At 44.2% G+C, this 1153433-nt stretch overlaps 2 protein-coding genes and 2 long non-coding RNA genes across 5 annotated transcripts in view; 2 read left to right on the top strand and 2 right to left on the bottom strand.

The window, feature by feature from the left end:
• Nucleotides 1–141134, top strand: part of PLCXD2 (phosphatidylinositol specific phospholipase C X domain containing 2) — a 188274-nt gene extending 47140 nt beyond the window's left edge. Inside the window, exons 2-4 of the mRNA XM_086934420.1 lie at nucleotides 104014–104474; nucleotides 122915–123156; nucleotides 140809–141134. Of these exons, the coding sequence (XP_086790546.1) occupies nucleotides 104014–104474; nucleotides 122915–123156; nucleotides 140809–140950 (845 nt within the window). The 3' untranslated portion in view covers nucleotides 140951–141134. The remainder of the gene's footprint in view (nucleotides 1–104013; nucleotides 104475–122914; nucleotides 123157–140808) is intronic.
• A 155871-nt stretch (nucleotides 141135–297005) lies between these two features.
• Nucleotides 297006–788629, bottom strand: PHLDB2 (pleckstrin homology like domain family B member 2). 2 transcript variants are annotated; one of them, XM_086934418.1, is made up of 18 exons: nucleotides 788117–788629; nucleotides 714297–715652; nucleotides 629266–629628; nucleotides 614599–614763; nucleotides 598145–598282; nucleotides 527286–527414; nucleotides 509789–509944; nucleotides 482138–482248; nucleotides 451289–451387; nucleotides 416608–416748; nucleotides 392340–392439; nucleotides 388162–388206; nucleotides 379503–379707; nucleotides 350741–350831; nucleotides 336743–336889; nucleotides 307219–307438; nucleotides 300413–300498; nucleotides 297006–299736 (listed from the first exon to the last, which is right to left on the bottom strand). In XM_086934418.1, the coding sequence occupies exons 2-18, from the start codon at nucleotides 715635–715637 to the stop codon at nucleotides 299596–299598; spliced, it is 3678 nt and encodes a 1225-aa protein (XP_086790544.1). In that variant the 5' UTR covers nucleotides 715638–715652; nucleotides 788117–788629; the 3' UTR covers nucleotides 297006–299595. The 2 variants fall into 2 exon arrangements, with proteins under 2 accessions (XP_086790544.1, XP_086790545.1); XM_086934419.1 differs by lacking the exon at nucleotides 527286–527414.
• LOC147697747 (uncharacterized) lies at nucleotides 344812–349523 on the top strand. The gene is made up of 3 exons (XR_015299301.1): nucleotides 344812–347381; nucleotides 347521–348141; nucleotides 348270–349523. It is a non-coding gene; the product is annotated as an uncharacterized LOC147697747 (long non-coding RNA).
• Nucleotides 426542–439089, bottom strand: LOC147697746 (uncharacterized). Its single transcript, XR_015299302.1, has 3 exons — nucleotides 437742–439089; nucleotides 428539–430692; nucleotides 426542–427289 (listed from the first exon to the last, which is right to left on the bottom strand). It is a non-coding gene; the product is annotated as an uncharacterized LOC147697746 (long non-coding RNA).
• Nucleotides 788630–1153433: the final 364804 nt, after the last annotated feature.

Here is a 1153433-nt window from a genome sequence, read left to right as displayed (position 1 = left end):
CCTCCATTTTGAGTTTCTGGATGGTATATATATATATACACAAGATGTATATATAATGTTTAATCCCGCTGCTGCACGCAGCTTAAGTACCAATTAATCAATAGGGGGGGACTAGGGATTTGAAGGTCTGTTTCATTCCCCAGGGTAAGTAGGTAATTTATCAAAGAAGAAACAGACACTTGTAACACTTAGGCCATCGGTCATGTAAGTTTAGAGTAACCTCAAAAACCCTATGCCAATGTGGTAGATGCGGTATATTTGGTTCATCCGCCCCGCATATGGGTTGTTGGCCGTTATCATTGGTTACTCCAAGTTAGTGGTGTTGCCAGCCTCAACCCGAGGCACCTCTGGCCTGTAGTGCAGTGTCCAGAGAAAGGGAAAAGAAGTGTGTCAAATTAGAATCTCAAAAAAAGGAAAGAAGGTTTAAAAACTGAAAAATCACCCTGAATGATTTTAATTATTGGTGTGATTTTCAGGTTGTTAAAATAATTTGTTACTACTAAATTGATCGAGTTACTAGATCATAGTAGTTAGGTACACTCATTACACAAACGTCGACATGTTTCAGCTCTGTCGGCCCACAGGGGTCAATAGAGCATTCGTCAGGACTCACAATTAAACAGACAATGTACGTATTACTCACACCATTTGTGTTGTATTTTGTTAATAACCTGTGTAAATTTCCAGGGATATTGACTCCTCCGGTTTCTGAAAAGAAATAGGGAGAGTACATAGAGAAATACACACTTATTGCAAACATCCTAATTTAGGCTTGTGCATTGGGTAGAATAAAATTATTATTCATTCATTCCAGAGTCTCATCTCTGAGGGAAGAGGGGAGGGTTTGGTGGCAGGGTAGAGTTTTTTTACGCTATAAACATAGTTGTGGAAATTGTCATTTGAAGGAGCTGATTGCAAAGGTTGGGAAGAGCACACTCTGCGGGGGTAAGTTTTTAACTTTTACGCGCTGGCCTATCGGGGTGCAAGCGTAAAGGAACCTCTTAAGTAAGGTAAGCGGGTTGTTTAAAAACGCAGCACGTTATCATACCTTGTAACCGGAGAGTACTCGCTTGCGTCGGGGGGCCCTCAGGACACAGAGCTGTATTTAAAACGTATCGCGTTAATAAATGTTACTCGTGGTCACCTTACCGGGATTCAGTTGTTAGTGCAGCATAGCTCCGCCATTACCCGCGTGTGCTTGCAACCTCGTCTTGTGCTGACTCTGCCCCCGGAAGTTCGTGACTCCGGCTAGGCAGACGTTTTTAAAGGAGCAGGCACTCCGAGCTTACGTGTTATGGGCGTGTCGAAATCACTTGTTTTTTTGTGAACGAACTTTATTAGTACATGAAGTAGATATGGCTCTTTAAATTCCAATCGAGTATTATTTATTTCATGAAATAGGCAGTTTCTTGTGTTCTTTAGAAATTGGGTCATTTAGCAAATTGGTGCCACGGAATGGAATCATTCAGGCCGTTTTCATGAGTTTTAAGGCGTTCCACCCACCTCCGTTCTTTCTCAAATAATGTTCTTTCGCATCTCTGGGACTTATCGGTTAGCATTTCGATTACTGTCCAGTGGATGTCATCGCAGGAATGACCTGCTTGCACGAAATGGGAGCACAATTTGGTGGTATTCTTTTTTAATCTAATATTGCTCCGATGTTCGCCAATTCTTGTTTTTATTTTTCGACATGTCATTCCAATATAACGCTTGCCACAGGGGCAGCTCACTGTGTAGATGACATGTGTCGAATTACAGTTCGTGTGTTGGCGCTGCTGCCAGAGGAGGGTGTCGGAGAGTTGTAGTGTTTTGGAGGCAGTTGTCGTTTTACATGCTACGCATGACCCACACGGATAATGTCCGGTTACAGGTGACATAGTTATATCTCTGGGAAGGACTGCTTTCAGTTTTTTTGATGGTCGAGTATGTACCAAGACATCCTTGATGTTTTTGGATCTCCGATTGGCGAACCTTGGTCTGGGCCAATCGAAATGTCCTGTGTGGAGGATATGCCAGTTCTTATTTATTAATTTCTTTACTTCGTAAGAAACCTGGCTGAATGTTGTAACGCAGGTAGTCAGATCAGGTGTTATTTCTTTTTGAAATGTTTGGAGGAGACATTCTTTCGGTTGATTGTTGGCTCTTTTTTTACAGAGTCTGATGGTTTTCTCTGTGTAGTCTCTCTGTCTCAGTCTGTCGCTTAATTCATTAGCTTGCAATCTATAATCTGCGTTGTTGCTGCAATTCCTCTTTAAACGCAAAAACTGACTGTAGGGAAGATTGTCCCTCACTGGTTTAGGATGAAAACTTTTATAGGACAAAATGCTGTTTTTGGCCGTTGGTTTCCTGAACGTTTTTGTGTGTAACTCATTGTCCTTTACGAATATGGTTATATCCAGGAAATCAAGGTTACAACTAGTGGCTGTATGTGTGAATTTTAGCCATGGGTCAAGGTTGTTAAGCCAGTTCATGAAAGACTGTAGGTCCAGTTTTTTATCCCAAATCATGATGATATCATCAATGTATCTCTTCCAGTATAATATACTGGAAGAGAAGATGTTGACCCCATTGGTTATGTGGAGTTCTTCAAAATGACTGACGTAGAGCCCTGCCACCGAGGGAGCGAAGGCGCTCCCCATGGAAGTTCCATGGATTTGAAGATACAAGTCATCCCCATAGGCAAAGAAGTTCTCCTTCAGTGCTAGTTTACAGCACTCGAGGATGAAGTGTCTTGGTGTTTTAAATTGCCAATCTCTCGAAAATAATACGTCTTCCAAGACTTGCATGGTATCATTTTGGGGCAGACTAGTGAAGAGGGCTTCCACATCTAGGCCCACGAGTAGCATCGTTTGTGGATTGAAAGGTTTTTTATCTATTTGTACCAAAAGATCACGTGTGTCCTTTAAGTATGCCGGTGTTTGTTGGACAAGTGGCTTAAGATATTCATCGGCAAATTTAGAGAGCGGTTCTAGTATTGAACCTATGCCCGAAACTATCGGACGACCTGGTGGTGGGTTTCTGTTCTTATGCGTTTTTGGCAGAGAATAAAAGTAGGGAGTGATGGGTTCTTTTGTCATCAGATAATCTGCCTCCTTAGATGTAATCCAGCCTTTATAGCGTAAAAAAACTCTACCCTGTCACCAAACCCTCCCCTCTTCCCTCAGAGATGAGACTCTGGAATGAATGAATAATAATTTTATTCTACCCAATGCACAAGCCTAAATTAGGATGTTTGCAATAAGTGTGTATTTCTCTATGTACTCTCCCTATTTCTTTTCAGAAACCGGAGGAGTCAATATCCCTGGAAATTTACACAGGTTATTAACAAAATACAACACAAATGGTGTGAGTAATACGTACATTGTCTGTTTAATTGTGAGTCCTGACGAATGCTCTATAGACCCTGTGGGCCGACAGAGCTGAAACATGTCGACGTTTGTGTAATGAGTGTACCTAACTACTATGATCTAGTAACTCGATCAATTTAGTAGTAACAAATTATTTTAACAACCTGAAAATCACACCAATAATTAAAATCATTCAGGGTGATTTTTCAGTTTTTAAACCTTCTTTCCTTTTTTTGAGATTCTAATTTGACACACTTCTTTTCCCTTTCTCTGGACACTGCACTACAGGCCAGAGGTGCCTCGGGTTGAGGCTGGCAACACCACTAACTTGGAGTAACCAATGATAACGGCCAACAACCCATATGCGGGGCGGATGAACCAAATATACCGCATCTACCACATTGGCATAGGGTTTTTGAGGTTACTCTAAACTTACATGACCGATGGCCTAAGTGTTACAAGTGTCTGTTTCTTCTTTGATAAATTACCTACTTACCCTGGGGAATGAAACAGACCTTCAAATCCCTAGTCCCCCCCTATTGATTAATTGGTACTTAAGCTGCGTGCAGCAGCGGGATTAAACATTATATATACATCTTGTGTATATATATATACCATCCAGAAACTCAAAATGGAGGGGAACCTTGGTTTGAGCTTTGACGCTAATGACATAGATGAAATTTTGGCAGGACAATCACTCCTACAGAACACTGAACTCACGGAAGCACTAGCACAGGCAGATGATTGGGATAAATTGACGGAGAAGAAAAGGGAACAGATCAGAACATCTATACATGGTATCATTATGACAGAATACCTGAGAGTGAAAGCAGCACCAAGAGGCCTCTGGGTCAACAATGCCCCACGTATCTTCTTGAGCGACTTAGCCTTCCGACGGGATTGGTCCTCAATATCGTGGAAGTGTACTCTCGACTATCTAGTACTCATTGTTAAAACCGCAAAAAGACTATCAGATAGGCTCCTAAAAGAGATTGAAGATTGCGAGAAGGAGCTAAAGAAAGGCATCAATCCCGCAGTTTACAAACAGAGGTTGGATGAAATCAATAAAGAATTGGAGGAAACCCGGGAATTTCTCACACAAAGCAAGTTGAATAAACTTGGTAAAGACCTGAAAAAATTTAACCAAGAAAAGATGCACCCATATACTGCTGAGTAATACTCCCCACAGGATACAGGATCAGATAACGAATCAAACAACTCCTCAAACAACTCCTTCAATAGTACGGATGAATATTTCTCCAAGAGAGGCAGGAGTAATTACAGACAAAACCGCCCAAGGAGAGGAAATAGATGGCAGAGACCATTTTTTCACGGGTACAACATGCCATATTACCAGCCATTCGTTCCACCATATGGAGGCTGGATGGATCCATTCAATCCTGGTATGCAACAAATGCCAACTTTGGGAGACCAACAGATGGGGCACAACATGCACACTACCCAAAAAGAACCTCATTTTTTATCGAGAGGCCAAAATCAGCCAAGAGGAAAGAAAAAATCACTCAGATGGCAAGACCAACAGAGGAATGTGCAGACACGCAGTATGGCAGCATCCCACCCCTCCACCAGCAAAACCAATCTCTCGTAGTCAACCTCTCAGGTATCGAATTACCAAAGGAACAGATCGAAATCCTCAACAAAGGATTGGGATTTGTACCTACCCCCCGACTTGACACATTCAAATTGAAGAGTGAATTAGCAGAATTTTGCAGGACATTAAAATTGAAGGCCTTCTTTTCCAATCAGAACACCAACATTGGGATGATAGAACAGGGTGATACTACTTTGAGGAATAAATCCACCTTTAATCCACCGGCCTCAACTGTACACCCAGAATTACAGACCTTTGAGCAGGCACTTCTAAATGGAGTAGACAAATTGAAAAATAAAAAACCCTACCAAAATCTGAGCAAAAAAGAACGCTTGGCCCTTGAAGCGTTAAAAACCAATGATGAAATAGTGATCAAGCCAGCGGACAAGGGGGGTGGAACTGTTATCTTGAGCAAAGAAGGATATAACTCACAGTGCTTAGCTCTCCTATCTGATACAAGGTTCTATCAAAAGATTGACTCAGACCCCACTGAAAGACTCAGGAATACCATTTCGATTATGGTAAATGAAGCAGAGACTAAAGGCTGGATTACATCTAGGGAGGCAGATTATCTGATGACAAAAGAACCCATCACTCCCTACTTTTATTCTCTGCCAAAAACGCATAAGAACAGAAACCCACCACCAGGTCGTCCGATAGTTTCGGGCATAGGTTCAATACTAGAACCGCTCTCTAAATTTGCCGATGAATATCTTAAGCCACTTGTCCAACAAACACCGGCATACTTAAAGGACACACGTGATCTTTTGGTACAAATAGATAAAAAACCTTTCAATCCACAAACGATGCTACTCGTGGGCCTAGATGTGGAAGCCCTCTTCACTAGTCTGCCCCAAAATGATACCATGCAAGTCTTGGAAGACGTATTATTTTCGAGAGATTGGCAATTTAAAACACCAAGACACTTCATCCTCGAGTGCTGTAAACTAGCACTGAAGGAGAACTTCTTTGCCTATGGGGATGACTTGTATCTTCAAATCCATGGAACTTCCATGGGGAGCGCCTTCGCTCCCTCGGTGGCAGGGCTCTACGTCAGTCATTTTGAAGAACTCCACATAACCAATGGGGTCAACATCTTCTCTTCCAGTATATTATACTGGAAGAGATACATTGATGATATCATCATGATTTGGGATAAAAAACTGGACCTACAGTCTTTCATGAACTGGCTTAACAACCTTGACCCATGGCTAAAATTCACACATACAGCCACTAGTTGTAACCTTGATTTCCTGGATATAACCATATTCGTAAAGGACAATGAGGTACACACAAAAACGTTCAGGAAACCAACGGCCAAAAACAGCATTTTGTCCTATAAAAGTTTTCATCCTAAACCATTGAGGTACAATCTTCCCTACAGTCAGTTTTTGCGTTTAAAGAGGAATTGCAGCAACAACGCAGATTATAGATTGCAAGCTAATGAATTAAGCGACAGACTGAGACAGAGAGACTACACAGAGAAAACCATCAGACTCTGTAAAAAAAGAGCCAACAATCAACCGAGAGAATGTCTCCTCCAAACATTTCAAAAAGAAATAACACCTGATCTGACTACCTGCGTTACAACATTCAGCCAGGTTTCTTACGAAGTAAAGAAATTAATAAATAAGAACTGGCATATCCTCCACACAGGACATTTCGATTGGCCCAGACCAAGGTTCGCCAATCGGAGATCCAAAAACATCAAGGATGTCTTGGTACATACTCGACCATCAAAAAAACTGAAAGCCGTCCTTCCCAGAGATATAACTATGTCACCTGTAACCGGACATTATCCGTGTGGGTCATGCGTAGCATGTAAAACGACAACTGCCTCCAAAACACTACAACTCTCCGACACCGTCCTCAGGCAGCAGCGCCAACACACGAACTGTAATTCGACACATGTCATCTACACAGTGAGCTGCCCCTGTGGCAAGCGTTATATTGGAATGACATGTCGAAAAATAAAAACAAGAATTGGCGAACATCGGAGCAATATTAGATTAAAAAAGAATACCACCAAATTGTGCTCCCATTTCGTGCAAGCAGGTCATTCCTGCGATGACATCCACTGGACAGTAATCGAAATGCTAACCGATAAGTCCCAGAGATGCGAAAGAACATTATTTGAGAAAGAACAGAGGTGGGTGGAACGCCTTAAAACTCATGAAAACGGCCTGAATGATTCCATTCCGTGGCACCAATTTGCTAAATGACCCAATTTCTAAAGAACACAAGAAACTGCCTATTTCATGAAATAAATAATACTCGATTGGAATTTAAAGAGCCATATCTACTTCATGTACTAATAAAGTTCGTTCACAAAAAAACAAGTGATTTCGACACGCCCATAACACGTAAGCTCGGAGTGCCTGCTCCTTTAAAAACGTCTGCCTAGCCGGAGTCACGAACTTCCGGGGGCAGAGTCAGCACAAGACGAGGTTGCAAGCACACGCGGGTAATGGCGGAGCTATGCTGCACTAACAACTGAATCCCGGTAAGGTGACCACGAGTAACATTTATTAACGCGATACGTTTTAAATACAGCTCTGTGTCCTGAGGGCCCCCCGACGCAAGCGAGTACTCTCCGGTTACAAGGTATGATAACGCGCTGCGTTTTTAAACAACCCGCTTACCTTACTTAAGAGGTTCCTTTACGCTTGCACCCCGATAGGCCAGCGCGTAAAAGTTAAAAACTTACCCCCGCAGAGTGTGCTCTTCCCAACCTTTGCAATCAGCTCCTTCAAATGACAATTTCCACAACTATGTTTATAGCGTAAAAAAACTCTACCCTGCCACCAAACCCTCCCCTCTTCCCTCAGAGATGAGACTCTGGAATGAATGAATAATAATTTTATTCTACCCAATGCACAAGCCTAAATTAGGATGTTTGCAATAAGTGTGTATTTCTCTATGTACTCTCCCTATTTCTTTTCAGAAACCGGAGGAGTCAATATCCCTGGAAATTTACACAGGTTATTAACAAAATACAACACAAATGGTGTGAGTAATACGTACATTGTCTGTTTAATTGTGAGTCCTGACGAATGCTCTATAGACCCCTGTGGGCCGACAGAGCTGAAACATGTCGACGTTTGTGTAATGAGTGTACCTAACTACTATGATCTAGTAACTCGATCAATTTAGTAGTAACAAATTATTTTAACAACCTGAAAATCACACCAATAATTAAAATCATTCAGGGTGATTTTTCAGTTTTTAAACCTTCTTTCCTTTTTTTGAGATTCTAATTTGACACACTTCTTTTCCCTTTCTCTGGACACTGCACTACAGGCCAGAGGTGCCTCGGGTTGAGGCTGGCAACACCACTAACTTGGAGTAACCAATGATAACGGCCAACAACCCATATGCGGGGCGGATGAACCAAATATACCGCATCTACCACATTGGCATAGGGTTTTTGAGGTTACTCTAAACTTACATGACCGATGGCCTAAGTGTTACAAGTGTCTGTTTCTTCTTTGATAAATTACCTACTTACCCTGGGGAATGAAACAGACCTTCAAATCCCTAGTCCCCCCCTATTGATTAATTGGTAAAAAATATTTCAGCCACCTCAGCTCCTTCCTGGAAAGTTTTGGGATGAGCTTTTAAGTGGGGGCCGAAAAAAAGAGGGGTGTTACCAAATCCTAATTTCCCCATGCAGTTTCCATTGGTATTTTTAAACGCATTACAGCCAAGATGACTTAACAAAATTACACGAGATTTCGCAGAAAGCTAGATCTCTTGCCAGAAAGTGTGCTATTAATGTAAATCTGTTCAGTATTTTTTGAGAAATTAAGGTTTAAAATATTTGTATATTTTAACAGTTAAGTTATGTTAATTAAATTTAATATAGCGTACAACTCACCCATGGGCATCTCGGCATTGTCAGCAGTTATAAACAAGTACCAGAAAATATTTGGTAGTGGAGTTTTAAAATAGGTGGGGTTTCAACAGCTTCCTAAATTTACAGTAGTTTGAGTACGTGCAAACATGCAGCAGGAACTCATTCCAGTAGGAGGGGGCCAGGTAAGAGAACCCCCCCCCCCACGTCTAGTGAGACAGATGCGGGGGACGCACAGCAGGGCTTTATCACAGGGTCTTAAGCTCCTGCTGGGTATGTGAGCTTTAATTTTCAATTGAAGGCATCTGGGGACTTTGCTCCTTAGAGCATTATAATTGAGTGAGCAGATATTAAAAATGCTCCTGTTTTTCACTGTCAGCCAGTGCAGATCCTTTAACTACGGGGCAGAAGGAGTGCCAGGAGGAAGACTGAGAATGAGCCTGGCTGGCGTATTTTGGACTACCTGTAGTTTAGCTACCAGCATCTCATTTACTGCCGCCAGAAGAGCATTGCTGTAATCTAATCTGCTTACTACCAGAGCTTGTACTGTCGTTCTTCTGGCAGATATAGGAAGATGAGGAAATATTCTGCACAGAAGACGCATATTCTGATAGCATAATCCAGTGGTAGCCAGAATATGATCATTCATCTTGAGTGCTTAGTCGATTTTTATACCAAGGTTCTTCACAGATTGTTTGGGCACCAGAATTGATCTCAGTTGGAGGGGCCTCCACTCATTGGACCAGATAGAGGTGGCCTTGCCGAACAGCACAATCTCTGTCTTATCTACATTCAGTTGTAAATAATTGTCATTCATCCAGTTAGAAATGGTTAACATACCCATAGCAAAGCACTTTTTAGTAGCGACCAGGTCTGATTCGAATGTGAACCAAAACTAGGTGTCATCAGCATAAGAGATTATTTCGAAGCCATGAGACTCTACAATCTTAGGAATGGGTGCTACATACATGTTAAACAAAATAGGGTTCAAACAAGGGCCCTGTGGGACACCCCTGTGGAGTCGCATTTTGAAGGAGGTATAAGGGCCGGGGTAACAGTTTGGTATCTGTCTTCCAAGAAATGATGCAACCATTTGAGAGTGGTGCCTTGTATCCCAATCTCTTGCAGCCTCTCCAGCAACCTGACATGGGAGACCTTGTCAAAGGCTGCAGAGAGATCTAATAGCACAAGCATGACAGGACTTTAGCATCAAGTGCAAGTCGCAGGGAGTCTGTAGCTGCCAGTAGGGCCATTTCTGTGCTGTGGCCTGGTCGAAAACTGGACTGCAATGGGTCCAGGATTTGATTTGATTCTAGGTAGTCGGTTAATTGTTTATTGATTAAGCTTTAAAGCAGTTTACCCAAAAGGGGTAGCAAAGATATAGGGCAATAGTCAGCTAGAGTATTTTGGTCTAGGTTAGCTTTTTTTAAAGATAGGTAGAATGCAAGCGGCTTCCCATTCAGATGGGATGGTGCCTGTTTCTACCATAAAATTGAATATCTCTAGGATTGCATGAGAAAGACAATTGGATATAGATGACATCACTTTAGGAGGGCAAATGTCCAGAGGAGAACCTGATTTTGCTGCATCCAGGGATCTCCAGATTTCCTCTAGAGTGAAGGGTTCAAACCTATTTAAGATGGAAGTCCTATCTGCTATCACAACATTTTTACTGCTGGAGTCACCAGCAATAGTAGAGGATGGGATGTTACATTTTAGATAGTTATGGGATATTTTCTCCTGAAAGAAAATAGCAAGGGAGTGGCAGAGTTCCTGGGACCCTATGGAGAATTGGGCATACGCCCCAGGACTAGTAAAGTCCTGGATACTTTTAAAAAGTACTTTAGGAGCATTGCATGTCTGTTCAATTTGATTAGTGATAACATTTCAATGTGTGATTTTGATGTTTGGGTGATATAGAGATAATGCTTGTCTATAGGAGTCTTTGTCATGCAGTTTTTAGTTCTGCACCATCTTCTCTCTAAGTTTTTACAGACTGATTTTTCCATTTTTAGCTGTGAAGTATACCAAAGGGCAGACAGTTGCAATTTGGTGGAGCTACATTTTTTGTGGGGTACTGTTAAATCCTGCACCTCCATTTAAGTGGTGTTAAATGTGTATAAAATGTAATTGACATCAAAGTTATTTCTGGCAAACTGAAGTGAAATGAGTCACAGAAAGCTTCGGAAGAAAGCAAGTACCAAGGCCTGCTTGATATTTTTGCCCTTCTACAATTTTCCTTCATATTGAATGGTTGAGAAGATTGGACATAGAAGGGAATCATAAAGTCATAAAGTGGTCAGTCCATGTTAGTGGCATAGGTGCCTCACACACAATATGCTCAGAGTTAGTGAATAATAAATCAAGCGAGTGGCCCGCTTTGTGAGTAGGGCCTTTGATTCGTTGATACAAACCTAGCAATATCAAGTCTGCTATAAGCTTTGCCACTTCTGAGTTAGTATGATCTTCTCCATGGTAATTAAAGTCACCCAGGAGAAGAAAGGTTTTGAGGCTAGGGCATGGGTGGCTATTTCTTCCACAAAACGTTGGCTAAAACCCATCTTAGTTTCAGGAGGATGATCAAGGTCATGTGTATAAAATCTGCTCCTTGGACAGCAGCGCAGGTCGCCACTAAATGTTTGCAATCACCATACAGATATGCACATTTAGTGCATGTATCCTTCACTAAGCCATTACCATTGTAGGGCAGCAGAAAAACTTTAAGCGCTGCATTACAAAAATTTTGGTGACACCAGATGTGAGCGTTTTTCCTGGGTCAGATTTCTGAAATCTTGCTCTGTAGTAGCAGGATAGCTAGATTTAGAGTAAATCTTTGTAGTCTAGGAAATCTCTGTAGTCTAGATGAGTTATGATAAACACCTGTAGGCGGGCATCTCCTAGATTATTAGTAAAAAGTGTCTGCTGTTTCTTAGCAGACAGAAGAAATAGTGGCTATGCTCGAGTTATGGGTGGAAATGAAAATTAAACAAGCATGAATTTAAACACCAACGTACTAACATTTACATTTTAATTGCATTTAAAACCCACCAACTGGTTTTTCTCCAAAGTTTGATATACTGAACCCTCAGCATTTGAAATTCAAGCTAGGTGTCATGAGCATTCATCAGAAAATTCAAGCGGGAAATTCTATCAAGTTTGGCCAGTTTAAAAAAATAAATGTTAAAAAGGATAGGAAAGTGTGTGAAAACAGTTGAGATCTTGCAACTGAGACTGAAATTGCATGACCAGAAATACTGCTTATCTACCTCACTAAGGGCCATATGTAGGTAATCGTGAAATACCGATTCCTTAATACCGAATTTTACCGATTCGGTATTAAGAGATCGGTATCTCCGATGTACGTAAACATTTGTTAAAATTTACTGATTTGTTAAAATTCGGTAAACAATACCGATTCGGAAGAAATCGGTAAAAAAAAATACCGAAACACCAATACCGAATCCATTACAGAATCGGTAATTACCGATTCGGTAATTCAACAATTCGATTTTTGATGAATCAGCCAATCCTGTGCATCCCAATTACCTCCCAAACAGGAAGTGGCCACACCCAGGCAGCTGCACTGAACCTGGAGCTGACTGTGAGGCAGGCAGGTGAGCTGAGGATCCAGGAGCAACAGAGCCTCTCATCAACAAATCAAAATCAACAAACCTTGGAACTGGCAAGCCAGGAGAGAGAGAAGGAGGGAACAGAAAGAAAAAGGAAGCTGAAGTTCAGAGAGAAGGAGCTGGAGGTACTAATTCAAGATGTGAGCAAGGACCATAAAAATCTTTTTGGAAAGCAGTCCCTCCATGTGCCTGAGTCTCAGAAGAGACAGATCTGGCTTGGGATCCAGACCAAAATCAATTCCATTGGGGTCACCCAGCGCTCCATAGAGGGCATCAAGAAAAGGTGGTACGACCTTAGGAAGATGGCGAAGGCAAGGATGGCTGCGAGGCAGAGGCAGGCCGGCAAAACTGGTGGAGGGAAGAACCCAGCACCTGCACCAACATCACTGGAACTCATGGTCGAGTCCACCCTCCAGCCGGAGAGTGTGAGTGGCGTGGGAGACGCAGACAGCTCTGCCAGAGCTGCCAGGAAACAAGGTAGGATGCATGCCCAGCATGCTGTGCTTATCCCTCCACAACCCCAATCCCCATAGAGGCATAGGGACTCCCACTCCAGTCCATGTTTTACTCATTACCTGCTATGCATTGTGGGAAATGTAGTCTCATGGAATAGATGTATAGGACAGTCAGCCTCGCGAACCCAATAGCATGTGAAAGAAATTTGCAAGTAGAGGACAGTCAGTGTGATCTGTAGGCATGATGTTTAATGCAATGCAAATGCAGCCAGAGAAGTGAGAATATCTAAATTCTGTCATTACAGGCGAGACAACTCGCAGTGCTGCAGAGGGGAGCAGAGCGAAGGCACCCAGGCCAGAGGGGAGGCGACAGGAGGAAGAGAGTATGCCTGTTGGGCACACAAGCACCGCACCACCACCAACAACTTCTCCTTCCCCAACATCACCACAGCACCAGAGAAGCCGCCATCTCCCCAAACTCTATCCCCACTGCCACAATCACCACCACCACCACAGTCAGACAGGAGGCATGCCGTGGCCAGCCTCCAGCAGATGGAGGAGTCGGAGGAGGAAGGCATAGGGGGCCAACAGTCTCCAGTCAATGAGGACAGCAACATGGTGAGGGCTGCGACACCATCAGTGCGCGCCCACACATCCACAAGATGCCGCAGGGCAAGGCCAGCCAGTCCTCAGGTGTCGGTACAGGGTGAGAGTGTCTTCGCTGGACTGGAAGGCAACATGCTTAAGGTCCAGTGCCTGCAATGGAGAGAGATGCGGTCATTGCATAGAGAGGTGTCTCACACGAACAAGCACATGTACCGAATTGAAAAGGGGATAAGTGCAATGGGCGACAACATGTCTGAGGGCATGAGAGACATTGCGACGTCTGTGGACAAGCTCTGCAGCCAGTTGGAGCAGGACCATCTTAGTAGGAGCAGAGAGAGGCAGAGACTTCATGCCTATACCAAGGCAGTGAACCGGCTGGCCACTGCTACCTCCCTAATGTGCAGAAGGTCAATAGCCATGCAGGAGGAGATGGCACATTGTAGTAGGGATGTGGCCAGGGGTATGGTGTCAATGACCTCTGCACTGGAACTGCTGCAGAATGTGAAGGTGGCCACTATGGAAGCGGGGGGGACAGTGAGGAGGCTACTACCCGTGGTAGCATTATGCCCTCCTCCACTGAGGGCAGGAGGCGCAGCGAACGCCACAGGGCTGCCCAGGAACATACCGGCAGCACAGACAGTGTGGCCAGTGAAAGTGGACATGCAGCGCGTGGGCGCAGGAAATAGATCCTACTGGGATTTTTGACGCATTTCATGGGTGATGTAACCCATGTCTGTTTGGACACTGGTTTAGATCCGGGTGGTGTGCTAATTAAACACCATCACACAAATACAGTAACTGGCTCTGTCTCCTTACTTACTCAGAAATAGTTGCATGTTATCTCAGCCCGTCTGTGTCTCCCATCCTGTTCTGCTGCCACACCAGCTGCGCAGGGCTCTGCCTGGGGATTGTCTTCGCCCTCGTCCTCGGAGTCATTTAGTTCCACTGCTGTTCCTTTTTTGTGGCAAGGTTATGTAGCATTGTACAAGTTGCTATTATTTTGCAACATTTGATGGGGCTGTACTGAGGTGCACCTCTAATTTTGTGGAGGCAAGGGAACCAGCTTTTTAGTAGTCCAAAGGTGCGCTCCACCACGTTGCGTGTGCCCTTATGTGCCACATTGTAACTCCTCTCCCTTGGGGTGGATGGGTTGAGATATGGGGCCAGTAGGAAAGACCAGAGGGCATATCCGCTGTCACCTAAATGTGAAAGAAAGTGCAATTATTTTGTGTCACCAATAGGTTAATCCAAGGTATACATCAGGGTGTGTGACATTGATTTACCTAGTAGGTATCCTTCTCCGAATTCACCAGCAGCCAGTCGTGGGTACTCCCGGGGAATTTTGCAACAATGTCAGTGATGATGAAGTTTGCATCACATATCACCTGCACGTTCATGGAGTGAGTGGATTTGCGGTTGCGGTAAATGTATTCTGTTGCTGCTGGTGGGCAGATTGATATGTGGGTCCCATCAATGCAGCCTATTACATGTGGGAACTGTGCCATTTGATAGAATTCCAGCTTGGCCTTCTGCAGCTCCGCCTGTGTGCTGGGGAAGGTTATGTAATGATGCATTCTGTCCATCATGGCATCCAGGAAGGTATTGAAAAAATGGGATAGGTAGCTCTGTGACACACCACCTACTGTGGCTATCACACAATGGTAACTTCCTGATACCAGGAGGTGCAGGCAACAGAGCACCTGTACATGGGTGGGTATTGCTTGCGCCCTTGGTGTCTGATGCTCAAGATATGGTTCCAGGTCCCGTATCAGGTTCAGGTCAAGGATGGTGTGTGGGTGTAGCCTGTACCTCTCATGGATTTCTGGCTCAGTCAATTGGAACAGTGTGACATGCAGTCTGTACACACCTTCTTCCTGTCTCCAAATCCTCCCTCCTGCTGCTCTCAAACGTAGCCGCCTTGCTATGACGTAGAAGGCCGCCATTGTGTTCACACTGTTGCATTTTGGGGCCTTTTTTATGCACTGCTCCTGATTACCACCTGCTTTGGATCAGTGGTAAATAACGATTTGTTAATATCGATTTTGGTCAAATTCGGTATTACCGAATTTTGCTACATCGCATTTCTGATTTTTTACCAATTTTTTATTTACCGATTCGGTATTGTTAGTTTCGGTGTTCACCAATCGGTAAATAAGGAATCAGTAACGATTTACTGTTTCGTTATTACCGATGGCATTCGGTAATACGTACATCGCACAGGGCTAAATACCAGTTGGTAAAGCCAAAATGTACAGAATTTCGGCTTTACCGACCGGTATTTGGCCACCTACATATGGCCCTAAGACTGGAATGACAACACTAGAACTATTCCATATTAACCTGTTATATTTGTCCTTTTAGAAGTAGGTTGGACAACCCACGCCCTCCCAGACACTCATTTTTAGGTCTCGCCTGCCGATGCGCTTGCGCATTCGAGCTGGCGAGAGATATAGGGGCATATCCAGAGTTTAACCAAACTGGCGATTTGATGCAGTGCACATGAACACGCGCATTCTCGCCACATGCATCTTTTTTAAGCTGTTTCATTGGCTCGTCACTTTAAGTCCTCCCACCCTCTCCCTGTCCAGCTCGCGCTTCACTTTGATCACACCCCGTGCACTTTTGTAATGTTTTTTCATTGGCTCGTCACTTTAAGTCCTCCCACCCTCTCCCTCTCTATCTCGCGCCTCAAGCTGATCACACCCCCTTGCTCTCCAGCACGCTATCACGCATCCCACAGCCACCACACTCAGTCCACAGCCTCTCTCCCATTGGCTCTTCACTTCACAGCCTCTCTCCCATTGGCTCTCCATTTAGTCCACGCTCTTTTCAGCTGACTCGCACGCCTCGAGATGATCACCCCCCTTGCTCTCCAGCACGCCATCATGCATCCTACAGACACCACACTCATTCCACAGCCTCTCTCCCATTCGCTCTCCACTTAGGGCACGCTCTTTTCAGCTGACTCGCACGCCTCGCGCTATCCCCCTCCGCTCTCCAGCACGCTATCATCATGCATCCTACAGCCACCATCATGCATCCTACAGCCACCACACTCATTTCACAGCCTCTTTCCCATTGGCTCTCCACTTAGGGCACGCCACCCACCCCCTTCTCTCTAGCAGCCTCTCTTTCATTGGCTCTTTCTGCACGCTGCACGCTGCATTCAGCTGACCAGCAGACTCTTCCTGCGTGCGCCTCTCGCTCATACCACCCACTCCCTCACACAGACTCTCCTTTCATTGGCTGTTTACTTTGTGCACGCTGACAACATGAAGCTCTCAGCCATGCTCCAATTTTGCTTTAACACACACAACATTTTCATCCATCCATCCTACGACATCCATCCATCTCACTGCATCCATTCATTCATCTAACCATCCATCCATCCATTCATCCCCCTACTCCATACATCCATCCACACACTCCAACCATCCATGCAGCAACCCACTTAATCCGTCCTTCACCCCACTCCACCCATACACCCATCCCCTCACTCCATCCATTCCCCCCTCTCCATCCATCAATACATCCATCCAGCCATTAATCCTACCACTGTATCCGCCCATCCCCCCACTCAATCCATCCATCTATACCCTGTCTCTCTATTGGCCTTCCTCTATTTATCCTTCACACTCACTCACTCTATCTATCTATCACCCTAACTATCTATTGCATCACCACAACATTATCACTAAACAACACCACATTATCACTAAGCACCGACACACCATCACTCTGAGCCATTCCAGTATCACTCAACACCACAACATCACTCTGCAACACCACAAACAACACTCTGCCCCAATACAACACAACTCAGTACCACCACAGCACTACCACACCAACAATTATTGACACACCAGCATCACTCAACACAACACCAGCATCAACAAGAACTACCACACACCACAACAACATTACTCTGCACCACCACATTATCACTCAGCACCAACACATTAACACTATGCACCAACACAATATAAAATTCAACTATCACAGTAACAAACAGCACAACAGTGTCAAACAGCACCACTACAAAAGTATGTGCAACAAAAACAATGCTAAGTTGTGCTGTTGTGCTGCTGAGTGATGCTGCTCTACTGCTAGATGATGCTGTAGTGATGTTCAGTGATGGTGTTGTGGTGCTAAGTGCTCCTGTTGTGCTGCTGAATGATGCTGTGGTGATGCTAGGTGATCCTATGGTGTTAGTGAGTGATGCTACTGTGTTCATGAATGTTGCTCAGGTGGCGGTGAGTGATGCTAGATATGTTGCTGAGTAATGCTAGTGTTGCGCTGAGTGATGCTAGTGTTGCAATGGTGCTGTGGTGCGGCTAAGTACACCAACACAGTACCAGGGTACAACAGCACAGCATCACTCAGCATCACCATAGCACCACTCAGCACCACAACAGCAGCACTCAGAACCAACACAGCACCACTCATCAGCTCAACATTATCACTAAACAACACCACATTATCACTAAGCAACAACACACCATCACTCTGCACCATTACAGTATCACTCAACAACAACACAACATCACTCTGCAACACCACAAACAACACTCTGCACCAATACAATACAACTCAGTACCACCACAGCACTACCACACCAACACTTATCAACACACCAGCATCACTCAACACAACTCCAGCATCACTAAGCACCACCACACACAAGAACAACATTACTCAGCACCACCACATTATCACTCAGAACCAACATATTTACACTATGCACCAACACAACAAAACTATGAACAATAACAGTAACAAACAGCACAACAGCGTCAAACAGCACCACTACAAAAGTATGTGCAACAAAAAAATGCTAAATTGTGCTGTTGTGCTGCTGAGTGATGCTGCTCTGATGCTAAATGATGCTGTAGTGATGTTCATTGATGGTGTTGTGGTGCAAAGTGTTCCTGTTGTAGTGCTGAATGATGCTGTGGTGATGCTAAGTGATCATATGGTGTTAGTGAGTGATGCTAGTGTGTTGATGAGTGTTGCTCTGGTGGCGGTGAGTGATGCTAGATATGTTGCTGAGTAATGCTAGTGTTGCGCTGAGTGATGATGGTGTTGCACTGGTGCTGTGGTGGGGCAAAGAACACCACCACAGTACCAGGGTACAACAGCACAGTATCACTCAGCATCACCATAGCACCACTCAGCACCACAACAGCAACACTCAGCACCAACACAGCAACACTCCTCAGCACAACATTATCACTAAACAACACCACATTATCACTAGGCAAAAACACAGCATCACTCTGCACCATTCCAGTATCACTCAACAACAACACATCACTCTGCAACACCACAATCAACACTCTGCATCAATACAACACCACTCAGTACCACCACAGCACTACCACACCAACACTTATCGACACTCCAGCATCACTCAACACAACTCCAGCATCACTAAGCACCACCACACACAAGAACAACATTACTCAGCACCACCACATTTTCACTCAGCACCAACACATTACTACTATACACCAACACAACACTACTTTGGACAATCACAGTAACAAACAGCACAACAACGTCAATCAGCACCACCACAAAACTATGTGCAACAAAAGAATGCAAAGTTGTGCTGCTGAGTAATGCTGTTATGGTGATAAATGATGCTGTAGTGGTGTTAAGTGATGCTGTTGTGGTGCTAAGTGTTCCTATTGTGGTGCTGATTGATGCTGTGGTGATGCTAGGTGATCCTATGGTGGTAGTGCGTGATGCTGGTGTGTTAATGATATTGCTCTGGTGGCGGTGAGTGATGCTGGATGTGTTGGTGAGTAATGCTAAGTTGTGCTGCTGTGCAGCACTCGCAAAAACTCATACAAAAAAAATAACACTAAGCAACACCACTGCAATAATAAATACCAACATCTAATAACTAGAAAAAATATACTGTTACTGAAAATAAAATATTATAAAAACATTCAAAAATAACAACTTAAGAAAGACACTGTGAATAAATAAATACAGTAAAATAAACACTTTTTCATTCACAGTAATGTCAAAACTATCAAGACATGTAGGGAAAACATCACATAGAATAAATACATTGCAATATATTAATGCAAAGCTTCTTTGATACATCAAATCTAGAAAGTACATTACATTCGAAAAGTACATTACAATATATTTAGTCAAAAACGCTTTAAAACATAGCACAAAATATTTAGCAAAGGTGCAATTAAAAAACAATAAGTACATAAGCAAAATCAAAGAGTGACACCATTAATCAGAGGTACATCCCATTCAATACTAAAAAACATAGCAAAATATTCAGAAAGGTATTAATTTATACATGGCACATTTATTAACCAGAAAAAATAAATATCAATACACTAAGTACACAAGGAATACAAAACAAAAATATAGAGATTTCTTCAATAAGAAACGTAGCGCTGCGATTGGCTCGAAATTACGTAACGCCCTAAATAGATTGGAAGTTAAGAAAAAACTAGAACGCTAACCACAAAAAACGTCACAAACGTTAAAGGAAAACATAGCGTCTGCAATGTTTATAACCCAAATAATACATACGTGGAATAAAACAATAAAACAATAACATCATACACTTCAATAAAAAAATTACAAAAAATATACATACACATGTGTGTAGAGGCAACGTGTACAATGCAGATTTAAGCTTCAAATACTGTACATAAATTAACTAAAGATGACAAAAGTGATAAATCTCAAAGACAGATGGCGTAGTGTTCAGAATGCTTTTATTTGGTTTTTCATCCAATGCACACTCCAACCTGTACATTGTAGGTAAACACAATATCACCATTTTTTTTTGCTTAAATCTTTTTATTGAGATTCTGACAAAACAAACATAGGACACAAAGACAGTACGGGCCTGCATGCGGTCGCCCCGCAAGTAACATCTATCTCTCCCTTCCAAAGGGGCGGGGCTCACTGTGCAGCATAGAGTGCGTCCGTGAATGCTAGTGAGGCCCTGGGGGAGAGGCAAAGCTCTGACCCTGTCCCATGAACAACCAACAATCCCCACCCTCCCTTCCCCCACCCGTATCCCACCCTCGTTCCCCTTCCCCCGGTGTGGTAAGTGCGCTGATGCCAGACATCACAGGGCTCGCAGGAGATATGTCGTTCAATCAGGAGATCGGGGCTCCCTCCGGAAGTCGTCTGGAAGCTGGAGCACCCTGAGGTATTTTGGGCAGGTGATCTCATTGAATTCCTCTGACAGAAGAGAGACCAGGGGTTGCCATGTGTTGAGGAATGTGTCCTGTGTTTGGGTGAGGGAGGCCTGTATCTTCTCCATCACCATTATATACCACAATCGGTGGAGCCACCCCGTATGGGTAGGCTTCCTCGGAGTGTCCCAAAGAGATAGGATGTGTTGAGTGACTGCCTCTATCGCTAGCCCCATCTGCCTCCCCCGATCGATTTGAGAGGGAATGTGGTGGTGTTGGGGAGGCCGAGGAGCGTGTACGCGGGAAATCGGGGAATCTCTGTGTCAAAGTGTGTGTCAAAGCTCTTTAGCACCTCTTCCCAGTACCCTTGGACTTCTGTGCACTCCCACAGGATATGAGTGAGTGTCCCCTGTTGGCCGCAACCCCTCCAGTACCCAGGGTCCCTGCGTGGATTGCTTTGATGTAGCCGTGCCGGTGTAAGGTGCCAGTAATATGCTATTTTCACCGCCGCCTCTTTACTGGCCACATTGCGGGCGGTATGGTGGGCCCTGAAATATATGTCCAGCCGTTCCTTATCTGTGAAGCAGCGCCCTAGTTCGCGCTCCCATCGATTCTGACCCGCCGACCGCGTAGCAGGGGGAGGGGGACTGAGCAACATGTAGAGGTCTGTGATCGCGTGTCTGTCTGTTGTTTTCGTGTGTAGCCACTTCTCGTAGTCAGTTAGGGGTCTGCTCACGTAGGGCAGCACTTCTTTCTCCGTGAGCCTGTGTCTGATCTGGAACTACTGAAAGCGGTGGATCTGTGGGAGTGTGTAGTATTCCTGCAAGGTGCGCATCTGCATAAAGCCCTCGGGATTGAAGAGGTTGCCAGCCGCCTTGCACTCCGACTCCCACCACTGTGAAAACGACCCGGGGGTCAGTCCCGGAGGGAACGCCGGGTTCCCAAACAGAGGGGACATCGGGGACAGAAATGTGATGAGGCCTTTCGGGACCGCCACCTTCTCCCATACCTGCATTACCGTTCTCGTGATGGGCGATTCCTTAAGATACGAGGGCCTATCTTTTCGCCCCAAGAATGGGACTTTCCATAGAGACATCTGACCCATAGCCCGGTCTTGAAATAACCACCGCTTCTCCAATTCGGGGCTGTTCCTTTCTAATAGGTAACGAAGTTGTGTTGCGTGGAAGTAGCGGAGCAGGTCAGGGACCCCGAGGCCGCCCTCCGCCGTAGCCCGCGTGTTCAGGTCCCCGCGCAGACGCGGGCGCTTACCGGCCCATACAAAGTGTGTGATGCAGTCTTGCAATTGTTTGAGCATGCCTATCGGAAGAGTTACCGGAATGGTCTGAAACAAGTACAAGACCTTCGGCAAGAGGGTGATTGTTATTGCCGCCACACGTCCCAACCATGAAAGCGGTTGGCGACGCCATCTCGCGAGGTCCCCCTGCAGGGCAGCTAATAGAGCCGTATAATTTTGTTCAACCGTTTGGGCCGTGTTCGGGGTTAGGGAGATGCCCAAATAGGGCACGGACATCTGAGTCTGAAGACCCCCGTATTGCTGGTGGCCACATCTCGCAGCTTTTGCATTCCGTCCTCGGGGCAAGATTAGTGATTTCTCTACATTCATCTTGAACCCTGATACGCTCCCGAAGCTCTCCATTTCCGAGAAGAAGGCCGGCACCGATGTTGAGGAGTTCTCCGGAGCCGCCAGGACGTCGTCTGCGTACAGACTTATGGTCTGTGGTTCCCCGCCGAATCGTACGCCTGCAATGGACCTGTTGTCTCGGACCCGTTTGCCAATGGTTCGATATACAAAGCAAATAGCAGGGGCGATAGAGGACACCCCTGTCTGGTGCCCCTTCGGATGTCTAGAGGCTTTGAGCGTACCCCGTTGACTGTGATCTTGGCCTGCGGGGCGGCGTAACAACTAGCGACCCATGTGCGGAACCGGTCTCCGAACCCGAAGCATGCCAGGACGGCGTCCAGGTATCCCCAATCCACTCTGTCGAACGCCTTTTCGGCATCCACTGACAGAAGGACCGCGTCAGAGTCATTGTAGTGGGCTTTATCAATGACGTGAAGCAGGAGCTTGGTGTTGTCTGCACACTGCCTGCTCGGGATAAATCCTGCCTGGTCCGGTTCAATGATTCCCGGTAGACACGGGCTCAGTCGCGCTTCTAACACGCCCGTAAACAGTTTCAGGTCGAGGTTAAGTAATGAGATGGGTCTATAAGCTTTGCATTGGGATGGGTCCTTGCCCGGCTTGGGGATAGCCACAATGTCAGCCTCCAACATGTCCTGAGGGATGGAGCCCCTGCCCTGGAAGGAATTGAAAAGTCTGGTCAATACCGGCGCGATTTGGGGGCAGAAAGCCTTATAAAAGCTCGCTGAAAAGCCATCTGGGCCTGGGGCCTTAAGAGGTTTGAGGCGCGCAATCGCGGAGATGACCTCCTCAATTCTGATGGGAACTTCGAGGGAGGCCCTAGTGGGTTCATTTAGGGGCGTTATCTCTGTGTCCCGGAGATAAGATTCTGCCGTAGTCTGTCCGGCAGGTGGTTCCGCCGTGTACAGCGAGGCATAAAACTCACGGAATGCCTCCGCAATTTGGTCATCCTCATAGACGACCTTCCCGTCCTGGGTGTGAATGGAGGGGACCCTCGCCCGCAGGGTCTTTGCTTTGAGGCAGCTCGCCAGCAAGCGCCCCGTCTTATCGCCACTACGTAGTAAGTGTGGTGCAGTCTCAGGGCAGCATACTCCGCCCTATCCAGATCTAAGTTTGCGAGTTGGGCCCTGACCGCCTTGAGCTGTCGCCAAATCTTGGGAGCTCCGGTTCGGCTATGAGCTTGCTCTAGTTCAAGCGCTTGTGTGGACAGAGAGTGCCTTTTATCTCTCCGTTCTTTGGCTTCCGCCGCGGCTATAGAAATTAGTTCCCCCCTCACCACCGCCTTAAACGCCCCCCACACCGCTGTCAAGGAGACCTCCGGGGTATCGTTTGTCTGCAGATATTCTGTGATGCGGTCTTGGAGTCGCTGCGTCACCCCCTTGTGCTGCGGGAGTGCGCCATTGAGGCGCCATCTACCCTTCCGCTGTGTGACCCTAGGGGTTCACATGTGTAGTATGAGCGCATCGTGATCAGATAGTGCCGCAGGGAGCACCTCCACATCATCTACCAGGGGAGTCACGTCAGCGTTACCGAAAAAGTGGTCAATGCGTGCGTAGGTATGGTGTACATGAGAGTAAAAAGTGAATCCCGGGGTGACGGGATGGTGTTTTCGCCATAGGTCCACGAACCCCCCGTCTAACAACCACTGGCTCCCCTCCGGTGTGATCGCCCCGGCAAACCCCTGTCGATGGCCTGATCTGTCAATGTTGGGGTCCATTAAAAAGGTTTGCGTCACCGCCCACCAGCACTGCCTTCGTGTTAGGCTGCAGCGCATCCGCTAACGCTCCTTTGAGGAATGGTTCTTGCTTGGAGTTCGGAGCATAAAGGGAGCCCACTACCATTTCCAACCCACCGATACGGATGTTGCGGGCAAGGAACCTCCCCTTAATTTCAGCTACTCTGTCCCCAACTGTCCCCTTAAAGTGACGGGCCACCAGTAAGGCCACCCCCGCTTTCTTCTCTAGGGTTGAGGAATAGTGTTGGAGTGGAAAGGCCTTTGAGCGCATTCTGTGCCAGTCTTTGGAGAGCAAGTGAGTTTCTTGGAGCAGGCAAATTTCAGCCCCTGAGTTTTCTAAGAAGGACAGGACAGCCCTGCGTTTAACGGGGTTGTTAAGCCCCTTTACGTTCAAGGTGAGAATCTTCAACGCAGAGTTCGCCATGCATGAGAGATATGAGGGTCGCACAGCACTCTGTTTGCCAGGGGTCTGCCAGCTCCCTGTGTCGGCTCGTTCTGACTCTAATATACCACACCAGGAGGGTCCTGGTCCCCCTCCACCCACCCACCCCGATCCCAACTTCCCCAACTTCCTCCCCCCAACTCCCTTCCTCCCCAACTCCCACACCCTCCCCGCAACCCCTCCTTGAACCATCCCCCAGAACTTCTCCCATAGTCTCTGGCCTATCGGGACAGAGTCCAGGTCCGTAGATTGTCATAGAAAGTGAGGACATGGTGGCGGCCGACTCTTCGGCCCCCGACCCCTCCCCCCTATTGAGGGAGGCTAATGAGGGTAAGCCCCCTTGTCGGGCATCTTACTGTTTAGCTGCAGTGTTGTCTGCCACCTCCTGCACCGCCGCCTCTAGTTCTTGGGCGGTCAGAAGAGGGTCCGGCCTCTGGAAGAATTTAGGGGAGCGTTGCCTCTGCACTGTCTGCCAGCTATCCCTGGAACGCCGGCTTGCTCCGTCCGCAGATCCGTGCGGAGGGGTCCCACCTGTGGCCATGTCCTCCGGTGGGTCGATGTCTAGCACTGCACAGGTGTCCTGAAGGGATCTAAGCTGGTGTAGTGACCCCTTCCATTTGAAGATGAGACGGAACAGGTGGCCCCACGTGTAGGGCACGCCTTTGTCTCTCAGGAAGTCAGTGGCCACCTTGAAGGAGCGTCTTTTTTGCAAGGTGATGGCAGAGAGATCTTGAAAAAGGGCCACCTGGTCCCCTCGGAAGATGATCGGCTGTCGCACGCGGGCCTCTCTCAGGATGCGTTCTTTCAGAGGGAAGTCCGGGAGAAAGGCCAGTATATCCGGAGGGGGACCCTGCATCCGGCGCATCTGGCCGACTCTGTGAGCGCGGTCAATTCGGATGTCATATTCGCTTGATTCCCCAATGATCTCCCGGAAAAGGTCCTGTAGGTATGTTGTGACGCTATTCCCTTCCGATTTCAATGGAACTCCTTGGACCCTAATGTTGTTCCGCCGGGAACGGTTTTCGAGATCTTCCGAGTGGGCCTGGAGATCCACTTGCTGATCCTGTTGGCAGAGAATTTCCTGCTGGAGCCGTTCCACTTCCATGCTGCGGGTCTGGTCTGCCTCCTCCACCGCCGCCACTCGCTCCCCCAGGCCATCCACGTCCCTGCGTAGTTCCCGCTGCTCCCCCGCAAGCTCTTGCTTCAAGGTTTGAAAGTCATCTCTCAGGATGTTGAAGAGGGAGGCCAAGAAGGCTTTCGTGATGGGTGCAGATTCGTCGTCCGTGCTCGTGGCGGCAACCGGTGTCTTGGGGGGCGACTGCGCTGAGGTCTTCTCCGTCTTCGCAGCGTTTTTGTGGAGCAAATCCGTTATGGTACGGTTGCCTTTGCGTCCCGCGTTGGCCATGGCGTCGACTGGCCGGAGGCAGCGTAGGAGAGGGAGTTAATTCCGTACTCTGTGTCGGGCTCCGAGGCTCGGGGGTCCGGGGTCTTTACTTCTCTGCGGCGAAGAGCTGCGGGGTCCCCTGTCCAGCGGCGCTGTCCACCTCAAAAGGGCACACTCAGTGGGGGTCTCCGATGTGCGCACTGGACCTTGGAGGTCGCCGTCGGTACAGGCCGGCAGGTCCACTGGCAATCTGGTACAGGCTCGACCCAGGGGCCTTCGGCAGCGCAGTCCGGGGGGGCATCCCCACGCCGCTCCGACCGGAGAGCCCACCTGTTGTCCGTCGGTCTTCGGGGCCCCTTCGGGCTGTCTGTGTGCAGTCCCGACGTAGGTTTTAGCACTCCAAGCTGTCTCCCTCGCCGACACCCGGGGTCAGTGTTCGCGGCACGAGATCTCGCAGCGCTGGGCCCGACCTTCGCGGGCCTCAGAGGGGGGTCCCCTGGTTAGCACGGGCGGTGGGGCTTTTCTATCGAGCTCGCCCCCCCCCCGCTCCTCCGGTGAGCTGCTGTGCCTCTCTTCGCTCTACCCTGGTGGGGCTGTTGTCTGTAGGGGCTCTTGTAGGTTGCCCAGTGTGTGCTCGAATGACTGCTCCGGGACCAGGCCCGAAGCCGGGGAGTCAGGTGATGTGGCCTCCCGCTGGTCCCCTCCGGCCGCTGCCATGACCCAGCAGGGCCGCGTCTCTGATGTCCGGCGCTACCCCCACTCAGTTACTGTCCAGGGGGCTATCGCCGGTAGTGTGTGGAGTCCGGCTGCTGCGTGCTATGCGTTGCACCCTACGCGCGTCGGGGGGCCTCCCAATCCAGCCCGGCCTTCCAGCCTGCTCCTCCGCCGACTCTTGTGCCTCCCTCCACTCCTTACCAGACGGGCCGCCGGCCACGGGGGGCTTCCTCCAGCGTCCCCGTCGTGCGCTCGTCCTTTTCGCTCCGAGACTAGGCCCGAAGCCGGGGGCTCTGGTGCTGCGGTAGCCCGCCGCCTCTCCCGGGTTGCCGCTGTAGCTCATCTGGGCTGCACCACAGTCGCTTGGCTCCGCACTCGTTCGGCCTCAGGTCTAGGGGCCGTCACCGATCATCCGCCATTTCCAGCCGCCAATCTTCGTGCGTTTCGCCTCTGTGTCCGCTTGAACCAGGAGAGCACCCCAGGCGCCGGGCTCTCGCCGCCGCCCTCTTGCAGTTTTGCGCCGATGGAGGCTGAAGCTCGGCCGCGCCGTTCCCAGCTGGCAGCGCCCACCAAGTCAACACCTCGGCGGCACCGGGTGTTAAGCTGACACTGCGGCATCGATCAGCAGGGGAAAGGGGGACATTACCCGCTATTAAATGGGAATTAGGGGCTTAGGGCCGGGGAGCCTCAGAAAACGCGTCCAGTCAGGCCGCCATCTTAGCCACGCCCCAATATTACCATTTTTAACACTACGCCATCTGTCTTAGAATATAATCACTCCTGCCATCTATTGTTAATTTATGTACTGCTTTTGAAACTTACAGCAGCATAGTATACGTTACCTCTCAACATATGTGTAGCACACCACTAACAAACATCACAACAGCTACACGCACCAAGAACAGAGCATCATTCAGCAAAATATACACATTCTGCACCACTCACCACTACCAAAAAAAAAAAACAACACCACACCAGCACTCTGCACGACCATGCAACACCACAGCATTACTCAAAAACAACACAGCATAAGTAAGCACAACAAGGTAAATACTAGCCATAACACCAGCAACACTCAAACCCAACACAGCATCACTCATCGCAACATCATAATCACTACACCCAACACCAGCATCACTGTGGTCCACGCCAGCATTACTGAGAGCAGCATCACCATCACTTACAACCACTCTACACCAACACAGCACCACTCAGCACCACCAAAGCATCAGGCAAAAACACACCAACATCACTACGCACCACTCCAACATCACTCATAGCCAACACTGCAACACTTAGCACCCCCACAACATCACTCAGAAACACCAATTATTACAACAAAAATAATTATGCAACGCCACATTATAACTACACACCACCACATTAAAAACCTAAACTCACACAGCAACACCCAGCAACACTACACCATCTCTCAGCAAGAAAAACAATATTTCCAGAAACAATTATATTTCAAACAGTAGAGGAGAATACAAATTAAATGTTAACTAAAATAAAACAAATCGCAATTATGTAATATCACCAACATTACCAAGAAAAACAAAAGAAGGGCCAAATTACAAGCACTAGAAAAGTATGATTACGCCAAAAAAACTAACTAATAAACAAAACAATGTATTCATGTAATGATGGACCAAATAACACGCCAAAAAGAAAAGCCACACAATAATAACTTACTAACAAATAAACAACTCATAGAATTCTAATTAAAAGGCCAAACCTGTACATACGCCGAAGAAAATAATCAAGTTACCCAAAAAAAAACACTTGGAAAAACGAACGGAAGTAAAACACTCATGTTATTAAAAATTCAAGACCAATACTGTACATACGATACCTGAAATAATAACCCAACACCTACTAAATACATACCGATTCAATATAAGCATGCCAATACTATAATACATTAACGGCCACATGCATCAAAGTCCGTTTTTGCGATTCCTAATTTGCGATTTTTACCGAATCGCAAATAAGGAATCGCAAAACGGGATGCATGATTAAAATTGAATAAAATTTGCGATTCGGTAAAAATCGCAATTTTTACCGAATCGCAAATATTATGCGAATTCCAATTTGCGATTTCTCAATTCCCATTGATTCCTATGGGCCAAAAGGCCCATAGGAATCAATGGGAATTGCGAATTCGCAAATTAGAATTCGCAAAATGTTGATGCATTCCAAGGGTGCAGGCGGGGGTCCTTTGGACCCCCCCATGCACCCTTGAAATTTATTTTGAAGTGCATGTTTCAAACACACATGTCCTAAGGACATGTGTGTCTGTAACATGACAGTGTTTTAAAATGCAAATTAGAGCATTTTAACACTTTTTCGCAAATTACCACGAGGTTCAACCTCGTGGTAATTTGCACCCCAGATTTGCGAATTCGCAATTTTAAAATTGTTACGCCGTGAGTTGGGACCTTTTTGCCTCTTACTGACCTGGCCAGTAGGTTTGTTTGGTTTTTGGTTTGAGTATGTGATGCGTGGGCGTGATAGTGTGTTGGTTATTTCGTTGTGTGAGTAATGTCTGTTTAAGGAAGAGAGAAGGTGGTGTGAATGTTATTTATTAGTTTGCGTGTTTGGTTTGTGAAGATGTTAAAATTGCTAATCTTATCTGATTTTACATTTATGTTGAAATTGCGTGATGTGACTTGTTATCTCACTTACTCTCCGCAATTTCTATTCATATCTCTCGTTCGTCAAATTAAAGAAGGGAGATGTGTTATACTTGTCCCTGCTGCCCAACATAGAATGTGTGATGCAAGAGCTTGTTAGAATGTTCTGTGTGGATGTCTGGCAGTTGAATCTGGGCTGAGTGGCAGGAGGCCACTCCTGGTGGGTTTTCCCCTTTATATAACTAACTTACCATCTTACCTGAATAAAGGAGCATCAAGAAAGTATATGGACTACCTGGCATTATTTACAACAGTTTTCCTTGCATATCTTCCACCCCTGTCAACCAGGAACCCAATTTTAACAATTATAAACGAACATACACTCTGAGATGGAATAGATTGTAAGTACAGTATAGGTAACTTACAATGTATGACATTAATGTCCTTTAAAAGTAGCAATAAATTAGATTTCCTAAACCTAGAATAAAATGTACTAAATAACATTAAATGCAAGGTGGATTGTGCAGAATAATCATCACACAGACACAATATATCAAGAGCCTCTGGATACCTGACTGGGTCTAGAAAGGCCACCATAAAGTGCAGAGGGCATAATCTCAGCCATGTTGGCGGAACCAACTGGTAACTATTGTTCACCTATATAAGGTATAGTTCCATAACTGGTCCAGAAATGTAAGCACTGTACAGACATACTGAACTTTTAACTTTCTCAGCACAGTCTCTTCTACTTCTGGTCCAGTTCCTGAAACAATCCTTTTTTGGTTTTTTAAAAGCTTACGAAAAAGCCTCTGGGCTAGTATAAAAATCAGGAAAACCCAAAGTATTACTCATATTTATTCTGTACCTGAGCCAGGGGACATTAGCAACCTTATCCAGCTTCACACAGCCCCTGATCACATAATGACTAAAGTCAGTATCTAGCTTTGTCCAGATCGATAGCCACAAATGAAGCGGTTGGATTCTAATAATAATGTTAACATAATTGAGACCAAGTCCTCAGTGAATTATATAGGTAACTGTGCTCTGGAAACCCCCAAAAATCTTTTCAAGCACCCATTTTCAACTCTCTGGATGGTAGTAAAGTCCAAAGTCCCCCAAACTCCAGAGCCATAAGTTGCAATTGTTAGGCATTTGGCTTTATACACTGTCACAAGCTCCTTTTGATCCTAGATTTTTAATAAACTTAAAAAGTCCCTCCACAGTACAGGCAAGCTTCGCTAATGTAGCAACGCCAAATCGGATTCATGTGCTATGTTCATCATAAAGTGTACACAAAAAGAAAAAATCTGGAATGGGTACAGTTTTGGTGGGGTTAATAAAAATTGACTTTTCCCTAACCTTGTCCCATAAGTCATGATGTGGCTTTTGGAGTGATTCACTGTTGACTCCAGTCCATTCATAAAAATCACAACATTTTCAAGGTGCTTCTGTGACCCAAGTTTTGTCCTGGCAATGGAAACAGCGCCATCCACATAAAGTAATACAGGGACTGAACGAGAACCTATGGCTGCACATCCGCATTTAAATTGACCAGGTATTGTTCTAAACCACTTGTATAAAAAGTAAATAAAAGTGGAACCACTACACAACCCTGTAAAACACCCCAGGAAAACAAAAACATTCAGTGATTTCCCCCATGGGAACATACCTCACGCTAAATGAAACCTCATTGTGGAGCTCTCTAAGAAAGTTGACAATATTAGTCTCAACCCCCATATCCGTTAGGATATTCCAGAGTTTGGTGAATTTTGCATGTTCAAAATCAGACTTTAGGTCCATGAAAGCTAGATAAACATGCCCTGGCTTAGCTATAGTGTATTCGTTAATTATGAACTGAAGATTGAGGCATTGTTCAACATGCCTATCCCGCCCATAATACCATCATAGATCATAGATCAGACACTATGTTGTTTTCCTGGGCCCAAACTTCTAAAAAATCCTTGTGGACCTGGCCCTTTTTGCAGGGTTGTTCCCAAACCTTTTGCCTTTCTCCTGTATTTTCCGACCTGTTTTTGTAGGTGTTAGGAATCTGGACACTTTACCACTGCTGATGAGAGCTAAAAGTGCAAGTGCAGTCTCCTGTAAACTTGGGAAGACTGGTGTACACCTGTTTGGAATATTTAATTTATCTGTAAGTCCCTTGTACGGTGGTATCCTATATAACCAGGGACTGTAAATTAAATGCTACTAGTGTACCTGCAGCACTGCTTGTGCCACCCAGAGAAGTAGCCTTGTAAACCTGTCTCAGGGCTCTGCCACTGCAGTGCCTGAGTGCCCAGTTTACTGTCACAGTGATATGGCATTTAAAGTGCATGCCAAGTCTGAAACCCCACTTTTACTACTTATTGGTCACTCCTAAGGTAGGCCCTAGGTAGCTCTAGGGGTAGGATGCTTTGTAGGTAACAGGTAGGACATGTGTCTTTGTTGTGTGGCATTTCCTGGTAATGACAAACAGACTATTTGGATTCTCACTGCTGTGAGGCTGCTCCTCTCATAAGTTTGCATTGGGAATTCCCTAATATGTGTTTCAGAGGTAATTTCAGATCTGGAAGGAGCAGCGTTGCCATGTTTAGAGTAATGGTGTTAAATCCGCCTTATTGGTGAAAAACTGATTTTTTTAAAACTATTTTAGAAATGCCACTTTTAGAGGTGGACATTTCTGTGTGCTTATGACTCTATGTGCTTTGCAGCTTGACTCGAATCAACGTCTGGTTTAGACTGACAGGTTTCCGTTTGTGCATTCACTCTAGTCAGTCACAAAGGGAGCTGTGGTTTGCCCTGCATATCCTGATGAAGATTCCTAGGCTAGAGTGGTGGGAGAAGTTGTCGCCTGCGCCTGAATAGGGCTGTGCCTGCCTTTCACAATGCAGTCTCCGCCCCCCTGTTGTTGTGTCTGGAGCCAGGGCTGGGGATTGAATGGAGGTGTTGTGCCCTTCTAAACTTTATATTGAAGTTATCTCCACATCAAAGATATTATGAGTATAAGTACAGGGGCTCTGACCTCATGATTTTAGACACTGTGTGGGACTGGTAACCAGACGCTGCTGGCTCTACAGACTGCACCTTGCCAGAAGGAAATGTTATGCTGGAAGGAGTAACCACCATTGAACTCCGTTGTCAGTTGTGCTGTCCTGTGACCTGCTGGGTGGCAAGAGGGACTGTCTGCCTTCCTACAAGGACTCTGTGTGCTGGCCTGCTGCACTTATTCCTGCTTGGTGCCCCCAGGGTTTAGTGGCCTGGCCTGTGAATATGAAAAAAAGTGCAGTTGAGCGCTTTATGCTTCATTGATCTTTCCCTAAAGTGGAGTGTGTCATTAGCACAACATTGGCCCATATCTCCTACCAGGTACTGGTGTGTAGTGGGCCCCTCAGTTATGTGAGCAGTGTGGGCCTTCTTGCCTCTCTAAGGATAGAGAGCTTTTATGGTAGCGTGGTCGGGTGCATTCTCTGAGACTCAGCAGCTGTTCTTGCACGGGCTGCACAGAGGAGAAAAGATCGAACCGACGCGCCACACCAGACTCGTTGCTGTGGCAGCAGAGAAGTCACCCGCAATGTACATGCAAAGTAGACACGTTGCCTGGTAACCAAAAGACACCCAGATACACAAAGTGAGTCCGCATGGCCCCTCCTCCAGGATTCAAGTGTAGGCAGAGAGAGACATCACTGAGTTCGACGTGACACCGCCAACCCGACTGAGACCGGCCTTATCCAATTTATGCAAGGGGTCTCGAGGGTGAATCGGGTCCCAGGGGAGTTTCGCCGTCGGCACTGCATCTTCCCGCATTGGTTTCCCAATCCCGAGGGGCCGAGACCTTTTTAATTTTTTGCGGTCAGTAGTGTCCCTTTTGTGATTGTCTACCCCGTTGCTTTGTCCCTGGTACCTGTTGGGGGAAAACAGCTAACTACTGTCATGGCGTGGGGATCCGGCAAGTTCTCCCCACCGACTTCAGCATTTTGGATGAAGCGGCAGCCCCGTGCGATCGCGGGCTGCTGCACTCAGCAGGGACCCAGCGAGGTCTCCCGGTTGAATTTTACCTTGGGGGGGCACTTGCTTTTATGACCACTTTATTCGGTGAGCCCATGACGTGGTCACCTTCCTAGGAACTGGTCGCATGTAGGGATGCCTTCCTGGAAATTGAAGCATTCACTGTTGTAGGTGGGCATGTGGCCCTGTCACCTACATGTTGTGAAAAGTTCCCATAGTACCTGACATAGGGGCACAGATGCACTGTGTCCTAGGAGTTCATGGTGTCTTATAGTGATTTATGTACAAGGATGTTTTTGTAACTTATGTGTTTTCTCCCTCTAAGCTAACTGCTACATTTTCATGCACTGATGTTATGATTTACGACATTTTATATCTTGCACAATAGGATAACGAGTATAATTTTAGGACCAGCATAATATGCATAGTGATGTTGTTGATTTATGACATGTGCAACATATAAATATTTACTTTAGTGCACTAACTGTGATGATTGTGACAGTTGCCTAGTTGGCGAAGTGCTTTATGGTTTATGTGATTGTGGTCTATGTGTTATATACAATATATGAAATAGTTTTACATAATCCTATGTGGAGTCTCTTTTATTGTGTATTTGTTGTGTCACTGGTGTGTGCATGTGTGTTGCACAAACACTTTACAAATTGCCTCTGGGATAAGTCTGACTGCTCCTGCTAAACTACCACGGGAGCGAGCAGGGGTTATCTTGGGTTTGTAACTCCCTTACCCTGACTAGAGTGGTGGGTTGTGCCTGGCTTAGGTGCATACCCTAGCCAATCAAAAACCCTTTTCTAACAAATCCAAAATTACTCTGCCATTAATGTTTGATAATTAATTATTCGCAGAAATGGGCAGATAACATTTGGACTACTTCTATCTTCTTTTTTCAATATGGGCACAATGATCGAGTGTGACCAGGTCTTTGGCGGATCTACCATAGAGATGGCATTCAAAACATTAATTACAAGTGGTGTCCAAAAACAATGTTACCTTTAAATAAATCTATGGGAACCCTGCCAGGGCCCGTACCTTACCTGTGGGACACTTGTTTATGGCGGCTATAATTTCATTCAAATCAATCTTCATTCCTGTGTCAAATGCCACTAAATCTCCTACTGTGGTTCCACCAAGATGATTTAGTGAATTGATCATAAACCTCTTTAAAATGCTCATTCTATCTATCAGGGCCAATCACCAATTAAATCTTTGCCTCGGTAGGGTCTTTAGAAAAGGGGCTGTTTATCACTTTTCAGAATGGCCTAGAATCCTTTGTGTTACTGGCTAGTATCATGGAGTCGTAAACCGCAGACCTAATCTCACCCTTCCTTAATTCTGTTGCTGACCCATGGGACCTACTGATAAGTAACTGCCTACAAGGGATTTCTTTCAATGTACTCAGTTCAACAATTAAAACATACAACAATGTTTGTAAGTCCCAGCCGGTAACTTACAATTAAACAATCAATAATTCAATTGGTTCATTTATGTCACAATAAATCTGGATTCTCTTGGAAACGTTCTGTGAATTTTTCAAAATACAAACTTTTATGATGAAAACAAGAAAGGGTACAAAAGAGTAGAACAAAACACAATGACCGAGGTTTACAGATGATACGCAATGATACCTCAGAGTCATTAGTGTGAACATGAACCTGATTAATACAGAAATCAATTCCTTTAGGAAAATAAATCACTGAGGAAATAGATGAGTTTGTCGGCGTTTTGGTCTTTTTGGTGTATGCATCCTTTAGACCATCTTCAGGACAGTGAGTTAAAAGTATTGTACGACCCTTATTTGCATTGCATATGGAATTCCTCATCCTGGCTAATTCTGTAAGTGGTTAAAATCTTCCTGGTCATTGACTCCGGAAAGGAAGCTAATAAGGAGCTTGAAATGTGTCCAAACAAATTGTCCCACTATGATCAGAACAATCGTGAGGGATTTGCTTGTAATGGGGCTCACAGCCTTTGAGCTCAAAATGGGACGGTGCTCCTCTGGTGTGCCGCTGTCTCTGTAGGGACCCCACGGCACAATCTAACAAGTTCAGTATCTCGTGCAACCATTTTGATAGACTTTAAGAGGGCAACACGTGCTTTAGAACAGTTGGTATCAAATCATCTAACTGGTTTCTAACGACGGTTCACAATCTGAAGGGTGAGCATCTCCCCAATTGAGGTACACAGACAATCAAAGCATCTAATAATTTCAGTGAGTTTACGATCAATATCTAATCATGTAAGAAGTACCTCCCTATTTCTTTGCACAATGCTACGGAACCTCTAAGACTTATCAATCCTGTCTCATTTCTGTGGAACACCTTTGCTTTTGATGGCAACGAAGGCGACAGATATCTTGCAGTTATTCAAAGAGCGTGTGTAACCTGAAATAAAAGTAGCAAGTAGGTTGTGGTCACTGTACACATTTTCTTGAACATCATACCCTGTAAGAAGTCCTAGCACATCGTTTGTAAAAATATGAAATCAATAATATTGCGGTTGTCCCTGCTTGTGTAAGTTGGCTTTAAAACAGGGTAATCAGCAAATGAATCAAAGGTAAAATGCACTCAGTACATAGTTATAAGTTTGTTAAGAACCTCCCCATAAGGATTGTTAGTAAAGTGGATTAATGGTTCAACATGGATGTCACTTACACCACAAGACTCCGTGCCAGCTTGGCTACAGCAGCAAATATTAAATTTACCCATCCATAGAATGGAGAAACATACCCCAGAGTGTGTGGAGAAACCCTCTAGCTCCCTGCTCACAGCATTGATAATAGCACAATTATTAATATCAAAGCAATTAATATAGTAATTAATTAGCAAACATTCTTGGAGCAATAGTCCATCCATAAGAATTGAAAGTTACAGGATTTCAGGTCCCCTTTAGTAACACGACCAGGAAATGCAGTGGATATCAATGTTAATAAACCACCCTTAGCCCTACTAAAAAGCCCTGGGGTTGCTAGAGTAAAGTAGGACATGTAACTTTGTATGTTGCATGGATAGACCAACCAGGTCTCTTGGAGTACAATGATATCATAACTACGAATACGAATAAGATCTAAGATGGGAGTTACTCATTTTAAAGCCCAAACCAGCCACGTTCCATATTCCAGCTTACCCTATGGGCTTTGGTACAGAAGCCACACTATTGCCTAGAGTGGTGCAAAAATATCCAGCAGAATTGTGGTCACGTAAATCAATATTACCATTAGAATGGCTGTTCAAGGTATCACAGAGCCCGTTCACGACAGGGACAGTGCGTTTTGTTATTTGACAGGCCTTATGGATATCCAGGCACCAGACTGGCCAGGAAACATTTCTGCAGCAAAAGGTCTCTAGCGCTGCCTGATAGGCCGACGCGACTTCAGCCACAATCCATCCACCGGATTTGACGACAGTGGAATATTAGGCACCAACACGCCATCATTATTCCTGTTTTTCTGTACTTCATTAACGTGGGGCCAAAGATCTGACGAAATGTCTCACCAGTGAGAAAGCAACTATGGTGAATATTTCTTGCTAGGATTTCACGGTTTAAACCCTTTTGAAGGTGTCATGAAAAAATGTTCTTTTTGGACCCACGTGACATCTGCATGTGGTATTTAGTCTCAGAACGTGTTGCATTGCCTGTGAATCATGTATATCAATGCACTTAAAAGCTATCAAGAAGTGGTAAGCCAAGGTAATAATGATCAAGGTGCATAGGTAAGTTTACTGACCTGGAACACACTCCCAAACAAAGTTTCCCACGAGAGGCACAAACATCGCAATAGAAAGGAGAAATACAGTTGCTTTTCTTCTTTGAAGAAATTCTCCCACTCCCAGGACCACTTGGAGTTTCTTTTTTTTTTTTTTTATTAATTTTTTTTTTAATTTTCCAGAGTAATAAACCAATAAATGTTACAGCACACTTATACATTTCAAGATCATAATCATTTCATTACAGTACTCATACCATCATTTGCAGATAATTATAGCTCTTTTAATTAAAGTAGTAATAGAGCCTCAGCTATCTAATCGTTGGGATCAAACATCCCTACCTGACTTATCATTCCATTTTTCCAATTTGCCACTGGGTGCCAGATCTTCTTTCTCAGAGATCTACTTTTTTTCCCCTTTCTGTCATATATTGCTTTTTCTAAATTATAAGTTGATAATAATCGGGCAATCCACATCTGAAAGGTTGGCGGGACCCTGTCGAGCCATGATATTGCTATACAAATTCGGAAGACTGCGGCCAACATAAATATAAACTCAACAGGAGCTTCCTCAATTCCTACCGAGACCCCCAACAATAATATCTCATCTGTGAGCTTAATTTTAAATCCCAACGATACGTCAGAAAATTTCTCAATCTCTTTTTTAAGGGAAAACAATTGTGGGCATTGCGAGAACATGTGTATAATGTCTGCACCGTCGGAATCACAACGTGGGCATGTTATTCCTGTATTGCCCCCCCCCCCATTGTGCAATTCTGGCTTGGGTATGATAAAGCGAGTATATAGTCTTGTAGTGTTGCGACTGTAAGGTAGCAGAACATAAAACAGTTCGGCCCAGATCAAGAGATAACTGAAAATCTTCTGGCTGTATCCCCAGACTATCCGCCCACTTCCTGACATATTTCTCTCTATCGTCGGTTTTATATGTGCACAATTCTGCAAATAAATAGCGAATCGTACAATGAGGGCTGCTCTCTAAATAGTCCATTATACGACAAGTCCCAAAACCTAACGTTCCTCCCTGTTTATTTGCCAGATAGCTTCTGACCTGTAAATATTTGAAAAAGCTATTATTTGTTACTTTGAATTTACTTTGGATTTCTTGAAACTGTAGGATTTCGCCCTGTTGGTTCATAAGATTCCCAATTTTCTTAATCCTTGTTATCCCAGTCCCTCATCACCATGTCTCTAAAGATATCACCAGGTAGAGATCTATTTGTATACATCCGTGTGTAGCTATTGTGTCTTCCTAATCCCATTTTCTTTTGGAACACCTTCCAGATACTATAGGCAGCTTTTAGAGTTTTGAACCTAGTATGCTTGAAATAGCTGATGTCAATTGTGTTTAAAAATCGGTTTTCAGCCCCTTCTCCCAGCAGTGCAGTATAAACATTAGTGTATCCCTGTGTACCTTCACCTAACTCTGTGCCCCCACCCTCTATTAGTCCCTGAAAATATTGCATAGCTGTGGCCCAGTAATAAAAACGAAAATTAGGTGCTCCCCAACCCCCCTTTTCTCTTGGTAGTGTCAGGTGTCGATATGCTCTCCTGGTTTTACCTTGTGCCCAAATAAATTTATTTAAAATAGCTTCTATTTTGTTAAACCAGAAGTGTTCAAAAAAGAGTGGGATTGCTCTGAATAGGTACAGGAATTTTGGAAAGGTAGTCATTTTGATCACGTTTATTCGGCCCATCAAAGTCAGATGGAGCTTATGTATCCTTTCCGTGTTCTCCGTCACTTTGTCTACCAGTGGTTTCATATTTATCTCTACCAAATTGTCTAAATCTGCGGTGACTTTAATTCCTAAGTATGTGGCTACTTTGACAACTCTATTGTCTTGATATGTCATAAATGAATTTTGTACTATTTGTGTTTTCTCACTATTAATTTTGTATCCCGAGATTGCTCCGAAGCCTGTTGCTGCTATCTCTATCTCAGGAAGAGCAATATCTGGATTATTGGTAATTATAGCCACATCATCCGCATAAGCGAATACTTTGTAGCTGATATTGTGTAGCCTAATTGGAGAGATCCTACAATTATTTTCGAGTCTACGCAGTATAGGGTCGATATACAGGTCAAATAACAGCGGAGATGCAGGACATCCCTGCCTTGTGCCACGTTTAATTTGTACTGGGTCAGTGTATCCTTTGTTAATCCTTATTCTAGCATTCGGTTCTGCGTACAATGCCTGAATTGCCTTGATATATCCATCCCCCAGCCCAAACCATTTCATTACTTCCCATAGATATTTCCAAGAGACCCTGTTGAAGGCCTTCTCTGCATCCAGAAAAACGGCAGCGACAGGGTCCCCTGCAACTCCCATGGCATCTAAAATAGTGATCATCTGTCTCGTATGTTGTGTGGTCCCCTTCCCTGGGATAAACCCGTGCTGCGAAGTACTCACCAAGTGCCCTATAATCTTACTTAATCTTTGTGCAAGTGTTTTAGAATATATTTTGGTGTTTGTGTTCATAAGTGTTATTGGGCGATATGACCCCGGTTCTAGTGGGGGTTTACTTTTCTTAAGTATTGCGATAATATCAGCCCATCCCCATGAGGGTGGAATTGATTTACCAGACTGTGCCTGCAGGAGAGTTTCATGCATGTCCTTACCCAATACGTCCCAAAAGATTTTATAGAACTCTGCTGGGATTTGATCTGGGCCTGTGGCTTTTCCTACTGGGAGGATGCTTACTGCTCCCTGAACTTCTTGTGCAGTAAATCTAAGCTCTAGATTTTCCTTCTCCTCATCTCGTAGCCCTGCACAATGTATGCCTTCCAGATATCCCGTGATCTCCTGTTCTGCATTTTCAAGTGTCTGATCATAGAGTTTGGTGTAAAACCTTCTGAAAACCTCCTGTATTTCTGTTATCTTATTAACTACCTCCCCTACCTCCCCTACCTCATTCCTTACTTCCTTTATTTGCCCTGCAGCCAAGTTCTGCCTAGTACGGATTGCAAGAAGGTGTCCAATTCTTTCACTATACTCATAGCTTTTCTCCCTTTTAGCCAAATAATTAGCTGCCGTTCTCCTCACTATACTTTCGCTTGTGACAGCTTTATTCAGCTCTATATTTAAGAGTATATCTTCCAAAGGTTCTTGCTTAGAGATGGCTACCATTAGGCGCTCTTCCATATCCGTTAAATCCCTTATCTTTTTCGCCATTTCCTCTTTCTCATTTTTAGTCCTTCGTAACGTATAGCATAAGGTTTCCCCCCTGACACCCGCCTTGAAGGCGTCCCATACCATGCCAGCCGAAGTTGATCCTCTGTTAGTCTCCCAGAATTGGCTAATCCAGATTCTCATTCTATTCAGATAGTTTCCATCTTTCAGGAGCCCTCTTTCAAACGTCCAAATATAGGGCTTCCTTTCCCCCTCATCAACCAGCGGAAGAGATAATACAAGAGGATTGTGATCCGATAATATCCTCGGTAGCCTCTCTAAGTGACTATTGCCTATCAAAGAATTGGAGATCCAGAAGTAGTCCAGTCTGGCCACCAATTTGTGCGGTGCCGAGTAGTATGTACTCCCCGTCCCATATGGGTGTTTATAAGACCATACATCAGTTAATGCGTTATGATAAGCAAAATTACCTACTGCTTTACAAACTTTCTTTTTCCTTCCCCCGTATATCCCACCTCCCGTCATACCCAAACCCATTAATCCATTAACATTAAAATCCCCGCAACAAATAATTGGTTCTGGCCATAAGGGTAATTCATGATCTAAGTATTCAAAGATCTCCGGATCATCTTCGTTAGAGACAATAGTGCAGAATCCTGCCTTTGATTCACCCTCAATTATAACCCATCTCCCTCCCTGATCCTCTTTTTTCCTCTTTACTATGAACACTCCTTTCTTTGCTAGTATGGCCACCCCCCTCGTCTTTGATTCTTGTCTGGTATAGGCTAATACCTCGAAACCCATTTGATCTAACAAATATTTGTTATTTCCCTCAATGTGGGTCTCTTGTAGGCATATTATGTCTAATTTTAACATTCTTAACATGGCGGAGACTTTCTGTCTTTTTCCTCCTCATTTAATTCACAGATATTTATAGTAGCTATCCTTATCGCCATCTAGATTTATTTGACATTTCATTCCTGCAATACCACTCATTATTTTTATAACCACATGCAAACAATACTTCTTTCCAAAAAGCCCTGCATACGTGATCTTCATATACTTCCTCTCTTAGTGCTGTACTTGCCAACCTTACTTCCTCCCCCCCTTCCCCCCCTGCCCCCCCAGGCACCCCCAGCTCCCCCCTCCCTGCTCCCCCCCCTCTGAGATCCCACCCCCCCATTACAGGCAAATAGGTCAACTTTGACCTATGTGTAGCCTCTATAGTCTGTAGTATCTCCTCTCTCCCCTACCCATCCCTCTTAACTCATTCAGTTTACGGTTGTAATCTATCCATATATGTCAATTACTCTATGGGGTTTTTGGTGGACTTCTTCCTCTGTTCTCCCTCCCCCTATGCTGCTCAGTAAGCTCTGCCAGAAATTCTCCTGCTTTTATTTCTGAAAAAAACATCCTAGTGTGCCCCTTATTGATAACTTTTAGTCTTGCTGGGTACAATAGGTATGCTTCTACGCCTTGCTTCTGGAAGGGGGTAATCAATTGCCTTAGCTTCCACCTTCTCTCAACAGTGACATGACAGAAGTCAGGCCTGGCAAAAAATGTAACTCCATCAAATGTTTTCCTAGACTCTGGCCTGGCCCTATCCATAATCTCTTGCCTCGCTAAGAAATTCCCTAGAAACACAAGCATTGCCCTGGGTAGTGTACTCTGTTGCCCCCCTTCGAATTTTCCTTATAGATAGCGGATATCTATGGGCTCTTTGGACTTCCAGTTCCCACGGCCACTGGGACTCCGGGAAGGCCCCTTTCAAGAGTTTTATCACATACCCTCTGGGATCCTGCCCCTCCAGCCCTTCTTCAAGTCCTAAGAGTCTCACATTGTTCCGCCTTTGGCGGTTTTCAAAGTCTTCGACCTTCCACTGCAGATCCTCCACTATCTTCCCTTGTTCGTTTTTGAAGGCTTGCCAGTCCGTTACCTCATCTTCCATCCTGCCGGTTCTCTCTTCCACCTGTGTTACCCTTTCCTCCACCTCTTCTCATATTTTCTATTTAATTTCTCAGTGATGCTTGTAATTTTTTCGTGTCACGTCTTGCCCTCCGGCTTTCTACCCTGGCTTCAGTTTGCATCTGTTTAAGCGTGCCAAACAACATCTCCAGTGTTACATTCTGGGACATAGGCTTAGGTAGCCCACCATTATGCCCTTCTCCTTGACCGCTTTCTTGATAAGTCCCTGAGGTGGCTGAGTAGTCCCATGACAGTTTTTTATTCTTACTGCTCCTAGACCCTCGTCCGTTTCTTCTTGCTCCAGCTTTCTTTCTTTTTTGTGTACTTATGTCTCTAGAGCCTTTACTTGTATCTGAGCCGGTAGTAAGATCGGCAGAGCTTCCCTCCTCATTTTCAGGTTCACTAATATCAGTAGAGTCTGTCTCCCCGTTGACTGAAAAGAACTCAGGAGATCCCCCTCTAGTGCCTCTATTGCCTTTGCTGCCAGCTTGCTCCTGCTCCTGCTCTTGCTGCGATTCAATGCTTAACATACTTCCCCATTTAGATTCTGGAGGTTGATTGGTGTGAGTATTAAGCCCCGCTTCTACTGACAGTAGGGCATCTAACATTTGAACATTGTTGTGTCTCTCAATTTCCTCTAGGGGCCCCAGAGGCTCCTCAACCGACCCCTTTGCTCCCTCGCTCGCCTTTGCTGCGCCTTTGCTCACCTTTGGAACAGAGCTCCCTTCTCCTCTGAAGCTGGCGCCTTCCGCGGGATGCGTGCTGTCTTCCGACGTGTCTGCCGGTTGCCCGGCAACTGTAGCACCAACGCTTGCGTCCTCGAGGACGGCTTTCCCGGCTTTCTCGCTATCCGCGCTCAGCGCGGCTGGATGCTGTGATTCACCATCCCGATTTTGTAGAGCTGGGGGCACTTTGATGGCGAAGGATTCAGTCAAGGTAGGCTGCCGCATGGGATCCTTTAGCGGGGGAGGTTGTACCCAATGTAATCTGCTTCCCTCGGCATCCTGCGGAGTTTCTCTCTGTGTTTTGCTCAAGCCGGTCGCGGCGATCCTCGTCTATGGTTTCCTCTCGGGTCTATCACCCTTTCTTAGTTGTGAAGCCTTTGAGGAGCGACTGGGGGGATCCGCCTGCTTCTTAGCTCCCGTCAGTACTTTTGGGGTAGCTCCTGAGCGTTGATCATCCCGCGTTGCCGGACCTTAATTCGTCCCGGTTATAGTTGTTGGTTTCTCTTTCTCCTGTTTGCTGCGCTGCGACATCGTGGTAGGTGTATTGAAAGCGCTGATTATGCTTCTCCAGTACCTACTCCAAACCTGTATCGCCGCTAGAGTTACTTGAGTTAGCCGTCCCTTGCCGGTTGTTCCAGCGATGATACGTTGTATCAGACCAACCAAATTCCGCATCCCTGCATTCAAACCACCGGAGCCATCGTATCAGGGTAGGAGAGAGGTGAAGTGCGACTTTACTCTACAGAGCTACAGAGGCCATCTTGCCCCCTCAACGCCGAGCGTCCGGACAACTTGGAGTTTCAGTGATTTTCCCTAAAGCTTGACTCTTTCTCTTTGTCAGACAAAATCTCAGCTTTGAAAAAGATGAGACGAGTTCCTGGCTGCATTTTCTGAACCACTGACGATCAAAGCTTTCCATCTCTCAGCGCGGGAATTAACATGGGTCCTGTGCTCACTGTGCTATAGGACCTTAAGCCAGTGTGAAGTTGCTCGTGTTTCCATTAAGCGGGGACCTCTGGCAGTTCAAGCTGGAGTGTTCCAATTGAAACAGGATCAAGGATGATTTCATATTGTGGTTTCAGTCTGAGGTGGCATATGGGCAAAACAACGATAGACTAGATGGCGGCCTAAGAAATTACCAGTGACTGAGATTAATTCAAACAAGCAACCATCATTTAATTGCTTTCCTCATTACTGAACCAGGAACCATTCACCGCCCTGTTAATCACGTTAACATCAAGTCCGATCTTGTTGGATTGGTGACATCAGAGGATTCGTACCCCATGTCTCCTATTCCGTGCCTCCTTGGTCATCAACCCAGTTAACCAAGAAAAAGTTGAAGCCTGCCAAGGTACCATCACTCATTTGGTCAGCACCACCTTTGACACCGACACGGACTTCAGAGTCTTCTACGGTACCACCTTCAAAGCCTTTGATATCAGAAGAAATGATTTGAGTGGCTAATGAGGAGGTGAATGCATGTTTTGATTACTTGCGCTTGGCAAAACCTCTTCCCAATCCCTGAATATTTTTCCGGATACAGGAACTGTATGGGTCTGATCATGGGGCCATTACCAAGGCTAATCAGCTGCACAGATGGTGACTCAGAGATTGAGAACCTCCTTCTCCCTATAAAGCTGATAATGGCTTATATATTGATTTTCAAAATGCAAGAGTCCTGAGGGCTCACAAGAAGGGGAAGTCAATTACTATACTGGCTCATTTAGGGTGTCACAAGTTAAAACACAAAAAAGTGACTTAATCTCAGCCACTGGCAATTACTCGGTGCCACATCCTAGTCCATCCTATTGGGACAGGACCAGGGCTGATTTGTTATGGCGTAGTCTAATCTGAGTAACATGGGTAAAACGACGATGGGCTAGGTGTGGCCAGCGTAATTACCAGTAGCTGCGATGAATTCAAGCATTCAGTACATCACCTTTTTATAATCTTCAGACAGTCTTCATGGGCATGCTCTTTGACAGGGGGCTGTTGTTAGGAGAGAAGGATATCTACTTCCTGGAAAGCCTCAAAAACACAAATCTACAACTCACATGTTTGAACTGGTATGTTGATGCAAGAGGGGATTAAAAAGGTGAGTCCAAGGAGTAGATCCTGTAAGCGAGGGATTCTGTGCTTTATTTGGCTATTCAGACTGTGCAGGATTCTGTATATGATAGTACTGGTACCTGACTCATAAGGCTAGATGAAGGAGCATCAGATTAGGGCTGTTCATAACTGCTGGAGCATGTCATGAATGGGTGTTATAGGTTTGGAAATGTGTGATGCTGAGACCCTGTACAGATAAAGTATATTTAGAACATGAACATGAGATTTTCATGCACGTCAAAACATGCTACCAATGCAACATCAAAGTCTATGCGCAGGTAGTCAAGCATGTTACACACACATTGATGCTCTAAATTGTATGACTGCTTGATCAGGAGACTCTGATTCAACTGAGTTTTTGGCGTGGTTATCTCTTACTCAGGTTTCTTGTCAAAATGAAACTCTGACTCCAAAATCTAACTCCAGATCTCAGTACAATATTTAATTGTGAATTTTGGTTCAAATCAGAAGGCAAGTATTGTTTATCTTGGAATTACTTCAGTGTAACAAGGCCCCTGGAGTATTTCCCATAAGGTACAATGATGAACAAATCCATGCTGTAAAACTAGGGATGGATTACTCTCTGTGTACATCCAGCTTTATTTGCAAAACAAAATGTCTCACATCCTCCCGCTCCTTAAAGTTTTCACTAATTGAGGGGTGATACAGCATGAAGAAGCACTCCAGATCAGTGCCTCATGTGCTCCTGTGAAATAAGAAGAAACCTCCCAATGCTTGGCTACCATGAGCAGGAACACTCATTTACCGGCACTTGATCCTGGGTGAAGTCTCGATTTATTGTTAGGCTCCACCCCAGATAGCCGCATATCACACTTGTTGTTCCAAATCTCTGCAGATCTTGGCCTCTGACCTTCTTGATGCTTGTGACAGCAATGGTTTCTTACAGCAATGTTTCATTCAGTGCCATCACCCTCCTCTAGTAAAGCACTGGGTTGAGCATGATTTGACTACACTAGGGCCCTTTGAACAATGTTTTAGGCCAAATTTCCTTCTTGGGCACTACAAAGCCCCAAAGTTAGGACTGCCACCTCAAAAACTCTCTGACTGGCCGACTTGCGCGTGGCGACGGACGGCCTGAAATATCTGGGCGTCTTCCTATCGACTTCACGGGCAGTGGCCTGGACACGCAGTGTCTTACCGGTATGGGACCGAGTCCAAACCGATGTCAAAACATGGTCCAGGATGCCCCTTACAATCTATGGGAGGTCGGCCATCTTTAAGATGGTGGCGCTGCCGAGGCTGCTGTACCAACTCCAGAACTTCCCTCACCCTATTGGCATGGAGTGGTTCCGTCAGGTGAACTCTGTGCTGGGCCGCTTCCTGTGGGATGGCGGAGCTGCCAGGGTGGCCCTGAGAACGTGCTTTCTGTCCACGTACTGTGGGGGCTTGGCCACGTCCGACCTTCTCTCCTACTATCAGGCGTCGCACCTCCTTGTCCTCAATGACTGGTGGTATGGAGACAGGAGTGATCCGGCCTATGCCCTAGAGAGACACCTAATGGGAGATCGCACACTCCACACCATTCTTTACTCAGCTCGTATACGCCGTGGGTTGCCGTCGGTCACTAAAGTGGTCTTTGCCGTGTGGCGGCAGTCTCTGCGCCGTATGGGGTGGTGGGGCAAACTGACAGCCGAAACGCCGCTGTGGCACAATGGCATGCTCCCGGAATTGGCGGCTTTGGCCGGGTTTGAGGGCTGGGAGGCTATTGGAATTACACAACTGGGCCAGGTCATGTCGGGCACCGCCCTCAAGTCCTTTGAGGACCTCCGTGCGGAGTTCCAGATGTCTCACTCCCAATTCTTCCGTTACCTCCAGCTGAGGCATGCCCTAGCCCCGAGTATCGCCGGCCTCGACTCCCTGCCCGAGTTCAGCCCCATTGAGGCGAAAGTGTTTATGGGTGACTTGGGAGATAAGAAGGTCTCTAGGATCTATCAGTCCCTTGTTACACACTGCTCCTCCACTCTCAGCTCCCTTCGGGAAGCGTGGGAGGTGGATGTGGGCGCCCTGGACGAGGATGATTGGAGGGAGGCACTGGAGTCCCCACGTGGCACCGCTGTTGCGGTTCGGCTCCGCCTGATACAATTCAAATACTTGCATCGTGCCTACTACACACGTGAACGCCTGTGGAAGGCTGGATTGATTGCGTCCTCGGAGTGCCTGCGTTGTGGGGAGGTGCCTGGCTCTTTGCTGCATACAGTGTGGTCGTGTGGTCGCCTGGCTGGCTTCTGGAGGGGAGTATGGGGTTGCCTGGCTGAGGTCCTGGGATGGGATCTTCCTCGTACCCACCGATTAGGCCTGCTGCACGTTATGGAAGGGGTAGGGGGTAACGTCTATAAGCGCCACCTGTTGCTCCTGGGCCTGGTCGTGGCCAAGCGTGACCTGGCTCGGGCTTGGAAATCTGTAAGGGCTCCCCCCCTGTCTGCATGGAAGGCTGGGCTGGACTACTTCATGGGCCTTGAGAAGCCAGTCTTTGAGGCGCGAGGTTGCCCGCGCAAACATTTCAAAATCTGGAAGCGGTGGGCCGACTACCGCGGCCTGTCCTTGGAACCCCCGGCGGAACAGGAGGAGGACATTTGACCGCAGTGACATTCCTGGCCCGAATGGCAAAGCCCTGGTTGCATCGTACCTGATTCTTTTATGTGTACCGTCTTTATGTTGCCTCTGTACATGTGTGGTGGGGGGGGGTGTTGGGTAGGGGTGGGGGAGTAGTTGGGGTTGGGGTGGGCAGTTAGGACGTCTTTAAAGCTGAGCTTCATCATTTGATTCATGGATTAACGAGTATATCACTGTGCATTGATACTGTTGTGGGGATCTTGGTATGTGAAGATACCACATTCTTGATACTCTTCTGCTCAATAAAATTGGTTTTGAAAAAAAACTCTCTGACTGACTACTCGTCTTACACCACCATCTTCTGGTGAGGGTGACTGACTCCCAATTCTCCATGAATTGGGAGATTGCTGGGTCATTTATCTATTATAAGGGCTGGGCCCTACCTTTTGTGTTCCACTCTCCAGTCCTTACCAAGACATATTCTCCAGCACTTTCCTTGATTTTAGAGATGCAAATCCTCACCAATTTAAAAAGGGTCCTTAGAGGTGGTGCTCTTGTAGAAAGGGGGACAGGATTGTTTTCTTTACAGTTGCTTCATCAAGAAGGATGGGAAGTCTGAGACCCTTCCTCAACCTTCGCCTGCTGTACTGTACATATGACAGTCCAAGCTGATGATGCTATCCCTGAGACAAATTTTGCTGGCTCTGAAAATCTGGGATTTATTAAGGTTTCCAGACGTCTAAGATGCCTTCTTCCATCTGCCAATGATTCCAACTTATAGATGTTATCTGAGGTCTTGTCGGGTATCCAGCATCATCAGTTCATGGTCCTATCATTTGAGTTGGTAACTGTGTCATGCATCTGTCCAAAAGTGCAGGCAGTTGCAGATTCACCATAATGGTCAGGAGTCCATTTATTTCCTTATCTTGGACCAATGGCTGGGGAAGGCAGAGTCCCCAGCGCTAGTCACAGAAACCCTTAAGTACATGATTTTCCTCCACCACCTAGGGTTTATGCCAAATGCCCAGAATTCTTTGCTCACCCCGTGCAGAGATCACGTTTCATAAGAGTGGTGCTGGACACAACATGCATGGTAGCCTTTCTTCCTCCTCATATGATTGCAGATACGTTGGGGGATGATTCTAAAAGGTTCTAACTCAGTCACAGGTCCTGGTTGTGCAAATCTTATGTCTGCTGGGTCTCATAACCGTATGCATTTTATTGGTGCTGCATACCAGATGGCCGATGAGAACCCTCAAGAGGTACGTTTGAAAACAGTGGCTCCAACATCAGAGGAGCCTCTCTGCTCGGATGAAGATCTTCCAACCAGCTTACCTGGATCTGCATTGGTAGATAAACATCTCCAACTTTTCAGTTGGTCGCCCCTTCACCTTATCTAAGGCCTCGACTACCATTGCCACCAACGCCTTCTTGCTGGACAGGGGTGCTCTATTTTGCAACATGACAACTCAAAGCTTTTATTTTGAAGCAGCACCGAATCATGCAGGCGTCACGAGCAGTCTGCCTTGCCATGAAGGCATTTCTCCCTAATTGCAGTGAGCACCATTCAGATTCTTTCAGACAACACCACCAACGCCACTGTCCATTATAGGTGTGGGATCTTGGCCACTGTTATGTGGGATGATTGGCTTATGACACTGGTGCTGTGACAGGAGATTTTTCAATTTTCCTAGTATCTGTTTACCCTGCCGGCTCACTCAGTGTGAGGGCGGATGATCTCAAATTTCTCTCTCTGGAGGACTGTATGTGGGAGCTAAACCCCAAAATGACAGGTGTAATCTTTTTAATTTTGAAGCATCCATATTGGATCTCTTTCCCATGCCACAAAACAGGAAGTCTCCTTGGTTTTGTGCAGTGGACTGCCCTCTGAAGTGTTCCCTGAATGATAATGATACCTTGTTGGTTTGCTGACCTCAGAGCCTGATGTACGTGTTAACAGTGATACTGTTGTTGTTGAGGGTCCTGCGGAAGGGAGGGGGGCAATATTGATCCTGATCACCCCAAACTGCACAAGGTTGGATCTGGTACACCAATCTGTTGGCACTCAGCAGTTGGCCATCACTTCCCCTCCCTCACAGGGTGGACCAGCTCCCTCAGCAAGCTAGTCGGGTCCTCCACCTTAGACCCGAAATGCTGTGGCTTCACACCTGAAAATTGATTAGTGCCCCCTAAAGTCCGTTTGTCTCCGGGATGAAGTTGTGTTTGTCATCTTGGCTGCAGGAAACATGTATAAAATCCATTTATGCAGCTTGCTGGAACACATTTATTCAATGGTACAAAACAGAAGGCTTGATTCCTTTTCAAATCCTGTGTTTCTGACATCTTGAGATTTGCTGTGTCTCATGCCCAACAGGGGTTGCCAATGGCCATAGTTAATGCCTATCTGGTTGGGGAAACATCCTGAACAACGATAATTTTATAACGACTTACCTGAACAACGAAGCCGGAACCACGACTTTTGAAAACCACGACTTTCATTAAGCACGACTTCCCTGAACCACGAGTCTCTCCACTACACTCCTCAGAATTAAGGGAACATTAGAGGAGGTGTGGGGGGGGGGTTCTCCCCCCCAAAAAAGGAAAAATAAAAAAAAAGCTAATGGTATGCGTTGTAAAAAAAAAAAAAATAAATTTAGATCTGTTTATTTTTTACGAGTGGTATTGTAAGAAGTATTGTAATTACAATTGTGCCATCTACTGGCCAAACACGAGAGGTTTTATTTCGTGGTTTAGGAAGTCGTGTTAAAAAAAGGTAGTGTTGAGAAAATCTCGTGGTTAGGCTTTCGTGGTTAAGGAAGCCGTGGTTTAGGCAGTAGTTGTTTAGACATACAACCATCTGGTTGCCCTCTCCATCTTCATGTGTCTTCCTGACCAGACATCCTTGTTTAGATTGCCTCTTTTGGAGCATTTTCCAAAAGGCCATTGTTCTGCATTCTGTCTATTAATTGTTGTTTTTGCATTTGTCACCCCGAGTGGGATGGGTATGCTCAGACGTGAGTCCCATGCTCTCCACACCACTGGAGTCAAGCTATCCTGGCTGAAGACGGCTGATAGCCAGAAACCGGTCCTAGGATGCTTGATTCCGGTCCAGGAAAGACATGGCTTGGCAGTTCGGGTTGGACTGTTCCCATGAGGCACAGGGTCAAGGCTGATTTGCATACGGCCATGTCTGAACTGGGGTGGTGTGGAGTGCAAAAAAACGATGGATTTAGGTCCAGATCTCTGTACTGGGGTGAATATATGACATTGTTCTGCATTCTGTCCATCAATTGTTGTTTTGCATTTGTCACCCCGAGTGGGATGGGTATGCTCAGACGTGAGTCCCATGCTCTCCACACCACTGGAGTCAAGCTATCCTGGCTGAAGACGGCTGATAGCCAGAAACCGGTCCTAGGATGCTTGATTCCGGTCCAGGAAAGACATGGCTTGGCAGTTCTGGCTGGACTGTTCCCATGAGGCACAAGGTCAAGGCAGATTTGCATATGGCCATGTCTGAACTGGGGTGGCGTGGAGGGCAAAGAAACGATGGATTTAGGCCCAGATCTCTGTACTGGGGTGAATGTATGACATTGTTCTGCATTCTGTCCATCAATTGTTGTTTTGCATTTTCCAAAAGGCCTACTTTATTTTTATTTCCTCTTTGCTCACTGTTTCTTTATGGGATTTTAATATTATGTTGAATTTACCCATGGCATTCCCATGTGTCCCCATGCACAGTTGCATGATTTTACTTCTTATTAAAAAACTGTACAGTTACTGACTATAATTTCATCCCTTATGGTTGGAGAACTTTCGGCCCTTCAGATGGCCCACCTTTCAGGTTAGTCCTTCATACCTATCCATACTTCCTACCCAGGTGGTTTCTACCATTCACATATATCAGTCAATTACTCTTCCATACTACTTTACTCCTTCTCATCCCAATGAAGAGAAGAGTGGATCATCGATTAAACCCCATATATCCTGTGTCCTATAACATTGACCACTCCCACCAAGACAAGTGGATGATCAGCTCTTTGAGGATTTGACGGACCTAAAAATGGCACTGACAAAAAGCAGGCTATCCAATTAGCTTCTTTTTGTATCACGATCTATTACACTTTAGCCGAAAAACACCATCCATAGGTCATTATTTCCCTCTTCACTCGGGCTATGGCTACTTCCCCACCTTTCATGAAAGTCGTTCTGACTTGGCTTGCATAGACAAAGTTGCGACTAGCTGGACGGCGTTGCTGAACAAAGTACTTATCAGGCTGGGATCACTGTTTCCGGAATTAAATATCCGTTTGTGCCAACCGAGACACACGAAGGTTCGTTAAATACTGTTGACCATCTATAACATTGGTTTGAACGCAAGAAGTGGGTAGCAAAGGATTTGGGACTCTGGTATGACCTTGCTGCTTACAAACTATATTGCTACCAGCACAAGACTGTATTTGCCCTGAAGAAGCCCTTGCCTGCGGTGAAAAGTGTTGGTTGCGTCTGATTGTTATATTTTCAAGATTGACTAGAAGAAATAAAAAAGAATATTCAAGAAATATTATACTCTAGATATCTTTGTAAATGATTTTGACAGTTGATCTGATGTTAAAATGATCTTCTTTGCTTATGTGTTGCCTCTCATCTCTTGTGTTCCATTATGAATGATTCATGACCACCATTTGACAGCTGGCCATTTGAGGAGGGTTATACTGATGCTAAGAAACATATTTGTGACTATATTAGGTGGTGCAGTGATTGAGCATACCTAGCTGGCTCTATTTCCTCAGTGAGAGTCGTCCTGATGACTTACATCTGCAGGCCAGCTATAAAGTTATTCCCGCATACATTTGCCAAACATTACTGACTCACAGGCCAAGCATGCATTGATGAGAATATTTCATGCCTATGTTGCATTACTTCCTTGGTTAAGTGACACTACTCAATTCCAGGTGAAGAGACACTGCGTTGGGGGTCATTCATAAGTAATCTGAGGGAAGATGCATCCACTGATTGCCGCCTGCCCTCCCTCCTCAGGGGACGAGTTAGTGCCCTATGTGATAAAAGGTCTCAAAATATGTAAACATATTATGTTCTGTTAGTGTCTCTGATACAATCTCATTTCTTTTCATAACACTTCAATGGGGCATGGCAAAAGTGCAAAGACTTGCCCCATATATACCCCAATGTTTTAATATCTGGTGGCCTGCATCACGACTGAAGCCATGTGGCAGGTGTGGCCTCTCGGGTCACGAAGTGGTGAGGCGGGGGGGAGCGGGCTGACACAAAAAATAAAACAAGTATAAATGAAGAAAATAAAGCGTACCTGCTCCAACGGATGCCTCCTTGCTCCCGATCCTCGCGTCCTTGTCAGGGGCCTGCTGCACACTGCGGAGTCTCCCAATCCCAGGGCACTCACATGCTGGGAGTTCTATTCCCAGCATGTGACCAGTGCAGGGATTGGTCTGAGCACCTTGGTTACGCGCTCAGACATAGACTGCAAGCCTGTATTAGTTTCTCCACCCTGGTTTCCACACAGCTCAGGTGGAGAAAGGCTAAGTGCGCATGATGGTTTGGCCAGATCCAGAGGGCCAGCCAAACCATTATGCCCACTTGACAGTGCCCACCACTTCCCTTCTCCTCCCTGGTGCTGCAGGTGCAGCGCCAGTATGGGAGGCTACAGCCCTCCCTCCCTCAGCTCGCAGCCTGCAGGGCTAAAAATAAAATAATCATAAAACAGTTTTTTTATCACTTTATTTTTGTTTTTTGGCCTTTGCGACGCTCCTCTCTATAACGTAGGAGCCGCCCCTGAGTCTGCTGGAGAGATATTGTTGGGGAAGGGTTACCAGAGCAGTCTGGCAAAGGGACATTCATAATGTGAGGAATTTGCAAGAAGATTTGAGTATCCACCAGAAATATTGTTCCTGAATGTAACTCACTTTTTCATTTGTTAGCCACTAAAATAGGTTTTACCAATTATAGCAACCAATTTGGCTTTCATTTCCGCACCAGAGCTTCCATCCTACAGTGACTAGTTTGGGCCCAGGAAGATTCTCATAAACTTACTGACACAAACCTTTCTCAAAGAAATGATGCAATTAACTCCTTTTATTATCATTCTAACTCCCCGGTGCTCATTTTACTGACCCCCCTGGAGGGACTGGTTTGTGCCTAACAAGGATACACATTTTATCTCTGTATCTTGTGTTTTTTAATGGCTTAGTATTGTACCAAGAAATCAAAAGACTCCAAAGTATGGCTAAATACATGGGTGTTAAAAACTTGACCTCTTTTTTTCTTTCCAAAAACAATTCTGGTAAACATGTTCAAAATGTAGCACTTAACAACAAGTTATATGCCGGAGTAAAGTTAGAAATAAGTTATTTGAGTTTATAGGGATCTGGGGACAGTGCCGGACTCGGGCAGTCTCAGTGTCGCAGATTAAAATAATTATAATAGTTTGTTTACATTGAAATGTTGACTTTTCGTTTATAACATGTAATCAATCACTATAACCTGGGGAGGGATAAGAAGAGAACTAAAACTCATCCCTCACCTCCCGGAGACTCACCTAGCCAGCGTTATTAGGGGACAGCTTTGGGTGTCGGGATCTATTTCCAGGGTCTTTGGTGTTTGGGGGGGGCAATAAATGAAGAAAACCTTTACCTCTTAAGGGGTTACGAAACCAGCTGGCAGATCTTTCATCCATGTGCTTGCGGCATCAGTTCTATGTATGAAACTTTGATTTGTCCCTTATAGTCTTCTGCATGTACACTCCATAAAACAAGCACTGGCAAAGGCAATAAGCCTCTCCTATGCAATAGTTATTGGCTTTGCCAATATGTTTTAGCAATGTTGTACACCAGCCTGGCAGCTGTTCAGCATGGCTAAACGTGGCATAAAGGAAAGTGGCATGGAGTGGAGTGTCATAAAGTAGAGTAGGGTGTTATGGAGTGGCATAAAGTGGAGTGGAGTGGAGTTGTGTAAAGTAGAGGTAGAGTTACGTGGAATGGAGTGTCATGGAGTGGCGTAGAGTGGATTGGCATAGTGTTTTGGAGTGTCATGGAGGGAGAAGAAGGTCATAGAGTGGAAGGGTGTAAAGTGGAGTAGAGTGTTGTAGACATGAGTGGTGTAGAGTGGAGTACGATGTCGTAGAGTGAGGTGGCATAGAGTGTTGTTAAGTGGTGTAGAAGAGAGTGGAGCAGTTTAGAGGGTGTTGTGTATAGTGGAGTAGAGTGTCCCGAGTGGAGAGGCATAGAGTGGAGTATTGTAATAGGTCAGAATGGCATAAAATGGCGTACAATGGAGAACTGAAGTAGCTTGGAGTAGTGGAGTGGAGTGGAGTAGACTGAAGTAGTGTGTCATAGAATAGAGTGAAGCAAAGTGGCATAGAGGGGCTTAGAGGGAGTTCCGTAGAGCACAGCAATGTTGTGGAGTGGTATAGAGTGGAGTAAAGTGTTGTAGAGTGGAATGTCATTGAGTGTAGTAGAGTTTAATGGAGTAGAGTGGCCTAGAGTGAAGTGTCATAAAGTAAAGTGGTGCAAAGTAGATTGGCAGAGTGCATTGGTTTTGAGTGAAGTGGTGTAGAGTGTATTGGTGTAGATTGCAGAGTCATAGAGTAGGCTGCTGCAGAGTGGAGTGGCACAGCATAGATTGCAGTAGCAGAGAGTGTGATGGCATAGAGTGGGGTGGCACAGGGTGAAGTAGAGTGCAGTGGCATAGAGTAGATTGTCTCAGAGTAAAGTGAAGTGGTACAGGGTAAAGTGGAGTGGTGCAGGATAGAGTGCAGAGTTGTAGAGTAGAGTGCAGTAGTGTAGAGTTGCATAGAGTGCAGTGGTGCAGAGTAGATTAGAAATGCATAGAGTGCATTGGCATAGAGATGAATGATGAAGAGTAAAATGCAATGGTGCCGAGTAGCGTAGATTTCAGTGGCAGAGAATGTAGTCTTGCAGAGTATGGGATCTTAGAGTGCATTGGTGTAGAGTGCATTGATGTAGAGGGCATTGGCGTAGAGTAGAGTGTTGCACAGCAGAGTGCTCTAGAGAGCAGTGGCATAAAGTACAGTGGTGCAGAGTAGAACAGAGTGGCGTAGAGTGCAATGACATAGATTACAATGGTTTAGAGTGGCGTAGTGTGCAGTGGCATAGAGGGTTGCAGAGTACAGAATAGTGGTGCAGAGTAGTTGGCATAGAATGCAGTGGTGTAGAGTGAATTGTTTTTGAGTAAAGTGGTGTAGAAGGCATTGGGTTGAGTGCAGTAGTTTAGAGTAGAGTGGCGTAGATTAGAGTGGGGTAGCATAGAGTAGAGTGGCTTTGACTGCAGTGGTACTGAGTAGATTTGTCAGCGTAGAGTGAAGTGGCAAAGAGTGGTTTGCTGCAGGGGAGAGTGGAGTGGTGCAGAGTAGAATGGAGTGGCATAGAGTAGTGGCGTATAAGGCACTTCTGTAGAGTGAAGTGGTACAGAGTGTAGTGGAGTGGTCTAGATTAGAGTGGTGTAGGTTGCAGCGGTGCTTAGTAAAGTACAGTGCATTGGCATTGAAAAGAGTAGTCCAGATTAGAGTCTAGAAGTTTAGAGTGTAGTGGCATAGTGTGCAGTGGCGTAGACTGCAGCGGTGCACAGTAGATTAGAGTTGCAGATAGTGGTGTAGAGTAGAGTTCAGCAGCAGATAATGCATTGTTGCAGAGTTGAGTGTCGTAGAATGCAGTGGTGTAGAGTAGAGTGGCTTAGGGTGCAGTGCCATAGAATACAGTGGCATAGAGTAGAGTGATGCAGCGTAGTATATAGTGACGTACAGTGTATTGGCTTCAGTAAAGTGGTGTAGAGTGTAGTGGCGGAGAGTGTAGTGTTGTAGAGTGAAGTGAAATAGAGTGCAGTGGCGTAGAGTACGGCATAGAGTAGGGTGGCGTAGAGAGGAATAGTGCAGATGGGAAAACAGTGGCATAGAGTGCAGTGGTGTGGAGTAGAGTGGCGTAGAGTACAGTGGTACAGAGTGCAGTGGTGTAGAGTACAACGGTGCAGAGTAAAGTGGCGTTGAGAGCAGTGTTGTAGAGTACAGTGGTGCATGGAATAGAGTAGCATAAAGTGCAGTGGCATAGAGAGGAGTGGCGTAGAGTGGAATAGTGAAGAGTGCAATACAGTGGCATAGAGTGCAGTAGCATATAGTTGATTGTTCCAGACTAGAGTTAAGCCGCATAGAGTGCAGTGCCATAGATCAGAGTGGAATGTCATAGAGTGCAGTGGTACAGGGTAGATTAGATTGGCTTAGAGTGGATTGGTATTGAGTGCAGTGGCATAGAGTGGAGAGGTGCAGAGTGGGGTGGTGCAGGGTAGAGTGCAGTGGCATCGAGTGGAGTGATGCCGAGCAGAGTGGCACAGAGTGCATTGGCATAGAGAGGTATAGACTAAATTGGCATATAGCTCTGTGACAGAGAGTGCAGTGTTGCAGCGTCGGTTGTCATAGAGTGCAGTGGAGTTTAGTAGAATGGCATAGAGTGCAGTGGAGTAGAGTGGTGCAGAGTAGCATGGCAGTGAGAGCAGTAGTGCAGGTGAGAGAGGTGCAGAGTAGACCAGAGTAGAACAGAGCAGCATTGAGTGCAGTGGTATAGACAACAATGGGGTAGAGTGCAGTGGTGTAGAGTGTTCTAGATTACAGTGGCATATAGTGCAGTGATGCAGAGTAGATTGGTGTAGAAGGCCTGTGGTGTAGAGTGCATTGCTTTTGAATACAGTGGTGTAGAGTGCATTGGCATAGAGTGCTGTGGTTAGAGTAGAGTGCAGTGGTGAAGAGTGGTGTGGAGTAGAGTGGCACAGAGTGGAGTGGTGCAGCATAGTTTGCAGTGGCATAGAGTATATTGTTTCAGATTAGAGTAAAGTGGCGTACAGAGGAATGGTGCTCGGTAGAGTTGAGTGGTGCAGGGTAGTGTGCAGTAGCATAGAGTGCAGTGGTACAGAGTATATTCAAGTGGCATAGTGCAGATGGCATAGAATGCACTTTCGTAGAGTGGAGTTGTATAGAGTAGAGTACATTTACAAACAATGTGGTGGCTTAGAGTGTAGGGTTGCAGAGTAGAGTGGCGTATAGTGGAATGGCATAGAGTGGAGTGGTGCATAGTACAGTAGGGTAGAGTGTATTGGCATAGAGTGACGCAGAGTAGAGAGGAGTAGACTGAAGTGGCAAAGAGTGGAACGGTGTAGAGTACAGTGATGCAGTGGCGTAGAGTGCAGTGGCATGGAGTGGTGCAGAGTAGAGTGGAGTGGGGTAAAGAGGAGAATGCATGGTGTAGTGCTATTACGGATAACACATCTTCAATTGAAATTACCATTATATTTGCACATACATACAGTTTTACTAATAAAAGTATACAGCGCACAAAGTTAAATGTGTGGAAATGTCATCACCTAGTGTATTGATTTGTTTTGATGGTATTAAAATATTTAGTTCCACCACACTTCAGAATTACCCCCAGTAACCAGCATGGTTCTCAAATAAATACTCTCACTTTGAAGTCCGAGAAAGAAAAGCAAACACCAGGCTCCCTCGAAGACGGAGCCTTACATTTGACCTCCGGCAGGGAGGGTAGAAAAATTAATTTAAAAAAAGACACCTGCGAACGCCACCGCCGCCTCTCCTCATTCCTTTTCTCTGGCACTCAGGCTCCCTGTCTCTCCCAGCCAATCATGGCGCTGCCTTACAGCAGCGTTATGATTGAGCTGGGTGCCGTGGATCGAGACTCAGAGAGAGACTTGGAGGCTGGGCATGTTCTCCACCCAGGCAGTACAATGCCAAACCGTCATGCACACTTATGGTGCAGTCACCACTCCTCCCTCTGTTGGTGTCACATAGTCCACCCTCGTCCTGCCCTGCCCCGACATGGACTTTAAGGGCAGACTATAAATAAAATGATAAAAACATTCTGTTCTTATCATTTATTTTCACTTTGCTCTGCTCTTAGAACAGTGGGGCTATGCTACTCCGCCTTAGCGAAGGAACCGCCCCTGATTTAAAGGTCTGTTTACAGAAAGCGAGCACTCGGAAGGATACTGTAAATAAGATTTGGGCAATGGGAGGGACAGACACAAGCTTGAAAGACGAAAGCAAATAAATCCAGCAAATAGAAAACCAGAAAATTTGATTTTCAAACCACATTCTTAGGTCAGCCAAAGGAATATTCCCAAGTTTTTCTTTAGGCTATGCCTTAAAGAGACATAGCTTAAAAGTATATCACCTTATAAATAGAAAATGCAACTCCTTAAGCAGCAGATTTTTTATAAACCAAGAACCATTTACCACGTGTCTCACCCATTTACCATTTCTGTCTGCACCACTAAAATATGCTGTTAGCTTCCTTAAATCACACTTGCACTGTCTTCAATTGAAGCAGTGGTTTAGCTAGTTATCACGTTAATTAGTTGTTTGTAGACAATTGTTTGTGTATTCTTACTTTTTAGAGTCAACGTTGTCTATGTACCTCGTGCCTCAGTGCACATCTCATTATCTCTAATGATTACATTGACGTATTCAATTCGAGTTGCAGCACTGAGTGAAGGGTATTGCCAGGGATGATTCATCTGTAAAACCTGAGTGCCAACACTGTACCATGACAACCCCCTGAACCATGTTCATACACAAGTTGAATTCCAATTGGAATTAGAAAACCTACCCTATTCTCAGTTAAATGAGGATGCCTTGGTTTATTTAAAGACCTTAAGCGCCTGCCAATAGCTTTCACAATGCTAGGAGTCTTTAGTAGTTAATTAGTGTTTTAGCCTCAATAAGATTACTTTCTGAGATCTTTTCTAGAGCCTTTAAGACCTACAGGGTCATTGAGCACATTAACCCAGTTGAAGGGATAAAAACACCAGCACCAATCCAAGCTAGTTACAGCATGAGGAAAAGGAGACAAAGGCAGAAAATACCTTGGTCGAAAAAAGGCAGAAGTTGTGAATACCTTGACTATGATAAGTTTAATACTTTAGAAAACGAAGCCCTAGTTCGTTTTGCATTTCAACCATCTTTATTGCGATTATTTGTAACTAGGAAAAGAGAAAACATAGAATTCACCTTTTATATAGCTTAGTGTTAAGCATTCTAATGAATCCATTCTTGCATGAAGATTACATGCTGTCATTTTTATACGTAAAAAATTAATCTTCATAATTCCATGGTAAACTGACAAGAGATCGCAAACATAACTATCAGTTCAATAAAGATAATTATACAGCAAGATTAAAATAGCCTTCTCAGGTACATGTTGCAATGCAGTTTTAGTTCCAGGTGTGCTAAACCAATACATCTTTCATTGCTCATTCTACAAGTCAATGGAGGGTTCTGCTTGCCATATTAATAGTAGTTTCAGAATAACTGAAACTATATCACAGGCGACCACATTTTAGCGACATACTCGAGCCCTGGTCCCAACTCCGAACATACTCATCTTAGGTTACACAGCAATTATCACATTATCATTGCACCTGGCAAGCTTATCAAGTGTGATAAATTGTGAAAAAGCGAGGTAAAGAAAGTAGGAAAAGACGCCTGAAGGTCCCTAAGAAGATGTAGGTGAAGATGGTTATTTTTTCATAGTATAAAATGGTGTGAACTTGAAGGTGGCAAAGCGGGCCCCTTCACAAGCGTTTGGCTCAATAGGGCAGTTTTAAGTGTGCAGGAATTTCCACTATATTTCAAGGTGGTTCTGACTGTTGAAATGATACTTGGACACACACCATAGCCATGAAAAAACTTATATTTAGCAGATCAACTAGTGCCCTTGCTACTTTCGCGTAGTGCTACCTTCACGAAGAAATTGGGCAGGAAGCCGCCTGGGGAACTCTTGCAAATCTATAAAGCTCAATGTATCTTAGCCGCAATGTATGGGGCAGGGGTGTGGGGTTTCGCCAAAACCCTCCCCCTACAATACGTGGAAAATACTTTCCTGCGGTACATCCTCCCAGTCCCCCGTGGCACATCCTTCTTCATGTACCATGAGGAATTAGGTCTTCCTTCTATAGTCGACCTCATTAAATTGGAGCCAATTCTTCTTTGGCAAAGGATATGGGCCAATGAGCAGACTCACCTAAATAGAGAGATCCTACGTGATACCCTTAGTCTGGGCTGGGCTTTAAAGATCTCCTGGGTCAGGTTCGTCCGCTGTTTTATGAATGACCTTGGACACCCAGACTATTTTACAAACCCCAGTTCTATGTCTTGGATTTCTAGAAAACCATTGAAGAAAGAGGGCCTGGAACTGTTGGGCTCATTAAGAGCAGCAGGATAAGTCTCCAAAACCACTGTTATGCAACATCAGATAAGGCTCACCTGCTTGGGCATGGAACCATATCTACAATTTGTACCTAGTGGCTATGATAGGCTGCTCCTGATAAGATTTAGATTGGGCACCATTCACAGATTAGTGACCGTACCTAAACTGAATGACTGGTCAAGACCCTTCCCTCATGTACCTGCGATACCTACTCTGAGCAGTCTACTATCTATTTAACTCTCTTCTGTAAGCTGTATTCGGAATTAAGAAAAAGTTGGTTATTGCCACTTTTAAAACAGCATGGTCTTCGGCAATGCCGCCCAGCCCTTATTCACCTACAACTATCAGAGAATAACCATGTGGCCTGGAGGGTAGCAACATTCTTGAAAAATGTCCTTCAGCAAAGGAAAAGTATGACATTTGAGGTTTGCTAGGGTATTTTTAATGAGGGGAAGTGGGATATTAACTCTGTATATATTCTTTTAACGTGTAAAATGTTAATGTTTAGTGAACCTGCAACTTTAGTGCTGTATTAATCTCTGAATTTTATTATGAAATTTCATTGTTATTGTATACTTCTGTGCTTTGATGACTGTTATTATTATGGTCGAATAAAGATTTTTTAATTGATTGATTGACTGATGGAAGCACAAGTCGGGTCTACCTTTTAGGTAATTATTAATATTCATTTGATTAATATAATTCTCTATGATGTAATCCCTTCTCAGATAGCAAACCCACTCCTCGTGTACTAACAGAGCTTATCTGGGTGTTTACAGATAGACGAAATGGTCTGAGAGACAATAGTAAGTATTAAGTCCAGTAATAAGCCCAGTAGGATCAAGTCTCTGCTGTTGAGTCATAATTCAGATTAATAAACCAAAGGAGCCTGGCAAGATCAATTGAGTTTTATATTTGTTACAGCTTTAAGGATATTGTTTGACCTTAAATTAACCTTTGTCCAGACTAATTCGACTTTATCATATTCAGACATCATGCGTATTAATGAACCATTCTGTCACTCACAATATCACCTTAATTCAGAAATTATCAATCCAACCTCACATATTTAATATGGGGTCCAGTGTGTACAATGTCTGAGAAGAAAGCTGGGTTGAGCAAACATTGTAGATATTTTGGAAATTTATGGAGACTTGAAGATGTCAGCCATTCATGTCCCATCATAACCGCATAATGGCTGCAGAAACTACAGGATGCTATCACCCTTGCCATGCCTTTAGTTATTATGCAAATGGTTGGTACCTGGGGCCTGCTCTTCTTACATGGAAACTTGCAAATGATCCAAAACACAGCAGCAATACAACCTCTACACCGTATCCCTTGGTAACACATCACGCAGTGCTCCAAGATATTCATTGGCTCCCTATAAGCAGACTTTCTGTCTTAAAAGCACTCTGCATCGCCCACAGGGTCATCCAAGGACAAAACATTGTTCATCCAAGCTAAAATCCACTAACTTCTAGATTACAACCTCAGCTGTTCATACCCCGAAACCCCTCTCCCACTGCAAGTAAAAGCACTTTGTTGATTCTACTTCGAAATGATGGAACTCCCCGCAATAAATATACAGAGTTTTCAAAACCATCTAAAATTCACGAAGACAATAAGGATCCAACTCTTCCCTAACCAAGGATGCAGAATCAGGCTGAACAACTTCTTTGTTAGGCCTCCTCAGTTATGAGACTAACTCTCAACATGGAATTTACAACAGTGTCTCAGACACTATTTGTGATTCCTAATGGGGTCGTAAATTTCCTGCCTCATTAATATTCATGATTCAATATTCATGTGCGACCCCATTGGGGAATGGCTAGCACTCCCAAGGATGGTGGCCTGCTGGGGTCAGCAGACCACAACGTTTGTGACTGCTCTTTAAATAAACCAGTTTTTTTTAAATGCAGAAACGGGCTGCATTTAAAAAAGAGAAAATGAAACGTTTCTGTTTCATTTTTTAAGAGCCACTGTCTGCTGTTAAAAATATTTTCACTGCCAGTCACAATGGGGAAGGGGTCCCCTGGCGACCCCTTCCCGTTTGCGAGTGGCTAACCACCCTTTTGAAATGTGTGGTAAACTGTGTGTGTTTTGCAAATGCAACTTCAGTCGCAAAACGTTTGTACATTGAAGTATGATTCACTAATAGGAAGGGACGTCCTCGGCACACCCCTTCCTCATAGCTGGTCACAAACCCTTTTTTATGAGTCGGCATTAGGTTACCGACTCGCAAAATAGGGTTTGTACATAGGGCAGACCTATTTTGCAGTCTCAAACGGGCCGATTGCCCATCTGCTAATGCAAAAACCAGTCATACATCTGGCCCTAAGTCACGAATCAGCTGCAGAAAGCTTGTTCTCAAGATTGAGCTGTTGAGAACTGAATCAGGAGACCCAGCAGTAGAGAGATATAGCAGAACACAGAGCCACAATTTAACACTTCCTACAAAGCATAAAGCGATTAATTAATCCCTGTAGGTTTCCTTCTAAATTTTTTGTCAGTTTGTCAGTCCCATTTTAACAAGAGAAAATATGTAGCTTTATTTTTGCTCATGTCAAAAATCCGGAGCAAGTACAAATGTACTTGCTATTTTATTTTTAATTCCACATGGAATTTTTACTAGTGCAGAAACTCCTTCCACTACACTCTACCAATGTTGTGGGTTTTTTCCTGCTGCTTTCAACCCTATTAACCTCTACCTTTCCCAAGAGTAGATCTCCGAATGTAAATGAGTTGGGAATACGTTGGAAAAGAGGTTGTGAGTACTCAAGTACGATTGTGGGTGTGCCCAAACTTTCATAGCATTCCTACCCTGAAATGTTCACTTCCCACACCTGGTGGTAGATTTAGCCATGCAAAAATGTTTGTGTAAGTAAACCTTTTTGCAAGTGTAAAGCCACTTATTGTGAATCTCAGAAGTGGTTGTATACTCGTAAAAAAGACTCTCTATGTGTAAGCTAAATTTACACACAGTCAAGCCAGGATCGCCAAAATGTTTGTGACCCCAAGCCACATCATATGAGCTGCATCAAGGCCCGGTGCCTTGTGTCGTCGACTAGGTGCAAAGTGAGAAACCCCTATGTTCCACCTATTTCTGTTACTCCAAATCAAAAAAGTTTCTCCAAGTAAGCACCTCCCATCATGCAGAAAAGGAGGAAGTTGGTATGACGACTTCCTGTTTTTTTACTTCTTAACATATTCGAGATAAGTAGCTTTCTTTGCTAATCATTTCAAATGTTTTATATTGCGTTGATTTATGTGTTTTTCTCTTCAGAGACTTGCTTTAGAGATTTCAATGTATAGCTTTAGGTCACACCACTCTTCTAAGCAGGCGAAGACCGGTAACAATGCCTCCTAACATTTGGAGTGCTGATTGCGCGTTTGAATAAAATTGGCATTATATGTTCAACTGCTGTTACACCTCTGAGCACTTCTCTTTGGTTTAGATTTCCCTTGGTCAGTTTTAAAGCAGAGATCGCTTCTGTGCAGTTACTCTACCCTTTTGCTCAGCGTACCCGAGTGGGGTCGAGTCGGGACACTGCCTGATTTTAAAATGGCAGCTCCCTCAAGAGTTCAGAAGCCACATTATTTTGTTCACAGGAGAGGCAGGAAGTAGTGGTGTCCAGTCAGTGGTCTTTGCATAGTTGTCGTCATGTTAGCGGAGCAATGGATGACCTGGCTGGCCCTTCCAATCAGGCTCCTTCATCAGCAAGCCCTGCAGCAGATAAACAAGGCTGCAGTGGAGGCTAGTCAAATAGATGGACCTTCACCAGAAAAAGTCCAAGGCTTCAGAATGAGGAAACTCCGTTAGATGACCTGGATGAAGAGGATAAAAGAGTTTGTTTTGTGCTGAAGGCTGAACTCCCGGAACTCTGTCAACATTTAGTAGCTGCTTTAGGGGAACTTTCCACTTTCAGGGGACGAGAAAGAGGATTTCTCTACGCTGTACCAACTCCCTAACCGGGAATTATTGGCACTGCACAGTGCAATAAGTAGGGTGCTCACTAACGAGTGGAAGGACATTGATAAATCATCTTACCCCAGATTTCTAAGCGTCATCCTATGGAAGGATTTTCAGGAGAATTTCCTGCCTCAGTAAAGGTGGACAATCTCATGGCTGAGTTATCTTCCTGGGCTACAGAAGTTTTTGATAATGCTTACCCATGAACCAAGTAGATAAACATGGAGGGAGAGTATAAAGAGCCTTTTCTGCAGAAAACTTTTTTATGATGAACAGTGCCTATGCAACATACCTCAAGCCCACTGCAGTGGAACCCAACTCCTTCTGGAGAAGGCATCTGGCCGAGAGGCATCTGGGTTTTTATTCCATTCTCATTCTGGTACAGTAGACATCTGGGGACTTTCGTCCTGTGTTGGACTTCAAGGTGAACCGTTCTATACTTCACAAACCATTCAAGATTATATCAGTGCAGTGTATTCTTCAATTGGTCAATCTGGGAGGCATTCTAGCATCCTGGGATATGCTGGATGCTTAACTGCACGTTCTCATTTACGAGGTTCACCAGAAGTATGTCCACTTTGTGGTCAAAGGGAATAATTATCAGTTCTGGGTGCATCCGTTCGGCTTCTCCTCAGTGCCATGAGTTTAAGAGTTTATACCAAACTCTTGGCACTATTGGCGGGGATTTTTTACATTCCAGAAGAATATAGGTCTACCCCTACTTTGATGACTGCCAAATTGATTCCTCGTCTTTTAAGGCAAAGGGGCCTGTTCAACAAGTCTGCCACCACATGATTAGCCATGGTTTTCTCATGAATTATAGAAAATCATGTCTCTCTCTAACACAAACATTACAGTTAATTGAAGTTTTATTTCAGACAGTCATAGGGGAGGTGTTTCTAACAGGGCCAAGCTGACATTTCATCTTCCTTTGCTTCTGTTAAGATCCATGGATTCAGCAAGACTTTGACTGAGAATCTAAGGCAGGATGGCCTCAGCATTGGCAATTCTTCCCTGGGGCGCCTCATTCTTTATCCTTTAGAGCACTGGCCTCTGTATTATTGAAACCACGTCTCGCAAGATTACAACTCAATGGTTCCTGTCACTCTGGAGATTCATCAAAAACTCAAGTGATGGCTAACTCTGCAGAATCTGAATAAGGGACACTCTCCGAATCCTTCCACAGCCACAATACTTACAATGAATGCCAGTAGTATTGGATGGGAGGTGGGTATATGGGAGGGTTTGAGAGCCCAGAACAAATGGAATATTCTTGAGAGGTCTTCGTGTACCAACTGGAGGGGCTAGCTGCAGTATGGAACACTATTCTCTGGTTCTTGCCCTTCTTTCTGAATCCTTCTGTATATATTCAAAGAGACAATAAGGTAGTCAGAGCAAGGTTCTATTCTAAAGATCAGTGGTATAGTGCTAGGTCTGATGGCGCCACTCAGGAACAATCGCACATATATCTGTTCTCTCCAGTATCTAGCTAGAGTGCTGTAAGGTGAGGAGAACCACCAACTTCCCCCAAAATGTGTGGCCAAAACCAAAACAGAAATTCGCAAAATCCTCAGCACACGTTTGTAAAGTAATGTTAAATAAGAATGCAAGTCTACAAAAATTATAAACACAGTTTTTGGGAAATCTTCTCTTTCTTTTATTCTTTTCTTTCAGTTATTTTATAATGTTCTGAATCAGCTAACACATGTTTCGTCGCAAACACTGGGAAATCGTCCCATAACTTTTTCAAGGCATAACAGTTAATGTTGGTGATTTGTCATGTGGAGATAATTCCATCCCACACTCATTAGACTGCAATCAAGTCTAGTATTCTTGCTTCAAACTGTTCTGTACTTAAACACTGTGCACCTTCAATATGCGCACTTCGCTATGAGATGTTGAACAGCCGCAAGTCAAGTCAATCCTTCCTGCCGGTCCTCGTACTCCACCACTTGACAAATCACCACCATTGACTGTTAAGCCTTGAACAAATTGCGGGACGATTTCCCAGTGTTTGCGACGAAACACGTGTTGGCTGATTCAGAACATTATGAAATAACTGAAGGAAAAAAATAAAAGAAAGAGAAGACTTCCAAAGGTAGTCACAGCATACATCAACCGACAGGGTGGAATGCACTTCCTGCTCTTTCTCCTTTCTTGGCAGACATGCCTGTGGGCCAAAAAGAATCCCTTTGCTCTCTCTGTACTGTAACTTCCAAGGAGGGAGAATGAACCTGCAGACTACATAAGTTGGAGGTTCCCATCCTTGATCGCTCTCAGTCTGTCACCCCCTATTGTTTCAACAGATTGTCCTCACATTCGGTTAGTCATGGCTTGACCTATGTGCTACAGAGGAGAACGCCTTGCTCTCACACTTTTTCAGTCCTGTTTTGTTTAGGAAACTTTGGCAACAGATGCCCTGACCTTTCCTTTGACCTCAGGGCCTACTTCATGGGTTTCTTCATATTCCCCCTAATCCCCAAAGTACTGAGAGAGATCCAGCAGGATTAGGCTGAGGTGCTTGAGGTGTGCCAGAGTAGCCCAAGAGATTGTGGTTACCTCTTTTGTTGAAACTAGAGAAGTGTCCTCATTGACAGCTTCCAATTCACCTGTTCCCATTAAGAGTTCCTGACCCCCTCAGACGTCTAAGGCGGTGGATTTGGCTCTTGAAAGGTTAACTCTTTTTGGCCCAAGGTCACATGCTTGAAGTAGCTGAATTTATCGAACTTTCAAGAAAACCCTGAAAGCTTGTTCTCTTCACTAGCAGGAATTTAGAAACCTACGCGGAGGCATAGACTTGTCTCCTGATTCTTGGGATCCCATCAGAAGAGGTGGTTTCATGTTGAGGCTAGCAAGACCAAGTCTTATTTTTCTCCCTAAAGGGCCCACAAAATCCATTAATAGGAAGACATGGTTTTATCCATTTTTTAGCCCAATCCCTCATTCTTAGAGGAGGCGAAATCCGCAAACTAGATGTATACAGAGCAATTTCTAATTACAGGACATGTTCCTTCCATAAAGCCAATTCTCTAGCGGTCTTCTACCCACAACATCCACTCCTTCAAAAGTGTTAAACCTGGGGCTGATTAAGTCCCATGAAACATCCAAGGTTGATTTTTCCTCTAGTTTTCAAAGTAAACCGACACTAGATATGGCTTCCTCTTGGGTAATGTTTAAGGGAATCTTGTTGAAAGACCTACGTTAGTGTAATATCCTGGTTATAATGTTTTACATGCTTTCCACTCCTCCTTCTGTAGAACACTCTAGTGTTGATGTCACTTAGAATATTGGTGTATGAAGCAGATAGTTGGAGAAGGGCTGAGAGCCTTGCTGGCTGCTCCTGGTGGGGCTAATTACTTCTGTACTTCTATGCTCTAACCAACCTGAATAAATCCTCCTGAAATATCACAATCAGCGTGGACTTGGTTACTACATTATTTATGGCGACGAGTTTAACCTAAGAACCTGCATCTGCTACCTCTGAGGACCTCTGTGGACATCCTGAGTTCCTACTCTCAACCTCTAGCAAGTTTTGAAATTTCAACTGCTCCAACTCTTCATCTGGCACATCAGCCCCACCAGTGACCTCCCACCGGTCGCCCTTAACGCTACAGTGCCTTTTCCAGTTTTTTCAGTGAGGGTAAGCCTGCCAGTATGCGTCTTGTGTGATCAGTTTGCCAGCTACATGCTTACACACTTTGCCTGCTGTTCCTACAGTGTGTGTAAAAGACTCTATTAGCAACGCAGGCAGCACCTCAAGCGTCACTTGATAAAGTTTGTGTGTCTTCACAGCGTTCCCTATTCACATGGAAGAAGGAGTTACACCTCCTTTTACTGTTCAAGCCTCTTCCTGCTGTAGTGGTTCCTACAGCGTCTATTTCACATGCTGCACAAAACATGTTCTTGCTTTGTCTTCAGAGCTTCAGCCAGTGCTTGTATGGTTTCCTCAGCCGAAGTAATTAGCACAAAATGAGGTTTGCAACATCAATCTACAGACTTTTCAATTACCAGCTCCAGGCATTTCATTTATAAGCCCTGCGAACTTTAGAAGCTTTTCGCACTGACATTGTGAGCAGACAGTCACTGTTATTTTATCTATGTTACTTCCTGACATCTCCCCTGAATCAACTCTGCGCTGCTTCAGTTTTCATAGACAAGACCTCTATGTGTCAGGGACAGAGCATCTTGCGCAGTATTTTTGTGAGCCTGTGCATGTTTGGTGTCATTTTCTACATTTATGAAGATCCTGTTTCAATCGGTGAGCAGTTTTGGTTTCTTTAAATTATTTTGAGCAAAGACGTTTCGACTTGGCAGTTTATTCTCTGCCATTCAAATGTCGCTTGAGCTCTACACCACGTGCACATTCTCAACGCGCGGTATCACCTTTATTTATCTGCCTTCGTGTTTTCGTGACGTGTTCGTACAGAGCTGCCTCCATTCCTTTATGTTCAGCGAGCATCGACGTGCCCAGAGCCATCCGGCCTGGCGTGTGTGTGCGTCCCTCCATTTGGGCGTTTTGCCAAACACAAACAGCTGATTGGAATGTCGTCGTCCGTCAACTTGTGAAATGAAGATACTCTCTCTCTCTCTTTTGGTTCCTGTGCTCTAACAGCCACGTTACTCTTCGAGCAGTTAAGCTTTTTTTTTTGGTGTCTCCAACATGAAGCAACGAGAATCTGGGGTTAAAAGAAATCGTTTCCTGCAATATGTCACTGGGTGATATACAGGTAATTTTCTGTGTCATTATTGACGCTATGCAGGATTTATTTCTGAACAACACTGGACTATTTGGATAACATTACATCTGATGCCCAGGATCAGCTACCTTATCGAAGCACTTACAAGTTGGGAAATAATCAGTGACTTGTTTTTTGGGGGGGAATTGTCATTTCTTTCGTATTTCTTGCAGTCAGGAATGTCACCTTTCAATGCTATGCTGCCACCTAGTGTTTTTTTAAAAAGAAAAATTATATGCGAGTTGTTGAAAGCCTGTTCCTCATTATTGTGGTGACAGGCACACCATGTTCTAACGCAAAAATATTTTAATTCACAGGAAATTGTAGTTCATGTACCTTTACTGCACGTTAACTAAGCTTTTGAGGTTTTGTTAGCATATAATTTGAGTTAGAGTCCCAATATTCTTATTTTTACACTCACTGTTTCTTTTCTTAAGGCTGGATATGGGTTATAGTCCCATTATCTTTAATTGTACACTCTTTGTCCCTGGTATTTGGGGCAGGATATGGGTCAGAGTCCCATTATCCTTAGTTTTGCACTCACCGTCCTTAGTTTTGCACTCACCGTCCCTGTTTTTTGGGACAGGATTTGGGTTAGAGTCCCATTATCCTTAACTTTACACTCATAGTCCCTGGCTTTGAAGGGCAGGATTTGGGTTAGAGTCCCATTATCCTTAGCTTTGCACTCACCGTCCTTTGTTCTGCACTCACCGTCTCTGGTTTTTGTGACAGGATTTGGGTTAGAGTCCCATTATCCTTAACTTTACACTCATAGTTCCTGGGTTTGAAGGACAGGGTTTGGGTTATAGTCCCATTATCCTTGTTTTTTTTTTACATGGAGTTTCTCCCTACCTGGGGAGCATCCTCACTGTCCCTGGTTTGAGGGGCAGTATTTGGGTTAGTGTCCATTGATCCTGGTTTTTACATTGAGTTTATTTCTAGATTGGGAGCAGGAATTTGGGTTTTAGTCTCTCTTCTCCTGTTTCACTGTATTCACTCATTGCTACGTTGCTTGTATGGTTGAGTGTTGGGTTACAGTCCCTTTTGCCTAACATTTCTTTTTGTTTATGGGTTTTTGTCCCTTATGCTTGTTTAAAGTCTGTGCACACCTATCTAGGTTCGCACGTTGCGTGGTTTCTATCTCGCATCTACAATGCACAAGCTCGTGACCTCTCCGGAGGTATGTTTGTTTGGTCTTCCATGGTACCTCTGGTCGAGGTGCGTCCTTACGGACATGACTGGGTTTTCATTTTCTTTTAACTATACTGTGTTGGTACATTTAAGACTGGGCGTATCTCTATTCTGTTTTCTTTAACTTTCAGTACACTGTAGCCAGTACTTTTCTATTTTATTTATAACTCAAATGCTTAAAACTATATGGAGAAGGAGTTTTATATTGTATTTCTCTTTCTCTGTCACCTTCTTTTCTCCTGATGTGGATTGCTCACTCGCATGCTTTCCTGGCCAGTTGGTGTGCAGAGAGTAATCATTGATGGTTTCTTTCTTATTTCTTTTTCTTCGCTTTATTTCTTTCTTATATTTATCAGAAAGGAGGATATGTCTATCTGTTTCATTTTAAATCTTTTGCTGCTTTCTTTGTCTCTACTTTTGCTTTGTTTCTCTCTAGTACTCTTCTCTCTATTTCTGTCTACTAGCTAATACACCTGAATATATTTTCTTCTCTTTTGTTTTCCTTCGGAAGAAAATAGGATATGTAATATCCTGGTTATATGGTTTTACATGCTTTCTACTCCTACATCTGTAGAACACTCTAGTGTTGATGTCACTTAGAATGTTGGTGTATGAAGCAGACAGTTGGAGAAGGGCTGAGAGCCTTACTGGCTGCTCCTGGTGGGGCTAATTACTTCTGTACTTCTATGCTGTAACCAACCTGAATAAATCCTCCTGAAATATCACAATCAGCGTGGACTTAGTTACTACATTATTTATGGCGACAATTTTATGGCTGCCACACAGCCATACTTTTATGTTGCATTACCGACTTAATTTTGGTGGTGAAGCAACGTCACGGTTTGGTGCTTATGTCTATTTTTCTATTCATACCCTTTGATTTACTTAAAACCTTTATTAATGTCATGGGTGTAGCATCAAAATTATGGTTTTGCACTTCTTTTGAAGAAAAGAGCAAAATGATTGATCATCTTCTGTTTAGGTATTGTTTCACTTTGGAAGGACTTGCGTTTCTTACAGTTAGTCTCAGATTCCAGGACTTTATGTCCCAGTAATGGGGAGAGAATGTGGCCTAAAGGATAGGGCGGTCGACCTCAGAGCATGGAATCCAGGTTCAAGTCTCGGCAGGGATGATTAACATTCTGTGATTCTGGGCAAATCACTTAATCTCCCCGTGCCTAACAAAAATGAATATGTCAGTCTGTAACATAATTGGTGCTCATGTAAAATGCTCTGATACCTCTGGGTCTAGTTTGCGCTATATAAAACTCCACAATGTATTTATCTTTTTTTTAAATGAGCTCTTCCCGGGTATATTGTTGTTGTGTCTTAACATGGTATCTTGGCAATATGTTCAGTATTCCTTCCATGGTAACCAGGATGCTTTGTTCTGAGTTGACCAGGGAGAGGAGAGCTGACAGTTGCAGGGAGAGGACGTGTCTAGGGGTTGTTCCATTGGACCTAATAAAGTTCTTCTACAAAATAACTTGTCTGCGCCTCTTTGAAGTGGCGACGAGGATGGGATGTAATTTTCCTTGAGGGCAGACTGAGAAGTATCAACCCCTAGACGAGTGTTGCACAATTGAATTGTGATACAACGTGGGTTCATTCTGAATTGGTGGTGAACTGTTGTGGAGAAGTCCTGCTGAAGTAAAAAGGAAGAAGACTGGAGTGGACAGTCATCTTGGTTCATATTTCCGTGAACCCGGGGTAAGAATTACTCTGCACGCAAACCAGCAAGCCCTATGTATTGCTGTGAAAGAAGCCTGACAGTATTAGTCAAATTGAGACCCTGAGATTGAAAGACTGACCCGGTGCGTTTTGAACTGGCATTTCTGAATGTAGCTGGAAGTTACAGTGCGACCGTTGACCAACACAAGATTGGAAACTGGCTGGAACCTGAATGGAAATTACAGCCTATAGCGGTTGGCCTCATGAATGATTGCGACGCGTAACAACCGAGTGTGAAGACCATTGTGTGGCAATATCGGTTTATAGTTAACAAAAAACGTGCACGACTAATTTGGGAGCTCTGATTGTCAGCTCTCACACCTGCGCTGTTATCGTTTAAAAATTGACTTACTGGCGAGTGCTCGAGCTTCTCTATGTTGTGCTTGTCATCGAGCTTCCCGAAGAGATCACAGAGGCTGCCACACGTCACAAGCGCACTGCAGCTTGGAAGTGCATTGCGTCGTGACTTGCGACGGGATATTACCGGCATGAACAGCGTGTAGTTACCATGGCAACACATTTGATAAATAAAAGCAGACTTAAAACCACACAATGCTAGAGAACTCTATTTAATAAATGAAATTGAAGAGCATGTTTCCACTGCACTTAAATACAGAAGGTTTCAAACAGGTAAAGAAGATTTAACCGATCAAGTACAACTGTGAACTGTTTACAGACTACTACATAAATGTCAGGATTGCTGCGATCTGCTGCAACTGCATAAGACTATGGTGACTACCTAATTTTTTTGTCTTGTTTTTTTTCTAACTTATTTTGTTTTTGCACATGCCGTCAAAATTTCATACCTGTAACATTACATTGTGCATACATTACATTGGTATTGTTTTGTAGGTGATTTGTTCTGCAGATAGGGAAACCATCATTATGGACATGTCGTCAATTACAGCTCCAACTACATTTTTGCAAATCCAGGAGACCCCCCCTTACCATTGGAGGACTGGATAGATTCCTTTGAAACTTATTTAGAGGCTATTGTTGGGGAGGATTTCACAGCTTCGCGTAAGGTGGCTTTAATTAAACATAATTTGGGCAGTGAGAGCAGAAAGGTGCTAATAATATTACCTATTAACACAGATAAGAAACAAATTATTTTAGGCAGAAAACAAGCGATAGTGAAAATATAGAGGAGGGTGAGGAAGTAGTAGAGTTACTGTACGATTAAATAGCTATCACTGATGAATATATTGAGGTAATAAAGACATTAGAAGAAAACTACAGCAAAAAAATTAGTATTGTAGTGGAAAGACATAAAAAAATCTTGTTCTCAACTACCGGGGGAGTCTGTGGAGCAATACATTTCTGTATTGAGAACACTTGCTGCCACATGCAAATTTAAAGACCTTCATGAGGATATCATTAGAGATCAATTCATCAACAGAACAAATAACACCAAAATTCAAGAGAGACTACTAGACATGAAGGATCCTTCTCTACTAAAAAGTATACAAGTTGCAAGGCGAGTTGAGAATACTTCCAAGTATGTCAAGGAGTTAAGTTCAGAAAAACCTGTCTCAAACAAAGTGTGCACTGTAGAAAAAAATTCAGCCAAAAAGAAGGAAACTAATTCCATTTCTAAAAACAACAAAGTATGTTACAGATGTGGTAGTATAAGACACACAGCTGATTCTGATATATGTTTCGCAGTCAAAGAGAAATGTTACAAATGTAAAAAGATTGCCCCCTTAGCGCGCATGTGCAAAGCTGGATCTTTACCTAATACAAAATGGAAGGCACCTGTGAATACTATAAGAGAAAATAGTGAGGAAGACAAATCTGAAAACGATGGAGAAGTTGAAGAAATGGTGATTGTGATAATGTCATAAAGATGTGTCTGAGGGTTACAACCCACCCAAATGTGACTTAGGCATTGATGGGACTGAGATAACGGTGGTGGCAGATTCCTGTTCCTCTTATACAATTATAGATAAGAACATGTGGGAGAAGGTAGGAAGTCTACCTGACGTGGAACCAGTTGGGTATTGTGGTATTAAACTTCCATTGTTAGGTTTTTTTCATGTGCACTTTGTCCCACAAAGGAAAGGTAGCTACCAGCAAAGTGTATGTAGTGGAGAAGGGAAGAGCATTGCTTGGATGGTGTGAACAAAAAAGGCTGGGCATCACCCTAGACCCTAACCACCCACAACAAGTATTAGTCACTGAAGATACTGAAACAACTAAATGGAGCACTAAGTTCCCTAAATTATTTGAAGAAAAATAAGGTTGCTTAGAAAAATTTGAACCCCGCATTATACTTAAACACAATAATGTTCCGTGTGTGCACAAATGCAAGGAATGTGTTTTTTACGCTTAGAAAAAAGTTGACATCAGAATTACAAAGATTATACAAGGCACAGGTGATTAAACCCATTGAGTCATCTGAATGGATTAGTCCGGTGGTTTTGGCACAAAAACCGGACTGTAATTTACACATGTGCATTGACTTAAGAGATCTCAATCACAACATTTTAGTTGACAGATTCCCATTACCCCATATCAATGAAATGGTGTCTTAAATAATGTAAATGTAAATAATGCCAAATACATTTCATTGATCGACCTGTCTAATGCATACCATCAGATCAAATTGCATTCCTCTTCAAGACACCTTACTTCTTTTATTACACCGGAAGGAGCCTTTCAGTTCATTAGAATGCCATTTGGCCTGGCATCCGCCTCCACTGTTTTACAAAGAGTAATGAGTGGAATATTAGTGGGCATACCTAATGTGCTGGTGTTCCAAAAGGATGTATTGGTGTGGGGGTCCAATTGTATTGAACATGACTCAGTGTTAACAGAAACTGCAATATGCAGGATTAACAGTTGAAGTTAAGAAGTGTAAATTTGGTGTTAAGCAAATTGATTATTTAGGGCACACCTTATTTAGGGATCGAGTTAAACATAAAAAGAAATTACTAGATGCCTTCTCAAATGCTCTATCACCGCAAGACAAAGAACAATTACGCTCTTTTCTGGGTCTTGCGGAATTTTATTCCAAATTTGTTCAGCATTTTGCTGACAAAGTTCACAGGTTCAGAATTTTAGTGAAAAAGGGGTAACATTAATCTGGACGGATGAATGCCAAAGGGATTTTAATTCCATCAAGGAACAAATTATCAAAGCTGTTTCTTTGAAACCATTCAATACTTCTCATCAGAGCATAATTATAGTGGATGCTAGTACTTACGGCTTAGGAGCAGTGTTGATGCAGAAGCACTTGGGACATGAGCGGGTAGTAGCATCCCGTACCCTCAAGTGTGCAGAGGCTACTTATTCTGTCATAGAAAACGGAGCACTTGCATGCTGGTGGGGAGTAAAATATTTCAAGAATTACATTTGGGGCACACTTTTTGAAATTAGATCTGACCACAGACTGCTTATAGAGTTGTTTACCACTAGAGGAGCTGCAAAGGCAACACCCAGGATTGCCAAATGGTTATTCAGACTTCAAGGAAATTATTTTTCACTGCACTATGTCCCTGGCATTCGCAATGTTAATGCTGATTGTTTATCGTGCTTACCATTGGAATGTGAAGATGATGATATAGACTCCAATGATTATTGTGTGGTAGCAAGTGTAGTTGATTCATGTAAAGGTGCCATATCATGTGATGAGTGGAAAGAAGCTGTAACAAACAACACTATTTTCAAGGAACTAAGAGTTGAGTTGTCTAATCCATAAGGATCTAATTTCACCCTCAAGAAGAAATTTGGAGAGTTGGGACAGTATGGACAGAACCTTCTGTTATGGATGGTGTGGTACGTAGAAGTGGTAGATTGGTGGTTCCAGGAAGTTTGCAAAATAGACTACTTAAATTATTACATGAAGGACATGGTGGTATATCCGCTATGAAGAGGAAAGCCAGAGAAACCTTTTAGTGGCCAGGGATGGACAAAAACATAGAGGAACATGTACATGGATGCATGGAATGCATGTGCTATGACAAAACTCACAGGGTAGAAGGAATCACCTATCTCTTCAACTAATTTTCCTAGTAGACCATGGAAAAAGGTAGCCATGGACATTTGTGTTCCATTTTCGTCAAAAGGAGTAGTTAGCAAGTATGCATTAGTGTTAATCGATTACCAATCCAAATGGCCGGAAGTGGCATTTACGGGGGACATTAAAGCACATAATGTCATTGAATTTTGTGACCAAGTTTTTCGAAGAGAAGGATGTCCTGATACATTATTCACGGACAATGGTCCACAGTTCATTTCGAATGAATTTAAGACATATCTTGCCAGTATGGGTATTATTCACCACACCACAGCTGTTTACAATCCCAGGGAAAATTGTCTTGTGGAGAGATTTAACAGAGCCATAAAAGAATGTGTACAATTGTCAGAAGAGTGTGGCAGAGATTGTAAAGAGGCAGTTAAGGAAATGTTGTGGAACTACCGCACCACACCTCATTCAGTAACTAAGGAGTCTCAGTTTAAACTCCTCAAAGGTAGGGAACCAGGCACGAAGGCTACTCCTGGGTGGATGTTTAAAGATTTCGCACAACCTGTTTGCAAAAGGGATGTAGAGAGTAGAGTAAAGAAATATCAAGACAAGTACGTGCACAGACACAACAACATGTTAAAAAGGAACTGTCGTATTTTTACAGTAGGAGATCGGGTGAGGACTCACAGCATGGGTTTACAAAAAAGAGGTTTATCAAAATGGTCTATACCAAAATACATAACCAAGGTTATTGGTAACAGTGTGTGTTTGAGTGATGGTAAGGTATGGAATACACGTAGTGTAACTTTGTACAACAAAGTGGAAATTGTTTCCTGGTTGGAAAAGTGAGCTGACAATAATTTAGATAAAGGATGTAATGATGTAAACAAAGACAAACATGTCAAGATGATTCCTAAATGGCACATTGACTATGTGACCTATCAATATATGTTAGGCAGTGCATATTGCAAAGTGTTAAATTGCACAGTGACTATGTGACCAATTAATATATCTAAGGCAGTGCATATTGCAAAGTGTTGTAAATCTATGTATATATAATTTCTATATTTCTTCAATTGTTTTATATTTTCTTTGTGCTGTAATAAGTATATTTTTGTTTGGGTTGTTTAAGGAGAGAAGATGTGTTGTGTCTTAACATTGTATCTTGGCAACATGTTCAGTATTCCTTCCATGGTAACCAGAATGCTTTGTTTCTGAGTTGACCAGGGGGAGGAGAGATGGCAGTTGCAGGGAGAGGACGTTTCTAGGGGTTGTTCTATTGGATTTAATAAAGTTCTTCTACAAAATAAATTGTCTGCGCCTCCTAAAAATTGTGAGTGATATTTTCTTCATTTAGTTTAGTCTAAATACATCATACATCAGGAAGAGCTCATACCAAGTTCCTCATTTCTGCATGATGGGAAATGGACGTCATCTTGGAGGAACATTTTAATTTCTACTAGGTAATAGTATTCTGTGAAGCAAAGGCACTGCTTGCTTCATAAAGATTGCGATCCACAAACATAAAAAAGAAGCCAAGGAAGAGGTTGAGCTTAGCTGGTGGCTCACCTAAATGTTGAACAGATAGGTTGAAAGGGAAAAGCCTTGAGGGGCACTAACATTTATTTTTGTTTTGTCGATTGAAAAGTAGGTAGCACAATCTTTCAGGAGCAATTAGAAAGAAATGAAGTGACCACAGAACTTCAAGCTTGCCAGTCCACTCTTGAAGTCTGTGTTGTGCGAAACCATTGTAAGAAAAATCCCACTATTCCACTGAATCAAGAATATAAGTCACTGCTGATAATTCCTTCACCGATAACCTTCATTTACAGCACAATTAATTCAATCCTGTGTTATTTAATTTGCAACTACCTAATTCCCACATAGAGATCTAGATAGAAGCTAAGTTAGTGGTAGACTTCCTAAAATTAAAAATTCTTCTCTCAAATGAATAAAAAACTAAACAGAAATTATATTTTACCTTCCAAGGGAACACATACTTTCAACACAACTTTGTGACTGAAATGAGCCGTCCTGTCGTGGTTTCTTAGAAGCTATGTGTCACAGGTGGGTATTTCGATGATATTGGGGCGATTTATGACTTTCAAAGAATTGTTAATTCTTAATGAGCCTTACCCTATTCCAAAATTTTATTGAGGAAAGCCTTTACTCTGTGTTGCTGGCAGTACTTCTCAAGGTACATTAGGCTAATATGACTGGCTTTACTAGCAGACCCGGAAAGTTGTTTATCCTATTGAATTGCATTTACCATGATGCATTGGGGTGTGCTGAGTGCAAGGATATGAGGCAGTGTGCTCCCACCCTCTTTTTGTTTGAAAAGGCTCTCTCGAGCTAATGCACGTACAAGCTCTGGCTGATGCACCTGCACCCAGTGAGTGGTACAGAAACCTGAGAAGACTTTGGGCAGCATTTTCAGCACCCCCCAAAACATTGTGTTGCTCCCTTCTGAAGGAGGATAACTGTCCTGAAAAACAATTCTTTAGGAACACAGCTTACTGCAGTCGGTTTGTGTCTCATTGAATTCAATAAAACAACAAATGGCTATCTTTTTACTTGCGTGAAGGTAGCGATTTCATTTTCAAGTCTTGGGTGCGGTTTTCTCAAAGGGATACACATGGTTTGAGCCATGGGATTTTGTATTAGGCCTCAAGACATATGACCTCTGCAACGGCAGATCAATATTTCAATAGTTACTCAGTGCACCGTAGCATTTGCCAGAAGAGGAACAGCCTGCTATTCTTCTTAGTGGAAATAGATTTCATAATCACGTCCAAAAATAGTGATAGCAAGGGGTACTCTTGGGTAAATTAAACAGTGATCGCAGAAATTTGTTTTCATCATATTAATTTTGTGCACCTGTAAGAGTCTCCAAAGCACTTGCTCCATACAGTGCAGCTCCCGAAACTTCAACTTTGTAAGCATTAATAGCTGGGGTGATTGAGCTAGAATTGGATATTTGAACACACTTATTAGAATCCCAAAAGTATTCTGTTGAAGTTTTAAGATGCTATAGGTGATTTGTGTGCTTACCCTAGAAAATATTTGCAGTTAATTTGACTCGAAGGTACTCAAAGTCATAATTTTTTTCCAGACTACTACCACTCATCAAAATTGCTCCACAGAAGGATGTATGTGGGTTGTTGACTATATATATATATATATATATATTACCTACTGGCGGTCGCCAGTAGGTATATATAGTTAGGATTTTTTCCCTATGGGATTTCTGAAAATTCTATGTCTAATAACTTTGGCGTTTGTGGACGGAATCGGCTGAAATTTTCAGGAAAATGGCACATTTTGTTTCTGAGCAGCTCCTGGAAATTTGGGGGGGGTTCGTCAAGGGGGGTCCGAGAAAAAAGGGGGGTCCCAAAACGCGTTTTTCCCATGTTAATTTCCATAGGGCGGTTGGACTCACTTTTAGCCCGAACGGCTGAATGGATTTCCACGAAACTTGGCAAAATTGTAGGGACTGTTAGCCCGATGTGCCTTTGCTAGGTCTCAATATATGTGCTTCAGTGGATTTTGAGAAATTAACGTTTAAATCAAGATATATATATCTGTAACAGCGGTCCGGGCAGCGATCCGGTTCGCGTACTTTTCGCGTAACAGAACTTTGCGCACGGAAAGCTGATTGGCTCTTCGGTGTCTGTCAACATTCTAAACAGTCCGGTGCAGCCGCCATCTTGTCTCTCGGTAGGATCGAGAGACAAGAGGAGGCCAAAACAAAGGGGGAAATTTCCATAAGGGGGCATAGTAGATCCTCCCTGACCCCCTAGGTTTTATGTGGAGGTTTTAAAAGGGCCCAGCAGGGTCAAAATTTTTTTTTTTTTTTTTTTTTTTGCGCGATGAGCGCCTAGTACGCGAACCGGAAAGCGTTCTGGGCAGCGTACTATAAGGATAATAGAATGATACACTTTTCAAAGACTGTATGTTAATTGTTTGTTGTTTTTGTTGTTTTTTTTTTGTTTTCTTTATTTTTAAAGTTTTTTTTTTATTTTGATTGTTTTTCATAATTTATTAAACTTTCTAACATTTCAGTGTCTGAAATGTCATTATTTTCTTGAAATATTGTTTGCAATCTGTGAGGTTGTAAAATGTCCTCATTTGCAAGGAGGGCATCTACTGCTTGGACACATTGCAGCAGTTCATTATCCAAGCTTTCATCCATAAATTCCATGTCAATTTGTTCAATCAATTCCTGGCTGCTCTCTTGCAGGTCCATTTCAAAAGAAACTTGGTTTTCGCCTTCCATTTTGCCTGAAATTTGGATTAAAAAAATATATATTAGTAGAGATAGGGCACTGTTGGGATTAATTTTAGATAGGCAGTTTTTATCAGTGAATTTATCTTTTGGCAGTGTATAGTATCAGAGTGGAAATAGGACTATAAAAAAGTGTATGTGATTTAACCAAGACAAGCCTAACTCCATTCATAACTATAACAGAGAAGTCTATCTAAATACATTACTACTACAGAGGGATAGTGTATATCTAGCAGAAAAAGTCTACTATATTAAGTTATAGTGCACAATATATTTCGTTTTTAAAAATTATAACTTACCTTCACAAACAAGTTGAAGTTTTTGGAAGCTATTGAAATGTGATGTACAACAAGAAGTAGTAGTCAAAATGGCTGTGTTTTCTTCTCTTCCTTTATATATATTCAAGTATATAACCAATCAAATGTCAGGTAATAAAAGTAGAAAATGAAAGTAACATTTTCATTGGTTGTCAATTCCAACAGTTCAGATGTGTTTTGTGAAGTAATTTACCTCACGGTACTTGGAGAGGTCTACAGGCTAAATGGCTAAATGAAATTTCAATCAAATTTGTGAGAATGAAAGGGATTGTTATGTAGTATGAGCTAATTTATATTTGGTGAGAGTGTCTGTAGTCGTTTTTCTGTAAATTACTTTCCCACCTTTTTTTTGGACCGCTTCCCGGAAAGCGGTCCGGTCCGCGAACTAGGAGCGTAACGGGAGTCCACCATTTTTTTTTGGTTCGCTCATAGTTCGCGTACCGGAATGCGAACTGGGAGCGAACTAAAAGAAATAGAGCTTGGCAGAGTTCAAAGAATTCTACCAATTTTTTTTTATAATGGGGAGGTAGTTCTGAAAAGAACTTGTTTTTTGTTTTTGTTGTTTTAATTTTTTTTTATTAGTTTTCTGAACATTTTTTATATTTTTTTGTTTTTTTCTGAACATTTTGTATTTTTTTTATTTTTTGGGGGGAGGGGGGAAACAAAAATGATTCATCGAAGAGGGCTCAACAGGAGCAACAAAAAAAAGAAGAATTTATTTTTGGGGGCGTTTTGGACATACATGATTTTTGATGGCTCTTATTATAAGAGTTATGCTACTTTCGCGGTAGCATAATATTTGATTGCACCTCACACAAACTTGTTTCACTTCCCCCATGTCCATTTGAATATTTGGGATCAACTCCCTTGCTTCAGGTCCCGAAACTTCTGGCACGACCGATCTTCTGGCTATTGCTGGGGAATTCTGTTGTTCGTCCCGAAGCTGAGCAGCACTATAGTTATTTGGGTGCCACCTGCTCATGTGCCTGTGCATAGTGAAATTCCCATAACTATATTTTTTGTCCGTCCCTCTAGAAAGACGATCATCACAGATACGGCAAAAGACATACCTGGCGTTCACTTTCTTTTGCCCTGGTGGAAATTAAAAAAATTGCCAAATGAAATTTTCCTTCCTGTTGTACCTCCTGGGCTCCTCTGGCAAATATTCAGGCTCTTCCTCCTCTTCCTGATCTTCCTCTTCTTGAAAGATTGGTTGAGTTGGTGGTCCTTTCTTTCCATGAGGAGGTGGAGGTGGTGGTGGGGGAACACTACCAGAAGCAACAACAGAAGCCATTTCTCTGGATTGTACAAAGGTCTTTCTCTCACCAAGATGAAAGTCAGAGTGAGGAAAGAAGGAGAGGTTTTCATCATTTGGGAAAAGCCAAAGTTCTAAACCAATGAAAAGTGTTAATTTTAGATCACATGACCTAGTATTACATCATTAGGAAACCAAAAGTGAAATGAACCAATGAAAAGTGTTATTACCGAGTCACATGACCTGCTGTGTTTACGTTTCGCGCTTTGCGCCGCTTTCAGTCCGCTTCCGGGTCCGCTAACTTGGCGCGTCCGATGACGTATTACGCGACAACGCAAAACGTCATTCTAACGTAACAGTTACGCTGAAAGAACGTTTACCGGTTCGCGGACTAGGAGCGGCTTTAAAATGAGCTAACGGAAAGCTGACCGGTTCGCGAACTGGGAGCGGAACAAAAAAATATTTTTTAAAAACATGTATTAAAAACATGTAAAATATATTTAAAGATTTAAAAAAGAATAGATTTTACAGCTACAGATATTAGCTTTCAAAAAACCATTGAAATTCAATGAAAAAACCATAGGTTATAGTCCATATATAGTTAGGAATTTGCATTTACAAAACCTTGAAAATTCACTGAAAAAAACATAGGTTATAGACCATATATAGTTAGGAATTCGCATTTACAAAACCTTATTTTACTCGCATAAAACCATTGAAATTCCATATATAGTTAGATGCGCTAACTATATATCGCGCACCCGCAATCCACTGCTGATGATGTCACATATTACATCATTCATGACATGGTCAGTGACATCACTGATGACATCACTGATGACAACACCCAGTGACTGTATGTTTCTGTAAAGTTAAAATATGTCTCACATATTGAAGAATGAGTGGATGTATAAATGTCTGGATGAAGGATTTAGTAGGTGCATGACTGATTGTATGAGGGAGTGATTAAATGTGTCTCACTGAGTGCATGGGTTAGTGATTAAACTGTATTAATTTGTGCATCATTATATCTGTTGTTCTGTAAACTGCTGCATGTGTTGATCAGTAGCTATATGAGTAACTATATGGGTTATTGATTGGTTGCCCGAGTATTTGTATGGGAGACTGAGTATGTGTGTGAGTGGCTGGGAGGTGTGTGACTCTGTGCATAGATGTGTGAACAGCTGATTCACTAGATGTATGGGTTCAAAACTGCATGTGGAAACAACTGTATGGGTGGTTGACTGTGTGTATGAGTGTATTGGTGAGTGAATGGATATCTCAGTGCTACATGTCAAAGTAAGTACATATGTAAAAGACAGTACATGTGAGAGTTGACATATATAAATAACTGTGCATAAGAGCCAGTGAATGTGTGAGTGGCTGTATGGATCATTGTGAACTTGTATCAGGGATTGTATAAGAGAGAAAATATGTGTTAGTACATATTTGAATAAGTAAAGTTTGTATAACTGTATAGTTCAGGAAATGGAGGTGTGATTGATTGTTTGCATGACTGACTAGTTGTGTGAGTAACTCCATGGATGAGTGACAGTCTGTGAGTGTCTGTTTACACTGATTGTATCTAAGGTTATATTAGAGTCTGAAGAGGTTCATTGTATTATCACATGAATGATATCATGAGTGATGTCACCAGTGATGTCAAATGAGATGTCATCAGTGATGTCATCAGTGATGTCATCAGTGATGTCATTTGAGATGTCATCGGTGATGTCATCAGTGATGTCACTGACCATGTCATGAATGATGTAATATGTGACATCATCAGCAGTGGATTGCGGGTGCGCGATATATAGTTAGCGCATCTAACTATATATGGAATTTCAATGGTTTTATGCGAGTAAAATAAGGTTTTGTAAATGCGAATTCCTAACTATATATGGTCTATAACCTATGGTTTTTTCAGTGAATATATATATATATATATATATATATATATATATATATATGCTGCAAAGACTCGTCCTTCGTTTCCTCCACGAAAACACGACAGCCAGAACACGCAAAAAGACGAGGTAGACCCAATTTGGTGCTTCTTTTTTTTTCTGCTTTGAAGTGCAACCACATCACCACGACGCGTTTCGGCAGCTCCCTGCCTTGATCACATGACAACAGTGTCGTGGGATGCACCTCCTTTTAAAGTGCTGGTGTGCAAATGGACATAGAAAAAATATTTAACAGTCTTGTTTCTCTTGTGTGATACGTAAAATACAGGTTAGATAGTTAATAAGTGTAAAATACCAAAGTATAGACAGTGCATGAATGTTACGCCAAAGAAATATATATATATATATATATATATATATATATATATATATATATATATACTTTTAGAGGGATTTCCTGCAAGCCACGATCATCACATAACTTCACAGATCAATACATGAGAGACTGAAGTCCCTGGGTGTTTACAGAATCTGTGGGGTGGCATCTGAAAGGAGTAACGCCAGGACTTTGTAGGCTAGGATCTTGCGTGAATCAAATGTGCATTCTGCAAAGGATGAAATAAAATTATTCAAATATAGTGAAAGCAACATAGGTGCAAGGAACACCCCTGGCGGACTCCATGTTTAATTGCAGTATTTACTGTCAGTTCGTCATGGGTCCCCATCGTACTTGTGAATAGTTATCGGTATGCAATCTTATGAGATTAGCTAGAATGCTAAAGGGTACACACATTTTACCCAAAACTGACCACAGTTTGTAACGGGAGACCATATCAAAAGCGGATTTAAAATTCCCAAAGCAACGTAGAGATGCCCCTTATTTATAATAACAGTATTCCAGTATATGTTGAAAATCTAAAAATGTGATTGACTGTGCTCATATTTCTTTTGAATCCAGCCTGCAAGTCAGATAGTATGTTGTTATTTGATATCCAGTGTTGAAATTTGTCTAAAATTTGCCAACAAAATATTTTTGTAGGCTATCATTAGAACCAATGAGCCTATAGTTGCTCAGTGTGTCCACCCTCTATTTTTGTAATTCGGGACAATGTTGGCACTGTTACCATGTGTTTGGTATATCAGCGCAGGTAATTATGGCATAAATTAGACAATTTATATAAATTGCTCACGTTGCTGGATCATTTAGGTACAGATCATCAAAGATCCCATCAGGGCCTTGTGCTTTGCTCAAGACTAAACTTTTGATGGCGTCCCAGTGTTGAATTGAGCTCAACATTTATAGGCTCCTCGGTAATGATTCGAATGCTCAGCTTCAGGGGAGTAGTTGCCCTAACACGAGCCGCATTAGTACCATAGCTATCACACAATTTGGTAAAGTGGTTATCCCAGTTTTGGGGTTGAACATAGTTATCAGAAGTACTCACATTATTTCAACTCCCGGTAGCAACATGTGCCAGAACAATTGGTTATTGTTCATTTTGGCAGCCATGAGAAAGTCTTGCCAATTGTATTCTTCCACTCTGGGCCGCTGCTTGAGTGTTCCATTAACTTCTCCTGGTCTTTATTATCTGTGCCAAATCCTTGCTCTTAAGTACTTTAATTAATTCTACATGTGTTTCCCTTCAAGCCTTGTTAAATCATGTGACATTGTTTTGTTGAGTTCTTAAATGTCACTTTTGTATCCATCTGAAAATGCCTAAGGACTCGTACAGTATGTTAATGAAAGCAATGGAGGTACTGCTAGCTTTATTAATCATAGCCATTAAGCGATAGTTTCAATCACCTCTCTATGAATACTTTCTAGGACATCAGGCTGCAGTTGGATTCGAACCCACTTTACATAGTGTTTATTAGTGGATACTGTTAAAGTCCTATATTGAGATTGAGCAACAGGACCAGTCAAATAGTCAAGAATATCCCTCATAGTGAGTTGTTGGGCACTGTGATCAATGTGGTTCCTCTCAACTACCTTCATATCTCTCACTTTCCCCCAGAGTAGCAGATCTGCCATGGTACATATCTTTCCTGCTTGTACTTGGGGATGACTACAAGCTTTAAGGATGTCAGAACCCATTATAGAATAGCATTTATGTATATATCTTATCTAATGGATGGATTTCTTAATACAAGAATCTGAGTCCTCATTTACACTAAGTATGTCTGTTTTGGGGACGTTAATCATAAAGACAGACCTGCTAGTCAAGTTCCGAGTTCTCCTGTAGCTCCCCCCTTTTTAGGTCTCGCCTGGCATTAGCAGCGTCATGCGAGGGCCTTTTGGAATCAATACGGATTCCAGATGTGCACGCGGACGGCAGAAGTACCACTCTCTCCGCTTTTAGCCCCGCCCACTGGGACTGGATGCTTTACTCGCGGCGTAAGACAGTCTGCAGGATGCACTATATTTTTCACAATGGCGACTTGTATTAGCTTGAAATTAATCTTTTTCAAACTTGGGTGTTTAATGAGCGAAACATGCAGTACATGTATTTTCTTCTCCATACCTGTTTCTGAATAAAGTATGGTGAATCAAGGAATCATCTTGTTTGCCCTATATATTGGCATACTGAAATGACCGTTTTAGAGAGAGCAGGCGTGGACGGACGTGTGATTGCCTGTTCTCAAAATATCTGTCTTGGAATTGACTGGCGGACACTGATATCTGTTTCTGGTGCTCAAGAGACGACTTTATGGGCACCACACACAAGCTGACCTCAAAATATTATTTTCCACTGTGTTTTAAATGTATAGCAGAGACCATTGACTTATGCCGAGAGGTAAAGCCTGTGCATTAAACATTAGAGTAAAAGACAGACAATTATTGTAATGCTTCCTACAACCAAAAACAGAGATAGTAAAATAAGATATAATAATAGATTCCTGCATGTTTGCCACCTATTCTTGAATGTTTTTCACCATGCATCGTTATTCGGCACACCAGACAGTCTGTAATGCAGACAGATGAATGTCGTACATCGGTCTTATCCACTGGCCCGTAAGCTGCTCACATTGTCATTTCTAAACACAGCAAGTCAAGCATGTAGTTTAATGTTTCTCGGCTGTAAGATACTGTCCTTGATATCTGGTTGTTACATTGCTTTTTTGAGATAGGGGTGTCATTATGTAATTTCTAAGCCAATCTCTAGGAACTTGTCCTGTGGTGACTTGTGTAATCCTGTGTGCCAGGTAAAGAACTCAAAAAAACCTTAAGTTGCCTCGTTAATTATATTAATCGTCTTACGATCATTTAGCCTTTTATCCTTGTTTGCATTGGGTAACTGCTGCCTCTACGGGGGTATATATACCGCATTATGGAATTTGCTCCACAGAAACTATAAATGAACCCTAAACATATGCAAGGTTATCACCATGAAACTGAGGCGAAGGCACATCCGTGATATAACAAGGCCACAGCATCTTTCATGAGCATGCACAGGGGTATTGCTGCTCGAAAGGAATATGCGTGTGTTAGTGTCCTTTAATCGATAAATCCCTCCATTTCATTTGAAGCATCCATCTCATCCTTCTTCTGTGAAATCAATCATTGCAGACAGAGGAAACCAGTATCATCAAAAGTACATGCTGATAAGGTTAGAGGTTTGCGTCCTGCCTATCCTGCAGCAACACACTTTACAACCATTGGATCAGTGGCGGGCCCTGGATCTTGTGAGCAGCATATACTCGATAAAATGTACACTTACACTAACTAGTTTCTTGGATCAGGCAAGGAAATCCCTTTACTGTTATAAAATCCAAGTTAGGGCACAGAAAATAATAGTGTTGGGACTAGAGTTGTGAAAGTACTTCTAACCTGGACTCTTCTTATGCAACCATCTTTGAAAGTAACACCAACCTGGCCCTACTTCACTCTGTCTTCCTATCAGAATTTTCACTTAGAACCAGTGTGCTATGATGAAGAAAACTGGTTTTATGTAGTGCACCATAAACAATTCTTACATAAATAGATAACATGCATATTTATATCCTTGTCCAGGGATGTAAAGTCAACCACCTGGTGTTCCCTGGGTATGAGTTTCCTCCTCTTCCATAGTCACGCTTGAATGTCGATGTAGCATCAGTTGTAACACAAAGCACATTTAGTGGGCCCTCTCAAATGCCTTAAGATTGGATTGTCCTTGAGGGGGAGCATCTTTGCCACCATTATTCTCAGAGGGATAATTTTTTATGCACACTATAACCACCTACCCTTTTCTGCTAGTATGAATCAAGGGAAAGACACAAAGTGCATTTAACTTCTGTTTCCCTGGACCATCTTGTCCATGTGCAGAGGGTCCATATTCTATGTCTGACTCACAACATGCAGAGAACTTTTCCTGACTGCTAGCGTACTGACCTAGGATTTCCGGAGTCCCTGTGTGTCCTCAGGTCCCTGTAACCCTGAGGATGGCATTGTTTTCTGAACATGGAACCCACAAGAGGGAGCATCTCCTTTAAACCCAAATAACTCATCCTACCTTATTATCTTGAGTCTTTCTCCCAGCAAATAAACCACATGGGACGGGAGGCAATTCTAGGTTCACAATATGTAGTGCTCCCGACTCTCAGTACCTGAGCACGTTGTATGGAATGCTTTGGTAAAGTCCACTTTGGATAATTCTTGGGCACTGCAATTTTCAAATTGGTAAAAGCAAAAAATGGTGCTGTGAATTCAAGACTCACAGCGAGTATCATTTTTTGCTATTTCTCCACCAAGCTCAATAATGAGGTAAGTTTTATTTAACTTTATTTCCAGCCTGTAAATAAAATTAATAAGGCGGGCGGGAAGCGGGAGGCCTTCCTTTCCGCCCGGGATTGTGCGGAAATATGCACCATTTTTCCGCCTTCTTTGCGGAAGGCGGAAAGTGCAAATTATCACACATTCCTTGAGCAGAACAGAAATGTCCGCCCACCCCTAATGAGTTTATTGATGCAATGGATGCGAAAGACTGTTATGTGTGTATGCAGTTGCCAGCTTCAGTGGATGAGGGTATAAGATACCATCATCTTCCCTTGACATATGGCATTTCATGTAGTTTGCTGCTTAGCATTTTCTATGGACGAAATCATTTTGAGTATTTCTTTTTGAATTATGATGCTGTTCTTCCTGATGTGCCAGCTTAAAAGCATTTGAATAAGTACGATTACTATAAATCTGAAGATAGACTTAGGACCTATATCATTTCGACTCAAGTGTCAGACACAGCTTATGCTCATTGCCATAACTTGACATGTTTGTTGTCGGATACAGAGAAGAAATTTGTAGATCAAGTAGAAGATAGATACAGGAAACAAAAGCAGTTGCGAGATTCAGGGCAAAGTAAGGTAGATTGGACAGATGAGGGGAAGTTGCACAAGTCGAAAGGGAGTTATGGCCCGATAGCTCTGGATGAGGTGCAAAGGGGGAAGTTGTCCACAAGCAGTCCACAGGCTTATTATGAGAATGTGTATGTGGGGCAGACCACATGTGAGCATACCTTTACGATGGAGTATTATTCGAAGGACTTTTTGCAAGGTATAGTGCAAGTAATTCCAACTGTGTATTTTGTGTGTGGGAAGAATGCCTATGTGTGATTGCCTGAGAAATGGTATGGTATGTGCTATTTAGCTATAATCTTTCCTAAGATTTGCCATACAGAAGATTTTGAGCTCATAGAAGGAGGACAACATGCAAGAGTGAAGGGAGGTGCAGCAGCTGTAGTTGGAGATATTTTTGGAGCAATGATACCATCTTTGGGAGTGATCTTGAATGATGTGAAGATTAGAAGGTTGGCGACTGTTGTGGATGAGTTGTCATTGAATACAGCTAAGTCATTGGTGTTGGTGGAAGGAGAGATGTTATCGATAACGACGATGGTTTTGCAAAATCGTCTTGCTTTGGACGTCCTTCTAGCAAAAGAGGGAGGAGTCTAAACTTTTGAAGGTCCAAGAGTGCTGTACTTATATACCAGACAACAGCAAGGATCTGGAGAAATATACAAGTAACATCACTGCTATTCACTATGAGGATTTGACTGAGGAATCTGTGTGAGAAATGGTTGGAAAAGGATTTGGCAAAGTGGGGAGTTGGTTTGCGAGCATTGGAAAAGGATTTCTTGGTTATGTGTTGAAGCCTCTTATCATAGTTGTGGCATGTGTGATTGGATTGTGGGGTTTGATAAGAGCTTACAGGTGGTACAAGTCTGGCAGATTGGAAAAATCTTTGAGAACACAAGAGAGACGAATGGAGAGACTGCAGGACAGTCAATATCAGAATCTGAAAATCATGGAGTTGCTCAGGAGAAGTAAGATGGCAACAGGTTCTGTTTAAGTCGGTTCTTTCCCTAGGGATGGTGTAGTGTGTGATGACACAGGGCATCAAGGTGGGGGGGGGGACTGATAGAGCGCCATGTTGTTTGAAAATTGTAGGGGTACATCATAACCATCCGTAGTCAGTACCCGCATTTTTAAAGGGCCATGTTATAGTACGATTTTATAAAATAGTATTAGGCCGGGGATCAGTGCAATATATAGAATTATGCTTACATCATTTATTGATTAATGTAGTGCTTAGTTGAGAGAATACTGCCTTAAGTAATTTAGGATTAATTTCTCTGTGTGTAAAATGTGCATTGAGACTAAACGTGCCACATTAAAGTTGCACGTGTAGGCTGCTTAATGAGAATCGCAATGTTTTAACATGAGAATGATGTTTTCTAACATAAGATGTAATGTTAGGATTGATGAATGAAATGCTTATATTGTCGAATTAGAAATTAATTTAAATGAGTAAAGGCCTGAGACATAGAAACGCTAGAAGAGGCCTAACCGTGGTTTTCTTGGCATGACTAGAAATGTCGAGTTGGAAATATACCTCGGGAAAGAAGCTTATGTTTGCAGTTGAATTCGAATTGTAACTTAGGGCGTGCAGAGGGACTTGTTCTCATGCATTTCTTTTGCAGGTGCAAGGCCATGTAGCTCGTTAGGTAGAATGAGTCATTGTTTAGAAGTTACATTGGTTGGAGTGGAGACGAAGGGAGTGCACTGGCATGTGCACTTGCAACATTTGGCGGAGAAGGTGCCTGGGATCCAAGGACACAGCAACGGTTTTTGGAAGAAGAAGGTTCGATAGTGGAAAAGTATGAGAGGCTGTACCTGCTGAAGGAGGAGTGTCATGGGTGTATCCATTGTTTTTGCGATTTTGTATTAGGGAAAGTGCCCCGAGGGTGGAGAGTTAGTTTGGTCTTAGTGAAGCTAGGGTTAGGGTCAGTTGTGTTTAGACTGGGTCCTGTCTAAGGCAGTCCAATTGGATTTGCAGTTAGACATGGGTCTTATTTTGGACTAGGCAGGAGAAACTAAGGAGCATCTTAGAACAAGCTCGGTAGTTTGGGATACTTACCTGGAAAAGTGAATGTGCTTCTTAGGGAGCCTTCACAGCTGACACCTTTTTTTTTTTTTGTAAAATTTTTATTTTGCAAGTTATATCATAGAAGAAGAAAAGAGAGGAAAAACAGTGGAAGAGTGAGCAAGAGAAAGAGGAAGGAACAGGCGACAATCCGCCATGTATCCCCACACAGGGGGTGCTTTAGAACATGTTCTCAAGAACCTCGAGCGACAGCTTAAGCAACGCCAAAGTCTTATGTTGGAGCCTCCAGCGGTGGCGAGGCACGCTCACTGTGCCGTAGTAAGTCCCAAATCTCAAAGAGGAGGAGCGACTCAGTCTCGGTCACAGACCAAAGATAGGCCAAATCGTATGCCCATGTAAGCAAAACCTGTCGCAATAAAGAGATAAACATTCCCAACATAACAACCCACCCCCCCCCCCCCCCCCCCCCCCACACCCCACCCTCAACCCTGGTGGTGGCGACCAACATTCATTCAAATCATCACAACATACGCAGGTGGCTAAAATTGGAAGAGGTGGAGCGCACGAAGCGCCGAGGGACACACTGCTGATGGCAATCCACGGGACAGAAAACGGACCAGAGGCCCCCAGGTGAACATGAAGTTTTTAAAGTTCCCTCGAAAGATATCTGAAAGCCTCTCCATGCTCAAGAGTCGCCACAGTCGGGCATGCCACAAGGAGATAGCCGGAGTTGCCGGACTCTTCCAGGCAGCCGCCAGGGTCAGTTTAGCCGCTCCAAGGCACAGCCATAGAATGCGTTTATCCGCCCTTGTCTGATATTGGAGCAATGGATCCCTCAGCCCCAGCAGGACAAAGTCCAATGAGTCCGGGATCGGATAGCCCATTACCTCCCTGATGTGCGAGAGAATCTCAGACCAGAACGGTCGGATAGATGGGCAATCCCACCAAATGTGGCGAAAGTCCCCCAGCTCCCCACATCCCCTCCAACATCTATCAGAGGAGGCTGGGAAGATCCTATGTAGTTTAGATGGCTATAAATACCAATCGAAGATGAGCTTCATGTGCGCCTCCCTAAGATCAGTGGAATGGTTATGTGTCGTCACATCCCTCCATAGGGTCCTCCACTCAACGTCAGTTATGTCCCGTCCTAGCGTAGTCTCCCAATGTTCCATATACCGAGGCCGGGGGGACACCGTGGTATCAAGGAGCATCTTGTACAAAAAAGAGATCGTCCCCTTCATGGTGGAGGTATGGAGGATAAAGCTTTCAAACTTCGTCAACGGTCTCGTGGCTGCACCCACCACCCCAGGCGAAGTCGCCCAGTGGAGGAGTTGAAGATGACGAAAGCGTTCAGTAGGTAAGACACCGTAATCCCTCATGCAGTTATGGAACGTAAGAGGCGTCACACCATGGAATAGGTGGGTGAGGGACCTGCATCCACCCTCTCTCCAAGGCCCAAAGGGTCCATCCGTCAGAGCTGGTGGGAAGGCTGGATTGAAGTGGATAGGAGTGAATGGGGACGGGAACGTTGTCCACCGGTCATCGCCACTAAGAGCGTCCCAGACTTTCAGCACCGTGCTAGTGGGGGTGCAGATGTATGCATTCCTGGGCCGGTCCGCCCTGGGCTTCCAGGCCAGGTCCCAAATGGACCGTCCCACTACACTCCGCTCCATGTGGAGCCAATGCTTTTCGGACAGCTGCTGGGACCACTCCACCAGAACCCTCAATTGGGCTGCCTTATAATATAAGTGCATATCTGGAAATCCCACCCCTCCCTCCGCCCGTGTACGCCGAAGTACCGCATAGGAAAGCCGTGCCCGACCACCTTGCCAGACAAATTTCAGCATGAGGGTTTTGAGTCGCCGGAAGTAATCCACCCCTATCGGGATGGGCAGTGCCTGAAAGAGATATAGGAGTTTGGGGAGAAGGACCATCTTAAGGGCATGAACCCTACCCAGCCATGAGATAAATTTGGGTTTCCACCTCTCCAGCTCCGCCCGGATCACAGCCAGCATTGGCGGGAAGTTCGCCTGGAACAGCGCGCCCAAGGTAGAGGTCAGTCGCACCCCCAGATACAACAGGGAGGAGGTCGCCCACGGGAGTGGGGTAAGCAAGCTAACCCGTTGAACCTCTGGGGGCGGAAGGGTCAGGTTCAGAATGGACGATTTGTTGAGGTTCACTCTGAAACCAGCCACGGCTTCGAAGTCCGAGAGTTCCGTGTGGACGTGTGGGAGCGACAGCGCCGGGTCTCGGATAGAGAGCAACACGTCGTCTGCGAAGAGCGAAATCTTGTGCTGTTCCCCCGTGAAGGGGAGTCCCAGGATCCGTTCATTCTCCCGAATCGCCAAGGCCAGCGGCTCAATGCTGAGGGCGAAAAGAAGCGGCGACAGCGGGCAACCCTGGCGTGTGCCGCGGGAGTGTGAGAACGGCCCAGATCTACAGCCATTGACCAGCACCCGTGAGGTAGGGCTATGGTAATTGGCTTCAAGCATTCTAATAAAGAGAGGAGTAAATCCAAAGGCCTCCAATGTACGGTGTAGAAAGCCCCAGTCCACGCGGTCAAACGCTTTTTCGGCGTCGAGTCCTATCAGCACAGCGGGGATGTGGAAACGCTCCGCCTTTTCAATCAGATGAAGCACACGGCGTAGATTGTCATGGGTCTGGCGTCCCTTGATAAACCCAGACTGGTCCGGGTGGATCAGGGCCGGCATCAAATCCTTCAGTCGTCCAGCAAGGATAGCCGAATACAGCTTAGCATCCAGATTAAGGAGCGCTATCGGCCGATAGGAGGCACATTCGGAGAGGTCCTTCCCCGATTTAGGGAGAATGGTAATCAGAGCCTCCGCCATAGACTCCGAGGTTCGCCCTTCGGATGCCATCGCGTTGAAGAGGGAGACCAAGAAATCGCATATGTCCGAGGCAAAAGTTTTATAGAACTGGGCTGTGTAACCGTCGGGGCCGGGCGCCTTGTGGAGCTTCAGGCCCTTGATGGCGTCTAATACTTCCTCCCTGGAGATGGGGGAAGTGAGCAAGTCGTTCCATTCCTTGGAGACCTGTGGAATAGGAAGACCCCCCAGATATGTCTCTTGGGTTGCGGGGTCCAAGGCCTCCGCCGAATAGAGGTGCGCGTAGAAGCGGCCAAAAACGGCCGCCTTGTCCGCGTCCCTATGCCGAATAGCTCCCGTGTGGTCACGTATGCCCCCGATGTAATCCTTCTCACGCTTATCCCGGAGTTGCCGGGCCAGGTGACGCCCCACCTTATTCCCCTGGGAGTAAGAAATCCGTCTGAGACGCAAGAGGGTATATTCAGCCCGGTTGTTATAGTGCGCCCTCAGTTTCCCCCGTACCGCCGTGAGGGGTCGGAGGGTCAATCTAGAGGGGTTCGACTTATGCGCCTGTTCCAATGTAGCCAACTCCGCCTCCAGGGCCTCCCTTTCAGCGCGCCTGAGCTTATTAAGATTCGCGTTAAGAGCGAGACACGTACCTCGTATAGAGGCCTTGCACGCGTCCCATGTGGTGTATACCGACGTGTCGGAGGGTGGGTTGAGAGTAAAGAAGTCTGCGAGTGCCCGTCGTAACGCGGTGCAAGAGACCTCATCCCGCACCAACGCCGCAGGGAAGTACCACTTCCGCCAGCCGTCCCCCCCCATCGCCCAGTGTAGCCCAAGCACCACTAAACTATGGTCAGATAACGACAGTGGGAAAATACCAGCTAGAGTGATGTCACCCCTGAGAGCCTGACTGACGAAGATGTAATCTATGCGGGAATATGTATGATGTACATGAGAGAAGAACGTGTAGTCCCGCGTGTGAGGGTGCATGAAACGCCAGCTATCCACTAAACCCAGGTCGCTTACTTGCTGTTGTGTAACCCCTGAGAAGACCCCAGTGTCTGCCCTGCGTGCACCCGAGCCATCCAAATCCTTGTCCCATAACATGTTGAAATCCCCCAATAATATCAAGTGCCCTTCCACAAAGTCTCCCATTTTGTCCATCAGTCCTTGTAAAAACCCATTCTGACCAGAATTCGGAGCATACACAGCCACAAACGTACACAGGCGATCATACAACAAGCCTTTCACCATGAGCCAGCGGCCCTCCCTATCACTGCTCACTCCCAGTGGCTGGAACTGGAGAGAAGCCCTAAACATAAGGGCCACCCCCCTATGTTTAGTGGACGCCGAAGCCCTGTAGAGAAGAGGAAACTGTCTGTGTCGAAGCCGCAGCTCATCTTTCCTGGCCAGATGAGTCTCCTGTAGAGCAACTATATCTAGATGGTGGTCCAGCAAGTACTTCCAGAGTTTCTGGCGTTTCTGCGGGGAGTTAAGGCCCTTCACGTTCCAGCTACCTATGCTAACAGGCATAAGGACAGTAGAGGAATCTGCTCAGCACCTGCAGGAGGGACAATCAGGGCGTGGAGCCGGAACTTCCCCCCACACTCACCCACTACTCCCCTCAGCAATTCAACAGCCAGACAGCCCCCTTCACCCCCTAGGTCATTCCGCCGGGCCAGCCAGACCCCGCCTCCAGACAGCCAAGCGCCCCGTGGGCAAGAAGACATAGGAAGAACAGCAATCCCAGGACATTTAGACAATGGACTCGGGCTCAGTATCCCGGGCATCCCCCTTCCGCATGGAATCCCACTCCCCTCCCCCCGAGGGATCAACCAGCATGACCTGACAAGGTAAACAGAGAATGGACAAGACCCAACCCAGCTCCTGATATAGGAAGCGGCATAGAACATTACAAGCATCAACCACACCCAGCAGTGATTCACCAAGGTCGCCACCACACACCCCCCACACCCCAACCCTAGCACCAACCATCCCCCCCCAACCCAAACCCCCATAACTCCCCAGAACCAGAGCCCCCCCCCCGCTCCCCCCCCCTGCAAAAAAAGACAACAGCAAAAGATTTAAGACATAGGACCTGAGTCGAACAGCCATCAGGTCCAGTAGATCACGATCCGAGGAACTCCTTCCGGATCGATCAGGGGAAGAGGGCACCAGATCAGTAGCCCCCTGGACCACGGCCCGGTGTGTCTTCTCCAAAGTACAATAGTACTCCCGGGCCTCGGGGTCAGAGCCCCTCCGACGCCATCAGCGGGAGAGGGGGTCATGCAGCTCCAGAGCTCGTCTGAGAATCAGCCAAAGTGTCGGAGGCCACCGACGCAACCGCAGCATCCCTTTCCTGCACGCTAGTCGTGCGATCCGGCCGTCTCCGCTCCGGAGAGGGACCGACTCTATGCCAGGAAGAAGAGCGCCGTCGTCTCCTGGACGGCGAAGAGCGGCTCCCCTGAAAAGGCGCCACGTCCTCCAGGCCCAGCAAATCAATCGCCACCTGCAACGTGTTTATCTGCACCAGCCGGTTCTGCCAGCGGAAGATGATCCGGAAGGGATGCCCCCACGAGTAAGAGATGTTCTGCTCCCTCAGGAAGGTGGTCACCGGACGGAACTCCCTCCGCTTCCGAAGGGTCGAGGCAGCCAGGTCCTGGTACAGCTGTGGATGGTGGTCTCGAAACTGCAGAGAGGAGATGGTTCTAGCTTGGCGCAGGATACGTTCCTTCAGTTGAAAATCGTGCACACAGACGAGGATATCGGGAGGAGGGCCCCCTCCCCGTCTGGGCAGCCCCACTCTGTGCACCCTGTCCATCCGTATGTCCTGCACGCTCTCATCGCCCAAGATTTGCAAGAATAGGGCCTGAACATATTCACGGAGGTCCCCGGCTTCTCCTTGCCACGGCACAGCCTTGATGCGAATGTTATTCCGCCTGGAGCGGTTCTCCAAATCCTCCGTGTGGGTTTGCAAATCTAAATTTTGTTCCGTGAGACGGATAACGTCCTGCTGCAGCTGATGTACATCATTCGCCAAGCTGAGGTCGTGATCCTCCAGCGTCGCCACACGCTCGCCGATCCCGTCCACATCTCTCCTCACCTCCCGCAGGTCCGATGCCAACTGCGATCTGAGTTCCGAGATGTCCTCCCTGATGGAGGAAAAGAGCTCTGTCATGAAGGCTTTAGTGGCAGGCGCCTCATCGTCAGATTGCCTCGAGGAGCCACTAGCTCCCGGTGATGCCGGCTGCTGAGAGTTCTTGGGGGCACCATCCTTCCCCGGCCTCCCCTTGCGCAGTGAGGTGGCCATCCTGAGGGTCCGCCCCAGTTCTCAGCGTGGTGGGTCTCCCGCTCCCGGAAGGCCCTGCAGCGGTGGGAGGCTGGGCCCGCAAGCGGTGAAGAGCACTCCCTCAAGCAATCCGTGCAAGGGCACGGCCCTCCTCCGCCAGTAACTGGTACCACCCCGGTAATGCAACAGTCAGTAAGCGCGGTCCACCGGGCAAGGTGGGCTGCCGCACCGGGGAATGATGCTATGGGCACCAGGCAAAGGCAGTGTCACCACACGAGGCCCCCAGTACTATGATACCCCAGCGCCCTCCACGGAATCTTCAGAATGGCGCCGCTGTTTCCACCGCCGAAACGGCCCCTCCGTGGTCAGGTGGCAAGCGTCCCGAACTCCTGGGCTGTTCTATGCGCTCCCGCGCTGAAGTTCCAGCGCCACTCACGGGGAGCCAATCCCGGTCGCAGAATGCGAAGAGGCCGAGAGAGCTCCCCAGCGACGCCGGCCAGGCCTCTGCTCAACCAGGCCAAGATGCCGCTCCCCCACAAAGTCAGTGGCCAGCTCGCAGGATGTGCTCAAGGGCCTCAGGCCAGGGCCACCCCCAGCAGCTTACTCCAGGGATAATTAGGGACGGACCGCAGCGCTCCACGAAGAAGTCTCCCCCAAAATGGCGCCACAGATGTAGCTGGCGGTCGCGCCTCTCTCTCCAGCAGCTGCCGCGTCCACCCCAGGTGTCCAAGCCTCCGAGTCTCCCTTGCGCCAATCCGCCTCCACACAGATGCCAATGTCCGGGCCCAGAGAGGCAGGGCACCCCACAAAGTCCCCCGGAAGGCGCAGGCCAGCCCAGCAGCAAACTCTAGGGCAGGTCCGCCCCTAGGACAGGCCAGCACAGGCAGCGGCCCACATTACCGCCACTGCAGGGTTCACTCTCTCCCCCACCGTTCTGGCACACTCTGTGTTCGGCAGCTCGGGAACTGTGGAACTGTGCCCCCACGGGCTCCCAGTCACTGTGGCCCTGCTGGGTCCGGGCCTCTGGGCCTCCCCGCCGTCTCCTCCTCGCAGGCCAGCCGCTCCAGTCGTCACCCCTCGATGGCCGATCGCCCTGTAGTCCGGACCCGGCTTCAAACAGTCAGGGTTCCCGCCATCTAGGCCCTGCCCAGCTCTGCTCCGATCGACTCTGGGGGTCCCCAATTCCCCCTGACCTGCGTTGCCGATGTCTCCTCCCGAGCGCTCCGATGAGGCCCGCCCCCTGCCTTCGCGGGGCGCAGTGCATGGGCCCAGGCACTATCGATCTCCACCGGGACCGGAGGCCGCCCCGTCTCGGACGGGCTCCGCAGGTACGCAACTCCGCGGCTGCACAGGCCGCAACTCGGCTCCACTGTACCGGCTTCCCCAGACGTCGGAGCACTCCGCTAATGGCACCGGAGCAGTCCGCCTGACATCTGCGGTTTCCGCCGTCGGTGAAACTCCGGGCAGCACCCCCGGGACCCCCGCTATCCGTAGCTTTGTTGGTCAGGCGTCGGAGAGGCTCGAAGAAGCGTCCTACTCCGACGCCATCTTGGCCACGCCCCAGCTGACACCTTTTTACTCTTGCCTGGGAGGTATGTTATGTAGGGGTGACACTTTAGAATTAGTGTAGGGATAGACTAATCTTTTCTTCTGCATTGTAACAGATGCAGTCAAGTTTTCCAGTGGGCACAGTCACTGTACGTCTAATGCTTCTTGAATTAACTTTGCTTTTTATTCTGAGTCGTCTGAGACTCTTGTGTAGGATTATGTTTGTATTAGTGCCAGTTTATTTCTTGAACCTCTTGCTGAGGTCCTTGTATGTCCAGTTATTTTTAGCTTTGTAATACATTTTTAAACTTTTCTTCGGAGTCAGTGGTCCTTCAGATAAAAATGTATTGATTTTGAGAATCTGTCAAAAGGGTATTGAATTTAAAGAACTTCCTTCACACTTCCATGCAGACTAAAGAGACCCGTCGACCTGGGGATTCCTCAGAGTGGTAAGGTGAAAATCTAGGTGGGAATCCCAGGGTCATCAGTTTCTCAGGCCTTCAAGTAATAGTGTGCCTCTTTTATCAGTCTGACACTTAACAGGGGGAATGTTTGAAGCTTAATTTTTTGGAGGCATTAGCAAATAACCTTATACTGTGGGTAGAAATGTTGGCGCTCAAATCACCAATCAGCATTAGATGCCTACAATCTTCACTTTCTGTAATAGTGGAGATCATTTATTTTTTTAATAAATGAGAGTTATATGTATCAAGAGGTATATACGCATTTACAATCAGCAGAGAGTGTAAAGTATCATGTTCTTCCTTATGATCTAGCTTAATCACCTGAGTTAAGTTAGGGGCATGGGGATAACTTTATATATCCATCTAAAACTTGTTCTTAGCAATATAGCAATACCTCCTTTCGGATGTCATCTGATCACTGGGAGGGCAGGATGGCTCAGCACAATATAATCATCAATGGACCAGTTCTTTATGATCCCAGACTCTTGTATGCAAATTATGTCAGCATTCTGTTCTTCAAGAATAACAATTTGTTTTTATTCGTGCTTAAGCCGGCTGCATTCCAAAAGATCAATTTAAGAACCTTGCTAGGACGAGGTCCTGTGTTTTAACCCAAAGATCTATTTGTGTTAAGAGCCCCTGCAACCCAACTACATTTCTTTTCTTTCTCTTCTACAGACAGTGCTTGATTATTATTTTTCTCCACAAGGAGGGAAACTCTCCTTACCCCTTGCCGAGGGATACCTGCACTATACTTTCTTTCTCCAGATGAGACAAGCCTTGTGGGGAGAGATCTAAATGGGCGGTAGTCTGCTAGTTATAAATTGCTTTTTTAGAGGCTATCTCCTCTTCGGGTACAAGAACATTGATACATTAGCATTGTAGTTTATCACTATTTGACATTATCAGATAGCAAATCACCTTAGAACCAAACATCACTCTAGATCCCCCATAATTACTAGGTTTTTTAACTTGAACCAGAGTGAGATCACTACTCTGGATCATTTGGAGGTCAGGAATTTCAGCCAAACAGCTCAATAGAAAAGATCTATTCATATACAGCCCATGATCAAAGATAAAAGAAAAATCTAGAGAAAAATGTACAGAAGGTAAATGACTGACTTGGCAAACTACCTCAGGCACAGTTCCAATAGGATTATAGATAACATTACTGCCTAAAGAGGAGGCAAACAGTGCAGTATTGGGTTCAGGTTACACTGTGCCACTGATGTAGAGCTTAGAACTGGTGTACTAACGCCTTCTGAAGTCGAGATTGGGGCACTAGTATTCAATAATGGTGATCAAGGTCCCCTTGACATAGTTTAAACTTGACCTTCTTCCCTGTTTGCAACATAAGAGTCAGAACCCAAAGACACATTTACAATTAGATTGGGGTCAAATCGTAGTCGTTTTGCTCTGTTTTTTATGTACCCTTCGATGTTTTTCCTTTTTTTCTCTTTTCTCCTTCTTCTTCCTGCAGACAAATTTACTTTTAGTTTTGATTTCACTTTCCTCTGATGAAGAGTGTTCAGCTTTTGGTTCCTCTGTTGTAAAATGTTCAGTTTGTTTAGCCCCTCTTTTTAAGAAAATGGGAAAAACCTTGTTCTGTATTTGATTTTTCCTTCTCTGAGCGCTGAAAGGACAAAAATGCAGGAGTAAGAACAGAGTCCTCAGATTCAAAGAGCTGCTGTAGCGAGGGAATTGCATTTAATCAAATAAGTCTGCATTTTCTTTGCCTTTATGTTTTCTACAACAAAATAATCATCATATCCATTAGATGTAAGCATTCTGTCTCAATTTGCTGCTGAAAATGACGTTGAAAGAGTCGAACTACATTTTTAAGGTTCTTTCTTGAAGGTAACATATGGAAGATTTGTCCCGATGCATAGTGGAATACAATTCCAGAATTTGGGTTCATTGTGTGGCTCCAAGTGTCCCACTGCAGTTACTGTTGCTAATGCTTTTTTTTCCTTCCCTCTGTGGTCAGGGCTGTTTTTGTCCAATCATATTGTTCTCCGTTTTGCTGCGTGCACAGTGTTTTCCAATTTGGTTATCTTTGTTCTAATTGGATGATCTACAAGCCACAGAGTTTTGAAACTTAAAAAAGGTTGAGGTTGTTCCCTTGAGTTTTGATGCTTTTGTGTCGAGGCCCTGCTCTTTCCCTGTCTCTAGTTGTGTCCTTTTGTGCCCCAGATACTGTCACTGATTTTGCCTTGCATTTACCTAGCCGTCACTTCTTATCAATATTGGCACATTTTGTCTCACCCTGAGTCTTATCACATTTAGCCTAAGGTGTGGCGTTCATACTCATTGTCCCTCTCTGTGGCTTTTTAGTAGCTCCTTTCAGTGACAGTGGGACACACCAACAATGCTTATCACCATGCGAGGAATCCAGAGAACACTTCTTGTTTTTGTCTTTTTTGCGGAGAACTGTAGAAACTGGTAATTCTCATGGTCAGACTCTTAGCATTGCCAGCTGGCAATGGTAGAAAACTTTCACTTGGGGTACACCTTTGCCTTGCGCCATGGCTTCCTGATGTAAGTCCCCTCAACTCTTTCTCATGACACCAGTGACTGCAACCAGGAGACATGTTGATGGCGAGTTAGTTAGACGAATACAGCACTCCATTTGCCACTCTTCCACCCCATTCCTTGCTCCATTGTTGTCCTTGTTATTGCCTTCGTTGCAGTGTGTCCATTGTCTCATTTAGTTTTCATCTTCCTCAGCAGACGAGCTACAGAGGCATCTTGTATACTCTCCATCCCATACTGAAATGATAACACAGAGGAGACACTGTTCACAGTGTGATTTGCGGGCTAGTTTGACATCATCCTAAGCATTAAATGTAGAGCCACTGACTCACCTGCAATATACATCTAGTATAATGGGGTGACCCAGTGCCCCTCAGAACATGGGTGTACAAGAATGTAGAGAATGTTGGTTAGGTCGGGTACAGAATTGATTCTCTATTTACTAAATAATAACCAATCAAGATTAAAAAAACAGTACTCAAACTTTTAAGTAATAATCAAAGAAATGAAAGAGAATAAAAGACAAAGAACATGAATCAAATAACACAGCAAAATTAATTTTTTTATTTTTTATTTATAAAGTTTTATATAGCGCGAACTTGATCCCGAAGGATATCAGAGCGCTTTACAATTTGAGGCAATTAAATAACTTCCCACCCTATTCCCCTATAAACCCACATCCCACTATGGAACTAAAAATGCAAAATTAGAACAAAAAAAATGTAGTAACTACTAACATTTTTACAAATCAATCAAAGTCTGCATTTAGGGAATAAAACGTCAAAGTTCATGAACATACAATTTGTTCCAACGGCGCAAGTGATATGGTGAAAAAAAGTGCTAAATGTGAACAAAATATATACAGTGCTGTACGAACTGTTAGAACTGGTCATTCAAAGGATCTCCATCCCTAGGTACATAAAGCTCCGTGCCGCTTGGGATTTATAATTACCATTTAACGTGCGGCGGAGAGAGTAGGGTTAGGATTATCACAAGCACATCGACGTTTTGACCCAATAAGGTGCATGATTGAATAATAGGGATGGAGGGTATTCCTCAGGACAAGGGGATACAAGGGACAGCCGAAATGAATGAAAGAAAGGTCTTTAGGGGTTGGTCCACTGTGGGTTGAACTCAATGAAAGGTCCTTGATGGTGATAAATCGCATCAATGGGGCAGCATAGTTCTGTAGCTCTCTGGCAATGCTCTGGAAATGAAAGCATGCGCCTGGAGAGGAAGCTGAAATAAATAGCATTCACCTTGTCACAGCTGCACGTAGACTTTGATTGATTTGATTTTGGTGTGTTGTTTCATTCATGTACTTTGTCTTTTATTCTCTTTCATTTTCTTTGATTATTACTTAAAAGTTTGAGTACTGTTTTTTTGTTCTTGGTTGGTTATTATTTAGTAAATCGAGAATCAATTCTGTACCTGACAGAACCAATATTCTCCAAATTCGCCTGCTGTATAGGCCAAAGGGACACCTACAAAATGCCCTGGAATACTTGGGTCAGCTAGGAAAGAGAGACAGTGCTAGCATACCTAGTATCTGCATCTCTAGGAAGGGAGGGTTACTCCACTCGCTCTAATGAAAATATTTAATGCAGATGCCTTTCTTTTACTATCTCATGTTCTCTCAGAGGTACATATCACCCGATAGAACATAATCTTTTCTTTTGAATTGCATCTGGATACGATTTCCAATTATGTTGATTATAAAATTTGGATTGTGAGATGGAATGTTTAAGAATAATCAGGGGAAAAGATCAAAGCATTTCATAAACTTACTTCTCATTATAAGTCATGATACATTGAGAAGAGCCTCCCTTTCCATTATACTGATAATTTTTTGTTTTCCTTTTCCAGGTTCACATGATTCTTTCAGCTTTTGGGTGGATGAAAAGTCTCCTGTTGGACCTGACCAAGCCACGTCAATTAAACGGTTAGCGAGAATTTCTTTGGTGAAGAAATTGATGAAAAAATGGTCTGTCACTCAAAGCTTGACCTTCAAGGAACAACTTGAATCAGGAATACGGTACTTTGATCTACGTGTGTCTTCCAAACCAGGCGAACCAGGGCATGAGGTTTATTTTATCCACGGGTTGTTTGGGATCAAGGTGTGGGATGGATTACTGGAAATGAACAAATTCCTAGTCCATCACGAAAAAGAAGTATTGTTTTTGGATTTTAACCATTTTTATGCAATGAACTATGAACATCATGCACACCTCATCAGTATGCTGCAAGAAATATTTGGAGCAAAACTTTGTGAAATAGCCTCTGTAGAAAATGTGACACTCGAATATGCATGGGAAAGGAACTATCAGGTACGTACATTAAAGAGGTAAATGTATAAACGGATGGGAAAGCAAGAGGTTGATAATTATAATAGGAAGGTATGTCATAAATGCGACAGTTTACTTACAGCAGTATGTTGACACAAATAACCCACTCTTAAGAATCATACTTGCCTTATAATGTATCAGATGCTTACTACAACAGTAAAGTGTAAAACCTCCTTAGATGTATTTGCAGTGTGAACTTTTTTTTCTGCAGAATGGCTCCTTCAAATTCAGCACTTGTGCAGAGATATACCAAGCTATGCATGTCACACGTTCAAAGCAAGGCCAGCTCAGCCTTTCATCCTTCTGTGCTCAGAAAATAGAATACCATTACATTGCGTAAAAGTAACACCTGTATTTTTTTTTTACAACAACAGCACTTAATAAGCAAAAGTGTGGTACGGTTCTTTATTGGACTCCAGATAACGGAACTGTACCTGGAAGAGAGAACAGATGTTACCTTTAACTTATTTAAAATATGTTTTCTTGACTTTAGTTGCATGCAGTAACGCACATCACATTTTAAATAGTCATTCTTAAATGTGCATGCAAAGATGCAGAACTCCTAGGGATATTTGTGACATGTTATAAATTACCTCCCCGCATTCTTCATCAATAGTGAAGGGTGCAAAATGCATATATGAAGAAGGAATTGGGAAAATAAGTGGGAGTGTTGTGGATGTAGACAACACAAAAGTGGTGAACATCCACAAAGTTTAATATTCACAAACATTTGCAATACCCTTTGCACACTTAAAGCACTTTACACTAATTAGGACTAAATGAAAGGAGTAATGTGACTTCACAGTTTTATTTGGGACGTCTAAACAGCACAAGTACACTATAGAGCACAACTGCTGAACTTAGATTGATATTCCATATGTTAATGCTGTGGAGGAATTGAAATATTACCTGCGGTGCATGGGTTTGATACCAATACACTGTTTTAACGACATGCCTTTTTGGTTTTATGTCAAAAGAGGAGGAATATTTGGAATACCCAATTGGAACCAGGGACCAGACACCCTGCTCCCCCCAACCCAGATAGATACACCTATAGTGCGGAGCAATTAAAACAGCAAAACTCAGTCTATAGACCGAACTGCAACCCCTTTATTAACCCTATTAGCCTAGTCTCCAGTTGTGAGCACTGCACATTAAAGCTCTGGTCGCACTCGCTTACCTCTCCCTCTGCTCACCCGTCGGTTAAACAAATTATATTGCTACTGCCTAACTGCAGATCCTTGCCTAGACACGCTACAGAGCTGTTTATGCTTTTAATGGACGAAAGCCCTGATGTTTTATTCCTCTCAGAGACTTGGACGAACGCGGGCTCTGACCCGACATCGTCCAAACTCTCCCTCCTGACTATGCTTTGCAAAGGCTGGACAGGAATTCAGGCAAAGGAGAAGGGATCTATCAAAATCACCTCATTTGACGAACCTGCGGGGGCCCTTTGCTTGACTGTGTGAACCTCCATTTCTCAAAAGGATTCTCACCCACGCTCTCCCTCTCGGGTATTTTAGTTTATCGAACCCCGGACCCATGGGTCAATTTCATAAATCATTACCAGAAATAGTTGCAGAATTAGCAAGCACTGCCTCAAATTTTATTCTTCTAAGTGATTTTAACATTCACTTTGAGGATTCTACTTCAACTTCCGCAACTGAGCTCTCCCGTGATCTTGCAGCTCTCCAACTCATACAGAGAGTTTCTCATGCAACACACACAAGAGGACACCTCCTTGACCCAATATTTTCCAATGTAGAGGAGTTACTCTGTCAGGAACCAATTCCCATTTCTTGGTCGGCCCATTCCTTGATTCCCTTCTGTTGGTCCCCCTCCCGAGTCACCCCTCCGACCCGGCAAACTCAAATTATGACACAGAGATGGTCGAAACATTCTTTAGAAAAGTGGGTCTCTGCGCTAGAGCCACCCTCACACCCGACCACATACTGTTTAACACACGATTAAATAACTGGATTGAGGAGACACTAGACCAGGTCCTCCCAAAGAAGACCACCCAGGTGCGTGTTGGATCCAAAAGAACGGACTGGTACACCACCATACTTCGAGAACTCAAGCAGAAATGCAAACAAACTGAGAAAATGTGGCGAAAAAAGTTTTCCCCAAGTAAGAAAAAGGACTACAGGGAGGCCATTAAAGCTTACAAGATCGAAATTAAAAAGGATCAATCCTGCTATTATGAGGAAAAAATCTCCCTGGCAGCCAACTACCCTCGTGAAACATTTCTCATTGTGAAGAAACTTTGCCCCCACTCCCCTTGATACTCTCGAAGCAACAGATTGCCGTTGCAACGAACTTGCTGAATACTTTTATAACAAGATTCAAACAATATGTTGTGCCTTTACCTCGACGGACTATTATACTGGTCCCAATCCAGAGGTTGTTAGTTCTTGGAGCAGAGAACAACCACTGGAAGCTTTCCCCCTAATACCTCGGCACTCGTAAAAAGTGGTTCACCCAGTGACCCGGCCCCACCCAAAATCTTGAAATTAGTGGCTGAATCAGTTAGTCCTTCTATTTTGGACCTGATTAATTCCTCACTATTCGCTGGCTTGGTCCCTCCGCTAAGGAAAAAAGCTACGATGAAACCCCTATTGAAAAAGCCTAGCCTCGACCCTGATTGCCTTGGTAATTACCAGCCCATCTCACTCCTTCCAGGGATCAGCAAAATTGAGGAGAAGCATGTCAACTCAGGGCTATCAAGACACCTAGAGGCTTCTAATCTTCTGCATTCCTCTCAAACGGGCTTTCACTCGGGTCAAGGAACAGTAACAGCCCTACTAGCAGTCGTTGAAGACTCCAGAAAAATCATCGACGCAGGAGGCTCTTTGGCTGTGATTCTGTTAGACCTTAGTGCAGCCTTTGATATGGTTAGCCACTGCATCCTGGTCGAACGACTCAGAAGCCTGGGTGTGTCGGGAGCTGCTCTGACCTGGCTGCAATTATTCCTGGAGGATAGCTCCTTCCAGTCTTTGAGGGAGAGGCTATCTCAGACCCACTGCCTCTTCACTGTGGGGTCCTGCAGGGGTTGTCCCTGAGCCCTACTCTTTTTAATGCATATATGGCCCCTCTTGCCAACATCTTTCCTCCTTTTGGGGTGCATATCGTCACTTATGCAGATGACACCCAATTGGTTGTCGCTCTGAACCATGCTGACAAAGCCTCCATCCGTCTCCGACCTTGCCTCGAAGAAGTAACAAGATGGATGAAACAATCTCACCTCAAATTGAACGGTAATAAGACCGAGCTTATGCTCCTCAACAATGCCTCTCTTTTTGAGGCTGACACTATGTGGCTAGTGTGCATGGGCCCTGTGCCCACCCCTAAGCCAGAGATAAAGAGCCTAGGTTTCTGGCTCGACTCAGACCTCAGCTTCAAAACCCAAGCCAGGGAGGTTGTGTCGTCTTGCTTTGGTATGCTAAAAATGCTCCGTAAAGTGCTCACTCTTCTACCATTTCAAGCAAGAAAGCTTATGATCCAGGCAATTATTTGTCACACCTGGACTACTGAAACACCCTTTATTTGGGCGCCCCATGTTCAGTCTTGGCAAAACTTCAAACTGTGCATATTGTGCCGCAAGGATTCTTCTGGGGATCCCGAGGCGGCATTCGGCTAAACCAGCCTTGAAGTCTCTCCATTGGCTCCCAGTCAAGGAGAGAGTCTTTTTTAAGGCCTTGTGTATTACCCACAAGTTGAACAGTGGGAAAGGACCAGCCATCATATCCTCTATGGTCCAGCCCTATCGAACTAACAGACCGCTGCGCTCAGACAAGCTCCACCTGGCTTCGGTTCCCAGAATAAAGAGGGCTAGAAGTGGTGGTTGGCTCTTCTCTTATAATGCCGCCAAACTGTGGAACTCCCTCACTCTTCAGATGCGAAAGGAACCCAGTCATCTGGCCTTCCGTAAAGCTCGTCCCCAAATAATCATGAAGTAGTTTTAGCTGCTCTTCTCAGCAATGGGATGCCTCCGGTAGCCATGGGCTTTACAAATGTTGTTTCATTCATTCATTCAATCATTCATTCATTCTTTAGGCACCTATCTGTCGGATTGGGAGAATTCTGCCCTTGTTAATTTAAGCTCCCTTGTCAGTGGGAGCTTTCGCTACTTAGGCAATGTCTTGGGAGCAAGAATATACATTTGATTTTACAGGACTTAATTTAAATATTTTTTAATTTGCATTTTATTACTATTCCATCCTACCCTTGGGCATGTATGATTGCTCTGACATGAACTTGTTCTTTTATGGAAATCCTATCTTCCCCACCCTGATTGGCCAGTGATTTCAGTTTACAATATAACACGGTTCATGCTGGGTCTAATAAGTGCTAGAGGAAGAGTGGGAATAAATGGTGAGGAATCAATGCAGAAACCCAGAAGAAATTGACTAAGATATTCCCTGGAACAAAGACCAAGATATTTACATTTCATGGCAAGATGCTTCCAGCCCCTGGTGATGGGAAAGGGGTATAAGTGGATACCCCAAATAATCAGAATACTGGCTTTCTATTGAAATGTTAGTTATTTCTTATGAGTTAAGGTTTGTAGCCATCTGGACGGATGGCAGGAAAGCATTATTCAGATGTTAGTGAGTGGGATATATTCTGCCATCTCATGCCTGCCACTTCCCGCCAAGCTGATTGAAAAGATCATGAATGAGCAATTGGTCAAATATGTACAGGTCAATAATTTGCTGGGTTCCACCTAGTTCGGTTTCAGGGCTGGTCACAGTACTGGATCTGCCCCTTTAAAGGCCATGGAAGAAATCTGGAGTTCTCTTGACAATGGTGGCAAGGCGGCTCTGATCCTGCTCGACCTGTCCGCAGCCTTCAATAGGGTAAAACACAGGCTGCTGATGGATAGGATGAGCAGCATAGGGGTAACGTCTGAGGCTTGGAAGCTGCTGGACACTTTCCTAAAAAAATGTGTTCAGTCGGTTCGTCTAAGAGATTTTTCTTCCAAGGAATTATTGCTGCCTTGTGGTGTACCTCAGGGGTCAGCTATAAGTCTCACAAAACTTAATATTTATGTTTATATTTATGTTACGCCGTTGGCAGACCTTATCAGATCCTTCGGCTTCTCCCTTACTTCCTATGCTGATGACACGCAGATTGTCGTCTCCTTAGATAGTGCAGCAGTAGCAGATGGTTCTAACTTTTGCAACTGCATGCAGGCTGTCAGTTTTTGGATGGCCAAGAACTGTCTGAAACTGCATTCTGGAAAGACAGAGGTGCTCATTTTTTGGCCTTTGCCTTCCTTTAGGTCTCTGGAATGGTGACCTGCTGAGATGGGTTTTCTGCCTGTGCCAGCCAGGAAAGTAAAAAACCTGGGTGTAATCATTAATGATTCACTCTCGCTGATGGATCAGGCTAACGCTGTGACATCTGCTGCTTTTTACACCCTGAGATTAATCAAAAATATTTTCCCATATATTCCCAGCAACCTGCAGAAAACAGTAGTCACCTCCTTAGTCATGTTAAGAATTGACTACGTGAACATCCTGTACCTAGATGCTCACCAGCAGGTGTTAAATAAATTGCAAACACTTCAGAATGCTGCAAACAGGATCTTATTTAAAATTCCCAGATTTCACTATTAAGAAGCTACATTGGCTTCCGGCCAGAATGAGAGTGTTCTTTAAGGCTCTCTGCACTGTGTACAAGGCTCTGCACAATCTAGGCCCTCAGTTCTACATGAACAACTTCCGAAGGTACCTGCCTTCCAGGTCACTGAGATCCATCTCGGCCAAGCTGGCATTAGTTCCCAGAATTAGGTGTACATTTTGGGGCGGTATGGACTTTGTGGTGGGAGCCTCTTAAGCTTAGAACAATCTTCCCCTTGCCATTAAATCAATGCCAAATCTGTTGGCCTTTAGGAAAGCTCTGAAAACTTGGCTTTTTAGGACCTGCTGATCCTGTTTTATAGGTTTGCACTTTCACTGGGGTCTCTTCTTCCAGCGCCAAAAAGCCCATTGAGTAATCGAGTGCTTTACAAATTTTATAAGATAACATAAAGACACCATGCGCTGGAATTCAATGTGATTGGGTGGCCATTTTCTTTTTGCTCCGAAATTCTTATGGGCTGGTATTATTCTTTTCTCTAGGCAGGAAGTTGTGATATCACTGGGTGGCCTCTCTACTCCAGTCGATACTGGTGGTTGAAGTGACAGAAAACCCCAAACACATGGCAAATCCACATTCTGGGGCACCCTCGCTTACAGACCTCCAGGACCACACCCAAACGTCTGCAAAGGTATTCCCAACTTCATCATCCCACTCAACATTGACTCCGACTACATCTTCCTTAGTGACCTCAATTTCTACATCGATGACCTCAACAACACCAACACCGCCAACCTCCTCGAAAGCATGAACATCGGCCTCACCAAACTAGTCACCAGCCTTACACACAACGCAAGACACACGCTTGACCCTATCTTTACGTCCAGCGACAGAGTCAAGTACAGTAATGTTATCAAACTCACCTTTACAGACCACACCATCGTCCGCTTCGTCATCACCTGACCCCTCTGCACTGCTCCTGAGCCACCCAGCAGATCCCACTGTATCTGGAGAAAAGTGTAAAAGAGCCAGTGGACTGACACCCTCAACATTTCTCACCCTGACACCGCACCCAACCAACTGCTCAGAGAGAGTCGTCCCCATTAAGCCCAGCAAACACAAGAGATCCACCAAATAGTCCAGATGATACACCACAGAGCTGAGAACCACAGAACTCAACTGCAAGCAACTAGAAAGAAAATGGTGCACCAGCAAAGAATCCGCAGACACAGCCACCTTCAAGACAGCCATCAACCACTACCACCAGCTTCCTGAGGAGATGAAAAGGAACATCCTGGCGGACCTCATCAAAGCCAGCTCCAGCTGCAGCAAAGAGCCCTTGAACATCATCAGAGAGTTCTACAACCCCTCAGCCACAAAAAACAACTTCACCCTTTCCCAGGAACTTTGTGACACCCTTGCAGACTTCTTCCACTACAAGATCTCCACCATCTACCAGAACTTTGAACCCCAGCACACCCCTTCTGGCCTATATGGCCATCTTGCTCCCACTGTAGCAAGACCTGATGGCACACTCACCACCTGGGACTAGCTCACCACACAGAACACCACAGCAATCATGAATTACATCCACCCATGAGCCCTCACAGTCCCCTGTCCTCACCACATCTTCAACATTGGGTGCAAGAAGATCAGCAGTGAACTTGCCACCCTCTTCAACACCTCTATTACCATGGCTATCTTCCCCGAAGAATGGAAATACGCAGAAGTCAAACCCCTTCTCAAGAAACTGTCCACTGACCACAGCGAACTCAAAAACTCCCATCCCCTCTCTGCTCCTCTTCCCCGCCAAAGTTCCCGAAAAAGACATCAACGGCCAACTCACTGAACACCTGGAGAACTAGCACCTTTAGGACACCTCCCAATCCGGATTCCACACCAACCTCAGCACCAAAACCGTCCTAATTGCTGCCACCAACAACATCAGAAATGGCATCCCTAATCCTCCTCAACCTCTCGGTAGTATTCAATACTGTGTCCCAAAATACCCTCATCAAAAGTCTTCATTGCATCGGAATCCAAGGAGAAGCCCTCAAGTGAATCGCCTCCTTACTCACCAGAAGAACCCAGAGAGTCCGACTATCACCATTCACCTCAGAAGTCAAGAACATCATCTGTGTCATTTCTCAAGGCTTGACCCTCAGCCCGACTCTTTTCAACACCTACATGACCCCCTTGGCCAATATTGTCAGAGACTATTAATTTAATATCATATCCAGCGCAGACGGCACCCAGCTCATCCTCTCATTCGCAGAAGACCCCACAACCACTAGAGAACATTTTCACAGGTGTATAACAAGTGTCGCTGACTGGAAGAAAAACAACTGCCCAAAACTCAACAATGACAAAATGGAAGGGCTGGTCTTCGGCAACACCACCTCCCCGTGGAACAACTCCTGGATGCCCCCCAGAACTAGGACCCTCACCCACTCTGCCAGACCATGCTGGTGATAACAGCATCATCTTGGACAGCAGACTCACATCAAGACAGTCTATCTGCCTTCTTCCTCACTCTTCTCATGCTCCGGAAAATCTTCAAATGGCTCCCCATCCACACCAGACATACTGTCACTCAAGCCCTAGTCACCAGCAGCCTGGACTACAGCAACACGCTCTACACAGAAATACCCACTAACTTCCCGAAGAGACTACAATCCATACAGAACTCTGTGGCCAAACTCATCCTCGATCTCCCCAAATCACCCCTCAACTCAAGTAACTCCAATGGCTCCCCATACAATTCAGCATGCTGATCCACACTTACAAATCTCTGCACATTGAAGGACCAGCCTACATCAACCACTGCCCCAACTTTCGCCAACCTTCCGTACACCTGTGCTCCACCTCCCTCGCGCACACCCTTCGCATCCACCGAAGCAACATTTGAGGATGCTTCTACCCCTACCTTGTGTCAAAATCCTGAAATGTCCTTTACCTGCACCTCTGGACCTCCGCCTCTCTCCTGGAACTGCAGTAAGCAATCAAGACCTGGCTGTTCAACTGAACCCACCTAAGCAGCAAGAACCTCAGCGCCTGGATACCCTCATGGGTGACTAGCCGCACTTTATAAATCCCGCTTGGGTTGGGTTATGAAAACATTTGTGAATAGAAAGAGGTGACTGGCCTAAATATGACAAAATGAAACGCAATACTATCATTAACTATTTTGCAAAGAATTCTCCCAGTTAATTGTATATTGCCTTTCAATATCAAAAGAGTTAACTTTCTAGGGTAAAGGTAGTTTAGGTTGTTTGCATAGGCATAAAGTACCAATTATTTATGCATCAGTTGCACATCATGTTGTAACCTCAAAAACCAAGAATGTGAAGGTAATTCAACCTACAATATTTTGCCTTCACAAAAATGAAAAAGCAGTAGTTCCCAAACATATGAACAAAATATGTTTTTATTACATGAAATAACCACCTGTGCTCACCTTGGAGTAATCAGAATATGCTGGGGCACTACATTTACCAAACTGTGCCAGAAAATATTTTTGATGACAGAAAAATGCACTCTTTTTGGATGGAAAATGGTTTTGGCAAGGAACATCACCTAAGACCAAGGCGAAATGGTAAATTAATACCTTCCAGTCAAAGGTCGATCTAAAATTGGTTGCTTAGAATTGTGAATTGAGTTGAATTATGTCGAAGTCTTTAATATCTGGAGCAGGTGCAACATTTGATTGAAGAATCGAGAGTCCAGATGAAGCATTTGGAATTTAACTATGAAATGACAGGTTCCACACTGAAAAATAAATCTGCAGGAGTAAATCCACATTGCATGTTTATATTAATTGTTTTGCAATATTTAATTAATGTGTTCTTATTGAAAATAATCCACAGTTAAATACTACTCATTCTGGCTCACAAGTGATGATGCCAACCTAAATAAAGTTATTATGGCAGTGGTACCATGAACAGCCTGTGATCTTAACATTCACTTGATACTGTAATTATAGATACTCAATTCTAGTATGCTAACACTTGTGCAAACCTATTTTACAGACGCTTCCAAATTATGTTATTACGAAGTAAAAGTCTGTGTATGAAATAACACCAAGTTCTATTTACATAAAACCTATATTTTAAACCTGCAGGAAAAAGTTATTATATCAGCAGTACCAGGTTTCTACTATATCATAGAGATTCAGTTGATATGTTAATACAGATCATTATTTCTAATATTCTTTCACTAAATCAGACCTATCATTTTTCAGATACTTCATAATGAAGTTATAATTGAGGGGAAGCCAGTGCATGATATGACACTAAGCTTCATCTTAATAAACATATGGGTTTACATAAACTTCAAAAGGATGTTATTTTGTCATCTACACAAAGCATTTTGTATATTACTAAGATTCAGGAGATAAAGTAATATAGATTATAATACTTTTGACTATTCTAGTACTGTTGCAGATGTATTGTTTTACCGACACTTCAAAATGATATTATTGAGGAGATGTCAGTGTATGAAATAATGCTGAACTTTATACAGATACATTAGATATCTTTGATAGTGTGACTGTTAATTATCAGTAAGATACCTTGTTTAAATTAGTACCAATAGTCCCTTTATTCATAAAAATTATGGTAAGCATACTTTTGTTGACTGCTTTCATTAAGGTTGGTCAGATACAAAGTATATGCCCTGGGCTTCTTTTATTAGTGGTACACTGTGGACAAGTCAACCCTTTCCCCTTGTTACAAAATGAAAATCGTATTTCTTAAACCTTAATATCGTTGCAAAGTTGATAAAGCAAAGTTTAAAGTGACTTACCTATGAAGTGTTAGGTTTGTGTGTAGATGGTTGATACACCTTTACATGCTTTAAAAAATACATCTTGTATCAGTCAGTCAAAAATCTTTATTCAGCTAAATATCAGCCATAAAAGAAAACATCATAAAAAGACATTTACATCAAATAAATAAAATATGAACAATAAATAATAATTCCATGCCGATCGCAATTTCATTCTCAGAATATCAATATTTTAAATAGTGGTTCCCAGAAATAACATCTTGAAAATTTTAACCGGGATATAGGTAAATTCATGAAATCATTTACCAACAATGTCCCGTAACCGAACGGCCAAAGAAATATATCTGTAGATCATTAGACAAGTAAATTCATCTTTTAAAACCTGGAGGTGATATAATGGTGCCCAACACTTTCTAATGTTAAACATTTTTAAAAGAGGAATAATAAAAGCATGCCTTGGTATAATGTAAAGTTTACAAAAAAACATGAAATGTAAAGTACTCTAAACAGTCTTAGTCACAAGGACACTGGTCCAGTTTGGCATCACAATAAACTTTACGTGGATAAGAGACCAAAAAATGTGAAATGCCAAACCTGAATCTTATGAGATAAAACAGTTTGGCATAACTAAAATGAAAAAGAAGGTAGGGCTCAATATATGGAGTGCAGACTAACAATGAATGTTCTACAACACTCTTTTTAGCCATCTCTAAGCTTCCTCTGGTAGAATATAAATCTGTTAAAAGATCTCTTTTTACCTTTACGTTTGGTATCTTAGTGATACTAGTTGGGTTATAGAAACCATCCACCAACCCCATGGTCTTTAACTGATTCTTTATACAGCTAAACCAGGGTTTTGTTCTCATGCACTCTAGTTTAAGGCAATCTGAAATAATAGCACGATTTAGGGCTGGTTCTTCCTTTGCCCAAATAGTGTGCCACAATAGTATCAGGGCTAGCTGGAAATGAAAGACAAAGGAACCAAGCAAAGTTCGCTATGACAGATGGTGGCAGCAGTACTTTTAGGAACTGTCAACAAGCTTTTCATAAACCTATTTTTGGCTCTTTGTAGGTCCCCTACATTACAAGACCCACAGACTCCAGCACCATACAAGATGACAGCACATGAACAGGATTTATAGATATTGATGATTGCATTGATTGGTTTAGTGCCTAACTTTTTAGTAAATCTAAATACGCCTCCAGGTTTTGGTTGAAACTACTAGTCCGTGATTCTACTAAATGATGCCACATGCTTTTCTGATCAAAAAGAATTCCCATGTAGGGGAAGTTTGGGACATAAGACAATTTTTCATTATTTATAAAACAAGATCTTAAAATGGTGGGGGTTTTACCCACCACCATAGTATGAGATTTTCATACATTAGTCTTTAGGCCAAGGGCATTCATAAAATCATTAAACCTGGTTAGGAGCCTCTGCAACCCCACCCCAGTTCTAGACATTAGGACGCAATCATCTGCATAAAGTAATGTGGGTAGCAACCTGCGGCCTATCGTGGGGACGTCAACACTTCCCTGCTTACTATAATTTTCTAGATCATTTATATACAAACAGAATAAAAAAGGTGCGCGAACGTAACCTTGGTGAACCCCTTGATTAATTTTTATTGGGGCCGTAAGTTCTCCACCCACTCCATATCAGACTCTCCCCATCACATCTTGATGCACAGCTGCTAAAAAATGAACAATAGATGGTGCAATGCCCATATTTAGCATCTTTTCCAACAGCCTTCCTCTCTGCCCCCAGTCAAAAGTAGATGTCAGGTCCATGAAACAAAGGTAAAGGCATCCTGACTTGGCTAGTGTATATTTGCCTTTGACCAGGTGCAGATTGAGGCATCGTTCTACCGTTCCCAGGCCTCTCCTAAAACCATATTGGATATCTGAGAACATTCCACTGTCAGTAACCCAGCTCTCCAACCGCTCTAATATTACCCTGTCCATCAATTTACAGGTACAATCGATAAAGGAGATGAGCCGATAATATTTTGGATCAGACCTGTCCCCCTTTTTAAAAATAGGGACTATTATCACAGTTCTCATTGAGTCAGGAGGACCCTGGGCCGCGTAACAACTTAAAATGTTTGTTAACATTGGTAGCCATAGTGGTGGGTTAGCTAAAAACAGGTCCGCTGGGATGCCATTGGGCCTGAGGCCTTGTTCTTCACAGTATCATTTAAAGCCCGTTCTACCTCATCTAGTGTCGGGTGTGCCAAAGCTGATGCCACATGATTAAAATTACAATTGGAGTGTGGCTCACTATCAGTGTTATATAAGTCAGAAAACTGTTCTACCCAGATTTCAGGCATAATTGTGACATCAATATTGCTATGATTGGAGCTATTAAAATATTTCTGATTAACAGTTTCCCAGAATGGTCTAGAATCTCTTCTCTGGCAAGTTAAGTGGAGTCGTTCCCAAGATTCTTGTCTTATGTATAATTGACGTTTCCATAGCGACTGTTTCCATGTAAAACGTGACTGTTTTACCTCCAGTTTATCTCAAAGTTTTTTCTTCAGTGTTATGTTATGTTATGTTAATCTTTTTCTTCTATAGCGCTCGGCTACTCCATGGAGCATCCCGGCGCTTTGGCGAAGAGTATCTACAGGTAGAAAGGCAACATAACAGCTGAAATGCAGACTAAGAAAGACACAACAAAAAAAACTATTTAGTAAAAAGCCATGTTTTCAAGCCCTTCCTGAAAGCAAGGAGGCTGGAAGCCTGTCTTAGGGATAGTGGTAGCTCGTTCCAAGCCCGCGGGGCCAAGTAGCGAAATGACCGGCCTCCCATTCTAGCACGCCTAATGACAGGAACCGTCATTTTAGACAGAGAAGTTGACCTCAGGGTCCTACTGGGTTGGTAAAAGGAAAGGCGTTTTCCGATATACTTGGGACCTATGCCATGTAGAGCTTTGAAGGCCAGTGTCAGGCTTTTGAAAAGGATCCTCTTTGGAGTAGGTAGCCAATGTAAGGTGTTCAGTAATACAGTGGCACCTGCTCTTCTCGGGAGTCCATAAATGGCTCGGGCTGCCGAGTTCTGCACTACTTGCAAACGGGTCAAAAGATACTTCGGTAGACCGAGAAAAAGAGCGTTTGCGTAGTCTAATCGTGATCTAATCAGAGCCTGAACAAATATTTTCCTATGGTGAAGTGCCACCAAAGGAAGGAACTTTCTCAGCATCCGCAAAATGCCGAAGCACTTCCCTGAAAGGCACGAGATATGTGGCCCAAAGGAGAGATCACTGTCCACTATCACTCCAAGGTTCTTGGCCTTGAAGGACACATTGTCAGGGGGAAACATATCCTGTGGCCACCAGGATTTCCAATTTGGCTCGGGAGTGCATCCAAAGCAGAGCAGCTCAGACTTATCGGAGTTGCACTTCAGGCCATGACATCTAAACCACTCAAAAACCGCACCAAGACATTCCCTAATCTGTATGCCATCAAACACCCCGCCCCTGTCGCATGTGAACAGGAGCTGGGTATCGTCACCGTAAGATATGATCTGGGCGCCAAAGGACTCCGCTACCACCGCCAGAGGGGCCATAAAGATGTTAAAAAGCATGGGGCTAAGAATGGAACCCTGTGGAACCCCCACCTCTAGCGGTGTCATATCAGCGGAGAAAGGGGGCGCCCAGATCGTTTGCCGGTGGCCGGCCAGAAAGGATTTGTCTTGATTAATTTATTATGTGAGTGTGTACAGTCACTATTCAACCACTTTTTTTCACTCCGAGGTCTTATTTCTTGATTAGCAGTTAGGGCGGCATTAAAAGTTTCAGTTATTGCTGCAAACGATATTAGCATAGATGAGAGATTTATGCTATCTTTCAGGCAATCTAGGACTTGTCTCATATTCAGTATTACGATCTGCTGTAAGACAAGATCAGGATTTATGGTAGAGCATTTTCGCAATAGCCCCTTGTTTTTGACATAAATATAATGTATAATTCTTTGTCAAATCATATGTCCTACTTTAAGATGTTAGAACTGCCCTGAACTGGATGAAGAATATTTCTGACAGTGTGGTTATTGCATCTGACACTTCAGCTGAGAGCTACCTCCAGTGTTTCCACGGCTAAGCCCCAGATTATTTTGAAGATTATCCCACCCTATATGAGAGTTGTTGGTACAAATCCCATGGCTTGCTCATGCTCTTGTTGCACACAATTTGCAAGAAACTCAGTTACTAATGTTTATTTTTCATATATTCCTTGTCACCAAGGCACTCAGTCATGATCTGCTGCATTGTGATTCTGTTGTAATAGTCAAGACAGCAAGGTCATTAAAATGTATCAGTTTAGGCAGAAGACATCTACAGAACTGTGCCAATAGTTTTAAATTGCAGTAAAGCATTTGTAAATATAGCATATTTAATTATGTAATTTAGGACTGAAAAGATGTGGTTATACATTTGCTGAAAGAGGCACGCCCTGCTGCCTTTGTCCTTACATTCTGTTTAACTGCTTAGGCAGCCATTAACTTATAGGGCAGAGTAGGGAATGACATCCTTGTATTGTAACTGACCACAGAAAAACAGTACACTGTAAAGATACACAGGCAGGCAATGGCGAATAGGGAAGAATAGTCCACATCTGATCAGAAGGCGAGTGTTAATTCTAAAATAACATTAAAGTCCAATCAAGGTGCATGGAAAAGGAAAATAACTTTATAATCATCAAACATTTACTGCTGCCACTATCGGCTTGGACATTTGTAATCAGATGTGAAGGAGCTCTTCCCAAATAACATTATAATAAGCATTTCAGAATCGGACACATTAATAGCAGCTGACATTAGTGTTTATTATACCTGCTGCTGAAAACCACATACATTGCTAATCGTTTGTCATCGCGCAGTAATAAAATCATTGAAGAAACCTGCCTCCTGTCAGTCTTTTCCCAGCTTGCGAATATGCAAAAAAAAGTGGTTTCGGTTCACTGGACTTCTTTGACCATAATTACATACATACGATTTGTTCTAAGAATACATAAGCAAAATCTTTAGGCATAACACTCGACACCAACCTCAACATGCAGGAACACATCAACAAAGCAACTAAGGGTGCGAACTACCAGATCAATACCTTAAGGAAACTCAAACCCTTCCTTCCAGCCAAAGATTTCCATACTGCGGTACAAGCACTAGTCATCCCTCGAATAGACTACGGCAGCATCGCCCTCTGCGGTCTCCCCCTAACTACTACGGCACCCATAAGAGCTTCTCTAAACGCCGCAGCGAGACTCATCACTGGATCAAAAAAACATTCACACATTTCCCCTGATCTGAAATCCCTGAACTGGCTGCCTTTTGAAGCCAGAATACATCTGAAAATCGCCTGCATGGCGCACAAGGCTGTCCACCTGAGCTCACCTGGATACCTCGCTCAGAAGCTGACGATTTCTGGAGGCTCCAGAAACACTAGAGGCACAAACAATCTCTTGCTAAAGCCCCAAAGATTTCGCAAGGAAAAAACCTATAAGCGCTCCTTCTCAGGAATGGCACCTAGGATCTGGAACTCACTCCCCCCTGAAACCAGACTCATCTCCTCCACCATACTTTTTAAGAAAGAAGTAAAAGCTATCCTCATGGCTAAATACACTTGAATTATTACTGGGTATGATATTTACAGTCGCTGTACCATTCAGTTCTGCTGATATTTTTTTCTTTTTTTGCATTTTTGTATGACTCGTATTATTGACCTTCCTGATTGTTTACGCTATTACTTATTTGTACTTGTATCATTATTGATGTATCTGTCTGATCTGACTATGCTGTTGAGTCTGAATATGCTCCCACATGTACCTTCCCCACCCCAATTGTTATGTACTCACATGCTATTACCTTCGTCTGTAAAGCGCTCTGATATCTGCAAAGATCTTGTTCGCGCTATATAAAACTTTCAAAATAAATAAATAAATAAATAACTGTTTAGGCATATACTCTAATCCTTTCTTATGTTTATTATTAGATGCCATTGTAATACATTTAAACATTTTCATAAATCTCAAATGTACACTTTGAAACTAAAATTATATTGTTTATTTGTACAAGAAGTAATATGTGATATTATTGGTACAATGGGTCCAATACCTACACCGCTAAGTCTGCACCCAGGAGTAACCAATACTCGTTAACTCTGGGGGTGCAGAGATTGGGATATTTTGAGTGAACCCTGAGGTTCCAATGAAAAATGGGTAATTACAAGGCAAATTGTTAATTCTGGGTTTAATTCACCTAGTAATGCTACATTCCTACCAAATTTACATTAGAACTTTCATTGTTTTTGAAATGCCAAAAGTTGCAGGGGAAACAATACAGATCTGCAGATCTCATAATTCCTATGGGCCTGTAAATCCCGTTACCAGGCCTGTTGTATTCATCGGATTATTCATAAAGAGGACCTCTATGGTTTTTTTTTTAACAAGAGAGAAACTATCATCTTTCTGTATGCTATTGCTGTTTAGCTCATATACAAGTTTTACTTTTTAGCAGGAAAAAACTGTCAGCAGTCTCTATCTCAAGATATAATAGTTAACTATGAACAGGTTATTATCAAATGTTAATAGTTACCAGATTTATTTAGGATTCAGTGACAAGTAAAATGGCCGTTCTTCATTTTATAATTGTGTGTGTAAATGAACATGAATGAAGGTGAATGTGAACATAATTAGTAAATCAAGAACTCCCTGCTAAATCTAGCACCACTTAAATAATAGAGGAGCTACTAATATGATCCATCACTGATATATATCAGGTTATTTTTGTACATGTAAAGGCCATTAGTGAGGGCAATATTGTTCAAATCAGCATAATTGATCCTGAGTTTAACAGATCAGTTCCTCGCATGGGCAACTGGACAACTGGAGCCCAGCTGGTACTAAACACAATGGGGCAGATTTATGATAACTGGCGCATCCCCAGGGATGCGCCAGTTATTTTGCGCCGCTGCTCCGTCACCCATGGTGCACCGCATTTACAATGCGGCGCACCATGGGGCAAAAACGGCACAGATGCGTGACGCATCTGTGCCGTAAAGGTGCCGCATTGCTGGAGTTGCGTCGCAAGCGTGACGCAGCTCCAGCAAGGCTCGGGGGTGCCCCATCTTTACAATGCTGCGTCAAGACCTACGCCTGCTTCAAGCAGGCGCAGGGTTTTGACGCAGCATTGGCCTGAAAGTGACTGAGTGAAATCTTATAGATTTCACTCAGCCACTTTTGCGAGACGCACCTGCCCCGGAACGCCCACAAGTGGCGCAGGTCTTTACAACGTGACGCATCTGCCTAGATGCGTCACGTTGTTAATGGGTCATAGGGACGCGCCACGTTTACGCCGCAGTTGCGTGACGCAAAACGTGGCGCATTCCCAACATAAATCTGCCCCAATGTAATTATACAATGTGAATTTTGCTATGCAACTAACCTTCGCATGTATGTTGTTCTGACACATTGGCATGCTACTGTTCATCCACGGGCATGCATTCAGTTATAACAGCACGAAAGCAAATGAGTAGTAAGGAGGCAACACTGTGACCTGTCTCAAATCATTTTTACATTTTATTGCAACTTACACGCACCAGGCCAATAGACCCTTTGCTTGCAAATCACAGTGTGTATCAAATGAGCATGTTATTTGCAGTGGATATTGGACAATAGTTGTTGTTGATATATTGTGATTAGCAATGATAGAGGGATACAACCAGCAATGTAATGTTGCAATGGATGATTGCTTTTAAAATCCCCCTGTAATTGTAAATGATACATTCTGGAAAAAAGAAGCAAACAACATGACGTACAACCAAATGTGTACAAATGTACTTTTATTCCTTTCTATTCATACTGTATGCCATTGGGAGCGTCTTTCCTGCTTTTACACACATATTACTCTTACTGATTACATTCATTTAAAGCCTTGAGCAAAAATTATTTGAATTCTTAGTATTTGAATAGCAATTATTATCGTTTTGACATTAAAATGTAAACATTTAAAGTGAACTGTTTATGTATTGTAACGCTTTACTTTCTTTTCGTGATTTAGGTTCTTATTTTCTACCATAATCCATTAAGTCATGATTATACTTTTCTGTGGCCAGGAAATACAATGCCAGCACCATGGGCTAACACAACAGATGTATACAAACTAATACAGTTTTTAGAATCAACTCTTGAAGAGCGTTCAAAGCACGGAGCCTTTCACGTGTCACAAGCAATCCTCACTCCCCGTGTAAAGACAATTCTTCGAGGTCTAAAAGCTGGTCTAAAGAATACACTAGTTCACAGGTGAGTGGTTTTGCAGTAAATACACAATATTATTGTAACTGTTTGAGTCGGAGATGTTGTTTGGCGTCCCACCTACTTTCTTTGTACCCCGAGGTTTTAAGCGTTCTGAGCACCCTGTGAGATATTTTCTTTAACTGATTTTTATTCAAATTTCAAGCTTTACGATACAACTTCAGCATCAATATACAACAACAGCAATGCCATATAATATTTGTACATTTAAAAATAACTCGTCTGACATTTTTTTGTTCATCATCTGCATTTCAATTTGATTCACATTATCTCAAGTAGATCATCATTATTTAAAACAATCAACTCGGTTTAACATCCAACCACCAACTACAAGCCATTTAGTTATATCTATTGTATAGCTGGTGACAGGTGTACCCCAAATTCACTGTTGTGTTGGCGATCCTAGATCTGCTCCTCGTACACCATGGTCACAGTCAGAAAATGCATGTGTGTGCCCTTGATGCTACTGGAGACTATGTTTCTCTTCCTAATGTATTGTGGATAAGTGTGATATCTAAGGAGGTTAATCACCTGTTTTGGGTCAATGACCTACAACAGGTTTTCTTAGTACAGCAGCGCTGCCATTGCACTAACAACTTGTTTGGTACAGCAACCTCTATTATCAATTTTGGTTTGTGCAAATATGCACAAATCATGCATCCATTTGCTGTGTTATTGGGACTGTGTGATCTCCGGTTCATTGAAATCTACCTCTTCGAGAGAATTGGCACCAGGTTGATAAATTACTGTTAAACTTGTTCACCGTCAGGCATGGCATGAGCCCTAACACACACGCCTTAGGGTTACCTATATTCCATTGCCAGTCCATTCATTGATTCATTGTGCGGCCTCAGTCAACCATTGCCTGCCTGATTACAGCAGAGAATTATGCCATATGGGAAAAGGTAGCTGCCATTTCCTTACATTTAGGGCTAGTATATGTAGTGTGGGAATATGGCCTCTAATCTTCTTTGGGTCAGATATGTACAGTGGGCATAGTCTGCAGGAGTTTAAAGGAAGAATTTACTGAAACTATTTATGTCTAAAGCAACTAGACCACTGTCCCACCTTGAAAATCACAAGAGCTTAAAAATAAAATGCCATTACAAATGCCAGGTGAGGTTTTGGGAGACAAAGGTACCCCGATATGTGAACCTGGGGTTGGAAGGAATATCTAAAGAACAATGGGCCAGATGCATCAAGCTAAAAACCGGTCGCAAAGAGGCAGATTCTCAGAATCTGCCCCTTTGCGACCGGTATTTTTGCATTTGGGATGCATCATCCCAAATGCAAAAATCGCAAATAGAGAATTCGCTAAATTGCGATTGTTTGCATTTAAGGAATCTCAAATTGAGATTCCTTAAATGCAATGCATGAAAGTTTCAAAAATAGCGAATTCGCTAATAGGGCACGCAAATTAACAACGAAGTACAACTTCATATTAATTTGCAAAAACGTTGAAAAATGCACTTTTATGCATTTTTGCAAAGTTTCATGTTGCGCACACACTTGCCCTAAGGGCATGTGTGTGCGCAACATATGTGCACAGATCAAATTCAGGGGTGCAACAGGGTGTCCTTTGGACACCCCTGCACCCTTGAACTCGCAATCTCAATTTGCAAATCGCTAATTGCGATTCGCAAATTGAGATTGTCTTCCCATTCATTCCTATGGGCCTCTAGGCCCATAGCAATGAATGGGGAGATATTCATTAATTGCGACTCGCAATTTGCGAGTCGCAATTAAGGAATTCTAAGAAATCGCTATTTTTGTAGTGATTGCTTGTTGCATTCCACTTTGCTATTCCTTATCAGCGATTCCTTATTTTTCGCTAATAAGGGATCGCAAAATGGATGCTTGATGCATCTGGCCCAATGGTTCTAGTGTGGCCTAAAAGGTCCAAAAGCAAAATGGGGTGACCCAAAGAGGGGCACTGTTTTTTTGATAAATTAAATTACTTCAAAAGGGAGCAAGAGACAGAGTCTGTCAAGGGTCATGTAGGTCAAGAGATGACAGAGTTTTATTTGAGAAAAACAAATTATGGTGCTCACATAATAAGTGTGGTGTGCAATAGTGATAGTTGATTTTTTTAAAAGACATCACTTTGACAACAATACAATAGAACTCCATAGATGATTTATACATATTATGTGGAGTTCACGTTGTGGGGTGTTCGACGGAGTTTCAAACCCAATTATTGGAGTTCATCTTCAGGACAATAGTGAGCTAGTTGAATTGCGTTGGCGCTGGCGGTGAGTCAGAAAGAATTACGGGAATTATTGTTCTGGAGTAATTTGTATTTATAATAAAGAGCCCAATATTATTTGGGTAGTTCCAAGTGAAATGCTCCAAGGTAGGAGTCAGGTGCTTCACGTAGGCAATATTAATTAAAAGCCAAATGAGTTACTTGAGAAATAACTATATGTTATGCTGGGCAGCTGGGCAGTGCTTAGATCCGCCTGGGCAGTTACAATTTCTTAGAGGAGGCGACAGGGCAATAAATGGGTGCCTGAAGCCGAGCAGCCGGAGCATCCTGCTGCCGCTGGAGCTGGCTGGTGAATGTTTTGCAAATGCCAGAGTACTCCACTTTTCCACAGATCAGCACTAGTTTTTAGTGTCTCACATTTTTACAGACACCAGAGAGATTAAAAACTATTTTTAAATGTCACATCTTTAATTTTATCTTCTAAAATATTTGCTGCTCTTTATGAAGGGAAAGCCACGAAAAATGATTTCATGTTTATTAAACTTATTTACGTTACAGTGTACATCAATGTCATGCCACTGTACACAAACAGCTATAACAAGCCTGGTCTTGAGCAAGTGCTAGGAGAGATACTTGCCACCATTGTTAAAGTTTTGCTCTTAAGAAAAAGGATACCTTTGCACAGGTGCTGTGTTTGAAGTTGTGAAAAGAACATTGGGAGAGCTGTCACCTGCACCGGTCCCATTCACCCTCACAGGAGGGTGATGTAGAGGGAGGGTAAGGGGAAGGGAAACACTGCCCTGATGTCCGGTACACAACTAGAAACACGGTAATGTAGCTTCTACCCTAATTCTTACAGTTGTATTATGTTTTGTACTCTTTATTGTTTAATTCCTTTGCTGCGTCGGCAAGTGCCCAGCAATTGAAGTTCTTGAATGGCAGGTAAAGCGAAGATACTCCACGAAGTTGATTGCTGCTGGACTCCGAGCTGGGGAGAAGGCTGACGGGTCTTAGGAAGGGTCTGGAGCAGGCTGTTAACCTCTCAGATTCTGGCTGTGCCAGTGTGGGAGATCTCCTGGCTGTTCCAAAAATAGGGAGCAGATTGCAACTGACGTGAGCTGTAGAGAGTGTTGGACAGTGCAACCTGGCCAGTAGTGCTATTGTTCCTGTGCTCCCACATACCTGGTGTCATCTTGAGCATTGCATTGCCAATGACCTAGTCATTCCTTTCACCCTAACTGGGGAGTGGTGGACCGTTTTCAGCTTTGGCCACATAGCCCAACTGTGTACATTTTGTACACTTGCAGATACTGTATCATTTTTTAAAACCTTATTATATTTGACTGCTTCTATTCTCAAGAGCTCAGCCATGCCGTCAGTGTGAGGTTCCCTGTTTCATCTACTGTATACACTTTGCGATTGTTATATATGCCCTATTTTCCATCACCCTGTTAGTGACATCCTTCTCGGGCTCCGATCACATTGTACCATTACATCAAGTACACCACTGTATCAAGGACACCAAGAAAGTGAATAAGAAAACAAAATAATTCGGAGCCTTGCCATACCTAGAGTTTTGCGTGCATCATCACCCTAGCAAATTTTATATTACATTTCATATGACATGGGATCTGTTACATAAATAAAATAGTGCAGTTTACTACAGTAAATTCGGAAGATGCTGTTTTATATACGTTCAAGTTGAAAATATTATCATTTAGGCCATTTCTAAGAAGATATCCAAATTTGATCCGGCTTGTTGTAAAGTTTCTGAACACAAGCTCTCAATAAAGTTACTTTGTTCCTTACCGGAACATAAAGCTTGAGTAACCATTTCGTTTACAATGGAACTTCAGTATTAAACATATACTTCTGTATATTTCTGTGAAAGATATGTGTAGTTTGAAGGAGGACTGATGAACAAGTCAAATGAAAAAAAGAAAATCATTTGCCATTTCTATATGTATCATGCCCTGCTATTTTAGGCCAAAGCGCACCAACACATCTTGGGGACATTCAGAAAGCTGCCCTAGGGATGCATTCTGCCTGTTGTTTAGCATTAGCTTGGTGATTTCTAGCTCTCTGCAATCTTTCCAACGTCTCCTACTCTAATCTACCTCACTCCAATCCACCCCACTCATATCCACTACAATCTACTCCTTTCCAATATACGACAATGTACCCCACACTACAATCCACCCTATCTACCCCACTCCATTCTTATCTACCTCACTCCACTTTACCACACTCCACTTCACTGTACTCCAATTTACCCCACTCTACTCTAATCCATCTTATTCCACCCACCCCAATCTACCCCATCCCAATCTAGCCCACTCCAATATACTGGGGTACTCTACTCTACTCTACCGCACTCTACCCCAATCGACCCTACTCCATCCCAATAAATCTACCCCACTCTACCACACTCCATTCCAACCCACTCAACTCCATTCCAACCCACTCCACTCCAACAAACCGCACTTCACTACAACCTACCCACTCCAATCATCCCTCTTCAATCTACTGCACTCCATTTCACCCAATCTACCACATTCCACTCCACCTTAATCTGCCCAACTCCACTCCAGTCTACCTCACTTCACTCTTTTCTAATCCATCTCACTTCACTTTAATTTCAACTCCTTTCCAATCTATCCAACTTCACTCCACTCCACCCCACTCCAATTTACCCCACTCCACTCTACCCCACTCCATTCCACTTACCCAGACTACACCACTCCCCTTCACTTTAGTCTACCACATGCCACCCAAAGCTACCCCACTCCAGTCCAATCTAACCACCTCCACACATTCCACCCCACTCCTTCCCACTCCAATCTACCGAACCCCACTTCATCCTAATTTACCCTACTCCAATCTACCCCATCCAATCCACACGACTTCCATCTACCCCACCCTAAGCCAATATACCCCACTTCCATTTACCCCACTCCAATCTACCCCTCACCACTCTATCCAACTCCACTCCAATCTACCCCACTCCACTTCAATCTACTCTACTCTACTCCAATCTAGTCCAATCTACCCACTCCAATCTACCCTACCATAATCCATTCCATCTATCTCACTCCAGTCTACAACACCCCACCATACCAAACTCCACCCTAATCTACCCCACTCCATTCCAATCTACTCTTGTCCACTCCTATTTTTTTTAAACATAGTTTTATTTTTTTTCAAATTTCCTTAGTAGGATACAGTGGCATAGCAATATACAACAGTAGAATATTCAACTTGCGGCAGTACAGGTATCGTGTTATAACATTGCATTTGTACTGTTTAGCAAGGATCAAGATGATTACCTTTCCCATGTTATAGCAGTTTCTCACTTCCTCTGCAACAAAACTACCAATGGCACTAATCAACAATGCAGTAGCATCACATTATTCGTTCCCTATCTTTGCCACGTCTCTGTATGCGGGTAAAGTACTGTCTCAGCATAACAAATGATATACAAACCCACAACTATACTTTACCCTCCCCCCACCCTCAGATCCTGCGTAGATACAACCACTTCTCCAGTATCATACAGTGGCACAGACATAATGGCTTTCCACAGCATGCACCATGCACTTTTGCCTATAGCTAGGGTCATGTCGTTCCGGGCTGTGACGTTAATCACATCCTTGTGTGCCTTAGCTATAGTATCAAAGGCTATGTCCAAGGATCTACACGTTTCCAACATAATATTCCAGTCCATCGCGATCGGGGTCTTTCGTAGTCCTTGTGCCTCCTCCCGCCTCAGTACAGCACTCTCCTCTCCTCCCCATCGCACCAGTTCGCTGTGCCATGCATGTGTGGTGGGCAGTGTTTTCGACTTCCACCGCATGGTGATCGCCCGCACTGCCAGTAGGAGCTCCAGATTCTCGAATCTATATTGCACTTTATATTTGGAAGCTCCTTTTCATCGCCCCAGGATACAGCCCTCAACTGTAACAGGTACCTCCCTGCTTGTGATTTCCGCTGTGTGTCTTCTGACCGAGTCCCAGTACTCTCCGATCTGTTGGCAAGACCATATCATATGGATGAGGTCTGCGCCCTCCAACTTGCATCTGGGGCAGTGGTGTTGAGTTGCCAGGTACATCTTGTCCAGCTTTCGTGGTGTAAGATAAGCCCTGTGTAAGATCATAGTTTGGATATACTTAAAACGTGTATTCCGTGACACCTTTTTCGGGTGTTCCATCACTTTCTTCCACTCTTTGTCCTCAAGGGCCCTGTCTATGTCTCCCTCCCAGGCATTACGTAACGGTGTCAGGTCAACTTGTGTGTGGGAGCGCTGCCCTACATACAGCCACCTAATAAGATGTCGGCCCCCACCCATGTAATACAGCGTTTTCACTAGGTCATTAGTGGGGGGCTCTTGCCGTAATGGGGCCCAGTACTTTAGGACATATTGCAGCAGTGCTGCATGCAAGAGATATAGATGGACTGGTGCGCCTGTTACGTGCACAAAATTATCATGGTCTAGTAACACTCCTTCACTGAAGAGAAGAGATCTGCCACTGTGGTGTCCACCGCCTCTAGCCAGGGTGCAAGCCTCCGCATGGACAGGCATCTGCTCTGTAAGGGAATGCCAAGCAGAGGTATATTCCCGGCATACGCAGGGGACGCCCCAGTGTATTGTAGAGCCACCCTCCAGCACTGTAGTGCCGTACGCAGAAGGGGCGAGGGATCCCACGGGATCTTGCTGTGTGGCAGTAAGATGGTGTGTAGTGCCCCTTGTCCTACGTCCTGTTCAGTCATCCCTATCTCCCGCAAGTTAGGCCCGCTGTCCAATAGGACAGCCATTGTAACTGGCAGGCATAAAAATATGCCCTGAGGTCAGGTACCCCCAGACCCCCTCTAGATGTGCAGTGCTGCAATTTCTTTAGGCTAATTCTCCTCCTACCCGTCCGCCAAGTAAGTTCAATCAGCAATGTATTCATTAATTTAAAAGTTTTGCCCGGGAGCATGAGTGGTATGTTCGTAAAATAATAGAGCAGTCGCGGGAGGACCACCATTTTTGCAATTGATGCCCTGCCCGCTACTGACAGCAGTAGAGTGGTCCAGAAATTAATGCTAGACCGTAAAGCTCTCAGGGCTCTATTCAAGTTGCCCTCTAACATGTCCGTCTGGGTCCTGTATACTTAAATACCTAAATACTTTAATGTCTGAGGTGCCACCTTAAACGGTAGTGTGCCAAATTGAAAATCCGGCAGAGGTGCCTGTTCTTTAAAGAAGAATACTGTTGATTTCGCTGGGTTGATAGCGAGACCTGACAGTCTTTCGAAACTTTCATTATCGCAGCCATAGTACCCATAGGGGTGCGAAGGTCGCGCAGGTATAAGATGATATCGTCAGCGTACGCCGACAACAAGTGCGTGGTGCCACCCACCATTATCCCCATGCCAATCAGCTCCGCCCTCAACTTTAACGCCAAAGGTTTGAGCGCCAATATAAAAATAAGCGTAGAGAGCGGTCATCCCTGCCTCGTTCCCCTGTGTATCCGATATTCCGCAGATATGTGCCGTCCCGTCCTCGCTCTAGCTTTAGGAGCATTATATAGGAGTCAGAACCACCGGATATATTCTTCCGGCAATCCAAATCTCGGCAAAGCCCTAAATATATAGTCCCATTTAATTGTGTTGAATCTGAGAAACTGAGCATGGGGTTTTTAGAAAATTAGGACTACGGGGGCGCACTGCCTGGGCTGAAACGTTACAAAGTGTGTGAAAAGCAAGGGTTTCGTTGTGTAGTGCGTAAAGAGCAGACGGCAAAACCTCCTTAACCGTCTAAACAAGTCAAAGACAAGACAATTTTACAATGAAAAAGCTCTCGCAACTACATATGTATATATCAAGACAAGGTTCAATGACCAACAGTAAAAAAAGGAAAACGCAGAAGCAGGTTCTTTGGTGTGATACTTCTTGTTACAGCAAGTTGTTTACTTTTCTCCAGACTTTTGAGAAAGAAATCGCCGACACGTGTTTCGTCGTGTGTGGGTGAGTCAAACACGACTCTTCAGGGCTTAAACTCCCAATACCACTGTGTGGTTGGAGTAAGTCTGGGTCTTTACAAGCTCTGTTTCAAGCAAAAGGGTAAGTTTCTTCTGAGGCGGTGTGCCGCTTCTGGCAATCCCTCCTCTGTCTGTTCCCGGCGGTCGTCTCTCGTGTACGAACCAACTTACCCGTTTCTTCAAACTTGGCACGGAATAGGAATCCCCTCCCGGCTTCCCGCCTGAAGGCATAGCGGGATACAGCGCTACACTATCTCTACAGGATTACTGAAAGAGATACGATAACCTCGTTCATATACTATCATTGATCTTTCTCTCAACCAGCCTCGTCTGTGTTTGTATACACAGAATACCTTTTGCTTGAAACAGAGCTTGTAAAGACCCAGACTTACTCCAACCACACAGTGGTATTGGGAGTTTAAGCCCTGAAGAGTCGTGTTTGACTCACCCACACACGACGAAACACGTGTCGGCGATTTCTTTCTCAAAAGTCTGGAGAAAAGTAAACAACTTGCTGTAACAAGAAGTATCACACCAAAGAACCTGCTTCTGCGTTTTCCTTTTTTTACTGTTGGTCATTGAACCTTGTCTTGATATATACATATGTAGTTGCGAGAGCTTTTTCATTGTATAATTGTGTTGAATGCTTGACGCATATCTAATGAAATACAGCCCGCATAGTCCTACCGTGTCGGGGCTTCCGCAAGGAGGTGATGCAGCTTTCTAGTGTTCAAGGATGTGCTGCGCGCTGGCAAAAGCCCGTCTGGTCCATATGAATCAGTTTGCTTAACGTGGGCAGAAGTCTATTGGCCAGGACTTTACTGAGTATTTTGTACTCCGACGATAACAGTGATGAGGAGCGGTAGCTATCCATGACAGTGGGATCCCTGCCTGGTTTCGGGAGGGACACCCCCAGCGCCTGCACTGTGGTGAGTGGGAGAGAGCCCTCCCTTAATGCTTCTCTATATAAAATTTCCAAGTGGGGTACAAGGAGATCCGCATAAGTGGCATAAAATTCGGCTGGCAGGCCATCCAGCCAAGGGGTTTTGTTGCAGGGAAGACCCTTAATAGCTGCCCTAATTTCTGACTGGGTGATGGGGCCTGTTAACTCTTTCTGCGCAGCCGCTGACAACTGAGGGCATGGTATTGTGGATAAAAACTCATCTGTGTGTGTACTCACTTCATCCTCTGGTTCGCTATACAGCCTTGTGAGAAGTTGGCCTGGTATATGATGCTCACTAGCTCTAGTGATCACCTTGTAACATGCCAAGCAACCCTTATGATAATTGGTTGTAAGTCAACCTTATAGACCAGCTATCCTAGAGGTAGCGTGGACAAAGCAGTCTTAGGCTAAACTCTGTAAAGGCATGTGAAGCAAGCTGTTTTACCATACACAATCCCCTCGAATACCAAATGAAAGGACACCACACAGATATATATTGAAAATATATATATATTGATTTACTACAAATATCCCCTATACTCTTTATGAGCACAGAAGCAAATGCGTTAAAACAAAACACAGTTTAAATATACAAAAGTTGCACAATATGGATGAGCCCTAGGGGCCACCTAAACCATATACTAAAATAGTGGTATAAGAGTCACTAATTGGAAAGGAAGTAGGCCTAGGGCCTGGGGAATCGCTGGAGCTGTTCGGGACTAACAGTGAAGAAGTTGGGAAAGGCCCGCGGGACTCGGGTGCAGCGCTTAAAGCACACGCATGCACCAATGCAATGTCAATGGTGCGTAAAAGATATAAAGTTACTGTTTAAGGAACCTTCCGAGTGACCTAGAAGGATGAAACTTTAGACACAGACACTAGAGGTGTGTACCAGTGAGGGAACACCGGCGTTGCTGAGTTACCTCACCCACAGGAAGCGGGTGCACAGGTGCGAAGCAGTGTCGGGTTTCGTCACGCAGGTCGATGGTGCCTGAAGATGAAGATGCTGCAGGCGGGTCGACGAGGAGAGTTCTGGTGGATCCAAGGGTGGATCTGAAGTGGTGAAGACCTGAAAGCAGAGGGGACAACGGTCAAAGTCACTAGCCAGTGACTACCGTGGAACCAGGATGGAACCAGGCGATGTCGGGTGCAAACAGGCGATGAGGTGTAGCTTGTCTCCTCAGCCACGTGGACACGAAGAGGTCGAGGACGTCCAGGAGTCGATCACGAGCTGTTCCACGAAGGCTCTAGCTGATGGCGTTCGGCAACTTGATTGGAGCAAACAGGTCTTGGCTAATGCAAGCCACGCACGAAGTGAAGAAAGCTTTCACTTGGACCAGCAAGGTCAGAGCGGGTGCTCCTTTTTACAGGAGCAAGGGCAAGTCTGGAGCAACCAGACCCGCAGTGTAAATTGTAGGTTTCGTCGCCAAGATGGCCGCGAGCCACGTGGCAAGTGGCCAGGATGGCGCGTCGAGTGGCAAAGTGCAAAAGGGCCCCACACAGATCGTGGAGATGCTGGGGGGCTGATCTTCGGTGCAAATGCTGCTCGGTTGTGGGGCTTCTCCAACCCCAAAGCACAGCGTCGAGGGTGCCTCGGGTGCTGCGCAGTCAGCTTCTTGAGGGTCTTTCAAGATGTCCGGTCCCACGTCTCTCGGTGCCTCCGCGGGTCCCTTCTTTGCAGGGACTGTGGATCGGGCTGTGAGAAGTCTGGGAGTCTGGGTCTCGTTGGGCTCTGGGCTCCGGCTCCGGCAGGAGGCGGCGGCAAAGCAGACGTCGAGTTGCTGGATGGTGCCTGTGTTCACAGGGTGGCCACTCCTTTGCCACAAGGGAGATGCTCTTCAGTCTGCTGTGCAGCAGAATGTCGAAGTCCGGCGTCTTCTTAGTTTCAAGTTGATTTCAGGATGATCTCTGGTGCTATGGCACTGCTCCCACTCTTATTCCCAATCTGAGGGGTGGATCACCTGCTAGGTCCCTCCTCTGGGTGGGACCAGGAAGGGGGCGGTTACACCCCCTTTCCTTTGTCCAGCTCCGTGCCAGTACTGGGGCTGGAAAGCCCCAGCACCGGTTTGGACTGGCTTATGCACAAGGACACCTTGTGTGTCCCAGGCATGTCTGTTTCTATTCAGCCCTGTCCTACCCAATACACAAAATCCTGTCTGGGGTGGTGCTCGCACCTCCCAAGGCAGGAAACCCTTTGTCCAAGCCTCCCTCGCTGGAAGGACTCCCAGCAGCAGGAGGTCAGACTTGTGTCTGTGGTGGCAGCATCCATTTTTTGATGCTGAGGCTCGGGTTAACTTTAACCTGGGTTCAGGTTATGTACATGTCGTGTCCCTCTAGAAGGGTGGAATGCTATCCCCGTCGATAGGACTGCAGAGGGGATATTATTCCAAATCGTATGATACCTTACTCGACATGTTTTGATAAAGCCAAACCAAAGTTAGTATATAACCACGAGGATTATAATGCACTTAAGAGCATATGGTATGGCAATATCCTATGAACAGCTAAGGGAGTTGTTCCCGACAGCTGCAGACAGGCTCAGCTCATGCTAGAGCACCATCTCACATGAAACCAAGAACTCTGCCTCCAGGATTGTTAAGACCTGCCATAGGAGTGACTTATAGGTTACTATGTGTTCAGTTAGGTTAGATATAGATATACTATATCTAAGTAAGAGGTGATTACACCAACTTACCCCAGCTGAGTGATCAGCCAGTTGTGTCAAATATGGAGGCCAGGCCAGGGGTGGAACAATACATGCTGCAGTCCCTGGTAGGCCTTGGCTACACCTATGCTCTGGGTACCTATGGTACACTGTTACAGGGGCCTATAAGGTGAACCAGTTCCAATTGTGTATGCACCTAAGGTACATGGAGTCCATTTTAATGAGAGAGCAATTAGCCTGGGGCCCTGAATAGCAGGATCCCAGGCCAACTAAGTAAAAAACCAGCTAAACACTAGGCAAAAAGTTTGGGGGTAACCATAGTCAGATATCCACCTTCCTACAAGCGAGGCATAGTATTGTCTGAAAGCCTCATTGATATTGCCCTGGTTCGATACTGCACCACCCGCTATGGTGGTGACCTCATTGATAACAACATTATGGGGGTCCTCCCTCAGTAATTTCGCCAACAGGGTCCCTGCCTTGTCTGCCTCTGTTTGACACAATTGTGCATACTTTTGACACGTAGAGACTCCAGCAGTTCGGCGTGTCTGATTCTAGCCTCCTTCAGGGTGGGTCCCGTGCTCACCACGCCACTGGAGTCTAGCTATCCTGGCTGAAGACGGCTGATAGCCACAAACCGGTCCTAGGATGCTTGATTCCGGTCCAAGGAAGACATGGCTTGGCAGATCGGGCTGGACTGTTCCCATGAGGCACAGGGTCAAGGCTGATTTGCATATGGCCATGTCTGAACTGGGGTGGCTTGGTGAGCAAAATAACGATGGTTTAAACGCAGATCTGTGACTGGGGGTGAATGTTTTGCCATTGTGCAACATTCCGTCCATCATCTTGTGTGTTTAGCATCCTGCACAGCTTCCTGCTCCAGCCTTTTGAGCTTCTCTTCTAGATCCACCAGGGATTTATGAACCTCTTGTCTCGCCTCTACCATCGCCCCTATCGCCTTTCCGCGGACCACCTTTTTGAAGGCGTCCCACTCAATCAGTCTGGTAGACGCTGTGTTACTATTGTCTGCAAAGTAATGCTGGGTAGTGTCTGACATAGTAGAACACTGGGTCTACCAACATTTGAGGCCACAACCACCATGTTGGCACTGGGGTGTGTCCCCTGCCCCACCCAATCACCAGCTCCAATGGGCTGTGATCAGAGAAGGACTTCGCCAAATATGTAGTGACCTTCACCTGCATTGTGATGCTATTGGAACAGAACATTCTATAAATTCTGGTGTGTAACAAATGCACTGGTGAGTAGAAGGAGTACTCTCTGTGTGTTTGGTGTCTCATCTGCCAGACATCACAAAGCCCCCATCCCTCCGCCCATTCACACAGTGCCCTCGCTTGTTTACAAACCCTCGTCCCATGCAAGGGAGGGTGGGACCTGTCAAGCGTAATATTCATCACAGCATTACAATCCCCCCGATTATTCATGGGTAGCTCACCCACCCCGTCAGGGCGACCGACAGCCTACTTAGGAACCTCTCCTGCTCAGAGTTTATTGCATATATTGAACCCAGAACTACCGGCTGGCTATCTAGGGTGACCTTCACCAGGATGTACCTCCCCTGTTGGTCTACTCTTTGCTCCACTGACGTGAAACGCACTCCATGTCTGACCCAAATCGTAGCGCCGCTCAAAAACCCCAAATATGTAGTAGAAAAAACCTGCCCTTTCCACTTTTTACGCAGTTTCCCTACTTCCTTCTCAACCATATGGGACTCTTGCAGGTAGACTATCTGCGCTTTGCGCCTTAATAGCTGTGCATGTATCCTATGTCGTTTCTGAATTGAGCCCAGGCCCCTGACATTCCAGGTGATTATGGTATATTTATTCTGTGTATGCATCATGTATCTGTATGTGGCCGCCGGGCAGCCAGTGAGGCAGAAGCAGTGCTGTGCCAATGCAAAAGAGTGTACAACGCAGGACCATTTCCCACCCCATCAGTGCCTAATACTCGGTCTTGTCGTGGAACTATACCGGACCACCCAACTAAACAGAAAACATATAAACCTATATTGGATCTATACAAAGCTTTCGCATTTTGGGGTACGTGGCCAAACCCACCCATGCAGTGCACACTCCTTTTCAGGGTTACAATGATATTCAAACAGACCCGGGCCATTATTTCATACAGTTCAATGTCATTATAGCAAATATAGTGATAAGAATAGAGCAAACGGATACGTTACTAGTCAGTTCCAAGTTCACAATGTCGTCCAACCAGCTAGGAAATCAGCCCGTCCGCCATCTGTGGGGTCACGGAGGGAAACAGGGCCATACCCCCCTCCGAATCTGATTTCTGAGTGTCCACTTCGGAAGTGTTCAAGTCGCCAATCTACGCCGTAGTACGGAAGGAAGAAACTGCAAGGATCGCCGTCTCCTTGCCGCTCTGCATCTCCTGGGGCGTCGGTCGAAGCTGTGTGTTCCTCTTGTGAAGTCGTCTCGAGCTGCGGCATCCAGTCGGTCGACCATCTTGCACAGTGGAAGTCGAGGTCTGGGAGGCGGCCCTCGATTGTCTCTCTAGTTCCATCACCTCCAACCATTCCTCCATGTCACCAGGACTTTCAAAGAAGTATGGTTTCCTCTTATAAATGATCCTTAACCGTGCAGGGAAGAGGAGGGCGTATTGCAGATTTAGTTCCCGTAGTTTTCTCTTGACTGTCAAAAAGCAGGAGCGTTGCTTCTGTACCATAAGCGTGTAATCCGGGTACAGTGAGACCTTGGTGTTCTCAAAGTTAATTTGAGGCACCTCTCTTGATTTCTGTAGCAAACGTCCCTGTCTCTATAATTCAGTAATTTTATTAGGAGTGGACGTGGTGGGACCCCTGGCCTCGGATGGCCCGTAGGAATCCTGTGCGCCCGTTCAGTGGTGACGTATTCCTTGAGCCAGCCCTCCATATACCAGGCCGCATCGGCCCCCTCGCTTCACTCCGGCAATTCTATTACACAGATGTTGTTTCTCCGCACTCTCCCTTCCGCATCCTCCACACGGTCCATTAGGGTAACGACCTGGGTCTGCAGTTGGTGGATATGGGTAGTGTTCTGGGTTTGCTGGGGGGACAGGACATCCAGCACCACCGCATGGTCCTTCACCTTGTCGGCGAGTTTAGTATGTTCGGCCCGGAGCAGCGATAACCCAGTCGTGAGGTTGCCAATTTGGGTCTCTATAGCTTTCCTGGAATCTCGCACCTCCTTCAAGATTAAGTCCAACTTGTCCGCTGTCTCCACTGCATTATTAGGTGGTATGCAGCTTGCCTACTGGGAGGCATCAATGGCCGCAGTATCTTGGACGTGGTCGATCACAGGCTCGCCTTCTAGCTGCTTGCACTTCACTCGCCCCATCACAGTATCGCAGGTGCCCTGTCCACAACAGAGACAATGGTTTTACCCTCTCCGTCTACGTGGGGTTAGGCACGTGTATTGCCAGGCGTTGCCGCAGGACCCCCGGCTGCTCAGTTGTCCCAGGCGGCCCCTCTGTCTGATCCTCAGACTAAACACAGTGCACTCGGTCAATACCGGGTCTAGAAGCCACAGGTCTTTGTCTCTTTGCGCAGCACTGTGTACGGCCCTCTCAAACTGCAGCTACCCGGTGCTGTCTGCCTGGCCCGGGTCTTCTTGGGGAGTTAGGGGTTGGGGGGCACTCTAAGCCTCGTGCGCCCTCCAGGGCAGTTCCCAGCCAGTCGCACCAGCACCCCTGCACGTTACGGCCGCCCTCTGTATTCCCTGCCGCTCTACACTGTCAGACAATATGCGCACATCCCGGTGTCTGCTGGCCAACGCAAGGGTTCAAGGAGGCTAAGCTGTCACAGGCTTTTGTCCCCAACATGCCTCAGGGTCTGCTATCTCTCAGCCCCTTTATGACGCCACCCGTCTGTAGCCTGCTGCTGTTCGTCAGGGGGGGTCCTGCTACCCAGCACCATGTGTGGTAGGTCCGTATAGGCCGCTCCGCCACACCGGCGTTCGCGTAGCTGCGCCCAGCCCCGCGCTCCGAACCTGCGCATTACTCTGGACGCGTCCGATCTCAGGCTGTGCCCCGGCGTCTCCACACGTCCAAGTTAGGGCTCTGTGGCACCGCACAGATCTACTCCCCACGGGACCTCAATGGACCTCTGTGCCGCAGGAGTTCCTCAGCAGGCCTCTCCACAACGTCGGGCCGGGCCGCCTTCGTCACATGCCGCTCCACAGGCCCCCGGCAAGGGGCCGCCCGCTCCGCCGCCAAAGCCGCCCGGAAACCCAAATGCTGCTCTGATGGTCGGCGCCAACTCCACTCCGCGGCGGCCGATCACAGAAGGTGACAGGCACCGCAGATTACGGCCAACATGCAGGATATTTGCCTGCCCGGGTCCGGAGCTCCTCAAGCAGCGTCTGCCATGTACGGCAGTTGGCCGCGCCCTCCTCCTGGCCATTCCTATTGACTCCACTCCATTCCAATCTACCTCACTTCACGTCACTCCATATCACTGCAATCTACCCCAACCCAGTCTACCCCACTCTACTCCAAGATACCCCAATATATTCTACACCACTCTACCCCAGTCTACCCTAACCCACTCCAATCTACCCCACTCCAATCTAACCTACCCCACTCCATCCCAGTCTACCTCTCACCACTCCAATCTACCCCACTCCCCCAGCCTACCCATTTTACTCTACCCCAATCTACTCCACACTAAATCTACCCAACTCCATTCCTTGTACCCAACTATAATTCACCCAATCTACCCCACTACAGTCTAGCCAACTTCAGTATAGCCCACTCCAATCTACCTGACTCAACTCCAGTATAACCCGCTCTACTCTACCTCAATCCACCCAACTCCACTTTTCCTCAGTCTTTCCCACTCCACTCCCACCTATCCCAATACATTCTACTCTACCCCGATCTTCCCTACTCCTATCTACTCCACTCCAATTTACTCCAGTCCAATCTACTCCACCCAAACTACCCCACTCCAATCTACCATGCAAATCTACCCAACTCCACTACTCAAATCCATTCCACACCAGTTTACCTCCACTCCATGCCAATCTATCCCACTCCACTCTACCCCAATCTACCCATTCCACTTTACTCCATCTACCTCACTCCAATCTACCCCACCCCACCCCACCCCATGCCACTAACTTTTAGCAATGCTGAACTGCAGTGACACTGGTGTGCACAGTGGCTAAAACACATAGCCAAAGTAAATAGCTCTCGCATAGGTGACACCTATTGGCTTTACCAGTGTGTGTTTAGTTATACAGCTACTTGCCAGAATGGAGGAATATAGGTGGTGATAACTCACCTTTCAGCTCATGCTCTAATTTGATCATAGAAAATACTTTTCCTTTTTCCGGCAGCTACAACTCTGGTGTGAATCTCGAAAAAATATTGTGCACTAATTGAGGAATGAACTATTAAATTAGAAATTACAGTTGTTTTAGTCACAACATAATTTCTTGTGTATTACCAATTGTAGCTACATCATCCAGTTGTTGTTTCATACATGACCAATAAATGCACCACTAGCGTTCAATACTTTTGCTTTAGGCTTGGTAGTTCCATATGTGCATTTCAGTTTGTTGGCCTTATGCTCGCTCATTACTGGTTTCGGGTGGTTGTCGGTTGAGACCCTCAAAGTGAAAGATGCCTCGGTAAACAAATGTAATTTCAATGAAACAAGTTTCTGTTCACAGGCAAGCTGGCTTGTGTGGCACGAATTGCCCTAAAGGCATTAATGTTGCTTTTGTAGTCATTAACAACACTATAAATTGGCAAAAGTAATGTTGAAGGAATATTTTTTTTTCTCTTAGGAATCTTCCGGTGATTTTAAATTGGGTTAAAGACCAGAAACCTGGAGTTAAGGGCATCAACATAATTACTTCTGACTTTGTGGAGCTGACTGACTTTGCAGAAACGGTGATTGGCCTAAACCGCCTCCTCTTAGAAGAATGACGTGCCGGCACCACAAACACAAACATGTGGATTGATATTATATCTTAAAGTCGTTGATACATTATCACTGGAAAACGTGTGGTAGAACCGGAAACCTCCAATATGGAAAAAGCTGAACTCTCCTGGTGCTGAAATAAAAATGTATGTTAATAAAGTATATCGTTTGAGAGATTGAGGCACGTGACATGGCCGTGTTTCTGTCGTAAATTATGCAGTATCTCAACACTGTGTATCATGGTGTGATAACTGCAATGGGGGGCTCTGACCACTGAAGAATAGGAGAACACGTTGCTTTATGTGGAAATATTTATATATTCTAGGCATTTCCTTTCCATGCAGCACTTAACGCCGATGATTTACTCAGATCAGGTCGTTTTTTAATCTACCTCTTACTGATGCAGGTCTTAGTGGGAATGCTTCGATGGTGAAGTTGCACGTGTCAAAGGTCGACATTCTAATCGGATGTCCGAGCTGTTCTCTGGTGCTGATCCTTTTATTGGTTTAAGCAGAAGGTTTAGACAAGTTACAAATAAGGCCCTGCTAACGCGGAATAAACAAACGAAATGAGTGATTGAATTCAAGAGGGCCGGTATGTGGTAAGGCCGTTAAGTGACGGTGTTTTATGAATTAGCTCAGCTGCTTTTTCACTTTCATCTTCACCCAGGACCTTAAGTGGGATGAAACAATCGAGGGTGTCTCAAAGGGGCGTGGCCAGTGTAATTAAGGGTGTGGCTTAAAACACATAAGCTAAAAATCTGTGCTTAGAATAGTGTGACTATTTAATTATAACAAGGGTACCCAAACAATGGCTCAGGACCACGGGGAAGTATTCTCTGAAAAAACAAAGGTCCTTAGCTTATCAGAATCAACATGAACACAATAATATAGGCCATAATAGGAGACTATATTTGCCTCTGCCCAGCCGGGCAGGGTATTTATTTCAAATCATAAGAAGGTGATACTTGGTTAGAAGGCACAATCCTGTACCATACTTTGAGACAAACAAACAACATATAAGGAAAAGGGTTACACAGGCAAATTTGAGCAATGTTTGGCCACTTTTAACTCAGTGATAAAAATCTCAAGTATTGCCAAAAAACACTAGACACAGCAAGGTAGAACGCAATGGTTAGGCTGTGAAAGTGTTTACAACAGTCGACGTTTCGATCCCTTTTTGCTCTAGTTAGTTGGGATCATCCTCAAGACTAAAGTTTTAAAAGCATTTGCCTGCCTGAATTACTTTAGAATCCGCCCCGAATTCAATTAGTTAAAATAAGACCGGGGGGTCTAGTCTTGCCAACAGCTCCTGTGGCTGGAGTGGGTGAGAGACCTCTGTGCTATTTGCAGGTGGTCGAGGTCCGGGCAGTATTGATCTGCTGTGAAGTCCGGATTGCTTCTCGGAGAGTCCTTCGACTCACAATGGTAGGGATAACCGAGGTCCAGAACGGTTCTTCGGATGTTTTTCTCGAAGGACTGGAGGCTCCGTAGAATCGGGAGTCTGTAGACTTGGATACAATGTCCAATCTGTCTGCTGCTTCGAGGCAATACTGCCCGGACCTCGACCACCTGCAAATAGCACAGAGGTCTCTCACCCACTCCAAAAAGGGATCGAAACGAGAGAGGTTTCAGCGCAATGAACTTAATTGCTAGTCCAACAAGGGCCTCTGTTCTTGTAGAGACCATTTCTTCATGCTTATGGGTAAAACTCAAGGGTCCTCCATTTGAAACATTTGAAGCAAAACTGTATGTAAAGAGTTGGCTGGCAAAAGGTAGTTGGTCTGCTGAAGAAAATTGTGAAAAACCCCAGCAAAATAGACACAGTGAATATCTTCAAGGGTTTTGGGAAATCCTGCAATAGATTTGTAAGTAATGTAAATAATTAAAAAATTTTTTTTTTAAGTGTTTGGAATATTATGGCTTATACTTAATAAATAATACTTTTTTGCCTATTTTATTATCCTTTGCTGGATGCGACTTCATGATTTTCTTAAGCACACAATGCTAGTTATCTTGATTTAGACCACGCCCCTACTCGGTTAGGCCACACCCCTTTAAGACATTTGCCATGCCCCTTTTAGAGCACCCCCAGTTTTTTTCCCACTTAAAGCCCTGATCATACCTACAACAAGTCAGGACTATTGGCTTTGTCAATGGTTGTTAGTTGCATAACAGAAATAAGCAGCAACTATGGCTTGTATATAATATTGAAATAGCTTCCACTTAAAGCCCTGGTGACACCATGACAATGTTACTGCTCCTGAGTTTCATTAAGAGAAGGGAAATCCAGAGAGAAAATGACTTTCTTTAAAGGATTTCCCTTCCCCATCAACGCTCACCTGGCATGACCTCATGCTGTAACTTCTCCACTAGTGAGAAGGGAGTAGTGTGAGCACGTGCACATCGATGTGCCTGCAGTCGCTGCAGTCTGGAAAAAAATAGACCGTCTGTGCCAGGGCACAAAACAGAGCCTGATAGAGACCCATTTCGAGGCCCCCTTAAAAAACTGCTGGTGCTCACCACCGGTGAGACCCAGCCCACTTAACGCCCTATCCGAATGTATATAATGTATGTTGTGCTGCAGAAAATAATTATCCTGCATCATTGTGGACCATACTGTTTTGTTTGGTAATGTATGATCTGACGTGTGTTGCATCATAGTGCCTTCAACATAACGCTTGATCAAATTTTGACAGAACTGGAATTGTTTGCTGTGCTTATAAGTTTTCTTATACCTTGAAGAGTGTTCTTTCCAAATGTGTAAGTAACCTTGCATTTCATCTCCCCACCTATGTCATCCCTGAATAGCACTTGTTCTGTTAAGCCTTTAAGCCATTATTTTAGTTTGACCCTTGGTGTGGGTTTTTGCAAGAGTGTAATTTCTGCTCTCGCAGCTGTTGTGGAATTCATTTTTAAATTAACTAATTAGCACTCTCTCTCGAAAGTATGTATATATGTTTGTGTTGTTGTTGTACAAAGCTTTATTTCGATATGAAATATCTTAAAAAGCACATTTACAGTTAAAATCACAATTCATTTGAGGCATACATTTAAAAAAGCACTTAAACAAGAATACAACAGTAATTAAAATCTATTGAACCATTAACAGCTTTGGACAAGGTTAAAAAGTGGTCGCCTTATAAAATTAACGTAAGTCTTTCTGTCTGATCACCCACGCCCAACTAAGGAATTTGTCCACCCCACAAGCTAGGGTGGTGTTAGGATCTGTCTGCAAAATTCTGAGGGCGAAAGAGTGATTATTGGTCTCAAGCTGACGGCAGACAGGTTTTAACCATTTCGACCTAGGTTTGTCATAAGCGCAACATACAAAGAAAAAGTGCGGGATAGTTTCGGGTACATCGGTACAAAACAGACAATTAACAGGTGTTTGGTTGGGTGGTTTCCACTTACATGTACGTTCACGAACCGGAAGGGTTCCCAGTCTGAACTGAATGTAAAGTGCCCTATCTCTGGGTTTCCTAATGAAGTCCAGATAGGGTTCAAGACGATATACTGTCTTGTGTAAGCGGAACTCGTCTGTCAACCTACCCAAGTTGGTATCTGTAGAGTCTTGGGCATCAACCCATGCCCAATACGCTCTTTTAATTTCCATTTTTGACACCGATACACCCGACTCCCATACAATATTAAAACCAATAGCCAGTAAAAGCTTTTTTACCCTAGCAAGCCAAACGATTTTGTGGGACCCTTGCATGTTCATGACTTCTCTTAGGCCATCTGCATAGCTAGATAGCTCGGGTGTGCGCCACAAACGGGCCCAGTAGAGAAGCGGGCGCAGAGTGATTAGGTCTTTAATAGAGCGGCGACCCATATCGCAGTGGAGTGGCTTAGTTGGGGTGCCCTTAGGTAGTGAAACGAGCACTCTAAAAAACTTATTTTCTGCCGTAACAAGGGGATCAACATTGTTAAACCCCCAGAGCTCAGCTCCATACAATGCGCAACCTACAGCTTTTGCAGCATAGATCTCCAGTGCAGGTGCTATGGGTCTGGATATTGAAGCTCTGTGTTCCCTCCCAATGACTCCCATAACGAGCTTGTGGTTTAAGGCCATTTTCTCAATATATGGGTGCCATTTCAATTGATCAGATATCCTTATCTTTAGATAGTCAAAAATGTTAACACGCTCTAGGGGGACCTCGTCAAGTGTAAGCGTAGATTTGGCTTTCCTGCTAGGGTTAAAATAAAGGAGCTTGGTTTTAGTTGTATTAATTACCAAGCCCCTCAAACTGCAAAATAGACAAAAACGATCTAAGAGCTTCTGGAGCCCCGATGGTGTTTTAGATACCAGTAATGTGTCGTCCGCAAAAAGCATAGCAGGGACTTTGACTCCAGCCAAGGTAGGGGCATCAGCGTCAATTTCAGTTAAAAATGAGACAACCCCATTAACAAACAACAAAAAGAGGGTTGGTGCCAGGACACATCCCTGGCGGACACCTCTATTTACCGGGATTTTATCGGTTTTCTACTCCTGTGTACCCCACCTAATACATGCATAATTTCCATCGTGCATACGGGCCAACAAATTCAAAATGGGCAAGGGAAACCCCATCTCCCGCAAAACAGACCACAGGCGCTCTCGGGGAACCAAGTCAAACGCGGTCTTTAAATCAATAAAGGCAAAATACAGACCGCCCTTGCCAATGGTTACTATCTTCCAGTGTAACAAAACCAGCCTAAATGCCGGTCGACAGTGCTTGTGCACGCCCTGAAGCCTGCCTGGAATTGGGAGATGATGTTGTTCTCTTCCGCCCACGAAAGGATCCTCTCCAGAAGAACCCTGCCAACCACCTTCTGACCAGCATCAATAAGGCTGATTGGACGATAGTTGGCAGGGTCTCCCCTTGATCCCTTCTTGTAAATAGGGATCACTTCAGCCTCTTTCCAAGAGCTCGGAACCAGAGAACCATGGAGAAGGGCATTGATCAAAAGGGAGAAATACTTGTCCCATTGCTCAGTGTTGGCACGGAATAGATCGCCTGGAATGCCATCCTGGCCCGGTGCCTTCCCAGATACAATTTTATTGATGGCAACCTCGACTTCTTTTTGCCCCACAGGGTCAAGGGAGGGCGAGGTATTTGTCATAGGAAATGGATCATGTTCAAGGGACCCACTTTTACCTGTTACCTCAGCCCCTTCATACAGACTCCTAAAGTGGTCAAACCATTCCCTATCGGTGATATGGTTGGGTATTGGATCAGTGTCGCCGCCATTTGAGCTTCTAACCAGAGCCCAAAACAGCTCACCATTCTCGGACTGACTAGCCGACTTCAGCTCATTCCAAAAAGAGTCATCCCAAGCCCGCTTTGCTTCCAATAATGCTCGCCTATATTGGAGTCGAGCTAAGCGAACCTCAACAGCATTGCGAGTTTTAATGGCAGATATTAATTTTGATTTTGCCTCCCTGCAGTCCTGATTATACCATTTGGCTGCAGGTTTCCTACTCCTCGGCTGGCTTGGTACCCGAGTATCAAGTAGGAGAGCGCCCATCATATCAATTGTTTCATCATAAATTACATCCGCCTGACAGGGTCCCAGCTCGTTCGTGCGAAATGCAGAAAGCTTAACAGTCTGATCTCTTACGATCTCCCCCAGGGCACTAGTTTTTTGTTCATCGAGGATACATTTTTGCCATTTAATAAATCTTCTGCAGTTAGAAGGTATAATTTCCCTGGTCAGCATCCTCGATCTACTAAAAGACTGAGATTCCACGTTAAGCAACCGATTCCGCATGCAGATGGACAGAGGGTTATGATCGCTATGGATAGATTGAATGACAGTCATGTCACTCACAGATTTCCATAGCCTCTTGCCGACCAAGATGTAATCTATTCTACTAGGGCAGGAAACCCTGTTGTATGTATGGGCTCCCAAGTAATCAGATGGCGTGCGCCCATTAACAGCAACTAGGGCATGCTCCATTACTGAGGCATTCATTTGTATGACAATCGGTATCCATTTCTTAATTGACGCGATCGTCAGTTGCGGTATACCCCATCTAGCATCCTCATTGTGAATTCCACCAGCACCATCCACAGCCAGTGGTTCAAAGGTACAGTTATAATCACCGGCAATCAAGGGCAGGGAGTCCGTAGGACAGCATAAAATTAGTTCTGACAACGCAGAGATAGTGGGAGATTTAGCCCCCCCTTGCAGACCTCTGGCATAAATATTGAACAGTTCCAGGCTCACACTAGCCTTGGAATCCCTAAACGTTAGCCTCATCAGGTCCAGTGATCCACTTTGATGGTGGGTAATTTTACAATTTAGCGCAGCTTTGACCCAAATTAACAATCCGCCAGACGGGCGGCCCCGCCCAGGAGAGGTAGCTGGCACATAGTAAGAAGAATAGCCAGGCTTATACATTGGGTCCAAGGGACCAAGTTTCCTGGAAAATACACAAATCATATTTATCAATAAGGTTATTCCAGTCTGGGAGTAGTAGCTTTTTACGCAGGCCCGCTACATTCCAAGAGATAATTTTAAGGTTTCTGTTGCAGTCATTAATGGAAGCAACATCATCATGTAGCGAGACTAACCCCTGGGCAGAACCTTTATCACCTCCCGAAGTTGGGATCGTTGGACCAGCCAGTGCAGGGACTGTGGGCTCCGTGAGCCCAACATTACTACTTCTTACGGGAGCAGTAGAGTCCAGGGAAATCGCCATACCTGATAGATGGTCTATACCTTGGACATTTTCCTTATTACCCCTATATGTTGGTGTGACCAGGGTTAAAAGTGCAGAACCGTGGAGTTCTGGTAGCTTGGGGGGACTACTATCGATGCTTCTTGGAGGGACAATCATAACAGAAAAAAACCCTACATGTACCGGAAGTCAGTCAACAGCTTCCAGTCCGCTGAACCGGTTTTGGCAAGAAATATAAGGTGGGACAAACTGGGGGCCTAGCCATCCTCCATGAATCAAACTTCCCCCCTGGTTTAATCTCCCACTTCTCCGCTGTATTAAAGACCAACCATCATCTGTTGGGGGAGGAAAACCAGAGGGATAAAAATAGGACAATGGGAGGGTTAGAATGGAAGTTTCCGGACCATTGCTTTTCCAATTACAAATATGTTCTACTGTCCTAGGATCGTCGAAATTGACTAGAACACAATCCCCCCTAATATCCTTTTCTGAGTATCCCACCCATGAGACCCTTTTAACCATCAATATTGTACTAAAAATATACATAGGTAGCGGTCTAATTTTGTTAAGCCAGTCCACAACCTTATTTCGTAAGGATGCATATGATTCATGGCCATCTTTTTCCAGAACTGGTACTCCTGACAGGACTACCAGGTAAGGACTTACTTCCAGGGGAAGATAAATATTAATTCCATCACTGGCAGATTGCACCATCAAGGTCCCATCTCCCAGCCTTGATCGGGACGTTTTACTCTGTGTTGCAACTGGAACCTTTGCTTGCCCCTTAGAAGAGGAAGCAGCTGCAATCAGTGTATCTGAAGACTTGGGTAACTGGGTTATATAATCATTAGAAGCTCCTGCTCCCGAAGGGTTAGTAGAAGGGACATCAACCCTGGGTACTTTGGTCAATGAATCAGCCTTATCGGAGGACACAATACCAATCCTATCTAATTTTTCTTCAATCAAAGTTAGCCTCTCAACGACCGGGCGGAGTAGAATTCTAAATAGATCTCCTATCTTGTTTATGAGAGAGCACTCCACATCCAACCCATTAAATGCCCTACTGTCTGACCCCTCCACCTCCAAAGGCAGTCTCACAGGGGTCATGAATGCCTTAGGAGTATGTACAATTGCCTTAGTGGTCTGGGGGGCCTGCCCTTTTTCAATAGGAGCTTTTCCCTTGCATTTGGTCGCTTTTACCTTCTTTTGCTCAATAGGAGTGACCAGACGCTGTTTAGTTTTTGGGATAGCCCCTTGACGCCTATCCCGAAGTTGTCTGGTATTAAGCTCCTTTACAGGACTAGGCTCTGTTGGTAGTTCAAGGGGGGTTATCAAAAGCAAATCAGAGGTCGTGGTTTGATTCCCTTCAGAGAGATAATCAGTATCACAAACCACAGGATCAGGGATAAGAGATTCCAGAAGAGGAAGTACATCGGAGTTAATAGGGCTATAATGATTAGCCAGGGTCCTGACATTGGCTATTGGACCCATTGAAGATCTTCTGGCAAGTGCCAGATCCTGAGAGACCCGCCTCTTCATTATTGAGATACTCTGGTCAATAGCGGAGTTCACCCTGGTGATAAATTTGACCATGGAACCTATTAAATTTGCACTAGCCATCTTACTGCTACCTTCCTTTGCTGCTTATGTTTGTGGTATTTGCATAGCATGAACGTTGCCAAAAGGCACACCAGCGCTGTACAAGGTCAAAGGCAAAGTTAACAAGTTATTGGATAAGTAGCTGGCTTATAGGCTGTAGCTCCATCATGATGTAGTATTTTTTTTTAGGTGCATCTTCAACTCTTTCCTTAATTGGAGCAGAGTTAGTACAGTCCTGGTCCTTCATGTTGTTCCTGATTCTGGATTTATAGATGGAGGGGGCCTGAGGCTTTTAAAAAAGTCTGAAGTTGGGTGGGGTGTCCTGCTTGCTGGTCTACTGCGAGCCTCCAGAGATGGTGATTTTGCAAACCAGATAGATGAGTGCAGATTGTGATGGCTTTGTAAATTATACAGCTGTTTTTAAAGATGGTGCGGATAAGGAAGGGGTGGGACTGGAGATCCATCAAATATATCCCCCCTAGTCTTCATAAAAAATGATGCCCTGTTTGGTAATATATTTGGAACAGACCTTTAATCAATTTGTTGTATTTGACTTTGGTACTGGTGAGTATAGGATACCCAGTTCCATGGAACTGTCACTTCACGTTGCAAAATTCACTGATCATTCTTCAGAATTTCTATTAGCCTCATGTATTTTCAGCATGTATTTTACCTGGTGCAAATGGTTATGAAATGTTGTCCCTACAGTGATTAACTCCGCTTCTTCATCTAGATATTGTCCATCCATCTACAAACTCCACCATTTAATCATGAGATTTTGAAATGAGCTCCCACACTTCAGTTATGACTGCTTTTTTTTATACCTAATTTAAGTATAAAGAGGAAAATGTGGCCCGCTCAAAATGTTCACTCTCAGGGCTATTTGATTTTTTTTAAATGTGTATTGAGGATTCACCGCAATGCTAGTATGATTACTCACAGCAGTGGTTTCCTGACGATTCACTTCCATATTATCCCTTATGACCCACTCCATAATAGCATCTGGTGTTACATTATGAAAGATATAATTGTGCAAGTTCTTTAATGTGTACGACAATAAAAAATACCCTATAGTGTGAATTTTTCATTTTGACTAGTTGACTGTGCTGATTCTTTCATTCAAGTTGTACTACACACTCCCATTTTGTTTACATATTTTTATGTTTCTCTTTTTAATAGGATTGTCGCTTCTAACAGAGAAGCTGTTTCTTCATGCATTGTTTACCTTTTTACATATAAATGGGCATTTTGTGTTACTACAATTATTCATAGACATCCAATGTTTCTTCTGCAAAAATGTATTGTTGTCATTTTTATTTCTAATGTTTTAGCCGCTGAGCGGTTTACATTTATATTTTGTTAAACTTGGGTTTTTATCCCATCTGTAATGATCAATAAACTTTCAGACCTTGCTAATCTGTCTGCTTTATCAAGCGGTCTGTTTATAATTAATTGGAAGACATATGTGCTAGTGTTTATGGAGAAGTCTTTTGAACCCAGTACAATAGTGCATCGCATTCTGTTTCACTAATCTTTAAAGTCAATTAATCTTTATGTTTTCACTGGGGAATAGCTGTTGCGTCCTACAGTAATTAAGCAGGAACTTTGCGAGAGAAAGTAGCATATAAGTGTTGAAAGTGGGCGCAATACTATCACTGTTCAGTCAGATCTCAATGTAAGTGCCTCAACAGCACATTGTGACCCTCACAAATTTACATTCCATATATGACTTGCAGATGCTATGTGTTTCACATTGTGTTAAAAAATCTTCATATGTGCCAGTGATACTGGTTCTCTTAGTTGAATAACAATGTTTTTATTTAACAATTAAATTTCTCAACTGTTAGCATTACTGTGTACCGCAGTTTTTTCTTTTGGTTCTTTTTATGTGGGTCTTTAACATTTCAAAACGTGGAGGGGGAATCATGAAAGAATTGCAAAAAACAGTACGTTTTCGCTGATAAAAAGAAACATTAAATAATTTTGCAAGTGTGATATCTTTATCAGATTAACACATGTTTGGTTGCCTGCGTTGAGAGCCATGCGCATTCCCAGGCATTTTTCATTCAAGTAAACATTAAATTCCCTTTACAGTGAAATGGATTGAAATAAAGTGTGAATGTGTATTTCCTTATCCATATGTGAATAAATACAAACCTTGCATGCACAACAAGCACTCCACTTAAATTGCCAAAAAGAATGTTGGTGCATACTTATTCTTCAATAGCAAATCATACACATAGCTCACTGCAAAACGTACAAAATATTGTTAAAAATGTCCTATATATAGTGTGAACCAAACCCTACACGTGTGACTGTGGGAGATAGACCCTCCTACAATCACATATCTTTGAATAGATTTAATCTAAAGTGTGCACGTTTTTGTAGGATTGTGTACCTCTCTTGTCTTACTTATTAGCACCTACTTCTTTACAATAATATTTTAATAGTATGATTTTATTTATGTTGGTTAATCATTGAGCTCTTTTTGTTTGCTGAGGCCTTGTCTTCCTCCTTGTGAGAAACCACATTCTCCACAAGATTATTTTAATACTCAAAGTTTATTCATTCAGTCAATTACCTGATTTCTGCTGAGAGCAGATGAACACTAGGAGAAAGAACTACAACCCTCACATGCTCTCTTTGCTGCATAGACTGTTATTAGCATGTCTTATGTTTAGCCAGAAGAGAATATCTTTTTAGATCTATATGTAAAAAAGGAAACATTTACATGAGAAATTGGAAGAGAATCAAATAGAGGCGCAAATATAACACAGGATTGAAATTTCTGTATATCTTTACAGTTTAATACAAAAATCACTAAAAGCGTGTGTGTTTTAGAGACACTATTATGGTTCATTATTTCAGGTGTATCGAAGATGTATGAATCATATAATTATAATTTGTCATTGCTTGCGATTTGGTATTGCTGTTATTTAATAGCCCCAAATATTAACCACTGACTCCATTTAATCACGTGTAATACCAGTATCAATATCAATTGTGATAAACACAGCAATGAACATTCAGCATGCTGTGACCAAAATTTAACAAGCCAATAACTGAAAAAATATTGCTGTTTGCCTCAGCTGGCAACTTGGCAATGTCTTATGTTTTAGAATAACATCGTGATGTATATAGAATATCTGCAGTGCTGTCACAGCACAGTAATTTGGTTGAAATTGTCTGTATACATTTGAGCTTATTTAAAATTTCAACCAGGAGGGCGGCTGTACAACACAATTGAAAGAGTGATGTAACTTAAGTGTGTCTGAAGCACTATACGGAAGGATAACATTGCATTGTGAGCAACCAATTATTGTATATTACTGCATTGTGTTGAATGTATTTCTAAAGCAATATTCGAAACATATCTATGTAACTATTGTGTCTACAATTAAAATGAAACAAAAACGGTTGAAAGTGTGATTGCATTTCCAAGAAATAAAATATAATTATACAAAATAGTGACTGCTGATATTTTACAATCTTAAAACAAAAAAAAATGAAATCAAAATGTTTATTTCAAGTGAGGGATGTTATGTATAACAATACCCTTTAGTTTTTAATACTCTACACGTTTTGAATACTGATCGTTTTTAATGTTGAGATGTGATGTTGTACTTCTACTTAGCATAGTAGGAGCCTGTTAGTTGGATGTAACCTTTATGTTTATATTTGAAAGGTAAATACTCTCACTTTAAAATATCACACATGCACAACCTTCAAATGCTGACACAGCAATAAGCTGCTGCAATGACTACACAGAGTGATAAACCACTATTCTATGACATCTGTTGAGAATTCGTTGTACATTATTATGACTACCAGTGCTTTAAATGGACAAACATAAGTGCATGTACTAATTAAATTGAGCTGGGGGCATGGCTAGTAGGCGGGGTTAGAACTAATTCTGTCCAACTCTTTACCTCAATTGTGTCTTATCACTGTCTCTACCATTACTCTTTCTATTTCTAATCTGTCGTCTCTGCGCCTCTCTATCTCTTTCCATAGCTGCCTGGATCTCTTCCCTATCTCTAGCTGTCCTTAGCCCATCAGCCTCTCTATCTTGTCCTACTTTAAACTCTCTGCTTCTTCCCCCTCACTCTTCACCTTCATTCACCCCCATTTTCCCTCTCGGCAGAAGGCCCCACAGCCGGAGAGCTTGCAGTGGCAGACAGTGAGCACTGCAGGGTCCTGAGCACGTGCAGAGTACAGCAGGGTGGAGGTCAAGGGAAGAAGAACAATACTAGCCTCCAATGGGAAGGTCAATTGACCTCCCACCTCACCTGGGCTCTAGGGAGGAGGCTTAGGCCATCTTCGCCACCATCATTGACTTAATGTCCCAGCAGGTGGGCGGGGTGATGGGTGGAATCACAGGGGCAAGTGAGTCTGGGGAAAGGCAGTCAGACCACAGTGGAAGGTCAAGGGGTGAAAATGGCCCTTTGTACCTGCTTTCATCCATGGACGCAGCATCGACGCCTGGCAGGGGATGCCGAAGACAAAGAGCTTCCATCTGGGTTTGAAGGGAGTAAAGGCCCTCTTGCCGCCGGATTCTTATCCAGATTTTACTCTTACCAATCTTTAGAATCCTTGGTCGACTGGACCGATTTTCCCTGCTAAGAATTGTAACGAGAAGATCATCCAACTCACAATAACTTTATCTAAGACCAAATAAATCCAAGTCAAAGGACCACTGACTACGAAATACATTTTAGAGGTTTATTACAAAGCCAAAAATAACTGAACATACAGGCACCTCAGCAAGAGATTAAAGAAATAAACAGGCACTAATACAAACATAATCCTACGCAGAAGTCTCAGGCTACTCAAAATTATAATCAAGGTAATTTCCAAAAGTATCAGGCAAATGAGGACAGTCCCTGCTTGAAGCCTTGACTGCATTCACCCAAAGTAAGAGAGAATATTAGTCTGTCCCTACACTAACGCTAAAGTGACATCCCTACTTAACATCCCACCCAGGCAAGAGGAAAAAGGTGTCAGCAGTGAAGACGTCCTTCGAAGTACACTCACTTTTCATGGGTAAGTAGCCTAAGCTACAGAGCTCGTTCTAAGATGCTCCTTCTTGCTTCCCCTCTAGCCCGTCTCTCCTCTCCACCCTCGGGGTACTGTCCCTAATGCAAACTCCCAAAAACATTAAACATGCCCTAAACACACCCCTTTGGCAGGTCTTCTCTCTTGTACTTTTCCTACGAAACTCCAACTTCATCCAAAAACCGTTGGTGTGTCATTGGGTCCCAGGCACCTTCTCCGCTAAAAGTATCGTCTTGACATTCCTGTTCACTCCCACGGTGCTTTTCTCTACTATTCTAACTCCTAAAACAAAAGGTTATTCTGCCTAACTAAACCTGTGTCCTTGCACCTGCAACAGAAAGCCTGTGAGCAGATCGACCTTGCACACACACACGTCTGTAATCCAAAATTCAACTAAGAAAAAGGAGCCTTCCCAGGGAAAAATGTATTTTCAGACCTACAATGTTCAGACAACCTAAGAAATTACATTTAGGCCTCTATTGATGTTTTCATACAATCAGGCCTTAACACATTTAACCCCTTGGGTGCGGCCGCGATTCTGCGCCTGTGCGGCGGTTTTAACGAGTGGGCGGTTTCATGACGGCCCCCAGCCGTCATCAGCACACGCCCACTGCAGTTCATGACGTCTGAGGGCCGTCATCAGTATCGAAGGGGTTAAACACATTTCTAAAACTGCATTATAAGCATTACATTCAAAATCATTTTAATGCATTACATTTCACTCGTGAATAAGCAAACCTACATGTGCAACTTTTAACATGGTGCACGTTTAATCCTAATGTAACATCTTATACAGGAAGCAATAACTTCTGCATTACTTAAGACATTTTCTCGGTTAAACGCTACATTAGTCTCCAAACAAATATTAAGTTCCCTAAACATTCTAATATAATTTGATTAATTACTACGCTTCTAATGATGACACGTTAATACAGTCCTCTAAATATGAGAGTGCTAACTACCCATGATTATGACGCACCCCTACAATTTTCAGAATAACATGGCGCTCTATCAGTTCCCCCTTTGATGACCTGTGTCATCACAAAACTACACCATCTTTGGAGAAAGAACAGACTTAAACTGAACTTGTTGCCATTCTCCCTCGCCTAAACATCTCCATGTTTTTAAGATTCCGATATTGACTGTCCTACAGTCTTTCCATTCGCCCCAATCAAATCCCACAATCCAATCACACAAGCCACAACTATGATAAGCGGCTTCAATGCATAGCCAAGGAACCTTTCCCAAGCTCGCAAACCAGCCTCCCACCTTACTAAATCCTTTACCAACTTTCTCCCAAACACCTTCCTCAGTCAGATCCTCAATCTCATGATGAATCGTAGTGATGTTACTTATATATTCCTCCAGATCTTTGCTGTTATCTGGTCTATAAGTACAGCACTCTTGGACCTTCAAAAGTTTACAGACTCCTCCCTCTTTTGCCAAAAGGAAATCTAAAGCAAGGCAATCTTGCAAAACTATAGTCCTTATCGACAACATCTCTCCTTCAACCAACACCAGTGATTTAGCTGTATTCATTAACAATTCATCAACAACAGTCGCCAACCTTCTGATCTTTACATCATTCAAAATCACTCCCATTCCTGGTATCACTGCTCCAAAGATATCTCCAACTATTGTTGCTGCACTTTCACCCCTTTTTACCCTTACATGCTTTCCTCCTTCCAAAAGCTCCAAATCTTCCTCATGATAAATCTTAGGGAAAATGATCGCCAAGTAACACATGCCATACCATTTCACAGGCAATCTCACATAGGCATTCATTTCACAGACATAATACACAGTTGGTATCACTTGCATCGTACCTTGCAAAAAGTCCTTAGCTGAATCTTCTATAGCGAAAACATGATCATATGTGGTCTGTCCCACGTTAACATTCTCATAATACGTCTGAGGACGCCTTATGCATAGCTTTCCTTTCTGCTTTTCATCTAGTGCTATTGGACCATAACTCCCTTTCGATTTGTGCAACTTCTCTTCATCCGTCCAATCTACTCTACCTTCACCTGAATCTCATAACTGTGTCTGTTTTCTGTATTTACCTTCTACTTGAACTATGAACCTTTTCTCTACATCTGACAACAAAAACGTCAGATTATGTCGCTGTGCATGAGCTGTATCTAACTCTGAAGAAGGTATGAAGTATGAAGTCTATCTTTCATTTTATGATAATCATACTTATTCAAATGTTTATAAGCTGGTACTTCAGGAAGCACTGCATCATAATTAGAAAAGAAATACTCAAAGTGACTTTGTCCATAGAAAATGCTAAGCAATAAACTACACGTAATTACATACGTCAGTGGAAGGTGGTGATATTTAATACCTTCATCCACTGAGGCGGGCAACTGCATACACACATAGCAATCCTTCACATCCATGGCATCAATATATTCATACAGCAACTTGGCATGCGCATTAGGCTTAAAGTCACTTCTAGAAAGATCTATGAGAAACTGACGACTCTCTTCTAGTAGCAAAGCTCTTTCCTCTCCTATTTTGACCTCTTTCTTGCTATTAGTGGTAGGTGTAGGTATTCCTTGTACCTCCACTGCCTGCTCGTGTGGGGCTAAATATGAAACTACAACTAATAGAATTATGAAGACTATCACTCCACCTTCAAGTGTACCTACTATACACCTAGAACGTACGATATGGATTTTCAGCCACCATGGTCTCAAAAAGGTCTTCATTATTCTTTGTTCGGCAACAACGTTCAAAAGTCTCTTTTTCTCCTCCTTCAGTCACTTGTGAACCAACTCGAACAACACCTTACAGTTAATAGTTCCATCAAAACACTTGGAAAATGAGGTGCACTAGTATTAAGGGATACTAGCTTTTACAATTCTCAAGTTAGCAATCATGTAAAAGACTAAGAAACATACATCCCCTTGGGTTATAATCCAACTGAAAATTTTCAAAAGCATCTACAAAGTATATTGACCAAAGCTTATGATGAAGAAATCATCACTGAAAAGACCAAGAAATATCTCACTCAAACCACATCCACCAACACCAACCCTTTATATGCTCCCTAAAATTCATAAAGATCTCAAACACCCACCTTTTCGACCAATCGTGACAACTAGAGGGAGTATCCATGAACCCATTTGCAAATTTCTGGACGTACGCTTTCAAGAATTGGTACAACAAACCAAGGCCTATGTTAAAGACACCACTGATTTTCTAAACAAATTAGATCACGTTAAACTACCGGACAATGAAGAAGTATGGATGTGTACCATCAACATCAAATCTCTTTACACCTCCATCCCTCCCAATCTAGGGATAGAAGCAGTTGAAGAAATGTTGTTGACAACACAATCGAACATGGATTTCCAATTGTTTTTGATGGAACTATTAACTTTCACACTATACCAGAGTTACATCCGATGGGAAGGAGATAACTGTTTGCAACTAACTGGCACTTAAATGGGCAACTGTGCTGCTCCAGTCTATGCTAACACCTTTATGAATGCATTTGAGAACAAATACATCTTAAGTTTAGACACCTGGAAACAACATGCCCTGTTGTTCTTAAGATTCATCGATGACATTTGTGTCCTATGGCAAGGTCAACTCATGGAATTTAACACAGCATTGGAAGATTTGAATACAATCAATGATCATATCCAATTTGCTTATCAAACTATTAACTCCTCCACCTCAAACCTTGATGTATTAGTAACAATAAAAGACAACAAGAAGGAAACCACCTTATTCAAAAAATCCACAGACTGCAATAATCTTTTACATTACAAAAGCTTCCATCAACTTCTATTGAAGAATCATCTACCCCTATCACAGCTCTACAGAATAAAAAGAATAGTGTCTGATGTAAATGAGTTACAGATTCAGATTAAAAATATGGTGACCTGATTCAAAGACCGAGGATATCCAAATAAGATACTTCAACAAGCAGTAACAAAATGCTCTAAAAAAACCCCGTAAATATTGGCCACTATTGGTACATGAACCGGATTTCAAAGGACTTTTTAGCAATGAACCCATGTTTGCACATACCAGAAGTCGAAACATTCAGGAACTACTAAAACCTACTAATGTTACTGAGAGAGTCCAATGTAAAGGGAGCATACTGTGTCATAATTGCAGTAACTACAATAACATAATCAAAGGAAACACTTTCACTCATCTATTGAGAGGCACGCCAATTAAATTGCATGTAACAGCCACCTGCGACACCCCAAATGTCATCTATCTTTTAAAATGCCCTTGTGGCTTTGTTTATGTTGGCAAAAACAGCAGGAAAATAAAGACTCACATATTGGAACACAAAAGCGATATTAGAACCAAGAACACCACATCCACAGTAGCAACCCACTTCAATGAGAGAGCCCATAACATTTCACAGCTCAAATTCACCATCCTGGCGATAGTAGAGAAAGTTGAAGACAAAGACAACAACAAAATCCTCTTACAGAGGGAGAACACCTGGATCTATAAGATGGACCATAAAACCTAAAGGACTCAACAACCGCTTGGAATTCGCTTGCTACCTATAATATCTTTAAGGACTCTATTCGCATGTTAATTGTCAACACCACTAAACTTCACGACACATTGGATGTATCAATGTTCATCATGTTAATTCTCATTCATTTTTGGTTTTCATTTTTGTTTATATTACCCCTGCTGATATGGATACAATTTATTTATTTTGGATTGATCTATAACACACCAATGAGGTTGTTTTAGGTGTACCTTTGCATTACACCGTAAGTTGCCATTAACCCTTTCGATGCTCATGACGAGCTCAGCTCGTCATGAGGCATGGTTGAGCTGTGCTTATGACGAGCTGAGCTCGTCATAAAACAATAATAATCAAACAAGTTCAGCACAGGAGGGGAAAAGTCACAGCAGCCAAGGTGTTAAGGAGGAACTAACCATAATTTTTCCAACTAAGAACATTCGCCAATATTCATGTCAACAGTGACCGCATGACATTACCTAATGGTATAGTTCATTATCGACAATTTACCTTCACTAAACACTCTTAAAGATGACACCCGTAGTTTTACTTTGAGCACATGACCCATAGTCCTCTTTCTAGACTAACTCACCCATAATATGCCCGTCGCCAAATTCGAGATAACACACAAGAAAATCTTTGCAACACCGCTGGCAACATGAGAGACTGAAAGCGAGGTAAGCCCCCACCAGAAACGTAGCACCGTCACGTTTAAATTATCGATATTGCTCGATACTGCATGCACCGAGCAATAGGCTCTGCGCACTTTTTGTCTCAACTGCCCGGAATCCCCTTACTGCATGCTCAGTTAGACATTGCTCCGTAGAGTTTAAACAATGTGCAGTGATATAATTTTACAATACAGAAACCTTGACACCGTTTGCTAACTCGAATAAATAACGATCTTTGTAACTAGCCCACGCAATCAGTAATAACACCGTTCATAGTGAGACATGCACAACGCACTTTCTATCATTTACATTGTTTGTTTTGCACATGGTAAACACAAATCTTGTTGACAATTATTTGTATCATGATTTTTTAAAAACATGTTAAATAGATAGTCACTAGTCTATTTTAATATAGACTTGATATGCTGGATATTCTTGAAAGTTTATGACATCATGTATATAACTGTATGAATGCACAAGGAGTGGAACCTCATTTAGTGAATCATTTGGTTTTATCTAGATTTCCCCTGAAGAAGTGCACAATAATGCACGAAATGCATTGGGAATATTACCTCAAATCAGTTGGAAACATGTTGATTTAAAAAACAACGTTGGATATAAAATAACATAATTTGAATGAATTTATGTATCAAATAAAATCATCCTTCAATGAAAACTTTATTGCTCAATTTTTGAGGACACAAATTGAATAACTGATCACATCGCTCCCTAGCGATTCTTACGTTGCGCCCAGAGGGTCGACCCCTACAATTAGAGGTCGCAGTTTGAATTATTAACACTCCAAAAGTCAGAGAGTGATACCTCTGAGGCACATGACAAACATTCAAAAGCATACAATTGAGATAGCTTTTGCACAGCAAAACCCATGGAACATCTCCTTTCACACATCCTGACTTGATCCATACACTTTTCTCCTGTCCTGAAACCTGGTCCGGCAGGCACTTGAGTTTGTCCCAAGTATCTGCCATGGCCGAAATCATATTCAACTCGGTTCTTTCTTGGCTCTCTCCTATGTGTCTTTCAGTAAAGGTGCAACCTTGCTTGGTACAGAAACGTGCAACTTTGTCAGCGTATCAAAATTTGTCTCCCTCCCATGAGCTGTGCCTTATGAACCCCCATTCCTAATGGGTGATGCTGACAATGTCATGTGACCTCTCTGTGACCATAGCTATCCGAAGTCATGAACCACACCAAATCCGTACTGGCTATCAGTGTAAATAGTAATTAGAATTTGGAAGCTGCCAAACAGGCATGAGTCAATGCAATGATTTCAGCTACCTGAGCGGAGTATACTCCTTCTAGGCAAGCAGCTTCATCCACTTCCGTAATGGTGCACACAGCAAACGCTGCTCTCAACTGACCAACACTGTCCCTTATGCTTGAACCATCAACAAAGAAAATCTCATCAGGGTCAGACAATGGTTCATCAACAATGTCAGGTCTCGGCTTGGTGCAAAGTTCAGTCACATCGAGACAGTCGTGGTCTGCACAATCTTCATCAAGGGTGTTTGGTAACGGCATCAAGGTAGCAGGATTAAAAACAGAACACCTTCTAAGGGTCACATTCTCCGCAGCAAGAATGCTCATAGCGTGTGAGCCTATTGTTGGTCAGGTGCTGTGTCTTTGTCCTTGTCAACAACAATTCAACGGAATGCGGAACATATACAATCAAGGAATGTCCCATGACATTGCTTTCACATCTTTCAAAGCTGACACCCGTTGCAGCAACAGATTTGAGACATCCGGGCAACGCCAAAGCTACTGGATCTAGAGTAGCTGAGAAATAGGGAACTGGTGTACGGACACCGCCATGATCTTGAGTTAAGACTGTTAATGCACAACCTTCTCGTTCACAACAGAATAATGAAAAAGGTTTGTTGTAGTCAGGCATCCCCAGTGCCGGAGCATGACAAAGATCCTCTCGCAACTCCAGGAACGCTTCCATACAGTCATTGTCCCATGGTACTGGATTACTCACATCCTTGTGCGTCAGTCTCTGTAAAGGTTTTGCCTTTAATGAGAAGTTGGGAACCCACTGGCGACAGTAGGCAACCATCCCTAGGAACATCCTGACTTCCCTCTGTGTGGAGGGCACAGTCATACTCATGATCTTCTCAACTCTGTCAGGTGACTCCTTCCTCTTGCCTTTTTCTATCCAGTGACCCAAGCATTGCACCTCATTCAAACAGAACTATAGCTTATTGGGCGACACCTTGTGTCCATTTTCTGCCAAATGATTCACTAAGGCGATGGTGTCAATCCGGCATGCATCCTCAGTTCTAGACGCGACAAGGAGGTTGTCTATGTACTGCACCAAAACGGAGTTCTGCTGCAGTACAAGACTCTCAAGGTTCCTTTTAAATATCCGATTAAAGATCGATGGACTCTCTGTATACCCTTGAGGGATACGACACCATGTTAACACACGGTTTTCCAGCTTGAATGCAAAAAGATATTGGCTTTCCTCATGTAACGGTATCGAACAGAATGCTTGACAAAGATCAATCACTGTGAACCACTCTGCTTCACATGAGATCTAAAACAATATCACTGATGGATTTGGTACCACTGGACAACAAGGAACAACTATATTGTTGACCTTTTGAAGGTCCTGCACAATCCTAAATTTCCCACTTGGCTTCTGCAATCCCATAACAGGTGAGTTACATGGACTGCCCATTATCTCCTTCAGGATCCCTTGCTTAATCATGGAATCGATCACAGGTTTTGTCCCTGCAACTGTTTCTGGCATCAAATTATACAGGGGTGTTCTTGGGAACTCAGCATTCTGTTTAACCTTAATTTTGACTGGTTCATTCCTTTGATCAATCCTATGTCTTCCCCTGTAAAGTCCTACACCTTCTGCGGGACTGAGTCTCTCAAATCAAGTGGAATCTCTTCCAGTGTCACTACGGGGTACATCTCTATGCATAAGTGTTGGTTTGCAACTTTAAAGGTGGCATTGTCGTCATTGGTTTGCAATTCCACTCCCTGAGGGGTGCAATAGATTGTGCAATTGAGCTTGCACAAAAGATCTCTTCCTAACAGACAGACAGGACTTAAATCGCACACTACAAATTGATGTCTATCTCGGAATGTTCCTATCCTCACAGGAATCGGTTCAGTCAACGGATTTGTCATCCTCTTGTTCATAACACCTACAACTTGGATTGATTGTCCCGAGAAGGGTAGGTTGGGAACTACTGCATATCTCACAGTAGAGCGGGTAGCAACAGTATCAACCAAAAAGGTGGTAGGATGACCATCAACATCTGCTTCTATGAACGGTCTCCTCTGGTCTACCCCGAAGACTGCCCCAAGAGTGTAGTCTCCACCCCCCCCCTCAGGCACCATCATGCCAGTGGATCTAAGTAACATTCGCCTCTGCCATCAAAAAGAGGCATCTGCTGGTAAGCCCGAGTCCCCTGCGAGATCCTCGGTGGCTGGGGAACTTGTACTTGTGGGGCCAACATCCCCCCTTTCATCGCTTTTGGCTTCATTACAGTGGTTGCCACTTCAGGCACCTGTACTACTTCTCCTTCCTGCTGCAACTGATTTAACGGATTCAAGGGACACTCGCGCCTCCAATGTCCAACCTGGTGACAAAGGTGGCACGCGGTGGTCTTTTTCGCCACATCTACTTTTGCTACTTTTGCTTTGGGGTCCTCTGCATTTCCCTTCCCATTATTCTGGCCATTCTGTCTCCTCCCTAGCGTTCCTCCACCTGACTGCGTCTGAGCTCCCATGTCTGCCGCTTGCATCTGAACTAGCATCAGTTTGTCCTTAAGCTTCCTATGTTTCGAATCCACCTCATCGCTACAATATCTAGCATATCGCAGTATCTTGTTGATCGGCTTATTCTGCCAACAGATCAAATGTTGTTGGATCATGAGGCAAATATTAGGTCTCAAACCCAGGACAAACTTAGAAACAAACTGTCCCATATCATTGGGGTTAATCGTATCCAGCCCACTATAGTGCTTAAAGACTTGCAAAAGCCTTTCATAATATTCACACACTGTTTCCTTTGACTCCTGAACCGTCCGATCTATCTTCACCCAATCAATATCCTGTGGGGATACCTTGGATTTCAGCCATGTAATCGCTTGCTCATACTTTTTCATGACAATCGGTGACAGACCATTTGTGACAGCATCCCTGTCCGGTTCCGAAGTCGGCCCCTCAATCGCAATTTTACAAGCTGCCCACAGTTCACTTGGGACCACAATATCGAACAATGTATTCAAATGGATCCACAACACTTTCATAATCTTGACAAACCGCTCAACCTGCTTGTATCACTCAACTGGACTCTCCCTCAACTTAGGGAAATCATTTGTGAATGCTGCCAAATCACCCTTACTCCAGGGCACATGCACATACCCTCCGCTAGATACCTCTCATAAAGGGTAGTTCCCTATTCCTAATGTTTCCCCTCCCGGAGGAGGTACCTCTGCCACACTCTTTCTGGTACTCTTTTTCTTAGTACTGAAGATGTGATACCAGTGGGACACTGGGACCATCCCCTTGGGAACACCTTGATTTCCTCTAATATGTAGAGAATTCCACAAAGATTGATGTTTCAGGTTAGTCTTTTTATTATTCAAAAGTTCATTAAATGTTCATTCAAAAAAACGTGTTGTTTCAATTCATATTTTCACTCATTAGCAAGCATGAGTGACATTTATTCAGACATCATTATAGTTCAATGTATCCAATGCATTTCGGGCAATGCTATATGCCCTTCATCAGGGAATAATGCTGTAACAAAAGAAATATTCTGAATTACCACCTTTCTTATACCCTTGAGCAATTCATTAAATCATCCATCACATGAGTCCAATAAACGTGTATCTATATGATTGTCTGGACCAAATCTCTATGTAGTTGTTAACATCAGAAAACTCATAAGTGCATAGTTGATCAATTGTGCATTGTTAAACATTAATAAACAACTCACATGTCCGTAGGTACGATCTTGGCTAAATCGTTTTGTTAACGCTGTGGTAAAATGACGCTGTGGTAAAAATAAAGAAAACGCGGGTTGTAGTGTGTGCTGATAACACGAGTTACAAAGAGTATTGAGGCTGCTGGGTGTTGTAGGGATCCACTCACCTATTAGTTAATAGATTCAAGCGTGAGACTGGCCACTCGTTCGAGGGTCCGTGCTCACGGTAGCTTGCGGTTTCAAGTTGCAACAATGTTGCTATTCGGTTTGGTTCTTGCAATGTCGGTGCCGGTCACGTGATTAGTGGAAACGGGAAAAAGACTATGTGACTCGTTTTGCTGTGTGTACTTTCTCCTATAATGATGTGGGTGTGCCAAACGAAGTCTGGGAGAAATGTAAGCATGGTGTATAAGAACATCGTGAGATGCTAATAGAAAAATACTAATGGAAAAATAAAAATAAAAATGAAATGTCGTGATGCAAATGTGCCTCAGTTGCGTAGCCTAGTATCGAACCGGCGTGTGTGAAAAGAAATGGTCCGGGACAGGCTTGAGTCTGTGGTGCTATTGGAGAACTGTATTTGGATGCATAAAAAATGTTGCTAAGAATGTGGTAAAAATTAAACATTAAACAGGAGAACCAAGCTGGCAGTACATCAGGGCAAATTTACATATTTACAATATCTATCACAGATAACAAGAAAATTCATTTCTGTCATTCAAACCAAATGGCTTTTGCGTGCACAGTTTGAAAATCCAGTAATTCTCTCTTTGGAGAATGTATTTGGTGTTGTCTCTTCCTTCTATTTTATTGATGGTCTCTAAGATAATGAATTTGAGCTGGGCAATGCTGTGTTTAGCTTCCATGAAATGCATTGCAACTGTTGATTTTGCATTCTTCAGACGTACATTGGATTTATGCTCTGTGAGCCTGATTTTCATCTTTCGTTCAGTCTTTCCAATGTATAACTTGCCGCACGGGCATTTGAGGGCATATATGATATTTGATGAATCACAAGTCGCATTAACTCTCAACTTGATTTCTTGTCCTTTCATTGGGTGGTTGATTTTGTTGCCTTTTATTACATTATTGCAATGTCCGCAATTATGACATGGTCTAGTTCCATGGTAGGTTTCAGAAACAGAAATTCTTGGTTGAATCATTTCTCCTAGGTTTTTTGTTCGAGTAAATGCAAATAGAGGATACTCCTTGAAACTCTGATTGAAATCCGGTTCCAACATTAGCATTTGCCAATGTTTTAAGATTGCTTTTTTGTATTTGTAGCTTGAAGTTGAGAATTTAGAGATGGCAACAATTCTTGTTTGCTCTTTCTTTTGACTCGGTTGTAAGAGAGTACTTCTGTCTTTTGAATCAATTTTGGATTTAGATTGGTCTAGAATGTGTTGTGGATATCCTCTTTGTTTGAACTTGTCTTCCATTTCTTTTAGTCTTGTTTGTAATGTATTGTGTTCAGATGTTATTCTTTTGACTCTGGCCATCTGAGAGAAAGGTAAGAATTTCTTTAAGTTGTGCTCATGAAAACTGCTGTAATGAAGCATATTGTTGCGATCTGTGCTTTTGATGTGTAAATCGGTTGTAAGCCCCTTGTTTGTGCGAATGACCGTGACATCTAGGAATGCAATGGTGGTCTCTGACATTTCCCAGGTTAGTTGTATTCTCTCATCAATTTGATTGAATTTTAGGAGAGCCTCTTGTAGTTCATCTTTTGTGCTGGACCAAAGAATGAAAATGTCGTCTATGTAACGAATGAAAGCTTTTAGATTTTTGACCCATTGTTCGTTGCTTAATATGTGTTTTTCTTCATAGAATTTCATGAAAAGATTGGCATAGACCGGCGCGGCCGAATTGCCCATAGCTGTCCCAACCAGTTGTAGGTACCATTGATCATTGTGTTTGAAATAACTTTGATACAGAGAAAAAAGCATCAGTTCCATCAGAAATTTTTGAAAGTTCACGTCCAGATCAGTATTTATGAGTGCATTCTCTATGGCTTCTATGCCCATTGAATGTGGTATACTGGTGTATAATGATTTTACATCTGCTGTGCATAGAATTATGTTGTCGTTGGGATCCAGTTTGATGGTATTGAGTTTTGTTAAAAACTCTGTTGTATCCTTTACATATGTTGACATGGTTCTTACTACAGGCTGCAGATATTTGTCAAGTAGTTGACCTACAGGTTCATGTATACTGTTCCGAGTGGACACTATTGGTCGGAGTGGTGGATCGAGTAAATTTTTGTGAATTTTTGGGACCATGTTTAGAGAAGGACTCCTAGGGTTTGTTTTCAATAGGAATTTCTTTGTTCTGTCATTGATTGTTCCCAATTCATGTGCTTTTTCCACTATTTCTTTTAAATTTTTTGAGAATTCAACTGTCGGATTCTGTTCAAGTTTCAAGTAAATGTTTGTGTCTCCTATGTGTTCAATAACTTTCAATTCATGTTGTGCTCGGTCCATTATTACAATTGCACCACCTTTGTCAGCTTTGGTGCAAATTATTTTGTCATTTAGTGATAATTTCTTGAGAGTGTCTAGATCCTTCTGAGTTATGTTCTTGTTTGTATGTCGTTGATATTTTAACGCCACCTGAGGTGAACCCAACCATACTGAACTTTCGCTGACACGCTGTGCATCCCATCCTAACACTAATGACTCTTTTTCTTAGACCATCTTTCTTCCCACTTGTCAAGTCTGTTCCATGCTCGTATCCCTATAATCAGTTCTCTAATGTGAGTCTTTAGCCCAATGACCCTCTTTTCGTCCAAGTCTTGGTCACTGTACTGTAACCTGTGACTACCTTGTAACATCTTCGTTTTAGACAAATCCACCTTATATCTATTTGCCAATTCAGTTATTTTCTCATGTGCCGACCTTGCTTTCCGAGTTAAATCCTTGGCCACAAACAGCAGCTCATCTGTGTCATAAAGTTCCCCTCTTTCCAAAGGCAGATTTCCTTCAACTATCTCATCCACCTCTGCTTTTAACTGCATCACGTCTAACCTCTTTGCCTTTATCGCTGCTTTCAAAGTAACTCGACTAGATGTGCCACTCAACTCCCTAAAATCATTATCCTGTTCACTACACCTATTCGCTTCAGGGGTACCTCTTAAAGCCATCCTGTTTTCTGCGCTCCCATGGTCCCAATCTTCCCTTGCCCTGTCACTCTGATTCCCTTCGGAGGAGTCCCTCATCCTCAGGTCTGATCTAAACTCGGGAAAGGATTTCGGTCTCTGCCCCCTCAGATCCATGGGTCCCCTTGACGAGTCTGCCGTAGCTGGCAATGGCGTACTCGATTCCACAGGTCTCAGTATGTGAACCAATCCGCTCACTACACCGTTCCCTCCCAAGCTAGATCTCCCTTCGGCTCCTGTCTGGGACGGATTTCCACTCCTCACCTAATCTGGATCGTACATCGACACTATGGGACCAATGGTAACCAGCACCGTAAGGGGGTCTGGTAGCCTCCTAGTATCTGTTTTCTCTGGATCCTGCGTTCCCATTCCTCCTGTCGAGAGTTTTCCCACTACTCCGGCACTCAGTGGAACCTGCGATTTTCTGGCTTCCTCCATCGGGGCTGATTTTTTCCCCCTCTGACTCTGGGTTATATGGAGGTGGTCTTTCAGATAGCAGCCTTTCTATCAAGCTATCATCTGTATCACTGTCATCTTCCTCTTCATTCTTCTTCTAGGTGTTCCCTTCCTTGACTATCAGTGGGAACAACTTATCCCCCTCGATTGTCTGTGTTCTCCATCTTTTCTCCAATGCATCCCACCTTGCATCTTGGAATGCCCTAACCGATCTTTTCACTCTTTCTTGTCTCCTGTCCCTGTTCCTTTCGGCCTCTCTAATCCATGCATGTAGTGCTTCAAACTATGTAGGTCTAGGCAAAGGTCGCAACAAAGCCATAATCGTTTTAAACTGATATAACACTTCCAACCTAAAGTTTACCTACTGGGGAAAGGTCAATTCCTCATTTCCTTCTGTCATCTTGCACCAATTCTCAAGCCACAGTATAGTATATGAACTCACATTTGTGGCCATTTAATGAGCAGGGGTGTCCTTGGGCGGAGCCTCTTCTCCCCCCAGAGTAGCCACCTTCTTTGCTCTTCTACACAGATCTTGTAAAACTTTCAAACATTTCATGATAAAACCATTGTTTCTCCTTTCGCAGCGCTCTTTCGCTTCCTGATCACAATCTACAAAAAGCAGCGCGACTTCACACCAACCGCCCGATCGCAGCACGGTACCTCCTGATGTCACTTTCCTCCGCTCGCAGCAGTTCCCCTCCTTTACAATTAACTCTCACCCACTCACACATCCCATTTATACGTCAAAATAACTGCTTGTACGTCCAAGCAATTACTTCTCTGACTGTACATCCACAGACTCGAGTAATTGTCTACCTCAATCTGGCAACTGTCTGTCCACGAAATGACCGGACAATTACCTTAGCTGATAGGTTACAATCACTCGATGTTCTACATACAGCAACTCACGACCAGCGTCAGTTACTCATGCACTCACACATTCGCTCCCCCTATCTCTGTCCAGGCAGTCGATTGTACCTCACGGCTCCCTTCACAATGGTCAACAATTACTCTGGGTGTCTGCTACATCACAATCACTTAAGCTACTCGTCGAGCCTAAGATTTTCCCGGGCTGCGCCCGCTCACAGCCTAATCTCGCAATCACACAACAGTCACTCCAACTCCGCAAGACATCACAACATTAACACCGCAATCTAACAAAACATAACCCTATTCATACTCACTCTCCCACAAACTGCTGCTTTCTTCACCGTCACTCTCCGTGCCTCCGGATTCATATCCAGATTTTACTCTTACCAATCTTTAGAATCCTTGGTCGACTGGGATGTTTTTTTCTGCTAAGAAGTGTAAAGAGAAGATCATCCAATTCACAATAACTTTATCAAAGACCAAATCAATCCAATTCAAAGGACCACTGACTACGAAATACATTTTAGAGGTTTATTCCAAAGCCTAAAATAACTGAACATACAGGCACCTCAACAAGAGGTTAAGGAAATAAACAGGCACTAATTCAAACATAATCCTACGCAGAAGTCTCAGGCGGCTCAAAATTATAATCAAGGTAATTTCCAAAAGCATCAGGCAAATGAGGACAGTCCCTGCTTGAAGCCTTGACTGCATTCACCCAAAGGAAGAAAGAATATTAGTTTGTCCCTACTTAACATCCCACCCAGGCAAGAGGAAAAAGGTGTCAGCAGTGAAGACTTCCTCAGAAGTACACTCACTTTTCATGGGTAAGTAGCCTAAGCTACAGAGCTCGTTCTAAGATGCTCCTTCTTGCTTCCCCTCTAGCCCTTCTCTCCTCTCCACCCTCGGGGTATACTGTCCCCAATACAAACTCCCGAAAACATTAAACACGCCCTAAACACACCCCTTCGGCAGGTCTTCTCTCTTGTACTTTTCCAACAAAACTCCAACTTCATCTAAAAACCGTTGGTGTGTCCTTGGGTCCCAGGCACCTTCTCCGCTAAAAGTATCATCTTGACATTCCTGTTCAGTCCCATGATGCTTGCCTCTATCATCCTAACTCCTAAAACAAAAGGTTATTCTGCCTAACTAAACATATGTCCGTGCACCTGCAACAGAAAGCCTGTAACCTTGCACACACCCACGTCTGCAATCCAAAATTCAAATAAGAAAAAGGAGCCTTCCCAAGGACAAAATACATTTTCAGGCCTACCATGTTCGGACAACCTAAGAAATCACAGTTAGACCTCTATTGGTGCTTTCATACAATCAGGCCTTTACACATTTAAACACATTTCTAAAACTGCATTATGAGCATTGCATTCAAAATCATTTTAATGCATTACATTTTACTCGTGAATAAGCAAACCTACATGTGCAACTTTTAAAATGGTTCCCGTTTAATCCTAATGTAACATCTTATACATGAGGCAATAACTTCTGCATTACTTAAGGCATTTTCTCGGTTAAACGCTATATTAGTTTCCAAACAAATATTAATACTCCTAAACATTCTAATATAATTTGACTAATTACTACTTTTCCAATGAACACATGTTTATACAGTCCTCTAAATATGCGGGTGCTAACTTCCCATGATTAAGACGCCCCCCTACAATTTTCAGAATAACATGGCGCTCTATCACCCCTGCGGCAGACCTCCAACTTGCCACAGCTTCATAATACAGATAGATGGCAACGGGCAACACGCTGCCAAAAAAACAGCACCCAGCTGACCCTCGGGCACCAGTCCAGGGCCCACCTTATCAGTCCAAACCTGAGTACTGGGACTCTCCTTGACAGTGGAGAAGTGCCGGTACTCGGCTCGGTAAATGTAAGAAGTGCTGGTACTCAGTACCGGTGAGTATTGGCCCATTTAAATCACTGATGACTACCCAGTAGAAGCCAGAGAAATATGGTAAATTACTAAATAACCTTTCTCGGTTGACAGAAACCTGAAAGTTGGCATAATGTTTTGATTGGAAGAACTCTTTAAGATACTGATACTCTTATACTATCAAGTTCTAGAATGTAAGGTGAGGTAATCGTTATTTCCCCAGGATTTAATCTTTCATAGATTCATATGATTGCATCATTCCTCACCTCAAGGCTGAAAACCCCCAGTACTTTTGAAATAGCAATATAAAAACGTAAAATAGCCATATGCCCACCAAATTTGCTTGTTTAGTAGCATATCCAACTCATTTAAAAGAATCCAAACTATATCCAGTGAGGTTTAAGTGGATCCCTGGCGCCCCCTAAAGGTCACCGTAGCTCAGATTTTTATTGCATATCGTCCCTGAAAGAAGCTCTACTTTTTGAAAATATCAATTTCACTGCATTCTTAACAACTTGTTCACCTTCCGAGAACTACAGTCAGTCCTATCTTCAGGTTTACTAAAAAAGTGAGTTGTGGTTTGCTTTTTAAAAATATCTTTTATGGTTCAACTACCTATGTGGAAGATAAGGTGAAAGAGATTTCTCTTCAAAAACTGTTCAGCCTGAGGCCAAAGGAAAGTCCTATGTAGATGCTCCACACTGAGTGTGTTTACTGACTTTATCCTAACTGTAAGGCTTCGTACTGCGAAACACTGCAACATTTGTAAGACATTTCCTTCCAAGATCTTGAAGGAAAGTGGAAGGAGACTGGTCCTCTATCTTCTGGAGAAGAAGAGGATTTCCACTTATAAACTAAACCCCCTTCATCAGGTGGTCATTCTGGACAAAGGGCCATTCAAGCACTTCCACAGAGATGGCACCCAAAAGTAAGCATGTGGTTGCTTCGGAACTGAAGTTCACTAAGGCTGCATCTGTTGCAGCATCTACCAAAGGAAAATCAAATGTTTCGTTGGAAAAGGCATCAAAAAAGGCAGCGAAGGGCCTCCACACAAGATGATGTGAAAACTCTGTTTTGTTGAGGTCCTGGCAAGTTTCCTGCTTAAACTATCATTAACAGGGAACTTCCCATTGTTAACTAAGAAGTTCCCACTATAGATTGTCATCTTATTAGTGACACAGATGTTGACAGCAACATCAATGACTTTTGCCTCTGACAACTATGGCCTCACCATCAACAAACGCACCACAAACAGTAAGTTCATTGTCACGCAAAAAGACTCACTCAGCAGCACTGAAGGTGACCTCATTGACAGTGAAGATCCAGATGCTGAAGACCCCATCAATGGCAACCGTATGAACTGTCAATGGTGACACCACTGCTGTACATAGTACCAGAAATGGTACCCTCAACAAGCACTTTACCAATAACAGATGTCATTTTTATGCCATCATTGTAAGTACAGCCGTTGCTAACTTGGCAACACAACTACCAGTCCATAGACGGGATTTGGACATAGAAATGTACTTCAGTGACCAAGAACACGTTTGTGACACTACTTACAGCCGAATCAACTGAACAACCAAAGCATTTAGGAATATGATGGGGAGGAATATAGAACGTAACTATGCAGAGAATATGTTGGAGACTGATTCCTCAATTCACAAGGTTATGAGGATTACATCCCACATGACTTTCCACCAGAAAGTTGCAGAATAGACTATGATTACCAATATGGACCTATGTATTGTTACAGAGACATGCCCATGCCGCAAGTTCCTGTTGCTTTCTTAAATGCCCTACAACAGATGATAGAGACATTCCAAAGATTAGTTACTCAGCCTCTCCTATTTACACAGGGGTCTGTTCTGTCACACCACCCCAGCAACAATCTCAGCACCTGCCTTGCCCTCTTCTTCCACCTCCTCAAAAGGCCCCGGCACAACCGTGTGCACCACACACTGTCTCTACTAAGTTGTTTTGTTTAGTTTTATATAACGCTAACTCGACCTGAAGGTATGAGAGCACTTTACATGAGTACCAGTTGCGTTACAGACAGACACATTCATTTTGTAAGGCACGTGGAGACTAAGGGCCAGATGTAGGTAGCCTAATACCGGTCGGTAACGGCCGAAATTACCGAATTTCGCCCGTTACCGACCGGTATTAGGCTTTTTAGATGTAGGAGGCCAAATTGAAGGATTCGGTAATTTACTGAATCGGTAATTTAAGGAATCAGTACATTACCGAACTCTTAAAATACCGATTCGGTAAATTTCCGAATCCTTAATGTAGGGAGCACTCAAATGAGTGCTTTTCCCATTTCAGGATTTGCTATTTACCACCAACTACAAGTTGGTGGTAAATATCGAAAACCCTAAAAAAAGCATTTTTTTTCAAATCTTAACAGTGCCTGTGGCAGACATACATGTCCTTAGGGCATGTATGTGTACCACATGTGCACCCATGCACTATTCAGGGGTGTAACAGGGTGTCAAAGTGACACCCTGCCATCCTTGAATGTGTTCCCCCTTTTACCGAATCGGTATTTACCGATTCGGTAATTCCCATTCATTCCTATGGGCCTGGAGGCCCATAGGAATGAATGGGAATTACAGAATCGGTAAATACCGATTCGGTAAATACCGAATCGTACCGATTAGGTAATACTTACCGAATTTTTTTCCTACACAGCATTTACCCATTCTAAAATACCGAACCAGTAAAATTCAGTATTGTAGAATCGGTAAATTTGGATTACCTACATCTGGCCCTAAGTGATTTACCCAGAATCACAGGAAATTAAGTATCCCTACTGAGACTCAAACCCAGTTCCCCTGCTTCGAGGTCGACTACTCTAGCTGTTGGGCCACATCCTTATTCTAAGGACATGGGAGATTATAACCATCAGATTTCCAATGGAGATACTGATTCGGAGGAGGAGTATGATGAAATTCAGGGCAGCAAATCTTCAAGAGAGTCAGGAAGGGAGGTCTTTTTTAACACCGTAAGTGGGAGATAAAACATCAATACCACTGTAAACTGCAACATCTCCCAGTTCTGTGCCTAAATAGAAATTGTGGCTAAGAAGTTTGGATAGCCAAAGACAACAGTACAACAGCAATTTTAACAAACAGGGTAATACTGTTAAATCAATTCTAATCTTGGGCTAATTGCGTAAATAAGGACTTAAACTGATGACAACACTGGCCACAGTTCAGGCAGTTGTGTCGCATCTGGAGAAGAAGTGCACAGCTGTTGACTGCACCACACCATGCTTTCCTGCCCATCATAAGCAATGCTCCTTCATAGTTCCAGCAGCTCAGATGTGTTCTAAAACCAAAATTGTATGTTATGCTTCTGATAAAGTATGGAAGGTCAATCAACAATCAAAGCCGTATGGTTGGCTCAACGGCATCGACCTCAAGATAAACAGCACATACTCTGGCCATATTCTCAAGGTACAATTGTTGAATGTGGCAAGACTATCTCCCCAGTGCTCGGCTTGTCTCAGAGGATAGGTTAGAAGATGCTGAATCCTTGGTCAAGAAAGGAGCCAGAACGTATGCAACACCATTGCTGCCTTGGACATTTGAAAGCAGGCCTTTAGCATTTGGCCAGTGATGCAATGCTTAGAAGACAAGCCTGGCTTATATCTATCTCCTTCCATCGTCAGGTGCAGTCAAAGCTCCTTGACATGCCCTTCAACCGGAAAACTGTGTTTGGGAAACATGTGGCTGATGCTTGGCAAACTATCTAAACTGACACAGACACTGCATGCGTCCTAGGTATCCTCCAGTGCAAAAGAGCTCCCTCAACTTCCTTACATGGCTCAAGGTGATTACAGACATACCAAGGTGCCAGTAACCAATATGGAGGGCAGGGTGATTTGTACTATTCATACAGTCAATCAGGGTGTGACGAAGGTTGTTTCTCCAGCAAGTAACAAGGTCCTCAAAATGACCAAGGACTGCAGGCAAAAAGAGGGGTGCATCTCAGTCTTTTTACAAAGATAACGGCAAACATACTGATTTCCTAATTCTGCCCTCCTCGCTAACTCCATACAGGCCCTGTGGGATAATATCTGCCTTTGCTCAAAATTGGTCTATGATCACCACAGCTGTTGGGTACTTCAGATCGAGCAGTATGGGCACACTCTGGTATTCCTACAGAAACCTACCCATCATCGAACCAGAAAGGAACACCACCTGCATCAATGGAAACTCTAGCAGGAAATGATTTTACTGAAGGGAGCACTGAGATGCTACTGAAGGCCCAACAAATCCTGGGCTTCTACTCAAGATTCTTCCTAGTGTGGAAAAAATTCGGAATAGGACAATGCAGGCCACTTTTGAGAGCTCAACAAGTTCTTAAAGAGGCAAACAAAATTGATTTTCATCCTGCTAGAGGTCCTTCTGTTATTGTAGAAAAGAGAGTTCCTAACCGCCCTGGATTTATAGGACACCTACTTCCATGTCCCTATATATCCAAATGACAGACAGAACCTTCAGTTCTCTGTAGCGGTACGACACTACCAATTCAAGGCACTCCCTTTCTACCTGTAATCTGATACCTGGATAGTCACAAAATATTTGCCCCTGTGGCGGCCTTTCTTCAAAGATAAGGTCACCAGATATTCCTATACTCGGATGACTGGCTGGTAAAAGGCTGCTTCGGAGGAGAAAGTACACGCTTCCAAAACAGCATGCCATGTGCTTTTCCATCAGCGGGTCCTTACACTCAACATGCAAGTACTATCTGCCCAACTACACGGATCCAATATATGTAACTAGACAAAGCCTTTCCATCTGCAGAGTGGGTGACAACGTTTTTAACACTGGCTGCGAATATCTCCTGGCAAACGTTGCTCCTAGTTTCTAATAACCCTCATGTCATCCTGCATAGCTTTGTTTGCTTTATGCCAACTATGTATGAGACTGATGCAACAGGAGCTAAACAACTATCTTGGCTCCAGAAAGAGCATCCAGATGCTCTCAGCAGATTTCTGTCAGAGTGCCACGAGTGGGAGCTCCCGTTAAGATAAGCTGTGCCATATCGTCAGGAAATGGGACCATCTCAACCTATGTCTGTATGCCACTATAGAAAAGGAAGACCACTACTACACAGGCAGATATTGACAATTGGGATTCAGGGGTATCAGCGTGCAACCCCACGTGGAATGATCATGTATATTGGCCCGCCAACGTCTAGGACCCGGAGCGGTGTAGTCCCGATAAGGACTTTGGTATACCCCAACTGGACCCCTCTCTAATACATTACAACCAGCTCAATATTGAAGCATTCTCAATAATAATGACAGACACTACGTAAATGTTTTTAAGTTTATATAGAATTGATTGGCAAAATACAGGCAATAAGGTGTCAAAGAGTTTAGTAGCAAGGTAAACAAATCGTCAATACAAATAATTTAATAAAGATGTATGTGAAATATGGCCCTGGTTCGCCTTCTAAAGGTGGGTAATGAGTGTTTCGTGTACAGTGATACGCCCGTCCTTTTATAGGACTTTACACAATGGCTTTCATTCAGTTCAACACAATTGCACTGTTCTTAGGGTTTGCACCACAGAGGAACAAGCAAGAAGAAACCATTTATTGCGAAATACATTTGAGGATTTTTTAATAGTAGTAACACATTGAGTTTAGTCATTCTCGCAGTTTATTGAAGCATGCAATTAGGTACATTGTACGGCATTAACCTGTGACAGTTAGGGTGTCATTGATTAGGTACAGTATGGGTGACGCCTCTAGGAACTCTCTCAGTTTTATTAATGTGAACCTCGAAATTCTTTATTTGGAAAAGAGAACAATAGCAGTGATCGTCACTTGGTGGATTATGACATCAACTCAAGATAGGATACTGTAAACACAGATTTTGTTAGGGTAAATTCGGTTTTTAATGCAATTTAGGAATAACAACTCTCACAGGGGCAATGTCTTCATGATGACATGGTTAACATTTTTGCAACCCCTTTTGCCTTTTCCCCTCATTCCCATTGTGCACAGAACGGTTAGATAGAGTCCTGCTCCCTGATACTGATTGCTCCTGCGTTGGTACACTAGTTTTGGTACACAAACCTTGTACACTTCAAAGTGTTACAGGCTCGAGGGGTATGGGGTAATAGACGACTGTAACTATCCCTTAGTTAGATTGTAGTAAAGGTTTTGGGTGCTAAGGATCAGGAACGCAGTACCCTTACATTCCTTATGGAAAATACCATGAAACACAATTACAACAAATAATCAAGGACAAAATATATTTCAACAATTGTAAGATGTAAATATTCAAGAAACAAAAGAGAGATCAGCAGGTGACGGTTTTTCTTCTTTATTCTGTATTTCTTTTTTTAGCTTCTTAAAACATTTTTTTGAGTTGTTTTTACGAAATTGGGTAGCCAATGCGTTTCGTCCTTACGGACTTCTTCAGGGCTACAGACAAATGTATACAAACACGGATTTTAGATGATGTATATACAAAAAATTCTATGTACAATATGTACAGGGAAATGTACAAAATTACTTTAACAAAACATCCTTTTACAACTTATTTACAAAAATTCCAAATAACACATTTTAACAATTAAAAAGGAATTCTATTTTTTCCATACAGTGTGCTAATTCAAACATATTCTGTTAATTTAATGTTCAAATCAGATTTAACCTGCTCATCTAGCTAAGGGTATTGACAGGATATTTCTATCTTTTTAAGGAAGGAGTATAGATGACTAAGAGAGGGTCCAGAGAGCATTTTCATAGTTATTATATGCCTGCAGATGTTTATGGTGACAATATGAGTATATTGTCCTATGCTATGACATTGATTTATATATGAGGGTATAAAGAGGGGCACCGAAATATGATATTGCTTAAGGAATCCAGAGAGGCACTTCAAAGTTTTGCTTGAAGAGAGACAGTCTTGCACTTAAACAGGACATAGTAACCCTGTGCACAAACCCAATATTTATGACCAAGACCCCCTGTTATTGTCCTATTGTTCCATTTTAACACTGTTTATTGTTTTCTTAAAAGAAGTGAGGCAACCCAGTCTGACATCGAGTAATGTCAAGCCTGGTAATCTATAAAAGATACAAACACTGAAGAGCTGGAGCAGGTAAGAAACTAATGAATAGTTTCCAATTCAGAAACGTACAAAAAGTATGTGCCTTTGTATTTGATAGTAAAAATAAAATCCACATTATGAAGCTCAGGATGCACATAATGTATGTTTTTATTACTGCCTATATGTTTCTAGAGAGATGTTTGCCTGATGGAGAAAGATTGAATGGATACAAACTCACAACAGCGCTTGTAGCACCACTTGTTATAATAAATGAATAAAGTAAAATGACGGACCTGCTAAAGATGTTATGTTATGTTGCCACAACTTGTACAGCGCCAACAGCTGCCCCAGCAAAGGGGCATCCCGGCATGACAGCAGAGCAACTGACAGATGCGGGTGGAACTGTTAGTAGGACTACGGTGCAGGGAAAAGGTGAGTTTTAATGACCTTCCTGAATTCTAGGTAGTTGATAAGGCCCCGAATGTGAGCCAGAAGTGTGTTCAAGAGGAGGGCCGCTCTACTACAAAAGGAGCGTACTCCACCACTACCAGGTTTTGACCCTGCGAGCAGAGATGTCGTGAGGGAACATATGGCGAGAGGAGGTTGGCCAAGATACTAGGGGTGGTCAATTTCAAGGCTTAGAAAGAGATGTATAGAGCCGTGAATTCGATTCACCTGGCCACGGGCAACCGGTGAAGACGACGATTGATGTCAGACACAGGGCAGGACCTGTGCAGACCAAGAAGGGTTCTTGCTGCCGTGTTCTGTGCCCTTTGCAGCCTCAGAATTTCAGCCTTATTGGACCCCAGATACAGAGAGCATAGTCCAGTCTTGACATTACAGACGCCTGAATGATGAACTGTCGTGTGGGAGCATCAAAGAAACCCAATAGGGGTCTAAGCCCCCATAGTAGTCCGTAGCAGGTCCCTGCCACCTTTTTGGTTTAGACTCGGAAGTTGAGGGATGAGTCCAGCCACACCCCCAGATTTTTCACAGCCTGCCTGGGGGGGGGGGGGGGGCCCTACCAAGGCTTGCGGGCCACCAGAGTTCACTCCCCTCCAACAATACCTCCGATTTGCTGGCATTCAGCTGGAGACAGTTGGTGGTCATCCACTCGGTGACTGCTGCTAGGTCGCCGTGAAACTTAAGGGCGTCCCGCTCGGCATCGTTCGAGAGTGCCACCACCAGCTGTGTATCGTCGGCGTAGGAGACCATGGTCAGTCCTCTGCTCTTGGTACTGGAGCCAGCGGTTGGACGTACAGATTGAATAGCAGGAGGCTGAGGGAGGAACCCTGTGGCACCCCTTGTTTGATGGAGTGTTCGCCTGAGGCATACAGGGGGACTATTACTACGAACGACCTCACATAAAGGAATGAGGCAGACCTCTCCAGGGCTGGACCAGTAATTCCCGCCTCCTCCAGGCGTCGCAACAGTATGGCATGGGACACTGTGTCAAACGCGGCACTTAGATCCAATAGAATCAGTGCCGACGTTCGACCAGCGACCAGTGCTGACCAGAGATGTTCTGTCACAGCCAGGAGAGCGGACTCCATGCTGTGACCTGGACGAAAGCCATTCTGGGAGGGGTCCAGCCTGTTATTCATGGTCAGAAAGTCAGACAGGAGGGAGTTAACATAGGCCTCCGTCATCTTTGCTGCCCAAGGGAGCAAGGAAATAGGGCGGTAGTTCTCTGGTTTAGCCGGCTCAAGAGAAGGTTTTTTGAGCATGCCCTGGGCACGGTAGCCATGTCAAGAGGCCCGTTTATCACCTGGCCCACAGTGGATATGATGGTAGGAAGCACTTTCCGAAATTAGTCTGGTTTGAGCAGGTCAGTAGAGGATCCTGACTTAACTTTACTGCACAGTGCTAGCAGCTGGTCGGTGGTATTGGTGGAAAGGCATCTAAGTTATTAGCCTTTTGACAGCACCGTGCCATCTGCTCGCTACTATGTGCAGTCAGAAAGGACCTGTAGATGTTTATTTTTTATTTTTTTATTTTGACAGTTTTGTATAGCGCGAACAAGACCCTTGCGGGTAACAGAGCGCTTTACAGGGCACATACAGGTGACATAAAGGTGATTGACAGATACATAAAAATACGATGAATTATTCAAATACATTCCTGGTAACTGTTAGAGACTAGTACATATCAACAAGAGTGTATAAGAAAGTTCAGGAGAATCTAGATAGGAAAATCGCTTTCACATCTTTTTTAAAGAAAGCAGCGGACGGATTCAATCTTGTTTTCAGGGGGCAAGGCGTTCCAAATCCTGGGGGCCATTCCTGAGAAGGTACGATTGTACTTTTTTTCATGGAGAAACATTGTGGTTTAAGTAGAAGATTATCAGAGCTCCTGTGGTTCTGCTACCACCCGATAGTACTAGTGTCTCCGCAAGGTATCTCATGGTTTTTCGGTGCAATGCCTTATGAGTCATACAGGCGATTTTCAAATGGATTCTGGCCTCAAAAGGTAACCCGTTGAGGGCACGAAGGTCAGGGGAAATGTGTCAGTTTCTTCTGGAGCCTGTGATGAGTCTAGCGGCTGTATTGATTGAGGCTCTTAGCGGAGCGGTTGTTGATCCGGGAAGGCCGCAGCGAGCGACACTCCCATATTCCACTCTGGGAATTACTAGGATTTGAACTGCCTGTTTAAAGTCATTCGCAGGTATGAATGGTTTCAGTTTTCTCAGTGTGTTCATCTGAAAATTGGCTCCTTTAGTTGCAGAGCTGATGTGTTTCTGCATGTTTAGCTTACTATCCAGAGTTATCCCTAGGGATTTCGCAGAATCAATGATGCAAGGTTAACCATCGAGTGCTGTTAGGTGCTGCATCCATTCGCGGATCATGTCTGTTTGTTTGGGGGGAGCGATAAGAAGGAATTCTATTTTTAGTGTGTTAGGTTTTAAATGGTTGCTTGCCAACCAGATCTATGTTTTTTGGAGCGTTGAGTTAAGGGACTTGATGTCTTCAAGAGATTCGACCTTATTGTAGAGTTGGGTGTCATCGGCATACATGTGATATTGGATGTTTGAGGAGTTGAGAAGCTCAGTGAGTGGTTCCATAAACAGATTGAAGAGTGTTGGGGAGAGGGAAGATCCCTGGGGTACTCCCAAGGTGTCTGGGGTAGGGTTAGATACAGATTGGTTAATCTTGAATCTTTAAGTTCTGTCTTGGAGGACGGAAGTGAACCAGTTTAACACTGTTCCAGATAAACCAATTCTATGTTTCAAGAGGTCTAGTAGGTTGCTGTGTTTGAGTGTGTCAAAGGCTGAGGATAAGTCAAGTAGGATTAACAAACAGGCTTTATTTTGATCCAGTATTTGTAGGGCGTCTACAAGAGAAGGGAAGTAGCCGGCTCAAGAGAAGGTTTTTTGAGCATGCCCTGGCACGGTAGCCATGTCAAGGGGCCCGTTTATCACCTGGCCCACAGTGGATATGATGGTAGGAAGCACTTTCCTAAATTAGTCTGGTTTGAGCAGGTCAGTAGAGGATCCTGACTTAACTTTACTGCACAGTGCTAGCATCTGGTCGGTGGTATTGGTGGAAAGGCATCTAAGTTATTAGCCTTTTGACAGCACCGTGCCATCTGCTCGCTACTATGTGCAGTCAGAAAGGACCTGTAGATGTTTATTTTTTATTTTTTTAATTTGATAGTTTTGTATAGCGCGAACAAGACCCTTGCGGGTATCAGAGCGCTTTACAGGGCACATACAGGTGACATAAAGGTGGTTGACAGATACATAAAAATACGATGAATTGTTCAAATACATTCCTGGTAACTGTTAGAGACTAGTACATATCAACAAGAGTGTATAAGAAAGTTCAGGAGAATCTAGATAGGAAAATCGCTTTCACATCTTTTTTAAAGAAAGCAGCGGACGGATTCAATCTTGTTTTCATGGGGCAAGGCGTTCCAAATCCTGGGGGCCATTCCTGAGAAGGTACGATTGTACGTTTTTTTCATGGAGAAACATTGTGGTTTAAGTAGAAGATTATCAGAGCTCCTGTGGTTCTGCTACCACCCGATAGCACTAGTGTCTCCGCAAGGTATCTCATGGTTTTTCGGTGCAATGCCTTATGAGTCATACAGGCGATTTTCAAATGGATTCTGGCCTCAAAAGGTAACCCGTTGAGGGCATGAAGGTCAGGGGAAATGTGCCAGTTTCTTCTGGAGCCTGTGATGAGTCTAGCGGCTGTATTGATTGAGGCTCTTAGCGGAGCGGTTGTTGATCCGGGAAGGCCGCAGCGAGCGACACTCCCATATTCCACTCTGGGAATTACTAGGATTTGAACTGCCTGTTTAAAGTCATTCGCAGGTATGAATGGTTTCAGTTTTCTCAGTGTGTTCATCTGAAAATTGGCTCCTTTAGTTGCAGAGCTGATGTGTTTCTGCATGTTTAGCTTACTATCCAGAGTTATCCCTAGGGATTTCGCAGAATCAATGATGCAAGGTTGACCATCGAGTGCAGTTAGGTGCTGCATCCATTCGCGGATCATGTCTGTTTGTTTGGGGGGGAGCGATAAGAAGGAATTCTATTTTTAGTGTGTTAGGTTTTAAATGGTTGCTTGCCAACCAGATCTATGTTTTTTGGAGCGTTGAGTTAAGGGACTTGATGTCTTCAAAAGATTCGACCTTATTGTAGAGTTGGGTGTCATCGGCATACATGTGATATTGGATGTTTGAGGAGTTGAGAAGCTCAGTGAGTGGTTCCATAAACAGATTGAAGAGTGTTGGGGAGAGGGAAGATCCCTGGGGTACTCCCAAGGTGTCTGGGGTAGGGTTAGATACAGATTGGTTAATCTTGAATCTTTAAGTTCTGTCTTGGAGGACGGAAGTGAACCAGTTTAACACTGTTCCAGATAAACCAATTCTATGTTTCAAGAGGTCTAGTAGGTTGCTGTGTTTGACTGTGTCAAAGGCTGAGGATAAGTCAAGTAGGATTAACAAACAGGCTTTATTTTGATCCAGTATTTGTAGGGCGTCATCTATGATGTGGGTCATGACTGATTCGGTACTATGTCCTGATCGAAAGCCAGATTGGAATTGATCTAGCAGGTTGAAGCAGTCAATGTGGTTACTAAGCTGCATGTGGACACATTTTTCGAGCAATTTGGCCAGGGTCGAAATGTTGGATATTGGGCGATAGTTATTCAGGTCTGACGGGTCAGCTGATACTTTCTTTAGAATAAGGGATATCTGACCTAGTTTGAGGATGCCTGGGATGGTTCCTTGCAAAAGAGAGGTGTTTATAATCCTGGTTCATAGGGGCACTAGCTGTGGCATGAAGGTCTTTAAGTGGGTTGCTGGGAGAGGATCTGTGAAATGGTTATAGGGATTAATAGCCATGAGCATGTTTAAGATAGTTTCTTCGCTGTAGAGGTTGAAGGTGGTCCAGGAGGCGTTGTTTTTGAGGTCGAGCTTTGAAGAACCGTTAGGCAGGGTCACTGGTGTGGTCAGCGTGGTATTAATGTGTGTCTGGGTGTGGGATAGTAGTTCGTTATTGTTGTGAAAAAGGCGGCAAGCACCTCACAGTTGGGGAGTGTTTCTGGACTAGCTTGGGGGGAGTGAGAGACACCCTTTGATTGAGTTTTGATTATTTTAAATAGTTTTTTGGGGCGGTTCTTAGCTTGGTCTAATTATTTACATATGAAGTCAGCTTTTGAGCGTCTAATCTTTCTGTAATAAGAGTTTCTGGTGCTTCTTCGTAGTTTGAGGTGGGCAGCGGATGGAGCGGATCTCCATTGTCTTTCGATTGCTCTCAGTGATCTTCTGTCTTCGTTTAGCCTACCATCATACCATGGGTTTGAGTCCTTTGTGGTGACTCTTTTCAATTGTAGGGGTGCTAGGTTGTCGAGTACCATGTTCCTAGAGTTGAAGTAGTGATTGGTCAGGTCCTGTATATCATCTAATCCTTCCAGTGGTGGCGTGAAGATGTGGCTAGTGGTTGCGAGTGCGGTAGGATTGAGGTTATCTAGGTTCTACCTCAAGATTTTTGCTCTTAGGTTGGATAGAGAGCAATTTAACTACTTCCTTGATATGGAAAGTGATTATGTGATGGTCGGACCAGTCGCAAGGAAGAATCGATTCAAGCTGGATAGAGTCTACTTTGGAAAACACTAGAACAAGGTTCTCATGAACCTCTCGACTTTGCCGTTGGCCTGGGGCCACTGAGGCATTATTTTGTGATGACAGACACTCGTGGAATTTCTGCCCCTGGAAAGGTAGTCCATTGTCAGTGCATACCTCCTCGGGCGTCCCCAGCAGAGCAAAAGTTTTGTCAAGCACCGGCCTTAGGACATCAAAAGCCGTTGAGTGTACCACTTCCACCACCCGTCCGGGAAGCTCCCAAAGTCCATACTGATGTTGGCCCAGGGCTTGGTGCTGGGTGCTTCTGTGATTATGGGGAGAGTTGGAGGTTCCGCTCCCGTTATCAGGCATGCATTGCAACCCCTCACTTTGTCTTCTACCATCCGATCCACACCAGGGAACCACACCTTGGATATAATACGGGCCTTGGTCCTCTTAATCCCTTGGTGTCCTTGATGAGCAAGGTCTACCATCCTCCTCCAGAGCCATGATGGTATCACCAGATGTGCACCCCTGAGAATCACACCTTGGCAACCTTCATTCAGCTCCTCTCGACATCGCCACAGACTGAGCCTCGCCTCCCGTTTCTCGTACGTCAAACCGCTTGACCCTTGAAGGAATATCTTACACTGGTGGTTGTGTAAGGTCTCCTTGACCTCTTGTAGGCAAACGTCTTCGTTGGTAGCCTGTACGAGTTCCTCCATTGACAGCGCCCTGGGACACACTGCATTCACAATCTGCTTCACAAACGATTCCGACCCTTCGTCAACCTCGGACGGTGCTGCTTGCCGATCTGCAATGGGATGCATGGACAGGTAATTGGTGGGGTTATTCACTCCGGGGCAGTAGATGACATTGAAGTTATAGTGTTGGATTTGGGCGACCCACTCCTGTCAGTGCCACCAAACAGCAGTACAAGCGGCTTGTGATCGGTAAGCACTGTAAATTTGTGACCACACAGGTAGATATCGGACTGGCATCGACCACCAACTCTGTTGGATGTCCGGTCTTGAAGTACGCCACCGCCGCTCCCATCAGCAGCCCTTCTTTGATGTCGGTGAATGCTTTCGCCTCTGCACTAGACCATCGCCATTTGAGATCCTTTTTTCGTAAGAGTTCCAAGTGGCTCCGACAGTGTGGCCAGGTTTGGGATAAATCTCCCACAGTAATTCGCCATGCCTAGAAAACTCCTCACCTCGGACTGATTCTGGGGGACCGCCGCTGCCTGTATGGCTTCCACCTTAGCTGGATCCACTTGCAGTCCTCGAGCCGAGAATCGGTATCCAAAGAACTGTACTTCATTTGTGTAGAACTTGCACTTTCCTTTGTGGAGAGTTAAACCTTGCTCCACGAGCCGTTGCATTATCGCCCGGAGTCTCACATGATGTTCTTCAAGGGAATTTGCGACGATAAGGACATCATCGCTGACATTGATGACACCCACCAGCCGAGAGAGTGCTTCCCTAATTGCGTCCTGGAACACCTCGACCGCCAACGACACCCCAAACCTGAGGAGCTTGAATCTCCGGAGCCCCATGTGGGTTGAGAATGTGGTGATGTAGCGGCTCTTCTCTTCCAGAACCAATTAGTGATAGTGAGAGTTTAGGTCCACTTTGGAAAACCACTTAGCTCCATTAATGCCTGCAACTATCTCGTCAATGGTGGGTGTGATGTGCTGCTCCTTCTTGATGGCCTTGTTTGGCAACCTCATGTCCACGCAAAGGCGAATTGCCCCCGGCTGCTTGGGTTTGGGAGCAATCACCAATGGCGATACCCACGGAGTAGGGCCTGACACTTTCTCGATGACTCCATCTCGTTCCAGACACTCCAACTCAGCTTTCACTAAGGGTCTCAGGTGGAACGGTACCCTGCGATGCCTTAGGCCTACCGGCTTGACCGTGTTGTCTATGTGGAGTTTGACCTCGACCCCTTGAGCAGCTCTGGAAATTCTGCCATCACCGACTCCGCGTGGGACTGGTGAACTTGTCTCGCAAACATCACTAACCCCAGATCTTCAGCAGAGTGGCATTCCAGGAGTGACCCTGCGCTGTCTCCTGTTACATTGGATTGGATGATTTCAGCTTGTTCACCATGCCTGACCTCCACCTCAATCACACCTAGTAGTGGAATGGGAATTTCTCCTCCACAGGTGAAGATCTTCGCTTTAGTTTTGGGGAGCACCGGTTTTGGCTCCAGTCACTCATACTGAGCCGCATCGAGGATATTGACGGAGGCCCCTGTGTCGATGAGTGCTCTGATGCAGTTGTCCCCCACCCACAGTTGACACATTGGGGGTGGTTGTTTCTTGGTGATGGCACGACTGTTGTGCGAGATCACAAACTCATTGTCCTCCTTGTCGTCGTCCATGACATTCATCCTGATGCACATGCTCTCAACCTCCTCCGCTTCTTGCGCGGTGCACACTGTGGGCTTTTGTTGTTTTTGTCTGCCTCTACCTGCTGCCGACCTGGCTGTACCCATGCAGACCTTGGCAAAATGACCACACTTGTTGCACTTCAAGCATGCTTGCCCTGTGCCGGGCAACCCCTCGGTGGGTGGTTTTCCAGGCTGCAATTTTCACAGCCATTCTTTCCTGGGCGCTCACCGCCACCGCTGGCACCCTCCCTGCCCCAGCTGCCAAACTTCCTGATGGCTTCCACGCTCTCCTCTTTGATGGGGTTAGGGTATAGTGGCTGCTGGGCTGCCGGTCGTCTCACCAGCGCAGATTCCATCTCTCCCGCTCTCCCCATCTGCCAGCTCCTAAGCTCTACCCAACACCAAGATGTCGCCCAACGATATTCCCAGCTGGTGTACGATGAGCTTGTGCAGTTACGATGACTTGCACGCCAATATTAGTTGCGGCCTGATCTCAAATGGCCGATCAATGCCCACACACGAACTTGCGCGTGGAACATGTCAACCGATTTATCCTCCTTTTGCTTCACCTGGCGCAGGTTGAAATGCTCGAAATCAGGGTTGACCTGTGGGTCAAAATGCCGGTTGAGTGCCCTGACAGTCTTCTCATAGTTTTCGCTGTCCTCTGTATCTCGGAGATCTTAAAAGAGTTCATGTAGCTCCTCCCCTCCCATATGTAGCATGGTTGAGGGCTTCACTGCGTTGTTCTTCTCCCTCGTGGCAATAAAATCATTTTCAAATTGCCCAATCCATTTGCGCAATCTTGGCGCTGCTGTGGCCGGATCAGGTAGCTGACTAAACGGCGGTAGCGCCTTCAATTACATGTGGAAGCTATGATCTGATGGGCCTGGGCGCTACCCCCTGCCTGCTGTGACATGTCTCTGGCAGCACCTGGCCCTTGCCCACTTGCTGGTCTGGGTTCTGTGCTCATGAGGTCTGGTCTCCTGTGTCTTCTACAATGCCTGCCCCTCACCGGCTTTCCACTGTCCTGTCAATTCAAGCTAGGGGGGGGAGCTGGCCTCACTCAGTCCTGCGCAGCAGTTTCCCCTGTCCTGCTTGGCTTCTGACCTCACTCAGTTCTGGACCGCAACGTCCTCTGTCCTGCTCGGACTATTCCCCCAAGAACTCACATTCCAGCCTTCATTACACATGGTCCAGAGTCTTGACTGCCTTTCTTGACCTCTCTGCACTCTTCAGGCAGCACACCGGGTCCTCCAAAGCGCTGCGTCCTCTCTCTGTGTCCCCTTTTACCCCTACAGCTTGCCGGGCCGCACCTTCCCCTCAGCGCTGCAGCTGGGAGGGGCCGGGGCATCAGCGCGCGCCCCTGGAGCAGGCCGCGCGCCTGGGGATGGTCAGGCTCTCGGCGGGGCACACCACTCGCTCTTCTGATGCACCGGTCTGCCCTTCAGCCTCCTCACTTGTCCTCCACAGCCACGGGCCACCCCCACCAACACTACCACAGCAGTCAGGCCACGCGCAGCATCAGAGCGGCCCGTGGGGCACTTCCCTCGTGGTGCGGGTCCTCGGAGGTCCAGACGCGCACCGCCGGTGCCGACCCGCATTGCAAGGGCACGCGCGCGCTGCACACACCCGCCTCATCGCCAATGTAAGTTTGTGGGGGGCAATAGGGGTTTTGAAGGGGCAAGGAGCTCACACAGTTAAAGGGGGGACCTGAAAGACAGGGGACAAAGAATGGACACAACCACTCTCAGTTATGGTCCATGACGTAAGCCACAAGCGCTGAAGTCACCAGTTATTTAGCCTCCCTCATCCGCGCCCAGCCCAGGGAGTTGCAGTGGCAACTTATTACAGAAACCGGGTGGCTCACTACACTGTACATACCAGGCTTAAAATACTTTAGAGGCACTGTCTGTACTTCTGACGCAAAGGTAGGGCAAATCTTTTCTTCTAAAGTTTTCAAAAAATCGTAATAACTGTATGCACTTGCAGTTTAAGAAAAAAAATCGGATTTTATTGCTCCACGATGTTCTTATTTCATTTCAATCTGAAATATTACAATATTTGATTATTTTATTCTGTGTCTCCTTTTACTATTGTATTAAAATGAAAATATCAATAACACAAAGGGCCTGATTAAGATGGAGGTTGGACAAGCGTCCGTCCGCCATCGCCGTGGCAATGGAACCACCTGACATGTAGTCGGCATTTCCATCCACCTATTGTCGCGTTCTAATCTAGGACCCTGATCGATACTGTGACCTTATGCCCCTATACGGCTATAATCCCTTTGTACCCCTATACTGGCATAACCGATCAAATGCAATATTCAGAAACTCGTCTTTGGCCTCACACGAACAGAGCCACATTTCAGAATCGCTTCCTCTGCAACTTCCTTTGCAGCTCATTAGTGCAAATGACACAGCAGAAGACACTATCTAAGATTCCTAGATTACACTCCGAGTTCTTCAACAAGATAAAAACTCAGCAACCTGGGAAAGCTCCGCTTGCTATGTTTTGATTAGTAATAGAACTCTAATGAGCACTGAGAAACGATCACTTCCTAGTGACATCTTTATTGACGTCTTATGTCCAAAAACGTACGTCAAACCAGGCACCTTTCAGGTATAAATATTACCAACGTTGCCTTAAGCAAATGCTGATGATACCATCGCTGATGCAGCTGACCTTAACACGGCTGCTACTATCGCTACTGCTATCGCTGCTAACGAGCGAACGGTGGTGTGGTGCACATAGGAGCAGAACAGCTGTCCCCTGAAGAAGCCCAGCAGATGCAAGCTGCCCACGGACGCTGCCCCTCCTCTTCCTCGACACGCTGAGAGAGACGCTGTCTTTTCTCCTGCCGAGAAATCCAGCTCCGGCGTTTCCAGCCTACTCTTGCGAGTGACTGGGATATCGAGTCCCTGGAAGGAGATACCAGACCTCCAACATTCTATTTCAGAGGTATGGTGTTGACTAAACCCTTAGAGAGAATTCTTGAAGCAAACCTTGGCAAAACCAACTTAACTAAAGCTACTTACTTACTCCCCTCCCAAGTATTAGGCTTAGGTCAGGTACACTGGGGTAGGCGTAGTTAGAAGCACCAGTTGAGTACGTTAGCCTAATGTATATATGAATGTATATATGTTTTATTCATTTTAAACCATTGTATGGCTAAGAAACCATATCAATGCTTTTACAGTATTATTTCGCAATACTCATTTTACTGTACGCACTTTTTATAATAACAAGTCTTGCAATTGTGGCAATTCATTTCTCTTGTACGAGAAGAAAGACTGTTCAATAAATAATACCTTTTTATTGAAAACGCCCGTCTCTTTATTCTCTACATATTGGTGAAAGTAATCTGCACAAAACTGACTGAGTAAAATAACTGTCTATTGTTTCACACAACTCTAGAGATTGACTCTTATTCTAAGGAGCAAAGTTGTCATGTTTATGCGGTTGTTGGAAAACTGAATCCCTTCTTGTCTGTACCAGGGAAGCTGATCACTTCCTATTCAGTCAAGAAAGTTTCCAGTGACCTCTGAGCTAGTTGCTAACAAACCCAATTAAGTTTAGCATAGTCAGTGGAGACCTGGAAGATCCGCACTTCTACGTCCATACTACTGTTTATGTTATTCCAATGTGCAGGGCCTATTGGGAAAATAGGAACTACACTACATGGCGCCCAACGTTTGGTAAGGCGATAAACTAACGCAAGACGTTAGAGTAACTCAGTCGTGCATTTTTCACACAAACCCTTTCTCCCGTAAATACTCCAATAGACGTCTGGAGTGGGTGAAAGGTTAAAATCCGCCCGGCCTTAGTAGGAAGAGATTCCTATGTAAAGCTCTGGTTTATTCAACGTTGAAGGATACAGTGTTCCAAAATATTGTGCACCTAATCTTTGTCTCCTTGGAGACCTGCTCTGCAAAACCTGTCTGACAATAAAATGTCAGACTTAGAAAACGGAACCACTGGGGGCGCAGTAAATGCGACTCAGCAGGGTCCCGACGGGACTACTGAACCGGGTGCGATAATCATCCCTGCACATTTAAGAAAATCTATAACGTCAAAACTTATAGACAATGGACTGCCCACACAAGGTGGCTCAGTCGTCTTCGTGATAGAGGCACACGAATATCGGCAGATAGAGGTATTCTATCTATGGATAAAATTTCCAGCGGCAAACGCTGCAACACACAAGTTCCACTACTATATAGTAGGGGATCCACCGGGAGAGTACGCTCCTTTCGAGGAGATTGAAATCCCATTAAAATTCCAAGAGCACCTGCTCTGGTTTAATGGCGCCCTAAAATATAATGATCATATTACCAGGCTCGGTCCACTAGGTAGACCAGGAGCAACGTGGCCGGTTCTAGCCAGCTACACACCACATCCGGACATTGATAAAATGTCTAGAGAAGAACTTTTAGCACAGCTAAAAACATTAATTAAAATACATAGGCAATTAGTCCAATATGTAATGCAGACTGCTACAGTCCAATCAGCTGTTAATGTACCACAGCTGACCCCTCATCAGGGGAACACCAATAAAATTACACCACAGAACATACAGTCATGTCTTGGTAAAACACCCATAAAACGGGAACAAATTCCTTTCTGGTTAGCGCAGAAAATTACTCAAATAGAGGCAGTATTTCCGAATACTACCCCTATTGAGAAACATAGGATCCTGACCATCTGCCTTCCTATGGGGGTCGCACCACACGTGGAGGACTGTTACACTTGGGGTACAGTCTTTGCTTCCATTTACACAAAAACACATGGTGTTCCGTCAATGGCGGTAATACCAGAAGTACTAAAACAGATTCAAAATGAATACGGTCCAGAACCTGCTTTAACTCTTGGTATGAAATTACTGAAAGACTTCAAGCAGGTCTCGGCTATATTACTAGCCAATATAAAAGGAGAAGCAGCATCTGTGGTGATCCGCCAGAAGTTGAAGGAAACAGATATAACAGATCAACCAATTGAGCTTGCCAGAATCATAGAAAAATGCTATGAAGAATTAGGTAGAGACAGCTTGGGTGGAAAACCAGTAAAGCCCCAACTGCTCGAAAATCATGAAAAATTATTTATTAAAAATAATTCAAACACTCCTAAAAAGAGCTGGGATGGGAATAAACAATCCACTCCCAAAGAAAAAGTTTTCCAGTCCAGAGGAAGGTCTCCGATTTTTTCGCAGAAATCGGAAAGAAGAGGACGGTCAGACCCAGGAGAGCACACCAAGTCCAAAGACAAGGAACCTGCTCAGAGTAAAAAATCTCAATTTCCAAAAAAGAAGGTATCCAGTATTAGAGTAATCGAACATGCCGAGAATACTGAGGACACAGTTGAAAAACGGGGAGTGGGCACAGACAATGTTAGACAGTGCAGCAGAAATCAGTATAGCTCGCAAGATCCTGATGAGTCATCTGGAGACAGTGGACACGAATGAATACATTCAAGTTGAAACTGCCGACACCAGAGTTAGCGAGCCCCATAAGATATACGAAATAACATTGCGTATAGAGGGTGATAAGACTAGGAAAATAATGGGTCTATTTTGGTATAAACTCTCAAAAGGCTATGATATTCTGTTAGCTGAAAAAGATTGGCCCCCAGAGTTTGTCAGGGAGTGCCCTCGTGGCGAAGAAATGATTATGCCTGCCTTCTCGAATCACATTCTGATTCACAAAAAATATACTTATGCAAGGAAATGGGCAGTAGCCCAGGCACCGGCATTATATAAAAATCATGTAGGATGGGATGAGGACTCTCCTCCTCACAAAATCCAGTTAAAAAGTGAACCGACTGCACAAAGGCAGTATCCCATTAAGCAAGAAGCTAAAAAACAAGTCAGGGAGATTTTAGATCAACTTGAATACCAGGGGGTGATTGAAACATGCACCTCTCAAATGAACAATCCTTTGTTTCCTGTCTCCAAGTCAGACAATTCATATCGTCTAGTTTTGGACTACAGACACCTTAATGCATGTTGCAAAACATTTGCAGTACAAAATTCGCATAGTGCTGCACTAATGAATAACATAGTTAGGAAAAAATATAAAACGACATTAGACATATCTAATGGTTTCTTTTGTCAAAACATTGCACCAGAAAGCAGATACTTGACCGCTTTCTCAGTAATGGGGTCACAGAAAAATTTCTGTAGGCTACCACAGGGGTTCAAGAACAGCCCAGGACTATTCTCAGCTAGAGTAACAGAGTTACTACAAATATATGATGATGAGGCATTATCTTACGTAGATGATATCTATCTCACAGACGACGACTTGGAGACTCACTTGAAAAGAGTGAACACCATTATACTTGGGTTCGCAGCAGAGGGTTACAAATTCAACTTTAAAAAGTCTCGAATTGCCCATCTGACAGTATTATTTTTAGGATACGAATTATCAAGTGAAGGAAAAAGCCTAGCGGACAAATTCTTAGAGAAGTGCGCTGTACTCCAAGCACCAAAAACGCTGAAGAACTTACAATCGATTCTAGGCTTTCTGAATTTCGGTAGAACTTACATTCTAAATTACGCAGAGAGGGTTAAACCTCTCTATGAACTAATTAAACCTGATTTTAAACAAATCACCTGGACTCAAAAACACACAGAAATTTTGAGATCACTGCAAACAGACATGTTAGCAAAAACAAAATTAGATACACGTGACAACACACGCAATCTTGTAATCCGAGTCATCCCAGGAAGATGCGGATTCACGTACCTGACCTCTAATGAGGGAGAAAAGGTACCAATTTCAATTAAATCTCACTTGTACACACAAGCGGAAAAAACATTCAGTCCCACAGAAAATACTGTGAAAGCAGTAGAAACTGCATTAGCGAATGAACGAGAACTAGCACATGGTAAAAGGATTAATATCCTCACAGCGGAATCCGCCTTCGAGGCGCTATTCAGCTCAGTAAACCTGCCTACAGTGTCACTGGATCCGAAATGGATACAGTGTGTAGATTCTCTTGGAGCGGAAGATGTGAAATACTATTTCGCTCCGCAATTCAAAAAACTGAATGATTTAGAAGATGAAGAAGAATATCCTCTGCCAATCGAACTTCTGCCTCTCCCACAGTACGCCTGTATAATCTATACAGATAGATTTGTACGGCATTTCAACGTAGAGAACAAATCCTATGATGCAGCCTGCGCGATTGTTAAAGGTCGCTGGCTGAGCGGTAAATTCAGACCGAAAATAACAAAAACTGAATCAGTGAAGTACTGTTCGGCTCAGAGAGCTGAAATCAGATGTTTAAAGATGGCGCTTGAAAATGCAGAACGTGAATTCCTGACACTAATCGTGTGCGATTCTCATTTTTGCGTCAACTCTTACAATAATAAGTTGCAGAGCTGGATTGAAAATGATTACAAAGATGACACAGGTGCCACAATAAAGCATAAATTGCTCTGGAAACAGGTAGCTCTTTTATATAAAGAACTACAAAAGACTCACGTGATACACACTCTGAGTCATCAACGTGATGGCGTTCACGTTGCAGGGAATTCATTGGCTAACACAGCCACAGCGGAAGCAACTAAACCGGCTTCCGTAGCCACAAAAAAGTGTTCAGAAAAATACATAGACGGGAAAACCATGCTAGCAGTCAAAACGTCCTTAAAAGGGGACTGTGCAGCACTACCCGTGAACTATCCACTCAATTATGCATACGTAATTGATGCAAACTCCGTTCCTTTTGCTCGAATCCCTGGAGTGGGGGATAGGGTAATTCCAAACACGAACAGGAGAAAGTTATTAATAGCAGACGCACACATGGGTGAAGGTACTAGGCACATACAGATGAGGGAATCTCTGAAAGAATTACAATCAGTGTACTGGTGGCCAGGAATGAGCCTACACCACTACAGATATGTAAAGAACTGCCCGGACTGCGACAGAGATCGCAGCAATGAGTCAAGCGCATTAATGCCATGGTAGGCATAAGGCTGTCTACTTGCCATCCAGCGTCCTATTAATCATCAAGGCTAAACCCACTTAAAAAATGTGGCCCCAGCGCTCGGCTGACGCCAGACCGGTTATAAAAGATCTGCGAGTCTTTATCAGCACATACGCAATTTCCATGTTCCATTCTGACCAGGGTCCTGCTTTTAGCTCTCAAGCTTATAGGGAGGCCATGGCCAGCATGGGCGTTGGCTTGCGGTATTCTTGTCCATCACACCCCGAAGGGAATAGTGTGGTAGAAAGAAAAAACCGGGACATAAAGCAATCTATAACAGCGAAGGTATTAGGTTCGGGTGCTGGGTGGGTCAAACATTTAATAAGTGTCCAGTGAAGCCTAAATAACTTGCCAAGAAATTCTCTAAAAGGTTTCAGCCCATACAAACTATTGTTCGGAACTAGAATGCGAATTCAGGACTTAGATAGTCAGGTATCAGTGGTACAAGATAAGAAAACAGACTTTGACATCAAAGATCGTTTGGCTGTTTTACAGGACTTGAACGAAACAAGAAAATCCTTAAGCAACATAAAGTTAAAGCAACAGCCAACTACCACTGACGAGGCACCACCAGCCCCAGCAAGGCCTGTCTGGATTCCAAAGATTGGGGATCTAGTCAGAGAAAAAATAGCGGTGAAGAAGGAATTTGGGCCTTCTTACAGAAAAGCAGTACCTGTCTTAGCTATCAACGGAACAAGATCAGTAGTACTACCGCCCCTTGCTGGTAAAAAGGAGAACAGAGTTGTATCAATCGACCTGGTAAAACCACAAGCATGTGGCCTATAATCAACAGTAGGCCCAGTGGACTCCCGAGAAACAACAGAATACCCAAACTTGCAACAATCCAAGAGGTTCAAACTGAAAGACTAATCACATTCGATCAGCCTGCAGTGCACAGAGAGGGACTATGCAATAATGCCATGGAACTCGTGCCTCTTGAAACACAGATTGAAACAGTTCGTCAAGAAACACCAGTCTACAATGATGTGGCATCTGAATGTGCTACCGAAAGACAAATTGAAAGAACAATTCCAACAATTGACAGAACTGCCTCTGGCTATTTCATCAACTTCGATAACTTTTCTGAGGATCAAAGCAACCCCGAAGTGATGCCAGAAACAAAAAAGACTTTTAAAGAAAAAGCAACAGAACTCTTTCATCAACTAAAGGAAATTTACCTTATTTCTCCATGGTTAGAGTTTTGGTTTGGTCTAGGTATATTTTTCTTCTTGCTTTGGCTCATCATGGTACTTTGTTTGGGAAAATTCATTGAGGGAAAATATAGTACAATGGACACAGCAAGTCAGAACATCAACTTAGTCCTCAAACCACACAGATCATCCCATGTGAAGAAAAGAGAACTGTCAACAGTAAATGTCACAGCCATTCCAATACCCGGTGGGGTAGTATGGGAGAAAACTGACTATGAAATCTATGGTCCGGTCGAGATCCTGAAGTATCCTCATCAATTCAAGGTTTCCTTAAGTGACTTTTGTAAAACCTAGTACATTCTCTGATGATTGGGACTTTGAAAGTATTAATAATATGATGTCTGATTTAGTAATGTCAGCTAGATTCACAGATCATGATTATTTGCAAGGTTCGTCTAGTTATGAACAGATGTTCTGCTTCACACACTATGGTGATCATTACTTGCATAAATCTGCACAGCCTAGAAATCTTTTTAAATATAACCAATGGGAACATTGTGCTACACCACCTAAAAGCAGTTCTAAAACATTCTATGAGAAATGTCAGTACTTCTCAGGGTTTAACACCAGTGATGCAGAAACGTTTTATTACAAACTGTTAGATAAAACAGGATTGAAAACAATGCTGACAAATACTAAATTGATATATTCAGAAGCATTTTATGAAAAAATGATGACATTTGGTTTTGATTATTGGAAAAATAACATTGAAACAAAAACAATCTGGGGTACAAAAGAGTGGCAGGTACAAGGCCTAGAAGCACTATTTCACGCCTGCATGATCCCAGAACAAATAATGTTTTTAAATGAAACAATTCAACAAACAACCTGTCTTGGCCTAGCTAAGATTAAAGACCTAAACAAACTGTCTATTCCAAAGCCAATATCTGATAATGCAACAACAGATATTGAGATAGACGTAACTAACATTTTACATTTAAACAGAACACATCCTGATTGGAAAAAGTGGTTAATCTGGCCTACTGACACAAACAACTGTCAAGATAGATTCCTGAACAAATCACAGGGGTTAACAATGACCAGACAAGACCCTAGATACTCCCAGAGACAACATCCAGGGATAGTAACAACATACAGTGTAGGGAAGCTGTGCCTTGAATGGCTAGAATCATCCACACTGGCTGAAATTAAGCAACACTTATCTTTACTTAAAGATGGTGCTGATTTGCGCGATTTTATTATGGGACCACGCAAACAGCGTAAAAAACGCTTCATAGCGGCCAGCATCTATGCTGCATACAACCAGGCTTGGAAAGTCACGCAAATTGAAACAGATGAAAAAATACGAGAAATTGATCGTATTAATTTGGAAAAATCACTTTCTGTAGTGGACAATGGGTTAATGACTCTGCCCTCCAGAATATATTCGTTGGACAATATTGTATCATCTGCCATAGATATAATAGACAGAGACTTGCTAATGTTACAGCATGGCCAGTCACAATTACGTTCTATTGTACAATTAGGCTGGACGCTGCAAAATCTTCGTTCAGGCTATGTGCCTTGGCGTTTAATCAACACAACGTCATTGTTTTCAATCTTTAACCTTACTGATAAACAAATCAGCTTGGCACAGAAAGGAGCAGACTATACAATCCTGAGCATCGAAAAACTTGAGAGATTACCGAGGGGGGGCAAGATGGCCGCTGTAGCGCTGTAGAGGACAGTCGCTAGTTCCTCTCTCTCCCACCCCAGGATGGAAGCGGACCGATAAGATACGGAGTTACGGAGATACGGAGATACGGGGATGTGGATGCTGGTCGAGTTCTTGTTTACAGCAGGCCTTCACTGGGTAACTTCTGTTACCTCTGCTACGAATAAATCAGCTCTTTTTTGTTACTGGAGAAGAGTGAGAGACCGCACTATGTCGCAGAAGAGTAAAACGGACAAACCAGCAGGGCAGAGTAAAGGCCCAGCGGTAAAAGAAGGCGCGATCCCAAAGGTGCCAGCCGCTGCAGTAAAGAAACAGATGGAGCAGATTACCCGATCTGTCAAAAGTACTCTGCTCAGGAAGACAGATAAACAGGAGAAAAAGACTGAATCAAAGCCAGAGACCCGTCTCACGGCGAGCAAAGCTGCGAGGGGAGCAGTCCTCGATACTGAACCAAAAAACCAGCGACCTCAAGCATTGTCGACAAAGGAGCAATTACGGCAGTCTACTTTACCGGAAACATTCTCAGCGGTGAAGATACTCCCGCCGACTCAGGCACAGGCACTCGATTTGCAGCAGCCCAGTATAGCGAGCGGAGCACCATCAACGAAGCAGGCTGAGACGGGAGCTATGAGTTTGGCAGTCGGGCATAACACAGATGACGGAGAAACGGTAACCCTCGAGGACGCAAGCGTCGAGGGCTTAGTTGCTGGGCAACCACGGCAGACTGCAGGAAACATCACGCAGTGTGCGGAGCAAGCGGAGCTGAACGCAGAGGGAGGAAAGGGGAGCAAGGAGGACGCTGGCTCAAAAGGTGAGCACACGGAAAAGAGCAATAATACCCAAATGCTAGATGCCTTGAAAGAGGTTGAATTAGGACTGCATAGTAGACCTTTGCTGCATATCGACCCAAGCTGGGGAAGCACACAAAGCCTAATGGACCGGCAAGAGCTCCTGCATGTTCAGGGAAATGGCAGAGGAGGAAGAGATGAGAGAGGGGTCAGAGGGGGCTCACCCGAGTTTTTTTCAGTTAACGAGGGCTCTGACACTACAGATATTAGCGGCCCAGAAAATGAGGAAGAGGAGAGCAGTACAAATCAATCATCAGACTCTGGCACAAGTAACGACTCCAGGGATCAAACATCCAAGAAGAAAAGGAGAGCTGGAGTTAGTAAGGGTACAAGAGGGTCTAGAAGTAGCATGAACAAAAAATTGTCATGGGACTACTCGGCTACATCAGAGACATACCAGGAAAGAGACCAAAAGGAGGGCGAAAATGGGGATTCGGGGAACTCGCAAAATGTGACACTGGAAATGTTATTTGGGACACTAAAGCAGATGCACTCTGAGGCCAGAGCAGAGAGTAGGAGAGCGAAGAGGGATACAAAAAAATTGCAAGCCTCTATCAGAAGAGTAAGCAGAAAACAGGAAGAGGTCGAAGCAAGAGTGACTCAAGTAGAAGAAAGGACTGGCAGAGTGGAAGATGAGGTAACAGATTGGAAAACTTTTAAGGCAGAACAAGAAAAAGTGGTGGAGGACTTGCAATGGAAGTTGGAAGACTTTGAAAACCGCCAAAGGCGAAGTAATGTAAGACTTTTGGGACTGGAGGAAGGGCGAGAGGGCCAGGACCCGAGAGGGTATGTGGTAAAAATACTCACTGAGGCTTTTCCAGATTCTAAATGGCAATGGGAGCTAGAGGTACAGAGGGCTCATAGATATCCTATGTTCAGAAAGAAGAACCATGGTGGGCAGGAGAAGGCATTACCAAGGGCTATGCTGGTTTTTCTAGGAAACTTCTTAGCAAGGCAGGAAATAATTGATAAGGCTAGGCCTGATGCTAGAAAGACGGCCGATGGAAACACCTTCTTTGCCAGGCCTGACTTCTGCCATGTTACGGTGGAAAGACGGTGGAAGTTAAGGCAGTTGATAACTCCTTTTCAAAAGCAAGGGGCGGAAGCCTATCTGTTATTCCCGGCAAGGCTGAAAGTAATAAGGAAGGGGTACACAAGGATGTTCACATCAGAGATAAAAGCGGGGGAATATCTTGAAGAGATTTCGGAGTCAGGTAGAAGAAGAAAAGAGAACAGATCCAGAACTCCGTCAAAATCCCCAACAGCTAGTCCACCAAAAACTCCATAACACTCTGCAAAACTAAGGACAAATTAATGGCAATCAAGTAAGCAAAATATGCAAAGTATGCAAAGTATAGCGAATAGCTGTGGGTTCAGGGTGGGAGAGAGTAGCGACTCTGCAGACTACAGGGGCCACATATAGGTCTGATAGACCTATTTGCCTGTGGTAAGGGGGGGGGGATCCAGAGGGGAGGGTGACAGTGGGAGGGGGAGGGGGGGAGGTAAGGCACTCAGGTGATGGCACAATCACAAGCTAAAGCACAATACATGTAATAAAGGAAAGAAAGAATTGATGAATAAAGTGTTTACTAGTTTTTTATTAAAACTTAAAGGAAAGGAAATAAAGAAGCAATCGAATAGAGGAAATGGGAGAGGGGAAGGGAAAAAAAAACCTGATTTATAATGACTTGTAGGATAGTTTCAATAAATATTTGTGGGCTAAATGATTTAAATAAAAGGCTTAAAACTACTGCCTACATCAAATCACTAAACCCGGACTTAGTATGTCTCCAAGAGACACACATTGAGGATACTAAGGCTTACCTACTAGAACAGTTAGGTTTTAACGTACTAGCAAAAACTAATCAGAATACTAAAACAAGGGGGGTGGCTGTCTTAGGTAAGAGATACGACACACAGGTTAAAAGAAAGAAGGAAGACCAGTGGGGTAGATGGGTTATAGCTGAATTAGTATTTAGAGGGGAGACTCTCACGGTTGTCTCGGTTTACGGATCTACAGGCGATGACCCCGAGATCTTTCAATATTTGGACACGGAATTAGCACAGTGGCCAGAACCCATAATAGTATGCGGGGATATGAATTTACATGATGCAGACAGTAGCTTTTTAGATCCTGGTAGGATTTATTCAGGCAGAAAAAAAAGGACCCACAGAGCCCTAGCAGATTTGGTAAGGAACAATTCACTAGATGATTCTTGGTTAAAATGCCATCCTAATATAGATGGGAGTACTTATTTTTCAGCCCCCCACCAAATATTGGTTAGGTTGGACTACTTTTTAATTTCAAGAAGCCTGATGGATAGAGTAAAGGTAGACAGGGAACCGAGGATCATCTCGGATCACAGCCCATTAGTCTTAACGGTAATAATTGGACAAAGGAGAAATAAAGTAATGAGTCAGTGGACATTTGATAGAACACTATTGCAGGACCAGGGCTATAAGGATAGAATGAACATCTGGATAAAGGAATATTGGGAGATAAACAAGGGTACATCATCATCAGGGATAGTGTGGGACGCTTTTAAAGCTGGGGTAAGGGGGGAAACCCTGAGTTTTGTCATTAAGATGCAGAGAGAATCAAAAGCAAAAGCTGAAGAAAATATTAAATTATTGAGGGAAGCAGAAGAAGCACTCATCTCAGCCATATCTTCTCACTCTCCCATAGATCAAATTCTTTTGAAAATAGTAGCTCTTAAAGCGGAAGCCCTGGATGGGATGGCGAAAAAGACAGTGGAGAAATATATGGCAAACAAAGAAAAGGCTTATGAACTTAATGAACGAGTAGGACACATACTAGCTGTGCGAGCTAGGCAAAGAGAGGGAATGGCTGATATTAAAGAAATTAAGAATAACCAGGGGGATATAGTGAAGGAAGTCGAGCAAGTTAGAGAGGTCTTTAAACAGTTTTACGAGGAACTCTATGCACAGGACGGCCAGGAGGAGGAGGAAGATATAAGATCTTATCTTAGTGAGATAGAGCCTTCGGAGCTAGGCGAGCAAGACAAAAATAGCCTGGAAGAGACTATACAGGTGAATGAATTGGTGGAAGCTCTGGGGGATCTACCAGCTGGTAAAGCAGCTGGCCCGGATCAGCTGCCAGTAGAATTTTATAGAACCTTTAAACCAGTACTGTTAGAAGAAATGTTTAACGTGATGTTATTAGCACAAAAGGGTGAGGCTGTACCAGATTCATTGGGAGGTGCAGATATTATTGTAATTCCTAAAAAGGGCAAACCCACAGACCTTCAGGGCTCGTATCGCCCCATCACGCTAATGAACGCAGATGTCAAGGTGTTCTCTAAAATCCTGGCAAAAAGGCTAGCAAGGGTAATCGAAACGTTGGTAGTTCCCACACAGCACGGTTTCATTCCAGGAAAGGGAACGACACAACACACTAGGCAAGTGATTACGGTATTCGATGCAGCAAACACGTTAAAAGTCCCTACAGCTGCTCTGTTTTTAGATGCTGAAAAAGCATTTGACAGGGTTTCCTGGAGATACTTATGGGAAGTACTGAGGTGGAATGGTATAGGGGCAGGATTTGTAAAGGCCTTACAGACTCTCTATATTAATCCGACTGCCAAAATAAGGGTTAACAGAGGGCAATCAACTGTAGTTAAAATTTTTAGAGGGACAAGACAGGGGTGTCCATCTTCCCCCCTGTTGTTTGCTCTATATTTAGATCCTTACATTCGGAAACTGGAAAATGATCATCAAATCCCGCCATTAGTTCTTAATGGATGCAGATTTAAAACGTTAGCGTATGCCGACGACGTGGCTATCTTGACTGCACAACCTATAGTAGCTATCAGAGCAATCGAGGCTGAAGCGGGGCGATTTGGACAGTTTTCAGGGTATAGCCTGAACAGCACTAAAACCCAAATTGTTAAAAACCAGTGGGCAATTTGTAATGACGACAGAGTGGTAGAAGCAGCAACCTATTTAGGGGTGAGAATTACAGCAGAGATTGATAACATTGTTAAAAGCAATCTTGATCCCTTGTTGACCAGCGTAAAAAGAGATTTGGAAAGAATGAACAATTTACATCTATCATTGGTGGGATGCACAAACATTATCAAGATGATGATTTTTCCTAAGTTCTTATATTTTTTTAGGGCCATACCACTGTTATTTGAATCCAGTTGGTTTAATAATATAGAAGCCATATGCAATAGATTTATTTGGGCCCACGGCAAAACCCGGAGAGCGTACAGATATATGACACTACCTAGGGAAAGAGGGGGATGGGGTACACCTGATTTTCACTTATACTATATGGTTACTGTATTGCAATATATACAAGGGCTAATTGGGGGGAAAGCTGATGATGTAAGAATACAAGATATGTCTACAAAGATTTATACTGTCGTATTAGGGCCAAATGCACAGAATTGTTTTTTAAAATGCACAGAATACAGCTACTTTAAGAGAACGAGGTTTAAAACTGTTAAGGCTGCAGTTACGATATGGAATGCTTTTTTAAAGAAAGGTAAAATGGGCAGATATAATAGATATGTTTTGCTGTTGAATAATAGATCGCTCCCGGGGGAAATTTTTGCTGATCAAACTATGGTAGATTGGGCAGCGAGTGGTATTACGCAAATAGGGGACCTATTTGATCAGGAAGGCTTTAAGCAGTTTGCAGACCTGAGGGAGGCATACGGTATAGGAAATAGGGGCTTCTTCAAGTACTTACAGATCAGAAGTTACTTAAAGAATAAATCTGGAGGGCCAGCAGGCTTTAATAAGGTTGAAATAATGGAGAAAAATTAGGATGTCAAGGGATTGCACAATTAGGTCTCTGTACGCAGCTTTGCTGAAAGAAAAGCAGGACGATCTAGAGAAATATAGTACAAAGTGGGCAGAGAAAATAGGGGTTGACTGCAATCGATTTTTTGAATCTTTAAACTTAGGCCGCACGATCTTAAGTGCTGCCCCTCTGCAGTCCCAACATTACAAAACATTATATTTTCTTTACTATACGCCCGAGAAAATAGCAAAATGGGGTGGGAATATAGGTATAAATTGTCCTCGATGTAACGAGCTGGAAGCTGATAGCATTCACATCTTTGCAACATGCCCACAGCTATTCTCACTGATCAAGGAGATAGAGGGATTCTTAGAAAGATCTTTGGGGATTACAATTCATCTCACACCATGTTGGATTATGTTAGGTGTAGCTGAACAGGATCAAGAAGAATTTGCAGAATTCCTCTTTGTAGTAATGGCAGTGTATAGGTTGACAATAGCCCGGGCTTGGTTAGATAAAAACCCCCCTAAATTCCAAGACTGGTTGGCAACCACGCTGTATGCCTTTAAGATTGAGGAAAATGTCTATGCTCGGAAAGGAAGAAGAGGAAGAGGGTTGGGGAGGAGAATTTGGGAGCCTATAAGCAAATGGAAAGAGAAGCAAAAGTAAAAATTGAATGATATGTGTAATTATGGTTAGGAGTCTGATTGATTTATGATTTAGTTGTATTAAAGTTTAAGTAGATATGAAGGGTTAAGGGAAAATATGTGGAAATAACTAATCTACTGCAAATTGTGTAAAATTTATTGTGTACTTTAAATGTGCCTTTGTACTTAAAGAAAAAATAAAAATTAAAAAAAAAAATTAAAAAAAAAAGAAAAACTTGAGAGATTACCTTTGACAATGTCAGAAAGTCCTGTCATTGAATGGATAATACACGGGATTATCACAATTCCGATAACAACTTTCCAATTTAAAAATTGCCTTGAATACATACCTACTGGCCAGTATGAACAATTAGGTAAAGGTTACATTAAATCAACATGGAAATTACCATACACACACACATGCTATAGTGACAGCAACAAAAATGTATTTCTTAGTTGTGAAAACTGTAAACGTTCACTAAGCGGTATACTTTTGTGCCAGGGTATTAATTTACATGGAGCCTGTGAAGGTAATTCTAACAACCTTTCATGCCACCAGCATGTCACACCTGCAACGCAGATAGAGCCTTTCTTTATGCAACTCGCAAATGGGAGTTACATTCTAAGAACGGATCACAGATGTTGTGGCCTTTTGCCAGGAAAAGCCTATCTCGTAAGCGTAACATCCATGGTCAAATGCTGTATGCAAGCATTGTTTCCAAACGGCCCTGGAGACATTGAGACTCCCATCTGGCCTCGTCTGAATTTCTCTTCTATACGAATTGATACTTTAAGCAGAATGAAGTCTGTGCTTTTGCAGACAACAGTGCCCATCACGTCATCAAAAGAGACGTATGATCTCCTAGTTGCAAGGACAGCTACAGAGATTCATGACCTTTTATCAACAAATTGCCCCGTGCATTTCACAGAAATGCTTAGCCAACTCCTTAACATGTCTAGTGCCACAGGCATCCCAGGCATATTTAAGACGATTTTCACAGGACTGCTAACACCATTTCAAGCAATTCTGGGAATCATTCCTAATTTTGTCCATTCAGTCTTTGGCGGCATACCCCTATTTTTGGGACTTGTAGCAGGCATTTTATTTTTGACCCTCCTGCTCCGATATGGCAAGCCAAAGCTCAGACATGACTCCTACGAGGATGGAAGAAACAATCCTAGCAATACGCTACCGGGACAGAATAACTAGAGTCCTTGGATTGGCCAGACTGAGAGATCTAAACATGACCTGGTTTCTTTCATTCAGACCGATATGGCAATCCTGCATCTTACCTGTGCTTCGATGTATGCTATGCGGAGATGAGTGCGTGTTGGACATCTGTCTTGCACTTCCATCAGCAGTACCAATGGATATCAATACTTTGCTAAGTCCGATAACGGCTCACGCATTGTGTTGTCCCCAGCGGCTACCAATCCTGATGACGGCATTCGTTGAGACTCCTGTGCTACGACTAGGTGGTGACAGTGGAGCGAGAAATATAAGCAACATCACCCAGGTACGACCTTCTGTGATCATTGCCGATCCAGACTTTGATGACAGCAATCATTCTCACACCTGCCAAGTTACAGCACTGTCGAACTGTTACCTGATTTTGTAGACCAATTCTTTGAGAGCCTGTCTGATATGATGTTCTCACCCGAACAGAAACAATAACTTTAGAGAAGCATTCCGACACACAGCGTTCCCATGAACTCTGAATTCGGCCTTCAGTTTTGAACAATAAAAACTGCTAGAAAGCGTTGGAACTCTATTCCCCCGTTCAACAAGAATTTTTTTGAATTGAACACTTTTTAAAAAATATTCACCTTTTTCTGGCACGAAAATTCTTTGCTTGAAGTAGACCTATTCATAAAGAACAGAAGCTTCTACTTCTATTTTTTATATACATCTAGAGACATAATAACTTTACACCAGCCTCTAGCACATTTTACTGCAATGCATTTCTATGTGATGAAATTATCTTGCCCTTCTTTTCTGTATTCAGAGATATTTCATGTGTAATTTTTTGCAAAATCGTTCATTGATTACATATGCTATAATTTTGAATGATTTCTATGCTTGAAGACGTACAGTACCAAAATTACCACGTATTTCAGATACGCCATTTCAAATGCATATATGTATTTTGGGGTGGGTAATGTTACACATGCATCTTTTGCTATAGTTTTAGTAAATTGATGGACATAAATTCGTGGAGTGGGTGTCGCATTCTAATCTAGGACCCTGATCGATACTGTGACCTTATGCCCCTATACGGCTATAATCCCTTTGTACCCCTATATTGGCATAACCGATCAAATGCAATATTCAGAAACTCGTCTCTGGCCTCACACGAACAGAGCCACATTTCAGAATCGCTTCCTCTGCAACTTCCTTTGCAGCTCATTAGTGCAAATGACACAGCAGAAGACACTATCTAAGATTCCTAGATTACACTCCGAGTTCTTCAACAAGATAAAAACTCAGCAACCTGGGAAAGCCCCGCTTGCTATGTTTTGATTAGTAATAGAACTCTAATGAGCACTGAGAGACGATCACTTCCTAGTGGCATCTTTATTGACGTCTTATGTCCAAAAACTTACGTCAAACCAGGCACCTTTCAGGTATAAATATTACCAACGTTGCCTTAAGCAAATGCTGATGATACCATCGCTGATGCAGCTGACCCTAACACGGCTGCTACTATCGCTACTGCTATCGCTGCTAACGAGCGAACAATGGTGTGGTGCACATAGGAGCAGAACAGCTGTCCCTTGAAGAAGCCCAGCAGATGCAAGCTGCCCACGGAGGCTGCCCCTCCTCTTCCTCGACGCGCTGAGAGAGACGCTGTCTTTTCTCCTGCCGAGAAATCCAGCTCCGGCGTTTCCAGCCTACTCTTGCGAGTGACTGGGATATCGAGTCCCTGGAAGGATATCCCAGACCTCCAACATTCTATTTCAGAGGTTTGGTGTTGACTAAACCCTTAGAGAGAATTCTTGAAGCAAACCTTGGCAAAACCAACTTAACTAAAGCTACTTACTTACTTCCCGTCCCAAGTATTAGGCTTAGGTCAGGTACACTGGGGTAGGCGTAGTTAGAAGCACCAGTTGAGTACGTTAGCCTAATGTATATATGAATGTATATATGTTTTATTCATTTTAAACCATTGTATGGCTAAGAAACCATATCAATGCTTTTACAGTATTATTTCGCAATACTCATTTTACTGTACGCACTTTTTATAATAACAAATCTTGCAATTGTGGCAATTCATTTCTCTTGTACGAGAAGAAAGACTGTTCAATAAATAATACCTTTTTATTGAAAACGCCCGTCTCTCTATTCTCTACATATTGGTGAAAGTAATCTGCACAAAACTGACTGAGTAAAATAACTGTCTATTGTTGCACACGACTCTAGAGATTGACTCTTATTCTAAGGAGAAAAGTTGTCATGTTTATGCAGTTGTTGGAAAACTGAATCCTTTCTTGTCTGTACCAGGGAAGCTGATCACTTCCTATTCAGTCAAGAAAGTTTCCAGTGACCTCTGAGCTAGTTGGTAACAAATCCAATTAAGTTTAGCATAGTCAGTGGAGACCTGGAAGATCCGCACTTCTACGTCCATACTACTGTTTATGTTATTCCAATGCGCAGGGCCTATTAGGAAAATAGGAACTACACTACACTATTTACAATGCGACCACAGTGTAGGCAGTAATACATGCCCCTTTCCATTGCGGCTTGTGCTGCAGCCCGGAAAAGGACTGCAACACAAGCTGCAATGGAGAAAGGCATTTTGCAGACATCCATGTGCCTGGCTCACGGTGCATGGATGCTTGGGGGGCACCAAATGTGCCGGCCTGGCCCCATAGTGGAGGCCCATGGGGATCCTGCTAGGGTTCCCAAAGTCCCTTTCCGTCTGCTTTTACATGGCAATTGGACTGCCATGTAAAAGCAGAGGGGAAAGGGACATCAAAATCCTTACGGCGAGGCCTCCCCAGGCACCTCCCCCATTGTAAGGATTACGGTCGGACTAACACTCCGATGGTCTGCTTGACTCTGTCAGAGGTGTCGGTCGGTTGCTCCGGCCGACGGCACCATAATACGGTGGTCGGACCACTATATTGGCTGATGGGCGGACTGCCAACTATGGCCTGTTGGTGGCAGTCTGCCCCACAGCCTAATCAGGCCCAAAGTGTGCTAATTTTAAGTGGGAATAAATTAATCAGAGCCTCCAGTTCATCACGATTTTCCAGTTCTCAATTTTGCCCCGAAATTAGATGAGGTGTCAGATGTAGGCAATTGTCTACAAAGAAGGAGCTGAACCAAGCAGGTGAAATATTTAATTGTGTTAGTTAAAATACGTAACAGGGTGGCAAAGTCAATGAAGTGCTCTAAAACATAATCTATGGGATGTCTAATTTCCCACACACTGCATTTCCTATAAACACCGAGTGCAACGTGAGACTGATTTAAACCTTGAAACTACATTTCTTCGTTTCCTCTACTGTCAAAAGATTTTGCAATATCAGCGTTGACCACTTTAAAATATAATTAAAAACAAATATTATTTGATGCTACATCAAACAGCGCTTTTCCTTGCTAAAAAGTTGGGCCATGTTTCTTTAGGGTGTGCCAGGATGATGTTGGAAGGCTACGGAAGCATGGTATTTATAAGACAGTAGAGTTTTCAAGTCTGATCATGACATGATGCCATGTATGGGGCTGCAGCATTCAGGTCCATTGCAATACATCAGAAATTGAGCGTTTGGCAAATGCCGCATTTGTGAAGAAGGCTGGCCACGTGCTTACTGTGATTTTGAGCCACATATGAGGCTGTGTGGGGGTACTTTGGGACCGGACAAGGAGGTGTGTCACTATTTGGGGAATGGAGAATGGGAGGACAACCACGCAGTACAACAAGGAATGGCATAGCAGGTGGTAGTGGCAGGGCTGTGTCGAGGTTCCCGGAAAAGACGTGTTTGGGGGTGTGCAAGCCACCTGGGATGTTTTGCTGTGGGACTTTTGAGAGTAGAATATAACATGAATTGTCTTCTTTGAGGGGTGGTGGGGAAAAGATTGCAGATCGTGCAGGGTTTGTCCCTGTGGGTGTCTGCAGCAAAGTTTAGGATTATCCTTTAGAGTGTTGGCAGAAATATAGTTATATCTAAAAAAGTGTTAGTTTAAATATACCTATTTGAAAGTGCAGTACTCTCTGCTGAAATAGTTTGCATCTTTGAAATGCTAAAAAGTAAGAAGAACTAGTGTTATGCTATATGTATTTGTATAGCACTTCCTGCCAGTTGTAATGCCCCATAGTGCTTTGAGGGTTTTACTTTTTGGCACTCTTTATGCTCTGGGGTATTTATTGACCAGAGGGAAAGAGGCCAATTGACATTGTATTAGGTTTGCTTCTGATTTAGAGATGAGTCATATTGGAAAGAGCCAGCAAGATTATAGTAGACCAGCATATTGTTTGACGGATGGGCAGCTCTTACCTGCAGACCACTACCTGCAATGTAGGATTCTACTCATTGGTAAACATATGAGAATGTGCATTACAATCTTAGTGTACTGCTTTCACATATTAGTGTATTTTCCATAAGTCACATTTGTCAACTCACTAATTACTTATTACTTATTGTGGAGAAGTGTGGCTCACTGGTTAGAGGAGGCAGACCTGGAAGCAGAGGTCAGCCCGGGACCAGGGTTCAATTCCCCGCCTCGGCGGGTCTTGGGCTCAAAATTTCACGGACTCAACAATTCTCGCTCTGGTGCCTACTCGATTCACGGGTTCACACTCTGCGACTCTGGGTAATAGCTTGCTTAATCTCCACAACGGCCCCTCGTGGTGGGATGCCTGACTTTCGCCTTGTGGATACCCTTCCGGGGTTATCTCACAGGGGAATACCAGGATGGGTTCCCTAAGCAAGCGCTTAGATACCGGGTCGGTGATTTGCGCTATATAAATACATTTACATTTACATTTATTCCTCACTAAGCTGGTCTTCTGAGTCCTTATGTAATCTAGGAATATTTCTGGTTATGGAGAATTGATGTGTGCAATATAATAAAACAATGAGCAATGATCATGTTAGTTTTCCATGTAAGGTAGACCCTTTGTGGGCCATAAACTGTCAGAGCAGTTGTAGTGCCTACCTTTATGTCTTTATTCCAATGTCGCAATTCTGAGGTTGCCTCCAAATGTAGGTTGGTTCCAAGGCAGCCCTCCAGACCACTACACTGTCCTAAAATGGGAAACCTCCCAGACTATGTCACTCCACAGACATCAATAATTTGCTCTATTCACAACAAAGTGTGACAGAAGGAAACAAAACGTATGTAAATAAAAATACTCAAAATGCTGTAAAAACACTATTGTGTGCTGCAAAAATTGTGTATCTCCGGCACAAAATCCTGGAGGGTTTGAAGTACGTGACATGAACTGAGTGGCCATTCAGTTTATCAGGTCAAGTACCCAAAAGCAATGAAAAACAAAATAATAATAAAACATTTTGTCATCGTTTTATTTTTCACTGCTCGCCGATGCTGCCGAGTCTAGGGTGTGGCTAGGCTGTCTTAAGCCAGCCACACAGACATGCACACTTAGAATTTCTCCACAGCGGGGTGGAGAAAAGGCACAGGCTCTCAGTCATTTTGTTAGTGCCTAATCAGGCCAATCAAACCAATCCAGGCGCTGCTCTCACAGCATGAGATCAGCGTCTGGATTTGGTGGTAAGTCGGGGAGCCTGTGTTGGCCCAGGGACTTCTGGAAGAGAGGAAAACCAAACGACCGGCATATGGGGGGGGGGGTGCATCAGGAGAAGCAGGTAAGTGCTGTTTTTTAATTATTTGCCCCACGCTCCCCTCCACTTTATTGTGGCAGCAGCCACTGCTGATTTCATGACATACTTTCAAGAGAGACATCATGAAACGAAATCGCACTGTACTATGCAGCACTTTTTCAGTGACTCTCTTCATCCGTGCCCTTTCAAACCCACAAGTAAAAAAGGTATCTAAACATTGGCAGTGAGAGACTAGCAAGTGGGGAGATAAGCCCTCTGCCCAGCTCACTCCACTTCTGTTCAGAGACCAATGGGCAGCTGTACAATGAAAACCAGCTTAGGGTGAACTAGAGTCTTACCTTTGGTGAATTCCCTTGCACTGTGACTGCACTTCACTTCACTGAGGCACCTGCAATTTCTTAATTTCTACTACTGCTTTTATTGTATTATTATTTACCTACGCTTCTGCCTCCACGTATATCATTTTTATAAAGAACATTGTGGCAACTATGTTGAAGTATCAACTACGCAATCCCTAACACTTTTCAGGAGTTGTTGTTTACCAGTGTAAGAAATAAAATAAGACATTTTGGCATCCATTGTGATATCAATGTCAAATCCTCAGTAGCCATGAAAAAACACCTCATTCGCACTAGCCCCCCTCTGTGATTGGCCGTGGCTTCATTTGTAAAATGATAACTGCCAGGGCCCTTGTCAGGAGACCATTTCCACTTACACCACCCATTGCTGCTGTCAGCACTGCCAATTACAGTAACAATATAATAAGCTACCATCTCAATACTATAAGTTTGGCAGTTCTGACTATTCCAGGCCCCCAAAGCTATAAGAATGGCTTTGGCGGCAAGTATTAGGCCTTTTTAATGTATAATGAATTAATAAATACTCTGTTGTTGTTCTTCTCTCTAAGTTAGACAAACAGTGCCACCATGTGGCGGACTGTCATAAGTGCTGGTGTTGATAATTAAGTGCTGGTGCGGGGCACCGGAAACCTCTTACTCAATTTAAGCACTGCCAGAACACCCGTTTTAAAAAGTGAATCTTTTACAGACTCCATACTTTGTTGTGTTTCCCTCGATAGCCTCCGGCTTTATAAATGGTTGCCTCAAGTACCATGCATCAGACCTATCTGCCCATGTACTATGCCTCCCTGTTTCACCAATGTCCCACTTTGTAATTAGCAATCCCAGACTGAAGAGCATTTTCAGACCCTGATAAGCCTATACATCCTCTGGAAGACCACGAAGTGCAGTAATAGGGATCAAAGTTAGTGTCTATCCCACACATTGGTTAGAGGGCTCAGCAACTTCCCTCTAGATTAAGTTGACAATGTGATACAGTGAAAAGGAAGCCTTTCTGCCAAAGAAGCATAGCCAGCAGTTAGGAGAGAGATTGTGTCTCTTGTTACACAACCGCTGTTGTGATAATTCTGCTGAAGACAGTCAAATTGTACCAGCCCTACCTTTGTTGAGATTGCTAGTTCTTTGAAAGCATCCTTGCATCTCTCCATTTTTCCTCTTTAGGTTCACCTACCTCCATCTCCCAGATGCTATCCAGCCTCAGAAATGAGTCTGAGCAATTAACTCTAAGGGCCGCATGCATCATTGCATCCGTTTGCGATTCCTAAATTGCAAAAATTAAGGAATCACAATTTAGAAATCGCAAACGGCAATGCATGAACAAATCACATTTATTTTTGCAATTCTGTATTTTTCCTTAATTGCGATTCACAATTTGCGAATCGCAATTAAGGAAAACCTTTCCCATTGATTCCTACGGGCCAAAAGGCCCTTAGGAATGAATGGGAAGGCATTCACATTTTGCGAATTTCAAATTGCGATTCGCAAAATGTGAATGCAATTTCAAGGGTGCAGGGAGGGGTCCAAAGAACCCCTCCGTGCACCCCTGAAATGTACCTTTAAATGCAATTTACACACACACATGAGGGCATGTGTGTGTGTAAATTAAAACTTTCAAAAATGAAATTTGTGCATATTTGAAAGTTTTTGGTAAATTAGCATGAAGTTCAACTTCATGCTAATTTACCACTTCCAAACTGCGAATTCGCAAATAAAAAATGATCATGCATTGCATTTAAGTGCTAAAAATTATTTCTTTCAACGTAAATGGTCTAAACAATAGGAAAAAAATGAGAGCAATAGAATTATGGGCCAAAACGCAACAACCTGATGTGATTCTATTACAAGAGACCCACTTACCTAGATTAAAAATTGAGGAATTCTCTATGTTTAAAAGCTGGGCCTCTTATAGAGTATTCTCTTCATGTTCAGAGTCACGGAGGGGAGTGGCGTTATTTGTTAGTAAAAAATTAGAGGCCCAGATCGGTCAAGTGGAACAAGGGGGGTCGGGCCGTTGGTGCTGGGTCACCTGTGTGATCCCAAATAGAACTAATCCTGTTACGTTAGTGAGTTTTTATGCTCCAATAGAGGATACTCCAGAGATTTATGAGGAGTTTTTCCATTCTTTGTTGATGGTCAAGGGTGAGATTATTATTGGTGGGGATTTCAATATTACAATGAACAGAGAGCTGGATTCTTCCAGCAAATTGAAGACACAATTCAAGCCTAAATCTCTCAGGTCTATTATGAATAATATGTTGCTATTTAACTTGTGGGACCCTTGACGAAATCAAAATCCGCACAAAAAAGAATATACTTGTTGGTCCGGTAGATTTAAATCTTCTTCACGAATTGACTTTTTTCTAATCTCACGTCAAATAATTTTTTCTAAACAGACGATGCTTCACAACGGGTTCTCGGATCATGCTATGATCATTATGGAACTGGGATTGGCAGATAGGGCAAGAACCCCTAAACGTTGGGTCTTTAATAAAAAATTCTTGACTGATGACACTTGGGTGGAGGCTATTAAAACTGAGATTTCAGCCTTTTTTTCTCGGGAATATAGGAACTGCCCCCCTCAATTTTGTGTGGGACTCGTTTAAGGCATATATTCGCGGCCTAGTGATTGGTAGAGATGCAGCAGATTTTTCAGCAGTTAAGAATAAAAATAAATTGCTCCAACAAAAAATTCAGGCTTTGACTGAACTCAGGCAACAAAAATCTGCTAGATTGGTTCAAGATCAATTAAATGCGGCCAAACGTGAGCTCTCTCAGGAGCTCTATACTCAGAGTGATGAGATCTTTCGTAAGAGCTCACAAAAAATTTATGAAGAGAGTAACTACACTGGCAAACTCCTGGTGTGGCAGGCCAGAGAGCAAGCCTCGACTAATCTCATACACTCCCTATATTCTCCAGACACTCTTAGGGATACATCAGTCCCAGCTGAAATTGGAGAAATAATGATCGCTCACTATAAAAGGATCTATAATACTCAATCGACGATAGATTATCAAAAATTATTGAATTATCTGGAAAAGTACTCTCTTCCCACTCTTTCCCCTGTAGATCAATTTAGTATGGCATCTCCATTCACTAGAGAAGAAGTAGAGAAAGTTTGTACAACAGCTTCCACTAGGGAAAGCGGCCGGACCGGACGGGTTTCCCTCTGAGTTTTTTAGTTTCAAAAGTGTTTTTATTGAAATTTTTAACAGGCATATAGTAAGACATCTCTGTGAGAAAAGTAAGATCAGAGCATACATTGCGGGCGGGACAGACAAGCATGTCTTCCCTTGTGCAGCAGAATAAGCAGTGAAGATATGCCCATTGTGCGACTTGACGTCTTGCTTGGAAGGGCAAAAGATTGACATGGAAAAAACAACACGAACCAAAAACCCCCACCCCCTCCCCACAAAATCCCCCTTCCCTCCACCCCGACCAGTGTGCCCAGGAAGGTCAGTGGCATCTGCATTGTGTCGCTGGAGTATGACGATGCCAAGAGTAGAGTCACCGGGAGTCACCGGCGGTGCCAGTGAGACGCAAAACCCTAAGATATTTGGGGCAGGTAACTTCATTGAACTCCTTGGATAAGAGGGTCAGCAAAGGAAGCCACGTTTTGCGAAAGGCGTCTGTGGAGCTGGTGAGAGTGGCGTGGATACGCTCCATCCCAAGGGTGAACCACAGTTTGTGGAGCCATCCCGTGTGTGTAGGTTTAGTCGTGGTGCCCAATAGTGACAAGATGTGTTGTGTGGCTGCCTGCATAGCGATGCCCATCTGTCGACCTCGCAGTGATTTGAGGGGAAACATTAAGGCATTGGGCAGGCCCAACACGGTGTATGCAGGGAATCTCGGGACTTCAGTCTCGAAAGTGGAGTCTATGTCATCCAGGACCTGTTTCCAAAAGTCTCCCAGCTCGGGGCACTCCCAGAGGATATGAGTTAAGGTACCACGTTCCCCGCACCCTCTCCAGCAAAGGTCGCTGCACTTCGGGTTTCCTTGGTGTAATCGGGCTGGAGTAAGGTGCCAATATATGGCGAGTTTGACTGCAGTTTCTCTTGCTTTGGTGTTTCGTGTAGTGTGTGAGGCTCTGTGGTAGATGTACCCCCATTCTTTGGATGACAAGGTTCTCCCAAGTTCAGCCTCCCAGCGCCGTTGGCCGGGTGATTTAGCCAGGGAGGGTGAAGGGGCAAGCATTTTATAGAGTTCGGAGATGAGGCGCTTGTCTGTGGTTTTAGTAAGCAGCCACTTCTCGAAGTCCGTCATGGGGCAGCTCACTAGGGTAATGACGTTCGGGTCAGTGAGCCAGTGTCGGAGCTGAAGGTATTGGAAGAAGTGGGGGCGTTCTATCCCGTATCCTTGTTTAATGTCGTCGAAGGAAAGAAATCCGTTCAGGTCAAAAAGGTGACCCGCAGCTCGGCACGCTGAGCCCCGCCACTGAGAAAATGCACCCGGGCCCTTACCTGGGGAGAAGTCAGGGTTGTCCAGAAGGGGGGTGAAAGGGGAAGGGAAAGTAGTCAGTCCGCGTTTAAGTGCTACCCGGTTCCACACCTGTAGAGTCGTGCGAGTGATTGGGGACCGTGACATGTATTTGGGCCTGTGGTGTTTGGCCAGGAATGGAACCCGCCACAGCGGCGTCTGAGCCATGGCTCTATCCTGGAAGAGCCATCTCTTCTCCGATTCGGGTCTGTACCACTCCACCAGGTACCGGAGTTGGGATGCCTGGAAGTATCGCACCAAGTCCGGGATTCCAAGACCGCCCTCGTCCATGCTCCTGTGTGCAAGCAGTTTATGAAGTCGGGCTCTCTTCCCCTCCCAGATAAAGCCAGACAGTAAGTCTTGTAGGGTTTTCAATGTGCCCGTTGGGGGCATAATGGGGATTGTTTGAAACAAATATAAAATCCGCGGCAGGACTGACATTTTTATAGCGGCCACCCTCCCCAACAGAGAGAGAGGTTGTTTGGACCATCTCGTCAGGTCTGAGCGTATCTGGGTGATGAGAGCTGCGTAATTAGTGGAGACCGTGAGGTCGGTTGAGGGAGTCAGGGTAATACCTAGGTATGGTATCCGGTCGGCCAACTGTAGGCCGCTGTGGTGACCCACTGCCGGGGCCTGCGGGCGCGCATGCTTGCCTAGAGGTAAGATGAGGGATTTTGCGATATTGATGCGGAAGCCTGAAACAGCCCCAAACGAGTCAAGTTCCTCCATGAAGGCAGGTATAGAAGTATCAGGGCTGTGTAGAGTGGCTATGACATCGTCCGCGTACAAACTGATAGGATGGGGTTCGCGCCCGAAGTCGATGCCCTCTATCCTCGGGTTATCGCGGACTCTCTGTGCTAGCGGCTCGATATACATCGCGAATAGGAGGGGGGAGAGGGGGCACCCCTGCCTGGTGCCTCACTGGATCTCAAACGGGAGCGAGCGCAGGCTCCCCAGGCGAACCGTGGCCTGCGGGTGATGATAGCAGCTCGCTATGCGCGAGCAAAAACGGTCACTGAGACCGAACCGGCGGAGTATGTGTTGTAAATAATCCCAGTTCACGCGATCGAACGCTTTCTCCGCGTCGATGGCAAGAAGCGCAGAGTCCGAAGCTCGAGAATGTGTCTTATCAATAAGGTGGAGCACCCGTTTAGTATTGTCTGCACATTGGCGGCCTGGGACAAAGCCAGATTGGTCTGGTTCCAAAAGACCAGGAAGGCACGGGCCAAGGCGGGCAGCCAGGATACCTGTAAAAAGCTTTAGGTCTAGGTTCAGTAACGAGATGGGGCGGAACGCAGAGCAGTGCGTGGGTTTTTTCCCGGGTTTAGGAAGCACCACCACTTCAGACGCTAGCATGTCCGGAGGTATGGCTGCCGCCCCCTCGAAGGAGTTGAAGAGGCGAGCAAGCACCGGGGCCAAACGCCGATTGAAGAGCTTATAGAAGCCCGCTGAGAAGCCGTCTGGTCCTGGGGATTTAAGTGGGCGCAGTCGAGAAATGGCAGCCAAGACTTCTTCCTGGCTTATGGGGGCATCGAGAGCTTCTGCAGCAGATTCAGGGATCGCGGTGATAGCCGCAGTATTTAGGTATGCCTCAATATCCCTGGATGAGACTTCCTCCCCCCCATAAAGGGAAGCGTAGTATGAACGAAACGCCTCGGCCACTTGGGCGTCGTCCGTGAGCGCTTCACCATTGTTGCCAACCAAAGTGGTGATTTTGGCCCGTTGGGTCTTGGCTTTTAGAGCACTGGCCAGTAGACGCCCCGTTTTGTTCCCTCCGACATAGTAAGTATGCCGTAGGCGGAGAGCTGCAAATTCCGCCCTGTCTGTGTCCAGACTGGCGAGTTGGGCCCGAGCAGCCTTTAGCTGTTTCCACACTCGAGGGGCACATGTGCGACTGTGTACCCGTTCCAGCTCCGCCACCCGCGCCGTAAGGTCCTCTCTCTTGCTTTTGCGGTCTTTAGCTTCCGCAGCCGCAATAGCTATGAGTTCGCCCCGCACGACCGATTTCAGAGCCCCCCCAAAGAGCCGTCGCTGAGATGCCCGGTGTGTCATTGGTAGATAGGTAAGTGTCTATGCAGTCCCCAATACGTTTAGTGACATCAGGGCGTTGTAGCAAGGTTTCGCGGAGTCGCCATGGGCCCCGGGGGCGGCGGGGTGCACGGAGAGCGAGGGAGAGTTCCACCGCGTCATGGTCAGAGAGGGCTGCGGGTGTGATGGTAATGTCCTCAAGGGTTGTAAGGAGGTCTGAAGAACCCAGGAAGTGGTCAAGCCTGGCGTAGGTGTGGTGCACATGTGAGTAGAACGTGAATTGTGAGGCAGTCGGATGACGGGCCCTCCAGAGGTCCACCAAGCCCCTTTCGGACAGCCATTCATGTCCGGCAGGTGACAAGGCCCCAGTATCTCCGTAGCGGTGGCCAGACCGATCGGCATGTGTATCCATAACAATGTTAATGTCCCCGCCCAGGAGTAGGGGTGTATGTGGGGTTTGGAGGGCTTCGGAAATGGCGCCTTTTAAGAAGGCTTCCTGACCTGTGTTTGGGGCGTACAGGGAGCCGATTGTGAGTGTTGTGTCACCCACAGTGAGGGTGTATGCCAGGAGGCGGCCTTTGATTTCCCCCACCTTGCTACCCACCCTCCCTCTAAAGGAGCTAGAGATTAGGATCGCAACCCCGGCATTCTTTGTTGGAAGGGAGGAAAAGAATTGCTGTGGGAAGGCTCGCGAGCGCATTCTGTGCCAGTCCTTCTGGAGGAGATGCGTCTCCTGTAGCAGGCAAATAGCGGCTCCAGAGTTTTCCAAGTAAGAGAGAACAGCTCTCCTCTTGATCGGGTTGTTAAGCCCCTTCACATTAAGCGTTATAATGTTAAGGGTGTTGTCTGTCATCGCGCAAGGGGTGTGTGATGCAGCGCTGATTGGGCTATAGGCATGCCAAGGGAGCATGTGGCGGTTCTTGGCGAATAGTGTATGGTATGGCCACTAGTTGTGTCTGGGTGTGAACCTTTTGTGTGGGTGAATACTCCAAGTCGACTTATGCGTCTTGGTGAAGGGTCTCTCCGCGAGAGAGCTGAAGTAGCGTGGCACACTGGTCCCCACCCTGGATCCCTCCCTAACCCAACATCCCCCCCAAAAACAGCCCACAGCCACCAAAGTATGCAACGTTGTACATGCAGATAAGGATAGTAGTAGGCAGCAGCATAATAACAAAACCCCAAACCCAGCCCCCCCCCAACCCAATCCCAACAAAACTGAAACCTGTAGTCCCAATCCTGTCAAGGCACACAGGATCGTGGTAAAGAACAATGAAGGGGTCATTTCCGATGGTGGCTCCTCCGGGCCCCCCGCCCGACCCACCCGCCACCAGGGCTGAGTAGGTGCGATACACAATCTCCTTAGCAAGAGTTATTGTCACTCTGGGGAAGAGGTTTCTTTGATCACCTCTGCCACTGCAGTCTCACGCTCCCGGGAAATGACAGAGGCATCGGGCTTGAAGCGCTGAGGAGGGGATCGTTTGCGGTGCACAGTCTGCCAACCCCCTCTGGAGGAGCCCTGCGAGCTCCTGAAAACCGGTTCAGTATCCACTTGGTCTAGACCCAGGAGATCACAAGTGTCTTTAAGAGATCGTAGCTGCTGTAGCCGCCCGTTCCACTTGAATATGATCCGAAAGGGGTGCCCCCAAGAATATGAAATTTCTTTTCCCCGCAGGAAGTCCGTGACTGGCTTGAATTCCTTCCTTTTCTGGAGAGTTGTGGCGGAGAGATCTTGGTATAGGGCAATGGAATGGCCTTGAAACTGGATGGGCTGAGCTCTCCGGGCTTCCCGGAGGATCCGTTCTTTTAGCGGGAAGTCCGGAAGAAAGGCCAGTATGTCCGGCGGCGGGGCTGGGGCTCTGCGGGGCAGTCCTATGCGATGTGCCCTGTCAATGCGGATGTGGAAGTCGTCTGCCTCTCCCAGAATGCTCCTGAAGAGGGTCTGCAGGTACGCGGTAACATCAGCCCCCTCGTCTTTCTGAGGGACCCCCCGGACCCGTATGTTGTTCCGTCTGGAACGGTTTTCCAGGTCCTCCGTATGGGCCTGGAGGTCAAGGTGCTGGTCCGTGAGCCGCAGGACTTCTTGCTGGAGCAGTTCGATCTCGGAGCTCCTGGCATGATCGGCCTCCTCGATTGCGACCACCCGTTCGCCGAGGTCCTCCACATCCCGCCGGAGTTCCTTTACTTCCCCCGCCACCTCCTGTTTCAGGGATTTGAAATCCTCCCGTAGCGAGTTGAAGAGCGTCTCCAGAAAGGCTTTGGTGATGGGCACTTGGTCATCCGTGGCCGCAGGTGATGCCTTCCCAGTCCCAGGGGACGGTGGGTCTTTGCCAAGCTTGGGCTGCGATTTAGCCAACAGTTCAGGGAGAGTTTGTGATCCTTTCTTGCCTCTTTGCCTCGTCATGGCGTGTGAGGGGGTAGGGCCCTGACAGGCAGTAGGGCAGTGGAGCGCGCGTCCCAAGAGGGACCAGTGAGGAGGCGGACGGGAAGTGGAGGGTATGGCAGTGTCCAGGCGGCTATATATGTCTGTGCAAGGGCAGGGACCAATCTCTCCAGATAACCGCAAGCCCACGGGGGGGGGGCAAGGAGGTGGCCTCCGCCCAGCCGGCGACAGACCGCAGTGAGTGGAGTGCGGCCCACCCCTCCGGAGAGGCGCCCCAGAGGTACCAGTTAGGGTTCTGCGGTGGGGGCCCACAGGGATGTCCGTTCGCCGGGGACTCGATTGCGCCCCCCGAGCTCTCCCACTCCCTTCTCCACTCTCCTCACCTGTGGTAGGTCGGTGTGCCCAGGGACTCCTTTCGCCAGGCCAAGTCAGCTGTGTTGCCCCGGGTTGCTGGGGGCCACCTGGAGATCCAGGGGACAGCGTCCAGGGTCCCTCCGGCTGCGGGGCCTGTCGGGGCTCAGGTGGGCTCTCGGCAGGAATCCGAGGTAGGTGGGGGAGTAGACTAGGCCCGAAGCCGGGGCCTCGAGTTGCACGGCCCCCGGGCCACTCACCGGGCTGCTTGGGCGGCAGCCGCCATCTCCGGCGACAGATGTGGCAGCCTGGAAGGTATCCTAGGATGTCCGCTGCAGAAGGGGCGGGCCGGGGCGCCCTGCCGGACTCGCCGCCGGTCCGATGCTCAGGGTGCCCGCAGGCGGTAGGTAGCAGGGATGTAGTCCGATGCGGGAAGGGTGGGGAGGCAGTATCTGGAGCAAGGAGCCCTCAGCAGGCCACTGTGCACTGTGCGTTAACCAGTCCGGGGACAGTGAAGATAGAGGCCACAGATACACCAGCCAGAGGCGTGCCACTCCGTAACAGCTGCACGGGTTCAGGTCAGCCCACCCAGGAAGCCTGTGGGGCTCGATTAGACAGCACTCCGCCGGGGGCTCGATTATGCCCCCCGAGCCACCCCTGTATCGCCCCTGTCCTCCTCACCTGTGCAGTTGCAGCTTGGTCAGTGCCCACACCATCCAGAAAGTCGCCGCTGCTCCCGATGTCTGGGGGCCCCCAGAAGCTGCAGGGAAGCAGCGTTGTTGCACCAGAAGGCCACAGGGTCACCCACGCGATCACTTTCAGGGTGCTGGGGCGGGGAGCTCCGAGGCCAGGCCCGAGGCCGGGGCCTCGAATTCGCGACTGCCGGCCGGGCTGCCCTGGATGCCGGCCGGGTCACACTGATGAAGGCGCGTCTCCCACGCAGCCCCGATGTTGCAGGCAGCGGGGGGCAGGCTCCGGAGGATTCCGCGGGTGAGGGGAGTGTTGTATGCTCCAACTAGCGCTGGCCAAATCCCACTGAATGCCAGTTACCCTCCCGTCAGCAGGCCCAAGCCGGGACGTAAAGTTTTGCGGCCCCCGCGTCCAGCAGAGCGCCAGTGAGGCGGCCGCCCGTCAGGTGGCTTTCGCGGCAGTGATATGAAGAGCGGCGGCGTTCAGGTCCGCCGCAGAGTCCCTTGCATTAATGGCCCGCTCCAGACAGCGTACATGCAGCCGGGTGTTCGCGCGGGACGTCCGATCCCCGGCACCGCCGCGTCCACCGGCTCTCGGCTGCAGGCCCTCCGAGCGGCTCCAGGCGCTGATTGCGGGGCTAAAGGTGCACCCTCAGGACTCCGCTGCAGTGTGGCCGCCTCTCCGTTATTAGTGGCTGTGGTCAGGAGAGGAGTAGGTTGCGTTTCTCGGTGGCGTGGCGGGATCGGGCAGGGAGCTCCGGTGACCTGCGTCCGATCACGCCGCCATCATGGACACGCCCCCCTCTGAGTTTTTTAAAGTTTTTTTTACTGTGTTCTCAGATGTTTTCGTTCAATTATTAAACTTTATGTTGTTGGGGGGATATATCCCGGATTCTTTCAGGGAAGGTACAGTAGTAAGTTTTCTTAAAAAAGGTAAACCCCCCAACGACCCAAATTCTTATAGACCCATCACGCTTCTTAACACAGATTACAAAATTACCACTAAATTATTATCTACACGATTGAACTCTTTTTCTTCAGATTTGATTCACGCAGACCAGAATGGCTTTGTGGCTGGCAGGCAGCTCTTGACTAACACTCATTTTTTAGCAGAGGCTTTGGATTTTTTTGAGTCACGTAAGATTCCCGCTTTAATTTTATTATTTGATGCCGAAAAAGCTTTTGATTTGGTGGTATGGGAGACACTTTTTATTATTTTACAGCACTTCGCTATCCCAAAGGTAGTTATAAACTTAATTCGGAGTCTCTATTCAGGGGCTAGGGCTAATATTATAATCAATGCAGAGTCTGTGGGGCTAGTATCGGTTAAACGTGGTACTAGACAAGGCTGCCCACTGTCTCCGTTTTTATTTGCCTTTTTTATCGAACCCTTAGCAACTGCAATTAGGAAAGCTCCTCTTTTATTCCCCCCAATTAATTTGATGCCTAAAATCAAACTTTATGCAGACAACATAATTTTGTTAATTAAGCCGGAATTGCAATGCCAAACACTTGCACTTCAAATATTTGAAGAGTTTGAGGCGTTGGGGGGCTATAGGATAAACAAAAAAAAAAACGAAATCTTAATATGCGGGGGTATTAATCCTGTAATTCACCCTGATTTAAGATCATGCATTAATAACAAACCGAAAAGATATTTGGGGGTTATCTTCTCTCCCGCAGTTTCAGATCTTTACAGCTTGAACTTTATACCATTGCTGCAGAAGGTACGAGCAATGTTCGAAAGATGGAATCCCCTACCATTAACTATTATTGGCAGGGTCGCATTAATTAAGATGCCGGTCCTCCCTTTATTTAATTTTTTATTTTGAACAATTCCTTGTGCTCTGGCGGCATCTTTTTTTTCCAAAGCTGAAGCCTTGTTCTCTTCATTTATTTGGGCCAAAAAGACGCCTCGTATTGCATTGAATACGTTATTCGAAGATAAGGGACAAGGTGGGCTGGCCCTTCCCAACCTTAAAGACTATTACAATGCATATTTGGCTCAATTCATGACCAGATTCAAGGATAATAATCAGCAACTCTTTATACATTTTTTCATTGATTTGATTTGTGAAGAATCCCAGATTCCCTCCCCACTTAAATTATTTAAATCTCCAAAAACAGTCAGGTATAAGGTGCTGCACTGGTTTTTTAAGAGACGCTCAGCACTCCTAAAGAGATACTCCCTTTCGTTTCTTAATACATCCTCTTCCCTCTGCTCGGCTTTTTCATTCTTCGGAGTGGATATCAGCATGGATCTACTAGAAAAATGGCAGAAGATAGGGTTTAAGATATTAAGCGATTTTATGAAAGATGGCGCTTGGATTAGGATGTCTGATATGTCAACCTTGGTTCAAGGTAATTTCCTATTGCTGGGATCATATAAGTTGATTTATGGAATCTTGATCCAACTAGACCCTTCACTCCTCTTTTCCCCTACTCCGTTATTTAATGATTTATTTTGTTTAATACAAGAAAGAAAGCCGGGGGAGTGGAAACGATGCTTAACCGTGAATAGGGACCCGGATTTGTGTCTAAAAGCAATCAATAAGTGGCAAGGGCAGGAAAACATGGTATTAACCCCAGCTATATGGAAGAGAATTAATGTTCTGAATTTTTCCGTATTAAGAGGTGCCAATTGGCGCAGAATGCTGTTTTTTAGTAAATGGCTTCTGTACTTCACTCCGGCAATGGTTAGTAAAATGTATCCTAACTGCTCTTCCAACTGTTATAGATGTCTGCATTATAATCCTGCTAATTGGTCTCATATTGTTGCTTATTGTACCAAAATTGTACCTTTTTGGGAAGAAATATTTGCATATATACAAATCCAGTGTAAAATATCAATCTCGGTTAATGTTAAATTGATTTTGTTTGGATTTGATCCTGAATTGATGTTAGAGGGGCAACTAGTTAAACTAATATACATAGCTATGGCTGTAGCGAGATCGCTAATTCTACAAAACTGGCGTTTACAATATTGCCCCAATCTATATGAATGGTGCTATAAAATGCAAAAAGTCAGAAATAGTGAACATTTATATGCTCAAAGAGTTGGGGCGATTCGTAAATTTGAGAAAATCTGGGGTTCGTACTTCGATTTTAATGATTCAAATTGATTATGTTGGTTCCTTTTCTTTTTTCTGTGATTCATCTTTATGAGATGGCCTGTTGTGTGTCTTCTGATTTCATTTTGTTATCTGTATATTTTGCCTAGCATATGATATGTTAGTGTTTGATTTTGCTTGATTATCTAAGACTTCAATAAAAAAAAAAGAAAAAAAAATGCATTGCATTTAAGAAATCTGAAATTGCGATTTCTTAAATGCAATCGCAATTTTAGAAATCGCAACATGGTTGCGATTCCCAAAATTGCGAAATGCATGATGCATTCCAAATTAGTCAATTGCATTCGCAAACGGCCGAAAATTGCGATTCGCACCGTTTGCGAATGCAATTGACATCGATGCATGTGGGCATAAGTGACTTATTTTGAGAAAAGGTGGTTTATTGTATGGTGTGGTTGTGCAACCTTACTATGTGATAAAGACCCAGTTCCTTATCATATTCTGTAAGGGTAGTATGCAAAACATTAGCTCAGTCCTGGGTAGCTGTGGCTCAGAGCAGTCAGGCTTTGAAGGAAGGAACAAGTGTAAAGCATTTGGAAGTACCATAACACTTGAATAAGAAAAAATGCAAAAGAATAAAAATATGTCACTCATTTATAAAAACAGGTTGTATTTTTATCTTTCAATAGACACCTCAACACCAAAAATACCATGGATTTTTAAAGAAACAATAAATCACAGATTTTCAATTAGAGCAATAAATCATTGTAATCTACCTTGACTAGCACTTTTGGGTTATCCAGGACAACTGGCTATAAATGGTTAGACAGTGAGCAACTCGCAGGGATGAATAAAATCCGGTTGAACAGCAGTTGAAGCAGTCTCTAGTCCAGTTCCAGGGTCTATGGGCGAACCGCAATAGGAATCAATGGAGTGGTCCTGATGCAAGTAATGCAGGATGCTGAAGATGCCCTAGGAGACTGAGCCGGTGTTGGGAGTCTTCCTGGGCCCCACCCCTTTGTCAGAGAAAACAGTGTTGCGACTTTGGCCACAGGGGTCGATGTCCCCTGAAGTCTGGCCACCCAAAAACAGTTGTCACTGGTCCACTGGTCTCCAGTGAAACCAATGGTTCCTTTAACTAGCAGTAACTTCCTTGCAAGGCAACCAAACTGCACTCTCTTCCGGGCCCAACAGACTCAGGTGCAACTTTTAAGGGTCAGGACTTAGTCTTCCAGGCAGAACTTTGGCTGCCAGCTGCAATCTAACAGTCTTGGCAACCAACTCACCCAGGCAAGATTCTTCAGCTTTTATAACCCTGTGGCTGTAACAGAGAGTCGGCCAACCAACTTTTGGAAACACCTTCTCTGTCTCAAGCTCGGAAGACCTTTCTGTGAGCAGGACTCCATAAACACAGCTGTCTCTTTCTTTCTTTCTTTCTTTTTCAATTTTTTATAAAGCGCTTTCGTGTAGTTCCCATAAAACCTATATATGATCTGTGCGTTTAGACAACGTACACTGTAGGACTGGTGTCAGGCTGATTCTAGACACCCCCACCGGGTATTTTGGCCTGTGTACCAGCTAGCTCACAGTGCCACTAGTCCTCCTAGCAGGGAGAGAATAGTTCTTGGCAACTATCGAACATGACTTTAGGGCACAGGTGAGAATAAGTATGCATGGGGCAGTTTCAGGGGACATAGTCGTGGGTAGAGGCGTTAGACAAGGGTGCGTTCTCTCCCCATTTTTATTTATGTTATATATTAATGATTTACATAATGTCCTGTCTAACCAAATAACAGACGTCACAATAATGAATGGAAATAAATTGCCCTCCCTACTATACGCGGATGATGCTGTTTTAATGGGGCGCACGCCCAATGCCCTGCAAATTTCAGTTAGGGGTTTTGTAGCTTTTATGAGTAGTTTGAATCTTTGTACAAATTTTAAGAAATCGTTTTTTATGTGTTGTGGCCCTAAAAAATGTTCTATCACTACTAATAATTTGGGCACAGATTACTTGCTCTGCATTCGCACTTTTCCATATTTAGGATTACAATTCTCAGATAATGGGTCCTGGACACCGCATCTAACAGATGGGGGAACCAAATTTTCAAAAGCAATAAACTCAGTTACTAGCCCCCCCCACCAAAAAGAATAGAGGTGGTACTATCCTTACTTAAAATCTATAGGACACAATGTGTACCAGTTATGACTTATGGTACTGAAATTTGGGGCTACATAAACTCGAAAAGTGTCCAAGAGGAAGAAAATAGATTTTGTAGGAGAATTTTAGGCCTACCGATTTCTTCATCTACTTTTATTTGTCATAAAGAGTTAAGTATACCCTATTTGGAGGACTACATTAGATCCAGCCCTACCTTGTTTTGGTTAAAAGTCTGGCAAAATCCTGCTGCCTCATTAACAAGGTAAATTCTGGCTGATTGCTTAAAATGTGACAGGGGCGGTGAAATACCATGGATTGCGCAAGTACGGGAGAATCTGATAGCTGTTAACCTCAGTCATATTTTCTATAACCCCGACCAACTAGATAGTATTGATGGAAAGACTATCCGTAAAATATTATACAAACATTATGGGGATTTAAGACATGCCAAGGAGTTTGTTAAAAGCATCCATGGGACAATACATAACAATGGCTGAAGAAGGAGGCTCCCAATCTCGTTTGCCTGCCAGTTATCTATTAAAAGATATTACTCGCTGGGAAAGAAGCCTTTTTTTTCGCCTTAGATCAGGGACAATAAAATATTTGTTGTGTTTCCCCTTAGGATATCAATCTAATATTGATAACCTGGCCTGCCCATGTGGCAATATAGGTAAACAGTCAATACTGCATTTCTTGTTTTTCTTCAATTTTTATCAAAAATATAGTATGCAGTTATTGATACCATTTTTTAGGTAAGGGGATAACAGACTTTAAGGTTGCTTATAAAACAATTCTGCAGGTTAATAACGATGATTTAAAATATCGGGTAGGCACTTTTTTGAAAATGGCTATTCGCTCACGCTCTTCTATGAACCCATGAAGGCTGGACTAGATTGCACCTTACATATGCCTTTTGACGGTATCCCTAAATGGGGGAATATGTTACACAACTAATATTAGGGTGAACAGAGATGAGTGTTTACAATTTTCCACTTATTAACTTGCCCATTTCTTGCACATTTGTACATTGCACTTTTGTACTCCCATATCGAAGTTGCAACTGACTATGTGTATTTGTATCAGGCACATTGCACTCTGGCACTTTAGAGTTGAAGCTGCAAATGACTATGTGATCTATTAATTTGTGTTCTCTTTGCTTATTTGCACATTGTATTTTTGGCACTTTAGTATTGAAGTTTGCAATTGGCTAAACGATCCATTAATTTGTGAGCCCCCTGCATATTTGCACATTGCACTTTTGCACTTTAGTATCGAAGTTGCAATTGGCTATGAGTGATATCCTTGTAATATTTTAATGACAATTTTTTGAAAAATTTTATTGATGAAGGTTTATGCAACTGACAACGAATATGCCAAATGATACGCTTGTAATATAGTCAATGTTTAGTTGCAACCTTATTTATTAACGAGGGGCATTGTGAAATGTATGTCGTTTTATGGATATTATTTATCCGAATAAAGATCAAGATTGAGTTATTTATTTAATTATTTTTCCATTTTTTATAAAGCTCTTTCATGTAGTTCCCATAAAACCTATATATGATCTTTGCGTTTAGACAACATACACTGTAGGACTGGTGTCAGGCTGATTCTAGATACCCCCACCAGGTATGTTGGCCTGTGTACCAGCTAGCTCACAGTGCCACTACTCCTCTTAGCAGGGAGAGAATAGTTCTTGGCAACTATTGAGCATGACAGCCCTGATCCCTCAGGACCATAGAAACAGTGCACTACTTTTCGCTCAGTCACTGGTGCTCACCTAGTCTCCGAGAAATACACAGAATAAACTGTATGGAAGTTTTCCAATACGCATTTATTGCACAGTTTGGTATTCTAGTGTAAAATAGGTGTGCTGAAACAACCGTTAGACAGTAATAGATATAAATGATTAGAAGCAGGAGGAAAGTAAAAGGATGGTAGATTTCTACCATATTGTTATAACCATGAATACAGGCAAGTATATAAAATACATGACAATATAAATGTGTACTCTTACGATGCTACCCTAACTAGATGTACCTAAGTGTACCTAGCATGGTGTTAAGCCAAGAATACCTCTAGGATAAAGTCAACCCCATTACCTTAAGAGAGAGACTGTCGGACCCAGTCTTGGTCTCGAGTTGGACACCCCGTAAGGGATGATAGACCACTGCGAGCTGGGGTATCTGCATGCAGGAACCGCAGAGTCTCGCGTCAGTGTGTGTCGGCAGGGAAATCCTGATGATCTCTACTTGTCTCAGCAAGATGTGATGTTTTTATATTCAAAGGTCTCCCCGGAGTTCTACCTTGCTGTGCCACTTGTCCGACATAGGATGATGTCGGGAATGAACTTTATACATAGTTATTATACAGGAAATGGTAGTCCTGCTGAGTTTCCAAGAATCCTCATGCATAATGTATGAGGTTTTTATCAGGGAAAATCCCCTCTTCTGTGTGCAGTGTCATATATAGGTAAAAGGTTAGTCCCCAGGAACCGTTATGTGTGTAATGTAGGGGAGAGTATAGGTGAAAGGTTATGATGTTACCTGAGCCTATATTCGAGTACCTATGTGGAATATAACACCCACTCGTCATCCAACTGGGTGACATAATTAAATTCTAACATACTATTAGGCTGTATAGGCACTGGTACGCAAACAATTACCGTAAAACAATAGTTCTACTAAAGTTTTTTAAAAATGTACAAAAATTCTTCAATTGTCACTCAAGCAATAGCTCTAATGCGTCCGTATATATAGTTCAAACCACTACAAGCATTGGAAAGCCATGCAGGTAATAAAAAGTGTCAATTTGTTTTGGAGTTCCAAATGTAGTTTGTTTAAAAAACTAATTTTTCCAGGCACAGGACGAGCCAAATGTTTATGTGTCCTGGCTGGTAGACGCAACATCGCTGTTGTCTGCCTTCGCAGAGGACGACCCTTGTAACACCTCACAGATCATGTCAATTGAGCACAGATGATCTTCTGTGCTGCCTGCAGCTGATGCTGGGGCAGCCTGTGCGCCATCGAAGGCCTTGGTGTCAGTGGAGGAGCCGGTATCCATTCCAACAGGAGCAGAGACTTCCTGTGGCGGCTCTAAGAATGCCACCATCAACATAGGAATACGCTGAGGACACTGCAGAACATGGGACGTTATCGGGTCCAGTAAAGCATCAATGTCCGGTTGCGCAACTGATGGAAGTGTCAGACAGAGATCCAACACGCACACTTTTCCGCAGAACAGGAACCGAAGAACAGGTATGGTGCAGTCCATCCAGACTGGTCTAAATGACCAAGAGGCGCTCAGTTCCCGTAGGCGAGGTGTGCCCAGATGTTGTGCCATGCGATCACAGTATTTACACTCTAGGAGTGCTTTCTCCATCTCCTTGGTGACTGGGACATCCATTGCATAGCAGAAAAGTTACAGTCACCATACCTGCTATTAGAAACAGGATCAGCGGAAGTCCTCCAAAAATGCTTCAGAATACAGAGTGTATAAAGTTTGCTATAACTCCGAGGACCGTCTGAAAGGTGCTTAACAGTCCCAAACCTATGGTCTTAAATATGTGAACTATATCCGTTGTATCAGACATGTTAAAGATAAAATTGACCATTTCTGTGAAGTGGAAGGGGCAGTTTGTACGCATGAGTGCCTGTATCTCAGCGAGGACCTTGCGATCTGGAGATCAAAAGCCTCCCGGGCGGAGGTTAAGGGCAGGGTTTTCTGTAGAAGCATGGCTTTCATTCTGCTCAGAGTATCGAACCGTATAAAGGAAACATTCAACGAAGGCCATAGTGGCGCCTCCCTGACTGTGTGTGTCAGTGGAAACAATACTTGCATACAGCAAGTAACCCTGGAGCTCACGGTGACGAGATATGCGATGCCCGGAAACATATCATACCAGCCTTCATCATTCAGCATCAAGTAACTTCCATTTGAAAGTAGCCTGAATACTGGGGTAATCACGGCTGCTGGGGTACCCCTCAAGTGACAGGATAGGTTTGCTACTGAACCATTGCAGGCCCCATGCAGCATAATATCCTGGCATATGAGATCCACTTAAAGCGTTCTCGCAGTTTGTACCTTATAGAAACACTTCCAGATCCCCACTCCTGCATCGAAATCTGTACGGTAATTCCCAAGATTCCTTGATTAATTCCCTAGTCATCGCTTCATATCTGCATGCCTGTTGTTGTTCTAGGCAGTACTGGTAACTGGAAAGTCTTGATCGGTAATGTTATATGGCCATGGATCAACCACTCTGTGGACGGTGATTCTGCCACAGTAAAAGGTAATTTCATCCAGTTTTTCAATACGCAACATTGTATATTTCACTCCCCTCTGTGCCATTTTCATCTGTTTTTCCGTTAGATTATTTGCAGAAAATAGTGACGTACTGTTGATAAAACGCTACGGCACATAACTTGCGCGCCATGATTGCAGAGTCCAGCTCAGTAACATAATAGAACGTAATTGTGATTGCTCGCGCTGTCGTATGGACAAATCTTGTTCCAGTACATCAATAGCAGAAGATGCAATATTGCCCAGTGAGTAAATCCTGGAAGTTAACGTAGTCATGCCATTATCAACTATGGCTTACGCCTTTTCTAAATTGATCCTATCTATTTCTCTTAGTCTCTCCGCTGCTTTTTGTTGGGAGATTTTCCAAATTTCGTTATAGACAGCATAATAGAAATGTTTTTGACGTGGCTTTCTGGGACCTAATAAAAAATCCCATAATTCCACATCCTCTGTAAGTAAGGATAAGTGTTGTTTCAGCTGTGTTAGTGTGAGGTTTTTAGCCAATTGAGGCATAATTTCCCAACACTGTATGATGTCACCACCCAAAATGTTCTCTTTGTACATAGCGTGGGCCTGGCCTGTGAATACTAAACCCTTCGGTGGTACCCCTGAATCTTTCTTAACATCGGTTTGTGTCTGTGGGCCAAACCAACCATCTCTCCCAATTGGGGTCTGATCTATTGTATTGTAAAATGCCATCTAATGTAGCCCCTTTTAGTGATGTTAAATTACCCTCGGTATGTGAGCGTGTTGGAACCCGAGGTGTGTTCAAATCCTTATTCTTGGCTATTTCAAGACAGGAAGTCTGTTGCACAGTATTGTTTAGAAATATCATTTGCCGAGGAATGAGGCATGCTCTGAATAGTGCTTCTGTTCCCTGGACTTACCAATCTCTAGAACCCCTGACTGATTTTGAGTCTATAGTGTCTTTCCATAAGTCGAAACTCTGTTCAGACAGTTGGGTAATGAAGGAAGCAGAGTAAAAATCTGTTTGGTGTTAGTCAGAATTTTTTTCTGTGCGTATGTCGGTGCAACCTTATAGTAATATGAGGTAGGGTCAGAAATGTTAAACACTGAAAAATATGAACATTTCTGTGCACAAGTTTTCAAACTACTTTTCGGTCGTGTAGGGCAATGTTCCCATTGGTGATATGTGAGAACATTCCAAGGGTACTGGATTTGTGTAAAAAATGATGACCATAATGTTGCTAACAATACATTGTGTTAAAGTCTGATGTGACTTCTAATATTTCATTACTAGAAAACGTGGCAGATTGTTTTAAATCAGACAACATATCGTTCACAGTTTCAGAATCCCAATCTTCAGAAAATGTACTGGAGGTAATGATATAATTTAAGGAAATTTTAAATGAATGAGGTATTTTTTAAAGTTTGGTCGGACTAAATATATCATAATCAACCTTGTCCCATACTATACCATCAGGTATAGAAACTGCTGTAATGTTCACTGATGGCAAGTCTATTTGTTCACGATGTGATGCAACATTAGGTTTCAGGATAAAGTTCACTTTTGATGCTGCAGAGCTTTGGCGCAGATAATTTCCATTAATAAGTAAGCATAAACAATTACTAAGCCTATCCAGAAAAGAAAGAGCAGTATACCAGTGGTATTCCAAAGTTCTAACCAAGGTGACACCAGGTATGTCTTTTTAAGAAAAATGAAGAAGTCTTTTATTTGTTGTTAACGAGATATTGAGGCTGGCGTCACTGCAGGTTCACTTGGATCCAACGAAAAGGTATCAAAGTCTATGAAATAGCCATATGAAGTTCAATCTATTTTTGGTAGTTCCAGAGGTTTTATTGAACTTGTAGATGGCTCTTGTTGAGGCATGTTAATTTAGACATCAGTGTTAGGTAACATTGAAATTTGTCTTTCATTTTGATTTTGAATTTCTGTTTCAAGAGAAACAAGTTCCATGGCATTGTTGCAAAGTCCATCATTCCGTATAGGAGACTCTTCAAATGTGAGGAGGCTTTCAGTCTGAACTTCCTGTATAGTAGCAAGAGGAGGGCGTCGCCTACTCAGGGGCCCACTAGGCATACTATTCAGAATTGGCCACATAGTGTGGTTTGCTCAGATCAATTGAGACAACTCTCTTCTCCTTTTTTCCGGCAAGAGGTGGCAGAAGTACAGTTCTTGTTCCTTCAACGCCCAGGACAGGTACAAGCTTTCTATACGATGGCCTAAATTCTGTTTTGTCCACTATTTTTTCCCTGACCAGATCCCTTCAGGAATCCAGACAAGTCTTGCTGTGACTGACTTGACTTCCCCAGTGGTGGTCCACTTTACCTGCACATTTCTCTGTAGTGCTGTGGATTCAATTCAGATCCTGTAAAACAGCCAAACGTTTATTTATATCAAAAGGTTTTTCACCCGCCACTGTGCCATCACAATCGAGGTCAGGTACCCACATTCTCGTCCCAAAATGGACCTCATAAAGAGTGACACCCCCTAGAGAACTTCTTGGCGTGTCATTCAAAGCCCGCTGTACCCCATACAAATGATTGACCCAACTGCCACCTCACCCAATACTCTAGCTGTTAATGATTGCTTTAAGTCCCGGTTTTTCGTCTCCACAACCAAATTACCCTCTGGATGGTGCGGGGAGGAGTACCGCAGTGCAACACCCAAACTTCCCATGGTTTCCTTGTAAGACCTAGAGCTAATCGCTGGGCCCCGGTCAGAATGTAAGGTGCCAACTCCATATGTCCCTGTAAAGACTCGCAAATCTTTGATAACAGTTCGAGCGTCAGCCGAGTGCAGAGGCCATACCCATAGGAATCTCAAGCAGGAATCCACTGTAACCATGATCTACTTGTAAGCCCCATCAGATTGAAAGGGGCCGCAGTGGTCCAAATGGACACACTAGAGTGGTCTGTCTGATATTTGCAATGCTCTCTGTGCTTGGACATGTTATGGTGGAGCCCTTCATCTGTTAACAGATGTTGCACTTTAAGATATAGACTTTGGTCTGCTTTGTTAACCCGGGCCACCAATAGCGTTGTTTCAGTAAAGGAACTGTTGCCATTACTCCCGCGTGTGCAGAACCCAAACCCTTGTGTGCAGCTAATATTAAGCCCAATCTGCAATTCATGTATGTTATTACTCTTTCTCCCATTCCGGGAATCTGAGCAAATGGAACCTTGTTTGCATCTAACTTGTAGGAGTATTTGAGTGGAAATGTATTCGGTACAGCCGAGTTATTGCGTGTAGCAATGACAGCAACCATAATGTCTCCGTCTATTCTCATCTTTGAATGAGTAATTGCAGCTACGGAAGCCGTACGTATAGCCCCTTTTGCAGCTTCTTCAGCTAATGAAATCCCTTCAACTTGAACGTCATCTCGTTGATGACTCAGCGTTTGTATCACATGAGCTCTTGGTAGTTTGTTTTTCAACTCAGCTACCTGTTCCCATAGCATTTTGTGCTTAATTGTACCACGTTTTGAGTCCTTAAACCCATTCTGACCCCAGTAGTGAAGATATTCTTTGTATGACAGTACAGAGGAAAAAGAATGGCACACAATTAGTGTCAGGAATTCTCGATCTGTATTTATCAGTACCAGTAATAGAGCTTTTTATTTTGCCAGCTAAGCTGTGCAGTCTCGTAGAAACTGTGTTTTTGTAGAGCTTGGATGGAACTTTCCGTCCTGCATATGACCTTTTACAATCGCGCATGCAGTGCTGTATTGTTGCTTACTTCCAATGGCAGGCTGAGCAGATCCATCAGTGTAAATTATGTATTTATACTGATTTAGAAGCATTATTTCATTCGGGAGAGGATATTCTTGTTCATATTGCAAAAATGCTTGTGTTTTTAGAGATGTTCCTGTGGTCATTGTCTAACTAAAAAATCTGGTCTTATGAGGTCGTAGAAAGGTGTAACCCTTGCCTTGTAATCCAAAATGTATGTTCTACCAAAATTCAGGTATCCCAATATGGATTGTAAATTTTGCAATGATTTTGGAGGTTGGAGCAGCGCACACTTTTCTAAAAAGTTAGCTGCCAAGCTTTTCCCTTCAGTTGAGAGCTCATATCCCAAAAATAGGACATTGAGGTGGGCTATTTTAATTTTTTTGACGTTGAATTTGTAGTCCTCAGAGGCGAATCCCAAACTTATGGAGCTCACCCTGGTCAAGTTTCCTCTAGGTCATCATCCGTTAGATAAATATTGTCTACATAGGACAATGCCTCTTCATCCAAGTTCTGAAGTAACTCAGTTACCTTGGCTGTTCTTATACACCTAGGGGAGTCTACAAAAATTGATGCTGGGACCCAAGCACTGAGAATGCTGTCAAATATTTGCTCTCAAGCACTATATTATGGCAGAAGAATCCATTTGAGATATCAAGTGTTGTTTTATATTTTTTCCGCACAATGTTATTCATCAATGCGGCACTGTGTGCGTTTTGTACTGCAAAAGTTGTTGTGTATGAGTTTAGATGTCTATAGTCTAAAACTAGACAATATGAGGTGTCAGGTTTCATTATGGGAAATAAAGGATTATTCGTTGAAGAGGTGCAAGTTTCAATCACACCCTGGTATTCAAGTTGATCTAAGATCTCCCTGACCTGTTCTTTCGGTACCTGTTTTATTGAATACTGTCTCTGTAGAGTTGGAGTAAAGTTTAACGGTACCACATGATGGGTTGAATCTTTATCCCATCCAACATGGTTGCGATATAGTGCAGGAGCAAGGGCCACCGCCCACTCCTGCGCTTATGTGTGTTTTAAGTATTGGAGAACAAGGTCGCAAAAAGCCAGCATAATTACCGTTTCTCTCTTTGAGCAATCGATAACAATAGTGGGCAGCCAATCTCTTTCAGCTAAAAGAATGTCGTAGCCAAAAGTGAGGTTCTCCCAAAAGAGACCTTTAAAGTTTCTGGGCTTGTCCCCCTCCATTTGGAGTGTTAATTTATGTAAAGTATGTGGGACACTTACCCTAGTATCAGGTGTTTCCACCGTGATATGTTTACTCAAGTCTGCTGTCACACGAAATTCCATCAGGTTCTGGCGAGCTATTGTTACTTCTGCTGCGCTGTCTTGCATCGTCAGGGCCCATTCCCCGTTCAGTAGTTGAGTCCTCGGAATTCTGGGCATGTCTAAATTTGAGATCTGCTACTTTGAGTGTGGTTTCAAGTGCGTTGTGCGTTTCTGGACTTTGTACGCTCTTCTTGTCTATGCTCTGACCGTCCTTCCCTCTCTGAGTTTTTCGATGAACCCTGAAAGGAACGAGAGGAACGTGTATCAGTGTCCGGATACCTGTCAGGTTTTCTAATGTTGTCCCTATTCCGAAGGTTATACCTCCTTTCAGAGGAGACCTACCTCTGGATTGAGATCTATTCTTTTTATTCTTTTGTTGTTTGTTATTATCCCATTTCTTCTTTGAAGAAGCAGGTGTTTGCTTAAAGTTATCCTTTTTGGGACTACCCATCAGTTGAGGTTTTATTGCTCTAGCCCCCAAACTGTCTCTGACCAATTCTGCGTGAGCAGTTTCAATTATTTTAGGTACTTCATGTTCCTGTTGTAGAGGAGTGAATTCCCTCAGGGGCTGGCGAATTGCCACCGATGCTGCTTCCCTGTTAATATTTGCTAATATTTTAGCTGATACCTGGGCAAAATTACCTAGTAACTTCATCCCAAAGTTCAGAGCAGATTCTGCTACATACTCGTTCTGTGTTTGTCCTAATACATCTGGTATTACAGCTAGAGTCGGGGTACCATGAGTCCTGGTATATATGACAGCGAAAACTGTACCACAAGAGGTATAATCCTCTATCTGGGGTGTTATCCCCATGAGAAAGCAAATTGTTAACATTCTGTGTTTTTCATGTAGGCTGGTGTTTGGGAATACCGCCTCTAGATGTGTTATTTTTTTAGCCATCCAGAATGGCATTTCTTCACGTTTAGTGGGCATTTTACCCATTACCGCGTGTAATGTTCCATCCATCCATAAACATTTATGAAGTGCTCGGCTACCACCAATGGTGGTGTCCTGGCGCTAAAAGTAGCAGCGTAATCAGACAGGGGAAAGGAACTAGCTAGGGCAAATCAAACAGCCATGTTTTCGATGCCTTCCTGAAAGTGGATTCCGATTCTGCTTTGCGCAAGTGATCAGGCATAGAATTCCAAAGAGCGGCTGTTCTTACTGCAAAGACTCACCCACCAATCCTTACTTTGCAAAGCGAGGAGTGTGGAGAAACATCTGAGAGTTGGATTGCAAGGTCCTGGTCTGGTGATATTTCTGAAGTCTCTGTTTCAAGTATCCTGGACCTCTATCTCTTGAGGCTCTATAGGCAAGAGACAGTACCTTAAATTTGATTCTCCTTTTTCCTGGGAGCCAATGAAGGCTGCGCAAATGAGGAGAAATGTGATGTCGGAGGGGCACATTTCTGTGTAGCTTTCTGGACTGTCTGCAATCTCTGGGTAAGATAAGCAGGGAAACCCAGGTACAAGCTGTTAGCGTAGTCTGGCTAAGATGTAATAAGGTTCAGAAAAGGGGGTGGTGATGAACAGAGTGTCTGAATTAAGCAGATCACTCTTACCCAGTCCAAAGATCAGGGCTTGATCCATCACCATTATTGAGCTCACTGCACCACCCAGCTCAGAACCTGGCTATATGCAAATTAGTCTGTCCCTGGCCCAGTGCATCATGGGAACAGGGCAGACCAAACTACCAAGCCAATTCTTCACCAGAAAGGAGACAAGCTTCCGGGGACCGGTTTCTGGCATTTCAGCCGTCATCATCCCGGCTTGCTTGATTCCTGATGGTGCAGTGAGCAAGGGACTCATGTCTGAGTATACCCTGCCACACCTATAGTGGCCAAAACAATTCAGAAAAGGGGGTGGTGATGAACAGAGTGTCTGAATTAAGCAGATCACTCTTACCCAGTCCAAAGATCAGGGCTTGATCCATCAGCATTATTGAGCTCACTGCACCATCCCAGCTCAGAACCTGGCTATATGCAAATTAGTCTGTCCCTGGCCCAGTGCATCATGGGAACAGGGCAGACCAAACTACCAAGCCAATTCTTCACCAGAAAGGAGACAAGCTTCCGGGGACCGGTTTCTGGCATTTCAGCCGTCATCATCCCGGCTTGCTTGATTCCTGATGGTGCAGTGAGCAAGGGACTCATGTCTGAGTATACCCTGCCACACCTATAGTGGCCAAAACAATTCAGAAAAGGGGGTGGTGATGAACAGAGTGTCTGAATTAAGCAGACCACTCTTACCCAGTCCAAAGATCAGGGCTTGATCCATCACCATTATTTAGCTCACTGCACCATCCCAGCTCAGAACCTGGCTATATGCAAATTAGTCTGTACCTGGCCCAGTGCATCATGGGAACAGGGCAGACCAAACTACCAAGCCAATTCTTCACCAGAAAGGAGACAAGCTTCCGGGGACCGGTTTCTGGCATTTCAGCCATCGTCGGCCCCGCTTGCTTGAATCCTGATGGTGCAGTGAGCAAGGGACTCATGTCTGAGTATACCCTGCCACACCTATAGTGGCCAAAAACGATTCAGAAAAGGGGGTGGTGATGAACAGAGTGTCTGAATTAAGCAGACCACTCTTACCCAGTCCAAAGATCAGGGCTTGATCCATCACCATTATTTAGCTCACTGCACCATCCCAGCTCAGAACCTGGATATATGCAAATTAGTCTGTCCCTGGCCCAGTGCATCATGGTAACAGGGCAGACCAAACTACCAAGCCATTTCTTCACCAGAAAGGAGACAAGCTTCTGGGGACCGGTTTCTGGCATTTCAGCCGTCGTCGGCCCGGCTTGCTTGAATCCTGATGGTGCAGTGAGCAAGGGACTCATGTCTGAGTATACCCTGCCACACCTATAGTGGCCAAAAACGATTCAGAAAAGGGGGTGGTGATGAACAGAGTGTCTGAATTAAGCAGACCATTCTTACCCAGTCCAAAGATCAGGGCTTGATCCATCACCATTATTTAGCTCACTGCGCCATCCCAGCTCAGAACCTGGCTATATGCAAATTAGTCTGTCCCTGGCCCAGTGCATCATGGGAACAGGGCAGACCAAACTACCAAGCCAATTCTTCACCAGAAAGGAGACAAGCTTCCGGGGACCGGTTTCTGGCATTTCAGCCGTCGTCGGCCCGGCTTGCTTGAATCCTGATGGTGCAGTGAGCAAGGGACTCCTGTCTGAGTATACCCTGCCACACCTATAGTGGCCACAAACGATTCAGAAAAGGGGGTGGTGATGAACAGAGTGTCTGAATTAAGCAGACCACTCTTACCCAGTCAAAAGATCAGGGCTTGATCCATCACCATTATTTAGCTCACTGCACCATCCCAGCTCAGAATCTGGCTATATGCAAATTAGTCTGTCCCTGGCCCAGTGCATCATGGGAACAGGGCAGACCAAACTACCAAGCTAATTCTTCACCAGAAAGGAGACAAGCTTCCGGGGACCGGTTTCTGGCATTTCAGCCGTCGTCGGCCCGGCTTGCTTGAATCCTGATGGTGCAGTGAGCAAGGGACTCATGTCTGAGTATACCCTGCCACACCTATAGTGGCCAAAAACGATTCAGAAAAGGGGGTGGTGATGAACAGAGTGTCTGAATTAAGCAGACCACTCTTACCCAGTCCAAAGATCAGGGCTTGATCCATCACCATTATTTAGCTCACTGCACCATCCCAGCTCAGAACCTGGCTATATGCAAATTAGTCTGTTACATTTGTTTGGTTTTACTTACAATATTTACCTTCCATTGCAGTTTTCCTTTTTTGTTTAATTACCATAACAATCTAAACTCCCCCCTCCCCTAGCACTTTACAAAGCATACAAGTTATTCTCTCTCCGTCAACGTCTCATTGTCTCAGCCTATGGTATTGTCCCTGTCTTCCGTCATTCCTACCTCTTTATCGTATGTATAGTGTGTCATGAAGTCAAGTCCCGTGACCCATCCTGCGAGTGTGCGATTAGTGGCATAGCGTGTTCAGAGCAGATGTGGCCTTAGCTCGGGTGTACCCCTTCCAGAAAGCCTTCCGGAGTCTACTCAAAGTACGTCTTAGCGCAGGTTTTGAACTCCACTAATATCGAGTTCCATTCCAAAGAAATGTACATTTTCCTGAGGCCCCTGCGCTCCTCCCTTTGTAATTCCATCCCTTCCGCTTTCCCCCATCTCACCACCTCTTTGTACCAGGCCTCGATATCTGGTGGCCTGTCTGACTTCCATTTCATTGCTATCGATCTTTTCGCCAACAACAGTGCCAGGTCCACAAATCTAGTAGCAACGCTCCATTTCTTTTCCGTGTGACCGAGTCCCAAGATGTCGTACAATGGCGACGTATAAGTTCTGCCCGGGGCAATTACAGCTAAAATCTCATGTATCGTTACCCAATTGTATCCTACCTTGGGGCAGTCCCAGAACATATGCACGAGTCCTGCATCCTCTAATTTACATCTGGGGCACGTGTCTGCAGCTTATGGGTACATTGCATGTATTTGGCGAGGAGTTAAATATGCCCTATGAACTATTATTAGCTGTATAAATTTGAATTTAGGGTTGCGCGACACCTTTTTTGGGAACTTCAGGATCTTCTCCCATTCCTTGTCTCTTAGACCTCTACCTACGTCTCCTTCCCAGCGTTCACGGAGGGGCTGCAGTGATCTCGCCTTGTTATTTCTAATGCCGTTGGTCAGCCACTTCGTCAAGTGACAGCCCGTCCCCATCAGATATTGCACAGTGAGTAGTGTATTTGTGTCCGGTTCTACGCCGTCGCGTGCCCAGTGCGAGGTTATGTAATGTGTTACCTGTGCGTGTAGTAAAAACAACGTCCCCTGGGTCTGCGTAAAGTCCGTGTGTGTCAGAAGGTTGCCCTCCGAAAAGAAGTCCCCTATGTGCAGAACTCCTGCATCGTGCCATGGCCTCCGTTTTTTTGCCGTTAGCGTTCCTGACCCTAGGGGGAGTCCCAACAGTGGTATTGTGGGCGCGTATGATAAATGTGCATTCGTGTATTTGACCGCTCTCCTCCATTGTTTAATTGCTAGCCTTAGCAGAGGCGGGGCAGATCCTGGTATCTTGGCGTTCGGAAGTAACAGTCGGTGTATACTTCCCCTATTCCTGTCAGCCTCTGTCATATTCAGTTCGTGGAGGTTACGGCCTGCTAGCCAGTAGGCCAGCCACTGGAGCTGGCATGCATACCCACAGGCAATCAAATCTGGTACCCCATACCGCCCCTGTCCGTTGGTAGTTGTAGCTTGGCCAGGCTTATGCGTTGTCTACCCGTACCCCACACCAGTTCCGTCAGTAGCGTGTTCTGGTTTTTAAAAAAGGGCATGGGTATCAGGATCGGCAGGTTTGTGAAATAGTATATCAGTCTGGGTAGCACCACCATCTTTGAGATTGCTACCCTACCCGCAACCGACAAAGGTAATGTGTTCAAGAAGTGTACTTGCGTCATCAGGGTGTTGAGTGCCTTATCTAAATTACCTTCCGGTAGGTCCAGCGTGTTTCTGTATACCTGTATCCCTAGATATTTGAAGGTTGTGGGAGCTACTTGGAATCGGTGTGGTGTAAACTGTATGTGTGTGTCTACGAGGATCTATGAAAACAATACCCATATGATTTGGATTCATTGATTGTAAGACCCGATATTCCTCGGAAACCGCTGAAGATCTCCGGTAGTGGAGTTAGTTGGCTTGTCATGTCTTTAATAAATAATAGTATGTCATCCGCGTAAGCTGATATGACATGATGGGCAACAAGTCTTGTTATCCCTGTTGTAACAGCTAGGGTTCGTACTTTAATTAATAGAGGTTTCAGGGCGAGTATAAAGAACAAGGGTGATAGTGGGCAGCCTTGTCGTGTACCCTTTGCTATTGCAAATTGTTCGGATATACATTTGTTGGTTCGGACACGTGCTGTGGGTTTAAGGTACAATAGGTTCACCCATGCTATGTATTCTGGTGGTATACCGAATTTGCCCATTACCGCGAACGTATAATCCCATCTCAGGGAGTCAAAGGCCTGTCTGAGGTCCAGGTAAATACACCCCTCAGTACTCTCCCCATGCCGTCTTGTGTCATCAGCTGACTCAATCTCCTTAGGTTCAGTGCGGTACTCCTACCTGGTACAAATCCACATTGGTCCGGGTGTATCAGGTCTGTGATGTATAGGGAGAGTCGGGTTGCTAATATTTTACTAAGGATTTTGTAATCCGTATTTAACAGGGACAGGGGCCTGTAGTTGTAAAGCGTCCCTTCCTGACTTCAAGAGGGAGACTATCAGTGCCTGCAGTGTTGTGTCTGGTAAGGCGTTACCTCCCATCGCTTCTCTGTACAGCATATGTAATCGTGGAGCTAGGAGGTCCATATACGTGAGATAAAATTCGGCCGGTAGGCCGTCCGACCCGGGTGCTTTGTTCTGTGGTAACACCTTGATGGCCTGCCTGATTTCTGCTAGTGTTATTGGCTTTGATAAATCGTTTTGTTGTGTGGGTGTTAGTTGTGGGATGCGTATGTCCGATAGGAAGGACTCAAAGTCCTGTTCCGAAAGCGGAGTATGTGGGCCATACAAGTCAGTGTAGTAATTTTTTAACGTATTATTTATATTCAATTGGGCCCGTATTGTCGCCCCATGCTGATCTTTCACCTCTATTATAGGAGCGCTCACCGGGGCGTTGCGTATTGTATTGTATTGTATATTGGATTTATATATCGCTTATCACCCAGGGGTCTTTAAGCGCTTGCCTTGGGAACCCATCCTGGCTTTTCCCTGTGAGATAGCCCCTACAGGGCATCCCCAAGGTGAAAGCCAGGCATCCCGCCGCGGGAGGCCGTTGTGGAGATTAAGCAAGCTTAATGCCCAGAGTTGCAGAGTGTGAACCCATGATTAGGTCAGGCACCGAAGCGAGAATTGTCGAGTCCGTGGACATTTGAGCTCAAGACCCTGCCGCGTCGGGAATTGAACCCTGGTCCCGGGTCTGACCTCTGCTTCAGGGTCTGCCTGCTCTAACCAGTGAGCCACACTGAGCCAGCGTGTTAATCGTGCCAATAGCGGGCCTGCCCTGTCGGCCTGCGTGTGTTGCCTGCTTGTGTATTCCCTGTAATCTATCACCCTTAGTTCTTCTAACAGTTCCGCGTGTTGGATATGGGCTTCTTGGAGTTGTGTGAGGTTGTCGTCTGTACCCGCAGCTTCGCTTTCAAGCATCGCCAGTGTACCCTCCACTTCCTTGAGCTTCTCCACCATCGTACGTTTAACGCCCACTTTTGTACCCATCGCTACCCCGCGCACGGTCACCTTGAAGGCGTCCCATTCAATTTGTCTGGAACTGGCTGTGCTTTCATTTTCATCAAAGTACTTTGTGCTTGCGTCTAGTAAAGTGGATCTGAAAACCAAGTCCTCTAACATCCCTGGTGGTAAACGCCACGTCGGTATTGGAGTTGTAAGTCGCCCCCATTGTAACGTTAGTTCCACTGGATTGTGGTCCGATAGTGTCTTACCCATATGCATCACTGATGTAATTGACCCTGTCAGCGACCTAGAGCAGAATATGCGGTCGATTCTGGTGTGTAACTTGTGGGGTGGGTAATAGAACGTGTATTTCCTATTATTTGTGTTTTTAACCCTCCACGTATCATCCAATTCCCAGCCGTTCGCCCAGTGTGCCAGCGCCTCTGCCTGCCTCCTGCTATCCGTCGCATGTAGTGGGGGGTGAGACCTGTTGAGGGCAAGATCCAGGACCGCGTTGCAGTCCCCCCCTATTACCCATTCGTGTTCTGCCCATTCCGATAACACTCCACTAATATCATCAAAAAACTTCGATTGATCCGGGTTGGGTGCGTATATACATCCCAACACTATAAATGAACCATCAAGTATCCCTCGTATGAACACAAATCGTCCGTCCTTGTCCACCCTTTGTTCTAATAATTGAAATGGGACAGTGTTTTTAATCCAAATAGCCGCCCCACAGGAGAACGCTGAGTAGTCCGTGGCGTTAAATTGTCCCCTCCACTTCCGTAGCAATTTAGCTCCCTCTGCTCTAATAAAGTGTGTCTCTTGAAGATACGCTATAGTTATTTTCCATCAATTCAGTTGTGCCAGTACTCTATGTCTTTTATGTACTGAGCCCAGCCCTCTCACATTCCAGGTGCAGACCTTATATGTATGAGGAGTCGACATGACGTTGAGTATACCTCTCGTGTGACATTGGCCGTGGTCTCATGATATATGTCTTTGTGTCGTACATAGTAAGTGCTACATTTGTGTGCAACTCCCCAACCTTAAGGTCCCCATCCAAAAACAGTGGAGGACCAAACCATAATACCCAACTGGGGTATGAACTGAATGCAATTGTGCCTTCGCCTGGGGGGGTGAGCCCAGTCATTCGCTCCTAACAGGTAGCCACCAAAAGTCTCGCTTAACACCCTGTTAGCATCATGTGCCCTGGTTCCCTTTCCCTCCCTCCAATCAGTCAATGAGGTGCATGTTTACATTACCAAACTGCATCTTCTGCGCCAGTGATCAGAAGTCCTCCGCCACCTGTGCTGTGATGCGTGGGAACAACTGTAAAGTAGTATCCGTGTCTGATGCTGCCGTATGTGAGCTGGCTTGACTATGTGTGTCTATTTCAATATTTGCATCATGCGCTGCCAGTGCAGTGGTCGTCAACAGCGCTACTTCCATTTAGGTTCCAGCACCCGACGCTCTGTGGGTCTCTGCCTCTGTGGATCTTGGTTGGTCTGGGCGTGTTTCAGGGATGTCCGACGATTGCCCAATCAATGCTTCCGGCCTATGTTCTTGAGACGGGGGCGGTGTAAGTGTTACCTCTATCCACTCAGAGGCCTCTTCGGGGGTATCAAAAAAGTGAGTCTTACGATCATGGATGATTTTAAGGCGTGCTGGGAAGAAGAGTGCATATTTCATATTACGGTCCCGCAGTGTGCGTTTAACGCCCTGAAAGATGCCCTGGCTTTCTGCACTACTTGAGTGAAATCCGGGTAGATTGTCCCCGTTCTGTTGTCATATTTTATCGGGGCATTCTCCCTCGCAGTCTTTAGCATCGCGTCCCTGTCTTTGAAAAGTAGGACGCGTGCTATCAGGGGAGGTGGGGGGGCCCCCGGTGTAGGTGGTCTTGGGGGTACCCTGTGCGCTCTTTCTACAATTACAGTTGGGTGAGTTCCGCAGGGGGCATAATTGTCTTCAACCACTCCTCCACAAACTGAGTTGGATTTGCCCCCTCACTGTGTTCCGGCACGCCTAAAATGCGTATACTGTTGCGCCGCGAGCGCCCTTCGGCATCGTCCACTCTGTCCCGCAAGCCTCTGATCTGTCCTAGGGTCTCGTGGACTGTTCCGTCTGTTGGGGAATCAGATCAGCAAGGGCTAGTTTGTGCTCGGTTGCTTTTTCTGCCAGTTTTTTGTGGTCGTCCTTCAAAAGAGAGAGGCTCGTCGACATCGTGTCCATTCGTGCTTCAAGTGCTTCTCTAGAGGCCCTGATCTCAGTTAGAATCAGGTCTAGCTTGGCTTCCTGCGTGTTCACGCCTGTCGGAGGGATCATGTCATTATTAGAGGAGGCCAAAGGGTCTTCAGAGCCAGAGGAGTACACCACAGTGTGCGCCACTGGATCGGGTTGTCTGAGCCTGTTTGTTCACCTTGTTCTCGTGCCCCAAGTGTACTCCCCGGAGTGCGCACTCTCCCTTCACTTTTGGCTGGTCTCGCTTCTGTGTGCACTCCTGGAGGCAGTGTCTCCGGCTCAGTTCCGATGGAAGTTCCCCGAGCGGTCCGTTAGTATGCTTGCGCAACGTACAACACCTTCGGTTTCCCTGGTTGTCCCTCAGTGCTTCCCCCTGTCTGCTCGCCGCCTCCAGCAAGCCCCCCACTGCGGTGGGGCGGGAAGGATGTCCGTCTGCGTGGCCAACAGAGTGCGCGTAGTGCCTCAGCGCCGTCGAGGTGGCCAGGAGTGTCGCGGGGACCGTTTATTGCACCAGGAGGAGGCAGTCGTCAGTGCATTCGCACGAGGTCTGTTGTAATTGTCTTTCAGGCCCTTCTGACACTGTGCGGTGCCCTCCTCCCCTCCGTGCTCTATTTTAGACCCCCGTGTCCTCGGGTGAAGGATTCAAAATTAATTCAGACAGGCTATACTTACCAATCGCCCATATACCTTTATCGCTAATAATAATTAATCGGCAATGGAGAAGGTTCAATCGTTTATTCATCAAATACAAGCCCTGACAGGGGAGCCTCAGTCTGCACGACCCTCGGAGGTGCACAGAGGAGACTGACTACATGTTCATGGTACAAAGCATATATACATTTCATAGGTTCACAATCACACCCTACTAGGAAAAATACAGTTTGTCAGTAAGTCAAGAGGAATACCCATATAAGGCACAATGGATTTGCTAGTAGCCTAGGCCTAAGCTATTCCGGGGGCAGGTCAGTAAGGTGCCTTCCTTTCTATCTGTAGCCCGGGAGTACAGGAACGGGCTCTGCTAGAATGTGCGCATCCCACAAGAAGGGCAGGTGTGACCTTGGGTTTCCTCAAGCTGCGAGCTAGCAGATATAATAGGCAGCTCAACTGGCCGTGGTTTCGAGCAGAAATCACGTGATTTCGGGGAAGCAATATTTGCACACAGAAAAAACGAAACAAGATGGCTCCAGTAATACCAATAGGAGTGATCGGTCAAAAAGTGAATCGTTGGTTATTATATTACTAACATAAACTCTAATTGCACAAATATACTAATACAAGGTTATATTGATATAGTTGGGCCAATAATATGTGTATATCGAATTTTTAATCCCAACAGACGGCCCTTTTGGCCTACTATAGCCAATATAACTACATTCATTCTACGAAAACTCCCTCATCTATCTGCATGAGATCCGACACCTCCTTTTGAATCATTTGTTTTTCAGTTTTAGCTTGACGGGAAAAGGTCAAAGCAGACGTTATCCGTGCTGCACAGAATGAGCAGCAAGCCGGGCCACAGTGAAGACATATTTACAACAAGGGGTGGTGAGGGACAGAGTCTCTGAATTAAACAGAATACTCTCACCCAGTCAAGAGATCAGGGCTAGATCCAACACCGTTTTTTAGCTCACTGCACCATCCCAGTTTCAGAACCTGGCTGTATGCAAATTAGTCTGTTCCTGTCCCAGTGCATGATGGGAACAGGGCAAACCAAACTACAAAAGCCAATTCTTACACTGGGAAGGAAACAAGCTACCGGGGACCGGTTTCTGGCATTTCAGCCTCTTCGGCCCGGCTTGCTTGAATCCTGATGGTGCAATGAGCAAGGGACTCACATCTGAGTATACCCTTCCACGCTTAGGGTGGACAAAAATATTTACAACAAGGGGTGGTGAGGGACAGAGTCTCTGAATTAAACAGAATACTCTCACCCAGTCAAGAGATCAGGGCTAGATCCAACACCGTTTTTTAGCTCACTGCACCATCCCAGTTTCAGAACCTGGCTGTATGCAAATTAGTCTGTTCCTGTCCCAGTGCATGATGGGAACAGGGCAAACCAAACTACAAAAGCCAATTCTTACACTGGGAAGGAAACAAGCTACCGGGGACCGGTTTCTGGCATTTCAGCCTCTTCGGCCCGGCTTGCTTGAATCCTGATGGTGCAATGAGCAAGGGACTCACATCTGAGTATACCCTTCCACGCTTAGGGTGGACAAAAATATTTACAACAAGGGGTGGTGAGGGACAGAGTCTCTGAATTAAACAGAATACTCTCACCCAGTCAAGAGATCAGGGCTAGATCCAACACCGTTTTTTAGCTCACTGCACCATCCCAGTTTCAGAACCTGGCTGTATGCAAATTAGTCTGTTCCTGTCCCAGTGCATGATGGGAACAGGGCAAACCAAACTACAAAAGCCAATTCTTACACTGGGAAGGAAACAAGCTACCGGGGACCGGTTTCTGGCATTTCAGCCTCTTCGGCCCGGCTTGCTTGAATCCTGATGGTGCAATGAGCAAGGGACTCACATCTGAGTATACCCTTCCACGCTTAGGGTGGACAAAAATATTTACAACAAGGGGTGGTGAGGGACAGAGTCTCTGAATTAAACAGAATACTCTCACCCAGTCAAGAGATCAGGGCTAGATCCAACACCGTTTTTTAGCTCACTGCACCATCCCAGTTTCAGAACCTGGCTGTATGCAAATTAGTCTGTTCCTGTCCCAGTGCATGATGGGAACAGGGCAAACCAAACTACAAAAGCCAATTCTTACACTGGGAAGGAAACAAGCTACCGGGGACCGGTTTCTGGCATTTCAGCCTCTTCGGCCCGGCTTGCTTGAATCCTGATGGTGCAATGAGCAAGGGACTCACATCTGAGTATACCCTTCCACGCTTAGGGTGGACAAAAATATTTACAACAAGGGGTGGTGAGGGACAGAGTCTCTGAATTAAACAGAATACTCTCACCCAGTCAAGAGATCAGGGCTAGATCCAACACCGTTTTTTAGCTCACTGCACCATCCCAGTTTCAGAACCTGGCTGTATGCAAATTAGTCTGTTCCTGTCCCAGTGCATGATGGGAACAGGGCAAACCAAACTACAAAAGCCAATTCTTACACTGGGAAGGAAACAAGCTACCGGGGACCGGTTTCTGGCATTTCAGCCTCTTCGGCCCGGCTTGCTTGAATCCTGATGGTGCAATGAGCAAGGGACTCACATCTGAGTATACCCTTCCACGCTTAGGGTGGACAAAAATATTTACAACAAGGGGTGGTGAGGGACAGAGTCTCTGAATTAAACAGAATACTCTCACCCAGTCAAGAGATCAGGGCTAGATCCAACACCGTTTTTTAGCTCACTGCACCATCCCAGTTTCAGAACCTGGCTGTATGCAAATTAGTCTGTTCCTGTCCCAGTGCATGATGGGAACAGGGCAAACCAAACTACAAAAGCCAATTCTTACACTGGGAAGGAAACAAGCTACCGGGGACCGGTTTCTGGCATTTCAGCCTCTTCGGCCCGGCTTGCTTGAATCCTGATGGTGCAATGAGCAAGGGACTCACATCTGAGTATACCCTTCCACGCTTAGGGTGGACAAAAATATTTACAACAAGGGGTGGTGAGGGACAGAGTCTCTGAATAAACAGAATACTCTCACCCAGTCAAGAGATCAGGGCTAGATCCAACACCGTTTTTTAGCTCACTGCACCATCCCAGTTTCAGAACCTGGCTGTATGCAAATTAGTCTGTTCCTGTCCCAGTGCATGATGGGAACAGGGCAAACCAAACTACAAAAGCCAATTCTTACACTGGGAAGGAAACAAGCTACCGGGGACCGGTTTCTGGCATTTCAGCCTCTTCGGCCCGGCTTGCTTGAATCCTGATGGTGCAATGAGCAAGGGACTCACATCTGAGTATACCCTTCCACGCTTAGGGTGGACAAAAATATTTACAACAAGGGGTGGTGAGGGACAGAGTCTCTGAATTAAACAGAATACTCTCACCCAGTCAAGAGATCAGGGCTAGATCCAACACCGTTTTTTAGCTCACTGCACCATCCCAGTTTCAGAACCTGGCTGTATGCAAATTAGTCTGTTCCTGTCCCAGTGCATGATGGGAACAGGGCAAACCAAACTACAAAAGCCAATTCTTACACTGGGAAGGAAACAAGCTACCGGGGACCGGTTTCTGGCATTTCAGCCTCTTCGGCCCGGCTTGCTTGAATCCTGATGGTGCAATGAGCAAGGGACTCACATCTGAGTATACCCTTCCACGCTTAGGGTGGACAAAAATATTTACAACAAGGGGTGGTGAGGGACAGAGTCTCTGAATTAAACAGAATACTCTCACCTAGTCAAGAGATCAGGGCTAGATCCAACACCGTTTTTTAGCTCACTGCACCATCCCAGTTTCAGAACCTGGCTGTATGCAAATTAGTCTGTTCCTGTCCCAGTGCATGATGGGAACAGGGCAAACCAAACTACAAAAGCCAATTCTTACACTGGGAAGGAAACAAGCTACCGGGGACCGGTTTCTGGCATTTCAGCCTCTTCGGCCCGGCTTGATTGAATCCTGATGGTGCAATGAGCAAGGGACTCACATCTGAGTATACCTTTCCACGCTTGGGGTGGACAAAAATATTTACAACAAGGGGTGGTGAGGGACAGAGTCTCTGAATTAAACAGAATACTCTCACCCAGTCAAGAGATCAGGGCTAGATCCAACACCGTTTTTTAGCTCACTGCACCATCCCAGTTTCAGAACCTGGCTGTATGCAAATTAGTCTGTTCCTGTCCCAGTGCATGATGGGAACAGGGCAAACCAAACTACAAAAGCCAATTCTTACACTGGGAAGGAAACAAGCTACCGGGGACCGGTTTCTGGCATTTCAGCCTCTTCGGCCCGGCTTGCTTGAATCCTGATGGTGCAATGAGCAAGGGACTCACATCTGAGTATACCCTTCCACGCTTAGGGTGGACAAAAATATTTACAACAAGGGGTGGTGAGGGACAGAGTCTCTGAATTAAACAGAATACTCTCACCCAGTCAAGAGATCAGGGCTAGATCCAACACCATTTTTTAGCTCACTGCACCATCCCAGTTTCAGAACCTGGCTGTATGCAAATTAGTCTGTTCCTGTCCTGGGCCAGGGACAGACTGATTTGCATATAGCCATGTTCTGAGCTGGGATGGGGCAGTGAGATAAATAACGGTGATGGATCAAGCCCTGATCTTTGGACTGGGTAAGAGTGGTCTGCTCAATTCAGACACTCTGTTCATCACCACCCCCTTTTGTAAATCGACAGTGAAGACATAGGCAGCACGTAAATATTACTCCAAAAGCGTCGGCGAGTATCATAAATATTTTCCAACCCCAAGTGGCTAAGAGGCCCCAAAACCAACTACTAAGGGACCAGGTACAGTTATCCACATGTGCTTCACTGGCTAGTCGGTGTAATTTTTGTATAGCCAGATGAATGGTAGGGGCCGAATCAGGAATAAACACGCAGCAAGAGCTGCCGATCACACGACAAGCTCCTCCCCTATCTGCGAGGATGACGTCAAGAACCATCCGGTTCTGGAGGGAAACAAGCCTCGTCGCCTGAAGCTCTACAGTAATGTTTGTTAAAATCCCAGTGGTGGTCTGAACTACATTCTCCACTATCCTAGACAAGCGTCTTTTACTACGGCTATTAAATATAGGTCCCCAAAATGGGGTGAGACCCTTGGCAAAGTCTTCGAACTGCTGCATAGAGGTATCTGTCTGATCAGTGCTGTCGGTATCGAAGCTCCTACTCTTTCGGCTAACCACTACCCCCTTTTGAACCAACTGATGGGTTTGGTGATAGTCGGTCGGAGCAATATAGACAGGAGGGTAGAGGAATGAGAGATAACAGCTTCCTGCCCATCCCCTTGGGAGCCAGGTATACGCATTCTCACCGCATACGAAATATACATCTGGAGGAGTAATCATAGGTGGGGTACTATATACCTGTAGAGTGTAAGTATAATTGCATCTGCTTTTCCCTACTTTAACATGGCCCCGTCCCTGTATACAAAAGGGGGAGGTAGTATTAATGATGGGTATTGGCAATGCTGTGTCATTCGTAACATTTCGTTCTTTAAAATGCTGAAAATACATGGTATCATTAAAAAGTTAAACATCCTGCATTTCCTCCTGTAACCAAGTACTATTCTTATAATCTGTATACATATTCATGCAAGCATTGGGGTCCAAAGATCCCTCACCGTCATTTCCCGCTGCATCAAATCCTTGATGTTGTTCTATATACTTCAGAATGGCCTCATAATCTTTTTCATTATAAATTTTCGGCTCAGCTACATAATGTGAATACATCAAAGACAATAATTGGAACCAGGCCTTGCAGCTAGCTAAATAAGACATTGGAAGGGAAATGAAGAGTTCATGCTGATGCATAACCGAGGGAAGTAACCCACATACCCAACAATTCGTTTTGTTTGTAGTGCTGTGAGTCTGATGCAACATTTCAATAAAAACGTTCTTCATATAGGTTTCCCTATGTCTTGCCTTATGAGGGGGTAAAGAATAGAACAGATGTTCTTCCGGGGCAACAGTAGTTCCTAACAGTTTCTGTACTGGATGCTGAAATTCTAAGTACACAAATACACACATCAATATTACTGTAATAGTGACAAGAAAAGCAACGAATGTCACCTTCACTCTGGTGGGCCATCCGGAAAATAAATGCATATCATCCACATTTCGCCGAGGAGCCAATGGTCGTTCATCCTCCATTGCAAATCGAGCAAAAGGAAACTTGCTCTCTATAAGTCCAATTCTAACTCGGTCCCTCTCTATAAGTCCAATTCTAACTTTCCACAAAGCACGCACACCACCAGAGGGGTTCTTCTTCCCTGTGTCCGTTTTAGAGCCTCACAGGTAGACTCCTGTTAACCCTTGAAAAGAAAAGAGCAAAGAACAACTTCCTTCTTCCGAAGAGGACAACCGCAGCCCTTAACTCAGTCTTTCTATCTGAACAGAGCTATTTAACACAGTGTTCCAAGCTCTCAACGTGTTCAGTCCAGTGTCTCGCTCAGTACCCCAGTATTCCTAGACGATTTTTCTCAACTCGAGTCTTTCTCTAGCTCCTATAATGAGGATCTGGTGTACTGCGCTGTTTTCGGGGCCGCAAGTTGTATTTACTACGATCAGGCTGCTCCTGGTCAGAAAACAATTCTGTGTCAAGGACATCAGATGCATTCAAACCCTGTGATGCACCAGAAAAACTGCCTTCGCCGATCGAGCCGCCACCCTTTCACCTGGGGGCAATGCTTCACTCGCCTGCCCCACTTCTTGGGCGTCTGAAAAGGGTACAAAGCTCGGTAACAACTCTCCTTCTTGGCTCGGGATTCCTTCGCGGTTTCTCAAATCAAAGGGCAAAGGGAGCGGGAGGCGTTTCAGGTGGCTCACATGGATCCAGTGTTTGCGTCCATGCACTTTCACTGCTGACCTTGTGGCAAGTATGACCTGGCAAGGGATCAGACCACTTCGGTTCCAAACTTGATTTCCGTTGATAGTTCCTCACCAGAACCCACTGGCCCGGTTCCAGTCGATGTCCAGGACCCTCTGGCAGCGGCCGCAATGTCTCGGATACCTGTTGATGAATAGAACGCAGGTCTTTAGTCAAAGCATACAAATAGTCTGTCATCAAAGGATAATTAATATCTCTAAAAGTCCTGGGCCTCGGAACTCCCCACACATTGGCCGGGCGGCCAAAGATTACCTCGTAAGGCGATAAACCCGTTCTTGTGTGGGGTGCTGTTCTCAGGGACAATAATGCTAGAGGGAGTGCATCGGGCCAATTTAATCCAGTACTTGCACACATTTTGGCCATTTTGAGTTTCAAGATGCCATTATATTTCTAGACTAGTCCAGCTGACCGGGAATGCCTGGCTGCATGAAATTTTTGCTTAATTTGTAAACCTTCACAAACACTTTGAACCAATAAGGAGTTAAAATGTGTCCCGTTATCAGACCAGATGACCCGTGGCAAACAGTATCGTGGGAAATATTCCTTAACTAAAGCTTTGGCAGTTGCAACCGCAGTGGCTACCTTGGTGGGGTAGGCTTCAACCCATTTACTGAAAGCGCAAACCACCACCAATACATATTTCAAATTATTTACTCGTTCCATCTGTATATAGTCAATCTGTATAACCTCGAATGGCAGGGATGGTGGCGCAAAATTTCCACTTAGGACAGATTCTCTACCTCCTGGGTTGTAATGAAAACATACAGGGCAATACTTAACCAAATGCACTGCAGTTTTGGGAATATTTGGATTATTCCAGACTGGGTCTAACATTGCACAAATGCCCTTTGCTCCTACATGAGCTGGTCCATGAACCATGGATACCACAGCGTATACCAAGGAATTAGGGAGTAACCAACGCTGCTTCTCAGTTCAATCTATCCAACATTCGTTTTTATCTAGTTTTCCTACTTCCTGTTCCCACCTTTTCGCCTCGTCTATGGTAGTTTCTTTTTGCAACTCTTTTACACTTTCAATGGTATTGTCAAACACAGATGTTTCCGCCACCCACCGAGCCGAAGCACTAGGAAACATAGGAGTCATTTTACTCTGGGCTGTTTCCTTAGCTATTGAGTCAGTGAAAGCATTCCCCTTTCCTGTAGAATCAATGATTTTCTTGTGAGCGCTGCACTTGATGATGGCAACCGTATATGAGAGGGTCAGGGCAAATAACAACCGATTGTTGGACCCGGCCCTTTTGGCGGGTTCACCCCGAGACTTTTTGCTTTTTCCTAGCCTGTTTATGGAACTTGGTGGTGGTGATTTTAGGCCTCTGCGCTCTTTTTCACTGTGGTACAGTGTAAAGTACGTGAGCTCTCTGTGTATGTGTGGTGAGTGTCCTGCCCTCCCATAGGAATGAATGGGAAATATGTATGGCCATGGTAGTTCCTGATGTGTGGGGAGTGCAGGGTCGAGTTTGGTATGTGCAAACTCGTGAGATTGAATGCTGCGCAATGGTATATGAGGCATGATTGTATCTAGTGTAGAAGTGCCACTTTTAGAAGTTGGCATATTTGTGTAATTTGTGTCTGGCGTGTGATTGGCTGAGGCTGGCTGGTGAGCCTGGCTCCAAGAGTCTGGGAGGGTCTGCCCCGGTGGTGAATGGAGTGTTTAGCATGCTGATGTGAGGGGAGGAGTGAGCCTGGGCCTGCTTGTGGATTGACCGTCTGGTTTAAGGGTCCTGAGTGAGGCTGGGTTTTCCCCACACAATGCTGGCTCCACCCCCTGGGGTTCGTCTGATGTCCCTAGCCTGGTCAGTGAAAGGAATTCTCTATAACCAGTTCTAGCTGGTTCTCACACTGCCTGCACCCTTTAGACACAGGATTTTGGGTATAAAAAGGGTGCTGTGACACTCTAAAAATGTTCTTGTTTCTGACTTGAATCCTGCCAGGGGCGTGCTGCTGCTTGGGCTCAGGGGAAGGCTTGCCTCCATGAGCCCTGCCAGCCCCTGGATCCCTGATGGATGCCTGGAGGACTTCTGGGGGAACCCCTCTTCCTTGCTGGGCTGATTGGGGGACTTTACTTTGGACTTCGCTGCATCCCCCAAAGGACTTGGCTGCTTGCTATTGCCTTAGCGCCTGAGAGCGCTTTTCATTGACCCCTGGCGCTTGAGAGTGCTATTTGTGTGCCTAGTGCTTGGGAGCGCTGTTCTTACCAAGCCGGTGCCCACCTGGCATTTGCCCCGTTCTTGTAAAGGGCCCTGGGCCCCCAGCGAGGGCCTTCCTCGTTTAATAGTTACTTCCGAGGGAGCCTACCCCTCGTCATTTCCCCCGAGTTCACCGCCGCCGGCCCGGGACCCCTCGTGATGTCTTCCCCGGGCCGTGCTGGGATTGGCTGCCGGCCCGGGATTCCACCGTAGCGTCATTTCCCAGGCCGCGCCGTGATTGGCTGCCGGCCCGGGATGCCCTGGTGACGCCTTCCCCGGGCCGCGCCGTGATTGGCTGCCAGCCCGAGGACTTTGGAGTCCGGCCCCCGAAAGTACGAAGAAGCAGGTAGCGGCGGGAGCCGACCCCGCACTGCTGCATTGCCACAAGATGCCGCCGACCCCCCTCCCTCGGGGCTCCCAAGAGTGAGGGAGAGCCCCGGAGAGCAAGAGGAGGCCGGCGGAGCAGAAGAGGCCGTCGCGCCCAACCCGGTGAGTACAAAGAAGGAGAGGGGGCGTCGGGGCACATTGCCGGTGCCCGCCCCTTTCCTCCAGTGAATCCCTTTGTGCGCTCAGAGGCCCGTGGGGCCTCCCCAGATGCCGAGTCCCCCGAGAGGGACTCCGCCTGTTCATTCATGAGCCCGAGAGGTTCAAAGCGCCGCAATCCTTCGAATCTGAGCCAGAGAGGCTCAAAGGCGGCCCAGTTGTTTCTAGAGCCCCGAGAGGCTCATGTGGGCAGTTCTGTTTCTGCTCCCCGAGGGAGCCGATGGATTGGTGTGGTGCCGGTGCGAGGCACTACGTCAGAGCGGCCCAGTGTGTCAGTGGGCCGCTACAACGTTGTCTAGAGCCCACGAGGCTCCCTGGGGGCATGTTTGTTTTCGAGCCAGAGGGCTCCACCGCCCAAGTTGTTCCCAGATCTAGGGGGCCCATGTCCTCTTCTAGAGGGCCCTGGGTATATATAGTTTCAGAGCCTGTGTGGCTCCAACGTTTGGGGCATGTGATATGCCCAGAGCCTGTGTGGCTCCAGCATTTGGCCGCAGTGTTTGGTGTCAGAGCCTGTGTGGCTCCAGCAGTGGGCGCAGTTTGCGCCTAAGGGTCAGTGAGGACCCTGTTGCAGTTTTGATTCCCAGCTGCTCAGCAATTAGTGGGCAGCTGCACCGTTTAGGTCTTGGGATGTCCTCAGGTGCCCAGCAAGTAGTGGGCACCTGCAACGTTTAGGTTTTGCGCCAGTGGCGCACCCCTGACTGGCGCTGCAAGGCAGCGCACCCTGACATTCTGGACACAGCGCTCTTTAGTCCCTTTATTATATGGGGGCTGGTATGTGATTTTATTTAGGCGCAATGTGATTATCTATGTGATGGTAATTGCCTAATGTGAGTTTTGCGCAATGTGATGTGGTGCTAGGAAATGTAATGCATTTAATATGATTACGCACCTTGATCTTACACCTCTGAATGTTTTTATGCATCATGTGTTTTTGCGCTATTGAGTTATGTTCTGGCACCTCTGAATGTTTTTATGCATCATGTGTCTTCCTTGGTTTTACACCTCTGAATGTATCTTTTATGCATCATGTGTTTTTCCTTCCCTACACCTCTGAATGTTTTTATGTATCATGTGTAATGTGTTCTTGCTTATACCCCTAATTGTATTGTGATACTTAGGTGGTTGTTCTTTCTAGTACAGGTGGTCCTAGTGAGGTCCTGGTTCCCTGCGTGACATTCTCCTAAGGTGTTTAGGGTTGCGTAGGTGGTACTTACCTGTTCCCAGTAGTTACTGGATGTGATTTATGACTGTTATCTTGTGGTATACTTATTCTAAGTTCTAGAAGTGCTATTTCTAAAAGTGTTGATTCTGACAGTGGCCCATGTGGCCCTATCCTGTACATAATCCCTTGTGAATATTGCCTGTGTCAGTTGGCACCATGTATATTGTGTGATACTATCTGATGTGTTTTTACAATACAAAAGTTATTTTATAATAACCTTGTGTGGAGTTCCTTTTGTGGTGCGGTTTGCGCGTCTGTGCTCCCCCCTCCATTTTGTTTATTTGTTGTTTTCGGCCTCGTGGACCCGCCCCGCCTCCCAGCTGAGACGCCCTCGCCCCTCCCCCTTCACTATCCATATATGACAGATGTTTTCACGCGCAGCGTTTACGCGCAGCGTTCGCGCCCAATCCGCGCCGAAGGTGCGCCAAAGGTAAGCCCGTCTACGCCCGTCCGCGCCTGGACCGCCCCCAGCGCCTGTCCCCCTGCCCCTCGCTCTGCCCAGCCTTCCCGCATTACCTACGATGCAGCCACCCTCCTAGCCCTTAACCCCGGTCGCGCCCCCAACTGCGTCCAAGCCGCTCCTGGACACACCCATGGACCATTCTCTTGCTACTCCTGCAAATTCAGCGGCTCCAACAACATCTCCGCCACGACCACACCACAGATTCCCGACCCCAACCACCTACAATGCATCCTTCTCAACACTCGATCGGTCCACAGACACGCCATTGACCTATGGAATCTACTAGACACCATCTCTCCAGACGTCGCCTTCCTAACGGAAACATGGATGAACGCTTCCTCCGCCCCAGACATCACCATTGCCATCCCGGAAGACTATAAGATCACACGCAAAAACCGTACCGGCCACACAGGAGGAGGCATCGCTATCGTCCACAAGAAATCCATCCGCATCTCAACCAGCTCTGACACCAACCTCGCCAACTCCGAACACCTCCACTTCCAAATACACATCGACCCCAAGACCACACTCAGAGGCACCCTCCTCTACAGACCACCAGGACCCCGAGCTAAATTCAGTGAAGACATCACGGACTTCATCACTCCCCACGCGCTCCCCTCCAAAGACTACATCCTTCTGGGAGACCTCAACTTTCACCTCGAAAAGATCAACGACCGCAACACCACCACCCTCTTGGACAACCTCGCCAACCTCGGACTTAAACAACTAGTCACCTCCCCCACCCACATCGCAGGTCACACACTCGACCCCATCTTCACCTCCAGCAATCATGTCTCCTTCAGCCACACTACGGATCTCCTCTGGACTGACCACAGCTGCGTCCACTTCACCTGCAACAAGCCAAAACCCACTAACCACCTCCAACCAACTCTGCAAAGAAACTGGAACAAGATCACCACCGACCAGATCTCCGCATCGCTCCTTCTAAACACCCCAGCCCACTCTTCCAACCCAGACCAAGCCGCCGCCAACTTCACCCTATGGCTATCCAACACCGCCGACACCTTAGCACCACTGAAAAAACGTCAAAGCAAACCTGGCAACAAGAAGGCCTCATGGTTCAACGATGTTCTTAAGAAGTCCAAGAAACTCTGCCGCTCCCTTGAAAAGGCCTGGAAAAAAGACCCAACCACTAGTACCAAGGACGCCTTCAAAAACGCCACCCGCACTCACCACCAACTGATCCGAAAGGCCAAGAAAACAGCATTCAAGGATCGACTTGACAACAACGCCCACAACAGCAAGGAACTCTTCAACATCGTCAAGGAATTTTTCAACCCCTCAGCCAACTCCAACGACATCACCCCCTCTCAAGCCCTCTGCGACTCCCTAGCCTCATTCTTCCACAACAAAATTGCAGACATCCACAACAGCTTCGACAACCAACCCGGAGACCAACCCACCCAACCATTTGCTGAACACTCTCCCCCCGTGAACACCCTCAACGACTGGAACCCAATCTCTACTGAGGATACAATCCGCCTGATGAAATCCATCCACTCAGGCTCCCCCACTGACCCATGTCCTCATCACATCTTCAACAAAGCAGACTCCGTCATAGCACCGCACCTACGAGACGTCATCAACTGCTCCTTCAACTCCGCCACCTTCCCGGAAAGCTGGAAACACGCTGAACTCACCACCCTTCTGAAAAAACCCACAGCGGACCCCACCGAACTCAAAAATTACCAACCCATTTCGCTCCTTCCATTCCCGGCCAAAGTCATCGAGAAAGCCGTCAACAACCAGCTCGCCGCTTTCCTCGAAGCCAACAAATCCCTCGACTCCTCACAATCTGGCTTCCGAGCAAAACACAGCACTGAGACCGCCCTCATCGCAGCAACAGACGAAATTCGAACTCTATTGGACAATGGAGACACAGTCGCCCTCATCCTCCTCGACCTCTCGGCAGCATTCGACACAGTTTGTCACAGCACCCTGTTACAACGCCTCAATAACATCGGAATACAAGGAAAAGCACTTGAATGGATCACCTCATTCCTCACCGGAAGAACCCAGAGAGTCCGCCTCCCACCATTCAAGTCCGAGGCCACTGAAGTCATCTGTGGCGTACCTCAAGGATCCTCACTCAGCCCCACCCTCTTCAACGTTTACATGAGCCCACTCGCGGCCATCGCCCGCCAACACAACCTCAACATCATCTCTTACGCGGATGACACTCAATTGATCCTATCTCTCACCAATGACCCCAGCACCGCCAAAACTAACCTACACGAAGGAATGAAAGAAGTTGCCGAATGGATGAAACAAAGCCGTCTGAAACTGAACTCGGACAAAACAGAAGTCCTCATCTTAGGTACATCCCCCTCTGCATGGGACGACTCCTGGTGGCCGGAAGCCCTTGGAAAAGCACCCATCCCGACAGACCACGCACGGAACCTAGGCGTCATCCTGGATTCTTCACTCTCAATGAACAGACAAGTCAGCGCCGTTTCCTCATCCTGCTTCAACATTCTTCGCATGCTCAGAAAAACATTTCGCTGGATCCCCACCGAAACAAGGAAAACAGTCACCCATGCTCTAGTCACGAGCCGTCTGGACTACGGAAACACCCTCTACGCAGGTACGTCCGCTAAACTCCAGAAGAAACTCCAACAAATCCAAAACGCCTCAGCCAGGATCATATTAGACATCCCGCGCAACGAACACATCTCTGGTCACCTGAAAGACCTCCACTGGCTACCCGTCAATAAGAGAATCACCTTCCGACTGCTAACCCACGCACACAAATCACTCTACGACATCGGACCAGAATGCCTCAACTCACGACTATCCTTCTACACCCCCTCCCGCCAACTTCGCTCTTCCAGCCAAGCCCTCGCCACCGTACCTCGCATCAACAAGACCACCATGGGAGGCAGATCATTCTCTTACCTGGCTGCTAAAACTTGGAACTCACTCCCCGCCTACCTTCGCCTCACCCAGAACCATCTAGCATTCAGAAAGCAACTTAAAACGTGGATATTTGACAAGTAATCCTCCTCCTATTTCTAAGCGCCTTGAGACCCTCTGGGTAGGTAGTGCGCTATATAAATTCTCTGACTTGACTTGACTTGACTTGGTGTGCCTAGGATGTTGTTGCTGTTGTGTGCTGGCGCAAATGCTTTGCACATTGCCTCCGAGTTTAGCCTTACTGCTCGTGCCAAGTTACCAGGGAGTGAGCAGGGGTTATCTTGGCGTGTGACTCCCTTGCCCTGACTAGAATGGTGGTTTCTGCCTGGCTTTGGGTCAGCCTTAGCCTACCAGAAATAGCCAGTTCTAACACCGATCAATTAAAGGACCATGTTGAATTTTCTGACCATGTGTGGTAAAGAAACCCCTTTCCCTCCACAGCCTCCCAAAACTATGGGCGAAGGCGTACTGGCTGTCTGTATAAATATTTACTTTCAGGCCTTTGCTGATTTCACATGCTCGTAACAAGGCTATTAGTTCAGCTGCCTGGGCTGAGTGATGAGAAATCCTAGCGTTTTCCACCACCATTTTCAAGGTCTTAATAGCGTATGCAGCTGTTGTAGTACCATCTGATAATTTAAAGCAAGAACCATCAACATACAATTCCTCTTGAGGTTCTAGTAAGGGGGTGTCGGTAAGATCTACACGCCCTTTTGTTTCCTCCTCAGTTCTAAATATACAATTATGGATATCATCCTGTTCATTGGAAGGGAGAGGCAATAATGTTGCTGGATTTAGTGCAGCACATCTCTTAATTGTAATGTGGGGTGCAAACAATGTTAATTCATATCCTGTCAAACGAGCACTTGTAAGGTGCTGGGTCTTGGTTCTGTTTAGCAAAATATCCACAGCATGCGGTACCATGACTATGAGATCCGTGTTCAAAATTATACCTTCTGATTGCCGGATGGCCACCGCTACTGCCGCAGTGGCCCTCAGGCAGCTAGGAAGGGCTTGTGCAACCATGTCCTGTACTGATGAAAAAAAGGCACAGGGTCTCTGTTTTCCGCCAAAACCCTGTGTTAATACTGAAAGGGAACAACCGTCCACCTCGTGCACATAAAGTGAAAAAGGCTTCCGGTAATCCGGGGTACCCAAAACAGATGCAGAACATAAAGCAGATTGCAAAGATTCAAAGGCTTCTTGGCATTCATCTGTCCATTGTAGGGGCTCATGCACATCCTTGGTAGTCAAATACAATAAGGGTTTAGAGAGTAGTGAATAGTTAGGAATCCATTGGCGACAGTAAGAGGTTATGCCAAGAAAAGTACGAACATCACGTTGGGTACGAGGTACAGACATGTTAGTAATTACAGATATTCGTTCTGGTGTTAGTCGTCTTCCTGCTTTCGACAGCAAGTGGCCAAGGTAGGTCATTTCCTGTCGACAATATTGGAATTTGGAGAGGGAGACTTTATTGCCTTTATCAGCCAAATGACATAGCAATTTCACTGTTGCTTCTTTGCAACCGTCCTCAGTATCAGAGGCCACCAAAATATCATCTACATACTGGATGATCGCATTTCCAGCTGGCAAAACTAGTTCATCAAGGACTGCCTTTAGCGCCTGACTATATATGCTAGGACTTTCTGTATAGCCTTGGGGTGCACGCGTAAATCTAAAACTTCGGCCTCCTAATGAGAATCCGAAGATATGTCTGCTATCGGGATGAATCGGAATGCTAAAGAAAGCATTCTTTAGGTCAATTACTGAAAAATATTTAGCCGTAGGAGGAATCATGGTTAGGATTGCCGTAATATCTGGCACCACTGGATACTGTGGGACCACTATTTTGTTGACCTCTTGGAGGTCAATCACAAAACGATATGCAGTCTGATAATCTGGTGCACCATCAATTGGACTGTTACAGACATTAGCCGCTGTCTCCTCCACCACTCCTCGTTTTATGAGATCACGGATCATCTGTAACAGGGCTTGTTCACCTTCTGGTGAAATTTTATACTGAGGAATGCGTGGCAGCTGTGCGTTTGGTTTCAGCGTTACTGACACAGGGGCTATTCTTAACAGACAAATATCAGTGTCCCCTGTGGCCCACAAGGTCTGAGGAATGGTAGAGAATTTAGGGGGCAAAATCTCAGTTTTAGCAAAGTATTGAGTTTCTGTAACAGGTGGTTTCTGCATTGTCAGGAAAACACCTTCTGGAGAACAATAAATGTGTGCCTGTAATCTTTTCAAAATGTCTAGCCCTAAGAGGTTTTCACCACAATTAGAGGTTAGAAGAAAGGGTGAATGCATGGAGATGGGACCTATTGTGAAAGGGAGAGGTTTGGAAACGGGGCTTACTACCTGTATTCCAGAGAAACCTACTGATACATTATTTTGGCCAGACAGAGCTGCCCCTGGGACCAGTGTATGGGCGACTGAACTATTCATCGCTCCAGTATCCACTAAAAACCTTCCCGATGTACCCAACAGTTCTCCTTGTACATTAGGTCTCTCTTGGTCAACTGGTACTGTAATATGGCCCCCGCTCTGTCCATGGCTGTCTCATGCATAATCCCGTTCATCATACCTGACATCTTGATAAGTCTCGTTGTAATATTGTCTGTTCTGAGGGTCATCAAAATAGTTCTTACGAGAACCCTCATGTTGCGAATCCTCCCGTCGCATGCTATTTCGGTCAATAGTCCCTCGACCCCTTTCTCGGCCTCTACTGGATCCATTTCTTGCTAACAACAGAGGGCAATCCGCCCTCTAATGTCCTTTCTGCTTACAGTAGGAACATTGATTTATCCCGACATTAGGAGGACCTCCTCTACCCCGTCCTGCCATGTTACCTCGCTGGAATGACCCTCGTCCGCCTCGTCCTGAATTCTGTCCCCTGCTTACCTGTTGTAGTAAAACTCTAGTTTTTAATTCCTTAGTTTTTCTCTCTGATTTTTCTTTGCTCTCGTTTTCACGATGCTCATAATATTGGGCCATGCTGAGGATGACGGACGGGACAGCCGTCGTCCACGTACTCTCAGCCGATTGGAGACGGGACTTGACCTTCGGGAGCAAATTCGTAACAAATCGGTTTACAAATAATCGTATCCCTCCCTCCGTAGAGAGGTCTTGACCACTAAAATCTATAAACACTTTTTCGAAACGGGTAAAGAAATCTGATACACTTTCATCCTTCTTCTGTTTGCATGCAGTCAGTTTATCCCAATCTACTTTTCTAGGGGGAAGAAGAGTCTTCATATATGCAACAATTTTATCCGGTACTGTTAATATTTCATCCCGGGGTTTCTCACCCGGCTTTCGTTCCTTATCCCAATTCTTAAGTTGATCCCATTTCCCCCCTAGTTGAGGAACATGATCCGTATCATGTATCTGCCTCCAAATATCAACTGGGATCAAAAGGCCGAAAAATAGCTCAATGTCAGCTATAGTCATAATAGCGGCATTGGTGGCTTCGGCCAATTCTTTATAATAAGCTGTAGGATTCTTACGGGGGTCAGGGTGCTGGGCTTTTAACGTAAGGACCTTGCTTCGTTTCCAAGGGGTATAAACCCATTGTTCCTGAAGCCTAGCGTCCACTCTTGCTCTGGTAACATTGCCCCCGCCATCCCTTATTTCAGGTACTTCCGGAAAAAAGAGAGGATGTACCTCTCTCATGGGGTGCTGAGCTCCCCACTCGAAGCCTTTCCGATGCATTTGTTCTCGATAATGCAAAAGCGTATTCACATTCTGATAACCTTCCTTAGTTTGAAGATGGAATTTATGAGCATGATCCCTAATGTCACGCAGTATCTGAGGAGGCAATCCTTCCTCAAAGTACTGTTCCCATAATGAAATCAGTCGGATCGCCATGCTCTCTAAGGCCAGTTGTTGTATAACTGGTTCGAAATCCTTCATGGTGCTCCAAATATCCTCCAAAGTATAGATAGGATTCCGCATCCACTGGGATGCCTGGATTATAATAGCTCTCCTCTCCTCCTGCCCCATTAGCGACCGAGTGTAGGCTCGTTGATCACTCAAGTCTGTCGCCGGTCGCTTCGGCGTGGCACCGCCAGACCTCCCATATTTCATACATCTAAAGTAGTCTGAGTCGGAGGGGAGAGAAACACAGGGTGCGAGGGCGAAGGGACAGCCGCGTCCGGCTGAAGGGATATTAAGGGTGAGGTAGTTGGTCGAAGGGAAGGAGGGGAAAACGGGGCAGTCTGTCCTGCTCCACCAGTGGGGGCCGTGGCGACTACCCCTATCTGTGCCTTAGTGGTCGATGCAGCTCCCAACTGGTCAGCTAGCATCAAAGGTACAGCTGGATACAGACCTTGCGGGGCGTAAGGGGGAGGTGGTCGGGCCTCCAGTAACTCTTCTAACTCATCACCTGTCTACGGCCTAGCCACATAGCTTTTGTCTGTTTCTAGTCAAAACTGTCTATCCATTCTTTCAATATTTTCTTCCACTTTTCCCTTATCGTACGCTACCGCTTTCTGAGTTACTGTTTTTCCTGACTTAATCTTGCTCAATTTTTCTTCTCTAATTCGTCGTCTTTTTGCCTCCTTCAACCACAGGTTCAGGGAGTCAAACATTGACTGACGGTTTTTCTTCATAAATAATTTATTCTGTATATAATTAATCTTTTTCTCATCAAAAGACCCCACGAGAGGCCACTGCAATTCCAAATTATCTTTGGTGTACCGGTTCCAAAGGGTATTAAATAAAATTGGCTGTAATCCATGTTTAACATACATATCAAAACTGGGACTGCCTTTGGGAGGGGCAGGCTGTCTTTCTTCGAGCTGTGTACCCTTCCGACAGCAGCACCCAAAGCAAAGTTTACTAAAACAAGGCATTATGGCAATAATTATACACTTCTTATTCACATAATTTTAAAATACGCACACACACTTGGACGCGTCCTTTTTACCACTCACTCTTACAGTTCTCATTCAATCATCGCAATAAAGTGCTGTAAAGCAGTACAAGGCCAATATTCCTCAAAATCTCCTCTATGCAAATGACGTCTTCAAATACGAACAGAGCCCGTCGACTCCTGTTTGGGGAACCGATTCAAAAGAATTCCAGACCACTACAATCAAACCAGAAGAACAGTCATCAGACTGTTCCGAGAGCACCTGATAGGCGAACCACAAACCCCCTCACAGGCTCTCCCATGGTCCCGTTCTGTAGAACAACAATGCCCCTGCACTATACAAATTTAGAACATTAAAGTGATGATATTGTAGAAAGCGACGATCAGTTAGTATACATCCACACTTTCGGAGTGACTTTAAGAGAATCAAATATCCAAGTTCAGGTACAAGAGTTCCAAAAAAGAAGAAATGTTCTGTTCCTGGTGTTAAGTAAATGTTTTATTGTTCCTTTGATAATGCCAACACGTGTTTCATCGCAGGGAACTTACTGCAAATCTTCAGGGCTGAACAGAAAACACAAAAAGGTGCATTTGCAAAAGGTTCTTGTTCTATATGTAAAAAGCTAGTGACTTGTTGTGAGTGCCAATGTGAAAACGTGGTCATGCCAATGGTGATTCTGTGTATTTGTGACTTATGTTCAATAGTAGAGTGAATTGGTGAACTATAGAGTGTACGTGTGGTTGAGTGAATCTATTGTGACATGTATTAATATCTTTTATTACTTTTTGGTGCACTTGTCCATCTGAACAAGGAATTAGTGAAAATAGTAAGTCTATACACTGGCCGTAGAAAAAGTGGAGTGGTATTGTGAAAGGAGTGTAGCTGTGTTTGAAAAGGCGGTATTCCCATGTGACATAAGTGATAACGCGAGATAACTAGATAGCATAATATTGCTAAACAAAAGTTCATCTGTATACACACATAGTCAAATACTTATTGCCGCTCATCATTTACTTCCCTATTTAAGCATATCATTGCAGTTACTTCACTACGTAATACCTTCAGGTTTAATAATTACATAAAAGTTGCCGGTTGGCTCATTAGAGTGGTTTGCGAAATGCAGTTATTACTCTACAAGATACATTCAGATTTTCTAAATAATCAACGTTGTGTGTTCGCAGGTATGTGTGGTTCAGTGATTAGACCTACGTGGTGTGTGAAAGGAGACAGTCAGTGGCTAGAATTAGTGAGGTGATTAAATATGTCAGCTAGGTAAGTATACACGAGAAGACAAAAGAGGAACTAGTTGTATCGGGTGTTCTCAAGGAATAGTAGGGGCTGTGTAATTATAAGTCCTTGGTATCATACATGATATTGAGGTTTGTAGTGGGGAGAGTAACTCGCTAAGAATGGCTCCAAGAATTAGCTGTTTTAAAGAAAATCCCTAAACAATATGTCACACTTACCTTCTTGAAGAAAGTATGACAAAAATGTCAAAAATGTTGGAAATGCCAGTTTCTGGACAATGCTTAGGTTAATTATTCCGAGTGGTTCGAGATCTGTGACACGCTGCCTGCGTGGTTAAAGGATCTGGGTGGGAACAGGCTATTTTTAGTTCCCAAATAACAAAATCATAACATAAAGCAAAGAAGGGAGAGGTAATAAGTTATCACACACTCCTACCTTGTTCAGTAGTGGTGTGTGTCGTGACCGGGAGGAGTTGACGAGTGTTTACGGGGGGTCTTGATTAAGACCTTGTATTTCCTAACAGGCGGGTACACCTGAAAGAAAAGATTAAGTGATGGGAGGATGTAAGAAAGAAAACTGGTTTTGACGCTAGGATGTAGGGTCCTATTTCGAGCGGGAGAGAGCTCGTTTACCTTGTTCACGCTGAACTCCCTCTTGAGGTTCCCGGTGCCGTTTTCCAATGACGGTCACGTGACGGGAAGTATTCACAGGTTAAATACTGGAGTTCCGTTTTCCACTCCCTGATAAACTAGAGCGTGTCTTGCTTCTCAATGGAAACCAATAATGGCACCAAAAAGAAGAGTTACTCCAATTCTTCGAAACTAGTGTGGAAAGAAAGTGGGTGGATACGGTGGTCATTAGGCAGCGTTTTTTCTGGGAAAGCTCCTGCATTTAGTTGAGAGCAGAGCTAAAATTAAAGATTTGATGTGTCAACAGTATATGTCCGTGGTCCGTGTTTCACACAGATAGCGGTATTACATATGAGGTATTGATAGGGGGGCGAAGTCTTACTTTAAATGGGGCATGTCCCAATGAATGCCTCATGTATAGTGGTGGCAGTATATATATCCCTAAATGGTCTTATTATAACATCGTGGAGCCATATGTAGAGATTATATATTTGGTTCACGAAATATATGAACATCGAAGTCAGAGTTGGTGGGTTATGAACTAGATGAAAACACGATAGTATAGCACACAAACATTTATAAATGATTTCTGGAGTGAGAGGCTCTCCTCTCCTCCTGCCCCATTAGCGACCGAGTGTAGGCTCGTTGATCACTCAAGTCTGTCGCCGGTCGCTTCGGCGTGGCACCGCCCAGACCTCCCATATTTCATACATCTAAAGTAGTCTGAGTCGGAGGGGAGAGAAACACAGGGTGCGAGGGCGAAGGGACAGCCGCGTCCGGCTGAAGGGATATTAAGGGTGAGGTAGTTGGTCGAAGGGAAGGAGGGGAAAACGGGGCAGTCTGTCCTGCTCCACCAGTGGGGGCCGTGGCGACTACCCCTATCTGTGCCTTAGTGGTCGATGCAGCTCCCAACTGGTCAGCTAGCATCAAAGGTTCAGCCGGATACAGACCTTGCGGGGCGTAAGGGGGAGGTGGTCGGGCCTCCAGTAACTCTTCTAACTCATCACCTGTCTACGGCCTAGCCACATAGCTTTTGTCTGTTTCTAGTCAAAACTGTCTATCCATTCTTTCAATATTTTCTTCCACTTTTCCCTTATCGTACGCTACCGCTTTCTGAGTTACTGTTTTTCCTGACTTAATCTTGCTCAATTTTTCTTCTCTAATTCGTCGTCTTTTTGCCTCCTTCAACCACAGGTTCAGGGAGTCAAACATTGACTGACGGTTTTTCTTCATAAATAATTTATTCTGTATATAATTAATCTTTTTCTCATCAAAAGACCCCACGAGAGGCCACTGCAATTCCAAATTATCTTTGGTGTACCGGTTCCAAAGGGTATTAAATAAAATTGGCTGTAATCCATGTTTAACATACATATCAAAACTGGGACTGCCTTTGGGAGGGGCAGGCTGTCTTTCTTCGAGCTGTGTACCCTTCCGACAGCAGCACCCAAAGCATAGTTTACTAAAACAAGGCATTATGGCAATAATTATACACTTCTTATTCACATAATTTTAAAATACGCACACACACTTGGACGCGTCCTTTTTACCACTCACTCTTACAGTTCTCATTCAATCATCGCAATAAAGTGCTGTAAAGCAGTACAAGGCCAATATTCCTCAAAATCTCCTCTATGCAAATGACGTCTTCAAATACGAACAGAGCCCGTCGACTCCTGTTTGGGGAACCGATTCAAAAGAATTCCAGACCACTACAATCAAACCAGAAGAACAGTCATCAGACTGTTCCGAGAGCACCTGATAGGCGAACCACAAACCCCCTCACAGGCTCTCCCATGGTCCCGTTCTGGTTGGGCCGGGCATCTGGCCGCGTAGCACCAGAACCTGAGCTTGCCCAGTTGTTCCCAGGGCGTTCCCGGAGGGGATCCGGCCGACGATGTAACGCCGTACTCTGCTAAGCCATCAGGTGTAATCTCAAATTTTCACCAAACAAGTCTGTGAGGTACCCACCGAACAGCCCCTTCGCCACAACAGCAGATCCTCAGATTCCCTTGTGGTCCGGCTTCCCCGGCCACCTTCAAACAAAAACAGTTAACTGTCGTCAAAAAGAAACACTTCCGCTGAGTGATTCTTATCAAATCCAAATACAAATGTCACTCACCTGGTGCACTTCAGGCAGATTGCGAATTCTCCACTGCCGACACCTAAACAGACCGACACAGTCTGTTCTTCTCTCGGGTTCAGCCCGTAGGACTCCGGCGAAGGGTCTTTAATAGCTGGGAGGGATACTGGACTCGAGAGTGGAACAGCTTCTTCTCATACTACAAACGGGTGTCTCAAATCAGGATCCTCTTTCTGTCCACCCACTCGGCCAGAACTCCTCCTTGTCCCATCACCCCTGTTTACAGGAGGGGACGACCCTATCGCGGAGTCCCGGCGGAGTCGCCAACTGAAGGATTCAAAATTAATTGTGCAGTAGTGTGGCTCACTGGTTAGAGGCGGCAGACCCGAGAGCAGAGGACGGCCCGGGACCAGGGTTCGATTCCCGACGCGGCAGGTTTCTGGACCAGGGTCAGCGGACTCGATAATTCTCTCGCCTCGGTGCCCACTCTGATCAGCGATCACACTCGGCAACTCTGGGCATAAGCTTGCCTCATCTGCACTAACGGCCCCACCAGACCGCCGGGGATGCCTGGTCTCACCCTGGAGATACCCATTAAGGGACCATCTCTCAGGGAAGCCAGGAAGGGTTTCGCAGCGGTCGAAGCGCGGAGATACTCCTCCGGGAGTCTATCCTAGCGCTATATAAACCCAATTAATTAATTAATTCAGACAGGCTATACTTACCAATAGCCCATATACCTTTATCGCTAATAATAATTAATCGGCAATGGAGAAGGTTCAATCGTTTATTCATCAAATACAAGCCCTGACTTGGGAGCCTCAGTCTGCACGACCCTCGGAGGTGCACAGAGGAGACTGACTACATGTTCATGGTACAAAGCATATATACATTTCATAGGTTCAAAATCACACCCTACAAGGAAAAATACAGTTTGTCAGTAAGCCAAGAGGAATACCCATGTAAGGCACAATGGATTTGCTAGTAGCCTAGGCCTAAGCTATTCCGGGGGCAGGTCAGTAAGGTGCCTCCCTTTCTATCTGTAGCCTGGGGAGTACAGGAACGGGCTCTGCTAGAATGTGCGCATCCCACAAAAAGGGCAGGTGTGACCTTGGGTTGCCTCAAGCTGCAAGCTAGCAGATATAATAGGCAGCTCAACTGGCCGTGGTTTCGAGCAGAGAGCGGAATCACGTGATTTCGGGGAAGCAATACTTGCACACAGAGAAATGAAACAAGATGGCTCCAGTAAAACCAATAGGAGTGATCGGTCAAAAAGTGAATCATTGGTTATTATATTACCAACATAAACTCTAATTGCACAAATATACTAATACAGGGTTATATTGATATAGTTGGGCCAATAATATGTGTATATCGAATTTTTAATCCCAACACTGGTATCGCGGCAGCCCCTCGGACTGTCAGCGAGGGGGGTGTCTTTAATGTCCCCTATGTGCAGCGTGTGTCCCAGTGTGGAGGCATGTGGGGCATTGCAGGCCAGGCCGTAAGTAAGCGTATTCTCAATTAGTACCTTCTGGTCCTCCGGCTTCAGATGGCTCCCGCACCGGCTGCTCAAAATGGCCGCCACCTTTCTCGCAAAGTGCTCCAGCCAGATTTCTATGGGGGTCCGGTGGTGTAGTCGGCGCTCCTAAGCCCTTTTCGTGTCGTAGCGGGGCATCCCTTCTGTGGTCTCGGTGCACTGTATATTGTCTCGGTGCAGAGTGTAACGCGCTGATGTCGCCCCGTTCCCGTTGTCTGTTCGGGGCCGCGGCACTCCTCCGGTTCTTGTCTCTGCTGACCCTTTCTCTGGCTGGCGCAGGGTATGCAGGGCCCAGTCGCGTCTGCGCTCTGGCCTCCAGTAAAACACTGTCTAGTATCAGACTTCCGCCGACGGGCGAGTCCCAGAGCACACCTCCCGGAAGCGAGCTCCGCCTGGCTTACCCGCTCACTGTGGGCCGCAGGCGTCTCCCTCGATGTTAGGCCCCGTCACCGCGATGTTCTGGTCTCTCCGATCGCCAGCCTCAGCAATCTCCACCGTCCACCTCACCCTCCCCTGTTGCAGTCCGGTGCGTGTGTGAGGGGGAATAAGGTCAGAGGAACCATTTATACAGGATAATTAGCCTATTTGTAGGGCGTTCGGATGGAGTTAACTCAGCTCACGTCTGCCATGCTAGGCTGGTAGCCACGCCCCCAAGTCAAATGCGACCTTTGCAGTGTCTTTGAATGAGAACACGAGCTGCGTATCATCAGCGTATGAGATCATTCTCACTCCACAGTGTTCCACTACAGATGCCAAAGGAGCAAGATAAACATTAATCAGGGTGGGGCTCAACACCAAGCCCTGAGGTACTCCACATACCATGGAGCAGGAAGAGGAGACATGAGGGCGCAGAAAGACCTGCTGATACCGCGCATCCGGAAATGAGCGGAACCAGTTCAAGATAGTTCCTGAGATAACCAGCTGTGCCAGTCAGTCTAAAAGGATCAAATGAGAGACCGTATCAAAGGCTGTGGACAAGTCCAACAGCACAAGCATGGCACAGCTACCATGGTCAAGGGATTCTTTGATGGTTTCTGCCACTTCCAACAGAGCAGTCTCAGTACTGTAGCCCGTCCTAAGGCCCGACTGGGATTCATGAAGAAGGTTATTGGACTCCAGGAAGTCAGATAGCTGTCTCTGAACTTCCTTCTCCAGAATTTTTGCAGGAGCTGGCAGGAGCGAGATGGGCCTAAAGTTCTTAAGTATGCCAGGATCCACATCTTCCTTTTTAAGAATAGGCAAAACATATGCTTTTTTCCATACAGAGGGATAGATACCCGATGTCAGAGAATCATTCCAGATACAATTTAAGTGGGGATTGAAAAAAGGAGCCTACAGTTTGGAAGATCTGGCTGGACAAGGATCAAGTGGTGAACCTGATTTGGTTCTTACCGGGTCTGAAAGGGACAATTTCGGACAAAAAGGCCTAATTCGGACCAGGAGCTAGGTGAATCAGGAAACAAAGAAGTGGTAGTATGAGACTCTGGCATAGAGAAGGAAGAGTATATGGATTGAACCTTCTCCTGGAAAAAGTTTGACAGATCTTTAAATAAATTGGCTGATGGCGTAATAGTGCTCACTGTAGCTTGAGGTTTCATAAAATCTTGCACAATCTTAAAAACTTTCTTGGAGGAGTTGTCAGACTCTTTAATTTGGTTGGCTAAATCATTCCTGATAGCCAGACGTTTGAGGGCTTCAGAGTTATATGTTTTTTGCCAGACACTCTCCAACTTTTTGCACGTGCTTTTCTTTAAGCGAAGTTCTGACGAGAACCAGGGAGCGGAAGGGTTTTTTACAGTTTTAATAGGTGCAATGATATCAAGGGAGGTGGTAACCCACTCATTAAAGGTGGATGCATCCACCCTGGGATCACCGGTCAGCAGAAGTGGGGTATTCTGAAGGGAGGAACCTATAGACTCGGAGGAAACCCTCTTCCAGTTTCTCTTCTTCACATACTCTGGCCTAGAACTATATTTCCCACAATTTCTCGACAGGCTAAATGGAACCAATCAATGGTCTGACCAAGTTAATGGCATGGGAGCCTCAACCTTAAGTGTGGGATCATTTGAAAAAATAAGATCCAACATGTGACCTGCCCAAAGTGTGGGGGCTGTGACCAGCTGAGTCAAATAGAGTCCCCCAAGCATATCAGCCACTTGGAGTGCCAGAGTGCAATCCACATTGTCCATATGGACATTCTAATTGCCAAGAACCGTACAATTTGCATGTCTCAAAGAGAGATCGGCTATAATGTCACCCAACTTAGAAAGATGGACAGATGCTGAGTCCGGGGGTCGATAGACCAAAATGCCCACAAGAGTCTGACCTGGTGAAATTTTAATGGAAAATGACATGGCATCAATTAACCCTATGTTCTCAATTTTTTTGCATGAAATCTCCCACATGTCTTTCAAGACAATAGCAAGGCCTCCTCCCCGCCTATTATCCACACGATTGACCATGGAGATCTTAAAACCTGCAGGTAACGCAACCAAATGTCAGAGTTGGATGTCTCTCTTAGCGAAGTCTCTATTAGGAACATAAAGTCCCAGAGATTGGACTCAAGGGAGAGCCAAATGTCCTCTGTATGTTTGGGGAGGGACCCGCAGTTTACCAAGCAGGCTCTGATAAGTGGCTTATAATTACCAATACCAATAACTGGGGACTTGGCACCAACTACCTCTGCACCCTGTTTCACCTCTGACCCCCAAACTCATAGGAGCAAGACTTGCATTGGTATGCCTGATCTCAATTTACCAAGCGAGAGTCGGGGCAAATAGGATTGGCACAGCGCATCACATTCAGATCCAGTAGCTGCTTTCTTGTCCAAGTGGTTCTTAAACAAGGGCCATTTAGGGCAGCATGGCTGGCGCTGGCCGCAGTCCGGACACAGACGGCTCAGAGAGCAGCGCGCCCACTGCAGGCGTCCATGTAGCAGTGGCCATAAATAGGGGAAAAACCAGGTCTGGCGAGTGACTAGAGCGCCAACCAAAATGGCGTCCATGAAAGGCCCTACCCCTGGTGGAAAGATGGCCGCCAAGTAGGCAGAAGAAAGAAAGAGAGGTTACAGCATCCTGCAACACGCAGCTATGCCGTAAGAAAGGCCCAGAAGTAAACAATACAAATTAGCAGCAATGAGTAAGTAAAACACAAATTTTAAAGCAAGTTTTAAAAGCAGTTAAAAAAGCGCATAAGCGCTGTTTGTGTCAAGGACAGAATCGATAGAACACTGTCAGCAAAAGCGTCTGCCCCAGCCCTACTGACCACAGCTGCACATCCGAGTAGCAGTGGCCATAAATAGGGGAAAAAACAGGTCTGGCGAGTGACTAGAGTGCCAACCAAAATGGCGTCCATGAAAGGCCCTACCCCTGGTGGAAAGATGGCTGCCAAGTAGGCAGAAGAAAGAAAGAGAGGTTACAGCATCCTGCAACATGCAGCGATGCCGTAACAAAGGCACTGAAGTAAACAATACAATTTAGCAGCAATGGGTAGGTAAAACACAAATTTTAAAACATGTTTTAAAAGCAGTTTATAAAGCGCATAAGCGATGTTTGTGTAAAGGACAGAATCGATAAAACGCTGTCAGCAAAAGCATCTGCCCCTGCCCTACTGACCGCCTGGGGCTGGGGCAGAATATTTGTGATGTAAATGTAGTTGTTGATGTTTGAGTCAGACCTGTTGGTGTAGCTGTTGCTGGCTGAACTGTGAGTGTCCTCCACATGAACTGTGTCATGTTTCTGTAAAGTTGTATTAGTTCTTTATTAAGTGTAAGTAAGTCTCCTGCTGGCATTGTTTCAATGTCAGGATGTGGTGTATATACTGCTAATAATGGCCATATTGCTCCGTCTCTTCCGAGTGGACCGAGCCTTACTTTATTTCTTGTATAGGGTAGGGTGCCTTTAAACCAGTATAAATGCTCCTGGTAAGTGAACAAAACTTCAATGTCCTCGTACGGACAATATTCGTTCGGTATGTCACCTTCTGTGTAGTATTTAAAGGTCTTTGTTAATACATTTGCCTGTGGGATTGTAACCCATGAATAGACTACCTATGTTCTAAATGATTTGTGTGCCTTAATCACGAAGGTCACTGCTCACCCCTAGCTGTTAAACCATATGAAGCTAGTTTTAGGGTGATGGCATTTCTAACATTTTCTGCAATTTGTATTGCATCTGCATCTTCTTCGGCAGAGAGATTTAGCTCATGTACAGCGTTATCCATTTGCTCAGTCATTGTTTCAGTAAGAAGAGTTTTCAAGGGAACCAAGATAAGGTGTTATGCACAAATAGGAACAAGGTGTCCTTCAACCTTGATTAACCAACAGCCAATAAATGGTATTTCTGTACCCTCCCACTTCAGACGTCTCTGGGGAAATGTGAGTAGGGGCCTCTGAGAATAGAACAAATGAACTACTCAGATTTGACTGTTAAATAAGTATTTATCCAACGTTGGCGGCACCATGTCATGTAGTTCCTATAAAACCTATGTAGGATCTGCGCGTTTAGTCAACATACACTGTAGGACTGGTGACAGACTGATTCTAGACACCCCCACCGGGTATGTTGGTCTGTGTACCATCTAGCTCACAGTGCCACTAGAAACTCCTCTTATCAGGAGAGAATAGTTCTCGGCAACTATCGAACATGACAACCCTGGTCCCTCAGGACTATGGAAACATTGTACTTCTTTTCGCTCAGTCACTCGTGCTCACTTACTCTCAGAGAGATACACAGAATAAACGGTATGGGCGTTTTCCAGTAAGCATTTATTGAACAGTCGTTAATCTAGTGTAAAATAGGTGTGCTGAAACAACATTAGACAGTAACAGATATAAAAAATTAGAAGCACTAGGAAAGTTAAAGGATGGTAGAGTTCTACCATTTTTCTATAACCATGAATACAGGCAAGAATTTAAAATGCATGACAATAAAATGTTTACTCCTACGATGCTACCCTAACTAGATGTACCTAAGTGTAACTAGCATATATGTAGGTGTTAAGCCAAGTATCCCTCTAGGATAAAGTCAACTTCATTACCTGAAATGAGAGACTGTGGGTCCCTGTCTTGGTCTCGAGTTCGACACCCCGCAAGGGATGTTAGACCACTGCGAGCTGGAGTATATGCTTGCAGGAACCTCAGCGTCTCGCGTCAGTGTGTGTCGGCAGGGAAATCCAGATCTCCTCTACTTTTCTCAGCAAGTTGGGATGTTTTTATACCCAAAGGTTTCCCCAGGGGCTCTACCTTGCTGTGCAAATTGTAAATCAAATTATCAGTGTAAGACTGTTATGCCAGCCTGCAATGTTGGGTTGAAAGTTGTGCTTGGCTTTATCACACTCATGGTGGCACAATATATGCCAAAACACAAGGAGTGACTAGGAGTGCTTTTTGGTCCAGCATAAAAGCTCCCTCAGTGTATTTATATAATCACCAGTAGTATGCAGTTCCTCTTAAGTAATAGGAAAGTCGGTCAGAAGGGTACTGAGCAAGCAGGTCGGGTAATCTGAATGCTCACAAACAAGGGTCCTCACACACCCAGATGTGTGTCATGGTTCATCATCAGGCAGCTCCTCATTCGGTCAATGCTGCAATGCCCAGTGGGCCCCTCAAGGGGGCTCTTTGCTGGAGGTCTTGTAAAATAAGATGCCGTTGTGAAGGATGAGTGGCGGTGTACTGCGTGTAGAGTGGTTTAAAAATAGCTAAGAGGTACCAAAGGGCTTTTTAATATGTGAGTCCTCTTGTTATGAATAAAAACAGTGGGCCCTGATTCCAAGTGATTGTTTGAATTTAGATTATGCCCAGGTGATCCCTTGGCTAGCCTATTTAAAATCTTGTTGTGAAGAGATTGGCCTTCCGGACCTCTTCAAGGTACCAGAAACTTGTTGTAAGATCTTTGCCAGTTGAAGGTGCAGAGAAACAGATGGGGGCAGGAGAGTTAAATTATCTGTCGCTGCTTATAATTTGTTTTCTATTCAGGAGGGTCCACAATTTGATTTGTCCTTACTTCATAACATACAGCTTTGGTTTGTGGTAACCAGATTTCGGGACAATATGTTATCACGAATGGTGAGTTACCATGACAAATGCTATTCACTGGTGAGTTTCTCCCTTTGTCCTTGTAATTGTGTCTCCTCCCAATCGAATTTACATATTGTATTCTTCTGTTCTTTTTAAAGTGTTTAATTTTAGACAGTGTAGACCGGCTTTACTGTTTCTGCAATTGAATAACCCCTTGGTTTGTTGTGCAATGGTCTCTTTTATTTGGCAGATCTTAAAAATTCAGAAATGTGCTAGTTCATGTTAATACTGCATGTCTATTAGTTTCTCTGATTACTAGTTTTTATTGTGTAGTGGTTTTTAAACTCTGCAGAGGATTGTTTTAATGTAACACTTTCAAGAGATATTTTGTATAGTTACATACAAGTCCGTTTTACTATACACTTTTAGGTTACTGAAGAGAAACAAATAAAGTTTTATTGATTGATTGATTGAGTTCCAGACCCAAGATAAATTTCTGGCAAGTCCTCTGATGTTCTCATCCAGTACAGGCGCTTCCATGTTTTGTTCCCTCTCTCATCAATGCCTCTTTACAATGGCATGGAGGAGACATTGGCTGTGCACACTACATTTTCTTTGAGGGATACCCTTCTGAGCCCAAAAGTCTAGAAGCATCATCATTTCTGGAGGACAGATATCATTTCCCCAGTCCGAGGACCAAATTCTGAAGTTTCATCATCATGATCAATTTCTCATGCTCTTAAGGTATTTGACAAAATGGTCAGCCATTAGCCACTAGGGATTTAGTCTATAAGTTCTCATGACTTCTTTCTCCGCACTACATATTTGGAGTTCAAAAAGAGGGTGATCAGAAAGGCTATGCATACACTTGGCATAAAACAGTAATCAAGACTTGAAAAAGTGGGATTGATTACCTAACAGAATGTTTATGCTCGTTCATCTGGGTGATGACTCCACCATATGCAAATAGAGCTAGTGATGTCACAAAATTAGTTCGTTGGTTTTGTAAGGAGATGGCGGCACCCCACATCTGCCAGGAAATCTGCCCACAACCCAATTTTAGCCTCCCTCATGACCAAAAAACACTACGACCTAGATAAGGAGGCAGCAGATACAGTCTACCATGAGCATTGCTAATCAAGAAGGCACAAAGACAGGAGGCTTGGTCTTGGCACCAAGCCAACATGGCCTGGATAACTAGCTCCCGCTCGACTAGTGCTCTGTGAAAGAGGCAGGTGCCAGACCGCCTCCTCGTGAGCCGAAGAAACAGATGGCTGCTGTGGCACCATGGCTTTCAACACTCTCCAGGCCCTGACGTTGAGCCTATATGCCAGAGCAGGTCCTACCCTCCCTGTCCTGGAATCAGATTTGGGGAAGAGAAGCAGTGGTCCGTGGGGATAAAGGGCATGCTGCAGAAAGGGCTGGCACTGCAAGCCCAAACGGGCCCTGGGAGAGAGTTGAAGGTACAGGCAGCACCCCCACACCCCATGGCAGTAGGGAGCTCAGGAGAGGGTGAAGAGAATCCTGGGATGGAAGAAGGAGCATCTCAAGGCCACGTTGAGACCTAGCTCCTCGTGCCCTGTTGCTGGGTTTCTGATGACAGCGGGCCCAACCCTTAAGAGACGCAGAGCCCACGATTGAGGAAGAAACCCGCTGGACAGAGAGATCACATCGTTGAGGAAGGACAATTCACTAGCTGGGGTTTCCACAGGGCGGCAGCAGAAAACTGCAATGAGGCCATCATCCTGAGGAGAGGGGACCAAAAGACACGCCCGACCACCGGTATAACTGGCCAAGCGACAATGGTGCATGGGGAGAAACTTCCAACTCCTGCTGGAGCCATGCCAGGAAAAATCTGCAATCCGGAGCGAGGAAGTGAGGTGGGGATTGTGAGAGATGTGCACATGATGGAGGCTCCAGAAGTGGGTGACCTGGGGCCCTCATTGAAAGATCTAATGCAGGTAGTGCTCAGAGACATGCAGACCGCCCCAGAGGAGAAAATAGTTACAGTGGCCCTCAACATAACCCTTATTCAGGTGGACTTCCAAAAGATGTCCACAAGAGTGTCTGCTAATGAACAGCTCCTGAAAAAACACTCATACTCACAAAACATTTTGCAAGGCGAGGTTAGGCCCTTGGGTGAGGCCATCCAGCGAGTGCATACTAAGGCGGAGGACATAGAAAGGAGGTCCCACTGAAACAACATGTGCCTGGTGGGTCTACCGGGATTCAGAGGAGGGAGAGACCTAGAGAGCTTCCTTGAAGGCTTCGTATGCAACATGGTGCAGCAGGACCATGGATGGTCATCGCCAAAATCATGAGCTACAGAGACAGGAATAGAATTCAGCATGGAAAATAGACTCCCAGGAACTGACAGACTTGCAGACTAGAAAGCTGGCAGCAGAAAATATGGAAATCAATTTTAAATAAAACACAGGATCGATTGCCTCAGTAATAGTAGTATGGGAGGCATATATGGCAGTGATGAGGGGTGCCTTAACTCCCACATACTAGGGAAAAAGAGGAAGCAAATAAAGGTGGTGATAGCCTTAGAGACAAATTAATTACCAACTAATGAAAATACATACAGCAGCCCACTGAGGATTTGCTGCATGGCTTAACAATGCTCAGGCAAGAATACTGAGAGCTATGGAACAAAGCAGGTAAACTTTTAGCGTGTCTGAGGAGAAGGAAGGTGAGGGCACGTTGGATCCACAAAATAGTCCCTGAGGACAGAGAGGAGATTGTGACAGTGGATGGTATTGCTGAGACGTCTGCAAAACACCTCGGGAACCTGTATAACCCAATAAAACAAATCTCCATTTTTGCTGATGACATTTGGTTATACCTGGCAGACCCACATAATTCCATACCAAGGGCACTGGATATGCTGTGAAAATTCAGGAGGTATTCTGGGGTAGGTGTTAACTGGCTTAAATTAGTGGCATTACCACTTTGGTTTTGGTCACTACAAGACCGGTGGTCCTACCCACTTTGATAGACCCCTTCTGGCTTTAAGTACCAGGGGGGTTTATATTCCTCTAGACCCAGAGGATTTCCATAGGTCACACCTCGGCCGAGTTCTTTCATGACTACAAAGGAGATGTATGGCACTGGAGGAAGCTCATGTTGTCCCTGATGGGCAGAGCAGCTCTATATAAAATTATAGTGCTGCCCAAATTCTTGTAAATGCTCCACAACTTACTATACAGGGTCCCGCAAGGGGTATTTCAAGTCGTACATGCAGTCACATGGACACTACTGTGGGGCAGGGCACCCCCCACATTGCACTGCAAACACTGACAAGAAACCCATATGAGGTAGGGCGGGCTCTACCTGACCTCCAACTTTACAACTGGGTGGCACAACTTCTAATGTTGAAAGACTGGGTCTTTTCACCACTGCAGGAACTGTAGTTGATGGCTGACAGAAAAGTGATAGAGCCGCAAGAGTACCTATGCAAGCTATATAGCGGAACTTGCCAACCGCAATGGTAATAAACCTCTGGAAAAAAAGAACAAAAAGACTGGGGTGAAGGGGACAGATGACCTCGAGACCCCATTGTGGGATTCTGACGCACTTGCAGAACTAAATAAGCTGGAAAGGAAGAGGCAATGGAACTTAATAGGAATAACTAAACTGGGGCATGCAAGGCCTTTGCTCCTAAGAATCCAACATAACAAAGGACATTAGATGAGAAAGATAACCTCTTACAAATGGGCCCCAATAGATCATGAATTGTATTTGGATCACACAGATTTTTAACAGACGATTGCTACTGTGTCTTGTTTAGGGTCTAACAGCTAGATTCATAATTGTCCCGTTTTGCGAGTCCTTAATAGCGATTATTAAGGAATTGCTATTAAGGACTTGCAAAACGGGATTCATGTAGGAATCGCTAAATAAATTGCGATTCCTACACATTCCTTATTTGCGATTAGCAAATTGCTAATCGCAAATAAGGAATAATGGGCCTAAAGGCTCATAGGAATGAATGGGGAGTTATTCCTTATTTGCGATTAGCAATTTGCTAATCGCAAATAAGGATGCGATTTCAAGGGTGCCAGGGGTGTCCAAAGGACACCCTGTAACACCCCTGAAATGTAATTTACATTGGTGTTGCGCGCACACATGTCCAAAGGACATGTGTGTGTGCAACATGCAACTTAGAAAAATGCATTTAAAAGCATTTTTCTAAGTTTTCGCTATTCACCACGAGGTTTGACCTCGCGGTAAATAGCGGCCCGAAATTGCGATTTCGCAATTTAAAAATGGTTAATGAATTGCATTTAAGGAATCACAAATAGAGATTCCTTAAATGCAATTCCTCGCAATTTAGCGAATTCGCAATTACCGATTTTTGCATTTGGGATGATGAATCCCAAATGCAAAAATTGCGCTCGCAAAAGGCCAGATTCTGAGAATCTGGCCCTTTGCGAGCCAATTTTTCAATGATGAATCTGTCTGTATGTTTTCATTTATGTGTTTTCCTGCACTCAAGTGTGTTACAAAGGATCTTGCATTGTATAAACTGCGATTTTTTATTCATTGTTTTATTTACATTTACTTATTTGTTTTGATACTTTTTAAGTGATATTGGAGAGTAAAACTCCTTTTAATAAATTTATGTAAACACTACATTTCAGGTGTGGGATTATAATTGAATTTCTTGTATGCCAATGATTTCAGCTGTCGGGTTTTTAACTGCTAATACAAACTTGATGCCAATGATAAGCGATATTGATAAGCTTTTTCTTTCATTTGAGACAATTTATAGCCTATGGTGTGAAGGTGTATAGAGTGAATGGTGTGTGGAACTTACATCCAGGGATTTTGCTCTGCTTAATAATCTGATAACATGTAAACAAGCAATAGTTTAGCTTACATTTCTTTCTTTCAACACAAAGGGATGGAATAACTCAGTGAAAAAAAGGATGGTTTCTGAATATATTTACAAGCTGAAAGTAGACAAAAGTAGGATTCAGAAAAGCTATCCTTTTTAGAAAGAGTTGGATTGACAATGCTTTGTGTTGCCAAGCTAAGGGAAAGAAGAGTGGAATGGGTACACTCTGAGCTAAGAAAGAAAACATTGCAGTGATAGCTGTGGAGGTAGATCTCCATAATAAAAAGAAATAAAAATAATACTTGTTTAGATCTTACCACAAAATTGAGTGTCATTCCTTATGATGCCACTGTAATTATGGGCAGTGACATTAATCGACTTTCTGACAGTAATATAAACAGGCAGTGAAAATGCAAATGCCGTTTTGGTTTAGAAGGCAAGATGGCCGCTGACAGACCGTAGGGAGAAGTCGCACTCCCTTCTCTCCCACGAGGAACTGGCGGTTTTCTTCTTGAGGCACACTGAGGCTTAAAATAAGCACTCTTGCAGGAAAGAGAGTTACGAAATTATTTGAAAATATTCAAAGATGGTGAAGAATGCCTGAGAGCTGATACGACATCGTGGCAGGAGAAGTATGTTCCGGGGTTTTGAACCGCATTTTATCTACCGAAATGCTGTGGGCTCTACGTCTGCTATAGCCTGGGTCTCCGCTACTGCTGAAAAAAGACTGGGTCATGTTTCAAGGTTGCTTGAATTTATTGCTGACAGGAGCAGAGTTTGCTGGAGAAGCTGAGCAGGCTGAGGAGCGTGATGGCCCCGAAAATTCAGAAAGCCGCAAAAGACATTAAAGAGCGGAGAGAAGATATGGAAAAAGCGGCATTAAGTGACATAGGGGCTCCGGTAGCTAATTTGAGAACGAAAACGTACTCCCGGAGGTTGGAGGAGAGAACGGCTTTGAAGGATGGTCTGCGAGATACTGATGCTGTTAAAAGTATGGACAGCGCTGTTAAAGCGAGAGAAAAGGAGAAGAAAGACAAACAAAAGGAGAAAGGTGCCCCAGCCAGGAAAATTAACGTGAATGCAAAGAGCGGCGAGCACACAGCTTTGAGGCAGCCTACTTTGCTGGAGGCGTTTTCCCCTGTGCCGCCCCTGAATGCAGTAAAGTCTAGCGAGAACGTGCGGTCCCTGCTCCCATCTCCTGCCTTGACTCTCGAACCAGCTGAAGAGGGAGGGGACGGGACGGATCTGCGAGGCGCTGCAGCTCGGGCTCTGGAAGCACAGGGGAGAGAATCGGACAAGGAGCAATGGAGCGAACATGGTCTCATGGAGAACACCAAGGAAAATGATGCAAGTACAGAGCGGATGTTGCCACCAAATGGAAGCACCTGGTTGACATTATTGAACCCCCCCACCTCCTGCTTTCACTTCAGACAACGGAAGGGCAGCCTACTCTTAGTGGAGTACAGCATTTAGAGAGTGGGAACATGGAGGAGGCTTTATCAAGTAAACCATTAACTGATGTGGGGAGTGACCGGGCAGGATCTGAGGGGGGAGGAGGGGCAGAAATGCCAACCCAGAAGATAATCAGGGACCCAGTTAATACAAGCTGCTGGGGGAGAGGAGTTGGATTTGTTTAAGAATCCCCAGATTAGTGGGACTTTGCCTGATTTTAGCACACAAGCTGGTGATATTGCTCTACCCCCTGGATCGCCCAGTGATGACTGTTTCTTCTCGCTCAATGAGGGGGAAGAGGAGGTGTCCGATACGGGTTTTGAGACAGGCTCTGAAACAGGTTTAATATCTACAGATGTCGAAAGCGAACTGGTATCCTCCGGACGGGACTCAGACACTTCAGAGGTTGAAGGGGATACAGTTCATAAACCCTCCCCCCGTTGTAAGTCAAAGATTCCTGCACGTAGGAGCAGATCGAAAGTGGCTATAAGCCCCCCACAGACGGAAGTGGTAAAGAGATTAGACTGGGACTATTCTGCTACTTCACAGCTATACCAGGAGGGGGCAGGGTCTATTCCACTGCAAGAACACTCACACGGCCAAGGACAGGCCTCGGGGTTTGACTTGTTATTCTCTACTTAAAAACAGATGCAGGGGGAGGCCAGATCGGAGAGCCACAGAGCAAGGCAAGAGAGCAAGAAGATACAGGGATCCCTGCGGCAGATGAATAAGTTGTATTCGGACTTAGTGGGCAGAGTCACAGAGGTGGAAGAAAGAACTGGGAATCTGGAGGACGAGGTTGGCAAATGGCAAGAGTTTAAGAAGGACCAGGAGAGGACTACATCAGATGTATTATGAAAACTCAAGGATTTCGAGAACAGACAACGGAGGAATAATATAAGACTTCTTGGTGTGGCAGAGGGGAAGGAAGGGCAGGATGTGAGGCCTTATGTAATTGAATTACTGAGAGGTGCATTACCTGATATAACTGGGTGGAATTGGGAAGCTGAAGTCCAGCTGGCACATAGATTCCCGTTTGCACAGACCAAGGGCAGCACCACAGGCAAACCAAGAGCAATACTGATTTATGTAGGCAATTACCTTTTGAGAGAGGAAATTATGGCAAAAGCAAAGCCACAGGCCAAATGTCACTATAAGGATGTAGAATTCTTCACAAGGCCCAATTTCTGCCACACCACAGTGGAAAGGAGATGGCGGATGAGGGAGTTAATAACTCCATTTCGTAATCTAGGGTGTGAGGCATATTTAATGTTCCTCAGTCGACTTAAAATTATCAGGAATGGGCAGTTTAAGATATTCTATTCCGAGATTAAGGCTCAAGAATATTTGGCATGGTTAAAAGAAAATGGAGTCCGGCCAGGCACAATGGCTTTAGTGGCGCAAGGCACCCGAAAGTCACAGCAGTAGATTGATTATTAGATAGGGTTAGATGTTGGTTTAAGTCAAGTTGATATGGAAATATGGTGTGCCAGCAGCATCAGCTGTGGGGGAGAGGAGGGGGGCGATTATCCTTGGGGTCACAGCTGTCACGCATAGGTCTCATGGACCTATTTGCCAGTAGGGGGAGGGCTAGTTAGGAAGTGTTTCCAGGGGAGGGGGAGGGGGATGGGCTCCGGGGTGGGCACAGGGGCACAACATACAAAATCAAAGAAAAAGGGGGAATTTGGGGTCTGCAGTAAGCAGCCACAGAGTGAATCTTTTGCGAATGAAACTTGCAGGTGGAAGCGGTTAGGACAGCCACCGGATGTATTTTAATGGGTACCCGGATAATATCTTGGAATGTATGTGGTCTAAATGAGAGGCAGAAGAGACAAAAGGTCTCCATTTTATTAAAAAAAATTAGGGTGGATTTCTTACTGCTCCAGGAAACACACATCATGGCAACTGAAATATATTTGTTAGAGCAGCTAGGGCTTTCAGTTTTAGCCTTTTCAAAGCAGGGCTCGAGAAATAGGGGAGTGGCCATATTATTAAGACGCAGGGATATTCAAATAAGGAAAAAAATGGAAGATGTATGGGGGAGGTGGGCTCTGGTAGAATGTCTGGTTGGGGAGAATGGATAACTTGGGGATCAGTGTATGGATCTACGGGGGACGATCCAGAGATTTTTGAGTTCCTTGATGTGGAGCTGGCTACCTGGGCCCCTCGAATAGTGCTTGCGGGGGATTTCAACATTGACTGAGCAGGGGGGTTGGGCTTGGGGATGGGGTTAGGAGCTCATTCTATGTATCAAGGGAGGAATAGGAGGGTCTTTCGCGCACTAGGCAACCTAGTAAGGAATAATGCCCTAATAGATGTCTGGAATAGACTTAAGCCAGGGGAAAAGGGATACACATATTTTTCTGCACCCCATAGGGTGCAGAAAAAGACTAGACTAGATAATTTTTTGGTTACCAACGCATCCCTGCCTGCAGCTCAAATAGAGAGGTTACCACGGTTGTTATCTGATCACAATCCCCTAGTTTTTACCTTGGCTTTGTCACCCTCCAATAGCGAGAGGAGAGCATGTACTTTTGAGAGAGGGCTTATGGAGGATGAGAATTATATACAGCACATGACGCAGTGGATTGAGGGATACTTGGAGATCAATAGGGGTAGCGCAGCAGTAGGGATTGTATGGGATAGCTTAAAGGCAGGGGTAAGGGGGGAAACTTTTAGTTATAGTGTAAATAAACGGAAGATAGAACAGCAGACAAATTTAGTATTGCAAAGGGAGATGATTCTGGCTGAGGGAGAGTTGAGTGACTCTGCAGCGGCAGGTAGATCAGTTGAGCAGGCACTTACTAGGTTAGCTAAGATAAGAATGGAAATAGAGGAGGATCTAGCAATTAGAGCAGCTAAAATCTATACAGCAAACAGAGAAAAATGTCATGAGGTTAGCGAAACGGTGGGTCGCACCCTAGCGGTACGGGCAAGACAAAAGGCTGCGGTAGGAGAAGTAAGGGAGATTAAGGATAGGGCAGGGAACTTAATCACAGATGCACAGGGGATTAGGGAAGTGTTTAGACAATTTTATATAGAGCTATATGATGAACAGCAAGGGAAGGACCCAGGGGAAATGGCACTCTACCTGCAGAATATACCTGTGGTGGGCTTGGAAGAACAAGAACGGCAGAGACTGGATACCCCCCTAGACTCAGAGGAGATAAAAGCGGCAATGATGAGTCTCACATCTGGGAAGGCAGCGGGCCGGACCAGATACCATTGGAGTTCTACAAGGTTTTTTGGAAAGTCTTGGGTGAGGATTTGATAAATGTAGTACAAAAAGCGCAGCTGGGGGAGTCTGTGCCAGACTCCTGGGCCGGGGAAGAAATTGTCATTATATTAAAGAAGGGGAAGCCATCTAATGAACCTGGCTCTTATAGACCCATAACACTTATGAATGCCGACACAAAGAGTTATTCAAATGCTTTTGCAATAAGATTTGCAAGTGTTATAGGAGGGTTAGTTAGCGGTAACCAACATGGCTTCATTCCAGGGCGGGGAACTACTCACCACACCCGAAAGCTTATCACGCTATTCGACACCATGGAAATCACAGGGGACCTGATGGCGGCAATGCTCTTAGACGCTGAGAAAGCGTTCGATCGGGTCTCCTGGGATTATCTATGGTGTGTTTTAATTAGGGCAGGATTTGGGGAGGGTTTTGTTAATGCAATAAGAGTATTATATAGGGACCCGGTTGCATCGTTAGGGTAAACGCAGGCTTAACTTTACCAGTTCAAGTTAAAAGGGGAACAAGGCAGGGGTGCCCATGCTCCCCTCTGCTGTTTGCAATGTATCTGGATCCATTGATTTGAAGGATGGCAATGAACGAGAACATACCTCCATTAAGAACATATAGGGGGGAGTGCAAGATACTTGCATATGCTGATGATGTGGCGGTTCTTACACCAAACCCCATGGAGGCTATCGTACATGTTGAATTGGAGGCAAAAAGCTTTGGCAGGGTGTCACGATATTCCTAAAATACTTCCAAAATGCAAATAATTAAGAATAAGAATGTGGTGTGTCAGGATCATCGGGTGGTGCGGGAAGGTATATATCTAGGGATTATAGTTACGTCGGAGCTAGATAAGGTAGTGGAATTAAACATCATCCCTATTATAACTAAAATAAGAAGAGATCTGGATAGGCTCCATAATCTGCATTTATCACTACTTGGCCGAACAAATATAATAAAAATGTTGGTTCTAACAAAGTTCATGTATATATTTAGGGCAATCCCATTGTTATTTAAAAATGTCTGGTTCAAGAACCTAGAGGTTATGATTAATAGATGTATTTGGTCCAAAGGGAAAAGTAGGAGAGCAATGTGATATATGGCATTACCAAGAGAACGAGGGGGCTGGGCATTACCAGATTTGAAACTGTATTATTGGGCAGCTGCCCTGCAGGATATAGTTGGCCTGATAGGCGGAGCGGAGGCAGAAGGGGAGGATGATCTAGGAACTGTAGCAATTTATGCCCTGCTGCTGGGAGGAGAGGCGGAAAACGTGATGCTGAGACAATTTGATTCAAGTTACTTTAAGAGGACGCGTTTCAAGACGATAATGGCTGCGCATAGTATTTGGAAGGCTTTCAGTAAGAAATACGGCTTAGGTAGATACAATAGATACACCAGAATGGTAGATAATCCAGCATTCCCTCAAGATATTTTTTCAGATGCGATCTTAAAAGAATGGGCTAGAAAAGGAATCATAAAGATTGGGGATGTTATGGGGACACAGGGTATGTTACAGTTTTCTGAGATTCAGTTAAAGTATGGGGTGGATACAAGGCAATTCTTTAAGTATCTGCAAGTAAGAAGTTTTTTGGCAAATATAACGGGGGCCTATGGGGTTTGCAAAAAATGCTATAATGGAGGTGGCACAGGGTGGAACAAGCTGTACTATTAAGCGGTTTTATTATGAGTTAATTGAAACTAACCAGGATGACTTGGAGAAATGGGGGGAGAGTTGGGCAAGTAAGTTGGAGGTAGAAAGGGATTGTTTTAAAACCTTATTAGAAATGGGCATGTACGTTTTGTGTTCCGCAGCCCTCCAGGCGCAGCATTACAAAACATTGTATCGGCTATATTACACCCCAGCAAAGATAGCGCAATGGGGGGGGGGGGCTATCGGGGATTAACTGCCCTAGATGTGGAAGTTTGCAGGCTGATATTATCCATATATTTTCAACATGCCTACATCTCTGTATGATTTTGAAAGGGATTGAGACATTTATGAAGAGGGCACTAGCCATACCACTTAACTTAACGCCCTCGATAATTATGTTGGGTGTGAAGGCGGATGGTACCCTGAGTGAAGATGGGTACTTTGTGTTAGTGGCTATGGCAGTACTAAGATTGTGTATTGCTGCAGCGTGGCTCGACCAAGTGCCACCGACGTATCAACAGTGGTTAGCTAGGATACTTAGGATATATAGTTTGGAAAAGGCAATTTACGCTAGAAAGGGAAGGAGGGGGAGGAAGCTTGGATTAAAAATCTGGGAGCCAATAACTAGGTGGAATAATGAGAATAATGATATTTAGTTCCTTATCTCTTTTTTCTGTACTGGGTTTTTTTCCCCTTTCTCCTTGTTTTGGGGTCTTTCTTTTTATGGATAGAATATGAGTTAAGGAGAAGGTATAAGCGCTTGAATTATAATAAGGGAAGCAGAACATATATTGAGATCTGCCATGTATCATTTGATTTTTTTCTGGTGGTTGCTGTGCTTGTTCTTTGGTTCTCTATGTATGAATATGTTTTTTTTAGCTGTGGTGTGCCCTTTACCCAAAAAAATGGGGGGAAAAAGTCAATAAAAATATTTTTTTTAAAAATATATGCAAATGCCATACCTCAAGTTGTCTCAAACTAATGTGCAAAATTAGCAAAGCGGGAACTTAATGATGAATGGAAGAAACAACACCCTGACACCTGGGAGTTTACCTTAAATAGTTTCCCCCTTCAAACATACTCAAGGATAGACTACCGCATGATAGATAACAGTCATCGCAGTCAAATTAAAGAGACGAATGCAGAGCCCATACACATCTTAGACTATGCGTGTATGAATAAATGTATGAAGGAATTAATAATAACTTTTGATAGTTAATTACAACAAAATGAATATGAAAGGAATCAATAATTACAATTTAAAATACATCTATATGTCTCACCTTAACAACCAATTATTGTTAATATTAATACCACAATAACAGAACTTAATCCAATTTTTGTGTAACTTTTGCCCCAGCTGATTTCATTGTGTTTATGACCTTTTTCTAAAAACACTTTGATACAGTGTTCATTAATTTGATAAAGCTACTTATTACATCACCATCTAGGCTATTGAAGCAAGCCTCTATTGCATTGTTGCACCATCGCACTTTTAGGCAATGAAAAGATGGTGTTAAAACCTCCTGGTACTCGTTCAAAAATGTAGCACAACAGCAGACTAGGTGGGCCAAAGTTTCAGTCTTAGAGTCACAAAAATGAAAATAGATGTTTGGCCTCTTGAATTTCCATGGCTGTGTGACTTCTCCCAAATCAAAGACCAAATTAGAGTTGAAGATGTTGAATTCTCTGTTCCTGTGGCAGTGCCACTTGATGTCATAATCGAATATCATTTGAGTCATAGCTCGGAAGTACTATCTTGTGGTGAGTCCTTTGTTTAAATTTGATATCATCTTCGATTGTGGATTTCAAGTTGATGCGTTTTAACCAAAAAAAATTCAAGCTTGAAATGAAATACCTAATTCCCATGGTGGCTTCGTCTTAAGATCTTTACTTACCTCATTGTCTATTTGATGCCGGGGACTATGTTTGCAAGACCTACTGAGTTAGGTTCTTGCCTTAAAATGGCTTTTAAAAGTTTTTTCTTCAGCAAATTTTAGTTTGCACCAACATCTTAAGTTCTTTGTATTTTGTGCCAGAAATTGATAGATTAATTTAAACTCTAAGCAGATTTGTTCTTGTGTGCTTAAATTCATTAATACAAAAATAGTTTTATATAAATTGCTATGGGTCTTATAAAGCCATATATCAAATCTTCACAGAAATGCTTTGAGTCTATAGATGAGTACTCACAATAATGTCCTTTTATTGTATCCAATAGAGGTATTATTTTTGGTTAAGCCAATTTTTTTTTAATAGTTTTAGAAAATTAATTTTCAATGTACTAGTTTTAACTTCCAAAGTTTAAAGATGTTTATTAAATGATACGTTAGCTTTGAAATCTACCTGAGTTAATTGTATGAAGATTTGATTTGTCCTGGAGGAACAGCATCTTTTTGGTATGTTGGTGACTCAAAAACACTACCACCTTAGTTTTATCATGATTTATTTCCAACTTGTTAAATGTACAGTATATATTTTAGTTTTTAATGTATGTTGGATGTCTATGTTGGTATAATCAGAAGTGCAGTATCCTCTGCTTATTGCAGTATACTCCTGCTTAACCCATTTAATGTTGGAGGAAATGCTCTAGGTTTCCTTACAGTTGAGTCAATGTCACCATATATACATTGACTAATAGTGGTGTTAATACACAGCCTTGTTTGAGGCTTTTATTTATATATATTTTGTTTGTCAGTTAAGATTTGTCATCTAGCTTTATTTGAATCTAATTTTTGGAGTAACGTGCAATAATTGCTTGTAGCAAGGTTTTCGGGATCCCTCATTTAGTTTGTTTTCTTTGTCAGTAAAAAAAACCTATCTTTACTTGGATCCAAATACTGGACTAACATGCAATAATTGCTTGTAGCATGGTGTTCAGGATGCCCCATTATTTTTTTTCTCCTAAGCAATTATTTATCAGTACTGTCAAAAGCTTTTTTTAAGTCAACAAAACAGACAAACAAATGGCTGCCTTTGCTAGTGCCCTATGCGTTACCAATGAATGAACTACAATATTATCTGTTGTTCCGCAGTTGGCTCTCAACCCAGTTTGTAACCATGACAAAATGTTCTGACCTATTGCCCAGGCACAAAGCTCTTTTAGGAGCAGTTTTGCATAATATTTAGAATCAACGTTGAGCAGGGCTATTAGCTTGTAAATTGAGGTACCTGACTTTCAGCCATATTTGTACTTGGGTGGAAAATCGCTCGTTGCCATGATTCTGGAACTATACTGGTCAAACAGCAGGAATTGAATAATCTGAGCAATAGTTTAAGCCAATAATTTTCAATAGGTTTAAACATTGCAAGGGGTTGCCCAATAGGTCCTGTTGCTCCATCTGGCCCCTTTGTTATTAATATTTGCAAGATTATTTCTGTGGTAGCCCAGGGGACTTGTATTGAGTCAATTCGCTGTAAATAAATTGATGATTTTGCAATTGAATATGTTTCCTTGCTCTTAGCTCTAGTCGATATTATGTACTTTGCTACTTGCTAGTGGCTAGTTAGACTACTGCTTCCCTCTTTGGTTATGTATAATGAATTCACATAGAACATCCATTTGCTTGCTTTTACATATTACCCAAGAGAATTGTTTGGGAGTAGTTTATTTTGCTTATACAGTGCCAAAATTCTCTTTAGTTGCATGTTATACTGACCTTGTGCATTTTCCTTTGCTTTTCTATTTGCTTCCCAAATGTCTTATATTGACAGCCAAACAACTAAAAGGAGACTCAATATTAACCGTAGGAATTTTAAAACAAGATTAACCACCTTATATGTCAGTACCTCGGTGAAGAAGTGCTACAAACTACCTACGATGGGTACTGTTCTATTGTGAAATAGCTTTCATACTACTACAATCCATATGAGTACATATTTGAATTAGATCAATGGGCCATTAAAAACTCTACTCTTACTGCAGAAAAGAGAAAGTATGAATTCCAATATATTGGAAATAAATAATCCACTACAATGATACAAGCAAAAACATCTATCTCAACAGTCAGTGACTCTTTCTATTGTGAATTCTATACAAAAACTTGTAAGAACTAAAGAATTGGGAAACTACAACTAAATCAAGCGCTATGCTTCCTCCATATGAAGTTCTCAGTTAGGTACACTTAGACATGAGCTTACAGGATCGATTACCCCGGCTATGGAACCGTGATAGCCATAATGATAGCTTTAACAATAGAAGGTCTGGTAAAGCCTCACTTCTCTAAAACCGGCCCTACCCTTCTGGCCCTCTGGGAAAATGCCTGGTGCCCGCTACAGCCAGTCCATGCCCTGAATGTAACTGCAAGAAATGTGCCCTGTAGTGTAGTGCAGGTCCAGACTCGCCATTTTACAACTCTGGTATTTTTCTAATGTGCTGCACGTAGGAGACAATGGTTCCATTTTAGTCCTGGCTTCTTGCAGTGTGGAGCTGCATTGAACATTTTTGCCTAGGTCCATTTTGGTTTCCTGTCCAGGCCTAAACACAAGAGCATACAGGACATCTCCACAAAAATGCGGGATCTAAAAATGTACACTACAAAAATAAATGTGCGCTGTGTAACAACATATATCTTTCCGAATCTAAAAAAAAAAGAATATCAATACAAATAATTAATAAAAAACATCAAAGTAATTTATTTCATCATGCATAAATAAGAATTAATGTAACTGGGAATCCCATCCATGAGTTAACCCAGTGGAAAAAGATACATAAATGTAGATGATCACATTGCTTTAAAAACAGGAGATATCATTACTTTAAAAAGAAATTGACAATTCAATTAGTCTTGCGTATCCAGGTTATCAAAATAAAGGACACAGATTTAGAAGAAATATAGAGGCTGGTATGGTTTTCAGAACCTCCAGAAGCTGGCAAGGGTGTTGACAATCACTCTGTAATGATGAAAAAATTCTATGTCTTGAAATAAGTGGGACAATTTCTTTACATTGATGTACCTACCACTCACCACCAATATAGTGGTGGCAACCTAAACTTCAACACATGTAAAAAATGTAATCTGTTTATATGTTTTGGTTTTACATATGCGAAATATAAATATAAAAATAGCATCTGACTCTTCAACAATGTGTACAAAAGGCAGCTAACTTAGGGGTCGATCAGGATTGCGGTGAATCCGCATCCTCCGGGCCAGCGGAAGCCACCGCCGGCCCGGAGGATGCGGATTCACCGCTGTGGTGAATGAAAAGACCCCTGCCACATTAGGGTGGCTGGGGGGTCATCGGCTCACGGGAAGACCGTCCGCCGCTTTTCGCCTGCGGTCGCCTTCCGACCGTGGCGGAAAAGCTCTAATACGGTGGCGGTGTCTATCAGACACCGCCAGCCATATTAGGATGAGCTTCAGGACATGCCTTTCCGCCACGGAAAGGCATACGGTCTTTCCTTTGGGGGCCCATTGCGGGCCCCAGGGTGAAGGGGGGGTGGGGGGTGCACATGGGGGGGTACCGCACGGTGGCTGCCGCTTTGTGCAAGCACATGCACAGCATGCATTTTTGACCTTGCGGCGGGTGCTGCTTCAAGCAGCACCCGCCGCAATGTTAAGTATGCGGGATGTGACCGCCAGGGTGGCGGTCACATCCTAATTCCACCGGAGGGACCGCCGCCGCCCCTGCGGACAGTCCCTCCACCTCGGGGTGGCGGACGGACGCAGGTCCGTCCGCCATCCTAAATGGCGCCATAGTTGGGTTTTTTGTTATATCTATTGGGCGGAGGTTCAGAGTACAATAGCATGAATTTTGTGAAAATGTCAAAGGCTGCTGTGCCAGCATAAAGTAGTCCACTCTCAGATTAAAGCTGGTCTCCTTCATAACTTGTTGTGCTTTTGTGTGAACATTTTTTGTGCTAAAGCTCTCTTGTCCCTTGTTGACCGATACAGCATTCAATATTTATTTACGGTGACACTCATAACTCCTTAACCAGTTTCAAAATAAATAATTTTACTGTTTGCTTTATTTGCCATGATAAAATATATTCCTACACTTTCATTTTAGTATGTTTTTAAAAAGGGTGGGCCCGATTCACAGAACTAACCTAAGACAAAATCCTAAACTTACTACCATTTTGGTATTCAAAGAAGGCACTTACTCATTTTGGTATTCACCGAAGCTACTTACTCATTTCAGTATTCACAGAAGTTAGGACTCCTAACTTTAAGACTTCTAAATGCCTTCTGTGAATACTGAAAGTCTTAAAATTAGGATTTTTCTCAGTTTAGTAGTAGTAAAATTATGACTCCTAACTTTAGGACTCCTAAATGCCTTCAGTGAATACCGAAAGTCTTAAAATTAGGATTTTTCTCAGTTTAGTAGTAGTAAAGTTAGGACTCCTAAATGCCTTCTGTGAATACCGAAAGTCTTGAAATTAGGATTTTCTCAGTTTAGGAGTAGTGAAGTTAGGACTCCTAACTTTACTACTCCTAAACTGAGAAAAATCCTAACTTTAAGACGTTCGGTATTCACAGAAGGCATTAAGGAGTCCTAAAGTTAAGAGTCCTAAATTTACTACTCCTAAACTGAGAAAAATCCTAATTTTAAGACTTTCGGTATTCATAGAAGGCATTTAGGAGTCCTAAAGTTAGGAGTCCTAACTTCTGTGAATACCGAAATGAGTAAGCGCCTTCTGTGAATACCAAAATGGTAGTAAATTTAGAATTTTGTCTTAAGTTAGTTCTGTGAATCAGGCCCAAAGATTGCACATGTGGACATAATTGCTGTTTAAGGCTTACACTCTAAATGAAGTATGCCAGCCTGCTCATTTCTCATGCACATATTTGAATCAAAACAAAGGGGCAGATTTACTATGTCTTCCTGCAATACAGTACAGCAACAAAAATTGCAGCGCTGTCTTGAGTAGATTGGGCTTTGCATCAAAATCCATGGGTGGTTGCATGGGAGCATCAAATGCACATAAGTGATGGGAGCAATGCTTGCAATAAGTCTAACCACTGGCAATTGTTCAGGGTAGTTTTCCAACCCATTGTTCTTTTGCTCACCGTGCCACTTCAGTTTAGGCTCTGCCATATGCAGATCAGTCTTCACCCAGCTACAACAGGAACAGCCCATCCCAAACTGACCATGGAACACCTGCCTGATGCAAAGTAGCACAAAGTGTTACGTTGGGGCTACTTTCCAACACAATTTTGAGATTTAAACGTGACGCTAAGTGTTATCAAATCCGCTCCAAATTAGTTGTTGCTCTCTTTAGACCCACTGTACGGCTTCCAAAAAAATAATAGATAAAAGTCACGTCATAGGTCTATCGTATTACCTCTATCTTGCAGGGAGGGGGGTAAAATGTAAGTTTAAACTATACAAGTTATAATACTGCAAGAATTCTTACCAATTATAATAGCTGCATGAATACGCACAAAGGGCAGTTTTGATGACAAAATGGGTTAGACAGTCAGAAAAGTAAAGTCCTCTGAAATCCTGATGTGGCACATTGTAGATCATCTTCATTCAACTCTTCATGATGCCAGGCAGTGACCAGCTGCACAGTCTTCTCAGTACGCCCACTGGCACTGATGCCTACAAATGGTGGGCTGTTAGAGTCATTTGTCAATGCGATGCACACAAATTGTTCAAATGCCCACATGATATAAAGGGCAGGCAAATCACATCCAAAGACAAGAATAGGAAAAAGTGGTGATGGAAAACAAAGGCACGCAATATAGACACAGCTGGCATAGACTGATGGAAATAGTTATAAACAATAAATCTTTGGTTTTGTACAATTGACTTTAACTATAAATAAACATAAATACCACTTATAAACTAGACGTTATTGCGTAAATGCGACATCTAATATGCAACATGTAATAATATAACAATATAACATAGGTGTGTTGTCCATTCTTTGGCATGGAAGATTGAAAGTCATTACACAAACAATCATGGAGTAGAGGACTTGTATCACACTCCCCTCTATGTTGAAAAGACATACAGTAGCAAAAGCGTAGACATTGCTACAAAATGAAGCAGGACATAGGCTCAAGTGAGTTAGAACGTGGGACACTCTTTTGTTAGTGAAAATACATTTTAAGCCAATCACTGTGTGGAAGAAAAACCTAAGTGAGCTGCAGCGAATGCAGGTAGAATATCAGTTACAATGGAGGGATCTGTGGCAAATTTGTTTGTTCATTTTTTGGAGGCCAAGCACTGTGAACTTAATATTCCAATAGAAAATGTGTTTGTTTGCTGTGGATGATATATTCGTATTGGAGAGAAGAAGTTTGGTTCTCTACTGCAAAACCAATCTATAAAAAACTGCTTCAAGTCATATATTAGGCCAGGTGAAAATACTGGCCGAATGGGAGAACAATCAAACTGTAGAGGGTCTACAGCGTACAACTTAACAGGAGAGATGCCAGTATATGAAAAGGTACACCTGCAGGAGAGAGTAAATAGTAGGACTAAAGTATGATGACAGTTTACACACCTTTGTTTTCCGCAAACCAGAAATTATATATTTAGGGAGAATGATTGAGGCTAAACATGGCAGACAAGGACGTATTTCATAACAGAGAAGGTGACTGCAGCAGAGAACTGTACTAAATATGGCAATAGAGAACTGTTTGCTACACATGAATCAAATCATCTTTTTGTGGAACCCTAGGGGTTTGCTAATACATGTCTGAAAGGATAAGGTGAATCAAGGTCATTTTGTGCTGGTTCTGTGAATACAGACCATTGGAGATGACCGACCATTAGTAAAGCCCAGTTTCTGAATATATTTGGAATGGAATATGAGGAATTGAATGTAGGTAAAACCTCATGACAAACTGGAAACATCTGTGTGCAGTCTTACCAAACTCTTAGGTTTCAAGATTCAAAGTCGGTACCAAGAACAGAGTAGGAAATAAAAGCACAAATATGCCAACAACGACCCAGGTGACTTGTGCTCCCTATATCAGTATGCTGATAATTTCTTTGAATGGAGGTAAATCAACCAACAGGACAGGAGGAACATTAAATGATCACTGAAAACTATGGCAAGATTTTTAACCAAATCAGAAAGAAGCATACGTTTAATTATATCTATCATGCGGAAGCGGAATTCTGAGAGCAGAGGGGTAAGCAGGTGAAGTAAAGCGCAGCAGAGAGGCACAGGAGTGCATAGCATGGACAGCAGGAGCACAGGTGACGGGCAGCTGGGGGCCTGTTGAAGGCTTGCTGGGGGAGCTGTTGCAGGCTGGGTCCTCCTAGTCTCTCGGGGTCCCAGGCTCAGTGCTCTCCCCACTTGACCCACGTCTGCTTGCCAGCCAGTCAGCCAGTCGGTCTGCCCCCCTAAGGTTTGGAGTCAGCGGAATCACTGAAAGCCTGGTGCAAATTAGTGCTATAAGCTTGCAGTGGCTCTGAGGCACCTGGGGAATAGTGTGTGGGTAGGCATTAGGCCACGGGCTCCCTGTCGGGTGTGGGGTTGGCTGGTGATAGGACAGTGTGGCTAGAGGGTTGTTGGCATGCTCACACATCCGTCCTGGCCATTATCGACTCCACCAGTGCTATGCCTGCCTGCCTGATTGTGACACCACCAGCGCCCGCCTGCTAACCTGTCTGATTTGCTTAGTCCCTGCCAGCCCCCCTGCCACCCCCCCTCCCCCCCCCCCCAAGCTATACAGGGCTCTAAGGCATTCTGCAGGCAGGCATTCGATTCAATCGGCTACATATATTCAATTATACAATTAGGGTAAGGCTATACATTATCATTTTCAAGGCGACACAACGTGGCAGAAACAGACAGCATTGGGTCTGATCTCCTTGTTAACACATCAAGTATGAAACCAGAACCCTTCTCAAAACTGCACCCGTATGTCATGTAGTTTTGGATAAATCAAGGTATGCTCTTTCCCCTCAGATAAAATGAACTGCAATTATCACACACAAATCTGCGCTTTCAGCTGTCATCTTTGGTACATAGGGTATGATTGTCTGCTAGAAGGATGTCTTCATATAACACCTCTAGTTTTATTTATCTATACAGTCAGAATTTGTAAAATATCCAGGGAGGCTTTAATTTACTTCAATCGATATTGTTTTGTTACACTGACACACAACCAATTATCCTTGCTCCTAAACATCCACCTATACATTGCTACTTAGTTTCCCATCAATATCTGCTTAACCATGTTTTTGGAGCTAGGAATCCGTGTTACAGATGTATGGAAAAGAGTCACAAGTGTTAATTATGAAAATATATAGGTGACACGTATGGGCAAAAACAAGGGAATTTACACTCACAATCCTTAAATACGAATTCACAGAAATTTGGATTTCTGGAGATTTCTTAAAATTATTTTTTTTGATCATGGTGGGAAATCCTCTAGGGGTTGTATTACAGGTGTTCCACTCTATGCCTTTATGTATTCTTACTAGTGTGCAATTGTGCCTGCACTGTGAACAGAGTATTAGTGAAAGGCTGATTAAGGCCTTCGGTCTGCCTTTCACTGCAGACAGACATCTAGGCTTAAATGTAATTACTCAACTTGACTGCAGGGGTGGGCACCAAGGCACCCCTTTCCCGACTACCAAGGGACTCTGCCGGGGGCGGGCTCATATTTTGCACTGGTGTAATACATATGACAGAGTGGACCATGCAAGCCTCCGGTGGCCCTTTTGTAATACCAAAGTGCACCAGGGGTACAAACAACTGCCAAGCACACCCACTGCACCCTTAGGGAACTATATATCATACGGCCCAGCTTTGCAGACTTTCTACAGCTTGACGTTTAGGAGTGTGTGGGAATGCTTGTGATACCAAGGGATGACAGTGCTGGGAAGGTGTCATGTAAATGGCATGTTGGCCCACTTACAAAGTTGTTATTTCTAAGTATTCATAAACATTCTCTGTGCATCTGTCACTCATCATGCACACTTAAATGTACAGGACAACAAGTTCAACTAATTGGGTTGCAGGGTACACACTACCACATGTTAGCAGGTCTGAAGAAACAAATATTTATACGTGGAAAAATATTTCTCAAGTGGACAAAAAAGTGGAAACAAGTGTGCAACTGTACATATGCTCTGAAACTAAACTTGGGAATACCAGCCAACAGACATCTGCATGATTGTGAGGATAGGACATAGTATTATCAGATATTATTGGGCTGACTAGAGAGTTATTTATGAATCTCAAAAAATAGCAACTCTACACTTATTGTAGACACAAGCCTACAGTTCATACGATTGATAATTTTAGTAAGAACTGCAAGGCCCTCATGACAGCTTAGACTAGTACTGCAGCAGTCTCTTAATATACTTAACAGCACCATCTGCATTTTGTAAAGTGCACACAAGCATTGAAGAGTTTGGCGCTCACCTTTGCAAGTGCTTTCTAAAACAGATGCTCTCAGCCTTTCCTAATCAGCAATCCAGTCTCTCAGAGTCACAGTAAATTGGAGACAAGCTTCATAAAGCCCAAAGTGTGTGCTATAATACTGTGGGTATGTGAAAATATAATGGAAGTCAGAAGAAAGAACCTTATTGATCATTCATTGGATCCCTACCGAAAACATAGACCACTCAGAGCTCTCAGTCTACTACATAATATGTACTACGTTATTGGGACAGTTAATCTATGTGAACAATTCCACCAACCTATACCCTCCCTTCTCCACTCCAGCACTCTGCATCTACAAACTTGCTAGTGGTGCTATTTTTAAAGCTGGTATCCAAAGGAGGGCTGCATGTTGTTGGTCTTGGTACTAAGCTATTTACCAATATCTACATTATGTCCTTGACATCAACTGAAATTGATGGAACCTCCAAAGGCATAATTATTCTAGTAGACTACCCAGTGGCCCTGTGTACCCTTCCAAAGAATATGACTGTCTCATTAGCTCAAAATGTTATTCTGTGTGATCCAAACAATCTGTTAATAAATTGTGGAATGATTCTGTTTGTACTAACGGAATGTGCTAATACAATTCACATTTCTCTTCAGCACAATAAAATTAATATATATGCAGAAATTAAAACATTAACCACAGACAACTTAGTATTGTGTAACATGGTTCGTTAGCACATGGGTGATCACTCTTTTATGAGGCATTACTGTGACTGCCTGTCGCTGATTAAACAAAGATGACCATCGCCCCTACACATGATCCCATTGTTAATCATTGTGGCCAAGGTACTGGTAATTGGTGAAATGTTCAATCAATCTACCAGTCCACTGAAAACCCCACCATGGACAAGCCTGCCTGTCCATGGGCATTAAGGCGTAAAAAACCGAAATAATTATACAAAATAAAATATAGGGTACATAAAAATGTATATGAAAAAATGTATAAAAAAATAAAAAAAATGTTCACACGTTGTAATATCAGGTGTTGTAGAGTCAAGTCTTTTGCTGCCATAAAGTCCACTGATGCAAATTATTCTTTGCCTGCCGGGCCTTCAGAATATGAATTTCTGCATGATCGTTGTACTGATTTCCGAATGTTATCATAGAGAATAGCTGGTGTTGTTTGGCTGACTCCAATAGTTTTTGGACAGAAACTTGTCAAAGAAGATCTTTAACTACAATTGTATTGCATTATATCATGAAGTACGTGTATCCTTCTGCCCCTGTTACAATAACGTCCATCCATATCCTCATGGCTTCTGGCGTCGGTGCAACCATATAGTATATTCTGTCATGCGTTTTCACACTGAACGTGAACAATGGATTTGGACTCTAGAACACAGAAAATATAGTCAAGTGCTTGTTATCGAACAAGAAACATACAGTGCTGCACTATTGGTGTTAACAGCTTCCCAGTCCAAAGTTTTCTGAATTTCATAATTTACAGATGTCAAGTGCCTGCTCATAAAGGGCATAGTTTACATTGAATAAAAACATTAATGTCTTGAGCACACTTTCCGCGAGTCTCCATTTCCAAGTTATATTTTCAATGAAATCACACTATGCATATCATAAAATAAATACCAACCAGTGTTTTTTAATTCTCAATGGCTGGTACTCAAATTGTACTGTAACAAGTATAAAAAAAGTTTTTCTTGGTTTAACCAGTTACTCTTGCTTAACTGCTTAACTTATGAATGTGCTTCTTTTTAACTCTTAGTTTCCATTTATTTAAGATTGTTTCATTGGACACAAACTTAGCTTATATACAAGTGACACTCTCATCTTTCACTTCCACTCATTCTCAGCTGAGACCGCAGATAGAAAACAATGGATCTACCTAGATAAAACATGGTGTCTCATCTCAACCAACCAATGAACTGAAATGTTCTTGATGAATAACTATACAAGGCTCCATTTACTTGAAAATGAGTATGATTACATCATAAATAGCATCACTTTCGATTTATCTACAAAATAAATCTGCATGAAATATGTAGATTGTTACCTTGTGTGCATTTTTGAGGTGATCATAATAAACTTCTTCAATGGCTTGGAAATATATGACTCCTTTTAATTTGGTTTCATGCTTATCTGTAAGAAATAATAATGTGATGTAGGACCACATTGATAAAATATTGAAGGTTAAATTGCATTCAGAGGGCTTGAATGGGATATCAGTGAAAATATAAGATTGCGATCTGAAATGTTTCATCCCACACTGTGCAATGACACGTAATTAGCAACATCATCTCATCAATATCAAATGTTTTAGTAAATAAAAATACACAAATCAATAATGCATGTGGTCAATTACCAATGAGCTTAATTTCTTACTCCACTAATTTAGGCTTGAACATTTGAGGTTTTACGCCTTTCAGCGACAGATTCAATCTCTTATACCCAAATCACTGCTACATTTTAGCTACTAAGGCAGAGACTATGTTTACTTACTACCTTGACAGGCTTATTTTCTAACTTTTGTGGTTCTGACTTGAATGCATTATTCACCTCCCATCAACCTTACGTAAAGCTTTTTCCTGTGATTTCCTTATCCGTGTACTTTGGAAGCAGCTGCAGAGAACACCCCTTTAATTCATGCAAGATAGTGAGCCCGCTTAGCAAACCTTAGCAAATAAACGAATAATAAGCAGAAGCAAAAAAAAAGATTTGTTGCTAAAATACAATTATATTTTTGGCAGGGACTTAACTTTGATATTGCATCTTTAGCTGAAAAACTGGAAACCTTAGCATTTGATAAAGTGCTGAGGAAGCCCGCTCCTATATTGCAGAATATTCAGAACAGAGTGTTTGTTAGCCGTCAATTACCACTGTGAGTATCTAGGAGCCATGTCACATTCATTTAATTCATGACATACTTCTGGTTGGGCAACCTGTTTTTTTCTGCTGGCTACAATACCCTCTGCCACTGGCACACCCTGATACTACTTCAATTACATGTGTCCAGGATTCCCCAACCGGCTGTCCTGCGGTATCATCCGGAGTGGGAGGGGTAGGTGCCTAGACGCCCTCTGCCAAGAACAATCAGGTGTCTCACACCGAGTTCTGGCCCCACCAGGTCAGCGCGAGGGAGCTCCACTCTTAGTAATACGGTTCTGGGAAGGGTCCTGACGAAGGATTACCATACGACACACACCAGGTCGTATACTGGATTCCTCTGATCACTGAGGGATCCCCAGCAATTATATGAGCACTGTTTTTTGGTCCTGACGAATTGCCTTCGTGGCAAGAAACATGTTGACCATACGTTCACTAAGGGTTGAATGAGGCTTTTACTACCTTGATTGTCCCGCCTCAATACCCCTTATTGTTTTAATAAAGCAGTGAGCCATGCCATTAAAAATTCATTATTTGGACTCTACTGACTTTTTTTAAACCACACTCACGCTCACTTTTGCACAACCACAAACCCCTTCCTTTTTTAGGCCCCTCACACCCACACACCCTTTGGCTAAGGAATAGAAGATCCCCGCCAAAGTGCGACATCCGTTGTTGCCCGACAGGCATTGCACCGCCAGTCTGTCGCAGGGGCAGGATACCGATGATGACGCTGGACGATCACCGGGTGGGATTACAAGTGTCGTCCAACCGGTGACCTGTGTGAGGTATCCCTAAAAATTCCGAAAAGGGTTCACAACACTCACCCTTTCTGCTTGACTCAATGAGAGAGAGGCTCATGCCAGTCATTTAGTTGACTTTACCCGGGGAACTCTGTATTTTTTGTTGTTGGTCAGGATTCCCCAAGCTCAAACATGCAGATTGCTAATGTGATCCATGGCTCCTTAGTATATCCCTGAGCTATTTAAAAGAAAATGTTTTATTAACATTTTCAAATGTAACATACAATGTGAGATTATAACATACAGATGTGAGGCGGATCATAAAACCGTAGTGCACATACACTTAGGACACTGATAGCCAAGGAGATCAATCTGAAAAGTAGGGGCCAGACTAGTCCGTTGTGTCTCCAGTAATCTAAGTCGGCTCCAGGTATTCTCAGGTAAACAATGCCACTCCTGCTGGGCGTTTTGTGTGGTTGCCGCTAGGACTCCGTATCGCGATACTGTTGGGTGGATCCGTGCTGGTCAGTAAATGGCAGTCCATCATGTTCTCTCCACATCCTCCATAACCGATCCAAATTTCTATGGACAACCTCTAGCTGCATATACAACTGTCTGTGCCCCGTACATATGTCCATCCCAGCAAGCCACTGGGCTTTTGTAGGCAGAGTAGGTGAGCCCCAGGACTGTACGATATCCCACTTCACCACTATCAATCCTAGTGCTCCAAAGATCAGCTTTTTCCTAGGTAGATCAATGTCTGCCATGATTCTAATAAGAATGAATTGGGGATTATGTGGTATCTCCTCTCCCAGGACAGCACTAAAGTTCCTGCAGTATTGTGTCTCAGCATTTTTAAATATTTTGGCACCCCATAGAGTGTGGTAGAATGAACCCTCAGCCTCTTGGCTTCTAAGAAATTAGACATTTGGGTGAAGGGATCTTCCCCATTTTATGAAGCTTTACCCGGACCAAGGAGACCCGGATAGGATCTTCATTTGGATCAGGCGGAAGTGTGATCGTATGGCAAACTCTTGGGGATGCATCAGGGTGGCCTCCCAGTCCACATTCTCCATCTCACCCATGACCTCTTTCCATCGCTATTGTGTACCCTCTAGATTTTCTGGGGTATTGTTTATAATGTTCTTGTACAGTGGGTCGACCGCCCACCTGCTCAGTGGTTACCAGGGAAGGAGACCTTCCAGGGGGACAAACTCGGGCAGGTCCTCCCACTCTACCCCTTCAGCGTGGAGGGTGTGTCGTAGCTGTGTGTACTTATATGCATTGTTGATTTCTCCATTCCCTACAACAACCTCAATCCTTGAGATTGCTATAAGGTCCCTTCTGGTGAATACCTTAACCCTGGGCACTTCCTTAGGTATTAAACCTATCCATAATGAGGTTGCCATTGTGACTCTCCCTTTCCATACCATGTGGGCTCACACTCTATCCCAAGTCGCCAGTGGCACCTAGGCTGGGGTAGGCAGTGACCTTCTATTTTTGCCATCATAGAAGTATTGCTCCCAGGTAGGCCCCACCATGGTGCACCTGTCCAACCAGACTGCAGGTCTGAAGCCAGGACATCGACCCAGCCAATAATAGTCTGGAGCTGAGAGGCCCAATAGTATGCCCGTAAGTGCGGTAGAGCAATCCCCCACTATACACAGATCTATAGTTTGTTTTCCGGGCTATAAGAGGGGTGGTCCCGTCCCACAGCAGTAATCTTATTTCCCTGTACAGTTTTAGAAAGTAGGATTCAGGGATCAAGTTGGAAGTGTCCTGCGTGACATCCAACAGTTTTGTGAGTGAGCATTTTGAAGAGGGCTGCTCTGCCTAGAAGTGTTAGAGGCAGAATATGCCATCTAGCTATGTCGCTGCGCATCTCCATTCCGTCTAGGTTAAACCTCATTAATTGCTCTTGGTTATTAATAACAAAGATGCCTAGGTATCTGAATCCATTGTCCACCACTGATTGGAGAGTCTCAACAGCATAGCCCAGGTTCCAGTCCCCCACCTGATGTAGCACCGCTTTGTGTCAGTTGATTCTGTATCCATAATAATACTGAAGGTGACAAAAATATCAAGGAGGGTACCTAGCCTAGTTTCGGGATCTGAAAGTTATAAAAGGACATCGTCGGCAGATAGGGAGATTCTGTCTTTCAACCATTCCACCATGGCTCCAATATCGCTATCGCTGTGTATGGGTCTAATCCAGGCACATGGGGCTCCACATGCAGGCAGGAGACAGAGAGGGCACCCCTGAGTGGTCCCTCCTTCCAGTGGTAAAATCTCGGACACATTTCCATTCATTCGTACCGTCGACGTGCTTTCCAAGTTAAGGAGGGCCACCAAGCTACAAAAACAGGTCCTGAAAGCAAAATGTTTTAGCAGTAGGGTAAAGTAAGAACAGTGGATGGAGTCAAATCCTTTCTCAGCATTAGTAGAGGTTATGGCCAGGGGGTATCTACCTCCTAAACGGCATCAAACCAATTATACAGCCGCTGCAGGTTCAGCCAAGTGGATCTGAGAGGCATAACCCCTTTTTGGTCACAGGGAATGAGTGATGTAATGACTTTGTTGAGTCTATGGATCAGTATTTCGGCCAGTAATTTGGTCTCAACATTAAGGAGTGAATTGGGGCGGTAGGACGCACAGTTTGTCCTGGGTTTCCCCTCTTTATGTATTATTGCAATCATTGTGTAGCGAAGGTCCAGTGGTAACCGATTCTGTGTGCATGCCTGCTTAAACATTTGTAGTACGAGTGGTCCCAGCAGCCACGCCATTCTTTTGAACAGCTCTACTGGCAGTCCTTTGTGTCCCGGCGTCTTGCCACTCTGTGTTGCCACGAGTACGTCCGTGAGCTCCTCAATAGTCATATCCCCCGCTGGCAATTGCAGGTCCTCCTGTGACAGGGTCGAGAGGTGCATTTTTCTCGGGAATCGCTCCATCTGCTGATTGCATGCTAGCGGCCGCTCTGTGTACAAAGCACACTAGTATCGAGTGAATTCCTGGGCTATGTGCACTGTCAGTCAGTGTTTCCCCTGTCGGGGTAATGAGCTCCCAACCCAGCATTCCTTTTCTTCCCTGCACCTTAGCCAGGCCAGTAGGTGTCAGGCTTTTCCCCACATCATAAAATTTCCTCCTGGTGGACAGGTAATGACTAGAAGTCGGCTCTTCTGCAGCAGCACAGTAATCCTCCCTAGCGGTGGCTAACTGCCGGAGGATGGTGGCCTCTGTTAGTGCAATAGCATGCTGTTTTAATGCTAGGATGCAGTATTCAAGGATGGCCAGTGCCTTATCTGTGGCAGTTTTTTACCGGCCACCTGTGTTTGTATATTGTCCAGCAGGGCTATTTTGTAAGCCTCTCATACTATAACAGTGGAATCTACTGAGTCTTTATTTTCCTCAAAGTATGTTTCCTAGTCCAGTCGTAGCTGCTTGGCAGTGTCTGGGTCCAGAAGATTGCAGACATTAAATCTCCATTGTCCTCTCGCACCTCGTCTTCCACAATCTAGGGTGATTAGCAGCTGCCTATGGTCAGAAATACTTCATCCATGGTACTCTGTCTCAGCACAGCATGCTATCTAAGTGTGATGCTGGAGTCTCCACAGTGCCAACACCCTAGTGAACTGGGACAGTGGTATAGACTGTGGGCCTTTGCCTGTTGAGGCCCGACCTATCTAGGCAATGTGCCATGGTTTTGTTGAAGTCCCCTTTCACTAATGTCAATGTGTTCCCTGCTTCCAGAAGTATCAGACCTACTTTGTCCATTGTTTTGCGGTGTAGGCGAGAAGAGGGCATGCATTAACTAGGTCCTGTGCACCTCCAAATCTCTGTACCCCAAGAATGGTCCTGTTGGTTTGCCCAGACTCTTGTGGTTTTGAAAGGGGGGGAATCTTTGTGCAAGTATCGCCACTGCTCTGGATTCCCCGGAAAACCCCACATGTCCGAGAGATACGCATTGGCTAGCACTCCCACTTTGACATTTATTCCAGCACCACTGGTTTTCCAGCAGTGTTTAGGAATATTACAATGTTGCTTATGATGACATGGGGTGCCAAGGCCTAGGTGACTGGTATTGCTGAACTTGGAGATCACAAGAGCGAGAATAGCTTTTACATTTTGTTGGTGAAGTAAGCATGGGTTTTTTCATTGTGTAAAAGGTACTCCTTGTGACCTCAATGACATTGTTATCAAGGACAGATCTGAGTCCACGGTTACCACTAGGTTTCTCACTTCTCTTGACATAGCTGGAGGGTCATTAAGTTCCTTGTGCCTTATGTCTATAGGTTGGAATTTGTACCACAGTCTGTCTTTGAAGTGTTGTGCTTTAGGTGATGAATCATCATTCATGCATCTAAGGCACAGAGGCAATCTCTAAGTCTTCTCAATCCATCTACTGGGCCATCTATTTTTAGAATGATAAGTGTATCATCTGCATAGTCGTAGCATTTAAGGTTAAGGAAGACAGAAATTTGAGAATAAAGGGCAGATATAAAAGTTGGTGTGAAAACCAAGCTCTTGCTGTGTTTAAGGCAGTGCTTAGTTTGAGGCAATGGTTTCTGATGCTCGGCACTAGCACTTATTTGTAAGTGCTGGCACTTGTGACAGCTGCCACACGGTGGTGCAGTTTGTGTAGTTTAAAGATTAGTAGAACAGCAGTAGTTAAATCATTCAATATGCATTCAAAATAACTAATACTTGCCGACCAAGCCATTCATATAGATTTGTGGGCCTTGACAGTCTGAATTGTTAAACTTGTAGCAGTGTGATGGTTAGTAGTTGTGTGGATACTGTCATTGGCAGCACTAATAGTGGCAGTGGGTGGTGCAAGCTGTAGTGACCTCCTGACGAGGGACCTAGCACTTCTTTTGTTTTTTACAAATTAAGCACTGGTTTGAAACAATCCATTTTTAGGGTGTGCCATTTCGATCAAAGTTTCCTACAACAGCATTTAACAAATAGGAAAACTAAGTAAGCATAAACAAATTTAAATCCTCATGCACTCACTCATTAACCCACTTACTCCCCAATCTTTCACTTGGCTTTCCATCCAACACATTGGCACACTCAGAGAGTCATTCTGAGACTCAATCATACATCCAAATATCACTCATCAAACTACTTATCACCCTCTCACCAACTCTGTTGTATACTTTCAACACAGCCTCCATCCAGTTTACACAAAATGATTGTGATTTTTTTTCACAAAGACATAAATGTCTCCACCTACCTGCATAGTAGCAAAATGTCCTCTTGCTTCGGTCAAACACAAACCACCGCTTTTTCCAAGTTTTGATTTTCCCTCCCATCTTTACAAGAAAGCCTCTGCATGTCTTCTCTGTGACTGACACATGGTAGCATGTCTCCACATTGTGACCGGCCGACTCAATGTGACCCCGAAGGTCAAAATCTTCCTTTTTCACTGGCAGATAACGAGTCAAAGGACGGGTCTAAAAGTAAGCCAATCCATAAATTAGTACCTTGCACATCAATCCATAAATTAGTACCTTGCACATCAATCCATAAATTAGTACCTTGCACATCAATCCATAAATTAGTACCTTGCACATCAATCCATAAATTAGTACCTTGCACATTGTGATGAAATGTCCTATGTTTGCGCAGCTTCCACATAATTTTTTTTTAAACTAATTTTTTTAAGCCATGCCTCTGATCAAGTCAGGCCAGCTCTTTTGTCCTACAACTTTTACATTCAGAGTTAATATGCAATAATGTATCAATGTTCCTTGTGGGGGTTTATAAAGCGGTACAGTAGGGGATACCTCCAGTGGTATTGTATGTCGTGAAACTTATTTGTGAATTTTTATCTTGATGGATTTTTATATGTACGTGTATGCTTGTATTGTAAAATTGGATAAACGTTTTTATGATGATGTATTAGTACTGACTCAAAAGAAGAGAGGTCTGGTCAAGCACAAAGCTACCAGAAATATGGAGCAAAGAGATAAGAGGGTAATTTTGATCACAGTCACTCTATTTGAGTAGGAAAGCCCTCACACACCGACCTGGTCAGTGTCATGCTTCATCATCGGGCCCCACCGAAGAGACCGAGTGTCTCTTCGGTGTGCTGCGACGCCAGAAAGACTGCGGAGCTGGTCGTGTGGGGAGGACGTGTTGTGGAAATTATAAGATTAAAAGTGACTAACAGGGTATCAAAAAAACTTTTAATGAGTGATCCCTAAGACACGTGTAAGTGGTATATGTGTCTGAATTTAAGAGCCAAGGTTATTAGGGTTTTGGTTAAATTCAGCTAAATACCACGAGTTTTAAAATTAATCAGTCAACATGTTTCTGCCTTACTTGTGGTATATATTCACCATGGCATTCTTCAGGACTATACCCCGGCGGTATGGACACTCTAATAGTCCACCCTGACCTGGGGGCGTGAAAGTGAAAAAAGGAAAAGTGAAAAAAGTGCTTAAAAATTAGAAGAGCAATTGCTCATTCCAAAAAAGCCCCAATTTCAGGGGTGTATCAGCACCTGTAAGAGAAAATACACAGACAAACAGATATGGACATACATACGATTAGTATATGCCATCGTAGACTTATCATAGTGCTCCTAAGATGGTGGCAAACCTTTGTTTGCACACAGTAACTGATATCTTATGCACCATCCAAGTAGCCCTTGGGGATATTGTGCATGCTAAGAGGTGGAGTGCTAAAGGTGGTTAAAAACTACTATTGTAGTGAGGGAGATAAAAACACGATGTGAATTCTCCATGAGGAGGGATCAATTTGACCAAATGGTCGGTGACCCCCCTAAGATGGTAAGTATGGAGAGCATCTCACTTTTAAAACAGGGCGCTACTAGCACCATGGGTCTCGGGAGGAGGATCGGAGAGCGCTTGGCACATCCTAGGAAAAGAAGGAATTAAATGTCAGCGCAACCCATACAGCACACAGGTACTTAGCTTATGGTGATCGTAATAGACGTTCCGCTGGGGATGCAGACTCACGCCCTCAGCGCTCACAACCCGCTTGTCAACCTGCAAGATTCCTCTGAACCGGACCCCGACGATGGAGAGCGGGGCCGGTAAATGAGTTTAAGAGCGCTTTGTTTTCGTTTGCGCGCTCGATTCCGGGTTGGGCGTGTCTCGCTCAGAGCGAGGCTTGGAGCGCACACGCCCACTTGGGCGGGGTGCGCTTCGGATCAAAACGAGGCTTGGAATAGAAAGCCTATCCCTGCGCTATGCCTGAAGGAGGTTTTGGCACGCTGGGGGTTGTTAAGGCAACCGAGAGCGCTCGTTGCTTGTTAGAAATAATTTTAAGAAATCAGATCTTTAAATGGGCGAATTCCCTAACTCTAGGGATATAGGCACTGCTAACATTAAGTGGGTAAATGGATAGTGTCAGAGCAGAAGTGCACATACTGTTGGAGAAATTGCGTTTTTAGACAGACATAGATCAATCTTTGGGCATGATGTTGAAAAATGCGCAGAGTGTGGAAAAGCACCTAGTATTTGGTATTAGGTGAAATGTTTTATTCAGATCGCTTTTGTCACGTTATCAGCTATCGTTTCAGACACGTGAAGTTATGGGATTCATGATAGGACTGTGTTCCAGGGGATATCGTCGTTAAGGCCATTGGTATTTGTCCCCAGGCGGTATACCCAGCGCTGTTCTTTTTCGAACAGTCTATTTTGTACATTCCTTGTGCCATCTATAGCTTCAATAACAGTCCACCTCATGTCATTGGTGGTGTGATTTTTGTCTAGGAAATGGCGACTCAACTTCGTTGTTATTTTCTTGCACCTTATGTTACTCCGGTGCTCGCAGATCCGTTGTTTCACTTTTCTAGTGGTCATACCGACGTACCGGAAGTGGCAGGGACACGTGATCAGATAGATCACATTGATTGAGTTGCAATTGGTATGTTCACGTTGGGTCCACACTTTCCCTTCTTCCAGTGTCAGAGTTTTGGTAGCTTGTGTTAAGTGACAGACACTACAGTCCGAGCAGGGGTAGTGCCCGGTAATTTTAGGGAGACCCCATGATGTTGTTACTGATGGTGTCGTGTTTTGTGGTTTCTCTTTTGGGCGTGTGTGGACCAGCGCATCTCTTAAACTGCGTCCCTTTTTAAAAGAAAAAAGAGGTTTTTCCCAGTCCTTTTTAAAGGTTTTCACAATATTCCAATGTTTGTTTATGCTCTTTTTCATGATGTTTGAGAGACTGCTGTATGTGGTGACACAGGTAAGTGGGATCTGTTCTGGATTGTTAGTCTTTTCTTCAAGGAGGGACTCCCTTGGCTGATTTTTAGCTCTTTTGAATCCTTTATTCAAGGTGGAAGTAGGATAGCCTCTATTTTTTAGTTTTTCCGTCAGAGTGACTGATTGGTCTTTGAAATCTGTGGTCGTGCTGCAGTTCCTTCGTAGCCTGAGGTATTGTCTGTAAGGGAGATTTTCCTTCAGCGGACGCGGATGGAAGCTGTTAAATTCCAGGAGGTTATTCTTTGCAGTCGGTTTGTTGTGGGTTTTTGTGGCCAGTGTGGTTCCACTGATTGAGATCACCACATCTAAGAACACAATTTCTCTTCTGCTTGTAGTGTTGGTAAATCTTAAATTGGGGTCTAGGGTGTTGATCCATGAAAGGAAATTTACCAAGTCATTATCACTACCGTTCCAAATGAGCAGAATGTCGTCAATGTAGCGTTTCCACAGAAGCATTGACGAAAGGAAGGTGGCATTTGGTGGCAGGATATGTTTGGCCTCAAAATCTGCCACATACAGCCCCGCCACGCTCGGCGCGAAAGTACTGCCCATGGATGTCCCAGAGCATTGTAGGTACAGTTGGTCTTTGAATGAAAAAAAGTTCTCTTTCAGTGCTATAGTGGCACAATCGATAATGAACTTTTTCGGTGTCTGGAATTCCCAGTTGGTTGAATCAAGTACCTTTGTGAGGACCTCGATTGTGTCATCCTGCGGAATGCTTGTGTAGAGGCTTTCCACATCTAATGTTACAAGGGTGATAGAGTTTTCAGGGAATGTGATCTCTGTCAGCAGACGCAACAGGCTTTTTGTGTCCTTCAGGTAGGTTGGTGTAGACTGTACTAACGGTTTTAGAAAGTGATCACAGAATTGTGATAACGGCTCTAGAAGCGACCCAATTCCTGAGACGATTGGGCGTCCAGGTGGTGGTAGTTTGTTCTTATGCATTTTCGGCAAAGTATAAAAGTAGGGTATAGTGCTACTTGTATTATTCAGAAATGCCGCTTCGTTCTTGGATATATGGTCTTGATCCTCTGCTTGTTTTACCAGAGAGCTGATCCTTTTTGTGAGGTCAGGGGTTGGGTCCGATGTCAGTGGAGTGTAATTTCTAACATCACCGAGTAGGTTTTTACAGGTGATCTCATAGTCAGTTGTATTCTGGATAACGATCCCTCCGCCCTTGTCCGCAGGCTTTATGGTTATGGAGGTGTCGTTTTTTAATTGTTGCAATGCCTCGAATTCAGCAGTACTGAAATTCCCGAATATTCTCGGGTTTTGGCAATCTTCTAGGTCTTTAAATACAGCTTGCTCAAAAGCAGTTATGGCCGCTGGTATTGTGTGTGAAGGCGGGATGAAAGTGGAGCTAGGTCTTAAGCCTGTGTCACCTTTCCTAACTGATTCCATTGGATCTGTTTTTCCATCGAAAAACGCTTTTAGTTTCAGTTTACGGAGAAAAACCCTGCCAGTTCACAGTGCAATTTGAACTTATCTGGTTTGGCTGTAGGGACAAAACCTAGCCCTTTTTCCAAAACTTGGATCTCCACCGGGGTTAGTATTCTGGTGGATAGGTTGTTCACTAGACTCAAACTCCGCTCGGGCCCGGCTGCTGGTTGCTCCGGGTGTGGTTCGCTACTGAGTCGTCTTCCTGCCAGGTTACTCAGGTGTTCCCTCGTCGGTATGACCACTAGAAAAGTGAAACAACGGATCTGCGAGCACCGGAGTAACATAAGGTGCAAGAAAATAACAACGAAGTTGAGTCGCCATTTCCTAGACAAAAATCACACCACCAATGACATGAGGTGGACTGTTATTGAAGCTATAGATGGCACAAGGAATGTACAAAATAGACTGTTCGAAAAAGAACAGCGCTGGGTATACCGCCTGGGGACAAATACCAATGGCCTTAACGACGATATCCCCTGGAACACAGTCCTATCATGAATCCCATAACTTCACGTGTCTGAAACGATAGCTGATAACGTGACAAAAGCGATCTGAATAAAACATTTCACCTAATACCAAATACTAGGTGCTTCTCCACACTCTGCGCATTTTTCAACATCATGCCCAAAGATTGATCTATGTCTGTCTAAAAACGCAATTTCTCCAACAGTATGTGCACTTCTGCTCTGACACTATCCATTTACCCACTTAATGTTAGCAGTGCCTATATCCCTAGAGTTAGGGAATTCGCCCATTTAAAGATCTGATTTCTTAAAATTATTTCTAACAAGCAACGAGCGCTCTCGGTTGCCTTAACAACCCCCAGCGTGCCAAAACCTCCTTCAGGCATAGCGCAGGGATAGGCTTTCTATTCCAAGCCTCGTTTTGATCCGAAGCGCACCCCGCCCAAGTGGGCGTGTGCGCTCCAAGCCTCGCTCTGAGCGAGACACGCCCAACCCGGAATCGAGCGCGCAAACGAAAACAAAGCGCTCTTAAACTCATTTACCGGCCCCGCTCTCCATCGTCGGGGTCCGGTTCAGAGGAATCTTGCAGGTTGACAAGCGGGTTGTGAGCGCTGAGGGCGTGAGTCTGCATCCCCAGCGGAACGTCTATTACGATCACCATAAGCTAAGTACCTGTGTGCTGTATGGGTTGCGCTGACATTTAATTCCTTCTTTTCCTAGGATGTGCCAAGCGCGCTCCGATCCTCCTCCCGAGACCCATGGTGCTAGTAGCGCCCTGTTTTAAAAGTGAGATGCTCTCCATACTTACCATCTTAGGGGGGTCACCGACCATTTGGTCAAATTGATCCCTCCTCATGGAGAATTCACATTGTGTTTTTATCTCCCTCACTACAATAGTAGTTTTTAACCACCTTTAGCACTCCACCTCTTAGCATGTACAATATCCCCAAGGGCTACTTGGATGGTGCATAAGATATCAGTTACTGTGTGCACACAAAGGTTTGCCACCATCTTAGGAGCACTATGATAAGTCTACGATGGCATATACTAATCGTATGTATGTCCATATCTGTTTGTCTGTGTATTTTCTCTTACAGGTGCTGATACACCCCTGAAATTGGGGCTTTTTTGGAATGAGCAATTGCTCTTCTAATTTTTAAGCACTTTTTTCACTTTTCCTTTTTTCACTTTCACGCCCCCAGGTCAGGGTGGACTATTAGAGTGTCCATACCGCCGGGGTATAGTCCTGAAGAATGCCATGGTGAATATATACCACAAGTAAGGCAGAAACATGTTGACTGATTAATTTTAAAACTCGTGGTATTTAGCTGAATTTAACCAAAACCCTAATAACCGTGGCTCTTAAATTCAGACACATATACCACTTACACGTGTCTTAGGGATCACTCATTAAAAGTTTTTTTGATACCCTGTTAGTCACTTTTAATCTTATAATTTCCACAACACGTCCTCCCCACACGACCAGCTCCGCAGTCTTTCTGGCGTCGCAGCACACCGAAGAGACACTCGGTCTCTTCGGTGGGGCCCGATGATGAAGCATGACACTGACCAGGTCGGTGTGTGAGGGCTTTCCTACTCAAATAGAGTGACTGTGATCAAAATTACCCTCTTATCTCTTTGCTCCATATTTCTGGTAGCTTTGTGCTTGACCAGACCTCTCTTCTTTTGTTGTTTGATACTTAACCGGGGATCAAGAGAGTGTCTCTGATTCTCCCTACCTCTCTCCTTGTTGATATATATTTAGTACTGACTCAGCCACACAACTTGCACCAGGCCCTCTAGAAGTCTAGTTTTTGAAACCTAGTTCACTCTAACATTCTCTATCTTGCCAGACACAAATTAGAGGCAGGCAAGCCAGCAAATTGATAAAGAGGGCCAAGCCAACGGTCTGACCTGGCTCTGAGAGCCTGGGCATGAGGCGAGCCCTAAAAATGTTTGCCATGTAAACCTTGTAAAAACATCAGGTTAAAAATATAAAATGTCTTCAAACATCACAAAAGTGTTTTTCTTTAACATGAAAGAAAGAGCATTTCACCTTAACACATCAGATTATGTCACTTCATTGAGAGGCATTTTTTAATAGTGATACTTTTTAAACATCAACGGAAACATTCATCCCCTCCATCTACAATGCCATTAATGAACTAAGGGGCAAGTCATTTGCCATATTCATCCTATATGTGACTTAGATTCTTAGCACAGATATATCAACATTATAGTTTACTAATATAAACAGAAAATGTTTTGTGCAGGCAACAAAATGTATTTGAATATGCTCTCTTATGGGATCATGTTAAAAGGATAAAAGGAGGCTTGGTGAAATAAAATCTTTCCCTAGGGTCAGACAATTTGTTTAAACATGTAAGCTAGGACTGATCATGGGTTTTCTGGTGTCACATTGCGCAACTCAGCCACTAGGTGGGTATCTTGTTCCCCTGTTTTGCATAAAAGATTCATGCTTTGCCTTTCATACTTGCAGCTTGGATTATGGCAGTGGTTCCCAAACTTTTTTAACCCGTGGCTCCCTTGACCTAATAGGCAGTTGGCCTTGGCTCCCCACCATTTTTTCACCGGCGGGTGGGGGGGATGTAAGCAAGACCTCGGGAATACTTCCTGTTGGCTTCCTTAAATTAATTGGGATGCAATGAAGGTATTAGGGATACAAAATGATAGCAGCTGCTAGCTAGCTTTAAACTACCAGCAGACCATTATTCATTCTCCATGCCAAAGACTGACAAATATTGGCAGAGCCCACTGGTATAATCATTTTCAAACTTTCACACATGAAAGGCGAGTCTGGCTGCTAGTTGTAACAAATAAATGCAATAGCCGAGGGGCATCGGTGGATGCTACTGATGTGGGGCTAGGACCTCGTTGTGCTTGCTCTCCTGCCCCTTGCTCTCCTGTCTCCTCGCTGTGCTTGCTCCCTGCCCCCTCGCTGTGCTTGCTCTCATGCCCCCTCGTTGTGCTTGCTCTCATGCCCCCTCGTTGTGCTTGCTCTTCTGCTCCTTGCTCGCCTGCCCCCTCGTTGTGCTTGCTCTCCTGACCCTTGCTCTCCTGCCGCCTCGCTGTGCTTGCTCTCTTGCCCCCTTGCTGTGCTTGCTCTCCTGCCCCCTCGTTGTGCTTGCTCTTCTGCTCTTTGCTCTCCTGCCCCCTCGTTGTGCTTGCTCTTCTGCCCCTTGCTCTCCTGCTCCTTGCTCTCCTGCCCCCTCGTTGTGCTTGCTCTCCTGACCCTTGCTCTCCTGCCGCCTCGCTGTGCTTGCTCTCTTGCCCATTTGCTGTGCTTGCTCTCCTGCCCCCTCGTTGTGCTTGCTCTCCTGCTCTTTGCTCTCCTGCCCCCTCGTTGTGCTTGCTCTTCTGCCCCTTGCTCTCCTGCGCCTTGCTCTCCTGCCCCCTCGCTGTGCTTGCTGTCCTGCCCCCTTGTTGTGCTTGCTCTCCTGCTCCTTGCTCTCCTGCCCCCTCGTTGTGCTTGCTCTCTTACCCCTTGCTCTCCTGCCCCTAGCTCTCCTGCCCACTCGCTGTGCCTGCTCTCCTGCCCCCTCGCTGTGCCTGCTCTCCTGCCCCCTTGCTGTGCCTGCTCTCCTGCTCCCTTGCTGTGCCTGCTCTCCTGCTCCCTCGCTGTGCCTGCTCTCCTGCCCCCTCGTTGTGCCTGCTCTCCTGCCCCCTCGCTGTGCCTGCTCTCCTGCCCCCTCGCTGTGCCTGCTCTGCTGCCCCCTCGCTGTGCTTGCTCTCCTGCCCCCTTTCTGTGCCTGCTCTCCTGCCCCCTCGCTGTGCCTGCTCTCCAGCCCCCTAACTGTGCTTGCTTTCCTGCCCCCTTGCTGTGCCTGCTCTCCTGCCCCTTCTCTGTGCCTGCTCTCCTGCCCCCTCGCTGTGCTTGCTCTCCTGCCTCCTCGCTGTGCCTGCTCTCCTGCCCCCTCTCTGTGTGCGTGCTCTCCTGCCCCCTCGCTGTGCCTGCTCTCCTGCCCCCTCTCTGTGCGTGCTCTCAGGCCCCCTCGCTGTGTCTGCTCCCCTGCCCCCTCGCTGTGCCTGCTCTCCTGCCCCCTCGCTGTGCGTGCTCTCCTGCCCCCTCGCTGTGCCTGCTCTCCTGCCCCCTCGCTGTGCCTGCTCTCCTGCCCCCTCTCTGTGCGTGCTCTCCTGCCCCCTCGCTGTGCCCTGCTCTCCTGCCCCCTCTCTGTGCGTGCTCTCCTGCCCCCTCGCTGTGCCCTGCTCTCCTGCCCCCTCTCTGTGCGTGCTCTCAGGCCCCCTCGCTGTGTCTGCTCCCCTGCCCCCTCGCTGTGCCTGCTCTCCTGCCCCCTCTCTGTGCGTGCTCTCCTGCCCCCTCGCTGTGCCCTGCTCTCCTGCCCCCTCTCTGTGCGTGCTCTCAGGCCCCCTCGCTGTGCCTGCTCTCCTGCCCCCTCGCTGTGCCTGCTCTCCTGCCCCCTCGCTGTGCTTGGTTCTTTTACTCATTAAGGATTGTAGTTTTTCTTTTTTAGCCGAGGTCCATTCCTCTGCTTCTTCTTAATGGTAGACCCGTCAAACCTCAGATGATAACTTGTCAGATATTGTCCGATTGCCTTGTGGCTTGAAATAATCTTTGCTGATGTCTTTCGGTGTGGTGGTAGCCTTAGGTCAACATCCGCGTTCACCAGGTTCAAAGTAAATGGTGCCAGTGTACTTTATATTCTTCTACTGAAATTCTGGATGGTTTGCCTCGTATTTCACCGACGTTTGTGGGCTAAGCATGAAGTAGTTGTGTCGACTTCAATAATAGCACTGAGGTGATTCATACATTTTTTGACACCTGATTGATTCTGGTGTCCCCATGTAGGAAAAGAAAGAAAATGGGGCTTGGCTTGTTAGAAATGAAACCTGTGAGCAGCGTTTGTGTGTTTATTCATGCATGAGTGTGCGTGTGATCGTGTCTTTGTTTGTTTTAATCGCGCTTAATTACTCTGGTGTTGTGACACTCTGCAATTCTGACATCGCTGCACAGGGGGACTAACGCAGCCAGATGCTATCTTTCCACATAGTGCGGCGGCGCCCCTGGCTACTGATAACGGCGCACCAGGGCGCCGCGGCGCACAGGTTGGGAACCACAGGATTATGGCATTACCCTGTGGATGACAGGCAAAAGCCAAAATAAAAGTTTGGTTCGTTTTGGGATCGAGGGTCTAGAACTGAGTCAGATCAGACATGTCCTAATTCTCCATTAATCCTGTTTGGGTTCTGGAGTAGTGTGCTACTCACCGAAAAGTGCTTCAACAACCTTATCATGGGTAGCAGGCACTATATAAATACAAACCCTTCCCTCTTCCATCCCTCCACTATCCTTTTCAATTCAAATAACAAACTAACATGTCCACCGCTCAAATTAATTTCATATTTCCTTAGACTAATTTACCACTAATCCTTTTTTGGTTGAGGAGCAGGGTGCTACTCACCAAAAAGCGCTTCAACACCTCATCAGGGGGAGCAGGCGCTTTATTATCCAACCCTTTCCCGCTTCTATTCCTCCAATATCCTTCTCAATTCAAATAATGGATGGCAAACAGGACAACAGGGGACTCCAAACCCCATCAACCCCTGCGGCAGGAGCCGTGACCTCTGCCCAGCACTGCTTTTTGCGCCTGGAGGCGCTCATAACTGGCCATCACCTCCCTCAGCGTGGGCCACACCTGGGCCAAGGGCGGGCCTGTCCTTGCCCATCAACCCGGTCGGAGAATAATGAGAGTGTAACCAAGGATGGCAACGGTTTGGGGGTTGCCGCTAATCCGACTACTACATTAAATAATGAGATAATGTCATCACCCTGTACTATTTCTGTTATCCCCCCGTTCTCCCAAAATGAAAAGGAAATGTAAAATTACCTGCGCTGCGACGACTTTCTCTAAAGGGTCACGCACACTTAAAACCCTTGTTCCCTCTGGTACTGAGGCCTGTCCTACCCCAGGCGATTTCGGGGAAACGCAGTTGGCACCGATACTGGCTGGGATTACTTACAGATTAGAAGCTCAATTGGCACCAAGTGTAGAGAAATTTGAGGCCCTGGCATTTGAGGTAACTAAGACTGGAACACACCATCTCACACTCCCGTTAGGACAACCTAAGGAGGGCCTGAACAGGGCACAAGTACCAACCGTAAATACAGTAATATCTGCCCGAAAGAACAACCCAACACCTCCAAATACTATGCCTAAGAAGCTCCAGACAGTAGGTGCTATACCTGAAGTAATACCCAGGGACCACATGCAACTGCTACACCCGCAGGTCTTCCATGGGAATAATAACAACTTAACACATGGTGATAACATACGAGCCCCACTGGTAAGCGAGGCCAGTAACATTAACTTAATGGTTACCGGCAGCACTGACATGCTTGCCCCTATTCACTTACCACCAGAGTGTGTACCTTAGGTGGCAGATATAGTCAATATTCCTCCTTTATGCCAAGATCAAGTAGAAACTCAAAACTCTCTTAAGAATAAAGTGACTCACTGGCTTAATAGGTATTGCTATTTCCCAGCCAGGAATGCCAATGATTGCTTGTTAGGAGAGTGCATTGGATTAGCCCCCTGATGTAAAATCATGCGGGAGATTGTATTATAATCAATTTCAGGGAACCTAGATGTACTAAGGGTTTCCTTACGAGCTGGGTACACAACCTTACCTCAGAATGCAACTTGTCACTGCAGCCCCTAAGCTTCTTTTACAGGCATTTTAGGACCCCTACCCTCGAGATGAGTAAATATAACCTAATGGGTAACAACCCAGTATTACCCTCACTTCATCTCAATCCTTGCAGCTATGCAATAGATTTGAGGTACTGGGTGAAATATGAAATACCAGCATTTGTAAAGCGCACTGCTACCTCCGGAGAGGTGTCCCGGCGCTTGGGGCCATCGGGAAGATTATGCGAGCTATTTCCCAGAGTCACATGGTGCTGTGCTAACCTGCCGCCAGCACTGGGGATCGAACTGTGGACCCCTTCATCAGGAGTCAGGCACCCTGACCGCTGCGCCACACCTCTTCCAGGAAATTGGTTGACTTGAGACAAGGTATCAATCCTATGAAGGAAGGGATAACAATAAACATATGGGACCTTTGGACATTCATGATATTATCCCGATCTCTCCAACTGCCTCTCCTGACCTTTGTGATAACACAGTGGTGTCTACACATGTAACAGCTGCCATATCTAATTTATTACAATTTAGCATTAATGGCCAGAGGGAGGGTGAGGGCAGTATTATCATTCCGGTAACTCACCTACCTCTTCTTGATAATGAAGCGGTCCCCACACACGCTATAACTGCTATATCTACACAATTTAATAGTAGTGGCCCTGGCGAAGACGGAGGCTATAGAATTGCGAGCTGGAACATAGGTGGGTTGGTGAAATAACAGGGTAATCCCGTATGGGTAGAGTTTAGTAACGGATTGGATATACTATGTATTCAAGATACATGGTGTACTGAGCCTATCTACTTCGAGGGTTTTATGTCATATTGGCTGGAGGCTGAGCCATCGCCTGCAGGTAGAGTGAAAGGGGGACTTATGGTCCTTATATCGAATAAACTTCCGGTAAGGTTAAAGAGGAAATAAGCAGAAATAATTGTTGATTCTCACTCTTTAATCCTATGGCTATCCTTTAGGAGCGGTCAGGATATTATTTTGGTTAATTCCTATAACAACGTTTTTAATAATACTCGGGGTAAGGTGGCACTAGCCCTTGACGGGGGACTGGAGACCTTACTTAAACCCATTACCATTAGCTTTATATTGATATGGACTGGAGACTTTAACATTCGTACATGTCCATATTCTACTACTCGGGTATGTGGGGTATCCGATGAGACCGGGAACGGTTATTCACATTTTCCCTATATTGATTATGGTAAACGATTAAATTCAATGATATCCAAGTTTGATCTAAAGTTACTAGAAGGTGCTTGCAACAACAAGGGGAAAACCATTCCAACGTTTATAGGGGAGGAATTCAGCGTCAGTTATCAATCATAGTCTAATATCTGCCAATGTATGCGGGTGGTGCACCTCACCACAGGTAGTTTCCCCGGGTCTCAATAACCACAACTGTATAATCCTGTTGGTTTTCTTTGGGGCAGGCGTAGTGTGACAAGCCCCAGTCTTGTTACTGACATTGTACCAATTAGACCCAATGGGACTCGCATTAAGTGGAATGGAGTGGACCAGACACAATTCCTGTCTGATATTTGTGTCAAAGGTTTTAACTCCATAATGAGTTGTCTAGAAGATGTGGTTACCCCAATTCAGTTATTTGTCAATTTTATTGTCATTACTACCACAATAGATACTCTCCTAACCCGCCCAAAAAAACTCAGCATATCAAACGTAAAGGCTGGTTTGATCACGCTTGTACCATCGCCACCAAGGACTTGAGGCAGGCCCTCAGTAAACAACCCAGAGACAGCTTACTGAATAAATCTCTTAGACTGAGACATAGAGAGGTACTCTTAGCAAAGAAGAAAAAACTGCAAGAAGCACCCTGGTCGAAATTGACCCAAGCAGCAGAGACAGGGGATAGTAAGCTATTCTGGGTTACTGTTAACTCATCTTTTCTACAGGATGACTGCTTTCTTGATTTGTTGTCGCACGTTACTAGCGAGGCATGGGTGATACTTTTCACAGATATTTTTAATCCTCTTATAGTAGGATCAGTGTCCACTTCGAAGAGGGAACAGTCGGTAGGTCCATCTTTACCTCTGGACATTATTTTACAGGAAGTGGTATGAAAGCAAAGGGGGGAAAGCACCACGCCCAGACGGGATACCAGTTGATGTTTTTAAGCATAATGTTAGTCTATGGGCGCAAATTTTAACCAGAGTTTTTAACATGGCTGCAGAGACAATATTTCCCCCACCTGGGGTTCATCTATTATAGTTCCTATCCACAAAGAGGGCAGTAAATCAGACCCCAAAAACTATAGGCTTAGTTCATTACTTGACTCCTCTGCCAAAGTAATGAGCAAAGTCTTACTTAAAAGACTAGAACAATGGGCTTGGGATTGTTCAATACTCTCACCGGCTCAGTTTGGTTTCAGGAAAGGCCTTGGGACTACGAGCAATGCGTGAATCTTGACTTACTCATAGGCACATACCCCTGCGCCAAAGGTGGAAGATTATACCTTTGTTTTGCTGACTTGAGCAGCGCCTTTGACCTAGTAGACCATTCTATTCTGTGGCCCACCTTGCTTGGTATGGGTGCACCCAGACCAAATGTAAGCTTCCTGGCCAGACTGTATGAGAACTTGGCAAGCAATGTACATTATGGACCCCATGAAGAATGTATCAACAATTTCGCAGTTAAACACGGTATTCGCCAAGGCTGTGTTTTAGCCCCTATTTTATTTTATTTATTTATCAACGGGGTGGATCATGCTGATACTCCCCAAGTGGATGGGCGCCCCATTCTGGAATTACTGTACTCAGATGAAGCGGTCCTGCTGGTCAGGACCCCTCTGGGGCTGCAGCGCCTAATGGATGCCTGTGGGAATTTTATTGCTGCACGGAAACTGACCATTAATAAAAGCAAAACTTACACAATGGTATGCGGGCCCAGGGATAAAAAAATTAGATAATTCTTTCTGGATAAATCACCAGTGGCTCCTGTTGATTCATTCTGTTACCTGGGTATTACTTTTTCTGGTAATGGTTCATGGTCTCGCGAAATTACCAATGTCAAGAGTAAAATGGACAAAAGTACCCATGGCATCTTTAAATTCTCTGCCAAGCTGGGTTCTGGACCAGTTAAGGAGATAACTGCAATATACAAGGCAACGTTTTTTTTATCTATCACAACATACGGGGCTGGTGTGTGGGGTCACTATGGCAGTAAAGTCTTGCAGACTATGGAAAATGATTTCCTTCAAAGTCTGCTTAGTCTGTCTACTTCGGCTTCATCAGATATTATTCATAGAGAAGTAGGGTTACAGTACCTCACAGACGTAGTCGTATCACGCTGCCTATTGCTTTGGCACTCTATATGGTCCAAAGAAGACTCTAGTTTTACAAAAGCAATTATCCAAGACTGTCTCAATTTGGACAATGCCATGATGATCCCTTGGCTAAGCTATAAATAATTCTGTGGATAGCAAATTGTTTGATATGCCAATCCAGACTAACCCCCACAAGTTTTATCACTTAGCAAGTCATCCATTAGAGAAACATTTATGAACAACAGGAGGGAAATCTGGCTTGCTAGTGAAAGCAGGAAACCAACAGTTATGATTTATTTAGCACTTACTCAAGTAGACAGTTGCCAGGACTACTTAACTTATATATATATAATTATATGTATTGCTTTGTCTTAGTTAGACTCAGATTAGTTATTGATTAGTTATTGTCCATCAATTGGTTGCCTTGATCACAATGAAAACCTACCATTCAGACATGTTTTTGTGCCCATGTGATGGACGTTGTAAACAGAGCAGTGTGCAATTTATGCTGTTCTGCAAATTTTATTCTGGTTTTAGAAAGTATTACCTAAAACCAATTCTGCTTACATATGGCAATGGATCACACCTTGCTGCAGTAACATTTTTGTCCGATCTTAATGATCCCGGGGGTCTATTTAAACGTGGCGCATTTTATTATAAATGCACTTATTACACCTAAAAGTATAACTGTTCCTATGCAGCAACGAACCTTTGATGACTTGATACAATTGTACTACATCTTTTAACAGATAATTTTACGAGTTCCTATGTTGTGATGTTTCTTAAATTCATGCTGTCTATTAAGTGCCATTCGATATGCTATTGTCTTTTATTAACAATTTGCGATCCAATCGTATTTTATGTATACTTTTATGGTTGTTTTTACACACCGAATAAAGTTTAATTAATTGAATTGGACTCAAATGTCCACCGTTCAAAATAAATGTCATATTTTATTATAGTAATTCACCACTAATCTTTTTGAGTTCTGGAGTAGCATGCCACTTGCCGAAAAAACACTTCGACGCCTTGTAAGGGGTAGTAAGCGCTATATAAAAGCAATTATAATTACAATACAATCTCAATGAAGCCCGACTGAAGCCTTTAGTGGCTCACCCACCTGCAACATCAATACAAAGAGTGCCAGAGGAGTTGAAAATATTGATAAAAATAAAAAGTTCTTTCGTTAGGCATGTTTTCCAGATCCAACCACTAGATGGCGGAATAATGTACAGAATAAGAATTTAGACTTAAGTACATGCTGCACATAGATATTGAAAACACATTGTCCATGAGTGAGTCTCCTACTGTCACACATCAAGCTGTGTATTTTGCTCTTTCTTGTTAAGTAATTTACTCGGAAATGTCTTGTAAAGTTACCGAACATGAGCAGAGTGTACTTGCACACTGAACTGTCTAAATGAACATCACAGGATAAACTATTCAAAAGGCAAGAGCCGGATTGTATAAACTGCTCCAGTGGTGCTAATTTGTATGGAGGTATTTAACGCGACAGTACATACTGTTAGTGTGGGGTATATTGCTCCATGTTATTTGCATTAGTCAGGTCTGATTTGAAACAGCAAAAAGCAATGTCTGTGGTTTATATAAAATTAAGAATAGTGATTTGGCTGCCCCACATTTGGCATATCCGACGATTACAGTCAAGCAACATTTTTCTATTATGGTCAGAGGGAAGTGATTTCTGGTTGATTAAACGAGCCCAGAGGAATCATTTCACTAACTGCTTTTATGAGGTGTATCTATTGTTTTTTTTTCTTCTTTGTTTTGCTGTTGATTAAAAGTGCTTCTTTAGTTAAGCTTTTTTTTAACATAAAACCAATACATAATCATTTTTGTTAGTCTGGTAATGGAATCACAAACAACTACATCCAAAACAGTACAATTGAATTTAATTTAATTTAATAACGATTCCTAAAGCGCCTGGTGACCCAAGGGCATCCCCGCGCTATAAGATTTGTGATCCTGTTGAGGGGGAAGGAGAGAGGATAGACACTTATAGAGGGACTCTATTTAGGGAATAGGTGTGTCTTTAATTTCTTGCGAAATGCCAGGTAGTTAGGTTCAAGTCTGAGGGAGCGGGGGAGAGCGTTCCATCCGGCAGCTGCTTGAACGGAGAATTGTCGTCCTCCTGTACGAGTCCTTTTGAATCTAGGAATGTTGGCCAGGTTCTCATTCTGGGATCGTAGGGATCTGGTTGCTGTGTAGGGGGTGATCATTTTGCTGAGGATCGCCGGGCCAGATCCGTTGATCAGCTTATGTGTCGTGCACATCGCCTTGAATTGCACCCTTTGGCGCACAGGGAGCCAGTGCAGAGCTTTGAGGGCCGGCTTGGCGGACATTCTGGAGGGGAGGTTGGTAAGCAGGCGTGCCGCCGCGTTCTGTGTCCGCTGGAGCTTCGTTAGGGTGGCCTCAGGGGCTCCCAGGTAGATCAAATTGCTGTAGTCCAGGCGAGACAGTACTAGTCCCTGGATGAGCAGTTTCCTGGAAGTAGGTGGAAGTAAGGGGAGAATCTTGCGGGTCGTGCGCATGAGCCCGAAGCAGGTGCCCGAAGTTTTAGCTGCTTGAGTCTCCATAGAAAGCTCTGGTTCGAGCCACACACCGAGTGTCTTAATTTCACGCTTCGGGGAGGGGATTTCCCCGAACACGTCGGGCCAGAGTGCTGGAGGGATGGTCGTCCATTGTTTCCCTAGGAGCATCACCTCCGTCTTTGACCCATTTAGTTTTAATGATGAATTATTCATCCAGTTGTGAATTTCTGTAAGACAATTGGTCAGGTTTTCTGGGTGGTCGATCAGTTGGGACAAGGAGACGACCAGCTGAGTGTCGTCAGCATAGCTTACCATTTTTAGGTTAAATGGTGTCACCACGTCCTCAAGGGGGGCCATGTATGCATTAAAAAGCGTCGGGCTCAGGGAAGAGCCCTGAGGGACACCGCTTGTGAGTGGAAGGGTGGCTGAGTGGTGATTGTTGTCCCATACTTGGAACGTGCGCCCTGTAAGAAAGGATTCAATCCAACTGAGTGCCGTCCCAGTAAGTCCTGCATCCGCCAGTCTATGCAGAAGGACACGGTGGTTGACTGTGTCGAAGGCTGCGCTTAGATCCAGGAGGATCACTGCCACTGATCCTCCTGAATCCAGTATGCGCCTTGCTTCTTCAATGACGGCAAGGAGTGCGGTGTCTGTGCCATGGCCCGGGCGGAATCCAGTTTGGGATTGCCTAAGTACGTTGTTGGTCTCAAAGAACTGAGATAGTTGTACGTTTACCAATTTTTCTGCTACTTTGCTGATACCTGGGAGGAGTGATATTGGTCGGTAACTAGACATGTCTGCTGGGTCTAGCTGGGGTTTTTTTTGAAGTGCCTTCACCACAGCACTCTTCCAGCTGTTGGGGACAGATCCGTGGGCGAGCGAGCTGTTAATAAGTTCCGTGACAGTGGGCACGATGACTGAGGCTACGGTTTTGAGGAACCTGATCGGTGCTGGGTCACAAGGTGATCCGCTTTTCATTTTCATCAAGGTTCGTTCTACCTCTAGGCAAGTTACTGGCCGAAATGTCAGCAGTGTGGGCCGTAGATTGCTTTCGGCCTGGTCGAGGGATAAACGGCTTTCTATGTGACTAGGGGGGCCGGGGGGTGGGAGGGAGGCCAGGATACGGGTGATTTTGTCGTTAAAGTAATTAGCTAATTCATTACTTCGGTCAACTTTGGGGGTGATGGAGGGGGGAGTGTTGGGGACTTTGAGCAGCTCCTTTACAATTAAGTAGGATTCCCTGGCTGAGTTGGATGATTCTTGTATCCGCGTGTCATAGTGGGAGGCTTTGGCTTGTCTGATGGCCTCTTTATAGAGCCTGACTGTGATCTGGTAAGCTTCTTTGTTGGCATGCTGCCAGTTTCTCCTCCAAAGCCGTTCGGCTTTTTTGCAGTTTTTGCGAAGTAGTCGGAGGTCCGCGGTATACCACGGGGCCGAACCGGGTTTGCCGTTTTTGTCCTCCCTAGTTCTAAGTGGGAGCACTGAGTCCAGGGAGGAGGTGATCCACTCTCTGAATTTTTTGTTGGCAATAGCCGGGTCTTCCGCGTATGCAGGGGTGGTCCTTTCTAGGGTCTTGGCCCATTCTTCAGTGGGGAGTCTGGACCAGGTCCTGTCCCTGCTGTAGGTGGGCGGTTTTTGGGGTTTCCTGAAAGTTCCAGGTAGTTGGAAGGAGACTAAGAAATGGTCTGTCCAGGGAAGGGGAAGAGCCTCCGTCGCTTGCATCGAGGGAGAGCTAGTGAAAACCGGGTCCAGTAGATGACCCTTGATGTGGGTGGCTCCGGAGTTAAGGAGGCGAATGTCAAGTGCTGCCAGATCTAAGATCAGGTCATTAGCTACCGAGTCTACCGGGTCTTCGAGATGAATGTTCAGGTCACCTACTATCATAAAGTTTGATAGAGAGTGGGCCTGTGTTGTAACTGAGTCCAGGAGGGAACTAGCGAAGGGACCTGGGAGACCGGGAGGACGGTACACAAGTATTCCCGTTAATGAGTTGGTAGGGTTTAGCTTGATAGTAAAGTGAAGACTTTCTGAGTCGGTAATCTGCGCATCACTGGTTTTACAGTGGAGGTAGTCACGGTGGATAATGGCGACACCACCACCTCTGCCTAAGGGGCGGGGTAGGGACTGAATGAGATAGCCCGGTGGAGTTGCTAGAGCCATATCTGATTGTGAATGTGGGGCAAGCCACGTTTCCGTGAGAAAAAGGATATCTATCTCCAGGTCTTCTATGAGATGGTTAATCTGTGTCGCGTGTTTAGGAAGTGAGCAACAGTTAAGTGAAGCGAGTTTGAGGGAGGCGGGCTTGTGAGATTTTGTAGGGAGTGTGAGCTGGGCTGGCTTACATAGAGAGCAGCAAGTGAAAGGTCCATTTAGATCATGGATGTAATCACAGGAAGAGGTTGGGGGTCTAAGACTTAGTAGCTCTCTACGTGAGTAGCTTACCTTTGGGTTGGCTGATTTAGGCAGGGGTTCTGGCCCTGGGCCCGGCCGTGCGCGGACGGGCGCAGACGGGCTTGCCTTAGGCGCGCAAACGGCGCTCCCGCTGCGCTCGTCCGCTGCGCTGGTATGGTCGGCACATTTGTAGTGCTTGAGGGTGGGCGTGGCCTCGCAGTGGGCGTGGCTACCGCCTTGGGCGTTCCCTGTCTCAGCGCGGACCGCTGTCTCAGGGAAGAGTGAGGAGGGCTGTGTCAGCGCGTGGTGTGAGCGCTTTCAACAGGTGAGCTCCCAGTTTTAAAAACACGAAAATTAGCACAGTTACAAGGTTTTAAAAGTAAATTGGTGAACAACAGTCCTCCGGCTTCCGCCTCAGAGGATACACACAAGTGATGACAAACGCTTAGTTTCCAGCGTATTTGTAGTGCTTGAGGGTGGGCGTGGCCTCGCAGTGGGCGTGGCTACCGCCTTGGGCGTTCCCTGTCTCAGCGCGGACCGCTGTCTCAGGGAAGTTGAGGAGGGCTGTGTCAGCGCGTGGTGTGAGCGCTTTCAACAGGTGAGCTCCCAGTTTTAAAAACACGAAAATTAGCACAGTTACAAGGTTTTAAAAGTAAATTGGTGAACAACAGTCCTCCGGCTTCCGCCTCAGAGGATACACATAAGTGAAGTACAAGTAAGTTGAAAGTAACACAAACTCCCATCAAAATATTTGTGACTCAATAATGACCACTAGGTTGTATATAGTGATGACTACAGAAGTTGTGTAGCATTGTAAATAACAAGTGTTACGTTTATCTACAGTTCTGTATAAAATGTAACTCCTTTGACTTTGATCAGAAGCTCATTAATATGCTCTTCGATGGAATAAAATGAGAGGTGATGGGAGGGAGGAATAGAGAGGATGGGCAGGAGGAGCGGTGTAGAGAAGGATGGAGAGATGGGTGGAAGGATGCAGAGATAGATGCCTAGATGTAGAGATAAATGGCTAGCGAGTAGGATGAATGGATGGAGGGATCCATGAAGAGGAGGATGTATTGGGAAAAACATGGATTTATCGATGAATGCAGGGAAGAGTGGATGGATAGTGAAGGATGAATGCAATGATGGATGGAAAGAAGAAAGATGGTGGAGGAAGAAAGATGGTGGAGGGAAGTGTTGTGTCTTCAGACCAATAACGACAAACACTAATAGTGTGTATTCAGGAGATTTATTTCTTGCTTGTTCTCTGTTCCCGGTCCCTACTCTAACTGCCCCTTTCCTGTATCAGCCCCTCCTCTTCCTCCAACCCCGTGACTCCTCCCATCCCAACTACTAGACCGTGCACATCATTACATCAAGGATGCATGGGTGAATGGTTGAAGAAAGGCTGTATGGATGCATGATAAGAGGGAAGGATAGATGGATGCTGAAATGAAGGAAAATACAAGCATGGAGAGAAAGAAGGATACATTAAAATGGGAGCAGGATGGATGGGTGTAAAAAGATAAAGAAGGTTGAATGGATGGAAACGTTCAGGAATGATGGAAGTAAGGAAAGAAAGATGGAATAGGTGCGAAAGATGGAGAAAACAGAATGGCAGAAGGATGGAAAGGAGGAAGATAATCCTTTTCAGACATTCAGACAGGAGCAACGCCCCAAACGACTACCAGGTTTGCTTGCCTCAGTGCCATTTCTGACAAGGTTCAAATAGGGGGGTATTTCTGGCTATTCCCTTGCTTACCAATGTTTCTGACATGAGACAGGGGTCTTTGGTTGAGCTCACTTTAAAATGCAATTTGGTCTTCCAAACCTGTTAGCCATGCACAGAATACTGGTTTACTCTTTTCGACCCCTTTTTCCCTAACCTATGCACAGGATTTTTGTTTCGCAGTATGCCTATTCCCTTCCCCTGTCAATTTCCTTTAACATACAATAGGGCGATTCACAAAAACTCTTAAAAGGCTAGTTGCAAGCCGTTTGCCTACTCACTGCAGTTTGAGGACTGTTCAGCTTGGTCACAAAACGCCCTGATGTATTCATGCGGAATACATATTTGGTAATGTAATGCGATTATGTGCATGTGTTTTCCATTCATTCCTGTGATAAAATTTGAGCTTTTATCTGAATATTACAGGATTGTTTGACTTCAATTTGTGGCAATCTTTAGGAAAGATTTTTCTTTGGGGTGGTGATGAGAAGTGTTAACGTTGGTTGATGCAATTGTACTTGTGTCATGATTAAGTTGTAACACGAAGCATATGGTTTCTGATTATCTTATCTTGCGATATAATCATGTGATATAGTATTATATTGTTATATCATCATTTTTGGCCCGTAGAGTCATTCTTAGTGTTGTAACTAGTGTGCAGGATGTGCTGAAAGTAGAGTGACTTTTTCCCTAGATGTGTCGCTTGGTGCTACACATGAAGAGACATTTGTAGCAGAAATGGGGTGCCAAGATGCCAGCCCTGCCCAATTTTCGTGTGTATTTAGCTGCCAGACGCTCCCCGGTCCTCCTTAGTTCACCGCTATGGAACTCTAATGAGGATCTCAAATGGAACCCACCTCTTTTAGAAGGTTTAGAACTGGGGTTACAGAAATATAGTGTCATTTGTTGAGTCAGCTAAAGTTTTGGATGGTGATATGTAACAAGTGGTTGTTCAGTGAGAACTGCACAGTGTGGGTCTGAACACAAAGTACATTGGTGTAGGAGTTCCAGCCACTTGAGTTTTATGGTTTTTTTTTCACCCCATTGGATACCGACCTGTCTGTTGCATCTTATTTTCACGAATTAGGAGCCCCTATGGACTTGGACTAATAGTCGGATCCTTTGTTTCCCGTCACATTAATATTTGCAGCGGATCATTAGTTGAGCACCAATCACTTATACAATCCTCTTCTTATCCATTATTTTATTTTTCTTACCCAAACCAGGATGGGCATTGTTTCGGATTATGTGGTGTTTACAAGTTGCCATGGTATTTACTTTGGCATTTGTAATTAGGATTTCTTCCACCTTTATTGTCCGGGCAGTAGCACAGACTGGGTATGCGCAGAGTGTCTATTTCAGCTCGTAACCCGCAGTAATGGTTGTCGGCCATGGAGCAGTGTTAAAGTGGTGGGACTGGTTTAATTTCAACCGGTGAGTGTTTTCATGATACGGAGGCTGTGTTGGGTCCCCAAGCCTTGTCCATGCTAGGCCCACTGATCGGGGTTACATTTGTTTTTTTTGCAATGCAATACCCACCGGAAGACATTGAGGTTATTTTTTCACGTTCACCCCATCGAGGATTTATTCGGATGCAAGTGGTGGTGCCTGATTTACTTCTAGAAGGTCTGGTGGGAGCAGAGACTATATAGGTATGCCAATTTGTAAACATGTGTACTTTTGTGGTGTAATTTTTTATACTTGCAATATTGACATTTTAAGTTAACCGTGACTTTGTAATGTACCATATCTCAGCGAGTGGGATTTATATTCGTGGTGTGAGGACAGTGTTTTTCTAGGGGGTACTCCCCAGAGACTCAAGTCTGTGAAAGGCACAGTGAGTGTATTTCTCACGACTTGTTGACTTTCCTCGGATTCTGAATGCAGCACATCTTTCTGGGTGCCTACAATAGTTATGTGCATCATGGATTCTTGGTAAATAGGTGGATGTCTCTCTGTATTCTATTACGATCTGGCTTCCATTCACATCGTTTTCCCAGGGGGGCACTGTGCATTTCCTTGCCCTGTTGGGGTACCTTCGTATGCCCAGATGATCAGCACATCCTGTGACACACGTAGGCAATTGTTTAACATTTTTATTTTCGGTTTTGGATGACTTTAGGTTGTTCCATTCACCCTAGTCCTGATGAGGCCTGGAAGAATAGATACAAGATTATCTGTTTTATGAACAGTTGATATGTACTTGAACAGTTGATATGTACTTTATTTGAACAAGAGAGTATATGTATGTATTTATGTAGATGTTTTCTGTTTTTGTCCATGCTTGATTTTTCAATAATACAATGAGGTATTGTTTCAACAATGAAGTCTGAGTGGAATGTGGTTTTTGATGCAGTAGAAATTAAGACGGGATGATGCACCTTGAATAGGGTAATTAGTTGTACCTTATTAGTAATTTTGAGATATCTATTCGTCCACGCTACCTTTTTGTATAACGTGATGTTCTTAGCCCAAGTAGTGGAGGTTGATTTGGGCAAACCCCTATGATTCGGACACGCTCTGCTCGAGTGGTAGGCTTGTTGTTTTTAATAGCTAATTGACAACTGTGTTTTTAAAAACCTTTTTACCTGATATTACGGCACTATTGCACCTCCTCTGGAGCGCTAGCTGCGCATTTATTTACTTGCTGCTACATTTGTTTTGGGACACACTTTCACACACCCCGGTCCACCGCGAGCTAGGCTCGATTGTTGTGGAGGGAGTTTCTTCGCTTTCCCTTCTCCGCCACTCCAGAGTTCCACACTTCCAGTTGGGGTGGAGGAAGCAGTCTAGTGCTCACACCGCTCTCCCCCATAAGACCCGATGTGCTGGCCAACGCGCAGCGGGCGCTCCGGCGGCATGCCGAAGGTGCGCCAAAGGTAAGCCCGTCCGCGGCAGACCGAGGCCAAGGGCCAGTCCCCATTCCCGGCCTCTGGCATACTCAGCAGCTCAATTAAGATCTCTTCAGGTGACTTATGAACTTGATGGAATTTCCAAGGCCATTTTAGTGTGTGAGGGCATACTGGCCCATAACATCTACCCACACCCAGACGGCCGCGGCTATCTCCCACCTCAGAGCGCTGAACTAGCCCACTTTACCTCAGGGGCGGAAAAAGAGCCTAAATCTTGCACGAAACAATCTAGTGGTCTGGAAGTCTACTATTTAAACACACGGTCCCTTGGGAAACATCAGCTAGAGATTTTTTCTTTGATAGATATACACAGGCCTGACATTCTATTCTTGGCAGAAACATGGTTGTCCACCGACTCAAACCCTGACATCTTGGCAGCCATTCCGGACCCCTATTATATAATCCATGAAGATAGAGCAACTGGAAAAAAGGGTGGGGGTGTTGCGGCTATCATTAACCAGAAACATCAATTCACCTCGCTCACATCCAGACAGATTCCTTATACGGAAAGCCTTACAATCAAATTTGAGTCGTCCCAAACTTCCTTGGCATGCATGATTATTTACCGACCTCCCCAATATAGGCCCTCATTTCCTCATGAATTTGGCGACATGATTGCGCAGCTGGTGATTAATCACTCAAGAGTCCTAATAATAGGGGATTTTAACTACTGGCCTGAGGACAAAAATGAATGCACTTCTTCTCGAGAAGTTACGTAACTCCTCGCCAGCTTAAATTGCACGCAGCATGTACAAGTCACCACACATTTCAAGGGTCATTCTCTCGACCAAGTGTGGCCAAAAAAACTTGACCCTCTCACAGTTGGCAATCTCCCCTTGCACCTGGTCTGACCACTGTCAGATAACCTTTAAGATCCTTGACATTCCCGCTCCTATTATGCTAAAGCCTGGTAACATGAAAGCAAGAAATTGGATCAGAGCATGTCTTGAGTCATTCCATTCCACCTTAGTAGACACGGTTCTCCCTACCTTCGCTGGCTCTCTTTCCACTCAAACTAGAAATCTCACAACTTGGTTAAAGGTGGCCAGCGATAAAGTAGCTCCCCTGAAAAACATCAACATTAAAAGAGCTCATGGTGCCCAAAGAGGGTTTTCTCCCAGCCTAAAAAAGCTCAAACTAGGACTCAGACAAGCTGAGCGAAAATGGAGAAGGAACTATTCACCGGAACTTAAATTAACCTATCTGTCCCTCCTTAAAGAGTATAAGTTCTCCATTCTCTCTTGCAAAACTAAGTATTTTTCGTTAACAATCCAGAAATCTGCCAATAAAACAAAAGAGATCTTCTCTATCGTGGACGAACTGACAGGCCTGAGCGAGTCTCTGCGCAACCAGCACATTCACAATCTCTTTGCGACACACTAAACCACTATTTCTTTGATAAAATAACCACAATAAAGGCTAGCATCCCAGAGAATAACATCTCTATGGCGTCATCTGCCGCAAGGCAAAAACCAGACGTATTAAGCCATTTCCCTCACATCACCACGGATATCTTCTTCAATCTGATAGTTAAAGTTAAGTTGGGATCCCCCCTCGACAGTGGCCCTACACACATCCTGCGTGAAGCTTTCCGCACCTGCCCTGACCCTCCTCTCTCTCTTCTTAACACCTCTATCAGTAGGGGCACGGTCCCCGAATCTTTCAAAAACGCGGAGATACTTGCCATACTAAAGAAACCCGGCACTAATCCTCAAGTTATGAGCAATTATCACCCGATTTCCATCTTACCGTACTTGAGCAAGATTTTGGAGGCCCATGTGGCTGGCTGCTTGAGCTCGTTCATAGATGAGTCACTCCACCTCGATCCCCACCAGGCAGGTTTTCGACCAGCTCACTCAACAGAGGCAGTCATTTTGACAGTCTTGGACGAATTAAGAGCTGGCGCAGATCGGAACTCCCCCCAGGCATTTATACTCCTTGATCTGTCTGCTGCATTTGATACGGTCGATCACAACATCATGATCGACCGTGTCCGCAGTGCAGGGGTCGGAGGCCAGGCATTAAACTGGATCCAGTCCTTTCTGACAGACAGACATCAATCAGTCCGCCTGGGCAACTTCTGTTCAGAAAAAGGAAAACTTCAATGTGGAGTCCCACAGGGCTCCTCATTATCTCCTCTTTTGTTTAATCTCTATCTGCAGCCCCTGATCGTCGCACTGAAGGAAATGGAAGTCTTGGTCTTCAACTATGCAGACGACCTCCAATTAATCTTCAACACACAACCCACCAGCTCTTCAGAGGCCAATTTGAAGTCTGTTATGACATACATCAGCAAATGGATGAGCGCCAATCAGCTCAAGTTGAACTCTGATAAAACGGAGCTCATCTTGACAGGCCCTTAATGTTTGGAATACCAATTTTTGGCCGACATCTTTGGGCTCCCCACCTGTCCCAGCACTTAAAGTAAAAAGTCTGGGGATAATGATAAGCAACAACATATCGATTAATCCTCAGATCAGCTCCGTAGTGTCGACTTGTTTTTTCCTTCTACGGAAAATAAAGAAAATAATAAGATTCCTCTCAAGAGAAGCAATAACTCTGGTAGTCATGGCACTCATCACTTCTCGACTGGATTATGCCAACTCCCTTTACGCTGGCATCCCAGCCTATCAAGCTCAGCGTTTGCAGCTGATTTAGAATCATGCGGCGAGACTTATTCTCCAACTTCCTGTGCGCCAGCATGTGAAACTAATGCTGAGACAACTGCATTGGCTCCCGGTGCGCCAACGCAGTGTCTTTAAGCTGGCCTGCATCGTTCACAAGGCGTTACTTGGAGGAGGTCCCGGGTTTATCTCTAATAAGATCAGGAATTATACTGCGTCCCGCACTCGTTGTTCTTCTAGTCAACATCTATTGACCATCCCTAAGTTCAAGCGGGTCAAACACGGAGGGTTGCGAATTTCCACCCTTGCCCCTCAAGAGTGGAACAAAATCCCCTTGCCAATACGGACTATAAAAATAATCACCTCCAGTTCAGGAAGCAGTTGAAAACCTGGCTTTTTTCACAAGCATATTCTAACTAACCATTCCTTACAGTTAGGGACCTGCCCTCCGAAGCGCCAATAAACCTACCCGGTGAACGTAGCGCTATATAAGCACCTTTTTACATTTTTACATTACATTCTGCAATTTTGATTGATTCTGCCAGCCTCCGATGGCCTGCATTTGGTAGATCTTTGGCGACCAGGCACTGATGAGGTTTAAACAGTGGATATGAATCATAGAAAAGAGCTATAAGTGGAAACTCTGATGCTCCATTCTTCCTTCCGACCAGGGCAATATCTTGCATAGCCTGTAGAATGGCCATGCCGATTGACCTGGAAATAATCATTGGCATTGTCAATATGTCTCGCCTATGAGAGCAATGTTGTGTAGCCATTCTGTACAGTAAAACAGATGCTTTGAAGTGTGGCCTAAACTAATTTAAAAAAGCGCTGTGACACAGAGAGGGCTAAATCACATTTTTTTTAAACGTGCATTAGCGCTGGTTGCACCATAGTCCTATTATTTCTATTTTTAGTCATACTGCACAGCAGCCACACTGCTATACAGCTTGGCTACAAATCATTGTCAAAGTCAGCAATGCCCATGTTGTATAGCATGAACAAAAAGTAATGGTTATGCCAATAGTCACAAAGGTAAGATCTATTGGCTTCATCAATGCTTGTGAAGTCTACGCTCAACACCTCTGTGATTCTGAGCAAATCAGTTAATCTCCACGTGTGAAAAAGAAAAAAACATATGACATTTGGCAGAAAATTGTATCGCATGAAGAAAAAATGTGTGCCCGTGTCTTAGTGAAAATACATCTGTTATCAGAATGAAAGCAGATAGCATCTGTTACCACAAGAAACATCCAATTCATGGGAGAAAGTTTTTTTTTTAAGTGTGTTTGGCATAGTAAACTGTAGCTACAAATGGAAAGAGGTTCAACAAGGACAACGGGGAAGAAGAAAAAATAAAAGTAGTCCCTCAATCACAGCATGATTAGTGGAAGGACAGCAATTAAGATAAAGCAATCAGTACTTGGTCCATACTCCAGTTGGAAGAAGAGGAAGTGAAACCATCACACACGCCAATTAGAAAGCAGCAAATAAGAGTGACAATGAAGCCAATTAATGTTAAGCAATGGGTGGGCTGCAAGCCTTTTGTTGTCTACAACATCTCTTGCAAGCAAGAGCGTAGCAGCGCACGCCCTGTCACAGGCAAGACCTAAACAACCGTTGGATATTTTTCCTCGTTACGCCTCTCCTGGGAAGGCGTATCTTTTTTGCCCATTACCAGGATTACCAGTTATGGTAAATCTGGGAAAGTGTCAAAAACCATGAAAGTCACATTGTAACACTCACGCAACGCATATTGAATGCTTTCCTAGGGCAGATCAGGCAACGCAGTGATTTCCACTGCGTTGCCTTACTCCAGATTTATGGAGCCACTCAGGGCCACACAAAGTGGCCTTGCGTGGCTTCATAAATCTCACTTAAGGTTTGCGCTGCAAATGTGCCGCGTTACGTAGTGCAAACACCACTCAAACTGGGTTATAATTAGGCTCCCAAGTTGTCATTTTGGTGGGTGAAAACACCAACAAAGTGTCAGACTTAAGACACAGCATAGAGTTTTGTTTGTCAGGTTTGCTCTTCTATCCAGTCTTGCAGTAGGTCTCTGGATCAGATGGCTTTATTTTGGACAGAAAAAAGGCTGGCTTTTTCAGCCACATTTCCAATGTATCAAAGGTCACTGGTTTAGTGTGGTTGTTTATGTTTTGTTACCTGCCCAGTTTGAAGCATGCTCTGCTAGGTCTATTTCTAGGTAGAGCACAGTATTTACACCAGTGTGTTGTTTTACATTCGCACACAGTATGCATCTGTGACTTGGGAGTGGCAGTCCATTTCTCTGTACCTTTCTGTGATGACAGCTAAAGAGCTGTTACTTCAAGTTACCCCCTGGAGTAGCAAAAGGAAATGTTGCAATTTGAAAGTAATGATAGAGGTGTCCGTGAAACAGGGTGCACCATAACCAAGTTCAAATATTTCTTACTGACCTGAGCTCTTTGCCTCTCGCGCATTTTAATTTCTGTCTCCACTAATTTCTGCCTCTGACTTGTCTCTTCTTGCAGACGTTGTTCGATGTCCTCTCTGCGACGCTTTTCTTCTTCTAAAGCTTGCTTCTTTGTTTCCATTTCACGTTCCTAGAAAAGAAAAGCAAACATCAAATGTCCACAGACTACCATTATATCTCATGCAACACTTCACATTTGAAATGGCAGCGGTGTGGTTTGAATAGGTATATAAAAAATGATTACTATTATTCTCCAGGTCTTCAAAACAAAGACACCTTGCATTATTAGTACGTAATGAATTTAGTAATGCACAGTGCTTAAATCGAGCCGGTGGTTTCTGGTGCGCGGCACTGGTAGTGTGCCACAAGATGGCGCTGTCTGGGATGACCTCAAAAACAGTCAATTATTAATTCAGTACACATTAAAATGACTATTACCTGCCGTACAAGCTATTCTTATAGCTTTGGGGGCCTGGAATAGTCCAATTGTCACACTTGTAAGAGTATGATGGTTAGTAGTTGTGTTGTTACTATCATTGGCTGCGCAGACAGGGGCAATGTGTGGTGCAAGCTGCAGTGGCCTCCTGACGAGGCCCCTCCCACTTGTATTTTTACAAAGTAAGCACTGGTAATGCACGTTATGACAGATGACAAACTCTTGAACATTCATGAGGAATTCACTAATGGAGAATGACGGAGAGTCAGAGAGAGAGTGGGAAAGCACCCATATAAGTGCGTCATTATGTTTGTACGCCAGCCGATATAGTGATTATAACTTTGTTTTTCTTTCTGGAAGTAAACTGTTACTGTTCAATATGTTGCTATGATTCTTATGGCACTACTTTTTTGGAATATGTATTGAACTGAATATTATTTAAATCCTAATAAATTATTTAGGAAAAGGTTATTTCTGAACATTGATGTAGCTATTCAGTGCTGACGCACTTCGTTAGACATTACTTTATGTTTCACTGTCTTTTTTCAAGTACATGGTATTTGTGTGGTTATCAGAGATTCATAAAGGCTATCTATGGGTTTTGAAATATAGCAAAATGCCTATTTGAAGGTTCTTAAGAACCCCAACGCCACACATAATAGACACTATTTTATGTTTATTATTTTTCATTTATGTTTCTTAGGTGTAATTCAATATGCTTTTAACTATTTGGTCGCCATAGATTTGTAAATATTATTGTCCTGTATACCAGGCTAATATAATGGTAGCTTAGCTGCCATGTGAATTATGAGAAAACCATCCTAATAACCACCCGGTGCAGGATCACTATATACAGCTGTTAAAAAAATTAATAGAAATGTAATCTGCAATGGAAAATTATAGATTTGCTATTTTTAACATCATCGATTCAGAAAAGGGGGTGGTGATGAACAGAGTGTCTGAATTAAGCAGACCACTCTTACCCAGTCCAAAGATCAGGGCTTGATCCATCACCGTTATTTAGCTCACTGCACCAACCCAGCTCAGAACCTGGCTATATGCAAATTAGTCTGTCCCTGGCCCAGTGCATCATGGGAACAGGGCAGACCAAACTACCAAGCCAATTCTTCAACAGAAAGGAGACAAGCTTCCGGGGACCGGTTTCTGGCATTTCAGCCGTCGTCGGCCCGGCTTGCTTGAATCCTTATGGTGCAGTGAGCAAGGGACTCATGTCTGAGTATACCCTGCCACACCTATAGTGGCCAAAAACGATTCAGAAAAGGGGTGGTGATGAACAGAGTGTCTGAATTAAGCAGACCACTCTTACCCAGTCCAAAGATCAGGGCTTGATCCATCACCGTTATTTAGCTCACTGCACCATCCCAGCTCAGAACCTGGCTATATGCAAATTAGTCTGTCCCTGGCCCAGTGCATCATGGGAACAGGGCAGACCAAACTACCAAGCCAATTCTTCACCAGAAAGGAGACAAGCTTCAGGGGACCGGTTTCTGGCATTTCAGCCGTCGTCGGCCCGGCTTGCTTGAATCCTGATGGTGCAGTGAGCAAGGGACTCATGTCTGAGTATACCTTGCCACACCTATAGTGGCCAAAAACAATTCAGAAAAGGGGGTGGTGATGAACAGAGTGTCTGAATTAAGCAGACCACTCTTACCCAGTCCAAAGATCAGGGCTTGATCCATCACCGTTATTTAGCTCACTGCACCATCCCAGCTCAGAACCTGGCTATATGCAAATTAGTCTGTCCCTAGACCAGTGCATCATGGGAACAGAGCAGACCAAACTACCAAGCCAATTCTTCACCAGAAAGGAGACAAGCTTCCGGGGACCGGTTTCTGGCATTTCAGCTGTCGTCGGCCCGGCTTGCTTGAATCCTGATGGTGCAGTGAGCAAGGGACTCATGTCTGAGTATATACCCTGCCACACCTATAGTGGCCAAAAACGATTCAGAAAAGGGGGTGGTGATGAACAGAGTGTCTGAATTAAGCAGACCACTCTTACCCAGTCCAAAGATCAGGGCTTGATCCATCACCGTTATTTAGCTCACTGCACCGTCCCAGCTCAGAACCTGGCTATATGCAAATTAGTCTGTCCCTGGCCCAGTGCATCATGGGAACAGGGCAGACCAAACTACCAAGCCAATTCTTCACCAGAAAGGAGACAAGCTTCCGGGGACCGGTTTCTGGCATTTCAGCCGTCGTCGGCCCGGCTTGCTTGAATCCTGATGGTGCAGTGAGCAAGGGACTCATGTCTGAGTATATACCCTGCCACACCTATAGTGGCCAAAAACGATTCAGAAAAGGGGGTGGTGATGAACAGAGTGTCTGAATTAAGCAGACCACTCTTACCCAGTCCAAAGATCAGGGCTTGATCCATCACCGTTATTTAGCTCACTGCACCATCCCAGCTCAGAACCTGGCTATATGCAAATTAGTCTGTCCCTGGCCCAGTGCATCATGGGAACATTGGACTGGGTAAGAGTGGTCTGCTTAATTCAGACACTCTGTTCATCACCACCCCCTTTTCTGAATCATTTGTCCACCATAAGCGTGGAAGGGCATACTCAGATGTGAGTCCCTTGCTCATTGCACCATCAGTATTCAAGCAAGCCGGGCCGACGACGGCTGAAATGCCAGAAACCGGTCCCCGGTAGCTTGTTTCCTTCCCAGTATAAGAATTGGCTTGGTAGTTTGGTTTGCCCTGTTCCCATCATGCACTGGGACAGGAACAGACTAATTTGCATGTAGCCAGGTTCTGAGCTGGGATGGTGCAGTGAGCTAAAAAACGGTGATGGATCAAGCCCTGATCTTTGGACTGGGTAAGAGTGGTCTGCTTAATTCAGACACTCTGTTCATCACCACCCCCTTTTCTGAATCATTTTTAACATCATAGCTACTATTTCATTTAGTGTTGGGCCAAGTATTGTTTAGTATTTTAGCCGAATAGGCTGGGCACTGTTTCTTTTTTCTTATGAGGATGCCTCCAGATAACACACTTACATTCATTCTTTGGAAACTAATCAGGGCTACTACATCACCTCAGTTAATCTTTATTTAGAAATGCTGAAAAAAACATATATTTCTATTTTACAATGAATACATAATTCATATTTTTTACATCAACATGCACATGGAAAATAACTGTACTCACTGAGGGGCACATTACGATCGCGAACGGACTTGCGTCCGTCCGCGAGCCCAGTAGGAGGGAAAGTCCGCATGTGCTGCGGCGTTCCCTCCTGTGCAATTCGGATGTGACCGCCACCCTGGCGGTCACATCCGCTATTTTTAACATTGCGGCGGGTGCGGCTTCAAGCTGCACCCGCCGCAATGTTAAAAACGCAAGCATTGCATTTACATGCAGAAAGCGGCAGGCACTGCGCGGTGCCTGCCGCTTTCTGCATGTAAATGCAGGGGGGTACCATAGGTACCCCCCATGTGCACCCCCCCACACCCCTTCACCCAGGGGGCCCGCAACAGGCCCCCGAAGTGAAGATCCGTATGCTTTTCCACGGCGGAGAACCCGCCGTGGAAAAGCATGTCTGGAAAGCCATCCTAATATGTCTGTTCATCACCACCCCCTTTTCTGAATCATCCTAATATGTCTGGCGGTGTCTGAGAGACACCGCCACCATATTAGAGCTTTTCTGCCACTGTTGTAAGCCGACCACGGTGATAAAGCGGCGGACTGAAACCAAGACCCACCAGCCATCCTAATGCGGCGGTGGGTCTTTGGTGGGTCCGCAGCGGATTTTCCGCATCCTCAGGGCCGGCGGTGGCTTCCGCCGGCCCGGAGGATGCGGAAAATCCGCGATCCTAATCGACCCCATAATTCTTGGAGACCAGCAGTAGATTGACAGTATGTATTCATTGGTGGTCTGCTAAATACTGTGTGTCATTTCTAATACAAGGTACATTAGCCATATTGAAGTTATACTTGTATTGAATAATTACAAAAGCCTTCTAATGTTAGATCAACTGATTATTGTTTTTGGACAAACCAGCCATTTTGTGGCAGCAGATAGCATCAATTAATTTGTAAAATGTACTGAATGTTTATGTTTTTTTTTCAATTTGGCTTACTATTATACTGTGTAGAATGACAACAGTACCATCTAGTCCTTAAAGGGCAACACCTTTGAATAATGTGTGTGTTTTGAATGTAAAATCCTAATAAAATGTAAGCACATCTTTTTTGTGGTCCTACAGAATTTTCTTCTCCATGTGCAGTTTTCAAAAATGGTTACCAGTGCCATTTTTAATAGCAAGGCTCCAACACACCTCTTCCTAATGTGAGTCTGGTCTCTCCCACTTGACCCCCAAACTAATGCCCGTGGCTGTAATGCCTGGATCTAACACATTGGTTAAAGGAATTAGCTACACATCTGAGCAGTGTCACTACAGACACTGCAGCGGCATGCAACTGAATAACTAGCAGCTCATGACTATCAAAATGGCAGCAATAGAAACTGCATTTCTAGTGAAAGAGCACAGGGAAAAGAAAATGCCCAAAGTCTGTAGGTCCATTCCTTACCAGAGTATTGATTCTAAAATTGCATTCCTTCCAGTTTTATTAAGGTGGCACTTTCATACAAGAGAAGAATTGTATTTTCTCAAGAAAAAAGTGCAGAAGCTATGTATCATTTTCTACATAATCACTACACCACTAGGTTAGTGACAAAGGTCTTGACAATTTAACTAGGCAATAGCGAAACAGGTAACATGGAATATACGGTATATAATCACCTTATATTTTACCAGCCCTAACCAGTGCTGGGAAACGTTGAATAAGCTCATCACAGAGACAGAAATAATTTAATTTTAAAACCACAACTCTAAATATTGTAGCAATTTTCCTTCTGCAAAATGCAGAACATTGCCTATTAGTCATTGGTCACATGTACTCATGCACAGAGATATTACTCAATGTTTTCCGGGATTCTAATGTAGCCACTGCCCGTTTAATTGAATGTCCTGTCCGTGAAGTAACATTGAATGAGTTGGGAAAAGCTAAATCTTGCTTTAGCCTGTAATAGATTCCAAGTCGTGCTTAATTTCAGCCGGAGTGGGCCACCGGCACTCATTGTAGGGGACTGGCACTGATTTTTCTGCATCAGAAACGTCTCCGAGAGCAAGAGAGGGGAAACAGTCAAAACAGAAATAAGGAAGAAGAGAAAAACCTTCATAAAAGGAGAAAACAGGAACATGCACAAGTGAGAAAAGCGGCTGAGAGTGTCTGGTAGTGGATAAAAGAGGTCTTCTGAGGAGAGCGTTATGCACCAGCACTCATACTCTTATAAATTAAGCACTGGTTTGAAGAATGGTATTTGTAATCACAAATGCTGTTGTACCTAACCTAACACTCACTACCGGTTGCTTTGTTTGTTCCCATATTATTTATTTCATGATGCCTTCCAATCTGAACTTGTCCCTTCCTATTTTATTGCATGTGATTATTTTGAATCATAGCTTATTTTCCCCTATTTTCAGCTTGACTTAATTGGTCTACTATCTGTGTACTGTAGTCATCCAAACACAGTAAATATGAATTAATAATATCTTTTAATTGAGCTTGTAAATCAGCATCCACATTCATCTCAGTGCATCTATTGAATGTCCCCTATGCATTCCTTCAGTCCTAACATTCCTTTTAGAACTAACATTATGATGTTATTTACACATCATTACATTCTCCCCTCTCCCCCTAAAAAAGTAAATAAAATGAACAACATAAATAAAATAAATAAATCAATATTGTTCAATTAGTCTTTCTGGTCTTTTTGAAATTCTTTCTGATTTTCTCTGTATCCATTCATCTTGTTGATCATTTGATTGTATAATTCTTTGTTCAGTATTTGGTGCAATTTTTCTAAAGAAAGATTTATTTCTTGTTATTGTTCTGTTATCATTTCCTGCAGTCATTGCTGTAACACATAGTCTTGTAATTTCCAAAGGTGTAGGGTGAAATCTGGTTTGTGATTTTTTTACTTGTTGTTGCCGAACCAACACTAGGTCACCAACTTGACATTCTTGACTTTAGTAGGATTTTCCTTTTTCTCTGTAGTATTTCATTTTTTCCTTTGCTTGTTTGTCTTTTCTAGTACTTTGTTGTGTAGTTTTGGAGCAATTGAGGGTAACTGTGGTAAACGAGTTGGCCTTGATTGCCCAAACATTAAATCTGAAGGGCGCTTTCCAGTTGATGGATGAGGAGTATTTCCATAGTCTGTTAAAATTTGACATAACGCTTGATTTGTTGAAATTTGTGACAGTTTACCTCTTTGCACTGCTTTTTTAATCGTTGCCATCAATCTTTCTACCATTCCATTTGCTCTAGGCCACGTTGGAGTTACCTTTCTATGTATTATTCCTAAATAGTTCATACATTTTCCAAATTCCTCTCCACTAAACGGTGGTCCATTGTCTGTCTTTAATATATTAGGTATTCTCCATGTTGAGAATATCTCATCTAATACTGGAAGTACTGTTGAAGTGGATGTAGAAGATATTGATTTTACGATTGGAAAACGAGAATACTCATCTACTACCGCTAGCAAGTAATGTCCAGAATCTAATGGCCCATAAAAATCTGCTGCTACATTTGACCATACAACATCTGGTAGATCTGACATATGTAATTCTCCAATTCCTTTTTCTTTTACAGTGCATTGGCAGTCATAACAAGATTGAACAATTTCTTCTACTTGTTTATCCAGCCTTGGAAACCATAACTTTTCTCTTAACAAAATGTTTTGTTGCTTAGACACCACAATGACCTTCGTGAGCCAAATAAATCACACAACGTTGAAGACTCTCTGGTATTGTTATTTTGGTTCCTCTGAGTAGTATTCCTGACGAGGTTACAGATAGTTCTGAACTTATGTTTTTAAATGCTAGTATATCATTTTTCTTGACATTTCTTTGAAATTGACTTCCATTAGTTATCAATCTCCACTTATTTTCATGTAAGATTTTCTTTACTTCTTGAAGAGTATTATCTTTTTCTGTTTCCTCAATTAATTCACTTTCTTTAACAATTCCTGGTACTGCTGATCTTACTATAAAATGTATGTATTCTTCCACCTCTAGCTGTTGCTCATCTACTGCTTTAGATGGATGCCTGGATAAATAATTCGCTGGATTATGTTCTTTTCCTGGTTTACGAATAATTTTTAAATCATAATCCATGAGTCTCATTCCCCATCTTTCAATCCTCGTGGCATTTTTGTTTTAGGATTTCCAAAAATAGAAACTAGTGCCTGATGATCAGTGATGACAAATGATTTTCCATAAACAAAATCATGAAAATGTTCACATGCCCAAACAACGACTAAACTTTCTTTCTCAGGTTACGAATATCTTTGTTCTATTTCAAATAAGCTTTTTCTGTCATGTGAGACTACATATCTTGGAGTTTCTCTTCCTGATTTATGTTGTACTAATATTTCACCTAAACCTACAGGACTGGCATCCACTATTAATTCTGTACATAGATGTGGGTCAAAATATTTTAAATTTGCAGCATTTGTTATTTCCAACTTTATTTTTTCAAATGCTTGTTCAAAGTCAATATTCCATTGAATTTGTTTTCCTTTCTTTGTTAATTCTCTTAGAGATGAACCAATGGTTGCAACATCTTTTATATATCTTGCGCAGTAACTTGCCATTCCAAGAAAAGACCTCAGTTCTGCTACATCTTTTGGTCTTTGCATTGCATTCAACGCTATTATTTTGATTGGATCTGGTCTCATCCCCTTTTCTGAAAATATTTGCCATTGTAAAATAGTAAGAAAAACACAGTAAATATGAATTAATAATATATTTTAATGGAGCTTGTAAATCAGCATCCACATGCATCTCAGTGCATCTATTGAATGTCCCCTGTGCATTCCTTCAGTCCTAACATTCCTTTTAGAACTAACATTATGATGTAATTTACACATCATTACAAGTACGGTCTTGAACAAGGATGTCATTTTATTTTTAGACTCCAAAGCCTTCCAAAGACTAAAGTGGCATGACCTCATTCACCAAAAACTGTAAAGAAATACATATACATAAGAATACCTTGATCAAATATAACCTGCGATCAACAAATACGCTGGCTGGGAAACTTAGGACAATACAGAGAAGGGCTAGAAAATAATGTTAACTGTCAACATCTCTAAGGAATAAATGATTGCGAATGTGGCAATTAGTGAATTTAGCATTCTCCCTCATTCTAGAAAGTGGCTTTGCAGTGTATTAAGTGGAGGGAGGCAATTGCCCTTATGCTTGACTCTGGATTTGAATGATCAGAAGCAGTCACACCTATCGCTGGTGGCAATGTACTTCTGATCAAAACATGGATGGTGGCTGCTGCTGATGTGTATTTCTGTACTTTAGTGTGGGACGCCTTCTACCATACAGAGGCCTCTTCCACAACCGAATCTTTGGTCACACTCCTGTAACTGTTTCAAGTACACCTGTGTTGACAGTGGAGGATCTTTTAGTAATCTGCTATTACTTGAAAGACTAAATGTAACTGTCCCTTGTTCTATCCATTCCTGCTTAAATATATGTTTCTTTGGCCTTTTCTGCAGGGTCATACCCAGACTTTTTGCCTTCACCCTCCTGTTTTTTAAACTCGTTTTTGTGGGCTTTTAGGACTCAGCACACTTTACCACTGCTAACAAAGTCCAAAAGTTATTGGGCTCTCTCTCTCCTTTAAGAATAGTTGTATTGGCTTACTACCCAAATGGCACATTTAATTTATATGCAAGACCCTAGTAAAGTGGTACTAAATGTGCCCAGGGTCTGTAAATTAAATACTAATAGTGGGCCTGCAGCACTGAAACCTCTAGAAGCTTTCTAGGCTTCAAAGTGGGCACCTGGTGTAAATATTGGAGCTTCACACCTAACACTTCAGTACACTTTTGGACCTGTCGACTCTGTCAGGAAGAAGGACTTCTGTGCTGCTGTAAGGACTGCCACTCTGCTAGACAGCTTCCCGGAAGGTCTGCTGCTCTACTATGCTGACCTGCTGACTTCTTGCCTGGGTGAGAAGGAATGGACCTGCACTTCTAAACCCTGGACCCCAGAGTGACTCCAAGGGCTAGTTTGCTGGCCTCTTGATCAGAGGCCTCAGGAAGGGAACAGGATTCCAACAACCTTTAATCCAGCACTTGGACCCTGCCATCTCAAGAGGTGCCACCACAGTACTGGACCCTTGGAAGTATGCCAGAAAGTGCTCTGCTAGCCCATCTGTGAATTCAGCAGAACCGACAAATCTCCTTCACAGCGCGGCACATCTCCTGCAGAATCAGTGTATTGCCTTTGTTGCTCTCTGGTGCATCACCCTCGGAACCAATGCATTGCCTCTATTGCGCAGATTTCCCTGAAGCCAAGACTTCACATCACCCACTGCAGCCCATCGGTCCTGCCACTGTGGAATGCATCTCCACGTAAGGACATTGCCTCTTCCAATGCAGCCCATCGGAATCGCCGCAGGGCAAGGCATCTCAACACAAGGACATTACATCACACTTTGCAGCTCCCGGAACCACACCTGCATGACGCATCCCCAACACGGGACTCTGCATCTCTTTTGGTGCTGTTTTCACTTAAATCTTTAAAATTGCATATCTCTGGTTCTACTGTTTGGATTTTTGTTATTTCAGTGTTGAGTTATTTATAAAAAACATACTATATTTTTCTATTTTGTTGTTGGAAATGTCCTTGTTTTGAAATTTCACTTTACTACTTTTTGAAGTGTTGCATAAAAACTTTACACGTTGCCTTTAAGTTAAAATTGACTGCTTTTGTGCCAAGCTACCAGATGGTTAAGCACAGGTTAATTTGGGGGTTGTTTGTGACTTCTCCCTGACAAGGATTATGGTTGCTGCTTTAGTAGCGTTTCACCTCCTCAGCCGGTAACCCAATGTCTTACAAAGCCCAACCATTGTTGAAAATGTGTTCCCTTCTGTTAAATGTCCACGATATGTATATAATAACCGGTGTTCCTATGTTTACATGAAAATTAATAAAATGTGTCCTGCTGCGTGGTCTTATACCTTCGTAAAAAACTAAATGAAGTATTCTGTGTATTGCTTTTTTTGCTGCGTTCCCTACTTCATCGATACAACATGTTTATAAGAAGAAATGCACTAATCCCAGCATCCCTTAACCCCTTCGTAGCTAATGACGAGCTGGGCTCGTCATGGCGCTTACCTGCCGTGCGCGGATGACAAGGCCAGCTCGTCACCAATAATGGTAATTTTGGTTCTTCAGCGCAGGACGGGAAAACGCCTAGCAGCCATGTGGTTAATGAAGTTTTCTCAGTGATAAATTCCAGCCTCCTTAATGATAACTGGGCAATATCTTCCATCTGTTTTTCTTTCCTCCTGTATTCTGTTTGATATCTGGTACCCACAACTTGCTAAGATAACAATGTGTTTCTTTCTGTTATAAGCAGAATCCACATCTGTTTAATTCGGAGCCTACAAGTCCCAATACTCTTACTGTTCCTCTATCTGGAACTCTTGAGAATTGGTAGGGACACTCTTCCACCTGCTGCAGGACAGTATACACCCCATTTAGTTTCACTTCCTTAGTCAGATTTTGCTGATCAATAAATAGTAATCAATTGTTCGTAGCCTTGCTCATTATTCTCAACATTTTTCTTAAGCCCTTTCAAATACTGTATAGAGTTTAGATATGTCTTTATCAGTGTATACTATATATATTATATACATTATTCATCACTGCTTGAGTAAAATGCACTTAATAAATGCACGAGTCAACTAATTTACAGAAGTCAAGCAATCTTCCTATACTCATACCCTGTGCCACCGATTTAAATAATTAGACCTTTAAATTACATTAGAATTGATTTCATTCTCTCGCTCGCTTGCTCTCTAAGCACACGCACACAACAGACAAATAGATAGGTAGGTAGGTAGATAGATAGATAGATAGATAGATAGATAGATAGATAGATAGATAGATAGATAGATAGATAGAGAGATAGATAGAGAGATAGATAGATAGATAGAGAGATAGATAGATAGATAGATAGATAGATAGATAGATAGATAGATAGATAGATAGATAGATAGATAGATAGATAGATAGATAGATAGATAGATAGATAGATAGATAGATAGATAGATAGATAGCTCCTGCTGCAACTGACGTGCTTCTGGTGTGTACTCTACTTGAAGGAGTTCCAGGCACATTTTGAGAACCTCTTCTGCAGACAGATTACTGTAAACCTTCTTTAATGCTCCCAAGAAGGGCTCTGTCATACATGCATCCATTTGGGTGGATTTTTGTTATAGCACCTAACAACCATGTCTGACAGGTTTCAAATACAGGACTTTTGTGCCAGAGCTCCTCTCCTGCTAGGGTGTGCTTTTATACCAGTGATTTTCTTCAGCCGAAGGTAGCTTTTCGTCCTTGGTGTTCTTGAGCCAGGATTGCACATTTGTGCAGAGTGATTTCAAACCCGAGCTACTCTGGTGCCAGGAGTGCTTATTTGTCAGGGCCGCTCTTCCTCTGGACACGCTCTTCTATCACTGCTATGCCTATAACACTGCTATTCATTGTGCCATGACTTCTCATATTGTTTTTGATATAGTGTTTCATATGCAAAGTTTCTGTTTCTAACCCCTCCAAATAGGAGGGTCTACTAATAGGTAATGGTGGTAATCAATGTATCTAACTTTGAAGGAACTCAACATAGTTAGGCTTGCCAGGATAAAAAGGCATGACTAAATATCCGCATTGAGTGCTTAACTCACTGAGCCATCTTTCCGGCTTGAAGTCCAACACACGTTGCTGACACTCGTGGCACCCAAACACATTCATCATATCTAGTGACGTCTATATAGGTTTCCTTTACACCTCATACTATGTTTAGTGAGGCATTGTGTGTTGTTTTTTGACCCAATGAGCATGTGGCAATCAATACCAGTACAAACAATACTCTAACATTTCTCTTTCTGTAATTTTTTCGGTCTATTCACTGTGACTATCTACAGAGCTCTCATGGTGCCCAGGTTCATGTGGGAGCAGCTTATCCAGTTGTTTTTTCTTCGCAATTTGGGACTTAACGTTCTGAATTTAAATGGGATGATCAGGACTACAAATCCCAGCATGCAAAGAAATTACCTGGTCAAGATGTGTGACTTGGGGAAGGGGAAGCTTGAGCTCTCTCTCCACCCGCTTTTCCGTGCCCTCCCCTTTCTCTCTCTCTCTCTGTCCATCCTGTCCTGTTCGTTTTTCTCCACCCTTATCTTTCTCTTGCCTGACCCTCTTCATCTTTCTCTTTTTTCATTCTCTCCTTCTCTATTTACTCTCAGGTGCAACCGCAGTCAGTGGTGTAAGCCGAGGCCCAGCCAGACATGACTATCTGTAAAGTGACATTGTTCTCTTTGGTCTGCAAGGAGGATGAACAGACCTGTAACCTCATGTTATCCATAACCGGTAACCATGTGTAAAATGTCTATCGGCAGCACTGTCGTTATATAGATTCACTGTACGACTCACACAGTAAAGAAGCTTATCATGTGCAGAAGGAATAGAAGGGAGACAACGTTGTCATTTTATTCTATTAACCCCTTCGATGCTGATGACGAGCTCAGCTCGTCATCCGCCACGGGGGCGTGTGCGGATGACAAGCTGAGCTCGTCATGTAACGCGGCTTTTGTAAAAAAAGCTGCGCAGCGCAAAAATGACCGCAGCAGCGATGCGGTTAAAGGGGCCATCTGTGGAATAATGTAGCAATATCTACCAAAACCCCGCCTGAAGTCATCACACAAAGCAACCTTTTAGAATGCCTATTTTTGGTGATTGTTAGAGATGCGCAAATGGGTAAAGAAAACCACTGTTTTAACTCTACCCTGGGTGGCCTCTTTAAGATAGACTATATAGTGAAAGCAGGGTACCTTAATACTAACCTCTGATTAAAGTGAGGGGGATGGTTATGGGACTTCATTACACACCAGGGGGCCCATTTGTGAATGGTGAGAGGAGGTGCAGGGTCAAGTGAAGGAAGACAATTTGAACACTAAGGAAATATGTCTATTTGAAATTGCAAACCAATGGGTATTTTTTTTAACAAATTCCTCAGGGCAATTTTACTGTTGAAACATTATTCAGCAACAATGTTATCTTTGATGGGAATACCCAAACCCTCTAGGGAAGGTAAGTAATACTTAGTAAGTAGACCCTTAATTTCTGGATTAATACCTGAGTGCCCCTCCAGAAATGCCTGTTTTTTGTCTAAATTCTATTAAAATGTTGTTGTAAAATTCCCCCATTAGCTCTACTTAAAAAAATAATAATCAGAAAACATTATTCTGAGTAATTTACCTTCACAAGCACCTTTTGAATAATCGGGCTTACTTATTTGCTAATATCAATTCAAGATGTGCAAAGTGTGGGTGGGGGGGTACTTATTTTTTCTGGCTACTCCCCTGGACTGATGAAATGATCACAACTCCTTATTTCACATTAACATCTAGAAAAAGATGACAACTGAATATGTTACCCTTGATTCAAGTAATCGAGTCTTTTCAGCCTGCGCCTCTTTCAAAAGCCTCTCCATCTCTTCGATTCTTGCAACATTTGAAGTGCTGGCGCTAAAAACGGAAATATCAAAAATTCTTGTGAACAAATAATCCAAATGGTTTCTTGCATTCCCCACTTTTTGCTTGTATATGTACTTTACAATGTAGTTAATTTTCCATGAATCAGAATATGTGCAACAGACAAAGTATGATGTGTCACAGAAATATGTAGGTAGCAAGATATATCCTTACTACAGCATTAAGCTGACAACAAACTATTGACTTTTGATTAATGTTGTTTTAAAATTATTAGTGACATCTATGGCAGGAAAGATTGTAGTTAGGTGTAAAAAAACACCTACAAATGTTATGACCGAGCAAAGGCATTGCATAAGATTTTCCCCCATAGCTGGAATTAGACCTAAATGTATACAGAGACCCTTGTTGCATATTTTTTAAATTCACCGTATTTTATTTGGCTCTAAATTTCTGTCTTTTTCTTTTTCCACATTTTCCGAGCCTCCTTTTTCCTTTTTCTGTGACTACCCAATGTAGGAAGCTGGCTTTTTAAATGATATATCAAAATAAGATATATTGAGTAAAGAGTCAAGCGGTTCCCTTATGAGTGGACAGGGGGCTTGCTAATGCAGTCCCAAGGTGCTCTATCAAGGGGTGGTGTGGTTGGGAATCCTTAGGCTTAACACAGAGTGGAAGACATCTGCAAATATGCACAATAGTTAATAATATCATGTGGGAAGTGGACATAACCCAACCCCAGAATTCTTAAGCATGCCAACACAAAGGTAGCTACTTCTGAAAAGTAGTGTCCACCTCATTTTAGCCCACCTTACGGGTGGTACTAACCTAGGGGTGGCACACCTACCTGACTAGCTAATTTTCCCACTTGTCCAGGTGCCAAAGGAGCACTGGACAAGGGGGTAATTTTCCTCTCCTGTGAGGGGGAGCCATATTTGCATCTCAAAGCCAGCAGCTCTTTGTAGCCTTGCCAGCCTAGGAAGGCTAATCAGCAGGCCATCCTGTGGGAGGCATTGTGGCACCCTCTTCCCTGAAAGGCATTGTTTCTGATCTCCTTAAAGCAAAGGCCCTCATTTTGGGGGGGGGGAGGAGGTGCGGGACGTGGGGGGGGGGGGCAGGGGCAGAAACTGTCTTAGTGGCAGGCTAGCAGAGACCATTAAGCTGACACACCATAGTCTGGTAGGTTTCAGGGGGCACATCTAAGGTGTATGTATTACCAAAATCCATACAGGAATCAGTGTGGACTTATTAATATGACCGGTTTGATACCAAACATCCTTATTTATTTATTTTATTTATTTTATGTTCTTGTATAGCGCAAGAATCGACCCCTTACGAGGTATCTCCGCGCTTTGCTCGCAAGATGGAGTAGCTGCTATAGAACAGAGAATGAGGTTGTAAACTGATGTTTGGAAATTTTTATTCTTCCTGGAATAGGACGGTTTTTAGTTTCTTCCTGAAAGAGGAGTGATTATGGGTTTGTCTGAGGTCAGTTGGAAGATTATTCCAGAGCTTGGGCCCTACCAGAGAGAATGCTCTGCCCCCTTGTCTGGTTTTTTTGACAAGAGGGGTTTTAAGTAGCAATTGGTTGCTTGACCGTAAGGCTCTGTCAGGTTTATAGAAAGGTAGCTTTTGGGACAGGTAGTCAGGGCCTTTCCCGAACAAGCACTTGTGGACAATGCAACAGATCTTGAACTTGGTGCGTTGTCTTATTGGCAGCCAATGCAGTTCACGCAGCAGGGGTTTGGAAGGGGTTCTGGGGGGGGCATTCAGGACCAATCTTGCTGCTGTGTTTTGGACTACTTGGAGGCGATTAATAGCACTCTCATTAGCTTGAATAAGGAGTCCGTTGCAGTAGTCAATTTTGCTGATCACCATAGTCTGCACTAGGGTCTTTCTATAGTTGTCAGAAAGGTAGGGGAAGACTCTTCTTAACAGACCGATGGTGTGAAAGCATGCCCCAGCGACTGCATTCACATGTTCCTTCATGGTAAGGTCCCGATCCAGCTTCACCCCCAGATTTTTTACTGTTAGTTTAGGGGTGGGTACTGGTCCCAAGTCAAGGGGCCACCAGTCGGGGGACCACAGTAAGGACGCTTTTCCAAAAAGCATTAGCTCCGTTTTTCCAACGTTGCATTGGAGGCGGTTGGCAGCCATCCAATTGGAGATGGCCCTCATTCCTTCTGCAAAGTTGTCCCTAACGTTGGAGTTGAAGGAATGGAAAGGATAAAGAAGCTGGGTGTCGTCAGCGTAAGACACCGGGGTGAATCCATATTTTCTCACAATCTCAGCGAGGGGGGCCACGTACACATTAAACAATGTGGGGCTTAGGCATGAGCCCTGTGGCACCCCCTTCGTGAGCATCCTGGAAGAGGAGCGATATGATCCCAGGCTGACAGATTGTGAGCGCCCGGACAGGAAACTCTCCAGCCAGGAGAGGGCTTGACCTCCTATGCCCACTCCCTGTAGACGGCTCATGAGGATCTTATGGGACACAGTATCAAATGCGGCCGACAGGTCTAACAGCACCAGAATCATTGAGCCTCCTCTATCCTGTGACATCTTGATGTTATCGGTCACGGTGAGGAGAGCAGATTCGGTGCTGTAGTTGGGCCTGAACCCAGATTGGGAGTGGTCCAGGCCCCCTGTCGCCTCAATGAACCTGGACAAGTGGATGTTAACATGCTTTTCGGCCAGTTTACTCAGGAGGGGCAACAAAGAGATGGGACGGAGGTTAGAGAGTTCTGTCCATGGGGAGGTGGCATTTTTACGAATAGGATTCACCACTGCCTCTTTCCATTGCTGGGGGAGTTTACCTTCTGTATAGGAGAGGTTCAAAACTCTTTGGATAGAGGGACAGAGGTCAGTGCATCTTATCTTCAGTGAAGCCGTCATGTAGCTGTAGAACTCATTTTCACCAGTGTCCAGCACATGTTCTAAAATGGCTTCCCTGTTCATTTTTAGGGTGAGGCCTGCGCCACTTCGTCAGAAGTGGGCGGAGTTTCGAGCCGTATTGTTAAAGAAAAAAAAAAAAGTATCTCCTAGGGCTTTGGCGAGACACATTCCACACATTCCTTAGTGTGTTATGTCATCTCGCCAGTGATTCGTCTTCGCTGTGGTGTCTTTTTAATAGCCTTGAAGTGATAGGCTAAATGTCGTTTTGGTCGGCCATGTTTGGCATTTTTCGTTCGTGTGCGCGCAAAGAAGTACATTAATTATAATTAGGAGCTGTCAGGGTGCCTCCGTAAGTGAATCCAGATGGCCGGGCGCGTTCACCATTCAGCAGCGCTCAGCACGGGCAAGATTACCAAAATGAAACTCTTTGCAGGGCGCGTGGAATTGACATTCCTTTCAGAGATAAATCAGAGCGCTTTCGTTGGGAGGGGCAGTTCAGCGGTGCAGGGGAGTCTTGCAGCCCCCACGCTGGCGGTAGCCACTGCTAAAGAAAACTTCTCTGGTTCTTCACCAGCCTTTTCCCAATAAAGAGCAGTTCTGTCCGATAGCTTTGTTTCGCACTCCAAGTACTAAATGTGTTTCCCCATTACTGTCCCCATTAATGTGTGTTTTGTCGCTCGTTTGTTTAGCACTTAATACCATTAGACCGTTTCGAAGCACTAGATCTGCCAAGAGAGATGGACGAGCGAAACACTCATTTGTGAAAAAGTGATATATGCGCTCTGTTACCCAGTCTGCGAGGCGCTCTGATGCCAGTCAGGGCCTTGTCCGCTCTATTGAAAACACACAAATACATGAGTCACTTGGATGCCTGTGGGCGCGCGTACCCTGCACACATCAACATTGCATCCACACATCGCAGACCAGCGGTCACCTCGCCTGACCCCAGCATGCGTGCTCCCAGGGGCCGGGTGCCAAGGCGCTTTCCCTCGAGACATTCGAAATTGCAGATAGACCAGCGCTGCACAGGGAGACACATTCCAGACACGACAAAGCGCTAAGAGGCCACGGCAGCGGTAGATGTTTTCTCTATACATACCCCACTAACGTATTGTGGCACAGAGTTCTATAGATTGAGTGGAAATACAGCCCCCCCTTCCCCTCAGTTTTCCGTAACTGCCTGAGTCAGTTGTATTCTTGTTCGACAGAGTTTATAACGTAGCAGTGCAAGTATTTTTTCCGTTATAAACCTTTATACAAAGTTGAAATAACTCCCTTCTGTCCCCAATTATTAAATACAATCACCTGACCTTGTGGACTAGACGTTGTATAGTGGTAAAGTACACGTTTTCTTTGGGGCTAGTGAGAAAATTCCAAGATAAAGCAGTAGGCGCAGGCGCGCCGCCTGGGCTACAGGGGACGAGGTTGAATCTGGCAGGGAATAATCAGCATCTCATCTTTACAGAATCGGTAAAATGAGAACCAAAGAGTTAGGTAAGATCAACACTTGTTATTCAGGCGCTGAGAGAAAATGCCTTGCGTGTATTGTGCAATGTGTACGTAGAGCTGTTGAAACGATGCTGCCTATAGTAACTAACATATTTTATAGGAATAGTGTTTTTAATTTTTTGCTGAGAGTGTCAGGTTTCCCAAATACACGTTCGCTGATGTATTCATCCAATCGCATCCATTTTCATTTTCTGGCCAGGGGAACAGATTCTTAAGAAAGTGGTGGATTTGTTCTGGCCCAGTGAAGTTTCTCTTCGGTGGATCTCGAGTGTCTCACTCTCCTCTGGAATGTTTTACCCACACTAGCTGACGTAGTGTTCATACGTGTGCAGTTCTTTGATCAGGCTGCCTCGCTGTGCCCAGTAGTATGCACACGTGTGGCGCTGTGCAAACAAACACGTTCCAGCGCACGAGACGCCGTCTTGGTTCAGAAACCTCCCCCCTCAGATCAATAGTTACTAGACTGGGCCTGGATGACCCTCAGCGCCTCGTACAACTCACAAATCAACACTCTAGTGGCACCTTGGGAATGGGGACACACTTGGTACATGTCGGCGGGCTCGGGCCCTCTGAGAACGGAGTTCACTTCCTGCTCCTCTCCAAGGGGCACCTTGCGCCGAGGAGGTCACAGCCCCGGTCTTTCCCCCTCTAAATCTTTTTAATGGGAAACGTTTGGTGGTAATAACAGCCCTTCTATACATTAAGGGCATTGATGCAGTTTAACTGTAAAGATCACCTTCACTGTGTGGGCAATCATTTACATCCCCCTTTTTTATCAATATTTAACGACAGCTTTAAGATTGATTTGTGGAGCATCGGGCCACTTGGGCGAGGTGAAGGGGGGGCGGGGGGAGGGGGGGGGGGTAGCGGTTACCTTCCCACCCCTAAGCTTCTGAAAAAACATTGGTTAGTGGTCTGTTGACGATTTTATGGACAGTGGTCTGTGTAAAGGAGGCGCGCTATCTCTTTATTAATTGAATGTAACAAGTGTATGTTTTTATCTTCTTTTTTGATCATATATATATATATATATTTATAATACGAGAGTCTGTGTTCTCACTAGTTTGTCTCATATTTTTTTTATGGCAAAACTTTATTCTCTCCCTGTGTTCAACAACAGACACTCCCCGTTTGCATGTATACTGTTTTTATTTGTAAATTGTATTTATATAGCACTTACTACCCCTGACGAGGCCTTAAAGCGCTTTCCAACAAGTACCACGCTACTCCAAAACCCAATGTTAGATACAAATAGGTAGATTAGTAATATGTGATTCCCTTGCCCCTGTAGGATTGGTTGTGGTAAGTGTTTCGAGTGTGTGCTCCTGGGACCGCGTGGTCAGGAGCACATTGAGAGTTGAGAGTGCAGTTTGAGAGTTGAGAGTGCAGTTTGAGAGTTGAGAGTGCAGTTTGAGAGTTGAGAGTGCAGTTTCAGAGTTGAGAGTGCAGTTTCAGAGTGCAGCACGAGAGTTGTGAGTGCAGTTTGAGAGTTGAGAGTGCAGTTTGAGAGTGCAGTTTGAGAGTGCAGATTGAGAGTGCAGATTGAGAGTGCAGTTTGAGAGTGCAGTTTGAGAGTGCAGTTTGAGAGTGCAGTTTGAGAGTGCAGATTGAGAGTGCAGATTGAGAGTGCAGATTGAGAGTGCAGATTGAGAGTGCAGATTGGGAGTGCAGTTTGAGAGTGCAGTTTGAGAGTGCAGTTTGAGAGTGCAGATTGAGAGTGCAGATTGAGAGTGCAGATTGAGAGTGCAGATTGAGAGTGCAGTTTGAGAGTGCAGATTGAGAGTGCAGTTTGAGAGTGCAGTTTGAGAGTGCAGTTTGAGAGAGTGCAGATTGAGAGTGCAGTTTGAGAGTGCAGTTTGAGAGTGCAGTTTGAGAGTGCAGTTTGAGAGTGCAGTTTGAGAGTGCAGTTTGAGAGTGCAGTTTGAGAGTTGAGAGTGCAGTATGAGAGTTGAGAGTGCAGTTTGAGAGTGCAGTTTGAGAGTGCAGTTTGAGAGTGCAGTTTGAGAGTGCAGAGTGCAGATTGCAGTTTGAGAGTGCAGTTTGAGAGTGCAGAGTGCAGTTTGAGAGTGGAGAGTGCAGATTGAGAGTGCAGTTTGAGAGTGCAGTTTGAGAGTGCAGATTGAGAGTGCAGTTTGAGAGTGCAGATTGAGAGTGCAGTTTGAGAGTGCAGTTTGAGAGTGCAGTTTGAGAGTGCAGTTTGAGAGTGCAGATTGAGAGTGCAGATTGAGAGTGCAGTTTGAGAGTGCAGTTTGAGAGTGCAGTTTGAGAGTGCAGTTTGAGAGTTGAGAGTGCAGTATGAGAGTTGAGAGTGCAGATTGAGAGTGCAGTTTGAGAGTGCAGAATGAGAGTGCAGAGTGCAGATTGCAGTTTCAGAGTGCAGCACGAGAGTTGTGAGTGCAGTTTGAGAGTTGAGAGTGCAGTTTGAGAGTGCAGTTTGAGAGTGCAGATTGAGAGTGCAGATTGAGAGTGCAGATTGAGAGTGCAGTTTGAGAGTGCAGTTTGAGAGTGCAGATTGAGAGTGCAGATTGGGAGTGCAGTTTGAGAGTGCAGTTTGAGAGTGCAGTTTGAGAGTGCAGATTGAGAGTGCAGATTGAGAGTGCAGATTGAGAGTGCAGATTGAGAGTGCAGATTGAGAGTGCAGTTTGAGAGTGCAGATTGAGAGTGCAGTTTGAGAGTGCAGTTTGAGAGTGCAGTTTGAGAGTGCAGTTTGAGAGTGCAGTTTGAGAGTGCAGTTTGAGAGTTGAGAGTGCAGTATGAGAGTTGAGAGTGCAGTTTGAGAGTGCAGTTTGAGAGTGCAGTTTGAGAGTGCAGTTTGAGAGTGCAGAGTGCAGATTGCAGTTTGAGAGTGCAGTTTGAGAGTGCAGAGTGCAGTTTGAGAGTGGAGAGTGCAGATTGAGAGTGCAGTTTGAGAGTGCAGTTTGAGAGTGCAGATTGAGAGTGCAGTTTGAGAGTGCAGATTGAGAGTGCAGTTTGAGAGTGCAGTTTGAGAGTGCAGTTTGAGAGTGCAGATTGAGAGTGCAGATTGAGAGTGCAGATTGAGAGTGCAGTTTGAGAGTGCAGTTTGAGAGTGCAGTTTGAGAGTTGAGAGTGCAGTATGAGAGTTGAGAGTGCAGATTGAGAGTGCAGTTTGAGAGTGCAGAATGAGAGTGCAGAGTGCAGATTGCAGTTTGAGAGTGCAGTTTGAGAGTGCAGAGTGCAGTTTGAGAGTGGAGAGTGCAGTTTGAGAGTGCAGATTGAGAGTGCAGATTGAGAGTGCAGTTTGAGAGTGCAGAGTGGCAGTGAGTGCAGACTGAGTGCAGAGTGACAGTGAGTGCAGACTGAGTGCAGAGTGACAGTGAGTGCAGACTGAGTGCAGAGTGACAGTGAGTGCAGACTGAGTGCAGAGTGACAGTGAGTGCAGAGTGACAGTGAGTGCAGAGTGACAGTGAGTGCAGAGTGACAGTGAGTGCAGAGTGACCGTGAGTGCAGAGTGACAGTGAGTGCAGAGTGACAGTGAGTGCAGAGTGACTGTGAGTGCAGAGTGACAGTGAGTGCAGAGTGACAGTGAGTGCAGAGTGACAGTGATTGCAGAGTGACAGTAGAGTGAGTGCAGAGTGAGTGCAGAGTGAGTGCAGAGTGAGTGCAGAGTGAGTGCAGAGTGGCAGTGCGTGCAGAGTGGCAGTGCGTGCAGAGTGGCAGTGCGTGCAGAGTGGCAGTGAGTGCAGAGTGACTGCAGAGACAGTGTGTCAGGGTGCACATTGTGTGAGTGTGCAGAATGAGTGTGCAGGGTAAACAGTGTGTGACTATGCAGGGTGACATTGGGAGTGTGCGGGTGAGCAGTGTGTGAATGTGTAGGGGCAGTGTGTGAGTGTGCAGAAAACACCACACACACATACACCACACACACATAACGCACACACAAACCACACACCTCAGTCTCTCAACACCACACACTTGTCACCACTCAACACAACACACTCACCACCACACTCACTCCCCAGGCTCACCCCCACAGACTCACCACCACACACTCACCAGCACATAGAAAACAACACACACAACAACACACCCCCAGCCGTCAATGAATGCTTTCACCATGCCCAAACACCAACAACCATCATCCATCTGTGCACGCTTTTACCAAGCACACACACACCAGCCGTCAGTGCACCCTTCCACCAGGCACACACACCTTCAGCCGGCAGTGCACTTTTCCACCAAGCAATCGCAGTATGGTACACTTTACTTTTAAACATATTCATATAAAGCACAGCATGCCACCATTGGTAAAATTACAATTCAACCAACATACATCCACTACACACCACATGCACACACTCCATAACACATGGCAAAAAGACATTGGCATTTACAATGCCATTAGCTCAAACTCAAATAAATCCGAGCCCGATTGCATTTCTAATGCTTGTTACTGGCAGTAATGGAACTGCCCAGTACAGGGGCATATCTGCTTATGTAGGTACGCCCTCACATGTAGTATTAAGCACCTGCCTTTGAGTTTGAAGGTCTGCTCTAGTAGTGACCTACAAATACCGTGCAGTGCAGTGTTAGGAGACATGGCACACAGGGATGTGGTTCATGTCTTGTTTTCAGCTTTTATCTACACAAAAACACACAGCCTGAGGAGGCAGTCTTGAATGTGTTTGGTGAGGAGTCCCTTAGGGTGGTACAATTCGTGCTGCAGTCCTTGTGGGATGCTCTTTAGTACACCTGGCCCTAGGTACCAGGGGGACCGTTTACTAGGGGCTTACTTACAGGGGATGCTAAAGGTTTTGCAAATTGGGGAAACAATTGTACAGTTTGGGGAACAGAACACTGGTACTGGGGACCTGGTTAGCAGAAATCCAGTGCACTTCAGTCCAAATTGCATCAAATACCAGGCAAAAGTGGGGGGTGCTGAAAAAAAACCTAGTTTCCAACACAAGCCCACAGGCCAGGAGACTCAGCCAAACCTGGAAGAGTCTTCCTAGTTTGTCATGAGAGGAAGAGCAAGGAAACAGGCTGGATTGTTTCAGGGCCTAGTTTGCCGTACATCTGTCTAGGTTATTCCCTCTGGGGAGCTGACCAACCTCAACACTGTTAGGACCCAATTCAAAATCCCCTTTGTCTACTTCTTTAGAATCCTCGCCTACTCTTTTTGTTTTGGGATCAGAGGTGTCCATCTCTGCTAACTCTATTTTAGCCAGGGCAACCCCCAGCTTAACCAAAGAGGTTACCCACAACTTGAGTAGCCCCACCATGACCAACAGGGTCAGGGGGCCTAGCTTGCTATTTGACATAGGGTCAGCCCACCATGCCAAGGACAGTGCAGCCTCGAAGGCTAACACGCAGCAGAGGCCACTGGCAGCTGGCAGTGCCTAGAACCACATATTTAGCTCTACACTGATAGGTGAAGGTGCTAACTTATAGGCTTCTTTGGGTTCAGGTTGTCTGTCTGCTCTTTTAGATGGGGTGTACTACATCCTTTAGCAAACACCCTTCTTCCACTCTCTTTTCTGTTAGCCACCATCTCATGCTTAAAAGTTGCCTGAAATGTCTGGACTTCTTGTGGCCCTGGTGAGACTGCACCAGGGCCACTTAGGGAGTTCCCCCTTACTGGAGCAGGATCTCATTGGCTCACTAGAACATTGGCTTTAAGTTGCCCACCTTTCCTACACTTTTTTTGTTGTTGTTGGTTTCTGGGGCCTACTTGCACTAGCTGCAGGTTCAGTGCCTCCAAAATAATCTTTAGTTGAGGATTAAAACTGGACCAGTACCTCGATTTGGCTCAGACCAACTTTTGGGTGGCCATTTCTAAGGAGACAGTCATGGTGGAGGTCTATACTGACTATCACCCTTCTACAACTAAGGTGCATATCTATTTCTAGGGGTACTAAAGGTACAGGCCTAACAGTGACCTCCCCTGAGATAGCCCCTACTCTTCTAATCTCTCCTGCTACATACTGGTTTGAGTGTACCAACCTGTCATGTACAACAGTGTGACAGGTATCTCTCAGGGCAGTGGCTGGGATTCCATTCACCAGTAGGTGATTGGCTATGTCTACTCCCCTATGGAATCTCCAACTAACCTTTTGGGCCCATTTTCCACTTAAAGGCTAGGAGGACCTCCTCATTTGAGGAATCATCTTCAAAGGCTACACTAGCAACCTCTGGAGATACACTAGTGGGTTTGTTTTTAGGACAGGAAAGGTCATTGGCTAGGTGTCCTGTCCGTTTACAGTTGAGGCACCAAGCATTCTTTGGGTCCTGGTTCTTACCCTAGTACCCATTTTTGTTTTGTGAGGTGTCTCAGGCCTACACTACTGTGCAAGTTTTTGGGGGCCTACAGAGGACTCCTTTTCTTTGTCTTCTCAGTGGTCCATATTTTTCTCCTGGGGGAGGGGGGCATAGCAACCACATTCTTTTGGTCACCCCCTCCATGACTAATTTTGAACACTCTTGTTTTTACCCAATGATCAGCCTTCTTCCCCAAATCTTGGGGACAGACTGCCCCTGGGTTCACCAGTACTGATGCAACTTTTCACAAACACCCCAGATCCACCAGTACTGATGCAACTGTTTCACAAACGCAATTAGTCAACAGATGCTGTTTAATAAATAAATTATAAAGCCCATTATTATTATGCACATTGCTACCTTTCTACCAGCCACCTAGTGCCTTCACTGAAAAGTCTACCAAATCTACCCAGGTCTGACTTTATGTTTTTCGTGTCTCCCTCAACCGGATCCTGTATTCTTCAGTGGTGAGTCCAAAGCCCTCAACCAGGACTCAGCATCTGCCTCATCAAGTGTCTGGAGCTATGCCTACACTTTCCTGAGGACAGCTCCCATAGCAGAGAGCCCCAATACTTATTCAGCTGTCTCATTTTACAGGCCCTTTCAAAGGCTGTAAACCATTTGGTAATATCATCACCCTCTGAGTATTTGGGGACATTCTCTTTGGGGATTTAGGGTCAAAAGCATCATCCTTCTCTCTATATATGATTTTGCAGCCACCAGAGATGGGTCCTAGACCTATCTCACCTATTTCCTTTTCTATAGCCAGGAGTTTAGCCTCTAATGACTTTTGACTAGTTTCTGAAGATCTGCATCCTCAGTGTCAATCTCTTCTGGGGCACTACTAGTAGAGCTCCCAGTGGCATTGCTTTCTGTGGGATTGCTGCTGTAATCATCATCAACTTCATCTATCTCAGCATCCTCTGTCCCCTCTCCCAGAGGGATTTTTCCTCATCCATGGTCCTAGCATTTTCTGCAAGCAGTTTTGCAGATGTGCCTTCGTGGGTCTAGTCCCCATGGTGAGGTTCCATGCTTTGCAGAGGGTTTTAGGTCTATCCATCTTAAGGTTCTTACCGGGCCCCAGGTTGAGCTCCTGGGAAGAACCTGCTACATCAGTCATGGTTATGACGTAGTTGGGACCTTCCTAGACACTTAGAAAAAATGCTAAGTACTTCCTAAAGGCCTACCTTACTTCAATACGTTTTAAGTTCTAAACAGGTTTGCAGAGGGACTTCACCAAGGCCCCAACAGCTAGTTTAAAACAATTTAAGAAAAATTGGCAAAAAATTATTTTAACTAGAGACAATTTTGCATTCCTTAGTGGAATCACTTATTATCCAAGCCGTACTGCAGATGCCAGGTTTTATATCCCACCGCTGCACCACCAATGTAGGAAATTTGCACTTTACATGTTATATCAAAATGAGATATATCACGTAAAGAGTACAAGGGTCCCCTTATTAGTGGACAGGGGGCTTGCTAAATCAATCAATTTCAATTTCAAAGCTTTATTCGACATTTGTCATAAAAGCATTCTCCTAACCCTAATACAATAAATACTACAGATAAAAATATTTTCTAAAACACATATTAAACATTGACAGTCGAATACTATACATGTTAAAATACAAAAATGTTCGCAATTCATAAAAGTTATTCATTTTAAAATGACAATTCATATATCGGAATGGTAGAATAGTAGTAAACATATTTCATTTTGTTGCATTTAACATTAGTGAACAAGTACGGATTGCCCATGCCCATGCAAGGAATTTTGCAACAGCAACCACAAACGGTGTGGAACAATCGGATTCTAGTATCCTAAGGGCTACCGATTGACTACGGGTGCCCATATTTAGGCACACTGGCTTTAGCCATTTGCGCCTAGGGCTAGTATACAGTGGGCAGCAGAACAACAAATGGGAAATGTGCTCTATTTGATCCTTACAATAATAACAATGTTCATCCCACAATGGAGACAAGTGTTTCTTAAAAGCATTCACTGGTAATGTACCTATACGAAATTGGAAGTATAGTTTCCTATCATGCGGTCGTTCAATTACGTCCCAAAATGGTTCGCATGACGGATACATTTTTATATCCAAAAAACGAATTGACAGTTTTGATTGGGATCCATTACAAAACATTGTTAGATACACCATCTCCCAATATAGTTCTTTCAGCTTTGTTTTCGAAGGAAAGCTAGCCACATCATTAATACCCCATAAATGTTCCAATTTCAACTTTGCAAGAAGTCCCCGTAGTTCTTTTAGCCAAGGAATACAATGAAATCGATCGAACTTAACAACATCTGTCAGGGCTGCAGCATAATGATTTAATTCTGGGGTCACCATCAGACGTCTCCAGTATAAAAGAGGGCGTAGCCTAGCTATGTCCTCAATATTTTTCCGGCCAAGATCCAATTTTAGGGGAATTATGGGTGTGCTTTGGGGGACCATTACAAGCCCTCGCAAAAATCTGTTCTCTGCACGTCCCAGCTCTCCCAAGTTTGAAAACCCCCATAGTTCGGATCCATATAAACAAGCGCCCAATACTTTCATATTGTAAATTTCAAGTGCACAATTTACCGGCTTAGTTAGCGAGGCACGATGTTTTGAGGCAACTGCGCCTGCAAGCTGACTGAACTTCAATACTGTCGTATTAATATGCGATTTCCACTTCATGTTTTCTTGTAGGATGATGCCTAAATAGGAAAAAGCGTCCACTTTTTCCAAAGGGGTGCCTTTGTATTTTATAACACCTTTGAAGGTGGACTGATGGTTTAGACACATGAATTTTGTTTTGGTGGTATTCAATTCAAGGCCCTTGTCATCACAAAATTCACCAAAGGGATCAACCACTTTTTGGAGACCGCTCGGGGTGCGTGAAAGTAAAAGCGTGTCGTCCGCAAACATCAGGACGGGTACGTGGGAGCCTGCTATGGTTGGTGCGTCACTTGGGGATTTCTGTAGGTGTTCAACAATACCATTTATGTAAATTGAGAATAGCGTAGGTGCTAGGACACACCCTTGTCTCACCCCACGTTCTACTGGAAAGGGATCTGTTACTTCTCCTTGCTTGCCCCACCTGATTTTAGCAAAATTGTTTTCGTGGAGACGAACTAGAAGAGTAAGGAATTCTTGGCTTAGTCCTGCGTCAGCCAGTGTCTGCCACAGTTTTTCTCTGGGGACCAGGTCGAAAGCTGCTTTTAAGTCCACAAAGACGGCATACAATGTACCCTTCTTTAGTGTGACGTTTCTCCAATAGATGGTTAAGAAATAGAGAACTTGGTCTACACTACTAGTTAAGGGGCGAAACCCTGCCTGATAGGGTGACAGTATGTTCTTTTCGTCAATCCATTGTTGCAGTTTGTTCCGGACTAAGCGCCCCACCAGTTTTTGGGCTGTGTCAATAAGACTCCCTCCCCCTCCAGTATTTAACAATGGAATGGAGGAAGCGCAGCGGACGAGCGCAGCGGGAGCGCCGACTTCGCGCCGAAGTCGCGCTTAAGTCAAGCCCGTCTGCGCCCGTCCGCGGCCGACTGGGTCCTGGGCCCCGTCGTAACTCCCATTTTTACTCTTATTCCTTGGATGACCTTATGAGCCTCAAATCATCCGGTCCCATTCCTGCCCGTGCCGTAAAAGCGGCTCGGGCTTGTGACATCTTGGCTCCTTCGGAGTCTTTGGAATTGGCTTGCTCCCTTGACCCTCCCCCCCTTGCCCCCCAGATATCCTCGACCCTATCGATTTATTACCTCAATACCCGCTCCCTTATTCGTCATCAGCTGGAGCTCTTTCAATTACTGCACCAGAGTTCAATTGATGTTCTTTTGTTAACCGAAACCTGGATCAATGATGATTCTACCCCCGACATTTTGGCAGCTATCCCTACGGGATATTACATCATACACGCCAACCGCCCTGCGGGGAAGATGGGTGGTGGGGTAGCGGCAATCATCCGCTCCGAGTATATTTTTTCCGAGATCACGGTCATCCCTATTCCTAAAATAGACTACTTGGCAATAAAATTTATCTCCCCTAAATCGTCCTTTATTTGTGTGTTAGTTTATAGGCCCCCCACCCTATGCCTTTGTTCCCCCAACTTTTCAGCGATGCCATCGCTCCGCTTGTCATTAACCACGCCAATATCTTGGTTATCGGTGATTTTAATTATTGGCCATCCGATGCCCATGAAAGCAACACATCAGTTGAATTCACTGAACTTTTGAAAACCATGAATCTTTCTCAACACATCAATACCCCCACTCATCGGATGGGTCATATCCTTGACCAAGTCTGTACCTCAAACTTAGACATCTCCCTTCCTGCAGTTGCTCCTTGTTCCTGGTCAGACCATTATTCCATTTCTTTTCATCTACCCCTTCACACTGTGTGTCTTCCACCTCGCATCAAAAACCTTTCGGCACGCAATTGGAAAAGGGCCAATCTGCTTGACTTCCACGAATCACTGGTTTCTACTGCGCCGGAGTCGCAAACTTCACTTGAGAACCAGGCTGATAATTTAACCGACTGGCTGCGTCAGGCCAGCGATAAAGTCGCCCCTTTCAAGAAAACAAAAACCAAGCGCCCCCATGATGCCCAATGTTGGTTTTCTGACCAACTTAAAGCAGCCAAACTCGCGCTTCGGCAATCGGAGCGCCGCTGGCGGCGCTATTATGATCCTCAGCTCAAGCTCGCATACATGGAGACTCTAAAAGCCTATAAATTATCTATCCTAGCAGCCAAGACGGCATTTTTCTCTCAAAAAATTTTGAAGTCCAAGAATAAATCGAAGGATATCTTCTCAATTGTGAATGAGCTTTCCTGCCCAGACAGAGTCACCCCTCAACCTTTACCCACCCAAATACTCTGTGATTCGCTCAATGCCTATTTTTCAGAAAAAATAATAACAATTAAAAACAACATACCAACTCCGGCTTCTCCCATTCCACCTCCTCTTCCCCCCACCAACGTTAGTACTTTGTCGGAGTTTCCACCCATATCACACCAAGAGTTTGTCTCTCTTCTCCATAAAGTCAGCTCTGGTGCCCCCAGCGACTGCTGTCCTCCGCAGGTCTTAAAAGAAGCTTTTCTAGCATGCCCAGGTCCCCCATTAGCACTATTAAATAACTCTCTTGCTACTGGGGAGGTTCCATCTTCTTTCAAGCAAGCTGCAGTCCTACCTATCCTAAAAAAACCAAATGCTGACCCTGCTTTACTCAGTAATTACAGACCCATCTCCCTCCTCCCTTATTTAGGAAAGATCTTGGAGACTTATGTCACCCGCTGCTTGAGCTCGTTTGTAGAGAAATCCTCTTTCTTAGATCCTCAACAAGCAGGATTTAGACCCCTCCACTCCACCGAGGCGGTCATAGTCGCGGTCATGGACACCCTCAGGAAAGGGGCAGATAACAACATCTCTCAAGCCCTTGTCCTATTGGATCTTTCAGCGGCATTTGACACGGTCGATCATACTATTTTGATCGACCGTGTCCATAACGCTGGCATACAGGGAGTGGCCCTTGACTGGCTCAGATCTTTCCTTCATCAACGTAGTCAATCTGTTCATCTTTCCACCTTTTTTGCCTCTTACACTTCCCTTCCCTGTGGCGTACCCCAGGGCTCTGCACTGTCTCCTCTCCTATTTAATTTGTATCTCCAACCACTGTTAGCCTCCCTTCGAAATGCCCCAGTCACAATTTTTAATTATGCTGACGATCTTCAGTTAATTTTCCCCATCACTTCTCATCCGTCTTCCCGTTTAGATTTTCAGTCCACTATGCTGTCCATTGCGGAGTGGATGTATCATAGTCATTTAAAGTTAAATCCAACAAAAACAGAGCTCGTCCTGGTAGGAGGACCCTCGCATCCATGGAATACCTCCTTCTGGCCCACTTCTCTGGGGCTAGCACCCACACCGGTGAGCTCTGTCAAAAGCCTAGGGGTAATCATCTCCGATGATCTGTCCATGAAACCGCATATTAACGCGGTGACATCCGCCTGTTTTTTTCATCTTAGGCGAATTCGTAAGATTAGTAGGTTCCTTACGAAAGAAGCATTAATCCAAGTGGTCATCGCGCTTATAACTTCCAGGCTTGATTATGCCAACATTCTGTACGCGGGAATCCCCGCCTGTCACCTTCACCGACTTCAGCTGGTGCAGAATCAGGCTGCCCGGCTGATTTTTTGTCAGCCCAGATATGAACATGTCACCCCCCTTCTCCGCACTCTGCACTGGCTTCCTGTCTTGAAGCGCTGCATTTTCAAACTGGCATGCACTACATTTAAGGCACTCTCGAACGCAGCCCCGTTGTTCATATCCTCAACTTTGTCTCGTCACATCCCCTCTCGAGCTCTTCGCTCTGCGTCCCTCAATCTCTTGGATGTCCCCCGTTTCAAAAGAAAAAAACATGGTGGTCTGAGTTTCTCGGTCCTGGCTCCATCGACCTGGAACTCCCTACCGCCTTCTCTTCGTCTCTGCCCTAAATATGATGTGTTTCGAAAATCTTTAAAAACCCTGCTTTTCCAAGCTGTTTTCGACTAACTCCCTTTCCTAGGTCTCCGTTCATTTGTTTTTGAGCGCCAAGAAACCTATGGTGATAGTGCGCGGTACAAATAATTTTAATAGAATAATAGAATAATAGAATAGATGGGTCTGTAGTTTTTAGCCAGAGTTTTGTCGCCTTTTTTAAATATGGGGATAATTTCAGCTCCCTTCCATGAAGCAGGAACTTCCCCTCCCATCGCCACAGCATTAGCCAACATTTTAAAGTAACTGCACCAGGAGTTCCTGTCTGATAGAAATATATCAGCTGGGATGCCGTCCATACCCGGCGCTTTTCCTCCCGCTACACAATCCAATACTTTACTAACATCCTTTCATTAAATATTGGATTTTTAAAAAAGACAGGTGGCGGGGGTTGGTCAGAATTGTAGGCTGGATTTCGAGCATACTGTGGTTGGAAAAACTCTATCCATTTATCTTTAGCAACATGATTCTGAGGCTGGGCAGCTATCCCTCCCTTCTCCCATTTTACTGAGGCCCAAAATCGCTTTGAGTGCTTGGCGACGCAGGCCTCCTTCAATTCATACCAGCATTCCTCATCCCAACGTTTCCTGGCCTGTTTTTGGGTCTGTCTATAGTGGTTTCTAGCCCTCCTAACTGCTATGGCATTGCCTGTTCTCAATTCCGTACTTAAGTTGAGTCGTGCTAACCTGCAGCTCTTATCATACCATCCTTGTCTATATTGATCTTTTTTTATTTTACTGGGAGCTACTGTTTTAATAAAGAAGCTTTGGATTTTACAAAAGAGGTTTTCATGGGCCTCCATTATGTAGTCTTTGAAGTTAGACTTCCCACAGTGGGACTTGATGTTATTTACTTCATCAACTACTAGTTTTTTAAGAACCTCTAATTTGGATACGTCTTCTATTAGCATTCTCCACTTCAAATGGCGATGATTATTTGAACATACAACATCTTGCGTCACCATTTCATTTTTATTGGAGTGCTCCATAGTTTCTTGATAGGAGTAAAGGGATAGGCATAAGGGGTTGTGATCGCTTTCTAATCTCTCTTTCACAATCATATCTACCATTTTACTCCAAGCCCTTACATCCAGTAATAGGTAGTCAATTCTGCTAGCTGCACGGCCATTATCAAATGTATTTTTCCCTATTAGATCAGATGGTGAGCGCCCATTTGCCGCTCTCAACCCTCTTGCTAGACAGAGGCTCTTTAGCTGGATTGCCACTGTGCTCCATTTCTTAATAACAGGCACCTCCAGTTGGGGTATTCCCCACTTAGCATCCTCCTCCTCTGCCAAGATCCTGTCCTCTTCGCCCAAGGGTTCAAAGGTGGCATTAAAATCCCCACCCACTATTACGTGAGATGATGGTGGTAACATTTCAATGTTCTGGTCTAAAGTTGTTATAACCTCTGAGGATTTGCCACCACCCACTCCCCTGGCATAAACATTAAACAGGACAAGTTGTTGGCCATTTTCCCAACTGATATTAAGTGCCATAATGTCATTAGATGGTATAGATCTTTGTTTTATAGAACAGTTTAGTGTCTGGCGTATCCAAATTAGCAAGCCTCCGGAAGGGCGTCCCAAACGATTTCTAATTGCGGGCATATAAAAGTTCAAATACCCCTGTCGAAAGGTTGGGATCAGTGACCAGGTTTCTTGCAACATAATAATGTCATATTGATCAATGAAATCAACCCATTCCGGTGTATTTATCTTGTTTGCTAAGCCAGCTATGTTCCAGGAGACAAAGGACAGTAGTGATGTCTCTTGTAGTTGTAATATCTGGACCTTCTCAACTTCATTTACAAATGCTTCACATTCTACAATTACTATTTCTCCATCCGTCAATTTTGTTTTACTCTCTTTCTCCTCTCTAACTCTATTTAAGCCCTCTATGTCCTTCTTATTCGTGTTTTCTGCCCTTCCGTTCTTTTGAATCAGCTGTCTTTTAGGAGAGGCTGATTTATAACTTGTGAGTCAGTCGCATTCGTTCAAGTCGGATAGAGCAGAGTAACGATTTTCTAAATTTAGCCCCCAGTCACAAGTGGGGCCATCCCTAGCCCTTCTGTTTCCCACTACTGTCCACTTGGTTCTTAATATACTTGGTTTTGCTACAAGTCCTCTTCAGCGCCGTGACCTCAATAATTAATGAGGCTGCTCCCATGCAGCTAAAAAGAGTCTCCGCTAAAATCTCCAACCCATGGTACGACGGGAGTCTCAATGAAGATAGACGAGCGATGAGATTGGCAGAGCGCACCTGGAGGTCAGCTCCCTCTGCACTACACCTGAAAACCCTGAAGAAAAAGAGAAACGCCTACTTCAGGAAAATAAAGCGCTCAAAAGCAACTTCAGCCTCCAGCTCGACCAAGCAAAAAATCGCCCTAGAAAACTCTTTGAGTTAATCAGAACACAAGCCAAGGAACAGCCCCAACCTCTCAGTACCTTGCACGAAGCACCCTCCTGTGAAGACTTCGCCACCTTCTTTACCCAAAAAACTGACAACATAAAGAATGATCTCCGCGCTGATGCAATACTCCACAACACACTCAACTGCATAACACCCACCGAACCTAAAAACAATGCAACATGGTCAACCTTTGAAACCTACTCCGAAGAAGAAATAGGCAAACTGCTCAACACCTTGAAACCTTCCAATCACCTCACGGATCCCCTCCCTGCTAACGCTGTCAAAGATTTCATCCCACTGCTCCTTCCTCTCTGGACTAAAATCATCAACAGCTCGCTCCAAGAAGGAACCATCCCTGACTCCCTCAAAGTTGGACAAGTCACACCTTTGCTAAAGAAACCTACTGCCGACCCATCCGACCTAAACAACTACCGTCCCATTACCAATATTCCCACTCTCGCCAAATTATTGGAAAAATGCGTTCAACTACAACTGACTAAACATATCGACCTGTTTGATCTCCTCAACCCGCATCAATCAGGCTTCCGAGCAGGACACAGCACTGAAACTGCTATGACTCACATAATTGACGACGCCCTTCAAATCCTAGATCAAGGTGATACCTGCCTCCTCATCCTGCTTGATCTCTCTTCGGCATTCGACACCGTCAAACATGAGAAGTTACTCGATCTTCTGAGTACAAGAATGGGTTTTTCTGGGACTGTTCTCAAGTGGTTCACCTCCTTTTTACACAACAGGTCGCAGAAATTCAAGAGTAACAACCTGATGTCCTCTCCAATACCTGTGTCGTTAGGCGTCCCCCAAGGATCTTCCCTATCACCAACCCTGTTCAACCTAGTTATGGAACCTCTCACCACCTTGCTTCAAGCATCCAATGTTCTTTTTCACATGTACGCAGATGACACCCAACTATATCTCAAATTACAATCCCCCAACAACATTTTACTACTGAACTCTACGATTAGAAGCACACAATCCTGGCTTGCTGATAATCACCTCAAACTCAATGCTCTGAAAACAGAATTCCTGCTGATCACACCTCCCGCGAAGATCCCCATCACGCAAACCTGGCTTAAACAGTTAACGGCACTCAATGTCCAACCCATCATAGTGGACTCAGCGAAATCTTTAGGCATAACCCTCAACTCCAACCTTAACATGCAGCATCATATCAGCAAGGCTACTAAGGGAGCGAACTTCCAAATCAATACACTGAGGAAACTTAAACCCTTCCTACCAGCCAAAGACTTCCAAACTGCAGTACAAGCTCTAGTAATCCCACGAATTGAATACGGCAGCACCGCTCTCTGCGGTCTCCCGTTAACCAGCACTGCACCACTAAGAGCCTCTCTAAACGCTGCAGCCAGACTCATCACTGGATCAAAAAAACACTCGCACATCACCCCTGATTTGAAATCACTGGACTGGCTGCCTTTTGAAGCCAGAATACATTTGAAAATCGCCTGCATGACACACAAGGCTCTACATCTGAGCTCTCCCGGATATCTCACTCAGAAGCTGTCAATCTCTGGCGGCTCTAGAAACACTAGAGGCACAGACAATCTTCTGCTAAAACCTCGAAGATTCCGGAAGGCAAAAACATATAAACGCTCTTTCTCAGGAATGGCACCCAGGATCTGGAACTCACTCCCTCCTGAAACCAGACTCCTCTCCTCCTTCACACTTTTTAAGAAAGAAGTAAAAGCAATTTTTATGGCCAAATACACTTGACCTATTAGCGTGGATTTGGAAAGACCCTACTCCGACCTGTATTACTCTGTTCGAACTCTATGACTATGTATTTCACCTGAATTATTGTCGCTACTAACTATCTACTGTATTATTGATGCTACTGACTATCTATGCACACATTTAACTGTTATATTTGTATTATTGATGTGCTGTACTACCTATGTGTATCCCACCTGTATTATTGATGCTACTGACTATCTATGCACACATTTAACTGTTATATTTGTATTATTGATGTGCTGTACTACTTATGTGTAACCCCACTCTCTTGCTGGCATTCCCAGCCGTGTAAAGCGCTCTGATATCTGCAAAGATCCTGTTCGCGCTATATAAAACTTTCAAAATAAATAAAATAAATAAATACTATAGAAGAAGTCCAGCGTAAGTGGGATAATTTCCGCTGTTCTGCGCTGAGGGGGAAAAATATGACGCAGGACATCCGGTAATACATCAGGACCCTTAAAATTTAAAACCACACAATCACCTGAAAATTTCTTGGTTTTGGTCCCTATCCACTTTACCCGTCTCGCTGTTAGCAAGTCTTCTGACAACTTTTCTTTGCCCCAGGGAGATATGTGCATGTTATTGCTCAACCACTGCAGTGCTTTATTTAATAGAGAATCTGGTGACTCAATCTGGCCTAATTTCAGTGGTGGGACATTAGCAAGCACTAAAATCAAGGGTGAGGCTTCTACAATTAGCTCTACTGGGCTTGTTTCTGAATTAAAGTCAGAAATTGTAGCATTCCCTTGAGTTTGCGAGGGTTCTGTAACTGTGGGGTTATTGAGATCATCACCAGGTCTAGAACTGGTTGGCTGGATTGGGGCTCGTATATCTTCTGCTCCTCCATGCATGTTCCCCCCTAATGAGTTTCCCGTCTCATGTTTTTCCTCGAGTCTGTTTATTATTAGATTTGGAATTTCCCCCACACTGTCATTTGTTTTTTTCAGAAGGGTCTCCAATTTATTGACTTTATCAGTAAGATGGTCTATTTTGGATATGAGGGGTTTGATTAGCCGAGAAATCTTGGATTCCAACATACCCATGAGCTTGTTCAATATCATATCATCCCATCCGATACTGTCATTCCCTTCCTCCCTTATTCCTTCTATAGCCCTTCTATGTTTATTTTTGGGGGGGCTTGCTAGTTTATTCTTACTAGACCGCAGTCCTTCTCTTCTAGGGGGAACCTTAGTGGTCCCTCTTACTGCTCTTGGTGCGGGGACGGGTGTAGGTGGGGAGATGCTCTCATTATCAGACTCTAAATCGTTACAGGATATATTTATCTCTTCCACAATTAATAAATCGGGATTGTTATCTGGTTGTGGAGTAATAGATGCCATAGAAACATTTGTCATAGAACATTCATTAATTTCATCAGTATGTAGGTCAATAGCATTTGTATCATCAATGTCCGATTGGGATACACCTAATTTTTCTATTTGCGCACACGGTGGAGAGTCAAGGAGTCCCAAAGATGACCTCCGTTCACTATTGATTTTTGCCACCACCTGGACTAGATAGTTGTCCATGGTGTTGGCAGGGGTGACGAGGGTTTTCGATTTCGACATTCTAAAAGCCACTCAAACCTCATCCGATGCAACAAAATAATGGAAGTAGGACTTTAGTGTCTGGAGTAGTGAGCGAAAGTCATATAGAGCACAAACAAATGTATATCGCCTTACCGCAATCAGGCGCTAGGGCCAAGAGGGGTGGCCCAGTCCAGTCTTTCACAGTCTAGAACGGGCTAAAACGGGCCTGCCCTTGGCCCGGCCTTCGCCCGGCGTCCCGCTCGCGTCCCGCGACGCGCTATTTCAGCGCCTCCTGGCGCACAGATGACGCGGCGTGCGCCGCTCGGGCTTCTGGGTAGGGTAGTTTTCTCCCTCGACCGCGCTCCTCTCAGCTACCGTGCTCCGAGATGGCAGGGGAGTCAGGCAGCGGGAGGCGGGAGGGCAAGCAGCAGTGCACTGGTGATTCCAGGAGTTCAGGTACGCGTCAGGGCAGCAAGGGCTTCTTGGTCAAAGAGGTTCCCCCCTCGACCGGGGTGACGCGCTATTTCAGCGCCTCCTGGCGCACAGATGACGCGGCGTGCGCCGCTCGGGCTTCTGGGTAGGGTAGTTTTCTCCCTCGACCGCGCTCCTCTCAGCTACCGTGCTCCGAGATGGCAGGGGAGTCAGGCAGCGGGAGGCGGGAGGGCAAGCAGCAGTGCACTGGTGATTCCAGGAGTTCAGGTAGGCGTCAGGGCAGCAAGGGCTTCTTGGTCAAAGAGAGGCTAAATCAATCCCAAGGTGCTTTATTAGTGGGTAGTGTGACCGAGCAGCCTTAGGCTTAATGCAGAGAAGTGCAAGACTACTGCAAATACGCACAATAGTCAATAAATGAAACACATGACTCAAAATGGAGATCCACACTAATTTATAAAAATATCAAGTATCTTTGTAAATGTTTAGGCATCCGAAGAAAAATGATCATTCAGGTAAGTACGTTTTTAAAGAGAAATACTTTTCAGTTCAAAAAGTCAACACCTTCTGAGTTCTGTAATGTTACCCTGTGGGAAGAAAATCATATGTGGTTTACCAGTTCTTGTCAGCGACTTACGGGACACTTCTTCAGGAGTTAATGTGAGTAGTGGGCAAGGTCCAAGGCAGCACCAGCAGACCACTATCAGCGCCACTTAGGTGGCTGGGTGCATTGGTGCCAAACAGCGTTGGGTGCCCAATGTTACTCTATGGAGACCGGTGCGGTGACAAGAGGCTGCAGGTTTTGAATGGGGGGGCCAATGAGTGGCTTCAGTACTTGCGATCTTGGGGTAATTAGAGCTACCTTTGGTCCTCGTCTCCCCAGGTGCACAGGGTCTTTGGGGTGTCGGGTTTCTCTATCCGGCAACACTTGTGGTTGAGGGGGCCTGTCAATAGAGGCTGCAGGTTACGTTGGGAGTTTTCGAGGGGTCACTCCATAGTGGACAAGGTACCTTGAGGGCTTGGGGACCATGCTGACAGTTGGTCCACTTCAGCATGTTATGTTATGTTATGTTATGCTAACTGCTCTTGTATAGCGCTCGAATCACCCTGGGGCATCTCGGCGCTGCCTAGAGATGCACATAGCTGACACGTCCGATGAGCTGGGTTGGCGTTTAATACAAAAAGGCTTTTAGGTGCTTCCTAAACGAAGTGTACAGTGGGAGTTCCCTGAGGAATTTAGGGAGACTGTTCCAATATTTCGGGGCATGGGCTGGGAGCTCGGGTGCAGTGGTTCTTGGCAGTGTCGGTGTCCTCTTGGTCCTTCTTTTGCTGTCCGCAGCATGCAGGGGGCATTTCTGCTGTCCCTTGGAAGGTCTTGGTTCCTGGGCAAAGGCTGGCAGGTCTCCCGGGTTTTGGGGACCCAGAAGCTGCAGGACAAGTTCACTTTTGGTGTAATAGCTGAAGTCAGCAAGCAGGCTGGGGCTTCTGGTCTTGCTGTGCGACTCTTCTTGTCTGTCTTCTTTCTTCAGATTATCAAGATCTGTTTTTCTGGTGCCAGAAGCTCCCCTAAATATTGGATTTAGGGGTATTAGGGGAGTGTATAGCTAATGGGCTACTGACTTTGGGGTCAATACGCACCCTATATGACCACTTCCTGTAGGAAGTGGGCATAACCCTGTCCCAGAATTCCTAAGTATGCCATCACAAAGGTGGCTACTTCTGTAAAATCGTGTCCATCTCACACTCGCCCACCCTAGGGGTGGTATTAGCCTGTAAGTGGCATGCCTAACCGACTAGATAATTTTCCCACCTGTCCAGGTGCCAAGGGGGCTCTGGACCAAGGGGGCAGTTTCCTCTCATTTGAAGGGAGCCAGATTCACATTCCAAAAGAGGCAGCTTCTATGAAGCTCGCCGGCCCAAGGAGGCTAATCAGCAGGTCATCCTGTGGGAGAGGTGTTACACCCTCTTCCCGCACAGGCTTTTGTTCTGGGTCTCCTGAGAGTAAAAGGCTCTCACCCTTGGAGATCAGAACAGCATCTCAGTTAGCAGGCTGGGAGGATCTAGTCAGCAAGGACACCAGAGGTTGGTAGGTTTTCAGGGGGGAACCTCTAAGGTGCCCTCTGAGTGCATGAATTGGTTACGCCTACACTGGCATCAGTGTGGGTTTACCAATCTGAGATGTTTGATACCAAGCATCTCTATTTTCAGTGAAGCCATCTTGTGGCTGTGGAACTCATTTTCGCCAGTGTCCAGCACATCTTCTAAAATGGCTTCCCTGGTCACTTGTACTGCCCGTAATGGAACTGACCAGCACAAGGGCACATTGCTCATTCAGGTATGCCCTCACATGTAGTACTAGGCACCTGGCCTTGGGCTGTCAATTCTGCCGAGGGGTGACTTACAAGTATTGCATGCAGTGGTAGGAGACATTGCACACTGGGCTGTGTGACATGTGTTTTCACTTCTGTCTGTACCAACACACGCAGCATGTAATGGCAATCTTGTATGTGCTTGGTGATTGGCCCCTTAGGGTGGCTTAATTCGTGCTTCAGCCCTTCGGGCCCTCTTTAGTACCTAAGACTCTAGGTACCAGGGTACTATTTACTAGGGACTTACTGAGGATGCTAAAGGCTTTGCCCGTTGGGGGGAACAATTGTACACTTTTGAGAAAGAGCTCTGGCACTGGGGACCTGGTTAGCAGGAACCCAGTGCATTTTTATTCGAAATCCCATTATTTACCAGGCAAAAAGAGGGGGTGACCATGTCAAAAAGGGGCACTTGCCTACACTATGATGTTGGTATGTTTTTGTAGTTGGATAGCACCTGCCTTCTTGAGTTGTTTGCTCAAGAAAGGTAGGAAGGTGATGAGTTAACTGTTGGTTATGCCTCAGAGTGCAGCATTGTCTTTTTCAGCAGAGAGAGTAGTTGTCTTGTTTTGAGAAAGCCTGGTAAATGTGTTGTGTGAGCGATGTCACTATTATGTTGAGAACTTCACTTATTTATGCGTGACTTTTTGATGGTAGAAAAAAATATAACCCTTATAATTTGTAGCTTTCAATATAGTGGTGATGCTTCCGAGGTATTGTTTGAGTGGTGTAACAGATGCTCATTTAGATATGTCAAGTTTGGTGTGTCACATGTGGGGGTTCAGTGGTAGAATGGTTGTTTAGGTATGAAGTGTTGTTTAATTTCATCTGGCTCATAAAGAAGCAATTATACTCCATAACATGTCAGATGTTTACAGCCAGTATATGCTAATGATGCTGCTATTGTATTTCACTTGTTCTTCCATCACATGCCATGGGTAGCTATTTTCTTCCAGAGTTTCTGCCAAATGCCAGGTGTATTACCATACTATAACAGTGGTATGGTGCCATCATATACCAGGGTGCTGTTGTATAACAGAAATGTGTTGTCATTTTATGCAAGGGTGCTTTCAAAAATGTCCCTGCTCTTGTAGTAGCTTCAGGGTGATTCTCTCCCCTCCTCTGACTCTCTTAATTTATAGGTAATTTAAAGTTCACCCACTCCCACTGATTTGTAGAGGGAGTGACAAGCTCCTCTTCTGCATGAAGGCTGAGAGTTTTGTGCGAGCCTCTGATTTGGGCACCACCACTCACTCAACCTCCTTGTTGATACACTTAAGGTGATTAGGTAAATGCCACCTTTTGTCCTCTCCTGGAGCCAGCACCAGCAAAAAGAAGGGTGTTGATATTTTGATGGGAATGATAGCGAAAAGAAGGCAACTTTTGCAGAGAGAATACAACAGCTCTTACAGAGCATTGTGAATGGGAGTTGTTGGGGTAATGACTCCCCGCTAACATCCCTGAGAGATATCGTAAACATCCTCATTTACTCTACCTACAGTACAGCACACATTTTTTATTCACCCACTATGAATGAGATGAAAACAGAGACAAATATTATACATTCACTGGTTTTGTTTGTAAGTTGCTCGCTTACCACTGTGCTTTTAGTGATTTTAAAGGTGGTAGAACAGTTAGGTGTTATTTTAATTTGCAATTCAGATCTGTGGGCGACTTCAAAGTCAAAATTTGAATCCCTTAACAACAGTTTGTGCCTTTCATCCTTAACACATCAATAGCACTGGTCTTTGTTATAACATCACTTTTTGTTTACAGTGCAGCAAGGCAGTTGAACTTTCGTAGGAAGTGCAATATATAATATAAGAGATAAAGTACAGCCTGCCGTACAAGTCATTGAGGAGCTCCATAGGCATATAGAGAAACAAGGCCAAAGGCGGAGTTCCTTTATAAGGTTATGGAACTCTGAGTTGACTTGAAATATCATTACCATGTACACCAGGGGGCACTTTATCTCATTTAATACCATCATCATCATCTTTCCCACAAACCACTTAAAACCTTGGTGCGTAGCTCTTTCAAATGAAAGAGTGGGCATGGTTGCAAACATGAAGAATAAAAGTAAAACCTTTAGTTCAAAATTAATACATCAAAGCCTGGTAGATATTTGCTGCAAACAGATATTAGAAAAAGTTCAATGCAAGTCAGTTTTATTTTAAAACAAACAAGCTGCAGTAGCTCAGAATGCGTAGAAACATGCAGAAAGGTTCTAGCTTTTCTCCAACTATTTAAGCAGTGCAAACAATAAACATGTTCCCTCTGCTTGTCATTATAACTTAGAAAAATAGAGCAGAAGAAAATAAGTAACGCTATGCTCCAAGACCTGGCCTGCCTTTCATTTTGGCTGCTGGCTCCGGCAGCAGGCATTGTGACGTCCAAACCTTACTGTGATAACATATAATAGTCAAGTTATGACGTCTTTACCTTATAATCCGTGACTGGGTGCGTAACAAGTCGCAGATCGTAAAGAAATTAGATACTGGCATTTATACAGGAAATACAGAATCCCATGTATTATAAAACAATGGCTCTCCGATCAGTAGCAGCACCCCCCCATACCCCCCCCCCCCCCCCCCCGCCCCCCCCCGCCCTGGGCCTTCAGACCCTCACAGGTATGTAGCGCGCTTTACAAATACTGTGATTGATTGATTGATTGATTGATGATATCAGAATCCTGTCCAGAGCCTAAGCCAATCCACCTGCATTCCAAAACCTGAGCAAAAAGTAAGCAGTATAATATACATTCGCAAAGTCAAATGTCAAATAATATGGATATATCAAAGAAAATGCAAACATCTGCAGTGCACTGCTTTCCATTTTAAACTGAAGAATGTGGTTTTCCATTTCTATTGTTTTCTAAGAAAAATCACTTATTTCAAACACATTAAATACCGCAGGACTTGAAATGTTCTCTTCGCTGGCACGCCAGGGGGGATGGATCCGTTTGAAGTTTCCAGAAGGCCTGCTTACCTGGAAATGTTGTCTGGCGAGCACGCAGAGACGCTGGTTTCCATGCTGTCAGAGCTGTCCAGGCTCAGAGTATCAAAGGCCTGGCTCTTGTAACTGTGATCAGGGTACCGGAAGTTATCCAAATATACATTGGATTCAGATGCTGCTCTGCTGTAGAACTCGGAAGGTTTTTGTCTTTGTTCACACAGCTGTTCCGATTTTCGTACTGGGAAGAAAGCCATTCAAGTTACTTTTCCTATCATTGAACCAGGGCCAGTGTTTAAAGAGCTGCATGCCAAAATTACAATCTTATAAATAATTCACAGAAATATAGGTGAAACAATAAAAGAAGAAAAGAACACGCGGAACAAGGCATTTTTGTGATTTGGACATCACTTGAGTTTGAACCCCAAAAATGTGTAATTAATATAATTTTACAATCTGAGTGCAATTCATACTTTTGAAAACATGGGGGCTAGATCTCATACCATCCGAGGCATATAAACAAGTAAAATTTAAGATTTCCCATGCGTGATCCTGGAGAGAGGACAGCACAGAGGAAGGATGACAGCTTTGTTTTCAGAGCCTTATGCCTTCCCTGGTCAGGAAGGTTGTGGGTGGAGAAGTAAGGAAAGGCAGGGGAAGAGTAGGAGAGTTTAAGAAGGGCCTTGCTTGGAATGTTTCACTTGCTTCCAAAATATAAATTACCAGGGATTTAATTCTGCTCTGTTCTGCTCTTGCACGTTCAAATATTTGTGCAGTCTTGTCCAAATCGTCTTTTTTCTAATTTGCAGACTCGTCAAAACTCTAGATGACATACAAAGTATGGCTCCAACAGTGGTCACCAGAAAGAAAGAGGGGCAAGAAGAGGCCCTGGACGGATCCAGCCGGAGGCCCAGCACTTTTTTCATACCCCCTAGCTTGTGTTAAAAAATATTCTATAGATTTTCAAGCAATCATTTCCTGTTGACTAATGATGAGGCCGCTAATATGTCTATACCAGTAAATAGTGCAAGATGCTAGAGCTAGAGCGTTTTCACTTGTCTTGGCGGATATATTTTACACTTAGAAATAGATTCTCATTTTCATTTTCCTTATTTTAATATCTGTACGTGTTTTGGAAAACCCAATAAAAATACATATAAAATAAAAAAAATTGATTCTCAAGCTATGTGGGGCCCTGCATGACATATTTGACCCAGGCTCTGCAGAAACGTCTGATATGCCAGGGACCAATGGATCTCTCTGGGAGATTTAGGATTTGTGACATAAATTGTTGACCTGAAATGTCTCAGAAAAAATCTAAGGTGATTTGATAGAGTTCTAGTGAAGGAGGTGTGGGTAAGTGAATCAAATGTTATCTGTTTTCAGAGGTGGTGTCAAGTTGCAGGGAGAAGCATTAATGGAGTAGCATGGAAATGAAAGAGTCACAAAATACGTTTTTAGCATTTCAATAATATCTTATCTCTGAGGATTGAGAACTGCATTTAAGTTTCTGTTTAAACCTGGGCAGAGTTCTCGACTCCACCGAGGTCTGTATACCACCACTGCCCCCAGCCATGACTGGGGAACAGCAGGTCAGTCATCCGCATGGCACTGTAAGACCACCATTCTGATCTCTCTGTTCTGCCTGGTGAGTATGCAGTGCTGTACATGTACATGAAGTTGATGACACAGTCTCGGGACTACCTCGACAGCTTCATGCCTGAGGAATCCATGGGACTGCCCAGCACACTGTTGTGCATTTACAGCAGTGCAGGGGGAATTGTATTGATGCCCCATATCTGAGAATTACCTTTCCAGTAGTATGCAACTGCCTCCCAAATAAAATATACCAGTGCCTCAAATCAACACATTCCCCTTTTACCATGGGGAGAAAGAGAAGTTGGTGTGAACCCCTAGGAAGGTGATCCTTGGGATTACTTAAGTGCTCCTCAGTGCAAGAATAATGGAACTCTAGGGCTTTCTACCTTCACGATATGGCACACGTGCACACTAAGCTAAGGATTGGAGCCCTAGGGGCTTTCGTGATCGAGAACTGGGGACATTTGGGCTCCTGTTAGCTCAGTGCTTCCAGCCACAATCACCGTCCCACCACCATCTTTTCTGGCCGCCTGGCCATATAACAATCAGCCCGTTATAATTGGGTAGTCGGTGTGGCATGGCAAGAGACAGTGGAGGTGATTAAGCCAATCGATTATCAGAATATTCACCTCTATCCCATCCAGGGTTCCCTGTATGGTGCGTGAATGTGCGCGCACCCACTTTCACTTACCCGACGACCCAATGCTGATTCTGAAGCAAGTACCCTTTAAACACGTTTGGGGGCGATAATAAAAAAGATCAGCCTGCTAACTCTTAGCGCATCAGGGCACAGGCACATCTGCCTCAGCTATATACGAACTGAGGAAGGAAATGTTTGCCATCTAAATCATGCAGTAAACATCACCTAAAATATAACAGACTCTTCAGAAATCACTTTTCCTTACAATGCGGAAGCTAATATGTTACATTAAATCACTACACTGAAGGGTACTTATAAAAGTGAGAGTTTTTAAATGTGAACTTGGAACCATTCCTGCCCCACTCTTGTAGCAATGCTGTTTGTGAAATAAGAGGCAAGTAAGCTGTCATGCCCACCCTGTACATGGCCCATTTTCTTATAGCTAGAGCAACATTACAGTCCATTAAATCAAACAAAATATTTTTGTATGCCTCTTACTCTGAACTCACGGTTATGAAGGTGATTGTATATTTGATAATAAAGAAAATGGAGGTTTGCTGAAGTAACACATTAGTCTAAGGTCACACAAGTTGGTTAAGCGGGGTGGGATATTAGTCCTAGGTTTTCTGGTTTCACGTTGTACAAATCAGCCAGCAAATAGGTATCTATTTGTATCTCCTTTTTACCTCAAATGTTAACACTTCTTCTGTACTCTTTTTGCACAATTTCCACATTGCTTACCAAGCACTGGAGAGGCAGGCACGATGACTCCTTCCCTCATGTCCTTGTGTCAACTTATTTGGCCAACTTTTAATTGCCAGGTACCAGTTAAATACCTCAGATTGTTAGCATTATTGTTCATTTTCTCACTACCATTATCTTAGAATGTATCAGGAATATACTTTGATGCACAGCACCAGTGGCATAGCAAATGTGGCGTGGGCTTAAGTGCAAGCAAGAAAATGGCCCCTTTGGCGGCTGTTTAAACTGTGAAATACAGCAATAAACGGCGTTCAGTTGACTCTTCAGGCCTCTTGGCCCTGGAGAAGGTCAGGGCCGGACTGGCCATAGCGGGCACCGGGCAATCCCCTGGTGCGCCGCACGGGTGGGGGGCCGGTTTGGGGTCCCTGGGGGCCATTTTTTTTACAAGGCCGTTTTTGCAGCATAGCTGCAAAATTGCCCCTGTAACAAAATCGTCCGAAACCGGCCCCGGCAAAGAGCTCGGCAGGACCCCTAACCCCCCGAGGGGCCGAGCACTTTGCCAGGGCCGATGTTGGTTCCCAGTCCGGCCCTGGAGAAGGTGCTCGGGCTTCACCAATGGATGATACTCATCTGCACAGCACTAAATGTAGCATTTTCCTTTAGAGGCATCAGCTCACTGTTTTCATGTACTGAATATGAACTGATGCTATTACCAGGGGTATAAATACCATAAGAGCAGTAGATGCAGTGGCACAGAGATCTTCTGAACCTTGTAAACTGCTGTATTTTACTATCCCATCAGCAGTGAAAGGAGTGAGAGCAGTCAAAGGAGCAATATTCCCTGCCTAAACCACGGCCCATGCCACACTTGCTACACTTCTGATATTACCACTCTGCATCCTAGTCTTTCCAAATATATGCTTAAATGTGAGCTATGTGTCAATGCTAGCATTGATGGAGGACTATATATTTTAGAAGGAAAGTGGATTTGAGCTGGACCTAACACAGGTTATAATGTTATTACTAGTCCCTGCAGCTCCACTGTCTGAGCAGAAGTGATAACTTACCCTACCTCTTCTTGGTTCATGCATGCTTCCCTTCTACCTAAAATAAGCTTTTCCATTGTCTCATTTACACAGTTTATTTTTATAAATCTAACAGTAATAATAGATTTTAGTGTATATGATTTTAAAATCAAATTCAGTACATACAATTATAAATGCATGTGTTTTGTAATAGACACCACACTCACTCTTACACCAACAGTGTTTAAAATATCCTGACCATGTATCAATTATAGTGTAGTCCACGTAATGTTCAGGATTGTCCAGGATGGGGAGGAAACACATTTAAAAAAAGAAGGGGCCTGGCTGTGTTAAAAGAAATCTAAATACTATTTTATGGTATGTGTATTTGTAGAGCGCTCTATCACCCGTCAGGGTATCCTGGCGCTAAGCAGGTTTTTGTGTCTAGCCCTGCCTTTGGTAGGTTGGGTAACTGAGAAGCCAGGTCTTCAGCTTCTTGCGGAATTCAAAAAGGTAGGATTAGGCTCTGATGTTTTGCACTTTAGGGGCAATGTAGGAAAACACTTGTCCTCTAGATCTGGTCTGTGTATGCTGTGGGATGTGTGTGAGTAGGGGGCCTATGAAGTGGAGGTGTCTAGGTGGTTGATAAAAGGATATGTCACTGTTCGGGTAGGTGGGACCTAAGTTGTGTAGTGTCTTGAATGTGTGTGTGAGGAGTTTGAAATTAGCTTGTTTGGTCTGGTGTGGTGTGATGTGATGCAAGTTCTGTATGGGAGGATGGGGATGTGTCTGGCTTCTGAAAGCTGGATGGTTTGTAGTCTTCCAGTGAGTAGCTTGGTGATCCTGGCATAGAGGGTGTTCCTGCAGTTGAAGTTACTGGTGACTAGGGTGTCAGTGAGAGTCTTTCTAGTATTGAATGTGTGGAAGAGTTATACAACTTTCAAAATACAATATCGCCAAAGGTAAACAAAATTATATAATACTTTCCTACAATAATTGATCAAACTAACATATTCTTTAAAAAATAATGACCCTAGTAAACACTGATCCAAGTTAAGGCTAACAATTCTTAATCCCCTCTGAATTTGTCAAACTCTCTGGTAAAGATTTAGGAAATTGAAAGTAGGAAGGACAAGAAAAGTTGAAACGAATTCTGGAAAAGTAACATTCATGACAGCAGTTCATCATTTTTCCAAGAAGCTAGAATAAACGTGTCCATTCCCACATGGCAGTAGGTCCCCTCTACTATCTCTGGTTAAAAACTTAGGAGTTGTACTGGATGTTGAACTCTCAACGGAGCCCTAGAGTTCGACCATGATGTGTGTTTTCTCCATAATACATCTCCTTCACATGGGTCATCTCATTTACTCCTAAGTAGCTCAGGCTGCACTTGTATTTATTTTCTAAATAGGCCACATAAACAGTTTCTAAGTGAGTCTTCCATGCATATTGCAGCATCACAAGCAGGATGTTCAACAAGCTGTGGCATGACTGTTCCTGAGATAACACTGCAGAGGGTACATTATCCAAGCAATAGTGTATCATCACAGGCTCAACATCTGTAATTATCTAAGTATGGCTTGAAGGGGTTCAAATATGTCCACAATTTATTATTTGCCAGATTCCGTCAATATACAGTCTCTGGCACGTTTTCCCACTGATTATGATCTTTCAAAACTATTTCTGATGTCTCTTATCCATATTTCTCTGGGATTTCACTTGGAGGCAATGGCTAGGATGTAACAGAACACGTATAAAGTATAATGAACAAGGCAATACACGACAAACAGTATGGGTGGTTAATTCTATCTTTTACCCTATTACTTATTCCTCTATATTTTTAATCATCTTTTTATTGAGTTTGATGATAAACACAGTAAACAATTATAACTTAGTCACACCATACATTGGTCTACTAAATGTCTAAACAGGGGGTACTAAGCTGTCTGCATATTGTCTACAACATATGGCTTATGCGGTCCTTAGACCTCCTTAAACACATAAACATCAGTATTATTCACTGTTACAAAATTGCTGCCAATTCCCCCATACCGCTTGCGTTTCCTGGGACCGCCCAGTGCTACATATATAGGTTTCTCCCTAACACAACAGAGGCCTAAAGCCAATTCCCTTTTAAATCAGCTCAGGGAGGTTTATGTCCTTTTCAAAACACTGAGGAGGCACTAATAGGACTCCAGAATGGACAGTGGATGATCCTGTCGATGGAACGAAATGCAACCCTTGCCCTCGTTTTCCTCTTAGTAGCCTTTGACACTATGAATCATGCTGCACAGGTGGACAGGCTTAGTGGAATAGTAGTTAAAGGGCTGGCTTTGGATTTATTCTGGTCCTTTTTAACAGGAAGCACTCCAACAGTACCCATGCCTCCTTTTTGATCTACGGCCAAAAAGATGTGCTGTGCAATCCCCAGGGCTCTTCTCTAAGCCCTACATTATTTACCATTACATGCCTCCTCTCAGTGATTTGATCAAAGACTATCACCTGTTTTATTTGTACTATGCTGATGATACATTGCTAGTTTTGAGGCTGGAGAGTAAGAAATATGAAGACTGCATTAACTTTCATTCAGCATAAAAATATGGTGGGCTAGATATCCAAATATTGCTTCAATCTGTACTAGTCCAAAACTAAGTTATTACTCTTAGAAGCCTCTCCCTCTACCTAATCTTTGGGATGGTTGCCAGCTACATTGGACAAAGGTCCTATTCCACAACAATTAGTTTAAAAATGTAGGGCCCTTGTATGATGATGAACTTTGATTCCACACACAGGCTGGGAAAGTTCTATACTCCTCTTTTCAATATCTGAATGCCCCAGATAAATGTTTTCCTTTTCTTCCTAAAACGGTTTACCATCCCAATCTTTAAGCAGGATTAGGTGTGCGTCCCAAGTATTTCAACGCTCGATACCTTGGCCTCACGGACTATACTTCAATGACTACAGCTGGTACAGAATAATACAGAAATCATACTACTTAAATTGCTCCATATACTTCTATTGCTGGTCACCTACAGATTTTACACTGGCTCCCAATATAGCAGTGAGTTCTTTTTAAAAGCCTCAGCATTTGTTTTAAAGCCCTTCACGACTTAAGACCTCTATTCAAACCGTATTTTCCTGGTACTCACTATTGAGGACTCTGTGCTCGTCATCAGCTTTTCTTTTACAGATCCCCGAAATAGGGAAATCGTGCAAGGGTGGTAGATCCTTTGATTAACAGGTAACTAAAGCTTGGAACACTCTACTCTTAGAAGTGAGACATTTGACACCTTTTCTGAACTTCAGCAAACAACTTAAAACCTGATTATTTAGGCAGTAAGGCTGATGCTTGGTTATCTTGTCTGTAATTTGGTCCAGGGAGCATTTTTGGCAATAACTTGCTCTACAAATGCTATAAATATGTAACAAAAGCATTTGACTATGAGTAAAATAATGAGCCTACACTTGTGAGAAGCAAGAGCTGACAAAATACAGACCTACTCTGAGCCTGAGTTTACTGAAAGAAGAGCTTCCCTTCCTTGTGCCATAACTGTTTTTTGGGGTAAAAAATCCCATCTTGAGGCTTTAAGGTGTTTCAACGTAATTTGCCTGTAAGGACTAGTCTCCCTCCTGGTTGGTGGAAATGGCCATGTGAAGGATTGGAGGGATATTGGGAGATACCCTGCTGAGGACACTTTCCTGCAAACTGTGAGTAGCATGAAATCAGAGTGCACTAACATGGAATTCAGCTATTTGTATGGAAGAGAAAAGGCTGCTGAAAAATCTCAGGGCCACTGGAATGATGCAATTGTGCGGCATCGCCGATTTTTGCATAATTATAGATTTGACGTTTTTGCCACATAATCCATCATCTGCTGCATAATCTGCAGATTGTAACAAAAAAAATGTTGTTTGTAGCTCAAACGGTTCAAAAGTTACAAATAAAATCAACTACGCATGTTGCTGTATAGTGGAAGGACCTTTACAACCTTGCTGTTGCTTATTGCCATATTTGGGTGTTATAATGGTACTAACATAATGCAGCCAGTGCCCATAGAGTTTTACGAAGTTTAGAAATGACGAAATAATGAAATAATACTATTACTAAATGTGTTGCATTATGCTGAATAATTTTCTCTTTCTTGCTGCATAAATTACTCAACCCTGCCGCATACTTTGGCCCTCTCCTGTTGCATAATTCCAGTGGCCCTGTTCATTGGTCAAAGATGGTGTCAAAATGAGTCAAAGTGTGTTTACAGACAGGAAATAAAGGAAATCTAGACCAGAATTACCAGAACTTGAGTGCTCAAATCTAAGTGGCGTAATCTGCAGCTGCAAAGCAGGTTTTGAACCACATTAGTCGATTTAAAGAAAACAATGAGGTGGGTGAGTGGAGGTGAGGAGTCATGCACACAAAGACCTCCACACACAGCTGAGGTGAAAACTGAACTATTGTCTACTAGGACACCATGCTAAGAAGTATTTTCTAATGCCTCCCCTCAGCTTCCTTTTCCTAAGGGTCTTCAGTCTATGACAAAAAATTTAACTGGTTCTTAATTCCAGGGTGATTTCACATACATGCCCTGAGCATACACTCTATTTGTTTTTAAATACGTGTAGAGATAAAAACAGAATTAAAAGACAGTATTGTAGTTTTCAAGTAGAGTGCGCACTCTATAGAATATCAAATTATAACATGTAGGCTTTTCATGACAATAGATTTAATTACCTTTTTTTCTTGAGCCTTTGGGATGTCTCACTGCTCCAGAAAAGACTTTGCATTGTTGAGAAAATTGAGGGTGAAAAAGATCAGACATCATGAATGCATGCATGCAAAGAATACAGCAAAAATACCAAAATGTCTTTTACAAAATTGTTTATTGGGATACTTGATCCGAGCAAAAGTTTTAAATATCCTTACATGTATACTTGTAAAATATGGTTGTTTGTATTTAGAAAAATTGTCTGCAATTTGATGGCCTAATATTCGACATAGTATTAAAATACAGTTATTGTGCAGAAAAGTCTCAAAGTATAGATCTTCATAATTAGAATATGGATGTGGACAATGGATAGTTATAGTTCCAGTGGAAACATTTTGATTTCAGACAGAAATCACAAAATGCATGTGAGATATTTCACAACTAAGCCAGACAGCAATCCAACAACTCCACAACAAAAGGAACCCTTTAACTCCTATCTGACTATGAGCTGAGCATTGGAAGTCAAACATTGCAAGCTGCCCAAAGCTGCCTTTATTCCATTAAGTAATTAGGGTACTTACAAAAACCCATCTTTCTAGACGAAAAAGAGAGAGACGAAATAGTGAGGGCAATTATTGGCCAAAGGCAAGTATGGCATAATTGCTCTATCACTGTTTGCTCAGTTAAGACATACATTGATGTAAATAACTCAAAATGGTAAAGAAAAAGAGCATGGAGAGCCCCAGTTTCTGTCACAGCTGCCAAAAGCTGCAGTCATGATATACAAAGTTGTCTAAGAGAACTTCCACTGCCCACCCCAAATAGCTCCATAAAAGAGACCAAGACCTAAATCCCATCAAGAAACCTAATGACCGCAACCCAATATATCTGTAGCCTATCTGTTAGAAAAAAAGCAATAGGAAAAATATTCTTTGCGGCAGGACATTCAAGTTTGGTGTGCCCACATACGCACAATCCAAACCATACTCTGACTTATAGAACTCTCGAAAAAAAGAAATCTCTGTCTTCCATGAGCAACATTGACCATGCTCAGTGGCTTATTCCTGAAAATTCTGAAAACGCATCTCTACCACTCTACCACAAGCAATAGAAACTAATCCCCAAAAATGTTCACCCTCTGCACTGATTGTCTACACCACTCACCAACAGGAGGCAACATGTACTTAGATACTGGAGGGTATAATGGTTATATAAAAACAAATATATGTAAAGATACTTGGTGCAGAAATTAGACACTATATTAACAGTTGCATCTATTTCTGAATTTTTTAAAGCTGTTTTTAGATTGTGGAAATCAATTTGTATTTGAGAAATTCATTTTTAATTTATACTCATGTGATGTTCGTCTTTTTATACTGTAACTTTTGACTGAAGTTTTTAATCACTGAAATTGTATGTGTGCTTTTATGGTTGTTTCCTCTGATAATAACCGAATAAAGTTTATATTCATTCATTCACTTGGTGTCAATCTGCATCTGAGGCCTTTCGATGTTGCAAACAATGCAGTTGAGTCATGATTAGTTTAATTTTTTGGCCCGGACAGAGCAAGAATAGGATAGAACAATGTGGGACAGAAGGAACACACAATTTGGAACAGCCTTAACCACTAAACCACATCAATCTCTAAGTTAATGGTATTTCAGTTACATCAGATGCTGGATTCTCTTTTGAAAGTCTGAGGGTGAGAGATCTGAGCTCAATATAAGCTGAAACATTGGGGAAAATGTGATTGTGTGCTACAATATGCCCATAAAGCAACACTGTGAAACCAGCGCTTACATGCCTGTGCCTGCACCTTGTCTTTAAGATAGAGAGTCAGACGATGAAACCACCACTCTAGTCAGAAGCAGAGGGCAGCTTTTAAGGGAAACATAACAACAGGATCAGGCAGCTTAAATTTCATTTTCTCTTTTTTTATCTTTAAAAACATTTAAGGAAAATGAATTTTATTTCCAGAATTTACCAAAACAAGACTGCATTTCATTCATCCATGAAAACAACATAGTTCATCCTTTTTTAAACTATACAGGTCCCTTATATCTTAGTGTACTTGAGAACATTAATTTGAAAATAGACATCTCGCACTAGGACATTTACTGAACACCAGGTTGCTGTTTGCAACAATAGACACAGTAAGCAGATCATTCAGTTGTGTAGGCCTTGGCAATGTTCACTGACACTTAACTTCACCATATTGGTGACGGTCATTCATTTTAACTTAACATACTTAGCAAATGCACTTATTTATGTTTACTTTTTTACTTTATCTTCTTCAGGCAACAAGGGGAGTGTCCTATCTTTTATCTCAAATAGAAACAGTTCTATGAGGAGGTTTGGGCTGGGTTCTGATACACTAGCATTTGAACAATGTCTCACTCTCTCAGGTGCGCCTTATAAATTCTACTGACTGACTTGGGTTGAAGGAGCTGTTTGGGCTACAATGAGTAAAACACATTTCTTTTCTGGTCATTATGAAGATGACAACATGCACAAGCTGAATTGGATGCCTACTACAATTAGAACCATTTCAGGCTACAGAGGTTTTAGAGTGAGCTTCTTGATCCATGGGAGATAGCTTATCTCACATTTGAAAGATATTTAGGTAACCTCTATCTTTCGAGGCGGTCAAGAACTCAGGGGCATATTACCAACAACTAGCGATAGTTATCGCTATGTTGGCTTAGCGCCAATATTTTTATCACCGAGCTGCGGCGATTTTTATCGCTTAGGAACCTTGCTATTATCAAGGTTTATCTCCTAAGCGATAAAAATCGGCCGAAATGCATGAATATCGCTGAAAAGTCAGCGATATTCATGCATTACCGAGCTAATGCTCTTAGCCATGTTATCCACCTACCATTGGATAACATGGCTAAGAACTGCTCAGGGGCAGGTGTTAGCTTTTGGAGATATTCACGCTTAGCGCGAATATCTCCAAAAGTTGGTAATAGGAGAGAGCGATGTTAGCGACTGTTTCCAGTCGCTAACATCTTGGCACGCCCATTTTGCATGTCATTTAGTGATAAATTTCACTGACATGCAAAGCGGGGCCCAAGATGGTCGCTATCTCCTACTAGCTGTGGCTAACTGGTGTTAGCGACAGCTAGGTAAGAGGGAGATAATTTTATCTCCGCTTTCTTGGCTTTTAAAGCCAAAAAAGCGGAGATAAACCCCCTTGATAATATGCCCCTCAGTCCTTCATTCTGTCCTACCTGTCTGCAGCACAATTGAATCTAGAAATGATCTTTCCTGGGTTATCGAAAGGGACCCGAATAGGTTATTACTCCATGATTACAGAGTCTCAACCATCCTTTTCGGATGAATTTAGGGGTCTTTGGCCTGCATCTGATTAATATGTGGAGGGCCCTGGACAATATTTTAAGCAATGACAACTGTTGGATCTTCTGGGTTTGAGACCTCAAAGGATTCATGACAGAGCTGGCCAGCCTTGTGTATTCCTCATCAAGACTCCTAATGCCATTTGGCTACACAAGCTGCCAGCCTGCACCGAAAATTCGTTTAAGCCATTACAGGCTCCAACACAGGTTCTTCCGGCACTGCTTCATACATATATAATGGCCCCTAAACACCCAAACGTGAAATGCAATCACACAATGCAACCAAGAGGACCTATATATTAGCCAAACATAGAAAGATTTAGTATGAGAATATTCTGGGTATTTAACATGAAAATATTAACTTACAAAGTGACACCCACACCTAAACGTCCCAGATTTGAGGTTCTCAGGGCCCCAATCAAAAATCTACACAGACTACCAAATATCAAGCTTTTTAAAGAAAGAACTAGTTATGTCAGTGCTTAGATTGTAAAATGATAAGTGCAGTGCCCTATTTTTTTTTCTCAGCAGCCTACAGTGGGAGTGCCGAATAATGTGTTTGATGAATATCAGGTCTGCTTAATTGTAATTTTACGTCATTCGTCTTTATTCCACCACCCTATACTTTCTTTCACTTTACGTTTCCCTTCCAGGTCTTTTTCATCCATGTTTCCTGCCTTTGTCATTCTTTTTATTCTCCCCTTTTCATCATTCTGTCCCAAGTTCTGAATCAAAGTCTGAATATGACCAATAAGTCTCAAATCCTAAAAATGAGTGCTGGTCCCCGCAACCTGCAACCACCTATACAAACTAAGCATTGTTTCATCTCTCATCACGTGGTATACCTTTTTGCATCCTCTGAACATCTGTATCGTTATTCATTGTGGTGAGGCTGTGTGGCAACACGCTGCCACAACTGTTGCTGAGTCCCAGTGGTAAATGAGCCTGCAAAAAAACATAACAGACAAGATCAGCCCAGAAACTGAAAAAAGTAACTCAACAATACAGATTTAAAAAAAGAAGGGAATATAATTTGCATACAAAATTTTCACTCTCTGCTCGACCTACGAGGCTCAAGTCCTTAATGCAAATTGCGCTTGGAACTCAGTTGGACATCATTATGTATTTATCATCTATCAAGAGTTTAATACTGGAAGGACTGAGGTCCAGACTTTTCAGGAGACTGAGCCTGGGCTTGCCAACATTAAATAAAATGATTACACTGCATAAATTACCCCTGTTGGAGAACTAGCGGCAATACCCAAAAATGAGCGCAAAACTCTCAGTAGAAAAACATTACTGAGCAATAGACGTGAAGAAGACCTGCCTCGATTTTCTCCTCCAAGCACACTGAATTGCTCTTTGACTCTTATTTTTTCAGTGCAGCCATACATCTATTCCACAGTAAATACAAGTAGCAACCTGCCTGGTACATAGATACAAATGGAGAGTCTAATCAACAGTTTCAAATCGCAATGAGTCACATCTAGCCCAATAATTCAATACGTGACTTCCCTCAAGACCAAGTATATAGCAAGAGTGTAAACATAGGATTTTATTCACAATTTCAAGTGGTTTTTATAGTACAGTCACCAAAAAAAAAGTACATACAAATGTTGTCCAATGGTAATATTCAAAACTATATATACACCCAGGCTCAATCCCCAGCACCTTAATGGGACTATCAATCACACAACGTACACACCAAACAGATTACACAGGCCAGTCTTCCATACATGTACAACAGAGATCAATAAAATCCAAAAGGGTTATTATACAGGTAACAACAGGACCAACAAACAACAAATCCTTGTTTTGTACATAAATATGTTTGTTTCAAATTCTTATTGTACGTAGGCCATAGGTCACGTATTATGTTTTAAATCACTCGATTCTTCATTGATAGAGTTCATTAGATATTCTGGTCCTTGATTTCCAGTCCAAAGTAAGCCCTGACACATGTTTCAGTGGAGACCTGAGATATTGGTTGCACCTTCCTCAGGGCCCATAAGGAAATAGAAAACAAACAAAAGGGGAAATGACCTGGAAGGAGGTCCTGAGGGAGATAAAGAGAGAATTCAAGTGAACAGGCAAGGAATTACAGTAAACACAACATACATGTAGTGCATGAATGACATACTAGAATCAAGAAAAATATACAATACCATAAAGGTGAAAAGAACTAAACTACCAGTGAAGATAATATAAATAAAGCTATAAAGGTGTTCTGATAAAAAGACAATGTAAACATACCACCATCCGCTGGCCAAAGGACCAATAGACACAAAACAGTGTGGAGCTAACAGGAAAGAAATCCAAAGCTGATGCATGTAGAAAGTAGAAGGATGTATCAATGGTTGTACCAGTGCCCGCAAAAAAATACTTACAACTGCAATAGTATTTAAAGTATACCCATAGGCAAAAAAAAGGAATAACAATCTGGTACTGTAAATGAATATCTCTAAAAGAACTCCTGAAAAGGGAAAATAATGAAGAAATATGCACATGGATTAAGAACCAATGATAAAACTGAAGAAGGTCCTGCTACAAAAGTACAGGAGAAATTATATATATAGGGAAACTACAATGTCTACCTTGCCCGTAGAATAAGAGGCTCAGTGAATGGAAAGTTACTTCAAAGATTCACTGTTAAATATGGAGGTGGATCTCCAATATTCAGAGAGGATAAAAGGCTCATACACCTTTATATTAAACCTATAGAGGAAACAACCACATAAGTACTCACTGTACCTAAAGGAAAAAACAAAAGCACATACTCTACGTCCTAGAAATAAGGTAATTTGTCCATAGCGAGAGCCTTAAAACATTTCAGTAAACAACTTAAGTGAAACTAGATAACCAAATCTCTGGGTACATTCCCACATGCAAGAGAATAGTAAAGTACAGTGATCGGATAACCCGACTTAATTCTCATAATGACAAGAGTTCCTTCTATGACTAAAGCGGAAAGGCACGCGGACGATATCCCTGCTACCACAACTACCAAACAGCCTCAATAGGTGCCGAGGCTGGCATCGGACCACCTGTTCAGATTCCTGTGATACAATAAGTTCCTTCTGTAACTATTGCTAGGTTGCACCCAACTGGTATTCCTGTTGCAACAACTTCCCAACTGCCCTAAACCATACCTGTATACTGTGGCCTTTGGAAAACCGGTCAGGAGAGATACTGCTGTCAAGGCATATGTTCTCGGTAGAACCACTGCTTGGTTTGACACCAAGTTAAAGAGAGTTGGCTGGACGTGCAATGCGGAAAGGGTGGGGAAAGGACTAAAACTAATGAGAGGACTTTAAGCCAAGTCCAAGCTCAAGCGGGCACCATCTTCCAATGATCACATCAGACTAATCTATAAATACAGGTGGCAAAGAAGAAACCAGGAAAGAAAAAATGAAAAAGAAAAATACTCCGAGAGGACGGGCACTATTCGAAACTGCACGGAATATTAAGTTCTTAAACACTTACAAAAAATAAACACAAAAAAGGTGTGAAGAGCGGACAAATAAATACAGAAGGAATATGAATAACAACCTGCATCCTGTACTGGTAAAATCAGAATGATAAAGAGCAAGGAAATCTCTGATTGAAGAGGGCCTCAAAACAGAGGAAAACATATAATGGAAAAAATGTCATGCAATAGCAGGCCAGTATAAGGTAAGCTGGCTACCAAAATAAAGGTAGAGGGGTTCAAGCATAAGTAAAATATAAATAAAAAATATATTTAAAAAAAAACGAACAAAGAAAGATTCTAATTCCCATGTGGTAAGTGAAAGCTAAGAATGAAAAGAAGCACCCCAAGTTCAAAGTATTATTGCAACAGAACTATAAATGAGAAGATCATCCAAAGAAAGGGAGAAAAGTGCAAGAAACATTATATAGCATTTTTCCACGGAGTTGTCTCAGTAAGGCTTTTTTATGTGAGTCAGGATAAAAAATCCAGAAGACTTCTCTTTTTTTGCAGTGAGTTAATCATCTTTTCCTTTTACTGGGACACATTTTTCAAGTATGGTCCACTGAAGTTCATTTTCGAAGTGGCTTTATTCTTGCCAATGCTGGACAAGCAGGCATTTATCTTATGGTTGCTGACTTGTGCTCCCCAATTCTGGTTCGACATTCCGTCTGGTTTAAAAAAAAAAAACTAATCCGCAGAGGCAAAGGATTAAATAGATAATGTTGGAGGCCCTGCAATTCGGCATGTTTTTTAAGAAGATCATTCTGTCACCAATGCAGATTTTGTTGGATACAATTGCATTGTCACATGCGTGGCATGCTGTGCATTTATGATTGCTTTTCATGGGATTAGCTCCAAAAATAGATTTTTGGCAACATTGTTTGTGGTTTAAAAATTTAGCTTTGACAAACACGTTTCACAAATTCAAATTCCTCTTAAAGGCAAACGTTGGTCTTGGTAGTTTGTTGTTATCAGAGTCAATGTTTAAAAGGTGCCATTGGGAATTCACTACTTGTCTGATTCTATTATCTAAATAGGAATGGCGTGTGATGCAAACCAGTTTCTCTTCAACCTGTTTGGCCCTGGTCTCAAAACATGACATCCCTGGTATAGTATTTTGGTCACTTGAACGAGTCCTGAATCAGACGTTTAGGATAGTCCCGGTCCAGGACCTTGGCTTTAAGTGCCTCTACGTGTCTCAAAAACTCAGGGAGATTCGTGCAGTTCCTGTGAAGACTCAGGAATTGGCTGAAAGGAATACTCTGCTTCTGACAGCGTGGATGAAAGCTGTTAAAATGAATAAGGGTATTCCTGGCGGTAGGTTTGGTATATAGTGACACCTGAAGCTGTTGTTTATGATGTTCAATCCAAATGTCTAAGAATTCCACCTTTTCCTTACTGCTCTTAAGGGTAAATTTAAGATTTTCATCACATAGATTGATCTATTAACAGAATTCCTTGAGCTCCTCCTCTTCTCCTCTTCAGATGAAAAATATATTGTTGATAAATTGGGACCAAAATAGTACGTTCTCAAAGAATGGAGCTATTTTGTTGTAGATGAAGTGCGTTTCAAAATCCTCCATAAAAAGTTTTGTATACTGGGAGTGCAGGTCGCTCCCATGCTTATCCCTTTTGTTTGCTGGTATATTTGTAGTCAAATTCAAAGAAATGTTCTGAAAGAACAATCTCCATTCATGCCCTCTGATAGTAGTAAGCATTTAATGACCTCAATGGCCTGTTGCTGTGGTACATTCGTATACAGGGCCTCTATGTCCATAGTGACCACGCAATCTCTTTGAGCATTGAAAAGGGCTCCCTCTATTTTCAAAATAAAGTGGCCCATGTCTTTGATTTATGCCGGTAGTTGGCACACTAATGGTTTCAGGAAAAACTCTATACATTTGGACAGTTGCTGCACCGATCGTGTATACAATCGGACGTACGGTAGGATCAATCGTACCCTTACGTGTTTTAGGAACCCTGTCGATGACAAGGATGTGGGTATGGGACATTAGAAGGAATTCTACCTATTTCTTACATATAATCCCTTCAGCAGCCAGTCTTTCAGTGACACTACATATTTTGTTGTTTAATCTTACCTTCGGGTCACCTCTCACTTTAGTGTAGTGTTCTAGTATTTCCAACATAGCTTTCATTTTGTCTTTATGTTTATGAGTGTCAAAGATCACAATACCTCCTCCTTTATCACACGGTTTGATTGCAATGGCCTTATTTCCCTTCAGTTCTTTTAAGGCTTTACTTTCTTGCTGTGACAAATCATGTGGAGGTTTTGGGATATATCTCATAACTTTTTAGATCTTGGCAACTAAGTTCGTTCCAAAGATTTCCACTTCTACTCCCAATCTATCCAGACTGGGAATAAAGTGAGATAGAGGCTTAAGGCATGAGTGATTATCTTCCATAATGATGTTTTGCATCGTGATCTTTTTTTTAAAGTCTAATTGAACAAAAAATGTCATCAAGATTTTTAGTAAGTTCGTATTTGTTGATGGACGCTGAGCAAACAAAAGAAAGCCCTTTAGTAAGATGTTTTTCTGTTGAAGAGTCAATCTGCACTGTGGACAGATTAAAAATTGGGATGGTATTTAATTTCTCCAATATTGTTGTCTCCTTGTCTGAAGATATTGTTGTGGTGGGTCTGAGTCTAGAAATCGCCCCCTCAGTTGATTCCGAAACCTGGATCGATAGTTCCCTCTTCTTTTATCTAAAAAACGATTATTAGGAGTAGCTCTGTCATATTGTTCCTTCCTGTTACCTTATGTAATAAACTGATTGGACAGCCCTTCTCCCTATGAATCAGTAGTGTCAGAGAAGGTGATCATTTTTTAACTGGTCCACGTCTGTTGGTCTGCTTGGTAGGGGCCTTCCCTAGGGGTAAAATAATAATTTTCGGTTAGGAATGGGTAAACTCTATCTTGGGAGAAAAATCCAATGTGCTTCCTGAATTTGTCTTTTTTTTCTTGAATTTAGCATGCGATTCAGTCCTTTTGGATTTCTTCTTTACATTAAGCAGTTTTATCCAATCTTCATTCAGATCCTTCAATAAAGTAAAAAGTTAAACGCCTGTGGAAGTTTGGCCCAACAATTTCACAAAATCTTCATCACTAAAGCCAAATGTTTTAATGCTCTCCATAGTGAGCCAAAATTCAATACAAAATAATGTAAAAAGTAGTAGCAAGCACAAACACAGCCAAGGAAAAGGTTCAATACAGACGTAAAATGAGAATAGACCAAATAGCAAGAAAAGATAACACCCGGTCAAAGAGAATTTGTGAAAAGAGAAATGTTTGGCTAAAAGAAGAGAATTATTCAGTGATAAATCTAATACTCCTACAAGGCAGAACATGTAATCCCTCACAGCAACATGCTGTAGAGCAATATATCTAAAGAAAGCGGTTCCTTGTAATGCATACTCTGTCAGGGAAGCAAGGGAATGAAACCACAATAAATACAAGTAGCAACCTCCCTGGTGCATAGATACAAATGGAGAGTCTAATCAACCGTCTAATTCCTCAAAGCACAATAAATCGCTTCTAGCCCAATAATTTAGTACTTGACAAGTCTTAAAACCAAATATATTGCAACAGTGTTCTCATTGGATTTTATTCACAATATCAAATGGGTATTATAGTACATTCACCAAAAGTAAAGTATGTACAAATGTTGTTCAACTGTCAAAACACCAATGTTAATATTCAAAACAATGTATATACACCAATTAAAACCTTGAAGCTGCAGCAAAGAGGACATATTTACGTTTTAAACTGCTGTATATTCCTCTGCAACAATTCAATGGACCATGTGCTTAATGGGCATGAGGGATGCCGATTATATGGATATAAATCTTAATCAATTGATCATAGGATCTGCCTCTGCCTCAAGTTACTAGATCTTTGGAAATAATATCTACGGTCAGCATTCAGAAAAACTAAAATATAGGCAATTCACGAGGCAGTAAATAATATTTTCAGCTCACAATCTAATGCTTTTATAAGTAAATATATGACATTTTTAGATCATGCCTATTATCTGAACCGAACGCTACACACTATTAGATCTCCAGAAGAAATATTGAGACCCAGTGCAGACCTAAAATAATGGACATTTTACGGGGCAGTAAATCATGTTTTGGAACTTAATTTAATGCTTCTATTGGTACATCCATGACATTTTTAGGTTATGCTTGTCGTTAATTGAACCAAACTGTATAAGGGAAATTTCCTTTCAGTTATGAACTGTCACGTTTTAAACTTCCCCTTTGTGTATGTTATTAAATCGTTTATTTAGAGGATGTATTTTATCGCCATATTTTTATCGCAATTTTCAGATTAATTAAATAAATTATTACCCCTCATTTAAAATTATCCTTTGATTGCTTAAGTGAAACATTGTATGGCCTCACTAACAAGACGTCACCATGCCCATTATTAGAAATATAAATACAGCCAATTAAACAACCGTAGTAAAGCCAATCGTGTAGCTTTGCCAATGTTTGGTTTATTTTGTCCTGGCTGTTGTTAAACCTTATTAATGGGGAAGCTCCAGGGCCTTTGCCAAATAGAAAATGGTAACCTTAAAGCAAAAATCATTTTTTAGTCTCAAAAAGCATACATTTCCATAGCAGCCCCTGACACTGAAGGAAACTACTGTGTGTGTGGATATGCTCCTTGTGAAAGAGCAAAATGCTGTCACTCACACTGAAATTAGCCACTGGCTGAAGTGGGTTGAACTAGTGTCCCAAGCTGTACGCTGTGGTGGGTGGAACAACGTGAATGATCCAACAACACACCAATGGATGAAGAGGGCTGGCTGAATGCCCTTATAAACAATTATATATTTTTATATTTTTAGTAAAATTAAAAACTCTTGCCTAATGGCAGACATACAAATGAAAACTATGACTGGTCAGATTCGGAAAAGACTACAGTATTGTAAAATGTTTTGCCCCTAGGGCACTGATTTGAATATGACCACGATTAATACTGCATACAGTTTATTACCAACTGTTAATTTGTTCAATACACAGATTAATTTGGCATTTAGCAGCTGCCACTTTAACACAGACCCACCATTGCAACGAGCACAAATTGTCACCTTGCAGTCTAAGCAGAGATGTCACAACTGGACGGTTATGGAGTTTAAACTATAATTTCAGCCATTTTAGTGCTCTCTCTCTCTCTCTCTCTCTCTCTCTCTCTCTCTCTCTCTCTCTCTCTCTCTCTCTCTCTCTCTCACCTTCTCTCTTTCTTTCGCTTTTTTTCTCTCACTCTATTTCTCTTTCTCTCTCTCTCTCTCTCTCCTGCTCTCTTTCAAACATTCTACGGGTGCACCTAAACCCACAAAAAGCAATGATTTGAAATCCTCAAACAAATGTAAAAAACTCAAATCACATAAAATATTTTGATTTCCATCAGGTCTGGACATTTTCATACAAAGTAGTCTTGCATCAGAAAACATTTTCCTTATGCGGTATGTGCACCCTCTGCCAGGTTTTGAGATTATCATGGGATTAGCATTATAAATATGCCCCCTGGATGTGAGGTTTAAGGCATGTTCTTATATGGTTACAATCATACAGTGCGAGCAATGCAGTCTGGCCCTATGCCCGATCCGGCGATGACAGGCTGGGTTCTAGAATGCCGCCATTTTATGGGAGGGAGAGTTACTGCTGTGAGAGCTTTAAAGCGCACATTCCCATTCAGCGACATCTGTGTGGTTTCAGACAAAGCACTTGGAGATAAGCTATTTTAATAAGTGAGGGAACCCTAAAAATAGAAAATATATGACTCCGGGATCCCACAATTGAAGTAAAGGGGTGGCATCAGAGAGAGGCTGGAGTAATGAGAAGTGGAATCTGACAGTCAACTTTTACATTTACATTTTTTTTTTAAAGGAACCTCTAACGCAAATAAAATGGTAACAATGCTAAATATGATATTAATACTGTTCTGACGTACTTAATTATCACAAGCAGGCTGCATTTTGATTAACATATGAGGTTAAGGCACCTGCTGCGGAGATCTTTGTGTACACAACCAGTTCTGTGGTATAACAGTGGTAAAGGTGACCCTGCACTTTCTGGAGAGAACTGTATGCCGGCTAGTTGCAGCTTTACCTCATTAAATAGCACAGAGGGTTAATGTTACCTGCAAAGCACAGCATTTAATAGGTAGGTGAAGGCTTGTAATTTATGTACGTAGCTCAGCAGGTTATTGCTCCTGTTGCAGACATCCTGCTATGTTCTGTAGAGTAACAGCTATAATCTTTTGTATTAAAGCGTAGTGAGTTTTCAACTGCTATCAACAAGCTGATGCAAGTTGAAATGAACAACTTGCTTATGTTCGGGAAATGTCTGCCTGGTGAATACTCTAAATATCTGCAGTTTACTCATATTAGAATACTCCCCATGCACCAGACTGGATCCGAAAAGCTTCCACCAGCAATGCTCCCACGCTCGACCACGACTGCCCCGAAAGTGACAGAGCAGAGCCGCATAGAAGTGCCAACCCTGCGCACTGACGTCAGTAGTGCTTGTTTCTTTCCGAGCCCTCAGACATGCAGCGTGAATATTTGGTAGTACCAGTGTGCAGAGTCCTAACTTGGGACCTGTCTAGATGTTAAAAAGAGGCCACTCCACAAAAGGGGGAGCTAGGAGGACAATGAGGATTCTGTGGTTAGATAGAGTACCCGTCAGAAAGAGTGTTTCCTATGGTATGTAACTTGTTCTTCTGATGGATACTGCTAGCGGCAGATTCCTCAATGTGGAATAGTTACCAAATGAGTATCTTATCAAGTAGAGGGTCTGTGAAAAAGTCTTGCAGGATTGAGTGGACAAAATGTCCTTTCCATCAGACCAGGCTGTGAATGCAGAAGTGCTTTGTAAATGTATGCTTTATCACCCACATCACAGACCGGAAGATGTCAAGGACATGTACTCCTTGTGCCAAGAAGACTGCTCCAGTCTTAGTTCTGGTGGAATTGGCTCTTAGACCATCCGGTGGTTGCTTCTTTGCTAGCGCACGGCAGATCTTAATGTAAAAGAAATTCACTTTGACAGCATCCTCTTCTGCACATCCCTCCCTTTCTTTGCCCGGGGGACCCAAATAAATCCTGATTGTACACAGTGTACACTTGGTATGATCAATCTAAAAGCTTAAAGCACTTTTGGGGTTGAGACGATGAAGCCTCTCTTCCTCTTTCAAAGGGTGTGGAGGGTTAAAGAGCATATAAAGGGAGAAAGATTGCCAAATGTGGAAAGGAGCCACAACTATATACAAGAGAGCTTTCCGAGTTCTCAATACCAGATTGTCTGGAAAAAGGTGGTGTAGGGTGGATGCACCAAAAGTGCCTGAAACTCACTCATGAAATAAGTGGAAGTGATCACAATGAAGAAGATAGTCTTCAAAGTCAAGCGATGGAGTGAGCAGCTGTACATCGGTCAAAGGGCATACACATGAGACACGTCAAGACCAAATTAAAGTTCCACTGTGGCATTACAAATGGTTTAAGAGGAAACTTGTGTTTAAAGCCTTTTTTAATCCTCATCACAACAGGTGATTTATGCAAGGATTGTTGGTCCAGCAAATTCAAAAAGGATGAAACATTTAAAATGTCTCAATGCAAGGCCTTGGTGGGTAAAAGGCAAACAAAAGAACATCTGAATGCTTGGATTGTAAAGGTTCAGTCTGGTGGTTACCACTTCGAGCTACAAACCTGTCCCAACGTAGGAATAAATGGACTTTGTGGAACTTCTGGTGGCAATTCAAATGTAGTCAACTTTAGATCCTCAATCTCCACACAAAGAGGTGTAGATAGTGTAAATTTGGGCAGATGAATCGTTCCTCTTGCTGAGACAAGAGCTCCTCTTGATGTGGCAGCCGGAAGGCTGGTGCTTGTACCTAGAAACTACAGGAAAAAAGCTCTCTTGGCCCAATCCTGGCCCAATAAAATGACTTGGGCCGGATTGTTCCTGATCTTTGTCAGAACTCATGGCAGGAGAGGCGAATTCCAAGTTCCATTTCAGCCAAACAGCATCTGCTAATGAGCGTTCTTACAGAAACTCCAGCGTGCTAAACCTTTGAAACTGCACATTCTGAAATGTGGAGATAAGATCTAGCCAAGGTTATCCCGTGACACTCCAACCAACTTCAGAGGCACAAAGTGTTAGACCTGGTGTGGTCTTATCCCAAAATGTTTGCCTTCTCCCCTCCTGTTTAAAAATTTTCATTTTAGTTGGCATTAGCACTCTGTGCATCTTACCACTGCAAACCAGTGCTAAAATGCTTGTGCTCTTCGATGAATGCGGTCAGCTGGGCATTTACAAGTCTTTCAGCGATTTTGGCGGTGAACGGGAGCAGAGAGATTGATTTATTGAAGAGTGGCTCACAGGGTCCAATATTTATACCTTGTACCAGCCTTCGAAGTGGGGAAAACTTCTATCCTACCCCACATCTGCTTCTGAAGAGTTCCTTCTTTCCCCTGCCCAGGCTCCAAGTTGTCTAGGGTGAGTATGCTGGAGACAGTCCTTTGAAATGTAAGTGGGTAAGGGAACAGCTCTATCCCACCTTTCCTTGCAGGATGGTTCATCCTTCCAACTCCTAGTCCCCCATTATCTTACTGTCTGGGAGGAATACACAAAGGCCAATTGCCAACATATTCACGGTTGTGTGACCCAGGACAGAGGTTGCAGGCACCAAATGCCTAGGACACAAAAAATTCCAACTTTCTCAAAGTAGCATTTTAGAATTGTGTCTTAAAATCCAACTTTATCATTAAAGAGGTTTTTAAATTACAATTAATTTGATACTAAACATGATATTTCTAACTGTTCCCAATCAAAAGTTAGCATTTATTAAATGTAATATAATAACCCAAATTTAACCTATGGAAAAGGGAGGCCTTACCACAGTAAATAGAATTTTTGGAGCTGTTCACTACAAGGACAGGTAACACTTGAAAACACATGTCCCATTCTTTAATACAATGCACCCTACTCTGTGGGCTGTTTAGGGCCTACCTTAGAAATTACTTATATGTAGGGCTTACAGTTTTATGGTATTTTTTTTTTACATTTGCGTCTGTATTTACTCATATTTATTTTTTGCACATTTTTTCTGTATTTTTCCATTTTTATTTTTCATTTTCTGTATAAATTAGGCTGCAATGGGTATTTTTCCACATTTATTTAACTGATAAAAATATACTCGCATTTGTTGAATGTCCAAAAGATTTCAGCAGCATACAGTGCAATAGAGTTATTTGAAAAGACTTGCATTGTAGAATAGCATAAATACCTGTAGATCTGCACTTAATTAAGATTATAGGAAAACCTATTGACTTTTTTCATCTCTCCTACCTCTCAATCTGTACACCTACTGACCTGGCACTTATGATTGACAGTAGAACAAAAACCTCCAAAGAAGGGCTATTTTCCATATTTTTCTGTATTTAAAAATAAATACAGACACCTCTTCCTCGGACACCCTCGGTTGCCTTCCCCACTGAACCTTCCCTTCTCAGGAACTTTTCTTCAAAACTTTTTCTGATTCTGTAGGTAAGGCGAGACTGGGTCCAATCCTACCTGTGTAGCCAATTTGCGCCCCATCATAGTAGGCCTTAGCTTTTGATTTTGCCCCGGTCTTGCGCGACCAGATACCTGCAGTTGGCGCTTTGCTCTTTTAGGCGCTATTTTTCACTTAAACCATTACGATTCATAACTCTAGTTCTGCTGATTGAAATTCATCCGTTTTGGTGACATTTTATTTATTAAAATTTACTGTGTTTTTCTAAATTGGTTTGGAATTTTTCTTGTGTTGTGTTTTTACTTTATTACGGTTTGTGTGCTACATAAATACTTTACAATTGACCCTAAGTTGAGCCTGACTGCTTTTATGCTAAGCTACCAGAGGGTTAAGCACAGGTTAATTTAGTGACTTTTGTGGTTTACCCTGTCAAGGATTGTGGTCGTGGCTTGCGAGGTGTGTACAGCCTCTCATCCAATAACCCAATTTCTTACACAGAGCCTCTTGGCACAGAGCCCATAACCCCAGTTTGTCCTGCTTGTTGCAAAACCACACGGTGGTTGCATTGTCTGTGAGAACCTGCAACCTCCCTTTGATAGGTAGTAGGAACACATTCAAAGCCAGGTGAATGGCTTGTAACTCCAGCAAGTTGATATAGAATTAGGATTCCATTGGAGATCAGAGTCCTCTGATCTCCACCTCTCCTAAATGATCTTCCCAATCCAGCAATGATGCATCCATCACATCCGTCAGTTGTGAGTGGTGAAGGAAGAGGGGACTGTGCTGGTCCAACTGCTATCAAGTAGCCACAATTGCAGATTGTATGCAGTCTGCTTTGAGAACTGAATGGCATCTGATGACTTTCCTTGGTGCTCGGTGCACTGGAACTTTAGATTCCATAGCAAAGACAGACTATGTCAACTGACGAGGTTGACATGGAGGATGCAGGAGGCTAAAAGACAAGGACGCCTTACATCTACTCTCACCAAGACACAGAACCAACTCTGAAGTATCAGGATCACAGCTCTAATATCATGGACTAGTTGCAAATAAGTAAAGACCCTGAACTCTACCATATCCAGGACAGGCACAGTGAAAGGAAGCCTTTGTTGAAAAAGCCAACTGTGACTTTTATTGTAAAGAAAAATGATGTAAGGAGTTTCATCGTCATCTGCAGCTAATCTATGACTGATTGTGGAGAGCCTTCCTTCACCAGCCAGTTGTCGAGGTAGAGAAAAACTGGTAACAGTGATGTTCGAAGACAGGCAGCAACCACTGCTATTACATTCGCAAACACACCCCCATCACTTTCATGAACAACCGAGGGTGAGGTGAAAGGGAACAGGGCAAGCTGGAAATGCTCCTGGCCTTCATGAAACCTCAATAACATCTGTGAAAATACACATCCAGCAGGTGCAAGGACACCATCTAGTTGTGCGGATCAGGACAAACATGATCTGGGGCAGCCTGAGCAAACTGAATGTGTCCTTTTAAACGAAGGCATTCAGAGGTCAAAGGTCTATGAAGGGCCAAATGCCCCCATTCTTCTTCAGCACAGGGCAACAGCAAGAGTAGCAACCATCCCCTGTTTGTGAGTCTGGAACCTTCTTCATAGCTCCATTTAAAAGTAAACTTGCACCTCTTGCAACAGAATGTACAGGTGTTCACTTGCGATTTATTCTGATGTAGGGGGCAGGGTTGGCGGAGCAGAAAGAAAAGACAGAGTATAGCCATGCTGAACAATTTGAAGGACCAATCTGTTGGACATGATAGATCACCACCCAGGAATAAAATGTTGGATCCTGCCTCCCTCAGGGTGGTTGTGTTCCATTAATCACAATTTAGAGTGGCTTGGTGGTAGTTGTGAAAGGGAAAGTGGACTAGGAGGACTGATGCCATTGTAGGCCGGCACATTGTCTGTCAGATCCATGTCCCTGGCCTCGAAAGGACTGGGATGATTGCAGCAGTAGCTAGGGAGACTAACACTGCCTATATACCTGCCCACAAGAGTAGCCTCTGACTATTCTAAACTGGTGTGTAAACTGCCTCTCCGGGATCAAAAGACCCAGAGAGTGTGCCATGGCTCTTCTTTCTTTGAAACGTTATGAGGAAAAATCTGTTCTTTCTCTGAACAAAAGGCATGAACCATCAAAAGGCATATCCATGAGAGAAGCCTGAACATCTCTTGAAAATCAAGAGGAGTGCATCAATGCATGGGATAGGAGCACCACAATGGTGCAAACCGCCCTTCCCAGACTATTAGTAGTATCAAGGACCAGCATGAATCATGTATTGGGCCACAACTTTCCATCCGGAATAGTTTAAGCCGGGGAGGCCCCAATTCTTCCGGTATCGCCAGAAGGAACTTGCTGGCTATGTCCCAGATGGCATGCATATATTGGCTCAATAAGCAGACTGCATTGACCAATCTCAAAGCTAGGCTAGCTGAGGAAAACATTTATTTTCTAACACCTCAATCTCTCTAGACTACCTGTTTGGATGAGTCATAGGGAATGAATTGGGGTTCAGCTTGCTAGTTGAATCCTGAACGACCCGTCTTTCTGGGATAGGATGGTTAGTGAGTAAATCAGGGTTGCCATGCACCTATCTATGACATCTGGCGTCTTAACCGGTTGGCAGGAACAGGGCACAGACTAGTTGCCCATTAAGGTGTAAGTGAGGGCCTCATTGAAAGGGAGCAAGGGCTGGCCAGGTGGTAGGATTTCTGTAATGACCTTTGTCTTAATCTCACCAGAGGACACTTGGATGGCGAATTTAACTCAGTATCTGGGGAAGTACAACCCCCCTGGCCTTTTGTAAGTCAATATAAAAATTGTCATCATCATAGTGAGTGGGTAGATCATCCCCATCATCTCTGGGTGATGTTAAGCTTTGGTCAGAATCAGAGCCAACAAGACAGTTTAGTCTCTGATGTCCCATTTTCCCTAGCATAGACAAAGGATCACAGTATTGCAACCAGTTGCTCATACTCATACTCATACTGAGACATTGGTTTGGATTAGTCTGAAGTCGTTTTGGGGGTCAGATATCGGAACCAGAACTGGATCCTTCTCTGGCACCTGTGATGCTGAAGATGGAGGGACCGGTTTTGGTCATGGAGGAGGGGTGGAAGTCCGTACTGGAGTCGGCAACGAGCCCATAATTGGTCCAAGTGGGTTTCACAGCACTGAGGACGAATCTGCGGCTGGTAAACCCACTGAAAGCCCCCTGAGGATCCTTTGGGCTCAAAGGTGTGCCAAAAAGAGCTATAAAACACCACATATCTGCAACATGGTCGCCTTTAAGTATCAATTTGCTGTGGTGTCGCCAGTGTCCCAAGGACTTTATGGCATCCCGGGACCAACTGTGGAATCAGCTCTGAAACCGTAGATCTAAAGGAAGACCGACTAACCCTGTGATGCCTATGTTCCTTTTCTTTGGATAGAAAGTAGCAGAATGGGGTCAGTTCCCCTTCGCTTTCTTGTGCTTTGGTTTGGACTTCAATTCTGACTTACCAAAGAAATGTAATTCAAAGTTGACCCCTAGCAGGAGCAACCTCAGGAGTGGGAGCGAGTCCGTGTTCTCGACTTGGAGCGGGACTTGCACATGGCCAGCAACTTCTTGTTGTGTTTAAAGGCGTACAGCTTTCATTGTCAGTCCTAGATTGCCTTCAAGTGCATGAAGGCACACATGTTGCTTGACTTCGAGTCATGCTCCAATCACCAGCCTCAGAAACACATCTATGTGGCTCAGTGACCAACATCTTTTTCTATAGTGACGCATTGTTTTAAACCTGCAGTCTCAGGAAGAGATATCATTCCCCAGCACACTGGATTTCATTCTGATTTAGGAGTTGTCAGAAGGCAAACATAATTGGGAATGGACCAGTGTAGGAAGGTGCCAAAAGAAAGGAACTGACATCAGGGTACATGGGAGGTGCTTATATGCGGCTCCGCTCTGTAATGTCTGGGGCTGTATGGACTTCACTCTGGGAAAATATTCCTCGACCCAGCCTGCTGCCTGGGGAGTATTCTAAGGCGACGCATCTGTGGTTAGCAGTATCCATCAGAAGCACAAGTTCAACATGTTACTGTTTTTGTCTTAATCTTTTATTCTTCTAAGGTTGCTGAAAAAGTTCATTTGGGGAGTACTAAAGACTTATCAGTAAGAGCTACATAACACATTATGAATTTTAATTACTCATATAGACACATACATCTGACAGTCATACAGTGCATACAAATCTTTTACCTAGGAATCTTATAAACTCAAAAACCTGACTCCAAGTCATAATCTAACACTTGAACACACATGAAGTGGAAAGCTGATTGTTATTCTATCCTAGTAACAAGGTGTTAGGCTGAACTTGGCTCCCTGTCTGGAGACATGTACAAAGGTAGTGTTGATGGCTTTTAATGTGGGGCATTTGTTTTGGGCCCCACTAGAACTGAAATTCTGACCCTGTAGGTTGAGTCACTCAAAGCAAACAACATTCTGGTGCTGCTGAATGTGTTCCTTTGTCAGCACAAGAACGAAGTCAGAACATTTCAGTGAGGTAGTCAGATGCTGAATCCAGATCAATTATAACTGTAGGGTCCAGGATTCAGATGGATTTCCCTCATTTCCAGCACTAGTGAGGGAGCATTCATGTGAACTTGAGAGAGAGCCTAGCTGGTGATTGAAGGGGGACAGAAATATCCTCCCACTTCCTTATCAGAGCTTGGTCTATGGGCCTAAACATATTCCATCAACTGAGAACACTTCAGCAAGGTATCTCCCAGCAATGGCACCAATGGTTCAGTTAAACACTGTTTGATTTTTCTGCCCCAGGAGAAAACATATGTTATTCTGTGATAGAAAATGGTCAACACAGTATTAAGACACACATATCTCTCTCGGCTGCAGTGATCATGGACTGGGCCTGCTGGAGCAATATAAGGAACTACATGTTTACCCTTTAGTTATTCTAGGAGCCAACTTTGAAATAATTGCCAGCAACCATTTTGGTATAACGGTTGCCTTGGTGAGCACCCTTGTGCTGCGGCTCTGAGACTGTATGCGCTGCCTGCTTTTTGGTGTATGAATGATGTATATGACTTACTCACACTGGCTTGCCTCTGAGGATGGGAGAAGTGGTGTGGAGCCCAGATGGGGGCTGACTGGGTGGCCCATGTGGATTGTGGAGTGGTCCTCCTGAGTGACCTGCTATGGGGGAGAGATGTAACAGAGCCGTAGTGGATGAAGGGTCAGTGAGATGTTGTCATGGTGCTCCATGAACTGATTACCACCTGGATCCTTACTTGTTTAAGTATATAAAGCCTAGGCTGCACTTTTGGGAGTAGGGGATTTGGTTGGCAGACTTGGATGGCTGGATGCTAGTCAAGATGGGTGCTTCCTTCCCCACCCTACATGCTCAACGCTGAATGGACAACTGCTTGGAGTGCTTATGGGGCTGCGGTAAGAGACTGAAGCTGTGATGACAGATGATTGCCTGCAAGGTTACTGAACTGAGAGCTGGAGCTAAGAGTGGGATGGCACAGTAGTAGACTGAAAGTTTACCCATGAAAGGGGAACTTTCTCTGAAGAAAATGGTGAAGGAATCCTATTGGACTGCCTGCAACCTGGTGGGGAGGATCTCAACACTTGATATTTGTGACCCCTAGACGCTTCTCCCACCCCTTGGAGAGGCCGGGCCAGCCTGTGGGTTTGGCCCCAAGCTTGGACCATTTTGTCCCAGAGTGCAGAGGAGCGCGACGTTGGATGGTTAGTCCTCAGTGCTAGCCCCCATTGGAGATAGGTTACCTCCCTTTGGAGGGAGGTCTGACCACATGCGGTGTGCTGACTGACTGAACAAGCTGGGTTCTTAGGTTGCAAAGCTTCCTCTAGCTTAGTAAGAAACACCTGAAGACTATTGCCGCTGGCACGTGAGTGGCCACTGTGATGTTGGTGGCACTGGATAGTTCGCTGGAATAGCGTGATGAACTATGATGGACTGAGTTTGAATTGACACCTCCATAGTGTTTCCTGAAACATGCTGGCACAGCTCTAGTAGACTGCAGAGCGATGGTTAAGGTCAAGATAACAAAGGCTCAGCTGGGCAACACCATAATCCAATACACATGTCTGCAGTCTGTAGCTCAGAAGGTGACAAGACAAGCTGAGGCGCAAAAAACACAGGAACAGGAAATACCCCAGGAGGAAACTTCTACAGTACACCTTCTGGTGGCCATTCATGGATCAAGAACTGTTTTGACCTGATAAACGTGGTGATCAAAGAAGCAGACAAGACCAGCTCATTGCTGTGCTATTGATGCCTATAGTGAGTTGAGCATTGTACATAACATGTAGAGCTCAGCTAGCGACTCACAGTAGGAGGTGAAAGTGGATAAGGACCATATGGCAAAAATGACAACAGTGACTAAAATTCTGGCAAGCAGGGCGGAGGATGGTGAGAACTGTTCAAGGTGTAATAATCTTCAAATCCTTGGCTTTCTGGAGCATGCAGAGAAAGGCGACACAAAGAGATATTCATGGAAAATTGGTTTAATCAAGAATTAAAACCACTGGACATGTTGAACATGTTTATGGTGGAGAGAGCTCAAAGAGCGTCGATGGCGAGCTCTGACAGCTTTGACAGTCCTTATACTTAGCCATAAGGATAGAGTCTGCGTCCTGAATGCGGCCTGAAATTATGCATATTTAGTTTTCGAGAATCATAACATTGCCATCTACCCGGCAGATACTAGGAAAGTGCACACCCAAAAGATATCTTTCATGGAGGTAAAGCAGAAACTCGGCACTTTGAATCTGCAATTTATGCTCCACTTTCTAGCATGTTTGAAAGTAATTTCTCAGGGAAAGTCACTTTTTTGAGCTGCCTAAGGAGGTATGGATTTGGCTTGAGCGATGGGACAAAGTGTGTCAGGAGGAATAATGAGCCTCCTCTCTTTGCCATGACAACCCTGTCCGTAGAAACCAATGAAAAATGGGAGCACATCGACATCACGTTATCATCAGACTAGATGATGGTGGTTGACATCTAGGGTGACAATTCAGGTGGATGGTACGATGGGAAGAGATGGAAAGACCTCCTCTGGTAAAATTGGAAATCACCCTGGCTCTCCCGAACAATGTGAAAAAGGGGAGATAAACCTGATTAATATAAAACCATCACCGGTATAATGGTGTTTGGTACTCGAATGGCAATGGTAGATGAGTGGGCCCGGTCTATGTGGTGTTGGGACTGTGTCCTTGTCTTGACTAAATGAAGTTCCTCTAATGATTCATAGCAACTCCCCCCCCCCCTGCTGTCCATGGAGGGAGGTAGGTTGCTCTGAATCATTAATTTGTTTCTGAGAAGAAATGGTGGTTCTACATAATACAGCTGGGAAGATGGTGGATGGTGGGAATTGCTTGATTTTCCTTGGCTTTGATGGAGTTAGGCATATACAACCCCTCCCCCCCCCTTCCCCCAGGTGGTCTAGTCTGAGCCACTAGAGCTGTTGGGACTTGAACCAGTTGTGGAGCCTACAGGATTAGGCAGGCCTCTGGATGGATGACTTCTGTCTGCAATTAGTATACTGTGTTAGTTAGACTGGAGTTGGAAGTTTGAGTTTGATGATTGGGTGGGATTAAAGCACAATTGCTCTTGGTGGTGAAGGGTTATTTGGCACACCAGGGTGGACTCTTACTTGTGGGATTCTCAGTCTGCCTTGGGGTGGGCGAAAGTAATGATATTGAAGATATATTTTGTTTAGAATGAGAAATTTCATAAAATGTACAAGACCATTCTGGAGTTGCTTAGCAGAGTTAACTAGGATGGTGGACCACTGGGATGAGATGAATAAACCTGGCTTCACCTCCAGCCAGTGTGGGTTATGTTACAGGTCAACTTCTGTAGCACAGTCTCCACAACGCAAAGGACATTATTAACAAGTAATGTAAGGGGACTGGATTGCTTCCCCAAAGATGGGTCACACCGAGAGTGGGTAATAAAGGTTGTGACACTGACTGATTTATGCATACTTGAGCCATGTTAGAGAGTATAGTGGCCAAATTCTTTCAAAGAAATTACGGTTCCACGGATGCCAGGGCTTTGGAATAGGAAGTGTATAAAGTTGCCCCTAGAAGGGAGTGCATTGCAAAGACGTTCAGGTTAAAGGGCAACTTTAATAAACATTAATTGACCTAGAACAGACACAGTTGATTCTTGATAAACAAGCAGTGACAGCTGCTATAGATCCCAGGCAGTTCAGTGAGATTAAAAGTCAGATAAAGGGCCCCTGGGAGAGACTTGATAAATATACGCATGCACAGTACAAACAGCAACTGTTTCAAGAGGGTGAAAAATAGGGTAGAAAGTTGTTGTGGCTGTTGAAGAGGGAAAGACCGCACACACATATATTGACACTTCAGCTGGATGTGGGCTTAGACATAGTGACCAGAGGTCAGATTAATGTGGCCTTTATGTAGTATTGGCAGCCAGGGTTCACCTAACTGAAAACACTGTTGAAGGAAGGTATAGATGCACATTTGTTAGACATAGAATTTGCCCACCTTACAGCCAAGAAGGGTCAGTTCAGAGGGCCCTCTTCAGATAGAAGAACTAAAGGAAGCATTAGAGGGGATGAACAGAGAAAAAACCCCGGGTGCAGATGGCATCCCAATGGAATTTTATCAGGCCGTAACCCAGCCCTTCCTGGGCAACCTGCTAAATGTCTTTTTGACGGCTTACGAGAAGGGTGCTCTCCCACTGTCCCAGAGGGAGACTGTGATGGTAATTTTCCCTAAAGAAGGCAGGAATCAGTGCCAACAGTCTTCCTACCATCCACTGTCAATGCTAAATACTGATGTGAAGCTGCTGCATAAGATATTGGTGAATAGCCTCTTTCAAGTTCCTACTACTCTTGCACACCCTGACTAGATGCCGCTTGGCCCCAGTCAAGATGACACTTCTCCCAAAAATCCTGTATGCCATGTAGACATTGCCCTCACAACTGCCACCTCATGTACATGACAAGATTCAATGTCTTACAGAAGACTTCATTTGGGAAGGGATGAAGGCTCATATGCCAAGAAGGCAGGCCTACCTTCCGGAATCGGAGGGTGGGTTGGGAATCCCACATCTCCTGTGTTACTACCAGGCAGCGCAGCTGCGCTACATGGTGGAATGGTGTGGACAAAAACAGAAAAGCATTGGTGCATTGTGGATGAGGCCGAGGCTAGTATCCATATCTGGAAGGTTCCCTGGCGACCGCGACATTACCGACCGGCTGGTTCTATTGTATTGCTGTTTCTTTGAGCCACATTGGGTATGTGGGATAAGGTCCAACTCACAAAGAAACTATCCACCCATATTTCCCCTCAGACATTTATCATAGGAAATCCAGACTTTCCTCCGGCACTGCACAGCTCTGCATTTCTCCGCTGGTAAGATGCCAATTGCAAGAGGATAGGTGTCTTCTTTGATGAAGATGGCCTCATGGACGTTTCGCAATACAAACTGCATATGGCCGCACAACCAAGGCCTTCTGGCAATGTACTGCCATCTGCCAATGGGTTTCTCACCCCCTGATTCACTCTCAGTCTAGAAGGCCCCTTACCTCCTTTAAGAAATGGCTTTTTACACCTACATCTGACAAATGCCTCCTTTTGGATCTCTAAGGTTTTCTTAACACACCTTCCACCCCAGCTAAATCACCTGCACAGTGACACTGGGAGGAGGAGTGCGACCGCACATTTACCACTAAAGAATGGAGTGATATCCTCCACCGTGCACAAGCCTCTGCACCCAATACCTCAAGGAAGGAGTTGTTTCTCAAAATTACTGATTATTGGTATTATACCCCTTCGAGATTTGCCCGGTGGAAGAGGGGCAGCAATGGCATTTGCTGGCTCTGTGGAGACACTTGGGCACCCTCACCCACATTCTTTGGCACTGCCCCAAAATACAGCCCCTTTGGGTGGCGGTTCTGGAGGCAGTGGATGAGATATACAATACTGACATTCCCTGCTTCCCTAGCTACATCCTACTGGGTCTACTGAATCCCTTGACATACCCCCTCAAATCTGTGAAGGAACGAGCCATCACCTTACTGCTTGGAGCAAGCAGCTTCTCCTTGCCCACTGGGGCTCTGACTGGGTCCCGACGATTGAGGACTGGTTTTATAAACTGTGTGAAGTAATGGGAATGGAGAAACTGATGGCCACAGTGGCTAATACCGTACAACATTTTGATAAGAGTTGGGATTCCTGCACAAAATACCTCTCAGACAATTTAAGGAACTATCTAGGTTAGCCTAACTCTGTGTCCTCAGACTGACCATCCCCACACAGAATTAGAAGGACAATTATGTTTATGAAATGTGGACTATCTAAAGTAAAGCGATACATATAAAGTTTAGTTGAGTTTGCTGAGCAGTGGAGATAATTCTGTGCCAAAAAGAACTACACTGAGGTTCACATTTGGAGGTGAAAAGGCTTGCCAAGTAAACTGGCTACACTGGTCAGACACTGCCGAACTGTAACTATTCCCCAGCCCTGTTTAGAGGCACCATCTTGTACAGAACTCAACCATGGAACTTAAATATTAGTCCATCTCTAGGCCACAGTCTGTATCCATCAAGGGCCTTGATTCAGGACACAGCAGTGGGTGACATATTCACTCATCTTAACTCCACCACTGCTCTTGAGTGAGTTTAACAGGAAGGGAATCTCACTCATTTGCTGATTGTGAGTGTCATTAACTGGTATCATGTTTTGCTTATGAATAGTGGGCTCTTATGGAGTAAATCGCAGCAATAAGATTTGGCTCCCAGCCTGCCGCCTCAGCCCTGCCCATTTCTCAGGCTCTACAAAATGTATTGCCTAGGCTCACAATCAGTTGGGGTTTCATCATGATCCACTTGCCTGCTCTCCTTGAACTCTTAGTCTGCCCCTTACATTCACATTCCCCCTAGCATTCAGCCCAATGCCCTTGCGTATCTGGTGGGTAGATGGAAGTTAAATAAAAAAGGGTGGTGCCAGAGGAAAGAGGGTAGCATCAGAGACCTAATATAATATACAAAGGGAAGAACAAGCAGAGAAGCCTTGGCAGGCCACATGGAACCTCACATGATCCCATCTCTAGCACAAGTGGAGAATTAGATTTCAAGGCCAATGAAAAATGCTAAGCTTAATAGAGAAAATACATAAAGGTGAATTCAATGCCATGTAGAAGACCCTGATGGCGCATGTGCAGTACATGCACTCATGTATCCCACACATGCCAATATATACCCCTATATATGCTACGATTGAACCCATCTATTAGGGAGATTTAGAGAAAGAATTGTGAATAATTTAATTTACCTATTAACTTGATTCGGAGCTGAGGATGGTTTGAGAAGATGAAAGATACAATATCTTTATTTTTGGCTAAATAACTGTTGTGTTGTGCATACATCTGTAGTGTTTGCTTGTATGATGTACCCTTACTAACATAAGTTCTTTCAGCAGTGTTGGGCAACAAAGAAGAGAGTGCAGCTGTTGATATATCCAACAACCACAGCAGTAGCCTAGCAAAGCTGCCATGGGCCCTGGAGCAAGCTTGGAAAATGATCCATTTGGCTGCTATTGGAGAAGTAAAATACAGAAATTATATGGGTTCAATAGGCCATTCAGGGCGCTGGGCCCCAGTGCACTGCACCAGCTGCACCAAAAGTACCAACGCTACTGAACCACTGCCATTTTACACCAGAAAATAGTGCAGAACTCAGGTAACACAACTTGATTTCCTGGCAGCAAAGGGGATGCTTAGGTATTCATTTAAGCATTATACATCTTTTATAGATTCTGTAGATACACTTTTCATACATTTCAACCTTTTGTTAGTTTCAGGTTACATTCAAACTCGAAATCCCAAACTCGATCACTCTTGACATCAACATGTTAAACAAGGCTGCTGCTCCCCTTTACTCCTCAAACATAGTATCAGTTCAGCACCACCATGGTTAGCTAGACTAGTTAGTGATCTGCAAATATGACTATATTTCTTTCGTCTACATGGAGCCAAGCAACATTTAAATATGGTCTTAAAGATACAAAGGTAATAATATCACTTACTTTTGGTGGAATACTTCGTCCGAGAGTGGAACTGCCACAATAAGGTGAAACAACTTGGGTTGTTTTCTTACGAGGTAGTGTATCGCTGAACTGCATGCCAGTTTTATACTGTTTTTTTCTTCCTTCTTGACTTCTAAAGTGCTAGTAACAAATTAACCAACATTTTATTTTCATAAAACAATTTTTTGCAATTATTTATTATTTAGTTTCAAAACTTTCAAATAATATGACACAAATATGTCTCAGACAATCCGTCAATGACTATTAACATCAATAGGTTGACCATCTTGGTGTATGGTGTGTTATGAATTAATGTAAAGCAATATGATGAGCCCCAATCCCACCGCCATCTTATAATATCAAACCGATCATATGTTTCCAACTATGTAAAATCCTAACTTGAGTTCACATTGCACTATCCCATCACTCTTCTACTAAAAGATCTGTTACTAAAGTCACCATCCACACATTATTTTGAACCTTGTATAAAAGGCTTCTAAGGTAAGCATTATCCAACTACTTTTCATGATATATAGCACACCCTTACACATTGCGATGTTATTCATTTCAATCTTGACACTCTTCCTTCCATTTTCAACTGTACATCATTCCATGACAATCCTCTAATGACAGACACAACATTTAAAACAGGTCTATCTGGATTATTATAAATTACCTGAAGGTATCACAAGTCATTTCACACCCCATCAACAGCATTCGTATGACTCCTCAAAAATGGTTCCCATATTGAATTATATATGTCTCGTTGGTCATTAAACCTGTATATATTCCTTCACAATCAGCCTCTGGATACTTTATTAAGGCATTCATCTTGTGTGGGGTTAGTAGGCATCCTCCAGTGGTGTAGTAAATAGGTCTTAACTATAGCTAATGTTGTTGCCAGCCACCTCCGAGCATGTTTCGATGATACTAAGTCTTCAGGTATATCATGAAGAAGAGTCAAATGGCTCGAGGGGGCCAAGTATACATCTGAGGTAGAGGTAAGCGTGTGCCATGCATCTTGCCAATAGAGGTTTTAAGTGAGACAATCCCATAGGATATGTAGTAGATGACAGTGAAGTGCTCTACACCTCCAACATTATGAATCTATTTAAAAACTGCCTAAGGGTAAACGTGGGGATGTCCAAAACCAATTGAACAGCACTTTAAAACAATCATTGGCATAGCCAATAGGTCTCGCTTTTGGGACCTTACAAGTATTTAGTTATGCAGGACAATATCCTTGGTGCAACAACATTAACTGTTGCATGGTTAACACTTATAAGGTCCAAAAGCGAGACCTTTTGGCTATGTCAATGCTTGTTTTATTAGTCTTTACAGAGCAACAAGACATTCTCCAACTTACCAGTTGCATTACACTTGGTACTTGTGATAAAGGGTTTGCACCAATTTCTAATCTTGATTCAGAAATCGAGGAAAAACAACCTCTGAGGCTGAAAACATAAGTTGCCTTCACCCCAATCCCCTCAAAAAATCCTTGCCCACTTCCATGCCACCACAATTGTTAAAAGAGGGACGTAACAAGTAAGACCTCCATGTAGAACGTTTTTGAAATCTGATATATGGTGTCGCAGGGATTCTGCTCCTACACAGAACTGTGCACAGATACCCAGGACCTCAGTGAATTGTGGTGTACCAAAAAACTCACCTAAGTGCCTAGAAACCCTAACCAGCTAGCATCAGTATCACATTAGCTCTTCATCCTATAGCAAAGGAACTAAAGATTAGACAACCCAGAACATGCGATTAAGGTTATACTCAGGAATGGTGGGAAGCAAGAACACTCTTTCGTTATACTCTCATACCAATCCACAACAGAAGACACGGGCAAAGTTAAAATATTTATTTTAACAACGTGCTCTAAGATGCAGTATTTTTGCTAACATAAGCAAACATACAATCAGAAATAATATGGTCAGCATTGTTACAATAGCATGAAAGATGGGACCCCCTCAGAGAATTAATTATGACCAAGGAACAGAGGGGAAAGAAAAAGATCACTCTAGGGAAGTTGTTCCTTCAATGGTCATGAGCTTCAATTGTCGATATTCATATTATTATTTGAATATGGTGACAGAATAGTTTGAAAATTTTTATTTTATCATTATTTTTATTTTCATCTAATATAGTTTCTCATTTTTCTTTTCTAAAAAAGACAGTTCATCATAAATACATTTTTAAAGTGAGTATTTTTTTGCTTTTATAAACAAGTGCAATTATTAACACAACATTGATTGTAAATATATACAAAATTATAATACACAATTAATTTTAAGAAAACACCACCTGATATCAAACACCCAACTCAGATCACTAACACTCACACATACATACTACAATCAATCCGCACCATCAAAAGGGAAAAAGGGAACACTGAGTATTAGTTGGCAGGATCAAAAATGCCAATACTAGGGTCTCAGAAGGCAATTCGAGACCCCTGCACCAGGTCGGTCGACACGCGTTTCGGTGGCTATGATATCTATGTTTCTTCTCTGCAATTGGTGGTCATGTGAGAAGCTGCTGTGTAAAATCTAAACAATGTTTTTTTTATTGCACTGGTGTTTTTGTTTTTAATTCGCTGTGATAGTGTTGGTGACAGATATATTTTCTCTTTTCATATACATTTTATAGGTCCCCGATATCTTTGAGTTGAATCATAAAAGAAAAAAGGTCCTGAGGAAGGTGGCATAGCCACCGAAACGCGCGTCGACCGACCTGGTGCAGGGGTCTCGAATTGCCTTCTGAGACCCTAGTATTGGCATTTTTGATCCTGCCAACTAATACTCAGTGTTCCCTTTTTCCCTTTTGATGGTGCGGATTGATTGTAGTATGTATGTGTGAGTGTTAGTGATCTGAGTTGGGTGTTTGATATCAGGTTGTGTTTTCTTAAAATTAATTGTGTATTATAATTTTGTATATATTTACAATCAATGTTGTGTTAATAATTGCACTTGTTTATAAAAGCAAAAAAATACTCACTTTAAAAATGTATTTATGATGAACTGTCTTTTTTAGAAAAGAAAAATGAGAAACTATATTAAATGAAAATAAAAATAATGATAAAATAAAAATTGTCAAACTATTCTGTCACCATATTCAAATAACAATATGTATATCGACAATTGAAGCTCATGACCATTGAAGGAACAACTTCCCTACAGCATTGTTACAATTCCATAAAATACAAAGGGAGAAATCATATTACAAAAATGGTGAAAATAGGTCTTATAGCACCTAATATTACACCCTCCCTAGATAGGAACTATGTTTTATAAAATATAGAAGGTCTCTTAGGCTTGTTTGGGGGACCCCATACCTCTAGAATCAGCAGAAGTGTATCACAACAGGATCTGCAAAGCTCTCTGTCTCTCTGGAAAAACAGCTTCTTCCAAGTGTGTGAAATCATGCTTACAGTGCATTATTAAAGGCGCCAGAATCACGTTGGCTTGCAGCTGCTTGTTTGTTGTGGCTAAAACGTGAGCCGATCAGCGCAACCAACAGCTACCTTGTTATGATAACCTTGGAGGCTTTTAGCACTCTGTGTGCAGACTAGAGTCACAATGTAAGTCTAGGGATGCTGAAAACAAGCCATTCTCAGGTGAAGCATTTCACGCAGCCTAACTTACAACAACAGTTATATGCAGCGTCGTATGCAAAAGCAGCAAAAGTATAAAATGGCGTTTAAACTTCTAATAAGCCTATGCTAACATAGCAGTGTGAGTAACAAGGCCCAGCCCTCACTACAATGGAAGAAGGACAACGAAAGAAAATGTTATGTTAAGACCCAAGCACACAGCAGCCCTAACCATTAAACAATAGCTGGTTTGAATGTGAGGAATGAGAAGAGAGGAAAATGAGGGAAGGTGAAGTGACAATAAATGAAGTGAAGGTGAGTTTGATATGAGAAGATTTTCTGAGAATGAGGGGAGGCTGTACTATGAAAAGATGAAGAGGGGTGAAATGAGTTGAAGCAATGAGGATGAGTTGAGAATGAGGCTAGGTTGAACAAAATGCTTAGATTGATGCAACACTGGGTGGAGGCCACATTGGGTGGAAGAAAGGGAAATGTGTATAAGAATGTGTGAGGCTGAAGATGAAAGGAAGGTGAAAGGAGGGTGAGGTTGGAGGTGAAGGCGAGACCGAGCAGATGCTGAAGTGAAGTTAAGGTAACTGCGGATTGTTATTGACTCAGTACTCACTTAGGGAATCAATCATCCTGGAGCTGGCATGTGGGATCCTTCAGAAAGAGTGGAGGTGGATGCTCTCAATTCCAGAATATTAATATATGTATTTTATTTAAAAATTCACTAAAAGGACAAACATCAGTGCTACTGATAGAATTTCTGCCTTGGCACACATTCGCTGTATTACACTACTAGCACCTTTAGAAATGCACTTTTCTGTAGTTGTGCTTCAGAGCAGATTATATGAAATCTATAATAAAATGTGAAAATGCCAAGCGATGGAGGAGACTGGAGACGGAATCTGTTTAGGTGCCAGGAGCAGGAAAGCGTTGCAGAGGGAAAGGGAAAACAAGAAACAGAGTGGGAGGTGCGTCTATAATGATAAAAGATGAAGCGGGGCAGCCAGGGACAGGGGCAACAATAAATGGAGCGGGAGCTACAGCTGCAACAATGAAAAAATTGAAGCGCAGCGCCAGCAACAAAGTAGTGTTTACGTGAAGTCTTTATGGCACACATCACGTGCACAGAATGGTCTGAGCTAGTGCTAACGTATTGTGGAGGGACGGATGAGAGACGGGGAGGGGGCAGCAAGCAACGGATTAGTGGTGTGGCCACAATAATGAACACGCTGAAAGTAAAATCATGTGCCCGCGACGGTCCGTGGCAGTGCTAAAGTAACATGGAGGGAGGGGTGAGGGACGAGTAGGGGAGAGGGCAGCAAGCAACAGAGCGGGAGGTGCATCTGTAATGATAAAAGATGAATCTTGGCAGTCAGGGACAGGGGGCATCAATAAATGGAGCAGGAGCTGCAGCTCCAACAATGAATAAAATAATGCGCAGCAGCCAGCAACAAAGTAGTGTTTACGTGAAGCCTTTATAGCACGCATCACGTGCACAGAATGGTCTGAGGCAGTGCTAAAGTATCGTGGTGGGACGGATGAGAGACAGGGAGGGGGCAGCAAGCAACGGAACAGTGGTGTGTCTACAATAAAGAACACACTGAAAGTAAAATTATGGTCCGAGGCAGGGCTAAAGTAACTTGGAGGGAGGGGTGTGGAACGAGGAGGGGAGAGGGCAGCAAGCAATGGAGCGGGTGTACAACTGCAATAATGAACGCGCTGAAAGTAAAAATAGTTCATCAGACAAACCATTAATAAAAAAAACTAGCAAGACGACATGTAACAAGGAAAAACCCATGTAAGGAAATCAAACAGCAAAAGGCGGAACAAAGACAACAAAGGGATCATAGAAAAGCAAGTTTGTACAAAGAGCACTACAAGGAACCAATGTAACAAGCACGCGAGTGGTGCGTGCTGGCACGCGTGCCCATGACGGGACAGGAAAGTGGGAGAGTGGACAAAAATAAAACAAGCACGCGAGTGGTGCGTGCGTGCGCGCGTGCCCATGACCCATGATGAGAAAGGAAAGCCAGATGGTGCCTCTGCTCATAACTGTGCGCGTAACTGCACGCTCTAGGCCACACAAAAAGCTGTGGTCGGCTTTTTAAAGCCCACTCATTAAATGTCTCACCAGTGTAGCGCATGCACTGGCTCAGACGAGACCTAAAAAAGGAGAACTTCAGTTTCCTTCTGTTATCAATTTATCATGGGGTACCATTAATACTGACCATTTGTTTCGGTGTAATCTCATTTTGATACAGTCCTCATGTGTGCTCTGAGTATCTCATATGTAGGCTCGGAGTTTAATCTCCTTATCTGCATAGTATAAATCCCCCATAGCACCTCTGTGAATTTTCCTAGTTTGTCTACATTGTGTCTGAGAGGGGACTGTTGTAGAGATAAGTTAAAAAGAAGTATATTACCTTTCAAAAATTGTTACAATTGGCTTTGTGATCAAAGTGTGTATTATCTAACCTCAGTTTACCTGCTATTGCCTGAAATGTTTTGCCGTTGTCTCCTTGGATGATCAAGTCGTGTTATATTCACTTCATTCCACTTTTGTCAAACAGTCGAGGAGCTTGTCATTGCATTTTTCTCGTTGCACCATGTAGGTGTGTCGGCATGCAGCCAATAGTCCACCTTAAATATTTTTTGAGCCGTTTTCACCTTTGTATTATCCTAAGCAGAGGCAGGTTTTTGGATATTCCATGCAAGTGTTTTTAGGCATATAGCCCATCAAAACCTCTCTCACACGTCATCATTACGTTTTCCCACCCAACCCAGAGAGGGGGATCCGGTTAGAGTCCAACTATTTTAATTGAGATATGTGGAGGGCTAAGTGGTACAATTTTAATCATGGCAGCGCAGGCCTCCAGATTTCTTGTGTGCATACAGTTTACCCATTTTAAGCCAGGGTCCTTGTCAACCCATACAACACTTTTGCATCCATGTGAACTAGCATCTTCCTATCGGCTATAACACATAGCATACCTAGTACATAATTGTACGGTGGTGCTAATAACTTACAAATTGCTTCACAGTGATAGATTCATTTGAGACCATTTTTCGAATTCATGACAAGTCTTTCCTAACAAAGTTTTGATATTATCTTCAGCCATACCAGACAGTCCTTTATTTAACAAGATCCCCATGTACTTTATTTTTTGAGTCATCCTTCGTGTTGGAAATTCTGTCATACTGGCATGGGTTGTTGAATGTGACATTGCTAGTGCCTCACACTTGCCCAGTTTACTTTATAAACCAAAAAAGATGAACATAAGTCATTCAGAGACTACTAAGCCGGGATGGTATTGCCTGGATTTGTGACTGTTATGAGGATATTGATTGTGTATTTGAAGGACTTTATAGAGCCTTCACTAGTTGTATGACTTTAATGTCATCCATAGGTCTTGTAACTTTTGTAAATGGTTCCACATGTATCAAATATGATGGTGGAGAGAGAGGGCAACCCTGTCTTGTGCTCTGCTTGATACTGAAAGAGTTTGATAGGAAACCTCCATATTTGATGTGAGGAGTGTGGTTATTAATCAACTGCTTAACCTTCTAAATGTCTGATTCCAGGCTGAAACTTTTCTTTCTTTTGAAGTACCCCCATTCCACTCTATCATACTCTCTGGTTCAAGGGAGATGGCAAGCAGCTCTTTATCACAGTCTTTAGTAAGCCAGAGTAAATGTGAGATCTTCCTTAGATGATTTTCTGAAGATCTTCGTGGCAAAACTACTTTGAATTGATGTATTATAGAAGTTATAACCCTACGGAGTATATTGGGCCAAATGTTTGAAGAGAATTTTAAGATCTACTTTCAAGAGTGAGATTGGCCTATAACTCCCAATTGCAAGTGGGTCCTTCCATTCTTTGGCAAAATAGTGATAATAGGTGCATTAGATATATTGGCAAAGAACCCGCTGTTTCTGCTTCCTTGAATGCAACTAGAAGCCGAAGGGCTACCTGAATCTAAGATGTATAATAGAATTCCCCAGGATATCTCTCCTTCCCTGGGTATTTACATGTAGGCAGCGATTGTACCCCTTCATCTATCACCTCTAAAGTTATACTACCGCTGAGTAGTGCCCAGCCCTCATCACTCAGTCTCAGTACTCTATGTTTGCCCATAAAGCTTTGCTTGTTCTTTGTCTCGATTCAGAAAAGGGGGTGGTGATGAACAGAGTGTCTGAATTAAGCAGACCACTCTTACCCAGTCCAAAGATCAGGGCTTGATCCATCACTGTTATTTATCTCACTGCCCCATCCCAGCTCAGAACCTGGCTATATGCAAATCAGTCTGTCCCTGGCCCAGTGCATCATGGGAACAGGGCAGACTAAACTACCAAGCCAATTCTTCACCAGAAAGGAGACAAGCTACCGGGGACCGGTTTCTGGCATTTCAGCCGTCTTTGGCCCGGCTTGCTTGAATCCTGATGGAGCAGTGAGAAAGGGACTCATGTCTGAGTATACCCTGCCACACCTATAGTGGCCAAAAACGATTCAGAAAAGGGGGTGGTGATGAACAGAGTGTCTGAATTAAGCAGACCACTCTTACCCAGTCCAAAGATCAGGGCTTGATCCATCACCGTTATTTATCTCACTGCCCCATCCCAGCTCAGAACCTGGCTACATGCAAATCAGTCTGTCCCTGGCCCAGTGCATCATGGGAACAGGGCAGACTAAACTACCAAGCCAATTCTTCACCAGAAAGGAGACAAGCTACCGGGGACCGGTTTCTGGCATTTCAGCCGTCTTCGGCCCGGCTTGCTTGAATCCTGATGGAGCAGTGAGAAAGGGACTCATGTCTGAGTATACCCTGCCACACCTATAGTGGCCAAAAACGATTCAGAAAAGGGGGTGGTGATGAACAGAGTGTCTGAATTAAGCAGACCACTCTTACCCAGTCCAAAGATCAGGGCTTGATCCATCACCGTTATTTATCTCACTGCCCCATCCCAGCTCAGAACCTGGCTATATGCAAATCAGTCTGTCCCTGGCCCAGTGCATCATGGGAACAGGGCAGACTACACTACCAAGCCAATTCTTCACCAGAAAGGAGACAAGCTACCGGGGACCGGTTTCTGGCATTTCAGCCGTCTTCGGCCCGGCTTGCTTGAATCCTGATGGAGCAGTGAGAAAGGGACTCATGTCTGAGTATACCCTGCCACACCTATAGTGGCCAAAAACGATTCAGAAAAGGGGGTGGTGATGAACAGAGTGTCTGAATTAAGCAGACCACTCTTACCCAGTCCAAAGATCAGGGCTTGATCCATCACCGTTATTTATCTCACTGCCCCATCCCAGCTCAGAACCTGGCTATATGCAAATCAGTCTGTCCCTGGCCCAGTGCATCATGGGAACAGGGCAGACTAAACTACCAAGCCAATTCTTCACCAGAAAGGAGACAAGCTACCGGGGACCGGTTTCTGGCATTTCAGCCGTCTTCTCCCCGGCTTGCTTGAATCCTGATGGAGCAGTGAGAAAGGGACTCATGTCTGAGTATACCCTGCCACACCTATAGTGGCCAAAAACGATTCAGAAAAGGGGGTGGTGATGAACAGAGTGTCTGAATTAAGCAGACCACTCTTACCCAGTCCAAAGATCAGGGCTTGATCCATCACCGTTATTTATCTCACTGCCCCATCCCAGCTCAGAACCTGGCTATATGCAAATCAGTCTGTCCCTGGCCCAGTGCATCATGGGAACAGGGCAGACTAAACTACCAAGCCAATTCTTCACCAGAAAGGAGACAAGCTACCGGGGACCGGTTTCTGGCATTTCAGCCGTCTTCGGCCCGGCTTGCTTGAATCCTGATGGAGCAGTGAGAAAGGGACTCATGTCTGAGTATACCCTGCCACACCTATAGTGGCCAAAAACGATTCAGAAAAGGGGGTGGTGATGAACAGAGTGTCTGAATTAAGCAGACCACTCTTACCCAGTCCAAAGATCAGGGCTTGATCCATCACCATTATTTATCTCACTGCCCCATCCCAGCTCAGAACCTGGCTATATGCAAATCAGTCTGTCCCTGGCCCAGTGCATCATGGGAACAGGGCAGACTAAACTACCAAGCCAATTCTTCACCAGAAAGGAGACAAGCTACCGGGGACCGGTTTCTGGCATTTCAGCCGTCTTCGGCCCGGCTTGCTTGAATCCTGATGGAGCAGTGAGAAAGGGACTCATGTCTGAGTATACCCTGCCACACCTATAGTGGCCAAAAACGATTCAGAAAAGGGGGTGGTGATGATGTGAGGAGTGTGGGTATTAATCAACTGTTTAACCTTCTACATGTCTGATTCCAGGCTGAATCTTTGCTTTCTTTTGAAGTACCCTCATTCCACTCTATCATACTCTATCTGGTTCAAGGGAGATGGCAAGCAGCTCTTTATCGCAGTATTTAGTAAGCCAGAGTAAATGTGAGATCTTCCTTAGATGATTTTCTGAAGATCTTCGTGGCAAAACTACTTTGGATTGATGTATTATAGAAGTTATAACCCTACGGAGTATATTGGGCCAAACATTTGAAGAGAATTTTAAGATCTACTTTCAAGAGTGAGATTGGCCTATAACTCCCAATTGCAAGTGGGTCCTTCCATTCTTTGGCAAAATAGTGATAATAGGTGCATTAGATATATTGGCAAAGAACCCGCTGTTTCTGCTTCCTTGAATGCAACTAGAAGCTGAAGGGCTACCTGAATCTGACATGTATAATAGAATTCCCCAGGAAATCTCTCCTTCCCTGGGTATTTACATGTAGGGAGCGATTGTACCGCTTCGTCTATCACCTCTAAAGTTATACTACCGCTAAGTAGGGCCCAGCACTCATCACTCAGTCTCAGTACTCTATATTTGCCCATAAAGCTTTGCTTGTTCTTTGTCTCGTCTCATCCCTGTTTATCCTGTTTATTATAAAGTTCTTCATAGAACCTGGCAAACGTGTTGGTTATATCTTCCAAATGTATCAGTACTTGTCCTCTCTTGCCTCTGACTACTTGTAATGCCAGTTGCGTTTCCAGCTGTTGTAGATGGCATGCCAGCATACTGCCTGCTTTCCCACTCCACACATAGTGCCTATGCTGTAACTTAGTTAAGAAAAAGGGGTAACCCTGTGTCCCTCAGAACCTGGGTATTTATGGTTTACAAAAAAGTGGTTCTGTTGGGTCGAACCAATTACTTTTGCGAACATTCAATTAATGAAGACAAAACACAACAAAACTCTCTGATACGAGTCCAATAATTTGACAAAAATAATAATAATAAATGCTCAACAGCTGTAAGTCATATATTAAGTCAATTGTATTAAAAGTTTTCAAACATTTGGTATCTGAATTGTAATCATTCATTTAGATAACATTCAATGCTTGTAGTGACTGTCAAATAAATAGTGACTTTTAGTGAAAAGTGCTCAGTGCGATGCAAAGTTATACAGTGCAATCTATGTACAGGTGTATGCAAATTTCTTCATTGGCCAGATAATGCTTTTGGACCAAGGATTCCTAAGTTTCTATCCGGATCCTGGTCTTTCTGGGCCTATGGTGTTCGTCGACGTTTCGACCCTAATGCGCCCCGGTTGGTGGTCGCGGCGGGTCTTTCTCAAGACAGAAGGACAGTTTATTGGACAGACCGGAGGATTTCAGCCTGAAAACAGTGTGGCAAGCATGCCAGTCAGTTCTTGGGGGGATAATAACTTGCAGGAGGAGCTTCCTTCCTCTCGTTCGAGCGCTGAGTCAGACTCAGCGCTCGAACGAGAGGAAGGAAGCTCCTCCGTTGATCCTGCAAGTTATTATCCCCCCAAGAACTGACTGGCATGCTTGCCACACTGTTTTCAGGCTGAAATCCTCTGGTCTGTCCAATAAACTGTCCTTCTGTCTTGAGAAAGACCCGCCGCGACCACCAACCGGGGCGCATTAGGGTCGAAACGTCGACGAACACCATAGGCCCAGAAAGACCAGGATCCGGATAGAAACTTAGGAATCCTTGGTCCAAAAGCATTATCTGGCCAATGAAGAAATTTGCATACACCTGTACATAGATTGCACTGTATAACTTTGCATCGCACTGAGCACTTTTCACTAAAAGTCACTATTTATTTGACAGTCACTACAAGCATTGAATGTTATCTAAATGAATGATTACAATTCAGATACCAAATGTTTGAAAACTTTTAATACAATTGACTTAATATATGACTTACAGCTGTTGAGCATTTATTATTATTATTTTTGTCAAATTATTGGACTCGTATCAGAGAGTTTTGTTGTGTTTTGTCTTCATTAATTGAATGTTCGCAAAAGTAATTGGTCCGACCCAACAGAACCACTATGCTGTAACTTAAGCAGTGTTTTTTCAGCTGCACAATTAGTTTGCGTCCACCATCTTTTCCGGCATGCTTACTATATGAGGTAGTCAAGTGCGGAATCTTTTGTTCCAGTTTTTCTCACGTAGCAATAGCTGTCTTATGTTTGCTCACCCTCATCATGTGTCCTATAATGGGTGCTTTTCCTACCTCCCATAGAAACTGAGCTGAGGAAATGGGGGTAGCTTTCTTCTCTCTATAAACTTGGATATGTGAATTCAAAGTTTTTTTCCTCTGCTTGTCTGTACTTATTAACCTGTATCCTGCACCTGCAACCTGCACTTGCAAACAGAAGAAGGGGGAATCACAGTGCCCAGGAGGACTTCTAATAATACCTGGGAGTGATCAGATACACTATCATGAAAGATGTCTTTATTTGGTAGTTTAGGCAGATTGGTTCTGACTACCAAAATCTAAACAATGCAGCAATACGTCCAGTGAACCTGAGGTAAGGTCTCTGTTCAGCAGGTGTGTCAAATTCCATGCATCATTTAAGTTGTCATCTTGCGCCATATTTTTCAACATCACCCTATCAACTTCATCATTTACGACTAGAGGCCCACTCATGTTCACCAAAGGAACCATGGTTAGGTTCCAGTATCCGCCCATTATCAAGCCTGTGTTACAAAATTCTGTCAAAACAAGGGACAGTTTCATGACAAGTCTATTTTTGTGTGAATTAGTCAAGTAACTGCTCCCACAATGAATAAATAGTTGATCACTTTAAATTTGGCAAGGGTGAGGAAGGTTTTTCCATATTTATATTGCTACTCTGCATCTTCTGGTGGAAGAGGTGTGGGCTATATGGAATTGATCTCCTGTGTCGGTTCGGCTACAAGTGATCACTCTTCCTATCCACTGCCTTTTCAATTTATCAGACTTTTTCTATGGAAGGTGAGTCTTTGGAAGTAATGCTATGTTAGTCTTTTTATTATTGAGTTAGTGTAATACATTTTTTGATTTCATATAAGAAGTTAATCCATTATTATTCATTGTTACTAGCCATAGTAGCATGAGTGTACATTTTCAGTTTGTGGGGAGCCAGGGAAATTGAAGATGGTGTAGAGAGCACTAGTCTGCGCTTAAGTCAGGCCACGTATATATGCTTGGTATACTGGAATATTACTTAATCTCTTACGTCACTTTGGTGAGGTGTCTAGATGTAGAGTTCCACTTGCTATCTCTGTAGACTCCTATCGCCTTAAGTGGACACCTGCTTCTAAACTTTAAACTGCGGGTTTAACCCCCCATCTGACCCAGAAGCCACCAGGCCCACCAGTGATACAAACAGTCCAGATATTTAACAATTTGGTGCAATAAGAATGGACCACCTAGCAAAACAATTTCAGTTTGATCTTCCCCTTATAACAGTTACCCCGACTTTCCCCTCTTCCATGTGCAGTAGGTAACTAAAACCGGCATTCAGCCTGCCTAGCGGACCCTTATGTATTTCACAAATAGATGGGTTTTTATAAAGGACAGAGTGATCAGAAAAATGATAGGGCACTCTACAACTGAATGCTAAGGTACTAATTGAATCATACCCCCTATTACCACCCATATAGTGCCAATAAGGTAACTTGTCTCAGTCGTGGTGTTTTTCCTGAGGGGAAAGCGTGATTTATCACTTACTTGCTTTATGGTTTTCATCAATTTATTGAGACACTTCTTATCAGACTCCGTGTTGTAAATGTGCTGACCCTCGGACTTTCCGACTTGTCTTTTGACATCATTGTGTCCTGGAGAGTCTGGTCATGTTGCACAAGTGGTCTCAGTTACAATGGGAGAGACCTCCATTGAGGTCATATTTACATTGTACACACAGTTACCAAGCTCCTCAGGCTCAAATAATTCTGATGTTTTCCCTCCTAAGGACAAACAGAAAAGGGATGAACCTGCTATCTGTGACCTGAGAACAGACCTGAAGGGACTGCAAGCTCTCTCCTGTACCCAGAAGGAAGAAGTGGACGGCAAAGGACTTCAGGACTCACCTCCTGTTAAAGCTACATGGACACAAGACACTACAAGAGACCTTTTCCTGCAGCTATCCAGCTGACCAGTGGCAAATAAACCTGGGCTGGAACCTGCTGTTTGGCTTTTGCCTGTCATCCTGTTGTTCTAAGTGCACTACAGCGTGTGCCACCTAACGGAGGCTTCAAAAACACTCTTGTTGGAGCGAGGAAAAATCTGGACCCAGGTCGCACACACAAACTGCAACTCGACTAATGTGGTGCATTTAATCACATGTCCCTGTGCCCTACGCTATGTTGGTATGACTACACGCAAAGTGAAACAGCGTATCTGTGAGCACCGTAGTAATATCAGGTGCAAAAAAGCAACGACAAAACTGAGTCGTCACTTTCTGGACTGCAATCACACCACCAATGACATGAAATGGACAATTATAGAAGCAATCACTGGCACCACTAACATTTCGAACAGGCTGTTTGAAAAAGAACAGCGCTGGGTGTACCGTTTGGGTACCAACACTGTGGGGTTGAATGATGACATCCCGTGGAATACCGTCCTGGGGTAACAAGGTGGTCCATGACACATGTCACAGCAGCTGTCACCACCATCTACCCTTGATTCTTTGGTGGGCTCATGTATAATTGTTTTTGCATATTGAAAACAGTGGTTTCCTTCACCACAGTCTCACTCTAGAGGTTTTCCTCCTCTAATATTGTCTATCCATTACTAGCAATTCTGTGACACCACAACCTATGTATAGCTTTGAATCCACAGTGTTTGAATTATCATGACCCATGTCACACTGCCTGCATACTTGTTTGCAGTATATACTGAGCAGCTTATGGATCGAGTAAAGTTTTTATTACAAACATTGAGGCAGCAGGGCTGCCATGGTAACATGCACGGTCCGATTGGCTATGGAATCCAAGCCTCGATCAGACATGCGCCACGCCCACCTAACCCGGGCCGGCGCGTTTCAAGCCTCGCTTTGGTGCGGGACACGCCCACCTGGAAGAGCGAGGAACAACGAGCAAACGCTTTTTAAACTCAGAAACCGGCCCGCTCCCCATCGTCGGGGTCCGGTCCTGAGGTTATGCTAGGTGCAAAAGCGGATTGAGAGCGTTGAGGGCGTGAGTTGCTGAACCACCATGATCTGCCTTCAGCGACGAGATCGAGCTAAGTCAAACCCGATCCAATGTATTTCAAGCCTTTACTTTCTATTTTCAGGATGTGCCAGGTACGCTCCAACCCCCCTCCCGAGACCTATGGTGCAGTTAGCGCCATATTCTAAAGTGAGATATCTACTGAATCCTTGAATTATTCGGTGGGGTCACAGACCTTTGGTCCATTGATCCCTCCTATGGAGTGCTTTTATCGTGTTTTTAACCCTTTCTAGTCACTCTGTGTGTTTTAAGCACTTATTTTCACTTCACTTACCCAGAGTTAGTGGTATCATCCCTATAGGGCTATATGGATGGTGTGAACTTTAGTGTTTATTTGGGAACACTACCTATGCCACAACTATGGAGCACCCTGGGCAAACGCAATGACCTATACCAACAACTAATTGTGTGTATGTCTTCTTTGTTTGTCTGTGTTATTCATTTTACAGGTGCAGAAACACTCCTAAACCAGGAGTATTTTTGGAATGAGCAACCTGCTCTTCCCCCTTTTTTTATGCACTTTATCACATTTTTGATTTTTTCACTTTCACGTCCCCAGGTTAGGCTGGACGATTAGAGAGTCCATACCGCCGGGGTATAATCTAGTCCTGATGAATGCCTAGGTAAATTTAAACCACTGTAAAGGCAGAAACATGTTGACTGACTAACTTTAATTCTGAATTAACCAATCCATTACCTTTGGCAAAAAATTCAGACACATAACCCCCTTTTAACCGTGTCCTAGGGATCAATCATTAAAATATTTTTTACAGATACCCTTTAGGCACTTTTACTTTTATACCTCACTACACGCCCTTTTCACACAACCAGCTCTGCAGTCTTCTGGCGTCGTAGCACACCAAAGAGGCACTCGGCCTCTTTTGGTGGGGCCCTATGATGAAGCATGGCACTGACTAGGTCGGTGTGTGAGGGCTTTCCTATCCACCCAAAGTGGGTGTGTGATTCCCCAGTTGCATCGCTCCGTCTCTGTGGCTTTTTGAGACCTATTTAACCTCTCTTTTTTTGTTTATACGTACTAACCGGGGACTAAGAGAGTGTTCCTTAATCTCCCTGCCTCTCCTATTGTTGCTTTGTATCTTAGCAGCGCACAGCTGTGAGAGTCTGATTTTACTCCAGGCGAGGTAATAACTTTCCTACCGCTGCCTGTTTTAATCAAACGCACTCCTATCTCCTTCTCTGTTCTCACCATGGCGAACTTGGGCCTGACATACTCCGAATCTGAAGTAGAGGCTCTCTTATGTCAGATCCTGCTTTGTTCGCAGACCCGCACATCTCGCAGGCTATAGCAAATACCACCGAGTGGGAAAACCTCACGGAGAAAAAACGTGAACACATTCGCACTATCCTACATGGGACGATCTTAAAACAATATCTCCTCTCGAATACAGCACCACGGTGCTTGCTAGTTACCAATGCCCCACGCATCTTTCTAAATGATGCGACTTTTAGAAAAGACTGGGCCATGATCGCGTGGCACTGCACGCGTGATTGGCTCGTCCTAATCATAAAAACAGCGCTTAGTCTCTCTGACGCACTGATGGTTGAAATCAGAGAGACAGAGTCACATTTTAAAGCCAAAATAACTGGGTATAAGAAAAGGTTGGATGAGTTAAATAAAGAACTCAACGAGTATAAGGACAATTTAATGCAATCAAAAGCAACGAAATTCCAAAAGGATCAAAAAAAAATTGAATTTGAAAAAGTTTACCCCTACTCCGCTGCAACCTTTACCCCCCCAGTAAAAAATGCAAGTAAATCTGATTATTCCGACTTTGACTCCTCAAACAGCAGAGGGTCAAGCAATGGCTCCTTCAAACAAACCAGAAGAAGAGGCAATCGCGGCAACAGGAACAACAGAGGCAGGCCAGGCAACCAGAGCCACCATCAGCAATGGCAGCCACCGCAAATGAGAATGGGCCCCCATTCCTACCCATACCAACAACCTCAGTATCCCTTTATGGGTTGGAACCCAGGGTTTATGCCCCCTATCAACTACCAACACAGACCGCCTTTTTTAGAGACGGCTGGAGGGGAAGAGGAAAAAGGAGCGGCAGCAACCGGGTATCCTGGGAAGAGGACGATTCTGTAGCGAACCACACTCACAGCAACAATCCACAACCAGGAACGAGCGGAGTGTGAGCCTAGTGACAAATCTTTCTGCAAGGGTACTAACACCCACTGAGGTCCAGGTTTTAGAGAAAGGCCTGGGGCTTGTCCCCACAGCAAGACCAGACAAGTTCAAACTACATTGTGAACTTGCTGGTTTCTTCCGCAAGCTGAAGTTAAAAGCTTTCTTCGAAGGCAAAACAGATCCCAATGAGTCCACTCGGAATGGTGATACCGGGTTGAGACCTAACTCCACGTTCACCCCGCCTCCACATACTGTACCAGCGGCCATTACCGCTTTTGAACAGGCGGTGTTTAAAGATCTAGAGTCCTGCCAGAACCCCAGAACGTTTGGCAATTTCACCACTGCTGAATACCAGGCACTTCAACAACTGCAGAACGACACTGCAATAACCATCAAACCTGCAGATAAAGGCGGAGGGATTGTCATTCAAAATACCACAGACTATGAAAAAACCTGTGAGGAGTTATTACGAGACAATAGGAACTATACCCCTCTGACTAAAGATCCAACTGTTGATTTAACTAAAAAGATCACTACTCTAGAAAGACAAGCGGAAGAAAGAGGACATCTGTCCAAAAATGAAGCTGAATTTTTGGACAGCAGCAGCGATGTCATACTATATTTTTACACACTGCCTAAGATGCACAAAAACAGGTTGCCACCTCCTGGCCGTCCCATAGTGTCAGGGATAGGCTCCCTCCTGGAGCCTCTATCGCGATTCTGCGATCAATTTCTAAAACCACTGGTGCAGTCAACCCCGACCTATCTAAGAGATACCAAGAGCCTATTACGGCTCCTCTCAGACATCACCTTCGCGGAAAACTCAGTCACTTTAGTGACGCTGGATGTTGAAAGTCTCTATACTAGCATCCCCCAGGACAACACAATCAAAGTCCTGGGAGAGTCACTGAACTCAATTGAGTGGAAATATCAGACACCCAAATCATTCATCATCGAGTGTGCGACTATAGCACTCAAGGAGAATTTCTTTTCCTTCAAGAACAAGTTGTTCCTCCAATGCTCAGGTACATCTATGGGCAGCACTGTTGCCCCTAGTGTGGCTAGACTCTATGTGGCTGATTTTGAAGCAAAATACACCTTGCGGCCATCCGCAGACTTTTCGCCTTCCATGCTTTTATGGAAGCGCTACATTGACGATATTTTGCTCCTATGGACAGGCAGTGACAGTGACCTCGAGTCATTCTTGGTATGGATCAACACTCTTGACCATAACCTTAGGTTCACTCACACCACCAGCAAAACTGACATTGTCTTCCTCGATGTAATGATCTCTGTCTCTGGCACATGTCTAACCACGAACACTCATCAAAAACCAACAGCCAAGAACAATCTACTAGAGTTCAGCAGTTTCCATCCCCGCCCTCTGAAGGAAAATCTCCTGTATGGGCAATATCTTAGACTGAGAAGAAATTGCAGTACTCTGACGGATTTCAAAGAACAGTCCTCTGTTTTAACTGAGAAATTGAGAGACAGAGGTTACCCAACGGCAACCCTAAACAAGGGTTTCAAGAGAGCAAGAAACCAGCCGAGAGAGGCCTTATTGGAAGAAAAAAACAGTAACCAAGCAACAATAACACTCACTTGTGTAACTACCTTCAATAGCCTGTCTAACCTTATGAAGAAGACAATAAACAAACATTGGAGTATCATAAAATCCTCCAAAGAGGATTGGGAAAAGCCTCTCTTCTCTTTCAAGAAGGGTCGAGATCTGAAGGATGCCTTAGTTCATACCCGTCCAAAAGAAAAGACACCCCCCAAAATCCCTACAGTGACGGCGGCATGGGGTTTACCTCAAATCACAGGGCACTACCCCTGCTCGGATTGCAGCGTGTGCCACCTAACAGAGGCTTCAAAAACACTCTCGTTGGAGCGAGGAAAAATCTGGACCCAGGTCGCACACACAAACTGCAACTCGACTAATGTGGTGCATTTAATCACATGTCCCTGTGCCCTACGCTATGTTGGTATGACTACACGCAAAGTGAAACAGCGTATCTGTGAGCACCGTAGTAATATCAGGTGCAAAAAAGCAATGACGAAACGGAGTCGTCACTTTCTGGACTGCAATCACACCACCAATGACATGAAATGGACAATTATAGAAGCAATCACTGGCACCACTAACATTTCGAGCAGGCTGTTTGAAAAAGAACAGCGCTGGGTGTACCGTTTGGGTACCAACACTGTGGGGTTGAATGATGACATCCCGTGAAATACCGTCCTGGGGTAACAAGGTGGTCCATGACACATGTCACAGCAGCTGTCACCACCATCTACCCTTGATTCTTTGGTGGGCTCATGTATAATTGTTTTTGCATATCGAAAACAGTGGTTTCCTTCACGACAGTCTCACTCTAGAGGTTTTCCTCCTCTAATATTGTCTATCCATTACTAGCAATTCTGTGACACCACAACCTTTGTATAGCTTTGAATCCACAGTGTTTGAATTATCATGACCCATGTCACACTGCCTGCATACTTATTTGCAGTATATACTGAGCAGCTTATGGATCGAGTAAAGTTTTTATTACAAACATTGAGGCAGCAGGGCTGCCATGGTAACATGCACGGTCCGATTGGCTATGGAATCCAAGCCTCGATCAGACACGTGCCACGCCCACCTAACCCGGGCCGGCGCGTTTCAAGCCTCGCTTTGGTGCGGGACACGCCCACCCGGAAGAGCGAGGAACAACGAGCAAACGCTTTTTAAACTCAGAAACCGGCCCCGCTCCCCATCGTCGGGGTCCGGTCCTGAGGTTATGCTAGGTGCAAAAGCGGGTTGAGAGCGTTGAGGGCGTGAGTTGCTGAACCACCATGATCTGCCCTCAGCGACGCGATCGAGCTAAGTCAAACCCGATCCAATGTATTTCAAGCCTTTACTTTCTATTTTCAGGATGTGCCAGATACGCTCCAACCCCCCTCCCGAGACCCATGGTGCAGTTAGCGCCATATTCTAAAGTGAGATATCTACTGAATCCTTGAATTATTCAGTGGGGTCACAGACCTTTGGTCCATTGATCCCTCCTATGGAGTGCTTTTATCGTGTTTTTAACCCTTTCTAGTCACTCTGTGTGTTTTAAGCACTTATTTTCACTTCACTTACCCAGAGTTATTGGTATCATCCCTATAGGGCTATATGGATGGTGTTAACTTTAGTGTTTATTTGGGAACACTACCTATGCCACAACTATGGAGCACCCTGGGCAAACGCAATGACCTATACCAACAACTAATTGTGTGTATGTCTTCTTTGTTTGTCTGTGTTATTCATTTTACAGGTGCAGAAACACTCCTAAACCAGGAGTATTTTTGGAATGAGCAACCTGCTCTTCCCCTTTTTTTTATGCGCTTTATCACATTTTTGATTTTTTCACTTTCATGCCCCCAGGTTAGGGTGGACGATTAGAGAGTCCATACCGCCGGGGTATAATCTAGTCCTGATGAATTCCTAGGTAAATTTAAACCACTGTAAAGGCAGAAACATGTTGACTGACTAATTTTGATTCTGAATTAACCAATCCATTACCTTTGGCAAAAAATTCAGACACATAACCCCTTTTAACCGTGTCCTAGGGATCAATCATTAAAATATTTTTTGTAGATACCATTTAGGCACTTTTACTTTTATACCTCACTACACGCCCTTTTCACACAACCAGCTCCGCAGTCTTCTGGCGTCGTAGCACACCAAAGAGGCACTCGGCCTCTTTTGGTGGGGCCCTATGATGAAGCATGACACTGACTAGGTCGGTGTGTGAGGGTTTCCTATCCACCCAAAGTGGGTGTGTGATTCCCCAGTTGCATCGCTCCGTCTCTGTGGCTTTTTGAGACCTATTTAACCTCTCTTTTTTTGTTTATACGTTCTAAGTGCCTTGCCGGAGCTCCTGGGGGCTTCAGAAGTGTCCTCCTGTGGTGGATTGGGACTTGAAGGTCTAAAGTCAGAAGGTAAAATCTATGATCTGGGCAAACCTGGTTCATGTATCTGACCCATGCTCAACTGCAATCAGCGTCAAATTGAACCTAGGTTCTTTTCCACCATGACCATGACTTCCATTTGCACTTTATGTTTCTTGGCGCTATTCCTACTTTCAAAGTTTCTATCTATGGTTCCCCTTACTTGATTATTGTCATTTTGGTGTAACATTCTCTTCAACCTTGTTCAAGTGGAAAATTACACAGCAGAGATACTTGCCTTTTCTTGCTTCCTCAAATTTCAATCTTGCCCTGTTAGCCCCAAGCATGCCCCTTCTCAAGCTGCAGTGCCACAATACTGTTACTGTTATTTGTTGAGACTGCCCACACACTCACTCTGGGGCACTGTTTTTTTGGGGAATCCACCATTTCACGTGTTCATTGCACATGGCCCAAGAGAATACCTATCTGTATTTCAGCTCGGGAGTGCAGGGTTGAAGGTCAGGCTCAGTCAGGTCCCCTGCTCTCTTGTAATAGACTAAATTACACCACTGCTGTCACCTTTCTGTCCAATCTCTAGTTGCTCTCCATTCCCACTAACAATTTCCAGAGTTGTGTCAGTGTCCAAAATGAATCTTCTGGGAGACAGTACATTCCTCTCCTGCTGAGCCCATAATCAACATTCATTGGCCCCTACATCTATGCAATGTAAGCCCTTTGTCTTTCAGATCATCCGGAGCAATTCAAGGATTAGCCATATTGGTTCCATGGTTAGTACTGCTCCTGATAACACCACACTCATACGTTGAGCTTCCAGTGTTTATTTTAAGGGATATGTAGCATAAGTTTGTAATTTGTGAAGAAAACAAATAAAGTACAGGGCCAAATCGTTTTTTTTAGGATCACGCCTTTAGTAGTGGCGAAATCTGGGTTGCTGGATACATAGCCTATCTAGTTTTGATATTACTTCATGCCTATTGTTTCCATCACCCAATACCTTACATCTCTTTATCTCATTCTTGCAGGTTATTTTTGATTTCAACATTCTCCCTTTGTCATTCTTTCACATCTTTCTTTTTCTTCTTTCTCAATTTTTCCCCAGTTTCGATTCCACTGGGTCAAAGTATGATGATTAAAAGTAAGCCCCAGTGCACAAAAAAGGATGTGAGTGCCCACAATTAACACCAATTAGTCAGTGGTTGGTACGACAGTAAAGGAGTTGTAGAGAGCGAGAGAGACAGTGATAATATAGTTGGCAGAATGCCTTAAACCAGCATCATAACCCTCCCTCTAAACATACGTATGCACTAATCATTTAAAGATAAACACTGGTTTATGAAGGTATGGACAAAACCTAGAGGGATGCCGTGTTTTATGAAAAACTCGGATAATTACAAGTTTCATTGAAGAAAAAGGATAATAGGGAAAAGGGGAAAATAAATTAAAATTAATTTTGTTTCATATGTATCTAGGGAGATCAAGTAAATTGAACACTGGCCCTGTATAAAGATAACCCAAGATTGACATATGATGGTTGATGATGGTTCCTGTCACAGATATGCAACTTAGCTGAAAGTATGTTTTATAAAATGGAAGAAAGTTATCAATAACTTAAAATGTACTATTTAATTTTATCCAGTGTGTGAATATAAACAATATTTCACAGATTTTCTCATTGCAGTTGAAGCCATAGTAAGTGATTACACACCATGCCAGGAAAATCAACTTATCTTCAAAGAATTTGGATAACAGCTAGGCGTTGACATCTTTCTAGCATGGCAGACAGTTCTGCTGTCCAGTGACTAAGAATATGAGATCTGTGTTTCCTTCAGTTTCACATGTAACCCACTCCAAGGTGATTCTCCTTCATGATGTAGGACTGAGAATTTATTTGACATGAGCGGAATGGAAAATGAAAGATGGTGGAATATAGAAGTAAAGATATACATCTTGATAAATGATACAACATTTTGTCAAACTGCATACCCAGATTAGAACTTTCTGTATGCCTATGATTTTGATCACTTCTACTAAATTTTTGATTACACGTTACATTTTGCCACAATTTCAACCATGTTCTTCTGTAGGTGAGACTAGAGTTGTGTGGCATGCAATGAGAATATTTCAAACTTTTATGGTTGCCCCGTTCAGAATTGACTGCAAAACCTCTGACTTTTTAGTAACTTTGAATAGAAAATGTACAATGCACAATTGGCCTCGTTGTTTCAAATATTCTTGGTTGGGGAGAGAATCTGTTAAAACCCACCTGAGAGAAGTCAGGCTTGGTTCACTTTGTTTAGAGCACTTTGTTGATGGTTATTTACATCATTGAAAGTTCATTAGCCACAACTGGTCCTACAGCTATCTATTTTAACTTCATCTGTACAAATTCTGATATAACATATTGCCTATATGTGCCACAATAGAAAAGTAACCATCCAAGACGTATGATACTGAAACAAATTTGGGTTTACAGCCAACTACCTCTTCAAATACAACGAAAAGGTTAATTACTGGTTGGAGTAGTTTTGCAGGTTGAAGACTTTTCTGGGTTAACAAGCTGTGCATTATTCCACCATCTACTGGTTGGGTCCAGAATTGGGTCTTGGCAGTCCTTTTTTTTTTGGCGTGGCATTGTTGAGTCATTAACCATATGGTTCTCTATCCCTCCCTATATGACGTCAGATGCATGTCCTGGAAATCCTCTAACGTAGTCACAATTTTCAGATTAGTTTTCCGAACATGTTCTTTCCTTTCTTGTTTATGCGATTAGGCTGCAAAACTACTCTTACTATTAAGTAACCTTTTCATTTGGCAGCATGAATCTTTTCGGGACTCACATGCTATCCATTGATTATATATAGTTATTCACTTCTGTCGGGAGGCTGGGTTCTTCTGAGCTTATATGCAAACAAGCAGCTTAATACACTTTGTACCACTTGGGCCGCTTTACTGGCTTTGATGTCTACACGTAATGTTTTGTGAATGTAGATACTGAAGACCCTGTGGCTGTAGCGCAGATATCGTCCAATGACAATCTTCTCAGAAAAGGAAGAGTTGCTTTGTTTTCCTTGTTGAGTGCACTTGTGGCCTTTCTTCGAGCATGGCTCCTGCTGTCTTGTCACATTGTTGAATGGTCTGTACAATCCATCTTGCAGTTGTTCATTTTGTGAGGCAAAAGCCCTACCCAGTGTGGGAGAAAGATATGAAGAATTGCTCTGCATTTCTGATTGTTTTTGCGGGTAGTACATAATCGCCCATAGGGCATCCAGTGTGTGTAGGGCCTTTTCTGGAGGGATTGTGGCTACTGGAAGAAGGCCAGTAATTGCATGGCCTGGTTAACATGGAAATGCGATACTACTTTTGGTATAAATCTTGGATTTGTTATAATGACAACTTTATTCTTAGTTATTTGAAGATAGAATTCCTTTGTGGTAAAAGTGTACATTTTACTCCCTCTTCTAAATCATGTGATGGCAATCAGGAAGGCCGAGTTATCTGTTCATTTTGCACTGACTCAAACTGTGATTTCATCAGTTGTGTTCTTACCACGTTTCTTGGATGAGATACCTTATTTGATTGCTTTAGGGATTGTTTTGTCACTGGTGTTATGAAGGTGCTTTTCCCTATTACTCTTCTTGTGTATGCTACAGTGGCCACTAAATGGATATTTAGCGAGGCGTAGGAAAGGTGTGAGGTATCTAATCACCATGGTGTCCTTCAACCAGTCTCTACGGTCTCTGTTCAGTGTTACACCAGTGTATGAACCTTGTAGTAGGCCATCTTGCTTCCCTAATTATTTTTTATCAACCTCACTGGTAGGTTTAGCTACCCAAACCCTAAGTCTTAAGGGGTCATGCCACCAGACTGTAGGAGCCTGATTCTGTGTGACACACTTGACCCCTTGTATTGTTAAGAGGTTGTGATGTGCCAGGAGCTTTATGATTTGTCCCTGTGACATCTCCACTAGATGAAAGAACTACGTTGGTCTCGCCCACTGTAGGCTATGAGAATTAATACCAGTTGCTCCTGTTTGAACCGTTGTATACGTGTGGTATCAACGGTAGTGAGGGAAAAGAGTAGACAGGTGTCCCTGACCATTTTATTGATAGGGAATGATTTGTGAACAAGCCCACGTGTGGCATGCACCACCAGTGGAAGAGTTTGTTGTTTACTACTTTTTCTTTTAACTCCCATTCATATGTGGTGTCTGTTTGCCTGCTTAATCTGTCTGTTTATCGGTTGAGCTATCATTGTATTGCCACTAGTGAGATCCCTTTCTCCATCACCTATTTCCAAATTACTTGGGGTAGTTTGGATTACTTGTGTGACGTTGTTCCCTTTGCTTGTAGCGGTGAATCATTGTTGTTGTATTGGCTGTTTTGAATGATACTATCCTTTCCTTGAGATGTTTATGGAAAGCTTTCAGGGCTAGTAAAAAAGCCTTGAGTTACAACACTTTTATGTGCTGTACTGCCTCTATTGGGCTCCATTGTCCACCGAAGTATAGGTTTAGCAGGTGAGCTCCCCATAATGTGTGGGGTGCATCTATTGTAATGGTCGTTAAGGGGATTGTTGGTCTGATACGTTTTCTCTTCATCTTGTTGCTCAAATTCCACCACTACATTTCCCTTAGTACTGGACCTGTAGCAACCACTAGATTGCCCATGTTGCTTGTGACCATTATTGCTATAGCCACTCTTGAGGTATTCTCATTTGAGGTCTTACCTGGGGTATCAAGGTGATGCATGAGGCCATAATGCCTATTGTTTTCCCCACTCCTCCCTGTCAGATGTTGACCCTTCTGGTAAAGGTGCATTTGATCCAACATCGCCCTGGACTCTTTTGGTCAGTGGAAAGGCTCTTGTACTCTGTGAGTTAAAGACTGCACCCAGAAAGGGCTAGTCTCTTTCTGGTTTTGGTAATTGCTTCTCATAGTTGAAGGAGAACCTCAGGCTGAGGAGTGTCGTTTTGACTTTGTCTATGCTGTTCTTGCATTCCTTGAAGGACCTTGCCTTTACTAGCCACTCATCCAGGTAGTGGTACACTTGTGTTCCCTTTCTTCTGAGGAGTGTTTTTATCACAGCAAGACACTTTGTGAACACTTTTGGTGCTGATTTTATTCTGAAAGGAATACCCTGAATTGGTAGTGCACCTTGCCCACTACAAATCTGAGGACATTTCTGTGTCCTCTGCTCAATGATATGTGCAAGTATGCATCCTTGAGGACTATGGTTGCCATGGGGATGACATCCTGTACTGCTGTCATCTTAACGTTTTCTGTTTTGATTGACCTGTTGAGTGCCCATAGACCCTAGATAGGTCTTAAAATCGTGTCTGACTTTGGTACAAGTATGTATGTAGTGTTTTTCCCTTCCTGGCATCATTTCTGTTGCCCTCTTTCTGAAGTGGTTTTTCATTTCTAGTCATAGGCAAACTTGTCCTTACCTGTTGATATTGTAATGTAATGTAATGTAATTTGACTTATATAGCGCACAAATCACCCGAAGGTCTCAGGGCGCTTGCTTAGGGAACCCGTCCTGGTATTCCCTTGTGAGATACCCCCGGCAGGGTATCCACAAGGTGAAAGCCAGGCATCCCGCCGCGAGGGGCCGTAGTGGAGATTAAGCAAGCTATTGCCCAGAGTCGCAGAGTGTGACCCCGTGAGTTGAGTAGGCACCGGCGCGAGAATTAACGAGTCCGTGGAATTTTTGAGCCCGAGACCCTGCCGCGTCGGGAATCGAACCCTGGTCCACGGCCGCTCTCAGCCTCCGGGTCTGCCGCCTCTAACCACTGAGCCACACTTCTCCACACCACTGAGCCACACTTCTCCACATTATTCATTTTCCTTAACCCCTTCCATGCTGCAGATGGCCCCCACCCGTCCCACGTGACGGTGGGCGCGTGCGGGGGGCCATCTGAAACCCACCCACTGATTAGGATGCCAGTACAGCAGTGGAATTCGCGCAGCGGTCAAGGTTTTAAAGGTATTATGGGAGGTATGTTTTTTAATTCTATGCAATAACCATGCCAGATGACCTGTAGTATTCATTTTGTCGGAGGTGATCTTTCCCCATTCTTCTCTGAACCCTCTGATACGACCTGCCAAAAGTCTTATGTAAGAGTTTTTTCTCTGTGCACTCCCTTTGCAGGGGTTGGTCTCTGTCTCTAGGGGTAACACCTCTTCCCTCCCCAATTCCTCAAAAGAAGTATCTTGCAAGTAATTCTGACTGCATTCAAGTGGAACTGTTGTGGCAGTGGTCTGTTGTGTGAATGTGGCCAGCGCACTGACAGGGGGCACGCCTTCCCTTGCAGATGTTCTTTTCCTCCGCCACATGTCCTCACGTAAGGGTTGTGCATCTGTGCGATAACATTAGTGCCTTTGCAATCTGTTTAGAAATTGTTTCCCACCACATCTTAGCGCGGTTCTGCTTAATCTTGCGATTAGCTTGGAAAGCGGTAATAGGTTTTGCACTATGTGGCAACCCCATCTCAAATGCTGTCACAGTCCTTCTCTTCTCGTGTTTTTTTTTTCTGCTGCACCTTCTTCTTTGCATTTTCTGTAATCCATCCCCTACCTCCATCCTGTCACCTCTCACTCTTTTTAATAACATACGAAAAATCAGCAGTAACCTATGCACAAATCAAACATAATAAGACCTTATGAGAAAAAGTTATTTCCCCTTCTTTTTTACACACTGCTCCCATAGAACTCTGAGCTTTGACAAAGCCTGTGGCCTGCGTGTCAGCAAACAGGGAAATGTTTTAGCTGCTTATTTAAAACAAGGTTGCTTTTACTCAAATAAAATAAATGAAAGAAATTATAGAAGCTGGTCAAGAATAGGTCTTGCATAAACATTTGCAATGCAATAGGTCTCGCATTTACGCGAGTTTGAGCTAATCACATTGCAAATAATTATGCCTTTTATTTTTGTTTTCGTTTTTAAAACATAAATAAAAGGCATTGTCATTTACAATGCCAATAGCTTAAACTTGCGTAAATGCGAGACCTATGGCATTGTAAATGCTTGTTTGTCCAGTGGTGGACCTTTTCACGTAGGAGAATTGGTTCTCTTCGTGACCTATTGCCATGACAAGAGTCTGCTAGTACATTTCTACTGAAGTAAGGAGGTCCTCTTGTAAAGCACCTAAATTTAATTCCACCCTTGGAGTGATGTCCTTTAAAGCTGCTACTTCTTTGATGGCCTTGTTACTCTGGTCAAAGATGCAGGGAAGCAAAGGGAGGAATTGGTTCCTCTTCTGGTAGGATAGTAGTGTCTCGAGCAGGAAACATGATTCCACTTGCTCCTCCTCTTCCAGTTGCAATCCATAATTATTTGCTGCTCTCTTTATAACTGCATTGCATGCAGTCATGACATTGGTTGGATGGGGGGTCTCAATGGATAGGAGTATATCCCCTCTCTTCTGGTGAGTCAACATATATGTCTTGCCACTCTTCCGTTGACTCCCCAGCTTGTGAAGGGCCATGTTTGAGAAACTGTTCTCCATCCTCAAAATGGAAAATCTCCTCCTCGATATCCTTCTTAGGTTCTGGTGTGAGTAATAGTTCCATTTCAGTAACCTCCTGCTTTGTTCTGCTCAGGGTTCAGGGGCAACTTTTTTTTTTAGAGAGAGAGTTGTCAAACTCTCTCTTTTTGTGCACAACGGCTTTCATTTTGACTTCGAGTGACCTCTTTTTTTAATCATTTCAAGAGATTTTTGTTTGGCGACAATTGTTTCACCCCTTTTCTTCAGCGTCTTCGTCGGTCCATTTGGCCCTGGAGAAGTCTTGTACTTCCCATGCTCCTGATCCTCTTTTGAGGCCGAAACTGATTGCGATTGTCTACCTCAAGCGGTATTCTTTGACTTAGATCCATGTGTTTTTCTCAGCATGTGTGTGCCTTCTGGTGCTAAATTTTTCAGCATGTTGTTATCAGTTGCGGCTCCTCGAGGGAGTGCTGTGGGCGGTGTGGCGGGGCGGGGGAGGGGCAGGGTGGGGGATAGTAAACTTCGGAATTGCGCCGAACGGAGTTGAGTAAAGAAAGAAAGAAATAAAACGAATTACATTTCATGCTGCATTGCAGATTTGGCATTGCAGTATGTGCAATGTAATTCTATTTGTTTATTTATTTCTTTACTCAACTTTGTTCTGCCCATTTTTGGAGTTTACTTGGGTAAAATCTAACTGGGGTGTGCTCCATACCCCTCTCTCATTCTCTGACACGTGGTCATACAGGGTTTTGGTCTTCTCACCTCTTCTGTGTTCATTGATGCCTTTCAGTTTTCCCCTCTCCCATGACATCCATCACTTACTCTGCTGTCCTTGACACTGTTTATGGTGATTTTCAATGAAAAATGATCCTACCCAGGGCAAGACCCTTTCTTCTTCACTACGGAGCTCTCTCTAGTGCTTCAAGACTTAACTGCGGAAATAAGAACCTTAAGATGGCGATAACGTTGTAGGATTTCCAGGCCGTGCGTATGACGTCGTACAAGAAGTGACATAGCACCAAATGGTCGACGACTTTATGACGCCCAGGCAAAAAAAAAAAGAAGATAAAAACAGACTGCAAACAGATAATTCCCGATGGTGGAATAATTCATAGCATTTGAATCCTAAAAAGATTCACACTGCAAAACCTACTCTGTTGACTGTTGGAGAGAAGTTCTTTTGATCTCGAGGGAAATTGTAGCAAACACTTTTCGATGTCGTGTAGAGAAAGGAACAGCCTAAGCTTCACTGAAACTTTGCTTTCTGTGCTAGTTGTCTGTTGTGCAGAAAGAAGAATACTATTCTTGACAAGAATTTTTAAGACTTTATAATTACATTCAGAAATTAATAGTTGTATTTCAGAATATCGAGCAGAAAAATATAGCACTACAAAAACATTGTAGACCGAATATTGATTACCAGATATCTGGATGGCAATTATATATAAATAAAGACATATAATGCTTAACTCTACATCTACTTACCTTAATAATATATTAATATATATTGTCAAGGTACATATATGTGGAGTTAATAATAAATCTATACTTTCCTAAAATACTTTTCTTCAATATTTTTTGTTGCAATATATTTGCAGTACGATATTTACAAGTCAATATTAAGCGTAAGTAACGTATTTAAAAAAAATATATATAGAGAGACTGGAACAAAAAATATTCTTCAGATTCCTAAATGAAATAAACTATTGGAAGGCGGGTCTTGTGTTATTTGGTGCTACATCTAAAAAAGCATCTCTTCCATTTTTCAAAACAGGTATAGAATACATAAAACCATTTTAAAAGCCCTGGTTCTTCCACAGAAGTCTTTGCTGGTGCCTTATCTTTCTGTTCTGTCATTGTGCTTACGAAGGACTTTTATGCAGTGACTGGAACCATGGAAAATAATGCGACCTTCCCCTCGCAGTGAGAATTAAAATAAAATCATGGTGCGCCAAGCTGAATAAACAGCGATTTTAGAACTTGTAAAGGGAGGACATTTTAGGTCATATTTTAGCGCTTATACTTTGCAAAGGCATACCATATTGCAGGAAGGGATCTGCCTCTGTTTATACTGAACGCGTTCAGGACTTTGAGTAACAATGTGAAGTCAGATTTGTACCTCAGAAAAGAAAACAAGTAGATGTGCACTGTTTCCAAGCTGAAAGCAAGGCAGACTATATCTTTAACCTGGGTCAAATAGGGTATTTAAAAGGGTAAAATAGTCAGCAAAATGTAATGAGGCCTAACAATTTCCCGTCATCGTACTTCCTGCATAACAGTAATGTAGGCTCCTTCCTGGGAAAAAATACCGTTCTGAGGCATCAACTATATTATCAGACAAAACCATTGCCATGTTTAATTTTCCTCATTTGAGGTAACAAAGCAAAAGACTAATAAAATAATGTTTATGAGACTTGTAAACCTGGACTCCACACACTAAAGACAGAACTTTTTTTATAACACACACATTACATTTACAATTGTGCAAGATACCGTTTCAACAAACTACCAAATATCTACTGGTTGTCTTCGACGCAAGTTCTTAAATCTCAACTTAAAGATACCTAACATTGGATCTGGTAAAGCTAAAAATATGTCACAAAGAAAAGAGATTTAGGCCACCATCGTGTCTGCATGAAGAGAAACTTAAAAAGTATGTCACAGAATAATTTCCTGGACGGTTTTTATGAGAGGAAAGGACTTCAGCATGACCAATGGAAACAGCAGGTGCCTCGTAAGTATGGTGCCAGAGCTAAAATTCAACTGTCATGGTTGGCTCTTGCAAATCCCTCATTTTTCTTCAATCACAAAGCCAAAAAATTTAAGCCGCACACCCAAATCACATTTTCTTATATATCCAATGAATGCAGCATAAGTCAAACATACAAAAGAAAGCACAATACCAACATAGTGGGTCATTTAAACTCTGGCGGGCAGCATGCCAGGTTGTTGGAGACCCATTTTGGTCCATTTAACATTGATTTTGCTTTCAGAAACAAACCCCCTAAGCAGGGATTTTTTTTCTGAAAAGCAAAGAACATTCCTCTTGATGCTCAGAGAAGGTTTCTTCCAATGCCTAAGGGCCATTGTCTGTGTTCTCTTCCCAGGTCTGCCATGCCAGACCCTCTGCCATTAAAAACCTGGCTGTTCCCCTTAATTCTAATTGGCAAAGGGGGCAAGTTTGGCCGTCAGACCCCCAATTTATAGAAGAGCTCGCGGTGTATTGAATTCTAAATGCCTCCCCCACCCCCCCAATAGTAGTCACTAATTAAGCTGTAGACAAACCAAACAGTCATAACATTTATAAAAGTGTGCATCAAATTCTATATCTCAGTTCAGAATTCTGGAAAAGCACTATGAATTTATCAGCATTTTTGAAAAAGTTGCTAATGCATGCAGGTTTAACGCATCAAAACAAGATATGATATAGGATGGAGTCTGCAGAGTCGGACAGGGAGGCCAATAGGTATAAAACAGTCTCCAATGCAGTTCAGTGCAAGCACTGGCGTTGAGGTGAAAAGATATAACCAATCACCCAATGCAATTCAATGAGAGATGAATATTCGACTGAGCGGAGCACAGACGTGATTGAAAACGGCTAAAGCCAATGGCTGATTGAAGCTGGTTAAAGAAAGTCAATAGCTGAAAGACAAAGACCTAAAGCCCAGTGTATATATATTGTAAGTGGTAGGTCTGTTTGACAGCTGTGCGGTCTAAACCTGGACCCAAAAAGCATTGGCAAAGTCAACAAGTCTGGGATTAATGTGTTAAGGCATTCAGTAGGCCTGATTTACAAAGGTAAACTTATACTTTTGTATGGGTCTAAGTTTCTTTTAGTATTCCCAAACTACAAGTTAATAGTAAGTTTATGACTTCAGAGACTCCGCAGTCAGGGCAGAGAACTAGATACATTATAATGTAGGAGAGGTATCTTTTTATGTGCTGCGTTCCCCACTCAGACTGTGGAGTCTCTTCATTTGTAAACTTACAGTTAACTCCTACTCTGTGAATACCAAACACCAAAAAAACCTGAAAACTTACACTAAAGTGTAAGCTTAGCTTTGTGAATAAGGCCTCTGTCAGTCTATTAAAGCCAGAAAGACAAAAGAAATTAAAGTGGTTCTAATTTGAAATAAAGGCCAGATGGCAATCATGGCCTCCGGGAGAAGTGAAGGTGCATATTAGTCTTCCCCAAGGTGTTTCCTGTGATGGAGGACAGGACATGGGTAGGGATAGGTTAGTTTACAGAAAGGGGCGGGTTAGGTAGGTTTAGGACATATGGAGGAAGGAAGGGCTTGTCCAGCATCTTACTGACTCCTAGCACCACCGGGAGGGTCATGGGAGTTTGTCCTATGACCACCCACCTACCCACCCTTCATATATGGGGGCTTTTTGTGGTGCTTGTTTGTAACAGTGTTGCGAATTTAGGACAGGTTGCAGGGTATAGGCGGTATCTTGGGGGGCTGAAGAGTCACATGCAGGCTTATTCACCCCTCGAGGGGAGAAGGGAGCACAGGTGACAGACGACGGTGTGTGTTTTTTTTTCTCAAGAAGGAAAAGAGTTTCATTGGAGGGGGTTTGGTAGGAAAATGAAGGACAGTCTGGATATATGAAAGGAGCTCAGTGAGTGGAAGAGGGAAGAATGAGCTTGGGGATGGAAGTTTGGTGTGAGGTGTGAATGGCTATAGGAGGAATAGGAGTGTCATATTGATGATGTTTAATGTTATTTGTTAAAATGTTTATAAAAGTTCAAAGTAAGAGTTTGCAATCTTGTCCTAATAGATTGAATGTTATGCTAAATCATGGACATGGAGTGTGTTTATTGCATGAGGGAGCCTTCTGCATGGTCTATCTTTAGTTGCTGTGACACAGAAAGAAGCAAATAACTTTAATGAAGGCGCTCTTGCCTCCGCACTTCATTTCACATAAACCAAAAACAGGACTGTAGCTAGGGCAAGGTAGTCTTCAATATAGTCTGCTTTTTGTTTCTATGAAATGCAAAGATTAAATGGGAAGGAAGCCTTAGATGGAAATAGGAACAAAACAGAGGCTCTCTTGGCTGGTACACCCGGTACCAGTGGCATTTATAAGTCACATAAAGCTTCAGTTAAGGCACCAAGGGAAAAGGGAGGACATGATCCAAAAGGAGAACTTTATATGAGATCCTCTGTATTCATTTCTAACATGACCTTTCTGTCTTTTATACTTTATCAGTCAGGTGTCATAAGGACAGCTATAGAGCACATTTTAAAGTGTTTTCTTCTAGCATTTACTTATATTGAAGTATTCACTTCTAAGCTAAAACAAAATCCCGGCTTTGTGCCATCAAAGACATTAAAATATCAGTCATGTCGGTATAGAACCGGCCAGGTAGCAATCCTAGTAATGATACTCAGGAGTAAGAGAAAGTAGTAGGAGGGAGCATCAAAGAGGCAACATACAAGGGAAGAGAAAGAGACAGGTATTAGATGGTGCAAAGAGGACTGGACACAAAAGTTAAAACCAGAAATAAGTAATAAGGAGGCGACAGAGAGAGAAATAGTAGTTGTAACATAGTCCTTCATGCTTGACAAAACACGCATGATTAGGCGGAAGGATACATGTATTAGTCAATAGCATAGGGTGAGAGAGAGAGAGAGAGAGAGAGAGAGAGAGAGACTTCACTGAGCTGTGACAAGATGAGATGGACAAAGTTCCAGGCCAATGGCTGAGAGACACTGATATATAAAAACAAATGGTTGAAAGGAGGGGTCCCAAAGCCCATTTTATGTATCTTGTCAGCAGTTTGTCTAGCTCACTGCTGCACTGTAAAAACTCAGACCTAAAAAGGAAAACAAACGTGCTGCTTGAGCCATAACCAGATCACATGCAATAAGTCATACAGGATTTTAAATTAGATTTCAACATTTTAGCTGGACTTGAATTGTCATCCCTATCAGCATCACTTTCTTTTTTATCAATACATAGTGTAGTTGGAAAACGTGCAGTTTACTTATGATCAAACCTTGTTTATCTCCTTCAGACTACTGCCATTGATTGGAAAGTGCTTTCCTCCTGTAAGATTTGAGTATTTCTTTTCCACATTACAAAGATTGTCTCTTTCCTGTTAGGGTACGAAAACAGAAAACTTTTAAACCGAGCAGTGAAACAAAACTGACAGCTGACAGTATTACACCAAAAGAGTTGTCTTTTGAGAACAGAGCGCACAATAATCATATTTGGCTGTCAGGCAAATCAACAAGTCATACACATTTGAGGACCTGTGGTACTGTGCTGTGACAAAAAAATAATTTTATACGTAACTTCCATGGATTGTGGAGCTTTATAATTGAGTGATAGAGGCATATCTTTTTTCCATGGCTCAGAATGGCAGAAGAGTGCTATGATGAAGCCCTGTATACAAAACAAGATATTATTATAACGAGTCAACACCTCAGCCCCATGATTTTTGCTCAGACTGAACAGGTAAAAAAGCTATTCTGAAATAATAGCTAAACTACAGGAGGCACCCAAGTTGATAAAAAAATATTTGCCTCCAACTTCTGTGTGCCACCTTGTTACTCTCTGTTTCAAAAGAGCCAGATTAGGTGGCCGGTCTTTTACGGTAAGAACTGCCCATCTTTGGAACTTCTTACCCGAGTTCATAAGGAAGGCTAATTCGGAATCTGCCTTCCGCAAACTCCTAAAAACCTGTTTTTTTAGCCTCCCCTAGCACCTATAACTCTTGGCAGTCTGCTTCCTCCTCCTGTTCTCCACAATAAGCGCCGGGACACCTCCGCTGGAGGTAGCTGTGCGCGAAATAATAATAATAATAATTAATGGTTGTACTCTTCTTTTTTACCAACCTAGTTATCTAACAGGTGTTTTCTGTCTCTGTGTCTTTGTTTAGCAATTTTTGCCATAGCAAAGTAGAACTTTAAGTAGATTCAGTCAGTTTTGTAACTTTTTTTTTTTACATTTTCTTTTTATTAACAAATTAACAAAGAGAAATGAAAGAAAAAACATCAGGTGAGGTAGTAACTTCACAGTAAATGCACCAAGTATCACACATTACAGATTCAATAAAACAATATACGATTCAGGGGATCACGGGGATTCCAGTGCCTCCTCCGTTGCTCGCCGCGCCGGGGCGTGCAGATCTTACCTTGGTGGCTATTCCAAGCCCCCCAGACCTTTTCCCATTTCTCTGGACAACCCCTGGCCACATACACCGCCTTCTCCCTTAACATGCACCAATCTAGGTCCTCCATCCATTTTGGAACCTGGGGAGGTTGGCTGGCTCCCCACAGCTGAGCAATATTCCATTTGGCTATCATACATGCCAGCGTCACCCATTGCTTACGATACACATTCAAGTCTCTGGGTTCCCATACATTCAGTATACATCTCCAGGCTTCTGGTCTAATCCTCTCCCCCAAAGCCCCCCCCCTATCTCATTGTGAACCTTCGACCAATATTCCTGCCCTTCCACGCAGTGCCATAGAATATGCATGAAGGTGCCCAACTCTCCGCACCCCCTTCGGCACTCAACACTTTCCACACGCCCCATACGCACCAATCTCGGCCCTGTAATATACGACCTATGCAAGATCTTTAATTGCACCAGTCGAAGCCTCATCTGGATCGCTACCACCTTCGGGGAGGAAATCGCCTCTGTCCAGTCCTCGTCATCCAGCTCTATCCCATCCGGGCTCCATTGCGATCTGATGCGTTCCAGGGGGCTCTACATATGATTAATACGCTTTTTGTATATTAAAGAGATGGTTTTCTTGGGGAGTTGTCCATCTAACACTCGATCCTCGAGTAGAGAGGCCTCTGGGAGTAGGGTTCCCCCGGGTATATGGGCGAGGAGGGCGTGCCTAATCTGTATGTACCGATAATACTCATTATCGTGCAGACTGTACTGTTGCTTAAGAGATTCAAAGGTATGCATCGCGTCACCCCTCCAAACATCCTTGATCCGAGAGATTCCGATGAGATCCCATTTATCAAATCCCTTGGATTTCCACAAGCTCCCAAGCTTCTCCGCGTTCCACAGGGGGGTTGCCAAGGACAGTTTCCCTTCCCAGGTGAGATACCTAGTGGCAGCATGCCACACATGGACTGCATGTGCCGTTGGGCCCATCAGCGCGAACCGCCCGGGTTTGGCATAGAGTGCCCTTGTGATGTCTCCACCTGGTGCCTGTCCTCTGTCCATGGCGTACCCTGGGTCTCCGGGGGGCCCGTACACGACATGATTCACCGCCTCAAGCTGCGTAGCCCAATAATACTTTCTTAGGTCTGGCAATCCAATCCCACCGTCATACCATGGGAGAGTTAGCTTGGATAAGGCTACCGAACCATCATTTTTATGGTTTCTTAGAATAGTTTTATTTTTTTTAGAAAGAGCACCTATTACACAGTGAGTTGATATTGCAACTCAATATCATATATTTTGATATAAAATGTATATTGATAGAGGTGAGAAGGTTTAAAAATGCATAATATATTGTTTTAAATGTTCCTTTTGTTGACGTTTCTTTTAAAGCAAATGGATCAAAGTTGCAGAAATTCAATTGGAGCCCAAAATAATATATTTGCCCTGACGAAGTAACAGGTGTTTTCGAGATGTGTTGGTAATGTCATATTGCTATAAACAAAAAAAGACAGGCGAAAAATGTTTTGCATCAACTTGCGGTTCTACCTATTGTTTGGTATATTGTAGATTCTGGACAGCGTGTGGGGTGCATACACTACCCTCTTCTGGGAAGCACTAGCGCACAGTTCCATTTCAACTATTGCCCCCGCCCTCCCTTTTTAAAGAGTTTGTCAAAGATTCTGATCAAAAGTTGGTAAGATTCGTAATAAGTGATGAAAACAATTAAAAAAGAAAATGTGCATCTGTTTGAAGTAAGATACCATTGTTCATTAGTGCCTGCAGTCCACATTAAGAGAGATCTCGGGACATACATCACATACAAAATATGCAAGTAGCTGGATATTAAGACATATGTCAGCTACTTACTGCAGAAATACATTTGCGGGCCAATGGGCACCTGTATGAACTGTAGAAATAGACAAGTGATTGGTCGCAGCCTTTCAGCCCACCCACCTTAAAGTACCACACTTTAAAACTGATATATTCACCCAAGCGACCCCATTTCCACAAAACGGAAATGGACTGTGATGAGATTCTAATGGCAGAGGGCGACGTCTAGAAATACTAATTAACATTCATTGAAATCTGTAGTAGGTTTATTGACTAAAAAGTAATAAACATTTACACAAAACGAAAAAAAGCAATACCATATACAACAGCGATATTCTTGCTAAGGATAACTTCCAAATGACTAAAATGCTAAATCCACAAACTGATGTTAGTAAGCTCTCCGGCAAGCACTAGAAAATATCTTTTGTAACCAAAACGACCTGAATCTGCCTCCTTTGCTGCATCAATGTGAATTGTGCCATAATTTTTAAACATACAGTATACTGGGCAGCTGTAAGGTATGGTCTTTCTTCTATTTCATTGTCGTTCATGATGTTATTCTGATGTAATGGCATTCTGTATGTTTTCACGTTCCACTTCTTGCTTCCTCGCGGAGAGTGTATCTTCAAACATGTTTATGTTTGAAGATGCATCTCTCGAGGATGTTCTTACAGTTTAAGGCTACAGCTGTCATTGAATCATTGAGCTGTTGTAATTTTGAAGAGCCGGTTGCACTCCCGTGTTGATGCTGGAAAACTTGGATTAAATTTAATTTGGATTTCACTCGGACCTGTGTTTCTTCATTTCTGCATGACCACCTCTACTTTACAGCAGCCTGCCTCGCACATCTCAAGAGGTACGTGCTTTTCATTCCCATTACAGATGTTCTGCCCTGATGGAGTGAGCCAGCGAACGAAGTTTAAAAAACACGCATAGCTTCTTACTGCACAATGTATCTTACACGCTTGCTGATAATAGTATTTAAAGTATGTGAAGTATGCCATGACACATCTTGCTAAGCTGAAAATAATGTGGGCAGATAGAGCGAAATTCTCCATGGGTGCAGAAACCCCTCTTGACTTTACATGTCAGTGTTATCTGTACCAAAATCCACTTGTACAGATATTTTCCCAGAATTTTCCCCTAGTAAATAATAGCAAGTTTGACCTCGTGGTATGTACCCGGGAAAAATAGCGAGGTGTGGACTTTATGACACCCAGAAATGACCAGATGTAGTAAACTTCGCACTATTCATATTTACGACCACACAAACAGGTGTTTGTGCAAGGTTCGAAATTATCCAGGCCGCTTGTCATCAGAATCTAATAGAAGGTAAGTATGGGCCTCTCTCCGCTAAGGTGCAATACCTGGGGGTGCCAATAGCAATGCTGGCATAGAGAGAAGGATTTTGCTAATAGGATTGTGGCATTTCCAACTCTGCGAGCAAGCATCCAAACCAGGCCCCGACTGGCCGTTGCGGGTACCGGGCAATCCCCCGATGCGCCGCAAGGGTGGGGGCCGGTTTGGGACCCCTGGGGGCCGTTTTTGTTACAGGGCCGTAATTGCAGGCCTGTAACAAAATCGGCAGAAAACCGGCCCCGGCAACGAGCTCAGCTGCACCCCCGGACCCCCCCCCCCCTTCGGGAGTGGGGCGGGGGGCCGGCGGGCCGGCCGAGCACTTTGCCAGGGCCGGTTTTGGTTTCCTGATCCAAACTCAACATCATGTTGTACGATGTGGCAATATGAGCCACATAATTTCGACCTCACTAGGTGGACAGGCTCTCTCAAAGGTTGTAACCTCTAGAGCAGATATGTTTGAGAGCATTCCGGTGGTGGGGTTCATTGAGAGGAGATCCAGGATTGGGTCAATATATCAAACACTCATCTCTGATATGCCTGATGATCTAATTGCCCAAAGTGATAAGTGGGACAGGAAATTTGGTCAAAAAGTGACAAATCTGGCAGCCTCTTTGGAGTTGGCTGGCTAGACGTTAATCACTGGCAGTTTGAGATCCCAACATTATATGGCTGTCTTAGATTTAAATTATACTCCTGGCAAAATTGCCAAATGGTCTAATCACCGAGGAAGTCTGTGCAGCAGATGTGGAACCTGGGCTGTTGATACAATACATATGTTTTTTTCCTGTCCCAAGTTAATCAACTATATTGAAGTTGTTGAGCTATTTCTTGTTTAAATCACTGGTAAAACCCTGACTCTTACTCCTGCTTTAGTTATCTTGGGGGTCTATCAATCACAAAATGGCACCTCACGCAGTAAACCAGAGCAAGGCTTTCTGTTCATTGCTATGTCCATGTTTAGGGCTTGTATAACGCTGCAATGGATTAGTCCTGATTCCCCCACCTTTATTAATTGGAGGGCCCAACTATTGGCAACATACAATATGGAGTTAGCTGTGTATAGAGTAAAAGGCCGGAGAAGATCGGAAATGGGTCGCAGAATTTGGGCTCCTGTTACGGATTGGCTAGGATGAAGTTGTTGTGTTTGGTCAATGTTTGTTTTTATATTTGTTTTTTTTTCATGAAGTTCTTTACTGTGTACCTTCTTATATTAGTTACCTATATAATTTCTGAATTATGTAATGCCATAACTTTCTGGTGCTGTTTAAAAACAAAATAAAAAATATATTTAAAAAAAAGATATACAGGAAGAGAATAACATTCCGAACGGACACCAGTCAATATATATTCTGAAAAAGAACCAGGAAATAAAAAAGAAAAAAATAATACTAGGTGGACAGGCAGGGTAGTTTCGGGCTTGCCAGCTCTAAGCAACGCTAGGGTACAGCTGAGAGTCACAGGATTGCCTTCTGTAGAGTGGGAAACCACCCTTGTGGCAAGATGAGAGTCCCAGAGATTCAACCCAGCGGGATGTGCAAGGGTTTTTTTTTTCGCCCAATGCAGTGTTTACACTGTACAGAGGGAGCAATCAGTCATTCCGTTATGGTTGTAAGCTGCTTAAATGTGCAATGTCTGAGTTTAGCAGCAGAATAAAACAATGGAAAGTGATGCCATATGTTAAAAGAATCAGGTTTAATGTGATATTACTACAGAAGACATGTTTGCGTAGGGGCAATAATTAGAAGTTTGCACTTATTTGGGGTGATAAAAGTTATGTTAGGGTGGCTACCCTGTGTTAGTTAGGATATGTTTTGGAGCAGGAAGGTGGTGTTTGCTGAGAGGTGTTAAAACAGGTTTTGTTAATAGGTAACTGTTGCAGGGAGATATTGTTTACTTCGCATGCATTGCATCGCATGCCATTACAACGTGGTTGTTACATCGCATACAATTACATCGCAACTCGTTACAACAACTTGCTGAAGGGGGCAGAAGGTGTAAATTATACTATTCCTAAGTCCAGCCCGCCCCCTACAGCAAGTCGTTGTATAAGCGGGCATTGGCCACCCGTAAGGGTGAACTGAAGGAGGAAACTTGGAGAGCATTATTGGAGCCAAGTATCCCAGGGAGTAGCTTTAGGCTCTGGGGCATCATTAATCATCCCTTATTTGAGAAGGGCGGGATCAAAGATGTAGGCACTAATATAACTGAGGACGAATGGGTGGTACATTTTAAATCCATTTTTAAAAGTGCTTCGGTACCTCAACAACCCCAAGCCAGGGTTATCATCAACACCCCAGTAATGTTTGAGCAGAAGGAGGGATGGGTATTTCAGGGTTGTCGTGTAACAAGGCTCCAGGTCCGGATGGTATTCCTCCGGATCTTTTAAAATCAAACCCACTTTGTGGGCTCCGGTTCTGGCGGCTGTATTAAATGCAGCGGCCAGGGTCGGTTGCCCGGAGTCCTGGGGTACCTCAACAATTGTACCGGTTTTCAAGAAGGGTGATCGTAATAGCACTTTGTGTTATAGACCGATCTCCGTTCTTGATTCCGTGGTCAAGGTTGTAGGTGGAGTTATATTGAAAAGATTATCCTCCTGGGCGGAAGAGAAAGCGATTATCGCTGATATTCAATATGGGTTTCGCCCAGGGCGCTCCACCTTAGCCCAATGCCTTAATTTATATATGATCCTGGGGAAATACACAGTTGCCCGCCAAGGTACGACCTACATGGCCTTCATGGATCTTTCCTTCGCTTTTGACTGTGTCAACCGGGGGAAACCGGGGCAATTCATGAGGGCGGAGGACAACTTGGTCGATTTCCTGGAGGATCTGCACAGGGACACCAAGGCCAACATCAGATATGCCCAGGATATTCCTGTTTCTAATGATTTTAAAATTGAGAGGGGGGTTCGGCAGGGATGCATTCTGGCACCATTTTTATTTAATTTGTACATTATTGACCTCGATAAGACCTTGGTAAAAACAAGGGTCGACTTTCCTTTTGTGGGGTGTTGCGGTCTGCCCGTCCTGCTAAATGCGGACGATGCAGTGCTCATCACTAGGACGGCAGGGGGCCTGCAGTCGCTGCTTGACACCTTTCGAAGTTTTATGGATGACCGTGACCTAGCAAGCAATTATTCTAAATCTTATATTATGCAGGCCAGGACTCGTCCAAAGAAACAGCATATCTTTAAAGTGGGTAATGAGAAGGTGCCTTTGACCACAACATTTTTTTACTTGGGTGTTTTACTAGATGACAACTTGAACTGGGGGTCCCTTATCCAAAGGAGAAAGGGGGAGGTTATAAGGGAGAATACAGCAATTTTCGATTTTGCTACTAAGATGGGTAAGCTCCCTATTGCGGCAATGCTGAAAATATACCAGGCGAAAAGTGTCGCTATAGCAAGTTACGGGAGGGAATTATGGAGCTATGCAGCAACCGATGTCCTACAGGTGGTGGAGAACACTTTTTAAAAAAGTCTCCTTGGAGTGCCCTGAGGCACATCAAATCTGGTGGTGCATGAATAATTGGGGATGCATTTTAATGGTGATATTTTGGCCATGCACCCTTTGTTGTTTGGGCTCAATTGTTGGCTGAATAAAGACCTAGCTTTTTTTTATTTTTTTATTTCTTTATTGAATTTTCACAATGTTTTCCCGGGTCTCAGCACAGTAAACACAACAAAACAGAAAACAACAGCAATGCAAGGTTTTTAGAAGGAATCAAACACACAGCGTAGCCAAGAAAAAAATATTGAAAAAAAGGGACCCAAAAACAGAAAAACATGAGGTAGGGAGCGAGTGATTACAGCAAGGGAAAAAAAAAACATAAATTTCAATTCACAGGAACACAGATTTGAGCTGAGCTCATCCCATTAGCTCCAACATCATATTTGGCTTATTCCCCTCATGCCTGTCACTTAGTCTAATTCCTTTCATCTTGCTAGGGGGGCCCAGATAATCCGTCCTAACAGCCTCGCTTTCTTCCCCTTCATTTCATAGATCACCCTTTCCAATGTATATATAGAAAGTAGCCGCGCAAGTCATTGGTGAAAGGTAGGGGTAAGAGGGTCTAGCCAAGCAGAAGCAATAATGATCCTTAGTACGGCCATAGCAACAAAGAGAAATTGGTAGGCCATCTCATTTTACTCTGCATTACTTATTCCCAGCAGAATTAGCTCAGGGGTTAATGTAGTTTTTAGTCCAAGTGAGTGATCTAAAAATTCCATAACCGATTCTAGTAGACCCTGCAGACATGGGCAAGATGAAAACATATGCACAAGATCTGCTGTCATCCCTCCGCACCGTGCACAGGTAATCCCTGCAAGCCCACCCCACTGTGCTAATCTAGCCGGAGTATAGTATAAAGAAAAAACAGTTCTAAAGTGTTGCGCCTGAAGCCCGGCAGAGCACAGAACCATCCGGGGCAGCTCTAGAGATTTTGTAAGTACCTCTGGTGTGGCCCCCACATGCTCCACCCATTTCATCTCATGTTTAGCTAAGTTGTCTAATTTTAAACTGATCAATTCTGCATATATTTACCTAATAGTACCCTTAGCACTGCCTTGCATGATGTCAAAAATTACATTACTATTAAACACCTTTGCCCCCCCAGTCTTTTTGCCAAAAAAGCTGCGAAGCTGTAGATATTTAAAAAAATTCCCCTTTTCCAACCCAAATTCCAGATGAATATCCCTGAATTGGCGAAACCCTTCGTTCCAGATTAAATCCCCAGCCTTTCAGACTCCCCTTCTTGCCCATCCTGCCATAACCTTGTCTGAAAAAAATTCCGGAAGGGTGGGGTTTTTATAAAGTAAAGTTTAGTGATTAAGTCTCCCCAAACCAATCTTCTTTTATAAAGCCCCCAGATTTGAAAAGCAGATAACAGAGTCTTAAATGTTGTCCTCTTATAGTAACTGGGCTCCGTGAACTTCCAGAAACGGTTCTCTGTGTGTTCCCCCAGTAAGAACTTGTAAACATCAGGGAGCTCTATTTCCCCATCCACATCCCCGGGGCATGACCCAAGCAATATACCCATATATTGAAGAGCGGCTGCCCAATAATAACTTCAAAAATCGGGAACTGAAAACCCCCCCTTCTCCCATGGCAGAGACATAAACCGAAAAGCCCTCCTAGTATTCCCATGTGCCCAAATAAAACGATTGACTAGTTCAGACATGGCTATATGCAAATCAGTCTGACCCTGTGCCTCATGGGAACAGTCCAGCCCGAACTGCCAAGCCATGTCTTCCCTGGACCGGAAACAAGCTTCCGAGGACAGGTTTCTGGCATTCCAGCCATCTTCAGCCCGGCTTGCTTGAATCCAGTGGCAAAGTGAGCAAGGGACTCACGTCTGAGCATACCCTGCCACACTTATGGCGGCCAAAAGCGGTACAAATGGGGGTGGTGATGGACGGAGCAGAGACATAAACCGAAAAGCCCTCCTAGTTTTCCCATATGCCCAAATAAAACGATTGACTAAGCCTTCCAAAATAATAAACCTGGATTTTTGAAATTCCAGTGGGATTGCCCTAAACAAGTACAAAATCTTTGGTAAAAACATCATCTAAACGACGTTACACCTTTTAATTTATTTATTTATAAAGTTTTATATAGCGCAAACTTGATCCCGAAGGATATTAGAGCGCTTTACAATTTGAGGCAAAGGTAACAAATCAGAGCATTAGTCTAACATGGGGAATCTAATGGGCATTGAGTCAACTAGTACAAACATAACAGCTCTATAACCTCAGTGCACAAGTAGAAATGGGCTATGTGATATTGTGTAGACCTTCCCACGAGAAATAGGTGAAGGTTGTTCAATCTATCAAAAGCCGTTCTCGCCTTCCTGATTACTGGCTCAATGTTTTTAGCCACCAAGTTTTCTAAGTCAGACATAATCCTTATACCTAAATATATAGCTGGGTCTGTGACGCGGGGATCTTTGAAATTGAAAAATCGATTCATTATTACTTGAGTCTTAGATCTATTAAGTGTGTATCCTGTATATCTGCCAAACTCTTGAGCAATTAACTCGACCGCTGCCAACGCAGATAGTGGATCTGCAGTGATGATGGCCACATCGTCAATGTAGGCAAGCACTTTAGACTCAACACCCTGACATACCACTGGACAAATTCTGTTGTTGGCCTCAAATAGCCGTATTAAGGGGTCCATGTAGATAGCGAATAGCAGGGGCGAGGACGGACACCCCTGCTGTGTCCCCCGCTGAATGTTAAATGGTAGAGTGTAAATACCATTTAAATTTAGACGAGCTGTAGGTGCCAGATAGAGCACTTGAATGGATTTAATGAACCCCTCCCCTATCCTAAACCATCTCATTGATTCCCACAGAAAATCCCAGGAGACCCTATTGCATGCCTTTTCAGCATCTATTAACAAAGCAGCCATAGGGTCTCCTGAGATCTCCGTTGCATCAAAGAGTGTAATCACCCGCCGAACATGCTGTGTAGTTCCACGGCCCATTATAAACCCATGGTGACAGGGGTGGATAGTTTTCTTTGGTATTCCATTTAGTCGTGTAGCCATTACTTTAGAGAAGATTTTAACATCACTGTTCAGTAGTGTGATAGGGCGATACGAACCTGGCTCTCTGGGTGGCTTGTCTTTTTAAAAAAAAACACAACATCGGCGCCCGCCCAAGAGACAGGTGCAGGCCCCCCCTTTTGAGCCAGCAGCTTGACCTCAGTCAGATCTGATCCGATAGAGTCCTTAAAAATGTTATAAAACTCCAGCGGGATTTGGTCCGGACCGACTGCCTTTCCAGATGGCAAGTCTTGCAAAGCCCCAATTATTTCATCATAGGAGAACACCCTCTCTAGTTCTTCCCTATCTACAGAGTCTACCTTCAGTACAGCTGCTTTGTCCAAAAAACTTTAGAATATCCAAAGATGCCACTGCTGGTCCTCTACTATATAAATGGTGATGAAAAAGCCTAAAGGTCTCACGGATGCCTGATGCGTCTGTTATAACCTTCCCTTTGGCATCATAAATTTCAGAGATCTCCCAGAATGCCATTTTTTGCCTAACTCTTACAGCCAGAGTATGTCCCACCCGCGTGTTGTACTCATGGCAATGCTCTTTTTTAGTCAGATAGATCTCTGCTGCTTTCTTAGCAAAATGATCCCCTGCCTCAGCCTTACTTATAGCCAGCTGAAATGTTATTTCATCTATCAGTCCTCCCGTGCAGATGGCAGAAGCTAAGGCCTCTTCCAGTTTGTTTAATTTTTCCCTAAAATTTGTCTCCAGCTGTCGCTCCTTCTTTTTGCGACCCAGGCTTTAACTGATAGTTTCACCTCTCACCCCCACTTTAAATGTGTCCCATACGATTCCCACACTAGTGCCATCTCGGTTAAAATCCCCAAATTCTTTAATCCAGGCCTTCATAAATACGACATAGTCAGGGTCATATAGCAGCCTCCGCTCAAAGGTCCATCCCAAATTATACTTTTTCCCCATCAAAAGGTTAACTGTGAGAACTAGTGGGTTGTGATCCGACATTATCCGAGGATGTCTCTCGATACCAGAATTAGAAATAAATTGTTTTGAGACAAAAAAAATAATCCAAACGGGAAACAACCTTATGCGGGGCTGAGAAAAAGATGCTACCTGATTCTACGGGTTTCAGATACGCCCATACAACTATCAGACCATTATTGCGAACTAAATTAGTTAAGGCGAGGCCAAACGTTCTTTTTTTCCCAGGGTACTTGCTTCCTGGCAAACCCCACCGCACCCCCAAGTCGTTGATGTTGAAATCCCCACAGATAATCATAGGAGTGGACCACATGGCTAAGCTAGAGTCTAAAGTTTCTAGCAATTCCGGGTCATCACGTGTTGATCCATACAGTGAACAAAGTGTAAATTTTAATCCATTTAACAAGCATTCAATCACCACCCACCGACCCCATTGATTCACGATCTTTCTGAGAACCCTTGCATCATTCCTCCGGGTGAGGATTGCCACCTGCTAGTACGAGAACCCTCTGTCGTGTATGCCAAAAGTTTAAGCCTAAGTTGTTCCATTATACGAGCTCTGATGCCCTCTCTATATCATCTCTTGAACACAGAGAAAATCTACACGCAGAGATTTCAGCCAGATTGCTGCCTTATTCCTCTTATTTTGATCGTTTAGCCCACAGATATTAACTGTCATAATCCGCAGAGTCATGGCTTAGGATTTCTCATTTCTTTAGAGTGAGCCCTATTTTCATTTAATCTCTCACTACCCACATGTATATTTATACTTATTGTTCAAGCCTCCTTAAAGGACCAGACAGAAGCATTTTGTGTCCAATTATACAGCTCCTTCATTAACCTTGCAAATTGAAATACCTCGTACTGTGCTGAACCCACACCAAACCCCCGCAGAAGAGCACCCCCCCTCCCTCCTCCACCCCCACACCCCCTACATCCCTTACAGGCAATTAGGTCAAGCATGACCTAAATATGGCTGCTGAGGTTCCCTCTCAGGTAGTGCCAACCTCCCCCCCAGGTGCCCCCTAACACCAAATACTGCCTGGCCTCGATGGACAAATCTTTAAAATCATTCCATCAGTGAGCTCCACCCCAGCCCCCAGGTTTCCAACAGAAGGGGTACCTAAGCAGCACACAGACAATATGTGCAAATGAAAGCATCAACATCTTCTCTAGATCTCTGCTCTCTCTTGAAAAACTTGTTTCTGATGACTTGGTTGTATGTCAAAACGGAGCTCTAACTTTTGTTTCAATTTCAAAAAACTCATCAGGTTCCTGGTCTTAGCTACAAACAGTGATAAATGTTTCAATACTGTCCTTCCTTTAAATCCCAATGAATGGTGTAGCAAGAATGTTTTTCCTTGTGGCTTATATTGCGAGGCACCTATTGCTCCCAAATATATGGTAAACACATCATACCAGTTCTTCCACGCAATCTGTGGATTGCCAGGCACATGAAGGAAAGGTGGTGGTGGTGGTGTGACCGCTTACATCATGTCCTGCAACCAATGCTACTCCACACAAAAAAACATACAAGTCAGTGTTGCACCTATGCTCTTTACAAGTATTAGGCCACACGCTCCCTGAAACCTGCACATATATTTATTTTATTGTTATTATTTTTTTACTCTGTGTGGAGATCACTGTGAAGTGCCTGCAAATGATGATTGGAACCTGTTTTTATTTTTGTTACGTTGTGCAGATCACCATGTGTTACACATAGCAACCTGCACATTGTTTTGATTCAGTTACAGTGTGCCGATCATCGAGAAAACTCTTCTTAGACTGACCAGTAAATAAACCTCCCTGGATTACACCGGCTGGTACCAGCACAAACACAGAACACTAGCCCGCTCACTCTGGATGGGTGTATCCCGTGCTAGATACAGTAGCCAGTGCAAATGACAACACTTGAAAATGGTGTGACACACGTGTTTGGCGCAATGCCTAATTCGGTAGTAACACTGCCCCAAAATGGCGACGGCTGCTATTGTGAGATGTCACTCTGCAGGCCTTGCATGACGCACCTCAGGTCCCTCCTGCCTCGTCGCACAATAAGTCACGTCCCACCACTTCTTCATTAGCAAAAAAAGGCCACTTTATTAAGACAGGTGCATAGCAGGTGTATAGCATAACTTTAAATAACACAGTATTAACAGTTAGATCATAATTCAATCCCCAAATCAGATTAACATAGCTTCAAAACATAAACCCTCAATGGTGATCAAGCATCCTCAAAGAACTGCAATCATGTTAAAGAAAACCCCCATTGTTTTCCTTCCCTTTCCCCATGTCCTGTTCTCCCCCCTCTTGAGAGATGGATAAGTCCGCTCGACACTGTCCACCCCCCCCAAAAAAAAATCCGCCACACAGGAAAACGAAGAGTTTTCCTGTCCCCACTCAGACAATCGTAATGCGAGCCGTTATGAAATTCTGTTGGAGCACCATACATTTTTATTCCATATTTTGCAATCAAGTCTCTCAATTCAAGTCATGAATATGCTTGCTCCATTTGAGATAAAATGGACTCCATCATCAGAAAAATATACCCCTCTGAAAGTGTTATATGCCCATGAGATAAACTGTAATCCTCAAAGCTCCCCAAAATATTCTCAGAGCTCTATTGAGTTTACCTTTCATTTCTTCCGTTGCTGCATGTCTCTGTGGTCCTCTCCAATGTTGACGTGTTATAAATTCCGTCCAAAACCCAGCTTTAGCCCCCAATTATTCTTTATTACAGCCAATTACAGCTTCAATTGCTTTATTAAGGACAAACCTAATAAAGTGACCCGCTCTAGAGCACATTAGAGACAGTGTAGGAAACAACCCCCCCCAACGCATTTCCCCTTTTCCCTTCCAGACCACTTCATGATTAACACTTGGAAGTCCAAGGGAACTGCCATAAATTGTTGTTCGGCATATAAAACTGGCAATTTTATGAAGGATGTTCAAATTTGGCATTTTTAGTTCGATATTTATAGGGGAATAGGGTGGGAAGTTATTTAATTGTCTCAAATTGTAAAGCGCTCTGATATCCTTCGGGATCAAGTTCGCGCTATATAAAACGTAATAAATAAAAAAAATAAAAAAAAATGATAAACTTTCCTTCACCCCGTGCCCCATAGTGCATTAATAGCCGATGGTGGCTAACAGAGTTAGACTTCACATTCAATTACTGTCTTAAGAAAAATATCAATCGTTCCCAGCGGCCACCCTTTGTGGCATTAGCTAGAGCCCTCTCCCCCGTGATTCAGTTATTTCCATGAGAAATTCTTGAGCTTTTATCTCAGGGAAAAACATTCTGACCCTCCCCTTATAGATAACCTTGAGCCGTGCAGGAAAGAGCAAGAAAGCTTCACAACCCACCCCCCTGAAAAGGGGTAATCATCTGACGTAGCCTCCATCTCCGCCCAGCAAAAGTCCGGCAGAGCGAAGAAGGTGTGTCCCTCAAATGTTTTTTTTAGTCAGGTCTAGCCCGGTCTATAAAGGCCTGTCTTAACAAAAAATCGCCAATGAAGATCAATATGGCTCTAGGTCGTTCTACTTGATTTTTTGACTGGGTTCTCTTGAACATTGGGAAACGATGTGCCCGCTGTACTTCTATCTCCCAATTCCAGTGGTCTGGGAAAGCGCCCTTCAATAACTTCACAACAAATGCCATAATGTTCTCTCCCTCCACATTTTCCTCCAGACCAAGCAGTCGGACATTATTACGGCGCTGCCGATTCTCGAATTCCTCGAGTGTCCAGCATACATCTTGTGTTTGTTTTTCCTGTGTAGTTTTAAATATATGCAATTTCTCAACCTCCTCTTCCACAGCAACAGTTCGCTCTTCCACCTGGGTTATTCGCTCAGACATATCAGAACATAGCTTATTTGTTTTGCGGATGGCCCCCAGAAGTTTTTTAGTGGCAAGTTGCGATCTCTTGCTTTCCTGCCTTGCCTCCCCTTGCATTTGTTTAAGAGTCACATACAGTAACTCCAGTGTCGGGGAGGAAGGCATATTGCCAGAGTTGCTGGTTCCACCTGTATCACCTATACCACCTTGTAGCTCATTCCCTAATTGAGGCCCGTTACCAGTACAAGCTGTCAGCGTAGATGCGGAGTAGTCCCATTTGAGCCACCTACTAGCAGAGTCTGAAGATCTACCTTTGGTCCTGGCCCGTCTTCTAGAGATCATAGATTGACTGCGATGCCTCTTCTGTGTGGCTGGGGATTCGCCCCCTGATAAACTCTCTTGCAATGATTCCTGCTCACTGATCTGAGATGTGTCTGAATCATCATTCAGTGAAAAGAACTTATCACCTTCTGGAGAGGATGTATGACGTTACAACGCATACTTTTACAATGCCTACCTTTACAACGCATTTTTTACACCGCAACATCCATTACAACGCATACCATTACAACGCACACCATTACAACAAATTCTTTGAAACTACCTTTACAACGCATTCCACTACAACGCATACTACATTTACAACGCATACCATTACAACGCATACCATTACATTACATGTAAGGTAAGTATTGGATAGTGTAGGGGTAAAAATTACTATTCTAACTCCAGGGGGTGCACCAGTGGGGTAAGTGTTGGATAGTATAGGGGTTAAAATTACTATTCTAACTCCAGGGGGTGCAACAGTAGGGTAAGTGTTGGATAGTGTAGGGGTAAAAATTACTATTCTAACTCCAGGGTGTGCAACAGAAGGGTAAGTGTTGGATAGTGTAAGGGAACTATGTGTTGTAATGCTATGCGTTGTAATGGTATGGGTTGTAATGACTGCGTTGCAATGGCATGCGTTGTAGTGGTTGCGTTGTAGTGTCATGCGTTGTAATGGTTGCGTTATAAATGCATGCGTTGTAATGGATGTTGCGTTGTAAAACTTTCGTTGTAATGGTAGTGCGTTGTAAAAGTTGTGTTGTAAAGGTTGTTTCCCTCTGGAGAAAGCAGGGGTGCACTCGACCAGGTAGATAGAGTCCCTTGATTATTCTGCTCACCAGAGGTGCTACTAAAATTGCCATCATCAATCTCTAGCGTATCTGGGACTAGCTGGGCTTGTGCGGATATATTGACTTGACCTTAAATTGAATGGGTAGCTGTTTTCTCAGCAGCTACAGCAACTGTTACTGGGCTATCACAAATGCCTGAGGCGTCATTGCTTTTCTCCTTGTTCGAGCTGTTGATATGCCCGTTCGCTATAGTGACCATCATCAAAGAGTTTGCCCCCTACATCGCTAAGGCAGTTTGGGGTCCACTTAGCCCATTCCCCTCAGAATGCTTTACACCTCTTAACTCCGAGCCCTCCTCTCGGTTTTATGTTATCTGCGGCGGAGAATACGGGTGAGAACTACCTGGCCCAGAATCCACCTGCTCTGGTGTTGGAAAGTCATTCCTTTGTACACAATGGACCAGATCATCTGCCTGCAGAGATGGGCCAACATTGATTCCGGGCGTAGCGAGCATTACAGGTATGGTGGGCACTGAAGCGGGGGTACTGACCAAGGCGCCAACATTGCTCGGGGGTATTGATGCTGTAGCGTTAATCGCCCCAAATGCCTCCAGGACAGATGGCTGGCGCATCGTACCTTCTACGGCAACGACAGTTGCAGCGCTTAGCCTTGTGCTCCCCACCACACCAACATCTTGCAATTTGTTCTCCTCACCTTTCTTTTGGGGCCGCCGTGTCTGCCCGGAGTTTGCACCAGAGTCCTGCGTTCCCAGGATTCCTTTGCTCTCCTTGGTCTCCCTGGCCGCATCCTTAGAGTCCTTAGAGTCTTTGATATCCTTAGCATCCTTCGCGGCGCTCTGTTCTTTCGTGGTTTTTGACTTCGGGGCCATCCTGGTTTGAAGTCTCAGCGCCCACTGCTGAGAGACACGAGGAGCCACCGCAAAGTCGCAGTGATCAGTAGAGGCTGCACGCTGCTGTGCGAAGCCCCGTGAAGGCGGCCACGTAGGCAAAGCCAACAGCCCCAAGCTCTATGAAAACCAGCAATACCGGAAGCCTGCGGAGTCTGGGCTGCCTCACAGTACACCCGTCGAGGCACTACCATTTAGACTAAGCATCTCAGGGAGGCTTCACAGAGGGAGAGGAAGGTCAGCGCTGCCCTCCCCGAAGTCAGTCAGCGGCCATCTTGCCAAGCCCCATCATACCTAGCTCTTAACCACCAGATCTTAAAGAAATTTTAAGCCTAGAACATGTTACGCATTCCATGGTTAACAATACATTAAGGGTTGCTTTGAAGAGCTGGGGCAGCTGGACCTATTTTAAAGCCCGATCTTATTACTGTTGTGGACGTGAAATTTGTAAAGAAGACTTTTAGCACATTAAAAAAGCTTGGTAGAGATGATGTAGAAATGGGAAAACATAGCATCCGTACATTTGTGATGCTCAAATCTACTCCTTCTACAGAACCATATCTCCTGTAGCCTTTGTCGTCCCATGAGCGATTTTTACTGATTAGGTTTTGGTTAGATTATTTTCATTTGCTACTTGCTGTACCAAAAGGGAGCTGTAGAGGTCAGGTGTTAGCATCCTGTGGCTGCGACGTAGTGTCTCCTCAGGATTTGCTACACTTTATGTTTTTTTGCAATTTTTATGAAGTACCTCGCAGAAACTTTTTAATACCCCTTTTAAAGAAGCTGAATTTTATCCAGGTTCGCCCAGCTCTATTTTATCTACAACTGTTGAAAACCAGAATGTATACCATTTGTAGCAGGTTTTTTAAAATCCACTTTGAGATCTAGAATTTGCATGGAGAATTAACAAACCCTATTGGTGGGCATCCCTCATCACCGTCCATGAAGATGAATTTATGGTCATTGATTGTCTGTCTCCCTTTTCACTCTTTTTATCTGTTTTAGCTGTATACATATATTATTGTATTTTATTGAATTAACTATTACTTTTTATTGCCATGAATTGTATTTTTTTAAATTCTAAATGGTGCTGTGAAACTTTTATGGTTTTACTTTTAAAGTCAAATAAAGTATTTTGAAATTGAAATTGAAGTCGTTGTAACGACTTGTGATACAATCGTATGCGATGTTACAAAGCGGTTGTTTTAACGACCGCATTGTAATGGCATGCATAATGACATATAGGTTGACCTCCAGGATGCCGTCTGACGTCATATAGGGGATGTACCTGACACCAAATGGTGGTCGACAGCGACCAAAACAACAAAAAACAAAGCAACAAAAAAAACAAAGATAATGCCGGACCCAACCACTAGATGGCGGAATGATGCACAGCATGTGAATCCAGAAAAGGATTCATGCTGCAAAACCAAGGGTGATGTTTCAAACTGCATTAGAACTTTGGAATGTTGGCAGCTCCATTAAAAACAATGGAGTGCTCTGGGCTTCTAATGGCTGGTAGAAGCCCGGATCCCCAGCATTCTAATGTTTGTTCACAGCTGCTGCTGTGAAGAAAAGGCCTCACAAAGCCCAAGGGCTCCTTGAGGCATTTGTTTTACAAATTAAAATATACTGCTCTCTAGGGGTGGAATGTTCCAATAGCCTTAGAGCAATATGTAGCGGGCTCTACCGGCCATTACAGGCCCCTCCCTTGTTAAAGGCTCTTGCTGAACGCTGGTGGGGGACTTTAATGGCACTAATCAAGGCATGCTCCTGTTTTATGAGCTGGGAGACATTTAGTGCCTGTTGCATATACTGTGGTACATTAATACATACATCACTCTTCATTTCATGATTAGATCTTGGAGGATGAAGCCCCCTTGGCTGCTGAGGGTTGTTGGGGACCAAGAACCCCTCCTATTACAACCAGTAAGCCCCACACAGCAGGATTGCTGAGAGGTCTATGGAGACCCCATCCCCTCTCTCTACCACTCTGCAATTGTTAGGAATAAGCATTTAAATAATCCTTAGAAATTCACTGAAAAACCAAAGGTTAGAGTTAGGTTCTGAATTTACATGCATAAAACAATAGAAATTCAGCAGTTATAGTTACTTCAAGTAACTATAAATTGTGCCCTGCGGTAACTATAACTCGCATTCTCTCCAAGCAAAGTTTCTCATCACCAATTTTATTGCAAATGTTGCAGTGATAATACTGTAGAAGGTGTCATCAATGATATTATATGTGAGGTTTTTAGCTGTGCATGGTGAGGGTGCGAGTTATAATTACCTTAGCACATGAGTTATACTTACTTAAAATAACTCTAACAGCTGAAATTCTATGGTTTTGTGTGTATAAATTCAGAATATAACTATAACGTCAGTCTAACCTTTGGCTTTTTCAATTAATATGTATATATACATATATTTTTTAAGCAAAAAAAGAGTGTCATATGGTTATACATATATTCACAGAAAAAAATAAAGATTAAAGTAACGTTATAGTTAGGTGAATATGTCAGTGACAACATTAACATTTTGAACTGAAAACACCTCAGCAGAGCTAATTATAACATGCACCCCCATCATGCACTGTTTACAACCTCACATAGAACATCACTGATGACATTTTCTATGACATACTTTATGACCTCACTGATGACATCTCAAATTACGTCATTGATGAAATCACTGATGAGATTATTGATGACATCATCCAAACTTATTTTGTACACATTGCTCTATAAACTAGTATAGAGGACTGAAAGTAAGTACGAAATAGCCCAGAAGCATCAATAATGCCAGCACGGACACAAATTCCTTAGGTGTAACAAGCATGTGCTTTGTGCAACATTGACCCTCTAACTTACACTTCACGGGTGGCCTAGTTCACATAGACAATCAACCACAGATATATGGAAAACCCTTATTCTACACAGTGTTTAATCTGTACACAAGTGTTCGGAGAAAATTAAGTCCCTCAAGATAGTCAATGTCTCTTCCAAAATTATGAACCTACTATACGGACAGCCCTTACCTGTATCATACCTCTCACAGTCACCGAACCTTCAGTGAGAAATTAAGTTGATATGAGTAGAAAAGTGGGTACTGTAAACAATGTTTACTCTATGGAGAGAGTTTTCTCTTTACCACACTGTTTGCAGACAGTAAAATTCTCATGAGAAATAAACTAAAGTGTATTCAAAAGTATCTACTAACAAGAGTGTGCATTCTATGCAAAACGAGTCACTAGTCAATAAAACCGACTACAAACTCAAGGTGCTAGGGTCATACTACATGCAGTTTTCAAACTGTGCTGAAAACTTTACAGGTATACCATCTTCTAAAGCTAAAGAAGCACATGTACATAGGTTAGTACCTGGAGCACAGTCTTCTGTGTTATCTATACATTGTCATACTTAGACAATTCTGTCTAATAACTCAAGGCTACTTACAATACAAAGTATCTACTGCATAGAATCTTGGCTCTGTTGAAAACATTTTGTACAGAGACAAAAAATATATGTCGATATTCTTGACACAAGTCGCCAACTGTCATCATCGTTTGAAATTCCCCAATAATGTTCATTGATTGAAATACATGGTGCATACATATGTTAAAGAGTTGCACCAGTGGGCTTTTAGTGCTGAATGTGGTGACACTGGTAAACATATTTCTTCAGACTCCAAAATATGATGTGAAATATATATATATATATATATTACCTATTGGCGGCCGCCAGTAGGTAGTTATAGTTAGGACCTAGCATCCACAGGAAAAGCGTTTTTTGATTTGCCTATAACTTTGGCACCGTTTGACAAATCTTTGCGAAAGTTTAAAAAATGAATGGGCCACTCAATTCAATTCAATTCAATAATAACTTTATTCGGTAGTTTTAAGAAAAACACCATAAAAGTTCACAATGAGCAAAGTACAAGAATTACAAAATGTAAAATCATTAAAAAATGCGTTTGTTAAAAGGTAATTAAAACAAGCAGCAACATCTCAATTTATGTGAGTTTTTCAGCTTTTAGATTGGCCTACTGTTTTCCTGTTGGCTAGCTTTCTTTCAGTTGTGCAAAGCAGCGGTATAGTTTATGCTCAAAGATTTGTACGATGACGTATACAAAATTTGAGAAAAAGTGCAATCGCTCTGGCATAATTTTCGTTTTCAAGGTACTGAAGTGCCAGGTATGCAGGACGACACTGTCGTAGGCCCCAGAATTTCAGAATGGGCCACTCACTTCAGCTGTTGTGTTGAAAGTTTCGGGGTGATCCATCAAGCAGGAGCCGTGAAAAAGAGGGGTTCCAAAACACTTTTTTTCCATGTTAATTTTTATAGGAAACTTTAGACACAGCTATAGCCCGAACTGCTGAACGGAATTACACCAAATTTGGCAAAAGGTAGCTCTTGGTTCAGAAAGCACTCTTTTTGTTAAATCTGTTCACTATTTCCTGAGACATTTAAAGATTTCTAAGATATACAACTGTGGCTGCGGTGGATCCTCGAACCCACTCGATCTCTTGCCTGAGATCTGAATGGCTGCCAACACTTCAAACCAGGAAGTTTTGGCAGCCATCTTGTGACTCAGGACTAATACTCTGAAATGCAGGGGGAGCACTCGGACACCCCGCAGCCCTGTGGACCACCACCTCTCTGGGGCTATATATACAATAATTTGTGGGGGGCTCCAGCCCCCCGCAAGCAGCCCCGGGGACTGCCATCTCCCTGGGGCTATATTTTAAAAAAATGTGTGGGGGGGCTTCAGCACCCACACAGCGCCGGGGACCATCACCTCCACTGGGCTATTTTCCAAATGGGAGGGGGCCGTAAATGGCAAAGACCCTTGGGACCACCACCCCCAGGGCCGGCTCCAGCAATGTACTAGCAGTGCCCACCCCTGGGACACTGCAGTTTTCTATGGGATGGCGGGAGCACTAATCTCGCCATCCCGTAGCAAACAAGTGCTCTGCTTTGAACAAATAAGAGCATTTTGCTGTCACTTGTTCAAAGTGGAGCACTTTGCTGTTTACCCCTAGGGAGCTTCATCTTAGCAGCTCCTTCGGGGTAAAAAGCAATGCCAGCTCCTGCAGGAGACGGGAGCCGTCCGGGACTGCGGGAGCTTCTGCGGGAGCTTCAGGCACCCCACTATCCTTAAGGAGATGGCCATATCATTTGAAATGTCATCAGTGATGTCACTGACCATGTCATGAGTAATGTAATATATGGGGTCATAAGGAGTGCTTTGTGGGATCGCAAGCTATAGTTAACTCAGGTAACTATAACGGATGCATTTCTCTGGTTGCAATGTTAACCTAACTATAACGTCCCTGTAAAGGATAAAGTTATGTTATAGTTATGTGAATATGTCAGTGACAACATTAACATATATGTAAATATATATTTAAACTTATTCATACATACTATGCGTGGTAAAGGCATGTGTGGTTAAGGCATGTGCATGAGAACGGATAAGTGGTAAAGGCATGCGTGGAAGAGATTGCATAGTTAAGGATGTTATCCCATTTAAACTAGCATGTTTGAAGTTTAAATGCCTGAAAGGGATGGCCATAATTTATCTATGGGAGTAGCTATCATGGTACTGACCAACACAAGCACTGAGGTCTGGCTACAAGATACTTATGGAAATTTCAAGAACCAGAGTCAATTGGAAAGAGGGCCACTGGATTTGCTATTGTTGGGCCACATATACGGAACTCTCTGTCAGACCAGATTAAGAATAAGCCCACTCAGATCGTTTTAGAAAAATAGTCGAAACTATTCTGTGTTTTTTTTATGCCTCTGCTCTTCTTAGCTCATCAGATATGACACACTGTGTTTTGTATAAATGATTGTTTAAGAATAGATCAGTGGTTAGAGATACTTAATGTTGCAGAATGTGCTACATAAATGCAATGAATGAATACATAATTAAATAAACAAATGATTAAGTTTCCTTGTTGGGTCATATCACATTGATTAACAGGTTAGTGGGCATGTCAAAAAGTGCTAGCATTGCCCTCTCAAGAAACATTACAGGTCTTTAACTAGTGGCTAGATCTGGCTTCTCAAGCATTACAAATACATTCTGGATTTTAAACCCTCAGGGTCTGAACTCAAAATGCATAGATGCATTTTTTGTTGTATTTAGCTTTGGCATGCTCTGTGAAGGCTGAATTTTCCAGTAAGGTTATAGACAAACTACCACAAAATCTGGATTCATGAATCTGGAGCCCAAAAGCCAAAAGTGAAGCAAAAGCATTGCAAAGGTGTGAAGTGCAGAACTCAGTGGTGGTTTTACCATATGGGCGGTGGGGCATTGCCCCACTAATAATTATTGGGGGCAATTTAGCACACAGTTCAAGTTGACAAGTTTCTATGTTATTAAAATAATTTAAACTGCGCTCCATCGCGCTGCGGCGCCACGTCATTAAATCACGTGGCAGCCTGCATTGACTCACTGTCGCGGACTCGCACCACTGCGCATGTGGTGTTTGACCAGCTGCCTTTCTTCAACTACTGAAGCCTGTGGCCTTTGAAAAGCAAGCACTGCTGAGTACGGTGTTTACCTACTGCCACAGACCCCAGAGGCTGAAAAAGGAGCAATGTTTTTTTCATGCTCACTCCAATCCTGACGCGGCTCTCTTTAGAGAGCAGCTCTCCTCTGAAGAGAGCAGCGTCAGGATTGGCTAGTGCAGCATCAGTGCTTCTGAGTTCTTGTGGTTGCCTTGCCAGCAGAAGTCTAGTGTTGCACCGCAGGGTGGGAGCGTCCAACGTGGCAATGCCTAATCACTGCAATGGCTTAGTGTTAAGCCATTCAGTGATTGGACATTCTTCAGTTGCTGGGCAAATCGGACCGGCCCACCTCCAGTCACCTCATCATCCCCATCTCTGCACATGAGAGCTCGTGGACTCGAGGACGAGGACGGAGTGTAATCGTTGGAGACAGATACTACAGATCAATCAGACATCGAGAGTCTGATTAGTAGTACTGAGTGACCACAGACCACTACACTGTGCCGACGCATCAGGTAGGTGTGTCTGTAGACTGTGCAGGTAAAGTCTAGTGATATCTCTGCACTGATTAATGTGGGAGAAAATGCAGACATTTACATTCCCAACGACTCGAGATAAACCCACAGTAAGACTAGCCAAATTATAACACTCAGATTTGGAGCCTTCCACTTTATGGCCTGCGTGAACAACAGGATCACCCGCCCCCGCAGCTGAATCTCTGCACCCCCAACTTCAAACGTGCACGAGCTAGTGGCAGCGTTTTCTGAAAACAGATGTGGATAAGTCAAGTGCAGTTACCTGTTGCTGTTAAAAATACATTCAGGGCATATTACAAATAGGCCTAGGTGGGCAATAGCCAAGGGGAGCCACATCTCAGGTCCATTCGTATCTAAGGCTGAGGCTCTGCTGCGTTCTTTTTTACCTTTAGCTGAATCATTAAGGATAAGGAACCCGCGTCAGCCTACAAACATAATATAAACGCTTTGGCTAAAACTAATGCTGCTAGGTCTATGAACGTTGTGCAACTTGTGCCTGTTTTGCGTTTAGGTGGTCGAGAGAACAACCCCAGCAGACAAAGACCCGATTGTGGGTTTCAGTGTGCGCCCCATTGCCGCATCTATCAGTTGCAGGGCTTCTGACCTGAACCTGCTTATTGTGGCACATTCTCAAGTCATGTGAATGAAATCTGCGTCGTTATAACCACATCTCTGGCAGTTACGAATGTCACCTTTTTAGGCGGCACGGAGCCTATGGGGTGGGGTCACATGCGTCATGTGAGTATAATCGAACTGGATATATTTCATCCTGAAGTTGCGGGAGACCCGTTTAGGATATAAAAAAATGTTGCCGCACTCCAGGACTGAAATCTCCTTGTGCATATTGTTTCCCGTTAATTACGCAGATGTTGTAACAGGCCATTGAACATTTCAGATAAGGAAACATAAAAGCATTTCCATAGTTTCTAGCTCCTCCTAGAGTGAGTATGTCATGCAATACCACATGGGTAGTGTTTTTGTTGTTGTTTTTTTTGGCAGAGTTTTATATAGACTAATCACACAAGATTCAACTCCTGAAGGGGGAGAGAGAGGGGGTCACAGGGAGAATATTTAAAGACCATCCAGTTTTAATCCCCAATTCTACTTATAAACAACACAAGAAAACTGGTGGTCTAACAAGGGAAAAAAAAGAAGAAATAGTCACAGAACACGAGTAAGAGCAAGACCCAAAGCACATCATTTGCCTATATGACAGCTAGTGGTAGTAAGAAGGTACTGACACAAGTACGACTCTATGACAGAAGAAACCCTGAGGAGGGGAGAGAAAAATAGTGAGGATTTCCATCAACTGCCCTTCGTGGCCAGTGTCATCATTTGGAACTCCAAAAGTACCCCTGTCAACTCAGCTCTTCTGGCAACAAGCCAAACGCTGGTGGACTAGGCGCGATGTGAGGCCAATGATACAAAGATGAAAAAATGACAGACTGAGTATCTCAAACAAGTATACTGACCAGGCTAGTCAAAGAATGCAGTGCAAATGCAAAATTGTGAATGTGAGTGAGTTAAAAAAGGTACAACAGTGGTCCAAGACACATTTATTGGTGACCACTGGTGAGCTTATTAAAAAACAGTGTCGGCTTTGAATTTATCTACCGAAAGAGATGGTCTACTAGTTTCAGCCGTAATCGGCTCAGGGACCCTGGCTTTCTTCAGGACCTAGTTGTTAAAACTACTGCATTAAGTGCAATTTTGAAACAGTGAAAACAAAAAAGCATCAAAATATCACAGTGTAATTACACGTGACCAATCACAGAACCTCTATGCAGGATGGAAGATTATTCATACCTATCCTGTGTGAGGTAACAGGCCTCACCTCACCTGGCTCTGACTCAGGTTAAGGGAGGCAAGTTCAAGTTCAAGAATTTATAAAGCGCACTACTCACGCAGAGGGTCTCAAGGCGCTTGGGGAGGGGGTTAATTATTTATCGAATAGCCATGTTTTAAGTTCTTTTCTGAAGGAGAGGTGGTTCTGTGTAAGGCGGAGGTGAGTGGGGAGTGAGTTCCAGGTCTTGGCCGCCAAGTAGGAGAAGGATCTACCTCCCATGGTGGTTCTTTGGATACGCGGAACTGCGGCGAGGCCTTGATTGGAGGATCTTAGTTGGCGGGTGGGTGTGTAGAAGGATAGTCGAGTGTTGAGGCATTCGGGACCTAGTTTGTAGAGGGCCTTGTGTGCGTGGGTGAGGAGACGGAATGTTATTCTCTTGTTGACGGGAAGCCAGTGGAGGTCTTTCAGGTGGCCGGTAATGTGATCTTGGCGAGGGATGTCCAAGATGAGTCTCGCTGAAGCGTTTTGGATGCGTTGGAGTTTTTTCTGTAGTTTGGCTGTAGTTCCGGCGTAGAGGGTGTTTCCGTAGTCTAGTCGACTCGTAACCAGTGCGTGGGTGACAGTCTTTCTTGTTTCGGCGGGGATCCAATGGAAGATTTTTTTGAGCATTCGAAGTACGTTGAAGCAGGAGGATGAAACGGCGTTGACTTGTTTGGTCATCGAGAGTGAGGAGTCTAGGATGAAGCCAAGGTTACGTGCGTGGTCTGTGGGTATGGGTGCTGAGCCCAGATCCGAAGGCCACCATGAGTCGTCCCAAGCAGAGGGGGATGATCCTAGGATGAGTACTTCCGTTTTGTCTGAGTTAAGTTTTAGGCGGCTGTTTTTCATCCATACGGCTACTTCTTTCATGCCTTCGTGAAGATTGGTTTTGGCGGTGTTGGGGTCATTGGTGAGGGACAGGATCAGCTGAGTGTCGTCAGCGTAGGAGATGATGTTAAGGTTGTGTTGACGCGCGATGGAAGCGAGTGGACTCATGTAAACGTTGAAGAGGGTGGGACTGAGTGATGATCCTTGTGGTACACCGCAGATGACTTCGGTGGCCTCTGATCTGAATGGGGGAAGTCGGACTCTCTGAGTTCTTCCAGCTAGGAACGAGATGATCCAGTCCAAGGCTTTTCCTTTTATGCCGATGTTGCTGAGGCGTTGTATGAGGGTGCTGTGACAGACAGTGTCGAAGGCGGCGGAGAGGTCGAGTAGAATGAGGGCCACTGTTTCTCCGTTGTCCAGTAGTGTTCGGATGTCGTCTGTTGCTGCGATGAGGGCAGTTTCGGTGCTGTGTTTGGCTCGAAAGCCGGACTGCGAGGGATCGAGGGAGTTATTGGATTCAAGGAAGGCGGCGAGTTGGCTATTGACGGCTTTCTCAATGACTTTGGCAGGGAATGGGAGGAGGGATATGGGGCGGTAGTTCTTAAGTTCAGAGGGGTCTGCTGTGGGTTTCTTCAGGAGGGCGCTGACTTCGGCGTGTTTCCAGTTTTCTGGGAAGGTAGCAGAGTTGAAGGAGCAGTTGATGACATCACGGAGATGGGGTGCGATGATGGAGTCTGCTTTGTTGAAGATGTGGTGGGGACATGGGTCGGTTGGCGAGCCAGAATGGATGGAATTCATTAGGCGGATGGTGTCTTCAGTGGTGATTGGGTTCCAGGCGCTGAGGTTGTTAGAGGGCGGTTTAGGTTCTGAGGGGGTGGAGAGGATTGTTCATTGGAATTGTTTTTGAAGCTGTTATGTATGTCGGCAATTTTGTTGTAGAAGAAGGAGGATAACGAATCGCAGAGGTCTTGGGAGGGAGTGATGTCGTTTGAGGCTGCAGTGGGGTTGGTGAATTCTTTGACGATGTTGAATAGTTCCTTGCTGTTATGGGCGTTGTTGTCGAGTTGATTCTTGAATGCTGATTTCTTGGTGGATCGAATCAGCTGGTGGTGTTTGCGGGTGGCTGCCTTGAAGGTGGTCATGTTGTCGGGGGTTGGGTTTTTCTCCATGTTTTCTCGAGAGTACGGCATAGCTTCTTGGATTTCTTAAGGTCATCGTTGAACCAGGGGGCCTTTTTGCTGTCTTGTTTGGTGTGATGGTTTTTCAAGGGTGCTAATTCGTCAGCGCTGTGAGTGATCCATTATTTGAGTTTGATGGCAGCTTGGTTTGGGTCAGATGAGAGGGCGGGTGGGTTTTGGTTGAGCGATGTGAGGAGTTGGTCGGTGGTGATTTTGTTCCATTTTCTTTGGGGAATAGGTTGTGGGAGGTTGTGGGTCGAGGTGGTTTTGTAGCTGAAGTGAACACAACTGTGGTCCGTCCAATGGAGAGCTGTGGTGCGATCGAAGGAGATGTGTTTGCTGGAGGAGAAAATTGGGTCGAGCGTATGTCCGGCTGCATGGGTGGGGGTGTCAACAAGTTGTTTGAGGCTGAGATTGGCCAGGTTGTCAAGAAGGGTGGTGGTGTTGCTGTCGTTTTTCTTTTCCAAGTGGAAGTTGAAGTCTCCTAGTAGAATGTCGTTCTCGGAGGCGAGGGCATGTGGACTGATGAAGTCGGTGATGTCTTCGCTGAATTGTTTACGGGTTCCTGGAGGTCTGTAGATGAGGGTGCCTCTGAGTGTGGTCCTAGGGTAGGTGTGGATCTGGAAGTGGAGGTGTTCGGCGGTTGTAAGGTTATCGTCAGAGCTGGCCGTCATTTTGATGGTGTTTTTATGGACGATGGCGATGCCTCCTCCTGTTTGATTGGAGCGGTCTTTTCGGGTGATCTTGTAAGTGTCCGGGATGGCTATGGCGATGTCGGGTGTTGATGATGCGTTCATCCAGGTTTCTGTAAGGAAAGCGACGTCCGGTGAAGCAGTGTCGAGTAGGTCCCAGAGTTCGGTGGCGTGTCTGTGGACCGAGCGGGTGTTCAGCAGGATGCACTTCAGGTGGTTAGAGTCGGAGTTGTGTTTGGGGTTCGTGGATATGGTGTGGGTCTTGAAGCTGGTAAATTTGCAGGAGTGGCAGGCGAAGGGGCCGTGGGTACGTCCCGGGGCAGCTTCGTAGCATTGTGGTGAGCGTCCATGGTTATGGGCTAGGAGGGTGGCGGCGTCATATGTTATGCTGGAGGAGTGCGGTTTGCGGGGGCCAGGGGGTCTGGCGCTGGGCGCGGTCCAGGCGCGGACCGGCGTAGACGGGCTTACCTTTGGCGCACCTTGGGCGCGCATAGGGCGCGACCGCTGCGCGTGAACGCTGCACGCAGATGCATCAGTCATACCTCGGGTTGTGTCCTGAGGCAGGGGGAGGCCTCACACAGGATAGGTATGAATAATCTTCCATCCTGCATAGAGGTACTGTGATTGGTCACGTGTAATTACACTGTGATATTTTGATGCTTTTTTGTTTTCACTGTTTCAAAATTGCACTTAATGCTGAATGCTGCAAAGTCAATGCTGCAAAAATTCAATGAACTCTTTTTGCTAATAATAGAGATTCTATTAACCATGTTGTTGCTTCTTCCTGTTACCAGTCTGTCACAGTCAAATTAGACAGTGTTAATTGTGGGCGTCAGGTAAGAAAATGAAAACACCCTCTTTGATTTATTCACACCACTTTCTCCATGAACTGTAAAAAGCTTGCTTAAAGATAGAAACTCTTCTCCACTGCACATTCTTAATCTACAACCACCAAGAGCTGAGAGCAACCACAACCAAGAAAGTTCCCTGAGGTAAGGGATTTATCAGTCATCCATTAGTAGATTCTAAAGACAAACTTTGTTTCTCTTCTCCGGATTCTTGTTAGAGTCCTGCTCAACCTCATCAATAAATTGTAAATATATTTATATAGCTCTTACTACCCTGATGAGGTGTTGAAGCGCTTTTCAGCGAGTAGCATGATATTTTGTTCGCCACATCCCTACCATGTGCAGTCTAAATCATGGACTGTGGTGGTAGTGCTTGGATGTTACAAACAGACTTTAGGTGAAAGGCTGAGTATTTATAACCCCCAGGATAAGTGCAGGGGCTAAAACAAAATGTTAAATTTAAAGGGACTACACAGTTGCTCATTTCCTTGACATCACTCAACACTAATGTAAGGCCTATGACAAGGCAGAGTAGAACTCGACGAGATGAGGAGTACTGCTAAGTTAATAAACCATCAATAGTATGTATAAGGGTAATAACATGGCAGGCTTTTTAAATTTACCTTTATTAGTTCTTAATTAATTATGTTGTCTAGCTTGGCCATCTTCAGTAAACAAGTTAAATCCAATATGAACATATACATTGCACAATAAAATTTGAAAATGAATTGAAATAAATGCTTACTTGGTGGAGCATCATTAATAAGTGGTTCTTCTCCTTCAAGAAATTGTCTTGTTCCTTCTGGGCCTGCTGGATTATTTGATTGGCCTGCTTCTTTAAAGCTGAAATCTTCTCCTGTTAAAATATGAACACCAGTTATTAAGTCACACTAGGTCTCTCAATTCTCTATGAACTCTATCAACAATTTGTTCTATTGCGATTATATAACATTTAGTTTTTAGATAGTATGAATTAACAACTTAATGTCAATATTAGTAATTACGTCCATACTCACATTTTTTTTACACATGTTTATAAGAAAACAAGCTGCTGCCAAGTATTCAGGTCATGTGCTTGCAATACAAATGTTAAATTAAAGAAACATGGAAAAATCTCTTAGAGATTCAATAGAACATCACAGGTGCACTTACAAAGCGTATAACAAACGATTTTCAGCTTTAACGTACTGCCCATTCTGCCTAGCATTTATGGATTTGTCATGCACTTTTGACAAGGTAAGTTGGACTGTACTTTTGATGCTTTTACTTGACATACAGTGGGATAACTCGCCTATACATTTTTTTGCGACCATACATCAAAATTTATCAGCCAGGATTAGATTCAGACCTACAGGTTTCGCAAGATGTCCCACCAGTCAATTCTGTCCCTACCACAATGATTTTGTATGTGGATGATACCATACTCCTTGCACCCACTCCAAATGCCTTACACTGTTTATTATAGCTTTTTCTCAGTTTATGTTAGGTTCGGATCTAGCAACATACTTTCTAAGTCACATACTATGGTTTGCAGTGCAAAAATTTGAATTTGAATTTAAAAACATTTCTTAAGCGCACATACACCTGGCGGTTTCTTGGCGCTGAGGAACGTTAGGGCCTGGATGGAGACTGTGGGAAAAGTTTAAACTGAGAAGGCTTGCAGAAAAAGATGGGGTTTTAGGGCCTTACGGAAATCGGGGTAGGACAGAATGGATCTGAGGGCAAAGGGGAGAGAATTCCAAAAAATTGGGCCGAGGACAGCAAATTTTACCCCCCCATCCTCTTCTTTCTAAAACGGGGGACTAAGAGGAGGGACTGGGTGGATGAGCGCAGCTCTCTTACCAGAGTGTAGCTTGAGATTGCAGAATTTATGAACGCTGGGGCGCTTCCAGCTCGGGCCTGAAACGCGGTACAGCCAAGTTTAAAGAGGGCCCGCTCCCTAATGGGCAACCAGTGTAAGTTCTTCAATACAAGGGTGACGTGATGTAATTTAGGGAGACCATGAATAAGGCGGGCCGCTTGGTTCTGAACCTGCAGTAGGCGTCAGAGGGCATAAGCCAGGGCGCCATTATACAAGATATTACCATAATCCAGCCATGATAATACCATTGCCATCATGATGAGTTTGAGAGCAGAGGGAGAGAAGAATCTGGAAATTTTCCGGATGGTGCGGAGAGTGAAAAAACAAGATGATACCACCATACTGATCTGGGAGTGCAGGGTAAGATTTTGATTTAACGTGATCCCAAGTGTTTTAACTGAGTGGGAAGGTGAGGGAGGGGGACCGAGTGAAGGGGGCCAGAACGTGGGGGTCCAGGGACTGGATGTACCACCCGTCAAAATCAACTCGGTTTTATCTGGGTTAAGTTTAAGGTGGTTAAAGTTCATCCAGTCCCTGATAAAAATCATAATAGATTGGAAATTGTGGATGGATTCAGGAGAGTGGGAGGTCATCTGCATAGTTGAAGACAGTGACCTCCAGTTGCTGTAAAGCAAAAATGAGGGGGAGAATGTACAGGTTGAATAAAAGGGGGGAAAGGGAGGAATCTTGGGGGACACCACACTGTACCTTACGTGGGGAGCAGAAAACCCTTCTAGGTGAACAGCCTGGGTACGGTCCCTCAGGAAGGAGGTCAGCCAAGCCAGCGGAGGCCCGCCGATGCCGGCTGCCCTGACACGGCCGAGAAGAATGGAGTGATCGACCGTGTCAAAGGCAGCGGACAGATCCAAAAGGACCAAAGCCTGGGGGCGTCCTTGTCCATCCCCTCCCTGAGGCTGTCTAAGACTGAAACCACAACCTTCTCAGTAGAATGACGAGGGCGGAATCCAGCCTGGCAGGGGGCCAGATAGCCGCTGTCCTCCACAGAAGAGCTGAGGACAGAGCAGATATGGCATTCCAAGATTTTACCCAGGTAAGGGAGAAGGGAGATTGGGCGATAATTAGTGAGGGAGGAAGGAAAAGCATTAAACTTCCCACTTTATCCATCAATGACAATGCATTTGTCGGTGTGTTTCGTTTCCAATATTTGGGGGTAGTATTTGAGTCCAGTTGATCCTGGGCTAGCAATAACTTGCATCGCAGTTTGAAGTTTACGCAAGCAATTAGCTTTATTTTTAATGAGAGCCATACCTTGGTTGGCAAGCCAATCTCCACTCTTTTGGAAATGTATCAAATACAATGTGTGCCAATTGCGAGTTATGGGGACGGTATATGGGACTACGCTGACTGTCAAGCACTACAGGTGGAGATAAATCATTTCTGTAGGCGTCTTCTTTCATTTTCTCATTTATCTTTGCACTATTTATGCCATAAAGAACTAGGCATGGTGTATCTTGAGGATCTTTTCAATCTGGGACCTCATGTCTAATAGCTCTCAGTCTGAAATAATCTCTAGGCTACTTTAAAACCAGCAATAATGTGAGTTTGTTTACGTTGTGATTTTGGGAAAAAATATCATGACTTGCATGTGTTAGAAAGAGCTTTGGGAAATTGGGCAGACCTGTTTTGTTAACACAACCAATGACCATTTGTAAGAAGGACAAGATGGCTGTTAAGAGGACATTCTAGGAGTCCATATGTCAGCTGAGGAAAAATACTGAACTAGGAAAACCATTGGTGCAACAATATGTAACTCTCAACACAAAAGCTTATGTAGAGCCTGTTTTGATTCTAGTCTGCAGTAGCTGGGAAAGGGCCCTGCTATTTAGATTCAGAACTGGCATGAGAATTCATCTGTTGTGTTTTTTGCTGGGACTATTTGGTAGTCAAACTTTCGGGGACTGATTACGAGTTTGGTGAACGGGTTACTCAATTACAAATGTGATGGATATCCCGTCCGCCCTATTATGAGTTCCATTAAGTTCCATTCGATTTACTGGAACTCGTAATACGACGGACGGGATATCTGTCACATTTGTGACGGAGTAACCGGTCCGCCAAACTGGTAATCAGGCCGTGTGAGCCTGTGTGACAGAATTCCAGCCTAAACTTTTCTGCATGTTCTATTCTTCTGTAATTTTAGTGTGTTTATAGAGCTAAATTTTTGATACCTCTTTTAGTATTAAATCTTTTTATTGCAAAAAGAAAGGCTCTTTCGCAAAGCAGAAAAGTTTTGTTGTGCAAAGCATGTGGCAAGCTGCCGACTTTCATAGCGATATTAACGAAACACTACTGTAGGGCACACCCACACCGTCCAATAGTCCTCGGAAATTGCGGGGCCATCAGTCGGAGCAGACCCATTGTCCACAGAGCCGCAACAAGAAACAATCCCACCCTCATCCCGCCCCCCCCACAACTGCTCCCCGACCTACCCACCCCCACCCTCGTTCCGGATCCAACGTCCCGCACCAAGCATACAACCATACATACCTACTCAATTCAGTCATCCGTGTGTGATAAACGGAGTAGTCGTAGATACCTGGGTCAAGTCACCTCTCTAAATTCAGTGGCCAATAGGGATAGAAAGGGCTGCCACAGCTCTGCATATTTAGCCCCCTCCCCTGCCTTCACCAGGGATAGTTTTTCCATACCCAGGACAGACCAGAGCCGACCCAGCCAGCCCTGGAAAGTAGGGACATGCGTAGTGCGCCACAGAGCCAACAGAGTCTGACCAGCAGAACCCAGCGCTATCGCAATCAGTTGGCCCCTGCGTGCTCTCAAAGGGAAGATAATGGCATTGGGATGCCCCAACGGGACATAGGCCGGGAATCACGGGATCTCCGTATCGAAGTGTGCGTCCACCTTGTCCAGGATCGCTTTCCAGTAGTCCTGGATGTGCTTACAATCCCACAGGAGGTGTGTCAATGTGCCCCTTTCCCCGCAACCCCGCCTGCAGGAAGCATCCCTAGTACGATCCATCTCATGCAGCCGTTCCGGCGTATAGTACCAGTAGGTTACTAGTTTGGTAAAGGTATCTGTCAACCCATTCCTTGTTACTCAAGTTCCGCCCCAGTTCTCTCTCCCACCTCACCCGTCCTGCGCTATAAACGTGTGAGTACCTGTCCAAGAGTAGCCGATATATGTCCAAAATGAGTCGTTTATCTGCAGTGCGCGTAATAAGCCAATATTCATATTGACTAAGCTTGCGATCCGCCTCCCCACGGGTCAGGGGATCGAGCGCCCAGTGTCGCACCCAGAGATAACGAAGGCGCTCTGTTTCCGGCAAACCATAGACCCTCCGGAGATCCTCGAAAGGTGTCACTCAATCACCCGAATACATGTGAAAAAGACATCTGCAGCCCGCGGGGCGCCAACGTGCGAATGCTCGAACATCTCTACCCGGGCCAAAATCAGGGTTCTCTAACAAGGGCGTGAGGGGGGAAGGAAACAGCGTCAAGCCGTGCAGGGTACAAGTTTGATCCCACACCTCAAGCGGGACCCTCGTGATAAAAGAAGCGTACAAGTTGGGGGGGTCAGTGGTGTCGACGAAGGAAGGGCACCTCCTGTAGCGGACGCCCCGCCACCGCCTGATCCTGGAAAAGCCAGTGCCGTTCCGATTCCCATTTGCTCCATTCCACAAGGGTCCGGAGTTGGGTCACCTGATAATAGAGTTGTAAGTCCGGCAGACCCAGGCCACCCTTCTCCGGGGGAAGCATTGCCAACCTCAGCTTTATCCTGGGCTGTTTCCCATTCCAAACAAACTGCGCCAGCTCCAACTGCGTACGGCGGATCCAGCCCTCAGGGGGACGGAGCGGGATAGCCCAAAAGATGTACAAGATCTGCGGGAGGACCGTCATCTTCACCGCCGACACCTGCCCTAGCCAGGAAAGCGGGAGATGTCGCCATCGTCCCAATTCCGTGCGGATGGTGCGACTGAGGTTGGTGTAGTTAATACGCACTGTGTCCTGCAGCGTGGCCGCCAGCTGTTTCCCCAGGTAGGGGACTGCACCATCCGCCCAGCGGAAGGGGAACTGCGCTTCCAACGAAGCACGTGTCTGTGTCTCCAGGGAAAGATCAAGGGCCAATGATTATGCCATATTTACTTTAAAGCCGGAAGCCTTCGCAAACGCATCCAGGACCACCACGCCGGCCGGCAACGATGTTGCAGGGGAGGCGAAAGACAGAAGGACGTCGTCGGCGTATAAGCTGATCGTGTGGATATACGCCGCGAATTTGATCCCTCGCACGTTTGAGTCCATTCGCATAGCCTGTGCCAGAGGTTCCATGTACAGCGCGATGAGCAGGGGGGAAAGCGGACACCCCTGCCGAGTTCCGCGCTCGATGGGGAACGTGGGCGACGAACAGCCGTTAACCCGCACCGACGCCGTGGGGAAGGTATAGCAATTCAGGACCCACGTGCGAAATTTAACCCCCAACCCCGCCCTAATAAGCACTTGTTCCAGGTACGGCCAATGAACACGGTCAAACGCCTTTTCTGCGTCTATTGCCAGCATCATGTATTCACCTGGCAATCTCATGGCCCGCTCAACCAGGTGGACTGCCTTTTTCGTATTATCGACAGTCTGTCGCTCCGGGATAAAGCCAGCTTGATCCGGGCCGACCAATCCCTGCATGAACGGACCTAGCCGCGCCGCCAGTATACTAGTATAGAGTTTGAGATCTACATTAGGGAGTGATATAGGCCGGTAGGCTCCACATTGCGTTCGGTCTTTCCCAGGTTTAGGGATAACTGATATCGTGGCACCCATCAGATCCCTTGGGATAGCACCGGTGTCGGAAAAGGAATTAAAAAGGGCGGTCAATAACGGGGCTATCTGGGAACAGAAAGTCTTGTAGAAGATGGCGGTGAAGCCGTCCAGGCCAGGCACCTTAGCAAGTTTGAGGCGTGAAATTGCCGATATAACCTCTTCAGGATGGATCGCCCTCTCCAGTAGCTCCGACTGGTCTGACGATAAGGACGGGAGCGACACCGAGTCCAAAAAGGTTGTGCTGTCTGCGGGGTCAAGGCGAGCCCCCGCATATAACGTAGTGTAAAAGTCGCTAAAGGCTTTTGCTATGGCTCCGTCTTCGGTCACTTTATCGCCTCCCTGTGTGTGGATCGCCTGCACCGTGTGTCACTGCTGTAGCTCACAGAGGGCGCGCCCCAACAGGCGCCCGCACCTGTCACCCCCTGTGTAATACGCGTGCCGCACTCGCAGCGCCGCATATTCTGCTCGGACCTGGTCTAGAGCTGCCAGCTGTTGACGCGCCAGGCGCAGCTGTCTCCCTGATACCTCTTTTAATGGAGTACAAATTCGATCAGTGCAGAGTAGCTCTTCAATTTCTGCAACGGTTACCTAATGAAGATGTATGCTATAGAGTTAGTACGAATTTGTAGAGCGCACCTTCACCCCAGGGTTTTTTGGCACTGTGTGCCGCTGGGGAACCCGTCCTGCCTTTCCCTGTGAGATGGTCCCTATTGGGCATCCCCAAGGTGAAGCCAGGCATCCCCGGCAGCGAGGGGGCCGTTGTGGAGATTAAGCAAGCTATTGCCCAGAGTTGCAGCGTGGGACCCATGGTTAGAGAGGCACCGAGGCGAGATTTATCGAGCCCGCTGACATTGGTTCCATACCCTGCCGCGTCGGGAATCGAACCCTGGTCCCGGGCCGACCTCTGCTTCTGGGTCTGCCGCCTCTAACCAGTGAGCCACACTTCTCCACATAGAGTAGGGTGCCTTTTTTTAAAATCAGCTCTGTGTTGTAGTAAATGCATACATTTTAATTAACCATCATTATGATTACTGTTTTATTGATGTATGAACTCATTATACTTTATTTTACTGTAAATGTGTGTATTTTTATCAACTATTTTAGGATTACTGTTTTATTGATGTATCAACTTCTTTATTTGCTTTTATGATTGTCTTGGACTTTCCAATTAAGAAGATAATTATGAAGATAGTTTTAATGCACATCAAAGGAAAGTATGATTATTGATGCAATGGAAAGGCACTATTGACTTTGAATTACTACAATCTGATAACATAGTATAAGCAATAAACAAAAACGAATGACCCAAAAATATTTTTCAAATGACACAAAATGAGGCTGCTGTACAAATGCCTTAACATAAATAAAAACAAAGCGCTATGGAGCGGCCAGTGTTGACCACTTCATAGCACTTTGTTTTTGTTTACTTTAAGGCATGTTGCACAGCAGTCCATGCTGCTGTGCAATATAGCTTAAATCTGCACAGATGGTTTGAGGGAGGCAAGCGACCCACTCCTGTAGTGAGGGGATGTGGTGTAACGGCCAGAGCTGCCAACTGGGTAACTGGGTAACCGGATTCAAGTCTCTGTGTTGGCTCAACAACCTGGGATTCTGGGCAAATCACTTAATTTCCCCATGCCTAAAAATCTAAAATGATTGTGTCCTTGTGTAATGTAACTGGTCCTGACGTAGAGCGCTCCAATACCTTTGGGTCATGTTAGCGCTATATAAACCTGGAAAAAAAGCAACAAGAGGGTGAAAAATAACGGGGTGTGAGAGAACGTCGGTGGGGGTGGCTGAAAAGTTAAAAAGAGTGCATGACGGGGCCTGTGGTCAATGTAAGGACACTGGCCTCAGGAGGCATAATTTGGTTCATGCTTCACTTGAAGGAGAATCAGACTGAAGCACAGGAGGAGGATGCACCAACCAATAGGAAGCATGGACACAAGAGTGATGGAGGAGCCAGTCAATAGTAAATGAGTGTAAGTAATGGGTGGGCTCTTCACAAGAGATTTTGCAGGTGCTTTGCAGGCAAAACCAAGCAAGAACAGCGCTAGCGCTGTGCAGGCAAAACCAAAAAAGTACTACATCCCAGATATAGTAGGAGCGCAAATATAAAATCCAAAAGGCTTTTTTTCAGCTTGATTTTTAGGTCTCGCGTCTAGCGATACACTGCGCAGCAGTGTTCACGCATCGAGAGTCTTTTTGACCGGGTTTCAGAAATGGACCCTGGAAATGAACAAGCTTGTGCGTGTTTTTTTCCAATGGTATTTTCTAATTGGGCTTGGAGTGCATGCTCCGCCCATGGCCTATTGCTGTCTGTTACGCGCACCATAGCCCATATGTTTTCAATTATCGTGCCCAAACACTGACGCGATAATTGAAAACATATGCCTCACAGTGGCGCGCGTGTGCGCACCACTCATGGGCGTGTTCTTTTATTAAACTTTTGGTATAAGCGCGGCACCCGCGCTTTATTTTTAATATTATAAGTAAAGCGCGGGTGCTGCGATTATACCAAAGGTAAAGAAATAGAAAACAACATCTATTTCTTTACTTTAAACAGTCTAAACACATCCACCCACTTTCCATCCCCCAAATGATTAGAAAACAAACCACCTACCCCTGCCATAGCCCAAGAAAGCTAGCAATGCATATTAACACAGGAATCTTCCCGGAGAGAGGGGATGAGTCACCCAGCACTTAGAAGCTAAAAAAAAAAGACAGGTGCCTCTGTACCCCTTAGCGGCCTCCACTGCTCGAAGGGCAACTTTGACTGTCTAGTATTCGTGTTACCCATACTGATGGAGGGAGAGGGGGCTTGCTGAGTTACAATTCAATCACCTATCAGTTGGAGCAGAGCCAAGGGATGAAAACCTGCTCCCCCGCGGATGTGCAATGAAGCTTATGCCAGTGGGCAACTTCCCGGGTCGTAACTCTCCTCCAACAGCCAGCAGTCCACCCAGAGCTGCCGAAGGTGCACAATGTTGCTTGTTGCCTTAGTGGTGCTCAATCCATCCGCTTCTGCTAATGTTGGCCGCAACTCTACTACAGACTCCTGGACTGGAATCTCCGGCTAGTGCCTCTCCAGGGCAGGGCCCATCACGCGACAGGCCCTGGACAAGGCCCAGTAGGCCCACCCCTGTCACTGCTGAAGTAGCTGCTAGCTAACAGGGAGCCTGGCAGCTTGTTTTCTCCACTTCCCTGCCAACTCTGAAATCACAGCGCCACTTCAGGGAGGCCACACGTGTCTACACCACCTTCTGGTGTCTCCCCTGTGCAGAGTCACCAATTTCTCCTACTCCCAGCAAGTGTCTGCAGCACAGCGGGACCGACACCCCCCCCCCCCCCCACCCCCACACACACACAAGGCGGCCCACCCTGCGCTCAACAGATTAAACCTAGGACCCAGCCACCTCTGGGCTTGCTGTATAGGAGACCAGTTTAAGGATCAGCGGTGAGCCTGTGCACAAGCCGTCCGCTCCGCAAAATTCGTCCCCTGTGTACCTCGTTATGGCCGTTGGCAGCAGCAACAGCAAAAGTCTCTTTCTCTCCGGTCCTCCCTAGCTCTCGACAGGCGCTCTCACCGCACTCTGCCCTGCCCTGCTCAGCTCTCCATAGTCCTCTGCATCCATCCCTGCACCGCCTGGCACTAGGTCAAGGCTGCACTACTCCTCCAAGTCAGCTGCGTTGGTACCGGGGCTCCGTCCGCTCAAAAGTTATCCTCTACCCAATTCCTCTTCAAAAAATGAATCTCTCCTCCAGCAGGCTATTGCCCGACAGTCCTGATGTCCGCTGATAAAAGGTGAATTGTTCCAGCCTTCAGAACCTCATCAAATGGCAGCCATCCTGCGGCTGGGCTCTCTGGTGCCTACCATATTATGATTTCTACTACACTAATACTAGGATAAACAAACATCGGCAAAGCATTAGGTATGGCTTTCATGTTGTAAAGCAAGCAAATGCAGGAATGCACATGTGCTGTACTGGTGAAAACGGGTGTGGTGGTAAACATGTTTGCAGTTAAGGAGGTGATGGTGGCAACTGTAGTGATGTTAATTGTGATGGTGGTGTAGGAGGCAGAAGGTGGCAAGAAAGAGGCATTTGAGAGATGGGGGTAAGGGGAAGAAGAGAGCAGGGGTTTTTGAGGAGCTGAACAATGGAGCAGAGCCAGAGAACAAACAGGAGTATATAGCAATGGGAGAGCTGCCGGACTGGGAGTTGATTCACAAGCACCCAGTGAGAGGACAATGCAGCAGCATCACGGGGGCCACTGGGCATTAGAAGGGCTGCTGGCCACAGAAATTTGTAAACAAGTGCCCAATGTAAGATCACAATGTGCCAGTGGCAGCAGCATCATAAGATCTTGTGGGTACTCCGAAAGTGTATGTGGCAGCATGGCAGCAAAAGAACTACAGTCATGTCAATAGCAAGGAAGATTGGGTTGAAAAGGGGTCTGGATCTTGCAAGACTAGTTTCTAATTTTGGGGGTGAGGCTGCCTCATGTTTGAAGATGAAAAAGCAAGTAATTGGACATCTTAAGCTAAAGTTTGCACCAGAGTCCTGACAAAACATGCAATTTCTGTACAATGCACATATGAAATAAAGAACTGAATATGTGATTGTCGTGCATTTTTTCAGATATACAATAATAACTAATGCATCGCAATGGAAGCATTACATAGGACACTAAACTATAAAACAAAGTCAATAGCATGAGCATTGACGTCTATTCACCAAAATGCCAGAGGTACCAGAAGTGACATCACAAACCCTTTGACCTTAATGATATCACAGAAGTGACATCATGCCATTTGACCCTGAAACTTCCTATGGAGTGATGTCACTTGATCTTGATTAGATGATGATAATGTACATAGCTAATGTTACATAATAACTTTAGGATTCATTTAACAACAGAAATGTCTATTTCAAATACCACCTGTACTAAGATGCTGATAATATATGCCATTGAAACTTACTCCTTTCTTTTTGTATTAAATGAAACATTATGTGTTCATTATGTGTTCATCTCAACAGTATGCAGTACCACAGAACAAACTGTACTGGGAGACTAAATTATTTTAAGGTTGTATTCAAAAACTTAGTTTTTCATGCATTCTCAAAGGTGAAACATAGCAACAACATGCTCTACATATACTGCAAGGGACTCATGTTAAAAATTACCTCTAGTACGTCAGGGCCAGTATTTTGGTTGCCTTTCCCCTAATATACCACAATTGTCCTGCTGTATGCCAAGAAGTACTGCTGATACGCTAGTCCCAGTATTTTACCAAATAGTTTGCTCCAGTATGCCAGTGCCAGACTTTTTCCATCGGTGTCCCCATATGTTATCTATAGTATGGCACTGCCATTAATTTATTACTGGTGTCTGTCATGCTAACACAATCTAACTAAACAACAAGGGTTCCAGGTGAGAGGTTATGAATACAAGGAGAATGAATACAGAGCATTTATGAAAATGCAAAATAAGTTGCCCACATACTAGTTTAAACAAGCATTTGCAATGCAATAGGTCTTGCATTACTAAAGTTTCAGCTATTGGTGTTGCATTAATTAGCAATGCCAATAGCTCAGACTTTAATAATGCAAAACCTATTACATTGCAAATGCTTGTTTTGTTTTGTATCAGTTCAAACACATAACATGTATGTGAAAATTTGAGCCTAACCCTACTCTTCCTTTGACTCATTGAAGACTTGTTGTAACTGAAGACTCAGCTATGTGGGACCTCGACGCCTCTTTCATTTGCTAATATGTGTAGTTGCCTTCACCTAGGTGTTAAGTGTTTGTGCTGCTCCTGAAATCCTGCAGTAGTGTCTTTATTAAGTCAGAGGATTCCGGCGATATTAATATGCAAATAGGGTCCAGCAATCCCATAGCCCTTTCACTGTCCTTATAAGGTAAAAGTAAACCCTGGAACCAAAATGTTTTATCGCAACTTTATACTTCACTTTAGAAAGGCGTCATATGTGACCTTGATTTAACATTAAGTGCTCTGTTGATTTCATACAGTGTACTATTAACAAGGAAAGTAGGAGGTTCACATCCTGGCTTATATAATTTGTTGCATATTTTACAATCAAAGTATTTGGCTGGTTTGGCTCGTGGCATATAGCCATGTCTGAACTGGGGTGGCAGAGTGGGCTAAAGAACGGTGATGGATTAAACCCAGATCTTTTGACTGGGTGTGAGTGTTTGATTGGTTCAGATGCTCCGTCCATTACCACCCCCTTTTGTATCGCTTTTGGCCGCCATAAGTGTGGCAGGGTATGCTCAGACGTGAGTCCCTTGCTCACTTTGCCACTGGATTCAAGCAAGCCGGGCTGAAGACGGCTGGAATGCCAGAAAACGGTCCTCGGAAGCTTGTTTCTGGTCCAGGGAAGGCATGGCTTGGCAGTTCGGGCTTGACTGTTCCCATGAGGCACAGGGTCAGACTGATTTGCATATAGCCATGTCTGAACTGGGGTGGCAGAGTGGGCTAAAGAACGGTGATGGATTAAACCCAGATCTTTTGACTGGGTGTGAGTGTTTGATTGGTTCAGTTGCTCCGTCCATTACCACCCCCTTTTGTACCGCTTTTGGCCGCCATAAGTGTAGCAGGGTATGCTCAGACGTGAGTCCCTTGCTCACTTTGCCACTGGATTCAAGCAAGCCGGGCTGAAGACGGCTGGAATGCCAGAAACCGGTCCTCGGAAGCTTGTTTCCGGTCCAGGGAAGGCATGGCTTGGCAGTTCAGGCTGGACTGTTCCCATGAGGCACAGGGTCAGACTGATTTGCATATAGCCATGTCTCAACTGGGGATGCAGAGTGGGCTAAAGAACGGTGATAGATTAAACCCAGATCTTTTGACTGGGTGTGAGTGTTTGATTGGTTCAGATGCTCTGTCCATTACCACCCCCTTTTGTACCGCTTTTGGCCGCCATAAGTGTAGCAGGGTATGCTCAGACGTGAGTCCCTTGCTCACTTTGCCACTGGATTCAAGCAAGCCGGGCTGAAGACGGCTGGAATGCCAGAAACCGGTCCTCGGAAGCTTATTTCCGGTCCAGGGAAGGCATGGCTTGGCAGTTCGGGCTGGACTGTTCCCATGAGGCACAGGGTCAGACTGATTTGCATATAGCCATTTCTGAACTGGGGTGGCAGAGTGGTCTAAAGAACGGTGATGGATTAAACCCAGATCTTTTGACTGGGTGTGAGTGTTTGATTGGTTCAGATGCTCCGTCCATTACCACCCCCTTTTGTACCGCTTTTGGCCGCCATAAGTGTGGCAGGGTATGCTCAGACGTGAGTCCCTTGCTCACTTTGCCACTGGATTCAAGCAAGCCGGGCTGAAGACGGCTGGAATGCCAGAAACCGGTCCTCGGAAGCTTGTTTCTGGTCCAGGGAAGGCATGGCTTGGCAGTTCGGGCTGGACTGTTCCCATGAGGCACAGGGTCAGACTGATTTGCATATAGCCATGTCTGAACTGGGGTGGCAGAGTGGGCTAAAGAACGGTGATGGATTAAACCCAGATCTTTTGACTGGGTGTGAGTGTTTGATTGGTTCAGATGCTCCGTCCATTACCACCCCCTTTTGTACCGCACATACTAGTTTAAACAAGCATTTGCAATGCAATAGGTCTCGCATTACTAAAGTTTGAGCTATTGGTGTTGCATTAATTAGCAATGCCAATAGCTCAGACTTTAATAATGCAAAACCTATTACATTGCAAATGCTTGTTTTGTTTTGTATCAGTTTAAACACATAACATGTATGTGAAAATTTGAGCCTAACCCTACTCTTCCTTTGACTCATTGAAGACTTGTTGTAACTGAAGACTCAGCTATGTGGGACCTCGACGCCTCTTTCATTTGCTAATATGTGTAGTTGCCTTCACCTAGGTGTTAAGTGTTTGTGCTGCTCCTGAAATCCTGCAGTAGTGTCTTTCTTAAGTCAGAGGATTCCGGCGATATTAACATGCAAATAGGGTCCAGCAATCCCATAGCCCTTTCACTGTCCTTATGAGGTAAAAGTAAACCCTGGAACCAAAATGTTTTATCGCAACTTTATACTTCACTTTAGAAAGGCGTCATATGTGACCTTGATTTAACATTAAGTGCTCTGTTGATTTCATACAGTGTACTATTAACAAGGAAACCAGGAGGTTCAAATCCTGGCTTATATAATTTGTTGCATATTTTACAAAGTATTTGGTGGTTTGGCTCGTGGCTTGGCTCTCAATGCCAAGCCAGACCCCCCCTCAGCTCTCCTTATCAATTATCTAGATAGCCCACCTCTGAGTGCAACCAAGCTGACACTGACTTAACAGTGTGTTGTCTAGGAAAGTCTGCTGTATCACTCCAGTCCCTCAGAGCTTGGTCAGTGGGATCCAATGATCTATGCTTTTCACTAAATAACCCCTCATGCATGAGGCACTTCACCTACATCAAAACAAGCATTGGCAAAGCTAATAGGTATGCTTTAGCCCCCCCCCCCCCGCATTTAGGCTTTGGAAAAGGTTCTTTCTTTATGGTTTTGGTAAAATCCTATTGTTTCAGGAGGAGGGGGAGGTGGAGGTATTGTGAAAAATGTGGATTACACAACTACAGGCCATTGGATTAAGAGGGCTGGTTAAATATATATTCTATATGCATATCACACCAGACCTAAATAGTCCCTGGAGAATGCTTCACTGTTTCTAGGTGCTATATCAATGCTGCGTGAAAACCTAAATAATAGTCCACAACGTGTTGTTAAACTTTATTGCGGTGAAACTACATTTTCCGTTTTATGTGACGCTTCTGAATAAATCAAATTGTACTTTTTTGTGTATACGTTAAAGATAGTGAGTGTTGTGGGGGTGGCGGTGCACACAATGACGTCAGCAATGACAAATGGCAAGAAAATTAACCCAGTCATCATACAAGATGGAAGAAGCGTTGGGGGGGAGACCACCTAGTCCACTTTCACAATGTTGAACTGGTGCAACAGCCAGAGGGCACCTCCTTGCTCTGCCTCTCTGGGAACTGTCGGCTGTCTTCTGTGCACAGCTATAGCCTCTCTAGGAGCGTAAAAATATGCTCTTAAACAGCTAACAACGTGAAGAAGGGGGGTTAGGCTCGAGTGCACGGTTGGACCACACTGTGATGGGTAGTGTCAGGATGAAATACACTGTTGACATCACCAGAGTGAAAAGTGGAGCCGTTGCGCGCTATGGTACTACAGCGCCCTTTAGTCCCTGAGGCGCTATATGGAAGAGGAGGCAGTCCCTGTTCCAGACTGTGGTTGCAGCTCAATACTTCAAAGCTGTGTCTGTTTTATGTCTGATGGTAGCACCCGGGGAAGGGAGGGGGGGAGCACAGGCCTGTTTAATGTGTAGGGTGTGGGTGAAGAGATGTCACATAAAACAGAACCAACTAATAACCCTGAAAATTGGGAGATGATGTGGATTAATGGCCAGAGCTGGCAATATAAAAGTTTGAGTATCGCGTCTCGGCGTCAGCTCAACATCCTGTGATTCTGGTCAAATCACTTAATTTTCCAGTGTCTCCCATAAATGAATGTGTCCTTAACTAGTGCTCGGGAAAAGCACTAGAGTCGATAATTAAGTGCCATGCTGAGCACCGGAAACCACTGGCTCAAATTAAGCACTGCACACATGGGTTTGGATCCCATCCTCGTTGCCAAAATCTTACAAAAGATCCTCAAGGAGACGTACAGTTAGTTGCGTAACAAAACACCCTCTAGAAATTGGAAGAACAGTTTGGGGAAAAGATTAATGTTGTATTAGAGATTTTGGGTCACTTATGGACTGACTTATAAGAGATCAACCAGTGAGGTCCACAAGAGATATTAAAGATCAAGAAAAACTGTTAGCAGAAAACCCAGACTTAAACCAAGCTATAGACATAGCTAGAAGCATAGAAGATAGAAAATATGACGTTCTGTATGAAAGAAATGAAGGAATCTGTAGAAACTAATGAAATAAATGATAGTAATGTACGCAAGGTTTCTGGGAAAATGGACAAAGGTAAGGTGAATAGTATGGATGTTTATAAACAAAAGTCTTAAACATTATAGGTTGAAATGTTATAGATGTGGAAATACTAGCCACTTAACTAAGAACCATATGTGTCCAGCAAGAGGGGTGACATCAGGAAGTGCAACCAAAAAGGACATTTTGCAAAGGTAGGAAATGGGAAATAGAATTAACCATATGGTCAATGATGGAAGACCTGCAGTAGAAAGATATTGTATTCCATTCCAGATTGCTAGTAGGTTCAGCTATCCCAAAACCACATATCCTATATATAAAATATTACTGGATGGAGCTATTTTCACTGTTTTTGCAGATTCCTACTCTCCCCATATGTTGATAAATGAAACTAGATTTAAAGAAAAAATTTTGGACAAAGATTATGCTATGTTACCTTCTGATGTAAACCCTGGGGATACCCCCACACACCCGTGTGGCGCACCAGGGGATTGCCCGGTGCCCACTTTGGTCAGTCCGGCTCTGCTTGCTAAATAGGTCAACAGATTGAGCGTCAAGTCATAATTGGCAAATGGTCCAGGTTGTGTGTAACTCTTTCTCCTGCTCATGGCTTAATCTTAACTACCAGCACTTTGCACTCTGGGACCCATTGGCCACGCTTCTGATGGGGGTAACAAAAACTTTTTTTGGGGGGGGGGGGGGGGGGGGGAGAGCACCTGGCACTAAAATATAGAGTGAGGGTCAAATGGTATATGCTGTAGTCTGAAACTGCACACGAGCAATTTTGATGGGTTCCCCACTTGGTCGAAATGTTTGCGGAAGCACACGAAAACGGTGTTCTTCCCCTGTCGTTACCAAAGGCCTTATTGATAGCACTCCCCAAGCCTGGTAAGGACCCCGAAAAATGCGACTCGTACCGCCCGCACAACCTTTTAAATATGTAATTATGTTGTATTTATTTTGTATGTGTGTGATGCATGTATTTTTGGTATAAGATTTGTTTTTATTTTTATTATCTGTGTAAAAATGTTAGTAGTTATTACATTTTTTTATTCTAATTTGCATTTTTAGTTCCATAGTGAGATGTGGGTTTATAGGGGAATAGGGTGGGAAGTTATTTAATTGCCTCAAATTGTAAAGCGCTCTGATATCCTTCGGGATCAAGTTTGCGCTATATAAAATTTTATAAATAAGAAAAAAAAAATAAGGACCCTACTCCTCTAGCTGGAATGTCCAACATGCACATTACCTTCAAGGATAGGGCTACTTTAGAAAAAGTACACATCTCTAAACAAGGCTCCAACCTTTTAGGGTGGAAACACCAAAGGGATTTAGGGCTCAGATTGGACCCTAATGCTGTTTAGCAAGTGAATTCAGTCGATAGATCTGTCATAGGCATGGAGGTATGTTAGAGATTCCCTGAGGTTTTCATGGACACATTAGGATTGCTAAAAGGTTTCCTACACAAAATGAAACTCAAAGCCTATGCTAAGCCAGTAATACACAAGGCACGTCCTATGCCATTACTCATGAGAGAGCCACTTAAGAAAGAACTAGACAAGCTAGAAGACACATGGGTCATTGAGAAAATCGAAAGTGCAGAATGGCTAGCACCTATTGTTATAGTATCTAAGGAAGGAGGGAAGAGTATCCGGTTGTACATTGATCTCAGAGATCTCAATGTGAACATATGGATTGACAGGCACCCTCTCTTAAACATCAATGAAAAGCTAAGTGTCATCCAAGGTGCAAAGTATTTCAGTGTAATATCCCACTCATCCGCATACTGCCAGGTTTCTCTTCATTTAAGCTCAAAAGCCCAAACCTCCTTCATAACTCCCTGTGGAGCATACCAATTCTGCAGGATGCCATTTAGCATAGGCTCCACAGAAGCAGTTTTTCAATGTGTAATGCATCACATTTTGCAGGGAATCAGTAAAGTCTTCTGTTTTCAAGACGACATTTGATTTACGGTGTCTCCAAAGAGGGACATAATCATATACTTGAAGAAGTTTTGAGCAACCTAAGCATGGCAGGATTTACCATACAAAAAGGGAAGTGTAAGATAGGGGTCAATGCAGTGGAATATCTTGGGCACACCATTTCCGAAGACGGAATTAAACCAAAGGTTAGTGGATGCTGTCAAGGTATCACCAGGACCTATCACAACGGGGAGCTAAAATGCTTCTTGGGATTAGTGGAGCAAATGTCCAAATATATCTAAAACTTTGCAGAACATGTACACTCCACATGAGTCTTACTTAACAAAGGAGTTCCATTTGATTGGAATGCTCAGTGCCAATCCGACTTCATTAAAGTCAAGGAAGCCATTTCTAATGCCCCCCACTTAGCCATGTTTTATGCAAAAACCACATTGACAACTGATGCCAGTATGAAAAGTCTAGGTGCGTCCCTTTCACAAGTATCTGACGGAAAGGGAAAAGTAATAACTTTTGAACCAGAACCTTAAAAGAAGCTGAGCTTAACTACTCCACTATAGAAAAGGAAGCATTGGCGTGTTACTGGGCCATAACTCATTTTAGGTATTATTTGTCGGGCATACCATTTGTCTTGAGAACAGACCATAAACCCCTAATTCCCATGTTTTCTTCAAAGTGTATTGAGAAAACCGCTCCCGCATCTCTAAATGGGATTTAGGGTTACAAGGTTACAGCTTTAATATGGTGTTCCTCCATGGTGTCAGAAACCAAATTGCCAATTGTCTCTTTAGACAGCCCAAAGCATACGAGGATTCACAAGTAAACCCCATGTGGAAGCTATTTTATCGATTAAGATTCTAGCCATTTATGATGTAGAATGGGAACAATATCAAAAAATGATACCATCTTAACTGCTGTCAAAGAAAAACATAACCAAAGGTTAGCCCAAGAAGTGTAATGAATTACCAGATAACCTCCAACCATTTTCTAATGTGAAAGAAGAGTTATCCATATTAGGGAACTGAGTTTTGAGATCCAACAAAATAGAACCACCCATGAAAATGAGGGAATGTGTCATTGAGATTCACTACAAACCTCATACATGGCGGAGTATGATCAAAAGTAAGAATAAAACAGGAACAACTATTGGTTCCCATACATGGATTCTATGGTAGAAGAAATAATTAAGGATTGCTTAACATGTAGTACTAGTGACAAGACCAAAGTCACACGTAAGGCACCTCTTCTACCTGTTGAGGTACCCTCGAAACCGTGGGGCGAACTAGGTATTATAGGACCTATGAATATGTGCAATGTACTCAATAAATTAATGTTTGTGTTGGTAGATTCCCATTCCCACTGGATATCTACTAAGGAAGTGAACAACATTAACACCTCCTCATTGATTGACTCCCTCTCCAATATATTCTCCAAAGAGGGCATTCCGAATACTATAGTGACAGACAATGACAGGCAATTCTTTTGAAAGAATAACACCACTTTTTAAAAATTTATCTATTAGCCATATAAAAGCACCCATGCATTGACCCAAAGCCAATGGTCTGGTGGAAACGGTAAATAGGATGATCAAAGACACAATAAGATTAGCCCTAACGTCAGAGGAACCAAGTTGAGAGACCCATAAGGAAAATGTTGTGGCCATACCGTACCACTCCCAATGTGGTGTCAGGTGTATCACCTTTTGTTTATGTCAAAGGTAGGATTCCTGGTTCGAAACTGACACCTAATTGTCTTAATGGTGGTTGTCCTGTCTGGGTGGATAGAAACTCAGTCAAAGAAAAGACAGAAAAGCACGAAATTGAAAACAAGACTAGGTATGACGCCAAATGGAGAGATGTGAAATGTGAATGATGCAAAGGACAATGGGTTGTTATTAAAAGACCATACACCACACACTCCAAAATATCATCCTTCTCCAAACCGGAAAGGAATAATGTGTTAAACGTAATTCTGGAATGATGGAGGATTGTCGTGCTTAGAGTATGGCCAATGTAGTCCTGTGTCCTGAGGCCCTCATTCCTATAACTGAGGAGCGTGGGAGAGAAAAAAGAGCTTCCAGAGAAAATGCTAAATCCAGGGAAGCCAGGAACTGTCATCCTCCATGTTGACAGTCAGATTATAAAATAGGTTAACCACTCTCCAATTCTATATGTAATGTGCATTTTCTGAATTGTACTTTTCATGTATTTAGTATTTTACTAATATAATTGGGTTAACTACGAGCCAATCCTATATGTATGGTACATTTTCATAAATGTGCTTTCCTTGTAATATTTTTTTAATCAGATATATGGAGATGTGTTGTAATCTACATGGTACATTCCCCTTCTTTTCTGTGCCACCTTATTTCCTTCCCCCTCTTGTTCAGTACCATTGTAATGTTCAATGCTTTAATTTAGAATCCTCATGTGGAGCTTTCTATAGATTGTTTATAAGTGAAGTGCGAAGAAGCAAGCAGTTGGTTAGAGGACTCCTGTTAAGTAAATAAAGGATTTTACTTACTTCTACCGGTGTAGATCTTTTCTAACATGAGTGTAAAGCTGAGCACTGGAGGGTAGAATGAAAGAGTGGAGAGAGCGGACAGGTGACCAGTAAAAGGTAAAGAGGCAGAGTAGAGAAGGAAGCACTGTGGGGTTGCTGCCGGCTGAGAGAGTGAAAGAGGAAGATTGACAGAAGTCTGTGTGTGTGCGCGCAACAAGAGGGAAGAGGGTGGAAAATAAACATGGGGTGAGTGTGCTAAAGAGAATGACGGTGACGGGAGGAGTGCTGAAAAGTAAAAAACAAAGAGTTCCTGAAGGAGCCTGAGGCAAGTGGACGAACACAGGCCCCAGTAAGCGGTACTTTGTCCATGCTCCATGACTAGGACAAAAAGACTGAAACCATGAGAAAGCTGGAGGTGAGGAGGAGGAGACAATCAATAGGAAGCAAGGAAACAAGAGTGACATGGGAGAAAACCAATGGCAAGTATATTTAAGTAATGGGTGGGCTCTAAGCCCCTTAAAAAAATCTTCATAAGAGATTTTGCAAGCACAGAGCAAGCACTATGCAGGCAAAATCTAAAGGTTGGCAGAGTAAAATATTGGCTCATCAGCCCTGTCACTGAAGTACGCTTCTTTTTAGGCAAACATGCACATGTGGTCAGGCAAAATGTCATTTATCACAGTACATGCAGCACAACCAATGGCTGAAGTGGACTGAGGGTCATGAGCCATGCTGTATGTGATAGGTTGCCAAATGAAAAATTGATTGGTTGGTGAATAAACCAGTGGACGAAAAGAGTTAACCCAAAGCCTCTTTATGTAAGTATATGTGTATGTTTTTTTAATTATCTTTTTTTATTACATGAAGCTGTGTCAGACCTTACAAAGTGAAAGAGGACTGCTTTCTATGTACAATGCCTCTATGAGATAAATAATTTATTGTGTGATGATTCAGTGTACCTTTAAGATGTAAAATAGTTCATCATGAATTTCAATGCAAGCACTTCATAGGAGGCAGAAAGGTACACCAAACATACAATAAAGGGAGGTGAGAAAAATACTTCAGTGGGCAGAGCAAACGTCCTCTGAAGAATTAGCAGCAATAGGTTGATTCAAAAACTGTGCAGTGAACCAGAGCTAAAAAGGCGCTGTTATGTTAGAAAAACACTAAAATACCACTACCCACATTTAAAATAAGTCCACGATATTTCAAACAACGCTCCATGAAATCACTGAATCCATAAAAAAGTTTAATCATAACGTTCTTGCCACATGGCTATTTTAATTGCATTTTATGTATTTGAAGCAGATGTCTTTCAAAAGTCCACAAAATAGAGGGCGACTTGGCATCACACAGACCTCTGAAGGTAAAACCATTCCCAGAATATGGAAAGCACTGCACAAAAATGTGATATACTGTTCTCTATTTTTTCAGCTAGGAACCTTTTGAAGATTGATATCACAGCTGTGCGCTGCAAAACGTGAGAATCTCAATGTGTCTCTTTTGAGGATTGTAAAGTAACCAAAGGCCTTCTCCAGTAACCAGAGAAGTGCAAATCAGAGTGCAGTTTAGACTCAAAATAACCACCTGGATCATTCACATCCAGCGGTTGCATTTGGAATATCCTGAAAGAGCATTAGTTTTAGGCGATCAGGATGGAGCATAATACCTTATGAATTATAGAGGAAATCAACAGGTCTTGGAACTAAAATATTCCAAACTCAATTTCATTAATACCTGCCACAAGTAAGAAATAAAAGCATACCAAATGGCACACTCTACAGTCTTGAGTTCAGAAGTAAATACCCCAGGCACACTCAATAATAATCAAACCACGGGATGTTCTAAGTGGCTTCCAAACAGTAAATCTCGCTCTTCTGGTCTACTTAATGTATAATCTCATTAATCATCTCAGGTGCACTTAACAATGCAGGGTATCAGGCTTCTATTTTCTCTCTCTTAGGAAGCCTGAAAGTGCCTCAGCAGATAAACAGTTTCTAAACCTTTTTAAAGGTATTATTTGATGTGTAGAGCGTGAAATAACTTTTTTAATGTGTGCTCTTCACTGAAATGTTTAATATTCCAATAGAAATGAGGTATCAGATATCAATAAATCACACTTTTTTATCTTGCGGACTTTCATTCAGTCTGTGTAAGGTAGTCAGTACTTTCTATTCAAAGAGGCCGACACGACAAGCAATTAAGGGCCAGATGCACAAAGCATTTTAGCGGTCGCAAATGGCCCATCAGTGCGATTGAGACTGGTAAAATGCATTTTGCCATGTACAGACGGCAAAATGTGACTCAGTAACTTGTTACTGAATCGCATTTTGCTTTTGTGATTCGGTATTAGGAAGGGGCGTGTTTAGGACGTCCTTTCCTAATTCGGAATAGACCGGGTATGTATTAATATTTTGCGATTGGGGGTGCGGTCACAAAAAATTTGCAGTTACCATCAACCCCTTCCCTTTTGTAAAAGTGGGCACCAACATTTTTTAAGAGCCTTCAGTGGTCCCACAGACGTCTGCCTGCTCTTAAAAAATGAAAAGGTAGATAATTTTTATTTTTGAAATGCATCCCGTTTTCCGTTAACCCTTTCCCTGCACTGCGAATTCAGCCGCGGCGCGGGTGGAGCTAGGGGGTGGGCGTGGAGCTCCGGGTACTTATGACGGCTCCACGCCATCATGAGTCACGGGCGGCGGGCGCTCATGACGGCGTGGAGCCGTCCTGACCCCACCCACTCATTAATTCGCCAACACAGGCAGGGAATTAGCGCCACGTGGGCAGAGCGGCAGCGGCATGACGGCTCCACGCCGTCATGAGCACACGCCGCCCGTGGCTCATGACGGCGTGGAGCCATCATGAGCACCCTATGGGGTTAAGGAAAATGGGGTGCATTCCCCCCAAAAATATTGTCCTATTTAAAAAGCAATCACTGACATGTGGGTAGCTCACCCCAACAGGCCACCATCCCTGTGATTGTAGCGATTCACAATGGGTTGCAAATTGCGACCTGCCTCATGAATATTGATGAGGCAGGTCCATTTGCGAGCCACTGTGAATCACTAACAGTGTCAAACGCACCATTCTACATCGCAGTTTGTCATTTTCTAATAGCTAAAATTCACTATTAGGAAATCGTAAACGTGATTAAGTACATCAGACCCTAATTTTCCTGTACTCCAAGTGGGCTGCCTTCTATTTACTGGTCCTTTCGGACCATTACTGCTACACCAACTAGCAAGGCTTCTGCTCTTACTATTTACCAGGACTTGCCTACGGAAGCTTCTGTGACTAGATTCTGGTCTCGTTAAAGTTCTCACTGTACCTGATTTGTCACAGGGCTTCCGTTGACTATAGCTGGGATTTACAGCTCGGAGCTTCGAGGTTTGGAACTCAATGGCTCGGGTCACATTTGCTTCAACATGGAATTCAAGTGGAGCATGATGCCCATGAGATGGCTGCAACAGCACAATGTTTCCCATCTCAAGATGGAATCCATCCAGGGCCGGCTCTAGGGCGGTATGACCTGTGCCACCGCACCGGGTGCTGGCTTCCAGGGGGGCGCCGTGTTTGCAATTTTAGTATGTTTTTTCAAGCACCTTTCAAGCACCTGCGGCAGCGTTTCTTTCCTCCGGCAATTACCAGGCCTCACAAAAATGTCAAGATAACTTGTGAATAATTATCTTCCTGGAGAGGGATCAGTATTTTGTATAGTTGAGGTTTTGACTTATGTGAAGTTAGTGCAATTGGTTAATATGCCTGCTGCAAAGAACGTGTACCAAGTAGATTACAGAGTCCATATAATGTACACAGATAAGCAGGTTACTGCTTTTAAAAGATACATCCTTTTGTTACTTGCAATTTATAACTTAAAGTCCTAATATTCAACAGTGAGCTATTAACTTTCATCATAGAACTGCATGCACACTACAAAGTACACACTAGATAATTGATTAATGTTGCATAAAGGGTTAATTTGGCTAGAAATTGATTCTTTTTTTAAAGAAATCTCCCAACTATGCTGTTTCTTTTTCGACTCTGAGTTTGTGCTTCTCCACACCAAGCACTCTTAAACTAGACTGCTACCAGTATGGTTGACATGTGACTCCTACACTTTTAGTCCTTTGGCTGATGTAACATTTCCTATACACTGATTTACACAGGTATGATCGATTGTCTCTGTGTAATGTGTGTGTGATGCAAAGTGCTCTAACACCCTACACTGGTATGAGTGGCGCTATATAACTATTTCAATGCATCTGAGAGAGTGGGGTTATGGAGACATGGTCACTGTTAAAAGATGCTAGTGGGAGAATCTGTGGTGGAAGTGGTCATTGGGGGGCGCCAACAAACATTGTCACACAGGGCGCCGCCAGCGCTAAAGCCAGCCCTGCATCCATCAATGGTAAACTGATGTCTCCATTCTGCCATAGCAGATTTAATGCTCTATCTACTTCATGCCACTTGACTCTTTTGGAAGGTATTTTAATCAGACCACCATAAGGCAACTGTATTGCAACCTTTTTTGCCTCTTTTAGCTTTCTATTGTTATCCCTTTTTTGTATGACTTGAAAGTGCAGCTGCTGCCAGACCATACGCAGTCGAAAAATAGCTTTTAGAAGAACTACCGAGAAGGACCATGGCTCCACCCACATACTGATTACTTTGATTATAAGATTTAATTGTGCTGAACGTGTGTGCTGCACTGAAAACGAGTTTCCTTTCACCCAAAATGCCTGATACAACTAAACATAGCAGGAGACATGTAGCATGCTGGAGAGACCTATTGTGCGAAAGCAGAGCAGTGCGGACTATGATTTGCAGCCCAGATATGTGGTGCAACCTTTACGTTCAACCCCACACTGCGGTGCAATCAGCCCATACCTTCAGATGCTCAGAGGTTCAGAATCTCTGATGTCCCCATGTGCCAGACGAGAACAAGCTATGTTTTCTAGCCATCTTGTGGCACTTACAGCAAGCACTTATCTTTGTTTGTTTTATATTTATGTGGGGCATTCAGAAAAAGAAGTACCCACTCGTAATCAGCTGTAGCAACATCACGCACCCGGAAGCACAATATGCACTTGTGCTGTGGGGCGGCACCTTATTTGTGTTTCAGATGCTGTTGTTTAGGGATTCTGGCCAGCTATGAGTAAGGGAACCCTAGCCAGGAGGGTTTTAGCTCAATGGGCAGTAATGCACTCCAGAAAACTCTGTGAATGGATGGAAAGTCGAGCCGAGGAAGTAGCCACAAGAAGGCTCTGTGCCCAAGTCTGCACAGTGCAATCTGTCAAGAATGTAGCCCTGGAGGTGAAGCACTGAAGCTCAGTAAATAATATTACTGACAAACAAGGATACAAGACTTGTTCAGAATATCCTCAGCTTTGACCTTGGCTTGCAGCTTCGGCTCCCGCACTTAGGGCCCATTAATAGCGGTTTCTAGATCACTGTGGTTGAACTTCAACAACAATACCACAGGTGTGAGTGTAGTGCTTTTGTGCATGCAAGGTGAGCTGTGTGCTTTTGTGAGTGCAGAGTACAGCACATTAAAGTCAGACCTCTTGGCACTGCCAGTGCTTGTTTCCCTTGCTTCAGATTCTTGCTCTCACTCTCTTTCACTACAATGCCTTGTCTGCGACTTTGCCATGAAGAAATCCATAAGGTCCCCATTCGCACTGGACCTTCGCTACAGATGGATGCCAATGTGACCTCCTCTGCACTGTTGGAGAGACTACCCTGAACAGAAGTGTGGCTTGAGGCATGATTCCATTATAGTGTCTGTCTGTCATGAATATGACATGAGGGTGTTACATCAGTCGATGGGGTCTGGGGTTGGACATGTTTCCAGCTTGATGATGCATATGTCTAACAGTTAGGTATAGTGTTACGTTATAAATATGTTGCAGCTCATGCATGCACTATTATTGATGAATAGCTGAACTGACTAGGTAAATCCAGTGGTGGCTGTCATAATACTAAAGTGGGAGGGGGGGCGAGAATAATACATTTTTAAAACATACCTGACGACGTGGCTGCCCTGGTCCTCTTCTCCAGCTTTCCTCCGAGCATGCACTGGGTTACAGGCTCCCCACCCAATCCCGACGCTGCTCTCAATAGCATGAGTGCAGTGCCAGATTGACCTGAGCAGCGTGGTTTGCTGCTCAGACAGTGCTTAGGAGCCTGTGACGTTTTTCCAACTCGGATGTGCAGGTGGGTTGGAGAAACCTAAGTGTGCATGTCTGTTTGGCCGGCCTAAGACAGCCGGCCAAACAGACATGCGCACTTACAGTGAGCCTACTACTCCGCCCTGCAATGCCTGACCTTGCCCCTCCCTACACTGCTGGCATTGGCTCAGTCAGTCACCAGTCATTTTATTTTTCGTTTGATCGCTGACTGACTGGCCAGTGTGGTGATGCTCCTCCACCATTACGGAGTAGTTTATCAGGGTAAATCCAGACTTAGGGCTAGATGTAGGTAATAGCAAATTACCGAATGGTAAATACCGAATTTTACAGATTCGGTATTTACTAATCAGTAATAGCTATGTAGGGAAAAAAATCGGTAAAAATACCGAATCGGTAAGATTTGGTAATTACCGATTCGGTAATTACCGAATCAGTATTTGCCATTGATTCCTATGGGCCTTGAAGCCCATAGGATTCAATAGCAAATACCAATTCGGTAATTACCGAATCGGTAAAAATACCGAATTTCCAAGGGGGACAGGGTGTCACTTTGACACCCTGTTGCACCTCTGTTTCTGGCTTGTGTGCCATGTGACACACATACATGCCCTTAGGGCATGTATGTGTGCCACATGGCACAGGTGTACATGCACAGATGTGCATGTACACAGAAATTCGTAATTTACCACCCAATAGTATTGGGTGGTAAATAACGAATTTCTAAGGTAAGGCCCTGTGGCACTGTAAACTGTGCCACCTACATATTGATTTACAGAATCGGTATATTTACCGATTCAGTATTTTACTGATTCTGTAATTTTCTAGCCCCCTACATTACAATACCCAAATACCGGTCGGTAACGGCCGAAATCGGCCGTTACCGACCGGTATTTGGGCTCCTACATCTGGCCCTTTGGGCCTTATTTCAAAATTTGGTACTTGGGCTAGAATTCACTTTGACTGACGTGACACTTCCCACTCACTGAGTATCCCACGCGCCAAACTCTAAATAAAGTCAATGGCTTACCAAGCACTAATGACGATCAAATAAACAATTGAGGTTTTGCAGACAGCAGTGACCATTAACACATTTAAACTACAACTATTGAAGTTCTTGTTTTTACCTTCCTAAGGACGCATGTGCGCTGGTATTCTGCAACCTCGCGCAACAATTGTTGAGTTCCGTTCTCCTTCTCCTCTTCCAGGCGGCTTTCGAGTTCGAGATGCTGAAATTCCAAATCTTCAAACTGCTTATTTTCTATATCCAAGAGATCAGCGTCCTTGAAAGAAATGAACACTTTTAATCCCAAAGACAAAAATATGCCTACATGAATTTGTCAAATTTAAATTTTACTATAGAAGAAAAACTTAAGTATATCCTTGACATACATCTGACTCTATTTTTTTTAAACCACAGAGTGCTACTTTTCTGAAGTGTGAGCAAAGTGGGGGAGATCATGGATATTCCAGCTGACCTTAACAGTATTGTATTTCTAAAAAAACTTCAAAGTAACTTGGGACATATAGTTTGGAAGGACATTAATAGAGCAGCAGCACTTACTTAAATATGTAGGCTGCCTTGCCATAATTAACTTGTCCGGTTTAGTAGTTATATTACTGACTGCCTCCATATGTAATTATGAACATCAATTAATGGCCAGTCCGAGTGGAACAGCATGTCTAAAAATAAGCTGTTAGCCAGATGGAGATTATACACTTTTAACCGTCTGAAGAATGTTCCATTTCTTCATCAGTGTTTATTGGAGCCCTGATTCTGTCGAAAACAAATTTAATTTAACTTTCCTCCTTCTAACTGACCTCAAGCAGTAATAAACTTTTCATTGCTTAAAAAGATCAAGGACACAAAAAATAATTATATTCATTACATTTCATAACATTCATTAAGTCACTCTGTAATAATTACGAGCGCCCTCCATTTATACAGACACCACCACAAATCAAGTTTTTCATGAGCAGCAAAAATGCAATGTTTACATCTGGAGGGTAGGGCAAATATAGTGACTTATGATTAGAGCCACATCATCATGAGCTGTGTCGAATCAAATCCAGAAAATACCAAAAATAAGTTGAGAGCGCATAATATTTAATTCTTTATCTAGATATGTAGGCCACTTTAAGTTTCAATTCAGAATATACTTCTAGCATAGATCTCAACGTATGAAGTTGATCCTGCCATTGTCCAGGTAAATGCCTGTTGAGTTATTTCATAATATTTATAAGGGTCTAAAATACATTTAAAACAAATATATATTTAAAAGACGAGTAGGAAAGCTGTGGGTGAAGGGTTATTTTGAAAGGGGACACCAAGATCTGAGGAGAGGTTCATATGAAACCACATATCATTTCCTCCCAATTTTCTTTCAATCAAATCCCATTTAAGTAGAGAAGTGTGCATCGGCACTAGAAGTAAAACCTTTACATGGTCACATGAAACAGAAGTACATTTTGTTCAGAACAGATTCAACCACAGTTCCTCGCCCAATACACAACAATGATTGGCAGAGCAATACATCTTACCCTTTGGTCCTATTGGCTTTTCTAGTGCTGTATAAGGGGGTGGTGGATTGCGTAAAGGAAGCGCACATAAGGAAGAGAGCAACACGGAATATGGGGGTCGATGAAAGCACATAATGGAGATAGCAACACTGAGCACGGGGGTTGCGGCTGGGGGACGCACACGAGGGACAGAACAACAAGGAGCACAGAGGGGTTGAAGAAGCACATGACACAGAGAGCTGGAAAACACATGCACTATCATGGAGTGCTTAACAGAAAATAAAAAAGGAGGTCCTTGAGGTGAGCAGTGGAGGGATACAAGTTAGCCAAGCAAAAGGATGGTAACTGGGCCATGGAAAGCTATTGAATAAGAAGCAAGTATATAAAAGTGACAATAAAGCCAACAAATATCAAGCAATGGGTTCACTGTAAGTTCTTGGTAAGACCACAATAGGTATTTTGCAAGTGGGCAGCTTGCGCTGTCTAGAAGGCGAGACCTAAAAATATAACGGTTTTACACAGAATCTCTGGTAATTAGAAGATGTGCTCTAGTCTCTTCACTTACGTTTAGTGCATTTAACTTTTTAGAGTTCTTAGAAATGTTCTTTGTGAATGTTATTTTTTAGAAGTGAAGCAATACAATAAAAATAACATTAAGTATATATATTTTTGTCAAACTTGCGTGTTTCAATGATAGGCAGACGGGCATGCTTAACTTCAGTTCAACAAAGAGTACAATATGGAGAGTGTACAGTGTTATTTCTATTGCTTTTACTTTTAATTTCTTAATTTAAATTGTGCCATGCATCACAGTGCTTTCTATTTCTTTGTTTGACTTTGTATGTAGTTCAAACGTACTAATTGTTTTCCAAATAAATATGTGATATTTAAAATTAGTTGTAAAGGTTCGATAAAGTAGCAAATATTTGTTTTTGGCCACGAACTTCGGAAAATAGACACACTGGCTTTGATATATGGTAAAATAATACCCAATAAAGCGTTTTTTCCAGTATTCATTTATTAGGGTAGGCCTTGACACATTCACCATTTTGGAGTTTGTTTGATGGGTTCTGCAAATTGGTTTGTATAGTTTGTGAAATGCATCATATTCATTTGAAAATCTTAGTTAATCAATATACTGCAATACTGAGAAAGAAACAAATTGACAAACACGCTTCCTTCAGTATTGTGCTTAGAGAAATCATGTAAATACTTAAAGTTTTGTGGTTGGTGTCACTTACTATGATTTTTTTAGTTAGAGACAAATCTGAATAAAGCAAATATTTGGAAGGTACGTTTGAGATTTTTCATTTCTTTCCCTTTTGGATGTGCCAATAAGGGTGTCTACAAAGCAAAACGTGCACTAGGGCAACTCATGCACCATTTGTAGATACGAGTCTTTGCTAACAACATACATAGAATGGACTTTGCGTATGACCCTTTCAACTATTGGCTGTATTCGACCAGCCTCTTTCAGCCATTGGCTTGATACTTTGTCAATCTCAAATTAACTCATTCCAGTGAAGTATCCATTGGTTATATGAGTGTCAAGTCAAGTCAAGGTTATGTTTATTATGACCATAGTCTTTAAACAAGAGCAAGAGACAATATCACAAATTTAAAATATTCACATATACATATATATATGAGTGTATTCTTTCGCCTCCTATTGAGTACTTGTATTGACCTACACGAAGAACTACTTACCGCTACAACCCTCTGTATCCACTCCTGCTGGCCTTCTATGTGTATCTAGCTCTAATGCTCCAATGCTATATGCAAATTTGGCGTGTGAGTTTCATTTAGCATCAAGTCATGGTTTCTTTCATAACTGCATTAGCAGAGAGCCAAAGACATCTTTAAGTTTTGATATACCAGCATTTACGTACTAAGCCTTAACCAGTGAACTGGTATTACAAAAGAATGCATGAAATTGCAGGGGGCTAGATGTAGCTTCACCAATGCTTACTCTGCCATGCGGTGCTTCTGTTGCTTTGCTCACATGGCTAGAATCATATCAGTGTGTGCTTGGTGCAGGGATTCTTGCTTTCTACAAACTGGTGTTTGTACCATTTTGGAACAGGAGTCACTCCATTCTCAAACATAATAGGTGAACAAGTTGTCCCAAAGTAGCCCTTCTTCCATGTCTATGACAACCATGGATGCAAGCCAGCTGTGCAAACCTATGCTCTTCTGACGAAGGCAGGCTTGGGGAGCTACAAGCTGCAGAGCCTCAGACGACACAAACTCCAACCTCACTTTCGTCCGATCCTAATACAGAGCTGGAGTACTAATATTATGTTTGGGTGGTTGAAGGTAAGTGAGCCTTGAATACGAAATGTGGAATTCACAGCTTTTTTTATGGCGGAGGCTGCAGGAAAAGCACGACATACCAGGTTAATTCTTCCTTCTAATGCATATATAAAACCCTTTGTTTCATAAATGAATGGAAACTTAGGTTTCGTGTTTAATTACTGCACCATAACATTTTGAATTTCTTAAAAGATCAAAGCATTTTTAACATCTTATTCAACATTTTTTTTTTCAAATATCACAACTGTGTGCTCACTGTCTCTTTCCACTAATCAGTTCCGAACTCCTCCGTGTTAAAATAAGAATACATTAATACTTATATAAGACAAGGAAGGGGATTTCCAGTTTGTTTACTTTATTACATTAGAATCAATTTTAGAGGGTGACTACGCAATTTGCTATTAAACACCGCAGTGAAACATACTTATTTCGAACCGAATTGGGCGGACAGATCCTTTGTGCTGTTTGCGAGTATTTCTTTTTTGTTGTTTCTACTTGTTTTTTGTTTTATTCACTGTGCACAAAAGGCTACTGGCCTAACATCTTTTGATTGGGAGAGGTATTCATGTGCTTAGCCAATTTCCCATATCCATGCTAACTGAGAATGGATATACATATTTAATTGCGGTTTGTTTGGTAGATGTACAGCTGCACACATCAATGACGTATGTGTGTGTGTATGTGTGTTTGAGTGAAGTTGCGCTTGTTCTTTGCAAAGGAGTCTTGCACTGCTGCACAATCTATAACTAATCTATAACAAATCTGTTTGGGTAAGTATAGCTTGCACATTTACTAACTGAGCAGTAACTGACCTCTGTATGTGAGGTAACCTTCTGTGCTGCATCCTAGCTGTATTGACAGCCTTGGTTTTACATCTGTATGTGCGGGCAGCTCACTGGCGTTGTTGCTGCTGCCTGTGCTATGTTCCATGGAAGCTTGCATTACTTCTGCCCATGCTGTACCTGCCGGCATTATTTGGTAGTAATGCCTAGTGATGGCTACAAAAACAAGTTCACTATACAAAAGCCAAAACCTTGGCTTTATAAATCCCCCTACGGCTTGGTTGTGAATAGCGAGCAGCAAACTAGTGGGCTATTGCTTTTCCCAAGTAAGCCATTTTTATGCCTAGAGCTGATGATTGAGGAATGAGCGGAGAGCCAACAGCACGTCACTGCATTTCTTAGATTTTGGATGGGACCACGGGTCACGTGATTGTCCCTCTCAGCTTTTGGTAGGAGTGCACATGATTTAAAAAAAAAATAATTGTTAAGGATTTTGTCCTTATTGTGCAAACAATACATTTCAGTAGCCACTAGATACAGCTGGAGGTCAGTATATTATACAGAGGGCACAAGCTTCATATAATTTAATATACCGCAGTACTCTTGTAAGAGGAGCAGCATATGCGAGTATTCCAGAATGTAGGGTCACAAATGATGTTTGTTAAGGCAGTCACACAGGTCCCCGGGGTTTGGGGCCAGGGCCGGACTGGGAACCAAAACCGGCCCTGGCAAAGTGCTCGGCCGGCCCCCCTCCCCACTCGAGGGGTTTTGAGGTGCCGCCGAGCGCTTTGCTAGGGCTGGTTTTCGGCTGATTTTGATACAGGGCCGATTTTGCAGCTTAGCTGCAAAAACGGCCCTGTAACAAAATCAGCCCCCAGGGGCTCAAAACCGGCCCCCACCCTTGCGGCGCACCGGGGGATTGCCCGGTGCCCGCAATGGCCAGTCCGGGTCTGTTGGGGGCCAATGCGTGCAGGCCAGCCTGTGGCGTGGTCACGTAAAGATGGAACAGGCTCAGGTGAATAGGCTCTAAGATGGAAGGCCATGGCTCAAGCTGCTGCCAGGCAGGAACGTGAAGGCCCGGATCTTGAGAGTTTGGTGGGTATACTCAACACTCATGGGACTCAGATGTTTAAGGCAGAGGGGTTAAAACGTAACCAATCTTTGTGGGAAGGTTGGCTGGCCAATGGCGCATCTCTGACATGATGGCCATGGTAGGTACCTCAGTCCATCCATCACAACAGGTTTGATCAAGTACTGAGTATGTGCTCAGAATGGGGACACAGATATGTTGTGGGTGGTTCCTGAGTCAAAGTGCTATGTGACTTGCATGCCTCATATTGACTTGTTCACCTTCTAGGAACTGGACACTCTGCCTCTCATCTCATGGCCAGAGATCATATACCTGGAAGAGTGCATGATAGGAACTGAAAACTGCAGATTAACAACACATTTTTCTTTAGGAACATGCACAAAGTCAATCCTACAAGTTAGGTTTTATATCAACTTTGTACATCCATCTATTCCTCTAATTCTCTTTAAAGTCTGTGCTTCTTCCTGATATCTTGATTGAAGGGGACAGCCACATTCAAAGACACCGTCGCTTCATTACAGAAGAATATTATCCACCTGGATAGACAGTGTTTCTGTTCTGATGGAAATAATGAAAGGGCCAGGAGAACATTTTAGGAAGTCATATGCCGGGGTCGGATGGGAGAAGGGTCAGCTGTCCACTTTCCAACCAGCTGAATGCTCTCTTCCTACTTTGACAGTCATCTGGCAGCCGTCAGCGAGATTCATTCCGCCCACGGCCTTTGACTGAACAAGGGAATTGTTCAACTCCAGGTCGCGGTGACTCACACTCCCGTTCTTTGTACATTCAGCATCGTGGTAACCAGTATCCACGAACCAAGTATAAAGCAGAGCGGCTGCACTGCCACCCCAGGAGGGCCCAATCATAGAGCCTCCTCCAAGTGCTCCTCATCGCCTTCTGTCCTGATGAAGACCCCAACAGGAGGATTTACCAGCCCTTAACAACCTAGGGGTCGAAACGTAGACTTCTACAGATCATCAAACACGTGGGACTTTAATCAATAAACTACACATGTCCTATGTGTTATGATAACAAGGACAATTTATGGGTCTTTCCATGACCGTAAAGGGTTTATTTTAATACTTGCTATTGTGCCTGTCAATGCGCCTTTACCCTTTCCCTCACCTATCCAATCACCCCCATTCCTCCTACCAAACTGTTCCTTCTATTCACTGTGAGCACTGTATCACATGAAATAAGCCAAATGTTCTGAGTACTAAAGCATTTAACGCGTGTATACACTAATGACAAATGTGGAGTAAACATATGATTTCTCATTTATGTTCTCAATCTAAAACTTATAACGAATGTGTCACTCATTAAATGTATATTTTTTTTGATGAACCTAACAAACAATTCTAGTGTGGTGGATTCTCTGTTATAATTTTTTAATACTTAAACTACCTCGACCCTTTTCTCCAACGTAATCCTTTGATAAGCCAGGTCGGGTAGTTTTATCTGGGTGATCTCCGTTAAAACGTAACACTCTTCCTAGAGGGCCAGTGAACCCCGGGGTGGAAATGTGTCTGCTGAGCAGAGCAGCTCATATGATGATAAAAGACGGAGAGGGCTTCTGTAGCCTCCAATCCTGAGGGTAGAAGTGGGTATGCTGAACCCCTTACGCACAGTGCTCTGATTTAGACAAGCAAAATGTTGTCATAATTGTGGTTGGTGTGATCTCTTCCCTATTGGATTCATAAAGCACAATATTATCTTTTTAGATGACAATCAAGAGGGCCAGAATTTTTAAATAGAAGTTGATACAAATGTTTCCTCTCTCAACTGTGTTAATTTGAAAAAGTGGAAAAAAGGTCCATTGAATATAATTTCCAAGTTTTTGAGTGGATGCTTCAGACCAAGTTAGGATGTTTCCAAATCAGGCATAATTCTGATTTTACCCTATACAAGCATATTAGGCAGCCTGATATTCTGGTAAAATAGAGGCAGATCCCTGAATTCTCTCCATATTATGGAAGATTTTTGTCTCTTCTGCACAAGTTTGAAGTGGCAGTTTCAGGGCTCAATGCTAACACCAAAGGTACGTCTGGAGTACATAATATGTAAAGAAAATAATAATAAGTGCAGCAACCTAAAGATTTTCTTAGGAGCCTGACATATGTGATCTCAAATGCCAGCTTTGATGAATCTCAAGGCTGCATAGCCTATATTTCACCTCAGTCCTCTTTTTTCCAAGAACTGATACTTTATGCCAACCTATCTCATTGCAGGTACATTTCATCCTTGCTTTCTTTCACCTTATATAACTAATTTCCTAACCGGCAATCCCTGCTTCTTTGTTACTTCCATGCCTTTCTCTGGATAAAAGACTGATGATGAAAAATGAGCCTCGGTGCCCAAAAATGAGTTCCGGTGCGCACCACCTGCAACCGCAGCACAGCTTTTAGACATTAAAAAAATGTGCGAGAATGTAGTACCTTGAGGGACCCAACATGTGACTGCTACATTCTTTTCACACATTAGCATATTTTGGGGTAGTCATGTAATACCTTTCAAATCAAAGGCTGCGTCCCCATCCCTTGTCTGTCTGAGCTGGTGCTGGAATGCTGAGAGTGAATTATGTAATAGAAGGCTGGTGTGTCATGTGTGTTGTGGAAGCTAGGAGATATGAATAGTTGGAGGGGGACTGAAGACCTGACAGGACCTAGCTACTGTTGCTGCATCTTTAGGGCCTAAGATCTATAGGTAAATATTTAGACTTGGATATCCAAGCTGGTGTTTGCTTAGGACAGGTCTGCAGACATTGAAGTAGGGCTACCCAAGGCCTCCTGGTTAAGTTACAAAAAGAGAGGAACGACTATCTCCAAGGATTTTAGAAATAGAAATGAGACTGTGTTGTTCGAGAGTATACTGTGACCTAAAGTCATGAGAAGATGAAACATTGCCTTTTTAGCAATTGTACACAAGCCTGCCCTCTAAACCAGTGGTCCATCTGCTCTATGTACAGTCGGGAGACCATCATGTTTCCGACATACTAGTGAAAACGCTATACTGATGGCCCAACAGAGATGGGACAGTCCATGTAGAAGCATAACACCATGCACCATATTTAAAGTGAATGGTCTGATGTATTTATTTTCATTTCTGGACCACCAGGAAATCCTGGTGGTTCCAAACAAAAAAAGAAAATTAAAGTGAACTGACACCCTGGAGAAAAACATACTCCCACTTTGGGAGTTTGTTTTTGAAACACAAAAAGGTTTGCTGAGCTCAGCCACTCAGCAGATTTTTCATGCCTTCAGAGAAGCTACCATGGCAGCAAATCCTCTGAAGGCACAGAGATTTCCGCAGGGGTGGCTAAACTATACAAATATGGTGGGCAGTAGTCCAGCCATGGTATTACCTCCACAACCTTGATGGGTGGTGGCCTGCCTGCGTTCTCTAAACGAGGCCCTAAATATGTTATCCTGGTCCATTTAAATAAGTCATCTAGGGTAATGTGCTATGTAATGATTGCTCTAGGAAACCGTTGCAACCATCTCACTGGTATCTGCAGCAGTGATGGAGCAGATGGCCTGTTTCTGTAGTATGTACCAGTTGTCATGAAGGTATCTTTCATAGGGGACTTTTTCTGGCAGGTTAAAGATTTAAGATGGAGTGAGTGTTAAGATGATGTCTGTACTGGAGTCCTCAAATAAGTTTTATGTAACTTTTACTGATTAATAACTAGCAATTGACCAGGCTCAAATAAATGTGAATCACTGTTCACACTGCCCTTGTAGAAGCTTGGTAAAGCAACAAAGCAGTTTATTGTACTACAATAATCCATAACAATCAAAAAAACTAAATGTTGTACATTAGTAAACAGGTCACAATCACACGCAGAACCAGATTACTGAAAGCCATGACAATGCGGTTTTCTTGCCTTGTGACTCGGTTATTTGTTAGCCGCAAGAATGTAGAAAACTGTAGTGTCCGTATGTGTTGTAAATCTCAGCTCAACCTTATAATTATGCCTCTTGGGCCTGGCAGACCAGCTCTCAAGTGAAATAACAGCTCACATTTTCAAGATATAAACTCAGTAGGAATTAAGTACCACTAGTTTCTAAAATGTCCATCAGGATACATTTAAGCAATTTCCTTTTAGGTTGTTCTGACATTTGAAAGCAGATTAAAGAGGGTGGATGTAGTCCTTTTATGGAAAGGCACAGAGCATCAACTAGGAAGTGTATATATCAGCTTTTATGACTTTTTTTTATTTTAAACTCAGACACTTCAGTAGTTTTAGCAAAAATGCTTTCTGGTTCTCCCAGTCCATACAACTAAATGTGTATAGCCATTAGAGGCAAAGATAAATACCTGACTGGTACTGAGCCCCAGCTTGTGGAGTGCGACCCAACAAATGTTTTTGTATACATGCTTTAGTTTCCTAAGGGCTGATAGCCATGCATGGGAAGATGTTCCCTTGCAGCAAAGGTTCTTATCTATTTCAACTGGTGCTGAGGCATTATATTCCATGGATATTTATGTGCAACCGCTAACAAGACAACACAGTTACACACATCAGATGACTAGGTCCATGTGAAATTTAAATTACTCTTGCAAAATGCATGAAATTTCACATGAAGCAATTTTCTGACATATTTTGCACAAAGACTCGTTCAAGCAGACAGTGTCTCTCTGAGAGACAATTTCTGCTTGAACCAGTCTATTGGTTTTAGTTATACATTTGTGTGGAAACCGTGCGAGACCCCCCAGTTCACATTATTAGTGTAATTTCATGCAGTACCGCACAATTTTAACGACATTTTACAAAACAAAATTACACAATTTTTCATGCCACTAATAATGACCACGAAACAGAGTGAAGTACATATTAGGAGTTACAATGAAGCCAATGGAAAAGAAAGGAACCACTGAATAGCGCATTGACTTCCATGCACCCGGACATTGTGCAGTGGGAGCGAGACAGGATCTGTGAAGATGGCTACAAGTCTGGTCGTGTTTTAACAGATCTCCCGGTGCACTCCAGACCAAGGAGTTTTTTCTGCTTTAATCATTTGAAAGATTTGTATTGCATATGTTGAATTCCTGGGGTTGCTCAATAGATTTCCATTGTTTGTAATTTCATATGGATCCTTTTCATCGTAAGCTAATTTCAGTTCTCCTTCGAATGTCATGTTACAGCTTTTTTTAAATGAATTTGGGTTCCTAAAATTGATTTCAAAATGTGTATCTTCTTATTGCACACTGTTAGCGACTCATACCCTTTCTTCTTTACAAAGCTCTTTCAATAAAAGTTTATTGCATGCTTAGTTTATAAGCCCTTTTGATGTTACAGTACAGCAATAGGTCCTGAGGTGATATGATAAACCAAAATGAACTGAATGTGCAATATTACCACCATCTATTAATAGTGTTACAGGAGCTGTAGTGATACATCTCAATATTTTATACAGACAGGCTAATACAGTTGAAGGCATACAATATGCAAAATAATAGGTACAGCAAACACTGTTTATGTATATAAATGAATAGAGAGAAAAACACTTTTTTTCATTATATTGGATAATTCCATACAATTATCTAGAAGCAGTACCATACCAGTAGCTGCAGGGAGATTAAACATGTTGACCGGCCCTCAAAGGCCTCGTTTTGAGATTGTAATATTGTAATACTGCATCTAGATTTACTGATACCCTTGGTTACATTAAGGCTGACGCAAGCAGTTGCTTTACAGCACCAACGCAAGTGGCAGCTAGATGGCATCAGATTGCAACAAACAGCCTTAAAACAGAGGAAACATAAGAAAATGTGTCAATTTTATCTGGGCTGTGAAAATCCTTGCACCTGAACTGACAGCAAAGTACGACCTGCTGCAGGTATTCAAATCAGCTGCAACAACTTTCTCCACTGGGAATGTATCCATCATTTTTGAGCCACAGAACATTTAGATAACAAGGCATCACTAACCATGTGCTAGGATAAAAAAGTGTTGCGCACCGGGAATAAACTACTACCACCTCCTTTGCTGGAACAAATCGAATTGACCTACAGAGGGTGCTTTTATTTCCCCAAATTTTGACCTATTAGATCTGGAATTTGCCGTCTATCCATTACTGAAGATTTTAGGCCTCATTCGAAACAAAGAAGTCAATCCCCTGATGCTTTTTCACACCTCCCAAATGTACCTGAAGTTCCTATTTAAGCAGGCCCTGAGTGGGTTCTTGTCTCACACCTCAGCTGTACATGTTATTGCATTAGGTTCTACACTGTGAAAGGGATCGAAAGACTAAATGGGCCTCCTGTATTACTTTGTTGTCTCTCTGTATGTACATGCATTAACTAGAAGTCCTCGATAATGCTTCACAAGCCGCAGAGCACTAAAATAGTTCCGAAAAGCAAGTACATCCGCAGCTTTATTTAATCATGCTTTTTCAAAGGCAGCAACTTTTACTGACCTTTAAGTTTGCTATAAAAGAATTTGCATCACAGGCATATCAACAATACATGGGCAACAGCTGTAAACTCCTGTAGATTTACCTCGATAAACGCCAAGTGTCACCTCTTTGATCTTGCTCCTGATAAATTTCTCAAGCTTCAGAAACATACACCCAAATTGGTGACTAATTCGAACACAAACAAAGCTTTCTACAAAGGTTACTCTTATCAATGTCTCATCTACCAGTGTAGAGTATCAGCAATGAGTAGAGAACGTGCTGGATTGGATGTGGCTAATAGGGTGCACAAGCCTGACAGGCTGTGTTGACAAGTATGGCTAGCCCCTGTAGTGAGGGTACTTGAAGATCAGGCACCCGGTGGGATCTGAGAGAACCGCACTTGAAATGTGAAGCAGACTAAGGTTATTTAGACGGCTGGAACTAGTATTTGATTCACCATGATCATCATTCTCAGAATATATGACCACATCTGCTATCAGAGCCTTATATTTCAGAACGATCAGTGTTCTGGAAAAAGTGATAAACTAAGTTCTCTTTTCTGATCAAAGCTGTGATCACCATACGGGGTATATTTATAAGAAATGCTTTGTTCAACATTGGCAGATAATTTGAATGGACACTTGAAAAACATGGTATTGTTACACTTAGTCTAGGGATGATAATTTATTTCACATATAAGCTGAAATGCATTCCAGCTATAGATTATATCCTTTTATCTAAGCCAGTGCTGTTTGACTGGATATGTTATTGTTTTTGTTTCTGGCATGTTATTGCACTTTTGTTAAACATTCAAACAGTGCAAACTACTTTTTTATTAAAATAAAAATCATATCTGAAAACACAATGGCATTTAGAAACCGTGCAACGTTAGTGATATTGCCGCAACCGAAGGGGTCACAGTCATCAGAAATCTTCAAAACTTTACGTAGAAACGTTTTAAGGTATGGGCAAAGTGGGCTCTTGCCCAGGGCCCCAGCCTCTCAGGGGGGTCCCTGATAGAGCCAAAACTGTTATGCAAAGTCTTCGACCTGATGACCTTGATTAATTGTTAAACTGATTGGTATAAATTGAATTTTCATTTAATCTATTTGTAATGTTGGGGATGTGTGATAGTCTCCTGCTGCAGTTTGCAGAGAAATGTGTGTTTATGTTTCATGCAACATCTATTTTAAAAAAAGGTATACTTTAGATCAAAACAGGACCTCACACATGAAAAATGTGAAGGTGTCTCAGAGATTATTTGCTGTAATATTAATTAGTGAGCTGATGCTGTATTACAATACTGAAAACATGTCACTATCCCTGAATATTATATGTAAATACATTTAGAATTTGGACGAGTGTGGCTGTGCACTGTAAGTGACCTGGCCAAAGAGTGCATGAAAGAGCTAACATTGGTTCATACATTCAAAGCTGTCTCGAATAGGGGCCCCCAAAATACGTTTGGCCCAGGGCCCCCAAAATCCTTAAGATGTCACTAGCTTTAGATGCATCCTGAGCGTGATCAATTTACTGAGCTACTGCTGTTACTACCTAGTTAGTGATTAGCGACTATACGCCACAATGTGTGACGCTTTGCTTGGTCCATACTGTGCTGGGTGTTACTGTTTTTCCCTTTTTTTTAATTTCCTTTTCCTGATACAAACAAATAAAACGTTTTTCTAAGGGTGGTATTTATTATTTAATTTCCCATACCACTTAGAAAGCCTCAAGGACATTCGGAATGCATTGTATCTATCCCTTTATATGTTTTGCCTCCTCTCCCATAGCTTGCCCAGTGCAGTTCTCTTTTCTGTTTTGGATTTACCTCAATCAGGGTTTTGCTGTCTACGTCTAGGCTCTAAGTGGTGTAGTCATGCTAAGATGTGGGTAGCTTAATTGCTGTGCTCCAGGGACTCTAAGCTGCACATGACTGATGAGATGTAACAAGTCAAAACTGGCCTGGGGTGTCGTGGCCTAGAATTCCCAAGTTAGCATTTTTGGTGATTTGTGTCTGATTGGTCCCTTTCTATCACAGCCAAACTAAAGGCAATAATATGGAGTGTGCTGTCTATGTGAGTCTTCCTGTTGAACCTTTCTTGAGGCCCAACAAGGTCGAAGTCATTTGGAGGTTGCTTGTCCTTCCTTTCATAGGGTACTAGCCTAGCAGTTTCAGCTGTACATTTCCTGTTGGGGCAGCACCAAGTTTGATTTGCATTTGGTTGGTCCAATCTTGTAATGCCACAGGCAAGCTAAAAAGTAATGATAAATTATGATCCTAGAGAAATTACTAGTGGTATGCTCCTAGAGTAATTACCAGTGATTTAGAATACTTCTAACATTTCCATTTATCGTGCGTTCACTGGGTTACCTTAAGTGATGTAGGTATGCCTAAATGATGATCTTTTGGTCTGTGCTCTAGAGGCTTAAGCTCGACCTTCCTGATAGGCCGAACAATGACAAAAATGGTCAGAGGTTGCTAGTGTTTCCATTCACACAGGAAGTGTTGGAGCAGATTTGGCTGGACAGTTCGGGTCAGAGCAGTACCAGGGCTGATCTGCATATGGTTAGTTTCATTTAACACTGGCACAGGCAAGTTAAACATAATGGTATGGAATGCGCTCCAGTTTCTACCTCTGCTTAAGATTAATTAATAATTTCCATCCATCACTTTGTCACTGTTTTATAGAGTCACTCTAAGGGTCTCATTACGCAGACTATTTTAATTTCGATGGGGTAGTAAGCACCGGATACCGGCCCCAAAGGACTTATGGGAACACCATGGATCTGTTTATAGTCACCAGATATTCCAACTTTTTAATGCAGCCAAAACATGTAGGTAAAAACTCCAGGGCAAAAAGAGTAATTACTGCGATAACCAAACGAAGAATTCTGGATGTCTTCAGATGCCCTGCATCTGGGGCACATATAATGAGGTCCTAATTGGTATGAGCATGTCCTGGGTCTCTTGCTCGATGTGCCATAGAACCCCAAGCTGTATCTCACTGATGAGTCCTGACATGGCCGAAATCAGCCCAAAGGTGCTTTTGTCGCTGTTCAGAGTGGGTAAGGCTGAGCAGTTCAGAATGGACTGTTTCTACTAGAGCAGGACTAAGGCAGATTTACAGATTGTTGGCATACTGCACTGTAGCTCTTATAAGTTGACAACATTGGTATAATTCATATTTAAGACAACTTGCCCTGAGTTGATAATGAGTATGTGTCTTCGGGGTATAAGACAGGTGTTTTCTTTAAGCATCGGTCCTGGAGGTACCAGTCGAGTATATTGGGGTGCACTCTACCACTGTTCTTATCCTATTCCGTGGACTTTTATGATACTTTGCACAGGGAATACAATTAGGCATCTTGAGATTCTATATCAAGTATGGATTTTTGATGCTTTCCCCTGGTTGCATTCATTTGTTCCACAGAGCGGGGCCTCGTGTACCTGAGCACGGTCCAGGTGAGGTGAGGTCCAGTCCCCTGTCATTCTGGGTGAGCAATAACGTTTTTTACGTTATTTTCTGTACAAGAAAAGAATAAGAGCATGTGTGGTTGTTTGAATCCTGCAAAATGTTTTTTTGTTATTAATAAGATTGATGTATATACGTTTTCCTAGATCACGTTGAGTATCCAGTGACAAGGAGGATCAGTATTTGAATGTAGGTACAGGCTGTATCGTTCCTACGTGTATTATCTATATCCTTTTCACTGATTAGTTGGGTGCTTTATTTGTTTTTACACACATATAACAGTAGCAACTATTCTAAGAGCAGTGGCCCTGATGAAAGCCAAGGGACGTATTGCCCGGTAGGCAGAAACATGTTGGCCCTATTCGCGACAGTCCTTTGTTCCATATTGTCGTTTGCGCTGTTCCTCTTTTTTAATTAGGGGATGTGCCTCGTTTCTATTAAAAAGTTGTTTAGACACATCACCCTATTTTATATTCACCACTTTTTCTGTATGTTGCACTGTGTTTCTATCACTTTTCACCAACCATCATAAAGTGGCCAACAATTGGAGGTTCATTTCACTGTGGACCTCACCCAGTATCTACGATCTACTGTGTGGCGCGGGGTCTAGATGATCTAGTGACCCGCCAGGCCACGGTGTGGACGGCCAAATGATAGGACGGATCACTTGGTTTGTTTGATGGTTATCCACAAAGTTTCTGTACTGGATTTGGTTGACCAGTCTGTGATCGTTTTTCTAGACACTATTTTTTCTAGAGATTACTTTTCATGTCTCCCACACATGTTTCTCTCGTTCTCCTTTGTTTGACCTTCAGAATTTATTATATGGTGACTCTAGCACCAACTGACATAGTGGAAGATTTGTCAGTATGGCCAGTACAATGTATGGCTCATAGACCTCCTGGGTTCTTGTTTGTGATTTATATGATGTTGCTGGGGAAATGAACCAGTAGTAGGTCTTTAATCTTTTCCCTTTGACCCTCCTCTCCCTGTATATGTTTGTATACTTGAGCAATGACAGGGACAGGCTGAAAATATGGTATCTAGTGAATATGGGGCAATTACCAATGATTTAGATGAATCCAAGTAATTCTATCCTGGTGGTCATATGAACACGACATCGACTGTAGAAATAAATAGGCTCTTCTGGTAATGCCAATTCAGAGTTTGTTCCTCATTCTCATTCCATCATGCCTGGATAAGTCTAGGGCACATCTACATTGACATTGGAGCACCTGTATTAGATGCTCTCTGCAGCATACTTGTCTTCGCTTTCTCCACAAATGAAATCTTCATACTGAGCAGAAACATGGTGGAAGGCCTGCATTCCCCACCAGTGCTCAAGAACAGAAGCTGCAAAATGGAAATCTCTCTCTCTCGTTCGGCCAACACAGAGGTCAGGATACAGACAAGTCACCGAGACTGGCGACAAGAACGAAAGTGACAATCCTATGGAGCTGCTGCAATGCAAACCCTGGTAAAATGCTAAAGAGACACTAGTGTGATAACAAAACACTTAATAATAACTTAAGACATACTTGCATTTGTAAAGGAAGAATGTCTCACAGGGAAAATCAAACCAGTGCTAGAATCATGTGTATAAAATGGTTTTTCATGCAGGAAGTGCAACTAATTGTTCCACTATAGGTTGAAACAAAAGAGCAAGCCATGCTTATACTTTTCTGCACTTGGGCTTGTGAAGTGCAACATTTGTTATAAAAGAAATCCTTTAGTTTGCAGTTTGGTCTGAGAACCACTTTATTCCCTTAGAGTGCTGTTGACACTGTCAACTACTTTTTAAAGTCCCTCTTGAAAAGGGGCCCCCAGCAGTCCTAGTAAAGATTCCCATACACATGCTATTCAACATAATGGAAAGAGTAATGTCCTTTTTTGAAATTATGTTTTAAATAGCAAGATATGAGTCCACTACCTATAACATAGATTTTTACACCATAAGCCATATCTACCGATGCTCTGTTATCATCAATACAAATGAGACTGTGGCTCCAAAATGGTTGGTCTGGGAGGTCTTAAAATGGACTACAAACCCTCTTCAGTTGCTGCTGAAGTTGTTCTCTCATGGACTCTGGGCAATTGTCAAGCTGGTTCCTCTGCTCATAGTAAAGCTTATGAATCCTCTCTAGTTTTTCCCTCTCGGCGTCAAGCTTTAATTTTTCCTAATATTTTAACAGAAACAAAACAAAATATGGATTACCTCAAGCAAAGGTTTAGAAACCAATTATATATGATCATGTTAATTACTGAACTTTTCATTTACTTTAATTCAGAATACCTAACTGTTACATAATTTATTTATTAACTTGAAAGTTTTTTTAGCACATACATGACCAGAGGGTACCGAAGCGCTGAACAAAGGAGAACTTTCCACCTGCAAGAGTGGTTACATAGATTCATGCTCAGTTAAATACATATTTCTTGCATAAAAGAGAGAAACATCAACCTGTAGTAGGGGTTACATAGAATCACATTATACATATTCAGTTAGGCATATTTCTCCTCAATACGAACTTCGGTACATATTCCTCCGTCTGAAGTATCTGATTCACCACGTTCAAATGTTTGACTACTGTGATTCTTAGAGGTTTGGTAGAGTTCATTATGCTGGGACTACAGATTAGTGCATCTAAGTGGGAGAGACACATTCTTGGATTGGGGGGAGTTCCCTGGAGGAGCTAGTAGTAGGAATTCTGTCTTCAGTGTGTTGAGTTTTAAGTGGTGTGTGGCTAGCCTGTGTTGAACTTCCTTTAGTGTTTCGTTCAGATGAAGGATGTTATCCAGGGAGCATATTTTCAGGTAGAGTTGCTTGTCATAGAGTATAGGTGGTAAGAAAGGATCACTGAAAAAATATCGAGGGACAAAATATCGACAGACAAAATATCGAGTTTGTATCTACAAACAGGTAAGTACAAAAATATCGAGTACAAAATATCGTTTACAATAATATAGTTTTAAAAAATATCGACTTTATTAAAAACAGTGTTAAATTAAATTAATATTACAATTTAATTACTAAAATATACTTAAAAATACTTAAATTAACTTATAAGAATTAAATATTAAATGAAATTAATAAAAATAAATTTTTACTATCATATTTGTTAAAACATATATATATAGTAACATACTATAATTAACTAATATACTATTATATTACCGTACGATAGCAGAAGTGTAAAAAATACTATTCCCACTCCAAAGAGTGCAAGCGTAGGGAAAGCATTGGATAGCGTAGGGGTTAAAATTACTATTCCCACTCTAGTGGGTGCAACAGTAGGGAAAGCGTTGGATAGCGTAAGGGTTAAAATTTCTATTCCCACTCCAGTGAGTGCAACAGTAGGGAAAGGGTAGGATAGCGTAGGGGTTTAAATTACTATTCCCACTCCAGTGGGTGCAACAGTAGGGAAAGCGTTGGATAGCGTAGGGGTTAAAATTACTATTCCCACTTCAAAGAGTGCAACAGTAGGGAAAGCGTTGGATAGCGTAGGGGTAAAAATTACTATTCCCACTCCAGTGGGTGCAACAGTAGGGAAAGCGTTGGATAGCGTAGGGGTTAAAATTACTATTCCCACTCCAAAGAGTGCAACAGTAGGGAAAGCGTTGGATAGCGTAGGGGTAACAATTACTATTCCCACTCCAGTGGGTGCAACAATAGGGAAAGCGTTGGAAAGCGTAGGGGTTAAAGTTACTATTCCCACTCCAGTGGGTGCAACAGTAGGGAAAGTGTTGGATAGCGTAGGGGTTAAAATTACTATTCCCACTTCAGTGGGTGCAACAGTAGGGAAAGCGTTGGATAGCGTAGGGGGAAAAATTACTATTCCCACTCCAGTGGGTGCAAAAGTAGGGAAAGCGTTGGATAGCGTAGGGGTTAAAATTACTATTCCCACTCCAGTGGGTGCAACAGTAGGGAAAGTGTTGGATAGCGTAGGGGTTTAAATTACTATTCCCACTCCAGTGGGTGCAACAGTAGAGAAAATGTTGGATAGCGTAGGGGTTAAAATTACTATTCCCACTCCAGAGAATACAACATTAATACTTCATAAATAATTATAAAATGTATTATTGAATATCTATTAATAATTAATTAAAAATAATTATTATTTGTATACAATTTATTAATTAATATATTATAATTACTAATTAACACTAATTATTTCTATTGATCACCTATTAATACTTATTAATAAAATTATTTACTATTAATTATTTAATAATGTAAAAGTTTTTAACAATTATTTGAAATTAAATAAATATAAATAAATGTAATTCATTAATTATTTATAATTTTATGACTTCCCACCCAATTCCCCTATAAACTCACAACCCACTACAAAAATAATTTAGTAGAATTTACATAATTACCAATTAATCAATTAATTAAAATTAATTACCAATTAAAATTTCATTAATTAACTATTATAAATTAATTAATTATTAATTTAAATTTACTATCAATTAATAAATTTACATATTTAATTAATTATAATTAAAATACTTCCCACCCTATTCCCCTATAAACCTACAACCCGCTACAGAATTAAATTACGCAATTATTATAAAACTAAAATCATTAATAATAATTAATTATAACATAATTACACACTTTTCACACATATTATACCATAAAAATCCACTAAAAAAAATTAGATATTATTAAAAATTAGATATTTTTTACTATCTATAAAAACGTTATTTGGCTCTGTCGGGTCCGCTGTTTTTTGATGATTGGGAGGACTTGACCTGTTTTTGAGGCATTCTGGAAGGATCCCTTGAGATAGTGAGGCATTTATTATTTTTGTCCATATTGGGACGACAATATGGTTGATTCTTTTTAGACATTTAGAGGGGAGTGGGTCATTGTAGTGGTTATTAGGTTTGATATCCAAGAAAGTTTTGGCAATGGTATTCTGGTCATATAGCTTGAAGGTGGCCCATTGTGCCTTTTTTCACCCCATCATGATCGTTTGTCGTGGTAGCATTGTTCAGTGTGGGTGGTTGGCTGGGAAGGTTTTCGGCTGCCAACCTTAGCACTCTTTGTAGCATGTTGGCCTTAGTCAGTGAAGAATGTTGAGAATTCTTTGCAGCTAAGTTGAGTTTTAGTAGTTTCTTGGGCAGATTTGGTCAACTTATTAGATTGTTGCTTTAACATCTCGAATAGTTTCCGTGGTATGCTTTTGGCAATGTCCAGTTCCGATCTAAAGAATTCTTTTTTGGAATTGAGGACCCTTTTGTTGTACTCGTTTCTGATTTTTCTGAGAGATTTCAGCTGGGGGGATGATGGGTGCTGTCTCCATTTTCTTTCTGCAAGTCTCAGTTTCCGCCTATCTTCATTCAGTGTCCCATTAAACCATGTGGTTTTATCTTCTCTGTGACTCTTTTCAGTTTTACTGGCATGGTGGAGTTGGTTATATTCGTCATTGACGTAGTGTAGTGATCCGTGAGTTTGTTCACATTGAGCAAGTTGTTAGGCAGATTTATGTCCTTCACACATCTTGCTACTAGGAGCTCAATATTAGGGTCTTTGGTGTCCCGAGTCCACTTTTTGAGTTTGATAGGCTCCGTGGTCTTGTTCATTTTCAAGGTGGGTATCAGGAAGGTTATGGCATGGTGATCCGACCAATCGCAAGGAGCAATTGAGTGGATTGTGGTATCCTTGATTCTCAAGATTATCCAGTCTAAGGTTGCCCCTTTCGAATGTGTTGGCTGTGTGCAGGCTTGGGTAAGGTTTAGATCTGTTAAAAAGTCTTTAATTGCGTTGACCTGTTTGTTATTATTGTCGTCCCAGTGTAAATTAGAATCGCCTAGGAATATGTTATTAGTGTGAATATTAGAGTTAGCCGTGATGATCTCCATTAACTGGTCTATAAAAGTAGCATTTGAGTTTGATGGGTATGGTGTGGTCTATGGTGTGATTCATTGGGGTCCAGTGCAAGTTGGGTAATGGATCAAACATCATTGCTGTTGCCTAAGAATGAGATGCATGAAAGGGGTGTACCGCTATATCTGGAAGGCTGGGTTCTTGTGGGTGATTTATTCACGGAGTGTAGTTAATTTAAGTTTGTTATATCTTGTGTGATAGTTCTGGTATATGAGGCAGGGTGCTTGGTTTATTGTGAAGAAGATGGATCATGTGGGGACGAGTATGTTGTGTTTGTGTGTCTCTGCATTCAGAGTTGTGGGGCTAATGTGTTGGTTTAGATCTAGGTGGGGCCACGTGGGGTGCAGAGAAGTGAAGGTGTAAGATTTGTAGGTTGTGTTCAGCTGCTTGGATCAGGATATTGCCATTTTTGTAAACAGGTATGACAACTTTACCTCTGAAGCTTTTAGAGGGTGGGATACTGAGATAGTACGATATGGGATTCTGACTGATTTGGAGACATATAACCTATTGGTAAGGATGTCTTTCCATTTCGTGGGCTGAAGTGCATAGAATACCAGTTCCATTTATTGTATGCCAACTACCGTGCTGACAACAGATCAGAAATTAAGGTTTCTGGGAGGTCTTTGAGCAATTTGTTTTTTAAGTTCTTCGCTGCAGCTTTGGATAGATTTGTTGGGTTGATGATTTTGAAGTAGTTGTGACCATTTTGTTGTAATCAATTGTTCGAGGTGAGATCCATTAAGAGGGGTTTCCTAAGGAGGCAGTGAAGAGGAGATAGGCATACAACATTTTTTTCAGATGTATTCATTTAGTTCACTAATTAGGAGATATGCTTTTTTGTTTGGAGTTCTTGCATGCAAATCTTGTGTCCTTGACCTGTGCCCTTGTGGTTTTGATCACAATTTTGTACTATGGCTCATCAACTTTTAAATACCTCCCTATATCCTCTACTTCTTATCATTCACATTTATTATTTGCCTTTACAAAGATATGCTGATAATACTCCATCTGTTCGGCAAACGTGCCCAGTATGATAAACATGACTAATGCATAACCCTGTCCTTCTTCAGAAACAAATTTGTAATTTCTGAACTCCTCCGACCACAGGACTTATCTCACAGAACAATCCAGTTCAAGTTCAAGTTCAAAAAACCACTTTATTTCGATTAGTAAAAATCATAAAAAGCACACAATAGGCACGAGTACATGTTCAGGGGAATACAATTACATTCAATTGATAACGCTATTAAAAATGAACAATTAAAATATTTACATTTTTTTAAAAAAAGGTAAGAGAGTATTTCAAAGATTTCATAAGTTATCGCCAGTGCTGTTAGGTTGACTAGTCCTGGTACATTTTTTGAGGCAGAAAGCAGCCACCAAAAAATTTGCAACACCAAACATTATTAGTGGGGAGTCTAACTGTTTTAAGTAAAGGAGAGCTGGTTTGGCTTGGACAAACCCCTTGTTTTTAAGCAACGGGGTGATATATTTTTTCCTGGGCAGAGAATAAAAATTACAGAAAAACATAAAATGTAAAGTGTCCTGCAATGAGTAGCTATCACAATTACAAAGGGACAAATCCTCGGCTTAGCCCACACCTTGGAATCGTTTAACAAAAAATGAATCTGGTTAAATCTTAATTTAGTTAGTAACCAGCGGTGAAACGGGATTGACACAACCGTTAAATACGGTTCGATAGCTATGGTTGACTTGGAGATATAGTGCTCCCTCACTGTAGGTTTCACAAGTTCTCCGCTCTCCCGCTCTAAATCTCTGCATTTGGTAAAAGTCAATTTAAACCATTCCAAGTCAGCTTTAACAATACATCTGGTTTGCAAAATAAATCAGGGCGGCCCAGGGAGCTTAGGGTATTTTTAATGTATGCTAGCCACGGAATGTTTTTCATGTTGTCCAGACGTAAGCAATCCCTTAAGATTGCATGATTCAGGGTTAGGTTAGGGTTCAACCAAGTTCTTAGCCACATCAAGATTGGAGACTGTTTGATGATGTCACTTATGTACCCCTGGCCTAATTCCGTATGGACAGAAAAAGTAGCCGTGGATTGTGGTAGACCTAAGAGCGTGCGTAGGAATTTATTTTCCTCTACTTGAATCGCTACTGCGTTGTTAGTGTAGCCCCATATAGAAGCCCCATACCTTGCTATTGCAATTGATTTAGCTCTATATATTGCTAGCATTGCTTCTATAGGTTTACCACCCAGTCGTTTAGCAAAACCTGAGATTGCTGCAGCAGATCTTTTCATGGCATTAACTTTTACTGATATTTGGGGTGCCCAGGAGCCCTTTTCGTCATAAACTACCCCTAAGTAGGTGAAAGTTTTTACACTAGAAATTGGTGTGTTGGCGCAAAAAAAAGACTTCGAGTTTTTGTTCTTCCCCCCACCCATTGACATGACATGTGACTTGTCAGTGTTTATCTTTAAGTCAAGGGTGGTCATAAAGGCGTCAAAAGCCGCCAATAATCTCTGTAATCCGAGGGGTGTTCGTGCGATGAGCACGGCGTCAGCAGCGTAAAGGAGAACCGGGGTGGGCGGCCCTCCAAAACGCGGGACGTCTAACGTCGCCAGACCCAGGGTGGATTCGAGGTGGTTTATGTACAATGTAAATAACATAGGGGCGAGGATACAACCCTGGCGCACCCCTCTGGTAGACTTAAAACCAGCGGTGCAAGCTCCCCCCTGTGTCATCCTAATTGAGGCTTCCAGGTCCCGGTGTGCTTCTGCCAGAAAGTATACCAGGGAATGGTCCATCCCCAGGTCCATAAGGATTTCCCACAGCCTAGACCTGTTGACCAGGTCGAAAGCCGTGGACAGATCCATGAACCCTAAGTAAATCGATCCACTGGATACTACTGTGTACTTTCCCAGGATTAGGTGTAGGTTAAGGCACTGGTCCTCAGTCCCCCTTCCCCTTCTGAACCCATATTGGGCATTTGATAGAATGTTATTGCTAGCAGCCCACTCATCGATTCGTGCCAATATCACCTTCCCTAGAATTTTGAAGGAAGAATCAATGAGTGAGATGGGGCGATAGCACCTCGGGTCACCCCGTTGACCTTTTTTAAAAATGGGTATAATGGTTGCGCGTGACCAGGAGGTAGGCAAACTATAGTTGGTAGCAGTGTTAAAAGTATTAGTCAGGATTTTGGCCCAGAAGGGGGTATTGGCCTTGTACATGTCGGCTGGAACACCATCCGGGCCTGGGGCTTTTTTCCCTTCGGTGTTGATTATGGCCTTTTCAACTTCTTCCACGGAGAAGGAAAAGGCCGGCTTGGGAGAATTGGTTGTGAAAAAGGTGGAAGGTTCACATACTTGATCACTCCCATAGATAGTTTTAAAGTGTGCTAGCCAATCTTCCTCACTGATATTGGCCTCCAAATTGTCGTTGGCCTCACCGGTAAAGAGTGGATTATTTATTATGGCCCAGAAGCTAGCACTATCTCTTAGCGTTGCCTTCTCCATTAGTGCGGACCAAGCTTCCTTTTTAAGTGCGTCTTTGCGTGCACGAATAGTATTTTTGTATTCTTTTCTTAATCTGGACACTTCCCCCTTATCCCTTGGTGATTTTTTAAGTTCTGCCAAGAGACTACTATGTGCTTTTGAACATGCTCTGTCAAACCAACCCTTGTGTGGCTGTACGTTCTTTCTAGATTTGGCAGTTAATTCTTCGGAAACTAGTGAACACAAAGTAGTATAAGCGGGGATCACTTCCTCCCCCTGTTTTGAGCTGTCCAGACAAATATCAATTTCTTTGCGGGCTTTACATGTTATATTGTTAAAAAAGTCTGCAGGGATTACTTTGCACCACTTCACCCTTCTGCCTTGGTCCTTAGACCGCACAGCCAGCTCTACCGTTTTGTTAGTTCCTTCCTTGAGCAGGCCAACGGAGTTAGCGAGCTCAAGGATGACTGGGTTATGATCGCTAAAAGCAGCCGCAGCTGCATTGTAGAAAAAAAACAGACTTAGTAAACCTGGGGAAACAAAGATATAGTCTATTATTGATTCAGAGTTTCTAGCACAGTATGTCATGACACGATCGTTAATGTCATTAAACTCAAGTTCATAAAGATCAATGGTAGATAAAAGGTTTTCAAGTGCTTGACCTTTTTGGCTGTGTTCAAAATGTTGGTGATGGGCTGAAATGGGGCAATCAACATCTTCTATATGACAAGAAAACCTGCAGAGATGAGTATTGAAATCCCCCATAACTATGGTGTGCGTAAAAGTGGTTTGATGTTCTATATAATTAGCCAAAAAATGTTCTAAGGAGCGAAGGCGCTCAGTTGGGTCTCCGACTAATACGGAGTTGTAAAAATTAATGAAAATAAATTTAAGATCGTTTGCTAGACTGATCTCTAAACACAAAAAATTAGGGGAGCAAGTGGCTATTTGTTTGACGGTTCCCGCCAAGTGTACGGTAACCAGGATCAAAAGGCCCCCTTTATCCCTACCAATAGAAGATGTAACAGCTGGGACAAAGTAGAATGTATACCCAGGGACCCAGAAGTTGCTATTGCAGTCCCAGGTTTCTTGCAGGGCTATAATGTCATGTTGATTTAAAAAATTGAGCCATGCACTGTCCTCCCTTTTGGAGCGTAACCCAGCTATGTTCCAGCTTACGATTTTAAGCCTTCTACTAGGGTTTCCTGGCAGTGGAATATCCACTGGGGATAGGGTTGGCGAAGATTCATTGTTGGCTGGGAGTCAATTGTGATCGACAGCCCGTGTCAGAGGCGTGAATCTATTGTGCAAAGGCAAAGGTCTATTTGAGGTCAATGGTATATACATACCAGAATTGGAGTGGTTCGACCTATTGCTCGTGGTCCAGCTATGATCAGGTTCTTGAGGGATGTAAGCTGGTTGAATGGGCAGGGGAACCTTCCTGCCATGTTTCTTTCCTTGAAGGTAACCCTTGTTTAGTGTTAATTGAGGTCTAGTAATAGGGTAAAAGAAACCCAAAGGTACAGCTCGGGGCCCTGCGACTAGTCCCTCCAGGGGCGAGGCATCCCATAGTAATCTGCGAGGCTCACCTGGATTGCTGAAATTTATTATCACACAATCGCCCTCTACGGACTTGTTTGTGTGCCCAAGCCAGCCCACCCGTCGGGCTGAAAGAATCGCGCTGGAAATGTTGTTGTCTCCCGAACAATTCATGTTTGACCATGACTTTGCCCTGGATAACAGTTGAGACGATTGTTCATTCTCTCCTTGCTTAAGTGGGGGAACATTAACCAAAATGGCTACAAAAGGGGCAGCCTCAGGAGGTAAATTAATTATAGGTTGGCGTGCCAGGCTAGGCAGGTTAGGTGTCTTATGTTGTATCAAGGTCACACATTTGGAGGACAAAGTGTTCCCTCCTGCTATTTTGGGGGCGCCTACCTGAGTAATGGCTGAACCACTAAAAGAAATGGCAGCCACGCTCTCAACTACTGGGGACTCTTCTCTAGGTCTTTTACATCCACTAGGTGGCTGTGTGCATGGGTGTCCTGGTGCCACCGGCTTGTTCCCTTTGAATACAAACGCGGCGGGTTCAACAGATTTTAAACACACATTCAAGCGCTCACATTTCCTTAAGATACCATCAACGCATTGGTGTAAAACATCAATAATGTCTGTGGCAATTTTTGTTAGCGTGGACTCTACTTTTTCAGTGATAGCTTTTTCCACCATGTCTCTAATTGCACATTCCAATGAACCCAGGGTGCCCTTGCCTCCCTTTGGTTTGATCGTGTTCTTTTTCTTATACTGTCTTTTGGCTTGCTTTGGTCGCGCAGCAGTGCATACCCCGTCAGCACCAGAAGGGTTTGGGATCACCCCAATAGTCTCATCGGTGTTATTAGTGGTAGGTATGACTGTCTCCTTAGGTGGTACAATGACAATCCTAGGTTCAAGGGGGATAGGCGGAGTAACAGGTTGAGGTTGGGTAATGCCACCCTTGTCAATCGGCGATGGTTCTAGTCCAAATTTACGCTCAGTTCTAGCAATTTCTGTGGTCAGTTTCCCCACCTCCGTAGTAAGAAAGGATAGGATACTATTAGAATTCCTGGGTACTTTCAACTTAGGGATCCCGCCAACAGTAGGGGAGGGTAGTTTTCGCTTACCCATTTTGTTGCTGTGTCCTGAATCCTGGGCGTAAGGGAGGAGGCCCGTCCCGTCCCTCGTCGTCCCCGGACGGCCACAGACGGCCCCGCCCTTGTCCCGGGCTTCTCCCGCGGGCGAGAGGGCGCGAGGAGCTTTGTATCTCCTCCTGGCGCTGACTGCACGACACGTGTGCGCCGGTGTCCCCGAGGCTGCTGGGGGATGAAGTCCTGCCGTTTCCCTCACGGCTGCCCGATGGCTTTGTGCTGCACCGGAGCCGGGGGTCTCCCGACGCTCCCTCTGTGCCCGCAGGAAAGTGACTGGTTCTGTATGGCTGCTCCCCGCAGTGCTCGCTGCCGCGAGGAGCTTTGTATCTCCTCCTGGCGCTGACTGCACGACACGTGTGCGCCGGTGTCCCCGAGGCTGCTGGAGGATGAAGTCCTGCCGTTTCCCTCACGGCTGCCCGATGGCTTTGTGCTGCACCGGAGACGGGGGTCTCCCGACGCTCCCTCTGTGCCCGCAGGAAAGTGACTGGTTCTGTATGGCTGCTCCCCGCAGTGCTCGCTGCCGCGAGGAGCTTTGTATCTCCTCCTGGCGCTGACTGCACGTCACGTGTGCACCGGTGTCCCCGAGGCTGCTGGGGGATGAAGTCCTGCCGTTTCCCTCACGGCTGCCCGATGGCGTTGTGCTGCACCGGAGCCGGGGGTCTCCCGACGCTCCCTCTGTGCCCGCAAGAAAGTGACTGGTTCTGTATGGCTGCTCCCCGCAGTGCTCGCTGCCGCGAGGAGCTTTGTATCTCCTCCTGGCGCTGACTGCACGTCACGTGTGCGCCGGTGTCCGCGAGGCTGCTGGGGGATGAAGTCCTGCCGTTTCCCTCACGGCTGCCCGATGGCGTTGTGCTGCACCGGAGCCGGGGGTCTCCCGACGCTCCCTCTGTGCCCGCAGGAAAGTGACTGGTTCTGTATGGCTGCTCCCCGCAGTGCTCGCTGCCGCGAGGAGCTTTGTATCTCCTCCTGGCGCTGACTGCACGTCACGTGTGCGCCGGTGTCCCCGAGGCTGCTGGGGGATGAAGTCCTGCCGTTTCCCTCACGGCTGCCCGATGGCGTTGTGCTGCACCGGAGCCGGGGGTCTCCCGACGCTCCCTCTGTGCCCGCAGGAAAGTGACTGGTTCTGTATGGCTGCTCCCCGCAGTGCTCGCTGCCGCGAGGAGCTTTGTATCTCCTCCTGGCGCTGACTGCACGTCACGTGTGCGGGTGTCCCCGAGGCTGCTGGGGGATGAAGTCCTGACGTTTCCCTCACGGCTGCCCGATGGCGTTGTGCTGCACCGGAGCCGGGGGTCTCCCGACGCTCCCTCTGTGCCCGCAGGAAAGTGACTGGTTCTGTATGGCTGCTCCCCGCAGTGCTCGCTGCCGCGAGGAGCTTTGTATCTCCTCCTGGCGCTGACTGCACGTCACGTGTGCGCCGGTGTCCCCGAGGCTGCTGGGGGATGAAGTCCTGCCGTTTCCCTCACGGCTGCCCGATGGCGTTGTGCTGCACCGGAGCCGGGGGTCTCCCGACGCTCCCTCTGTGCCCGCAAGAAAGTGACTGGTTCTGTATGGCTGCTCCCCGCAGTGCTCGCTGCCGCGAGGAGCTTTGTATCTCCTCCTGGCGCTGACTGCACGTCACGTGTGCGCCGGTGTCCCCGAGGCTGCTGGGGGATGAAGTCCTGCCGTTTCCCTCACGGCTGCCCGATGGCGTTGTGCTGCACCGGAGCCGGGGGTCTCCCGACGCTCCCTCTGTGCCCGCAGGAAAGTGACTGGTTCTGTATGGCTGCTCCCCCAATCCAGTTAAAACATGTTTCTTAAAGCTGATCCTGGTACATTTACCCTTTTTATCCAGATAGAGGAAAACTATAAATATTGGAATTCTGATAAATTCTGGATTTTAGCAACCCCACCTAGTCTGGATCACAGTTAATTCCAACTGTTGTGTTCAATCAGATCAGATTCCAATAGTTTACCAGATAACCTACCTCAAAGGCAGATTGTGTCATTGATGTATCCTGCACTATTAATTATTTGACAGAGTTACTTGTATTACATTTGCGCTGTTTCTCATAGTTCACAAATACGCACATTACAAGGCCCCAGTCAACCTTAACTGTAAATTTTCTACCAACAGCATGTGCAGTCCAATAAGATTAACCTCCAGCTGTCTTCTGGACCTATCGATCTTTTACTCTAACACCAGTGTAGATTGTCCTCTCATATCTTGGAGGCACAAATTGTGGCTCTTCCTTCCACAGAAGGACCTACTCAAATGTAGAAATCTCCTAATACAACATCTCCACTGCACTGTTGCCTCATGCATTAACTGAAACCCTGCCAAGTGCCACCAGAACAAATTGGTTCACTATACAGAATGCACGTATTATTGACCATACTCACTCACTCAATCACTTACTCTAATAAGCTCATGATCAAGACATGCATTATGAAATGTGCCCAAAACTCATGCTAAAAATACCAAAGAAACATTCTGGAGCTTTGAGTTTATTCAATGGGAAATTCTATGTTCAACACATGGTAAATAGAACATCAGGCATGTTGTGAAAATGCATTATTATCTTCTATCACATTGTTGATCCATGGCATCTATAGCCAGGTATGATAATATAATGATTTCCCTCTTTTCCCATGGCTTGCCTTTATATTATCAAATAATATCTTAAGACACAAGTTTGAGTTCAACTACATATTCATGCTACCTTCTAAAGTACCTACCATTTGCCTGATTGCTCACAGGTTTTCCTGTTCTGAGTTTGAATGGCTGTATGCATGCCCCATTTCACTGGGCACTGCAGACAAGTTCCATCATTGGTGATAAATGGTTGTAAGTAGACATTCGCTGTAATGCTCTTGTTGCATTTTATTACATCGTATTAAGCTTGTGTGTGTGGTTACAGGCAGCGACCAACCTTATGTAAATATGTTGTGATCCTGGCCTAATCTTCACAGTCAGCCCAAACTGCTTAGCTGCATCTCTCCAGAATGGGAACAGAGGCAAGAAGCAAAAAGCAGCTCATACAGACAAAAGAAAGGGGTTAAAATGTGAATCAACCTGAACTACTTGGAATTATTATGGGAGCATGATATTCTCAAATTTGTTTTAGTTAGGTGTGTTCTTTAGGTGGAATGTGGCATAGCAGCCTGCAGGGAGCAATTCTTATTGGGGCTTTGCAAGCAAAACAGTTATGAACTGGAATGATATTCTGAGTAATTTACAGTGGTTAATGTAATTAATGGATTTTCAGTCTTCGCTTTTTCGTACCCTTAGAGGCGTTAGCATATCAGCCAAGAACGCAGAAGCCACAATGTTACTTCCTGGCATTAATGAGAGTTAGCATGAGGAATTCTTTGCTCATTTCTGTAGAACGAATCAGCAGGTGATGATGACTAACTTACTTACCTTCAGTATCATCTCTATTGGTGAATCCTCTAGCTAACTTCAGATTCCTCACCTTCCCAGGTGCCAGAATGGAAACAGAAACTCCTATATTAGCTCTTGAGCACCGTCAGGTAGTTCCATAGACCCCTGTCATCACAGTTCTGGCCTGCCTCTGGATTTGGCATAAAGCAACATATAGGCCCTAGCCCAGCGCACTGACATAAATTGTTTCCTGGCTTTATCACACCTTCAAAAACTGTTCATAGCTGAAAAGATTGAGTTTGTAATGGCAGTGTGCAAAAACTAACCTGGGGCCCTATCACTCCCAAAAGTACACTCCCCAGATTGGGGAGATTAGTGGGCAGTGATGAATCTGGAGTTATATCCACTAGAAAGTGTGTTTTCCAAGCATTTTTACTGAATACTTCTAATCGTAGAATTGTCACCTTGTGCATCAGTACCAGAACAATTTTCCATCCAAGGAGGTGGGTCTGATGAGTGGACTTATGGCAGAACATCCTGCAGGACTAAGCGGACAAAATGACCCTCCCTGTGGATTTGAGATTGATGTAGTTGTGCCAGGTGAAAGTAGTGACAGATGTCTTTTAGGCTGTCTGACAAATGTCACTAACTGGAATACCCTGAGCTTCGGCTGAGGTGGTGGATTTTGCTCAGGTGGAATGAGCCTTAAGAACCTTAAGATGATTCTGCTTGATTAAGGTGTAACACAGTTTGACACAAAAGACAACCCATCTACTTTAGGTCCTTTTCTAGACCATATTTCCTTTTTTGTACAGGCTAAACTAACAGTTGATTGTCAGTTTTATAGTTGCAGAAACTATTTTATAAATGGATGCAGTGCAGAAAAAATCATAGGAATAGTGGCAGACTGTCCTACATGGAAATGTTAACCTACTTTTAGATTGCAGAGATTTGGGTGTAAATCTCTGGCCAGCCTTTGGAATTGCATATCCTCACTTTGAGGCCTCCAATATGGAGGGAATGTACTCAGAGCCACGATTTTAGAGTGCTAGACAAACTGAGTACAGTCTGAGGCTATCAGAATGTGTCAGTCCCACCTGATTTTTTTCAACATCTGTGGTATCCGACGCAGCAGTGGAACATGGATGTGGATGTCAGTTTACTAAAATGGCAGGGGTAGCGAACGTGACATTGCATACCCTTTGACCCTAATGACATCACAGAAGTGACATCATCATGACCTTTGACCTGATATCTTACCACAAAGTGATGTCCATGATCTTGATTAGAGTACAATAATTGACATTGCTGAAGTTCTAAACCAACTGCATATTTAATATAACAACACAAATGTATATTTTAGATACCACCTATATTAGGGTAGTGATTAGATATGCCAGGGGAAACTTATTCCATTCTCTTTCTATTAAATGAAAAATGATGAGTTTGTAATGAGTACATCTGAAGAGTATGTAGCACCACAAAACAGAAATGTACTTGGAATGTAAATTATTTTAGGGTTTTTAAAAAAACATAATTTTTCCATAAACATAATTTTTCATGTATTCACAATAATGAAAACTAGCAACAATTTGATTAAAAATGTACATTTTTGCATGGGTGCATCTCCACCAAATGCAACGGGTGCTACCTTACACCAAAAAGTACACACAGTATGCCAGTGCCACAATTTTGCCATTATTGCTGTCCATCTCCTGGGGGACTCTTTTGTCAAGATGTACTTCTAGTATGTCAGGGCCAGCATTTGGGATACCTTCTCCCCAATATGCCACAATTGTCCAGCTTATACCAAGGATTACCATCAATGTGCGAGTGCCAGCATTGTGCGACCCACTCCAACACAATCATTCTTACTCACAGCTACATTTGCTCACTGCCACTCACTCTCACTCACATTCATTAATTGTACTCTCACACATATAAACATGCTCCCACATACAGACTCGCTTACACTTACACAGTTGCTCTCTCTCTCTCACACACACATTAACACACTAATGTGATCAAGGTCTTTTGAAGACCGAAACGCGTAATGGCGGTGGTGCAGGGCACATTTAAAATAAAAAAATAAAAAAATATATATATATATGCCGCCGACTCAATCCAAATCACCGAGCCCCCAGTGCAAGGAGCGTTTCAAAGACAAGAAACGAGAGTCGACCCAGGAATGCAGGTGAGTAATTTCGGTGTTTAATTACACAAAAGCGCACCCTGCCAGCATGAAGTTTCGGCCTGCCCAGAGGCCTTGATCATGTTTATTGCCTCTGTTATTTTGAATTATGACGATTATGACAATTTGCTTTGTTCTGCCTTTGCACTTTTGAATCTTGGAAGTTTCCTAGATTCTAATATTGGAAAAGATTGATCTGATATTTTGCTTTGATGATGGTGCCTTATATTTGGTTCCGATATAATCACCTCTCACTGTATATATGTGCGCTAATGAGGGAAAACACTGGTCTTAGACTTTTTTACACCAATTATATCTTTGGCAATGTGATTCATAGCCGATTCACAGCTTTATTCCTGAGTTTCTGGGTTAAACCGACATGCACCAATGAATTGTGTGGATTCACGTTAGTAGAATCACGTGGTAGGAAGATGCCGCATTTTCAGCATAATATGTGATGGCTGAGGCTGTACACACTTAATATTAAGCATTTGTGTCATTTAACTTGTACATATATACAACACGATCAGAAAGCCATGAATTGATATGTGTATAAGTAATATGCACTATGCTACCCGCGATCAATATCGAAATCGGGCACGGTGACGAATGCGCTATAAAAACGTGACATATGTTGTGGGGATGTTCCCTAAATGAACGTGGATATTTGGTGTAATATGATGAAGTTATATCATTACAACATGATTTTGATATTTTAATCACTGGCAAATTGACCATGCTAAGATGGCTGGTAGCTTTCCCAATTTATGTAAATCACTTGCCGCTACTGGGCGTGTAGCCATGGTGACGGCAAAATAGTTAAAATGGCGTCCTAGCGGTGTGAAACAATGGCACTGACGAAGGAAATGAAACACGTCTGTCTTGAACTGCTGCTGGCTGATTAAAAATCTTCTACTCCGCCCGACTGGAGTGCTCTTTTTTTTACTTCTTTGGGAACTCAAGGGAGTTGTTTGGAGCATGAATATATATATATATATTATGTCTGTGATTAACTTGATAATGCTCAATTTTGAAAGTCTGTTTCATGTTGGCTAGTCAGGTTCCCTGTTAGTCATTAGTATGCTACTTACAGCTCTACAGCTACCTCCAGTGTATATAAATGTGTATATAAATATATGTATTATTCTGGTTTTTATCAGATTTGGGTATATATGGTTTTATACACTAGGTGTTTTATTCACTTTTTTATCATGATACATTATTTAACCAATTTTGTAATGTTTTAATATTAAGCCTTCTGTTAACAAAATGTGGCTTTGCTTGTTCCCAATTGTTAATATGGCATATTTGCATTGCAATTACAGGTTGATTTTATAATGCACTACAGCACTTTATCCCACTTTATTTGCACATGTAACAAGATTTTTCGCACTTTAGGCATTGACTAAGTGCCACTATAGTAGCACAATAAGGTCTCCTGTTTGCCCTACCACCCTTTGGTACTGTTGACATACACTATGTGCTAAAAAATCTTTTTATATCGTGCCATTTTAGAACGCTGTGGGACCGCTATCAGAAATAAGGATTTATCCTGTTATAATAATCTATACTGATTTTATAATTATGTTTCTGATTTTACTGTTAATGTATATTTATATATGATTAACTCTAATATTCTGTTATTTATGGCGCATTTTGCGCACAAGATATTGAATGCACAGTATGTTTTCCATTTCTATGGTCACATGACCACTTAGGAGGCAGGCTACAGGAGCTTCACTAGCATTACAAAAAGCAAAAAAGTTACATTTGGTCTTTTTGCATGTGAACAAGGGCTGTTCCAGCCCGAAACGCGTCTTGCCCTTCTACCCAGCCGGGAATGCAATAAAGAAACCTGTAATTCAGTTTGGTGGTCCGTCTCCTGCTTACTTCGCCGATCCGTGTTGGGACTGGAGGTGGTGCTTGGAGTTTTCGCATATATATATATATATATATATATATATATATATATATATAACCTACTGGCGGCCGCCAGTAGGTATATATAGTTAGGATTTTTTTCCTATGGGATTTTTGAAAATTCTATGTCGAATAACTTTGGCGTTTGTGGACGGAATTGGCTGAAATTTTCAGGAAAATGGCACATTTTGTTTCTGAGCAGCCCCTGAAAATTTGGGGGGGGTTCGTCAAGGGGGGGCCGAGAAAAAAGGGGGGTCCCAAATCGCGTTTTTAACATTGAGTTTTCCATAGGGCTGTTGGACTCACTTTTAGCTCGAACGGCTGAATGGATTTACACGAAACTTGGCAAAATTGTAGATATGGTTTGCCTGACGTGCCTTTGCTATGTCTCAATATATGTGCTCCAGAGGATTTTGAGAAATTAACGTTTTAAAAAACAGATATATCTGTGACAGCGCTCCGGTTAGCGCTCCGGTTCGCGTACCTGACGCGTAACGGAACTTCGCGAAGCGAAGCTGATTTGCTCTCCGGTGTCTGTCAACATTCTAAACAGTCCGGACCGGCCGCCATCTTGTCTCTCGGTAGAATCGAGAGACAAGAGGAGGAGAAAAAACGAAGGGGGAATTTAATGAAAGGGGGCAAGGTAGACCCCTCTTGACCCCCTAGGAATGATGTTGGGGTTATTAAAGGGTCCCGTGGGGCAAATAAAAAAAAATTGATTTTTCGCGCTAGAAGCGCTTCTCGGTACGCGAACCGGGTCGCTCACCGGTAGCGTAACGGGAGTTCGCCATTTTGTGTTTCGTTTTAATTAAATCACTTTATATGGGTTTTATGGATCTCTCAGCGGCCTTTGATCGCGTCAACAGACAGAAATTATGGGCCCTGATGATCTCCATGGGGGTGGATCATGAAGTAGTAGACATCTTAAAGGCTCTACACTGGGAGACTACGGCTACAGTCTGTTACAATAACGAAGGGATGAAGACTGAACCGTTTCCCTGCACAAGTGGAGTGCGGCAGGGCTGCATTTTAGCGCCTTTTTTATTCTCTTTGTACATAAATAACCTGGACAAAGAACTCACGGAATTGGAAGTGGATTGCCCTAAGATCGGCCAGCGTCCGGTACCCGTCCTCCTTTATGCGGACGACGCTGTGCTGCTAGCCCGTACGCCACTGGGACTACAAAAATTAATTGATGGGTTTGTAAATTTTATGAATTCTTTGGACCTTTCAGCAACCTGGAAAAATCTTTTGTTATGACCACAGGCCGGAATCCAAAAAACAACTTCTCGTACAGCATAGGTAGCCACAAGCTGGGAACAGTTAAGGCATTTTCCTACCTTGGTGTCCTCTTTGACGAGAAATTAGAATTCAAAAATCTGGCGGAAAAACATGCATCCAAATTGGTGGCCTCAACGGGTGCTATAATGGCATTCGGAAGGAGGCTAGGCAGGTGGTCACCGGAACAGATATTAAACCTATACAAAGCTGTATCCTGCGCTAAAGCGGCATATGGAGCAGAAGTGTGGGGCTGCAAAATTAACCACATACAGCAGATACAAGCTGAGGAAAATAAATTCTTTAAAAGATTACTCAAGGTCCCTCAGAGCACCCCCGCACACATAACCCACTTGGAAGTGGGAGAACCCTATATCGAGGACAAAATTAAGATTCGACCACTTATGGCCTGGATCAGGATATGGACAAACCCAGAGGCCTGCTTTAGCAGACAGATTATTACGGATTGCCTGAGCCGGGACAAATGGGAACAAATCACATGGCTAAAATACGTAAAGGACACCTTGGATTGTATTGGCTGTAAAGATCTGTTCACTGACCCAGAGCAGATGACCGCACAGAATAAAACCCTGCTTAAAAACTCATTCAATGCATGGTCAACAGCAAGGAGGGCGATCACTGAAAACAAAAAACCCTCGGTGGTGGCACATGGGTCAGTGGTATCTACAAACTTCAAAATGGAATAGCGGTACTGTATAATGCGCAGGAAAGATTTTATATGACCAGGTTCCGCTTGAATTTACTACACCATCTATTGGCAGTTCCTGCAGGTTTCACATCTACTGTAGAGGCGAAGGGTTCCTGCGGCTGTGACTCTAGGTCTCCGCAGGACACCCTTCACTTTGTTTTATTATGCCCTCTCTACTCAGAGCCAAGAAAGAAGTTTTTAGTTAGGATCCTGGAAAACCAAAAACTGAAGCACGCCAAAGCAGCCCTTCTATTTCTGCAAAAAGCATCAGATCCACATACTCTGCTAAGCGTTATAAGCTTCATTAAAGTTGCTATGAGATTGAGGAACACCAGGGAAACAACTGTATACTCCACTTGAACGCAGTCTGAAACCCCCACTGACTTATGATGACGTACTGTTTTTTATATATGAATCTCTTTTTTTAACTAAAAATTTTCTTGAATTTTTTTTTTTTTTTTTTAAATGTTTTTTAACTGTGCTTTTTAAAACTGTATGTATGTATTCTCTATGCACTTTAATGGTATCTTTGTAAGTACCGAATAAAGAATTTTGACTGACTGACTAATTAAATCACAAGATGGAGGAAAAACAATGTGGGAAATGGGTATAAGGGGGCACGGGAGACGTATCCTGACCCCCTAGGTTTTCTGAGGGTGGCTGAGGAGGCTCATATATGTTGATACATGTCTTCCAGCGGCTGCGCGTGAGCGGAATTTTTTTTGTTGCTGCGTGACGTCTGTTAACGTTCGATTCGAAGGAAATCAGGAAGTGTTGACCGCCATTTTGTCACTGCGAGTAAATATATTGTTCTTTTCAAAGCGTTGGAACATGGAAAAGGGAGAAGGTAGAGATTGTCTTGCTGCGTAGTTTTTCTCAGGGTGTGCAGTAAGGCCCCGGTTGTGCTTATACTCACGGTGGGGTCTTCGAACACTTTAGCAAATGATGATCCAAGCTGAGGCAAAGGAGGGTGTCAGTCGGGGGGGGAGCAATGGTGCAGTTTTCACTTCCATCTCTATGTGTTAAAATCTGGTTTGCGATGTCAACATAATCGGCGCCACCTTGTCCCCACTCAGGCACGTACGCTCTAGCAAGCAGTAGCCACTTTGAAAGCGCTATGGCCCCTCTGCCCCTCGCCGGTCCCCAGCGCGTCTCCCTGGGGCTACGAACACCCCCCCTCTCTGACCACCCCCGCTCTCTCTGTGGAAAATTAATCCGTATTGATAAACATTGTCTGCGCCATCTTGCCTTTTTTCCAATGCCACACTTTTGTCGTGCACGGCAGCCATTTTAGATGCCTTGACCAGACCCACTCTCTGCACGCCGCCGATCCTCAGCACGGCTCCCCACGCTCGCAAGCATCTCCCCCACGCACTGGTCACCCCCGCTCTCTCTCTCATGCATGGGCCATAAACCTCCCCCCATCTGCGCTGCTCTTCCCTGAGAATCACACCCCGTGCCCGCCCGACACCTCCCTTTCACCCTATTCACTACCGCACCCTCTGACACTCCTCTTCCTCTGTGTCCGATTGTCCAGGCCGGTCCCAGGCTATCACTTAGCCCTGCGGATGTAGTTTATGGCCCCAACTGTAAAGAATCACCCCTCTTCAAAGGAGTTATAATAGATCAAGGCCCCCACCCCATGAGATCCGTCACACCACACGCATTCCGGGAATCGGCGGAATGTCCTGCTGTTCCTACTATCTGATAACGATCCTGTATTGTGATTGGGGAGGGGATTCTCACTGTAAGGGTGTGTGGGAACGAGCCTGAAGCGGAAGATTCCAGGGATGCTTTTCTGTACATCAAAGTCTTCACAAGAATGTGTCACATGTAATAAAGCAATAAACCTGTGTATAAGAGGCCAGACCTCGGAGATGTGGTCAGAGCACCTCCCGAAGACATTCTGTGTGCGTGTCCAAAATGACAGGCTCTCCTCATGAGAAATAAACCCTGTTCTTGCGTTCCAGCTTCCAGCGCCTGTCTCTTTATTTGGTAACTATTTGCTATGGGAAATTAGAGGCGTCCTTGCGCCAACAGCCTGGGCATTCGACAGTAACTGGCTGCTTTTCCTCAATTGGCGTCCCAACGCGGGGCCCATCAGCGACATGTGGGTTCAGTAAGAGAGGTCTTGACGACGGGGTGAATGTCTAAACGATTGGAGGATACCTGCCTGGAGAGGACCCTCGTCTGGCTGCCGATCGAGTGAACTTCACCGATTCTGAATGGACCTCTCTTGAGTGACCTGCTGTCCTGACTGGGACCCCACAGAAGTGCTGTGGTAAAACTGGAGTAAGAGGACGATCGGGCGCTGGAAGGGGAAGGCGAAGAACTGTCCTCGTGGTCCGGGTAAGGTTAAGTAGGACGTTTTATACGTCTGATTGGCAGGATGGTTTTGTCCACCTGACTGACTATTTGATTGATTGTTTGTATCAGAATCGTTTGAAACTACTAGTATTATTCGATTGATTGGTTCGTTTAGCCTTGGTCGCTACTTGATATATTGGTCCTCTTTGGAGATTCTCTGTCTACAAACGGAGAGGAATACGAAGATTCTCTCTTCCTTTGCAGGTAGTGAAGGGTAGGTAACGCGGACCTTTGTCCCCCGTTGTAACCCGTCGTGCCTATCTCTTTCTCACCATTTGATTGTTTGATTGTCCGAACACTGGTTGTTTGATATTAGTTCTTTGGAGGTATTCTCTGCTTACAAATAACGTGGAATAGAGATATTCCGTCTAGTCTTTGCAAGCAGTGAAAAGTTAGGTAGTGCGGACCCTTGTCCCCCCTTTTGTAATCTGTCATGCCTATCTTCTCCCCACTGATTGGTAATTGGTTCTACCCGGACCATTTATTAGAGGTAGCTCGTCCGGCCCCACCGGAGGGCACCCCTAATAAAGAGGGCATATATATATAAAATACGGATTAGCCACGGTACCTTCCTAGCAAATTATGGCAAAACGAAAGGAATCAAACAAAATCAGTAGGCCACTGATAGGATCCTTTCTGACCCTGCTAAAACAAGAAACACCAGGAAATAGCCCTCCGCAAAAAGTATGAAACCAGGGGGAGGAGCCAAGCTCGCGGTCGGGATGGCCACGAGGTAGTTCGGCTCCGCCGCCCTCGCTGCCTAAGCATGCCTGCCCTACCACCCACCCCGCCCAATAACCGACAAACCCTATACAAATGAAAGTCTGCTGATACCCATTATCGGCGTCACCAGATTGGACTAGATCACGCACAATTGGACTATGTCTTTTTCTGGTTATACAGTAACATCTTTGTGCTCGTTGCCACATTACAAATATATAGCACTCCAACAAAGTAGTAGGATTATAACACTTTAATAACTTATAAATATATACAACGCTCCAACAAAATAAACACGTTAAAAAAAAACCATTTTAAACAACTATTTACATGGCAGCCTGCTGCAACATCCATCTCAAAGCATTCACCGTCCGCTTGACACTGTCCCTGCCCCTCCCTCCCCGGAGTAGCACCAATGGGCTGCTTTGGGCTGTCTTTTAGTCGGCTTTGGGCTATAAAAAGCCTACAAAATCCGTCGGCCTGTGAGGCGGCGTCAGTAGCGGACCGCTGTGCGAATAGGCCGAAGGCAGCACAACGCGCCGAGATCCGGACGGCACTGAGGTGGTGTCCAGCAAGTTGCCGCACTGGTCTGGCCATCCTACAATGCTGCGCCGAAAGACGGCGTGGGGTGCCCCGGGGGGGGGAGGCGGCGCGAACGGGCCTCCCCCGCCTCCCCAGGTGGAGGCTCCTCAGCTGCAGTGGGGCGCCCCTTGGCGTTTCACTCGCCATCCACTTGAGTTGCGCCCGCTCTTGCGGCACAGTGCCTCACCCGCCATCCAGCTGAGTTGCGCCCGCTCTTGCGGCACAGTGCCTCACCCGCCATCCAGCTGAGTTGCGCCCGCTCTTGCGGCTACAGCGTCTCGCCCACCATCCAGCTGAATTGCGCCCACTCTTGCGGTGCAGCGATAGGCGGCTGCCACAGGACTCTCAAAATGGCGGCCAGCTCTTCGGATTTGGGCCTGGTCCACTGAAATGGCCCTGGGACACCTTGGAACTCGGACGCTTGCCTGCTAGGGCATGGGCCCCATTCCCGAAAGCGTCCTCTCAGCCTTGAAGATTCTACAAAAGTCACCGGGGCCCCCGACTCCCGCAGGCTTCCGGTGGGGAGCGGCTGCTATGATTACTTGCGGAATGGCCACAACGGAGCCACGAGATGGTGGTGCTCTCATGCTGACGCCAGCTTCAGTCTGAAACATCCAGAAACACTGTAGACTACCAATTCGATCAGTTCCGGTGGAGCCCCAACGTGACCCGGTAGGGAAGAACTTGCCCTCCCCTCTTTTGACTGATGGTTCTTGTTGCCTATCTCTTCTGTTGTCATTTAACGGAACCTTTTTTGACTGCCGAAAGGGGTTCTGGTCCGACCGCTGGTTGGTGGAGACATTTTGACTATATCCTGGACCTGCCCGGCCTCGCCCAAAATGGCGCCGGTATAAATGGGACTCGCAACTCCTTGTTGTGTACTGGTTGCCCAGCCTTGATATCACGAGATACGTATGCAGTTTTGAAGCAAAAGGCGGGCGGGGACGAGTACTGATTGAACATTTGGACATCCCTATTGATATTAAGTTCTGATGTGTTATTGATTACTGTACTATTGAAAGTTCGAATTAACGTCACCCATGGTACTTGCCCGCAAATGTATATCTAGATAATTTTATTGTAACTGGCCCTGTCGTACTTTAATTATAAAATTTACGTCCACCGATTCCGCAACTGTTAGACACCTTAGTTCTTGCAACCTAATGGCCCGCCCGTTACGTTCTCCTACAGTGTAAATGTCCCCTCATCATATACGATTCCAGTTTGCTCCGTGGCCGGCCCACGTGGTTATAGGCCCGTATTTGTATACTGACATTTTCACAATAAAGGTTTTTAAAACAAAACATGGTAGTAGTACCTAGATTGGTAAAGTTTTGAATAATAGCCACTGTTTTCGAATCAGTAAAAGGCAAGTGAAATAAAGCAGCCCGATTACATGACTGTTAAAAGGTATAATACGCAGGAATGCTGTAAAGATAAATGGTCAAGGGCTGTTGTGTTTTCCACTCCTGCAACATAAAGTGATCGATAAGAATCCAATATTCAGGCCTATCAGCGACTAAGACAGCAGGCCGAGCCTCTTTTGCTCAACGGCTCCCTCATGGGACGAAGAAACGGCCTTTTTCTCAAAACAGGAATATTTTACTTGCAGGACAGTTGTAAATTTCCCGGGAAAATACATTAGCCTGGAACATTGTTAGTGATTAACTGTAAATGCATCTGGGTCCTTTGCTTTACAAGTCAGAGTGAGAAAAAAAAAGGTGGGGCTTTCATCATTTGGGAAAAAAAATGTTCTAAACCAATGAAAAGTGTTATTTTTAGGTCATATGACCAAGCCTTCCATCATTAGGAAACCAAAAGTAAAATGAACCAATGACAAATTTTATAAACAAGTCACATGACCTGTTATGCTTACGTTACGCGCTCCGCGCCGCGCCCCAGATCGCTTCCGGGGCGCTGCGCTTCGCGCCTCGGTTCGCGTTCCGGAGCGCTTCCGGGTGCGCTAACGCGGCGCGTCATAAGACGCATTACGCGGTAACGTGATACGTTGCGCTTACGCGACGCGTCACAATGTTGATTTCTTACGCGGTAGTTGCGCTAACGGAACGTTTACCGGTTCGCGGACCGGATCGCGGAACAAAATGAAGCTAACGGGAAGCTGCCCGGTTCGCGGACCTGCAGCGAAACAAAAAAAATTATTTAAAAAAAAATAAAAAAATATATATATTACAAAAATATAAAATATATTTTTGAATTAGAATAAGAATACATTTTACAGCTTTTGATATTTGCTATTAACAAACCATTGAAATTCACTGAAAAAACCATAGGTTATAGACCATATATAGTTAGGGATTAGCATTTACAAAACCTTGAAAATTCACTGAAAAAGCCATAGGTTATAGACCATATATAGTTAGGGATTAGCATTTACAAAACCTTATTTTACTCGCACAAAACCATTGAAATTCGCATATATAGTTAGTTGCACTAACTATATATCGCGCACCCGCAATCCACTGCTGATCATGTCACATATTACATCATTCATGACATGGTCAGTGACATCACTGATGACATCACTGATGACATCTCAAATGTGCAAGTCATGAACTTGTCTATGTCAATACATAGGGTGTAATCATGAAACCATAGCAACAGCCAGTTGTAACTAGTTTGTTAATTGACCACATTACAACCTGTACATGTATATATATGCCATGAATTAACAATGCAGATGTTAGTGAACAAGGCGGGAGCAAGCCGCCGAAACGCGTCTGAGCAGTAACTGAGCATGTAATAAATCGTTTGGATTGAGATTCACGGAGTCAGCGCCTTCTTTGATTGGAAGTTTGGTGTGGTAAAGAATATATATATATATATATATATATATATATATATATATATATACACAATCCCTGACGAACCCTCTAAAATACAATTGAAAAGTTCCGGTGCCAGAATTGTATCCCTTGATAGGTATAAAAGCTTCCAAAGTTCCCCTCGAAATTAATGACTCGTCAAACTCCATTCTAACCCTTTCTGTTCTATTTTGGAACGTTGCTGGTCTCCGCTCCAAAATAAATCTCAAAGCATGGTTGGACATAGTTAGTGCACACCAGATAGTATGCCTGCAGGAAACCTGGGCCATTGATAATATACACCTTTTAGGTTATAAAACATATCACGTCCCAGCTAGCTCTAGAACTCTCGGTAAACCCAAGGGAGGTCTCACAGTATATACCGCAAACAACTTACCACCTATGGATATAACTGTTCTTCTGTCTGGCGAGAATTATCAAATTTTAAGGGCTTCATTTAATAAATGCATGACGTATTTCCTGGTTAACTTTTATAACAATCTTCAGTCAACTGAATGTGCTAAAATTTTAATTGAAATGACATCTTTTTTAATTGAACAGCGGAATAAGTACATTTCCTCTACCTCATATGTGATTTGGGGGGGGGTTTTAATATTTCATTATGCAATATTTACAAGAATGGCACCTGTGGGCTTCAGGATGAAAATGGATGTTCCCTGACACACTTTACGCACACGAAGTTAGGTAACTGCCTAAATGAGTGTCTATTTTCACTAGAGATGGACTTTGCGAATGACCTTGTAGATCCCCCCGCTGATTTATTGCCAACGTTCCATGGTAGGGGTCTGTCAATTGTCATCGATTACATTCTATATTCCCAGATTATAAAGGGTCAATTGGTAACTTTTAAAACAGGCTCAGATATTAGCAGCGACCATTTTCCTAACAGTGTTACCCTGTCAATTAAAAATGTTTCACCTCAACTAACCAGGCCAAGTTTACTGAACCAACAATCGTTGTCCATGGACAAAGTAAACAGCTTTTCTGTAAAATGGTTTAAAATTGACCCAGCAGCAATTACTAGTAAAGTGGTATTCAGAGCCCTTCCATGGATGTATAATTGCTTAGCATTAGACTCCTCACCCCAGTTGATCATAACCAGCTTCTTGGAAATTATTAGAATCATACGGGAGGAGCTGTTTTGTAACCAAAAGTCCAGAAAATTGGAAATCAGAAGCTGGTTTAACTCAAACTGCCGTAAAGCCCTAACTGACCTAAAAACAGCTCTCCACGACCCAGTTAGAGATCGAGCTGAAATCACTAAACTAAGAAAGGTTTATAAACTAGCACAGCTTAACCATAGGAATGAAATCAAGAAAAACTTGTGGGCCCAATTACACGAGAGCTGCCTTTACAAAGACAGTTCTCTGTTCTGGCATACGGTAAAATCACCCTTCTTGGTAGATGCTTCATCCTCACAACATCTCGAAGTTGCAGTGACGGCTGATGAGTGGGTAGCCCACTTTTCAAAGATATTTGGTGGTCCCCCCGAGGATACTGACAATGAGGTTCACGTGGCAGGTGACCGTCCCGGGGACCAGATATTCTCTATCGACCTTCTCTTCGATCATAAGGAGGTCATCAACGCGCTGTCATCCTCCAAAACCGGTAAGGCCCCCGGCCCGGACGGAGTTCCACTAGATATCTTTGCACACAGTCCGGAACTCTGGTCACCTCTTGTCACTCAGGTTATGGCAGCAGTCACAAAAATAGGTCTAATAGACTCCTGGTCCACTTCCATCTTGCTCCCAATTTTTCAAGAAGGGCGAACGTAACAACCCAGCATGTTACAGGCCCATCTCCCTCCTGGATTCCTTGGGGAACGTTGCTGGTCGGCTGATCCTGGAACGTCTCCAGGATTGGGCGTCTACGAATAACATCTTGACAGATCTCCAATATGGTTTCCAGGAGGGACTTGGTACTGTGGAGCAGGCATTGAACCTAGTCCTTTTGATCGGTAAATATGTGGGGGCCAAAAGTGGTAACCTGTATTTAGTCTATGTAGACCTCAGCGCAGCGTTTAACTGTGTATTCACTCAAGGCTGTGGTCTATTCTCGGTGAACTAGGGGTAGATCCACCTCTTATCCAATTCCTTTGTGAACTTTATTCAGACGCTACTGCACGCGTTAGATACGGGATTGGCGGTGAACTATCTCCATCATTTGCCGTTAATAAAGGCGTTAGACAGGGCTGTGTCCTGGCTCCCTTCTTATTTAATCTATATACTAACGGGCTGGAAGCGGCCATGCTCGAAGGGAGCCAGGATCTTCCATCCATTAATCATCGCCCTATTCCCGCGTTACTATACGCGGATGACTCCGTAATTCTAGCCAGAACCTTAAATCAGCTACAAAGACAGCTAAATAAATACTGTCAATTTATGCTCTCTTTAGGCCTAAAAGTGAATAAGAATAAAACCTATGTTATGCATATCGGTCCCAGGGCAAAGAAACCTAAACCAGTTTTTATCGATAAAGTTAGGTTGGAACGCACCAGGGAATATCCCTACCTAGGAATTTTAGTGGACGATAGATTATGTTGGAAACAAGCCCTGGTCAGTAAAAAGCTACTTTTTCAGAGAGCGACCTCAGCTCTAGTTTCCTTTTCGAGGAAACTGGGAAAGCCTGCTCCAGCGGAGTTGCTAAAAATCTATCACGCAAAGTGTCATAGCGTAGCAACCTACGGTGCAGGGGTTTGGGGTTACGCTCCCACCGATACCCTTCAAACAGTTGAGAATGGGTTTCTTAAATACCTATTGGGAGTACCTCAAAGTGCTCCAACATACGGTTGCCACATCGAGCTGGGTATTGATTATTTAATAGATAATATTAGATGCCAGCCGATCTTGCTGTGGCACCGTATTTGGACCAAAACTCAATGCCATCTAACCCGCTCACTGATAACCGATTGTTTGGCCCTGGCAAACTGGAGTAAAATCCCATGGCTCCTGTACGTGTCCAATTTCCTTAAGGACTTGGACTGTACTTCTTATTTCTTAGAACCTTCCATGATGACAGACATCTCCAGGAAAGACTTGAAAAAACTATGCTTAACTCATCTTAGGGAACTACGGGGCATATTACCAAGCAATAGCGATAATTATCGCTATTGCTTGGTTAGCGTGAAACAATTATCGCCGAGCTCCGGCGATTTTTATCGCAGATAAACCTTGGTATTACCAAGGTTTATCGCAAATGCGATAAAAATCGGCCGCAATGAATGAATATCGCTGAAAAGTCCGCGATATTCATGCATTAGCGAGCTAATACTCTTAGCCATATTATCCACCTCCCATTGGATAACATGGCTAAGAACTACTCAGGGCAGGTGTTAGCTTTTGGAGATATTCGCGCTTAGCGCGAATATCTCCATAAGTTGGTAATAGGAGATAGCGATGTTAGCAACTGTTTCCAGTCGCTAACATCTTGGCACGCCCACTTTGCTTGTCATTAGTGATAAATATCACTGACAGGCAAAGTGGGGCCCAAGATGGTCGCTATCTCCTACTAGCTGTCGCTAACTGGTGTTAGCGACAGCTAGGTAATAGGGAGATAATTTTATCTCTGCTTTTCTGGCTTTTAAAGCCAAAAAAGCGGAGATAAACCCCCTTGATAATATGTCTCTACGTCTTTCTCAAGAAATAAGTAAACCCTCAAACGTACAGATCCTATCAGTCCAGACTGCTTTGGGTATTCAACCATACCTAACTTTCCATCTAACTATCTATGAAAAATATGTATTGACTAGGTTCCGTTTTAATTCTTTCTTTCGCCTAGTTACATTTCCAAAAGAGCAGGACTGGTCACTTAATCCAACGAAATGCCCTTGTGACGGCATATCATGCCAGTCTACGATGCATGTAATATTGTTCTGTAGATACTACGAGCTCCCTCGCAAGCACTGGATTATTCCCTTACTGCGAAAAATGGGCCTGAGAGCATGTCGGCCCGCTTATCTGGCTCTGCAGTTCTTGGATTCTCAACACACTGCTAAGTGCGTAGCTTGTTTTTTGAAATCATGTTTAAAAATTCGCTGTAATTCCAATGTATTATTGTCAGCAACGGATTTAAATGACATCTGTTTTTAAATGTATTTTGATACTGTGATTTTTTATATGTATTGTAGTGTTTTATCGTTGTACTTTTTATGGTTTCGCTAAGATGGAACCGAATAAAAGTTTTATGACTGACTGATAATATATATATATATATATATATATATATATATATATATATATATATATATATATATATATATATATATATATATATATATATATATATATATATATATATTTTATTTTATTTTCTCTCCTCCAGTGCCGGTATGTGCACTTTGGGCTGTCGTGGCGCGGTCCTGGTTAGGCCACCGACTGGCCTTCGATATGCACACCAATTACCTCCAAGGTTATGAAGTAAGCCAGGACACACGGAGTTCGTTGCAAAATTTAATGGCAGAATGAAAAAAGTGCGACGCGTTTCGCCGATAAGGCTTGCTCACGCTCGTCCAACAAACAATGACAGCCATTTTTAAAGTGCTGAAAACACACCCCCAGTGTAACCATATCTTCACAGAGGTATAACAGGGTAGCCATATTGTACTATGTTGAAAATACATATCAATGTCTCCCATGATGATAAATGGAACCATTTATCATCATGGGAGACATTGATATGCAAGTGTGTTCTCACTGTGTAAACTCATCAGATTCTCCATCAGTAGTTTCTTAAAACTAGAAAAAGTAGAATCAGGAAATTAGTATGTATAAGTATGGAGTGAGAAAGGTGAATGATTAAAAAACTTAAAGAAAGTCTGGACCACAGAAGAAATGTACAAACTGAATGAAGGGAACAAGTTGCAATGCATGTAGAAATTTTAGCACAGAAGTAAAGTGTAGCAAATAAATGTAGGCCCTTTAGGACTATACAAAGATAACGAAATCTGCACTGAAAAGTAAGTGTAGTCATCGAAGCTGACTGCAGTAGCGGCCAGTGTCAGGGCTGAGTGGTGAGGTGGGGGGAAGGGCGTCAAACGACGACAATAGACAAACAAAAAAAAAAAATAAATAACTTACCTGCTGCATCGCTGCTCTTCTGCTTCTTACTAGCACAGGCTCCCAGAATCCCCAGCCGCCAATCCTGATGCTGCTCTCATGGTGCTGGCAGCATGAGAGCAGCCTCAGGATTGGCCTTAGCTCCATCGATTTGCGATCCCAGAGAGACTGGGAGCCCGTGCCTGCTGTTTCAACCGGCAACCAAGCTCTGAGATGGCCAGCGAAACCCACATGTGCCCTGACAACAGTACCCACCACTTCTTCTCCATGACTGTCTCCGCCTCCAAGATTCACCTGGGAGAGAAAAATAAAATGATAATAAACCTGGTACATTATCATTTTATTTCTCAATTTTTGCAGCTGCTGGCGGGGCGGCGACGCTCAGCCGCTGCTGGCTGGCTGACTGACTGACAGTAACTGACATTCAGCTGTACCTATCAAATGTGAGATTCAGACAGAAGTCAAACCTTCCGCTCCCTATCTACTAACATATTAAAATGTTCTTCCTGTTTCTTGAACAGATAACACACAGACTGAAAGTCCTTAAGTAATGACTGTGCAGAATAGGCCAAATAGATATTGGACCATAACACACAGCATATGCTCTTTTTGCCAAATTATTTTTTCCAATAGGTTGCCAAGGGCAGCCTCCTGCCGGAATACTGAAGATTGGCAAACCATACCTGCCAGTAACCTACCCCCTTGTGGAACTGGTGGGAAATCTTTCCTAGTTTTGCAAGGTATATCTTCCACCAGAAATCGCAGAAATGATGGCTTGGACACTTCCTGGCACACGGTGAGTAGGACTTTACGCAACACCCTGCATGAAGGTAAGTAACCTGCTTGAGATCAATGGTAACATGAACAGAGCTGATCTTATGGTGGATTCTGAGAAGAAGGAGGCATGATGAACGTTATTCAAACTTGTTGGAACACCTTCTAGCCCACTGGGACTGAATGTCAGGCATGTGCATCATTGAAATAAATATATATATTTTTTTTTTCTCTCCTCCAGTGCCGGTATGTGCACTTTGGGCTGTCGTGGCGCGGTCCTGGTTAGGCCACCGACTGGCCTTCGATATGCACACCAATTACCTCCAAGGTTATGAAGTAAGCCAGGACACACGGAGTTCGTTGCAAAATTTAATGGCAGAATGAAAAAAGTGCGACGCGTTTCGCCGATAAGGCTTGCTCACGCTCGTCCAACAAACAATGACAGCCATTTTTAAAGTGCTGAAAACACACCCCCAGTGTAACCATATCTTCACAGAGGTATAACAGGGTAGCCATATTGTACTATGTTGAAAATACATATCAATGTCTCCCATGATGATAAATGGAACCATTTATCATCATGGGAGACATTGATATGCAAGTGTGTTCTCACTGTGTAAACTCATCAGATTCTCCATCAGTAGTTTCTTAAAACTAGAAAAAGTAGAATCAGGAAATTAGTATGTATAAGTATGGAGTGAGAAAGGTGAATGATTAAAAAACTTAAAGAAAGTCTGGACCACAGAAGAAATGTAGAAACTGAATGAAGGGAACAAGTTGCAATGCATGTAGAAATTTTAGCACAGAAGTAAAGTGTAGCAAATAAATGTAGGCCCTTTAGGACTATACAAAGATAACGAAATCTGCACTGAAAAGTAAGTGTAGTCATCGAAGCTGACTGCAGTAGCGGCCAGTGTCAGGGCTGTGTGGTGAGGTGGGGGGAAGGGCGTCAAACGACGACAATAGACCAACAAAAAAGAAATAAAAAATAACTTACCTGCTGCATCGCTGCTCTTCTGCTTCTTACTAGCACAGGCTCCCAGAATCCCCAGCCGCCAATCCTGATGCTGCTCTCATGGTGCTGGCAGCATGAGAGCAGCCTCAGGATTGGCCTTAGCTCCATCGATTTGCGATCCCAGAGAGACTGGGAGCCCGTGCCTGCTGTTTCAACCGGCAACCCAGCTCTGAGATGGCCAGCGAAACCCACATGTGCCCTGACAACAGTACCCACCACTTCTTCTCCATGACTGTCTCCGCCTCCAAGATTCACCTGGGAGAGAAAAATAAAATGATAATAAACCTGGTACATTATCATTTTATTTCTCAATTTTTGCAGCTGCTGGCGGGGCGGCGACGCTCAGCCGCTGCTGGCTGGCTGACTGACTGACAGTAACTGACATTCAGCTGTACCTATCAAATGTGAGATTCAGACAGAAGTCAAACCTTCCGCTCCCTATCTACTAACATATTAAAATGTTCTTCCTGTTTCTTGAACAGATAACACACAGACTGAAAGTCCTTAAGTAATGACTGTGCAGAATAGGCCAAATAGATATTGGACCATAACACACAGCATATGCTCTTTTTGCCAAATTATTTTTTCCAATAGGTTGCCAAGGGCAGCCTCCTGCCGGAATACTGAAGATTGGCAAACCATACCTGCCAGTAACCTACCCCCTTGTGGAACTGGTGGGAAATCTTTCCTAGTTTTGCAAGGTATATCTTCCACCAGAAATCGCAGAAATGATGGCTTGGACACTTCCTGGCACACGGTGAGTAGGACTTTACGCAACACCCTGCATGAAGGTAAGTAACCTGCTTGAGATCAATGGTAACATGAACAGAGCTGATCTTATGGTGGAGTCTAAGAAGAAGGAGGCATGATGAACGTTATTCAAACTTGTTGGAACACCTTCTAGCCCACTGGGACTGAATGTCAGGCATGTGCATCATTGAAATAACTGTTTCACATCAATAGAAAAAAGATTTCAGATCATGAGTTGGACTCAATTAAAGGTGATGACGACTGTGGTCTACTATGGCAAAGCCCATATAGTGCACAGCACTGAGAGTTTCCAAAGATTAGCAGACCCCCAAAAGACACAATGAGAACACCCACGTGGGTATCCTAGAATACCTAACCTAGGGGTCGATTATGATGGAGGACGGACCTGCGAGATGGAGGGACCGTCCGCAGGGGCAGCGGCGTTCCCTCCATTGCAATTAGGATGTGACCGCCACCCTGGCGGTCACATTTCATATATTTAACATTATAAAGTTAAATTATAAATGATAAAGTTAAAAGTGCATGCTGTGCATTTGCATGCACAAAGCGGCAGGCACCGCGCGGTGCCTGCCGCATTGTGCATGCAACTGCAGGGGGGTACCATAGGTACCCCCCATGTGCACCCCCACCACCCCTTTCACCCTGGGGGCCCACAACGGGCCCCCAATGAAAGGACCGTATGCCTTTTTGTGGCGGCATTGCCACCATGGAAAGGCATAGCCCCCAGCACATCCTAATATGGCTGGTGGTGTCTGATAGACACCGCCACCATATTAGAGCTTTTCCTCCACGGTCGCAAGGCAACCACGGCGGAAAAGCAGCGGGTAGTCTTCCCGTACGCCACGGTCCCCCCCGCCATTGTAATATGGGGGGGGGGAAATAGGTGGCGGACGGGCAAGGATGGCGGATGGATCGCCACCGCCTGCATGGCGGAGGCGATCCGTCCGCTATCCTAATTGACCCCCTAGTTCTGACCCATTTTACCACGACTGACGTCTGGGGACATTGTTCCATTTTAATTGTGGTCGGAAAAAGAAATCACCCTGTGAGTTAACGAGCCAAAAAATCAACGCATAGAGCTCTGCATTTTTAAAAGGTGTATCTATTTTATTTCAATAACAACGCTGATAAAAAAGACACATCCTTCATGCAACACAGAACACTGTATCAGCCACATCTGACGTACAAATGGTTTCCACACAGCTCAGACTGAAGGATGAATGGAGTACTCATCCAGGGAATTTATTCTGTCTGCATGCCACCACTGGACTGCATATCAGACTTAGTAATGTGAAAAGCAGGACTACTAAGTTTAGCGCCCACTTGAGAACTGGGATGGAATTCTCACCACAGAAATGTTGGCACAATTCAAACGTGAACCTGCAGGAGCAGAGGGGGCAGGCAGTACAGGACAAAGTGAATATAAAAGCAGTTACTAAACCGATAGTAATGATAATTTCTTTTCATCCTTTCAATTATTTGAAAGGAATTTTCAGCAGATAGCAGAATGGTGCACTGTGTATGCTTTCTTCATTTCAAAGCATCGAAATAAAAGCATATTTTCTTTGGCCTTGTGAATTAAGCAAACATAATGTGCTCGTTTTACTTTTCTTCTTAATTTGGTAATTGAACTCACATTATCATATAGTGCATAAACTCATATTATCGCACAACTACAATGAATGATGCTGGCCATCGCTTGTGCCTGAATTTCTGATACAAACGTAGTTAACACAATACCTGACGAAGGATTCTGACTTAAACTTTGAAATTCGATTATTTCCTTTTTTGTATGACTATTGCTTCCCATTTGTGCGGGGAGACACTAAGAGCCTCATTTCCAGAGTGCTATATACGCGGGTGTTGATTCTGCGTCCTCCACCCCTGAATTAACGATACTTCCCTTTTAACTCCAAGGAATTGAAGGTGATTCCAAGAGGAACTCTGAGAATTCCTGAGGGATGAGAAATTACTAGTGGAATCATTAAACTCCAGATATGCTTCTCTCATCAGGACCTCATTTTCAACTGACTTTCATCCATGTAGAAAGATCTGCAATAGTCCTGCGAATCTCATGATTCCAATGAGGACAGTTACACCTGTTGTTACAAGCCTCATCTGAATTAAAATGGACCTAGTAATAGGCTCTATTTGAACCAAGGCAAAACAATTCCAGCCTATCAGGCTTTATCCCCATCTCATGCCAAAAATGTTTTTACCTGAATTCAAATCATTTGGAAATTAACATTTCTCAGGCCCAATTCACAAACGTTTTGCTGTCACTTACTCAGGGCTTACTCCGGATTTCCAGATGCGGGCCATGAATAAGCTGAAAGCACTAATTGCTTACACCTGAAGTTTATGTGTAAACCAGGAGTACTAGGAGAGTAAGTCACACCTCCTCATAAACTAATCTTTGTGAATTGCGCCCATTACGTTTTCGAAATTCCTCCCCAAACCACCACAACGTTGATTTTAATTATCCCATTAAATGTTTGCACATATCCTTATCCCTTAGTATACAGCGTTTTAAAGTGAGACACGGAGCTCAGCTACTCAGTGAGGTACATGCAAGGAGATGGTACACGTTTAGAAGAGAGCTGCCACTGAATGGAGCACTGCAGAGAAGAGGGACACCAAACAATAGTTACCCTAGTGGAAGAAATGTTTAGCAGCTTCGACTCTAGTATTCCCATTCCAGAAATCTGAGATTACACACACTCAAATTATGGTAAAGAGAGCAGTAGAAATGTATGTACTATTTAAAGTAATTGGCAAATGTACAGATTGCTGGCACAACCAGTTAGCACATATTAATCAATAATGTACAGCCAGGAAAAAATAACCCAACAATCACTCAAGCTTTCCTTCCTGACACTCTCAAAGTTTAAATAAACAGAGATTCAAAATATATCTCCTATGTTCACTATCTCAAAGTGTCCTAGATAAAGACTGAAGCAAAGCCAGATACATGAAAAGATCTGATGTGAAGACCTGAATATGGTTAGGACAATGTAATGGTTCTTTCTCCTACACACTGGTAACTGCTGGGGGATTTCAACCTCCACTGGGATGACCAGAACGACCCTGGGGTAAATAGCCTCAAAGCCTTCATCGCCGACCTTAATCTCTACCAAATATGCAACAGCCCTACACATGAAAAAGGTGCAATTTTCGACCTAGTAATTTCTAATGCGGACTCCACATTGCTTGACTCGATCCTCCCTTGCGACTGGTCTGATCATCACATTATCACTTTCCAAGTCCTAGAAGAGGTTAAACGTCTCCCAACACAACTCCTGAGACAGAAGATCTGGAAGAGAAACTGGAATAACGCTGGCTCAATACAGATAGTATTAACAAATTTCTAACCTTCTATGCCCCCCGGAAGACCTAAATGACGTCCAGGGACTAACCACTCCCTACTTGCACTCCATGACAAATATTCTTGATAACATAGCCCCGCTCCAACTGAAAAGAGCCTCCACAAAAGATTAAAAACCCTGGTATGATGGTAGGCTAAATGAAACCGCAGTGAAAACCATCATCGTTATATTATGACAGGTCTCTAGAAAGGTGAGCACAAGGGTTGGTTCTTCATGTCAGCTTTATAACGCTGTATTTAGAAACGTGAATCTACAACTTTGATACCCTCGTTTATAATTATATTGCTGTCTTCATCAAAGTAACCGTTTTGTCCTCTCATGGGGTCTCTGTACATGTTGAAAATCATTATTATGTGACTACTCAGATATTTTATTATAAATTGCTCATAATATGTCATTTATGTTCTCTAATTATGAAATTGGGATAAGGTTTGCTTTGTAAATAGATTTTTTGCTATTTTGGATTATAGATATGAATTTGATGAATTTTATGTTTTCCTAATGAATGTATAGATTTTAACTTAAGGTTATATATTGATTATTTTCCTTTTTATTTTTATTATGTATTTCAGAATACTTTGTGGCTCCTGAAGAAGGCGTTCTTTAACGCCGAAACGCGCGTCGAGTATATTAACTGCCTTCTTTTTATAAATTCATATGTTTGTTAATTGATTGTTTATTATTCACTGTATGTTTTTAATTCAATACTGTATTCATTGATGAATATTATGCAATATATGATCTGTTAATTTTATTATGTAATAAATATGAACTCTTTCTGATAGTTTCTTTCAATGCATGTCTTTTTTTGCAACCTTGTCCTTTTTTATTGTTATATTGTTGCCTAGGAATTTATACACACAACGGTAGGCTAAATGAAGACAGACGCTCTCAGACTAATAGAACGACACTGGAGAGCCCCTCCCTCAACTGACCATTTCAAGCTCCTAAGACTCTCCAGAAACTCTTATTTTAGAAAAATCAGAAAGTCTAAAACCGACTTCTTCAGGACGTAACTCGATCAAGCCATGAACCGACCCAAAAAGTTTTCGAGCTTATCAAAACACAAACCAAGAGCATATCCAGACTTCCGAACGCCATCCCTCTCAATTTACCCAATTGTGAAGAATTTGCCTCCTTCTTTGCTGCAAAAACAGAATCCATAAAGTCTGATCTACTCAATGACCTCCTATCCATCTCAAACATGGATAAGAACCCTTTGCGGTCCTGGTTGGTGCCCAATCTCACATGCCCCCTAAATTCAAACACAAAACAACCCAACTTGGTCACACTTCAACATGTACAGTGAAGACTCTATTCTAAAGACACTAACCTCTCTGAATCCCTCCAACCATTTCACAGACCCGCTCCCGGCTAACTATTTAACAGACTTCATTCCCTTGCTACTACCTCTATGGACCAAAATCATAAATACGTCCCTCCTTCAAGGAATCATTCCTGACAGCCTGAAAACAGGTCAGGTAACGCCGATCCTAAAGAAAACAACTGCTAACCCCTCAGACCTAAATAACTATCGGCCGATCTCTAAGATATCTACGTTAGCCAAACTCCTTGAAAAATGTGTTAACATACAGCTGAACAACCACATTGATCAATTCAACTTGCTTAACCAATTTCAATCAGGTTTCAGAGCAGGTCATAGCACCGAAACGGCCATGACTCATGTAATTGATGACGCTCTAAAACTTTTGGACCAAAATGAAGCCTACCTACTTATCCTTCTCGACCTATCGTCAGCATTTGACACCGTCAAACATGACAACCTGTTTGAACTCCTGAAACACAGAATGGGTTTGTCATACTGTTCTTAACTGGTTCACCTCCTTCCTGCAAAACAGATCACAAAGATTCAAGGTCAACCAATCCTTGTCCAATCCTATGCCTGTAACACTTGAAGTCCCACAAGGCTCCTCCCTCTCACCGACCCTCTTCAACCATTTTATGGAACCTCTTACTGATCTTCTCACCCTCACTAAAATCCATTTCCATATGTATGCAGACACCCAAATCTACATCAAGATCCACTCACTGGATGACATCAAATCTCTCAACTCCACCTTACTACAAACTCAAACTTGGCTGGCCGAAAATCATCTGAACCTAAACTCCCTCAAAACGGAATTCCTCCTTTTCGCCCCCCCCCCCAACAAATCACCCACGATCCTAGATTCGTTGAAGCATTTAACAGCTCTCAAAGCTCAACCGCTCATCGTCGATTCAGCTAACTCACTTGGGATTATTCTTGACAAAAACTTAAAGATGCAGAATCATATCAGCACTTCCACAAAAGGAGCCAACTTCCACTTGAAGACCTTGCGAAAACTAAAACCCTTTCTGCCAGCCTCTGATTTAAAACAAGCAGTTCAAGCCCTAGTATTACCTAGAGTGGAATATTGGGCGGCAACCTTATGCGGCCTCCCAAGGGCATCAACAGCCCCACTAAGAGCCACTATCAACTCAGCTGCGAGACTCATCACAGGTTCAAAGAGAAATTCTCACATATCCCCTGACCTCAGATCCCTCAACTGGCTACAGTTTGAAACAAGAATTCATCTTAAAATTGCCTGTATGACTCATAAGGCCCTTCACCACAACTCCCCGCATTACCTTGCTCAGAAACTGGGGCTCTCTGCTGGCAGCAGAGCCTCCAGGAGTGGCAAGACACTTCTTCTAAAACCCCAACGATTTGCCCCCCAAAAAAACCCTATATCCGTTCTTTCTCTGGTATGCCTCCTAGGATCTGGAACGCTTTGCGATCCTCATGGCGCAATTCAGGTAAACTTTGGCAATTCTGCTAACCTCCTGTATTTTACACCTATTGTGGTCTCTGTGCTCAATATCAGGCATTTGATCCCCCAAGACAGTTGACTGTACTTGTATAAGTTATGTAACTCTACTTCGCACTTCTCTTGTTTTTGCTACTTTTGATTTCTCTCTTACATTTGACTTGTAAAGCGCTCTGTTAGTCGCAAGAGTCTTGTTTGCGCTATATAAAACCTTCAAAATAAATAAATAAATAACATAAACAGAACATTCTATTATTGGTAGAATTCTTTGAGCATAACATAATTTAGAGCCCGCTGAAATCCTAAACTGTTGAATTTAAATGCAATATATTGAAAGCTACTCTTACTCTGTGGTCAAATTCCATAAATGTAATTGCCTACAAGTATGTTGTAGACGATGAGGATACCATGCTCACAGACACATGGCCTCAACACCTTTTTTATGTGACACATTAAAGTACTACAAGAGAAAGCAAATAATCACCCCAGCCAAAGACGATAATAGCCTCTTGGCAACAAACAACAAACATAATCATAAGATTAATATCTAATACTGCTACCAGACCAGCTATAACAACCATGAGCAAAATCTTTATGAAATCCATTAACATGGCTTCAATAGTTCATGAGAGACACAGGATGCTACCACATAGTCATTCTAAAATTAAATCTACTGGCACAGCATCATCACATCCCAAATAAACAACTTAAATAAAACATTAGAACTTCATATGAGAAACCACAGACAAATAACCAATAATGTTTGCCTAGTAGATGCCAGATAAGGCATCCGAGACCATGTGGAAAACAATCTTGTTTTCTCACTCTACCTACCGGAATACTACTGTTATTAAATTACTGGATTCCTGTTATTAAATTATTGTTAAACTTCAAATCTGAATTTCATGTCGAGCTGCACACATTACAACTTCCTTAATAAATCATGCAATTATTAGTAGTCAGGTGTTACTATGCCCTAATTTTATAAATTAAAAAAAATTGTGTTTTCCATATCTTGATATACCATTTGTGACACGTTTAGTCTTTTGTCTGTGAGATAGTTTACATTTTTAAATTTAGGTATGATTTTTTTTACACAACTTATATGCTTGTTAGAAATGTTAATAATTTTAGAATGCATGTTTTAACATTTTAAAAGTAATCAGTTGGGGTATGCCTTTTCAGAAATTGTTAGGGATTTTTCAGAAAATATTTATAGGAAGTGTTCCACTCCTTCTTCCACCTTTTCCTCCCTATTTTTCTCGGCCTTTTTCATATCGTTAAATATGATTGTGTTTATCAGTGAAGTACCATTGCCTGAAGCCAGCAACCCTCCTCAACTGATGATGACCTCCACATGCAAAATGCACACTCCTCCCTCCAAAATGCAGTTTGTGTTTTTTAGCTATTTCTATAGTTTTTTGTTTCTGAGGCACGGCACAGTATTTGAGGGGATGATGTTGCAGAAATGAGCTGCAGTATACAAGATAATTAAGATATACATAGATAAAATATTTAAAGGCTTCAGAGCAATGCTTACATATGGTACCATACCACCATCATTTGTAGTACTGAGAAGACAGTCAACGCAGAGCTAACAAAATTTGTTGAAATAAACCCCATTCTCGATTCCTCCCAATCCCGATTCTGCAGCAACCACAGCACAGAGACCGCTCTACTCGCTGCCACAGATGACATCTGCACCCTCCTTGACAAAGGACGCACCACGGCCCTGATCCTACTCGACCTATCGGCAGCATTTGACACCATCTCCCATCGCACACTCACCGCCAGACTCCACAACGCCGGCATACAAGGAACCGCCCTTGACTGGATACACTCATTCCTCACCAGCAGAACCCAAAGAATCAGACTGCCACCCTTCCTCTCCGAACCCACGGCAATCAACTGCGGAGTACCCCAAGGATCATCGCTCAGCCCCACGCCTTTCAACAACTACAAGGCCCCCCTCGTCCACATCGTCAGACAGCACAGACTCTGCATAATATCCTACGCCGACGATACCCAGCTCATTCTCTTCCTCACCAAGGACCCCATCACCCCCAGACTCAAATTCCAGGAAGGAATGAAGGACGTTGCATCTTTTAATGAGCGGTAGCTGCCTGAAGCACAGCTCGGAGAAGACAGAGGCCTTCCTACCCCCACGGACCATGCCCAAAACCTCAGCATCATACTCAACTCCCTCTCCATGAACCCAAGGTCAACGCTGTCACCTCCAGCTGCTTTAACACCCTCCGCATCCTACAAAAGACCTTCAAATGGATCCCCCCCCCGAATCAAGAAAGGCCGTCACCCACGCACTCATAACCAGCAGACTGGACTACGGAAAAGCACTCAGCGCTGGGATCAATAAGTCTCTGCTCTGCAAGCTTCAGACAATACAGAACACCACAGCCAGACTTGTCCTTGGCATCCCTCGACACAAACACATCACCCCACACCTGCGAGACCTCCACTGGCTCTCCGTTGAGAAGAGAGTTACTTTCAAGATGCTTACCCACACTTACAAATGCCTCTACAACACCGGACCCTAATACTTCAACGAGAGGATGCCTTCCATGTAACCAAGAGAAACCTCTGATCCGCTGACCTCGCTGAAATCCTGTGCATCCACAAAGCCAGAACAGGTGGAAGAGCCTTCTCCTACATCATGGCCAAGACCTGGAACAAGCTCCCGACCAACATCAGAAGCGGCCCTTTCCTGGACAGCTTCAGGAAAACACTCAAGACCTGGCTCTTCGACTGACCCGAGCTGCCCCCCCCACTACCCCCCCCCAGCGCCTTGAGGCCCTCACGGGTGAGTAGCGCCTTTACAATTGATTGATTGATTGAGTAAGTATATACAGATCTACACATAAGTGATTGCTCAAAATCAACAAAATCAATAAGATTTTGATCAGTATCTTGATATGGGTTACACAAAAAGTTGTAGCTTAAGAAACCTAGAGTAGGTAATTTTAGGTGAGGGTTGGCAGAGGTCAGGCCAAGTTGTATATGGGTCCTCCATGACTCAGGGATACTTTCCAACTCTGGGTTTCAAGTGACATCATAGACAACTCCCATTTGTCCATTTGATGTCACTTGGAACCTCTTGGTGGAAAACAACCCTGTTATTGACTTCAAATAATCTATAATTCCATATGATCAGTTTATTCTGGAACAGCTCAATATACTCAACATATGTATGTATCTATGTATGTATATGGTATTTCTATAGCAAGTACCTACCAAAAAGACAACGGAGAGCACACCATGGTCAGCTACAAGCATACAACCAATGAGTAATCTCTTTTTTTTTTTGCAAGACCTTTATTGAACATTATGCATATACACAGCAGCGTGCCGACAACCACCGGTACCAACGCAAAACTCCAGAAAAAACTCCAACGCATCCAGAACGCATCAGCCAGACTCATACTAGACAACCCGCGTAAAGAACACATCTCCCCGTAAATAAGAGGATTACTTTCCGCCTCCTAACCCACGCACACAAAGCACTTTACGAACTTGGACCCGAATGCCTCAACACACGACTGTCCTTCTACACCCCCTCCCGTCAGCTACGATCCTCCAACCAAGCCCTCGCCATTGTACCTCGCATCAACAAAACTACGATGGGTGGTAGATCCTTCTCCTACCTGGCAGCTAAAACCTGGAACTCACTTCCCACTCACCTTCGCCTTACTCAGAACCACCTAGCATTCAGAAAGCAACTCAAAACTTGGATATTCGACAAGTAACTCCCCACCCTTTCTCAAGCGCCTTGAGACCCTATGGGTATGTAGCGCGCTATATACACAGACCCATGCCCCCATCACATCTTCAACAAAGCAGACTCCATCATAGCACCACACCTCCGAGATGTCATCAACTGCTCTCTCAACTCCGCCACCTTCCCGGAAAGCTGGAAACACGCAGAACTCAGCGCCCTTCTGAAAAAACCCACAGCCGACCCCACCGAACTCAAAAACTACCGCCCCATCTCGCTTCTTCCATTCCTGGCCAAAGTCATCGAAAAAGCTGTCAACAACCAGCTCGCCACCTTCCTCGAAGCCAACAAATCCCTCGACTCCTCACAGTCTGGCTTCCGAGCCAAACACAGCACCGAGACCGCACTTATCGCAGCAACAGACGACATTCGATCTCTACTGGACAATGGAGACACAGTCGCCCTCATCCTCCTCGACCTCTCCGCTGCCTTCGACACTGTCTGTCATAGCACCCTCCTGCAACGCCTCAGAAACGTCGGAATCCAAGGTAAAGCACTGGAATGGATCACCTCGTTCCTCACCGGAAGAACCCAGAGAGTCCGCCTCCCACCATTCAAGTCAGAGGCCTCTGAAGTCATCTGCGGCGTGCCACAAGGATCGTCACTCAGCCCCACCCTCTTCAACGTTTATATGAGCCCCCTCGCGACCATCGCACGCCAACACAACCTCAACATCATCTCCTACGCTGACGACACTCAACTGATCCTTTCACTCACCAAAGACCCTAACACCGCCAAAACCAATTTACACGAAGGAATGAAAGAAGTAGCCGAGTGGATGAAGCACAGCCGTCTGAAACTGAACTCAGACAAAACAGAAGTCCTCATCTTAGGCACCTCCCCCTCCGCCTGGGATGACTCTTGGTGGCCAGAGGCCCTTGGAAAAGCACCCATCCCGACGGACCACGCACGGAATCTGGGCGTCATCCTGGACTCCTCGCTCTCGATGACCAAACAAGTCAACGCCGTTTCATCATCTTGCTTCAACATCCTTCGCATGCTCAAAAAAACATTTCGCTGGATCCCCACCGAAACTAGAAAAACGGTCACCCACGCACTGGTCACAAGCCGCCTGGACTACGGAAACACCCTTTACGCCGGTACCACCGCAAAACTCCAGAAAAAACTCCAACGCATCAAGAACGCATCAGCCAGACTCATACTAGACATCCCGCGTAAAGAACACATCTCCGGTCACCTGAAAAACCTCCACTGGCTCCCCGTAAATAAGAGGATTACTTTCCGCCTCCTAACCCACGCACACAAAGCACTTTACGAACTTGGACCCGAATGCCTCAACACACGACTGTCCTTCTACACCCCCTCCCGTCAGCTACGATCCTCCAACCAAGCCCTCGCCATTGTACCTCGCATCAACAAAACTACGATGGGTGGTAGATCCTTCTCCTACCTGGCAGCTAAAACCTGGAACTCACTTCCCACTCACCTTCGCCTTACTCAGAACCACCTAGCATTCAGAAAGCAACTCAAAACTTGGATATTCGACAAGTAACTCCCCACCCTTTCTCAAGCGCCTTGAGACCCTATGGGTATGTAGCGCACTATATAAATCTTGACTTGACTTGACTTGACTTGACTTGACTTGACTTGACTTGACAGGGCCGGCTGCAAATGATATGACAGCAGTGAAAACAAAGCACACAGTCAATGACTTCATTTAAAAGCATCCCCTGACGCATATTGAAGCAGAAATCAACAAGGGCCCAGAGTCCACTTACATCATACATTAGGGTCGCTTACAATAAGATGGTCTTATTTTATGATTTTATACAAACAACTTCTCAACACCCCAACAACCCTCCACCCCGTACCCCCTGAGTCAGGACTAGTCAGAATGTTGTAGTGCATAAGGTCGTAGGACGAAAAACAACCATTACCCAGCTGTATGGCTCATCAGGGAGACGCATCCCAGCATCCTGGATCGTCCAGAATAAGGCATAGAACACAGCAGTGATGTGCTGAGAACTCAACCACATTCCCATGCAGGCAGGGCACACAAAGAACTGCTGAAGGCGGAACTGACCGCAAGCATCCATTGCCCCATATCCACCAATCCCACTCACAGCCCGTTATATGGAGTCCCTCTCTCCCACCGACGTACCCCCATTCACGCTGCGAGCACTCTCATTGTCAGTCATGGATAACATATACACCGTATATGGGCCCCAGATATCACGTGGACGTGACCTCGCAGGAAGCCCCTCGTAGTAGCAAACTAGCTAATCTCTGCAGTATGCCATATCTTGAGCCATAGCTGCACATCAGGAGCCCTCTTCCCTCCCCAAGCCATAGCCACTCGGCGTTTAGCAATCTGTAATGCCAATACTACCAGCCGCCTAACACTCGCAGGGACACCAGAGGCCAGACCCAACAAGCACAATCGGATATCCATCGCAACCTCAGTCGACGTCATTGTAGTGAGTGCCTCGGTCACAGCCATCCAGAAAGCATACACACGCGCGCAACCCCAGGCCAAGTGTACAAAGTCCGCTTCATCCATCCCACATCGAACACATTGAGACGTCTCCCGAAGACGATACCTTGCCAACTGAGACTGCGTATAGTACCACTGGTGTAGAAATTTAAAATGAAGAAGGCGAAAGTTGCCATTGGCCACGTATCCCCCAGTCATAGAACCGCACTCGGACCACTCATCGTCAGTTAGTGGTTCAGGCAGGCATGCGTCCCACCTTGCTCTTGCCGCCACTGCGCCTCCCCCCTCATCCTCCTGCGAGGCTCGGTATAACCTGGAGAGCAACTGGGCCTTATCCGGTGCAGTATACAGTAATTGCAATGCACCCAGTGTCAAGGGTTCCTACGGATACGTAGGATATAAGGCGTGTATTGCAGCTCGGAGCCGGACATATATAAACGTGGACATAACCACGTTCAGGGAACGATCTGTTACCGCTTGTAATGAGAGGAACGAGGCACCCGGAAAAAGTTTTCCAACCGTGTCGAGTCCCGCACCCTGCAGGACCTGCAAGGCCCCGATCTCGCTGGAGACCGAGATCCCCGTGTGGTACAGCAGTGGCATATCAGGGGCATATAATGGCAGTCGGTCCGCTCGTTTACCCAACGCCTGCCAGGCGTTGGCAGTGGAGCGCACCGTGTCCACCTCTCCCTTCTCAAACACAGAGTGCGTGTTGACTACCATGGCCTTCAGTGGTATAGGCAGGACTGCACTGGCTTCAAGCGCCACATGTGGCGTGTACGGCGGGGCCGATAGCCAATAGGCAGCAAACTGCGCCTGGGCACACAAGTAGTATAGTTTCATATCTGGCACGGCGAAGCCCCCCAGCACGTATGGCTTAGTCAAGACCGTCCATTTCACTCTGGGTTTCTTACCGGCCCAGGCTAACGTTGTCAGCAAAGATTGCAGTCTGGCAAAGAAATGCGATTTAAGCAGGAGTGGAATATTAACAAAAAGATATAAGAATTTCGGAAGGACCACCATTTTTATTAGGGACACGCGGTCAGCAAAGGTGAGCGGGAGTCGAATCCAACGCGCCACCTGATCTTCAAGTTTAGAGATAGCCACTCCATAGTTAGCCCGAATGAGTTCCTGACAGTCCCTATGCATCCAAATTCCAAGGTAACGGACCGGTTCTGTGGCCCATTCCAACGGGAATTCCAAGGGGAAGGGGGCCGCAGCGTCAGTGAGTGGCAATATGACAGATTTTTCCCAATTAATGGAGAGGCCCGAGATACGGTTAAATCGTATAAATTCACGTAGCACAGACTCCAAGTAACGCACAGGTTCTCGCACATAAAGGACCATATCATCGGCATACATGGATACCGCCAGAGATCGAAGAGGGAACTTCAGGGCGGCGTCCGCATACCTTTGCCTCAGCACACACGCCAGTGGCTCCATCACCAGAGCAAAAAGTAAAGGCGACAAAGGACAGCCCTGCCTGGTACCTCGCTGCACAGGGAATGGAGCTGACACATGACCGTTCACCCGTACACGTGCAATTGGATTGGTGTAGAGCAGTGTTACCAGTGACGTAAAGAAGAAGGGCACTCCCATACGATGTAAGATCGCAATCATATACCGCCACGCAACTGAGTCGAAGGCCTTCGCGGCGTCTAGCAAGACCGCCACCGCAGCCAAATCTGGCTTGAGAAGATGTAACACCGCAAATATGGCCCGCAAATTGTGTGTGGTAGATCGAAGGGGGATAAAACCAGATTGATCTGGCAGCACCATAACCGGGAGGAGCAGGCGCAGCCGAGTCGCCAACACTTTAGCAATAATTTTGACATCAGTGTTCATAAGGGATAAGGGGCGATACGATTCGCATTTATTCGGCGGTTTACCTGGTTTCGGCAGTGCAACCAGAAGCGCCTCTCTCATTGTGGTCGGGAATTGACCCTGTTCCACCGCCTCCTCCAGAACCATAGCCAGATGTGGCAGCAAAAGATCCACATATTCTTTATAAAATTCAGACGGCAACCCATCAGTGCCCGCTGCCTTGCCATTCGGCAATGATGCTATCGCATCCCTAAATTCCCCCTCAGTGATATGATGCATCAGGAATTCCTGTTGACTCCTAGAGAGCCAGACCAGCGCAACATCTTCAAAATATTGTGCCAGTTCCTCCTCCTCTGCCGTCTCCCTATGCTCATACATCTGTTCATAATATTTTGTAAAACAGGTCAAAATACCAGCCACACTGGTGACAGTGGTGTCCCCGTCTTCTATTTCCTGTACTGTACAATGTCGAGCCCAAGGGTCTTTAACCCGATCAGCCAATCCCCGCCCCGGGCGTCCCCCCTCAGCATAGTAACGCGCTCTGGTATGTTTGGACAGGAATTTAACCTCCTGGTCCGCGAGTTCATTGTATTCAGTGATTTTCAAACGAATACTGGCCAAAACAGACTCCTCAAAGCTTTCCTCCAGTCGCTGTTCAAGCAACAACAATTCACCCTCCAACCTGGTCATCGCATCCCTCAAGGAAGTGAGCACACTCGACTGCAATCCAATACACGCTCCCCTAATGGTCACTTTGAAGGCTTCCCACACCGTGCACATACTATCAACAGACCCAACATTTTTAACAAAGAACTCCTCAATAATCGTCCTCAAACGTTCACGCAATACTAAGTCAGTTAAGGTGCCTGCCGGCAGTCTCCAGGAGAACGGTGCTGGCGCATGCAATGGCAGTGTCACTTTCATACATACTGGCGCATGATCAGAAATCGTTCGAGGCAAATGTGTGACATCTAACACCCATCCGCTGACATCGCGGGTCACTAACCAGTAGTCCAGCCTTGACCATGTATCATGCGCCGAAGTGTAACACGTGCCTTCCCTTTTCTCAGGATGAGTCAATCTCCACACATCCACCAGTCCAAGCCCCTCCACTCCATCTCGCACTGCATCAGCTGCTCTCTTGTGCGCACAAGGCCTATCGTGTTTCCTGTTCAGTGCCCCATCAAGCGTGACATTTAAATCCCCCCCACATATTATAGCCGATGGAGGCAACAGATAGATCTTATTCCACAGCTGAACATAAAATTCGGGGTCGTCGGCATTAGGGCCATACACATTCACCAGCGTGACTAAGGTACCACAGAGCTTCCCATGTACTATTAGGTATCTACCACCCTCATCAATCTCTTCATGCAGTGATACAAACGGAACATTCTTTTTGACCAAAATCATAACTCCACGTGCATACGTCGAATAATGGGAAGCCAGTCTATATCCTGCCCACTGTTTACCCACAGTTTCAGCCGCCTTTCCCCTAAGATGCGTTTCCTGTATGAAAGCCACCTGCGCTCCATGCCTGTTCAGGGATGCCAGCATTTGTCTAGTTTTCTGTGGACGATTGAGCCCCCTCACATTCCAGGTAATACAAGTAAGTTCACCCCCCCTGCTCATTTATCCAGACCTCAAATATGCCCTGTAAACAATAGTACAAATCGATCGCCTCACAGAAAGCACAGAACACACAGTCAGAGCCCAACCAAATATCAGCAGATAACAATTGGCTCAGATCCCATCCCGTCCAATCCAACCCCCCACCATAAAGCGCCACATAGCTTGTCCCGACCCAAGAACTCCAAAAGCCCAACCTCCCCCCTCCACCCACTTCAGTGCCCCAAACTTGCCAATGCCGTCCCCTACCCCCCAAGCCCCAAAGACCCAAACAGATAACCAGTAGTGTGTGGGGAACTCCCATTTGTCGGGGGCGTAGTGACGCTCAGCCCTCGCTAGTAAACTAACGACGAGCAGACCGTAAACAGCCCTATGCACATCCCACTCCCCCCCCCAACCCTGCAGCTGCTGAAATAGCAAATATACCGTCCTCCTCAGCCCTCAGCCAACAGTTTTTGCACAAGTCCAGTAGTGTCACAAAGCCGCTCGCAGCACATGTCCAATAAACAATGCCGCAGTACAAGTTCCAAGATCCCTGGAGGATGAAATTTTACCATAATAATATTGTAGGATTATCTCTGATCATCCCCGACACCCATATGGAGCTCCCATCAGGGACCAGTTTCCGGACAGCAGCAGCCCCCCACCCCGCAGCCACCCCCCTGTATAGAAGTTGTAGCAACACTCGAACAATTGGCACCACTACATAACAAATGTGCAACAAGGATAGGCTCTGCGAGTGCCTCATTCGCCATAGTCAGAAGAGGCTGTCCACCAAGTCGCATGCTGTAAGAACAAAGGTCCCGTAGGAGATAATACCCGGTCAGCAGGCTATATGAACTCGACCAACCCGAATCCAAGTCACTTCCCCTCTAGCATTACGTGGAACCAGCTCACTTACTATTCAGATACCACAGTCTGTCCATCACGACAAAACGAACAGTTAAGCCACCTCCTCCTGCAAATCTTCCTCTCCGTCCTGTGTTACATTCGAGTTCCTTTTACGTTTTTTCTGCTTTTTGGCATAATCCATGGCTGCCTTGGGCGTGGCGAAGATTTTGTTATCCGAGGGTGGCCCTATCCGAAGCCTGGCCGCATACAGCATGGCGTACGGGATATTTTCGGCGCGAAGGAGCTGCTTCACCATGGCAAATTCCTTTCTCGCCGTCTGCACCGCTACCGTGAAATCCGGATAAAATTCAAGTTTATTCCCTTGATACTCCACCGTGCCCTTCTCTCGTGCAAGTCGCAGGATGACATCACGATCTTTATAGTTGAGAATACATGCAATAATGGGACGAGGTTGCGCCCCAGGCACCGGTCTTTTCGCCAATGAGCGATGCGCCCGCTCTACAATGAACACGCGCAACAACTGGTCAGCCCCAAAGATGTCCACCAACATGCGTTCCATGAACTCCTCCATTTTGCCCACATTTGTAGATTCCGGCAGGCCCGTGACGCGAATGTTATTGCGCCTAGACCTCCCTTCCAATTCTTCGTTCTTAGCCTGTATGACCGCCAAAACACGCTCCATGTTAAAGACCTTAGTGGACACCGTAGCTAGCCCGTCTTCCGTGGCCGACACTCTCTGTTCCACTTCGCCCATCCTCTCATTTTGCTGGTCAAACTGCGTCGCCATGTGGTCTAGCCTATGGTTGACCGCTTCCATAGTCCCCTCTATGGACTGGAGCGTCTTTTGCATCGCCACCAGTGTGGCCTCCAGGTTAGGGGTACCACCAACTGCCCCGGTCGTTTCACTGTCCGGAGGAACCTGCGAGGCAGACATCGCTGTCTTTTTGGCCTCAAAGTTGAGCTTGGGCTGGTTCCTCTCGGGCCTGCCCATGTCGACCCACAGGGCTCACAGTCCGTCCCACGATCAGTTAACCAAAGTTATATTGCCTCCCTGAGAACTGAACACGCAGGCCTGGACGGTGTGCCCTAGTCAGCAATGTTCACAAGCACCCAGCTTCCCCCGCGGTCTGAATCGTCGACTCCGAGGCCCAAGGCGCCAAAGCTGCAAGGGAGGGCCTCTCGCCCGGCCCGCTTCTCTGTACCTCCAGCACTCCTCTGCACTATTAGAGGCCCCGGTATGCGGCCAGCCAACAGCGCTCCCCCAGCTCCGCTGCTCCGCTGAGGTGTGCACCCTGCCCGCCACCCCGCCAGGCGCGGCAAGCTCAGGCGCGGCCCAGTGCGGCCCTGCACTACCTCCGCAGCCCCGGGCTCGCCTAGAGCCCCACCCCCACTCACCGCACGCAGCAGGGCCGCGCCCCAGGCCGCCAGACCAGCGCCTTCCTCCGGTGCCACGAGATTCTGCTCTGCTGCCTCCAGCTCTCGCCTCAGTCGCTCCGCTTGCCTTAGCAGTCCAGATACTGCCCAGCCGGTTCACAAGGAAGCCGCCAGCGACCGTGTGTAGAGCCGCTCTCCTCCAGCGCCGGTCCCGGTGCAGCGCTCCGCTGCCTCAAGTGCCGGTTCAGGGTCTCACAGGGCATCAAATATCGGCTCACACTACGCCGGAAAGCTGAAGAAGGTAATCTCAGTCGGGTTGGGCAGGTTTGGCAGCAGAATTCAAAGGATATTCACAGCTTATTTCACGGTCTCGGCAGAGCCTCACATACGTGCGGCCATCTTGCCCGGCGCCCTCTAGCGCCCCCAACCAATGAGTAATCTAGTGTTCTTTAAAGCAGTGAGTCATCAACTCCTTCCTAAATTGGAGCAGTTTTGGACCAGCTCCAGATGGATACAGGGGTGTTTTTTTTATAGATCTTGGGTTCAAAGAAAAGGCCAGCTGTCTTTTTCTTTTTTACCCTTTTTAGTTAGCAGTCTGATGGTGTTCTGGCTGTGGGTGTGCAAAGATCCACCAGAGATGAGGAGCCTGTCTGCAGGATAATCAGCGATGCTAGTTGTGATGACTTTCTAAATGATGCAGCTGGGTTTTTATGATTGTTCAGTCTGGCAATTGAAACCAGTGAAGATCCACCAGAATGGGAGCATTATGATCATATTTCTTCAGGTCCAGGTTGAGACGTGCTGTGACATGTAGGATACCCATAAGGGTGGCCAGTGTGGAGTCTGGGAGACCTTGGAGTAGGGCATTACCACCATCTAATGCAAGAATGCAAGTGTTTTTACAGCGTTTCTGAAGTCCGTTTCTAAAAGAAATGGTTTTACTTTGTTTACAAGCGAGAGCTAGCATGAGGCTGTCTTTGTTTTTTTGACAATGTGTTCCTTGATGGTGTGGTTGATTTCCAGGGTGAATTCAAATGACTTGTCATTTGGTGAATGTTGGTGTTCAAAGCCATCAAGGTTCAAGTCATTGAGCCAGGTTTGTACTGTATCTTGTTTACTGCTCTTGGCGAGTAAGAGAAATTCTATTGTGGTTGAGCTGAGCTGCAGGTAGGCATTGGACATTCAGTTCTGGATAATGTACAAGCAGTGCTTGAGGTGTTGGTAGGTCAAAACAGTGGAGACTTTCAAGTAGCACTTTGTATCCTGTATGACCAAACAAAGGGAGGCCTATTAAAGTTCCCTATACACGACTAAAGGCTGTTGAGTAAGCCAAAGATATACCAAAAAATATTGCTAATCTAAACATACTCAGATAAGATTAGTTTTTTAAAATAATGCGTTAAAAATCGTTTCAGTCTAGAATTTTGTGGGAGAAACAAACTGCTGAACGTACTTTCAACAGCAGAAGCTTCCCAACTAAATGGTATGGCAAACAAAAATCTATGGTTTGGAGGCAAATTTATTTACAAAGGTTTTTACAGTTTTTACATGAACTTTGCTACTTGAACCATGTGATCTTCACCCAATTTCATAAGACAAATGTATAATTCTACTCACCTCAACCTAAGTCTAATGTAGTTGCCTTGATTCACTAATTACTTTTCTGAACTTGACTTTAGACATACTGGATGCTGCCCTACAGTCACAATCTTATACTTTACCGACAGCAGTAAAGGAATCTGTTTGGAATGTGCCCAGGATTCCTAATGAGCATTAGAAGACAGAAAATACTGCACCTAAGGTAAGATGATGCACTAAACAAGAAGATAGAAAAATGAGTGCTAATTTAGAAAGGATTTTAAAAAAAATGTTTAGTAGGACTACTGCAGTACACCTTCACACACTTGTAAATGCAATTCACAAGGGTGCAGGCAGATATCGCCACCTATGAAAGTTTTGTCTCTTATGTGCAGTTCTCTTTCACTAGTGGGAAGTATTATGCAAAATGAGTTCTCCTCTTTAAGTATGTCTGAAAAAAGGGAATATACATTGTGAAGTAGGAAGAGGAAAGAGAAAATTAAGGAATGATACAGAAAGGGTGCCATACAAACACAAAGAAGCTACTGGTAAAGGCAAATGGTTGGACAGCTGATCTTTTGACTTTGTCAATGGGAATTTTGTTTGTGAGTCATTTTAATATGAAGGCAATCAATGAATGAAAACAAGCATTGTCTAAAATCCAAAATGAACTTATATTTTTATGTAAAAGCAAACACTGAACCATTATTCCCAGCACTAAAGGGGACTGCTGATTGTTCAGATGTGTACATTGTGCAAAAGCAGATGGGGATTATTTTTGTGCATTTAAATTTTTGCGCATCATTAACAACGTGCACAATGTAGTTTTAAATGTCATTTTACTAATGATTACATATATACACACTGGTATGGTGCTATTATTTTTAAACACATTTCCTATGACATATACAAATTTGTATTCCTGATCCTTGTTAACTAATCCTTCATTTGAGCCTGGCAGACATGTTTTCCAAAACAGATGTTATTTCTGAAGCACACAGTCAAGGAGAGTCATGTTTGTGTATTTCCACAGACATTGTTCTTGCTGCTGATCTCAAAGCTTCCTAGCTTCAACACAACATTGTATCGTATGTCAAAGTCCTTCCACTTGCTTACTGTACCCTATTCATTCATAGCAGCTTGATGTTGTTCATGTATCTACTTTGTTCTGCCATCTCCAGGTGACATGAGCATAGAGAGGGCAGATCAATATTCATGTAGTGGGATAGTTCTTAGGTGCTAAAGCAACGTGATGTTTAATAAAATTGTGTTCTGAATTGTTAACAATATGATATAGTAGCTCACACCATGATAAATCTACAATTTCAATTCTGTTCTATGAGAAAATTTCCTATAAAAATCCTCGATTTCGGTGGTGAGCCAAAAAATGTGCCTGAGCTACTGGGGATGCTACCCTTTTCTCTATTGAATTTGCTGCCCATTTAGGACTTAGAATACTTTTTATATGGCACATCTCTGCATTGCTGTATCTGCTGGAAGCCTTCCTGGCAATTATTCTGTACTGCAACTTTGAATTCTGTAATAAAACACTTAAAATGATCCACTGGTCCAGAACACAATTATATTGATTGGGCCCTTAACTTAAATAACTACATGTGTTGGGAGGTGCCTTGCCTCGAGGACAATCTGTCTCATGAAATTTAGGTTTAGCACATCTTTGTTAATGCCAGACAAAAACACACTTAAGGGAAGCTAATTGTAGTTTAGAAAAGCTCCATCCACTTCTACTCCAGTACTACTATAGCCCAAGCAGGATCAAGGATACTTCAAGCACCCTTGAATAAGTTTCAGACCACAAATTACCACACAGAGGTACTGCAAGAAAATCACACAGAAATCGGTAGAGCAAGGGACTAACATGACCAGTATAAAGGTCTACAACTAGAAAAGAAACAAAAGAAAAAACGTAAAATTACTATACACATTGCATACATTCAACTACATCATAATGTATAAATGTTTTTAAAAATCTACAAAAGAATTGTAGTAAAAAAAAACTAACAAATGGTCATATTACTTTCAACATTGCATACACCCTTTCACATCACATCGTACAAATGTTGAATATTTTTAAAAGAAAAGTACATATATGCGTAAATGCAAACGTAAGTCTATGTACACAGGGATCTAATTCCTGTACATTTACTTGAGTTTATCTATAAGTTTACAAAATGAGCAACTACATGAAAAATATTGTGCCTGATTTACCAAATTAAATTTCCAATCACGAAGCAGATTAAATGAAAACGATTAAGTAAAAAGCGAATTAGTCACTTCTTGACAGAAAAATATGACAATGTCAGTCTGTTTTAAATTAAACCGAGTCTTGCATACGGATTTTGTTACTTGATTTACTAGAGAATACAGATGGCAGATCCACCTGTACAAAATGGATAAGTGCTAGGGGATTCAGAGCAGCTGCCAATGTGAGTCTGAAAAAGTACTTTTTAAAGGAGAAACGAAAAGCTGCAGCTATGAGGTAATATTACAAAATATAGTGGATGCATGACATTGAATAACATTACCAATTTAGGAAAGAGGAAGGTATTTTTCAAACCCAGACCACAAGGAAGTAGGGTCCCGGAAATGGCAAAGCAAACATTTCATAAACAGGATTAACTGCTTAATTTGTGAAAGAATAAGGGCCAGGGCCCACATTTTTCTGAAGACGCCTGTGTCCGACCCTGGTTAATATCGGGTTTATAGAATACTAAGGCTGTCTGGTTTTGATTCCATCTCAGGCCTCTTTCATCCACCAGCACACACTCCCTGCCCCTTTATCTCACTCCTGCATGTTATTTTCCATCCTTGCTTTCTCTCTTTGTCACTGTTTTCATTTTCTGCCTTTCTTTCTCTTGAGTCAAAGCATGAGGATTAGCAATAAGTCCGTCTCCCCAATAAAAAGAACCTGTGAGTTCCACCAGCTACAACCGCCTTAGACTAAGACTGTAAGGATAGGTTTGAGAGTCCAGTATCAGAGTGAAAAACCAGAATGCTGCATGGTAAGCAGGGCCACTGCAAGGGGGCGTGTACAGAACTGGAATATGAGCATGCACCCACATTCTCGTGGTTTGAATAATAGCAGAAAAAGGATCCAATAATCCTTGGAAAAGTCTAAACTCACCTGATCCTCTTTTGACCTTGGGAGAGATCTGATGCCTGGCCTGTAAGTGAACAGAGATTTTGTCTTAAGGACCTCGCCCCTGAAGGTTCAGGGTGCCAGTGGCATAGCAAGGGCACCATGGGGCCAAACGCGAGCAAGGTTATTGCTATTGTTTGGTGGTAAAAGTTGTCACTAATAAGAGGGAAAAGGCCCACTCCGGGCCCTGGGCCCCGGTGCCACAGCACCTGCAGATCTTTCACAGCTCCACCGCTGCTGGATATTGCAGCCAGCTTTTCACTTCACTCTCCAGTGATTCAGAAGTCACTGGACACCACCGCTTAATGGGTTGCTCCTGATCTGAGGCTGGTACATCTGATCATCACAGATGTGTTGACCCATGATTTGCAACTTCAGACATCCAATAGATAATACCAAACAAAATGTATAATGTGCAGAACATAATGTGGAACATGTTACTTACCTGGACTCATCTGTTGTTAACTCTAAACATGTGTATACTCCTCCCACTTAGTGTTCAGCCTGTAAAATTGTGAGTTATTTTGTTCAATACATTTTGGAATCAGACATGGCCACTTTTTCGTCGCACCGAGGTCCACAGTGTATAAGAACGCAGACTCCACTGTTCACGTCTTTTGCCCTTGGGTCTAGATGCAAGGTCCAGTGATAAATACCCAGTGGTGATTTATTTATTTCTACTTCACCTGTGCAATTTCACACTAAGGAGATTTCAGGCCCCTCAGCAATTTTCATGGGTCTTGAGGGGAAGCATTCCTCCCTGACATCATCTCTAGAAAACCCCCAGGGATCACAGGGGCGCAAGCTGACATGACGTAACCAGCAGCATAACCTTCTGCTAGGGTCCTTCCAGATGTGCATATCACTCACTCCGTAGGTACTCCCCCACCCCCTTTCCGCTCTGTACTGCTGGCACCGTGATGGGAAAACCCAGTGGGAGTCACAGACACAATGGGTGAACAAGCTCACAACGTAAGCAAAACTCCCAACCAGTGAAAGTTCTAGGATTTCTGCTTAAATATTGAAGGATGTGTTTTGATTTTTTTTTTTTAAACATTTTTTAAAACCTGCCAATAATAGTAGTGCTCGAATAGGCTAGACTGCCTTTCACCGTGGAAGTGGTGCAGCCCACACATGTGAGTGCGTCAATGTGGCCCAAGGCTACTCTCATACGCCATGACTACCCATACATTCCAGAGCTATTGATTTACCTCATGGTTTCTCATAAAGAGCCAAGACGAGACTCATCACATTAACGTGTTGACGGAGGCCTATGTGGTACATTAACTCGGGGCAAAATTGTGTAGCCTGTGGTAATAGTAGTCTTGGAACCACCCATGCCTCCGCCTTGTGTATAAGACTGCAAGAACAACATACTGTGTACTATTTTCTGTGTCTTTTGTTTTGAAATGATCCATTAACATCCCCACCCATCACTTACTACACTTTCGTGTTATCATGTGGCATCATCTGTTGGCTAACATTTTTTATCATTTCAAATTGAAAGACGCAAAAATAAAAAGTATACAATTTCCAAAACTTTGTATAATACTCCTTTTTTAATTCAGCTAGCCCTTCTGCTTTGAACAGCACATCTAAACATATGCACCTTGTGATTACGGCACAGCATTTAAGGCTTGAGCGGGAATTCATTTATTTTAACAGCCCCCTCTTTTTCAAATGTTTGTCTATCGAGCGAGTCTGTTTTTAGCTGCTCTTCCATGTGCCACGGCTGCTCTCTCGTATCGTAGGATCCCACTTTGCTCTCATGGTCAGAGCTAAGCCTGCTGATCTCAGGTGCCATTGTTCTTTCAGGTTTTAGGGATGTGATTACACCAAACAGTCTTCAATGTAACAGTGTGCCATCATGTACTAGGTATGCTTTATGAGGCAGAGCTGCACAGGGCTGTGGTTCTCATAGGTGCCGGAGAGTTTAGGAACTGAATGCTATGACTGCTCTTATGCGCCAGTGCTATTTAGGCATGCCACAACAGATCATACGTAAGGAACAGACATATGTCCCAGGAATACTCATCTGTGCCAGGGATACTCATGTGCGCCAGGTATGCTTTCATCTTTCACGGCTTCTCAAATAATCCTGGATTGCCATCATGTGTCAAGGCTGCTCATATGTGCACGTTTGAGGCTTCTGTAATATATTAGTCAGCTTTCTGGTGTCAGGGCTGACACAGTGTAGTACTCATATTTGCCAAGGCTACCCTCATGTGCCATGACTACCCAAATGTGACAAGCTGCTCTTGTGTGCCATCTCTGCAGTGCTCAGTGTACCAAAGCTTCTTAGAAGTCGGTGCTTGGACTGTTCCTGTGAGCCAACACCGGCCATATGATTTATGACTATCATATGGGGAAGCTTGAAAAGCGGTTGCTGCCATCATTGTCACACACGCGCGGTGAGGGCAATGGCTGGAACCACATCTCCCAGCAGCCTCGCACCACCCTGACGCTGCACTCGCGCCCAGAGGCGCGATAAAAGACACACACACCCACCATCCGCAGCGTGGGACGCACGGGGGCGTGCCTGGGCTGTGCCCATCTGTGCCCGTCTGCGCCCGTCAGCGACTGAAAGAGGCTGGGCTGGACCACCCCTCTGTGAAATTGCAGTTGTTATATAATTGTTTGGTAAGATTGATTATACAGTTCATATCCTTGCGGTGTTTATCTGGTACTTAAAAAGCTTCCCTTTTTAGGTCTCGTCTAAGCCAGCGGATGTACTGTCTCTGGCGAGACATTTAGTATGCGGGCTTTTAAAAGTCCAACCACATGCTTTTGGATGGCGCAGAGCGTGCAGTTACGCGCACAATGACGAGCAGAGGCGCCATCTGGCTCTCCTCTCTCGTCATTGCGCGCGCACATCGCACACCACTCGAAAGCCTCCTTTCACTTTTCCCGTCGCTCGTGCGCACTTCCGATCATCCTGAGCAACACACACACGGGCACTTGTTCATATAGATGATTCCCGATTGTCCTACAATATGGATTGCTGTCTCAGGAAAAGACATCAGAGTGGTGTCCAGTCCATGTCTAATATTTGCAAAAAGACAAACTTGACTACAAAATTCACTTTTGGCATGATTATAAGATGAGGGCGGGTGGTTGGAACCCGCATATTTTTGCAGAGTGGTTCTCAGACACGTTAAGGTTCTTGCACGCTACGTTCTTTGAGCACTAAATAATCTCATTCATTTGAAAGCTAGAGGTGACGTACTTTATGAATTGAAATCCATTTATATAAGAAGACATAAATCAGCATTTTATTGCCTAATTTTATGCCGGTTGAATTATACTTGTTTTGTTCTAATTTTTTTGATAAAAGCACCGAAGGCCGTTGTAACTTTTGTTTCCAATGAGAAACATATTTTGTGAGAATAATTTGTGTGAAACAGTTTTGGAGCATTTATTCTCTTCTTTACGCATCCACTAATTGTTATTCTCTCCGAAATAGTTGGTTGTCATTTCTACTCCAGTACTGGCTTAGGCACTTTTCACCTTGCAGCTTTCTTTTTTTATCCTAGCACAGTGGAAAACCGCCAGCAATCAGTTGATATGCACTTTTCTGCCAACAGCATGCCACTGTGCACAATGCTATACTGCCCTCTCTTAACAGGACGTACGAAAAGCAGTCTATGCCTTTTATTTTAGCCACAAGACATTAATAAAAATAAAAGCTACAAATCACTTCTATGTTATTCTGGAAATGTATACTTTATTTGTCAGGATTAGATATTTGTTTGCAAAAAGGGGAAGGAACAGATTAATTGACGCTTTGATGTTGATAGAGTTTTGAATTCTAGTACAAATGTTATTATTTTCAACCAACTTCGACATTACTTTGATGAAAGATTTCATGTCTGCTAGGATATTTTTCCGAGCCCAAATGAGCCGTTGAATTCCTGTTGCTTGCGCACAGAAGAAAGTGAGGCACAGCAGTTTGACCTTGTGAGTTCATTGTTTGGTGAAACAGAGCTTTCGAACCAAGTATGTGGCCACTCCTCTTCGCAAAGGAATTTAAAAAAAGAATGCATGTCTTTCAGAGTAAACATTTTGTCCAGTGTTTTTCGACTTAATTTTTCGGCTGAAAGCGTGACTAAGGGCTTTAGGCTGAGATCTGCTCACAAAATGTGACTGTCAAGTTTCTCACACACAGTACAGTACGAGAATTCGAGCCAGCTAGCAGTACAGCAGACAAGTCGCCATTTTTACAGTATTTAATTAAATCAAGGAAAGGTGATACATAGTGATTGGAAGTGGCTGAGCCTAAGATCACACAGAGTGCAGTTTTAAAAGTCATCCTTTAACCCCTTCGATGCGGGTGACAAAGCCAGCTCGTCATGGGCGTTACCTGCGTTGCGCGCATGACGAGCTGGCTTTGTTACGTAACGCGGGATTTTTTGAAATTCCAGCGCGCAGCGGGAAAACCCGCTAGCGCGCATGCGGTTAACATTGAATAAGCGGTAACCACGTCTCCAAAAATAATTATGTTGCACTCATCCCAGCTTAGTGTTAGAGGTGAAAAGGCGGTTGTTTAGTTGTGGTGAGAGAAATATGGAGCTGGCCTGGAAATGTGTTCTTTGTCAGGGTTTCTTGATATGCTACAGTATGTCTCCAGAGGCCGTGGTGATAAGTCTAACAAGTGCATTAACCACAGACAGACAAACCCTTTGAAGGCTGCTTTAGCCGCAGCTCAGCAGACCCTCCTTCAAGTCTCAATTAAAACCTTAGACGTCTTTCACCGGGTTTTAACTTCAAGAAAGATTCTAATTTTACTTAGCTTAAAGCAGAACTCTTTGTGAAGATGTACTGGCCAGGCTGAGCCGATCGTGTTGCTTGTTGACCAGAGTCTGGAGGGACGCCAGTGGTTTAAAATGTGTATGGTAAGCTTGACTGTATCTGTAACTTCGCAACACGCTATTAGATACCATGAAGATTGAATGCAACATATGTGAATCTGCATTAAAAACATAGAACTACCAAACCCATCTTATCTGTCCATTTCGCAGTATGGATGCTTAGCTTCATAGGGTGGTGCTCACAGCCCTTGTGATTGTTTTTTACCTAAGCAACTACTGTGAAGTGCATATCGCTACAATCCTGGCTTAATCCCACTTCACATTGCTTTCAAAACACACTACATTAAGATGATATGACGGAACAGGGCCTAACATGTTCCTTACACAGTGTAATAACAGCCCTTAAGGTAATAGATTAAGGTATAGACTGGATTACCTGCTCATACATTGAAATATTTGTACATTTTATATAGCTGCAATCATGAGGCCAATTAAACGAATGGCAGTTTACAGGATCAATATTAACTCCTTGCATTTCCCCTTTGAAGCATTCCATTCCTCTGGAATTCCACTGGGTACATGCCATTAGCCACCATTCCTCTGGCAGCATTCCATTCAACCAGAGTGCTTCTAGTGTGCATTCTATTTCTTTGTTGTTTGACTCCTCAGGGCCATTAAAGAAGGGGTCCATTATGTGCAAATCCATTAGGCCCGGACCAGAAGAGGCAGCCCATCCAGAACTGGTACCCCATCAAAAGAACATAAGCAAGAACAGACATACTACAGCTTAATTTGGCATTTTATGCGAGGAGTTGCATAAGCACACAGCCAATAGGTCTTGCCTTTGGGAACTTATAAGTGTTAAGCCACGCCACGGTTGGTGTTGATGCACCAAGGATATTGTGCTGCATAACTAAATACTTTTAAGGTCCCAAAGGCGAGACCTATTGGCTATGCCGATGCTTGTTCACTTTTGTTGTTGATTTATTCTTTGTCTATATAGTCAAGGATCATGAGTAGGCGCAAAGGCGCTGTAGGCACTTTAGATGCCTTTTTAACTAGAGCAGAATCCCTGTTGACACATGAAATCCAAATGACAGAATGGCGGTTGTCACTTGATCCTACGCAATGTCCAATGCACCAAGACAAACCACATGGAGCTGAACAAATTTGCGTAACAGTTTTCATTTGCCCTAGAATAATAGTCCAAAGTGGACCAACGACACCTGTTCTTATAAACACATCCCCTATATCCTCTAACTTAGTATAAGATGATCATAATTGTTTGGGTATAGGAACTATATCTCGAGCCCCAAAAACAAGAGAAGAGTCTTAAGGGAAAGTCCCTCGAACAAAGCAGAAGCGTGCTATGGGTCTCTTAAAAACTAAAACCAAGAATGCAGGGGGTCCAAGGCCTAAGTCTCATATAATTCCCCACATAGAGGAACAACTTGTAATGCTGATAAAAACTACTAGTACACAGACAGAAGCGGATCCTGACCTTATTCCCACAGTATTGAAAGAAAGTTCTGGGGATCATGATCGCATACTTACCCTGTTATTAGAATCAGCATTCGGGTCTATATTAGCACAGATACATGAATTAATAGACAAACAATTTGGTTTACTGGACAAAAAGATTGACCAGTTACATACTGTTGTAGGAAATCTGAGAAGTAGAATAGATAGCATTTACCGAAACATCATAGAAGGGGAGGGTGATCCAAGGCATTTAAAGGTCTCTCAGATTCTAAGCTCAAGTTGGAATGAGCAGACAAATGATATTCCTGTGGCAAAACCGACGATTCAAAGGGATAATAGAGAAAGAAGTACACGGGAAAAAGCGCAGAATATGAACGATAAACCAAGGGGAAGACATGTCATGGATCCTAAACATGGAGTCTCATACTTACCCATAAAAAGATTAGGTTCTGATGCAACAAATGATTCACAAGGTATAAGTTTGAATCCAAGTACTAACGTTGAAAGATTACTACCTGCCTCATATCCCTACGTATTAATTCTAGCAGGGGTCCTGGCCCTAAAAAAGGAACAGTGCGAATCCTGGTCTAACCTGTGAAACAAGACCGTTGACTGGTTGACAAAGATAACATTTTAGCCCAAGAAATATGAATGATATTTTGATGGTCCGCAGAGTAGGGTGGGTTGGTGATTCCTCTAACAAGATAGATGGCGATTGTATAATAGTACATTTTCACAGTCCTCGGATGGTCCAGACTTTATTAAATATGCAAGAGGAGACTTTTTCTCAAAATACTTGTATTTGTGCTCCCCTTTGGGGTATTTTTACAAACCATACCCCGGGACACTTGTTCATGATGGAGATTCAATATTATCCCCAAATAGGTTCCACGCACTACCTCCTTTGGATGCCTTGGATTGACAACCAACCCCCGTAGTTGATGAAACATACTTTCCTGCTACCATTGAGATAAACTGTAGTGTGGAACAGATGTGTCCTCTAACTATACAGCACCTAGAGGAGATACAGGGTGAGTCAACCACTTGCAAGGCATCCGAGTTGGATGTACAATTTGGGGCGGAGGAGCAGCAAGGGTTATTACCCAGGTCCTCCATTGCTTCTTCTGATCCAGTGAATAACTTACATAGGCTAAACATAATAAATACAGGAGTAAACAAGCAGAAAGAAGTTTGACTTACTACCTGGAATATAGCGTGCCTCAACAGGAACCTTAGGGATACAGACTGGTTGGAATACATAGAACAAAGTGATATTTCCCTCTTACAAGAGACTTGGGCATTATAAACCCCCCATAAGGTTGGGTTTAAGACCTTCAGTGTAAATGGTATACCATCAGTGAGAGATAGGCCATCAGGGGGTCTTATCATATGGATAAGATTTACCCTTAAAATTGAGTCCACCGTGCTGTATATACCCTCTCAGGATTTGGTTAGTGTAAAAATTAAAACACAGAATAAAAAAGTAATATATCTAATTAACATTTATAATAGGCCAAGTCCAGTTATGAAAGTATCTTTAATAATAGAACAGCTTGACTCATTTTTTAATTTAATAGAGCCTGGTGCAATGGTAATTGTAGGGGGTGATGATTTTAATTGTAAATTCGAACCAGTTGCGGGTTTTGATAATCTCTTTGAAGAGGAAGATACAGCAAATAATATTCCTGCTCTAGAAAGTAGTCCAATAGTGACCTCACCACAGCTGGTGCACAAATTATGAAATTAATAACCGGGCAAGGCCTTAGAGCATGTAATGGCCGTTTACCTTCGGATAGACCAAATTCTTCTACATTTTGCAGAGACAATTGCAAGAGTAGTATAGACATTATATATTGGTATCCATTGAGTTTTGGCCAAATGTATCTGACCTGACAATAGACAACAGAACCGATAGTGATCACCGTCCCTTACATTTGAAATTAATATCTGAACGCTTTTTTGGTACTACTGTGGGTAATGAAGATAATAACACCTCCACTGATGATAATCTGGTTAGTAACAATCGCCAAGCCTTAAAATGGCCGCATTTATTAGGGAACGTTAAATCCATGACGCAGATCTACAATATTTGCAAAAATATTGTCTCGCTCCATTTAAATTCACCAGGAGTAGAGTTTTCAATATTGGATGTACATCATGCTTTGTTGGATGCTTTAGTACCGGTTGTGAGTAGTATACTAAGGGAATGGAGTGGAAGTGGTACAAAAACAAAAGTTAACCCATGGTACAACAGAGAGTGTCGTGAAGTAAAGGCTGACCTCATATTGTCAATAAAAGGGAACAATATAATGGCTACAAGGGAGAAAAGAACCAAATATACGCAAACCCTTGCCCATGCAAAAAAAACCTGGGATGACAATATTTGGAGAGATTTAATGTATGCAGCCAAGTCCAAAGATCAAGTAGGTTTTTGGCGCTTAATAGCAAAGGGCAATAAGACAGGTAGGGATTACAAGGATCTCTTCCTTGATGCTAAAACTTGGGAGGACCATTTCTCCTGCCTTTATGCGGCAGTTAAAATGGAAGAGACACTCTCAAATGTACCACCTGTATTTAATCCTAATATTAATCATCTTCATTTTAGTTTGGAAGAAACACTGCTAGCAGTAAGAGCAGTTAAGCCAGGGAAATCTCTTGGCCCCGATAAAATCCCGGGAGATCTGCTGAGGTATGACTGTAGGCTTTGGGGCCCATATATAAATTGTTTATGCATTGCAATAGCTGCGGGTTTGCCAATACCTGAATCATGGATAGGGGCGGAAATTGCTACAATTTTTTTAAAAAGGCAATCGTTGTGACCCTGCAAATTACCGACCAATTAGTTTAATAGACATCTTACAAAAAAAATTGCTAGGCATATTTTAATGCGATTAAACGATTGGCTTGATGAGAATAGTGTGCTCTCAAAATTCCAGGCGGGATTTAGAATAAAAACAAGCACAATCGATCAGGTTTTTAGATTTTTATGTTTATGCTGGAAATATATAAGTATAAAAAAGGGCCATCTGTACTTTGATTTCGTAGACCTCATACCACGGAACCTACTTTGTGATTCACTGAAATATCAAGGCATGCCTGATGAATTAGTTTCACAAGAGAAGGGCATGAAGTTCCTCTGGTAGTGTGAGATGAATGCAAATAGTGGTGTGATCCCGAAGGATCCACAGGGTGTGAAATAAGGAGAAGGAGTTCTCCTTGTTGGAACTAGGGCTCTCACACACCCAGCAAGCTAGGTGTCATGCTTCATCATTTGAGCCTGCCCTTCGTCAGGTCAGCGCTGCAATACCTGACGGGCACCCGGAACCGGGGCTCTTTGTCGGGAATCTTTTGTTCCTGCCGGTGGATGCAGTGGGGGTGAGAGGCCAAGTGTATGTAGTAGAAGGAGAGGTAGTGAAAATTAAAATAGGTCAGTTAGTCCTCACTGAACTTTTATGATGAAGGTAAACTGCCTAGTTAAAATAATAACAAAGAGAGGACCCTAACCTAGTCGTTAGGTGTCTAATGGTAGGGGTTCTACTCTCTGGTGATCAACATGTTTTGTGTTGTCGTCATCGTTAAAGATCAGGACACTTCATCAGGATCAGAGTAAAGCTATCTACACTAGGAAGTATGTGTGTGACTACATACCCTTACTTGTCTTGATAGACCTATGGGTGGAGAAAAACAAGGTGTAAAAACATAGGTTAAGACACACATGGGCAAAATTACGTCTGGTTATGGGTGAACATTATTCTCCATTCAGACTGAAAACATGAGGGTCATGTCCAAGCATTCAATTATACGTCATTATAGTTGGTGGGGTACAACATATACATATTAGTTAGGTTATCCACTCTTAAGACATCACTCTATTAAAGGTAAGCACACTGCTGGGTGTGGTGCTGCTAAAAGATGTTTTATCCAGAAAATATTACGCAATGAAAAGTAGAGACAATTTGTCTTGTCCCTCCCTGTGTGTAAAATGCCTGATGAATTACTCATGCAAATAATAAGATTGCATGAGGACAACCTAACCAAAGTAAGATGGGGTCCGAGGGGTGAACTAACTAAGGCTATCCCGGTAAAAAGGGGTGTACACCAGGGGTGTATACTGGCGCCTACCCTATTTTCATTATACGTTAATGATATCCCAAGTTATTTGCTTGGATATACACATGACTCGACCAAGCTGGGGGGGGATCCGGTGCAAGCACTTTTATTTGCAGATGACACTATATTAATATCACAAACCCCTAAAGGTGTGCAATGCTTATTGGATTCTTTTAACATTTATTGTTAAAAAAAGGGCCTTGAAATAAATTCCAGCAAAATAAAGTATATGGCAATAAATCCACATAAGTCTTTTAAAAAGAATTTAGCAGTCAATAACCAAACACTAGGGTATGTGCATTATTTTAAATATTTAGGTATAACCTTGGACACAAAATTGTCTTGGAAGCAACAGTTAGAAAAAACAAGATTATCCAACTTCAAAACTCATTACCAATAATAAAGAAGAATGGGAGTAGTACCTCGAAGGCGGTGACTCCCGCCCTAGAGGTTTTTAAATATAAAGTACAATCAGCATCTCTTTATTGCGCTGAAATATGGAGGCCCCATTGTAAAAAGAATTTTGAACTAGGAGAAAATAAATTCTTTAGAAGAGTGTTAAGCTTACCAGTGGTAACACCACTAATTCCCATTTTCATGGATTTAAATGTCAAACAAACAGATCACCATGCACTACTAAGACCTTTATTATTTTGGGTACGGCTCTGGTCAACTCCTGAATTGACTTATTACAAGGACGGTCTACAGGAGATCTTAGAGATTGACAAGTGCAGAAGTATCCTGTGGCTCAAACATGTTTCTTCTTGGTTTGAGAATTTGGGCCCGAGTTATTTTTGGGAACATCCGACACAGTTGACTGTGTTTAGTAAAAAAATTGTTAAAATCCACTTTTTGGGTTTATATTCAAAATAATGTGTTATATAGTACAGATAATGGCACATCAACAGCCAAGTTTCTTCTTTTTAAAGAGGTAACAAGCTTTGAATCCTTCTTGGATGAGATACGTCCACAACTTGCTAAATCCTTATATAAGAAGTTTAGATATGGTGTGTTACAAATTAATATGAACACATCAAAATGGGCTACAAACTGTGGTATAAATAGCAATGAATTTTGTGAACTATGTCAAAATGTGTCCAAGGACAATGATCTACATATATTATTCTTCTGCCCGGCATAGGCAAACCCAGGAATACATGGATTAAATCCATTTGCCGTAATATGAATATTAGATCTTGCCTAGAAGCAGGATGAATATTGAAAATAGACGCATCTCAAAAAACTGTCTTTAGTGTCAGTAGAATTTTATTTAATGTGAGTCTTATAAGGGCTAAAGTTGGATTAAGACTGTAAAGATAATGTTGTAAGAACTGGTGTTCTTATATCTATGGCTTTTATAAATCACGCATATGCACTTTATGGCTAAAGATGCAAAAAGCAAATTGTGACTTTATTATTGTACTGAAAAGTATCTGGTTTGGAATGATTACGTGGAAATAGTATTGGCATTTTTAAATAATGGTGTATATGCCCATACTAGAATAATAGATATGACCTATGCACACAGTATAAATGATTTTTAAACTTTATGTCTAGCTTTTTAATATATTTAAATATTTTAATAGTATTTCTGTGGTATGGTAATTGTATTATCCTTTTAGACTATGAGTCCCTACCTTGATGAGGTGTTATTAATTGTAGGTGAAATTGTTGCATTTGTATTTATACAATTGGTATGTGTATATTTATGATGTATCTTTTATGGTTTCACTTTGAACCGAAATAAAGAACTTTGAATTGAATTGACTATCATATGTCCTACTATTCCCAACTGTGGTTGGCCTTTCCTTATGTAGTAAGGCTGCTCAATTGCACCAGAACAACCTTATAAGTAAGGGATGCCTGCTCTCACGTGCTCTGGTTGCTGTTCTCAAATGTGTCTGGACAGTATCATGTGTCAGGCATCACCTATTTTATTTAGGTTGTTTCATGTGAAGAGCCTGCAGTGTTGAAATGTGCCAGGACTTCCCTCATATGCCAGGCTTGCTCATACTTACTTGAGCTGCTGCTCTAGTTCCCGTTTCATGCAAAAAGACGAGCCCTCATGCAAAATATGATGCACCTCCTATTGAGGGTGATGGTGGGTTGTAAAATTATAAAAATAACAGCCATATTAAAAAACACACACAATTAAAGATTTTTATTTTCTCGTCTATGTAAACAAATAGTGCAGAAACAAAGCATATTTCAAGTGCTAAGAAAATGTTAACAGAAATGGGAACGCTATCTTGAAGAGAAGACAAAGGTGAGAAGCTCATGAAGTTATGCGTTGATTTAAAATTCTAATTTGTCCTGTTTTGTGTTCTTTGAATGTTTTGGTACCTCTCTTAAACTGTTCATTATTTTAACTGTTTATGTTCATTTAAGGTCATACGTGCTTTATATTTTTCGTAATTCTTTTTGTTCTTGATACCCTTCTCATCTTAATTTTTGATTATTTTCTAGTAGACACCAGACGGATGTGGGTAAATATCGAAGTTTGATGGCAGAATATTTGAATTCACAATTGTGCACTTAAACATTTTTGTACTCCTGTTGAAGGAGTTGGATACTTATGAGTTCATCTTAGGATAACACTGAAGAAACACAAATATATCTTGAATAAATTGTGCAAATTAAATGCAATGAATGTATTTACTTAGTGGCCCTATTGTACTTTGGAAGTTGATCAAACTATCTAAACTATCTTTCATATGATTAATTAATTGTCTGGTCCAGGGTTTATAATGAGATACACAGACATAAAAATAATATTCACATATCGTTTTGAAGAGTGTGGTAATTCCATTTTTTTTTAAAAATCAAAGTATATTGTCATTATGTTGAAGGAGAACATTGAGCATGCACAAAGCAGTGACTTTTTTCCTTGCCCTAGAATGTTACACTTTCAGTACAGACACTGGCCAAGGGTAAGCCAGGCGAGATGCCGAGGAGTCTTTCACACCCACCCTTGTGGGCCGCTGTTATCCCTAAACGTGTTCTCAAATCATGCAATGGGATTCTGTTTTTTCAGTCTGGCTTTTTGAGGAGATAACTGAACAAGTTGCATTTAAAGATAGGGTCATAAATTGTCAGTGGTATGGTTATCCACCTTTAAAGGAAGACTCTCAAATGCCATCTCTTGGACACAGTTGAGGGGATGCGCAGAGGGATGTTGCTAAAGGGTTTAGGAGTCAGTTTGATAGAATCTGATCCTTATCGCCAAAAAAGGATTTCATTAGATCAAAATATGGCATATCCATCTATATATATAAAAACGAAAGTATGTCAGTTTGTCCTTTATGCATTACTACACCATTCATCCGATCGACATGAAACTTTGGGAAGTTGATGAGTACACTCCCGCGAAGGTTTCTGGCAAAAAAAAAATATATTGTTAAATATCGGCCCTCGGCCACCCAGGGCCCTCATAATCTTTCCAATACTGAACGTTTACAGTTTCCGGTGCGACTCGCTTTTGCAATGACCATCAACAAAGCACAAGGACAGTCGCTGCAAGTGTGTGGACTAGATTTGGAGAATCCGTGCTTCTCACATGGACAACTGTATGTGGCCAGCTCACGCGTCGGAAAACCTTCTGATTTATTCGTGTACGCACCAGACAGAAAAACAAAAAATATTGTGTATCCACAAGCACTCGAATAAATAAACAGAATTAAAACAACACTTTAAAATGTTTTCCATATTAAAATGAATAAGTTTCAATAAAAATGACACAATGTAAATTGAATGTTATCATAACAAGTTTCCTTAAATTTCCTTTCTTCTGAGATCGCATCAACGCGCGACGGGTAAGCTAGATCCAAATAAAAATGTCATAATAGTGTTTTGGCAGCAGCAAAATAAATACATAGTTCAAAACAGAGAGAAAGAGAGTCTGTGTGCATGTGTGTGACAAAGAGAAACTAATAGAGAATGTTTGTCCATGCACATGTGTTAACATATACCTCAGAAATATAGAACATGTGAGCAACTATTAAACTATATTTTCATTTTGTACCTTCGCCTTTTCACAAATTGCAATTCTGTCCAGCTCTGTGATCTTCTTATTAAGCTGATGCAACACCTCCTTTTCTTGCTGTAATTGAGCTGCTTCGGATTCCTGTTCCCCTTCCAGAAGGGCACACTCTATATTCATCTAGGACAATTTAAAAAGTCTGATCATTTCCATGGCCCAGTCCTTTGTGTAATATTTTAAGACACCCACAACACATTTTAAACTCTTTATAGTTTTATAATTTGATTCAGCAAATCTCATAACCGTTGTGTGATACATTTTACAATTCATGAGACTGACATAGACTGGGAAAGTCACTGCCCTGTACTGTGCGAAGAAAAAATAATATATCACGATCTTTAAACATGTAAGTAAGCACTGGAAGCTTTAGGAGCTCTTTAAGTTGCTCGGATTCACGAGTGAATAGTTCTCAGGTCCAGGTTTTTACTTTGCATTATATGACTTGTTGCAATTTTGAAATGAAAAATGCTTGATTACAAATTCCAGAATGCAAAGCAAAAAACCTGGACTGGGCAAGATTTATTTATGAATGGACCTGGACAACTTGGGAGCTTGAGCTTTGTCCAAAATGCAACTGTAGTGCTTGGTGTGATACTTAGCAGGAAAACCTGTGTATGTACAATACTTTTTCTTCATGTGCTGAAAATGTCGAAGGACATTTATAGTTATATACAACTAATCAAAAATGCTGCCACAAGATTCTTTCTTTACCTCCTCCCATTATACTACAAGGCTGAAGTCCTGCAATCAAACCACTGACTCTAGTATACTCCTGGCCAGCACTAATGCTAATACGATAACACTCAGTGGTCAGGCAGACAGATGTAGTGCAAACAGGCTGAACCCTATTGTTCATGTCTGTCAACCCGACCTGTACCAGTCCACAGCAATAAACCACCCATCATCAATTGAAACAGGCATGGAACAGCTGAAGAGATCTGCCACATGTTGCTCACCAATGGAAGACTATAATTTAGTCCACAACTGCAGGTCCCAACTAGATAAATACTACGACCACTCCATAACACCTCCTAATGCCAATCAGATATGGGATGATAATAACAAAGTCCGTCCCAGCAGATCTCCCCACTATTGTTTTTCCTCGAACTTGTGACTGCCCAGGACAATAAACTCAAAACAAAATATCTATGAATGGAAAACCAGGTGCATTGCCAAGTCAAGTAGCCTATGACCATGAGGAAAATACCACAAAGGGACCTGCAGAACTACTCAAAACTGCAAGCTTACTAAAAACTATAAACTTCACATCTGTCTTTCACTCTACCTCATCCAACACACTGCCAAGCTCTACACCCTATCATGTGACAACCACACCTGGGTTGTCATCTCACACAACATGGAAACAGTTCCCACATCTAAACAAAGACAACAGCCTCCCAATCACACACCCTACAATGTGTAGCATGTTGCCCATATAGGTAAGCACTCCAGCACCCCATGTAGAGGTAGTAAGTGCCATATTAATGCTGCAATGCAATACTATACAATGCAAACACTTTATTTACCATTGGTGTTCAAGGGCCACAATACTGGAACTTTCCAATTTTATACCAAATAAAAAGTATCACCCCTTAAAGTGAGCCATATATAGATTGTAGGCATGGTCATGTGGGTACATTTGTTGTTTTAATTGAATTTCTAAGGATTGTTTTTAATGTAAAGTAAGATATTAGTGCAATTCCTAACTATGACATAACTTTAACCTTTGGTTTTTTTCAGTTAATTTCTAAGGCTTTTTTTAACTTAAAATAAGATGTCCGGGGGCATAACCAACCAGGATGGCTGACAGGACGTGCCTTTAGGGAGCTCTGTCTCACTATTGGATTGTTGATTACACACAAAGATGTTATTAGTGCTCTTATGATAGTCCCATGGTTAAGGCCCCTGACCCCGATGGTGTCCCAAATAACCTTTTCAGACTAATGTCTTGTGTGCTGTTGCTTTCATGGCCCCCCCCTAGGTCATGGCCTCATGCCACAATAGTGTCGATTTTTAAAAAAGGTTGACAAAGTGCTACTGCATTTTTCCTTAATCTATTTCACAGCCAAACTAATGGGAAGGATTATTATATCGTTTGGAATCCTGGGCCAAGGCCAATAATGTCATTTTGAACCTTCAATATGATTTTAGACCAGGTGTGGGGACATTAGAGCAGGACTTACATTTTTATCCTGTTACCAAAATATACTCAGCTGCAAAGTGTAGTTCTGCATATGCCACTTTTATGGACCTTAGCTTGGATTTTGACCATGTGAATCGAAGCAAACTGTGGTACATCTTGATTAATTTGGGGGTGGAAAGCAACATCTTCCACTTTCTAAGGCACTTGTATAGTAACGTTACTGCGAGTGTCAGGTATGTAACTAATGGGGAGACAACTAAACTCTTCCAGATTGTTAGAGGAGTCTGATAGGGTTTTGTTCTGGCCCCCTTTCTGCTTCTGTTATATATTAATGGCTTGGAAAAATATCTCCTAAACTACCCTGTAGATGTTCCATATGTTGGCCCTCACCCCTTTCCTCGACTCTAGTAGGCAGACAATGTCGTCCTTATGGCCCAGACCCCGTTCGGTCTCCATAAGCTGTTGGATAGGTTCAATGACAAATCTTGATCTTAAAATAAACCAGTCTCAGACAAACACAATGGTGTTCGTGCCAAAGAAATTAAAGAGCAAGTCATTTTTTGTAAGCTGTTACAAGATTTGACTTTTCTACCTTCCCCTATTTGGGTGTTCTTTTTCACAATTCAGGTGGCTGGTCTACATTAGGCCAAAATAGGGCAGCTATGCTTGGGAGAAGAATAGAGGCACTTTTGAAATTTGCACTTAAATTAGGCCACATACCCATAAGAGAGTGTGTTGCGGTTTATAGAACCAGATGTCTCTCGATCACCACATATGGTGCCAGGCTGGGGGTACTGCAAGAATATGATATGATGCAGAAAGTGGAGAATAGATTCTTGAGACATTTTTTGTCTGTCTCTCAATGTACCTACACCTACTTGTTCTATGATGAATTGGGTCTGGGTTACATAAACCCCATCAGACTCCAACCTGCCCAATTGTGGTTGTCAGTCTGGTCTAACCCCTCAAACAACTTTATGCACCAAGTAGTAGAAAACTGTCTATGCTTGGGCTTGGTAAATAAAATTCTCTGGCTGACGTATATCATGGAATTACTTTGCACCCTTGGTATCCCTGAACTTTTTGATAATCCCAAGTTTGCCTATCTCTTTCAAGCATGTCCTATATGAGAGATTCTTTGATTGAGGCCGCTCATTGAGAATGCACAAGGAATTCAGGAAGGCCTCCGTAAGCAATTACTAGTCTTTGCACACTACCAATCCATTGGCTGACTTATATTTGGTTTGGGTCCCAAATAGTTTCCATAAGCACTTGTTAACATGTCAGAGATTCTACACTTTGCACTTTATGGTTGCCTTTCAGTCACTGACTTCACATCATGTGATTTCACCGTTATATCTCTGTGATAACCATTTTACTCAAACACATTGCACTTCTTGTTTTTTTTGTAAGTATTATGTTACCGCTAGATCTCATTTCTTGCTGCCTCTTCTGAAAGATGTGCATCTTAGGCCCTGGAAAGTAGCCATATTTTATATTCAGTTGTTACTCTCTTTGTAAATTTTTTGGTCTGTGGTGAAATTTCTGCTGTGTGTCATCAAATTGCAGAAATTGTAGAACTGACCATCACATTTTTTATTGGTAATTAATTGAATATATGTATTTTAGGATTGCAAATGAACTTATTGTTATTACTTGCACTTTCATGGTTCATACAATCCAACCGAATAAAGTAAGACTTGACTGGATGTGACTGTGCTGGATACCCTGACTAGGTAAGCCTACCTTTCCAGGGTGACATGTGTGGGTGACAGAGGTTTGTGGGACCAATCCTGCATGGTTAGCTCCATTGGGTGGGGGACCTAAATCCTCCCCTGGGGCTCACTTGCTACTCTAGCACTTTTGACTTTTATTGGGGAGGGGGACTGTGGGGTGTGGAGTGATTCCTACCTCCCCTTAAAGACTTGGACACCATCTGGACTCGGGTAAAGCCCTGAGCTGCCCTATGACCCCCTCTGTGGATGTTTCCCCCTGGAAACTACTATGGTTGCTCTTCTGTAGCCCAACTTTCTGTCCCTCTATGCCTATTGTACAAGGGTAATCTCTCTTTGGGAGTGATTGATCACCTGAGCTTCAGGGCACCTACGACGCTCCCTCTGCTCTGTAAAGGTTGCTGCCTACATGTGCGGACGTAAGGAGGCATCTACATGCTGGACCAAAGATGAGATTTCAGAGCTTACTCTTTTGATTGTCTCAACTGCATTGTCATGGAGTTGACCCTTGCATTTACACTGTGTTAAGTTAGCATGAGCTTATTAGAAGTTTAAACGCCATTTTTCCTTTCTGCTGCCTTTGCACACGGCACACATTATTACAAATGTTTAGAGTCTAGAGGACTGTTTTGCTTCACACGAGAATAATATCTTTTTCTATACTAGCAGCTTGGCTTGGTAAGCTTTGTCTGAACAGTGAGTGCCGAGGCCTTCAAAGTTATTTCAACACAGTGGTTGTTGTTCGGTCTGATCAGTGCACGTTCTAGACATAACATATATGGAGCTGTGGCCACCTCTGATTTTGGGGTGTTTAATAATGCACTGCGCAGGCATGCTCACACACACTTTGGACAACATTTGCATGCAGAGAGCTGGTGTAGAAAATGATGTGATCCATTTCTACTAGGACCAGAGGTATGGGGCCGCCCTTGTAACCCCAAGAGACCTTCTGTAGATATAAAATAACCTAATAGTAAAGGAGTGTGAAATCTAGGTGTAATCTAGTCTATTTCCATTTAGTATTTTTAACATGATTTCTCATTTTGTATTTTATGGAATAGTAACTATCCTGATAATCTTGTTGCTTTAATATGTCTGTTTGTATTAGCTAAGATACTGCGCCTGAGAAAACGGCATTAGAAATAAATATTTCAACTTGCACGTGTCTTCATTTACTCCCCGTTTTGGACTAGCATGAGTGTATAACGAAAGAGTGTTCATGTGTTCCACATTGCCTGAGGTATTCTAAGTTCCATGTTCTGGGTTGTCTAAACATTTGGGGTATGGAAGAACCAATGAGACACTGATTGCTAGTCTGGTAGGGGATTTTGGCTACTAAGGTGAGTTTTGGCACACCCTAATTCACTGAGGTTCCAAGTCTCTATGCACAGTTCTGTGTATGAGCAGAATCCCTGCTACATCATCATGGGGAACAATAGACCCTAGAGGCAGCAGCAGGATAACACCATTACTCAATAGATCACCCCTCGCCAGGTCACTCAGAGAATCTCTAGACAGGAACAGCGGGCATGCCGGAACGCTCCCCGTAACGTCAAGAAGAAACTTCACATGCCACGGAAGGGTGACACTCGAAGGTCCAATTGCAGGGGTAGCCATCAAAGTGAATCTGCTCCGGGCAGTTTTACACAAGGTGGTAAATAAGGTGGAAAATGCGGAATCCAACATTGCTTCCCTCCAGACAGAGGTGTGACAACTTAAACAGCAGGTGGACTGGCTGACGACGGTCACCTACACCTTTGCAGTTCGAGTTGAAGACGCAGAGGGTTGTTCATAGAGGAACAATCTGCTCCTGTTGGGATTTCTGGAAAGGGCTGAGAGCCATTCTGCAGAGGGATTCCTGGAACACAGGTTGAAGAACACACTACGACTTGGAGGATTGTCTGACCTTTTGTTATAGAGAGTGCACAAAGGCATTGGTGCAAGTGCCCACACCAGGAACCCCTCCGAGGGCACTCTTTGCTCTAATACTAAATTACAGAGACAGGGAAGCAATCTTGAGAGCTGCCAGGGAGGCACCTTTCCCACTGTTCAAGAAAAGAAACATTGAAATTTACCATGATTACACAAACAAGGTCCACGAGCACTGCAAATTGTTCTTAGAGGTCAAGTAAAGGCTGCATGCAACAGACCTCAAATATATGTTTCTCGAGCAAGCTAAACTTCATGTCATACCAGCAAGGACGTCACACTTCTTCAAGATCCCTGAGAGCATCAGGCTATTGATGGATAGGTCAGATAACCCACCTGTGCACCCCCTAAATACAATTGAGTCTTTTCACACTTATGGTGAGCAATGTGGGTGACGTTAACCCAAACCAGAGGCTTTCCAAGCTGCTGTAGAGGGCACTGGTTGCATTGTGATACGGGACAATGGCACCATGGACATTGCAGTGTTGGAGCCATTGCAGGTGCCAGTGATGAGACGGAGTGACCCATCCTAGAAAAGCGAGCTCTCAGACGCTCCCTCACACAATAACAACATTCTTGCTGACACTGTCCCACCTTGATGGATTGCTTACGATGCTCTTGACTGCAGGAGCCTGCCCTGTGGGCTGACCTGCTAAGCATTAGGGGAGGGGAGGGAAGGTGATTGGTTGACTTTTGTCCGCTTTAGGGATAGTTGATGTTCAAGGGGATTCTTTTCCCCGGAGATCGTGGTTAGATGCTGGAGATGGCCCTAAACTCTTCACAGCGGGAGATGATTGCTTGCATGCATGGGATCTGTCTCTCCCTCAGGTCGTACGGGATCTCACTGGGAGTGACTGGTTGGCTGCAACACCAGCATTACATTGGAGATGTTTGCCTCTTCTAGTATATTTGTCTACGGGCTAGTGCCTGTTGTATGTGGTGGGGAGGGGTAATTCTCCTTCATGTTAAAGGTTTTCTTTGTGAGGAGTTGGGCAGCAATGGTGTACGTCCTGACACTTCGATTTCTTTGGGCATGTATGAAGTTGTGGTTTAGTCCTACTTCGTAGGGGTTGGGGAGGGGGATTGCAGTTAAATGTGTTCTTTTTTTGTGGGTTCATTGCTATCTTGATATGGGGAGGGGTGTGTTGTTCTGCCAACATGCATTAAGTCATAATGAGCACACCTGGGACTTGTTAACTCCTCTCATGGAATGTGCGAGGAATGGGGTCATATAAAAAGCGCTTTAAGGTGTTATCACTCCTTAAGATGCACAGTATTGATGTTGTGTGCCTACAGGAGACCCACCTTAGAGGTGTGGAGGCTGCAAAGCTAACCAGGAAATTGAGGGGCCAGGTGTACTCTGCCAGTTATTTGTCTTTCTCGCGGGGTGTCCTGATTGTCCTTTTCCCTGTCCCACATAGAGGTGAATGTGGAGGAATGTTATCTGTTACTCCAGGGCAATTTAGATGGGGTAGAGGTCACCACGGCAACACATATGGGTCCATCATTGATGATGAGTCCTTTTATCTGCCTCTGCAGGATGTTATTTTTCCTGCTATAGATTCCTGAGTGCTGAGTGAGATTCTCGACAAAACCTGGAGAAAAAACCCAACCACTGACAACCTGACCACCTTCAAAGACGCCACTCGCAAACCCCACCAATTGATCCGATCCACCAAGAAATCAGCATTCAAGGATCGACTCGACACCAACGCCCACAAAAGCAAGGAACTATTCAACATCGTCAAAGAATTTACCAACCCCACCGCCGGCACCAACGACATCACTCCCTCCCAAGACCTCTGCGACTCTTTATCCTCTTTCTTCCACAACAAAATCGCCGACATACATAACAGCTTTGAAAAACAGTCCGAAGAACAGTCCACTCCACCCACCTCCGAACCTAAACAGCACCCTCACAACCTCTGCGCCTGGAACCCAATCACCACTGAAGACACCATCCGCCTGATGAGCTCCATCCACTCAGGATCATCAACCGACCCATGTCCCCACCACATTTTCAACAAAGCAGACTCCATCATCGCACCCCATCTCTGCGATGTCATCAACTGTTCCTTCAACTCCGCTACCTTCCCAGAAAGCTGGAAACATGCCGAACTCAGCGCCCTGCTGAAGAAACCCACAGCAGACCCCTCTGAACTTAAGAACTACTGCCCCATCTCACTCCTCCCATTCCCTGTCAAAGTTATTGAGAAAGCCGCCAATAGTCAGCTCGCCGCCTTCCTTGAATCCAACAATTCTCTCGACCGCTCACAGTCCGGCTTCCGAGCCAAATACAGCACCGAAACCACCCTCATCGCAGCTACAGACGACATCCGAACGCTACTGGACAACAGAGAAACAGCTGCCCTAATCCTACTAGACCTCTCCGCAGCCTTCGACACAGTCTGTCATAGCACCCTCATACAACGCCTCAGCAACGTCGGAATAAAAGGAAAAGCTCTGGACTGGATCATCTCGTTCCTCGCCGGGAGAACCCAGAGAGTCCGCCTCCCCCCATTCAAATCAGACTCCACCGAAGTCATCTGCGGCGTACCACAAGGATCATCACTCAGTCCTACCCTCTTCAACGTTTACATGAGTCCCCTCGCATCCATCGCGCGACAACACAACCTCAACATCATCTCCTATGCAGACGACACCCAACTGATCCTCTCCCTCACCAAAGACCCTAACACCGCCAAAACCAATCTACACGAAGGAATGAAAGAAGTAGCCGAATGGATGAAGAACAGCCGTTTAAAACTAAACTCGGACAAAACGGAAGTCCTCATCTTAGGATCATCCCCCTCTGCCTGGGACGACTCATGGTGGCCTCCGGCCCTGGGTACAGCACCCATACCTACAGATCACACACGTAACCTGGGCTTCATCTTAGACTCCTCCCTCTCGATGACCAGACAAGTCAACGCCGTCTCATCTTCATGCTTCAACATCCTTCGCATGCTCAAAAAAATCTTCAGTTGGATCCCCACCGAAACAAGAAAGACAGTTACCCACGCACTGGTTACTAGCCGACTGAACTATGGAAATACCCTCTACGCCGGAACCACAGCCAAACTACAGAAAAAACTCCAACGCATCCAAAACGCCTCAGCCAGACTCATATTGGACATCCCCCGTCAAACTCACATTTCCGGTCACCTGAAAGACCTTCATTGGCTCCCCATCAACAAGAGAATAACGTTCCGTCTCCTCACCCACGCACACAAAGCCCTCTACGACCTAGGACCCGAATGCCTCAACACACGACTGTCCTTCTACACACCCACCCGCCAACTACGATCATCCAATCAAGCCCTCGCCGCAATTCCGCGCATCCATATATCCACCATGGGAGGAAGATCCTTCTCCTACTTAGCGGCCAAAACCTGGAATTCTCTCCCCACTCGCCTCCGCCTTACACAGAACCACCTCTCCTTCAGAAAGCAGCTATAAACCTGGCTATTCGATAAGTAATACACACACCCTCCCTCAAGCGCCTTGAGACCCTCTGGGTGAGTAGTGCGCTATACAAATTCATGAACTTGAACTTGAACTTGAACTGTCCACTGAGGATTTTATTGCATAACGGATAGTGCCCTTTATCGACACTCCCCCACCTCCTAGTAAACCTAAAATCTCCCACCTCCTACTAGACCTAAAATGACTTCTGCACTACGGGCGGTTACAGCTCAACTGGGGCTTTGTGATATTTGGAGGGCTTTCCACTCCAGGGAATATACATGTTACTACCCAACACACTGTACCATCGCCACACTTGACAGCATCTTATTGCCTGCTCTTCTGAGCTCTAGAGTCCTTGCGGTGATGCCCCAGTCCCACTATCTTCCTGATCATGCCTTGGTATGCTGTGTGATTGACTGGTGGAGAGGTGCTTGGTCACTGTACACTTGGAGGTTTCCTCCAGAAGTGTTACAATACACTGTGGGCCGAAAGACATTAGTGGGTGCCATAACAGAGTTTTTATAGCTCATTTGGTCCTCTACACATAGCCAGGCAACAGAGTTGGAGGTAATAAAAGCTGTGATACAGGGTCGCTGCATAGGCCTCTCCTGTGTGGTGCAGCTCATGTTACAGGCTGAGCTCATTCAGAGGGAGGAGGAACTGGCGTACATTCAGCAACTCCCTCCAGATGATGTGGAGGGACGTGGTGGGAAGTGCTGGCCCAGCAACAGGTAGCAACTGTGCGGGGTAGGCTGGAGAAATACACCCTGAAATCTTATTGTCTGCTGCCCCATATGGAGGGGGACAGTTCCAGCAGCTTCTAGCAAGGATACTGCGCCGTGAGGTGGCCCACCTTCCCATTCTTTATCTTAAGTCCTCTGCGGGGCGGGACGTCTACTCACAGAGAGGTATTTTGGACATCCTAAAAGACCAACAGGAATAGGTGTATCGTAGTTTGCCCCCTCCCCCTGACCTGGTGCAAATGACTGGCTTCTTAGCTGCCCTTCCTATCCCACGACAAGGAGCTGCTGCTGCCCAAGAATTGGATGTGGCTCTTACTCTGGAGTGAATCCGGACTGTGCTTGTCTGTCTGCCTAGGGGGAAGGAACCATGTAGTGGTGGCTTCCATGCCAAGTGTTATCAGGCCTTAACCCCCATACTGATGCAACGATTGCAGGAGGCGACCCAGGAGGCCAGGAACACTGGAGGGCTACCTCCGTCCATGCAGGATGGCTGCATCTCTTTGGTTTTAAAAACCTGGCTACAGTACATGAGACCCATCTGCCTATTGCTCACCTACAATGATTAACACAGCCACATAGGTTCTTGCAAAGCACTGGCCCTTAGAATGCACCCAGTGATTTCCCATTTAATTCATTATACCTGGGCGTAGTACCACTATGAACTTACGGCTGCTGATGTATGTTCTTCATGAGGTGGAAGGCATAGATGAGGAACTAGTAGTTGTCTCCATTGACTATTGCCAAAGCTTTTGATATGGTTACCGGTAATAATAATAATAATAATAATAAGCATTTATTAAGCGCCTGGCTGCACAAAACTGTGTGTCCTCGCGCTGACTGCAAATGCAGACCCATCAAGAAGACCATGAGTAGAAAGAACAAGATTAGTTTTTGGGAAATAGATGAGTTTTAAGTCTGGCTCTGAACCTTGTTTCAGATGGCTCCATCCGCAGCTGCATTGGCAAAGCATTCCAGAGCTTGGTGGCTAGATAACTGACTGACTGGTACTACCTTATTAGGGTGTTAGAGGAAATGGGGTTTGGTGTACAATTCCAAGCCTGGGTGCACCTTCTATATACCGATCCAATGGCTAGGATCAAGGTTGGCCGACAATGCTCAAACCTGTGGGTAGTGGCCAGGGGCACACGTCTGGCATGCCTATTATCCCCCCTTCTCTTTGCTATAGCACTGGAGACCCTGGCCATCCAGATTTGACAGGCAACACCTGACTTGGGACTCAAAGTGGGGCAGTTAACTATTTGGTGTCCCTCTATGCGAATGACACCTTTAACTATCTCTCGGCCCCTGGAGGTCCCTCCCCCTCCTATTGCACTACTTGGATGTATTTGGGGAGCTGTCAGATCTTAAAATGAACCATAGAAAATTGTTGTTCCCACTCTGCACCTTGGATACCAATGCACCGACCACCCTGCCAGATTTGCCCCCTGAAGCATTCTATCTGCCGCAGGTGCGCCACTATGTAATGCTAAAGTATAAAGGGTGTAGTTTTAAATAAGGCAGACATACTGACTTTCTCAAAGGGTCCGAACACTAAAATATAAAAGTGGCTTTATCAAGGGGTCGAGCTCGCCTTTTCAGGGACGTGCTTCGACGACCTAGGTTTGTCTTGGGATTTCGCCGACTGGGAGTTCTTTTCGAAGGATCCGCTGGGTTGTTTGTCCCTGGATGCAGCTGTGTCCGTCGAATGTTTCGGTACCAGTTCTCCTTTCGAGGACTTTGACTCTGTTTTTCGAAAGTCTGACTCTGATTTTTCGAGAGTCTGTCGGGGTCTTAGGGGTCGATGTCTATCTTACCTTCTTTGTTGTTTTCGCATCGGTCTCTACGACCGTGTAGTCATCTAGTCCCTCGGCGATGTTGTCCTCTTCCCCACTGGAGAGGTCCAAGTTCCGGAGCGACGGAGGTTGACCTTGGCCTTGCATGTTGTAGTTGGCTCTCCTCTGTCTCTCTCTTACCCTGAGCGTTTTTAGGGTAAAAACGGAGCAGGCGTTGCAATCCTTGCTCTCGTGGTCGACCGGCAGGCAGAGATTGCAAACCGGATGCTGGTCCTTCTGCGCGCACTTGCGGTGGCAATTGCGGCAGAATTTGAAAGGTGTTTTGTCCATTCCTGTGCTCAAGGGGGCCCTATGTGTGCGTATTCTCAGTTGGATGTCGAAGTTTTCGATGTTGTCCTTCCTCTTCGTCATCCCGGTTCAGTGGTCTTGCTTGGAGATGTATTATCCAAATCGTTTTCATGTCTTTTTTCTCTTCTTTTCTCCAAAAACTCCGGAACCTCATGATGACGATCCAGACCCAACGGCAGAAAAAAGAATCTGAAGATGGCACCCAAAGGTGGGAGCTTCCGCAGGAAGCATGCCGAAGTCACAGGAAGGATATCAAAAGGTGGGACGACGAAGCCCACCTGGGCTACGAAAAAAAAAAAAAGAAAAAAAGACTACGATTCCGGACCCAACCACTAGACCGCGGAATGATGCACAGCATAATGAATCCAGAAAGATTCACGCTGCAAAACAATGTTTATAAAAGTGATGTTCATAAAATATTTCTAATAAAGGCTTTAAAAAAGCATTTACATGTCAGGCTACAACATTCAGCCATAGAACCACCGCAAGAGTTTCTCACACTATAGCTAAAGAACATACAGCTACAGCTTGAACTGTTTTTTAAAAAGATGGTAAGCTCTACTGGGGTCATGGATTCAATGACTCAAGAGACTTACTGTGTTTTTTGTAATGTTGCTAGGGGTCAGATTCACTCCCTGCAGTCCTCTATAAAATAAAAAAAACACTTGGTGAATCCCATAAATATATTTGTTACAGCCTTGCAAGGCATTATGGGGCGCTCCCCCAGCTACTCCGTTCATTTCAGACTCATTTTTATTTTTTTTGCGTTTACTGGGGAGAGCGGCATGTGCCCCCCCGCCCCTGCCTTTGCCATATCATGGCCCGGGGACTCAATCACTCGGGACAAATTCCCTTTTTTTAGATGCATGTCGCTCCCCTCACCGAAGCTATCTAACATTGCTCATTTTTTCTTTTTTGGTGGACCATTTAAAGGTCCTGGGACCCCCATTCCCCAGAGCTGATATGTCTTGTTTTAGGAAGAGAGCAGGGGGACCCCATCTCCCAGGGCAGTCCCTCCTGGGAGGGAGCAAACAGATGGAGCCGGCTCCTGCCACACCACGAAGGGTGCAAGCTGGCCAGCCGGTAGGGGGGGGGGGGAGAGGGGGGGGGGTTGAATATCCTTTGGCTCCCTCCACAGTCCACAGCCCAATAGCCGGAAATTGCTGTGGGTGTCAGGAGTGGACACTGGTACACCCATCCAATATTTAAATGTTTTGCAGATCATTGAAAAGGGCCCCCTGGAGCCTCTAGAAGGCTTCGGGGCGGTGCCCACCTGCCCCTTCCTCTGCATTTGTAATGAAGCCCTGAGCTTTGGGGTTGCTGGGGCCTCTAGAAGGCTTGGGGAGGGGGGAATCGTGCACAACCAAGCAGGGGTTCCATTCCTTATTTGGTGTCTTGTGATCCTGTACCAGTGTACAGGCTTCATTTATGTCCAGATGAAGATCAAAGAAAAAAATACGAGCTAATTGTCAGTCGTTAGATAGATGCAATACCACAAACAATGTGCTACACTAGCAACCAGGAAATACAGACCTTGACTAGAGATCTTGAAGATATACAGATCTTGCATGGTAGAGACAATGAATTTCAGACGGCTTGCTTAATCACTGCGTATCTTGGAACCATGCCATGTGGTCTGTTCAAGATTTCTATGAGTGCATGAAGTCCAGATCTTAAATTAACTCCAACTGGAAGGTGTGCCATGCCATAAAATGTACACAGGAACTGCAAGGTACTTACCCAATCTATTTTGCAAGTCAGGCACATGCATGGTTTGTGTTCAGAATTGCTTTCCAAATTTTCTCAGCATCCTTGTATTAGTGGAAAAAGAGACAACTCCTGCGTTGGAAGCATGGCAACACTTTTTTAAAAGGTGCACGTCTTCTCTTAAAACGTAATAAATAAGAAGGGCATCTGAGCAATGTCCTTGTGAAAGTAGTTGTACGGATCATGTTAGTTGGGGAAAAAAGACAAAATAATAATTCATAATAATATTGTTTTGAAACCTTTATTGAATTTATAGCATCGTTGTATTGAATAAATGTGCTTGTGAAAAAACACAACCCTTGTGCTCATATATGCCAATTGTGTTTTTCTTGTTTTTTTGTGCTTTAGAGAATAATTTTGAAGATGGGAAGTCAAGATGAAGTTGCCGGATAATGAAGACCTCCACAATTTAATGAGGAAAAGCCTTAGCCGAGAGATAATAATCAATGAGTTAGAAACTGAGTTAGAAACATTACATCCCGCATCCAGTGCCCTAGGAAGATTCTCATCGACTTTAAAGCAAAAAAAAGGAAAATGGGTTCCCAAGTTTCCAATCCCTCGCCGGATTCCACTCTTAAACCTCCTGGCATAATCCACACAGTCCAGCCACCATCTATGTGCCGGGAGGCAGAGGCAATATTATTTTTTACGCTACTAATTATGAGAGTGATTCCCATATCTATTACCATTAAAAGTGTCTTCTTCTTGTGGACCAAGGTGATGAAGTAGCAGAAATGAAGATGTTATCCAGGAGGCTCTGAAATGTATGCAATATGTCTGTCTGTTTCTTTCCAATTTAGCAGCGACAACTAAACTTTAAGAGCATTAAAGTCAAATGGCGTGACACTAAAAATCTCAGTTTTGAACAGCCGTCAATAAGTACATCTAGGGTTAGATTGAGGGACCTATTCTAAATTTTTAATAACATATTTTCAGAATTACTTTTAGGATGGGCAATTAATTGTCCCTCGCTCAGTTTCTGATGCAATCTCTCCGTTTTTGGAGTGGTTGGAATGATCCACCACTTCCAAGCCTTTCTGTGACAACTTGCAAATAGCAAAATATTATACAACCAATAAGCATACCTTAAAGCCTTGAATTTGTGTGCACAGACTAGAGCCCTTCAATCACAAAGAACAAGTCACTATCAATAAACAGAAAGTGCAAGAGCAAAGGAAAGTAAATAATATACCCTATATCCATCCCTGACACATGTTTCTCATCCTAAAAGGCAGAGGAAGCTTAAAATGTTGGACCAATCTCCCTTTCTTCTCCAAGCTCATAAAATGTGCCCAACAGTTGTGGTGGGAACACTGAATACTCTTAATCCTGCTCATGCCTGCCTGTGATAATTTGACATGTGTTTGGACATTTAACTTGTAAATTGGAACCCATATTACCAGGGTTAAAAATAGTGTTACATTAAACATATAAATAGAACCCAACTGAATACCTTACAAAATTAGTAATCCAAGCTGCAAATGTTATTTCTACCAAAGGAACGAAACATAAACATTCCATAGTTCCCTAAATCCCTTTCACCTGAAAACAAAATTGTGTTACTATTTGAGTTAGATTACCACAACAATTATAACGGAGATGCAAATTAGGTAGAGAGGGGCATTGCAATAACACCTTAATGGATATTGTAAAATGTGAATAAAATGCTGGACTTTATCTCTTCAGCATACGCATGAAAGCTCTTGCCTGAGATTCTTAGGATATCACACAACCACTGCAAATAATTCATAAGGCGAAGAGACAATATGCAACTCGGAAGACATTGCCATGTGAACAGGATGTCTCTTGCTGTGCAGACCTTGTGATTCTCTCAAGTTGGTATTCCTTGGCGTAGGTAGCTCAGGCATGTTCCATCGACCACAAATCTGACTAGCTTTTGACTTACTGTGATCTGCAAAGCCACACACCAAAAAGGATGAAACCCCTTATTTCCCAACGTGATAGAATGTCCCAGTACATTCACTGAAGATATTTATTTGACCTATTATTTTTTCACTCTCAGCACTTTTTGAGATCAGATGCACATCCAATAAAAAAGGGGTCTCTCATTGGCCTTTCACTTGACCATGCTCCCACAAAAAACAATAAGCTTGCCTCGTGGACAACCATTCAACATGCAAGGCTGTGGGGTGAAGAAACATGAACACTGCAGCAATATAAGGAACAGTATCAATATCCACAATGGCTTAAAGCACATTTAGTGCTTGATTTAGAGTTTGACAGATGGCTACTCTGCCATAAACATGACGGCTATTACACCCACCGTATTACAAGTCCATTAGGATGCAATGTATTGTTGCTTGTTTCCAATGGAAAGCTTTGAAACTCCAATTCAAGATGTACTTGAGTTCCTGCTCCATGGACACATAAATTAGATTTTGAAATGACTGCCCCATGTATTAGTACACAATCTTGATCCTTATTTCTTAGAAAAACTAGGGTTTTGTATAGAAATCCAAATGAATGCACATTTATTTTTGGTGTACTGTACCTCTCTTGAAGATTCTTCCATCTGGTTGTTTAAATCTTTTATCTTTTGTTCCAGTTCCTCAAGGTTATTTATTCTCAAAATGCGCTCTTCTTCCAGTTGCGTCAATTCTTCCTCCACACAAGCAAGTTCTTCTCCACTTTGATCATCAGTTGTGCCTTCTATGGCCTGAAAATGGAAGTAAGTGCACACAGTTATTTTGTTAAATTATTCTATCACTGTTTTTATTTCTCGCACATTGGTGAAATAGACAAGAGCTAAACAAGAAGGCAAATGTGAAAATTATTTTTAGAAGTATTTGTGGATAGGGGAGAATTCATTCAATTGAGTGGGCCATAGCCAACTCTCATACAAGCTCAGATGGGTTAAGTATTTCTATGTAGGAGGACAAAATAGCCTAAAGGTAACAATGGTGTATAGAAATGACTCCATTGTGGTTCCATTGGTGAGATTTATGCTGTTCTGAGGTCAAAAGTAAGAGTTAAGATACCACATTTTGTCACAACAAGAAAGGGGATTGAGGCTTTAAGAGCCGCAGCAAGAGTCAAGTTCCTAATGTTAGTAAGAGTGAGGGTGCGAATTGTCTGGGATACAACCCCCTAGATCCCAACATAGAACAAATAAGAATTTGTTCTGTACATCTAGTTCCACAAATTGACCTCGCACACCAAATAACTGTATAATAGACACAATTTCAGTACTCAAACAGAATTCGTTTTGTATCAAGAAAAAGTTCAACTGTTCTCCCAAGAAATTGGCTCAAGTCAGTTCTCTTCGTTTTATTCTTTTCTTTATTTGTTCATACACTCGCAGATAAAAATAGCCAACGCGTTTCGTCCGAAACCGGACTTCTTCAGGGCTTCGCGCAGTGTGTTCTTGGAACCGGGAGACCAGACGACCACATACGTACGCGACGTTCACGCCGAATCTTAGGCACTTACCTTGCTCTTTTCCAAACTTCACTGGATCTCAAATTGAAGGGACGATTTACCAAATCCATCAATTTAACTACCATAAAACTCTCTGTGTGCACACCAGCCAGAACGGATGAGACGCTCAACATAAGAACACACTGCGCGAAGCCCTGAAGAAGTCCGGTTTCGGACGAAACGCGTTGGCTATTTTTATCTGCGAGTGTATGAACAAATAAAGAAAAGAATAAAACGAAGAGAACTGACTTGAGCCAATTTCTTGGGAGAACAGTTGAACTTTTTCTTGATACAAAACGAATTCTGTTTGAGTACTGAAATTGTGTCTATTATACAGTTATTTGGTGTGCGAGGTCAATTTGTGGAACAAGATACCACATTTTGTCAAACAAGCACTGGCAATGCCAATCAGTCTTGCTTACCTTTACCGGTTGGCATTGCCCATGTTTGATTATAGTAGTCTTCAATGTCTTTAATGTCTATCAAGACTGATGTAGCTTACATATTTCTGCTGCAGTTTTTCTAGTGACTACTGAGTGGCACTGAAATGAAGCAAACTGGTGTTGTTTAAACGTGGGTCTGTTTTCTTGGATCCAATGCTGCGCTTGTACCAGGGTGAAATGACAAATCTACCAACAGCAAAAACAAAAAGCTCCTGTGGGCAGGTCAATTACAGAAAGGGAATAAAGCCACAAACAAGAGTAAGGCAACTGAAAGCCATCCTATCTTAAGCAATGATTGGCTCTCTGGAGTATTATATACAAAGCTGTCGCTGAGGGACAGCTGAGCTCTCTGTACTGGCACTGCAAAAACATCTTCTGAGAAGACCAAGTTGGCATAGTGAACATTTTACAGTGTTTTTGCTGTAGTTGTGATGACTGTAACGCCAACAGAAACCACACAGATATGGCTTCAACCCTGTGGGGGGGAAAAGGTTCCTGTTCCTTCTAAAATTAGAAACAATATTAAAGAAGTGTAGGTTAGAGGTCAACAATCTGTCAGACTTCATTTCTGCTACTTTGTTTTCTTATTTTTTACTTCATTTCTTTTTTCATTTTTCCAAAACAGTAAATTGTTTGATTTCAGGCAAGACAAGTAGGATAAGTACCAACTCAAAAGACTGTGACACAGTAATAAAGCATGAGTCAAAATATGCAATGGAACTGGCAATAACTGCACCACAAGATATCCAACCCAAGCCTTGAATTTTCACTCTAGGAATTACAAAGTTACCTCTCTGGTTGATATTTTGACTACTATTATATAGGTAGGTCAATGATGCCCATGACAACATGGCTTACGTAGATCAACTATAGAGATAGAATTTCATTCAAAATAATGCCTAGGCAGACCGAAGGCGCTGAATCAAAATTATTTGTGCCCTGCAGGAACAATGGCAGGGAAATATTCAGATTTGTCAATACAAAAGGAAAAGCATAGAGCTATCAGTGAGGGTAAGGAGAACTACAACACACAGCACATTCTCGGGGTTACTTCGAGTATGGCAGGTGGTCAGCCAAGTGGGACAGGGCATGTAGAAGGGGTTCAGGTGGTAAATCTAGGTTGCAAGATAGGCAACACAATGGGGATGTGATGGTGTTCAAGGGCAGAGAGGAAGTAGAGTTAGGAGGGAAGCAGAGAGAGAAGAGGGCAGAATAAGGTAGACAAAGGGGATAAGGGGAGAGGGAAAGGAAGGAAGATGGAATCATAGGATTTGAGACAGTCCTTTGAGACCCCAAGAGCCTCTTTGGTTTGATTGGCCTAGCAGGGACGAAGTGATGCATATAGGCAAAGGAGGTTATTACTGCGATGTGCCTGAAGATGCGAAACGGTTCAGGGGTACCAAAATAAAAGAAGATTGCTACAATGTGTTTTATCTAACAATGGCAATGAAGCTAAGCTGGTTTGTATTGTATTGTATTGTATTGTAATTGCATTTATATAGCGCTTACTACCCCTGACGAGGCGTCAAAGCGCTTTTTCGGCAAGTAGCACGCTGCTCCGGGACCCATAGAGGATTAGTGTTGAATTAGTATAGTGAAACATGCAAGTACATTTTAAGTGGTGTATAGGTTAGCCAGTTATTTGGATTTGGAATGATAGCAGAAGGATAGAGGAGGAAAAAAGGTTTGTATTTATATAGCGCTTGTTACCCCTGATGCGGTGTTGAAGCACGCTACTCCGGAAGCCCATAAAGGATTAGTGGTGAGTTAGTATGGTGAAATATGAAAGTAATTTCAGTGGTGGATATTAGTCAGTTATTTGGAGTGAGAAGGATAATGGAGGGATAAAATGGAAGAAAGGTTTGATAGACACGAAGGCAACATACTGGAAAACTGGAAAAGAGAGGAAGAAAGAGTAGAAGAGGACAATATGTAGGGAAGAGATCAGCGCAGAGGCAGTAGTAGTGGGCCAAAGGAGAGCAGAAAAAAGGGGGCAACTGATGTCTCTAGTGGAGAGGAATTTCTCAATGATGGACTGCTTAGAACTTTGATGTGTTACTGGAAGGTTGGCTTGGACCCTGAATGGTGGAGCCAGCACAGGTGGGGGGAAAGTTTAGTACATAGCATTGGGATGTGAAGGTCTCTTGTGAAGAAACTTGGCAAAATGGGACAGTTAAAAAGAGAAAGAAGTAACATACTGGGGATAAATATATTAGGACAATACGCCGGAGAGCAGTTTTATAGAGGGGACTGGTAGCAATTTAAAGGAACACGGAGCCTAATGGGTGGATTCTGTGCTGCTGATGTTTGAAAGAAGGACGAGTTAAGGGCTTCAGTTTTATTAGTGAGACTTTCGAATTAAGTCAGTAATGCTTTGCCTGGGCACAATTACTCTTAGCACAGATCTGTCTCATTAAATAGGCCGTATCTACACTTAAAAATAGAATCTGTCATGATGGTACCGCCTCACCGGATGTACGCACAAAGGCACACAATTTTAAAAGCAACATTTAAAAGTAGAGCAGAAACTGAACTCCAGCTTTGTTGTGCTGTGGGGTCTATGTTTAGGAAACTGGGTCTGGGACAACGTCCCAGAATGTGTCAGGGAAGGAAAGCACATGCATGAGCACTTACGGTGTATTTTCTGCCTTTGCTTCAATAACAACTGTGATGACAGCTGTTTTTAATTCCAAAGACAACTTGTGTAATTTCATGGATTTCAGGGTGGTGTGGCATCCCTTCCGGGACAGCGTATATATATAATCTGCGATAACATTATACCGATTTAGGGAAGGTTTATGATTTTAGACAGAATTAGGCAACACATTTACGGATTTCAGACTAATAAACTAACATCATCACGGTGCTGGCCTCCCGAAAATGCTGAAAGACTCAGGCATGGCCTGATTTACAGGACTGTACACCTAATGCAGACGGATCCTTGTATAGCAAGGGAAGGCTGGACTCAGAATTACAATAGATAGGGATGTCAATTCATTTGTTTGATACACACATGCTTCTTTGCATCATTTGTGACCTCTTTCTTTTTTTTGTCGGTCTTATAAAAAGAGTTTGATCCCTTCAAGTTCAAAGATTTCATGGTAAAACAAATGTTTCCAAATTGTGAACTCTGGTGAATAGAGATCCTAACCCAGATTGTATAAAATATCGTCTGGCTCAATAAAAAATAGATTTGTTGTCACAGAAATGTAGTAAGCGCCCGGTCTAGAGTGGCTGGACTGGTGGCGTTAATTCCATGAAAGACCTCCAGGAAAAGTATGCATACTGTGTGTAACGTGCTGCAATGTATCTCCATGCAAGTTATGGATAAAACAATGTGGATGAGCCCTGTACTTGCAGCCATATTCATCAACCGTAATTGCGCTCGCAAATGGCCAGATTCTGAGAATCTGGCCGTTTGCGAGTGCGATTTTTGCATTTGTGATTCATCATCCCAAATGCAAAAATCGCTATTTGCGAAATCGCATATTTGCGAGGAATTGGATTTAAGGAATCTCTAATAGAGATTCCTTAAATGCAATTCATCACCCTAATTGAAATTGCGAATTCGCAATATTTGATCGCAATTTACCACGAAATCTGACTTCGTGGTAAATTGCGAAAAACGAGTAAAAAGCACTTTTGTGCATTTTTTACTTTTGCATGTTACACACACACATGTCCTCTGGACATGTGTGTGCGCAACACCTGTTCAAATGTGCATTTGAGGGGTGCTACAGGGTGTCCTTTGGACACCCCTGGCACCCTTCAAATCGCAATCTTATTTGCGATTAGCAAATTGCTAATCGCAAATAAGGAATACTCCCCATTCATTCCTATGGGCCTTTTAGCCCATAGGAATGAATGGGGAGTTTTTCCTTATTTGCAATTAGCAATTTGCTAATCGCAAATAAGGAATCAGTAGGAATCGCAATAATTTAATCCTACATGAATCCCGTTTTGCGAGTCCTTAATAGCGAATCGCTATAATTCGCTATTAGGGCCTCGCAAAACGGGAGATTGATGAATATGGCTGTTAGTCTCTAAAGCTTTGGAGGACACTGGCAATGGCCACAATTGGTGGTGGAATTTAAGCAATCATCAACCAACACTGGGGAATAACAGACAATGGTGATTTTTTTGTCAAACAATACTCCATCATGTGGGGCAGAACACTTTTGGTAGATAACATCTAGTGCACTGACAGATAACCCTATACATGGAGGATTTTCAACTACCTTCCAGGAGGCGTTTTTAAATTCGCCAACATGGTAAATGGAAAATCTGCTGTCCAAACTGATAATCAGGCTACTCTTTTTTTCATAGTTTTTAAAGAGAGATAACACATCTTTTTTTGATACAACTCCCTCATGTTGAATCTTTTTATTTCCTGGACTGCTCTAACACTGCTGGCCAGTGGGTTGTCAGTGCCTAGTCTCATGACCTATGTGACTGGTTTCCTGTGTGCCCTTTGAATATCATACTGACCATGCATTTACACAATGCAGTCAATTCAATTCAATTAGCTTATTTCGGGTTTCAATCAACCCATAAAACATGCATAGCCATTAACAACAACATACATAACACATTATGAGCATACAAGTTAAAACATTAAACAAGTACGATTATAGAAAACAAAGCTGCCATAGTATATTGATCTAATTACATAAAGTGCAAGTGCAAAGGCAGTATCATCAACGCATTGATCTGTTCAGAGCAGTCGCGATTTTCTAAAGATCCAAATGTATAAAACAGAGAAGATCAATGGCTAGGATGTGATAGCTGCTAAAATTGAGTGGCAATTATAAATGACCAAGTGTCACACTCCCTGCGGTCATAAATTCTTACAATAGACCAGAGGTCTTCAATCTGTGGGGCGCGACCCCCAGGGGGGTCGTGGAGTCCTTTGAAGGGGGTCGCAGATTCTGTCCCTGACTTGGGCTGATGAGGGTGCTCACGGCGAAGCCTAATTCACACCGAGGTGTGAAAAACATCGAAGCCTCATTAACAAGTAAAAGACTTGTCAAGTACTCGGGTGTGGCTGTGTGTGTCCCTGAAGCTGTTTCGAGCTGGGGGAAGTGGGGAGGGGGGCTGGGGGAGCAGGCTGTAGTGTAGCCTGCCCTTTGAGGTCAATGGATATTGCGCACCTGGAGCTGTGGGCCCCGTGACACATCCCCCGCCCCCAGCAGGGAGGCACAGAGATGCCCTCCCATGATCGGGAAAGAAGGAAAAACACGCAGAGAGATACTGATCACCCCCCCCCCCCCCCCATGAGAAAGGCACAGAAAAGGTGGGTGAATGAATGATGGGTGGATGGATGGATGTAAGGATGAAGGAAGGATGGATGTGTGAAAAGGTGGGTGGATGAAGGATGAATGGGTGGATGAAAGGGTGGATGGATGAAAGGGTGGATGGATGAAAGGATGGATGGATGAAAGGGTGGATGGAAGGAAGCATGAAAGGGTAGCTGGATGAAGGATGTATGCATGGATGAATGATGGATGGATGTGTGAAAAGACGGGTGGATGAATGATGGGTGAATGGATGGATGAAAGGGTGGATGGATGAACGATGGATGTATGGATGGATAAAAGATTGCATGGATGAATGATGCATGGATGGATGTGTGAAAAGGTGGGGGGATGAATGATGGGTGGATGGATGAAAGGGTGGGTGGGTGGATAGATGAAAGGATGGATGGATGATGGATCGATGTATGGATGGGAGGATGAATGGGTGGATGGATGTATGTATGGATAAAAGGTTGCATGGATGAATGATGGATGGATGTATGAAAAGGTGGGTGGATGAATGATGGGTGGATGGATGGAAGGGTGGATGGGTAAAGGATGGATGTATGGATGGAAGGATGAAAGGGTGGATGGATGAAGGATGGATGTATGGATGTAAGGATGAAAGGTTGGATGGGTGAAGAATAGATGGATGAAGGATAAATGTATGGATGTAAGGATGAAAGGGTGGACGGATGAAGGATGGGTGGATGGACGAAAGGGTGGATGGATGGAAGGAAGGATGAAAGGGTGGACGGATGAAGGAAGGATGGATGTATGGATGGATAAATGGTTGCATGGATGAATGATGCATGGATGGATGTGTGAAAAGGTGGGGGGGATGACTGATGGGTCGATGGATGGATGAAAGGGTGGGTGGATGAAGAATTGATGTATGGATGGATAAAAGATTGCATGGATGAATGATACATGGATGGATGTGTGAAAAGGTGGGGGATAAATGATGGGTGGATGGATGGATGAAAGGGTGGGTGGATGGATGAAAGGGTGGATGGATGATGGATAGATGTATGAATGGGAGGATGAAAGGGTGGATGGATGTATGGATGGATAAAAGGTTGCATGGTTGAATGATGCATGGATGGATGTGTGAAAAGGTGGGAGGATGAATGATGGGTGGGTGGATGGATGAAAGGGTGGGTGGATGGATGTATGGATGAAAGGGTGGATGAATTAAGGATGCATGTATGGATGGGAGGATGAAAGGGTGGATGGATGTATGGATGGATAAAAGGTTGCATGGGTGAATGATGGATGGATGTGTGAAAAGGTGGGTGGATGAATGATGGGTGGATGGATGGAAGGGTGGATGGGTAAAGGATGGATGTATGGATGAAAAGATGAAAGGGTGGATGGATGAAGGATGGATGGATGGAAGGATGAAAGGATGGATGGATGTGTGAAAGTGTGGGTGGATGAATGATGGATGGATGGATGTGATGAGGTCTAACAGGCGCATTTATGGTTGTCAAAAGATGATGATGAGGAGTACCAGTTTCTAGAAACTTTTATCAGAAGGGGGTCCTTACCCCTAAAAAGGTTTTACAAGGGGGTCTCGGCATCAAAAAGTTTGAAGACCTCTGCAATAGACAGATTTACCAAGACATTACATGGTAGTAAGTGGTTATAATGGCCTGCCAGATCGTTTTTTTTATTAGCCAGACTGCATAGAGATACCTACTCACGGCAAATACAATATGCCCATCTATATTTGTTCTTAATATCCTCGAGGCTGTTAGATAGCTTGTGAGCCCTAGGTTGTTACAAAAGTGCCAAAGCCATTTCCTAGGAGGGTGTTTGTACTGGGGGCAGACAAACAATAGATCTTCAACGTCTTCGTGAGGTGCTCCGCACCTGCCGCAAGAGGAGAGATCTGCCAGATGGTTGTTCCAGCTTTTGGTATAACGCCCAATCTGGAGGATACCCAACCTAAATTTAATGAATACGGTCATAGCATGACCTGGTCTTATTTCTTCAAGGTAAGGCGCAAATGCTGGGTTAGGTTTCAGCTGGAGAAAAGCTGGCATCAGCGATCCCAATCTGCCATCACAATGGTACTGTTCCCTTACATATGACCAATATGCTGCTTTAACAGTTGATTTTGCATTGGTGGTACTGACAGGCAGAGCAGTCCAAAGTAGGCTCATGCCTAGCACTAGAAAGGTCTTCTTTAAATGAGATAGCCATTTGATAGATTGGGAATTAGAAATTCTCATGACCTCAGGTAATTAATTACAATATGGTTACAACTCTGGAGTACGCCACAGGCGCATCCAAAAAAGCAAAGGTTGTAGGACTGCCATTTGACTAATCCACTTGAGACCAGTTTCAAGAACTTGAGGAATAATAGGGGTACTCTGCTGTAAGTTGAACAGAGATCTGTGAAACAGGTTTTCTTTGGTGGTCACCTGTTTTTTCCCCTCAAATCCCCAGAATTCTGCCCCATACAGAGCCGCACTCTGGGTCTTTGCAAAATTTATTTATTTATTTAGAAAGTTTTATAGAGCGCGAACAAGATCCTCACGGATATCAGAGCGCTTTACACACATATGAGACACAAAGACATAAGGATCGTTAACAAAGCATTTTCTGCAAAGATGAGCAAATTATTACACATAGATTGAAGGCAAGGCAACAAAGGTGCATAGGTGGTCTGGATGGTCATTGTCATAAAAGGAAAGATAGTGAGTCTCGAGATTTCCATATATTCATGTGAATTTAGCCAAGAGGATCGATTTTACTTCTTTTTTGAAGGATGCTGTGGATGGGATAAGTCTGGTTTCTGGAGGGAGAGCATTCCAGATCCTGGGCGCCATCCTTGAGAAGGAGAGTTTATATGTTTTTTTCTTGTGGAATCTTTGTGGTTTCAATAAGAGATTTTCCGCACTTCTTGTGGCTCTAGAGCCACCGGATATTGTCAGTTTCTGAGCGAGGTAACTAGGCGAGTTGTGATGTATGTCCTTATGCGTCATGCTCGCGATTTTCAGGTGTATTCTAGCTTCGTATGGCAGCCAGTCAAGGATTTTACCCTCATTTTCGATGCCTCTGAGTGCCACCAGCATTTTACTGTGGTCGTATGCCTCTCATAGTGCCTCCTCATTGCCTCCCCTTCATTGTGAATTTTTTTCAATGCACCAAATTCATGATTTTGACCAAGATCACGACTTTTAAGTTCATATTCTTCAAAAACAGCCAATATATTCATGTGTTGAGCCTTTTAAGCCACATCACACCTATTTTAAATTTAAACATTTCAGAAACTACTGAATGGATTTGCACCAAATCAGGGAAAGCAAGCTTTAGGAGCAAAGTTCCACTTCCATATTTGATGCAAATCTGTTCAGAAGTTGTTCCAGTATGTATGATGAAAATGTCCTATCGCTGCTAAAATGGAAAAGCAATTTTTTTTAACCACCACTTTTAATTGTTTTTTTCCCTTACAGAACTGAACGTAATTGTCATGGCAGAACTTAGCTTCAAACGCCATTTTTTGTTATCTTACAAATGCTGGCAAGGTTCAAGGAATCTATGAAACATTGTCACCAAAAAAAGTTAATCTCAATTGTGTTCAATATGGCAATATTCTTGCAGATTGGTTAAGTGGCAAGTGGGGAGGGCAAATAAGTGAGTTTTCCCATATTAACTCATAGGAATCTTTGCTCACTGATGCAGAAAAGACAGTTGGACCAAACTTGGCATGAACCTAGAACTTTACGGAAGAATGTGCTTTTGATTGGTTTGGTGTAAATCTGTTTAGTACTTTTAGAGAAAATGTAATTGCAAAAAAGTATTGGGTGGGCTTGAAAGGATTAAAAAGTTATGCATATCTGCACAGTTAGTCTGTGAACTGCCCTTGAACCTGGATTTGAGGGCAGTTTGCAGACCCAAATTAAAAAAAAAATTACATTCTAGGGAAATTTTTTCCTATTATTCATTTCAGCCTCACAAACCCTGAGCCAGGTTCATGGCCCAGAAGGCTCTGATTGGATGGGTGCAAGAGATCATTTTCTCTTACATCCCCCATTACAGGATGCGGAAAACGATTCCCCCATCCTGAAATTTGATATCTGGATCATTAGTTTGCAAACTGTCTTCAAATCTTGGTTTGAGGACAGTTGATAGATCCACATTTAAAAACTAAAATTGATTGGACAGGGAAACCTTTTCTTCTTATCCATTGCATATATGTATTTACTGAAAAAAACAAAGGTTAAAGTATCATTATAGTTAGGTGTTGAAATGAGTAAAAAACTAATGCTTAACAACCAAAACCGACAGAAATTCGCTAGATATAGCTCGCGAGCTAATTGTAACCCCCTCCAAGCACTGCTTCTGACCCAAATATTAGTTCAGTAACGACATGTTAAATCACATCATTGATGATATCACTGATATCTCAAATTACATCATTTATGACATCATCCAATGAATGCAACAGTGTACTATTTGCTTTTTATACTGGAAGATATTAAGGAGCTACACCCAGACTCCTAGCATAACCTTTTGCAACATGCAGGATATAAAGCCTATCTGTTGAATCACTCACATTTAGTAGAGATTATGCTAGTTTGTTATTGGTTTTCAGGTGCATATGAAACTTAATGTCTTGTAGACATTAAGGCAATCATCAATTTATTAAACTTGAAATAACATTCAAAAGTGTGTTTGGTCATTATTTACCTTAATGAGATGCACATAATAAAAACCTAATCTGACATGGAATTAAATTCAGCGGCTTTATCAGAGTTGTCTTCAGGACAACATTATTTGTATTTCAGAGATCCACACATGTACATACATACAATGTATATTTTTGTAGGCCATTTAATACTTACTTTATTTTCACAAAGGATTTAGTGGTTTATAGAGTAATTTGAGGATAAGTAGCTTGGATGATATCATCAGTGATGTCATCAATAATGTCATTTGAAATGTCATCAGAGATGCCATCAATGATATCCTTTAACATGTCATGAGTGATGTAATGTGTGAGGTCGCAAGCAGTTCCTAGCAGGGATGCAAGTTAGAATTAGCTCACTGAACTTTAGCTGTCGAATAATGGGGTGTTTTTTTTAGCGTTAGTTTGATTACTCATTTCAACATCGAACTATTACGTTTCTTTTAACATTTGGTTTATGCAATGAATTCCTTTTTTTAACATACCTAATATCGTATTAGCACATCTAAAAATAATATCACTTTAACCTTTGGTTTTATTCAGTGAATTTCAGGTTTTTTTATGTCAGGGTAGATCATAACGTCTATTTAACCTTTGTTTTTTCAGTGAAGTTGTGGAATTCTTTTTCAATTATTCAGCCAAGAACTCCACTACACAGAGATTTCAGCCATTTGAAGCAGATGGTTGGCACAGGCAGCCTGGCTTCTGTGGTCATCTTGCTGCCCCTTCTCATGCTTTCCTCCTATTTATCCTCCGTTCTCCATCTGCTTGCTCTTCCTCCACCTCCTGCCCTCCATTGTCAGCTTGCTGCCTCTACCCTCAAAATGCCTGCCCTCTATTCTCCGTTTGCGTGCCCCGGGTGCCTCTCGGTTACCCTCTGTGGTCAGTCTGCTGCTCCTGCAACCCTCCCCACTGTGTGGTCGTTTGTGCAGCAATGGCCACTCCTGCTTGACCTGTGTGGTTAGATTGTGGTTGCAATCCCTGCCCCCTCTACCTGAACTCTGTTGTCTGTGTCAGTGCCCCAACCCCCTCCCTGTCCTGCATGCTCCGATGTGCTACCTCTACATTCCCGCGTACCCTCCATGATGGCTTGCTGTTTCTGTTTCTTCCCTCTCCACTGTTGCAGGAGTCTATGACCCTGCCACTGCCCTTCCGCTTGATTACGAACTTAGCTTGCTGCCCCCACCCTGATGCCCTTTGCCCGCTGTTGACCGTGTGTGTGCCCCTGCCCCCTCTCTCTTGCCCTCCATGTTCCATTGCGATGCTACTGCCCATCCTGCCTGTGCTGTTTGGTCCATTGCACTGTTCCTCCTGCCTGCCCAGCATGGTCAGCTTGTTGCCACTGCCCATGCCCCCTCCAACCTGCCTTCCATTTGTCCAAAGTAATGTCCTTATCCACTCCCTCCTGCCCTCCATGGTCCTTTGTGCTGCCATTGCTCCTCCTGCTCGCCCTCTGCTGTCTGAGCCCAGACACTAACCGCCTCTGTTATGCACTCCATGGTCCTTTATGCATGCCCGTCACCTCCCTCTTGCCCTTCCTTGGTCTGTTGTGCTGCCACTAACACTCCTGCCTGTTGTGTAGCCTGTTATGCTGCTACTGCCCCTCTCACCGGCTCTGTTTTGTCAGTTTTCTGCCCCTGCACCTGAACCCTTCCAATCCATTTTCTCTGTGTGACCTTGTTCCCACCCTGCTGCCCTTCACTGTGTTATGCTTTCACTGCCCCTTCTGCCTACCTTGCACAGTCAGCTTGCTGCTCCTGCCCTGCCCCGATATCCATGTGCAGGCCCCCGCTCCCTCCCGCCCTCCATTGTTTGTGTGCTGCCACTGCTCCTCCTGCCTTCTCTGCTTGGTCAACCTGCTGCCCTCCCTGCTTGGTCTACCTACTGCCCCTGCCTCCTCCCCTAGCCCTCTGTTATCAGGGGTGTAACACCGGCCCCCGCGGACCCCGCGGTGCGGGGGGCTCCCAAGCTCCATGGGGTCCCCTGAGCACAGCACTCTGGCTGCAGAGCTCCTGATTTAGCCCGGAGGGGGCCCCTCCACGTGCCTTGCAGGGAGGCCCCCTCAAGTTTCATTACGCCAGTGTCTGTTATCTGCGTGTGTGCTCCTTCCCTCTCCCTCCTACCCTTGAGCTGCCACTGCCCTCACACCTGTCCTGTGTGGTCTATTGTGCTGCCACTACCCCTGCCTACGGTCCTCCTGGAATTAATAAAAAATAAGGTATAACGGGGCAAGGTATGGGCACCCTGAGCACTTGGACATTGTGAGGGGTCCCAGGGGATCACCTTTCCCGCCCCAATCTAATTATTTTAATACGGAAGCTCAGGGGATGTGCTGGCTCCTGTGAGAGTCCAGCGGGATCTGAAAATATTTTTTTTTAAAAGGCCTCTGAGTGCAATGTGTGGTTTAACATTCAAAACAAGAAATGCTTTGTCTTCGAGACTGTAGTTGTTTCACTTAGATCAGGGATTAACAGTTCCTGTGACACACTGCAAGTGGGTTAATTACATGTCTTCATTCGAAAACCATTCACAGACAAAATAACCACAAGAAAAAGCCAAAAGGCTGGTTTCCAATTCTAGACCTATTGGCTTTAACAGTGCTTGTTTTATTCTGTGGTACTCTGCTCTCGAGAACCATATTTTGGGGAATAAGCCAACGATTTCCCACGCCCTGCCTGTCAGCAAAAACAATTCCATGAGAAAAGATTTTTGGCAAACAAAAAAAACACCATAATGGCTATTGGCAATAACAACAGAAATTCTAGTAGTAACCAAAGCACAATAATAAGAGAAAACGCATTTCCAATGCATGCCACACAATACCGAATACGATTGTTCCGTAGACATCACGTCATGCGGTGTGCCCCCCACCCCCCGAAGTTTCTGGGCACATTCAAGTATGTTTACTAGTAATTGTCTGTCAGCCCTTACTGCGGTTGCTCAGACAAGTGTTGTAACCTTGTGGTGCGCGTAAGCCATATTATTATATTAGTTGATGACATCAACATAAGTTCCTTTGGGATGAACACCAAACCAAAAAAAACGAGCAGTTTTCTGTCGATGAATCATATCACAAGGGGGTGCTTTCAAGGCATATTATAAACACTGTCAAACATTCCAGGAATTGTTGCTTGGCAGTTATGAACCAGCTCCTCACAGTATTTCCAGTATTTGCGGATATTTTTTGTTGTACTGCGTATTACATTTTTCAAAAAGAACAATGAGTCCTCAAGTGAAAAGTACATTTTCATTTCAGTTAACATGAGAAATTTCATTTAGTATTAAGAACTACAGAATGTATTTACCTTGGGGCCGCCGGAATACAGAGAGTCGCCGCAAGAAACTCTTGGTGAAGCGGAAGAATGTAGTTGCGGCCTTGTTGCGTCACTGGAGTATTCATTACTTCTAATTCCTTTAGAAACAGCGAAGGCAGAACGGCTTTCATTGAAGCTGCCAAGATCGGAGAAGGAGGCGCTACTCCCGAACATATGGTTCTTATCAGCTTTTTTCTGGCTGGAATGTGACTCTTCAAACACGGAGTCTTCGACTGACATTTGGAGTCTTTCAAGCTCTTTGTTAATTGTTTGGACATCTGCAACAGTTCTGGTGGCCGGGGCGGCGCTGTCATTTGAACAGAGGTTGAGGATGGTCTCCAGGCGCTGCCTTTCCTAAATGTGACAACAAATAGATTGAGTTGCCCGCAGTTAAACAGACATTTTTTTTTCAATTGTTCAATCATATGCTCTGTTTAAATTTAAATATAGTCAATTAATTGGTAACATTTTGTCTCTAACTTATCAAATTATACAGCCATCTAAAAGCGCATCAAACTATTGCTCAATGTCAAGAAATAATATCACAATAGAGTAGGCATCTTCAATATATTTAATTGTATTGAACAAGGAGGAAAAACAACAACCAAGGAGAATTAGAAAGGCAAACTGATTTGTTAAATTGCCTCAGGACACTCGAGGTGACTCTCTGGCCCCTGAAAGCAAGGAGAAGGAACACTTGCCTTAAAAAGTCTACCACACAGGTTGCAAACTATACTATGCCACAAGCAAAACGCGTTATGTTTGGTTGTTATGATACAAAATGATGTATTGGTTCCAGAGACACCGTTAAACATATGGGTAGAGTGGTTTGTAAAGTCGCCAAACCCACAGTTTTCAGCAAGAGAGAGCAATCGGGGTAAAAAGTCTGACAGAAGATGGAAAACGGGAAACATCCTTTACGACGGAACTTTTCCCACGCAGTGCCTTTACAACGCAGGTTTTTCAACGCAAGTCATTACAACGAATTGCGCTGGGGGCGCTGTAGGATAGGTAATAGTTTAATTCACTATCGAATACCTTCCCTACTATCCACAGGGACTGGAGTTGGAATAGTAAATTAAATTATTCACTATCCAGCACCCCCCAACGCAAGTCTTTGTAACGACTTGCGTTGAAAAACCTGCGTTGTAAAGGCATACATCCATGTAAAACTGGGGTGGAAAAGGACAGTGGTATAATTTAATGTAAATGATTATGATATTCACAAGTTCAGTTCACCTATGGCTCATTAATGCACCACTATACTCTGGATATTTGTGAGAATCATAGGGGGATAGAATTTCACCCACTTGGAGTAGCATGCTTCTTTGTAAGAAACTGTAAGCCAAAGACTTTTCAGTAGAGAGTATTTATATCCTCTTTTGAAGTGATTTCTTCCAATATTTTCTGCCTTAGTTTGCAGTTCAAAGAGACAAAACGGATTTGAGGATTTCCCCAAAAACATTATTGGCCATTTGGCAAACTTAGTCAAACACCCCCATGCCCTCTTGCAACCAATTGCTTGATGGATGGATATTGTTCCCTGTGCATGAATTAAATGCTGACTGCTTTGCTCTGGGGCACGCAATACATCTGGCCCAGTGATAGGAACTTGAATTCCTGTGTGACAGTATTTTTCGATTAAAAATGCAATGTGAGGAGATACCTCAGTAGCTTCTAGTCATGATCCACAAACCCTCGCTCAGGAAGCACAACAGTTTTTAGTTTTATAGTAATATATGTCTTAACAAACTGAACGGTAGCATCTGTGGAAGTGACCCCATCCTCACTGTATAGCCTCTGGTGATGGAACGTATGAGCTCATGATCACTGACTTGCTCTCCCTTGTCGTTAATAATTTTCTGTATGATAAGAGCATTAGATCTGTCCTTAACCCTAAAGGAGAATATTCACTCCATTTCTTCACTATTTTCAAAGGTGGTTAGTTGTTTAGCTCAGCTCTGTTTAACTGACCTATCGAGTAGTCTTTCCATAAGGGTGGCCTGTGCGATTGTTAGTTGATCTGAAAGTGATAAGAACATTCCCCAATCTTGACTAATTACACTCTGTGCCAAGTGGTGTCCCATAGAGACAAATGAAGAACACATCCAAGCCTCTGCCTTACCCTGCTCCTTCCATAGATATGTAAAGTATTTTAAGGTATGCCCACAACAGAAGACTTTAAGTGCGTCCCATATAGATAGAGTAGAGACCATTTAATTATTCTCCTCCAAAAACTCCCTCACTTCCCTATTCATGGAACGAATAAAACCTTCAACAAGAAGAAGTCTGCTGTAAAAGGTCCAGTTGCAAGGCCGAAAAGGTTGCAAGGAACACTCTAGACGAAGATACAGGGACAGCGAGTTATGGTCAGAAATAACCCTTGAGAAGAATGTTGAGAAGTGGTAACAATGAATGGCTAGCAGGGGACATATAAATCCATAAAAATGAATATGAGGGGCTGAATAGAAGGTAAACCCAGACTTCCTAGGATGGCAGCTTTGCCAGACATCTGCAAGGGCCTAATAGGCCATTAATTCCTTCAAAGCCTCCATTGAGCGCTTTTTCTCATTAGGAACTGTAGTCCATGCCCCTACACAAGAGGAGTCGAGCCAGGGGTGAAGGGTAATATTAAAGTCACTACACACGATCAGAGGTTCAGCTCATTGACGTAACTCAGCCAAAACACCGCTAAAGACCGTGGGTTCATCCATATTAGAGCCGTTGACTATACATAATGTAAAATGAACACTCTCCTTGGTGATCACCTTGACGAGACATTGGCCATCCAGATCTGAACTATGCCTAGTCATAGCCCAGCTCTTTTCTGCACCAAAAGTGCTACTCCCCTCTTAGCAGCGGTAAAAATAAGTGGTACTGTGGACTTAATAGCCTAAATCATCTAGCAGAGAGATTTGGGTCTTGGAAAGGTGAGTCTCCTACTATCAAATATTATACAGAAGGAAGTAATGTAGTGTTGGACCCGGCCTCGTGGCGTGGTCCTCTCTGATCCCCGCAACCCCAGAACTACGGATGGAACTGATTCCCGTCCACCCAGAACTGTGCATGACACCTCTACACCGGATCTGAGACGATCTCCAGACCGCGTGCCTGCACCCGTGCACGTGACCGTCAGACTCCATGTTTGGCCACCCCGGCTGGCCGGCCGCCTTCTTCCCTTTCGGCAGCCCCTGGCCGCTCCTGGCTGCAGCTAGGCGTGCATGTCCGGCGCGCCCAGACCCGCCCGGGGGGGTGAACGACTCACCAAGTACCCGAAACCAAGACTTCCATCACACCTCCGGCCCCCTTCCGAGGAACTGGTTTCCCTCACACCTCTGGACTATCTGAGGTTCCGTGACAATTGTAAGTGGTGTTTTCGACTCGCACGAATATAGTCGAGTCTGGTATCTATGAACCGCAAATGACGAGTTTAGTGGGTGTACGCAGTTTCGCTGTGCTAAACCTAAACCGTTCGTCTTTTGCGTGGGTATTTCTATCTGTACCCACGGGTTCCATCTTAGATACGGCATCCATTTTGTCTCTTGCCCTCAAGTAGCCAGCGAACGGACGCTGTCCGCTTCGCGACCCTGGGACTCCCAAGATATTTGCGGAAGACACATGTCCTTTGTAAGTGTCTTTATGATGAGGGGGATGATACTGTAAGGCAGATGGCCCCGCTCGAGGCTCATCATGCCGCACGGACTTATTGTCTCAGCCGTGCATCTCATTAGGCACGTCCCTTTGATGCCTGTAGCTCGTGTTTCCCGATACCTCCCTTTTACACCCTTTCCGATCTCCCCACTGTCTCCGTCTTCCTCTGCACCTGTCTTTGTTCCTATTTCGATCTGTTTTACTGCCGATTGGAATGCACTAATGTTGGGAAGATGGGTTTTTACAGTTGGGAACCGCCAAATGTTTCCGCACTTATGTTCCGGACCTTATGTGTATCAAAGTGACCAAAGCGACCCCTCTCGGGGCTAATTGTGGGAACCGGGTTGTAAACCTTTGTATACCATGTTGTCCTATGGGTAAATTCTGTATAAAAGGAGCGATCCGCAGAACCAATTTGAAGCAGACACTCTGAACTACACTGGTTGTACTTCCGTGATCTCTGTGTTTCCCTGCAGTAAATAAACCTTGAATCTTTGACGCCGAAGGAAGTGTCCCGTGTCTCTGTGATTAGTACGCCGGAGCAGGTTACCCACGAAGGTTTCAGGTGTTGTGCCCTGGCACCGCTGGGTTCTAAATAACCCAGTCCTTCAGTTGGCGCCCAACGTGGGGCTGCATCAGTGGTACCGGTCCAAGCCCGACGATCGTGAGGAACTTCGCGTGAAATCTCCGAGGGAAGGTGCACCCCGCTTCATCGATCCTGTTGTCGAAATAAGTGGCCCGAAGACTTTTCCCGCGAAGATTCCCGCCTCCTGACGGCTGCGACGGACTGCTGCCCTGACTGTAGACCTGTTTTGGCGCCTGGCGTAGACCTTGGTAGAGCGAGACGATTGACGGGCCTTCCTGGTGACGCCATCGATCTTTGAGTTAAGTATTTGTGGGTCGCTCCCAGAGTCCTTAGTTGTTGACACTTTAGCGAGTGTTTTTGTTGTTGACGCTGTGTGAGTGTTTTTGTCGGTGACACTTTTGCTAGCGTACTTTGTTGTGTTGTTTGACGACTGCAGCCGCCAAAAACCGAGGGTTTTGTTCTTTGCTGGGACTTGGTAAATCCCGTAACCCTTGAAGTTTGTGAAACTCGGCTAGTGTGCAAGATGCCTGGTCGCAGTACTTTGTTTAGTTGTTTCAGACCTTGTGGTACGGATTCCCGACTGGAGGACTCGTGTCCGATACCTCCGGTTGGAACTCCCACTTATGAGCTCTACAGTAAACATGGGCTAGGCCCGATTACTTTTAATGATTACTGGATCAAATACACGAAGAAGGACGGTGACCTTCGTTGGCCACCTCATGGTAGCTTCGAGGCCCCGATCTTAGATAATCTAGAGATTAAATTGTTCGAAAGAAAGTCAAGGCCGGCCATGTTTGATGCCTTTCGGTTGTGGCGTAAAGAAGCCCGACAGAAAGAAATCAGACAGACTAAACGAAATCAGCGAGATAATGTTGCTACTATTGTAAAGAAAGCAGAGCAATTTCAGCGCGACAAGGAGGATAAGGATAAGGAAGTGTTTGATAGACTACAGCGTATGACCGTAGATAAATGTTATCCCGCTTTGCCTACGGAGTCGGAAAAGAAGGAAGAGTCAGTTGAGGATCCTTTAATGTCTTATCTAATGAAGTCGCCACCTCCGTACGTACAGGGTACCACAGCCCTTGTGATTCCCCCTGTACCTGTTCCTGCACCTATTCTTCCTTTGCCTGTTCCTCAACCTGCACCCGTTTTTCCGACTGTTCCTGCTCCTTTGACTGTTGCTATTCCTACTGCTCCTCCGCTTCCACATACTCCTGCTCCCGCTACTGCTCCTGTTTTATTAACTCCTGCTGTTGCTACTGTTTCTACTCCTTCGCTTGTTAGCCCTGTGTCTTATACTTCTCCCTCTACTCGTTCTCGTACTTCCCCTCTTGCGGCTAGCTTCTTTCATTCGCTCGGACCTGTTCTTGGGTTTGCTGGTTCCGATGGTCCTCAGAGACGTAGTCAGCTTCCTGGTAATAGGGAACGTGCTTCGCTATATAATATGGCGATGGGTTGGATGACGCACCCTCTTAGAAATCCACCTCGTATTGTACTCGACACGTTTTGTCAATTCAATGTCCCAACCCAAAGATACGTGTTCGAAGAAATGTGTAAGGTTTTGCGTGATCAGATATCGGCCGATGCACCTGACGAGGTGTTGACCGCTTTGTCTGATCTACAGCTTCAGTTTTCGGCTGGACTGATAGTGGATACCAACGTTCGACGAGCCGTTGAGCGGTTGCTATCTTTCCGTCCCACTCCTATACCTCAAGCCCTTTTTGTTGAAGATGTTGAAAGACGGACAGATGAGTCTGGTCAATTTCCTATGCGTGAGGTTCCACCAGTGTGGATGCCAGGCGATCCTACTGCTAACCCCATTATTCCTCCATATTTCCAGAGAGTGTGGATACATCTCCCATGGAAACGTTCTGAAGTACTGCAGGTGAAGCAATCTTTGCCTGACCCTCGCAAAAATCCTGCAGGGTATTATAAAGAATTATCGCAGCTCGTAGATGCTACTGTAATGAATCTTGCTGATATTGACATGCTGTTTGGCAATGTTGTACCGCAACCGGTATGGGCTAAGATTCGTCAGGAGAATCATCCGAATGAATTAGGTGGTGCTTGGGCTGCCATTGTTGCGGCCGATACGCGACAAGTTGGTGGGGCTAAGCCTGACCAACTCATTACTGATCTTCCTCAAAGAATAATAACGTTAATGAAAACTCTTATGCCAGCTATGAGAGTGAATTGGGATAAATTGTCAGCGTGTAAACAGAAGAAGGACGAGAGTGTTTCCGACTTCTTTACGAGGTTCGAGGAAGCATTCATTGACCATAGTGGACAGGATATGGGTACCGAGGGTGGTCAGCGATTGTTTGTGGATAAATTTGTTTCGAACTTATTGCCCGATTTGAGCGATAAATTAAAGAATTCGGAAAGTGCATGGGCCGTTTCTACCTCAGCTCAGATATTGGCTACAGCGCAATATTACGAGAATAGAGAGAAAGAGGAGAACGACCGTGCTGATAAAAAGACGAAGGAGCTAAAAACTAAAGTGTTGCTGCAACAAGCATATCCTCCGCATTCAAATCAGAATACATCCCAACAGAATAGATCGCAGTCGCAATCGAATCGATCGCAGTCGCGTAATGATTCCTCCTCCCAACGATCATCGTTAGGGTATAATCAATGTGCTTATTGTAGACAGGAGGGACACATAAAATTCAATTGCCCTGTTCTGAATGATCGCAATAGTGGTAATTCGTCCAAAGGAGGTCGTGGTGGTTCTCATCAGGTATCACGTGGTAGGGGTCGTGGTGCTCAGAATGATCGTTCTGATAACTCCTCTAATTCTAATAATTGTTTCGATCAACGTGGATCATCGCAAGGACGATCTGCACAGTACAATGTAGACGATTATTACGTCGATCAGGGAACTGACGACAGTAATCACTAGGACAGCCAAAGACAAGGAGAGGGAGTAGTATCAGTTCCGGTTGATCAGAGAGGGCCTTACGTCGCAGTTGCTACATCGGGCGTCGTTGAGCCTTTTCTGTTGGATACTGGTGCAGCGAAAAGTTCTATTATGCATTCGAAACTCCCTGGCGCACCTTTGTCTGGCTTAACAAATGTTTCCGTTGGATTCTCTGGCGCCCCCGTTAGCAATCCAGTTTCGCGCCCTTTGCCCCTTACAATTGGGCCACGTGAGCTTCAAGCTCCGTTGATTTTGACTACTGGCTGTGGTGAAAATCTTTTGGGCCTGGATTTGCTTAAACGTTTGTATGCAACTTTGTATTGTTCTCCTGCGGGTGTAAAGCTTACGTTGGGAGAGAGGGTTGTCTCTCCCATGTATTTGTCTCTCGATAAGCTTCCACCGGAATTGAGTTCTCTTCCTGCGTCTTTGTGGGCAACGGGTCCAAATGACGTGGGCCTGCTTGACATCTCCCCATATGTTGTTCAGTTGAAATCTAATGTGCGATTGCCACGTATTCCCCAGTATCGTATCTCTCTTGATGGTGAACGAGCACTGTTAGCGATCATCTATGATTTGATCGAGAAAGACGTTATTGAAGAAACACGGGGAAACGTGTGCAACAGCCCTGTACTGCCCATTCTAAAACGTACTGATCCTTCGAAACCACCTGTTTATCGTTTTGTTATCGATTTGCGGGAGGTGAATAAAATTGTGATTCCTCAGTTCCCCGTTGTGCCTGACATCACGGCGCTACTGACTCTGATTCCAGCCTCTGCATCGTGGTTTTCGGTGATTGACTTGAAGAATGCGTTCTTCAGCATCCCGATTGCCGAGGAGAGCAGAGACCTTTTCGGTTTCTCTCTTGGTGGACGCAGCTTCCGGTTTAAACGCGCTCCTCAGGGCTACTGTGAAAGTCCATCAATTTACAGTCAAGCCTTGAAGGGTCAACTGGATGCGTTTAAGTTGCCGGCTGGTGCGGCCTTAATCCAATATGTCGACGACTTATTGGTAGCTGCAGATACTCAGGACATTTGCAAAATTGCTACGGTGTCGTTGCTGCAACATCTCTGCGAGTTAAATCACAAGGTGTCATCTTCTAAACTCCAATATTGTTGTCAAGAAGTAACCTATCTAGGTCACTTATTGTCAAAGGAGGGAAGGCGGTTGACCCCAGAGAGAATTGCAGCAATTGCGCGAATGGCTGTGCCAAAAACCCAAAGAGATGTGCGTGCCTTTCTAGGTATCACGTCGTACTGCAGGCAATGGATTCCAAACTTTTCATTGCTAGCGAAACCATTAGTGGCGCTTACGTGCAAGGATGTTTCAACTCCTTTACCATGGACGGAAGAATGTCAGAAAAGTTTTTCTGAATTGCGTGATTCATTGTGTTCGGCTCCTGTGTTAGGTACTCCTGACTATAGCAAGCCGTTTACATTATATGTTCACGAGAGGGAAGGTTGTGCGTTGAGTGTCTTAACGCAACCTTTTGGTGGTAAGCAACGTCCATGTGCATATTTTTCCTCGACCTTGGACCCAGTAGCTAGAGCATTGCCGAGTTGCTTGAGAGCAACAGCGGCAGCTGCGGTCTCTATCCGACAATCAGCAGGATTGGTCATGGATAATATGCTTACGGTGATGGTTCCGCATGCAGTTGACACTCTTTTGAATCGTACGAAAACCCAGCACTTGACGAGTGCGAGGTTGTCTGGGTACGAGTTGACGCTGTTGGCAAGCCACATTCAGATAAAACGTTGCAATGTTCTGAACCCGGCAACTTTGTTACCAATTAGCGCAGAGTCAGATGAAGTAGCGGAACATGATTGTTACTTGAGGACGGAAGAGGAAACAAAAGGTCGAGTGGACCTTAAAAACACCCCATTGGAAGACCCAGATGGTACATTGTATGTGGATGGGTCGTGTTTTAAGTTGCCGAATGGCGATGTGACTACTGCTTATGCTGTTGTAACGTTGAATACTGTTGTTGAGACTGCAAGGTTGAATCAGAATTCTGCCCAGGCTGCAGAGTTGATCGCTCTCACTAGAGCGTGTGTGTTAGCGGAAGGGAAACGTGTGAATGTGTTTACCGACAGCCAATATGCATTTGGCGTCGCACATAGTTTTGGACGGTTGTGGAGAGAGAGAGGTTTCTTGACGTCGCACGGTACGAAGATTCAGCATGGCCAGCTTGTGAATGATCTTTTGGATGCACTTACGTTGCCTAAGCAGGTAGCGATTGTTAAATGTAGTGCGCATCGTAAGGTGACGGATGATGTTGGTCGTGGTAATGCGTTTGCGGATGAGATTGCTAAGGAGACTGCCCGGAACCTTAGCACTCGAATGTATGTGACGAGTTCGGTTAGGTGGCCTACAGAGTCGAGCATGTGTGAGGACACTATCGAAAGTGTGAAAGAAATTCAGAATGAGGCCACCGAGACTGAAAAGGCGAAGTGGAAAGAAAGCACGGGAAAGTTGGATGCGAATGGTTGTTGGATTGATTTGTCGGATCAGAAAAGATGGTTGTTGCCCGATGCGTATGTGCTGGCCGTTGTGACAATGGCGCATGGGTTAGCACATATTAGCGCGAAAGGTATTTGTAAGTTGTTGTCTCCTGTGTGGAAGAATGATGGTATCACGAAATGTGCTGAACGTCTGGTGAAGAATTGTATGGTGTGCATGATGTACAATCCTGGCAAAGGAACCCCAACTCCTCCTGGCAGTTTTGCTCCCCCTTCATGTCCCTTTGAGGTGATCCAATTGGACTTCATCCATATGGAGCGATGCAATAACCTGAAATACGTTTTAGTTGTGGTTTGCGCATTCTCCCGATGGATCGAGGCCTATCCTCTCAAAGACAATACTGCTTTGTCTACTGCGAAAATCCTACTGAAGGAATATTTTCCTCGGTATGGAATGCCTAGAGTCGTGTGGTCAGATAACGGAAGTGAGTTTGTGGGAAGTGTGATGAAGAGTGTGTGTAAGGGCCTTGGAATTAATCAGAAATTCCACAGCGCCAATCATCCCCAGTCAGCTGGTTTGGTTGAAGGGTATAACGGCACCCTTAAACTAAAACTAGCAAAGATTCAGGCTACGACTGGTCTCTCATGGCCTGACGCTTTACCCTTAGCGTTACTGTCAACTAGGGCGACTGTACACTCCCGAGTAGGGCTTAGTCCCTATGAAATAGTGTTTGGTCGTCCTGCGAATGTCTGGGGGGTTCCTAGGCCAGGTATTTTCTGTGATCTTGAGTATCCAATGCTGATCGATTATCTTCATGACTTGACTGCTAAACTGAGGTTAATTCACCAACAGGTTCACGACGCACTGCCGACGCAGACGGAGGGTCCAGGCCACCAGCTCCAGCCCGGAGATTGGGTGGTGACGCGGAACTTTTCGCGCAAAAACAACTTGGACCCGAGGTTTACTGGACCTTACCAGGTTCTCCTTGCCACGAGGACTGCTGTTCGTCTTGAGGGACGGAAAAACTGGGTGCACGCCACCCACACCAAAAAAGTCCCTATCCCTTTGCCGGCAGACCCGTGGGTGAGGAGAGGCATTGCATCAACTGAAACCGAAGGATTGCTGGCGTTTGTACCTTTTAGCGACGCACAACCTGTCGGAGAATCCTCAGCGCAGCAGAAAGACACTGTTGAACAATTGTCATCAAAAGACTCAAGACCAGAACACTCAACTGATCAGCAGGACGCTGTCTCTTCAACGGATCCTTTGTTCGACGAGCAGACACGTCCTGGGAAAACCCGATACTTTTTGCGATCTAGCACTAAAGACTAATAAAAGATCCTGCTTTGCTGTATTGACAACTGCATTATCCCGTTTTCCGTGATCAGTTTTGAACATTCATATTATTGTGATTATTCCTGTGTATATACATTGAGCTTCATTCCTTATACTTTTTGCTTCCACAGCCGAGAGACATTGTTTTTGTATATATATATATTGTGCATTAAAGGCCGTAGGGCCGCGCGCGTACTTCCTTCTGGATAGTAGGTCTTGACGCTAGGTTAAAGACCGTCGATTCCTGGGAACTCCTAGGGATTGACTACTGCTACACAGAACGAAGTGCGTCAAGAAACGTTGCGGACGGTCGTAGGGAATGGCATTTTCGAAGCTGATGGACTTGGAAGAAGCTCAGATACAAAGATTCAAGCTGCAACAACTTAGTCGTACGAAATGTTTTATATTTCAAGTGTTTGTGTTATTCTTGACTGTTTCTGCACTCTTGGCGGGTGGGGTGTATTATATGACCTCTGGTTTTCTATCTCCTGTTTTACCTACTCCTACACCTGATCCTAAACTTACTACTGTTGTTTCTCCCCATTCTTTTCATGTCTTACCCGAACAAGAGCAGGCTAGACGTGCAGAATTCCGCAATAATTCCTTTATTCAGCTCCTTCATCAGCATCAGTTAGTGGTTAACACTACTAATTGTTGGGTGTGTGGGTTGATGCCACATACTACGGATAAGGGAATTCCATATCTGGTGTTACCGTATAGCTCCCAAGGGTCTGCTCGAGCATTTCAAATAATGTTTCGAAGCGCGCTAGGTTTCCACCCCATTCGAGAACCACGTTCCCCCTACTCTGGTCCTACCTCGTATCAAAAACCTTTGTCGATAGCAATAGAGGACTTAGACAGCGATATCTATGATCCCTCACTTATTCCCGAAGAAGAGGTACAAGCTTACAGGGTCCTGAGTAGAGGCGAGTATAGTGTGTTCACGAGTGAAAAGCAGCTTAAAAGCTCACCTCCGATATGGGTCGTACCCCACATTGGTAATTTTTGTCTGATGGGTCGTGGCCGAAGATCGAAAGCCCGACTTGGAGAGAGTGCTTGCACTGAAAATTACATTCTGCCGATGGTCTCGTCCCCTGTGTTTCTGGCTGCCAAGGGTACCTACTTTATCTGTCATGATCGTGCATATGCATGGTTGCCCGCTGACTTCATGGGCTCATGTTTCATTGCAAATCTGTTGCCTCCGACGTTCACTGTAGATGCCGATTATCACAAAACTAGAGTTGTGAGAGGTGTAATTAGCGAAGAGGATACTGCCGGTCAAGAGGCAGGAGACTTTTTCAAGGGTTTCCTCCCGTTTTGGGGACCTATGGTTAATAGTAGGAACCTAAGACAGTTGACTCGAGTGGTAGAATCGACAGCTAATATTACTGCCAGTGCCCTTGGTAATATCACCACAGAACTTCAGGCGGATAGACTCATGACGTTACAAAACCGTATGGTTTTAGATGTCATCTTAGCAGATCGAGGTGGGGTATGTAAGGTGATCCATTCGAGCTGCTGCATTTTCATTCCAGATAATGCTCCGACTGTCTATCAAGCCATCTCTAAGTTGCATAAAATCTCTGAATCCATACACGTGGATGTAGGGGATTGGACGCTACTTGGGTGGTTTTGGGGCCTAATGTCGACTTGGGGTTGGAAGATTCTGATGATTATCGGAGTTGTCGTGGCGTTCCTGTTCACGTGTTGCCTTTGTGTGCAGTGCGGTCCTGCCTTATGTGGCCTCTGTGCTACAACGTGTATGAGACAGCCACCTGTTACCAAGGGAACTCGGTTGGACAGAGCTATGTTACAGCAACATCTGGATGGTCTGATGAATATCGAGTATGATTCCGACTAGTGCTTGCCTACATGAGGGCAAAAGGAGCGTCTGAGGTTCCGTGACAATTGTAAGTGGTGTTTTCGACTCGCACGAATATAGTTGAGTCTGGTATCTATGAACCGCAAATGACGAGTTTAGTGGGTGTACGCAGTTTCGCTGTGCTAAACCTAAACCGTTCGTCTTTTGCGTGGGTATTTCTATCTGTACCCACGGGTTCCATCTTAGATACGGCATCCATTTTGTCTCTTGCCCTCAAGTAGCCAGCGAACGGACGCTGTCCGCTTCGCGACCCTGGGACTCCCAAGATATTTGCGGAAGACACATGTCCTTTGTAAGTGTCTTTATGATGAGGGGGATGATACTGTAAGGCAGATGGCCCCGCTCGAGGCTCATCATGCCGCACGGACTTATTGTCTCAGCCGTGCATCTCATTAGGCACGTCCCTTTGATGCCTGTAGCTCGTGTTTCCCGATACCTCCCTTTTACACCCTTTCCGATCTCCCCACTGTCTCCGTCTTCCTCTGCACCTGTCTTTGTTCCTATTTCGATCTGTTTTACTGCCGATTGGAATGCACTAATGTTGGGAAGATGGGTTTTTACAGTTGGGAACCGCCAAATGTTTCCGCACTTATGTTCCGGACCTTATGTGTATCAAAGTGACCAAAGCGACCCCTCTCGGGGCTAATTGTGGGAACCGGGTTGTAAACCTTTGTATACCATGTTGTCCTATGGGTAAATTCTGTATAAAAGGAGCGATCCGCAGAACCAATTTGAAGCAGACACTCTGAACTACACTGGTTGTACTTCCGTGATCTCTGTGTTTCCCTGCAGTAAATAAACCTTGAATCTTTGACGCCGAAGGAAGTGTCCCGTGTCTCTGTGATTAGTACGCCGGAGCAGGTTACCCACGAAGGTTTCAGGTGTTGTGCCCTGGCACCGCTGGGTTCTAAATAACCCAGTCCTTCATATCCATGGGGGCTGGTTTTGATCACACCTTTGGACTCCTAGCGAGCTGGCTCCAGACCTTGATGGGCGTCTGGGATCCCCTGGACGCACGGTCCAAAGCATCAAAGAACCAGCCGCCCAGACAATCGGCCGCCTGGCCCTCGGACCACCGGCCTCCTGCCTTTGAGAGTCCGGACATCAAAGGGCTTCTGGACTATAAGACAGCCTGCCTCCCATCCAGCCGACAGTTGTATCCTGGACAAGAAAGCCCTGCTGATCTGATCGCGGCTGACCTTGAGGAGAACAGACTCTGACCCACCGAGCCCTGCTGACGTCGTCGCAGCTCATCCTCGAAGCTACGGAACTGAACCACCGAGCCCTGCTGACGCTGTCGCTGCTCCCTCTCGAAGAGTAAGACCTGAACCATCGGAGCCCTGCTGACCTCGTCGCGGCCCCCTCTTGAGAACGAGAGACTCTTGCTACCACCCTGAGCCCTGCGGACGCTGTTGCGGCTCCACCTGTCTACGAGCACTACGGAGTACTCCTGACCAAGCCCTGCTGACCTCGTCGCGGCTTAAAGAAACCTCTGGTCCGGCTGGACCATCGACGCTACCCTCACGACAACCTTGAACCGAAGTGAGTAGGACAGCAAGTACCATCGCCAGCTCCCGTATCCCCCAGTTCGAGGATTGAGAACTGTGCGCAGGGTACGCTGCATACCGACTGGCCCTCTAAGACTGTCCCACTTCCCCGTTCCCTTGTTCACGAGACATTCGCGATCCCTCGATCGCTGTGTGTTGCTACCTATTTTACTTGATAAAGTTCATACTTGATAAAGATTCACAGTGTGGTGTCCGGTCGTAAGTGTGGTGTGTCGACAGTGGGTACGATCAGTCCTCCCCGGCGAGGACCTTCCCTCGATAAGACTCGGCAGGAATTGTGGGAGAGGAGGGTCTCGGGTGGTTAAGAGAGCAGTCTTGACCCCTGGGGTCACCGCCTTCCAACATGTAGTTCCTCCCTTATTAGTTTACTTTTGTGGGGCACCTTGATGCCCTTCACATTCCAAGAAAGGATATGTACTTGCTGGACATGGCTATCAACAAGATTAGCCTTTATCATGATCTATCCAATGCCGGACAGACCCTGAAAAAAGACAAAAAGACATCCTCCAACTCTGAGAACTATTCTCATTAAAATTCAGAAAGCTATTGATCTCCTCCAATTTTTCTTCTTTTCCCCCCGCAACCTCTGCCCAACTTTTGCTCCTCATTTTAATGAAAAAAACCAAACCCACTTTGTGACCCAGCCCCAGTGAAAAACTCCCCCAGCCACCCCCGACATGAACCCCACCCACCCAGCCAAAGGTCAAGCAAGGGCCATCTCCCACCCCCTGAAGAAAATCATCATCATCAAAGAATCTTTAGTTCGGCTTTTTTGCCTTAAAAAGAGTACAGAATAAAACATATACAAGGCTGGAACACAATTCATTGGAATAGTAACCTTAGAGACAAAATCATTCGTAAAACATGATTACAGTAAAACAATCTTGCCTTATAAAAGACTTTAGCATTCAATAGCAATCAAACATCTACGTTTGGTCCACATAGCCAGCAAGAACTGAGAAACTGCGAATACTATATGCCTTGATGTATCTATTTTTAAAATTCTAAAAGCATATTTACACTATACAAAACCCAAATTTTTACAGAGAGGCACTAGCCAATACTTCTTAGGTTAAGTGTAGGCTGGACAAAAGAACAATACATGAAGTTCATCTTCTAAGTCACAGCTACACCCTGGACAAATCTTAATGGAAATAGTTGACCATTTACTCGTAAAAGCTCTTCAGGGTAGCGTACCGTATCGCCATTGAAGATAAAGTTTCCTCGATGCAATAGGATATATGACATCCAAGAAGTCCTCAAAGGAATAAAAATCTTTAAATGTTAAAAAGGAGTTAGTTAGGGTGCCTACGTTAGGAACGGACAGGACAGCAGTAAGTTTCTCATCCATAAAAATCTTGGTAAGCGACTTTCGCGAGACCTCCTGGCAGCTCCTTTCCGGGTCATACCACATGTCAGGCAATCCCAGTGTTAAGAATTCCTGTTTTAGGAACCTAAGCCAGGGTATTTTTACTGCACTATTACTGCTTAGTATTTCCTGTAGTTCAGCAATTCTGGCATTATCCAGAGCCTACGCCAGAACCTTAGGGGTTTAAGTGCTAGTTCGGCTTCAATAGGTCTCAGGCCCAAGTCCAACCTTAGAGGTAATAGCGGGGTACTTTGTGGGAGTGCCAATAACTGTCTGATACATTTAGTTTCCGTTTTGGCAATTTCGGGCCTACATGAATGCCCACACAACTCCCCCCCCACACAAAATTGCAGCCCTCGCCTAAGTCTTGTAAATCTCCAACGGTGGTTTAATGGGTTTATATGTAGACGTGATGGAGAGCTTGAGAATTCCCCATGCAAGCTGGGCCAGTTTCATTTGAGATTTCATTTGTTGGGGGCCCCAAGACAGGTTTTCGTTTATGGTTACCCCCAAATACTCAAAGGTCGCTACCCTTTCTAGTCTCACTGTGCCCAGTCTAGGATTCGAACGAGTAGATGCCGGAGGGTTGAAGATCATGAATTTCGTTTTAGCAACATTAATCTCCAGACCACGGCATCTACAGAAATCCTCAAAGCCGTCCAGCACACGCTGAATCCCCATTGGAGATTTGGAGAGCAGCAGGGTGTCGTCTGCGAACATAATCGCCTGCACCCTGCTCCCTGCCAACCTTGGCGCATCACTATTGGGGACACTGTCCAGATGTGAAATTACGTCATTAACGTAGAGGCAGAACAGGGTAGGTGCCAATACGCACCCCTGCCTGACCCCCCCTGCCAACGGGGAACCTTGATGTCAACGCCCCATTCCTCCCGCATCTGACCTGCGCGAAGTTCCCCTCATGCAGCCTCACCAGGACTTTCAGAAGTTGTTGTGGGACACCCAAGTTTTGTAGCACGGTCCAGAGTTTCCCGCGGGGCACTAAGTCAAAAGCGGAACGGTGGTCCACAAACACCATATAGAGGCTGCCACCCTCTATCTTCGCCACTTTCCAGAATAGTAATATTAGGCGGAAGATTTGATCCATGGTGGAAGTGTTCCTTCTGAACCCAGCTTGGTACGGACTGAGGACTGCGTGCTCCTCCATCCAGTCCTGTAGGCGATCTAGAATGAGCCTCGCAAAAAAAATTTGCAGGACATCGATGAGGCTAATAGGCCTGTAGTTGGCCGGGAGCAGAGGAGAGCCCTTCTTGAAAATAGGCACTATCTCTGCTCCCAGCCAAGTACAGGGAACCTCCATGCCCCTCAAGACTGCATTGAAGACGATACAAAGGTACGGGCCCCAAATCCCAGGTTGATGTTTGAAAAGGTCTCCTGGCAATTTATCAAGACCCGGGGCTTTTCCTGCTGCGAGTTTGGCTATTGCATGGCATACTTCCTCTAGGGTAAATTCTAGGTCGTCATGCTGGTTGTTTAGAGCTGGAAGTATCGGCGTCATTTCCATACCTAGATCCCCTGAGTATAGGGCCTTGAAGTGGTCTTCCCAGACATTTGCCTCGATGTTTGGTTCAATGGCAGATTTTGGTTCTCCACAGCCTGTGCTGACTATTGACCAAAATCTGCGAGCATCCCTTTGGTCTAAGGCACAATATAAGTTAGTCCACTTATCAAGATCCCACTCTTGCTTGGCGTATTTCATTACTTCTTTATAGTGCAATCTCTTAGCACGAATAAGAGGTTTATTGCTGCCAAGCATTAGGGCCTGGACCAGCTCTGACTTAGCCGTTCGACATGCGGCATTAACCATGAAGATGCAGGGGCCCTTTTTCTCTGTTTGGCCACCTGCAGATTAAAAACAATGACTAGGGTGGAAACTAGGTTCAAATGCAGAACCTGCATTTGTCCATTAAAATCGGGAGGCAGTTGTTGGGCGTTTAAAGCATCAACCTCCACGAACAGGGGGAGAATTAAATTATATAATTTGGATAGTTCGTCTGGGGGCGCCACTATCTTTTCCCACTTAACCCTACGTCTGTCATTTGACAATATTGATCTATCTGTTAAATCTTCAGGGTCTGCCAATACATTCGTTCTAAGACCGGGAAAAACCATCTCCAGGCTTAGAGCGTTATGGTCGCTGTCGACCCTATTAATGACCTCAAAGTCGATAACCTTGGACCACAGCCGCGTCTCGACCATAATATAGTCTAGGCGTGACTCTTGCCCCTTTTTGTTAAACATACACCTTGATGGAGTATTAGAGTGAGTGCGACCATTACAAGCCCTAATAGAGTGGTTTAAAGTTAGGGCCGTTATCTGGATCGCTAGAGGGGACCATGTCCTGGGAAATGGAGATTGGCTTGGTGGGATGGCCCAAAAGTCATCCTCCGCCATAAGAGCACCTTCATTCATCCCCTGTAGGGGCTCATAGTGGCAATTTGAAGAAAAGATATCAGAACCTGTAAGTAGCCATTAAGAGTGAAGCCGTCCCCGAGGGGCCCAGAACCGAAAATCTAAAAATCATGGACGATGACCTGAAGGCTCAAAATCCCTATGAACAAAAAAGAGAAAGAAGATAGAAGCAAGAACAAGGAAAAAGAGAGAATAAAAAACCTCCACCACACCCCGTTTGCTTTATATTGCGAGCAGATATTAGAGAAAAAACAAGCATTTGCAATGCAATAGGTCTCGCATTAGGAAAGTTTGAGCTATTGGTATTGTAAATGAATTTTTTTAATTTATGTTTTGTTTTTGAAAATAGCGAAATTATTAGCTTTGTCATTTACAATGCCAATAGTTATAACTTTAGCAAATGTGACACCTATAGTATTTGTAATGCAATATATGTTGTATGTACGTGACTTACATGTATTGATATTACAAATAACAATGGGTTTTAATTTTTTCAATAATTAATACTTAAATAAAAGTTATTGTAATTTATAATGGCATAGCTTAAAATTTTGTAAATAACTTTTGTGAAGATTATGTTCAGTGTATTTTATGGTGATGAAAATCCAAGAACAGAAGTGAAATATTAAGATATTTTTGTTATATTTGTAATAAAGCTTTAAACATTGAGAGAACATATTTGAAACAGTTGTTGTTGAATGGTTGCACAGATTGATGCTGTGGTGGCTCTTGAGTGATGTTGTGATGGTGAAGGAGTGATGCTGTGGCGTTCAGTGATGCTGTGGTAGAGCATAGTGATGTTGTGGTGCCCCTGAGTGATGCTGTGGTGGTGCTAAATGATGCTGTATGCTATGCTATGTTTTGTTTTGCTATCCCATGTTTTGTTTTGTTATGCTATGCTATGTTTTGCTATCCTATGCTTTGATTTGTTATGCTATGCTGTGTTTTGTTATGCTATGCTATGTTTTGTTATGCTATGCTATGTTTTGCTATGCTATGGTTTGTTATGCTATGCTATGTTTTGTTGTGTTTGGTATGCTATGCTATGTTTTGCTATGCTATTATATGTTTTGTTTTGCTATGCTATGTTTTGTTGTGTTATGCTTTGTTTTGCTATGCTATGTTTTGTTATGCTATGCTATGTTTTGTTGTGTTTGGTATGCTATGCTATGTTTTGCTATGCTATTATATGTTTTGTTTTGCTATGCTATGTTTTGTTGTGTTTTATTATGCTATGCTTTGTTTTGCTATGCTATGTTTTGTTATGCTATGCTATGTTTTGTTGTGTTTGGTATGCTATGCTATGTTTTGCTATGCTATTATATGTTTTGTTTTGCTATGCTATGTTTTGTTGTATTTTGTTAAGCTATGCTTTGTTTTGTTGTGTTTTGCTATGTTTTGTTATGCTATGTGTTGTTGTGTTTTGTTATGCTATGTTTTGTTTTGCTATCCTATGCTTTGTTTTGTTATGCTATGCTATGTTTTGTTGTGTATTGTTATGCTATGCTATGTTTTGTTGTGTTTTGCTATGCTATGCTTTGTTATGTTATGCTATGTTTTGTTATGCTATGCTATGTTTTGTTGTGTTTTATTATGCTATGCGTTGTTTTGCTATGCTATGTTTTGTTTTGCTATGTTTTGTTATGCTATGCTTTGTTATGCTATGTTTTGTTATGCTATGCTATGCTAAGCTTTGTTTTGTTATGCTATGCTATGTTGTGTTTTGTTCTGCTATGCTATGTTTTGTTGTGTTTTGTTATGCTATGCTATGTTTTGCTATGCTTTGCTATGCTATGTTTTGTTATGCTATGCTATGTTTTGTTATGCTATGCTATGTTTTGTTTTCCTATGCTTTGTTATGTTATGCTATGCTTTGTTTTGTTATGCTTTGTTTTGTTATGCTGAGGGTGTGTGAGGGTGAGTGAGGGTGAGGGGGTGTTAGGGTGAGGGTATGTGAGGGTGAGGGTGTGTGAGGGTGAGGGTGTGTGAGGGTGAGAGGGTTGTGAGGGTGAGGGGGTATGAGGGTGAGGGGGTATGAGGGTGAGTGAGTGGGTGAGGGGGTGAGGGGGGTGAGGGTGTGAGGGTAAGGGTGTTTGAGGGTGATGGTGTGAGGGTGAGAGGGTGAGAGGGTGTCTGAGGGTGAAGGAGGGTGAGGGGGTGTGAGGGGGTGTGAGGGGCAGCGGGGTGAGGGGGTGTGAGGGTGAGTGAGCATGACAGGGTTGTGAGGGTGAGGGTGGGTGAGGGTGGGTGAGAGGGTGTGTGAGGGTGAGGGGGTGTGAGGGTGAGGGGATGTGATGGTGAGGGTGTGTGAGAGGGTGTGTGAAGGTGAGGGTGAGTGAGGGTGTGTGAGGGTGAGGGTGTGTGAGGGTGAAGGGGAGTGAGAGTGAGGGTGTGTGAGGGTGAGGGGGTGTGTGAGGGTGAGGGGCAGCCACAGTAGGTAGTAGGAGTTCCTGCAGGGCTGTGATGTGGAGAAGCGAATGTGAGGGTGTGTGTGAGGGTGAGGGTGTGAGGGAGGGTGAGGGGATGTGAGGGTGAGTTGATGTGAGGGTGTTTTTCTGTACTCTTTAAATATATGCCCGTGTTTTGCAGCGTTGTAGACTTGTTCCCTGGGTGCACGTGTTTGGGTGGCCGTTCTTTGTGCCATCGACATAAGTACTCCATGAGGAACTTACAAGGTCAGTGGGTGGTAGCCTTTCAAGCCCTTGTTTCTAGTTAAGCGGGCGGTCGGAGAAGAGGGTGCCTTTGTGCATGGCTGTGTTTTGGGGGCGTTAAGAGCGCAAGTCATCCTCGATGTTGCTGGAGCATTTTGTAGTCGTTTGGTGTTGTGATCAATGTGTGCTGTAAAAAAGACGGGCGTGCATCTTTTTTGCCCGGCATTGTTTAGTGTTATGTACACTCCTCGAAGGCGTATGCAGACAGGCGTTTTAAAAACTTGTGCTCCAGTTGTTGTTGATGCGGAGATTCGCTTCTTGTTAAAACCTGTTTTGATGGTGATCGCCCAGTTGGAGACCGTGGCTGCCTTTCTGCTGAGCTCTGAGGGCATCGGAAGAGAGCGGCTCCTTCCCACTGTGATTAAACAAACATATGCCCCTTTTTTTGTTGATGTACTTTGGATGGAAGCCCTAGAGCGATGGCGCTTGAGGCCGCGTGGGGTGGACGAGGCTCGGGACGGTCAGTGGGCTGAAGCTTTTCACAATAAAACATGGCAACTAGATGGCAGTGAGTATACACCACTTTAAACAAGCATGCAGTCAGGCTGATACAAAGAAGCCTCTCAGAGCAGTGAAAAACAAGCTCTCAGCATTGCCTTGGGAAGGGGAGCGGGGGGAGCAGAGCAGATTCCTTTGAAATCTGATGGGGGGGTAGGGGAGCGGATCCTTTGAAGTCTGATGCCGAGGCTCACAAGCTGATAACAAATGGTGTGTGATGTGATGTGCACGCGCCTGGCTCGCATGAACTGTATAAAATCCACTGTTTGGGTAGACTTTTTGGAAGCCTACTATAATCTCGCCTACCATCCCTACAGGAAGGAATAGACGAGACCTAAAAATTGGAACACTTTTGTGAAGCGTATATCTCCCTAAAAAGGAAAAGTCCACTAGAAGAGGTTCGTAGTTGGGATGTAGAAGAGTCTGTCAATATGTCATTAAACTGGCTGCTATTTCTGCAACTACTCTACAACCCTCAGGGCTTCAAAACAAAGATGTACTTGACCTTCATACTTCAAGTGCAGGAAAGCCGGCTCCATTAACAAAACAGTGTCCCCAAGCTTTTAAAGAGCAAGGATATGCTCCTAGAGTTGTTACAGTTTAACCACTGTTATGTGGCAAAAATCAGAAAGGACAAAGAACTCAACTTGCAAAGCTATGATCGATGACCTTGGACGGGTTACCCAGAAAATCTCTTTCCTCAATAAAAAGTTACCAACTCTAATCAGTATTGCCCATTGATAGCAAGGCAGTGGCCCCTCCTTCTGGAATGCCAAGGACCCTAAGATTATTCCAGTAGGATCTGTTCTCCACGACCTCAACCCTAGATGAAAGTGTAACCAGCTGAGACTCATGCTGTGAGGATTGTGTTTTGACTTCCCCCAAGACCAAATGCAGAGCTGCCTCAACGTTACCAAGGCATGTGTAGAGAATATCCATATTCCTAGAAAGTTTCCTCAGGGCTACTTACGCCTTTAGGTCAGCAGTTTTTAGTGTAAGCGAGTCCTTATGATACTCTTCCATGTATTGTTTCAGGAGCTCTTAAATAGACTGTCGGACTCTGTTGCGCCTAGCCACGCCCAGCCTTGCCTTCCCGGAGGAGCAGACAGGAGACGCAGGAGACGCAGCCTGTAGAATCGAGTAGGATCGTAGGAGCCGCGGATTAACGCGAAAGTACGAACACACAGAGCGGCACGGAGTAGAGTCACTGCAAGCCGTTCGGCAAGTTACCGGCCGCCGGGAGCCCAAATACTGCAAGGAAGCGTGCCGGTCAAAGGGGGAAATAATATCAGAGACGCGGACGCTGTGCGTCCAAAATACCCCCGGAACCATTTTTCAGCCTTCCCCCACTCTGCAACCATCAGCCACGTGAAAAAAGCAGCGTGAGCGCTATAAAGTCACTGGCAGGACTATTAAAAGATATACCAGAGGCACGCCGGTCAGTGGTTCAGCAGCGGCGGAGGGGGGGGCCCTGCCCAGACCCCGGATGGTATAAATTGAACCTCTGATAGCAGGACTGCACCCAGTTAGTACCCAGGGCACCTGAGGTGCAAGGAGCCTAGGAGAAAAGGTGCAACAGCAGGAGAAATACCCCGGAGAGGAAAACAAGAGCGGCAAGGCAGGCTGGCAGACATAAGGCACAACAGAGGTAAGTGTAAGAATTGTGTATACCTAAGAGTCATACTTGAACAGAACTGCAAAATCATTTCTAGCAGCATCACAGTAAAAGACATTACAGCCCCATAAGATGGCACCGAAAAAAGGGCAAAAAGTGCGCAAAGATGATAGCTTAGGGAAAAGTAAAGTAATGGAGGACTCAATTTCACTGGAAGAGACCCAGGAAAGCCAGACCTCTGCTATGGACAACAGCAAGGGGCGACGTAAGAAAAGGAAAGTAAAAAGGGCAACCAAAAATGTACCGGAAGCCAAGAGGGACTGCACTAAAATAATCACTAAACAGAAAGATAATCTGGCAGCTTCCAGCTCCATAAAAGACTTTGTTGGGAAATACTACAAATCTATAGAGCCAATAAACTTGGAACAAGCAGAAGACGAGGAACTAAATGGCGTGAAGGACAGAGAAGAGACGGGGGCAGAAGATGTGAACCAAAGAAGGAAAGAAGTGGGAGAACTTCCCGATGAACAATCTATAGATATAGAGGAAGGAGGGGAGGACGCAATATTAATAAACCTTACCCTTCTGAGCCAAAACCTTCAAATAGCAGCGCCTCTGCTCTCTTCATCTCCAAGAATGTTCTCGCTGCAACCTACTGAAATAGAAATTCAAAAGGGAAATGAAACTCAGAGTCCGAGTTTGGTCTGGAGAGACGCAAGAGATCAACAACGGCAGGAAGTGAATCCCCCAAAAAAACACTCAGAGCAGGACATTGGAAGAACGGAAAATCAAGCAAATCCAGAAATAAACAATCCACAGGACTCGTTCCTTTCTGTAACCCCCACATCTTCCATGTTGGAACTAATACTGATGCTACAGAAGACACTCCAAGGAATTCTAGAAGTATCATTATCAAATAATGGAGTGTTGAAAGCACAGAAACTTTTCCTAAAAAAGATTGGCGAAGAATTGGTGGGGATTAAGAGCCGACTGCCAAATATGACAGTCACTCCACAGCCTATAGAAGAAAATATAGAGAGTGACCCCGCAGACGCAGTTGTGGCAAATTCAGTAGTCATACCCCAACCAATAGAACAAAGTACAGCAAATGAAGTGGCAGAGGCACCAAATAATGTATACATTTCTAGACACCCAATGCTGATAAAAAGGCGAGGAATGTATGCAGTAGCTCCCACTAGAAAGAGGGATGGTAGGAAGCGGGCCCTGCCCCATTCGACAAAAAGACAAGGGAAGAGTCCAGAGGGGGAATCACAGCCAGGCTTAAATGCATTAGCCCCAATTTATGTACCGATTGAACCCCCGCAATCAGTATCTAAAATAACAACGACCCCGTTAGTATATAGGAAAAATGGGAGAAGTAAGGGACTGAAGGATAAACCTCCAACAACTTATACTAAAAAACAGAAAGTAAGGATAGCTCCAGGACAACCCAAAAGTGGCCAAAGAGTAGTTAGCCCACACTCACGAGAATTATTAGAAGTGGAAAGCCATGGGCCACCACCAGGGAGAATAAAGTGTAGACAGTTAAATTATGAAACGCCCAGGAAAATATTAGAGGAGGACAAGAACAAGTGGGTATACTTGGAAGAACTACAAGCTGTGAAAAAGGGAAATGCGGTTAGAAATACGAATCCCTTAAATAGGGCACAGATTCTGACCGCTTTCGCCAAATGCAGCAGCCTGAGGGAGATTAGTACAAGGGATCTAAGCCAAGTTGGCTTCGAAGAAAATAGAAACGGCAAAGAAATAACTAAAGTGTCACTGCACTCAGACCTGGTAAAAACGGCAATCTTAAAAGCCACCAGTGAGATAAACCAAATGGGTATAAGGGTAATACCAGAGAGGGAAGTGAAAGGCCCTCCGGGCAGTACCTTTCTAAAATACCACGCAGGTCTGGGGAGGAGACAAGTAAAGTTATGTAGAGAAAATCCAGAAAACCGGAGCCGTATGAATATAGTGATAAACAATGCAGGAAATGATACCACATGGGACAACTGGTCTTTAAGTAGTAGTAATGTGGGAGATCTAAACGAGTATTATACGGAGGAAGGGGTAGAAGATGGAGGCCTAAGTGAGGTAGAATAGGATGGGGGGGTGCCGCAATGTCTAAGTCTCCTAACATGGAATATAAATGGCTTAGGCAATGAACTAAAGCGCGAATACATCAAAGAAGTAGTAAATAAAGTGGAAATTGCCTGCCTACAAGAGACTTGGACATGCGACGAAACCCCAATCATCGAGGGTTATCTACAATTAAACTGCCCAGCCACGAGAAAAAGATTTGGTCGTCCGTCTGGGGGTCTAATGATACTAGTCTCAACAAATGTATTGAGAGAAGTAACTTCACTTAAAACGAAATGTAAATGATCCTAGCTTGTAGACTAGAACTGTTGACCTTGGAAATGAATTACAAAATGTTGACTGTGATGAATGTATATATGTAGTGGGATAACACAGTAGAGTATGAGAGGGAGATGGGATATTTTAAGGAGGACATGGATCTATTTTTAGAAATATATGCTTCAGATACATTGATAATTATGGGAGACTTTAATCATAAGCTAAATCCAAAGAAGGTTGATCTTTGGAATAGAGAACTGTTAGAAGAGTATGGAATAAACCACGCCAGTTTCCCAGCAGGTGAACCCACGAAAAAGGAATCAGAACTAATACATCTCCTAGGAGGTAGGGGTCTCCAATGTCTGAATGGCAGAATGAAGACAGACTGTCCAGCAGGGAAGACCTTTAAAATAGGCCTACAGAACTGCCCAATTGATTATATGTTTATGCCAGCCTGGAATTTCCATCTAGTACGGGATTTTAAAATAGAACAAAAAGAACTGAGTGACCATTAAGCCTTGCTCCTAAGGATATCTGGGGGAAATAAGATGTCTAGAAGCAAAGTGATCCCACAGGAGGTCGAGTACCCTAAACGGGTAACGACACGACTTACTGAGGAATACCAAGAAAAACTGAAGGCAATGCAAGCAAAGGTGAAACTAGGACATTTGGAAGGTAAAAACCTGGAATGGTATATAGAGAAGTTAGATCAAGTAGTCCAGTGTCTAAAAATAGAATTAAAAAAGGACAAAAAGAACAACCCAAAACCCCCGGTCAGCCGAGTGAAATGGTTCTCGGCTGAGTGTCAATCTAAAAAAAGGGAGATACGAGCAGCACAAAGAAGACAAAAAAAGAACTTCACCTTGGAGAGACAGAAACGTATAAACAAGCTGAAAGCAGTTTTTAGAAAAATAGTAAGTGATGCAAAGAGGTCATATAAAGAAAAATGCTGGCTAAACTTGCTAGAAGCAACTGAGGAAAAAAACTTAAGGAAATTCTGGAAAATTGTAAAGGCAGCCTCTGGTCCGATAGACGGAGAAATGAAATGTGTGGTCAGTGAGGCAGCCTGGGAGGAGTACATAAAGGAATTGTATGGGGTACGACCTCCCCAAAACCATGTAGAGCCCCAAAAATGGCATGAAATATCTGAAGACCTCAAATCCGAGCTTAACGAGAAGCAAGTAGAACAGGTAATAAGAGAGCTTAAGTTAACTCGAGCGGCAGGTCCAGACAACCTGCCCGCAATAATAATAAAGTCAGAAGTAAAGTGGTGGGCAAAATTCTTTGCCCAGATGTTCCATATAATATTAACAGAGGGTAAAATGCCACCCAACTGGAAAGGCGCAGTAATTCGACCAATCCACAAGAAAGGGAGCATGGAGGCACCACAAAACTACAGACTGATTAACCTCCTAGATATAGGAGAGAAGGTTTTCTCAAAAATTGTGCTAAATAAACTTAACGCATGGGCCAAGGAGTTCCAAATCATACCAATAGAACAAGGTGGATTCAGGGAGGGGCACTCGACAATAGACCATGGAGTCGCACTGTGGGCAATGGCAAAGAAGTCAACGGAACAAAACGGCAAATTATGCTGTTGTTTCGTTGACTTCCGAGCCGCCTTCGACTCAGTAGATCGGGACTGCCTATGGGAAACACTAACGAAGGTAAAAATTCCCAAAGATCTCCTAACTATAATAAAGGAATTACATCAAGGAAACTGGGCTCAAGTAATTAGGGATACCGTGGGAACATTGACACAAAAAATACCCATTGATAATGGCCTAAGACAGGGTTGCGTTCTGGCACCACAGTTGTTCTCCATATTTCTGTCAGATCTACCGGCCCACCTAGAGGTAGAAGGTAGTGCAAGCCCAAGAATGGACGGAAAAAAGGTGCCCTGCCTACTTTATGCAGATGACCTGGTAATAGTAGACCAGACCGAGATAGGCCTCCAAAGAAAGCTGAACGCATTTAAGGCATACTGTGTGAGAAAATTCTTGACAGTAAACTTAGATAAAACAAAAACCTTATGCTTTGGGAAAAAGACAAGTAAGTTCACCTGGTACCTAGGGGATCTTAAACTGGAGACGGTAAAAGAATATCGTTACCTAGGTATATGGTTCGATAAATTATTAAATTGGCGAACTCATTTGGAAGCACAAAGAGCAAAAGCTCATACATCAATTTGTGGTCTAAAAATGTTTAACCGGGACTACGGTGATATGTCGCACCGCCCACTTTTGAAAGTCTATAACGCAATGTTACCCGCACAGGTCTTATACGGAGCAGAAATCCTTTATTTGAGCGGTAAGGGAGCCTGGGACCTGACAGAAGGGAAATGCCTCAAAAATCTCTTATCTTTACCACAATCATCCATGGTCCAAGCCATAAGAATAGAGATAGGCACAATCTCTTGGGAGGTACAAATACAATCTGCGTTAATTAGACTCTGGAAACGTCTGGAAGAGACAGAAGGTCAAAAAATAGCACAATGGTGCAGGAAGGAAATCCAAAACAGCGACCTAAAATGGGCAAAAATTTGTAGAGAAAAAATGACACAGATCTGCAAAAGGTTAAAGGTGGAGGTAAACCAGGACACGTACCAACTAGTCTGTTCAAAGAGTGAGCTGAAATTGAATGGTAAGGAAGTCTCGAGGAAGACTGACATGGCCTACCTGGTAAAGAAAAAATCAGTAGAATTCATGCTGAACGCTTGGTCAAATGAGAATGGGTTTCCCTACCTTGACATCTTACCAAACCGCTGCTATAGGCAGGAGATATTAAGGTTGCGGATTGGGACCAATCCCTGGTTAATAAACAAAAACTTAAAATCAACAATGTTAGACCATAAAGGATGCTGCAGGTGTAACCTGGGCTCCAAAGGCAACCTTGTACATATTCTTCTTGACTGCCTAATTTTATTAGAACAGCGGAAACTACCGTTTCTTCCAATATTTTTAAAACACAATATAAGAACAAGGGCGCAGGCGGCTATCCTCTTAACTGAAATGCCCACAATCGATGTTGCAATTGCCATAGGTAAATACATAAAGGAGGTACAGAGCCTAGTAAGAGGACAGGAGTAATCTGTAGGATGTTATGTTTCTCAAATAATGAAATATATACTTGATGTAAGGAAATTAGACTATTTTAAAGGAGATAATTTATTTTATCTTTTTAAATTTATATGGATGTTATGAAATGTATGAGGGTGGGTAAGAGTCTTTAATCAATACTGGAGCATTTGTTTAATGATTTTATCAATTTTTATGTGGATATTTTAAACTCATAGCACTGTTTTTTACATTTGTTTAAAGATTATGATCTTAATAAACATAACCTTTGACTGACTGACTGACAAGGGAGGGGAGAGAAGCTCAGTAGTGGGAGCAATGGAGGAGGCCCAGGATTTTCTACTGCCAGCTTGTGTTGGCGGGGAGAGGCAGCAAGCGAGGTTGGAAAGGTATCTGTCTCTGAGACCAGGGGAGAAGGGTTTGTGGGGGTGAGCCCCGTGCCATCAGGATCCCACAGTAGCTTATCTTCTGTTGCCAAAATATATGTTACGGGATCAAGGACCCCCTGAGAGAACTTGTGTTGCCAGGTCTTCAATTTGAGTGGTTGTAATGGAACCAGTCCCAACCGCCTCCTCCTGTCCATTGCTATTCAATGACAGGTGACCCCATAAAACTTTGACTTTGACTGTGAACCAGTCCTTGAGACTGCCCATCAGGGCAATACCCTCTGGCTCATGGTCCTCTGGATTAGAGTCTGACAGACTCCCCGAGTCTGAAAATGAGAAAAGAATCCTCAAGGAGTTCCTGTGGGGCATGCAACTGCAGCTGAGAGTGTCAATCAGGTGTACCGATGCCTACGTCAGGTTGTACTGTTACAGCTACAGCCACAGGACCCTCTGACATACCATAGGAAGATTGATAAATATTTGTCTTCTGGCGTACACTCTGGAGAGTCTCAGGTTAGGCGCAACATAGACTGTAGCGGAAACTGCTGCCGCTGATGGCAGCTCTCCTGAGCCAACAGCGATGAACAAGAATGTGGCCTAATGGCTAGGGTGGTCGGCCTCGGAGCTGGGGAACCGGGTTCGAGTCTTGGCAGGGACTCTCAACATTCTGTGATTCTGGTCAAATCACGTAATCTCCTGTGTCTAACAAAAATGAATGTGACCAGCTGTAACGTAACTGGTGCTCATGTAAAGTGCTCTGATGCCTTTGGGTCCAGTTTGCGCTATATAAAACTACAAACAAAAAAAAACCTCCTCCCCGGGTGCGCTCAATGTCACCTTCTCCCAGTTGTATGAGCAGCCAGCTGAAAGGAAGATATATAATGATCTATGGTTCTCTAGGATGAAGTTGAGAAGGCTGATACCTGATACAGGTAGGGACCACACTGCTGCAACATCCATTTGACTTGATTTGACCCCCAAAACTTTATCCTGAGTCTGCAACTTGCCCCTCTTAACGACAGGTCGCATGATGGATAACTGTGTCCCCTACAGTGCTTTGGCTGCTGCAGCTGCATCTCCCAGGCTGATTGATTTACTGACTGTGACTTTACCACACTGAGCCTCTTTCTACCAGTTATCTGTGGGCTATTGATATTGGAGCGGGCTAAAGAATCTCCCCCCCTACAGTTGATTAAGCTAGTATTTTAGATGAATGGAAACTGGGGGGTATTTGCCACAGTAGGGCACGGCTCCTGAGCCCTAGGGTTACCCAAATATTGAGATATCTCTCCTCCCCAGGCTTCAGCAGCAACTGTAGAAGTAAGAGCCAGGATAGAAACAGTTGAAACAATATTGCAGGCAAGAATCCAGGATTTCTACAACAGTACTTTACACTGCTGTGCAAACAAAACACCCACGTTTCCCTGAACTCGATGGAATTTAACTAGTTAGCAATCTAGCCAAAGGTAATTCTGAACGACTCTCACTCAGAACAATATAATTTATACCAGACCTCCCTGAAGAGTAAAATACTATCAAATCTCACTGAAATTGAAACAATGACACCATAAGTCCTTACTATTAATGGCAATATAAAAAATGAGAAGTGGAGAATAGTTTGAAAAATATTTGAAAGCGGGGGGCGACGGTAAAAAACTTTTGTTCAGCGGTGGCATTTGATGAGTAACTGGATTTACTACACTTACGAGTATTCAACCTTCTGCAGCATACATTTTAGACTCCAACCAGAAAAATGTCAAATATTCAAATATCATTTATAGAAACATGCTGCTTGTATTGTAGTTGAATGTAACACACTTTAAAAAAGTTCATTATATCTTTGTCATCTAAATACTGTTCTGCAAAGCTCTTTATGAAAGTGGCGCTTCTTCGGGGCTATGGTGTGGACGCTGGGTAAATTCAAAACTGAAGACCAATTCTAGGATAAAGTTGGGACACTGAATAAAAGAGGCACACCTTTTATTACGTGAAGTGTGCATATGTTCGTTTTGTTTTCTGCTGAGAGCAATATCGTAAGTTTTATGCCAACTGTTTTAATATGTTCCTGCACTTCCATGAAAGGCACATTGTTGTTGGTAAATAACATTGTCAATATGATTCAGTGAATGCATATGCTTTTCTTTCCATGGATCATGTTCATTTTGGGATCTCTTTTTGATCCCAGTGAGTGAAAACGGCAAAATAGCAGATAATGCTCCCACATAACCTGCAGCATAATCAACTAGTCTGAAACCAAAAATGGAAGTGTGACAAGAAACATAAGGAAAGACTTGTGGAAAGTAGGAGTTCAAAATAAAACTCTATCTAAGGTCCAAAAAGCTCTCACTTTAAGCATAAAGGAAAAGGATTGGCATCCACATACAGCAGATTTGTTGAGACCCACCTGCAGAATGCAATGAGTGCCCCCACCCCCGAGCAGGGGCGGCCTTAGGCATGTGCAAGCTGTGCACCTGCACAGGGCCACCGAACCCCAGGGGCCACCACGCCAATATATATCCTTAATATAATAGTCCTCTGAGGATGGATACATATTTGCGTGGCGGCTCCTGGCAGGGATTTGGCGGCCTCCGGCTCTGTTCCACTTCCAAATATCCTGACCCCCCCCCCCCCCGCCATCCCCCCATCTCTTCACTGGCCTCCGCGCTCGGCCCCGCCCAGACGCCCTCTTCCGGGGCCCCCTACCTACGCTCCCTGCCCAGGGCCGCCATGAGCCTAGAGTCGCCCCTGCCCCGAGCCTCCCCCCCCTTTCGTCTTTCATATCGCACAGACATTCATTGGCCTTTCTGCTGAATGTGGCCCTCTTTAGGGTTGGTAGACACCCTCACAAAATAATAGAGCGCTTTTATTAGTTTTCTGGGAGCCAGCATAACTTTAGCAAAATATTTGGCATGGCCTTTTAAAAGGCAAAGGCCTATTTATAACGCGTAACAATGCTGGCAAGCATTTCACGCTTATGGTGAGTTAACAGGGGAAAAAAAGCCCCCAAGGCGAATCAGATGGAATTCAGGGATTTCAGAAGCATGCAGTTTCCCAAACTCTGAGAACAAGCAGTGTCCAGCAGGATCGCCTGAGCGCAGGGGAGGCGGGAGATTTTCCAGGGGGCTTCTACAATCTGGGACTGCAGATCCTCGGCCTCGAGTACTGCTTGCAGCAATAAGTGTCTCATGGTATGAAGCTAATCAGAGCCACGTTTGGCCCTCCTTTATGGGTCAGAGAGAACATTTCAGCCAGGGAACAATTTGCAACTAGAAGACAAAGTAATCGATTTTAGGTTGTTTTAACATGTCTATCTCTTTGGCCTCTATGTGCAGCCATACAAACTGTATATTTTTTAGTCACATTGCGGGATATGTTTTGTTGAAAATCCTGCATCACACTCTTTGCTCCCTGGGAATGTTGTGGCTGATTCACATTTAGGACTATCTACACGAGTGCTCCACAAGCACTCTTTTAGGTAATCCTACATCACTTTGTTAGTTGGGCCCAAAACATCTAGAATTGGAATAAATAAGGAATATTTAGGTCATATTCATATAAAACTAGGCTAGACAGAAAGAAGTGTGCCCTCTTTGCAATTTTAGTAATAGAAGTTTGGAGGTTATGGAGCCAATTCACAAAGATATTTAAGAGCATGTAAAAGAGTGCCCCTGTAGTACTACTTCCTGTACTCACGCTTTTGTGATTCAGCCCCATAATCACAAGGTCCTCAATATTTTGTTGCTTTTCTTATGTTATGGAGATTTGTAGAGTGCACTCTCCAGTGGCTGCTCCCCTATTATTGCAGAGAAGTGTCTCCCACTTCTGTGAGTCCATTAAAAGCTAAGTCAATCATGAAAAATGAAATGGTAATAAAATAATGATATTTCCATTTTATTTTTCATCCTGCAGGCTGCCACTCGAACCGAGTCTTAGTAGGGTGGGGCTTCCTTGACAGCAGCTGCAGCAGGGAGGAGGAGTAGTGGGCACGGTAAGTGCACATGTCAGTTTGGCCGGCTGTCTTACGACGGCCAGCCTGACATGCGCACTTAGATCTCTCCAACACAAGCTGTGTCGCACAGTTGAGTGGAGAAAAGGCGCAGGATCCAAGCCCGGACTGAGCACCAAACCAGCCCTCTCTGGCCAATTCCAGTGCTTCTCTCATGCTGGGTATTAGTATTACCAGCATGAGAACAGCATCTGAATTGGTGTGGGGGAGCTCACAAGGTTATGGGAGCATATGCACCAGCCCATGAACTGGCAGGAGAGTAATGGAGCAGAGCACAGAGGCGAGGCGTCGGCCAGCGGGTAAGTACCCTTTTTGATTTGTGTTTATTCTCCCCACGAAGCTTCACCACTTTCCTTAGACAGCAGCCGCCACTGGCACCCTCAACCAGGAGGGTATCCTGGTGCTGAGCAGGTGTGAGTTTAGGCACACATAGGGCCTAGTGGGACCACTGGAATAGCCAGGCCCTCAGATTCTTGTGGAAATTGAGAAGTGAGGAGGAGGCTCTTATGTGAAGTAGCAGGCCATCCCATGATTTAGGAGCAATGCAGGAGAAGGCTGCGACCACCTGATCTGGTTTTCTGTATGCACAGGATTTGTGCAAGTAGGAGTCTAGACGAGCGGAGGTATGTGGAAGTTTTGTGATAGCAGATGCAGTTTTTGAGGTATTGTGGACCAGTGTTATGTGGTGTCTTAAAAATGTCGGTATGGAGTTTGAATTGTGCTCGTATGTGAATGGAGATTTGAGAGTGATTCTGGCCACTGAGTTCTCAATGGTCTGCAGCCTTCTGGTGAGTTTTTGTTGATCCCGGCATAAAAGGTGTTCCCATAGTCCAGTTTGCTTACGACCAGGGCATGCTTGATAGTTTTCCGGGTCCTGTTTCTTAGCCATTTGAAAATCTTCCTCAGCATTTTAAGGGTATAGAAGCATGAGGCGATGGCAGCATTGACATGGGCGGTAATATCGAGTTCAATGAAGATCCAGAGGTTCTTGGTGGGGGTGAAGGGGATGGATGTCGGTCCTAGCTCTGTTGGCCATGAGGTGGAATCCCATGTTGATGTGCTCTTCCCTAAGATCATGATTTCGCTTTTGTCCACCATGTGTAGCTTTAGACAGTTGGTCTTCAACCAATGGGCAATTTCAGTCATGCAGGAATTTAACTTAATACGGGTACTGGTTGTCTTGTCCGTGAGGGAGAGAATGCATTGCATGTCATCATAGTAAGAAATTACTTTGATATTGTCAGAGTGGATGGTGCTGGCTAGAGGAATTGTGATTGTGTTGAAAAAGTTTGGGCTCAGGGAGGGTTCTTGTACAGTTCCTCAGAAGAAGTCTGGGGCATCTGAGGTATACAGTGCCAGACTGACTGAGTGATCCTGCCAGTCAGGAAGGAGCACATCCATCTGAGTGTGTCTCCTTGGATTCCCATGTTGTGTAGGCTTTGAATGAGGATGGGGTGGGAGACTGTGACAAATGTTGCAGAGAGGTCTAGGAAGATGAGGACCATCGTGTCTCCTTTGTCTAGAGTCATGTGGCTGTCATCAGTGGCAGTGGATTAATGTTAAACAAGGAAATATTGCCCTAAATGTCTGGAGCCTGTCAATCTAAAAAAAAGTGTGGGTTTTCTAGAGACTGTAGTCCGAACAATAAATTATGTAAGAACAGACATTATGAAAACATTGTTACAGGATCATTGTTTATGGTACACTGTTCCATTATTGACAGATATCAGACTTAAAACTACATGGAAGGTATAAAATATAGATATATTATCTAATTCTGTATGACCTAAGGATTCTATTGGTGTAAGGCATAACTCCCTTGCCTTGACTGACGTGCAGAACACGTTAACATAATAGTTGTCCGATTTTTAGCATTTGTTTTCCACAGGGTCGTATTTCCTTTCTAATCCCTTCACCCGGAGCATAACTGCCTAGGCTTGACTCCCCATCTGTGTTCTTCTCAGTCTCCTGATTGGGAGACAGATATATATGGGTTTTCCAAGAGCTCGGAGTGTCCACTGCCAATAACTTGGGTGCAGGGCATTTGGGAAATTTGGAAAGCAACTAAAGGTGAAACACTAATTCAGGATACCTATGCATGAAGTAAAACATCAGGAGGAAGAGCTGGCACTCATCTCGATAGACCTGGCAAAGGCTTTTGATCCGGTTGATTAGGATTACCTCCAAGAGGTCCTTAAAATAGTGGGATTCGGGCCCGATCTGCCGATGGGTTAAAATACTATATACTGAGCAACTTGCATAGGTGAGGCTAGGGGAGGTTGCTCCGAGGAATGGATCTTGGGATGGGGCACATGCCTGGGATGCCCACTCTGCCCATCCTCTTTGCCCTGGCCATTGAGCCCTTGGCGGTCCGGATGAGGGCTGAGATGTAACAGTTGGAATCAGGGTAGGAAACACAACTCATGTGATCTCCCTCTATGCGGACGACGCCCTTTCCTATGTGATCTCGCCCAGAGAGGCCATACCCAGACTCCTGTAGCACCTGGAACGACTCAGGGAGGTCTCTGGATTGTGACTCAATCCTAATAAATCCTTGATCTTCCCCCTGGCATGCTTAGTCACCATGCCCTTAGAGGGTCTCCCAAACCTAGAACTCAGAAGTGAGAGAGCGCACTTCCGCTACCTTGGGGTCCAGATTGCTCTAGACAATGCAGTTACTAACCCTAAATCTAGAGAGGGTCTTAGAAGCCCTGAAACACTCAGTGGCCTTTTGGAATACTTTACCGCTCTCCTTAATGGGCAGACTCACGGTGTCCAAAATGGTGATGCTACCTAGATGCCTCTATGCGCTCCACAATTTACTGTGCGCAATCCCTACACACATTTTAAGCAGTTGTACACTATCCTCATCTCCATACTCTGGCCGGGACTCCGTAGTAGAGTGGCCCTCAGTACCCTGATATACAGATACAAAGAGGGGGGACTGGAGTACCCACACTTTGACCTATATTACTTTGCCACCCAGTTACAGCATGCGTCCCGCTGGTTTGCGGAAAGGGACAACGGAGGAAAAAGCCTCCTGCATAGACCCAGAGACACTTCCAGTAGCATTGATGCGGGGAGAGGAGTCGGGGCGACCTTACTTACATTGTGCACCAAACTGCAAATATATGGCAGCAATATGTGGAAACAGTGCTGGTACATGCACGTTCCACAGAGAGCTCCCCATATGGATTCTGGCCCCCATTAGACACATGGGCGCCCATATGTCCTTCCATGCTTGGAGGGATGGTGGATGTGAAGCCCCTGCGGACCTCCACCCGAATGAAACATTGTTAAAGTATGAATAAGCCTGTGATAGCTTCGCCCTGGGGCAGGGTCTCTACCTACATTATATGGGGATCCTGGAGGGTGTCAGAGTTACCTGGCCCTCATAACCCGTCATCCCGCAGCCAACAAGTACTCTGGACCTGCTACTAACATGCGGATCCGGGTGCAGAATGATATCAATTCTTTACAAAGCCATGAGCTAGATTCAATGGCCCAGGCCCCGTGGTCAAAGGCAGCATTGAAGAGGGAACTCAATCAACAAATAGAGGACGGAACTTGGGCAAACATGTGCACGCTCACACACAGTTTCCAGCAACGCAAGGTTCAAACTGATACATTACAATTTCTTACACCACACCTATCTTACCCCGGTGAAGCTACGATGTATCTCACACCACAACGCTGACACGTGTCCCAGGTGTGGAATAGAGGAGGCAGATTTCCTACACCTTGCTTGGGTATGTCCTGAGCTGCGGCAGTTCCTGTTGCAAGTGGTTGTAAGGTTGCGTACAAGCACAAGTCTCCTCATAAGAGAGGAACAAATCCAGTGCGTTTTGGCCCATGTACAGAAACCCAAGAAACGGGAAATAGCATATAAACTGCTGATGGTCCTGGCCAGGCGCAGAGTAGTTATAACCTGGATGGGGCAGAGAAGCCCAGAACTATCAATATGGCTTAGGGATGTAAGGAAGTGGGCCCTAGCGGAGGAAATACATACGAAACTGAGTTGGACAGATGATAAGATCCAGGCAGAACTCACTGAATAGAGGGAACTGTGCAACTCTGCCCGCACCTCAGATGAGTCTGAGACAAAGCAGAATGAGAATTAACCCACTGAGAGTGAGACAGATGCAGAGGAGGCTGAGCGGGGAGTGTAGTACGAGGGAGCAGGTTGAGGTTTTGTAATTCTCGAGTCTGACTCCATTTTGTTCTGTGCCACCATTTTGTGTTGCCCTCACGTAGGCCTGTGAAGGTAGCCTGGCGAACAAAGTGGCCTGACCTTCTTAGTTCATGTATACATTAACTAGGTTTCTTTTTGACTCTGAAATGAACTGTAAGAAACTGACCTCTTCACCTGAAACTGACCTTCCAAAGCCAATTTCCCTGATCGATCTTTGTCTGAGATTGCCAATCAATGTTCAGGACATTGTTAACTTTTAGTTTCCTTGCACATGCCTTATCTTGTTCAGCATCTTTTACTGTTTCTTTTTTTATGTTTCTTCATTACATGGGTTATGCTTTCAATTATAGGTTTGTCCGGCTTGTGGAGATTGAATTTGGGACATTCCTAATAATTAACTTTTGGGTTGGGATACTGTAAATTGAGTTTTTGTTATGTGATACTTTGTTTTAAAATGTACCTTATTGGCTAGAATTTTGTGCAGTGGGTGTACATTTATAATGTGAATATTGGGTATAAAGGAGACGTCTCGCCTTAGTAAAATGAGCAATCTCCTGAGAATTTACGCTGTGATGTATTTCTAGGATCACTGTTACTAGCTGCAGCTAATAAACTTGGTCTCTGATGCCATCCAGAAGTATTCAGTGTCTCTGTATACCAAGACAGGTGAACTCGAAGATCTTAGGCGTGCCCCTGACGCCGCTGGGTTAAACCCCGGTTCTTCAACGTTAGATGAAAGCCAGGCCTATTGTTTACTGATAAATACTACGATGGCTTTGTAGTATCCCTCATTGTCACTTGTAATAATGCATGTCACAGAAAGCTGGCCTTGGAACCTTAACTGTTGTGCGAAAGTGGTCTGCGTATTAATGCCTACTGCAATGCTTGTTGTAAAAAATATCCCCAAAAAAGTTTATTAAAAAATAAAGAATTAGGATACCTAATTGCAAGAATCACCCTGAACTCTATGGAGACGAACCACAACCAAAGATTTCTAAAGTACATATTCTAGGGTTTCAATCACTGAGCACCAGATTGCAACAACTTGATAGGCCTGCTGGTAGAACATGCTGAACATGATGATTGGCAGATTTTAAACTTTTTTTTAAAACATGGTAATTCCTTCAAGTCTGCCTCATGTAAGAACATATCCCTGCCAAGGCCTGTACGCAGTCTGTGTTGTTCTAGGTCTCCATGTATGGGTTTCCTATGGGGTCAGTATGCCCACAGGTGATGACTGTTGAGCTGGATGGAAACCTTTCACATCCATATATTTTTAATATCTACTCATCATAAGGATTCTATTTCTGTGTGCCAGATCTCCCTCACCTTGATCGGCTGGCAGTGAGATCACTCAGAATATGACATTTGTCAATTTTTTGGCATTTATTTTTAAACACACGGTAATTCTGTCCAGCGTCCCGTGTGCAGCAACATCTCCCTGCCAAGGCTTGACATCCATCTTTGTTTGTTTGGGTTTCATGAGCATAGTGGTACCAGGGGCATGCATAGGCTTTCTATGATGGGTTCAGGGTACTACGTTAGAAAAAGAGGTAAAGTGTATTCCGGTTTAGGGCACATGTCTTATGGCCGAAGGAATGAACCCCCCTAACCTGCATCGCACAGAAATATAGCCCTGCCCAGACTTGACCACATTGTTGTTCCTCTTGGTCTCCCGAGTATAGGGGTACAAGACATGAATCGGTGTCTATGAGATCAAGGCGACTATAAGTGATGGGAAGTATAGGAAGAAACTGAAAGAAAAATGCTCATTTATGGTTCTTAATTTTTGGACGCGGGTATAGCCTGGATTTTATGGACATATGCATGACCATATATTTTTAACATCTCTCTGCTTTAAGTTTTTACGTTGGATGCTCTCCCTCCCTCACCTTGATTGGCTGGCTCAAAGATTTTGCTGAATATGGTATTTCCCAGATGTAAGCATTTGTTTCAATTCAATTCAATTCAAATAGTCTTTATTCGATTACATAATCATTTGTTTCCAAAACGTGATGATTCCCTCCAGCCCCTTTCATACAGAAACATATTCCTTCCAGGCTTGCCCGTGCACCTTTGTTCAGCTGGGTCTCCTGAGTGGGGCGGTATCAGACATGATTGGGGTTTCTATGAGTTCAGAGTCTCCTCCGGCACTAAACTGAGTGCAGTACCTTTGGGAAATTTAGAAAGGAACTGAAAGAAAATGTGCAGGTTTCAGGTTGGTGGCAGTTAGGATCCCTCGGCTGCATGGAAAGATACCATAACTATATATTTTTAACATCTACATATTTCAAAATATCACTTAGTTCCAGTTTTCCATTTCCCTGATTGGCTGGAGCAAAACTTAAAATATGACATTTGAAAGAGTTTCAGCAATTTCTTTTCTAAACATTGCAGGAATGCAGGAGGATATGCATATTAAGTCTTGACTTGCATTTATGTTCTCTAGGTGTGAGTGGGATGGTACAAATTGTCAACAGATTTTCAATAGGTTTGAGCACGCACACTCACACTGGGCATTACAGAGTGTTTTTGATATGGAAGCTTCTACAGGGGATTACTGCAGTATTGGGGCCTCTGGTTATTTGGCACCTAAGCAAACCTACTCACCCAAGAGATTTCTAGAAAGTAGAGAACCAGGAGTATCCAGGGTGTTGTGACTTGTTTGATTTATAGCACATTTGATTACCCAGAATACCCAGCAAATGTCAATATATATGTAAACAAATTACAATTTATTTACTATTCTTAGACAGACAACTGCAGCACTTTTAGCATGTCTCAACGCCGAACTTTCCCACGCTTCTCCTGATAAAAATGGAACCCTACAAGTGTTTGTGGGCCTATTGAACAGTTTCTATCACCCTTATTATGGAAGAACCTAAATACCAGAAATTAGGGCTAGGAAATATAGTGAATGTATACATGAGTATATATCATGCCTCGATTCTCCATCCTGTACACTATTATGTGCGCTGTTTCCAACATACTTGTGTTCTTTGCTGCCATTTTGCTGCCTTAGGTATTCCTGCCGGATTAGTGTACAATAAACACCGTTAGAATTCAAAATGTAGGCCATGTTTATGTGCCAAGAAAGGGGGTGAATGTAGGGGCGCATGCGGTGTCTCTGCCAGGACTGATTTTCCATTGCCAAAATGAGCCCTTTCGTCTGGATAGTGTAAGGCTGGCATTCTTGGATCCCTGTCGGTTTTCTCTGCTCCACACCACTGATGGGTGTGCTCTCGAGGTCTGTGGACAAGAGACATTTACTTGCTGTGACCAGAAAAGATGCTTGGCACACATCAACCCTGACTCACTCCCGCTCTTTACGTCTGAGAAAACTCAAACCCACCTGACTAGACAATTCCAACCAGCCTCCCGCTGTCATCTACAAATATCCTTTTAATCGTATGCCAAATTGTATACTACTGGTTTTGGCACCTTACAAGTCCAAGTATAATGTGAGGTAACCGACCCTTAATCAATAGCCATAAAATGCCGCTTTGCCCTAGCTCCTTGTTTTTACTATGCACTGCACTCACAGGATTATTTATGTAATGGGTGAAGTGAGCTGGCTGAATGCCCCTGTAAATAAGTTTATTACATATATATTTCCTTATGCCAGACCTAAACAAGCATTTACAATGCAATGGTTTTGCCTTTGTTAAAGTTAGAGCTATTGGCATTGCTCTTGACACTCTGAAGCTCCACTCTGCATTCTGAAGCTCCACTCTGCACTCTGAAGCTCCACTCTGCACTCTGAAGCTCCACTCTGAAGCTCCGCTCTGAAGCTCCACTCTGAAGCTCCACTCTGAAGCTCCACTCTGAAGCTCCACTCTGAAGCTCCACTCTGAAGCAGCTCCACTCTGAAGCTCCACTCTGAAGCTCCGCTCTGAAGCTCCGCTCTGAAGCTCCGCTCTGAAGCTCCGCTCTGCACTCTGAAGCTCCGCTCTGAAGCTCCACTCTGCACTCTGAAGCTCCACTCTGCACTCTGAAGCTCCACTCTGAAGCTCCACTCTGCACTCTGAAGCTCCACTCTGCACTCTGAAGCTCCACTCTGAAGCTCCACTCTGCACTCTGAAGCTCCACTCTGAAGCTCCACTCTGAAGCTCCACTCTGAAGCTCCACTCTGAAGCTCCACTCTGCACTCTGAAGCTCCACTCTGAAGCTCCACTCTGAATCTCCACTCTGAAGCTCCACTCTGCACTCTGAAGCTCCACTCTGAAGCTCCACTCTGAAGCTCCACTCTGAAGCTCCACTCTGAAGCTCCACTCTGCACTCTGAAGCTCCACTCTGAAGCTCCACTCTGAAGCTCCACTCTGCACTCTGAAGCTCCACTCTGAAGCTCCACTCTGAAGCTCCACTCTGAAGCTCCACTCTCCACTCTGAAGCTCCACTCTGCACTCTGAAGCTCCACTCTGAAGCTCCGCTCTGAAGCTCCACTCTGAAGCTCCACTCTGAAGCTCCACTCTGAAGCTCCGCTCTGCACTCTGAAGCTCCACTCTGAAGCTCCACTCTGCACTCTGAAGCTCCACTCTGAAGCTCCACTCTGCACTCTGAAGCTCCACTCTGAAGCTCCACTCTGCACTCTGAAGCTCCACTCTGAAGCTCCACTCTGCACTCTGAAGCTCCACTCTGAATCTGCACTCTGAAGCTCCACTCTGCACTCTGAAGCTCCACTCTGCACTCTGAAGCTCCATTTACTTGCTGTGACCAGAAAAGATGCTTGGCACACATCAACCCTGACTCACTCCCGCTCTTTACGTCTGAGAAAACTCAAACCCACCTGACTAGACAATTCCAACCAGCCTCCCGCTGTCATCTACAAATATCCTTTTAATCGTATGCCAAATTGTATACTACTGGTTTTGGCACCTTACAAGTCCAAGTATAATGTGAGGTAACCGACCCTTAATCAATAGCCATAAAATGCCGCTTTGCCCTAGCTCCTTGTTTTTACTATGCACTGCACTCACAGTATTATTTATTTAATGGGTGAAGTGAGCTGGCTGAATGCCCCTGTAAATAAGTTTATTACATATATATTTCCTTATGCCAGACCTAAACAAGCATTTACAATGCAATGGTTTTGCCTTTGTTAAAGTTAGAGCTATTGGCATTGCTCTTGACACTCTGAAGCTCCACTCTGCATTCTGAAGCTCCACTCTGCATTCTGAAGCTCCACTCTGCACTCTGAAGCTCCACTCTGCACTCTGAAGCTCCACTCTGAAGCTCCGCTCTGAAGCTCCACTCTGAAGCTCCACTCTGAAGCTCCACTCTGAAGCTCCACTCTGAAGCAGCTCCACTCTGAAGCTCCACTCTGAAGCTCCGCTCTGAAGCTCCGCTCTGAAGCTCCGCTCTGAAGCTCCGCTCTGCACTCTGAAGCTCCGCTCTGAAGCTCCACTCTGCACTCTGAAGCTCCACTCTGCACTCTGAAGCTCCACTCTGCACTCTGAAGCTCCACTCTGAAGCTCCACTCTGCACTCTGAAGCTCCACTCTGAAGCTCCACTCTGCACTCTGAAGCTCCACTCTGAAGCTCCACTCTGCACTCTGAAGCTCCACTCTGAAGCTCCACTCTGAAGCTCCACTCTGAAGCTCCACTCTGAAGCTCCACTCTGCACTCTGAAGCTCCACTCTGAAGCTCCACTCTGCACTCTGAAGCTCCACTCTGAAGCTCCACTCTGAAGCTCCACTCTGAAGCTCCACTCTGAAGCTCCACTCTGAAGCTCCACTCTGAAGCTCCACTCTGAAGCTCCACTCTGAAGCTCCACTCTGCACTCTGAAGCTCCACTCTGCACTCTGAAGCTCCACTCTGAAGCTCCACTCTGAAGCTCCACTCTGAAGCTCCACTCTGAAGCTCCACTCTGAAGCTCAACTCTGCACTCTGAAGCTCCACTCTGAAGCTCCACTCTGAAGCTCCACTCTGAAGCTCCACTCTGAAGCTCCACTCTGAAGCTCCACTCTGAAGCTCCACTCTGCACTCTGAAGCTCCACTCTGAAGCTCCACTCTGAAGCTCCACTCTGAAGCTCCACTCTGAAGCTCCACTTTGAAGCTCCACTCTGAAGCTCCACTCTGAAGTTCCACTCTGCACTCTGAAGCTCCACTCTGAAGCTCCGCTCTGAAGCTCCACTCTGAAGCTCCACTCTGAAGCTCCACTCTGAAGCTCCACTCTGAAGCTCCACTCTGAAGCTCCACTCTGAAGCTCCACTCCGCACTCTGAAGCTCCACTCTGAAGCTCCGCTCTGAAGCTCCACTCTGAAGCTCCACTCTGAAGCTCCACTCTGAAGCTCCGCTCTGCACTCTGAAGCTCCACTCTGAAGCTCCACTCTGCACTCTGAAGCTCCACTCTGAAGCTCCACTCTGCACTCTGAAGCTCCACTCTGAATCTGCACTCTGAAGCTCCACTCTGCACTCTGAAGCTCCACTCTGCACTCTGAAGCTCCACTCTGAAGCTCCACTCTGCACTCTGAAGCTCCACTCTGAAGCTCCACTCTGCACTCTGAAGCTCCACTCTGAAGCTCCACTCTGCACTCTGAAGCTCCACTCTGAAGCTCCACTCTGCACTCTGAAGCTCCACTCTGAAGCTCCACTCTGAAGCTCCACTCTGAAGCTCCACTCTGAAGCTCCACTCTGAAGCTCCACTCTGAAGCTCCACTCTGAAGCTCCACTCTGAAGCTCCACTCTGAAGCTCCACTCTGCACTCTGAAGCTCCGCTCTGAAGCTCCGCTCTGAAGCTCCACTCTGAAGCTCCACTCTGAAGCTCCACTCTGAAGCTCCACTCTGCACTCTGAAGCTCCACTCTGAAGCTCCGCTCTGAAGCTCCTCTCTGAAGCTCCGCTCTGAAGCTCCGCTCTGAAGCTCCGCTCTGAAGCTCCGCTCTGAAGCTCCACTCTGAAGCTCCACTCTGAAGCTCCACTCTGCACTCTGAAGCTCCACTCTGAAGCTCCACTCTGCACTCTGAAGCTCCACTCTGAAGCTCCACTCTGCACTCTGAAGCTCCACTCTGAAGCTCCACTCTGCACTCTGAAGCTCCACTCTGAAGCTCCACTCTGCACTCTGAAGCTCCACTCTGAATCTGCACTCTGAAGCTCCACTCTGCACTCTGAAGCTCCACTCTGAAGCTCCACTCTGCACTCTGAAGCTCCACTCTGAAGCTCCACTCTGCACTCTGAAGCTCCTCTCTGAAGCTCCACTCTGCACTCTGAAGCTCCACTCTGAAGCTCCACTCTGAATCTCCACTCTGAAGCTCCACTCTGCACTCTGAAGCTCCACTCTGAAGCTCCACTCTGAAGCTCCACTCTGAAGCTCCACTCTGAAGCTCCACTCTGAAGCTCCACTCTGCACTCTGAAGCTCCACTCTGCACTCTGAAGCTCCACTCTGCACTCTGAAGCTCCACTCTGAAGCTCTACTCTGCACTCTGAAGCTCCACTCTGAAGCTCCACTCTGAAGCTCCACTCTGAAGCTCCACTTTGAAGCTCCACTCTGCACTCTGAAGCTCCACTCTGAAGCTCCACTCTGCACTCTGAAGCTCCACTCTGCACTCTGAAGCTCCACTCTGAAGCTCCACTCTGCACTCTGAAGCTCCACTCTGCACTCTGAAGCTCCACTCTGAAGCTCCACTCTGAAGCTCCACTCTGAAGCTCCACTCTGCACTCTGAAGCTCCACTCTGAAGCTCCACTCTGAAGCTCCACTCTGAAGCTCCACTCTGCAGCTCCACTCTGCAGCTCCACTCTGAAGCTCCACTCTGAAGCTCCACTCTGAAGCTCCACTCTGAAGCTCCACTCTGCACTCTGAAGCTCCACTCTGAAGCTCCACTCTGCACTCTGAAGCTCCACTCTGAAGCTCCACTCTGCACTCTGAAGCTCCACTCTGCACTCTGAAGCTCCACTCTGAAGCTCCACTCTGCACTTTGAAGCTCCACTCTGCACTCTGAAGCTCCACTCTGAAGCTCCACTCTGAAGCTCCACTCTGAAGCTCCACTCTGCACTCTGAAGCTCCACTCTGAAGCTCCACTCTGAAGCTCCACTCTGAAGCTCCACTCTGCACTCTGAAGCTCCACTCTGAAGCTCCACTCTGAAGCTCCACTCTGAAGCTCCACTCTGAAGCTCCACTCTGCACTCTGAAGCTCCACTCTGAAGCTCCACTCTGCACTCTGAAGCTCCACTCTGAAGCTCCACTCTGCACTCTGAAGCTCCACTCTGAAGCTCCACTCTGCACTCTGAAGCTCCACTCTGCACTCTGAAGCTCCACTCTGAATCTGCACTCTGAAGCTCCACTCTGAATCTGCACTCTGAAGCTCCACTCTGCACTCTGAAGCTCCACTCTGAAGCTCCACTCTGAAGCTCCACTCTGAAGCTCCACTCTGCACTCTGAAGCTCCACTCTGAAGCTCCACTCTGCACTCTGAAGCTCCACTCTGAATCTGCACTCTGAAGCTCCACTCTGAATCTGCACTCTGAAGCTCCACTCTGCACTCTGAAGCTCCACTCTGAAGCTCCACTCTGAAGCTCCACTCTGCACTCTGCACTCTGCACTCTGGAATCTGAATCTCCACTCTGCACTCTGAATCTCCACTCTGCACTCTGCACACGCAATTTTGGGTGGGCGACAGGTAAAACACCAAGGCTGTCTAACCTTGATTCCACCTCATATCTCTTTCATGAACCACCATACATGTCCTGCCCATTTATTTCACTCATGCATGGGTTTTTTTAATCCCTGCTTTCTCCCTTTGTCAGCGTTTTACCGTCATTTTCTTTATCAGTCTTCACCCCGTTTCTCTCTCTTATTTTGGATGGAGGCTGGTGTTAAAACAATAATAAGTGCGGGTTTTCAAATACGAGCGCTGGTGGACCCCTGCAACCAGCTCAGCTGCTCAAAGTAAGCACGGTATAATCTTCATGCCTCCTACTTTCCCTGCAGCCAACCATCTCCTCGGATGACGGGCTGCCGGCGATACCTCCCTGCAGCTTGGTTTGACCTTCATGCCCTTTCCCGGCGGGTGCCCTCAATCCCGGACCAGATTCGGGGGCGTTCCCGAGAAGAGGCTTTCGGCTGACGTAGCCAAAAGCCAAAGAATCTCGGGAACGCCCCCGTGTCTGGTCCGGCATTGACGGACAGGCCCCTCGTCCAATGGCTAGGCTCCATTTATGGAGCCAGCCAATGAATGACGAGGGCCGACCCAAACCCACACACAGTACTCATTAGGTTTTTGCCTGCGCAAAAAAGATGCGCAGAGCGCATCTTTTTGGCGAGGCAAAACCTAAAAATAATAGTACAGTAGTTTCTCCACGAAATTGTGACCATATCTTTTAATGCAGAGAGTGTTCCTTAGGACCCTTTTTAAAGCTATGACATTTAGACAAGCTTGTGTTGCACTTAGTGTAGAAGTGTGACTCACTGGTTAGAGCGGCAGACCCTGATGCAGAGATCTGACCCGGGCCCAGGATCCAATTCCCGTCGCGGCAGGGTCTTGGGCTCAATGTCTGCGGACCCGATAATTCTCGCCCCGGTGCCTATTCTAATCATGGGTCCAACTCTGGGCAATAGCTTGCTTAATCTCCACACCGGCCCTAATTGCTAAGGATGCCTGGCTTCCCCTTGGGGTGCCCAGGAGTGGGTTCCTCACAGGAACAGGCCAGGATGGGTTCCTCAGCTGTACAGAGCGGGGACACACTGGCTAGTGTAACCAGGCGCTTTTTAAGCTCAGTTACTTTACTCTACTACTTTACTTTACTTATGTATTTGCAGCTCTTGCCCAATGCCCACAATCTTTTTGTAGTCACGAATTTCCTGAGGGCTGCTTTTAGATCAATCAACTCAAGATACGACTGACGCTTGGACCTTGCGACTTTGCACAATATTTTTTATGAATTTTCAATGAATTATAACTGTTATCAATCTCTTTTTAAAGTATGTTTTTAAAAAATCTTTTATGGTTGTGGCTGCTTCCGAATAAGGATTCAGTTATTTATTATTATCTTTCAATACAGCGCTAACTGTTGCTGAACTTGCATCCAAAATGCTTCTTTCAGCCCATGGCAACACAGCTGCAAAGTTGTAGTTAACATTTTAGAGGCTCAGCATGTTTTCTGTACAAGATGTTATGTGTGTCACGTTTCACATTTCCTCTGGGAATAAATATCTCTTTGCGCAACCCAGAGTTGACGACACTCTGATTAGCTGCACAGCCAAAGATGACAAAGCAGGCCACATCTGCTTCGTATTAAGCCTACGCGGAGAAGAATACACACTGAAATTGGTGCCTGGCTCGCAGCAAGAGTCTGGGTAAAATGAGTTTGTATGAGAAAGAAAAACAAGCGGGCAGAAATTAGAAAAGAGAGAAAAGGTGCAGGAAAGAGAATCAAAACAAGCATTTACAATGCAATGGTTTCGCCTTTGGAAAAGTTAGAGCTATTGGCATTGTAAATGACAAAATTTGTATTTATGTGTTGGTTTTGAAAACAGATAAATAAATGGCATTGTCATTTACATTGCCATTAGCTTAATCTCTTGCAAATCCGAAACCTATTGTACCCTACGGACGACAGCAGACAGCAATTACTACCACACACACACACCCAGAGCCACACACACACACACCCAGAGCCAGCCACACACACCCAGAGCCAGCCACACACACACACACACACCCAGAGCCACACACACACACACAGAGCCACACACACACACACACAGAGCCACACACACACCCAGAGCCACACCCAGAGCCACACATACCCAGAGCCACACACACACCCAGAGCCACACACACACACACCCAGAGCCACACACACACACACCCAGAGCCACACACACACACACCCAGAGCCACAAACACCCACCCAGAGCCACACACACCCACCCAGAGCCACACACACACTCAGGAGAGCAAGCACAGCGAGGGGGCAGGGAAGCAAGCACAGCGAGGGGGCAGGGAACTAAAAGTAAAATACTAAAAATAAAATATTCCATGTCGCAATTAAAGTTACCATCAGCCAGTCACTGGTTAATGACTGTAAAAACATCATCATCACCTATGTACCGAAGGGAGGAGTAAAGAACCTCAGGATGCCCTTCAGTGTAAAAGTCTTCATTGGCTTAGGGTGCAGGTGGGCCTTACTTTTGTTTGAGCAAATGATGTGAACAGGCCTTGTCCCGTCCTGATGCTCTGTTCAGGACAGGGATGATCAATAAAATGATAATGAATTACCATGTTATTTTTCATCTCTGGGGGTTTGGGGATAATTTAAGTGTGGCAACACTCCTCTGCTACAACAGAGGAACTGTCCCTGCGTTCTGCACCAATAGAACTTATACTGACGAGGGCCCTGGCACTTATTTTACAAATTAAGCACTGGTCGCCTAGCTATGTAGCTATGTAGCAAGGCTTTGAATACCGGTGGGAAAGAAGATGCATCGACTGTCAGTCCTGCCCACAGACCTCAGGGCAGTGACTAACCAAGGAAGGTAGATAATGACCAGAGTCAGCAGGTAGGTATAAACTGAAAATACACAAGTACCTCTAAAGAAGTTGGTACAGGGTTTCCCCACCCAGGTGCTAGATGAGTGTAGGGAGTGTTCCTCAACTTCAGGCTCAGAACTTGGGTTGATTAATAGGAAAGAACATGGACTGAGGTGGGCACTTGCATGTGAGAGCTGGGAGCAATACTAACAGCCCAATATACAATACATCCCAAACTATCTGCTTAGAACAACAGAAGCACTATTAACTACCAGTTATAAACAAACACCATTTTCTTTACTATGCTGATGAAATACCTTGTAGCAGTCACAACAGGTCCAGTGTACTCATGCTCACCATACAGTGTATTCCTGCTGGAGTACCCAGGCCTGGTGGTATACTGGTGGGACCACTTCGAAAGAGATGGTGTCTTGGAAGGAGAGACCCAGATACTGGTAATACCTAGATAGAACAGCCTACACAGAGGGTTGCTGGAGATTCTGACACAGCCCAGTGAGAGATGGCATACCGTGGTGGTAGTAGAGAAAAGCAGGATTGAGGATGCAACAAGTCAGAAAGAGAGGGCTGCGTTAGGATTCTGGCAGAATGCTAATGGCAAAGACAAGGCAGCACAACATTCAGAAAGAGTGGCATCTCTCCGTACAAGGCCCTGGGACAAATACAACACTTTTGAGAGTCTCTGCGGTCTGCGAATCCCTTTGAGGCTGGATGACCTTTCCACGCACAGCAGCTGAAGCAGCCAAGATTTCCTGGGTAGTAAATGCAATGGCAGAAGCTGGATGGAGAAACTTGCTGACTATTGTCATCCCATCTAGAGGGAGTGCATTGAGTCGTTTGACCGCAACAAGGTGTCCAGTATTCCACATGCACTCTTCAGTATTCCAGACTGCCAGGAGTTCGTACTCAAGGCCTACAGTGAAACAGCACACATCCCCTGTTTGCCTAATGCACAGGAATGAAGACATCGAGCCCTTAGCTGCAGGGGCTGGTGTACTTTCCATTTCCCACACCAACATAGTTGGACAAAACCTGATATGGGAGATGTTAAGCAGCATTTTCTTGGATTTGTTGGAGGTCATCGTGATACAGGGAAAGAATCATATGCACCCAGAGGCTTGCCTTTGCTTTCAAAACACTAGGTCCTGGCCATCCACAAGAACATGCATGCAATCCAATCCGGGGGGAGGAGGGGTACCCCGACAGCCACTAGGGAGGTACCTAAGCACCACAACAAACTAAAATACGACTGTTTCCCTAGACGGTATACAAAAGCACTCTTGTTGCCAGTAAACAAGGTCGCACCATCACCTGGGCACATGGGTCAGCCCTACACGCCACACACAACACAAGCAGTAAAATTATCAACGCATTTTCAGAAGACAGTCTGTAGCATTAACAATTCAAGAACGAAACAATTGGGCGTACTGACTGATGCGGGCAGAACACCGCATGTAGCAGGTTAACCTACGTGTGATGAAAAAAAAAACGAGAAGTCAACGAGGGGCGCACTGCGCAGACAGGGGCAATGAGGCCGGGGCAGAAAGGTGGACAAGGAGTATGAGTGTGGTGGTTCAGTTGGTATTCAAGTGGGCACGCAGGACGGGGAGTGGGCGGGTTTGCGGGAAAGGTGTGGCGAGCTACGCATTTGTCTGCGGGGTGTGAGTGTTGGGGGCGCTGTTTGGAGGGAGGGAGGGCTCGGGAGGGGACAAGGGTGATTGGGTGCAGGACATGCATCTATGCAAAATGGACGGAATTAAGAAGAGATATTACAGGCAGATCACAGCATGTCGTGTGGATGGCACTAGAGGGTGAATAAGGACTAAAGGCATAATGCGGGAATTAAGCATGGATTGTGGATTACTGAACTTGTTGGCCATGAAGGGCGCCCAGCAGAGTGCAAGAGATAAGATAAGGTTCACGTTGCTGAGACTAGGACAATAATGAGCTTGGATGCAAGAACGTGAGCAGGCGCTGTCTCGAAGAAATTCTACTTGGGTTTGGGCTCTGGGGGATGGCAGGGTGCAAAAGCTGAAAAGGGGTGGGAGACAGAAAGGGCGCCAAAGGGAGGGGGAGTTGGGTCACCAACGCAGGCAGTCAAGTAAGACACGGCATAGGGGGTAGTGACAAGGAAGAAGGGGAGTGGGAAGGTACTGGGGGGGATGGGGCACCAACACGAGCAGCAAGGAAATAACAGCGGGGGGAGGAGGGGTGCTAGGATAAGGAAAAGGGGGCCGTCTTAGTAAAGGAAGGGGGTAAGATAAGGAGGCAGGTAGGGCCGCCTAGGGGGCGGGCTGGCGAATTGGGTCAGTATGGTGTGGGTGGGGGCTGCTTCACCAGGTATGCCAGGGAGTTGTGGAAGCCTCCTCCCCCCTCCCTCCGCCCTGTAAGTGAAATATGGAGGCAAGGGTCAACACAGCAGGGCCAAAGCTCCACGCATCTACGGAGTCAACAATATATACAGGGAGAAGGATGGGACTGTGGGAAGGGAGGGGGGGGGGGCTGATGTCCAAAGGGGGATGGGGGCCAGGCAGAGCTAGGAGAGGATGCCTATTCAGGTCTCAAAATGGGACGTCGGGCGGGATGGTTCAAGGCTGCCAGGGTACTACTTAGAACGTAACGAAGGGCAGTGAGCGAGGGGGGAGGGGTGTTTAAGCGGGGAGCGGCCAACGCGGTTCGGAGGCTACTGTGTACAAGAGCAGTGGTTGAATGAAGGGACGGGGCGTGATGGGGGGGGGGGTGTCATGCATGTGCCTTTCATCCTTCTGGGGCCGATGGAACGGGAGTTACTGCCCCGGGCGCTGGGGGGGGGACATCGCGGGGGTCGGGTGCTGTGGAGGCACAGACAAGGGTCCTCGGGGAGGCACGGGTGGGATCGTGGCCGGGCGATCCTAATTATTTATTTAGTGATTTAGGTGTTTATCTAGCGAGGACCTTACCCGAAGGCATCAGAGTGCTTGGCAGTGGGAACAATAATGAGGCATGAGGAGAAAATGACAAGTGAACACATTGCAAAAGGAGGCGTGGAGTTACGGGAGGCAATAGTGGATATAGTGAGTGAGCGGAATACAGGAGGTAGCAAAGGGTGCAATATAGGAAGAAGAGTGACAGGGATACAAGAGAATAGGAAGTGCAAGAAGGAGGTAGGATACGGCAACAGAAGGCAGACACTGAAGAACAGGAAGAAACGTACATAGTCAATGTGGCACTTGTGCAGGTATTACAAACTAACACGAGGTGCGAGGTAGCGAAGAGCGGATGTGCAAGACAAAAAGTGACTCGTGCCGGTTGCAAAGGACAACGGGTGGGGGGGGCGGGAAAGGAACGGACAACGGGAGGGGTGGGGGGGCGGGAAAGGAACGGACAACGGGAGGAGTGGGGGGCGGGAAAGGAACGGACAACGGGAGGGGTGGGGGGGGCGGGCGGGAAAGGAACGGACAACGGGAGGGGTGGGGGGGCGGGCGGGAAAGGAACGGACAACGGGAGGGGTGGGGGGGCGGGAAAGGAACGGACAACGGGAGGGAGGGGCGGGTGGGAAAGGAACGGACAACGGGAGGGGTGGGGGGGCGGGAAAGGAACGGACAACGGGAGGGGTGGGGGGGCGGGAAAGGAACGGACAACGGGAGGGGTGGGGGGGCGGGCGGGAAAGGAACGGACAACGGGAGGGGTGGGGGGGCGGGAAGGGAACCACTCACCTGGACTTCCTCGGCCGGCGGACAAAATTAGTGGCATGGAACGCTCCTCATGAAGGACTGCATGACACGGCCCTGGCTGTAGACGGACGGCTGAGACCCACGGAGAAGGTGACCCGACACGAGGGAAGGAGGAGGCGCACGGGACAGAGGTGCAGGGGACATGGTGATTTCTACTACGGGGGGGGAGGGCCTGTGCTCGGGAGCCTCGGGACGGTTGATCGATGCAGGCTGCTTCCTCCTTCCGGCTCTCTCCACCTCCTCCTGCGATGACGCGGAAGGGGGCTCGGCCGGCTGGGCCAATCCCAGCGCGGCCCGGGCTTGAAGGCGGGCGCTGCTTCCTCCTCTCACTCGGGGCCGCGGCGGTGAATACACGGAGCAATGCCGGGTGGGCACCGGCCTTAAATCTAAATATTAAGCGAGGTGGGCACTCGCTCGGGGTACCACAACAGCGGCAAGGTCCCTGGCAGGGTAGGCACCTGCCAGCGGACAAAATAATCAAAAATCAGGTGCCGGCAATGCTGGACCAGATTCGGGGGCGTTCCCGGCTTTTGGCTGACGAATCATGACGTAGCCAAAAGCCAAAGATTCTCGGGAACGCCCCCGAATCTGGTCCGGCCATGACGGACGCCTCTCTGTTCCAATGGCTAGCCTCCATTTATGGAGCTAGCCAATGAAGCAGAAGGGCGTGTTCAAGTCACCCATACTAGAAACTACAGATTTCTCTGGAGGCGGAGCTTACAGCTCCGTCCCCCAGCGAAACCTAAAAATAAAGCGTGAGAAAAGGAGTGAAATATGATGCCATAATGAAAACCTGGGCTTAAGATTTGTATGTTTTCAACTAAATTCATAAAGAGACATTCACAGGTTTTTAAATTCTTAAACAATTCACATTATTTCAAAATAGTTAATAAACGGATCTCACACACCTTTTTATTGCTGACAACATCCTAGAAAGATGTACTGCCCGGCCTTTAACCACCACGAAGCCCCTACGGAGCAATTTTAACAATCAACTGTAAATAAACAGTGATTGTAACAACCGCAAAAAACTAATTTGTAAACCAGCAAAAGTTAAAAGTATTCTTACTTTTAGTTAGGAGTAGGCAGATCAATTAAATCACAGGATCGCAAAGCCGTCTACTAGTTTTGCAAGTAGCAACACATTAGTACAAATGTGTACCCCTAATGATACGTCGCCTTCAAGCATACCTACAGACCTTCCTTGGTAAACAAAAACTTGAAAGCCAAAGGCTACGCCTATGCAACACCTATTGGCTTTGTCAATGTCTTTTAGCCATGTTGTACAACAGCGTGGATGTGCAGAATGGCTAAAAGTAATGTTTGAAATAAACGCTATGACATGGCCAGTGCTGGCGTCGCATCATAGCGCATTTTTTAAGATGGTTCGGGCAAGTAAAGACACTGGAAGGTGGGGTACAGGCAAGCACCTACGACATGGGGGTTTGTGGCTGCACAGAGCAGGAGGAGTGGGTGATAGGGGAAGAAGCAACATGTAGAAGAGGTGGGTGGGAGGGGGGTGAAGTACCATGGACAAGTGTGAGTGGGAGGGGAAGAAGAAACAGTACTTTACTCACAGCACGAGAAGTGGACAGACACTAATCAATAGGAAGTAATCTGTGCCTGGTCCATGCACTACAGAAAGAAAAAGAAGTGACGCACTGCATGCACTGGCCAATTAGGAGATGGCAAATAAGAGTACCAATTAAGCCAACGAATGGGAAGCATTGGGTGGGCTTTAAGCCCTTTATTCTAAACAATACCGCTCGCCCTCGCTGCGAAAGCATATGCACTGTCATCAAACAAGACCTAAAAAACCCAGTCACACAGGGTAAAATGTTCAATACACTGCAAGTTCATTTGCTTATTTATTTATACATTTGATTTCATACAGCGCAGATATAATCCAAAGGTGTTCAAATGCTTTACATTAGAAACAGAACACTAGATGAGAAACAAATTACACCAGCTTCAAGTATTGAGTAACAACATCTAAACCGGTATGGTGAGAAGAAAATACCATACAATTTCGAGATAGAGTGGAAAGCATCAAGGTTAGGGTCAGTGCAAAATCTAAGGCCACGAGTGGTGGTAGAGAGAAGAGAAGTTAACTAAAATGTTTTGGATATATTTTTTAATTTGTAGTTTCAAAATGACTTTGTTCACGGTTTTCAATCAATTATAACTTGGAAACTTTTTTATCTTTCAGATATAAATTATGTACAATAACACCCACAATTTTGAATATTCCTAGTCACAATAATAAATCCCTCCATAGGCTATAATCAATTAAAACTGCAGCACTGAGACAATGACACCAAAATGTGCTTTTCAGCTATGAAACAAAATACCTAGCACATGCAACAAGAGAATGTGGGTGAGGAGTGGTTATTATATTGTCTTTTTTCCATTCAAAATACAGATGGGGGATTCTATACTTTTTTTGTAAAATCTCTTGCAATCTCACATTCCAGAGATGCTTGCAGTCTCGTTTTCAGAGCATGCTTACAGCCTTCACTTTATCAAGGGAAACCTCACCCGTAAGTATTGACAGATTTACAACTCTTTCTAGATCCTGATAGTGGGGGTGCATGGTCATTCTTAGTGGAGCGATTTGTCTGGCTAATTTCTATAACAGACAAGACTCCTCCATGCTAACTAGTTATGCTACCCTCGAGCTGCTTTTTCATACCAGCTCGCCAGTGAGGGCACTATCACAATTTATATGCCCTATTAACATAACATAACTACTTTCCATCTCAGTGTGCCAGGTTGCACACTCTGTGCCATACTAGGTCGTTATTTTTCAAGTTATATATACATATAATATAAATGTAGAGTGTGCTCATAAGACAATGGATGTCTCTAGGCATGTCACGGCTGCGTTGACGTCAGTTCACATCAATAACAGTCGAAGCAAAAGTAGCATTAGAAACCAGTTGAGCCCTCAAAAGACAACATTGGATTGGTCACTTAACCCACCCTTAGCTCATGAACAAATTGGGTTGATCGTGCACATGAACAGACTTCTATTTGCAGCTAATGACGTAGTAGACGAGCAAATAGGAGTCTGTTCATGTGCCTGTGCTTTGAGGCGGATCCACTTCCGAGGAGCAACGAGGTGGCCGGCAGCATCAGCGGGAGGGGAGTGGCAGATACGTTTTTTAATAGTTTTATTTTTTTACCCAACACCCCTTCCCTCCTGTCTCCCCCACCTCCCCCCCCTCCCACCTCTGCCCTATCACTTTGTATAAGTGGCTGTCCTGAGAAACACCCCCCCCCCCCTGTAATGTTACAGTACTACCTACCATACCATGGGGCCGAAACGACGACAACCTTTCTGCCTAGCAGCTTCTACCCCAAGCGTGATAATTATTGTATTTTTAGAAGCATGGTGTATTTAATTTGAACTTTACAAACATTTATGTTTTGTGTATCTGGCTCGTTCCAGAAGCCAGAAGTGTTAACTGTCTAATAAGGTCTGTTGACCTTCACTTTGTCACTTCCCTAAACCTTGCACTATTCCTTCCACTTTAAAAAATTGACTACATTTGTTCTTTTATTTATATCTAGTTGTATTTCTTGCTTTTAAACCAGTGTTCCGGGACCCCCCCCCTTTTTGTACTGGAAGTGCAAGTGGGCAGCGCTCAGGCCAATCCTGATGCTGCTTTCATGCAGCCCCAGGTTGGCCGTAGTGCTGACTGGGAGCCTGTGCCCAGAAGAAGAAGATAGGAAAAGTGCAATGCGACAGGCAGTGGCATTCAGGTACCTTTTAAAAATGTTTTAACATTTTTTTGTCCCCGAACCCTACCCCCTCCTCACCTTCCTCCTCCAGCTTGTTCAGCCACTTTGGCAGTGGAAGGGCCGCTACTGCATATAGAGACTGCCACAAGGCTGGATAACCTTTTAAGCTAATGAGATATAGAACACTAGAGAGTGGCACTCCCAAGGCACAAACGGTGTGTTATTATAATATAAACATTACTAATGCTATCTATGTTTTTCATTAGAAAGTCTATTAAATTATGTATATGTTGGGACCCTTTTGTGCTTTTTCTGTACCACAAATTGTTTCTGGTGGAACTAAGAACCAGTGGTACTGTTCAAAAGCTCAATGGATTATTATGACTACAACAGCCAACGGAGAGCCAAGTCTAGTACATTGCCAGGGAATGCATCTTCTCACGACTCAGAAGAGATATAGTTGCTGTTATTCTCAGGTAGATTTCAACTTTACTTTCAGAATATTTTCTGTATTGCTCCACTATTGCAGGATGTGTGTAAGTACCTAGGCACAGTGTCATGATTTTCCCAGTGAATACAGCACTGAGTCGGCTGGTAATGCAGCCATTTTACTTAGAACACTATTAAATGCATATCCAATCAACAGAAAGAGCGTTAAGTAATCTTTCTATGTACATCTATAAAAATCATAATTGTCAGAGGTGCTAGTTTCTGGAAGTTTGGAAGCCCTTTCTGATATGACATACATGTCTTGAAATAGATCTCAACATTTTGCAGGAATTAAATCCTCTCAGAAAGATGAAATGAGGACATAGATGGCTTGACAGTGATCGTCTCATGTCTACCCAATACACAATGCATGGCTTGTTGGACCTCTCATGATGCAGTTATCCAAAGAGAGCATTCTCTCGTAGGTGTGTGGCTTCTTACTTGGAGAAAATCTTGTGTGTAAATTTGAAGGCAAATAGCAGTTGTTTGTAGTCAGAATTATTTCTTTCCGTCACTAACCGGTGGTATTTGTGTGGGAAGGGTCAAAGGAATTGTAAAAGCAAATAGCCTTTGGGTGGTCTAGAGTCAAGCAACCACATTGTTGCAGAACTAGGACATTCCCATACAGAATAAACAATACACATGTTTGTTTCGGGACATATCATATGAAATAATGTATGTCATTAAAGGTCAAGTCTTTCTTGGGAACTGAAAATTATAAGATGTACACTGCTGAATGAAAACATTCCAAAAGCCCTCCACAATTTGTAAGACAGAAAAGAGTCTTCTGCCAGGGAATGATAGCAGTTACAGCATGCTGCCAGTCCAGAATGGTGGAGATTGAGTGTACAGACTCAGACTAAACACAGTACTCATATGTCCACTATCCAGCAGCCATTTTCTTTGTCTCGAACAGCCTGGTGAGACAGTTCAATTCCACCGATTGTGTTGTCTTGGGTGATGTAGAGGCGTGATGGAGGTAGCTGTAGTCTGCCCTCTACCAAATTGTTGGGTAGAACAACGTCTAAATCATATAGTATTATGGCCCTTGTGGATGACCTTTGTACATTCAAACCCAATAGTATTTGGTCAATTTATTGCCAGCGGCCTTGTTGACTTATCAGCCTCTGAAAGACTGGACCTTTCAGGAGAGTCCTGCAGCCTCTCCTGATATCTACCTCTGAATTAACTTCTCAAAAGTGCCACCAAATCCCACTCTGAGAGTTGAAGTCTTGCATGCCATCTCAATGTGAAAGCTATTGGCAATGGCGCCAGGGGCCAGGCACTCTGCCCGGTCCTTCCCAGGTTACAGGGGCAATAAGGTCATAACCTACTCAAGGGCAGAGATCCTGGAGTTAAATGGCCAATGGCCATTTTGAGAAATGCGCTGTCATACTGGACCCCTCTTTGGGAGGTCAAGCAAACTGTCATCATTGTAACTTCAGACTTACCAATGAACTGATGTCGAGGTCTATCCCCTATACAGCGCTCAGAGCAACGGGGACTGACAAATCCAGCTTCAGGACTAACATTCCACCTGGTCATAAATCAAGGTCCATTAAAGGGGCATTGTTGAGTGCTCGGTCCATGACTAAACATAAAAAAGAACTAGTATTAAACTTTCAGACCCAAATTTCTAGACTGTCTCTTTGTTACAGAGACATGGGCCAATGAGAACGCTGGCCCGGACCTCATGGATGCTGTTCCCCCTGGGTACATAATTCTAAGATGCAACCGCACTGAGTGTAGGGGGGGCGGTGTTGCCCTGGTGGTCCGTGACTCTCTGAAATGCACCCTAACTATGGTGGGAAAGTATTTTGCTTCTCTGGTGGAAGCTGCCTCCTTTAGGATCTCGTTGTCCAAAAACCACACTTTTACAGGTCTGCTAGTGTACTGTCCCCGGGCCCTAGACCCGGGTTTTTGGAGTCTTGGTGCAAAATTTTAGAGCCACTTGTCGCTATTTCTTATACTACCATTCTCAGAGATTTTAACTATCACCTTGAGAAGAAGCAGGACACTGACACACTGCACCTCTTTGAACTTATGCCATCTTTGGGCTTTGAGCAACTTGTTCAATTCCCCATGCATAACGCCGGTCATATCTTAGACGGCGTTTTCACCAATCATTGCAGCTTATTAATTGGAGAGGTAAAGCCACTTAACTGGGTCGACCACTCGTTGATTCTATTTAAAGTTTGCCAGAATCCCTCCACTACTGTGGAGGACAGCATCCTCCCAAGGCACATTCACTACAGGGGGATGAGCAAGATTTCTGCTCCTGATTTGGAGTTGGCTTTGGCCTCTGCTGGGACTGGGAGGCACAGTACCTTCCCCCTTACGGCAGAGGGGTTTCACAATTGGATTGCTCAAGCCTTAGATATTGTTGCACCTTTTAAAGAGCGCACCTTTAAGATAGTTAAACCTACATCTCCATGGTTTTCGAATGGACTTAGATCACTCAGAAGGGAATGTCGCAGGCAGGAACACAAATGGCGGCTAGACCCTTGTATTAGGAAGAAAGTCAAGCAGAAAGCCCTGCTGCAGAAATATAAGCGAGCCATCTTTCAAGCCAATGCTCACTTCCTCACTAAGAAGATCCTTGCTGCAGACTTTTCCTCTAGCACCTCTTCAAGGTGATCAAGGAGATCTCCGAACCTTCTGGGATGCGGGAGCTGTCCCCCTCTCAAGACCTCTCTGATAGAATAGCTACCTACTTCGAGGACAAAGTCCATAAAATCTTCAGGGAGCTCAACAATATGCAAATGGCAGAATCAGAGGGCGTGAAGGTCATGCAGGACCAGGGAAGGGGGAGCCCCCTCCTACTTTGACAGCATTTCCAAGATTACTGTGAAACAAACTTTGGATTTTCTTATGGGTCTAAAGTCTGGTTCCCTCTCGGACCCTTGTACGCCCCTCACTCTCAAGATGGTTCCCAACGTGGCTGCTGACTTTCTTTGCAAAGTGTTTAACAGTATCCTCGCTCCGGCTGTTATCTGGACGCTTGGAAAGAGGCAATTGTTACAACCCTCCTTAAGAAACCCAATCCTGACCCCTCTGAATTGTAAAACCTTCGCCCCATTTCTCTTCTTCTGGCCACACTAAAATCCTAGAGAAGTTCATCAATATTGAGTTGATGAATTACTTGGACTCCAATGAGATCTTGGATCAGTCACAAAATGGTTTCTGCACCAATTACAGTACAGAATCCGCCTTCATTGTTGCCACTGATCACATCCGCATGCAGGTCGATCAGGGTGGGTCAGTAGTGCTGATTATGCTAGACCTGTTGGCGGCTTTTGACACCGTCTCTCCCACTTGCATGGTCCAACGCCTGAAAGAGGTGGGGATCTCGGGTAAGGACCTACAGGTCCTCCATTCCTTCCTGACAGAGACAACTAATGCTGCTAGTTGTGGGGGTTTCAGATCTAAGGCTTTTAGCCTACCCTGTGGCATTTCCCAGGGCACACCCCTGAGCCCCACCCTCTTTAATGTGTATGTGGTCCCACTGGCCAAATTTGTCAGATCCTTTGGGTTTCAGGTGATCTCCCACGCTGACGACACACAGATCATTGTTTCCATCTCCAATGATCTGCAGTTGGTCGCCTAGAAATGTAACCAGTGCATGGCCAGCATTATCAGACGGATGCAAAATAACTCCCTCAAGATCCATGCAGGAAAAACCGAGGTCCTAGTCTTTGGTCCCCAGACTTCAATCTGGTCAAATGCCTGGTGGCCAGGAGCTTGCGGTCCCCTTCCTGTTCCCGCCAAAAGAGTCAAAAACTTGGGGGTCATTTTTGACACTGGTCTGACTTTTGAGACTCAGGTCAGTCGCACTGTCAGTACTTGCTCTTACATTCTGAAGACTCTCAGGAAGGTGCTTCCGTATATTCCACCAGCCTACGGTCATTTCACTGGTTACTACCGGATTGACTATTGTAATGCTTTGTACCTGAATACTAGTACGGCCTCCCTGAACAGGCTTCAGGTCATACAAAATGGGGCTGCCAGGCTGATCCTGAATATCCCGAAAAGGCATTCAGCAAAGGAGGAGCTTCGCACTCTGCACTGGCTCCCTATTAGGAAGTGAAACTCCTTCAAAGCCTTGTGTACAGTTCACAATGCCCTGCAAAATATAGGGTTGCAACAGCTGAAAACCATGTTCAAATGGTATATGCCTGGGAGGTCCTCGAGATCTTCATCCCAGAGAAAACTGTATATCACTAGAGTTCACAAATCCAGATGGGGTAGTCGGTCCTTCTCGGTGGCGGCGGCCAAACTCTGGAATACATTACCCTTTTTGATCTCCCATGTGGAATCCTTCCGGTGTTCAAAAACAACGGAAGACCTGGCTTTTCTCAGTTTAGCCAGCTGCCTCTCATTCTCCTCTCCTCTTCCCGTCCGCTCAGCGCCTTGGCACCTTCGGGTTTTAGTGAGCTTTATAAATCCCTATCCTAAATCTTTGTTAACTGTACACCCATGTTGCATGCCACAGATATGGAATGATATAAAGCTAGTAAATGTTCTCCAGCCTTGTTTGTGCTTGGTAGAACTTACCCTCCTTGAGAAACTTCCCTAAACATGCAACCAGGTCCAAAACTGTTTCATCACATAAAGCATTGAATGAGAAAGTATTTTTTGTCCTCGCCGTTAAAGATTCTCTTGTGCAATGTGTCAAGCCTCGTAGTGTTCTTGTCCTTTCAAGTGAGTTCATTGTGACTCTAGACATTCAGGATGCATACTTTCATGTTATGATTCTTCAGGAACATCTGAAACACTTCAGATTCTCTGTGAATGGCAAACCTTTTCAGTTTGCAGTGTTGCCATACTGGACAAGTCGGCTGCCAGAGAGTTCACCAAGGTTAGGAAGACTCTTCTAGGGTTAATGCACAGGGAGGGTGTCATGCTTCATCCTCACCTGCACTACTAGTTCATTTTCACTTGATCAGAAGTACAGATTATTCAAGACAGAGGCTTAGTACTGAAGACTTCAAAGATCATGGTTTTCTGGTCATTTGAGAGAAGTCACATCTAGAACTCTCTCAGGATATGGAGCTCACAGGGTCTCATCTCTACACAAATGTGGGGAACGTGCTGCCGTCTCATAGAAGTATACAAAAGATTAAGACACATACTCTACCCACCATGAATCAATCCTCATCGACTGTGAGATCTTTCAAAAATCATTATAGGCTTTTGCATTATGATTCTACACATTTTTTGGGGGGTTTTAAAAATAAGTATTAGCCTTCTAAATCTATTGGCATGTGTCTGTAGATATTGTGTTTTTCATTTGTGTCATTTGCTTTTATCTCCCCGAACTTCTCCTTCTCGGGTGTGCAGATTTATTGGCCCCCAAGATTTAGTGTGCAGATTGTGAACTCCGTTGGCGAAGATCTGTCACCTTTCTGCATGAAATTTGCCACCTTCTTGGTTTTGGGCGATTACAATTTGCATATAGATAATCACAAAAATTCCTTGGCTCGCCATTTGGTTCAGGCACTGACGGCTTTGACTCTTCAATAATCTTCCAACTCATAAGGCAGGCCACGTAATTGATTTGGGGTTTTCTAATTTGGACCTGACTATAGTGGGGTCTCCTCTCCAGTAGTTTGGCCGGATCACTATCTTATTTCTTTTAAGTTTTCTATGCCTTGTATAAGGCCTACGGAACTAGCAAATCCTAGACTAGCTTGTTAAAGAGCAGTATCAGTATCATGGTTTTCTTCCGACTTAGCACAATGTAATAAAAAGCACAGTAAATGGCTATAAAAACAATGACGCTCGAGATTCAGTCTGGAAGATAAGGTTATATACAAACAGGCTTTTACAGTAGTTTGTAAAAAAATCAAGATTACACAAGCAGAATTTCTTGCAGCTAGAATGAGCTTGTGAAACTTTCAAGATTGTGAAACAGTTTCTTTGCCCTAATGCTTGTAGCATTAGGATACCAGCTTCCCAAGAACTTTGTGATTAGTTGGCCCTCCTTTTTGTTGAAAAGGTAGAGAATATTCAATATTTAATTGTTAAAATTGATTCAGCTTCGTTCTCGCTGTTTGACATCTCTAATGCTAAAGAAATATGCGCGCTACTAATTTTTGTGCAGATTTCTCTAAATAAATCGCAGTAGGTAATCTTACACTGTTTATCGGGTTTACTGTTTGACCCGTGTCCTCCTGGTACATTGGCCCATGCAATTGAGTTTATTAACACAGGTCTTTAATTATGTTTTGAATTCCTTGCTCTCTTTGGAATCTGTGCCAAAATGCTGGAAATGGGCCCCAGTTAACCCTTTACTTAAGAAGCTGGAGTTAGGAAATGTTAGACCTATCTCTTTACTGCAGGCAGCTGTTAAAGTTCTGGTAAAACTGGTTAATTGCCAGCTGTGTAAATACTTGGAATTAAACAATTTACTGCATCTATCGCAATCAGGTATTCTATCAAAACACAGTACTGAGACAGCCTGCTTGAAGCATTTGAGGAGATTAAAAGCCTTCCTGATCAGAGTCAGTTGCCAGCCCTCATCCTGTTGGATTTGTCTGCGACTTTCTCCCATCTGATACTATTGTCCAGACCTGCAGATTTGGGGATAGGTGGCACAGCCCTTGGATGGATTCAGTCGTTTGTATCCGAGAGAGAACCGTTTGTTTTTTGAAGAATTTCTCATTGGCTGCCAAAGAGCTGAAATACGGAGCACCCTATGGCTCCTCGTTGAGACGTACACTGTTTTTTTTCTTATTTCAAAGTATTTTATTACATTTTTATACATACATTTATCATCGCTTTACAATTACAGGGTAACAGTCCAAACTGGCTGTTCTTGTCAAGGATAGTGGTAAGTGGTATATATGTTTAGCTGTCCCCTTTTCCACTGTCTTGCTAGAAGAATAAGAGTGGGTGAAAAGGGGCCACACACGTCTCCAACCCAATATTCAAAAACACAAAAATGGCCCTACTCAAAGTAGACAAGAAAAAGGAGTACAGTGTAAAGAATTCAAAATGGGAATCCTTGTGGGCAAACACCAAGACCTACACTGTTTAATGTGTGGATGAATCCGCTTGCCAATAACACTTTAACAATTGGTATTTAGGTGATTTCATATGTAGATGACACCCAACTTATTTTTTTCATTTGGGAAACAGGCATCTGGTGATTTGGCTGCATTTAATAAATGCTAGTTGGAGGTAACATATTGGATGAACAGTAATTGTTTAAAATGCAATTCCTCCAAGATGGAAATTATACTGTTTAGACATGCTGTAAATGGATGGTCCACTGACTGGTGGCCAGAGGAATTGGGACTCCCTCCTCCCCCTACTTTGGTGGCTAGAAACCTGGGTATTAAATTTGATAATACACTTTCATTTGGTCCTCAGGTCTGCTTGGTGGCTGGGACATGTTTCTAACTGATGCAAACTTTAAAGAAAACATTGGAATTTTTTCCCTTGAACGCATCTAAAATAATTTTGCAAGCATCCAGCACATCCAGACTATATAAATGCTTTCTATTTAGGATTGCCTTCTTACCTGCTAAATCATTTGCACACAGTGCAAACCGCAGCGGCCAGGCTGGTACTCAGACTGGCCAGAACTAAATTGGTCCCATTCAAAGATCTTCATTGGCTTCCTATCAAAACAAGCATTTGCAATGCAATAGGTCTCGCATGAGGCAAGTTTGAGCTTTTGGTATTGTAAGTGACACATTTTTTATTTATGTTTTGTTTTTGAAAATAGCGAAATGAATAGCTTTGTCATTTACAATGCCAATAGCTATGACTTTCGCAAATGTGACACCTATAGCATTTGTAATGCAATATTACATGTATTGATATTACAAATAACAGTGGCTTTTAATTTTTTTTCAATAATTAATACTTAAATAAAAGTTATTGTAATTTATAATGGCAATAGCTTAAAGTTTTGTAAATAACTTTTGTGAAGATGATGTTCAGTGTATTTTATTGTGACAAAAATCCAAGAACAGAAGTGAAATATTAACATCTTTTTGTTACATTTGTAATAAAGCTTGAAACATTGAGAGAACATATTTGAACCAGGTGTTGTTGAATGGTTGCAGAGATTGATGCTGTGGTGGCGCTGAGTGATGTTGTGATGACGAACGAGTGATGCTGTTGCGTTCAGTGATGCTGTGGTAGCGCATAGTGATGTTGTGGTGCCCCTGAGTGATGCTGTGGTGGTGCGGAGAGATGCTGTATGCTATGCTATGTTTTGTTTTGCTATCCTATGTTTTGTTTTGTTATGCTATGATATGTTTTGCTATCCTATGCTTTTAATTGGTATGCTATGCTATACTGTGTTTTGCTATGCTATGCTATGTTTTGTTATGCTATGCAATGTTTTGCTATGCTATGCTATGCTATGATTGGTATGCTATGCTATGTTTTGTTATGCTATGCTATGTTTTGTTGTGTTTTATTATGCTATGCTTTGTTTTGCTATTATATGTTTTGTTTTGCTATGCTATGTTTTGTTGTGTTTTGTTAAGCTATGCTATGTTTTGCTATGTTTTGGTATGCTATGTGTTGTGTTTTGTTGTGCTGTTTTGTTAGGTTATGCTATGTTTTGTTATGCTATGCTATGTTTTGTTTTGCTATCCTATGCTTTGTTTTGTTATGCTATGCTATGTTTAGTTTTGCTATCCTATGCTTTGTTTTGTTATGCTATACTATGTTGTGTTGTGTTTTGTTATGCTATGCTATGTTTTGTTATGCTATGCTAAGCTTTGTTTTGTTATGCTATGCTATGTTTTGTTGTGTTTTGTTATGCTATGCTATGCTATGTTTTGTTATGTATGCTATGTTTCGTTGTGTTTTGCTATGCTATGCTAGGTTTTGTTGTTTTTTGCTATGTTTTGTTAGGATATGTTTTGTTATGCTATGCTTTGTTTTATGTTATGCCATGTTTTGTTATGTTATGCTATGTTTTGTTCTGCTATGTTGTGTTGTGTTTTGTTATGCTATGCTATGTTTTGTTATACTATGATATGTTTTGTTTTGCTATGCTTTGTTATGTTATGCTATGTTTGTTTTGTTATGCTATGTTTGGTTATGCTATGCTATGTTTTGTTTTGCTATCCTATGCTTTGTTTTGTTATGCTATGCTATGCTTTGCTATCCTATGCTTTTTTTTGTTATGCTATGCTATGCTGTGTTTTGTTATGCTATGCTATGTTTTGTTATGCTATGCTGGTGAGGGTGTGTGAGTGTGTGTGAGGGTGTCACTTATAGCGATAGAATGAGTTGGAAGCCCCAAATCGACATGCTAGCTTTAAAACACACCCAACTAGGTGGCGCTTTGATTAAAGAGCATAGGCAGTCCTTAACAAAGCCAATTGCCCCACTCGTTAAAATCTATGTCTCTAAAATGTTGCCCGCAATTTTATATGGTGCCGAATTGTGGGGCTTCAGCAATCTGTCCCCACTTACAGTTGCACAGAATACATTTTTGAGGTTGGCCGTAGGCTTACCCCAATCTTCCCCGCGTATTCCCCTACTGTTGGATCTTGGTTGCCAGGCAGTTGAGGATGTGGCACGCTACAGACCCCTGGCGTTTTGGCGACGTCTATGGACCACACCGGAACTTTCTTTATATGCCAAAGCCATGATGGAAGTTAAAGGGCTGGGTGGTTCCTATCAAATCTCCTGGCTGGCTGAAATCAAGTCATTATTGACAGACATGGGGATGGGAGAACTTTGGGCTAATCCGGATACAGCTGTGTTCCCATCCAAAAAGATCTATAGTGCTGTGTACTGGGATATGATTAAAACAAGAGGTACTCTTCCCAAGTAGGTAGCTCCTTGACAGCAACATTTCTTGATACTAAGGATGAATCCTGCCTGGAAGAGTACTGGGATATTATTACGAAGCCACTAGATCTCAAATTGTATCATCAGCTCAGAGTAGGCACACTACCACTGCGATGGTTATCCAGTAGATGGAATCCTGCTGGCAGTGATAAATGTGTATTTTATTTAGATCACATTGAAACCATCGATCATTTTTTATTTGTTTGCCCCGCGTACCAACAACCCAGACGCGTATGGTTAAAACCTGTTTGTATGCTTATGGGATCAAGATCAGCACAGGTTGCAAGCAGAATACTGAAAAATGATACCACTAACCCAGTTGTAATCGGTGTAGCAAAAGTTTTGAGTTGGGTATGGGTCCTTCGGATCAAAAAGGGTGGGGCTTAGTCTGTAGGATTGATCAACTCTATGGCTACCCGAAGTAGGAACTATAGTTGGGCACATCTACAGGATTTGCGACCCTCACTGAGATTCTAAATTAGAGATATTTTAGCTATGTCTAAGTCTATTGCCTATTTGCACATTTAATTCTATTTTAGCATTTTTTAAATATTTAAGTACCTGTGAATTACTGTTTTTTTAGAAAGAATCTAATTTCTTAGTTGTATATGATTCATTTTATCTTGCATGGATTTTGTATTACTGTTTTAGATTGTCTTTTATGATGAAGAATCGCAATAAAGACTTATTGACTTGACTTGCTATGTTTTGTTATGCTATGCTTTGTTTTATGTTATGTTGTGCTATGTTTTGTTATGTTATGCTATGTTTTGTTCTGCTATGTTGTGTTGTGTTTTGTTACGCTATGCTATGTTTTGTTATACTATGCTATGTTTTGTTTTGCTATGCTTTGTTATGTTATGCTATGTTTGTTTTGTTATGCTATGCTATGTTTTGTTGTGTTTTGTTATGCTATGCTTTGTTGTGTTTTGCTATGCTATGTTTTATTGTGTTATGCTGTTTTGTTTTGCTATCCTATGCTTTGTTTTGTTATGCTATATTTTGCTATCCTATGCTTTTTTTGTTATGCTATGCTATGCTGTGTTTTGTTATGCTATGCTATGTTTTTGTATGCTATGCTGGTGAGGGTGTGTGAGTGTGTGTGAGGGTGAGTGAGGGTGAGGGGGTTTGAGGGTGAGGGTGTGTGAGGGTGAGGGTGTGTGAGGGTGAGATGGTGTGAGGGCGAGGAGGTGTGAGGGTGAGGGTGTGTGAGTGAGGGTGTGTGAGGGTGAGGGTGAGGAGGTGTGAGGGTGTGAGGGTGTGCAAGGGTGAGGGTGTGATGGTGAGTGAGGGTGTGTGAGGGGGTGTGAGGGTGAGGGGGTGAGGGTGTGTGAGGGTGAGGGTGTGTGAGGGTGAGGGGGTGTGAGGGTGAGTGAGGGTGTGTGAGGGTGAAGGGGTGAGAGGGTGAGTGAGGGGGTGTGAGGGTGGGTGAGGGTGTGTGAGGGGGTGTGAGGGTGAGGGGGTGCGAGGGTGAGGGGGTGTGGGGGGTGAGGATGAGGGTGTGTGAGGGTGAGGGTGTGTGAGGGTGAGGGGGTGTGAGGGTGAGGGGGGTGAGGGAGTGAGAGTTGTGAGGGTGTGTGAGGGTGAGGGTGAGGGGGTGTGAGAGTGTGTGAGGGGGTGTGTGAGGGTGAGGGGTGCGAGGGTGTGGGGGTGTGAGGGTGAGGGGGTGTGAGGGGGTTTGAGGGAGAGGGTGTGAGGGTGAGGGTGTGGGGTTGTGAAGGTGAGGGGGTATGAGGGTGAGGGTGTGAGGGTGAGGGGGTGTGAGGGTGAGTGAGAGTGAGGGTGACAGGGTGAGGGGGTGAGGGGGTGTGAAGGTGAGAGGGTGTGTGAGGGTAAGAGGGTGTGTTAGGGTGAGGGAGTGAGGGGGTGTGAGGGTGAGGGTTGTGAGGATGAGGGGGTGTGAGGGTGAGAGGGTGTGTGAGGGTAAGGGTGTGTGAGGGTGTGTGTGGGTAAGGGTGAGAGGGTGTGAGGGTAAGGGTGAGGGGGTGTGAGGGTGAGGGGTGTGAGAGTGAGGGGGTGTGAGAGGGGGTGTGAGGGTGAGGGTGTGAGGGTGAGTGGGGGTGTGAGGGGGTGTGTGGGTGAGGGGTTGTGAGGGTGAGGGGGTGTGAGGGTGAGGGTGTGTGTGAGGGTGAGGGTGTGAGGGTGTGTGAGGGTGAGGGGTGTGAGGGTGAGGGTGGGTGAGGGTGGGTGAGAGGGTGTGTGAGAGAGTGGGGGTGAGGGTGTGTGAGGGTGAGGGTGTGAGGGTGTGTGGGGGGTGAGGGGGTGTGTGGGTGAGGGGTTGTGAGGGTGAGGGGGTGTGAGGGTGAGGGTGTGTGTGAGGGTGTGTGAGGGTGAGGGTGTGTGAGGGTGAGGGTGTGTGAGGGTGAGGGTGGGTGAGAGGGTGTATGAGAGTGTGGGGGTGAGGGGGTGTGAGGGTGAGGGTGTGAGGGAGGGTGAGGGGATGTGAGGGTGAGGGGATGTGAGGGTGAGGGGGTGTGAGAGTGTGTGAGGGGGTGTGTGAGGGTGAGGGGTGCGAGGGTGTGGGGGTGTGAGGGTGAGGGGGTGTGAGGGTGAAGGGGTGTGAGGGGGTGTGAGGGAGAGGGTGTGAGGGTGAGGGTGTGGGGTTGTGAAGGTGAGGGGGTGTGAGGGTGAGAGTGTGAGGGGGTGTGAGGGTGAGTGAGAGTGAGGGTGACAGGGTGAGGGGGTGAGGGGGTGTGAAGGTGAGAGGGTGTGTGAGGGTAAGAGGGTGTGTTAGGGTGAGGGTGTGAGGGGGTGTGAGGGTGAGGGTGAGGGGGGGTGAGGGTGAGAGGGTGTGTGAGGGTAAGGGTGTGTGCGGGTGAGGGTGTGTGAGGGTAAGGGTGAGAGGGTGTGAGGGTAAGGGTGAGGGGGTGTGAGGGTGAGGGGGTGTGAGGGTGAGGGGTGTGAGAGTGAGGGGATGTGTGAGGGTGTGAGGGTGAGTGGGGGTGTGAGGGGGTGTGTGGGTGAGGGGTTGTGAGGGTGAGGGTGTGTGAGGGTGAGGGGGTGTGTGAGGGTGAGGGTGTGAGGGTGTGTGAGGGTGAGGGGGTGTGAGGGTGAGGGTGTGTGAGGGTGGGTGAGAGGGTGTGTGAGAGTGTGGGGTTGAAGGGGTGTGAGGGTGAGGGTGTGAGGGTGTGTGGGGGGGTGAGAGGGTGTGTGGGGGGGTGAGGGGTTGTGTGGGTGAGGGGTTGTGAGGGTGAGGGGGTGTGAGGGTGAGGGGGTGTGTGAGGGTGTGTCAGGGTGAGGGTGTGTGAGGGTGAGGGTGTGTGAGGGTGAGGGTGGGTGAGAGGGTGTATGAGAGTGTGGGGGTAAGGGGGTGTGAGGGAGGGTGAGGGGATGTGAGGGTGAGGGGATGTGAGGGTGAGGGGGTGTGATGGTGAGGGTGTGTGAGGGTGAGAGAGTGTGAGAGGGTGTGTGAGGGGGAGAGGGTGTGTGAGGGTGAGAGGGTGAGTGAGGGTGAGGGTGTGTGAGGGTGAGGGTGTGTGAGGGTGAGGATGAGGGGGTGTGAGAGTGAGGGGGTATGAGGGTGAGGAGGAGTGAGGGTGAGGAGGTGTGTGAGGGTGAGGGGGCGAGGTGTGAGGTGAGGGGGTGTGAGGGTGAGGGTGTGTGGGGGTGTGAGGGGGTGAGAGGGTGAGTGAGGGTGTGTGAGGGTGAGGATGAGGGGGTGTGAGGGTGAAGGAGTGTGAGAGTGAGGGGTGTGAGGGTGAGGGGGTTTGAGGGTGTGTGGGGGTGTGAGGGGGTGAGGGTGAGAGAGGGTGAGAGGGTTGTGAGGGTGAGGGGGTGAGGGTGAGTGAGGGTGTGTGAGGGTGGGTGAGGGTGTGAGGATGAGTGAGGGTGTGTGAGGGTGAGAGGGTGAGAGGGTGTGAGGGTGTGTGAGGGTGAGGAGGTGTGAGGGTGAGGGTCCGAAGTAATGGTGGCAGGGCAGACATCATAAGACAGAGAGAAGAGACTGTGTGGTGACTGCGTTGGTCAGTTTCAGAATCAGGAGGGGCAGAGTAAGCACAGTCTGCGAGGGATCAACGTGTCTAGAGGCAAAGCATAGCGGATGTAGCATTGCAGCTAGCAAGTCGAGTGTTTTCAAGCTGTGTCCCTAGAGAGATGGCAACACAGCAACAGCATTTGAGGAGCAAGTCTACTGTAAACAAGCACGGTAGGCTTTCACTTTCGTCCAGAGAAAAAAACGAGAAAGGTGCAGAGAACGCCGAACAAAACACGGCTTTCCCACGAAATGGATGCAAAAAAAACAAGCTCTCAGCATTGCTGGGGCGGGGGGGGGGGGGGCGGGGGAGCTGGGGCGCATTCCTTTGAAGTCTGGGGGGGGGCGGGGGAGCGGCTTGGGAGAGGATTCCTTTGAAGTCTGATGCTGAGACTCAGACAAATGGTGGTGTGCGAGCGGCTTCCTTTGAAGTCTGATGCCGAGGCTGATGGTGTTTGATGTGCACGCGCCTGCCTCACATGCCTGCCTCACATGAACTGTACGCGATCCGCAGGCTAGGTAGACTTTTCGGACTGCTTACTATTAATCTCGCCTATTCAATCCCTAACGGAATAGAATAGTCGAGACCTAAAAATATATTACCTGCAAAGCTTTAGTCATCACTTTTTATTCTTTTTACCAGGCGGCTCCTAGATATCTCTTTAACAGGCTCTGTCAATATCAGCCAGAGTGTGCTTTAAGATCTGAAAATGCCAAAATAACAAGGTGATGTTGGAATGATTGAATTGATCTCAGCCACAGGCAATTGCTCGGGCCGCATCCCAATCCATCATTTTTTTTGCCCACCATGACACCCAAGTTTGGGCCCAGCCATATGCAAATCAGTCTTGACCTTGCTCCCTATGGGAACACTCCAGCCCGAACTGCCAGGCCAGGTCCTCCCTGGACTGGAAACAAGCATTCTGGGACTGGTTTCGGGGTATCACCACCTGGTCTAGCAGTTCGGGCTCCAAACTGGAATGGCGTGGTGAGCGAAAAAACAATGGATTTAGGCCCAGATCTCCGTACTGGGGGTGAATGATATTGTTCAGCATTCCGTTCATCAATTGATCTTTTTTTGCATTAAGATCTAAAAAGGCCTCACTTTTAAAATGCCCTCAGTTTCTTTCGCATGACAACCAGGAGCAAACACTCTTTTACTGTCCTGGTGTCCAAAGCATGAAATTTGTTACCCATGGCTCTTTGGCTTCTGATGAATGAAAACCAGTGTAGGTCCTGTTAAAAAAGGTACCGGCAGAAGACCTTTTTTTGGAAGTTGCCCGGCGTTAGCCGCCTCTATACCCACTCAAGTTTATCAAACAAAGAGGCAGGCGCTGGAGACTGGAAGGCAGGAAACAGAAGTTTTATTCCGACGGAGCAGAACACATCAAATCAGACAACAGGGTATCTTCTCGAGGTGCTCTAACCGCATCTCTGAGGCCTGGCCTCTTATACACAAGTTTATTGTTTTATTACGTTAAACACATCTCTGTCATTTACTTTGATGTAAGGAAAGACGCCCTCGGAATCCCCGCTTCAGGCCCGTTCCCACACACATTTACAGTTGAAGTCCTCACCCCGGTCACAACAGGTGATGATTATCGCGCAGCTGGACATTCCGCCGATTCACGGAATGTGTGAGGTTGATCGGATCTCATGGGGTGGGTGCTTTGATCAACTCTTGGATCCTTTGATGAGGGAAACTTCCTACTGTACAGGAGAGGGGGGTAATAACAGTATCCGCAGGGCCAGGTGGTGGCCTGGGAACGAGGAAGACAAACGGGTACAGAGGAGGAAAGGGGGTTTGTATCAAAGGACCTGGGACCATGAAAGGAATGAAGGGAGGTGTCGCGCTGGGAACAGGATAGGATTCCGAGGCAGAGCCGCGCAGATGGGGAGTTTATGACCCAAGGCATGCGAGAGCGGGGGTTTGTCAGCGTGCGGGGGATGCCTGCGAGGTTAAGAGAGAGAGAGAGAGACGCGCTAGCTATCAGCGAGGGGCAGGGAGGCCATGGTGCTCAAAATGGCTGCCGCTTACGCGCACGAATGGGCTCAAAAGGGGGCAAGATGGCTCCGATAATGTTGACGATTGCAGCCTAGCTTTTAACAGTCCTCCCTTTTCAACATATCTAGCCAACTTGCCTACTCAATGTCAATCTTCATCAAATTCCTAACCTCAGCATCATATAACGCTCCCATGCATTCGTTTACAAAGTCCACAGTCTTAGGGCAAATACAATTTGCACATAGTGAACACAGAGGTGGCAGACATTGAATTCCTAAGCATAGACTGCATATTACAACTACAGGAATCAGGATAATGGTGAACAGTCTCCAGCCCCAGTTCTTAACGGTGTTCCAGAACCAACCACCAAGCGACCATTCTTCCTGTTCCTGGTGGACTTCTGAAGAGAGTCTGTGAAGATGTTCGATGGCCTTATACACTGAGGGTGAATTGTCCGGTATGAATGTACAGCAGCTGGACCCAATAATGCGGCAGGCTCCACCACGGTCCGCAAGAACCACATCTAGGACAAGGCGGTTCTGAAGGGCCACCAAGCGGACCGCTTGAAGTTCGGCGGTGTTGTTAGCAACGATACCAGCTGTGATGTTCATTGTTGTCTCAACTGCCTGGGTCAGATGTCGGATGGCACGGCTGTTTGCCATCGGGCCCCAGAGTGGGACAAGTCCCTTCATAGCATCGAGGAACTGCGCTCCTGTTGAGTCGGCTTGTTCAATGTCCTTGGCTCGCTTTTGTCTATGATGATTCGCTGGAGCCACATAAGTCGGAGGAAGGATAAAGGAGATGAAACAAGTGCCCCCCCAGCCTTTGGGGAGCCAGGTGTAGGCTTTTGTGCCGCAGACGAAATACATATTTGGGGACGACACAAAGGAAGGTGGATCAGTGGAATCCAAAGTTCTGGTAAAACGGCAAGCACTGCGGCCTACCAGCTGTGTCCCAAGCCCTTTTATGCACATGTGGCCTGTGACGTTGATGACTGACAGGGCCACAGTCAGAGTGGCAGCCGTTCGTTTCCGCAGGTAGGAGAAGGTGGGTCTGGTTGGATTGTTGAATACCTGCATTTCAATTCGTTCTTTAGCAGGGATGTCCATGTGGATTGAGTCGTTGGAGGTCTGCGGGCAGAAGTGTGTCTTTGTTTTGTTTCGCCAGACCTCGTGGAAGAAATGCGTTACAGTTTTGCTGGAGGTGGCATTGTCCTTATAGCTTTCTTGCAGGAGGATCAGCCAAGCAAGGCAAGAGCCGTGAACTGAGAAGGGTGAAGGGATGAATGGTATCGAGTGTCCAGTGGCGTGAGGTAGCAACCCACAGATCCAACAGTTGGTGGCGTTGGTGGCAAGATTGTGCTGGTGCAGCAACTGTACAAAGGAGTTATTCCAAAATTCCTTTCGTCTCTCTCTGAGTTGAGGAGAGAGTGAAATCAGGTAATGTTCCTTCATGGTGGTAGGCTGTGCAGTGGTCAGGAATGTTTCATGAGCAGGTGCATTTTCTTCCACAATCCAGAGCGTGGTCATGAGGAGAAAGCAGAAAAGGATTGTGATGAAAAGTGCAATTGTCTTTGAGCTGTGGAGCCTGTCTGCTCTCGGGTTTCTGTAGTGGGTATTTCCTGATGCTTCCATCACCTTCTTATTTGGCGCTTCCATCATCTTCTTATTTGGCGCTTCCATCATCTTCAAGGTGCTCGGTGGTGGGCAGAACCACAGACTTCGTTTAGCGTCTCTCCGGGTGACCCTTGGTGGTGTTTAGGTCACCGTTCTGAGATTTAACTTAGTCCGTGGTCTACTTAGCCGAAGCTCCCTCCTTTCGTCGCAGGAAATACCCTTCTCTGGATGGCACAGTAGGATCAGAGAATTTTGCAAGTTCGAGGGCTTCGGAATCCGGATAGCAGGCTAAAGACGGTCGGTCCTTGTCCAGGAGCTCTTCTTGGTTGTCGATGTTTTCTGTTGTGGTCAAGGTCGAGGAGACCTTCTTGCAGTGGTGCGCGTGCAGCCAGTGCCGTTTCCCCTCCACACGTAGAGCCGTCCGGGTGGTGAGCAGCACTTGCCAGGGGCCCGTCCACCTGGGTTCCAGACTTTTCGTTCGCTGAAAATTCCGGATCAGCACGAAATCTCCAGGTTGGATGGCGTGACCCGGACCCCTGGAAGCATCGGGGATGGCCTGCTGCACCTGCTGATGAATGACAGACAGAGTTTCAGTCAATTTATACAGATAATCAGACATTAGGACGTCCGGGACGTCATGAATGGAAGTTGGTTTCGGTGCAGACCAGACACTCATGGGTCGACCAAAAACAACTTCGTAAGGTGTCAAGTGATGTTTGGTGGGGTGGAACGCATCGATAGCAATGCCAGTGGGAGGGCGTCTGGCCATTTCAGACCCGTGGTAGCCACTATTTTGGCCAATTTGAGTTTTAGGGTGGCATTGTGTCGCTCAACGAGACCCGCAGACTGGGGGTGGAAGACTGCGTGGAACTTCTGCTTGATGCCCAGCCCCTTTATGATGAGCTGGATGACTTCGGCTATGAAGTGGGGGCCATTGTCGCTCCATAAAATACGACAAAGGCCGTAGCGAGGGAAAAATTCCTTTAATAGTACTTTTGCAGTGGCCATAGCAGTGTTGTCACGGGTTGGGTATGCTTCCACCCACTTGCTAAAGGCGCATACTACTACAAGTACATATTTCAGGCCTTGGCATCTGTCTAGCTGGATGTAGTCCATCTGCAGGACTTCAAACGGGTGATTTGGAACCCCAAACCCTCCCCGGGGTACTACAGTTCCTTTCCCGGGGTTGTGTTGCAGGCATATCAAGCATTGTTGGACCAGACGTTTGGCGGAGTCTGAGATTTTATCATTGTGCCAAACTCTGGAGACTAGTTCGATCATGGGGGCTGATCCTATGTGGGCAGGGGAGTGTGCCATAGTCAGTATGGGAATCAGGTACGAGTCAGGTAGCAACCATTTGTTTGTGTCTTTTGTCCGCCAGCAGCCTTCGTCATCTTTTAATCCCACCCGTGTCCATTCAGTCAGTTCGTGTTGTGTGCTAGCCATTTGAATGTCTCTGATAGTGTCCCTAGTGTCAGTCCATTTTTCTGCTTGTGATCTGGTCACGTACATATGTGTTGTCGTCCTATTTTCGGCTGTCGTTCGGGCAGTGATGTCGGCTAGTGCATTCCCCTGTCCAATAATGTCCGTCACCTTCTTGTGTGCCTGGCATTTAATGACCGCAAGCCTCTTGGGGAGAAGGACAGCTTCGATCAAGGCGGAGACTAGATCTCCATGCAAGATGGGGGTGCCGTGTGAGGTCAAGAATCCCCTTTCTCTCCAAAGGAGCCCAAAATGGTGAACCACCCCGAAGGCGTACTGGCTGTCAGTGTAAATGTTCGCCGTGGTTCCTGCTGCTAGAATGCAGGCTCGTGTCAGGGCAATCAGTTCCGCTGCCTGGGCAGATCGTTGCGTGATGCGGGCTGTCTCGACTACAGTTCGAGCCGTGGTGACCGCATAGGCAGCTGAAGTGGTGCCATCAGGGAGTTTGATGCAAGAACCGTCCACCCACAGCTCTCCGTCAGGGTCAGGAAAAGCCGTGTCTCTGAGGTCAACCCTACTTCTAGTCTGTTCGTCCGTAAGAGTCACGCAGTCATGCACAGGGTGCACGTTGGGATCGTTCTCTGGTAAGGGTAACAGAGTTGCCGGGTTCAGTGTGGTGCATCTTTTCAGGGTGATATGGGGTGCAAGCAGAGTCAGTTCGTATCCAGTTAGTCGTGCACTCGTCAGGTGTTGCGTCTTGGTTTGGTTCAGGAGGGTGTCAACCGCATGGGGTACCAGTACCGTGAGGGGATTCGAGAGCACGATCCCCTCACTCTGTCGAATAGAGATTGCAGCGGCAGCTACAGCTCGAAGGCAGGCAGGCAGGGCTCTGGCTACAGGGTCAAGAGTGGCAGAGAAGTAAGCGCACGGTCGTTGCTTTGGGCCAATGGACTGGGTCAGGACAGATAAAGCGCACCCCTCCCTTTCGTGAGTGTAAAGGGAAAAGGGCTTTGTGTAATCGGGGGTACCTAGGACAGGGGCCGAACAAAGGGCGTCTCGCAGTTCCGTGAAGGAGGTTTGGCATTCAGGGGTCCAAGGGAGTGGGAGGGGGACGTCCTTGGCTAGCAGAGAAAGCAGCGGTTTCACAATGAGGCTAAAGTTTGGTAACCACTGTCGGCAGAAGGAGGTGAGGCCTAGTAAGGAGCGAACCTGTTTCTGAGTCTTAGGGACAGGTGTGTCGAGAATGGTTTGGATCCGGTCGGGAGTGAGTTTCCTTCCGTCTTTGGACAAAAGGTGGCCTAAGTAAGTGACCTGAGGTTGGCAGAATTGCAACTTTTTCTTGGAGACCTTGTGGCCGTTTTCCGCAAGGAAGTGCAGGAGTTGAATGGTGGCTGTAACTGCTAATGGAGTGGTGTCGGCTGCTAAAAGGATGTCATCGACATATTGCACTAACACCACTCCATTGGGTAACTGGACTTGATCCAGTTGTCTCTTGAGGGCCTGGCTGTAGATGCTAGGGCTTTCTGTGTAGCCCTGGGGTGCTCGGCAGAACCTATATGAGCGGGCTTTTAGGGTAAAGCCGAAGAGATATCGGCTGTCTGGGTGGATGGGGATGGAAAAGAATGCGTTTTTGAGGTCAATGACAGAGAAGGTGGTGGCAGTAGAAGGAATCAAAGTCAGGATGGTGGTGATGTCTGAGACCACGGGGTACTGGGGTACCACCACTTTGTTGATCTCTCGAAGGTCAATAATAAAGCGGTATGCTTTCTCATCTCCCTCTCCCTGTTTCTTGATGATGGGCAAGATAGGGCTGTTGCAAACGTTGCTAACCACTTCCTCTACCACTCCTGCGTCTATCAGTGACTGAATAATCTTTACCAATGCCTTCTCGCCCTCGGGCGATATCCGATATTGTGGAAGTTTTGGGAGTGTTGCGTCTGGTCGGACAGTAATGTGCACTGGGTCAATCATCATGCGCCCTACGTCCGAATCCGTCTTGGCCCACAGATGCGGAGGCAGAGTGTCAAGCAGGGATATGTCAGCGTCAGTGATGGAAAACATGCGTCGGGGAGGGCAATGTCTAAGCAGGACAGGGTTGTCGTAAAGGAAAACTCGAACTCCGTCTTGAGAACATCTAATTGTCGCTCGGAAGTGTTTCAATAAGTCAAGTCCCATAATGGCGTCAGGGCTATTGGAGGAAAGCAAAAACGTGGTGTCAGTGGTGTGGTTTTCTAAGTCGAAGAGGATCGGGGCGGACAAAGGGTTAGTGGAGGGCGTTCCATCGAAAACTGTCGATGTTATGAGTGAGCCAGACAAGGGTGCCCTTGGAATCAGTCGTTTAGATAACGCACTACGTGTTGCGCCAGTGTCTACCAGAAATGGAGACTTTGTACCCAAGACCTTAGCAGTGACGTAAGGGCCTTGCTGGTCAACATAGAGATCGACTGGATCCCTCCCTTGCCCTTGGCAGTCCTATGCAAAGTCGTGGGCGTCATCATAGTCAGATTGCTGGCATTGGTTCTGTCTGGGTCGATCAAATGTATTTGGTCTGCCTGATCTGTCATTAGTCGTGTCATTTGAGGGCCCTCGCTGCTGTCCCTTATTTCTCGGTCCATTTGCTATGTCTTTGGGGTCTTTGTTTCTGATTATTTCCGAAAGGATCGGGCATTGGGATTTCCAATGGCCAGTTCCTTTACAGAAAGCGCACTGGTCCTCTCTAATGTCTGTACGTCCAATGTGGGGAGTCAAAGTACGGTCCTTGGGAGGTGTAGTCTTAGGGACGTTCGTCTGATAGCTTCCCCTGTATTGGTCACGTCCTATAGTCACCCCTTGCAGTTGTGCGATCATCACCCTCTCTTTCAAATCTTTCTTCTTTTTCTCTGTGGCTCTATCTATTTCGTTTTTCTGATGTTCCGTAATATTGGGCCATTTGGAGGATAGCCGTAGGTTTGGAGGCTGCCCAACTACTCTCGCTGGCCTGCAGTTTCTGGGATACCTCTGGTGACAAACCCTTAACATAATTCTGGACAAACAGATGGTGTCCGGTTGCAGTGGTCAGGTCCTGGCCGCTGTAATCGGAGAACACCGTCTCGAACCGGGAGAAGTAGTCCGATACATCCTCCTGGGGTTTCTGGCGACAGGCCGTTACTATCGACCAGTCCACTTTCTTTTCTGGAATCAGGGTTTTTAATTTCTGTACGATTTTATCTGGGAGGTCTAAAATGGGTTTCAAAGGTTTTTGTCCTGGCTCTCGTTGTTTGTCAATGCCATCGAGTTGTGACCAGGTATGTCCAAACAGCTCAAGGTGGTCGACTTTCCGGATTTGCTTCCACACATCAGCTGGTAGACATAACCCGAAAAACAAGTCGATGTCAGCCAGGGTCATAATCGTTGAACCTAGGGCTGTAGCTAACTCAGTATAGAAGGCAGTGGGGTTTTTACGTAGATCAGGCAGAGATTTCCGGAATGTCAGAATCTCTTGCCGGTCCCACGGCTGGTAGACCCAGTTGTACACTACCCTTCCCTTTGCATCCTTGTGGTTTGCATCATCGTTAGTCCCTTCACTTCGTGGAGGAACCCAGTAAGGGGCAGCTTCTCGTATCGGCATCATGGCGTTAGATTGCCCCGTTTGTGGTTCGGTCACTACGGATGTCGTGGTTTTAGTTTCCGATTCTTGTTCAGTGAGGTGGCGGAAAACCTCAAACGTACGCATAAGGAGGTCCGTCACATCACACTCGCCCTCATCCCCGATATCGACCTTACGGTACAGAGTCGTTAGGCTCCCGGGACCTTTGTCTCGATATCGGTCCTCGTATGCGTTTAAGACATGGTAACACAGTCGAACGGTAAAATGTCGTCTGTGACTTCCTGTATACGAGTTAAACATATCTGTGATATACTCTTCATCTTCCTTTCTTTCTACCAGTGTCCTTGCTATCTTGTCAATCCCTGCTCGCTCATCTTTGCTTAATCTGCTTGTTTTAGCGGAACCGGCCCTTCGGGTCTCAGGGTCGCCTAACGTTGTTGTTTGTGTAGTATCTAATACAAGGAGTTCGGCCGGCACAGAGACCATGGGGGCCGAAGCTGTGGCACTACTCTCGTTTGTACCTGGGGGTGGTGGGTGCTGTGCTAAGAGTTGGGAAGGGGCATATGGAGGGGGCATGTAGATGATCGGAGGACCTAACAGCAGATCATCGTTGGTTCGTTGTTTCGAGGGTAATTCAGGATAGAGCGTAGGGGGCGTTCTAACCGGACACTGGTTTGATGTTTCTATTTCTAGTTTCTGTTTGACTTCCTCTCTTTCTTTTATCTCTTCTTCTAGTTTCTGAGCAGCTAGGTGGGCTGCTTTTCGCAGCTCTTTTCCCAACCTACTCTCAGTTTTCCTTTTACGTTGTTCAGTTTCTTTGCGCCACATGCCGAAACTATCAAGCATAGTGGGTGTTGTCTTGTTTTTACCAAGGGCTGTTTCTAGCGCGTTTACTTTATCATCATCGAAGCATTTTTCGGGGTCCTTACCAGGCTTAGGGAGTGCTATCAATAAGGCCTCAAGTAACGACAGGGGAAGAACACCGTTCTCGTCCATAGAAGAGAGAGTACTAGAGTGATGTAGAGATCAGTGGCAGAATGGCGTGGAGTGATCTTGAGTGGCGTAGAGTGGAGTTTGGTGACGGAGAATAGAGTGGCGTAGAGTAGAGTGGTGTAGAGTACAGTAGAGTGGGGTCAAGTGGCGAGCTCTACAGTGGCATACACTCCAGTGACACAGAGTAGAGTGGCATAGAGAGGAGTGACGTAGAGTAGAGTGGAATAAAGTAGAGTAGAGTAGTGTAAAGTGGAGTGGCATACAGTGAAGTGGGGTAGAGTAGAGTAGCGTAGAATGGTGTTCAGTGACGTAAAATGGAATGGAGTGGTTTTAAATGAGTGGAGTAGCTTGACATATAGTGGCGTGTAGTGGAATAGCGTGAGTGGAGTGGCGCAGAGTAGAATGCGTAGAGTAGAGCAGCATAGAGTGGAATACAATGGGTACTGTGCCAGAGAGTTTCATAGAGTGAGTGGAGTGGACTAGAGTTGCATGGAATAGAGTGGTATAGAGTAGAGTAGATCAGCGTAGAGTAGAGTTGTGTAGAGAAGAGTATAGTAGAGTATAGTAGAGTAGAGTAGAGTAGAGTAGAATAGAGTAGAGTGGCTTGGAGTGAAATGGATTTGTGTGGCCTGTAGTAGAGTGGTGTAGAGTAGACAGGCATAGAGTGGCAATGTGTGGAGAGGAGTGGAGTAGTGTGGTATAGACTGGCGTAGAGTACAGTGGTATGAAGTTAAGTGATGTAGAGTGGAAGGGCATAGAGTGGCATAGAGAAGACTTGCATAGAGCGACATAGAGTGGTATAGACTGGCGTAGAGTAGAGTGGTGTGGAGTTGAGTGGCATAGAATGACATAGAGTAGAGTGGCGTAGAATAGAGTGGCACAGTGTGGGATGGCATAGATGGTAGTGGAAAGGAGTAGAGTGGCGCTGAGTAGAGTGACACAGATTAGACTGGCAGTGAGTGGAATGGATTAGAGTAGACTGGCGTAGAGTGGCGTGTAGTGGCATATGATGGCATGGAGTGATGTAAAGCAGGGCAGTATGGTGGAGAGTGGAATGTAATAGAGTAGAGTGTCATAGAGTGAGATAGAATGGAGTGGCTTAAAGTGGCAAATTGTAGAGTGGCGTAGAGTGTCATGGAGTGGCATTGAGTGGAGTGATGTAGAGTTGAATGGCGTAGATTAGAGTGGAGTGGCATAGAGTAGAGTGGCATAGAGTGACGTTGAGCAGAGTGACATAGAGTAGCTTGGCATATAGTGGTGTGGAGTGGGATAGACTGGTGTGGATTAGCGGAGCATTGAATAGAGTGGAGTGGCATAGAATGGCATTGAGTGTGTAGAGTAGAGTGGAGTGGCATAGAGTGGAGTGATGTAGAGTTGGATGGTGTAGATTAGAGTGGAATGACATACAGTGGAGTGGCGTAGACTGCAGTGGCACTGCTGGAATGGCTTTGTGGGGAGTGGAATAGAGTGGCGTGGAGTGGAGTTGATTTGAGTGCCATTGAGTAATGTGGTGTAGAGTAGTGTGGCACTGAGTATAGTGCCTCGGAATAGGATGGAGTGGCATAGAGTATCATTGAATAGAGTGGTGTAGAGTGGAGTAGAGTGGAATGAAGTGGCATAGAGGAGATTTCAGTGGAGTAGAGTGGTGCGGAGTAGAGAGGTTTACAGGCATGGAGTGTAATAGAGTAAGTAGAGTGGTACAGAGTGGAGTGGCGTAGAGAACAGAAGAGTGGCATAGAACAGAGTGGCATAGAGTCAAGTGGTATGCAGTGGCCTAGAGTAGCGTGGTGTATAGTAGAGTGGCATAGAGTGGCATAGAGTGAAGTGGCATAGAGTGACATTGTGTGAAGTGGAGAGACATAAAGTGGAGTGGAGTAGAGTGGCGAAGAGTAGAGTGAAGTGGAGTAAAGTAGAGTGAGGCATAGTGGGAGTAGCGTGGAGTGGGATAAAGTAGTGTGGGGTTGTTGGAATAAAAATGTTTTAGCTGACATTATTTGTCTTAAGTTAGTATTTGGGGCACCATTTTATATTCAGCTGCCATTTTGAGCCATGATCAAAACTAACTTCTGTCTCACTCTCTTTGCCCTAGCTGAAAGCAGCTGCAATATTTTTTGTTTCTCCATGGTTGAGCTTTGTTGTGCTAATGAATACACAACTCAAAATGGTGGCTGTATATAAAATGGTGTCACACATGCTAATTTAAGACATATAATGTCAGCTAAAACATTTTCATTCCAGCAGAGTGGCCTAGGGTTGAGTGGAGCAAAGTGGAGGGGTATAGAGTAGAATGGAGTGGAATAGAGTAGAGTGTCATAGAGTAAAGTGGCGAGGAGTGGAGTGGCATAGAGTAGAGTGGCACATAGTGGAGTATCTTTGAGTGAAGAGTGTTGGCGTAGAGTGAAGTGGTGTACAGTGGCGTAGAGTGGAGTGGCATTGAGTAGAGCCGTGAAGAGTAGTACAGTTGTGGTTGTACGTAACTAAAGCGTCAAAAGAGACTGCAGATATGGTGAAAGCAGCATAAACAAGAACCTGTATGTCTGTGTATAAAGTAGGAAAGCATATTGAACATCCAGGCATTATACTAAAATGCTCATAAAATCAAAAAAATTGTTAATTTAAAAAAGACAAGGAAAAACAATGACGAGGAAGATCATATGCACTTGGTCCATCCTCCGGGCAGGAGATAACGCAAGAAAGGAAGGACCTACAGCAGCTAAGCAATCGAAAGATTGCACATGAGAGTGATAATGAAATCAACTAATGGCATGCTGCGGGCAGGTTGTAAGCCCTCTGAATTGTAAACAATACATTTCACAGCGCAACGCATGTGTTGTTTAGGTGAGACTTAAAAGTGGATCAACTTACAAAAGGATTGTGACAAGTTCGGAGAGGAGCTTTGCACATTGAAAGAGGGGCAAATAAATTAAGAAAGAGAATTAGGCATTTGACTGGTCATGTAACACTAAGCGTGGGAAACTAAGCAAAATTAGCACCTGGTACAAAATCCTGGGATTTCTCCGGCCAATCAAAGTGCTTACAAAGCTTCCACTAACTTTAAATGTTTGCCTGCCTTTTAGACTCAGTGGCAGGAACAAGAAGCATGCAGACACAGTCTGTGTGTTTATTTGGTTGCATTTGGTGAAATTAGGGGCACAGGCTTTAATACCAGTATTGCCTATATGATGACAAGCATTAACAGCTGTTAATTATCCTTCTCCTCATGATGGTCCTTCACCTTTGGCTTGAGTCCGTAATTTCGAGGTAAGCCATTAGCAGCAGTTAACACTATCTGATTGTAGTCACTGTTAATTCCCTGAAGATTGGGCAGTATCTGATTAGTAAGCACATCCAAAGGAATGTTGCGAGCAACAGAGCCAGTGAGATTACAAGCAAAAGAGAACAGGGTGGTGGCAGATTTATCTGGCAAACTCATATGCAGATAGTATTACTGACCTCGAAGAAAATCAGCAATTATAGAAATTATTGTGTCTAGTCTTATCTTCCCTATGCGCCCAGGTTCACAGTTGGCGTAAAGGTCAACATCTAAGTAACTGACTGGCTCCATGGTCAGTAAGGCCACAGTAACCTGAGAAATATTGGGAATACTGTTTAAATTAAGCTAAGCAACAGGATAACTAAGAAAAGAGACCTTATAAAAATGCTGTCACTAGACCTTATAGAAATGCTGTCACTAGACCTTATAGAAATTCTGTCAAGAGACCTTATAGAAATTCTGTCAAGAGACCTCATTGAAATCTAATGAAGTTGTGTTAACAAAAAAAGCACAATGAATAGGCATAATCGGTGGCTCATTTTTTGCTCGTTCTCGGTATGTGTAGCCATAGCTTTGATGGTTGTTGATATCTGCACCTATCTCAGAAAAATGTAAGGACAGTTTTAGGTTCAAAGATATCGCTAGTTAATCAGAGAGGTTGTATATCTTACTATGACAATATGGCTGCAAAATCAGAAACGTTTTCCCAGTTAGGCTATCACTCTGACTCGCACAACAAAATGATGAAATGTGCAAGTCCACCACTATTTTGTTATTTATTTATAAAGTTTTATATAGCGCGCACTTGATCCCGAAGGATTTCAGAGCGCTTTACAATTTGAGGCAATTAAATAACTTCCCACCCTATTCCCCTATAAAACCACATCCCACTATGGAACTAAAAATGCAAAATTAGAACAAATTTTTTTTTATAACTACTAACATTTTTACACAGATAATAAAAATAAAAACAAATCTTATACCAAAAATACATGCATCACACACATACAAAATAAATACAAACATAATTACATATTTAAAAGGGTGAGCGGGTGGTACGAGTCGCATTTTTCAATGTCCTTACCAGGCTTAGGGAGTACTATCAATAAGGCCTCACGTAATGACAGGGGAAGAACACCGTTCTCGTGTGCTTCCGCAAACATTTCGGCCAAGTGGGGAACACATCAAAATTGCTTGTGTGTAGTTGCAGACTACAGCATATATCATTTGACCCTCACTCTATATTTTACTGCCAGGTGCTTGTTCCCCCCCCCAAAAAAAATGTTTTTGTTAAGGATACCCAACCTTCCCCCATCAGAAGCGTGGCCAATACCTTTGGACAATCGTTTAGCATAACGTGCAAGATGTGTGTGTTCAAAATGATATATGAGAGGGTTCTGCCACTGTCTGAGTACACCACCAGCCTACTAGAACACCACACCTGTACCCAGTGACAGCTCTAAGGAACATACCATTAATACTGGTGCAGAAAATAAACAGTAATCAGTCAGAATTGGCAAAGTTACTCACTCTTGTTGAGAAATGAAACGCATGTACAAGTAAATAAAACCTGTAACGTGACCATAGAAAAACTGTATTAAAGTGCAAAAACTGAAACAAAATGGTGGTAAAAAACAGTAGACAATGTTTTTATCAAAAAGCTTATATAAAATGTTGGATACCAAAACATCAACTTCATACCCATTATATGTGTCATATCCCTCCAAGTTTAAAGTATCACAACTTAAAAGGAAGATGTAGAAAAACAGCATTACAGCATTTGTGAGGTTTTAAACGTGGTAGGTAATTTGCAAGACACATTTACATGTTGTGCAGCATAATTATTAAATGATTACCAGACGTTCGATCTCTTGTTCCCTCAGCCTCTCCTCTCTCTGCTTTCTGTGGTAGTCCAGGAGGTCCTCGCCTTCCAAACCAGACCCAATGCTGTTCTTTCTCTCCCGCAAAGAAGGCGACAGCGCATTCCCAGTCAGCTTGGGTCTCTCCAGATCTGCTTTGTCGAACTCTTTCGAATTTGAAGCATTTCTCCCCACAGAAAAAATGCTGTCCATGTCAGCCGCAGGAAAGAGGTGAGTGGGGTTAGAAACTTGTAGCCCGAGCCTTTCAAACTCGTCACTTCCACAGGACGAGGAAGACGCGAGGCGCATTTTTCTCGCCACTCGGGGGCTGGACGGAACACTTAGCGTTGAGCTGGTATAATGAGTACCGTCTGGGGTAGAATTTCGTAAAGGAGAAACCACAGAGGTAGTCGAAGACAAATTAAGGTAATTATCAGTTTCTTGTCCATTCTGAGGTAGATTTTTGTCGCCAAGAGTTTTTCTCCTAGTTTTCTCTAAAGAGGGTTGTGGTGGTAAACTAAAAGGCACCCCCTGATTTTCCGCAGATTTGTACAACCTAGGGAGGGATCTGCTGTACGCACCCATGTGGCTAAGTGAGCCCCCCACATATTTCCTGGCACTGGGGCCCACAGTGGCTTCATTAGCAGCCATTTTGTATTTTAGTGCTCTTGGCTGAAGTGTGTGGTGGTCTGGCCCATTCATCCTCCTGACTTGCTTTGGACTCGAGGGGACGCTTGTGGCTCCTGATCGGCTACCAGAAGAAAGAACAGTTTCACTTCCTGATCTTCTGTTCCACATGGGAAGAAGGGAACCAGTGCTTTTCCTTCCTTCTGCTAGCCCGGAGTAGGCATTATTGTAGGATTTACTTCTGTCGTTGTGTTTCATATATGGAGGCATTTCCAGGAGTTGGTATGAGATTTCTATGTCACTGTGGGGATAGGCACCAATATGCATTCTTCGTGGACTGTACGTGTGGTCCTGGGGAGAGTTCGGACAAGAAGGGGTAGATTTTGTGGAAGTTGGTCTTTCTATTTCATGATGACCATTGTAAGAAAATGGTGTGCTTCCTTGTGTCTTGGCAGAGGACAATGGATTTCGAACATCAGAAGCCACTGATAAAGAACGAGGGCTTTCTCGGCCAAACTGAGACAGTGTGAAGTAGGAATCAGAAAAGTCTTCAGACATGTTCCTTCCGGGACTTGAACTATATGTATACTTTTTCTGTGTATGTGTGTCCATAATGTTTTTTACGTCCCCGTTAAGAGAATTCATCCCAGAATAGATACCTAAATTTGGTCTTTGCATATCCATATGTTCCATGTGACTGTATTCTGCCATATTTTAATTCGAAACCTAGAAAAATATAAAGATAAACCATCATTAACTGGATGTGTTATGGCTAAATAAACAATAAGAAATATAAACGTGTCATTAAAGTTCTTAATGTATATTATATTTAAATATGCCTGTGCATTATAAAAAATATAATACATTTGAATAAAGTAAAAGCAAGAAACAGACGGGATTTTTCAGCACAATGATTCATCAAAAGTATTCATTTGAAAATAATTGAACTTTGTACCAAAGTCCTACACATAGAGCAAAAGGCGAGTCGTGCATCTAATAAACGTTTGATGAAAACAATAGCAGTAAGAGATAAGACACAGCAATTCTACATGCCAATCGACCACCTAGGTTGAAAATATTTGTTGACATTTCCCCCCAAGATCAGTTCTCCACTCATTGGACAGTGGCATAGCAAGGGTGCTATGCACCCTAATGCAAGCAAGAACAAGCTTTGGCAATGCCAACTCGTCTGGCTTTAGATGCCAACCTTTCCAATGTGTTAGTGCTTGTTTTGACATGGTTTTTGCAAAACCAAACAGTGGGGAAGCTGGCAGGCCTTTGTCAATCCAAAACACATTGACTTAAAGCAAATATATTTTGGTGTTAAAAAGCACATGTTGCCACAGTAATTCCTGGCATTTAAGATCACTACTTTGTGTTTGGATATGCTTCTTATGAAAGGGCAGAATGTCATCACTCACAGTTAACCAATGGCAGAAGTTGGAAGACCCATTGCGCTATGCTGTATGTTGTAGTGGGCAGAAGTAACATGTGAATGACACAATAACAGAAGAGGGAAATCTGAAAACTCTCAATTTTATTAACATTTAAAAAATGGATCTCCCGTGTTTGGCAGTAAAAAACAACTATAATTAGGATGCAGTGGCCCCTCACACCCCCAAACGAGGTGCCGTTGTATCTGTTGCACTATTGCTAGCTGATCCCCTGCCTGGGGAACACTTGCCCACTATGCATGAGACTGGAAAAAGATTTACTGAAGTTTAGAAGAGTCCTGAAAACATATCTCCTCCACACAGTTTATAGACTGGATTCCTCCGACCCAAGCCAGGTCTAAACGGTCACAATGTAAAGTAACACAAGACAGCGCTATTTGCTCTGTAGCGTTACTTTGTATTTACTATACAATGCAAATTGACTTTGTGAGGGTTGGTAAATGCAAAAATGGATCTTGTGTCAGGATTGCATCAGAAAAGTGACACAACATCATGCAAAATCCTGGCAAGTATGGGCCTCAGTGTTTAAAGATTTCCAGGAGTACCTCAATTAAGATGCTTTTGAAGGCTATGGTGAGGTTTATGGTGAGATGGAAGTATACTCCAAAGCTGGCTATCTGGCAAATAAACTTAAACTCAATTTCATGTCGTCAGCAGAAATCTCCCATGAGCATATCTGTTTGTTGGGGTGATCACCCAGAGTGACTTGCTGGGTGGCTTTGTGGGTGAACCTGCAATGCCAGAAACATCCTTCCTGCATTGCAGCAGAAGTAAAGTGGTTTGTGTCCAGTTCTTCTGGGAATGGTGTGCCAGCACCCATCCTGTCTGGTGATGAAAGGAGGAGGCCCTTGCCCTGATGTAGGGGTGGACAGTGGCTTAGGTGTAAGTCTTCCTATTTTTCACGCAATGCAGCAAGGCAACTTACTGTTTTACATTACATGAAAGGGAGAGAGCAGAAATGCACTATATTTACTAAGACATGGTGCACTTATGCTCTCTCCTAGCTCTGTTGCACTGTGTGCAGCCTAGCACCAATATATGCACCCTTACACCATTCTGTAAGGGTGTCTGTGTTACAGGCAGGATTGTTTTTGTGAAAACAATCGGCAGAGGCAATTGCTTCTTTCTATGCGTGATGCAAAATGCATCACACGTAGAAAGTGGAAGTAAAGAGGAGAAACAAAGACATTTCTCCATATTGCATCTCTTGTAGGTGCACAGTATTGGCACAAACCCAAGTTGACAATTTTTTTTAAATATGCGTTTGCATCAAAATATATGGCAGGATGCATGGGTATGCTCATGCTCTATCCATGTAACACCTACCCAATGCAAAGTAACGGAAGGCAGTGCTATGCGCTTTATTGTAGTACTTTGTATTTACTAAACTACAAAAAGCCACACAAATCACTTTACATGACTTAGTGAATGCAAAAAAAGGATTTTGCATCGGGCTGTATCACAAAAGCCGCAAAATCTTAGTTAATTTGGGCCTCAGAGTTTGAAGCCATAAGAAGGAAAGCTGAGTCTTCCGTCACCACTGCTTTGTGAATATTGTTAGCACCATCTGTTTGGCTTGACTGGTTTGCAAAGTTTGATGTAACTTTGTGACATATGAGAGAGCCATCACATTGCTCAGGATGTCCTACTGCCCTTCCAGTTTGGAGTGAAAGACAAGGTTGTGCTCTGGATCACATTTACTGCAGTCTACAGAGTTGAACTTGTGTCACCCATTTTGGACGTATTGCCATTGTCTCATCTGTATTAATGACATTTGCAGACCGGCTGCTCACAGGTGATACTCAGGTGATACTGGTGCACTCCTTTGATAATAGTTAAATCAATGTACATTGTGCTTTTCATACCCAAAGCAGGGATAATGAAGTATGTTTGCGACTGTCATGACACATTATTCCTGATCCAGCAGAGCACAGTGGAAAGGCACTAAGTGTGGTGACTGCCTGCAGGAATAAAAATGGGAATGATCTTGGACGTCATGCATGTCTTTAGGCAAGACAGGATAGAGGGTGACACAATACCATGTCCTTAGGTGTCAAAGAATACTGCAATATCTGCACCCGGCAACAAAAGCGGCAGAATGCTTTCCACTAGCACTCTCTCTACCCCCCTGCCACCCCCCCCCCTTCCCGGGACTGACCGAGTGCTTTGCCAGGTGCGGGTCTCTCTTGATGTTTGTGAACATTCAGAGCAGGGCTCGAGACGGGGTACCACGCGGGTAGATGGCTTCCCCCCACTTATTTTACCAGGGAACGCCGTCCCCCCTGCCAAACAGATGGACTTAACTCTTTGGCCTCGTGACGTCACTTCCGTGACAGCGTCCCCCCACTTCTTTTTTTACGACTTGTGCCCTGATTCAGAGTGATTATTTTAAAAATCCTTTCTCCTTGAGCATTGCAGAGACGGGTAATAAAAATATCCCCCACCCTTCGGCAAAGCGGAAAATGTGGGGCATACACTAATTCTAACATTGAGCAGAGTAGGGGTGGTTAAAAGCGACACCTCGTGACCTCAGGCATGGGGGGGGGGGCTTATGTGCTGTAATTCCTCTACCAACACCCCGGAGGATTGGAAATAGGGAAGGTGTGTAAAGATGTTTATTTTTAAGGACAAAGTGTTAAGAACACAGGGGTAGGGAGAGAAACAGAGTGAGGGGCAGGGGCAAGCAACATAGAAAGTGAGAGAGAAGTAAAGGGGAAATAGAGAGAAATAGTGACAGAAGAACGCCCACACAGTCACCCCGTCCATATGTTAACAAACCCACCATCATATTCCCAACAATTACCATCAAATGGCCACACATTATCAGACACTTACACAGCCACCATCCAGTGGTAGCTCCTCCACTAAGGCGGAGGAGCGTTGCCCCCCTACTGCTCATTGAGCAGTGCAAAATAAAAATAAAATGATAATAACAAGATGTTATTATCATTTTATTTTTCTTTGTGGGACTCCAGCCAGGTCGGGAGGGCAGGCTGGGCTCGCCGCCATCAGAGAGAGCAGCAGTGGTTGCACTCCCTCCCTAAGTGCCCATGACAGCTTGGCAGCGTTGTGATTGGCTGGGAGAGTCCTGGAGCCTTGGTGCTTTCGGTGGCAGAGAGCAAGGACGGAAGAGAGACATGCAGGGGTGGCGAAGAAGGAACGTTTATTTTTTATTTGTTTTTATGTCTCCAGACTCCCCCCGCTCCACCACCCCCATACAGAGGCAGCCGCCACTGTCACCATCACAAGCTCACACCCTCACCGTCATGTAACAACATACCCCTACACCACCCATCAGAATAATGAAAACCCACTATTATATACCCATAACAACTTTCATAGGTGCACACACTCACCATTACAAAATTATTCACACTTATCAGCAGACACACATGATAATATCTCCACACATATACCTGCATATGCCAGACACCACCATCACACAAATATACACCCATTGTCAGACATCCACACACCCACCATCATATGGGCACACACCTACTATTATACACCACACAACAACCATCATACACAATGCACTCACCCTCACATTCTCAAACAGCCAACATCATACACCAATACACCCAGCATCAACCCAACCCCACAACATGATGTGCTAACACCTGCACCAACATACATCAACACATCAAGCATCATAAGCCAACACACACCCAATCCTAGGCCACACATTTACCATCCTATATGAACACACTCTAACTAGTACACACCCACCACATTTAGGTGACACACCTTCCATAATACACCCACAGACAATATCAGATACTCTCACACACTCCATCATTTGCCTAAACATCCTCTAATCAGATGGTACACACCATTATACACCCACAAAGCCAGTGGTGTAACACAGGCCTCCGCAGCCCCCACGGTGCAGTTGGAACCACCGAGCTGCAGGGGCCCCCTGAGCACAGTACCCAGGCCTGAGAGCTTCGGATTGAATCCGGAGCGGGGGCCCTGCATGTACCTTGTAGGGGGTCCCCACAACTTTTGTTACACCACTGCACAATGCGACCATTGTAGGCCAGCACATCCACTATAACACAGCCACTCACCATTTATCCACTATAATGCACTAACCCCTTCATAGAGTCACACACCGACCATCATATGGCCAGTCACCTACCATTACACACCCACATACCATGATATACCAGCACATACAGCATGGGGCCATATATGTGATATTTTGATAAAGGTTTGGAGTCCCAATAATGAAGTATTTCTTGGGAGCAATTGCATCTGTATTAAGAAGGAAATTAAGCCCCCACTATTTTTGAAGTAGGAGAAAATGGTTACAGAGTTACTGGATGTATTTCTTTTACCATTACCATCTCCAGGCTCGCAGGAATCTCCACCCATGTGCTACTTGGCCAGACAACATCATGGATCCCATTCCTCACCTTGGGCAATTCATGCTGTTTGGTTACCCAAAAAATCCTTCATATGGCTGCAGTAGCAGCTCGTGTCCTGGCAGAGTAGTAGGGGCGGGGGAGCGACGGACAGCAAACAACAAAGGTGACACACAAATAAACATTTACCTGCTGCATCGCAGCATCTCCACTTTTTTGCTCCGTCCTCACCATCACAGAATCCCCTGCAGCCAATCGATAAGATGCTCTCATGCTGCTGATGCATGGAAAAAGAACAATTGATAGACAGAATGCTGAACAATGTCAAACATTCACCCCAGTACAGAGAGCTGGGCCTAAATCCATCAGTTTTGTTTTCTTTTGGATTAACCTAGATCTCTTGACTGGGGGATGAGTGATTGGAAAGTTTCAGCACTCTGTCCGTCAACTTCTTGTGCTTGCTATGTTCGCCCTATGTGGACCTGGGTATGGCCAGGTGTTTATCCCTCTCTTCGCTGTACAACTGGATTCAAGCTAGCCTGGCTGATGAGGGGTGATATCCCAAAACCGGTCCCAGAGTGTTTGTTTCTGGTCCAGGGAAGTCCTGGCCTGGCAGTTCGGGCTGGACTGTTCCAATGAGTAGCAGGATCAAGACTGATTTGCATATGGCTAGGTCCAAACTAGGGTGGCATCGTGAGCAAAAGAACAATGCATTAAACCTAGATCTCTTGACTGGGGATGAGTGGTTGAAAAGTTTCAGCACTCCGTCCATCATCTTGTTGTGTCTGGAATGCTACTGACAGCTTGAAAGCAGAGTCAGGATTGACCTGAGTGCCAATGATTTGCGCTCCCAGTGAGACAGGGAACCTGTGCTTGCTGTCTCTAACCTGGCAACGCAGCTCGGGTTGGAGTCAGCTTCAGTGCGCATGTCGATTTGGCGGTCCTGGGACAGCCAACCAAACCCCCATATGAACTGACAGCAGTGCCATGCCCACCACTCCCCCTCCATGACGGCCCCCAATTAGACCTCCCCAAGACTCAGCTATTAAAAGAAAAATAAAACGATAATAAACACATTTAATATCATTTTATTTTTTACGTTTTGAGGCTGGTATGGGGGCAACGCACTTCGCTATAGCTGAGGAACAGCCGCTGTATTGCTGTCTTTCTTTTTAAGACCTTCCACTTCTGACAGAATGGGATGTAAGAGTATGTGAAAAAATGTAGTTTTCCTGCCACTCAGATATGCACGTCCGAACCCCAATTGCTGCATTGAATTATATTAGAAGGAAACACTGCCTCCTAGTACAGTACTCTAGTAACTTCCACAAGGCTTGAAATCAGGCAGTAGGTAGGGAAGATCAAGTGATTTATATTTGCCTAGTGATGATGGGAGGGTCTTACACTCGTCTAGAAGTGAAGTTTGAAGTTTATTTAGTTTAGCACAGTTACTTAAAACCATTGCTATAAAAGACAGCATTAGCACATATATAGTAGTGAATGGAATTGGGAGATTAGCCGGGAAGTATGTTAAAATGTAAATAAGTTTAGGATAAGAAAGCATTCGACTGAAAGGCAATTGAGATAGATCAGACAGGTCAAAGTTGGTCCAGGGGGTCAGATTTTCAGGACAACAATGGACTACTTAAATGATTCAAATGTGTATATCGTATATGTAAACTTACTGCAGGGGGCGTAACAAAGGCTCACGCATCCCCCAGGCCTATCAATATAGGTAGGGACCCCCTCATCCCCTACTGATGTGATTGTGAGGGGAGCCTTCAGCATATCTTGCAGGGGGCCACCTCACATTTTGTTAAGCAACTGACTTACTGTACGTCAAAATGCAGGAAATGTGGTATTGCTCCAGCCTTTGCACCAGCTGAGCACCATAGATAATTTACCTCGGAGTGAAAAAAAGTTTATTTTTCCTAAATTGTGAGGTCTTTGGCCACAAAGTATATTTTTGATGTTGCTGGATTGTTTGCTTATGCTAACAAAGGGGATTCAATATATTACGTTTGTCGGAGGAAATACAGATATCCGCAGACACGTTTCCAAAGGAAACACAGGAAGTCGTCCATTAACTTACACCTCAACACATGTGGTGCTAAACCTTTGTTGATATTGTTTTACAAATGAAAATAACGTCTACGAATAGCTGCAGTAGCACTTGTACTACCTCCTCAAGTGGGAGAACACTTATTTTAGCAGATTCTGGAGTACAAAAACACAAATGTAAATACAATCAATTGTTGCAAACACATGTTTCCTGCTTCACTTACAAAATGCTTGAGGCATAGGAGTTCGCACTTTGGCTCCAAGTCATGGAATGCCACAACAAAGAGCAGGGAATGCTTTGTAGACAGGGTCTAAAACCGCAGACATCTTTTCCCATTGTTTTAAGTAAGAGGATTGGCAATTTTAAGGTGGCTAACAATGCATTATGTGAATGCAATCTAACTGTAAAATCTCTGTCTCTGTCTAACTCTATGTTTTACATTATGTTGTAGTTATAATGGCCTTTATTAGACTTCATCGAGTGGCTCTAGCAGCCATGTGTCCCTACATTTCCTGTCTGAATAAACCAGCCTAAGATTGAGCTCACATATTGCATGTGACTGCAGATGTTCCTTCAAAACTGCAGATTTTTATGACTGGCGTTAGACAAGACAGTTGGACTTTATTAAAATTATATGTGCATTTTGCTTTCTTACAGGGGCTTTCATTCAGCTCTTTTAACCACTGGCCTGTTATTGTGTCATTCACATTTTCCTCCACCATCACAGCATATACCACGAAGCAAAGGGTCAGATTAATGCAGGCATTGGCTAACTTCACTGTGAGCATGACATTCTGCTCTTAAACATGATGCCCATCCATACACACAGTATTTGCTTTCAGTACCAGGAATACTATGGCAGTGTGTGCTTATTGAGACCAAAACAATTTTTGTTTTTAGCTAATGTTTCTTTTTAGATTGGTGGGAGCCCAGTAGCTCTCCAACAATAAGATTTTGCAAAAAACATGACAAAACAAGTATTGACCATGCCAAAGGCTGGCAGCTACTAGTGCCAGACCTATTGGATTTGCCATTGCTTGTTAGAAAAGTATCTTGGTGCTCCTAAGGTCTTGAAAGGCAGCACTGAAAGTGTCTCAGACCAGGACAGTGCCTCGATAGAAGTCATTTGGGTCCTCACCCAAAGAAACTACAAGGGTTGTCTAAGAGTAGGAGGCTATAATTCTTTAAATTGAATTTTCTCCCCAGATCCTGCCTTCCACCCGGGTTGTAATATAGGCCAATAAGGCAATCTGGCAAAGCCTGTTGAGCTGATCTGACAAGTCAGTGTGTGGGCCATTTTTCTGCCTATTTGTGGGCCTGTTTTATGGTCAGGTGGGCCGTTTTTACTGCTGATTTACCTGAGATTATGACAAACATTGCCTGCAGCAAGCACTAATGCATGCAATCTCCAACACCTTGCGAAACACTTAGGGGCATATTTGTGACTTTTGTGGAACAGGGCAGCACAGCAAGTCACCTTGCTGTGCTGCCCTCCATCACAAAGAAAGGGCAAGATTGCCGTATTTATCCAATACGGGGCATTCCTGTCCTTTTCCCTGGCGCTGACGCCGTTTTGGCAGCCTAGCACCAATGCAGGCACCCTTGTACCATTGTGCAAGGGCACTGATGTTGTAGGCAGGATTGTTTTTGTGTAGGAAGGGGCACCTTACTGCACAAAAACAATCCTGAGAGGTTTTTTCCTCTTTCTATGTGTTCTGCTAAAGAGGAAAAAATGACAAGAAATAAAGATGTTTCCCCTTGTCATGCCTCTCCTGGGGAGGCACATCTTTTTGGCGCATTCCCAGGTTTACCAGGTTTGGTCAATCTGGAAAGGCATCAAAAACAATGGGAGTTGCATGGAAACACTCATGCAACACCCATGGAACACCTCCCTTGCGCAGAGAATTGCAACTCAGCAATTTCCCCAGCATTGCATTACTCCAGATTTTTTAAGCCATTCAAAGCAAAGCAGAGTGGCTTTGTGTGGCTCCAAAAATATGACTAATGGTTTGTGTTGCTCTTCCACCACGTTGCGTGGTGGAAGAGCGACGCAAGCCAGGTCATAAATATGGCCCTTAACGTGTTACTGTAAGCTAAAAACTGCCCTGATATGCTAATGTGGGTCACTTTTTCTGATCCACTGAAAGGGAGCCACTTTTATTTTGATGCCTGGGCTTATTTGTTGTCCCAGTGCGACCCTGACTTCCACCTACGATTTTAAAAATGTGTATTAATTCCATAATTTGACAAAATAAAAAAAAATACTTCAGTCCAAAGTTCTCGTAAGAGTCCAACGGCAGCGCTGCTGAATGTTTGGATCACCAATTGCCAATGCAACCTACTTTTGTTTCCACCTAATGCTTCTTTATGCAAAAGCCCTACACTTCCTCCCTCCTTAGCTCACATTTTTCTTATGTAAGAACATATTTTTTTTTACATTTTTGATCATACAATTTATGAACTTAATAACAGCGGTTGTCAGGCATTCATTGTAGAAGTCGATATTTAATCATGTAGAAGCATATGCAGATAATAAGTATTAGGTGGAAATCAGACAGATATAAGAGTACTAATGTGGTAAAAGTAACACCTCGCGACACTAAATTCACAGGGGTGGCAAGTCAAAATGAAAATAATGTTTCCATTGGTTCCAGATCTTACATTGCTTGTGAGGGAGTCCTCTCACCTGATAGATCATTTGGCCAAGAAACATTCAATCATTCATGCCTTTTTTGAGCAGACACAGTGGAGGGTGGTCTCTTTATCTCACCATTGCAGGTTACTACAAATGTTTGCTTTATCCGCTAGTCACAGTTGTTCTATCTTTGTCTCTTTCTTTCTTCCTTTTCTCTCTTTCTCTTTACTACTCCAGGTCAAAGTCTGATGATGAAAAATGTCTATCAACAAAATTTAATTCTAGTAGGCATCTCGTGCAATCACTTAGGTGCTAGCTGGTCATTTTTGCCTGGTTATGCTGTGCTGGTTTTCGTTGTCCTGTGAAAAATGGACGTGGTAAACCCTTGAGCTCCTCTACAGGGAGCTTGCTGTCTCAGTGCAGCCCATCTTTGCAAGCACTGGAAGGATTCATAGTGTTCAGCTCTTGCAAACTTAAATGTAGAATCAATCTAATCTCATTTGGGCCCCAGCATAATAAGGGACATTGGAACATCCACCCTGCAGCTAGGTACTATGGGATTGGAACCCCTATATAAATCTATTGAAGGGAGCTTTTCCCAGTGGCTAGTCACTGGAATACAGAGAAGCTGTCTTGGTCTGCAGGGCTTAGAACTGAACCAGATGTACACAGATAACAGCACATTGAAGAGTATACACAGGTCTGCTGTAGGCTCTATAAATATTTAGCAATACAAACTCTGCTCCAAATATTAAAACACCTCATGGCTTGTGTATCACGCTCATTTTGCATCATAGATGAGCAAAAGAGAGAAACAAAGTGCCAGATTGACATTTTCAGGCTCATTTTAAGTTTAGTCATGGACTTCATTTTTCTTATGTTGGTAGATTTACAGCCTCCACCAAGGAAGAGGTTGACAATCACCATGGATAAAGTTGTTTTCCAGGGTTGCTGAGGATTTTCCACAGGAGTAGCCAGCATTGGCTTCGAAAAGCCACACCCGTAAAAATCAGGAATTTTACCAAAGTATGTCATTGCCGACTAAAATTCTGCAAACAAAGGTGAGGATCAAAGTAGGAGTACTCTGTCAGTCTTCATGTAGTAGTGTCCATCACTAGCTGTGGAATATAGTAAAACAACATGGAGATACTGTAGTAACCCTTTTCCATAATTCAGTCACTTTGCAATTAGTGTCTGCATCTATGTGTGTTCAAGTGAATTTCAGCTTTTAGCAGTGCTAATGGGAGAGTCTGGGGTATGTCGTCGCCAATGGTAGACAAAAACTGAAAGGGTAAACTAAGGGAAGAGTTCATAGGGAATCTGTGTGCGGTTTTCTGCCTTCCTCACAAATGTGCAAGCATGGGCCAAAAACAGCAGGGTGCAAATCGATAGTATGTGCAATTTCCAGGTAAGTAATCACTCACTATTCTTTGGTGAGTGTATAATAGCGGCTCCTCCTTTTGATGGGAAATTGACTTCATAGGGATAAAGCTGCATAAAAATGACAATAAATGCAGACGTTACTTTCGGTGCTATGCATCTGGATGTATCTATATATGACGGTGCGTGAGTGTGTTAATGTGTGTGTGAGTTTACAAGTGTGTGTGAGGGAATCTATGTTAACAAGTATATCACTAATTAGCGCTGAAATAAAACTGAGAATGTATCTTTAGATTGAGAAGTCCCCTTTACAACTGCATGGCTAATTACAGAGACGCTTACTGACATTACACCCTGATGTTGGGGAGAGCTCAATTACGCATAGAAAGGAATAATAATATCTAGGTGTCTAAAGAAACTTTCTGCATGATGAAAACACTTCAACGCATCATTGCACATGTTGGATTGTCTTAAAAAATACAAGCGACAACGTTACCTATTCTACTCTAAATTGGATGACACTAACGGATTATACTAGGGTATTCCTTTTAATCATGAGGAGGCTGCAGAGAATTTAGAATTCAGCAGCTAGACTACTTCTAAATGTAAAGATACAATCTTACATCTCTCCTGTCAGAAGAAGAATCCATTGCAAGCTATTATGCATCACTCCCAGAGAGATAAATGGCAAAGCCCCAATATCACTTCAATCATAAATCACCAAATAATTCCTACCAATCACCTATGCTCCAGACTGGCACCAGTTTGAATAGTTACAGCTTTCCTGAAGAAAGCTTTTGTTGGTGCTATTTGCTACCTTTCAGCCACCAAATTATGGAATTCCCTACCTGCAAAGATTAGAGCCACTGAGAACCACGTGGGATTCAAAAGAATGGTTAACATTTGGTTATTACCCATCAAAGACTCTGTATGATGTCATTCATAAAGACGAGTACCGACAGAAATTCTGGCCTCTCCGTCACTGCATTTCCCTCTAAGATCAAGGAAGAACCAATTTAGCACAATTCCTATATAAATATCCCCTCACTAAGAGCAACGGTGTATCAGATCAACCCAATCCCCCTATAAACATGCCAGCTAAGCCTCAATCTCAAACACGAACAAAACTGAATGAGCAACAAAATGGCAGAGATTGTCCACTCGTTCAAATCTTACTTGTCAAACCCAATGAACCAGCTATCCAGACTTTCCACACACATAACACAGTAGCACAAAATAGAAAGAGCCAAATATGAAGTCTGAAAGACTGGGAACAAGCTTTGCTATTAATGTTACCTATCAAAGAGCAAAGTTTTAACACCATTGACAGCCAAAAAGAACACCAAAGACGCTACAACAAGCTGCTCCTGCCCACATGTGATACTATCAAGACATCTTCCTACAGTTTTTATATGCTCAACTTGAATGCTGTCTCATAATCTCCCTTTCATTATATTTCCAAGACTCTGCATTTAAAAAATGACCTTGACTTATAACCATTAATTGTTCCCTCTACTTCCTTTCTATGAAATGACCGGGTCCGGGAAACCTCCTTTACAACGGAACCGTTACAAAGCGGTACCGTTACAACGCAGGATTTACAACAAAAGTCGTTACGACTTTCGCTGGAGGGCGCTCTAGGATAGGGGATAGTTTAATTTACTATCCAACACCTTCCTTACTATCCACGGAGACTGGAGTTGGAATAGTAAATTAAACTAATCACTATCCAGCGCCCCCCAACGCAAGTCGTTGTAACGACTTGCATTGTTAAACCTGCGTCGTAAAGGTACGCGTTGTAACGGTACGCGTTGTACCGTCATACATCCCCGGGTCCTTACCTTCCATCCTCTGTGTGCCTTACTCTCTCTGAGTGTAGCCTACTCAGTCACATGCATGTCTGCCTTACACTATATTTGTGTATTTCTGCAAACTGGAGACACCCCACTTCATAGATCGCAACCTCTCCTTCTTTGAATCCAAAGTCCTACAATCTATCAATAACTAACCTCTTCTAGCCTATCTACTCATCCCACCAACCATTTCCATGAACTCAGCCTAATGATAATAACTTTTCTTAACTTAATCTTCCACATAGAAACTGAAGTAAATGCATGGGATGGGTTTCAGTGCCTCGTCATGGATAGTAAGCGCTATATAAATGCAATCACCACAAAATACAATACATTGAACATCCACACAAATCCTACATCTGCACATCTTACTGTATCCAACACCATCTGCTGCAAATTTGTGATTTCTTTTTGCTATTAGGGCACCACATAAAATTGTGTAAGTTGCACAAGAAGAAGTGGGGTAGCAATATGCAAAGATGTAGCATGCTGAATCTTAAAAAACGCACACCGCAGTCAGAAGCGCATCAGGGTTCGACTTGTCAACCACCATTTTTTGTTATATGTTCTCAGCAATCTTGCCTTAATCAGCACAGATTTAACATGAACATTAAAAAAAAACTGTGAGATTCACCAATTAATCATAACTGACGTAAGTATAACTTGCACTTCCGTAGATTTCAGATGTCATCAGTGATATAATAGGCAGCAATAACCAGTACTTCATAGCGGTACAAGTTAAATTTACATGAGTTATGTATAACGGGTGGATTTGTTTTTAAAACTTTCGTTTTTTGATTATTAGAAGACCTATGTATAACTCCACTTTAATGTTTTAAGGTTTTTTTCACCAGTGAATTTCTAGTTCTTTTTAACGTTAGTTAAAATCTTAACTACCTTAGTTACGTATAATGTATATTACGATACATACATACATAAGATACATCTGTGTTCAACCACCACCACAAATTGCCTTTAGCCATGCATGGCGGGGAGAGGCCACAGGGTCACAAACCCCCGTGGGTGGCCATGCATCCATAGGCAGCCAGCTGGTGACAGACCCCTACCCCACATTCTCACTCACGGGGGCACAAGAGGGACAAGTTTTTTTATTCTTTTGTGCTCAGGGAGGGTCCCTCTCTGAACCCCCCAACACATAATACAATATATGTTATATATATAGAGAGAGAGAGACGATTCGAACTACAAAACCTGCATATGTGAAATGCTAGGGTTTTTCTGGGGAGCACCATGTACAAAAGCAAAATACAAACCCACCCCCTCCCCAAGAATAAGGCAAAAATCAAATTAAAAAAACAGTACAAATGAAATATAAGTGACTGCATGACAGGAAAATTGGGATCTAAATTTGTGGAGCAAATTAATTTTGTTTTCCTAACTGACCATTTGCTGCGAGACGTGTTTACTGAGAGTTTCTCTGGAAATAATTAGAGGTGCTTAAACATCCTAAAGTTGGAACGGAAGTCTGCGACCGTACAGAATTCACAAAGGATTGCTTGAACGCCCCAGGCATTTCTTAATTTACCCCAGAACAAAACGCTCGAGCCTTTCTTTGTTCGAGAATGTCGCATTTCATTATTAATGGGAACACGACGCACCTGCAGGAATTCTCAAAGTTATGCCCAACAAAAACATCCTTCAGTGGACACACTGGAACCTAATTTCCCTAATATGGCCACCAAACACACCCTTTCCATACTTGCGTACACAAATATGTCCTAGGGTGTTCCCGGTGCTGAGCACCGGCAGTTTTTTAAAGGGGGGCTCGAAACGGGTCTCTATCGGCCTCTGTTTTGTGCCATGGCACGGGTGGCACAAAGATGTGCGGGTGCTCACACTGCTCACTTCTCTAGGGTGACCAGATCTTGAGAACCAAAAACGTGGACATTTGGGGAAAATAGAAGAAGGACTACACTTTTTCATCCACGAATGGAGCAGAATGACAGCTGTCATCAACATAGGATCACAGAAGATGCATTAAGAAAGTAAATAAAATGTAATTTCTACAACCAAATTCATACCTGTTAATTAAATTGCTCACTAATAACAGCTGCTAACTAGCAATACTTTAGAACACCCAAAAAAAGTGTCTCTCACTGGTTTCAGTCAACCCACTCTAAAAACGGGAACATGAGCAAAAATTGCCCAAATCTGCTGGGACAACTAGTGAAAAAAACGGGACTGTCCGGGCAAATCCTGGACGTCTGGTCACCCTGCACTTCTCACTTGTGGAGAAGTTAGGCATTACGTCATGCCAGGTGAGCATTGTAGGGGAAGGGAAATCCTTCAAAGAGAGCAATTTTCTCTCTGGGCTTCCCTTCTCTTGTTGAAACGCAGGAGCAGCAACATTGTCATGGTGTCACCAGGGCTTTAAGTGGAAGCTTTTTCAATGTTATATACAAGCCATAGCTGCTGCTTATTTATCTTATGCAACTAAGAACCATTGACAAAGTCAATAGTCCTGACTTGTAGTTATAATGTTACTTGTTGTAGCATATATCTGGATGCAATGACAGAAACAGCAAAATGCAAGTGAGGCGGCACACTATACTGAGAACAGATTTTTAGCTTAGGTGTTGTTAAGCCACGCACTTAATTACATCGGCCACGCCCCTTTGAGAGACCCCCCCCAGTTTTTTTCATCCCACTTAAAAGCCCTAGAGGCAGGGCAAGTTCTAGGTCAGTTGAGGGAGCGAGTTCCATGATCCTCTATTGCCCATGTGCAGTCCAGATGGGTTGGGGGTCGGGTGGTGCCTCTGTCCTCCATCTCTGTCGAGCCACAGTTGATTTCACCGTGTGCGTTCTGATAACATCGGGCCGGCGTTCTAACACCCGGTAATCCTGGGTGCGGAACACTAGGCCATTTGTGGTCGCTGAAGCTATGCCCTGCGTGGGAGGAAATACAGCTTCGGCTGGCTTGTAACCGAGGGACCAGAGTTTAAATGCAATTATCATATCCTAGGTCTGCCGTTCCCTCATGTGCCAGGGCTGTGCTTCCATCATGTGCCAAGAGAGAGCGGTTATCAATGCCATCACCATAGTACGTGAATAGGACTATTGTAGTACTACTAAATCTACTAAAAAAGTGCAGTTTGTGAACAGGCCCCTGTGGTACAATACACGGAAATGGTATGCAGTCATGTCAGGAATGTATTGTCACCTATTACTAGAGGTGCATCCATTATGAACTAGGTATGCAATCATCACACAAGGGTGTACTAGCATCATATGCCAGAGGTATTCTGCCATCATCTACCAAGGATGAAGCAACCACATACCAAGACTGTATCATCAGTTACCTGATGCCATATTATGACACCTCCTCTTCCTTTGTCTATTACATGCATTCTGCCTGGAGTAAGGGGCATTGTAGAGGCCAGAAAGCTTGTTAGCTCTGTTGGTCTCTCCCTCATTCCATATTGTGGTCAGTTTCTCTTCCCTACATGGTCCACACCTACATCATTCCCAATGTGGAAATGAAAGGGGGGCTCCTTCTCTGCCTATTTCTTCAGTTATATCATCATGAGGCAACAGGAATATTTTAATTATTTGCCACTCCATGGCCAGCTGAGGAAAGGGTGCTGGTGGACAAGAACTCCTGAAAGCAGACAGCACTCTGAGAACAGCCCCATCTGCTTGCGCTGAAATCACTATGCATTCCTCAATTTCAGAGAATGGGATGAAGGAATGTTGTTGCAGGTGCTCACAACATGTCTGGAATCAGTTTTCAGTCAATAACAAACAATCAGAAAACGTGGTCCTTTTTTAAGGAAAAGGGTGTGATAAAGTAAAAAAAAATGTATTGAACAGGTCTAAGGGCTCTCTATGAATAGTCACTGCTAAGTGTCTGGATATCCCTTCTTGGTAAGGCACTTCAAAAATGTTCTGAACTAGACAGGGTTGATATATCATGGAGACGGTTCACCCCAAAAATCTGTAGTAGCTAAGGAGGAAGTAAATATGGCCCAGACTAGGGGGCTTTGGTCGGAGAACATAACTTTACCCTGAAAAGTGAAACAGAAATTGAGCCATTAGTGAAAATAGGCAGGGAGTAAAAGAAGCCACAGGGAAAGTTAATGGAGACAGTTCTGAATTAGGTACCAAAAGGAGATTGAAAGGAAAAGGGTGGTCTTGGAACAGGCAGATTGGGCGTGCCAGATGGAAACCAAGGATTAGGGAGAGGCATCTAGGATAAGTTATTTATTTTATTTTATTTAAAGAGTCTTATATAGCGCTGGCTAGACCCGGAGGTATCAGAGCACTTTACATGAGAATCAACATTGTAACATAAAAAGTTCAACAATTACATAATAAATCCCCAGAAAATAGGCAATACAATTAGGAGAGGAGAGAAAGGAGAGAAAAAAGTAGTGGAGGGGGCAGGGGAGGTGAGAAAGGGAGGATAAGGGAAGAGACAATACGGAGAGACGAAAAGAAGTCAGTCTAAGGACCGACTGGGTAGGTGAAGACCAAGGAGGGAATCCACGGCCCATCTCACCTATAGCTAAACCAGGTAGCTCCATCGGGCATCATACAAAAAAAATTCAGTCTCAGTACATTGAGAGAGGGGAGACGGAGAGACATAAATAGAGGGAGGATGCGGGAGGTGACGACAGGAGGGATGAAAGGAAGTGCAACAATGTGGTTTAACAGTATAACAGAAAAAGATCAACAATTACACATTGCATCAAACAATCAGCAATACATTAGGAGAGGAGAGAAAGGAGAGAGAAAAGAAGTGGGGGGTAGATGAGGTGAGAACGTGAGGATAAGGGAAGAGACAACCGTAGAGACGAAAGGAAGTCTGTCTAAAGACTGACTGGGTAGGTGACGACCAAGGTGGGAATCCACGGTCCATCTCCACTATAGCTAAACCAGGTAGCTCCATCGGGCATCAGACAGAGTAGTTTAGACTCAAGTGTCGAGGGAAGAGGTTTGCAGAAAAACAGGATGAGAAGGAGATACGGCAGAAAGACGAAGTACCAAAAATGGGCAGGTCTTATGAAAAACCAAAATATGAGCCCTCAGCTAAGAGTAGCTACATAAAAATCACATAAGTCCATAAGAGTGACCAAGGCAGCTGGGCTTAGAAAGAAGTTGAAGACGCTTAGTAAGTATAATCCTGTGAGTTTCTAAGGAGGGCTTCTGGGAAATCTTTGTTTTGGCTCTTGTGAAAAGGCAGGCACAACGGGAGTGCATGATGGGAGCCCACACAGAGGGGCAGGTTCAGAAATAAAGTGAAAAGTGGCATTGATTAGGAAGAATACACACCTCCTTAGTGTATGTGAATTATGCTGTGAGTGGAGGAGCAAAGTCACACATTTTGCACCACTGATCAGTCACCCTGACAGGTCAAAATATGAGTTCCCAAATAATGGACATTATTGGTTAAAAAGGAAAGTACAGCTCGGTCTACATAAGGCTTTCAGACTTGTTGAGTAAATGTTGGACGTGCACCCATGTTTCATTGCACTCAGGTGTAATTTAAAGCTAGTTCCGCTGATCTGGTTTGACCAACTGGGCTTGGGCGGCTCAGAGAAATTCATAGCTCAAAGTGTGAGAAGGCCTTGAGCCAAAAGAAGGTAAGCACACGTCCAAATAAAGCATTGCAAAAGGCAATAGGTCTAGCATTGGTTGCCAGTTGTTTGTCTTTGTCAATTATTGTTTTGTTTTGGTTCTCGCAAATCTTTATTGTGGTGGAAGCAGCCGGTTCCTCACTGATGAAAAAAAAACATTGGCTAAAAGCAAGAACATTGTTTGGGTCTCCAAAAGCACACATTGCCATAGCAGTCACTGACACTGATTGGAACTACTTTGTATGTGGATGTGCTCCTTGTGAAAGGGCAGAATGTTGTAACGCACGCTAAAGTTAGCCAATGGCTGAAGTGGACTTACCAATTATCCCATGCTTTACGCTGGAGTGAATGATACAGAACATAATAACAGACCAATAGATGAAGAGAGCTGGGTGAAAACTCCTAAGTAAGTATTATACATATACATTTAGTAAAATCAAAAGATCTTGGCTAACGTCAGACCTAAAAAGACACAGGGACAGTTGACAGGACGAACTCTGCCAAACTAACACACTTTATTCCATCTTATTTGCTAGCCTGAGCCCTTTGGATAAACTTATCTCTCACCATGACCAATTCAGATGCCTGCTCCCTTGAGCCAGGACTGTTTCTCTTGTGCGTTTATACACGAAAGGTTGTGTTCACACCCCATGAAGCATCTGCCATGTGTGTGGCAGCCTATATTTCTGAAGATCATACAGAGCTTACCTAACGGAAAAGACTGAAAAGGACCACTTTTCATCATTACAGTCAATGTATAAGGTGGATTGTTTGAAATGGCTGAAAATATGTGGGTAAAAGACTCATTCCTAGTTCTCTACTTAAGGTGAGAACATGTATTTGGGTTACTCTAGACACTTTGGGCCAGATGTATCAAAATTGGATTTTGCGAGTCTATAATAGCGAATTTTACATATGTGATATTATAGACTCGCAAAATGCAATGTATGGAGGTTTCAGCAAATTTGTTGCGATTCCTACACATTCCTTATTTGTGAGTCGCAAATTGTGAGTCGCAAATAAGGAATGGCTTCCCAATCATTTCTATGGGCCTAGAGGCCCATAGGAATGAATGGGAATTGCATGCGCAATTTGCGAGTACCCAATAGGTACTCGCAAATTGGGAGCACACATTCATTCATTTTAATTTTCCTTAAACGCAGATGGGATAAGCCAAAAACATCTTAGGAAACATCTGATGTGTTCCAGCAGCAAAACTATTTCACACTACTTTATTTGATCGGATTTTTCACGGAAGTATAGAGGCGATTCCCACCTATCTCATATATTTAGTGATACACTATGCAAAGCCATTTAGAGCTGCGCTCACAACAAGCTCTGTGTGCTCAAATGTATCGCTGCTGAGATATGCGCCGCTTTATGTCCTGAGACAACAACTGAACATAATTTTAGCAAATCTTGGTCTAGTTACCAAAATGGATGAAATCAAAAGGATAAAATCCCATTTCTGATTTAGAAAATCTGGCTTGGGTACTTAGCTGTCCCAACTGGGACATGCTCGCTGTTTTTTCTTGGCTCCTTCCTTTGCTTTGGGTGGAGGAAAGCCCAATCAACCAACGAAAAGTAGAAAAGGTTTGTTTACTTCCTTCCCCTAACGCACCAACATAATTTTCGCTTTCCTTCTGTACTTTATTCGCCAATCCACTACCCTTGTCCAATCATTAAAAGCTCTTTCAATGCCATGGGTCAAGAAACAAGAACTTGTAACCATAATGCTCAGCATGCACAGGCTCGAGTATGCTGAACTTAACACCTACCATCCCTTGTCAAATGTAAACCTTCTTAAAATCTTGAGAACGTGGCAAAAAACAGCCCTTCCTCCAGTACAACTGTCTTAGGCGTCTGGCTGCACCAGATCACTGAAATGTTATCACCCACAGCCCTGAATGAGTTACTCGCCTTCCTTGACTCAGGAGCTCATTCTGCTCACAGCCCTGAATGAGTTACTCGCCTTCCTTGACTCAGGAGCTCATTCTGCTAGACTTCTCCGCCATATTCACCATCATGGACCATCTCCTGTCCTTTGGAGGTTTGTATGACAACCATGCATGCCTAATCCACGCATGCCTTAACCAAGCAGTCTTTGCAATGACCGCGTCTTTACCACGCATGCCTTTACCATGCATGTCTTTACCACAAATTTAATTGTAAAGGCATGATTGGTAAAGGGAAATGTGTGGTAAAGATCCAACCTCAACACCCCCTGCCTTGAGCCCTGAAATGTGCCACTCCTGCATTGTAATCTACCCACCCAGCCCTATTCAGTACCCCAAACCCCTTTACTGAGCCCCAAAACCCGCCCCCTAGCCCAAAAAAACTACTGCAACCCCAGCACCTCCACCCTGAGCCGTAAATTTGCCCCAAGCCCTGAAAACTGCCACTTCCCCCCTGCCCAGAGTCCTACATTTCGGCCCACTGCCCTTAAAACTACCCAGACCCCAGTTCCCCCTGCCCTGAGCCCTAAAAACTGCCCCCTCAGATTCCCCTAACCATATAAAGAGAATCTCAGATCCCCCATTCCACTTGGGGATCAGACCGAATGAGTATCACTGGAGTCTTGAGCAACACCAACCCAACCCAAAATCTAGGGGGAGGTTGTGGGCTGCCGCTACTTCTCCTGGGCCCCTACATTTAGCCAAGCTTGCAAGGGCTACTCTTAATCTTGACTTGGACCACAAGTGAGTTGATCAATTCTCTAGTAAACCTGGCTGTGGCATTAACAACTGCAATATTGTAATCCAAAATTCTTTTGGCCCCCCTCTGGCAGCCCTCCAAACAGTTCTTTCTCTTGCCCAGATTTTATCACAAGACAGTGCAGTAACAAAATGTTCTGCACTAAGATACACAAGGGGCAAACCACAGTGCAGAGACAGACCAATGAAGATTGGCCTACTTCTGCTCTCATCCCCTGTGCTTCCATTGTACAATCCTGCTATGTGCGACGCCCAGCCTAGCAGAGGTCACTGTGTGCTTACCCTTCCAGTATAAATTCCTATGTCTAGACAAATACAGCAGAATCTCACACATTGTATGTGGCTGTGCACTTAAGCACCATGCAATACATGTTATTTTTGAGAAATGAAAACATTTCTCCTTGCTAGCTCTTGCTTCAAGGAGGCATTTGTTTTCAATGCAAAGCGAAATCTGGCTATATTAGTACATCGGGCTTTGTGTAATAACCCGTAGATGTTTGTGTTGATCTGGCCAGTAACGCACCCTCGAAACAATGCGCCACCATGGAGCGCATAATGATTTTCGTGCAGAGAAAAGTGCATCTGTCCAAAGCAAGATGCCTTTTACGCTGGAAAGTAAATACCATGAACCACTTATCTCCTTTTTGCACTATTGCAGGGAGGGCCTTAGTACTTCTGGGCTTATGTGTGCTTCATGGCTGCTTCAGATGACAGGAATGCTTTGCATGGTTGCATGTCAGAATATCATGAACAAAAAAATATTGACTGAAATAAATAGTGTGTCCTGTATATCCTTTAAAAATATTTCCCTTTGGGTGTAGGTTTTCTAGTATTAATGCCAATGGGGTGATATTGTTGTAAATTATATTTGGACAAGATGCTTATGTTAGAGACATTCTGAATAGGATATTCTGGTACCATTCTAATTTGGATTTTTTTCCCAAAAAGACTGATTTCTGCCAGTGCTAATGTTGAAAAAAATTAAAAATAAATACATGCTCCCAAAGATTTCTTAGGATCCTGCAGAATGCCATGGATGGCAAATCCCAAGGCTCCTTAATAGCAAGCCTGCCTGATTGGGACACTTCCTCATGCCTCTTTCTTCCACCACCCTACCATTCCTGGCTTTATCTTCTTTCTTAATTTTCTGCCTTTCTCTCTTGCTCTGGGTGAAAGTCTGATGATGAAAAACAAGTCTAGTTCTTTAAAAGTGTTCTTGTACCCATCTCTGGCACAAATTAACCCCTTCGCTGCACGAGTCGGCCAACGGCCGTCACGAGCACTATCTTGGTAGTGCTGCGCACGTCCGTTGGCCGATGTGGCCCCGCCCGCTCTTTCAAACCGCCGCACCGTGGCCGAATTTGCGCCGCGGTTAAGCAGCGCTTGACCCCACCAAGCAGTATCCTGTGCTGTGCATCTGTGCATCTTAATACCCAGAGAGACTTCAACCAGATCAAACGCAGACAGGATGCTGACAGGTAAAATAATGTGTTTCAGAACTTGCAACCTGAATATTATCCTTGCTCTTCAACCTGTGCTTGAGAACTGTGATAAACAATACTGGACTGAGCCTCCCATTACTGATTAGACTCGAGGGGACTTAGGGGCATATTTATCAAGTGGTTGCATCGCTTTTGCACCACGCAAAGTGGAGCAAAAGTGATGCAACTACTAAGATGCGATTTATCAAGCCACACAAGGCCACCTTGCGTGGCCCGAAGTGGCTTGATAAATCCAGAGTAATGCAATACAGCGCAAATTGCTGCGTTGCATTACTCTGCCCCAGGAAGGCTTTCCAAGGGTCGTGCGGGGATGTTTGCGCAACAACTCATGGATTTGGACACATTCCCAAGTATACCATTACTGGGAGACCTGGGAATGCGGAAAATGCTACGCCTTCCCAGAAGAGGGCTAACGAGTAGAAATATTAGCATTTCTGCTTGTTTTTTCCTCTTGTTATATGTGCTGCGGAATGCAGCACACATAGTAAGCTGACAATGCCTCTGGGATTGTTTTTGTGCAGGAAGGTTTCTCTTATTGTACTAAAACAATCCGGCCTACGACGCAGACATCCTTGCACCATGGTGCAAGAGTGCCTGCATTGGCGCTAGGCAGCACATTGTGAGCCAGTGCTGTGAAAAAGGAAGGCATTGTATTAAATACGGCTAATTCCTGCCCTTAACCTGTGCGCTGCGTTACAGTTTTATAAATATGAGCTTTTACTTAAAAACAGTGCAAAGCAGCATTGCAACCAAAGGTGGTGCATGAGTTGTGTAGGGGAGATCAGCACAGAGCTATATCTGCTAAGATATGGCACTACTGCTTTCTTCTCCAATGCTGGCACACAAGCAGGTTTCCTAGCACCACATACACTTTTGAGCAATAATGCAACGGTGTGTGTGTGATATACTTCCTGTACAAAACACAAAGCATAGACAAACTTTAAAACGTTTCACACATTGGATGTGTGCTCTACAGTGCAGCACACGTCCAAGGATTTAAGTTAGGAGAATTTAAAAGACTTCTCTTATTCCTCAAAGAGGGGTTATATTTTGGTGCAAAGTCCCGTCTAACAATAAAAATAGACAGGGATTTGTGTCAAATACAATGAGTGGTAGCAAGGGAACACCCATGGGGTGCCACCTCTTCATGCCATTTGTCCTACTTTCAAGCTACTTTCAAGCACAAGAAATGTTTGCTCTAGAAAGTAAAGGCAGAAACTATAACCTCTCTGTATGTACCAGAGGCGCAACTAGAGCCAAATTCCAGGGGGGGGGGGGGGATAAGAAAAAATTTAAGGGGGGGCTGAACCTTTAATCAGTAGGCAGAGTGGAGCTGCAGGGGCTCTTAGAAGGGGTGAAACAACTGCAAGGCCTAATTAACATTCAAATGGTCTTTTATAGACCTGTGAAACGTTCGGGTGCGGCTCTGTGTGTGCCCGGGATCTGTCTCATCCCGGACTGCCATACACGACGGGGGAGCGGGGGGGGGGGGGGGGGGGGCTGAAGCCTGGTGAGTTCAATGGGTGTTGCGCGCCTGGAATGTACAGCGGTGCCCGAGCAACCTTTGGCCGATGACGGGTGGAGCTGTCCCGTGCGGCTATAGAGGAGTTTGGCTCTGGTTCACCCCTTGGCCGTCACCTACCCAGCCGGACGTCCGGACACTGTTTTTCCTCGTCTCCCCGTTGTGCCTCCTACACCCTCCCCCTCCTCTTCCCTCCAATATTCTCCGTTTACCTCCCTTATTCGGTCCCTCTCTCCTCTAATTCTTCTCCCCCTTGCCTATTTTTTTCCCTCATGTTTATGCTATCCTTTTATACTCATGTAATTCCTGTAAATACGCTCCAGTAACTGATGCATATTGTAATTTGGTACCTCGGCCCCTCTTTTCTTTGGGACTTTTGTATACTTTTGTGGTTTTTGTTATGAACCGAATAAAGTATTTCTGACTGACTGATGTCACTTTGTAACCATGTTCTGAAACAATGGTTCTTCCTCACGTAAAGCGCTCTGATACCTCCGGGTCTAGCCAGCGCTATATAAAACTCAATAAATAAATAAATAAATACTTTAGCAAGACTTTGCCCCGGTTTGTGCCACTTCGCAGTGGCACACCTTCTTGATAATTCGACCCCCTGCTGTCCTAGGATGAGTCTCTGCTACATGTGAAGCAACCAAAGGCAACACACAGTGCCCTACAAAACTCCCAATAATCCCCATAAATAAGTACATATTACAGCGAATGTCCTCTTTGCAGTATTTCTCTGTCTGCATCTGCAGCAGGGCGGGGGCTCCGACTCGGCAGCAAAGAGAAACGATTCCATCATTTAGGACCAGAGAACGCAGAGGCCAACATCTGGTAAGGGCGCTGGCTGGGCAGCGATTCAACTCCCTGGAGGCATCACTCACCACTCTCTGTTTACCTTCCAGACATTGGTATTTATGTGAGCCGACGCCGGGTCGCTGACTTTCATTTCACCCCTGTCCTGCCCCAACGAGAAGATTTTCTGTCAATTTAGCTGCTCCAAAACATGCTGCCCATGCAAATCGTTGGCTCCTTCAGAAAATAAACATTGCAAAATATGTTTGTTTTCCATTTACAAGTTATCTGCCCTGACGAGAATGTACATCTATGTAAATCTGTAAATTCATCTGACGTAGAAAGTCACGGAGCAATTTAGAAAGCACATCTTTACAGTTACTTTTAAGTTAAATCTGTAATAATATGTGTAATATTTCTCTTCAAAACCACTACGGGCACAATACACAACGTCAAAATTCAAAACGTGCGAAATCCGCCGATGGAATAATTACACATGTAGACTGGATTTGCTGTTTTCGAGACGTTTCAGAACTGTACTGCCTGCTACTTTGAAGTTCCATCAGTTAGCGATCCATCATCACGAATTGCCGAACCAGTTACTAAATTTTGTGTTTCGTGATATTTTTAATCCTTTTACTCCCCCTGTTTCATGGAGCACAGGTGCTAAATCCAAAACATGACTGTATCGCTCCCGCATTGTGCAGAACAAAACTAAAATATATTTGCCCATAACTCACTCGAAAAATAACAAAACCAGATGTAAAAGACAATGGTCCTCATTACATTACATTTTCAGCTGGCATGTTTGGGTGATTGCATTTATGGCACTGCAATCAGTGCACAGAAACACAGAAAGTACTACCAAAAGTTGTATTACGCAAAGTGCCCCAGGAGTGCAACAGGTCTGTCTGTCTGCTTTCTTCTCCCCGGGACGCTTTGGTTTTACAGAAGAAGACGCAGACGCTTGCACTGCCCCTAGACACATTGGTTTTACAGAAGGAGACGCAGACGTTGCATTGCCCTTAGACGCATTGGTTTTACAGAAGGAGACGCAGACGTTGCATTGCCCTTAGACGCATTGGTTTTACAGAAGGAGACGCAGACGTTGCATTGCCCTTAGACGCATTGGTTTTACAGAAGGAGACACAGACTCTTGCACTGCCCCTAGACCCATTGGTTTTACAGAAGGAGACACAGACTCTTGCACTGCCCCTAGACACATTGGTTTTACAGAAGGAGACACAGACTCTTGCACTGCCCCTAGACACATTGGTTTTACAGAAGGAGACACAGACTCTTGCACTGCCCCTAGACACATTGGTTTTACAGAAGGAGACACAGACTCTTGCACTGCCCTTAGACGCATTGGTTTTACAGAAGGAGACACAGACTCTTGCACTGCCCTTAGACACATTGGTTTTACAGAAGGAGACACAGACTCTTGCACTGCCCCTAGACACATTGGTTTTACAGAAGGAGACACAGACTCTTGCACTGCCCCTAGACACATTGGTTTTACAGAAGGAGACACAGACTCTTGCACTGCCCTTAGACACATTGGTTTTACAGAAGGAGACACAGACTCTTGCACTGCTCCTAGACGCATTGGTTTTACAGAAGGAGACGCAGATGCTTGTACTGCCCCAGACGCATTGGTTTTTCAGAAGGAGACGCAGACGTTGCATTGCCCTTAGACGCATTGGTTTTACAGAAGGAGACACAGACTCTTGCACTGCCCCTAGACACATTGGTTTTACAGAAGGAGACACAGACTCTTGCACTGCCCCTAGACACATTGGTTTTACAGAAGGAGACACAGACTCTTGCACTGCTCCTAGACGCATTGGTTTTACAGAAGGAGACGCAGATGCTTGTACTGCCCCAGACGCATTGGTTTTTCAGAAGGAGACGCAGACGTTGCATTGCCCTTAGACGCATTGGTTTTACAGAAGGAGACGCAGACGTTGCATTGCCCTTAGACGCATTGGTTTTACAGAAGGAGACACAGACTCTTGCACTGCCCCTAGACACATTGGTTTTACAGAAGGAGATGCAGACGCTTGTACTGCCCCTAGGCGCATTGGTTTTACAGAAGGAGACACAGACTCTTGCACTGCCCCTAGACCCATTGGTTTTACAGAAGGAGACACAGACTCTTGCACTGCCCCTAGACACATTGGTTTTACAGAAGGAGACACAGACTCTTGCACTGCCCCTAGACACATTGGTTTTACAGAAGGAGACACAGACTCTTGCACTGCCCCTAGACACATTGGTTTTACAGAAGGAGACACAGACTCTTGCACTGCCCTTAGACGCATTGGTTTTACAGAAGGAGACACAGACTCTTGCACTGCCCTTAGACACATTGGTTTTACAGAAGGAGACACAGACTCTTGCACTGCCCCTAGACACATTGGTTTTACAGAAGGAGACACAGACACTTGCACTGCCCTTAGACACATTGGTTTTACAGAAGGAGACACAGACTCTTGCACTGCTCCTAGACGCATTGGTTTTACAGAAGGAGACGCAGATGCTTGTACTGCCCCAGACGCATTGGTTTTACAGAAGGAGACACAGACTCTTGCACTGCCCCTAGACACATTGGTTTTACAGAAGGAGACACAGACTCTTGCACTGCCCCTAGACACATTGGTTTTACAGAAGGAGACACAGACTCTTGTACTGCTCCTAGACGCATTGGTTTTACAGAAGGAGACGCAGATGCTTGTACTGCCCCAGACGCATTGGTTTTTCAGAAGGAGACGCAGACGTTGCATTGCCCTTAGACGCATTGGTTTTACAGAAGGAGACACAGACTCTTGCACTGCCCCTAGACACATTGGTTTTACAGAAGGAGATGCAGACGCTTGTACTGCCCCTAGGCGCATTGGTTTTACAGAAGGAGACGCAGACGCTTGCACTGCCCCCAGACGCATTGGTTTTACAGAAGGAGACGTAGACTCTTGCACTGCCCCCTCTTGCACTGCCCCTAGACACATTGGTTTTACAGAAGGAGATGCAGATGCTTACACTGCCCCTAGGCGCATTGGTTTTACAGAAGGAGACACAGACTCTTGCACTGCCCCTAGACGCATTGCTTTTACAGAAGGAGATGCAGACACTTACACTGCCCCTAGACGCATTGGTTTTACAGAAGGAGACGTAGACTCTTGCACTGCCCCCTCTTGCACTGCCCCTAGACACATTGGTTTTACAGAAGGAGATGCAGATGCTTGTACTGCCCCTAGACGCATTGGTTTTACAGAAGGAGATGCAGACGCTTGTACTGCCCCTAGGCGCATTGGTTTTACAGAAGGAGACGCAGACGCTTGCACTGCCCCCAGACGCATTGGTTTTACAGAAGGAGACGTAGACTCTTGCACTGCCCCCTCTTGCACTGCCCCTAGACACATTGGTTTTACAGAAGGAGATGCAGATGCTTACACTGCCCCTAGGCGCATTGGTTTTACAGAAGGAGACACAGACTCTTGCACTGCCCCTAGACGCATTGCTTTTACAGAAGGAGATGCAGACACTTACACTGCCCCTAGACGCATTGGTTTTACAGAAGGAGACGTAGACTCTTGCACTGCCCCCTCTTGCACTGCCCCTAGACACATTGGTTTTACAGAAGGAGATGCAGATGCTTGTACTGCACCTAGGCGCATTGGTTTTACAGAAGGAGATGCAGACACTTACACTGCCCCTAGACGCATTGGTTTTACAGAAGGAGATGCAGACACTTACACTGCCCCTAGACGCATTGGTTTTACAGAAGGAGACGTAGACTCTTGCACTGCCCCCTCTTGCACTGCCCCTAGACGCATTGGTTTTACAGAAGGAGATGCAGACTCTTGCACTGCCCCCAGACGCATTGGTTTTACAGAAGGAGACGTAGACTCTTGCACTGCCCCTAGACGCATTGGTTTTACAGAAGGAGATGCAGACGCTTGCACTGCCCCTAGGCGCATTGGTTTTACAGAAGGAGACGCAGACGCTTGCACTGCCCCCAGACGCATTGGTTTTACAGAAGGAGACGTAGACTCTTGCACTGCCCCTAGACGCATTGGTTTTACAGAAGGAGATGCAGACGCTTGCACTGCCCCTAGGCGCATTGGTTTTTACAGAAGGAGACGCCGACGCTTGTACTGCCCCTAGGCGCATTGGTTTTACAGAAGGAGATGCAGACGCTTGCACTGCCCCTAGACGCATTGGTTTTACAGAAGGAGACGCAGACGCAGACGCTTGCCCTGCCCCAGACGCACTGGTTTTACAAAAGGAGACTCAGACTCTTGCACTGCCCTCAGACGCATTGGTTTTACAGAAGAGACGCAAACGCTTGCACTGCCCCAGACACATTGTTTTTACCGAAGGAGGCTCAGACGATTGTACTGCTCCGGGACGCATTGGTTTTACAGAAGGAGAAGCAGACGCTTGCACTTCCCCTAGACCCGTTGGTTTTTCAGAAGGAGACGCAGACGTTGCATTGCCCTTAGACGCATTGGTTTTACAGAAGGAGACGCAGACGTTGCATTGCCCTTAGACGCATTGGTTTTACAGAAGGAGACACAGACTCTTGCACTGCCCCTAGACACATTTGTTTTACAGAAGGAGGCGCAGACGCTTGGACTGCCCCTAGGCGCATTGGTTTTACAGAAGGAGATGCAGACGCCTGCACTGCCCCTAGATGCATTGGTTTTACAGAAGGAGACGCAGACGCTTGCACTACCCCTCAATGCATTGGTTTTACAGAAGGAGACACAGACGCTTGCCCTGCCCCAGACGCACTGGTTTTACAAAAGGAGACTCAGACTCTTGCACTGCCCTCAGACGCATTGGTTTTACAGAAGAGACGCAAACGCTTGCACTGCCCCAGACACATTGTTTTTACCGAAGGAGGCTCAGACGATTGTACTGCTCCGGGACGCATTGGTTTTACAGAAGGAGAAGCAGACGCTTGCACTTCCCCTAGACCCGTTGGTTTTACAGAAGGAGACGCAGACGTTGCATTGCCCTTAGACGCATTGGTTTTACAGAAGGAGACGCAGACGTTGCATTGCCCTTAGACGCATTGGTTTTACAGAAGGAGACACACACTCTTGCACTGCCCCTAGACACATTTGTTTTACAGAAGGAGGCGCAGACGCTTGGACTGCCCCTAGGCGCATTGGTTTTACAGAAGGAGATGCAGACGCCTGCACTGCCCCTAGACGCATTGGTTTTACAGAAGGAGACGCAGACGCTTGCACTACCCCTCAATGCATTGGTTTTACAGGAGACACAGACGCTTGCACTGCCCCTAGACGCATTGGTTTTACAGGAGACGCAGACGCTTGCACTGCCCTTAGACGCATTGGTTCTACAGAAGGAGAGGCAGATGCTTGCACTGCCCCTTGATGCATTGGTTTTACAGAAGGAGACGCAGACTCTTCCACTGCCCCTGGACCCATTGGTTTTACAGAACGAACAGCAGACGCTTGTACTGCACCTAGGCGCATTGGTTTTACAGAAGGAGATGCTGACGCTTGCACTGCCCCTAGATGCATTGGTTTTACAGAAGGAGACACAGACGCTTGCACTGCCCCTTCTATACTAATATGTCGGCTTCAGGCGAGAGCCTAAGTGGGGTTGCGTGTGCGTGTATCTATCTTCGCTGTTGTAAAGCAGGCCGCATGCCGCTTATATTGGGAAAAACTTACAATCAATTGGTTGCCCCCAAAGCAGCCATACTTTCTTTCACTGTCCAGTGGCACCCAGCTTGCATTTCAAAGAAGGACAAATCGCCGCTGCAGGTGGGTGTCTGCGGTCTCCCTGGTTTCAACTCTGGAGTGCTCCCTTGAGGGGGTGCACTGACTTTGCACCACCTCTTTCTGGTGCACAGCCATTGAGTCTCCTGACATCCTCTTTGCCTCTCTGCCCATGTCCATAATATGGCATCCGGCACCTGCTTAGATCCAAAGTATTACTTTCATTAGATAAGGTCACACCCCCCAAGCAAGTGAGGGACAAGCCCTTAAGCTGGCACTGGCATTATCTGCATTACAGAACTGACTGCACAAGCCTCTGCCGTCCTTTCTAAAATGCAAAGGTTCACCTGGGACACAAAAATCAGGTGCATACGACCGACCATTGCCCTCCTGGGCACTTCATATAATATAAGACACCATGGAAAATTACTGTCTTCAGGGTAAAATACAGCCAGCACAACATATTTCCAATCAAACAGCAGCTAAACCACCCTAGAAGATGTCAAATAACATGCTGAGTGAGGGAAAAAAACAACTACTTTCCAAAAGGTACCTTTAAATCTCAGCAACACATCTATGACCGCTGAAGAACAAATCACACTTAACCGTCATGTTGCAGAAGTTGGTTATGGGGTTAAACATTTCATGGCAGATTTTAATGTGGGATCTAAATTCCATCACTTCTAGGCTGTATTTTCTTCTGTAATAGGAACTGTCAGAAGTCACTATAACTTGCGCCCCCAGCATGCATCGTTTTGAATCAAGGATATAATTCAAATGTTGCAGTGATGTTATCAATGATGTTATAGAACAAGTCATGAGTGATGCGGTATGTGGGATGATTATCTGTGCATGGCAAGGGCAAGAATTATAGTTACCCTAGGGCAAGAGTTATAGTTACTTGAGATAATTCTAATTGATGAATGTGAGTGGCTTTTTGAGTTTAAAATAATACATTATCATTTAATTTTTCACCTAAATATAGCATCACTCTAACCTTTGTTTTTTTAGTGAAATTCTAGGGTTTTTTAACATGAAGAAATATTTTATTACTGTACGTAAAGCCAACCCCCTACAGTACACAAAATTTGGTGCAGCGGGAAGTTGGTGCGCAGGGCCTGGGTTGTGGCACGGCCAGGCAGCTAACACCCCACAGGATGCTAACCCCAAGCTGCGCTGGGCAGCATTGAAGAGTTGGCAGCAATGTCTGATCAATTGGCGCAGCCCTCTCCCCAAGCATCCTCGAGACTCAGGTGACCCCATCTACCAGGGTCTTCTTTTGTTAGGAAGGGGGGCATGAAGCATTCTTCTCAATCCACTTTGGGTCCCAGGGAACCAATCCCCCGGGACCTTAGTTTTTTTTAAGTGAAGGGGGGTACACGGCCCCCTCTCCAAGCCATTTTGGACCCTGGGGACCCCATCACCAGGGCTTTTGCTTGTTAATTAAGGGAGGGGAGCGCGCTGGCCCGGCCCATTTTTTAAGTTAAAGGGACACACACTGCTCTCCTCCCTGAGCCAATAGTGGGCCTGGGGACACCATCCTCCAGGGCCAAAATATATTTGTAAAGGGGGGGGCATGCAACCTCCCTTGAGTCACAAGGGAGTCAGGGGGCCCAAACTGCCAGGGCATTTAAGTGGAGGGGGCGCACAGCTGCTCCTGCCCACTCCCTGAGCCACTAAGGGCCCATGGGTCCCCATCCCCGGGGACGGTTTTAAATTAAGGGGAAGGGGGGTGCACAGATCCCCCTCCCCAAGCCATTAGTTGCCAGGGGACCCCATCCACCAAAGGCAAAAGACATTTGTAAAGGGGAGGGAGAGAACATCCCATTCCCAAACCCACAAGGGGCCCGGGGACCCCATCCCGGGGCCAAAACATATATTTTAAGGGGGGAGAGGTGCATGGCCCCCATCTCCAAGCCTCTATGGGTCCTGAGGCATTCTTTTATTAGGTCTCGCAGAGAGACCTATTGCCGCCCATCCACAAAGCTGACTTTTACGATCCGGATTTGTAGAAGTGCACGTGCTCGTGACCGTGCTTCTATCCCCCTGCCTTGCTCTTCAAAGGCTCCCCTTACCGTGACTCGCATTTCTGCCCGGCCATCTCATGCCCGAGCCTTCCCACTGCCATCAGCATTTCTCCACGGCCGCCAGGCCACATCAAAGGTTTCCCCAGCACTGCCCCGCCCATCAATCACCCTCCCACGCCAGCAGCTCTTCCTGCTCCGCCCCCTGCTCTCCGCCCCCTGCTGCATCAAAGGCTTTTTTAGGTGCACAACTGTGCGCTAGAGACTCGTGAATGGCAGCTTGCCATCTGTGGGGGAATTAATCCTATCCCTCCTCTCCTGGTCTTCCCTGGCAGCTCTCGCCCCTCCTCTCCCCTCCCCCAGCACCCACCGGCCCAGGCGCCTTATTTCTCAGAGCCCCGATCAGCATGCTGCCGTCCGCTCATACACTTCCAGCAGCTCCGGGCTCTCACCCTCTCCTTCCCAATATCCTCCTTCCCAATCTCTCCCGGCTGCCTCCCTCTCTCCTCTCTTCCTCACCTCCTCCCCCTTATCTGACTAGCTTCCCCGTACTGACGTTTTCTCCTCAGTCACCTCTCACCCTAGTTCCCTCCCGCCGTCTCCTCTTCAGGCTTCCTCACACATACAGAGACCCCTTTCCCAGACCCATGATAAACCTCATGCAGCAGCGCCTCCTCCTTGTTGACAATATTTGTTACATGACAACGAGTGCATTTGAGCAAGTACAAAGTTGCGTACACAGTGAAAGTGTCTTTCCACTGTTATGGAGCCCGATATGTAGTTAATTGAGATAAAGCCGTTATACAGTCACTGTGGCCGTTACCAGTAAGTTGGGCATTTTGAGGATCTTCATTTAAAAAATTATGCATTTGTGCGGTCATGTGGGTTCCATGGGTCAAAATGTTTTTACCATAAGGGTAAAGGTGTTATGTAATCTGAGAAGAATACGCAATTATATGGGCATCGAAGACTTTATACCCAGGCTAACAAAGTTGCGTGCCCATAGTAATGACAGTGTGATGCTATGCAAATTTCTTTTAACATGTAACACAATCAAGTGCGTGTGAATAGATGCATTAGGACGCAATAGAGTCATTAGGGTCTTGAGATACTGAAAATTTTCTGTATTCAAATACAAGGGGGTTTCTGTAGCCATACGTGCAGTTGCACTGTCACTGTTGTATAGGCATGATGGTTTTTATACAGTCACAAGGCCCAGTATGTAGTGATATTCTACACCATTACGGAGGCCATTATGTAGTCTACCTTGGTGCTCTATAAACACGTGAGCTGTTTTGCAAACACCACCCCATCTATGCAGTCATGCTAGATTTAAAACAGCGACCCAGCCTTCATGCATTTTGAGGGGAGGTTTAGGACATTCCGGGCAACGTTATACATGTTCAGGGATCATTTTTATAGCCACGGGGAGTAGATCTTATCTGAATAGGGCATTTCTACAGTGACGGAGACCGTTCTACAGTTAAAGCGGCTTACCCTGGTGCGTGGTCACAAGAGCCTTTATGCAATCATGAAATACTTTACATTCACCGAGCCCATCAAGCAGTGTCACAGGCTCAAATTGGCCTTCTGACAGACCCTGTGGCCGCTGTACAGTGATGGGAATGAAAGACTTGTTTTCTCAGTTTTTTTCCCCCCGTTATCCTTATGACACCGGTGATTTGCCATTGATGGCTTTTTCCCTGTAAACGTCCTATAGGGTTAACTCCCGTACATATTTTATTTATATTCCATAGAGATGGAAATGTATAATATTAACTTTAATTTTGATAGTAATTTATCACCGTCGCTTTATAACGCGTTGATTACTGCGATTAAATAGCTTTTGTCGAGCTCGCGCAAATTTAAGTATCACACCAGATGAAATAAACTGATCAACTCTTTTAAGTCCAAGCGGATCATAGGTGCATGCGCACACCAGTGTAACTTTTTTTAAATCCGAGCAAATGACCAACACCCCCTCACACACCCTCACACACCCTCAAGCCCCTCACCCACCCTCACCCCCTCTCACCCTCACCCCCTCACCCACCCTCACTCACCCTTCACACACCCTCACACCCCCCCACCCTCACACCCCCTCACCCTCACACCCCCTCACCCCTTCACACACCCTCACACACCCTCACCCTCACACCCCCTCACCCTCCCTCACCCTCAATTACCCTCACTCGCCCTCACTCACTCCCACACACACTCACACACCCTCCCCTGCATAGCATAACAAAACATAGCATAGCATAACAAAACACAGCATAGCTTAGCATAACAAAAAAAAACATAGGATAGCAAAACATAACATAGGATAACAAAGCATAGGATAGCAAAACAAAACATAGCATAACAAAACAAAACATAGCATAGCAAAACACAACAAAGCATAGCATAACAAAACACAACAAAGCATAGCATAGTTTAACACAACATAGCATAACAAAACAAAGCATAGCATAACAAAACAAAGCATAGCATAAGATAACAAAGCATAGCAAAACAAAACATAGCAAAGTATAACACAACATAGCATAGTGTAATAAACCACAAGAAAACATAGCAGAACAAAATATGGCATAACACAACAAAACATAGCATAGCATAACAAAACACAACAAACCTAACATACTTAAAAAACATAGCATTGCAAAGCATAGCAAAACATAGCATAGCATAACAAAACACAACAAATCATAGCATAGCATAACAAAACACAACATAGCACAGCATAACAAAACAAAGCTTAGCATATCATAACAAAACATTGCATAACAAAACATAGCATAGCAAAACAAGGCATAGCATAATAAAACACAACAAAACATAGCATAGCATAACAAAAAATAGCATAACATTGCATAGCATAGCATAACAAAACAAAGCATAGGATAGCAAAACTAAACATAGCATAGCATAACAAAACAAAGCGTAGGATAGCAAAACAAAACATAGCATAGCATAACAAAACATAGCATAGCATAACATAGCATAGCATAGTATAACAAAACAAAACATAGCATAGCAAAACAAGGCATAGCATAATAAAACACAAAAAACAAAACATAGCATAGCATAACAAAACATAGCATAACATAGCATAACATAACAAAACAAAGCATAGGATAGCAAAACTAAACATAGCATAGCATAACATAACAAAACATAGCATAGCAAAACACAACAACACATAGCATAACAACATAGCAAAACACAACAAAACATAGCATAGCTTAACAAAACACATTAAAACATAGCAAAACAAAACATATAATAGCATAACAAAACCTAGCATACCAAACACAACAAAACGTAACATAGCATAGCATAACAAAACATAGCATAGTATAACTTAGCATAGCATAGCAAAACATAGCATAGCATAGCATAACAAAACAGCATAGCATAACAAAACAAAACATAGCATAGCATACTGCATCACTCAGGGGCACCACAACATCACTATGCGCTACCACAGCATCACTGAAGGCCACAGCATCACTCGTTCGCCATCACAACATCACTCAGCGCCACCACAGCATCAATCTTTGCAACCATTGAACAACACCAGGTTCACATATGTTCTCTCAATGTTTCAAGTTTTATTACAAATGTAACAAAAAGATGGTAATATTTCACTTGTGTTCTTGGATTTTCGTCGCAATAAACTACACTGAACATAATCTTCACAAAAGTTGTTTACAAAACTTTAAGCTAGTGCCATTATAAATTACAATAACTTTCATTTAAGTAATAATTATTGAAAAAAAATTAAAAGCCATTGTTATTTGTAATATCAATACATGTAAGTCACGTAAATACAACACATATTGCATTACAAATGCTATAGGTGTCACATTTGCGAAAGTTATAACTATTAGCATTGTAAATGACAAAGCTATTAATTTCGCTATTTTCAAAAACAAAACATAAATAAAAAATATGTCATTTACAATACCAATAGCTCAAACTTTCCTAATGCCAGACCTATTGCATTGCAAATGCTTGTTATAAAGGGGAGGGTTATGCATAGCCTCCGTCCTCATGCCACTATAGGCCCCAGGGAACCCATCCCACAAGGTCTTCTTTTATTATAAAGGGGAGTGGTACAGAGGCCAACTTCCTCATGTCCCTATGGACCCGAGGCACTCCATCCCCTGGTGCCTTTTTTGTTATAAAGGGGAGGAAGCCACACAGCCCTGCCCCATGCCCGTATAGGCCCCAGGGACCCCATCTCCTGGGGCCTTATTTTTCTTTTAAAAAGAGAGAGTGTAGCTGTCCCGGGGACCCCATCATCCTCAGGGATCTTATCTACTTATAAGTGGGTGCCCACCTGGGCAACCCACCAAGTACTACGTTGGGCAAAAGGGGGAGTCCCAGAACTCTATTGGCCCCAGAGATCCCCAGCCGATTCCCTACATGCACCCATCCTGGGTGCATCAGGAGCTTGCATTACTCCTGTCCGTCGGGAGCACCTCTTTTTGTTTGCTCCCTCTTGCTTTGGAAGCTACTGTGTTCCGGGCGTTGGCATAGTATATGAGCTGGGCCCTTGGGTATGGGGTCTCTGGGGGCTTTTAAGGCTCGGGGAGAGGGGACCACGTGCCTCCTCCTGTCTAATAGTGATCTTTTCCTCAGGGATGGGGTGCACAGGCATCCAACCTCATGCTGCATTGAAGAGCTGGCCACAGGACCTGGCCAATTGGCGAAGTGCCCCTCCTCAAGCCCCTTAGGGCCCCTGGGATCCCATCCCCCCTTTTATTTCTGGGAGGGATGCCCGCAGCCCTATCCCTGATCCACTTGGATACCAGGGAACTCATCCCCCGGGGTCTTTGCTTTTTTAAGTGAAGGGAGGTGCACTGCCCCTCCCAAAGTCACTTTGGGCCCTGGCAGGGCTTTAAGTGGGATGAAAAAACTGGGGGGTCTCTCAAAGGGGCGTGGCCAGTGTAATTAGGGGCGTGGCTTAAAATCACTTACGCAAAAAATCTGTGCTTAGCATAGTGTGCCGCCCAACTTGTAATTTGCTGTTTCCGTCATTGCATCCAGATATTTGATACAAGTAACATCATACCTACAATAAGTAAGTAATATTGGCTTTGTCAATGGTTATTACTTGCAGAAGATAAATACAAAGCTTCCAATTAAATCCTTGGTGACCCTACCACAATGTTGCTGCTCCTGAGTTTCAGAAAGAGAAGGGAAATCCAGAAAGAAAATAACTCTTAAAGGATTTCCCTTCCCCCACTTCGCTCCCCTGGCATGACGTCATGCTGTAACTTCTCTACTACTGAGAAGTGAGCATTGTGAGCAGCGCACATCCATGTGCCTGGTGCTGTTTCGAAGCGGGTCTCTATCAGGCTTTGTTTTGAGCCATGGCACTTTTCTCCGGACTGCAGTGACAGCAAACAGCGCTCATTGCAGTCCGGGAAAAAAAACGGGCTGCCTGGGTCAGGGCTCAAAACAGAGCCCGATAGAGACCCGTTTCGAGGCCCCCAGAAAAAAACTGCCGGTGCTCAGACCCCTTGAGACCCGGCCCACTTAAAGCCCTGGGCCCTGGGGACTTTATCTCTGGGGCTGTTTTAATTTTAAAAAATGTATTAAGGGGAGGGGATCCCACAGTTCCCATCCTCAAGCCAGTAAGGGTCCAAGGGACCCGATCCACCAGGCCCTTTTTTAAATTAAAGGGTAGGGAATACAGGGCCCCTTTCCCGAGCCAAAAGTGGCTCCAGGGACCCGATCCTCAGGACCAAAGGATATTGTAAAGGGCAGGGGAGGTGCACGTTCCCTCCCCTGAGCCAAAAGTGGACCCCCATTCCCCTGGGACAAAATATATTTGTAATGGGGCGGGTGTTGCGCAGCACCCCTCCCCAAACCACAAGGGTACCCCATCCCTCGGGGCCTTTAAGCACAGGGGAACATACCACCACCCTCTGCGAGCCAGTAGTAGCCCCGTGGACCCCATACCCTGGGGCCAAAACATATATTTTAAGGGGAGGGGCGGGTGGCCTCTCTCCCCAAGCCACTGTGCATACCAGGGACCACATGCCCCCTGGGCCTGGCTATATTTTAAAGGGAGTGAGGCATAGCCCCCCCATCCCCTTGCCACTGCGGGCCCCGGGAAACCGATCTCCTGGGGCTTTATTTTATTATAAAGAGGAGTGAGGTAAACAGCCCCCCTCCCCATATCCCTGTGGATTCCCTTCCCTGGGGCCCTTTATTTTACAAGATATCTACTTTCAGGTGGGGGCCCAGGGAACCCACCAAACAGAATGGTGGGGGCCACGGGGGGAGCTCCAGGGCCCCTGCGGCTCCACATGGCTGACTTCATGCACTCATCCTGGAAGCACCAGGAGCGAGCATTGCTACTGCCTGGCAGGAGCAACTCTTTTTGTTTTCTCCCACCTGGCTGGAGCAATCTGAATTTTGCTGCAAGAAAGATCAAGGGCAGGAAAAGTAAGTCAGCTTCCACCTGGCGGGAGCTTTGAAAATGCTCCAGCTGGGTTAGAACTGACTTACTTTCCCTACCCCCGCTGGCAAGAAGATACTGTGTCGCAGAGGTGGGCTACTACTGTGTCCCAGAGGTGGGCTACTCGGGACACAGTGTGTGAGATAGACCCTATGGAATGGAGCTCCAAGGCCTTTTAAAGCTCAGGGAGGGGACCATGTCCTTCCATCTTGGCCCCAGGGTTTGGGGTCCCAGGGCCTTTTAAGAATCAAAAAGTGGTGCACATAGCCCCCCCTCCTCTTTAATATAAATCTTGGCCCTGGGAATGAGGTGCTTGGGGGCCTTAACCCGCTTGGGGAGGGAGACACATGGCCTTCCTCCCCTTTAATATTAATCTCTGCCCCAATAGATAGAGTTCAATGGGTCTTTACAGGCTTGGGAAAGGGGGAGCGTATGCATGCCCACCTCCCCAACAAAGCATACTTGTGACCCTTGGGACCTAGCCCACCCGAGGGTCATAATTTTTTTTTTTTAAATGGCAGCTGATTTTTTTTTGCAGCAATCTCGCTGGTGTTTTGAGGAAATGCAGCAAAACGCCTGTTTATTTTTAAAAATGTTGACCTGGGGGTTGTCCCTCTGGGACCCCCACAAGGGCTAGGGGGTAAGGTATTCCTACCATACCTCCCAATATCTTATTTTTATAAACAAAACTCAGGACAGGGAATTAAGTCTCCAAGTCCTGTAATGCCTACCTGCAACATTTGTCTCATTTTGCAGGCAGCCAATCAGAGTGCTCCCTACAGCGGGAACCTGACTCCTGAAGGAGTGAGGCAGAGCAAAGGAAAAAGAAGCCCCCTGGGCAATCAGAAAGCTCTATTTTTTTAAAGTGGATACAAGGGTCTGTGGCGAGAGCCCCTTGCACTCTACTGTCCAGATATAAAAATATTTTTGTAGCTTAATATCTCATAAACTACTGAACATATTTTCTCCAAATCACAAAAAGAATGCTTTTTGGACCAAAATCTAGCTTCCTGCCAAATTGGTGTAGTTCCGTTCAGCAATTTTTGCAGCTGCCTAGAAAGTCTATGGAAAACACATGGGGAAATTTTGTTGTGGGGCCCACTTTTTCTCAGCCCCCGCTTGACAGATCACCCCAGATGTTTCAGGAAGGAGCTGAGGCGGACAAACAATTTTGGAGAAAGTTTTGAGAAGATTCATCAAACAACGTTTAAGTTATAAGCAAACCAAACAGCGCTCTTCCTATGGAAACACAGGCTTACCTATAACTAAAAACATATATATATATATATATACATACACTAAAAAAGTTTAAGGTGACACTATGCACAGTGTTCTATTAATGATGTCATAGGAAGTTTAATGAGTGATGTATTATGTAAGATCATAAGCAGTGCATGGTGACAGCATGAGTTACATTTACTCCAGTTAAATATAATTGGTGAATTTCAGCGTATTGTAGAGTTTAAGATGTTATGTTTTAACCAAAATGTTGACCAAACTATTCACTTTAACCTTTGGGTTTCTGAGTGAATGTCTGACTTTTTTTTATGTAAACCAAGAACAAGAAATGGTTGCCATACTTAAGTATGATGTAACTTCAGCCTTTGTTTTTGCCAATGAATTTGTGAGTTTGTTTTAAGTAAAGTAGAAATGGGTGCACTTCTAAGTAAAGCAAATCTACCACCTTTGTGTAATGGTCAGAACACTACAATATAAAAGGGAGGCCTATTTCCTTTATCAGGAAATCAGTCAGCACTTTGCCATATATAGATGTATAAGATATATACTCTCTAAGGTAAAGTGCATAGTTCTATATAAATAAATTACCCAAAAAGTGCTAATACTTGTGCTGTTTTTCTAATAATATTCAATTGGGTGTTAAAAGCAAGCGGATGAGTTTTATCAGTTACTCTTTTAGATACAGCCCTGTTTGCAACTTCAAAAGTATAATTTTTCATGTCAATCAGTTTGGATCTTTGATTGTTACATTTAGTAAGGACAGTGGATCTCTTAAGTGTGTTGGATTTAAAATCTATAATTTACAATTCTAAAAAATAATAATTTATTAGAAATCTGTAAAATTCATCTAAATTGATCTATATCAAATTCATCTACAAAAAAAGGTGTGCATATCTTCAGTGTTATTCAGTCCATTAGGTGTCTTGCTGTCGAGTTCTAAAATGAATTGTGTTTCTAGCTGCTTTAACAGTCGTTCTCTGTTCCCCCCTCTACGGAGGACTGGAATTGCATCACTTACATAATATGCTAGCCACTTGACATCTTTATTATGTACATCCTTAAAGTGTCAAGCTACCGGATACGATGAGGCACTGTTCATGATTGCCCTTAGGTGCTGCAGTTATTCTGACATGCACCTGCAGCTTAGTACTTCCCACATATCTAAGCCCGCAGGTGCACGTCAGAACATACACTGCATGATCTGTCCTGCAGTTGTAATTACTTCTTATGACAATCTCATTCTGACCAAATGGAGTCGTATAGCTTGTGGTGTTAACTCCGAACTTACTAGCTCGACACAATGAACATTTAAAAAAACCTTGCCTGTGTTTTAACCAAGTTCCAATAGTGCCTAGCTCTGGACTGTTCTTGGCTAATCTTGACCCCATGGAGTGTGTTTTTATGAATGTCATATTGAGGTTGCTGGGAAGTCTCGTGCCAAGGACATTGTCCATAAGGACAATTGGCCGATTTATCTTTATTATAGCTATTTTTTCCTTTCTTGTAGACTATATGTTGTTATCTGTCTTGGTGTCCTTCATCCTTCTCTTTTATTTGTAACAGCAGCGATGTTCTAGTTCGTTTCTCAGCTTTATCTACAGCCTCAGTCAGTATCCTTGCACTGTAGCCTCTCTTTCTTATAAGGGCCTCTTTTTTGCAGCTCTCGAAATCCTTTGTTGAGCTACACATACGATTTCAACAAAATACCTAGCACTCCCCATGTCACCTTTCCATACAATAAAAACAACATCGATATAGCGTATCCAATGAACCACATTTTAGGGCAAAAATATCATGGTGATGTTTCATGAGGACCTGTTCCTCCCAATAGCCTACATGCAAGCACGCATAGCTGGGAGAGAAAGAGGCCCCCATTGCTATTCCTCGTATTTGTCTGTAAGCATCTTTGCCAAACAGAAAATAATTGTTATGTAACCACCCGGAAATAAGGGAAGGTAACATCTTGTTGTGTTGATGATATTCTCAAGGCCTAATGTCCAGGAAATGTCGGACAGCATTAATGCCTATATATATATCACACAAAATAACCTCCCCAAAATCATAAGAGAGGCAGCCGGCACTCGAAGTAAAAGGATTGCATCCTCTCTATTCAGTCATTCGATATGGGCACAGGACCTCCAGAGAAACGCGTTTTGGCAGTACCTCTACCTTTGCCAGCTGCCTCTCATGATTTTGGAGTGGTTGTTTTGTGTGACATTATCAGCGCCAGCGGGGGTGCTCGCCATGTATGTTGTAGGCAGTAACATTAAAGACAACAACTTTACAGAAAGTAAATTTACCATCAGCAGTAATTGAAAGAGCAGATTCCACTGGCAGCCGATTGCTCCACCTATAAAGTAATTTTTACCGCTGGTAGCAAGTACAATTACCACTGTGGTGTCCCTCTCGCTGGGATCAGTGTAAGCAATACCAGAAACAGAGAACTTTACATGAACGTAGGTTAGCAAGGATTTGGTCTGACTTGCCCAATTACCTGTCCTATTAACAGTTTTCACATGTCAAGTATTTACATTTGAATACACATGGTGGATTTTATTACGCCCATTAACTCAGATCACCTTGGTTGGTCTTCTGAGCCTGCCGGCACCATAAGACAAATAACAAAATCTCAAATTATTAACTAGTTTTTGCTAAATCCTTCATACCACACTTCTGCCTTGTCTACTGCCTGTCAAGAAGAGGCATTATTATTACCCTAACTAACGGATACTCAATGTACAGACCTTTGGAAGGATGGAAGGCGGAGTCGGCCCTGCCGGTGTGTGTTAGCAGCAAACATAAATCTCACTGAGCCACCCTATCCTCTCTCTTATGCACATACGAATGAGGCCTACAAGGCTTTAGGGGCTACAGAATATACCGTGTAAATTAAGCAATAAAACTGTTGTGTTTAACTGGTAAAAATAGCCACATCTCAGCAATAAATACAAAAAAAAGACATAGTCCTTTTCCTGTTACTATCTACAGTGATGATTTTCTTGCTTTTGACCAGCGCGGAAACGTGCTGATGTGGGTGTTCCTGCTTAAGAGACACGGATGCTTGTATGTGCGTCAGGACCGATATCACTAGTAAAGACCCGGAAATGCCGAGGTTGATCAACGGGAAGCCTCCGGAAAAGGGATGCTTCTGTATCATATCACTATGAAGAGCTCCTACGCTTCCCTGGTCTGCCATTAGTAGTTCATCCTGTCCAGGTTTTCTTATCTGCATTCCCGGACTTGTACTCCTTGTTTCATTGCCAGCCCATGGATTACAAATCCAAGAATATGTATTTATTTATTTATAAAGTTTGATATAGCGCAAACTTGATCCCGAAGGATATCCGAGCGCTTTACACAATACAATAGTGTTCGCACTACCGTGTGTTACAGTTGATTTCACTCCTTCCTTCCTTCCTTCCTCCAAAACTATGATAAGCAGAACACAGATCATTGAACTATATAGTAGACCGTACTTTTCTTTACTTTCAAGCTGAACACATAAAAACATACTCGGGTTGCACAATTGTTTATACCAGAACTTCATGTCAAATATATATTTAGAAACCCTCATGGCATGCTTAGACAGCCAGTATAAGTCTGTTTTGTAGTTTCTACAATTCGAAAAATTAATTTGCATCACATAAATTTCACTTGCAATGAAATACAAGGGAACTCTCAAGGCACCATTACTGTTTTATGCACCTCTTTCTCTGAACCCGACCACTAACCCTTCCACGCCCCTACGAATCCATCTGTCCATGAGCAACAGCGAGATAGGACTAGAATGTCCGGACCACCAGCAGGTTGGTAAACCCTGAAGCCAACCCCTTACCCACCTCAACCTCTCTTAAACAGAGCAGACATCAAGAAAGATAAGATGCCAGAGCGCCATAATGTTAGCTTTTTCCAGGGCACAAGTCCTAAAAAAAAAAGAAGGGGGGGGGGGGCGCTGACGTCACAACAGGAAGTGACGTCACGAAAGGTGGCTTGCACCATCAGACTCATTGCCTCCCTTCGCTCAACCCTTGGATGCAATTGCATCAAGGAAGCCAGCACGTAAGCAGCATTCTGAATGAGCTCCGATCTCGCTCCAGAGAGGCCAAAGAGTGAATGTGTGGCTCCATTTGCTTCATATCGAGCTCCCGGTAAAGTAAGTGGGGGGACGCCGTCCACCCGCGTAGTACCCCGACTCGAGCCCTGGCTTTTTCTATTTATTTCGTCAATTTACCTCTAGATTGTTCAAGAATAGGAGCATGAGTGGATTGATTTTTTTTGCCTCTCCGCATGATCTTATCTCAAGGTGGTGGGGACAAGAGGGTGATGCCTGGGCATTTTAGGTTTGTAAGCCCAGTGGCCATCCCTTCCTCCATCATAGCAGAGATTTCCGCCCCTTCCTGGAGCCGTCTGCTTATCTGTCAAAAGCAGTGAAGTGGGAAAAGTAGCAGAGGAGATTATTTTGATTTGTGTGCCCAAGTAGATGCTAATATCTTTTTTGCTGCTTTTTTTTAAGTTATAAATTGTTTAAGTAACATTGTCACTACTTTCAAGTTTGAGTTCTTGGTTAGATGGTGATTTATTCTTGTCCCTGCCACAAATAATTATAACAATAATAATAATAATAATACCAGCTTGCATGGCACAATTGAAAAGCTTGTTATTTTAAAACACGTTTTTTACATGAAAAATTTTTAATGTACCCATATAATGGTCACTTTTACGTAGCCACGTTTTTTTTTCTTTTTCTTTTAATGGCACAGTAAAAAAATATTCAGTGAGCACCTCACCAAGGCGAGCCCTATTGGCATTGCTAATGCTTGTTCATTGATGAAGCAATAATATACTGAAAATCTAGCACTTCCGAGTACACACTGCATCTCACAAAACATATATTTAGGTCTGTTTAATTGTACATTTACTAATTGCTCATCATATTTAGTGTACATTTTGGATTTGAGATTTTAACCTGCATTCTCCTGCATCTGAGTGATCTGAGTGGGTTATCTGGCCATCAAACACTGAACACAAAATCACCTTCAAGGAATAGGAGGTGGTCACACTATTGGCGGCGCAATGTTGTAGTAAGTTCTTAACTGAAAGAGAGGCGGCAAAAGATTTTTTTTGTAGTAGTCATTTGGTATAACTGTCCATCTTTGGACTTTTCAGGTGGTGAAAACGCTGATGAAAAATTGCACGGCCGCCAGTGCAATCAACAATTGACAACTGAGATTATGCAGACTTCAAAGACACATGGAAGAAAAAGTGAAGAAAGCAACCGAATCACTCTTTTAATATACTTGTCGGCTTTTATTAACAGTCTAGCAGTCAGTACAGACGTGAAAGCAGAGGAAACCATTTCACTTATGCCTAAGAGGCCAATGTATAAGGCCATCCCGGTCAACACAGCATCAAACCAACATTTCAAGCTGTTTAGGTTTCGCCTGGGGCACGGAGCGCAAGCTCCGCCCCCAGAGAAATCTCTAGTTTTCAGTTAGGGGGACTTGAATACGCCCCTCTGTTCCATTGGCTAGCTCCATAAATGGAGGCTAGCCATTGGAACAGAGATCTGTCCATCAAGGCCGGACCAGATTCGGGGGCGTTCCCGACATTTTTTCCCTCTCCACCCACTTCTGTTCGTCATCACGGTGGTGGGTGTGTGTTATTTTTTTTTTTGGAGTCCGCCTGTTTTCTTCTTTTGCTAAGTGTTTGTTGTTGGAGTTGGCTGCAAGATTCGAGTTCCCACGAGGCGATCAGGTAAGGAGCATTTTGTTTAGAAATGTACGTGTGCCGTGATCCTCCCCCCCCTCGCTGTCCTGTGCACGTTTCCCGCCTCCCTCCCGCCGTCCGTGTCCTCTCCCGCCGTCCGTGTCCTCTCCCGCCCCCCTCCCGCCGTCCGTGTCCTCTCCCGCCCCCCTCCCGCCGTCCGTGTCCTCTTCCGCTGTCCGTGTCCTCTCCTGCCCCCCTCCCGCTGTACATGTCCTCTCCCGCCCCCCTCCCGCCGTACGTGTCCTCTCCCGCCCCCCTCCCGCCGTACGTGTCCTCTCCCGCCCCTCTCCCACCGTCCGTGTCCTCTCCCGCCGTTCGTGTCCTCTCCCGCCCCCTCCCGCCGTCCGTGTCCTCTCCCGCCCCCCTCCCGCCCCCCGTGTCCTCGTAGGTGCTTGTTTTTTTTTATTTAAAACTGTACGTAGGAGATGTTCGCACTGTTCTTGGCTGCACAATCTCAGAGCACGGCGCGCTGGGATCCCGTGTAGTCACACCCCCTGCGTGTCTCTCCTCCCTCCCCTTTTTTTATTGTTTGATTTTTTTTTCCCTTCTGGGTAATCGGTTTTTGCCTTCTACGCCCAGTGCTTCTCCTGCCTAATTATGTACTTTCTAGTCGCCGGCTCTCGGACAGCAGCTTCATCGCAAACCTGGATACATGACCGACCAGCAGCACCCGGCAGCCCAGCAGCCGCCCCCTGCCGCCGTGTCTGCCACTGCCGCGCCCGCTCCAGCCCAGCAGCCTCCACCCGCCGCGCCCTCGCCGGCCCCGGAGAGGCGCCTGTCCACCCAGTCTGCCTCGGTCGGCAGCAGCTTCTTCTCCTCCATCTCCAACGCCGTGAAGCAGACAGCAGCCGCCGCCTCGGCGGGGCTGGTGGAGCAGACCTCGGCGGCCACAGGACAAGCCAAGAAGTTCAAACAGCTGCTGGTCATTGACGAGCAGCACGTTGACTGGTAAGTGGTGCATGGCATGCAAGTGGCCGGCGGGGGCAACCTGACTCTGTCCTGTGCCCGCCCAGCTCCTTGACAGTAGATACAACATCCATCCCCACGGGGGTGCGAGGGCGAGAGAAAGCAGACATGTTCAACAGACGGGCGCGGTCTGTGACACCCTTATGCGTTACAAGTGTAAAAAAAATCTGTGGTGTGGGCCTGTAGCGCCTGCCCACCTGCTGAAGCGTCCGGTGGGTGCACACCTGTGAGCAGACACCTGCAGGCAGCTACACCCATGTGAGAGACTGCACTGCAGTGTATATGGCTGAACCCTGAGCACCAGAGCGCAGGTGGCCAAGTACCCAAGTCGTAAGCATCCTCTCTGGCAGAAGACACACCTGCTGAGGTCCACAGCCCGCCCCTTCCACTCGCAATCATGCATTCGAGATTATTAGCTCCCTGGAGAAACCGTGTGAGGCAAACCCTAGACACCTTCAGGCAAGCCAGCCCCCCACCCCCAGCCATTAGTATCAGTTGACACGCATGTCTGTTTAGGTGCTGACCTTCCTTAGAAAAAATAGAACTACGAAGGTATTGTAGAAGCATAGACATTAAAAAAACGAGGCCTTTCGAAACAAAAGCTAGCTCTCACGCCCTGGCATGCACAGGAAAGCACTGTTGTTCAAACCCCTAAACTTTCCCCGTAGAGCACAACTGTTCAAACTGTGAGCGCCCTGGAGCAGGCAGGACTGAAGGGACCCTTATCTCTCGAAAAAGTGAGTTTGGAAACAGAGTGCGTGGTTGTAAGAAGCAAAACTATTTTCAATTCTGCAGGTGCGGGACTAACATACATTAACTGTTTGTCTGGAAGGCTACCAGAAGCTTGAACAGCTGCATGCGTGTGTCCATAGCTCTGTGCACCTCGTGCCGCCCACGAGTGTAAAGTTGCAGGAAACCCTGGCATTATGCACACCTTCTGCAGATGGGCGCGTGTAAGAACCTTCCTCGCCCACAGGTGCACCTGACTACAAGACTAGCTAGTTCCACGTCCCCCATCTCCTAAAACCGATCCGAAACAGTACCGCCATTTCAGTGACCAGTGATTCCAGTGTCACAGTACCGCCATTTAAGTGACCAGTGATTCCAGTGTCACAGTACCGCCATTTAAGTGACCAGTGATTCCAGTGTCACAGTACCGCCATTTAAGTGACCAGTGACCCTAGTGTTCTTGTATGCTTTGTGTTCGACTCTGCACAGCCCCACTAGCATTTTAGAGACAACTGCCTATCTAGAAACCATCCGCACAGGCCCCAGTGCTGTATGTAAGGTTCTCCAGCATCCCCAGGTGCACCCGACCTTTGAGCCCTTGTCAACCCCAGTAACGCTCGTGCCCGACAAAACTCCTTTAGGAGATCTCAGTGTCACAGTACAGCCATTTAAGTGACCAGTGATTCCAGTGTCACAGTACCGCCATTAAAGTGACCAGTGATTCCAGTGTCACAGTACCGCCATTTAAGTGACCAGTGACCCTAGTGTTCTTGTATGCTTTGTGTTCGACTCTGCACAGCCCCACTAGCATTTTAGAGACAACTGCCTATCTAGAAACCATCCGCACAGGCCCCAGTGCTGTATGTAAGGTTCTCCAGCATCCCCAGGTGCACCCGACCTTTGAGCCCTTGTCAACCCCAGTAACGTTCGTGCCCGACAAAACTCGTTTAGGAGATCTCAGTGCTTTCACCACACATGGACCACCTGACCCGCCCCGCCCCTTGAGCTTTCCCGTGATGTCATCCGCACAGCAGGTTTTTAGGCCTGGATTTCCCTTTAGAAATCACGTGTAGCTGGAACATTAGACCAATGTGTGAAATATACATGAAATTAAACTACAACTCCCAGAATGCACTTTTATTTGTATTACTGTCTAAGATTGGAAATATGGCGTCCTATCAATATGAATGGGATTGACAGTCTTACTTGCACAACCTGCGTTTTCATGCTTGCAATTAAACATCATGTTTCCACGCTATTTTTTTTACATTCTCTTTTCGCTGGGTAAAATTGCGCCGGCATTAATATAAGTGCGACAAACTGTCCCCGCAATGGCCCATGTCTCCCCATGTGCGCAGCATGTCGCTATTCCCGTTTTTTAAAAATGCGCTCCCGATTAATTTTAGGCAAACAAGCGAAACACTCATGTACACAGATGGTAACAACAAATTGAAACAGAAGATACAATGAATACCGATGCCTACAGAAATACAGTATAATTTGAAAAATTCACAATGTTGTGCGTGCGTTTGTGGTGTACTGCAGCTATATAATTTATATTTGCTGTTCGAAGTGCTCAACATACGGGTTGTAGCAAGATGGGTGTTGGGTTGGGTTAGCAACCGTTTTCAATATATCAAATGTATCTAAGTGCTCGTGAAATGTGTTGTTATCGTTCTACCTTTAATACAGTGCTTAGAAACAATACGTGTAAGGTATCGTCCATTTGCGAGAGATTAAGCTATTGGCATTCTAAATGACAATGCCATTAATTTATCTGTTTTCAAAACCAACACATAAATAAAAAAATTGTATCGTCCATTTGCGAGAGATTAAGCTATTGGCATTCTAAATGACAATGCCATTAATTTATCTGTTTTCAAAACCAACACATAAATAAAAAAATTGTCATTTACAAAGCCAATAGCTCTCACTTTTACAAAGGCGAAACCGTTGCATTGTAAATGCTTGTTTTGACTCTGTAGCTGCATTTAGAAATCATGTCCTCGTGAGAACTCTGAAACTGCTGATTGTGACAGTGAGTGTTTGCAGCTGACCACTCCTTACAAGTGCTTCCGGTTTCTTCCGAGTTCCCATTGCGGGCAGGCAGCAGCACTCTCCCAGCTGTGACCACAAATCTCTCCTCTAAGTCTACACTAGAGAAGCGCGAAACTAGCGCTTGAAGTCCCTTACCGCTCCATAATGGGCTTCAGGTGTTTCAATTGCCAAGCACATTGTATCTTTATTGTAACGAAATTAGAATAAAACGCATTGTTTTGTTTCAGTTTTTTAAGTTGTACGTTTTTAATTTGATGGCCAGAAATATTTCTAGAACCTTTAAGTTGCTACATAAACTTTTTGTTATCTTGTTATGGCCAGTTTTTGCTGTCTGTTGCCGGACATTTTATCCCGTACTTTAACATATACTTAGAGTGACCTTTGGGTTACCTCATGCTCAAGATTGGACGATTTTCTTGACTGTCTCAATTCTCTGCTCCTTGTTCAATTGCTTGCCTCCCTAGTCTTTTCTTTTCCTGAAGTATTCTTAATTCTGAGCTATATCCTACCTCTGCTGACATGAGGGCATTTTTTTTTTTTTGCTTTTAGCATTCTATGAGAGTGCCTCTCTGTCCTTTCTTTTTCCTCCCCCAACTTCCTGGCTCCCACTATATGCTGTCCACCCATCCCACTTTTTTCCCTGCTCTCCTCTTACCTCTTCCCAGCTTGTCAGATTGCCACCACCCCTCCCCTTCCCGTCCTCAGTGCCTATTTTATTTTATTGTTGTTTAATTCTGTTTGTGAGGGTGATTTAAATGTTGCACACAACCACCGAGCCGCTCACTTCTCTCTACTTTTGTGGTATTTCGCACATACTTTTTTCCAGTCAAGTCTAGCAGTGCACATGCGCTGCTCTGTGAGGCATGCTGTGTCCTGTGTATGGGCATTCAGGACGTCCATGCTTTAGATTGGCTCTTTCATATGCCTTTCAAAAACACTTTGTTTTCATTGGATATAGCTTATATTTGTCCCTCTTTTTGCTGGTTTGGTCACGCCCTGCAGACTGCCTCTGTTACTTGCATTATTGCACGACGGGCAATATAGGTTAGTGTCGCGCACTACTTGTTGTGTTAATTTCCTGCTCGGTGAAGCGCATACCCTGCAGCCTTGATGTGAAGCACTTTCGTGCCTCAGGCAAGCTGTTTATTACCAAAAAGATGTGCTAATGCGTTGAAGGTGGAGGGGAGTTTTATATTGCAGCTTGGTGCTAATGTTCCTTTCTGTTCGGAGACCTCCCCTTTCCTTACTCTTGTCAAGGGCGCAGGGGAAGCCTCTATCATCAGCAGCAAGCTGCTGATCCCCGCCTCTACTGCCTCTTATAAGTGTGTTCTTGGTTTGGATCCTGGGCCTTTATAATGTTAGCCTCTGTTGCTGCCCGTCCCGGGGCCTAGCTTCTCCAGTTCCTCTACATCTTCTTGCTGGACCTGGTTGCTGGACCTGGATAGCATCGCCTGCCATAGCTGGCTGTTCCCAGTCCTGGCTCAAACAGCTGCTCCCTTCGTTTTTGTACCTTTTTGTGCAGTGCTGCTAGCTGCTTCTCTATCCTATTGGTAATTACTCATTCTTAGTCCTCTAGACAGTGCTGCAGCTGTGTTTCTGGTCACAGTGGTAATTCCCCATTCTTAGTTTTCTAGGCAGTGCGGCTAGCTGCTTATCTGGTCATGTTGGTAGTTCCTCATTGTAAATCCTCTAGGGGGTGCTGCTAGCTGCTTCTCTAGTCCCAGTGGTAATTCCTCTTTCTAAGTTGTCTAGACAGTGTTGCTAGCTGCTAGTCTGGTCCCATTGGTAATTCCTCATTCTAAGTCCTATAGACAGTGCTGCTAGCTGCTACTCTGTTCCTGTTGGTAATTCTGCATTCAAAGTCCTCTAAGCAGTGCTGCAGCTGTGTCTCTGGTGACAGTGATAATTCCTCATTCTTAGTCCTTTAGAGAGTGCTGCTTGCTGCTTTTCTGGTCCCAGTTGTACTTCTTCATTCTAAGTTTCTAGACAGTGCTTCTAGCTGCCAATCTGGTCCTTTCGATACTTCTTCATTCTGAAAATTCCAGTTCTGCTAGCTTCTTCTCTGGTCTCATCTGTAATTGCTCATTCTAAGTCCTCTACACAGTGCTGCAGCTGCTTCTCTGGTCTCATCAGTAATTCTCAAATTTTAACACCATCACTGCTGCAGCAATTCCTCTCCTGTGCTGAGAACCTTTGATTACCATTGTTCATGACGAGCTGAGCTCGTCATAAGCACACGACCAGTGTACTGCATGACGAGCTGAGCTCGTCATGAGCATCGAAGGGGTTAAGAACTCTAGGCAGTGCTACAGCTGTGTCTCTGGTCATAGTGGCAATTATTGGTCCCAAATACTCAGAAGATATCAGCCTGCTGTGCCACTGAAATAGAAAGAAGTGAATTACTGTGGGCAAGGAAGGTAAAGAAAAGATTGGAAGACATTGCAGAAACCTTAAAACTAGAATTAAAAATAGCTGAAGACCCAATCTCTAAAGCAGAATTAAAAACAGCCTGTAAAAAAGAATATAGATTGGCGGACTTGAAATATGTAAGGAACAAACGCTCTGCAAAATACATTTTAGATTCATGGGAAAATATGAATGTATTCCCGTATTTATCGGCAATGCCCGGTTACAATTACTACTATTTAAGTTCCGGGCTGGATTTGCGTTATGTAAGAGCTGAGAAATTTCAAACCCTTTTAGATCAAGAGAATAATTGCACATGCGGACTGCCATTTCATAACCTAAACGTTGATGTTTTCATTGAGTGTCGTCATTTTTATAGGCCACGTTGCTTGATTTTAAAACCTCTTTTTAAAAAATATAATATCAATTGTCGAAATAAAGCACTAGAACTTCTCTTATGGATGGATTTTTTTGATGTGACTTGCGAACTGGCTAAGTTTCTTATAAAATGTTTTGGATTATTGTTTTATAGTGCAAGTAGCAGGGGTTTGGAGCTTTTAGTGTATTATGATGAATTGGTATTTATATGGTATAATTATATAACATTTTTTATTGCTTTTAAGGACTCTATGTTTTAAAGCCTGTGTCTAAACATTAATAAAGCGCAAACTATATAATGGCAATTCCTCATTCTTAGTCCTCTAGGCAGTGCTGCTAGCTGCTTCTCTGGTCCTTTTGGTAATTACTCATTCTTAGTCCTCTAGACAGTGCTGATAGCTGCTATTCTAGACCCGTCAGTAATTACTCATTCTAAGTCTTCCAGACAGTGCTGGAAGCTGCTACTCTGAACCCCGCGATAATTCCTCATTCTAAATCTTCCAGACAGTGCTGCTAGCTGCTATTCTGGTACCGTCGGTGTTTCCTCATTCTAGTCCCGTTGACAGTGCTGCAGATACATCTCTGGTGCCATCATACATTATCACATTTTAAGTCCTCAAGGCAGTGCTGCAGCTGTGTCTCTCTTCCCAGTGGTAATTCCTCATTTTTAGTATTTAGGCATTGCTGCTAGCTGCTTCTCAGGCCTCTCTGGTAATTCCTCATTCTTAGTCCTCTGGACAGTGCTTCTAGCTGCTTCTCTGGGCTCATCAGTAACTCACCCATTTAAAATACTTTAGGTAGTGCTGCAGCTGTGTTTCTGCTCACAGTGGTAATTACTCAATCTTAGGACCAGATAGGTAGCTAGCAGCACTGCCTAGAGGACTGTCAGTAATTCCTCACTCTATGTCCTTTAGAGAGTGTTTTTGCTGCTTCTCTGGTCTCATCTGCAATTCCTCATTCTATGTCCTCTAGGCAGTGCTGCAGCTGTGTCTCTGTACCTAGTGGAAATTACTCATTCTAAGTCCTCCAGAGAGTGCAGCTTGCTGCATCTCTGGTCCCGTTGGTAACTCCTCCATTCTTAGTCCTCTAGGCAGTGCTGCAGCTGTGAATCTGTTCCCAGTGGTAATTCCTTATTCCCAGTCCTCGATACAGTGCTTCTACCTGCTACTCTCGTCCTGCCTGTTATTCCTCATTCATAGTCCTCTACAGTGCTGCAGTTACGTCTCTGTTCATACATCCACTACACTCCAAACCAAAACATATGGGTAAAAGACATTGTCATTTAAAACGCCAATAGCTCAAATGCTTAAAAATGTGAGAACTATTGTATCGCAAATGCTTGTTTTAGGTTACTGTTTAAAAATGAGTCTGCCATTTTTGGAAACTATAACAAAACCAAATCCAAGATGGATGCTGGTGCATCATCATGCATCACAGGCAGCCATCTTTAAATGTTTTTTCTTTACAAAAAAAAACATTCCAAGATGGCCCTTCGTGTGTATGCATACTGACGCACCGATGGCCATCTAGGAAAGACTTTTGTCATCTATACTACTATTATAAAGAGAGAACACAAACCTTTTGGCAAGGTAAACTCGGGAACCACAGCGCCAATCCACACACCCAATACATTGTTGTAATCCTCAGGGTGTGCAGATGGACATAGGCTATAGAAAATAAAAAAAAACGTAAATTTAAAAATATAACTTAAAAAAAAAGTAGTGCCCTGAAAGTAGCGCCGGCCGTGACGCTTACGGCCACGACGTAGCACTGGCCGCAACGTACGTGATGACTAGGAGGAGCGGCAGTGAAGTGAGGAGCTCGGGGAGGAGCGGCGGCTCAGGTAAGGCTCTGGGATACAGTACGGGAGGGAGCCGGTGTGGGAGGTTGGCCCGGAACAACTGCGGTAAGCCTCAGGGTCTGGGGGCAGCATTTCAGGCTTGCGAGGAGGAGCGGAGGTGAAGTGAGGAGCTCGGGGAGGAGCGGCGGCTCAGGTAAGGCTCTGGGACACGGGACGGGAGGGAGCCGGTGCCGGAGGTTGGCCCGGAACAACTGCGGTAAGGCTCAGGGTCTGGGGGCAGCATTTCAGGCTTGCGTGCACTACCGCCCCGGCCCCTGCCCGCCACGACATTGTCCGGGACACAGGCAATGTGGTGGCGGGCGGGGGCCGGGGCGGGAGTGCACGCAAGCCTGAAATGCTGCCCCCAGACCCCTTCTGCCCCGGGCAATGCTGGGGCGGGCTGCTAGTTAAAGTACATAAAAAGCATTCAGAAATGGACAAACATGCACGAACATTCATTGGCGTTCATGCTGATACACCAGAGGGCATATGGACTTTTTTTTAGCATTTGCACAATAGCAAAGCAGACAAGCAATGGCAAAGCCAATAGCTCTGAGCCTGCTTATTACAGGTGCAACCCACTAGATTTGTCAATTCTTTTTGATGTAGTCATGTTTCATTCCCTTCTCCATTAAATATGGTTCATTTGTTGCAGCCAGTGTGGTTCCTTGTCATACCCAACCGCAAAATGACTCTGCGGACTACTCTTCATTGCACTCTGTGCGACGATAGCCCGGGTGCAAGTATGTGTGTGTAGCCTGAAAATCGCGGGTTAAAATTCCATTTTTTGGGGGGGCTCAGGCTTCCATCATTTTGATAGTTGTAAAAATTAGTCTGCTGAGTTAATTGATAGTAACATGTGAGTTAAGAGCAACTAACCATCCAGCTGCTAGTGTGCATCGTAGAAGTGATTAGCATTATAAAAAAAAATGTATTACTCCTTGTATAAATGGGAGATCCTATTTAACGCATGAAAGTGGCATACACTATAATTCAAAAAACGTGCTGAAGTGTAAGTGATGGCTGCTTGGCTACAGCTTGGGGATTTTGCTTTGTAACATATGAATAGGCATTTTACTCCACTATACAGGGAACCATATTGTCAATGTGCAGAGATATATTGATGCTTTAAGTTGCCCATCTCTATCTTCAGTCATGAGTGTCCAATGTTCCTATCCTCTATGTTCAAAACCTCAGAACCACACTCTGTACTTCTCTCAGTTCTGGGTCCCCAACACCCATGTCCCCCAAGCTCAAACACCAAAATCCCCCTACCCAGTTTGCACCTCTCTAGCACAAGGATCCTGAATTCCAACCACTTCCATTCTAGAGACCCTGACTCCAATTCACTGATGCACATGCAGATCAAGGTCAGAAAATGTAGCACAACTGGTTTTGCATGGAATATAGCGACAAATGAAAACAGTTGCAAACAAATTTGCAAAAGGAAATTGTGTGATATGTCCTCATATCCTTTCTGTAATTTTTGCTGAAAATGAAACATATTACGTGATTGATCCTTGGACATTAACCTACGAAAATACATTGGTGGTGGAGGATGTGCCTCAAGTACAAATTTTACTCGCTTGCCTTTTATTCGGTGGCTTAACACTAAGTCTTGATTAATATCATATAGACACTGCATTATTAGTGATTGCTTGACTGATGATATCATTAGCATGGAATTTGAGTATGGATTGAACAAAGTTGAAGATTTTCGCACAGCGTTAACTTGCGGAATTCTTGCCAAATCTGCACACCTGCATTTTGTTCTCTGCATTTTACACGTCCCTTTATTCTAGGGAAAGAGTCATTTTAGGATAACGTATGTTGGGTAACATGGAGCACAGGGCAGAAATCCACAGTGTCTACCTGCATTGAACATTTTTTATTTAAAAGTAGCTATGTCTAATGAAGTGCCACAAAAGGAAAACATACCATTGGACAGGCATGTGAGGCACAACTAAACATAACATTTAAAGAGCAAAGAGGCAGGCCAACTAAAAAAAGAGTTCTCTCTAAGTATAAATAACTTGAACAGTAAGAACACATGTAAGAGAATCAGTCCTCATGCGATGATACAAAATTCCAAAAGGAGGGACTGCTAAGTGTATACACCAATGAAAAGCAAGGATTTCTAAGGGACAGCAACAGAAACCAATGAAAGAGATGGACATTTTTTCAAGGCCATATCCTGGATACAGTATGGCTTGAAGAGACAAAGCAAGCGCTGCATATGCAAGACCTAAGAAAGACTTGCTCATATGTTTAATATTAAGTGAAATCACTTTGCTAAGTATCATTATGTTGCTCTATCAAAACCCGGAAGAGGAAATGTCAAATGTTGCTAAATGACCTTAATTAAAGTCTGGAGTCCAATGCTCATGACCACACAGGATTTTTTTTAAAATAACTTAATTCAATTCAAAGAGGCTTTATTCGAGTATATCACATAAAAGCACAATACATACAAAAATTTTAAAACAGTATTAAATGGTTGCCTCGATCAAATAAAAACAAGTACTTTACATAAAAAGCAAAAATATATATACATATAATATAAAATACAAACTACGTCAAGTAGATTCAATAAAACCATCCCAATGTAAGTAGTTACTCGGCTAACAGTTTATGCCTAATGGACCAAGCCCACCCCATAAATTTCGCTACTGCTATGGTCAGTGGCAAACAAGAGCTAGTGCAAATGATTCTCAAAGCCACAATGCTACTGTTGGTACCTAAGTTTTTACATGCAGGTTTTAACCAGATTTGCCTAGGGATGGCATAGGCTTGACAGGCGAATAGAAAGTGCCCAATAGTCTCCTTTGCAGATCCCCACGCGGGGCAGGAGGTATTAGATGAACCCCGCCACCTGCCGGTTAGGGACCTGAGTGGAAGAGCACCTATCCTCAATTGACATAGAAGCTTCCTATTCCATGGCTTTGTTATATTGTCCCAATAAAGTTCAAGGTCAGGAGAGATTTTAGATTCCAGATAGCATCCTGTCAAAGATCTAGAGTCAGTATATCTCCAGTCCCGCTCAGCTACATAGTCCCAATACAACTCCTTTACAGTAATTTTACTAGGAAAAAGTGCGCCTGACGGGTTATCCCAAAGGGTTTGGAGACCCAACAAACATAACAAGGATCTAAGGTCTTTTAGCCATTTGATCTTATGGAAAACATCCTCTTTGATTAACGCTAAAAAACCTTCAGCATAATGCTTGAGTTCTGGAGTGGTCCAGAGTCGTCTCCAATACAATATCGGGCGAAGCTTTGCCAAATCAACCACTGCCTTTCTGCCCAGCTCATATCTAAGGGGAAGAAGGGGGGTACTTTTGCGGAGACCAGTAATTGTCCTAAAGAACTTGTTTTCGGACCTCTGTAATGAATCGAGCTTTCCAAAACCCCACAACTCAGCCCCGTATAGTGCTGAACCAAGGGCTTTTGCCTCATAAACCTGTAGGGCTGGCATGATTGGTTTAGATTTTGATTTTCTGTGTTCTGCCCCGAGAGCTCCCGCTAATTGTCTATGCCTTAATGTCGCTAGATCAATATGCTGGGACCATTTGAGATCGTTGGTTATATAAATACCAAGGTAGGTAAAAGCTTTGACTACCTCTAGGGGTCGCTGGTTCATAGTCAGCCTGGATCGGACACTGCGGTGAGGGTTAAAAATCATTAACTTGGTTTTGGCCACGTTGACTTCAAGACCATGCTCCCCACAAAATTCCTCAAAGATGTTGAGGGCACACTGCAGGCCACTCAGGGTCTTTGATAGAATAAGAGTGTCGTCGGCGAACATTAATATTGGGACCTTAATGTCCGCCAACGAGGGGCGTCTAAATTAGCAGACAGCATTCTAGCTACTACTCCATTGATAAACAAGGAAAAAAGCAGGGGGGCCATTGCACACCCCTGCCGAACACCCCGCTCGACCGGGAAGTCCGCAGTGACCTCCCCTTGACTGCCCCACTGTATCCTAGCAAAATTCGCCTCATGCAACCTCATAACTAGGGTCAGTAAATCCTCCGGTAGACCCAGTTTCCACAACACTGGCCACAGCTTAGTCCTGGGAACCAGGTTGAAGGCAGCCCGCAAATCCACAAAAGCGGCATACAGGCTGCCCCCGCCCAGCACCACAGTTCGCCACCGTAGCAAAGTGAAGCGGAACACCTGGTCCACCGTACTAGTGGCCTTCCGGAACCCAGCCTGGTAAGGGGATAATGCATTGTTCTCATCAACCCAGGCCATAAGCCTGTTCACCACCATCCTCCCCACCACCTTTTGAATGGTAGCTATCAAGCCTCGGTCCCCAGGAAAGAATTGGGAAGAAAGTGGCATAAGGTCACATGTGCCACCTTGGACCCAGTATTCCACTTCCAGGCGGAATACCTCTCCACTGATATTGATGGAAATGTCTCAAGGCTGAATATCGCCCTAATCAAAGCAATTGATGCCATTGCTCCCCAGAAAATCATTGCCTCCACTAGATCTCGTCCCTCCGCCCCTTGGTTCTCCACCTCCCTCCGTGAGGAAAAAAGTAGATGCAAGGCACTCGAACGTAAGTGGAGACAAAACTATGACCCTGAAGCTAAACTTACTTACAAATCTGCTTTGAAAAAATTCCTTAAACAAAAAAAAATTACTATGAAAGACCATTTCTCTCTTCAAATTGCTAATGCCAAAAACTCGTCAAAAACCCTTTTCACCATTGTCAAAGACTTCATTAATCCTCCTGCTAGGGCCACACAGAACTCTGCTGGTCAGGCCCTATGCGAGGGTCTCTCTGATTACTTCCTTGAAAAAATAAACAAACTCTGCATCTCCTTCCCTAATGGGCTAGCCTCCCTGCCTCCCTCCACAAGGTTCCCAGCTTCTCCGTCCTTCCTTTCCTTCAATAAACTTACCCTGGACGCTGCTATTAGGTTACTCACCCACTGCAAATCTGGTGCCCCCTCGGACCCGGTCCCTGCTAAACTTATGGAAGAGCTGGCTCCTTCGTTAGCCAGCTCCTTCCTTTCCATCTGGAACGCCTCCCTCCACCATGGCTTTTTACCTACCACTTGGAAGGAGGCTTTGGTGATTCCCATCCTGAAAAAGTCAGATGCTGATCCCACTATCTTCGCCAACTACCGCCCCATTTCCCTTCTCCCTAAACCCGCAAAAGTCCTGGAAAAAGCCGTGCAGCTGCAACTCACGGAGTATTTGGAAAGCAACTCTTTGCTGCACGACTCACAATCCGGATTTCGAGCGGGATTCAGCACAGAGACAGCCCTGCTGGAAGTATCGGAGACGATCCGGGAATGCGTGGACAGGGGCGAGGAGGCCATGTTGGTCCTCCTCGACCTGTCCGCTGCATTTGATACTGTCTCCCACCCCATCCTCCTTGACCGACTCAAACAGATAGGCATTGGCGGCACCGCCTTCAGCTGGATCGAGTCCTTCCTCTCAGGAAGAAGTCAGAGGGTTTTGCTGCGGCCGTTCAAATCTGAGGATAAACCCTTGTCATGTGGTGTGCCACAGGGCTCTGCCCTCAGCCCTCTATTTTTTAACATCTATCTTGCCCCGCTGGCCGACGTTGTGGAGTCCTACGGAGTCAGGGTGGTCTCTTATGCTGATGATACCCAGCTGATGTTTTCCTTCAGAGACCACTCGGACTCCGCGTTCACCAACTTCCGCCAGTGCCTCAACAACATCAGTGTCTGGATGACTGATAACCATCTTAGACTCAATGCAGACAAGACAGATGTGCTGTTTTTTAATCAGAAAAATTCCATCCCTTCCTCTTGGTGGTGGCCCACGGCACTTGATCCTGCTCCCTCTCCCGTTCACTCTGCTCGTAATCTGGGATTCCAGTTTGACGACTCTCTCTCATGCAAAACTCAGGTTAATAAAGTTACATCTGCCTGCTTCCTGAAGTTGCGCATGATCAAAAAGATACTTCCCTATCTCCCTCTGGACTCCCGTCGAACAGTCACCCATGCTCTCATTACGTCTCACCTGGACTATGCCAACAGCCTTTATGCTGGTGCCCCTCAATATCTGATAGACCGGCTTCAGATTGTCCAGAACGCGGCGGCCAGATTGATTGGTAATATCCCCTACCGTCAGTCAGTCTCCGCCTATCGTAAGGAGCTTCACTGGCTACCGGTGGCCAGTCGTATCCAGTTCAAGATCCTTACCCTCGCCTACCGAGCTATCAATGACCTCGGACCCAATTATTTGAAAAAACGAGTCTCAATATCCCACTCCATCAGATCCCTGAGATCCAACGACCTCCGCCTTCTGATCTCTCCCCGTTTCAGACTCACCAGAATGGGCGGCAGAGGGTTCAGTGTTATCGCGGCAAAATTGTGGAACGCTCTGCCAATCGATCTTAGATTCTGCCCTTCTGAATCCATCTTCCGGGCCAGACTCAAAACTTGGCTCTTTTCTGGACTCTGATTTTTTTTATCCTCTGACTCCCTCCTTGTTCTTTTCTTTCTCCCCCGGAGGTTCAGGTTCTAGCGCCGGGACACCCCCTCGGGGGTAGCTGCGCGCTCTACAAACTACATAAATAAATGGGTCTGTAATTACCCGGCAAACCCCGATCACCTTTCTTATGTACGGGGATAATGATTGCACCCTTCCAGGATGACGGAACAATTGCACCCTGGGCAACAGCGTTAATCAAAAGCAAGATATATTTGCCCCAGCGTTCCCTATCATTAATAAAAAGATCCGCCGGGATCCCATCCAAACCGGGAGCTCTTCCTCTTGATACTGCACTTAGGGCCAACAACACCTCACCGTGGCTAAAAAAGTTATCTTTGGGATATACAGCCATGAAACCATCCATCTCAGAGCCAGGGTGGCTATCGGCATATTGTGGCTTAAAATAATTGACCCAGTCCTCCTCACCAGCGTTATTATCTGGGCAATTGGGTAAACCGCCACTACCCCATTTTACAATGCTCCAGAAGAGTATAGAATCTTTAGTCCTACTTGCCTCCCTTAGTTCGTTCCAATGCCTCTCATCCCATGTTTTTTTAGCAGAGGCTATACAGTCCTTGTAATTCCTTCTTGCACTACGGATAGCCACTTGATCTCTGCTCTTAATAGCTATTCCCAGAGCTAGCCTAGCTTTCCTGCACTGAGCGTTATACCACCTCACAGAACTGGGAGGTACCTTATTGGTTTTCCTACCCGGTTTCTGGAAATGGGATCTAATAACACCAAAGAGATTATCATGTATAGCAGTTATTTCATAAGACCCTGGTACGACTGTTTTTGCTTGCTCTAGGGCAATTATCGCCTTATCCACCTCCATGTCTATACTAACCATAGACTGTTGATTAGCCAAAACATTGGGCCATTTTAGCCGTCGCATGTCGTTGGTGGGTACGGGCAGGGGAACACCAACCCACTCTTTAGCGGGCTTCCCTTTTGAGGACGGCCACCATTTGTGTGCTACGCACAGAGGGTCATGGTCACTTTCTAGCCTGTGCTTTACTTCCATGTCGTAGACTCCCTTCCATAGTTGGAGGCTGCACAGAACGTAGTCTATCCTACTCCTATTTCGACCGATATCGAAAGTGCATGCACCCCCCTTGTCACTCATTGCTCGCCCCTTTTAGTGCCCTAAGGCCACTTTCCAAGCAAATGGCATTCAAACATATAATATCCTCAGGCCAACGTTTAATTGGGTCTAGATTTAATTTAGGAACACCCCATATCATATCTTCGTCCATCCCAACTAGATCATCACAAATATCCAGGGGTTCAAACGTACGGTTAAAATCTCCAGCAATAATGGTGTTATTATTCATGGAGTATGTCTCAAGTAGGGAGACCAGAGCCGCAAGAACTACTGATTTACCCCCGTTGGAACCCCTAGCATATACATTGTATATATCCAGACACCCGGATAAGTCCATACCCACTTTTATGAGTTGGATATCATTACTACCAGTTTCAACCACTTTGATAGAAAAGGGCAGACATTGGCGTACCCATATAATCAGGCCACCCTTAGGACGACCCTTTTAACCTTTAGTTGCCGGGATCGAATAGTTCAGATACCCTTGGAGAAAACAGGGCTCACACAGCCAAGTCTCCTGGAACATACACACGTCGAAGCAATTTACAAAATCTACCCATTCCTGAGACTCCAGCTTGGTGCGGATGCCAGCTATGTTCCAGGAAACCAAACTTCCTACACCCTCCATATCGTTTGTTGCCGATTCCCTAGGAGTACCTAGCAGGGATACATCAGGGTCGGTATTATTATCAGTACATTCTACTAGATTAGAATTCCCCTTAGTAGGAACCACCCCCTTGGGATGATTAAATCACTTAATTTGTTATATCAATAATAAAATCATGAATGGTGTCGCTAATTCGTTGGATTAAAGCATCACATAAGATGTCATAAGAACTACCACTCCCTATCAAGCACATACCCACTCCTATTGCCAATTACTCTTTTTATAAAAAAAATTATATTAACTTTGAAACAGTCTTTCTTACTGAGAGCTCCCAAAATCTGGAACTTGATCCCTTTAGCTATCTGGACAAATCTCTTATGTGCCATCCTCAGATGATCAATAGATATCACAAATTTTTTAGGTTGAGCCTAGCGCAGAGCGCATACGCTACACTAGGAGATTACCTTTGGGAATCGGTCTGCACTTTTCCTCACACTCGTGCATGTGGCGGCATCCACCTGACAGGAGCAAGCAGCGGCGCGCAGGGGCCATCTGTTAGTAATTAGTGTGGCTGGGCGCACTAGTTTACATTTGCCTGCTCGCGGTCGCTGTAGCTTTCCCTTTCTTACCTGCTCCGGGGGTTCTCTTTCTACTAAACATTTGCATGCACTGTTTTTTAAGGCGTTCCATACACTGCCATGTGCGCCCACAGATCACTACTTCGAGTTCACCTTCGAAGCACATTTACAAAAACCCTATTTCTGGGGGGGGGGGGGGTATTCTTACATGCCAAGCAGCCCACATACATACTATGAGGTAAAAACAAAATGCACTCTGGATACATAGGAGCATGTGGCGCTATCAGGGTCAGCAGCAAACAACATTATTTCAATAAAAGACGCACGCATTTTACAGTAAATACAAATCATGTGGCATTTATGGAAGATTTCACCATGCCATCCCTGTGTTCTCAGGTTGCTTAGCGTCACCTAACAATCAAAAGATAACGCAATAGTCCTTTCGAAACTTCAGGAATTGTGGCACAAAAGGGGTAAAATTAACACGCACATTCTTATATGGTTTAATCTTGATCTGGAGTTCACACAATGTGCGCAGAAAGCTTACGACAGCGTGGTCATGAACTGACACATATGCTGATAAGCTAATTCTCACCAATGTGCACAGCATTAGCGACTGAGAACACCACCGGAAATTGCGGAATCTGACCCAATATGACGCCCTTGCAGCAAGAGAGCTGTGTTCAGAGAAAGAGCCAGGTGTGCCTTAACAGCAATATCGTCATGCCTTGCACCAACCTTCTACAACTGAATGCTACGTCGTGCCTGCAAGCACAATGCAGAGCAGGCAGCTAGTACAGGTAGAGAAGGAAAGATGAAATACAGTTCAAAACAAAGGTTGGGATCCCTCCGCACACCTAGAATAAGGGTAGTATTTTTAATACAAGTCAAGGTTTTATGCAGTACATGTTCCACTGTGTAGTATTTAGTAACATGGAATCATGGAGGGGTTCCTATCCATTACCCTTCAGCCAATCTCATCAAGAGCGCTCCTTATTTTCTCAAAGTTCATTCTACATGGTTGTGCATATTCGAACGTAATCATAGGTATTGAATTATATCAAAGAAAGTAAAATCAACATTTCCATCAAGGAAGTACAGAGGAAATCAAGAGGAAGTATAAGCCAAGCTTACTACAAAGGAAACAAGCATTGGCATAGCCAATAGGTCTCGCCTTTGGGACCTGAAAAAGTGTTTAGCCATGCAACAGTTGATTTTGTTACACCAAGGATATTCTGCTGGATACCTAAACACTTATAAGGTCCCAAAGGCGAGATCTAGTGGCTATGCAATGCTTGTTTGTACATTTTCATGACAATATGAACCCCTTTCTCCTGTTACAATTTTCAAATGCGTACTGTCGATGAGACGATTGTTCATATCTCTTTTGATACATTTCTTGTATTTGAGGCATACTAATTTCTCCTCTAACAGCTTTCTCATCCATTATTCTTGCAGACCAGTCCATTTTCTAAAGTGCTCTGCTGCCCTTCAGGTTTTGTTTAGTCCTGTGGACAATGATTCCCCAGACCATGCCACATTTGCAAACAGGGGGTTTGGTGCATTCTCCTAATGGGGCAAAGATTTGTGCCACCCATGGCATACATGCCTAGCCAGAGGTTAGCGATACTCTTTGGGCCAAGAACCATCTATCCATAAAATCTCAGTTACTAGCAGGGAAGAAATATAAATCATTTGGCAGAAAAACTACTGGGGGGAAAAGGAGACTGAAATGTTGGTTGAAGTTCTTTTTTAGAGAAAACACCTTTAAATACTTTCATGACGAGCTCAGCTCGCCACCAGCACAGCTCAACCGTGCATCATGACGAGCTGAGCTCGTCATGAGCATGGAAAGGGTTAAATGAACACTTTCATAACTATTACAGTATTCATAATTGACCATAGTATTTTATTACACAATATAGTTTGATGGAAGCTGCAAGGACTAAAACATGATACAAGCACATAAGCCTAAATATATGAAGACTAGAATAATAAAGTCACTTCTCTTGTTATACCTCATTAAAACCACCACCACAGTGTAAGCAAATGTAACCTAACAATTACATATAGTGATGTGGTAAAGAGCACCACAACTATGACCTGTGGAAAAAGCCTTTCCCAAATATTCTAGGTCTGGAGTTACAATAGTAGTTTATCTAGACATAGAATATTGTTGTGGAAAGATTAGCTACATGTCCAATAGTTAGAATACCTAAATAATGCAAAACTGTAATCAGTCCTTTGCATTCTAGAACAGGAGTGGTGGTGGATGAAAGGCACCCTGAAGGCAGAGCAATCAATTACATATAGTGATGTGGTAAAGAGCATGACCTGTGGAAAAAGCCTTTCCCAAATAGTCCTAGGTCTGGAGTTACAATAGTAGTTTATTTAGACATAGAATATTGTTGTGGAAAGATTAGCTACATGTCCAATAGTTAGAATACCTAAATAATGCAATTTCCAAAAATCTGCAAAACTGTAATCAGTCCTTTGCATTCTACAACAGGAGTGGTGGTGGATGAAAGACACCCTGAAGGCAGAGCAATCTATGAGTTTACTACCGGGTGTATCAGCGATCATACTACAAGGGATGATGATGGACCAGAAACCCAATATAGAATAACTGGCCTGCTCCCATTTTTGGCAGCATCAACACTTAGAAAGAGTATCATGCAAACCATGGAGGTTTTTTCACAAAACTGCAAGTCAAGTTTTCCTAAAACACTGCGTAAAACCCCTCAGCTTGTAAGGACTGCTTAAAAGTTGGGCACTGAAAACGTACATCACTTTGGGGGTATACAGCGGCTTGTGCATATGAATAGTTTACAGAAATTTTACCATAAAATATGTGGGTGCCAGATGGGTATGGTGAATATGGTGACATTTTATTCATCAAGATTTTCCCCCAAACGGTCTCTTCTTATGACGAAGGCAGCCACTTTGTGAAGGAAACTCTTCCCAATGGGGCCATGTTTAAAAGGTATAGGACCTTCCATCATTAGTCATACCTTGGGGGCTCACCAATTAACTATCCACCATAAACAGACTAAATCGACTGCAAAATATTTTCAAATTAAATCATTCAACCAAACATACTAGGTAATGTAAGGAGTCTGTTTTATATCTAAGACGCTACATCAAAAGATATTTCAAAAATGTTTTAATGAGAAACACTCCATTTGCCACAATTTGCGCAAGGGCGTTTTCACCCTGTGTAAGAAATTGGAGTATTATTTTGCGTTGGTGACTATACACATCATGGATTAATCACAACCCTTGTCAGGGTGAACCCTCAAAGTAACTAAATTTATCTTGAGCTCAACCCCTAGTATCGATGGCCCAGAGCAAACAGGTATTAATTAAGGCAATTTGTAAAGTATTTCTGCAGTACCAAAACTGTAATAAAGTCAAAATGCAACACAATAAAAAACCTATAATGATTTAGAAAAATAGAGTAAGATTCAATAAACAAAGTGACACAAATGTGACATAAATCCAGTACAGGGAACCAGAGATATGCATTTTAAAAGTTTTTAGTAGAAATCGTGTCAAGAAGCACCAAGTGTCAATGATAGTCAATGGGCGGGGTAGAAAAGGACCTTCTTCGCATTTTGGGCATTTTCAAGTTAGCGAACGTCTTTGGCTGCACTAAATTGGGCTGAAGGTGGGGGAGTGGTAGGGATTGTACTATGTTTATGTTAGTGTCCTCCCACATCTAACAACAAAATCCAGTTTGAAGCTGCCACAGTACTCCAAATAAACCCAGAGACAGAAGTCTAGTAGAACAAAGTCTGGTTGAACAAGACAGCAACCAGACAGTGAATAAACCTACATTGTTTCAATATCCTCTTTCCCTCCATTCAAGTGCACCCCAAATGTTATATGTAAACCCAGTAGACTTGTCAAGCAGGCTTCGGCCTCAAGAAGGATTTGATACTGTAATGTCAAAAAGGACGCCCGCAGTGATTGGAGACTGTCTGACCGGTGGTATAAAGGAAAATACTTGACCAGGTGTCAGCTAATAGTTGTTTGTGGCAGGGGAGGCCTCTTTGAGTTAATCAGCCCACTGGCCATCATTTCAGGAGAACAACAACATCGCCCCACACCCACGGCCTTTACCTTGCTCTGGGAGCCATTTTCACACCTTATCAAATGCCAATTACTTTCTGGCCGGAGTGGCAGAGCAATAGCAAATGGGCCTCCAGCGGCTTAAGGCAGGGAAAAGATAACTTTCTAAAAGTACCTCTTCCTTAATATTTATGAAAATATCTGACCACCATCAAATTGAATGTTAATAACTATTAAAAATTGTTGTTTAGCTATTTGTCTAGCTATTTCCTAACCAAAATTAGCATTACTAAATGTAATAATGTAACACAGTGTTTGCCTACGGACCAGCAAGTCTTGCTTCAGTGAATATACCTTGTGGGGCTTTTTAACTGTATGGGCATGTTTAACTTTACATTCTAACATATCATACTTGTAAAAATCATGGACCCCGCCTTATGGACAATAAGGAATACATAGGACTGACTTATAAATATTTAAAAGGAAGATTTTGATCTATCAAAAGGGGTTATTTTGACAGGTCGAAATAGCAGGTTGAAACTGCAACAGCCAGGCTACAAATGGTAGGCCTGCAGTCATGTTTGTACTTTCACTAAAGGGAAGGTCACAAAGGTAGGCCTGGGCGGTGAACTCTGCTCTGTTTGCAGAGTTTTCTACACTCCGCACTCTGTGGAGCAGCGGAGTTCCCAAAAACTCATGGAGCGGAATTTTCTCCTCTTTCGCCAACGGTATTGGCGAGCGAGGAAAATCCAATGCTAGACAACCTCCCAGCGAGATTTCTCAATGCGGGCAGTCACTTATGGTCATGACTGCTCGCATTGAGAAACGATCCATTTATGTGGAAGACGCTGCTCCAAGAGTAGAAAATCTACTTTATCTGGAGAAAGAAGCAGCGTGCTTTTGCACTGTGCCTGTTGGCATTAGGGCTGATTTTCCACCGCGGGACAAAAACCCTGCACTTAAAATCAACATGAATGTCGTGACCTAACACACTCCGCTTTTTGAGGAACTCTGCATAGCGCGGCAGACTTTTTTGGTTACTTTGCGGAGTTCCGTGTAGTGGAACACCACAAACTCCACCTAGGCATACACAAAGGGTGCTGCAGTCCTCTAGTGGCATTTAACTTACAGGCCTTGCGTACATCTTATACTGTATACTAGGGACTTATATGTAAATTAAAAATGCCAATTAGAAGAATACCAATTTAATCATGTTTAAAGGAGGAGCACTTGCACTTTACCTCTGATTAACAGGGGTAAGTGCACAGAATTCTAGAGCCTGCGAAAATATAGAGCCCAGTAAAGGGTGAAAAATATAGGGCGACTATCCATAAAAAGGGATTTTCCTACACCCTGGAGACTGTACTTGATCACAGGGTGCTTGACATTCTTGTGCGAGTCAGGATTCCACTGCTATTCTATACAACATTACCTGCTCAAATCTATTCTTATATAATTACTTCCGGAATGAGGTGCCCCGCCTCCCATCCATGCACAATGTGAGCAAGCACAAAAAAAAACGTTAATAACTTTTTTGGCCCCTTCCTCATTTAAAGAGGACTAGTACATTAAAAACATATATTTTCATCCTCTGCTGATATAATAATTGACTTTTTGGGGTCTGGTAAACCATTGCAGGAATACCTTCTCATGCCATAGGTGACCATGGGCTATGGTGGCACCAGCAGGCAAGGATCCTTACTACTGTGCTCAATATTGGCCTGCATGAAGCACCTCATGCACGAAAAGGTTCCACCACCAGTCTCGCAAATGGCCACAGCAAGTATCCACACTGAAATCTCTCCGCTGCTAGCAAGAATGATCCTGGTACCTGAGTTGCCCGCAGGCCAAAGGTGCCTTGGCAGCATTCTTTCCATCCAGACACCTACACAGCCATTTATTTATTTAGTTATTTATAAAGTTTTATATAGCGCGAACTTGATCCCGAAGGATATCTGAGCGCTTTACAATTTGGGGCGAATAAATAACTTCCCACCCTATTCCCCTATAAACCCCCATCCCACTATGGAACTAAAAATTCAAAATTAGAACAAAGAAAATGTAGTAACTACTAACATTTTTACACAGATAATAAAAATAAAAACAAATCTTATACCAAAAATACATGCATGCATCACACACATACACATAAAATACAAAATTCATTACATATTTAAAAGGGAGAGCGGGCGGTACGAGTCGCATTTTTCGGGGTCCTTACCAGGCTTAGGGAGTGCTATCAATAAGGCCTCATGTAACGACAGGGGAAGAACACCGTTTTCGTGTGCTTCCGCAAACATTTTGGCCAAGTGGGGAACACATCAAAATTGCTTGTGTGTAGTTGCAGACTACAGCATATACCATTCGACCCTCACTCAGGCCTTTAAGTGGGCCGGGTCTCACCGGGTCTGAGCACCGGCAGTTTTTTTCAGGGGCCCTCGAAACAGGTCTCCATCGGGCTCTGTTTTGTGCCCTGGCACAGGTGGTACATTTTTTCCCAAGCTTTATAGGGGAAGGGAAATCCTTTAAAGAGCGTCATTTTCTCTCTGGATTTCCCTTCTCTTTTTGAAACTCAGGAGCAGCAACATCGTCGTGGTGTCACCAGGGCTTTAAGCAGAAGCTTTTTCAATATTATTTACAAGCCATAGTTGCTGCTTATTTATCTTATGCAACTAACAACCACTGACAAAGCCAATAGTCCTGACTTGTAGGTATGAGGTTACTTACTGTATCATAATTGTGGCTGTAATGACAGAAACAGCAAAGTACAAGTCGGGCGGCACACTGTGCTAAACACAGATTTTTAGCTTATGTGTTTTTAAGCCGCGCCCTCAATTATATTGACCATGCCACTTTGAGAGACACCCTAGTTTTTTCATCCCATTCAAAGCCCTGCCCTCACTCTATATTTTACTGCCAGGTGCTTGCTCCCCCCCCCAAAAAATGTTTTTGTTAAGGATACCCACTCTTCCCCCATCAGAAGTGTGGCCAATGGGTCCCAGAGTGCAAAGTGCTGGTAGTTAAGATTAAGCCATGACCAGGAGAAAGAGTTACACACAACCTGGACAATGTGCCAATTATGACTCGACGCTCAATCTGTTGACCTATTTAGCAAGTTTATCGTCTGTTTAAAAACTCATATACTTTTTGATCTCATTGGCTGACAAAAGCAGTGACTCATTGTAAAGATATCCCTGGAATTCTAGTGGCACACGCTTTCTTTCTCAGGAGTGTATATCTTGATAATAATAGCGTGAAATATTTCAACTGAATTCCGGCAGCTGGTTCACGCCCTGATATTTGGGGGCTTCTTATCAATGTTCCTTTAAAATCTTTGGTACTTGAAATCGGACACTGGATATCCTCTCTCCGGCCCACGTGCTCAACATCTGTGGCAAAAAACGCCTCTGCCCATTTACTGCCCAATTAGTGGGTTACAATGTACTTGATTTTTTTTCTCAGTTGAAAAAACATATTTCTGTCTTTGGTACTGCGGGGTCACATTTTCGATTATTCCATAGAGTCTATAGAACATATTCTGCTGTGTTTTCATGTTTCTTGGCAGGTCCTTCCAATACCCGATGGGTGACATGTTAATTTTGTCTTCCCACGTGCCCTTCTTAATGCTCAACGTACTTAAGGGGGATAAAGTGAGAGTTAATTAAGAGTTGGGACCTCAACAATGCTGTGCGAGTAGGGAACTGTCCTTAACCGCAAAACACACAAGATGATGGACGGACTGTTGCACAATGGCAAAACATTCACCCACAGTCACAGATCTGGGTTTAATCCATCGTTATTTTGCTCACCAAGCCACCCCAGTTCAGACATGGCCATATGCAAATCATTCTTGACCCTGTGCCTCATGGGAACAGTCCAGCCCGAACTGCCAAGCTATGTCTTCCCTGGACCGGAATCAAGCATCCTAGGACCGGTTTCTGGCTATCAGCCGTCTTCAGCCAGGATAGCTTGACTCCTGTGGCTTAGTGAGCACGGGACCCACGTCTGCGCATACCCTTCCCACATAGGGTGAACAGCAAAACACACAAGATGATGGCCATGGCTTTTTATTCACATCATTTGACCAGTCTCGAGAACTACATAACCTCTAGTGCTCGTTAATTAAAGACTTTAAACCTCTAAGCGCGTGCTTCTTTCTCTAAACGCTTCCTCGAGTAGTGCTAATACCCTGTCTTTTTCTGTGTCACCCTGTAATCATTCTTTCGGGAATGTGTTACTAACAGCTCACGAGCCCGAGGTATTGTAAGCTTCCGTCCTTTTAAGCGCTGGTTTCACGGATGAGGACAAAACTATGTGCCATGAAACATCAGCGCCCTGTAAGAGCCGCCCCTACCCCCCTGAGGGCACAGGGGACCGCGGCGTCTATTCGCGGGACGCTGCGCCAGCGGCACTCTTTCAGCGTCCTGACAATGCCCTCTTCCGGCCGTGCCCTCCCCGCCGGTAACAACTGCTGAATACCCAGGAGTGCTGCGAGGAACTTACACCAGATGCATTAAAGCACCGCACATCCATTTCCCTACTGTGCTAACTGCGTGTTCAGTTCGCTACCTGTGGGGGAGCAAGGGCGCCCCCAAAAGTACATCTCACCATAAACAGACAGTGAAAGGAAACGACGTTTTACAAAGTAAGCAAAAATAAGACATTCTCGAGCCAGGAAACTTTTCCATCACAAAGGCACCACAGTCAATACGGGCACATTGTCTGGGCAAACACAATGCTTCGCTCTGCTGAAACTGCTTTTGTTTTTTAGACCACACGGTGCCCGCTGCCCACCCACCAAGGGTGCCCACACGCCACTGGCAGTGACTGACCTTTTATCCTTCTACGTCGAGCGGATGCAGGGATGAAGCAAGCCGCCTGGATCAGGAAGTTTTACACGCAGGGCATGCTTCGCTCTCCACGGCATGCTTCGCCCTCCATGAAGCAAAGAGTCCAGACTCGGCAGAGTTGTTCTGTTATTTTTTTCTCGCGTGCGTTTTCTCGCTCTGAACTTTTCTCCTCCCGCAGCATTTCCCTTCACCGCCTCTCGCTCCCCCTCCCGCCCCCTTCAGTTTAGTGCAGACCAAACATCCTCTCCTTGTCCCAGACGCAGTAACGTACTCGCATAAGAGGGAGTCCGCATCTCAGGTTTCATTATAAAGACGGAACTTATTAATGACTTTTTCAGATATGATGCAGGCTGGTCAGCCACTCAGGGACAGCCTTTTCAGACGCCGTGGATTTATGAAACGTCACATGGTTTATGTTGTGTAGGTAACAAATGGCTCCCTCTCTCCAGCGCGCGAATGGTTTACTCGCAGCCTATCCCGCCCTCTGAAATTACCCATTCTCAAAAGTGTGTTTGGATTGAGTCGGGGACCTCACAGTCTGGTAAAGTAATTGGTTAACCAGCATTATTAACTGGAGGGATAACAAAGGGGAGCATTGTTGCGTTAGTGATTTTCTTGCACAGTTTCCCTGTGAGTTATTTTTCGAGTCAGAGCACATGGTGTCCAGCTCCCGAGGAAAATGTGTCAGGATAGTGAGCGCTTTCCCAGTCCTCGGCCTCAAAGTGGACTTGAGGCGCAAAAAAAAGGGTTTCCCATCTCCCAGGACCCGTGGGGCTTTAATTGAATCTGGCAGCTTCTGCTGGGCCGCTGAGCCTCTCAACGGAGGTTAAAGTGCGGTGTAACGTGATGCCTTGTGTGAGTCCAGGCACTATTATTGATTTTCGTAGAGGGGCCTACATACGCTTTAGGGTCGGGTCCGTGTATTGGGTTCCACCCAGGGCAGCCTGCATTGCTTTTAAGAACCGCGCAGATTTATTAGACGCAGCACACTGTCTACCGATCATAACAACAGTGTCTGGAAGATATTGGGCACTTCATGTAATTGATAAGCCCATAAATTGATTTTAGTCACAAATCGTCATCAATTTCTTTATTCGATTTAAAAAATAAAATCCTAAAAGACAGACATCAACAATAGACCAGGGCGCATATTTACTAAAAATGTGCATAGCACGATGTACAAGCTGATTGTCTCACCGATGTTATGAGCAAAAATCAAAACATTTAAAAAATAAAAAAATGCGCATAGCGCAGGGCAGCAACCAAAGTTGCTGCGATGCTTTGCGTGAACGGGATGCAGATGAACAGCGCCATATCTACAAGATTTGATGCTTTTGAGCTCTCTACCTGTTCTTGTGAACGTGAGGCTGCCTAGCGAAAATCCAGGCACCGTTGCAACATGCTGTTAGGTGTGCCTGCGTTACATTGCTTTTGTGCCCTAAGTAACACCTTTCTGCACAAAAACAGTCCTAAGAGGCAATTTCCTCTTCCTGCAGAATGCATCATGCATAGAGCGCGGAAGTAATGAGGAGAAATAAACATATTGCTCCTCGTTACATTTCTCTGTGGTAGGTGCACAATTTTGGTGCAATTCCAGGTTTACTACTTTAATCGCTTCGTCGTGGTGGACATTCCGCTGGGGTGCGACCGAATCCGACGTGTGCGCAGATCGGACGCGACGCACATGCCCTGTCCCACGCATTGAAAACATTAGGTAAATCTAGGATTGCGTCAAATTCTATGGATAGATGCACAGGAATGCCCATGTCCCCACATGGTACGCCTATCACAACAAAATGTAAAGCAAGTCAGCTCAAGCAGTTGTATTGCATTACATGTCTTTTCAAAGTCATGCAAAGCCACGCAAATAGCCCCTTGCATGATTGTGTCACTTTCAAAATCCCATTTAAGGACTTGCGTTGGCTTGCGACGAACTGCGTCACACAAGTATAACACGAGCACTTAATAAATCTGGGTCCTGGTGTCATGGCTGAAAGGAGAGAAGATTTCTCACATACCTGTCAGTGGGTTATAAAGGCGTTCACTGTGACCACTGTGCCCTCGGCCTAGTTGCCCCCTCGCTCCCCGCCTGCTGCCGCCTGCTGCCTGCCTCTTACCTGCTGCCTGCCTGCCTGCTGCCGATCCAACCCGGCGCCCCAGCCGCCGCAGAGCCGCCCGCCTCGATCGCCGATCCAGCCCGGCGCCCCAGCCGCCGCTGGGCCGGCCGCCTGGATTCTCGCGCCGGTTTTTGCCGTGACCCCGCCCCCCACCTGCCGATAGGTCCACGCGCTCCCCGCCTGACCCGCCCTCCCGGATCCCTTCTTAAGGGGACCCCGACCCCGCATTAGCAGCGACCACTGTGCCCTCGGCCTGGTTGCCCCCTCGCTCCCCGCCTGCTGCCGCCTGCTGCCTGCCTCTTACCTGCTGCCTGCCTGCCTGCTGCCGATCCAACCCGGCGCCCCAGCCGCCACAGGGCCGCCCGCCTCGATCGCCGATCCAGCCCGGCGCCCCAGCCGCCGCTGGGCCGGCCGCCTGGATTCTCGCGCCGGTTTTTGCCGCGACCCCGCCCCCCGCCTGCCGATAGGTCCACGCGCTCCCCGCCTCCCGCCTGACCCGCCCTCCCGGATCCCTTCTTATGACGCCCCCTCAGCGAACGCGCAGCGGACGCGCGCAGCGGGAGCGCCGACTGAGCGCCGAAGGTGCGCCAAAGGTAAGCCCGTCTGCGCCCGTCCGTGCCTGGACCGCGCCCAGTGCCAGGACCCCTGGCCCCCGCAGATCCCAGCCCACCCGCCGGACGTACGACGCCGCCACCCTCATCACACTCAACGACGGACGAGTCCCGGGATGCTACCGTGCCACCCCGAGACGCTCCCACGGACCCTTCTGCTGCACCGCTTGCAAGTTCACCTGCATCCGGACCTGCCTCGCACCAGCACCCGCCAAGACGAACACCAGCAGCAACCACCTCAATTGCATCCTGCTCAACACCCGCTCAGTCCACAGACACGACATCGAACTCTGGAACCTCATCGACACCACAGCTCCTGACGTTGCCTTCCTCACGGAGACCTGGATGAACGCCTCTTCAGCGCCCGACATCGCCATCGCCGTCCCAGAGGGCTACAAGATCACCCTGAGGGACCGCACCACCAACCAGATGGGAGGAGGCATCACCATCATCCACAGGGACACCATCCGCATCACGACTTACACCGACGACATCCTGACCACCGCCGAACACCTACACTTCCAGATCCACACCGACCCGAAGACCACCCTCAGAGGCACCCTGAACTACCGACCCCCGGGACCACGCACACAATTCAGCGAGGACATCGCCGACTTCGTCAGCCCGCATGCCCTCCCCTCCGCTGACTACATCCTCCTGGGGGACCTCAACTTCCACCTGGAGAACAACAACGACCGCAACACCACCACCCTGCTCGACAACCTCGCCAACCTCGGACTCAAGCAGCTGGTGACCACCCCCACCCACCTCGCCGGACACACACTCGACGCCGTCTTCTCAGCCAGCAAAGACATCACCTTCAGCCACGCCACAGGACTCCACTGGACGGACCACAGCTGCGTCCACTTCACCTTCAGAAGAACGACGATCCACCACCACCAGCAACAGGTCGCCCGCAGAAACTGGAGCAAGATCACAGTCGACCAGCTCGCCGCTTCCCTGAGCCAGCACCCTCCCGCCAGCTCAGCGAACCCCAGCCAGGCCGCCGACAACCTCACGAAGTGGATCAGCAACTGCGCGGACGAACTCGCCCCACTGAAGACCCCGCCCAGCAGACCCGGCAGCAAGAAGGCCCCATGGTTCACCAATGAACTCAAGAGCTCCAAGAAGAACTGCCGAGCCCTCGAGAAAGCCTGGAGAAGGGAGCCAACACCGGACAACATGACCACCCTCAAGCTTGCCACCCGGAAGCACCACCAGCTGATCCGCGACACCAAGAAAACTGAATTCAAGGACCGACTGGACAACAACGCACACAACTGCAAGGAACTCTTCAACATCGTGAAAGAGCTCTCCAACCCCAACGCCGGAAACAACGACATCACCCCATCGCAAGAACTCTGCAACTCCCTCGCCTCCTACTTCCACAACAAGATCGCGGACATACACAACAGCTTCAACACCCAACCGACGAACGCCACGTCCGACTCGACCGAACCACCGCCCCCCACCACCACCCTCCGCGCCTGGACTCCTATCAGCACCGAAGACACCGTCCGCATAATGAACTCCATCCACTCCGGATCTCCGACCGACCCCTGCCCTCACCACGTCTACAACAAGGCCGACGCTGTCATCGCACCCCACCTGCGGGACATCATCAACACCTCATTCGACACCGCCACCTTCCCTGAGAGCTGGAAGCACGCCGAACTCAGCGCTCTACTCAAGAAACCAACAGCGGACCCCACCGAACTCAAGAATTACCGCCCCATCTCGCTCCTCCCGTTTCCAGCCAAAGTAATCGAGAAGACCGTCAACAAGCAACTGGCCGCCTTCCTCGAGACGAACGGATCCCTCGACCCCTCACAGTCTGGCTTCCGAGCCAACCACAGCACCGAGACCGCCCTCATCGCTGCCACCGATGACATCCGAACCCTGATGGATAACGGAGAAACAGCGGCCCTCATCCTCCTAGACCTCTCCGCGGCCTTCAACACCGTCTGCCACCGCACCCTAGTGCAGCGCCTCTACAACGTCGGAATCCAGGAGAAGGCACTGGAATGGATCATCTCCTTCCTCGACGGAAGAACCCAGAGAGTCCGCCTACCACCGTACAAATCAAAGGCCACCAAAGTCATCTGCGGCGTACCCCAAGGATCCTCGCTGAGCCCAACCCTCTTCAACGTCTACATGAGCCCCCTCGCGGCCATCGCACGCCAACACAACCTCAACATAATCTCCTACGCCGACGACACCCAGCTGATCCTCTCCCTGACCAACGACCCCGCCGCCGCCAGAGCCAACCTTCACGAAGGAATGAAAGAGGTAGCCGAGTGGATGTCGACCAGCCGCCTGAAGCTGAACTCGGACAAGACGGAAGTCCTCATCCTGGGATCCTCGCCCTCCGCCTGGGACGACTCCTGGTGGCCCCCCGCCCTGGGAACCGCACCCAAACCGACAGACCACGCACGCAACCTGGGCTTCATCCTGGACTCCTCCCTCTCCATGACCAAGCAAGTCAACGCAGTCTCCTCGTCGTGCTTCAACATCCTGCGCATGCTACGGAAAATCTTCCGGTGGATCCCCACCGAGACCAGGAAGACTGTCACCCAGGCCCTCGTCACCAGCCGACTGGACTATGGCAAAGCCCTCTACGCCGGAACCACCACCAAGCTCCAGAAGAGACTCCAACGGATCCAGAACGCCTCAGCCAGACTCATCCTCGACATCCCACGACACAGCCACATCTCCGGATACCTAAGAGACCTGCACTGGCTCCCGGTCAACAAGAGAATCACCTTCCGTCTCCTTACCCACGCACACAAAGCTCTCCACGATCAAGGCCCGAGCTACCTCAACAACCGCATCAACTTCTACGCTCCCAAACGACACCTCCGATCAGCCAGTCACGCCCTCGCCGCCGTCCCCCGCATCCGAAGAACGACAACAGGAGGAAGGTCCTTCTCCTACCTGGCCGCCAAGACCTGGAACTCCCTCCCTCCCGACCTGCGCCTGACCCAAGACCACCTCGCCTTCAGGAAGAAGCTCAAGACCTGGCTGTTTGGGCAGTAGCAGCCCCCCCCCCCCTAGCGCCTTGAGACCCTCCGGGTAAGTAGAGCGCTCTATAAATGTCTATGATTGATTGATTGGTTCAGACTACATGCTCCTCCAATCCTTGACATCTGCACATAGGAATGGACAGTCACATATGTGCCATTGTTTACAGAATATGTGTTTGTGTTATGTGTGTGTGAGAGAGAGCATAGTGAAGGGGAGGTGTTGCATAGAGGTACATGCTCTTCCAATCCCTGACATCTGTACATAGCGATGGACACTCACATATGTGCCATTGTTTACAGGTGAGGACAGAATATGTGTTTGTGTGTGTGTATGTGTGTGTGTGTGAGAGAGAGAGCATGGTGAAGGGGAGGTGTTGCATAGAAGTACATGCTCCTCCAATCCCTGACATCTGCACATAGCGATGGACAGTCACATATGTGCCATTGTTTACAGGTGAGGACAGAATATGTGTTTGTGTGTGTGAGAGAGAGAGATAGAGAGAGTGTGAATGGTGAATGGGAGGTGTTGTAAAGCAGTACATCAGATGGCCAGAGTGAAAACATAGCAATGAAGGTGAAAGAGATAATGTATGAGATATGCGAATGGAGAAGTTCAGAAAGATGGTGGCACAAAAATGGCATGCACGCCTAACAGAGTGAGAGACCGTAGAGGAAAGTGGAGTGAAAGGGATAACGGAAGCCACTGCAAGACTCTGGAGACCATTACCTGTTCCACAGACCTAAGTCATATTTAATTCACAGGCTCACATTTTCAGATTTGAAGCATTTTCAATACTTATTATTCCATAAAGCTATTGTGTACTTAATTATCTGATAACACTAACAAGCTCCGAAAAAGCCAATGGCACTGGTTTGTTTTTGGAATATGTTTGTTGTTTTGTGATTTGTCTGGATGCGATAACAGAAAAATCAAAGAAAGGCATCCAAATACTGTTCAGGTGGCAGCTCTGTCATGCACAGGATTTTAGGCTTCTTGTTTATAAGCTTCATTCTTAATTACATAGCCACGCCCCTTGGGAAGGATTCCTAGTTGTGCTTCCTAGGCCAAACTTCTTTTAGAGTCCCTCACACCTTTTTCATTCCACTTAAAGTACTGAAAACACCACTATACATAGGATGAAAAGGGACAGATGACATGCAACAGATAGTGGCATTGTGAATTTACAATCAGGATTTTGTTAAAGCACCTGACCTAAAATTAATTTGGCTCAACCACACATACCCTCGTGAAGTTATAGGAGGGCAGACAGAATGAACTCTCAGTTTACTATAGAAAATAAAGAAATGAGCTGACGGGTATAAGGAATACCTTTATTCAGAATATATCAAAGCTTTATTTCGATATATATATTATCATAAAAGCACATTTCAAGTATAAAACACAATTCATTGACAATACATTTTCCTTAAAAAGTTGCTTATAAAAACATTTGGTATTACAATAAATAATTAAAAAAGTATTACACTTTATCAGCTTTGTGAATATTTGAGCATATAAAAAAGATACAGCTAAAATGTATCTCATCAAATAGCCTTCAGCCTAATCAACCAAGCCCAACTAAGAAATTTGGCCACCCCACACACTAAGGTTGTGCTAGCATCAGCCTTAAGAATTCTAAGTGCAATGGAGTGGTACCTGGTTCCAAGCAACAGGCACACAGGTTTGAGCCATTTCTGCCTAGGTTTTATATAGGCTGGGCATACAAAAAAGACATGAGCAATATTTTCAGAAACACCTTCACAAATTGGGCAATCAGGAGAAGTTTGATGCGGTGGCTTCCACTTACAGGTACAATCACGAAGGGGGAGTGTTCCCATCCTAAACTGAATATAGAGAGATCTATCTCTGGGTTTCTTAATGAAATCTAGATAGGGCTCTAGGCGAACCTTTGGTTTGTGCTGTCGGAATGCCTCGGTCAACCTACCTAGATTTGGGTCCCTCTCCTCATGATCATCAACCCATGCCCAATAGGCTCGCTTAGTTTCGGTTTTGGACAGCGATGCCCCAGGCTCCCGGCCAGTAGCAAGGCCCGTTTCCAGTAAAAGCTTCTTTATATTGGATATCCAACTAATTTTATGGGCTCCATGAAGGTTCATAACCTCTCTTAAACCATCAGCATACCTTGAGAGCTCGGGGGTACACCATAACCGAGCCCAATATAAGAGTGGGCGTAGGGACACTAGGTCCTTAATGGAGCAACGACCCAGGTCACTCAACAGTGGTTTAGTAGGAGTACCCCTCGGGAGCGATGCAAGCTCCCTAAAGAACTTGTTCTCTGCAATGACTAAGGCATCAACACATTCAAATCCCCAGAGCTCTGCACCATAAAGGGCACAGCCTACAGCTTTTGCAGCGTAGATATCCAGAACAGGGGCAATGGGTTTAGAAGTGGATGCTCGATGTTCCCTCCCTAGTACTCCAACAACCCTCCTATGACTTAGCGCCATTTTGTCAATATGTGGCTGCCATTTAAGCTTGTCCGAAATTCTAATTCCCAAGTAGTCGAACTCCTTTACACGTTCCAGAGACACCCCATCAAGAGATAAGGTGGATCTAGACGATCTACTCGGGTTAAAATAAAGGAGCTTGGTTTTCGATGTGTTTATGGCAAGGCCCCTGAGCTTGCAAAACAAACAGAAGCGGTCTAACAGCTTCTGTAATCCTGCCGGAGTTTTTGATACCAACAACGTATCATCCGCAAAGAGTAGTGCGGGGACTTTATCACCCGCCAAGACCGGGGCATCAGCATTAATTTCAAGCAAAAAGGAAACTACGCCATTCACAAGTAATGTGAAAAGTGTCGGGCCAGGACACAACCCTGGCGTACCCCTCTAGTCACAGGGATTTTATCAGTTTTTTGCTCCTGTGATCCCCATCTAATACGGGCATAAGTTCCATCATGCATACGAGCTAGGAGATTCAGAATGGGTAAGGGAATCCCCATTTCCTTCAGGACCAGCCATAGGCGGTCTCGGGAGACCAAGTCAAAGGCGGTCTTTAGATCGATAAATGCCAAATAAAGACCGCCCTTGCCAATGGTAACCACCTTCCAGTGTAAGAGGACCAGCCTAAATGCCTGGTCTATCGTGCTTGTGCAAGCCCTGAAGCCCATCTGAAAGGGTGAAATAATGCTGTTTTCATCGGCCCAAGAAAGAATCCTCTCCAGGAGTACCCTGCCAACCAATTTCTGCCCCGCATTAATAAGACTTATTGGGCGGTAGTTGGCAGGGTTCCCCCTGGAGCCCTTCTTGTATATAGGGATCACTTCGGCCGCCTTCCATGAATTCGGAACAGGTGAGCCTTCTAACAAAGCATACCTTTATTAGATCCCTTGGTCACATAATATAGAATTCAGATTGGATTGACCCATTGTCCATAATTTGCTGAAAGGATGTACCAGAACAATCTGCATAACCCATTCCATGTCGTTTGTCTCGAGAGTTGATCAAGCTTATTGGATGCGAGCTGGAATTGAAACTAAATTAGATGTACATGAAGAATTGTCCTGTCAGCCAAAGCAAACACTTTGCAGGTATTAGCATCATCCAGCCTCCAGTCCTAGGAGAGTCACCCAGGCCCTTGCAGACCCAACCGACCGTAGGGGGTTTCCCTGCCCTTCAAGCGGCCCCAACCCTTTAGGGAGGCACAATTCAGCGAAAAGCTAATGGATATCTGTGAGTTATGGGGGACTCAGGCCCCATTAGTTACATTCGGGGGGGGGGGGAGGGGGCATAATTTTGCTTTATGCCACTCTTCAGTCCGAATGTGTTATTCCTTATTCCACGACCATGCATAACACATTTCCTCTTTCTTCCTTCCCACATGTCTACTGCTCAGTCTCTGCATCTTAAACTATGTTTGAAATATTTTTATCCCCACCCTTTAACAGTCTCTATACAGTGGCTATGGGACCTGCCTGAAACAGTCTAGTTTCCACTTTGTCTGGGTCACAGGAAATACCTGCCCGGCTGCAGGAGACTATCATATGTCATGTCTGGGTCTGGAAAATGTGTTTGAGTGGAAACACCACATATAGAGAATAATGTTTCGACTTTGCCAGAATAAAACGCAGAGCTCTTAACAAATACTATGTGACAGTGTTTACTGTCTGCTGCATCCTAGTCCTTGCGTTTTACTCTATTATCATCATTAGTATCTCTATATTCTCTCTGTATCTCTACCATCTCTTTTTATCTCCAACTTCTCTCCCTGTTGACGTCTCACCTTCTTTCCCTGTTGATGTCTCACTTTCTCTCTGTATCTCCGCCTTCTCTCTGTATGTCCACCTTCTCTCTGTATCTTCTGCTTCTCCCTGAATCTCCACCTTCTCTCTGCATCTCCTCCTTCTCTCTGAATCTCCACATTCTCTCTGCATCTCCACCTTCTCTTTGCATCTCCTCCTTCTCTCTGCATCTCCTCATTCTCTCTGCATCGCCCCTTCTCTCTGCATCTCCACCTTCTCTCTGCATCTCCACCTTCTCTCTGCATCTCCTCCTCTCTGTATCTCCTCCTTCTCTCTCCATCTCCACCTTCTCTCTGCATCTCCTCCTTCTCTCTGCATCTCCGCCTTCTCTCTGCATCTCCTCCTTCTCTCTGCATCTCCTCCTTCTCTCTGCATCTCCCCCTTCTCTCTGTATCTCCACCTTCTCTCTGCATCTCCTCCTTCGCTCTGCATCCCCACCTTCTCTCTGAATCTTCACCTTCTCTCTGCATCTACCCCTTCTCTCTGTATCTCCTCCTTCGCTCTGCATCTCCACCTTCTCTCTGAATCTCCACCTTCTCTCTGTATCTCCACCTTTTCTCTGCATCTCCTCCTTCTCTGTGTATCTCCTCCTTCTCTCTGTATCTCCTCCTTCTCTCTGCATCTCCTCCTTCTCTCTGCATCGCCCCTTCTCTCTGCATCTCCACCTTCTCTCTGCATCTCCACCGTCTCTCTGCATCTCCTCCTCTCTGTATCTCCTCCTTCTCTCTCCATCTCCACCTTCTCTCTGCATCTCCTCCTTCTCTCTGCATCTCGCCTTCTCTCTGCATCTCCTCCTTCCCTCTGTATATCCTCCTTCTCTCTGCATCTCCTCCTTCTCTCTGAATCTTCACCTTCTCTCTGCATCTACCCCTTCTCTCTGTATCTCCTCCTTCGCTCTGCATCTCCACCTTCTCTCTGAATCTCCACCTTCTCTCTGTATCTCCACCTTTTCTCTGTATCTCTACCTTCTCTCTGTATCTCCTCCTTCTCTCTGTATCTCCACCTTCTCTCTGTATCTCCTTCTTCGCTCTGCATCTCCACCTTCTCTCTGCATCTCCCCCTTCTCTCTGCATCTCCCCCTTCTCTCTGCATCTCCACCTTCTCTCTGTATCTCCTCCTTCGCTCTGCATCTCCACCTTCTCTCTGCATCTCCCCCTTCTCTCTGCATCTCCCCCTTCTCTCTGCATCTCCACCTTCTCTTTGTATCTCCTCCTTCTCTCTGTATCTCCACCTTCTCTCTGTATCTCTACCTTCTCTCTGTATCTCTACATTCTCTCTGCATCTCCTCCTTCTCTATGTATCTCCACCATCTCTCTGTATCTCCTCCTTCTCTCTGAATCTCCATCTTCTCTCCGTATCTCTACATTCTCTCTGCATCTCCTCCTTCTCTATGTATCTCCACCTTCTCTCTGCATCTCCTCCTTCTCTCTGTATTTCACCTTCTCTCTGTACCTCCACCTTCTCTCTGCACCTCCTCCTTCTCTCTGTATCTCTGAATCTCCACCTTCTCTCTGTATCTCCACCTTCTCTCTGCATCGCTTCATTCTCCTCTCTCTCTGCATCTCCTCCTTCTCTCTGTATCTCCACCTTCTCTCTGTATCTCCAGCTTCTCTCTGTATCTCCAGCTTCTCTCTGCATCTCCTCTTTCTCTGTATCTCACCTTCTCTCTGTATCTCTGAATCTCCACCTTCTCTCTGCACCTCCTTCTTCTCTCTGTATCTCCTCCTTCTCTCTGAATCTCTACCTTCTCTCTGTACCTCCACCTTCTCTCTGCACCTCCTCCTTCTCTCTGTATCTCTGAATCTCCACCTTCTCTCTGAATCTCCTCCTTCTCTCTGCATCTCCCCCTTCTCTCTGCATCTCCCCCTTCTCTCTGCATCTCCACCTTCTCTTTGTATCTCCTCCTTCTCTCTGTATCTCCACCTTCTCTCTGTATCTCTACATTCTCTCTGCATCTCCTCCTTCTCTATGTATCTCCACCATCTCTCTGTATCTCCTCCTTCTCTCTGAATCTCCATCTTCTCTCCGTATCTCTACATTCTCTCTGCATCTCCTCCTTCTCTATGTATCTCCACCTTCTCTCTGCATCTCCTCCTTCTCTCTGTATTTCACCTTCTCTCTGTATCTCCTCCTTCTCTCTGAATCTCTACCTTCTCTCTGTACCTCCACCTTCTCTCTGCACCTCCTCCTTCTCTCTGTATCTCACCTTCTCTCTGTATCTCCACCTTCTCTCTGCATCGCTTCCTTCTCCTCTCTCTCTGCATCTCCTCCTTCTCTCTGTATCTCCACCTTCTCTCTGTATCTCACCTTCTCTCTGTATCTCTGAATCTCCACCTTCTCTCTGCACCTCCTTCTTCTCTCTGTATGTCACCTTCTCTGCCTGTTGATTCCTCGCACTCCCCTGCATTCTCTTTTCTCTCCAGCATTCCATCTTTCTCTTCTTATCCTCGGTCCTATTGCGAGCTCTGTCATCTTTGAGTTCAGCAGTCATCATTCATTAAACTACTTATCTTACTTAAACCTAAACCTACTTCCTGCCTCTGACCTTCCTTTATCACCCGCATTTCCATCTGTTGACGCTGGTTCAGATCTCTCCCATTTCGACGGGTGGCATGGCTAGACAGAGACGACCATAACTCCGGAATTTGACCTGACCCAGACTTATTCCTATTTCCTAATTATAAAGGGTGATTCTTTTTTTTTCTCCCGCTGTAGGTCAGAAATTTACAGATATTCGACTTAATAAAGACACATTTTGCAGATACTCCCCATCAGAGAATACCCAGAAATTATATTATAAAATTACTTCCTTAGCGTCTCAGCGCTTTGCCTCAAACCTCCTTTTCCACTACAAATTGACCCACGCTCACTAGGAAAAATGGTGGATTTTTCCTTTTACGCGGTTTGCATAACCACGGACAACTCGGCGCAGAGGAAAGAGCGCCTCTGGTCCACTGTGTGTTGGTGCATCCGGAAATAAATGCCTTCACACTCTGCATCAGTCTATTGACATGGAGGTGGCTCTCTTGAGAAAAGCAAAATGCGAACTGGGGACAGCGGCCTCGTTTGCGCACCCAGCTCCCTCACACACACTTGATTCCCCCTTTCTACATGCCCAAGTGGGAAACGTAGTTGCTAGCTTCCTAGAGCGTTCAGAGTTCTCTCCCCCTCTTAAATGGAACAGTAGTTGCCTAATTTCTCCAATCCAGGCGGTCCTCACTCCACCGCTCCGTTACACAGCCAATGAGGGCCCATGCATTTATTTGAGTCTTGCCTGTTTGGTTGCACTTGCAGAGCCTGTAGCGTTTCGGAATGGGATGCATCCTTCTGCCACTGCTACCATGCGAAGAACCTCAGGGTCAGATATGGTGTAAGGAGCATCAACCACACTGAAGTGCCAGAGTTTATCTTCAAGGGCTACCGTGGAGAAGTGTGGCTCAAGGTTAGAGCGGCAGACTCTGATGCAGAGGTCTGGCCCAGTAGCAGGGTTCAATTCCCGCCTCGGCTGGTCTGGGAGTCTGGGACTCAATTTCCTCGGACCTGATAATTCTCGCCTCGGTGCCTATTCTAATCATGGGTCCCACTCTGCAACTCTGGGCAATAGCTTGCTTAATCTCCACAACGGCGCTTAATCTCCACAACGGCCCCAACAGCGCTGGGATGCCTGGCTTGACATTTCACAGGGAAAAGCCAGGAAGGGTTCCACAGCGGTATGCGTTACAGCGCCATTAGTACGCTTTACAAGTACAAATTACATTTACAATTCTCAGCACCTGAGAATCAACATACATGGAAATGCAAAGCTCGGTAGGTGACCAAAATGACAAGAGTTTCACCACTGCACAGCCATAGCCCTTACCTCCTTAAAACCATTAGTGTCTTCCTGATTGGTGGCAGAGTCACGGATTCCCTGGCTAGTAGAAGGGAACATGTGATAATCCGTACAGGAACAAATTATCCTCAAATTTGCCTAAAAAGGTTCACATTACACACATATTTTCAAAATTAAGGCATGAGAGGATGAACAATGAAGTCACGGAGGCTTCCGCTGATTGACACCCCAGAAATGCACTTCACAAACTTAGAATGTTTGTTGGTGGGAAAATGTGCGGTTCAAAGGGCTCTGTAGGAAAGGGTGCCTACACCTCTTGGACAAGGCTACAGATATATTGAATGTACTTTTAACAATTCCTTTGTGTGGGCAAATCCCTGCTCACAAGAATCAGAATCAATTAGGAAGCATTGCAGTGAAAGTCAGAACATTTTCGTATCTTAAACATATCAGTAGGTTATCACAGATGGTGGCGAATACTGTATACAGCACAAAGTGGAGCTGGTTTGTGACCGTTCTCATCTTTTATTTCTGATGCTTTCTTATTTCATTTTACGATGATTCCACAAGAGCAGTCAACACGTTTCGGCCCTTAGGGTTCGCAGCTATGGGGCTTTTCTCAAGGTTGTTCAATATAACCAAATACATGATAAAACAATTCCTAAAAAAAAATGAAACCTAGAATTATAATAATATGGGATGAGCAAACAAAGGAAAGACAAGATAAATAATAATAATAATGAGTCAATTTAGTTCTGCTGGTATATGAAGTACATTAGAACATTTAAGTGGGCACTGCACAGTGGTGCCAAATCTGGGAAACAACACACTCTGAGAAACTGCACACGTGAGGAAACATGAGATCCTAAAAGTATTTGAAGACGACTCACTAAAAGGTGCTAGTGCAAAAGCACTAGTGAACCAGCGAGGTGGTGGATATGGCAAGAAGTGATAAAGAGTTAAGAAGTCGAAAAGCATCAATACAGTCAACATTTTTGGATATCATGCATTTAGTATCAAGATGGGAAGCTAATGTTAATAAAATGTGGTATTTAAAATGTACATCCTAGAAGGGAAAGGTTAAGGATTTCAAACACTGTCTTCAAAGCGAGTGTTAAGGACTATCATTTATATGTGGGCCTAAAATGGCATTCCTGGATGGGCTAATGGCAAAGTAATTCGATGTAAATTTTGTGGCATGTGACCAATCTACGAAATATACATTTCGGCCGCCTGTTTCTTTTAATGATGAAGAAGCTGTGAACATACTCTCTTCGTTAAAGACTGCTGCCATACAGTATGTGTTATTCTGAATTAATGCTTGCTGCTGTGTTACATTTATTTATTTGTTGGTTTCCTCTTTTATAATTTAGAGATTGTTTTAATCAACGTCAAACACACAGTAATTTCAAAAGGTTTATGTTTCACCTTTACATCTACCCACTCATAACTCCTAAAATCACCCTTACCTCCCTTTACCTCTAGCCTCCCCAATTCCTAAAATCACCGTACCTTCCTTTATCTCTCTCTACCACTTAGCCCACAAGTCACCCTCACCTCCCGTTACCTGCACCCATCCCTGAACTCTCAAGTCAACCGTACCACCCTTGACCTCTACCCACTCAAAGCCCTCAATTCACCCTCATCTCCCTTTACTTTCACCCACCGAACCCTCAAGTCACCCTCACCTCCCTTTACATCTACCCACCCCTGAACCCTCAAGTCTCCCTCATATCTCTTTACCTCTGTCCACCGCTAAACTCTCAAGTCCATCTAACCTCTCTTTACCTCAACCCTCTACTGAGCCCTAAAGTCACCCTCCCCCCACATTAACTCTACCCACGCCAAGCCCTCCATTCACCAACATCTCCTTTTACCTTTACATACCGAGCACTCAAGTCACCCTAACCTCTATCCACCCCTGAACCCTCAAGTCACCCTCACCTCCCTTTACCTCTACCCTCTACTGAGCCATAAAGTAACCCTTACCTCCCTTTACCTATACTTGCCCCAAACCCTCAAGTCACCCTCACCTCCCTTTACCTCTATCCACCACATAACCCTTATATCACCCTTACCACCCTTTAATTTTACCAATCCCTGAACCCACAAATCACTCTCACCTACCTTTACCTATATCCACCAGTGAACCCTAAAGTCACCTTAAACTCTTTTTACCTCCACTCAACCCTGAATCCTGAATTCACCCTCACCTCTCTTTATCTCTACCACCCTGAGTCCGAAGTCACCCTTGCCTCCCTTTACAAATACCCATCCCTAAGCCTAAAAATAACTTTTTTTTAAATAATATAAAAATTAAGTTATTGAAAAAAAGAATTATCTGCATGGCAAAGGTACAAATTCTTATCTGCAAGGTACTTACCTGTGTGGTAAAGACTGCATGCTAAACACTGATTCCCCTCAGACAGGACACATCCTGCCCCTCCCTTAAACCTTCTCCTGCCTTCACCCTACAGCCTCTAAATGTTTTTGGAGGCACTATCAGTTGCTTAATGTCCTTCAGTATGTGTTTGGCTGACACCTTCACCTCTTTAAATTATCTCAAGGCGTCAACATTAGTATTCAATACATTGATGACAACAATAAATTGTAGTGACAATTGTAGGACAATATCTACCAAACATTATGTCTACAATAATTTGTGAATAGAACCCAAGAGGTATTCGTAGGATTCCCATCAAAGGACTTGCAGTGATCAATGTTATCATTTGGTCATCCAACCAACGCAATAAAGTCTCTTGATCATTGAGACCATGATCTTGCCTTGTACCACAATAGGGTCACTGCCCACAAATATTTCTTAGGCCAAGTGATAACCTGATGATGGGAAAAAGTGCAGTGCAAAAATTGTGAAAATGGTGAGTTAAAAAAGGATAGAGGATTGGTGCCCTTGGTGATCAGCTTTGGCCACTTCTTAGCACCTTTTTCCTAACTTTTAGCCATGCAACACTGCTGTACAACCCACCATAAAGAAATTGACAAAACTAATCCCCCTCTGTGATGCTGGGCATTATCCTGATCTTCTCCGTACCAGTGGTGTGATGTGCTGGGGACAAGCACAAGTATACGTCTCTGGCTACTGAGCCGATAGTTGTAGCTGCTTGCTGGGTGGGGCCCTATCGCATCCCGTTAAGTCTGCCTTCCAGACCAGAATCCTCAGACCAGCCTGGGACTGAGCCGGTGCAAGATGTCGTGGCTTGACATAGCGAGACATAGTGTACAGAAGTGCTGGTCCAGTTGTATCGTTCCTCTTTCAAGACCATGGGCAAGACAGACCCCAAACAGCCCAAGTTACCATTCGAGAGTAAGCGTCACACTCGCACAATGGAATCATCATCGGAGCTGGGTACTACTCAGGGTCCAGCTGACGGAACTGATAATCCAGAGGAGGACTCGAAGTCTATCTTGCTAGAGGTACGATCCGGCCTCAAAACTATTGACAGTAAGATTGATGCCCTTACGTCCAGCCTCGAAATGGTAAAGAAAAAAGTGGACGTCCATTAAATTCGGCTTGACGTTTTGGAGAATAGGCTGTCTGATACCCAGGATTCTCAGACGGAATCTAGGACACAGATCCTTAGTATGGAGAAGGTACTGGAAGTAATACAAGGGAAAAATTTGGATTTGGAGGCACATTCCTGAAGGAACAACTTTAGAATATTTGGCCTTCTGGAGTTGACAGCCATTTCAAAGATGGAGCCCTTTATTGAAAACCTGCTGAGGGAGCTGTTCGGTCCGGTACTCTCCCCGGTCATGATCGTGGAGAGGGCTCACCGGTCGCCCAGACCCCGGCCGGTGCTGGGTGCCCCGGGTGCCTGATCATTGCACGCCTCCTCAACTATGCGGACAGGGATACTGTTCTCCGTGAAGCGAGGGCTAAGAGTCCCATCACTCATTTGGGCAACAACTTGTCCTTCTTTCCGGATTACACCCCAACAGTACAAGCTGCACGCAGGGAATTCATGCCAGTGAAAAAACGTACACCCCAACAGTACAAGCTGCACGCAGGGAATTCATGCCAGTGAAAAGACTTTTACAATACAATCTGCCTCTGTTCCCTATGCAATGCTGTATCCTGCCAAATTGAAGATTACTCATGATGGACAAACGCATTTTTTTACAGACTCCAAATCGGCAATGAAGTGCACGAAGCACATATGCCCACACAAAACTCCTCAGGTAGCTTTGAAAAGCTCAACAATGTCATCGAATCTTAGTGATGCTGACTGAAAGCTATAGTTTTTGTTGTGTATTATTGTTGTTATTCCACATGACAGCACACATGGACGCAATAGACTATATTACGGTATGAGAGCCCACAACTCTAGTACGCTGATGTGTTATCCGAAACATGTCAGTAGTACAGTGCAATTATGTTTTGGTTAGGCCTATGGTGCAGTCAATGTCCAAGACTGAGAGATCTGGATTTTTTTCCTCTCGATATAGAAGCCTGGCCACACTGCCGCTTGGTAGGTGTTGTCGTCGTTCCTCCCCCCGGAGGGTGATCCCCCATTTGGTTGATGTCTCATAATGGGTTTGGGGTGATTATTGGGAGGGTGGTGGGGGGCTGAATTCTCGACCTAATTGGGAGGTTGTAGTGGAAGGGGGGTGGGCAGAAGGGAGAACTGCGTTCGTTGCTCGCAACTGTTTAGTTGTAGTCTGTAAGAGGGTTGTTAGTTGTGATTGCATTGACACCAGGATTGGGGATTGTATTTTTCATACGAAGCACCATGATAGCCAGTTGCTCGAATCCTATGTTACAGTCGGCAGTGAGGCCAATGGGTGAATGGTACAGATGTCTAACATGGAACATTTGAGGGCTGAATCCCCCCCAAAAAATGTGCCAAGTCTTTGCATACTTTAACCGGCACGGCACTCAGATTGCCTTTTTACAAGAAACACACCTGACCAAGGCAGCGGAAGCGAAAATTGCAATTAAATGGGCAGGATTCAGGCTGGTGTCTTCCTACTGTTAATATTGATCAAGAAGGGAATCCCATTCACATCGCTCGGGACCCACATAGATAGTGAGGGTCGATGTGCTATGGCGCAGGATATGCTAGAGAACACATTAATCACTTTCATAAATACATATGGGTCTATTGCAGATGAGCCAGAGGTGTTCCAGCGAATGTATGGCATATTGAGAGAATGGCCCGAGACTGCTATTGTGTGGTGGGGATCTTAACGCATATTTGGACCCCACTGTGGTCAAATCCAACCCGCAAAGCATACGTACGCTTAAAGTGTCTCAAAGCATTAACAATGCAATGTTGGAGTTTGGGCTGGTGGACGTCTGGAGGCTTCACAATGGCACAACGAGGAAGGGAACATATGCCACATCGGCGCATAATAGCTGGTCTCGGCTGGATTACTGGCTTTTGAATGAGAGCGCTGCCGAGTGGGTGACTGCTGTAGCCACATGTCCACGTACTTTCTCCAATCATTACCCAGTGCAACTGGACCTCCATATCCCCAGTGTCATCCATCGCCCTTTCGCATGATGTTTTCGTTCTGAGGCTCTGCTTGATCCCATTTATAATGACACTATTCGCATAGAAATAGAACACTACTTTGAGGCTAATGCAGGTATGGTTCATAGACCTGGCATGCTGTGGGAGGCGTTTAAGGTGACGATCCGGGGAGTCTGCATTAGCACCATAGCTGGCATACTAAAGGATCTCAGGTCCCACCTCACCCAGATAGAGTACGCTGAAAACCCTAGAAAGCGCCTACACGAATAGCCCCTCCCCAGACACGCTTTCCCGTATCCACAAGTTAGTTCTGGAATATGACACAGTAGCAGAAACAGAAATCTGTTATATTTCACGTAGGCACGTTGCCCGGAAATATGGAGAGGTTGGTAGGCCTGGCCGTAATCTAGCTGCAAAACTCAAAAGTAGTGTGAAACACCATCATATAGATAAAATCACTGACTCTCAGGGTGGGGAACACTATAATCCTCCGGAGATAGTTGAACAGTTCAGAGGCTATTATGCTAACATCTATGCCTCTCAGGGGGCGATTCCACACCCGCCGTGGAATAGAGTATCTGGATGACATTTCCTTCACGTAGCTGGTGAACGGTCACAGGGAGTACCTGAGTCAACCAATAGATGAAGCGGTGTGACGAAGAGCTGCTCGTTGATTCTACATCCTCGGACTTATCACATGAACGCTTGACCCCTTACCTGTTTCCATGTCCCCTCCTTTGTTTTCAGGCCCCGGTTTTTGTTCCTGCCGAACACTGTTCCTTTAAGGATTCAATGCCTGCTGCTGCTCCAGCCGATCACGTGGTGTGGTCACATGACAGCTCCAGGTTCAAAGAGGACGAGACGAGAGGAATGGTGGTCTCGCTGGGAAGATGCTGGAGAAGAGTCGCTGAGGAATTTGGGAGAGAACGGGACGTCCAAACCTTCATCATTACGCTGAGGCTCGGAGAACCGCTGGACTTCCACGACACGGAAGAAGAGCTCCAGTTCGGGGGACGACCGCCACTCGCGGACGACGGAAAAAAGGAGCCGGACTCTGCCCGGCACTGCGCTGATAACGGCCACGGGCCAGGAGGGTCGTGGCTCCACAAGGTAAGGGGCCAGCTGAAGCCAGTCTGGGGCAAGGGGAAACTGGGGTTGTGGGACGGACGCACCAGGGCACTAGAGTAAACTGAGTTGGCGGAGAGAAGTCTCAGCCCTAGTAAAGAAAAACTCACGTATCACAGTGTCGGTTGGGTGCACAGTCCATCCCTCCCCCTCCTTGATCACTTGTGCATCAGAGATATGTTCCCCTGATAAAGTATATTTTCTTTATTTTCCGGTCCTTGGCATTTCTGCACGACGGGATCAACCCTTCTGTCCTTAAGAGCCTGAAACACAGATGACCCCTGCTCGCTGACGAGAAGAGAGGGAAGACGCCCTAGAAAGGAAGAGTGTTATATTTGTCCATTGTTAAAGGATCTGGACCTACAATATTGAAGCCTTCAAATAAAGTCCTTTAGCAAACTCATTCCCTGTCTCCTTGTCAACTTCTCCACCGTGTTACAAGCGGACATAAAAGCAGCAATCTGCGCATTACCGAATTCAAAAGCATCAGGGCAGACGGTCTAACCATTGAATTTTATACGGCGTATACTGATCTTCTTACGCCACACTTTGCTGGAGATATATGCAGAAGCACATGAGGCCGGTGTTCTGCCTCCATCTCTTTGTCAGGCTTTAATTATCAGCCTCCTAAAAAAGGATAAGCACTCTGACAGCTGTGATTCACACCAGCCCTTGTCTTTGATTAACATTGACGCTAAAATACTCGCCAAAATCCTAGCCACTAAATTACAGCCACTGATACAATGTTTGGTCCTGCCGGACCAATCGGGCTTCATTCCGGAACGGTCCACGTCTCACAATTTACAGACCAGTTTCGCAATGATGCATGTTCTAGACTCCAAACTACATGCTGCAGTCGTAATGCTTGATGCGGCTAAAGTGTTTGACTCCTTTGAATGGAATTATATGTTCCACATCTTACATCACATGGGATTTCCATTAGTATTTTTGGGAATGGTAAAGATACTTTACGCTGACCCGTCAATGAGAGTTCGAGTGGGAGGTCTAACGTCTGAGCCATTCGTTATCACGCGGGGTACCCGTCAGGGTTGCCCTCTATCACCATTGTTGTTCGCCCGCTCTCGCTATAGAGCCCCTGGCCTGTGTGATGCGGCAGAGGCATAGAGATACGGCTTTGAATTTTAATCACCGTCCTGTCGGAATATCTCTCTATGCCGATGACATGGTGCTTTTCATCAGAGAACCTGCTCGATACTTGGCGCAGGTGTTAGGAGAATACCCTTGTCTTTGATTAACATTGACGCTAAAATACTCGCCGAAATCCTAGCCACTACATTACAGCCACTGATGCAATGTTTGGTCCTGCCGGACCAATCAGGCTTCATTCCGGAACGGTCCACGTCTCACAATTTACGGACCATTTTCGCAATGATGCATGTTCTAGACCCCACACTACATGCTGCACCTGTAATGCTCGATGCGGCTAAAGCGTTTGACTCCATTGAATGAAATTATATGTTCCACATCTTACAGCGCATGGGGTTTCCATTAATATTTATGGGATGGGTAAAGATACTTTAGCGAGGGTTCGAGTGGGAGGTCTAACGTCTCAGCCATTCTCTATCAAGCGGGGTACCCGTCAGGGTTGCCCTCTATCACCATTGTTGTTCGCTCTCGCTATAGAGCTCCTGGCCTGTGTGATACGGCAGAGGCATAGAGATACGGCTCTGAATTTTAATCACCGTCATGTCGGAATATCTCTCTATGCCAATGACATGGTGCTTTTCATCAGAGAACCTGCTCGATACTTGGCGCAGGTGTTAAGAGAATACATCAGGTTCGGACTGATCTCAGGTCTTACAATTAATTGGGATAAGTCCATTATCATTCCTCTGACGACGGCCACCCTTCCCCCACCTATGGAGTATCCGATAGTTTAGACCGCAGAGCTGTTCAAATATCTAGGGGTCTGGATTCATCGAGATCCCGACGTCATTAAAAGGGAAAATTATGGCCGAGCATGTATCTCTCTGGATCAACAAATAGATAAATGGATAGCATTGCCGTTGTCCCTAGCGGACCGCATTGCGATTATAAAAATGGTGGTACTGCAGCGCTTTCTGTATCTCTTTTCTAACACCCCAATAAAACGGTCACAGGGGTTTTTTAAGACTCTGCGAACGTCATTGCTTTGTTTAGTGTGCGGGGGTAAGCAGGCACGGGTGGGGTGGACCACACGTACAGTTGGCTATGCCAAAGGGGGATTCAGTGCACCGGACCCTTATATCTATTATTTAAGTGCTCAAGCACAATATGCATATTTCTGGTTTAATCCACACGCCTTTACTCCACATGTGGCAGTCGAAGACGGCGATGCCTCTCCTATCCCCCTGCACAATCTCCTCACGCACACGCACCGGGGTACCCCAAAGACAGAAATAAACACAATAGACACCACAGTGGCAGCATGGCACTCTATAGGGCACCTTGCTAATAAATTACCTATATATGCCTCAGCGTTGCCCCTGGCGCATCATGCGGCGTTTTCAGTGACGCAGGAGGCTGGTCTGATGCGGCTGCTTCAGGAGGCTTGTTTAAGCACCATGCAAGACCTCTATCCAGGTGGTGCCTTCCTTACCCCTGCAGATCTGCAGTATTTTGTTAGCCCTACACTGCTTTTTCAGTTCGCTGTCCATAGATTGAGGCACTCTATTAAATCACATTATGATACTTACCCGGCCGAACCTCCGACTCTCCAATCCCTACAGCTATTATTGACTACTCCTATGTGTAGAAAATTAATAACCAGATTATACAGGGCAATACGAATGGAGACACTCAGCTGATCAGACAGGAGCCTCGCACTTTGGAATGACACATTTACCCCCCCCCCCATGACGCTGGTGGAATGGTAACATGTCTGCAATCTCACAGGTAGGCTTACTCTTAATGGAAACCTCCGTATAATACATTTTAAGTATTTGCATCAGACATATCACACACCCCTTCATCTACATGGCTTTGGTTTACCGGACTCTAGTAGATGCAGGAGATATGGGCATTCAGAAGCTGATTTTGTGCATCTCGCTTGGGATTGTGGGAGGGTGGCAAGTTATTGGAGGGCGGGTGGTGCAAATTGTACAAGAAATGTCAGGAACAAAATTACAATGTACACCGTTGATATGTTTGTTATGTTATGTTCCTCATGTGAAAGTGGTCATGGGTAAACTTATCCGTATTGCACTGCTGATGGCCAAATGTAGAGTCGCCATTACATGGGGAGGAACACAGTCGTCGAAAGTGGCACACTGGCTGACGGACATAGTATATTGCAAAGAAAATTTGGAGTTGTATGCAGAGGAACTGCCAACGTCATCCAAACCCAAAGGCATTTGGGAGCCACTGCGATGTTATCTTCATCGAGCGAGCGAGCGAACAACAATGGTGATAGAGGGCAACCCTGATGGGTACCCCGTGTGATAAAGAATGGCTCAGGCCATGGCAGTTGCGCAAGCTGGAGCAGAGTGACTGATAGCTATGTCAGAGAGTTGGCACTCAGACTGTAAGCTGGTATCCCTGATTTGAGATGTAATTTTTCCCCCAAGGTGTTGAGCGATCGCAGCTTGTTTCTGGTTGGTTCTATATGGTAGCTGCCTTGAATGGCAGCATTGCTGATTTTTTTTAAAATGCAATAAACAGAGTTAAAAAAAGAAATTGACAAAACTAATAGCTCTCCTATAAGTGAGACCTACTGACTTTGCCAATGCTTGTTAAATGTAAATTGATACTTGTATAGCGCACTACTCACCCGCAAGGGTCTCAATGCGCTTGTACGTATACCGCTGTGGAACCCATCCTGGCTTTCCCTGTGAGGCGTCCACTCCTGGGCACCCCCAAGGTGGAGGCCAGGCATCCTTAGCGTTGTGGGGGCCGTTGTGGAGATTAAGCAAGCTATTGCCCAGAGTTGCAGAGTGGAACTCCAGGATTGGAATAGGCACCGAGGCGAGAATTATCAGGTCTGTGGAATTTTTGAGCCCAAGACCCGGGAATTGAACCCTGGTCCCAGACTAGACCTCTGCATCAGGGTCTGCCGCTCTAACCATTGAGCCACACTGTTAAAGACCTGTAAGCAAAAGTCAATGAAAGAAATCAGGACATGCATATTTTATTTATTTAAACTGAACCAAATGAACACATGTTGACTGCGGGAAGTGAGTACACTGTTGAGAACAGTAATTATTTACTGTTTTTCTGAAGAACAGATGGTTGGTCTTGAAGCAGCAGTTCATAGAAGTGTGTTCCATAGTCTGTTTCCTTGGCGATGAAGCTTCTGCCTCTTTTAATTCTTCAGTGCTTTGAGTGATCCTGGAGTTTACTTTGGTTAGACAATTGCAGATATGAAACCGGGGATGTCGTGGAATATTGTTTTTGTTTCACCCTGAGGGGGTAATTAATGGATGTATTTTTGTGTATTGTATCAGTGCTTCATACTGGTTATAAACTTGGCTAATTTATATTTGATGGCTTTTTACAACTGACGTGGAGTGACTTAGCAGACTTGGGATGGCAGTCAATGTTCCCACTGCAATCCAGGAACGCTCTACAGTAATGAAAGGCAAGAAACCTTGGCGGAGGTAGACGTATTGGTGGGATGGGAAGCCACAACACTGACCTGGACGTCAATCTAATTAGGTTTGTCTACAGACTGCTTTAGCTGTCTGCCAAAGCTCAAGTCTCAATTGCCAACCACATATACAGAAATGGTGTGTGCATCAGCTCCATTCAGCCACTGGTTTATTTGGGATCCATTCAGCCATTAGTTGACTAAACTGTCATTCACAATTTAGATAAGGCTTGAGGGGATGTTAGTCCACCTTCCCAATGAGTGTGTTTGATTGCACTACATGGATGTGAAGCGAAAAATCTATGCATTGCAGTGGAGGAAAATTTGTACCCCTCAACATGTTTCCACAGTGATTTTGCCTAAAAGTGGTTTGCACCTAAATGTGATTTCACATCCAAATATAATTTACACTTCTAGAATATAGATGTTGCAACAAGTGCACATTTTCAAAACAATGACAAAAAATGTGCTGGGGTGCTGATGCACTCCTTTTCAATCTAATGTGACATGGAACATGTTACTTCCACATATTCTCTCTGAACTCAGATATTTTGCACCCAAATGTGATAACACATTCCTGCTTATATAGCATTAACATTGATTTTGCATCTAATGTTTTAGAGACTTTAAGTTTGAAAAGAAAGTTTATTAAAAGTGGATACGCAAAAACATTGGAATAACTACAAAATATATACACTGTGCTTATAACCACAAACAAGAAATGCTTAAACTGTAAAGAGTGAGGAGGAGAAAAAGAAAATTAGCGGGGTAAAGAACGAGAAAGAGAGAAAAAGTTATAACCATCCACTATCAGGAAAAAAAGAACAACCGTATAACAATATCAGAAAAATTATATAACAAATTAAAGGCACAAACAACGTATACTTAGTAATAAGAATACAGAACAATTTATGGGTGTTTAGGCATTTCTTGAAATCGAGGATTATGCACATGCGCATTACGAGCAGAATCAGTGGGAAAATTTGTTATAGGTAGCCATAGGAGATCCTTAATAGCAAGTGAAACTGGATGGACATATGCTCTATCAAGTCTGTAATTGTAACAGATTTCATATCACCATGCTTGAAAAGACACCTTAGAAGCATCTTTCCAAGATTTTGTAATCTGCTGAAAATTAACTGCAAGAAGTAGATCTATTACCCTAAAATCCTTGGATGGAGATGACCATTCCTCAGAAACACTTCACAGAAAAAGATTAATGAAAGAAAACGAAACATGTGTACAAAAAAAGAGTGGTTATCTGTTGCCAAACTTGCGACCACAAATCATAATTAAAAGGGCATTCAAATAACGTATATTTGAAATCTGCAGAGGCAGTGGAGCAGGACCAGCATGTAAAAGGGATGATAGAATCCATTTTACGTAATGTAACAGGAGTGAACAACAGTCGATTATAAATAAAATATATAAGGTGTGAGTGGCGTTAGCTGCTCTAGAAAAATTATTTATTTTGTTCCAGATTTTATTCCAAACTGAAATTGAAGATAGAGTGACAGAGTGATGGAGTGACGCGAGAGAGGAGGAGTCTGCGTGAATCTGCATAAACGAGTGCAGGCCGAGTCGTGGCCGCCTGTTGCTCCTGCCTGTTTTCCTGCTGCCTCTGATTGCTTCACTGGAGTGCCCCATTGGCCCCCTTGGCTCGTCCGGCCTGTCAGCCCGAACTGGATCAAGCAGATTTTTTCTTTGATTCTGTGCTCCCGCAACTCCACCCCGCAGCGGTTTCACCCCTAAATGCAGTGGTACTGGTTCATGTAAGTGCGAGAGTGGTTGTGGTCCGGGAAGGAGCAGGAGGGAGGACAAGTGCGACCACTGGTTGTAGGTGTTCCTGAAGAGTGAGTGGCAGGAAGCCCCACGGAGGCGGCCCGACTCTGTACAGGTGTGGCCTGTGGAGGCATCCCGCACTCCACTTGTCCATAAAATCAGAAGCAATACCAGAGTAATCTGTAACCTGCAGCTGCTACTCCTTCTACTCCTAACTAGCCAATCAGGCTTCTCCTGCATGATTCAACAGGATCCAATTTAAGTTTGAATGATCCGCCTGACTTTATACGTGCCTGTGAGGTGCTCGCCATTTGCAGTTGCTGCTCAGTGGGCCTGGACCTTCCTTGATGCTTTGATTGGTTTCCCCGCTGCTCGCACTAGATTGGGGATTAACTCCAGAGGGCAAAGGGCGGTTAAAGAGTCTGTAGGCTACAGGAGGCGTGAGCGGGTACTGGTCACTGAAGAGTCGCGGAGTCAAGGAGCACAGTTTGGAGGGTTTGGAGGCCTAACCTCCAATGCCTACTAAAGTCTGCTCAGGCCTGGCCTGGAAACAGGAGGGAAGTTAAGAAAATGTCCCCCATAGCTTGAGCACCTTGCCTTGTTTGGTAATTCAACACAGGGGGTAAGTGTACCCCTGAGGTCCAGGTCAATGACTTTGGGTGCCTAGACCTAGGACTTTGGGCCTAGGGTCCAGGACAAGCACTACTTGGCCACATGAGGCCGGAGAAAGGAGGAAGGAGAATCTCCAAAAAGGAATTATGACTGCAAAGAAATTGCGCTCAGAAAAATTGATCTACATAAGAGCTTGCAAAAAAAAAACAAAGCTAATCCTTTAAGGATTAATTTAACTCAGATAAATACCTTGAAAGGATTCAACGTCATCCCTACCTTCTTCCGAAAAAAAGAGACAAGCCTAAATAAAATGGGGATGATGGAGTCTAAACCCGATGCTCTGCCTGGATAGGATAGGGCAGAGCTTGGGAAACACCTCCAGCAAAACAAACTAACCTGCTTCCCGAAATAAGAGCGAGTCGGCCTGGGGATGAATTCTGTTCCGAATTTAGAGAAGAAGATTCTTTGCTTGCAAATCTCACTGTCCACTCCTTTGGTAACAGAGTTTCTCAGTCTGAAGGTAGAATTTGCACAGTTTATAAAATGGGAGACCCTTTGATGGAAGATTTTACCTTTCCTGACATCAGCATCAATTTGAATCCACCTTTAAAGGTCCCCCAGTACCCAATCCTCCCCCGGATCCCCTGCCGTGGGTACTGGGGTGCTCCAATCTCTTGGTATCGGCAACTGACTTGGGGAGTTGATCGTATCATTCCTCCTTGCCATCTCTGCTCTTTCTCTGTCCCTCCGTACCCGTTCCTCCCCTCTAGCTCTGTCTGGATCATATACCGATACTATAGGACCTATGGTAACCGGTACTTGTAGTGCATCAGGTAACGCGTAGGATGTGGCACACTCCATTTCTGGCGCTCTTTGTACCACAAACCTCCCGACCACCTGTTGCACTTGGCTAGGCTGGGACAGTTCTTTCTTTGCAGCAGGATCCCATTCGGAACTGGGAAGCGGCCCATGCTCTCCTGCATTGCCCCCCCCTTTCTCGGCATCTCCCCCTGCTCTGTTATACGGAGGCGGCCTGTCTGTCAATAATCTGTTTATCAGGCTATCCTCTGTCTCGCTCTCGTCATCCTCTTCTAGGGGGTTTTTGTTCCCGGGCATCTCTAACACTGGATATAATTTATTTACTTCCAGGTTCTGCACCCTCCATCTTTTAGCATCCGCATCCCACTTGGCATCCTGTACTGCCCTTACCGAGTGTTTCACTCTTTCTTGCCGTCTGTTCATGTTCTTTTCATGCGCTGCCCTAATCCATGCATTAAGGGCTTCAAACTGGGTTGGTCTAGGCAAGGGTCTCGTAGAGGTCATAATTGCTTTTAATCTATGTAGCACCTCTAATCTATACGTCCCGTACTTCGGGAACGTAAGTTCCTCATTTCCATCTGTCATCTTACTCCACTCTGAGATCCACAGAATCGTGTGCAGCCCAACATTTGTCCCCATGTAATGAGCTGGCGTACCCTCCGGCGGGGCTTCTTCCCCTTCATACGATCCCCTGCGTTCTCTTTTAAACAGCGCTCTTAACCATTTAAAACACTTCATAATTATGCGCAAGATTTCCAGCTTGAATACTTTGTTTACTTCCTGATGACAATCCACCAATCCTAGCGCGGCTTAGCTAACTGGCCTATCACAGCGCGGTCTTTCACCGGCCGGCCAATCCCAGCGCGGCACTTTCTGACGTCACTAGTCTCCACTTCGCAGCAGCACCCCTCCTTTCTCAGCTCTCCTCGCGGTCATGCATGCGTCCCATTCATACTCCGAAAAATGACTACTTCCGACCAAGCGGTCACTTCCCTCGACTGTACGTCCACAGTCTATCTGTAATTGTCAACACAACTGACGAGATGTCTATCGTCTCTCTGATAGGTTCTTTACACACAGTAACTTCCGACCAGCGTCTGTTACTCGCGCACTCACTCTTACGTTCCCCCTATCTGGTCCTTCGGGTGGTCACTGGTACCTCATGACCCCCTTCACCCTGGTTAACAATTACTCTGGGTGTCCGATACACCCGAACCACTTAAGCTCTCCTTGAGCCTAAGATTTCCACCGGTTGCGCGCGCTCACAACCTGTTCCACAGTCTCTCTACAGTCATTCAACTCCGCCAGACATTACAACATAGATACAATACAAAACACCGCAATCTTAACACGCATGACCCTTTATACTCACTCTCGACCGATACTGCTGCTTTTCTGCCTCACGTCATCCGGTCCTTCTTCCGCGGGCTGTTCTTCCGATCATCGGTCTCTAGGGGGCTTGGGGTAATCTAACCTGGCCTAGATCACCTTCCTCAAGAAGGCAACCATTCTCTATAGCTACCAACTGGAAGAGTTGAGATTTTGATCAATACCTTATCACTATCGATCTAAAACCCCGGTCTGGCCGACTGAATCTTTATTGCCTGTCATTGAGGAAAGAAAGTGCATCTCTTACCAAGTTAGTTCCCCCAATAAGGACTCTGCTTCAAAGGATCACAAACAACTTCTAGCTTTCAAAGATTTATTATAAGTTGCAGGTACAAGCATCTCAAAATGAGATTCACCAGATACACGGGCCCAACTACGTACACGTGTTCTCTGAAAGCCCTCAGACGAACAACGGAAACTATCAATACCAGTTCTAAAAACAATAGTGCCGTTAGCATAGACACATATTGAAATCTATCACTCATTTACAGGCGGAAGGAAAATACAGGTTAGGCTTTCCCTACCCTGCTCTAGATGGTATCCCTACTTAACCAGGTCTCAACCTATCAAAGGTGTCAGCAATGAATGACTCCCAAGGGAAGCCACCCACTCTCGAACTCTTGGTGAAAACCTATAGTTCTCCAATCATGGCCCCTCTCTGCCTACCCATCCGCTCTCTAAAGGGTCCTCAGGCGTCTGCTCTAACTCCCCCCAGGGGTGCTGTCCCTAATACAAAAATACAACAACATTTAGGACGCCCCTCGTGAGACGCCCCTCACGTGATGTAGCTTCTGGCTTTTTCCATGATGAGGCCTCGTGGTTAGAGTCGACCTTGCTTCTCAGACTCGTCTCCGGCCCGCTGATACCCCTTAAACATTCCGGAACCCTCCTCCATGTCTGGTCCATTTCTTGAACAGGCTTCTATTCATTATATTACTAATTGAATACCCCCTTTCCCTTCCAAACAGACATCTGCAGCCTAATCCCAATTCTCATGGTTTTCCAACCGCATTGCAACATTCTCCAACCCAGACTAATACGTATAAATCAACATTAAAGCTTTCCAGCTCTACAATATTTTATAGCATTCAACTTCTTCTTTAATTATTAGCATGTTAGTACTCATTTCTACTGATTTCGGTAAACACATCTATAAATCAAAAAACCTACTCATTAATACTAAACATTAGTGCAATCCATATTGTGAATTTTAATCACCTTCCCCCTCCCGCCTTGCTTAGGCCCTGAGGCCTACCACATTTCAACGTTTCCGTATGCCATCTTACATTTTAGCAGCTACACAACATGGATTCAGGAATAATCACGCTTAATAAAATTGTATTACTTCACACATTTCTGTATTAGTTCCACTTCTATTTAAACTTCTATATTAACTACACATTTCAGAATATAACTTTGGATACTATCAGCACTCATGGCATTTCTCTTCATGATTTGTGCTTACTACGTGTAAGTGTGATGTATTTCTACATTTTGGTCAGTTTGCGCTCTCTCAGTTCCCCCCTTTGATGACCTCTCGGGGTCATCATTACTATTCAAACTGCAGTGATTGCTAGCATAACTCGTTTCTGTGTTTCCAAAGCCCTCAGACTCCGGTACTGACTATCTTGTATGGCAGCCAATCTCTGCAGCTGTTTTCTCCGAGCCCTCTCTGACCTTCTTGATCTGTACCATTTGAATACCCTCACCAATCCCCACAACACGATCCCACAGATCAATATTATGATGATAGGTTTTAGTATTTTCCACACAAAGCTTTTGCCTAAGGTGGTGAGCCAACCTCCAGCGTCACTTATCCCTTGGCCCACCTTTTCCCAGACATTTTCTCTGCTCAGGTCTTCGATCTCCTTGTGAATATCAGTTATGTTCCTAATAACCTTTTCAAGGGGCTTCGAATTGTCTGGAATGTAAGTACAACATTCTTGGACCTTCAAAGCCTTACAGACTCCGCCCTCTTTTGCTAATAGGACATCTAAGGCAAGACGGTTCTGAAGAACCATAGCCCTTATCGATTGCATCTCTCCTTCTACCAGCATTAAGGACTGAGCAGTACTGGCAGACAACCTGTCTACGACTGTTGCTAGTCGTCTAATTTTAACATCATTAAGAATTAATCCCAGAAGAGGGAACACAGCTCCAAAGACATCTCCAACCATTTCTACACCTCCTACATCTCTCCTTCCCCTTGATGATGTCTTGCCCTCGATGATCTCTAAGTCTTGGGCATGGTATATTTTAGGGAAGATAATTGCCAAGTAACATGAGCCATACCAATTATCAGGTAGCTTCACGTAAGCATTTCTTCCACATACGAAATATACATTTGGAATCACTTGCATTCCCTTCAGAAAGTCCTTGGTGTAGTACTCTAAATTGAAAGCATGTTCACAGCTAACTTCTCCCACGTATACATTTTCATAATACGTTTTGGCTCTATGAAGACATAACTTTCCTCTCTGCGTTCTATCTAAAGCTATTGGACCACTACTACCCTTTCTTTTGTGTGCCTTTTCTTCATCGGTCCAATCTGTTTTCCATTGTCCTGATTTTTTCAAAATCTTTTGTCTCCTATTCCGATCATCCACCTGCCCTATGAACTTTTTCTCGACTTCTGACACCTTGCATGTCAGGTTATTTCTGCGGGCATGTGAAGTATCTAAAGTAATCCAAGGAATGAAAAACTTTGCCAACCTGTCTTCACTCTTCCAGTAGTCCCATTTATTCATCTGTTTATAATTTGGGACTTCTGGTAACACTGCATCATAATTGGAAAAATAGTATTCAAAACTATCTCTCCCATAAAATATACTAAGCAACAAGCTACATGTAATGCCATATGTCAGCGGGAGGTGATGATATCGAATGCCTTCATCTACAGACGCCGGCAACTGCATGCAGACGTAACAGTCCTTGACCTCCATGGCATCCACGTATTCATATAATAATTTTGCATAAGCATTTGACCTAAAGTCACCTTGGGACTCATCCACGTGTAACCTGCGGGCTTCTGCAGCTAATAACGCTTTCTCTTGTGTGTTTTCCCCTTTTCCACCAGCAACGGTGGGTGTAAGTACCTCTACAGATTTCACATCAGTTACCTTTGCCTCTTCCTCACGTCCCTTTACATAGGAGACTGTCACTACTAAAGCTATTAATATTATCACTCCTACTATTAGTGTACCTATTATACATTTCGCTCTGCGGTTCTGGGTACCAGCCTCCATTTCGTCAGATAGTGTGGCTCTCTCGTAACTCTGCACAAAGTTCCTTTCCTTCTTTCTTTCCTTTACAGTCTCTTTACTCCCTTTTGTCCTGAGAACCACGCAACTGGAAGCTGACAACCTTTTCCGCCAAAGTTCCTTTTAGTTCAATATAGACAACCCTAGCCCTTCTCCATCAACTCAGGGAAAGTCCCTAAGATTCTCTGCTTCCTAGGCGCTAGGTAATCTTCTTTTCTTCACGCTTATTTACAAAGTCTTTTTAAGCATCCACTATCAGGCGCTCGCCTGCAGCTTCGACAGCAAAATTCAATATTTCCAGACGAAGATTGTGCTCTTCTGCGGCTGATATCTTTGTACCAAAATCAGGGAATTGCAATTCTGTGAGAAACATGTCCTTTATCTTGCTGAGGCGGGGAGGACGAGGGAGCATGAATGTCAGTGACCCTTCTTGTTCTACTCCGGGTACTAACAGTCGTATCTCCACTGTTACGATGGGCTCAGAACTGGACACCACCACCGCTCTGATCCTCCCTGTCACTGGTTTCGAAGCCATCTGTCGCCAGATATGTCCACTCAGGGGTGGAGTATCTTCTGTTAGGCACTCGCACTCTTCTTGACCTCCTCAACTCCGGTGCTTCAGCGCCCTGAGCACCGTCCTCTGGGTCCGAGTCTTCTGATATCGGAGGAAGGGTTCTCTCCAGAGTTGACCTTAGGCTAGAGCTCCTTCTCTGCGGCCAATCAGCTTCTCCGCGTACCCTTCTACTCCGTCTTCTTCTCGTTTGTTCACGCTCTCTGTCAGACCTATCAGCGTCTGACTCGTATTCCCAGCTACTTTCCCCTTCAGTAGCGTCGTCTGTCTCGCTGTTGTACTGACCGTCCTCAGCTTGGTCAGACTCGTTCCCTGCTTCCGCTGGCACCTCTACAGCTTGGCTAGCCCCCTCTATGGCTTCTCGGTCCGCTGCTGGACGTCTATCCGAGAGAGGAGCTGTTTCTTCCAGAGGTGCTGGAACTCTCCGCGTGTACGACGCGTGGATCCAATTGGGCAGGCCTCCCACTTTCACGGCCGTGTTTGTGGTCAGGATGATCTGGAAGGGCCCACGCCAACGAACATCCAAGCAGCTGCTTCTCACGTGCTTTTTCACCAGGACCCAGTCCCCAGGAAGCAAGTCATGACAAGGGTCCTGGCACGATGGTACCTCAGCAGCCTGCACCTGAAGGGACACAGAATGAATGGCGTCAGACAGCCCCTTACAATAGTCCAGGATCATATCATCTGTGATGCTAATCAATGCAGCAGTTGGGACAGAAGGTAACCTCATTGCTCTTCCCATCAACACCTCGTGAGGAGACAAACCCGTTCTCCTATTCGGGGTACTACGGAGGCTCATAAGGACCAATGGCAACGCATCAGGCCAACTCAAGGATGTTGATGAACACACCTTCGCAATTCTGGCCTTGATGGTGCCATTTATCTGCTCCACAATTCCTGAAGCTTCTGGTCGATAACTGCAATGTAGTTTCTGATCTATATTCAAAGCTGCACAAATCATTTTCACAAGCGAGCTGTTGAAATGCGTTCCCCTATCTGATTCCAAAGAGGCCGGCACCCCGAAGCGCGGGATAAGTTCCCTGAGCAATATCTTAGCTACCGTGAGGGTGTCGCACCTGCGTGTAGGATATGCCTCAACCCATCTGGAGAAAACGCAAACAACCACCAAGATATAACGGAGGCGGCTGCACCTTGGCATTTCAATAAAATCTATCTGCATTCGGTTGAATGGACCTCCTGACCTCCCTATGTGGCTCAGTGCAACTGGTGTCTTTTTCCCTACATTCAACTGCTGGCACGTCACACAACGCTGGCACACTGCTTCGGCTGCTACTCTGAACTTGGGGTTGTACCAGGTCTGTCTAAACACTCTCAGCATAGCATCTCTTCCTAAGTGGACAGGACCATGTATGTGTCGGGCCATTGGGCTCACCATCTCATCGGGCAACACTGCTCTGCCATCTGCTGAAACCCAGAAATGGGCCTCCCCCACTACACATCCTGCCTTTTGCCATGTTTCTCTTTCACAGTCAGGGGCATTTTCTTGCATCTCCTTCAGTTCGTCCCAAGTATCAACAGTTTCCAATATCATAGCTAATTCAGTCCTTACATTTATTCCACCCACTTCCACCTCGGTGAAAGAGTACCCTGTTTCCGCGCAATATCGTGCGACTTCGTCGGCATATCTATTGCCTTGTGATACGAAGTCCATATTCCTGGTATGTGCGGTGCATTTCACAACTGCGATACCTGCTGGACATTGCAATGCCTCTAACAACAGGCGCACAAATTCTCCATTGCGAATGGGAGAGCCTGAAGAGGTCATGAAACCTCTTTGAGACCATAACTGCCCGTAATCATGAACTACCCCGTAACCATATTGACTGTCAGTGTATATGGTGACTCGGATTTGATTGCTTGCCAGGCAGGCACGCGTCAGGGCAATAATCTCGGCTACCTGAGCGGAGTGTACTCCTTCCAGGCATCCAGCTTCCACTACTCCAGTAATTGTACAAACAGCGTAAGCTGCTCTCAACTGCCCAACTTCGTCTCTTACACATGAGCCATCGACAAAGAAAATTTCATCTGGGTCGGTCAGTGGCTCATCTACGATGTCGGGTCTTGGTTTGGTGCATAGTTCAGTCACATCGAGGCAGTCATGGTCTGTACATTCATCATCACCCTCAATATCGTTTGGAAGTGGCATCAAGGTGGCAGGGTTCAAAACAGAGCATCTCCTGAGGGTCACGTTCTCTGCAGCAAGAATAACTTGCTCATAGCGCGTGAGCCTGCTATTCGTCAGATGCTGAGTTTTGGTCCTGGTCATCAACAATTCAACAGAGTGGGGCACATGCACCTCTAATGGGTGCCCCATTACAATATTCTCACATCTCTCAATGCTGACACCCGTTGCGGCAACGGATTTGAGACATCCGGGCAACGCTGCGGCTACTGGGTCTAAAGTAGCCGAGAAATACGCGACTGGTCTACGGGCATTCCCATGGATTTGGACTAACACAGACAGCGCGCATCCTTCTCTCTCACAGCAATAGAGCAAAAATGGTTTATCGTAATCTGGCATTCCCAGAGCCGGAGCACGACACAAGTCCTCTCTCAGCTGCAGGAACGCCATCAAACAGTCTTTGTCCCATGGTACCGGATCACTCACCTCCTTGTGCGTCAGTTTTTGTAAGGGCTTTGCTTTCAGTGAAAAGTTTGCGATCCACTGTCGGCAATATCCCACCATTCCTAGAAACATCCTGACTTCTCTCTGCGTTTTAGGCGCATTCATCTTCATGATGGCCTCTATCCTGTCTGGTGACACCTTCCATTTCCCTTTCTCAATTCTGTGTCCCAAGTACTGTACCTCTGTCAGGCAGTACTGCAATTTTCCCGGGGACACCTTATGCCCATTTTCGGCTAGATGGTTTAACAAAGCAATAGAGTCTTCCCTGCAAGCTTCCTCTGTCTCTGACGCCACAAGGAGGTCGTCTATGTACTGGACCAGAACTGACCTCTGGGGCAGTACTAGACTTTCAAGATTTCTCTTCAGGAGCTGGTTGAAGATCGATGGGCTCTCTGTATACCCCTGAGGAATACGACACCATGTTAGGACGCGACCTTCCAGCTTAAATGCGAAAAGAAAATGGCTTTCTTCGTCCAAAGGGATCGAAAAGAAAGCCTGGCAAAGATCAATTACAGTGAACCATTCTGCTTGGAACGGTATCTGAAACAGTATCACGGATGGATTCGGTACCACTGGACAACACGAAACAACTATATTATTAATCTTTCTGAGGTCCTGTACTATCCGAAATTTCCCATTTGGTTTCTGCAGACCCATAATCGGGGAGTTACATGGACTACCCACGATTTCCTTCAGTATTCCCTGCTTAATCATGGACTCAATCACGGGTTTTATGCCTGCAATCGTTTCTGGGGTCAATTTATACTGAGGGGTTCTTGGGAACTCAGCATGTGGTTTCACTACAATTTTCACTGGGTCTACTCCTTTCACCAACCCAATCTCTTCCCCAGTGAAATCCCATACTTCTGGAGCAACGGTCTCTCTCAGATCCCAGGGGAGCTCGTCTACTGTCAAAGTGGGATACAGTTCCACACATATTCTGGAGTTAGCGACTTTAAAGTCAGCATCATCATCATTTGTCAGTACCTCCACTCCTTGCGGTGTACAGTATATAGTGCAGTTCAATTTGCATAAAAGATCTCTTCCTAGCAGACATACAGGACTAGAATCGCAAACCACAAACTGGTGCTCATCACTGTACTTCCCTATTTTCACCTGCACGGGTTCCGTCAGAGGACTGGTCATTCTCCGGTTAGCGACCCCCACCACTTGTATGGTCTCTCCAGACATAGGCAGGCCTGGCACTGCGGCTGACCTGATCGTGGATCTGGTGGCTCCTGTGTCCACTAGAAATGTCGTGGGGAACCCTGCCACTTCGGCCTCAACATAGGGTCCCCTCTGATCTACCTCCAGAGCTGCCCCGAGGGTGCAGTCATCCCTTTCTACCCTCTGTCCAGTTAGTGGGTCCACATAATAGCATTCCTCTCCCCCGACAAACAGTGGCATCTGTCTATAGGTCTTACCCATAGTCCCTAATCTGGGTGGCTGCGGGAACTGAGCTCGGGGAGGTGGCCCCCCCCCCTTTGAGCACCTTTCCCTGGTACTGCGTTACCCCTCTTGCAGGCGCACTCTGGGTCACTTCCTCCTCTACCTCTTCGTCCCCTATCTCAACATTATAGGGACACTCGCGTTTCCAATGTCCCACCTCGTTACACTGGTGGCACCTAGTTGTTTTCTTTAAGGCAGTTATATCTATCCTGGGTCTAAAGGTAGAGTTTTCCTCATTGCCCTTGTTCTGACTGTACTGTTTCTTTCCTCCAGTACCGTTTCCTGGTTGCTGTTGCTGCTGTCCCCCCTTTCCAGCTGCCTGCATCTGTACCACCATCAGTTTCTCCTTTAGTTTCTTAGCCTTGGAGTCTATCTCATCACAGCAGTACCTGGCATACCTCAGTATTTCGTCTAGGGGTTTATTTTGCCAACAGATCAAGTGTTGCTGTATCATTAAACTAATATCCGGTCTCAGGCCTAAGACGAACTTGGACACAAATTGCCCTATGTCCTTTGGATCCATTACATCCAGACCGCTATACTGTTTGAACGCCTTCAGCAATCTCTCATAGTATTCGTGAACTGTCTCTTTGGGTTCCTGTCTTGTTCGGTCAATTTTTACCCAATCTATGTCTTGCATTGGCACTTTATCTTTCAGCCAAGTCATTACTCTCTCGAACTTTGCCATCACACTCTCGGACGGCCCATTAGTCTTAGCATCTCTCTCGGGCTCTATGGTGGGCCACTCAGCGCTAACCTTGCATGCGGTCCACAAATCTCCTGGCACCACTATGTCAAACAGCGTGTTCAAATCTATCCATAGGACCTTTGAGATTTTTACGAATCTCTCAACTTGCTTATACCACTCCACTGGGTTTTCCCGCAATTTGGGGAAAGAGGTGGTAAAAGCAGCTAAATCCCCCCTACTCCAAGGGACGTGGACATAGGTCCCATTTGCGACTTCCCTCAAAGGGTATGTCTCTACTCCCTGCTGTCCTCCTGGTGTCATCCCAAGTGTGCTTCTCCTGACGGTCCCTCTCTTGGACCACCTCTCTTCCCACTTATCTAGGGCCCTCCATGTCCTTATTCCAGTGATCAGTTCCCTTATGTGTGTTTTCAATCCGATGGTTCGCCTCTCATCTAGATCTCGGTCTGTGTAATGTAGCCTATGGTTGCCCTGTAAGGCTTTGGTCCTTGACAGGTCTACCATGTATTTGCCTGCTAGTTCCACTAATTTCTCATGGGTTGCTCTCGCCTTTCGAGTTACGTCCTTTGCCATGAACAGAATTTCACCCTGCTCATACATGTCTATTCTTTCTAAGGACAGGGTACCGTCTACCATGTCATCCAGATCTGACTTTAAGCTTGAGACATCGAGTCTTTTAGCTTTTAATTCTGCTCGCAATATCTCCTTCGAGGGGGGTTCACAGGTGTCTCTCCCATCCCAACTTCGGGCCCTTCGTTTGGGTTCGGGAGAGTTGGGGAGTGCTCTCTCTTGTTCCCATCTCTCCAGATCCCATGCTCGGCCATCCGATCTTGGAAGGTGATGGAACACAGGCCTGTTACCCCCTATTTTACTCTGTCCGTTCTCTCCTCTTTTCTCACAGTAGGACTCCCTGTTATTCTCCCTTCGGTCCCCATCCCCTCTTGGCCTTGTATCACTCAGTATCTGATACGATCCTTCTTGGTTTCCCATATTCCCTGGGCTGCGCTCATGCCCGTCCTCACAGGGACTATGGTGCGGCCTTTCGCAACTCCCACTCTGTTCTCTATTGTCTGGCACGCAGTGGATACACTTAAAGCTGTCTCTGTACTCCCGAGCCCTTCTGTCTTCATCACTACGTATTGGGCGAGACATCCCCCCGTTTTCCAGGTCTGATCTACCTCCACTCCGGGCCCAATGGGTGCCTCTCCTACTGTCTTTCTCCCTTCCGTCCCACTCCGGACTGCTCTCTTCAGCCCCGCAGTGAGTCCGGGCTCTGCTGTCCTGCCTTTCCCTTTCAGCTTCCGCAGTTATGATGTTCTTGTGAGCCTCTACTGCCTCATCCCACTTCTTCATGTACTCATTTAACTCCTGAAAGGATTTCCGTCCTGATCCCCTCATATCCTCTGGCCATCTAATGTCCCCCGGATCCCCTGCCGTGGGTACTGGGGTGCTCCAATCTCTTGGTATCGGCAACTGACTTGGGGAGTTGATCGTATCATTCCTCCTTGCCATCTCTGCTCTTTCTCTGTCCCTCCGTACCCGTTCCTCCCCTCTAGCTCTGTCTGGATCATATACCGATACTATAGGACCTATGGTAACCGGTACTTGTAGTGCATCAGGTAACGCGTAGGATGTGGCACACTCCATTTCTGGCGCTCTTTGTACCACAAACCTCCCGACCACCTGTTGCACTTGGCTAGGCTGGGACAGTTCTTTCTTTGCAGCAGGATCCCATTCGGAACTGGGAAGCGACCCATGCTCTCCTGCATTGCCCCCCCCTTTCTCGGCATCTCCCCCTGCTCTGTTATACGGAGGCGGCCTGTCTGTCAATAATCTGTTTATCAGGCTATCCTCTGTCTCGCTCTCGTCATCCTCTTCTAGGGGGTTTTTGTTCCCGGGCATCTCTAACACTGGATATAATTTATTTACTTCCAGGTTCTGCACCCTCCATCTTTTAGCATCCGCATCCCACTTGGCATCCTGTACTGCCCTTACCGAGTGTTTCACTCTTTCTTGCCGTCTGTTCATGTTCTTTTCATGCGCTGCCCTAATCCATGCATTAAGGGCTTCAAACTGGGTTGGTCTAGGCAAGGGTCTCGTAGAGGTCATAATTGCTTTTAATCTATGTAGCACCTCTAATCTATACGTCCCGTACTTCGGGAACGTAAGTTCCTCATTTCCATCTGTCATCTTACTCCACTCTGAGATCCACAGAATCGTGTGCAGCCCAACATTTGTCCCCATGTAATGAGCTGGCGTACCCTCCGGCGGGGCTTCTTCCCCTTCATACGATCCCCTGCGTTCTCTTTTAAACAGCGCTCTTAACCATTTAAAACACTTCATAATTATGCGCAAGATTTCCAGCTTGAATACTTTGTTTACTTCCTGATGACAATCCACCAATCCTAGCGCGGCTTAGCTAACTGGCCTATCACAGCGCGGTCTTTCACCGGCCGGCCAATCCCAGCGCGGCACTTTCTGACGTCACTAGTCTCCACTTCGCAGCAGCACCCCTCCTTTCTCAGCTCTCCTCGCGGTCATGCATGCGTCCCATTCATACTCCGAAAAATGACTACTTCCGACCAAGCGGTCACTTCCCTCGACTGTACGTCCACAGTCTATCTGTAATTGTCAACACAACTGACGAGATGTCTATCGTCTCTCTGATAGGTTCTTTACACACAGTAACTTCCGACCAGCGTCTGTTACTCGCGCACTCACTCTTACGTTCCCCCTATCTGGTCCTTCGGGTGGTCACTGGTACCTCATGACCCCCTTCACCCTGGTTAACAATTACTCTGGGTGTCCGATACACCCGAACCACTTAAGCTCTCCTTGAGCCTAAGATTTCCACCGGTTGCGCGCGCTCACAACCTGTTCCACAGTCTCTCTACAGTCATTCAACTCCGCCAGACATTACAACATAGATACAATACAAAACACCGCAATCTTAACACGCATGACCCTTTATACTCACTCTCGACCGATACTGCTGCTTTTCTGCCTCACGTCATCCGGTCCTTCTTCCGCGGGCTGTTCTTCCGATCATCGGTCTCTAGGGGGCTTGGGGTAATCTAACCTGGCCTAGATCACCTTCCTCAAGAAGGCAACCATTCTCTATAGCTACCAACTGGAAGAGTTGAGATTTTGATCAATACCTTATCACTATCGATCTAAAACCCCGGTCTGGCCGACTGAATCTTTATTGCCTGTCATTGAGGAAAGAAAGTGCATCTCTTACCAAGTTAGTTCCCCCAATAAGGACTCTGCTTCAAAGGATCACAAACAACTTCTAGCTTTCAAAGATTTATTATAAGTTGCAGGTACAAGCATCTCAAAATGAGATTCACCAGATACACGGGCCCAACTACGTACACGTGTTCTCTGAAAGCCCTCAGACGAACAACGGAAACTATCAATACCAGTTCTAAAAACAATAGTGCCGTTAGCATAGACACATATTGAAATCTATCACTCATTTACAGGCGGAAGGAAAATACAGGTTAGGCTTTCCCTACCCTGCTCTAGATGGTATCCCTACTTAACCAGGTCTCAACCTATCAAAGGTGTCAGCAATGAATGACTCCCAAGGGAAGCCACCCACTCTCGAACTCTTGGTGAAAACCTATAGTTCTCCAATCATGGCCCCTCTCTGCCTACCCATCCGCTCTCTAAAGGGTCCTCAGGCGTCTGCTCTAACTCCCCCCAGGGGTGCTGTCCCTAATACAAAAATACAACAACATTTAGGACGCCCCTCGTGAGACGCCCCTCACGTGATGTAGCTTCTGGCTTTTTCCATGATGAGGCCTCGTGGTTAGAGTCGACCTTGCTTCTCAGACTCGTCTCCGGCCCGCTGATACCCCTTAAACATTCCGGAACCCTCCTCCATGTCTGGTCCATTTCTTGAACAGGCTTCTATTCATTATATTACTAATTGAATACCCCCTTTCCCTTCCAAACAGACATCTGCAGCCTAATCCCAATTCTCATGGTTTTCCAACCGCATTGCAACATTCTCCAACCCAGACTAATACGTATAAATCAACATTAAAGCTTTCCAGCTCTACAATATTTTATAGCATTCAACTTCTTCTTTAATTATTAGCATGTTAGTACTCATTTCTACTGATTTCGGTAAACACATCTATAAATCAAAAAACCTACTCATTAATACTAAACATTAGTGCAATCCATATTGTGAATTTTAATCACCTTCCCCCTCCCGCCTTGCTTAGGCCCTGAGGCCTACCACATTTCAACGTTTCCGTATGCCATCTTACATTTTAGCAGCTACACAACATGGATTCAGGAATAATCACGCTTAATAAAATTGTATTACTTCACACATTTCTGTATTAGTTCCACTTCTATTTAAACTTCTATATTAACTACACATTTCAGAATATAACTTTGGATACTATCAGCACTCATGGCATTTCTCTTCATGATTTGTGCTTACTACGTGTAAGTGTGATGTATTTCTACATTTTGGTCAGTTTGCGCTCTCTCACCCTCACTGGGTAAAGTCAGCCTATCTACCTCTCATAAGCTCAATTCCAGTTCTGGAAGTTCCAGTTCCAGTAAGGGGATTTCTTCTTTACCCCTCTTGGAACACAACTCCAAGCAGTCTAACTCTACCTAGACATGCTTTGCCTCTCACTCTAAATGGCGGGATTTTGGCACTCAGGTTGGTATGCCTTTCTGTAGTACAAAGGTAAAGAAAATGCAGACATATTTGATATGATACAGTCCCCTTTGCTACAGCAGCTCTTTGAACTTTGAGGGCTCTGTTCCTGTATCCACATCTTTGTCCTCTCAGAATGCTGAGGGAAAAAAAATACAGTTCAGAAAGTTTTCCCTATTTTTCTAAAAAGAGGGGCTAAAAAATCTGAACATTCTATAATGGGGGAATTAAAAGCTGATTTACTTCCTCCTAAGGAAAAGGATATAAAGAGCAAAAGTAAAAAAAGTCTGCAAGCAGAAGACGAGAAAAAGGGAAAAACATTGAAGGATGATTGAAAAAAGAACAAAACGTCTACCCTTTGATCCTAATTCCTTCTTAAATCTGTCACTGAAACCCGATTTGAATGCTACAAAGAAGGAAGAAGGACAAGATAAAATCATTTTTAGGGGTTCCCGATCACCTGTATTGAATCACAGTGCCCCAATATCAGCTTCACAAGAAGGTGTATTACTAAATCCAAGCTCTCCATCGATGGCACAGAGTCACTTTTTTTTTGGGGGGGGAGACCTTTATTGCAAATAATACATATACACAGCAGTGTGCCTACAACCCATTGGTAGGGCCGGCCGCAACCAGTACAATAGCAAATAATACAGAACCTGCAATCAAGAACATCCAGCAAGAACATGCAAAAAGGAAAAGATGCAAAGTCATTAATAGCCAGTGTTTCAGGTTCATCGCTAATCCTGCAGCTGTATCACACATATGGAATCTCGGTCTCATTTTGTGATTTGTTTTTTAAAACCCAACAACACCAAGCCCCAACCCCCCCACCCAGTCTTCCCTGGTTCCTGGTCACAGTAAGATCCCGTGGCATTAAGGCAAAACGGTGAATCTATACATAACCCTTTGAAATGCAAGAAAGCAATCGATCAGGCCATGCAGCCCCTGACCTCTAAACCCATCATGTATCATTAATCATTGGCTGACAAAAGGAATGTCTACATTTGAAGATAGTCAAGTTCTAAAAGACCTCCCACACTCAGGCGCAAAGGTAGCCTACACCAGGTATCTTTACATTATAGTTACACCTTCAGGTAATCACTCAGATCGTCCCCCTCCTGCCAATGGTCCCCCACTCTCATCACCAGTGCTGTCGTCATCAGCCAGGGAAAGCATATACGTTGTATATGGGGCCCAAATGTCCAGCGGTCTCGATTTCGCCGGCAGCCCCTCATAGTAACAAGTCAGTTGATCCCTGCAGTATGCCATGTCAGTCAGCCACAGTTGGACATCAGGTGCTCTCCTCCCCCCCCACACCATAGCGACTCTCCGTTTAGCAAGTTGTAATGCTAACACAATTAATCGCCGCACTCTTGCTGGTATTCCAGAGGCTATTCCCAGGAGGCACAGGCGTATATCCAACACAACCTCAGTCGACGTCATTGTAGTTAGTGCCTCAGTCACAGCCCCCCAGAAGGCATACACACGTGAACATCCCCAGGCCAGGTGCACAAAGTCAGCATCATCCTCACCACACCAGACACATTGAGCAGTTGCACGAAGACCATACCTAACCAGCTGGACTGGCGTGTAGTACCATTGATGTACAAATTTATAATGAAGAAGACGGAAATTGCCGTTGGCCACGTATCCTCCAGTCATGGAGCAGCTCTCAGTCCACTCATCGTCACTCAGTGGCACTGGAAGACACCCGTCCCATCTAGCCCTAGCCAGTACCGCACCTCCCCCCTCATCCTCTTGTGCAGCGCGATACAGTTTAGAGAGCAGCTTAACCCTATCTGTAGTAGTATAGAGCAATTGCAAGGCACCGAGTGCCAACGGCTCCTCCGGATACGTAGGGTATAAGGAATGTACGGCAGCCCTAAGTGTGACATATATAAATGTAGACATAACTGTGTTTGCAGAGCGGTCCGTCATAGTCTGTAATGAGAGGAATGAGGCCCCAGGGAATAGATCCCCATAGTATGCAGTCCGGCCCCCTGTAGGACCTGCAATCCCCCAATTTCGCCCGACACCGAGATTTCCGAGTGATACAGAAGCGGCATAGCAGGTGCATACAATGGCAACCTGTCAGCTCGTCTGCCCAGTTCCCGCCAGGCGTTAGCAGTGGATTGCACCGTGTCCACTTCCCCTTTGTCAAACACTGAATGATTATTTACTATCATGGCTCTCAGCGGATTCGGCAGAACATCACTGGCCTCAAGCGCCACATGCGGGGTATACGGAGGAGCCGACAGCCAGTAGGAGGCAAAATGTGCTTATGCACACAAATAATACAATTTCATATCTGGTACAGCAAAACCCCCCAATTCGTATGGCTTAGTCAATACATCCCACGTCACTCGCGGTTTCTTACCAGCCCAGGTTAAAGTAATCAACAAGGACCGCAGCCTGGCAAAAAAGTGCGACTTTAGCGGGAGAGGAATGTTAACAAAAAGATATAGAAATTTTGGCAGTACCACCATTTTAGTTAGTGATACACGATCTGCCAGGGTAAGAGGGAGCCGAGTCCAACGCGCTACCTGATCCTCCAACTTGGAGATAGCCACGCCATAGTTAGCCCTAATAATTTCTTGGCTGTCTCGATGCATCCAAATTCCAAGATAACGCCCTGAATCCGTCGCCCATTCTAGCGGGAATTCTAAGGGAAAGGGAAGAGTAGCATCCGTGAGAGGTAGCATAACAGACTTTTCCCAGATGATGGTCAGACCCGAGTGACGACCAAATCTGATGAACTCTCGGAGTATAGCCTCAAGTATATAGAGCAGGCTCACGCACATAGAGAACCATGTCATCAGCATACATGGACACCGCCAGCGACCAAAGAGGGAACTTCAAAGCCGCTTCCGCATACCTCTGCCTCAGAACACAGGCCAGTGGTTCCATCACAATAGCAAATAGCGAAGGCGAAAGAGGACAGCCCTGTCTTGTTCCCCTCTGCACCGGAAACGGGCTTGAGACATGTTCATTGACCCTTACTCGTGCTATGGGATTGGTATATAGAAGAGTTATCAGTGACGTAAAGAAAAAAGTCACCCCCATCCAGGGCAGTATGGCTATCATATACCGCCATGCAACTGAATCAAAGGCCTTAGCGGCGTCAAGCATGACAGCCACCGCAGCCAAATCCGGCTTGAGCAGATGTAACACCGCAAACAGAGCCCGCAGATTGTGGGTGGTACACCGGAGAGGTATGGATCCTGATTGGTCCGGCAACACCATGACTGGGAGGAGCAGCCGCAGCCTAGTAGCCAGAACCTTAGCTATAATTTTAACATCGGTGTTCATGAGGGATAGAGGGCAGTATGATTCACACTTATTAGGAGGCTTTCCTGGCTTAGGTAACGCTACAAGTAGTGCCTCTCTCATTGTAGTCGGTAACTGGCCCTGGTCCACCCCTTCCTCCAGCACCATCGCCAAGTGTGGAAGCAAAAGATCAACGTATTCTTTATAAAATTCTGAGGGCAATCTGTCTGTGCCAGCTGCTTTGCCATTTGGAAGAGCAGCTATCGAATGTCTGACAAAATATCGAAATTCACAATATCGACGTACAAAAATATCGGAACAAAAATATCGAAATCAAAAATATCGGCTTCCTATACTTAACTAGATATATACACAAATATCGATTTTTTAATATCGATATACAAAAACATTGTTTACTTTTATATCGACTACATTAACATCGGAAAACAAAATTATCGCTTTCTACAACAAATAATGACATTAACTATAATATCGACATCAAAAATATCGTGCACATCAATATCGGATTATCAGCTATATCGACTTTTTATATGCATCTGTTTGCATAATTAATTAACGTTTTATATGTTTTCACATCTAAATAAACACACAATACTTAAATTAATACTATAGACACACTATTAATTCGTCAAAAATATCCTATTGGTATAATTATATCACCTACACATATAAAATATTCTATGCTAGTTTGTATAATTTTATAATTTTTTTTAGTTTTTCACTTCTATTACAAAGTAATCACAACTGAAATTCAAATATACTAACTAACCAATCACAAACCTAATTTTTTAAATGAACCAATAGCAAAGTAATTACTACTGACACTCCCCTATATAAACAATTAAAATCTAAGCACAAACTACTTGCCAAAAGTCACTGAAGGAGATTCATCTCTATCCGAATTGCTGCACAACAACTAGAAGAACCAGACTATCAACCTACTATTACATCTTCTAAGTAAGTAAATAAAATAGAAACTGCATTATTTGCTACTACTACTTACTTACCTGCTAAATACCCAGTGCCCCTTTGCTATTCATACTACTTAACATGCTAAATAATTATATAAAACTTTTTAGATACTACGACTACTGAATATTCTACTCAAAATAACTGTGAACAAAGCATAGGAATACAGATTCTAATAACTATGTAAGTAATTTCACATTGTTTCATTATTTGCTCATAAATCTAAACACACAGAAATAATGACTTTTGCCCCACATATTTCTTTTTTTCGGTAGATTCTACTACTGAAAACTGCACTACTAATGAACTAAGGACATCAGTACTATTTCTACAATACATTTTACTAAGTAAGTATTATGCAACTGAAATAAATGTGGAAAAACAATACAAACATTTAGAACTGTTCTAATTATTTTCTATTATATATTGTTTATTTACAGAGCAAACACGACGAATAGATATACAGACATAATACAGAACTCCACATTCTGAATAATACAGATACTAATCACAAAGTAAGTATATTAAAGAACATAATTACCAGATAATCTATTAAAAAACGTACCAACATGGTGATTATTCTAACACATATGTTCCTTTTTTTATTTAAGATAACACTACAAACTACTCTCCAGAAGCTGAAGAAACAACTATACTGGCAAAGACCAACCTAAAAAAATATGTACGTATCTTCACAATGTGAATCATGAAGATACACTTTTGTAGTAGAAATGAGCTCTAACATTGCAAATGTACCGAAACATTAATTAATAATATACTACTTTCATGTTTTTCATAACAGCTACAACATCACAAACAATTATCCCCAACTAAAGAAGCAAGCAACTCCTAATTTTGCTGTAAATTCTAAAACACGTAAGTATAAACATTCCTACTTATCACTAACATAGATTATTTATCACATTTAATTTGACATTAACTATTATATATATATTTTATAGATATACAAAGTACAAAATGACCGAAGGAGCCGAATTTGTGACCAGCCAGAAAGGAAAACTATTACTATGCTACATGGGTTACACTTATACACAAGAAAAGCAATATGGCATGAAAGTTAATTGGAAATGTTGTAAATATTATTCTAACAAGTGCTATGGAAGAGCAACAACTAGAGAAGCTACAGTACTGTATACTAGGGAACACAATCATCCACCTAATGTTACTGAAATAGAAGTTAGAACAGCTTTGGAAAATATAAAAGAAGCTAGTACAGGTTCCCAAAAGCAAACAAATGTCATTTTAAAAGAAGCCATTCCTAAAATCCCAAAAACTGCCACAACCCAAATGCCAAATATTCTCTCTTAAAAAGAACTATAGCACGAACTAAAAAAGCTACTACTGCTACAACACCATCTCCCAGAACATATCAGGATATAAATTTAACTGCAAACCAAATAATAACTTTAAATAAACAACTATTTATAGTTTACGACAACGAAAACAATGACAAAAGGCTTATAATTTTTGGTACCAATATGAATTTAGTTAAACTGCAGCAAAGCCAATATTGGATGATGGATGGAACATTTAACATCTGTCCCAAACCATTTTTCCAATTATACACAATACATGGCCTCTACCACAACTGCAACATACCTTTGCTATATGCACTATTACCAAACAAAAATAATTCCACATATATGGAATTATTAAATATAATTAAACAAAAAACTAATGATTTTTCTCCAGAAAAAATCATTCTTGATTTTGAGCAAGCAATGCTCTCAACTATCCTAAAAATCCACCCCCATACCTGCATTCAAGGCTGCTATTATCATTTAAACCAGTGTTTATTTGATTTAAAAAAATTGTTATTCCTACTCTTTGTGTGATTTTAAAACCTTGGAGCTCACCTGCTTGGAAGCGCTGACCTCACGCGCTGACACAGCCCTCCTAGACCACCCCTGACACAGCGACCCCGCGCTGTTACAGGGAAACGCCCAAGGCGGAAGCCACGCCCACTGCGAGGCCACGCCCACTTCCATCTACTACAAAACGCTGAGAACAAGCGGTTGCATTATTATTGTTTGTATCCTCTGAGGCGGAAGCCGGAGGACTGTGCCCACAATTTGATTTTAAAAAATTGTTATTCCTACTCTTTGTGTGATTTTTAAAACCTTGGAGCTCACCTGCTTGGAAGCGCTGACCTCACGCGCTGACACAGCCCTCCTAGACCACCCCTGACACAGCGACCCCGCGCTGTTACAGGGAAACGCCCAAGGCGGAAGCCACGCCCACTGCGAGGCCACGCCCACCTCCAACCACTACAAAACGCTGAGAACAAGCGGTTGCATTATTATTGTTTGTATCCTCTGAGGCGGAAGCCGGAGGACTGTGCCCACAATTTGATTTTAAAAAATTGTTATTCCTACTCTTTGTGTGATTTTAAAACCTTGGAGCTCACCTGCTTGGAAGCGCTGACCTCACGCGCTGACACAGCCCTCCTAGACCACCCCTGACACAGCGACCCCGCGCTGTTACAGGGAAACGCCCAAGGCGGAAGCCACGCCCACTGCGAGGCCACGCCCACTTCCAACCACTACAAAACGCTGAGAACAAGCGGTTGCATTATTATTGTTTGTATCCTCTGAGGCGGAAGCCGGAGGACTGTGCCCACAATTTGATTTAAAAAAATTGTTATTCCTACTCTTTGTGTGATTTTTAAAACCTTGGAGCTCACCTGCTTGGAAGCGCTGACCTCACGCGCTGACACAGCCCTCCTAGACCACCCCTGACACAGCGACCCCGCGCTGTTACAGGGAAACGCCCAAGGCGGAAGCCACGCCCACTGCGAGGCCACGCCCACCTCCAACCACTACAAAACGCTGAGAACAAGCAGTTGCATTATTATTGTTTGTATCCTCTGAGGCGGAAGCCAGAGGACTGTGCCCACAATTTGATTTTAAAAAATTGTTATTCCTACTCTTTGTGTGATTTTAAAACCTTGGAGCTCACCTGCTTGGAAGCGCTGACCTCACGTGTTGACACAGCCCTCCTAGACCACCCCTGACACAGCGACTCCGCGCTGTTACAGGGAAACGCCCAAGGCGGAAGCCACGCCCACTGCGAGGCCACGCCCACTTCCAACCACTACAAATGTGCCGGCCATACCAGCGCAGCGGACGAGCGCAGCGGGAGCGCCGTTTGCGTGCCGAAGGCGCGCCTAAGGCAAGCCCGTCTGCGCCCGTCCGCGCACGACCGGGCCTAGGGCCAGAACCTCTGCCGGATGCAGATGCCCATAAGGTAAGCTACTCACGTCGGGAGCTACTAAGTCTCAGACCCCCCGCCCCCTCCTGTAAATACGTGCATGATCTAAACGGGCCTTTCATCCATTGTTCCCTCTGCCAGCCAGTCCAGCTCAAACTTCCTATAAAACCGCACAAGCCCGCGGCTCTCAAACTGGCATCTCTTAACTGCCGCTCACTCCCTAAACACGCGACGCAAATCAACCATCTCATTGAAGACCACGAGTTAGACATTCTCTTCCTCACGGAAACTTGGCTCGCCCCACATTCGGAGTCAGATATGGTGCTAGCTACCCCATCGGGCTTCCTTATTCAGTCCCTACCCCGCCCCTTAGGCAGGGGTGGCGGCGTTGCCATTATTCACCGGGACTACCTTCACTGCAAATCTAGTGATGCGCAGATCCCCGACTCTGAAAGCCTTCAGTTTACATTCAAGCTAGACCCGACCAACTCACTGACAGGAGTCCTGGTATACCGCCCCCCCGGGCATCCAGGCCCTTTCGCTAATTCACTCCTGGAAGCTGTTGCAGCTCAGGCCCACTCCTCATCTAATTTCATGATAGTAGGTGATCTGAACATTCATCTCGATGACCCTGCAGACCCGGTAGCTGCTGACCTGATCTCCGATCTGGCGGCACTTGACATCCGCCTCCTTAACTCTGGGGCCACCCACACCAAGGGTCACCTGCTGGACCCGGTGTTCACCAGCACCCCCTCGATGTAAGCGAAGGAGGCCCTTCCTCTTCCCTGGACAGACCACTTCTTAGTATCCTTCCTACTACCAGGAATTTTCAGGAAACCTCATACACCGCCCACCTTCATTAGAGACAGGACCTGGTCCAGACTTCCCACCGAAGAATGGGCTAGGAGCCTAAAAACCACCACCCCTACATACGCAGAAGACCCGGTGGTCGCCGATAGTAAATTCAGAAGGTGGATTACCACCTCCCTGGACTCGGTACTCCCACTCAGAACTAGGGAGGACAAAAACTGTAAACCCGGTTCCGCCCCGTGGTATACCCCGGACCTCCGTCTACTTCGCAAAAACTGTAAAAGAGCCGAACGGCTCTGGAGGAAAGACTGGCAGCACGCCAACAAGGAAGCATACCACAACACAGTGAGACTTTATAAAGAGGCCATCAGGCACGCCAAAGCTTCCCACTATGACGCTCGGATACAAGAATCCTCCAACTCGGCCAAGGAATCCTTCCTAATTGTTAAGGAGCTGCTAAAAGTACCTAACTCTCCCTCCCCCATCTCCCCCCGGCTGATCGTAGTAATGAACTTGCCACCTATTTCAACGACAAAATTACCCGCATCCTAGCCTCCCCCCCCCCCCGGCCCTACTAGCCACATGGACAACCTTTCACCTCCCAGCCAGACCGATAGCAGTCTACGACCCCAACTTGCGACATTCAGGCCAGTAACCTGCGAAGAGGTAGAACGAACCTTGGCCAAAATGAGAAGCGGATCACCGTTGGATCCTGTTCCCATCAGATTCCTCAAAACCGTGGCCCCCGTCATCGTCCCCACGCTCATGGAGCTTATCAACAGCTCACTTGCCCAGGGATCTGTTCCTGCCAGCTGGAAGATCGCGGTGGTAAAAGCACTCCTTAAAAAACCCCAGCTCGATCCAGCAGACATGGCAAACTACCGGCCAATTTCTCTCCTCCCTGGAATCAGCAAGGTAGCAGAGAAACTGGTCAACGGACAACTATCCCAGTTCTTCGAGACAAACAATGTACTACGGCAATCCCAAACTGGCTTTCGCCCGGGTCAAGGCATAGATACCGCCCTTCTCGCCGTCATCGAGGAGGCGAGGCGCATACTGGATTCAGGAGGGTCAGTGGCAGTGATCCTCCTGGATCTCAGCGCAGCCTTCGACACAGTCAACCATCGTGTCCTTCTCCATCGACTCGCGGCAGCAGGGCTCACCGGGACTGCACTCAGTTGGATTGAATCCTTCCTCACCGGACGCACGTTCCAGGTTTGGGACGGCAATCACCACTCGTCCACCCTCCCCCTCTCAAGCGGGGTCCCTCAGGGATCTTCCCTGAGCCCAACGCTTTTTAACGCATATATGGCCCCTCTTGAAGACGTAGTGTCACCATTTGACATAAAAATGGTAAGCTACGCTGATGACACCCAACTGGTTGTCTCCTTATCCCAACTAGTCGACCATCCAGACAACCTGGCTAATTGCATTACGGATATCCACAGCTGGATGAGTGATTCTTCATTAAAGTTAAATGGGTCAAAGACCGAAGTGATGCTCCTGGGAAAACAATGGGCAACCATCCCCCCAGCAGTCTGGCCTGATGTGTTCGGGGAAATCCCCTCCCCGAAGCGTGAAATCAAGACCCTCGGAGTGTGGCTCGAACCCGAGCTCTCCATGAAGACGCAAGCGGCCAAAACCTCGGGCACCTGTTTTGGGCTTATGCGCACAACCCGCAAGATTCTCCCCTTACTCCCACCCGCCTCCAGGAAACTTCTCATCCAGGGACTAGTATTGTCACGTCTGGACTACAGCAACATGGTCTACCTGGGAGCCCCTGAGGCCACCATGACGAGACTACAACGGACACAGAACGCCGCAGCACGTCTGCTCACAAACATTCCTTCCAGAATGTCAGCCAAACCCGCCCTCAAGGCCTTGCACTGGCTCCCTGTGCGTCAAAGGGTGGAATTTAAAGCCATGTGCACGACACACAAGCTGATCAACGGATCTGGCCCTGCGATCCTCAGCAGCATGGTCACCCCCTATAAAGCACCCAGATCCCTACGATCAGAGAATGAGCACCTTGCCAACATTCCTAAATTCAAAAGGACACGCACAGGAGGACGATGATTCTCTGTACAAGCGGCCACTCGATGGAACTCCCTCCCACGTACCCTCAGACTGGAACCCAGTTACGTGGCTTTTCGCAAAAAGCTGAAGACACATCTATTCCCTAAATAAATGGCCCTTCCCCCTTCCTCTCCCTCATCTGGATATCAACTCCTTATAGCGCGGGGATGCCCTTGGGTCACCAGGCACTTTACAAATCGCTAAATTAAATTAATTAAATTAAATTTATGGAGACACCTTCAAAAAACTACCCTAAGTGTCGAATATGCTACAAACTCATCTTTTGCTTTCCAAATTAAAAAACTCATTGCACTTGCTTATGTCCCTGAAACAGACGTAGCTGAACACTACAACATTCTTATAGACAGCCCCTTCTACAAACAAAATGAAGCTAAATTAAGTCCATTTCTCGACTACTTTGAAGACACCTGGGTAGGCAGACTCCACAGATCTGGCCACAGACGAAATCCCAAATTCCTCATACCCTGGTGGAACGTTTACAGAAGTACCCTTAACGGAGAATCAAAAACTAACAATGCAGTGGAAGGTTGGCACAATGCATTTGTACAATCAACTGGCAGAACCAAACCTACTCTAGAACATTTCATTAAATGCCTACAGAAAGAACAGAGCTACCAGGAATTTAGAATGGACCAATCTGTAACTGAACTTGTCCCTAAAACATCAAAGGAAAATAAACAAATGCACAAGTACCTGGAAGAACAAGTAAAACTTTACCCTAGTACAAAAGGCATAGAATACCTAAACATCATTGCCAAAACACTACTCTAATTAATTCCCAAAATGTTATAAAACACTAAAACTATCACCTAAGAATGGAAAAATATGTAACGTGAGCTTCTAAAGTATTTAATGTATGCAATATATAGAGATATTATTATAATATATGCACACATTAAAACTAAATAACAAGTAAAAAACAATTCCATAATAAAAATAACATTACCCACCCACACAAAATAAGAAAGCAAGGACTTACCAATCATGTTGTCAATCCAATAACGTCCTTCTCCACCAAAGTAATCCAGGTAGTGCAAAATTAACCCAAAAAAAATGTAAAAATACAACTGTTCCAAAATTAAGAAATCCACGTTGTCCAGAGCCATCGACTAACCATAAAAACCCCGAAAAAGTTGAAAAATAGAAAGAATCGCTCCTGGAAAACCGAAAAATGTAAAGAAGTGTTTGTAAAGCAGTGTTGAATCAAACAAACAAACACTTCCTTAAAAAAAAAACGGAACTTCCGATGTAGCGTACACCTATGACAAAAACATAGAAAACAGACATTCCCACCCACATTAATTAGCTAGTAATTAGGTACAAACATATTAAAATTGATGATTTCACTTGTAGATATACCGTAAAAGACTAAAATTCACTCTATAAATAATGAGTTAACTAACTAACACTACGTGTATATACCATAAGTAATTATCTGTTTTCGAAATCTAAAACATAACTCCCTCACATTCAACAACACTAAATATAAGGTCACTAGTCTCAAAACATCATTAAAATACACATAAAACATATAAAATAAACCTTACCTGAAGCGACGTGAAGTGTCTCCCAACCGCGATCAGCCCTTCTTCCAAATAATCCAAAACGACCTAACCCGGTTACAAAATAAAGCACCCAAATGCAATAAAATAGTCCCAAGTATAAAATATAATATCTATACTTAACTAAATAGGCAAAAATAAACATTAAGTTTCTATTATTGTAAAAAAATATTTACTTTAATCCTACAATGATTTGATTAACAAATATGTAAATGAATGTAATAAATGCATATTATGAAAACAATAATATTTATGTTAACAATGTCTAGAAATATAACTACATTGTCACAAATTATAATAATTTAAAAATGTGTTAAAAATGTGTGACTTATATTATAAATATGTGATGTTTAGAAATGAAGCTGAAAAAATCATAATAGAAAAATACTTTTGTTATTTCTACATTTCTTTCTGAAATTACAATATGTAAAAGAGATAATAAATAATTTTCATTTTTGTACAAAAATTAAGAAAATAATAATGCTTCTGTATAGTTGCTTATCATTGTGTTTATAAAATATGTTTTTAAAACCAAATGTAATAAAAATATTTTGTTATGAAATAACATTTTATTTGTGAAACATAAATAAAAATAATATTTCTACAATCATGTAGAACTATTTGTATCATTATCTTACTATAATGTAACAATCTTATTAGAAATTTTGCACTGTATATTAAATGTGAGTATATGTTGGACTCTAATAATTTAATTATTAATATACCAAATCCAGTGTACATTAAATTATAGTAGGTGCTGGACACTAATTGTGTAATAATTAATATTCCAACTCCAGTGTACATTAAATTGGAGTTGGTGCTGGACACTAATTAATTATTAAATAATATTCCAACTCCAGTCTACATTAAATTAGAGGAATGTCTGACATAATATCGACAGACAGAATATCTACATACAAAAATATGGACACAAACATATCGAAATCAAAAATATCGGAGTCATATCTTCATAAAGGTAAGTACAAAAATATGGAAAAAATAATATCGTAGTACAAAAATATCGAAATTAAAAATATCGTTTTTTTAAATGTTTTAATAATAATGTAAAACTAATTTTAAAATACATATAATTTTACAAATATTAAATTAAAATATTAAAACATAATTAAAAAATTAAAACGAATACATATACATTTAAAATAAATTAAAAACTTAATATTTAATGTAATTTTATTTGTTTTAATTTCCTTTTTATTGATTGAATTTAAATTTATTTTATTTTTACCCTGTACGACTGTACCCCAAAAACCCAAAACTGACCCTGAACCCTAAAAATACCCCTTTACCCAAAAACCCAAAACTGACCCTGAACCCTAAAAATACCCCTTTACCCAAAAACTGAAAACTGACCCTGAACCCTAAAAATACCCCTTTACCCAAAAACCCAAAACTGACCCTGAACCCTAAAAATACCCCTTTACCCAAAAACTGAAAACTGACCCTGAACCCTAAAAATACCCCTTTACCCAAAAACCCAAAACTGACCCTGAACCCTAAAAATACCCCTTTACCCAAAAACTGAAAACTGACCCTGAACCCTAAAAATACCCCTTTACCCAAAAACTGAAAACTGACCCTGAACCCAAAAAATACCCCTTTACCCAAAAACTGAAAACTGACCCTGAACCCAAAAAATACCCCTTTACCCAAAAACTGAAAACTGACCCTGAACCCAAGAAATACCCCTTTACCCAAAAACTGAAAACTTACCCTGAACCCTAAAAATACCCCTTTACCCAAAAACTGAAAACTGACCCTGAACCCTAAAAATACTCCTTTACCCAAAATTAATTAATATTATTTAATTACCAATTAATTATTAATTAACAATAACAATAAAGTAAATATATTAGCACATTAGCTGTAATTAATTAAATTTAATAATTAGTATTATTATTTCCCAATTAATTAACAATAACAAAAAAATATATATTAAAAAAAAATTAAGCTAATTAATATAATTAACTAATTAATATTAATTAATTACCAATTAATTAATATTTAAAAATATGTACAAAATTATATTAATTAATTAACTAATTAATATTAATTATTTACCAATTAATTATTATTTAAAAATATTTACAAACATATATTAATTAATTAATTATTATTAAATTACTTCCCACCCTTATCCCCTATAAACCCAATAACCCGCTCCTAAAACTTGATATCTATTATTATTTTTTATATTATTTATTTAAAAAAAAAATTATTTACATTTTTTGTTATATTTTTTATTATTTTATGTTTTTTTACATACATTTTAATACACTCCCCACCCTTATCCCCTATAAACCCAATTACCCGCTCCTAAAACTAGATATGTTTTTTTAAAATATTTTTTTATTAAATATATTTGAATTTTTTCGATAGACCTTTTTATCAAAATTTTATGTACAATTATTTTATTTTTTCCTATACTATTTATTTTTTCCATTACTACACGATATTTTGTATTGTCGATATTTTGTCATACGATATTATTGTTATCGATATTTATACTTACTTACCTATTACGATATTTTTGTATCCGATATTTATGCTTCCCAATATTTTTGACCTTCGATATTTTAACTTCGATATTTTGTCTTTACGATATTTTATTTTCGATATTTTGTCCGATTACCGCAGCTATCGCGTCCCTAAATTCCCCCTCCGTGATATGATGCATAAGGAATTCCTGTTGCCCCCTCGATAGCCACACCAATGCTATGTCCTCAAAATACTGAGCTATTTCTTCCTCTCCCGCCGTCTCTCTGTGCTCATACATCTGTTTATAATATTTCGTAAAACAATCTAGAATGCCAGTCGTGCTAGTCACGATATACTCCCCGTCCTCTATTTCCTGCACAGTACAGTGTCTAGCCCAGGGGTCCCTTATACGATCCGCCAGCCCTTTCCCTGGCCTAACCCCTTCGCCATATTATCTTGCCCTAGTGTGTTTGGACAGGAACTTCACCTCCTGATCAGCTAGTTCGTTATATTCTGTAACTTTCAATCTAATGTCTGCCAACAACGTCTCATCCGGGCATTCTTCCAACTGTCGTTCCAGCGCTAACAATTCTCTCTCCAACCTGGACATGGAATCTCTCAGTGACGTAAGTACTCCCGACTGGAGGCCAATACATGCCCCACGTACAGTCACCTTAAATGCCTCCCACACCGTACTCATATTGTCAACAGACCCTACATTCTTATCAAAGAACTCCTCAATGATCATTCTAAGCCGCTCGCGCAGCACCTGATCAGTCAACGTTCCCGGCGATAGACGCCAAGTGAAAGGAGCCGGTGTATGTGTCGGCAATCGCACCTCCAAGCGAACTGGCGCATGGTCAGAGATCGTGCGAGGTAGATGATCCACATCCATCACTCATCCGCTCACATCACGAGTCACCAGCCAATAGTCCAATCTCGACCATGTGTCATGCGCCGATGTGTAACAGGTGCCCTCCCGCCTGCCAGGGTGTCTCAATCGCCACGCATCCAGTAGCCCAAGGCCAGTCATACCTTCACAAACTGCGTCAGCCGCTCTCTTGCGCACACAAGGCCTGTCTTGTTTTTTGTCCATCTCTCCATCCAGCGCAACATTCAAATCTCCACCACAGATTACAGCCGATGGAGGTAGCATGTAAATTTTGTTCCAAAGCTTAACATAAAAGTCAGGGTCATCAACATTTGGACCATAGACATTAAGGAGGGTGACCAGTGTCCCACATAATTTACCATGTACTATAATATACTGACCATCCTGGTCAATCTCCTCATGTAGTACGTCAAACGGTACATTTTTTTTGATTAAAATCATAACACCACGTGCGTAAGATGAATAGGCCGTCGCCAGTCTGACACCCGCCCACTGCTTACCCACAGTTTCTGCCGCCCTCCCCCGAAGGTGCGTCTCCTGAAGAAAAACCACGTGTGCACCATGCCTATTTAGGAACGCCAGCATCTGTCTAGTTTTCTGCGGACGATTCAAACCCCTGACATTCCAAGTGATACAGGTAAGTTTACCCCTCCTATCCATACTTCCAGGTTTGCAATATACCCCAGAGACAGCAGAACCATCCCAAAAGCCTACCAATGATATGACACTCACAATACACCATCAATCGAGTGTCAACAAAAAGTGCCTCGCAAGTCAAGCAGCACATTGACCAGTAGTGCTCCAACCGCCCTTCAGACCACCCAAACCTCCCACCGTAGACCAGGAAACGCAGCAACCCTTCCCAAGAACTCCAGAAACCCTCAACCCCCCCGCCACCCACTTCAGCATCCCCAACCTGCCAAAGCCGTCCCCTTCCCCCCCCCCCACCAAAACCCAACAGTACATACAAAAGTGTGTGGGGATCTCCCATATGAGGGGCGCAGTGGCACACAACTCCCGTCAGGAAACTAACGAGAGTGCAGACCGTGCAAACCATTGAACAATCCCATCCCTCCCACCCCAGCTCCATAGCAATAAGAATTGCAGCAAGTAAAATACACTCGGCGTTCTGCAATAGAGGCACCCACTCTCCCAACTGCGCCTCAGCAAAGCTTCCATTATGCTTAGAACATGTCGCAGACAGTCATTGTAGTACAATAGCACATCTCCTAGTGCCTGCAATTCCCATGTAAGCCCATGATAACGCTTGGAGCACATGAGACCCACTCAATAATCCCCGCTTCTGCCAGCCGTCTAAGGTGCGAGCCACATTATACAGTGAATATCAACATCCTCATGTAGTTCTTTTCATGAACTAGTGGTCGCCCCGCCTAAGGTAAGGGTATCATAACTAGCGTCAAATTGGGCAACTTGTAACAGAGCAGCAACCAACTCTACAATGTATGAACAACAGCAACAGTACAGCAGCAAGGAGTCAATTCCCTAGACCACCTCTTCCTGCAGGTCCTCCTCCCCATCGTGCTGCACATTCGAGTCCCTTTTACGTTTTTTCTGTTTTTTTGCATAGTCCATGGCCGCCTTAGGGGAGGCGAAAATGTTGTTGTCCGACGGGGGCCCTATCCGAAGACGTGCCGGATACAACATGGCGTATGGGATGTTTTCGGCGCGTAATGGCTGTTTCACTGTGGTAAATTCCTTGCCCGCCGTTTGTACCGCCATGGTGAAATCGGGATAGAATTCCAGTTTGTTGCCCTGGTACTCAATAGCGCCCTTCTCCCGTGCAAGGCGCAGTATGACATCCCGATCCCTGTAGTTAAGGATGCGAGCAATAATAGGACGCGGTTGCGCCCCAGGTACTGGTCGCTTCGCCAGAGAGTGGTGAGCGCGCTCCACGATGAAGACTCGGGACAATTGTTCAGAGCCAAAAATATCTACCAGCATGCGCTCCATGAAGTCTTCCATCCGACCAACATTCGTGGATTCTGGCAGGCCCGTAACGCGTATATTATTTCGTCTGGACCTCCCTTCCAACTCCTCATTCTTCGCCTGTATTACCGCCAAGATCCTCTCCATATTGAACACCTTGGTCGTGACCATAGCCAGCCCATCCTCCGTGGCGGACACTCTCTGTTCCACCTCTCCCATCCGCTCATTTTGCCGGTCAAATTGTGTCGCCATGTGATCAAGTCGATGATTGACCGCTTCCATGGTGCCTTCTATGGATTGCAGCGTTTTTTGCATCGCCACCAATGTGGCCTCTAGGTTCGGGGTGCCCCCAACCGCCCCCATAGTCTCTGTTTCTTGCGGCGCCTGCGAGGAAGATTGCGCTGTCTTTTTGGCTTCAAATGCTATTTTTGGTTGGTTTCTCTCTGGCCTGCCCATGGCGCCTACCTGATCTGTGACCTTGCCTAGTCGCAATAGTTCGTGGGGCAGGTGTAGTCAAAAGTGCTCCCGGTTCGTGGGCACCAGTAGGTCCCAGGGTGTGGTGGAGTAACAATGCACCAGGTCGCCCCCCCCCGTTACCTCGGCAGTTATCCCCAGCAAGGGGCAGAGTCACCAATACTGTAGGCCTGAGGCACTGCACCAAAACGGTCCCGTACTTTATCGCCAATTGCCCCTCAGGTAGCAGCCCCCCGTGATCCTGTGGGCGTCAGTGCTCCCCCAGCTCCTCCACGCCGCCGTGCTCCGGGCCCCCCTGCGTCCCCGCCGGCCGCAGCTCGCGCAGCGCGGCCTAGTGTGGCCCAGCGCCGCCTCCGCAGCCTCGGGCTCGCCTAGCTCCCCGCCCCACTCACTGCCGCCAGCAGGGCCAGGCTTCAGGCCGCTCGGTCTTCGAGCACTCTCCGCTCGCCACAGCGTGTCGTCGCCGCCCTCAGTGCGGGCCTCCGCTCTTCCTGGTCGCTCTCACAGGCAGGGGAAGAGGCCGTCCGGTCTCAAAGCGTCCGCGAGACACAGGTCGCAGGGCCGGACCCCTCCGGTCGCGGGTCCAGCGCGGTACGGCGCTTCTTAGAAATCAGCTCTCGCAGTCTCCCTGGCAGACGAAAAGCGCCACACCCGTTGCCCAGTCGCTTCGGATGTCGTTTGCCACAGAGCCGGGGGCCAGGAAAGGCGGGATATGCAGGATATTTTAGCAAATGTTAGACGGTCCCGGCAGAGCCTCACATGCGTGCGGCCATCTTGCTCGGCGCCCTCTAGCGCCCCCCCGGCACAGAGTCACTTGACCCTAATGCCACACTATTTGTCTCCTCTATTGGCAGTAATGTTATCTATAAACCTACTGGAACTGTCCCTGAGGTAGTTTGCCAAGTTAATTACTCTCTTTCTGTTCCTTCTATTTTAGATTTTTCTTTTCTATTTGGTCATGAGCCGTTTATGAATAGATCCTTTTTTTGAGCTGTTTTGCTGAGATTCCTGACCTCCAAATGATCCAGAGTAGTGATCTTGTCTTGGTCCAGGTTAAAAAACATAGCAATTCTGGGGGAGCTAGAGTGATGTTTGGTTCCAAAGTAATTCCCCATCTGATAATGTCAAACAGTGATAAATGACGATACTGAGGTATCGATGTTCTTGTACCTGAAGAGGAGTTAGCCCCCCAAAAAACAACTCATAATTGGCGGACTATCTCCCATTCAGATCTCTCTGAAAGGAACTTGCCTTATTCTGAGAGAGAAAGTATACTGCAGGTCTCCCTTGGGAAGGTGGGAAAGAGAGTTTCATTCCTTGCAGAGAAAAAGAATAATCCGATACTGACTACAGTTGAAGAAGATAAGAAATGAAGTTGGGTGGCAGGGGCACTTAACACAAATAGATCTTCGGGCTTAAAGTGCGAGAATTCTTCCTTGCAAGGGTCTTAAAGAAATTTCTTGGAACGCGGCCAGCTTAAGCACGAATAAAAATAAAATATTATTCTTGAAAGAACAGAGTGCTGATAATTTTGATTCCCTATTGATCGTAAATGCATATACACCTCCGGATGCATCTAACTCTCATTAATTAAAATATCTATTTGTTTTTATCTACTCTATTATGGAAAGTGAAGATTGTAGGCATTTAATGCTGGTTGGTGATCTAAATGCCAAAGTTTCTTCTCACAGCATAAGGTTATTTGCTAATACCTTAAAAATGAAGCTTTAAATATTCCCTTCGCTCTGTGTCCGAATAATAGTCAGACTGATAAAAGAAGAGCATTATTACTTGAAGGCTTGAGAAGTTTAGATCTTTTAATTGTCAATGGGAGGTTAGGAAATAATATACCAGCCATTATACCCATATAGCACCTACTGGGAGAGCTATTATTGATTGCTTAATCGTTTCAGCTGATTTTTTGTTGTAAGCCCTCTAGTATGGATGTTTTGGAAAATGTACTTAGTGATCATATGGTGATCTGCTCTTAATTTGAGATGACCTGTGCTAAGGTAGGTTATGGAATTTTAAGGATACTTCAGTGGGTTTTAACATAACTAATTGCAGAATCCACTGGAGTACCCTAGCTACCTCCCTTAAACATTAAGAGAACCTAACAGCTCTGATAGGTGATCAGCAGCACTTAGTAAAGGTTGATCACCATTCTTCTCACACTGATTTATTCAAAGCCTTTTGTCATAATACAAGTACCCTGGCTCTGTTATGGAACTCTACACAAGTACCAGCTAAACGGATGCAGCATTTCAAGCCATTGCTTCCTATGAATAGGGAAATGAATACATAAGTTACAGCCCAGTTCCTGGACTTTTCCCTCAAAAGAAGTAAATTAATAATTCTTTTAAAGAGGAAAAGACAGAGGAAAGGACCTTCCCTAAAGCAAATAAAGGAAGATTATGAATGGGCACAGTTAAAAGAGGCAGCTTCAAAAAATAACTCTAAAAGGTATTGGGAAATAATCGCCGATTGCTGTTGTACAAGAGTAAAATCTGTTCCCCATTCCTATAAAAGAAGAATGGAAATCTCATCTGGTAGATCTTTATACTGCAAATCCTAATTCTGCTTGTTCCACCCCCACTCTACTCAATTCTACTACAATCCATGAATCCTACTATGCCCCTTCAAAGGGTGAAGTGATAGGATTTATGAAAAATGAGGTCTGCAGGAGCAATAGGTCTGGATGAAATCCATATGACAGTAAATAAAAAGGAACCTCTGCTGTTGGCCACCTACTTTACTCCATTGTTTGATTATTGCTATTCACAGGGAAAGACACCCCCATCTTGGACTGGTAGTATCCTAATACCTCAATATAACAAGCATTTGCAATGCAATAGGTCTCGCATTTAGGCAAGTTTAAGCTACTGGCATTGTAAATGACAATGCCTTTTAATAGGTTTTAAAAACGAAAATAAAAATAAAAAGGCAATGTCCTTTGCAATGTTAGTAGCTCAAACTCGTGTAAACATGAGACCTATTGCATTGCAAATGCTTGTCAAAGTTATCAACAGACCAGAAGGATATTACAGAGCCATCACTACTGCAGTCAAGTTTGATCAATATCTGTATTCCATTTACCAGTCCTCCCCATCAGGTTCCAAACTATTGCAAAATATATTTATCTGTTTTCTTTCAGGCCTTAAAACTGTGCTCTACTATCATCCACCTAATGCACCTTTCTGGACTATTTCAGATGCTTTAGGAGACTGTATGTTGTACTACTTCAGCCGATATACTTCTCCCCCTTGAGAACATATACTTACCAAACTCTCATGCTAAACAATAATTTTGAGATAGCATCATAACATACAGCCTGTCTAACATAAAAGGGCATTGCCTGGAAGGCCCGCTCTAAGGCACACCTTCATACTCCAACTGGACAGTGGACACTATGCCAAATTTATGGCAATGACAAAGAGCATTGCACATTCTAAATCCAACGGCTAAACCCTCTCATCTCCCACACAAAAGAAATTACTCATTAGACCTTAGCCCTACCTGTTTCACTGTATTCATAAATGTCCTCCGTTATAGCCTTTGCATGTTAATTTTTTCTCAAGACAAAAAAATAACATTGCTCCACAAACCCCAGTTGTTTTTCGCAAATAAAACAATCATCAATCAAAACTGTTGTTACTTAGAAAAGCCGGTCAAAATTTAAATCCAGCATTGCATCCTTAGAGCAGCCCTGATCGCTTACAAGTTTTGTTCTCAACCAAAGGCCATGGGTCTTGTTTGGTCACTTGAGGTCTCCCGTGGGTGTTCTGACGGGACCTCCTTGAACCATGAGATGTTTCTGAATATCTCCTCTTCTCCTCTGCGTGTGGTTACCATGGTGCCATGGTTAGCAGTGACTGTCCAGGTGCCAGGCTCGTAGTTTGTCCGGAACTTTCCCCCTTGATGTCAGTTTCGCAGGATGAACGTCACTCCAGGGTTGATCGCTCTTGGGGTGGCACGTCGGCGGACGCTTGCATCCTGGTTGTGTCGTGCTCTTCTCTCTTGCGCTTCTTCAACCTCTAGCTGGGGTGACGACCACCCTGGGCAGGTGGGGAGCAGGTCTCGGCGGGGTTCATGGAGCATGAGGGCCCGCGGGCTCCGCTGGGTCGTACAGTGAAGGGTGCTTCGGTATTCTCTTAAGAACTCATAGTCTCTGTTCCGGGGTCGGCTTGCTCCACGACTGCTATGCGGAACATTTTGTTTAAAGTGCGTATGAAGCGTTCAACATCCCCGTTGGCCTGAGGCCACTGAGGGGTGATGCAGCGATGAGACATGCCTCGCTGTTGGAGGAACGTAGCAAATTCAGCCCCTTGGAACGGAGGGCCATTGTCACTGCGCACTTCTTGGGGAAAGCCAAAGATGGCAAAGATTTTCTCCAACAGTGGTCCAACGTGGTTGAAAGCTGTAAATGCAACAGGTTCTACTATGGGATATTTTGAGTATGCGTCTATGATCACAAGTGTGTGTCTTCCCCCTGGGAATCTCACAAAGTCTATGCTCACTTTGGACCATGGGACGGTGCAGGCTTCTTCAGTAATGACTGGGATGGGTTTTTCAGGGCCGCTTGTCAGCTGTCGCCTGTCAGCTGGCACAATGAACAGCGTCTGACATACTCTTCTACCATGTCTTCTAGCTATGGGAACCAGACCTTCTCTCGCATCCGTGCTTTCATTTTGGTAATTCCTCCATGGGCTAGTTGGACTGCCCGACGTTGGAGACTCTGCAGGATTACTAGCCTGGGTCCTCTCAATAGGATGGTAGCGCGAAGTTCGTGACGGACGGACCCGCCACATTAGGGTGTCACGATCTTCCGGGGTTCACGAGTTGGCCTGGCGAAGGTAGTTTGTCCACGAACCTTCTTGCACTGCACATAGTGTCCTGGCGTATACTGCATCATCGGCAGCAGCTTCTCTTACATCGTCTAGGGACATGCTCTGGGGGCATGCTGCAAGAGCTACAAGATGGGCATATTGTCGACGTCTTCATCTTCTTCTTGCTTCTCTGACCGAACTTGGTGTCTCGAGAGGAAGTCAGAGGGGTTCTTGGACCCTGGGCGGTATACCACCTCCATTTCATACGGTTGCAACTGGACGGCCAGCGCTCGATGCACGGGGTGGGTGCGGTGCAGTTCCTTTAAAAAGGGGAACAAGAGGCTGATGGTCGTTGACCATGGTGAACGGTTGTCCATGGAGGTACAGATGAAAATGGATGCAGGTCTATTTGATGGCGAGCGCTATGCGCTCAATCTGGGCGTACCTTGTTTCCGTGGAGGTGAGGGACTTGCTGGCGAACGCCAAGGTGGTCCACTGTCCTGGTTCATGTTCTTGAGCCAATACCGCACCGAGCCCTACTGGGCTCGCATCGACCAGCACCCCCGTTCTCTTTGCGAGATCAAAGTAGGCCAGCGTGGCTTCTCCTAGGAGGGCATCTTTTATCCCTCGGAATGCCTCTTTCTCCTTTGGGCCCCAGTGGCAGGTTGCATCCGCTTTCGTGAGGGCCTGCAGTGGCTCGGCCCAGGTGGCCAGACCTGGTATAAATCGCCCACAGTATGTGGCCATCCCCAGGAAACTCTGTTCTTCTTTCGGTGTCGTTGGTGCGGGGGTATCCTTGATCGCTTTCGACTTCCTCAGGTCTACCTGTATGCCTTCTTGGTTGAATATGTAGCTGAAAAACTCGAGGGAAGGTTGGAAAAACCGGCACTTGTCCTTATGTAGGTTGGCTCCGTACTCACTGAGGCGTTTCAGTGTGTTGCAGAGTTGTTTGTGGTGATTGGCGGCCATTGCTGAGTGGATGAGGATGTCGTCACTCACGTTTAACACTCCAGGTAGGCCTGATAACAGCTCCCGTATCGTGTTTAGGAACACTTCGGCCGCCGAGGGTATTCCAAAGTTCAGCCTTTTGTATCTCCTGAGCCCTAGGTGTGTGCTTAAAGTGGGGATGTATCTGCTCTCTTCGGACAGGGGCAGTTGGGGATACCCTGCGTTCAATAAATTTTTGAAAACCACTTGGATCCGTTGACATCCGCGGTGATGTCATCCTTTGTTGGTGTTATGTGGCGTTCCCTACTAATTGCTTTATTGGGCAGCCGCATGTCGATACATAGGCATATGGCTCCTGGCTGTTTTGGCTTTTCAGCGATAACCATCGGGGATACCCAGGGTGTCGGTACTTTTTCAATGACTCCTTGCTCCTCTAAGGCTTCCAGCTCCTTCTCCACGAATGGTCGCAGGTGGAAAGGAACTTCCTGTGTCGCAAGGTGACTGGGGCGACCGACTTGTCAATGTGTAACTTGATAGGGTCACACTTGATCCCCCCCGAGGCCTTGAAACAGCTCGGGGAACTGTCCGAGGAGCTCTTCTACCTGGTACGTCCGGATTCGTCTGGCAAAAGCGATTAGCCTTAGATCCTCGGCAGTGTGACAACTCAGGAGGGTATCCGCTTCACTGTCGATGACATGGATGGTCGCCATCACCTCAAGATCGTCTGCCTTGATGGGTACCGAGATTTTTCCTTTCAGCGGCATTTGAGTGTCTGCCCCATATGCGTAGATTCTGGTTTTGGATGGCACCACAGGAGGGTGAGGGCGTAGGCTTCAGTATTGTTGTAGGCCCATGACGTTCACTGTCGCTCCTGTGTCGACGACCGCTTTTACCTCCGTTCCTGCAACATGGACTATGCACGTGGTTTGTAGTCGGCGGCGTTGTTTGACTTCCCTTGCGAAGGATACTATGTATACCTCTTCTTCGTCGTCATCTGAGGAATGTTCTATCGTTGGCAGGTGTTCCGCGGGTCTTCTCTGTGCGTGTTCGGGTGACGGGGTGTCTGTCACCGATAGTTGCCGAATGACTCGCGTTGGGGGCTTCTGCCCTCGGAATTCTCGGTTTTTGTTGCGCCTTCTGCAGACGGATGCAAAGTGATTGGGTATACCGCCGTTGGTGCAGGTCTTTCCCTGGGTGGGACAGTCTTTGGCGGCGTGTGGTTCATGGCCACAGTATCCACATCTTGATCTGGAGGAGTCTACCTTCGGTCCTCTGAATGTGTCTCCTCTGGGCTTGGTTCTTACGGCATCGGCTCACTCCATCTTGATGGAGTCCGGCTTCCCGTGGGCTTTGGTTAGGCCTTGATCCATCTCGTTTGCCCTAGCCGCAGACAGGTCATGTGATCTGGCTAGTATCAGCATGTCCTCCAGCGTGATTCTTGGTTTGCGCAGTGTGAGTGCTCCTAAGGTCTTGTTGCGGCACCCCTGAATTAATTGTCTCCCGATCTCTTTTGGCTGGTCTTCATCAGTGCACGTGCTGGCAAGCTCCCGGAGACATGCGTAGAACATGTCCATAGATTCTCCCTCCCTCTGGCGGGCTTGTCCGAGCTTAAAGACTTTGAAATCCGGGTTTAGTTGTGGATCAAAATGGCCATTTAGTGCCGTTACTCCCACATCGTAGTCATCTGCCGCCCCTGTGTTGGGTAGATGCTTGAAGAGTTTAAAAATCTCGTCCCCTGCATAGTGTAGTAGCAAGGATCTTTTTACTGCCTCGTCCATTTCCCTGGTTGCGAGGAAATAGTTGTTGAGGCGTTCGATCCATATTCTCCAACGGGGGGAGGCTGATGCGGGATCTTCTAGCTCACTGAAGGGAGGTAGGACCCCTGACGCTGCGTGCTGGAATGGGATGCAGGCTGGCGCTGTGGCATTGTTGTCGTCCCCATGGCGCCTGGCGGACAGTGTCTCTGACAGTGTTCAGGCTGGTGGCGTGCCACGTGCTCTGGCCGGTTCTAGGGGAAGATGGTGCAGGGTGTCTCAGGTGGTGCTCTGTCTTACTTTCACCCTTCTCCCTGGGCACTCCGTGGATTGGTATCCCCTCTGTCTCCTTACTTGATGTCCTCTCCTTCTTTTTCCTTTTTTTCCCCCTTGCGTTTATCAGTGCTTGATTGCTACTTGCGGGGCTGTGGAAATCCTCATGCAGGTGGGGATTCGGGAAGCTCAAACACCCGGCAGGGCGTGGCCTGTTCACTCAGCCCGGTCCGCCGACTCCTTTGATGCTTCCCGCACCGACCGCGGCTGATGCTGAGGTGGGGGCGAGGCGCGCACACCGCTGACGCTCAGCCGTCCTGGATTCACGCGGTGCACAGCTGTGCCGTCGCGCAACAGGAGGGGGCCGCTTCCCAGAGCAGTGCGAGGTGCGAGCGAGGGTTCGGCCCCCTCCACTTGTCAAAAGTGTTGTGTGCGGACCCTGGGCTACCTTGACGCCGCAGGGTGAGGTAAGGCCTTGCGCGGGGGCAGGAGCACACAGGAGACCACACTGTTACTCCGGTCGGAAGTGACGACCTTGTGCGGCCGCCCTCCTTTTATTCTAGCCACGCCTGGCCTGCGGATGTAGTGGGTACGTGAGTGTTGGCCACTAGACCGCCATCTGTTACACATGGGATAAACACTGTGTCAAGATAGTGTTGGTGCTTGCCCTGCAGTGAAATAGCCGCAAATCAGTGGCGAGGGGGCTTTCTTATTTTCAATTGCAACTGGGTGTAATACAAAGGTTTGATTTAAAGAGCCATCATCCCTTCTTTTGTTCAAGTATCATCATGGCTGGAAATCATATGGAGCCTTATACCTAGCCACCAATGCATGAAAAAGACAAAGTAAGGATTTAAAAATGTAGCAGTGATTGGGTTTGACGTTACTAGCAAGAGTTTGTTACCACCCATAAACCCTTACTTACAAACTGAGAAACCCTTATTTACAAACGGAGAACAACAGACTATTCTGGGAAAAAACAATAACGATCTAAACCGATGACTTGCCGTTTGGATGCAGCTCCTGGGTGCTGGTTCATAGCTCACTGTGAAATATTAGGATGCCTGTAAGATATTTTAAATGTAGTCTCTTAAGTTAAAACAGATTTACCGTCACGTATGCTTGTTAACAATTTCTTTGCTGCAGATTTTTTTTATGTATAAATCGATGGTTAGCCTCTGCTTCCTGTCTCTACCCCCATTCCCCCGCCACAACCCTGAACCCCAATTTTTAGTGGTTCCTGGAGTAAAGGTCTTCGTCTGATAAAAAAATGCCAGCTGCTCTTCTGTTAAAGAAAGTAACTAACTGCCTTACCTCATTAAATCTCAGCAGCCTTGGCCTTTCCGTGTTCCGAAACAGTCCGTGTTGTAAAAGTTCTAATTTTGTAAAACATCCTCACTGGGCGTTTTGTACACAGAGCTGTTAATAATGCTTACTGAACTAGTGACGCAAATCTGTGACTGCTCGTCTCCGTTCATTGCTTCAACATTTTTTGCAAACAGGCGGATCCAGAAAAGAAACGCAGAAAAGAAACGAAAATTAAACTTAGCTGTCGTCGTGCTCTAACATAGCACTCAAGAGTAATTAAAAGAAGTAGTTTCGGACCACTTTTTTAGGCAATATGTTTGCTTATCAGCAACCACATTTTTTTTAGTTTTCAGCCCTGCAGAAAACGAACTATCATCTTTCAAGCTTCTGGTAAACACGGAAGTGGCATTGCTGCGTAGAGTCACTTATTCTGCCAGCAGCCTCCACTTCCAGTATGGGGTGAACCGTGAACAAGGAGAGAGGGTATCAAATTGATGCCTCTCATCCTTGATGGGGTCAGTGCAAAAAGTAGTACGTAGGTGAAACACAGTTTTGAAACCAGTCACTATCATATACAACAAGCATTGGCAAACGGACATTAATTAGAAGGCATGGAAGATGCTATGTTCGACTTGGCAGTATTACCGTAGCACAATAAAGCCAGCCCTAATGGCTTGTTACTGTAAAAACAAGCATGCGATTGGTGCGCGGGCGCCACAGCAAGATATCTGGTTTCCATTATTGCACATGTATTTGGGCACGATAATTGAAACCACATGAAAGCCTCTACATGAAGTCTTCGCCAGAACAGCGCATGTGCGCTGTTACAGGCTCGACCCAAGAAGGGTCATAGACATCACCCGGGTAACTACCGACAAAGTGCTCTACTAGACACAGTATTCTTGACCATCTTACTGAATGGGTGATGGAGGAGGGAGTACTTCCTATAGAACAAGCTGGTTTGGGGAAAAATCACTCCACTTTAGGAAAACATCACTATGTTGAAATTACTTCAGGAGAAGTATACGATTTTTTCATGGGTCAAATGTATATGTGGCCTTTATAGATTTTACAACAGCCTTTGATAAATGAGATCGTCCCATACGTTGGAAAAAATTACATAAAATGGAGTGCTTACCTCTCAACAGTGCCTACCTCTCAACAACAATGCCCACAGAAAATGGCCTAAAGCAAGACTGTTTATTAGCCCTGCTACTATTTTCTCTGGGTACAGTGGATTTACCTGAATGTTTTTCCCCTTCAGAAGGAGATGCACCAAAGATAGGAGGTCATCCCTTTGCATGTCTAATGTATGCAGATGATATAGTAATTATGGATTTAATTCCCAATAAGCTAAATAAAAAGCAGACATCATTACAGAATTACACGATGGCACAGTTTTCAAAGATCAATGTTTCGGAAAGTAAAGTTTTAATCATGAAATGCAAAGCAAGCAAGAAATCATGTATTTTAACTGGAAAATTGGTACTAAAAAGCTGGAGCTGCTAGATTCTTTCCTCTACATTGGTAAAGTAATGACGGGCATTACAAAGAACAAGTCACATACCAAACACCGTTCTTGTAAAGTGGTAATGCAATTAAATTGCTTGCGTATTTTTTATAGCGCACTGGAAGAAGATATTTTTTTACACCTCCTTATTGTTTTTAAAGCAAAAATTCCTTCTACTTTGTTACATGCCATTGAATCTATTCCAGTAAATGACTGGAGTTTCTTAGATTGGATTGAAGGCCAGATTTTACGCAAATTATGTAATTTTAACACACTGGTCTCAATATCTTCCGTTAGATTGGAATTTGGCTTGACTAGTTCTTATACTCAAGGTCTAGCCTGGATTTTACGCTGGGGATATCAGTTAAAGAATAGCGAGTTATGTACATTAAGACGTTTTATGTGTCAAGAAATTTTTTGAGGAACCATAGATAAATATTCCTTTTCGCGTGACTTCTCCCTGGCACTGAATGCTTTCAGTGCACAGGAGAATTCAGTGATATACCTACCGCTTCTAGAACTTAAATCCTTTTTAAAAATCACAAGTCGTATGGTTAGTTACCAGAGAGATGTCAAATATTGTAGATCAAAAGAAAGACTAAAAATAATTTCCATGTCAAATACACCAAGAATTCCTCCATCTTGGAACTTAGAGCATGGTATTAGACTCTGCCTTACTTTGTGTCGTAGGAATCTCTTGCTTTTAAATGACTTAACAGCAAATTGTTAATACCATACGAAAAATGGAAAAAATTGTAATCTATGTAATTTGGGCACTCTGAACCTTGATCATATTCTGTTTGTATGCCCAGCATTGGTTTTGTTTCATTATCATTGGCTTGGTCCAATGTTTACACAAAACTATATTAAAAATGTTACAATAGCCCATGATTTTTTTTCCTCCCAAAGAATGACATGGTATGTGTAAAATTATTAAATTTTTTAAGGAGTTTATGAATATATTTTAGCTTTTATTATATCTTACTTAAACAGGCCTTCTTTCTTTTTGGATACATGGCTATTTGTACAATCATGTTTTAAGTTTTGGACCTCTGTATTTTTAAGGTTAAAGGTGTTGTAGCACTGTTTTTGGATTGTATTTTTGCACACACGATGGCTGCTATTGAATTGCTTTTTGTATATAAATAGTATTTATCGTGTTTTTAACCCTTTGCTGTTAAGAAAAAAGAATTGTTCGATATAAACGTACTAGTTTTTCCTAGTGTTTTTCTGGTATAATCTCTGCTGCTATGAGAAGCACTTTACCTTAAATTGATCTTCAAAAATCTGAATCTGCACATTATTGATTAAAACTTGAAATTTGCACATGTAATTGATGCTATTTAAATATGTTTTTGCACAAAAATAGGATATATTATGCTTTGTTTGTTGATAATGGAAAATGTATTGCCTGTTACAAATTCATGTAGTCGCTAAGTGGCACACTTTATCTAAAATTGGATCCATTATACAGCTGCTATTGTACTGTATAGAATAAAAAAAATAATTAAACTTTTGTTTGGTATATGACTTTTAATGATAATGTAAATTCGCTTTTCCGTCTCAATGTTTTATTTACAGCTCGGTTATTTGGGACAATTTATTATATTCTTCTCCCTGTGGACATTTTTATTTTGCCATGTGAGGGATAACCTGGATATGGCTATGAAGGGTTCTAATATCACCATGATGGACTAAGAAATGAACTGAGCTTATATTTCACTATATTTATTGGGTATTTATTTGTGTGTTTATTTTATGTGGACCTCATTGGAGATTCAAATCTTTAATAAATATTGAATTAGTTTGTAAATCGATTTCCCAAAGACGTTTGACCTCTGTTTTGTCTAGGGTGACCAGATTCTCAAAACAAAAAACGGGGACAGGTCATAGACATAGAAGTAGGACTAAGGTTTGCAGTAACCATCAACATAAAAGTGAGACTATTTGACAGCTGTCATAGACATAGAAAAAGGACTACAATGACAGCTCCCACCACATACTGAGATGAAGCATTACAGACGACAAATCAGAGGTATTTTATCGGCAGTAACCATTAATTCCATTTAAACACACTTTGCCTCAACATTTGCTATAGTTGGTGACCACCCTTGCCTTGAAATTCCAAGTATGTTTTCTGATTCAATAAAGTGTATGTATATATATATATGCTGGGGACAGAAGAACAATAAACCACCTTTGAAGTAAATTTGAGCGCTGTTTTGTGGTCTGTACCTACGTTTGCAGAATCGGAGTCCAGTGCTGATTAGTAGGAGTGTGGAACGGTATATATATATATATATATATATATATATATATATATATATATTATATTATGATTGTGCGATTTTCTTTATTGTTCATAGTTAACAATCGAAGAGGAGTTTGTGCTCTTGTTTTGCCGGGAGGAAGTGAAAAGGCTTCCAGCAAGCCAAGCAAGTCTGGTGGTGAAGCTTCTGGATTGGTTTGCAAGCATAGGATATTGTTGCAAAATGCCCCAACACAATTCTAATTCCACTAATAACCTCCACTGAATTGATTTTAAAACTAAAATGTTTTAGAGAATGTACTTAAAGGAGTGGAGCTCTGGACATTCCTGTCAAGTACGATGAGACAGATCTATTGTAAATGACAAGTGCTCAATCATTTTTAGAGTGGCCTCTGGGTGCACAAAATGAGCCCTGATATTTGTTTTTAAGCTCAATGCTAGGGTACTTTTATCAGTTAACTTAAACAGGTAACTGTATTCTGCACTATCAAACAACTTCTCAGTCTCTAAACAGAGAACTATCATAGAGATGTTGGACGGTTCTCATACCCTTATTGGGGACTGCACTAACCTAGTATTATTGCTGTTGGTTCTAATTTTAATGTATCCTGATTGATAAGGTGAAATAAGACAGAGCTATACTGCGGCCAATCAGGACACTAAGATCGAAGTAAGAAGTTTGGCATCACAATGAAGGAGAGCTTTTGACCTGTGTGAATCAAACTTACTGAAGCCCGACAAGGGTTTCTGTAAGAGAATCTAAAACTTCAGTCAAGTAAGGCTCTGAGTGGGAAAGCTGACTGCTGGTAAAAAGTCTTCTTAGGCAAGCCGTCTGATTGCAGTCTATATATGTATAAGAAGTAGCCTGAAAAGACTCTCAAGGTGATCATTCATGCAAATCAATCCTTTCAGTACCATCTCCTACTTTCATCAAGTGGTTGCATGCCTGTTTCTTGCAGATATTGTTGGATAAATGTCTGCTATGCCCTGTTTCTCGTAATATCTTTGCTGTGTTGCATAGGCCCTACCAACTATGATTGCTGTTCTTTTTCTGCTCCACCCATGGCAAAAGTGTACGTCAGTGGGTAATTCCACTGCATATGCCATCATCTGGATTAATGGGTCTACTCTCATGCGATTTTGGTGAAAAGTGACAGCAAAATGTCCACTCCGGCTGGCTTTGTGCTAGTTTGAAACCTATACGAAATTTAGAAATCTAAACACTCGTCACCAAACAGCAACGAATGCCTTGGCACATATTGCAACATGTCAATTTATAGGACAGCAAACCCAACAGTGCTTCTTAGATGTACCTACAGCAGTATTATTAATGTGACAAAGTTTAAAAATGCAGGCTTTACATTGCTTATAGTGGGGCAGGCAAGACACAAAGAGCAAGGAAATAGGTAACAATATTTAAGTCCGCATACTGAAACCTAGCAACACATTTATCAGGTTTCAGTCCACCTTACACCGAAACACAGGTATAAAATCATAAGTCAGATCCTATTAAAACAAGCATTTACAATGCAACGGTTTCGCCTTTGGAAAAGTTTGAGCTATTGGCATTGTAAATGACAAAATTTGTATTTATGTGTTGGTTTTGAAAACAGATAAATAAATGGCAGTCATTTACATTGCCAATAGCTCTAACTTTTCCAAAGGCAAAACCGGTGCATTGTAAATGCTTGTTTTAACTTTCCCGACAATATTCTAGGAGTAGAAATAATAACTACGCCTCCTGGAATTGCTAGATTTAATGTATTCTCACTCAAGCAAAGAAACATGCAATGTAATAAGACCACCGCTCTTAACGTGCATGACACCAAAACACTGCAGACATAGGGCACTGGGCAAAACCACACGCTCACAACCAAGCACAATTGAGTAGCACGCTTCAATGCCTATCAGAGACATGCAACTAGATTACAATAAATGTATTGTATGTGGATAGTCTGGAAAAGGCATGGAACCAATCCTGCAGGGCCCAAATTGAATATCCTAGGTAGGCAAATGCAGGTGATGATTTATACACGTATAATTCAAGAAGGCGATTTGGTGTTAAATTGAAGCGGGTGGAATACGTTTCCATTTCTTCTGACAAAAGTCACCTTCATACGGTGAAAAATTAGCATACATATGTATAACTGAAAAAGTAGGACAGTCACCAACCGGTTAAAACACTGCGGTTCTAGCGGTACAAACCAAAGCAAAATTTAGTCCTTAACATTTTTGCACAAGACTATCTAATTAGAGGCATTCAATTGATCCATATGATGCTTTTAAAATAAGATAGATTCTGAAAAACTACAACTATTGTTGTCCCCGTGATTAGGGTTTACTATTCAACGACAGTGCTGTTGACGTACTGGGAAAATAAATACCAAACTACATCGAGTTACGTAGATATTAGACTGAAGCAGGTGCCCTGAGCAGCCGAGGGTGACGTTTCTAGTCTCATCGTCCGGGGTGTTCAGGAAACCCCAGTTTTCAACACACCCATTTTACGTCAAACGTGCTTCACTGTCACATCTGGTTATTCTGCAAAAGATGTAGGGTTGCGTATGACTTCTTCAGACCTCCAAAAGCAAGCATGAGCTGTTCTGCAGGTAGTGCAACTGGGAGGAAAGTGTTCGGGCAAGCCTCATTCCATTAACAGACCCTGGGATGACACTGCAATTCCCAGCTCCGATACTGGACTTCTGACTCTCCTCCGAATTATTTCACATTATGACCGCTACTTTGAACTTTTCAGCAACATCCATCTCTACGACCAGAATTCTTATCAAAGATATTAAACACCCCGTGACAATGGGTAATTTAGACTCCCCAAGATCCCACACTTATAACTCAATGAAAGCCAAAAGGAACATAATATACCTTCCAGAAACACTCTGAGTTCTCAATGTTCGCATGTGTTGGGTGGCGGAGGCTAGAGTGGAGAGCTTTAACTACTACAAGTCCTCTCACAATGGAGAAGTGGGGGGTTACAGTCTCTGGGTTACTTCAGATTTAGAAGATAATCTGAAGTAAGCCACAGAGCCCACTGGGACGTTGAGGTCCGACTCAAAAATGAAATACGCGGCACACCTGAAATATTTCAAATATTAGGAAAAGAAGGCGTGTGCGCTTTACTGTGGGTGGGGTTTCTTCCAACTGCACAGGAACTTGAAAGGAGACCCTCCAACCACCCCTTCTTCAGCCCCACTCCTGCGCCCAGGCCCTCGCTGTACCGTCTGTTCGGGGTCGATCTCTATCTTGAAGGTTTGCTGCTGCAGGGTCTTCAGGGTGATCTGCATGAGGCCGTCTCCCCGTGACTCCATCGCCGCTACGCCTGTTTCCGGAAGGTCCGGCACTCGCTCTAGTGCACTGCGGGACTGGGCTGCGCGCGCTAAGGGGTCGCTATCTCATGGCCGCGCGCCGCCCGCCGCCATCGTGACTCGCTTAGGGTATCCTGAAAACTGGACTAGCTTGAGAAGGCGGGGGTGGCGACCAACAAGATGCGCATGCTCACATCCTCGCCTCCGCTCCAGAAGCAGAAGGTGTTTTTCATAGACATAGAAAAGAGAAGCACAAGGGTACCCGTCGCGTTGAATAGCCTACATAAACCACCAGACGCGCATTTCTCACTGTACGCATGCGCTCGCTCAAAATATTGCTCGTCATCGCAGAGATAACGTCACTGTCAACGTCTTCTTTTGGCACATAGTAAGCACTGCCTGATCCTAGCATGGCATTCGGGAACGCCCAGTTGATGTGCTCTGTCAAACTTCAATGAAATCTAAAGCTCAACTGTAAAAGCTCACCGCGGACGTCGTGCATTGTTTATAATTCACAGGTTTAAAGTGTTTAATTACTATAGGGATGTGTGTGTTTATAAATTGCTACTGTTTTCAGAAAAAAAGCGTGTTTACGTCTTTGGATTAAGATGTAGGTGAAAATAGTTTGTGCAACATTTTCAATATTCTACCAAATATCCCCGCTTGATTTAATAATCATTTACACAGCTGCCAAATACTTTGTTAGTGACTTCTTCCTATGTTTGTCGGTTTTGGTTTATTTTTGAGGAGGGAAAAAATACGGATTTCGATGATTTTCCTAATAGGTCTGGCCTAGAGACAAATTAGTTATATTGTTAGGCTCATGTAGAACAAGTCAGGTCCCGGGCCGCGCTGTGATTCGCTGACGTCACGGGGGTGTCCCGGGCCGGCAGCCAATCACAGCGCGGCCCGGGAATGACGTCACGGGGGTGTCCCGGGCCGGCAGCCAATCGCAGCGCGGCCCGGGACAAAGGGGCGGGGCTTAAAAAAAGCACCAGAAACGCCCCCGAATCGCGTTTTCGTGAGAAAGCGCGATTGACAGCCTCTGCCTCCCAATGGCTAGCCTCCATTTATGGAGCTAACCAATTGGAAACAGAGGCTGTCCTAACCTCACTACTAAACACAAAAGATTTCGACTGGGAGGGGCTTCGCCCCTCGCCAAAAGTCGAAACCTAAAAAATAATTACTATAAGAGAACACTTATTCTGCTGGGGCTTATCGCTTTTAAATTTACTGGTCAAGCCACAATTGGGCACTGACTGTGATGGCAGTTATGCTCGTGTGTCAGGCCTCGGGCAAGGTGGTTTGCTGTGGGGAAGGGCATTAAAATACTCATGTTGCGGGCTGGCAGGGCAAGTCTCGTTGTATGGCTACAGATGATCCTGGCTCCAGGCTGAGGCAACTCTGATGCGGAGGTAGGGTCCCGACGACGGTGCTGGTAGGGCTGGGCTGGGGAAGCGTCACAAAGCTGCAGCTGGATTCTGTTGTAGTCGGAGACTGTCCGACCCTCTCTCGCTTTAAGGCAGAGCAGGGCCACACTTACTGGAGGTAAAATCAGGGTCATGCCGGTCACAGGTGGTTCTAACCAGCTGCTGTGCGATGGCTGCCACGATGACGTAGGTGGCACTGCGACGTGGACAAAGAGAAGGGAAATCCTGAGAGAAAATGTCTCTCTTCAAAGGATTTCCCTTCCTGCTACCGCCTCACCTCAGTGGTGTCACAGTCACACGTAGTACAGACAGAGCATGCACGCAACCGGAGCAGTTAAAAACGGGGACATTTCTCTGCTTGCCACGGACACTGTTCTAAAACTGGGGCATTTGACTAACTTAGTGAAAAGTGTCGGGACACAGGGACACTTCGCCAAAAACGGGGACCGTCCGGGGAAAACCGGGACGTCTGGTCACCCTAGTTTTTTCCCTAGTATCGGTAAAAAGTGTCAAAAGACTTATACAGGTGAGATGCCGATGGAGATGTATGTAGCATCTGATTCATAATTCGTAGTGGGGAAGTTGTGGGATTATCAATTTTAATAGAAGTATTGTGCCAAATTGATGACTCTAAAAATTGACCTGTTAGAGTTCCATAAGAAATAAAAATAGGATGAAGTACCTTACATATATTTTAAAAATTTGGAAGAAATAGCATAAAGGTCTAGAGGTAAAAGATAAAGATTCAAGAAGAGAAAAAGGATGAAAAAATAACTTTTCAAGGTCAGTCCATAAGGGAAAGACTTAAGGATCCTCTACCTTTAGCAAACAAGCATTTGCAATGCAAAAGGTCTCGCATTTACGCGAATTTGAGCTATTGACATTGCAAATAACAATGCCTTTTATTTTTGTTTTCGTTTTTAGGTTTAAAGTATTTTATTAAAGGGTACAGCAGCAAAAAGGAAAAACAATTATGTAGGGAGTCAATGCTTGTTCCAGGGATCGCTTCCGAAAATAAAGTTCAAATGTCCCAGCCTCGCAAGGGGCTGCCCTGGGTTTCGGCCCTGTGTGCTGAATCGTGTTGAAGGACTACAAACAAATAACAAGCCCTCCATACCCTCCACTTCAATAAAACAACCCCCCCCAACAACCACCCGTGCCCTTCCCTCCCCTCCCTCCCTCCCTCCCCCCCCTGTCCAGTGCTGTATAGTTTAGGACGTAGATACTCTCGCTCCTATCCCTCCTCTCTCCCATTGTATGTAGTAAATCCCCCCTCTCCCTCCCCATCTGGACAGTATGCTATATCGGCGGTGTGATTCTCAGAAGCCTCAGGTATCTTGGGCATGTAAGTTCTTTGAATTCTCTGGCTAGTAGTGCATGAAAAGGTTGCCACAGCTCCTCAAATTGTTCAACCTCCCCGGCCAGTGTGAGTGATAGCTTTTCCATCCCCAGAACATGCCACAGTCTGTGTAGCCAACCTGTAATAGAAGGGGTAGTGGATGTGTGCCAGTGTATTAGGATGTTTTGAACCGCTGAGCCCAGCGCGATAGCAATCTGCCTCCCCCTACGGGATTTCAACGGGTACATTAAGCCATTGGGGAGACCAAGCAGGACATAAGCCGGGAAGCGGGGCAGCTCAATACCAAAACAAGTATCTATCTCATTAATCACCTCTATCCAATATGTTTGTAACAGTGGGCAGTCCCATAAGATATGTGTCAGTGTGCCTACCTGCCCACAGTCACGCCAGCACGCATTATCTATGAGCCGGTTCATCTCATGCAGTCTTTCCGGAGTATGGTACCAATACGTAGACAACTTGGTGAACGTTTCGGTGAGTCCTACATGATAGGCTGAGTGTCTTGCTCGGTACGAGATTTGCTCCCATTCCTTGTGGCTAAGTGTTCTCCCCAATTCCCTGTTCCATCGTTCTCTGCCGGGGATATAGAAGTGGGAGGGTGGGGGCTGTAGCATTTTATACAGATCAGTTATGAGTTTAGTGTCTGATGTGCGTGTCGCCAACCATCTCTCGTATGGCAACAGTTTCCTGTCTGCTGACTCCCTCACTTGTGGCTGCAGGGCCCAGTGGCGGACCTGCCAATATCTCATTCTATCCGTTTCGGTCATCTGATAACTCTTTTTAAAGCTCTGAAAGGGGAGAATCCCTTCTTCACTGTACATGTGAAAAAGCGCTCTACAACCCCTTGCCCGCCAGTGCGCGAAGGCTCCAGGTTCCATCCCCGGTGCAAAGTCCGGGTTGTCCACAATAGGCGTGAACGGAGAAGGGAACGTGGTGAGATCAAAGGGCTTGTTGGTGGCGTCCCATATTTTCAGCGGTACCCTCGTGACATAAGATGCGTAGAGGTTCGGGGGGCGATGTGATCTACGCAGAAACGGTATTTCCTGCAAGGGACGCCCCGCGACTGCCTGATCCTGAAATGGCCAGTGTTTATCTGACTCCCACCTGCTCCATTCCACCAGGTACCTCAGCTGTGACCTACTTGCGAAGGTCCGGGACTCCCAGTCCCCCCGACTCCGGCGCTAAAGTTGTCAGAGCCCGCCTCATCCGGGGCTTACGGCCTTGCCAAACAAAACGGGACACCTCAGTCTGCATCTGCCGTATCCATCCCCTAGGGGATTGTAGCGGCAATGCTCGGAATAAGTACAGAATCTGGGGTAAGAATGTCATTTTGATCGCCGCAATCCTGCCGAGCCAGGATATCGACCCCTTGTTCCATCTCCCCAGTTCCTCTTTTACTTTCTTGCTCAGTGCCTCGTAATTAACCGTCACCATCGTCTGCAACGTGGGTGCCAGCATGATACTTAAGTACTGTACATGGTGCCGTGACCAACGCAGAGGAAAAAGCCCCTGCAGTTCCTGTCTCGTCGCGGGCATCAGGGAGACATCTAATGCTGTAGACTTCCCCACGTTCATCCTAAATCCGGCTACCCCCGCGAAAGCCTCGAGTTCATCCATACATGCGGGCAAAGCCCGCCTCGGGTCTTCCAATGTAAAAATCACGTCATCTGCGTATAGGCTAACCGTGTGAGTATAACCTCCCATTCGCACACCGGTCGCGTCCGGGTTCTGTCGTACTCTTTGGGCAAAGGGCTCCATGTAAAGAGCAAAAAGGAGAGGGGATAGCGGGCACCCCTGTCTTGTGCCGCGTTCAATGTTGAACCGTTTTGAGCCGTAGCCGTTAACTCGCACCGCTGCCGACGGAAACTTGTAGCAGTTAAACACCATACATCGAAATTTCTTCCCTATGCCCATTCGTTCCATCACCCGTTCCAGATATGGCCAGTGCACCCGATCAAATGCTTTTTCAGCATCGACCGAAAGTAGCATCCTCTCCCCCGGGATCCGCGAGGCCTTTTCCAAAATGTGCACTATTCTCTTAGTATTATCTACAGTTTGTCTCCCAGGCACAAAGCCGGACTGGTCTGGCTCAATCAAACCGGGGAGGTACTCCGCCAGTCTCGCTGCAAGAATCCCTGTATAGATTTTGAGATCAACATTTAAAAGGGAGATCAGCCTGTACGAGCAGCACTGAGTCCTATCCTTCCCAGGTTTGGGTATGACCGATACCGTGGCCTGTAGGAGATCCGGTGGGATTGCTCCGGGGCTGGCGAAGGAGTTAAACAGCCTGGTTAAAATGGGTGCTAACGTTGAGCAAAACGTTCTGTAAAAAAGAGTGGTGTAGCCATCCGGGCCCGGGGCCTTCCCATGCTTAAGTCTAGAAATAGCTGCGACAACCTCCTCGATCCATATCTCACGTTCTAGGTAGTCAGCTTGCGTTGGAGCCAGGGGCGAGAGAGCCACCGAGTCCAAATAGACGTCCGGCTCCTCCATCCGTGAGTCCCCCTCTGCGTACAAATCAGAGTAGAATTGGCGGAAGGCATCAGCTATTTCCACGTCATCTGTGACCAGTTGCCCCGCTCCCACCGCAATCTCTTTCACTAAACGACATTGGTGCGCAGCTCTGAGTTTGGCCGCTAGTAAGCGACCGCATCGATCCCCCCCTGTATAATAGGCATGTTTTAGACGTAACGCCGCATATTCAGCTCTGTCCAAGTCCAAAGACGACAGGAGTTTCCTCGCCGCCTTCAGCTGTCTCCAAATCCTGGGGGCCCCGGTGAGGCGGTACACCTGTTCTAGTTCCCGGACCTGTTGTGTGAGCTCCTCCCGTTTTAGCCTTCTCTCTTTATTTTCTGCCGAAGAGATCGCTATGAATTCTCCCCGCAACACTGCCTTAAGAGCTCCCCACTGAGTCGCCAATTGGGTGTCAGAATTGGAATTATGCAGCTGGAAATCCTTCACCGACTCTATTATGCGCTTCACCACTGTCTTTTTGTGTAGGAGAGTGTCTCGAAGACGCCAAACACCGCGACGAGCCGGGTCCGACGGTGGAAGGAAGGTCCCTGAGACCGGTGCGTGATCCGAAAGAGAAACGACTCCTATATCAGAAGCAGTGGCCATTTCCCGGACCGGACCAGTGACCAGCAAATAATCCAGTCTGGCGTATGTCTTGTGTGCATGTCAGTAGTAAGAGTAGTCTCTATCTAAGGGATGAAACCCACGCCAAAGGTCATGAAGATCCAAGTCAGCTAATTGTCTTTTCACTGTGTGCGATAATTCCCCAGTCTGCGGGTGACGCTGCGCTGACCTATCCACTGATGAGTCGATTACCATGTTCAGGTCCCCCCCAGAATAATGTGTCTGTCCGGTGATGCTGTGACGTCTACTAATGCAGAGTGAAGGAAGCGGTCCTGCTGCTCATTTGGGCTGTAAATCGTCCCTATAGTAAACTGCAGGGTTCCCAATTTAAATCTGTAGGCCAGAAGTCTCCCTTTCTGTTCTATGAATTTGTGCAACACTTCCCCTCTGAAGGACTTGGACACCAGGATAGCCACCCCAGCCGTTTTAGTAGTGTTGGAGGAAAAGAACTGTGTGGGGAAGTGGCGGGACCGTAACCTATGACAGTCACTAGCTAGCAAGTGAGTTTCCTGGAGCAGGCAGATGTCTGCTTGTGTGCCCTCTAACAATGATAGGATCGCCCTCCGTTTTGTAGGATTATTTAACCCCTTAACATTCAGGGTCACTACTTTTAGTTCCGCCATACCTAATCAGGACAACATTGCATAGGCGATTGAGCTGAAGCACAAAGCACTAAAACGTCAATCAAATTGGCCTGTGAGACCTGACGGGGCTGTGTGAATGCATCAGGAGCACTGGACAGGGCTGCCCCAAACTCCCCCCTCCCAAAACCCACGTCCCCCGAACCCCAACTCCCCAACTCCCCCCCACCCCGTCCCAAAACCCGTCCCCCGAACTCCCCCCTCCCTTCATCCTCTCCAACCCCCCCAGAATCCTTGTACTTATAGTTCCAGTCCTGCCTCTACCGGACAAGTCTGTGGTAAATAACCTCAGTGGACGTCCTGCCACATGCATCCCCCCCTCCGCCCCCCCGCCCCCGCCACTCCCCAAGCCAGCTCCAACAGCAATGCGGTGTCGTTCTCCCCCCGGAGCCATGTTACGCGGTCAGTGCTACTCCACCCTCGACCGTTTAGTCTCTGGAAACTGTTCGGATGGCATCCGCCATCTCAGCTCTAATAGTGGGTGAGCCCGGCCTCCGTGATACAGTCGGTGTTCTGCGTCTCGAGACCCTACGCCATCCTTCATCGGTGGCGCGTCTCCTCCGCGGCGTAGAGGATCCCTCCTCTTCTGCAGTGATCCCCAACACTTCGCACGTGTCCTGGAGGGACCGCAATTGGTGCGTTTCTCCATTCCATCTGAAGATGAAGCGGAAGGGATGCCCCCATGAATAGGGCGTATCGTGCTGCCGCAGGAAGTCCGTGGCTATCTTGAATGCTTTGCGCTTTTGAAGTATAATCACGGAAAGGTCCTGATATAAGGCCACCGGGTGATCTCAGAACGTTATCGGCTGTTTCCTCCGCGCCTCGGTCATGATCCATTCTTTCAGTGGAAAATCGGGGAGGAAGGCCAGTATGTCCGGGGGTGGTCCCGTTGCTCGCCTTGGCGGACCCACTCTGTGAGCCATGTCTATCCTTATGGGGAAGTCCACTCCCTCGCCTAGTATGTCCCGGAATAGCTCCCGCAGGTAATCGGCAATGCCAGTGTTCTCCTCCGTGGAAGGCACTCCCCGTACCCTTATGTCGTTTCTCCGAGATCTATTCTCTAAGTCCTCATTATGCAGTTGGAGGTCCAGGTGCTGATCTCTTAGGCGCAATACCTCCTGTTGTAAGTGTGTGATCTCTTCGTCCTGTCTCTGCGTGGAGCTTTCAACCGTGGCCACTCTCTCGCCCAGGCCATCCACTTCCCTGCGTATTTCACGTACCTCTCCTGCTACTTCCTGTTTCAGGGCTTGGAAGTCTTCCCTAAGTGTCTCAAAAAGGGATTCTAGAAAGGATCTGGTGACCGGGGGTTCTCCACCGCCCGCTGCTTGTGAGCCGCCGGCCACACCCGGCGATGTCGGATTCCTGTCTCCCTTGCCTTGGGATCTGCTAAGCATCTCTGGCAGCGTGCGGTCATTCCTTTTGTTGCCTTTCTGTCCGGCCATTTCGTCTGCAGTCCTGCTGTTTGTGCGAGACTCGCTGCTATTCACCAACGCACTTCGTATCGGACCCGTCCCTTACTACCAGGCCAAGGTTGCCCTCCCAGGCCGGCTGTCCTCCCCCTCCGTCTTCAGCCGGATCTTCGATGGCAGATCGATGTCCCTGCCAAGCTCAACCTACTTAGCCCCCAGTTCCAGTGTGCGTTACCAGGACCTCTGACGCCTGCTTCCACCTCCCTGCAAAAAGTGCGTGTGTCAATACGGGTCCAAGCCTTTAGTGGGCCGGAGGGGTATCAATCCAGCCCCACTTCTTTGTCCTAGGCGACTGCCGCTCCGTGTCGCTGCCCCGTGCCTTATCAAATCAGCCGTTCCCCCTCAGGGTAATCAGTGCCCCGGTTAGGCCGATGTGGCAACCCCCTTGCGGCCCAAGGCTGGCGAAACATCCTCTCTATCCCTGTGGCTCAGGCTAGCGGACTCCGCTGTTCCCCCGGTGTCAGCCTGCTCGTGGGGGGCCCCCTGGACCCAGGTTCCATGGCAGTGGATCTCCACCTTCCCCCGGTAAGGCTCGTCGTCCGGACCGGGCTTCGCGGTAGGCCGCTGCTGCTTCCGATGTGCAGTACTTTACCCACTGGCAACCTGCGGGGCCCGTAGCTGCTGTCTCCGGGGTCTCGGTGCGTCCCTTTGCCCCACCAGCTGCCTCCTCACCTCCTCCGACGCCCACTGGGGGGATCCGTTCTGTCACCGGCTCACTCGCGGTGCTCCGGGCCTCCTCAGCACCGGGTCTCGGGCGCCCTGCTCAAGGCTCCCTGATCGGAGGCACAGGAGCGGCTCCGGTATCCGTTACCACCACGGTGGCGCAGAGTCCTGCCTCCGCCGCCGGAGCCGCCACTCCACCGCCCCGGGCCTCCGTTCCCTTCCGGGCTAGGCCGCAGCCGCGGCCTCGGGTTGCTACAGGATCGGGCTCCAGGGCGGCCGTCGCTTCCGGGATTCCGCTCGGCTCTCTCTGGCCCCAAGCGCTCTCCGCTGCAGCGCCGCCGACCGTACTCCAATCCGCTCCTGGTCAGGGCCCCAGGGGCGCTAGGTCCGGCGCCACCTTCCGCCGGGTCTCGGCTTTGGCCAGCTCCGCCTCTGTGGCTCGGGGCTCCGGCGACCGGGCTCGCTGCCCATGGTGCTCCAGGAGGCGGAGAGACTGGGTCACAGGCCAACAATGACCGGTAGCTCTCCCAGCCTGTCTCGCACTTTCAGGCGGTCGGGGGGGGGGGGGAGAAAAAGCTTATTTTAAGGGCTTAGGGCCTGGACGGGCGCGGGAGCTCGGGGAGAACACGTCCTCCTACACCGCCATCTTGGCCACGCCCCCTGTTTTCATTTTTAAAACATAAATAAAAAGGCCTTGTCATTTACAATGCCAATAGCTTAAACTCACGTAAATGCGAGACCTATTGCAACGCAAATGCTTGTTTCCTTCTTCGAGCGGATCTATCTCATCGTCTGTCTATTCTCCCTTCAGGTGTTCAGTTTCCAACCGTCATGGTGCCTGATGTTGGTGTATTAGGCCATTACAATGCCAGTGCGAGTCAGAGATCTCTTGAACTTCTTGCTAAGGCACCCAGGGCTGCCCCTTGTAAGACAGCATTAATGTAATACATATTCACAGTACTTTCTGTCACAGGCTAGTACCGTGTTGCACTAAAATGCTCAAGTCAACTATTCCCTACTGTACCAACCAAGATTCAATTCTGTAGCTCTCTGGTTACTCACAGACATTTGCAGTGATCACAGTACTCAACAGAGGTTTCATAACATAAAACAGTGCATTCTCCGCACACTTGTGTAACTTGGCTTTATTTTTCATTAAATGTGTACGTTAGTTTATCTGCAGTTACCTGAAGGTGGAAAACCAACTAAGTGGTTACAGAATATTTTATGCGTGGGCATATTAACACGGTCAAAACATGTTGACATTGGCAGTCTAAGGAGGGGTGTTGTGAGTACCTAGTAATCTCTCTAACACACCCATCCTTTACTATTTTAATCCTGACCATGGGACCCTGGAATAAAGGTGATCAATAGGTTACCCACGTGCCAGTTTTAACCTCTTTTTTCACTGCACTTGTTTCCATCACTGTCCCCAGTCGCTGGTGGTAGCAATTTGTACACCAAAAACAAACGGGTGGGCTGAGGGTCCAAGGGAATATTTAACGACCTCAGCACAGTTACAGCCCCCTTATCAGAATATGTAATACAACAAGAATAACTGTGGGTCTATAGGGAAGAATGTCTATGTGTGTCTAGGTGACTCTATGTGTACCTAAGATTTGAGGCATACAACAGGATACTACACAGTGTGAAAGAATATCCATCAGTTACTTTTTCTGTACCGCCCTTCCATCATCTGGACCACTTCACAAAAGTGATGAGTCCATATTGTAACCACCTCAAAAAGATTTGATAATGAAATGGCTAACAACAGTGATATTAGGACTCACAAGGTCAATAGCTGGTGTGTATTTGTAACTGAAAGCAGTGCATAGAAAAATTAGTGAAGAAACGAAAAGTGCTCTTTTAAAATTGGAGAGTGAACGCAATCGTCACTTTATTCTGGAGCCGTCCACTTCAAAAAGGATAAAAACAATGAGTGCAAATAGGTCAGTAGGTTAAACAAATGACTACTGACTAGATATTCTGGTCGACATGTTTCTGCGGAAATTAAAGATCCAAAAAGGTATCTACCGCTTCATCAGGACCCATTAAATATTTGCTACTGCTTAAGGTAAAAATACAGCGAACACAAAAACATTATATAAATATCACCTGTTCACTCCTGGCAATCCTCCTCAAATGCGAGAGGACCGTGCTTCTCCCCACCTGGCATGCAGCTCAGGACAATGGGGCACCGCTCTGTCCGTCGGTACTCCTAGCAGCCAACTGGGCTGTACGGGGAGGTTTTGGAAGTGGACGGCTCCAGAATAAAGTGACGATTGCGTTCACTCTCCAATTTTAAAAGAGCACTTTTCTTTTCTTCACTAATTTTTCTATGCACTGCTTTCAGTTACAAATACACACCAGCTATTGACCTTGTGAGTCCTAATATCACTGTTGTTAGCCATTTCATTATCAAATCTTTTTGAGGTGGTTACAATATGGACTCCCCACTTTTGTGAAGTGGTCCAGATGATGGAAGGGCGGTACAGAAAAAGTAACTGATGGATATTCTTTCACACTGTGTAATATCCTGTTGTATGCCTCAAATCTTAGGTACGCATAGAGTCACCTAGACACACATAGACATTCTTCCCTATAGACCCACAGTTATTCTTGTTGTATTACAGCAATTTGTACACACCATTTTGATTCATTTTTATGTTGTTTGTCTCCTCTCTCCCTGTGCTCCATCCTGTGCTTGGCTACGTCAGGGTGTTTTGTAAGCAGACCCGATGATGAAGCATGTCACACACATTTGTGTGTGAGTAGGGCAGTTTTCATTAACACAATTTGTGCCACTGCATGTATATCACTTCGGTTTCCTCTCTACCCCTCTTGGTGTGAGTATGTTGAATAAGGGGGTTCGGGGTAGATGAGTAGCTGACCCTCTCCCCTTGTTTTTGTGTGAAGTGTTTATAATGTTCCCTTGTTACCTGATTCCTAGCTGCTCAGCCAGTGTGAGTGTTCTGTGTCGAATGTTGGTGTGTTGGACATGAGTGGAATGCTTGGGTGCCTGGTGTGAGTGTTGACAGTTGAAGATGGGCTGCTCCTGGTGGGGCTGCTACCATTGATGTTATGGACATAATATATAACTTACAAAGACACTACTCGGCTATGTCTACTGCTTCACCTCTACACATGGAACTTCATAACTACACACTCCAAATTTTATATTTATAACAAATGCATTTAAATATGATTATTGTTCCCATTGGTTTGAATGGTGATATCATGGTGAATCATAATGTGTGGCTATTTTAGTCATGTTTGACACCCTGACATAGTCAGTAGGCCTGCCTTATATATAATGACACCCCCTTATATTATTATGTTGCATCTGGCAAAGGTGGTGAGTATTGCGATTAATGTGTTCGGGACCCATTAGGGATTTTGTATTCCTGCACAAAATAATACACAAGGAAACGTGGATGTCACCAGACCATTCAACAGAGATCCAGATCAACCATGTCTGCACTGCCAAGAACTTCAGAAGGTCCCTACAGGATGTAAGAGTGATGAGAGGAGTGGGCATGGCTTCATACCATCACCTTGTTGATGCCAGGCTAAGGCTATAGCTGAAGAAAGCATTGATAAAACCGACAAACCAACGCCACTGAAATAACACCACCCTCCTCAAAGCTGCACAGAAACTAAACGAATACTCAGTCACCCTCAGTAACAAGATTCAAGTCCTTTAAGAGCTAGAGGACCACATAGACCCAGTAAAAAAAGCAGTGGGAGAAGATCAAAAAACACATTGACCTCAACCTGCCAGGGGGTACTGGTTCCCAAGAAACACCAGCATAAAGAATGTATCTCCACCTAGACTCTGCAAAATCCAAGTGAAAAAGGAAAAGAAAGCTGCTCTGAACACCAGCTAAACAAGAACAGAAAAAGCGAAAGCTAAAGGTGAATACACCAAAACCAACAAGGAAGCAAAGAAAAGCTTAAGAGCAGACAAGCGAAGATTCATTGAAGGTCTTGCCACAGAAGCCCAGGAAGCAGCAAGCCCTGGAAAAGTGAAAGAACTCTACAACATAAGAAGGAAACTCTCCGGCAGAAATAGCAAGCCAGAAAGACCTGTAAAAAACTAAGCTTGGAAGACAATCATGGGTAACAAAAGTCGAGCACTTTGGAGAACTCCTGAACCAACCTGCATCGCAATCTCGACCAGACATACAGCCAGCTGACAAGGACTTGTCAGTTGACTGCAGCAGACCATCCAAGGAAGAAATACGGCAAGCCATCAAACCAACGTAGCAAAGCTAATCCAAACTGTATAGATTTACTGATGTGTAAGTTACCTCTGAGAATAGGCCCCTACATCTCTATCTCCCATATGCATTCTCCTGCCAAGGACTGCACTGCTAACGCTCCTCCTGTCACATCTCACTTGACACATTTACTTCTGAAGAGGCCAATATGTACACCAACCCAAAAGCTTTAGATTATTCCTACACATACATTACCTCTTACTCACCCTGCAAGAACATTTGTCAATGCATATTACCCCTTACACACCCCAACATAAATATTCTGTGACCACGGGATTCTGCATTAAATCCTATTACCACACTCTCCAAAGCTTGAGCCCTAAAACAATGATAAATCGCCCTACCAACCTCAGAAGAATCACCTGCTCTCAGCCCAGTGATACATTTCCTATACATCACATCAAAGATGCTCTCATATTCTGCATGCCTGCAATCTCTAACACAACTTCCAATTCTGCCCTCATCTATCCCCGTACCATCAGTGCTATTATGCTCATGGAAACCAAATTTTGCCCGCCCTCCATGCCACTATCTGATCACTAGTATATAAAATCCTTCACTTCAACAGAGCAGATAGAACTGATGGTGGGGTGCCTTTACTCACAAGAAGTCCTTTGAATGCAGAATGCACTTTAATAAAATCTGTTGACCTCAAGCACATTGATACCAAGCATTGCCAATGCCAATTGGTCTGACTTAAATGTGGTAACTCATGCAAAAATATGTACACAATTTTAAACCAACTGTATTATGTGGTGGGAATCTGCAACCTGTTTCTATATGTACCTCCTATGTCTGTGTCCTATTTTTATTTCATAGGTGTGCAGGACAAATATGACTTGTGGTATGACTTGAATTATCACTATGCACCCTTTCCCTTAGTTACCTGTTCCCTGCTGCTCAGCCAGTATGAATGTGGTGTAGTGGAATGCTGGAGTGCTTGGCGGTGTAATGGAATGCTGGAGTGCCTGCTGTAGTGTAGAGAGAGTCAGTCAGTCAGTCAGTCCAAAGTCTTTATTTCGATTAATTAAAATCATAAAAGCAGCATCAAAACATTCATACATACAAGTTGCAAATAATTTAAAATGTAATGTACAAATAAATAGGTGTGCAAAGTTTTAGCAGCTGTTCGTACATATACACAATATTTACAGTTCCTGATTTGTGCAGATAACAAACTTTATAGCACCGCTATAGAAACTACAGTTTAAAAATATACTATGTACAGATAAATAGTTGTACAAAGTTTTTACAGATTTTCGGATATATACACAAGAATTACAATTCATGATTTGTGCAAATGTTAAACTTTGTAACACCTCTATTAAGAACTACAATTTTAAAAACAAAAGTGCAACTATTGTATTAACATTATTTATAGCTGAATGCCCCCTTCTCCTCCTACTGTGCCTTGAAGCAAACAAATGTTCCCGCTTTTTTTGGTAATCCTCACAGCTGCCACTAGGAAACTTGCTACACTAAAAATGGTGTGCACGCTACTCAGTAGTTGCAAGTGTAAGAGAGCTGGTCTTACTTGCAAGAAGCCTGCTTCTCGTAGTATGGGCAATAGAAATTTTTTACGGGCCACAGAAAACTTTTCACAAAACATAATTAAATGGAGTGTATCTTGTGTGGAAAAATTATCACAGGAGCATGGTGCAGATTCTTCAGGTTTAGCCCAGTGCGAAAAAGAACCTAAGGTGAAGTGTATTAAATTGAACCTAAATCTTGTCAACAAAAAACGATGAAAAGGTTTCGTGACAATCTTTAAATAGGGTTCTATTGAGGGGGACGACTGTAAAAGGTAAATACTTCTTGCACCCCTTTTTTCAAGCTCCTCTTCCTCTCTATCTGCCTCCAACAGGATTCAAAAATTATGTTTGATCCAAACCACATCCTCTTTCTTAATTCCCTCTGGGGCTGTATATAGTTCAGGTCGACCCAGTCTGACACACGCCGCTCTAACGTATGCCAGCCATGGGATTCCCTCTGCCTTCTCCAGGGCTAAGCAATCTTTGAGGATAAGATGGTTAAGGGTGACTTCCTCATTGAGCCACGTATTTGCCCAGCAAATCGGGGGGGCTGTTTTTAAGTGATCTGTGATGTAGGCCAGACCTAATTCCGAATGTATAGAAAGAGTTGGGGTTGACTGTGGGACCGACAACAAGGATCTAAGAAATCTGTTTTCCACAAGTTGGATTTTGCTGACAGAGGCGTATCCCCATATAGAGGCCCCATAAGGTGCGATTGCGCAGCATTTAGACTTATATATTTTAGCATGGCCTCCATGGGTCTAGCTCCCAACCGTTTGGCAAAGCTAAGAAGGGCTGATGTAGATCTTATAGCAGCATTACTCTTCGGTTTCTGCTGGGGGAACCAGTTGCCCTTTTCGTCAAATAAGACGCCTAGGTCATTAAACACCGGTACCCTAGAGAGATGGTTTCCCAGGCATCTAAATGCGGTGACCTTACTGATCTTCCTGCGACCCCCCGCAATCATTACGTGGGATTTGCTACTGTTAACTTTTAGGTCTAATGACTCCATAAAGGTGCCGAAGTTATCCAGCAGCCTCTGAAGGCCCACCCCTGTCCGGGCAATCAATACGGCATCGTCCGCGTACAGGAGGACCGGGATGCCCGATCCCCCCGCTCGCGGAATATCTGCCTTAACCCCAGCCAAACATTTTTCAAAATCATTTATGTATATTGTAAATAGAAGGGGTGCCAGGATGCAGCCTTGTCTGACACCCTGCCTAGAGTTAAAATGGCTCGTGCACCTGCCCTCCTGCGTAACCCTAACTGCTGCTGTTAGATTCTGGTGGAGGTCACTTAGGAAGTAGACTAAAGGTGCCTCTATCCCCATTTCCAGAAGGATGTTCCATAGTTTGGAGCGGTTCACCAGATCGAATGCTGAAGATAGGTCCATGAACCCGAGGTATAAATAACCCTCTTTAGCTGTAATATATTTATTAATCAAGAGATGTAAATTCAGACATTGATCCATGGTGCTTCTGTGTTGCCTAAATCCATACTTGAAGGTTCGAGAGCACCCCCCTGTCAGACATCCAATCCCCCAATTTCTGCAAGATGACTCTGCCCATGATCTTGACAGCAGAGTCCTATAGGGAGATTGGTCTGTAACAGGCGGGGTCCCCTCTCCTCCCTTTTTTGAATATGGGTACAATTATTGAAGAGGCTCACGAGGGGGGGAAACCCACTAAAGATGCTGCATTAAATACATTAGTTAAAATCTTTGCCCAAAAAGTGGGGTACAATATATATAGATCCGCGGGAACCCCATCGGGACCTGGTGCCTTATGTTTCGTTGTTTCTCGGATGGCCTTTCTACATCCGCTAATTCGAATTTAACAGGTTGTATGGGGCGACCCAGGGTGAGGCCACCAGAATTTAACTCTTGATGGTCCTTGTCGCTGTAGATACTCATAAAGTGATTGAGCCAAGCATCATCAGGGATTATGCAATCTGTGTCTAAGTTGTCCTTTTCCGAGAAAAAGGACTGATTTATGGTAGCCCAGAACTTTCTGCTGTCCTTTAGCACATCAATTGACTGCAGGTTATCCCATGCCTCCTCTTTAATTTTGTTTTTACATATAGATGTTACACGTTTGTATTCCTTACGAAGAGAGGAGACAAGGGCCCTGTCCCTTGGGGTACACTTAAGGGCCTTTAAGAGAGCCCCATGTGCCTTAGAACACGTGGAGTCAAACCATCTGAATGCCTTCTTGGTGTTGGGCCTACTCTCCTTATGTAGGCTTTCAGCTATTTGATTACATATTACTGAGAAAGAAGTTATAGTTTCTGTACCCACATCCTTCTCATCCAAGCATATACCAAAATTCGGCTCTACCTGATTAACTAAATCCTCAAAAAAAGCTTCTGGAACTACAGCTTCCCATTTTATGTGTCTTCCTTGATCTTTTGAAGACAAGGACCGTGGAGCAACCCTGCCTACGTCAGTAGTGGCAGCCTTACACCTCAATTCAACTTCCAATGCAAGCGGATTATGGTCGCTGAAAGTTGATATCATAACTTTATACACCCGAGTTTTGGTCAGGACACACGGAGATACGAAAATGTAGTCAATCACAGACTCCGCACCTCGTCCTATAAAGGTAGGAACTGCCTCTCCTCCATCTTCCTTATCCGGTTCGGTTAAGTTTAGATTAGATAATAATTCCTCTAAGGCATCCCCCAGTTTAGTGTGTTCAAAATGGGGTAATCTCCCATTCATGGGTCCCACTCTATCATCCCCATAGCAGTCCAACTGACAAGGGTGTAAATTAAAATCCCCCATAAAGATTATCTCAAAGTCAAAGGGGTTATTAGACTTATAGACTGACAGGCAGTGATCCAACGCACTAAAATGATCCTCTTGCGGGGAGTCCTATTGCATTATATAGATTTATTAGGAGGTAGTGTTGGTCAGACATCAACCATTCTATTATAAGGAAATTATCTGACTCTCCCTTGAGATTTTTAAAAGAACCTGTTAGGTCTAGGGAAATAAGAAAAAGTAAACCCCCCTTAGGTCTCCCCGCAGAGCCCCGGACCGCGGGGATAGAAAAACTGCGGTAACCATCTAAGATAAAACTGGACTCTGCATCCCAAGTTTCCTGGAAAGCTAGGATATCATACTGTCTTAGAAACTTTAGCCAAATGGGATCCGAGCATTTTGATCTGGTTCCCGCCACGTTCCAGCTTATCATTTTACAAGTGGGCACCTGATTTTGTATTGTATAGATTGTGTCACTTATCCCAATTCCTAGACCCATGGATTCATCTCCCAGTCAATCATTTGAGTCCACCTGAGAGAGAGGTGAGAAGCGATTATGTAGTTCTATGTCATCCCTATGAGAAAGATATACCAGGGAGTCTGGTTGTGTAGATGTTACTGTGGGTCTTGGTGGGGCTGCAGTCTCCCCTCCCCTTGGAAGCCCTTGTGTGGATCTCCTCTGCGCACTCATCCTTGTCTGGTAAGATGTTAAAGGTTTGTGAGTGGGAAGAGGGGTATAGCGTGTGTGGTGTTGTTTCGGTTGCTGAAGGTAACTGTGGGCACCGACTGGGGGATAGAAAAACCCCAGAGGGAGAGGTCTAATCCCTTTATTATCAATGTTCGAGTCGTCCCAAAATAACCTTTCAGCACTATGCCTATTGCTAAAGTTGACCACTACACAGTCTCCGGGGATTTTCTTAGGGCAGCGCCCCTCCCAGTGGACCCTCCTTGCCATGGTAAGTGCGCAAACAACTTCCTCGCCACCTGTGCTAAACTGATGGCACCACTGTCTAGCTTTGGTCATTAAATCAGCGGTGGTTTCAATAGTGTCTCCCCTAATTGGGGGTACCCCAGTGAACACGGCTACCAGTGGGGCTGCCTCTGGGGGCAGTTCCAGGTTGCGGCCCGCTGCTGTTGACCCCTACTCATTACTGATGACTGGCTATGCCTAGTATTTACTCCAGGCGGGCAATCCCCCACCACCGTCTCCACAAGGGGGCTTCCTGTCAATCTATTAGAGCCCCCTAAGCTGGAACTTATTTTCTGGGTATCTTCAATGGTCTGATTAGCAACAGATACCGCTGGCTGAATGGAACCCCCCATTGTCCCCCTATATTGCTTAAGTGTTTCATCGATTTTCTCACACTTTATCAAAAGGCCAGATACACATGTATTTAACCCCTTCACTGTGGCGGCTATTCCGCCGCAGTGCTAAGGGGGCGGGGCGGCCGCACGGTGGCCGCATGCTGGTGATGGAACCGCTCCGCCACCAGCATCGGTTGCGCTGTGCTTATGACAGAGCGGTTCCGTCATGGCCCGCCCCGCTCAATGGAACGCTCAGCACAGGCGCGGAATTCACGCCGCGCAGGCACTCCGAGCGGGCCATGACGGAACCGCTCCGTCATCAGCACAGTGCCACCGCAACTGATGACGGAGCGGTTCCATCATCAGCAGGCAAGGGGTTAAAGTGTCAACAATGTCTTTGGCTATGGACACGAGGGCTGGTTCCAGATGTGAAATAAATAAATCCTCCACCATTTTTCCAATTTGTTCTTTAAGGCCGGGATCTATTCCAAATGTCTTAGTCATAGATAACTTTCTTCTGCCCGCCATATTTGTGATCTTTCGCCTCTGTTTCGGGTGGGGCTTGTGTACTACAGCAGCTGGTGTGGAGGGTGATGGTTCGGGGGAAACTACCTGAAGGGTTGGAGAAATTGTGTGGGTAGAAGTCACTCCCTGGGTGGTAATCACGACATTTGGCTCCAAAGGAATCGCCCGGCTGTTAACTGTCTGAGGCTCTTGTGTGGGATCAATTGATTCTATAGCGTTGAGACCCAGCTCTTTTTCAGCATTAGCGATCTCTTTGGACAAAACCCCCACAGCAGATGTTAAATAGGAAATAATCGATTCCGATTTTCTAGGATGTTTAGCTTTAGTCCCCACATCCTCGTTGGCACATACCTTTTTCCTTTTTCCCATAACGGATGTCAGGACGTAGATGTTAGGGGGTCACCCGACCCGACCTCCTTCGACCCCTGACGGCCACAGACCACAGACCCTCTGCCCGGGCTCAGCCCGGTGCCGCCCGCGCGCGTCCCGCTGTGCGGGAGGCGTTCCTTCCTCTTAAGGTGCCTCCGGGCGCGTCGTGGGCGTCAGGAAAGAGCCAGTCCCCGGGGCAGCTGGGAGTTGTAGTGTCCCGCTGCTGCCGGGACCGGCGAGTGTGATGCCTCTAGCCGTTGCCCTCACAGCGTGGGTTGCTGCGCAGGTGAGAGCGCTGTTGCCGTTCCCCTCACGGCATGCTCGTGCTGTAGCCTTGTAGAGAGAGTCAGTTGGAGTGTGTGGGCTGAGCAGCAAGGATGCAGCTTGTTGTGGGGCTTACTTAATGCTATTGTCTATATTGTCTATACTTGGACTTACTTAACAGTTTACCTGTAATATTAATAAACCATCTTCTTCTATGCTATGGCTACTGGACTTAATTTCATTACAACAACTTGCAAAGCACCTATCAAGGATCTTAGCCAATAAAGGGAAATTTGTCAGAGGTCATTAATTTTTAATTTGTTCTGGCATATCATCAGTCCTTTTAAGATCTGGCCTATCTATAGGCGACAGGTACTTAGCCAAACCATAAGCCAGAGAGGGATAAAGCTCAGCAATGCTTTTTATTGGTTTGTGGGATATAGCATCCGAAGAGATTGTGATGGTTTCATCTCTTTTATTGCTTTTCTAATGGAGTTAAGCTTGATATGAGTTAAACTGTTCCAAAATGATGATGTAATTGTATGTATTGATCATCTTCATCTCAATAGGTGTTGTCCAGGGAAAGTCAACTTCATTTCTAATGATGCAAATTTTGTTGGCAATCTATGTAGCATCAGTGTTTCATATTATTTCTTTAAGTGAAATTTGAGAGATTGGATTCAAAGAATTAACTATGTAGAATGTTGTAGAACTCTATCAAGTGTCAGTTTTTGGTGAGAAAATCTAGCTTCAAAAAGGCTGATTTAGATGTTCTTTTTTTCTTTGACTTTGACTTGGATGACGTGTTTTAGTGTGGGTACATTTATCAATTGACCAGAGAGTGCGTAGAGTCTCTGGTCAATGGTTTGTAGGCTGATGGTCATCTTACGCATAGGACAGGAAATGGAGCACACTCTTAAACATACCCAATGGGTGCCTCCCTGAGAGTCAGGGGTGCAAATTAGGTTGGGGAAAGCATCCAACAGCACTGCAGTTGCTATGTGATTTGTGAGCCAGCAGTCAGGAATAGTCCATGCTCACGCATCGGCATCTCTGGAGAATGTCCAAGAGTCTACAAACAATCGACCAGAGAGTCTACAGATCTCGTTTTGGGGTCTCCTCACAATATGATGTCCTATATATGATAACGCTTTGGATTTCCCCCTCGGGCTCTGGTTACAATAGAGTTCTGATGATGATCCTGGAATTCTAACGGGTTGAAACATTGCCCGCTACTAAAACAGACCCACTTTATTATAATTATTATTGTTTCTGGGGGCTGTGACTTTATGATTAGTGCTACACGTATATTTATGTTTATTACGGGTGTGTATCACACTCTGATAACACTGGGTTAGAAAAATTCCCATCAGCCCACCCTTATGGTGGAGTATCGTCATGTGGGATGCATATCATAAATCCAGATCTCACCCCACGCACCTAGTGATGATGCAGAGATGGATTTTGAAAATACTCTTCCAGACCACAGTGTTTCACAAGTAGTACTGATGGAGTGCAGTGCTAGTGAAAAATGAGTGAAGTGTAAATAAAATTGGCTACTGGGGCAAAAAATGTGTTTATTAGGTATTGTCCCAGGGTCAAAGTTTAAAAGCAACGCCTAATAGTCTTAAAAAATGACTATATAACGGCGCAGTGCATTGAGGTCGACATGTTTCAGCTTGAATGGACAATGTGTCCAAGCTTTCTTCAGGACCAGATGATAATAGCGACTGCAATTGGTGAAAATTAATGAAAAAATTAAGCTAGAATTAGTGCATTGATAATATGGATTACTCCTACCAGACACTTTGAGCCCAAATGTTCTCTGGTGATTATCCAATTATTCATTTTTCTCCTAAAGAAAAAAGAAAAGTGCACAGTAGTGGAAAATATAAGAAGTGCATGATGGTATTTCGGAAGTTAGAACACAACACAACTGAACAAACAAGGCGAAAGGAAAAGTATCTACGCCCATCAGAAGCTATATAGTTCTCCTGATGATAACTATTCCAAATTTAGAAGCTTTAATCTATAAAGTGTGACTCACCCAGCATTCTGTGGGAGATCGCCTCACCTCACCCGGCACCCACTCGGGGAGAAGGAGGCCCCGCTCTGTTAGAAATGGAAAAGTAGAAAGCACCTCAACAATTTTTAAAGGTACTAAATGTATATAATCAACCATTTCCAATAGTATACTAACAAACACCAGTTGATTTATTGAAAAGAGACTCTACCCCTATAAACACATGGTGGTAACCATGCATGGAAAGGAGGTAATTGTAATTGATTTGACAAGTTATTATGCTGTCAGTCATAAGACATTTTAATCAAAAAAGATTATTTGCAGGATGTCACTCAGCAAAAACCAGTCAAAAGATCTTACTGTGGAATATGTTAATTAAAGACAGAGAAACTCTGTATAAAATTTAGCAAGCTTATATGAACTGACTTGTGTAGAAAAACAAAGTGCCAGGTTGCCTTTTTAGAGTAAATTAGTAGAGAGAAGGCTCTCGTGTACAGAACCCATAGTATAAGGTCCTGAATGCAGTAGGAACCCTACCTGTCCGTCGGTACCTCTGTGGCCAGCATCCGAGCAGGAGTGAAGGTAACTAGACGCTGCGCTCGATTTGCTATTTATACTCGATCAAATTAATTAATCGGGTACAGCTGGCCGTGTGCGTGTCCTATTGGATACTGCTTCGGCGTTTGTTTAGGAAAAAGGCTATGTCATGATAGCGCGCGTGCGCCGATGATGCAGCGCGCAGGCGAGCTTTGTAGATGGAGCTCCGACTGCGCATGCACTCCATCAGTACTACTTGTGAAACACTGTGGTCTGGAAGAGTATTTTCAAAATCCATCTCTGCATCATCACTAGGTGCGTGGGGTGAGATCTGGATTTATGATCTGGATTTATGATATGCATCCCACATGACGATACTCCACCATAAGGGTGAGCTGATGGGAATTTTTCTAACCCAGTGTTATCAGAGTGGTGACATGTTGGTCTAACGGTCTTTTTTGCGCGACACAACATACAAACTATCTTGTGGACCAGGTGACTCTTCTTTGTTTTTTCAATAAGTTGTAGGGGCTTGAGCTGCCTTGGTCGTTAAATATTCCCTTTTGACCCTCCTCACTCTATTTTTTCAGTATTTAGTGCAACTTTATGTTGCGGGTCATGTTTATATAAAAAATTTGTTTGTACAGGGTAATTTCCCTGTTCAACGCTCAACCAGTTGATATCTATTGAGACTCCCCCTGTGAACTATGGCTGACTTTGCTGGACTGGCGTTTGATGACGACATGCTTAAATCAGTCCTAGATGAGAATCCATGCCTTTTGGACTCATTGCCTGAGACTACCAACACAGTTAAAGATGACTGGTCTACTCTGCTTAATTTAAAGAAAACATATACACGCACTTCAGCACATGGAACCATCATGGCACAATACCTTAGGGGCAAGTGTGCCCCCACGGGCCTAATTGTTACAAATGCACCCAGGCTTTTCTTGACTGATAAAGTTTTTATGCGTGACTGGTCTCTAATAGCGTGGCGCTGCACGCGAGACTGGCTGATACTTATCATCAACACAGCCAAAAGGGTAGCGGATGCTATTCTTGTAGAGATTCAAGTATTGGAAGGCCAGATCAAGGCAACCTGCAGCACTCTGTTCAAAAAACGCCTGGATGATACCAACAAGGCAAATAAAGACTATAAAGACAACATACTAGCAAGTAAGATGGATAAATTTAAAAAGGATCTGGAACGCTTTTCTCTAGTCAAAGTCTACCCTTATACCAGCGATAATTATGAAGCTCCTGGATTCAACAGCAAAGGGAAACGCTATGGGTCCAATTATTCAACCTCAGGGTCTGACTCTAGTGACTCAGATACACCTAATCGCGCTGGAGCATACTCTGGGGGAGATGGTCAACAACAGCGACCATTCAAAAGGGGTGGTCGTCAAAGAGGTGGCGTGTACAACCAATATCCAGGGAGCTACCAGAATTCTGGACCCTGGTGGCATCCAGGCCCGTGGGGCTTTCAACCTCCACCACCGTTTGCACAACAAATGAATTCATTTGGACAATACCCCCAGTTTTTTCCTAACCAGTCTTTTTTAGGACGTGGTCGGGGACAAAGCCGGGGAAGGAAAAGAGGACAACAAACTGTCCAATGGGACACAGATCCCTCATTTCCCAACACAAGGAGCAGGAGAGCGGCTCAACAGAGCAACAATACAGAGACGACCGGGACCTAACAGTCAATTTAAGCTCCCGCAATTTGACACCCATTGAACAAACAGTCTTGGAAAAGGGTTTAGGCTTTGTCCCCACAAACAAGGGAGATCCATTTCAGATCAGAACTGAACTTGAAAAATTCTTTCGGAAGGTGCGTTTACACTTCTTTTTTAAAAACAAAACTGAACTCTCTGATAGTGGCAAAGACGAACTTACCAATACAGGGTTGCGTCCAAAATCTACCTTTACCCCCCTGAGCCACCAGGTGCCATCTCTTGTAACTACTTTTGAACAAGCAGTGAGACATGACATCGCCCAACTACAAGATGCTGAGTTTCAGACATTCCAGAATTTTTCCAAACTTGAAAGGCAGGCTTTGTCTAGTCTCACAAAAGATCCGACTATTATAATAAAACCAGCGGATAAAGGGGGAGCAACGGTAGTTCTAGACATGGTCCAGTATCGACAAGAATGCTTGAGACAATTGGATAATAACCAATTCTATCGACGTCTATCTGAAGACCCCACTCCACGTCTACTTTCTGAGATAAAAAATCTGGTAGATGAAGGACACAACGAAGGGTGGATCACATCTCAGGAAGCCAGATTCTTGGTGACAGAGAACCCTGTCACACCAGGGTTCTACTGCCTACCAAAGATCCACAAAGCCACCAGACCACCTCCAGGCCGTCCCATTATTTCAGGGATTGGCTCTCTCCTGGAGCCTCTTTCTACCTTTGTAGATTTCTTTCTTAGACCCCTCGTCAAGAAAATGCCAACATACTTAGAAGACACAGCTGATGTTCTCAGACTGTTACCTAGTGTTGAGTATAATGCAGAGACCGACCTGTTGGTCAGCTTTGATGTTGAGTCCCTTTACACCTGTATACCTCAACAAGACCCCCTGGATACCATAAGACATCTCTTGTCGTCAGAAGATTTTGATAGTATCACTCCCGTGAACTTTATTTGAGCATGTGCTGAAATAGCCATGAAGCAAAATTTCTTCAAATTCGAAGAACAATTCTTTCTCCAGATCTCCGGGACATCTATGGGGAGTGTTTGTGCCCCCAGCCTTGCCAACCTTTATGTACATCAATTTGAACAGGACTATATTCTCAACCATAGCAACCCATTCTTCCACCGAGTGGTGCTATGGAAGAGATATATAGATGATATCCTGATGGTGTGGCGAGGCTCTGAAACAGAGATAGAGTCCTTTCACCAATGGCTGAATGAACGTAACCAATATCTTAACTTCACCTTGGAATACAGCCATGTAAGACTTTCCTTTCTGGATTTGTCTATTTTTCCAGAAGCTGGAGGTTTGCAGAGTGAACTGTTCACCAAACCCATGGCAAGGAATTCCCTGCTGCTTTTTAATAGCCACCATCCCCGTTCCCTGAAAGAAAACCTCCCAGTTGGCCAATTCCTCAGAGTGAGGAGGAATTGTTCATCTCAGGCACTGTTTAACAAACATGCTACCATCCTTTCTACCCAACTGCAGGAACGCAAATACCCCACACACCTCGTGAAAAGAGCATGGAAACGTGCATCGAATAACAATCGCGAGGCGTTGCTGGATAGACGTCCACCTAAACCACCTCTGGAAAGGCTAACGTTTGTCAGCACATTCAATGCACAGTCTAACAGAATTCAGAAATCTGTGCGCAAACACTGGGGTATCCTAAACACCACAGATGCCAATATTCCTTCACCCCTTTTCTCATTCAAAAGAGCACCCAGCTTGCGTGATACACTGGTCCATACCAGACCAAGGACACAGAATACCGAGAGATCCATGACCCTATGGGATCTCCCCCCAGTTACAGGCCATCACCCATGTGGGTCATGCAGTGCTTGCCCTCAGATTAGCAAAACCAACTCGATCGATCTAGGGACAGGGAGGACCTGGGTCCTTAAAAAAAATACCAACTGTAATACAGATAATGTTATATACATGATCACTTGTCCCTGTTCTCTTAGATACATCGGATACACTACCCGCAAAATCAAACTGAGAATTGGGGAACACAAGAGCACCATTAGGTGCCACAAACAGGCTACGAAACTAACGAGCCATTTTTTAACCTGCAAACATACAGCGGATGAAATGAAATGGGTTGTCCTAGAACATCCTTATATTCCCCCTCATATAAGTGATGTGTCTAAATTCCTATTCACAAAAGAACAGAAATGGGTTTTCCAGCTCAAAAGTGACACTAAAGGGCTAAATGACGACATACCATGGGCTTCGTTATGATTATTTCAACATTGCCTATTTACTAGTTAAAGGTTGTTGTGCAATATAATAAAATCCTTACCTGTGTCCTTTTGGCTAATTCATGTAAAATATCAGTATAGAATGTAGAATATTAGCACTTCTGTAATTCATGTTTCAACACTGAAGGGACATTACATTCTACATAGCAATGCATATTGTCCATTATGGCCACAGTGGAGCCAGGGCTCACATTCCTAATGTAGCAATTAGCCGTATATAACACATGAGCTTTCCTGTATACCTGTGTTCTATCATTGAACACCCTGCGTATACATAGATGCTGTGTTGGAAGTCTCTTTCTCTTGCAAGCCTGATAAATCAACTTTTCTTGTAACTCGCTGATTTTTCCAAACTTTAATTTAACACTGTCTATAGTCATACAGGCATATACATCGGTCCTGTTCGGGACTAAATTCTATCTCTCTCGGCTCGTTTACTCAGAAGACGCGAGCTTTAGTCTCATTTTTAACGCTACCACGCATGCTCGACTGGTGTAGCTTCTCCGGTTTCGCGCATGCGCAGTCGGAGCTCCATCTACAAAGCTCACCTGCGCGCTGCATCATCGGCGCACGCGCGCTATCATGACATAGCCTTTTTCCTAAACAAACGCCGAAGCAGTATCCAATAGGACACGCACACGGCCAGCTGTACCCGATTAATTAATTAAATCGAGTATAAATAGCAAATCGAGCGCAGCGTCTAGTTACCTCCACTCCTGCTCGGACGCTGGCCACAGAGGTACTGACGGACAGGTAGGGTTCCTACTGCATTCAGGACCTTATACTATGGGTTCTGTACACGAGAGCCTTCTCTCTACTAATTTACTCTAAAAAGGCAACCTGGCACTTTGTTTTTCTACACAAGTCAGTTCATATAAGCTTGCTAAATTTTATACAGAGTTTCTCTGTCTTTAATTAACATATTCCACAGTAAGATCTTTTGACTGGTTTTTGCTGAGTGACATCCTGCAAATAATCTTTTTTGATTAAAATGTCTTATGACTGACAGCATAATAACTTGTCAAATCAATTACAATTACCTCCTTTCCATGCATGGTTACCACCATGTGTTTATAGGGGTAGAGTCTCTTTTCAATAAATCAACTGGTGTTTGTTAGTATACTATTGGAAATGGTTGATTATATACATTTAGTACCTTTAAAAATTGTTGAGGTGCTTTCTACTTTTCCATTTCTAACAGAGCGGGGCCTCCTTCTCCCCGAGTGGGTGCCGGGTGAGGAGAGGCGATCTCCCACAGAATGCTGGGTGAGTCACACTTTATAGATTAAAGCTTCTAAATTTGGAATAGTTATCATCAGGAGAACTATATAGCTTCTGATGGGCGTAGATACTTTTCCTTTCGCCTTGTTTGTTCAGTTGTGTTGTGTTCTAACTTCCGAAATACCATCATGCACTTCTTATATTTTCCACTACTGTGCACTTTTCTTTTTTCTTTAGGAGAAAAATGAATAATTGGATAATCACCAGAGAACATTTGGGCTCAAAGTGTCTGGTAGGAGTAATCCATATTATCAATGCACTAATTCTAGCTTAATTTTTTCATTAATTTTCACCAATTGCAGTCGCTATTATCATCTGGTCCTGAAGAAAGCTTGGACACATTGTCCATTCAAGCTGAAACATGTCGACCTCAATGCACTGCGCCGTTATATAGTCATTTTTTAAGACTATTAGGCGTTGCTTTTAAACTTTGACCCTGGGACAATACCTAATAAACACATTTTTTGCCCCAGTAGCCAATTTTATTTACACTTCACTCATTTTTCACTAGCACTGCACTCCATCAGTACTACTTGTGAAACACTGTGGTCTGGAAGAGTATTTTCAAAATCCATCTCTGCATCATCACTAGGTGCGTGGGGTGAGATCTGGATTTATGATATGCATCCCACATGGCGATACTCCACCATAAGGGTGGGCTGATGGGAATTTTTCGAACCCAGTGTTATCAGAGTGGTGACATGTTGGTCTAACGGTCTTTTTTGCGCGACACAACATACAAACTATCTTGTGGACCAGGTGACTCTTCTTTGTTTTTTCAATAAGTTGTAGGGGCTTGAGCTGCCTTGGTCGTTAAATATTCCCTTTTGACCCTCCTCACTCTATTTTTTCAGTGTATCACACTCTGCCTGAGCACCAAGCCCGCTTGTTCCCCTCACTGCACTTTGTATTTTACTGATGGGTAATATTTATTCATTTTTATGATGTATTATTATTAAATGCAAATAAATCTTATTTTTGAGTTTATGTTCCATTACTTTGTATTAGGGACTGCTGCTCTAGCTATATATTGAAGGAATCCGAGGCAAGACTCTAATGATAAAAAATAAGGAACTCCTGGACAAGTTGGTGATTGAATTGGAAATCAAGTTAACAGCACTTGGCAGCACCCTTCACTATAATTAGTTATAAGTTCCATAAACTACATGTGGAGTGGGAAGGGCGGGTGAGCACATACTGGCAAGGTGCAGCGAAACTGTAAGCTATGAAGAGTGGAGTGGACCAGTCAACGGGCAAAGAACAAAATAGTTGTGCTCCATTAGAGGGGTGGCCCACCACGCCCGGTGATTTATGACAAGGGCCGGGAAAAGGGATTGGCTGACTGTTGGAGCCTCGAAGATGAGTGCTGAGACGTTCCAGTGGTAGTAATCTGCTTGAGAGTTTGCTAAGACTTCAAAGACATGATGACATCAAATATGCCCACCTCCCTGGATGATTGTCATGTACAGAGTTGCTGTTCCCACCCATCTGATGGACTGGGTCCTAAGCTGCACTGCAGAAAGTGTGACATGCTGCTAGGTGGTGGTGGGGGGAGACCACAGTGGACAAAAGCACTTTGGAGGAGTAGACACCATAATATAAGTATACTTGGCACAGAGGCAGTTTGCTCTATTTACATATCAATAGTTCTGAAGAAAACAAGGAAGAGTTATCTTAACCAGTGCTTGCAGGACAAAAAAAGTCACCCTGAACATAATTTAGAGATTTACAATGAAATAACGGGAAACATCAGGACTATAGATGAAAGGTGAACTCAAAGTGCTTTCCACTGATCTTAAAGTGTATCTGATAACTCACTAGCTAACTATCTTATTCAGCTAAGACAGACATTGGCAATTACAATATCTGAACTGAATGCCAAAAGGCAAAATAGAATTTTTGAAAGGAGCAATATACACATACGTAATCTGATGGGGGTCCCAAAGCAAGATGATTGATTGACCCACAAGTTATTTCTGGGTATTATGAAGGAGAACGCAGAATTTCCCATTGATATAGTAGGAGCCATAGAGTGGGGATGAGAGGGCCCAGAAGACTGACAGACCAGGAGAAGTCCATGTGAGCATATTGTCCTGTCCTGTAAAAGAGAAGTCTTAAAGATGCCAAGGGGTGATAATACATTGCACCAGCCAGGTATGGTCAAGCTACACCAAGAGTTAGCGTATTCCACCCTTTTGAAACGGAAGAAATATGTAGTGGTGGTGCTGGAATTCAACAAGTGTCATATCCGATATGCTTTGCTGTTCCCGCAGGATATGCAATCTTAATGAGAAGAAAATAAAATGTGATCTCGTGCTCAGAAGAGCACTAGAAGATCCTGAGTTTTATGGAGGATTGCAAATCTGATAATGGCTCAGAATGCAAGAACCAAATGTCCAATGAGATGGGACAGAATGGCAGACCAGAAGCATAATGCATCAAGGAGACAAACGTTCAAGGGGTGGGGTACACTACTGCTGCCAACAAAGGCTCTGCGAGTCAGACTCATAAAAGATGTTGCATTGCCCTTGCCTCATGCATTGTAAAAGAATGGGATGCAACAGTAAAGTCCGATTTACCAAGCCACGCAAGGCAACATTGTGTGGCCCTGCGGTGCTCGGTAAATCTGGAGTGATGCAAGACAGCATAGGTCGCTGCCTAACATTACACTGTCCCACTTTTTGGTGCCTTAATATTTTATATTTCTTTCTCCTCGTTTATTCCTCTTTTCTACATGTGCTGCATTCTCAGAGCAGTTCAGAAAAGGGGGTGGTGATGGACAGAGTATCTGAATTAAACAGAACACTCATACCCAGTCAACAGATCAGGGCTTGATCCATCACCGTTTTTTAGCTCACTGCACCATCCCAGCTCAGAACCTGGCTACATGCAAATTAGTCTGTCCCTGGCCCAGTGCATCATGGGAACAGGGCAGACCAAACTACCAAGCCAATTCTTTTACTGGGAAGGAAACAAGCTTCCGGGGACCGGTTTCTGGCATTACAGCCGTCTTCGGCCCGGCTTGCTTGAATCCTGATGGTGCAATGAGCAAGGGACTCACATCTGAGTATACCCTTCCACGCTTATGGTGGACAAAACGATTCAGAAAAGGGGGTGGTGATGGACAGAGTATCTGAATTAAACAGAACACTCATACCCAGTCAACAGATCAGGGCTTGATCCATCACCGTTTTTTAGCTCACTGCACCATCCCAGCTCAGAACCTGGCTACATGCAAATTAGTCTGTCCCTGGCCCAGTGCATCATGGGAACAGGGCAGACCAAACTACCAAGCCAATTCTTTTACTGGGAAGGAAACAAGCTTCCGGGGACCGGTTTCTGGCATTACAGCCGTCTTCGGCCCGGCTTGCTTGAATCCTGATGGTGCAATGAGCAAGGGACTCACATCTGAGTATACCCTTCCACGCTTATGGTGGACAAAACGATTCAGAAAAGGGGGTAGTGATGGACAGAGTATCTGAATTAAACAGAACACTCATACCCAGTCAACAGATCAGGGCTTGATCCATCACCGTTTTTTAGCTCACTGCACCATCCCAGCTCAGAACCTGGCTACATGCAAATTAGTCTGTCCCTGGCCCAGTGCATCATGGGAACAGGGCAGACCAAACTACCAAGCCAATTCTTTTACTGGGAAGGAAACAAGCTTCCGGGGACCGGTTTCTGGCATTACAGCCGTCTTCGGCCCGGCTTGCTTGAATCCTGATGGTGCAATGAGCAAGGGACTCACATCTGAGTATACCCTTCCACGCTTATGGTGGACAAAACGATTCAGAAAAGGGGGTAGTGATGGACAGAGTATCTGAATTAAACAGAACACTCATACCCAGTCAACAGATCAGGGCTTGACCCATCACCGTTTTTTAGCTCACTGCACCATCCCAGCTCAGAACCTGGCTACATGCAAATTAGTCTGTCCCTGGCCCAGTGCATCATGGGAACAGGGCAGACCAAACTACCAAGCCAATTCTTTTACTGGGAAGGAAACAAGCTTCCGGGGACCGGTTTCTGGCATTACAGCCGTCTTCGGCCCGGCTTGCTTGAATCCTGATGGTGCAATGAGCAAGGGACTCACATCTGAGTATACCCTTCCACGCTTATGGTGGACAAAACGATTCAGAAAAGGGGGTGGTGATGGACAGAGTATCTGAATTAAACAGAACACTCATACCCAGTCAACAGATCAGGGCTTGATCCATCACCGTTTTTTAGCTCACTGCACCATCCCAGCTCAGAACCTGGCTACATGCAAATTAGTCTGTCCCTGGCCCAGTGCATCATGGGAACAGGGCAGACCAAACTACCAAGCCAATTCTTTTACTGGGAAGGAAACAAGCTTCCGGGGACCGGTTTCTGGCATTACAGCCGTCTTCGGCCCGGCTTGCTTGAATCCTGATGGTGCAATGAGCAAGGGACTCACATCTGAGTATACCCTTCCACGCTTATGGTGGACAAAACGATTCAGAAAAGGGGGTGGTGATGGACAGAGTATCTGAATTAAACAGAACATTCATACCCAGTCAACAGATCAGGGCTTGATCCATCACCGTTTTTTAGCCCACTGCACCATCCCAGCTCAGAACCTGGCTACATGCAAATTAGTCTGTCCCTGGCCCAGTGCATCATGGGAACAGGGCAGACCAAACTACCAAGCCAATTCTTTTACTGGGAAGGAAACAAGCTTCCGGGGACCGGTTTCTGGCATTACAGCCGTCTTCGGCCCGGCTTGCTTGAATCCTGATGGTGCAATGAGCAAGGGACTCACATCTGAGTATACCCTTCCACGCTTATGGTGGACAAAACGATTCAGAAAAGGGGGTAGTGATGGACAGAGTATCTGAATTAAACAGAACACTCATACCCAGTCAACAGATCAGGGCTTGATCCATCACCGTTTTTTAGCTCACTGCACCATCCCAGCTCAGAACCTGGCTACATGCAAATTAGTCTGTCCCTGGCCCAGTGCATCATGGGAACAGGGCAGACCAAACTACCAAGCCAATTCTTTTACTGGGAAGGAAACAAGCTTCCGGGGACCGGTTTCTGGCATTACAGCCGTCTTCGGCCCGGCTTGCTTGAATCCTGATGGTGCAATGAGCAAGGGACTCACATCTGAGTATACCCTTCCACGCTTATGGTGGACAAAACGATTCAGAAAAGGGGGTGGTGATGGACATGCACCATCAGGATTCAAGCAAGCCGGGCCGAAGACGGCTGAAATGCCAGAAACCGGTCCCCGGTAGCTTGTCTCCTTTCTGGTGAAGAATTGGCTTGGTAGTTTAGTCTGCCCTGTTCCCATGATGCACTGGGCCAGGGACAGACTGATTTGCATATAGCCAGGTTCTGAGCTGGGATGGTGCAGTGAGATAAATAACGGTGATGGATCAAGCCCTGATCTTTGGACTGGGTAAGAGTGGTCTGCTTAATTCAGACACTCTGTTCATCACCACCCCCTTTTCTGAATCGTTTTTGGCCACTATAGGTGTGGCAGGGTATACTCAGACATGAGTCCCTTTCTCACTGCACCATCAGGATTCAAGCAAGCCGGGCCGAAGACGGCTGAAATGCCAGAAACCGGTCCCCGGTAGCTTGTCTCCTTTCTGGTGAAGAATTGGCTTGGTAGTTTAGTCTGCCCTGTTCCCATGATGCACTGGGCCAGGGACAGACTGATTTGCATATAGCCAGGTTCTGAGCTGGGATGGTGCAGTGAGATAAATAACGGTGATGGATCAAGCCCTGATCTTTGGACTGGGTAAGAGTGGTCTGCTTAATTCAGACACTCTGTTCATCACCACCCCCTTTTCTGAATCGCATTCTCAGAGCAGGGCGTTGCTTGGTCAGTAAGATTGGGGCGAGTGTGAACTTCAGATTTTCCAACAATCACTCTGGCATATAGTGTTAAAACACATTATACGACAAGCAGGGGGCATGAGAGGGACCTAAGGGACAGTGAAAAGGGAGCAAAATGCAGATTAATAGAAGTACCAACTGTGAGAAACACAATATTTTGTTAAATAGTCAACATTTGTTTAGGAATTTCACAACAGAGAAGAGAGAGTGTGTATGTGTGCTTTTGTTAGTGTATGCATGCAAAAAATCTCTGGTGAAATCCAACAGAAACCTCACCATACCCGACTGAAAGCCCAGCAACCAACTATTAATGGGAAAAATACATTTATTAGTGGGGGTTGTAACACCCCAAACACCCCCACTGAAGCTACACCCTTCCACAGAGAATTGTTTTTGTGTTGGAAGGTGTCCCTTCCTGCAAAAAACAATCCTGCATGCAATGAAGGCCCCCTTGCATTGAGAGAAATATATTTATTTCTCCTCATTCAATTCCCTTTCTACGTTTGCTGCATTCTGCACCACACATAGGAAGAGAAAAAAGCACCACAGGGTTATTTTTGTGCAGGAGGGTTTCCCTTCCTTCACACAACAATAGTGACTGCAACACAGGCACCCACTCACCATGATGCAAGGGTGCCTACTTTAGTGCTAGGCAGCCAAAAGTGTGACAGTGCAAGGAGAGTACAGGAATGTGCCATGTATTGGTAAATTTAGCGCATTGCTGCCCTCTCCCTTTCACGCAGCGCAGCAAGGTGTTTTGCTGCATTGCGCGAAATATTGATAAATCTGTCCCTCATATATTTACTATTGTGGTGGGATAAACTACGTTACTCGCTCCCACTCACATGAGTTGGATTACTCCTGAAATCCATGCGAGATGGGTTGGGCGCAACGTATATAACTTCAACAGTTAGTGCAGACACCAAATTCACAAAATTCACTCAGATATGATTCTCAGGTCCAGGGCTCAATTTGTAAAAACAAAAAGGGCTAGACCCAAATCTTTTCTAAATAATTTGTAGCTGGCACTGCTAAATGTCAGAATTGCTGAACACTAAGGCTGCCTAGCTCTGAATCCACCTGATGCCTCCTTCTTCCAACACAATGCACCTACTGTAACTTTACCTCATTCTTGGAGGCTCTTTTTCATACCTGGCCTCCCCCTTTCAATGTTTTCTTATCTTTCTCTTTTTCCTTTTTTGTTCCTTTTCAAGCTTTTCACTCTCTTACTTGGGGTCACATTCTGATGATGAAAAATAAGTCTCAATCTCCAAAAATGTGTTGTGCTTTCCATCAGCTGCAACCACTGCACATATTAAAGACTGCCTCTGCCCCTCCGTCTCTCGAGTCACAACCTCTTCTAAGTTCGGAAACTTCAATGAGGTGCAGTCACCTGATCAGAACAAACTCCACCACCATTCAAATGCCTCCCAACTCTCAAGCTGCGTGTGTGCAACTTGTCACTATAATGCATAGGCCTGCGCCTTTGGAATACCTTACTACCTGCACTGAGATGTCAAGAAGACCACCTAAAGATGTGAAAACAGTCCTGGTCGTAGAAGTCTACAGCACACCATCTGGCTGTAAGCACACTGTAAAAACATTCACATTTTCCTTTTTTCAAATGTTTCTTCATAGGATAATTGAACTGTACAAACGCCTTCCTTCCATCTTTTATTATCATTCAAACGTTCTTCTCTAACATTTTCTTTCTCTGCTCTGACAAAAGGCTTACTCTTACATTACTTTGAAGTGGGCACTTTTGCTACTTGTAAGTGGTTTAATCAAACTCCTTAAATTAATAAATAAATCCACTTGAGATGGGAAGGACAACAACATATGTTACATTTTTCTAGAATTTGTTGTTGACTGTTATTGTTGAATTGCAGTGTTTTAGGAGGTGTGATGTATAATAACATTGGGTGGATCCTCGTGCGTGGACGCAATGCCAGCCAGAAGTCTGTGTTTCATTGTACATTTACCAAGAGGCCGTCCGGTGCTCGGCTCTGGAAATAACAGGTCCTTCTTTGGTTTAAAACCTGCTATGACTTCAAGGCGTCATGGTTGGCCGATCCCTGGAATGTAGATCAACTATACTACTTCACAGAAATTCTCCTTTGGAATATCAGTCCCGGATTGCTTACCTTTCACGCAAGAAAGGAAGGTAACTTGCTGTGCTGCCTTGCATGAAAGGTAGACAGCAGAAATGTGACATATCTACATATATATTGCGCACTTCTGCTCTCTCTCTCATAGCGCTGGTGCACTTCGGCCAGCCTAGCACCAGCACAGGCACCCTTCTGCCGTGCTGCATGGGTGCCTGAGTTGTAGGCAAGGATACCTTCCTGCACAAAAACAATCCTTAGAGGCATAGTTCTCTTTCTCACATGGAAAGAGGAAGTAACAAGGAGGAATGAAGACATTTTATCCTCGTTATTTCTCTCTTGAGTAAACAGATCATTTTGGAGCAAACCTAGGTATGCTGCCTTTAGTAAATCTGGGTTTGAGTCAAAATACATCAGTGAATGAATGGGAATGCCCACGGTCCATCCATGTAACATGTAATGCCCACCCAACACAATGTAACACAGCGGTGCTCAAGGAGCTGTGGTGCGTTACTTTTCTTTACATAGCCATGCAAGGCGACGCAAATCAGCACTTGCGTTACTTTGTAAATCCTGACTAGCATTTTGCATCGTAATTGGTCCAAAGAAGTAAGCAACCAAAACAAAAAATGTTAGTTAACCCCTTCCTTGCTGCCTCCCCAGTGCTGCCGTCGGCCAATGGCCGACACGGACCCGCCCGTTTTGCGGAAGTGCCGCACTGCGGGAAAATCGGGGACGCAGTAAACGGGTTAATGTGGGCCTCAGTCTATTTTTATGTTTGATAACTTCATGTTTAGAAACACTTTTCTATATTGTCAATGTTGTTAACTAAATTACATACTTCCAGTTTCTGACCCATGCCTACCTCTTTCCAATCTTCTTAAGTTTGGTCTTCCTTTCTAGCCCAACATCTGAAGAGTTCTAATTTCTTTTGTAGTACTTTCAATACATTGAAAAAAAGGTTAATGTCTATTCCACACTTTACTTTTCTCTTTTGTATGTACCAGTTTCTTGCAGCTGTTTTCTGACATTAAAGCTTCTTTTTCAGATTCCAAATTAAAGAGCTCTCACTTTTTACTTTTTACCTGGGACTGAACCTAGCAGCATTGTTCTGCACGTTCTGTCACAAGGTATGGTACCATTTTAGCCTACTGGCATAGCATAGTTTTAACATAAGAAGAAGTAAACTGTCGGATTGCATCTTTTAAGAAATGGACCACTTGGCAGGAGAAAGCTGAATCTATCACATTGATGCAGTGCTTCTATTGGATGGCAAAGTGGCCATTCCTTGCAGTGCAGTCTCATTGATCCTCTTTATGCAATGGATAAATCACATTTACCTTCTTTCAAATGTTTCGTCATAATTATAATTGAATGGTATATACCCCTTCCTTACATCTTGTATTATCATTTACATTTTCTTTTCTAACATTTTATTCCTCTGCTCTGACTAACTTCTTACTCTTACATTACTCTGATATGGGCAGTTGTGCAACTTATAAGTGCTTCATAAAACTCCTTAAATTAATAAATAAATCCTCTTGAGATGGGAAGGACAACAACATATGTTACTTTTTTCGGGAATTTGTTGTTGACTTTTATTGTTAAATTACAGTGTTTTTTAGGAGGTGTGATGTGGCTGCCCGTCCAGCATAATAAAATTGGGTGGATCCTCGTGCAAGGACGCAATGCCAGTCAGATGTCTGTGTTTCATTGTACATTCACCAAGAGGCCGTCCGGTGCTCGGCTCCGGACATAACAGGTCCTTCTTTGGTTTAAAACCTGCTATGACTTCAAGGCGTCATGGTTGGCCGATCCCTGGAATGTAGATCAACTATACTACCTCACAGAAATTCTCCTTTGGAATCTCAGTCCCGGATTGCTTACCTTTCCCTCAACACAGGAAGGTAACTTGCTGTGCTGCCTTGCATGAAATAGAGACCGCAGAAATGCGACATATCTACATATATATCGCACACTTCTGCTCTCTCTCTCATAGCGCTGGTGCACTTCGGGCAGCCTAGCACCAGCACATGCACCCTTGTGTGGAGGTGCATGGGTGCCTGCGTTATGGGCAAGGATACCTTCCTGCACAAAAACAATCCTTAGAGGCATAGTTCTCTTTCTCACATGGAAAGAGGAAGTAACAAGGAGGAATGAAGACATTTTATCCTCGTTATGTCTCTCTTGAGTAAACAGGCCATTTTGGAGCAAACCTAGGTATGCTGCCTTTAGTAAATCTGGGTTTGAGTCAAAATACATCAGTGAATGCATGGGAATGCCCACGGTCCATCCATGTAACTCCAACCTGACACATAGTAACTCAACGCCGTGCAAGGTGCTGTGGTGCGTTGCTTTTTTACATAGACACGCAAGGCGACGCAAATTGGCCCTAGCGTTACTTTGTAATTCTCAACTAGCATTTTGCATCGTAGCTGTGCCAAAGAAATGGCGCAACTAAGATGCAAAGTTAGTAAATCTAGGCCTCAGTCTATCATTCTCTTTCAGTTTGATACAACTTCATGTTTAGAAACACTTTTCTAGTTTGTCATTGTTGTTACTGCTAAATGACAGACATCCAGTTTCTGACCCAGGACTACCTGTTTCCAGTCTTCTTAAGTTTGCTCTTCCTTTCTAGTCCAATGCCTGAGGAGTTACAGTTTTTTTAACGTCTTTATTTCGAATGTTCTTCATAAAAGACAAAATATTTACATACATATAAATAACAACAATATTACATAATCAATGACATTATATGAAAATTAAGCGTAAAGAACAATAGAACAAAAAAAAATAAAAAATTAAAAATTGATTAAAATCTCAATTAAATATGTGCATAAAGACGACAAGAGAAGATTATTATTGAACAAATGTATATAAAAAGACACAACATCAATACTGGTCGGAGTCACAATCTAGTAAGGTAACGTACTATATGGGTTTTTCATGACGGTATGTTACAAACTATATTAGACCTTAATAACCAAGCCCATCCAAGGAATTTGGCCAATCCAATGGAAAGACATTCAGAGGTGTTAGTTCTTAGAATGAGCAAGGCTTCACTGCTCGACCGGGTCTTTAATCTATAGCATATAGGCTTTAGCCACTTGTGGCGTGGTTCACGGTAAGCATTACAAACAAACAAGAAATGACCTATTGTTTCTTTATGGTCAGTACAACATGGACAAAGAGAAGTCGCCGGCTTCTGCCAACCGCTGGTGAAGGCCCGTAATGGCAATGTACCTAGACGGAACTGAAAGTAAAGTTTCCTATCTAGGGTTTTGAGAATTACATCCCAAAAGCACTCGGTATGAGGGACTATTTTATGTAGCAGAAACAGACCGGTCAGGTTCGGTTTCTCTGAAAGAGCAACGTGTACATCTTTAACCATAGACCAGAAGAGAGATTTAAAATCTTTCTTAGAGGGAAAGATGTGAGAGCCCGGTTCAGACCACAGCTGGGGGAGGCCCATTCCGATAAGAGTATTTCTAATTGACTTAAACCATGGAATTTCACCTGCCCCCTGTTGTGATCTAAAATCCTGAAGCTCTTGGGCAAACATGGCAAGTTCCGGTGTGGACCATATGCGTCTCCATAACGCCACCATCCTGAACTGGGCTTGATGTTTAATTGAATGGAACCCCATATCCATCAAAAGTGGTAGAACGGGTGTTGATGGAGGAAGACTGACTAGGTTTCTGAAAAATTTGTTCTGTATCCTATCAAGGACAGCCAAGTCCACACAACCCCATATATCAGCCCCGTATAATATGGCAGAGCTGATTTTTGCACTATATATTTTAAGAGCGGGCAATACCCTTTTGGTCAGAGAGCTCCGCTGCTCCTTCACCAGACAACCGGACAGACGCGTAAATTTCAAGCTAAGCGCCGCTATTTGCTCTTTCCAGCGTAATCTATAGTCCATTGTCACACCAAGATAGGTCATAACTTCAACCTGTTGCAGACTGGACCCGTTCATCGTAACATTGCCTCTCTGTGCTTTTTTCTTTGTGAACACCATAAATTTGGTTTTGTTGATGTTAATTTCTAAATCGTTCTCATTGCAGAAATCCACAAATTTGTCTATAGCTACCTGCAGACCCTTCTGTGTTTTAGCCAATATGAGCGTGTCATCAGCAAAAATTAAAAGGGGGAATTTAGTCCCACCCAGTGATGGAGCATCGGTAGGGGTTTCTGAGAGAAACTTAACCACTTGATTAATAAAAAGTATGAAAAGGGTAGGGGCCAGGACGCAGCCCTGTCTCACTCCACGAGTCACGGGGAAGGGATCTGTGACCTGGCCCTGGCGACCCCACCTAACTCTAGCAAAATTTCCCTCGTGCATCCTGATGGTAAATTCTAGGAGCGCAGAGGGAACTCCCATCTTTCTTAATGCTGCCCACATCTTTCCTCTGGGGACCAAATCAAACGCTGATTTGAGGTCCACAAATGCAGCGTATATCGTGCCACCTCTCAAAAACACAGTTTTCCAGTAGATCATAACAAATCTTAAAATCTGATCTACAGTGCTAATGTGAGCCCTAAAGCCAGCTTGTAATGGAGAGAGAATGTCAGCTTCGGTCATCCAGGTGTCGATTTTTCCTAAAAGCATTCTAGCCACTACCTTTTGTAGGGCATCAATAAGACTGATGGGTCGGTAGTTTCCTGCATCAGTTTTGTCCCCTTTTTTATACACGGGCAGGATCTCTGCCCCTTTCCATGAATTTGGGATCCTGGTCCCTCTAGCTATCGCATTTGCTAGGGTAGTTATGTACGGAACCCAATGCACCTGGTCATACTTAAAAAGGTCCGCTGGAACACAGTCCATACCGGGGGCCTTACCGTTCTGGACTTGTTTAAGAGCAACTACAGTTTCTGTTTCTGTGAAGACAATGTGGTCAAGTATGGGCACCGCAGTCTGTACACTGGCATCTTCCCAGGTGTGGGAGATCCGTTCCGTGTTACTAAACTGCGTCGCGTAGTGCTTGACCCATTGTTCTGCAGGCACATGGTTAACAGGGACTTTCGAGTCCTCAGTCCCTCCCCACCTCACAACCTCCCAGAATTTTAGTTGGTTAGACGAGGTGCTTGCTTGATATAAGTCAAACCAGCGCTGTTCGTCCCAGTTGGTTTTTGCCTCTTTAAGTACTTTCTTGTAATTAACCCTAGCTAGCCTAATATCATTGGCTGACTTGGATTTAATAGCAGCTATTAGGGTGCTATGGGCAAGACGACAAGATTTATCATACCATTTGGTCCTAGTTGGTACTGGACCATTATTCCTTCCTTTTGTGGGTTCAGTAAAAAAAGTTTTAATCTTATTAAACAGAGACTCATGGATCGACCCTATATCTTCCAGGGAAGTGCCTTCATTAACTATGGGTACCATCGAGTTGGTGGCTGCTGAGACCTCCACCGCAACCTTTTCTAAAACGGTAGGGTTATCTATAAGCCTAGTCCAGCGTACCCTTCTACAGTCATTCGTGAGAACAGCCTCGGCTGTAACGGTAGTGGATGCAGAATCCAATCTAAGACCCTCATTCAGTAATAATTTAATTGCCAGGGGATTATGGTCACTTTCAGGTCTTTGGGCTACTTCCATATCCTCTAGGATTTTCCAAAACTCTATCTTTATTAAGAAGTAGTCAATACGGCTCGAATGCTGGGAATTGTCAAAAGTGACCTTTCCCATCGAATCTGATTTGGTTCTACCGTTAGCTGCGCGCAGATCCCATTCAAGGCAGAGGCCTAACCACTGCATTGCGGCCTCAGTAACTTTTTTAATTGGAGGGATGGATAATGGTGGAATATTCCAAATTTGATCGATTTCCCCATATCCCTCTTTGTCAAGACTAGGAAAAGGTTCAAAAGAACAATTAAAATCACCTGCCACCATAATACATTTGTCGCTAGTAATATTGTTTAATAGGGAATCTAAATCGCTAGCTGCTCTCGCAGGCTTCCCACCGGGTTGCCCTCTTGCATATATGTTAATCAGAAAAAAGTCCTCGTTATTTTTACCAGACAATTTCAAGGCAAGAATATCACTACTTAAGGTAGGAATGTCTATAATTTTGAAGGCTAGGGATTGTCTGATCCAAATAACCAGACCTCCTGAAGGACGACCTTTAGGACCTTTACAGGCTGGTTTATAGTAGTTGAGATAGCCAACCCGAAAGATGGCATCAGTTGACCAGCTTTCCTGTAAAATGATTACATCAAAAGAGTCCACATAAGAGCCCCAGTCATCCTCAGACATTTTCCCTTTTAATCCCGCTATATTCCAAGACAAGACTGTGAGGGTATTACTTGTTTCTTTCGGCAAGTTGTCAAATGGACTCACAGTCTCCTCAGGGACCAGTGGTCTATATGTGGGGTTTGGAAGATTTACCCTTTCTACCTCCCCTTGGGAATTTCCACTCAGCCCTGTTACAATCTCAGCCCTGGGAGATGGAGTAGGGTTAGGGGAGCTCAGTACAACTTCACTCAACCCGGGAATCGGTAGTAGATTGTCAAGTCAATCCACACCTTCCAAGCCGGATAGCGGAGCAAACCGGTTTGTGAGGTGCGGATGAAACAAAGAGTAGACTGGGGTATCAAAGTGAAATCTCCCTCTTGGCCTGTCTCTTCTGGAATGTTGAAATGGGGTGTGGGGTCTACTTGTATATAAAGCAGGATAGAAATAATTCAACAATAATGTTTGCACATCCCCAACTCTTCCGAATCTAGGTTCCCTGCTGATAAATTCAGCCACCCATGGCTCTCTGAAACGTATCACCACACAGTCCCCCTCAAGATCTTTCTTACCATAACCTATCCAATCCACCCTTCTTACATTAAGAATTTCAGGATTCATGTTGAGTGGGAGCGGGCGATTTTTATTAAGCTAGAATGTTACTTTATTGTAGAGGTCCTTGTGTGTTTCTCTTTTACCATCTACTAAGGGAGCCACGCCAGTTAAGATGATGGTGTAAGGTTGTGACTCTGGGGGGAGATTAACACATTGTTTCCTCGGGATAGGTTTGATATAGGGCCGGATGTTTTGGTCGTGACTACTAAGAGTTTTCTTGGCCTGGGGTTGCTTTGTGGCCTTCTGTCTAGGTGCGCCCTCAGAGCTAACTGTTTTCTTGGGGGCCGATACAGTTGTTGGCTGCGGGGCTTTTAACGTAGTAGGTCCCACTTTTGAACTTGAGGCCCCTGCTTTGTTATTCACCAGAGTAGACTTCGATGATGACGGGGCTGTGGGGGGCAAACCTTTGGGGGCTAAACTGGCAAGAGTTCTGTTTGTAGATGCTATATTATCTTTAACCAACCTATCCAAGGAATCCATTTTTGTATTCAATAGTCTTGTCCTTTCGAATAGTGGTAAGAGCAGGGATTTCATTAGTAACTCTATCTTAGCCAGAAGTATGCCTTCTGCAATACTAACTGTGGTGTTATGGTCATCAACTTGAACCACCACATTAGAATTAGGCAACTGTATAGGAGAATCAATAGTACTTCCCGCCCCATCAATATGTTCATCTAGGTCGGGAGAGTCTAACCTTTTACGTTTCCCAGGGTTCTGTGAGGGTAGACGTTGTGAAGGGGGAGGGGAGTTCACTTGCTCCTTACTGATATCAAGATTAGGTGAGTCCGAGAGACCTGATTTCTCTCCAGACTGGTCTAGAAAAATAGTAGTCCCTCCATTTAGCATATTATCATGTGCAGTGGTATATGAGCTTTCTTTTTTTAATACTTTCAATAAATTGGAAAAAAAAGTTAATGCCTATTCCGCACTTTTCTTTTTTCTTTTGTTTGTACTAGTTTCTAGCAGCTGTTTTCTGGCATTAAAGCTTCTTTTTCAGATCCCAAAATAAAGAGGTTATCACTTTTTACTTTTTTGGAGGGCCTGTACCTAGCGGTATTGTTCGACAGGTTGTCTGTCACAGGGTATGGTACCATTTTAGCGTACTGGCATAGTAGCGTTTTAACATAAGAAGAAGTAAACTGTCGGATTGAATCTTTTAAGAAATGGACCACTTGGCAGGAGAAAGCTGAATCTATCACACATTGTTACGGTACCAAATAAGTGCTTTTACCGGATGGGGAAGGGCCCATCCAGTGCAGTACAGTCGCATCTTTATGCAATGGATGGATCAGAAGGGAAACCTATCAGGGATAACTGTGGCTTCTTGTCGGTCTGTACCTCTCCCTTAACCTGTTCCATTCTGTCATCTTGGCTCTCAGGATCTGTTCCTCAGTCCCTTCACCAACGTCTTCTCAGTGTGACTTTTCTTTGGGTACTCGGTACCTGCACCTCTTCCCCTGCCTCTGTCTATTTTGCCACCGCCACTACCCACCTCCAGGCTCCTTTCCGGTCAAATGCCCCAAAGGGGCTTGCTGCCTGTCCCACTCCCTAGCATCGGCCCTTGACTGGTTCCTCAAGATCCTCGTTTGAGCGTTGGCCACGGGTTCGCCCCCTCACAGGGAGTGTCATGGAGTTCCTTACCCCAGAATTATGTGTCGGTTCCAATGTGGCCATGGCTCTCCATCAGCATAGAGCGTTAGAGGCATGATCTGGACTCTACCACCCCATTGTCACATTAAATCAGCCGGAAATAGCAGATATGCATACTCAGTGAAAATTAAATTCCCCATACTTCATCATCCCCACACACATCATCATAGGATCATACTGTAACACCACACCAACACACAAATATACAGACACACACAAGCTCGCACCATTAAAGAAACACAGCATCACCCAGAGAACGCACGACCACTCATATCAACACACGTCACAGCACATAATTAAAAGTACTCGCCGTAAGCCAGCAAACCCCCAAATACATAGGCGCACACACCTTTGCTATGTGAGGAATGGTGCACTGTGTGAGATCCGCTGCCTCTACGCTGTCTACCTGGGACTTGTTTGAACTGCAGCTGCTCGTGTCATACATGTTCTCTCAGTGTGACTCATCTGCCTCTGCCATTACTGACTTTCGTGTTAGAGAGAAGCTTGTTCTTCAAATACACATAGTGTGCTTGTTTTGTGTGTGAGGAAATCTGCACTGTTGCTACCTTAGTTTTGTCGTTTCCCTGAGTGTGAAAGGGCACCGTGTATTCTCAGCTGCTACCGCCACTGACTTTTAGTTACAGGGAAGTCTGTACTAAACCTGCCACCATTCTTTGTTCCCCGTTCTTTTATTCCAGAAAATCTTTATTCGTTTTTGAGCAAAGAAAAGACAGTCATGATACAGCAGTGCGCTTCGCGTGGTGTTATGAGCAGGTACAGTATAGCATATTTCTGTAAATATTACATACCAAATTACAAAATAAGTCATAGGGTAAATCAAACAACAGAACAAGGAACAGACTGGTGAGAAAAATAAATGGCATTACAGTAAGTGACATGACCTTACTGTGCGTTGTCTTGTCTGTATACCCCCATGGATAGCTGACATTTTGGTGAACAGGATGAAAGCGAACACAAAGGTGCTCATTGATAAATAGCATGTGGGGGTTACAGCACTTACTGAAATTAACAGAGATCAACCTCATATGTAGTAAGAACGTATGAGGCAGTTATCCAAAGTATCTGAGAATGCACTCAATGATCTTCCCTCTAATGTAAGGCATGTTAAGCGGATACTCCATGAGTAGTGCATAGGGGAATTCAGGGGGTTTGGCGCTGGCGAAATAGTCGTCCTGTGTTTTCCATATGGGTCTGGATTGCGATCTCCGAGGAGAGTGGTGAACAGCAAGGATATCTCAAGTGAGGGATCCAGTTCAGCCAAAGCTTGAAGGAGGTGGCGTCAGTGTTTTTCCAGTTTTTAGGTACAGACTCACAGTCTGCCGTCAGTAAGATATCTTTCAGACTGATGACCAGACCAGGGTTCTAGAAAACCATGGCTAAGTGGTGTAAAGTCGCGTTTCCGATGGATCTTAAATAGGGACCAGTTAAGGCAGAATACTTGGTTCCAGAAATGAGACCCACTGGAACAGTAGAAGAGTAGGTGTGGCTGTTCCCCAGTGACTTTGTTGCAGTTCCAGCACAATAGATCATCTCTGAGTGACATGTTATGGAACTGAGGGAGTCCAAATTGTCCTATGCAGGAGCCAGTATTTAGTTTTGGACAGGGAGGGGGCGATTTCACATGAAGTGACTGATTTCCAGATCAGATCCCAATCATCTAAGGTGATTGAATCAGGTGAGTCCGATTTCTTTGGTAAATTGGAAGTTAAACGAGTAGTCGTTGGTTTTAGGAGGTGGTAACATTTTTGAGGTTTGGTGACCAGTTTATTTGAAGAAGGAGATAAGTTTGGGTAATAAGGGGTCAACGTACAACCACTTTGCTATAGAAATACTCTAGTTTTCAATTTAAGTAAGCCATAGAAAACCAAGCACAGAAAGTTATACTGTTGTTGGGTTTCTTTGAGGGAGAGAGGGTTTTGTTGCAAACCTAGTTGTTTTAAGAAGTGGTGTCCTTGGATGACAAGGAGGGCCAATACATGGGTGTGCCTTGTATCCTATGTTTGGGATTGTGCCATAGCGAAGCTAATTGGGGTTTCCAAGAATTTTTTATTTCTCATAAGGTCCCTTTTTGTATTGTTGAATATATATTTGGCTGGATGTGAGGGTTTGATCTTGGTGCACAAAAGCATGATAGGGTGGAGATCTCAGAGGATCTCCTTCTTAACCAGGAGCCATGAGGGGGATTTGGACTGAGCACTGAGAGAACCATAGGGATCTCTGTCTGGCTAGGAATGTATTTTGATACTTACTGAAATTAGCCAGATTAACGCCGCCTAGATTTGTGGGTAGACTTAGTTTTTTATGGATATTCTAGGGCGTTTATTTTGCCAAATAAATGTTCCTAGTATGTTATCTAATTGTTGGTGGAAGTCTTCGAACAGAGAGAGTGGTAACATACTTATGAGATAATTGTCTGTTGGGGTCACTATCATTTTTATTGTTTCTATGAGATCCCACCAGGTAGTGAATTTGGGATTCCACCCATTAAGTGATTCTTCTTCTTTCTTTAGTGTCAATTACTTGTTGTGTTGTAAGGTTTCAGTTAGATCTGCTCCAAATTCGATGCCTAGATATTTAAAAAGCCTAGGTTGCCACCCCAGACCTGATTTATCTAAAAAGTCACTAGTACGGATATTGTTTAACCCTATTACTTCAGATTTGCCTTTCTTAAGTTTATATCCTGCAACTGGTGTATTTTCATAAATTGTTTGTATTAATGCTGCAATGGAGTGGAGTGCATTCCTGGTCAAATAATCAAATCCTGATCATCCTGAGTCCCATGCTCTCCACACCACTGGAGTCAAGCTATCCTGGCTGAAAACGGCTGATAGACAGAAACCGGTCCTAGGATGCTTGATTCCGGTCCAGGAAATACATGGCTTGGCAGTTCGGGCTGGACTGTTCCCATGAGGCACAGGGTCAAGTCTGATTTGCATATGGCCATGTCTGAACTGGGGTGGTGTGGAGTGCAAAAAAACGGTGAATTTAGGCCCAGATCTCTGTACTGGGGTGAATGTATGACATTGTTCTGCATTCTGTCCATCAACTGTTGTTTTTGTATTTGTCACCCCGAGTGGGATTTGTCTGCTCAGACGTGAGTCCCATGCTCTCCACACCACTGGAGTCAAGCTATCCTGGCTGAAGACGGCTGATAGCAAGAAGCCGGTCCTAGGATGCTTGATTCCGGTCCAGGAAAGACATGGCTTGGCAGTTCGGGCTTGACTGTTCCCATGAGGCACAGGGTCAAGGCTGATTTGCATATGGCCATGTCTGAACTGGGGTGGTGTGGAGTGCAAAAAAACGATGGATTTAGGCCCAGATCTCTGTACAGGGATGAATGTATGACATTGTTCTGAATTCTGTCCATCAACTGTTTTGCATTCGTCACCCCGAGTGGGATGGGTATGCTCAGACGTGAGACCCATGCTCTGCACACCACTGGAGTCAAGCTATCCTGGCTGAAGACGGCTGATAGCCAGAAACCGGTTCTAGGATGCTTGATTCCGGTCCAGGAAAGACATGGCTTGGCAGTTCAGGCTGGACTGTTCTCATGAGGCACAGGGTCAACGCTGATTTGCATATGGCCATGTCTGAACTGGGGTGGTGTGGAGGGCAAAAAAACGATGGATTTAGGCCCAGATCTCTGTACTGGGGTGAATGTATGACATTGTTCTGCATTCTGTCCATCAACTGTTGTTTTTGCATTTGTCACCCCGAGTGCGATGGGTATGCTCAGACGTGAGTCCCATGCTCTCCATACCACTGGAGTCAAGCTATCCAGGCTGATGAAGGCTGATAGCCAGAAACCGGTCCTTGGATGTTTGATTCCGGTCGGGGAAAGACATGGCTTGGTAGTTCGGACTGGACTGTTCCCATGAGGCACAGGGTCAGAGCTGATTGGCATATAGCCAGTGTCTAACCCAGGGTGGTGTGGAGTGCAAAGAAACGATGGATTTAGGCCCAGATCCTTGTACTGGGGTGAATGTATGACATTGTTCTACATTCTGTCCATCTCAGTCCTCAGGATCAGTGTGATGTTAAAACAAGGCCACCTCCTGATCTATCAAAACCCAGATTGCTGTAATAGCCATGGGTTAAGGAAGGATCAAGCGAGGGCAAAACGGCGGGGAAGGAAGGGGACAGCAGGGAGGGAGATCTGAAAGACAAACAACAAGAACGTTGGTACCGGTTTCTACACTCTAATACAAGAGAGAGGGACCCTCTACCAAAGGGATGGTGTACCAACTATTGACTTTGTCAAAAAGGAGAAATTCCCTTTGGGCACATTACCAAGGTATTTATATTGACCTTTTTGCAGAAAATCCTATTTTTGTCTCAAAGTCCTATCTGTGGATGCTAGATATTGCCTCTTCACAGAGCGGATATATGTATCTCTTTGTTTTAGCCACAATCTTTAAAAGTCTTTTTTATCTTGCTTACACGCGGTAAACCGTTCTGATTCTCTGAATTCGAAACTGATACAACAATTAGGTTCCAAGCAGGCGCGCTAAGACTTTGAGAGAGTGCCTTGGTCTTCTCAGTCTTTTTAAAAACGCTGCCTCTTGGAAGAATAAAAAACTGGTCTCCCGCGTGCAGCTCCCGTGGTGTTCAATAGACAACCTGCAAAAAGGTCAATATAAATACCTCTAGCAGCTGGAATCACGTTTTATCAGAGAGGAGGGAGGTATCTATCCCCTACCTAGTAAGCAGGCCTCCTTCAAAGTTATCTGGGGAAGACAGCTAATATTTTCCTGAGGAAGACGGCTGTATGACATTATGTCCATCGAAACGCGTTGAAAATTGGGGGAGAAAATCCATCTTATACTAATTAAGGAGTATTCTGACTGGTGCTGAATATACCTTCTCTGTATCTCCCTCTTTTGAGTTTTAGGAACTAACTGGATGAACTTCTGTGTATCATTTGTTCCCATGTATATTGTCTGTTTTCCCTTGATTTATATACTTTTTTAATGTGTTTTTAACCTATTTTTAACTATAAGAATAAACTGTGCATATTGAATTTATTCGTCTTTTCAGAATTTGGTTAATTATTGCATTGCTCTGATTTATATGGTTATGTTTGAAGAATTGATGTATGTTATGTTATTGTGTCCTTGGTAATGTGCCCAAAGGGATTTCTCCTTTTTGACAAACCGGTTTCTACACACCAGGAAATAGACAACCACAAAAACCCAAAAGTAATACCCTCTACCTGTAAAGGAAACTAAGGTCACTGTACTGTAAGGTACATGCACCTCTTTATCATCAGATCCCGAGAAGGATACGAATGAAGCTATGTCCCCCTGTAACACACAAAGATAACAGCCCTTACAATCTATCCTATAATACCTTGAATATGCATGTATTTATATATACTGGAAACTTGTGTGATTGTACATACCCCCCCCCCCCCCCCCCCCCCAGTGGAAGAACCTTGCTGCGACTAAAGGGGAAGGTCTTGTACAGCGTCTTGTCAGCCCCGTATTCTTTGGCACACGTTGTAAATAACGAAAATGATAAAGGGTTACTTCACCTGTTGAGAAGAAGTAAAGTCACAGTACCTGAGCCACTGAAAGCGTGTTTCTTCTGGTAACTTAATTGGTACTTGAAGTAATGTTTATACACATGTATTCCCAGCAGGAGTCGCAAGACGCTGACTCTACCGACAGGAAATAATCTTATCAAGCCTGGTAAGACAATGAGGGAATATGGCGAGATTTCGTCCTCCGCATGAACCTCGGAAATTGAGGCTCACCAACAGAGGGCAAAGATGCAATTAGAACCCTGTATACACAACTGTCCTCCGAATGACCAATCCGGTCCAGCCTAGTAAGGGCATACCCAGTAGGAATGGCAACCATCAGGTCGGGCCCCGAGGAGTCGGACGCCCAGGTCTCAGTGATAAAAACCCAAGTGGGTTTCCTAGCAGAAACGAAATCGCTAAAAGCAATATTGTTTTTTATTAGAGACCTGGCGTTGATAAGAAAGCCTCTTACCGGGGTAGTATTCGAGCCGGGTATAGGGACGTCTGGGCAGGGCGAAGCAGACCGACAATTACCATCTCCATAACCACTGCTACCACATCCACAGCCAGTCCCAATTAAGAGAGCCTCAGGTGTAAAAGAATAATGGCAGGGCTTAGGTGAAGGTTTAAGGGCATACATAAGTTGTCTAGAATAGCATACCCCTAAAAGTGTGTCGACCATACCTGGTCTGGCCTCCCAGGCCCCAGCGGAGGACTCAGCGCGGACGGGCTGGACTTTGGCGCGACTTCGGCGTGCGTCTGCTGATCGCGGAAGAAGTCATGAGTATTAAATAGGTCGGCGCCAGAAGGAGAGGCTAGCACGTGACCCTGAGTCTCCAATGAGGAGGAGACCTACAATCTAAGCGGGCGCCCTCCACAGCAAACGGGAAACCCGTGGTGGGACGGGGCGCTGGCTAGTAAAGTGATCAGTGCAACAGGCGATTTTTAAACAGGTAAGAGCAAAAGAGCAGAGATTAAAAATTAAACAGTAAATATAAAGTAACGTTGCCAAAAGAAAAATGCCAGCCATATGTTTAAAAAGCCTGGAAAGACCTCCTCTTGGCACTAAATAGGGTTATACATAAAAGAAGTATGTATTCATTTGTAATGTGACTTTTCTGTCTTTGTTCCCTTTAATTATCAGTCATGGATCTCATCATTCAGGCAGCCCCAGAAGACAATTAAAGTGCATTCTATTTATATTTGCTGTTAGAAGTATGCACAGATAAGTGCTGAAAATACGGTGTTAGGTGACTGCTTGTTTTTGTTGGTGGGGCACAGTGGTAGGTGGTGGGCCGGGCCGCTGGGGGGGGCCCTCATTGTGCTTTGCAGGGGGGCCCCCTCAAGTTTCGTTACGCCACTGTATTAATGACGTGTTGTTGGTTCCTGCAGAGACAGGAGCTCCGTTTTAATTTATGCAGTACTCATTGCTCAAGAAGAAATGTGTAGGGCACGTAAATGATTTGTAGATCCAGACATCTATAACCACCCATTGCTCTTACCTGACCCGACCCGACACTACAAGAATGGGAGTAGAGCACATGAGTTTTGCTTCTAGGAAAATACGTGCTTCGCTGTCCCTTTTCCAAACCTCGGGTAAGGTTCGTAGCTAGGCCTCCCTCTGCACACCTCTTTTCGCGTTTTTGGGGGTCTGAGGAGAGTCTTCCTGTGCAAGTGCTTATAATCATGGTCCCTGCACTCGTGCTATTTTCGTGTCGTTTGCCACATTTGCCACATTATCCATCAACTGCTGCATAATCTGAAGATTTTAACAAAAATAATGTTTTGTTTGTAGCTCACACCGATCAACAGTGACTAAAAGTGTGGTTACAAGTTTCAGTGCAATGGAAGGCCCCTCACAAAGTTTGACTGGTCACCTTTCTAATGAATATTGCTATATCTGGGTGTTAAACTTTTATTAATGAAGTAAAACCGACGCGCAGACAGTGTTAAGAATTGTAATAACGAAGTATACTATCACAAAATGCGATGCATTATGCTGCATAATTTGCCTTTTCTTGCCATCAAATGAAGTCAACTCTGATGCATGATCGTCCCAACCAAATAGTTCCATTATCCCATATTATAATTAACTGGTTCTGCCCTGGGCCTAATGAATTAGTACCCCTCGGGCAGCTGTGAGCATGTTTTTTAAATGTATGAACATTTATGTCCCACTTGCTCCCCTTGACATTTTGATTTCCAGCAGCAATCGGGGTGAAGGAAACATTTTCAGGGTCGAAACTCACTGTCCAGGTGTACACTACAGCACTGTGTGATCTTAATAATGCCCGTCTGTAGCAGCAGAGGTGTTACCGCTCTTTCCTGTCACTTTTCTGTGTGCGCGAGTTATACTGCAAACCACAGACTCAACATGCAGTCACATCTGTTGCTCGCCACCTCCCCCCCGCAACTGAGCAGGAAGGACTAATCTTCTCAGACCACTGAGCAGTGATGGGAGATTAGCCCACAACACAATTACACTGGGAGGAAAGCCAGTGGCGTAGTGCAAAATGATTGCCCCCCTACAGAATTTGATATGGTACACCCGAGTCTCCCATATCGATATCGAGATCGTCATTAGTCTTGGGGCTGGATGGGGCCACCCACTGAAGAATTTTGGGCCCACTGGCAGTGACAGTCGCTCATTCCCAAAGCATTATTATATGGCACTGGGGCCATTGGAGAAACTGCTCAAACAGGAGATTGTGGGAGAGAAAATAATGCCAACTTATTCTTATTTAGCTATCCATACCACCATTTTGTAATTTTAAAGTGCTGTTATCAATGAGTTCTTCTTTTCACAGATTTGATGGTACTCAGTTGACCGTCCTCGGAAGGATGGAAGGTTGTGTTGGCCTTGGTAGGATTCAAACTTATGGCCTGTAGTCTGGAACAGGCATTCAGTGATTATTTAACTAATAGAGGCACATTTCCTACTAAATGAGGTAGAAAACAGTGGAAGGGGAAGCAAGATTTCAAAGAATACTGGCGTGGAAATTCCATCTAAATAGAGAAGGCAAAAGGACACAATCTTCCTTCTGTACCCATTTGGTACTGCCAATGTGCTTCAGATATTAATAGGGTGTTATATGCCTATTTTGCAGGGATGCTGGAGTTGAACATTTGAAAGGCACATGCAATGAGCTCTATTGTTTTGACTTCAAAAGATGGCGTGCCATCATTGTAGGCCTACACAATATGGTGGTCCTTCACTGCTGTTTACATCTATCAGTGTAATTTTTTTTATCTAAAGGTGAATGCATACCCAGTTGAATGTTTGATACTGGACTCCTCAATCAACAATACACATTGCTGCTTCATCATTGAATAGGGGTTCAAAAATAAGGCGTAGATCAAGGAAATGTTTGTAAGAACTATGTACAAGAGCCCATTGTGGTTTCAGTGGCGATTTTAATTGTATACCACCCATGCGAGTCATAAAGATATGATATAAGTTACCATCTTTATCATACTGCACATTACTTATTTTCTGTGCAGGTTCAGTTGGAGGTTGGATAATGAGCAGTGAGTCCCCTGAACTTGTACTTGCTGAAAATCATGAGTTTGTTGAAGGTATTATCTCTGAATATTGTAGAATCAATGTTATTTTTGGACTGACTTTGGAACACTTAAGGCCTGATTCACAAAGGTATCGGCACTCATGGCGGAGGCCCCCCAGTCGTGGGGGAGTCTTTGCACTCAGGGCAGAAGTTCCATAGTTAGAACCCTATTGTGGGGATTCCACCCCACGTGCTGAGACTCCCCTACAACTGCGGGCCCCAGTGGTTAATTTGTAAAAAAATAAGTGCCAGAGCTCTCGTCAAGAGACAGCTTGCACCAGCCAATTTCTCCCGTTAGCGCTGCCTAAAACAGAGCCAACTACTGAATCAACTAACCCTGGAAGTTGGGAGAGGATGTGGCCTTAATGGCTGCAGCTGCAGACTTCAAAGCTGAGGAATCAGGTTTGAGTCTCGGCGTCAGCTTAAAATCCTGTGATTCTGGGCAAATCACGTACTCTCCACATGCATACCTTAACTGGTGTTCATTAAAAGTGCCAGTGTTGATGATTAAGTGCCGGTGATGAGCACCGGAAAACACCGGCTCAAATTAAGCACTAGCAGGGCCTCCACCATGAGTGCGGAGGCCCTTTGAGAATCAGGTCCTACATTCTTTTCTTCAAAATGAAGTCTTTATATTTAAACCCAGGAGTCTCAGGAGCAGATTTCTAAACATTTTATGCTGGGTTTGCATAACAAAAAATGCAAACCGGAGCACAATGTTTGTTTGAATTTACTTATCAGCACAAGGCTTGTTTCGTGCTGGAAAGTTGTCTCAAAGTAAGGTAAAGTAGTGAGTACTATGCGCTGCTTTGTGTTACTCTTCATCAAGTGGTCATACTATGGTGGGTACATGGGCGTTTCCCTGCCACCACCCATGGTTTTGGATGCAAAATCCTGTCTACTGAACCAAAAAATAATGTAACTTTAAAGCAGACGTTAAAAGGAGAAATACTTTTATTTCTCCTAACTTTTCAGACTTTGCATTTGTGCTGCACTATACAGCACACATCTAAAGTGGAAAAAGTATTCAAGTTTGTCTAGACATAGTATTTTGTACTGGAAGGGTACAATTCCAAGTCAGAACCTATCCTGGACATTATGCATAAGCCCTTGCACTATGGTGAAAAGCTGTCCATGTGGCTCTGTGCAGCATAATCCTGTGCCTGCGCTTGAGACAGGGCAGGATGGTGCCATATCTCTGTAGATATGGTGCTTTCCTGTTCTCTCTCTGTCACAGAGACAATGCAGAAACGTTGGGAGCTGCACTGCGTCTGTGACATGTTTCTAAATCTGGGCCTCAGTCTCATATGCTCTGTCTGCCTATATAAGAACCACATTGAAGGCCTGAAGGTGTTCAACATTGATAATGGCTATTGTCCCAGTATCGGTGCATAGAGGAAATTCATGCGACAAAGAGCAACATTGTATATGCTTTCTCTGGTGTGTGGGATGGAGGTGAATCCATCTTCCTAGGAACAGAGAGATTAAATGTAACCCTCTAAAGATTAAACAGGAAACTGACAAGAATGGGGGATTCCCTCAAAGCCCTTGATTTATGCATAGAAATATTCTATTGTACGGTCCAAACCTCGACAACCCTGAGCTAAATGATTATTTTTGCTCAGAGCTACTAGATTGGGAGGAGAATTTTATAATAATGGGAGATTTTAACTGTATAATTGACCATAGGATCGATACTACACACCGAAAGGTGCTTGGAGACAATATTCCAACTGTAACAGGGTTTACATATTACTCATCTCCTCACAAACAATACTCAATGTATTGTCATGATATTTATTAACGGCATGGCTCTGGAGAATGCACACATCGAGGTCTGTCCTAAGATTACATCGGACCGTAACCCTATCATGTTAACCATACAGGTAGGAATTGGAGACAGGGATGATCACAGCCCATTCTCATTTCCTCACCACCTACTTAGTAATCTGGAGTATCGCTTACACCTCAGAGGGGTACTGGGGAAATTGATCAATAATAATAAAGGATCTGCCATGGCAGCTGTAGTCTGGGACTGCATGAAGGCATATGTCAGGGGAGTGACCCTCCAGTTTATCTTAAATCAAAATAGGCTTATGCATGAAGAAGTGGGACAATGTCAGCAGGTAAGGCAGCAGGTGAGGGCACAAACCCGCTCAGGTTTTATAAAATCTTTAAGGATATCCTACAGCCAGAATGTTCTGACTTAATTACATACATCACAGGGGAGGAGATGCCCCTGTATCTTGGAGAATGACTAATAACGTGGTATTTCTCATAAAAGGCAAACCACCGGGGGAAGAGAAGCTTGTACTGACCTAAAATCTTTCTAAAATATTGGTAAATTGCTTGGCCCCTCTTATACATGGTTTAGTTTCAGACCAACAGCATGGGTTTGTTCCAGGCAGAGACACTACGGCTCACACGTCAGCACTGCTATAACGGCCTTTGAAGTTTCAAGGAAGATGAATGAACAGATTGGCATGAAAATGCTTGATACCGAGAAGGCTTTTGACAGAGTAACCTGGGAAACATTATGGTCAACAATGAGGGCATTCGAACTTGGAAGTCGGTTCATGTCACTTATCCAGACACTTTATAAGAAACCTGTAGTTAAGGTTATGTTGAGTGTCATTTTGTCATCTTTATTCTTGGTGCATAGGGGCACTTGCCAGGGTTGCCGACTCTCTCCAATATTATTCACTCCATATATTGAGCCATTTATCAGTCATCTATTGCAGAATGAGGGTATCCATCCAGTAAACTTAAATGATATGAATCTTAAGTTAACTGGTTATGCTGACGATATTGCAATTCTTTGCAGCAATCCAGTAGAAGCCTTAGCTTATATCTCAGAAGAAGCGGAGCTTTATGGAGCATTTTCCAGATAAATACATTTGATTTGTCCAAAACACAGATAATCCTTTATTCTCAACCAGGCATTTTGTTCCCAGTCTCAGGGGACACAGATACAGCTATATACTTAGGCATAAGGCTGAGCAGTTGTGTAGAAGGTATTCTATCTCTTAACTATCAGCCACTCGTAAACCGTGTGATGGCCAAATTACGGTATTCATTAGATATAGGGATGCACACCTCCGTATTCCAAGTTATCATTTGTCATACTTTGACAAATGATAACTTGGAATACGGAGGTGTGCATCCCTATATCTAATGAAAACCTCATAACTATTGCCCGAACCGGGGACTGCACCCATTGAAAAAATACTAAGAAGAAAAATTGGAAAAAGATACGAGGATCCATAGAAGTCGGCATAACATTCAAAGTTCATCACGAGTTCGAACAACTCAACAAGAATGCACATAAACTGACGGACATGTATTAGATGAGCATCATGACTCTCGTTTCGTTAGCATTTTTATTTCACAGGATTTGCCGTTAAGCTTCTAAGCCTTTAAAATGCATTGTGGGAATTGTAGTTCATGTGCCTGTTTAGCGGGAAGTGTATATGTTTTCAACCAATCAGGAGTGATTCTAGGTACGCAGGTGGAGGGATTTAAGAGCTCGGGTGGGGAGTGGCAAGTGTTTTTCACGTCTAGGAACGGCGGGATAACGGGTCGTTCAACAAGAACCGAGCAGGTACGCTAATACGCTAATGTGGGATGTCGTAATTTTCCAAAAAAAAGGTGGCAGTTTAATTTAGAAGAGTAATCAGAGTACAGGGGTTAGAGAGCAGCATGTTTTGCGCTGTTTGAAGGAAATGGATTGTTATCACAGAAAAACAAGTCTAGAAGGGACGATGTGGGTTTAAATGGAGTTTCTAGCAGGTATTGAGCATGGGATAGACACGAACTATGAAGGAGGAACAGCGTATCATTTTGGAATAAAGAGGTGCTGGAGGGGTATTGGTGCACGATTAGCATTTGAAATAGATGAGGCAACTGTGTACTAATTATATATAAAGGGCATGTTAATATTTACAAATAAGAGCGAGCAATGTATGCACATATTGATGTTACTATGAAGCAGTCACGTTTATGTAAGAGTGCTAATTATTTTATTTTGATTTTAATTGTAGTGACCCCCGAAGAAGGGCCCTGTGGCCCGAAATGCATTGGGTTTTTTATGCACATCAAAGACTGCTTGTGATGAACTTTTTGGGCATCATTCCTATTCTTTGAAAGAGACCTGCTATGGCTCAATTTGAATAGTAGAAACTAGAAAAATGGCATCATGTACAGATTGTGGACCTTGAAAATGATACAAGAAAGATAAAAAAAGAACCAAAATAATGGAGAAAGTATGGAAAATGATTATAATGGATTAAAAGGATTGTGGAAATAACATGCACGTCAGTGACGGCATGTAGCTGTGCGAAAGGTTCTGTGGGGCTATGTGGCCCCACCATACATATACAAATTACGGTATTGGCATCAGCTTCCTCTCAGAAGACTCAGTAGGTGTACTATCATAAAATTGAATATACTACCCAAATTTTTCTATTATCTACAAAAATGTAATGGTTTCCTATTTGAAGTAATGTTTGATAAAAGACACGGATTCTGTATACAATGGTAACAAGGTCTCCTGCCGAGGCAGTCTGTCGTCATTACTTGGACATGCCTTCTTTTAGAAATCCCTCAAGCTTGGATGTATGACGGTACAACGCGTACCGTTACAACGCGTCACTTTACGATGCAGTTTTAACAACGCAAGTCGTTACAACGACTTGCGTTGGGGGGGGGCGCTGATAGTGAATAGTTTAATTTACTATTCCAACACCAGTCCCCGTGGATAGTAGGGAAGGTGTTGGGTAGTAAATTAAACTATCCTCTATCCTAAACGCCCTCCAGCGAAAGTCGTTGTAACGACTTTCATTGTTAAAGCTGCGTCGTAACGGTACCGCGTTGTACCAGTTACGTTGTAAAGGATGTTTTCCCTCAAGCTCTTTTGTAAAGTGCAAGAAATGCCCCCGTATTGAAGAAACCCTCCTTAGATACTTTTTCAAAAGCCATGTGATGTTACTTCCTCAGCATTATATGGCACATGATTTCACTTCCTGTGATATCCTTCTAGGAACAAATTGGGTTACTTCCGCTACCGCAGGCGTTCTGGTGAATCAACACCCTTTCTCTTCCTGTAGCGTACCTTTCCTGATTCCGTTTTTTGTAATCTAAACGTATTTTTGCTCATGAACTGGTACTACTTTGTACATCAGAGTACAGTGCAAAGTAAATACATAGCTCATACAAATAAAAAGGGGATTCTATGTTTTCCTTGGTTGTTAAATACTAATGTTGTTCATGTGTGAAAACATTTCAAGTGTGTAGTGATCAGTTTGCATGCCACCCCTTTCCAAAATTGAAGCACCGCCTTTTCCCATAGGCACTTATCTAAACAATGAGGCCTCTTTTTTAAAACACTGCGAAAACTGAAGTGGATTATGATACACAGTTTAAATCATTATTCACAGACTGGAAATATTATAACCATATAAGCCAAACCCAGGGAAACATAAATAATTGCAACTTTTAGTTTTAGAATATGTACCAAAGGAGATAAGAACCACTTTCATCTAAACATTCAGCCTGATGCACAAGAAAGGGAAGACTGCTAAAGCTCTGTCGCCCAGGACCATATCTCACAGTGCTAGTCCATTCCATGGGGAAAGGTAGCGCCCTAGCCCATTTTTAGAACTCTCTCATCTTCAAAGGCAGTTTTCATGAAATTAAGGCTAAGTGGTAGTTTGTGTGTTACTGTAATGAGGTTTATCTCAGCTCTGGCTATGAATCTCCTGGGAAATTGCACATGCATCAACAGATTTTGCATTCGCAAATGGTGCGAATCGCAAAATTCGTCCGTTTGCGAATGCAATATCTGAAAATGTGATGCATCATTTTTTTGTTCATTTTGGAATCGCAATTACTTTTGCGATTCCTTAAGAAATCGCAAAACTAATTGCGATTCCTTAAAAACTCGCAATTTTGTTTGCGAATCTTTAAAAAATCGCAAATTTAAGGAATCCTTAAAAATTTGCAAAAAACGGAATGCACCAATTTTCGAACATTAGAGTAATTCTCAGAAAACACATTTAAGAAGTGCAAAAATAAGAAGTGAGAGCAGGTGGTATTTTTTTTTTTCACTACACATGTGTAAATGATTAACAACCTATAAAAGGGACTTCAGAATGACTCAGGATCTCTTTCAGGATGGCAGCAGCAATTTTCCTAGCACGTAAATGGCGGATGAGAGCAGCAGGGAGGAGGAGAAGAGTACTCAGTGAAAGGGTTTTTAAGTTGCGCATCACTTTGTTTGGGCAGACACAGGCTGACATATATGATAAGTATAGACTTAATGCAGACACCATCATTGATTTAATTGCAGAGTTGGACCCCATACTGCAAAGGCAAACGTGTAGAACTCAAGCTATACCCACCCATGTGCAGGTTTTATGTTGTCTACACCTTTTAGCCTCTGGCTCCTTCCAAGGTGTAATTGAAGTTGCGGGGGGTGTTTCACAGAGTGCATTATCTAGATTTTTCAATGACTTCCTCAATGCAATGCTCCATAGGATAAACCACCACATAATTTTCCCCTCAACGCATCAGGAGTTGATGCAGACCAAGTTAGACTTTTATAACATGGCACACTTCCCACATGTCATAGGATGTGTTGATGGAACACATGTCCCCATTTGTACCCCATCTGCAAATGAGTACATTTTTCGAAATAGGAAAAATTACCACTCTTTAAACATCCAAGCAATCTGTGATTCCAAAGGAATCATCACTGACTTAGTTGCCAGCTACCCAGGTAGTGCCCACGATTCATACATTTTCAAACATAGTGCCATTCATGATCGCCTGCTTTCTGGAGAATTTGGTGATGGATATTTATTAGGTAAATTGCTTATGTTTACTGCCAAATGTAATGTTTCTGACATGCATTTCAATGTGTCTGATGTTTATTTTCATATATCACCTTTCAACTTAGGAGATAGTGCATATGGAGTGAGGTCTTACATGCTCACCCCATACCTGACTCCAACTACCCGCAAAGAACAACAGTACAACAATGCCCATATCTCAACCCGCAGCATAATAGAGAGGACCTTTGGGGTCATGAAGTCTAGGTTCCGCATACTGCATAAGACTGGTGGAGCCTTGCAATTTCGGCCAGATGTTTGTTGCAAAATAGTAGCAACATGTGCAGTCTTGCACAACCTAGCAACTAGGAGAGGCCTTGAACTAGATGTAGATGATTTGCTACCAAATAATTTCAACCAGCCACAACAACCACATGCAAGAGTTCATGGACCGGACGCAGCAGAAGGGAGAAGAAGAAGGGCAGAAATAACACAACATTACTTTTAAAAAAAGGTAGGACATTTTTTTTTTGCTTCCAAATTTAAACACTTTATTTTAACATGTTTCACACAATAGCAACTTGAAAAAAAAATTCAAAGCATGACTTCTCCTAAAAAATAAATTCCAGATATTAGACTAATATAATTCTTAGCCCATATCATTGTTTAGATAAAATGAAAGAAATGTAATTCAAGAGTATCATGTCATCACTTCTTCCTTCCACGCAAACCTAAAGCTTTATTTTTAACTGAATCTGAAACCATGGCAGGGCAAATATTACTTTCTTTCCCTCTTTTGCTACGGCGTTCACACACGTCATTGGTGTGTGCATCACCACTGGTTCCTGCAGAATCATTCTTAACATTGCCTTCATAAGCTGTATTCTGGTTATCATCAGGTGGCAGCACATTAACCCCACTTTTCATATTTTTGAATCCTTCGCATAGATCTGCACAACATTTTTTTATTTCCTCTTGCATGCGCATTGTGTGTTTGATGAGACGTGCATTGCTGCTGGTCACCCTATTCAGAGCCCGGGCATAAGTGTGCATACTTGCCACAGTTCTCAAATGTCTATTGCAATTGGCAATGTTTTGACTTTGAAAGACATCAGATATTGTCTCTAAAGCATTTGCTAAACGCTCAAAATTCTGATTTGAGGCAGTATGCGCCCCTTCAATCACCTTGGATAATGTTTTCAATGTCTTATTGATTCCATTGAGGTCTTCAACCATATGACTCATTTTCCCCTTTATTACTCTCAGATCTTTACCCTGAAGACGCTGCACTTTCAATAATTTAAGCTCAACTGCACTTGCATGGACGTCATCCACTGTGGAGTCTCTTGGATTAGAAGAGCGAGGCCTTCTTCTGTAGAATTGTAGGATTCTTCTACGACCACTAAACTGTTTTGTCGAAGTGGCAGGCTTTCCAGAATCATCACCCACAATTTCTGTGACATTTGCCTCTTCCTCAGAGTCTGATTCCTGTACTTTACGCACTGATTTTCTAATTTTTTTTAAGTGCACAGAGGGTGATGAAGTCACAGTATTATTGTCTGATTGGCTATGTATTTCCATGCTGATCTCATCAAAAGCGTTTGTTTCATTTTCTTTTTGTAAATCTAAAATTAAAAATATGATGCATGATGTCAATGTAATGTCTTTTCTTAAAAATAAATACAAATAAAGTCTACATGTGTTCCAGATGAAGGACGCCTTTTGAAACATAATTTACCATGTCTTTGAAAATTATTTTTTAGGCCAACAGACTATGTATATAATGCAGTCATGAAAAAGTTTTGGACTTAAAAACTACAACTCCCATGATGCATTGCACTGTTCAATAAAATTGCCTTTTACACTAGTTCTGTGCAAGTGAGGATGTAACAGAAGTTTAGAATTATGTTACAGCATCTAATACATGTCTAAATACATCCTGCAACCCTATTTAATTTAAGTTTGTATTTGAAAAAATAAATAAATCTTACCTTGAGAAGTGCCAGCATGCTCAGAGGTGTCTATCTTTGTCACTCCTATTACAGCTTCTGTTACAAGTGTCCCCTCAACCAAATCCTCAAGAGGAGTTGTGGGTTTGTTGTTAGGGGAGCCTCCACCAGTCTTCTTGCAACTTTTCATTCTTGTCGCAATACTTTCTTTTGCGCGTGAGCGTAAATCGTACCAACGCTTTTGGAGGTTGGTGATGTCCCGGTGGGCAACACCCACTGCATTCACTTTAGCCTGTATGGCTAGCCAAAGTTTCCTTTTTACAGCCTCAGGGACCTTTAAAGACAGCTTCCCAAACAGCTTGTCGTGGCGCGAAGTCACCTCCTCAATTAGAATCTCAAGTTCATGCTCACTGAACTTAATTTTTCGTTTTCTGGCTTGTAAATCCTGACTGGCAGTTTCTGTCTCCATTTCTCCCACAGCAGCACTCCAAAACACTCCTCCACTGCAGACAAACAGAGCTGAATGCACCAACTGCCTTTTTTCAGTTTGAATCTGCTTAGCAGGTGTGTGCAATCAGGCTCCTAGCTTCCTGGGTGTGTCCTGGCTGTGATGCATGAAATTGCGATTTTTTTTGCGAATTCGCATTTTGCGAAATCGCAAAATGCGAATTCGCAATAAATTCACAGAAAAAAAGTGCGATTCGCATATTTCTGCGATTTTTACGGATTCTGTAAAAAATCGCAAAAATATTCATGCATTCCATATTGCGATTCGTAATTTGCGATTCCCTATTTTTCGCAAATTACGAATCGCAATTCAAACAAATGATTCATGTGCCCCTTAGACCTTATCAGGAGCCAATAAAAATGCTGCACAGCTGTCTGGTGTGGACACTAAATAGCTATTGAAGTGTATTTTACCATAGACTAGCACGCAGAGGAAGAGTCCTGGGACCTATTTGGGCAACAAACTGAAACTGAGATTGAAGGCATGTTGTAGCGGCAATGACACTTAAATTGAACCTGCCGCATATGTATTGTTGAGCAATGTTACCTCTTGGTTATCAGCCCAACCCATGACTCTCAGGATGTGAGTCAGAGGAGGAAGGCTTCTGTTCCCACAATGACACATGCCTCCTCCACAGTCCATTGGCAGAAACTGGGAGCTTAATACCAGACCTGATTCACTCTGAGGCTTATAAATACAGTGCTTCCATTATCTACAGGAAATCTGAACTTGCGACAAGTCTGTACATCACAAGGGACTAACATAGAAGCAGAAGAGTTAGGACAACATCAAACTACTTGATTCCTTTTTAAACAATTGTATTTTTGTTTTGTAGGCATGGAGAGATAATTTCTTTTAACCTGAACTCGGCGCAAATTCAATGTAAATAGAGTTAGCTGTGAATTATAGTGCATTAAGGTTATGTTACAAAAAGGTCATTGATGACCACTCTACACTACTACTGAATACTCTTGTGGAGATTATATGCTGATGCACCCAAAGAGGTATGTTCCACATTTGCATTGCACCAGTGAAGGCGCAGATGCACAGCAGGTTATCTTCCGGCCCCTTTTGCCAAAGGGTTTGAACAGCACTATCAGAAGCTGGGGAGAAGGGGCAGACAAGGCAATTTTCCTAGGGCTCTATTCCTTGAAGCGGACCGCGCCTTATGGCTGAGGTTGTTGACACGCACAGCTTGTTTCAGAGCAAAGGTCACTATAATATAGTCCAACCCATGCCACAAAACAGTCCGTGCTCACATTGATAAGCCTCGCTCTCAGCCCATTGGGTGTGGGCACCATGGTCAACACTCAAGGTTCTCCCTCTTCAATATCAGCACCAGTAGGGCAATAGCAGCGCGCCGACTCCCATAATTCTCCACGACTCGCCTGTGTTGCATCCTGCCAGGAAGTGCTGGGCTGCAAAGGATGAGGAGAACAGCACTTAACTCAGCCCGGGCCACCGACGCCTCCTGAGTCATTAATAAAATCTCAGGAACAGAAGGGGCGAGGCTCACTAATTCTAATCAAGTCCACTGTGTGACAGTGATATAATCGAAAGTGTTAAATGGAAACAATCTAAAATATGGTTTCTTCTAGAGGTCCAGGCTGAGCTAAGTGCTTTGTCATCATCCTCTTTAATATAGTTGAAGTTCACCGACGGCAGTGACAATCTGACCATAAAACTTGTGCTCAATCTCTTCTACTGAAAATAAGTTGAGGAAAGACACCCTTTTTGCTGTGAATTTTCTCCGAAGAGAAGTCTCAGATATTATGTTGAAAGGATGTCCAGAATAAAGTTCCAATTAGATAAGAGACACCTGAACACAGTATTAACGTCCTGGATCAAAATTCAACTAATACTGAATTTGAGGCTAGAAGTCGGCAAGGTGTAATTAGATATCTCCGTTACCAAACTAGGCAATCCGGCCAAGATTCCCATGCCTATGCATAAGTAGCTCCTCCAGTCCAGGTTTTGTCTTTGACTTCCGGAAGTTCCAGTCTTGTTTATTCAGTTATAATACCTGGGACTAAAAGTTCCATAATTCAAAGAAAAAAAGACAGCAGCTCATGTGCATAGACTACAGAAACCCGGCAGCAGTGACTGGTTGGATTGTCTAGAAGAGTTTGCCGGTGAGGAATGGAGAATGTGTCAAAAAAATCTTCATTTTGGGGATGCCAGAAACCTCGATAAATGCGAGAAAATAGAAAGCCATTGGAAAAGTCAATAGGTCTGGCTCTGGCATGCTGCTGCAATGCGTAATCTTTTATTTTATTTTATTGGAAGCATATGCAATAAAAAGAAAAACAAAACAGGCTGCCACTTAATTTGGCCACTATAAGCTTTAAATAAAAATGCTAAATTTAAAAACTTTACTGATTTGGCTATTGCTGTTTCTTTTTTTTAAACAAGCCTTTCAGTTGTGACATGCATTTTAGAATTAATTTTTATGAAGGTAACAAGAGTAAATTATCCCCACATGAAGTACACAAATTACAAGCAGCTACAATGTCACTTAAAACACCTTATAACAGCAACTTTAAAAAGAGACTGGGTATAAATCGGCATTTAACTGGGGACCTAAAGGACAGGCAAAGGGACACATTGTAAAGATTATATACAAAAATTAAATTAAAAAAATCTTTGCCATTTAAGAGAAAGGGTCAGTTTTTAAGTGTAAGTGAACATTGTACACACACTTTGTGCAGGCATTCAGAGGGAAGGGAACCAATGAGTGAAGTGGGCTGTCTCATTGCCCCCTATTGGATGCTGTGGTGGATGGAAGCAAAAAGTGAATGGCAATTCACATAACAGTGGAAGAAGCTACCTGATCAAAGCCCCCTCTTTGTATGTATGGTATGTATAAATATTTTGTAACTCAGTCAAATTTAGGGAGGCTGTTCCTGGGCGGGGGGACAAGGGGGAAGGAGATTTTGGAGAATCAGAAGGTTCCAGGGATACTTGCTCTTTGAAGATAAAGCCCTAACACACCCAAATGGGTGTCATCCTTCTTCATAGCGCGTTTGCTCCTCGTGAGCCTGGCGCTGCAATGCCCCATGGGTCCCGCTAGAGGGCTCTTTATTTGAGCGCTGGAATGTGAGAGTACTGTACTAAGTGAAAGAAAGTGAGTTGAAACTACCTAAGAGGTGCTCTGTAGTTTTATTTAAATGGCAACACTAGTAGAGATAACAAGCATTTGCAATGCAATAGGTCTCGCATTATGAAAGTTTGAGCTATTGGTCTTGAAATGACAATTTTTTTATTTATGTGTTGGTTTTGAAAATAGGTACATTAATAGCTTTGTCATTTACAATGCCAATAGTTATAACTTTCGCAAATGTAACACCTATAGCATTTGTAATGCAACATGTTTTGTATTTACGTGACTTAGATGCATTGATATTACAAATAACAATGGCTTTTAATTTTTTAAAATAATTAATACTTAAATAAAAGTGATTCTAATTTATAATGGCAATAGCTTCAACTTTTGTAAATAACTTTTGTGAAGATTATGTTCAGTGTATTTTATTGTGACGAAAATCCAAAAACAGAAGTGACATATTAACATCTTTTGTGACATTTGTAATAAAGCTTGAAACATTGAGAGAACATATTTGAACCAGTTGTTGTTGAATGGTTGCAGAAATTGATGCTGTGATGGCGCAGAGTGTTGCTGGGGTTGCGCTGAGTGATGATGGGGTTGTGCTGAGTGATGCAGGGGTTGCGCTGAGTGATGCAGGGGTTGCGCTGAATGATGCAGGTGTTGCGCTGAGTGATGCAGGGGTTGCGCTGAGTGATGCAGGGGTTGCGCTGAGTGATGCTGGGGTTGCGCTGAGTGATGCTGGGGTTGCGCTGAGTGATGTAGGGGTTGCGCAGAGTGATGCAGGGGTTGCGCAGAGTGATGCAGGGGTTGCGCTGAGTGATGCAGGGGTTGCGCTGAGAGATGCAGGGGCTGCGCTGAGTGATGCTGGGGTTGCAAGGGCAAAAAAACGAGCCTAACAGAGGGCAGAAGGGCACAAAAAGCAAGTCTAACAGGGGCAGAAGGGCACAAAAAAACGGTCTAACAGAGGGCAGAAGGGCAGAAAAACAAGGGAAACAAGGGAAAAGACGAGTCTAATAGGGGCAGAAAGGCACAAAAAACGAGTCTAACAGGGGCAGAAAGGCACAAAAAACGAGTCTAACAGAGGCAGAAGGGCACAAAAACCGAGTATAACAGGGGCAGAAGGGCACAAAAAACGGGTCTAACAGAGGGCATAAGGGCAGAAAAACAAGGGAAAAAACAAGTCTAATAGGGGCAGAAAGGCACAAAAAACGAGTCTAAGGCACCAAAAGCGAGTCTAACAGAGGGCAGAAGGGCAGAAAAACAAGGCAAACAAGGGAATTATGGGGAAAGGAAGAACACACAAGTGTCCTTAAACACATAACTTTGATGAGGTCACATAACTGTGATGATGTGGGACTAACGCAAGTACCTACTTTCGAAGTTGGCCTTCCATCAGAATGTGAAAGTAATACCACCTGCTAAACCCATTTGACTACAGAAGTGTTTCCAAGCTTCTGTGCCAAACACTTTTGCCAACAAAATGACTACTATCCATGCGGGTGTGGTGAAAGAAGTAACCATAAAAACACTTGTGTCCCTTCAGAGCCAGCAGAGTGCTTGAGAAGCTCGTGACACAAAAATCAAAAATTATTTTATTTAAAAAAACGGGTGAATGTACACAACCAAAGCTTTCCAGTTTGAAAGTAACACAAAAAGTAAGCACTGAAGGCTCTGCAGTGTTACTGCCCATGTCATTCACATCAGCTCATGTCAGACATTTTTCACTACACGTGCACCACAAAAATAACACTTAGCTCCGAACATTTGTAGCTTGTCCGTGACATTAAGAACACCCATAGCTCGGTGCCTGGAAGAGAGAGAAATAAACAGCAGGGTGGGGTGGCGGGAGAGGGAGATGTCGAAAGAAAGAAAATCAGGGACAGAAATTAGGAATTCCAGATATGGACAGAGAGAGATAATGAAAGACAGGCAGAGTAGGACAAAAGTCAAAGAGGGAGAAGAGAGAAAGTCAGACACAATGATACACAAAGATACAGAGAGAGGGAGAAAGAAGACAGACAGGAAGTGGCAGAGAAAGACAGATGGAGAGACAGGGAGAGAGCGTCAGAGTGACAGATGGCTAGAGAAAGATGAGGTAATAAAAGGGAGGCAGAGAGGCATGAAAGAGAGAAAGCAAAAGAAAGACAGAGACGAAGAAAAACAGAGCCAGGACGTTACAGAAAGAAAAAAAAGAGGAAGAAAGAATGTGAAGTCAGAATGGGGCGGGGAGAGCTCTTTGAAATGTGAAGCTCTCGGCGAGGGGGGAGTAGAAGTTAGCGGATCCCTTTGAAGCACGCGCGGCCTCGCGGCCGTGAAAGAAGTGTGAACAAGCAACAAATGGCTTTCATGTGGTGATGCGAGGTAGGCGGATAGAAGCGCGTTCACGAGACCACATGCACTTCTGGAAATCCGCATTTTTCAGAGCTTAGTTTAGCTCTTAGTTTAGCCCCAATAGTCTCGTCCTATTCATTCCTTGCGGAATGGAATAGGACGAGACCTAAAAATGAGGAGCACGAGATATGAAGACTGCAGCTGTAGCAAAATTGTAAAACAGCATGAGGCATAGCGCAATATTAACACATAGTTTTGGTTAGAGACTGGGGTGTGTTGGGAGAGTAGGAAGTAGTGGCGCTCTGAGCAGTGTGATCTTGTGGCTGAGATAGGTGTGCAGTAGGCACGCGGTGCAAAGCAGGACAGGGGAACACAAACCCTTCGGGAAAAATACCCCTGAAATGGTCTAGGAAGGCCTGGACCAACTGGAAGGAGAACAGATCCTGTGCACACGCACGTGTGGTAAATAGTCCCGGTGTGAGGACTCAAGACTCTGCTGAGAGAAAGTAGTTGCTTCAAAAAAGAACGTAGGATATCGAGATTCGTGTGAATAAAGTTTTTTATAAGTCATATAGTGGACAGTACAGTAAGATAGTAGCCAGCCCTGTGGGAGTAGATACCAATACGCAGGCTGAGGGCATGTCATGAGGGCTTAACTCCAGGGGAAGTGGCAGACCATTATCACATCCACAGAAGACCTGGCTTTCAGGTGTGTGGCTCTGACAGTCCTTCCACCTCAGCCACTTTCAGAGCCCTATGCAAGTTAGAGATCAATGATCTGCTGTGTGCCAGCCTCATCACAGAAAGCATAGTTTCAGTCTCTTTAGGAGAATCCTGGAACTCCCACTATATCTCCCTAGCTGTTTTCAGCAATTTTGCAAATTGCCATCAGCGACCAGTGAAGGTAAGCACGGTAGGGCAGTGGGGCAGGCCGAGGGGAATGTAGACAGATGATGGAATAGGTCGATTAAATATATAAATAACTCTGATCCCGTTGTCTGTCGACTTTCCCCTACCCCCCCCGCCCCCCCCCCCCCCGCACTGCCTCACTGCTCTTATGTGCACCGGCCCCTGCTGCATATTGCATGAATTATCTCTGATATACGCCTCCATGAACATGACAAATGGACAGTTTGGGTAGATTGTACCCCACAGTGTAACTTCCCACTCTCCTCCACCGTCCCATTGGTATATCCCACCCAATACGTTTGAATTATAGTATACTACATATGTCCATATCAGAGGAAAACTGTGGCCTATATGGGTAGTGTTGAAGGCCAGAGCTGCTGACTTTAGAATTGATGAACTAGGTTCGAGTCTCAGATTCAGCTATACATCCTGTGATTCTGGGCAAATCACTTTGGGCCCACTGTAGGTAATAGGGAAATACCGATTCCTAAATACTGAATTGTACCGATTCGGTATTTAGAAATCGGTATTTCAGATGTAGGTAAGAATTCGGTAAAAAATACCAAATTCTTTATATGCGTTATTACCGAATCTGTAATTGAGATTCGGTAATAACGAATACCTACCCATTCATTCCTATGGGCTTGGAGGCCCATGGGAATGAATGTGAAGACATTAGGTATTACCGATTCGGTATTACCGAATCGGTAATACCGGGAGGTACTTCAAGGTCACCCTGTTGCACCCCTGAAATTTGGATGTGTGCACATGTGGCACACATGTATGCCCTAAGGGAATGGATGTGTGCCACATGGCACCTTTCAAAAAGCAAAAAAGTGCTTTTTGAAAGGAAATCGCTACACACCACCAACTTCAAGTTGGTGGTAAATAGTGATTCCTTAAGGCTGAGGTGCACTGTTTTAAGTGCCACCTACATTGCATTAAAGGAATCAGTATTACAGATTCCTTAAATGCAAGGCCAAGAAGGAATCGGTATTAAGGAATTGGTATTTACCGATTCCTTATTACCGATTCCTTCAATACATCCCACATGGCTAAATACCGGTCGGTAAGGGTGAAATTTAACGAATTTCACCGTTACCGACCGGTGTTTGCTCACCTACATCTGGCCCTTAATCTCCCTGTGCCTAAAAAAACAAAAATGAATGTGTCCTTGGGTAATGTTGTCTGGTGGTCATCTAAAGTGAGCACAATATAAAACAGCTAACAAATAAAATGATGGTGCCCCATCAGAAGCAGTTCCCCTGATGGAGTCTTACAATGTGCTCCCTCCAGACAGTAGCTGCTTCTCCCAGTTCAACCCCTCTTCAATCATCCAACCACATGATGTAATTCTGCAACCAAATGGTATGCATTTAAATTATTCAGCCCATGTCCCCTATACTCCCAACTCTTCTTTGGTGTTTCTAATTTCACCATACTTCTTTTACCTGCCCATACCAGTGATACCAGTAGTCTGTTTAACTCCCTGAACAGTTTGGGTCCCAAAGCAGAAAAACATTTGAGCGTTAAATGCTCACCTCAGAACCTAGTAATGGCAGGGTGTTTCTTAATTGGACAATATTTGTTAACCTCTCGAATACTGTATCCGTATTGTAAGCATATCGTCCTTGCAAGTGAGTGACCTGTGTACGCAAGTTTCCAAGCCATTTAACTTTCTTTAGTAGTGTTGAGGTATTCTTTTCCAGGCATCACAGTCAGCCACCACCATTATGGCAGTAGTGTAGGCACTGAGACTGCCGGCTGGCTCAGATATATTAAATCATCGTCCACATACATTGACACTATGGGGCATATTTACAAGAACGGACACATTAGCATTGATGCATCATATTCTTGCGGCTGCCACAAACGCCCTAACGACACCATGGATGCACTGTATTTACAATACAGTGCTCCATGGCGCAGGGATTAATGGATCCGTATGAAATTCTGAAGCATCTTTTGCCACTAAAGTGATGTATTGCTGATTGTAAGACTGGCGCAAATCCAGCAATGCATCAGAAGACAGGCGAGTCCCATGTTAAAAGTCCTGCATCAATCCTTACACCTGGTTTGAGAAGACATAGGGATTTTGTACGCACTCAAGTCATAGAGTAGCGCAGTAAAACATTGCAAATTTCACTGTATCAGTTCTACGTGGCTTTTAATGTGGGAACACCAACCCTCCATACATCTGCATCTGCCTGAACTCCTGGAAGATATACTTCCACCATAGGGTGTCGAAAGAACATTTCAGTATCAAAGATTGCAAGCACAAAGTGCTGTTCCAAATCTTGCAAGGCGTGTACTAAATGTGTATGCCATTGTACATTTTGGGTGGTGCAATGTCTAGGGAGAAACCAGCAAGACCCCTATATGTATCAGTCTCGTAGCTAATACTGAACTTATAATTTTTGTATCAGAATTCATCATTAAAATCAGTCTATATGAAGCACTTTCTAGTGGGTCCCTAGCTGGCTTTGGAATGAACATATAGCTTCCACCAATCTGTCTGCCAGTATCGATAAGTATTGTTGATAAAATTCTGCCGGGAACCCGTCGTTCCCAGGTGATTTCCCAGACTTAAGGCCTTTTATAGCCCCCAATACTTCCACACGAGTGATCAGGCCCCCTAGTAACTCTTCCATCTCTTGTTCTAAGTGGGGTAATTACACTGAGGGCAGGAACTCAGCTATTGCAGTATCCAAAGGCACGGTTTCCTTCGCATAGACCTTTGCCAGGTGACTGGCTAAGATTTCCTTGATTCTTGTTTGCATGTGAACCAATTTTCCCTCATCATCCTGCATTTGCAGTATTGGTTCCGTGGAGTGTTTGTGTCTCAATAGTCTAGCTAATAGGGCACCCGATATATCCCCTTCTCGGTGCAGCCTCTGTCGATACACCGTATAGTCGTATTTCTCTCTGCGTTTCCATGTCTCCAGCACCTTGGCCTTCGTGCCGTGCCAAACCCTCAAGTGTTTGTGGGTCGGCTTGTAGTTTCTTTTCTAATCTGGACAGCTTACCCTCCTGTTTCTTGATATCTGTCAAGAGTTGTTGCCTTACACCATATGTTGTGTATCTACATACCCCCCGTAGTACCACTTTCATGGCTTCCCATTCATTTGCTCTATTCGTGGCCGTCCTCCAATTGTCCTCAAAATATTTCGTTAGCACTACTGAGACTGCTTTGTCAAATGGTGGGTCTTGTAATGCCTCCATTTGTAGGCGCCACAGGGGTATGGCCATTCTGGGTTTCTTGCCCTCAAAGTAAATCAAAAGAGTGATCTGAAATATATCTTGCTTGGTACGTTATCCCCCTCACTTCCTTTGCTAATGTTGGTGAGATTAAGCAGTAGTCCAGTCTACTAAATGTGTTGGTGGCTTGTGTGGCAAGAGAACGTTTTTTGTGTAGGTATGCGCTCCCTCCATACATCTAGAAGGTGCGTTTCCTTTAACAAATCTGTCAGTGTTCCCGTCATACGTGGTTTAATATGTAATCGAGGGGGTTCTCGATCCATATTCCCATCTATATCACAGTTTACTTCTCCCAACAATATTGACGCCTCTCACATGTACGGCACAGCTGCCCTCATAACAGAGCATATACATTAATATTACATAGTTCTTACCCCTCTAATGTGCCCTGCAGAATCACATAGCGTCCTTTGGGGTCTATTATCTGGTTGAGAGGTTTGAAGGGGACCCCCAGTGCCACCCATATTAAAGACCCTCTTGCAAAACCCGAATATGAAGTAGCAAATAACTGACCCCTCCATATGCGTCTAATATACAGGATTGTGTCCCCCCACAAATGAGTTTCTTATAGACATGCAATCGCCACTTTGTACCTCCTCAGATATGCATAAACCCTTCTACGTTTCTCATAGGCTGCCAACCCCTGGACATTCCATGTGAGGGCTTTTACTGCCAACCCTGACATTTCCAACAGTAGTCTATATCATCTCCACCTCCCAGCAACACAACCACTTCCTTCACAGACCGCTTGTGTGTTTTTAATAGCATTCCTACGGACTCAACTAAAGGACTCTGTGTACTCAAGGACAACCAACATACCCAATTGTAAAAGCTGAACAAAGAAACCCCGCCCCTTACCCCATGGGCAACCCACCTACACCCAGACCAAGTTCGCCCTGGCCGCCCCATTCCTACCTGGTTAACTTTTGCACCTAGATGACAAATTAAAGTCCGTTCCTGCCAAGCTACCAGCAACCGGACAGCTAGTCGGGTGTGAGACACATCCTCTAGCTCCCTGACCGTGATCCGCCCCCTACGGGACGTGAACAGGACCCTCAACGCACCCCCCGAGGAGCCACCCAATTAAGATCCTCCAACTCCCCTTATCACAGCTCTGTTACCATATCCACATTACAAACACTTAACTGAAACAGCCTGAAACATCATCAGTAGAGTTCAGTGTCCCCTTTCAAGATGCATCCGTGCTTGACAGGAGAGTATCTGGAACCATATCTTGTGAACCGACCATAGAGTCCTGGGTCCCTTCTCACTGCAAAGTTATGTCTGTTTGTACTCTTATTCATCAAGGGCTGCCCTCGCGCTCTCCTTGTGTCTTCTGGGCCATTCGGGCTGTGTCGTTTGTTCGACCTCCCCTGTGCCATAATCTATCAGCTCTCCCTTAGGGGCCCAGCCCCCTGTCCGCAAGGCCTGTCTCATCCACCCATGCCGTTGCTGCCTCTGCTGACATGAATACATTGGATTCCCTTTTGTGCTCCACCCACCATCTAGCAGGATACAAAAGGCTGTACTTCAGGCCAGCCTCCCTCAGTCTACATTTCACAGCTAGGAATGTACATCTTTGCTCTTGAACACATGAGTATAGTCTGGGAAAATCGCAATGTGATGTCCTTAAAGTCAGACTTCCTTTTGCTTTGGTGACCTGAAGAATCATGTCCCGATCTCTAAGGTTAAAGAATCGGGCTATGATGGCCCGTGGAGGGGCACTTGAATGGGAGACCGGCCCCAATGCCCTATGGATGCGCTCAGTGGTAAAAAACGTTGATAGTGTTTTAGGGGCGACTTCATTGACAATCCACTCCTCCAGGAACAGGTCCACGGCAGTCCCTCCACCTTTTCCGGAAATCCAATAAAGCGCAGATTGTTTCTGCGTGATTTTCCTTCTGCTCCTCTGTGCATTAATCTAGCTGCGCCACTCGTTGCTGTATGCGCACTATCGAATCTTTGAGCGATCGTACCTCTTGCTGCATAGTCTCAATGTTTTGTTCTGTAGCAGTCACTCTGGCCGAGACCTTAGGAAGATCACACCGCAATAGGTTCACCACTATGGCCACGGCATTGATTCTGTGCACTACATCTTCTCTGGATGATTGGATCCCCGCCATAATCTCCATCAGGGACGGAGACTTATCTGAGAGGTCCCTGCTGCGTCGGCCTGTACGTCTGGGTTCCCAGCCACCCTGGCCAGGTCCGGAGGGCACGGCTGTGGTTGTGCGTAGTTGGATATCTTATTGGTCTGCTCCTTGCTTAACTTGTCCTTCGCCATCTTGATGTGTCTGCAGGACCGGTAATCTCCTTTGAGGTTTGGAGTGGATCCTGCAATTGTTCGTGGCCGCTTGGAGAAGTGACTTCACCGTCAGATAATAACTACTTATGGGTTGTCTCGCCTGGCCCCCTCAGAACCAGACTCTTCCACTAATAAAGGCCCAGGTTCCACAAATCAGCTCACTCCAGTGTTCCTCGTGTGGCCCCTTTCATCTGACGTGTAGATGTGGGCACTCAGGCTAGACTTATTGTGAGCCTATGCGCCTCGTCTGTGTCCTGTAATATGGGCCCTGGCCTTTTTTATTTTTATTTTATATACTGTGCTTGCAAATCCCGACCATGGTTCCCTGCCCTCGCACTTACTTTTATGTGAGGCAAAAAGATTCAGATACTCCTTCCTTCCGGTCCGTGTAAGAGTCCTGCCGTGCACTCTCCACTTCCAATAGGGTGTTGCCGGGTAGCTCCTCAGTTTGCCCCCCTGGAACTTTACATTAATGGGCCTCAGGCCCTTTCTTGCCCCTTATGTGGAACTTTCCCTATGGGAAAAGGGATTTTTTTGTTATTTAAAAACAATTAGCTTAAAGTACAGCAACACATAAAAGTCTGAGTTTATTAATTTCAACTTAAATCTAGATTTATTACCTTCCTTATACATATATACCTTCCATGTACTTGTGCTTCTTCATATGTATTACTTTACTCCGAATTCAGCATCTCAATTCACTACCCTATATCTCACCCAATACCTCTCTAAATATATCCTCTACCTCTCCTCTCTGACTCATCCCCAATCCCATTCTACTCCTATGATCTCCAAAATAACCGTTTCTAGACTCTTCCCTCCTCTACCCCTCCTTGCATCATCTCAAACCTCGTTTACTACTCAGTTCTCCCAAACAAGCCTTTCTAAACCCTTCCCTCATGTATCCCTCCTAGACTCATCCAACACCTCATCACTCTCCCTATTCCCCATCTAGAGACTCCTCCATCTCTTCTTTACTCATCCCAAACCTCCTCCTACTGCTATGATCTTCAAATAAACACTTTCTAGACCCTTCCCTCTTCTATCCCTCCAGCAGATTTTGTCAAAGTGGGTAGTAGCACTAACTACAATCCGATCAAAACATCGCCGGGATATGAATTTAATTGAAAATCAATTCCTAATTCAAATTGTAAATTTTATATGACCAGGTTTTGTTTTAACACATTACATTTCCCAGGGTGGTTGACTGGAACAGTTATTTGCCAAGTTGCCCTTGTGATAATACTTCTAAACAAAGCACCATGCACCTTATTGTCTTTTGCGATTTATAATCCCTTCATCTGAAGCATTTTCTGTCCCAATTCTGCCTAGGACTAAGAAATGATCTCACGAAGAGACGTTTATCTTTTTTGCAAAAAGTGTGTAATTTGGAACTTTGTTTTGCAGTGGTAAATTTTCTTCATTGGGCACTGAGGATAAGAAGTAGATATGGATCTTTGTAATGAACTTTATTTATTGTATTTGGCTACTTTTGTACAGGGACGTGGTTTCTAACTCTTATTTAAATTTTTTGTTAAAAGTTATTAATTTTATTTCTGACTAGCTTACCCGTCGCGCGTTGCTGCGATCTCAGAAGAAAGGAAATTTAAGGAAACTTGTTATGATAACATTCAATTTACATTGTGTCATTTCTATTGAAACTTATTCATTTTAATATGGAAAACATTTTAAAGTGTTGTTTTAATTCTGTTTATTTATTCGAGTGCTTGTGGATACACAGTATTTTTTGTTTTTCCGTCCGGTGCGTACACAAATAAATCAGAAGGTATTCCGACGCGTGAGCTGGCCACATACAGTTGTCCATGTGAGAAGCACGGACTCTCCAAATCTAGTCCACACACCAGCAGCGATTATCATTGTGCTTTGTTGATGGTCATTGCAAAAGCGAGTCGAACCGTAAACTGTAAACATTCAGTATTGGAAAGATTATGAGGGCCCTGGGGGGCCGGGGGGGCGATATTTAACAATTTTTTTTTTTGCCAGAAACCTTTGCGGGAGTGTACTCAACAATTTTTAACACATTTTTTTTTTTTTGCCAGAAACCTTGGCGGGAGTGTACTCAACAACTTCCCAAAGTTTCATGGCGATCGGATGAATGGTGTAGTAATGCATAAAGGACAAACAGACATACTTTCATTTTAATATATATAGATGTAAAATGTCTTAAATTTGCGCTTTTATGCCTTTTTTAAGCCATATAAAGTTTATTTGACTAATTGACTGGTGGAGAAAGTGGGGAAACTGATGGAAATTAAGCATGAAATAGGTGTTCATAGGACGAGGGAGAAGCAGAAGAAGGAATATGGCAATGGCATAAACACTTAGGTATCGAATATCTGAAGATGTGGTGAATGCTGTTGTACTACTGACACTCTTTGCAAATGCAGACTGAGACTCCAATACTTAGAAAAGTTATATAAGCCTTAGGGTTGTATGTCATAATATAGACTGTCAAAACACTGCTGTACCATAATATTGTATCCAGAATATGAAATAACACTCTATGATGAGACAAACTAAATATAGGTAGGTATGGGCTTGTTTTCTTAACTTCACAACTACATACCATGAAGATCCATAGATGTGTCAACGTGGAGCTAAGAACAGTGAATATATACCTTCATATACATAATTGGCTTCTTATTGTTCTGCTAATCGATATTCTGGCCTTAATAAGATGGTAGGATGACACTGTAAACTCAGTATTGAGATGCGATACTACAACAGATCAGTGACAAAGGTACATTTGAAGTTACTTCCTCTCTTTGTTGGTCATAAACACCTCAACATAGTAGCACTTGATTTTTTCAGTGCTTTTTTAAATTGCATATCACCAAAACTTTACTGTATTCTAGATTTGTACTATGCATATAAATACATTGTTTGTCTGTCTTCCCAATGGCGTGAGTGAAAGAATGGTGGAAGTGTGCCTAAAGGATGGCCTGTCAATTCACTGGGCAGCCAGAGGATCTGTCTTTGGGTGCATTGCATACTATATTAACAGGTCCTTTACAGGCTTTCCAGAGATGTGAATCCTGCCAGACACTATGAGTTGCAGCCTTATGGCATTATCTTTGATTTTCAGAAACAAAACCCCAAAATGGGCATTTGTTTGTTAAAAATCAAAAATTAAATGGCTATAACTTAATGTACGTATCCACCTAACTCTTGGGAGACATTTCTTGTTTTTCCTTTCGGTGACCACCATGGTCTAGATGGTCACAATAGGTAATAAAAATGAGCATGGATGGTTTGCCTTAAATAGGGCAAGCCTCCTGATACTCCATGTGGTCTGCTGACAAATGACTTCCAAATATAGACTACCTGGGGCGTCGCAACAGTTCTCCCACCTATAAATGCGGCAGGTGATCTAAGAATGAGGTGGAGTGGCAAATATGATAGTTTACAGCAGATGACCCACATCAGACACACTCTAATGAGAGCCTAGATCATTTGGATGGTATGTTTGTAGTAGACTACAGTCTAGCTGCAGGCCTTTTTCTGGTCAGCCACAAATAGTGTGGATAGATTGCTTGGAGGTACTTTGCATGTCTGTGGGAATGGATGAATAAGATGGCCCATGCCAGAACCCATCCGAAGGAAGTAGGCACTGGGCTGGAAGGGGCCACTGGGCCACAGCTGTGGGGGCTGGGAATATTTATCACTACTGTCCCAGGATCTGTCCTATTATGGCTTTGCAAACTGGGCCTAGTGCAAGTCTTTCAGTATTTGACTCTCAGTGGGAATAGCAAGCAGTAAAAGGCTTCTCAGGAAGGTAGTGTGGGATACATAAGCTCAGCACTTAACTCCATCTCCAGTAGCACAATTCGCCCAGTGCTTTACTTGCAAAAATAAGTAATTTCTTTCACATAAAAGTAACAGTACTACAATTCAAATAGTGCACAAAATACCCAATACTCTGGTGTAAATCCCATGTGCCTCAAGATGAGGCCCCTGCTAGCCACTTCACTCCTCTCTCCCAGTCTTCTTTCCACACTGTGGGCTGGGGTTCTGGTGGCATAGTGTCTAACTCAAGTGCAGTGCTCCACCCCCTCATTTAGAACACAGTAATATTGCAAGCTAAAGAGCCTTTATAGTCTCTCTCTAGTTTCTTCTCGTTGGTGGTGTTGCTGCAGTAGGTCTCTTAATTGCAGATGGATTCGCCATTTGTGTGCAGGACCAAGTGCATGGCTCTGCTCACTTGAGGACAGGCCGTGTGGTAGCAGGAGTGGTAGCTTTGGTGATGGTCTTTCAGCACAGATAGACCTTCTGGGTTTGGCAGGCCTGAATCCTCTGGTAAGTTTGCTGCCTGTTACGCTAGCGACCCCAGGTTGTAAGTGGTTCAGCAAACTTCTGTTTTGAACACACAGCTCTGATGATGATCGGGCACTTCTGAGCACTGTTAAGAGCATGATGGTAGCAGTCTGATCGAAAACTTTATTGTCACTGTTTCAAGGTGCTAGTTTGTCCTGTAGTGCCTTGAGGCGATATTCTTAATCGTTGCAGCCTGGAGCCAGTGCCAAACTAACAATTCACAGGGGTACCCTGGGTGGCACATATGGAGAGGTTGGGACTGCATGACACAAAGTTAGTAGTGCCGGTACCATGCGTATGCCACCTGGGGTTACAGCCATACATCTGACCTACCCCCGCTGGCACACAACCCCATGTCACGCAAGGCCTTCAGCCGGGCTCGGCAGGGTATTGGCCGCAGTGCCTGAAAAACCCAGGATGGGGCACGCAGCCTGCCTACCCGGGCCAATTACAGCCCCAGGCTCCATCTCTGGGGGCCAATCCATATAGTAAATGGGGCGGGGGGCACGCAGCTGCTGTCTCTGGAGCAGAACCTCATCTCACAGGGCCTGGCTATCAAAATCAACAGGGAGGGGGACATGTGGCCCCCTCCCCAGGCCAATTTGGCCCCGGGAGCACATCCCCCGGGGCTCTGTATGTTTTTCATTTGGTAGGAGGGCACCAACCTCCCTTCCAGGGCATGCCCCTTCCCTCGGCCTGGGTCTCCCTCCCCATTTTTTACATGGCCAAACCCTAGGAGACTGGTTCCCTCCCCATATTATATTTTGGCTGGGCCCCAGGGGATGGGGTCCTCAGGGCCAAAATCGGCCCAGGAGGGTGACCGTACGGCCCGCTCCCACTTTTAATACCTGGTCAGGCCCAGGTGATGGGGTTCCTGGGGCCAAAATCGGCATGTGTATGGGGGCTGGCCCACACGGGGGAGGCGAATTAAAAAAGAAAGCGCAGGAGACTGCGCTTTTTCAGTTTTTACTATGGATTTGTGCATCCTCTGCAAATTTTCTGCAAAAATGAAAAAAAGTATTTTTGGGCCCTAGCAGGATCTTTGTGCAACCCAACTAGGCCCAAGGGGTCAGTGCATTCCTACCCTGCCCCTTCTGGGTTTTTTCCACTTTTTTCTTGGGACTCTTTTGAGTCCGAGTCCCAAGATGGTGGCTAATTCTTCCCGGTTGAAGTGTTGGCAGCCAATAAAATCTCACCACGAGATTGGTGTGATCCACGGACCCTCCACATCTCCAGACATACACATTTCTTTTTTCTTTAAGAAATCTAAAAATACTGAACAGATTTACACCAATTCACAACAAGAGATCTTTGTGGACCAAGATCTAGGTGTCTGCAAAATTTGGTGAAATTCCATTCAGCGGTTCAGGCTGCAGTCGTGACCTCCCTTTTTCTCAGCTCCTGCTTGACGAATACCCCCAAAACTTTTGAGACAGGTGTTGACGTGATTGGCGTACTAGTTTCGAAAAATTTGTGAAGATTCATCAAACGGGGCCAAAGTTATTAGCAAAACAAAAAATGCTTTGTCTATGGAAACTAGGTCCAAACTATAACTAATTACTGGCTTCTACCAGAAGGTAATATATGGGTGTGAGTGTGTATTTTTATACATGAGAGTGATATATATATACGTGTTTACACCCTCACATTTATATATGTTTATCCATAGATACATAGGGTGAGTGCATAGATGGAGATATATTAGTTTTACTTTTAAAGGGATGGCGCTGTTATCTGAATGTATATGTGAACACATGCATATATAGGTATGCATGTTATCTATGTCAACATATATTTATTATAAAAATGTATTCCATATATATCAATACATTTGGGTTTATACATTACATCCATCAGTATATCCATGTATATGGAATATATATATTTAGATAAGTGTCTGCATACAGATTCCTGCTTCTTCCGGGATAATACACATACATTAGAGTACGTAAATGTGATTGGAGGGAATATTAACTATAAGTGTATTACAATACGTATTGATAAACAAAATAAAAAAAATACTTTTAATGTACATATGCAGTCTTTTGTATGCGCCCAAGACACATGGTTATCGCTGAACATGTAATTATTATTACATCTATTTTCATATAGATGCAGATAGATGGTGATTTGTTCTTTGTACTGCAATATTAATAAGTATAATGTTTATGTGTGTGTAGCTTATATATGTTTCGATGCACATAGTTAGATCTTCATGCGTGGGTATGTCTGTATACGTGTTTAGACTTTTTTTGCTAATAGTAAATAAATAAAAGCAAAAAAACAAATATTTATTTAAAATTAAACTATATATAACAATAAATACATCTATTTAGCATGTAATGCTGTAGTACATACCAAAGACATCCTATTTCGTAACCCCTGCATAAAGGACTGGCACAGACAAAGAGGGGTGGAGGACTCCTTGTCTAAAACTTCAATGGTGAACTTCTATGGAAGTCAAAAAGGGGCAATCTGCTTTAGGCAGACAGCTGGTTGCCTGACTGGGGATGTGGGTGTATATCATGCATGTAAATATAGGAATGATGCATATGGAAGGTTGGAAATGAGTAATTCGTCCATGTTGGCCTTTGTTTTCTCAACATTCAATATTCTAATCCTCTGCAGAGCCCTTTAGGAACCTTTTTGGTGTGTCCTCCCCTCAGGATCCAGATGCAGACTAATTATTACGCAGTCGACAGTTGATTGTAAAAGGTTTTTTTTTATTCTCCCAAAGTTTAACTAGTCCCACTTGGCTAGTGGTACCCAGACATTGCCTCCCCTCATCCTCGAGCGTTTCTCCCCATAGCATGGCTGCTTCTTGTCCTCCTCTTTCTTGTTGCAGTAAGCGGTGTTTAGAGTCTCTGGCCTCTGCCAGCCGCAGGGTCCTAGAGCCCTTCTCTCCACTCGCACTCATTGTAATTGTCATTCTCTTCTGTCAGCGCCCACAAGCTGTTGAGTAAGCAGTATGCATTTTACGAGCGTTTATTACTCACTCAGGTGCTTAGGGTGACTACCTCGCTCCAGGTCATTCACACACTGCCCCTGGTTCTAAACATTTCTCCTAGAAATCCTTGACTTCGATTGTTAGCCTGATAAGTTCTATAGAAGTAAGAAAAAAAAGACTACATGCACTCAATACGCTAGGCTGTCACATGAAAGTCCACTACTTGAAACAGTGCCTTAACTACACGGAGCAAGGTAGTCAACCTGCACTCACTACAATAGCCATCTGCTAGGTGAACAACTTTGCATCCCAGGTGAATTGTACTGTTGAACTGCCCGTCAGAAGTTCCAATATTCATTTACTAAGTTAAAAATTAAGTTATGGTATTTGTAATTATGTTTTGCATTAGCATATAAATGACCTGTGACCTTGAGATTGGAATGTGCGTGTGACTGAGGAAAGTCAAGCGGGACTGAAAATACAATTGTGGCTCTAGTTCTATTACGAGTCGGGGGAGGAGGAGGGGTATGTACCCCTACGGGCAATTAATCTCCGAGGATGTGGGACGTGCTTCTAGAACGGAGCCGGACTGGGAACCACAACCGTCCCTGGCAAAGTGCTCGCCCCCCCTCCCCACTCGGGGTGGGTTGTGGGTGCCAACGAGCTCTTTGCCAGGGCCGGTTTTCGGACCCAAACCGGCCCCCACCCGTGCGCGGGGATGGGCCGATGCCTGCTATTGCCAGTCCTGCCCTGTTCTAGAATGTGAGCAAACTAAAGAAACCATTACAAGCTGCAGTGTGTTTCACAAGTGTCTGGAGATTGGCTGCATATTATGTGGGTGTTTTTGTATCTGAGTCCTCTGGATAGAACATGCATGTGTATGGGTTGTGTGACGATGATACTTCTGTCCAGGAGATGTGTGTGCGTGCGTGTGCGATATGTGTGTGTGTGTCACTAACAGATAATCTTTTTATTCAGTCCTCTCCTGCAGACTATATCTTAGACAAGCTGAACTGATAGAATCTTTCATAAAATGTTTTGTCTGCAACTTGCCAAGACTACATTCCGCTGTGGCTGTTTATTTGCACGTGTTTTTAATTGTATGAGATAACGGAAGAATGTTGGAATTCAGGTGTGGTATTTTTCATGATTACACTGATAAAACTGATCACTGTGTAACTTGCATCAAGTGATAAAGTGCTTTCAGCAACTGTGATTTCTAGGAAATGCAGTTACATTCCGGGCACAGTTCCTAAAACAAGCATTTGCAATGCAATCGGTCTCGCCTTTTGGACCTTATAAGCCACAGCTTTCCAAACTTTTCATGTTGGGGACACACTTTTTGGAGATGTATAATTTTGGGACACAGTAAGGCAGTGTAGCGAGCGAGCGTAGCGTAGCGAGCCTGAACCACCTAAGGAGGATTCGGGGGGGTTCTCACTCACTCACTCACTCACTCACTCACTCACTCACTCACTCACTCACTCACTCACTCACTCACTCACTCACTCACTCACTCTCTATGTCTGTCTGTCTCCCTCTCTCCCTCTCTCTCTCTCTCTAACTGTCCCACTCTGTCTGTCTCTCTCTCTCCCTCTCTCTCTCTAACTGTCTCCCTCGCTCTGTCTCCCTCCCTCTCTCTCCCTCTGTCTCCCTCCCTCTGTCTCCCTCTGTCTCCCTCTGTCTCCCTCCCTCTCTCTCCCTCTGTCTCCCTCCATCTGTCTCCGTCTGTCTCCCTCTGTCTATCTACCTCCCTTTGTCTCTCTCTGTCTGTCTGTCTCCCTCTGTCTTGCTTCCTCTGTCTCCCTCCCTCTTTCGCCCTCCTCCCTCTGTCTGTCTCCCTCTGTCTGTCTCCCTCTGTCTATCTCCCTCTGTCTGTCGCCCTCTGTCTGTCGCCCTCTGTCTGTCGTCCTCTGTCTCCCGCTCTCTGTCTCCTGCTCTGTTTCCCTATGTTTCCATCCCTCTGTCTCCCTCCCTCTGTCTCCGTCCCTCTGTCTCCCTCCCTCGGTCTCCGTTCCTCTCTCTCCCTCCCTCTGTCTGTCTCCCTCTCTCTCCCTCTCCCTCTGTCTGTCTCTCTCTGTCTGTCTCCCTTTGTCTGTCTCCCTCTCTTTCCCTCCCTCTGTCTCACTCCCTCTCTCTCTGTCTCCCTCCCTCTGTCTGATCCCCCTCCTTCCCTCTGTCTCTCCTTGACTGTCTCCCTCTACCTCCCTCCCTCTGTCTCCCTCTCTCTGTCTCCCTCTCTCTGTCTCCTTCCCTCTCCGTCTCCCTTTGTCTCCCTCTGTCTCCCTCTCCGTCTCCCTCTCTGCCTCCCTCTCTGCCTCTCTGTCTGTCTCAGTCTCTGCCTCTGTCTGTCCCTGTCTCTGCCTCTATCTGTCTGTCTGTCCCTGTCCGTCTCTACCTCTATCTGTCTGTCAGTCCCTGTCTGTCTGTCCCTGTCTCCCTTCCTCTGTCTCCCTCTCCGTCTCTGTCTGTCTCTGCCTATATTTGTCTGCCCCTGTCCCTGTCTCTGCCTCCATTTGTCACTGTCTCTGCCTGTCTCTGTCTCTATCTCTGTCTGTCTCTGCCTCACTCCCTCTCTCGCTGTCTACCTCCCTCTCTCGCGTCTCCCTCCCTCTCTCTCTGTCTCCCTCCCTCTCTCTATCTTGCTCCCTCTCTCTCCCTCCCTCTGTCTCCCTCTGTCTCACTCACTCTGTCTGTCTCCCTCTCTCTCTCTCTGTCTACCTCTCCGTCTCCTTCCCTCTCTCTCTCTCTGTCTCCCTCCCTCTCTTTCCCTCTGTCTCCCTACCTCTGTCTGTCTCTTGTCTCCCTCCATCTGTCTCCCTCCATCTGTCTCCCTCTAGCTGTCTCCCTCCCTCTGTCTCCCTCCCTCTGTCGCCCTCCTCCCTCTGTCGCCCTCCTCCCTCTTTCTGGCTCCCTCCCTCTGTCTGTCTCCCTCTGTCTGTCACCCTATGTCTCCCTCTCTCTGTCTCCGTCCCTCTGTCTCCCCCTCCATCTGTGTCCCTCTGTCTCCCCCTCCATCTGTGTCCCTCTGTCTCCCTCTATCCGTCTCCCTCTCTCTGTCTCCCTCTCCCTCCCTCTGTCTACCCCAGACTCCCTTCCCCTGTCTACCGCGGACTCCCTCCCTCTGTCTCCCTCTGTCTCCCACGGTTTCCCTCTCTCTCTGTCTCCCTCTGTCTGTCTCCCTCGCCCTGTCTGTCTCCCTCTGTCTGTCTCCCTCCCTCTGTCTCCCTCTGTCTGTCTCTCTCTGTCTCCCTCCCTCCCTCTGTCTGTCTCCCTCTGTATCCTTCCCTCTGTCTCCATCCCTCTGTATCCGTCCCTCTGTCTTCTTCTCTCTGTCTCCCTCCCTCTGTATCCGTCCCTCTGTCTCCCTCCCTCTGTCTCCCTCTCTCTCTGTTTTCCTCCCTCTGTCGCCCTCCCTCCCCATGTCACCTTCTGCCTGTCACCCTCTGTTACCTCACCCCAGCTTCCCGGGAACACACACAGCCGCACAGAGTACTTCGCAGGTCTTTAATAGACCATTTACTTGTTAATGGGGCTTTGTTGTGAATTGCCCGGCCCCCATAGAGCATAGTGTCTTGGAGTCCCCGCTGCTGTGGCTAACTCCGAGACACTCTTTCAAAGGAATGCCTCCTAATTAGCAGCACTTATGTGCTAAATGCCCTTAATACTGGTGTCATCCTGCGACACACCCACCATTTGCAGGCGACACAGCACTGTGTCGGGACACACAGTTTGGAAACTTCTGTTATAAAAAGTGCTTAGTTTGAGCCACTGGTTTCCGATGCTGAGCACCGGAACTTAATCATCAATACCAGTGCTTGATCACCAGTTAAGGAGACATTCATTTTTGGTAGACAGAGGTCGATAAGGGATTGGCCGGAATCACAGGATGTTGAGCCGATGCTTAGTCTTGAACCTGGTTTGCCAGCTCCAAGGTTGGCAGCTCTGGCCTTTACGCAATATCCTCTCCCCACTTGTAGGGTTTGTTGGTTCTGTGGAGAAATGGGCTGGTCGAAGTCGACTCCTGAGGAGAGACCCAGCATTTATTTTTTACAATTAACCACTGCTTATAAGTGTTTAGCCATTCAACACATATAACATTTTACAAACAATGTATTTACTTTGAAAATACGCACTGAATTGCTGCTGCATTGGGCTACTAATATATCAATTTTAACACTTCTAGCCAAGCAGTATCATTGGACCTGGATTGGATAACTGGGAGTCTGCAGCTTTTATGTTACAAACTACAAATAATAAGTGTCCGCGATGCGGCTGTCTCTAACAGAGTGCTGCAGCTTTAGCTACAAAATAAAAGAGCGAAGAGGTAGCAGGAAAGGCAAGTTAATGAGCCTTTTGGAAGATTACATTTTACTACTACTCACACTCTCCACTGAGTATGCCTTTAGTCTCAGATGAATAAATTAACTAATTTTCAAGCATTTGTTAATCCCTGAGGACCTGATAAGAAACGAAAGACACATTAGGTTTCCATGAAGGAATGACGATTATACTAGAACATGGCTGTTATTGTATTTGGAGACCAAACACAAATTAAGCAAAACAATGTATTTACTACATATCAATATATTTGGCTAACAAAGAGTCATAAGTACCCTAGTTTTTTGTTTCTTTGCATACTGGTTCAATCAATCAATCAATCAATCAGTCAATTTATATAGCGCGCTACTCACCCTCTAGGGTCTCAAGGCGCTGGGGGGGAGGGGTCCGTTACTGCTTGAAAAGCCAGGTCTTGAGTTGCTTCCTGAAGGAGAGATGGTCCTGGGTCAGCCGTAGGTGGATGGGGAGGGAGTCTATATTTACAAGCAGAATTGTATGATACAGAGTCAGTACATCGCATGATAGCAATTAGTAAAAGTCGAGGGTTTGGAAGGGGATGTCAAGGGGAGAAAAAGGGACAGTATACCAGGCTTTTTATCAACAATTTTTTTTTATTTCAAAACAGTGGTTGCTTCTCATCAATGTTTCCGTATTTCAAAACAATGATTACATTAATATAGAATCGTACACATAGTATTTCTAGAGCAAGTGCAAAGTGTCCCAAGTGTAATTGTGGGAACCAAAGATTAGGTAAGTGACAGTGAGTGTATATATACAGTGGTTTTCTGGGGTTATATACAGGAGGAAGGAAAATGACCAAGAGCAATGATACAGGCAATGATTGTACAGTGACTATCTCAAATCATAGGCACTGTTCTTGTGGTTCAATTCCTAGGGCGTCGACGGCGTTTCGACCCTTAGGGATGAGGGTCTCGTCAGGACTGATCAATGGGGGACATCTACGGGTGAATTAAAGAACAGGTAGTGAGGGTATATACTAGGTGTTGGGTAACAATTATATAAGTGAGTAGAGCGGACAGATTCGTACCTTAATCATGAATGGACGGCATTCGCAACCCATGCGTGATAAGTAACTTAAAAACACTTACAGTGAGCCCAGCCGGGTACTGTTTACAAATCAAGAAAAGGAAAGGGCAATCAGTGGGAGCACGTCAAATTAGATAGGGTATATATACGTGGGCACATTGTGGCATGAAGTGGGCAGTACTCACCACTGCAGTAATTGGCAGTCTAATTAATAGTAACTATGGCTTTGCAAGGATGTGTAGAATGGCGGTCGTTCCTGTCATACACTGTCTGTCTGCAGGCCGATCCCTAGGGAAAATGAGGCGCCGTTTGTAAAGGGCCGTAAGGGGGTGTGTAACGGGATCGGGGAGCTTTAAAGAGCAAAGTGCCTGTTAGGACGGACATCAGCGCTGGATCACGTCGGCCAGAACTCCAAAGTTAGTCTGGTACGGCGCGGCAAAACGTCCTCGCGGTTTATACCGTAATGCGTCTGGTGCGCGCGCTGGCCAGACAAGGAGAGTCGGAAAACTCTATCCTCGTCAGGTCGCTCTGGAGATTGTGGATGCAATTCGGTACATGATTGTGTGGGGCACCCATTAGTGAGAGCAGTAATATTACAGGCACAGTTAACTGATTCTTGTATAATCGAATCTGTAGACATTACCCAAGTGTGTGATTAAGTACAGAATTACTTCATACATTTCTGCCATATTTGTCTACATCGAGCATAATAATCGCGATAAACATTTAATCACAATCACAGAAGGGAACATGATAAAGTATACAGAATTACTTCATACATTTCTGCCAGTTTGTGTACAAGGAGCAACATAGTCGCGATAAGCATTTACATAGCAATCACAATAAGGAACAGATTTCCTAACTGGATATACAGTTGTACATGTTAATCGTGGGGATCATTGTGATAGTGACATTATTGTATATTGAGAGTGGCAGGTGTGACATCATGCCATGGAGCTGGGAACAGAAAGTGTGGAGGGACAGGATCAGTGGGGAAGGTTTGACACAAACCCTCTCCATTCATATGCAGAGTTAAGCCCATGACTAATGGAGTTAATTTTCTCAATCCAGTGACATTCTCTGCGCTGTAGGATTTGAGCAATATCCCCACCTCTGTCTTGTATGGTGGCAGTATCAATGACCTGCCATTTTATTTGGTCAGCAGTATGGTTTTTTTCTTTGTAGTGTACCACAAGGGGTGCGGTCATGACCAACTTCCTGATGCAGCTGCGGTGTTGTTCTAGCCTTGCTTTAATGGGCTGTTGCGTCTGTCCAATGTAGGGAAGCCCACAGGGACACCAGATACAGTATATGACTTTGCGTGTATTGCAGTTTGAGAATGATCCTAGTGTGTGTACACAATTTCCATGTTGAAACGTAGTAGTTTTTTCAGTAAAAGGACAGTCTACACAGCTACCACAAGGATGATAAACTTAATTACACACAGCAGACTCCTGGATTCCTCAGGCTCTTATGTTTGCCCTGGTCCCCGACTAGTACCTGTGAAATGTTTTCCGCTCCAGAAAGGCATAAACAAGAGCTCTGAACTTTCCCTGTGGGCTCTGTGGGGAGGGGGCATAGTGATTAAGGTTGTCTTGCTGAGCCCTATTTTAGTCATTTCAGACACAGGTGCAAATGTGCAGAGCTTACCTTAGTCCAGAATATTGGTGGTATTTCACTTACAGTGGGTGTATTTGGTTCTGTGGAGAAATGGCTGGTCAAAGTCGACTCCTGACGAGAGTCCCAGTATTTATTTTTACAATTTAACCACTGCTTATAAGTGTTTAGCCATTCAACACATATAACATTTTACGAACAATGTTTTTACTTTTAGAATATCCACTGAATTGCTGTTACATTGGCCTACTAAAATACATTTTTAACACTTATGATTTATCCGTGAAGGAGACGGATGTTGCCAATATTTTAGAAGAATAAAAAAGAAAAATTAATTTAAATGTAATTTTGTAGCGAAATTCAAAGCCCATTATAAATCTGGTTTGGTAATTGATTTTTGTCTGGTGTTGTTTTTGAGTTAACTGGTTGTAATTGCCTTGTGTTAAGCTGCTGATGTAGTCTGTGAATTTATTTGTAGAATTATTTCCCTGGAAGTACTTCCTTCAGACTTCTACCTGGCTCAGACCCATCATTGCAAGACTTTTCAAGAATCCCACCTTCATTGGGCGCGTGCTTCTGATGTCCTTACCTAAAGTTGTGAGGGTTCCAGACTGTGTCTCGACCCTCCCTCTCCGTTAGAGTGCAATTGTAATTAATAAACAAAAACCATCAACCGCTGTGAACGTTTTTGGCCGAAAGCTAAACAAAACCGAGCAATGTCAAAAGATCACGCTTGGAGCAGCAGCTGTATGTTTACAGACACTACCATTGAGGGGCAGGTCAGGATAGCCACAGGTTTAGCTAATGAGTAAGTCAACTCAGCGTGACATTGCCCTTTCTCGCTGTATTCAGACGGAAGCAGTGTCGTGCAGAGCTGACTTACTCTATAGATAAGCCTGTCCCTATCCTGATCCACCCCCTCAATGGTACTAAATATTACACAACACCTGTCCGTGAACTATACACTTCAAGTGCCCCTTCAGCTAAAATCCGAGACGCTCCATACTGGGAGGTACCCACCGACTGTTGGAGGACGGCTCGTAGAGAGGCATGTGCAGACTCTTCCAGTGCATCAATCCCGCACATTACCAGACCCTCCCACTCACACATTCAACTTTAACAAATATGTTCTGCTGTGCGATCGGTTGTGACGCTTCAGGAGTGGGCTAGAATTTTGGATAAAATAGATCTGTAAAAAAAATGTCTGCAAGAGAAGTCATAGACATGTAGCATATACCTGCTCACCCTGTAGAAACAAAACAAGACAGACAAGCGCGACCCAGGCGGTCCGCGCTCACAATGCGCAATGTTTATAACAGTTTCCTTGAGAGGAGTTTCGTGCTGCGGGACGTGAACGGATCTTTACAGGGCAGATAGAAGATGTGCATGCCAAGCGGGGACTGGATGCTATACTGGCAGGGAAAAAAAAAGTCCCCAGAGTGTCACACCTCCAGTAAAGCATCCAGTTTTGCATGCACATCTTCTATCCCACCACGTGCACGCTTGGAATCCGTATCGATTCCAAAAGGCCCTTAACATGGCGAGAGTAGCGCATGCGCGCTGCTAATGCCAGGCGAGACCTAAAGAGAAGTGGGGCGACAAACCAAGTCAGTACCCATGACCTCACAGGAATTGACATATTAAGAAGCAACATTAGATCTTCAGTACATTTAAACACATTACAAGATGCAACAAATAAACCGGATCAGAACTTAAGCCTGTGATTTGAGTTCCCTGTATAAAGGAATTAACAGCCCAAATGGGGATGAAGATTGGTGTCTGACCAACTACAGTAGATAAATCACTAAGTGCTACAAGCTCATCATCTCCACATTTAGCAGCATATTGCTCTCAAGTTCATATTGTTGGCATAACTATCTATCTCTATCTATATCTATATTTATATTCATATATATATATATATATATATATATATATATATATATATATATATATATATATATATATATATATATATATATATATTAGTCACCAAAGCAATCCCGTTACCGAGGGCACACTTTGCACAGCTGGTGCGAGCTTCAGCGGCGGGCTTTCCCTGTGTTTTAATTCACCACCAAAAGAATTATACTCGCACTCCACCAGGGTATCGATTTTAGCAGGTTTTATTTTATCAATGTGCCATTACAGCACACAGCCTTTGACCTACGCGTTTCGATCTCATGATCTTGTTCACGGTTACAAACATTTGTCCTTCTTTGGTTTCAGTCTTTTATACCAGTTCGTCATAGCAGCACTGTTATGATGCATTATGGTTCTGGTAGTTACTATTCACCTGTTCAGTTCATACATAGTTCCTTGTGTTACGATTTTGTGGTATATTTTTGTGCATTATTGCATTGTAGTCTCTGGCAGAGATATGCACAAACATGTATTTGTCTTAGCTTATTGATATTTATACATCACAGCGCAGTTAATATGTAATCTCTCAGTGAGTTAAGTGGATGTACATTGCTGCATGCATCAATGGTATCGTTGTGTATATATACCCACTTGTCTAAACATTACATTGTCTACTAGACCGTTTTTGCGCATGTAAGATTATATAGGGACTAAGGGCCAGATGTAGGAGCCCTAATACCGGTCGGTAACGGCCGAATTCGGCCGTTACCGACCGGTATTAGAGTTTCCAGATGTAGGGGGCCTATATTTTAACGATTCTGTAAAGTTACCGAATTGGTAAATTTACAGAATCGGTAAAATACCGAATCAGTATATTTACCGATTCGGAAAAACCACATGTAGGTGGCACTCCTAAGAGTGCCACAGGCCCTTAAAAATCGGTATTTTACCACCCAATCCTATTGGGTGGTAAAATACCGAATTCAGGTGTGCATGCACATCTGTGCATGCACACCTGTGCAATGTGACACACAGACATGCCCTTAGGGCAAGTCTGTGTTCCACATTGCACACAAGTCCAGAATTGGGGTGCTAGAGGGTGTCAAAGTGACACCCCTGCACCCTTGCAGGATTCGGTATTTACAGATTCTGTAAATACCGAATCTGTATTTCACATTGATTCCTATGGGCTTCAAGGCCCATAGGAATCAATGGGAAATACAGATTCGGTATTTACAGAATCGGTAAATACCGACTCTTACAGATTCGGCAATTTTTTACCTACATCTGCCTCCTTCCAATTTACCGACTTTTAAATACCGAATCGGTATGACTCGGTATTTTAGAGTCGGTAAATCGGATTTACTTACATCTGGCCCTTGATGTCTTATGCAAATAAATAAGTGCCAGCCCCCAACAATAAGTGTTGGTGCCCCCACCAGAAGCCACCGGCCCAAATGTAGCACTGTATTTTTCATTCTTATGTTTCTTGCAGCATGCATTTTTATAATATTGTCTAAGAGTATAGGAGGGCATAGGAAGTGAGCATGTTATGTTTTAGCGACACTACATGAGTTCATCTTTTTCGGTTGACAATCTTTGAGTGAATCGCTGATATGTTTTGTCATCTACTAACTCACATTTATTTTAGGTATTTTACCTACATATTGTTTGGTTTCAGATCATATGTGTGACAATTAGCTACATAGTTCCTGAAGAAGGACTGTTTGTTTAAAATCCATTGGGCACTCCATGAAAGTGTTTAAATGGAGTTGAAATTGTATTGTATTAATAAAACACATTTGGGATTAATTTATTATTGGAAGATTGCCTTACAACTAAGTGAGAAACAGCATTTGGGAATTTCAATTAAAGCACAAACAAACTTTTGAATTTTGTAGAAGGTGATTAACATTTTGAAAGGCCTTGGATGATGTTATTCAGTGAAAAACGGGATTATATCATCTATGATGTATAAAAGACACTGCAGTTGAAAACATTGATACAACGTCTCATCTTATATCAGACATATATAATTATGAAAATTATTAAATCAGAGTTGAAGGCAGAAGCTTGTGGCATATCATCTCATGTTCAAAGGGAACATTTTTATGGAATTGCGAAATTGTTACAAGACCTACATTTAGCCTTAAATCATACTAATGCTATGTTTCAGACACAGGAAACAAATTTGTCTTTTGAAGAGGAAGTTGTGCAATCCACACTTAGTTTCCTGAAAACAAAGCGTGCAGATTCCATGTTTTCTACCAAGTACAGCTCTTCTGTTTATAATGTGTTAACTGAAGCCACACGTGTTAACCATGGACAGAAAAGGAGAAGGACTCTCAAATGTCAACTTGTAGAATCAGTGGACTTTCTAGAAGTAGTATAAAGTATAAATAAGTGGACAAAGTGTACATGACAATGACACTTCCTTTTTCAAACCAGGAAGTGCTCAAGGAACGCCCTCTTGAACATTCTGGATATAGCAATAGCTGAAATGGAAACCAGATTCTCTCAGAAAAACATAGAACTCATTAAAGTCAGTTCTACCTTGGGTCTCTCATCGCCTCTGATGTCAGTAGATGTACACCCTTTCTAGGCTTAAAAAAAAAAGTTTTTATTTTGGTTTTCACTGTATAAAACAAGCAACATCCACATTAAAATAGATAGCAAATGACTAATTTACATCACATTTATCATAGTACACAACCCTTTCAGTGTGATATATCAACAATGAGATCGTGCATCTTGACTGGCTATCACTTCCATGTCCACGCTCATTGGTTCCAACGGTCCTGGATCCTCCGGGTGTAGGGGCTAGGCCTCGCATGATGACATATTAGAAGTAAACTTTAAGATAGTGCTTCTCATACTCCTGTTCTAGATAATAGTGCTGTATCCATCTGTCGCATAAACACCTTCTATACTTATCCCCTTCGATGCTTGTGACGGAACCATTCCGTCATCAGTCACGGCTGAGCTGTGCTGATGACGGAATGGTTCTGTCACGACCACACCCATTATCATTGGGGCTCAGCACAGGAGGAGAATTCAATCAGCAGCCAAGGTGTTAAAGAAGCAAACCTACTTTTGCAGCAGAACTAATAGCAGCAAAACCATTGTTACTTTAAAAAGTCACTGTTGGTCATAATTTGTGAACTGGTGCATGATTATGGTGAAACTTTACCAGCACTTCTTGAAATGTATATGTATATGCACTAGTGTCAGAAACCCTTTTAGATGGCCACAGGGCACACATTGGCTCCTGGGCCTAACAGTTGAGGTTGAATTATTTTACTCCTGATGTCCCTGGGCCTTATCTACTATGGATCTAGTGCCCCTTCTGCATTTGACTCTCAGTGGTAGCTGTAGTTGAGCTGTCAAGGCTCCCTTGGGGGTGGTGGAGATATATATATATGGGTCAGTGAACACGACTCATAACTCAAAGTGCACACAGTATGAACAATAAATCAATGTCCAGTCAAATACTTGCTTGCTTTGATAAAAACAGAAGTATTTTATTTTGAAACCTACACATGCAAAGGTATACAACATTCAGAAGTAACAAAACGTTCTCCCTTGAGATCTGGGCTCTAGTAGATGTCCGGCAAATACCTGTCCCACCCTCCTTCATGACTGGTGACTGCATCCAGGGAATGTTCACTATTAGGCCGTACCCAAAAATTACTCTTTGATTTTAGAGGTTTTGGTCCAAAGTGTGTATGGTGCCGCAGCATTGTTAGCAGTGAGTCAGTAGAGCCCACCTGGCCTAGTTCATGTCTTACCCGTTCTCTTAGGCCAGAATAATTCAGCAGTGTAGAGGGTGCCCTCAATGTTAGCACCCACAAGTCCAGCTCTGCTTGGAGCAGATGGGCTGCTCGCAGCTCACACAGCAGTTCCTGACAGTGCAGGTTCTCTCTCCTGAGTGGTGCAGCTCTCAGTTTGTGAAGACGCAATAAGTTGTCTTTATCCAGTGGGTGAGGAATTCTTACTTCAGCTCCTGACTGGAACCCAACGAGGGTGCAACGTCATCCACAGCATCCTCAGCACTTGCCAGTGGTCAGTCAGGACAGTTCACATGCAGTACGGGTCCAACCCACCGAACAAAACCTCAGTCTCTCCTTCGGTGTGTGACCCAAATCCTTTGGCAACATTGGTACCGGCAGCCTCTCCTGGCATACGGGGTTACCGCAGTTCTAGACAGCATAGGTGCAGACTGTCTTCGAACAGTTGCCCACTCCAAGATGGTTAAGAGTCTTCTACCAATAATAACTTTACTGGTGGCCCCCTCTGTCTTATGGGGTCACCGTTTCATGGCAGTACACATTCATCCAGTCCCACACAGCACTTAACTCAAAGCTCAGTTTCTGCTGCCGCTCCACTGGCATATGGGTATCGCCGATCTGACACTGCACACAGGCAACAACCTAACGGTTTCCCACTGGACCTCGGTCCTTTCAATGCTCTCCTCTTCCTCACAGAGCACATTTCTCTTGGAAAGCAGCCAGTTGCTCCAGGCTCCAGGGCAGGCGATCACATTGTCCTAGGTAATATCTCCTCACCCAACAGGGTGACTAGCAGGCCCTTGCCCCAAGTCCAGGTCACAGTCAGAACTCTTGCAGAACCTTCCCTTCTTGGCTGCTTGGCAGATAGCAAATTTTGGGGTATCAACCTCTCTCTCTTACAGTCCATTTCCAGACCATTTCAGACACCAAAATGTAATTTAGGGTTTTGAGTTCTGCTTCTTTTGAAGTGAAAGACTGTCTGTCAAAGCAGGCAAGACTCCCGAAGGTGATTGGACCACAACACAATTTATGGGAGTGAGGAGAGTTCATACCTGGATGTCACCCATAGTGATATGTGCATCAAAAGGCTAATCCCAGACCTCCAACCTGACTCTGTATGTTTGCATTATCACACAACATCTCCTTTCCAGAGATGTGTCCAGGCTCTTTTCTTGTGATTTATCACTGAATTAGCGAGGAGTCTCTTGAAGTGTAAAGGAAGTCTCTTCCTTTTTCTTTCCAGTGCGTGTCCGACCCAGTTCACAGGAATGCAGCAATACACAAATCTGTCTGGGGGTATTCCTCTCCTCCTCATGTCTTCAGCAGGCAGGCCCGGGCTTCCCAAAATGGAACCCAGGGTCCTCCATGTAATGTAAATTTGCAGACACACTTACTCCCTGTACATTCACATAACACTTACTGTCCAGGTTGTTACCTCCATGTATTGTACCTTTACATGCACACATGCATTCATTACACACTCAGTCTGCGTGCACTGATCAGCACTGAAGCTTTTCTATATTAAACCATGGTGAGCTATTCACAAACACACGCACTGACAGCACACACTTACCATGTGAGCACTGCACAACACTTCACCCTTCATGTGTTGTACTTCACGCAAGCACACAAATACCCAGCATATGCATTATTTGCACATGCTTTGCACAGCACTACATCTCTTGTGTCATGCTCTCCTTACTGGCATACATACAACCTATACACATGGACATAAAGATTGGAACTGCAGCCTGTGAGAGCTCCTTCTCAACACTATGCTGTAACCTTACACCTATCCATCGCAATATGATTAATGAGCAGAAACAGAATTTGACAATTGTCGCACAAGAGAAGAGTTCACAGCTAACCTCTTTCTGAATGATTTTGTAAGAGAGTTTTCAAAGAACAACATGGCCCGTATTACAGAAAGGGTTCACAGCACACCTTTAAATAGATGCACCAGGCGCAAACAGGGATGAAACTGTGGCACATTGCACTCCCTCTGGCTCAGCGCTCACAGAGGTAGGAGGCAGACAGACCCTTGTGGGGAATTACGGAGCATGTGTGGCTGCCCATTGACGGCCTCAAGCCCACACAGCTTGCTACCAGAATCTGATCTTGGCCGTACACAAACTGTGCAATGCTTTGCAACAGGCCAGTGTGGCCCCTGTGGCTGCCCCCAATAGGGTCCTTCGAGTCTGCATGGAGCGCTGGTGACCCAGCATACAAGGCCCGACGGGCATACCAACTTGTGTTCTCGAGCTCACAGTGCTGTGCGAGAGGTGTGGTGCCACTTGGTCACCCGGCCATCTGCCTCGAGTCCCACCCAGGATTTGCAGATAGCCTAGAGACATGACTTGCATCACCAGCGATGGAAGGGGCGCTGCGAGGGTCCACGATTGTGATCAAACACTGTGCGCTCCATTGGGCCTTGAGGTGGGGCTGGCGACCTGCCATTCACTGTTGAAAAGAGACAATGCATTGCCACCATTTATCCCCACCAAAGTGACCACTTCCTACCTCTATCTGCAGGTACTATATATTACCTGGAGTGGGGTCCCCAATCAAGGCCTACTCTCTTCTTAATCAGTCTCTTCTGCATGGGCACTCTACCTCACAGCAGTTGCTGTGACATGCTCTCCTGAACTACATTAAAGCACTACCTTATAATAGCTGCACTTGATTCCTTCCCCAACTGAGTACATCTTGACCATGCCAGATTGCCTCAAGATAGGAACGCCGATTCGAAGTGACAAAGAGAGCTGTCACAGCCTTGAGACCACTGCGGAGAGACACAAGAAGATAGAGGGGTAGGCTGTGGGGAAACTGACAGGCCGCAGGGTGATAGCCCAATACCCCATGGCAGGTGACGGCAGTCACTTACATCTGGCTGCCGTTGAGGTCTGAGGTGCAAAATCTCCACATGAAGACACATAACTTTGGTAACAAGGCAGACCGGGTCCTCTTGTCATCCAATAGCTGACTTCCTGTCGGCTCTTTTCCTCATGGATGCATGGTGCTCCTACAACCCTACATTACACATTCCATTCAGGTGCACATGGCAGTTTTTCCTGAATTTACAAATTTTCACCCTAGGTCATCAGCTCCCCACTCCCAGGCAGTCCGCATCCTGGCAAGGGGTATTGCTGATCATTCCCTGATCTGGTCATTCTATGGCCTACAAAACCGAATAGACCACTAAGGAATAGTACTCAATCCCTGTTTCCTAAAGATACCGCTTGTCTGAGAAGATGTTTGTGAAGCTAAGGAACACTTTTTCACCGACAATTAATTCTCGGTTGACTCCACACATACCCTATAGGAGGCATACCCAGAAGTAATCAATGGACAAGTCATCTCATTGATTGTACGACATAAAAAAGAAACAAGGGCTAAATTAGAGACACACAATTGAGTGGAGGATCACTCTGGATGTGCTCCTCCCACACCACAAATAAAACACCTTAAATGATCACTGCCACTGGCTCACATCACAATAGCAATAACCACAAAACTCAATACATCACCTGATGCATACACTTCCCACTTCTGGCAGGGGGAAGTCTTTACACAGCCGGGGATCAGAGCTCAGCAATCAGGGTTCAATCAGAGATAGACATGTCTGCCCTCGCTCGGAATCCAAAACTCCTGCCAGACCAGTGGAGGCTCCCCTTCTTAATACAAATCCAAACATAACGAAGCTTCTAGCAAGTCCTGCCCCCTCGTTCTCATGAGAGCTCGTACCAGTCTGCTCCAAGGCCACAGCATTGGTTTGTTGTAATATGGCAGCGATCGGGGTTAGCATTTAGCTGAAGCAATCTTGTATTCGGCAGCCATCTTGTCTGCCATGTGCTCACCATGTGCTCTGCCCTACCTTGCTGTTGTTTACTCTTGCACTCAGCTTATAGACAGGCTATATTTAGGCTCTGCTACTCTGCACATGCGTAGAGGAGACTGCGACTGCCATACACCTGTTCTAGTCTGTAAATGTCAGGTTATTCTTACCGGAGTCAGCAAGCTGCTAGCTCCACCCTACTGTTGACTGTGCATTTCTGTATGACCTTTTTTGTATGTAACCCTTTTCTTCTGTACTTGTACCGCCTTCTTTTGAGCCCCTGTGTGGGTATAAAAGGACCATGCTCCTTCTGTTCAGTGTGCTACTTCATTCACTACTGAAGGGTGTTGTGTGAATGTAGTTCCTCCTCATGAGGTTAATAAATACTTTGTTTTATATTCCAGTTTCTGTGCCAACTTCTATTCTATTGGTCTGAGGACTTGTGCAGAGAAGGGCGAACCCCTAGCACTGGTAGACCTTGCTGAGGCCCACCACCACAAATTGGCGCCCAACCAGTGGGGCTCATTGGCGACTCGGATGCCCAAAGGAGTGGTCGAAATGAAGGATTGGAATTTCGCTACGGACGATCATTGCCCGAGGAGACCTGCGTCTTGGCAAACCACAGCGTTTTTCCTCTCTTTCTGATCTGACCATCCAGGTGGTGCTGGTCCTCGACTGAGATCTCTTCTGTTGATTCGCCGTACAGTGACATTTTGGTCGATTTAACAACTGGGCAGTTGGAATCTGGACACCAAGGATTGGTAAGTGTTGTTTTGATGCAACACTTGCTGTTGGTTTGATGCCTGGGATTGGTAAGGTCGTTTTGCGACGCTTGCTGTGGCTTTGAAATTTGTATTGGCCAATTTGGGATTTGTAAGTGATTGATATATGAATTGCAATTTATATAGGCAGGTAATGAGGAGAATTTTCTCTGTTTTGAATTGATTTGAACGGCGCACCGTACACGTGTACTTTAAGCGCTACTTTATGTATAATACTGCATATTCTGCACTATTTTTGGCATGCCTGTTTCTAGCACACTTCGTAGGATGTGTTGCTTTTGTAGTGGTACCAGTTTGAGACTTGATGAAGCACAACCGGCCCCCCTGAGGGGACACCTAATAGGGACATGTATATTAAGTATGGTATTTCTTCTATAATGTATGTTATGGCACGTTATGGAATAAATATACTAGTAAGGATCCTGAGGTGCATTGGCCTATGCATGGGTCCTTTGATTTACGAAAGATTCAGTATGTGGAAAAATGTATGTTTAAGTGAAAGACTAGGCAAGATATTTTTGAGTGTGTACGAATGTGGGAGAAAGAAGTGCCTGAACCAATGAAGCGTGAACAAGCCTTGATTGAAAAAGAACAGCGAAAGAACATTCATGCAAAAGCGTTACAAATGAAAAATAAAGAAATGAAAGAACTAAAAGAGAGAGAGGACAGGGAGCGCCATTTACAGATAACTGGCCAATACGCTGTTCTGCGGCCCCTCTATCCTACCCTTAATAAACCGCAAGATGGGGGTGGAGCTACGCCAGCGAACAAGATGGCCGCGTAAGCTCCCGGCTCCGCCGACCTCCGACTCCTGCCAGAAGATCCTGTTATTTATCCTGTTTTTGCGCCCTGCCTCCATGTGTATGAAGCGGACTGGAGCTTAACGGCGCAATCCCGAGATTTCTACCAGTTTGGTAGACAAAGATACGTTGTGTGGCAGTTTGCGGCCTAGACCAGCCTGGAAGCCGGGGTCTCGAGTACTGGCCCTGCCGGGTTTCAGTTGAACAACATCGGCTGTAGTTGTGTGACAGGGTTCGGTCTACCGAGGTGAACATTTTTTCCTTGGACTGAAGTTGACGATGGCTGGCTGAATTGGTGAATATCGAAGGAGGGGTGACGACGTACAATTGGAGCGGCGGACGGGGTCCCTGGCCCGGTGGCCCGGTTAGGGCCCCGCTGGTGTTCGCTGGGTTGGGATCTCCGCCGGCGGTGTCTGAGTTCGGATTGTTATAGTCCCCAACGATAAGTCCCCCTCTGAAGCCGTCCGTTCCGCATCCACCTATTCCCCCCGGAGAGACCGGGCTCTCTGGGGACGCAAATATGACCGAAACTGAGCGAGACGTTGTGGAGCGGACTGAGAGTGACTTGTCACTACGAACGGTGTTGGCAGCCATAAGGTCACTTCATGTTTGTGTTGAAGCCTGCATCCATAAAATGATAGTGTTTTAGTCTGGAACTGGGCAGGTGGGACCAGGACCCTGGTCCACTACAAGAAATGTAACGACTCGAAATACCCAAGATGGCCATTTCAATGGAGGAAGCAGACCCCGTACTATGGGAGACATTGGAGCCTTTGACCAGTGTGTTGGGTGCTGAGAGCAAGCTTGATGCCGCAATTGGATTGTCAGGCCTACGATCGTTGCCGACAATGGAAGGACTACCTGATGCTCCCTTTCCGGAGACTTTTGATGGGAACTGTTGTTGGTTTGGAACTGCGTCACTCCCATATACATCGGCACCGCTAAGATGGCGGACGAAACACCTTTGGGAATTCATGACGTTGTGGGGAGTCTTTGGACTTAGCGGAGTTCTCAACACTTTCATCTCTCTGCTTCGTCTCGGTTTGAACTTTGCTGCAGCTTTTCTGTGCATTGACTATCCTGCGGAAGCGACAGTTTGTCTGGAAGGGGCGCACATGTTTAATCGGAAGGGTCAAGGATGAGACTGTGTGATTGAGTTTGCCATTGGGTATTACTGGACACGGGGTTTGCAACCACGATGCGTTCGGGAGGTGGGGCGGTGTTTGGAGTTTCCCCTGTTGCTCTATGTATTTGCAGCTTAATAGATTTCGAGACCTTAGTCTGGGGATTCTTGGCCTTGGCAGGGGGGAGCGGAGACCGGGGGCATGTATGAAGATGACCTCCTCCATTTTTCTACTTTTAGAATTTAGTTAGTTGGGGCGACAGGCACACTGCTAGTTAGGGTTAGGCGACAGCCATATGCAGGGGTGCAGGGTGGGGGGATGAATTTATTGTTTTGTCTTCTTTTTTGTTTTTATGGTTTCTTTTCTTCACACTCTCTTTTACTTTCCTTTTATAAATATAGTTGGTGGAACATCCTGACTTTGTTGGTATTACAGTATCTGGTGCTCATGCTTCTCCTATTATACTGATTTTATGGGTGGGCAGACTCTGGGAGCTTGCGCTTAATGTGAATTGTATATTGTACTGTGGCACATCCTGTTTCTCATACATTGGCGTAGGCGTCTCAGCCATTTCCTCACTGCTTAGTATCCATCCTGTATCTACATCGGTTCGCCGTTTTATTATGTCTGAATGTATGGCACCTGATATGTCTATTATGTTCTTTGTTTTGAAACTAATAAAAACATTTTTTTTAAATAAAGAAATAAACCGCAAGATGATTTCTTGTTGTTGGATCGTTCTCCACCTCCATATATTTTTCCTTCTGCTCCTCATGAGTCAGGTGAAGAATCTTCTGCAGACCAGGAGAAAGCACATGAAACTCGTTCTATGTTGTCCGCTGAGCGTGCGTCTGAGCTTAGATCTGCTGCTCGTAAAGTCGTTCGTAGTTTTGCCCCTGCTTCTGACCTTTTAGATGGAATGAAAGATTGGCTTGAAAGGGAGCAAATATATTTTACTGAGGTATTTGCCGCAGAGGTCCTTGAGCGGTTTAGGAAACATTCTGAGGAATTAGAGCCCGTTGATGTAGCAAATGACTGTAAGCAAATGCGTGATGGTATTTTTGTTTTCTCTCAGGCGGCTGATACAATTAGACATTTGGTTAAATTGCGTGCTGATGCAGTTTGTTTGCGAGAAGAGAAAAAGGCAGCAGAGGCAGCTGCACAAACATCTCAGATCAGCGTGACACAGGCTTCTACTTCTGAAACAGATAAGCATGTAGTAGTTCATGTGTGACCTATGCAAGAAGCCACACCTTTGTATGTTCCTCCTAGAGGCGAGGGAACAGATGATAATAAGGATTCCGTTGATGCAAACGGTTATTTTGTTTATAATTGACTTTACACTTCTTGGAATAGAGCGAATGTCATGGCTCTTAAAACTGCATTACCTGATCTGCGGAAAAATCCAGCAGCTTTTTATGAGGAAGTTGAGGGTGCTATTAGCTCTTGTACTATGACTCTGCCTGATATTGACTTGTTTTCGGATTGAATTACCCCCTGATATGTGGAGAACTGTTCGTAAAGTTGATGATCGTGCGACTTTTGGTGCATTATGGAAAGATTTAGAACAAATGGATGTAGAAAGGGATCCCGCCCAGAAACCGTGTCAGTTAATTTGAGATCTTCCCGCAGCTATATTAGTCAAGTTAAAGATGAATTTTCCCCCTAAAAAGATAGATTGGACTGTATTAGCTTCTTGCAAGCAAAAAGCAGATGATTAGGTTTCTGACTTCTTTACACGCTTTGAGGAGGCATTCCACTATTTTAGTGGCCAGTGATTGACAGATGACACCGGCAGGCATCTGTTTGTCGATAAATATGTTGCAAACCTGTTGCCAGGAATAGCTAGTCGCCTAAAGGCCAGTGAGAGTTCGCGGACTACCTCTTCTCCGGTTTCTCTTTTGACTTTGGCTCAGTATTATGAACGCCAGGAGTTAGAAGCGAAGGGCAATGAGGATAGGAAGACTAAGGAGTTCAAAATGAAGGGTTTGTTGACTCAGGTTTATGTTATGTTATGTTATAGGTTTGTTGAGCGCGACAGCTGCCCCAGCAACGGGGCGTCCCGGCGCTAAGAACCATAGCACAACCTACTGAAGGGGGGGAGGGAGAGTAGAAGCTTATAGAAGTGGGAAGAGGTGAGTTTTTATTGCTTTGCGAAAAGCGGACAGGTTGTTATGGTCCGCCTTCTAGAGGTAGTGATAGAGGTGGATGTGTATTTTATGGTTCGTCTTTTCCTTCTTATACTCGTTCGAATTTGTCTGTTGGCCAGTGTGCGTACTGCAGGAAATTTGGACATTGGGCTTCTGAGTGTCCAGCGCTGCGTGCTCAGCAGTATCCACGTGGGCGGGGACAAACGCAAAATTGTTCAGGATATTCAGGGCCTAGAGGAAGCACGGATGATCGTGCTAGGTTTGATTCTAATATGCGTTGACAGGGTGGGTTTAACACTTTTGATAGACGAAATCAATATCAAATGTCCGATTATGTGCTGTCTGATTTGAAAGATTCTGTTTATGCATAGGATTGCCTAGGATGGGATAAGGAATCAGTTGAAGTTCCAGTAGATCAGAAGGGTCCCTATGTTACAGCACATGTTTTGGGTTCTACTGATCAGTTTCTGGTTGATACAGGAGCTACTCGTAGTGCCTTATCTAAACACTTGGTTCCAAGGGCTCCCCTGTCTGGCTTAACTATTACATCGATAGGTTTCGAAGGAACACCTTCCCTTAGCCCACTATCCCAACCACTTGCATTTCATGTTGATAAGTTTACTGCTCCATGTCCATTTTTGCTTTCTCCAAACACACCAGACAATTTTGTGGGTCTTGATATGCTCAAATGTTTCAGGGCTACGATCCGATGTTCTCCGAAAGGAGTACGTGTCATATTAAATGACAACTAACCTCTGATTGAGAGAGCATGTATTGTTAAAGAGGACATTGCATTAGCTTCACTCCCTAGTTCTTTGTAGGCTCACTCAGAACCACCTAGCATTCAGAAAGCAACTCAAAACCTGGATATTCGAAAAGTAATTCCCCACCCTTCTTCAAGCGCCTTGAGACCCTCTGGGTATGTAGCGCGCTATATAAATTAATTGAATTGAATTGAATTGATGTAGGGCAAATGGTTATTCCGCCGGTACATATTAGTGTCAAGGAGGGCGCTTCATTGCCACGATTGCCTCAATACAAAATTTCTCAAGACGGTGAAGAAGCACTTATACGCATTGTCCAGGATTTGATTAAGGTGGGGGTTGTGGAAGAAGTTCCTTATAATGTTTGCAACAGTCCTATTCTTCTCATTTTGAAAAAAGACACTGACACTAGGATTTACAGATTCATCATTGATTTGCGAGAAGTTAACAAGATTGTAGCAGAGAACCAAAGTGGACCCTTGATGCCGCACCTCACACCAGTTCCGATAAATAGTTCCAGCAGTCGTGCAAACAACCCCTATGCCAGCTGTTGAGTAGTGTACCTGTGCATCCAGATCAGTGAATAGTTGAACAATGGTGGGGGTGCACAACTTTACAAAGTCCAGTAGACCAGAAATGTATGAAAAAAGTCACTTCTTTATTAGATCAGAATATTTCAAAATTTTAAAACCAGTAGAAATAGGATAACAGCCACGCGTTTCACTCCCACATTGGGAGCTTCCTCAGGGCACAAGAATATATCTGCACTCAGTCAGTTTCAGAAAATATGTTGGTACGTCAATTAGAATTGCTATTTTGGTCCTAGGCAACGAGATCAGTAGTATTAACACCCGTCGTAATCCAAGGCTCCTGAGAGGTATGATACATAAAGAGAAAAAGGTAACAGGCCAGTTACCAGATAGTCAAAGATGAAACACAACCCACATAATCATAAAGCACGCATTCAGGGAATGGACGGACCTTAGAGTATATCAGCGACCAGATAAGGTTCATGCTGTATACAGCAACAGTAGTGAAACTCTGGCTTAAGTCCTTGTTACAAAGATCATGTGCTTCTGATAATCCAGCCTAGGATATCAATGGGCCATGAACGGCGTCTTAACAGTGTACAGGTAATGCTTTAGGTGGTATACCTATCCATCAACAACCTCATAAATGCATCCGTGAATGCTACATGACACGACTACACGACACGACGTACCGCGCCACTTTTAATTTGCAGGTTCGGAGGGACAGACAAATATACGATACAACATATACAGATCTCGTTCACTACAGCTGTCCCTACCCTTGGACCATTACCGTGAAGATACTAATCTCGGCTTGTTATTGCAAGCACACACCCTGGACACTTTTCCCTAGATATTTGCTAATGGAAAATATAATTTATGAGGTTGTTGATGGATAGGTATACAACCTAAAGCATTGGAAATGGGGGGGATCAATCCTGCGTAGTGACACCCGTCTTGACCCTCGGTGAAGAAATCAACGGCTGCCCAGGGCAAAGAGCTCCAATGATTGTTTCAACGACTAAGTGATCATGTCTGCAGAGAGATCAACTGTTGCTAAGATCTGTATTAAGAAGACCTTTTGTGCTGTAGGATTTGTTGTTGCTATGGTGGCTATAGCAGCAATAACTTGGTTCATAGAGAAAGTGGCTGCTGCTCAACAATTGCTGATTGCCACTACTCCTGTACCAGTTGAGCATCATTACTTTACGCTTCCCTACCATGAGCAGAAGCATCGACAATCCTACCTAAGTAACACGTTTATTCATATGTTACATCATACTCATAATGCCACAAATACCACTGACTGTTGGGTATGTGGGATGATACCTGCTCACCAGAAGAAAGGGGGAACACCTTTTATTCCTCTTCCTTTCTCGCACAATGGTTCTTGTCAAGCTTGGTTTGCGCTTTTGATTGCTTCAAAGAAAGCGACAATTGGAAGGATTAACTATCATCTTAATAAACTTTGTTACCTTGATAAAGATGGTTACCATCAAGCTAAAGGAACTAAATGGGAATGGGAAGAGTATCAACCGGACAATATTTCTATACCATATGTTTTAGCGAACACAAGAACTATAAAGAACACTGGACCATTTGTAATTTCTGTGACCAGAGCTAAAGCAGATTTATGTATAGAAAGTATTGGGAAAATTCCAGTGGGAAGGAGTGAGTGTACTGTGACATTAATTATTGAAAGTGCCAATAATAGTAGTTTCACATTGTCACATAATACATATTTTGTATGTGGTAATAAGGATATTATCAACTCCCAAATGGATGGTCCGGGGTATGTTATGTATCCTTTCTGTTACCCCCTGTGTTTCTGGCCCCTCCATCGTATCACCGTGATTTCAAACTATATAATGATATCGCTAAGAACAGACACAAAAGAACAATAAGTACAGATGAGGTTGATCAGACTGACACCACTCTGCAACAATATGTCAACTTTAATTTGGGCTTGTTTTTTTTTGTGGGTGCTGCATTGAACAGTAGAAAGATAAGGCGATTGACTCGTGTTGTGGAAGCTGTTACTAATCAGACAACCATGGCACTTGGGAACATTACAGAAGAACTGCAAATTGCAAGGATTGTAGCACTCCAAAATTGTATGGTTCTTGACGTGGTTCTAGCTGAGTGAGGTGGTGCATGTCACATCATCGGCAGCAGTTGTGTTTACATTCCGGAACACTCACCTTCAGTATATGATGCAATATCAAAACTGCATAAAATTGCTGAGAGATTCACCCAGAGACTGGTAACTGGACTTTTACTAGCTGGATTTGGACACTTTTTACCACTTGGGGCTGGAAGCTGCTGACCAGCCTATGTGTAATACTCATGATACTATTTACATGTTGTGTATGTATACAATGTGGTCCAATGCTCTGCTCCATCTGTATTTCTGCCTGTACACATGCCAAGCGAAATGTTGCAAAAAAATTAGAGCCCAACGTATGCTAAATAAAGAAGTCACTGCAATGATGAATATCAATGTACAGGATATGGACCTATATTACCCCAAATGAAGGAATGTCTTCAGCTAATGCTAAAAGGGTTGTCTGTTGTAATTTGGCAGCGATCAGGGTTAGCATTTAGCTGAAGCCATCTTGAATTCGGCAGCCATCTTGTCAGCCATGTGCTCACCGTGTGCTCTGTCCTACCTTGCTGTCATTTACTCTTGCACTCTGCTTATAGACAGACTATATTTAGGCTCTGCTACTCTGTACATGCGCAGAGGAGACTGTGACTGTCCATACACCTGTTCTAGTCTGTAAATGTCAGGTTATTCTTACTGGAGTCAGCAAGCTGCTAGCTCCACCCTACTGTTGACTGTGCATTTCTGTATGACCTTTTTTGTATGTAACCCTTCTCTTCTGTATTTGTACCACCTTCTTTTGAGCCCCTGAGTGGGTATAAAAGGACCATACTCCTTCTATTCAGTGTGCTACTTCATACACTACCGAAGGGTGTTGTGTGAATGTAGCTCCACCTCATGAGGTTAATAAATATTTTGTTTTATATTCCAGTTTCTGTGCCAACTTCTATTCTATTGGTCTGAGGACTTGTGCAGAGAAGGGCGAACCCCTAGCACTGGTAGGCTTACTGAGGCCCACAACCACAGGTTGATCAGGCCTTTGCTATGGCTTCGAGACGGACCATGTACATTCCTCTGATAAGAATCGGTTTTCCCTAGTCAGTAAAGTGCAAAAAACAGGAAGAAGAGCAGAACATGCCCTCCCCACTTTGCAGCTACGGGCAAGCACAGAAAATAGCTTCAGTCATGAAATTGGAGTTAGTTAAGCCCTGTACACAGAAAGGCCCAAAGCAAGATAAAACTGAAAAGTAAGATGACATGAAAGCATGTCAAAGAAGCACTGCCATAAAGCAAGGTAAAGTCAAAAAACAGAATGCCATTCATTAAACCGTGTCAAAGCAAGAACTCATAATTCTCACCAATGCACAATACAATACGCATTCCTGCACAACTGCAAGCCTTCAAATGCACATCCCACATGCTCTGCTCTTGGCAAGACTGTTCCACTCAAAACAGCATGATTATAGAACAGAATAGAAGCAGGCATATGTAGGACCATCCTACATTAAGGCTATGGTAAAATAACACAGTAAAATCCATTAAAATGGTGGTAGTTGGAGGTCATCATAGGGTGCCAGACTTCAAAAGTGGCTCTTTCACTACACCATAATCCCAGGAGACGCAAGCTTAAAAATTTTAAAGGTCAAGCAGAGAGCCTTGTATTCGATCCGCTTCGCCATAGGCAACCAGTGTAACTGCTGAATGGCACCGGCTGTTGAGCAGGGCTCGGGCTGCTACATTTTGAACTCGATGCAGGTGCACCACCTCTGCCTGATTAGCCCTAAGAGGAACGAGCTGACATAGTCCAGTGTAGATAAGATAGACGCTTGGACCAACAACTGACGGGTGGGTGGATCAAAAAACCCCAGCAGGGGCCTAAGTCCTCGGAGGAGACCGAAACAAGTGCCGGCCACATTCTTGATGTGTGCGCCTGGAAGCTGAGTGTAGAGTCTATCCATAGCCCTAGGTTTTTTACCACCGCCTTTGGGGTGGGTGCACTACAAAGGGTGTTGGGCCCCCTTTGCTCACTCCTTAGTCCCTTGTCTTTCCCCACAGCAACACCTCAGATTTATTGGTGTTAAGCTGGAGGCAGTTTGCAGTCATCCACTCTGCGACTGCCGCCAGGCCACTACTAAATTTGGAGGCGTCCTGCGTGAAGTCGTCGGAGAGGGCCACCACCAACTGTGTGTCGTCAGCATACAAGACTATGGTAACCTTTGTCCCTAGCCACCAAAGCAAGAGGTTGAACGTACAGAGTAAATAGTACAGGATTCAGAGCAGAGCCCTGAGGCACACCCTGCCAGATGGACTGCATATGGGAGACAAAAAGGGGGGCAGTCACTTGGAATGTTCTCTCTGACAGGAAAGATGTAAACCATTCCAAAGCTAGGCCAACGACACCGCCCTTCTCCAGACGATGTAAAAGAATCTTGTGGGAGACCGTGTCAAATGCAGCACTGAGGTCAAGCAGCATCAGTGCCGCAGGGTGCCCTGCATTGAGAATGGTCCGCAGATGTTCGGTCACAGCCAGGAGAGTGGTCTCCGTACTGTGACTGGGCGGAAACCATTCTGGGAGAGGTCCAAGCTGCCGTTAATATTCAAGAAACCCGTTAAGATGTTATTAGTGTGAACCTTGGCCACCTTGGCTACCCATGGTAGAAGAGATATAGGACAAACGTTTTCCAACTTAGCTGGATCCAGTGAAGTTTTTTAAGTAGAGGAACTACCTTAGCCTGCTTCCATAGTTTAGGGACAACAGTTGTGGAAAAATATGTATTAACAACCTTGCACAGAGGTTTCAGGAGCACAGCTAAGGAGTCCCTGAACGGGCAGGCTTCAGAGTATCTACAGGAGAGCCAGGTTTAACTTTACCACTCAGCAGTAAAAACTCATCCTGCGAGATGGAAGGAAAATCCTCCAGAGAATGGGTAGAAGGGGGTCTAAGAGGAGCAGCAAGAGAAGGGGGAGGCATAGGGAAAGACCTATAGATTGTTTCCACTTTATTAACAAAGAAAGTGGCAAGGTCCTCACAATGATGCTCAGACATAAACCCGGAGGCAGTACATTTTTTCCTAACTTTGAGATCCTTAAGTATTTTGAAGATACACTTGGCCGGGTTGCGACTTAACTTGATTTAATTGGCAAAGTAAGAAGCCCGGACAGAGCGTATAGTCCTATGGTGGTTCTTGATGGCGGCCTGATAGCATTTCTTAGCCACAGGGTCATAGTCCTTTCTCCAGGCACGCTCCAACTTTTTATAAGATTTACATATAGCGGCGGGGAATCGTTAAACAATGGGTTAGAAACATACTTACGGCCTTTAGACCATTTGGCTGGAATGAGGGGATCAAGAGCATAAAGAATCCAATTACAGAGTGATTTATACAACAAATCAGGGTCACTAAGCAGTTTAGGAGGGTGTAAAGAAAGAAGGCATGAAAATCCTCAAGCTTCAGTTTACTCCAAGGGCGTTTAAAAGAGGACTGTTGATAGGCTCTGTATGGGGGTCAAAGTCCGGGAAGGACATAGAGACCAGAAAGTTGTCAAACCAACATACTGGACTGGGTGTCTTGACAGAAGTGGAGGGAATATTAGAAAAGACGGGGTCAAGCAAATGGCCGGCAGATGACATCCTTCTTACATCTCAGACACAGTCTTTATACTTGTCAAAAGTATGCAAATACTCACCCAGTTTAGCTGATAATCAGGCTATACCATCAACCAGAGGAAGTCCCTTATTTACTTCCTTCACAGGTACATACCACGATTGCCCTGAGATTGTGAGCTGAAAATCATCTCTCTTACTTAGAAACATACATCACCATTGAACCTGTCATGTTTTATACTAATAATCTATTATCCCTACTCGAGCACCGGAGGAGTGATGTCCAACTTTGGAGCTCCCTGCCGCTACTTGGCAGGACCGCACTGTTTAAAATGATGGCCTTGCCCATTTTTTTATGCTCTGCACAACACACCATATTGAGTCACAGTATCTTACTTTAAAGCAATTGAAAGTGCAACCCGTACACTGCTTTGGGATGGAGGCCCCCACGTATAGCAATTAAAAAGCTGATGAGGGGCTGGTACAAAGGTGGCATCGCCCTGCCGGATATACAAAAATATTATTGTGTGGCACAACTAACAGCTCATCTGCCTGCAGCAGAACCTGCGTTCCTCATGGATAGACAACTTAGGCAGTTGGAGGGCTATCGCAGGGCCATCTGTGATGTGTTGCGTCCCACAGCTTTTAAAGGCCCAACAGCAGTAACATTCAGCCTCTGGCACACAACTCTTCATGCACTTGGTTGGCAAGACAGAATGACTCAGGCCACTCCCCTGTGGAACACAGCTAGACTAGGCACATAGGGTCACAACCTGGATTCAATAAATGGGACCTCATTGGTCTCTCCAAGGTGGGGGACCTCTTGGCACAGGAAGGAATAATCACTTTCACTGAATTGCAAAGAGAGTACAACCTAGCACCCACTGAAACTTATCGCTATTTGCAGATATGTCATGCACCGCAGAAGGCACTGCCAAAGGAAACAGTGCTGCACAAATACGCATCACTAGAGGACATATTGCTAGACACTCCCATGCCCCACAAGGCAATCTCTCTTATATACCATAAAATAATCAACAACTCACCATATACCCTTAAATATTTACGTGAACAATGGGATTGCTATCTTGAGGAAATTGAGGATGAAGAGTCCAAGACAAGTGGCTATAAGGTCAAGGTTTCACCTAGTGCAGCTAAAAATGCCACATAGATCCTATTATGCATGTACCCCAATGGGGAAAATGGGTAGAGCAACAGACTCACATTGTCGCAGGCTGTTAAGCCAAGTAGGTACATTCTTCCACACGATATGGAGCTGCCCCGGGACACAACAGTATTGTGAGTCTGTGGTCACATGCATGAATAATTTCTATGAGAGTGATATGAATGCCTATGCAAAATGGTGCCTCTTGAATGTCTAGGATGCAGCAGACCTAAATTGCATGGACAGGACTTGGATGACACTGGTATTGATGGTAGCCAAACACCATATTACATGACTATTTGGGGCAGAGCAGGCACTACAGCAAACAACATTAGAGTAAACACTTCAAAAACAAAGGTGCTATCCTTTGGAAGGACGCAAAAACACTCAAGTTGCAGCTGGTCATTGGGTCATCTAAAAATTTCAGGAGCCAAATCCTACAACTACTTGGGTACATGGTTCTCTGCAAATGGGGCACCTATAGCACATAAGTGCCACCTAAAGTATAACTACTAGACTCTGCCAATTACATACAGCCCTTGAAAGTCCCACCTCAGCCCCAATTAGAAAAGTACTAAGGGCTGTATTACCATCTGCACTTACTTATGGCAGTGAGGCCTTCCCAGGCCAACTCACTAAAACCATCAGAAAACTACATCTAAAGGTCTATAAAAGAATGTTTAAATTGCTGTATTATATTAGAGGATCATTGGTGAGACTTGAATTTGGCCTGGAGGGCATCACATGGTCTAGCATGGGGTCTTTTATAAAGTACTTCCATAGATGCATCAGGGCGAGGCCAGGCACCCTGAAATGTATTCTGCAAAACATATTCAAGATCAATAATAACCCGTGGTCCACCTACCTAACAACGGCGGCGGCTACTCCTCTCATCGACCTGTCTGTCTTGAATACCCCACTACTAACGCATACTGCAGTAAAAAGCATATTCAAAACACAGACCACATTCCTCTCCAAGTCTGCGGACTTAAAAAACATCAAGTCCACCCCACCACAAAGGGCACTGGCACTATCATACAATAACGATAGCCAAGTTGGCCTTCAGGCCCAATCATACCTCAATTGCACAATTGGAAAAGCCTGCCTGACCCAATTTCTGGCAGCAAGGATGTTGGCTTTACACATTAAAGACTTCAACCCTAACTGCCCAATGTTTTCCAAGATAGTGAAGTGTAGACTTTGTGGCTACAAAACCGAAACCTTTGTACATCTACTCTGCAGTTGCCCGACGTTGCTCGTGTCCCGGCGAACATTATTAAAGCCTCTCTTTTTAACCCATGGTATAAGAACATGCAATAACGCAATTAACTGTATTTTTAGTACCATGGTTCCTCTTGAACTGGCAAGAATAGGCACATTTTTCAAAGCTGTGCAGGACCTTCTTAAAAACACACAATTAAGCAAAGAGATGTTAGTGGATTGACATATTTTAGCTTTGGCACTTCGGACATTAAGCATAGTAATATTTGACCTCCTTGCACTTGAGCCTTAACATCTGCCATGCATTAACTTTACTTTGCGGTTGATAAAAAAAAAATATTTTTTTTATTCCTTGTTTAAATAATTGAAACTAGCTTTCTTATCATAGTGTTTAAATACTCAAATATCTTAAATTTAAACCGTCTCATACCTTGAATGTTACATTTGGGCACCACGTGCCAGCCACTGCACTGACCCATCATTCTTCTTGTTTTCTTAGCCTAATATGCCTTTTTAATGTTTTATATTGTTTTGGTTTTAAGTAATCTACACAATAAACTTTGTACTACAGCTGAGGGACTGGAAATGGGATATGGATTGATGCATGCTGGCTGAGAAAGTGGTGTATGAGGGACGGACTGTTCCCAAAAATGGGTGACGATATGGTGAAAGTGGAATAACTATAGAGGAAATCCCTGTACATCTCTTGTTGGTGCTGGTTCTGATGAATTGCTCGCTACTCACTCCGAACCACATGTTATTGTTGATCTGAGAGGGGGAGGGAACACAGAGGCTGCTGTTGGCTGAAGGGGAAATGGTTCTACCTGATTGGGTCAATATATATCAGTGTGTTATTCTTCATGTCTTTATTACTTTTATGTTTACAATAAAAAGGTTTACAAAAAAAGATAAGAATACTGTGCTCTTTTGCAAATGTTGCTTTTTTGTTTTGAACAATGAAAGTACACAGCATAAGAATGAAAATAAACAATTACAATGTTCACAATCTGGCAGGAGATAAGTATTGGGCAAACTGCAAGGAGTAAATAGCCAGTCATCCTAGAGCTAAGGTTTTAAGGCTTGGGTTGTTATATTACTGAGTCAGGCCCATGTAGCAAAGCCTCTTATTTCTTCCATTGTCCTCACAAATAACATTTACAGCTGTGACCTTTTGCCCATATTTGTTTGCACAAGAATGTTGGATTTGTTTCTCTGAAACTAAACTTGTTTTCACATCTGGCTTCATGCAACATTATCACAAACGTCCTGAACATCATGTACAAGGTCTCATTTCACACTACGTACAAATATCATCACTATCTTGATGCAGAGGGCTATCTACATATCCATAACATCACTAATCTATGCGCACATCACAAGGCTGCTATTTATTATAAAAGATGAGCATCCCAATAGATTAGGAGAGGAGGTACTTCCTCTCACACCAAGGGTCCTTGCATGCTGAGAGATCATCACATAGCGGCCTGACATCTTGTGAGGGGTGTCCAGTTCATGAACAAAGTGGGGCCTTCACTTTATCACATCAGGTAATAGGGTTGGATTGTCCTTTGGGGTATTCTTGACTCTACACCGACACACACTCTAGGTACACCTAGAGTAGGATTCCCATAGTAGGAGTATGCTAGATTACTGTCTTGTTTATATACCTGCATATATACAATTGTTTAGCACCATGGTAGAGCTATATCTAATATCTACCCTTTTGGTGCTTGCAATCACGTTTATCTGCTTCTGTCCACGAATCATTGCAGCACACGTATTTTATGCAAGAATATAGTTGGTTCAATAAATATTATTGAAAACGTCCGACTGTGTAGTCTCTGTATATTTCTCTGACAATAAGTACTGTTTCCACGATCAGTGAGGGGCCAGAGTTGTCATGTTCAGTAGTTTAGTGGTTGCCATAAACTATTGGCTCTCTGGTTGAAGGACTGGGTTATTTAAGACCCAGCGGTGCCAGGGGACAACACCTGAAACCTTCGTGGGTAACCTGTTCCGGCGTACAAATGACAGAGACACGGGACACTTCCTTCGGCGTCAAAGATTCGAGGTTTATTTACTGCAGGGAACACAGAAGTCACGTGAAGTACACAGTCGGTATGTTCGCGGGATCTGATTCAATTTGCTACTGTGGATCGCTCCTTTTTATACACATTTCTCTCATAGGTTAACATGGTACACAAAGGTTTACAACTTGGTTCCCATAATTATACCCGAGAGGGGTCGTTTTGATGTATTCAAGGTCCGGAACATAAGTACAGAAACATTTGGCGGTTCCCAACTGTAAAAACCCATCTTCCCACCATTAGTACATTCCAATCGGCAGTAAACAGATCGAAGAAGGAACAGGGACAGGTGCAGAGGAAGGCAGAAACAGTGGGGAGATCGGAAAGGGTGTAAGAGGGGTGGTATCGGGAAACACGAGCTGCAGGCATCAAAGGGACGTGCCTAATGAGATGCACGGCTGAGACAATAGACCGGCACGGCAAGATGAGCCTCGAGCGGGGCCATCTGCCTTACAGTATCATCCCCCTCATCATAAAGACACTTTCAAAGGAAATGTGTCTTCCGCAAGAGTCTTGGGAATCCAAGGGTCGCGAAGCGGACAGCGTCCGTTCGCTGGCTACTTGAGGGCAAGAGACAAAATGGATGCTGTATCTAAGATGGAACCCGTGGGTACAGATAGAAACCCACGAAACAAACGAACGGTTCAGGTTAGCACAGCGAAACTGCGCACACCCACTAAGCTCGTCATTTGCGGTTCATAGATACCAGACTCGACCATATTCGTGCGAGTCGAAAACACCACTTACGATCGTCACGGAACCTCAGACGCTCCTTTTGCCCTCATGTAGGCAAGCACTAGTCAGAATCATACTCGATATTCATCAGATCGTCTAGATGTTGCTGCAACATAACTCTGTCCAACTGAGCTCCTTTGGTAACAGGCGGTTGTCTTATACACGTCGTAGCACAGAGGCCACATAAGGCAGGACCACACTGCACACAAAGGCAACACGTGAACAGAAACGCTACAACAACTCCGATGATCATCAGAATCTTCCAACCCCAAGTCGACATCAGGCCCCAAAACCACCCAAGCAGCGTCCAATCCCCTACGTCCACGTGTATGGACTCAGAGATCTTATGCAACTTTGAGATGGCTTGATAGACAGTTGGAGCGTTATCTGGAATGAAAATGCAGCAGCTCGAATGGATCACCTTACATACTCCACCTCGATCTGCTAAGACCACGTCTAAAACCATACGGTTTTGTAACGTCATAAGCCTATCCGCCTGAAGTTCTGTGGTGATATTACCAAGGGCACTGGAAGTGATATTAGCTGTCGATTCCACCACTCGAGTCAATTGTCTCAGGTTCCTACTATTGACCATAGGTCCCCAAAACGGGAGGAAACCCTTGAAAAAGTCTCCTGCCTCTTGACCGGCAGTGTCCTCTTTGCTAATCACGCCTCTCACAACTCTAGTCTTGTGATAGTCTGCATCTACAGTGAACGTCGGAGGCAACAGATTTGCGATAAAACATGAGCCCACAAAGTCGGAGGGCAACCATGTATACGCACGATCATGGCAGACAAAGTATGTACCTTTGGCAGCCAGAAACACAGGGGACGAGACCATCGGCAGGATATAAGTCTCGGAGCAAGCACTCTCTCCAAGACGAGCTTTCGATCTTCGGCCACGACCCATTAGACAGAAATTACCAAGGTGGGGTACGACCCATATCGGAGGCGAGCTTCTAAGCTGTTTTTCACTCGTGAGCGCACTATACTCGACCTTACTCAGGACCCTATAGGCTTGTACCTCTTCCTCTGGGATGAGCGACGGCTCATAGATATCTCTATCTAAATCCTCTATCGCTATAGACAAAGGCTTCTGATACGAGCCGGGACCAGAGTAGGGAGAACGTGGCTCTCGATTGGGGTAGGAATCTAGTGCGCTTCGAAACATTGTTTGGAATGCTCGAGCTGAACCCTGGGAACTATAAGGTAGGACCAGATATGGAATTCCCTTATCCGTGGTATGTGGCATTAACCCACACACCCAACAATTAGTAGTGTTAACCACCAACTGGTGCTGATGAAGGAGCTGAATAAAGGAATTGTTTCTAAATTCCGCACGTCTAGCCTGTTCGTGTTCGGGTAAGATATGGAAACAATGAGGGGATGCAGTGGAGGTAGATTTAGGTTCAGAAGTAGGAGTAGGTATGGCAGAAGGTAAGAAGTACGACATCATGTAATACACCCCACCCGCCAATAGCGAAGAAACAGTCAGAAACAGTAGGAACACTTGAAACGTAAAACATTTGGTACGAATAATTTGTTGCAGTTTGAATCTTTGCGCCTGAGCTTCTTCCAAGTCCATCAGCTTCGAAAACGCCATCCCCTACGACCATCCGCAACGTTTCTTGACGCACTTCGTTCTGTGCAGCAGTAGTCAATCCCTAGGAGTTCCCAGGAACCGACGGTCTTTGACCTAGCGCCAAGACCTACTAACCAGAAGGGAGTACACGCGCGGCCCTACGGTACACCTGGATGCAAGGTATCTTATTTACAAATATGTACAAAGTCTCTTAGCTGTGGAAGTAAAAACACATAGATGGAACAAAACTCAATATTTACAAAAATAATCACAGTTATACGGGTGTTTTAGACTGATCGTGGCAAATGGGATAATGTAGATGTCAAGGGACAGAACGGAAATTTTTATTAGTCTCTGGTGTTGGATCGCAAAAAGTATCGAGTTTTCCCAGGACGTGTCTGTTCGTCAAACAGAGAATCCGATGAGGGAACAGAGTTCTGTTGATCAGTCAATTGTTCAGATCTTGAGTCTTGTGATGGCAAATGTTCAACAATGTCTTTCTGTTGCGCTGAGGATTCTCCGACAGGCTGTGCGTCGCTAAAGGGTACAAAGGTCTGTAATCCTTCGGTTTCAGATGAAGCAATGCCTTTCCTCACCCACGAGTCTGCCGGTAAAGGTATAGGAACCTTCTTAGTATGAGTGGCGTGCACCCAATTTTTGCGCCCTTCCAAATGGACGGCAGTTCTCGTGGCAAGGAGGACCTGAAAGGGTCCAGTAAAGCGGGGTTCCAAATTCTTTTTGCGAGCAAAATTGCGAGTAACCACCCAATCTCCTGGTTGGAGCTGGTGGCCTGGACCCTCCGTCTGCGTCGGCAGTGCTTCGTAAACCTGTTGGTGAATTAACCTCAGTTTAGCAGTCAGATCATGAAGATAATCAATCAACATTGGGTACTCAAGATTAGAAAATACACCCGGTCTAGGAACCCCCCAAACATTCGCAGGACGGCCAAACACTATTTCATAGGGACTGAGCCCTACTCGGGAGTGTACTGTCGCCCTTGTTGACAACAAGGCAAGGGGCAAAGCGTCAGGCCACAAAAGACCAGTCGTAGCCTGAATCTTAGCCAGTTTGAGTTTAAGGGTGCCATTATACCCCTCAACCAAACCTGCTGACTGGGGATGATTGGCGCTATGGAATTTTTGATTAATTCCAAGGCCCTTACACACACCCTTCATCACACTCCCTACAAACTCACTTCCGTTATCAGACCATACAATTCGGGGCATTCCATACCGAGGAAAGTATTCCTTCAGCAGGATTTTCGCAGTAGACAAGGCTGTATTATCTTTAAGAGGATAGGCTTCAATCCATCGGGAGAATGCGCAAACCACAACTAAAACGTATTTCAGATTATTGCATTGCTCCATATGGATGAAGTCTAGCTGGATTACTTCAAAGGGATATGAAGGAGGAGCAAAATGGCCAGGAGGTGTGGGGGTCCCCTTACCAGGATTGTACAACATACATATCATGCAATTCTTCACCAATCTCTCAGCACATTTCGTAATACCATCATTCTTCCACACAGGAGACAACAGCTTACAAATACCTTTCGCACTAATATGTGCTAACCCGTGTGCCATTGTCACAACAGCCAGCACATACGCATCTGGCAACATCCACCTCTTGTGCTCCGACAAATCGACCCAACAACCATTTGCATCCAATTTTCCCGTACTCTCTTTCCACTTCGTCTTTTCAGTCTCAGTGGCCTCATTCTGAATTGCTCTCACACTCTTGATGGTATCCACACACATACTAGTCTCTGTAGGCCACCTAACCAAACTCGTCACATACATTCTAGTGCTAAGGTTCCGGGCAGTCTCCTTAGCAGTCTCATCCGCAAAAGCATTACCACGGCCAACATCATCCGTCGCCTTACGATGCGCACTACATTTAACAATCGCTACCTGCTTAGGCAACGTAAGTGCATCCAAAAGATCATTCACAAGCTGTCCATGCTGAATCTTCGTACCATGCGACGTCAGAAAACCTCTCTCTCTCCACAATCGTCCAAAGCTATGAGCGACGCCAAAAGCGTATTGGCTGTCGGTAAACACATTCACTCGTTTCCGTTTCGCCAACACACACGCTCTAGTTAGAGCGATCAGCTCTGCAGCCTGGGCAGAGTTCTGATTCAATCTCGCAGCTTCCACGACAGTATTCAACGTTACCACAGCATACGCAGTAGTCACATCACCATTTGGCAATTTAAAACATGAACCATCCACATACAAAGTTCCATCGGGATCTTCCAAAGGAGTGTTTTTAAGGTCCACTCGACCTTTTGTTTCCTCCTCAGTCCTTAAGTAACAGTCATGCGCTGCTACTTCATCTGACTCTGCACTAATTGGCAACAAAGTCGCCCGGTTCAAAACATTGCAACGTTTTATCTGAATATGACTTGCCAACAACGTCAACTCGTACCCTGACAACCTCGCACTCGTCAAGTGCTGAGTTTTCGTACGTTTCAAAAGAGTGTCAACTGCATGTGGCACCATCACCGTAAGCATATTATCCATGACCAATCCTGCTGATTGCCGGATGGACACCGCAGCTGCCGCTGTTGCTCTCAAACAACTCGGTAATGCTCTAGCTACCGGGTCCAAGGTCGAGGAAAAATATGCACATGGACGTTGCTTATCACCGAAAGGTTGCGTTAAGACACTCAACGCACAACCTTCCCTCTCGTGAACGTATAGTGTAAACGGCTTGCTGTAGTCAGGAGTACCTAACACAGGAGCCGAACACAATGCATCACGCAGTTCAGAAAAACTTTTCTGACATTCTTCCGTCCATGGTAAAGGAGTTGGAACATCCTTACACGTAAGAGCCACCAATGGTTTCGCTAACAATGAAAAATTCGGAATCCACTGTCTGCAGTATGACGTGATACCTAGAAAGGCACGCACATCTCTTTGGGTTGTTGGCACAGATATTCGCGCAATGGCTGCAATTCTCTCTGGGGTCAACCTTCTTCCCTCCTTTGACAATAAGTGACCTAGGTAGGTTACTTCTTGACAACAATATTGAAGTTTAGAAGGTGACACCTTGTGATGTAAGTCACAGAGATGTTGCAACAACGACACCGTAGCAATTTTACAAATGTCCTGAGTATCTGCAGCCACCAATAAGTCGTCAACGTATTGGATTAAGGCCGCACCAGCCGGCAACACAAATGCATCTAGTTGGCCCTTCAAGGCTTGACTGTATATCGATGGACTCTCACAGTAGCCCTGAGGAGCACGTTTAAACCGGAAGCTACGACCACCAAGAGAGAAACCGAAAAGGTCTCTGCTTTCTTCAGCAATCGGAATACTGAAGAACGCATTCTTCAGATCGATCACTGAAAACCATGATGCTGAAGCTGGAATCAGAGTCAGTAACGCCGTGATGTCAGGCACAACAGGGAACTGAGGAATCACAATTTTATTTACTTCCCGTAAATCGATAACAAAACGATAAACAGGTGGTTTGGAAGGATCACTACGTTTCAAAATAGGCAATACAGGGCTGTTGCACACGTTTCCCCGGGTCTCCTCAATAACATCTTTCTCGATCAAATCATAGATGATCGCCAACAGCGCCCGTTCACCGTCAAGAGAGATTCGATACTGGGGAATACGTGGCAGTCGCACATTAGATTTCACGTGAACAACATAAGGGGAGATGTCAAGCAGGCCCACGTCATTTGGACCTGTTGCCCACAAAGATGCAGGAAGAGAACTCAATTCCGGTGGAAGCTTATCGAGAGACAAGTACATTGGAGAGATAACTCGCTCACCTAAAGTAAGCTTCACTCCCGCAGGAGAACAATACAAAGTCGCATACAAACGTTTTAGCAAATCCAGGCCCAAAAGATTTTCACCACAACCAGTGGTCAAAATCAACGGAGCTTTCAGCTCACGAGGCCCAATTGTAAGTGGCAAAGGGCACGAAACCGGATTGCTAACAGGGGCGCCAGAGAATCCAACGGAAACATTTGTTAAGCCAGACAAAGGTGCGCCAGGGAGTTTCGAATGCATGATGGAACTTTTCGCTGCACCAGTGTCCAACAGAAAAGGCTCAACAACGCCCGATGTGGCAACTGCGACGTAAGGCCCTCTCTGATCAACCGGAACTGATACTACTCCCTCTCCTTGTCTATGGCTGTCCTAGTAATTACCGTCGTCAGTTCCCTGATCGACGTAATAGTCATCTACATTATACTGCGCAGATCGTCCTTGCGATGATCCACGTTGATCAAAACAATTGTTGGAATTTGACGAATTGTCTGAACGATCATTTTGAGCACCACGACCCCTACCACGTGATGTCTGCTGAACACCACCATGACCTCCTCTAGATGTGTTACCACTATTACGCTCATTCAGAACAGGACAGTTGAATTTTAAATGTCCCTCCTGTCTACAATAGGCACACTGATTGTACCCTAACGAAGATCTTTGCGAAGAGGAGTCATTTCGCGATTGCGACCTATTAGATTGCGACTGCGATCGATTCCGTTGCTGCGAATCATTCTGATTCGAACGCGGAGGATACGCCTGCTGCAACAACACTTTAGTTTTGAGTTCTTTCGTCTTTTTATCAGCACGGTCATTCTCTTCTTTCTCCCTATTCTCATAATATTGTGCCATAGCCAATATTTGAGCAGATGTAGAGACAGCCCACGCACTCTCAGAATTTTTCAATTTATTGCTCAAGTCGGGCAATAGGTTAGAGACAAATGTATCCACAAACAACCGCTGACCACCCTCAGTGCCCATATCCTGACCACTGTGGTCGATAAATGCCTCCTCAAATCTCGTAAAGAAATCAGAGACACTCTCATCCTTCTTCTGTCTACAAGCTGACAATTTGTCCCAGTTCACCCTCATAGCTGGCATAAGCGTTTTCATCAGGGTAATAATTCTCTGAGGGAGAGCAGCAATATGCTGTTCAGGCTTAGCCCCACCAGTTTGTCGCGTATCTGCCGCAGTAAGGGCAGCCCAATCACCACCTAATTCATTTACGTGATCTTCCTGACGAATCTTGGCCCATACCGGTTGCAGTACGACATTGCCAAACAGCATATCGATATCGGCAAGATTCATTATCGTAGCATCTATGAGCTGCGACAATTCCTTATAATACCCTGCAGGATTTTTGCGAGGGTCAGGCAAAGATTGCTTCACCTGTAACACTTCTGATCGTTTCCATGGGAGATGTATCCATACTCTCTGGAAATGTGGCAGGATAATAGGAACAGCAGCAGCATCACCTGGCATCCACACGGGTGGAACTTCACGCATGGGAAACTGACCAGACGTATCTAACTGTCTCTCAACATCCTCAACGAACAATGCTTGAGGCATCATAGAGGGGCGAAGAGCTAATAATTTCTCGACAGCACGTCGAACATTAGTACCCACCACCATTCCGCTCGAAAACTGAAGCTGTAAGTTAGTCAAAGCAGTTAATACATCGTCCGATGCATCTGCCGATATTTGATCGCGCAAAGCCTTGCACATTTCCTCAAAAACATATCGTTGTGTCGGTATATTGAATTGAGTAAACGTATTCAATACCGATCGTGGTGGATTCCTATAGGGGTGCAGCATCCATGACATCGCCATATTGTACAACGCAGCACGTTCCCTATTACCGGGAAGCTGACTACGTCTTTGTGGACCGTCCGAACCAGCGGACTCAGAAATAGGTCCAAGAGAATTAGCAAAATTAGCAGCAACTAAAGGAGTACGACGTCGGGTAGATGGAGAAGTATATGATAGAGTGGAAACAAGAGAAGAATCGGGAACAGAAGAAACAACAGGAGTAAGTAAAACAGGAGCAGTAGCGGGAACAGGAGTATGAGGAAGTACAGGCGGAGGAGCAGTAGGAACAGAAATGGGCAAAGGAATAGGAACAGTCGGAGGAACAGGTTGAGGAGCGGGTACAGGAGCAGGTACAGGAGGAACCACGGGAACTGTGGTACCCTGTGCGTACGGAGGTGGTGACTTCATAAGATAGGACATTAAAGGATCCTCAACTAATTCCTCCTTCTTATCCGACTCCGTTGGCAAAGCAGGATAACATTTATCTATAGTCATACGCTGAAGCCTATCAAAAACTTCCTTTTCCTTTTCCTCCTTATCACGCTGAAACTGCTCTGCTTTCTTTACAATGGTAGCAACACCATCTCTCTGATTACGTTTTGTCTGTCTGATCTCTTTCTGTCGGGCTTCTTTACGCCACAACCAAAAGGCATCAAACATGGCCGGCCTTGACTTTTTCTTAAACAATTTAGCCTCAAGGTTATCTAAAATCGGGGTCTCAAAACTACCATGAGGGGGCCAACTAAGGACACCATCTTTTTTGGTGTAACGAATCCAATATTCATTAAAGGTAATCGGACCTAAACCATGCTTGCTGTAAAGCTCATAAGTGGGAGTTCCAACCGGAGGTATCGGACATGAGTCCTCCAGCCGGGAATCCGTACCACAACGTCTGAAACAACTGAACAAAGTACTACGACCAGGCATCTTGCACACTAGCCGAGTTTCACAAACTTCAAGGGTTACGGGATTTACCAAGTCCGAGCAAAGAGCAAAAACCCTCGGTTTTTGGCGGCTGCAGTCGTCAAATATCACAACAAAGAACCAAGTACAAAGAACCACAAATGCAATGGAACCATGCAACCACTAAGCAACCACAACCAAGGACTCTGGGAGCGACCCACAAATACTTAACTCAAAGATCGATGGCGTCACCAGGAAGGCCCGTCAATCGTCTCGCTGTACCAAGGTCTACGCCAGGCGCCAAAACAGGTCTACAGTCAGGGCAGCAGTCCGTCGCAGCCGTCAGGAGGCGGGAATCTTCGCGGGAAAAGTCGTCGGGCCACTTATTTCGACAACAGGATCGATGAAGCGGGGTGCACCTTCCCTCGGAGATTTCACACGAAGTTCCTCACGATCGTCGGGCTTGGACCGGTACCACTGATGCAGCCCCACCATGGGCGCCAACTGAAGGACTGGGTTATTTAAGACCCAGCGGTGCCAGGGGACAACACCTGAAACCTTTGTGGGTAACCTGTTCCGGCGTACAAATGACAGAGACACAGGACACTTCCTTCGGCATCAAAGATTCGAGGTTTATTTACTGCAGGGAACACAGAAGTCACGTGAAGTACACAGTCGGTATGTTCGCGGGATCTGATTCAATTTGCTACTGTGGATCGCTCCTTTTTATACACATTTCTCTCATAGGTTAACATGGTACACAAAGGTTTACAACGTGGTTCCCATAATTATCCCCGAGAGGGGTCGTTTTGATGTATTCAAGGTCCGGAACATAAGTACAGAAACATTTGGCGGTTCCCAACTGTAAAAACCCATCTTCCCACCATTAGTACATTCCAATCGGCAGTAAACAGATCGAAGAAGGAACAGGGACAGGTGCAGAGGAAGGCAGAAACAGTGGGGAGATCGGAAAGGGTGTAAGAGGGGTGGTATCTGGAAACACGAGCTGCAGGCATCAAAGGGACGTGCCTAATGAGATGCACGGCTGAGACAATAGACCGGCACGGCAAGATGAGCCTCGAGCGGGGCCATCTGCCTTACAGTATCATCCCCCTCATCATAAAGACACTTTCAAAGGAAATGTGTCTTCCGCAAGAGTCTTGGGAATCCCAGGGTCGCGAAGCGGACAGCGTCCGTTCGCTGGCTACTTGAGGGCAAGAGACAAAATGGATGCTGTATCTAAGATGGAACCCGTGGGTACAGATAGAAACCCACGAAACAAACGAACGGTTCAGGTTAGCACAGCGAAACTGCGCACACCCACTAAACTCGTCATTTGCGGTTCATAGATACCAGACTCGACCATATTCGTGCGAGTCGAAAACACCACTTACGATCGTCACGGAACCTCATGGTAGCTTAGGGAGCTTACAGTGGCAATGTGCGCTAACTAATCTATAGACCAACATATCCCGTAGGGATGCCTGGAATCGGTAGTGATACAAAACTACACAACATGGCACCGCCAACGTTGGTTAGGCTCTTATTTAATGGTCAAATCTGAGTAGTTCAGTTGTGCTTTCTCAGAGACCCCTACTCACATTTTAACCGGAGACATAAGGAGTAGGAAGGGTAACAAATCTGCTTCAGCTGAGTAGGTATACCCTATGTATTGGCTGCAGGTTAATGAAGCTTGGAGGATTCAAAGTCCCCACATTGTGCAAACCATATCTCTATATAGATTTGGCTAAATACTACTGCTTTAACAATGACGAAAAACAGGTGATGACATTGAAGAACAGATAGTCGGATTAAATATTTCAGAAAACTGCAGACAGGCAGTTACCATGAAATTGTTACAACGTGGCCTCCGTGGAGATGTTACCTTTGCGGTTGAGGCACACGAAGCATTCAGAACCGAGGTATTTTCTTCTTGGGCTAAGTTCCCGCCGGCAGATGCACACACAAGGTTTTTTAATGAATACAATGAAGATGAACCAACCAATAAATATTTCCCATATGTGGACTTAGAAGTCCTGTTAACTTACCAAGAGCACAATAATTGATCTAAAGGTGCCCTACCCCATACCACAGAACACGTGAGACTCAGTCGCTCAGCAGAGAAGTAGCGACTTGGCCAGTCATATTATCATACACACCGCATCCAGACTTTGCTGCCTTAATATTAGCAGGAATGCGGAAACTTTACAGAGATCTAGTACGCATTTACAGAAATCTTACTCAATACTTAATGAGATCATTGACAGTTCAACCTGCAGGGGCTGCTCAGGCTGCACAACCGCACATGGCTACAACAGGTATTAGACCACAAAAACGAAATGCTGTTATGGGAAAGGTTCTCACCAGCAGGGAGCAAATCCCATTCTGGATAGCACAAAAAACAGCACAGCTTGAAGCAGTTGTTCCCCATACAGGCCCGAAGGAAAAACACAGAATACTGACAATATGCAATTCGATGGGGATGGCTCTCCTGTTAGAAGATTGTGTCGCTTGGCGTACACTTTATGCTGCCATATATACCCTTCATACACTGGTCCTAGGATGCTTGTTTCCAGTCCAGAGAGGACCTGGCCTGGCAGTTCGGGCTGGACTGTTGCTATTGGGCACAGGGTCAAGACTGATTTGCATATGGCAGGGTTCAACCTGGAATGGCATGGTGAGCAAAACAACAATGAATTTAGGCCCAGATCTCTGTACTGGGTTGAATGTATGACATTGTGTAGTGAGGTCGATGAAATGACGAGCAGGAAGGCAGAGATGAAGTTAATAAGAGTTTTATTGTAAACTCCAAGCTAGAGACCTCATCCTCCAAAGTCCAGCATACAACTGACTTTAGCTTGAGGCCAAACATTCCAAACTAACTACATTCTACATTGGAACACTATACACATGCATGAGTCACAGTACAGAACAGATGAAGGAAAACTCAGCTTAATTAAGAATACCACAACACCTCCCGCTTATCATCAACCAAACAAGTCAAACTCAAAGAGGAGAAAAGGCATGGCTAAACAAAATCTTTCAAATGAGTAGGGGCAGATTTCTCCCTTATAGATCTTCTCACCACACAAGCAGGAGAAGTAGAGGGAGGAGAAATGTCTTCTTCAACATCATTGGAGCGACATTTAGCAATCCTGTTGAGGTGCCAACCTTATGGTCCTGTGTCCTAACAGCATTACCTAACAGTTTGATAACTTTTAAAGGTTGACTAATTTTTGAAACACCAAATTTCCTCTCAGTAGTTTTATCCTCACTACATCTCCAACATGCACACCAGTTCTTTTCACAGCTATCCTCACATCGTACTCACACTTTCTCCTATCCATCTTTTCCAACTCTCTTTCTTTCCAACCAGCAGTGTTATCACTTGGACCTACATCATCAGCAAGCTTTGTACAGATCCAAGAAGGTTTGAGAGTAGTGCAAGCTGACCTTCCCTTAAATAAGGCAAAAGGTGTAACACCAGTAGAGGAATGCAAAGTAAACCTATACTCACAGACCTTTTTCTTAATAGCTTCCTCCCAATCATAGCTGGAGACAAGAGCCAACTGCATGACTTCCTTAAGAACCCAGATGAATCTCTCGACAACTCCATTGCTTTCTGGATGATAAACTGAGGCACAACACTTCTCTCACTCAGAAAACACTCGACAACACCTGAAGTGAATTGCACCCCATTGTCAGTAAGTACTGAGCTTGGCAAACCTTCATTGGCAAACGATTAATCTAGAAAAGAGATCACTGAAGAATAATCCACTTGATTGACAATCTTAATAAATGGCCATCTGGAAAACATGTCAACGCACACCAAAACATATTTATCTTGACTCTTGACTTTGACAGGACCCAGGATGTCATTGAAATATCCACCCAAGGATCCGTTGACTGCTTTCTGATAACCATTGGTTGAGTCCTACATTTTAGTATTTTGTCGCTGATGGAGCACTGTGCACAATTTCACACCAATCTCTCAATTTGAGTGTCCATAGCGGGCCACCAATACACCTCTCTAACTCTCTCTTTTGTTTTAGCAATCCCCATATGACTAGAGTGGGCATTGTCAATTATCTTGGACCTTAACTTTTCAGGAGGAACAAGTCTACTTCCCCTCACTAACAACCCATTAAGCAAAAGACAATTGATCCCTCACACACCAAAAACCTTTAATCTCCTCATCACAGTCTTTCTTTTCACACCAACCATCACGTACAAACCCAACGACTCGCTAAAGGTTAGAGTCAGATCCTAACTCAGTAGTCCATTCATGTTCTGTGATAACACCTTCCGTAACAATGCACACCTTAAAATCTTCTGATGATTGTTCGCTAAAAAGAGAAGTAACATCATCATGTTCAGGGAGGGAGTCTCCAGATAGCCTGGACAAACAGTCCGCTAAGATATTACTAGATCCAGGTAAATAGGAAACACTAAATTCGAAGTCTTGTAAAGCAACAACCCACTTCCTTATCCTATGAGAAACACAATCAATACCTTTCTTTTCAAATATCTCCTTAAGCGGTTTATGGTCCGAAATGATAGAAACATTTTTCCCCACAAACTTTTTGAGTTTGTGAACAGCCCAGTTAACGGCCAGAGCCTCTTTTTCCTCAACTGAGTAGCTACATTCAGCTCCTCTCAGTGGCCTCGAAATGAACAGAATGGTATTGTCCACTTTCTCTCCTTTCTGTAAAAGAACAGCCCCAATGCCCTTGTAACTGGCATCTGTCATTATATATGAATCTTTGGTGGGATCAAAACTAGCAAGATCTTGAGCAGGATTAAGGCAGCTCTTAATATGATCAACCAAGCTCAAGGGAGTTGTCGGTAAGTGGCAATTTCTTTTGAAGTTTGGGATACTTGCACGAACAGAAAATGACGATTTTCTTGACAAGCCAGAATAAAACACACTTACATAAACAGAGGAAGTCTATTTCTTTGGCCAGCCAGTATAAAGGTGAAAGGCAGTTCAAAAGAGAAGCGTTTCAATCCCATCCTCGTCGCCAAAATGTAGTGAGGTCGATGAAATGACGAGCAGGAAGGCAGAGATGAAGTTTAATAAGAGTTTTATTGTAAACTCCAAGCTAGAGATCTCATCCTCCAAAGTCCAGCATACAACTGACTTTAGCTTGAGGCCAAACATTCCAAACTAACTACATTCTACATTGGAACACTATACACATGCATGAGCCACAGTACAGAACAGATGAAGGAAGGCTCATCTTAACTAAGAATATCACACATTGTTCTGCAGTCTATCCATCAATTATTTTTGCATTTGTCACCCCCAGTGGGACAGGTATGCCCAGACGTGGGTCTTGTGCTCTCAATGCCACTGGAGTCAAGCTATCCTGGCTGAAGAAGGGTGAATCCCCAAAACTAGTGCTAGGATGCTTGTTTCCAGTCCATGGAGGACCTGGCCTGGCAGTTTGGATTGGACTGTTCCCATTGGGCACAGGGTCAAGACTGATTGGCATATGGGGTTTAAACTGGAATGGTATGTGGAGCAAAAAAACGATGGAATTAGGCCAAGATCTCTGTACTGGGGTGAATGTATGACATTGTATGACATTGTTCTTCTTTCTGTCCATCAATTGTTGTTTTTACCCCTTCATAGCAGGCATACCAGATGTACTCAAACAGATGCAGAATGAGTATGGGGCAGAGCCTGCCTTAGATCGGGGGAAGAAACTGTTGGGCAATTTTGGCCAGGTATCAGCCATTAATTTTGAGTAACATAAAAGGGGAGGCAGCAGTGGTGGCTATACACCAATGCCTCTGGGAATTCACTCCTGCACAGTAGGAGCGAGAATTGCGTAAGATTATTGAAGATACATAAGCCGCTCTAAGCAGAGATAATCTGGGAGCCAAACCTGGGAAACCAATCATTAAGAGTAGTTCTGAAAAAGATAACTCTAAGCAAGCACCCGATTCTTCACAGAAGAAATGGGATTATAAACAAAAAAAACAAAAACACACAGTCACGGGGTGGGTCTCCTCAACGGGAACACACGGAATGAAAATATAATCTCAGAAACTGTAACAATGTTAGAAAACCTGACAGTATCAGGATACTGATACACATTCATCTAGCTCCTTTCAAAAAACATCCGAAAAGCGTTCGGAGAGAGACATACGGTCAGAATACAGATCGAAGAGTGAGTCAACCCGAAAAGAGAGACACATTGTACTTCAGACTACATAATTGAACAGGGAGACAAGTAAAAGACTTCAAAACCTCAATTTAAGAAAAACAAGGTTGCAGGGATTAAAATTTGAAATGCCCAGGCTACTGAGGACTCTGCTTCTGAACGGGGAATGGGCAGTGACGATGCTGGACAGGGATCACTGACATAATATAGAATGCCAAAATATCGACCTACCAAAATATCGAGGTAAAAATATAGAATGCCAAAATATCGCCCTCCTATCTCCAAACAGGTAAGTACAAAAATATTGAATCAAAAATATCGATGTAAAAAATATAGTTAGTCAAAATATTGAATTTTTTTAAATGCTTTAAAATAACTAGAAATTAATGAAATATTAAATATAATGAACTTAAACATACTTAAAATACTTAAATAACCTTAAAATTAATAAATAATTAATGTAAGTAAAAACCAATCCATACAAATTGATTTGTTAATACATATATATATATATATATAAACGTAATATTAATAAGAAATTACAATATTTTTACCGTAGGATAGCAGAAAGGGTAAAATGTACTATTACCACTCCAGTGAGTGCAACAGTAGGGAAAGCGTTGGATAGCGTAGGGGTAAAAATTACTATTCCCACTCCAGAGATAGCAACAGTAGGGAAAGCGTTGGTTAGCGTAGGGGCAAATAATACTATTCCAACTCCAGAGAGTGCAACAGTAGGGAAAGCGCTTGATAGCGTAGGGGTAAAAATTACTATTCCCACTCGAGAGAGTGCAACAGTAGGGAAAGCATAGGGGTAAAAATAACTATTCCCACTCCAGAGAGTGCAACAGTAGGGAAAGCGTTGGATAGTGTAGGGGTAAAAATTACTATTCCCACTCCAGAAAGTGCAACAGTAGGGAAAGCGTTGGATAGCGTATGGGTAAAAATTACTATTCCCACTCCAGAGTGCAAAAGTAGGGAAAGCGTTGGATAGCGTAGGGATAACAATTATTATTCCCACTCCAGAGAGTGCAACAGTAGGGAAAGCGTTGGATAGCGTAGGGCTAAAAATTACTATACTTACTCCAGTGAGTGCAACAGTAGGGAAAGCATTGGATAGCAGGAGGGTGAAAATTACTATTCCCACTCCAGTGAGTGCAACAGTAGGGTAAGGAAATACTTCATATATAAATAAAAATATAAAAAATAAAAATACCAATTACAAATTGATTAAAATACGTAACACTTTTATATAATATATTATTAATCAATTAAAAATGCAAATAAAAATTATTTATTAAAAATAATCACCTTCTAATACACATTATTTATCAATTAACAATAAATTAATTAACAATTAGAAAACAATTAAAAATTTGATAAAATAAAAAAAATTAAAAATAGAATTACTTACAATTAAATTACTCCCCACCCTATTCCCCTATAAACCCACAACCCACTACATAAACTAAATTATTAAAATTAACATAATTATCACATAATAAATTAATTAAAATTAATTACCCAATATATTAAGTAAGTATATAGTAAGGAAATACTTCATATATAAATAAAAATATAAAAAATAAAAATACCAATTACAAATTGATTAAAATACGTAACACTTTTATATAATATATTATTAATCAATTAAAAATGCAAATAAAAATTATTTATTAAAAATAATCACCTTCTAATACACATTATTTATCAATTAACAATAAATTAATTAACAATTAGAAAACAATTAAAAATTTGATAAAATAAAAAAAAATTAAAAATAGAATTACTTACAATTAAATTACTCCCCACCCTATTCCCCTATAAACCCACAACCCACTACATAAACTAAATTATTAAAATTAACATAATTATCACATAATAAATTAATTAAAATTAATTACCCAATATATTTTAATTACCAATTAATAATTAATTGACTATTATTTCACAATAAATACAAATAAATAAAGTTACATATTTAATTATTTATAATCAAATAACTTCCCGCCCTATAGCCCTATAAACCCACAACCCGCTACTGAAAATAAATTACAAAAATGAACATATTCATCAATTAATCTATTAATTGTAATTATTACCAATTATATTATAATTAATTACCAATTAATAATTAATAATTAATTAAAAATAAATACCAATAAACAAACTAACATATTTAATTAATTACAATTAAATTACTTCCCACCCTATTCCCCTATAAACCCACAACCCACTACAGAAAATAAATTACTAAAATTAACATAATTATCTATTAATCAATTAATTAAAAATAATTTCCAATTATATTTTAATTAATTACCAGTTAATAATTAATTAACAATTAATTCAAAATAAATACCAATAAATAAATTAACATATTCAATTAATTATAAATAAATTACTTCCCACCCTATTCCCCTATAAACCCACAACAGAAAATAAATTACTAGAATTAACATAATTATCAATTAATCAATTAATTAAAAATAATTACCAATTATATTTTAATTAATTACCAATTAATAATTAATTAACAATTAATTGAAAATAAATACCAATAAATAAATTAGCATATTTAATTAATTATAATTAAATTACTTCCCACCCTATTCCCCTATAAACCCACAACCCGCTACAGAATTATATTACGCAAAAATTAAATACCATAAAAATAATTAATATAAATAATAAAATAAATATACACTTTTCAAACATATACTAACATAAAAAACACTTTAAAAATTGATATTAACTTACTTACCTCAAATTCGATATTTTTGTAGTCTATATTCTGTCCATTCTATATTTTTGTAGTCTATATTCTGTCCATTCGATATTATGTCCATTCTATATTTTTAAATTCGATATTAATGCTATCTTATTCGATATTTTTGTAGTCTATATTCTGTCCAGTCGATATTCTGTCCATTCTAAAGTTTTTTAATCGATATTAATGCAAATCGATAATAAAAACTCGATATTTTGACTGTATACCGCTGGACAGTGCGGCAGAAGTCATAATAGCTCTACAGAACTTGATGGTTTATCTCGGGGTAGTAGTGCTGTGTGAACATATTACAGTGAAAACATCTGATATAAGGGTTAGTGTCCCACATCGTTTATATGAAATAATGCTCTAAATGGAGGGGAACATACCCAGAAAGTTAAAGGGTCTCTTTTGGGGGAACTTGATCTATGATTAAAATATTCTTTTGGCCGAAAAGGATTGGCCACCTGAGTTCGTAATGGATTGCCGAATGGGAGAAGAAGCTATTTTACCTGCTTTCTTTGACCTCGAACCGGAATCAGTTAAAAATTCATACTCACTGTAGTGGGTATTAGCGTTAGCTCCTGAACTTTACCAGAATCATTTTGGGTGGGATGATGAGTCACCTCATCACGAAATCCCATTAAAATCCATTCTTCAACCCTAGAGACAATACTCAATAAAGCATGAAACAAAGAAACAAGTCACAGTGATTCTAGATTAACTTGAATACCAGGGTGTGACAGGGAATTGCACCTCACCTATGAATAATCCCTTGTTTCCCGTAATGAAACCCGATTTTTCATATTGTCTGTTTTTAGATTACAGACATTTAAACGCATACACATGCACATTTGCCAACAGAATGCACACAGTGGCACACTAATGAATAGCATCATGCAGAAGAAATACAAAACCACACTAGACATCTCAAATTGATTTTTCTGCCAAAATATAGCGCCCGGGAGCAAATATTTGACAGCATTCTCTGTGCTAGGCTCTCACTGCCAAATTTGTTGATTACCGAAGGAGTTTAAGAATAGGACTTTTGGGGAGAGGAGTTGGCCTAACGGCTAGGGCTGTCGACTTCAAATCTGGGGAACTGGGTTCGAGTCTTGGCAATGACACTGAACATACTGTGATTCTGGGTAAATCACTTAATCTCCCAGTGCTTAACAAAAATGAATGTGTCCTCGTGTAATGCAACTGAAGCTATGTAAATTGCTCTGATACCCGATTCGGTTCAAGTTTGCTCTATATAAACTCTGTAAAAAAAAAAATAGCCCTGGGTTGTTTTCAGGCAGGGTAACAGAGTTACTTTAAAAATTTGATGAGGAGACATTGCCCTATGTAGATGACATTTATCTGACAGACGATGAATTAATGGAAGACTTGTCTAGGGTGAACAACAAAATCCTTGGATTCGCCCAACTGGGATACAAATTTTATTTTAAAAAAATCAAAAATTGCCCACCTCAGTATCCTATAGTTAAAGAACGAATTGTCAAGTGAAAGCAAAGGCCTGTTGGAACTTTACTATTCCCACTCGAGAGAGTGCAACAGTAGGGAAAGCATTGGATAGCGCAGTGGTAAAAAATTACTATTCCCACTCCAGAGAGTGCAATAGTAATGAAAGCGTTGGATAGCGCAAAGGTAAAAATGACTATTCCCACTCCAGAGAATGCAACAGTAGGGAAAGCGTTGGATAGCGTAGGGGTAAAAATTAGTATTCCAACTCCAGAGAGTGCAACAGTAGGGAAAGCATTGGATAGCGTAGGGGTCAAAATTACTATTCCATCTCCAGAGAATGCAACAGTAGGGAAAGTGCTGGATAGCGTAGGGGTAAAAATTACTATTCCCACTCCAGAGAGTGCAACAGTAGGGAAAGCTTTGGATAGCGTAGAGGTAAAAATTACCATTCCCACTCCAGAAAGTGCAACAGTAGGGAAAGCGTTGGATAGCGTAGGTGTAAAAATTACAATTCCAACTCCAGAGAGTGCAACAGTAGGGAAAGCGCTGGATAGCGTAGGGGAAAAAATACTATTCCAACTCCACAGAGTGCAACAGTAGGGAAATCGTTGGATAGCGAAGGGGTAAAAATTACTATTCCCACTCCAGAGAGTGCAACAGTGGGGAAAGCGTTGGATAGCGTAGGGCTAAAAATTATGATTCCCACTCCAGAAAGTGGATAACGTAGGGGTAAAAATTACTATTCCCACTCCAGAGAGTGCAACAGTAGGGAAAGCGTTGGATAGCCTAGAGGTAAAAATTACTATTCCAACTCCAGACAGTGCAACAGTAGGGAAAGCGTTGGATAGCGTAGGGGTAAAAATTACTATTCCAACTCCAGAGAGTGCAACAGTAGGGAAAGTGCTGGATAGCGTAGGGGTAAAAATTACTATTCCCACTCTAGAGAGTGCAACATTAGGGAAAGCGTTGGATAGCGTAGAGGTAAAAATACTATTCCCACTCCAGAGAGTGCAACAGTAGGGAAAGCGTTGGATAGCGTAGGGGTAAAAATTACTATTCCAACTCCAGAGAGTGCAACAGTAGGGAAAGCGCTGGATAGCGTAGGGGTAAATATTACTATTCCCACTCCACAGAGTGCAACAGTAGGGAAAGCATAGGGGTAAAAATAACTATTCCCACTCCAGAGAGTGCAACAGTAGGGAAAGCGTTGGATAGTGTAGGGGTAAAAATTACTATTCCCACTCCAGAAAGTGCAACAGTAGGGAAAGCGTTGGATAGCGTAGGGGTAAAAATTACTATTCCCTCTCCAGAGTGCAAAAGTAGGGAAAGCGTTGGATAGCGTAGGGATAACAATTATCATTCCCACTCCAGAGAGTGCAACAGTAGGGAAAGCGTTGGATAGCGTAGGGCTAAAAATTACTATACTTACTCCAGTGAGTGCAACAGTAGGGAAAGCATTGGATAGCAGGAGGGTGAAAATTACTATTCCCACTCCAGTGAGTGCAACAGTAGGGTAAGGAAATACTTCATATATAAATAAAAATATAAAAAATAAAAATACCAATTACAAATTGATTAAAATACGTAACACTTTTATATAATATATTATTAATCAATTAAAAATGCAAATTTACCAGAATCATTTTGGGTGGGATGATGAGTCACCTCATCACGAAATCCCATTAAAATCCATTCTTCAACCCTAGAGACAATACTCAATAAAGCATGAAACAAAGAAACAAGTCACGGTGATTCTAGATTAACTTGAATACCAGGGTGTGACAGGGAATTGCACCTCACCTATGAATAATCCCTTGTTTCCCGTAATGAAACCCGATTTTTCATATTGTCTGTTTTTAGATTACAGACATTTAAACGCATGCACATGCACATTTGCCAACAGAATGCACACAGTGGCACACTAATGAATAGCATCATGCAGAAGAAATACAAAACCACACTAGACATCTCAAATTGATTTTTCTGCCAAAATATAGCGCCCGGGAGCAAATATTTGACAGCATTCTCTGTGCTAGGCTCTCACTGCCAAATTTGTTGATTACCGAAGGAGTTTAAGAATAGGACTTTTGGGGAGAGGAGTTGGCCTAACGGCTAGGGCTGTCGACTTCAAATCTGGGGAACTGGGTTCGAGTCTTGGCAATGACACTGAACATACTGTGATTCTGGGTAAATCACTTAATCTCCCAGTGCTTAACAAAAATGAATGTGTCCTCGTGTAATGCAACTGATGCTATGTAAATTGCTCTGATACCCGATTCGGTTCAAGTTTGCTCTATATAAACTCTGTAAAAAAAAAAATAGCCCTGGGTTGTTTTCAGGCAGGGTAACAGAGTTACTTTAAAAATTTGATGAGGAGACATTGCCCTATGTAGATGACATTTATCTGACAGACGATGAATTAATGGAAGACTTGTCTAGGGTGAACAACAAAATTCTTGGATTCGCCCAACTGGGATACAAATTTTATTTAAAAAAATCAAAAATTGCCCACCTCAGTATCCTATAGTTAAAGAACGAATTGTCAAGTGAAAGCAAAGGCCTGTTGGAACTTTACTATTCCCACTCGAGAGAGTGCAACAGTAGGGAAAGCATTGGATAGCGCAGTGGTAAAAAATTACTATTCCCACTCCAGAGAGTGCAACAGTAATGAAAGCGTTGGAATGCGCAAAGGTAAAAATGACTAATCCCACTCCAGAGAATGCAACAGTAGGGAAAGCGTTGGATAGCGTAGGGGTAAAAATTAGTATTCTAACTCCAGAGAGTGCAACAGTAGGGAAAGCATTGGATAGCGTAGGGGTCAAAATTACTATTCCATCTCCAGAGAATGCAACAGTAGGGAATTTGCTGGATAGCGTAGGGGTAAAAATTACTATTCCCACTCCAGAGAGTGCAACAGTAGGGAAAGCTTTGGATAGCGTAGAGGTAAAAATTACTATTCCCACTCCAGAAAGTGCAACAGTAGGGAAAGCGTTGGATAGCGTAGGTGTAAAAATTACAATTCCAACTCCAGAGAGTGCAACAGTAGGGAAAGCGCTGGATAGCGTAGGGGAAAAAATACTATTCCCACTCCACAGAGTGCAACAGTAGGGAAATCGTTAGATAGCGAAGGGGTAAGAATTACTATTCCCACTCCAGAGAGTGCAACAGTAGGGAAAGCGTTGGATAGCGTAGGGCTAAAAATTATGATTCCCACTCCAGAAAGTGGATAACGTAGGGGTAAAAATTACTATTCCCACCCAGAGAGTGCAACAGTAGGGAAAGCGTTGGATAGCCTAGAGGTAAAAATTACTATTCCAACTCCAGACAGTGCAACAGTAGGGAAAGCGTTGGATAGCGTAGGAGTAAAAATTACTATTCCAACTCCGGAGAGTGCAACAGTAGGGAAAGTGCTGGATAGCGTAGGGGTAAAAATTACTATTCCCACTCTAGAGAGTGCAACAGTAGGGAAAGCGTTGGATAGCGTAGAGGTAAAAATACTATTCCCACTCCAGAGAGTGCAACAGTAGGGAAAGCGTTGGATAGCGTAGGGGTAAAAATTACTATTCCAACTCCAGAGAGTGCAACAGTAGGGAAAGCGCTGGATAGCGTAGGGGTAAATATTACTATTCCCACTCCACAGAGTGCAACAGTAGGGAAAGCATAGGGGTAAAAATAACTATTCCCACTCCAGAGAGTGCAACAGTAGGGAAAGCATTGGATAGTGTTGGGATAAAAATTACTATTCCCACTCCAGAAAGTGCAACAGTAGGGAAAGCGTTGGATAGCGTAGGGGTAAAAATTACTATTCCCACTCCAGAGTGCAAAAGTAGGGAAAGCGTTGGATAGCGTAGGGATAACAATTATCATTCCCACTCCAGAGAGTGCAACAGTAGGGAAAGCGTTGGATAGCGTAGGGCTAAAAATTACTATACTTACTCCAGTGAGTGCAACAGTAGGGAAAGCATTGGATAGCAGGAGGGTGAAAATTACTATTCCCACTCCAGTGAGTGCAACAGTAGGGTAAGGAAATACTTCATATATAAATAAAAATATAAAAAATAAAAATACCAATTACAAATTGATTAAAATACGTAACACTTTTATATAATATATTATTAATCAATTAAAAATGCAAATTTACCAGAATCATTTTGGGTGGGATGATGAGTCACCTCATCACGAAATCCCATTAAAATCCATTCTTCAACCCTAGAGACAATACTCAATAAAGCATGAAACAAAGAAACAAGTCACGGTGATTCTAGATTAACTTGAATACCAGGGTGTGACAGGGAATTGCACCTCACCTATGAATAATCCCTTGTTTCCCGTAATGAAACCCGATTTTTCATATTGTCTGTTTTTAGATTACAGACATTTAAACGCATACACATGCACATTTGCCAACAGAATGCACACAGTGGCACACTAATGAATAGCATCATGCAGAAGAAATACAAAACCACACTAGACATCTCAAATTGATTTTTCTGCCAAAATATAGCGCCCGGGAGCAAATATTTGACAGCATTCTCTGTGCTAGGCTCTCACTGCCAAATTTGTTGATTACCGAAGGAGTTTAAGAATAGGACTTTTGGGGAGAGGAGTTGGCCTAACGGCTAGGGCTGTCGACTTCAAATCTGGGGAACTGGGTTCGAGTCTTGGCAATGACACTGAACATACTGTGATTCTGGGTAAATCACTTAATCTCCCAGTGCTTAACAAAAATGAATGTGTCCTCGTGTAATGCAACTGATGCTATGTAAATTGCTCTGATACCCGATTCGGTTCAAGTTTGCTCTATATAAACTCTGTAAAAAAAAAAATAGCCCTGGGTTGTTTTCAGGCAGGGTAACAGAGTTACTTTAAAAATTTGATGAGGAGACATTGCCCTATGTAGATGACATTTATCTGACAGACGATGAATTAATGGAAGACTTGTCTAGGGTGAACAACAAAATTCTTGGATTCGCCCAACTGGGATACAAATTTTGTTTAAAAAAAATCAAAAATTGCCCACCTCAGTATCCTATAGTTAAAGAACGAATTGTCAAGTGAAAGCAAAGGCCTGTTGGAACTTTACTATTCCCACTCGAGAGAGTGCAACAGTAGGGAAAGCATTGGATAGCGCAGTGGTAAAAAATTACTATTCCCACTCCAGAGAGTGCAACAGTAATGAAAGCGTTGGATAGCGCAAAGGTAAAAATGACTATTCCCACTCCAGAGAATGCAACAGTAGGGAAAGCGTTGGATAGCGTAGGGGTAAAAATTAGTATTCCAACTCCAGAGAGTGCAACAGTAGGGAAAGCATTGGATAGCGTAGGGGTCAAAATTACTATTCCGTCTACAGAGAATGCAACAGTAGGGAAAGTGCTGGATAGCGTAGGGGTAAAAATTACTATTCCCATTCCAGAGAGTGCAATAGTAGGGACAGCTTTGGATAGCGTAGAGGTAAAAATTACTATTCCCACTCTAGAAAGTGCAACAGTAGGGAAAGCGTTGGATAGCGTAGGTGTAAAAATTACAATTCCAACTCCAGAGAGTGCAACAGTAGGGAAAGCGCTGGATAGCGTAGGGGTAAATATTACTATTCCCACTCCAGAGAGTGCAACAGTAGGGAAAGCGTTGGATAGTGTAGGGGTAAAAATTACTATTCCCACTCCAGAAAGTGCAACAGTAGGGAAAGCGTTGGATAGCGTAGGGGTAAAAATTACTATTCCCACTCCAGAGTGCAAAAGTAGGGAAAGCGTTGGATAGCGTAGGGATAACAATTATCATTCCCACTCCAGAGAGTGCAACAGTAGGGAAAGCGTTGGATAGCGTAGGGCTAAAAATTACTATACTTACTCCAGTGAGTGCAACAGTAGGGAAAGCATTGGATAGCAGGAGGGTGAAAATTACTATTCCCACTCCAGTGAGTGCAACAGTAGGGTAAGGAAATACTTCATATATAAATAAAAATATAAAAAATAAAAATACCAATTACAAATTGATTAAAAAATACGTAACACTTTTATATCATATATTATTAATCAATTAAAAATGCAAATTTACCAGAATCATTTTGGGTGGGATGATGAGTCACCTCATCACGAAATCCCATTAAAATCCATTCTTCAACCCTAGAGACAATACTCAATAAAGCATGAAACAAAGAAACAAGTCACGGTGATTCTAGATTAACTTGAATACCAGGGTGTGACAGGGAATTGCACCTCACCTATGAATAATCCCTTGTTTCCCGTTATAAAACCCGATTTTTCATATTGTCTGTTTTTAGATTACAGACATTTAAACGCATACACATGCACATTTGCCAACAGAATGCACACAGTGGCACACTAATGAATAGCATCATGCAGAAGAAATACAAAACCACACTAGACATCTCAAATTGATTTTTCTGCCAAAATATAGCGCCCGGGAGCAAATATTTGACAGCATTCTCTGTGCTAGGCTCTCACTGCCAAATTTGTTGATTACCGAAGGAGTTTAAGAATAGGACTTTTGGGGAGAGGAGTTGGCCTAACGGCTAGGGCTGTCGACTTCAAATCTGGGGAACTGGGTTCGAGTCTTGGCAATGACACTGAACATACTGTGATTCTGGGTAAATCACTTAATCTCCCAGTGCTTAACAAAAATGAATGTGTCCTCGTGTAATGCAACTGATGCTATGTAAATTGCTCTGATACCCGATTCGGTTCAAGTTTGCTCTATATAAACTCTGTAAAAAAAAAAATAGCCCTGGGTTGTTTTCAGGCAGGGTAACAGAGTTACTTTAAAAATTTGATGAGGAGACATTGCCCTATGTAGATGACATTTATCTGACAGACGATGAATTAATGGAAGACTTGTCTAGGGTGAACAACAAAATTCTTGGATTCGCCCAACTGGGATACAAATTTTATTTAAAAAAATCAAAAATTGCCCACCTCAGTATCCTATAGTTAAAGAACAAATTGTCAAGTGAAAGCAAAGGCCTGTTGGAACAATATTTGGAAAATTGTGCCCTGCTCCAACTACTCTGAAAAGACGACAATCCATTTTAGGATTTTAGAATTTTGGCAGATCATACATTTTGGATTATGTAGAGAGGGTTAAACCTTTCTACAACTTGATTAGACCAAATTTTTCAGTGCACCATTGGACAAAGGAACATACTGATATCCTACAGTCCATACAAGATGACATGATAGCTTCCAAACACTTACACACACGTGGCAACACAACTAATCTGGTGATCTGCATGGTTGCTGCACCAACCGGGTATGCCTACATTACTTTCAATGAAGGCGATACAGTCAGCATTGCTTACAAATCACATTTGTACACAAACACTGAAATGTGTTTTGCACCAACAGAAAAAATACTCACAGCAGTACAGTCTGCTGTAGTGAGAACAAGAGCACTAGCGCAGGGGAAACGCATAATTGTTGAAACCACGGTACCGACCCTAGAGGCCACACAAAGGCAGCCATATTGAATGCTAAAGCACTGCATCCACGATGGATTCAATGGGCTTACTCTTACTGCAAAAGATGTAAATTATAGATTATATTGTGCATTACAAACACAAGCATTTCTTCAGTACGAACAAAAATATCCGCTGCCAAATGAAATAATGCCTCTAGATTGATATGAGTGCATCATATTATACTGGTGTATCTGCCCAGCCGGCCATAGCAATGAAACAACAATATTCCACAACGTGCGCAATTGTAAAAGGGTGCATGCAGGATGCAAAGTTCCTTCGTGCAAAATCACACACTCAGGGCTCGAGTCCGATCCGGTAAAAAAAATCCCCCGTACGATTCGTATCCGGAGCCGTTTACGTACGAATCGTAAACACACCGTACGACCCGGCGAGTACGATCCGGACCGGGTGATCAGGATGGTATTCGTACGGTCCGCATCAGGTAAGGGCCATCCGTACGGAAAAGCGGTTAATCACATACACACCGTACGCCGCGTACCCCACATGATCGCCGGGGTACGCGCCGTACCCCTGCGATCATGTGGGGTACGCGCCGTACACCCAGCGTACATGGGGTACGCACCGTACACCCACCGTACATGGGGTACGGTGTGTACCCCATGTACCCCGGCGATCATGTAGGGTACGCGGCGTCCCCGGGGGGGGCATTCTGTACTTGTTTCGGCGCGAACCATGCGTTTACGGCTGTTTCCAGCTCCCGTAAAAAAAAGGCTCATACGTTGCGTACCCGACACGAATCGTACTTGCTGGGTCGTAAAAACCAGCCGCGACCCGTAGCGATGTCACGTACAGCGGGTTCCGAGTGAGACTCGTATGGATATTTTAGTCGTACGGAGTCCTGTACGACTCATACGGTCTTTGGCTCCTGGTACGGATCGTACTTCGTCGTACGTACGGGGACGTGTACGGGTACGAATCGTACGGGGAAAATTGCTCCGTACGACGATTCGGAGAGCATTTTACCGGATCGGAATCGAGCCCTCAGTCTCTAGGGGACTGTACAGCACAGCTGGCGGAACTATACTGGCACTACGAAATATGGATCATGAATTCCCCACGTTTATAGTGTGTGATCCTTTTTACTCTGTCTAGTCCTACAATGAATACTTACATTATTGGGCCAAATTCTTTTTTTGTCCACAATTTTCTCTCTGACCCGGTCCCCCATCTTCAGGAGCCAGGCAGGTCTTGCCGGCACCTTTTTCACTTACCCAGTGGCGGTGCATTTTACTTGGATGTTGCTTTGGAAAGCTCGGTATTCTTTAAGGTCCTGTAGAACATCCAAACGATCATTGAGGTTAAATGGGGACAGAGAATGTGTTTTTCCAGGTAGGAACTTTCCGTCCTGCATGCGCCCTTTTACAAGTGCACACATCGCGGAATATTGTATCTTTAACATGACTGATACAAAAGGAATAGTGCACTTTTTAAATGTATCTGCTCTAGCTTGGTTAGCACCTATCAGACGATATTCAGGGTTATGCCATCTTTCATACACTCCGTTTTGAGAAGCGGTTTTGCAAGGCTCCTGCTTGTCCTGCTACTTGTGGCGGGAATGCTGCTTTTATTCTATCTGCTTGACAATAGACATCCCAGTTGAACTTGGAATGGAGACAGCACTGTTAGTGCTGCGTTGCCGTGAGTGCATGAAACATTGCTTCGGCACACATCTGCTTCAAGAACTAAGGCCTAGATGTAGGTAATTTTATTTTACCACTTCTTAAATACCGAATTTTACCAATTCGGTATTTAAGAAGTGGTAAAATAGAGGGGGGGATGTAGGTATTACAGAATCGGTAAATACCGAATCGTTAAGATTCGGTGTTTACCGATTCTGTCAATACCGATTCGGTAATGCCCATTGATTCCTATGGGCATTGAAGCCGTTCGGTAAATAGCGATTCCAGCAAGGGTGCAGGGGGTGTCACTTTGACACCCTCTAGCACCCCAAATACAGACATGTGTGCCATGTGGCACACAGACATGCCCTAAGGGCATGTCTGTGTGTCACATTGCACAGGTGTGCATGCACAGATGTGCATGCACACCTGAATTCGGTATTTTACCACACAATAGGATTGTGTGGTAAAATAAAGACTCTTAAGGGCCTGTGGCACTCTTAGGAGTGTCACCTACATATGAATTTACTGATTAGGTAAATATACCGTTTCGGTATTTTACAGAATCGGTATATTTACCGAATCAGTAAAATTACCGATTCTTAAAATTACATGCCCCTACATCTGAAAACTCTAATACCGGTCGGAAACGGCCAAAATCAGCCGTTTCCGACCGGTATTAGGGCTCCTACATCTGGCCCTAAATGAACACTTTTTCTTGTGAAATGAACACTGGTTCTTGTGGTTCAGGCCGGTCAGGCTTCACTGCTTACAAACTGTCTTCCACTGCCTGCTTTGCAGCCACAAATGCATACTGGATATATGTCTTGGATCAGAATTGGTTGCACCAACGGGCATTGAAGTACTGATGGACCCCTTAAAGGCCCATGCATATTGCTGTCCCTAGCATATTCAATTCATGATGAATGCATTCTTAGAGCCACCCTGGGAAGCTTCCGCTCCTAGTGATTTGAACAACGGCTCTGGAACAACTTGTGGAATACAACGCCTCCCTCAGCGGCTGCTTTGGGAACTGGATGGAATTACCTTTGGTCCATAAACATACTATGAGGTGTGCCTCTGGGAACGTCTGCGGATGTGGGCAACAGCAATATTGGGTCAACCACTCAGAACGCAGAAAACATTGGCTTTTTCCGTGTGGGAACAATGTTGCCTTGTTTTAAAACAAAATGTACCAAAACAGCTTTTTCTTTTCTAGGCACCATGGCTTTCTAAGTGCTTGGGATCTCAAATAATATAATGACTTTTTAATATAAATTTTTTCGGGAAGCTCACTTTTGGATAGTTTTAAGAGTATTTTATTTTAAACATTTTTAATTGTATGTTGTCTTTTAAATAGCTTTTTAGATATCGACCCTTAGTATGAGGAGGTGGTGTTATATTCCCAAATTAGGCCCATATAGCGAAGCAGCTTATTTCTTACATTCCTCACAAATAACAATTCCAGCTGTGACTTTTTGCGCATATTTGAGTGCATGACAATGTTGGATTAATTTCTCTGAAACTAAACTTATTTTCAGGACTAGCTTCAAGCAGCAGTGTCAAAACGCCCTAAATATCATGTACAAGGTCTCAATTCACATTTCGTACAAATGTCATCACTATATTCATCCACTGGGCGACAGGGCTATCTACATATCTATAACATCATTAATCTATGCGCACATTGCAATCCTGCTATTTATTATAAAAGATGGGCATACCAATATATTAGGAGAGGAGGTAGTTCTGCGCACACCAAGGGCCCTTGCATGCTGAGAGATCGCCAAGCAGGGGTCTGATATCTCATATGGGGTGTCCAGTTCATGACCAAGATGGGGTCCTTCACTCTATAAAAATAGATGCTGGTTTGGTGTACCGACGGACAGAGCGGTGCTCCCTGATCCTGAGCCGTAGCCAGGTGAGGTGATGAGTATGCCTCTCACACTAAAGAGGAGTGAGAGGACTGCATGAGGTGATACAAAACTAATGTTTACTCCTCACTTTTTGTTTTCTTCACATACACTTTATGATAGCAGTAGCAAAGATAGTAACGGTCCTGAGGAAGCAGTAGATACCAGCTGGATCAATAAATATGCAGAAACATGTCGACCTAATATCTTACACAGTAGATATTTGTTAGAAACTACTGTCTCTTTGCACAATTTAGCTTTTTATATTTGGGAGTGGATGGCACATGAATAAAGTTGTTGTTGCATCCATTACCCAAATTTTAATAGAGCTCTTTTCCTTGTCTTTTTTCACTCATATTATTTTGAGTTTTGCACTGCTTTTCAGTTACCATACACACAGATAGAGTCCCGTTTACAGCTAGTCAGACACCACACGAAGCAAACTGTGTTGTTGTCTGCGACGAGGACTCCCAGCTCTGTGCAGCTGACCCAAATGATGACAAAAGGGCGGCATAGTTTGTGTAACTGATGGGAATCTTTTCGCACGGATGAGAGTCCTGGTGTAGGCTATATACACTGTATAGAAGACACAATACAGCAGGTTAGAACGAACAGATTAGTCATTCTCTAAGTGTTAGACCCACAGTTATTCTGTAGTAGTATATTTTCCTTCACTCTATCTCATCAGTTAATGGGGTTGGATCGTCCCTTGGGGGGATTCTTGGCTCTACACCTACACACACGCTAGGTACACTTAGTGTAGGGTTTGCTTTGTAAGAGTAAGCTAGATTACTGTCTTGTTTATATGCCTGCATATGTACAATTTTTTAGCACCATGGTAGAAGTATATCTACTATTTATGCTTTTCGTGCTTGTAATCATGGTTATCGGCATCTGTCTATTAATCATTACAGGACACGTATTTTATGCAAGAATAACAGTGATTCAATAAATATTGTTGAAAACATCCCACTGTGTATTCTCTGTATATTTCTCTTAGAATAAGTAAGCACGAGTGACTGAGCGAAAGGTTCTGTACTGTTTCCACATCCCTTAGGGGTCAGGGTTGTCATGTTCAGCGGTTGCCAGAAACTATTTGATCCCTGGTAGGTTAGAGGGGCTTACGGTGGTACTGTGAACTAGCTGGTCTATAGGCCAACATATCCTGCGGGGTGTCTCGAATCAGTCTTGACACCACGCCCACAGTTTATGTTGTCCAAACAATGCACAGGTCCTACGTATTAGTAGGAACTTCACAACAGGGTGTGGGACCAGGGACCTCCTTTAGCTATAATTAGTATTACAATCTGCTTAGTATCCAGGTGCTTGTGTTGAAGCCTGGCCTGCTGGAAATTATGAGTATTGGGGCTGACTAATATACACATCAGCTCTTACTCTCAAATAACTCTCACTCACTACATGCTCTGTATGCTATGCCTTTTTTAAAAAGATATAATGTAAATCTACAGCTGGTAGAATGACTGCAGAATTTACAAAAATTGGTTGTGCACTGGTCCACTCGACACACCCTAGGCCCATGCATGGAATCGGGTCTGCTCATTCCTCTTTAATCCACCACCAGACACTCTGTGCCCCTTTTTCTCACTCTTGCAGGTTCCCACTTTCATCCTTTGTGACACGTTTGCCGTCTTTCTCTTCTTCCATCTTTTAGATCTGCGTGTTTTTCCCTTTCTCTCCTGTTAAATATATGATGCTTAAATATAAGTGACCATCCCTAAAAATAAGTGCCAGTGGCCCCCACCTACAACCACTGGCTCCAATTAAGCACTGTATGTTCCCCTCATACTGCCTATGGGTTACTTAGGAAAGGTGTCAGGGGCAGTCTCCCTTATGATCTTTCATTCAAAAATATGGAAGGAATAAGGAAAATGGTAAAGTCTGCAATTAACATTGGGCTGCATGCCTTGACCCATCCCCCACCAGGATATCGTGCATGCCCCAGTTGCTTCAGCTATCTTTTACCAGGTCACAGCACAGCTGCAAACAGCTGCAATGCCTATGAAACTAAGCACTGAACTGACATGTTCATAGTGCTTATAAAATCAGTCTTCACCTCGCCATACAATTATGTCAGCATTACTAGAGAGGGGATTTAGTCCCTCCCACAGGTTAGGATCCAGAATTACATGTTACGATTGGGCAGAAGTTGTGTGATTGCACAAACAAGTGCTTCCCTCCACACAGCTGTGATCAATTTGTATATTTACGCAGCTGCCTAAGAGCTTGATCTTTCAGGGCCAAACACATGACATTAGAGTGCTATTAAAGTGTCTTAGATAGCTCGATCATTTATGTTGTTTGCCTCTAGTAGCAGCACAGATGGGAGGAGGGCAGCCATTTGCAGCCACTATCCACAGTCATTTATGTCAATGAGTCACGTTGGAAACTGTACCCAGTGAGCTGAGTCGGTGACGTGTGTCTATGCCGTCCAGTTCAGACAAGTTGAATCGAGTTCGGTGCTTTCCCCCTGGTAGACTCGGCGTTTCCACCAGAGGTGCCATTCCGGCCTCTTCAGCAGTCCTTGCATATACCCTGAGATCCACCTGCCACATGAGTTTACAAAACTATAACTCGCTTTCCAGTATTTCCCCATGCTGGCATTTCGATTCCATTCCTTCAAAAAAAGAAAGCACCCGTAATTCTGATTTACAGCCATTTTCCTCTATGCATTCTCATTGATCTAAAATGTTCTTCAGAAATCCAAGAAAACAGGAAAGCTGCACTGCTGGTGTATGGATCCACCTAGACATATTAAGGAGTTACTCATTACATTAAAGTTTGTTCTATGAAGTTTAATGGCAAATATTTCATAATACAATTCCACTGTGAGGACAGCGCAACCGGGCCAGGCAGGCATTCTGATGAGGAACTTTTAAAAAGGCCAAAGAGGAGCAGTGTGAAATAAAAAGGGGCACCTCGGATAGCAAAGTCTCCGGATTAGACTGCAGGGAGTTCCCAGGTCCATGACATACCTTTGTTTTGACAAAGTGATGCTTTCATTGCTGTCCAAGAAGATAAATCCTACTCTGTCCCCTTCTCTTGCAAGATGCTTGGCTAACCCCAGCCCATCTGTAGGTGCTTTGGCATCCACTTCTATCCCACCGCAGACTGATACCTTATAAGTCCCCTCTCTCCACAGACTTGTCTCTGCCTAAAATGTCTCTCATTCGCTCCATTAGGACTTGGGTATTAGGATTATAGGATGAGGTGAATTTTAAGGCAAGAGGTGCCTGAGTAGTAGAATTGATAGACATGATAAAGTGATTCTTGAAGAAGGGAGGTTTCAGTCCTTGACCCTTCGTCCTGGTCTCAGGCAGAAGTCTTGCAGAGCTTTCCCTCCTCATAAGCCCATTTGTGTGCTTGGCAGATGACAATTTTTGGGGTCTTATAGTCCATTTCCAGACACCAAATGTAATTTAGAGTTTGATTATTTGAAGTTTATGTTAGGGGTATGTTTCTTTTGAAGTGCCCACTCTTCTTCACTCTTCTTCCTCTTAAAAGCAGTCTGTCACAACAGGAGTGACTCCAAATCTGACAGACCCACAACACCGGCCATTGGAGGGACTAGAGCTCCCACCTGGATGTCAACTACAGTGATATGTAAATCAAAAGGTTAGCCTAGGGCCCCAGACCTACTCTTCATGATTCTGTTCTCATACCCATATTCTTCCTGAGATGTGCCCTGGCTTGAAACCCCGCAAGGATTCAAAGAGCACCATTTCATTTGAAGTGTACATAGAAAGCCTGACTCTCCTCTCTCCAGTGTGTGTCCCACCCAGCTCACAGGAATGCAGCAATACACAAATCTATCTGTGGGATTTTTCTACGTCTTCTGCATGTTTTACCATGCAGGCCTGGATCTCCCAAAATGGAACCCAGTGTCCTCTATGTATAATACCATCCACAGGCACAGAAACACCCAGTGCATGTCTACAACCCATACACACTGCACAGCACAGTATCCTTTTTGTACTGTTCCTCTCATAGGCGCACATACATCTAGCACATTCATTTACCAATGCTACACTGCCCAGCACAACATCCTCCATGTATTGTACCACTCATAGGCACACACACACCCAGCATATGCACTCCCTGCGCATTACTGTATTATCCTTGTATTGTCCCTTTTCAGGCACACATACACCCAGCACATGCACTCACTGCGCATTACTGTATTATCCTTGTATTGTCCCCTTTCAGGCACACATACACCCAGTGCAGATACACCACTCCTACACTGCACAGCACTTCACATCAAACCAATGTAGGTTAAGGGTGAGTTAAGCATATATGAGTGGAACATTATAAAATGAGTGAGCCTTTAGGCTTCACTCCAGTGACACAGGTTAAAAAGGACCTGTTCACTCCTACTAATCCCTACACTGCATACTGTCACCAGGGCACTCATGCTGCTAAGCTACTGATGAAGGCAGCAGCCTTCCACCACTATGAGGGTAGTGCTTTGGGTGCCCCTCCTGGTCCAACAAGACTGCAATCCCCGACACAGGCATATGTGATGGAGCGAGCACATGCAGGATCCATTTGTTCAAAAAAGAAAGCAACAGTGGTTTGCCTATGACAATAAAAATCAGCATTAGACATCCAGACATGAGTACAGTTGGGCATTCAGGGCAGGGTTGCACTTCCATTACCATGCAGAGGACTTTTCTGTACTAACCGTCACCACTCTCAGATTAGAACACTCCAAACCAACTTTTAACCTGGACGGGTGGTTGACAGATCGGTAATAATAAAATAATTCTTCAGCATTCTCGTGGTTCAATCCAGCTCCATGCTCCATTACAAAGTCATACCCTTGCAACTAAGTAGACCATCTGAACAACTTGGGATTCTCTCCCTTCTGAACTTGTCTCTCAGTAGTAACGTGGTTGAGCAGTACAAGGATCCAGGGGGAGGTTGACAGGGTTGGGTCTGGATACAGGGGAATGAACAGAGGCTCACAACTCAAAATGTGCACAGAAGCAGCAATAAATTCCAGCCTATATTCTTACTTTTTATAATTATTTTATTTCTACCGCTACCCACACAGAGGAAAAATATGACTTTTACAAAGAGCTATAGAATCCCACTGAGGTCATGGGTTCAGTGTTTCCTTGGTGGTTTCCTGTCCTGCTTTCTCCTCATGTTAGTGATAGTTGTTATTCCCGATACACTATTGGCAACATCCATGGTATGCCTCACTAGTAGTCAAGTCTCAAGAGTCCACTATGACTCTGTTCTTAAAGTCACCAGTGTTTGAGCGCTGCAGCACTAATTAGCAGCAAGTTCCCCAAGGGCCGATTGGCCCGAAATCAGTCTTACCCACTCCTTGCATGATCAGAGCGACCGGAGTTCCTTGGCCTGCCTATTCCACGGGCTATGGAATGCCAGCACTCAATTCAGTTGCATAGCTGCATGCGACCCCAAGCGGATTGCACTCAGCAGTTGCAAAGTCTCCACACACAGTCACACCTCTGCAGTGACCTGGAGGTTCTTGATGACTCTTGTCCACTGGGTAGTTCTCTGGTCCCTCCCACGATAAGGGTGGGTGATGATTCGCAGCTCCTGATGCAAATCTCTCATCCCGGAGAGGTTTGCAGGTTCCACAGTGGCCTCACTCCTCTCTGTGATGACTTCAACCAGGTCACAGGACTTCTGGCCCCGGTGACCCCCTTTGGCATATGGGGTCACTGCATCCTCACTGCACACGTGCTCCAGACCAATATGCACAGTAAAGTCCTTGGCAGCAGCCTCCCTGGCATACGGGGTCGCGTCCCAATACCGCACTTGGCCGACAGCCCTTACCGCACAGCAGTCTTCTCACAGCAACTCCTCCTGACATGCAGGGTTGCCGCTTTCCCACTACATAGGGCACTGGCCCGATTGGCAGAGCTCTACATACAGCTCAATTCATAGCAGTTCTCCTCTGTCATTCAGGGGTTGCTGGCTTATTTTTGCTCACGGCAAATGACCTAATGATGCAGCAGACTTATTTATTTATTTTTATTTATTTATTGAAGTTTTGTATAGCGCTAGCTGGACCCGAGGGTATCAGAGCGCTTCACAGCATGTACAATTATAAGCAAACAAGTTCTGAACAGAAAACGAGAGCAGAGAAGAAAACAACAAAACAACAAAAAAAACACCTTCAGTATACCAACTCAAAGGCAATATGTAAACAGTTGCGGAACATATCTCCAGGTGGAGGGGTTTCAAGAAGTGGAATAGTAATCCTTCCCCAAGTCCTTTCTGGGTTACTCTTTACGGTCGAGAGCGCTCTAGGAAGAGGGCTTTGAGAAGTGTCTTGAATTTCGGGAAGGAGGTGGTCATTCTGATGTGAGGTGGGATGGAGTTCCAGATCTTAGGCGCATTACCCGCAAAGGATTTATTTGCGGTTTTGAGTTTCCGAGCTTTCAGTGGGATGAGTAGAAGCATGTTGGAGCTTCTGAGGTTCCTGGACTGACCGGCCCTTTTGAGTTTGGATGCCAGATATTCAGGTCTGCCTGTGTGCAAGGCTTTATGCGTGAGACAAGCTGTGCGGAAGCTAGCTCGTTGATCAATAGGAAGCCACATCAGTTCCTTAAGTGCCGGAGAGATGTGCTCAAATTCTCAGACTTCTCCTCACACCTTGCAGAGGGAGTCCACTCAACAGAGCTCCTCACTGGACCTCGAACGCTCCAAAGTTATCTTCTTCCTCATAAGGTAAGCAGGCAGGTGCGGGTGCTCCAGGCTCCAGGGCAAGTCGTCTTGGATTTCCTGGGTGATGTCCCCTCACCCAGAAGTGAGACTAAGAGGCCTTGGCCCCCAGTCCTGGTCACAGACAGAAGTCTAAAGAGCTTCCCCTTCTCACACAGCCCATTTGGCATTTGTTTTTATGCTAATATCACAGTGAGTCCTGGCTAACGCATGCGATTTCACGAAGGCAGAGTACCATCAAAATATGCCGGTTTATAGCCTGTACACATCTGCATATGCGCAAAGCATGGAGCGCTTCGTTTTTAGCTTGTTTTCACCTTGATAGCACCGCGATACATGCATGTGGCATGGAATTTGTTATTTTACCAGCAGAGCGATACAGACACAATTATACACGTGGAGACATAACCTATATTGTCATAATTAATTTGCTCCGACATATCATTTAGGTGTTTATTTTAATCGATAACGGTTGTTCATTAACTTGAAGAGTTTGGCATGAACACAGGGTTGCATGTACTTGTTTAGCTCATCCATCATATTGGAGATAGCTTTATTACATTTTTTTTGTTACTTGATTTCACCATGTACACATTCAATTACACCTTTTTTCCAACCCACAACCGGAAAGTTGGTGTTTCATTCTCTTTACCTTGGATATCATATAGAGCTTGGTCTTGATACACATGACTATTTACTCAATATCCTCGTTCTTACTCTATTTATTTTCAGTTTTTTTAACATTTCCTATGTTGCGGTTTCTGTACATTTTGCATCATTGATTATTGCTATTTCTGACTGCTTTTCAGACCTAGCCCCCTGATAAAGGGCGCTGTCCCAAAATGCATTGGGATTCATAAAAAAAGAAGACAGATGTATTTAATGCATTTGAAATGTAATACATATGTGAGATTTTACAACACAACATTCTAAAATAAATGAACTCAAGAATTTAACTACTTGCCATTTGATGTTTGAATTTTGAAGACTCAGATCAATTACCAGAGGGTGGCTACCCATCGGAGTGCCCAGTGGGGACGTTGATCTACCCCAGACAACGCCAAATTTTGTGCTTATCAGATTTTGGGGCCTCATGCTCCCCTCTGATAGTCCATTTTCAAACACTGAAGGTAATTTAGAGTCTGAGTCTTTGAATTTTTACTGGAAGGCTGCTTCTTTTTAAGTGTCCACTCTTCTACCATCTTCTGCCTCTTGAAAGCAGTCTGTCATAGGTGGAGTGCCCTCAAAGCTGATTGACCAACAGCACAGGCTATGGGACTAGAGTTCACACCTGGATGTCAGCCACAGTGAAACGTGTATCAAAAGGTTAGCCTAGGGCTCCAGCCCTTCTCTTTATGATTCTCTTAACAGTCACACCTACTTCCAGAAATGTGCTCAGGTCCCTTCCTTGTGACCTCTCACTGAATCCAAAAAAGCATAATTTGAAAAGTTCAGGGAAAGCCTAGCTCTCAACTCTCCAGTGTGTGTCCCACCCACCTTAAAGGAATGCAGCAATACATAAATCTGTCTGGGGGAATTCCCTACCTTCTCTCCATTTTTCACCATACATGCCTGGATCTCCCAAAATGGGAACTCAGGGCCCTCCATGCATTGTACCATCCCCAGGCACACATACACCGAATGCATGTATTCAACTGACACAAACTGAACAGCAAGCTATCCTTTATGTACTGTATCACTCATAGGTACTCATACATCCAGAACATACATTTACCATGCACACACTGACCAGTACTTCATTTTCTATATATTGTACCACTCTGGGCAGACATACACCCAGCATATGCACTCAAATCAAATTAAATCAAACAAACTTGTAAAGCACACTACTCACCCAAAGGGTCTTAAGGCGCTGGGAGGGGGGTAGGGGGAGGGGGGGGAGTCGCTACTGCTCGAACAGCCAGGTCTTGAGTTGTTTCCTGAAGGAGAGATGGGCCTGGGTCAGCCGTAGGTGGGTGGGGAGGGAGTTCCAGGTCTTGGCTGCCAGGTAGGAGAAGGATTTCTCCTCCGGCGGTGGCTTTGCGAATTCGTGGGACGGTGGCGAGGGCGAGGCTGGCGGATCGAAGCTGGCAGGTGGGTGTGTAGAATGTGAGGCGGCTGTTGAGGTATTTGGGTCCCATGTCGTGGAGAGCCTTGTATGCGTGGGCGAGGAGTCTGAACCTGATCCTCTTGCTTACAGGGAGCCAGTGCAGGTCTTTCAGATGGGCGGAGATGTGGCTGTGACGGGGGATGTCCAGGATGAGTCTTGCCGAGGGGTTCTGTATGCGTTGGAGTCTTTTCTGGAGTTTGGCTGTGGTTCCAGCGTAGAGGGTGTTCCCGTAATCCAGACGGCTGGTGACGAGGGCCTGGGTGACCGTCTTCCTGGTTTCGGTGGGGATCCACCGGAAGATCATTCGGAGTATTAAGGGTGTTGAAGCAGGAAGACGAGACGGCGTTGACTTGCTTGGTCATCGTGAGGGAGGAGTCCAGGATGAAGCCCAGGTTGCGTGCATGGTCCGTTGTCTTGGGTGCGGTGCCCAGGGCAGGGGGCCACCAGGAGTCGTCCCTGGCCGAAGAGGATGGTCCCAGGATGAGGACTTCCATCTTGTCTGAGTTCAGTTTCAGACGGCTGAGCTTCATCCATTCCGTGACGTCTTTCATTCCTTCCTGGAGGCTGGCTCTGGCGGTGGCAGGGTCGTTGGTGAGGGAGAGGATCAGCTGGGTGTCGTCTGCGTAGGTGATGATGTTAAGGTTGTGTTGGCGTGCGATGGCTGCGAGGGGGCTCATGTAGACGTTGAAGAGGGTGGGGCTGAGTGAGGATCCTTGCGGGACGCCACAGATGATTTCGGTGGCCGCGGATCAGAACGGTGGGAGGCGGACTCTCTGGGTTCTTCCGGCGAGAAACGAGATGATCCACTCCAAGGCCGTTCCTTGGATTCCGGTGTTGCTGAAGCGCTGTATCAGGGTGCGGTGGCATACGGTGTCGAAGGCTGCTGAGAGGTCCAGGAGAATGAGGGCAGCTGTTTCCCCGTTGTCGAGCAGGGACCTGATGTCGTCGGTTGCTGCGATGAGGGCCGTCTCGGTGCTGTGGTTTGCTCGGAAACCGGACTGCGAGGGGTCGAGGGAACCGTTAGTCTCGAGGAAGGCGGAGAGTTGTTTGTTGACGGTCTTCTCGATGACTTTGGCAGGAAAAGGGAGGAGCAAGATGGGGTGGAAGTTCTTGAGGTCCGTGGGGTCTGCAGTGGGTTTCTTCAGGAGGGCGCTCAGCTCGGCATGTTTCCAGCTCTCTGGGAAGGTGGCGAATGCGAAGGAGCTGTTGAAGATGTCCCGGAGTTGGGGTGCGATGATGGAGTCGGCTTTGTTAAAGATGTGGTGTGGGCATGGGTCGGTAGGGGAGCCGGAGTGGATGGTGTTCATCGTGTGGGTGGTGTCTTCGGTGCTGACCGAGGTCCAGGCGCAGAGGGTGGTGGTTGGGTGCGCTGGTTCGGCGGTTGGGAGCGTGGTCTGTGCGCTGAAGCTGTTGTGTATGTGGGCGATATTGCGGTGAGAGAACAAGGCGAGTGAGTCGCAGAGGTCTTGTGAGGGTGTGATGTCGTTGTTGCAGGCGCTGGGGTTGGTGAGTTCTTTGACGATGCTGAAGAGTTCCTTGCTGATGTGGGTGTTGTTGTCCAGTCGTTCTTTGAATGTTGTCCTTTTGGTGATGCGGATCAGCTGGTGGTGTTTGCGGGTGGCGTTCTTGAGGGCTGTCATGTTTTCTGTGGTATACAACTGTTACAACAAAGTTTTTACAACGCACTACCATTACAACGCAGGCATTACCACGCATACCATTACAACGCATTGCGCTGGGGGGCGCTCTAGGATAGGGAATAAGTATAATTTTATGTCCAACACCTTCCCTAGTGTCCACGGGGACTGGAGTTGGAATATAAAATTATACTTACCACTATCCAGCACCTCTAAGCGCTATGCATTGTAACGGTATTCGTTGTAAATACCGCGTTGTAATGGTATGCGTGGTAAAAGTATGCGTTGTAACGTCATACATCCGTTTTCTGTAGTTTGGTCGTAGCGCCAGACTTTCTAGTGGGTCCGGCAGGTTTTCTTGGAGTTTTTGAGGTCGTTGGTAAACTATGAGGCTTTCTTGCTGCCGGGTCTGCTGGGTGGGTTCTTCAGTGGTTCGAGGTCGTCGGCGCAGATGGTGAGCCACTGTGTGAGGTTGCGGGCTGCTTCGTTGGGGTCCGTCGTGTTGGTGGGAGGGTTCTGGCTGAGGGAGGTGGTGAGCTGGTCGGCGGTGATCTTGCTCCTGCTTCTGCGGGGAACCTGTTGCGGGTGGTGGTGGGTTGTGGTTTTCCTGAAGTCGAAGTGGACGCAACTGTGGTCAGTCCAGTGTAGTCCGGTGGAGTGGCTGAAGGAGATGTGCTTGCTGGAGGAGAAGATGGGGTCAAGCGTGTGGCCGGCGTAGTGGGTGGGGGTGTTCACCAGTTGCTTGAGTCCGAGGTTGGCGAAGTTATCCAGCAGGGTGGTGGTGGTGTTGTCATTGTTGTTCTCCAGGTGGAAGTTGAGATCCCCTAGGAGGATGTAGTCTGAGGAGGTGAGGGCGTGCGGGCTGATGAAGTCTGCGATGGCTTCGCTGAATTGTGTGCGTGGTCCCGGGGGTCTGTAGATGTAGACCACGCACACCCTGCTCAATACTGTATTAAACTCCATATTATACCCTTCCCAGGCACACATAGACCGAGCACCAATAAACCACTCCTGCGAAGAGCAGCACTACATAACAAACCGATGTAGGCAAATAGAGGGTTAAGCACACAGCAGTGGAACTTCAAGAATCAATGAGCCTGGAGGCCTTGCTTCAGTGGATAGGGTGAAAAAGACCTATTCACGCATTCTGATCAATACACAGTATGCTGCCACCAAGGCTATCGTGCAGCTAAACTCCTGGTGAAGGCAGTAGCCTTCCACCACTCTAATGTAGTGCTGTGGGCTCCCCTCCCTGTCCAACAAGACCGCAATCCATGAGACACGCCTATGTCATGGCGCAATTGTATGATCTGTATTTGCGTATGGCAGGAAATATCAGTGTTAGGGATCCAGTCATCAGTACAGCTGTGCACTCAGGGCAGGGGTGCATGTCCATTACCATGCAGAGAACTTTTCTTTCCTAACACTGACCCATAAGCCTACTGTCTTTCCTCTGCAGTCCCAAATCAATCCTGAAGGATCAGCATGGAAGAAAGTTGCCAACCAGCTCTCTGTATCCAGGGCCTTAACACCATATAGCCAGGAAAGCTGTCGCAGCCAGTAAGTTAATGAGGAGGGGGCAACAGGATGGGCAGAGAGTCAGAATGTCTGTTTGTATGTGAGAGTGAATGTGTGCCCATGCGTGAGTGATTTTACACATATACGCATTCATGTCTGTGTGTTAGTAAGAATGTGTGAGTGAGTGGGTCCCTGTGGCTGTGCAGGTGTGTTAACTTACCTGTGTGTAGGTATGGCTGCTCGAGGGGTAAGAACTGACCGGAATGGTAGCTTAATGATCACCCTGAAATTGGCTATACTTCGATAATAGTCAAGCATTTGTGACATATTGTGACATTTCTTTGGAACATTTTGTATTTTTCTGGTATAGTAGTGGTAATTTTTGACATTTTGTGGATATTCTTGACAATATTGTGGCTAATACCAAGGCAATAGTGACCATCCTTGACATACTGTGGAAGTTATTGACAACAATTTGGCTATCCTTGGCATATCGGTGGCCCATCCACAACATATTGTGGGCATTCTTGACATAATCCTGGCTATTACTGTCATAACGGACATGCAAATCATTGATATCTGATAGGTTTCCCTGGTATTTTATTAATGGGAATAGTCTTAATATGCCCTTGTGTGACAGCATTACCAGAGAGTACTTGATGAAAATGACAAACTGATGTTTTGAGATCCAACATGCCTTTGGTAAATAAAAAAAACTTGTATTTCAGGACTAAGATAGAGTTTTGAGGGATAGTAGTTTATTTATCCTAAAACCAAAGTATTTATTTGATAGGAAAGTTTGTGAATTATCAAAAGCCAGTAGGTGTAATCTTATTCTTGGAAAGAAAATAATGGTATTTTTGATATTTAAAAATGAGATATGACTGATAATTCATGAAAAGTTCAGACTGACTCTTGAGGCTGGGCTTTCACTGGGTGGTATTCTTTTAATAAGTGTCCTTTGTTGGCCATTATCCTTTAGGCAGTGTATTATTAACCCAACTGATATCTACACAGACATTTATATTGACAATCATGAGGAAAAGCATTTCCTTGGCAGGCTCATGTAAATGTAAAATCTGAAACAATTATTGGTTTTCCAGATAAAGATATTTGTGAAAGTTGAGTTGAATGATGCTAGCCCATGCAAAAGTATGCTTTTACGGCAACTTTCTACATGTGTAAATACACGATACTCACATACACATTTAGGGCCCAAAGTACAAATGATTAATTGCAACAATCTGGTTGCAGTTTGCTACAAGTATTTTCGTGACTAGCAAAGAATTTAACAAGTCAACGTATGCCCTAATAGGTCAGTATGTTGAATTCTAATTTGGAGCAATCTGATCTAACTCGTTAAAATAAATAACCTAAGTTTCAAATGCTAGGCACTCCGATTGGTGGCCATCACCATGTTTGGGATCGCCCTTTAATAAAATAAAGTTTGTTTTTAATGTAGCCTGTTTTCCTTATGAGAAACAAGGCTATGTTTAAAACAGACAGGTCTTCTTTTGAAAACTTTTTGAGAGTTGGCAGTGGTCCCCTATATCACTTCCTACTCCTTAACAAACATTTCTTTTTTATATTCACAAAGGTGTAAGGGCCCCAAAGGAACGCCTTCTCATTTGTGAATGCATTACCACCCCAATTCAGGAGTCTGTAATTTTTTAATGGTTTGTGACCAGTTTTCTGTTGTAAAACATTGATATATTGCATATGATTCTGTATTTGGAACGGACGCCTACAGCACAACCCTTCCAAATAAAGAATCGGCATGGGATCACATGCCTGATGTATAAACAATTTAGGGGGTCGGTAAATGGTCCTAAATGGGTTTCCAACCTCTAAAATTGCATTTTCAATGTTCCAAAGGGCTCTAAGGAAGGATTTCTTAAAGTAGCACAATGAGTCAAAGAATTACCGAACCAGTATTTTGAGAGCAACTTTAGCAATTTCCGAACACTTTATCTGTATTAGCGAATCACTATTTGAGTGTATTAAGCATTCACAATTACCTAATAGTCCCAAAAGATTGAAACTGTACATTCAAAAAAACATTAATTTGAACCAAGTGTATAATATGCCCAATACATACTTTTTACAAAGTCTGCTTGCTGAGCTCTGATGAGGTGAAGGCACAGCCTGACTGCACAACGAGGGCGAGGACAGCCGCGGCCACTGGTAAGAGCGGTGGGGCCGGCTGGGGGGATTTCAAGAGACGACCACGAGGGAAAATTATTTATTTATTAGCCGGCCTCACCGCTCTTACCTGCCACGGCTGGCGAAGGAGTACCAAGGAAAAGGTTGTTACTATATTTGACTGGACAGAGAAAGGAGGTCTTTACTAAATACAGGTTGAGCAGGCAAGTGATTATGGATGGGAATATGTGATGCATAAACTGAATTCAATTTTCGGAGGTCAAGCACAGCATAGCCAGGCATACCGACACAGATACCAGTGCTTTGTTCCCTCCACATTATAGCCTTAGGTAGCTATCAGGGTATAGTGGAAGTTGCTGGGAGCACCTCACAAAATGCCCTTTTGAGGATTTTTGTAAAGTTTTGAAAGCCATGTTATCTAAAATCCATTTGCACAATACATTTCCAAGCCACCCAGCTGAAATTAATCCCACCAAGGTAGACTTTTATACCATTGCTCAGTTTCCTCATGGTATGTGAATGGCCACTTTCAGAAACTGAGTATCTGTATTAAAATTGAAAAAAATCACCATTCGTTGAATATTAAAATAGATTAAAAAAATGCTGCTTGTATTAATGCAGATTTAGTAGCAAAAGGCCCAGGGAGTACGCATGACTCTTTCATATTTTGTCATTCACGCCGACAGCTGGCTGGCAAGTGTAGAGTTTGAAGAAGGTTATCTTCTTGGTAACTGTCATGATAACTGAACCTTTAGATATAGTACACATTGTGTGTCCCTAAAGTGTATTGATCTTTTTCTGTAAATGTAGGCGATAGTATATATGCCAGTAAAAATAGTTCCCCTTGGGCATATTGACTCTAAAGCATATACTCCCAGATATTCACAAACTACAACAAAATAGGCTCACATGTAATAAACAAAGAGGCAATGTAAAAAAACCTATGTCAAGAAAATATACTTCACAGTTTATTCAAAACAAGTGCAATAAAACCAATGTGGTTCATAGTTGTCAAATCTTTCCACAATACAATAAAATCGCATAAAAATTGCACAAGAGTTTATGGGATGGTTGTAATGTTTTCCTGAAGAAGGTGACTATATTATAAGTGCCTACCGAAACGCGTCGATGCTCAAAAAGAAAGGAGAAATACTTTAAGCACTGAGTGACAACAATTTTGACGCAAAGCTAAATTGATTTCACATTTTGTATCTCCTTTTTTACAAATAGGAACTTATTTTTCCTTTTTTATTGTCTGTCCCTTTCATATGTTATGTAAACATATTTTTATGAGATTTTAATGTATTGTGGAAAGATTTGACAACCATGAACCACATTGGTTTTATTGCACTTGTTTTGAATAAATTGTGAAGTATATTTTCTTGACATAGGTTTTTTACATTGCCTCTTTGTTTATTACATGTGAGCCTATTTTGTTGTAGTTTGTGAATATCTGGGAGTATATGCTTTAGAGTCGATATGCCCAAGGGGAACTATTTTTACTGACATTTGTCTTTCTGGTACCCAATCCCTTTGGTATTTGGGTCCCTCTCTTTTACTAGAGATAGTATATATGCACAGGTTACTACCCGCGCGCCTAAATGCAAGCACTGCAAGCGAAAACAGATAGAACAGCGCACATAATTGAAGAAGATCAGTAATAGTGCACACTTGTGGAATTCTGAAGGAGAGGTTTCGTAGCCTTCATAAAAGTGGAGGAGCATTAACGTACATAACTGAAGCAAGTTGTAAAATTATAGCTACTTGCGTAATTCTTTACAACATTAAAATACGAAAGGACCTACCATTTGAACCTGAGGATGACAGATCTGATGAAGATGAAGATACACCCCTAACCCAACATCAACCAGGACAAGAGGCAATCATGGCAGCAGAGGGCAGGGCACGCCAAAGAGACATTACAAGTAAATATTTCTACGGAAAGTATTAAAGAAACAATACTCAAAATATAGATGCTTATAATTCTACTTCATTATAGTAGCACCGTGTTTTTTCCACCAATGAAGAACAGGAAATTTCCCAATAGTAATGAACATTGTTGGCATCATATTAAATTTGTGAAACAAATACAAATAAGTTGCACATAAACTGTAATAAACTCACAAAAATATTTTTTCCTTTTTTTGCCAGCAGTCTGGTGTGTTTGTTTGACTTTAGTTGACGCCACTACTCCCACCCCTTCTTGGCCTTGAAACAATCGCTTCTGTCATATTAGACGCCTCTTCACTTTCAGCTAGTGATATTGAAATTTGCATAGTGACATTGTTGACATTGATGGTTTGTAAATCCTCCAGGACATTTTTAATTTGGATGAAAGTACTTTGTGACTCCACATATTTTTTTTCAATATCAATCTGCAATTTTGTTGTATCAGCACAGAATATGTGTTGGTTTTGCAAGCCGATGCACAGATCTACACATAGCTTGTTGCTGCTGGCTGGAACGCCGCAGCTCTTTTCTGGTCTGAACAAACTCTCCATTTAATGATTGACACAATCTGCTTATGGCATGCTTTGAGCCACTGTTGCAAAGCCTTCACGCACAGTGTCTTTTAAGCCACCAACCTTGTGACTAATTTGACATAGGGCCTAATGTGTTTTTCCCGCACCCTCAGCATCTCACAGGCACATGCATCAAACCCAAAAATAGCGATTCCTAAATTGCGAAAAATAAGGAATCGCAATTTAGAAATCGCTATCCGCAATGCATGAAGCCGGTTGCGAAAAAATGCTGATTCGATAAAAAATGCAAAAACGATTTGCGAGATCCCAAATGCGATGCGCTAAAATGGAAAAATATTATTTGCAATTTTGCTTTTAGCGTAATCGTAAATAGCGAAATCGCTATTTGCAATTTCCTAAAAAGCGTGTCGCATTGGAAGCATGCTGATGACATCACAACCAGGAATTCATCCAGCCCATGCTACATTCAGTGCACAGAGGAGCTCAGAGGAGGAGGAAGAGTACTGGAGCTGAGCTGAAACACACCCAAGTCTGTTACCTACAACTTCCTCTGCCTCAGGATGGACAAAACAGCATCAGGAGATAGTGCCACACCCAGAAAGAGGAAGATGAAGTTCAGTGAGAGAGAACTTGAAAATCTCATTGAGGAGGTCTGCAAGAGCCATGACAAGCTCTTCGGGAAAATGTCACTCAAAGTGCCAGAGGCTGAAAAAAGATGGATATGGCTGCGCATAAAGACCGAGGTGAATGCTGTGGGTGTAACACACCGCAGCATTGATGACCTAAAAAATGGTGGTGCGGAGCCATGACAAGGAGCGCATTGCCGAAAGGCTGAAGGAGGCAAGTGGCACAGGAGGGGGCCCATCTACTGTACACAACAACACAGCACCGGAGGACCTGGTGGAGGCGACAATTCAGCCTGAGGCAGTGGTTGGAGTCACCCAGCTGGACACATCGGGCGCAGCAAGTACCCCACAAGGTAAGATGCATGCAACCATACACCTCTACGTAATGTTTAATCATGCACATACACCCAGGCAAAACACAGTGTACAGGTCCGACTCCAGTCCACGTTTTCTCTCATACACCCAATGCATCATGGGAGTGTAGGCATGTCAGTCAAGTGGGCATTCCAACCCAACAATGGCAAGCAAAACACGGCAACACTGCATGGCAGTCAGTGATTTAATGTGAGCCAAGTATGCAAAATGTAACACAATAGTAAGAATAACACAAATTAACATTGTACTGTTTCACATCACAGATGCAGCTGAGGCAGACCCTGAAGATAGTGATTGTCTACACATCTCTGAGACACCTGCTGAGACTCATATGGAGACTCCAGTTGCCCCAGCATGCACACCACCTGTACCCACAAAACGCAAGGCCCATATCCCTTCTCTGCAGCCAATGGAATCCGAGTTGTCTACTGCACCCACTACAGGGACCAGCCAGCCTTGTGTGTCAACACCACCTACACCACAGGCACAGGTCCAACGTAGATGGCGGCACAGGTCAAGGGCCCGTATTGCTGCACATGAAGGCAAGGCTCCAAATGTATTTGGTGATGTAGAGTCCCAGATGTTACGCGTGCAGTGCTTGCAGGGAAGACACAGATTTCCAAACTTGCATAGAACATCAGCAAAATGACAGACAGTGCGCGTGAGCTGACCACAGCAGTTGTTGAGGGGAATAGGCAGACAAACTAAGCCTACAGGAGCTCACCCGCGCGATGCTTGTGGAACAAAGCACAAAGAGGAGAAGGCATCACTAGAGCATGATGCGCATGTCAGACAAGGGCCCACATCAAGCTCTGCAACACCACTGCGCTGCTGGCACGTCGCTCTGTGGCCATGCAAATCGATCTGTGCCATTACTCTGGGGATGTTGCCAGGGCTCTGGGAGAAGTCAGCACTGCTGTGGAACATATCCCGGCCGGGACTGTTGGTTGCATCAAATTGACAGGGCAGGAGGGCAGTGAGGAGGCATCCAGTCTTAGAAGCCTGTCGGTGCCAGTGACTACTGCCAGGAGGCACAGTTCACGCAGCACAACATCTTCCGTTACACATCAGGGTGATGTAGCTGAGGCAGGCGAAAGGCGTCTGGGGGTGCGTGGTAGGAGGCGCTAGCCAGGCATGTCCTCCTTTGTTTGGCCATGGTGATGTAACCATGGTCATTGACATCCTAGTAATTGCTATCCAGTGCGTGGAATTGTTCATTTGACTTACACCTCAATGCAATCACAGTTGCAATTTGCACAGATCTCTGTGTGGCTACACATTGATACATGGGCTCATGTTAATAAATACTTTTGTGTTCGCCATTTAGCTGTTATGACTCATTATTGCCTACCTCAGAAATAATGTTGAGTGATGTGTGCACGTCTCCTTTGCCCTTCCGCTGAGTTTGCCACATGCACTTGTGCAACATGGCACATGCAGCCTTGATCCAGCAGCAGGTCTCTGGACGGTACTGCAACGCTCCACCAGTTTTGTGCAGAATGCGAAAGCGACTTTTCAGTATTCCAAACGTGCGTTCAATCACATTCTGTGTCCTGTACCTCTGCTCATGTGCATTGTACCTCTGCTCATGTGGTCTGGTTGGGTTGAGGTATGGTGTTAAAATGTAGTTCCACGCGGCGTATGCGCTGTCACCTACAGGGTGGAAAGCAAAGGGTTAGCCACAGTTATGCATTTACATTTGTTTGAATAATGTTTCGAATAGGTATATGTGTGTACGAAGTAGATGTCATTAGCCAAATTCACCCCTGAGCAGACGCGTGTGGATGCCACTGTGTTGGAATATATAGGAGTCATGGGTTCTTCCAGGGAATTGTGCCACAATGTCTGTTATGATATGCTTAGCATTGCACACTACTTGCAGATTGATCGAGTGATAGGATTTCCTGTTCCTGAAGATGTATTCATGAGCTGCTGGGGGACAGATAGGGACATGCATACAGTCTATGCAGCCAATCACATGAGGAATTGGGCTACCTGGTAGAAGTCCAGTTTTGTCTTATTCAAATCCTGTGGGGTAGTGGGGAAGGTGATGTGGGTGTGGATCCTTGTCATCATGGCGTAAAGGAAGGTTTTGAAGAAGCGTGAAAGTGAGCTTTGTGATACCCCTCCAGCTACAGCTACTACCCCCTGGAAACTGCCTGAGGCAAGTAGGTGCAGGCAAACTATAGGACCTGTACATGTGTGTGGCTAGCATGGGACCTACGGGTCTGGCGCTGCATTAGGGGTTCCAATTCTGTAATTAGGTGCATGATCATGACTTATCGTAGATTTCATCCACTGTTTGTCCCAGCAATGTGATGCGCACTCGGAAAATCCTCTCCTGTATTCTCCTTCTGCGCTGGGCTGCTGCATGGATCCTCATCCTCCTCGCCATCATGCAGAGTGCTGCCGTTGAGAAAGGCTTTAGGGACCTTCTGAGTCAATTTTAAAGGGTTTCTGATTGGTAGCACCTCTGCAATTTTTTTTTTACTTTACCATTGTGATTCCTCTTATTCTGCACTTGCTAATTTGCGAGTTTCCTGGAAATCGCTGATTGCGAGTTTACATGCATTGCATTGCAATTCTTTAATTGCTAATCGCTATTTGCGGTGGCTGTTGTGTGACTCGTTATTAAGGATTCGCATTATTGGTTCTCGCACATCTTGCGAGTCCTTATTTGGCGATTTTTTTTTCTCTGTATATGGGTTCCTGCATTGAAAAGTGTTGTTTTGCGTTCGCTAACAGTCTATTTCAGCGAGTCGCAATTTTTGCGAGGCATTTTTTGCTTGATGCTTGTGCCTGTTAGTTTAAAGTCTTGAAAATCATCAGGAGAAAGTGCGCCAAGTAGCACTTGGTTTGATCTTGTGCGATCCTGAGTCCTTCTTACTCTTTCACCTGCAGTTGGTGTACGAGCTGCACAAATCACTACTGTGCCTGATCTCACAGTGATTGGGGTAGTAGTAGCTGCTGTTCTAGTGGCAGAGCAGACAACATTTAAGCTTTCCTGGTGTGCTTCTGCTGGCCTTTATGAGTTGCAACTCCACTTTCCCTGCTTGTATCACCAGAGTGGCGTGTTGTAGAAGCAGAGATACCTTCTTACCCTGTCAATGGTTTGTTTGGATCTTGTGATGCTTCACCAAACGTAGGATCAGTAAGGAGCGAGAGGGGAGACATGTCATTGCAACGTGTAAGGGAATTAGCTTTAATTACACATTACCAATATTTACCAGGTCTTTGTGATGACTATTGAAGAATTCCTCATGTGAAAGACTTATATGCTCATTAGTAATATAGCATAGAGCTTATGTTTACTTGCTATAAACTTATTAAATTCTAACGTTTTCCTACATGCCAAATATATACATTTGTAAAATAGCTTGCTTTAAAAACAAATATTCTATTTAATAATCTTGATTGCATGTACATTAATCCATAAATGTGCACTGTATTAAAAAGTTCATTTTCCACATTAAAAATAATATATGCATGAGTGAATGAATTGCATGTAAGTATGATGTGTTACGCAAATGTAGGTATAATATATATTTTTAACAATCATAGAGCACATTTGATTTGAAACGTACGTTCAGTACTTAGGGCTAGATGTAGGTGAAATAGATTTACCGATTTTTAATTACCGAATTTTACCGATTCGGTAATTAAAAATCGGTAAATCTAAGCTGTGGACATGTAGGTATTCCAGATGTGCTGGAATACCGAATCGGAAGTATTCGGTATTTACCGATTCGGTAAATACCGAATCGGTAATGCCCATTCATTCCTATGGGCTTTGAAGCCCATAGGAATGAATGGGCATTACCGAATCGGTATTTACCGAATCGGTAAATACCGATTTTCACAAGGGTGCAGGGGGTGTCACTTTGACACCCTCTGGCACCCCCAAAACAGGCTCGGGTGTCATGTGGCAGGCATACATGCTCTAAGGGTAGGTCTGCCTGTCACATGGCATAGGTGTGCATGCACACATGTGCATGCACACCGGAATCGGTATTTTACCATCAAATTGGATTTGATGGTAAAATACCGATTCTGTAAGGCCTCTGGGACTCAGAAGAGTCCCACCTACATCTGGCCCTTAGAGTGCTTTCAGATGTGTCAATGATACTGACAATTATCAGGGGGGTCGTTCCAGACTGCAAAAGTGGTTTCCACGAGTCTGCTGATTCTTAACGTTGGATTACTTTGTTTAAAAAAAGCATTTGTTTTCGACTATAAAATGCATTTTACATCTGACCCTTCTTTCTTATGCGTAAAATGTTCACATTACGCCATATTCCATATTTATGTTGTTAGGAAATGTTTTACTATTTTCTTTTTTCGTTCAGATGTGAAACATTTACCACCGGGTAATTTGAGGTTAAAATAAAGTGCATCTGAGTGTGGAAAAGATTGTAAGTGCTCACAAAGTCTAAACTCTGTGGGTACTCACCACATTTCAATAGAGCACTTTACAGACTCTCACATTCCACGTACATGCTGGGAATCACTTACTACTGCAGTTTTGCTGTAAAATCAGCTCTCTATTTTTCCACTTTCCCTGAAGCTTAAATCTGACCTACACACCAAGTGCAAAAATAGTTCTGTGAATCAGGCTCTGTAAGTCACAGGATATAAAACTACCTGGCCACTATGGCTGCGGCTCAGAGATAAATTAATCTTCAGTATCCTTTTAAATGATTTAACATATTTTTACCATGCAGTCGCTTGAATTAGCTGTGCCCAGTAACGAACCACAAGTAAACTGAGTATGCTACTTGCCAGACTAATGATTCATTTGCAGTCACCAAATTCCATATTCAGCAATAGGGCTAAGAAGAAAAAGGGTTTACCTTCATCTAAACAAAGTCTGACACTAAAAAAGCTGTGCTGATGCGAGACTTTAGAGTTACCAGATTCCATGTCTAAATAAGGTAAGGTGGGAATTTAAACAATGCTGACCGGGCCTAAACATTACTGAAAGTGCCCATGCACCAAGTTCGAACACAAACAATCAGACTGGAAGGTGGTAGCACAGGTCTGTGCACAAAAAACACCCCAACAGAGGAAATATGACAGTGAAAGTGTAACTGTAATAGTAAAAACATCCACAATGAAATGCTAAAATATAATAATCAAAGAAAAGAGTCCGCCAGGAACCAATCAGAGCATTTGTAAACTTGGCTACCATGGGGCTGATTACCAAAGGTATTTTCGACCATTAACGTATGTTAACAGCAGAACATACCTCCACTTACTCATGCCAGGATTTCACAAAACGATTCCTGACAGGCACTAATGGCTTTACTACTGCTTATTTCTCCCACATGAGTGTGGTAAAATCTGCAGCACTAAATCTATTTTATTTATTTATTTATTTATTTATTTTATCCCATGCAAAGGGTTAGGACTGGGTTTTACAAGGCGTTGTTATGGTACGCATAGTTATGTGGGCATTCTCAAACTCAGATCCGACCGTCTCCCACCGTGGAAATAGCTGAAATGATGGAATGAGTAGTCAAGCACTTCCAGGGGCTGTATTACAGAGTGTGCCTCGGGGGTGTAACAGGCGTTTGTGCCCCCTTTGCGGACCGTGGGGCACTCTAGTATAACAGAAGGCGCCGCAGACGCTTGTGCGGTCCATTCTGTGATACTGCTATCTGCAGGGCGGGGGTTCACTCATTTGCATGGGGGTGTGGCCCATGCAAATGAGGAAATCCCTCTGCGCCCGTGCCCTATTACAGATGAGGGGGCAGAGGCAAAGAAGATATCAGGAGGGGCAGAGACAGTGCGCCAACTTAAAGGTGGCGCACTGTCAGTGCCCCCCCTGAGTGCAGCCCTTTGAAGGGGGAAAAGGGGGTCCTTTAGAACCCACCAGATATCGCTTTGCAGGCTGGTGCAGTCACTGATTGCACCCGCCTGCAAGGAGACCTCTAATCCCCTTTGAAAGTGCAGGCAGTTGCCGTCTGCAGAGGAAAACACGGAGTGGCTTTAAGGCAGTCACTCCGTTTTTCACAGGATTGTGCTGCCAACAGGGCAGCGGGAGTTCACAGCTGCCCCGGGGGCAGCACATTCCATGTAAAAGGGATCACTTTCCCTGTTTGCGCATGGCGCACCTGTTTTAAGGTGCGCCAGGCGCAAACAGGGAAAGTGTGCCCTTTACGTAATAGGGCCCTAGGTTTGATGAAGATGTGGAAGGGCTTTCTCCATAGGTTAAATGGGCTTGTGTTTAAATTTGCTATATAAATATATATATATATATATTTATTTTTTTACTTAATTTACTATGGTTACTGAAATGTCCTAAAAGGTGTGTCGACTGCTCTTCTCATTAAAGACTTGGGGCCCAATTCCCCACCAAAAACCTTAAAATGACATGCAGAGATTTACATCTTTGCACAAATGGCCCATTACATTTGTTTCAGTTCACAAATATATGCACCAGTATGCCTGCCCTGGAAAGTTGTGAGTCTTAGATTTCGGGGGGGAGGGGTCTACTGGGAATGCCATGTGACAGTGTGACAGATTCTGTAGGTTCACTTTCCCTGTGTCGATTTCCATGGGAAGAGCATTTTTACTTTTGCTTATAACTTTGGCGTTGTTTGATGAATCTTCATGAAATTTTCAAAACTAATTCTTTGTTCATATCAGCTCCTATGTTGAAAGTTTGGGGGTGAATCGTAAAGGGGGGCAGAGAAAAAAGGGGGCCCAAAACATGTTTTCTCCATGTTTAGACAACTTTAGACAAGGCTACAGGTCGAACGGGTGAACGGAATTACCCCAAATTTGGCAGGGAGAATGGTCTTGGTCTAAAAAGCACGCTTTTCTTTATTTGGTGTAAATTTGTTCAGTAGTTTTGGAGAAATATCGAAATTTACAGATATCGATATTTTTTCGAATTCTGCCATCTGATTGACTGAGGCGTTACGAGCACGAGCTTGCCGCTTATTGGCTGCGAGCGGTGCGAGCAGTTGCAACTAGGAAGTGTTGGCCACCATTTTGTGATTCTGTTGAAGCGAATAAGGGGAAAAAAGGGTGAAAAAAGTAGGAAAGAGGAGGGTAGGAACGCTGTGACCTCTGTAGGGTGGTTAGGGTGTGCTATAGAGGGAGTGTGAAGCAAAGTATTTACCCTTACTGGTGTGAAAGTGGTGTTTTGCCCAGAGTGAGATGGTGGTTAGGTGAGGTGCCGGTAAACTTGGGAAGGAAAGCGTGCGCCTAAACCATGAGCTGAGTGCTGTAAACTGATGTGCTGTGGGGGCTGTAGCATACTGGCCTCTGTAGCATCGCTGTGCAGGTGGTGTTAGTATGTGTTTAGACTATAGTGGGAGTGGGAAGCAAACTACTCACTGTTACCACTCTGAAGACTCGGGGATGAAACTGTGAGTGTAAGTCGTGAGCTGATTGCTGTAAAGTGATGTGCTGTGGGCGCTGTAGGACACTGGCTGCAGTACCATACCTGTGTAAGTAGTGTTAGTTCGCGTTTATACTACACAGGGAGTGGGAAGCGAACTACTCACCCCTACCGGTCTGAAGACTCAAATGCAGTGTTTTAGCAAGAAGGAATAAAGAAATAATTGTGAAGAATAAAATGCAGAATGTTGCACTGCCACAGAAGACAAATTGTGAAATCAGGTGTGTGTAAGAAAGTGGCTGTGTGTAATAAAGTGATGGAGTTTGAAAGTTATATAAAAAATGTCTTTATTTAAGTACCATAAATGGACCCACTGATGCAATAGCTAAGGCATCCAGCTGAGGCAATCTCTAAACTGTTTTGCTGGATTCAAACGTAAGCTCCTGTATCAGTGAGTTCCACATTACATGTTACAGTTCCATGTGACATTAACAAAACCTATTAGAGTTGAATGACTCTAAATTATATAAGGAAAATAAGGATAGGATACGATTACCACATGTATCCTTTAAGAAAAGTAAGAAAAAAAGATTTAGCAAAATGTTTTCACCACACTTTTTAGGTGCCCTTGTACTGCTTTTTTGTAACACAAAATTATTAACAGTAGAACAGTCAGGAATCTGTTTTACATTAAATATTATCTGGTGCGTGTCAGAATTGGCAATAGTTCTACCCACATTAGAACTTTGAGGAGGCATACAAACATTGTGCTTCTGAGAAGCACATTCGGTACCCTTCTGGTCAAACCATACATTATTGTTTTCAGCTCTTTAAAAAAAAAATTCTTGTACAGAGAGATAAGGCATCGAGCTGAGGCAAACTCCAACCGCTTCTGCTGTATCGAAACCGAAGCTCCTGCATCAGTGAATTCCACATTACATGTTACAGTTCCATGGGACAGGTACAATAGCTATTAGACATGAATGACTAAATTGTATAATGAAAATTAAGGTAGGATACGATTAGCACACTGTGCCAACCAGTTCCTAAACAATGTCGTGTTTTTTGATCTGGATGACCAGCTTGTGAGCACAGGCTGAGGAAGAGTAAATTTGTGTGAAAGGGCTTTGTGGATAACAGACAGGCAGGGAGAGATGTATGCACAAAGAATAGACATGGTTTCAAAATGAATGTCGGCTTTAGGCTAATTTAGCAGATAAATAGCATATTTGCATAAGCCATACATCACCGATCTCTGGTTAGACTGGGGACATAAGGGGCAATAATGAAAACAGAGTTCAAATGCGTGAGCATACTTAGAAAGTTATTACATGAAAATAATTCAATTTAAGTGTATTAAAAATGTTTAAGGAAAAAGTAAAAAAAGTTGGAAAAAATCAATCCAAGAATAACGTGAATTTCTTACAAGTCTTGGAGATTGCAGTCCGGAAGTTCTTCAGCAGCTTGAGATGCGTAATGTTCCAAGAGGTCATTGTTGCCATCGTGTGAGAAAAGCAAAGCGATCCAATTCATATCCTCAAAGGGACAGTAATGTTCCTCGAATGTTGGAGCGGCAATTTGAATTGGCAGGCAATCTGCGATGTTGTCAAAGGTCGTACGTTGCAGGAGATCTTTCGCGGCTGCGCAGAAATCCCATTCCGCCACAATAACTTTTTGTATTGCATCCGCCATTTCTCCACTGCTTGAACAATCAAGTTAATGGTTTTCAAGATACTCCATTACTTGCTGGATATCGGGAGCTATTGTTGGCAAGGCATAGATCCATTCGCCAGTCGAATGGGCAAGTTTTGCAATGAAAAGATGGTTGTACGCAAATTGCATATGTGTAAATAAATGTCATGGTGTAAATAAATGTCATGTTGTAGCTGGCTCCGATAATAGATGGAGGCAGGCAGCCGAAAAGTTGTTCCATTTTTTGGACAGCATTGATGTAGCTTCGCGTAGAGGCGTATTCTGTCGGACATTGTTCTTAGCACAGGGAGCGCAGCAATTCTTTAGAAGCAAAAATAGAAGTAGGATGCCGCAAAGAGAGCGAGAATTATGTGTACTGTTCCTGTTATTCCATAGATGATCGAATAAATGAAGTCTAGTATTATACCAAAAACAGTTTGAAAGAGTGTGAGAAGACCGGAGGAGACCGTGTTAAAAAAGTGTGCCAGACCTTGAGTGTGAGAAGTGTTGAAAATTGTGTAACAATTCACAAAGTGTCATGGGAGGTTCGTATTTAAAAGGGACTGTATTTTACTTGAAGTTTGTGTTATCTGCAGTCGATACATTTCTTTTGCAGAAGTAAGGGACACTTCTGTTCTGAACAAAAGCTGTTTCACTTTGGTTAGTTTAATGAAATCTGTTTTCAAAGTAAGTTTTTAAGGTCAAGTTGAAGTTTGGGAGTTGTTTTGTGTGGGTGGGAATAGACATTGCCACAGGAAGTTATTTAGTTTGAAACAATAAGGACAGACGGTGTGCCAGATCATATTCTGTAGGAGTGCATGTTATTGAGAAGCAGATAAGTGCTGATAGAAAGGGATCACTGACATAATATAGAATGCCAAAATATCGACCTACCAAAATATCGCGGTAAAAATATAGAATGCCAAAATATCGACCTCCTATCTCCAAACAGGTAAGTACAAAAATATCGAATCAAAAATATCGATGTAAAAAATATAGTTAGTCAAAATATTGATTTTTTTAAAATGCTTTAAATTAATTAAAAATTAATGAAATAATAAATATAATGAATCTAAACATACTTAAAATACTTAAATACCCTTAAAATTAATGAATAATTAATATAAGTAAACAAAAAAACCATACAAATTGATTTGTTAATACATATATATATATGTGTCGATCTCTGCTTCAAAGGTTGCGACCACAGAAAGATACGGACCACCACACAGCTCTTCGAGTGTTCACAGCATAGGTTTATTATCCATTGCAAGTTAGAATAGGCATGACGCGTTTCGGGCAGGAACTGCCCTTGATCACATCTATATATATAAACATAATGTTAATAAAAAAAGTTACAATATTTGTACCGTAGGATCGCGGAAAGGGTAACATTTACTATTACCACTCCAGTGAGTGCAACAGTAGGGAAAGCGTTGGATAGCGTAGGGGTGAAAATTACTATTCCCACTCCAGAGAGTGCAACAGTAGGGAAAGCGCTGGATAGCGTAGAGGTAAAAATTACTATTCCCACTCCAGAGAGTGCAACAGTAGGGAAAGCGTTGGATAACGTAGGGGTAAAAATGACTATTCCAACTCCAGAGAGTGCAACAGTAGGGGAAAGCATTGGATAGTGTAGGGGTACTAATTACTATTCCATCTCCAGAGAGTGCAACAGTAGGGAAAGCGCTGGATAACGTAGGGGTAAAAATTACTATTCCCACTCCAGAGAGTGCAACAGTAGGGAAAGCGTTGGATAGCGTAGAGGTAAAAATTACTATTCCCACTCCAGAGAGTGCAACAGTAGGGAAAGTGTTGGATAGCGTAGGTGTAAAAATTACTATTCCAACTCCAGAGACTGCAACAGTAGGGAAAGCGCTGGATAGCGTAGGGGTAAAAATTACTAGTCCCACTCCAGAGAGTGCAACAGTAGGGAAAGCGTTGGATAGCGTGGAGGTAGAAATTACTATTCCCACTCCAGAGAGTGCAACAGTAGGTAAAGCGTTGGATAGCGTAGGGGTAAAAATTACTATTCCAACTCCAGAGAGTGCAACAGTAGGGAAAGCGCTGGATAGCGTAGGGATAAAAATTACTATTCCCACTCCACAGAGTGCAACAGTAGGGAAAGCATTGGATAGCTTAGGGGTAAAATTTACTATTCCCATTCCAGAGAGTGCAACAGTAGGGAAAGCGTTGGATAGCGTAGGGGTAAAAATTACTATTCCCACTCCAGAGAATGCAACAGTAGGGAAAGCGTTGGATAGCGTAGGGGTAAAAATGACTATTCCCACTCCAGAGAGTGCAACAGTAGGGAAAGCATTGGATAGCGTAGGGATAAAAATTACTATTCCCACTCCAGAGAGTGCAACAGTAGGGAAAGCGTTGGATAGCGTAGGGGTGAAAATTACTATTCCCACTCCAGTGAGTGCAAAAGTAGGGAAAATAAATACTTCATATATAAATAAAAATAAAATAAATAATAATACCAATAACAAATTATTTAAAATACTTAACACTTTTATATAATATATTAATTAATCAGTTAAAAATGCAAATAAAAATTAATTAATAAAAATAATTACCTACTAATACAAATTATTTACCAAATAACAATAAATTAATTAACAGTTAGAAAATAATTAAACATTTGATAAAATTAAAAAACATAATTTAAAAATAGAATTACTTACAATTAAATTACTCCCCACCCTATTCCCCTATAAACCCACAACCCACTACATAAACTAAATTAATAAAATTAACATAATTATCAATTAATAAATTAATTAAAATTAATTACCCATTATATTTTAATTAATTACCAATTAATAATTAATTAACTATTATTTCAAAAGAAATACAAATAAATAAACATATTTAATTATTTATAATTAAATAACTTCCCACCCTATTCCCCTATAAACCCACAACCCGCTACTGAAAATAAATTACTAAAATTAACATATTTATTAATTAATCTATTAATTTTAATTAATTACCAATTATATTTTAATTAATTACCAATTAATAATTAATTAATAATTAATTCAAAATAAATCCCAATAAAAAAATTAACATATTTAATGAATTATAATTAAATTACTTCCCACCCTATTCCCCTATAAATCCCCAACCGCTAGAGAAAATAAATTAGTAAAATTAACATAATTATCAATTAATCAAAAATAATTAGCAATTATATTTTAATTAATTACCAATTAATAATTAAATAACAATTAATTCAAAATAAATACCAATAAATAAATTAACATATTTATTTAAATATAATTAAATTACTTCCCACCCTATTCCCCTATAAACCCACAGCCCGCTACAGAAAATAAATTACTAAAATTAACATAATTATCAATTAATCAATTAATTAAAAATAATCACCAATTATATTTTAATTAATTACCAAATAATAATTAAATAACAATTAATTCAAAATAAATACCAATAAAGAAATTAACATATTTATTCAATTATAATTAAATTACTTCCCACCCTATTCCCCTATAAAGCCACAACCCGCTACAGAATACTATTACGCAAAAATTAAATACCATAAAAATTATTAATTAATATAAATAATAAAATAAATATACACTTTTTAAACATATACTAACATAAAAAACACTTTAAAAATTGATATTAACTTACCTCAAATTCGATATTTTTGTAGTCTATATTCTGTCCATTCTATATTTTTGTAGTCTATATTCTGTCCATTCGATATTATGTCCATTCTAAATTTTTTAATTCGATATTAATGCTATCCTATTTGATATTTTTGTAGTCTATATTCTGTCCAGTCGATATTCTGCTGTCCATTCTATATTCTTTAATCGATATTAATGCAAATCGATAATAAAAACTCAATATTTTGACTGTATACCGTTAGAAAGCTATGTGAATGATGGGCTGATTGTGTGAGTTGGCGCGGTTTTAAGAAAGCACGCAAGATTGGGGGCTGTAAGCTTAGAAGCGTCGTGCAGATGGACTTTCTTGGATAGTAATAAATGAGTGCCATTGTGGTCCCACTTTTCACCTGTGAGAAAACGTTCTGTATCCTCTTTAAGACAGCAATATGTAAATGGGAGAAACCACTGCTTGTGAATAAACGCGCTACCTTATATAATGACATGCAACATGACAAACAACATGTACACCTAGCAGACACAACAACACTACATACTGTGAGAACCATGGCTAGCCATGTATACAAACCAAACATGGCATGGCACCTCTGCCACACAATGCAGAATGCGGGGAGAGATAGGAGCAAAGTATGTGCAAAGGTGGGAAGTGATTCTCTATTATAAAAGTATACAATGCAAAGTGTTGAGGGGGTGTGTCGGACAGACTTGAGTATGCAGAGCACAGACATGTACATGTGAACATACACTTATGGTCTATTGAGTGAAGTAGACAGTGGACGCAACCATGACAGTACAGTCAGTATGGAAGATTGCGAAAACATAGCGCTTACGTGCCCCCTCCCCCCCAAAATCTTTAGCGTAGTGGGCTGGCTTGGCATACGCAAGGCTAGCGTAGGTGTATGAATAAAAGGCATGTTTGTGTGGGTGTGATTTTGCTCAGGAATGGCGAACGTGTCTGTCATGTCTGAGCAGCTTACACTGCCATGAGGTCAAACCCGTGAGCGAAGGTGGGTGTGTGAATGATGCTCTCAGCCTGCTGGTATCCAGAAACCGTCATGGGCGGTGCGACGCACATATGCCCCACAGTTCACCTTTCGCTACCGTATTATGTGAAAGAGGGCCCACCACATGCCGGCGGAAGCTCCTGGGCCGAGGTCTGCGAGGTCAGAAGGTTCCTGAGATCAACGCTGGCTACCGCGACATAGGCCCACAGCACCCAGCCTGAGGCCCAGCACAGTGGAGTGCTCTGTATACTACTAACACAGTAGTCCAACAGGTACCAACAGTGGTACAGTGTTTTGATACCATAGTGGACAATGTTAGAACTGTATCTGAGAGTGGAGATGAAAGTACTCCCTTCAACCAGGTGCAACCAACTCTAGGTCCCAAAAGTGGAACAGTGTCTTGATTCCACAATGGACGATGTTAGAACTGCATCTGAGAGTGGAGATGAAGGTACTCCCTTCGACCAGGTGCAACTAACTCTAGGTCCCAACAGTGGAACGGTGTCTTGATCCCACAATGGATGGTGTTAGAACTGCATCTGAGAGTGGAGAGGAAGGTACTCCCTTCGACCAGGTGAACCAACTCTAGGTCCCAACAGTGGAACAGTCTCTTGATCCCACAATGGATGGTGTTAGAACTGCATCTGAGAGTGTAGATGAAGGTAGTCCCTGCAACCAAGTGCAACCAACTCTAGGTCCCAACAGTGGACGGTGTCTTGATCCCACAATGGACGGTGTTAGAACTGCATCTGAGAGTAGAGATGAAGGTACTCCCTTCGACCAGGTGCAACCAACTCTAGGTCCCAACAGTGGAACAGTGTCTTGATTCCACAATGGACGATGTTAGAACTGCATCTGAGAGTAAAAATGAAGGTACTCCCTTCGACCAGGTGCAACCAACTCTAGGTCCCAACAGTGGAACGGTGTCTTGATCCCACAATAGACGGTGTTAGAAGTGCATCTGAGAGTGGAGATGAAGGTACACCCACTTCGACCAGGTGCAACCAACTCTAGGTCCCAACAGTGGAACGGTGTCTTGATCCCACAATGGACGATGTCCGATATTACCTCCTGCTTGCTTTTCATAGAACTTCCTCCATTGAGGTTCATCACACTCTGGGCTTCCGTAGTTAACTCCTGCACATGATTATTGGGCTTGTCTGACGGCAGTCGCTGGACTACACCGCAGTACAGCAGGTCCGAACAGTGAAACGGGGTCTTGATTCTATGATTGAGGATGTTAGAAGTTAAAGTCTGTGATCATTTCTGTGTACCCCCTCTGGCCAGGTGCAACCAACTGTAGGTCCCAACAGGGGAACGGTGTCTTGATCCCAAAAAAAATGATGTTAGAACTTCATCGGAGAGTGGAGATGAAGGTACTCCCTTCGACGAGGTGCAAACAACTCTAGGTCCCAACAGTGGAACGGTGTCTCAATCCCACAATGGAAGATGTTAGAACTTCATCTGAGAGTGGAGATGAAGGTACTCCCTTTGAGGAGGTGCAACCAACTCTAGATCCCAACAGTGGAACGGTGTCTTGATCCCACAATGTGCAATGTTAGAACTGCATATGAGAGTGGAGATGAAGATACTCCCTTTGACCAGGTGCAATCAACTCTAGGTCCCAACAGTGGAACGGTGTCTTGATCCCACAATGAAAGATGTCGATATTACTTGTTGCTTGGTTTTCATAGAACTCCCTCCGTTGAGGTGCATCAGACACTGTGTGGTTGTGTAGCTAACTGTTGCACATGATTATTATGCTTGGTTGACACCAGTCGGTGGAGTACACCGCAGTACAGCAAATCCGAACAGTGAAACGGGGTCTTGATTCTATGATTGAGGTTGTTAGAAGTTCAAGTCTGTGATTATTTCTGTGAACCCCCTACGATTTGGTGCAACCAAGTCTATGTTTTGAATTCAACGGTACGTGGCTGTGAGGCGTTAATGAATAGTGCCTCTGGCCTACACAGCGGTCAGCAGGGCTCATAATTTAGATCGAGTGGTGATTGTTTAATTATAGAATCCAGTAGTCAAGTAACTAAAACGTCTACTGAAATATACAAAATATCCTTTTAGTATACTTGCTTGAAGATTTTTTTTTAGATGACTTATATGTTTACTACAATGACCAAATTCATCTTGCAAGTCGAAAGGAACACTGACTAGTCTACACTGTGGACAGCAGAAATCGCTATTTGAATTGTTTTGATTTATTTTTTGTAGAGTTTTCTGTAATTTATGTTGTTGTATTTTGTGAAGAGGAAGTGAGAAAAAGTATTCATGGTTGTCTGTGTGAGTACTACATTCAATCAACACTGCAGACAGCAGTGTTCACAATTCAGGTCGAGTCGGTATTGTAGATGACGCAGTCCTGTAGGAAAAGACATTGCTCCAGGGCACTCTGTCCGCACAATGTATACGTATCATTACAGGCTCCGCATATGCTTTTATTTTTCTTTGTGTATGGGAAACTGGGCAACTCAAGTCAACGCCACTTGGCTGTGGGCCCTTGCTGAACACTATCTCTGGCCTATACTGCAGACAGCAGTGTACAGATTTGAGATTGAGTCGGTATTGTAGCAGACATTGCTGCAGTGCACTCTGTCTGCACCACTCATATGCATCATGGCTGGGTCCGCACATGCTTTTTGTTGCTTCGCGTACTGCAAACTGTGGAGTTCAAGTCAATGCCATGTGGCTGTGGGCCTTTGGTGACCGCTCTGTCTGTCTGCTTACACTTCAGACAGCAGTGTTCACAATTCAGATCCAGTCGCTATTGCAGATGATGCAGTGTTAATGGCAACTGATGTTGCTCCTAGTACGGCCAGCCCGCAGCACGCATCATCGCTGGCTGTGCACATGTTGAATGCTTTTGATGTGGCTATGTGAGTGCACTAGAACTGATGGAGCGTTTATGATATAATCTTTATGTGTATTATTTCAGATCTATTGATTGTGTCTCAGTATACCACAAGTTGTGGTTCTTTTACGATATAATTTTTTTCTGTATTATTTCACATCTACTGTCCCTACTTTATTGCAGCCCAAATTATTGATTCTTTTAATATTGAATCTCTGTGTGTGATCCAATGATTACTGTAGTAGTTGATGCTAGCAGCAACCATTCCCTCAGGGCTGCTTTAAACTCACCCACACGCATCCAGCACAGACGTCACTGGATATGTGACGCTGGTAATAAAAAGGAGTCAAGCACACCTGCCCATACCCACTTCCACTATCTATCTGTGTCCGTGTGTTCATTATCTATGCATTATACTGCCTCTGGGCCGTACTACATTACATTGTGCTGTGGACAGCCTATGCAACCATGTTACCTCTGGTAAACATGGTTGCATGAAAACTGAGAAAACTTCGGTTATGTAACTTTTAGGTGTATGGCTATCACAGGTGGAAGGCTACTTTACAAAGTATGAATTTTGATGAAGATGATGGTTGCATGTTGTGTGTAGTGTAAGATATGTGTACATTGCAAAACGTTTAGAAAAAAGCTCTCTAAGCAGAAGAGGTGTGTCTCATCAAATGCAGTACAGAGATTGACTATAATGGGTGGCGTTTTCCAACTGTTACAATGGGAAATGTTATGAACTAATGAAATGCTTTTTTTTTAATGGTCACATGGCAATGGCGCACCCAGTGTGGAAGGAGACTGCACCCGACGTGATTTTGAGAAAATATATTTACTATAATATAAGTTTATTACATTTAGAAATATATAAATGTTTAAAATATTTTTCATTATCGCTTGCTCTCATATACACCTTACAGTTATTTTGATAAAGTTTGGAGACAAAAAAATGAGGTAATGGTGTTCGCGGTGCGACACCGTACATCTATGATGTAATACAGGGCGTGGCAGCGGGCATTCGTCGCATACGCAACGCGTAGCAGGCACGACCCCATACGTATATGACATAACGCACGGCTTGGTAGTGCATACCTGTCGCATACCAAAGTAGCAGCTGGAGCGACCTCATATGTATATGTTGTTATGCAGGACGCAGTGTCACAAATCCGTCAGATACGAAATGTGCATCATTTAAATGTGGTGGATAGGATTTGCGTGCTGATTGAGCTGGGTAGACTACCGGTACGAGACTGTAGTTTTCTCCCAAAAAAGAAAAAACTTATATACATATTTTTGGGGGAAGATATAAAACATTACATAATTTTTATAATATAAAATTATAAATATAAAAATATAACATTACCATTCAAATAACCTTTGAAATTCAGTGAAAATACCATAGGTTTTACAGACGTAATAGTTAGGAATTAGCATTTAAAAAAAAAATGAAATTCACTGAAAAAAACATAGGTTTCAGGGACGTTATAGTTAGTTGGACATTTGACTCATATAAAACCAGAGAAATTCGCCAGTTATAGTTAGTTGAGCTAACTATACTATCAGTGATATCATCAGTGATGTCATTTGAGATGTCATCAGCGATGTCATCAGTGATGTCACTGACCATGTCATGAGTGATGTAATAAGTGAAGTCATCAGCAGTGCATTGCGGGCGCACACGTTATAGGTAGCTATAGGTATATAAAGCGCCGTTACGAATACGGAGCAAGATGAGCATCACGGTTCGAGCAAGGGGTCTAAACAGCAATCCCACAGTCTGATACGATGCAGTAACCCACTGTGGTATGAGGAGCACATGAAAGAAAGCACAACAGCTTTTTCTACTATAGGTGAATATGGCAAAGACTTCAGAGACCAGAGTGCATTGCCAGCACACGCCCAGAGGGCAGGACTAATCGACTGCTATTTAACGGCAAATACCTACAAGCTGCCCTTTCATAAGAGCCAAACCACATGAAGAAAGACAACACATGTCTGAAACGCGTCAGGAGTTTTTGGCATAATTCTACTGTACCTACCAGTCTGTGGCTAGATGCTGCCTTGCCGAAATAAAGAAAACGTGCTGAGAGAGGGCATCCAAGCGTCTGGTACTTTTGTGTGGAATATATATATATATATATATATATATATATATATATATATATATATATATATATATATATATATATATATATATATATATATATATATATATATGTGTGTGTGGTTTTGTTTTTAAATCAACTTTGCTTTTAGTTCCAAGTTTGCCTTGAAACTTGGAGTCTCTCAATAAAATATTTCCGAGTAGAGTAGGCTAAAGGGTGATAAACCTCAGAGACAAGTTTTCATTTGTCAGAAGGAAGAATTCATTATGAAAAGGTCATAACTTACATTGACAAATATCCATGACAAATTGCTTACATGTTAACTGGCTTAATCGGATGAACTAATGTAAACAATCTAGTCCTCCACCTACTACTATCAGAAATAGCTTCATGCACCAGGACTTAACAGCATATCTGTTTAGACTTAACTGCCCATTGAACTAGAGCTACTAGATTCTCGTTCCAAGGCCAAACTAGCCACCTTGGCCAGTGGATATTTCATAGACAATCTGCAGTCTTGGGCAAAGCTTGAATGGTCTGTCCATGCAGCCGTAAATTATCTTTTGCATGTGTGGTATCTCCACCCTGAAAATACTGTGGCCGAGAAGGCACAGCCACTGGTTGCTAGGCTAGCTTCTGATACGAGCATGTGCATATGTGTAGTATAAATGTTTTTAACAATGTAATAACTTTAAGAATAATAATTGTAAGAAAACTATTCATGAAAATACTCATATAACTTTAAAATAATTAAAAAAGATAAAAAAAATATAAAACTCAAAGTTAAATAAAATAATTGTATTATGTGAATATATTTCTAAAATAAAAATGCTATATTAATAATTTATATGACATAAAATAGTGCAAGAGAAACAGATTTAAGGATTATATCCCCAATATATTTCTTAAAAATACTGAAACTAATAAAAAATGTGTAACTAATCTTCCGTCCAAAAACGTTTAGAAACAAACCCATTCAAATGCACTTCATATTTTTGACAATCCCACAAACATTGGGAAAGATACATTTTGTGGCGGGGTGGTGTGTGGTTGAGGTGTAGGTATCAGATTTACTATTGTAACTGAAGTCGATCAGAGATTAAGGAAAATACATACATTGGGCTGATCAGATTTACTATTATAACTCCACTCTAAAAAGCATTGGGGAAGGTACACATATTTAAGGTAGTTGTGATTAACTTTTCTAACTGTAGCCAAATAAATATTGGCCCCAAATGAATACATGAGGGGTGGCAGATTTACTATTCTGTGAAGGCCGCTGTGCCCCTTGAGCTCTCTGGCACCAGGAGTCACTTGTATCAGCTTATTACAAGCAACTTGGTGCTTCATTTTGTTATAGGCATGTGCTGATGTCAGAACGCATCTATAATAAGAAAATTAAATACAAATATATTATAGTGAGATTAAGATTCCCCAGTTGTTATATATAACCTAATATTGTGTACTGTGTCTTTGCAAGAGCAGGAATGTAAATCCATCACCAATTCTGAAACCAAGGCCTCAAATCTCTTGATATGGTATTTTGGCGCAATTGTCGGTGAATTAGTACACACACAATTTAATTGTCTCTGTAGTGTCCTGCTGGACACATAATGATGCAGCCCCTCCCTAGGGGGAGTGCTAACACCCTACGCACACCCATCCAACACAGGCCTCACCAGTCAGGTGATTCTGTTAATAACAAGCATTGGCAAAGCCAATAGATCTCAGCAATCCAAGAGCTATTGGCGTTATCAATGTTATTGTCTTATGTAAGTGGATTGCAATTGCGAAAAGTCCTAATAAGCAGACTGCAAATGCATTGGGAGGCTACCTCTACTTTATATGACTTTAACTACAGTTACCCACTTTATAATGCTGGTTTCTGTTGTCACTCTGTCACAACACAAGTTTACCACAGCCACATCATGGAGGTATAATTTGGTCTCAAAACGTCTGCTAGTCGAGACAAAGTTGCACCCAGCTTGCAATGCTTGGCTAGGTTTAGTAACCGAAAGGTAGGAAGAGTGTTATTCCAACATTAAATCCTATTAATATGTGGAAAATAAGGGAAGTAGTCAATTATTACCGGAAGTAAGTTTCCTAAGCATTTTGTTCAAGACACAATAGTCTTTAAACTGGTGCAGGGAGTGAACGTTAGCAGAACAACGAATCATACCATGTGCATTTGATGTTAGAGGTAGGTAGATTGGAAGCAAGTGCAATCATGTGAGAAAAAATGCCCAAAACAAGCTTATCTCCATCTAATGAAAGTGATACATATACTAGCATCACTGAGTGCGACAGCTTGTTTTAGACTCATTTCTGTTGGCAGTAGCGCTTGTTCTAACACAGTGGTTCCCTTGCAGGTTGTTCTCGGTATAACTCCTGCTGCCAAAAGTTGAAGGCAAGGTTATTCATGCATTTTCTTTTATGTCGTGCTCTGAGGTCAGCAACCCCTTGTATTTCTCTGAGACGTTAATTACGAAGTTTCAATCATGTTTTATGATATTTGGGCTATTTTAAGCTTCAACGTATCCCAGAAATGGAAATAAAAAATTATGAATCCTCCTAAAAAACTTTAGGTTATGTTTAACCTTAACTGTCAAGCAGCCTGTTGTCAGATGAGGTATTTCAACTGGATTGCTTCTCAAACTTCCTTTATTAAAAAGTATTAAAACATGAGCGCTTGAGGAGTGCTCAAAAACAAATAAAAATGTACCTCCTAAAACGGGAGTAGTGGATGGACACAGTACTTGGTCCATGCTCTAGAGCATGGGTACTCACAAACTTTCTGTCGGGGGGCAAAATTACAGTGTGGTTTGTGGCTGAGGGCCGCAACGGTAGGGGTGGGGTCAGTGGGATGAGGGCTAGAGTAAAAACAATCAGACCCTTTTCAAAACATGAGACAATGCGACAATGCTCTATTTCAAAAGCAGATGTAACTACAAAGAGCACATTTTGATAATACATTTTTATTAGCAGACAATAGCAATCTTAAGAAGCATTGCATAGCTTCATACACACTTTGACCCCAATTCCATCACAGTCTCTCTCTCTGTCAGTCAGTCTCTCTCTCCCTCTCTGTCAGTCAGTCTCTCTCAGTCAGTAAGTCTCTCTCTCTCTGTCAGTCTCTATCTCTCGGTCAGTCTCTTTCTCTCTGTCAGTCAATCTCTCTGTCTCTGTCAGTCAGTCAGTTTCTCTGTCAGTCAGTCAGTCAGTCAGTCTCTCTCTCTCTGTCAGTGTCTCTCTCAGTCAGTCAGCCACTCTCAGTCAGTCTCTGTCTGTCAGTCTGTCTCTCTCTGCCATTCTCTTTCTTTCTGTCAGTCTCTCTTAGTCAGTCTCTCTCAGTTAGTCGCTCTCTATCTCAGTCAGTCAGTCAGTCAGTCTCTCTCTCTCGCTCTCAGTCGTCAGTCTCTGTCAGTCAATCTCTCTCGGTCAGTCAGTCTCTCTCTGAGTCAGTCTCTCTCTCAGTCTCTCTCTTCCTGTCAGTCAGTCTCTCTCTGTCTCTCTGTCAGTCTCTCTGTCAGTCAGTCAGTCTCTCTCTCTCTTTCAGTCTCAGTCTGTCAGTCTCTGTCAGTCAGTTAGTCTCTCTCTGAGTCAGTCTCTCTCTTTCTCTGAGTCAGTCTCTCTCTTTCTTAGTCAGTCATTCTCTCTCTTAGTCAATCTCTCTCTCTCTGAGTCTCTCTGAGTCATTCTCTTGCTTTCTGTCAGTTAGTCTCTCTCTGAGTCAGTCAGTCACTCTAGCAGTCATTGTCAGTCGGTCTCAGTCAGTCAGTCTCTCTCTTTTCTGTCAGTCAGTCTCTCTCAGTCAGTCTCTATCTCTCAGTCAGTCAGGCAGTCTCTCTCTCTCTCTCTCTCTCTCTCTCTCTGTCAGTCAGTCAGTTAGTCTCTCTGTCAGTCAGTCTCTCTCTGTCAGTCAGTCTCTCTCTGTCAGTCAGGCAGTCTCTCTCTCTCTCTGTCAGTCAGTCTCTCTGTCAGTCAGTCTCTCTCTGTCAGTCAGTCTCGCAGCCGGTCAGTCTCTTTCAGTCAGTCAGTCTCTCTCTCTGTCAGTCTCAGTCTCTCGCTCTCTCTCTCTCTCAGTCAGTCTCTCTCCCTCTCTCAGACAGTCTCTCTCCCTCTCTCTGTCAGTCAGTCTCTCAGTCAGTCTGTCTCTCTCTGCCAGTGTCAGTCAGTCTCTCTCTCTTTAAGTCAGTTTCTGTCCGCCAGTCTCTGTCTCTCTCTCTCTCAGTCAGTCTCTCTCTTTCTGTCAGTCAGTCAGTCTCTCTCTCTCTCCGTCACTCTCAGTCTCTCTCTCAGTTAGTCAGTCTCTGTCAGTCATTCTCTCTCTTTCTCTCAGTCAGTCTCTCTAAGTCAGTCTCTCTCTCTCTCTCTCTCTCTCTCTCTCTCTCTTTCTCTGTCAGTCTTTCTCTCTCTTGGTCAGTCAGTCAATCTCTCTCCGTAAGTCTCTCTATTTCTGTCAGTCAGGCTCTCTCTCTCTGTCAGTCAGTCTCCCTCTGAGTCAGTCAGTCATTCTGTCAGTCTCAGTCAGTCTCTGTCAGTCATTCAGTCTGTCTCTCTCTTTCATCCTCTCTCATTCTGTCAGCCGGTCTCTCTCAGTCAGTCAGTCAGTCTCTCTCTCTGTCAGTCAGTCAGTCTCTCTGTCAATCAGTCTCTCTCGGTCAGTCAGTCTCTCTCTCTCTGTCAGTCAGTCTTTGTTAGCCGGTCAGTCTCTCTCTTTCAGTCAGTCAGTCTCTATCTCTCTCTGTCAGCCAGTCTTTCTCTGTCAGTCAGTCAGTCTCTCTATCTCTATTGTAGTGTAGTTCCTATTTTCCCAATAGGCCCTGTGCATTGGAATAACATAAACAGTAGTATAGACGTAGAAGTGCGGATCTTCCAGGTCTCCACTGACTATGCTAAACTTAATTGGGTTTGTTACCAACTAGCTCAGAGGTCACTGGAAACTTTCTTGACTGAATAGGAAGTGATCAGCTTCCCTGGTACAGACAAGAAGGGATTCAGTTTTCCAACAACCGCATAAACATGACAACTTTGCTCCTTAGAATAAGAGTCAATCTCTAGAGTCGTGTGAAACAATAGACAGTTATTTTACTCAGTCAGTTTTGTGCAGATTACTTTCACCAAAGTGCAGAGAATAGAGAGACGGGCGTTTTCAATAAAAAGGTATTATTTATTGAACAGTCTTTCTTCTCGTACAAGAGAAATGAATTGCCACAATTGCAAGACTAGTTATTATAAAAAGTGCGTACAGTAAAATGAGGATTGAGAAATAATACTGTAAAAGCATTGATATGGTTTCTTAGCCATACAATGGTTTAAAATGAATAAAACATATATACATTCATATATACATTTAGCTAACGTACTCAACTGGTGCTTCTAACTAAGCCTACCCCAGTGTACCTGACCTAAGCCTAATACGTGGGAGGGAGTAAGTAAGTAGCTTTAGTTAAGTTGGTTTTGCCAAGGTTTGCTTCAAGAATTCTCTCTAAGGGTTTAGTCAACACCATACCTCTGGAATAGAATGTTGGAGGTCTTGTATCTCCTTCCAGGACTCGATATCCCAGTCGCTCGCAAGAGTAGGCTGGAAACGCCGGAGCTGGATTTTCTCGGCAAGAGAAAAGACAGCGTCTCTCTCAGCGCGTCGAGGAGGAGGAGGGGCAGCGTCCGTGGGCAGCTTGCATCTGCTGGGCTCTGCAGGGGACAGCTGTTCTGCTCCTATGTTCACCACACCATCGTTCGCTGATGTCGTTGAGGCAGTTTATAGCATCAGTATCAGCGTGGCAGCGTTTGCTGAAGGCAACGTTGGTAATATTTATACCTGAAAGGTGCCTTGTTTGACGTAAGTTTTTGGACATAAGACGTCAATAAAGATGTCACTAGGAAGTGATCATCTCTTAGTGCTCATTAGAGTTCTATTACTAATCAAAACATAGCAAGCAGGGATTTCCCAGGTTGCTCAGTTTTTATCTTGTTGAAGAACTCGGAGTGTAATCTAGGAATCTTAGATAGTGGCTTCTGCTGTGTCATTTGCTCTAATGAGCTGCAGAGGAAGCTGCAGAGGAAGTGATTCTGAAATGTGGCTCTGATCGTGTGAGGCCAGAGACGAGTTTCTGAAATATTACTCTTGATCGTTTATGCCATTATAGGGGAATAAATGGATTATAGCCGTATAGGGGCATAAGGTCACAGTATTGATCGGGGTCCTAGATTAGAACGCAACACTATCAGTCTCAGTCTCTCTCTCTCAGTCAGTCAGTCTCTGTCAGTCAGTCTCTCTTTCTCAGCTAGTCTCTATCTTTCTCTCAGTCAGTCTCTCTCTCAGTCAGTCTCTCTCTCTCAGTCGGTCAGTCTCAGTCAGTCTGTCTCCGTCAGTCTCTCTGTCTCTGTCAGTCTCTCTGTCAGTCAGTCAGTCTCTCTCTCTCAGTCAGTCTCTCTATACCTCAGTCAGTCAGTCTCTCTCTCTCAGTCTCTCTCTCAGTCAGTCAGTCAGTCCCTCTCTCAGTAAGTCTCTCTCTCTCAGTCAGTCTCTGTCAGCCAGTCTCTCTCTGTCAGTCTCTCTCTCTCTCTCTCTCTCTCTCTGTCAGTCTTTCTCTCTGTCAGTCAGTCTCTCTATCAGTCAGTCTCTCTCTCTCTGTCAGTCAGTCTCTCTCTTAGTCAGTCAGTCTCTCTCTCAGTAAGTCAGTCTCTCTCTCTCTGTCAGTCTCTCAGTCAAACTTTCAGTCAGTCAGTCAGTCTGTCCACTGTCTCTCTCCAGTCAGTCAGTCTCTCGCTCTCTACTCTCTCCCTCGCCACTGTCTCTCCACTGTTTCTCTCTCTCCACACTCTCTCTCTCCACTCTCTCCAATCTCTCTCTCTCTCTCTCTCTCTCTCTCTCTCTCTCTCTCTCTACTTTATCTTTCTTTCTCTCTGGAGGGCCATGGTTACATTACCTGCATGGTCCACAGCCACCAAGGAAGGGCCTGCTGGTCGCTGGCGGCCCATGGGCCGTACTATGAGTACCACGGCTCTAGGGCAGAGGTCTTCAAACTTTTGGGTGACGAGACCCCTGTCAACATTTTCAGTCGTAAGGACCCCCTCCTTACAAACATTTCTAAACATGCAGGCAGGGCTACTGGATTTATGAGGCAGGTGAGGACCAAATTACACAACAGGCTTGACTAAATTGTGTGGGAAGAAAATGTAAATTATATTATGTGATGCCGCGTTATTTTGGGATAGAGTTGCTTCATTATTTTGACATTTTTTGCACACAGTAACACTGAGGAAAGATTTCACCCCATCCGTACCAGTTTATAACTAAAATACAGCAATTAACATTAGAAAGATGTCTAGTCAACCTTTGTGATGGGCCTTCCACTCCACAGGAATACGTGCTGCCACATTAGAAGCTCAGCTGGCCCTGACCGGGAGCAGCAGTGGTCCCTTAAAACCCCTGCGGTCTTATGCAGAGTTAAGCAATTCGCCCATACCGCTTTCTTCTCACCCCTACCTTCCATCCCTCTCTCCTCCCGTCTCCTCTCTGTGAGAAGTTAGCCTGGTATATGATGTCCATTATTCTAGTGGGCACTTTGCACCAGTCTAATCGATCCTTATTGATGGTAGGTTATAAAGTCAACCTTATAGAAAGCTATCCTAGTGGTAGCTGTGGAGAGCAGCCTTTAGACTAAGACTTGGAGACGAGTTAAGCAAGTTGTTTTACCATTTATAATCTCTTGAGTACCAAATGAAACCACACCACACAAGATATATATTAAATATATATGTATTTATTCTAAACACAACCCCTCTGCACTCTTTATGAGGTCAGAGGTAAAAGTACAATACAAGGAACTTAATTAGCATACAATAAGTTGCACAGTATACTATTTGCCCTAGGGGCCTCACAAACCATATACTAAAATAGTGCTATAAGAACCATGTGAGAGTTAGAAAGCAGGCCTGGGGCTTGTGGAATCTCTGGGTCTACTCAGAACAGTCAAAGGTTAGGATGTAGGAGGCCCACGGGAGACGTGTGCAGTGTCTAAACACAGCTGCAGGTTACCATTGACTTTCTATGAGAAACGAACAAGTTACAATTTTAAAGATTAAGGGTACAAGGAGGTGAACTGCGATGGAACCCTTTTAGACTAGGACACTTGGAGAGTCAATACCCACGGGAGCACCGGAGTACTCGTGTTACCTCACCCAGGGAAGTCGGGTGCATAGGTGTCTTTTTTTTGTGTCTGGTTTCGTCATCGATTCCAATGGAAAGCTGCGAAGAAGTGCTGCAGACGACCAGAGGAAAAGTGTCCGGGTGAATCCAAGGGTGGATCAGAGATGTGAAGAACCTGAAAGCAGAGGAGACGGACTCTGGGCCACTAGCCAGTGACCAGGGCGGCGATAGAAAGATGCCAGCAGATGTCGGGTGATTTCTGTCAGGAATACGCTCCAAAGGATCTGGTTGATGCTCATAAGGGTCCACCTCCTAATTTTACCAACTCCCTGATCTTAGAATACAGGGAATTCAAAACATTAAGCGAGGGAAAAATGGGAAGGGAAAGGAACTGCTGGGACAAAGGCTCTGAAATGACATAAACATAAAGACACGGTTATGCAATGCCTGTAACAACAACTACTCTCATGAATTCTCACTATATATATTGTACAGAACGACCATACACACCTCCAACGAAGAACCAGCACTCAGTCAGCAGTTCAGGAATAAATCAAATAGTACACAAGACAGTTCTCCCCTTCTTTCTGGAAAAAGGGAACTCAGTATTCAGATAAGGATGAGGCTCCTAATAATTCATAGAACTATAGAGATTTGGCATGAGCCCAGATCATCTCCATATACTTCTAGTCTCCAATATTATGTTCCTGGAATATTGTATCATCATATTCCTGTAATAGCATAGTACTTGAATTCCCAACACAAGAAAGATCAGGTTACATCCGGTAGAAGGTAGTGGCCACCACAGTTCTCCGTTGTAATAAACAATATAAGGACATCCAAGGCCAAATGGCAGCAAGTGGTCAACCAACACACCTTGCTCCGCTGGATTAGTTGAAAGAGTAATCCATGAACGGCAACGCGTAGTAAACATACACACTGCGTTCCGCTCTACTGTAGGAAGATAAAAGCGTCACGGCAGCATGTAGCACCCACCACTATGCTCCGCAATTGATCCCTGATGCTACAGAAGTATTAAACGGTAACGCCTGGTCCGCCGACCCACCACGTTCCGTTATGCCAAACACAGGTGCTTCTGCGCTGAAGCCAGATGGCAAGGAGAAAACACATCAGGCAACTCAGTTTCTACACGGTAACGCGTGGTCAGCCGACTCACTGTGTTCCGTGCAACGACGAAGGTGCGGCCACGCCAGACTCACCGCGCCTAAGGTAGTGCAGCGCCCGACCACTGGAAATCCCTGGAACCTTACCGGGAGAACAAAGATCAGAGAGGGCAGCTCCCTGAGACGCCGGCGATGAACAGGACAGGAAACAAACAGAATAACGCGCACGTGCTACAGCGCGTGATATCATTAAGTACCTCCCATCACAGGAGGCTCATGGGAGTTGCAGTCCTTAGGCGCTAGGTAGGCGCCTATGTACGTGAATCCTGACAGTAGGCCCTCCTTCTCAGTGCCTCCTAGGGCCAGGCTTGGCCAGGAATCTTTCATGGAAGCGACGCACAGTAGCGGGAGCATGAACATTGTCACACGACTCCCACGAGTCGTCCTTAGCCGTATACCCTTTCCAGGCCACCAGGTACCACAAACCTCCACGCCTCCACTTGGAGTCACGTATACAACGCACTTCATATTCCTCCCGCCATCAACCAGAACCGGAGGGGCGGCTCTCGGTGTACAAGACAAGGCAGGCTTCAGGAGGCTACTATGAAAAACAGGGTGGATCCGAAGACTAGCTGGCAACTTCAATTTGAAAGCCACAGGATTTATTTTCTTGATGATGACATAGGGACCAATGTAACGAGGATGAAACACACTTGGCAACTTGAACTGGATGTTCCAGGTTGAGAGCCAGACCTTATCCCCAACCTGATAGTCAGGACCCTCACGACGATGCACATCAGCCCACCGTTTGTAGGCAGCTTTGGCCTTGCTCAAATGCTTGATAAGTTGCTTGTGAACAAAGTGCGATCTCTTCATCCTGCCATATACCGAAAATTGGTCAGACACACTCTCAGGGATTTGCACCGGAAGAATGTTAGCATCAACTCCATAGGTTGCATAGAAGGGAGATACCCCCGCTGAACAGTGCCAGGCGTTATTATAAGCTAATTCTGCCATCCACAGCAAAGACACCCAGGAGTCCTGCGCTGTATCCTCATAACAGCGAAGGTATTTCTTTAGAGTCTGATTTAGCCTCTCCGTTTGTCCGTCCGTTTGGGGATGGAAGCTGGTGGACAACGAAGACTTGATCTGCAATGCTGAGCACCGGTGCTTCCAGAATCCAGCAATAAACTGGGGGCACTCCATGCAAACGTATGACTTCTGAGAGAAGCAGTTGTGTAGTCTGACCTGCAGTAGGAAGGTTGATGGACGGTATGAAATGCCCCAGTTTAGTTAAGCTGTCGATCACCACTAGGATGGCGGACTTGCCTTGATCAGGTGGCAATCCAGTCACAAAGTCCAGACTGAGAGTTTGCCGTGGTTTACGAGGGGTTGGCATGGTTATCAACTTTCCTCTCCTCATACCCCTGTCATTCTTGGAACGTGCACAAACATCACATTGAGATACCCACAGAATGACATCCTTCCTCAGAGACACCCACCAGAAGTGTCTCTGTACCAGATGGATTGTCTTAAGCGCACCCTGATGTCCTGCCAGTGGTGATACATACACCACCTGAAAGCCTCTTTCCGTAGGTCAACGGACGGCACAAACAAACGATTATTCATAAAAGGCAACCCCGTTTTATGGCTCGTGTGTTGTCCTTGGTAGCCCAGGTATCCCAGAGAGGTAGAGATCTAGTGTTCTTTATCTTCTGTAGGAAGTTCTCTGCACTTACGACACAAACCACCTTTGAGGGTTCAATGATGGATTCCATAACAGGAGCTATCGAGGGGTCTCCCTTCTCTTGCCTGGACAGTGCATCAGCCTTTCTGTTCTCACACCCAGGTCTAAAAGTTATAACAAAATTGTACTTGGCAAAGAACAACATCCACCGCATCTGACGTTGGGTAAGATGTCTGGCTGTCTTCATGTACTGCAGATTCCGGTGATCCGAGTATACCATGATTGGGTATACAACCCCCAAAGATAAAACCTCCATTCTTGGAAAGCCCTCTTTATCGCCTAAAGTTCTTTTTCGGAAATGGTATAGTTCTTTTCTGCAGGGCTTAGTTTCCTGGACAGGTATGCCACTGGGTGTAGCTGCCCGGTCTCTGTGTCTCTTTGAGATAGAATGGCTCCAATCGCTTCATCGGAAGCATCGGCCTCGACGATAAAAGGCAACTGTGGTTGAGGGTGGGCAAGAACAGGAGCAGATGTGAATGCCTCCTTCAAAGTATTGAAGGCGTTGCTAGCTTCTTATGACCACAGAAAGACCGCTCTCTTTCGGAGCAAACGAGTCAAGGGCACTGCCAACTGAGAAAAATGCACAATAAAGCGTCTGTAATAATTAGCAAAGCCCAAAAAGCTGTGTACGTCTTTCACAGTCTTGGGCGTAGGCCACTCCTGAACTGCTAACACCTTACGTTCAGACTTACGCAGCCCTTCCGGGTGAAGCATAAACCCCAGGAACTCAACCACTGATACCCCAAACTCACACTTACTGAGCTTACAATACAGCTTATGTTCCCTCAACGTCTGGAGCACCAGGATGACCTGAGCTGTGTGTGTGTCAACCTCATCCAAATAAATAAAAAATATCATCGATGTACACCACTACACAGACATCAATGTACTCTCTCAACACGTCATTCAAAAAAAACTGAAATGCGGCAGGGGCATTGCACAGCCCAAAAGGCACTACCAGGTATTCATACAAGCCATAATGGTTCTTAAATGCGTTCTTCCACTCGTCCCCTGCCCTTACGTGAACCAAATGGTAAGCCCCTCGTAGGTCTAGTCTAGTGTAAATCTTGGTGTTCAGAATCTGATCCAGTAACACTGTAATGAGGGGCAATGGATATCGATTTCGAATGGTGATCTTATTTAACCTTCGATAATCCACGCACGCCCTCAACTCACCATTGGCCTTAGAAATGAAAAACAAAGAAGCTGAGGGTGAGCGGGATGGTCTGATGAAGCCTATGTTTACATAGTGGTCTAAGTAATCTTTCAGGTGTTTTGTCTCAGGTACAGATAAGGCATACACCCTACAGGTAGGTACTAAGGTCCCATCCACCAAATCAATACGACAATCGTATTCTCTATGTGGAGGAAGCTGTTACGCCATGGTCTCACTAAAAACATCCTGGTAGTCTTGAAAACACTGAGGTAGGACCACCACCTTCTCAGCTGCTGTAGCAAAACAGAATGAACTCAGCAAGGCTATCACCTGGGTGTTTGTTTTGATAGTGATATGTCCCTTACAGCGAGGGTCTAAAAACTGTAAGGTCTTCTTCCTCCAGTGTACAGAGGGATTGTGGTGGCTTAGCCAGGGCATACCCAATATAACTTCGTACTGAGGTGCTTCTATGATATTCAAACTTAACTCTTCTCGATGAGTACCCCCACTTACTGACACTGATAGAACTACTTTTTTTGTCTGTTCAGTTATAAGACCTGACTTTAGCGGTTTACCATCCACCACCCACACTTCTTCAGGACTATCTCTAAGCACTCTATGGAGAGCCAAAATGGATACCAACCCGCTGTCCACAAAGTTACCTGTGGCTCCTGAATCAATCATTACCATCACTTGATGTACCTGATCCAATGTTTCTAGGGTCATGGGGAGCATTATGTAGGATTCATGTTCCTGAATATTCATGGGAGAAAGGGAAGGGATCTTCCAGTTAGCATCTTCTCTGACCACCTGAGGTGCGTCTTCGGTAGTAACAGAAGACACAGCCGCTCTCTTGTTCCTCGCCCAGTTCCCTAAGTTCCTTGGTTTCATGGTACAATCTTTCACATAATTTCCCTTCTTCCCACAGTACATGCATAACCTAAGGCCCTGCGCCTCTCTCGTTCGGCCCGAGATAAGGGTGCTCTAACAGTTCCTATTTCCATAGGTTTGCTGCCGGTGTCGGTAGGGTTACCTGTCTTACGTGGGGAGTATTCAGTTCTGTAATAACGCCTCTCTGCCTTACGTCTGTCTCCACCTCTCTCTGTTAGCCTCCCATCTAACCCCAGGGAAAGGCTTATCATATCAGAACAAGTAAGGGGTTGAGGATCTATTTGAGCTATGATATCTTTCAAGCCCTCTCGCAGACCCTGGTAATACAGTGACATCCTCTTCTCCTCCGGTCATGCCGTTTCAGCCACCAACCTATTAAAGGTTGTAAGATAAGACACCAAATCCTGTCTCCCCTGTTTCAATTCTAGCAATTCTCGGTCAGCGCTGAAGGTGGTGGCCCTTCTATCAAATACCTTCTCAAATTCAGCACGGAATGCCGTCCAATTGGATAAAATGGCATCAGCATTACGTACCAACGGCACCGCCCAATTGGCAGCATCGCCACTCAACTAAGATATTGCAAAAGCCACTCTAGAATGATTGGAAGGGAAAGACGAGGGTTTGCAGGAAAAATGCATCATGACTTGAGTCAAAAACACCTGGGTCTTTGACGGGTCTCCTGAATACCTTTCGGGATTTGCCAAAGGAATGGGAGGGGGTACGGTGACCTGTATTTGAGGGGTAGCAGTGGAGGCATCAAAGGGATTTCTAGACAACTTGTCCACCTTGTCCCTCAAGGCTGATGTCTCAGCCTTAGAGGAAATCAATTCCTGCTGCACTAACACCAAAGCCTGAAGGACATCGTCCATAGTAGCCATGGCCACTTAACCTACCGGATCGGGTGGAGCTCTATTCTTGGGCGCGTTATTCTGTCAGGAATACGCTCCACAGGATCCGGTTGATGCTCATAAGGGTCCACCTCCTAATGTTACCAACTCCCTGATCTTAGAATACAGGGAGTTCGAATCATTAAGCGAGGGAAAAAAGGGAAGGGGAAGTAACTGCTGGGACAAAGGCTCTGAAATGACATAAACATAAAGACACGGTTATGCAATGCCTGTAACAACAACTACTCTCATGAATTCTCGCTATATATATTGTACAGAACGACCATACACACCTCCAACCTAGAACCAGCACTCACTCAGCAGTTCAAGAATAAATCAAATAGTACACAAGACAGTTCTCCCCTTCTTTCTGGAAAAAGGGAACTCAGTATTCAGATAAGGATGAGGCTCCTAATAATTCATAGAACTATAGAGATTTGGCATGAGCACAGATCATCTCCATATACTTCCAGTCTCCAATATTATGTTCCTGGAATATTGTATCATCATATTCCTGTAATTGCATAGTACTTGAATTCCCAACACAAGAAAGATCAGGTTACATCCGGTAGAACGTAGTGCCACCACAGTTCTCCGTTGTAATAAACAATATAAGGACATCCAAGGCCAAAAGGCAGCAAGTGGTCAACCAACACACCTTGCTCCGCTGGATTCGTTGAAAGAGTAATCCATGAACGGCAACGCGTGGTAAACGTACACACTGCGTTCCGCTCTACTTTAGGAAGAGAAAAGCGTCACGGTAGCATGTGGCACCCACCACTATGCTCCGCAACTAATCCCTGATGCTACAGAAGTATTAAACTTTAACGCCTGGTCCGCCGACTCACCGCGTTCCGTTATGCCAAACACAAGTGCTTCCCAGCTGAAGACAGATGGCAAGGAGAAAACACAGCATGCAACTCAGTTTCTACACGGTAGCGCGTGGTCAGCCGACTCACTGCGTTCCGTGCAACGACGAAGGTGCGGCCACGCCGGACTCACCACGCCTAAGGTAGTGCAGCGCCCGACCACTGGAAATCGCTGGAACCTTACCGGGAGAACAAAGATCAGAGAGGCCAGCTCCCCGAGACGCCGGCGATGAACAGGACTGGAAACAAACAGAATAACGCACACGCGCTACAGCGCATGATATCATTAAGTACCTCCCACTACAGGAGGCTCATGGGAGTTGCAGTCCTTAGGCGCTAGGTAGGCGCCTACGTACGTGAATCCTGACAATTTCAGGTGAACAGGTGAAGTTTGTCTCTTCAGCCGCGAGGTCCAGGCGGCATCAACGACAACCAGGTGCTGGATTCAAGTTGTCCCATAAAGGATCTAGCTGACTGCAGTGTTGGTATCCGGATTGGGCCCAACAAGCTTTGGCAAACGCAACCCATGCAGGATGTCGAGATTGGCTTCGGTGCAGACCAGTAAGGTCTGTGGAACTTCTCCTTTGCAGGGAAGTTGGAGTATGCCTGGAGCAATCAGAAAAACAAGTTAAATCAAAGGTTGGTCTTTTTGGGGGCTCACTAGCCAACAGAATAGGAAATGCAAAGATGCATCAAGCTGAAATGCACAAAGTGGGCCCACGGGACACTCGTGGAGTGTGGGCCTACGGGACACTCGTGGAGTGTGGGCCTCTGAGCTTCTATGCAAAAGGTGCTCGGGACTGGGGCTTCAAGCACCCCAATGCATAACTTCAGGATACCTCGGGAAGTTGATGCAGGTAGCAAAATGCAGGATGTCCAGAACTTCCGGTCCCACGTCTTTCGTGTCTGCCACAGGTCTCAGCTTTGCTGGGAGTGAAGGTGCGGGTTAGAGATGTCTGGAAGTTTGTGTCCTGTGTCACATATTCTTCGGAATCCGGTTGGAGCCTCAAAAATGCAGACCAGCTAAGATGCTGTTGGTGCCTGTTTGAACAGGGTGGTCACTCCTTGACCACAAGGGAGATTTCTTCCATCTTCCAGTCGAAATGGAATGTCGAAGGTCCAGGATATATGTTGCAGAGTTTCATCCAGGGTAATCTAAAGTCCTAGGGACTGGGGTTCTATACTTATAGTAAGTTTAGGGGTTGTACTAACTCTAAGGTCCCTCCTATGGGTGGACCTGGGGAGGGGTGGTTACACCCCTTCCCCTTTGTCCAGTTTTGTGTCAGAGATGGGGCTGAGTGCCCCAGCAACCGGTTTGAACTGATAAATGCATGGAGCCCCTTGTGTGCCCCAGGCAGTGTCTGGAAAGCATTCACTGAATGCAGCCCTCCCTGCCCCAATACACTAAGAGTCTGTCTGGGGAGGTGCCAGAACCTCCCTGGACAGGAAACCTATTGTCCAGGCCTCCCTACCGGAGTTTCGCCAGCAGCAGGAGGGCAGACTGCATCCATTTTGTGATGCTGAGGCTCTCTTTAACTTTAACCTGGTAAACCAGTAACTACATGTCTTCTCACTCTAGAAGGGTGGAATGCTACCCCCGCCGCCAGAACTGGTGGGGGGTAGTATTCCAAAGTGTTTGACACCTTACACGACATGCTTTGATAAAGCTAAACCAAAGTTAGCATTAACCGCGAGGATTATAATGCACTTAAGAGTATATGGTATGGCTATATCATAGAACAGCTATAAGGAGATGGTTCCGAAAGCTGCAGAGGGGCTCAGCTCATGCTAGGGCACCCTCTCACATAACACCAAGCACTCTAACTCCAGGATTGTCGAGTTCTGCCATAGGAGTGGCTTATAGGTTCATATGTGTCTATATAGGTATATAGATATAGGTATACTATATCTAAGTAAGGGGTGATTACACCACCTTACCCAGGCTTTGAGAACAGACCTGTGGTGTCAGTTTGGAAGGCAAACTAGGGGTGTCACAATACATGCTGCAGCCCCTGGTAGGCCTAGGTGTACCTAAGCCCTGGGTACCTATGGTAAACTATACTGTGGCTCACAAGGGTGTCCCAGTCAGTAACCAATCTGGTATGTAACTAAAGTACATGGTATCAATTTAGAGAGAGATCAGCTGGGCTGTGGGCCTGATTAGCAGGTCCACAGTCACACTAAAGTCGAAAAACCATAGAATCACAGCAGAAAGTGGGGGTAACCATAAGAAGCAGACCCTACTCTACTACACTCTCCTCTCCCAATCCCGGATCCCTCTCGCACTTTGCAGGCCATTTTCTTTCACCCCTTTTTACAACTTCTGAACTCTCCCCATTCAACTTCTCACTTCACCCTTAATCATCTCTTACCATTCTGTCTTTTCACTGCCCTCATCTCTAACAGTCTCTCGCATTTAACTCATGGCCTCTCTGGCCCTGTTACCTCCCTTGCCCATCTGCACTTCTCATTCACCTCAAGTCTCTCCATTCAAATTGTTGTCTATGTGTATCTTACACCTCTCCAGTCCCTCATTCATCTTTCACATCTCTCCTTTGTTCTTCCACACCTTCTTGAACCAATGTCCCTCTCCCCTGTTACCCCAGCACCAGTGCTTGATTTGAGCAGGTGGGTTCTGGTGCTCTGCACTGGCACCTAATTGTGCACACTGGCACTATGACCGTCTGCCACTTGGTGGCTCTGTCTGTGTAATTTAAAGGTGAGCAGAACAGCTGTTTATTAATTCAATATACATTAAAACGATAAACTCCTGACATCCATGCCATTCTTAAAGCTTTGGGGGCTTGAAATAGTCACACTTGTACAAGTGTTATGGTTGGTAGTTGCATAGGTATTGTCATTGGCCGCACAGGCAAGGCAATGGGTGGGTGGTTAAAATTGCAGTGGCCTACTGGTGAGGTCCCTGGCACATGTTTTATTACAAATTATTCATTGCTCAGCACCCACCCCAGTACTCCCTCTCTTCCCCTATAGCTGCTGTCCCTCACCCATGTCGCATGAAATTACTTTTTAGGTCACAGATCATCTCTCAGCTATCTTCTCACAGATTAACAGTAGCCCGCCTCTGTGCCCTCAACTTTCCCTCACACTCACTTCTTGCGTGTCAGCACTTCCCTTCGGCACTTCACATTTCTTCTCATCCCTGACCTCTCCAAACCAATTCTCTCACTCCCTTGCTGTCCTTTCTCATCCTCTCATCTCTCCTCACTGAGCACACAGGTTAGACCCGTATGTTCCTCTTGGCCTGTGCCACTCTGCTTATTGTTCCCTAATTCAGGAAGGCACAAATTGTCTGTCTTGCTGTTTTGGTGCAGGCCACACAGTTATGGAACGTGCACCCTCATTTGCTTCCCTCCACCAAGAATCTATTATCCTTTAGGAAGATATAAAAACCTGGCTCTTTGCTCTGTAGGTCACCCCATTTGGCTGCGTCTCTTTCCCCTTCTGAGTGTTTCTCATTGCCTTCAGGCAGAAGATGACTATTAGCCCCAGGACACCTTTTGGTAACAATAGAGCACTACAAATGTAAATAATAATAGTAATAGGCAGAAGCAGGGGAGACACTAGACCCAAACCTTGCCGGCCCTACACTCCCAGGCAGGGCTGGCCCTAGAACTGGTCACACACGGTGCAACAGCCTTTTTTGGTGCCCTCTTCCTTCTCCATAAATGCCCTCACTACTACTGACCAACAATGCACCTCATCTCTCTGTAGCACCTTTCTGACAAACATAATTTTTTTGTAGCGCTACTCATAGTTTACTCATACTCAGTTCTGTGATCTGCATAGTACTTTGTAGCAGGCACATTAACCCTCTGCACTCTATGGATGACAAGAGTGCCCATGTGAGTGCACAGTGAGCGATGCAACACTGTGAGAGTAAGGAAAAAGGCGTGCCTGCAGGGTGAGTGAGGTGACCATATGAATTTGGGTGTGGACGTAAGTGCAGAGTGGGACGAATTAATGCATGGTTAATGATGGGCTTGTTTGAATGAGTTGCAAATTGAGCAGTGAGGGGGCAGGTGAATGAGGTGTCACATGAGTGCAGGATGAGTGCAGATGAGTGTGACACCTCATTCACCTGCAGGGTGAGGTACAGGGTGAACAGCAGATGTGCATTGTGAGTGCAGAGTGATCACTGTGAGTGCAGGGTGAGGGTGAATGATGTGAGTGCATGGTGATCAGTGTGAGTGTATTGCGATCTGTGTGAGGGCAGGATGAGCGTGAAAGTGAAGTGCAAGAATGAGAAGTGAGTTCTCTGAATGCAGGTTGCATTCGCAGACACTTGAATTAACTCAGCATGTTTTTGACGGTGGCGTAGGGTTTCAGGTATAAGTTAAACTATTGCTATTATGGCATTATTAGGGATCGAGGGTGGAGATAATAAATACTATGCTGATCCTGCAACACACTTCCAGTCCTATGGTTAGGGTTGCCTGCTCATTATTTTGATGTCCCAGATGGTACAAAAATAAGCAGTCACCTAAAGCTGTATATTTCAGCACTCATCTGTGCATACTTGGAACAGCAAATATAAATAGAAAGCACTTTTAATTGTGTTCTAGGGCTGCATCAATGATCCATGACTGATAATTAAAGGGAACAAAGACAGAAAAGTCACTTTAGAAATGAATGCATATGATTTTATTTACAATGCTATTTAGTGTCAAGAGGAGGCCTTTGCAGGCTCTTTAAACATCAAATGGCTGGTATTTTTCTTTTGGCAACCCTATTTTATATTTCTTTTCATGAAACGCATTCTCACACTACTGCCGTAAATGTAAAATACAAATGTAAGGAGTAGGCAGAGTGGGGGCCCAGGTGGTAGTGGAATTAGAAAAAAACTAAGCCTCAGTAACCATTTTACAAAAGGTATGTAAACATGCAAATGGTCTTTAAAGACCTGTAAAAAACTCAGGCGTGCCGTGCTGTGCTGGAGATATGACTGCAGACACAGCCCAGCGGAGCCCACAGCAGCTCGAGCTGAGACACATTACCGGGGGGAGTGGGGTTGATCCCTTGTAGTCCTATGGGCCTGGGCAAAAGTGTGACTGGGAATGAGCGACCCCCTTTCCATCACTCCACAGCCCCCATGGGGGTCGCGCCCCTCATTTTAAAGAACCCTGCTCTAGGGGAATGTTAAACACAAGAAAAGACATGATGAATGCATGCCATGGACGAATGGGGACAAAGGGTATGGGAAGCGTTGATGAAGCTAACAAATGGTAAGACTATGGGCAGGCTGAAGTCTGTAGCGCTCTAGTGCTCCAAGGGTCTCCCCTGAGCCCCTGAAGCACTGCCGCACAATGTATCACCTTCTGGCCAGGCGTGGCCAGAAGGCTATAAATAAATGGACGGAGGTCGCACGTGACTTCCTGTCCATACCAGTATCTGTTGCCTGCGTGTCGATTCTTTTATGCAGCATCTTAGGCCCATCTTGCCAAACACGAGCAGCCGCCTACCCCATGACCGGGACTGCACTGGCAGACCCTCACACTGGCGATGAGGGTGGGATTGCATTATTTCCCCTGACCCACGAGGATTAAATACCACAGGCGTCACCACCGGCGTGCGGTCCTGAGCAGCGCCGAAACCGAAGAACAACGAGACCGGGACTGGCCCGCGAGACGAGTGATGGTAGCACCTACCGGTAAGCAGCATATGTGAGAAGCTGCGTGGCGCACCGGCAACAGAGGTCCCCATCCGCGATGGCGACACAAGCAGAAGCGCCGAACTGAAGCGCTCCACAGACGGGCCCAAGCAGCGCGCGCATGCGCAGAAGAGGCCCGGTTGACGCCCAAAGAAACGGAACCCAGGGCAAGAGCGAGCAGGAGAATAGACGCGCGCGGACAGGAGCGCGAGACAGCAATCAAGCCTCAAAGCATCGCGCGAAGAAAGAGGGCAGACAACTGAGCTGATTTCCATGAATAAACAAGCACAAGCAAGTGCAAAAGCAAAACGACACACAACAGGGGAAAGAAAGCACCTGCAGCACGAGAGCTGAAAACCCTCAGTTAACCAAGGAGAAGCCCCACACCAGACACGCTGGAGAGCGTGGACAAGCAAACAAACACAGGAAGAAGCAAGTGAGAGAGGAAGAGAAAAACAAAACACATCAACAATGTCCAATCCTCCTAATGCAGCAGCAGGGGGAGCACAGCAAGCAGCAGCCCCAGTACAACAAGCAGCACCTCCTTCCCCAGCAGTTGTGCCTCTAGTGCAACCACCGATTCCATCGGCACACTCTCAAATACAAGCCCTACCACCGTTCAGTGAACTGATTGACCCAGGCACAGTGGCACCACGTTGGGCAGTGTGGCTAGGACAGCTCAACAACTACTTCACTGCTACCCGGGAAAAAGACAATGAGGTTAAAAGATCACTATTACTACATTATGGAGGCCCGGAGCTATAAAAGCTATTCAAAGACCTGCCGAACACCAGAGCGGATACAGATTATGACGCAGCAGTCACAGAGCTGAATGCGCACTTTGATCCCCAGTTCAACCCGCATTATGAACGCTTCAAATTTAGACAGTCGAAGCAGAGAGAAGGGGAGATGATGGACGCGTTTCATGCGCGCCTGAGAGATCTCATAAGCACCTGCACAGAAGATGACCAGACTAAGGAAGTAACTGCACAACTCATTCAGGGGTGTCGAAACAAACACCTGAAGACCCTGATACTAAGACAACCACACATATCTCTCGAAGAGATACTGATCCTCGCAAGGTCACACGAGCTCTCAGATGTTCGAGCCACAGCTATGGAAGCTGCCCTCAACACACGCCCAGACACAGGAGCAGTAGTAAAGACGGAGAGATAAGACGCAGTCCGCAACACTAGTCGAGGAGGCATAGGAAGATGGCCGACCAGAACGCAGCGCCGACCACCATGTGGCTATTGTGGACGAGATGAGCATATTCAAGATGGCTGCCCGGCACGTGGGAAGACCTGCTCCAAATGTGGTGTGCCAAACCATTTCGCAAGCGTGTGCAGGGGAGGTTTTCGCGGACGAAGCTTCTCAGGGAAGAAAACAGCCACTGGTGCCATCAGACAACTCTCCCTAGATGACGCATCATCGTTGCAGTCATCCAAAACGCAACGACAATCACAGACACGTTATGATGATTCGTCCACCGATGAGGATGACGAGTGCTACTACGTGTCATTTGTCAATGAACTGAAGAAACAATGAAGACCACAGCCAAAGTGCCAAATACAAATCGACGGATCACCAGTGACGGGAGTCATTGACACAGGCGCCACAGTGAATGTCAATGGCATCCAACACTATAAATCCCTAAAGCCAAGGCCGAAGCTAATGCCCTCCAAAGCCCGAATCCTCACATATGGCAGCCAAGAACCACTCCCACTGCGAGGGAAAATGCTCGTGCAAGTCAAAGCCGAGGATCACGAGGTGACAACGACATTTCATGTGATAGACAAAGAAGCAGACTTGCTAGTCGGGAGCAACGCGCAGAAGACCTACGGCTCATCGCTTTTGCAAACTCAGTTAAAGCGCTCCAGACAGAAGACATCCTGCAAATGTTTCCCTCATTATTCAAAGGTCTCGGGACCATCAATGGCCACCGGTCAAGTTACACATAGGCCTTGCAATACAACCAGTTGCGCTGAGACACAGGAGGATCCCGTTTCACCTCCGCGCTGCCGTAGAACAAGAACTATCCCAGCTAGAAGCACAGGGGGTGATAGAAAAGGTGTCTGGCCCGACGCCATGGGTATCACCCATGGTGATAGCAGAGAAGCCTCACCAACCATGAAAAATCAGGATATGCATTGATATGAGGATTCCCAACAAGGCCATACGGCGTGAATGACATCTCACGCCCACCGTGGATGATATCCTCACAGACTTGAATGGAGCTCAGTGGTTCTCCAAACTGGACCTTAACGCAGGGTACCACCAGCTAAGACTAGATGAGGAAAGCCGCTACATAACTATGTTCTCGACACACTTAGGCTTAAGAAGATACAAGAGGTTAAATTTTGGCATATCGTCCGCTGCCGAAATCTTCCAAAACACTATCAAGGAGATACTATCGGGACTCCAAGGAGTGTTAAATGTCAGCGACGACATTTTAATACATGCCAAGACGAGCGAAGAGCACCACCACAGACTGAAAGCCACACTACAAAGACTGGCTCAATATGGCGTAACACTACACAAAGACAAATGCCAATTTTCCAAAAAGTCAATAGAATTCTTTGGTTACGTATTTGATGCAGAAGGAGTCAAGGTAGATCCGCGCAAGTCTCACGCAATCAAAAACGCTCCCGCACCTACCACTGCATCGGAAGTGAGGAGTTTTCTGGGCATGGCCCAATACTGCACAAGGTTCATTCCCAATCTGGCTACGATTGCGGAGCCGCTAAGTAACTTGACAAAGAAGGAAACTCCATGGAGATGGATAGACACTGAAGACAAAGCATTTCACCAAATCAAATCAGCCCTGCTGGATGGAACCACCATGGCCTACTTCAACACTGCCAAACCCACAGAAATATTAGTGGATGCGAGCCCAGTCGGCCTAGGAGCCCTACTCTCGCAAGAAACGGAACCCGGAGTATGGGCCCCGCTATCATTCGCAAGTAAAGCACTCACAGCGACAGAGTCAAGATACTCACAAATCGAAAGAGAGGCCCTAGCAGTGAAATGGGCTTGCAATCATTTTCACCTCTACATTTCTGGACCCCCGTTTAGAATGGTCACAGACCACCAGCCCTTATTACCACTATTCAGAGGCACCGCCCCTCATCCTCCACCGCGGATAGAGCGATGGGCTATCCAGGTTCAACAATACCAAATGGAACGAGTACACCGCCCAGGGGCGAAGAACCCGGCGGATTTTCTATCGCGTCACCCCTCTCAAGAAGACAGTCACGCCACTGAACAGGAATCACAGACAGAGGCATTCGTGAACATGTTGTCCACAGGGGCGTGCCCCAGAGCCCTCACGGCAGAGACCATCATCACGCAATATACCAACGATGCCGTCATTCAACGGGTGAAAGAAGCGATAAGGACAGGATCGTGGGAAAATTTCCTGAAAAATGTAAGTGGTTGGAATGAGACAGACCGCATGCACCTGACACAGTTCTGGAGAGTTCACAATGACCTTAGCAGCGCAGATAATGGGCTCATACTCAGAGGATCCTGAGTAGTAATACCCAAGACACTGCAAGAGGGAGCAACCGTCCTAGCACAAGAGGGGCACCAAGGCACCCGAAGGATGAAGGCCAGGATGCATGAGAAAGTATGGTTTCCCAACCTAGAAGAGAGCGTAGACACTGTGGTGCGACAATGCCGAGCATGCCAAATAACTAGCACCCCAGACGCCCCTGCTCCAGTAATCACGGAAGACCCTGCCCCGTCTCCATGGGCGTGGGTCAGTCTGGACTTTGGAAGTTTCCCAGACGGGAGAGTCACTGTGGTGCTAGTCGACAGCTACACCAAGTACCCCATTGTGGATCTAGCCGTGTCCACCAGCTTTGCGAACATACAACCCATTCTCACCAAGTCACTCGCCATGTTTGGCATCCCTCGTGTCATCAAAACAGATAATGGCCCTCCGTTCCAAGGGAGTGATTTCAAAGAGTTTCTACAAAACCTAGGCATAAGACACCATAGAATTACGCCCCAATGGCCCCAAGCCAATGGAGAGGTGGAAAGGTTTATGAGGACAATAAACAAAACCCTGCGGATAGCCATGTCCGAAGGGAGCGATCCTGAAGAAGCGCTCCAGAAGTTCTTGAGAGAATACAGGAGTACCCCTCATAGCACCAAGCAACGCTCACCATGGGCGTTAATGTTAGCCGGGCCAAGAAGAGACCTACTCCCTATGGCAGACAACTGGGCACCAGCACCGTACTCACCAGCAAACACTTAGGAACGGAGAAGGAGAACTAACGACAAGGCGAGTCACAAGAGGCGAGCCCAGCCGAGGAGTTTGAACCCTGGGGAAACAGTACTCATCCGGACTCGAAGACCAGGAGGAAAATTCCGTACACCATATGAACCAGAACCCTGGACAGTCAAGGAAACCAAAGGCACTGCAATAACCGTCAGCCGGGATGGAGAACAAGTAACCAGAAACATCTCGTGGTTTAAACGCATCCCACCGGCACAAGACCAAACGACTTTATCTGAAGAGGCCGTAGTCCAAGAAGAGGTCGTAGAAACTGAAGAAGCGGTCACCCCTTTGCCCCTAGTCGCAACGGAATCAGCACCCCCACCGTCACCGAGAGGTCCTCAAGAGCGCACACCCGCCAGAGGCAAATGGCGGTACAACCTCAGACCCAACCCCAGGCCAAGTCAGAGACTCGCAGACTTTGCGTGTTGAACTTTTGATTCGTGACTTTTCAAGCATCCAAGTTGGGAAGGGATGTAGCGCTCTAGTGCTCCGAGGGTCTCCCCTGAGCCCCGGAAGCACTGCCGCACAATGTATCACCTTCTGGCCAGGCGTGGCCAGAAGGCTATAAATAAACGGACGGAGGTCTCACGTGACTTCCTGTCCATACCAGTATCTGTTGCCTGCGTGTCGATTCTTTTATGCAGCATCGTAGGCCCATCTTGCCAAACACGTGCAGCCGCCTACCCCATGACCGGGACTGCACTGGCAGACCCTCACAAAGTCCACAGATTGAACACAACATGTCTCTTCGAGACAGGGGTTGCTAAAAGAGACCTAATAAAAAGGGCCCAGGCGCACATGCTTGGGCCAATTACGCACCAACTACACGAGTGTCCATGTGGGTATTTTACTTAGAATGTGGGTCTAGGACCCAATACTCTACAGTCTATATCACCATGGACTGAGATGTACAACGAGATCTCTCACTGCATGCTGGCAACCTAGGCCAGCCCAAAGCCCACAGCTCAATTTGACCGCGTACACTGGAAGTTTACAGAGAGCTTAAAGTGGAAGGCATGACACTAAAAGATGAAGCGCCGATTTTTCAGATGTAGAATTAATATTTACATTTTAAAGTAGCCGCTTTCACAAAAATCACGAAATTTCGCCTGGCTGTGTTACAGTAAATAGAAGAAAGTTCAGAAAATAACCACTAGAGGGAAACACATGCTTAGATAAAGAAACTCCAGTGTCAGTAGCTATTGTCGTTCTAATCTACATCGTTTTGCAGGGCTGTACAACCCACAAAACCTCAATGCTGTTGCACCATACCAACAACATTTTCACAAAATCACTCAAGTCATATGAGGTGATTTCACTGTACATAAACATCACATACATGGACACATATACCTTTTTGAACTGTTTTCAGGAGCACAGCGTTGTGTACACAAAGCAAACTGGTTAAAACAAGAAAACATGAGCTATCTTCCACGCACCCCACCGTAGGCAGTTGTTTCTTGTCTGGTGTGATGCACGATACCAAGGCCAGATGTACGAATATCGGGCTGCAAAATACTGTTTATAAAATGGGCCAGTAAAGACTTTTAAGAACCACTTGTGTACTGAAGGGAGTAGTCGGAAAAATAAAATATCCGGAACTTTGGACAATATATAGCGATTAATGTCTGAGCAAAGTGAGCATTCCCAACCTTTCCTATGAAGTGCCATGAGAATTGCACCCCTGTAGAAAATGTACAGGAAATTGTGCAAAATGATGGATATTACAGCATGATTTTAAAGGACTTTGGTCTCAAACCATATATATATATATATATATATATTGTTCCAAAAAGAGTTGCTGTCGTCGGGGACCTCCGACCCATGCAGGGCGGCTCTGACTACAACGGGAGACAGCGCTTCCCGCCAGTACAATCCAACAAAGAAATGCGCCAGAGCCCGGATCCGGATATAACAGCTTTTTATTTCAATCAGCGCAGGCAGCCTCAGGCACGATGCACCTGACGCGTTTCAGCGAATAGCTTTTCTCAAAGGTTTGAGCATCGTGATGTGCTGTGTCCCAGGTGTGATTAATGTTCGTAAAAAATCACAAGACTGATGGCTCCCATACTACATTTCCCATAATTCATCTTGGGCCGCTGTGGAATGCCTGTGCCATCTCAATGATGTTTCACCACACGCGAACCAGACATGATGTTGCAGGTGAGTCTGGCAGGACAAAAAGCTGGGGCACATAGTCTAGCGTCAGGTGCATCGTGCCTGAGGCTGCCTGCGCTGATTGAAATAAAAAGCTGTTATATCCGGATCCGGGCTCTGGCGCATTTCTTTGTTGGATATATATATATATATATATATATAGATATATATATATGTATATATATATATATATATCAATTACAACAATTGAGACGTCTAGAATCGAGAATGATACTAAGTATGGGAACTGAGGCACCGTTTGGTCACAATTTGGACGCCGAACTGTATGTACATTTGTGATTTGACTTAAAGATATTTCAATAAGACTTTGATTTCAAATCTGTGGAACTCCACAGAATGTGGGGAATGCTGCCCCGTTGATGCTGGAATGTGTACATGTTGTGAATAATCAAACCAGAACCGACTAATTACTTAAGATCCCAAGTATCTCATCTCTAGAGGAAAATGAATGAAGGGAAAGATAGTTCATAGTTCTATAACAGTTGGATGTTTAGATGAGAAGAAGTTGAGTATACAAGTACTTTACATGAATTATATGGTTGTCTGCATAGGAAGATTTGTCGAAATAGTACATAAAACTATATACGATAGGTTGTGTAGTACCTTGATAATGACATTATATACTATTGAAACTCAATTCAATTCAATTCAAATGATCTTTATTCGGATTTAATACATCCATAAAAGTACATACAGAGTGAAAATACATTAGAAAAACGTTAAAAACACACTTCATACAAAATTTAAAACAATGATCCAATTAGGTTAAGCAGCAGGATGACTTAAAGTGCATAATATAATGTGCAAGGTGCATAGTACGTAATACTAAGGAATATTAATCCATCAATGTCCACAGTTTACCCACTATAGAAGTATCTCCTACACACGTTCAATATGATCACTATTTGGTAGCTGGTACACAAGTTCATAAGCCAGCATAGTGCTATTATCCATTATCCGAGTTCCATTCTTGCCCTCGATTTCACACAGGCCTTTATGAAACAACTAACAGAATAAATGACATCATCAGTATGCAGCATTTGCAGAAATTGCAGAGCAGGAATAGAGTCTCGTAAATTATATTTACGTAAAATTGGTCTTAAATATTGACAGGTATACAATTTGTAGTGGCCACAAAAGAAAAAACAGTGTAGTAAGTTTTGTCGTCCACCTTGAGAACAGGGACAGTCCAGTTCTTCTAAGTTTTTATTGTAGCCAATAGGAAAGCTAAGCAAATAGACTAAGCTTCCCTCCCGGAACCTGAATAAGAGACTCCGATTCCATCTACCTATCGGCATTGTCAAGTATCTAATAAAATTATTAGGGTTATCAACATCTGAATCACAAATGCGTAAATATTTACTAACCACTGGTTTACTAGATTCTGATCTCATCCTTTCCTCAGTATATAGCTCCATAATTGCCCGTTTAATGCTGTTCTTGTGAGCGGGTACAATTGAATCGGGGGAACTAAATAAGGATCCTTGTCCCACCTGGTGCAGACTATTTTTGACTGCGTTTAACCAGGGTATGTGGTGAGATCTATCACTAGACAAACAGTCAGATATAATACTGCGGGTTAATGTTGCTGCTGGATTTAACCAGATTTTAATCCAAAAAAGGGCAGGCCTAGACTTAATAAAATCAACAATGTATTGCAGCCTTAGTTCATTATGGCAAATCAAAGTGGGAGCGCAAGGAACTCCCCCTAACACCCTCCTGCAGAATATGTTTTCCTCCACCTGGAGGGCCGAGCTGTTGCAATATCCCCATACTTCTGCACCATAAGTCCCGGTTGGTCGACATTGGGTACGGTAAATGGTAAGAAGAGGGGTAACAACATCAGCCGATTTTGGCTGGCGAAGGGATAGGATCGAGTTAATTGATTTGCCAATTTTGTTGCTTGCAAAGGCAGCATGTTGCTGCCATGAGCCTGAGTTGGAAAATAACAACCCTAAATAAGGAAAAGTGCTGGTGCATTTTAAAATGTTATTACCGGATTTAATGGATGCAATGTTATACTTCTTTGGTCCGCAATTCATTATAAAAGATTTTTTTAAATTAGTATTTAAGCCAAGGTCGGACATAAAGGTAACGAAACCAGAAATTAAAATGCGTAGTGCATTCGGTGTGCGCCCCATCAATACAGCGTCATCCGCATAAAGTAGAGTAGTGATGGGGGAACCGTTTATTATGGGAACATCCTTAATAATCTCACTCAGAGTATTGCTTAACCTGTTAATATATAAAATGAAAAGCAGTGGGGCGAGTACGCAGCCCTGTCTAACTCCTTTGCTGATAGGGATATCGTCAGACAATTCGCCTTCATTATTAATTCGTACTCGTGCTTTTAAATCCCTATGTAAATAAGAAAGGAAGTACACCAGTGAGTCGTTCCTGTGGTTATATTGTATGATACTTTATTTAGAACCATGCAGCAATCATTTAAGTTTAAAGATCTTGGTTCTTTTCTCATAAAGCTTCATGAGTTGACTGTTTTTCCAAAAATTATAATTATCAATTACTTTGAATTAAGATAATCCTCAATTTAACATTCTTACATGGGGAGGTAGATCACATAATCAAAACAATGAATAGGTGGATCTAAATGTAAATAATGATCTTTTGTAAATACTTCATTTAGATACTGTCGGCTCTGTATGACAACTGGTACTTCACATTAATTTTCGCATTGATATGTAAAATAGACCATGAAACTAGATAAATACTTTATTTTGAATGTATGGTCATAGATTTTGATTATGGTACTTTACGTTAATTGTACATATTTGTGTTTATACTTTTAAACATGTACCGGCCATGTGTACACATTTTTTGCTGGGAGGGTTGGTCTAGATGACCATGGAAATGGTAGAGGGTACTTACACTATTTGCACTATATAAGTAAGGTCTAGACCTAGGGACTCTATGGTCCAGTGGAAGGCAGGAGCCGAAACGCGTAGACCGTCCATTTTGATGCACGTTACTTTTTGCACTGGTGTGTAAATAAAAACGCTGAAATTCATCTGTTGCTGTGCCGTGTTCTTTGGTCTACTAAACGTGGGAAGAAGAAGCTGTGGCAATATATATATATATATATATATAAATATATATATATATATATATATATATATATATATATATATATATATATATTTACACAATATCTCTCCCTCGTGGGGCGAGAAAACGGAGTCGCTTTGAAAAACAATTCCAGCACTTCACTGCGTTTAAAGTTCCATCTTGGTTTATTTATCCATGGGGTCAAAAAAACAACAAACACCAACGCGTTTCGACAACGTCCGTTGTCTTGCTCACGGTCAGTTTGTGTGTGTGGCTCACAATGTTATGAAACCTTTTCCAACATTACAGGTACCGCCCACAAACTGACCGTGAGCAAGACAACGGACGTTGTCGAAACGCGTTGGTGTTTGTTGTTTTTTTGACCCCATGGATAAATAAACCAAGATGGAACTTTAAACGCAGTGAAGTGCTGGAATTGTTTTTCAAAGCGACTCCGTTTTCTCGCCCCACGAGGGAGAGATATTGTGTAAATAAATAGCAGTTGGGCTCAACTGCGGGAGCGACGCGACCACGATTGCAGCGCCTTAACAGGGGAAGGAGAGAGCCATAAGGAGGTGATACAGGTTTCCCCGTGGTGCTCGCCGGCAACATATCCTGGATGGTGGATTTCAAATGTTCCAAGTCGATCGGAGGTTGGAAAGGAGTGAGCGCCTGCCTGCCGCGGGGAGAGACTCCAAGGTAAGAGCGAGCAATCGCCCGAGTACGCTTCTGATTGTGGAAGGAAATGTATGAACTTTGTTAGAAGCATCAGCTCAAACCGGCTAGAGTGGTACAAACGTTATCCTTGGAAATAAACATAACGGACTGGATTAATTGCAACATGTGACCCATTGGGGAGTAGCAATATAAAACACCCGATTCTTGTGAATTTCCAAACAACGTAGATTTCAAATCCAGCACAATTTAAGCACTGCAAACCATCGTAAATCAAAATCCAAAAGAGGGGGTCTTAAAACCAAGGAGGTTATAATGGATAAGCGGGATGCAAGGAGGAAAGAACAAATAGCGGCAATGTTTGAAAAAAGAGACACTAATAGACCGATGGAAAGCAACAAAGAACAAACGACGACCAAAAATGAAACAAAGGAAAAGCTCAGACTTTGGGAAAAACTCAATAAGAAGGAAATAAATAAATCTTGGGAATTAATCTCGTTGCAACAATACCTGGAGGTAGAGAGAGTCCCTCGAGGACTCCGCATCCTGCTCATGCCCAGTCAAATGGATGTCTCAAATGACCTATTACAAGAATGGGGAGAACACACCTTAAATTCCTCATTGGGATTAATAAAAATACTTGTAAAACATATTGACATTGCTCTGGAAAAAATAAAAGACCAGCTACGGATAGTGGAAAAAGAATTGGACAGTCTGAAACTCAATCCAGAAATGACAAAATTCAAGGAAGAACTATCCAAACAAATTGAAAAGCACGAAGAGGAGGTGAGGATAAGGAAACAGACTAAATTTGAAAGAGACGCCAATGACTATGCGCAAGGGCGTATATTCACATTCGCAAGAAAGTACGATCCGTTCAAGCCAACCAAAACGAATGCAGCCAGCTCCTCATCTAGCATGACATCATTATCATCGCTGGATCTCAGTGAAGACGATTCAAACTTGGACCCACAACAGAGGATTTTTTTAGGGGACATGCGCCTGGTTCTCTCTCAAAGGCAGTGGGAACACAACCACGGGGCGCAAAGAAATCCACGTGGCAGAGCAAGAGGCAGAGGAAGAGCCTGGCAACCCAGACCGAAATACACAAACCAGCAACAAGAAGAAGCCGCAGGAGGAAACACATCCGAAAGACTGGGCACAGAGACAAGACTGATGAGACAAAAGAAGGGGAAGTAGATGAAGATTTACAAATTATTAACCTCTCCGGAAGACCAATCACCCCGGCTGAGACATCGTTACTAAAGAAGGGAATCAACTACTGTCCGACTCAACGGATGGACATAGCACAAACCAGGATTGACTTGTACCTTTATATACGTAAAATCAAATTGGCCAAATTCTTCGAGGAAAGAAAAAACAAACCCAAGATACCGAAGAGACCAACTGAACCAACATCAACCCTGCAAGTAAAACAAGCAGAAGCATTCTTAACAGTACTCAATCTCAATGCGGAGGAGGGTCAGGAAATCAGCCTGGACAATGCCATAACTCAACTCGGAGCAGGAACAAGTAATCTAAAACCGAAATCGAAATTTTACCCCCAACTAACACCTGGCAATAAGATAGACATCTTTCAGGAGGCAGTCATTCATGATCTGTACAAATTAACCAAAACCTTCGGAAAAGACAACCTATCCAAACAAGAAAGGGAAGCCCTCATATCCCTCAAGAATGACCAATCCTTTGAAATAAAAGCAGCGGATAAAGGAGGAAACATAGTCCTATGGAGCAAGAACTTATACATGGAAGAAGCTATGGGACAATTGAATAACACCAATTTCTATGAAAATCTTCACTCAAATCCGCAAGACCAAATAAAAAGAGATTTGGACAAAAAACTAATTCAATGGGAGAATGAGGGGCTACTGGATGCCGATGAAAGAAAATACCTGACAGTAGACTTTCCGAAAACTTCAACCCTATACTTCCTACCAAAGGTGCATAAGGATGCTGCCAAACCACCAGGGAGACCCATTGTGTCAGCCAATGGGTCGTTATTGGAACCATGGTCTAACTTCATTGATCATTTTTTGAGTCCTCATGTCCAATTGCTGCGATCATACATTCAGGACACTACTGACTTTCTTAAGGTTTTGGAACAAATAACTTGGCAACCTCATTATATGATGATCACCATGGATGTGGTTGCCCTGTATACTAACATTGACAACCATCTAGGGCTACAGGCATGCGACCACTTTTTACGAGAACGGAACATTCATTTTCACAAACATAATGAAATGCTCCTCACTATGATAAATTGTGTGTTAACCAACAACATCTTCATGTTTGGGGATAAACTATACAGACAAAGGAACGGAGCCGCAATGGGCTTCTCCTTTAGCCCCAACTATGCCTGTACTGCCATGGGGTGGTGGGAGGAAAAAACAGCTTGGCAGGATAAATACGGAACTTACACTCAGCATATCATCACCTGGAAACGTTTCATCGATGACTTGTTCATCATATGGGACGGTGGAAATGAAAAATTCATGGAATATTTCACAATCCTTAACAACAGCACTCCATGTATAAAATTTACCCACACGGTAAATCAGAACAGGGCGGTTTTCTTGGACACCGAGGTGTACATAAACAACAATCAGATACACACTACACTCCACCGAAAAAAGACAGCAACAAATGCCACACTGGAAGCAACTAGCTTCCACCAGCAGTCCTTAATCTCCAGCATTCCTTACGGTGAATTCCTCAGATTAAGAAGAATCTGTAGTGAGAACACGGAATGGCAGGAACAAAGTGCCAAATGCATAAACCGTTTCCAAAGGAGAAAATACAATAAGAAAATTGTCCAAAGATGCTGGGAGAGAGCTGACGCAACTTCGAGATTGGAGTGCTTACAAAAGAAACCCAAACAAACGGATGTGGAGGAAGAACCAATCAGATTAATTCTTGATTACAGCATGGAGGCAAAACAAGTAAACCGTATTCTGAGAAAGAACTGGAAAATCCTTCAACTGGACCAAACCATTGGTCACAAAATGGGCAACCACCCTGTCATCACATATAGGAGGGCCAAAAATTTGCAGGACCAATTGGTCCACAGTCACTTCCAAACAATTAAGAAAAAGACGAACTGGCTTAAAACCCGGGGCTTCATCAAGTGCTACAATTGCAAGGTGTGCGAGATTGCGAAACCTACCACAGAACTCACAATGCCAAACAAGAAAGTTTGGAAAATCCAAGAATGCATAACCTGCAATAGCAAGTATACCATCTATATGATCGAGTGCCCCTGCAACAAAAGGTATATCGGCAGCACCATTTGTGAATTAAAGAAAAGAATCCTGGAACATGTGCGGGCAACAATCCACAGAGACAGGAGTAATGCTGTTGCCAAGCACATGGAGGCAGAACATAACGGGGACTGGAAGCAACTGCGCTTCTGTGGTTTGGAAACAATGACTCTCTCAGAAAGGGGAGGCCACATGGAAAAACTTTTGAGGCGCAAAGAATCTAGACACATCTTATCATTCAGAACTATGACCCCCCTCGGCCTCAACCAGTCAGAAGAACTTTATATTCACTTATAAGTGGACTCTTGATCAACTGTAACAGCTATGCTATAACTGTTTTGCCTCCGCCCGTTCATTCATAACAAATGTTAATTTTAATTCTTCACTTATTTTAGTTTTTTTGAAAACGTCACCCCTGCACATCCCCCTTCTCCCTCACCCTTGGCACACGGGCTCACACAATAAGTTTCGGGAATTAGCCCACTGGAGGGCAGTACTTTGGTCTTTAAATTGAGACAGCAGTCCATTGTAATTTTCCCCGCACATACATTGATATCTTACAGGTACTTAGTGACTGGAGACATTATATGTTTATATGAACACCATTTTAACTACAAATCCCACAATGCTGAGAATTGTGTCAGAATAATGTGCCCACCAGAGGGCAGCACTGGTCTTTAAGTTAAGCCTCTGAATATTTAAAAATTAAGTTCAATAATTGTTTCCAATCTAAACAGTGTGATTAACAGTAATAGAGAATACATTGCAAAAGAATTGATGTCCTATGTAAACCACAATCACACTTCGAACCACAAGTCCCAGAATGCTTGTAAACACACCCCTTATGGGCGGTACCTGTAATGTTGGAAAAGGTTTCATAACATTGTGAGCCACACACACAAACTGACCGTGAGCAAGACAACGGACGTTGTCGAAACGCGTTGGTGTTTGTTGTTTTTTTGACCCCATGGATAAATAAACCAAGATGGAACTTTAAACGCAGTGAAGTGCTGGAATTGTTTTTCAAAGCGACTCCGTTTTCTCGCCCCACGAGGGAGAGATATTGTGTAAATAAATAGCAGTTGGGCTCAACTGCGGGAGCAACGCGACCACGATTGCAGCGCCTTAACAGGGGAAGGAGAGAGCCATAAGGAGGTGATATATATATATATATATATATATTCCGCTCCGTGGGGTTGTCCAAAAAGCGGGTAGCACTCGAGCCTGCGTGCGCCTTCCCCAAGGCGTTAGTTGGTATGGGCAGTTGCGTGCTTGTAATAGGCCCGACGCGTTTCGGAAATTTATTTTCCTCATCAGGGGCCAGCAGTAAAGTGCACGACGTCTACCATCTCCCTTTATTAAACCAAGCAAGTGCTTGTGGGAGATGTAGTCCATATTATCCTGGATGGATGCACTTTCAAATTACTGCTCGTTCCAAAGGCTCTAACATGAGCCCCCAAACATCACTCCTGTCCTCATCCATCGCGCAGCTCCACATGTGAGACTCCTTGGATAGAGGGTCTCGTGGCCCCCGTTTCTTCGGGGTGATGCTACCCAGCGGCAGGACCGCCGCTAATACATTCCGCTCCGTGGGGTTGTCCAAAAAGCGGGTAGCACTCGAGCCTGCGTGCGCCTTCCCCAAAGCGTTAGTTGGTATGGGCAGTTGCGTGCTTGTAATAGGCCCGACGCGTTTCGGAAATTTATTTTCCTCATCAGGGGCCAGCAGTAAAGTGCACGACGTCTACCATTTCCCTTTATTAAACCAAGCAAGTGCTTGTGGGAGATGTAGTCCATATTATCCTGGATGGATGCACTTTCAAATTACTGCTCGTTCCAAAGGCTCTAACATGAGCCCCCAAACATCACTCCTGTCCTCATCCATCGCGCAGCTCCACATGTGAGACTCCTTGGATAGAGGGTCTTGTGGCCCCCGTTTCTTCGGGGTGATGCTACCCAGCGGCAGGACCGCCGCTAATACATTCCGCTCCGTGGGGTTGTCCAAAAAGCGGGTAGCACTCGAGCCTGCGTGCGCCTTCCCCAAGGCGTTAGTTGGTATGGGCAGTTGCGTGCTTGTAATAGGCCCGACGCGTTTCGGAAATTTATTTTCCTCATCAGGGGCCAGCAGTAAAGTGCACGACGTCTACCAACTCCCTTTATTAAACCAAGCAAGTGCTTGTGGGAGATGTAGTCCATATTATCCTGGATGGATGCACTTTCAAATTACTGCTCGTTCCAAAGGCTCTAACATGAGCCCCCAAACATCACTCCTGTCCTCATCCATCGCGCAGCTCCACATGTGAGACTCCTTGGATAGAGGGTCTCGTGGCCCCCGTTTCTTCGGGGTGATGCTACCCAGCGGCAGGACCGCCGCTAATACATTCCGCTCCGTGGGGTTGTCCAAAAAGCGGGTAGCACTCGAGCCTGCGTGCGCCTTCCCCAAGGCGTTAGTTGGTATGGGCAGTTGCGTGCTTGTAATAGGCCCGACGCGTTTCGGAAATTTATTTTCCTCATCAGGGGCCAGCAGTAAAGTGCACGACGTCTACCATCTCCCTTTATTAAACCAAGCAAGTGCTTGTGGGAGATGTAGTCCATATTATCCTGGATGGATGCACTTTCAAATTACTGCTCGTTCCAAAGGCTCTAACATGAGCCCCCAAACATCACTCCTGTCCTCATCCATCGCGCAGCTCCACATGTGAGACTCCTTGGATAGAGGGTCTCATGGCCCCCGTTTCTTCGGGGTGATGCTACCCAGCGGCAGGACCGCCGCTAATACATTCCGCTCCGTGGGGTTGTCCAAAAAGCGGGTAGCACTCGAGCCTGCGTGCGCCTTCCCCAAGGCGTTAGTTGGTATGGGCAGTTGCGTGCTTGTAATAGGCCCGACGCGTTTCGGAAATTTATTTTCCTCATCAGGGGCCAGCAGTAAAGTGCACGACGTCTACCATCTCCCTTTATTAAACCAAGCAAGTGCTTGTGGGAGATGTAGTCCATATTATCCTGGATGGATGCACTTTCAAATTACTGCTCGTTCCAAAGGCTCTAACATGAGCCCCCAAACATCACTCCTGTCCTCATCCATCGCGCAGCTCCACATGTGAGACTCCTTGGATAGAGGGTCTCGTGGCCCCCGTTTCTTCGGGGTGATGCTACCCAGCGGCAGGACCGCCGCTAATACATTCCGCTCCGTGGGGTTGTCCAAAAAGCGGGTAGCACTCGAGCCTGCGTGCGCCTTCCCCAAGGCGTTAGTTGGTATGGGCAGTTGCGTGCTTGTAATAGGCCCGACGCGTTTCGGAAATTTATTTTCCTAATCAGGGGCCAGCAGTAAAGTGCACGACGTCTACCATCTCCCTTTATTAAACCAAGCAAGTGCTTGTGGGAGATGTAGTCCATATTATCCTGGATGGATGCACTTTCAAATTACTGCTCGTTCCAAAGGCTCTAACATGAGCCCCCAAACATCACTCCTGTCCTCATCCATCGCGCAGCTCCACATGTGAGACTCCTTGGATAGAGGGTCTCGTGGCCCCCGTTTCTTCGGGGTGATGCTACCCAGCGGCAGGACAGCCGCTAATACATTCCGCTCCGTGGGGTTGTCCAAAAAGCGGGTAGCACTCGAGCCTGCGTGCGCCTTCCCCAAGGCGTTAGTTGGTATGGGCAGTTGCGTGCTTGTAATAGGCCCGACGCGTTTCGGAAATTTCTTTTCCTCATCAGGGGCCAGCAGTAAAGTGCACGACGTCTACCATCTCCCTTTATTAAACCAAGCAAGTGCTTGTGGGAGATGTAGTCCATATTATCCTGGATGGATGCACTTTCAAATTACTGCTCGTTCCAAAGGCTCTAACATGAGCCCCCAAACATCACTCCTGTCCTCATCCATCGCGCAGCTCCACATGTGAGACTCCTTGGATAGAGGGTCTCGTGGCCCCGTTTCTTCGGGGTGATGCTACCCAGCGGCAGGACCGCCGCTAATACATTCCGCTCCGTGGGGTTGTCCAAAAAGCGGGTAGCACTCGAGCCTGCGTGCGCCTTCCCCAAGGCGTTAGTTGGTATGGGCAGTTGCGTGCTTGTAATAGGCCCGACGCGTTTCGGAAATTTATTTTCCTCATCAGGGGCCAGCAGTAAAGTGCACGACGTCTACCATCTCCCTTTATTAAACCAAGCAAGTGCTTGTGGGAGATGTAGTCCATATTATCCTGGATGGATGCACTTTCAAATTACTGCTCGTTCCAAAGGCTCTAACATGAGCCCCCAAACATCACTCCTGTCCTCATCCATCGCGCAGCTCCACATGTGAGACTCCTTGGATAGAGGGTCTCGTGGCCCCCGTTTCTTCGGGGTGATGCTACCCAGCGGCAGGACCGCCGCTAATACATTCCGCTCCGTGGGGTTGTCCAAAAAGCGGGTAGCACTCGAGCCTGCGTGCGCCTTCCCCAAGGCATTAGTTGGTATGGGCAGTTGCGTGCTTGTAATAGGCCCGACGCGTTTCGGAAATTTATTTTCCTCATCAGGGGCCAGCAGTAAAGTGCACGACGTCTACCATCTCCCTTTATTAAACCAAGCAAGTGCTTGTGGGAGATGTAGTCCATATTATCCTGGATGGATGCACTTTCAAATTACTGCTCGTTCCAAAGGCTCTAACATGAGCCCCCAAACATCACTCCTGTCCTCATCCATCGCGCAGCTCCACATGGGAGACTCCTTGGATAGAGGGTCTCGTGGCCCCCGTTTCTTCGGGGTGATGCTACCCAGCGGCAGGACCGCCGCTAATACATTCCGCTCCGTGGGGTTGTCCGAAAAGCGGGTAGCACTCGAGCCTGCGTGCGCCTTCCCCAAGGCGTTATTTGGTATGGGCAGTTGCGTGCTTGTAATAGGCCCGACGCGTTTCGGAAATTTATTTTCCTCATCAGGGGCCAGCAGTAAAGTGCACGACGTCTACCATCTCCCTTTATTAAACCAAGCAAGTGCTTGTGGGAGATGTAGTCCATATTATCCTGGATGGATGCACTTTCAAATTACTGCTCGTTCCAAAGGCTCTAACATGAGCCCCCAAACATCACTCCTGTCCTCATCCATCGCGCAGCTCCACATGTGAGACTCCTTGGATAGAGGGTCTCGTGGCCCCCGTTTCTTCGGGGTGATGCTACCCAGCGGCAGGACCGCCGCTATACATTCCGCTCCGTGGGGTTGTCCAAAAAGCGGGTAGCACTCGAGCCTGCGTGCGCCTTCCCCAAGGCGTTAGTTGGTATGGGCAGTTGCGTGCTTGTAATAGGCCCGACGCGTTTCGGAAATTTATTTTCCTCATCAGGGGCCAGCAGTAATGTGCACGACGTCTACCATCTCCCTTTATTAAACCAAGCAAGTGCTTGTGGGAGATGTAGTCCATATTATCCTGGATGGATGCACTTTCAAATTACTGCTCGTTCCAAAGGCTCTAACATGAGCCCCCAAACATCACTCCTGTCCTCATCCATCGCGCAGCTCCACATGTGAGACTCCTTGGATAGAGGGTCTCGTGGCCCCCGTTTCTTCGGGGTGATGCTACCCAGCGGCAGGACCGCCGCTAATACATTCCGCTCCGTGGGGTTGTCCAAAAAGCGGGTAGCACTCGAGCCTGCGTGCGCCTTCCCCAAGGCGTTAGTTGGTATGGGCAGTTGCGTGCTTGTAATAGGCCCGACGTGTTTCGGAAATTTATTTTCCTCATCAGGGGCCAGCAGTAAAGTGCACGACGTCTATTACAAGCACGCAACTGCCCATACCAACTAACGCCTTGGGGAAGGCGCACGCAGGCTCGAGTGCTACCCGCTTTTTGGACAACCCCACGGAGCGGAATGTATTAGCGGCGGTCCTGCCGCTGGGTAGCATCACCCCGAAGAAACGGGGGCCACGAGACCCTCTATTCAAGGAGTCTCACATGTGGAGCTGCGCGATGGATGAGGACAGGAGTGATGTTTGGGGGCTCATGTTAGAGCCTTTGGAACGAGCAGTAATTTGAAAGTGCATCCATCCAGGATAATATGGACTACATCTCCCACAAGCACTTGCTTGGTTTAATAAAGGGAGATGGTAGACGTCGTGCACTTTACTGCTGGCCCCTGATGAGGAAAATAAATTTCCGAAACGCGTCGGGCCTATTACAAGCACGCAACTGCCCATACCAACTAACGCCTTGGGGAAGGCGCACGCAGGCTCGAGTGCTACCCGCTTTTTGGACAACCCCACGGAGCGGAATGTATTAGCGGCGGTCCTGCCGCTGGGTAGCATCACCCCGAAGAAACGGGGGCCACGAGACCCTCTATTCAAGGAGTCTCACATGTGGAGCTGCGCGATGGATGAGGACAGGAGTGATGTTTGGGGGCTCATGTTAGAGCCTTTGGAACGAGCAGTAATTTGAAAGTGCATCCATCCAGGATAATATGGACTACATCTCCCACAAGCACTTGCTTGGTTTAATAAAGGGAGATGGTAGACGTCGTGCACTTTACTGCTGGCCCCTGATGAGGAAAATAAATTTCCGAAACGCGTCGGGCCTATTACAAGCACGCAACTGCCCATACCAACTAACGCCTTGGGGAAGGCGCACGCAGGCTCGAGTGCTACCCGCTTTTTGGACAACCCCACGGAGCGGAATATATATATATATATATATATATATATATATATATATATATATATATATATATATATATATATATATATATATATATATATATATTCACTGAAAAAACCATAGGTTATAGACCATATATAGTTAGGGATTAGCATTTACAAAACCTTGAAAATTCACTGAAAAAAACATTGGTTATAGACCATATATAGTTAGGGATTAGCATTTTCAAAACCTTAATTTACTCGCACAAAACCATAGAAATTCGCATATATAGTTAGTTGCAATAACTATATATCGCGCACCCGCAATCCACTGCTGATGATGTCACATATTACATCATTCATGACATGGTCAGTGACATCACTGATGACATCACTGATGACATCTCAAATGACATCACTGATGACATCACTGATGACATCATCCAGTGACTGTATGTTTCTGTAAAGTTAAAATATGTCTTACATATTGAAGAATGAGTGGATGTATAAGTGTCTGGATGAAGGATTTAGTAGGTGCATGACTGACTGTATGAGAGAATGATTAAATGTGTCTCACTGAGTGCATGGGTTAGTGACTAAACTGTCTTAATTTGTGCATCATTATATCTGTTGTTCTGTAAACTGCTGCATGTGTTGATCAGTAGCTATATGAGTAACTATATGGGTTATTGATTGGTTGCCCAAGTATTTGTATGGGAGAGTGAGTGTGTGTGTGGGGGTGGCTGGGAGGTGTGTGACTCTGTGCATAGATGTGTGAGCAGTTGATTCACTAGATGTATGGGTTCAAAAGTGCATGTGGAAACAGCTGTATGGGCGGTTGACTGTCTGCATGAGTGTATTGGTGAGTGATTGGATTTCTCAGTGCTACATGTCAAAGTAAATACATATGTAAAACACAGTACATGTAAGAGTTGACATATATAAATAACTGTGCATAAGAGCCAGTGAATGTGTGAGTGGCTGTATGGATCATTGTGAACTTGTATCAGTGATTGTATAAGAGAGTAAATATGTGTTAGTATATGTTTGATTAAGTAAAATGTGTATAACTGTATAGTTGAGGAAATGGAGGTGTGATTGTTTCTTTGCATGACTGACTAGGTGTGTGAGTAACTCCATGGATGAGTGACAGTCTGTGAGTGTCTGTTTACACTGATTGTATCTAAGGCTATATTAGAGTCTGAAGAGGTTCATCGTATTATCACATGAATGATATCATCAGTGATGTGATCAGTAATGTCAAATGAGATGTTATCAGTGATTTTATCAGTGATGTCATTTGAGATGTCACCAGTGATGTCATTTGAGATGTCATCAGTGATGTCATCAGTGATGTCATCAGTGATGTCACTGACCATGTCATGAATGATGTAATATGTGACATCATCAGCAGTGGATTGGGGGTGCGCGATATATAGTTATTGCAACTATAGCGAATTTCTATGGTTTTGTGCGAGTAAATTAAGGTTTTGAAAATGCTAATCCCTAACTATATATGGTCTATAACCAATGGTTTTTTCAGTGAATTTTCAAGGTTTTGTAAATGCAAATTCCTAACTATATATGGTCTATAACCTATGGTTTTTTCAGTGAATTTCATTGGTTTTTTAAAAGCTAATATCTAGAGCTGTAAAATATATTCTTTATTACGTGACGTATCACGTAGCCACGTGAGACGCCTCATGACGCGTCACATAAACGTGACGTATCGTCTCTGCAGCGCAAACAAAACCCGTAACGTAAGCGCGCCAGAGCACGCTTACAGATATATATATATTTTTTTAACCTTAATTAGACAAAATCCACACGTGCACATATCTTAAGGCCTTGCAAAGGCACATCAAACAAACAGTCCCTACAATTTTGCCAAGTTTGGTGGAAATCTATTCCTTTAAATTTTATTTTACTGTTTCTCTTGGTTTTCCCCTTGTTACGCTTACCGGAACGCTACCCGGTACGCAAACCGGACGCTCCAAAAACACAAGATGTCGGACTCCCGTTACGCTACCGCTTAGCTGCCCGGTTGGCGTACCGGGAAGCGCCTCTACCGCGAAAAATCGCAATTTTAATATCTATAGCTGTAAAATATATTCTTTATTACGTCACGTATCACGTAGCCACTTGAGACGCCTCATGACGCGTCACATAAACGTGACGTATTGTCTCTGCAGCGCAAACAAAACCCGTAACGTAAGCGCGCCAGAGCACGCTTACAGATATATATATATTTTTTTTAACCTTAATTAGACAAAATCCACACGTGCACATATCTTAAGGCCTTGCAAAGGCACATCAAACAAACAGTCCCTACAATTTTGCCAAGTTTGGTGGAAATCTATTCCTTTAAATTTTATTTTACTGTTTCTCTTGGTTTTCCCCTTGTTACGCTTACCGGAACGCTACCCGGTACGCAAACCGGACGCTCCAAAAACACAAGATGTCGGACTCCCGTTATGCTACCGTTTAGCTGCCCGGTTGGCACACTTTAATATCCCCCTCATCAATCCTAGGGGGTCAGGAGGGGTCTACCTTGCCCCCTTTCCTTCATTTCCCCCTTCGTTTTTCACCACCTCTTGTCTCTCGATCCTACAGAGAGACAAGATGGCGGCCGCTCCGGACTGTTTAGAATGTTGACAGACACCGGAGAGCCAATCAGCTTCGCTTCGCAAAGCTCCGTTACGCGAAAAGTACGCGAACTAGTTCGCTATCCAGGAAGCTGTCACAGATATATCTGTTTTTTTAAACGTTAATTTCTCAAAATCCACTGGAGCACATATATTGAGACCCAGCAAAGGCACATCGGGCTAACAGTCCCTACAATTTTGCCAAGTTTCGTGTAAATCCATTCAGCCGTTCGAGCTAAAAGTGAGGCCAAACGCCCTATGGAAAAATGAATGGGAAAAACGCGTTTTGGGACCCCCCTTTTTTCTCGGCCTCCCTCTTGACGAAACCCCCCCAAATTTTCAGGGGCTGATCAGAAGCAAAATGTGCCATTTTCCTGAATATTTCAGCCGATTCCGTCCACAAACGCCAAAGTTATTAGACATAGAATTTTCAAAAGTTCCATAGAGAAAAAATCCTAACTATATATACCTACTGGCTATCGCCAGTAGGTAATATATACATATATATGTATATGTATATATATATATATATATATATATATATATATATATATATATATATATATATATGTATATATATATATATATATATTCACTGAAAAAACCATAGGTTAACCATAGGTTATAGACCATATATAGTTAGGGATTAGCATTTACAAAACCTTAATTTACTCGCACAAAACCATTGAAATTCGCATATATAGTTAGTTGCACTAACTATATATCGCGCACCCGCAATCCACTGCTGATGATGTCACATATTACATCATTCATGACATGGTCAGTGACATCACTGATGACATCTCAAATGACATCACTGATGACATCACTGATGACAACACCCAGTGACTGTATGTTTCTGTAAAGTTAAAATATGTCTTACATATTGAAGAATGAGTGGATGTATAAGTGTCTGGATGAAGGATTTAGTAGGTGCATGACTGACTGTATGAGTGAGTGATTTAATGTGTCTCACTGAGTGCATGGGTTAGTGACTAAACTGTCTTAATTTGTGCATCATTATGTCTGTTGTTCTGTAAACTGCTGCATGTGTTGATCAGTAGCTATATTAGTAACTATATGGGTTATTGATTGGTTGCCCAAGTATTTGTATGGGAGACTGAGTGTGTGTGTGGGTGGCTGGGAGGTGTGTGACTCTGTGCATAGATGTGTGAGTAGTTGATTCACTATATGTATGGGTTCAAAAGTGCATGTGGAAACAGCTGTATGGGCGGTTGACTGTCTGCATGAGTGTATTGGTGATTGAATGGATTTCTCAGTGCTACATGTCAAAGTAAGTACATATGTAAAACACAGTACATGTGAGAGTTGACATATATAAATAACTGTGCATAAGAGCCAGTGAATGTGTGAGTGGCTGTATGGATCATTGTGAACATGTATCAGGGATTGTATAAGAGAGTAAATATGTGTTAGTATATGTTTGAATAAGTAAGGTGTGTATAACTGTATAGTTGAGAAAATGGAGTTGTGATTGATTCTTTGCATGACTGACTAGGTGTGTGAGTAACTCCATGGATAAGTGACAGTCTGTGAGTGTCTGTTTACACTGATTGTATCTAAGGCAGAGGTCTTCAATCTGTGGGGCGCGACCCCCAGGGGGGTCGTGGAGTCCTTGGAAGGGGGTCGCAGATTCTGTCAGGGGCATGAAATTCCTGGCGCTGGGCTGATCGAGGGTGCTCCCGGCGGAGGCCTAATTCACACCGATGTGTGAAAAACATCAAAGGCTCTTAACAAGTAGAAGGTCTTTTAAAGACCTGTCAAGTACTCGGGTGTGGCTCTGTGTGTGTCCCTGAAACGGTTTCAGCCAGGCTCACACACAGGAGCTGGGGGAAGGGGGAAAGTGGGTGGGGGGTGGGGTCTGGGGGAGCAGGCTGTAGTGTTGCCCTTTGAGTATAATGGATGTTGCGCGCCTGGAGCTGTGGGTCCAGTGACACGTCCCCCCCTCCCGCCCCCAGCAGGGAAGCACAGAGATGCCCTTCCATGAGCAGGAAAGAAGGAAGAAGACACAGATACTGACCCCCCCCTCTACCCCCCATGAGAGAGTCACAGAAAAGGTGGGTGGATGAATGATGGATGGATGGATGAATGATGGATGGATGGATGGATGGATGGATGGATGGATGGATGGATGGATGGATGGATGGATGGATGGATGGATGAATGGATGGATGGATGGATGTAAGGATGAAGGATGGATGGATATGTGAAAAGGTGGGTGGATGAATGATGAGTGGATGGATGAAAGGGTGGATGGATGGATGGATGAAAGGGTGGATGGAAGGATGAAAGGGTGGATGGAAGGATGAAAGGGTGGATGAATGAATGAAAGGGTGGATGGATGGAAGGATGAAAGGGTGGACGGATGAAGGATGGATGGATGGAAGGATGGGTGGATGTATGGATGGATAAAAAAGTGTATGGATGAATGATGCATGGATGGATGTGTTAAAAGGTGGGGGGATGAATGATGGGTGGATGGATGAAAGGGTGGACGGCTAAAGGATGTATGGATGGAAGGATGAAAGGGTGGATGAAGGATGGATGTATGGATGGATAAAAGGTTGCATGGATGAATGATGCATGGATGGATGTGTGAAAAGGTGGGGGGGTGAATGATGGGTGGATGGATGGAGGAAAGGATGGGTGGATGGATGTATGGATGAAAGGGTGGATGGAGGAAGGATGGATGTATGGATGGGAGGATGAAAAGGTGGATGGATGTATGGATGGATAAAAGGTTGCATGGATGAATGATGGATGGATGTGTGAAAAGGTGGGTGGATGAATGATGGGTGGATGGATGGAAGGGTGGATGGGTAAAGGATAGATGTATGGATGGAAGGATGAAAGGGTGGATGGATGAAGGATGGATGTATGGATGGAAGGATGAAAGGGTGGATGGATGAAGGATAGTTGTATGGATGTAAGGATGAAAGGGTGGATGAATGGATGAAAGGGTGGATGGATGGAAGGATGAAAGGGTGGACGGATGAAGGATGGATGGATGAAAGGGTGGATGGATGTATGGATGGATAAAAGGTTGCATGGATGAATGATGGATGGATGTGTGAAAAGGTGGGTGGATGAATAATGGGTGGATGGATGAAAGGGTGGATGAATGGATGAAAGGGTGGATGGATGGAAGGATGAAAGGGTGGACGGATGAAGGATGGATGGATGAAAGGGTGGATGGATGTATGGATGGATAAAAGGTTGCATGGATGAATGATGGATGGATGTGTGAAAAGGTGGGTGGATGAATAATGGGTGGATGGATGGAAGGGTGGATGGGTAAAGGATGGATGTATGGATGGAAGGATGAAAGGTTGGATGGTTGAAGGATGGATGTATGGATGGAAGGATGGATGTAAGGATGAAAGGATGGATGGATGGATGTGTGAAAGTGTGGGTGGATGAATGATGGATGGATGTGATGAGGTCTAACAGGCGCATTTATGGTTGTCAAAAGTTGATGATGAGGAGTACCAGTTTCTAGAAACTTTTGTCGGAAGGGGGTCCTTACGCCTAAAAAGGTTTTGCAAGGGGGTCTCGGCATGAAAAAGTTTGAAGACCTCTGATCTAAGGTTATATTAGAGTCTGAAGATGTTCATTGTATTATCACATAAATGATATCATCAGTGATGTGATCAGTAATGTCAAATGAGATGTTATCAGTGATGTCATCAGTGATATCATTTGGGATGTCATCAGTGATGTCATCAGTGATGTCATTTGAGATGTCATCAGTGATGTCATCAGTGATGTCACTGACCATGTCATGAATGATGTAATATGTGACATCATCAGCAGTGGATTGCGGGTGCGCGATATATAGTTAGTGCAACTAACTATATATGCGAATTTCAATGGTTTTGTGCGAGTAAATTAAGGTTTTGTAAATGCTAATCCCTAACTATATAGGGTCTATTACCTATGGTTTTTTCAGTGAATTTTCAAGGTTTTGTAAATGCTAATCCCTAACTATATATGGTCTATAACCTATGGTTTTTTCAGTGAATTTCAATGTTTTTTTAATAGCAAATATCAAAAGCTGTAAAATGTATTCTTAATCTAATTCAAAAATATATTTTATATATTTTTGTATTATATCTTTTTATTTTAAATTATATTATAATTTAAATTATTTTTTCTTGTTTCGCTGCCGGTCCGCGAACCGGTAAACGTTCCGTTAGTGCAAGTACCGCGTTAGAAAGCCACATCGTGACGCGTCGCGTAATCGCAACGTATCGCGTTACTGCGTAATGCGCCTTATGACGCGCCGCGTTAACGCACCCGGAAGCGTTCTGGAACGCGAACCAAGGCGCGAAACGCAGAGCCCCGGAAACGATCCGAGGCGCGGCGCGGAGCGCGTAACGTAAGCATAACAGGTCATGTGACTAGTTCATAAAACTTTTCATTGGTTCATTTTACTTTTAGTTTCCTAATGATGGAACGCTTGATCATATGACGTAAAATAAACACTTTTCATTGGTTTAGAACATTTTCTTTTCCCAAATGATGAAAGTCCCACCTTTTTTCCTCACTCCGACTTTCATTTTTATGAGAGAAAGACCTGTTTTTGCTTGTTTAGTCATGGCATCTGTAGTAGCTGCAGCTGGTGGATCCCCACCACCACCATCACCACCAAGGAAGAGAGGACCAACTCCAAAGGTCATCTTCCAACAAGAGGAGGAAGAAGAGGAAGACGAGGAACAGGAGCAAGGGACAAGGGTGTTTTTGAAAGAAATGCCAAGGACGTCCCATGTTAAAGAAAATTTTATTTGGCAATTTTTTTCTTTTCCTCCACATGAAAAAAAGTAAATGCCAGGTACGTTACCTGCCTCATCTGCCACGATGTACTCTCCAGAGGGACCGAAAAAAAATATAGTTATGGTAATTATACCATGCATCGACACATGGAGAGGTGGCACCCGATTAATTATAGTGCTGCACAAATTCGAGATTTGGTGGATAACCCCCGACCTGCCAGTACATCCACCAATGAACTAGCAATAACAGAATCAGAGGCAAGGGAAACGGTCCCAAATCTTCAGAAGAACTTTGGACAGATGAAAATGACATGTATAGCTTGTGGCAAATTAATTTCATTTGGAGAGAGGAGTGTTACTCTAATAAATAGAGCATATGAACATCATCAATGTCCAAAACGTCCCAGAAGTAAATTTTCTTTTTTTTTTGTTGCTCCTGTTGAGCCCTTTGTAATGAATCATTTTTGTTTCCCCTTCTTCCAAAAAAACACAAAAAAAATATAAAACAACAAAAATAATTAAAAAAAAGTTCTTTTCAGAACTACCTTCCCTTTTTAAAAAAATTGCTAGAATGTTTAGCACTCTAGCATCCTCTATTTCTTTTGATTCGCTTCCCAGTTCGCGCTCCGGTACGCGAACCGGGAGCGAACTAAAAATTTTTTTTTTTTTTAAAAAAGACGAGTAAATAAACAGAGAGTAATGTGAAAAGAAAGACAAATAGAGGGAGTAACACACAGTTACTGTTGAAAGAGGGACTGATAAAAGGAGTGAAAAGAGTAGTATAAATAAGTAATAGAAAAAGAAATGAAGGAAGTAGCAAAGGCAGGAAACTAAGGGTTAAAGAAATGAAGCAGTGGAACTAATAAAAGTTAAATCTGATAGACATGTAACGTAAAGAGTACTAAACACTTACCTTATAATTGTCATTAACGTAGTCAATTATCATTTTTATACTTTTAATCTGTGTAAGAAAGAACAAAAATTTTTTAATTAATACAAGGTAGTAAAAAAAGAGTGAGCATGAGACAAAATGAATACATATTATAAATCACAATTAAAAGTACAAAATTAAATATACATATTTAATGGTTTATTTTTGCTGTTATCAGAAAATATCAAATTTCACTGAAAACAGTGAGTTGAAGGTATTCATCATATAACAGCGGGGAAAAAAAACACAATCAAAATGATTGTGTTTAAAAAACCCAAATAATATAACTAAGCAGAAATCAGAACTCCTCAAAAGTAACTTACTTTCTATGACGTCAAAGGATGTCCTATGAACAGCTTATACTCTGTTGTGCTGTTACTATTTTCTGCCCGCCACTTTCTGAAAGATAAACTCCATCGTTTTAAGAAAACTGAGACATACAAAGCAATTTAAAACAACACACTAAATTACAGCAACACCTAGAATCATTATAGTCCAATTACCTACCCTAAATTCTCACTTCAGTAATCAAGTCAAAAGGCAACATTGCTTCGTACTCAATTGGTAATGTTTGCTGAAAGACTAGCCTTTTTTATATTTCAAATAAGCTGTGTAATATCCAGATGTTGTCAAAGGACCATCATAATATATAATAGCTGCAGTTGCAAATGTTCTTCCTGAAATCGATGACTGTGTAGCCAAAACATTTTTAATTAGACTTAACAACTTTTTTTCATCCAGTTTATGTAGTTCAAATTGTAAAATGACATTTCACCCATAAGTTTCCATAAAAAATATGGACAGCATTGCAGACTTACATTTCCTCTACTCCTTATTTTGATCTGCTGCTTGACTTAGCTTATAAACACAAACAGTTTTCGCTCTGTACTACAATTATCCACAAGGCCATATAGAGTAGGAGCCATTAGAACCTCTGGAAATTCCTCTAAACAAATCCCAAGATTCCTTTCCTAAAATTTTGGTTGTAAGAACACCAGGTAAGAATTTTGAAGGTGGAAAGGCAATCTTTTTTTGAAAGTTAAAACAGAATCATTGCAGAATGACCAGCCGTTTCCAGATTTTAAATAAGCTGTATAATGTCCTGAATTAGTTGAAGGACCGTCATGATATATAATTGCAGTAGTTATAAAAGTCCTTCCTGATATTGACAACTGCGAAGCCACAAAATTATTAATTAAAGTTGTCAATTTAGTTCCATCAGGCCTACATCGTTGGAACATTAAAATGACATACTGGCCATAACTTCGTAAAATTAACGTGGACAGCATTGCAGACTTACATTGGCTACACTCCATGTTTTGATCGGCTGCCTTTACTAGCTTATTGAAGGATACTGATTTACTGTCAGGCAAAGTTAAATATATAAATCTTTCTGAGTCTACACTAGTAGTACTTGATAGCCTACAGTTCTCGCATTCATGCTGCCATAGATAAGAAAGGCCAAACAGATAATCTACATCTACACCCTCATCTTGCAATACATCAAGCATACACATTAAAAGCTCCTGACAATCTGGCTGAATATTTTCAGAGAATTCTGTTTGACCTGAACATTCGTCTAACAGAAAACGAATTTCAGACACATTTTCTAGTCTCGTTCTATCAGCACTACATTTCTCTAACACAGAATTCAACAAACAGCATAAACTTTGTTCCGAATTGATCACAATCTGTTCTTTTAAAGGCTCTAGTGAAAAGAGAACATTAACAACTACATTAGCATAGCAGTTGACACCAGAACTATTTTCAAATTGAAAACCAACAACATTTTCAACAGAATTCATTTTATTCCTGCTTACAATTTTTGGATCATCGACTTTTGGTCTTTTTGCTTCAACCTCCCTACCATTACTGATATTTCTTCATTTCCAGCCTACCACACGTTTCTCAAACAAAGGATATTGAGGCAAATGTGGCGCATACTCTCTTCTTAACCTATTGTATTCCTTAACACAATCTAGATCCGCACAAATGTTTGTGACATCACAGTCAATCAAGTACAATCCCGATAAAGTTCTGACTCGTGACAATGCTACATAAGCCATACCCTCTTTGAACACAGAACTGCCAATATTCACTAAAGCAGTGTCTACACTTAAACCTTGCGATTTATGAATTGTCACCGCATATGCCAAGCAAACAGGAAACTGCTTACGGCGAACATATAAGTCTTTTACAAGCAAAAACCTTGCTGTGCAATGACCAATTAGCTGTACTTCCTCAATACCATCAAATTTAATTTTAAAAATTTAATTCCATCTCTACTTCTGTATTTCTCAAAACCAACAACATTACCCATTGATCCATTTACCAGACCTCTTTCAACATGTAAATTCCTTCTCAAAATGATACGGCAATTTAAGCACACATTCAGAGTCTTTTCAAAACCCGCAGTTTTAGATATAGTCTTCTCTAATGAATCCAATTTAGATTTCAAATTCTCAGACAAAATAATTGTTGCTCCCATATGCTCTATTTTGTCAATAGCTTCCAGTTTCACAATCTCTTGTTTTTCTAAATTCAACATTTTGTTGTTGAAGATGGAACATTCTGCAAGAGTTGGCATCAAACATATTCCAGATTTCTTCACAGTAATTTTCTGAAAAATATCCTCTGGCAAAACGTCTTCTTCTGGATATAAATTTGACAGTAATCGTGCATGTAAAGCTTCTTTACCACGCTCAGTCACTTTCCCGATTCTAACATCTTGTAGAATATTCTTGTAATCTTCGTCCTTCGCCTGACGCATATTTTCACGCAGCTCAGCATAACTGAAGTTTAACCATATGTTAACGTTGCCAATGCTCCCTAGGCATTTCTTGGTATCTTCATGTGTAAGCAGTTTAAACACTGGTTGTCCTTTCACTGGTGTCAGCTGCAGAAGATCACCAAAAACAATGATGTGTTTGCCACCGAATAACACATCATACTCTGTTTTAAGAACTTCCTGCATTCTCAAATGCACAAAGGCAAGCATGACATTGGAAACCATGCTTACTTCGTCAATGATAAGAAGTTTCATCTTCTTCCACACTCTAGATACTTCACAACAAGCATCCCCAGATAACTTGTGATATTGTAATTTGTTATCATGCTCCACTGGCAGCATCAGTAACCGATGCAAAGTAATCCCTTTAATGTTATGAGCTGCCAGTCCAGTTGGAGCGGTCACAACACAAGACAGCGATGACTCAGTCCTTTTCTGCAGATAACATGAAATTGCTTTAATAAGGAAACTTTTTCCAGTTCCTGCTTCTCCACTCACGTATAGTCGGACAGGCTTCAACGACGTACATGAGCACTCTTTCTTCTCATGACTTAATCCATGCTCAATTTGGTTGGTAACTTCGTCATATATTTTCCTCTGCTCAACGTTGAGTTGTCTTTCCAAATCTTCTAAGTTAACCGCATCCTCCTGAGCATGTGCCATGGCTCTTTCCACTTCAATCATGGCAGTGGCAGCTTCATTTTCGATAACTGGTCCTCCTAGTGGATCCTGACTCAATGAAACAGAACTCTGACTGTCCTGAGAACTGTCTCTAGCAATCTCGGCTGCAATTGTTGCTTCCTGCTCGATTTCTGCATTCAACATTTCTAGATATTTTGGAAAAACAGGACATTCTACGGACTCCTTGGCTGCATTGAAAGAGTCTTCGTAACAGAGGAAATCCCCAAGCAGTTCCTCTTCTGCACGCCAAGGCTTGAAAAGTTGCAAAAGAGCTAAATAGAAAAACTCTTTTCTTTCTGGAGATTCGCAATCCAATTTTCGATGATTTATCAATTGACATTTTCTTTGCTTGACCAGACATCCCTCACTTCCAATTACAGCATACACTCCTTTATCAATATCTTCTTTGATGTTCCTCTTGAAAACGTAATTTTGAAGAACATCATACAGACAAACATTCTCCAGGTGACTGCTTCTATTTGGATAATATGTATCCAACATGTTGGTCTTCAAAATATCTGTACTGTTTGGCTCCTTTTCCGCCAAATACTCAATTTCCTGTACAGGTTTCAGAACTCGATTACGCGTTGCAGCAAGACCAAGACTCGCCCAAATGATACTCCTAGATTTGGCATAGAGACTTGCTGAAGATAACTGGTCAGAACATTCGTAAGCTCCGATTTCTCGATGCGACAACATGTTCAGACTGAAACTGTACAACTTCTTACTGAGGCTCTTTTCATGGGAAATATCCTCCCACATATCCTTCAGTTCTGTCTTTTCTTTTTTGGTGATGTAAGACGTCACATAACGAGCCACAGCCATACAGTTGTCAGCCACAAACTGTATATCCATGTTAGCATTCCACATGGACAAAATCACTGGGTTGTAGTCGTTAATGTACTTGGACTCTTCGTTTCTTTTCAAATTGTATGTGTTTTTGGGTGATTTCCTCGTCACATTATGTCGCAGCGAAGACATCAAATTGTTAACTCTTCCTTTTGATATCACCGACCGTGGAAATGCAAAACGACATTTGGTGTAGTACTTGTCCTTGTTTCTGAATTTACGACGACAGTACTTTCCACAACGATGGCTTTGAAACCGTAAAACTTGTTCTCTTAGACTTTTGTCTTCGTTTGTCTTTGGAACAGCACATGTAGCATACTGTTCTATGAAACTCATCACTAAGTCATCCGGATCTGTTCCAAATTTGGGTGCATCTTTGATCCATAGCAGCATATGTATATGAGGAGCTCCTCTTGCTTGATACTCCTTTCTCCAGAAGAAATCCAACACCTCTCCAAGAGGTGGATTTTTCTTGTTCATGATGAAAGACATCATAGCTTCAAATCTATGATTGAAGTACCTGCATACATTCACAGGATCCAAAGAGCACAGTTCTCTGGGTGTCTTGAATTCAATATTTTCAATGTTTCCATTTGCCTCTCGTAGAAATTCAAGTAAGTCTTCACAGCCATACTCAGCACAGCTGAGAGTGAGGAACCATGTGGGAGTTCCTAAGTTCCTCAGCATACATTTTAAGTCACCATGACGACGGTACCAATACTCATTAGTACCACGCTGACATGCCATCAGATGAATCAGGTGAGAATCCAAAATACTGTCTTGCACATTGACTTTATCCATAAAGTCCCTTGCCGAGATATTTTCCAGTTGTACACCACTTTTCAAGATGTGGTTCACTGCATAAGACAATCCAGAGAGATCACTTTCAAACACTAGATGAAATAAATAGGGAATGCATTGACGAAACCTAGGATCTTCTGCATACAATCGTAAAGTCCGGTATTCTGAAGCAGGAATTTGAACAGCTCGCTCATCATATCGTCCTCCTCGACCTGTGGGAAATAACTGTGGGAAACATAGAGCTTCCAAACTTTCCTCCCAAACACTAATGGGACTCCCTTTGGCTTGTTTCATTTGAAATAACTCAATAGCATTCCTCATGATTTCCTTGGAATGCAAAGGATGAACACTATAATGTTCTTATATTTCTTCCTTTTTAGAGGCTTCTACTTTCTCAATTTGTCCAGGACACAAATCGCTGTCCTCTTCTTCACTTACTTCCTCTTCTGCAACACATACATTCTTGTAGTACTCATTATTTTTTATCAAATACAATGTTGCCTTTTTGACTTTCCTAACATCCACTAAATCTTGCCAGATTTTCTTACTCTTTGTCGGAACACCATTAACTATGATAACCAGAGGTTCCTCTTCCACTTTCTCTATTCCAATTGTATTAATGTTTTTCTTCAAATCCAAAGGCAAATAAACAACCCTTCCCTTTAATCCTCTCTGTAAATCTGATGGAGGCAACTTCCCTTTCTTCTGCTCCATTCGTACAATAGCCTGAAAGGGATTGACACTTTGAATCAAAATAGATTCATAAGTATTTAAATCCTTCAATTCAGAAGGAATGTCAACTAATTCCAGATTATTATAAACCGCTCTAGCAGGCATCTGGTTTTGGTTTAATTTGTTATAGCAATAAGTACACATACGTTGCTCTGCTCCCAAATCAAAACAATTTTCTACCATCAAGTATGTGACAAAATCCTTCCATTCACTATTGTTTTCCATATCACTTTTTGCATATAAATCCACTAACTTAGTCTGATTCTTATAATAAGTCCGTCGACAACACACACAAGTGAAATTAGGCCTCTCACATGTTTTCACCATAAACGTGGAAATTTCCTTGTGAAACTTATGTGTACTGAAAATCTGTACACTGTCTTCCACATTACCTTCTTCTAGTGGTTCAATATCAACATTGTTCTCTTTACCAGCAAAGTAACAGAACTCAATTTCTTGACAAATATTCTTCACATCTACTTCAGAACCATGCAAAAGAGCTCTGCTTAATTTTTTAAGCATAATTGCTGGACTCTTAGCATAATACAACATTCTAACTAATTTCCTCACTTTATTATGATGCACTGCTAGCATCCTGAAATGATGAAAAACACTCTGGCATACTCTCCTAGAAAGACAAGCCAGTAAATGACCATGCAAACCTGTCACTTCTCTCACTCTGCAAGGATCTAATTCTTGCAACAACTTTATTTTCTGTTTTAAACTTTTCTCATTAAATGTCCGTATAAAATCACAAAGCAAATTGATGGAATCCTGTCGCACACTGCAAATAGAACTACACTTCCAGGTGTACACTGGTCCCTTAGGACGTCTCCCTAAAACCTCATCACTTAACACCTCTTCTGCATCTGCAGACACAAGTATTTCTTTTTCAACCGGACGATCATCTTTTACCTCATATGCTCGACCACTGCTGTCAACTGCATGCACCAAATCATTGTCCTGAAAATAACTCTCCTCATTAAAAAATGCCTCACTATTTGAACTATGCATCCATTCTCCTAAGAAAACTTCACAAAAATTATTTCGATTAACTTCTCTCTTCCATCTACTATTTGATTTGAAAACATAGATTACCTTGTTTAGCTTCCTAATTCTATTAATTACCAAAATAAATAACTTTCGCTTAATTTCGAAAGCCTGATCAATAATTTTCTCTACATTTTTCTTTTTCTTATAAAATGCCACTTTCTGTTGACCTTTCTTAAATTGTTTTAGCAAATTGACAATTACCCTGTTGCGGAACCTTCGCCTACGAATGTCCCTGAATGTATTTTCCCTTCTACTGCCATGCACAGAGTTATCTCCTGCTCTAGCAGAAACTTTTTTGACGGGCCTTTCCTTTCCATTTAAATTGGCTCTCTTTTTCTGGACTAAAACTTGTTCTGTAGTTATACTTTTGTTTCTACAAATGTTTCTAAGGAATGATTTCGTTCTCTTACCCGGAGCTTTCTTCGTGCGTTGAGGTGATTTTAATGTAGAGAACTGCTGCAAGCATTTAGTAATCTGCTGTCTTTGACGTTTCGTAGCCTTTCGGATTCTATCCTTAGACGGCATTGTCTAATTTCTAAATAATCTGCAGTTGAATCTGTGGTAAAATATAATAAAAAATGTTATTAACCACTATTACCAAACAGTAAATCAATAACAGAAAGAATTTGATTCAGCAATGCTATAAAGATGATTCAGTAAAATGTTTTTAATTTTACTGTGATAGTGATAGTATTACAGGGCTTTCATGCAAATGACTGCCCACCCTGCAACAAAAAGCCCACATGAAACTTTACGCAGATTAAATTGTGTACTTACCTGCAATAATCCATATGCCAGTGTTTAGGTCCCTCCACCCTGCCCCTCCCCCTCCCCGCCTGCCTGCCCCACCGTAACTCCCTCCACGACCCGCGGCTGCTATCTTGCAACATGGTGCATCTTGTAAATCTCTCCTGCATTATAAAAGTGATGCAACAGCAGCACAAAAGAGGCGCACAACCATCATAAATCTGCCCCTAAGGCTTTAAGGGCCAGATGTAGGTCGGTTGGTAACGGCCGAAAAACTGTATTTTCGGCCGTTATCGTCCGGTTTACAAAATTTGGCATGTAGGGGGCAATATTTTACCGAATCGGTAAAATTACCGAATCGGTAATTTTACCGATTCGGTAAAATAAAACATCGGTAAATATACCGATTTGAAGCCACCCATATGTAGGTGGGACTCTTCAGAGTCCCAGGAGCCTTAACGAATCAGTATTTTACCATCAAAACCAATTTGATGGTAAAATACCGATTCTGGTGTGCATGCAATTGATTTCAAAAAACGTTTTTAAACCTTTTATGGAAAACAATTATATACCTACATTCATGGGGAACTGACTTAAAATGCCCTAATACACATGAAAACGTTTTTTAAGGTACTTGCACCTTTTTTTCAATACCTTTTAACATGGCTATGTAACTCAAACAATCAAAATCAAAATTTTTCAAGCACACATGGGGGCGTATTTACAAGGGCCTTGCACCACGGGGAAAGTGACTACAAATGACCAGACACACATGGGGACGTATTTACAAGGCCCTTGAACCAGGGGGGAGTGACTTGAAATGGCTAAGCACACATAGGAGAGTATTTACAATGCCCGTGCAACACTTATGCATCATTTTTTACATGTACACTGTAGAGCAGCATGGGGCAATAACAACACAGATGCATCATGCATCTGTTCCGCAAAAGCGACGCATTGCAGAAGTCACATCACAAGTAAATAAATTCTCATAATTTTTTAAAGCATGCCTTTTCCTTAAAAACGATTTTCTGATCATAATTTGAAAACACAGCACAGCTCCTATGTACATACACACCTTGTCAGTACTAATACTTTACATTATCTGCAATTACAATTGGTAAAAGAATGCAAAATCGTCTTTTAAAGCATAATGCAAACACTTGACGCAAAACATCATTTTAAATACACAGCTGGCTTTCTTATTTACGCAAAAAAGCATACTAGTCTTTATCTAAAATATAGAAACGATAACTCACCTTTACAAATTATTTTTGAATTTCAAAACAGTCTCAGAAACACACCAATTTTTCTTTAGCAGAATTAAAGGTATGCACTCCAGAGACTGGAACCAACAAAGGCACTGAAACGCTGATATTCATCACACATATCTCTCATGTCAGCCAATCAAAACTCTTCCCTCACTATTTTCAAATCAACACCCTTCCCCCCTCTGCCCTTTCTGCCCTTTTTCCATAGCAACTACCGCCTGCCAGACCTCTCATGTTTACAAGTTCACACAACAATGTTTCAAATGAACTCTGAACTCTCAGTACACCTGCAATGTTTCATAACAACATTTTTAAATAACCATTCAAATTACATCTTTCAAAGAACACATCCATGCACCCTAACTTTCTGTTTTCAGCAATGGAAATACACCAATCACTACTAATGAATCATTAGCACTCAAACTCCACAGTTTTTTTTCATTACAAACTTCACTATTTCAACTGCCATTTCATTCCCACACTTCATCTGACTGCAGCAAAAACTCCTCTCACCATGTTTTCTGTCTGGATTCTTGGACATAGCTACATCCACTGGGCTCACAGGTATGCTGATAACAGAAATTTACACAACCTCAATTTACAAAATGTGGAAATCAAATGGATTGGCCGAAGAGGATTGAAATGTCACCAATTGATACCATTGGTGAAAACCTTTTTACATTTGCCAAACCCTGACCTCATAATAGTGCACTGTGGAGGAAATGATTTGGGCACTTTGACTGGGGTAGGTCTGGAAATGCTCCTAAAAGACACCTTTGAGCAATTGATGACACTTTTTCCTCAAACTGCCTTGGTATATTCCAATATATGCCAAAGACAAAAATGGAGGTGGTCCAATCAATTTTGTCCACAAATTGAGAAATCAAGGAAGCATGTAAATAAGTCTGTTTCAGCTTACATGAGAGACCATGGAATGGGTGCTATCTACAACAATAACTTGCGTTACTATATGCAAGATATCTACAGAGGAGATGGCGTGCATTTCTCAGATGAGGGGAACAGAGTTTTCATACTAAATTTAAGAATGTGTATTGGTTCCTACTTATAAGTACCTAGAACTTACACAGAACCCAAAAGCTCTTTTCAGAGCTACCTTAACTTTATTTACTCTTTTGAAATTTCGAATGTACCTTTTTTCACTAATTTTCACTTATGTTCGCTTCCCGGTTCGCTACCCAGTTCGCGTACCGGCAGCTAACCGCGCGAAAAATTCAATTTTTTATCTCGACATATATGAGCCTCCTCAGCCACCCTCAGAAAACCTAGGGGGTCAGGATACGTCTAAAGTACCCCATTCTACCCATTCTGAACATTATTTACCCTCCATCTTGTATCTCAATTCTACCGAAACACAAAATGGAGGACTCCCGTACCGCTGCAGGTTCGCGTACCGGGACATGCACTGACAAGCACTCGCTCAAAAAAGGTGGGAAAGTAATTTACATAAAAACCACTGGAGACACTTTCACCAATTAAACATTAGCTCATACTACATACCAATCCCTACCATTTGCACAAATTTGGTTGGAATTCCATTTAGCCATTTAGCATGTAGAACTCTCTAAAATCCCTGAGGTAAATTACTTCACAAAACATATCGGAAGTGTTGGAATTGACAACCAATTAAAATATTACTTTCAATTTCTACTATTATATCATGACATTTGATTGGTTATGTACCTGAATATATATAAACAAAGAGAGAGAAACACAGCCATGTTGACTACTACTTCTTGAAGTGCATATCCACTACATTTCAACTGATAACTTCAAGTTGTATTTAAAAGGTAAGATATTATTTTAAAAACTGAAGTATGTTCTGTACTGTAAGCTAATTAGGAAAACATTTTCTGATAGTTATATTCTATCACTCTGTAATACTTATAGAATAAAATAGACTTCTCTGTTTTAGTATGGATGGAGTTAGACTTGTCTTGTATAATTCAGAATTGACTAAGAGTTTATTTGATAATTTTTTTCATATTTCTACTTCCAGTTTGATACCATACACTGCCCAACGAAAAAATCACTGTTTAAAAAACCAAACTACCTGTCTGTACTTAAACCCAACAGTGCCCTATCTGTACTGATATATTTTTTAAAAATTCATTTTTTAGCATACAAAATGGAAGGACAACAGAAAAATAACTTGGAAATTGAAGCAGGAACCAAAACAGATTCAGAAATTGACCATGAATTCAATGATGATTCACGGAACAATGAACTTCTGCAATGTGTGGAAGCAGTAGATTTCCTACTGGAAAATGAAAAAAAAATGATAATGAATTTTTAGAATTTCTTTTAAATTTTGAAAAAGAATCAGAAAAATACATTTTTATTTCATAATTCAAAAATTGTTTGACACATTATTCATTTTTATATGTATTTTGTAAACTAGTAGCAAATTGATTATAATGTGAAGTCAGACTTTAAATATACTGTGCAACTTTTTTGTGTTACATGCTAAGTTTGCTCATAGTTACTTCCTTTCTTCCACTATATTATCTCCAATGGGTATTTAACATCTCTTTATCATCTCCTACCTCCATATTGTTTCGGCTTTCCAGACAGACTATGGTATGAATTCCATATACCACAAAAACTTCAGAAACAACTTGCAAGATATCTACAAAGGAGACGGCGTTTATTGATTTTTAGACTCTGCATTGGTACCTACATGTTGCTACGTAAATAAAAAAAAACAAAAAAAAACAACAAAACGAACAATCAATAAACATACAATAAGTTAAAAGTCAATCATTCTTGTTTCCTTATTGTACGCTCCCCGGACCGCTTTCCGGTGCACGTACCGGGCGCACCCCACGAAAAAAAACTATTTTTTTTTTTTTTTTGGCCCCGCGGGGCCCTTTTAAAGCCTCCACATCAAACATAAGGGGTCAGGGAGGATCTACTATGCCCCCTTATGGTCATTTGCCCCTTCGTTTTGGCCTCCTCTTGTCGCTCGATCCTACCGAGAGACAAGATGGCGGCCGCTCCGGACTGTTTAGAATGTTGACAGACACCGGAGAGCCAATCAGCTTCGCTTCGCAAAGCTCCGTTACGCGATAAGTACGCGAACCGGAGCGCTATCCGGGACGCTGTCACAGATATATCTGTTTTTTTAAACGTTAATTTCTCAAAATCCACTGGAGCACATATATTGAGACCCAGTAAAGGCACATCGGGCTAACAGTCCCTACAATTTTGCCAAGTTTCGTGCAAATCCATTCAGCCGTTCAAGCTAAAAGTGAGGCCAAATGCCCTATGGAAAACTCAATGTTAAAAATGCGTTTTGGGACCCCCCTTTCCGTCCACAAACGCCAAAGTTATTAGACATAGAATTTTCAAAAGTCCCATAGAGAAAAAATCCTAACTATATATACCTACTGGTGACCGCCAGTAGGTAATATATATATATATACCAACATTCTATTATAAATTAAATCATTAAACTGTTTAAAAATCTTTAAACGTACATTTCCCAATCAAGTCAGAGCAATAGTAGAGAAAGTGTTGGATAACAGAGGGGTAAAATTCCTATTCCCACTCCAATAAGTGCAACAGTAGGGAAAGTGTTGGCTATCGGAGGAGTAGAAATTACTATTCCCACTCCAGTGAGTGCAACAGTAGAGAAACTGTTGGATATAGAAGGAATAAAATGTACTATTCCCACTCCAGTAGGTGCCACAGTAGGGAAGGCGTTGGATAGCGGAGGGGTAAAAATGATTAGTCTCACTCCAGTGAGTGCAACAGTAGGGAAAACATTGATAGCGGAGGGATAACATTTACTTTTCCCACTCCAATAAGTGTAAAAGTAGGGAAAGTGTTGGATAGTGTTAGGGACAAAATATTAACAACAAATAAATATTTTAAAAACAAAATAAATAAAAAAATATAGAAATATGTTACAAATTAAAATACTAATATATTTAATATTAAAAAAATAAAAAACATTTAATGTTAAATACGGATGACAAAAACCTACACATATTATATTAAATAAATAATTTTCAAACACATATTTATATTAGAAAGTATTTAGAAACAAAAACATTAATTATTACAGACATTTTGTTTTTTTATTTCCTACCCTATAACACCACACAATTCACAACCCACATCTAAATTTACAAACAATTTACTTCCATAATTAACATAATTCATTACCAATTAAAGCAGTATTATTGATTAAAAAACAAATTAAAACTCATAAAAATTAATGAACTTCCCACACTTTACACCTATAATCCCCACAACCAACAGCTAAAAATTAAACTGTTAAAAAATAATTACACAATTAAAATGTATTTTTAACTAAAAAACTAATAGTATTTAACGAATTATAAAGTAACATAAATGTACTCCCCACCCTTTACCCCTATAAAAGTAAAACCCGCACACAAAAATAAACAATAACCCTAATTAAATATCAATTACTTAATTAATTTTAATTATCAACTAATTATTAATTAATTAAACATACATTTCTTCCGCCTTTACCCCATAAACTCCACAATCCACACCTAAAATTAATTACACAATTTACATAATTAATTTTCAATCAATTAATATCAATTAACAACAAATTAATTAATCAAAAATAAATCACTTCCCACCCATTACTCCTATAAACCCCACAAACTGCACCTAAAATTAATTACACAATTTTCATATTTAATTTTCAATTAATTCAGTTCAGTTCATTATGTCTTTATTTCGAAATAAAATTCATAAAAGACAACATACAATACATAAAATGTGTTAAAAAACTGCAAACATGTCCCATAATGTTTAAAAAGTTGTGAGCATACGGCATGTACTTCATATCATGACAAGTGATTTAGATAAGAGTTCAATTTCTTGATACGGATCAGCCACGCCCAACCCAGGAATTTAGCCACACAGATCACAAAAAGCTCAGATCTAATATTACGAAACTTCTGCAGGGCTTCAAGATATCCCCCACAATCCAAACTTCTGCATAAAGGTTTCAGCCATTTGAGTCGTGGGGCTCGATAAGCTGGGCAGGCAAAAAACAAATGGCCAATACTTTCTACATGATCCGGACACCAGAGACATTTATTGCTTACATTCTTCGCCCACTTTGTAGTAAAAGAATTAATGGGGAGTGTACCTACGCGAAACTGATGGTACAGTTTCCGATCCAGGGTTTTACATATCAGGTCCCAATAAGGCTCGAGGGAAGGTGTCAATTTGTGTGTTAAAAAAAGCCCCGTTAGGTTCGTGTCCGAAGAATGGGTAACAACAATAGATTTTATTGAGGCCCAGAATAGATCTTTAAAATCTTGTTTTGGGGGGAAGCTGGAACGCCCGGGATTTATCCACAGCTCAGGAAGGCCCATTGCATACAAAACATGTTTGACTTCCCTGAGCCAGGGGATTCTATGGGCACCCCACAAAGATTTAACCTCATCCAACTCGCGAGCAAATAGGCTAAGCTCCGGAGTCGTCCATAACCGTCGCCAAAGTGCCACTAATCGAAACTGTAATACAAACAAAGCAATGTAGGCGTGGCGCACTGCAATAATGGTTGAAAAGTTGGTTTAACGAAGTTAAGATGGGTTGGATAAGTTTAAGGTGCTCCTACAGGTGACATAACTGTTCTGATGCGTCCTGAATGGTTGATAGGTTGAAGGCGCTACTGGGGTGTAGGCGCATCCCTGTTGTTGGGCACACTTGTCTGGTTCTGTGTGTTGGACAACACGATGGATTCCAAAAAAGTTCAAACAAAGTTCCAAATGGGTAAAGTTGTAGGATTTATTTTAAGGTTATCGTTGTAACGTTTTTAACGTTTTTTTTCACAAATTATCAAAGTTCTTAACAAACATCATCAAACGACATGAGATTGATGCTCCAATGCATTTCGGACTAAGAAGTCCTTTCTCAAGGAGCGCTGCAACAAAGAACAAAAAAATGACCCAAATCAATTTTTGCACATTCAAATACAAATGCGTAAATTAAGCAATGTTACAAAAACTTGTGTGGGTGGGTCAACCACATGTATCCAAAAAAACAAGTGTGAAACTACAGTGAGGGTGGCAGTGTCGAGGATAGGGGTGGATGGGCTGAAAGATTGAACACAGACATGCAAGGAAAGCGGATTGAGAGAGAGGTTTGGCGTGCCTTAGAAATGCGGAGTGGGTTGGGGAGTGAGGGGACTATGGACAAAGTGAGGAAAGGAAAAAATGAACTGCTCAAGGTTGTCGAGTCTTACGTAATCATCTTCAAGGTTGGAAGAGGTTCTCTGGAAGACATACTAATGGAGACATTATTATGAAAAGGTATCAGAGGGAAGACAGGTGACACAAGGGAAAGGGTTGCGCTAAAACTTACTGGAGTAACGTCGAAGACGTGTCTGTGATGATCGGGTTCAGAGTGCGGTAACTTCGCGGAGTGAACGCGGAGTTCCGGGAAGAAATAGACAGAGTGGTGGAAACAGATGGAGGACTACTCAAATGGGAGGATGAATGGGGAGGACATGTTGGAATGGGGAAAGGATAACACAGGGGGAAATGTGGATGCAAGTAACATTGAAAACAATCAACAGAATGCGGATACAATGTATCAAAGAATGCCCGTGGGCTTTACATGTAGCAACTTAATTCAGTCCGGTCATTAAGACCAAAAGGTTTCTGTGATTGGAGCCTGTATATCCAAGCTGTTTCTCTTTGTAGGAGGGTTTTGTTATTGTCTCTCCCTTCAGTCTTTAGAACAACTTCAAGGACCATGAATTTCAATTGGGCCACATTGTGGTTGGATTCATTGAAGTGAATGGCCATGTTGGATTTAGTGTTTCTTGTTCGTATGTTTGACTTGTGTTCTTTTACGCAAACCTTAATCTTCCTGCTGGTCTTGCCCACATAGATTTTCCCACAAGGGCATTTGAGGAGATAAATCAAATTTGAAGAGTCACATGTAGCATCGACGCTTAGTTTGATGTTGAAACCTCTCATCGGGTGGCTGATGTTATTGCCTTTTATGATATTATTGCAATTGTTGCAATGATGACATGGACGTGTGCCTGTGTGTTCCATCTGAGTAGTAATAGTTTTTGTCAGGATTTCCTTAATGTTCATGGGACGGGTGTATGCAAAGATTGGAGAATCCTTGAAAAGATCCCCAAAGTCTGGTTCAGATGAGAGGATGCGCCAGTGTTTCAAAATGATATTCTTGTAGGATTTGCTGACAGTAGAGTATCTTGAGACCAGAACCATCCTCTGGTTGTCTGTTTTAATGCTGCTCTGGAGAGCTTCAGAACGGGAGATTGCAGAAGTTCTGTTGATGGCCTCATTTAGTATTTCGTCAGGGTATCCTCTGTTGTGGAATCGTGTTGCCATAGATTTGATTTGGGCATTTCTGCTGGCTGGATCTGAAACTATGCGAGTTACTCTTAGCATCTGGCTGTATGGTAGGTGTCTTTTCAGAGAGTTTTGGTGGAAGCTGCTGAATAGTAAGGCATTATTGCGGTCCGTAGGTTTACGGAAAAGGTCTGTCTGAATGCCCTGAGGGGTGATTTTGATGAGGACGTCTAGAAATGCTATCTCCTGATTGTTGATATTCCACGTGAATTCGATTCGATCGTCTTTTGTATTCAAGTCTGTTAATGCAAGTTCAAGGTTCTCTTGAGAGTCTTTCCAAATGAAGAACAAATCGTCGATGTAACGTACATAGAGTTTTAAGTTCTCCGTCCAGTTTTTGTTGGAGTAGATGTGATTGAATTCGAAGTTGCCCATGTAGAGATTAGCGTAAGTGGGAGCCGCACAATTGCCCATAGCCATTCCGGACATTTGTAAGTACCATTTCTGTTCAAATGTAAAATAACTGTGATATAAGGTGAATATCATAAGTTCCAGGATGAAAGATTTTAAAGGATCACTAATGTCAGATTGGAGTAGGGCTTGTTCTACAGCATGAATCCCTCCTTCGTGGGGGATAGAGGTGTACAAGCTTTTTACGTCAGCTGTGCATAAAATCAATTTCTCATTTTCATTGATTTGTAAAGATGCGAGTTTGTTCAGAAACTCTGTAGTGTCTTTGATGTAACTATCTAGTTTTGAAACCATGGGTTGTAAATACCGGTCAATGAGTTTGCCATCTCATCTAAGGGTCTGCAACCTAGATCTAATAACAATGGTTTGATGGGTGTGGATTGGGGAAGCCCTACCAAGTTCCGCAGGAACCTATTCTGGGCTGTGGTCAAAACTGACAAATCCTTGTAGCCCCATATGTCTGCTCCGTAGAGGGTAGCTGCATTGACCTTCACCTCATATATTTTTAATGCTGGGGTAATACGTTTAGTCAAGGATTTCTTCTGTTCATGCAATAGACAACCCGTGAGGCGAACAAATTTGAGATTTAGTGCCTCCAACTGGGGTTTCCAGCTGAGTTGGTAATCAAGGGTCACACCCAAATACGTCATAACCTTGACCTGTTCGATTAAAACACCATTCAGACTAACAGAGCTTTTGATTGGGGTTTTATTACTAAAGACCATAAATTTGGTTTTGTCTACGTTGATCTGCAAGTCATTTATCTTACAGAACTCTGCAAACCTGTTCAGGGCTGACTGCAACCCGCTCCGGGTTTTAGAAAGGAGCAGGGTGTCGTCAGCAAAGATAAGCATCGGATATTTTGACCCACCCAGAGATGGTGCATCAGTCTGCGTATTGGTAAAATATTCGACAACCTGGTTTATGAAGAGGAGAAACAGGGTGGGAGCCAACACGCAGCCCTGGCGCACCCCTCGTTGACCGGGAAGCTGTTGGTCACCTGACCCTGCTTGCCCCACCTCACTCGGGCGAAATTATCCTCATGCAATCTCATGACTAATTCCAAGAGATCGACAGGAAAGCCCATGCGTCTTAATGCTTCCCAAAGTTTCACCCTTGGAACTAAATCGAAAGCCGACTTAAGGTCTACGAATGCAGCATAGATAACCCCTCCACCCAAGAAGACCACCTTCCAATAGAGCATGGTGAGTCTGAACACCTGGTCTATAGTGCTGGTGCCCAATCTAAACCCAGCCTGCATGGGGGAAAGTATATTATTCTGTTCTATCCATCCCTGGATTCTTGCAAGAACCATTCTTGATACTATTTTTTGAAGTGAATCGATCAAGCTTATGGGGCGATAGTTGTTTGGCAATGATCGATCCCCTTTTTTATATATTGGCAGGATCTCTGCCCCTTTCCAGGATTGTGGAATCCTTGCCGCTTCTGCAATGGCATTTGCCAATAGGGTGATGTATGGGACCCATAGATCAAAGTTCGATTTAAAAAGGTCTGCAGGGATGGCATCTAGACCCGGGGCTTTTCCTGACTGGATGGAGCCGAGGGCATGCGCCGTGTCTGAGGCGGAAAAAATAAGTGGGGCCCCGGGGTTAGTGGACTGTACCCCCAGTACAGGCTTGATTACCAGTTCGGGCTCGGCGCTCATATCTTTAAATTGGGCTGTAAAGAATTCCACCCAGTCCAGAGCAGAGACGTGGTTAACCGGTATTTGGGAATCCGGATCCCTGCCCCACCTAATAGTCTCCCAAAATTTCACTTGGTTAGATGACTTGCACGCCATAAGTAGATCTGACCAATAAGAATCATCCCAATCCCTCTTGGCTGTCCAAAGGACCTGCTTATAGAACTGCCTAGCATTCTTGATGTCGTGGGAGATCCTCGATTTAACAGCTGCTATTAATTTGCTGTGGGCTTCCCTACAGCTCTTGTTATACCATCTTTTGTGGGCTTTGACTACCTTATTTTTTGATGGCTTGGTGAGCAGGCTTTTAAGTTCCGTGAAACACTTCTCATGGAGGTTGATAATTAAGAGTCGGCCCCACTAGGGGGGGATAAGTCTATCATCTTACCCCTTGTTTCTAAGACCAACTCCTCTATTTCATGAGTGAGCTCTGGGTCAGCTATGACCCTGGGCCATTTAACCCGTCTTCTGTTATTACACAATATTATGTCGGACGTTAGGCAAGTTGTTACCATCGGACCGGCACCCAGTCCGGGAACCCTAAGACCCAAGGAGAGGGGATTGTGGTCACTCTCTGGCCTAGGCTCTACCTCCATATCTATTACGAGTGACCAGAATTCTACTTTGACCAGTATGTAGTCAATACGACTCACACTGGTCCCATTATCAAAAGTTGGTTTCCCGGATTTATCAGACGGAGTGCGGCCGTTCACTGCCCGAAGCCCCCACTCCAGGCAAAGTCCCAACCAGTGGAGGGCTGCCTCGGTTCCCCTGACACCCTTACTTATAGTTAGCGGGGGGATATTCCAAGCAGTATCCTCATCAATTCCCACATCTTCAGCCAGACTAAGGATGGGCTCATAAGAGCAGTTCAGGTCGCCTGCTACTAGGATAAGACGGTCACCACTGAACTTCTTCAGAAGGCTATCTAGATTGTTCAGGACCGGTTGCTTACGACCACCCTGGCAGCCTCGGGCGTAGATGTTAATTAGGAGAATGTCCTTATTATTACCCTTTCTAAAGCTGATACATAGAAGGTCAGCATTCTCAACCAAGATTTCCTTAGCTTGGAATCCCAGGGTGTTTGTAATCCACACCACAAGTCCTCCAGAGGCCCTACCCTTGGGGCCCTGTATGGCGGGCTTGTAATAATTCAGGTAGCCTGCTCTAAATAGAGGACCAATTGCCCAATTTTCCTGAAAACCGACGATATCATACGTGTCGATGAAATCGACCCAATCATCGTTATCCAAGCGACCCCTTAGCCCTGCTATGTTCCAGGAAGCCACCCTGATTGTTCCTACTAAACTACCAGATGGAATAGTCTCCGATAAGCCCAAGTCGTCCGCCCTAATCTCAGTGGATCTGGTGACATGACCAGGGACTGGACTAGGGCCTTCGGAGAGAGCAGGACTGTCTACGCAAGCTACTAAGGGGGTAGGGGGGGGGGGGGGGGAATCACCTGAAGGGGATTAGGTTTGATGGTGTGCACTGAAGCGTCAATCCCCCCAAGTCAATCGACCTCATCCAAACAACGGAACATGTTAGAAGTAGGAGCCCCTTCCCACCAGATGTTTTGACCTTGCCGACCATCCCTTCGTCCATTCCGTCTGATGTTTTGGACAATTGACCAGTTCCCCTCTATATCAACATTCTGCCGTAGAGGGTAGAAAAATGTAAGGGGTCTGACAACAATAGTTGAATTATCTCCTTGTGTATTCCAAGAACAAAGATGTTGAGCTGTATGGGGATCCGCAAAGGAGACTACTATGCAGTCACCAGCAATGGACTTACGTGTGGGACCTACCCAGGGTACTCTACGTACCATTAGTATCTTGCTTCTTAGGTGGTTTGGAAGCTGTCTATTTACATTAAGCCAGTAAATGACCTTGTTTTTTAGTGACCAATGGTTCTCTTGAGTTTGTAAATCCAGGGCAGGCACGCCAGCTAATACAATGACATATGGCCTGGCTTCTGGTGGTAGATCAATAAAACCCCCACGAAAATTCGGGCGGCTAGGTTGCTGGGGAAGTGTACACGTGGTCGCTGGCTGATTAGGTTGGTGAGGTACAGCTTGAGACCTCTGATTAGATGGTACTATGCCTTGTGGGGGGCGGGGGGTTGGGGCTGTAGTTCGTGGGATAGTAGCTGTGAGGTTACAAACTTTTGTCCGGGGTTTAGGTATGGGTTTGGGTTTTGGGGGGGGGCAAGGCCGGGGGTTCTAGCACAGGGGCTTGTGGGGTGCGATCATCGCCCTTGGTAATCTTATCTTCCATTTGTTTCAGACTAAGACTAGCTAGAGTAACTGTAGTCTTGTCCATTTCTAATAAGCTGTTTTCAATACGAGAAAGTCTAAGTTCCAAGGGAGTTAAGAGCTGTTTTAAAGTAACCCAAACGATTTTAAGGAATTCTTCGTCACCCCCCTGATCCTTCCCTGGCTCACTCAACCTACCCTCAGTAGACCTCTCAGCGATGTTAGCAAGAGAATCCCTCGTTGTTAAGTCTAACACAGCGCTGGATAAACCAGAGCCAATTTCCTCTCCCAGTGTACAAGTATTGGCTTCAGGGACCTCTTTGCCTACCCCGTTTGGGACCAGAGGTCGACGATTATTAAAAAATCGAGACCTCGCAATTTTGGCCTTTTTACGTGCATAGGCTGATCTGGCAAGGCATTTCCTTTTGTGAGTGACATTTTTTTTTTTTACGCTTGCTGCCAGCTGTGACAGCTCAAATTTGCTGGTAAAGCCCATGCCTGACCCAGGGACGTATGACACCGACACCTTAGTGGGCTTTGGAGGTGTCGATGATGGAATAAGAAGAGGCTCAGATGGTGGTGTGGTTGGGACATGATGGATATCCGCCTGTGTTAACAATGGTCGAGGGCCAGACAGGCGCTCCGGGGTTAAGACAGAGGCAATTTTCCCTAAGGATGATTTTTTTGAGGACGCTAGGTTCAGGGAAAGTCTTCGTGCTGCTTCTAATTCCAAGGACACTCTATGTTGCATTTTGCTGATTTCCACATCAATGGCCATATTGGTCTTGGTAAGGAAATCATCAAGAGTCCCATTGGGCTTGTTCGCCCCCTTAGCAGTTTTGCTACGACTACCCCGTGTGCACATAATGGTTAGGGAGAATAAACAAATTAACGGGGAAACAATATGGCAACAAAGAGACAGGGTTGAAATAATATCTGTGACCGCTACTAGTCACAGATATTATTTCAAATCTGTGTTTTCACTTTGTTTTTAATCTTGGACAACTAGGGGAACACAATAAAACTTTATATCCACCTAGTTTTATCCAATTTTACCCTTATCACTCACTTTCTTCACACTGCTTGTTCAGTAGCCACACCCAATTTCAAAACCTACAAACCACCCTTTACTGACTCATTTTCATTCTACATCTCAGAACAGCCACTATCACATCTCACGGACTGTTCTCACCTACCTCCTGGGCAAGGAGTACCCAAATGATGTAACAAAGCGCGGTACAGAGTGGCTTCTGATGGGAATTTTTAGCCCATACTTTTTAACCCTCACTTGCATTTCACTTTTGGTTGCATGGTCTGTCTTTCCACTCTGTTACCCGTGTAGTTTTGGGATCTATCTTTGCAGTTGAGCTGTAGTGTTTCACCGACCCCTAGGTATTTCTTGTGTAATGAGTTTTAAAAAGGCCTCCAGTGGGCGGTGGGCGGGCCAACAGGGAGAGCGGACCGGAAGCTGTCACTCGGTCACGCAGGGACTCCTGGGAAATGGAGTCCCTGCAATGCTCGCAGCCCAGCTGCAGCCCTCAGCCCAGTTCCAGCGTTCTTCAGCTCCCTGCAAAGTCCAATGTCCAGCCCCTCTCACAAGCCGGCGATGCGGCACCCGCGGAGCGGGTGCGGCGAGGTCCGTGGGCAGGTCAAAGAATGGGCGCAGAAAGATGCTAATACGCCTCCAGGTAAAGGCTCCTGGCAAATACGTTCAAATTGGAACAACTTATTAATTAATTACAAAACAATTAGTCCCAACCCTTTACCCCTATAAACCCCACAACCCACACCGTAAAAAATTACACAATTCCCATAACTAATCAATTAAATTATTAATATTAATTAACAACCAATTAATAATTAATTAATACAAAATGTCTTCACACAATTAACACTATAAAATCTCAATTAAATAAATATTAATAAATAATAATAAATCATTAATTTGTTATAATTAAATTATTTCCCACCCTATTTCCCTATGAACCCACAACCAGCTAAGGAACTAAAAAATAAAAAATTGAATTAAAATAAAATTTATAACTACTAAAAATGTAAACCATATATTAAAATACATCAACAATTCTTATACAAAAAATACATCACATACATTTAAAATATATATTAAAATACATAACACTAACTAAAAAATTGATATTATAGACAACTATATTTTTGCAAACGATATTAATGACTTCTATATTTTTAAAAACGGTATTTCTTACCATAAAATCGATATTCTTGACCACAATATTCTTGCTGTCGATATTTCTGACTCACGATATTTAGGACTCGATGTTTCTGTAGTTCGACATTTCCAACTCAATATTTTGTCTGCACACTGTGGCCACTTGACTGCAATACCTTGTGAAACCTCGAAAGAAACCTGGTCCCCTTGGTCAAAGCTATATTTTACAGCTCATTCGGAACAGTTGAGCATCGGGGTGAGCTGGTTGCACATAACCGACTCACGTTGATTGTCTCCCTGCGATCAACGCATAGATTTGGTTCGGCTAAAGTGCCTGTACCCGAGTTGATATTGGCCAGGTGTGTCCAGGAAATTTGGCGTAACACGTATCGAACATTCAACAATGGAAATGGCCGCCAGTGATACAGTCAGATTGGAAGCAGTAAAACAGACCTTTTTTGTTTCAGAGAAATCCAGCAGCAATGGTGATGCAGGTGGAGCAGGGCCACAGCACACAAGTATTATGATTATTAAACAAAAAGTATTTGCATTGGAGAAATTAACCCCTTCGATGCTCATGACGAGCTCAGCTCGTCATGATGCACGGTGCTTGTGTGCTCATGACGAGCTGAGTTCGTCATGACCACACCCATTCATGTTGGACCCCAGCACAGGAGGGGAATGAGTCAAGCAGCCAAGGTGTTAATGCACAAAGAAATTAATAAATGGTGGGAGTGAGCATCTTTGACTAGACACATTGAAGTCAACCGAGTTCCATGTGGGCTGCTGATTTTCATTGTGCCCACTTAGGAATTCCCTCGCCCAGGACTTCTTGAGGAGTGGGAAGACTTAACTGCTAAATCTTGTGAAGGCATGATGGAAATTCTTACAAAATATTCAGAATTAGATCTTGCCAGGATATGCTGCGAAAGTGAGGATCTTAAGAAGGACTTGTAAAAGGAAACTGATCAAACCATGATCAAGGCTCTTCAGCAAATCATGATGGATAAATTGCCTAAATATGAGGAGGATTCCGACCCGGTTAGACTGGCTGCACAAAATGTGGGATATAGTGGGTATGGAACGAATCACTGCCGGGATCCACCACACACTCCCTAAGTTTGATAAGACCTGGGGGTCCACGGTGGCATACCTCTCTTCTGAGTTTGTGGAGCTCACCTGTCCTCGATACCTTAGAATGCTATGCTTCCCTATAGACCCATCGTTGGACTCAAAGGCACCCCTGCCAGCTCCTCAATCCTAAATCCCTGCCGAATCTGTCATACTCTATGGGTGGTACTCCTTTCTCTCCTTTTCTGTTCTTTTTTTTCTCTCATTGCTTTTTACGGGAGTGCTCCCATCCGTTCTCCTTTTCTATCAATAAAAGTTTGAATTTGACTGAAGATTCCCCACCGGCTGGTGGGTGTACTGTATTGATCCTACTGCATACTTAATAAAAAGTACGTAAACCATAAATATGAGGAGGAGGTCAAACAAAGGAAACAACAGAAGTTCCAATGAGACAAACTGGACTATGCTGAAAGCAAAATCCTGACATTTACTAGAAAATACAATGTGTAGAGGAGGGAAATGTGACAAGAGGATGCACAAACAGAACAGATCGCATTTCCACTCAGTCTAGCTCTGATGTCAGCACAGATACGGATGATGCGGCGCTGTTGCCAACCTCTGCTAATCCATTTGGGGTTTCTTACAATGAATACTGCTTATTCCATCAAGCCTATAAGCCCAAGAAGGATAGACCTCCCTGCATAATATGGGAGGACCTGTTGCTGGAACAGAAAGATATAACACAAAAACTTACAGTCATAATTCTTTCCAAAAGAAACACTTAATGGTGTTAAAAGATCCCTTCTTGAAATGGTTGTCTGGGCTTGGATAATGCCCAAGTTAGGGTTGATTTGTATTTATTTATCAGATAGCTGGATCGATTAATTTGCATGCAATGTCCAGTAAGAAAACAACTCATTCTGGTAGACATGCCAAGAGCCATGATTTACAAATCGATGATTTAGATTGTTTGGTAGCCCCAAAGAGTTAATTCAGGAGGAAGAATTTGAGAATCCTGATGTCGAAGTGAGACATATCTTCGAGAACCTGGGGATAGATGGTAGTACTCCCAGTAGTAGTTGCTTAAAACCTACGTCCAGAATGATACCCATTATGCCCCATGACAATATCGTTGTATTCTATGATATTATAGTAAAAGAGTTAATTGCTCTAAGGAATACAATGAAGAAAGAACCTGGCAATTTATCCAATGCTCTAAAACAGGCATTGCAAATGCTTAGAACTGATGATATTAAACACTCAGAAAAGGGTGGTAACATAGTACAAATGGATACTACAATTTAAGAGAATGAGGTACGAAGACAGCTTAATGATTCTATTTGCTACTGCTACAAAGTCATCACTGTAGATATATATAGAGATGCCATACATAGCTATTATGATTGTCTGTCTGAATGGCATGATAGGGGCATTATGGACCTTAAGCAATATCTATTTATGGGGAAAGATTAAAAGGTACATAAAAGCACATCTAATCCTCCTATTGTCTTCTCGATTGATGAGTTCAATGAAAATAGGGCCAGTTACATCCTCTACTTTCTTTTCTCTTATATAGCAGCACTGCCCTTGTATTGTAGAGAAAGCAGTAACTTTCTCACTAAAACTTATGACATTGAATTCATTGACCCTCTGACTACGTTTACTATGGGTGTCACGCCCCTGTTTATGTGTATTGACCCTGAGCTGGGAGTGAAAGCTTGTGAAAATGTTTTGAAGACGAGAACTGTCTGTTTCTATAAGTACAATATCATGCTACTTGATATGATCAGGTTCTGTCTGAAGAAAATATTTTCATTTTTGAATGATGACACCTACTATAGGCAGCAGATGGGTACCACAATGGGCACCTGCTTCGGCCCCAGCTTCGCGAATCTCGTGATGGGCTGGCGGGAGGAGCAGGTGGCCTGGGCAGAGAAAAATTAGAAGTTTACTAAGCACATTTGTGTGTGGACCAGAAATATAGATGACTTATTTTTATTATGGAATGGACCCCTTTATATGGCTCAAAAGTATTTTTTTTACAAATGCCTAATGACAATCCTTACAATTTAAGATTCACCACCAAGATGAGTCAGGTTGAGATGGAATTTCTGGATGTCAAGTTGTGGGTAGATGAAGGGCGAATCCACTCCACCCTACATAGGCAGGCAATAGCCTGTTACATTGCTATAGGCATCATCCTAAAAGTCGGGTCAATGGTATCCCCTATGCTGAGAATTACAAGGGTGACACCAATACTGAATTCCATAAACAAAAGTCTTTCATGATCCATATATTCAAGGAGAGAGGCTATTACGATACGATTTTCAGTATAGCCGAAATAAAGCATAATCTTTAACTAGAGATAAACTCCTCTTTCCCAACACTGTTAGAACTCCAAGAGACACGTGTATTTGCCTGATCACTACTTTCAATAGATCATCACAGGAAATCAGAAAGATGATGAGCAGACATTGGACACGGGTGATGTAGTTATTGGTTGCGAACTGCCATCGAGACCCTCTATCACATCCAGGAGAGGGAAGTCAATAGGAGACATTGTGACACGCAGTTAGTATGTGAAAAGAAAAAAGTGAGTTTATGGTTGTCTAAATCCAAGGGATTTTTTTGATTTGGCCAATGCAAGGCGTGTAACGATATCTCCAACACTTATGGTTTTTTTGACATCTAGTGGTCATACAAGATACATCAAACAATTTTTGACTTGTTCTGATTTTTGTATTAATGTATTCAAGTGTCCCTGTAACTTTATGTAAATGGGAAGCACCACTTTTCTACCAAGGAAACGCATTCTGGAACATCCAAGAGCTATCAGGAATGTTGACTTATCATATCCTGTAGCAAGACACTTCTCTCAGGTTCACCAACGTGATATGTCACAACTTGCATTTTTTGCCATTGATACAATTGACAAGAATGTATGTGGAGGCAATAGGTAAATTGTAAATTGATACTTGTATAGCGCACTACTCACCCGCAAGGGTCTCAAGGCGCTTGTACGAATACCGCTGTGGAACCCATCCGGGCTTTCCCTGTGAGGCGTCCACTCCTGGGCACCCCCAAGGTGGAGGCCAGGCATCCTTAGCGTTGTGGGGGCCGTTGTGGAGATTAAGCAAGCTATTGTCCAGAGTTGCAGAGTGGGACTCCATGATTGGAATAGGCACAGAGGCGAGAATTATCAGGTCCGTGGAATTTTGAGCCCAAGACCCGCCGAGGTGGGGAATTGAACTCTGGTCCCGGGCTAGACCTCTGCATCAGGGTCTGCCGCTCCAATCATTGAGCCACACTTCTCCTGACTCAGACTCCTGAGGCAATTAGTATCTAGATACATCCTTGGCCTACAGATTTACTATCCAACTGGTCTGAACAAGGATGAGGAACTTGAGGTACATTTATGTTGATGTAAGAAATATACGTATTATAACTTACTTTTTATCTTGAATTTTTGGGGACACATGGTTTCAATAAAGAAAGAGACTCTTGGATTACATTAAATTAATATTACTATTATGATTAATTCATTTTCCTTATTATTTTCTTTGCGCTGTATAATTAGATGTGATTCATAATATGATATTGCTCTTCCCAGTACATTGTAGTTCTGACTGGAATTACGTTCCTGGGTGTCTAATTTACAGTCATGTGAGATATGATAACGATTCAAATGTGAATATTTGCCCACTTGAGCAACATCGGTTTTGTGTGGTGTTCTCTAATTTGTGAAAATTTACCATTGTGTAGGCATTCATATTATTTATTTTGTATGCATATGGCCTTGATTTGTTCTTATGTCACTATTTCCATGACAATATATAGGGGTTACTCCACCTGTGCGGTGTCGATTGGTTTACAGGAATTGCCCACAGGGGCGCTATGTGGGTCATTCTACACACTGTTGCATATTTCATCGCATTTTACTTGATCTTTATTTCTTACTGCTGCATTATAACCATTAGTCCCACCTTTTAAGGGGTAGATTTGAATGATGAATAGGACCATATCTGACCATAAGTATATTGTCTGTGTTTATGAATTTTGAAATTCTTTTTTTATTTTGTAATTTGTGTGAACATTTTTTGAATCACGGTGAGTGAGTTGCCATTGGTTATCTAACCGTACAACAACCTCATGTAAATTGTTGATAGTTCTGTTACATTAGTAAAACACTCAATGAAGTGTTCTTCAGTGTTTACACACGTTCTATATTTCTTATTAATAGTGTTGGGGCTTGTCACCTTGACAAAGTCGAGTTGGAACAAGAGTTTCCGTGCTGCAATAAAGATATTGAATATAACCCCATCCTGGAGTGTCTGTCTTCTTTGGTTATTTTCCAAAATGTGAGCGAATACCTAAATATCTAAATATCTATCTATCTATCTATCTATCTATCTATCTATCTATCTATCTATCTATCTATCTATCTATCTATCTATCTATCTATCTATCTATCTAATGCTCCAGGTTATCACCTTTGCCACTGCACTCTTGAGCAGGTGCTCCGTAGCGCGAGGGTGAAATTACGATTAGTATGCACATTCCTTTGCAAATAACCAGCTCTCGCGGGAGAGGATTATCCCAAATGTATTGAGTGAAAAGTACACACAGACACTATTTGGCAAACGCCTTTCTCAATGATGCCGGGCGCCATTATGAAACTTCATTAAATATCATACACTTCATTGGTTGCGCAAATGCATTATCATAAATGAAGGCCTAATAGGGATCTTTTCCATACATATTTCTGGCATTGCCATTTTGTAGCATGACAATACATTATCATTATACTTGTGTATATTACAAATCTCTACTTCTGCTGATTTTCAAATCAGCATCATTTCATAATTGTAAAAAGGAGGGGGAATTACCCACTATTATGCCCTGTGTGGGCAATTCCATCCCAACACAAACAACATCATTCCAATGGGACTGCCCTATAATGCCCTGCAGGGCCTAACATTAATACACCACTGATTCTACATACAACATATTTCCGTAAACACTGTTTAGTGGTGCACGCCGGAAATTCATTCAAATTTCATAATTAAAATAATAATACAAATTAAATTATCTCATTTTCCCATATATGGGCATACCTACCCCTCAGCATGCCTCAGTAGGACAGACTCACTTCATATTCTGTCCTTCCTATATATCACTTCTCAAATGCTAAGTGCCATACATAAAATCACACATTACCTTGCAGGCCCGAATATCTCCCAACGTTTTAAATGCCAGAACTTATCATAGCCCCACTAAGTCCTTCACACTAATAAAATTATTTTAATGTTCACACTTAATGAATGTCTTAGTCTGTCCTAGTGATCCATATTTGGCCCAGGAAACCACCACTTCCCTGGGAATACTTTATTTTAAAGAGGGAGAGGGGCTGCGTGGCCACCCTCCAGAGCCGTTTTTTACCGCTAGGACCACCACCTTCCAGGGGCTATCCTGTGCAATTGAAGGGGGGGGTGCGGGTCCAGGACCCATTAAGGGCCCTGGGGACTGCCAGCCCCCAGGTGTGATCCCTATCTCCTGAGGTGCCCACTCATGGAAAATAGTAATTTGCTTTCACTTGGTAGGGACATTGACAGCTCCCACCAAGCAAGAGCAAACTGTAATTCCCCTCCTATTGGCTTCCTCAGCTTCCACATGTCATGCTTGTCATGATCCCTGCTCCAGCTCTCACCTCACGATCCAACTAATGTCCACCTACTCTCGGGTATTCGAAAGATGCCACCACAGATCGTTACACCAGTAAGATTGACAAAAATAAATACAAACTTAGCAGAGATCTAAAACAAACCAACACTCCAGGAAAACCTGTGCAGCAGGTGCAGCAGTCTTTACTCAGCCGTCTTTACTTCTTTTCCAGCCACATTCCTCTTTCTGCACCTTTGAGACACCAAATAAAATGGCTACTTTGTGCTGAAATCTGCATCCACCTCTGGGTACACAGTACCACATAATTAACTCATCACCAAAATGAGGTGTTCCAGTAAGGCACAAAATACGAGTAGAGGGAGAACAAGTAGGTTTATTGCAGGGAAGTGTGGCTCAATGATTAGAGAGGCAGACCCTGATGCAGAGGTCTAGCCCGGGACCAGGGTTCAATTCCCGCCTCGGCTCAGCTCTCTATAAGTGCTGACTCCCAGAGGAGGAAACAGTGATTCCTCTGCCCCTGGCACAATTGCACCTGGGCAGGCGGTAAATTAGCTATGCTCGGAGATGTACACCTCCAGAAGGCTAGTCACAGCTCCAGGGGGAGCAGCCTCTTCTGTACACCATAATTTGATTTCTGTCATCTTTAAGAATGGCAAAATAGAGGGTTCTGGGTGGAAAAGATGACCCACACCTACGAATGTGGTCACCAAAGGGGCGGACTAGCTGCAGGGACTAGCTGCCCATTGGCTACTTGCTCCCACACCCTTATCCACCCTAAATATAAGATTTAAGGGACCGCCCCCAACATTAGATCCTCAGATCTGAACAACTTGCATCAAGGAAGGACCCAGAAGAAACCTGTGTCGCACACAACAGGACTTTGCCCACAGCACCAAAGCAAAAGAGTGATACCTTGTTCCTGTGGCAACAGACTTGGAAATAAGTAAAAGAGCCTCATCCTTGGATAAAACTCAGCACTCCCTGAGAGAGGGACCCCTGTGGAAGCCAGGAGCACCCTCAGACTTACTTGGACTAGTGGCACTAGTCCTCTGTAAATTGCACATAAAAACACTCACTGGATCGGGCCCTCCGTGGGATTGCCCAAATCCAGGTGGTCCAGTGCGTTGTGGGTGTTGTAGCCCTGCCTGCCACAAAGTTTCAGGCTGCTACCTTGCTGCCTGGAACCCCATAATGTGCCCACATATCTATGCTGTGCTTACTGCAATCATGGCTTGTTCTTCACCAATCCAACAAATAACCCCCACACCTGCTGCTTCTACAGGGAACACGATGCAACCTTCATCCCATGTCAGCAGCTATGCAACTGTTGTGTTTTTGCATTCTGTTTCTTGCAGCACTGTGTAAGCGGTAAAACCAGCATCCCTGTGGCTCCTGTTCAGCACCACAGACAGTCAGGACAACTCTGCACCGGACTACAAGAGCTAGATAAAATTGCACTGACTGTTGTGACCTGGTCCAGGGGCCCGCATAACCTTAGCCCTGTAAGGGTTCCATGTAAATTAAGTGTTTAGCCAAATATGCACTGTTGTAGTAGTTAAGACTAATGCTTACTATTGTGCCCACCTCATTTGAGCATTGTGTATGAAAGTTTCTTCATTTTTGCACAACATGTCTGTTTGTATTGTCTCTTACAGGCTCATAAATACCCGAGTGGTTCAAAAATTTTGACCCTCATTTGTACTGAACTCCACATAAAACACGTGTGAGTAGAACTTCTATGTTTGTCTGTCCCTTTCTGTCCTGACGAAAGCCCCGTAGACTCCTTTGAGCCAAAGGGGGCTGAAACATGTCGACACCCATGTAAAATTGTACTTCTGGATCCCATAATTTGATCTAGGCCAAGTACCCATTGGTTTTATCATAAGATCATCACCATTTCATTAAATTTCACTAGGCGCTGATCTTATTTTTAACAGCCTTTTTTGATTTTTCTTTGCACAAAGAATTTTTTTCTCTGGCCACTGCAATTCAGACCAGAGGAGCCTCTGTCTGAGGCAGGCACCCACACTATCTATGGTACCCAATGATAACTGCCAACGAACCACAATGTAGGGGCGGAGGAACGATATATACCGCTAAACCTATTCACATTGGGTCTTTTGAGGGTACCATAGTTTTTCCAACCAATGGTCTGGACTTGTTACAAGTGTCCATTTTCTTCACTTGATTAACCCTTCCATGTAAATGGACCTGCAAGTGAGCAATTGTCACTAGAGGGTTTTACTATTGATCGCAATCTTATATTTTCCATGTATTATTCTGCAATGATTTAATATTGCTTCTAAAATCCATTACTCTGGTATATGCATGTTATTCCATTCATTTTTGCGCCTACATTAAGATGAAAATATACTTTATTTTTATAAATTATTGTAGGATTTCTATTGAGTCGTGTCAATTAAATATTGTCCAAATTGGTACTCTGAAATGCTTAACACATATTCCACTTGTAAAGCATGACTTCTCTTTGCCACTCTATCAGGACTGAGTTACGGATTTATTAGCGTGAATCCAAGGACCCTCTTTGGGGTAATATGATAGTATTACATGGTGAGGTCTAGCCCCCACACCCCATAATACTTCACTTTCCTACAGAATACTTGGGAGCTACAGGTTTCACTATTAAATGTTGTTTGCATTTAATGGTGAAAATCAGTTATTTCTAACTGTAAGGCCAAAAGAGCTTTGGTACACCTCAATAGTAATGACTAGAATGAAGACGTAGGCATAATGCCCCAATTACTTACCGGTAATCAGGGCACAAGTCAAGGGTACACGCGGATAGATGGCGTCTACCCACTCTTTTCAAATTGTGGACGCCGTCCAAACTGCCAAGAAGTTAGGACCAGGTCCCATACAGTACCTACACATTGTTTGCTTTCTTGCTTTCGTTCTCAGCAGCAACGTGCAGAGAGCTTTGTTATTTTAAATTCCAGCTGTGCCCAAAACAAAGGCAGAAGTTAAGGGGCCATTCTGATATCCTGGCTGGGAACTATGTGGAGCCTCACACCTAGAGGCAAATGCAATGAAGCGTAAACAATGGCACACAGCTTGTTACTTCTCAAGTATTTATGAAAAGTATGCTTTTGACTTTGTTCTATCCCTGTATATAAGAGGTCTGCATGCACTGTAAGAATGCTAGGTGTGTTGGTCTTTTCCGGTATTTACACAAATAACAAATTTAAATACCACTATTTTGTTGTATTTCTTTTATTGTGCTACTCAACCCAATACAGGGTGTCAGAGCACTTTACATCACATGTACACATTATAAATTGCCAATAAAGCATCTGAGTGTAAATACATGTACCGGATGTGTGTGTTACATATGACAGGGAGGGCTACAAGGTGTAGGAATCAAATGTACTTCATATCTCACTGTGCTATATTAGAAGGAATACAATTTATGAACTGCAAGTTACAAAAGGGTCTCTGTTAAAAGCAGCAACCCACTTACCCATCAAAATAAAATACAAATCTGTCATCTGTGTGTTACATGATGTGCTTTAGATGAAACATATTTACCCTCTATGCTACTTTGATTCAAAACTGGGACTACAGAAAACACAGATCTCTCCGGCAAGTACATTAATCTCCAATGTTATCCTACCATTATTATTATTCCCCCAGATTTACTGGCCACACACAGATCTATGCAGCAGGTCCTTAAACTCCATAAGATATTTTAAAATGCTGAGTTTGCAACCAATTAACAGATTTATTGCTATGTTTGTAATTGTTGGCAATTTCTTAGTGGCAGAGTTTGAAAAAATACTTGTATGCATTGAGGCCCAGATTTTGGATTAGTGGTTGTGTCACTGGTTTGGGGCAACCCCGCCACAAAATGGCATTTGTTAAATATTGTAATGCGCTCAAACATACTCATGATAGCCCTGCTGGAACGTATGTTTGTAGTCTTATGATCTGATGTCACTTTTTGTGATGTCACTTCTTGTGAGGTCATGGGTTCTGATGCCACTTCCTGTTATGCCACATGTGATTTGAGCTACTTGATGTCATGTGCCATGATGTCACTTGCAAACTGCCTAACTTGGTTAGTCCCTGCACTTATGTTTTTTAGGTTGAGCCTAAAGTCTGTGCATGCGCTGCTCTACGTGGCATGCTGTAATCCCTCTGGGTGTTGGAACACACCCAGCACTTTTCCATTGGTTGCTTGGTTTGCCTTCACACATTCCATTGCTTTAATTTGTTAATAGTGTACATTTGTCCCACCTACTGTCTGTTTTGTTAACGCCCTGGCAACTTGCCTTGATACTTGGATGCTTTCATTAGTGGCCATATGTTTTGTTTCTGTGCACTACTTTTGCTTTTCACCCTCTCCTAGCAGCTCGCTAGTATTTTTATATTACCATACAGCTCGCCTTATGGGCTGCCAAATGCATACGTTTTATGTCAATGGGCACAGTGCTTTGTTTTACCACTGCACCCGTTTGAATGTTTATGGCCTCCTTAACCTTTTCCTGGCTGCAGCCTCCAGGGTCCTTGAACTCCCAGCACACACACTACTGCGCGTTATGCATGGGTGCCGCGCTACATGTTTTAGCATGGTGCCTTCATTTGGGATTATTTTTTAGGTCGACCCTGGAGCCAGCGCGCATGCGCTGCTCTGCAAGGCGTATTGTAGAGGAGTAGGTGAATAGACGCTTCGCCCACATTCCGCCCATATTTGCGATTGGCTTGTGTCATTGTCTATCCTAAATGCTGCCTTCTGATTCGTTGATAGGCTTGTTAGTCCCTCCTTAGTACTGCCTCCTTTTTATTTGTCAACTCCCATGGCGAATGGCCCCTTTACTTCCGAGTGTTACACAGTACGTGTTATTTAGACTGTGAGCACTATTTTCATTACTGCGGTTCTCCTACTGCAGGCACAATGTGCTTTGGTCAATGTAAGAAAAACACGAAGTATAATATAGCCAGGGAGAGAAAACATATGGAAAGCACAACAACCAATTAAAAAGTACAAAATTTGTATTTATTTATAAGTATACATACTCATGATAAAAGCATTTTAATTCAAAAACATAAACACCAATTACTTAAGTGGAAAATTAATCAAGTACAAATTAAATATTTATAACATAATTACACAAAAATTCATAAAACAGTGGCGGACAATTATAGTCATCGACGCGCGTTTCGGCGTTTTAACAAGAACGCCTTCTTCAGGAGCCACGTTAAAATCTGAAAAACATATGTAAAATAAATTAAAATCATACAAAGGAGTATTTCACACTCCTTTCATAAATGTACTAATACATGTGCATATAACTATGCTTATAACTGTGCTTACATATCAAAAACCTCCCTACTTATGTAGCTAAACAATGTAGCTACACAAGGTACAAACTAATTATTTTATATTTGAGCAGTGGTATAGTGTTTATTGGGAAGGTCCAGATAGGATAGTTCAACATGTGAATTATGACCCCCCATTAAGTGAACCTAATACAATGGACTTATATTGCTCACAATGAGAGATTGAAAAACTATGGGCATGCTTATTCAGTTACATTCATACCTGACCAGGGAGAACACGGGATGAGCGTTCACTTGGTATTCCTTATATATGTATCTCAAGACCGAATAGAAGTATAATCTCTTTGTTTTCCTATCGTCTAGGTGGAGTCACATCCCACTCGACGAAACTTGTAATCTAGGGTGGTAAGAACATAGCTATTGTAGATACATAGCAATTCCAGATACTATATCTATGGATTGGTGCTGGGGATTTTAAATGCAGGTATGGTATTGCTTTTTATATCAATTATTGTTTTCAAACTAATATTGGAAATGAACAACATATATGCAATGCAAGAAAAGGGTACCTCCATATTCTAAAGAGTTTCTATATACATTTAATTTACCATAATGCCTCCACATCTAGAGGGTTCTTTTATACATATGATTTTTGATTTGTCCTATTCAAAGTCTGAATGTGCGTCAGATTATTTGAAAATTAGATGGCTATATTTTACCCTAGAAACCAGATTTACTTCGTATCTATACTATCTAATACATGTATGGCGCCAATGAACGTTGGACATATTTCTCTTACCAAGGCAGTAGATGCAATCGTGATTCCAACCGATAAAGGGACCACAGAAAAAGACCCGTTCCCAGTCTTGTAAATGGTAAAATAACTCAGGTGCTTATCTTTGTAAACAACCGTCAAGCTTTAATGCTAAAAGGAAAAACGATTAGGAACATTCAATGCCCTTCTATGTGCGAGTGCTACAAGTTTGCAGAACTATAAAGGGCTACAGATATACAAATCTTACCGAGTGTAGAGTACAATGGGAAAGTATGACTGAGTACACGAAGAAGCCTCCGTCAGTCTTCGGTACTAAAAATAAAAAGCCGAACGATAATTATCAGCGGGTACGGAGGTAGTTTAAGTTGCCAATGCAATTTCGCAGGTGAAAGCAGCGAGACTTACCAAATATATGCAAATGGATAATTGATAATACAAAAACGGGGGAGCCGCATTCAGAATATCCGCTCGCGTCCCTTGATAATGTCTTCGGTACTGCAGGCGGAAATAAAACAAACCTGCAGTTACTAACAATTATCGGGATGATTTGGTTGCAAATGCGCTGTTACAGGGCAACTTCAAGGGGGGGGGGGGGGGGGGGCGGGGCCGCCTGCTCGCGGATACGAAAGTAGTATAAGTTGCCAATGCAATTTCGCAGATGAAAGCGGCAAGGCTTACCAAATATATCTGGACAGATGGTTGATACTCTAGTAACGGGGAGCCGCATTCAGGATATCCGCTAGCGTCCCTTGACAATGTCTTCGATACTGCAGGCAAAAATAAAACCAACCTGCAGTTACTCAAAAATATAAGGATGGTTTGATTGTAAATGCGCTATTCTAAAGCAAATTACACGGGGGGTGCTGCTTGCTTACCGAGAATGCCTGATGACGAACGTTAACATCAACCTGCGGGCGCCACGTTCGACGTGTCTGTTGGCGTCCCGCAGCCCTTGGAAAAGGTGATTAACCTAGCCAGCTACACCGCCCCTTCTTAAATCTGTGTGACTGGATTACCTGTGCTGACGTGTTGGTTCGTCAGAGCCTCTGTTTAAAGGGAAAGTGTCCCAAAGTTCAAAATTCGAGGGGTGGAACGCGTGGGGCATATATCAAAATCCAAGGCAGCAATTTAAATCGTATGTTTTGCCCACATAGAGGTATAACTCCCGAATTATACAATCGATTTCAATGCTAATGTGATGTTCTTAAATTGAAAGCCGTAACAGGATACATAAAGCGGCGAGGAAGGGGCAGACAGATGACAAGGTGAATCTCTATTTATCACCTAATTAACAACCTTGAAAATAAAATAGGCAATCTCAAAGATGTTTATCTAGGAAAAAATTATATATCCTAATACTGATAGTGAAAATGGTCTTCCTATGCAAATTGATCGGCATGTGACCCACCGATATATTCTACATCAAGATTAATGAACCTTTCTGAACTGGGGAAGGAACCCCCATCGGGAAGATTTCCGCTTTGAAAATCCTACCGTATTAATGAACCTTTCTGAACTGGGGAAGGAACCCCCATCGGGAAGATTTCAGCTTTAAAAATCCTACCGTATTAATCAATACCAGGATATTTTTTGTATATACGGACAAAGGGAAGAAAAAAGGATGTGTATTTACATCGTTGGGTACACGGGAATATTGAAGGGTGATAGAAAAGGCGCCCTGTTCGACTAACAGAATAAATGGTACATTTTAACTATAAAAGAATATTCTAACTAATTCAGAAACTATGACACATGGGGAATGATCATATGAAGTACCAACGAATTGATACTTCTATTAGAGACAGATGGCGTTCTCCCAAGGAATTTCGTTGTTTAATCCCCTTTTGTGTGTGTCCAGAACGAAAATCCCAAAAACTTCGCGTTTTTTTCGAATAGCGCATCCTCCTTTACTATCTGGGGTTTTAATCTTTTCCAGGATGCGCCAGTGTACATCTTCGGGTTTATGTTGTAAATCGAGAAAATGCTTCACTAAGGGCGCGTTTAGTTTCTGGGTTTTGATGGCTGATCTATGTTCAGTGAGTCGTGTTTGGATCGACCTACACGTCTCACCAACATAGCCCATACCACACGGGCAACTAATGAAGTAAACCACATTTGTGGTTTTACAATTCCACAGATCGGTGGCTTTAAAAGTAGAACCATTGTGGGTGAACGTCTCGCCGCTCATGATATTCTTACAAGATTTGCAAGAGGAGCATGGAACTGTGCCCCGTACTGGTAGATTCGCTAATAGTGATCTTTGGGTCTGATTACCATTAGGTAATTTGAAATTAAACTTAGAGTGAACTATTTTATCTTTCAGATTCCTATTTCTCCTGTGCGCAAATAGTGGTTTAGTTAGGGCAGACGTGGAAGATGGATTGCAATTCAAGACCCAAAGATCACTATTAGCGAATCTACCAGTACGGGGCACAGTTCCATGCTCCTCTTGCAAATCTTGTAAGAATATCATGAGCGGCGAGATGTTCACCCACAATGGTTCTACTTTTAAAGCCACATAACTGTGGAATTGTAAAACCACAAATGTGGTTTACTTCATTAGTTGCCCGTGTGGTATGGGCTATGTTGGTGAGACGTGTAGGTCGATCCAAACACGACTCACTGAACATAGATCAGCCATCAAAACCCAGAAACTAAACGCGCCCTTAGTGAAGCATTTCCTCGATTTACAACATAAACCGGAAGATGTACACTGGCGCATCCTGGAAAAGATTAAAACCCCAGATAGTAAAGGAGGATGCGCTATTCGAAAAAAACGCGAAGTTTTTTGGATTTTCGTTCTGGACACACACAAAAGGGGATTAAACAACTAAATTCCTTGGGAGAACGCCATCTGTCTCTAATAGAAGTATCAATTCGTTGGTACTTCATATGATCATTCCCCATGTGTCATAGTTTCTGAATTAGTTAGAATATTCTTTTATAGTTAAAATGTACCATTTATTCTGTTAGTCGAACAGGGCGCCTTTTCTATCACCCTTCAATATTCCCGTGTACCCAACGATGTAAATACACATCCTTTTTTCTTCCCTTTGTCCGTATATACAAAAAATATCCTGGTATTGATTAATACGGTAGGATTTTTAAAGCTGAAATCTTCCCGATGGGGGTTCCTTCCCCAGTTCAGAAAGGTTCATTAATACGGTAGGATTTTCAAAGCGGAAATCTTCCCGATGGGGGTTCCTTCCCCAGTTCAGAAAGGTTCATTAATCTTGATGTAGAATATATCGGTGGGTCACATGCCTATCAATTTGCATAGGAAGACACCTTTCACTATCAGTATTAGGATATATAATTTTTTCCTAGATAAACATCTTTGAGATTGCCTATTTTATTTTCAAGGTTGTTAATTAGGTGATAAATAGAGATTCACCTTGTCATCTGTCTGCCCCTTCCTCGCCGCTTTATGTATCCTGTTACGGATTTCAATTTAAGAACATCACATTAGCATTGAAATCGATTGTATAATTCAGGAGTTATACCTCTATGTGGGCAAAACATACGATTTAAATTGCTGCCTTGGATTTTGATATATGCCCCACGCGTTCCACCCCTCGAATTTTGAACTTTGGGACACTTTCCCTTTAAACAGAGGCTCTGATGAACCAACACGTCAGCACAGGTAATCCAGTCACACAGATTTAAGAAGGGGCGGTGTAGCTGGCTAGGTTAATCACCTTTTCCAACGGCTGCGGGACGCCAACAGACACGTCGAACGTGGCGCCCGCAGGTTGATGTTAACGTTCGTCATCAGGCATTCTCGGTAAGCAAGCAGCACCCCCCGTGTAATTTGCTTTAGAATAGCGCATTTACAATCAAACCATCCTTATATTTTTGAGTAACTGCAGGTTGGTTTTATTTTTGCCTGCAGTATCGAAGACATTGTCAAGGGACGCTAGCGGATATCCTGAATGCGTCTCCCCGTTACTAGAGTATCAACCATCTGTCCGTATATATTTGGTAAGCCTTGCCGCTTTCATCTGCGAAATTGCATTGGCAACTTATACTACTTTCGTATCCGCGAGCAGGCGGCCCGCGCCCCCCCCCCCTTGAAGTTGCCCTGTAACGGCGCATTTGCAACCAAATCATCCCGATAATTGTTAGTAACTGCAGGTTTGTTTTATTTCCGCCTGCAGTACCGAAGACATTATCAAGGGACGCGAGCGGATATTCTGAATGCGGCTCCCCCGTTTTTGTATTATCAATTATCCATTTGCATATATTTGGTAAGTCTCGCTGCTTTCACCTGCGAAATTGCATTGGCAACTTAAACTACCTCCGTACCCGCTGATAATTATCGTTCGGCTTTTTATTTTTAGTACCGAAGACTGACGGAGGCTTCTTCGTGTACTCAGTCATACTTTCCCATTGTACTCTACACTCGATAAGATTTGTATATCTGTAGCCCTTTATAGTTCTGCAAACTTGTAGCACTCGCACATAGAAGGGCATTGAATGTTCCTAATCGTTTTTCCTTTTAGCATTAAAGCTTGACGGTTGTTTACAAAGATAAGCACCTGAGTTATTTTACCATTTACAAGACTGGGAACGGGTCTTTTTCTGTGGTCCCTTTATCGGTTGGAATCACGATTGCATCTACTGCCTTGGTAAGAGAAATATGTCCAACGTTCATTGGCGCCATACATGTATTAGATAGTATAGATACGAAGTAAATCTGGTTTCTAGGGTAAAATATAGCCATCTAATTTTCTAATAATCTGACGCACATTCAGACTTTGAATAGGACAAATCAAAAATCATATGTATAAAAGAACCCTCTAGATGTGGAGGCATTATGGTAAATTAAATGTATATAGAAACTCTTTAGAATATGGAGGTACCCTTTTCTTGCATTGCATATATGTTGTTCATTTCCAATATTAGTTTGAAAACAATAATTGATATAAAAAGCAATACCATACCTGCATTTCAAATCCCCAGCACCAATCCATAGATATAGTATCTGGAATTGCTATGTATCTACAATAGCTATGTTCTTACCACCCTAGATTACAAGTTTCGTCGAGTGAGATGTGACTCCACCTAGACGATAGGAAAACAAAGAGATTATACTTCTATTCGGTCTTGAGATACATATATAAGGAATACCAAGTGAACGCTCATCCCGTGTTCTCCCTGGTCAGGTATGAATGTAACTGAATAAGCATGCCCATAGTTTTTCAATCTCTCATTGTGAGCAATATAAGTCCATTGTATTAGGTTCACTTAATGGGGGGTAATAATTCACATGTTGAACTATCCTATCTGGACCTTCCCAATAAACACTATACCACTGCTCAAATATAAAATAATTCGTTTGTACCTTGTGTAGCTATATTGTTTAGCTACATAAGTAGGGAGGTTTTTGATATGTAAGCACAGTTATAAGCATAGTTATATGCACATGTATTAGTACATTTATGATAGGAGTGTGAAATACTCCTTTGTATGATTTTAATTTATTTTACATATGTTTTTCAGATTTTAACGTGGCTCCTGAAGAAGGCGTTCTTGTTAAAACGCCGAAACGCGCGTCTATGACTATAATTGTCCGCCACTGTTTTATGAATTTTTGTGTAATTATGTTATAAATATTTCATTTGTACTTGATTAATTGTCCACTTAAGTAATTGGTGTTTATGTTTTTGAATTAAAATGCTTTTATCATGAGTATGTATACTTATAAATAAATACAAATTTTGTACTTTTTAATTGGTTGTTGTGCTTTCCATATGTTTTCTCTCCCTGGTTATATTATACTTCGTGTTTTTCTTACATTGTCTATTTTCCCTGTATAACAAATTCAGTTGTCCAACAGGGGGTCCTTGTTATGTACGCCACAATGTGCTTTGGTGCCTTCTCCCCCCCCCGCTAGCCCTCCCTTCCATTGTCTGTGACTTCTCCCGCCGCCCTCCGTCCCGTTGTCCGTGCCTTCCCCCGCCGTCCCGTTGTCCGTGCCATGCCCCCCCCGCCTGACCGCCCTCCTGTTGTCCGTGCCTTCAAAATCCCCCTGCCCGCCCTCTCGTTGTCCGTGCATTCTCCCATCATGTTGTTGTGATGCCAATGTTTTGCAATGCAAATGCTTGTCTTTCAAGCAATGTGTCACTTAATCTATACTACTATTATAAAGGAAGAACATTCAGGCTTTGAGGCGGGTAAACTCGGGAACCACATCGCCAATCCACACACCCGATACATCGTTGTAATCCTCATGGTGTGCAGATGGACATAGGCTATATAAAGTTAAAAAATACGTTATATTTAAAAAATTTACATTATAAAAAAAGTAGTCCCCTCGAAGTAGCGCCGGCCGCGACCTGCGTGCTGACGTCAGGAGCGCGGGGAGGTGCGGCGTCCAGGAGCGCGAGGAGGAGCGGCGGACATGGCGCGGGGGAGGAGCGGTGACCAGCGGCGGACATGACGCGGGGGAGGAGGTGAGGAGCAGCGGACCGGCAGGAGGCGCGGTGACCAGCGGCGAGGAGCGGTGAACTGAGTAGCGGCGGCTGAGGTAAGGCTCCGGGGACAATGTCTGGCAGGCGGGGAACGGGGACTTACACCAAAACAGAAGGATAGAATTTAGATCGGCTGAGGTAAGGCTCCGGGGACATTGTCGGGCCAGGCAGGGGTCGGGGCAGGCGGGGGTCCGGGAGTTACAACAAAATAGAAGGGTACAATTTACATCGGCTGAGGAAAGGCTCCGGGGGACAATGTCAGGGCAGGCGGGGGACAGGGACTTACAGCATCTGCCATGGAGATTTATGCAGAGCGCCTCAACACTGGGCCTTTGTGACATCCGGGAGACAATGTCGGGGCAGGCGGGGGTCGGGGCAGGCGGGGGACGGAGCGGCCGGGGGCCCGGGCTGCTGGGCAATGTCAGGGCAGGCGGGGTTCGGGGAAGCCTGATTGCTCCCGGACAAGGTCGGGACGGGCTGCTAGTTAAATGTAAAATACTGTCCCAACTATCACACAAGGTGTGTGGCGAGTCGCCTCCCATCCCACCCCCCCCCCTTGCAATTTTACAATGTTTGGTGGTTAGAACTGACTTGAGCCACTCGGACTGTACTCCATCATGGAAAACGTCACTGCTCATAAACTTCATACCATCAGGGGGAGTGACGATTAGCTTCATTTTAACCCACTGGGCACCTTTTAACTACATTCTGAAATCCCTGTAAGAACCAGATTTGTTTTCTTTGATCACCCTAAATATATCTCCTTTGATTTGAACGGTCAGGTGCTGAAATTAAAACTGGCAATAGCTGATGATGTCCTAATTGTGCCTTTTCATTAGGTTAATTCTAGTAGAGTGACTCTCTGCGTGTTTCGGTTTCATAACATACATACAGCATTGAACCAAATCAAAGATCGTCTGCGTTCAGCCAAGCCTTCCCCCCTGTGTGTGTGTTGTACTGTAGCACTGGCTCACAACCTTAAGCCCTAAACGTTTAAACACTTTAATTAGCAAGAGGTTTACAGCGACTATTGTACATGCTGTGGGAATTCTGATGTTCAAAACCCGAAATGGACTTTGTTTTTGCTGTATGTGAAGTACAATGACAGTGCACAGTAATTGTAATTACTCGATCATCTGAATGTAGTAAAACAAAAACAAACAAGCATTTGCAATGGAATTGGTCTCGCATTTGGGAAAGTGACCACTCTTGGCTGTGAAAATGACAATGTTTTTACTTTTGTCTTTATTTTCGGTGGAATAATTATATTTGCATAGGGCTTCTGCCATTTGTATGACTGTGGCGATGGAGAACCTGAAAATCGGTTATGAGGGAAGGGAAACAAGAGTGATATGTTGCCTGGGGAAAAAAAGGTGACAAAATCCTTGTACAAAATAGCAAACAATTATTGTTAATGCAAGATTAAGTAAAGCATGTGAAATGTTAGCAGAAACAGCAAGCTCTTCACAAGGAAACAATTTAGCTCCTTGGATAGTTTCAGAGTATAAAACAAATCACGAGCAGACACAGCCCGTGCCGTGCGTTATACTGGGGCGGTGACGTCAGGCAGGGGAGGGTCAGGGTTAGGGTGACCAACCGTCCGTAAATTTCATGGACCGTCCGTAATTGGGACCTCACGTCCGTTGTCCGTGAGGGTCCCTTTTACAGACGCCTTTTGTCCGTAATTTTGCCCATCACAGGGAGCAGCGCTGCTCCCCTGTGAGAGGCCTCACCCCCCCCCCCCCCCCCCTTTGATGCTGGTGCCTCGCACTCCTCCTGGAGCACAAGAGCAGCCTCACCTGCCCATTGTCATTCTGTATGCCGGCTAATTGCCACACACAGAATGTCAATGGAGCAGTCTGGGGTGTGACAGCATGTGGAGGCCTCCTCCAGCCTCAGTGTACAGCAGGGCAATTTGTTAGAAAATAGGTAAAACGCCAATGCTACAACGTGAAAAAACAGTTTATTTAATGAAACCTGAAAAATAAGTTAAAAAGAACAGGTTATCGTTCTTTCACTGTCTGGTCATTTTAGAACTGAAGTATTTTCAATATAATATTCAACAAAGATATGGTTGCTGCTACTTTTATTTTAAGGAACTAGCAACCATTGACAAAGCCAATAGTCCTGGCTTGCTGTCGGTGTAATGATACTTGCTGAATTATATATATATATATATGAATGCAATGACAGAAATAACCTAATATCAGTCAGGCGCAACAGTATGCTAAGCGCAGATTTGTAGCCTAGGTGTTTTAAACCAGGCTCTTAATTACATTGAACACCCCCTTTGAAGAGACCCACCAGTTGTTTTACACCACTTAAAGCCCTGGTAACAACACCATGTCACAGTCACCTCACACCCTGGCACTGTGCATCATGCATGACTCATGACTTCTACGTTTTCAGTCTGCCTATGTGCAGGGGCATAGTGAATTCTCCCCCACTGCAGCCACCCCATGCTTTAGGAATCACAGCAAGGTGAAGTTCTAGATGGGCCTCTTCTGTCTGCAACTCTGCAGACAAAGGCTCAGCTCATAATGTGGAAAGGTGGGTGAGTAAATAAGTGAAGGAATGTGTGAATGGCTGGATGGATTACTGAAAGGATGAATGGATAAATGAAAGGGTGAATGGATAGATAATGAAAGAAAGGATGAATGGATGAGTGAGTGAGTGGAAGGTTGGATGAGAGAAAAGGTAAATAGATGGATGTATAGGTGGAAGGGTAGATGGATGGGTAAAAGGGTGGATGGGTGTGTGAAAGCATGGATGGATGAGTGAAAGGATGGACAGGTGAGTGAAAGGGTAGATGATGGGTGAGTGAATAGGTGGATGGATGAATTGATAAGTGAAAGGGTGAATGGATGGATGAGTGAAAGGGTGGATGTAAGGATTGATGAGTGAGTGAAAGGGGGTAGATGGACAAAAGGATGGATAGATGAGTGAAGTGAAAGGGTGGATGGATGAGAGAACGGATGGCTGGACGAGTGAAAGGATAGATGAGTAATAGGATCAATGGATGGATTCATGAATGGATGAGTAGATGGATGGGTGGATAAGTGAAAGGGGGATGGAGAGAGAAAGGGAGGATGAATGACAAAGGGTGAATGGGTGGAAGGATAAGTGAATGGGTGGATGGATGAGTAAGTGAATGGATGGATGGCTGGAGGGGTAAAAGGGTAAATGGCTGGATGGGTGAGTGAAAAGATGGATGGGTGGAAGAGTGGATGGATGACTGTACGGGTGGATGGGGTGAAAGGGTGGGTAGATGAATAATGGATTGATGAGTGGGATTTCTCTGCTTTCTTGCCGCTATTTGGACTTTGGGATCGCCGTGTTGCCTGTGATTACAGAACTCTCTGCCTCTCTTCAAACTACAACTCGCGGTACCCGCTGCGCGGGTCCCGCTTCGCCAGAGGCTATCTCTATACAGCGCCAGTGTTTTGAACCTTCTCTTGGGTGCTGGGACCTGCAGGGCTGCGAGCGTGTTGTGGGCGCAGGACTCCAAGTCCCAGGAGCGCCCACAACTCCCAATTAGTAACAGCTGAGACGCTCTCCCTGCAGGCTCCTCCCCTTGTTAGGCAACGCTGTGAAAACCTGCCTCCTTGCCTGTACCTGCGGATTTCTCTGCTTTCTTGCCGCTATTTGGACTTTGGGATCGCCGTGTTGCCTGTGATTACAGAACTCTCTGCCTCTCTTCAAACTACAACTCGCGGTACCCGCTGCGCGGGTCCCGCTTCGCCAGAGGCTATCTCTATACAGCGCCAGTGTTTTGAACCTTCTCTTGGGTGTTGGGACCTGCAGGGCTGCGAGCGTGTTGTGGGCCCACAACTCCCAATTAGTAACAGCTGGGACGCTCTCCCTGCAGGCTCCTCCCCTCACCTATCAGCCAGTATATTTACAAATAGGGTGTTCCGCTGCGCGGGAGCGCGCGGGAGGGCGCCGGGAGAAGCCCGGGACAAGGGCGGGACCGACTGTGACCGACAGAGACCGATTGAGGCTGGGCTGGGCCACCCCCCTTAAGTGTGATTGTTGAACAATCAGGGTGATATTGTACATTGTTCCTCTAGACAGCATGACTACCAAGAAATTGAGATCAGGAAGAGTTCTAGTTGGTAGAGCTTGTTCCAAAACCAAATCTAATCCATTACGAAACAAAGATGGTTCTGCTTTACAACTAAAGAGTAAATGTCAACTTTATTCCTTGTGGGATAAGGGTAAGGAGAAAGTAGACCAGGAGGGGGCCCCTACAAAAACTATTAACATCAATTGTAAGGAATATGTACAAGATTCCCCTGTTGTCAAAAACGATAGTACACTATCAGGTATCATTGTTTTACCCCCCCCAGATGATATACTAAATAAAAATCAAGAGGGAGATACTAACTATCTTTTTGAAACCCAAGAAAAAGCAGTGGATGTTGCTGATTTAGGTAGCACTTCTGTCTTTCCTGTTGTGGCTCTAGTACACAATTTTCCCTCTCCTTCTAAAGTAAACCAAAAAATCTATTCTAAAATTTCTTCCCCCTTGCATATCCTTCCAGAGGATTACACCCTCCCTGATATAAATCTAGAGTCTCAGAAAGAATCAATAAAAACACAGAACCCCTCTCATCCACAGGATATTATAACTACTCCTAGGTTACATCTGTATAGTAGTACTCCGTCAAAAAACTCTGAGTTTTCCACCCCAGAAATGAATTTATTTCTCAGTCCTACTCATATCCATAACAAAGATCTAGGAAATTCTTTTATAAGAGAAGATAATGTAATTTTGAATTCTCTATCTTCTTTAGAACGGCTTATTTCATCAATTTTACAGCTATTGGAAAGAATGGTTAATGGATCAGATAATGTATTAGACACAGTAACACTGATTTTAAAGGCACTGCTGAGTAACAAAATAGGATTAGATGGCGTCTTTAACCAAAAAATAATCACTTTATCAAATAATTTAAGTATGGAAGTAAATGGGGAAATAAAAAATATAAAAGCAACCCCTGAGGTACTTTTATCGTCAGATCCCCTGGTTAAAACTAATACTAATACTGCAGTTACTTTTGAACCATCTGTACACAGGAACGATAATCCATCTAATGGTAATTGCGTAGCTTTTATTAGCCAGGAGATCGAGACTTTATTGCCTACAGAGGATAATTCAACTAATGTTTTACCCCCCATCTTCCCAATTTTCATTTCGCAATCAAATAAAGAAACTCCAATTCCTCCTACTTCTTCAGAAAAAATTTCATCATTAAGGGAGGAAAAAAAGGAAATAAAAGCATCAAAAAAACAACGATGCAAAAAAAGCAAACCAAACCGTAGATTTTACAAAAAAAGACAAAGGAAAATAATTTTTGATTGTGAACAAGAACCCTCGCTGGATACCTCTAATCCAGTGGATCTTGACTCTAAACTGTTACATGAGCCTTCGATAATATTAAAATCAATCCCCACAAAGACACAAGAAGATTATCATTCTCATATAAGTCAACAACATCTTGATGAGCAAACTAAAGTGGTGAAAGAAAAAAACCCAACTCCAATTATAGATTCCAAACCAAAGTCATCTCTTAACCCTTTGGCTATTACTTTTTCAGATGTTGTTGCAACTGAACATATATCTAAAACAGTGCCTAAGATTAGAAACAATGTGGATACTCTTTATCTTGATTTCATACCTATTTTTGATCCAGATCTTATTTTAAATAGATCTGCCCTAGTTAAGTGCTTTCACGAAATAGAAAGCTTAAAATTGATTCAGTCTGTAGATCTAGATATAATTACATTAATAAATTCTGAGAACGGAAGGATAACACGGGTAAAATTTTACTCAAAATTGGTAACAAACCATGTCTTACAATGGGCAGAAGAATTCCAAATAAGAGGAATTGATGTTGATCCCTTTATACCGGTTAAAACAGAAAATCATAAATATCAAAAAATGTCATTCAATCAAGGCATAAAATCCAGTCCTCTTGATGGCCTTACGGCTGTGCCTGAAGAGCTAAAAATACGGATATCAAAAAATGACCGACAGGTGATAATTAATAATCCGTTACCCATTAAACAAACTAGGGTAAAGGATGTTGATCAGGAATGGAGTTGGTTGCCCGCTGTCCTATCAGATAAATCGGGTTTTGCATCCAGAATGAATTCAGAGTTTTAACGATAACTTAAAAATAATATCGTGGAACATTGCTGGATTAAACCAGAGTTCAGAAAAGTTGTTATTTTTGCAGTCTCTTGACGCAGATATTATCTGTTTGCAGGAAACGGGGTTGGCAGGGAATTTTCCGGTTGTAAAAGATTATTACGTTTTGGAGAGTAGTGCAATTCCCTCTATGAGAGGCCGAGCAAAGGGAGGGTTAGCCTGTCTTTTGTCCAACAAGGTTAAGTGGAATTATACTCACTACCTGGATCCAAATAAATTATTTCAGGCAATAACCATAATAAATTCCGCCAAGGATGCCTCTCAGAAATCATTTGTAATAATAAATGCTTACTTGCCTCCAGAAGTAAAGTATAATTCCAGTATTAAGATGATTAGTTCTTTTATATTAAATTTACAGGAATCCCCTTTCCCCCCCCCACATTTTACTACTAGGAGATCTAAATGGTAAAATATCTAACTATGCCCTTGAGATATTTAGGAATAAGATAAGAGAGGAAACATTTATGATACCTAAAGCTATCTTCCCGGAGAGCATTAAAATAAATAAAAGAGGGAAACTAATATTAGAGAGTTTATCCGAAGTAGACTGCATTATAATTAATGGAAGGTTCCCTTCGGATATTCCCGCCCATTTCACTCATAAACTAGGAAATGGTGGTTCTATTCTCGACTATATGATAGTTGATAGTACCTTCTTTTGTTCCTTAGAGGATTTTTCTGTTCTAGTTACTGATCTTAGTGATCATAATGTTTTACTTTTAACACTAAATACAACATCATCTCAAAGGGATTCATGGAAAATTGGAAATGATCTATTGAACATTAATAATAAAGGGAAATGTTATTGGAATTTAGGGTCCATTAGAAGTTTGTCTAATATACTAGAACACACAGCTGAGAATTTAATTTTATGGGAAGGTAGAGAGCTACTCTATTTTGTGTCTTTTTTACAAACTTTAAAAGCTAAAGTTCGAAAGCCACAATCAAGAAAGCCAATCCCTAAAATCCCTTCTGACCTTCGTTACCTAAATAAATAAATAAATAAATTGGTTAGGGCCCAATATCTTTCCTTTATTCCTGAACGTAGGCAGAGAATTTCTCTCCTGAGAAGAAGAAGAAACAGGTTAAAGGTTAGATTAAAACGGGAGAAAGAAGATGCTCTCTGGATTAAACTTTATGAGGCATCTAAGAATGGGCAGGTAAAGTCCTTCTGGTCATTAATTGGAGAAGGATGTGGGGTGAGATCCAGACCCTCTCCGATATCCATTAATGAGCAGATATGGGTTGATTTTATACAACAACTATATAACAGCAATGGTGAGAAGTTTTGTTCTGACAAACTGCAGGAGGATTCATTTCCATACGACCCTCCATCTGAATTGGAAATAGTTGCAGCAATCAAAGCTTTACGCTCATCTGGCGCATTAGGCCCAGATGAAATCCCAATTTCCGTGCTAAAATCCTATAGCACGTTATGGGGAAAAATTTTATACCCAGTTTTTAAATTCTGTTTTATTAATGGCACTGTTCCTCATTCTTGGAAGGGGAGTTTACTAATCCCGCTCTACAAAAAGGGGGCTAGAGACTTACCTCAAAACTATAGACAAATAGCCCTCTTAGATGCCATAGGCAAAGTTTTTGCCAAATGTTTATTGAATAGTTTAAATGACTGGGTAACAAAATCTGCAATACTCCCGTTGGAACAGACTGGATTTAGGAAACAGCATGGTACTTTGGATAATCTTACTGCTCTTCAAATCCTGGTGGAAAAATATGTTACAGTTCGTAGAGGGGGTGTATTTGGGGCTTTCATCGACTTCTCTACGGCTTTTGATAAAGTGGACAGGCCCTTGCTGTGGAGTAAGTTAATCAAATTAGAGATACTGTCTAGTTTATTAAAATTAGTTATCGCACTACACACAGATACTTGGTGCAGAGTTTTAATGGGTGGCGAGCGAGGACTATCTAGGGTTATACCCACAAATAATGGTCTGAAACAGGGCTGTCTATTGGCCCCCCTGTTGTTTTCCCTATATATCGCCGACCTCCCTAAAGCTATCCTATCAACCAGTAATGGTATTGCTCCACTTTTGGGGAGAGCTCCAATAGCGTGCTTAATGTACGCAGATGATATTTTAATCTTGGACCTCACCCCAAAAGGTTTGAATAACCGCTTACAAGCCCTGTCCTCCTACGCTAAGGCTCACTTTTTAAAAATAAATATCTCAAAGAGTAAAATAATGTGCTTTCAGAGAAAGAGAAATCCCAAATATGAAAATTATTATTGGTCCATTGGGGGTGAAAGATTAGAAGTAGTGAAATCTTATCCCTTCCTTGGAAAGATTGTCATGAGCAATCTTAGTGAAAAAGCCCACACTGAGAATAACAGCAGAAAAGCCTTCGTTCAAGGGAAGAGTCTTATTTCCCTTTACAAAGCGACTGGCAGAAGGCATTTTTCCATATTGCTCGAGGTTTTCCGAGCAAAAATCCCTGCATCCCTAATCTACGGATTAGAAATAGTGGATATGGCATGTTGGCATTTTTTGGATTCTACTGAAGGAAAAATATTACGCAATTTAGCCTCTGTCAATACCGCAAATTCTACGTCTTCTTTAAGACGAGAATTTGGCTTGCGTAGCTCTCGGGCTCAGGCATCTGCGAGTGTGGTGCGTTGGGTTTATAACATTGCAAGAGGAATGCCTGGCACATTGAGATATCTAATAAAAAGTGAGCTCTTGGGTTCCTTTAATGCTCATTCCTCCATTGTGAGGAATTTCCGACAGGCTGTTACGCTACTACAGCTAGACGAACAAAGTCTCTTTACATTATCTGACACCCAACTGAAGTTATCTTTAAAATCTGCTTCTTGGGAGTTGAGCTTTAGAGTTGATAGTGGGACAAGTAAAGCGGTGAGAGGAATGTTCCCCATTGGCAAATTTTGTAAAATAAAAACTCCCCAACCATACATATGCTGGAATCTTCCTCATGGCATTAGGCGATTTATGCTGCTGTTAAGGTATAATTTGCTCCCGTTAAATTGCCTTTTGTCTAAATGGTATGGTAGTTCAGATATCTGTAATCATTGCAATCTTAATACCCAGGATATGTACCATGTTGTCTTCGTTTGTCCGGCCCTTATGGCATTTAGATGTAAATGGCTAAGACCTATGTGCCTCCAACTGGGTATTCGTACTGCCTTTGATTTCATTGAAGCAATGCTTAACCCCCCTGATGAAATGTTTTGTTTTAAATTATTTTATTTCTTCAAATGCTTTTTAACATTATATTGATTACTTAACACTATGTATATTTCTTTTGTATTTTTTATGGAAATTGTTGTATGACTTCATGAATTCTTATGTGGATCTCTTTTGAGTTCCGTTATCATAATAAAATAAATTTGAATTTGAAATTTGATTGATGAGTGAAAGGGTGGATGGAAGGATATATGGGTGAATAGGTTTGAAAATGGTTGAGTATGTTTGGATATAGATGGGTACACAGATGGAAGGACAGAATGAATGGTGAAAGACTGAATGATGGATGAAAGAATGATTACACCTTGTAGCACCCATTATCTTAAGCAACATTTCCTATACATTTACTTTCATGTTAATATGAATCATTGTTTCTATATAATGTGTGTGTGATGTAACACACTCCGACACCCTGCAATACATACTTGGGATGAGTAACACTATAAAAGAAATTAAACACACATGAGAGACCGTCTAAGTGAAGATGAAGGGCACCTTTTGGAGGGTGGTAGCAAGGCCGGACTGGCCGGACCGGGCATCGGATGTTTCCCTGGGAGGCTGGAAAGGGGGTGGAGGGTGGTTTTGTTACTGGGAGCTGGCACTGCAAAGTTCCTTGTATATCCAGTAGATTTCAATCAACAATAAAAGCGGCCTCACTTGTATTCAGGTGTGGTTCACCAATGTCTGGTGACTAATGTACCTGCTGGAGCGAGATGCGAATTTTGAATCGTCTAAGGTAGCAAGCTGCAGCCATACTGAAAAAACGTGAAGTGCATGATTGTCTCAACCTAATATAAACTTATTTAGACTTGCACTTAGGTGGTTGTTTATGTACTTACTTATATACTATTGCACGACCACCTCTGACGTGTCTGTTAAACGTACATTTTGTCCCGAACTTTTGTCCTGAATTTTGACCTTTTGTCCTGAATTTTTGTCCTGTATTTAGTCCCTTTGTCCTGAATTTTTACACTCACCGTCCTGAATTTGAACCTATGTCAGTTGGTCACCCTAGTCAGGGTGGGGGAATGTAAAATACGGGAGAAGGACCATTAGAGGTAAGTATCGAAAAAAAACAAAAAAACTAATTTCGTTGCCCACGCTGCATCACATTTGGCAATGCAGAGTGGGCAATGAAATTCGTTTTTTTGTTCTTTTATCTCGTATTTTACATCCCCCCACCCTGACCTTCACCTGCCTGATGTCACCGCCCCGGTATAACGCCCGGCACGGGCCGTGCCTGATCACGAGTAAAGCGATCAGGCCACATTGTGTTCATGACTAACAAGATGGTTGCAACACTGGAGTACATTTAAAGGAAATAAAACGTTTTCCAAACAGTCCGGTCACTCTGAATGGCTAAAAATATAAGAAGAGTCAGTGAAAAGAAGATTCAAGAGTGCTGGGGTCAATGTTCCCTCTAATTGTCTTTCTCGTGCACTGCAGCTAAGGCTGCGTGCACTGAAGATAAGCAAAAACTTAATATAGAAGCATGTGCGGTGTGCAAACTACCTTCATTGGTGGCATAGTAAGGGTGCCATGGGCCCTAATGCAAACCAGTAAATAAAAGAACACTTTCCCAAAAACCAACATACTCCTCTGGGTTGGTATTAAAAGACATCCATTACGGGGGTGCAAAGGGCTCCTTGCACCCCTGGGCATAAGTGCCACTGCATCTTGTGTCCTAATCATTCTACCTTTAAATCCTCTCTAATTGCTATCTCTGTGTCACTGTTATCTCCTCCTCGCACCTTTTCTTATCTCTGCCCACTTCCCACGATCTTCTAGCTTGCCCTTATCGCCATCCTTCCTTTTCTTTAGCTTTTTTTCTCTCCTTGCTCTTCCTTACAATCCTACTTTTCTGTTTCTATTTCTGCTCTGCTCCTCTTTTCCCGTATTCTTTCTCCTCTCTTCAATGTAAGTCCTACTCTTCTCTCTCCCACAAAGTCTCTCTAAAATCCATGTTATTGCTCAATCCACCCTTACTCTGCCAAATCTATATCTTGACTATGCTTCTCTCTCAACTTGTTCCTCTCCTCGGCTCCCACCTCCTTGTATGCCACCTCTTGGTCTACCTATCCCCTTTAGTTTGTTTTAGCCTTACCCTAGCATTTTACTTTCCTTTCTATGTTTTACTCCCCTTTCTTTCTTTTCCTCTCCCTTTCTTGGTTTCTATCTCACTTCCATATCTCATCCTCTTCATAAATTTTTCCTTTTCTCTCTACACTCAAATCTCCCCTCTTACTCACACTCTCAAATCGTCTTTCCACTCCATCTCTCTATTATTTCTGTCCTTCCTGACGTTCTTACTTTCCAATCCCTGTTCTCTGCCAATCCTAAACCGGTGTATAGAAATTTGCCATGCTCAATGCCAGATGCAATACATTTTTCTCTCATGCTTCAGTGGCAAAGACTGAATTCATGTATTTGAAAGTGCATTATTTGTGATGATGAATAAAAAAGAGAATTGGTTTTAAAGCATTTGCTATTCTTCAAGATTAAAGTTTAAGGTTTTTTTTTACAGTTTTTTGAGCAACCATGACTGGAAAGTATTGGAGCTCTTTGCTCGAGCATCAAGCCTGGAACCTGTTTCCAGGGCCAGCTTTAGCGCTGATGGTGCCCAGTGTGACACTGTTTGTGGAGCCCACGAATGACCACCTCGGCCACAGATTCCCTCATTACCGCCCTATACTAGTGCTCCTCAAGCCTCCATAACCACCCACTCTCTGATGCATTTAATAGTTTTATAGTGCCACTCATATCAGGGAAGGGTGTCAGAGCCCTTTACATCACACACACATTGCACAGAGACAAACATTAATTTGTGTTTAAATCAGTGTATAGGAAATGTTACATAAGACAGAGGATTAAAAGGTGTACCAGTTGCAAGTCATCCATACTGGAAGGCAGCATAATTTAAGAGTGCTTGGTGTGTACAAGTGCAAACTCAGGATTTGAAACATAACACCAGGGTTGGGGGTTTGCTTTAATAATTGCAGTTGTTTTCTACCCAAACAAATCTTTTTTGCAACATTACAAAAATGAAAGACTGGGGAAAAAATCATAACACTCTAATGTATACATTGCAGTTTGCATGCAGCTCTTTGCTAACAGTTAATAGCACGCTGTTTTATTTTAGAATTTTAACTTATAAACTGCAAGTAACTAAAAGTCTCTCCAACAAAAGCAGTAACCCACTAAGCTATCTTCATAAATACAGTTCTGTGATTTGCAGCAGGTAAATTAACCCTCTGAGCTGCCCTACAATTAGTTAAAACTTCCACGAGACAAAACTCCATCTCACTTTAGGAAGAACATCAATCACTGGAGATATCTTAACATTTTTAGTGTGGCCAGGAAAGGCAGCAGGTGCTCTTTAAACTTTAATATACTTGCCCTTGAGCCCTGCCCTGCAATGTTCCCCCAGTTCCAATGTCAGCAGCACTGGTGTAAGGACACATCCACACCCGCTCATTGCAGTGTGAAACACATTTACATATGTTTTGTTTCACACTGCCTGCTAGGGGCTTCTTCGAAAACTGGAAGCAGCCCCTTAGTCATTTAATTGATTTACTTGGCTTCCTGGTGCGCCGCCTGCCTTAAAAGGGCCGTTTTCACGCTGCCCTTTTATAATGTATTGTGCTCCTCGAGGGGAGAGCGAGCTCCCACAGAGTGTATGGGCGCTGTAAGAAGCAAGGCTGCGAGTGCACACATGCGCACAGCCTAGAGGGAACATAGGCTGGAGTGGAAGAATGAATTCTGTGGTAGGCGATTCGCTTGCTCCTTAATTCCAGTGTTGTATTTACCTCATGTTCAGCTACCGCCTTCTTGATTAACATCACGTCCTTAAGCAGACTAGCCCTTAAGTGGCAGTACTTGTTACAGGCAGGGATGGCAAGTCTATTTGTCTGCTCGCCCTTTGATTGCACGCTGCCTGCATTGAGCACTTTGTCCCATGAGCTAAATAGCAATTGTCTAAAAGGACAGCTTTGCTCAAGTCTCTTGTTTCCTTTTCCCCATGTCACGATTCCGACACTCAGTGCCAGTTCAGGTGACACCTACAGGTTGATTCGGGAAGAATGTGAAAGAATTTCTTCGTGGCTCTGGCTGTTCACATGCTAAAGTCCACATACTTAAATATTTATTTACCTCAGTGTAGGAACATTTACAAATTGCAAATGCCTACACATGCCACTCTTTTGAAAATACAAGTGCTACAGCTGCAAAGCCCTACCTTATCGGCGCCCACGGGACCTGTGCATGGGGGTATTGGGAGCGAGAGAGGGGTCAGGCAGAGAAGCGAATGGAAATGCTTTTACACATTCTACTTTTTAAAAATATAAATGCCGCTGTGAAGCCCGTACCATGTAGGCGCCTGCGGACCTGTGCAGGGGAGGGTGTCGGTCAGCCAGATCAGGGAATAGTTGAGGGAGAAGGAATGAGGAAATGTTGCAACTTGATTGAAAAAGGCTCCATTTATGCTCGGAGGGTGAGGGAGGGCTCATAATGCAAAGCAGGAGGGGGGAAGCAAAAACAGCTTCAAGAAACATGCAGCGTCGTGGAAAACAAAAGAAATGTGGCGCTGCTTCAGAAAGTTTGTTTACCCATGCTTCTGGTGTGCGACAGTGTTATAAATAATGCAAAAACAACAGTTGATGGACAGAATGCAGAACAATGTCATACATTCACCCCAGTACTGAGATCTGGGCCTAAATCCATCATTTTTTCACTCTCCATGCCATTCCAGTTTGAACCCAGCCATATGCAAATCAGTCTTGACCCTGTGCCCCATGGGAACAGTCCAGCCTGAACTGTCAAGCCATCCCCTTTGGTTTTGCTTTGTTCGCCCTAAGTTGGCAGGGTATGCTCAGACGTGGGTCCCTTGCTCACTTTGCCACTGGATTCAAGCTAGCCTGGCTGATGACGGCTGATTAGCCACAAACCGGTCACAGGATGCTTGTTTCCGGTCCAGGGAAGACATGGCGTGGCAGTTCGGGCTAGACTGTACCCATGAAGCACAGGGTCAGACTTATTTGCATATGGCCATGTCTGAACTGGGGTGGCGGAGTGAGCTAAAGAATGATGATGGATTAAACCCAGATCAATTGACTGGGGGTGAGTGCTTGCAATGTGCAACACTCCGTCCATCATCCCCTTTGGTTTTGCAGTGTTATAAATAAAGTGCGGCATGTATTCTAGGTAAAATAAAATGTTTTTTAAAAAAGCAGGCACCGTGCTAAAGATAAAGCACATGTGTGTTTTGTCAAAATAAATCAAATGTTTTAGGTACGCATGGTCCCTCGCTTCATGCCACTTCTTTTACATGTTGGTAGCTGTATAACATAAGGCGTGCCTGCTGGTATTAAAAACAAGCATTTACAATGCAATAGGCCTCGCATTTACGCGAGTTTGAGCTATTGGCATTTTAAATGGCAAGCCTTTTAATTATGTTTTGGTTTTTAAAACATAAATAAAAAACATTGTCATTTAAAATAGCTTGAACGTACGTAAATGTGAGTCCTATTATATTGCAAATGTTATAACGTTGTGCCCCCCTCCCCTTGCTCAGCCCTAACGGAAGAGGCCTGCATTATTCATAAAATAAATAGTTCGAAGAGCCAGGTCTTGAGGTCCTTCCTGGAGGTGTGCAGGATCGGGGAGCGTCTGATGTTCGCCAGGAGCTGGTTCGGGTATTTGGCTGCGATGTGAGAAAAAGCTCTTCCGCCGGTTCTGTTCATTCGGATTCGGGGGACCTCTGCCAGGGCGAGGTCGGTGGAGCGGAGGTTCCTCCTGGGTACCTGGAAGGATACTCTCTCCTTCAGGTATTTGGGTCCGATGTTGTGGAGGGACTTGTAGGCGGGGGTAAGGAGTTTGAAGATGACCCTCTTCTCTACAGGTAGCCAGTGGAGGCCTTGTAGTTGATGGGTCATGTGCTCATGGCGCGGTGTCCAGAGGACGAGTCTGGCTGTGGCGTTCTGAATGGTCTGGAGTCTGTGCATAAGAATTTTGTTGATTCCGGCGTAGAGGGGCCTTCCATAGTCCAGTCTGCTGGTAATGAGTGAGTGGGTGACGGTCCTTCTGCAGTTAGCAGCGATCCACTTGAAGGTCTTATTGAGGATGCGAAGGCAGTTGAAGCTGGTGGAGGCGACGGCGTTGATCTGGCGGTTCATGGAGAGGGAGGAGTCAAGGATGATACAAAGATTTCCAGCGTGGTCTGTAGGGGTGGGTGGGCTTCCGAGGGCGGAGGGCCACCAGGTGTTGTCCCAGGCAGAGGTGCAGGGACCGAGGATGAGGACCTCGGTCTTCTCTGAGTTGAGCTTCAGGCAGCTGTCCTTCATCCAGGCTGCCACGTTCTTCAGACCTTCCTGGAAACAGAGTCTGGTGGTTTCGGGATTCTTCGTGAGCGAGAGGAGGAGCTGGGTGTCATAGGCTTAGGATACGATGCCGAGCCCATGCTGTCTGACGATGGTGGCGAGGGGGGCCATGTAGATGTTGAAGAGCGTGGGGCTGAGTGATGATCCCTGGGGTACTCCGCAGTTGATTTCCGTGGGTTTGGAGAGGAAGAGAGGGAGTCCGATCTTCTGGGTTCTGCTGGATAGGAAGGATTGGATCCAGTCGAGGGCGGTTCCCTGTATTCCCGCGTCGTGCAGTCTAGCTCCGAGAGTACGATGTGAAACAGTGTCGAAGGCTGAGGAGAGGTCTAGCAGGATAAGGGCCGCGGTGTGTCCCATGTCAAGAAGCATGCGGATGTCGTCAGTGGCGGTGAGGAGGGCTGTCTCTGTGCTATGGTTGCTGCGGAATCCAGACTGGGAGAC

This window comes from Lissotriton vulgaris, chromosome 8 (genome assembly GCF_964263255.1).
Source record: "Lissotriton vulgaris chromosome 8, aLisVul1.2, whole genome shotgun sequence".
NCBI classification, from domain to species: domain Eukaryota; kingdom Metazoa; phylum Chordata; class Amphibia; order Caudata; family Salamandridae; genus Lissotriton; species Lissotriton vulgaris.
The sequence above is the reverse complement of the archived record's forward strand: the minus strand, read 5'-3'. Positions and strand labels throughout refer to the sequence as shown.

What these genes read in the sequence shown, in the direction of transcription:
- PHLDB2 (XM_086934418.1), bottom strand. Translation starts at nt 715,637, where the DNA reads ATGGCAGAATACAGTCACATGGAACATATGGATATGCAAAGACCAAAT. An exon ending in TGTATTCCGGCGGCCCCAAG is followed by an intron (nt 614,764 to 629,265) that starts GTAAATACATTC and finishes TTCCATTTTCAG; the next exon opens with GCCATAGAAGGCACAACTGA. An exon ending in GACATTTTGCTACTATGCAG is followed by an intron (nt 300,499 to 307,218) that starts GTAGGTGGAGAC and finishes TATTTCTTACAG; the next exon opens with ATAAGCATGAAACCAAATTA.